We start from the raw sequence: 1,090,893 nt of genomic DNA, 5'->3' as shown, positions 1-1,090,893 counted from the left end.
GCCACATTACTCTACCCCTCTACTGAGTAAACTGCAGTGGTTCCCTTTTACCTCTAGGACCAAATATAAAATCTTCTGGTGACTTCTAAAGCCCTTAACAAACTGCCTTCTACCTACTTATCTAGTCCTCTTACACTTTACTCCTTTTTACATGATTTACAATATAGCGACAGTGGCCTTGTTTTGCCTTGTACTGGACACTCCATCTCCCATCTCCTTGCTTTTTTGTTGGCTGTACTCCAGCCTGGAAAACTTTTCCTCTTCACATCTGACTTTTGACTTCCCTGACTTCCTTCAAGATTCAGCAGTAACAGTGGAGGGGTGTACTACGTTTGGATTCCTTCCTGTACTCTACCATAGTTGAAATGAAAGGCTAGAGGAATGCATACTACTCTCTAGATTATCAAGGAGAATGAAATGTTGCTTAAAGGAATGGAAGAGATACTTCAAAGATGAAACAAAAAAGGAAAAGTCTATGAAGAAGAATGCAGTTCTAACCTACCAGGAGATGGAAGAGTAGAAAAGAATGATTCAGAAAAGCAAGGAAAGGTTCACTGAAAAACTAGAGGAAAGTAATAAGTACTGTGTGTTTTGCTTATACTTACTCTTTTGTCCTTTTTCCTATGATAGGATGATACTCTGGTTTTCATAACCACCACAACTGGTTGGTTGTTGTCCTTCATCTTTGAAGAGGACCAAAATGACATCATCATGATAAAGTGAAATTTCAGTGTGTCCGACTGTGGCTGATCAGACCGATACAAAGCTTGAAATGCTCTACCATAGGTTGGGCACAGACAGCCCGTGTGAATATTTTGGGTGGATATCCCAAATTCGCGCATCCTACATTTACTTTGTGCTGTCTCAATTCTGCTTTGCTGAAAGAGCACAGCACCCCTTTCTGATGCAGGTACACCATGCTGAGCGGTCCTGTGCCATTGTCTCCCATATTGCACAGTCAAATCCAAAGTTCTTGAGAGAGACTTTGTGTCCTTATATTGCTTCTTCTGGCCACCATGTGATCACCTGCCCCACGTGAATTCTCCTTTTTGCATTTTGGCAAGCATACATTTTGCATTTCACACACACACACACACACACACACACTAAGAATTCCTGGCACATAGTAGTGACTTTTTTAAAAAGGTTGTTGAGTGATTTGATTGATTTCTATGGAGGGGCTGCTGTACTATCTCAGAAGAATATAGGTTCTTATGCTGCAAGGAATCCATAGCTCTTATTAAAGTGAGAGTTCATACAGTAATGACCAGATAATGAAGAAAAGATTCGTAGAGATTGACAACTTCTTTCTGAGCAACATGGAGGTGACTTTCTGTCAATCTAATAGTAGCAAGGGCTGCCATCTTTCTAGGGAATATATCTGGGATGTTTTACTGACTCATCAAATAGATTTAGACCTGATAGTTACTTCTGATGTCCTGTCTCATTTTAAGGATGAGAAAACTAAGGTCCAGAAAAATTATGAGCATTAAAAAAGGTCATGCAGGTAATAAGGAGCATTGCTTGGATTTAAACCCAGACCTTTTGACTCTGAATCTAGTACTTTATTATATGAAAGCTTAGATGTCAAGGTTTGAAGCCTAAATGCCACCTAGAGAATTGGAGAGTTGGGGGGTTTAGAAAGAATTTTCCTAACAACTTTTATAAAGTAGGTAGGGAAAGTATTGTTTTATAACTGAGGAAAGTAATATTCATGTCTATAAATAACTTACCCAAGGTCACATAGCTAGTAAGAAGTTATGCTGGGATTTGTACCAAAGTCAGTGAACTGCAAGTTTAATGTCCTTTGCCTTACACCATATAAGTAGTGTAGAGCAAGAAATCCAGAGGATGGAACATCTGGAATGGATATGTCTTTTTGAGGTTATAGAAGTGTCATTTTAAAGACAGAATGTCAAGAGAGTATTCCAACATGAAATTAAAATTCCATTCCTGAATGCCTGGGAGATGGGATTGTCTTTCCCACTGTTGGAGAAATTGTTGAAGAGGGGGTTGAGGAATTGGGTGGATAATTTAAGTGTTCTTTGCCAAGAAATCCAAGTGACAGAATCAGAGAGGAAAAATGACACTAGTTGCAAAGAAATGAGTGACAATGGAAAGGTAGATCTGAGAGTCATTTTTAAAAGTAAATTGAGCATGATGAAAGCTAATTCAGACCTCCAGCAGATGCAAGAAGATTTGTTAGTAAAGTAATAGTTATGAAATGAAAATATGGAAAGTACATTTGATTATTTGTCTTGAATATATGGGAGAAAAAGATGGACTGATCATTTGATTCAGAGGTAAAGTATAAGAATAAAGAGTGGGTATGTGTCAGTAGAGTCTAAAAAAGAAAAAATAGAAGAGACAATATCTCCCTTCAAGTATTTGAGAGTTATCCCATAGAAGGGTGATTAGACATATTTTGCTTGGTCATAGGTGACACAATTAGGAACAATAGGGTGGAAGTTACACACGGACAAAAAGAAACAGTTTTCTTCCAATTAGAGCTATCCAAAAGTGGAATGGGCTACCTTGGGATTTAGTGCCCCCCTCTCCACTGAATGTCTTCAAGCTGAGGACAGATGCACACTTGTGACTGGATCAGGGGACCCCTCAACAACTGAGTACCTCACCATTCATTTGATGAAATTGCAAGATGTAAGGAGCAAATCACAGAGACAATGAAGTATAAGGGTATATACCTCTTTCAGATTTTGAGTGACTGCAATTGTGCAGGGTGTAGGGGGATGTGCTTCTTTGGACTTTGGCCCATTAAACATGACAGGGCCAGCAAATTCAACTGAGAATTGGCAGAAAGGATAATCATCTGGATGAAACTTTTAGGAATTATACTATTGGATCAGCTGATACAATGAGCTCTGAGGAAAGAATTCACTCTTCAGCTTTTCCTTTGTGCTTTTTCCAGAATGTTGGCCAAGCCTGGGGAGCAGGGGGAAGGGGGAAAAAGATTTCTCTTTCTCACACATACAATCACCAGTGATGTCTTGTGGCAGGAGTACATGGTCATAGAAGAGGATGCACCAGTCAGGGAGCAGGTCTGAGAAGGTTAGCTGTAGAGTGGAATAAAGCAAACCTTTGAGAGGAGACAGAAGTCTGAAGCCTAGAGCTAGGGTCCTGCTGAGCCTTGTGAGCCCTAGTTCTTTCTGAAAGTGTATTGCAGTACCCTGGGCCAGAATATGAGCTGAGGTTGGAGGCTATGGTGGACCACAGCCAAGCATTGAAGCAGCTTCTAGAGAAGACTGAAAGACTAATGTTGGTGGGAACAATATAAGGACACCACATTAGCCCTGAAACACTGCAGTATCTAAGGTGTCACTAATTCTTACATGTTTCTTGGCTACATTTCCTACATGTGTGGTTCTCCACTTGCAAGCCTAATGGAAATCCATTCTTCCCATGATAGTTGCGGCTATTTGTGAGAGCATATACCTCAGGTCCTTGTGTAGAGACTTTTTCAGGTATGAGTTGTACTAGATAATATTTAATTTCCCTTCCAACTGATTTTTTTTGATGTTGTGATTCTGTCAAATCTAATAACCTCTACTCACTCCTAGTGAATCCTGTGGACTCAAATGATACCCCTAAAAAGTAGTGCTAAGGTTTTTGAAGCCCTGACAAAAAGAACACTATTCATGTTCTTACCATGATGCTGATTAAAGGCATGAGACTCAGAAGAGAAAGGCAGGTTTGGGAAATGAATAGCTAGCTATAAACATAGGCTGAGGACAGGACTTAGATGAATGCTCAAATCATAGGAATAGTTGCAGTTTGTCCTTCGTTCATGAAGAGGACCATGACAACTGGGAGATGATGCCATGACACGCAGGTGAATTAGATTTAAATGAGGACGGGCTGTTCAAAATACTTTCTCCTCCAGATGCATCTGGGTCCAGTGGCTAGATATGGATCAGGACAACAGGAGATGGCCCAGGATGCAGTGGGGGACCTTGGCCTTTTTAAACTAAGGTCTTTAACAGGTCTCAGTCTGACTGAGGCAGCGTCCATTCAGTCTACCTAAGAAGGGCTTGTAAAAACATAATTGCCTAGAGTCTTGTGAATTGGATTTTTAAGATTTTTAAAAGTTGGGAGGAGGGGAGAGAAGCAACTTGTATATAGTAGGTACTTAATAAAAACTTGTTGAATTAAGGGAGAAAACTGCCCAAAAGATCTTTCAAATTTGGTCCCATAAAGAGTAGCAGGTACAATAGAGCAAGAAAAAAGGTATTTGTATTATAGTAAAATGATGAGAGAGAGAGAGAGAGAGAGAGAGAGAGAGAGAGAGAGAGAGAGAGAGAGAGAGAGAGAGAGAGAGAGAGAACATGCAGAACCAAGGACAGAGCTTTGAAAAACACTTTGAGTTAATGGTGATATATGGATGGAAAATCAGCAAAGACTGAACTGGATGAAACAGAAAAGCAGGAGGAGAACGAGGAAAAAGGAGGGTCGCTGGGAACCAGAGAGGAGAGAATATCCAGAAGAGAAGGTGGTCATCAGTGTCAAATGCAATAAAATCTGAGCTGTCTTCCATTTGGGGGCAACTTCTTTGTCTTTGGGTGTTGCTTCTAGCCAAAATATCAAAATATAATTTTCTTCCAGTACTATGTTGATTCATTGGTAATTGGGCAAAAATTCTACATTTAGAGTACCAACAGCCAAATTATATAGTTTATTGGGTCTAAAAATTGTGATTCTTAAGCACTCTCTGCCCTCTTTTCCACCTCACCGCCACTGTCACTGTAGAAGTGAAAAGGAGCCACCAAGGACTGGGAGACAATTTTCTGTCTGAGGAGTAGCTATGGAAGAAAGGATTCATCATCAGGTACTCAGGCTACTGGTGAAAAACCCCTCCATATCTAGCTGGACTGGTCCTCCAAAACACAAGCTCTGCTTATTGCAGGACCATTCTCAAAGTCTTCCCAGCATGTGGTTGACAGTCTTTTGGCATTGCCTTTGACAACTCAGGATCACTCCAATGCTATTATGACATCAAACTAGGATTCTATAGAGGATGATTAGATATACTCAATCAAAACTAGGAATATAAAACTCTAATAAGAACAGTTCATGTTGAATATGATCAATTTAGAGAAGCAGAAAAAGACTTGCATGCACAGATGCAAAATGAAGTAAACCAAGTCAAGAACACAATATACACAATGCCTACAAAAATGTAGGCAAGAACAACCACAAAATATTTGAAAATGTGAGTTGCAAAATTACAAAGAATATAAGGAATGTCCCCAAAGAAGATATGAGAAGATACCTCCCCCCTCCTCAAGTCCTTTGCAGAGGTAGAGAATTCCCATGAGTGAAACACTGCATATAATGTCAGATTTTTTTTTAATGGATTGATAACTTCTACTGAATTTTTTTCTCTTTTCCCTACTTTTATTTTTTCAAAAAGTTATTCGTATAAGGAATGTCTCTCTGAGAGGGGAGGAATAAGGGAAAAAATTTAGATGATGTAAAAATGAAAGATATCAATTTTTAAAAATTTAGGGCAGCCAAGTGGTACAGTAAATAGAATATTGGACTTGGAGTCAGAAAGATTTGGGTTCAAATCCTGCCTCAAACACTAACTAGCTCTACGATCATAGGCAATTACTAAGCTTCTCTAAGTCCCAGTTCCCTCACCTGTAAAATCAGAATAATAATGGCACCTTATTCATAGAATTGTTATGAGAATCAAATAAATAGCACCGTAAAGTACAATGTAAGTACTAACTATTTTTTAAGAGAAAAAGAAAAATCATTTACATTTTGAGGAAAATATTTTGTAGTCCTTAAAGTACAATAAGCTCATGGTGTAGCTATTCTGGATATTATTGTTCCTGTCTTATAGACCAAGGAATATAGGTTCCAAGAGAGAATTTGTGACGTCTATGATCATACAGGTAAGTCAGGAAAATGAACCAAAGGAAGAGCAAATAGAAATGAATGAAATAGATTTTTCTAAAATTAGGAGGGGAAAAATGCCTTCAGTGTGGTCAGTCTCATCAAGCAAAGTAACATTTCTCACTGTTTTTTTAGTTGATTCCTTCCAGTTACTATTCCACCATTCGGTTATTTTCTTTGATGGAAAATATACATACATATATATGTATGTATGTATATATGCATATGTATGTATATGTGTGTATATCTGTATGTGTGTATGTATATATGTATATAAAATACATATGATAAAATACTGTTTCAGTAGAGCCAGGAAGCTAATAATGGTTTTTACATTTTTAAATACAATAAAACTTATTTTAAAAATACATACATACTATATGTATGTATATATATAAATTCACACATGGTGTATAATATGTATACATGTATTGTATGTATATACATTATATATACACATATATGTGTTTATGTAGAGAGAGATTCTAGTCACTTTTTCACTAGGAGGAATTAGAGGGGGAATTCATCAGCATTTATTAAGCACCTACTACATGCCAGACATTGTACTAACTGGTTTACAAATATCTCATTTGATTCACACAGCAACCTTGCTAGTAAGTGCTATTCTCTCCATTTCACAGTTGAGTGAGTCAGACAGAGTTTAAATGACTTGCCCAGGGGTTGCAAAGCTAGTATCTACAGTGTCAGAGACCTTCTCTAGCCACTGTTCCATCCTTCTGCCTGACTCTATGCCTAACTCTAACTCTGCCTAATTAAATGAAGATTTCCCTCATTCTCAATGGCCATCCTACTGATTCCATCAACAATTTAACAAAAGAGAACTCTCTTCAGAGGGTGCAAACAAAATTAATCATTATCAAAAGATTTTAGTTATTTAAATTTACATTTGTAAATTTCACTTCTTGCTGGACTTTTGGTCATTAGAAAATTATCTCAGTGACAAATATAATGAGTTACATAGAGAAAGAATGCTTTCATATGTTTCTGCACTGGGCTATGTAATCAAACTGTGGATTAGTAAAAATTTTGATTTAAAAAAAAGCCACTAGTACCATATATCTTGGAATTGTGGTCAGCACTGCCTCTGCTAGACTGGTCTCCAGTTGCTGGGCAGTGGCTTCAGTCTGATACAGCAGATACTGGGGATTTTGAATGTTTTCTTTAAGAAAGAAGCAACCATGAAAGTAGATCAAAGAACACCTTAAAATGAGGAGAGTCATTCTGCTTTGAAGTTTCTGTACAGAGTAGTCAAGTTTTGCTCATTCATCCCTTTGTACAGATACTAGTTAGGATGCATACTAAAGGGAGATAAACAACAACTACACAACCAAAAAAAATAAGAGTTTTCTTCTGCTGGAAGAGGTAAGAACATTTTCAAAACATGAAAACCTAGTTATGGCTGAATAGCTTTTCACGGTACCTGGCACATATTTCACCGACTGATTTTCTGACTGAATTGAACTATGAGCAAGGTGCTAGAATGAATGGAGTGACTGCTTGTCAGGACAAGGAGGGACAGGCAGATTCCATAAGGTCCACACCACTGAAATGGGGGCAAGTCCCATTTCATCTAGTCTATGTTGCCTTGCTGGTTCATCCTTCTGGAATTTCCTCTCTCCTTTTCATACAGAATCCTCATTGCATCATAACTCACATCTTTAGTGTTGTGAAAAGGGAACTTTACCACTTACAAAAAACTTTGCTTCTATTATCTCATTTGATCCTCCCCAAAACATATGTCATAGCTAGTACCCCATTTCACAAATGAGGGAAATCAGATCAGAACACTTAAGTCAATTGAATAGAAGGATGTGAACAGTTAAATTAGCTGTGTGATTCCTGGAAAGCCACAACCTGGATCTCACTTTCCTCCTTTGTAAAATGGGGGTAATAATATCTGTAGCACTTACCTTTATAAGGTTAATATTACCCTTATGTGAAAAGCACTTTGCAAATCTTAAATGGACATTTGAAGGCTGTTAATATAATTTGCAGTGTTTTAGAACAGGGGTCAGCAAACTATGGCCCAAGCCTGTTTTAGTATGGCCAGAAAACAGAATGGTTTTTACATTTTTAAATGCAATAAAATTATTTAAATAGAATTTTTAATTATATGCAATTTAATTTACTTATTGCAACATATAGTTGTATACAAATATAATTATATAGGATTGTTAAATTCAATAAGACTTTCTTTTAGAAAGTAAAAACTGTTCTTAGCTTTCTGGTTATAAAGAAATAGGTGGATATGACCTGGAGGCTGATATTTGAAGACTTCTATTCTAGAAGGTACCTATATTGATAACAACTATTGAAGTATTAAAGGTCATAAGATCATTCCCAAAGTCACATAGGTAGCAGACCTAGAATTCAAAACCAGATATTGTGACTCAAAATCCAGGGTTGTTTATGTCAAATAGTGTTTTTATTGGATGGATGATAGATGAATGGATGGATGGATGAATGAATGAATGAATACATGCTCTTTCCATTAATTAGACACTGTCATTACTATGCCATTATTATATAAAAAAAATGATTATTGGTTTTTCTAAACTGATAACCTAATTTGATGTGTCATATGAATAAATGAGATTAATCTTTTTAAGCTTTCATTTTTCAAAAAAATCATTTTAATATCTTTACTTTTTACATCACCTTTATTTCTCAATGTGTCCTTCCTTTCTCCCCAACTGAGAGATAAACCTTATAACAACCTTTAAAAATTTTTTTTTAATGAGAGTAGGGGGAATCAGCTTAGCAAAACTAGCCAATGCATCAACCAAGTCCAGGTCTAACAATATTTGCAGTGTGCCACCCTCATGATCCCTTCCCTTTACCAAGACAGGAGAGAGGTGAATTTTCATATCTCTTTTTAGGGGAGTGTAAAATGTAGTTAAATATATATGTAAAATACTTTTCAAACCTTAAAGTGCTATGCAAATGTTAATTATTATTATCATTTCATATAATTTGGTTTTGATTTTCTATGTGTGTCATTTCCATTGCTATGGTCATACTGAATATTTCTCTGGTTCTGCCTACTTCGCTCTATATTTCATGAATCCTCCAGTGGTTCTGTGTATTTTTCTTCGTCATCATTTCTTACAGCACAGTTAAAGTCCACTGTATTCATATATCACAATTTGTCCCCAACTGATGGACTTATAATTTGTTTCCAGTTCTTTGCTATTACAAAAAGTTTTTCTATGAAGCATTATGTAAGTATATATGGGGACTTTCTGTCTTTGACTTTCTTGGTCTTTATAGCAGGAAAATCTTTCAATCAAAGAATATGGATATTATGCTTATTATCATAGCATAATTTCAAATTACCTTTCAGAATTGTTGTACTAATTCACAGTTGTTGTACTAATTCACAGTTTAGTTTTCAGAGTGGATCAGTGACATCACAGGGTGCGGTCTTGACTTGCATGTGAATTGTATTGAATCGAGGCAGAATTACACTAAGTTGTCAACCTCATTCTCTTTTCCAGAGTCTTCTAAGTCTAGTGGCAAGACAGAGGTCAAGATGATTGGCAATGGCCCAGTATGCAATAGATGACCTTGGCATCTTAGATGTCTGACCAGGCTCTAAACTCTCCGTATCACCTGCTTTGGCCACCCATTCTGCTGGGGGAAGTCATCCCCCTTATTCACTGAAGGCTTTGAAGCCTGTTGGTTACCCTCCATCTGGTTTAGCCTGTCGGCTGAGATGATTTTACGGAGTGTGCCCACTGTGCATGCTACAGTTTCTTGGAGTCACAGGTAAGATCTGGGTGACCTGTTGGACACCAAAGGCAGAAGAACAGCCCTGAAAATGGCTCAGCAAGTCCTCACACCAGAAGTTCTAGTTCTCCTTGAACACCACGCAACAATTCACAATTATCCCAACAGTATATTAGCATGTATATTTTTCTACAACTTCCCCAAGAACTGCTAGAAAAACTTGAAAGCAGGCAAAATATAGGTTTTGAATAATATCTTACATTATGAACCACAACAAACTCAAAGTGGATATGTGATCTGAATATTAAAGGTTACACTACTAAAAGAAATAGAAGTGCTAGATTTGGTATCTTTTATAGCTATGACTGCGGGAAAATTCTTAACCAAACAAGGGATAGAGGCAGTAATAAAATACAAAATATGTGTAACAGAGATCTGAGAACTGACAAACATTCTGTGATCTGTAGTTCAGAAACACAAGCATTTCCCCCTCTCAGCCTTGAGAACAACTTGGGACTATCTCACGTTTTGAGCCAGAAAGTAGATTTAAATTTTTTCCCAGAAGTTCTTAACAGGACACACAGTACAAGAGACATGGACTGAAAGGAAAAGTTGGGAATTTCAAGAGCTCTTAGACATGCCTCAAATTTACCTTCCAGCTCAAAACTCTCAAGAATCCCAAGTCACGGCAGCTAAATGGCACAGTGGATAGAGCACAAACCCTGGAATCAGGAGGGCCCAAGTTCAAATCTGGCACTTGATACTTAACTACTTGTATGACCCTGGACAAGTCACTTAACCCCAATTGCCTCTTGAAAAAAAAAAGAAAAAAATCCTAAATCACTCTCTAGCTGAGAGCAGATATCAATAAGTTATCAAGCCCCTACTGCATAGATAATTTGGATTACACAAACTGAATGTCCTTTATATAAATGAAATCAATACAACAGTGACAATCATAAGATCAAAGATTTAGAACTGTTAGGGACCTCAGAAATCATGAAAAACAATGCTGTCATTTTACAGGGAAGGAAAATGAGGTCTAGACAAGTTAAATACGTCCAAGACAGAATAAGAGTTCACATTTTCCTGATTCCCACTCCAGTGTTTTTCCCACACTACACAGCCTCTCAATAGGAAGAAAGATGAATAGTTGACTGGGTTTAAAAAAATCTTTGCATCAAATATCACTGATAAAAGTCTGCAATCCAAACTATATGGGGAACTAAGGCAAATATACAAGACCATGAATCATTCCTAAATGAATGTGTTTGAAGCAGATGTACAAACAGTTGTCAAAAGAATTATAACCATCAATACACATGTTAAAGATTGCTCCAAATCACCAAGAAGAAGAAAGGAAATAAATATACTTTAAAATATACTTTAAAAAACCATTTTGAGGTTTTACCCCACACGCAGCAATTTGGTAAACAACATATAGAATAATCATTGTTGGAGAGGTTGTGGAAAGAAACCTCTAAATTAAAATGACTAGTGCTAAAATAACTCAGAAAACTGAAATCTCAAAGTGAAGAGATCATAGGAGAGCACCTCGCCGATCTATGTGACTTCAAGTTTAATTCAACTCAACAACTGTTTATTAAGGCACCAGGCCGGATACTAGGGGTATAAAGGCAAAAATGAAAACAGACTTTCCTATAAGATGGCTCAGTGAACGGATGCAGTACCACCAGCCACTCAACCAAGTATTCCATCAAAATAGAGCACAGGACCAAATTGTGATCAAGAAATCCAGAGTAACTGCAGTAAGGGATTTCATCCAGCTCATGTTTGAACAAAAAGATTGCCAGAAGCCTGCATGTGGTTTCGTAGCAGAAGAACCAGCATGAGCCTAGTGCTAGGAAGCCTGCCAGCATGGATCAAAAAATGAGAGCCAGATTTATAGAAGACTTTGAGATTTACAAAGCACTTTACCTTATTATTTCATTTTTATCCCCACCACAACCCAGGGAAATCGTTCATTTTACAAACAAAGAAACTGAGGACTATTCAGGTCTTCTCAACTCAAGGTTGTACACAACTCTATGCTATACCATCTAGGTGCTTTGTGATAATTACAACAAATCTTGCCAATGAGGAACTTGCATCCTACTGAGGAGAAGCAACGTGTACACAGATAAATAAATATAAATCCAAGAACATCGAGAAAAGAAAGGGACATGCTATAATGGAGGAGTCAGGAAAGACTTAATGAAAGAGGTGTCCCCTGAGATGAGTCTTGAAAGATATGGGATTCCCAGGAGAAAGAGGAGAGGAGGGAGAATACTCCAGGAATAAAGGACAGCTCATGCAAAGACATGGAGAGAGCTGATGGGATGTTGTCTACAGGGAACAGTGAGTAGGCCACTTTGGCCAAATTCGGAGCGCTAGAGAGAGGAGTGGGAAACAAGTATGGAAAGATGGGTTGGAAACTGTATTAACCCAGGTCCATCATTTCCTACACAACCCTCCTTTTTGTTCTTTGTATGTTAGAATGTTCCTGTTGATGATTGTTACATCCATAATGATAAAAAAGAACTTTAAAAAAAGGTAGATTGAAATCAGATTGTGAAGGAATTTAAATGCCAGAGAGGATTGTGCTTTATTCTATAGGCAAGGGGGAACCACTGATGCTTCTTGAGAAGATGATGACAGGATCAGACGTGATTTAGAAATATCAATTTAGTAGTTGTGTGGAAGATGAATCAGAGAGGGGAGAGACTTGAGGCGGGAAAACCAATTGTAATAAGTCAGGCAAACGGTGAAGAAGGCCTGAACTAAGGTGATATGGCAACTTAGCAGTTATAAGAGAAAAGTGAAAGGGAAGAGTTGGAGGACTGGAAAGATGAGAGGGGTGTATATATATATGTACATACATACATGCATGCATATATATGTGTTTGTATATTCTATACTCTACATATTCTGCAATATGTATATGTATGCATATTCAGAAGAAATAGTGACATTTGGACTAGGTGCAGGGGTGGGGAACCTGCAGCCTTGAGGTCACATATGGCCCCTTAGGTACTCAAGGTCCTGATTCTGTCAAAGGGTCACATATGTGACCTTGAGGGTACAGGTTCCCTACCTCTGGACTGGGGTAGGTTTGAGGGGGAAGATGATGAATTCTATTGAATATGCTGGACATGTTAAGTTTGACATCCAGGTAATGTCCAGCAGGTGGATTGGTAATATGAGATTAGAGAGCAGGAGAGACATGAGAGCTGGTTATGTAGATTTAGGAGTCATTTACATAGAGATGATTACCTAAATCACATCAAATCTGTGGATTCATGCAATTAAATATTAAGGTACAGAGAGAACTTCCTTGTGTGATTGCTGAACTACTGCAGGTGATTTTTGAGGAATAATGAGAGGTGCAGTGAAAGCCTAGTTTGGTGGATAAGGTTCTGGGTTGGGAGTCAGAAAGTCCTGCATCTAATCCAGCATAGAACCACATCTCAAACTATACTACAAAGCAGTAATCATCAAGACAATTTGGTACTGGTTAAGAAATTGAGAGGTTGATCAGTGGGACAGATTACTGTGCAGCTTCTAGTCTTGGAAAATAGTGAATTTGTTCTGTAAAATTTGAATTCAGTCAAAAGGCCTCACTTAAAGACCTAGAAGGTCACATATGGTCTGAAGACCACAGGTTCTCCTCTCCTGGCTTGGGAGCTTTGAGAGGTTGGGATGATAGTATCATAAAGCTGGAAGGGACCTCAGAGGCCAACTCGTCCGACCCTGTTGTTTAATAGATGAGCAAACTAAGGCCCAAGAGGGAAATGATTTACCCATGGTCACACAGCTAATAGTAATTAAGCCTTGATCTCCTCAGCTTCTATCCACTGCATCAGATAACTTAAATATCCAATCAGCATTTTATTTATCTTTGTTCCCAATGTTTCTTTTAAAACTAATATTGGGTGAATGATTGATGTCTCTGAAGGGAGTTTCTTGGAACTGCTCTAAATGGTTTAGTCCTCTACTATCCAGTAAGTTAAATATTTCAAGATGGCTTGAGCCAGCCAAGCTTAACTGCTGGTATGCAGACTTGCACGAATCTCTTTAAAAAATAATAATTAAAGCTGTTACTTTGGATGTGCAACTTGGAAACCAGGGTATCTGTTAAACATATTACTATGAGTCATAACCACATGAGTTAAATGCACTAAAGAATTAAAGGTTTAACTCCTAATACTTATAGGGTCTACTGTGGACCAGGGTCAGTGTATATCCACCAGGAAGACTGTAGTTTAATTAGTCATGCTAGATTTGATTTGACCTTAAGCCACAAATTTTTGTTAACATAAGTAACACTTTCCAATTCATAAGAGAGGAGTCTGCCTGACTTCATTCTCCTAGGGTTTCTGATAGCAAGAAACAAATGTCAGCAGACACTGGTACAACTTGGAACTCTCAAAAAAGTAATAGGATCATAAGGTTTTCAAACTGGAAGGGACCATGAAGGTCATCTAGTACACCGCCTTAATTTATAGATGGGAAACCCCAGTGTTAAATGACTTCCCTGGATCATGCAGCCCAGCTTTTCCTAAAAGATCACAGAAGCAGCATTGGGGGAGGGGGTACTGACAATGAATGGTTCTGGTGGAGGTGAGAAAGAATCCAAGGAATTTCCCTTCCATTGTCACCAGTGACTCTTCCTCCTTCCCTGTCCAGGCACTGGAGATGAGTTTTGAAGGAACACAGGGATTCTAAGAAGTAGAGGTAAGTAAGGAGTACATTCTAGGCATGGGAAACAACCCAAGCAAAGGGATGGAAACAGGAGAGAGAAATGTCATGTACGAACAACAGTAAATAAGTGTTTGTTGGGACTGTGGAGTTCTTGAAGGAAAGTATTTTGTGCTAAGTCTAGAAAGGTAAGGTAGAACCAGATTTGGAGACTTTAGAAGCCGGAGGAATTTATATTTCATCCTAGAGACAAGAAGGAGCCATAGTACTTTCTTGAGTAGAAGGGTGACATCAGACCTGCACTTTGGGAATTTCACATTGGCAGTTATATGGAGGATTAGAGGAGGGAGAGGTTGGGCATAAGCAGGCAACTTCCACCTAATCCAAGTAATCCCAGACATAATAAGAATAAGACAAACTAGAATGGTGGCCATGAAGATGGAGACTTATATAAGAGAAGTCATGAAGGAAGCAATGATGTGATTTGCCAATGGGTTGGGTATATGAGGTGAGAACAAAAAAAAGCCTTGGATTAAAAAAATGTTGTGGAAGTGGAATAAATAAGATTTAGCAACTGATTATTGTTTGTTGTTGGTCTTCCATGATATCAGGAAGGTAATGCCTTGAGATTTAAGTGAGGGAGGGCTGTGCAAAGTCACCAACCTCACTTTCTCCTTCAGAGTCATCTGGGTCCAGTGGCAAAATACAGATCAGAAAGACTGGAAATGGCCCTGATTGCAGTGGAAGGCCTTGGCCTTTTTGAACTAAGGCCTTTAGCAGGTTACCTTTGACTGAGGCAATACCCATTCAATGACTAGGCTAGATAAGAAATGGGGCAAAGAATGGCCACTTTTACTTAGTCCAAAAAAGAAATCAATCTGGGAAGGGAAGACTCCCCAGGTATCTGGCTAAAACAGAAACAATTACTATTTACATCACTCTGAGCCAATCAGGGCCCAAACCATAATGACCAAGTGGGGCTTGGCCTGGGACCTATTGTTGGCAACTGATTAGGTCTAGGGGTGAAGGAGAGAGAAGAATCAAGGCTAACCCAGAATTTCAAGCCTGAGTAAACTAGAAAAAAGGTGATTGATGCTATCAACAGAACTAGGCAAGGTGGAGGAGTGGTTTGAGAAAGAATAATAAGCTCTATTTTGGACAAAGTTGAGATGCCTATAGTTTGAAATGTGATGCAAGATTAGAGTTTAGGAGGGAGATAAGTCTGGATCCAGAAATCATCTGCATAACAATGAAAATTAAATCTGTGAGTGCTTATGAACTTATTGAAAGGAAAGATACCTAGAGAGAACAATAGAAGAGGGCTAAGAATAGAGCCTTGGGGGAATATCTCTAGAAAAAGAGCAGTCAGACACATGGGAAAATCAAAAGAGAACAGGGTCACAAAAACCCATAGACCATAGACTTGAGAGTGTCCAGAGAAAGGGTGATCAGCAGTGTTAAATGCTGCAGAGAGGCCAAAAACAATAGAGACTGAGAAAATACTATATCTATCAATCAAAATCATGGGTAACTCTGGGGAGAGCAGTTTCAGAAGAGTGATGAAGTCAGAAACCAGATTGCCAGGGACTGAATAGTGAGAGGCAAGTTCGTGAAGGCAGCAAATATAAGATGACCCTTTCTAAAAGTTGGACCGTGAAAGGAAAGAGAAATATAAGACAATTTCCCTATGGAATAGGGGTTTTTTTTGGTTTTTTTTTAGGTCATGGCTGTTAATTATTTCAAAGGCATTTATGTTTCAATAGCAAAGAAAAATGGACTCTTCCTATAGATTTCACATCTAGTGCCCTATTCAAAGAGCTTTAAAAAGTTGAGTAATAAAAGCTAAATATGGCAAGGAACACCACCTACAAAAAAGGCACTGGCTTTCTCAAATATTATTTCTGGCCATGGATTATGACTAAAATGATAGGTCATTGGTTTGTACAACAATTATTAGAATTCCTATCTCACAAACTCCTCCACTAACATTCTAAATTACCATATTCCCAATCTCATCTCTAAATAACCAAAACTCTTTGCTGGTTTGTTGTTTTTTTTTTGGTCTAAGCCTGGTATATAGTTAATTGGGAACTATTTGGTGAGGAAACTCTCTTTACCAATGGGGACTAGCAACTATCCTACAACGTATATAGTCTGGGGCACTGAGAGTTTTATGTGATTTGCTTAGGATGTCAAAGTTAATATGCATTACATACTGGAACACTTGTCTTTCTGACTTCAAAGCCAGATCTCTATTTACTATATAACACAACCTTTCTAAAAAGAAAAACTTTAGGTTCAGGGTGGGGGGAAGGAAATAAAGAGATAGCTTATGGACTGGGTGGCCAGTCAATATTACAACTGATATGAATTTACTCTTTCCAAGTATAGAATTCACTGAACTATTTGTGAGCAGGGATTATTTCTTTTTTATACTTGAAATCCTGGTTGTCTAGGGAAATACCTAGCACATAATAGGTGCTTTAAAAATAGTTGTTGATTGATTGCTTATAAAATTAGAACTGATGGAGCATACACACTCTCTTTCCCCCTTTTCCCTCTCTTCCTCTCTCTTTTATACACACACACACACACATATGTATATATATAATTATATATTTTATATACATAAAATATATGTATATTATATATAATATAACATAGAGCTATCTTCAGTGTACCAATAAGGCTTCTGGGTTAAAATAGCTGTTCTGTGTGGTCATATATAGACCATGTAGAAGTAGAGTATGCAGGGTCATCTAGAGGACAGAGAACTTGCTTCAGTCTGAAAGCTCAAGTCCTGTCTCTGATTTGTAATGGCTGAGTGAGACCCTGGGAAAATCAGTGAAGCCTTTTAGCAACCCAAGTAAGTAGCTAAAAGTTGCAGAACAATTATTGATCTGCATTGGTGTGGGAAGTTTCCTCACCAGGAATGACCTTCATCAGTGAAGACACATAAAATATAGAAATAACATTCAAGTCAGTGAGAAATTGCTTGGTGTGTTGAGGGTATGGATTGTTGATGGGAATTATTATAACCACAAAAGAAATTCTAGCCAGAGGAAATCAATATTTACATGGAACTTTCCATGGAATCAGAGTGATTACAGAGAATATCCACTCAGCTGATAATAAGACATAACATGGAAAGTTGAGTAACGAGAAAAGTTGATAATCAGTTATTTCAAACACTCAAAATTCTAATTGCATCATATTTTATAATGCCATTAGTTCCATCTCTGAAGAAATAGTAGCAATCAAGAATTTTCCCAATTTCTACCTGTTTAAAGCAGAGAACTGTTATATATAAAAGGTCAGTTCTATCCACTTCTTATTGCCTAAAAACTGAATATCCACAAAGTGAGTGAATTTTATATTTAAAGCTAATCTAGAATTATTATACCTAAGATATAAAAAGCCTGAGGTATAGGTGTAGGGGTATCTGAGCACAGGAAGTAGTCCTTCCAGAGTTATGAAAGTGGATAAAATTGTCCTTTGCTTCATTTTCACCTCACTCTTCTAAGTTCACTGAAAACTAGTCATAAATTTCTGGTATCCATGAAAAAAAATGGTGTAAGTTAACTTACCCACTAGGGTGAAATCTAAAGATGAAAACTTACTTTTTAGTTACTGCAGTTCTGATGGTTTGTGAGAGGGAAATACATCAACTAAAGCAGATGAAACAGAAAGGTCTTTTATGTTTTTATGTGAGTGAATATTAAGGTCTTTAATGATGACTGGTTTAGAATTATTCTGGTAGGCACAATTGAGAGTTCAAAACCTCTATTTGTGTGGTTTCTGTGATACTGACAAGAGGGTCCCTCACCATCCTAAAAAACAGAGACAAGTAAAGGTTGTCAAGTGATGGGGACACTGTCATTAAGTATTTTAGAACTCTAATCCAAGGTACACAGAAGGGCCATGAAAATGCCTATTGTGAGCTTGTAACTGGAGAGAATAGCAGGTTCAGTAAACTCATTAAGTCTTTCTTGCCATCATAAGATGAATCTTTACATTATACTAAAATATGTTAAAAATTTAAAAAAAATCACCAACAAATATAAGTAACTATTTTTTTAAAAATTCTTTTGAAAAATTATTATTTTACTTTCATAGCTGAAACCTGAAGTTATATTCTCTATTTCGGAAGAGATCTTGAGGTATAAGAGTGTCCAGCCTAATTGCCGTGGGCTGCCCGGGTCATCTTACCTATCTCCAGGTCTTCGGTGGCCAGCCGGATAAACATAATGATAGAAGAGACCTCCAGAGTCAAACAGAGGTGTAGGCTTTACTCCAGATCTTAGCTACATATCAGCATGCAGGGCTAGAGCTCTCCGTGGAGCCCCCTTCTCCTTCTGGAGGAGAGAGGAACCCTTCCCCTCTCAGTATGCAGGGTTAGTGCTCCCCACGGGAGCCCCCCATGGGAGCTCCCTTCTCCCTCCCGAGGAGCAAGGAAAAAGGATGGACCCTCAGGCTTTCCTGTCCCCGTTTAAGCTCTCCCAGCCACATAGTTTGCTTGTGGACACCGTGCATGCTCTCAGCCCCTTAGCCAATTAACAACAGGTGTGCTCAGACCACGGACCAATCTCAAGGGTGGGATGCTCTCCCCAGCAAGTTTCCACTGAGAAGAGGTGGAAAATTGAGATAGCTCGTGTCTCACTCCTCAGTTCCCAGCTGTTCTCTGGGGGGCCTCGTGAGAGTTTGGTAGTTTCAAGAGCCCTCACCTTTACCTGACCCGAGATCATTCACGTGAGAACTGAGCTTATACCCCAACATAAGAGACCTTATTATTTTTTCATTTTCAAGTGTGTCATTAGGTTCTGGCATCCAATATTATGCTGCATAATGAGTTACATACATAGAGACTGAAGTTCAATTACAAATTGGTTTAGGATAGCATTTCCCCCCTTGAGGATTAGAAACTTTAAAATCAAGGCTCAAGACATAGGAATCTGAATTGTATACAGTAAGCAAACAATGATTTGACTCTATAATGTATATAGGAGAAACCCTTGGCTTGTAGTTACATTTTTCCCTTAAACTGTTAATCGTAGACTCCCAATTTCCTTGGGTCTGGATCAAGATGGTCATTTCCAGTGCTGCTGGACTAGACAGGATTCATCATTGACTAAATTAGGATGCAGGGCAGACAGCAGAATGGAAACCACAATGAGAGTAATACAAGGAAGATAATTCCACACAAACTCATAAAAGCATATGAGACAATCCACCAAATGGGTTCTTTCAAAGGTGAATGAGGGATGCAGCTACTTGCTATGTCATCTGTTGAGAAAGGTTCTGAAATCTCAGATACTGGAACACCATCAACTTCTGCACAGGAATTTAATGCAAATCCTATCCTCTTCTGAGCTCTGTCAAATACAACATAGAAACCTTCCATGACTGTAGCACCAATTACAAGAGCATTAGTAGAAGATAAGATACCAAATCGGTAACAGTCATAATTTGAGCCAATTCCCAAAATAGGAAGAATATAAAGATGAGACAGGATTGTGATGCAGAATGATTTGCTGGAGTCTTCATCTCTCAGGTATATGGAAATATTGGGAAAATACGACCAAGGTGCTTCATAGTTCCAGCATGCAAGCTGAGAACCAGTCCAAAATCCTTCAGAAAATTCTGAAATCAAAGATGTGTGGGAAACTACTTAAACCACAGCATCAAAAACTTTTGGAGGCAGATGCAACAGAGTGGTGCCATTATCCACAATAGCTTTATCTATATTGTACTCACTACAATCCAAACTGAGGTTCTGTCCTCCAATTTCCAATTTCAGAATTTCAATCTGGTAATACCATTCCTTTTTAATTGTTGTATACTATATGTCACCTTTATATAAACTTGGCTCAATTCCTCCCATGACAAGACTACCTCCACTGGTACCAGTTCTATCTCTTGGTAATCCTGCATCACACATCTGGATGGAAAAATATTAGAGATCTTTGCTTGCTTCACAGGGGAATCAAAGAATGTCTCCAGTGAACTCAATGGCTTGGCTAGCATGGCATAAGCAAGTCCAAGGATTCCATTCCATTTAGTCTCTGGTAAAAATAATCTTCTGATTCAAAAATGATAGCAATATTGACAAGAAAAGTACTATTGAATGCCTTGGGAATAGTGACCACATCTTCACCAACTGATCCTCTCCAACTTCCTTGAGTATAATTAACATTGAAATTGTAGTTTTTGGAATGATATGTGCTGGACTTCTCAATGTCAAAGTACGAAGTTGTATGTGAATGAGGGACACCTGCCACAGCAAAGTTACTGCTCCCAGTGTCAACAAGAATCTGCAGCTTCTGTGGCAGGGTCCCAATAAGCATCTCCAGGTAGTAGCCCCTGCCAGAGTCCCCTCACAAATTATCTATCATGGGCAAAAAGTGAACCAATCCCCTCGCTGGGTCCAGCGCTAAAGCCAGCCCCTCTGCAGCCACATCCCGCTGGCATCTCTGGATGCATTCTCAAGTGGTGCAGCTAGCGATGTTGTTAATGGGGATGGGTGAGGCAAAGACCCATTTAGGTTAATTGGGGGGACATTCAGGGGTAAGGTGAAGGGAGTTGGAATCTGAGCCAAAGCCTGAGTAGTCCAGCAAAATAATAAGTACAGAAAAAGGGGTAGTTGTGTCTCCTCTAGAGTGCACATTGGTAGCAGCTAATCTGGCTACTATGCTGGAAAGGGAGGTAGCCACAGGTAGGCTGGCGGGACTGTTGGAAGAGGTTTTCAAAGAAATGAGGGAGTCTTGTGCACTTTTTGTAGAGGTATCAGGAAAGGAGGGAATAGATATGGAAAGATTGAAGGTTTTGGGAGGAGATGATGGTGGGGGCAAGCTACCAGGGAATATGGAAAGAGATGAGATTAAGAAGGGTTGACATAATTTCTCCTACATTTCTAGTGGAAGAGACTAGTATAGGCATTCAATCTCAGGGTACTATCCTGAAGTGTATGGAATGTTAAGGGAGGAATGGCACCTCTAGTGTGAAGGCTTGTCCTTTTCAGGGCTGCTTATCCACCTTTGGTGTCCAAAAGGTCACCCAGCTCTTACCTGTTTCTCTAAGAAGTTGTAGCGTGCACGGTGGCCATACTCCTGTAAAATCATCTCGACAAACAGGCTAAGCCAGGTTGAGGGAAACCGAACCTCAAACCCTTCAGTGGGTTAGGGGGATGCCTACCTCAAGCATGTGAAGATTCCCCCAGCTGAATGGATGGATGAGAACAATTTGTTCCAGTGGCCATGAAGATGGCTGAAGCAGCCCTGTGGATGGCTTAGAGTCTGGTCAGATACATAAGATGCCAAGGTCATCCACTGCATCCTGGGCCATTGCCCATTATCCTGACTTTTGTCCTTCCACTGGACTTAGGCAACTCTGGAAGAAAGAGTGAGGTTGATAACTTTGTGCAATTCTGCCTCACTTAAATCCAATTCACACACAAGTCAAGACATCACCCTGTGATGTCACTGGTCCTCTGAAAATAAAGGACAAACAACAACACTGTCCTAAAAGTCTAAATTCTTCTCAAAAGATAAATGAATTTGAGATTGCTAGACAGACAACCCCATGACTTTCTTGAGAATTCAACCATTATCCCACTCCACCCCCCAGGAACCTTTAAAAGCCTCTGTATTTATGAGACTACTATGTATTTCTTCTGGAAGGGTAAAGAAAGGCAATCCCCTTTTCCATTGGACTTGTACCATCTGATTAACTCATAACTTGCAAAAAGCAAAGCCCAAGATTTTGCTCTTTTGTACCCTGGCTCAGATCCTTACTGTTCCTCCAGCTCTGGGGACACATGCTTGACCCTCAGGCCAAGAACTGATCTGGATACTCTTCCAGAAGGCTAGCGTCAGAAACTCTCAGAACTTGGGTACAACATTCCACTGCTGTCATCACTCAAGTTAAAAAGTTACACCACCACATTTCCAAGTATGGATCCAAAAATTTGGTGTTCCACATTTCCCTGAGACCTGCCATTGTCTCTCATTGCTATCTCTCAGGTATATTGCTGAAACTTATACAACTGCAGTGTGTTTCTGTCCTAAGGCTGCCATTAACAGCTCCCTACAGGGAGGTTCGAAGGATACACAGGTTTTCCCCTGCCTACCCTGGGATCACATCTTAAGTCTTTGGCTAGGGCTATCTCTCTCTCTCTCTCTCTCTCTCTCTCTCTCTCTCTCTCTCTCTCTCTCTCTCTCTCTTTCTCTCTCTCTCTCTCTCCTTCAAGTGCAGACCATATAAGATAGGCTCTCAGGTCTCTTCCAGCTCTGAGATTTTGTGATTCTGCCTAGGCTTGGATGGGTCACAATTTCTAACAATGTAGGCTATGACCACAATGATGAGATCATGAATCCTTTGAAGAGCTAGAGTGTATGATTTCTTCCCTCTTCTTTTTTCAATGTTTGACAGATATAGTTCCCTCTTCTCTCCTTTGTATGACATGATTTCTGAAACCTGAATCATCCTCATCGTCTCCCCCCTCCCTCTTGAATGTCCATCTGTGCTGGAACCTTCTGGCCTTAAAATGTGGTGTTCAGAAATGAACATAATATTCCCAAAGTAGTCTGACCAGCAGTGCAATCCCATGTGACCATTATTTCCTGTGATCTGGACTTTGTATTTACATCATTCTAGCTAGAGGTTTCCTTAGCTTTTTTAGCAGAGACATCATACCAATGATTCACTTTCAGCTTATGGTCAAATAAAATACCAAATAGTTTTCAAATGATCTACTACCCAAACCATTTTTCTAAATACCCCTTCCTCCATCCACAATTGATATTTTGAACCTCCACAGAGGACATTTTTTTACCTTTTCCCTGTTAAATTTCATTCTGGTTGCTATCTGAAAACATGATGTTCATGAAACTTAAGTCTGTATCAGTTTTATTTGTCCTTCTCTTCTCTCCCTCCCCCCCCCCCCCATCCCTTCATGTCATCTGCAACTTTGATAATTGGATCTCCTATCCAGGGTTTCTTAAACTTTTTTCTCTGTGACTCCTTCAGCACTTCTTAAACTGTGAGTTGTGACCCCATATGGGGCAATTAGAGAAGTTAAAGAGTTCAGAAAAATGGGAACTAATGGTCCAGGTTAGAAGGAAAAGGAAACATGGTTGATCTGAAAAAACAAACAAACAAACTCCCTGCCCTCTTGGGACAGAACTGGATTTTAAGTGACATTTTAATCCTGAAGATTATAACACTAGCTATTCATAGATGTCTTTTAAGCTTTAATACTGATTGAGTCAGTACCACTAACTGCTAACTCAGTGACTTTTCTTGACTGATAAATCCAGCTACTTCTTTGCTTCTAAGAGCAAGGTGTCCTTCTTTTCCATTTCTTTCTCCCATCTAGTATCACTTTCCACCCTGTTAACATCTCTATCCAAAAGTGTTCAGCAGCAGTGTAGGATAGCCAAGATGCTGGTCAGTTTTAATACTTGTTAACAGCTTTGGTGTGAGGAAAGTGTCTTTGTGACAACCTAGAAATTTTCATTGTCCACATTTTTCTTTCTTCCCCACCAGTGAGCTGGTTTTTATATCAGTAGAGTTTTCACATAATTCAACAGTGGAAGAAAGAGGAACATGAAACGATGGTACAGTTGCTGCTTGGTGAGTGAAGACGTGGGGAGGAGGGAAACTGAATGCATGTAATAAACCAAATTATATCAAAATGCAATTCCAAAAAAGGCTACTTACTTTGGCTTTCTCTTATCACAAAACAGGCTGCTCTTTGTGCCTTGAAAGAGACACACAGACTGCAATGTACCATCTGAACTGGCCCACAATCTCTTCCATCTTGACCATTTTCAAACACAAATCTCTGTGGTTCACTATTTTCTGAGGAATGTCCTTACAATGCAGAGTCTGTTCAGAGGACACCAATTTAAGAAGCTCTACCCACAGGGCATGGGGAAGGTGTATGTAGGAGGATTATGTGACTTCATGTAATTTAATAAAAAGGAAAAAAATCAGCAGGAAATGGAAGACTACCCACGGTGAAAGTACATAGAATGTTATGATTTTGAATAAAGAGACTTTAAATACTCAGGGGCCATCAAAAAAGTCAGTGGTTACCCTCAAGTCTTCCACAGAATCAGAACTCCCAAGTGTTTAAATATTCATAACTTGAGAAGGAGGTTTGAAAGGTTCACACGTAAAGATGTCTAGCAAATACCTGGCTTGGATTAGTCTTTCACCAATGAATTTTGCCAGAAGATTTTTATGTTTTTCTAATAAAAGCATTTATTTTGTGCTTTAAGTGTTTACATGTATAATAACTCATCTGATCAAAATTTGTTCTGCAAAATGACTTAGAAGGTAATATTTCCAGCAGGCCTGGTCTATAGAAGGCCTTAGATAGTTACACTTTACCAGGAGTGGGTAGATGAGAAAAGTGGTCAAATGCCAAGTGCCAATCACACAGGAGTATGCTGAACTGGCTTGTTTAGGCTCCTAAACCTATTGTTAAATTTTCGGCATCAGCATTGACATCTCAGAAATAGGCAAACACTACAAAGGAGGGCTTGGTTTATTGTTTTGTTGACTATCTAGACTTAAGAAAGTGAGAGAGAAAACTTCGTAATGCACATTAAACTTGTGCCTGTATAGGTACTTTTTTCCTTGAGAATTGATACTTAAACATTTACTAGCTGGTTCCTGCACCACAGAAGAACAGATAGGTGGTGCAGGAATCTGGAAAACAGGTTCAAATCCAGCCTTAGATGCTTCCTAGCTGTATGACCTTGGGTAAATCTTTTAACCACCATTAGCCTGAGTTTCCTTAACTGTAAGATGGAAATAATTATAATAGTGCTTACCCTCTTAGGATTGTTGTGAAGATTAAATGAGATAATATTTATAAAGCACTTAGTACAATGTCTATCACACAGTAGACATTATATAAATTAGCTATGTTATCATAAAAGTGCAGCTTGTAATACTTGGGGGGGGCAAATTAAAATGTCATTAGGAAATATTTAACAAAGTAAATAAAAATACAATAGAACATAGATAATGTTAATATTTGGTTTTCTAAGTCACCATTATGTACGGCTTAATGGCCTCCATCTATATTTGAATCTGACACCACTGGTCTAGAATTTCAGGTCATTTACTGTCTGAGTGTTAGGAACCTAGAATGGACCACCATTTTGGGAAGCCTAAGCTTCCCAAGCTGATAGGGTAAGCAGGTAATTAGAATGGAAGGGAAGAAGAGGGAATGGTAAAAAATGTTTAAAAATGAATTTTGTTGGGTGGAGTCAAGGGAAAAAATCAAAGGACAGATTCAGTCACATAGAGTGATGAAACAAGACTGACTGCTAGAGCGGAATTGTGCCACTTACCGTGAGCCTATGGCATTTGCCTTCCTCTTTAGGAAAAACAAACAATGTATTTATTTTTACTGTGTTGCAAGTGATGTTAGGTGCTGAAAGAGATGTAAAGTTTAAAATGATATCTTTCCCCACATAGAGCTTGGATTCAAGTATGGCCAAAACCCACCAAAACAGATAGTTATGATATACAAAGCATACGGTGAGTGCATTTGCTATGTGGAATCCAAAGGTGAAAGTCATTAGTAGTAGGGAGAGATTCAGGGAGAGCTTTTAAGTGATAAATAGGATTTTTTAAAGTTAATTATGTTCATGAGAGTTAAAACTCTTCCCCACTCATTAAGGGAAGTTTGATTAGGTGAGATTTGTTTTGTTGGATGACCCTCACCTTTTAATGATGCATTGGGTCTCAAGGGTCATGATGCCCTCTGGCTCTGAAAAGTGCATATATATTATATACACACACACACACACACACACACACACACACACACACACACACACACACACATATATATACTCTGAGGTGAGGTTTTACTTTGGGGCTTACTCATTGAAAGTGTTTGTTTGGCCAGATGAGACTCTGGTAGCCACTAAGGATCCCCCTCTTTTGAAAACCCAGATGTTGGTGCTTGTCTCTCTGGTAACTATGTATATATGTAATGATCAGACAGTTGGATCTGTCTGTTGATCTGTGACATATGTATTGCTTATGGTCAGACAGTTGGAAGCCCTGTCTGTTGGTCTTTATTTCTTCATTTGTATTTTCTCTGAAGTTCAGGGTGCTATCTTTTTCCCCTGAACTAAGTTAATGATATACGTGCTTAAATAAAGTAGATTGTTGACCCCTGAAAAGTTGCCTTTCCTTTTAGAAAAGCACATCTAAGAACCTGTACAGCAGGTCCTCCTGTGTATGTAGAGGTCCTTGATGTTACAGATTTCAATGGTCATAGAGGTGGGCATGAATAAAAGTGAGGAAATACAGAGAGACAGGACAACTCAGTGCAGAGAGTTGTCCAATTAGGCAATTTCCTTTACTCTGAGTCATGAGTGTAGCTGGTCCTTGTGAATATGCTTCAGCCTATTTGCATCCTCTGTATGTCTCTTTAGGGCCCTTTAGTCCCTCATGCATAGAATACTCTTCCTCTCCATCTCCTCCAGGCTTCCTCAACTTCCTTCAAATCCCATTTACAATTCTCTCTCCCACAGGAAACCTTTCCTAGTCCCTTTTAATTCTAGAATTTCCTTTTATTGGTTATTTCTTACTTATCCTGTATCTAATTTGCACATAGTTGTTTGCATGTTGTCTTCCCCATTAGACTACGAGCTCCTTGAAAGTAAGGAATGTCTTTTGTCTTTCTTTGTATCCCATGTGCTTAGCACAATGCCTGGTACAAAGTAATCTAATGGAGATTTACAGTCACAACACCTCTCTGGCAGAATTTTCTGGATTAAACTTATGATTTCCTTGGTATAGGAACTCCCAGTGAGGAAACTCCCTCTAGCAATGCAGATCAACAATTAATTTGCATCTAATTTTCTTAGAGCGTTGCCCTGGTGGGCCTTGAGAAGGTAAGTGATTTGGTCTGAATCTCAAAGCCAGCATGGATCAAAGTCTGGTCTTGAACTCAGGTCTTTCTAACTTCAAGGCCTACTCTCTACAATTCACTCTGATTTTGTCCCTAGAAAATGTTGGTATTGAAGATGAAATTTTTTCTCACAGAGAAACTTTTTAAAAGAAAATAAAGAGGAGTATGTTTAAGTATGGATTGAACTTGATGGCCTCTGAAGGCTTTTCCAACACTGAGACTAACTAGAACCTGGGGAGTACTAGGAGAAAAATCTAGAAAGTTAGCATGGTGCCAGCTTGTAGAGGACTAGGAAAGCCAAGCTTGAGGATCATGGGAACAATATGACGTTCAGTTGCAGTCTTACCAGCTGTCTCAGTTTTCCTATTGAAAGAGGACAGGCGGGAAGAGGGTAGAGTAACCCAGACTTCCATTAATTCCGTTCTGTGTCAACTCACATATATTCATCTGAATGTCAAGGACAAATCTCATCAGCTTTAGCATTTTTGCCCAAGCATCACGGATAACAAGATATTATATGTCAAGAGAGAGGCTGAATGGCAAACAAAGTGAGCAGTTTCAGAATACAAGGCTCTGCACCTGTGCCTTCAGCCAATGTACCTGATAAGCCTGGGGAAAGTTAGAACATATTCTAAAACCAGGGACTCACCAAAGCTCCTTCTCATACTATGTGACAATCCATGACCTCTGAATCAAAGACTTCAAGCTGTGAGGGACCACTAAGGGCCTCTAGTTCAACTGCTCTCATTTTACAAATAAAGAAACTGAGGCCCAGAGAAAGGGAAATAACTTGCCTACGCTCATAGGATCATGGATTTAGAACTGGAAGGGGTCTTTGAGGACCTTTAATGTAACTCCCTCATCTTGCAGATTAGGGAACTGAAACCCAGGGAGGTTAAGTGACTTCTTTGAGGTCATGCATGTAGTAAGGAAGAGCCACAATGTAAACCCAGGTCCCTGACTCCAAATCCAGCACATTTTCCACTGCACCAGAGTGCCTTACCAATCAAGTAGCTAGCAACACATGTTCTTTTGTAGACTTTTGGCGACTGAGTTTAGAAAAAAAATTACACTTTCCCCACTGTTGACCATATGGGCTAATGTAAATATTTCTTCCATGAACACTTTCTGCCAAGGTGCTTCAGACCTCTTCTCTCATCTACAATGAACCTCACTGAATCAGGCATATTTACATAGGACACCAGTTACATTAGTGAGCTACAGAACACACTTAAAAGTGCAGCTGTGGGAACAGTTCATTGTCTTCTCTTCCCTCCCTTGCTGCCCCAATCAAACAATGTCACCTTTTTTTTTTTTTTTGCCTTTTATTGTGTTTTGTTTTTATGTTTTGTTTTTCATGCCTTTGCCTTCTACATTATAGTCATTCTGGAAATGTCCTTCCCTCATTCCCCTCTAAATAGAACTTTCCTTTATAACAAAATAATTTATGCAGCAAGCAACACCCTCCAAGACAGTGACTGAACACTGAATCTGATAATATATACAAGATTACACTCCAGGAGTCCCCTATCCCAGCAGAGACGAGGGAGAATATCACTTACCAATTCCACATTTTCTTAAATCAGAACATTCGTAATAGATTAGGATGTATCATTTTGTTTTATAGGATAGTCAAAGTAATAGGACTAACTTACAGAGCTTAGATTCAGAACTGGTAGGACTTGTCAAAGGTAATCTAGGAGGTATGTACAATGTTTTTATGGCAGTAGAGTTGTTCTTGCGTTCAGTCATATCTGACTCTTCATGACCCCATTTAAGGTTTTATTGGCAAAGACACTGGAGTGGTTCACTTTTCCAGCTCATTTTACAGATGAGGAAACTGAGGTAAGTAGGGTTAAGTGATTTGCCCAGAGTCACATAGCGAGTATTTATCTGAGTTCAGATTTGAACTCAGAGAGATGAGTCTTCCTGATTCCAGGCCCAGAGCTCTATGCACTGTATCACCTAGCAGTCCCTAGAGTAGCAGTGCCAAGATTCAAATCCAAGTCTCTGACACCAAATCCGGTGTTTCATTGTCACTCCTGTTTTTCTTCCTAAAATGCTTTGCCAATGCACTACTTAAAAAACATCACTAGTTTCCAGTTGCATACAGGATAAATTTCAGTTCATTAGCCTGGAATTCAAAGTTCCTGCACAATTTGGCTGGGCCATACTGATTGTGCAAATGTAGCACAACCAGAGGGGTGACCAGAAGGGTGATGCTACTGACCTACAAAGGTGATGTTAAAGGGATATTTAACTTGGAGAAAGAGAAGTCAGGGAGAAGTATAACCAGATACCAGTCTTGGAGTATTTTGAAGACCAGTTACATAGAAGGGAGATATTGTTCTATTTGAACCCAGGGGACAGAACTAGAAAGAAAAGGTAGAAGCTGTAGGAGACACATTTTTGCCTTGACATAGAAACAAACTTGCTAACATTTAGAGCTATGTCAAAGTGCTACCTTGGGAGGAAGTGAGATCACCAGAGTTCTTCAAGTTAGAACTCATAGATGTAGAGTTGGAAGAGGTCTCAAATCTCCCTGAATGTAATCTCTTCATTATACAGATGAGAAAATGAGACTTACACAAGGTCAGGTAGGACTTAGTTCATCTGGTGCCAGAAACAGCACTATACACTATACTTCTTTAAATAGAGGCTAGATGCTGGAGCTATTATAGAAGACATGCTTGCTTAGGAATAGGCTGGACTAAATGGCTTCAGAGAATCCTTCCAATAATGAGACAATCTGATTTTGTGGTTCAGTCTTTGCTGTTGACTTTTTTCCCTCATAGGTTCCCAAATTGGGTGATACTATCCCCTGGGGGAGGCAATGGAAAAATCTGGGGGGGGGAACCAAAGTAGCTTTGGGTACAATTGGGGGGTATTGAATAAAAGTAAGGGGGCAATGAGTGGAAGCATAAGGAAAAAAGAGAAGAGAAAGAAAATTTTGAAAAGTTGTTGATACATGTTTCCTCCATTGTGTAACAGAATTAAAGTTGTAATGATTACATTATTTTCCAAATAAACACACAGAATGCAAGTCATAATGGATCAGTGGTCAAGTCCTCCAATAGATCTTAACAAACAAGTGTTGGCAGGCGAGCATGTCACACATTGTCGGAAATCCAGATGCATCAGCAGAAATATGTGAGTGTAATGACTTGTTTATAATACCATACTATGTGGTTACATGACACAAACTGCATCATCAAAATTGCAATTCAGGAAAAAACCCCACAAATTTACAATAAATCATTAAATTTAAGATGTGTCATTTCAAAAAAAGGTTGTATATTTTTGAAATGATGTGCTTTTCAAAAAAAAAACCATTAAAGGGTTAAAGAAAGCAGATTTCTGGGGGAGGGGGCACTGAGTAATTTTTGTAAAAGGGAACAGCTGGCCAAATAAGTTTGGTAACTTCTGTTCTGTAAAACCAAACTGGGCTACTGACTGTCAGATAAAAATCTTAGAACAGAAGACCAGCCAAGATGGTGGAGTAGCAGGAAGCAGTACAGTCAAACTCTCCCCCACAACTACGCCACAAAGATCTAGAAAATATATCAGATTGAGTCCTGACTGGGAAATCCGAGAAAAAATCATGAGTCATTTTTCCATTCCAGACCAGAACAGGGAAAGAGAGATTTTATTTTAAAAATAAAACTAAATGTAAGTCTACTCCCAAAGTCCATTGGTGTTGATGTAGATTAATTTCTGAGCCAGTATCAGAGGAAAGATGGGGTTGGTGAGAGGAGAGAGGAGACCTCTTCAGTTCTTATCAAGTGTTCTTTGAATTAGTTTTAAGTCTCTTTGGGTACTTCTGGTTTCCAGTTTCAAGAAAGAAGATGGAGGACAAGGGCAACTCCACTTCAAGTGCTGAAGGAAAAGGATCTGGGAAGATAGAAGTGCCCGAAAGAAGACAGGTGGCAGTCTCCAACATGTCCCTCTCCCCAGTCTACTACACTAGAGACTGGAGAATTTTCTCTTGGATGGGATCTAGGATTCTCTCTCTTGATACTCTTATTACACACTGAATACATTGTGTGAAGGCATCTTATTGCTCACATTTGGGGAGAACGTAGACAGGAGCCATAACTGAGTTCTGTTTTAGATCAGCCTTGAGTTTTACTCAAGGATGGGTTTGAACCAGCTTTTGAGGTGAAATCAAACACAATTCCCACAAACCCACAGTCCCTTGTCAAGGATGGAGGTTGGACGGGAGGGATCTTGGGCAGGGTAACAAAAGTAATTTGAAAATGTTATAAGTGATGCTAAAAATATGCAGTAATACCAATTTCCAGTGCTGGAATAGTCCCCTGCTGCCTCCTCCTTGATAGCAGAGAAAGCCAAAAAGAGGTCAAGGAAGGTACATCAACTTGGAAGAGTCAGCTAGAAACAACAGGCTTCCTACTTTCTTGTGCACATCTTAAGTGATAAAACATAAGGAGGAAAATATTCTGGCTAGTTGTGTGGCATCTAAAAGGTTTGAGAGACATAATTTCTGGGTAATTTAATCATTTTATTAATAATGCCAATACACTTATTAATAAAAGGATAGTCATTTGGTCATCTTTCTTTTAGACCAAAGACAATCATGGTGGTGGACTCACCATTGATATATGCTTTGGAAGAGGAGTGTTCCTGAGAGTTGCAGTCAATTCTAATCAGTTAATAATTAATGAGAGGTGAACTTTACAAAGAGAAGTGAGCTCACTCCAATGAGGGGCTGAGAGTGACTTCATGTCATTCTGGGCCAAAGAGACTATTCCTATACCTAGATCACCCCCAACCTTGGGCAATCTAGAGAAAGAACCTATATCCCCTATCCAATCCTGAGCTTGTTGAATAGAATAACAATACCCACAATGAGGAGAATGCTAATCCTATCTTCTATCAGCCTCGTCCAGGAGAGACTAGACAAAGAAATCAAACAGGGGGAAAAGCTGGAATCTATTGGAGTTACTAAATGGCTATTATTAATACGAGAGAGAAATAATCATATGTCTCAGTTATCTAATCTAGTGACAGCGGGGCTGCTTCTTCCATGGCAGAGGAGGACTGAACACCAGAACCTTAAGCTGTTCAGCATTAAAACTCATGTGTTTCTTGAAACTGGAATGAAAATTATTCTGATTTGGAACCCTGAGGAGGAAGAGAGGTTCCATAGGATTCAATCTGCTAGTGAGCTGCCTGGGCTTGAGGGAATTTGAGTAACTGCCATTTTTTTTTACTAATCTCACTCTCCCAATACTGTAAAATGGAAGCAAAACTTCCACTCATTTAGAAGTATATAACTTGGATACTTTGAACAATCCTTGATTTCACTGGTGAGAATATTGCCCTCCACTGATAAAAATGGAATCCTCAATACTTATCTCCTTGTCTTATCTTCTTGTCTTATCTTCTACAGTCTCATCTATACTTCAAAGTCCTCAATCAAGGTCCTACAAACAGCCTGAAAACTTTCCTGTAGTTCTTTTTGTATCACCAGGACAATAACATATTGTCCTACTATATCCTACCGTACCTGTCTGGAGCTGTTTGGAGTCAGAAGGGACTTTAGAAACCATGTAGTCTTTCATTTTACAGACAAACGAACTGAAGCACAGATATACTAAATGATTTGCTCAAGGATGTAAAGTTAGTAAGTTGCAGAACTGTGTTCAGCTCCCCATACTCTTACTCCAAACCCAGTATTCTTCCTAAGCCATCAAACTAAGGGCAGCGAATCCAACCTCCACATTTTACAGGTGGCATTTGTGTTTTGCAATGTGTCTGTAATTCAAATAAAGTCAAACCTGTTTCACAAATACTTTCTGAGTGCTCACAAATACTTCTGAGTGCTTCTGAATGCAGGACACTATGCTTATGCTAGGGGGCGATGTTCAAAGAAGTATGGCATAGTCCTTACCCTCAAGAACCTTGCAATCTAGTTGAGAGAAGGAATTAATACATGTAATGTTAATAAAACAATGTGAGAGGTAAGACAAAAATGTCATGGGACAGTGCCGACTTAATTATCCAATGGGATAATAAGATTAAGAACTGGAAGAGATCTTAGATATAAGATGAAAGGATCATAAATTACAAGTTAGATGTATAAGGTCATCAAGCAGAAGGGCTTCACAAGTTATGTAATCAAACCCTCTCATTTTGCTGATGAGAAAAACTGAGACTCAGGGATGTTAAGTGATTTGTTCAAGTTAACACAGGGAAAGTTATGATTTGAACCCAGCCTTCTGATTCCAAATCCTTCTATGCCTTCATCTATTGCCTTTCATTCTCCCTATGCAGTCAGTTCACTTCCTTTTCTAGTCATACATGTCAAGTGCCTTTCATTCCATTTCTTGCACATAAATTCTAGAATAATAATAGCTAGCCTTTACATAGTACCTTAAGGTTGCAAAGTGTTGATCGTCACAACAACCCTAGGAGCTATCATTATCTTAATTTTACTGATAAGGAAACTGATCATCGTTAAATGACTTACGTAGTCCTTCAGGCCAAATTTGAACTCAGATTTTCTGCATTCCAAGTCCAGCACTCTTATCTGCAGCACCACACAGCTGCCACAATATATTGCTGCGAAAGGGGTTTTGAGTGGAAAATGCTTAAGAAGCCCTGAGATGATTCCTTAAGGTTCATTCTTTCCAGTGCTGGTGTTCCATAATTCTGGATAAAGTCAGCTTCAGACTCAAAAACTGGTTCTACAAGTAACTGACATTACTACTCTCCTTGGTGGAGAAACAGATAAATGAGTAGCTCAGCTCAGATTGAGAGGGTATCAATAATAATAGCTAGCATTCATGTAGCACTTTAGACTTTACAAAGCACTTTGCACATACTTTTTCGTTTGATCTTCACAAGAACCCCGGGAGGTAGGTGCTACAATGATCCCCCTTTTACAGACTGAGGCAACTAAGACTGAGAGCAGTTCATTGATCTGCTCAGGGTCACACAACTAATTAACACTTTAACCACTGCTTGTAATAGCCCCATACTAGTTTTACATCATCATCATCATCTATATAGTACTTCAAGATTTGCAAAACGCTTTATATATATTATCTTATTTGAACTCTCACTGTAACTTTACTTCAGGTTCTCATTCTTTCTTACGTAGCTGTGGCTCCTACGATGTGACTGAAGAACACTGTCCACCCCACCTCTTTCTTTCTCTGTCTCCTCCTCCTCCTCTCCCCTCACCCCCCATGGAGGGAGATCGACAGAGTGGGAGATCTAATAGATGGTCCGTTCCGATATTATCTAAGGCTGGAACTATCCCCTACGTCTTCAGCTACTTCTCCTACCTGCGGATATGATCTGTGCAAACTTTTTATTGCGGAGTTTCAGCCTCTGGTGTCTGACTTTGCTGAGGTCCCGCGGAAAGCGCGCTGGCTTTGAAGCCAAAAAACTTGGATTTAAATCTGCTCCCTAACACGTGTACGTTTGGGCAAGTTATTTAACTTTCCAAGGCCTCAACCCCTTATCTGTAAAATGAGGGAGTGAGAATGTATACCCTGTAAAGTCCCTGCCAGCTCGAAGTCTGTGATCTTCGGCTTCCCTCGCTGCGCAGTCCGACCCTCTCCATAAATTTCATCTACGCCCTCTACAATCTTCTCTTGCCCTCCCCGCTTCCCCAGAGGGTCTGTCTGCTTTCTGGCAGCAGGAAGGGGCTCCGCGGCCTGCGCCAAAGGGGCGGAGTCCCCAGCAGTCTCGGCCCGCCCCGAGGCCAGGCTCTGGGGGCCGGGTGGGAGGGGAGCGGGTGAGGGGGCGGCGGGCTCCCAGCCTCTCACAGGATGGAAATTCCTGGTGTCCGCAGGGAGGGCGCGCGTGTGAAAGGCGCATTGATGCAGCCGGAGGCAGCGGCGGCTGCAGAGAGCACCCGGGCCAGACACTGACCAATTCAGCCGCCTCCCACCCCCTCTTCCTAGCGGCCAGAGCTTAGCCGAGCCTTTCAGCCGCTCTTTCGGCGTGACCATGCGCTCCTCCGACCCAGCTGCTGCCTGGGCTTCTGCCCGGCTGCATCTCTGCCTCCTGCAGCTCTTGCTGCTGCTGCTGTGGCCCGCGCCTTTGGGCGGCATGGAGAACCCCAAAGGAAAGCAGAAATCGCAACTCCGTCCCAGGGAGGTTGTGGACCTGGTGAGCCCGTCTCATCCCGTCCCGCCCACTTCACCCCGTCCCGTTCCGTCCAATCTACCCCCACCCCGTCCCGTGGGAGGGCTGCGGGCCCAGGGAGTTGGGAGAAGGTAGTTGGAACTGCAGGAGGCTAGGGAGTAGATGGAGGTGATGGAGACTGGCCCCAGCTGCGTGGGGCAGACGGGGTGGTATTGGCAAAGCTGGAGAGGGAGCTCCAGTTGCTGAGGCTGGAGAGATGATCAAAAGCTACAGATGGTACTGTTGGGTGTGTCTGTCTGCCCCCTTGCCTCATCTGTGTAAGTGTTTGTCTGCTTGCCCATCTCTGTGAGTGTCTGCCTGCCTACTCAACTTGGGGGGGGGGGGAAGGGGCGGGGAAGGGTCGTCTAATGTCTGTCTACGTGGAAGGAAGAACGTGCTATGGGGCTTGGGATTCTGGAGGGAGAAATTAACTTGAAAAGGGAGAAATCTTGGACCAGCGATGGCATTGTCACAATGAAGAGGGAGGAGCTCCGCATAAGGAACTTTCGCTAACCACGCAAGTTAGCACCTTTGCAATTTTTAATCTTAACAGGGTTCAAGCAGCTAGGCTTAGTTCTATGCCTGGACGATGCAGTACAGTACAACTCTGTCGGCGCTACTGTAATATTTAGAAGCTTTGTTAGTTACTAGAAGAGAATCGAGGACTTGGAGTCCAAGAAATTGTGTTCAAATCCTAGCTCTCCCCCATAATACCTATGCACCTCTGAACATGTCTTTTAAAGTTGGGCCTCCATTTCCTCATTTGTAAAATGAAAGGGCTAGACGGTGATCTCTAAGGATATAAATCCTATGAGCATATGAAATTATGTATCAAGGGATCCTCTGATCTTGGATTTATCTTCTTGCCCCTGCTAGTTGTCAGGAAAAAGTTGTGTGGTGAGGCAGTTTTCTTCTCTCTGATCCTAGTTTCCATTAAAATCTTGCTTACTTTTAGAAGGAAAGTAGCTTAAGGAAACAGATTTTTTTTTCTGCTCCCTTGAAGGCCTTCTTTTAACTGGAGTTATTTCTTGAAATCACTCTGTCTTTGTTTTTTACTTATCTGTGTATTCAGTTGTGTTCTCACCAAGGAGAATGTAAACTCCTTTAAGGCAGACATAGTGTCCTTTCTCATCTTTGTATGGTCAGTGAGCAGCTCAATTATCCCCCTCACCCTATTCCCCCACTCCCTCCCCCTGCAATGTAGCAAACAAAAAGGGTTAGGGACTTCAGGCGATAGTACTAATGCTGCTGGAAAGGCTGCATATTTAACTGTTATTCAAATCAGAGAAAAATTTGCCTGTTAATACTTAGAAACCTGATTTCTAACTCTTGAACTCTTCCTGACCATTGCTGTGGTCACCAAAAAGAAGTAAATTGCAGTCCTTACTCCCCACGAAGACAATCCATGGGGACTCTTCCCTCCTAGTCTTCAAATTACAAAGGAAATTAGACAACATGGGTTCTGTGGATTGTTATTCTTTTCTACTGGCAGAGAGGGTCATTTCAGCCAAGCAAGGACACATTGCATGGTCCAGTTCTTTGTTAGGGGACTAGGACAAATCAAGGATTTCAGTGCAAGAAAGTCTCCCTGCTCTTCCACTCCGTTTTCTCTTTCCCTCAGACTTCCAAGCCTCTCTTCTCCCCATCTAAAGCTTGCTTCCCACAGTGATGAAAGAACAAGTCAGGAAAAAAAAAAAAAAAAAAAGGAAAGGCTAGGCCAAAAAACAAAAAAAATCACAGGAAAATTCAAGCAGAGCCCATGCTCTGGAAATCCTACTAACCCACAAAAACTTTGAGTACATGAACTAGCTAAGTGCAAAGACTCACTGCCAGGTTGGTCACTCTTGGGGGAGAGCGGGTGAAGGAAAGCTGAATTTTTTGGAAGTAGTAACTCAAAAAGACCACCTATCCCAGTGAATGGGGTTGTAGTCCCTGTGGGTGCAAGGAGGGCCCACATCATGGAAATCACAAAACCTTCAAGTATTGAAGACACAATGGACATTTCCAATGATGAATAGGTTTGTTTATTTATTAATAATCTTAATCTTCCTGTGCTTACGCTATAGCAAGGGACAGTGGAGACAGCACTGGTCTTGGAGTCAGGAAGACATGAATTCAAACCCTGCCCCAGACACTACCATGTTTAACATGTCACTTCACCTCTCTTGGCCTCAGTTTACTCATCTGTAAAGTGGGGATGATAATAATAGTATCTATTTCACAACTAGGTTGTGCAGGGGATAGAGCACTAGGCCTGTGGTCAGGAAGACCTGAGTTCAAATACAGCCTCAAACATTTAACTAGCTGTATGACCTAAGGGCAAATCATTTAACCATTTCCTCATCTATATTACACATCACTTAACTCAGTTTCCTCATCTGTAAAGTGAGCTGGAGGAGGAAATGGCAAACCTCTGCAGTATCTTTGCCAAGATAACCTCAAATGGGATCATGAAGAGTTGGACATGACTGAAACAACTGAACAACAACTTCACAGAGTTGTGAAAATCAAATAAGATAACATGTAAAAAGTTCTAAAGTGCTATATAATATCATTGTTCTACCTTAGGTACTTACAAACTGTGTGAGATTAGGCAAGTCACTTAAACTCTGTAAGCCTTTGTTTCCTCATCTGTATGATGTGTAAAAATAATAATATTTACTTCACAAAGCTATTGAGAGGATATAATAAGGTACTATACATAAAAGCCAGTAGTACTGTATAAATAGCATATATCAATATATATGTTATAATATTTAAATATATATTTCTACGTGTGTGTGTGTGTGTATGTACCATGTCTACTATGTACAGCATGCTATTATGGATCAAGAGCTGGCTTTGAAGCCAGGAAGACCTCTGTTTCTGACACATACTGGCTGTGTGACGTTGTATAAGTTATTTAAACTCTCAGTTCTTTGAACCAAACCAAGTGTCAAGCTCAAATAGAAACAGGAGTCACTTAACCTTATTTGAGGATTCCTGGAGTCACATTTTGATTTAGAAAACCACAAAATAGCATTATCTATGTTGTATTGTATTTTTATTTATTTTGTTAAATATTCCCCAATGATAGTTTATTTGGTTTAGGCTGTGCTTGGGAATATTGTAAGCTTTGCAGGTGTTTGATATCTCTAACTTGATAAAACTATAAATTGCAGAAAAGATGTCTACTTTCATTAATAGAGTCTCTTCAACCTAAACCAATACAAGCACAGGTCCAGTCCTTATCCATAAATTTCAAGTATTCAGACTGTCAACTCTAGAAGTCTACTAATTTTTCTGGTGTTTGCATGTCATTTAAGTGCTATGGATTTAAAATCTCCTTCTTTGTTGCTTTCCCTTTAAAGCAGATGTGATAGGTAGTACATAGTAGTGGAATGAATATTTTAACTTTGAATTGAGTGACCTAGGTTCAAATCCTGCCTTTGATTATTAGCTATGTGTAGCCATGGCAAATCACTTAAAGTCCAGGAGCTCAGCTTCTTTGTGACATGTAGATCATGACATTTATAATACTTCCTTCATAGGACTGTGATGAGGTTCAAATGAGATGTATGATGAGTGGTACATTGTAAGATATTAAGCTTTTTATAAATGTCAGCTATTATTATTATTATTATTAAAACTTCTGGCATTTACTGTTTTCCCCAGCATGGATATGGGTTGGACTAGATATCCTCTGAGGTTCCTTCTAATTTTAAAATTTGGTTATTCATTAAATTCTCTCCTATGCATGGTCCTTATGCTATCGTCACCCAGGTTGGATCTACCCAGTTTGGAAACACTATTCTAGATACTCCAGCATGCATTCTCTTTTTTAAAAAAGAAAACAAATAAAAAACTAAATTAAATTTAGTTCAATTAACAAATACTTACTTTCTTTCCCTCCCATATCCCCTGTCACTGAAGCGAAAAAGAAAAATTGAATCCTTGTAAGAAATATGCGTTGTCAAGCAAATCAAATTCCTCATTGGCTATGCCCAATAATGTATGTCTCATTCTGGATCTTGAATTCATCACCTCTGTGTGAAATGGAAAATAAAATGGTTCATCTTCAGTCCTCTGGAATCATTGTTGCTCATCGTCTTGATGAGAGTTCTCAACACTTTCAAAGTTGTTTCTTTATAATGTCTAATTCAACTTGGAAGAAAACATGAGAAAAGCTAGTGAAGCTTTGACCAAGTAAGGTCAGGGTGGAGTACCTTTTAAAGTCAAAGAAAATCCTGATGATGAGGAGGCCCAGAGGGCAAGGCAAAAGTTGATGTCTACAACTGTTGGTATGACTATGGGACCAATTGACCCAGGAATAATTAATATCCCACCCACTATCCCAAATGAGATTAAATACTTGTTAAAGGCCAAAAGACTTGGAAACAGTGTGTGGCAAATCTGAATTATAAAATTGACTGGATTCAATTGAAAGAAGCATTCTGTAGAACAGATGTATTTAGAGGAGACATTCTTGAAGATGAAAATGGGAAAAATCTTGGAATCAATACTGTTACTTTTGAACAGTTAATTGAAATTTAATATGCAATGACCAACTTCTGTTTTACAGATCAACACATGTGAAAATGGATGAGAGGGCTGTGCCAAAAGGGGACTTTTTGTTCTGGAATACCTGTAGTAACTCTTTCATGAACTTGGTAGCATTGGCAGCATAGGACTAGAGCCAGAAAAAATTCCCATCGATGCCAATCATTTAAAAAAAGACATAAGGATGTCTAAATATTACCTGTAGGAATGGAAATGGAAAACATGGAATTTGAAATAGATACTTGGAAGGTCCCTTTAGTTGTAGGATCATGGAAAACATGGGTCAGTTTAGATCTGGCATGAACATGGGCCAAACGAGTAAGATGGATTGTGGAATAACTGGAGGATTTGAGAGAAACTTGCTTGAAATGAGATGGGAATGGCTTGCAATTTTTGAGAAACTTTCCTGAGGGGAATAGGTGGTAGCAGTGGCAATGACCAATCAAGTGGATAGGCCCTGGAATTGACTACATCAGTGGTACTAGGAAGAAAAGAATGGGTACTGACCTATGGAATAGACAGAATTAGGGTCTAATATGAAGAAAATGGGCCTTGTCATGAGCTGAATGGTTTCCACTCTAAAGGGAATGGGATCAGGAGTAGAGCAAAAAGATCTTCATGAAGTTGGCTACATAACCACTGGGTAAACTTTAGGATAGATATAAGGGTAGAGGAAATGGGGGCTGTCATGGGTTTTGGTGTTGAGAAAATGGCTATTTCTGTAAGTTGGGTTGATTCAGCTATAGATTGAATGGGATCAAGTGTGGATCACCTGGATCTGAATATGAATAGTTGATTACCTACTGGCATGGAAGCTGGTATAACCTACGTGGTGCAAGTTATGGATTAAATGTCTACCTGTTTGGGCTCTATGAGTACCAATAATATGAACTGTATGGGATTGTACCATATAAGGACCAACAACTCACTATGGGTCCAAGTCTAGGCTCAGGAATCTAGTATATGAGAAATAACTTTGCCAGAGCCATGGAAATGGATTGAGAAAACTTTGGCAGACAGTTTCACAGAGTCTTTTGCAGATGCTGGTGGCCATATGCGTATGGTTATTCAAAATGTCTGCCAGATATTTATAAGAAATCTCCCTTTTGACTTCTATGGCAAATGCCCCCAAAACCAAATTCATTTGATGTTGCCATATATTTTATGTAGTTATCAAATTGGAGAATTGGTAGGGCCAAAGGGCTATGGTGTAGTTAAGTATAAGTCATAAGGGGTGTCAAAGAAAGCCTGTTAGATGTTGAATAGGATAGAGATTAGAGAGAGAGAGGTTGCTGAGATTGATAAAAATACTTAAGGAGCTACCCTTTTTGAACATCAATTCCAGACTTCCAAATTTGCATTTTTTTCTTTAGCCTTATGAATTTGTTTTCTGGATACATAAGGATGTTTCATTTGCTTTCTGTGGGAGGGTGATTTCAATCACTTTTTAAAGGCCTGGAGCTTCAGTTGATTGTTTTCTTTGAGGATGAGATGTGCACAATTGTTTTCATAGTTGTGGTGTCTTGTTGATATTACTGCTTTGGTAATAAATAAATGCTAAAAGCCTCTTGAAATGGAAGAAAATAAGAAAAACTCTTCTGCATATGAGGTCAGTTGCAGCCCAGGAAACAGAATTTACTTTAATTGAATCTATCCTTTAAAATTCCTTGTATATTGCCTTTCAAAATGTTCCTTTCACACTTTCAGCAAGGTCTGCCCCCTGGTGGTGTCTTTGTTTTGGAATTCAGGGAAAAAGACTAACCTTGCTCCATATAGAAAATATAGAAGATAGTCAATGTTAAGACTCAGAGGTGGGAATGGGTAGTGTTGACCTGGGTGGATCTGAAGGTAGATGACTAGCAGAGAGTGAGATGAATTAGGTCACTTGAGGACAGACGTTTTTACTTGATTCCACAGGGACATTAAGAGATTTTGTGTAAGGGATGTGGTATGGTCACGTGGCATTCCTGTTGGATTTTTTTTTTTTTTTTTAGAGGTCAGCGATCAGGAGTGGATTTCTCAGATGAGAAACTTTGTAAGAGGAAATTATTCCTAATTCCTCCAGGGAGAGTCCAGGTGGAAATAAAAAGAATGGGCCTATAATGCAGTGACCACTAGAAGGTGTAGTGGATAGAACAGTAGGCCTGAAGACAGGAAGTCAAGAGTCAGCAGTCAGGAAGGCCTTAGTTCAAATGTGACCTAAGGCACTTACTAGCTATGTGACCCTGGACAAGTCACTAAACCCTATTTGCCTCAGTTTCTTTATCTGTAAAGTGAACTAGAGAGGGAAATGGCAAACTACTCCTATATCTTTGCCAAGAAAATTCCAAAAATGAGTCCTGAAGAGTCAGGCATGGCTGAAATGGCTAAACATACAATGTGTCAGAAATACTGACTTTAAAGGAATGATGGTTGGAGGTAAAATGCTCAAGGAAGCAGATCACATGTAGAAAAGGAAAAGTCTGACTGTTCAGAACTCTAACTGGAGAGCCTCACCACCAGTTAGTCAATAAAGATTTATTAAATACCTACAATGTGCTACACTATGCTAAATACTGGGGATACAAAAAAGGCAAAAGATTGTGCCTGCTGTCAAGGAGCTCACAGTCCAAAGGGGGAGAAAACAGCAAGCAGCTATGTAAAAAAAAAACCTATAAAAGAAAACAAATGGGATATAAAGGATATATAATTATATGTCTATGTATAAGCACATATACACATATATAACTATAAATCATGACAAATAGAATGCATAGAATATATAATTATATGTAGCTACAAAGTTTAACAATAAAGATTAAAAAATTGTAGATAATCAATAGAGGAAAGACACTAGAATTGAGAGGGATTGGGAAAGGATTCCTGTGGAAGATGAGATTTTAACTGACACTTGAAGGTGGCCAGATGAGCCAGGGGACTGAGATGAAGGGGGATAGTATTCCATGCATGAGTGACAGTCAGTGAAAATACCCAAAGTTGAGAGATGAAGTGTGTTGTACAAAAAATAGCAAGGAAACTAGTATCACTGGATTACATATTATATGGAAGAAGAAGGGAGTAAGACACAAGAAGACTGGAAAGGCCAAGAAGAACATCAGAGGCGTTTATATTTGATCCTAGAAGTGACAGAGAACCAGTGAGATTTATTGAATAGGGGGATGACATTTGTCAGAACTGTGCTTTAGAAAGACCACTTTGATAGCTGAGTGAAGGATGGACTGAAGTAAGGAGAGACTTGTGGCAAGCAGACCAGCCAGCAAGCTATTGCAATAGTCCAGGTAAGAATGCCTGCACCAGAGTGGTAGCAGTGTCAAAGGAGAGAAGGGAACACATACAAGAGATATTACAAAGGTTAAAATTGGCAAACTTTGGCAACAGAGTACATATAGGTCATAAGAAAAAGTGAAGATTTGAGAATGACATCTAAGTTGTATGTCTGAGCGACTGGGAAAGATGGTGGTCCCATTACACAAGTTTGGGGGGAAAGATAGAGTTCGGTTTTAAATATGGTGTGTTTAAGATGTCTGTGAGTCATCCAGTTGAGATGTCTAATAAAGAGTTGGAGAGTGGAGATTGGAGATCAGTAGAAAAGACAGGGCTGGGTCAGTACATTTGAGAATCATCAGCATAGAGGTGATCATTGAATCTAGGAGAGCTGGTCAGATCACCAAGTGAAACAGTATAGAGAGAGAAGAGAAGAAGGCCCAGGACAGAGGCCTGGGGGACATCCATGGTTAGAAGGCATGATCTGAATGAAGAATCAGCCGAAGAGATTGAGGAATGAGCATATAGATAGGAGAACCAGGAGAGAATGGTATCTCAGAAACCTAGAGAGAAGGGAATATTAAGGAGAAGAGGGTGATCAACAGTACCAAGGCTGGAGAAAGATCAAAAAGAGTGAAGGTTGAGAAGGGATCATTAGATTAGGCAATTAAGAGATGATTGGTAACTTTGGAGAGAGCAGTTTTGTTTGAATGATGAAGTCAGAAAACACCCAAACTGTAGAGTTCAGAAAAGAGTGAGGAAGTGATGGCATCATTATAGATGTCCTTCTTAAGGAGTTTAGCCATAAAAAGGAGGAAGGATATGAGATGATAGCTAATGGGAATGGATGAATCAAAAAGTATTTTGGAGATAGCAGAGATGTGGACATATTTGTAGACAATAGGGAAGTATCTGGTAGATGGGGAAAGATTGAAGATAAGTGAGAAACTGATAGAAGGGACAATGTGCTGGAGAAGAAAGGAGAGAATAGGGTCATTTGTACTTGTAGAGGAGTTTGCCTTGGCAAAGAAAAGGATTGCCTCTTCATATGAGATGGGGGAAGGGAGGAAAGAGTAAAAGAAGGCAACTAGATGATGTGAGATGGGAGGAGGAGAAAAGAGGAAGCTTTTGTTGAATGAACTCAATTTTTTCTATAACATATGAGATAAGGTTCTCAGCTGTGAGAGAGTTTTTATCATGAAAGACTTCTCCTGGTTTGAGGAGGGATAAAAAGGCTTTGGAAGAACTGCTATGGTGAGTGGGATAATGAATTGATTAGGGAGATTTAAAAGGATTACTGTTTAGCAATGAGAGCCCAATTGAGATACCATAACATAAATTTTTAGTGGACTCAGTAAGTATGGGTTTATAATTTTCTCCAGCTTTGTTTAGCAGTACATGTCAAGGAACAGAGGTGACTAACAGTGGGAGTGATCCAAGGCCAAGGCTTGGTAGGGCTAGATCAGTAAGAGAAAAGGACAGTGCTGAGGTGAACTGGTTCACCAAGGGGTGAGGAGGAAAGTGCAGGTTGTGCTGGCATGATGGTCTGGGAAATAACTACAGGGTTGAGAGATTGGAGGACCTGGTATGGATGAAGAACTGGGTTTGGTATTACAATGGAGAGGTAAGCTTTAGTGATAATAATAATACTAAAGAAAATACCCAAAATAAGCCATAATGGTTTTTCTACCTCTGCCCCATTTGAAATGCAAACCCCAATAGTTTATATATTTGCCAGTGAGCATAAATAATATTTTTAGAATAAAAATTAAATCCAACTCAGTCTTTTAAAATACTTTGTCAGTAGCTAAATTTTCAGCCAAGTCTTCAAAACACCTTTTCATGTATTGACTCATTTTCACACTTCCTGGACAATAAATAAGAATGCATTCATCCATCCATTCATCCATCTATCTACCTATCTACCTATCTTTCTATCTAATCTCTCTGTCTTTTTTGAGAAAATAGTGATGTCCCAAATCATGAGGAAATTCAGTTCTAGAGGAAGAAGATTCAATGAAGCACACTGGAAAGATAAGCATCAAGCTTACTGGCAAACTCCAGCTGCGTAATGATCCTGCCTGAACCATCGTCATCTCAGGCCCAGGCTATGTGACTAACTTCTGTTCCCAAATAGTGAGAATTGAAGTAGATCCAATATAATAAAAATTATTAAGCAACTGTTATTTGCAAGGTTCGTTGATAAATGCTCAGGATGCAGACAAAATAAAAAACAAACTAGTTCCTGCCTGCAGCAGTCTTACATTTGGCTACTGGTGTATCAAACCATTTACATACATAAGCATATTATGAATTTATTTGAGAAAGCAGAGGGGAGGGAGAACCTTCTGGTAGAGAGTGACACAGAAGTTGAGTGTTAAAGGAAGCCTAGGATTCTCTGAAGTAGAGATGAGGAAGGAGTGAATTCCCGGCCCAGGAGACAGTCTGGCAAAGACAAGGAGGTGAAAGATGAGATTCCAAGTACAAGGGATAACCAGTAGGTTAATTAGACTGGAATGTAAACTACACAAAAAAAGTGTATTGTGAAGAGCTCTGGGAAGACATGAAGCAGCAACATCATGAAAAGCTTTAAATGCCAAGCTGAGGAAGTTGCATTTTATGTTTGAGCCAGTAGGGAGCCACTGAAGTTTCTTTAGCCGAAGAGTAATATGATCAAACGTGTGTCTTAGGAAGCTTGGAGAGGGGAAAGATTGGAAGCTGGCAATCTAATTAGAAAGTTGTCTGCCACACTAGTCCAGGGAGGAGGCAGCAATGAGAGGAGTAGAATGCGGGTGATCTTTTGGAGGGAGAATTGGTGAGACTTGGTGTCCAATTGGATCTGCAGGATGAGGGAGAGAAAAATCAAAGATTTTAGATGTTGTAAGCCTCAGGGGCTGAAAGACTGGCAGTAGTTTTCAGAGTTCATTATGACATATAAGGGAACATGTATTTCCTCTTTGATCATGGGTGTACAGTGATATAAAATGGCAGTACCAAATTCTTCACTGTAATGTATAAAATTATGCTTTCAGTAATAATCTGGATTATGGCTGGCTGACGTAAACACTACTTTTGTTAAAGTCATGTATCATATTATTCCAAAAAAATTTTGTCAATGTTTTCTTATGTAGAGCCATATGGACAAAAACATCATTTAAAATTCTCAAATGCTGTTTTCCGGGTATGTCTTTGCATTATAATTAAACTATGTTATGGTGGTTTTTCTCTCCCTTTCTCTTTCTCTCTCCCTAGTACAATGGAATGTGCATGCAAGGGCCTGCTGGGGTGCCTGGCAGAGATGGAAATCCTGGAGCCAATGGCATCCCAGGCACTCCTGGAATCCCAGGTCGGGACGGATTCAAAGGTGAAAAGGGTGAATGTCTGAGAGAAACTTTTGAAGAGACCTGGTCACCTAACTATAAACAGTGTTCATGGAGTGCACTTAACTATGGGATAGATCTTGGGAAAATTGCAGTAAGTAAATTGAGGATTTCTCTGATTTGATATATCAAGATTGCAAAGTTTGAGTGTTAAATTTCTGGTTAGATTGCCTACATCTGGCCCCAAATCATCTTCAGACTTATAATTCAAGAGCAGATACTGTGACAACTTCAATCTAAGTTCAAACAAACTGAGCTCCAGTTTCCAAATATAAAAAACAGGTCATAATTCAGAGCCAATTTCATAAAAGAAGTCATCAGAACAACCCGTCACCCTCCTGTTTTAACTTAGTGTTTAAAAATGACTCTAAAAGTGTTTAATAATAGTGAATATAGAAACTTCATTAAGTGAGGAATGCTTGAGGGCATGTCTGGGGGCTAATTCTTCCGTCATACCAGTGGACTTGGTTTGAAATGGATTGTCATAAAAATTTGGTCAAATTTTAAGGAAGGCAAGAGTAACAGTGTGAACTATTCAGATCAATATTGCTTTATCATATTTATATTTGAAATAGCCTGTTGGACAATGCGTTTTAATCAAAGATCCAGTCAAACTAAGTATTTAAATCTGCTTCAGAAATAGGCTATGTGAGTATGAGATTAGAATAGTGCCAATGCACTCTCTGGGATTTAAGACCCTGGGGCCTACAATTCTGTGGTACAATTTTGATCGATAATTCTCAGGGGAAAACTTTTAATTCTCATTCTCATTCTCTCCCTCTCCCTCTCCCTCTCCGTCTCCGTCTCTCTCTCTGTCTGTCTCTGTCTCTGTCTCTGTCTCTCTCTCTCTCTCTGCCTCTCTCTCTCTCTCTTTCTCTCCCTCTATCCCCTTTTATCCCCCAATACTTAAGTAAGTTTCTGGGGCAGCTAGGTGGTGCAGTGAGTAGAGTACCAGCCCTGGAGCCAGGAGGCCCTGAGTTCAAATGTGGTTTCAGACACTTGACACACCAGCTATGTGACCTTGGATAAGTCACTTTACCCCAGTTGCCTTGCCTTTCTCCCTCCCCAAAAAAAGAAGAGTAAGTTTCCTATAAGGAATACATAGGTATCAACCCTAACTGATATGAATTCAACCCCTGGCAGAATTTTGTTACCAAAGAACTGGGAGAAACTTTTGTATGGGTTCTGAATTTGTATCATTCAGTTCCATATCTTTGCACCATAAGTAATATAGGCCATTGCTTGATATAGAAATATAGCAAAATTTTAGGGCAGGATCAATTAGGTGGTCACCTTATATGAGTAAAATTTTTAAATGACTCTTGTAGCTTTAGCAATGGAGTAATTTATGTTGGCATCTAATTTCCAGGAAAGTGTCTATTAAAATAAATGCCCAGTTATTTAAATACTCAACACTAATGAATGGGTTGATAATTTGTAGCCCGTCTAAAGCTGCTGGGTTTCTTTCAATTCACTTTACATTTATTTATAGTATCTATTATGTAAAATGGCCTGTGTTAGGCTCTAAGGATACAAAGATGCAAAACTTTTCCTCAAAGTCTTTAAAATCTAGTCAAGCAGTGGAGTCAAGAAGGACTGAGACATATACACAAATAACTATGATTCAAGTTAGAAAATATTTTTCTTCATAGGAAAAGCTCAGAGGAGTGTAAGAAATTCAAGAAGAAAAGGATCCTTTCTAGCCCAAAAGATCAAGGAGGGCTTCACAGAGGAAGTGACATTTAAATTGGACCTTGAAAGAGGATTCAATAAGTGGAAATGGAGGAAAGTCCTCATCATGCATGGGAAATGTCATGTGTAAATAAGTAGAAATGGAAGAGGGTAAGACAAGATGAGGGAGAAGTGAGGAGTACAGTTTGGCTACAGTGAAATGAAAAGACATTCTCTAAAACAGCATTAGAGATGTGAGATATAGCCAGGTTGTTTATGGCTTGAATACCCTAAAGAAATTGCCTTTTTTTTGGGGGGGGGGTAGGCAGTAGGAAGTCACTGAAAGTTTTTGAGCAGGGAAGTGACTTGATCAAACATGAACATCAAGAAGATTTCCTTGGCAGTTCTGTCAAGGATGGATTAGAGAGGACAGAGAGGCATGGGACAGGGAACATAATTAGAAGGCTCATATAATGGCCTAAGTGAGAAGTAGCAGTGGAAAGGAAAAGAGGATGTGATGCATCCATTGAATAAAATACAGACCTTGGCAACTGGTTGGATATGAAGGATGAAGGAAAGGGAAGAGGAGAATATGACTCTTTAGACAAGCAAAGGGGCAGGTTTGGAGCAGAGATGTTGATCTGTTTTGGATTTGTTAAATTTGAAATATCCACAGAACACAGAGGGAACCAACAGGCAGTTAGCAATGTGGGACTGGACATAGAGGCAAAAGAATGGATATGGGAATATTAGATAGAGGTGATCATTTGAAGCTAATGTGGATGAGATTGCCAGTGGGTAGAATAGGGAACTAGAAGAGGATTTAGGACAGAGTCTTGGGGATATCCATTCTTAGAGGTCAGGAATAGGAAGAAAATTTAAGTATTATCAAGATGAATGGTAAAAAAGGTTTGAAAGAGAACCAAGAAAACAGTGTAACAAAAACCAGGAGAGGACAGGGACTCAGGAAAGAATGGAGGTGGTGACTGAGAGTGTCAAATGCTGAATGGAGATCAAAGGATGAGGACTGAGAAGAAGGTCTTTGGACCATTTAATAATAGCTAACATTTATGTGGTACTTACTATGTGCCAGGCACTGTGCTAAGCACTTTACAATTACTGCCTTTTTTGATCCTTACAACAGCTCTGGGAGGTAGGAATTATTATTATCCTTATTTTACAGATGAGTAAACTGAGGAAGACAGAGGTTACATGACTAGCCTAGGGTCACACAGCTAGTAAGTATCTGAGGCTGGATTTGAACTCAGGTCTTTCTGACTCCAAGTCCAACAATCTATCTACTATGCCACCTAGTTATCCTAAAAACCATTGCATTAGCTTTTTAATATTAACTATTTGGAGAATATTTTTCTTTGCAATACTTGCATGGTTAATATCCTTTTAAACCTATGTAAATACAAGTTAATAGGACCATATTATTCTCATAAGGGACAGATTTTGGCAAAATTCAAATTTTAATTAACTAAATTAATTAAATTAGCCTTTAATTTTAAAGGATGAAAAAATAGGCCAAAGGAGAGAGCAAAATTAAAAGGCAAACTTTTAATGATGTCATTAAGGTGAAGATTGAATAGAGGTCAGTCCAATGTTAGAAGAGATGCCTGGACAATATAGTCTCTGATCATAGACAATGCATGAGATTGTTTTGTCGCTTAATAGGTGAAACAGCTTTATAATGGAAATACCAACCAACTTTTCTAATTAAAAATGTATATTTTCCTCTCTAAGTGTTTCATTGTACTGTATATAATGTTTTTGCCTTTGATGAATCTTTTTATTTTGCAACTTTGTTATTACTTTGATGTTGAAAATTGCTTCTATTTGTTCCCTGTCTGTGGCAATAGTATGAGTAGGATTTCATAATGTTTCTTCAGTTTTTAATATTAGCAACAGCTCTGGTTAGTGTCTAAGTAGTTTCGTTGGAATGTTTCATGTGTTCTTGTGCTTTGACAGATTTTGAGAAAAACAAAAAAATTGAGTCCTAATGTTCTGACTTGTAGATAATAAGCAACGGCATTGTTTTTCTTTTTAAAAATGCAATAATCTTCCTTCCAATATTGTCACAGTAACTGAGACCAAAAATATGAATGGACTAAAAAATTTATCTTTTAATATGTCTGATTTTTTTCCAGTTTGGTGATGAGGAGAAAACTTCAATTTGATTTTAATAAAATGTAATATTTATTTTGTATACAGAAAGACACACAAACATACACAAAGGTTGAACAGAGTGGAGTTAAGAGTTACCCTTACTTTACCTTAAGAGACAATGTGATACAAAAAGAAAGGACATTGACATTGGAGTCAGAGGATCTGGGCGCAAAACCTGGCTTTGCTATGTATCTATATAGATCTATCTATTGCTCTCTCTATTATATTATATTATAATTAATATTCTATAACTAATTATAACATCATATAATTAATATTAATCATTATTATAATATATTATAATTAATAATATATATTATAGTGTGATAGATCTATATATAGATATATAGATCTAGATATCGTCATGTATACATCCACACATATGCATGCACATACATATGTGCATGTACACATATTGTGCGTGCACACACATGGAATATACATATGTACATATTTGTATACATATATCCATCTATATATCTATATCTATACATGTGGCAAAATGCGGACTCATTTTCCTAAGCTTTAAAAGTCTGATGTTGGACTGAATAACCTCTAAAGTCTTTTCAAGTTCCAGATCTGTGATCCTTTCATTAAGATTAACCTTTCTTTTCTTCATAATCAAGTTAATGTGACAAATATGTATTGACTTAGCTCCATCCAAATGCTAACAGCTCAGTTGTTTTGTCCCATTAATGCCGAAGGCTTGAACCATGAGATCATGACAGAGATTTACTTTCCTATCATACACTGTCGCTCTTAAAGGGATAAAAATATATAATTTGTCTAGTTATGCTTTTAAAATTTGGGCTGGGGAGTTGAAGACAATTCTGATTTTGAAAGTACATTTATATTCTGGAGGAAATGGAATGGAAAATGTGGCCTCAAGTCCATGTCTGTGTTTTTGTGTTAGGAATGCACATTCACAAAGATGCGCTCCAGTAGCGCTCTCCGGGTGCTGTTTAGCGGATCCCTTCGGCTGAAGTGCAGAAGCGCCTGCTGTCAGCGGTGGTATTTCACATTCAACGGGGCCGAATGCTCAGGACCACTTCCCATTGAGGCCATAATTTATCTGGATCAAGGCAGCCCAGAAATGAATTCAACTATTAACATTCATCGAACTTCTTCAGGTATGAGAACTATGTGAGAGAATGTCCCGCGAGGACCTTCCTTCGGTTGTTTTGTTCTATGGATGTGGATGATTAACAAACCATTTTTAAAGTTTTGCTCTCAAGTTAGAGGATTAGATCTCTATAAGCTGTTACATAGTAAAAGCCTCCAGACAATTTATAAACTCATTTCAAATTACTAAACATCTTTTTGTGTCTAGTATGCACAAGGCCTTCTTCTGAGTTGCAGGCTGCAAAGATATTTGATTTACATTTGCCTAGAATATAGTAAGTGCTTAATATATGCTTATGTAGCTGTTGTTGATTGAGATTTTAAACTAACATCAATGATCATTTTTAGCATTCTACAAGATATAATACAATTAGAGTTGGTTGGTGCATTACCAGGGGCCACTCCTTTACAGTAATAAGAATCTGATTGTCTTTTCTGCTCTTGGAATGGGAGAAGCAGGCCAGCATGAAGGGAAAACCCTCGCAATCCATCCTGTTTCTGGATTCTCCTCTTCAATCAAGTTTAGGGTTAGACCCAGTTTGAAGGGAATGATCATTTCCTTAGGGCAGACTTTTTTTTATCATCCTTTAAGATTTTCTGTGTATGAAAGCAACATAGGAAATTGACATAGGGTTGCTGTGAATGTGGCATGTTTGTGACTGAAAGATTCACAAGTTGGAGATACTGCTTTTCCTGTTGATTGTTTCTAACTTGACACCTGTGCTCCTATGTCCTTGTGATCGAATAACAAACAATGAACAGAAAGATCTTGGTAAACCTGAAAACTGAGGTTAGATGTTATTATTGGTGTTTGCAATTGTAATGTATATTTATTAGACAGTATGACTTCTCCACTATATACAAGTTTTATATTCTTTGGAGTAAATGGTCAGAAAGGTGAAGAGTTTTACATCTGACTTCTGCTTTGGACCTTAGATCTAAAAGACACAAATTCTAGAAGCATTAAAAAAACCCTAAATAACAAATGTAACAAGGCAACTTAATAAAAACAAGTGTTTTCTTATTCAGTATGTGAATTTTGATATGGGTGATGAGTGTTGTGTCTCTTTAAAGTGAAAGGGGGCTGAGTAGTATAGATATTAATATATTCCCCGGAGACAGCCTCCTCTTGTGGGTGCTTAAAAGCACTAATCAGTAGCAGCAGCATCACTACAGAGTGGGTAGAGTTATAAGGAGCACTTCAAAAGGACCACGTTTGCATCATTATGGGTACTTACTCCTGCAATTCAGATTATACCCCTTCTCCATATCAGGAGAGAGATTGCACCCCTTCCCCATATCTATGAGATTCTATGGCTAACCCTTTATCATGAACTACCATGAATGTAACTAGATGGGTCTTTCACTACACATGTATAGGTCATACTGGGGCTGATTTTTGAGGCATTTCCAGTGTGGCAGGCCTTCCTAGAGCTTACGTTCTATTGGCTTCAAGAACCCAAGGTCACCTTCATGTCACAACGAGGCACTGAAGTAAGACTTAAGTAGAAGTATAAGTGCCATGTGGGGTACAATCCTCTGCTAGCTAGTTGTATGACTTCATACAAATTGCTTAACTGCTCAAGATCTCTTTCCTCATCTGGAAAACAAAGAAATTGGACTAAATTATGTCTAATGTCTCTTCTGGCCTTAATATTCTATTATCCTATGACAGAGAATTATAACGAGGTAACAAGGTGCCATGGTGAAAAGAGTACTGGACTTGAAGTCAAGAAAACTTGAGTTTGAATTCTGTCTTGGACACATTGTGGATGAGTCACTCAACCACTCAACCTCAGTTTCCATATCTGTTAAAGAGGGAATAATAGCACCTACTTCACAGGGTTGTTGTAAGGAACAAATAACATAATATGTGAAGACTTTACAAATCTTACATAAATGTTAGCTATTATTAGTACATAGTGACTCAAATGACATGAGTCAAAGTTCACACATCTGAAATTTAGGCCTGGAATGTTTGCTATTATCAGTAGTGATGTTGAAGCTTCTGGACTAATTTCCAGGTGATTCAAAGACAGTAGAGATGTGAATATTCTTGGATACTCCCATTAGGGATCCAGTCATTTCACAGTAACCCTTGTACATACTAAGAATCTTGAACTGGACCCATTTGGATAAGTAATCTCTTTTGATCCACTTCATTAGTTTTTATATCTGGGACTGAAACTACAGAAGGGCAATGAGCTGCATCCAAAATCGAATAGGAGATCAGACTGAATCACATTTGGGAAACTGTGTTATGTTTTCACTTGTCAAAACTCCTCACCGTTGCAAAAGTCCATCCTTTTAACAGCAATCAGACCATAGATTTAGAGTTAGAAGTGATCTTAGAAACCATCTTGAGAGATTAAATTTCCCCAAAGTCACATAGGCAGTAAGTGCCAGAGCTGAGATTCAAACTCAGGTATGCTGATAGCAAACCAAGAACCCTTTCCATTGCATCAGACCTTGGAATGCCATAATATCAAGAAAATTACAGGCAAAGGTCATCTAAATATACATGGCAGATATAACCTGGTTGGATTGCCAATAATAACCACTACCCAAGAAGTAGCATTAAAATACACTTGTCCTTTAAGGATGGTGCACCATCATCAGAAAGGATGGTGGGTCATGTCCTGAGAAAGAGAGAAAACAGATGGACAGCCTGAGTGCTGAATTGGCATCCATGGAACATTAAAAATCAGAAAATCAAAAAGAATCTTCAGCATCTTGGTTAGCTTTTCTATGGAAAATTAATGGAAATTCAGTAGGATGAAAAGTCATAGATACCAATTCCTAATGGAGGGAGTAGCTGCACTGATGATTTCAAAGATGCATTAAAACATTGCTTATAAAGGAGATGGGGGCTAGAAATGGATGTTGCAGATCTATAGTCCTTGATGCCAGGGAGGCTGGGGTTGATGGATTGCTTGAGTTCAGGTGTTCTGAACTTTGGTAAGGCAAAGTCGATTGAGTGTCTGAACTAGGTCTAGCACCAGTATGGTGAACCTCTGGGACCACCAGAAGCCACCAAGGTGCCTAAGGAGAGGTGAACTGAAATGGAACTGGTCAAAATTTCCAGGCTGATCAGCAGTGGAATCAGGCCCATTGGCTGCTGCACTTCTAGCCTGCTTAAGGTGGTGGTGGTGGGAGGCACAGCAGGGAAAGTCTTAAAAAAAAAAAAAAAAAGTAGGGCCTGAGCCAAGTCAGAATGTCAGCTTTACCATGGTTCTTCTGTATTTTTAAATTACGTGACTGCCACAGATTCTCTGCAAAAAGCAGTTTTTGTAAACTACAAACAGAAAAGAAAAGCAATGTATAAAATTTGCATTAGTGAGAAAATGATGAGATAAGTAGAGTACTAATAAAGCCATTTTGCTCTAACCTACCCCCATCCCCAACCCATGAAAGCTGTCCTTCTATTTCTGCTGTGCTAGTTGTCAAAAAGTGTTCTAATAAAAATAAAAGGCACATCTGAAATAAAATTCTTCCACATTGAAAAATAGAAAAGATCTCTGTTGGTTGATTGGGGTATTGATTTTTTAGGGGGTGCTTTTCTGTTTCTCCTTGAACTTAAAAATTCTACCATAAAGGTTTTTTTTAATAGGTTATTTCTATAGCAGTGATAAATTCAAAATTTTCCAAAAAATTATTTATAAAATTTAAACTAAGACATGAGCCAATATTTGTGGTAACCCATATTGACCATATAAATTTGTAATCAATCAGTTGTGTTAATTCAGCCTTGGGTTTGGTGTCAAGACTTGTAATTAGCTAAAAGAATAACCACAAAAAGCTGATTGACTGTTGTGTAATCTCAGGGAGGTTCTAACTATGGTCCTTGTTTCCCAGTGGAAGGTCTGTGTGAAGGAATCAGTGCTGGGTTAGTGGACATTGCTGTCTGGGTTGGCACCTGTGCAGATTACCCCAAAGGAGATGCCTCGACTGGATGGAATTCAGTGTCCAGAATCATCATTGAAGAACTCCCCAAATGAATTCTGCAAGGCTTCATTCCCTACCTCCTTTTGAATACATTTTAAACAGTTTATTTTAAGAAACTTTTTGTACTTTGAAAAAATAAGTTAAACTTTTTTTTTTTTACAGATGTAATCTAGTAGTGTGTCTTCAGACTTTCTTTTTTTTTAATGTCATGTTACAAATGTTTAAGACAGTTTGAGGAGTTTGCTGTTGGTACACACACTTCTCCCCCACCCCAGGTCCCATTACTAACAGCCTCATTTTTGTCAGACAGGTTCTCTCTTCTCCTCCTCTACCTTTGCTTTGTCAATGTAGCAGCTAAACAAATTCATAATGAGAGTTGCTATAAAAGTTGGAGTTGTTTAAAATTGTTTTATATCTGTTAAATAAAGCCACAGAAGTAAACAAAACAAATTTAAAGCCTAAAGTCTCTAAATGAAGAGCTATGGAAGATTGTAGACCAGAGATCTGACATTATCAGAACTGTCTAAATGGGTGCTTTTTTCCTTCCTTTCTTTTTTCATTCTTTCTCTGTCCATTGAATTTTTTGTAAAATGGGAAGAGGAGGTGATTAGTTCCTCTTGTTCAGATTACATTCTTCATGTAATAGCAAATTCCTTTTTAAATCAGTGATTTTGTGATATATCTGTGTCCACATTGGGAATAGAAAAGAGACTACACATAAAACTCATGTATCCAAATGAGATATTTTATTTTTTTAATTTAATATTTTATTTTTTCCAAATCATATGCAAAAATAATCTTCAACATTCATTTTCTATAATTTTTGAGTTCTAAATTATCTCCCTTCCTCCTTCCCTATCTCCTTACCAAGAAGGCAAGCAACGTGATATAGGCCACACAGGTACAGTCATACAAAACATATCCCCATGCCAGTAAATGAAAATTTTTTTGAAGTACTTTTTTTTTAGAGGTGACCAAAGTCTTTTCCTGGCAAGCTGGAGTTGGGGACACTTGCAAACCTGCAAGTTGGATCAACTCATGGGGTGGGGTGTGGGTGTTTGTGTGGTAGCCAGCTTGTCTCTTTTTTTATATAGGAAAGGTTCCATCTCTGATGTGTTATTGATGTTTCATCATTTCCCCCCACTTTCCAGGATTCTAGGGCAGTAATGTATGGGAAGCAACTTGTTATCTGCCAGCTCTTTCCAAGTAATTATGTTTTGGGATCTTTGAGCCTCGTGATTAGTTGAGGGATAACCAGTTCCACGATAAACGCATGTAACATTTAGCCAAGAAAACCCAGTTATCCAAATCAGTAGCAAAACAGAAATCAGAGAAAGTATCCCATAGGAGAATAAATACCAGATACTGCAGAGTGAGATATTACTAGATCTCACCCAAGGGAAAACTTCCCGAAGTCTCTAGTGTAGCAATCTGGGGATAAGGACATAATGGAGACTGCTGTGTCCTTTTATGTCTTCCCAGAGATTTTTCCTTCAGCAACCTGAAGAAGAATTGGCCTCTTCCATCTTCCCTCTTGAATTGAGAACCTGGAAGCATTGATTACAGATTCCACAGAGTGAAGCTTGAAGAGTCCTGCTTCTTACACAGGGCAGGGTATTTATCTCCACCAATGAGGAGAGAGTCTCATACTAATGGGTTTGGGGATTGAGGTTCCGCTGTGAAACATTCTTTTGTAAATTTCCCAGAACTCAAGGATTTGTCCCCTTTACAGGTAGCAATTAATTCATAAACAATCTCATGGCAAACAAACAGCAAAGGTGCTATTGTTTGTTCGTGGTTTGAATTTAGAATTTTATTCAACTTTCCTAAGAATTTCCAAAATCTAAAGCCTGTGATAAACAGAGTAACAGGTGAAGTTCATCTAGGGTTCTTTATTATTTCATATACTGAGCTGTCTTGCATCTATAAGGTGAGTCAACAAACTACTAAAATATGAATTTTATTAATAATGTATGAATTATCTACCAAGCAATGTCATCTCATTCTTATCCGCAAAAAGGGTGGTAGTAAAAATCCTAAATGGTAAATATCTTTCTATACATTATGAGAAGGGTCATAGCAGCCATAAACATTATGAAATTAATTAGAGCAGTTACAGTGTAGTTAGTTCTGCCACACACACCTCAGGGAGATTAATCTGACTGCAGTATGTGTAACAGCTTCGGGGCTGGGTAGAGGAAAGAGATTGGAGGCAGGTGGAACAGTTAGGAGGTTATTAAAACAATCCTGTGAGATACGGCAAGGGCCCAAACTAGGATGACAGAAGGGATACAGGAGAGATCTGAGAGATGTTTTAGAAGGAGAGTTGGTTGGACTTGGCAACAGATTAGATGGGCAGTGAAGACAGAAACAGGGAGAGGGAGGAACTAATGATCCTAAAGTTTCAAACTTAAATGACAGATTCAGTTCAAATTAGAGGTCTAGAGTGAAAGGGAAAACTTGAAATCTGAGTTACAATCTGAGAATCATCCATCTATTGGTTGGTTGTTGTCCTTTGTCTTCCAAGAGGACCAAAATGACATCACCATGATAAAGTGAAGTTTCAGTGTGTCTACTGTGGCTAATCAGACCAATCTGAGCTCGGAATGCTCTACCACAGGTTGGGCACAGATAGTCCAGGTGAATATTTGGGGTGGATACTCCAAATTTGCGCATCCTATGTTTACTTTGTGCTGTCTTAATTCTGCTTTGCTCACAGAGCACAGCACCCGTTCTGATGTGGGCACATCATGCTGAGAGGTCTTGTGCCAGTGTCTCCCATGTTGCACAGTCACATCCAAAGTTCTTGAGAGAGACCTTGAGAATGTCCTTGTATAGCTTCTTCTGACCACCATGTGACCGCCTGCCCCATGTGAGTTCTCCACAAAATAGTCTTTTTGGCAAGGGTACATTTTGCATTTGAACAACATGGCCAACCCATCGGAGTTGCACTCTCTGAAGCATTGTTTGAATGCTTGGCACTTCAGCCTGAGCAAGGACTTCAATGTCTGGTACCTTATCCTGCCAGGTGATCCTCAGAATCTTCCTAAGACAGTTCAAATGGAAGCAATTCAGTTTCCTGGTATGGCACTGGTAGACTGTTCATGTTTCACAACATACAACAATGAGGTCAGCACAAAGGCTCTGGAGACCTTCAGCTTGGTAGTCAGTCTAATACCTCTTCTCTCCCAAACTTTTCTTTGGAACTTCCCAAACACTGAGCTACCTCTGGCAATGTGGGCATCAACCTCATTGTCAATGTGTACATCCCTGGAAAGTACACTGCCAAGGTAAGTGAACTTATCCACAGCATTCAAAACTTCTCCATTTGTTGTAACTGATGGTTCTACATATGACTGGTGTGGTGGTGACAGATGGAGCACCTGTATTTTTTTGGTGTTAATTATTAGGCCAAAATTAGCACAGGCAGCAGAGAATTGATGCATACTTTGTTACATCTCAGCTTCAGAGGCTGCATTAAGTGCACAATCATCTGCAAACAGAAAATCATGCACCAACACTCCCCCCACTTTGGTCTTGGCTTGTAGCCTTTTCAAATTGAAGAATTTACCATCAGTTCAGTAGCTGATCTTGATGCCATGTTCATCCTCTTTGAAAGCATTTGACAACAGGGCTGAAAACATCATTCTAAAAAGCATGGGAGCAAGCACACAGCCCTGTGTCACTCCATTGGTGCCTGGGAAGGCATGAGAGCATTGTCCATATCCAGAACTCAGGCAAACATGCCCCCATGAAATTGGCATAGAATGCTGATTTACTTCTCCAGGCAATGAAATTTTGACATAATTTTCCATAAGCCCTCACAAGTAACAGTGTCAAAGGCCTTGGTCGGATCTACAAACATGTACGGACCTCTCTTCTGCTCCTGGCATTTCTCCTGGAGTTGGCAGGCAGTAAACACCATTATCAACTGTCCCTCAGCCCTTTCTGAAGCAATACTGGCTCTCAGGTAGATGACCATCTTCCAGGTGAAGGATCAGCCTATTAATGAGGACTCTAGCAAGGATTTTGCCAGCAATGACTAAGAGACAAACCCCACTGTGATTGTTGCAGGACAATCTATTTCCTTTATCTTGATAGAGGTGGACAATGGAGGCATCCTTGAACTCCTGGGGGATAACCTCCTCTTGCCTGGAAAATTTCAGTCAGCTTTTGTGTGAGCAATGGACCCCTACCTTGTAAATCTCAGCTGGAATAGAATCAGCACCAGGTGCTTTGCCACATGAAAGGAGCCTAATGACCCTCAAAACCTCTTCTTCATTTGGAAGTTCATCTAAGGAGGGATTGACTTCAACCTGAGGTAAACAGTCAATGGCCTCAGCATTGATTGATGATGGTCTGTTGAGAACACTATGGAAGTGTTCAGTCCATCTCTCTAGGATCATGTCCTTATCACTGATTAATGTGGCTCCATCAGCACTGAGTAGCTGTGATGTACCATAGGTTTTTGGTCCATAAATAGCCCCTGAACACACCCTACACCCCCATCCATCTTTAGGTGATGGTTGGAGGTATGGGAAGGAATGAGAGCGAAAGAGGGTTGTGGCTGACCTGATTTCAATTCAGCAAATATTTATTTAACAAGAGTTTATTATAAACCTTATAGGGGAATCATGGGATAGAAGAGGCAGCATAGCATAATAAATTAACGGAGTAAGGATTGACGAGTTCAAACATTCTGGTGCACCAACTGAAAGGAACTAAGACTATTGGAAAGAAAAGTCGAGGCAGCTGAGGACAGAAGCTCTTAGTGCTTTGGTTTCATCATCTATATAATGAAAGGGTGTGAATAAATGGCTGCTAGTCCTAAATCTGGGGGCTGCTAGGTTGCACTATAGTGCATATAGTGCCAGGCCTGGAGTCAGGAAGACAACTCCCTGAGTTCAAATCTTGTCTCAGACACTTACTATCTGGGTGAACCTGGGCAAGTAAGTCACTTCACCCTGTGTGCCTCAGTTTCCTCATCTGTAAAATGGGCTAGGAAAAGGCAAATAACTCCAGTATTTTTGCCAAGAAAATGGGCTCACAAAGAGTCAGACACAACTGAAACAACTCAGCAACAACAAAAGTTTTAAATCTAAGTTATTCTGGTTCTTTGATCCTTCAACAAGTGGCCCTTGGAAATTTGTGGCCTCTCTCAACTCAACCACCCTTGACTTTCTTACCTGAATCTGCCCTTGCTGGCAAGGTTGCTTCTTGGACCTGTGTCCTACATCAGATATTGGCTCTTCTATCAAAAAGCTATACCTCAATTTTTCCACCCTCTTTCTGAACCTAAGCTCCTCAAACTCCCTACATGTTATCTCCTTCTCCCAGACTAGTCTTTCCTTGGCTCTTCAAGTTTGTACCTAGTATAAGATTTCTCCTTCCATTGAGCTGAAATCTGCCTATCCCTGCATTATTTTGGATTTTGCCCTCTGAGAGAAAGCAGAGCAAATCTAATTTAATCAGTCTTCCTTATAGCAGCCCTTCAAATTTTTTAAAAATAATTTTTGACTAATGTTTCCTTTAAATTATTTTCATAACTCCCCTCCCCAGCTAACCACTTATTGGCAGAACTGAGCTGACAGATTTCAGAGCCAATGGCTACTGGATACCTTTCTTTATTCTAGCTAGCAATTTTAACTCCATTCCCTTAGGGTAGCAGTTCTCAAAGTGTGGTCTAGACATACTCTAGACATTTTGAGGGGGTTTATAAGGTCAAACTATTTTGATAACAATACTAAGATTTGCCTTTTTCAATCATTTATTAACTAGTATGGTTTCAAATTTCACATTGCAGCTAACCTTTAAGAAACCACCAATTGTCAACTTTTTACGTAGCATTAAGGAAGAATATCCACAATTACATTAAAAGGCTCTTCGAATACTCTTTCCTTTTTCTACTACATATTTATGTGAGGGTAGGTTTTCTTTATATACTTCAAACAAAATAACATATTGCAATAGATAGAAAGTAGAAACATATATAAAAATACAGTTTCTTCTGTTCAAGAGATTCACAAAAATGTAGGTCATTTTTAAATTAAATTTTAATTTATTTGGAAAATTTGGTTTTTCATAAAATCTGTTATGCTAATATGTAATGGATTCATTATTATTTTTGATTAAATCAATAAATATTTGAACATTTATTCATTTTAACTTCTAACATGGTATATATCAATAGATATATCTATTTAATATTTATATAAAATATATATTGATAAACATGTCGATAATTTTATATATACATATATGTATACGTATATATATATATATACATGTACACACACAAATTTCTTTGGAATGTTCAATAATTTTTAAGAGTGTACAGTGGTCCTGAGACCAAAAATTTAGGCATATAATATGTGCTTATTGACTGATGAGACATGTCACCTTCTTGGCCCCTGCCTCCAGTAGTAGATGCCACAGTATCTTCACACTAACTATACATAAAAATGCATTAGCATCTAGAAATATCAATATACTTTAAGGTGGACAGAGACAAACAGAAGTGTATCTGGAAAAAGAGCCAGGATTGACGAGAGGGTGAAAACCACTGTGTCACATGAGGATCAGTTGAAGGAATTGGAGATGATTAGCCTTAGAGAAGAGAAGGGGAAGTGGGACAGTACATGACCCAGAGATGAGCTGGAGCCACTTCAAACTGGCTATCAAATTTTCAGTATGAACATTTAACACCTCTGAAACCAGGGCTTGATTTACTGTTGTGTTGATTCTTTTAGATTTAATAACGTGACAGACAAAATCTAAATAATACTGATTAAACCTGAAATATTCTTAATTTTGGAGGGGGTGGAGGAAGGAGACTCTATTGTTAAACACTTGGTGATATACCCTTGGATATGATTGCCATTTTAAAGTAGTTGAAGAATAAAGCTACACGCTAAAAGTCTAGGAATGTTTGATCATTCCAGATTGCAACCCTTTTTATTCTCCATGACACAACATGAGCCCTTTATCTTTGATTCTAACACTTTTCTTTCTCCTATATCGTCTCCTGTTCATTTCTACTTGTCACCGACGGAAACACCATTCAGCTTACTCATGACCAAAAATGACGTTCAATGTCCAGTGGAGTCTGGATGGGCCTGTTGTGGCCCATTTAAGTTCCATAAGGTTAGCTATAAATGTCCTATGGTTGCTTCATCAGCTTTCAATTTAAGCAAAGTTTATTTCCAAGCCCTGAATTATGAAGCCCTGGCACACACCAGCAGTACTTTGACCAAACCACAATTCTAGGTTTAAACATAAAATAATTTTTTTTTAGGTTTTAAAAATATTGGGTGGGGCTCAGTAATGGGTGAGTATAACCCAGCTGCAGGTCATCCCCTCCAGAGCAGCATGGAATGCCACTCTGCCCAGGCTCAGGGGCTGGTTCTAGTTTCAGCTACTTCATATTTCAAGTTTTATGTAGAACACTAATTTCCATTTCAAAGAAGTAATGGTTAAGAGGAAAAGCAGGTCCCTTGAATTTTGCATCTCAAAAGGTACACTGAGAGACTTGTCAAACTTGACTTAACCTTCTTATGGTTAGGAGCTTTGAGCTAGTTTGTTGTTTTTTTTTAATCCATTAGAGAACCATTTCTGGGTCATGTGATTGGCCACATGCCAGGACTGTGGGTTTTTTCCACATACTATTTCATCCTAAATAATCTTAAAAAAAGCTATACGCTACAAATCTAGAGTATTTACGGCTGAATCCTCAGGATTCAAGCGAACCTCCCTACAGAAGGGGAAAGTATTGCCATTAAAAGATGTCACTATGGGCAGAAGTGTATATGGAAAGAGACAGACTTTATTATAATGAGCTGTGTCTGGGAGGAATGGGAACAAGAAGAGAGACTACTTTTTCTGAGAAAGGGTTATGAAATAGAATGGAAGCATTTGGTAAGTATTTACTTTTGGTTTTATTTTGTTATTGTTATTAATTATATAAATGTATAAAATTGTTATTAATTTATATTACTTATTTATTTGTAAGTATGTATCAAGAACTTTGCCGGGAATATGAACAGAAAAACAAGACAGTCCCTGCTGTTAAGGAACTTAGATTCTTGTGAGGAGAGACAATACCTATAGGAAGGGTTAGCATCACAGCCAACAGAAAGGCCTGGTGGTCCTTTGGGTACATTAGCAGGTCAGATGGAAGCCCACCTCAGGTCCTCAGGGATGTAGAATCAGAGACAGAATCCGCTCACAGGTCCCTTCTGATGTAAGAATCCATGTTATCTGTATTCATTGGTTCATGGACAGGCCACTCTATAGAAATAGCTATATTTTCTAATGCAAGCACTCTGTGTGTTAACTTCAGACACACCTTTGACAATGAACTAATGAATACAGGTAGTTCAGTATCCTCAAAATCTTACACTAGGAAAGGAACCTTGGAGGTTCCTGTCCAGCTCCTCCCTGAAGTATGAATTCTGTTTACAATGCTCAAAAAAGAAAAAAAAAAGAAAAAGAAAAAGGTCATCTAATCCTTACTTGAAAAGCTCCATTCACAGGGAACTCATTACCTTTTCAAGCAACTCATTCTCTCTACTAGTTAAGTTCTTTTTACCTAGCTAAAAGTTGCCTCCTTCAATAATTTCCAATCCATCAGTCCTATGGGACCAAAAAAGTTAGATTCTTTCTTACTTTTTTTCCATTCATGATACCTCTCAAATACGCCCTTCAAAAACCTTGAGTTTTCCTTCTCCAAGCTAACCATTTCCAGTTTATTCAACATATTCTCCACCAATGGCTACTCTTTGGCTCTACTCTTATTTCATCCTGGGGTGTAGGGTGTGTTGAGGGAGGACCAGTACCTTTGGTGTTCACCTGTTCCACTCAACTCTTATCTGTGGCTCCAAGAAGCTGCAACTTACACAGCAGCCACACCTCAGTAAACTGTTTCGGCAGACAGGCCAAACCAGATTGAGGGTAACCAAGGAGTCTCAAACCCATTGGTGAGTTAGGCGTGTGTCTTACCCTAAGTATGTGAAGATTTCCTGGTGGAAAGGCAGATGAGAACAGTTTGTTCCAACGGCCATGAAGGCAACTGAAGCAGGCGATGTGGAGCACTCAGAGCTTGGTTAGACACCAAAGACGACAAGGTCATCCACTGCATCCTGAGCCCCTGGCAGCTGTCCTGCCACTGGACTGTGATGACTCTGGAGGAGAGAGTGAGGCTGATGACTTTGTGCAACTCTGCCTCATTTAAATCCAATTTACACACGAATCAAAAGACATCACCTATACCATTGTACCATTATATTATTGAAGCATATTATTATATGCCTCAAAGTCCTGTTGCAATAGGCAAGTGATGAAGCAGCAGGCGTGGATACACTGGGAGCTACAGTCACAACCCTGCACACGGGAGGCCCAGGGCATAAGGTCATTTCTCACTGGAAGCAGCAGTGAGACTTGGCAGCCCCCTGGGTGTATGAGCAGGCTTTTAAGGATTGCATTACTCACCTCCTGGTGTGAGGAAGGGGGCTAGAAAAGGTGCCTTAAACATTGTCTGTTTACCCAACCCTGGCCTGATTACGATGGCAGGTAGGGAATCCCACTATGCACTAGAAACACAAAAAAAATGTACAAAATGCACAAAAACATCTGCAAAAATGATTCTATTCACCATGGGCACGTCGAACGTGTGCACACTTATAGACAACACAAAATCCAGTAGAAGAAGAACTGCTCTTATTGCAAAAGAACTCAACAGGTATCTCATCCAAATAGCAGCATTGAGTGAAACAAGGTTAGCAAATGAAGGTCAGTTTACTGAAGTTGGAGCTGGATACTCATTTTTCTGGAGTGGGCGCAGTGAAGGGGAGCATCGTGAAACTGATATGAGTTTTGCAATCAAAACTAATCTAGTCAGCAAGCTGGTATGCCTGCCAAAAGGACTGAATGACAGGCTTATGACAATGTGATTGCCACTCGCAGGAAAATGTCATGCCACCATAATCAGTGCTTATGCTCCCACCATGACGAATCCTGATGAGGTCAAAGAAAAATTGTATGAAGATCTAGAGACCCTTATCATCAATGTGCCAAAAGAGGACAAGCTGATACTTCTGGGTGACTAATGCTAGAGTAGGCTCAGACTATCAGACTTGGCAGGGAGTCCTAGGGAGGAATGGAGTGGGAAACAGCAACAGCAATGATCATTTCCTGCTGAAGACCTGCACACTGCGTGACCTTCTTATCACCAACACTATTTTCCATTTACCTAAACACAATAAAACTTCATGGATGCACTCTCACAGCAAACATCAGCATCTAATAGACTATGTGATTGTAAGGAGAAGATACAGACAAGATGTGAGAGTGACAAAGGCAATGTGTGATGTAGAGTGCTGGACTGATTAGACTTATCCTTTGCAAGCTAAATATTCACATTCATCAAAAGTGCCACCCCCAAGGCAAAATGACTACCAGAAGAATTAATGTCAACAAATTAGAGTTCTTCTCTGAGAATGAACAGTTTGTTGCTAACTTGGAGGGAAAGTTGAGTCAACACATAGTTGGCAACAGTGGAGCAGAAAAAGAGTGGGCAACTCTCAGAGATTTGGTGTACAACACTCCATTTGCTCATCTGGGTCAGAACACTAGCAAATACCAAGACTGGTTTGATGAAAATGATGAAATTCAGAAGCTGCTAAATGAAAAACAAGAATTCCACAGGATATACCAGCAGGATAGTTCATCCACCTTTAAGAAGGCAGCATTTAATTCCATCAAAAGCAAAATACAAGCAAAGCTTAGAGAGATGCAGGATTCCTGGATCAGTAAGAAGACAGATGAAATTCAGTTTTATGCTGGTAGTAACAATCTAAAGCACTTTTATGATTCCCTGAAAGCTATTTATGGACCAAAAATCTATGGTGCATCACAACTACTCAGTACTGATGGAGCCACATTGATTAATGATAAGGACATGATCCTAGAGAGATGGGCTGAACACTTCCATACTGTTTTCAAGAGACCATCATCAATCAATGCTGAGGCCACTGACTGTTTACCTCAGGTTGAAGTCAGTCCCTTCTTAGCTGAACTTCAACTGAGGAAGAGGTTTTGAGGGTCATTAGGCTCCTTTCATCTGGCAAAGCATCTGGTTCTGATTCCATTCCAGCTGAGATTTACAAGGAAGGGGGACCACTGCTCATACAAAAGCTGACTGACATTTTCCAGATTATATGGCAAGAGGAAGTTATTCGCCAGGAGTTCAAGGATGCCTCCACTGGCCATCTCTATAAAGGTAAAGGGATTAGATTGTCCTGTAACTATCACAGGGGGTAGTCTCTCTTGGTAATTGCTGGCAAAATTCTTGCTACAGTCCTCCTTAAAAGGCTGATCCTTCACCTGGAAGATGGTCATATACCTGAGAGCCAGAAAGGGCTGAGGGACAGTTGATATGGTGTTTGGTCCCTGACAACTCTAGGAGGAATGCCAGGAGCAGAGCAGAGGTCTGTACACATTTGTAGATCTGACCAAGGCCTTTGACACTGTTACTTGTGAGGGCTTATGGAAAATTATGTCAAAATTTGGTTGCCTGGAGAACATCAGTATTGTGTGTCAATTTCATGATGACATGTTTGCCTGGGATAATAGTGGACAATGTTCTCAAGTCTTCCCAGTCACCAATGGAGTGAAACGGCTGTGTGCTTGCTCCCATGCTTTTCAGCATGATGTTGACTGACTATCAAATTGAAGATCTACAGAGCCATTGTGCTGACCTCATTGTTGTACGCCTGTGAAACATGGACAGTTTACCAGTGCCATGCCAGGAAACTGAAACGCTTCCATTTGAACTGTCATAGGAAGATTCTGAGGATCACCTGGCGGGATGAGGTACCACACACTGAAGTCCTTGCTCAGGCTGTAGTGCCAAGCATTCAAACTATGCTTCAGAGAGTGCAACTCCAATGGGTTGGCCATGTTGTTCGAATGCAAAATGTACCCTTGCTAAAAAGACTATTTTATGGAGAACTCACATGGTGCAGGTGATCACATGGTGGTCAGAAAAAGTGATATAAGGACACTCTCAAGAACTCTGGATATGACTGTGCAACATGGGAGACACTGGCACACGACTGCTCAGCATGGTGTGCCCACATCAGAAACAATGCTGTGTTCTATGAGCAAGCAGAATTGAGACAACACAAAGTAAACATAGAATGTGCAGATTTGGAATATCCATCCCAAATATTCACATCGACTATCTGTGCCTAACCTGTGGTAGAGCATTCTGAGCTCACATTGGTCTGATCAGCCACAGTAGACACACTGAAACTTCACTTTATCATGGTGATGTCATTTTGGTCCTCTTCAAAAACGAAGGACAACAACCAACTATAATATTTCATATTATGTACTTGCCTTCATGTAATATCCATTTCAATTACACCATCTACCTATTTCTACCTGGTTTTGGTACATAACATTCCATCTTCTACCTCTATGCCTTTGCTCAGATGATCAGGTGCAACCTTCTACATAGGTTTTTCCTGAATCTTCCTGTTAGTACTTTTTCCCCCTTGAAGCTATTTTGTATTTATTTAATGTACCTGCTGTATCCCCTAATAGAATCCTTAAGAGCAGAAATTGTTTTATCTTTGTATTCCCCAATGTACCTAGGTGGTGCATAATAAATTCTGATTGAATTGAAACACATCAACATGGCCTTAAATCCTCTTGTTGTTTTCATCTCTTTTTTCCAGGAGGTATAATTTGTCAATGTCATTCCTGAATGGAACACAATTCTAAAGATATGTTCTAATCAGGGAAGAATAGAGTGGGAGTATTAATTCATTCATTCTAGATAATGTATTTCTATTAATGAAATGTAAGATGACATTTGCTTTTGGTTACTGCGTCACATAGTTGACCCATATTGAGCTCATAGTTCACTAAAACTCATCTATATTTTTTCTGTGTTAATTGCTATCTAGCTATGTCCTGTACTTCTGTAGCTGGCTTTCTGAGCCCAAGTCCAGGACTATTTCATATTTATCCAAAGAAAATTTCATCACATTAGATTTGCTCTATGATTCTAGCCTGTTGAGAACTTTTAGCATCCCAATTGTTTTATCCAACTTATTAGCTTTGTGATATTTGCAAATTTTATAAGTATGTTCATTATGTCTTCATCTAAGTTATTTTTAAAAATGTTCATCAGAAGTCAGAGCAAAATTGACACACATACCAACAGAAACAGAATCATAAAACCACAGAATTTGAGAATTGGGATCTTGGCAGAAATCTAGACCAATTCATACTTTAAAGAAATCCTCACTATAACATAACTGTCCCAAGACCTCTAAGGAAGGGAAACCCAATACATTTCTCAAAGCAACTCATTTTTGTAAATAGCTGTTATAAAGTTTATTTCCTCCTCCTCCCCTGCCCCAACAAATACAGCTTAAATTTACTTCTTTGCAACTTCTACCCATCGCTCATGATTTTACTTTCTGGAGATGAATAAAACAAGTCCAGTTCTTTCTCTACATGACAACCCTATAAATATTTGAAGTTTCCGTGTCTTCCCATGAGTTTTCTTTTCTCCAGGATAAACCACAGTTTCTTCAACTGATCCTCACATGAGAAGAACTTAAAGCCCAGATGTAAATGCTTTAAAAAAATTTAACAACTGGCTTTTCTGATTAGGAGCTGGCTTTAGTATACCCCTGCCTTTACCACTCTGGTTTTCTTCTTCTGGATGCTCTCCAATGATAGTGCTCACAACTAAGCACAATACTTCAGAGGTGGTCTGATGAGGGCAGAGTACTGAGACACAATCATCTAATTCCTGGCAGTGACTCCTTTCTTAATTCAGTTTAATATCACATTCACTTGTTTGATTGCCACAGCATATTGCTAACTCATATTAAGCTTTTAGCTTGCTAAAACCCTAGAGCTAGGGGTTTAGCAACTTTTCTGTTAGTTGACACGTGGATATCTAATTCTTTAATTCTGTGACTGGGGTCAACTTCCTTTAATTTGACCGTAAGTTCTCTGAGGAGAAAGTTCATATCCTGTTCTTTCTTCTTTTTTAAGTTTGTGTTGGAAGCAGGGTAGATTGGTCTCAGTAAGTGATGCACCTGTAGCTATATCTTTGATATTAAAATCTCATGTTTTTTAATGATCATTTTAAACAGTGATAGCTTTTATAACCTTAGTAGAGGCCATTCAGACAAAGCTTGTAAGGATAAGTCAAAGGGATTAAGTAGATGGGGGGGGCAAATAAAGCAAGTGACCCAAATGGGAGACACATCCCTGATGGCAGAACCTAGCACTTCTCAAGCAAGGGCAGAGCTAACGGATGATTGGCAACTGGCACTTCCAAGATCTTGAAGAGGAAAAGACAGGGTCATCAATAGTGCCCTCACATCACTAAAACATCATTTTCCTTTCTTTGGCTCATCTTCTTTCCATATTCTAAATGTGAGCATTGCCTAGAGTTGTGATCTTCCTTTTCTTTTCTCTGTGCTTGCCTTTGGTGGATCACATACATTCCTACACCTTCAACTTTCATCACTGCAATAATCCCAAATCTGTCTAGACTCACATTTTCTACTGCCTATTAGACAGATTCACCTGGATTGCCAAGACTTCCTCTTGAGACTTGTTTCTAATCCTGATTTTTCCAGTTCTTAGTGGCACTGCCAACCATTCCCAGGACAAAAGCATGTCATCTTTGACACTTTCTCTTTCTTTACCACTATGCTCCACTTCACTCCCAACCTTAATGTCTTATCAATTGTCTGTCTCTAGCATAACCCTCATTCTTTTGACTCTTAATGCCACTACCTTTGTTCAGGCTCAATATCTAGTAAAGAGTTCTGGATGTAAATTCTGGCTTTGCTATTTATAACTCTGTACAAGTCACTTCATCTCTGAGCTCATTCATGTCCACAATTGTAGCTATGTGAGTTAACTGTAAAAATGGGTATATTTCCTATCACTTCTCAGGGATTTGGTGAGAATCAACTGAAAAAATGCCTTAAAAATTTATTAAGTATCAATTATTGTTCCTTAAGTTGCAATAGCATACTAACTGGCTATCCTACCTCCAGCCTTTTCCTGTTCCCACCTGTTCCTCAATTTTCCTAAAGTACTGCTTAGATCAGCTCCACTATCTCCAATCTCCTCCTTTATTATTCATCTCATCTCTTGGTCCAATTCCTGACCACCTTTCATAGCTCAAATGCTCCTTCCTACTCTCAAATCCCAGTGATTTTTTTGACATATAATAGGCATTTATGAAATATTCTTCTCTATTAGTTGGCACTTGGATATCCTTCTAATTCTTAAATTTCATGACATGGATCATCTCCCCTACTAGACTTGACTGTGAGTTCTCTGAGGGGGGAGCTCATAGCCTGTTCCTATTTATATTTACTACAGCATCCTGCCCAATTCCTGGTACATAGTAGGCACCTAACAAATGATTACCAAGTGAAAAGAAAATTCATGTTGTCATGTAAGAACACACACATTATGCATATAGGAGTCAACATCTCATTAACTTTTTGGTATAATCTATTAGTTCTTGAGAAGCATGAAAGAAAAGATATATTAGAAACTTACAACACATTTCCAGGCATAGTATCAATGCCTATATAAGAAATACACATAATATTATTTATGATTTCATCTTTATTTGAAAAACAATACCATTCAAATTTACATTCAAAATGTAAAAATAGATCCATTTTCAAAGAACCATTTAAATATGGTTTTGAAAATTGCAATGTTTTATATACAAGAAACAGATGGTAGTGCAATAGCAGTCATAAGAATTTATGATAAATAAGAATATAATTACTCTTTCAACATTTGAGGGAGAAGGAAAAGGGAAATATCTTTTTATTTAAGCCGCTCCTGCAATGCCTCATAAAAATAAAATCAACAATAATAGGCATAGGTACAGTTTGTATCTAAAACACAAATTTGACCAACCAGTGGCATCCAGACAAGTTATAAGTATATGCGGGAAGATTGTTTTCCAGTTTATATATAATCAACCTGCCAAGTAACACAACCCCAACACTTCTGAATCTGTGAAGGGACTCTGTAAGTATCTCTATTAAGTGGTACATGTATATATTAAATAAAGACTGAGACGCTCTTAATCTTGGAGCACAATGAAGTTTGCAAAATCAAAATTATATTCAATACCAGTTTTCAGAAAACTTGGATCTGGAATTAAACTCTAAATCTGAAAACTGCTATTACAATAGATAAAGACTCCATTCACTCCTTAATCCTGAGACCCAGAGGTATGGAATCTCACCAGAGTGCAAAGTGACCTAAAACTAACGTATATTACAAGTGAATGCTTGTTTCACTGTCCCCTGATTCCAATACACTCTGAATTCGGGCACTTTTTTTCAACAAACCTTCCAAAGTTTGAAATCAATCCCTTAAAGTCAACTATATACCACCATGCATCCTTGCAAGAAAGAAAACTTCTTACTACTGCACAAAGGCAGATTTTAAAAACCAAGCCACACAGTTCAGCTTAGCAATAAAGGCTAACTCCTAAATCCATCTAATCCACTAGACAAATGTTGCAAAATCAGCTTCTATTTGAACAACGAAATGGACAAACTCACTGAGCTATATGCTTCATGTCAGTTTTAATATTGTTTTGATGGCAGCTATTCAAGGCAAAGGTGGCCAAGTCACATAGAGAAATGAGAGCAAAAGCAGAAAACTGTGAAAATTCATCAGTTCTTTGAATTCTTTCAATAGTCCGAGGTTGATCTGAATTGTGAACCATGTTGCTGGGCACTATTTCTTCCATGTTTTGTACTTCAAGCACTAAGGATTATTTGCTGCTATAGCAGATATTTTTGTGATATCTTCTTTAAACTTGCTTTTCTTCTCCTTTAAGAGCAAGTAAAAAGTGGGAGACGTTTTCATAAACTAGAAAGGTAATACAACAGGCTGGAGTCACTCTAATCAAATTAGGGACAATTCCTTTGTAAAATCCAATGATGCCTTCTTTCCTATAGAAAGGGGAAAAAATAAGTCAGTATACAAAATAACCAGTGTGAAAATATTGTACAAAGTTAAATCAGAACACTTAACATGGTAGGAAAACCATCTAAAATTTCCACTTAATGGACCAGGATGAACAAGGAAATAAAACTTATTGCTATTGAAAGCCTTTGTAGGGTGGTCTCTATACATTTGGTTATTTTTTTGTATACAACTGTTAAGATACATTTAGTTATGGCTTATAATCCTTTTCTGACCTAATTAAAATAAAGGACAGGCAAGGAGGCCATAAAGACTGAACTCAAAAGCAATCTTTTTCAAGGAACTACAAAGGATTACTTATAAAATGTCATCTTAAAATGCAATTGCTAAAAACCTCCCCTTAAGACTGAAATTGTGTAAGCCTACAGAAATGCTGTATACCAATTATCATACTCATCCACAATTTAATTTTATTGATACATAGTCTATGTGATATTCGTACAAAATTCAGAAACTAGGTACAGAACAGACCCCTCATGAATACTTGTTAAACAGAACTAAAGGGATAGGGTGCAGGAAGGAGAGGTCAAATCCTGGATTATGCCATCACCCTTGATCATGCTTCACTTTCATGACCAAGACTGTTACCTATTATTCCAGCTCTATTATCCTTACTGAATTATAAACTATAATCTCTGTTCTGCCTTCACTTTTCTCCCTTCCCAATCTCAACTCTTGAGACAATCAATTCAACACTAAATTTTCCAGGACTCTCCTATTGCAGAAATCTCAGTCCTGGCATCCCATAAGCCTTCCTAACCCTAACTCTTCATTAATCTCACCACCCACCTCTTCTGCTTTTACTCATATGTTGCTGCAAAGAGTTCAATGAAGTCAGTCGAGGTGCTGCATGTGTTCAGTGCAAGTTTATGTTAGCTGACCTGAACTGGGACCTCACCACAGAGGTCCCAGTTCCTCCCTAATTGTGTATCCCACTCCCTGCAACAGCTATTCCTCCTACTTGATCTCTCCTGCAACTTTGAAGCTGAGGACCTTGCCTCATTACTAAGAAAACAATGGCCATTCTGAGCTCTTCAGACATAGCCTCCCGCCATTATCTTGTACCATTCTTAACTTGCCATACATGTACATGTTGTTTCCCCCTGCTGTACTATGAACTCTTTATGGGCAGGGGTTATTCCGTTCTTAGTTTTGCATTCACAGTGCCTAGCACACAGCAGGTGCTTAAAATTTCTTAAAATTGACTGAAGAATGCAATGTGGGACTTGGGAGTGGAGAAGACCTGGGTTCAAATCCTGTCCAGCACCTAATGCCTGTGTGACCCCGGGCAAGATTAACATATCTGTGCCTGAGGCAACCCTAAGATCAGTGATGACTGCAGACACTGTCTTGGAAAACCACCAATTACCATTATCAGTGTTATACTGTATTTTTATTTTTTAAAATATTTCCCAATTACATTTTGGACTATGTTCAACACCTCTGTCTTATTAGACTATCGACTAAGTTACAAAGAGGTTTTGATCAATCTTTCATGGAAGAAATCTGCCCACAAAGTCATAAATCCTTGAGGTAGTGAACTGAATGGAAGTAAACTTATCACACATAAATACTCAGTTCTGGAAAAGGTCTGAAACAAAAGAGAAATGTTGGGATCTCTACCACTTCCAATTCAACTGTATGTACACAAAATAATAATGTATTTGTTTGTAGGATTGAGTTTCCAGCAGAAAACAAGTATTACATTGAGATAAAGTATCTAAAAAGAGTCAGTCACAGATTTGGGGCTTTCTCAGAATGTTTTAGAGGAAAGATTCTTACTCCACATAAAAAGCTAAAAAGTAAAATTCAAGGTCACCCACAGGCTGGTCAGGCTGCAGCATTATAATCAATTACATTACAGGAGGCATTTAGCTGCTGCTACCTTACCTCCATGTCCTCTTGATTACATCAAGTACACCATCATAAAAATTGTGTTGATCTTGAAGTCGGGCTCTCACTACTTGATATGGGTATGTTGCTGCCACAGCAAATATTTTTGACGTTGCTGCCACTAATATATATTCTACTGTGCTCTACAACAATAACACACGATAGTTACATCATTTCTGGATATTTCTTAAATTGCACAAATTTCCTAATGAGCTTATATGGTCTACTTTTTAAAAAAAATTATTTTAGACTCAAACACCAGAAGAGAAATACAGAATAAAGAAAAAAAATCATAAACTTAAATATTGGAACAAATACAAAGGAAAGGAAAAAAACATGTCATGTGCATAGCAGAACATAATTCTAAGTATGTAACAATAAATTTTCATTTCAAGAAAGCCTGTATGATAAATACTAGACTGTATTGAGAGTTGTCCTTTGCTTCCTTGTAAGTTACCTTTTGTCCTAAGCTGTGCACTTTTTACTTTGTTCTTTTTTCACATCCTCCCTGCCAAGGCTACAATTAAGTGTGGACATATCACTATGTAAATATAGATATATACACAGACATATACTTTCCCTAACAAATTGATCTGTTTTTATGTTTGTGCATATCTCATTTCCTATGCCTCCTGACTCCTCTACTTCTACCTGCTACCTTACCCTTTCATTACTTAGCCTATCCCCCTCTAAGGACCTCTCCCCTTTCTTCCCATTCCCATAAATCTAAACATCCTTCTATACCCCCCTGTATTGATAACGTATTTTTGCTTATTGTTAATATGATTTTGCTTCTTAAAGGGAAGATCATTCCCATTCATTAATATGCCCATGTGACCTACCTGGGTCACATGGAAGTCTATGGTAGGAGGGGCTTGCTGAATGGATGGAACAGGAAGGGTGGAACATGAAAAGGTGAAGCTAGAGCAGAGGTGAGAGGAAATTGGTCTGAGCAGTCAGAACTAAGGGAGGGAGACAAAAGCAGGCAGCTGGCTAGGGTGAGTGAGAGAGCTCGTTTGTGATTTGTTTAAGGGAGCTGGTTTGTGGGAAGCCTAAGAGAGGGAAGGGTTGGGGCTGGTGCTGCCCTCTGCATTGTTATTTATACAGATTTCTTTGTTACTATGATGGATTTGGCTTTCTGGTGTTTGAATAAAAGTTTTGGTTCTGTCTTCCATGTGGAGAACTGTTGTATTTTGCCATTCAGAATTGCACAGGCATATTCATGGCTGTAGGCGCTGTATTGTGGGTATCATGTTGGTGCTACGCCCTCTTAACCTATTCCCTCACCCTCCCTTGTAGATATCTCTCCTTTGTCCTCTCCTCCCTCCCTATCCCCTTACCCTTTTATTTCTTCTTAATTTAGAAGATTTTTATACCTTCTGGATATATATATATATATATATATATATATATATATACACACATATATATATATTGTTTCCTCTTAAACCCATTCTCAATTAAATTACCAGAACTACCAACCCTTCTCTCCCATCTAATTCCTCTGTATCTACTCTTCCTCTTGCACATTTGTATCAAATACACTTTTTAGCTATTCCTAAATGGTTTTACTTTTTAAAGTCATATCATACTCTAACCCAATATTTCTTACGAACTACCCAATTACTAATGACAATCTTAGACATACATACATTTCACATGTATAAAATGTAAATGTCCTGTCCTTATGAATCCCTTGTAATCAGTCTTTAGCATGTACCTTATGTTTCTCATGGCTTTTGTATGTCAAGTCTTCTGTTTAGTTTTGAGGTTATTTTTTTTTTTTTAACAATCTTGAAAGTCTGACAGTTGATAAATGTCTATTTTTTCATTCAGGGTTGTTTAACTTTGCTGGGTATGGTACTTTCGACCAGAGTCCCAGTTCTTCTGCTCTTTGATATAGTGTTCCAAGACCAGTGAACCTTTATTGTCTTCGCATCTAGGTCTTTTGCGATTCTAATTGTGGCCCCATCATATTTAAATTAATTTTTTTCTTCTTGCTTTTAATATTTTATCCTTGAGCTGGGGATTTTGGAATTTAGCTATAATATTCCTATGAGTTTTCCTCATAGGATCACTTTCAAATGGTTTTCAATGGATTTTTTCTATTTCTACTTTTCCTCCTTGTTCTAATGTTTCAGACAATTTTCTTTACTTATTTCTTGTATTACTGTATCAACATTCTTTTTTTGACCAGAACTTCCAGGTAGTCAGATTATTCTTATGTTTTCTCTTCTTTATATGTACTCAGATCAGTTGTTTTTCTTATAAGGTGTTTCACTTTCTCTTCAATTTTTTTATTCTTCATATTTTGTTCAATTATTTCTTGATCTCTTATAACTCTGCTGGCTTCACCTTGCCCAATTTAATTTTCAAGATGTCATTTTCTTCCTTAAGATTCTGTACCTCCTTTTCTAACTGGTTGATTTTCTTTTCATATTCTTGTTTTTCTTGGATTGTTCTTATTTTTGATTATGTTCTTCCATCTCATTTGATTTTTAAAGTCTTTTTTTAAGTTTCTCTATGAATTCTTTTTGGGCAGGAGAACATTTGATGTTACTTTTTGGGGCAGAGGAGGGTTTCTTTGCTTCAACAGCCTCTTCTGAAGATGAACTCCAGACTTCTCTATTCCCATAATAACTTTCTATGGTTGGATTCTTTCTCCTTTGCCTGTGCATTTTTTGGGAGTAATAGTTTAATTTTTGTAATCACCTCTAGCCTTGGGGTATGGGGGATGGTGCCTCTTGCTCCAGATATCAGTTTTCCCCCTAGCTTGGAACCAAAGCCAAACCCCCAACTTCCTGTAAGTGCCCACAGCCAGGGGCATTCTGCCCCACTGCTTCTGCACTCACCCAGCATGTGCTGGTTCTTTCTTGCCCCCTGCTTCTCTCTGCAGCACAGCTTGGTCTGGCGTTCCTTGTCAGTAGAGGTTCTCTTGTGGTTCAGATACCCAACTCCTCTCACTGTCTCTGGGGGTAAAAGTTCTGGTGACTGGTGCCCAGGCAGCCTCTCAACCTAGCTATCCCCCAGAGCTTGCTGCTTGTGAAAGTGGACCCTAGCCTGGAGGTGTTTACTCTTCACAGGAATAAAACTACCTCCCAGGATTTTTCTTTGATCTTCTCCACTTGTCCCAGGAAGACCCCAGTTGTGCCCCTAGTCTCATTTATTTTCACTTGCACTTTGTTTGCCCTAAGGTGCTGTTTTATCTCTTTTGTGGGGGAGAATCTTGAACTTGGAATTTTCTGACCTATTCCACCCATCTTCCCAGAATTCTCTCTATAAGGTCTACTTTTATAGGCCTCTTAAATGACATAATAATGCTAAGCTAAAACAAAGCATCAAGTACTCAAAATGTGCTTAACTGCAAACTTTAAAATTTCTTAAATATATTCATATTCTCATTAACTGCATATGGTATTTTGAAAGATTTTCAAATGCTAACTTTCCAATTATAACACAATTTATGGCATATTGTAAATGACAAACTGGCAAAGGGGAGAAAAAAATCAATTTTTAAGTACTGAAAATTGACACCAAAAGGTTAGTATGACTTAAATTTCTAGCACATATGATGATTATTTTGACAAAGCCAATTTCAATTTACACATTTTCTATAAAAGTAAATTAGACCATCTTTTCAAGAATTTCTTACCAACTGTGCATCTGGTAATCGATTGATATGCGTATTGTACTTCACTTTCAGCAATTCATATGCCATGAACTGAAGTGCTCCATGTGACGTTCCAATCAGTCCAGGCACAAATCCCTAGAAGATAACCATCTTTTAAAAAAAAACAACTAAAATATCTAATTTTAAAAAGCAAATAATTTTCTATCTCTTCTTAACATGAATGTTTTATTTAATATGTACTTAAACACTCCAAAAACTTAAATTCCTACGGTAAAAGGAAAAAATCCATCACAGAATCATCATTCTAGAGCCAGAAAAGATGTTAGAGGCCACATGGTCCAACCCCCTCATTTTACAGATGATGACTCTTAAGCCCAGGGAGGATAAGAGCAAGTCACACTGGCAAGAGCAACGGAGGAGATTTGGACCCAGGTCCTCATTCAAAAAGCAGGGCATATTACACTGTACTGTGTCACCATTTTATGACTAAACTTTAGGTGGTAAATCATTCTAAACTTAGCTGGGTGGGTCCTCAGATGACAGAAAACCAGGTCCAGATCTACACTTAAAAGTCTACTATTTCACCGAACCTGCCTTTTTGCCAAGATGGGACAATACTGTTCCATGGTAGAGAATACAAACTACCCATGTTTTCTAATGCTGTGTGTTCCTGACATTATGTGGACACCAGTGAAGAATGCAGATTGTCTGTTATCTCTTATTCTCAGTGCCTAACTAGCCCACTTTCCTTCTTATACATGTTAACATTTTATTGAATTTTTTTGCACCAAGCATTTGCACCAATCCCAATTCTTTAGAAATTATAGTGTAACAGGATGCAGTCATATAGTATCACCACAAAAACATCATGTTAGAAGTTGAAACTTTGTTCCAAGAAAAACCTTTCAGTCATTAAAAAGTACTAAACAATTTCCAAATGTGATTTGGCCCAAATATGATTCAATTTTGGGCACAATCCAATCTATTTTGTTTGTCCAAGAGATATGTGTGTATATATGTATGGGTGTATATATGTATTTATACAAACATACATGTGTGCGTGTATGTGCATGTATGTGTGAATTTGGGTTTTTTTAGACCAGCTCTAGAGGTGAAATGTCCATCCAAGTATTTATACCTGGAGGTTTTTCTGACGTTAAACCCAGCTCTCTCTATCAACTAAGCCAATAATGTATTGGTTTAAAAAAAAGAAAAAAGATGACTCTTTAAATATGCTTAGGAACATGCTGTTGAAAGGAATAGAGAATCTTAATCTTAGAAAGGGCTTTAGAGGTCATTTAGTCCAACTTATGCTTACTTTTATTTAAAAATTGTCTCCCTGAAACTAAAACACACTTGTTCTAACACCAATATTCTTTTAGTGCATTAACTAATTTTTTGCCAGAGAAGAGGCACAGTGCAGTGCATAGAAAACTGGACTTAAAGAGCGAAAAGACCTAGGTTCTAATTCTGCCTCTGATGTATTATATTGGCTGTGTAAGCCCAGCCAAGTCACTGAACCCCTCAACACTCTAGGCAATTTTCTAAGATTAAGAAGGAGCCAACTTGCACTGGTAGAGGGAATTTTCTTATGGAGATCTCATTATACCAATGAAACCACAGGTCCAGTTCCTATCTATCCTTATTCTTCCAGTGAAGTTATATGGTTACAAATCATGGAATACCATAACCTCTGATAGATCAAAATTGTAGGTCACCTAGGATAGGTACAAATAGGTGGGAGCATATCAACAACAATTAATTGCACGTAAGAAGCAGTGCACAAGATCATCTAATTCTTGACCGGAAAAGAAAGTAGGTCAGTCATTTTGAGAGATATGGATAAAACAATGACTACGTGCATGCTGCTTAATGGCAGTCTTTTTGTTCTGGGCCCTGCTGTATCAGGCCTTGCTGAGGTGGCCCATTAGGGAGTATCTGTCTCTGAACCATCATAAGGTTAACTTGCCCCATTCCCACTTGTGGCTGCTCTCTGTGGTAATATTGATGAACATGTAAATGATATTAAGACATCTACAGGAAAGCTAGAACATGATGGGTAGATTCTCCTCATGAAGGATATATGGGAGGACATGGTTAAGAATCATATAAAATAATAAGGCATGGATGAGTTTTGCTCTTATCTATACTGCTGAAGAATGCAACAGTGAGATGAAATCACAGATCTATGATGAATGTGATACTGTTTTTGTTTTCTGGGGTGAAGTGAATGGTAGAGTAATGCTGACAAACTGCAGAGATGTTTACATTTTAAAACACAATACATTTTATTTAAAGATGTAAACACCATTCTTAGCTGGAGCTGTATAAAAACAGGAAGCAGGCCAAATTTGGCCAGCAGACTGACAATGCCTGGGATACAGAAAGGGAAGACAGGAAAGGAATATAATGAATTAAATAATTAGTTAAAGACTCTAATCAATTTCTTGCACATGGTAAGCAGCCAATACTCTCCTCCTGTGTTGACTAAAGTAGTATAATAGGAAAACTGCAGGACTGGATTGAATTATAGGATCATCATTGACCTAGAGATGATATATATAGGCCTCAGAGGTCTAGTACAAACTCTTCAATTTACAGATGAGAAAACTGAAGCCCTAGGTGTGAAGTGTCCTTTCCAAGGTTTCATAGCAATAATAATAATGACACCAATAATGCAACATTCTGAATGCTGTATCCTCTTTCATCCACAACTATAAAGCAGTCATTGCAATTATTTCTGAGTTTATCTGTAGATATCTGGGAATAAACTTTGCTTATCTTGCCCACAGCCTTGAAGAGGATAAAGATCTAACCAATGACAGGTTAGTTAAAATATGAATTGTAAATAACAGAAAATACGGGTTATAGTGTTTGTACTGAATTTGAAGCTGACATCGGTGGCCATCATTTGCATTACTGATCTGACACTGCTAATCTCTTTTTAAACATTTATTTACAATTGTAAACTACAAAATCTGAAAAATCCTTGCTTCTCTTATAACTTGATCTGTAAAGCAAGTTAAATATTCTTCTAACCACCAGAACTGTTTAAAGCTTAAGCATTAAATGCATGCCAAATTACCTACATATTAAAATGAGATGCTTACAAAATTGTGAACAATTCTATCCCTCTCCCATCATGTCACAGTGATGCATCATATGGCAGTAAATATAAATAGCCTAAAGAGATAAAATACCCATGCTGTGGATTATTATAATTAAAATTTTCATTAAAATTATTACTTCGTCATAGGCTTGTTTCTTTTTTAGAACTGAGTACTGGAACCTTTCAGAATCTGAACCTGAACCTAAAAGGTGAATGAAAATTTATGTGGCAACTATGTAAATAATAAGATATAATTATCTACCTATCACAATTACTTAAAACAACCAAATAAAAAGTACCTTGTACAATCCACGTACACCTTCAAATTTATATATCTTTACAAGTGCATCCATCATTCCTTTGTACTGCCTCTGTGAAGGACTGACAACATCGTACTGTAACATAAGTCGAGTCTTTGTTACCCATAATGGGTTTGTAATACAGAGTGTCATGGCCCCTAAAATAGAGAAGTTTAATTACATATGTACTTCTTGGCTAATGAATGTTGTAAATATTTAAAAGTATTGTTGGAAGACAAGGATGGACTCTCCTTGGAAACCAGGAGGCAAAGAAATGACCTAAATCACTGCGCTCGCATCTTTTAGGAGACCCAGTGGCCTTAGCTGCAGAAGGCTAGGAGAGAAGCGGCATTTTGGGGAGATGGCAGGATTTTATTATGGATAGTGGGGTCTGCTGGTTACAGCACTCCTTGGAGTGGCGATAAAAGGGGGTCATAACTCACTACTTGAGTATATTTTCAAGAGCTTGACTTGGGAGTGGGTATCTGGGTGTTCCAAAGTAGGTAAATAGTGAAGGTACTTAATGTAGCTAGTTTCTTCATTGCTCCCTCCTTCCCACTGGTTCTTAGGATGGGGGTGGAGGGAAGAGGGAAAGGGGAGGGAGAGAAGGGGAAGAGAGAGTTATATTTACTGGGCTTCTACATTGCCTTTTCTGTTGTGAAGACTGGAACACTTCTAACAGGAATATTTTAAATGATTAGGTTGCTATACTACCCATCAAAAAAGTTATATAATTTTAAAAAAATACAATATTAATGCTCACTAGAGGTAAAATAGGCTTTTGTGGTCTAGCACGAGAACTTAATTTCCATATATCACGTTTCCATGGGAAATATATAGGAAAAATATGGGAAATATCTTTTGAGTTCTAAAGAAGTAACTTACAAATTAATTTTGGAACATAGCCTGTTTGTAATTTGGGGATCATCTAAAACATGATTTTATAAATTCATACTCGGAGCACTTTGCTCCTTTAAGGAAGTAATTTCAGCATACTATAAATCATCTCCACTATAAAAAGAACACATGCCTTATTCCAAATAGTAGTGTATCAGGCACTGTACAGAGCAAAGCAGACATAGGTGGATAAAGCCAACTATTTATACCAACATAAACCCATGCTCTGCCCTTATATTTAAATATCTCAATAAAAAAAACCAAGTTCTCAATCACAGTTCATTCCATAAAAATGAGATAAACAGAAAGAAACAAATTACTATAAAATTTTAATGATTTTACAAATATGTAAAACTATAAAAATAATTTTATAACTTCTTTAATAGCTACATATTTTCTGGGTTTTCTAAGTAGTTAATCAATATATACTAAACTGTAGTATGTTAAGCAGTGAACCAGATAAGGGAATAAATCACACTTCATATTTTTGTTCTACAAAATATACACGTGCCAATCTATTAAACAATGTCCTAAATTAAATAACTGAGAAACCAAAACACTAATTTTTTCTTTCTGCAGTCTATATCATTTGTTTCCTATTACCAATGGATCTACAACTTTGCTTAGATATTGAAAATAAATTATTTCAAATCTATCCAGAGTAAAAAGTCATCCCAAGAATTCCCCATAATATCCACTTTTAGCCAATTAATATAGTTGAGTGGAAAACAATCACTATAAAGAAGGTATGATAAAACAATATTGAAGTTTTTATACATTGATGTGACAAGATTTTTATGGATTATGCATTTTCTTACCAGCTTCAGCAGCTGAAATAAGGTACTCTGCTGCCTCTAACCGTTCTGTTCTCCCCTCTGTCTTATATGATTTAATGGCATTGTAGCTAAAAGAATTAAACAAGAGATTTCAAAGAAGATGAGAAAACACAAACTACATATTAGTATTTTGAATTATTTGAAAATATGTTGCTGCCATCAATTGTAATATTTAAAGCTCAATTATAACATAAACAAAAAACATGGGGCTTTCGCAGGAGTTTTCTCCAAAGCACCTGAGAAGCCGTATCATGAAAGCAAAAAGCAGTTCTGAAGTATAATTTCATTCTGTATTTAGCAATATCAATACTTCCTTCAAGGTAGGGGATGGACTACATTTTATTTAAGCACATATTTAATCAATGATCTGATGACAGGGAGAAAAAAGACAAAAACAAGAGGAGTTTTAGAAGGAAAAACATTCATTCAACAAATATTTATTGGGCACCTATTACATGCAAGGTATTGTTGCAGAGGATGTGAGGATAAATACAGAGTTTAAATAAGCTCATGCTCTTGATCCTAGGGGATCAATAACCTAAAATCAGAGATAAATTCCTTAACAATTAAAACCTTCAGAAAATGAAATGAGCTGCCTCAGAAGGTTCTGGGTTCTTTCTTAATAGAGATCGTTGGATGGCTACTTGTCAGGTACGTTGCAGTGGGTAATCCTTTACGTTGCAGGATGGACTGAACAGCTGCAAAGATTGCTTTTAATTCTCAAATTTTGTGATTCTGGGAACAGAAGGGAAAGGATGATAAAACAAGATATGGCCAAAAACAAAACAAAACAAAACCCCCAAAGACCTTGGGAACCAATTGCTTACATAACTCATAACTCCACTATACTATATGGTTTACAAAGCACATTCCTTACAAAACCCCTGTGAAATATAATTTCTCCCGTTTTATAAATAAAGAAATAGACCCTCAGAGAGATGAAGTGTCTTGCTCACAGTTATACCAGCTATCAAATAGGAGATCAGGACATGAACACTGATTTTCTGATTCTAAGTTGACTAAATCAGTGTTTCTTAAGTTTTTTCTATTCTCAAACCCTTCAGGACTTCCTAAACTGCTTAAAGGTTTTCAGTGTGAAAGATTTGGAGAATTGTATTGACATTAACAGAAATCAGGTGAACAAAAGGAGTTGCTTAGAGTATGGGGTCAAGGAAAGCCTGAACTGGGGGATGTGATAAGGAGTCATCAAAAGATTAATAATTTTTTTTTTTAAAAACTGCTGAGTAGCAGTCAAGACCTAGATTGGGTTAGAGAGTGCAATTTTGTAATGGAGTTAGTTGCATACTTTAATGACTTTCTCTGATAACTTTTGGTAATTCTGCAGTGAAAGCAGACAAAGTAGATGCAAATGACTCTGTTTTTACAATTGGCTTAGCTGGAAAATATTAAGGGATTTAAAGTTGCTAATAAAGTACTATAGTGAGTAGGCTGACATGGCTAATCATGCTTCTACAATGGAAGCAATGAAACCAGAGGAAGGCTGAAGGACTTTTAATCATTCACCTCTCAGACCCTTAGTTTCCTCATTTGTAAAAATGAAGAGGCTAAACTAGATTATCTTGAGGTACTTCTAGCTTTAAAATTCTATAACTTCATAATTAGAAGAATAGAAACTAGAGGTTGTGATTAAGACAAAGAACAATTTCAAAAGATATGAAGACATGAGAATAGTCAAGGAGAAGGAATTCAAGAATCCAAGAAGTTGGAGGTAGAACAGTTCTGGAAGTAACCATGTGCAGCTTACTGCTAATAAATCTGAGGTATTATAAGTCCAATATGCCAGATGTGCAAATAGTGAAAATGATGGCGTGAAATTTAAAATGTCAGCCAGTACTAAAGTCATTAAAGAGGTTAAGAATTATCTAAAATCAGTAGTACCACTGAGGATGTGGAGATGGTAGATATTCATGTTCTAGACTCAAAACAGTCAGTCAATAAACATTTATTAAGCACCAGCCATGCATCAGACACTGTGCTAAGTGCTGGGAATACAAAAAGAAGCAAAAGAAACACCTGTGAGGAACTCACAAAGGAGGGGAGAGTGGAGAGGTGAGAAGCAAACAAATATGTACAGATAAGCTACATAAATATAAAATAAAAATTTTTTAAAAATAGGAAATAACAGAGGGGCTAGCACTAAAAAATTAAGAGGAATTGGGAAATGCTTTCTGTAGAAGCTGAGATATTAGTTGGGACTTAAAAGGAAGCCATCAGGCAGAGATGAGGAGGGAGAAATTCCAGGCACAGGGGACAGCCAGAGAAAATGCCTGGAGTCAAGACATAGAGTGTCAAAATGACTAATGTGTAAACGTTTCACAAGATTACACATGTATAACCCATAGGAGATTGCTTAATCCTCAGGGAGAGGGGAAGATACAGAGGAATAAAATCTGAACCTCAAAACTTAAAAAAAACCCAACAAATGTTAAAAATGTTTTGACATGTAATTAGGGGAAAATAAAATATTATTTCAATAAAAAGAGATGGAGTGCCTTACTTGTGGAACAGTAAGGAAGTCAGTGTCACTGGATTGAAGAACATGTGGCAGGGAGGGAGGTGTAAGAAGACTGGAAAGATATGTATGGGGGCAGGAGGAGTCTGGTTATAAAGAGCTTTTAACACCAAACAGGACTTTGATGCTGGGGTTTACTGAGTATGGTTTGACATAGCTGGATGTTCACTTTAGGAAAATCACTTTGGTGACTGAATGAGGGATGGACTGGAGGTGAGGAGAGTTCAGGCAGGCAGACTCACCAGCAGCTATTGCAATAGTCCGGGCATGAGGTGATGAAGGCCTGCACCAGAGTGGTGGTGGTAGTGTCTGAGGAGAGAAGGAGGCATATTGGGGAGATGTTGTAAAGTTGAAATCAACATGCCTAGGCAACAGACTGAATATGGAGGGTGAGAGATAGTGAAAAGTTGAGGGATTTAAAGTTGCTAATAAAGTACCATAGTGAGTAGGCTGACATGTCTAATCATGCTTCTACAATGGAAGTAATGAAACCAGAGGAAGGCTGAAGGACTAGGCTGTAAGCTAGGCTATAAGTCTGAGGGAGGCTGGTGTTGTACTGTATGGTAATAAGAAAAGGAAGGGAGGCAGGGAAAGTGGTTAGTGATGGTGGTGACATAATGGTCTAGAACAGGAGCTCATATCTGGCAGGGTGTAGGAATTTGTTTTTAATAACTAGTTCACTATAATTGATTTCCTTTGTTCCTACGTGTTTTAGTTAGTGCATTTAAAAATATTATTCTGAAGCATCCACATAAGTCTATAACACAAAAAGGTTAAGAACCTCTAGTCTAGAAAGAGCCCTGTGATTCGAGTCAGTAAGACCTAAATTCAAATCCAACCTAAAGCTTTGTGACCTGGGCAAGTCACTTTGTTTTGCCAGTTTCCACAACTAGAAAATGTGGGTAACAGCATTTACCTCCTAGGGCTGTTGCAAGGATCAAAGGAGATCGTATTTGTACAAGGACTTAGTATAATGCCTGGAAAACAGTAGGTTCTATATAAATGCTTATTCCCTTCCCTGAAGAAAATAAGAGACCTTCTATTTGGTAATCTTTGTGAAAAATTAATTCTATTATTGAAATATCTTTCCTAATAGCAAGACACCTTAGAGGTCATCTAGTCTAACCATTTCATTTTGCAGATGAGGAATCTGAAAGCCCAGGCAGGTAAAGTGATTTGCCCAAAATAACACAGATCAAACAGATCAGAGACTAGGACCAAGCTTCCCAACTCAAGTCTAGTATACTGTTATGAAAAAGAAAGAAGAACAAATCTGAGAAATAACCTTTTTTTTAATTTTAATAATACTTATCTAAAAGTCATTTAGCTAACAATGTCAACTACTTGAAACACAGCCAAGAAAGTAAACAAAAAAAAAAGTTATAAATTAGATGAACTTTACTCAATAGAGAGTCCCTCAGGAATCTACCCTTATTTTATTCATAACTTGAAGAAGCCTGATCATCAGTTAGGAAGGGAGAAAGAGGCACTGACACAAAGAAGCAATAGACGACAGTAAGGGAATAGACAAAAAATTTAAAGAGAGAGATGAGTTCTTAAAAAACCAAGCAAAAACAGGAGGGAAAAGCATAGCAATCTGGCATGATGAACAAGTGGACAAAGAGTCCCACTCCACTCACCTCAATAGGCCATGAGGACGTCCTTGTATTACAGCTCAAAAGCCAAAGTCATAATTATGACTCTGAGTCATCAGAAACAGTAATTTCAACCTTAAGAAGTACAGGAAGAATGCTATCCAAAAGAGGAGGGTATCCAGTCTGGGCTCCAGAAAACTATTACCATGTTGTTAGAAGACTTGTAAAGGGGAAAGAATAGCCATCATTTTCATGTGTGAAGGTCTTTGAACCACTGACAATGACCCGGTGTCATTGTGCCAACATTGTGTCAACAATGACACAAAACATTATTGTTTTGTGGATACATGTTTTAATTGAGGGCAAAGTACCAAATAGGAAAATGTTACCATCATTTAACAAATACTCCATGGAGCCTTTTTAAAAAAATAACAAACAGGAAAAGCAATCTTTTAAAAGAATTTCCTGACTATTAAGAGAAATATGGAACCGAAGACAACAAAGGTGTCACTACAAACTTGCTTCACCATCAAAATTAATAGAGCCATCACACATGCACTTTAACATCTCATACAGATGTGCTACATGAGGAAATGGAAATGGCACTGAAGAGAACAGTTGGACCAGACCAAGTATACATAAAGGAGGTCTGACCAGCAAGTGACCCTATTTTTGGGGCATTGAAGAATTCTTAAGAATTGTACCCTCAAGAGGAGAGTACAAAAGGACGTTATTACATAATTTACTACTAAGCCATTTACCTATTTTTCTCCCTCTATAAAATCATTCATTTTTTTATTTTACTGATGCCTTTAAGTTTTTACACCACATCTGTTTCCAAACACATTTTCCTCCTTCCCTCTCTAGCAAGTCTTGTCCTTACAAGAAACATTTCAAAAGAAAAAGTAGTTCAACAAAAACAAGTTATAATGTCAACTCAGTGTGACAGGAGTTCCACATCCATAGTCCCTGACTCTCCATTGAAGAAAGTATATTATCTCAGCTCTTCTCTCTGGCCAAATGGAATCATTATAATTAAACAGCATTCCATTTTGTTTTATTGGGTTTTTCCCCCACTTAAATTGCTGTAGTCATGTGTATTGTTAGGTTACTTCATTCTGCATCAATCCATATAAAGTTGCCCCATGTTTTTCTAAATTCTTCATCTTTGTTTCTATAGAACGTAAGCTCCTTGAGAGCAGGAACTGTATCATTTTTGTCTTTGTTGCTCCAGTACCTGACTCACAGTTTGTATTTAAAAATTCTTGATGGATTCATTAATGTGCAATGATATTCTACTGCTTTTCTGCATTACAATTTAGTCATTACCTAATTGTCTAGCACCTACTTTGTTTCAAGTCATTTGCTGTTATGAATATTTTGATGTATACAGCATCTTTCTTTGTCCTTAACTTCCTTAGGATATAGGCCTAGCAATGGAATATTTGAGTAAAAGAATAATGGACCAATTTACAGTTCCACCAACTGCCTGTGTACATATATTTCCATCACTTTTACCATTTACTACATTTATTATTTCCACCTTTTGTCATCTTTGTCAATTTGCAGGGTGAAAGGCAAAATAACTCAGAATTGCTTTGACTTACATGTTTATTATTGTCTCTCAAAACTTTATAAGAGTGCATTTGTGACAGTTATGAGAAGGAAAAAGCAAGCGTTCTGCAGAAAAATGTTTTATAGCAGATCACATGTTTACAATCATACAAGAGATTGAAAGATATAAAGAAAACAAGCTCTTACTTGTTTGCTGATTATAAAAAAAGCATTTGCTTTAAAAACCTTACTCCAAAAAGTGTTTCCCATGCAGATGTTGAAACCATATAAGATACCCTGAAAAAATGTAACACAAATTTACAAAAAATGTAACGCCGAGAAGATGTATGTTTGTCAATGCTACTGTCAGAATCCACATAGAGAAGGATTTCTGAGGTGTTTTAAAAGCTCCTGTTTGCAAATGTCATTTTGCTGGGTGCATCAAGCCCCAGAACAATGCAATCTTCTAAAAAGATGCATAAGAACTCAATAGTTTAGCCTAACTATTTACCCTGGGGGTGAGGGTGGGGGAATCAAACAAAATACAAATGAAGACTGTCTGTTGTCTAGATTATCACACAAAATTGAAACATAACCATATCCATTTGTTAGTAAATATACTTTGGACAATTACTCCAGATGGACAAATAATGTACTTTTCAGAAATTACTTTACGTATTTTGCATCATTCTTTTAACAAGCCTAAGCTTCTCCTTAAAGAAAAGGCTGATTTTTAAAATATGGAAACGCTACTGATGATGCTGTATGGCTGTGAGTCATAAAATACAGTGCCTTGCACACAGCTGGTGTTCAATAAAAGCTTGTTGACTAATTGGTTGAACACTACAGTTCCTAAAGGACTGAACTTGAGAATCACCCAAAGAGCAATGAAGAAGATACATAGTGGTGATGAGAAGATCAGAACACATTACAAATGAGGAATTATAAGGGTAAAGCAGTATAAAATGTGTCAGAGAAATATCTAACTGGGTAAAAAGATGAACCAGTCATATAGTGAGAATGAGGGATAATTGAAATGTTTCATTAGTATTCATGCAATGTCAAAAGACCTAGAAGAAGGTTTCTAGCACAGTGGGTCCCCTCCCCCCATGGCAGATTTACAGGAAAAAGAGACAAGAATCACACAGCATGGGCATGCATGGATGGTTTGCAAACTGTATCAACTCAGGCTCTCTTCCTATAACACATGGTTATGTGACAAAGTCATGCTACTGTGTTCCTATGTGTTATGGTAGAGAATGCTGAGAAGGTATGTATGGTAAAGAACAGACTTGGAGAACTGGGTTTAATGGCAGAATTCTGCCCCATGTATAAACCCCTGTCAAGTTGCTTAAGTTCTCTGGGTCTCAGTTACATCTACCAAATGAACCAACTGGATTAGATGATTTCTAAGGTCCATTCTGGCGCATAAACAGCATGAGAATATGACAATGTTACAGTCATATGTGTTTTGTTCTGCGTCCAAGCTTGCAGCTATTTCCAAATGGTAGAGACCAAAAAGAAGAACTAAGGAAGTTGATCAAATGTTAGAGAGCAAAGAAGATGCTGTGGTCCTCTTGAGGCATCATCATTTCTGTCTTTTCAGCCACTCAAGCTCTCTCTCTTTCACCTATAGTTCTCATGTAGCATTGTTGTATGTTTTTTTTTAAGGTTATGTGAGAGCCAACATTCACCTCTGACCTCTCCACCCTTCCAGGTTCATGATGTGGAATTTTGTATTCTTGGAGAACTCCAGAACCAACACCTCCTCCCCAATAAAAGGCTGATAATCATGAACTGTACACATGACTACGATGCACAGACAATAAAAACATTTTCATTTTAAGTGTTAGACTCAAGTTCCATACCTTCCGACAACGGTTAACCAAAACTGTTACATAATGGCAAAATCAAGGTAAGTGATATTCACTTCTTTGTCCTGTATATTGTCAGAAGTAATTATGAACGATTAAATAGCAATACGTGGACATTAGAAGAAAAATTGATTTCTATTAGTGTAATGGTAATTTAAAAGGCAAGATCTAGCCATTCATTAACAGGTCCATGGTACCCGCTTAAATCACATGGAAGCCTAAGTTACATGTGGTAAGAGAAGCTTGTTGAATGGTTGGAACAGGAAGGGTGAAGCAGGACTGGGAGAAAGTGTGTGAGAGTGGTTAGGGCAGGCAGAGAGAGGATGCAGGCAAAGCTAGTCTTGTGAGTGTTTGCTTGTGTTTGCTTGCGGGAAGGCCCCAGAAGCAGGGGAAGACTTGGGAATGACTTTGTCCCCTGCAGTGCTAATGTGTATTGATTTCTTGGTTACTATGATGGATTTGGCTTTCTAGTATTTGAATAAATATTTTTCTTCTGCCTTCTATATGGAGATTCTGTTATACTTTGCAATTCAGAACTATGCTGGCATATTCGTAGTCACCCTTGGTGCTGTGAATATTGCCTTGGTAATACAACTGGGGACTGGACAATTAGTTTTTTTATAAGGGAAAACTAGGTAGTAAATCCATATTAAAAGAGCCTTCTCTTAAATGTAAAGCTCTCTCCTACTATACATATATTTAAAACCAGAGACAATGAAGGCTCTTTCATAGCACCTTTCCAAGTTCTTTACACAAATCTCAACAAGTTGGTAAGGCTGGTTATTTAGCTTTATCAACATTATGCCATAAAAGGAAGAGTAAATATTATTTAAAAAAATCCATGCTCTCTCACAGGATATGATAAAATCTCTGTTGACATACTTACAAGAAAAAGTAGAGTCCCCAAGATAAACCCGCACCCCATACATTTGGAGTTACTCCTTGATAAAGGCCTCGTAGTCCATCAATTTTCCAAATAGTGGTCAAACAATGTACTATTCCTTTATATTTTGGTCTCAGTTCCAGTCCATCATTCACTACACAAAAAAGAATATAAAAAATTAGTTAGAATTGAATTCTACCTATTCTATCTCAAATGAGATATTGGTAAAGTGCTTAGTACACTTAGTGCTTGCCGAATAGTAGGTATTTTAGAAAGATTTATTCCTTTCCCTTTCCACCTTCCCCCTACAATCAAGGACCTAGCAAGGATGTCAAAGGTCATCTAAATCAACCACTTCTTTTTACCAATAAAAAAACTGAGGCCTCAAGGTTAAGTTTGTTATTGATGGTAAACAGGACATAGTGTGTCCTGATATTGCATAAATTCTTTGCGTGAGAAAAAATTCTGAAGATGAAATCCTTTATGTAGCAAAAATTTCCTTTAAAATTTCAGGTCCACATGGCACTTTTTCCTGAAGCCCTCAAAATGCTACAGAAATTACTTGTTCATGATCACAGTTATTGTTTTTCTTTAACTGATGACTAGACCCATGCTGCATAATCTATTCAATAAAGTCCAGTGCCTCCCTACTGCCTCCAGAAAAAAAACTCCTGTTTAGCTTTTAAAGCCTTTGCAACCTAGTCCCAAACTAGTTTTCGGAGCTGGAAAAAATATTTTTGAATTCTTTTTATTTGTATTCTGAAGGGTTAGCACACTATCTGACCCAGCTGATACTTAATAAATACTTGATGATGTATTAGATGCTGGATTTGAACCTCAGTCTTGACTCCAAGGCAATTCTATGTACAACTCATGTTATTAAAGTAATCGGTGGATGTTTCAAAGGGGCAAATTTATATTTCACATAAAGAAAATTTCTTTTTTTAACATACATTTTATTTTTCCCCTAACCATTTTTTAAAACAATTTTTTCTAAAGTTCTGAGTTCTAAACTCTATCCTTCCCTCCTTCTCCCCTCCTTGAGATGGTAAGTGATCACATATAGGTTATCACGTGCAATCATGTGAAAACACTACAATGAAAATTTCTTAACAAGAGTTATTCAAAGTGCAACATGCAGTGTAAGGAGGAAGTGGATTTTCCCTCAGTGAAGGGTGTTTATGAGCAAAAGTGGTGATCACTTGTATATGTTGTAAAAAGCATTTTTTTCAGGTATAGTTTGGACTAATTGGTCTCTGAGATCCATTTTAGCTCTAAAATTATGTGAAGATCACCTTCAAATGAAAAACAAAACAAAAAAATCAATTCTCTTAAACAATGAATGACAAAATGCTGAATAATGAATATATATATGCATACAAAGGAAAAATCAGATTTCTTTTTTTGAATTTGACAAATATTTTACATTGTGAAGAATGACAACTGTATATTAATTAGCTAGTTACAAAAAAACCTGAAGGTTTTTTTTTTTAAATCTACAAACTCCAAAGTTCTGACAGTTCTAATCTGTTTTAATAAATAAAGCAGGTTCTTACCCTCAACCCCCAGTGGAGATTAGAGAGGAATCATTAATAGTTGAAAGGGAAACTCAATTCCTTTCATAATTAATCTGCCCAATAATGCAGTTTAGCTACTCCTTTAAATGAATTATTCACTTTTTTTTCTCAGCTCTTTTTGATGGTCTCCTTGGGTTTCAGGCTTCTCTTCCCAGTTGATCCACTAAACTACCTCTCTATTTATCTCTCCTTCATTTCTTTCAACATGAAGCTCATATCACTGTAATCCTTCCCAGGTGGAGCTTAGCACCTGGCTTGTCAAAGATCAACTGACTATGGCTCTAGTCCAAAGATCTCTACATTTACTTTTTTGAAAAGTTATGTGTCAAAATTCTCATCATTACAGGTAATTTCCACCCTCTTTGTAGACAACGTTATTCCCTACTATAATATTTTACTCTATCCTACACTCAGTCAGTGACACGTCCATGAAGTACTATTACATGTTGTTGTTTGGTCATTTCAGCTGTGTCTGACTTTCTGCAAACCCTACTTGGGGTTTTCTTGGCAAGGACACTGGAGTGGTTTGCCATTTCCTTCTCCAGCTCATTTTACAGATGAGGAATTGAGGCATATAAATCCTGTGCCCAGGATCACACAGCTACTAAGTGTCTAAGGCCAAATTTGAACTCAGCTCTTCCTGACTCTATTCACTGGCACCACCTAGCTGCCCTAAATCACTTCACATGTAATTATAATAACTGTCACGTATAGTACTTACTATATACTAGCTGCCCTAGTACTATTATATGCAGAGCTAAAAAAAAAACAAAATATTTTATCAAAGAGTTATATCACTAGAGCATAAAAATTCATATTACCAGAAAGACAATACACAAGTTGAAAACTATTAAATGAAAACGTCTCTTTTTGCATGATCCCCCTCCTGTCCTCCAACCTCCCTGTAGTTTTACATTTGTCTTAAAATCTTTAGTGGCTGAGAAGTTAGCTCGCAATCAGTCAACAAAAACTGAGCACCCGAGAGGCATGGCAATGTTCTAGGACCTAGGTGCTGGGGAGTGGTACAGAAAATCCCTTACGGAATTTAAAATCTTCTTGAGATGAAAAAAGCATAAACATGTAAAAGCTTCCGTAATATAAACAATATCATAAGGCAATATGTGATTAGCAGTCATTTGGGTGGCATATCTAATTGGTACTGTGTTGAGAGGAGGTCCTATGACTTCAAGCGCTTGTGAATACCTTGGCCTCCTTGGATATTTAAGGCATAAAAAAATCAGTCATCTTTTGTGAAGCTAGAGCAAGGTGGGGCAACACAAAGAAGAAACGATGTAAATAAAGTCTGAACATTTTTAAAAGAGTAACAGAAATCTAGTGAGAAGTGCTTTGAAAATTGCAGATAAAATGGTGAATGAATCACAAAAATTCAATTTGAAGCATGTTCATTAACTACCTACCATGTACAAGGGACTAGATACAAAGATAAAAATGAAAAACTGATCTGGCCCTTGAGAAACAGACATGACAATAAGGGATACAACACATACATGGACAAAGAAATATAAGACAATTTGAGGAGGAAAAGGGCACTAATAACTAAGAAGAGTATCAAGGATTCCTAACCCTTTTTCTGTAATGGATCCCTTCTCAAAATGTTTTAAAATGCATAGAATCATGAAGGAAAGCAATTATATTGAAAGTTAGCAAAATGTATTTTTAAAAAAGTCAAAGGACCACAGTTTAAGAACTGTTGCTCTATAATATCTTGCTTGGTGAACAAATCAGCACTCAAGGTTTCCATTTTCAATGCTACGCTGCTCACTCCAAGATCTAAATTTCCTGTCCTAGCTACTATTCATCGATGGCTACCACCATAGCGCAAACTTTACCACATGCCTAGAAAAAAAAAACATACACAAGTATGTATATCTATGTATAGTATATAGTAATAACCTTGCTTCAAATCTCTAAATATGAAATGATCTCTTTGGCATTTAAAGTCATTTCCCACCTGGCCCAGTCTTCTAAGACTATAAAACCCAGCAGCACCTGCCTTCTTGCTGTACCTCACACACTACACTCCATTCCTAGTCCCTTCATTCTGTGCATTTTCATTGGCTATTAACCATCCCAGGAGGGCTCTCCCTCCTCCTGGTCACTAACTTCAGGACTCAGCTCAAGTTGCACCTTCTGCAGAAGGCCTTTTCTGGTCTTCCTCCTCCTATGCCCTCCCTCTGAGATAATCCATCTATTCTGCGTATTTTCTTGTATGTTCATAGTTTGGGGCATGCTGTCTCCCCAAATAGAATGTGAACTTCTTGAGGGCAGGCATGTTTTTTGCCTTTGTGTGAATCCCCAGCACTTAGTACAAGTGACTAGCATGGAGTGTAAGTTTAATAAATGCTTGCTCATTGTTGAGCAATCCTGCTTTTAATCTAGTCATCATTCCTATTTCTTCCTCCTCCTTCTTCCATAATGAAGGAGGCAGTCAATAGGATGCCAGGCTCTGTTAGGTGTATTTTAGACTTATTTTGATAGGAACAAGGCTTTCATGTTACTTCTAGGTAATCACACCACACTCTTATCCCTTTACGTACAATGTTTCCTCATCAGAAAGGAAGTTCTTTGAAAGCAGGAAAGGAGTCTTGCTTGCTTATCTTCCTATTTCCAATCCTTAGTATAACGTCTGGCACATAGTGCTATTAAATACTATTAAATACTTGATATTCTCTCTTCAGATTGTCATTCAGTTCCTATTTGAACATTTCCAGAGGCAGTTACTACTTCAGAAGACAGTTCACTGTATTTTTGAACTCAGCTAAGTCTTAGAAAAATCTTTCTAATATTGAGATGAAATAAAACATTTCGTTTGATCCTGAGGTAGATAGTACGGATACTATGACCTTCATTTGACAAATAAAGAAACCCAACGAGGTTAAATGCTCATCCGGTGAGTGAACATCAAATCAATCGCGGTTTAAATGTCCTATGTGCCAGGCAATGTGCTAACCAGACTGTTGTCTCCCCCAATAGATTCTGACCTCCCAGAAGGCAGGCCAAGTCTTTTGCCCCATTACTTAGTGGGTCCATAATAAGTGCTTACAAATTGGTAGATAGAGATCCACAGGTGGAGACAGCAAGCAAACAACTTCGGTATATACAAAGTATGTACAGGAATAATTGGAGATCAGCACTAGTATTAAGGGGGCCAGGAAAGGCTGATTCATCAGGGAATGGGATTTGAACTCGACTATATAGCTGGGCGTGGGGTGGGAAACCTGCAGCCTCGCGGGCACATGTATGTAGCCCTCTAGGTCCAAGTGCAGCCCTTCGACTTCACAGAACCAATCGCTTTTCTTTAAAGGGCCGAACTTGAGAACCACAGGTGGCCTCCTGGCCGCAGTACTGACACTGACTACGATGGCTCAAGACCCGTTAAACAAAGACGCTCAAACTTTCCAAAAATCCACCCAAGAAAGGGAGACTGGCAGCGAGTGCCTTGACAGTGGGGTGCTTTATACCCCCAGCTTAAAGTACTCGGCACGTGGCAGGCGCTTAATAAAGGCTGGTTGACAGTCATCCTGAACGCGGGTTCAAGTCCTACAGCAGCCGGCAGAAGTCACTAAATCTCTCCGTGCCTCAATTACTCGGGTAATTTTAATTCGGGTATTTCAAGAGGACAGCTCCAAAGGCAAAGGTGCAGGTCACAAGAGGAGAACCACTCACTGACTCCCCATCCCCCCAGCCTCCTGCCCACGTGTCAGGTGCCATCCTCCCCGGCCCCGGAGGCTGCTTTTCGTTGGTGCCCGCTGGGTCGTGGGCTTGTCTCCCCGTAACCGTCCTCGTGGCAGCGCCTCCGGGGTCCCCCACGCGTGCTGCAGGGGGCAGACTGCGCACCAGAGACGGCCCGAAAGCTGCCCCGCGTCCGCACCCCAGGGTCCCCCGGAGGGCAGGCCGCACAGGGCAGGCTCCCCGCCCCCGCCCCTCCCCGGCTGCCCCCCGCTCCCCAGCCCCCAGCAGCGCGAGCCCCCTCCTCCTCCGCGGCCGGAGGTGGGCGGCCTCTCTTACCGGCGAAGCGGATCTTCACCAGGTCGAGCGGATGCAGCGCCAGGTTGGAGAGGACGCCGCCGCTCACGCCCGCCACCAGGTTCTCGTACCGCACGTGACGGAACACGGTGTATACGGGCGATGAGCCGGCCGTCGACTGACCCTGGGCCGTCATGATGTCGGGGGCCGCGGACACCACGGCGCCCAGGGCCGCGGAGCTGGGACCAGACGCTGTCGCCGCCACCGTAGCGGCCGCGCCGCCGGGACAGGCGGCACAGCGCGGGCCACGAGCCGGGGTCGGCGCCACCCGCGCTCGGGTGCCGGGAGACACCTCGGGGAGCCGAAGGCGGGGGGCGTGGTGGGGGGAGGGGGCGCGGCGGAAGCCAGCGAACGAGCGTGCGGGCCAAGGGGGCGGGGGGGGGGGGGGCAGAACGCGCACGTCACGCAGCCGCGATAGGGAGGCTCGCACCAAGCGATCCCGCCTCCGCTTTCCGAAGAGCAGAAACTACAAACCTCCGGGTCGTGGGCGGGGCCTGGTTTGGGCAGATGATTGAAAGACAGCTTCCGCCCCATGCCGCTCACGTGAACGGAAGGGGCGACGACGATCGGTGGGGAAGGCGGAAGTCGCGTGTGCCGGGGGAATTTGGTGGCGTGAGTGCGCCGCGGCCGGCGAGATGAAGGTGAAAATGTTGAGCCGAAACCCGGACCATTACGTCCGGGAAACCAAGCTGGACCTACAGAGAGGTGAGCGGGCCGTCGGGAGTGGGAGAGGTGGGACCGAGCAGACCCCCGCGACCGCCTCTCCTTACGCGGAGCCCGGTCGGCCCCCGAAGGAGGGTGGTCAGGGCCCGAGCATCTGGCTCTCGTTCTTTACTCTCCGTCCCCGCGTTTTTCGCTCGTGCTCGTTGTCCCGAGTGGGAGGACTCTCGAGAGGCGCTCTCCGGAGCGTCAGTGATTCCGCAGCTTCGGCACAGGGAGGGCCCTCACTCTCCTGTGGAGGGAGGACTTTAAAGTTCGCAAGTTACTTTCTTTAAGCTGAAGAGGGCGGTGCGCGTGTCAGATCACGTTGGAGTCGGAGGAGCTCTTGGAGATAATAATGGCATTGTTATCCAGCTCCAAGGTTTAATAGTAAGGGCTTCACAGATATCTCTAGTTACAACCACCCGGGGAGGCGGGCGCTGCTATTTTCCTCATTTCACAAATGAGAAGACTAAGGCAGGAAAAAGTTAAGTGACGCGTCCACGGCCCAGAAAAGCTATTAAGTAACGGAGGCTGGACTTGAGCTCGGCTTTTCCCGACTCTAGGCCCAACACAGAGCACTTTCCCACTTGCCATCCAATCCAGCCTCTTTATTTTTCCAGTGAGAACGAAGGTCCTTTAGTTTAGCCAACATATTAAGATCCCGCTGTGTGCCAGAGACAGTGCCGGGCAATGGAGCCTAAGAAGACAAAATTAAAACTTGCCAGCCTGTAGGGGATCAGAGAAAGGAATAGTTTACCCAAGATCTCAGCACTAGTACTGGCTGAGCTCAGGCATCTACACTGGGGATTTGAGACTTAATGTCCTGTACAGTTTACATTGAGTCATGTGGGGAATCGTCATTTATTTATATAATTGTCCTCAGGTTGAAAACCTAACCGTTCTTATGGTTGAGGAATGGAACGGTACTTAAAGCTAAAGTAGTTTATTCTGGGGATCCATCCGGTTTAAGAAACGTACAGGCTTATTCCTTTTTTCTTTCTCTTCTGCCTCTGCTTCTAAGCCATATTTTGCTGATCGTTTTATTTTGCTGTCAGCTCAAGTGAGAATGGTGGGAAAAGTTTGAAACTCAATTTTAGACTGTGCCCTTCGTTTATCCATACTTTTCTATTCTCTTATGGAGGGGTATATTTGAGAATCGCGCACTTCATGAAAATTGGATTAGTAGGTTACATCAAATAAAAGTGAAAGCCTGAGGATTTACTAAGTACTTTGTAAAACAACACTGTTGCAGAGGATGTTCACTTTCCTGGAATGCTTCTCTTTTTCACTTGTGCCTTGTAAAAGACGTTTTTGTGGTTGTCATGTCTGTTTCTTCTTGACTCTATTTGGGATTCATAATATACACATAGTATATACGTAGTATAAATATATACAGGATACATATTATATATTATGTATAAATATGTGTAGATGTGCATGTATTTGTATGTGTGTATGTATACCTCTATACATAGTTATTCATACAAATATATATGAAGTAGATAAATACTAGTTCCCAAAACTGGTTTGGGAGAGAAGGCAGATAGTTGGGGAAATAAGGAAAGTCTTCATGAATATGGTGCTTGCACTGCATCTTAAAAGGAGGCCTCTTGAGGTGGAGGTCAAAGTGGAGTATAGTTCAGGCATGAGGCCAGCACAAAGACATGGAGATAGTAGGTGTAAGGAATGGAGAGATTGCCTATTTAGATGGTTTGAAGAGAGTGGGAAAGGGGATAATGTTCACTTAGACTGAAAAGATAGTTAAATAGTAAGGCTAAGTTTTTCTAGGACTTTTGAAGCTTCGTAGAAGAGTTTATGTTTTATCCTAGAGGCACTTCCTATATTGCCTTTTCTTATATTTTTACACTCCCTCCACTAAGTTTCTTGGTAGTTAATCCTGTATATGTTTTATATTAATTATATGGGTACATGTTTTCCCTCCAGTAGAATAAAAGCTCTTTGAGACTGGGGATATTTTTTTCTTAATTTTTTGGTTTTTGTAAACTCATGGCCTAGTACTGTGCTTCCCACATTGTAGGTCTCATGTGCTTGTTAATTTAAATTGAGTTAAACCCTTGGAGCCTTAACTCCAAGAAGTTAGCCTTGCATCCTAGGTCTTGTGACTTAGAAACAGTTTAGATAAGGTAGTGTCTGCTCAAGTGGAATTTATAATCTAGTAAAGTATAAGACCTAAAATACAGATGGTTAAACGAGTCATAGAATCTTTAAGGTAGGGTGGGCAAACCAATTTGTTGTTGTTCAGTCTTATCCAATTCTTCTTGACCTCATTGAGGCTTTTTTCAGGATCCTGAAGTGGTTTGCCATTTCCTTCTCCAGCTCATTTTACAGATGAGGAAACTGAGGCAAACAGGGTTAAGTGATTAATTCAGGGTCACACAGCTGGTAAGTGTCTGAGGCAAGATTTGAACTCAGGTCTTCCTGACTCCAGGCCCAGAGCTTGATCCACTTTGACACCTAGTTGCCATAAACCACCTTACATATCATAATAATAGATGACATTTATATAGTGCTTACTATATGCCAAGCACTGGACTAAGTGTTACAATTATCTCATTTTATCCTCACAATCCTGGGAGGTAGGTGCTGTTGTTGTCCCTGTTTTACAGATGAGGAAACTGGCAAACAGGTTAAGTGATTAGCCCAGAGTCAAATAGCTGGTAAATGTCTGAGGCCAGAATTTAACTCAGTTTTTCTAAGTCCAGGCCAAGCATTCTATCCACTGCCCTTTACAGCTCAATGAGGTAGTGTTAGAGTTATTCACTTAACAGGGGCAAAAGAAAACCACTGAAGATTTTTGAATAGAAATGATGAACCAAGATAATTTAAAGGTTATCTTTGTAACATCATAAATTGTAGATGGTAAGGGGAAGTTAGGAAGACCAGATTGAGACTTTTTGTCTTTGTGTCCCTAGAGCCTGGCATGCTGCTTGGCACAAAGAGGAGCCTTAGTAAATTGTGTCTTGAATGGAAAAGAAAGAGGAAAGACCTGTCAGACTATATAGTCCCTGTGGGTGATTATGAGGGCATATAGTTAAGTGGTAGCTGTTGTGATTAATAACTTTTCAGGAAGGAAGCTTCTGGATTGTTCTTATTTCCCTTAATCTATATAGGTCTAGAAATTGTGTGGATAATTGAAATCTAATAATCTCCCAAATTTCATTTTGGGCATGAATTTTCACCTCAATTCTCAGATTTTGTGTGTCTTGTAAAGGAGATGCTGATAAACAGATGGCAGAATAGAAGTGTTGTGGTTCAGGAAGTGACAATGTGAAAAACATTCTGTCACTGTATTTTAATGACATAATGTTTCCGCTAGGAATAAATTTTATGGACCATTTAAGTGCCAAATGGTACTTAGTTAAGACTATAACATAATATCCAAATCACATACTTTTTTGAAGGTCTATTTTAAGACTTACCTCCTTTAAATAAAACCTTCTGTAATTCTCATGACAGTGATCTTTTTCTATTATTTTGACTTCTTTTAGTCTTTTTTGTATTTTGTATAGTAGAAATTATTTACAAATTATTATTATTATTAAGGTCTCACTATATTCCAAATACTGTTATGCCTTATAGGATGGCCAGAATTACTTCTACCTTCCTCCAAGTATTTGTAGTCTAAATTGGGGAGCCATCTCATAAACACACAGAAAATTAAATGGCATTATCAAGAAAAGTCTTAACACACGGGATTAGTTGCTTGGTGAATAGGAGAGACACTGTGATACAGGTGAAAAAACACTGGATTTAGAGAATCTGAGATCAAATTTTTTTCTTTGCTACTTAACCACACCTGTGACATTAAGCAAGTCACTTTACCTTCCTGGGCCTCAGTTTCCTTATTTGTAACTTGAAGGGGTTGGAGTAGATGGCCTTTAAAGTCTCTTATAGCTTTAGATACATGATTCAATGAGAAGGAGAAAGATAGGTGACATGGGCTCAAGGCTGTGAAGAGATTATTTGAGCCTAGAATGCTGTCATGAAATAAGATGCTTAAATTGCTAAGACCTTGAAGGATGGATAGAATTTGAATTTGACACAGGATGTATAGAGGTACCAGAAAAACACTTGTAGATCTCAAATGCTTTCCCTCATTTCTGCTTCTTAGGAACTCTAGCTTGCTTCAAGGCTCAGCTTAAGTGCCATATCCATCAGAGGTGTGTCCTGATTCTTCCCATTGTTAGTATTTATATTTTATATTTCTTCATCTGTGTATATGTTTTTTCACCCAAGACAGGAGCTAGTTTGTTATCCCAAGCTCCTAGCATAATGCTTGGTTATAGGTACTTTAATAAATACTTAATAAATAAAGGAATGAATCTAGCCAGTTTCTCAGTTTTAGAGTTTAAAAAATTGTGATCTAGAGGGTCTTCATTAGTTGTCTAAAGCCACAATAGCAGAGCCAGCATTTGAACTGTTATCAGCTTTTATATATCTGTATATTCAGGTCTTGAGAGGGAAGTCAGTGTGGCACAGTGGCTAGAAAAATGGTCCAAAAACCAGGAAGACCTGATTCAATAAATACTGCTTTTGTGACCCTGGGCAAATCCCTTGACTTAGACCAGGGGTTGGCAAAACGTTGTGTGAGGGCCACATGTAACTTAACCAGTGTTTCTCTAGGACCCATGAACTAAAAATGTTTTTTATATATTTAAATACAACTTTATATAAACATAGAAAAAACATTCTTGGCTCTGTACAAAAACAGGTGGCCAAAACAGGCTGCCAGTGAGATTTAGCCCTAGGCCTGTAGTTCTACAGGACCCTATTCTAGACAACTTTCAGAAATGATTCAGTTGAAGAGAAGGTGCCTGCATTGGGAGAGAAGCTTCCTGACTGGGAGCCCTATACACCAATAAATATCAGGTCTAGTTCCTATCTTTCTGTGAATAGGGAAGTGGGCTAAGTGTCAAGGAAGCAGAGGCCTAAGACAGTACCTGCTGTTAAGGTACTTGGAATTATTGACTCTGAGGGGTACAAGTGACCTCAGAGAAACCATTTTTTAGTTAAGAAAACAGATCACAGAAGTTGGGACTTGCCCTGGTCATACTATTAGTTTATGGCAGAGTGAGGACCAGAAATATCTCGTACTTCTAACTATGTGCCTTTTTTTTAAAATTACACATGGCACACCTGCCTTGAGCTTATGGTAGAATTGTAGACACAGGTTTTATGTAGCACAAGAATTAACAACAATGCAAAGTTGAATTATTTTACATATCTTTATGAAACATTTCAGTTTTACAGTAAATTCCTTGAGGACAAATACCCCTTTGCTCTTACCCACAGCATAGTGTTGGGCATACAGTAGACCTTTAAAAAGAATTTGTTGAAAAGTAAATGAGTGAACATAGCAGGAAATAGTAGATGAAATTGGACTATTAATGATTATTATTCTCGTTTCAGTTCCAAGAAACTATGATCCTGCATTGCATCCTTTTGAAGTTCCACGAGAATATACAAGAGCTCTAAATGCTGTCAAACTGGAACGAGTATTCGCAAAACCATTCCTTGCTTCCCTAGATGGCCATAGAGATGGAGTAAATTGCATGGCAAAACATCCAAAGAGCTTGTCTACTGTGCTTTCTGGAGCCTGTGATGGAGAGGCAAGTGTGACTTTGAAAGTTAATAAAAAATATTATTCTAAAAATAGTTCTTTAAAAGTTCCTATTTGTCACAAGGTGTGCTCTTTTGTGCTTAATATTTTTAATGCTCTATTTTAGTAATTGTCAAGATGCAGTTCAGTTTGTCATAGTGAATCTAGCATCTCTTCTGTTAAACTATAAAAAAGTTGCAAATAAAATTTGTGAGACCTTCAAGGTGCATAATTTAACAGTTGACAATAAAGCGGTAAGACACTTACAATATTGATAGTTAAGTATTATGATAGAAGACGTAATTTATTTGTATGTCATTCCTTTTTCTAGTACGGAAAATGCCTTAAAGTGCTGTAAACAACAAACTGAATATTTTCTACTTAACTTATATCAAACTTTATATTTCATGGAGTCTCTCTGAAGGACTTTATTTCTACAAATTTAACAGTGACACATTCCACTTGCAATTGACTTTACTTTTTCCTGGAATATAGTTCATCTTTGCCTGAGCATTTTATATTTACTGGAAATGTCCTGATGTTGTTTGTCATAGGTTAGAATTTGGAACTTGACTAAACGTGAATGTATTCGTACATTACAAGCACATGAAGGTTTTGTACGAGGAATATGTACTCACTTCTCTGGAACTTCTTTCTTTACGGTAAGGTAGTAATGCTTTTTCATCTGTGTTCTGTGACCTACCAGTGTGGATGAGTGTTCTTAGCCAGTGTTTCTGTTTAGTGGTGCTAATAGTCTTTATTAGAGTTTTTACAAAATGAAAACAATAAATATGCTAAAATTCAGGAGAAAAAGCACATATAAATGGTAGACAATCATTTTGTGGCTGTTGACTCTTAGGGAAGAAAAGAATGCTAGGGAGAAACACTGGAAAAAATATAAAAATTTGTAACATGGCATCCCTTATGCATAATCAGCTGAGAGAATCCATGTCTCTTATAAGGCATCTTTCAATAACACTGACAATAATATATGTCCTATTTGTTTAGGATAGGATAGGGCTGTTAGGATTGAAAACGCTGAAAACTGTGAAGCACAATAGCAGCTGCAGCCTGGTCTAGTACACTGGGCAAGGACAAAAGAGTTTTCCGTTTGAAGATGGAGGCAACCTAAATTCCAACAGCAGGGTGATGGCTAAATAACTTGAGGATTGTTATTGTAGTGGAATACTATAATGCAATTAAAATGACATGTAAACATATGAAAAAAATTGTAAAATATTTAGGAAATTATGCAAATTGAAAACAGAACCAGAAGATCAGAGTTACATAGAAATGAAACAAAGTACATGCTAATTTTAGTCCTATAAGGGGAAAAGTGAATTTCTTTTTGTGAATTTCAAGACACATTCACACGACATGTTTTTAGCTTCTAGAGAGATAGCTGGATAGTTACAAATAAATAAAAGCAAACAGGATATTCCCTACCCTTTAATACCTTATATTCTGATAGAGAAGATAATATAAAGAGGGAAGCTAGAGAATGAGGGGAGAGAGGGAGGAGAGTGAATTGAGTTGGAAATAAAGTGATTCATGGCTGGGGCACTGATGAAATGGTGGTCTGGATTAGGGATTCATCTTCTATATGCCAGGGACTCTGCAAAGAGGTAGGGGGATATAACAACAAAAATGAAATGGTTCTTGCTGTCTAGAAGCTTTCTTTCTGGGAAAAATAATACTTACAAAGGGATTTCCCAGCAAGGGAAAGTGTTTACCTTTTGTGGATTTCAAGATATACTGTGTAAGCTGCTATTCTTTGACCATGATTTAATAGCTAATAATAGCTTATATATAGCACTTCAAGATTTGTAAATCACTTTCACAGCAACCCTTTAGGTAAGTTTTACAAGTATCCTCTTAATTTTAACAGGCTCTAAGAGGTTGTGACTTTACCCAGGGTTACAAAGCTACTAAATATCTGGGATGAGATTTAAACTCCAGTCTCTTAGCTCCATGTCCCTCATTTTATCAGCCATGCCATGCTTTAGACATTCTAAATTTGTGCTTAATTTTTATTATTTTGTCTGTTATTCTGCATTTCTCTAGTGTCGTATACCCTGATGTCCCAGGACAGATCTGGGAGTTATAGAAATCTAGATACTTTGTAATTCCTGCTATGTAGACTATCCTATTAGGTCTGCTTTGCCCTCTCTTTGTCCCAGCCTGCTTGATCTGTATTCTTCTTCATGCAGCGTCCTTAGCAGCTATGGGTTTGAGCTCCTTTTTGCCTACATTTAGCCTTCAAGGTTCTGTTATTGTTGTTCAATCCAAAAAAATTTAGTGTATGTTTCCAAGGATCCCTAATTTACTCCAAGAAGGGAGAAATATGGAGTTAGTGTTGAATGTTAGAAAGTTGCCCCAATATTTTTTTCTCCTTGGTCCAAATCTGTCATTTCATCAGTATAGGGAACTCTTGGTATTAAAACCAACTTTTCCAGTGGGTATCAACAACTTCTTTGTAACTTAGAAAGCTGTCTCAACTTAGAAGTTGAGAGCAGGCCTTAAGTGACTTGTTTATGGCCACAAAGCTAGTATGTGTCTAGTAAGATTTGAACAACAGGTCTACCCAACTCCCAAGTCAGCCAAGTTCACTATGTCAAACTAACCTTTCTGGAGAGTGGCTTGAAAGAGGTTTCAGTTAAAATTGAAGCACATGCTGTATTTTAAAAATTAAAGATAAAAATAATTTGAAATGCATCGTTTTTATAACTTAGAGTCCTCTAAATCATTTGTAGGTTGGTGATGACAAGACTGTGAAGCAGTGGAAAATGGATGGACCAGAATATGGAGAAGAGGAGGAGCCTTTACATACAATATTAGGAAAGGTACCAAAATAAATCAGTTTCATTTATTAAAATTTTTACTGTTTCGTATTTTAGGTTAATCCTAGAAGGACCTGGTGTATTGATTGACACAAAAAATATAGAATTTTGCTTTGAAATAAAAACTTTCATACTAGATCTCTTTGCTTTATGAATAAAGAAAATAAGCACTATGCCAGTTGACATATCTTGATCCTTTCAAGTACTCTTAAATTCTGATTCTTCTAGTGTTAAAAGCCATTGTAACATATACCATTAAAACCAGTGTGTTTTTTTTTCTTTTAATTATAATATTGGAATGGATCTTTAGACTGGCTTTTTATCACATGATATTTTGCTACTATACTTAGCATATGTATGAGTTCTGCCACATTTTGAGAAAAAAGTGAATGAATACTCTTTCTGGAGAGGAAAGAATGTAGGGATATTCACTGGTAGTAAAACATTACTTTCATAAAATACCTTTACTCTGTTTTCAAGTGTGTTTATTAACGTTTAATATTATTATATATTTCTGTACTGATTAAGGTTATTTTTGTAGTAATAAAAATGAGAAAATACTTAATGAGTAGGAACGAATGTGACTTGTTGATTATATACAGATGAGTGGCAAAATAATATTGTGTTTAAAGTTGACTAAATGTTACCTCTGAAGTCTGATTCACAATAGTTAGCTTAAACCATTTCTTCATGTATTGTAAAGGTAAACTTGAGCCTAGCCTTTGTCTGAATTAAGTTTTTTCCACATTAGTATTCTCAAATTTTTAAGTTTACCAATTTTACCAGTTTAAGAAAACAAAATAAAGTAAGTATCCCTTCTTCCTTCTCTATTTTAAGCTTGATGTAGGTTAGGGAAGACCATGTAAATGTACTTCAGCACCAAAAAAAGTCATTATTTTTATGAGATAAATGTAGTATAATGAAAATTCCTTAATACTCTTCTGTTTTATTAGTAGATTTAGAAATCTTAATGCCTTGGTGATGCTTAAAAGATTATTTACGAGATGAAATGAAATTTCTCCCCCTGTTGACTTCAAAACCGTTTATAGTACATGTAATATAAATAACACTAATTTAGATTACTTTTTTCTTTGTCAGTGCTTCATTAAGAATTTCTGTGCTTGTAATGGACTTTTTTTTAAAAAACATAGAAGACTTGGTAAATATACTGAATATATTGCAACATATGTTTGAAGTCATAAAGATTATTTCTGTAATATCCTATTTGCTTTTAAAGACAGTGTATACAGGAATTGATCATCACTGGAAAAAAGCTATTTTTGCTACATGTGGGCAGCAGGTGGACATCTGGGATGAGCAAAGAACGAGTCCTATTTGTTCAATGACTTGGGGCCTTGACAGTATAAGCAGTGTTAAATTTAACCCAATTGAGGTAATATTTTTTTTATGCTTTGAGTAGTCTTTTCAAATGTAGCTTATTATTTTTAGTAAAGTTTTGATGTCACTGTTATCTGAATCTTAATTTCAAATCCAAAATTGTTTTTTCCTCTTTGAATGATATATGCCTTACCTACCTCAAGAATTGTTAGAAGAATAATATATCTACTAACTTTTCAAAATGAACTAATGTAAAAATTTAAGGTGACTTAAATATTACTATAATAAGCAATAATAAACATCTCTTTCCCCATGTCCTAAGGAATAGACATATATTTTTTCTTCTCTGGTAAATTTTCTTTTCTGGTAAATTTGTGTGGCAGATCCATTGGCCAGTTCTAAAGTAACAGTTACTAATAATGAACTTGAGAACCTATTTTTCAAGACATTTGTCAATAAAATTACTTTTTGTTCAGTGGTGGATTTATTAAACTTCAAGAATGGTTTAGCAGCATTGAAAGTAAATGGTGTGCGTTTTTTTTCCATTTCTCATCAATAGATTGTTAACATGAAAGATCCTTAGGTTGTTCAGTTGCCTGCAGTCTGTCCCAGTCTTTTCATCTTGAGTGATTCTTCTTATACATTATTGTCTCTATATCTTACGTTAAGCAAAGTGGGATAATCATGTTCCTGTGTTAAAAAACTCTAGAGTTTATGTTAGGCATTAGACCTTGTGTAAGTTGTTAGTAGTAGCCAGAAGTGAAGACTTATGAGATCCTAGGACTTGTAGACAACAGAAGTAAGAAAGAATAGCATCAGGAAATGTTGGTGTTAAAGGGAGTGTTGGGTCCGTCCTCATTCTCATGGAATAAGCATTCCAAAGAATACACTCAAATGTCTGATGCTTATTATCTGGAAGGATGTATAAAGTGTCCCAAAAGTCTTAGGGCAGTCTTAAGCTTCTATAGCTTAAACTAGCAAAACTTAAAATTGCACTAAAACTTTTGGGACACCCTGTAAGCACCCTTTATGCAAATAACTGACAATAATAAATAATTAATTATAAGTAGATTTAGAATTATCTAATTTTCCGATATTTGCTGCCAAACTAATTTTGAACATGTTGTCACTTATTTTTAGACTAATATCTTAGGAAGTTGTGCTTCTGACAGAAATATAGTGCTATATGATATGAGGCAAGCCACGCCTTTGAAGAAGGTGAGTTTCTATTTTCTCTCCTTTGCATTTGTTAATGTGTTTCTCTATTTAGGTCACAGTGATAAAAAAAAAAAAGAAGCAGTTCAGAATTTCAAGTTTAAATAGTTCTAAAGAAAGAAACTTTGTCAGAACTCTATGTACCTACTTTTTTCACCATATCTAAAGCGTTTGTAATCAGTTGAAAATATATATATGTATTTGAAGGTCATGCCAAACCTGCGTTGTGGCATGTGCTAAAGGAGGAAGGTGGTAGGGTGGAACAGAGTGTTGGCCTGCTTAAGTACTCTTTTGGTTTGGAACACATAATGGTAGTATAGAGTTATACTTAGTGTGCTAACCAATTTCTTTAAGAGTCCTCATATTGCTTATTAACTGCAAGATAAATAGATTTCCAGTGAAGTTGGAGTGTGGTTATTGGGCAGTTAGGTGGCACATTGAACCTGTATTCGGGAAGACTTATCTTTGTGAGTTTAGATCTGACCTCAGACATTTACTGTGTGATCCTGAGCAAGTCACTTCATCATATTTGCCCCAGTGTCCTCATCTGTTACATTAGTTAGAGAAGGAAATGGCAAATCACTTCAAAATCTTTGCCAGGGAAGCCCCAAATGGGGTCACAAAGTGTCAAACGCAGCTGAACAATTATAAGATGGATCAGGCAGTTCTTATTTCTTACTAGATCCTTTAAAAATACTTTTAATTTTTGTTAGTATTTAAAGCACACATCTTAATAATCGAAAACCAGATTTGATACTTGAATTTTATCAGTAACAAAGCAGTAACTAAAAACTCTGAAGCTATAAAGATGCTTTATAGTTTTATTGTTGGTTATTGTCTGATATTTGAGGATCCAATTTAGCCAACCCTTGACTTGGCTTGGGAGGTACCTTGTGTTGTTTTCTGGTTTTGGTGCTGAGATGTTCAGTGTTTAAAATAATTGTAAGTGTGCAGAGATACTGGATACCATAGAGAAATTAGGAGCTGTTTCTTTCATACCCTCAAGCATTGCTTAAACAAACTTTAGAACCACCTTAGAAAATTATAGGGCCTAGGTTGTATGGGGGTGCCTGAGACTTCTGATAAACTCCTGTGTAACTTTGCTCCATTCCAAGTGCCCAAGTCTTACACTGAAGTTTTTGGAGTAAATAGATTTGGGCTGACCTTGCCATCATAGGATTGTTGACCTTGAAATGGAGGGGACCACAGAGGCCATCTAGTTCACTCTCCTCATTTAACAGATGAGGAAATAAGCCCATAGAGGTTAAGTGATTTGTCTAAGGTGAAGTAGGTAGTAAGTGGCAAAACTGGAATTCAGACTTGTGTCTCATGATTTCAATAGAAAATTTCAGAGCTCTTCCTTCTGTACTAAATTCTCTCCATAGTGGTAATATCTTGATCCCATATAGAGAGCACAGGGTTATTTTGGTGCCATGGGTATATGAATTAGCTAGTAATAGTACTTAGGGAACTTTAATGCTTTTATTTTATGGGAACTGCTACGAGTCAGACTCTGATTATGGTTTGCAGTTTACAGAGAGAGACAAGTAATAGTGTGTATGGTGATAACTTTGGACTGAATTTGATGGTTACTCCTATTGTATTCTTGATGGGGTTTATTTATTTGCCCTGCTCAGAGTCTTTCAGGGACTTCCATTGCTTACAGGATCAAATCCAAGCTCTGTAGCTTAAAATTCCAGTGTTTATTTTCCATTTTAGGTTGCCCTTTCTCCAATACTTCCCATCTCCTCCTCCTTGCAACACAAACTCCTTTCAAGTCAAGTCAATAAGCATTTATTAAACATCTGCCGTGTGTGAGATATTATACTAAATGCTAGGGGTACAAAGAAAGGCAAATATAATCCCTACTCTCAAAGGGTTCACAGTCTAATGGGGAAGGCAACATGCAGACAACTCTTTAGAAACAAGATATTTTCAAAATAAATTTGGGATAAACCGCAGAGGGAAGGCATTAACATTAAGGGGAACTGCAAAACCCTTCTCATAGAAGGTGAGTTTTTAGCTGGGCCTTGAAGAAAGCTGGTAAGAGCAGGATGTGGAGATGAAAGAAGCATGGGGGACAGTCACAGAAAATGCCTGGAGTTAATGTGGAGTATCTCATGCAAGGAACAGCAAGGAGGGCAGTGTCACTGGATCAAAGAATATATGAAGGTGAATAAAGTATAAGAAGACTGGAAAAATAGGAGGGGGCCAGGTTATGAAGGGCTTTAAGAGGAAAATAGGGCTTTATATTTTATGTCAGAGGTATTAAGGAGCTGCTGTAGTTTATTGAATAAAGGTGTGGCATGTTCTGACTTCTACTTTTTAGGAGCATCATTTTGATGGCTAAGTGGGGGATGGACTACAGTAGTGAGAGCCTTGAGGCAAAGAGACCAACCAGAAAGTTTTTACAGTAGTCTAGGTGTGAGGTGGTGAAGGCTTGTAAGAGAATTATGGCAGTGTTAAAAGAAAAAAGGGGCAGTGTAATAGAGATGTTAGAAGAATCAACAGGACATGGCAATAGGTTGGATATGGGGGTAAAAAGAGAGGCTTAGAGGAGGATTATATTTAGGTTGTGAGCCTAGATGACTAGAGGATAGGGTGGTGGTACCCTCAATAGAAATAAAAAAGTTAAAGGAGAGCTCTTGAAAGGGAGAAAAATAATGAGATTAGTTTTGGGCATGTAGAGTTTAATGTGTCTACAAGACATCTGATACAGAACATTTAATATGTCTATAGGACATTAAAAGCCACTTGGAGATGGGAGATTGGAAGTCAGTAAGGTAGATCGGAGAATCATCTGCATAGAGTTAATTGAATCCTTGGGAAGGTGAGGAGATTACCAAATGAAGTCATATAGAGGGAGAAAAAAAGAGGGCCCAGGACAAATCCTAGCCAGTGGGACACCCAAAGTTAATGAGTGTCACCTGGATAAAGATTAAACAGATCTTAGAAAGGGCAGTCACATTAGATAGGAGGAAGACTGAGAGAGAGAGCAGTGTTAGAAAAACCTAGAGAGAAGAGAGTATCAAGGAGAAGAGTGTCTGAAGGAGATGAGTGATTTAAAGTGTTATAGGCTGCAGAAAGTTCAAGGAGGAAGATGATTAAGAAAAGGCCACCAAATCAGGCAGTTACAAGATGATTGATGACTAAGTGGAAATATGTTTTGTGTGATTTCACATGTATTGGTATCATATTAGCTTGCCTTCTCAATTGGAGAGGGGAGGGGATGGAGAGAGGAAGAGAATTTGAAACTCAAAATACTTTTTAAAAAAAGTTTAACGTAAATACATTTAAGGAAAAAAAGGTCATTGGTAACTTTGGAGAAAGCAATTTGAGCTGAATAATGAAGTCAGAAGTCAGACTAGAGAGAGCTAAAAACAGAATGAGAGGAAAGAAAGTGAAGGCAGTGATGATAAAATGGCCTTCTCAAGGGATTTAGCCATGAATGGAAGGCAGAATGAAAGCTAGTAGAGATGGATAGATTATGTGAGGGGTTTTTGAAGAGAGGGAAGACATAAGCATTTTTAACTAGTAGGGAAAGAGCTAGTACACAGAGATAGAATATTAGTGTGACAGTGGGAATGGTGGACTGATTGGTGGTCACCTGGAAAATGAAGTTTTGTGATTACAGAGATGGAATGTTTATGATGTAGGTAGGGTAGGTTGTATAAGAACTATTTATTATCTTTTTTTAGTGAGAAAATAGCCCCTTAGAAATTGTGTACTTTGCCTGTGATCACACACAGCTATCAATGTCTCCTGGTCCTAAGTCTGTAGTTCTATTCACTGTTTCAGTCAGTCATCAAGTATTGATTAATTGCTTAAAGTTTGTCTACCATGCTCTTTACTAGGCACTGGAGAATGAAACACTGTCATTCTGCCTGAATCCCTAATGACCCTTTAAGAGAAGCTAGTGGTGTTGAGTTGTGTTCCTAAACCCTCAAAATGAATATTATGGAAGGCAGTTTTATATTTCCTTTTCAGAATCTCTCTCTTTTTCCATCTACTCCTTTAAATCAATAATCTCTTTAAATAAGACACTAGCCCTTTCATTTGATTAAAACAGAATGGTTTCCATCCATATTTAATACCTCATGGAATTATGGGGTCTGAGTTCACCTAGAAGTGACATAGTCACATTTGGTAGTTTCCAGGCAAATGGTGGGCAGAGAGATCTGTGCTTGAGGCTTCCTCTGTGGCAGGGCTAAGAAGAAGGTAGGTATGAGTCAAACTAGAGAGAATTCAGTTAATCTTATTTTGGGAAGTTAAAGGGTTGGAAGAAAGGTAAATAGAAATAGAATTACCTTACTCTTAATAAGCCTTGCCTTGGTCCAGATTCTCTTTGCTAACTCATTGTGCTAGCGTGAATTTATCAGGGCTTGACCAATACCCATTCATCACATCCCAAGCTTTGTAATATGTTCCCAAACCTTGAGTAGCTCCACAGCATGGTCATACACAGAATATTCAAAGGATAAGTAAAATGCACTGATGGATCTGAAGAGAAAGATACCCAACAACAATTTATTTCTGTAGCCATGTTTCACCTTTACAGTAAGGTCCTATATCTATCTCTCTTTTCTTGTTCTCAAGTATTATAAATACAAGCTTGTGAGTCTTTGCTTCTAGACATTAGTATTGGAAACTTTGTTTAAATATGTTGGCTGAGGTATTTCTAGTGTGGCCAGGGATACTTTGTATTCCTTTGGCTTCTTGGCTGTTGCTATTTCACTTCCTACCCCTACATTTATGGGACATCTGGGTTATTTAAAAGCATTTGGAGATGGGAGACTGGAAGTCAGGAGGAAGGTCAAGGCTGTTCCCTTTTCTCTGTTGTTCTTCAGACAGCATAACTCAGCATTTATGGTATTAAAGCACAAGTTCTGAGGCTAAATCAACAACCAGAGATCCTGAATAGGCAATATTTTGATTTTAGAAGTAATTACTTGCTGTTGATGGTAACAAGTTAGTGTGTGTATTTCCTTCTTTTAGGTCATCTTAGATATGAGGACAAATACGCTTTGTTGGAACCCAATGGAAGCTTTTATTTTCACTGCAGCAAATGAAGATTATAAGTGAGTAGCTCTTTAGTCTTAAGTAGTGTTTATATCTGTTAATTGATTACTTATACTTAAATGCTATCACAGTATAATGATTCTACTTAATTTTTTAAAAATATATTTGTTGTTGATTGAAGGTGTTTGTTATTGCTACTTTTGTTTCCTATGTCATCACAGTTTCTCTCAACATCTCTCCCTCTTCCTCCTCCAAGATGATCCATACTCCAAAAAATTTTTTAAGAAAAAAGAGAACAAAAATCAGCAAAAATTGTCAGTACATTTAAAAAACTGAAAATACAGTCAGTGCTTTAGCTGTGGCCTTCTCACTTCTGCAGAGGAATGGGCTGAAGGTGTCTTCATGTCCCTTTGGATCGGTTCTTCATCTTTGTAATTTTTCAACATTCACTTTTGATTGTTTTGCGGTTGTGCTTTCCACTTACATTGCTTTCATTGTCTATGCTGTTTTCTTGGCTCTGCTTCACTCTGCGTTAGATAGTGTAAATCTTTCCATTCTTCTCTGTATTCATCATATTTGTAGTTCTTAGGGCATAACAGTATTCCATTACATTTCATCTACCACAAATTTATTTAGCCTTTCCCCAATTGATGTTTGTTGATTGAAGGTCTCAGGTTCTATAGATCCTTATATGTAAACAAAGTGACTGCCATTTCAATGTTTAAAGAAATGTTTATGGTTATAGCACTGAATTGGCTAAACCCCAATTCAGTTGAAATAATACATATTAAATGCCCACCTTTTATAAGGCATCTTGTTAGGGACTGGTTGTATAAACATGAAAGGATATAATTACTGCCCTCGAAGCACTTACCATAAAGTAGGGAATGGGATAAACACAGATATTTATGATAAAAGGTAAGGATATATGAAGTTTATGGATTTATCCTCTTATTTAACATATAGATTGATATTAGAGCTTGTCAGGGAGGATTCTTCCTAGCTAGGGAGATAAATGAATGGAAAAACATTTATTGAGCACTGTTGTTAAGCAGTTTGTTAAGCGCTAAGGACAGAAACAGTCCTGCCTTGTAAGAGCTTCGATAGTGGTAGTGATAACAACACAGGGGGGCGGAGCCAAGATGGCGGAGTAGAAAGACGCACATACACATAGCTCTGAACCCACAACCCATAGAATGGCTACAGGGAAGTAACTCACGGCGAATTCCGCACCCAGAGGCCACGGAACATAGGAGCGAGGGAGATTTCTGTTCCAGAGAGACCTGCAAACCTCTCGCGGGGGGTCCTTCGCGCCGCGGACTGGGCGCCGGGACTGGGAGCTGAGTGCAGCCCTGCCGCGGCCGCGGCCGCGGCACCGAGAGGAAAAGATCCGAGCAGGCTTCACAGACAGGATCTCCAGCGGCCACGCGGGTCCCTCCACCCACAGAGGGATCTGCAAACCTCTCTCAAAAGGTCCGTCGCGCTGCAGACACAAAGCCCAGCCCAGACCTGCTGCGGCCACGGCTGCGGCACCGAAACAGATCCGAGCAGGCTTCAGGGACGGGATCTCCAGCGGCCGCACAAGTCCCTCCACCCACAGGTGACAGGGGTGGGTGAGAGAGTCTCTTTGGCGGGTCGAGAGGGGAATGGGGTGCCCCCATAATTCAGGCCCCCCCCGGGAGGTAGAAGCTGAGAGGCGGCTGCAGACAGGGGCTCCCCAAGCGGGAGGGAGCCTGGATCCATTGTGGAAGGTCTGTGCATAAACCCCCTGAGGGAACTGAGCCTGAGAGGCGGCCCTGCCCTGACCTGACCACCTGAACACAATCCCATACTGAATAGCAGCCCTGCCCCCGCCAAAAGCCCTGAGGCTGGAAGCAGCATTTGAATCTCAGACCACAAACACGGGCTGGGAGGATCAGGAGGTGAGGTGGGTGTGAGGAAAATATTCAGAGGTCAAGTCACTGGCTGGGAAAATGCCCAGAAAAGGGAAAAGAAATAAGACTATAGAAGGTTACTTTCTTGGCGAACAGGCATTTCCTCCCTTCCTTTCTGATGAGGAAGAAAAATGCTTACCATCAGGCAAAGACACAGAAATCAAGGCTTCTGTGTCCCAGCCCACCCAATGGGCTCAGGCCATGGAAGAGCTCAAAAAGAATTTTGAAAATCAAGTTAGAGAGGTGGAGGAAAAGCTGGGAAGAGAAATGAGAGACATGAAGTCAAAGCATGAACAGCAGATCAGCTCCCTGCTAAGGGAGACCCAAAAAAATGTTGAAGAAATTAACACCTTGAAAACTAGCCTAACTCAATTGGCAAAAGAGGTTCAAAAAGCCAATGAGGAGAAGAATGCTTTCAAAAGCAGAATTAGCCAAATGGAAAAGGAGATTCAAAAGCTCACTGAAGAAAATAGTTCTTTCAAAATTAGAATGGCACAGATGGAGGCTAATGACTTTATGCAAAACCAAGAAATCACAGAACAAAGAGAGAAGAATGGAAAAATGGAAGATAATGTGAAATATCTCATTGGAAAAACAACAGACCTGGAAAATAGATCCAGGAGAGACAATTTAAAAATTATGGGACTACCTGAAAGCCATGATCAAAAGAAGAGCCTAGACATCATCTTTCATGAAATTATCAAGGAAAACTGCCCTGAGATTCTAGAACCAGAGGGCAAAATAAATATTCAAGGAATCCACAGAACACCGCCTGAAAGAGATCCAAAAAGAGAAACTCCTAGGAACATTGTGGCCAAATTCCAGAGTTCCCAGGTCAAGGAGAAAATACTGCAGGCAGCTAGAAAGAAACAATTCAAGTATTGTGGAAATACAATCAGGATAACACAAGATCTAGCAGCCTCTACATTAAGGGATCGAAGGGCATGGAACAGTATATTCCAGAAGTCAAAGGAACTAGGACTAAAACCAAGAATCACCTACCCAGCAAAACTGACTATAATACTTCAGGGGAAAAAATGGTCTTTCAATGAAATAGAGGATTTTCAAGTATTCTTGATGAAAAGACCAGAGCTGAAAAGAAAATTTGACTTTCAAACACAAGAATGAAGAGAACCATGAAAAGGTGAACAGCAAAGTGAGGTCATAAGGGACTTACTAAAGCTGAACTGTTTACATTCCTACATGGAAAGACAATATTTGTAACTCTTGAAACATTTCAGTATCTGGGTACTGGGTGGGATTACACATGCACACACGCTCACATACACAGAGACAGAGTGCACAGAGTGAATTGAATAGGATGGGATCATATCTTTAAAACAAAATGAAATCAAGCAGTGAGAGAGAAATATATTGGGAAGAGAAAGGGAGAAATTGAATGGGGCAAATTATCTCTCATAAAAGAGGCAATCAAAAGACTCATTAGTGGAGGGATAAAGAGGGGAGGTGAGAGAAAAACATGAAGTCTACTCTCATCACATTCCACTAAAGAAAAGAATAAAGTGCACACTCATTTTGGTAGGAAAACCTATCTCACAATACAGGAAAGTGGGGGATAAGGGGACAAGCAGGGTGGGGGGGATGATAGAAGGGAGGGCATGAGGAGGAGAGTGCAATTCGAGGTCGACACTCATGGGGAGGGATAGGATCAAAAGAGAATAGAAGTAATGGGGGACAGGATAGGTTGGAGGGAAATATAGTTAGTCCTATACAGCACAACTATTATGGAAGTCATTTGCAAAACTACACAGATTTGGCCTATATTGAATTGCTTGCCTTCCAAAGGGAAGGGGTGGAGAGGGAGGGAGGTAAAGAAGGTGGAACTCAAAGTGTTAGGATCAACTGTCGAGTAATGTTCTTGCCACTAGGAAATAAGAAAAACAGGTAAAGGGGTATAGAAAGCTATCTGCCCCTACAGGACAAAAGAGAAGATGGAGACAAGGGCAGAGAGGGATGATAGAAGAGAGAGCAGATTGGTCATAGGGGCAATTAGAATGCTTGGTGTTTGGGGGGGGAGGGGATAAAAGGGGAGAAAATTTGTAACCCAAAATTTTGTGAAAATGAATGTTAAAAGTTAAATAAATAAATTTAATAAAAAAAAAAAAAACAGAGAAAAAAAAAAAAACAAAAAAACAACACATACAAGGTTGGTGGCCTGGGAGGGCGCATTTTGGTTCTGAAAAAATAGCAGAACTGCTTTGATCATTTAGAGAAATTGAGAGGGAGAGGAGTGGGGTTTGGAGGAGATGAAGTAAGAGCAGGGCTTCTTAAACTTTTTCCATTCATGGCAGGGTTGGCACTGTGTGACCAGAGGGCATGCACAGTACAAAGTGTACATGCTTTGTGTTCAGAACCAAGACTGCAGTGAAGTTGTTCTATGCAAGCAAAACACCTTGGATTCATATTGCATTTGATTTTGAATTAATTTTTGGTCCTTGCATGTTCAGAAACCTTTTACGGTTGGCGTCAGGACCCCCAGTTTAAGAAGCACTGAATAGCTTTAGGTTTCCAGAGATAGTGGTCTATAACAGGCAGTCACCAATCAGAGAATGGGGCACCAGGAAATTCCTCCAAGGCATGGTCTCTGATGTGGGCAGCAAGGTGAAGAAACTTTGGTTGGAGAGGAGGAAGGCCAGAAGGATCAGAGTAAGGTCTAATGAAGAGGTGACATATAAGTGGATTTTGTCTGAAATAGGTTAGGGAAAGAAGTAGAGAACAGTACATTCCAGATGGTAGAGACTGAGATATCATGGACAGTTGTACAGAGTCAGAATAAGATTAGGGATCAGTTAGCAGCCCAGTTTGGCTGGATCTGGAAAAAAAAATCTATTTCTAAAATTAATTATTGTGAAGTTTTGATGTAGACTAATAATTAGCATAGAGGTAAAAAACTATGGCATTGCAACTGAGACTTCTCAATATAATTAAGTTTGGACGGACTGGTGGAACTTTGGTAAGAAGATAGAAAATTGTAGATTGTACAGTTGTACAAAGAAAATTAGCTTTGCAGATGCAATTTTTATGCAAGCGTATCTTCTTTAAGAGTTTTAAATAATGTGTTTATTGAATTGTAAGTGCCATATGTTGGGTTATAAATAATGGTAATATTACTTATATTTGCTTATTTTCAGTATTTTCCAAGTACCTTAACACATATAATTTCCTTTTCTCTTAAAGAACACCTTAGTAAGTAGATAAAGGAAATATTGTCCTCCCTATTTTATAGATGAGGAAAGAATAAGTGACATGTCTAAGGTCCTACTAGATTACAAGTTCCTTCTTTGTGTGGACTATGTTTTACTTGTAGTTGTATCTTACAATGTCTAACATGTTTTAGTGAATGAGTGAAAACTACATACTAGATTGGATGTCCTTCCAGCACTCTGTTCAGTTCATTTGCAATCCTAAAAATTTTGCATCTTTTAATTTGAAAAACTTTGTAAATATAGACCCTAGTTGTATTAACTAAACGTAGAAAGGTGGAAGTAAAATATGTGTTCTTCTGAAGCGTTTCAGAGACTTAGTCAGGGTTCTGCTAGCTGAATATTACAGGTTTTTCAGAATGTTTTGAATATCTTCTGAGTTCCAGCCAAACTGAACAGTTTCAGAATGAGTAAGGCTTAACTCAGCAGTTCAAAACCAAATTCATTAAGCAGTTGTAGCCTGATTTGATGCTTGAAATTAAGCACCATTGATCCTATCAAAGGCAGTAAAAGAATTAATTGCTGGCCAAGTTTCTTAAACCTTACTATGGAGTGTTACTGATCTGTTCCTTTGGCAAGAATGTTTGTTTTTCAAAGCACCACATTTATTTTCCTTGTCTGGGGGTGGGGAGGTAAATACTTCAATCATTCAGTAAGCATTTATTAAACTATTTCTGTGTTCCTGGCAGTGTACTAATCACTGGGGGTGCAAAGAAGGTAAAAACAAACACTGTCCTTAAGGTGCTTGGAAGAAGCAACATGCAAATAACTATGTACATACAAGAGATATAGGACATAAATGGAAGATATCAGAAGGAGGGTACTACTCCCAGTGGGGACTGGGACTGGGAAAGACCTTTGGAAGGAGTGATTTGTTCTGAATCTTGAAGGAAGCCAAAGGTAGAGGCGAGAAGAGAGAGTATTCAGGCATGGAGGCCAGCCATTGAAAAGGTACATAATTTAAGAGGTGGAGTGTCGTATGTAAAAAAAACAGCAAAAAGAAAACCCAGTGTCTGATTTGTAGAGTATGCAGAAGAGGGTAAAGTATAAAGTATAAGGAGACTTGGAAGGGTAGGAAGGGGCCAGATTGTAAAGGGCTTTAAATGCCAAACAAGATTTTATCCTAGAGATAATTGAGAGTCACTAGAATTTATTTGAGTAGGGGGATGACAGTCCGACCTGTGCTTTAGGAAAATCAGTTTGTGAGATATGAACAGAAAGTTTTCAGATGAAGAAATTAAAACTCTCTCTCTCTCTAATTGTTCTAAATCACTGTTGATTAGAGAAATGCAAGTTAAAACAACTGTGAGGTGTACCTCCTCACACCTATCAGATTGGCTAATATGACAAAACAGGAAAATGATACATGTTGGAGAAGATGTGGGAAAATGGGAACACTCCACCATTGTTGGTGGAGTTGTGAACTGATCCAAATATTCTAGAGAGCAATTTGGAACTTTGCTCAAAAGGTTATAAAAGTGTGTCTTTGATCCAGTGATACCACTACTAGGTCTCTGTCCCAAAGAGATCATAAAAAATGGAAAAGGACCCACATATACAGAAATATTTATAGTAGCTCTTTTTGTGGTGGCAAAGAAATGGAAATTGAGGGGATGCCCCCATTGAGGGGAATGGCTGAACAAGTTGTGGTATGTGAATGTAATGGAATACTATTGTGCTGTAAGAAATGATGAGCAGGCAGATTTCAGAAAAACCTGGAAAGACTTACATAAATTGATGTTGAGTGAAGTGAGTAGAACCAGGAAAACATTATACACAGTAAAAGCAACATTGTGAGGTGATAAACTTTGATAGACCTAGCTCTCATCAGCAATACAGTGATCCAAGAAAATTACAGGACTCATGATGGAAAATACTATCCACATTCAGAGAAAGAAGTATGGGATCTGAATGCAGATTGAAGCATAGTATTTTCTCTTTTTGTTTTTTTCTTTCTCATCTTTCCCTTTTATTCTGATTGTCCTTTCACAACATGACTAATGTGGAAATAGATTTAATATAATTGTATGTGTATAGCCTATATCAGATTACATGCTATCTTGGGGAGGGAGGGAGAAATAAATTTGGAACTCAAAGTCTTATAAAATTGAATGTTGAAAACTATCTTTATATGTAATTGGAAAAAATAAAATGCTATTAAGTGGGGGAAAAAGAAAGAAAATGACTTTGTCCTTCTTGGTATTAAAATAGTTTTCAGGGAAAACAACTGTGTAGATTTTATTTTCCTAGTGGCATTTGAGCATGTGTAGGAAATAATCAACCAAACCTTATTGCTATTTTTTCCCAGGGACAGGGCAGGAGTATTTTCACCCAGATTCCAGTCAGCTCTGAATGATAAAGATTGTTTAAGAGAGTAGGATGGAGGAATTTGATAGGCACAGGCTATGGCCAGTTGATTTTGATTCCTAACCTCTAGAGGTCTTGAGATAATGGATGTAAAGTGCTCTACAAATCTATCTCTATTTATCTCTCCATCTATCCATCCATCTATTTGTCTGTCAACACACACACACAAACATATGTCATGTATAGTGCTTCAATTTTCCCACATTTTCTCCATTTACCATTTTCCCTTTTTGTCATATTAGCCAGTCTGATAGGTGTGAGATGGTACCTCATAGTTGTAATTTGACTTTTTCTAATCATGATGATGAAACTTGGTGTAGGCTTTCAAATACCAAAGAAGAAAGGAGATAATTTTGTGCATCTGAATCAGTTAAAAAAAACTGATGATCTTGTTTTTCTCCAATGTTTTAAGTATGCTCTAATCTCTAATGTCTCTGAGGCTCCAGCAACATAGCCCCTTTCTTTTTCCAGCTTCTGGGATCTCTGGATCTCTAGCTCCCTTGACTCCTAGAATTTGGAGCTCCTTGCAAGTACAGATTAATTGGTACTTAGGTTTTTGGCTCCAAGGGTTTGGTCCAGCTGGTGCTCATGAAGCCTCAGTGATACAGATATTTTGAGTGAAAAAGTTCTGAAGATTTTAGTGAAATGCAAAATCACTATGAGTTAATAGTGTGATATAGCAGCCCAAAGAGTTACTCCTAGCCTAGGTTATATTGAGAGGAGTTAGTCCTACTCCATCCTAGTCTTACAATACCGTATTCATTTCTGGATGATATGTTTTAAAAGATCATCCATAAACTAGAGAGAGGGTCTGAAGGAGGGCCTTGAGTACATGAATATGTTGAGGCAACTGGATGCTGAGCTTAAAGAAGACTTTAGTCATCATGGATGTGATAGCTCTCTTCAAGTATCTGAAAGATGTATAAAGGAAGTACTATAGTTGTTGAGCTTGGCCCCAGAGGACAGAACCAGAAGCAATGGGTAAATGTTCCAAAGAAGGAAATTTAGACTTGTTGGAACTCTCTTAAATTGGAGTGTATTCCTTTTTACTAGAGGTTTTCAAGCAGAAATTGGAGGAAGGACCTTTTATGTTGGTGAGAGAAGGTGTTCTTGGTTAATGTGGGTTGCACTAGATGAGCCCTAAAGTCACTACTAACCCATAGAGATTCTATGAAGATAATATTTTTACCAGTGTTGGTAGGTGAATATTTTCTAATTAGTGATGTAAATTTTGGAAAAACAATACTTCTCCCCTTTTCTCTCCCTATTATCTCCCCCATCTGGTTTTTTTTTTTTAAATCCAACAGATTAATCACATCAATATTCACAATATAATTAACAGTAGTTAAATAATGACACTTAAGAGATAGTATATGTAGACCTTTTTAGAAATTACTTAATACCACGGTTTTATTTCTTTAAATCTTGTATAAAGTTTATTTTAATCTTTTACAGCTTATATACATTTGATATGCGTTCTCTTGATGAACCTGTGAAGGTACATGTGGATCATGTATCTGCAGTACTTGATGTGGATTACTCACCTACTGGGAAAGAATTTGTGTCTGCTAGTTTTGACAAATCCATTCGAATCTTCCCTATAGACAGAATTCATAGCAGGTAAGTGACTGTTGATAAATTGCTTGTTTTCTATCAGGAAGGACCTTTATCATGTCTTTATTTCCAATAGTTGTATGTAGCTCATATTCCAAATATGATCATTATCATGTACTTTGAGCTGTAAAAATTACTGTCCTGTTACTTCATTTTTCTATTGCATGCACCAGTTCGAAAGGGGATCTGAGAAATCTCTGCAGACCAGTCTCTTTCATTAAGTAGAATATATGATTTGGTGGCATGAATATTTAGTTTGCTATCTCAGAGAGTTTTTTTTTAACCCCAAATTGATTTTAAGCCTCATTGCGTAATAAACCTTTTCCTTCTCTTTAATTATGAAGGTTCTGGATAAATAAGTTCTGTCAACCCTGTTGTAGTTTAAAAGCTACTTCTGCCATGTATGGATAGGTATTTTATAATTATTCTCATTATTAACAGAACTCTAAATGGTCCTTTTTTTCTAAAAAAAAATTTTTTTATCAAATATTTTGTTTATTTAGTAGTTAAAGCACAGGAAACAGCTTAGTGACCAAATCTGGAGGAAATGGGAGTCAACAAAAGAGTTGAAATATTGTACCCCTCAGGTCGTTTTCATTTGATTTTTTTGCAAGAGGGACTTTAAAAAAACAGCTTCCTAAATTAGAGAACACATTTTTCAGAGCTCTTTTAGGGCTATAGAGGACTTGGGTTATTTGGCAGGAATTTGTTCCTACCCTCTTACCTAGTTTTAGAGACCTTTTAAATTTAGGTGCTGATTGGTGTCTTCTTTGGTTTACTCACTTCTCCAGCCTTAATTCCTAAATTGGGGCTTTATGCCAGGTTCAGCAGCTGTACTTTTTTGGATAGAGTTGCCAGCCCTTCTGGTTCTTACTCTTGGTTCTATGCTGACTTCCTTTCTCCTCATGCAATTGGATCTTTTTACACTGCGTCTTAAGAGCCTGTAATGGTATTTGAGGACAGGGTGCTATGGACCTCAGAGTCCTGGAATGCCCTTATCCAAGCTGTACTTATATTGGTTGCTATTCCTCTCTGATTTATTGGAGGAGTCCTCCCTTCTTGATGCTTCTAGACAGAAAACTTTGCAGAGTTGACATGACTTTGGTCCTTCTCTAGTTGTGCTGGGAGACTGTGGTTTGCCATGCTAGTGCTGACTTTGCCAGTGATCCCCTTTCCTATTGCTAGGGTCTGTTGGCTGGCTATTTATGCAGTTCTGGGGTGAAGGAAGTCACTCCAATTTCTCATTAATTTCCTTGATGATTATTCAGTCTGGTGGAACCTTCAGGTTTTTCTAGAGTAGGTGTTGGGGAGCTAGGTATTCTTTTATTCAGGCAGCCATCTTACCCATAAGTAATCCTTTGATTATTTATCCATCATGGAATGGCTCTTGGTCTTGAATATTTGTGTTAATTTCTTAAATATCTCGAATATCAGATATCAGAACCATTTGATACAAAGATTTTTCCCCCATTCAGTAACTCTCTTTATGCTGGCTCTGTGTGTGCTCTCAGAAGCTTTTCAGTTTTATATAGTAGAAATTTAAGAATCAAGCTTTCTTTTTTAAATTACTTTTTCCATGTTAGACCTATTTTTTGTTTCTTGTACCCTGATATTTTTGAAGGCCTTGGGAACAATAAGGTTAAGAAGTCTAAATTCCCGTTGGCATCAGTGGTGAAGGATATTCCCTCATTGACTTTGTCCATCTTATATTTATCTGCTTGGACCCAAGTTTTACTATTCCATAGCTTTCTATTGACATGACCTTATTGCTCATGGATAGTGACTTTGGGAGAAATTTCACTTTTCTCGGCCTCAGGTTGTGTGTGTGTACGTACATATATATATGTATGCATGTGTATGTGTGTCCATCTATATGCAAATGTGTTTATATGTATATATGTAGGGGGAAGGTTTGAACTAAGTCAATGGTAAAGAATCAGAAGGCCTTGAACTCTCATAGAGTGAAAATTGCATATACTGCATAATAAAGTGATTACATTTTCCCCATAATGCATATATAAAAGCAAACTAAAAAAGTGTTGCTTCCTTCTATATTTCATTCCTTTAACAATCTTTATTGTTTCTGTTGCTTTGTTGTCAGTCAAATGTTGGTGGTGTTTTTTAAATACCATTTAGAACTGTATAGAGGAAGATTGCTTGAACAACTATTCATGGAAAAACACATTTTTTAAACTTCTTATAAATTTTTTATATAATATCCTAGGGACATCTGAACCACTTTGCTAATCAAAGTCATATGTACTGTGATCAAAAGTATATGTGCTAAAAGGCCATGGATTTCATACCCCTGGATCTCACAAGTCCCTTTCAACCCCCAAAAGTCTATCCTGTGGTATTCGCTTTAAAAAAAAAAAACCAAATATGACCTTCAGAAAACAAAATTTTTCTTAGAGGAACTAGATTTTTGAGATAAACTGTGAGTAAATAAATGCTTTTAAATGCTACATAGAATCAGTACTTTAAAACTATTCTGTTTGAATTTCATTTGGAGTTTTACTAAGCAAACTTAGATTTCTTACCAGGTTTCCACCTGCAAAATTTGGTCTAAGAAAGACAAGCAGGATTTAGGTTGTATCCGTGTTTATTTCTCATAGCCCATGGCATTCATGCATGGGAGCCAGTCAGGAATTGGGCTCATTTTGGGGTTAGGGTGCATAGTTTATATCTTTTCAACCACAGCTAATGTCACCCCATTCCCCTAGACTGAGAAAATATCTCTACGCTGGACCACTTTCAGCCATACCAGACCACTCCCAGGCTTGGGCTATCTTGACAGAAGAATGTATCTCCACCCAAGTTTGAGTAGAATACAATTGGCTTCCCTACTTTAGATTAAATTACTTTAGAATTTGAGTGGGGGCTAACCAGGATGAGGAGAGTCTATGCAATCTCTTTATTGGTAATATCCTTCTGAAGAAAAAAGAAAAAGGGACTGGGGAAAGCACTGAATCTCATTTTTCCACAAAGGCAGTTACTTCCTTTGGCTTTACAAACCAATTAAGTTTATTTCAGTTTTTTAGTCCTCTTCCTAAGGAATGCATTCAGATATTTTTATGAACTTTACAGTACTTTAAGTCTTGTGTGCCTTGCCTGTAGTATGTAGTTTGTTGAATTAGTAGACATTCAAGCATAAGAAACGTGGATTAAGAAATTGAAATTATGTATCGTAAAGGACTGGTTTAAGTTGGTTTACTTACTAATGAGAAAGTTGTGTTTGACAGTCAAGAGCATGTTCAAGTCCTTCCACTTGGCACTTAGGGACTGAGCATGTTGCTTGATCTCTTAGTGCCGCAGGCCCTCTCTAAGTATGTGAATTACAGACCTGCCTTGGAAGAGGGAATTTCCTTTTCTAGAGCTCACTAAATAAGAAAATCTGAACTAGCAATAGTTATATACAATAATTTATATTACTTTTAAAGACTAGCTTAATTTCCTGTCATTTAAACCTTCTTATCATATTGCTGTTGGGGAAAAATGCATTGGTGCCTTTCATGGGTAGGAGTGGCTCTGTGTATCCAGGTAACACTTCTTTTGGGCACTTCTAGGCTCTTTCTTTGTGGTATGGGCATTTCCTTGGATCTTTCGTGTGAGTTTTGTAAACTCAAAAGCCTGGAACTGATTTCATGGGAGCTGACAAATAATTTACTTCTAGGTTACATAGTGCTTTATACATTGAGCTTCAGAAGATAAAGCTATCCCTATTTCACTGAGGGTCAGAAATGAAATTGTTATAGTCTAGGGGTGCTGGGAACTCCAGAATGCAAGGGTACAAGGTGTGGATCTGTCTCAAAAGAATTTGACCACTCAAGTCTTCCAATCCAACTAGTGAGTTTAATTGTGATGCCAATACAAGTAGGCTAGACTCCTAGAGTGAGTCTTTGGTATTTGTGACACCAATACAAGTGGGTCAAATTTTAAGAATCTGCATAATTTAATGGGGGCAAGACTGATATTTTATACAGAAAGACTGTGAGAATAGCTGGATGGGATTAAGGAGTGTGAAGTAACCTGGGTTGGGCCAGGTGCAGACAATGAGGGCCATAGTGAAAGGGCAGTTAAGGATTATTGACTAGGATCGGAGGGATGCCTCAGTCAAACACCAGAGATCTGAGTTCCTGAAACTTGGTAAAGTTCAGGACTTTTTAGGGGTCCATCATTAGCATCCCATCAAAACAACTTGCCCAGTGTCAGTGCCAGACTTGAAGTTTGAACCCAAGTATTTCCTGGGGCCAAGTACTTTTTTCCACTGTTCCCTCCTGCCTCTCTTGGTTTTTTGAGCCTATGAAGTAACAAGTTTATGGGAGAAGTCAGAAAAAAAATTAGTTTTACTTTGGACATGAATCTGCAGTACTCTCATAGTTTTCCTTTCTCATGGATAATTTTGCCCAATTTATTTATTCCCCTTCATTTTGTACTCGTAGTCTTGGATCATTTTCTCTTTGGATTTCTCCTCTCTTGCCTTCCCTTTTATCTCTTCCCCTTTGGACTGGCCTTTTTCTAATTCTTTTGGATTTGTTTTAATTTTCCTCTTAGTGTTGTTTATGACACTTTCCCAATATAGTATTTTCTGCCAACTTTTTAAAGTCATATGTTTCACAACATTTCCAAATCGGTATGATATTTAGCTTAATTTACTGAGTAATTCTTACCTCAATCTACTAGGTGCTTTTGTGACTCTCACCTTTTTTTTCCCACACATGTAAATCAACAGCACACTTCAGCTTTAAGCCAGTTTGATAGTCAGATATTTCATAAAACAAATTAGGAAATGTTACTGAATTCAGGAAGCCAAGACCTCCTGTTGCATCCCCTTAATTTTTTTAATACAACAAAAAAGAACTGACAATATTTTTGTTTTTAATAAGTATAATTCAGTTTTTTTTCTGTTCTAAATTCTCCAACTATGTCCTTTTACTTATTTGACCCTTGACTTATTCTGTGAGCTCATGTATGAGATTTAGTGTACTGGGATCTTGGATAATACCTTGTATTCCTTAAAGGTTTAAAGAAACTATCTGATAAATAGTGCTAAGGGATTAAAGAAAAGATCCATAGATATCTAAAGGTTTTGATGAATTTTTTTTTAATAGAGAAGTATATCACACAAAGAGAATGCAGCATGTTATTTCTGTGAAATGGACATCTGACAACAAATACATTTTGTGTGGATCTGATGAAATGAACATTCGACTCTGGAAAGCCAATGCTTCTGAAAAATTGGGTGTGGTAAGAGATCCCATTCATTTTGCAATTGTCTTATTGCTAATTTAACTTTTGTTTTATTAAATGTTTTTATTATTTTTTGACCAAAGAAACATTCAGATCAATTTAGTCTTTTAGGCTTTATAGGGTATTGCATTTTTAGCATGCTACTTAATTTATTGAGTGATCTATTAGTATTTAATATCTATTTTTAAAAATCTGACGGAAATGTGAAGCATTTTTGTCTGTTTTAAATTATATTGGGCTTCCATTTTTTTTCCTTTGGGAACATTTTTCTAAAATTCATGTAGATTAATGAAGAAATGATTTTGGTTTTAAGATATAGAGTTTATAACAGTGCTCCTTCGGGAGCACAAAGAGAGTTGTACTAGTGATATGGAATGTTAATTTATAAAGGATTTTGTGGGAGGTTTTTTTGTTGTTGTCTAGTAAAAGAGGAGTCTTGGTTATCAGTATCATAAAATAAACCTAACAACTTAACTGCTCTTGTCATTCTGATTTTTTTTTAAGCTTACATCACGAGAGAAGGCAGCCTTAAATTATAACCAGAAGTTGAAGGAGAAGTTTAAATACCATCCTCAGATAAGTCGAATAGCTCGACATCGTCATTTACCTAAGACCATCTATAGCCAAATTAAGGAGCAGCGCATCATGAGAGAAGCTCGTCAGAGAAAGTATGTTTGACATTGTACTACTGGCATCCTTTCCCCTCCCTCACTAAACAAAACAAACCAAGAAGGAAGTGGCACATAAACAATACTGTAATTGTCTTTCAAATGGTCGTTTATGTACTGTTACACATTAGTTTTTCTTTTGGTTTGGAAAGAAAGAAAAAGTCCAGTCATTCTAAACTCAGGTACTCTCCAGTGACTGAGAACACATGGAAATATTGGTGACCTTAGAGTTAGGAAAAAATTGACAGTTCCTAAGAATACACTGAGTTAAGTTGGCAAAGAAATTCAGAGTGAAGTATTTCACAAAGAATCTATTGCTTCTGCTCATGTTATTCAAACTTCTCACTGCTACAAATGGAAAATAATAAATCCTTTCTAATCTAATTGGATTTGAAGCATTTTTCTTAGTAAGAATGTTCAAAAGATTCTTAACATTTAAAAGAGAGGAAATCTTTTACCTAAAGATGCAGCTCTTCTTCCACGTCCTTGTTGTATTTGAGCTAAGCTGAAATGTAGCTGTGTTCATCACAGTTTTGGATCACCTGATCAGAGCAGGCCTTTTTCTTGGAAAAAGTTGTTTGTAATTGTGTTTGTAATACTTTCCCTTGCTAAAAGTACAAGGTTCATATGGCATGCTGTATCTTTTTAGACCAGGATACCTAAAAGAATCACATTAGTAGATTGTGTTGCTAGGTGGACTTGGGACTTGGAAATGGAGATTTTAAAGTATATAACATTTTCAGATTGGGGCATGTCTATTTATAAAAAATGAGTCCTAATGTTCAGTAGAGTAGGATATTAAAATGTTGACGACTTTATTCTATTCTGGTTTGTGATTTTTTCGTCAGGTGACTTTCCAGCGAAAGAATATGTTTTCTAAAATTCTATTTTGGTTAGATTAATTTTCTCATAATCTCATGTACGTTTTGCATGTTTTCTTTTTTCCTAGGGAAATGAATCGTATCAAACATAGCAAACCTGGGTCTATACCATTTGTGCCTCAGAAGAAGAAGCACATCGTAGCTGTTGTGAAATAACATTTGAGAGGTCTGATGAGTTTTGGTATGTAATTATTTGTTGTGTATAGTGTGATAGGTTCTAAAAATAACGTTACAGGCTCTGCTTAAAAGCAGAAAAACCTTAATTACATGTAAGAGGCTTCCCTTAGAGATTTTTTTAAAAAATCACCTTAATTTGGTATATGTTTATTTTGAGTACCCCTTAAAAATTCCCTTATAAACAGCTTGCTGTATAACCAGTATTTCATCTCATAGCCTCTATCTTTGAATAACTCAAGGAGTACAGTGTTTTGCAAGGAAACTTTGGTCTCAGAGATAGAAAATATGAAAAGTTGTTACTTTTCTCATACTGTATTTATATGTTTTACATAGTGTATATGTCTTCTTTTGAGTGTGGTTTAAACCAAATTTCTGTTATTTTTTATTTTGGTTTGACCGATAATTAATGATAATTCTTTTCATGAGACTAGTAAGCTTTAGAATGTTTTTAAATACTAGTTTATAACACTTGATATAGGTACTTGTCTTTTTGCAACCTTCAAGATTATTAACCTAATAGTATTTTTAATTGATAATAAGTCAAAGTTAGCATTAAAGTGCTTGATCAGTTTCAGGTAACTGAAACCCATTGATGTCATTTAGTTTGTTTTTACATCAGTTCTGCTGAAATCTTTTATAATTTCAAGTTGCAGATTTTAGGACCTTGGGGAACATTTAGATAGATGGAAAACAAAAGAGAACATATTCAAGGAAGGAGCCATAACATATTAAAAAAGCACAGAGGAAGAAATGAACATTAGGATATGAGGGAGACCTGAATTCAGGAAGACCTGAGTTCAAATCCAGCCTCAGATACTCTGTGACCCTGGGCAAGTCACTTAATCTCTATCTGCCCCAGTTACAGGAGTAATAGTGACACCTGTCTCCCAGGTTTGTGAGTATAAAATGAAATATTTTAAAAGTGCTGTATAATTGGTATTGTTGTTGTTACAACTAGTTATTATTGGCCAAACTAGAACTGAAAGCAAAAAGTGAGTAATTCTTAAATACATTAGTGAATCTATACTCTCAGTGAATGAGTGTTTTCTTCCACATTGTAGACTACAACTTACCTACTCTTCATCCAGTTGCATTCTTTTCCATTCCTTTTCATTTGCCCTCCGTAGGAAGTCTACCCAATATGCTAGGGACCTTGTTCTAGAGCTTAGACCTCTTAACTGTTAACTTGGAGCCTATTTAATGTATAGACTGACTGTTACACCTCATTTTTGCTGTATGACAGATACTCCCTTTGCTAATTATCCTTTTTTTTTTTTTTTAGATTTTTCATTGCTTTTTTCTTACATGTTGTTTGCCATTAGTAATATGTTTCAGCCTGCAGCTTTTTGCAGGCATAGTATTAATAGAAGGATATTGGTGTTAAGAAAAGGGGTTTTTATTTCAACAACCCAGGGCTTCTTCCTGAAGATACTAGGCATATCCCTCAAAGAATTTGAGTCCTTCCTCTTTTTCTTCCAGTATTCATCCTTTGAATTCTTTTGATGCAAATATGTGGCAGTAAATAAAGCACTGAAGTCAGTTAAGACTTACTTCAAATCTAGCTTCAATACTTATTAGCTTTGTGACCCTGGGCAAATCAGTTAACTGCTTTTTGCTTCAGTTTCCTCAATTATACAGTGGGGATAATAACAGCACCTACCTCATTGAGTTTTTGTGTGAGGATCAGATAATATTTGTAAAGCACTTAGCACAGTGCCTGGCACATAGTAAGCACTCTGTAAATGCTTATTCCCTTCCTCCTCTTTGCCTACAATGTCTCTCCAAAATATGTATACTAATGAATCCATTCAATAGACTGTCCATCCTGCTGTACAAGTCTAGAAAATAGATATTCTTCATATACTTGACTCTTGTGTGTTAGGCCAAACTCTTTTGAGCAATAAATGATCTCATTTAGTAAGCTGAGAAATGTTTTAGATCTTGATGCATTCTGCACGATGTCTGCAAACAGGAATATCTGAAAGACCTCACCTAATATAGGTTCCCAAAGTCAGTGATACTGATCCCTAGGGTGGACTAGGAACGATCCAGTGAGGTGGTATTTTTTTTTTCAGGTAACAGGCATTTATTATTTTTTTTTAATAAATTAATTTATTTGTTTTCGGTTTTCAACAATCACTTCCATGGGTCTTAAATTTTCTCTCCCTCCCCGCTTCCTTCCCAAGACGGCATGAAATCTTATATGAATCCTACATGTCCATTATTATTAAATACATTTTCACATTAGTCATGTTGCATAGAAGAATTAAAAAGAATGGGAAAAGCCATGAGAGAAACCAAACCAAAATATAACACAAGACAAAATAATCTATTTCATTCTACATTTTGATTCCATAGTTCTTTCTCTGTATGTGGATGGCATTTTGCCTCGAGTCTTTTGGAAATGTTTTAGGTGATATTTTTTTTAATGATGCAAAATTCAAAACAAAAACAGTTAAAGGTTAAAGAAAGTAGATTTCCAGAGGGGTGCGGAGTAAATTTTTATTTTTTGAAAAGGCCATATAAGTTCAGCAACCTCTTCCATTTGTGCTGCTCTGAGCATCCTCTGTTTCAATGTCCAAGCTGGCATAGTCTCTTTGTTTTATGTCCTATGTGATATTAGTGATCAGAGTGTAGAACAAAGGTATTTCTGATGTCACATCTGTCATTGAATTTTTTTAACAGTTGTACTTGAGATACCTTATTGGAACAGAGCCTTTGGAATGACATTTTGCTGTCCTCAGATTCTGTAGCTTTATAGTCAGACAGTAAGCTCAGTGGCATATTTTTTTTCTCTGAACCTTGCTTTCAATTTTAAGACCATAAAGATATCTACTGGAGAATATTGGGAAATGTGGAGGAAAATAAGTTTGATAAGGTAGGGTCAAATTATTGAAGACCCTGAAAGCCAGGAATCCAAGTTTTAATAATGGTGGGAAATGGAAGACACTAGTCAGATATGAACAAGGGAATACCAGATGAAAGCTGTGTTTGGCAACAGAATGGATAAGAAGGAAGAAATTAGTTGGGCAGGTCAGTAAGAAGGGCTTTTAGAGTAAGCTGAGTGTGAGTCCATGAAGGCCTGAATTAGATTGGCTACAATAAGAAGGGAGAAAAATGAATAAAGCTGAGAAACTTGTATCTTATCAGAATTGACTCAAAGATTTACATCTTGGTTTATTGGATATGTAGATAGGGCCACTGAGAAAAGGAAGCTAGCTTTGGTGGGAGAATGATGGGTACTATTCTAAATATTTTGAGCCATAGATTGAAAGATATTCCACTACAAACTTCAAGGTATCTGGAGATAAGGGAATGGAGTTTGGGTGAGGATAGGGCTAGCAAGATAGATTTCAGGACATCAGTTTAGCTGAAATGGTTGAAATAATTGTAATCCTGCAGTCTTTCTACCCTATGCTACTTGTCCGTTTATGACTAGTCTAAAGAAGTTTTATAAAATTAACATTGACATTGGGTCTTTTTTCTCCTTTATTTTAGAGAATCACATGGTCTTGGAGCTGAAAGTGACTTTTTAACAATCATCGCACTCAAATGTCCTCGTATTATACATGGGGATATTGAGACTTAGGGAGGTGTGAAGTGACCTGGCCAGGTCAGAAAGGGCTGAACCAAAACCAGAACCCGGTTCTTCAGAATCCAGTCCGCTGCTTTTTCTACTCTTATCAAGCTGTCTCATTCTTACTTAGATTTGGAAAAACACCTCTGTATTTGACCTCTTCTTTTACATATTTTTTTTTGTATATGTTCCCAGAGTTGTCTTAACTTAAAAGTTATTTGATGACAGAACATGTCTTTTTGATAAACCTTTATTCATTCTTTCATAGGTTCATAGGTACATACAATCCTGCAAAACTCAATAAATATTAGTACTGAAAAATGATTAGCAAGTATTCATTTTATGTACCACCTGAAAAATAAAACAACCATAAGAATAGTTCTTGACCAGCATCATGTTAAGGTACTGGTTTATTACTGATTGGCAAGAAAATGTCACCTACTGAGTCACTGGCATCACCACCTGCAACACCCTGTAGTTTCCATAGTGATGTCTCACAGTGACTTGTGCACAACAGAACCTGACTCATTAATTAAGGACGTGAGCAATTTCCTGCAGTTCAAAGCAATTTCCGAATTTAGAATTGAGAGCACAACTTTAATCATTTTAAAATACAAACTTCACTGAGCACAACCTGTTGAAATTCAGTGCAGGAAAAACACCTAAAAATTAAAGTTGTCAGGATAAAAATGGAAATATAATGATCTAAACCAGATGCTTAAGTGGATGGAATATTGCTTAGGGGCATCTAGTATCCCTGAGAGGGAAGAAGAATCCAGAATGCTGTTCAACATCCTCATTTTTTTCTGTTCTGAACAGCACACAGTTCAGACGCTCACCATCCAATCTCTGGTCTATTTTGATCCTTATTCACTTTTACTTCTTGAACAGGATACACTTTGTGTTTTCCCTTATGTATTGCCATCTTTGGGATGGCACTGCTCCATTTTTGAGGTTGAGGTTAGTGATAGGAATTAGACAATTTTTTGTTACAATTAAATTTAACCATTTATATTAAGGTGACAGATAAAGGAGAGAATTGATAACCAGGATCATCATAAATCTTCATAAGGATGTTAATAGTCTATTTTGTCTTCAGCACTGATTGAGAATTATATTTCAGTTCATGAGATGTGTTTAGTACTGTTAAGTGTTTCACATAGAAGTGGTATTTTATAAATGTGATTAATAAGGTTTTTGTTTGTTCTTTTAGAAGACATCAATATGGTAAGAGTCTGCGGTTCTTATCAGTATGAGAATTCTCACTGACACATCACAGCTGGTCTGTAATGGAATAGGATAGTGATTCCTAGTCTTGGAGTTTAGATACCTTACCATTTGCTTAATTTTTAGGAAGCCATTGCTGCTGAAGAAACTGAGGATCATTCATTTTAAAAAATTAATTTAAAAGGTTTTTGAGAATTTCACAATATCACTTGAGATAATTGAGGTCTCGATGTCAAAATCAAGTCATTCTAATAAATGAAAGCTGAAGGAAACATAAAATGATTTCAGATGATTCCTTATGTGTTATATGGATTAATGTGAATCTGTAGCCATACAACATGCCACTTGTAATAAAGAGAATGTTACATAGGCTCATTTTGTTCAAAACTTTGTTAGCAGAGCTAGAAATAATATAAGAGGTAATCTCTTCATGTTTACCTTCTGCATGTGTGGTAGAATATGAGATAAAGGGATTTATTTAAAATAACCTCAGATGTGCTAGAAAATACAAAATATGAAACCTGTTTTTAGGCAGAGAAAGAGGAGGCATATTTACTGGACCCACTTCTATTCAGGGAAAGAAACGAGTATGATGTCAACCTCTGGTGTGGGTTGGAGAGGGTCCCAAAACCTAGAAGAAGCCTATATCATGGGGCAAGAGACCCCATCCCCAGAAGTGACCAGGAATAAGCCTGCATTAGCTACAACTTGACTCAGCCCATCCTTCCCCGGGAACAAGATCCTTTCTGAGGATGGAGAGATTATTTTGATGCCTTCAAGTCTTCCCTAGAGGACTAAATAAGGTTCACTGGGGTTACCTTAGGATAGATCTAGAACAGTATAATTTCAGTGTCTTTAGCCCCCACCTTTTCCTACCCTCAACTTACATGCTTAGTGAAATTTTCTAATTGGATAAGCTCATTTGTACATTTAGAGATAAAAAGGCTTAAAATGTGTATTCTGATTGAGGCAATACATCTATGCTGAGGTAAAATAAATTCATCACTTAATGTGCAAATGAAAGTAGACAGATTTCATCCTTGTTTTGATAGGTACAGTTGGTTGATTGTCCTTCCTTCTCGAGGAGGACCAAAATGACAACACCATGATAAAGCCAATTCTCAGTGTGTCTGACTGACTGATCAGATGAATACAAGCTCAGAATGCTCTACCATAGATTGGGTACAATTAGTCCATGTGAATATTTGGGATGGATACTCCAAATTTGTGCATCCTACATTTCCTTTGTGCTGTCTCAATTCTGCTTTACTCACAGAGCCCAGCACCTTTGCTGATGTGGGTGCACAATGCTGAGTGATCCTGTGTCATTGTCTTCCATGTCACAAATCCAAAGTTATTAAGAGAGTCCTTGAGAGTGTCATTGTATCACTTCTTTTGACCACCATGTGATCGTCTGCCCCATGCAAGTTCTCCATAAAATAGTCTTTTTGACAAGCATACATTTTCATTTGAACAACGTGACCAGCCCATCAGAGTTCTCTCTCTGAAGCATAGTTTGAATGCTTGGCAGTTCATCTTGAGCAAGGACTTCAGTGTCTGGTATGTTATCCTGCTAGGTGATCCTTAGAATCTTCCTAAGACAGTTCAAATGGAAGCAATTCAGTTTCCTGGCATGGCACTGGTAGACTGTCCATGTTTCACAGGCATACAACAATGAGGTCAGCACAATGGCTCTGTAGACCTTCAGTTTGGTGTAGTCAGTTTAATACCTATTCTCTCAAAGTTTTCTTCAGAGTTTCCCAAACACTGAGCTAGCTCTGACAATGAAGGCATCAACCTCGTTGGCAATGTGTACTTCCCTGAAAAGTACACTGTCAGGGTAAGTGAACTTAGCCGCAACATTCAAAACTTTTCCATTTGCTGTAATCAATGGTTCCACATATGGTTGGTGTGGTGGTGACTGATGGAGCACGTGTTTTCTTGGTGTTAATTATTAGGCCAAAACTAACACAGGCAGCAGAGAATTGATGCATACTTTGTTGCATCTCAGCTTCAGAGGCTGCATTGAGTGCACAGTCATCTGCAAACAGAAAATCATGCACCAACACTCCCCCCACTTTGGTCTTGGCTTGTAGCCTTTTCAAATTGAAGAACTTACCATCAGTACAGTAGTTGATCTTGATGCTGTGTTCATCCTCATTGAAAGCATTTGTCAATATGGCTGAAAACATCATGCTAAAAAACATGGGAGCAAGCACACAGCCCTGCTTCACTCCATTCATTGGTGACTGGGAAGGCATGAGGACATTGTCCATATCCAGAACCCAGGCAAACATTCCATCATGAAATTGGCATACAATACTGATGAACTTCTCCAGACAACCAAATTTTGACATAATTTTCCAATCTAGTCCTTGGCCACCACAAAGAAATGCTATAAATATTTTTGTACATGTGGGGACCCTTGCCCATTTTTATGATCTCTTGGGGATACAGTCCTAGAAGCTGTATTGCTGGATCAAAGGGTATGCACATTTTTCTAGCCCTTTGGGCATAGTTCCAAATTGCTCTCCAGAATGATTGGATCAGCTCACAGCTCCTGAATCAGATCAAAACTCCACCAACAATGCTTTAGTGTTCCAATTTTCCCACATGTGGAGAGAGCAGTTTCAATTGAATGATAAGGTCAGAAGTCAGATTACAGAGACTTAAGAGAAAGGAAATATAGTTATTGATTGTAGATGACCTTCTCAAGTAGTTTAGGCCCAAAAAGAGAGAGAAGATACAGTATGATAGCTAGTGGGAAGGAATGGATCAAGTGAGAATTTTTGAAGGATTGAGAGGCATGATCATGTTTGTAGACAGTAAGAAAATATCTAGTAGATAGACATTGAAGATCAGATAATAGAAATTATAGAGGGAGAAATCTGTTATAGAACAGGATAGAATGGCCTAATGTGCGTGTAGAAGGGTTTCCCTTAGCAATAGGGTCACCTCTTCATGTGACACAGGGTGAAGGAGGAGGTAGTGGTGGAAGGTATCTAAGTGATGGAGAGATGGAGATGGAGAGGATGAGAGGAGAAGCAACGTGCGTCCATTGTCCAGGCAGCTCAGCTTAAAGTCTCTGGTGGTGGGAGCAGCTGACCTAAACTTCAGCTCTGAGTGATTGTCTCACCCCCACCCAAAGCCCAGAGGAACCAGCTGAGTCAAATCTCTTGAAAAAGGATTCAGAAATCAAACAACTGGCTGGGAAAATGCCCCAAAAAGGGGAAAAAAATAAGAACATAGAAGGTTACTCTCTTGTTGAACAGGTATCTCCTCCCATCCTTTCAGATGAGGAAGAACAAGGAAGTTAAGACCCCTGCCTCCAGGGCCTCCAAAGTGAACTTAAACTGAGCTCAGGCAATAAAAAAACTTGAAAAATGAGTTAGCAGCTTACTAAAGGAGAACTAAAAAAATGCTGAGAAAAATAACACCCTTAAAAAGAAGCTAACTCCATTGGAAAAAGATGTCTAGAAAACCAATGAGGAGAAGGAGGCTTTAAAAAGCAGAATTAGCCAAATGGAGGAGAAGTTTCAAAAGCTCACTGAGCAAAATAGTTCTTTGAAAGAGGGAATTGAGTTCAGGGAAATGAATGACTATGAGATAAACCAAGCAGTTAAAAAACAAACCCAAAAGTTTGAAAAAATAGAAGAAAATGTGAAACATCTCATTGGAAAAACAACTGACCTGGAAAATAGATCCAGCAGAGACAATTTAAAAATTATGGGACTTCCTGAAAGCCATGATCAAAAAAAGAGCCTAGACATTATCTTCGATGAAATTATCAAGGAAAACTGTCCTGATGTTTTAGAACCAGAGGGTAAAATAAATATTGAAAGAATTCACCAATCACCTCCTGAAAGAGACCCAAAAAGAGAAACTCCTAGGAATATTATGGCCAAATTTCAGAATTCCGAGGTCAAGGAGAAAATACTGCAAGCAGCTAGAAAGAAACAATTTGAGTATTGTGGAAATACAATCAGGATAACAGAATCTGGTAGCTTCAACATTAAGGGATTGAAGGGCTTGTAACAGGATATTCCAGAAGTCAAAGGAACTGGGATTAAAACCAAGAATCACCTACCCAGCAAAACTAAGTCTAATACTTCAAGGGAATAAAGGGTCATTCAATGATATAGAGGACTTTCAAGCTTTCATGATGAAAAGACCAGAACTGAAGAGAAAAGCTGACTTTCAAACACAAGAATCAAGAGAATAATGAAAAGGTAAACAGGAAAGAGAAATCATAAAAGACTTTCTAAAGCTGAACTGTTTACATGCCTACATGGAAAGAAAATATTTCTAACTCTTGAGACTTTCCTCAGTATTTGGGTAGGTGGAGGAATTGTGTGCACACACACACACACATACACATATAGACACAGAGTACAGGCTGTGTTGAATCAGAAGAGGTGATATCCACAAAAAATAAAAATAAAAATTAAGGGGTGAGGGAGGAAAATACCGGGAGGAGAAAGGGAGAAATGGAATGGGGCAGGCTATAACTCATAAAAGAGATAAGAAAAATCTTGTTCAATGGAAGAGAAAAGGGAGAAGGGGAGAGGGGAAAAGTGAAGCTATTCTCTCCACGTACAGCTTAAGGAGGGAATAACATGCTCCCTAAATTTGGTATGAAAATCTATCTTACACTATAGGAAAGTAGGGGAGGAGGTGACAAGTGGGGGTGAGGAGAATGATAGCAGGGAGGGCAAATGGGAGAAGGAAATAACTAGAAATAAACATATTTGGGAAGGGACAAGTTCAAATGAGGGAATAAAAAAATAAGGGGGGTATAGAGTAGGTCAGAGGGCAATATGCTTAGTATTACATAACATGATTATTATGGAAGTCTTGCAAAATGAAACATTTAGTCTGTATTGAATTGCTTGCCTTCTCAGTGGGGATGGGTAAGGAGGGAGGGAGGGAGAGAAGTTGGAATTCAAAGTATTAGAAATGAATGTTGAGAATTATTATTGCATATAACTGGGAAATAAGAAACACAGGTAATGGGGTATAAATTTATCTTGCCCTACAAGACAAGAGAGAAGATGGGGATAAGGGAAAGGTGGGGTGTGATAGAAGGGAGGGCTCATTGAGGGAAGGGGTAATCAGAATGCAAGATCTTAGGGAGTGGGTGGAAGGGAGAGATGGGGAGAAAAATTGGACATGTTACAAAGTGATGTAAAAGCAATTAGTGTTAAAACAATTGACTGAATTAACTACTGAGACTAAATCAGAGACATCTTTAGTTTGGGGAAAAGAATTTTAGTCAAAGTTTCCTAGAGGCAGGTAACTTCGGGTAAAATCTGGCATTGATGGAAAAGTTAAGATTTTAATGGTAAATTTGATTTTATGATTGTTATTTAATCAGAAACTAAAACATGTATAGAAAGGCATGTAAGCCACTTAAGACTTGCCTCAAAAGATGTTCCTTAGCCAATGTGAAATTATAGTCATCTCTGAAACCTGGTTATTGGAACTTGCTATTTTAAGATGCTATGGGACTATTAAGTGACTGTTCTTCTGAGTCTAACTCCAAGAATGGACAGCAAGAAAGGTGATCTGAGCCTCCATTCCATGATGCCAGTAAGCCTGTGAGATGCTGGTATGAACTGAAAAAGGTGATCTCATGGGAAGGGTGGGGGAGTGACTGTTCAGCCTGGGCTGAGGTAGGATTCTCCTGACTCATTTTCCCCACTGACACTTGGCAGACTTTAAGCCTGACTGAATGCAAGTTGACAATCTACTCCTGCCTGTAATTGACATGAAGTTGGGGAGATATTGTTTCCCTGCAGTGTCCCTACTCTTAGTGGCAATTTCCTATAGTCAAAAGGTCTGTAAGCTTAATATCAGATCTATTAAATTATAGATTGTTGGTAGGGGAACATCTTAGGTTAAGTCTAAAATTAAGCTATTAGGCTTTGGACTTTAGACCAACAACAATAAGTTAGGGTCCTTTAATTCTTCGTAATAGTGTGGAGACAATTAGGTCAAGAGCTTATGAAGTTAGCACATATAAATATTATTTGTGTCTCAGTTAGATAATGTTAAAAAAAAGTTCATTTGTGGTCTATATTGTAAATGCTTTAAAGGAAGTATCACCTGACCAAAACTTGGAATTGTGTTATGTGATATGAAGTGTGTTAAAAATGAAAAAAAATTTAAAAAAATGTTTTCACACGGTTTGAAAAGCATCAAGTGATGTAAGTAAGAATAGTCATCAGCAAAAGAATGAGGAATAAAGGGTCTAAAGTGGGCAAGAAAAAGTGAGAGAATAATTGAGTGAATAGTTCTTGAACTCACTAAAGCTCTATTTCTCTGTTAGTAAATCAATATTGGGAAGTGGGTAGGGGAGATACAGGATAGATTGCATCTTCTTAGGTGAGAAGAGGGAAGGGGAAATCAGGAAATCTACTACTGCTTTTCTGGGGCTAATGAGGACAGGAGAAAGAATGAAAAAGAGGAAGATGTGTGTGTGTATTTTCATTATAGCACCTGGTTCTATGAGTTTTGAAAGAAGAGGGAAGAGTCACAGGGGCAAAGGATACAGAGGTGGAAGCAGGAGTTTGATCTCTGCTGGTAGAAGGGAAACTAGAAGTATTGCATACTTTGCTCACAGGTAAACAAGGAAGAAGGACATGGAAAGGATTTGCAGGTAAACAAGAGTTGGGCTAGTTAGGCAAAGGAGCAAAGCTGGAGTGCCAAAAGTCACATTTTGTATGAATGTCATAGAACAAAGAAGGAATGCGTGAGAACCAGATCCATAAATAATCTACTAGATTTTAGAATATCATAGAAGATCAGAAAATGAAAATTAATATTTCTTGAAAATGGGCACTAGAAATGACATTCCATTTAAGAAGGTGTAAAAATTGGGAGTGATGACTTTATTACAATTGTCTATTCTAGACTAGCAAAGAAACGAGCAAAAAAATACAAAAACAAAGATAATAAATGGACATCATCAATAAAAGTAAACTCAACCACAGGGACTATGTGCTAAATTAAAAGAAATTGAGAGATTAAAAATAAAATTTAATGGAAGAAAAAAGAACAAATATAAGAAATATCTCAATATAAATAAATGAACATCCTAAAAATGACACTGTAAGAGTGGACAACAAAACAAAATCCAACAACTTGCTACATGGATAGATAAAACATTTATTATGCACAATATAGACTGGACAGTAAAACAAGCAAGATGGTCTTTGTCCTCAAGAAGCTTATGTTCTGAACAAGAAGATAGCATTTAATATATACAAAGAGACCAGAATGAAAATAAGAAGCTGGAATGAAATCTATTATGTTTTAGGTAACTCCCCCCAAAAATGAGTGGCAATCATGATTTCAGACTATACAATAATCGATACTTATAGTATCAGGAGGGATAAGTAAAACAAATTGTGGTTAAAAATACCATAGGCAAATAATATCATTATTAACTATATGCCCTCCAAAACACCTATCTTCCAAATTCTTTTTTTTTTTTTTTCATTTTTTTGCCTTTACCACTACTGGAATAATATCTTTTTTTTTCTTTCTTTCTTTCTTTTTTTTTTTTTTTATTATTTTTTAATGTTTAACAATCACTGCCATACAATTGAGATTTTATCCCCCCCACACCTACCCCCCACTACCCCCCTCCCTCCCCATGACTGCATACAATTCTGTATAGGTTCTACATATACTTTCCTAGTGAGTATATTTTCACTATAGTCATGCTATGTAGTCAGACTAAAATAAATGAAAGAAATCATATAACAAATCAAAACATGATACACAAACACATACACATACACTAACATGATTATCTTCCAGATTCTTAAAGGGAATGCTAGTCAAATTACAAAGGAAAAAAAAAGCATTGATAGTAACAATGATTGTATGATACTTTAATTTTCTTCTTGTAGAATTAATTAAACTTATTAATAAGAAGAAATTATAGATATGATTGAATGATAGAAAAGTTATAGCTGAAATATCTTTAGCACTTTCTGAATGAGAATATGAAGGAATATATGTATTTCTCAGCATCAATAGTAGCTTTACAAAAGTTGATCATGAAGGTTGGGTAAAACCAAGAATAATACAGGAACTCACTTGAAATCTCCAAAATTCACTTCCAAACAATTATAAAATATTGTCTCAAAACAAATTCTGGAAAAACAGAACCAGCAAAAAGAGGATGACACAATTATCCAGCCCAAGACAACTTAGAAGACTGGCAGTAAGTGTTTGTGTCTTTTGGGTATAAGGGGAATGCAGCCCAGGGCAGATGTTGTGCTGGTAAGCCATTGGGAGGCCCTTATCTCTAGCACAGATCAGCAATCAAGGCCCTGTGGCCCAGGCACAGCAGTCTAGTTGCAGAGCAGGTCAGCTGTTAGCCCCTAAGTTCCTAGAGCAGCAGGCAAGTAACCAGGCCTGGTGGCCCCCAGTAGGCAAGCCCCCAGGTCCCTGGCCCCTGGAACAAAAGTTGGGATGGTGCTCCATCTATTCTAGGAGCAGAGCTAAACTTTAAGATTCACTAAATAGGTTGGGAAAATGAGCAAAAACCAAGAAAAAAACTGACCAGAGAAAGTCACCATAGTGATGGGGAAGATCAAAACACAAACTCAGACATTCAACAATGTCAAAATATCTACATGCAAGTCATCAAAGAAAAATGTCAATTGGTCTCAGGCCCAAAAAGAACTCCTAAAGAGTTTAAAAAGATTTTAAAAATCAAATAAAGAGGCAGAAGACAAATTGGGAAAAGAAAAGAGAGAGATTCAAGACAATCAGGAAAAAAGAGTCAACAACTTGATAAAGGAAGCACAAAAAATGGGAAAAGATGTACAAAATTTCACTAAAAAAACAATTCCTTAAAAGGTAGAATGGAAAAGAAGGAAAAGAAATCTATTGGGAAAAAAACTTTTTAAAAAGTAGAATTGTCAAAATAGAAAAGGAGGTACAAATGCTAACTGAATTCCTTAAAAATTAGAATTGAGCAAGTGGAAGCTGACTCCATGAGATATCAAGAATCAAACAAAATCAAAAGAATGAAAAAATAGAATTTCTCATTGGAAAAAGAACTGGATCTGGAAAATAGATACAGGAGAGATAATTTAAGAATTATTAGACAACCTGAAAGCCATGATAAAAGAAAGTTCCTGGACATTATTTGAAGAAATTATCAAGGAAAACTGCCCTGATGTCCTAGAACCAGAGTGTAAAATAGAAATTGAAAGGATCCATGGATCACCTCCTGAAAGAGATCCCAAAATGAAAATTTCCAGGAATATTATAGCCAAATTCCAGTGCTCCCACATCAAGGAAAAAATACGGCAAGCAGCCAAAAAAAATAATACAAACATTATAGAGCCACAGTCAGGATTACATGGGATTCCGCACCTTCTATATTAAAGTATCAGAGGGCTTGGAATATGATATTCTGGCAGGCAAAGGAGCTAGGATTATAACCAAGAATTATCCACCCAGCAAAACTGAGCATACTCCATTGGGGGAAAAATTAAGTCAATAAATTAGAAGACTTTCAAGTATTCCTCATGAAAAGACCAGAGTTGAACAAAAAAAATGCAATTTTCCAATACAAAACTCAAGAGAAGCATGAAAAGGTAAATAGGAAAGAGAAAACATAAAGGTTTCAATAATATTAAATTGTTTACATCCCTACACAGAAAAATGATTCTTGTACCTTAAGAACTTTATCACTATTAGGGCAGTTAGAAGGAGTATATATAAAGAGAGGGTGAAAGTATAAGTTGACTTTGATGGGATGATATAAAATAAAATTAAGCGGTGAAAAAGAAGATTGCACTGGGAGAAGAGGGAAAATCATCTCACATTAAGAGGTGCAAAAGACCTTATTACAGTGGAGGAAAAGATGGGGAACGGGTTGGGCATCACTTGAACCTAACTCTCCTCCCTCAAAGAAGGAGTAATATATATACTCAATGGGGTATAGAAATCTATCTTGCCCAATAGAAAGATTGTAAGAGAGGGAGACAATAAAAGAAGGTGGGACTGACAGAAGAGGGGGGCAGACTGAGGCAGGCAGTGGTCAGAAGCAGAGAGAGACAGAGACAGAAACAGAAACAGAGACAGAAAGATAAACAGGGGTGGTGGTGAGGAAATAGGATGAAAAGAAAAACATAGTAATCATAACTGCGAATGTGAATAGGATGAACTCACCCATAAAATGGAAGCAGATAACAGTGTGTTAAAAACCAGCATCCTACAATATGTTTTTTACAGGAAATACATCTGAAGTAGAAAAGCACACACAGAGTAAAGGTAAAAAGTTGGATCAGAAAACAATCTATTATGCTTCAGATGAAATAAAAAAAATCAAGGAGAGCAATCATGATCCCAGACAAAGCAAAAGCAAATATAGCATCTAATTTAAAATAAGGAAGAAAGCTAAATCTTTCTAAAAGGCACCATAGACAATGAAGTAATATCAGTATTAAGCATATGTATGACAAATGGTAGAGTATCCAAAATTTTTTAGCATTTTTATTTGAAGTTTTGAGTTCCAAATTCTATTCCTGTCTTCCCTCCTCTTAGAGACAGTAAGTAATCAGATATACATCATATGTGTGTAATTATGTAAAACATTTCCATATTAGTCATTTTGTACAAGAAGACTCAAATAAAAGGAAAAAAATAGTTCTGACATCCTGGAAAGCAGTTTTGGAACCATATCTCAAAAGTTACTAAACTCTGTATTCTTGTTGGCTCAGTTATTTTACTGCTAGACCCAAAGAAATAAAAAAAGGAACAAAAGGACCTATATATAAAAAAAATTTATGAGATCTTTTTATGGCAGCCAAAAAATGGAAACTAAAGTAGTGCCCAATGGCTAAACAAATTGTGGTACATGAATGTCATGGAGTACTATTGTTACATAAGAAGTAATGAAATGAACAATTTAATAATACAATAATAATGATGGTGAAAACAGCTAAATAGTCCTTACTTTGTGCCAGGCAGTGTGCTAAGTGCTTTAATTTTATTTTATTTCATTTGATTTTCACAACAATTCAGGGAGGTAGGTGCTATCATTATCCCCATTTAAGGAAACTGAGGCAAGCAATGATTAAATGACTTGCCTGAGATCACACAATTTACAGTAAGACTCTGAAGATGGATTTGAACTAAAGTCTTCCTGAGTATATTTGCTAGATGCCCCCAGGACATAGAAATACAATGACAATACTCTTCATGAAAATGAGACTCAAATATTAGGGTTATTATCATTGTTTAAGGTTGCAACACAAATATAATATAAATGATCCCATGTAAAATTAATATAGAAATTTAGTGCTATGCCAACTATCAAGGAGCTATTTTTTAGAACTACAGAAAATAATTTTAAATTTTAAATTTTAAAAATAAATTTAAAAATTTTAAAAATAACTTAAAATGAAATTTGAGGGAAAAATAGTAATGAAGAAAGTTTAGCATTCCAAGATTTTAAACTATATTACCAAAGCAGTAGCCATCTAAGCTAGTACTGGTTAAAATTTTTAAAAAATATGTCCTTGGAATAAACTAGATAATCAAGAATCAGAAACAATTGAACTCACTAGCCCACTCAATAAAGCAAAGAACACAAACTATAGAGATTATCCTTAGTTGAAGTCTACATCCTTTTCAGAAACAGCAGTAAAGGAGGAGGAAATGGGAAATCAAAGGGGAGAAGAGAGAACTCATGGAATATAGTCACTTTTTTCAGTAAAGTATGAGGTTAAGAACCTGAGTTCAAATATGGCCTCAAATACTTCTAACTATGTGACCCTGGGCAAGCCATGTAACTGGATTTGCCTCAGTTTCCTCATCTGTAAAATGAGTTGGAAAAGGAAATGGAAAATCTTTGCCAAGTATCTTTGCCAAGAATACACTAAATAGGGTCACAAAGAGTTCGACAGACTAAAGCAACAAAAATGAAGTTTAGTAACAACCACAGTTGAGAAAGTAATACTGAGTCAATTAGGGGAGTGTTTTTTTAGGGCAATGAGGAGCTAGTTGAGACTGCATGACATAAATTTGTAGCGAACTTTACCATAACATGGTTGTATGACTTCCTCTCCTACTGTTTAGCAGCTCTTGTACTACAGTGGAGAAGGCTGACAGTAGGTGTAATCAGGAGTTGGAGTTTTGCAAGGCATAAGCACCAGTGACAGGTGAAGGGGACCAAGCAATTAGAGAGTAGAGTTTAGTATAAAGTTGATCTAGTTAACCACAGTATTAAGACTGGGAAGAGAGAAAGGGATATCAGGACAACAATGATGACCTAAGAGAGCACTGAGCACTGGACAGCATGGTAAGTATGAAAAATAGCACCTTAGCAAATATCTGACTTGCAAAATGGAAGTGCTTTCTAGGTTCTTTTTCTAGGCTTTCCTTGGTGTGGAAATTAATTTATACTCATCACATTTCTGAATGAAATTATATAGTTAAGTGTCAATATCAGTTCGATTGTCCATTTCCAAGCTTTACTTTTGATGTCACTTAGATAATACAGAATTCAATCTTTTTAATTGCACTCCAGATCCTTTTTAAAATGTTTCTTTCTTTTCCTTTTTTTTTCTTTTCTACAAATTCTGATCTTAGCTCTGATGATGGTCTGAATAAACATAGATGCTAACTAAAAGATAATTCCCACATTAATGTCTTTTCCCTTTCCAAAAAAATATTAATTATTTAATAAATGATTTAAGTAATATTTGTTAAATAGGTGGAACCAATTTTCATATAAGTAGGTGCTAATCTGTCTATATCAAAGCTCCTTACAACTTGAACTTAGTTATTGGCTATGAAATTTTAAATAACAGCAAATAATAACAGTAGGATATAAGTACTTATTTACAGTGCTTTTAGCTTGAGATGATTCACATCCAGAGTATCCTCAAACCAATCCATGCAACTGCAGATGACTTTGTGATACTTTTGAAAAGAGTCCCACCATTCAGTTCACTCAGGCTCCAATTGATATCTCTTCAAGAACTCATTTCATCTTTTCCAAAAAGATAAAGGTTAGAATAGTTCCATCATGAAAGAATGTTTCTCTATCCCTTTTTCCCTCTGACTTCTCCAGTTTCTCTTAAGCCCCTATCTTTAACATCCTTAATTTTGCTCTAGATTCATTCCTTTTGGAATAAACTGCCTCAACATTTTAAAGCCTCTTAAAGATACAGTAACCATATCTACAATCTCTGGAGGAGAGGTTATTGAAGTTACAAAATATCTAATTTTGGTCCCAGATAACAGATGGTTAAGCATACTTCCTTCTTCCTGGTTGTTATAGGTACAGAATGATGCATCTGCTGTCCAACTCAGTCTCTCTCAGATGAGTTTTGCCTAATATTTCTGTTACAAAGGAGGAATCATAGGATCATATAATTTTATCTTTTTTTTCTTTTAGCTGAGGAAACTGAGGTCTATAGAGTGTAAGTGAAATGCACAGACTTACACAACTAACAAATATTTGTGGTGGAATTTGAACTCATATCTTCCTGATTGCAAATAGAAGGGCTTAGAAAGTGATTTTTAAAGAGATATCAATAAAATTGAAAAAAAGTATCTGAACCACTTTTTAAAGGTTTGCACATATGTCAGCAATAGGTGTCAGTTGTTGGGATTTCCTTACTGGGAATTCCCTACCTTGTGATGAAATCATAGCTATAGCTCTCCTTCCAATCAATCAATAAACATTTATGAAGAGTCTTGTGCCAGACATTGTGCTAAGCACTAGGGATACAAGGAACTCAGAATCTATTAAGATTACAGTATGAGTTTTCTTCCCTTCAATAAGAAAAATATGGTGACGTGGTATAACTGGAGCTTTTTAGCCATTTGTAATAGATGGAAGGTTAGGACATCTGAGGTAAGATACACAACTAGAATACCTACTGTATATATACATGCAAACATATATACTTTTGTATATGTATACATACATATACACAAAATATGCTGATCTATGTCTTGCATAGGTTATAGAAATTGTGTACTTAAAGTTTTTTAAAAAATTATTTTCCAATAATGCCTCCACAAAAATCATACTCTGACACCTCATTGTGGGTTGCTGGTAATCTGGGGTACTGGAAGGCAGAGTACAAGCAATGGTATGTAAGCTGGAAAGGATTCAAGTATTGTGCTAGCTGTGCGATCTTGGGCAAATTGCTTAACTTCTATGTGGTTCAGTTTCCTCATCTATAAAATGGGGATAATAATAGCATATGCCTTCCAGGGTTGTTGTGAATCTCAAATGAGATAATATTTATAAAGTCCTTAGCCCAATGCTTGGCACACAGTAGTGTGTACATTTTACAGTACTAAATATTAAAATATGTTAAATATTCAATTAATTGTTTTAAATAAATGAAATATTTAACTAATGCAAATAATTAAAATAAAAATAGCTATATAGATGCTAGTTATTATTATTGGACTGTATTTACCCTCAGGACTAAGTGCAGACAGTTGACTATGTGGTCATTAATTTTTTGTCCTCGGTGATAAAAATATAAGAAAACTCACAGTCACTTATGGACTTGTTTTTATTTCTTCATTGAATAATTACATAACAGCAGCTTTTAGCCATTTCTCTGCTCCATGTTTAAATGATCCAAAACCAGATCCTGCAGTGTTATCGTTTACTTGTTGACTGACCCATCGACACTCTGACAGTACTGCATGGCATCATCTCTGTAGCTTCTTTCTTGGCTTCCCTGAATTCTGTTTAAGAATAAAGAGCAAAACTGCCAGGTTCGCAGAGATTCTGCTTAATCCATCTACTTCCTACATAATTCACCAGGTTTTCATGTCATTAACTCTATGGCCCGGGCATTCTCAGTGAGGGCATTAGTAGGGAACAGGCAGGCCTTCTGTCGGCATTATTCAACAGTGGGCCACATTTTAACAATCTTAAAATTAACCAATGGGTGTAGAAAGTATCAGACACCAGAATGCTTCTTATTTGCTAATCACAAATATAAAGATGAGGTGATTGTTTAACTCAATCCTATCTCTCTAAATTAGTCTCTTAGGATGAGAAGTCCTTCAAATTGTAGTGATATTGCTGAAGAACGGTTTGTTCAGACCAAGGAAACTTGGCCACACCCCAGGGGCCATCTATAAATTAAAATATTGAATAAATTAAGTTGATGTTTTAACCTCAAAAGCAACTCTCTAGTTCCCCCCCCCCCCCCCCACCTTTTCTCCCTGGAGTAATTTATTTTTGTTATTTGTGCCTTCCTTGTTTGTTGCATTTGTTTACATTTCTTGTATTGACTGAGGTATCTGCAAAACAAATAATCTGCTTTTCCTGTTTTTATTGGTGTATATGTAGGAATACTTCAAATGCATCTCTTTTATTGAACTTATTTTCATTGATAGGTTAGGGCTGTAGGACTTGTCACAGGCATTACCTCTTGAGCTGTGCACTCTTCGGAATACATTATTCCATTCCTATCTGTGGTTTCTGGTGAGAGCAGAAAAGCTTTATGTTACTCAGATTTCCTTTCCTTTACAATTGAAGGTCTTTCTCCTGATAACTTAAAGAATTTATTATTTGTAAGTAGAATTGTTATGATGTAATAATTCCAATGACTTGGAATCTGCAGCACAGGATTTTTTTTTTCTTTCTGGAGGCAACGTGGAAGATTCTTTTGTTTGGAACTTTGTTTTCTATGTTCAGACTTTCTGGGAAATTTTCCTCTATTGTGTGTTGAATTATGGTGTTCTAATCTTTTGACTTGTATTTTTCTGAGATATCTAAAATCCTTAAGTTGTCTCTATGCATTTTATTTTTGAGAGCAATATATTTTTCTTGTAGAGAGATCATGTTTCTTTTAACATTATTGCTTTTTGCTTCCTTTCATCCAGATTGTCTTTCACTTCTATGTATTTTCATTCATAATCAATTGTTCTTTTCTTTGTTTGATGTGACTTGCCACCATGGATGGCAAATTTTCTTTTCTGTCAACAATTTCTTCTATGTAGGCCATAAATTCTGCTTTTATGATTCTTATTTTTCTCCCAAACCATTCAGGAACATTGTGGTACGATTTCTTGCTCACTTTGTAATGCAGAGTCCAAGTTTTGATTAATTTTCCTTTGTCTTTCAATATTTATTCAAAGAAGTTTGAAATTATTTAGATTCCTGTAGGTCATCTTCACTTCTGTTAGTAACATCTTCCCTGTTGTTTTCTCTGTCTGTGCTCAAAGTTTTTCACTGAGTTTCCTTCCTCCTGAGATCTTTGTAATTTGTCTTTTCCCCCTTATATTATCCTATCACTCACTTTCTGACACATTCCCTTTTGATGTCAGATACCCTGGAAGTATAGAACTGGCCTCATTTGGATACTAGTTCCCATTTCTTCAGGTTTGGTGGAACTCAACATATATAGGTACCCTGCCCTGACTCCTTCTGTTACTTGATGAATATTGCTACAGAGTTAGTCAGTTATTCAGTCAATAAGCTGTGCACTACTATGTGCTAGGTCGTAGTGTGTATATGCTGCTACCCCAGGCAGAGCATTCTTCTCCTTGCTCTGGAAGAACTGGAGACTTTGAAGTCAACGTTGGAAACTAAAAATTAATTAGTTAATTAATTAAAAAATAAAACACTATTGTCACTGTAAAAAAAATAGAATTTGGGACAGAGTCGATTGTTGCCATACAATGGTAGGGGTAAGGACAGGGGTAGGGGGCATACTAGCAGAGACTATAGTAGCAACAAAGGGATTTCTGGATTGACCCCATAGCATATACTCAAGAGTCTTGTTCAGCACTGCCAGAGCACAAGGTGTGGTGAGGTGTGGGAAGCACACTCAACTAATGAATTATGGATATGAGATAAGCTTTCTCTGCTGTTAATTTATCAAATTGTTTTGTCATCAGGGTCTTGGTGCTTTGCTGGGGATGGAAGCTCAATTCCATGTGGACAGTCTCAGGCGGGTAAAGGTGGGAACTTCTAAATCTTAGAGTTCTCACGAGGCCCCCCAGGAAACGACTGGGAATCGAGGTGAACCGAGCTATCTCGTGTATTTCCGCCTCTTCCTGTGAGAAACGTGATGGGAGAGAGCTCTCCCCGCCCTCGAGATTGTCCCGGATCTGGGCACACCTATTGTTATCTAACAGCACGGTATTCAGGTGCAAACTATGCGGCTGGAGAGCTTAATTAGGATCAGGAAAGCCTGAAAGCACTCTTAGCGCGGGAGGGGCACGGACAGGACAGAAGGCTCCGTTTTTCCTCTCTCCGCTCTTCCCTCCCCCTCTCTCCCCACTTACACTTCTACTTCCAATCTCTTATTGTAAGATCTTTGCCTCCTTGGGAGATCTTTCTCTCTCCCTCCTAAGGAAGAATTCCCCCTGCACTTGTAACCAGAACCCTGAATAAAGCTCAACCCTTGTTCGACTCTGATAGGTCTCTTCTCTCATACGAGTATCCGGTTTGGCCAGCCGAAGACCTCCGATAGAGGTAAGGTAAGACTCGGGTAGCCCTCAGGCCTCTAGGCCTGGCAGTGCTTTAGTTGTTGACAGTTGCAATTGCTTTTTCTCTTGTGCATTTTTATTTTGGAGAGATTTGAAAGATTATGGGGATCAGACAAACTTCTAGTCTTCCAACTTGTCAATTACATGACTCAGAAAATCCCCCCAACATTGACTTTCCTTTATCCAATTGCTTTCCAAGACTTGTCAATTCTAATTCCATGATATTCACCCCTTTCTTTCCATTCATATTGCCTTCAGTCTCATACAGATCCTCATCAACTCTCTGAAATATTACAATAGCCTCCCACGGTTGTTTTTTCCTTCTCCAATTTGTTATTCATATAATTGTCAAAATCGTCTTCTTAGGCACAGGTCTGACCATATCACTTCCCTGCTCAAAATCCTTAAGTGACTCCCTATTCTTTATAGGATTAAAACTTAAATTTCTTAGAGTGACATTTAAACACCATCACAGTCTAAACTCATCTTCCTTTTCTAGTCTTAATTCACATTACTCTCCTCCATATAGCTTATAGTCCACCAAAGACTTAACTGCTTCTCAAACTCAACATTCTGTCTTCTTCTTCTGTGCATTCATGCCTCCCCTCTGTTCCTGCAGTGCACAACCTGCTCACCAGGATCTTTCAGAATTTTTCTATTTTTTTCTATTCTCAGCTCAGTGTCCACCTTCACCTAACAGTCTTCCCTGGTACCCTGGTAATTCATCTGCCCAAGGTCACACATCAGTGATGGAAATGTCTTTAGAATCCCAGGTTCATAGCTTTCTTTCACTAGACTCTTCTATCCCCTTTGACATTCTTAGCTCTACATACACAGTGATAAAAATAGTATGCACGTATATAGGGGAAAGAAAGCAATTAATCAAGGATTGGCCTAGGCAAAGGCAGGTTGTGACTGAGTTCCTATTGCCAGGAAAAGAACAGGAAATTATCCTTTCTCTAGGGAACATATATTTCTCTGAAGCTATCACACCTGGAAAATGGATTTATGTAGTAATATTTCAGGGAAAAGCAGTCAGATTTACAATGACATAAAATGCATTCCATTTATAAAATAAATAAATAAATAAAAATCCAGCTGCTTTTTTGTTATCCCCAGGACCTATCTTCCCTAGCCAGGCAATGCAAGCTTAACCTTGACAAATTTCTTCTCCACCGCAAATGCTTGCATCAAATGGCAAGGATTTTTTATTGAGGTTGTGGATACATAATTACTTTCTGAATTTTAGAGAATAGATTAAAAAGTTACATGAGAATTTGAATATTACCTTCTACACATCTCCTTGCTAACTGCCTCTTTTGAGGTATGATTAAATGGGTTGTACCTGTTTCAGAAACACTTCCTGGGCTGGTGTTACACTGCCCTGAATATTAAGTGACAAATGATTCAGGGAGAAAAAATACAAACTTTAATATAAATGAAGGAGTGGTATGATGGAATGAGATTCAAGGAAGTATTGAGTAATGTGTGTGGGATGGTTGAGAGGGGAAGGGAATGGAAAGAGGGCACTTTTTTCTTAAGAATTTTTCAAGGTCAAAATGTAACCCCATTTTAGGGTTTTCTTGGCAGAGATACTAGAGTGGTTTGTCATTTCCTTCTCCAGCTCATTTTATCGATGAGGCAAAGGGGGTGAAGTGAGTTGCCCAGGGTCACCCACCTAGTAAGTGTCTGAGGCCAGAGAAGAACTCAGGAAAAATTAGTCTTCTTGACTCCAGATGCAACACTTTATCCACTATATTACCTAGCTATAGCTCTCTGGCTGTTATTATTTATAAAATTTATTAGTGCTTGTGATGAGTGTTCCACTTCCTTCCTCCTGCTCCATCTTCAGCCATCAGCACCTCTCTGCCTTGCTTATATGTAAGTAGGTTACAGAAATGAAAATTTAAGATATTTCACCTTTCTGAATGATTTATTTTTTTAAAATTCTTAATTACGAAGTTGAATTCTCCACTAAATAATAATAGTTAGCACATTTATAGTAGTGACTCAGTGTTTACAGAGCACTCTAAATATGTTATCTCACTGCATCCTTACAACATTTTTGTGAGAAATGTGTCGTTATTAACCTCATGTTATAGATAAGAAAATGAGTCTTGGAAGATTAAATATCTTACCCAAAGCTACACGTAGCAAGTGAGTGTCTGAGTCAGAATTTGAACTCCAGTCTTTCTGACTCCAAATTCAGCATTCTATCCACTATGTCAAGCAGCTGCTTAAAAGTCCACCTCAATGCCTTACTCACTGTGGCATGGCTATGATCTTGGGTCCTTGGAGGTGGTGCCTCCAAGTAAACATGAAAAGCTTTGAGTGTAGGCAAAGGAAGAGGCTATAAATCTGTCTGAGGAAAGGTTCATCATCAAGTTGGCCACTGGGTGATGAATTTTTTCAGGTACAGCTATTTCAAATATTATCTACTAAATTCTATCTGTGTTGCAATATATTTTAATTAGTAAAGGACATACTCCTCCTCAAAAAGTCATGGATTCTTAAAGTTTTGAGGTATTTGCCTGAATGTTTCTATGTATTGGAGTTAGCTAATATGGAGAAGACAAGACTTAAGAAGAGAGGTGCCTAGGAGAGAACATGAGAGCAGTCTTCAAATATACGGATATCTCTCAGACAGAGAAGAGATCAAGTTTGTTCTGATTGGTTCTAGAAGGCAAGGATAGGACTAATGAATCAAAGAGGCAGATGTTGCCCCTAATTAGCACCAAGTCCTTCCCAGTTTAGGAACTTTGTTGGGTGATCATTAACTTCTTATCACTGGACTTCTTCAAGTAAAGTCTGGGTGGATATAGATCAGATCAGATAGGCAGGCCCTTCAACCTTTAGGATTCTATGTTTCTATGAGGATGGATTTTTTAAAGGGTAACAAAAATAATTCTCCATACACTTTTGTACTCAGAGTCTCTGTTTGAGTAAGACCAATTGTATACCTGCCAATTTACTAACACCATGAGAGTATGAATTTCTTCTAACTCCCTTGAGCATTTTGAGTTTTTATAAACTAGTAAAACAAATTGACCATTTCAAGGGACTTGAGAGAAGTCATTGTTTAGTCTTGTATAAATGCTAGCAAGTTTGTTATACAAAGACCTCCACAACGTGACTCCAATTTATATTTCCATCCCTATCTCATGTGCCCTGAGTGCATGTACCATTTCTTTTAATATCCCCTCCAACTACATCATTCCAAACCAAGCTACTTTCCACATCCTATATTTTCACTTTCATATCTTTGTTCACACGATTCAGTTTAATTCAGTTCAATTCAATAAACATTTCAATGCTGATTACATAAGGCATTTTACTGAGCGCTGAGTCTACAAAAAACAAGTAGGAACCAATTCCTACCCTCAAGTATCTGACATTCTACTGGAACTCACATTATAGCGTTAGTCTGTACTCTCTACTCATATTTCTGCTAATTGAAATCTTCGAAGGCCCAGTTCAAAAGCCACCTTCATGTAATCTTTCCTGATTTCCTGATGTGTGTATCTGTGTGAAAAAAGTATTTATTAAGTACCTACTGTGTTCTAAGAATTTGATAGATATCTCATTTGATCGTTACAATACCCTTGGGAAGTGGGTGATATTATAATCCTCATTTTACAGTTGAGAAAATGGAGGCAAATAGCAATTAAATGGTTAATTACTAAGTGTCAGAGGCAGGATTTGAATTCAGGTCTTCATGACCTCAGGTCCCATACTCTATCCATTGTGTCACCTAGCTGCATCCAGTCATAGTGATAACTCCTTTTATTGAACTTCTGTTGTACTTCAACCTTTTCTTGGGTGTTTTCATGCTTTGTTTTATCTTACATCATAGTGCCTGGCTTACCATCTTCTCCCTTGCATTTGAGGTTTCCCCTCAAAAAAACACTAGAGGCAGGTTTGAGGTACTCTGTGAATATGTATCCACTTAAAAGCTGCAGCTCACTGGTCCTCATCAATGTGTTTACTTTTATTAATCAATAAGTTCAAAGCAAAGATATTTAATGAAATAGAATAGGAATTTCCTCACTACATCTGGAGTGTACTCTTTCATATATGGGCACATCAGCAGCAGGATATGCTGTCCAGTGTGCCTAATACACATACATAGAGAGGTAAGAATGTGGAGAACGTGTGACCAGGATATATGTGTGAATTCCCACATCCCACACTGTAAGGTTACCAATCATTGTCTTCTGGTGACAGCATCATGCCTGCTTCTTCTGGTCTTTTGTGGCATGTTATCACTTCCAGGAGAGTCTCTGCTATGATCATGGTTGTTGCTAGTCATTGAAAGTGTTTCTCTGTCACCAGCTTCTGGCTTAAGTTTGATGTCTCAACTACCTTTTCCCTAGAACAGAACTGGTCTCTACTATTTCTCTTTTAACTTAGAGTCCATAGACTTAAAATTCATTTCACTTAGTGGAGGAGAGAGGTTCTTCACTCAATCAATGGTGAGACTAGCAAGAAACTCTCATTTGTTTTTTTCTCCATAAAGGAAAGGAATGTCTGTCCTTAGATCCTTAATTTCCAGAGTGTGTTTTTCTTTCTAGGAGAGTTTTTGCCTCCAAGGGACAAGCACTTTTGAAATTAAATATAGCCACTCAGCTAAGTAGAGCCAGCAGGTGTTACAGGAGCAAGGTCTTTATCCCAAGCCTCTTCATCCTCTCATTGGCAATGGGAAGTAGAGTTTTTCTTAGTTGGAAGGAGATACTGAAGGATCAGGGAGATGGAATCTGCATGAGATGGGGAGAGGGAAAGAGAATGGAAACTTTTGAGCCCTGCAGAGAGGAGATAGTAGCAGGAAGGGGAGGAGATGCTACCAGGAGGTCAGAACTATTTGCCAGTGGCAGGTCCAGTGACTAGCAGATTGTACCTGAAGGATGCTGCTATATCAAACCGAATGTAATTGTGAACAGTTGGATCCTTGTCTGACTCACTCACCTGCTCAATGAATCATCTGCTTGGACAGAATTTTGCAGTCTTCCTGACTGTTCTTGGGACTTGGTGAATTTATCTCCTCTACTTTCTCCTCTTCTCCTGACTCATTGATGCTTAGTGGACTGATATTGCTTACCTTTGGCTTCTTCCTCCCCTCTTTAAATATTATTTTTATGTATATATTTTGGTAATAAGTTTGTCACCAGATAAATATAACCTGATTTTTATTTCATCCTGAGTGAGCTTCAGCTATAAAGGAGTGGCTCATGCAAAGGGGAAGTTTTGAAGAAATAGCCTTTGACTTAACAGTGAACCTATATTGAAGCTCTCTCTCTCTCTCTCTCTCTCTCTCTCTCTCTCTCTCTCTCTCTCTCTCTCTCTCTCTCTCTCTCTCTCTCTCTCTCTCTCTCTCCATACAAGAGGAAACAAGTAGGAAACCCATTCTGCAAATAAGATACACTTGTTTTGTTTTTTTTTTTTTGCTTGGTACAGTACACATTATTTGCATGAATTTTTTTTGCTAATCCTCTGATTTGGTTTTTCAAATTCTGTCCTTAAGCTTCCACTGCACTGACCCACTCAACTAACTCATCGCTTATGAATATTAGTGTCTATTAATTGTAGCTGAACTAGACAAATTATTTGGTCAGTTAGAGAACTATATTTTTGGTGATTGATTAGGGACCATTTAGGGACCAATATTGTGAATTCTTGAGAGTGATGTTTAGAACTTACTGTCATATTGTAAATGTTAATTTCCATAAAGAATAACCGATACTGAGAATAGATTCTGAGTATGAAAATGAAGATATTGTTAATATTCTCCTCACACCTGGGCTATTGCAGTAGCTTGCTGGTGGATCTTCCTGCCTCAGGTTTCTCTCCCCTCCAGTCTATGCACCATTCAGGCACCAAAGTGATTTTCTGAAACCACAGGTACTACCATGTCACCCACCTCCTCAAAAAACTCCAGTGACTCCTTCTCACTTCCAGCATCAAATACAGAATTATCTGTTTGGCATTCAAAGTCCTTCATAGCCTAACTCCCTCCTTCCTTTCTAATCTCAGACTCTACTGTCTGCCATGTACCCTTCAATCCAGTGTCACTGGCCTCTTGGCTGTTCCAGGAACAAGATACTCCATCTCTTGGCTCTGAGAATTTTCTCTGGCCTTCCCCTGTGCCTGGAATGCTCTTCCTCATCAACTGTACATGCTGACTTCCCTTGCTTCCTTTAAGTCCCAACTTAAATTCCATCTTTTATAGAAAGCCTTTCCAAACGCCTCTTAATTCTAGTGCCTTCTGTCTGTTATTTCTTATTTATCCTCTATGTGGCTTGTTTTTATAGATTTGTTTGCATGTTGTTTCCCCCTTTAGATTATAAGTTCCTTAAGGGCAGGAGCTGTCTTTTGTCTCTTGTATCCCTAGTGCTTAGTATGGTGCCTGACAAGTATTAGGTGTTTAATGAATGTTTGCTGTATGATTGATGGACTTATTTTTTATTAGTTTGTATTGTAGCTACATTTGTTTGTGCAAAACTATACATAGTTTAACCATTTTGCATACCTTCTTATGCTTTATGGATATTCAGGTACTGCTCTAGCATATACATTCCATGCATGTAATTTAGACCTGTAGTCATTGAAGCGGTGTTCCAGGTGGTCTTTTGTGTTATGTCTATTGTCTGTGTTGTTGTTATATATTTACTGAGAAGAGCACTTTTATTCACTTTAAGTGAAGATTTATAGTTTGATATTATGCTGTATATTCTAGCTACCAGGTGTGCCATAGCAGATTTTAAAAAGGACTTCAAAATTCTAAACCCTGGGGAGAAATATAGCCCCTAAATGTTAAGGAAGTGTAGTTTTTATCCTCTAGGAGGTGGGACCAAAGGTCATGGAGGGCAGAAGTTACATGGGAAAGGGTGGGTAGCTAGGAATTTTTGAGCCCTAGAAAAAGGAGAAGGACCCAGAGAGTGGGTATGTGTACCACCACTAATGTCCTCAGTTAACCAATTGCAAGTGAAGGGCACTGTTACCTTGAACTGGATGTAGGCATTAATAGTTGGGGCTTCGTCTAGCTCACTTACCTGCTTACGGAATGATTTACTTGGACAGAGTTTTGTAGTTTCCCTGCCTACTGCTGCTACTCAGACCCGGCAATACATCTATCCCTTTTCCACTTCCTTGCCTTACTCTGCCTCACTGATGCCTAGCAAACTAGTATTGCTTGCTCTTGAAAGTTTCCTGCTCTTTTAAAATTTTACTTATTTTCTGTATGTACTTTTATACTGAGTTTGACCTCCAAATAAAGCTGATTTTTATTGTTTTCTGAGTGAATGTCTGCTATAAAGGGAGTAATCCACAAAATGGGGAAGGATAAAAGGGACCAATAACCCTAGATTTGAGCATTCTCTATCCCCCTCCCATAAGGAGAGATTTAGGATTAGAGAGAACTTAATTTCCATCAATTCCTGATCAACTTACATCCCCTCAAAAGCATTGTTAGTGACTACCTTTTAAAATTTCTTAAAAGATTGTCTTAGGCCTCTCAGTTTTTCTTCTCTCCCTACTTCCCCCCCAAAAAACAACCAACAAACAACTTTGGGTTATATGTACAATTAAAAGGAAAAGGGAAAGGAAAGAATTTAAAAGGCCCAAGTCAATCCGAGGCAAAATGTCATATTCTATCTCAATTATTTGTTCTACATTCTAACCTTAATTATATACATACATGTGTGTAAATAGACATACACATATATGTAAATGTACATATGTGGTCTATACACATATGTCCCTAGCAACAAGTCTTCTTACAATTTAATTTCTACATGTGCCTTATGTCCCCAAGATGAACTGTAGGATCTTTAAGGGAAAGGATCAGATTTTATTTATCCTTATATCTTCCTCAAAAGCAAACACAGAGCTTCACATACATATTTATTCAATGCATATTTATTGAATTGAATTAAAGAATAATTTTTCTGTAAGGCTTTTCAATATATTATCATGATTTGGGAATCTTAATTAATGACATCTGAGTCCATATAGCAGAATTATACATGTGAATCACGTGCATGGCCATCTTCCTTTCAAGAGAAATTCCACCAGGTCTTGTGGTCACTTTAAAACATGTTTTCTCTGTCATCCCATTCCCATTCCTCTCATTTTCTTGGCCTCCAAAATCATGTTACAGTTCATTTCTAGGAGCAGTTGGAACTCAGTAAGAAGACAATAATTAATATGGAGAAGTGCTAAAAAGAGTAAGAAACCAGAAAAGTCAGGACCAATATATTTCTTTCTTTTTTAAAAATAAATAAATTAATTGATTTTTAATTTTCAACATTCACTTCCATAAGTTTTAATTTTTCTCCATCTCCCTCCCCTCTCCCTTCCCCAAGATGGTGTACAATACCAATACAGGCTCCATGTATACATTCTGATTAAACATATTTTCACATTAGTCATGTTGTATTAAAGAACTGGAATGAATACCAGGAACTATGAAAAAGAAAAGCAAAACAAAACAAAAAAGAGAGCAAATAGTATGCTTCAATCTACATTCAGACTCCATGTTTCTTTCTCTGGATGTGGATGGCATTTTCCATCATGAGTCTTTTCGAGTTGTTTAAGAGGACCAATATATTTCTCAAATCCATGATCGTTCTCTTCTTTCTCTTAGTATCAACTGTTCCACGTTCTATATTCAAAATCTATGCTTCTATGAGAATTATTTAGATGCTTCTTTATCCCTCTTACTCCACCATAAACTCAATGATGGGTCAAAGACTGTCATTTTTAGTCTTTGTAGCCCTAGAGCTTCTGACATAATAGAGTTTAATAAATATTTGCTGAGTTGACTTGAATGTTCACTTGTTATTCTGCTTTGTTTTACTTTATTTTCAGTCTGGGCCAGGTTCTTCAATAGGGCAATGTTGTGTAGTCCAAAAAGTGATGGTCTGGGAGCCTGGAATCCAGGGTCCTAGTTTTGACACTGCTACTTAAACTAGATCTATGACATCGAGGAAGTATTTTTTATCTTACCAGTCCTCAGTTTCTTCATCTGTAATAGATATTCAATAAGGTTCCTTTCACCTCTAGAGTTCTCTCTCTCTATAACTCTATGACTAGAAGTGCCTCAGGGACACCTAAGCTATGTGTTCCCTGGTACCACACATTTCAGAACCTCTGAATCTCTGTGCTACCATTATCCTGAGAAGGATGGGAGTGATTTCTTTATTCAAGGTTCAGCTCAGGTGCCACCTTTCCCAGGAAACCCCACTTGATCCTCCAGTTGTTAGTGTTATCTCAAATTACCTTGTATTGTTCACATCTGATAGACGCATCCTGACTTCATTCCCAGGAAATAGAAGCTCCTCAAGGCAGAATCCATTTTGTTTTGTTTTGTTTTTCATTCTTTCATATCATCAGTGTCTAGCATAAGACTTAGTAGGGAGTAGGTAGTTAGCAAATGCTTGGTGAATGGAATTGAAATGAGTCAGTTTAGGCTCAGATGTAAGGAAGCCCTTTCTCATAACAAGAACTATCCAAAAGTGGAGTGAGCCAACTTAGAAGGTCAAGGTTACTTCTCAAAGCAAGGGCTGGAAGATCACATACCAGGTATGGTGAAGAGTAGATTCTTTTTCAGGTATGGGTTAGATTCTAAGGCTTCTGAGGCTCCTTCCAACTCAAAACTTTGTGATTTTGTTAATTTTACCTCACAACAAATCACCTGGGCAACATCACCAAACAAATGCTTTTCTAGTCTCTACTGCAGGTCTGCTCAATCTTTCTTGTTTCACCCTTTGGCAGGCTGGTAAAGCTTGTGGACTCCTCAGAATCACATTTTTAAATACATAAAATAAAATACGTAGTACTGCAAAGAAATTCTATTGAAACAGAGGCATCCAAATTTTAAGCAATTAAATTCATTGACTCCCTGAAATCTACCTATTATGGGTTTATGGGCACCAAGTTAAGATTCGTTCTTCCTCTAAAACTTCTAGTAAGGGCAAATATGCTATCTTCAAAGGCACCCCATTCCACTTTCAGAGTCAAGCCAAGTCAATAAGCATTCATTATACACCTACTATGTGCCAGACTTGATACTAAGTCCTGGGGATAAAAAGGAAGGTAAAAGGCAGTCCTTGCACCAAAGGAACTCACAGTCTAAAGGGAGCAACAACATACAAAGAGCTATGTTCAAACAGGCTATGTGTAGGATAAATTGGGAATAGTCTCAGAGGTAAGGTGCTATGAGAAAGAGTTGGGTCTTGTAGAAGATGGGGCTTTATCTCTGACTTGAGGGAAGCTAGGACAGCTAGGAGGTAGACATAAGAAAGGAAAGAACAGCCAGTGAAAATGCCTGGAGTCAGGTGATGGAGTGCCTTATGTGAGAAACGGTAAGGAAGCCAATGGTATTGCATCAAATAGTCCATGGAAGGGAGCAAGATGAAACAAAATTGGAAAGATGGGAGAGAGAAGGTTATAAAGGCTTTGAATGTCAAATGGAGGATTTTTTTTATTTGATCCTGAAGGTGACAGGAAGGCACTGTCATTTATCAAATAGGAAAATTAGACCTATACTTAAAAAAATCTATTTGACGAGGGGAAAGAGACTTGAAACAAGGAAGACAATCCACAGATTATAGAAACTAATACAGGAGTGAGATGAGGGGGCTTTAAAATTCTATTTTTAATTTATGGATTAAAAAAACATTTCCATAACATAGCAGAATAAAAAGATAATTGCACATTAAACTGCAGATCTACTATGCACAATTTGCTGTTCCTTTTAAATATACAAAATTATCATATGAATTTTTTCTTCCCTTTCCCTCCCTGTCCTAGAGATTGCTACCATTAAACAAAAATAGGTGTGTGTACGTATGTATGTACATATGTGTGTGTATTTTTCTATATGTGAAATTATTCTGTACATTCCTTATTTATCAGTTCTTTCTTGGATACAGATAATGTTTTTTATGTGTCCTTTATAGTTAATTTGGCTATTTATAATAGTCAAAATAACTTATTCATGCAAAGTCATTTTTAAAACGATATTGCTGTTACTGTATACAATGTTCTCTTGGTTTTGCTCATTTTATTCTTCATTATTTCATGCAGATGTTTTCATGTTTTTTCTAAAATCACTGAGCTCATCATTTCTTATAGGACAGTAGTATTCCATCACAACAGTGGGGCTTTTACCAGGGTGGTGGCAGTGTCAGGGGAGACAAGGGGACATATATGAGAGATGTTTCAAAAGTAGAATCAAAGCTTGTCAATAGATTGGACATAGAAAGTAAGAGAATGGGGAGTCAAAGATGACACCTAGCTCATGAGCCTGGATGACTGGGAAATGACAGTACCTTTTCTAATAAAAGAAAAATCAGGAAGAGAGCTACATTTAGCTATAACTGCTAGGAAGCTTTTTTTTGCATTAAGTCTAAATCTGCCTTTCTGAAACTTCCTGCCATTTCTCCCAGTTTTGTCTCCTGGGCTGAGCAAAATGTCTAATCCTTCTCCCACATGAAGAGAAAACAATGTTGGAGAGTGTCTATTTATGTCGACTTTGGACAGATTTGAATGCAAATGCATTCATGGCCCTCCTGATGATTTTCTATATTTAAGCACAGTGCTCAATGAAATCCCAGGGAGGGTCATTGGATTAATTGAAGTGAAGATGAGCTCTTTTTATTTGTGTAATTTGGACATCATTGGCTAAATTTCAAATAAAAAATAGTAGCACTCTTCTTTTTTCAATGTTGAATGCCTCCCATTTCCAGGAACCACTTTGATTGAAGATTTTAGCTTGTGGAGACCATATAATTAGTTGAGGACATATCCTAGGGAAAGATGGAGCTTATTTCCTTCTAAGTTTATTAAGATTTCAAATTGAAACCACCAAGGCCATTTTTCCTTCCCCCCTTTGCTGACAAAAGATACGTTTGTTATAGCTCACAGTTGGTGTCCTTGACTTTCTAATTGGCTTCTTTCTCTATTGGGGCATTCAATTTGCTCTTCCCATGCATGAATTTTGCTGGCATAGCTAGAGATTTTATTAGAAGCTACTTTCAAGAACTCCTCACATAGCTACCCCATTCCTCATCTTCACCATAAGGTAAACAACATCTCCTTAGGGCTATGGCTTATGTCAATAACATTCTTTTTTGAGAATCTGTTGTGAGCAAACCACTGTACTAAGAGTGTTGGGAATATAAAGTCCCTGCTTTCTTCCTTAGGGTGCACAGCCTAGTACTATTTGCCATCAACAAACTGTGTAACCTTGGACAAACCACCTGTCCTCTCTGAGCTTTAGTTCTCTTATCTCTAAAACAAGAGGGCTGGCTTAGATGCACTTTAAAATCTCTTCTAGTTCTCAGGGTCTATGATTTTCTCAAATACACTGCCTGAAACTTTCACATAAGAGAAGGATCTTCCTCCCCCACTTCTCTTCACATTAGGTTGACTAGCACATTTTTCTGCTTTCCAAGCTGTTCCTTGTCCCAGTCTATCACAGATCAGCAGAAGGGAAACTAGAAGAAAACTTAGGGGCCATCTCATTCAAGTCCCTCATTTTACAGATGACAAAACCGAGTCTCAGGAAGTTTAAGTGATTGGTCAAAAGTCACAGATACAGTAATGTTGAGGTTTAACCCCAGGGATACCAAAAACTGTTGAGGTTTCATGATGTGTTGTGGTGGAACCATCTCAAAGAATTCAGAGTCAGATCACCTCTAATCCAAGTACAAGCATTTATTGAGATTGACGCCTCTCATGAAGTCAGCTAACTTCCAAGAGGAACCAGCAACCTCAGAGAGAGCAAGATGGATTTTATAGGGTAAAGTTACAATTATGTATCAGAAATTTACATAGAATGTAGGAATGTGATTAATATTAAAAAGGCAGGAGGAGTTTGTTAAGGGATTAGGTAATGGAGGAGGGGTCCCATGTATGGCTTAGTGGTAAAACATTCTGGTCTTACTGCCCTCCAACTGGCTAGTTATTGTGGGGTCCTGTCTGGTCAACATATATAGTTAAGAACTGTGGTTCTGTCTTGGGCTAGATGAATTATGTTGTTCTAGTGAGCAGTGAGGCCTACATGAAGTTAGGGCATTGCGGGGGAGGATGTAGGTAAGGACAGTGGGCCTGTAATGAAGTTGGCCAATGGGGACCTGGAGGCAACTCTATTAGGACTCTATCAGTAATATTATCTAGGGCTTTAAGGTTTATAAAATGCTTTTCATGTATTATCTCATTTGAGTCTCACACCAGCCCTTTGAGGTAGGAGTTATTATTACCACTATTTTACAAATAAGGAAACCAAGGCTGAAGGAGGTTAAATGACTGCCCAGAGTTATTGTTGTTTGTCCTTCATTCTTGAAGAGGATCATGATATCAGGGAGGTGATGCCTTGATTTGCAAGGGAGTTGGATTTAACTGAGACAGGGCTGTGCAGAGTCACCAACCTCACTTTCTCCTCTGGAGTCATCTGGGTCCAGTGGTCAGATATAGATCAGGATGAATGGAGATGGTCCTGGATGCAAGGGGACCTGCCCAGAGTTACATAGCTAGGAACTATCTGAGATGGGATTTTCACAATAGCAGAAGTATTGAAGAGTAGAAAAAATTTAAACCATTGGGAATGGGTCATTCTTGGGGGAAAGAAATGCTTTTATACAGTTTCCCCCTCTAATCAAATTAAATCAAAGAAACACAATTAAATTGTCTTTTCCCCATCAAATTGGATTTATTCCACCTGTTGTTTTAAGCAACTTCATTCTACCACGTGTTTGGAAAGTACTGACCTTCAAATGGTTTGTTAGTTGCTTAGGAGTTACTAAAACTCCAAACACATTGGCTTCAAACAAATTCCCTCCCCCTCCCCTCAAACAAATTTGTTATTGGTTAAGGGAATATGTTTTGTTTGCTTTCAATCCAACCTAATCATTAGACCTTCTTGAACACCTATTCAACAGAAGATTTCAATTTTAGGAAGAAGAAAAGAGGATTACCAGTCCAGTGACTTGGGCTAGAGATCAAATGTTGGTTAATTTCAAAGCGATCTTGGAGAAAGGACATTACAATGTAGTTTCACTGAAATTGGAAGCCATTGTCAACTGACCTCTGTCCAGCACTTTTCCTATCAGACCTGCTTCCCACTTCAGCAGGAGGGAAAGATATGCCAGAGCCCCCCATTACAGAACTGTCACCCATTCTAGCTTAACAACTGGCAAACGCTCCCAGTTCACTGAGACTGAACTTAAGACAAGAGTTTGGGTTAGTTTTTCTTTTTCTTCTATTTTTTCTGTTTCTTTTGCTTGTTTTGCAGATGCTCAGATCCTTCCTTTGTTACTGGTTTTGCTCATACTTACCTTTGTCCTAGTCTGTTGATTCTGCCTCTGCCCTCATCTCTTTCTATTTATTTATGGCTGACTGCGTCCCTCAGTTACAGGCATGCCCTTTGCTGCTTTTTAGAATCAGTATTGAAAACAGTGTTTGTCTCACCTCTCTTGGCCACTGGCTCATTAGAGATTGAATGTGGCCATTCCTGCTGCCGACCACCTTGGTCAGTCCTGAACCTACAATATGGGGCCCTGAGATACCTCAGCTGGGCTGTTCCATGCCTTACCACCCTCTTCTATTCACCCTCTTTTTACTTATCTCAGATGTTCTTGGTAGCAGAGCCAATGATTTGCAACTCATTCCTCTGTGGAACTAGCAATATTATTAATCAGCCAATAAAAAAAGCACCTATTAATTACTTATTATGTGCCTGACATTGTGCTAAGGGCTGGGGTTACAATGAAAATTAAAAAAAAAACACCAATATGGTCCCTGACTGAAAGGAATTCCCATTCTAATGGAGGGACAATGTGTAAATAACTAATAAAAGATTTATATAGAGTAGACAGGAGGCAATCTACAGCACTGGGGGAGGAGGGGAGGGTGAGAGAAAGTCTAGGAAAGGTTGTCTGCAGAAGGTTTGCTTTGAGTTGAATCTTGAAGAAAGCCAAGGAGACTAAAAGGCAGAGAAGAGAAGAGGTTATTCTGGGCATGGGGTAAACTAGTGCAAAGACAGAGAGGGAGAAGGAATGCTGTGTGAGAAAGAGCAAGAAGGCAGGTCTTGCTGGATCAGAAAGTGTGTAGATGAGGTCAAGAGTATAAAGACCGAACAGGAAAAAATGAGTCAAGTTGTGATTATTTTTCATGGCATGCCAAAAGAGAATTTATAATTGATTCTGGAGGAAATAGGGAGACCTTAGAGTTCCTTGATCAGGGAGTGATGATATAGTCAGACCTGGGCTTTAGAAAAAAAAAAAACATCTTGGGGAATGGATTAGAGTGAGGAGAGACTTGCCCATTTAGAAAGATCATTTAGAAAGCTAATGCAGGAGTCTCTGTGAGAAATGCTACTACTATGTTACCAAAATAGTAGTGGCTAGTCATGGGAGAGAGAAAGAGAAGCTTAAGAGAAAGCTTGTGAAGTTGTGGGCCTGAGTGACTGGGAATTAGGTGGTACAGAGAAGTAGACTTGGAGTCAGGAAGACCTAGGGCTTGAATCTAACCACAGATACTTATGACCTATGTGAACCTGGGCTAGTCATTTAACCTCTGCCTCTGCTTTCTCAACTGTAAAATGGGGATGATATTAATAGCACCTACTTCTCAGGATTGTTGTGAGGATCAAATAAGATGATATTTCTAAAGTTCTTAGAATAGTGCCTTGCACATAGTAGGTGCTAACAAATACTTATTTTCTCTCTCCCTCACTTCCCTGGAAGTAGAGTAGTATCCTTGGCTGTAAGGGGAAGTTTGGAAGAAGAGTGTGGGAAGTAAAGATGGTGAGTTCTCTTTCGGACATGTTTAGATACTTTTACAGCTTAATTTGTACCTAGATTTGAGGGTCCAGGCACATTCCCTCTCCTACTTATGCTCACAATGAATATACTTAGTTTTTGACCTATTCTACTTGAGCTCTTTGCTCTGGGCTCATTTTGAATTCCCATCCCTTTATGGTTTAATGAGTCACTTCATAGTTTATTTAACTTCTTCCCTTTCTTTGAATCTTCCCCTCACTCCTCACCCCAGGAAGATGACTTGCTTGGCTCTTAGAGACTTTGCTTGTCTGCTTTGTTTTTTGGATGTCAATGTGGCAGTTACTTTATACTTTCTTTTAAAATTTAATTTAAATTTAATTTTTATTTTCAGTTCCACATTCTCTCCATTCTTCCGTCTCTCTCCCCCCCATTGAGAAAAGCAAGCAATAGAATACTCAGTATACAAATATAGTCATTTTAAACATATTTCTACATTAGCTATGTCCTGAAAAAAAGGTAAGAAATAAAAAAAGGGAAAAAAATATGCTTCAATCTGCACTCTGCTTCCATCACTTCTCTATCTGGAGGTGGATAGCATTTTATAGCATGAACCCTTTGGAGCTGTGGTGGATTATTGTATTGATCAGAGTTACCAGGTCTTTTGCAGTTGATTTTCCTTACAATTTTGCTGTCACTGTGTAGGTTATTCTCCTGATTCTGCTCATTTCGCTTTGCATCAGTTCATAAAGGTCTTTCTAGGTTTTTCTGAAACCATTCCTTCATTATTTCTTCCTTTCTTCCTGCCTCCCTCCCTCCCTTCCTTCCTCCCTCATTCCTTTCCTTTCCTTCCTTCCTTCCTTCCTTCCTTCCTTCCTTCCTTCCTTCCTTCCTTCCTTCCTTCCTTCCTTCCTTCCTTCCTTCCTTCTTTCCTTCCTTCTGCAATTGGGATGAAGTGACTTACCCAGTATCACACAGCCAGTAAGTGTTAAGTGCCTAAGGTCATATTTGAACTCAGATCCTCCTGATTCCAGGACTGATATTCTATCTACTGTGCCACCTAGCTATCCCAACTTGATCATTTCTTACAGGATAATAGTATTCCATCACATTCATAAACCATAACTTGTTCATCCATTCTCCAATTGATAGGAACATTCTCAGTTTTTAATTCTTCACCACCACAAAAAGAGTTGCTATAAATATTTTTGGACATATGTATCCTATTTCTTTGATCTCCTTGGGATAAATACCTAGTAGCTATATTGTTGGGTCACCCTATACTTCCAGATTTCTGATGGTACCTGCCTGTTCATTGCCCTTTCATCTCTTACACTCCATGGTTTTTCTTTGGTCACTCACAGGCAGAATCATTACACCTATAAACTGCCTCATCAAGTCCAGGGCATCCCATGGACATGGAAGCCCACTCCTTGGACTACTGGCCAGACTCATGGGTGTGTCCAAGAGAGATAGTATAGGGTCATCCATCCATCTACCCATTCATTCCTGCAACACTTACTGTCTTGTATGTATGAGGAATTGGTCTCAAGGACTTTTGAGGTTCCTTCTAGCTCTAAATTTGGGACATTATCCAATTTTAAAAATGTATGTTAAAAAACACTTTAAAAATTATCACAAGTGCTACACAAGTTTAGGGCACTATTATCATTATCATTTAACTATTTAATTTCCCTGAGGTCAGAGGGTTTAGAAAAGAATGAGAAAAGAGGAAATAGAGGTGCCCAACTTAGACAGCTTTTTCAAGGAGTTTAGCTGATAAGGAAAAGAGAGATATAAGAGGTTAGTATCATACTGTTTTGTCTTCTTAGGACAAAGCACAGTGCCTTGCATATAGCGAGTGCTTGATAAATGTGTGTTGATTGATTTGCATTATGCTTTTAGTCTGATAAAAAGCAAGCAGGTCATACTTGCTGCTGAATACAGGATGGGCACATGTTTATTCCACAAGGGTAATGTATCTCTTTTTTATTGACTATAGAAAAGTAGATCTTGAATGCCACTGGACTCTCTATGCAATATTTATTATTATAAAATGGACTGGTTGAAAGAGTGACCTGATGGATGAAATGGTTTTTCTCTTCTGTAATTATCCCCAGAACAAATGCTTACTTATTCTCTCAGGGGCCTCTTTAGCAACCGGATCCTGATACCACTTTGCATTATTCAAAATTCAAAAATATTAATAAGTCATTTGTATTTATTGCTAGGTAGGCTCCATTACATTAAAATAGAGTGACTTCTAATAAAAAAAAAATGTTGTAAATCCTGGGACTAGATACAGAATTCCAATCATCCCAAAGTTTACTCCAGTAGCTTTCTTTTTCAGGTTTCCTGAACCTTGTGAAACTGAACCTCAAGCTGAAGGAAATTTTAAATGTTAATAAGTAGAGTTTCAATTTCTATAGGACTTTGCTGCTTCAAAAGCCTTTTTGCATGTAGCAACTCTCTTGACTGTTGTAATCACAACAGTTCTATGGAGGCAAGTACTAGATTGCATAATCTTGCAAGCTCCTTGCTAGTAGAGGTTGCTTGAGCACAGGGGAGCACAGCCTTTTTTATCTTTGTATTTTTTCCATCGTCAATCACAATGTTCTTACATTGAACAAGTATTTAAAAAGAGGTATAGTTGAACTGAATGACAACAATAATAATAACTATCTTAAATGTTTGCAAAATGATTTCCTATATTGTCACATTTTATCCTCACAACAACTCTAGAAGGTGGTTGCTAGTATCATCTCATTTTACAGGTGAAAATCTGAAACTGAGAGAGGTTAGATTACTTATGCTGTAAACATCTGGGGTGGGCTTCAAACTTGGGTTTTTGTGACTCCAAGTCTGATGATCTTACGCATTATCTCCTGGCAATGACAATGAATTTGATCTTAGAATTATTGAATATGAGGCAATTGTAAAATGGCCTAGAAGAAATATCCAGTAAACAGATGCAAGATGGGAAGTGTAGATTTGGAATTTTTACTCTACTGTTGTGTTCCTCCCTGCAGAAATCAGCCCAAATAGAGTCCTGGTAGAGGCAGAGCTGTGTCCCCTCTTCATCATGAACAGAGGTTTCTCTTGAAAAAGTAACACATTCTTGCCTGGGATTTTCTTCTTTAAGATATTGTCCTTAGCCTCCAAGACAAGCCTCCTATTCTTGATGGGTAAGAAAACTTGAGACACACTTCATGAGTGCAAACCTTTATTCATCCTATGGGGATTTGGAAAGTCTACAGTGGGAAAGAATGAAGTAAGAGATGAACAATTAAGCATTTAACATGGGCCAAACACTGTACTAGGTACTGTGGGTAGAAGTAAATGTGGAAAAATAGTCCTTATCCTCTAATTCTGGAGACTACATATAAATAAATAGGTAACTGCAAGATATGTAAATGGTGGATAGAAGGTTACCCTAGAATAGAAGTCTGGGGAAGGGGCAGAGAACGGAGACCAGGAATGGTCTCATTTAAAAGATGTCATTTAGGTTGAATGTTGAAAGAAGCCAGACATTCTAAGGGGTAGATATGAGGAGGGAGAACTTTCTAGGCATGGAAGACAGCTATGGAGATGAAAATAGCAAGTTGTCTAGTATGTCTGGATTGTGGAATATGTGGAAGGGCATAAAGTATAAAAACACTGAAAAGGTAGAAAGAGACTAGGTCATAAGGGATTTAAATGTCAATTGAATGACTGTATTTTATACTGGGAGTAAGAGGGAGCATTGGTGTGTGACTAAAGGTTATATGGTTAAAACTATGTTTTAAGAAAATCATTTTGGCAGCTGTATGGAGGATGGATTAGTGTGGGGAGAGATTTGAGGTAGGAACAACAATTTGAAGATTATTGCAAGAGTCCAGGTGAGTGGTGATGAGGACCTGAACTAGAGAAGTGGCTGTGTGAGTGAATAGAAGGGAATATATTTGAAAGATGTAGTGAAGGCAGAAATGGCAAAAAGAAGCAAATGACTGGATATGTGGGGGAAAAGCAAGTAGTTGAAACTAAAACTGTGGGTGCAAACCTGGGTAACTAGATGATGGTGTCCTTCACAGTAATAGGGAAGTTTGAAAGAGTAGAGGGTTTGAGGGAGAAATAGTAGGTTCTGTTTTGGACATGTTGAGTTTGGGAAATCCAGATCCCAATATCCAATAGTCAGTCAGTGGTTCAGAATTAGGACTCAAGAGAAAGACCAGAGCTGGATATATAGATATGGGAATTGTCAGCATAGAGATGAGAACTGAACTCATGGAAGCTAATGAGATAAGCAAGTGAGGTAGTATAGAGGGAGAAGAGAAGAGGACCCAGGATAGACCCATTGGGAGATACTCACATTTATGAGGTGTGAGCTAGATGGACAATCAGTGAAGAATAACAAGCAATCAAAACTGGTAGAAGAACCAGGAGAAGCAGTGTCATGTAAACCTAGAGAAGAAGGTCTATTCAGGAAAGATAATGATTGACAACACCAAAGGCTACAAAAAGATCAAGAAGGATGAGAGTTGAGAAGAGACCATTATATTTGCCGATTAAGAGATCATTGGTATCTTTAGAGAAAGCAGTTTCATTTAAATTCAGTTGAATCAGAAGCCAGATTATAGAAAGTTAAGAAGAAAGTGAGAAAAGCGTATATGTAGTATACATGGCTTTTTAGAGTAGTCATTAAATTGAGGTCAGGAGAATTGTAGCACAATAGCTACTGGGGATAGTTGTCTTAAGGGAGAGGTTTTTTAAGGATGGGAAGACACGGGAGTGTATGTAGGCATTAGGAAAGGGGTAAACAGATAGGGAGAGACTGAAGATTAAAGAGAAATTAGAGATAACATGGACAATGCTAGAGAAGATAGGAGGGGTTAAGATAAGGTTACAGGTAGAGAGATTGGTCTTGGCAAAGAGAAGGGCCACTTCTTTATGAGAGACTAGAATTATGGGTTTCAGTATATCAAATATTTCAATGACAAGACAATTGACTAGATACTAATAAGTATCTGTGATCAGATTTAAACCTAGGTCTTCCTAACTCTAGGTCAAATACTCCTGTATCACTTAATTGGAATAGTTGTTTGTTCTTTTTTCTCAAAGAGGACCGATGACATCAGGAGGGTGATGCCATGACTTGCAAGTGAATTGGATTTAAATGAGGCAGGGCTATGCAAAGTCACCAGCCTCACTTTCTCCTTCAGAGCTATCTGGGTCTAGTGGCAAGACAGATCAGGATATCTGAAGATGATCCCAGATACAATGGGAGACCTAGGCTTTTTTTAGCTAAGGTCTTTCCCGGGTCTCAGTTTGTCTGAGTCAAAAGCCATTCAGTGATTAAAGTTAGGTAAGAAATGAGGCAAAAAACGTCCTTTTTTACCTACTCATCCATGAGATGATTTACTCTTGAAGTGTGCATTAACTGATAGGGATATTAAGGTCATTCACCAAAAGCATTCACCAAAAACAAAGAAGCTTGGTTTGAGATAGTGAGTTTGTTCATAGGTAGCCAGAGGTTCAGCATACCTAGGTTGGGTACAGTATTAGGAAGTGGGAATATGCTTACCATTGAGGAAAGAATCTAAGTAGAGTATTGATGAATGGGTAGAGGTTGGTCAAGAGAAACATATGATCACGTAGTTCAAGGTCATTCCCTAAGGCCCAACCTCATGGGAGGTGGTGGTATTGTATCCTGTGAGGTCTCTAGACATCAAACGCATAGCAGAGAGGACATGGAGCAGGTATGGTTTGGGGAGTCTGGGAGCGGAGGCAGGAGGCAAGAAGTGACAATGTAAGGAGCTCTTGGCACTGCTGAAGTGTACTAGGTAAGTTTTAGATTTTTAAAAGGTAAATATGAAGAAAGAAGGCTTTATCTCTGTCTTCTACTTTCCTTCCAGTTTTCTTATTATTCTATTCCTATAAAACTATTCCATATTGCATTTTAAAATTACATAATCATATTTTCTTTGTTTCTTCATTAGATACAAGTTGCTGCCTAACGATGAGGCTCCAAGAAAATGAGAGGAATAATTTAGTGACTCAAAAATGTCCCAGACAATTCTCTGGGTTTTTCCTTGCCATCTATCCTTTTTACTTAATCAGATCGTTTCCTAAAAAGTTGCTCGAAATTTCATGATTCACCTTTCTCCTCTGCTGTTCCTAGTTCAGCTGACACTGATGGAATTCTGCAAGTATCAGCACTGAAAAAGCCCGTCGTTTCATTTTTAGCCCCTTCACATTCCTTTTAATTATTTAGAATGGTGCTCGTCCAAAGCGCTAAAGACTAATGAAAAGAGAGCCCTATGATGATTCATTGACTTTCTCTGCCAGGGTCACGTCATAGTCATAGGAAGAGCAAGGTGGAAGCTGAAATCACAGACCACTCCATTGTTCATCTTGAGGGTACGGATGGACACGTGCACACCGATCCATGAGACTAAAATGGCATTTATCAGTTAAGTATGTCTTTTGATAGGAGGGTAAAGGATTGTCTAGGTGGGATGGTTTGTGTTACAAGAGATGCCCATGATGAACTGACAGATGGGCTTTAAAAAAAATTATAGACAACAGGTAACTGTGACAGCTGAGGTTTAAACTGACCTATGATGTCAAAAGAGAGAGCTCTTGATTTGACACACAAGGGAGAATTTGAGGCTTTGGGGGACAACAAGCTATGTGAGCACACACAACTAGGGAAGGATAAAAAGAATGTTCACCGGACTTCAGGCACAATGGTCTCCAGATCAGACAGGAAGAGGAAGAGGATTCATTGAAGAACTCATGAGAAAGCTACTTTTCAGCCTTGGTCTTCTCAATTTCATCTATTCAGTTCCTTTGCCTAATCAGTGTGAGAGACAGGTGAGGTCTCATCTCCTTCAATAGGGGGAATATTCTGCCCCAGATGAGGTTAGGAATGACATCAAATTGAATTAAATTTGATGTAATAGACTTATATCTGGATAACTTGTGTAGTTCCTCCTGTCTTCACCAATCACATTTCCCAGAAAGCTTTGGAAGTGGGACGTATTTAGTCTCTTGAATTCCTTCAAGTCAGCTCAAATCCTACCTACTGCAGGAGAGTTTTCCTGATTTCTCCAGCTGCTACTGTTTCCCCCGCTCTCAGATCATCTTAACTTCTGTTCTGCATCTATGCTGGTTGTACTTAGCTATTTATGTGTTGTCTTCTCTATTAGAATGTAAACTTCTTTAGGGCACACACTGTTTTTGTATTCCCAGTTCTTAATACATAGTAAGCCTTAATGAATGTTTATTAAAGTATATTTTTTACAGTGCGCTATGTTTTAAGATTCATATATTCTGTAAAAGTCAAGTTCTGTTTATTTTGTAAATACCATTCTTGACATACCCCGACCTCTTTGGGCCCAGCAACTCTACCTTGAAGTTAGACCACCATTACCAAGACCTTTTCTCAGAGCACTGGAAAGGCCAGGAATGGCCCCTCTTGCATTGGAATGAGCAGGACTGAGTTGCATTTTCATTGGCTGAGAAGCCGGTGAGAATGAGCACAAGAAGTGATGTTCTATCCAGTCCTGTAGCTGTTGGAATGAACAAGAATTTCAGTGATGAGTACGGACTCTGTGACTGAATGGTACCTCCATATGCCTCCTGTACCAGTGGGATTTGTGAGATTTCTATTAAGTGCCTAAATCATAATTTCTTTTGCACTGAAATTAGGAGCTGGCACAAGTGAGGTCCCAAGCTGAGGGGTGGTGGCCTGAAATCTTTGCTATTTCTGAGGTACTTTTTCTATCACTTATATTTTATTACCCCTTTGCCTAATCCAGTTTCACTTTTTAAATAAGATAATGACCCAGGTATAAGGATATTCACTGACAACTGTGAAGGGGTGTGGGAAATAGCAAGAAGGTGAGAGATAAGATTTGATTAGTAGATGTTGTATCAAGTAACCATATCAAGGATTATTATTTTTTTAAAATAACTATTTCATTGCAATTAGTTACCTTTGTAATCCTATGTATTTTGTTGTTATAGTTGTTTGTGAGGATTGGAAGCTCAATTCCGTGTGGACGGTCTCGGGCGGGTAAAAGTGGGACTTCTAAATCTTAGAGTCTTACGAGGCCCTCCATGAACAGCGGGGATTCAAGAAGGTCAGACTGAGCTAGCTCGGCTAGCTCGGGTATTTCCGCCTCTCCCCGGGAGATACGTGATGGGTGGAGTCTCCCTGCCCTCGAGATTGTCCCGGATTGGAGCACACCTAGTTACCTAACAGCACGGTATTGAGATGCAAACTGTGTGGCTGAAGGTTAAGTAGGATTGAGGAAGCCTGAAAGCTCTCTTAGCACGTGAGGAGCCAAGAGGACAGTAGGCTCTGCTTCTTCTCTTTCCTCTCTCCCCTCCCCCTCTCTCCCCGCTTGTACTTCTACTTCCAATCCCTTAAGCTTAGCCTCCTTAGGAAATCTCCCCCTCTTCCTCCTAAGGAAGATCCTCCCTGCACTTGTAACTAGACCCTGAAATAAAGCTCAACCCTTGTTCGACTCTGGAACGTCCTTTCTCTCATATGAGCATCCGGTTTTGGCCAACCGAAGACCTTGGAGGTGAGGTAAGAAAGACTCGGGTAGCCCAATACAGGCCTCTAGGCTTGGCAGTTGTTCAGTTGTTTCAGACTCTTCATAACCTTATTTGAGGTTCACTTGGCAAAGATCCTGGAGTGGTTTGCCATTTCCTTTTTCAGTTCATTTTACAGATGAGGAAACTGAGGCAAACAGAGCTAAATGATTTGCCTAAGGTCACACAGCTAGTAAGTGTCTGAGGCTGGATTTGAACTCAGATCTTCCTGATTCCAAACCTAATGCTCTATACACTGCCCCACCTAGTTGCTCTATTTTATTTAAAAACACTTTTTATTTTATTTTGTATATTTAAAGACATTTTTCTGAGAAAGGGTTCTTTGATTGCTTGTCCTTCATTCTTGAAGAGGGCTAAAATGACATTAGAGTCAAGTCACAGTGTATCTGACTGTGGCTGTTTAGACCAATTGAGCTAGGAATGCTCTATGCCAGGTCAGACACAACTAGTCCATGTGAACATTGAGGGTGGATTCTCTAAATCTGTGCATTTTGTATTTTTTTAGCTACTTCAATTCTGCGTTACTCATAGAGCATATCATCTTCGCTGATGATGAGATGCCATGCTGGACAGTCCTGTGCCAGTGTCTCTGATGTCATGTAATCAATTTCAAAGTTCTTAAGAGAGACTTTGAGGGTGTCCTTGTAGAGCTTTTTCTGATCACAATGTGAATGCTTGCCCTGTGTGAGTTTGCCATAAAATAATATTTTAGGCAAGTGTATATTTGACATTTGAACGATATGGCTAGTCTGTCAGAGTTGCTCTATCCCCTAGAGTTTGAATACTTGGCAGTTTAGCTCAACAAAGGACCTCAGTGTCTGGTACCTTATCCTGCCAGGTGAGCTTCAGAATCTTCCTTAGACAATTCGAATGGAAGTACTTTAGTTTCCTGGAATGGTAGACTGTCTAGGTTTCACAGGCATACAACAACTAGATCAGCACAACAGCTCTGCAGACCTTGGTAGTCAGTCTAATACCTCTTCTCTTCCATGTTTTCCTTCAGAGCCTCACAAACATGGAGCTAGCTCTGGCAATGCATGTGTCAACCTCATTATCAATGTCTACATCCCCGGAAAGTATATTGCCAAGGTAAGTGAACTTCTTCACAGTGTTCAAAACTTGTCCATTTACTGTAACTGATGCTTCCACATATGGATGGTGTGGTGGTGACTGATGGAGCACCTGTGTTTTCTTGTCAATTGTTAGGCCAAAATTAGCACAAGCAACAGAGAATAAATCCATACTTTCTTGTAACTCAGCTTCAGAGGCTGCATTGACTACACAATCATCTACAAACAAAAAAAATTATGCACCAGCACTCCCTACCCTTTGATCTTGGCTTGTAGCCTTTTCAAATTGAAGAATTTACCTACCATCAGGGCAGTAGCTGACCTTGATGCTGTGTTCATCCTCATTGAAGGCATTTGACAACATCACTAAAAACATCACGCTAAAAAGCATGGGAGCAAGCCCAGAGTCTTATTTTACTTCATTGGTGACTGGGAAAGCACAAGAGCATTGTCCGTTATCTAGAACCAGGGTGAATGTGGTATCATAAAATTAACTTACAATACTGATGAACTTCTCTGGGCAAACAAATTTTGATATAACTTTCCATAAGCCCTCACAACTGACAGTATCAAAGGCCTTGGTCTCATCTACAAATGTATAGACCTCTGTTATGCTCTTGGCAGTTCTCCTGGAATTGTCAGGCAACAAACACCATACTGACCATCCCTCAGCCCTTTCTGAAGCCACAGTGGCTCTCAGGTAGATGATCATCTTCCAGGTGAAGAATCAGCCTATTAAGGAGGGTTCTGGCTTTACTAGATTACCAGAGGGGTCCATCACACACACATACACACACACACACACACACACACACACAGAGTTTAAGAACTCTTACCATAGACTGACTTAAGAACCCAGCTAAACCTTATAGCAGGTAGCAAAGGCAGTGGTCAAGGGACATCTAGTTGCTCTCAGGGTCTTGACTGAGAGGAATAGACAACTTGCCTAAAATCCATTGTGCTCCAGTGACCATAAAAACAAATATTTATTAAGTTCCTACCTAGTGTACTACAAAGGGAAGAACAGTGCCAACCCTCAAGAAACTTACATTTTGCAGTAATAGGGTTTATAACATTTAATCAGGTAAATACATTCAATACCATCTGAGGAGAGAGTACCATTAACAACCAAGGGGAAGGAAAGACTGTCCCTAAGTCATTTGAGTTTAGCTTTGAAAGAAGGTAAACATTCTAAAAGTAAGGGTAACAAACCAACCATCCTTCCATCCCCCTCCTCATCACACTCTTGAACACACAGACACACACACACACACACACACACAGACACAGACACAGACACAGACACAGACACAGACACACACACACGGACCAGGAGGCAAGACTTCCATCATTAGGCAGACACAACATTCATATAAAGACAGTCCTTACCCTAGGTAAGAGAATAATCATTTGCATAGTAACTACTACATGCCAGGATATATATACATATATATTTACAAATATTCTTTCATTTTATCCTCATAACAACCTGGGAGGCAGGTGCTATTATTATCTCCATTTTGTAGGTGAGGAAATTGAAGAAAATCTTAAATAACAATTTTACGAAATAACATATATACTTAAGAAAGTTGGGGGTAGAGAAGACAAGACTTCCTATAGGAGGGATCCTTTGCATTGGAATTTAAAGAATAAGCCATGAATTCAAAAGGTAGGGGGACAGTGCATTCATAGAATAGAAAACAACTTGAGCAAAGGTGTGAAGATGGGAAATCTGGAGTATCTAATGTGGGCAGTGAGTACTTCAATTTGACTGAATCCTAGTATAGAGAAGAAGCTACGGAAAGAAGGAGGGGAAAGTAGGGAAATGTTAGATTATAGAAGGCACTGAATGCCAGCAAAAGAATTTGAACTTTGGTCTTAGGTAAAAGAGAGTGATGGTAGATAAAAATCTTCTAATTCTTACATAAAAAAAAGTTCAAAGCCTCACATTTCTTTTCTTTCAAGCTGATTAGCATACTACATTTCCCTTATTGACTATTAAGACATTCTAGAGCACAAAATATACAATCAAATCTTTTTCTGTTAGCTATCTGGATTTGTTATCAGAAGCAATTATTGGGAACTCTACTTTAAAAAGTCATCAACCCACATAGGTTTCTGAGTAAGGATGCCCCTGAGCCTTACCTATTCAGAAGAAAGGAGCTGCACCATTTATTTGCACAAAATTCTAGAATTTATTGTCAGTTTTCACCAAATGTGTTTATTTTTCTGAACTTTCATTAATATTCATCTTTATAAGTTTCCATGTTACATTTATGTATCTGACTTTTATAAAAGAAGGCTACCTTTCATTTATCAAAACCTGCTGTATTTTTAGTGTAAACTTGAAGAAAACACTGGTTGGGGACTAATGATCTCAATCTGTAAATGAAAGATTGTAGTACAATTAGGCAGCTGTTTTTACTCCAAAGTTTTCATTTGAAGTGTAATAACTCAAAGATTTTTTCTTTGATTTTAGATCAGTCATATTAGAAGCAAAAAAAAATTGGAATTTTAAAATATTGAGATACCAGTCAACCACACACCTACATGGAATAGTTGCAATATAAAGCACATGTTATGAGAGGTTGATGTTAGGAACCTGTATTTAAAGTCATAACCTTTCAACAAAGTGCAAATTATGTAGTTTTCACTCAAATATTTTTTGTAAAAATGGGCACAATATTTTCATATAAAAAACCAGATTTTATTACTTCCAGTTGAGGATGATGTAGACTGTTAGTAATTAAAAACCCTACTTGAAAGTACATCTTGCTCCTAATAGCAAAGGAAGAAGCCAAGTGGTAAATGGGAAAATTCTAGAGAAAGTTTAAAAAAAGTTTTCCCAGAATCTCAGCATTGGAAAGGGATTTAGAAGCTATCCAGTCCCTGTTGTATCTCCAAGATGTGGTTATTCATCTTTAAGCTGAAGACCTTTAGTGTGGGGGAACTCACTATCTTCCAAAGATATCCCATTCTACTTTTGGATAGCTGATTATTATAAAGTTTTTCTTACATTAAACCTAAGTCTGCCTGTCTGCAATTTCCATCCCATGTTCCTAATTTTGTCCTCTGAAGCCAAACAAAAAAGTCCAATCCCTACCCTTTTAAGTATCTGGAGATAACTATCACGTTTCCATAAAACCCATCTTCCAAGCTGTCTCTGTTTTCTTCAGTTAATCATGGCTAATATCCTCACTCGACTACTATGTAGTGTAGTGGATAGAGTGCCAGTGGAGTCAGGAAGACTTATCTTCCTGAGTTCAAATCTGATCTTAAACACTTACTAGCTGTGAGAATCTGGGCTAGTCACTCACCTCAGTTTGCCTCTGTTTCCTTATTTGTAAAAGGAACTGGAGAAGGAAATGGCAAACCACTCCAGGATCTTTGCCAAGAAAACCCAAATGGGGTCATGAAGAATCGAATATGAGTGAAATGACTGACCAACAGCAACAAAATTCTCTCACTATCCTGGTTGTGCTCATTTGATCAAATTGTAGCTTCTCAATGGCATTCCTGAAAAGTGGTACCTAAAATTGAATATTTCTAAGTCAATATGCAAACTAGGTGGAATCCATTTCTGTTTGAGTTTGACACCACTGCTCTAGCATGTATCTATTCATCTTTTCCACAAGGACAGTAGAAGCATATTTTTAGATGCTTTAATGAAATCTTGGAATATTATGTCTATAATATTCTCTTGATTTACCAACCTAATAGCCCCATGGGAGGGAAAAAAGGATGTAATGTTAGGTTTGGCGTGAACTGCTCTTGCTGAAGCCATTCTGACTCTTTGTGATCATGCATCCTTACCAAGATGTTCTCTAATCAAAGCCTTGGAGCAGTTAAGTGGTGCAGTGGATAGAGCACTGGGCTTTGAAGTAAGAAGACTCATCTTCTTTAGTTCATGTCTGGCCTTAGACACTTACTAGCTGTGTGACCGTGGGTAAGTCACTTAACCTTGTTTGCCTGAGTTGCTCAGTTGTAAAATGAGTTGGAGAGGATATGGAAAACCATTCTAGTATCTTTGCTGAGAAAAATGCAAATAGGGTCACAAAGATTCAGACATAACTGATTGACTCAACAAAATATTTTCATAATGATACACCCTAACTAATGAGTAATAAAAAAGTGGGAAAACCCATAAAATGACATGGGAGTGATGACTACAGAGTTGGAATAGAAGATCTACCATAGGTGATGAATTAACGAATATAAAAATAATGTCAGGAGTGCTAAAATTCAGAACAAACAATGCTGGTGAAGGAAGCTAAGTCAACAAAAAGATTGGTTTTTGTTTTGTTTTGTTTTTATTTGCTATCTTGGGAGGAGGATACAAAAAAGGATAGGAGCTTTGCTTAGAGTGGATGGGATAATGAGAACTGACAACAGAGAAGTCTGAGTTACTTAATTCATATTTTGTTTTTGTTTTCTCAACAAAGGAAACTGATGGCACTAGAAACAGGTTGCTGATATCCAAGATAAATAAAGAGATAGAGAATTTCTAACTGCCTTGGATGAATATGTCAACTGTTCCAGATGGACTATAACCTTGAGGACTGAAAGAATTCTTATACCTTACTCCCTATCACATACTCTATGATCCAGTGACACTGGTCTCTTGACTCTTGACTAAAGCATTCCATCTAGATTTTTTTTTCTGGCTCCCCCCCATACGTGGAATTCTCTTCCTTCTCTGTTCTACCTACTGATCTCCCTGGCTTCCTTTAAGTCCCAACTAAAATCCTACTTTCTACAGGAAGCTTTCACCAATCCATCTGAATTCCAGGGCCCCACCTCAGTTAATTAGCTCCTATTTATCTGGTATATTGCTTACTTTGTATATATTTGTTTGCGTTGGTCTCCCCCGTTGGAGCATGAGCTTCTTGAAGGCGGGGACAGTCTTTTGCCTCTTTTTATATCCCTATTTATATTACCATTGTGAGATTTCCAGTGCATTGACTCAAAGATCTTCCCTTGGTTATGAGCTGTTTAAGAGTTTTGTCAGTGATTTAAAGGTATGGATGGTATGCTGATCAAGTTTTTACATAATACCAAGCTGGGACAGATAGCTAACACACTAGATGACAGGTTCCAAAATTATCTGAAAAGATCCAGAAGGATCTTAAGAAGGTTCAAACATTAGTCTGAATCTAATAAGATGAAATTCAATAGGCAGAAATATAAAGACTGTCAATTGGTTGCCAAAAAAATCAGCTTCACAAGTACAAAATGAAGGAGGAGTGGTCTGATATCAGTAGAAAGATATGGGGATTTTAGTGGAGTGAAAGCTCAAAATGAAAAGTGGTTTATGGTTTCCAAGAAAGCTCATTTTATCTTGGGCCTAATTAAGAGAAGCAACATTTCCAGGAACAGAAAAATGATAATTTCACTGTATGGAGATCTCATTGGATTTCTTCTGGAGTACTGTGTATAGTTCTGGGTATCACAATTGAAAACCATTGATAGATTAGAACGCCCAGAAGAAATTTAGTTTATGCCATAGAAGGATCAGTTGAAGGAAATGGACATATTTGGTGTGGAAAAAAGATGGTTCAAGAGAACATGAAAGCTATACATAAGTATTTAAAGAGATGTCATATATAGGAAGGATTAGATATTTTTCTGTTTAGCTCAAGAGGCTAGAACCACAAGCAATGGATGGAACTTGCAGAGAGGTGAATATAGGTTTATGACAGGGTAAATGACTTGTATAAGACCATGCAGGTAGGAAGATGCAAAGTTGGGATTCTAGCCTCATTTCTCTGATTACAAATCTGTCTTTCTTCCCACTATGTTCTACTGTCTCTCATCCAGTCTCTGTGATGAGGGCATGTTTAACACAAAATTCAGTGTCATTACCTCCCAGGGATAAGGAGGATTTAGTAGGGAATCAAATAAATCTGCTAATTTCTCAATAGGGTCTTTGTCCCAAGCACCTATACCATAGATCTGGGCATACTAATAGACATCATGTTTATCCCATGGCCTCTAAAACTTCAAGGAAAGTGTATATAGTATTTCAAATAGGTCTGTGCCACCCACAGTCAGGAAGGTAGAAACAGAGACTTGCCCATCAAAACTTGCTTGAAAATTGGGCATAAATGGAAGTTCAAAAACCCATAGATACTGACCCTTGTTCAGGTACAGGAGTCATGCCAACTTGGAAGGCTAAAGACTGGGCTTGGGCTAATATATTTAGTGCTTCTGAAAGCTCAGAGCTTGTAGACCCAGTTAAGTCTAAATTACTCTCTCTCTCTCTCTCTTTCTCTCTCTCTCTCTCCCCTCATTCATCTGCATATGATGATCACTGAACTCATTGAAGATCACTGAAAAATGCAAAGAGAGAAGAGGGTGGAATTTGGGGGTATACTCACATTTGGGGTCAGGATATGGAACTGAGAAGGGTTAACTGACAGGTAGGATAACCAGGAGAAGCAGTGTCACAAAACCCCCCCAGCAAAACCAACCAACACAGCAATCAAGACTGATAGTATATGCAGTGTTCTACAGCCATAGTCTCCCACCTCATGACCTCTGCAAAGAAGGGAGGAAACTACATTCTTGTATCTTTCACAGAACCAAGCTTGAGAGATTGGGTAGGTTTGTGAAATGGGGATAATGAAGCTTACAGTATAGTTTTTGGGGAAAATATGGCATAGACTACATAGCAATTGAGGTTCATTCTGACTTAGAGATCTAGTGATGGTGCTTTGAAAACTATGGAGCACTTACTAGTTGTGTGTTTACGTATATTTGTATGTACATGTATACATACATACATGTGCACACAATGAGACACACATATACACACATACATTAAACATATGTTTATATGTATATCATACATATACATACATACATACACACACATACATATTGCTGTTGAGTTGTTTCAGTGGTGAGAACTCTTCATGATCCCATTTGGGGTTTTCTTGGCAAAGATACTAGAGTGATTTGCCGTTTCCTTCTCCAGCTCATTTTACACATGAGGAACCAAGGCAAAAGAGGTGAAGATCACACAGCCACACAATTTCTGAGGTCAGATTTAAACTTGTGGAGAGGAGTTTTCTTGATTCAAGCCTAGTACTCTCCACAAATACATACATACATACATATATATACACATACATATGTGTGTATGTGTATGTATATATAAACACATATCTACACCTATAAATATAGGTATATATGTGTATATTTATGTGTGTATATATGTGTGTGTATACACGCACACACATGCTTCCATGTGTGGTTGTTATACATAAACTATACACACACGGCTCATGATTGACAAGGATAGATATTATGTGAGATCTGATCTGGACCACCCCTTCTCCATGAAATCTACCTTTCTTCCTTTGTAAGGAGTAGTAGAAGGATCATGCCAATATTGTCAACAGCCTAGCTGTTGTTAGTGGAAGAACAAGCAGACTCTAAAATCACCAAGGTTGGACAATTTCTTCTACTTGTTTCAAAGGGCTCAGAAGGAAAGCTACTTCCCTAATCACTGTGAAGGTGACGGAGTAGCCCTCAGTTTACACTCACCAGCTTAGGCCCTTCCCAACTAAATGCTGTTTGTACAAAATGCCAACACAAATGAAAAAGAACAGGTAAACTCATTTATTCAAGCAAAAACCGTAAATAAAGTCAAAGACGTTATACGTATTAGAATTTTTGACCAAAGAAATACAATAGTAAAAGAGCTCTTTAGCTGGGAACAAGACAAAACCTATAAGTTCAAAACAAAGGAGAGAGAGTGATCTCATCACATAGAGGTCCACTCTCAAGTAGCTTCTAGAATTATAAGCACTTAAAGTCAAGGGACATGATAGGGGCATGGCTTCCCCTTACATGTTTGAAGCTATAAGGGCTCTACAATGCTTTTTAAAAGTTTGCAGCCCCATCCCACCTGCCTTGAGATCCTTTCTCAAAATGTCTCTACAATCGACTGATGTCTCTTAAAGATATATGCTGTCACCCTCAAAATTCAGCTAATCAAATCCCCCTCTGCATAGGGCTGTTTGTCCACCACTCTATCTCATTTGGAATGGGTGTCATATACTATAGAAATGTAAGCTTTTATTATTTCAGTTCATAAATTAAGAGGTTATTAAGTCCAATTCACTCATTTTACAAAGAAAGAAAAAGAGGCATATAGATATATAGGTAGTAAATGCCAGAATTAGGATTTGAACAGAGGTCCTTTGTCAAATCATTTTTTCCCTGCACTATACTGCTTTCCCCTGTACCTTTTCAAGGGCAGGTGTGTGTGTGTGTGTGTGTGTGTGTGTGTGTGTGTGTGTGTGTGTTCATCCTTCATTGCCAAAAAAGACCATGCCATCAGAGAAATAATGACATGACTTGCACTTGACTTTGTTTTGAGTGAGAGAGGGCTGTGCAGGTCACCAGCCTCACTTCTCCTCCAGAGTCATCTGAATCCAGTAACCAGATGTTCATCAGGATGACTGGAGATGACCCAGGATGAGGCAATCGGGGTTAAGTGACTTGCCCAAGGTCACATAGCTAGTGAGTGTCAAGTGTCTGAGGTGAGATTTGAACTCAGGTCCTCCTGACTCCTGCACTGGTGCTCTATCCCCTGCACCAACTAGCTGCCCCTCAAGGGCAGGTGGGGGTAGAGGCAAGGAATGTACATTATCTATAAATTACCCAGGTATCTTGCCTAGGGATGCTGCTAGTGATGCATTACTAAGTAATTTAATGAATAGCAGGCAGTAGAATTATGTGTAGTTTATAAAGAAATTGGACATAATAGTGTCTTTCTTCCTCAAGTTCTTGTTCGGTTTTAATGGAATACTAATTTAGAGATGTAGGTTTGATTGTTATTTGGTATCAGGTGGTTCAATGTCTAGTGCTCTGGACCTGGAGTCTGGAAGACCTGTATTTAAATCCAGAATCTGACCCTAACAAAATATGTAACCCTGGACAGGTCACTCAACCTCTGTTTGCCTTGGTTTTCTTAATTGTAAAATGGGGATAATAACAGTATTTACTTCTCAGGGTTGTTGTGAGGATCAAATGAGATATTTGCAAAATTGCTTAAAAAGAGCTTGGCATGTAGTAGGTGCTTGGTAAGTATTTGTTTTCTTACCTTTCTTATTTGTGAACATGAGGAGCATGTGGAGGGAAACCATAATGATGAAAAAGGAGTTGGTGAGGGTGCAGGTACATAGGTAGAATAAACACTGATTTTTGTAGGTAAATAGAATTTGTTAGCTCTAATAATTCTAGAAAGATATATGTAGACTAGGTTTACAGTGATGTGTTTCTATATAGGTATGTGCACAGTAGGAGCTGAGTATGCCAAGTATGCCCTAATCTTAAAAAAAAGAAGTATTGTTTGGCTCATTTTAAAAGTAAGGTTTAGCTGTTATTTTTTGAAGTTTAGTTAATTTTTAATGCCCCTTGGTTTGTCTGAAGAATAAAAATGATGTCCCTTACCATTTTAAATTATTTAAAAATAATGTTTTGAATGATTAAAATAATTACTTTAAATTATTGAAAATAATTATTAAAATAACTATTTTAAAATGATCATTTTAAAATATTTATAAATTCTTATTTAAATTATTTTAAAATAATTATTTTAAATTAATTATCGCACAATTATTATTTTTAAATGAATTATTTCAAAATTATTATTTTAAATTGTTATTTAAATGTTCTCCTTTAAAAAAATAAAATTCCCTGGATATGTAGTTCAATGAAATGAACTGGGCACACCTATGTGTATTCCAGTTTGTTCCATTCCGCCTATTCATGTGTCCAATCAAATTTAAAATTTATATTTTCGCTCTAGTGAATCAGATTCTGCTTTCATTATGTATCTCTTTGTGAGATTCTGAGATGAATTCTAGGAGGTCTTATTTTTGATCTGTTCTTTTCTGAGAATTATTATTGTGCTAAACTTGAAGCCTTGCTTGATTGAACCACTGCTCACAGCAGTTCTGAATGGCTCTTTAATTGAACCTTACTTAAGCATTACTTTGATATGGTTAGTATACCAGTTGCTATTCTTACAGACTAAATTACAATGAGATAATTTCTGCAGGGTTGCTATGATCTCAGGACTACTGGGATTTTCACAAGACTATCTGGGAGTGGCTACTCTCTGGACAAGAGAACTGTAACTTCAAGAGTCTATTCAGAGTTTCCTTCACATATAATATCATAGAATACACCAGATTATTACCCTTTCCCCTTTTTAATTTGCCACATATATTATTTCCATCTTGAAACAATCAGGTACATTGGAGTTCTCTTGGTAGAAAATGAATCCTAAGAAGGGAAGTTCCATTAAAACTGGTATAGTTTATTATTTGAACATAATTTAATGGGAATGATTTGCATTATGCAACTCTCATTTACTTTGTCTATGTTTTTTACCTACTTTATAGGTGTATATGTTGTCTTCAAGATAGAATGCAAACTCTCTGAGAGTAAGGACTCTCATTTTTTGTCTTTGAGTCCCCAGAACCTAGGATTTTTGTTGCAGTTCAGCTGTGTCAGACTCTCCGTGACCCAGAATGGTACAGTTTTCTTGGCAAAGATGCTAGAGTGGATTGACATTTCCATCTCCAGTGATTTAATGCAAACAGAGGTTAAGTGGTTTGCCCATGGTCACACAGCTAGTGAGTTTCTGAGACTGAAATTGAACTTAGGGCTTCGTGACTCCAGGCCCAGAGTTCTACTGAGCTACTTAGCTGCCTCCAGCACCTAGGACAGGGCCTCTCAAATAGAAGATGTTTATGAAATACTTGTTGATTGATTTATCAGTATTTGATGAAGAACAAACCTCTAACCACTCAAAGTATCCTAATTGTTATTCAGAATCACAGAATCTCAAAGTTGGAAGTGAGTTATGGTCATTTAATTTAGCCCATTCCCATGCAGAAATCTCTTCCACAAAACCCCTCAAAAAGTTGTCATCCAGTCTTCACTTGAAGATCTTTGGTCAACCCATTACCTTCCAAGGATGTTTGCCTCATTTTTGGACAGCTCTAATTGTTAGCAAATTTTTCTTTATTTGAATTAAAATCTCCACTCTCTGTAGCTTCCTCTCACTTTTGCCAGTTCTGTCCTCTGGCAGAACATTTTGCCTTACATAAGATGAGCTTCACAATACAATGATATTAAAAGAGAACAAACATCTGGTGACCAGTCTAGCCTCTTATACCCCAAGTGTTTTCTTAAGCACGTGGATTTTGATAGGTCTCTCCTTTATGGTAATTTGACAGTCATTAAATTTGTACTGAAATACCATCTATTTTAATCAAATGAAATAAGACTACTGGAACCTATTATGGAAATGTGCCCCTCCCATATATCAGCACCCAGGGATAAATCCCTTTTTGCCTTATGCTAATTATTGCTTTGAGCATGACCTATTGAAATTTTAAAATGGATGCTTTTTTGCTTTTATATTACTTTTGCTTCTAGATATATAGCTCTTTCTTCCACTCCCTCCCCTGAAGACCTTTCCTTGTAATAAAAAGTAGAGAAAACAAAGCAGTTCAGCAAAATTAACCAGTCTCTCAACTGAGTTTCACAGTATATTCAATTTTCTACACCCTGTCTCTGCAAAGAAGGAAGGAAAGTGCATTTTTTCCTCTCTTCTTTTGGGTCAAGCTTGACCATCATCATTATACAACATTCTTTTTGTTCTGATTGATGTTCTTTCCATTTACACAGTTGTAGTAGAACATTTTAAATGCTGAGCTGTGTCAATGCAAAAGAAACTTCTTTAATTAGATTCAGACTAGATTGCCATGAAATATATTTTCAATATATGTCTTAGGTATTCTACAAAATGCCCAGTCATTCAAGGTAGTAAATTCAAGTTGCTGCTTCTGTTATGATGGCCTGACTTCCTTCTGACTTATAGAGTACAGGTTCTCATAGCCTTGAATTGTTTTGTTTTGTTTTTTGTTCAACCTTTCCTCACCTTTCCCTTGTAGGATGTGAAGAAGCATTTTTTTTTTCTATCTCCCCTTTTCTTCACTGTTATATGAGGCTAATCAAAGAGATAGTGAGGTAATTAGGGCTGTGGTACTATCAGTACACAGTTGATAGTAAGCTTTGCTTCTCTTTTTATCAGATCTGGGATACTGTTTCTTGAATTTCAGAGACTGACAGAGTATAGGACATTGAAGAAAGTAGTTGGATCAGACACCATCCAGATAAGATTGATGTAATGCTTGTAAGCTGGGGGAGGAGTGTGATAGGGGAGGAGTGGCATCTGAAGTATATAACAGCCTTTTCAGTCTATTAAATTGTAGAAAATGAATTCATATTTTGCTTCTGAAAATCACAATTTTATGGGAAATTCTGCATTCTTGATTCTTGGTCAAAGCTTATAGACCCAGTTCTGAAATACATCTCATTTTAAGATAATTTTTTTTATTCATTTGGGAAGGTTTCTTCAATTTACTATATCCATATGATTGTCTTGAATTTTAGCATTTTCTTGAAGATCATGCAAAATAATTATTACTATTGTTTTGGGAAATTCTATAAAATATGACCACCCCTCTCCCAGAAATCCTCACTGAAATCAAGTAAATAGAGGTTTCTGGTAACATATGCTTCAAAGTTCACAAAGCACTTAGTATATTTTACCTCATTTGATTCTCACAGCAACCTTGGAAAGTACTTGAATGAGGCTAAATGACTTGCCCAGTTACATTGCTAGCTTGTGTCTGAGGTAGGATTTGTACACTGATCTTCTTGAGACTGACATTTTATTGAGTGTGTCACCTAATCGCCTTAGGTTCTATTATTTCTCTAGATTTAACTGTTTCTTAATGGTGTCTAGATTCTGATTGGTACTAAGATGTTCTTCTTGGGAAAAACAAAAGCTGCATTAATTCTGTTTGATTTAATATTTTCCATCAATGCATTTAATTTCTTATTTTTATTGACTTCTTGTTATTGTTATAAGCCTAGTTTATATTATCTTAGGTTTTAGAAGTTCATATTTCTGATGTAAAGTGTAGCTTAATGGGAAGATCTAAGAATGTGGAAACAAAACCCAATATTGTACAATGGAAAATGGAGCTGTATGTTGACACAGGAGACCTGGGTCAAAACTGCAGCTCTTTTACTTACCACCTGCAAGTTATTTAACCTATTTGGACCTAAGTTTCTTTATAACACAAAAGGGGTGGAATGCATAACTAGGTCTCTTCCTAGTTCTTTGATCCTTTGACTTGGACTAGAGTATAGGGATGGGCACTTGCTAGCTTTGCGATCTTGGGTAAGCAAACTAACTTTTTCAAGCCTGAGTCCTCATCTATAAAATGGGGATAATCATAATACTTGTATTCACTGCTTCATATGGTTGTGAATAATGCAATTTATGAACCTTACTTCAATATGTAACTATGTCATTGCTACTGCCTATCATCCTCACATTTTGAACAATTCCCCTGCTACTGGAGAGCATTGAGTAAAAGAAAAAAACCATTTGTACAAAATTACTTTTCTAGGTATAATCATTTCACAATATCATTAATGTGGTATAACTAATCCCCACCCTAAAGTTAGTTTCTGCTAATGGATTTCTGGGAATTTAGGAAAACATACTCAGCTTAAACTTTATGCCCAGTTTAAAATGCTTTTTTTCTTTGAAATATCGCAAAGAGATATTGGCAACTTTCTTTAAAAGAAAACTCAATTCACTTATAAGGATAAGTTTATGAGAATCAGCTTAATTCACAGAGGTACCATGCTAAACCTTTTATCTAGCAATTTCTGGAACTAAAAGAAAAAGAGAATCAAAAGAGAAATGTGTGTTTTTATACATGTTTAGCCCAATTTCTGCAAGTTCAAGAGAGCATGTCATTTTTTTTTCTTTTCTTCCAGTCTTTTGAAGAAGAGGTTGGGGAAATTCGGATCCTCATCCCCATATTTTAGCTCTAATTGCCTATTTGCCCTTTCACTCCTGTCTCTCCTTGTACCTTTATTACTCTGGGAAGATAAATTGTGCTTTGTCCAACTAACAAATAAAGTAGATAGAGGACTAGTTTTGAATCCTTGAAGAACCTGGGTTTGAGTTCTGCTTCAAACATACATTGGCTGTGTGGACAAGTACCAACTTCTCGACGTTTCAGGCAGAACTCTAAGACTACAGGTTTCAGAGAAGATGCTGATCTGAAATGGTAGATGGAATTTCCTTATCCAGATATTCCCTATATCAATGATATCACAAGGCTAGTATTAGCTCCTTTCATGCTAATCCCTCCCAGGATGTCTGTAGGCCAGAGGCATCAAACTCCTGTAGACTACAATTAATACTTATTTGCAAAATTAATTGGGAAACGTTTAACAAAATTAATAAAAATACAATACAACATGGATAATGTTAATTTGTGATATTGTAAGTCCATATGCAGCCCATACAAATTCATTTTTATTTGAATTGGACACCTGTTGCTCTAGATTCTAGATGCCTTCTTGATTTGGCTGCCTGCTCCTTCCTTCCTCTTCTGCTGCCACAAGCCTCAAACCTCCAGTGTCACTGAGATAGTTTGGTGTGTTAGTTATTCACACATTTGTTGGGTCTGCTAGTATATCCAAGTAGTCCAGTTTAATAACCTGATTTTGCTAGAGTCTTCTATCTTTGTAAAGACTTTACAGATCATAAGTTTTGTAGTTTGAATTTTGGCTGCTAAAAATATATTTTTCATTTGTACCATTATTGACATGGAGTTAATTAACCCCTCAATATTATTTCACCTAGAAGTTTACTTTTTGTGGAACTAATTAACAGCATCAGACTCTGATTTTGTGCTCATTGAAAAAACACTGGATTGGAAGTTAGATATAAGGATCCAATTTTTGAGAAAATTAACCTCATTTTATTATTTTCAGATGTAAAGGGAGCATATTAAATAAGTCTCCAGAAATTACCTGTAACTTATTTAATGCTTTTTTCCCTAAACTTGGCAGTTAAGGACCTTCAAGCTCTGACTCCAGTTTACCTTTTTGCATATTCTTCTTGACTCCATTGTAACCTTTGACAGGGTTATGGCAGCATCAGAGGTGAGAAGAGGGTGTATTTGAGAGATATATGTGATGAATAAATATTGGTTGAACAGAAGAGGGCAAATGGAAGGGGAAGAGTATTCAGGCAGAAACACTAAGTCATTGATGTCAAAGGCAAATAGAAATGGGGGCCACGAAATTATGTATTTGTGGTTGTTGTTTGGCATCTGGCCCTTTCTGACCCCAGTTTTTTTGGTAAATATATTAGTGTATTGGTTTGCCGTTTCCTTCTCCAGCTTATTTTACAGATGAGGAAATTAAGGCAAATAGGGTTAAGTGACTTGCCCCAGGTCATGCAGCTAGTAAGTATCTGAGGTCTATTAACAGAATTTTAAATGTAGTCCATACAGGATCAGTCTGTAACCTGTGAATACCCAGAGTCCCACAAAAGCAAGCCAGAGATAGGAGTTCCAGGAAACAAGTAGTGGTTTAATGAATTATTTTCAGAATGAGGAGTGTTCTCTATGCAGGAGTAAAGGCACACTGTATGTGTGTGTGTGTGTGTGTGTGTGTGTGTGTGTGTGTGTGTGTGTGTGTGTGTGTGTGTGTATAGTATAATCGCAAGTGGGAAAGGAGGAGGAAGGTGGATTACAAAACAGTCATTTCTAGGGCCTGAGGGGTTTCCTGAGACAAGTCCATGAGTACAACACAATACAGGTGTTCTGAATCCTTTGGGAACAGTATTGTTTAAGTCTTTGGGTATTAGATGGAGTCTGGAGCAGTGATTTTATTGGTACAAGGAATGTCTGATGAATAAGCTCCATTCACTACTGCAAATCAGAAACTGCTCTTTAACTTTCTAGTCTTAGGAAATTTGAGAAAGGTGAAGATGATCACTAAAAGGATAAGTGACTTGTTCAAAGTCAATAGATATAAGAAGCAAGACTTGATCCCAGGTTTTCCTGACTTTGAGGTAGGCTCTTCCTTCACTTCTAAATATTTGTTTCTTCTAGTTTATTGGACTAAATTGATAAAACTAGAATGCTCTATTAGTAATTTTAATAACAGAGCACAAAGTAATATAATGAATGTAAACACAAGAGCATATTCATTTTATATGACTAATAATAGAACAAATGATTTTTTGGCTATAGTATCATATGATTTATGAACCCTATAGTTGGAAGGACTTTGTGACCTCATCTTAGGTAGCTAGGTGGTGTGGTGCAGGAGTGGGGAACCTATGGCCTCCAGGCCACATGTGGCCCTCTAGGTTCTCAAGTGTGACCAGACTTCAGTTTGGATTCAGTCAAAGAGTTGTTACTTGGTTGGGCACAGGACCAGAGTTCTCTGAGGGGAACAGGTTCTACAATCTTTGATTTACTTTACTTAAGGTACATAGACACATGAAAGTAATGATTAATGCTCTTGATCCTTGATCATTTCAAGCTGCATTGTGAATTTCTGACTTTCAAGCCAGAAGAGGCAGCTCTGAGAAAATGAAATTATTAGTATATTCATTACACATGTCATGTCAATTAATATGAACATCAAAATTCCCTTTACAGGTCAAATTTGAACTCATGTCTTCCTGAGACACACAGAGGCCAGACTGCCCAGGATCACACCGCCAGCTAGGAAGGTTGGATTTGAAGACAAGTCCTCCTGTCTCTGGGGTCAACCCTCTATCTACTGCACCACCGAACTGCTCTCTTTTCCTTTGGATTTACTAAAGACACATTCTTTTTGAGTGTCATTTATTTTCTCTATCTCTTTTTTAGTGCCAGCAGCTTTTTCTGGAATTTTTTCTTCCCATTAGGAAGGTGCTATTTTTAGGGAGTCAAGAAGACCTGTATTCAAATCCAGCCTTCAATACTTACTCCCTGTGTGACTTTGGACAAGTCACTTAACTGCTGCCTACCTCAGTTTCCTCAGATGTAAAATGGAGATGATAATAGCTCCTATAACCATGATTAGCACAATGTTTGGCACATAGTAAATAAATGTTTTCCTCCTTCCATTAGATTACATATTTGTACGAAGGATTAGGATAGTGTTGTGCAAAGGTACAGTATTACTGTACAGTGATTCAGTATAAAACATTTATGTGGAGAAAGTAAAAAAGGCTCACACTGAATTTTTGCTTTCATTTTTCAAAAGTTCATTGTTCCTGTGCTAAAATACTATACATCCTGTTCCAGAAGGAAGGGTCACATCTAAGTTTTACTTCAAATACCTAAGCCAAAGTAAAGGTTCATCCCTCATCATCAAGTGAAATTATAGTCATAACATGAAGATTAATGCATAAGTTTCCAGAGAAAACTAGAATATTTTCTTAAATTTTGAATGTTTTGCTATGAAATAATCTTTCTTCAAACTGTACTTTGTAGTAAGATAGTGACTTCAGAAATAAAGAGTAGGTCTGATCTAGTTAACCTTTCTAATCAATAAACTCCAGGGGTCCTGTTTATCCTGGAGATCAAAGTCCTTTATAACTTATCCCCTCCTTGCCTTTTCCAATATTCTTACCTTTTACTCCTCCCTCCCCCCAAAATACTCAAGAATTCAGTGACATTGGCCTCCTTGCTGGACCTTTCACAAAACACTCTATCTCAGGACCTGAACATTTGCTCTGGTTGTTGCCCAAACCTAGAATTCTCTCCCTCTTGGTCTCTGCCTCCTGGCTTTCCTGTCTTTCCTGGCTTCCTCCAAGTTTAGCTAAAATCCTACCTCATACACGAAATCCTTGGAGATCCCCCTTAATTTTAGGGCCTTTTCTATAGCTCATTTGCTCATAGTTGCTTGGATGTCATCTTCCCCATTAGATTGCAAGCTACTTGAGGGCAGAGGCTGTCTTTTGCCTCTTTTGTACCCTCAGCATTTAGCACATGGTAGGCACTTAATAAATGTTCATTGATTAACACGAGAATTTTTTCTTAAAGTCTCTTCATGTCGCATATAGATTCTTCTCATATATAGTTGCATATTATTTTGAGGGAGGAACTTTATTTTTCTTTAATTTTTGCTTGTTTTTCTCTCCCCTGCTTATGTTTTGCTAAATTGTGATTAGAGAAAATAAACTATGTTCCCGGCTTTGGCAGAGAAAAGGGGAGGAGCTGGTCGTTTTTGTGGTATGTGGGTAGCTTGGACGGGGAAAATTCCCCCTTTTTTCTTCCTTAGTTTTTATGGAACAAGATAAAAAAGAATGCAAAAAGAAGTAGGAAGCGATGCTCCAACTTCTTCAGGGGATTCCAGGGCATCCGCACCCGGCTCTGAAGAGAGTCTGTTTAGGTACCTGGGAGACAGCTGCAGGGAGACAGCTTACTACAAACTAAAAACACAAAACCCTACAAGGTTTTACACTACCGATCTGATAGTAATCTGGCCCAGTCTTAAACTACTTGCGCGCAGAGGCAGGGCTAAGCTCACCACTCCCAGTCCAGCTCCCCGCACTCACCTCCAAAGGGTCGGTCTCTTTCCCTCTTTTCTCCGACTTCCGCCCGCACCCCCTTCCTACCCCTCTTCTCTCCTCCCTCTGGCTAGGCTAGTTGTCAGGGCAGCGCCCGGCACCGGCGGGAGTCCAGACGCCGCGTCTCCAGCCTTCCTCCTGGGACTTGTCTCCTCCTACTCTCCTCATTCTCGCCTAGCTCCCTCCCTCTCAAATCCGGCGGGATTTCATGCAAACCATTTCTGAGCTTATCATTATTATTATTATTATTATTATTATTAATAAATCCAATCTCCCCTCCCCCTCTGCCCTTTCTTTCTTCGAGTGTCAGAAGAGAGAAGGAGGGCCGTCTCTGGCTCATACTCCCTCCCACCCGCCTAGCTTCCTGCACACTCCCCCTCCCTACAGGTCTCCCTCCGTGGGCGGCGGCGGCTGGGAGACTGAGCCCCAGCGGGTGACTGACTCCCTCGGGGGCGTCCCGCCATGCCCCGGGCTCGGCGGCAGCAGGGAGCTGAGAACAGGGCACGATTGCCAGGGAGCGAAGCGGCCCTGCGCGAGAGGAGGAGCAGGAGACGGTCGGGAGCGGCAGAAACAGCGTCTGAGGCTGGGAGTCGGACACCCCAAGGCTGCTCTATGGACCCGGGGGCGGTGGCAGCCGCCTCAATATGAGCGAGCAGTCTCCACCTCCCGCGGACACTGTCAGTACGTTAGGACTTGCTTTGACATCCATTCAGTTACTGGAGAAGGCCTTCGCCCCGAGACTGCGCTTCTTCCCCGCCCTCCCCCCTCCCCCCCCGCCCCTTGCCCTTTCTCTCCTTTGCTTCAACCCTTGTAGTCTCAATCCCGCTGTGCCCACCCCCGCAGTCTTTTGACCATCACTTTCTCCTCAAGATGTCCTCACTCGCCGGCGCCAGAATACTACTGTGACGTGATGGGCCGAAAGACTTGAGTCCCCCTCCTTTTTTTCTTCTTTTAAAAAAATCTTCCACCTTCTCTTACTACCAGTTCTTCTTTTTATCACCCTCCCCATTTGCTCTCGGATCCCTTTTCTTCTAGCTTCCCGAGACTCTTTTCAAGTGAGTTCATGGGACTCTTAGAGTCTCCACTTATTTAGTTAAGATTTTCATTTTAAGCCCCGACCACCCTAGCTTTCAGTTCCACACGGTCAACACGCGCTCACTTACACTCATACTTTTCAATCCTCACATTTTCAAGCCAAAGGAGCGTGTCATACATCCAGTTTTCTAACACTCAAGGCACACGCTTGCTCACCTCTTCTAAACATACTCCGCCCATCCTCACCTCTCAACCAGTTTCCCTAACTCCCCCAATCCACACACACTGGCACACTTACTCCATACCGCTGTCTGGCTTTCTCACTCTCACACTCTCAGTTACCCCACCCTTCAACCGTCCCCTCCACCTTCCTCGTTCCACCCTCCCTTGGCACTTGTCACACTCTCTAGACCTCTTTCCTCTTAACCCCCCCCCCCCAAACCACTCACTTTCGAATCTCTCTCTCTCTCTCTCTCTCTCTCTCTCTCTCTCTCTCTCTCTCTCTCTCTCTCTCTCTCTCTCTCTCTCTCTGTCTCTCTCGTCCCTGTCTCTTCCTTCTCTCCACCCCTTCCCCTGCCCCTCGGAAAGAAGAAAAGAAACCCAAACTCCTCACTCCACAACGCCTCCTTTCTCGCTTCTATCCCCTCCCCCAACTCTCGCCCTCCCCTCCCCCCTGCTATTTATTTATCGGGGGAGGGGGGGTGTTGCCGTTGATTGAAAGGGTATTGATTTGTATGTATTTCTCCCAGCGCTGGTGGCCGCCGCCGCCCCTGCCACCACCACTGCTGCTGTTGCCGCCGCCACCGCCGATACCGCTGCTGCTGCCGCCGCCACTTCAGTTGCTACAGTATTTCCCATAGTGTTGTTCAGCTCCACCAAACATGTCGGCTCCTGTCGGGCCCCGGGGCGGCCCTGCTCCTCCTCCTCAGCCGCCTATGCAGCCCGAGATGCCGGACCTCAGCCACCTCACTGAGGAAGAGAGGAAAATTATTCTAGCAGTCATGGACAGGCAGAAGAAAGAAGAGGAAAAGGAGCAATCAGTGCTCAAGTAAGGACCACTGCTCCATGTCCGGTTCTCTTTCTCCCCTCCCCCGGTGCCCTCCCTCCTTCCATCCCTCCATCCCTCCTTCCCTTTCTCCTTCACCCCCCCCCCCCCCCCCGGCGTCTAGACAGAACCTTGTTGTCTTTGGGTCATCCCCCTCCCTCGTTATTATTCTCTCTTAGTTGCGCTGTTGAGTGCGTTTTTGAGCAGGGTTGTTTGGTGTTTTCTCGCTTCGGGTGTTTTCCGTGTGTCCGTGCGCTGGAGGTGGTTGTGGTGGTGGGGGTGTGTGTAACAGTGTTTAGAGGGGGACGGTGCTGTTGTTAAGGGTGCTGCTGGCGGAGGGAAGAGGGGGAGTTTGATTTTGGGGCAGTTTTATTTCCAAATACCTTCCGGTTTTCCCTCGTATTAGGTTTGCTCTGGGGAGGGGGGTGGGGTGTGTGTTCCGGCGGTGCAGGTGCTGAATTGAGGCTCCTCTGCGTCCCTTCACTCTTTCCCCTCCACCCCCCCTCTTGGAGGCAGTGACTGGGGCAAGGAATCCAATATGGCCGTGCACAGGTGCTCTTCTCACTGGTGCTGGTGCAAAAGAGGGCTGAGCCGATGGTTCAGATGTGACGGGTTAGAGGCCTCCTGTTCGGCTTTCTCCTTGAATGCAATTCTGCCCCTGAACGTATTTGGAGGTGCAGAACTGACTCGGACGGGTATGGAAGTGAGCAAAAGGGCGGATATATGTATTCCAGGGGCCTAGGCTCAGCCCTGGCTTTGGGTGGGTGTGCAACCGGCGCCATCTTCCAACCCCTCCCCCTCAGCGTATTTCGACACCCCTGCACTCAGCTGCTCTTCCTGTTTGTAACTACTAAATCTGTTTAATCCAGAAGGACTGATACTTCCCACCACTACTACACTTTTGGGTGTTTTCTGCCATGTGAAGTTCTGTTATTCATATGAATAATCTAGGGGACTGGGATTTCCTTAGGCTGGAGGCAGCAGCAGTAACGAGAGTCACATTTTGGACGCGGTTTAGCAGTTCTGTAACTTCAGCACCAGGGAACTGTCCAGACAGGGTTGTGTATCCATTGCTTTGAAACTGTTTCCGCTTTCTGTGCGTGTTGCTCAGAGATTTGTTTGGTCAGGTTCCCTTTAAATGTTTTATGGCTATGTGATTATTTAGAAGAGCAGTGTGACCGAGACCGTGAAGAAGACCACACTTCTTTTTTGGAGTATTCCTTTTTCCTTGAAGAGCGTTGGAGTATGATATTCATGTATACATTTAAGACAGCTTATATGTCAGCATTGAGGAGATGAATGTCTTTTGCAGTGCTATCAAATGGAACTTGCCTATATTCTAGGCTTACTTCTTACACACCACAGAAGCACCCAAAAAAGGGTGTTTCAGTAGGATGAAACTATCACACTGACCTCTTATAACTTAGAGGATTAAAAAAAATCACTGTGTTCAGTAACCTTTCTTGTTCTATAAACAAACCATTCATTTTCTCTGTATATACACAAACTAATATATATTAGTTTTTATTATATTTCATATTTTTAATGAAAACTACTACTTAGAATAGTTTATTGTGTCAAGAGCACATTTTCATTAGGTACTCATAATTTCAGAAAGGCACTGTTCCTCTGAAAAACCCATTATCCATGTTAGTATGACCCCTGTTCTTATGCTACTTAAAAATAATTGGTCTTGGAGAGCTAATATCCGAATTTTAATGCTTGTTTGGCAATTTATTTATTTCATTAGCAGACTGTGGTATGAAATAATTAACTCATCTAAATAATTTATTTCATTTAATGGACAATAAGACAAAAAAGCCTTTTAAGTATACCTCAAAATAAAGATTTTTGCCAGAAATTCTTAAAAATTTTTGTCTGTAGAAAATTGAAATGATATTTTTCTGTAACTGTTACTTATGGTAAATCCAATAATTAAAGTGGTGCTTGAGCATCGCTAAACTGCTACTTAAGTAAGAGAGACATTGTGTTGCTAGAATTCACATATTTTGAGGTAACTTGTATTTTTATTCCTATGAAACTTATTTTATTGTGTAATTACATATTTAATCAAAATACAATCCAATGATAACATACACCCCTAAAATTCTTTAAAACTTCAATTAAAATGTATTAGAGAGAACTATAACAATTTGTGATGTGCTCATTTACAATAGCATGTAATGACAGATTGAGAAACATAGGTTTACCTTTATTATCATAAAGTTTTTTAATAGTTGCCTATTATATGATTCAAATAGACTTTAGAAATATTGTAATTAATTTTTAAAAGGAATATTGGAGTAAAATGCTGTTGTTAATAGTTTAAGGATTTTAGAGTAAAATCAAATTTGAAAATTGTTTTCCCTTTTACTGTAATAATATAGATATCCAGTCAAACTTATAGTCTCTAGCCTGTGACACTGCTCAAAATTTATTAGCAGAATATACAATTGTAGTAAGCTTTTTCCAGATAGGCCTATGTGTATGTAGTACATCTGTAGCTAAACTCAAGCGATAAGCAAACACACGCAATATTTGTTCAGTAAATATTAGCATTATATTTGCATAGTTTCTGATAAAGACTAGCCTGGCTTATGCTGATGTATATTCATAAAATTTATGAAAGTGAACTGATAAATACTTTCTTCAGTTTCTTAGAATATGTTTGTGTATACACATACACATACATACATACGTGTATATATCTATATCTGCAACCAGTGCCATTTGGACCTCCAATTTATTGTGGACTGAAAATTAGCTATCCAGAGTTTCAGAATTCATAAGGTCATAGATTTAGACTTATAGGATCATAGAGTTTGAAGTGACCTAAAAGTTCAGCTAGTCCACCCCTTCATTTTATAGATGAGGAAACTGAGGTGGAAGGAGGTTAAGTGACTCTTTTAAGGTCACATAGGTAATAAATATCTGAAATGGGATCATTATAGATATCTTAATACAAAGGTTTAATTATTTAAAGAGTAAAGTACTTGATTATTTCAAAGGCTTAACATGTCTTACTTTTGTTTTAAATTGTAGAAAAGGAAAAAGAAAGAAGAAATATAGGCATAGAAATAAAACCTTTTATGTTACTAGGATAGAGAGTTAAAAAATCAAAGATAATAAAGTTGGCATTAGTAGGAGTAACAGGGAGAGTCCACAAGGTACTTGCTAGCATTTTAAAATGTTGATATTCACAAAGCCCTAGTTTTTCTGCAATAGGTACTAGTTATTCAGTGATAGTTTAATAGACTCCTTACTCTTTCTTTTTACTGCTGTAGCTCTTTTATTGTCATCTCTACCAAGTAGGTGTAGAGGGCCAGAAAGAGGAAGTGCAATTCAGATAATCACTTTGCTTTGTTTTTTTGCCAGCTTTGGTTTAAAAAAATAATGTGATAAGAAGTTGATTCCTTTGACTGAGGTTTTTGGATAATCTGTAAACTTCTCTATTAACCAGTTATACTTTTTTTCATTAGTTTGTATAATCAAGAATTTCATATTATGCTTAGCACTTAGTAGTGGCAAATTCAGGACCTATATTTTCCAGAAAACTTTCTGTACCATAATAATGTCATTTGCCTGGGACTTTTACACTTTCCACACAACTTTCCCATCTTCTTTTATCTAGATCTATTATGACTTTTCACTTCTTGGAATTCCTGTAGTTGAAATACTATTAAGATTTTTTTAATGGACAGAATTATTCAGTCTAAAAATGTCTATTTTCATGCTTATTTTAATATTATCAGAAACCATATGTGCTGTAACAGGAAGGAAAATATACAGAAATCATTAGAAAGTGCACTAATTCCTTTGGCAAATATTAATCTACTTGTTTTTGTATGTATATTGAGATCCATGATTTCATTGATGTTAGGAACTCCTGAGGACACTATTTCTGCCAGTTAAGATCACCAACTGTTGTACAATTTATATTCTTACAGGGTTGCTGGGTCCACTGAGAGATTAAGGTACTTGCCCAGGATCACCCAGAATCAATATATGTTAGGCTCCGGATTTCAGGTTTTCTGGACTTTGGAGAAAGCTCTCCTTTTACTCCCCTACATGCCTACCAGATGCATCATAATATCCCATAGAAGGTAAAGGATTAATTATCAAAAGTTGGGAAACTCTCACATATATCCTTACAGGCTTCCCCTGAACCCCCACAATCTTTGTTTAAATATTCTGTTAAAATTGAGGATTTAGTTTGCTATTTCAATAAGGGAATTTAATAATCAATTAAGTAAAAGCCATTCTGACAGAGGGATGAAACCATTTAGATATATAGGCATTTCAATGTATGGATAAATGGCTATAAATAATCTTTTAAGAGTTTAGTTTGGCAAGAAATTTATGCCACTTAATCATGCAGGTATATAACATAAAAGAGTACTGGATTGACACAGAAGTTATTTGAATTTTTTGCTTTCCATGTCTAAACTAAAACTATATTGGTGGTTAAAAAAAAGCTTAATCTGTACCCTCTGAAAGTTATTTTGTTATCCTGTGAAGAAAAACTCAGTTAATAAATTCTGCACAGCTTCTTTTTTTAAATGAAAATAGGAGAACTAATAGCATGTTTTCACAAAAATAAGCATACATTTTTGTAAAGGACAAATTGTTTGGGGCAACAATATCTTTTTGCTTGAATAGAATACTCTGGAAAAACTTTTCATATGTGTCTTATTTATTGTATTCTTTTTACTGAGGCAGTGTCCCTGGAGAGAATTTTATATTATATTGTATAATTAATAAAACTTTAACTTAGCATAATCATCTTAGAAAAAATAAAATCCTGAAAAACTCACAAGACAATATAGCTCCTTGAAGTCAGGGGCTATTTCAGTTTTGGTTTTGTATTTCTCGCATCTACTAGAGTATCTTGTGTATTACAGATAGTTAACATATGGGTGTAGAATTATATCAACTTGACGATAAGAGCATTGCATGTCAGACATGAAAAGGGACATGTGTACTTAGAAAAGAGTAATTTTCAGTCATGTCCAATTACTTGTGACCCCATCTTGGCAAAGATACTGGAGTGGTTTGGCATTTCCTTTTTCAGCTCATTTTACAGATTAGGAAACTGAGGCAAACAGGGTTAAATAACTTGCTCAAGATCACACAGCTAATAAGTGTCTGAAGCTATATTTGAACTTAGGAAGATGGGTCTTCCTGACTCCAGATGTAGTACTCTATTCACAGTTCCATCTAGCATTCCCTCTTCCCCTTCCCCCCAAAGAGGAAGATGAGATTATCAACTGGAGAAAAGTTCAGTGGAGCGTTATCAGGGCAATGAAAGACATAGAGTTCATGACATATGAAGATTGGCTGAAAGAACTAGGGATTGTTTTTTGGAGAAGGGAAGATTTTCAAGTGTTTGTGTGGGTGGGACATGACAGTTCTATTTAAGTTTTTAAAGAATTGTCACAGTGAAATGGGAATAGATTTGCTCTATTTTGCTCCAGAGATCAGAAATAGGAGCAATGAATGGAGGTTTTCCAAAGGCCAATTTGGGCTTGATATCTAAGGAAAATCATACTATCAAAAAGTAAAATGCACTCCCTTGGGAGGCAATGGGTTTCCAATAACTGGAAATCTTCAAATGAAAGCTGTGTGACCACTTGTTTCAATTGTTGGCTATATTGTTGAGGGATAGCTGGTTCTTGTGTGGGTTAAACTGTGTAGCCTTTGAGCTCTCTTCCAACTCTGAGTTTCTGTAATTAGCCAAGTAGCATCTCCTTTGGTGCTGTTTCCTCAATTTGTACTTTCACTTGTGGGTTGGGGTCCTCCAGAGAATGACTGCCTACTTTCGTGATTTGAGGGGTAAACATTTGGGGCTTTACCTCTAATGTTGTAGGTCCTAAAACCCAACCAGTGTGTTATCAGAGAGCAGATTCAGTTTTTATCAAAGAAATTTACTCAAATAACATAGCAAGAACATTCATCTCCAAAACCTAGGGCTCACTCTCCCAGAAATACATACAGCATCAATAGGAAAAGTGGGCTCAAACTTTACAATGGTAGTGAAGCATATGGGTAGAAAACATACGTCAAAGGCATAACAAATGGTACTTTAGGATTGGGAAGTCCTCTTTCTCTTCACAGTCCTTATATAGTTCTTCTTGGGGATGGTATCTTACACCCTTCTCTCCACCATGACATCTCATGTTCCTAAGCTAACTCCTTCTTTGGGTGACTGCCTTTCCTCATCCTTCTGTCCTTGGTGTGTTTCTCTGCTCCTAAATATAGGCATATCTTCTGCCATAAGCCATTGCCACTCTGATGGATGGTGCAGCTGCCACCTTCCAGGCCTCCAAAGGGATTCAGACCTTTTAGAACTCACAAGGACATTGCCAGTCCTGGATATGTCCATTATGGCTTGCCTATCTGTCTGCCTAAGATTACAAATGAATGGGCACAAGAGGCAGAGGCAGCCATGTACTCATAACCCCATTGAGGGTAAGTGGGAGACAAGGCAGCTGCCCCCTCCCAACCAACTCACAGGTCCAGCTCAAAATAGTCCCTACTCTTTTCAATCAGAAAAGCAAGAAAGTCAGCAAAAGGAGAAAATGTTTTGTTTTTTTTTTGTAGTTCATTGATTGAGTCATCAGCTCTTCTGGCTAGGCAGCCAATTAAAGAATTCTTTGTCATCACACAGTCAAGCCCCTCAGTCACACATAGCATGATGCCAGCTCTCAAATTTCTCACATGGTCAGTAGGAAGCAGACTGAGTTCAGGACATAGTTCAAGAAATGGCTGGTCCACCATAACATAACACTTTGAGTTGTTTGTTCCTCTTCCTTATTCTCTACCAGTAACCTATTCTTGAATCAAGTTGTTCCAAGATGTTAAATAAATTTCATGTCTGTCCTCTTTTTCCCTCAAACTGCAAGTAGTTTGGTGAGTAGTTATCTCTCCTCTGTTTATTATAATAGTTTTTCTAGATGATCTTTCTATCTCTGTTCTCTCCCTTTTTCAGTTTATCCTTCACATCATTTCAATTCATTTCAGCAAACATTCATTAAAGGCCTACTATGTGCCAGGCACTTGGTGCTAGACGTCTAAAACAAACAAACACAAACCAAGACAGTACTTTCTCTCAAAGAGATTAAATTCTACTAGGGGATTTAGCATGGTCAGAGATAAGTAAATACAAAGTAATTTGAGGGGTAAGAGTCCACACATAGCTGGAGGGCTGGGAAATGGGTCAGGGAAAATTTCACAGAGGAACTGGCACCCAATCAGGTACCATTACCAAAGTCATCTTTCTAATATAAAAATCTGATCTATGACTAAAAGAATAGTGGCATTATTATAAACAGAAATATGGATTCAACAAGTACAAGATTTTTGTAGATAGATAATGAGTTCTTCTTAAATTGGAGATATCTGTGGGAAAACTAGGTAGAAACATGTATCAAACAGTTGGAAATTTAGAACTGGGGCCCAGGGGAGACATCAGAGATGAAGGCATACATTTGGCCATCAACTGTACAGATGTGATAATTGAATTTATAAGAGTGGCAGATTGTCAAGGTAGAGAATATAGAGAGTAGAGTACTGAGGAGCAAATTTGGAAGTGTACTCTCACTTAGTGGGTGAGATATGGAAGAGGAAAAGGAGATTAAGAAGGAATCACTAAAAACTAGAAAGAGAGCTAGGAGAGAATAGCATGCTGGAAACTAAGGGGAAAGGAAGCATCAAGAAAGAAGACATGGTCATTAGTGACAAATGCAGAGTGGTCAAAGAGGTAAATGACTGAGAGAAGTTCACTGGATTTAGCAGTAAAGAAGGTAAGAAACATTATTAGAAGGCAACAAGTGGTTGCAGTGGAAAGGGAAGAGTGTTGAATCTCTAAAAGGAAGGACGGAAGGAATATTACACAACCTGATGCACTAATTAGAGGTATTCAATTTGTGAAAAACTGAGACCATTTCAGCCCCAAGGCTTTGGTTGTAGAAAGAACCAAAGCCTTCCTAGTTACAAGCGAGGTCCTATAAAATTTCTTTCCTTACATGTGATAAAATTGCCAGTCAAGTCATTTGACTTCCAACCTTTTTGAAAAGCCATCCTTAATGTGACCCAAACTCTTAGATTACACAGGCAAAGTATCACCTTTGCAGCATCTCTGATTGGTGGACATCCAGCCTCCTCTTGGGGAACCAATTGCTTTTCCCTTTTGTACTGTTCTGATTGTTAAGAATTTTCCCTTTATGTTGATCTCAAATCTGATTCTCCCAGATCTTTCCTCTAGGGGCCAAGCAGACAAGACACATATCTTACACATGATAGTTCTTCAAATACTTGAGGCTATCATGTTCTGTATTCTCTCTTCTTCCATCCAGTCATGTGTTTTCTAGGGTGAACATCCTCAATTCCTTCATCTGATCAGCTTGGTCACCATCCTCTGACCTATTGTAAAGACAAAAACTTTCTAACAATTAAAGCTATCCCCAAAGGGAATGAGTTGTCTCAGAAGGTAGTGGATTTCTGTTCCCTTGGGGTCTTCTTCAGAGGATGGATGAGATATTGTAGAGAGAATTGCTGTCCAGGTAGAGGTTGGAGTAACAGCCTCTGAGATCCCTTCCAGCTGGAAAATTCTGTGTTCTGTGACTGACTCCTATGTGTTAATATCCTTCCTAGGTGGACAATACAGCCCAGTGATCCCAAGGACAGGAGTATTGCAGCAATATCCTTACTACTACAGTTCTAAGCAGACAAAATAGACATCTAAACATTCAGTATTGCTCTAAAATGGGAACTGAGAAAACTTGGTAATAAAGCATACATTTAATACATGAAAAAGATTTGAAAGGATGTGTGCTGCTTGAGAAGGCTATGTATTTTTCCTCACTAGAGATCCTCAAGTGATGAATGACTGGATGATTGCTTGTTGGGATATTATAGACATGATTCCTATCCACAAATGGCTTGAACAAGCAGAGGCTATGAGTTACCTTCCAACTCTAAGAGCACTGAAGTTCATGGCCAGCCCCTAATAATTCTTACCTGTGTGACTTTGGTAAGTCACCTAACCCAACAATTCCCTTCAATAATGCAGATAACCCCACCAAGGAAATTCCAGAGACTCTGGATTACTTCAGTGTTATATGACCAATAGTCCAGATCCATTCAAATAACCACAAGATGAGGGAGTTGAATTCTAAGATCTCTAAGATCCTTTATAGCTCTAAATTCTATGAGCCAATTTCCCCTTCCCTAGAGTTCTTGATGCAGGTGAACAGTTTTCAGGGATTTGATGTAGAGGAATTTCTTGTCCAACTAGTTTGGACTAATGGCCTTTGAATTTCCTTCCTTCCTTCCTTCCTTCCTTCCTTCCTTCCTTCCTTCCTTCCTTCCTTCCTTCCTTCCTTCCTTCCTTCCTTCCTTCCTTCCTTCTTTCCTTCCTTCCTACAATTCCTTTTGCAATTGGGGTTAAGTGACTTGCCCAGGGTCACAGCTGGTAAGTATCTGAAGCTACATTTGAACGCAGGTCCTCCTGACTCCAGGACTCATACTCTGTCCACTCCATTACCCAGCTGCCCCTCTCTGAGTTTTCTTCAAGCTATGAATACATGTACTCTATGACACACTCCAGTGTTTCATTGTCCTGTTTAGAAAGGTCTTGAAGTTTTCCTTTGCTTTCATATCATCACAACTAAATCAAACTTGTCAGGTTTTTCTTACATTATCAGCCTTCACTCCTGCCCTCCCCTCTTTGATCCTATGTTGCATTACTTGTCATTGTTCAATAGTGACCAAAATGAGAAGGGCAGATTTTTGGTCAGACTTCCCTGACCAGAGGCCTTTTTGTGCCCCCTCTATGACTTTCTAGTCTTTCCACTTAGAAGGCTGGTTTGGCTGCTTCACTTCTGTGTATGGATTCTTAGTTTTCCCCCGTTAAAAAATGTCTAAATTAGTAAGTACCACTTTGCATGTTACTTTGTATCTTTGCCATGAAAGAAGTCAGTGACAAAGCTCCAGACCACCGGGAGTTTACCTACTGCAACCTGATGGAGAGACCATAATAGAACAGAGAATGGCTAAGGATAATGTCATAAAGGGCAATAAAAGAGACTTTTACCTAAAAACTGTGTTTATAGGTAATGCTTAAAAAAACCAACCCAATCCAACAGCTCCCTTCTGTAATGCAGATGACCCCACCTTGAGACTCTGTATTACTTCAGTATTATGACAGAGAGGCCAGATACATTCAAATAACCCCAAGCATATTTAATGAGCAGGAATTCTATAATTCACTGTGATTTTGTTAATTTGGTTAAGGATAGACTCATAAAATGAGAATGGACCTCATATATCACTTTCCAGATTAAAAACTTCACTTGTCAGATGTGGATCAGAGAAATGATTTATGCAAGGCCATGCAGCTATTTGGAGGCAAAATTAATTGGGACTTGAACACAGACCTTCTGACTTCTAGCCTTGCACTCTTTCTGCTATGCCATGTTTCCTCTCATTGAAAGTATGATTCATTCATTCATTTGAAACCATGTTCCACTCAGGCAGTGACAGCTGCGTTATGCATTACCAAATTATTTAAAAAAAGAACATTTTAGGCATGCTATAGAACTTAAGAATGAACATATTTTTCTTGCTGACGGGTTGATCATTTACCTGGATATTAGATGTAGTTAATGAAATACCATTTTAGAAGAGGGACTGATAAGGTTACTGTAATTCTGAAACATATCTACTAAGAGTTTAAAGTATTTCAGTGCAGTTTTTGTGTTTCTTCTCTCCCTGCTCTCTCCCCTCCAGGAATTACTTTTTGGGATTCACTTTAGGAATTTTAAGGAGTTAATAAAAAACACAAAATAATTTCTGTCATGAATTATTCTGAAATAATAGGTCTTGTCCGTATAGCATTTGTTTTTGTAACATTTTGAGGCATTAACCCATAATATTCCATTGCTCAGAAACAGCTAAATTATTTCATAAAAATCTTAAAGAAAATTTGGGTAAATACACAAAGACTATGGTGACCTAGCTCATCTAATATAGCAGAAGCTACTACCACTGTTGTTTGATTGTACACAAAACCCTCAATTATCAGTCAATTGAGATAGTTTTACTGCTCTTTCCCCTATATTACACAGAAAAATTTTTCTCTTTATATTTTGGAACTGGGATTATAATTGCACTCAAATCCATTGTAACCTTCTGATATTTGAAGTGCTAAGGAATTATGATTCTTCTGCCTGTCCACAGAAGGCAGAACTAGAAATAGTGAGTGGAATTTGGCAAAGAGGTTAATGGAGCCTTGAGTAAGGAAAATCTTCCCAATAATTAGCATTATCCCAATGTGAACCTGGCAGCCTCTGTATATAATAGAATCACCTTTAGTGGAAATGTTCAAATAGAAACTTTGAGGTAGAAGGCATTCCAGTGTGTATATGAACTAGATGGCTTTTGAGGTGTCTTCTGACTTTGGTGTTCTGTGACTCTCAGTGATTGCAGGGTTTCCTAATTTATTACATTTCAAATAATATGCATTCACAATTGTAGAATGAGTAGTAAAAAAAGTGGACTATTTTATGGTGAAAATAGTATGGGAAAGAGAGAAAAGCATTTATTAAGCACTTACTGCATGCCAGGAACTGTGCTAAGTGCCTTACAAGTATTATCTCATTTGATCCTCACACCAATCCTAGGAGGTAGGTGCTATTTTTATCCCTATTTTACAGATGAGAAATCTGTAGCCAATAAAAGTTAAGTGACTTACTCAGGGTCACATAAGCTAGTAAGTGTCTGTGATGGATAGAAAGTTTGAGAGGCATCATTTCTGCAGAAGCATAATCCCTTAGTGCTTTAAATACCAGAAGGTTAGCAATGGATTTGAATGCAATTATAATCCCAGTTCAAAAATATAAAAATGTAATATAGGGGAAAAACAGTAAAGCTACCCCAATTGACCAGTAATTGAGGGTTTTGTGTATAATCAAACAACAGTGGTAGTAGCTTCTGCTACATTAGATGAGCTAGGGAATTAATTGGTAATGTTAGCATTTAGGTCAGAGGCACTCTCGAAAACCAAAGATCCCTCATGGCCTTTTATAATATGCCTTTGGAAGAGTGGGTGTTCCTGAGGGTGGCAATCAATTATATTTGGTTAACAATGAGAAGAATGAAAATTTCAATGAGATGTGGAACCATTCTAATGAAGGGCTGGTGGATATACTTCTAAATTGTCTAACTGTGTGGTCAGGGGCTTGTGGTGTCTTGAAGCCTCAATCTCTCTATCTGGAAAATAGGGATAATGATGACTTCATTGCTTATCTCACCAGGTTGCTGTGACTAAAGCACTTTGAAAATTGTAAAACTCTACCTAAATGTGAATTATTCATCAATTGTGTTGCTTATTGCTCTGTGATTTAATATATTTGTCATGTAAATTACGATTTGAATTAAAATTTCAAAAAACTTACAAACCTCTGGCAGCCTTTTTTTGTTGTTGTTATTCATCAATTTGTATATACTGTCAATTATTGTGGTTATAGGTAACGTTTCCTTTTGTACTTATGAAATTCAGCATGAAATTAGTTTAGATTTTTTGGGGGTACTACTTTTATAATTTGGGGATTTCTAACACTCTCAGAATTTTTGCAAATAAAAATTTAATTATTTCTCAACTGATCATTTGTTTTTTTAGTTTGCATAATCAACCTACTGGAAAAATAATGAAAAAAAGCAAACTATCTCCAAAACAAAGTAGAAAATATATATTTTTAGAGATAAAAAAACACACCAGCAAAAATGGCCATAAAATGCAGGATTTTCTAGAAGTTTGAGAACATTATGCCTTTTTTCTAATAGGATTCAGTAAATCTGTTTTCAGATCTCAGAACTCACTGCTTTATGATGTTAGACAAGTTATTCAGCCTCTCTGGGCAGCAGTATCCTTCCCTGAAAACAAGGAGTTATACTAGATTGTTTAATGGGGTTCCTTAAACTTTTTCCACTCATGACTTCTTCAGGCAACACCTGTGAGAACTTTTTCAAAATGTTCAAGATCTGTTATCCTATAATCTAATCAGTCAGTAAGTCAACAAATATTTATTAAGCAGTATTTTGTGGTAGGTCCTGGGACAGATTCTGAAGACAAATACAATTTTAAAAAATCCCTACTTTCAAAGAACTTAAATTTTAGCAAAAGTGATCATATGAGTTAACATATGAAGTGCTTTGCAAACCTTAAGGCACTGTACAAATGCTAGCTACGATTGATTATTATTGAAAGTTATCAAGAAAAAATGTAAAATTGAGGACATATAAGTGTCATATGGTGTCAATAAATTGCTATAAATGGAAAGTAGAACTTTAGACGACATACTTTTCTTCAAATTGTAATTGCAATTTTTTTTGCCTTGCTTAGTCTTGCATTTTGTTTCATTGTAGCAATTAGAGTTTAAAATAAGTTGGAATGATTCTAGTTACTTTTGAATAGCCAGAAACTCCTTTTGTTTCTCATTTCTTTACAGGGCCGCCTTTAAAGAATTTTTTACTTCTTTTATGTCCTTGATCTTGACTATCAATGCTAACATATAGAAAATGACATCTTTTGCCCTAAAACCTTTTGCCCTCAAACAGTGCAAAACTGTTCAACATCTAGAAAATAAGATATTTTGAGTTTTTTGAAGTAGATTTGTTGACTGTCTGAGAACATTCTTGGATACTTGCTTTATGTGATTTTTTAGACTACGCATTTAGTTTCTGTTCCATTATTTAATTAAAAACCGTTTGTTGAAACCTACTTTCCTTAGGTCCAAATCATCACAAGTTATGATTAATGCTTAAAAGATATTGACTTTCCATGTGATCTATGGATGATAATTATAACTATAGTTATAATAATGATGATAATAGGTAGCATTTATTTAGTGCTTTAGAGTTTTCAAAGTGCTTTACAAATATCTCATTTTTTTCCTCACTACAATCCTGGGAGATGTGTGCTATCATTACCCTCATCTTTTACAGAAGATAAAACTGAGGTAGACAGATGAAGTGACTTGTCCAGGGTCATAAGACTATTAAGTGTCTGAGGCTGTTTTTGAACTCTGGGTCCAGCTCTATCCATTGTGCCACTGTGGATGCAAATCTGATTAATAGCACCTGGAAAGTTTGATTGGTTGGTTGGTTATTGTCCTTTGTTCTCAAAGACAAAAATGACATTACTGGGGTGGTTTCTTTTGACTCTTGCATAAATCGTATTTGAATGAGGTAGAATTGGAGTCTAGTGGCAAGGCAAAAGTCATGACAACTGGAGATGGTTTGGGATGCAGTGGATGACCTTGACATCTTTGATGTCTAATCAGGCTCTCTGTACTTCACAGCACCTGCTTCAGCTGCCTTCATGGTCATTGGAACAAATTGTTCTTACTCATCTGTTCCTCCAGGGGAAGTCTTCACATGTTTGAGATAGATGCCTCCCATCTCACTGATGGGTTTGAGACCTCTTGGTTACCCTCAACCTGGTTTAGCCCTTCTGCCAAGATGGTTTATTAGGTGTGGCTACTGTGCATGCTACAGCTTCTTGGACTCACAGGTGAGAGTTAGACGAATCCGGTGGACACCAAAATTTGATAAGCAGTCCTAAAAAGAGCTAGGCAAGCCTCCACACCAGAGGTGCTAGTCTTCCCTGAATACCCCATAGCACCCCAGCTGGAAAAGTACTATCTATACAACCACCATATATGTGAAGGTCATCCTGTAAGTATTATTCATCCTCATTTTACAGATAAGAAAACCTTGAGACAAAGTTTACTGACTTGCCCATTACTAGTCTTTGGCATGAAAAGTTCTTTTTTTTTTTTCAAACCATATTTTTCTATCATGAAATTAATATAAGTAACAGAGAAGCTAGGCTTAGAGTCTGAAAGACTTGCATTTGAATCACGTTTCACATACGTAAGACAATTGTAAGGTGAGCCAGCCTTATTAACATTTTCTCCATTACTTTCTTAAGTCTAGACAATCAACGAAACAATAAATCAAGCCCAGATTTGAGCATTAGCCAATTTCCAAGGTGTAAATGCTCACACTGAAAATGTAACAATCTGAAGCTGGTTGGATCTGCTTCCAGCACACCTCTGCCCTCTACTGTAAAATGAAAATAATAATAGTATCTTCTTCCCAGGGTTGTTATTTTGCTAAAATGAGCTAATATAAGGAAATCATTTTGCAAGAATCATATTAATATGAATTTGCCGATCTGACAAATGTTAATATATAATCGTTCTCAGTGTTTCTCCCAGATCATTCTTCTTTTCTTCTCTTTCCTTCCATTTCTCTGACCATTTTTTTTGTTCATTTCTGTAGAATGGTATTTCTCAGATTGTATTCTGTAGGTCCTTGCAGATTCATCAAGTAACCTAAGAGGTCCTTGGGGGCTCACTTGGAGTAGATTATAACAGTGGTTAATCACTCCCATATCCTTTGCTGTCTATGTTGGACTCTGCCAACAGCTTGGAGTGGAGAGGTAGCTGGAGGTACTCTGGAATCCTTCACCTTAGAACCCCAATTCATTCCTTATTCAAAACTGAGACTAGGTGAAAGGGGGTGGCAGAAGGAGAAAAAATTTCCTTCAACTCAGCTCAACTCAGCATCTACTATGTGTAAGTCACTAAATGGGGGTGGGGTGGGTAGAGAATGATGTGGTCATTGCTCTCAAGACTTGCATTCTGATGACTCAGGTGGCTTGAGCCACTGGGGCCTGACTGGGGTCTTCTAGAATTGCAGTGCTACATCCCCATGTATTTGGTTAATGTAAACCTTGGCTTTAATGTAATAACAAACAAACAAAGCCCATTCCTAGGGTTCCTTCTCTTGCATCCTCACACTTTGGGAACAAAAGTTGGAAACAGTCCATGGGTTTTGGAGTGGTTTTTTTTCTGAGTTCTATATTCCCTGCTTTCCTTTTCTTCTTCTATCATCTCTGTGCTTTGAAGCTCCTCCCATATTTCTGTTGCCTCAAGAGGGTTCCTTTCCCCTCAGATTCTCTTCTCCTTCTGATAGCTCTGACTTCTCCACTCTTTCCCCAGATCTTCATTTCTCTTCACTGCATTTTTTTCTTATTCATTCTTCTTATCTGATCATTTTTCATTAGGTGTTCTGTGGGAATGGGGACCACATTACTCCGATTACTGTACTCACTGTACCTGTGAGTTGCCCAAAAACAGTTGGGGAGGAAGCCTGGAGGAAAAAAAGTCTTCTTAAACTCACATTTCTTTGTTTTTAGCCTCTATCAAAGTCTTATAGTGGATTGTAGAGGAAATTTCTTTTCCATTATATAGTGCCTTAGGCTGAACTGCCACATCTATTGATACATCCCCATTCTTCTAGTGGAGAAATCGGGGTGAGGAAGAAAGTGACCAGGATTCTTAGAGAGCCCTCTCTCTGTTCCACTTAATGAATTTGAGATGAATAAACCAGGTTTGGGAGAAATGAAAGAGATTCACTCACTTGGTGCTTATTTATTTATTTGAAGTCAGTAAGAGAACTAATAATGTAGTAAAAGTGTGTGTGTGTGTGTGTGTGTGTGTGTGTGTGTTTTAAATCAGCTTTTAAAATTTGGTGCCACTAATGATAGCTGACATTCATGTAGCATGTTAAGGATTGTATTTGCATGCACTTTACATGCATTATTTCATTTGATATTCCCAACAATAAGATGAGACAAGAATCATGGGTATTATCTCCATTTTGCAGATGAGAAGTCTGAGGCATAGAGAGATTAAGTAACTTTTTGGGTCACATACCTGTTTCATATGTAAGGGGTGTTTCCTGATTTCTGGTCTGGGATTCTTTGCACAGTGCCACATTCCTCCTTCAGGAGGTAGCCATTTAGTTTTAAACATTATTAAAACTGTGTTACAACAATGGCCCTGTGGAAATTTTATTTGAAATAAAGGGTTTTAACTATGTAATTGTAATGACCAAGCTTAGCTATGGAGAAGAATTCACTTTCATCCCTTCTTTGCAGAGGCATGGGCCCCCTGCTGCTGAATATTATATATGTGGTCAGACCCATTTAATGTAGTTTTTTGAGCTGCCTCCTCCACCCCACTTCTTTTTTTTTAAAATTATTTATTATAAAGGATATATCTCTGCATAGGAAAAGGAAGAATATATTTGTAAATGAAGTGACATAAAAAAGGAATCAATACAAGTTTTGAAAAATAAAGTGGGCTTTAATGCTGCAAAAAGTTTGAGCATCGCTGCTGTTGCTTATATTTTGACCTTGAATAGCAGTGAGGCATATGTATATATGTACATGTATATGTATCTATACTGTGTTTTCTTTTGCTCTTTCCTGTCTGACTGGGGTAAGCTGTTAAAAACTCCCTTTTGCCTTTCATTGATATAACTAGCAGATTTACCTATTCTATGGCTGAAATCAATCTTTGTCAGCTTGCTTGCCACTGGAATTCTTAACCACAGCTTTCTATTCTGACTGACTCATGGAGTTAACAGCAGAACCTTAGTGAAAGGCACCATCATACACTGGATTTCCCTTGGATGTGAAGGCCATATCCTGCAATGGGAGAGAGATAATGTGAGAAAGAGGGACCCAAAGGACGTGAATAGTATCGGAAGACCCTGGAAGAATAAGGGGGGGAGAGGGTTTTCACTTAGCCTAGCCATCATACTTGTGTACTTGATAATAACATGGAGATGTGGAGGCACAGTAGTCTAATTTATGTGGCTCTAAGGGCAACAATCTGTGCTTCCTGCCCCCCTCAGCCCTAACACATGCCTTGAAGCTTTGAGAGAGACTAGGTTCCTTTGCCATTAACTGACCTAACTCCTGAACTAGGAAACCAAGTCTATCTTCAGTGGCCTGGGGATGAGAGAACTATTTCATGACTAAGACTCAGAACTTTAATTTGTTTTTGTCTCCTAAACTGAGGTAGATATAGGCCTGGGCAGAGGATACAGGGATACAGGAAAATTTAGCTTGGCATTACTTTAAATTTTTTTTCTCTATGTATTACTATTTAAATATTTCCCAATTGTACACTTTAATCTGATTTGCCCTATACTCTGAGTGGTCTGCTCTACTAGCTGAGTATTTGACATTGATTTCTGGTGTAGAGGACTAAGAAATTACATGACTTACCTAGGGTCACCCAGCCAGTGGATGCAGTCTTGTACATAGTAGGTGCTTAATAAATGTTTGTTCAATTCAGATTTGATGGAAAGAGGACTCCTGACAGATGGCAAGGTTTTCTTATTGCTCTGGTTTGTGGATGACATTGGCATGACTGCATTGAACCCAGGGACACTATGGAGGCTTAAGAGAGATCACTGACCAGTCCACTCAGTAAAAACCACATGAATAAGGAATACATGATACCTAAATTATGAACCAATTAATAATAATGAGTTAATAATAATTAATAATGAGTCCATTAATTGGATTAGTCCATCAGAATTTGGCATTTGGGCACACATTATAGATCAGGGCTTCTTAAACTTTTCCCACTCATGACCCCTTTTCATGTTTTAGCAATGTTTAGTGGTGTTGCATGGTCTGAGGGCACACACAGCACAAAATATGCATGCTTTGCCTTCAGAAGACTGTAGTGAAATTGTAAGATGCAACATGAGCAAGCCCTGCCGAAAGCACCTTAGATTCATTACACGTTTGATTTTGAATTAATTTTTGGTGAGTGCATGTTCAGAAATCTTTTACTGTTGCCAAATTTTTTCATGACTCCATATAGGGTCATGACCCACATTTTAAGAAGCACTGCTCGAGTGTAGATAGACAATGAGCTAGGTCCAGAACTGAATGGAGGAAGAAAAGCACACTGAATTGCATTTGTCAAGTTGCACAATACTCTTACTGATCAAAGCCATTAGATACTAACAAGGCAAAGACCAAAATGAGAGGATTGCTGCGCTTGAGGAGTTTACTTCCTATTTGGGGGTAGAAACATGCACACAGTAAAAAAAAAATGCAAAATATTCACAGTAAGTACAAGGCAAATCCTTTCTGGGCGGGGGGCGCATAGAGCAGTAGCAAATAGATTGATTAGAGATAGCTTTTTGTAGGCAATAGCATGAGAGTTCCACTTTGAAAGAAGCTAGGGATTCCAACAGGCAGAAGAAGGTGAGTATATAGAGGAGATTCAAGACAGATATCTCTAGTGAATTACATGGAGCAAAAGGCACAGAACTGGGTGATGGAAAGCCAAGTTTAGGTAACAGTAAATAGGCAAATTTGGTTGGGTAATAGAGTACATGAAAGGGAGTAATGTATAGAACCATGGAAAGGCAAGAGAGAACCAAATTGCAGAGGATTTTAAATACAAAATGAAAGATTTAGATTTTATCCTCTAGTGGGAGCCACTGTAGCTGCTTGAGCAGGGACATAACACATAGTCAGACCTGTGCTTTAGGAATATCAGTTTGGCAATGACAGGGAGGATATGTTGGAGAGGGGAGACACTTGAGGCAGGGAGAACAATTAGGAGGTTATATAATTCTATAAAGTGTTGTTACCGTCCTGAAAGAACTCATAATCTAATTGGGGGCAACAAAACTTTCACAAATGAGACAATCTACTAATGGGTACTTGCTAAACTCTGTTGCCGAAGTGGGGTAATTGAAAAAGGGTTTATGAAGATGGGCCCTTTTGGAGTTCTGAAGGATAGAGTCTACAAGCATTAAGTACCTACTATGTGCCAGGCATTATGTTAAGTGATGGAGCTGAAGCAAAAGAGGGAAGTGTCAAAGTATGTGGGCAGCCAGGGAAGGAGAAGTAAGGCACCGAACATAATAGCAACAAGTTCTAAATGACAAAACAACAGAGTGGATCATAAGATCATAGGTTTCAAGGTGCCAGGGACCTTAAAGGTAACTGAGTACAGTTACTTAATTTTACAAATGAGACCCAGATAGATTGAGAGATTTGCCTAGGGTCACGAAGCTGGTAAGTGTCTGGTACAGAACCTGATGCAGGTCATCCAGACTCCAATGCCAATGCTCATGGAAGGTTGAGTCCTCCCACCTTAGTTAGGTCTCTATTAGTATTTCTCAATGCTATTTCCCCTTAGCATCTTCCCTAGTTTACTTCTATTGGGTTGCTCTTTGATTTCTTAGAAATAAAGTGGAATCCTTTCTCAGGCCCAGACAAATCATCTCTGGGAACCGTCAGGCTACCCCCTTAATGTAAGCTACTCTCCACTTGGCCCTGGTGCCCAGTTGCAGTCTAGTGACAGCTTGCAGCATCACACAACTTGAAATGTAGGTTAACCCACTGGATGTTAGAATTATTTACCCAGAAAAACATACTTCCAGAAAATCCAAGAGATATTTAGAGGGAAGATGTAATTCCAGAGGACATATTGCTGATCTAGAGCCTCTAGTAGAAAATCAAGAAACTTTTTCTTGTACTTCTCCATAGCCTATTTCTGAAGCCAAAGCAAAGAAGCCTATTATAGATTCCATTTATATAGTTCTACATCATAAAATAATGTGTAAAATAAGACCATAATACTTGTTAATAAGGTTTTTATGTTAATTTTTTGATGGTCCAAGGAGGTTGCTTGGGTAAGTTACAAATTGGCCCATATATGAACCATAATTACATGGCTTTAACGCTTTTTTGGTGACTATTTCTCCTGTAAAATCTTGAAATTTGGGAGGGTCATTTCATTGTGAAGGAACATAGATGAAACAAACCTTTAAATACACACTGTATCTTATATTTTTCAACTTTGTGTGGCCACTGACAAGAGCTATCCCCTGTCTGTTAGAAAATGCTGTAATACATAAGATGAAAGCCCCCAAAAGTAACTAGTTCAGTGCTAAAGAATCTTTGGTCAAATTCTTTCAGAAGACACACACACACACACACACACACACACACACACATACACACACAGAGTAACATTAATAACCTCCAATTAGAGTGTAGACTCCTTGAAGGCAAAGACTGTTTTGATTTTTTCTCTGTATTCCTACCACCTAGGACAGTTCCTTGCACATAGTAGGTATTCAATAAATGTTGAATTGAATTCTTGATTTTACTAGCACAAGGCAGTCCTTTTTTTGATTCTTCCCCAAAAGAACATTAAAAGTCATCTATTTTATTCATTTTCTTAAACTTCAACAGAAAATCTCAAGGAATTGTCTTGGAACACATGTTTCCAATCTGGCCACCAGATTTTGCGGCAGGAAATATTATCTGCAGCTTCCCAGGGAATTCACGCATCGTGCCACGGCTCAAACTGTCTCCCGACTTACAATATGTTTCCATATCTTCAGTGTATTGTCAAACAGTCCGCCTCTTTCCCTCTACCTTTCCAAGGACAGATTTCCTAGTGCAATCTTTTGCCTTACCCCAGGCTTCTCTCTCTTTCCCCTGATATATGCCCTGTCTCTGCCCCTCCTCCCTGAAGCTCAGTCCCATCCCTTCCTCTTCTCCAAAATCTCCCCGGCGGAGGCCCTGCTCAATTCCTGGCTCAGATTCCAAAGACTCTTGGCTTAGGCTGTGCCCTTCAATTCAAAGCACATTCTTAGGTCTTGGCGGTGCATGGCTTTCACCTCTGATTGAAACTGTATCAGAGCCAACAGCAGTGTAGCTTCAAGTTCGACAAACTTCTCCTCTTGCAGTGTAACATTCTGCTCATCACCTGTATTCCCCTATGCCTCACTGTCTCCTCATCCAGGCAGCTGCAAAGAGGTACTTCATGTTCTACATCCAATCAATGACCAAGATTAGCCTTGTTACATTTCTAGGTTTAACTATTATATAAACGCCAGGGCTTCAACACCTGGAAACTTTCCCCCCTTAATTTTCCATCCTTTGTCCTCTTCAGTTTCCTTTCTTTTCTCCTAGTCTGGAGGTTCTCCATGCAATTACCAGGATGCCCACTCTAACTTAGAACTGGGCTGAGTTGGGCATCTGAGAGTCACCTGTTGTAGGAACTTGGTATCTTTTTTGGGAGAATAAATTCAGAAGCAGGGTTAGTGAGTACTATTCTGAACATAGATTATTGGATCTAACAGTCTGGTACTTTACTCATTGGGGGTATAGAACTCTTGGTGTAACTCGAATTGACCACATTACAACTTTTCTGTCAGTCCTTAAGATGCCATAAGGCGTCAGTCATAGCTTCCTAATATTCAGAGACCAAGGGGTCTCCATTGCCAGATGTGAATGGTAAATTAGTGGGGGTGGGGGAAGGGGCATAAACCACAAACCTTCCACCCATCTTTGCTCTCTGGCTTATGAATTATAATTTGGAGAGCTGGGCTTCTTGTACCTTCATATATGTATGTGTTTCATCTTTCTGAAAGTAGAGGCAGTGATGAAGGGAGACTGCTAAACTGATTCTGATTAATTAGGAGGAACCAGTTGACAGAGGAGATGTCAGGAACTTCAAGAGACAATGATCATGCCATCTAAAAGTTTGTGACTAATAAGGAGACAACATGTAGGAGTGGATTCCAGGTTCAGAGACAGGGAATATCCCATGGTGTGAGACTTTAAAAGTAAAGCCAGCTCAGGAGGAACGGGAGGCTCTCTAAAAGGAAAATATGTTGATGGTTATAATGGATACTAATGAAGAGGGAAAGAGGGAGTGGCCAAAGAGGATAATGTGAATAAACAGAGAATTTACTTAATATTTGACATTTAAAGGGGGCATGTATAAGAGATAGAGCAGAAGTCATGTAACTGAGGACAGATACAAAAAAGTGACCAGGCCCTTTATTAATAGCCTCAGGAAGCCTAAAGCACAGTATGACCTTATGATGAATACTTAAAAAAACCCAAAACAACAGACCAGTGATCTTCTCAGTGTGGGGACCTCTTGGTAAGGAAAATCCTTTTACAAATGCAGATTGTTGACAGTTCCTCAATTATTAGTCTTAGAGAGTTGACCAAAGGCACCAATCATTTAAGCATCATGCAGATAACATATGTTAGGGACAGGACTTGAACCCAGATTTTTTTTTTACTCCATGGCTGGCTAATATATCCACTATATTAGGCTGCTTCTCATGAAAGGCAGTGTGTCATATGATGATCATAATAAAGGACTTAAAAAACTATGTAGGGGGCAAAAAGGAAGATCAAGCAAGCCTACTCACTCTTGCTCACACATAACACCCCATTTCCCCCCTTGTATTGATTGTTGCCTCATTCATATCGGAAATGCCCACTCCTTGTCTGTACTTTTTCATTTTCCTGGATTCCTTCAAGATTCATCTCAAAGCCTGCTTTCTTTCTTTTTTTTTATTATTTTTTAATGTTTAACAATCACTGCCATACAATTGAGATTTTATCCCCCCCCCCCGCACCTACCCCCCACAACCCCCCTCCCTCCCCACGACTGCATACAATTCTGTATAGATTCTACATATACTTTCCTATTGAGTATATTTTCACTATAGTCATGCTATGTAGTCAGACTAAAATAAATGAAAGAAATCGTATAATAAATCAGAACATGATACACAAACACATACACATATACATACATGATCTGCTACATTTTGTGAGTGACTTCCATATTTCTTTCTCTGAGTGTGGAAGGCATTTTGCCTTGAGAACCACCTTTGGGATTTTTTTTTTTTATAAGAAGTTTTTGCGTTATTACAAAATTCCAAGTCTACCAGAAAAAACTCTCACACACTGTGGTCGTTGCTGTGCACAAAGTTCTCCTGGTTCTGCTCCTTTCACTCAGCATCAGATCATATAAGTCCTTCCAGGCCTCTCTGAAGTCTTCTTGTTCATCATTTCTTATGGCACAATAGTACTCCATTACATTCATATACCATAATTTATTCAGCCATTCCCCAATTGATGGACATCCCCTTGACTTCCAGTTTTTGGCAACTACATAGAGTGCTGCTATAAATATTTTTGTACATGTGGGACCCTTTCCCATTTTTATGATCTCTTGGGGATATAGTCCTAGTAGCGATATTGCTGGGTCAAAGGGTAGGCACATTTTTGTAGCCCTTTGGGCATAGTTCCAAATTGCTCTCCAGAATGGTTGGATGCCCTCGCAGCTCCACCAACAATGAATTAGTGTTCCAACTCTCCCACATCCTCTCCAGCATTTATCATTTTCTTGTTCTGTCATGTTTGCCAATCTTATAGGTGTGATGTGGTACCTCAGAGTTGTTTTGATTTGCATCTCTCTAATCAGTAGTGATTTAGAGCATTTTTTCATATGATTATAGATAGCTTTAATTTCTTCCTCTGAAAATTGCCTGTTCATATCCTTTGACCATTTATCAATTGGGGAATGACTTGTATGATTATACATTTGGGTCAGTTCTCTATATATTCTAGAAATGAGGCCTTTATCCCAGAGCTTAGCTGTAAAAATTCTTTCCCAATTTACTACATCCCTCCGGATTTTGGTTGCATTGGGTTTGGTTGTGCAAAAACTTCTCAGTTTAATGTAATCAAAGTTATACATTTTGCATTTCATAATGCTTTCTATCTCTCCTTTAGTAAAGAATTCTTCCCTTCTCCATAGATCTGATAAATACACTATTCCTTGCTTCTCCAGTTTATTCATGGTATCGATCTTTATACCTAAATCATGTACCCATTTGGACTTTATTCTTGTGTACGGTGTCAGGTATGGGTCTATGCCTAATTTCTGCCACACAAAGCCTGCTTTCTTTAAGGAAGCCTTTCCTTATTCCCTAACTGCCAGTTTCTTCTTACTTTGCATATTTCTTTTAAAAAATTGTTTTGAAGGCAATCAAGGTTAAGTGACCTACCTAGGGTCAAACAGCTAATAAATGTAAAAGGGTCAAATTTGAACTCAAGTCCTCCTGACTCCAGGACTGCCCCTACTTTGCATATATCTTATATGTACCTAGTTATTTAAGCAATCTCCCCCCCCCCATTAGAATTTGAGCTACTTGAGGTTATTAACTGTTTTTACCTTTCTTTGTTTCTCCAACACTAAGCACAGTGACCAGGTACAGGAATCACTGCATAAATGCTTTTTGATTGACTGACTGGATATGGGCTATATTTAATATGAAAAAAAGATGATATTGGATGGTAGGGAAGGTGGAATGAATCAATGGTTTTGGTTCTGGTTTTTTTTCCTACCAAGGACAATGATCTTCATTCAGAGAATGATTATAAAAAATGTTAACAAGGAATTGAAGCCATGAGTAACTAACTAAGGAGGTAATAAGAGAGAACCTTAGGTGTCCATGCTTATTTCAAGTCACCTTATGTGGATGCACTATGTCCCAAGGTTCTGAAAGATGTGATTGAGAAATCATTTACTGTTCTGGAGAAGCAGAGGCCTCATCCCCAGAACAGCCAGTGAGAATGAGGGTGGTCCTCAAAAAAGTCCAAGGGGAGGGAGTGCTGTTGGTACCCACACAAGCCCAACGAGTGTTTGATTAATGGATTGATGTCAGCAGGTATATCTCTACTGTATTGATGAGATGGTTGTGTGAATGAAGACAGATATGACATACTGATCAGATTAGTCAGTGACATTAAGTTCCAAGGTAATACATTGGATCTAACAGAAACTGAATTAGTAAAGGAAAACACGCTGGCCCTTGAGTCACAGGATCTGGGTTCAAATTCAACCTCTGATGTTTACTATCTCTGTGACTTTGGTCAAGTCACTTAATTTCCCTGAGTTTCCTCAACAGTGAAATGAAGGAACCAGACTCTATAACTTCTGATGTTCCTTCCAGCTCTAGATTTTTGATGTTGTGATTCTTAAACATTGACAGTAGACTACAATAGCATTTTTTTTTTTGTAGTGGAAAGGACACTGGTTGTAGAGTTAGGAAAACTGGAACCTGTATTATGATTCTTGCTTTCTAGTTACTTATTACCTGGGGAACTTTGGACAAGCTAATTCACTTCTTGGATCTCAGTTTCCACACTGAGAAAAAGGGGGTTGGACCGTATCATCTCAAAAATCAGATTTTGTTGCTGTTGTGTCCTTTTTAGTTGTTTCCAGTTATTTGTGACCCTACTTTGTATTTTCTTGGCAAAGATACTAGAGTGGTTTGCCATTTTCTTCTCCAACTCATTTTACAGATGAGGAAACTAAGGCAAAGAGGGTTAAGTGACTTGCCCAAGGTCACACAGCTAGTAAGTGACTGAGGCTGGATTTGAACTCAGGCACTCTATGCATTGCACCACCTAGCTGCCCAGATGAGTACTAGCTCAAAATCTATGATCCTATGAATAGTAGGTTAGAGCTAACAAGATTGAATCAAATGGGAACAAATGGGTCTCCATTAAAAGACCCTAAGGTCTTTTACCTTAGGCCAAAGTATTACAGTGAACATATACTAAATGTGGACTGGTGTTACTGGAAAGCAACTCTTGTGAAAACAATTTTGAGTTCTAATAGAAGGCCAGTTTTTTGAGCTGTGGTAAACCAGGCAAGAAAATATGACCTGAGGGCCCATTGATGGCAGTGCAATGCCCAGAGTGAGGCAAGGGATAATTCTACTATGCATGTCAAGGCTGTGGCCACTTTGTGGCGCTGTGTTTGAAAAAAGATATATCTAGATGCATCTTACGTGAGCTTTCGGCTCATATATGCTATTGGGCTCCATGTGGGATCTCTATGTATATATGTGTATGTATATGTGTGTGTATTCCAGTTATCTCCAGTGCCAATCCCAGATCAAATGGGAACTTTAATTGCCATCTAAAATCAGTTTGTACCTTTTAGGGCACAACAGAGAACAAGAATTTAAAAAGTAACATAGTTAATTAGGATTAAAATAATTAACAAAGGAACAGAGAAACAATTTTACAAACATTCCTGAGGGATTACAATCTAATCCTCTCTAATCCTTGAATACACTGACATCGTGTGCAGTGGGGGAGGGGAACCCTCAATCTCTTAGATTAACTCCCTAGTTTAGGAGTAGGGCATGGCAAAGTCACTGCCATATTGGTGGGGGTGGGGGAAGGAAGGAGGTCGATCTGCTTGTACTGTCTGTGGCGACATAAGCTTTCTACTGCCTCAGTCTTCTTAACACTTTACCCCTTCTCACTGTCACATATTCTATGATCCAGAGATTTGGGCTTCCATGCTGTTCCTTGAAGAAGGTGCTCTATTTCCTTACTCTAGACAGTTTTACTGATTCTTCCATACCTGGAATACTCCCCTTCTTCATCTCTGCCTCCTGGTCATGGCTTCCTTCAAGTTCCACCTAAAATGCCATCTTTTATAAGAAGACTTTTACAATCCCCTTAATGCTATTGTCTTCCCTCTGTTTATTATCTCCAACTTATCCTTTATTTAGCTTGTTTGTATGTAGGTATTTGCATATTGTCTGTGAGCTCCTCAAGAGCAAGGACTGTCTTTTGCCTTTTTTTTGTATCCCCAGTGCTTAACACAGTGCCTGCCACATAGTAAGCATTTAATAAATGTTTATTCACTGACTCTGTTTCTTTCTCAACTTCCAGCAAGCAGGTTACATGACTATACGTCTGGAACGCCTTTTCATTTCCAAGTACTGCCACCTTTGTTTCTTCCACATAGCTCCCCCTTCTCTCCTCATAGGTCTCCTTTCACTAACCAGAGTATTTTCTTCTTGATTCACTTAACGTGTGTCACAGGTGCTCAGTCTCATGTGAAATGGAGTCCTGGGAAACTTCTCCCAATGGACAATTACTCTCTGGGACCAGACATCCCTGGAAATTCAGCTATCTTAAGTTGGACCTTCCCATAACACAGAGGAGGATGACCAGGATGGCAAGAGGACAAGAAACTATGCCATATTAGTATCAATTGTACAACTGGGGATGCTTTTTTGCAAGGAGAAGAGAAAAGCGTGTTGGGAGCGAGAGAAGGGAAACATAAAAGCAATCTTCAAATATACAGAGGATTGTCATATCAAAGATGAAATATGCTCATTTTTCTTGGCTATGCAGGGCAGAGTCAGGATCAATGGAGTAGAAATTCCAGAGAGGCAGATTTCAGCTCAGTCTAAAAAATTAGAGCTGTCCAAAAATGGAATGGACCCCTTCAGAGCATAGTGAATTTCTGCTTCACTGGGGCCCTTCAGGCAGTGGTAGAATATGCGCAGGGATTGTACTCGATCCAGTCTTCTAATTCCCAGCCTGTGATGATTGTGAGATGAAAACCTTCTTTTAAAGGCCGAATTATAAACAGCATAGGCTCTGGTGTGTGATTATAACATGATTTAGGACATTAAGAATCGCAGTTTTAAAAAGTAACAAACCAAACTCAACCCTGTTAAGTGTTTGGGTAAAATAGTGATTAATCATAGCTTATGTACTGATTCATTTATTTATGCATTTATTCAACAACTAGTTAATGAGTGCCTAGTGTTTAAAGAATTTTTTCATCACTTTATAACAGCACTACTTGAAGCCAGGGTTGTAGTCTCAGAACAGGCTGGAATGCTCCATGGGGACTTGATAGGTAGAGATCTAGGACCTGTAACAACTCTAGGGGGCAAGGAATTGTTGACTGGGTCTCCTTCACACTTTGTTTTCTTTCTCAGTACTCCTTCCTCTTCAGGGTAAGCAGCAACATTTAATGATCCTTTCCTTCCATAGTCCCATAAGACATGACCTAAAGAGTATGCTGATTGGGTTGTAATTTCCCTTTCTTAAACTTTCTTTTAACGGCTTTCATAGAACCTGCGTCATCAGTGTACAAAGAATCAATGGCCTTGGAAGAGACCCTCCCTTCCTCTATTTCCACATCTGTGCTGTGTGTGGAACTTTCATTTGTACTTCACCTGTGGTAGGGTGGAGTGGTTCTTGGACTTATTCTGATTGGATGTTCTCTCAAATCCCACCTCCAATGGGAGAATACTAACATCCAATTGGTTTCTTATAATGACAAAGTAATGTGAAAGTCACCAATACAACCTCTATGGCAGGTGCTTTTGTGGGATTTCTGAGATGGTTGATAATATACTGCCCTCTTTTGGTCAGGAGGTGTCGAGCAGGTTAAAAAAATACGTAATTGGAGAAAATCCCAAACAAGTAAGGTATGGTTTATGAGGATCTCACTTAGCTAAGGACTTATCTGAATTTAACAAGTCAACTCTTATAATAGTTTATCTTCATAGTGATCCAGTTCCAATTCACATTTAGTTTTCCAAAGAAAATATGATGAAAGATATAATGTGCTCAGAAGTGCTGAGAGTGGGGGGATAGAGCGTCTACCCCCTCCACAAAAACCTGCATTTTAAAAGTCTAAAACCCCTTAGAATTTCACCATATTTCTCCTCAATACACTTTATCTCTGACATCCTTATTTCTGTAAGGGGAACTACTTTTCACCATGTCACCTACACTTTAAGAAGAACGTTATCTTTGCTTTCTTCTCAGCCTCACATCTTCCCCTCCCCCATTCATATCTTTCAGAGATGCCCCTCCTTTCTTTTCCCATCACTATCACTCTGGTGCAGGTCTTCATTGCTGTCTGTTTAGCCTCCTGAAATAGCCTTGGTCCCTGCATCCAATCGCAAGTCCCTTCAACCCAGCCTCCCCACTCTGCTAGATTAGTCTTTATGCAAGATTTGATCACCTACTGACTCAGTTCAACACCTTTCAATGACTCCCTTTTGCCTAAATAAGCAAACTAAAAAAGCTAGAAAAATCCTTCTCCTAGAATTTAAGGCCTAGCATGCCTTTACCTTTACAAGCTTATCTCTCCCTACAGCTTGTCGGCAGGACCTTGGTTTCAATCAGAATAGAGTACTTATTGTTGCTGGTGCATGGCCAGCGCTCTCTGGTCTCTATGCCTTCCACAGTGTAGTACAGTAAAAAGGACACTGGAGTTTGAATCCTGATTTCGCTACTTCCTAATTGTGTAACTTGGACAAATCTTTGATATTCTCTGTACCTGCCTCAGTTTTCTCATCTTTAAAATGAAGAGATGTACTAGATGTCATTTAAGTCCCTCTAGTTCTTAATATGTGAGCTGATAAATCCTGCTGCTATTTTTCCTTGCCATGTGTTGACCTGAAAACTTAATTAGAGAAAAGGCAACAGGCTAAATGCATACATTTTATGATTTAATTAATTGATTAATCAATTCATCAATTCCCTATTAAAGAAAACGGTAACATAATGCATTATGGAGCCAGAAATGTTCTGGCTACCGATACAAAGAATTGGGCAGCCTTAAATATGTTTTAGGACAAAGAAGTGTTCTGTGTCCTTCAGATTTATGATCTCCATAAGTGACTAACTAGACCATTAGTAAAGGAATTTCTTAATTGCATAGGTTGTAAATACAATAAGATAACAGAGTTTGACAAAGTTTCATATAGAAATTACTACCCAAGACGTCTGTGTTTTCTTTACCATTAACATGCCATAACATAGTATATGTCTACAAATATTAAGATATGGAAAATGTCCCATTATTCAAGATAGTGTATTAGGTTAAAGGTCTCTTAAGGAATGTTAAGTCAGCCTTGGCTGGCTTTGTTGACATAGGAAGAGGCACCCTCTGAGTTTGCTTCAGAGAGAACAAAGAAATTATTCCAAAATTTTATATTAAACATTATCACGATAGGGGTGTCTAGTTCCTTTACTGATCTTCAAATGGCATTACCTACATTTGTTTGCTGCTCCTCTTTCTACACTTGATAGTTCAGTCAAGTTGACATTCATGCTCCTCACACATGGCACAATATCTCCTGTCTCTCTACCTTCACAGTGTCTATCACCCATGCACTCTTCATCCACCCTCATCTCATTTTACCATCTTGGAAGATTTTTAAAAAAAATTCTCTTCTAGTTTTATCTTTAATGTGATGATGTCTGGCCTGATTCCCTCATCCATTAATGCTCTCACACATTTTACTTATATTTATGTTGTGTATATAGGTTTCATATGTAAATTATAGCTTATTTGGGCACATGTTTTATACCCTGAATGAATGTAAGATCCCAGAGGGCAGGAACTATTCCATTTTTTTCTTTGTATCCACATTGCAGATGCTTAATAAATGCTTATTGCTTGGTTGATTGATGATCTCAAGGCACTCTATCCTGGTTTCCTTTCTTCTGGATTCCTTCCAGCTTATCAACATCCTCTCTAAAGGCAGTGCTCAGCATAGGACACTCCAATATCTCACCAGGGTTGAATCCAGCAGGACTACTACTTCCATTATCCTGAATAGAATCCAAGATTACTTTAGCATTTTTGACTGCTGTTATTATGCTATTAAATAAGATTGAAGGGGCAGCTAGGTGGTGCAATAGATAGAGCACCAGTGCAGGAGTCAGGAGGACCTGAGTTCAAATCTCACCTCAGACACTTGACACTTACTAGCTGTATGACCTTGGGTAAGTCACTTAACCCCAGTTGCCTCATTCTGGGTCATCTCCAGTATCTTGATGAATATCTGGTCACTGGATTCAATGGCTCTGGAGGAGAAGTGAGGCTGGTGACCTGCACAGTCCTCCCTTACTCAAAACAAAGTCAAGTGCAAGTCATGTCATTATTTCTCTGATGGCATGGTCTTCTTTGGCAACAAAGGGTGAGCACACACAAATAAGACTGAACTTTTAATTTCCTAAAGTTTCCAGATCCTTTTCATAAAAACTGCTGTCTAGCCAAGCTTTTCCCTATTTTGTATTTTTTGAAATGGATTTCTTTTGGAGTCTAAGTGTAACACTGCTTCATATATACGTTGAACCTTCAAGGATGTAATTCAATTCAAACCAATGATGTAGCCTATCATATTTTTGGTTTCTGAGTTTGTTCAAGCCAGTATGTCAGCAATGTCTTCTAATAATATGGTAACTTTTTGATACACTTTACCTCCTTCCTCCATTAATTCCTGCCATGTAATAAAGAAAAAATATATATAAAACTGACAAAACAATGGAATTATGACAGCATATATAACATTTTACAGATTAGATAAAGGAAATTTATTAAGCATTCACTATAGCCAGGTTAAGGACAGCTAGGTGGTGCAGTGAATAGAGTGCTGGGCCTGGAGTCAAGTAGAACTGAGTTCAAATCTAGCTCAGTCACTGTCTGTGACCTGGGCAAGTCACTTAACCCTCTCTGTTTCAGTTTCCTCATTTGTAAAATGAGCTGGAGAAGAAAATGGCAAACCAATCCAGTATTTTGCCAAGAAAATCCCAAGTGGCGTCACAAAGAGTCAGGCTCAACTACTACAACAACAAAATGTGCCTGGCACTTGTGGCAAGTTTTGGGAATAAAAATAAAAGAAAAATAAATACAGTCCTTATCCTCAGTGAATTTACATTCTTTCTAATGGAGAATGATCACACATGACATGACACTAAAAAAACACTGGGATGGTATGGGAAACAAAGTTGAAATGTCAAGAACAAAGCTAGCTGCAGGGGCAGAGGCATCTCCAGGGTGAGAAGAGGGGAAGAGGTGGAAAATCTAGATAGTCAAGACCAAAAGTCTCTATTGAGAGGAGAGCTGCATGTTTTATCCTTAATTCTCTGGAACCAAGATTGATCATTACAATTACTATGAATGTATCTCTTCAGGGTTGTTTCCATGTCATTCATTTCTTTGTAGTCATTGTACACCTGTTCCCTTGGTTCTGATTTTGCTCTGTGTCACTTCATACAAGTCTTTTCTTCTCAGGCTTTTCTGAGTTCCTTATACTCATGTACTTAGGAGACAGTGGAATTGACTCCACTCCATGATCTTTTAACGATCGAGAGTGGGTCAGCAATCACATTCTCCAGTTCTTTCTCGACCCTGGGATGTATTTCATCATGGCCAAGAGCTTGGACTTCTCAAAGGTAGCTAGATTTTTCTCTTTCGTCTCTTACTGTCTCCTCACTTCTCTTGTGTTTCAATTCTATATAACTCATTTTTGGTTTGTTCTTTCTAGCCCAAAGGTCATTGTTATTGACACAGAAAACAGAAGAGATGTGAACATTATTGCTACAATGTTATCTTTAGTGTTGTCACTGTTTCATCCACCCTGAGGGGCCTCCTTATCTCTTCTTTGATTTTCCTCAGGATAGTTGAATTCCCTTTCCTCTTTTAAGCTATTTTATAAAAGCCTTATTTTAACAAAGTAGCAGGGTGATGTGGCAGTCAGATACTGTTGCAATCACAGGCTACATTCACAGTAATGGTAGCTCTATTGTATGTTTATCATCTATATGCAAAGCATAGATACAAAAATAATACCTGTTCTCTAGGATCTTACATTTAACTGGGCAATACAATATGCAAACAGGGAAGGAAATACAAAATAATCTGAGGAGGGAGAGAGCAGTGACAATTTGAAGAATAAGCAGGGCAAATTTTCTGAAGGAGATAGTACCTGAGTTGAACCTTGAAGAAACTCAGATGTCTGAGAGATGGAGAAGTGGAGGGAATTCATTCTGGTATGGGAGATACTTTACTGATGCCAAGGCAAACAGATGGGAGATGTAATATTGACTTTGAGGAAGAACAGGCAGGCCAGTTTGATGGAATGCAGAATGTGTGAAAGAGAGTAAAGTGAAATAAGTCTGGAATGGTTGTTTGAAGCTGTACTAGTTTTAAATGCCAGGCTGAGGCGCTTGTATTTTACAGGGAGCTACTGAATAGTATATCCATTTTTGGGTGCTATATTTTAGAAGAGGCGTTGATAAATTGGATTGTAGCCACAGGAGGACAATCAGGATGCTAAGAGGACCTTTCAGTTTTAGTTGAAAGAAATGGAGAAGAGAAGACTTGGAGAGATAGGGAGCTGTTGTATACTGGTACACTAGGTTGCTTAATGCTATAGCCTTGCAACCCCTTCAGCATGGCATTGATCTAGAAATTCATCCTTGTGGGCCTATCCTCTTCTTTCTAGGTCTTCATGACACTTTCTGAAGACTTTCTCCTCGTTTTCTTTCTCTCTGACCACCCATTCTCAGACTCCTTTGCTTGATCTTCAATTCAGATCATACCTTGTAACTGATACCCTTGGGTAGTCCCCAAGTCCTTCTTTTCTCCTTCAATATTACTTCTTTTGGTGATCGTATCTTCTCCAATGGATTGAATTGCTAATAATTGAGAATTGTGTTAGTTTTCAAATCTTATCTAGCCTGAACCTCTCTGCTGAACCCTAGTCGCACATCTTCAACTGCCTAATATATATCTTGAGCTGGATGTCCTACAGACATTCAAGACCCAACATGTCCAAAACTGAACTCATTGTGTTTTGGCCCCAACTCTTCCATCTTCTGGACTTTTCTGTTCTTTTTGAGGGTACCAACACACTCCTAGTCACCTAGGCTCATAGCCTTCATGACTTATCCTTGACCCCTTACTCTCCCTTATGTTGTATTTGTCGCCAAATCCTGCATATTTTACCTTTGTAACATCTCTAGCACATATGTAGCCCTGCTTCTTCTCTGTCATTGTCACTACTCTAATGCAGACCCTCATCATCTCACCCCTGGACTAATGAAATAAACTGTTAGTCTCCTTGCCACAAAGTTTTTCCCATTCTACTCCATTCTTAGCTTTCAAAGTGATCTTCACTCAATAAACTTCATTGGCTCCCTATCACCTCCAGGATCAAATATAAAATTTTCTTGGCATTCAAAGCCCTTTATAACCTGGTTCTCTTCCACCTCCCTCTTTTTTAGGTTTTCTTATACCTTATACTTCCCACTCCAAGCACTCTGCAGTCTATTGCTACTGCTCTCCCCTCCCCCCCTTCTCTTATCAAAAAACTCCATCTTCCAACTTCAGGCATTTTCACTGACCTCATCTGCACTTCTTGGCTTCCCTCTAAGTCCCATCTAAAATTCCACCTTCTACTACAGGAAGCTTTTTCAACTCCCCCACGCAATTCTAGTGCATTCCTTCTGCTGCTTAGCTCTAATGTATTCTGTATATAGTTTAAATATGTGTAGTTATTTGCACACCTCCTCTGTTAGTCTGTAAGTTCCTTGAATCCAAGGACTGCCTTTTGCCTTTCTTTGTATCCCTAGTAATTAGTACAGTCCCCAGCACATAGTAGGTGCTTAATAAATGTTTATTGCCTGATTAAGTGAAGGACTCCTTCCCCTGAAGCATACTACAAACCTTCTATATTTAATGTACTTTGTTACTTTGAATCTAACCTGGAGATTAGCCTCTCCAAACTCATTGACAGTTGAAGCTTGCAGAATAGACGTGACATTTTCAGCCTCGTAGAACTTGACAAAGGTTGTGCTCCACTCTCTGGTATACTGTTGTACATAGTGGGCTGCTGTATGGTATAGTAGATCAAGTGCTGGGTTTAGCGTCAGGATGACTTTAGCTCAAATACTAATTTAGACACGTTGCTGTGTGACCCTCAATAAGTCACTCAACCTCTTTCAACCTCAGTTTCTTCATCTGTAATTGGACAAAAAATAGCACCTATTTCACTGAGTTTTTGTGAAGATTCTACACACATGCAAAAAAGCTTGTATATAAAGCTATGTACATATTAGCTCATATATATATATATAGTAGTACTTTATAAATGTTAGCTAGTACTGTTGTTAGTAAGCACTTAATAAGGATTTATTTAACTGAGTTTAGTAACCTTTAAAGAATGCTTCGAAATTCTTCTGGTAGCTCATTCTGCTCTTACCACTACCCAGCACTACCCCATTAACTGAACATTCCATTCCATCTCTCACTTCCCATTGCCATGCTTTTTGCACAGGTGTCCCATGCCTAAAATCACCCCTTCTTTCATCGATGTCCTAGAATCTGGACGTCTTCTATGATGCGCCTTGCTGTTAGCTCTCTCCATCATACTCACCTTTTTAGATGTTGAATCCCTTCCCCTTTCCTTCCTGCAGAGCGTAAGGTCCATGAGAAAGCAAGGACTGACTGGGGTTTATATCTTTATATTTATATATCTGTAGATTTAGATATATAGATAAACACACTATATACATATGCATATGCATAAATATATATACGTACACACATACACACATATTTTGAGACTAATACAGTGACCAGCATAGATAGCAGGTGTTTGAAAAATACTTGTATTGAATTACACTAAATTGAGTTGAATTGACTCTAAATTAATTAAGTTACATACCATCTACAGTGTTTGAAAATCAAACTCATTTTTTTCCAGCAGAGGTTGGAGAATGGTGATGCCCTGTGTGGAGAAGACTGTACTGTAAAAACCAAACCAAACAAAAACCTTGTGTTATTTTATGTACAGATCAAATTTGAAGTTGTTTGAAAGAATCTTACCTGCTTTGAAGGCACAAAGCAGAAAGTTCACTCCATGAGTGAGCAAACTGAGTTTAGGTAGAAATTGGCTAAGCTGAAGGGGAGAAGTTGTAGAATACAAATGACTTAATGAATACCCATGTGGGTGGAAATAGCATTTTCAGAGAACCTTAGTGGTAGCTGGTAGCTATGGTAATGAAGGTAGCCTTTGATGCTGATTGGAGGAAATATCTTGGGACTAGAACTAGTTTAGTACCCCATAGACAATTCAGAAAAGAGAATTTGCATTGTTTTTATCCTCTTTCTTTTTCTTTTTCTCTTTCTTTTTCTTTCCTCCTTCCTTCCTTCCTTCCTTCCTTCCTTCCTTCCTTCCTTCCTTCCTTCCTTCCTTCCTTCCTTCCTTTCTTCCTTCCTTCCTTCCTCCCCCCTTTTCTTTCTCTACCTTCTTTCAGCTCTTTCTTTCCTTCTTTCTCTTTCTTTGTCCTTCTTTCCTTGATTCCTTCCTTCTTTCCTCCCTTCCCCCTCCTTTTTTCTTTTTCTCTCCCTTCCTTCCTTCTTTTCTCTCTCTCTCTTTCCTTCTTTCTTTTCTACTGACTGGAAAAAAAGGAAGGGCAAAGAGTACAGTCTGGCAGAGAGATATCAGAATTAACACACATGAGAGTGTCTTATAAGGCAATATATTTCTTATCTCTGTCTTTGCACATTCTGTCTCTCATACCTGGAATGTACTCCTTCTTACTTCCCTTACCCAGAGTTCTTTACTTCCTCAAAGCTAAACTCAAAGGTCACCTCATATAGGGGGCCATTCCTGGCTCCCCAGCCACAAGTGCCTCCCCACAGCTACTTTGTATTTACTTGGAATATATTATTTCTTTATATGTGTACATGTAATCACCCTCTCCCCTCTCCCCCAATATGAGCTATTTGAGAACAGAGATAATCTTGTTTTTGTCTATATATTATCAGCATCTAGTATAGAGCCTGTCACATAAAAGTGAAAATATAATAAATATGTACTTTATAAATGTTTGTTGATTGATTGATAGATAAGGGTAGCTGTTCTAGATGATTTTATCAGCTCCCAGGAGTTCAGTTATCATCTGTATGCAGGTGATTCTCAGATCTATTTAACCAGTTCTACCCTCTCTCCTGACTTCTAGGCTCACATCACTAACTGCCTTTTGGACGTTCCAAATTAGATGTTCCATAGATATCTCAAACTCATCTTTTTCAAAACTTACTATTTTTTTTTCCTCCAAACCCTCCCCTCGTCCCAGATTCCCTGTTACTGTCCAGGGCACTACCATCTTCCCAGCCAGTGAGGTTCAGTACTTTGATGTCATCCTGGATTCCTCACTCTAACTCATCCTACATATCCAATCCGTTGCCAAATCTTGTTTCTACCTTCACAGCATCCCTGGTATATGTCCCCTTCCATCTGCTTACACAGTAGCTGCCCTGGTGAAAGCCCTCATCAAGATGTTATTGCAATAACTTACTTTTTGATCTCTTCACTGCATAGCTCCCCTCAGTCCAGTTCATTCTTTACTTAATTGTCAAAGTGTTCTTTCTTATTCAATCAATTCCAATGGTTCCCTTTTATCTCCAGGATCAAATATAAAATTCTCTCTCACCTTTAAGACCCTTGCTTTTAAGGTCCCTTCCTTACTTTCGAGTCTTCTTGTACTCTAGTCCTTTGAATCTAGTTCTTCCATCTCCTTCCTCTGTGAATTTTCCCTAGTTGTTCCATGTGCTTGGAATTTTCTCCATCCTTACTTCCACTTCTTTTTTTTCTTGCCTTCTCCCATGACTCACCTTTAATCTTATTTTCTATAGGAGACTTTTCTTGGTTCCTTCCATTACCAGTCCCTTCCATTTACATTGTGTATATCTTGTATGTGCTTGGTTGCTTGCTTGTTTTTTCTCTCAGATTGTGAGCTCCTTAAGGGGAGGGAATATGTTTTGCCTCTCTTTGTGTCCCTAGTGATTAGTATGGTGCTTGTCACCTAGCAAGTGTTAATAAATACTTGTTACCTTTGTAGGGCCAGCAGAAAGTAGTGAAAGGGAAAAAGTGCTCTGAATACATACTTAAAGTAGATACTTTAATAAATAAAGTAGATACTTTAATAGGTACTTAAAGATTTAATACTAAGAGGGAACTTTAGAGCATTATATTTCAGTGTTTGGGAAAGACCCAACCAATCAGTTAGTTTGTTTCTCTTTTTTACAGATGTGAAAACTAAGGTTCAGGGAAGTTATAGGATCATAGCTTTGGAGATGGAAAAGACCTTAGATGTTACTAAATTCAGTTCCCTAATTTTATGGATGAGGAAACTGAGGCTCACAGGTGTTAAGTGTCTTGGTCAAGGTGTCAGGGCTGTTAAGTATTCTGGTTCTGTCAGATACCCCTTCTGTGACCTTGGGCAGATCATTTAATCTCTTTGGGTCTCAGCTTCCTAATTTGTAAAATGAGAAGATTGGAAGAGATGGTCTTTAGGGTCTCTTTCAGCTCTAAATCTATGGTCTTACATATAATTTTTAAAAGTACTTATTTATTTTTGACATTCTTTAAAAAATTTTTTTGAGTTTTGAATTTTCTTCCTCCCTCCTGCCCCTGCCCCACTCTTTGGGAAGGCAAACAATTGTTATATCAAATATACATGTGAAATCATATGAAACATATTTCTAGGTATGATTTAAACTCAAGTCTTTCTGACTTCAGGTCCAAGATTATCCACCACACCAGTAGTATTGTACTTTAATTTATATTACCTATTAGTAGCCAACTTTGGGGGCATACCTTGTGGAAGCCTTCCCATTGGTTCTCTTTTCCCTTAGGCACAAAACCAATGGGAATGCTCTTCCAGGTTCTTGTTGGCATACCTGGTTCAGGTTCTTGGCCTGCTCCGATGCCTAGAGCCCACGTCTCCTGATTCTCAATTAAACTCTCTTTCCACTATAGTGTCAGTTCAAGAAGTATGGTACATGGACCTTTACAGGTCCACCAAGAGACTTTCAAGTGATTTTCAAGGTCACAACTACTTTTATAATAAAACTAAGTCATTATTTGCCTATTAAAATACTCCATTTTCAACTCCATGTCTGTAATTTTCTTCATACACTTAAACCAAAACGACATATCACAACAGATTGAATGCAGAAGATATGGGACTCAAGCTGTTTTCTATTAAGCCAGACATTAAAAAGACTTGCAAAAATATGTAAAACAATGCCACTCTTCTCACTGGTTCTTTGAAAAAAAAGTTATTTTTCATAAAAATATGTTGTTTATGCTAGCATATAATGGATTTATTATTATTTTAAATGAGTAAACATATTTTAAATTTTTAAAAATTTTAATGTCTAGTATTGTAAATATTGAAAGCTATAACCCACACAAACAAAAGTTCTTTGGGTGGGGTTGCTCATTTATTTTTAAAAGTGAGCCAATAATATTTGCAAACCTTTTTACCTCAGCATGTTTCAGATGGATCTTGGGTAGAAATAGAACTCTTGTTGCTTCCAGGCCTCTCAGAGACCAAACATCCTGAGGCTGGCATCCCCAAAGCTTCTAGGGACTGTTTAAATCCTAGAATACTAATCTGAGTAGCAGCTGAGACATTCCTGATTCTGAAGGAAAAGAAATGCGTAAGATTATAACATGGGTCAAATTACATCAGAGGTTTAGTTTAAAAAAAGGGAGGAAGGAATTTTAGATCGAGCCAAGTGCCTTCTACCCAGGCTTTAGGGTGTAAAACACTAAGACTGAGAGGTTTTTTAAAATATATGTACTATTGCTCAAGAAAGAAATTTTCTTTTCATGGCATATGTAAAGCTTTTTTTCCAATTAGGAATTTAATTTATTAAAAAAGTGGCATTTATCTCTATGTTTCTTAGCAATCCTTTCAACAGAAAAGAAACCAGGCTGTTCCTGGTTTATTCTACTAAAGAAACAAAAGTGTCGCTTAGTGTTGACACAAGAAAACTGTAGGTTGGTGACCTGTAATTCATAGGAAGGAAAAGAAGAAGGTGATGTATCTTGCTGACATAACTAATGTGTAGTGACAGATCACATCACACGTTAACATTCAATTTTAGGTGATTGATACAGCAAATATAGTCTCTGTATAATAATAAAATAGTAGTCTTTTTCCTCCCACTGCACTACCTCCTTTGGAATCAAATAAAGGCAAGTGAAAAGTCAATTCTTATCATTTTCTGCTCAGATGTCTAGTTATAAGAAGCAGGCAGATTTTTTGCTTAAGATTTTACATGTCTTGTAATATCCAGATGTATCTATGAGCCACATCCCACTGAAAGTTCATGATGGATAGAAGGAAATAAGCATTTATTTAAGGGCCTATTATGTGCCTGGCGCTGTGCTAAATATATTACAAATATTATCTCATTTGGTCTTCATAACTCTGTGACATTTTTTATACAGTTGAGGAAACTGAGGCAGATAGAGGTTAAGAAACTTACTCAGCATCATGCAGCTTAACAAGTATCTGAGGCTGGATCTTCTTGATTCTAGGCCCAGTGCTTTATCCTCTGTGCTATCATGGAACCATGAAACATGACTACTGATACATAAGAATTCTCAGACTTTGTACAGCATATGTCCAAATATTGATATTAATTGTACTATTAGAATTTCAAAATAGAATTTTATGCTTACCTGTAGACAATGTATTTGGAATAAAAACTTTACCCATGGATTTTAAAATGAGATATTTAACTTATTTTTAATAGAAAATTATAGAAAGGTGTGATCCATGATTTGAAAACCTGAACACTTAATGGAATCATGATCTAAATCATATACTTTTAAAACTGGAAGTAACCTTAGATAATCATCTAGTTAAGTCCTCTTATTTTTAAAATAAGAAAGCTGAGGATCAGTTAGGGTAAGCTGTTCAATAGATTATGATGATAATTTTAGAAAATAGGGACTGGACTTGAGATTTTATTGATAACCAATATATGTCAGACCCAAGACTTGAACACAGTCCTTGGCTCTGATGCCAGCTTACTATACAAGGCTTCTATACTTTGTAAATTATAACTATCCAATTTATAATTATTTAATTTTTAGTATTGTAAGTATGGTGAAGTAATATGGCATAGTGGAACAGGCCTAAGTTCAAAGAACATGGGTTCAAGTTATTCCTCTACTAGATCCTGGATTTGTGACCCTGGGCAAGTCACTAGATCTCTCAGTTCCCCAGGAAAGTCAGAACAATTGTATATTGGCATTGGCAGAGCAACATTTCTCATTGGGAATTGTCCACACCAATGAAATCCTAAGTCTAGACCTCCTTTTGCCCACAAATAGAATTGAAATCATAATTACACACACCTACCTAAGTCATGAATCTAGGTCATTCAACTGGACTTTCCCACAACCCTCTCTAATTGTGAGCCCCCCTTCTTCTTTTGACTCCACTTTTATGCTAACTAAAGCATAACATTTAATTTGTGCATTATGATTTTATTCAAAATTTCCCTGTGCTCATGCAACTTGCATGACTAGGTTTTGAAATTAGCCCTGTAGTTTAGAGTTAGCTTTAATAATCTTTTAATGGCTCCAGTGGGCTCACTCTAGTGTTCCCTTCAGTCAAAAAAGTAAAAATAGTTTCCATTGGTTTGCATACAAAGCAGAGAGTTCTCTAAACTATGAAAGCTTCAAAATGCAGTAAGACTTTTGGGACACCTTGTATAAAGTTTGTAACATAAAACTTCATGCTTTGATCCACTTGCTCTAATTCAAAAGCCTTTCCTTACAACCCTGGGTTTTCTTTGAAGGAACAGGAAGATCATAGATTTAGAGCTAAAAGAGTACTTTAAGGCTGCCTCGTTCAACGCTACTCTTCTATTTTATAGACAAAGAAATTAAGGATCAGAGAGGTCATTTGAATTATTCATAGACACACAACTGGTAAGTGTCCGAATCAGGATCTGAACCCAGTTCCTCCTAACTCCAAGGCCAACTCCTAGTTCCATTCTATCTCACTGACTTAAGGAGAAACTTACAGGAGAAACAAAGGTAGCACAGGACCAAGTACCAGCTCAGCTGTGCTGAAGTATAAGAGAGACTTCTGGACAGAGTCAGAGTCAGCTGAGATGGCTTAATGATGGGACTGGGACATCTTAGTGGTCCAAGCCTGTAGCAAATGCCTATTACAGTAATCTAACCTTGTACAGTACATAGGCTTGCTTCCTGGAGTATTAAAGTTTGAAAAATTTTAGGGGAAGGTTTTCTTTTTCCTTTTTACCAGTTTTTGAAACTTCAGAATTTATTTCTATATATGTGAGCTCAGTATCATCACACCTGTCTCTTTGCATCCTGTGCAAAGTGTGAAGCAGCTGAAAACACTTTATACTGTGAACTGTGTGCAAAAATTCTTCCCCTCGCTGTCTAAGATGGGGCCTGATTCTCTAAGGTTTCCGAAAGCTAGAATGTGACAAAGTCATATGAGAGGAGTCAAGATTTAGCTCAGAGACCTGGAGGGATAATGGGGGCAGGTGTTTTGACATTTATTAAGAGACTGCTATATGTAAGACACTGTGGTAAGTACTAGGTGGGCAAAGACAAAGATGAAACTCCTTGCCTTCAAGGAGGTTACATTTTACATTGGAGTTTGTAGCTGCTACCAAGTATAAAGTGTGTTGATTTCTTCCTTCTCTATCTCTCAGTCTATAAAGCCAGTCTTAATCATTTCTTTTTTCCCCACTGATAAGAGCACATGGGGGGGGGGGCACCACTTTGCTTCTACTTATGACTCAGGTGTTAGAAACTGTTGGGTGCCATGAGAAATCATTGATTCAGTAATTGGCAGATCTGACTCCTGTATGAATATTCAGGATTTTATATACAATGTTCAAATCTATTTTTGAAGCAAAGCCAAAAACTGCTCTGAGCACCTGCTGAGCGCTATGAGAATTCAAGGTTTGAATACTGGCTTTTGGCTGGGGACCCAGAGCCAGAGGTGAGCCTTGGCCATCTGGACTGCTCTGGCACCTCTAGGCCCGACCTCTCCTGTTTTCAAACTCCCTGTGACTAAAAATAGCATGGTCAGCTGCCAATTAGTGAAGCAACAACTGGGTAAGTTGTTAGTCATGAAAGACTTTGGAAGGTGGTTGGACTGGACCTACAGGTAGTGGAGACCATTGACTAGGCTCCACTTTCACTAATGATATTAATACTACTAATTTAGGGATGGGTTGAGGAGGAAAATGAGGAGATTAGAAGAATGAGAAATATATATTCCTTTGTGTAGGGGTGATGGAAATGGTAGATATCTGTCTTCACTTTCATTCAATCTGATTCAAACAAATCACATTATATCCTAGGGCACCCAAAGAGCTTTTCTGTGTGAACTTTGTATGCTTACAGAGAGTAAGAGAGATATTACAGGAAGAAAGATGTGTAAACATTTTCTCCATATTTTCAAAAGGGAGAAGATAGATTCTTTAAACTGTGAATTGGTAATATTACTACTACTGGCAGTGATAATAGCATTTATATAGCACTTTAAAGCTAGCAAAATGCTTTACAAATGTCTCATTTTATTCTCACCACGTCCTTGGGAGGATCATTTTACAGGTGAGGAAACACGTAGACAGAGAGAAGTGACTTGCCCATGGTCAGACATCTAGTAAATGTCTGAGGTTGCGCTTTGACTCAGGTCTTCCTGACTCTAGGTCCAACACTCAACTGCCCCACTTAGCTGACACTAGTGGTGATTGATGCTTGAATATTTGGAGAACCTGGGAATGCCCAATATCACGACGGACACATTCCGTGTGATCTCCTTTGTGTTCAGGATACATTCAGAATACTTTAGGAATGTTGGTGTGTTTGAAATGCTTTATTTAGCTACTCCAAATTCTATATTAAAAATAAAACCCTGAATAGCATTTATCTCCTAGTGAAGGTCTGATATCTGACTAGCTGCTAATAAATGTCTTTGCTTTTAACCTCCAGTGTCTTGCATGTAATAGATGCTTAGTAAATGTTTGTTGAATTCAAGTTAAATTTTTGAACTGTCACAGCACCTTATATTTGTGATTTGATTATTTTGCACAAATAGAATATAGGTATTACATAAAAGAGAGGCAGCATGCAGTATAGTGTATGGAGAACTGGTCTTAGAGCCAGGAAGACCTGGGCTCAGGTCCTGCCTCTGACACATACTGGTTGTGTGACCTCAGGCAAGTCACTTAATGTGTCAGTCCTTCAGGCAACTGATACTATTAGTTGTGGAGAAAGTGCTGACCCAAACTGATAGTGAGTTACTTTATCCAGAAGTTCCCTAAGTCATTGAAATTACAGGTACAATCTTCTATCCTTCTATAAACGTGCACTAAGACTTTGATCTCATTATCAACATAGGAAAAAACAAGTGCTTGAAGAATATGTACTGCCAAGAATATGACATGCTACTGGATGGACAGCCTATAGAGATCAACCATCAGGATATGTTTCTTGAAGAGACATTAGAAATGGGTGGTGTTCTGGGCCTATAATTGAACAGGAAGAACAGAACAGATCAAATTGCATTTGAAAAACTAAAAAATTATTTTAATGACCTTCCCCCTTCTCTCAAGAAATTTCATGGAACAAAACCCCATCTTTTTAATATGATATTCTTCTGATGATATTGTATGACTGAATTATGGAATGCTACAGTCACTGGAAAATTGATGTTGCTGATCACTCAGAGGTCAATAGAGAAGTAATGGTGGGAATGAAGGTTGCAACAGATTATAAACAAAGACATGGTTGTAAGTATGGCATCAAAAAAGTTAGATTACTTCAACCAACTTCCCGAGTGGTGTTGGATGTTTAACTGGAGGATAATAGTTATTTTTGAGAATTTGAAGGTATTGCCATATGGTAGAGAGTTTAGACTTGCTCCATTGGCCCCAGAGGAAAGGCCTACAAGCAGTGGGTAGAAGTTACATGAGGCAAATATAGTCTTGATGACCCTTGATGGACCCTTGTGGGCAAACTTATGGGTGCACATGGACATGAGTCACATGAGTAAGAATGGATGAGTTGCTTTCGTCATTGTTAGAGGCATACCAACATGATGAGAGCACAGATTCATTAGCATATTGAAGAAAAATTTCCTTAAAGAGAACAACCCTTTCTATTTTCATGTTTTTTTCAGTGACCAGAACATGGCCTTACCGAGTTAGTGCTTGATTGTGAACTCAATTGAATAAAATAAGAATTCATAGTAATTTAACAAGTTTTAGCATTTAAAAACTCTTTCTGTATCTTTAAATTCTTGAGTACGCTTTGGAATTTGTTTGACAAAGTTGGGGTAGTTTTAAATTTTAGCTCAGTGACTCAATTGCAGCTGTTCTCACATAATTGGTCATGAGCTTTTTATACTCTCTGGCTTGCTCCAAGAGAGTGCAGCTTCCTGTCTTTGCCCCCACCCTGTGATCAACAATCCCAAATACACATTGTTTTAAAGACTCACTTATATCTAAAGAATGACATTCTCATAGAACTTTTTTATTAAATCCAAGCACATTTTTCTTTTACAAACTTTTGTCCTAAGTTTGAATGTATAAAAATGAGCTTACCTTATAACAAAATTTGTTAATGTTTTTATCTTTTTCCTAAATGTATTATTATTAATCTATTTATTATAACTATGGTAGGAGTCAGGTTAGAGAAGGTTTTAGTATAAGTAAAGAAAAAAGAAATATTTTCTTTAAAAATAATCTCCTCCAGTAATAATAACTTTTTTTTTAAAAAAAATGGAATTCCTGGAATATATTATAGCAATATTAACTACCTGGTCAACCATGAAAATTACCAGGCAACTGAAACATGTATGGTTTTTGGATGAGTAGGGCTTCTGTAATTGTGATCCCCATTCAGAACCTAAAGTCTTTCATTTCAGTGCCCCCTGTCAGTCATGGTTCCCATCCGTCACCTTCCCCAGGGGAGAAAAATCACTCCTAGAATCTATAAGCATACGTGCATAAAAATATTCATTTTTCTTGGCATAGTCGCACTGACATTCACAACCATTGCTCTTATCCCCTTCATCTTAAATTTGATTGATTTCTAAACAAACAGCATAATTTGTCTGCATACATGTGAGTGTTGTCCCCATTAAAATTTTTACCTTGGGAGGTTACATATTTAGTGATGCTGCTAGTGCTCAAAATGTCTTTGGGATGTTTCTTTTGGAATTAACTCTCAAGGACTTCATTGCATTCTTCTGAACATCTTCACTGAAAGTTTCATTCTTTGGAAATATCAATATATTTGTTTGTTGGAAAAGACTGAAAGTATTTAACCTAAAGGAAATCTGATTAATAAATTGCTTGATCAAGCTGGGTAGTTAAATATTTTTGGTTTAAAATGATAATTGACTACAAAGAAATGAGTCATGTCTATCTTATTTGGTTTATAAGTTGTCTTTGAAGGCAATTTTTTTTTCTTAATAATTCCTTTTTAAAAAATATATTTTGTTATATGGACCATTGTACCCACTGAAATCCATGTATAAAGGATGGTAAAAGAATATTTTATATGAAGTATGTATAGATTATTTTTTTTCAAGAATATAATTAATTTAGCCTGTTAGTTTGAAAGCTATCCTACTTGTCTGAGTCTTCTTCTGCACTTATCTGTACATTTAAGAAATGTTTCAGTCAATGATGCTCTTTTCCTTTGTTTTTCAATATCACCATTATAAGCTCCTGCCTCTTCCAATTTCATTCCTCTCTACCTTTAATATGAATCAGCATAGTCAAGCAAAGAAATCCACACAGTGGCCATTTCAAAAAATGTGTGTCTCATTCTCCATCTCTTTGTCGGAGGTGGGTAGCATTCTTTATCATCAGCCTTCTGGAATTGTGACTGGTCATTGCATCAATGAGTACTGGAGTCTTTCAAAGCTATTTTTGTTCGTGATGTTGTTACCCATAAGTTGTTCCCTTGTTTCTGCTTACTTTTCTGTGCATCTCTTCATATAAGTCTTCCAGGGTTTCTCAGAATTCATTCCTCATCCTTTTTATGGTGCAATAATATTAAAGTCATTCATGTGCCACAATTTCTTTAGCTCTTCCCAAGTTTATGGATACTCCCTTCGTTTCCAGTTCTCTCAAAAAATCAAAAGCTCTATTAGGAAGACTAGTACACATTGGTATTTTAATCTCTTTGATTTCTTTGCAGTTTATGTGTAGTAGTGGTTTGACTGGGTCAAAGAGTACCATTGTAGCCAGTTTTAAAGAAGAGCTCCAGAAAAGTATCACACAGTCACAATAGTCATGTAACCATCAGTCAACAAGCATATATTGAGTATCAGGTATAAGCCAGGCACTATGCTCAGTGCTGGGTAAACAAAGGAAGGCAGAAAATAGACTATACTCTCAAGGTGCTCACATTCTAATGGAAGAGACAATATGCAAACAATTATGTATAAACTACACAGGATAAAATTGGAAATAATCAACCAGATGAAGGCACTGTGATTAAGGAGGACTGGGAAAGGCTTCTTACAGAAGGTGGAACTTTAGCCAAGTCTTGAAGGAAGTCAATGAAGCTAGGAGGTAGAGATGAGGAAGGAGAGAATCCAGGCATGAAAGACAGTCAGTGAAAATGTCTGGCATTGCAAAGTGAAGTAGGAGGCAGCTAGGTGGCTCAGCAGAGTTCTGGGCCTGAAGTCAAGACGACTTCTCTCCCTGAGTTCAAATCTGGCCTCAAACACTTACTAGCTGTATGACCCTGGGCAAGCCACTTAACTTTGTCTACCTCAGTTTCCTCATCTGTAAAATGAGTTGGAGAAGGAAATGGCAAAACCTTCTGGTATCTTTCCAAGAAAACCCCAATGAGGGTCACAGAGTTGGATATGACTAAAGGACTGAACAGCACAAAGGAGGTGAAATGTTGTGTGGGGACAGAAAGGTCACAGAACTGAAGAGTGTTTGGAGGAGAATAAGGTGTAAGAAGACTGGAAAGGTAGGAGGCAGCCAGACTTTAAAAGTCAAAACAGATTTTATATTTGGTCCTGGAGGTAATAGGGAGTCACTGGAGTTTATTGAAGAGGTGGGTGCCATGTCAGACCTGTGATTAAGGAAGAGCATTTTGACAGCTGAGAGGATGATGGACTGTAGTGGGAAAGACTTGAGAAGGTTACTGCAATGGTCCAGGCATGAGGTGATGAAGACCTATATTAGGGTGGTGACAATAGGAGGGGAAAGCATGGGGCACATACGAGAATAATTATGAAGGTAGAAAGGACAGGATCTGAAAACTGATTGGATATGGGGAGGTGAGAATGAGGAGTTGAGGATGACACCTAGATGGCAAACCTGGATGACTGGGAAGTCATCCTCAATAGTAATAGGAAAGTTAGGAAGAGGGGAAAGTTTTGGGTGAAAGATAATGAATTCAATTTTGGATATGTTGAACTTAAGATATTTCTGGGACATCTAGTCTGAGATGTCCAATAGGTAGTTGGAGATGTGAGACTTGAGTTCAGGAGAGAATTGGGGGATGGAGAAGTAGATCTAAGAATCATCAGGACAAAAATGACAGTCCAATACATGGGAGATGATGAGATCACCAAGGGAAATAGGAATAAGCGTATTATCTCTCAAGGTGACTACTTTGCAGGACAACATTCTGAAGCCTCTTCAGTGTAACCCATAATTATTCTAGAAACTACTTTAACTCTGCCCACATTACCCCATCCTCCCAAATAATCTTTCAGTATTTCTATGGATATATGACCTCATCTGTGAAATTACTTTTCCCTCCAGACTAGTTCACAGTCTGGCAATGATTTTCATATTGTGTAATTCTTGTACTTGTCCTTCCATTAATCCCCCATACTGAATGTGCTCAGCAGTGCACTGGAGGCTTTCCTTGAGGTTCTTGTATACTTTCTGGATACCAATGCAATATTTGGACCGTGGATCATCAGCTATCTAGTTCTTCACCTCTTCTGGTCATAGGAGTATTGTCTGTTTTTTTTTTCTATTTTTGGAGTGTAGGGAATCATCTCTCTGGGAGATCTTAAAAATCAATTCCATAGTGCTTTTAACACTGCAATCCCCCCACCACACAGAATTCTTCCACCTTAATATGGTTAGGTAAAATTATTTTTCCCAACTTCATTTTTTTGTGAGTATATTCTACCATTGTCAGTACTGAGGAGAGGTCACTACTGCAGCTATGGAAAAACAATTAAATGAAAAACACACGTTTCCCAGGTTATGCCATGCAAGTGGGTGGACAACCCATTGAGTTACTTAACCTATTCTGTGCTGGACTTGATTCAAGTCCGTCCTGGCAGTTAATGTTTAATTTTGGAACAAAATGATATACTGGGGTGGGGGGGGCGAGAAAGGTGTATCATTCAACAGAGTACATTCACTTAGCTGACAGATAACAGAATGATATTCAGCAAGGATATATGTGGAGGACACTGATTTCATTTGATTGTAGCTCCTGGTTCACATCATGGTCCACCAGTTAAGTCATAAAGAGTGCCTGGATATCCTTGTAACTTTTTTTTGTACTCTGGCAACCAGGAAGTTGTGTTAATGACTTGAGCCTTTAGTCCTTTGACCTAATAAAATCTGAAGGATGGTTTCAGTATTAACTTGTATGAGAGCATAGATTTACATGTTGTTCAGAAGCAGCTAGGTGACAGTGGAGAGTACTAGATCCAGAGTCAGAAAAACAAGAGTTGAAATGTAGCCTCAGACACTTATTAACTAGCTTCCTGTTCCTAGACTAGTCAATTAACCTCCATCTACCTCAGTTTCTTCATCTGAAGAGTGGGGATTATAATAGCACCTTATCCCTCAGTGTTGTTGTGATGATAAAAATAGATACCATTTGTAAAGAGCTTTGTACACTTTAAAGGGCTGTAAAAATCCTATGTATTTTTGCTGTTTTTCCAGCCATCCATGTGGAGCCAATAGACCATGATAAATCTTGAAATTAAAAAAAATACAGATGATCCAAAGACATAGCAGTTATAAACTAACTAAATATACACACATATATGTATATACATATATATGTATACACACATATAGCCATGTATATTATCAATAATTATTGTCACATAAGATATGTTATAAACTATATAATTAAGGACATGTATGAATTCAAAAGGTGCGATGGTAATAGAATGATAATGAAAGATAATAGGTGGATAGTTTGAGTGCTACATTGATGTTCTTGATATATTAAGAAAAATGCTCCATCATATTAAGTGTATCCTGTTTGGAAAATATATAGAAAGATAGGGACAAAAACATACAGGATGAGAAGGCGTGGAAAAGTTACAAACTGTACTAGTGACAAGAATATTCAGATACTAATATGGCAGATCTATGAAGACATCAAAGTATTAAAACCACCAGCATTTGAAATGGAATTAGATAATGGAATAATTGTAAACTCTTAAAGACATGGTTTTGGATATTTAAAAACATAAAGTGATGCATAGCTAATAGATAGGCTGCATGTTCCATTGATCTCCATGAATTTCAAGAGAGCTTGAGTAAGCCCTCCTCTTCCCTACCAAATTGTACGGACACCTTGTGGGCAGTTTATGAGAGTACAGAGATAAAAGGAGTGTAGTACCAAGGGGGTATGGATGAGTTGGGATCTGTATAGTTTAAGAGAATAGCCATATTTATGAAGTTACACAGATCCATTAAAGCAACGTGAGTCATAAAATAATCATGAATGACTAATAGTATTTCCTTTTTTTTTTTCTGTTTCTTGAATAGAATAACTGTTTGGCCTATACAATTCTTGGAAAGAGAGTATAGTCATAAACATTTAATCTTAGTGATTGAAAACTTTAACATTTCTTTTGCCTTTATCTATATTGATATATAGACATTCTCCTCATTTTAACTGAGATTATCCCACTCACTTGATGCTTCTTTTGCCTCGTCATATTTTTCCCCCTGCAGTTAGCTATTGCCTCAGGTGAGATCTTTTCCTATTAGAGAAATCTGGATTGCAGATAAACCTCATTTCGCCAAAAGGGGAATCATCAACTTGCTTTATGATCTATTTGGATATCTTCCCCAAAAATACAGTAGTTGGATATTAGTCAAAGAATGGATGGAAATCTAACGTGGCTAAGACTTTCCTAAATTAACTAAAAGGGTATTCCCCTAGAAAGTGGGCCGTTGCAGCTAAACACCTTCTCATTCAAGGAATATACATTTGTGTAAGCATAAATATTTGTAGGTGGCTAGCCAACAGGGATCATTGATTTTGGAAGGGAAGTGAGTCTTCATTATATTTGGGAGCACCTTTTTGTTCAACCCAGCGTGTGCCCATGCTGTGCTAGCTCTGTGAATGAGATATAAAAATTAGTGGAAGACATCATTTGCACCATGGAAGAACTTACTGTCTAATTTTCCATCTACCTGACATTTAATATGCATCTGAAAAATTGCCTTGGGAATATTGCAGCTACCAAAAGTTTCAGGTAAGTAGAGGAATCCCAACTGCTGCGATGCCCATATGCTTGAAATTGTATCTGTGGCATTGAAATTATGCTTGTAAACATTATCTTGATCAAATAACACATTGAAGTACATTCTGTCACCAATGGTGCCAAAATGAACAGGTTTCCAGATTGTAGGATTGTAAGTTTTTCCCTGCCCTACCTTACACTGTTTGTTAATGGCTGACTGTTGGTTACAATATATGTGCCAAGCAAACAAATGCTTAAGATCAAGGAATAAAGAAGTTTGAGCTTTTTATAGTATTTTATGAGGTTTTTGGTGTTTCTATGTCTGGACCAGAATTGGTCTCAGGAAAAATAGTTGTTTCATTATTGTTGTTGGGGGAAGAAGGCAAGAGAATATCTCAGAATAGTGAAATAAATAATTCAACAAACAAATTCAATTAAAATTTTAAGCATCTATTCTGTATAAGGCAACAAGAGTATCAAACAAATAACAAACAAATGTCCCTGCAGGCCCTCATAAGCTAAGATGATAGATTCCAGATTGTTTATATCATAGGAGTGTGGGATTTGAAGCAGCTTACTTGAAATGAACACATACTGATGTCAGAATCTTTTGGAAAACAATTTTTGTTTCTAATGAAAGAGGAGCACTTATCTATGCCCATATTTTTTTTTCTTTCTCAGTTGAATGTCAGTTCCTTGAGGGCAGAGTTCTTTCCAGATCAATTTTAGATTCCACCTACTCTGTTAAGGCTTCCCTGATCTCCCTGGCTGGCAGTGCTCTCTCTCTCTCCTCAAATATTTCTTGGATATTATTTTTCTGTGTCTCCCATTTGCGCACATCACTCCCGATTTTGACTTAGAATTATCTATATCCACATTCTCTTTTCTCTCATCCCATATCCAACAGAAAATTAAAGCCTCTGAATGGTAGAGGGGATGAGGGAGTGCCTTCTGTTCATGGAGGTAATGGCTCATCACATTCACAGAAGTTAAAGATAACACACTGAGTTCAAAGAACTGCTGATGTTTCAGTATGGTTGGAATGAAGATGAAAGGAAATAGTGGGAAATAAATTGTGAATCTGGCTGACTGGAAGTATGGTGGTGCCTTTGACGATAATAGACTAAGGAAGTGATATAATCTAAAGTGTTTAGGGGAAGAAACAACACAAGGGGTGGAGGATGGAGATATGGGTTTAGGCTTTTGTTGCTGCTTCCACCACATCCATAATCCAGTTTTTGCTTGCTTTTACATTTGGGTAATGTGGTTGGAATATATCTGACTCAGACCTATGACACTCCAAATTAGGCTCCAAAGAATATATTTAAAAAGATGTGAAAGACAGGAAGAAAGCCTCTGACTTTTCATGCCAGTCTAGTACTCTCCTCTTGATCTTTTGATCACAACCTTTTGAACTGAAAGTTCCTATACTGATCTTCAGGACTACATAATTTCCTTCTCCTTGAGGCATGGAGTTCACCTTGGAAATAAAATGGAGCTATAACCTTCCCACTAGGCATTTTGTATGGGCATCTCTGATCCCTTTAACCTCTTGGGGAATACTGAGACTAGCATCATGGTGCTTAGCTTAGTTTTCAATGATGGTTCCAATTAGTCATTTCTAACTTTTCCTCTTTAATTTTTTTAATTTAAATTTTATTTTTCTTCTCAGTTCTATATTAACTCCCTTCTTCTACCCTCCCCTACCCATTTAAAAGGCAAGAAATAGGAAACCCATTACATACACACACACACACACACACACATACACACACAGCCATGCAAAATATTTTTTTCTGAATTAGCTATGCTCAAGAAAAAAAAATCCAGAAAAAGAAATAAAGAAAAAAATTCCTTCAATCTGCACTCTGAGTCCATTAGTTCTCTCACTGGAAGTTGATAGCATTTTATAACATGACTCCTTTGGAATTGTGGTGGATCATTATAGTGATTAATTCCAGACAATTTTTAAGAAGTGTTATTTTATTAATTGAAAAAAATATATGCAGTGCTCTTTCTTTAATTATGTTTATGACACAGGATGCTTTATAAGCATTAAGTCCCATACGATCTTCCAAATCAATTAAAATAATTATCTACCAACTAGGAGAAAAAAGGAACAAAAGTAAAGAACATATTATTCTTGATATAGTCAGTTTCAGTCACAAAACATGGAAAGCCATCCTTAAGACTGAAGAAAGAATGGACATAATTTTAAACTGTAGAAGATAATCTTGGGATCCCAGTGGAGGACCAACTCTGAGAAAACAGTAATGGAAGTAAAAAATTTGGTTGAAGAAGAAAAGTTTCTATTGGTCCCTGTGAGAAATAGGTAAGACTGTCAGAATGGGGAACAAGGAGTGGAAGATGCAGAGATGAAAATAGAAGGGAAAACTTTCCTAACCATTAGAGCTTACCATAAGTAGAATAAGTTGCCTTGGGAATGTGCAATTTTGCCCTAAAAGGAGTTGTTCCAACGAAGCCTGGGTGACTGCTTTTCAAGGATGTAGGAGAAGAGATTCCCATTTAAGAATATATTGGACTAGATAATATCTGAATTTCTTTCTAAATCTGAGGTTCCAAGAGGAAGGAGTACATTGAGAATATGTGAAAAAAAGATTGCTAGATTTGGCGACTGAGGGATAAAAGTAGGCAATTTTTTGGGGGAGGTTTGTTTGTAGTATTTATGGTGTTGTCACCTACTATAAATAAGCAAAAGTTATAAGGTCACATATTCAGATTTGGAAAGGACCTTTCAGGCTAGCTTGATCTCATTTTCCAGAAGAAATTGAGCTTCAGGCAAATTGAATGAATTGGTCAAGGTCACTTGAGTAGAAAGTGGCAATGCTTGGATTCAGATTGGCATCATCTGACTCTAAATCCAGTGTTCTATTTATTGTACCAGGAAAGGTGGATCGCTATATCTTGTCAATATTTCATTTGAGTAAATGAAGGTTTCTAGTTCAAGATACTTTGTACCAGTAGGACCAGACTAAGGTAAGATTACCAAAGTAGACAGGTGTATTTGAGGATTATCTGCAAATGCCAATTATCCCTTAGTATTAGTTATATCTCGGTGAAGTTCATTTGCAAGCTTGGGTTTTAAAAAATTATAATCTATATTTGAAAAGAGTGGTGGCACGTGCCTCTAATCCCAGCTACTGAGGAGGTTGAGGTTGGTAAATCTCATGAGCTCAGGAGTTCTGAACTGCAGCAGGCTTTGCAGATCAAGCATCTGCACTAATTCTGGCATCAGTATGGCAAGACCCTGGGATTGGGTGCCACTAGGTTGCTTAAGGAAGGGAAACTAGTCCAGGTTGGAATTACACCAGGGCAAATCTTCTATACTCATGAGTAGTGAGATTGGGCTTGTGAGTAGCCCCTGCACTTCTAGCCAGGGCAAGATCTATTCTTAAAAAAGAAAGAAAAAAAATGAGTTAAGAAGTTCAGATATTAGATTTTTTGTAAATCATTAGGGTATTTTTCTAACCCTAGCCTAGTCCTTTTGTATCAGTAGGTGAAAAACTTTAATGATGAAAATTCTTTCATAGAAGACAGACATTATATTTGCTTTTCCCAGGGAGTAAAGTGTTTTTGAGAAATAGATTCCAAAATCATGGATTAATTTTTTTGTATTGCTTTCTAAAATTTTCTACAATTCAACAAATCTGTCATTGAAATTTCAAGCTGTTAAATATTTTTATTCAATATATCAAATATGGCTCAATGTCAAACATAAAACAGCCCTTGTCCATTCTTGGGATATCATTATTAGAAAAGCTCATTGATAGGTAAAATGTTTGGAAAGAAGTGTGAAATGTGAAATTAAAGTTTTTTTCCTTGTAAAGCATAATCTATAGAAGATATGTTTTTACATGAAAACTATAAAAGTAAATTACTTTCTATATTGTAGTTTTTGATGGCTGCTTCTTCATCTCCTGAACAGTAACAGATTACCAAATTGTAAACATAAAAATGAGACCATTTGCTAAATATCTTGTTTTGTCCACATGTGTGATTTCATTGGTGATAAACTTAGATTGCCATCTTCTTTGCAACTTGTCTGAGAGAGTTTTCTAGGGACCCCAGAGGCTGTGACTTATGTAGAGTCACACTTGTCAGAAGGTGATATCTGAACCCAGGGCTTATTGATGCTGGGACCATATGTATTGGCTATGGGATGTTATCTCTCCTTATGCCAAATATACCCATTAATACAAATATAAAACACAAATATAAAAATACAAAACAGCATCTGAGAGGGCATAAAAGTAAGTTTGATTTTTTTGAAGTTTTTTTTAAGGTAATGAGCTTGACATATTCTTAGTAAATCTAAAGCACATTGATAAAGGAATAGTTGGTAAACATCTAGAAAAGGAAGTAATGATCAAAAAGAGCTAGGATAGATTTATCATGAAATCATCATGTCGGACTAATATCTTCCTCCTTTTTTGATTGAGTTATTAGGTTGGTAGCTATGGGAAATAATATTCCAACAAAAAATATGAAGTCTCTTATGTTATGTTTCTGTAAAAATTAGAGACCTGATAGTGGGACAGTGGCATAGTCAGATGGATTTGAAACTCATTGAATGACCAGACATGAAGAATTGTCATTAATGAGTTAAATTAAATGTGGAATGAAATTTATTGTGGAATGTCCCAGAGTTGTCCTTGACCATCAGCTATTTGTCATTTTTATCATTGACTTGAAAAAAGAATGAATGTATGGTCATCAGATTTGCAGATGATATAAATTTGGGAGGGATAGCTACCATTTTGGATGACAGAGCTAGGATTTTAAATATTCCTACCCTAGTTCTCTTCCCTGCTCAGTAAGTGTCAGTGGCTTCCTATTGTATCTAGAACGAAATAAAATTTCTTTGGCATTTAAAATCTTTTGTAATTTTGTTGCAGCCTTCCTTCCTGGGTTAATTTGCACATTACACAATCCTCTTTACACAATCCATGAAACAGACAAAATGTTCTTGCAGGTGACCCTCACACATGACATTCCATCTCCTGTGTCTATACCTTAGCAAACGTTTTTCCTCTCTTGCTAACCCCTTCCTCCCCACCATGTTCAGAAAGCAACCTCCCTTCATCTCTGCCCTGGGATGTTCTGGTGCCAGCTCAAATCAGCCTCCTTACATTGTTAGTGTGAGCATTTATATCTTGGAAATAAGCAAGTGCTACAAATCAGTGCTTGATTTATTGTCTAAACTTAAGAAAGTGATAGAGAAAATGCTCATAATATGGACTAACTTTTAAAGTATGTCTTATGCAGTTTTTCCTTTAATAGTATTTTATTTTTTTTAATTATATGTGAAGATAGTTTTCAACATTCATTTTTATAAAGTTTTGAGTTCCAAATTTTCTCCCTCCCTCTCTCTCTTCCCTTCACCCTCCCCAAGTCAGCAAACAATCTGATATAGTTTATACATGTACAATCATGTTAAACCTATTTCCACATTAGTCATGTTGTATAAGAAGAATCAAAAAACAAAAGGAAAAAACCACAAGAAAGAAAAGAAACCAACAAAAAATAAAAATAGCATGCTTTGACTCCCTTCAGACTCCATAGTTCTTTCTCTGGACATGGTTAGCATTTTCTCTCATGAGTCTTTTGGAATTGTCTTAGATCATTGCATGGCTTAGAAGAGCTAAGTCTATTACAGTTTGCATAATGTTGCTGTTGCTGTGTACAACGTTCTCCTGGTTCAGCTCACTTCACTCAGCATCAGTTCATATAAGTCTTGCCAGGTTTTTCTGAAGTCCGCCTGTTCATCATTTCTTATAGCACAATAGTATTCCATTACAGTCATATACCACAACTTGTTCAGCCATTCCCCAATCGATGGGCATTCCCTCAAATTCCAATTCTTTACCATCACAAAAGAGCTGCTATAAATATTTTGGTATAGGGAGGTCCTTTCCTCTTTTTTATTATCTTTTTGGGATACAGACATCAGTGATATTGCTAGGTCAAAAGAGTATGCAGAGTTTAGTTGCCCTTTGGGCATAGTTCCAAATTTCTCTTCAAAATGTTTGGATCTATGCAATATTTTTGAGTGCTAGTTAAACTCCTGCTAGGGCTTACACATCCTTCAGTCCTCCCAGCCATCAGCACCCAATGAAATTACTTTGTATTAATTGTGTTTGTATGTGTTTTGCATCTACTTATATGTCTACATGTTTCTCCTGATAGAATATAACTCCTCAAGGGCAGGGACTATTTCATTCTTGTCTCTGTATTCCTAGTATTTAGAATAATGCCTGGAAGTTAGTAGGTATTAATAAGTGCTTGTGGATTAATTAAAATACCTCAACAGGATTTCATACAGAGGTAAATGTAAAGTCTTACACTCAGGTTAAAAATCAAGTTCATATGCACATGATGGGAGGGGTATCAAGAATATTGTTTTCTTCAAAGGAAAGTGATTTAATTGGTGAGAAAAAGGTCTAGGGGTCTGAGTGTACTGCAAGCTCCATATCAATCAACAATGTGATAATGGCAGCCAGAAAACCAATGCAATCTTAGGCTATGTTAAGAGAGCCATGGTATCAATAATAATAAAGCTGATATTCTGAACACCTGGTTAGAGCAAATTGGAAATGCCATGTTGAATTCTGGGTGTTGCATTTTAGGAAGGGCATTTGTAAATTGGCTATCATCCAGGGGAGAACAAGTAGAATGGTGAAAAACTTTGTATCCACATCAATGACTGTTGATGGAAGGAACCATGCGACTAAAGTTGAGGCTGGAGAGGATAAAACTCTCGGTGTGTGTTGAGGGTGGTGATGGGGAGGATATGATAGCATCTTGAAGTAGTTACAAGATTAGCACATTAAAGAGATATGATGCTTGGATTTTTTTGTACCCAGAGGGAAGAATTATAATGAATGGGTAAACGTTGCAATAGATAGCATTTATATGTTTATATTTAACATATATTTAATTATATAACTTTATAACAAGTTGGCCATTAATCTTACTAATATTCTACTTGAATATATTACATGTAAATATATTTTGTTTTGAAAAGCACTTTACATACTTTACCTTATTTGGTCCCTACAACAACAGTGGGAGTAGGTGCAATTATTATCTCCATTTTACAGATGAGGAAACTGAGGCTGAGAGCAATTAAGTGACTTGGCTAGGGTCCCACAGGCAAGGTAAGTGTCTGAGGTTAGATTCAAGCTCAGACTCCAGAATCGAAATCCAGAGCTCTAGCCACTATACCAATTAGCTGCCAAGTTGTGAAGAACTATATTTGGGTTAGAAAAAAAACCCAACTTCTTAATAGTTAGAGCTATCTAAAAGTAGAGTCATATGGTTTGGTAGGTAGTAAGTTCCTTTTCACTAGAAGTCTTCAAACAGAGAATACGTGACTATCTATCGAGGACATTATTGAGGTAAGGATAAGAATAGGTACACTGTGATTCTGATGCCCCTTAACCATAATGCCAGCTCTACTTTGGTAATGTAGAGAGAAGCACTTCCTGAAAATTACTCTGAATGTGGAAAACCATATAATAATCTGGAAGAAACTATTTCAGAAAGATTTTGGTTCATTCTAAAAGAATATGAAATATTTGTCTTCATTTTTCATGCATTCTGACTGAAATTTAGCAGGTGCCACTCATGCATTCATAGGTAAGAGGAACTGAATGGCCTTTTTGTCCTCTACTCGAGGTCCAGCAATGCTAGGTTTGCTGGAGGCTAGCCCATAAGAAACAACGGTTAGTAGTCATTCCATTTGAGTCTGGAGTGCAGCACAAGCCCAGGATAGAAAGCCCAAGTATAGCAGAGATACCTTCTGGATGAGCTGTGACACAGTCTGGCTGCTTTTGGATGCCCATGTTGTGAGATGCCAGTGGTATCTGGGTTCTCTTTGGGATGAACACTTTATAGTTAGATCTATGAGCAATAAACTGTTAGAGAAAAATTTACTTTCATTTCTGAAAGTAACATACAAATGTCCCTTACATTCAAGGCCAGTCTTACACAATAGCAGAATAGGCAGGCACATTGAGGCAATTTGAAGCAGGTCTCAGGTAGTATTGTGATAAACCATATTGAGAAAATCCATGAAGGGGAGCTTCCAAGAAGATCTGCAAAATGGAGCAAAGATTAAATTAAATTAAAGATTAAATTAAATAAAATTTAGTTATTTTGAGGGTATGAAACTAAATGTAAGTCCCCAACTAGATCAGTTCATGGGGAGAAGGAACTTAAACTAAGATTTACTAAGGCCATATGTGTAAGGCACTGTTAGGTACTGGGGATACAAAGACAGAAACAAAACAGATACTTCAGTCAAGGAATTTGCAGTCTACTGGAAGGCAAGCTATGACACTGGCAAAACTACAAAACAATGTCCAAGAGCCAGGGTAACTGTACCCAGTGGATCAGGAAGCTGATGGAAGTTTAGGAAGATGAATGGTCAGCATTTGGAATATCTAGTATCAAGGAGTGAAGAAGAGTATTGGTGAAATTAACTAATAAGTTGGAGATTTAGTCCCTAGAAAGAGTGGGAGGACAAGATAAGGACCCCAGTATTAAAGAACTTTAGGGTAGTTAACCCAGTTATGAGGAAACTAATATACTGGCTGAGGTGACTGGTAGCTAGAACAACGTTCTCCTTGTTTCAGATATAGGTAATATGAGAAACATGAGATTAGTAACAGACTTGCATGTAGTCAGTTCTTGTTCTTGGCTTTAGTCATCTGGTAACTTGGCCTGCTTAAGATTCACATTCCCAGGAGTGCTCAGAGATATTCACTTTCCTGGGGATAGAGAAGACACACAAATTCCTTCAGTAGAGCAGAACATAGACTTGAGGAATGAAGGAACAGGTCAGTAAAAGCAGTGGAGCCAAGATCCCTAAGAACTATGATTTTTTGCAAAGTTAATACCCAGAATCAGTACTCTGAGAAATCTACTTAGCAGTGCTGAGAAGGCTGGACAGGACCAGGATAATCAGCAGTGCTTTGAACTCCTTGCTGAGGCTTTCTAAGTACAGCTGTATGGGGTCATTATTAGATGAATGGAGCTGCAGCTCCCATGAATTGACTGCAGCTGTCAAGCTGGGCGGCTGTCTTGTTTACCCACCAATAAAACAGGGGGGGGTGTTCAGAATCTGGATAGTAGTTCCTTTGTCTGGGATTGGTTCAGGACCACAGACAGCACCAGCTTGCCGTTGGCAATACTGACACAGTGTTAAGCTGATGAACTACTGACTTAGGACTCTTTGCATTTCCTTTGCCTAGGGACAACATTAGTACTGACATCTGAGGGAGGCTGGGTTGCACCTACAGTAGGGGGTTGGATGGCTACAGCGGTGAATAATCCTAGAATGCTAAGAGAGTCAGGAAATACCATCAGGTGTTCACTCACTCTCCTTAAATTCCTTAAGCAATTTCTAGAGGACTATGACCGGAGCCACCCAGTGGGGTGGGGATGGGGATTTGATATTGTCTCCTTTTATCTGCTGATATCTTCAGTGTCCTTATAATATTTATGGTTTTCCCTTTAGCTAAAAATTGTTGCATTGCTTTTCAATGGCACTTCTTACTAATTCTAATTTAGTTACAAAATTAGACCAGTTTCAATGGTGTTGTTTTCCTTGGATTGTGGTAGTCTGCTTGGACTCTCCTGGGTGTCCCATTTTGATTCCACTGGGTAGGAGATAGAGACAGACTCCAGGTAGGTTTGCACTGAAATTATATCTTGTTACTGACTCCAAAGCACAAAGGGGAATTTCTTTCATAGATCTATTGGCTAAGAGCAAAACATTCCTAGAGTTTTTATTTGTACTCCCATTGAAAATCATCTCCTTTGGTTTAAATTTAAGTTATGGATTCTCAATAGGTTGCTGTTCAAGAGGGAGTAATGCTAGCAGATACCAAGTCCAGTCTAAGGGCACATTATGGCATATGCCATCTCTAGCTCCTCAGGAAGTATGTGTTTCAATTGATTTGCTTTCCCTGAATCACTGACTACAAACACTATTTCTTGTTTAATGTCCTTGGCCAGGTGAAGTGTATCTTTAGTGTTTACTTCCTATTGAAATAGTGATATTTTTCTGGGCTTATACTTTTCTCTTGAGAAAGAAAAATTCTTTGGTCTCAGTTTCATCTAGTAGGTCAAGGAAAGATACTGTAGTACCTGTAGTCCCTTCTTCCTAGTGAACAAAGTTCCTTTTTATAGCACAACAATTTCTGGGTATAGTTCCTCCCTTCCCTCTCCTTTTCTGTCCCTTCTCCCCCATTCCATTCCAAATGTGCTGTCAAACAATAGTTAAGTAAAACTGACCAACACAGTAACCACATATGACAGTGTATGCAGCCTTATATACCAGGGCCTCCCACTTTTCTATTTAAAAAAGGAAGGTAGTATCTCATTCTTGGGGCCAAGATAGGTTATAAAAATAGTTGTATTTGGCTTAAAGTAGCCTTTTGGCTTATATTTTAGTGGTTATTATCCTCCTGATTCTCCTTACTTCATATTTCTTATTTCACTTCCCTCACATCTGTTCATGTTTCCATGCTTCTCTGAATTCTTCATACTTGTCATTTCTTATGGCGATGATGATAATGATAATAGTAATAACTTCCGTATAGCACTTACCACATGCCAGGCACTCTTCTAAATCCTTTACAATTGTTTTCTCATTTATTCCTCACAACAATCCGGGGAGGGAGATGCTATCATTATTCCCATTTTATTGATGAAGAAAATGGGATGAAAAGAAGTTAAGTGACTTGCCCAGGGTCACATAGACGGTAAGAGTCTGAGGCTAGATTTGAACTCAGGTCTTTCTGACTCCAGGCTTAGAGCTCTATCTACTGTGCAACCTAGCTGCCCCATGTGTGCTAATATTCCATTATACTTATAAACCATAATTTTTTCAACCATTCCCAGCTGGATGGGTTATGTCACACCTTTGAGCATCATGGCTGGGATGAGGCAGAATTTACTTTTATTGATTTCCATTGCTATGAGTAATCAATCCGTCTTGGAAGTGTTGACATAGTATTGACAGGTAGAGGTTTCTTTAATCATATTCCACTAGTAAGTACCAATATGAGGGGATTTATAATATGTTGCTCTTCTCTTTAGGTTTCTGAATTTTCAAAATAATGCTCTTACATGGTGCATGCTGTCAGCAGCATCAACTTCTACATATGTTTCACAGTTAAAAGCTATATTTTAGTGTGATGGCTATGTGTTATGTCAGACTCATCTGATAAAATACTTCTACTTGATCAATAATTCAGTTGTAATATATGTAGGGTTTTAGCAGTATAGGGTTGGGGATAGATTCCCAAGTGCAAAAATCAATTTTGATATTTCTTTATCAGACTTCAGAGGTTTAGGCATCTTTTGGTGAATTCAGGAACTCTGACTACAGATTTTGGTATTAAACATGGAGAACACTGGGATATTCCCAAATATTTGAAGTATTGTGGAAGGCTTTTGACCCTAAAGGGTAATTATACATAGCTTGGTATCCATTATTAGCTTTTCCAAGTGAGCATATACTCTTCAGTAGGCATTGGGCCTCACTCAATAACTTTATCAGGCAAGTCTGCCTTCTCAGGAGCTAAAGGTTTACCCTCGGCGGAGATTCAAAATCAAACAATGAAGGAGGCTAATGACTTAATTGATCCCTCAGAAACCTCATGCCTCTATCCATAAATACCATCTTTAAAGACAATCAGAAGACATTGAACACTGCAAATATCAAACATTACAAAACATGAAACTGGATACATCTTAGCATAAAAGGAATGACTGGATATTGATGTGGGAGTTCAGAAACATATATTTTGTGTGCAACCAAGTTACAGCAAGCTAGTTAGAACAAAGGTCAAAAGTAATAGCAAATCAAAGCACAGGGTGGATACACTGCATGAGATAATGAAAACTACCCCATAATTTGTTTAAACAATCTGACAGTTTTTTTTGAAGGCTAATATTTTTATAATTATTCCAGTATTCTTTAATAAGCAATGTATATCTGATCAGCACAAACTATTTGAAATAATTACTTGACAATCTCTTACTGAATATTCCCCAAGCAAATAATATATATTTTTAAAATTTTATTGACAATTTTTAAAAACATTTCCCTCTATGTCTCTACTCTCCCTTCCAATCTGACAATTTTTAAGAGAGGAAATGGACAGAAGTTGACTCTAATTATGATCAGTTCTTTTTGCATTGGACCTAGGATTTCATGCTTGTGGAGAGCTACATTCCAGTCAGCTCAGAGTACAACAGCAAAGACCAAAAATGAGCAAAGAACTTGATTACAAGATTAAGCTGAAATTATTTTTAGATGAGCCTGGAGGTGGCTAACAAATAGATGTGAAATGGAGCAAGTTTTATAGTATTTCCAGAGGAGGCTATTCTTATCATCAATGATAGTGAAGCCAATGGAGTCAGACTCAACTACCTTAGCATGTGACATACTATGTGAAGTGGCAATGACACCAAAGGAAATGAATCTGGAAGGTGCAGCAGGACCAGATTAAAGACATGTAAGAGAAACCCATTCTGGAGGTGATATGCTTTTAAAAACAATTGATTTTTAATTAAAATATTTTATTGTATTTTCAGATCTGAATTCTTTCCCTCCCCCCACTTTGAGAAGGCAAGAAAAATAGATACCATTATAAATATGTGGTAGAATAAGTAAAATAAATAAAACAAGTTCCTGTCTTGTCCATGTTCCCTTACTCCACGAAGAGAAAGAAAAAATGCTTCAACTATGTTCTCTATAAGTCCATCATATCTCTATCTGGATATGAATAACTTGGTTTATTATGAGTCTTTTGGAACTGTAATGGTTTATTGTGTTGATTAGAGTTCCTAAATCTTTCAGAGTAAATTACCTTTACTATGTTGTTGTGATGATCAAAATTTTTCCCCAATTCTACTCATTTTACTTTGTATCAGCTCATACAAGTCTTCCAAATTTTTTGAAACTATCCCCTACAACACAATCATATTCCATCACATTTATATACCATAACTTGTTTAGACATTCCCCAGTTGATAAGCATCCCTTCACTTTCCAATTCTTTGCTAATACAAAAAGAGCTGCTTCTAAATATTTTCTACATATGGAGCCTTTTTTGATTTCTAGATTTCTTTTGGGGTATAGATCTAGTAGCAGTATCACTGGGTCAAAGGGCATGCATAGTTTAATAGCTTCTTAGTCATGGTTCCAAATTGCTTTCCAGAATGGTTGCATTAGTTCATAGCTCTACCAACATTATATTAAAGTACATGTCTTCCAATAGCCCTTCCAGTAGTTATGATTTTCCCTTTTTGTCATCTCGAATGATCTGATGGGTGTAAGATGAGACCTGAGAGTTGTTTTAATTTGCATTTCTCTGATCATTAATAATTTAGAACATTTTTTTCCCCATGTGGCTATTGATAGCTTGGATTTCTTCCTCCAAAAACTATCCAATCATATACTTTGACCATTTATCAAAGTCACTAATTTTAAAGATGACTCAAAGAGAGGAAAATTTCAAAAGTATTGAAAATATATAGATGGTGCTATTAACACCACTCCCTGGCCCAAAGTGTCTATGAGGACATTACCAATTCATGACCCATATACCTACTTTTCCATCTCTATAAAATCTTTATAAATATATGTCACATTTAAAAATATTCTTGATGAAAATATAAGAGAGAGAACAGTTAGGATGACACAGAATATCAGCTTTGGAAGGGATTTCTAAATTCTTTTAATTCAACTTGAACTTGAATAAGAATCGTCTCTACCACCTAACAGACAAGGGGTCATCCTAACTTTTGTTAACTGCTTTCAGTGGAAGGCAGCCCATTATCTCCCAAAGTGACCCATTTCACTTTTGCATTGTTTATTTTGTATTTAGAAAGTTTTTTTCCCCTGAGGTTAAGCTTAAATTTGCCTTTCTGTTCCTTTCACTAATTGCTTTAGTTTTGTCTTTTGAGGGTAAGAAAAAGAAATTGAATCCCCCTTTAAAAATTTTCTTATTTTGCCACCTAGTAGGTTAGCTACCCCTCCTACCTTTGTGTCACCTGCACATTTGACAAGCATGTCATTCTTGTCTTTCCCCCAAGTCTTTGATGAAAATGGGAAACAACACAGTACTAAGCACATTTTCCTGATGATTTTCCATGGCAGACCACTTGATCACAGTCATAAAATTGACTGAGAGGTATGGAGAATATAAGATCCTACTTTATTCTTTCATTATAAAGAGTTTGATTAAGGCAGTTACTGATTGCTTAAGTCTTGTAAATGCACACTTTAAGACTTTTGTGTCCTTTAACATTTTTTGTGTGGGTATGAAATAAATTCCTGCCCCATACTTGATTCATATTGAACAAAATACCTTTCTAGTTCTCAGTTTTGGGGAGACCATAAATGTGAGTTTAAAGTCTCACGGAACTACTTTACAAAACTATTAATAAATAAATGTAAAGATTAAATGAGAAAAAAGTTCCCTTCGTAGAACAAAATTAAACTGTAAAGGAGTTTTGGACATATTGTTAGATCATATCATTGACAGATATTAAGAGGATGCTGACTAGGATGGTTAGTGGCTTTGAAATCATGTCATAGTAGGATTGGGTGAATGAACTGGGAATGTTAAACTTCAAGAGAGAAGATTTGAGGTGACGCAAAAACTATCTTTAAGCATTTGAAAGACTGTCTTGTGGAAAAGGGATTAAAATAATTCTGCTTGGCCCCAGAGAACTAGGATTAATGAGTGAATATTATAGAGGAAGATTTTGGTTTAATGTAAGAAAAAACTTCCTGTCAGAGTTATCTAGAAGTGGAACGGACTCCCTTGGGAGTTAGTGAGTTCTTTCTTACTACTAGTGTCAAGAAAATGCTTGATAAACACTTACGGATGGCACCTGAGTTGAGGAAGCAGTAACAGCAGCTCACTGTTACTGATCATCCCCCAGCTATAATGGAGTTCTTAGAGTCTTATTCTGATTGTGAGGGAGCATAACACTTTAGTACATGTGATTGAGCTGATATAGAAAATAGTAGAATGAATCCAAGGTCTGTGTGTTGTGAGTAAGTAGGTGTATTAAGGTGTGAATTGCTGACAAATTGTATTTGTCATTGAATGTGGATCCCTAGTGGGTTTGTGATTCTGTGAGGGTTCAAGTTGCCCCTTGGGCATGCAGGGAAAATTAAGTGTTGAAGTAGCATTCCTTTGAGTTTGAGCATGGCCTTGTCCTAATGTCATTTTTTGAGAATGATTCTAGCGTCTCAAAATAGTGATGACAAACCTGACATATTGTGTCTGGACGGCAGAGTTCTGTGAGTTCCTTCAGTGATCTCTTCCTGAGAGAGAGAGAGAGAGAGAGAGAGAGAGAGAGAGAGAGAGAGAGAGAGAGAGAGAGAGAGAGAGAGAGAGAGGAGTATACATGTAACGACCCAGAATGAAAACTTGTCCATGACACTTTTCCTGTTAAACCTCTCAAACATTTCCTATGTTGGATGGCTCCATTTCTTTACCATGCATTCTTGCCTCCCTCCCCACCCCCCCACTTGAAATCAAATTTGTGTCCCTAACCACCATATTGAAAGAGTCCAGATGACCAAATATTGATATATGAACTAGACCTGTGATTTCATTCATATACCCATACCAATGCTAATCAACATCTTCTCTGTAACTTAGAGTCTTGGAAAGTTGTCTAGGGCCCTGAGAAGCTAAAGGATTTGCCCAGAGTCACACAGCCTATATTGGCTCAAATGTGGCACACAAACCTAGGTCTTCCTCACTTTGAGGCTAGCTCATCGTATACAATGATCTGTTTTTAATCTTCATTCTCCTTGATGTGTGTAGCATTTGACACTGTTGATCACCTTTGGAAGAGGAGAGAGGAAAGCTAGATAGGGCATAAAGATAAGGATAATCTCTTTTTCGTGCTGAGGAGACGAGAGTTTGCAGGGAAGGCAGCTAGGTGGTGCAGTGGATAGTGTGCCAGGACTGGAGTCAGGACTATCTTCCTGAGTTCAAATCTGGCCTCAGACACTTACTAGCCATGTAGCCCTGTGCAAATCACTTAACCCTGCCTGCCTCAGTTTCCTCATCTGTAAAATTAGCTGGAGAAGTACATGTCATACTACTCCAGTGTCTTTGCCAAGAAAACTCCAAATGGGGTCACAAAGCATCGGTCAGAACTGAAAACAACTGAACAACAACAACAGAAGGGAAAGAGTCAATGTAGAAAGTTGGAATATTCATAGTAGAAGATAACTATTGGAACCAGACCATGGATGAGGTGGGGAGGAGAGATCAAGGAGGAATAACGACATGCAGGGAATCTATCTTCAATGATCAGAGGGAAGAAAGAAAGAATGTGTAAAAATGAAGTGGAGAAGCTTTGAGAAATGTGAAAGGAGATTGGAGGGAGGTCACATTAAATGATCTCATTCTTCCTGGTGAAATAGTCATGTGTTATAAATCCTGGGAATTGGGGGCCAAAAGATCATGGTATTCATAGTAGGAAGGGATATTAGAGAAATTTAATTCAAGCCTTTCAGCTTTTAGATAAAGGAATTGAGGTGTAAAGAAGCTAAATGACTACAAAAGTCATATCAATAGTAAATAGGAAAAACTGGTATTTGAACCTATATGCTCTGATTCCAAAATCAGTATTTTCTATGGATGATTTTAATTTATATTTTCTTTTAAAAACACTAATTGATATCTTATATTTTTACACCACCTTCAGTCTTGAATATATTCCCTTACTCAGAGAGTCATTGATTGTAACAAAGAATAAAAAAGAAAGGAGGAAAAAAAGCAGATCAATAAAACTATCCATCACAGTTACTGAGTCTGACATTAAATTCAATATTCCATATCCATAGTCCCCAACCTCTACAAAGAAGGAAGGTAAATTTTCTTATTTCTTCTTTGATCCCAAACTTGGTCCTAATTGGTTTATTCTCATTGTTGTGGTCATAGTTATTCTTTCCCTTTTACATTGCTATCATTGTCTATCTTGTTTTCCTGATGGTGCTTACTTCAATTTGAATCAATTCATCTAAGTCTTTTCATGCTTCTTTGCTTCTTTGTATTCCTTTTTCAACTTTTTTATATAATTTATTTATTTTTCAGTTCTTAACACTCACTTCCACAAGAATTTGAATTCAAAATTTTCTCCCCATCTCTCCCCAGCCCCCACCCCAGGACAGCATGCACCCCATCCACCCCTTCCTCCAGTTTGTCCTCCCTTCTATTACCCACCCTTCTTCCATCCCCTTTTCCCTCTGTTTTCCTGTAGGGCAAAATAGATTTGTATACACTATTGCCTGTATAGCTTAATTTCCAGTTGCATGCTAAAACAATTTTTAACATTCATTCTTAAAACTTTGAGTTCCATATTCTCTCCCTCTCTCCCCATCCACCCTCATGGAGAAAAGAAGCAATTCAATATATATCATACATGTGTAACAATGTAAAGCACTTCTGTAATATTTATGTTGTAAAAGATTAGTCGCATTTCCCTCTGTCCTAGCCTGCCCTTCACTTATTCCATTCTCTCCCTTGACCTGTCCTCCCACAATAGTTTGCTTCTGATTATCCCTTTTTCCAATTTGCTGTCCCTTCTATTATCTTCCCTCTCCTATTCCCTTCCTCCTTTGCCTTCCTACAGGGTAAAATAGATTCCATATCCAAATGAGTATGTGTTATACCCTCCTTAAGCCAAATCCCATGAGAGTAAGGCTCAATTGTTTCCTTTCATCTCCCCCCTCTTTTGTTCCATTATAGAAGCTTTTTCTTCCTTCTTGTGTGTGAGATGATTTGCTACATTCTACCTCTCCATTAATCTTACTTCTAGTACATTCCATTCAACAGTAAATTTTATTTGTTTTAGGTATTCTTCATATTCAGCTCAACTGTCTATATATTTTATATATATATATATACATACATATATATACTACATACATACACACCCTACACATGTATAATATATATATATATACATACATACCCATACACACCTATATATACATACATACATATATATATGTATATATATATATATATATACATATATATATATATATATATATATATTCCCTCTAACTACCCTAATACTGAAAAAACCTCATGAGTTACAAATAACTTCTTTCCATGTAGGAATGTAAATGGTCCAACTTTAATGAGTTTCTTAAGGCTTCTCTTTCCTGTTTACCTTTTCAAGTTTCTCTTGATTCTTGTATTTGAAAGTCAAATTTTCTTGGGTCTTTTCAACAAGAATGTTTGGAAGTCCTCTTTTTCATTGAAATTCCACTTTTTCCCCTGAGGTGTGATACTCACTTTTGCTGGTTAGGCGATTCTTGGTTTTAATCCTATCTCCTTTGACCTCTGGAATGTCATATTCTAAGCCTTTCAATCCCTTAGTGTAGAAGCTGCTAAATCCTGTGCTATCCTGATTGCATTTCCACAATACCTGAATTGTTTCTTTCTGGCTGATTGTAATATTTTCTCCTTGACCTGGGACCTTTGAAATTTGGCAACAATTTTCCTAGGAGTTTTCCTTTTGGGTTCTCTTTCAGGAGGTGAATTCTTTCCATTTCTATTTTATCCTCTGGTTCTAGAATATAAGGGCAGTTTTCCTTGATAATTTCTTGGAAGGTGATATCTAGGCTCTTGTTTTGATCATGGTTTTCAGGTAGACTGATAATTTTTAAATGCTCTCTCCTGGATTTATTTTCCAGGCCATTTGTTTTTTCAATGAGATATTTCACATTGTCTTCTATTTTTTCATTCTTTCGGTTTAATTTTATAATTTCTTGGTTCCTCATAAAGTCATTAACTTCCATCTGCTCCTTTCTAATTTTTAAGGAACTATTTTCTTCAGTGAGCTTTGAAGCTTCTTATCCATTTGGCTAATTTTGCTTTTTAAAGTATTCTTCTCCTCATTGGCTTTTTGGACCTCTTTTGCCATTTGGTTTAGTCTGTTTTAAAAGATGTTATTTTCTTTAGCATTTTTTTGGGTTTCCTTTAGCAAGCTCTTGACTTGCTTTTCATGATTTTCTTGCATTACTCTCATTTCTCTTCCCAATTTTCCCTCCACTTCTCTTACTTGATTTTCAAAATCCTTTTTGAGCTCTTCCATGGCCTGAAACTGTTGTATATTTTCTTTGGGGGTTCTGTATGTAGAAGCTGTGACTTTGATGTCTTCCTCTGATGGTATGCTTTGTTTTTCTTCTTCCAAAAGGATGGAAGAAAATACCTTTTCACAAAGAAAGTAACCTTCTATAGTCTTATTTCCACCCTTTTGAGTCCTTTGTCAAGTGAAGGGTATACTCTAGGGACCTGTAAGTTTTCAGTTCCTCCAAGGTGGCACAATCAAGGGAGAGGAGTTTACTCCTCTTCTGGTCTGTGCTGTAGTCTGGGAGCAACCACAAATATTCTTCTGCCCAGCATCTGCAAGTAAGATTCCCTCTCCAGAGACTCCACCAGCTGTACCACGCCAATGTTCCTCCTCACCCCAGGACCACCACTTAGGACTAAGACCCAGATCCACTGAATTCCCTCAGAGTCTTTAGTCTGAGGACTCCAAAAGTGGATGCTGTTGTCGCAGTGCCTACTGCAGCCCTCAGGCCAGGCCAGGGCTGGGGCTGGACTCAGATCCCTTCTCACCCAGGTGAAAGAACTTTCTTACTGACCTTGGAAGCCATCTTTGGTGTTTGTGGATTAAAAAATCTGGGAACCACAGCTGTTACCTGTGATTCTGTGCCCTGAAGCCTGCTCCAGTCCTGTCATGTAGCCAAGGCTGGGCTGGGCTCCATTCTGAGCCTGGTGTGGTAGACCTTTCTTATTGTCTTTTCAGGCTGTCTTGGCCTGGACATCTCTTTCACTCTGTTGTTTTGTGGCTTCTGCTGCTTTAGAATTTGTTTAGAGTCATTTTATACAGGTATTTTATGGGCTATGGGGGTACAGCTAGGGCAGGTCCATTTTTTTTACTCTTCCATCTTGGCTCTGTCTTCCTTTTTATATTCATTTTTAAATGTTCTCTTTCATACTATTTCCTATTACAGTAAGGGGAGAGATAAAAAAGTGCATAGAAAGAAGAAGTATATTATACTGAAGAAAGTGCTGGATGTAGAGACAGAAGACTTAGATTAGGATTTTGTCAGTTGCTTGCTTTGTAATTTTGGACTAATCATTAAACCTCTCTCAGACTTAGTTTCCTATTCATGAAATAAAGGACTAGATTAAATGATCTCTAAGGTTCTTTCTAGTTCTTTATTCAGTGATCTGTAATCATGTGATCAGTCAATAAATATTTATTAATCACTTTCTATAAGTCATTGTGTTAAGCTTAGAAGTGTAAAGAAAGGGGAAAACATGATCTTTGCCCTTTAGAAGCTCACACTGTAATGGAGGATTTAACATGCAAATAACTAAGTAAATACAAGATGTATACAGTGTAAATGGAAGGTGGTGAGGGGGAATGTCACTAGTGGGGGGTGGTGTTAGAGATGGGAAGCCTCTGGCAGAGGGTGGGTTTTGAACTGAATTTTAAAGAAAGCCAGGAGCTAGAGGGGAGGAAGGAGAACATTCCAGATATGGGGGACTCCCCGTAAAAAGGCCATATAGAGATGGAGTACGGTGTGTGGGCCAGAGTAGCTGGACCATAGATTATACGGAGAGGAGCTAAGTATAAGAAGAAATGGGGCCAGAATGTAAAGGGCTTTAAATGCCAAAGAGAGCACTTTCTATTTGATCCAGAGGGTAACAAAGTTTGGGACTGCTGTGGTGAAGAATGGAATAGGGACTTGGTAAATGTATAGTAGATGATTATTGAACAGCAGGAGAAGTCCGCATGGGGAGCCTTGCCATCTGCACTGTCCCTGTACCCTAGGGATCATGACATCTTGCTGTCTTCCCTAGAGCTGAACTCTCCTGTCCATGCTCTCTTCCTTTATTAGAATGTGAGTTCTGTGAGGCTTGTGTTTATATCTCTGAATGCCAAAATAAGGAGAATAATGTAGTATCTTTCGAGATTTTGGAATAGAGAAGAAGAGTGTGATGAGATTTGTACATTAGAAAGATACTTTAACAGTGATATCATGAATGGATCAGAAAAAGGAGAAAGAACAAGAAGGCTAGTTATGGAACTATTATAGTATTCCAGGCAAGAGGTGATAAGGACCTGAACTAGGGTGGTGGCAGTTGGAGTGGAAAGGGGAATTTAAATACAAAACACCAAAATAATCTCAACATAACTTGACAACTGACTAGAAATATAGATGAGGATAGTGCCTGACACTTAATAAACACTTAGAAACTGCTTTTTTTCTTCATTCCTATGTGTCATAAACTCATATTAGATGAAATCTGCTTCAGTATACTTTCTCCCCTGACACTTAGAACTCTCATGGTAAGAGGAGCAAAAATGGCTGGTCAGGGTAACAGGGTTGTGAATTCTCGGGTGAGACATGGCAATGGAAGGTCTAGACAACTAGATAGCATTTACTAAATATTAAGGGGGCAAACCATGGGATCCAGGTTGTATATAGAGACGAGAAAGGCTAGCATGGGTAGAGAGAGGCTTGGAAATCAGTGGGTCAAGGGTTCTGAGGATATGACTTCCTTCAATACTTGCTTTTCCTTTTAACTTCTCTACTTTTGTTGATGATAGCACCATTTTCCTAGACCCTCCAGTTCAAAATCTCAGTCATTGTCATATTTCTCCTTTTCTCTTCCTCATCTATATTTCTAGTCAGTTGTCAAGTCGCGTTGTGATTATTTTGGTGTTTTGTATTTAAACTCCCCACTCCAACTGCCACCACCCTAGTTCTTGCCTAGAATACTGTAATAGTTCCATAACTAGTCTTCTTGTTCTTTCTCCTTTTTCTGATCCATTCATGATATCACTGTTAAAGTATCTTTCTAATGTACAAATCTCACCACACTCTTCTTCTCTATTCCAAAATCTCGAAAGATACTACATTATTCTCCTTATTTTGGCATTCAGAGGCATATCTACCTCACCTGCATTAGCTTATAGCAATCACATCACATTCAAGCATTCTATGGCCCTAGCATATTGGAATCATCACTCTATTCCAGTACCATCCTGCCCTTTTATGCTGTGATACCTTTGGGTATACCATCCACTGTGCCTAGACCATACTTCTTGTCATCTTTTTGATTTTCTTTTCTTTTCTTATTTGAAACCCTGAATCAAAAGTGATCCCTTCTTCCTTGAATCTCAAAGGACATTCTGGCCTCTCTTTTCCTCATAAGCATTTCTTCACTCACCTTCCCCGCTGAGGACATAAAACTGTGCCATTTTTCATCCTTGTATACCCAGAGACCAGGTGTGGGTCTTACTTGTACTAGATACTCAATAAATGTTTGTTGAATGGAATTTTCATTGGGAACAATAGTACTTCCACAGCTGATTTCAGTTTTTATGATAAAAACAGAATACAAAAATAGCCCTTTTTTTGCTGCAGGTTTGCTTACAGATAAACTGAGCTAAATGGCTTTTTTTTTTTTTGAGTAGTAAATGGTGAGTCAGCCCTGTCCAGAAAGATCTCACTAATTCTGGTGAATATGAATTTGGTCCCAGTTTAGTTCAAAATTGTTTGCAATGACTCACATAAGTACTGAGATTTGCTTCTTGCTAGAAGACAAAACCCTGAAAGTCAAGAAATACAGTAATATGGTTTTTCAAGGATCCAGCTTAATCTTCCTGTCAATGGTATAATGCTTAGCACTAACAACACTACTTAATGACTTATATCCTTGTTGAAATAATTAATTTGTTAGTTTAGAATATGAGTGAAATTGGATATAATTTATTTTATAAAAAATGTTTTATTTTTAATTTATGGAATAAAGCTTGCATTTCCATAACATAGTATAAAAAAGAGATAATTACACATGAAACTGCATATCCGTTATGTATAACTTGCTATTTCTTTTAAATATATGATAAAATTATCATGTAAATTTCTATTTTTCTTCCCTCCCTCACCCATGCTAGAGATGAGTACCATTAGACCAAAGTTATCCTCTACATATTTCCATTTATCAGTTCTTTCTCTAGAGCAGATAGCAGTTTCTTTGTTTGTCCTGTATTGCTAATTTAGGTATTTACAATAGTCAAAATGATTTATTCAAGCAAAGTCATTCTTAAAACAATACTACTGCTACTGTATACAGTGTTCTCTTGGTTCTGCTCACAACATAATTTAAAAAATAAGAATATGGCAGATAGGTGGATAGCTTTGGGGTCAGAAAGATGTGGGTTCAAGTCTTGTTTCTGCTATGTTGTAGATAGATGTATGACCATGGGTAAGTTATTTGCCTCCCAGTTGCTTTCCTTTAGGAGTAGAGAAAGTCTATGTTAATGGAGGTAGTTTCCATTCCAGTTCTTTTCACAGGTAATGTCACAGATCCTTTCCCAAAACTCAAAACACACCCCCCGCCTCCACTCCACTTTTTCTTACATCAGTTCAGTTATATTTTTCTCATGCAAAGCAACTTATGCTAAAATCACATTGATGTAATCTATGTAGGAAGTGTTCTGGACCCCAGAAAATATTTGGAGCAGTCATGGATTATAAAATCTGTTGTGACAGACATTAAATTTGATTCTAAATTCTGGCAGTGGCAAAAGGATGAAGTAGATAAACAACATATGTCTATTTACTGTGCTGAACATCCCCAGTAAAAACAGGTCAAAATTATTCAGCAGGAAAAAAAGTGATAATTGGCTGAGTGTGAGTGGAGCCTATGTTTTCCTTAACTTCAGTAGGTTTTTCCTGCCTCCATTTCTGGGCACTGAGGCATTCTGAGAAGGCACACATTTCATAGCACAGCCCTACGCCTTTGTGCTCTCACACATGTGGCAGCCAAATGCCTTCAGCCTCCTTTCCTTGCTGGCATGGCAATTCCCGTTAGGTTGGCTTTGCTCCCTCTCAGCTCCTGGCCCAGACTTCCCTCCTCCTCCTGTCCTGCTTCCCCTTCTGGCAAGACTCCTCTTCACCCTCCGGCTTCAGGCCCTCTTTCTCTTGGGCTTGGCTCTGTGCATCTTTCCTATTCCGGTCTCACCTCCTGTTTCCACCCTGCTTATGCTTATTTCTATTTCTTTTCCTTTCCCCTGCTTATCATTCCTCTTGTAAACCATGTTTTTCTTCTTAGTAGTGCTCTATTCTCTGAAACCAATTCACTTTTATACTTCTAGATTTGCTTTTAATACTAAAAAAATTTCGCATTCCTTGTAGGGCTCAACATCATATGAATTCTTGTGCTTGTAGTAGGTGACTGAGAAGAAGAGCATTTCCTTTAACTATCTGTGAGGATATTTCAGTTTATTCCCCTAAAGCATAAGAATTATCTGAAATTCCTCCAAGAGCTCCTTAGGCATGATGGTTTAAGCTGGGCTCTCTTTCCTCACTTCTACTTAAAATTCGCGATTTCTTTCAAGACTCTGCTCAAATACCACCATTTTCAGAAGCCCTGTTCTAGTTTCCTCTTCCCTCTCACCAGAAGGTACTGCTACCAGTCACCAGGGGTGGAGAACTTGTGGCCTTGAGGCCACATGTAGCCTTCTAGGTCCTTGGGTATGACTTTTTCCTTGAGTCCAAATTTTACAGAATAGATCCTTTTATGAAGAGAAATTTGTTCTGTGATGTGAAGTTTGGATTCTGTCAAAGGGCTGCGCTTGAGGACCTAGAGGGCCGCAGGTGGCCTTGAAGCTGTAGGTTTCCCACCCCTGTGCAAGTGTACTCCCTTCTGAGATTATCTTCCCTCTACTTTGCTTGTATCTTTTATATTTCTGTTTATGTACATGCTATCTACCCCCTTACAATGTAAGTTCCTCAAGAGCAGGAACAGTTTTTGATTTTTTTCTATCCCCAGCCCTTAGCATAGTGCCTAGCACATAGTAAGTACTTAACAAATACTTGTTGATTGACTTAAGTGAAAGGCTATGATTTTGCCACAGGCATTATAGATTTGCTAAAGGAATGGTCTTGGTTCATTGCAATGTTTCCTTGGGATATGGATATCTCCCTGGAATATGGAAAGATTGAGCATACAGAATGAGAGCAGGTACTTCTCAGATTTATGCTTCTGTTATGTTTAGTTCAAAAGTTGCTTCCAATCATCTATTAAAATAATAATTTTATATCTCGATATGCAATAGACATCTGTGCTTCTATCTTGTGAGGGCAAGAAATCCTGTGGGTCCGCCTGGAAGCCATGGTTTCCACCAAGTTGGGAACTGGAAGGACTAGTAGTAGAGCTGAAATGGTGACTGAAGATCAGGCAGAGATGAGAGGAAAGCAAGAACAACATACAGGGTGAGAAAAAGAGTGAAAGAGGGAAATACTTCACACATTTGTCTCACTTATTCATAGATCTTATCACATCACTCCTCTGCTCAAAACCTTTAGCAAACTCCCAAGTAAAGTTCAAACTCTTAAGGCTGCCATTCAAGGCCCTTTACTACCTATAGTCTACCTACCTTTCTAACTATATCTCTCACTGCTCACCTCCATATGTGCTGTGCTCCAGTCACATTAGAATACTCCTTGTCTTTTGCATACATTTCATCCCTCTACTCATTCATGCTGTTCCTTTTGCCTGGACTGTCCATTTGTATTCTTGAAATCTTTCCTAATTATGTTTTATGACGCAGCTAAAATGATCCAGGCATTTTATAAGGCTCTAAAATCCTCCAAGAAGTTTTCTGTATTCCCTAGCTCAAAATGATCTTACCTTCCTCCAGTGTTTCAGAGCACTTTGCAGAAGTCCAATGATCAAATGAAATAATATGGATAAAGTGATCTGCAAACTTTCAAGCATAATGTGAACAGCAGTTTTGATGCTTTTATGTTCTACCTTCTGTATAACATAATCATTATACATTTATAGAATTATATAATGTATACCCATATTTAATATATATATGATATGTTTATATATTTCCCCTGTAAGATTGAAAGTCCCAGGAAGGCAGGTATTATGTCTTCTTTTTTAAAAAATTCAATGTTATTGTGATTTCAGTTCTGAATTCTCTCCCTTCTGCCTTCCTTTCCCTGATCCACTGAGAAATCAAGAAGAAGACAACCCATTACAAATATGTATAGTTAAGCAAAACCAATTCTCATTTTAGCCATGTCCAAAAAAATGTGCTTCAGTTTGCACTCTGAGTCCATTGACTGCTCTGGAGGTAGATAGCATGCTATGTCTTAATTTTCTTTTTGTTTTCCATAATATATTTCCTTGAACATAGCAGGGATTTAATAAATGGTTTTTGAATGAATGAATGATGACATGTAAATGAGCTTTGAGGGAGCCAGTGGGAAGTAGGTTTTAAGCAACAATCAAAAAATAGATATAGTGTAAAATAGTGGGAGGTTGAAGAGACAGCATAGCAAGTGACTTTGGAGGTTTTGGTAGACAGAAGGTAACAGGAACAGGGAGATGAAGATGAGGCAGTTCTGCAAGTGGGATGGAGAAGAAAATGTGAGAATGGAGGAAGAATGAAAAGGAAATGGGAAGAGCCAAGAGAACATTGTGTACATTAAGAGCAAAATCATTTTAAGAGTGACTTTGAGCAAATAAGTTATTTTATCTATTATAAATACCCAAATTGACTATAAAGGACACATGAAGAAAGATGTTACCTGCATCCAGAGAAAGAATTGATAAATAAAAGTAGGTATAGAATAATTTAACATATATATACACACATATATATACATACATATGCACATATATATGTGTATATATACATATACATAACTATTTGTGTCTTTTGTGTGTAATGGTAGCCATCTCTAGGGCAGGGTGGGGGAGGGAGAAAAGAAGAAAATAATTTACACAATAATTTTGTTGCATATTTGAAAGGAATAGTGAATTCTGAATAGTAGATTTATAGTTTCATGTACGATCATCTTTTTATTGTACTATGTCATGGAAATGCTTGTTTAATTGACGAATTACAAATAAAATAAAAAAAGAAAATGTGAAATAAAAAACTGTGAGTAAACAGCAAGTAGACTTGGCATTCCAGTAAACTGGAGTCAACTGGTAAATTGGGTTGGAAACAAGGTATCAGGAGGTAAGACTGACGAGGGATAGAAGCCAATGATACCTATTAAAAGTTGGAAAACAGAGAAATGTGCTGGTAGGGAGTGATGGGGAATGAGGGTGGAAGTTTACGTAAGAAAGAAGGTAAATGAAGGTGTAGAGGCAGAATCAGACAAGAGATGAAGGGTAGGATTGGGCAGAGACATAAATGAGAGGACATGAGAGACAGATAAACACGAAATGCGGGAGTAAAAGATAAACTTATGGAACATTTACTAAATTAATTGAAAATTTTTTATGGATTTTTGGTGATCCACATACCAAGGTTGTAGACTTCACTCTTTTCAGTGTAGGGAGACTGAGGTCTTTGAAAACATGTTGCTCCTTTTAAGCTAACACTGTAAGAGTGGATATTGGCAACTCATGATCCCAAATATATTCCCAGTGAATTCTTGATTGCTTCTGGGGTTTCTGAGGCTGATGGTGGGGAAACAGAATGACCTATGCTGCGATAGTGGAATGCAATCGTTATTTCAAGACCTGTAGCCTGACCTCTTTCTTGCATTACTCTTTCTCTTTGGAACTCAGAGCACTCATTTATTGTGTATGCCAGGCATTTGGCAATTAATTGTGAACTGCTTTGTGAATATCTTGTATTGCTATTTAACTTGTGAATTTATGGCATAAACTCCTTGAGTGGAGAGACTATACCGTATTTCTTTGATAACTCACAGCTTTACAGCGCTGTGCATGTAACAGATGCAAATTACTTAATGGTTGATTTTCTTTTAATTTCATTGTCATCATAATCTTAATTGCCAGCTTCTAATAAAGCAAGTCCTGACCTCTCTCTCCGGTCTTGTAAATTTTAGCTTTTCATCTTGTCCTCTAGTAAGCGTGCTTTCTGTTATTTTTAGTATGACTCTGGGTTAGAACAAGTTTGGGCTTGAAAAGGAACCCAGCATGGCACAGTGAAAAGAATAGTGAGCTAGGTCTCAGCTGATGCAGGTTCTAGTTTTAGGTGCTGGTAATTATGTTGCTTTGAAGTCACTCAAGCCTCTCGACTCAGTTTCTTCATTTGTAAAAATGGATATAGCAATACTTGTTTTTACTTATTTCTTGGTGACATTCCTTATAAAATAAAGAGCATCATACAAAGTAGTATTTCAGTAGAGCTGAAAGGACTTAATTTCTTTTCTAGAACTATAAGAAAGAGGAGCAGAATGTCATATACCTACTTCATATTCTTGCTTACAAATTCTCAGGAGTCAATTGCTGAACATAAGTAAGAGGAAATGTAACTTTTTATTTTAATAGTATTTTATTTATTTTTATTACGTTTTGAGATGCAAATTCTTTTTAAAAAATTGTTCATTTTTTTAGTTTTGAGTTCCAAATATCCCTCCCTCCTCTCCCTCCTCTCTGAGAAGGTAAGCAATCTGATATAGGTTATACATGTGCAATCGTGTAAAACATTCAGGAAATGGAATTTTACATGGTGACCTCTGATCAGAAGGCAGAAATAAGTACTCAAGACAGGGAGTTAAAATTCAGGAACTAGAAATAAGGATATTCATGCAGTGGTGAAGTGAGCAATAAATACAGCTTTCTCCAAATCAGAATTCTTCTTCATCTCCACTATTCTGTTAGGTGCAAAGTCCTATCATTTCTCCTTAGAAAAAAACGTATAATACTGTAATGATGATCAATTGTGAAGGCTTAGCTGCTCTAACCAATACAGTGATCCAAGGCAATTCCAAAGGACCCATAATGGAAAGTGCTGTTCACCCCTAGAGAGAGAACTGATAAACTCTGAGAGCAGATGGAAGCAGACTTTTTTCACTTTGTTTTTCTTGCAATATGGCTAATATGGAAATGTGTTTTGCATGACTTCACGTGTGTAATTGATGTCATATGGCTTGCCTTCTCAATAGGTGGGGGAGGTTTGGGAGAGAGCACAAGAATTTGGAACTCAAAATATAAAAAAAATAGATAAAAAGCTGTAACTAGCAATCTTTTTAAATAGGGCAAGTGGCATGCAAACTTTCTTTACATCAACTTTTACAGGTAATCTTATTTGGGAGAGGGCCTTAAGACAGTTCATAGGCAGAGGCTCCAGCTAGTACAAGGCTGATTGTGAAAAGGAGATGGGGATCCTAGGAAGAAATGGGGGACAAGGAGGCACTCATTTGGTGAACAGTTGCCCAGAGTGAGGGTAGGAGGAAACATACCATATGTTGGTACCTATTTATTATTACTAATTAGGTACTAATTAAGGGCAGCTTGGCATGGTGGATAGAAAAGCAACCTTGGAGTGAGAAAGATCTAGATTCAGGTCTGGACTCTTGTACTTCCTGTGTATGTGGTTGAGCAAATCACTTAGCTAGCTAGGGCCCAAGGCCATTCTCTGTAAGACTATTAGTGCCAGAAAAACTTGATTTGTATTGAAAGAGGGAATTTCTTTGGTGGTGGTTCACCCTAACCCAGTGAAATTATGGGTATGGAGCAAAAAGCCCCACAAAACTTAGCTCAACTTCTTTTATTCTGCTGAGAGCTGTAAGTATCGTCTGAAGTGTGTCACTCTGGGGCGTCTCATACTAAAGTGTTGGTCTGCTTAAAAATCTCTCATTATATTTATACTGTCACCACCCTATCTAGGTCTTCACCAATTTATTTTTTTATACGCTCTTTGATGGTTCTTCTTTGATCTATCCTGCAGATCACTGCCAGATTAATTTTGTTTAACTATCACTTTAAAGAAACTTTGATTAGCTCCATATTAACTATCACATCAAGAATACCTAAACCTAGCTTCTTTGGTTGCAAGCCCTTTCATCGTCTTGCCCCACTTTACATATCCAAGTTCACCGATGCAGAATGAAGGCAGCAGAACCAATAAAACAATACAGAATGATGACACCAAGGAGCTCACAGTCTAATGGGGGAGACAACATGTAAGCAATTATGTACAAGGCAAGATAAGCATAAGGTAAATTGTAAATAAGCAACAGAGGGAAGGAACTAGAATTAAGGGTCATTAGGAAAGGTTTCTTAGAGAAGGGGAGATTTAATCTAGGACTTGAAGGAAGCCAGGGAAGTCAGGAGGGACAGAGAATTCCAGATGTGGGGGACAGCTAGTGAAAATACTTGGCTTTTGGAGGGGGATTATCTGGCATGAGGAACAGAAAGAAGGTTGGTATCACTGGGGTAAGTGTAAATAAAGTAAGTAAAAAGTATCTGGTGGTAAAGAGTAAGAAGACTAGAAAGGTAGGAGGGGGTCAGATTACAAAGGACTTTGAATATCAAACAGAGGATTGTAGATCTAATTCTGAAGGTGATGGGGAATTACTGAAGTTTACTGAGTATGTGGTGGTGGTGGCTGGGGGTGGAAAATGACATTGTCAGACCTGCTCTTTAGGAATATTTATTTTACAGCTGAGTGGAGGATGGACAGGAGTAGGGAGAGACTTGAGGCGGGAAGAATGAGTAAAAGGTTACTGCAATAGTCCAGCGGTCAGGTGATGAGGAACTTTACCAGGGTGACAGCAGTGTTAGAAGAGAGAAGGAAGTGGGTACAAAATTTGTTATGAAAGCAAAATTGACAGGATTTGGCAACAGATTGACATCTAGATTATAAGTCTGGGTGCGTGGGAGGATGATGGCACCCTCAACAGGAATAGGGAAGTTTGGAAATGGGGAGGGTTTGGAGGGTATAATCAACTGGAACAGCTGTAGAATGGGTTAGCCCCCAAAACATCAGTGCAGAAGTCTTGCTTCTGACTGCTTTTATCTGCTGCCTGCAGGCAGGATGGGAGAGAGTGGGAGAGAGGCTGATGCAGTCCTCAGGGGCTATTGTCTATATTTGCCCTTTATATGCTGTACAGCTTAACTGACCCGATTTTAAAAAATCATTATAAATCATATTTATAAATCATTTCAAGGTTTATAAGGCACTTTCCTAAGTATTATTATTCTTCCTATTCTACAGATGAAGAACCAAAGGCTTAGAGACATTAAGAGACTTGTCGAGAGTCATATATTAATTGTGTCAGAGCCAAGTCTTGAACGCATTGGTAATAATAATAAGAGCTGGTATTTATGTAGTGCTTTAAGATTTATTAAAAAAGAAACAACAACCTTTTACATTCATATAATATTTTACAAATTTTGTCTCCTTTTTATCTTCACAATAACTCTGGTAGGTAGGTGCTATTCTTTTCCTTGTCTCGCAGTTGAAGAAATTGATACAAGCAGAGGATGTGATTTGCCCAGACTTACGTAGCTAGAGCCTGAACTCATGTCTTCCTGACTCCAGGTCCAATACTGTATCGACTAAGCTAGGAGTATCTGAGGCTGGATTTGAACTTGGATCTTCCTGACCTCAGGTCCAGTACTTCTGACTCCAAGATTGCTTCTGACTCTCTTATCATTAGATCAGTGGGGTAACAAGATTTGTGTCAAGCATTATACCAGGCTCAATGTCTTGATAGTCTGGTGTTACAGTGTTTTCTAATCTCCCTGGTCCCTGTAGCAGTGATTGTTCCTTTCTGTCTGGAGAAAATAACAATCCCAGCTGCTGGGATGTATAGTATACATCTTGAAGCAGAGCTGGAATCTCTATGAGTTCAGATCAGTACACATTGGGAGTCTTAGGATTATCTCAGTAGCATTGCCTGGTACTGATAATGGTGAGTGGTTTCACTAAATGAAAATTGTATGAATTACCTAAAAGGGCATACATATTTTCCTTTCCTTTGGTAGACAGACAGATTGCATTTAGCCTGCCTGAGGTTGTTTGGACTATTTTTAACCATTTTGAGCCTTTGTTTCTTCATCTGCCAAATGGGGATACTAATACTTAGCTACATCCATTGTGCAGGCATTTCAAGGATTGAGTGAGCTAATATATGTGCAATAACTGCAATGCACATGTAATGAATCCTTGTTGACTAGATAAGTGATAAAGTTAAATGGGAAATATAAATATAAAGGCTGTTGTTGGTAGTCTTAACAACAGTGTCTCACCAAACAGGGGAAAATGCTGAAACAGGTTATGAGGTAGGATCATAGTGCTAGAGCTGGATGAACCTTGGAAGCTATCTCACCTAACCCCTCATTTTAGAGATGAGGAAACTGAGGCTTGAGGAGTTTAAGTAACGTTACACAGGTAACATATCTGAGGCAGGATTTGAACCCTGTTACACATTGGATGCTTTAAATTTTTTTGCTCTACACCTGTGATTTCATTATACTGATGCAGAACTGCAACTTCTCTACAACATATGGCCTTAGAAAGTTGCTTGGGGATACTGAAAGGTTATGTGAGTGGTCCAGGTTCACACGGCCAAGCCTGTGTCAAAGGCAAGACTTAAATCCAGGTCTATATGACTCTGAAGCTGACCCTCTATTCACAATGCTGCACTGTCTCTCTACAGGATGCTTCATTTTTCCTATAAGGTGGTGCTTAGAATGAACAAAAGGCTATCACCACAGGTGATGAGGGTCTTCACCAAGATGATGGTGTCAGAAGAGAGAAGGAGGTAGATACAAGAGATGTGATAAAGGTAAAATTGATAGGACTTGGCCTGAGAGGATGGTGGTGCCATCACAATAATAAAGGTAGGAAGAGAAGAAAGTTTTTTGGGGAAAAGAGTAAGTTCAGTTTTCGACGTCTTGAGTTTAAGATGTCTCAGGACAGCCAGTTCGGGATATCCAATAGATGGTTGGAGATACAAACCTAGAGATTAGCAAGGGTTAGGGTTGGATAAGTAGATTTGAGAATCATTAGCATAGAGATGATAATTGAATCTATGGAAGATGATAAGACCACCAAGTGAAATAATATAGAGAAAGAAGAGAAGAAGGCAGGAATAAACCCCTTTGGGACACATTACAGCTAGTGAATGCGACTTGGATGAAGATTCCACAAAGGAGACTGAGAAGGAGCAGTTAGACAAAGAGAACCCAGAGGAGAGTAGTGTGAACCTAGAGAGCATAGAGTGTCCAGGAAAAGACAGGGATTGATGGAGTCAAAGGCTACAGAGAAGTCAAAAAGGGCAAGGATTGGAAAATTCTGTTAAATTTGGCAAGAGATCCTTAGTTACATGGAAGACAACAGATTTGGCTGAATGAGGTAAAAAATCAAACTATAGAGAGTTAAGAAGAGTTAAGAAGGAAACTAGTAGAGGTACCTTTTTTAGATGGCCTTCTCAAGATATTTAACCATAAAATGGAGGAGATATATGGGATAGTGGCTATTGGGGAATGTATGGACATTTAGCATATTATGACCAATTTTTAAAATTACAGCATTTTATTTTATGGCCCTGATCTACTCTCAATACACGTGCTCTAAAATTTTTACAACATAAATAGGCATGCCGTTGCTTTAATTGTTCAGGGACCAGGACGACCAACTCAACAGATATAAGTGGTTCAAATCCTAACCCAATTACATTTTTGCTGTAATGGTGAGTTAGAAATAATAAGCTGTTGTAGGAGGGTTATCTTCTCTCTCACTTGCATTGTTCTGCTCTGTTTGTATAATATGGTGGCTCTGAGTTTTACCTTATAAGACAGTCTTGGAGTCAGAGAGCTTGGGTTTAAATCTTTGCTCTTCTCCTTTCTCAATGTGACCTTGGGTAAATCCCTAAACCTGTTTGAGAGTCTGTTTCCTCATCTGCAAAAATAAGGTATTGGACTAGATGGCCCCTAAGTGTATGACCTTATAATCTGCTTCTTGGTTTTCTGTACTAATAGGATTTCTTTTGGCCTTCACATTTTCAGATTGAAGAACCCTAATTTAAACCACAGGAACAACAATAAACCCTACCTGTCTTCTTGTCAGTTGGACCCCTAAATCAGGCATTTGCTGTCAGTTACCTTACTAAAGTCCTGATCTCTTAGAACTGGACAGGATAGTGCAGATTATTTAGCTTGACTCATATCTGAAGTGTGAGTCCCCTGTAAGATAGCTCTGACAGGTAGTTATCTATCCAATTTCTATTTAAAGACCTCCAATAACATGAAATATATCACCTCTTAAGTCAGCCCATTTCACTTTTAAATAGCTGTTAATGTTAGAAATCTTTTCTTTACATGAGCCAAATTTTTTCTTCCTGTAACTTTCATTCTTTTGGTGCCCTAGGCTAACAAACATTCTATTGCATCTTTCACATGACAGTTCTATGAACATTCAAAGACAGTAATTATGTTCTTATTAAGGCAATATAGCATAGTTCCCCAATTGATGGGCATATCTTCAATTTCCAATTCTCTATTACCACAGAAAGAGCTGATATAAATATTTTTTGTACATATAAGTCCTTTCCCCCTTTCTTTGCTCTCTTTGGGAGAGTAGTGGCATAGCAGGATCAAGAGGTATGCCCAATATGAACATAGCTCGAAATTGTTCCCCAGAATTGTTGGACCAGTTCATACTCCACAAGTATGCAGTAGTGTACTTGTTTTTTCACATCCCCTTCAACATTTATTATTTTCATTTTCTGTCATATTAGACAATCTGATAGGTGTGAGCTAGCATCTCAGAATTGCTTTAATTTGCATTTCTCTAATCAGTAGTTATTCAGAGCCTTTTTTCATGATACTATTGATAGCTTTGAATTCTTCTTCTGAAAACTGCCTAAATATCATTTGACCCTTTAGCAGTTGGAGAATGAATCTTATGTTTATAATTTTGGCTCCATTCCCTAAATATTTGAGAAATGAAGTACTTATCAAAGAAACTTGCTGTAAAATATGCCCTCCTCCCACTTTCTTGCTTTCCTTTTAATTTTGGCTGCATTGGTTTTGTTTGTGCAAACCCTTTTATGTTTTATGTACTCAGAATTATCCATTTTACTTCCAGTGATCCTGTCTTTTGTTTGGTCATAAATTTTTCCCTTATCCACATATCTGACAAGTAAGTTTTCCATGCTCCCCCAATTTTCTTATGATGTCACTCTTTATGTCTGAATTATTTACCCATTTTGATCTTATTTTGGTATAAAACTGAGGTGTTGGCCAATGCCTAGTTTCTTACAGAATACTTCACAGTTTTCCTAGCAATTTTTGTCAAATGTTGAGTTCTTGCCCCCAAAATTTGGATCTTTGGGTTTATTAAACAAAAGATTACTATGGTTATTTGCTACTGTGTATTGTGTACCTAATCTATCCCACTGATCCACTACTCCATATATTAGTCAATACAAGATTCTTTTGGTGCTTCCTGCTGTATAGTTTGCAGTCTGATACTGCTAGGCTGTCTTGTTTCACATTTTCTTTTCATTGATTCCCTTGATATTCTTGATCTTTTGGTCTTCCAGATGAATTTTCTTATTATTTTTTCTAGTTCCATAAACTAATTCTTCAGTAGTTTGATATGGCACTGAATAAGTAAATTAGCTTAGATACAATTGCCATTTTTATTATGTTAGCTCAGCCTACCTATGAATAATTAATATTTTTCCCATTGTTTAGATCTGTTTTCATAAGAAAAGTGGTAAGCCTTTAATATGTTTGTTGATTTGACTTGATTTATTAGGCATATATGACTCTAGGCTAAATGTCTTCATCTACAACTAACAATAATAATATTTGTATCAGTTAACTCATGGAGTTGGGAAGAAAATATTAGAACTAAAAGATCTTAAATGCAATATGGAAATATTACTAATGCAGTGAAGGAACATAATTTTTTGGTCATATGGTCAAATTGTTCACGCACATAGAACGTGTTGTCAACTAAAACCCTTTGGGCCTTATCAGATGAACCATTGTCTGATCACTTTTTTCTACCCTATATTTATGAATTCAACTTTTTGGAATTCAAGGGCACAACATTACAATAAGTTTCATCTTAGAATTGGAGGATCCTTAACTATAACATAAAAGGGATTTTAGGGGTCATCTAAACCATCCCTATTCCCATTTTACAGATGAGAAAACTGACTCAGCAAGGTGGAATGGCATCATTTTGGTAGTAAGTATTAGAGACATGATTTGAACTAAGGTCAAAGGGCTGCAGGTTCACTTGGACTGACTTCAAGGATAGCACTCTTTCCATTCCTCTTTGTTACTTAGATCTTAAGATTATTGGTTTTAACATTGGGAAAAATAACCTATTAAAAACTATCTGTCTTCTGGATTTTGATTCCATTTTCAACATATTGGCTCTCCCTCCCTAGGTCCTGTCATGTGCAATTTTGATAAGCATCACTTCATCTATCAATGATAAAAATGCTTAACAGAACAGTAATCTATGCCACTCAACTGTAGCCATCCTTCCAAGCATGATTATCTGATAAGTCTTGTAATTGGCTCTGGATCTTTTTTTTTTGGACCTGGGATCTTATTAGTGGAGGCAATTCTAGTGAGACAGTTCCCTCTAACAGTGCAAATCATCAAGTGCAAGTCACTGGTGACTTAAAGTTCTTGAAAGTGACCTGTGACACTGAAAGATAAGTGACTTGGCCACAGTCATAGCCAGTTCCTGTCATAAGCAGTACTTAGATCCTGGTCTTCCTGATTCCAATGCTGGCTCTCTAATTACATAATAATAACAATAGCCATAATAATAACAGGAGACATTTATGCTTAAAGTTTCCAAAGTGCTTTGAATGTAAGATCTCATTTGAGTCTTACAGAACCCTGAAAGCTAGGTAGTATGGTGATTATCTGCATTTTACAGGAAAGGAGACTGATATTCAGATTAACTTGCCCATGGTCATATGGTTATTAAGTATCAAAGACAGTATATGAAGCCACCTTCCAGCTCCTGAGAGACATGCTGCATCATCCACATCTGTTCATCTCATCTACAAGGAAATATATGTGTGTGTGTGTGTGTGTGTGTGTGTATACATACCTACATATATGCATACATACACACACATATATATTTTGGATATCGGGGGAGAGAGTACAGAGAGGTTAAGGAACTTTATCAAATATCTCAATAAAAACCATATTTATATAGTAGGAGTGTATGGGAGCTCATTTCTAACTGACTCACTCCCATTGTTAAATGTGAAATTGGGTTCAAATTCTGCCTCTGTTACATGTTGACTGTGTGACCCTGGGCAAATCATAACCTCTTAGTGCTGTAGGCAGTGCTCTGTCTTGCAAAGAAAATGCTTCCCTGCAGTGGTAGAAGATTTCTTTATTGAGCGTTCCCATGCCAATGTGTGTGTGTGTGTGTGTGTGTGCGCATGTGTGTGTTTGTCCTTCATTGCTGAAGAAGACCATGCGAGCAGAGAAATAATGACATGACTTGCACTTGACTTTCTTTTGAGTGAGGGAGGGCTGTGCAAGTCACAGCCTCACTTCTCCTCCAGAGCCATCTGAATCCAGCGAGCAGATATTCATTAGGATGATTGGAGATGACCCAGGATGAGGCAATTGGAGTTGAGGGACTTGCCCAAGGTCACACAGCTAGTGAGTGTCAAGTGTCTGAGGTGAGATTTGAACTCAGGTCCTCCTGACTCCTGCACTGATGCTCTATCCACTGCACCACCTCGCTGCCCCTTCCCGTGCCAATGAAATAGCAAGCTAGTCCCTTTCCCTGTAAAGTTTTATTGACTCATTTTGATTTCCTAACGAGTAACCTGGAGGACATGAATATGCTTTATATTTATCATATTAAAGAAGAGATTTTCAAAATGATCTATTTTCTCCTTTATTCAGAGTTATTTGAAAGTTATTTGTAGCTTTCTGACTAATGCACAATGCCAACATGATTAGAAATACAAATACTTGTCTCTCTCTTTTTTTTTTTGCCAGCTTGCTGGATCATAGTTCTGGGCTGGGGTGTCTTTTTATATTTCCTGGCTTGTACTAGCATGTTGTCTCTTCATCAGTGGCAATCATATTCATTTTTATGCAGATCAACTATAAACTGGCAGGAGTGAATGGTTATAATTAGTTGGTAACAGAAGAGATTGGCAACTTTACAGTGATTCTTTATTATGAATTGAATGCTTTGAATCTGTGAATTAGGATTTAGTTATAAAACATTCAACAGCTCTCATAATAGAAATGCCTGAAAGAATCATTTTTAGACCAATGACATGAAGATTTAAATAAAAACCGGCTGCCAGTATTTCAGATAATGTAATATCTAAGAATGTTTAAATGTGGGGCAATAGCCCAAAGCCAATAACTGCCTGATTAATTTATACTCCGTTAGTCCATAACTTTGTTGATGTGAATATTTCCTATACAAATGTAGATTGCAATCCCTCCATACTTTTATAGAGGAGATCCATAATTTATGGGAAAACAAAAATGAAAATATCTCCTGCCTTTGGATGCTAAGCCTTTCCAACCTTACCCAGACAGACTTATTAACCCATTGTCAAGGTCTTTCCATTTAGGTAGAAACTATTCCATTGGAATGACTTTTAGGAATTCTGGGTCATGTCTCTTCCATCCTTAGAATAGGACTTCAGTGGAGAGCCCAATCTACATTTTTCATGAATATGTAAATATGACTGTGTCTATCAGGTCATTGACTCACTCCTACTTGTACAAATAGATGGAAAGACCTGCTTTATCCTACCATTCATCCTACCCTTCTTCTGTTCACCTCTGTTAATCCCAACCCTTCTGACCTGAGTGAGGCCCTCATTCATTGACTGCTTCTGGTGTTGAGACACACAGCACAGTCATCAACACATTACTCTTCCTATCTTCTTTCTGTCACTGCAGAGATACTTTGCTGCCCAGTTTTTCCAACAGGTAAAATGAAACAGATGCCTTTCATAATAGGAATGTACTTGGATCATACATCTGATAAGTGAATTTACTGAAAACAAAAATGAGGCCATTGGATGTAACCTCCCTCTTCTACTTTCTTCATCTCAAAATCTTTTGACATTTTTCCCACTCTTTCCTTCATTCTCCCGGTCTGTGGTAAAGAAAAGGCCTTTCTTGACAAGATCAGCTTCTCTACGTGTGCATTTGAACCCATCCCTTCCCATCTTCTCCAGCAGATTGCATACTCAATCATTCTTTATGCCTCTAATCTTCCACTTTTCTATATCAACTGGTTCTCTCTATATCAATGTGTTGGAAGACAACTGGTTGCCTTCCAATATGCCCTTCTCCCTCATCCTTAAAAACCCCTTCACTAAATCTTACCATCCACTCAAACATATCTCTTCTCCCTTTCTTAACTAAACTTCTTGATATAATTGTCTACACTTTGCCTCTAATTCATCTCTTCTTATTCTTTTACCTTTTGCAAACTATCTTCTAACTTCATCCTCAATTGAAACTACTCTCCCCAAAGTTATCAGTGATCTCGTTCACTAAATCTGATTACCTCCTGAATTTAATCCATCTGAACCTATGTACTGTGTTTGACACTGCTGGCCAACTTTTTCTCCTGGATGTTCTCTCACCTCTGGGCTTTTGTGATGCTGTTCTCGCCTGGTTCTCTTTCTTTTCAGTTTCCTTTGCTGGCTCATCTTCAGCATCATGCCCCCAAATGGTAAGCATTTTCCAATGTTCTGTGCTTGGCTCTCTTTTCTTTTCCTTCTATACTCTCTTTCTTGGCAACCCACCTCCCATGATTTTACCTTTTCATTTCTCTGCAGATAACTCCCAGATCTATAGATCCAGGCTTTTTTTTCTTGAGCCTCAGTAGTCCATCACCTATTGGATATTGAATATTTCAAACTGGATGTCTTGGAGACATCTTAAATTCAACATGTCTGAAGGTGAACTCGTTATCTTCTCATCTTTCAAATTTCTTTTTTCCCCCAAGACACTAGTGTCTCATGCTTGTAATGCATCATTCCACAAGTCTGATCTGTTGCCAAATCTTGCTGTTTCTGCTTTCCCAACATCTCTTGCATCTGACCTCTTCTTTCTGCTCAGGTGATTACCACCTTAGTTCCGGCTCTCATAAACCTCTTGCTCAGGTTATTGTGTTATTCTAATTGTTTTCCCTGCCTCAAGTCTCTCTTTTCTCTTCAGTTAATCATATACACTAATACCAAAGTAATTATCCTTATGGGCAAATCTGATCATGTGATTCTCCTACTTAACAAATTCCATCATCTTCCTGATGTGCCTTTAAGATTCCTGTTTAGTTTATGAATTTCTCTGTTTTGTTTTAAAGCTCTGCACAACCTGGTCCTATTCTAGTCTTTTTAGATTCATTGAACACTGGCTACAATTCAACCAATCTGGCCTTCTTTCTTTCCTCATACATAGTACTCACTATCCCATCTCAATGACTTTGCATTGGCCTCATCCACTCTCCTTACCATTTACATTCATTCTGAGCCAGAAGGGCAACCCTGAGGGTCTTCCCCTCCCAGTTTTGATTTTTTTAAATTAAAGAAACCATCTCTTGACTCACTTCTTAAAGAGGCCTATTCTCTGAATGGGTATTACCTCACTCAAAGTGAGAGCTTAAAGACCTTAGCCAGGGTCTCATATTGCATCCTGGGCCATCTCTAGTCATCCTGATGAATATCTGGCCACTGGACCCAGATGGTTCTGGAGGAGAAAGTGAGGCTATTGACCTTGCACAGCCCTCCCTCCCTCAGATCAAAGTCCACTGCACATCATCTCTCTGATGTCATGGTCCTCTTCCAAAATGAAGGATAAACACAACCTCTGTCTTACACAGTAGTATAGTGAATAGAGCGCTGAACTTAGATTCAGGAAAACCTGAGTTCAAGTCCAGCCTCAGATGCTTGCTAGCTGCGTGACCCTGGGCAATTCACTTAACCTCTGTTTGTCTCAGATTCCTCATGGTAAAAAATGGGGATAATAATGATATCAACCTCCTAGGCTCATTCTGAGGATCAAATGAGATAATAATTATAAGGCACTTAGTACAGTGCCTAGCACATTGTAAGTGCTATAGAAATGTTAGCTATTGTTGCTACTGATGTAGCTCAGGCACCATCTTCTCTATGAGACTTTTCCTGGTCCCCCAATTGTTAGAGTACTCCTTTGCAAACTACCTTGTGATGAACTACTTGACATAAACTTATATTTATTCTCTTTATAGTTAATCTATATATACTTCTATATGTCCTTGTTGTCTCCCCACAGAATGTTAGCACATTGTTTCATTCTTTGTATGTGTATCCCCAGCACTCAGTATAGTGCCTGGTACGTAACTCTTGGAGAAATACTTGTCAATTAATTGATTTATGTGTTGTATGGTATGATCTTCCCATCTCGACTCATTGAATTTAGTCACGTCCTTTATCCACTAAAATAGAATGCCTTCAGTTATCATGGGCCTTGTGGGTTCTGTCCTCATCAGGATCTACCTCTATCACTAGTCCCATATATCTCACTCTATCCTGGATAACCTATTTCACTCTGGCCATTTTCTGTCCATTCTGCTAATTTTGATTTACTTTCCAAATTGTGCCTCCAGAGATTATACTTGGAAGGCACGAAGCCCCTCAATTTACTTGCTCCCCCCCTTTATTCCTTCTGCCTCTTGCATTGAGAACTGTAGGAAAAACATGACTTTTGCCTCTGGAAAAGTTATATCAATATCTATACACATTGTTCCATTTACATTCCTCTAACTTCCTAGACCAAATGACCAATATTGGCCACTACTTCTCCCAATGTGTTCTCAGTTTTTATTTGCATGTAAGCTCTTTGAAGGTAGGGGACTTGATCACAATGCTTAGTAGATGGCAAAGGCTTAATAAATGTATGGTTTACCTCCTTCCATTTGCAGAGTTGGGGATTGCTGTCTTTGAGGCTGGTCCTGGCAGTCCAGTGCTCTTGCCCAACTTTACTATTTCTGTCAACGGTGCTATTATTCTCCAAGTCACTCAAGCTCAAAACCTCAGAGTCATTCTTGACCCCTCTTTTTCCTTCATCTCATAATATTTCGTAGATGGCATGGATGGTAGGAACTGTGGTATGTGGAATGAATGAAGGAAAAATCTGAGGTTTTTAGAGATGGTGCCGTATTTTGCATAAGATGGCATGTTTTGATCAAGCAGAGTTCCTTCCAGAGTTTATACAGTAGACAGTAGTATGACCCATTCATAAATTCCTTATGATGGTAGATGTAGAGGTACTTTTTCAGTATTCTGTACAGATGCACTCCATGTCCATCATACTGGGAGTGATGTGCTCTGGTTAAATGAATTTTTACCTGAGGGGGAATGAGTATAGAAATATGAGAAAAACTGGAGAACCCATTTTGAGGTTATATGAGTCTATATATTCAGATAATTTCCTTTCAGGAGGCAGTGTGCTATACTGACCTTTCCTAGTTTTCCTATCTGTTTGTTTACCCTTCCCTAGTCTACTTTGCTGGAAAACCATCCATGTTCTACCTACTATGTATGGGTATATCCCAAGGCTTTGTCCTGTGCCATCTTCCCTTTTCTTTCTATCTTCTATTGGTGACCTATTAGCTTTTCTGGGTTTCATGATGTCTATGCAGATAACTCCCAAATCTACAAATCCTGTCCTCTTGTCTCTCAAGCTTCAGTTCTGAATTACCAACAGACTGTTGGGGATTTCTACCTCAGTGTCCCATAGCCACCTCAAATTCACTACATTCCAAACAGGGATGGGAAGGAATAAGCCTTTATACAGTGTTTACTATGTGCCAGGCACTATGCTAAGCATTTCACAAATATTGTCTAATTTTATCCTCACAATGATCCTATGAGTTATTAGGTGCTGTTATTATCTGAGGCAAACAGAGGTCAAGTGACTTGCCCAAAGTCACTTAGCAAGTCAGTGTCTAAGGTAGTATTTGAACTCAGGTCATACTGATTTTAGGTCCAGTACTCTATCCACTGTGCCTGCAGAACTCATATTGCCCACCACAGCCCATACTAACTTCTCTATTTCTGTAGACATTACTGTTATCTTTCCAGCCACTCAGTTTCCCAAACTCAGTCATACTCAAGTTTCCATCAAAATTCAGCTCAAGTTCCATTTCCTACATGAAATCTTTCAAGATCCTCCATAGGCAAAACACATCCTCTCTGGTCCTCAGATATATAAATAGATTAACTGGATTATACCAAACACTGGTCGTAGAAGATGATGCTTAGAAACTGATCTATATACCTCCTACTGAGAAGGAGGAGTTCATCAGGAAAACAGAGGTCTTAATAAACAAAGGGGCTCTGTCAATAAGGAGAGTGAAAGGAATGGTTAAGTCTGAAAGATACCAACTTGCTTACATGAAATAGAGTGGAGTAGTTAGTGCAGAGGAGAGGTACAAAGTGCTATGAGAATTCAAAGGAGGAAGAGAGTTCACGACAATATGAGAGTTCATGGAGGAGACTAAATTTCAGATGGTCCTTGAAATATAGGTTAGAGTTATTTTCAGTGGGTAGAGATTGGGAAGTATTCTCTGTCTTGACCTCAAACTACTTGGTGGCTTCAGTTTTGCAAGTACGTTTATAAATTTAACTTCAAAAGCAAACAAATAAAGAACCCCTGTTCTACTTTCCATTTTTAAAGCCCAGTTCAATGCCACTTCCCATGAAGACTTCCCTTGATGCCCCCAGTTGCTAATGACCTTCTTCCCTGGATATCATATATCACTTGATTTTGCAGCTTTCTAATATACTTGTTATATAATACAGTGGTGCCAAATTCAAACAGAAATGGGGCCACTAAACTGTGGGCCACATACTGACTTAGAAACCATACATATATACACACATACATACATATACACAAACACACAAAAACACGTTCATGCACAATATGCACGTACACACATACACACATGGCTAATATGTGGTAAGTTTTGGTAGAGCACTTCTTTCTCATTTTTAAACTTTGTCATGAAAGATAGCTCACTGGGCAGAAATTATATATATATGTATATATGTATGTATGTATATATATATTCATAAATGAGGGAACAACAAAACATACCAATGAAAATGGTATAGTTGAAAGGATTCTGGCTCTACAGTCAGAGCACCTGGGTTCCAGTTGTACCCCTGATATTTACAATCTCTGTGGCTATAAATAAGTTACTTAATTTCCTTTGGCCTCAGTTTCTTCATCTGTAAAATGAATAAACTAGACTGTCTAGATAGCCTCTGATTTTCCTTCTAGTTCTAAACAAATAATCCCAAATAAGATCAAAAGCATAAAAAATTGCCCTCAAAATGTAAGTTCAAAGTAAAAATGTACTTAGTTTGGAAAAATTAATCAGATTTGATATTTGTTTTCATTAATTTTCTCTGCCCATTATTATAGAAACTAACAAAGGATATTACATAAGATTTTAAAAAGTGATATCACTATTACATACATTTGTAGCTAAATGGAAAGGTGGCTTACACGTGTTCCTTGGAGAGATACATAAAGGAATAGAAAGAGTCAGTTTCACTGTGTGCCCAGGAGCAATAAGACATGTCATTTCTTGAAATACTTGAGTATATGTCACCTTGCATGGTTGATCAGTGTATTAAATAGTCTTCCATGAAGAGAGGGAGAGGTGTGGTTGAATGTGCACTGGGGTTGGACTCCTGAGACCTGGATTTAAATCCTGGTTTTGTTACTTCTCTTAGGGTGACTTTTAGCATGTTATTTAAAGCCTCAGAAGACATAGGTTAAAATCCCATCTTTGCCATCTATTATGTTTTGTGACCATGAGCAGTCTTTATTGTCCATCTGGGCTGCAGTTTCCTCATCTGTAAAATTAGGGGGATGGATTAGGTGATCTCAAAGGTCCCTTCTAACTCTGGTTCTGTAACTTCCTTTGGATTTTGACAATCTAAATGGAAGCAATTCAGTTTCCTGGCATGGTGCTGGTAGGCTGTCCAGGTTTCATGAGCACACAACAATGAGGTCAGCACAATAGCTCTGTAGACCTTCAGTTTGGTAGTCAATCTAATACCTCTTCTCTCCCACACTTTTCTTTGGAGCCTGCCAAACACTGAGCTAGTTCTTGTAATGTGTACGTCAACCTCATTGTCAATGTGTACATCCCTAGAAAGTATACTGCCAAGGTAAGTAAGCTTACCCACAGCATTCAAAACTTCTCATAGATATTATAGAGCCTTCATGCCTGTAGAAAGAGAACTAGACAAAATGACATCCTGAAGTCCTGTTTTTTAGGCCACTCAAGATAATTTTTACTTAATCCTTATGTCTGAAATCAGTATAAAAACATATCATGACATTGGAGGACCATCATGAACTTTTATTAACCTCTGAAATAACAAATTGCAATCCATTTTTGAGAATGTATTGTGCCTGGAATGGAGACACGAGTTCTTTTTATTCCTCTTTGAGTTATGGCAGGAGACCTCAATTATTCTTGTGATTGACAAGTTTCTTAATCATCTATCCAGTTCTGAATCATTCTACTAGGTTATGTCAATGTGATTTATTGTCGATGTGTTTTTCTTTGTGTATTGAGTAATTTAATGTCCAAAGGACACAAAATCTTTAAGATGTAGGCAAATTCATAGATGAATTGAACACACATTTAAGTCCCTGGTGCTGAGTGAACTTCCTGTGGACATGAATTCATTTGAGAAGCAAGATGGGAAGACTGGGAAAACATGATCTTAAACTGAGCTTTTCAGTCTCATTTCAGTTTTCAAAATGAATTTTTACTTGCATTCGGTTAGAGACAGTTTTCAGAGAGATCATGGAGCATTAATATCATTCCTTCCTCTGTTTGGTTCCCTAGCACTGCTTTGGCATAGTAAGGAGGGAAGTTGGGAATTCTTTGTGGAAAAGAATAAAGCAGGGTAAGGAGAGGACTAGAATGCTAAAAGGAGACTTTGCATGTATTCTACTCTATTCAGCTCCCTTTCCCCAGCCTTTAGGTACTCACAGAAATCACGCAACTTAAGGTCATCAATCTCTAGTCTTCAATCAATTGGTTTGACAATTGACCTGCCTATTCCTGTCCATCAATTTTGAGCTCCCTAGCCTCTGCTAAGTTTGTGTTCAAGTGTTCATATATGCAAATAGTTAGAGGAATTTCCTAGACCTGTGGAATCATAGAATCATTGATGGAGAATTGGAAGAGACCTTAGAAGTCACTTATATATTGTGAATGAACCTATGTATTATAAATTCAAATCCAGTGCTCTTTATACAGCACCATGCTACCTTTTAAACTATTACATTACATGGTCAAAGCAAGAATCTCTTCAACCCTGGATATCATCAATGGTGCTTCCACTTATGTTCAAGGTTCTTAACATATAAATACGTGGAAGATAATTTTTTGGTGTATCTATAGGGATAATTTTTTTCTCTATTGAATCAAATCCTTTTAAATGAGTTGACAAACAGTAATACCAGTGGGATCTTGTATACTGTGCACCATTTAGTGTGATTATAAAGGTAGTTTGCTATGCAATATAATATCTGGAAGTTTGCCTTAACACATGTATGGAATATTCTTATAAAGATTTTGTAGAGGTGAGATAGTAGACGTAAGACTTACTGGTTACTGATGATTTCTTAAACTGCTTCAGTTCATTTATTTGTTCACCTCTGCACATGTATTCTCTCCCCTCTGTAGGCGGTAAAGTTTTTGAGGGATCATAGGATCACAGAGTCAGAGCTAGAAGTGACTTTAAAGGTGATGGAGGCCAACTTTCTCATTTTACAGATGAGAAAACTGAAATACAAAAGTTTAATTGAGTTACCCTGGGTCACAGGGCTAGTATATAAGGGTAGGATTTGAACTCAGACCTCAGACCTTTGAGTACCCTATTCATCATTCCATGTTGCTCATATCCTTAGTGCCTAGTACAGTGGGTGCTTAGTAAATGTATTAAATTGAATGGGATTCTACCTTTCTTTGGGGATTACTTTGCATCCATCATACATGTTGTCTTCCTTCTTTTCCCCCTTCCTTAATAAGTTCTCTTATTTATCTCTGAGTTATGTGCAACATCTTCAGATTCTTTCAGCAATTCTGCTTGACCTTATGGAACCTTATCATTTGAAAGGAGATACTTACTATAAAAATGCACTTATGATTGCAGCTACCACCTGAAGGGAGTTCCACATCTCATAGTGGTACATGTTGACTGTAGAAATATGGAACAGCCCCAAACTACCCAGAATCTAAACCAGCAACCAATGGGAGTGCTTTGCCAGCTAGTTTGAATTTTCCATGATTTTCACCCTGGGGCACCTCAACTGGAGAGCTTTTGTAGTATTGTAGAAATCAGAGCATGGGCACCCAATCCTACCACTCACTCATCTACCTTGGAAAGTATGATGATAATTATCTGAAATTTAAATGGTGCCTTAAGATTTGCAAAGTACTTTATTGTCCAGATCTCAATGTATCCTCGTTACAACACTATAAATGTTCACCATCATAGAATACCAGGGTCTAAAAGTGGGAAGAGACCTAAAAACCCATCCAGTTCAAAGCATACCTGAAAAAGAATCTGTACTTTAAGATAATTAGCCTATACTTGAAGATATACAAGGAGGGGAACCCACAGCTCTTAGCTGTGAGATAGCCTTTTTGTGACATTAGGCCTAAATTGGCTGCTTTGCCACTTCTATGTATTACTTCTATTTCTGCCCTCTGGGCATAAATAAACTACATCTACTCCACCCTTCACATGGTGGCCCTTTGGATATTTGAAGATAGCTGTCATTCCCCACCTTATCTTCTCCAAGCTAAATATGCTCATTTCATTGACCTGATCCTCATATGACATGAACTTAAGACCCTTTAGTTTGCAGGCTGTCTTTAAACTGTGGTGCCCAGAACTGTACACAGTATTCCAAAACAGGTCTGTCAAGGGTAGAGCACAGTGGGATTGTCACCTCATTTCTATAAGCTATGCTTCTCATGAGACAGCCCACAATCATATTGGCTTCTTGTTTTCCCCTTTATTTTGGTTGTCACAGTTCAGTGCTGACTGACATTGAGCTTATAGTCTCCTAAAACTCCCAGGTTTTTATCAGAACAATTGCTGTTGATCCTTACCTCCACCATTTCATACTTCTGAAACTGATTTTTTCCTTTGGACTCAAATGCAAGACTTTGCATTTATCCCTATGCGTTTTAATCTTATTAGATCTAGCCCAATGTTCTAGCTTACCTAGATTCTCTTGGATCCTGACTCACTCCTCTACTGTCTTAGCTATCCTTTTAGCAATTCCCAGCAATATAAATTCAGCCAGAACTTCTAGACTGTTTGGTCATTTTTCTGTCATGTCTGACTCTTTGTGATCCTACTTGAGATTTTCTTGGTAAAGATACTTGAGTGGTTTTCCATCTCCTTCTCCAGTTCATTTTACAGATGAGGAAACTGAGGCAAACAGAGTTAAGTGACTTGTGTAGGGTCACACATCTAGTTAGTGTCTGAGGTCAGATCTGAACTCAGGAAGACTGATCTTTCTGTCTTCAAAGCCAACACTCGATCCACTGTACCAAGTAACTTCCCAGACCTTCCGGAACAAATTGATTAGCAAGACTTAGAGTCACTAGATCTAGCCTCCACTGGACCCACCTTAAACAGATGAGGGGTTCTAGAATTGAAAAAGCATAGGTGTTTGGAAGGCTCTTCCATGTGTGCACAAAACTGTATGTACCATCTGGGGAAAATCCCTGAGTGGGGTTGTACGTGTGTCCTAATAGATTTATGTCCAGTCATAGTGGACTGTACAAGTGCTGTAATTATGTTCATTTTACTGATGAGGAAACTGAGGCTGAGAGGGGTGAAAGGAATTTCTCAGGGTCACATAACTAGTAAGTGACATAGGGAGGACTCAAACTCAGGTTTTTCTTCAAGTCCAACACTGCAAATAGGTCACCTTCCTAGAGCTAGTTTACTATCATGATAAATCAAAGTCCTAGGACTTGGGGGAGACATCCTGGGAAAAGGAATAATGATTGCTGTCACTTGCAAGAGTAGAATTTGTAGATTGTGAAGTGGAGAACCAGAGGCGTCTGAATTCAATAATCTCTGCCCTCCAAGCTTGTGCTGTATTTATCTTCTTGATGTGACAAGACACATAGAGCTTGACTTCATCTGGGCTCTTCTTGTATATTTGTCTCTTGCTCTTATTGTTTGTTCTGACTCACATGTGGAAAATCTCCTCATATATCTGAGGGCATTGCTAGATTTCTGGCTATTTGTCTTATGGTTGTGTATATCAAAAGAGTGTTTGGCCTCTCCTTTTCAGGTACTACAGATTGGCCATTATCCAAGGATGTGCTGGAGACTGCTCAAATTGACTATTGTGAGAGCTGATTGTTAAATTTGCAGTGTGAGCATTTATACCTCAGAAACTGGCAAATGCTACAAATCAGGGCTCAGTTTTTGTTTTATTGTTGATTGTCTAGACTTAGAAAAGTAATGGAAAAATGTTAACAATGCAGATTAAACTTTGAAAGTGTTATGGGTTTATTTGATAAAAGCTATTGGGAAAACTGGAAAACAGCATGGTGCAGATGATTCTTAGATCTATTTATCTAGGCTTAGCCTCTCTTCTGAGCTCCAATGTCACATCACCAACTGCACAATGGACATGTCAAACTGTATGTCCCAAACTCAGCATGTTCAAACATAACTCATGCGATCTTTCCTTCTAAAACCTCTTCCCAACTTTTCTATTTCTGTCTATGACATGCTCTCAGTCATCCAGGATCACAACCTCATTGTCATCCTCACCTTCTCAAACTCACCCCATATACCTAATTTGTTGCCAACTATATATTGTATGTGTGTGTGTACATATATATGTACACATATATGTATGTATGTGTATATATATGAACTGTATGCCAACTTTTATACCTTCATATTTCTTGTATACATTCCCTTCTTCACTCACACTCTTATGCAACCTAGATTATTGCTACAACCTTCTAGTTGGTCTCCCTGCCTCAAGTCTCCATACTCTATTCCATTGTTCACTCAACTCCCAGAGATATTCCTTTAGTGTAAGTCTAACCACTTTACTGCTCATCTTACATATACTCTAGGAGCTGAATATAGATAATAGAATATAGTTAATTTACCATTATTGATATAATACTTAACATAACATGACTACATTGGGTTGGGCACAGTCAAAGAATAGACATTATCTGGATTTTCAAATACTTATTATATGATGCTTCCAGTAAGTGCTATCCAAAGCAGAAAGGTAAGAAGAAATGATTTAAGAATTCACTGAAACTGAACATCAAGTCACCTAGCTGGATGTGGATGGTTAGGAAACCAGAACAATTGGTTGAGAAACCTCATAAGCAACTGTCAAGAAAGGGCTTGTCTCTGAGCAAAGAGTGTGATGATTCTGATTCTAAGACAGGGAATCTCAAATGACAGGCTCTTGGAACAGTGGCCACAGCCACATAGCAAATACAGATGTCAAATGAGATCAGCGTCGTAGAAACTTTAATTGGAAAGTATTCATTCAGATTAGAAAGCAGATTCCTGATTTTCAATTATGTGAGAAATACTACCTCTTTCCTCCCCTCATACCAAGAATTTTTGTAGAAATGCTTCTGCATTTTCATCTCGTGTTGTGTAGATGATACCTTATTGTAAATTAAAATTCAAAGAAGAAATTTGTAATAGCTATGGTTTTTTTGTTTTGTGTTTAATAATCACATTCTAACACAACTCTGCTATGACTGGACTCCATTTGGATTAGAGCCATGCAAAAGTGCAATGGGCTGCCTCTCATATCTTCTCTTGTTGGTTGACTTTTCATTTGTTGGGGATGTCAGTGAAGGGTTAGAGGTCCTCTGAGGTCCCTTTCAGTTCTAGGATTCTGTGAAACTGTTGGTGTCACATTTGTTTTATCACTCTCATCCTCTTCATTCCCCTGACCTTTCCATTATCACTCATTTTCAATCAGTCATCTCTGAGAACATAACACAACAAAGTAGTAATTTAATACTTATAATAATTGCTTGCAAGCCAGTGTGGTATAATAAAGAACATGTGGTACAACAGAAGAAAACCTGGGTTCAAGCCCTCTCACAAATAATAGTTGTGTGACCCTAGGCAAGTCATTAACCTTTTAATGTCTCTGGCAACTCTCTAAGAACATAAATTGCAGAATAGTTGCTGGTCTGCCTTCAAAGACTGCGTTTTCTCGTTGAGGATTCCTTTGAATGAAATCACAGATCCCAACCTTCTTCTCCCACCAAAACCCCAAAACAAACAAGCAAAAACACCCCCAAATGGAAGAAAGCAAAATAAAGCAAAAAAAAAAAAAAAAGCAGCCTTGTCTTGAAGACAAAGTTGATCAGTTGTCACTGCTTTTCCCAAGAACAATTTCTTTAATTCAGTTGACTTTACCAAATATAGTGTGTCCCAAAAGTCTTAGTGAAGTTTTAAACTTTAATAACCATTAAATATTATTGTTAGGTGCGTATTTGTTAAGGACAAAGCATTATGCTAGATGCTGGAAGTAGAGACAAAAATAGCCTCTGGCCTCAAACAGCTACATTCTAGCACTAGGAGGATACACCATGTGCACCAAGGGATTACAAAGATGATACAATATAATTTCAGGTAGTAGGGAGTACTGACTGTGAGGATCAGACAGGCTGTGCAGGAGATGGCACTTAAGGATCCTTTTAAGTAAGCTTGGGAATACATTAGGGTGAAAGTGTGGAGGGACTATGTGGTGTATGATCTACGATTAAATGTTGGAAATACCTTCCATAAGATGTGATATCTCTTTTCCTAGAAACAATGAAAAATAGGCTGACAATGATTTGGCCTGGATTGTTAACTATTATTCTGCCTAAAAGCATAGGGCTAGACCACATGACCTCTTGGCATTCTTTTTAGGAATTATGAGTGTACTTCTGGTCAAGTATGTCTTTAATCAGTTGCTTTTTAATACAGCTTACTGATTTTACTAGTTTTGCCTTTACTTATATATTAATCATCAATCAATTCGTATGGTCTTTTATTTTGAAAAAATGTAATTTCTTTTTATTTTCAGTTATCCCCAAACTTTTTCTATACTTTCAATAGTGTTGAAATCCTACTCCTTGTAACCAGTAATTATAATTCACAATAATTTCTTTTCTTGTAGATGCTCAGGAAATTAAGGAACGTTCATAATTTGACAGCATTAATACAGCATTTACAAATAATAAGTTCCTAAAAATGGCCTTTCATGTATTCATATTATTGCCATCTTAAGTTCTGTCTAAGAGGAGGTGAGTCATTCATAGACTGAAGAATGATATGCCAATTTACAATGTTCCTGATGGGGGGAAACTTGAATTTTACTGTCTTTTATTGATAATGGACTTTGGAGAAGTTCTTTACATTTCCATTCAGGCTATTTGGAAGATTCACAAAGATCGTCCTTTAATGGAGACTTATGTGGCACAGTGGATAAAGTGCTGGAGTCAGGGAGACCTGAGTTCAAATCCAGCCTCAGACATTTGCTGCATGTGTGACCCTAGGCAAATCACTTAACCCTGTTTGCCTCAGTTTCCTCATCCGTAAAATGAGCTGGAGAAGAAATGACAAACTACCCTAGTATCTCTGCCAGAAAAAAAAAAACCAAATGGAATCACCAAGAGTCAGATACCACTAGACACAACTAAACAGAGATAGATTATTAGGTTTGGAATAAAAAAAAACCTTTAGTTCAAATTCTAGTTCTTATTACTACCTGAGTGACCTTGGGAAAATTGCTTCACTTTTGTGCAGTTGTACTAGAACAGGCGCTCCTACTTTTCACGTGTTCTGGGCCTTTGACAGCTGGCTGAAACCTATGAACCCCTTCTCAGAATAATGTTTCTAAATATGTAAAATATACAGAGTTACAAAGGAACCCAATAATATTTAAATATAGTTATCAAAATATTTAAAAAATAAGTTCACAGACAATAGGTTAAGAAACCTGTGGTTTCTAAGGCTTCTTCCAAAATTATAGATCACATTATCTTATACATCATTCTAGTCATTTTCTTTGCAACATGCTCCAGATTGTTTTGTCTTTTTAAAAAAAATTTTTTTTATTTTTATATTACATTTACTATTAATTATTCCCACTTTGTGAGAGATCTTTTGTAACAAAATAGCTAAGTAAAACTAATAATTCAATGACCTCATCTGAAAGTGCTTGCAATATTTCATATCTGTACCACTTCTCCCATTTCCCCATTGGAAAAAAAAATAAGCCAAAAGCTATTTTTTCCCTTTTCTACACCTACTCCATTGAAAAAAACAAGAAAAGAAAAATAATTTTCTTGGAGCAAATATGCATAGTTAAATAAAACAAATTCCCTCAGTGGTTGTATACAAAAATGTATATGTCTCATGCAGAACCTGAAATCTGTTATTTCTCTGTAATGGATAATGTGCCCCTCAGGACTGAACACCATCACTCCAGATGCCAACTAGATGTCCAGATCCCAATTAGTGTGAATAGTGAATCACGTGAAGTGTTTGAATGTATTAGAATCACACTATTTGAAGTTATAATTATGTGAAATACAGTAATAGGTACCAGCCCAATAGAAACATGCAGTGCAAATTCAAATAATGTACCCTCTTATGGGATTCATTATTCACATTAATTGGATAGAAGGAAAATTGGAAGTAAAGGAATATCATAAAGATGTAAGAATAAAAATGCAGTCACTTTTTATAGTATAGTAAATATTTGGCAATTCATGCTAATGGCTAAAAGATTCAAAACAATAGATGATCAAAAGATTATTTACATGTGGCTTTGCAATGCCTTGTGGACTTGGGAGAATATCAGGGGCATTTTCCTAATTATCCTTTGTTTATGTTAGTATTTTAAGGATGCATTATCTTAGTATATACACCTTCTGGCAGTGAAAAGGAACATCCTGAATGGTAGAGAGAGATACATTTGAGATTCAGCCTTTGCCAAATATAATCTCCAAAAATGAATAATCAAAAGTTGGCTGTATTTGCTAATCTGGAAAGGGCAGCCTCAAAACAACAACAACAAAAAATAACCACAAACCAAAACCACTAGAAGTGTGCTAGCCTGCCACTTGTTAGATGGTGACATGGCTGTCATTGGCACTTTAGAGAGGAAAATCCTTAGCCCCAGAGAGCGAAGGCTAATGACAGGCAGTACATTTCATCCAGAACTGCTAAAATGTTTGTATACTGGGGAAATCCAAAGCAGGTAGGAAAAGAGGCAGTTACTTAGATGTCTTCAGACATCCAATTGTTTTGTGTTCAGTAAGAAAACATCTAGCTGTTTGGCACTGGGAGTATATATTTAGTCAGGGTGACTTCTCAATTTATGGCTATCACTATTACTGTAGAGCAAATTTTCTATCTGTAGTACTATCATAGAATTGTAGTTTTAGGAGGTCACTTATCCTTCATTTTATAAATGAGGAAACTGAGGTCCAGACAAGTTAAGTAACTTGCCCCAGGTCATAATATTACAAGGTCATAATAATAACCACCAAAATTTATAGAGTAGTTTATATATACATATATATAAATGACAGCAAATGAGATTATATATATGATTATATATGAGGTTATATATATATATATAATCTTATATAACATATATGAGATTATAATATATATGAGATTATGTATAGAATCTTTATCTATTTGTCTATAAAATTATTTCAGCTTCACAACAATCCTCTTAGACAAATGCTATTCTTCTTCTCATTTTACTCATCTTATTATTATATTCTCATTTTACAGATGAGGAAATTGAGGCCAAAAATGTTTGTGTGAATTGACTACAGTCACACAATTAGTAAATGTTTTAAGTGGTATTCAAGCTCAGGTGTTTCTTCTTCTTTTTTTTTACACCAATCAGGTGTTTCTTCTATACTGCCTATATACCTAGAAGAGTATCAGAGTTGGAATGTAAACCCAAATCCTCTGACTTCAATTTAATTTCTCTTTCTATTGTTCAAAAATGCCTCCAATGACAGAATAAATATGTTTTTTCTTTTAATCCACTGAAAATCATTACTAGATTGTAGTATGAACTTTTACATATTATGCCCCTAAAGGAGAATTATATTCTAGTTTAGATATAAGGATTAAAAATCATTTCCCCCTGAAACAAATGTGAATCTATTTGCATGTTCATGTGTTTATACACTTGCATTAAGGCAAATATACATTGTGTGTATATATATAGATAGATAGATCGATGGAATGTACACACACAAATATTACATGTACATCAAAATAATTGACTTCCTCCCCTTTTGAATTCAGCCAATATATAGATGTTTTAGCAGTTCTGAATTAGTTGTCCTATCTGTCAGTAGCTTTTAATCCATCTGGAGCTAAGGCTCCAGAACAATCATACCGTTATTAATTTAGTTTTTGCAAAACACTCTTAATTTTCTCAGTAGCAGTTTGGTTAAAATAGCAGTCAGATTGTTTAGTCTTAGTACTGTGCCTGGCAAACTGCAGACAGCTGTCACATCATTACATTTATCAACCTAAAAATAATATATCTAAATAAAATACAGTTTTATTACCAATTTAGCATATTCATCACATAACACTTTAAGCTTTTATAACACATTTATTGGAAGCTTTTCTATTAAGTTATTAATATTAACTAATAATATTAATTAAAGTTAATAATATTAAAGAATATCAAGATATCAAATTTAAGATACCACTATGTTACCATAATGATATGATTAAAATGAATATGCTTCTAATAAATAATAGAAATACTGGTAATGGATCTGTAATAACACAAACATTTTACTTGTATAATTTGACCTTAAAATATTACTCATACAAGAAAGTTTTTGTTACCCAAACAGAAGACGTAGCCCAGGCGTTGCAACGTGTCTCCTTCCTTTGATATAGTAAGATTCAAAGAAACTGGATTCAAAGTCTTATTTTCCTTCTAAGAGTGATCCAGAACAAGATGATGCTAACTAGCTCACATATAATTTTCTTTTTACTTTTTGTGTGGTTACTTATAATTTTCATGAGCTGACTAGAATCAATTTCTCCTAGAACTGAAATAAAACAAATATCTGCAATGTTATCATCCAGACAATGAAAGGAAAGGAGAGGTAGATGTCTTAATTTATAAATTGTCTCCAAAATTTTCAAGAAATTTTGTTTGTGGAGACATATGTCATTCTCCTCTTTTCCAAGCTGGAAAACACACAAGATATTTTTCATTTCTGGGCTTTCTCATAGATAGTATACCAAGAGGTAAATCTTTAGTGCAGGGTTGATTTTCTTATCAGTTTAATCTTGTAAGGGTATAGATGTGGGTTAAGAGACACTTGACCATTTGTTATCTGCATTTAGCAAATAATTAGTTAGTTTGGTTCCTTGATCATTGAAAGAAAGAGGAGAATAGAGCTATCTTTAAAAGTGTCGATTTCAAGCTTGTCTATCTTCATGTGCCAGGTTATCTCTTAGACTCCATGGAAAGAAAAAGTCCTACAGTCTTGAAGAGACCTCTGAGGTCATGCAAACCAATATCTCTTCATATCTTCAGTCCTGCATACAACATCCTCCATTTGAAGACCTCCAGTGATGGGGAGCTCACTAATTCCCGAGGAAACATATTTTCCATTAGAAATGGTCTTTTGGGGAGTTTCTCCCCCTTTTATTGAGCCCAAGACTTTATCTTGACATTTCTTTCCATTCCTTCTGCCATTGGGGACTATGCAGAACAAATATAATTGCTCTTATATGTGAAAATCTTTTATATTCTTGAGGAGTGAGATTATGTGCCCCATTAGAATTTCTAGTTTAATTTTGCCTGTTCTTAAAAACTAGTATTCATATACCTGGTCTTGGAGTCCTCTCATGATCTTGGTCACTGTTTTCTGGAGGCACTCTGAACTCAACAACATATCTTAGAAGTAGTCTAATTGCTTGGGACAGATGTCCTATTAAAGATTTCCTTTGGCAAATTGGACATATATTGATTTGCATTAATTTGTTTGATTTTCTTGATGTCTTACTGTTGAGTTAGTCTGATAAATAAGACATTTTCATAAAGAAAATGTTGACAGCAGGTTGAATAATTGTACATGCTTGTCAAATTGAATTGAATTGAATTGTCATGATGCTCCAAAATTTTTGATTACCATGTAAGTATGGCTCTTGAAGTAGCAAGTCTATTCCTTCATCTGGTTGCAAAGACTAATGCATCTATAAATGTATGAATGTGACTTTATTTATTTGTATCCCACAAAGAATTAAATAGGAATCTCAGTGGAGTAGAATAGATACAACTTTAGCTTTAGAGTCAGAAAACCTAGGTTTGAATCCTGGCTCAACCACTAATCTGTTTGCATCACATGGGACAAGTCACTTCATTGCTTTGAGTGTTAATTTCGTTATCCACAAAATAATGGACAAGATGAAATTCTATACCCTTACCAGCTTGAAATATATGATCCATATGATTATAGTCCCTTTCTAGTGTAATTCTTACAAAGACAAAAGCTGTGCTTTATTTCCATTGAGGATTATTGAAATCAGAGAGGGGGTGGAGGATACTTTAGGTAATTTTTAAAAATCTGCTTATGTATCATCACTTAAGAAAACCAGTGTCAACGAATTGAAGAGAAAGTCTATGAAAATATCTACTAAAGTTTGTAATAATCATGATGTTGGTTTTGCTAATAAAAATAGGTAATATTTACATAGCGCTTACAATGTTTCAGACACTGTACTAAGCACTTTATAAATTATCTCAGTTGATTTTCACAACCATGGGAGGCAGATGCTATTCTTATCCCCATTTAACAGATGAGGAAACATACAAATGTAGATAAAGTGAATTGCCCACTGCTGTTGAGACCGTAAGGCAGGATTTGAATTCAGGTTTTCCTGACTCCAGACCTGGCTCTCTAGCTACTTTATCATCTTGCTGCCAAAAGTGTAATGAAAACAGAATTCCAAATAAAAATGTTTTTTTTTTTTAATAATTCACTCATTGATTTGTTCGTTTTGTTATTCTTTTACCTTTCATTCAGAAGTGCTTATCAAATGCCCATTCTGTGCAGGAGTATGCTGGAGCCAACTTGAATGGGCTTCTGAGAATCAGTTGTTAAATTGTCTGTGCCAGTATTTATTTACACCTTGGAAACTGACAAAAGCTTTAAGTCAGGGCTTGATTTATTGCTTTGTTGATTATCTCGACTTAAGGAAGTGATGGAGAAAAAGTTGATATATATATTAAGCTTAAAAGTATATTATAAATACTTTCCTCCCCACCCCTTGTCCCTAGTCAGTTGTGAAACATTTTTCCAGCACTACACTGTAGTGTATGACACTGTGAAAAGCGTGTAGAGTGGTAAGTGTTATGTAATTGTGAAGCTCTTATGACTTTTGAGAATTAAAATTAAATGAAGAAATCGAAGGTGAAAGATCTACTGCCAGTGTGGATACTGATTTTCCCCCCTGTCTAGACATTTAATCTAGTCAATTCAGGCATCGCTGATTTCTCATCTTGACATATTTTTGTTCCACTCTTTAATTTGTACAGTAAATTTGCATGTTTTGAACACAGTTGGCTAAGATTTCAAGTAACTGTTAACTGCTTTTGTTAAAGGAGACACACTAGGGCATACAAATCAGAGTTGCTTATTATGCTATTGAATTATATAATAGCTAATTCTTTCCACTAATTTAATAAACAATGGTGGTACCAATCAGATAATATATAGAAATGCTGCAATGAAAACTTAATCAGGAGTCAAGCTCAGCTAGCCCCCAAACAATAAACATCAATTAAAATGAATGTCATAATCTTATTTTGTTTATAGATTTAGGATAATTAATTGAGTTCTTGAGCTGAATCAGGAGGGAAAATTAGAGTCACAAAAAAGTCAGAGACTCCTTAAGTCTGATTTTAGGAACTATATTTCATAGTTGAGTACTTTTAGATTACTTTTGATTGTACTTTTTGATGATGCCACCATGTTCCTTAGACATTACCAAATAACTCTACTTTCTACCAGGGTAAGAAATTTTAAAATTTAGGGGCTGGCTTTTTTATGGTTTAATTTCAATTTAAATAGACAAATATTAATTAAATTTATGTGGAATATAAATTCCATATAATTTATGTTATAATAAATTCCATATAAATAATTCCATATAAAATCCATATAATTTCCATATTAAATCCATATAATTCCAAATAAATTCCATAAAATTATATGGAAACTGCTGTGCTGGGGATACAAAGGCAAAAATAAAGTAATTCTTGTACTCAAGGAACATACATTTCAGGGGAGGAAATCAACTTGTACACAAATAAGGAAGTGCAAATAATTTAAAGTAATTTAAAAAGTGAAAATAGGGATTAAGAAATGCCTATGACTATGATGGTAAATAGATTTCTATAGTAAATTCAGATCTGGAATAGAAAGAAATGAGTCTAGGTAATCACATAGCATTATTTTGGAGAGAATTTTGTGTCATGACAATTAAACTTTTTAGGCATTGTCAATTTTTAAATCATTTAAGTATTTTTTCAGGATGTGAAATGAGATAAGAAATTTAGTATATTTAGTAGAAATTTAGTAATAACTTTTCTTTGAATGCTTCTTCCAAAAAAGGGAATTTTATTTTATTCTTATATCTATAACAATTGATAGAACAAATTAGAATCCCAGAACTTTTAAAGAATATTTTTATATATCCAATGGATAATCCAACTTTGACACCATCTAGGAAGGCAAGATAACCTAATGAATCAAAGGAAGAGGATATGTGATATTTTTCTTCTATTGGCACTGTTGTTGTTTTTCTCCTTTTCTGCCTCATTTTTTGTCTTCTAAAAAATCAGACTATAGGTAGAATTCCATTTTAATATGTCCCTTTGTAACATTCAGTCCAATATAGTAGAACAATTTCTATGTCTCATAGCCTTAGTTAACATTGTTGGTCTGAATGTAGCACATTTTACTCATCTGAAAAATCCTGCGTAACAGATGTCTTCAAAAATCCTTATCCAGAAAATTTGAGATGTCCTTTGGGTATGAAATTTATGTACAGTAATTGAGTTGAATACTTAAATACTGTTAAATATTCTCACTACAATTTGATGTGTTTTTCCCATAATAATGCTTTTGGTGATTGGAGAGAATAAATGGCTTTTGTGGGGGGGAGGGGGAAGGGGAAAGGAGTTATAAAGAATTAATGTTAATAATAAATATAGCAAAGTGATAACCCGACCTGGTGTCAAGTTTTTGGCTGTATTTTTTAAGAATCTTTTCTTAAAGATGGAAGAGAGCTAAAATATAAAATCATAAAATTGTAGAACTAGATGGGTATTTATAGGTCATCTAATCTTACCCTCTTATTTTAGAATGAGGAAACTGAGATCCTTAGGTCAGTTGACTTTCTCAAAGTCCTGCAGGTAATTAGTGACTGAGCAGGAAGCAAAAATCCAGCCACCTGACTCCCATTGAATATTCAGTAAAAATAATTTAAATACAATATCCACATTTTAGGTAGCCATTGACTTCGTCTTATTTCTTCTTTTCTTGTTATATATGCTGCAGCCAGTTTACATAGCTTGCCTGTCTTGAAGTTAGACCAGGTGCTGCGAATCCAACAGACAGCATCAATCTGGTATAACTGCAGGTGGGGTGAGATCAGCATGATATCTTGAGGGAGAGGCTCTGCATTATGAGATGGCTGATGTGATACAAAGTCGATGGAGTACGTGGGCCTCCTTCATTCTTTCCCCCAGAAATTGGTCTGGCAGGTGGAATTGGAGGGGCAGTAAACTGTGAAGGCAGTTGCTGGTGAATAGATTTATCGGTTGTGGAAACACTCTGATATCACCCTGCAGTGTACAGAAAACAGTTACCAGGAGTCCTGGCAATCATGGTTGGCAGCACACCACCTCTTCCTTTGTTGTTTTCCTCTAGACACTATTAATTAGGAAAGTGACAATGGTGGTAGCTATCCAGACCCTATAGGGGGTCTTTTGTTGTATTGGGAAAGGGATACCTTGGATGATTTCTGCTTGTCTTCCTGTATATGGAAATTAGCTCTTCCTCACAGGGCTTTGTGGAAACAAAGGAAATGTTGCCATATTATTAGTGTATGGTAACACATACTATACGTGTAGTCTAGTGTATATAGGCTGGTAGAGAGCTCTCCGGTTAGAAAGGACATTGTTACCTATCAAGAGGAGGTTGTGAAATGTTGGATTACACCTTGACCTGTTCTATTGTCCTGGCTTAGATTCTCCTTACAAAACTGGGAGCACAGACGGTAACTTAACTTTTGATCATGTTCACATGTATGGGTACAACCTATGTATTGAATTTGTGAAAAAGCTATGATGTGATACCACTGGGAAACATCAGATCCAAAGTGAGTTTTAGGTGAGGTCAGAGATTAAGTTTGGAGTTGAAAGTTGGACCCTAATTCCTTAAAAATGTATTGTAATGACTCAGAAATAACATAGGGAGAAGATAGGCTTACCTTTTAGAGCCTGGGTTTTCTGTACTGTAAAATTAGATCATTTAATCTTGTGTATTCTTTGGTGTATTCTAATTTGTAGAACTTCTACAATTTCTGTTTGTTATTTGGCTTGAATAAGTGGGTTTGTTTGCTGTTTGTGATGGTCTCTGTATAAGATCTGCTGCTAACTTACCTTCTAGCTCATTTGCTAGTCTGATACATTCATTGTTTGTTCCTTTATTGTTTGTCCTTCATTCTTGAGGAGAACCATGACATCAGGAAGGTGGTCATTACTTTCAAGTGAATTGAATTTAAGTGGAGGGATGTGTCAAGTTACCTGCCTCACTCTTTCCTCTGGAGCCATCTCAATGAGCAGTGGAAGGGTAATTATGATTAAACAGTCAATAATGATGCCCCTTGGTTAGGGATCTAGGTGTAAATTCCCTTAGATTTATCCCTTGGCTGCTGCTATTTAACGTTGTAAGAGTGTGATTATAAAAGAGTTTAGCCCCAGGTATTTTCCTCTCTAATTTAGGCAGCCTCTCTTTCTTTGGAGAAATGGTCCATAAGGAAATAGTCTTCCTAATCTGAATTTTCTAAAGATGGGATGAGTGAACATGCTGCATATGAATAGGTATAAGAGATACATTAAGGACTATTATATTAATCATATCAAGAAGTTAGTTCAGGTTTGGAGGGAATGATCAAGGATAATGGGATTATAGCTCTCAAGCTGGATAGATCTAAAGGGACCTTAAAGTCTGTCTAATGCAACCCTCTTATAATATAGATGAAAAAAATGAGGGCTAACAAGTTTAAATAGCTTGCCAGTAGGGGTAGGATTTGAACCTAGATCATCTGACTCCAGAACTAGTGTTCTTTCTGCACTGAACTCTTTGTTCTATATACTAGTCAGTTTGGACACTGACCGATTGTATCATGATAACTGAAATTAATATGTCTGTCTTTGTCTCTTCCAAAATTTCTTTATCTAGAGCCTGTATGAGAAAAATGTCCTGAATTTATTTTCTAAAAGATATATGTCCTATAGGTAGATGATGTGAGAGCCTGTGAAGGTTAAGATATAATCATTTTTGTTTCCATTCTTCCATATTCCAGGAGAGGATGTCTAGTCATCATGAAAAATGTTTAAAAATACCCCACCAGCAATAGAGAACATACATTACAATTCTGGGAGTCCATGCTACTGAAATTAATGAGTTACTAAAATCATGGGGATTGGATGAACTGAGCTCATTTTGACAGTCTTTGTAGTAGGGGAATTTATAGGCTTCTCATCCAGTCACTTTGAGGAGTGAGGCAGATTCAGAGATTGTTTATGGTCTATGGAGAAGAGAAGTGGAATTAGGTGAGGGTGAAGTAAAGGTGAGGGACTACTGAGGGAAGATTTGCAGGAAAATGACTTAAAGGTTTAATAAGCTGGCCAATGTTGTTGGATCAATGTCATCTAATGATTTTCAAGAAAAGATTCTCAAGCATGTAGACATTGGGGAGGAATTGGATAAAGGAACAATGATGTGAGTGGTTGACGGAATCATAAAATTCTGAGTTAGAAGTGACCAGATAGAAATTGTCTAGTCCATCACTTATTAAACTGTGGGTTGTGACCCCACATGAGTCAAGGGGTCTCCAGTGGAAAAAATTTAAGAAACCCTGCTCTAGTCTAGTGGTGTCTGACTCAAATAGAAATGGCATCCCCGGAGGCTACATATTGACTTGGAAAACCACAAATTAACATTATCTATGTTGTATTGTCTTTTTACTTATTTTGTTAAATATTTCCCAGTTACGTTTTAATTTGGTTCCAGCAGCATTTGGAAGTTTTTCAAGTTCTCTGATCTAGTCCAACTTCATATTCAGTAAGTTAAATTGTTTTGGTTATCTCTCTTGGAAGGATCAAAGCCCATTAAGTGGCTGACCTGTTGGTTTGTTCTGTATATTTCACTCTCATTTTGGGCTTTATTGAAGAAATATTTCATTGTTTTCTCTTTTGTGCTTTTTACTTGTCATGCAACTCTGTTCATTGAGAGGGGATATAATTATGAGGAGGTGGCCCTAGTGACAGTACCTCCTAGTATCTCTCCACACAGTGGTCCATGGCTTTGGTTTTGGAAACTACTGGGTGACAGATGAAAATAAAACTAGTTAGCATTTTATAGTGCTTTAAGTTTTGCAGAGCATTTTACATATATCATTTCATTTAATTATCCCAATAACTCTATGAAGTAGGTATTACCATTATTCACATTTTACAAATGAGGAAACAGGCATGGGGAGATTAGTTGACTTGCCCAGGGTCATAGAGTAAGTGTCTGAGTTTGGATTTGAACTTATTTCTTCCTGACTCAAAGTACAACACTGATCCATTATGTTACCTGGCTGTTTCATGCGCGTGCACACACATGCACACACACACACACACATTTAAGATACTTGCCTATGTGAGGGTTGCTTATTTGGTTGGCAAAGACATTATCAGATAAGATGCTATATAGTAATAACTAACATTTGTAAAGCATTGTAAAGATTTTTTAAGATTTACAAATGCCTCGTTTGATTCTCATGAAAACCTTGGAAGGCAGGTGCCATTATTTTCCTCAGTTCACAGATGGAAAAACTGAGGCAGACAGAGGTTAAGTGGTTTGCCTTGGTTTACACAGCTAATAAGTATCTGAGGCTGGATATCTTCATGAATTCTAGATTCAGTGCTCTAGCCACTGAACCACCTAGCTGCCCAAGTGAGTTAGAATTAGTATCAAGGTCTAGGCTGCTCTTGTTGATCAATTTATTTGGATATACTTCAGGCCCACGTATGATACTTTCTGATTGTACTCAGAGAGCAACACAAATACAGGATTTAAAAGTGGTAAGGGCCTTAAAAATCATCTTGCCCAATCCTCTTATTTTAACAATGAGGAAGCTAAAGTCCTCAACTGGTTGCTGTTATGTAAGAAATTCTTGTGGAGATGGTAGAGTGGTCAATGTAGGTTCCAGGTTCCCTGTTTTGCAGGATGGGGCTCTAAAGTATTTGACGATGCTTGGTTATTAAAAATGATTATAGGCTGTGCCACTGTGAAATTGACATAACTGATAGTCACTAGTCACCTCTGTCCTAAGGACCTTTTGGATGGTGATTTCAACCCTTGACAATTTCTCCGTTGGTTTTCATGATGAAGGAAGGGAATTGGAACAAATTGAGCAAAAAGGGAATTGTTTTAAAACCCTTGTTCTCAAGGGTTATGTGTGAAAGTCAACTTTTCTAACCCCCCACTCAGTGCCCGTCATGGAAATAAATGGAAAGAAATAAATGTTTTTAAAATCAAAAAAAAAAACAAAAACCCTTGTTCTGATGGGACCCCAGGTATCTTCCCACTCTACTTCATCCACTCAGCTGTCAAATTCTTCCTAATGGGTAGGTTTGACCAGGTCACACTCCTTATCATTCAGTAATTTTCAGTACCTTCTTATTACCTTTAGGGTCAAATACAAAATCTTCTGGCTTTTAAAGGCCTTCATAATCTGGCCTTTTTCTTCTTTTTCATTCTTCTACTTCCTTACATACTTTGTGATCCAGTGGCCTTGGACCCTTGCTGACCTTCTTTCTGTTTTGTGACCATGATGCTCTGTTTCCTGACTTGGAACATTATGACTTGTCTGTCCCTGTTGCCTAGAACTTTCTCCCTCCTTATCTCCTCATAGACTTTCCTTAAAGTCTCACTTAAAGGCTCAGCTTCTGCAAGAAATCTTTCTCAGTCTTTCTTGATCTTAGTGCCTCCTCCCTGAGATTATATCCAGTTTACCCTGCATGTTCATCTTTTTTTACATAGCTGAATGTTTTCTCCACTCTTAGACTATGAGTTCCTTGAGAGTAGGAACTTTTTTCCCGCTTCCTTTGTATTCTTAGTGCTTAGCACAGTGCCCAGTACTTAAAAATTGTAGTTGACTAACTGGCAGGCAAATTATTTATTTGGTTTTATCCAATAGGTGGAGTGGGATAAGAGGTTCATATGACTTTATTAAGGACTCAATATTTTGTCTGCTTCCAAAAAACCTTGTAGAAAGATTCAAGTTCACTTGATATTTCTAAAGTTAAACCTGTGAAGTAGAGGGATTAACATGGAGATTACATTCTTCATGTGAATGATTTGAGACACTTAAAAAGAGCCTCTTAAACCTAACTTTGGCTGGGGGAATATAACATTGGGGAATATTCCCCCAGCCAAAGTTAGTCCTAAGAGGGTGCCTGTTTTTCAGCTACAGGCAGACAGCAGGATAGCCTTTTTGCTTGGCTGCTTCATATTTTCTATTTAACACAAAAAACAGACAAATTAAATAGAATAGTGTTTGAAAGTAAAATTTTCTTAAAATGGTAAAAATTCCAATGCCTTCTCAAGACATAAAAGTCATCCTGGGTTCCTGAAGGCAATGAGAGTGGAGTTCAAGCCCAGACAGATCTTGCCAAGCTAGAATGGATGAATTCAAAGGGATGGATGTGTGTGTGTGTGTGTGTGTGTGTGTGTGTGTGTGTGTGTGTGTGTTGGGTATGTTGGGGAGGGTGTGGAGATCTTGATAGATGGTTACATTCAAATATTTGGAAGACTGTCATCTGAAAGAGAAGAGATATATCCTGCTTGGAGCTACAGAACAACCAACTGTATAACTTTTGCTCAAGTAGTTTCCTTCATCACCAGGTCAGTCAGTCAATAAGCATTTATTTATTAAGCACTTTATTAAGCCAGGTACTGTGGTGAGCACTGGGGACAGAAAGAAATGCAAAAACAGTCACTAACTTCAAAGAATTTACAATCTATTGGGGGAGATAATGTGCAAACTATGTACATTACATACAAGATATATTTAAGAGGGAAGGCATTAATGGGGTGGGGATGAGAAAGACTTCTTGCAGAGGGTAGGATTTTAGCTGAAGGAACTTAAAGGAAGCCAGAGAAGCCAGGAGAAATAGTTGAAGAGGGCATCCATTGCAGGCATAGGGGGCAATCAGTCCAGAAGCATGATGTGGGGGAGATGGAGTGCCTTATGGGAGGAACAGCAAAGAGGACAGTATCCCAGGATTGCAAAGTATGTGATGGAGAGTAAGGTATAAGAAGACAAGCTGAGGGTTTTTTTTTTGGCCACAACAGCTCTTAAATTTCCTTTATAAAGTCATTTAAGTGATTGAGCATTGCATTAGTCAAGTAAACAGCCACATAGGGCACTTCACAGAACTCAAGGAAGTAAAATTTCTGATGAGACTGAAAGACTTGCTAAGAGTTAAGTAAAGTTCTTGGCATCAACTAGCAAAGGCTATGAGCTGCAAAAGGTGAAGTGGCCAGAGGGCCCTTGAGGTAGTTAGAATTCTTTGTGGAGAAGGGCTTTGTAAGTGGCTGGATAGAAAGAGAGACTGTTCAGATGGAGAGTAGTTTTCCTACAGTTTTTGTATCTGAAATCAGAAGTTTATGTATTACGTATACAAGAGGGTAAAGAATAAGGTCTGGACCTGTAATTTATTTGGTATTCATTCATTAAACATTTATTAAGCACTACAGTGCCAGGCACTGTGCTAAGTGTTGGGGATACAAAAGAGGCAAAAGATGGTACTGCTTTAAAGGAGTTTGCAGTCTAGTGGGGGAGACTGCATGCAAACCAGTATGTATGAAGCAATCTATATACAGTACAGTATAAACAGGAAATAATTAACAGAGGGAAGGCATCAGAATTAAGGGGTCTTGGGGAAGGCTTCCTATAGAAAGTGTGACTTTGGTTGGATCTTAAAGGAAGCAAGTAAGGTCAGTAGTTGCAGTGGAAAAGGGAGCATGTTGCAGGCATGGGGGAATAGCTATAGATAATGGGAGACTACCTCTACCAATGAATATTGGCACACTTGGCAATTTGTACTCATAGAGAGTTGGCGGTGGGTGGTTAAGTGACTTGCGTAGGTTCACAGTCATGTACAGATCTTCAACCATTTTCACTCCTCTTCTAAAATAAAGACTTAAGTTTACCTTTAACACATATTATAAGATAACTTGTCCCTGCTCACACAGCTAATATGCATCAGAAATAGGACTTTAACCCAAGTCTTCACGACTGCAAACTTGGTTCTCTAATCTAATAAGTTATGCTGCCTCTTGGGTGGGGGAACGTAAAGATAAACTGAGGGCGAGGTCTAGCTGCTTCATACCAGGCTTCATGTAGACTCAGAGCCCATGATCAAACAAAAGCTACTTACCTTTCCTGGAGCACAAATTGTATCCAGTGAAATTGGGAGTAAAAAACTAAGCTGATTAGAGTTTAATTTTATTTGTTAGGGTTTACATAATAAGGTCATAATTCCATTTTGTCTAAAATGACTCTATGATTTAATACCTGTGACTCTTCTATGAAGTTATTTGTGAAAGGAAACTGATATTGGTGAGAGGGAGCATGGTGTGTTGGATAGACAGCTGACTTTGAAGTCAGGATGACCTCAGTTCTAGTTCTATTTCTGACGCATACTAGCTGTGTGACATAACCTATCGATGTTCCAGGAAACTTCCTAGGCTTGTACCTTACAGGCAAGTTGGAGGTCTGTAATAGTGGAAGGAATCCTGATGAAATCATAAGTTTGAACCAAAAATAAGCTACATTCATCACAGACCCCCAATTCATTTCTTTTTTACTTTATTATTAAAGCAAGAGACAAATTCATCTTTAGGGTCTCTATGAGAAGAGAACACTTAGTTTTAGATATAATACTTATGTTTTTATCTCATTTATATAGAAGGGTGAGAAATAAATGGTGAATCAAAAAACAATGGATGAAGAGTATGTCAATAATAAAGCATTAACTGAGAAAACATTTCATATTTAACCTAGGGGATAAGTTTTAGGGAATTTCCCGAGGATCAGATAGGTGAAGCGATTGTCTAAAGTCACACAGTCAGGTCTGACTTGAGCCCAGGTCTTCCTGACTCAGGCACTCTATCCACTTAGTTATCCCTTCCACATCACAACTTTCCCTATGATAGTTTCCATAATCCCAAATCATATAAAAGTTAAATAGAAATTTTGGGGGAGTTTTTCTGAAGCCAGAGACGAAACACAAAGGTTAGCAGATGATACAGAGCCTATGACCAAATACTTAACCTAGATTTTACAATAAGGTTCTGTAAACACCTCATTAAAAAAGAAAAATACTTCCTATTTCTTCTTTGGTTTGAAGAGAGAGACAAACATTTTACAGGGATTTTCTAGATTACTGGGGCACCAGACCCCTAACCCTCAGGATGTTGAAGGGATAACTGTACATCACACCCATCTTTCAGGATTGGAAGCTTTTCTAAAGAACCATTTCCCTTCCCCTTTCAAAATAAAAACTATCTTTACCTTCAATACATATTATTTGTAAATTTTCCTTTTTTAGTAGCTTAGTACTTTCCATGTGACAGTATTGATGAAAAAATAACATACAGAGAGCTTGAAAGATATGGACCCTGCTGTTTTATCATTTCAGCAGCACATCCACCTTCCTGCTTGTAAAATCTCAGATCACAGATCACACAGCTTCAATTTTAGATGTGAAATGAAAAAGAAGGAATCTCATGCCCAGTATCTCTCTAAGCTCCTAGGGGGTGAATCTGCCCTCAGGGAAAGCCAGATCTTATTTTATCTCTCCAATATTGCATAGATAGACCGTAGATAGGCAGGGAGACGATGGTTTTTAGTTCCACTGCACTCAGTTGTGCAAACTTATCTTTTTAGGGCCAAAGAAGAACCCAAACCCCAGGCGACGCAGTAAGTAAACCGAGAGTGCAGTAGACTGATTTCTCGCCCTGTGTCCCATTCTGCTTCCTGCCCCTCAGACGGTATTAGCTTTACACTAATACTTGGTAGACTTCAACTAGTGTGTCATCTGCTGCTTTCTCGACTGGCTTGTAAGACAGCTAGCTGCCTGTAGCTTCTTACTTCATCCACGATAGTGGCTGGATGTCGTTTCTTGCTGCCTGCTTGTGGATTGGTCAAGTGTCAAACCTCTATTTCTCTCTACTCTAGTTGGCTGACAGATGATCGCAGCTCACACTCCCATTGGCTGTAGCTTTCTCCCCGCCTGTCTCTCTTTCTCTCTTTTTGTTATGATTGGATAAGAAAACATTTGACCAAAGAGTGTTATGGATTTGGTAATTTAGTCACATTATTTGCTTATTTAAACAGGTGGTTTCCCTTTAGTGGGATCACTGAGCTGGTAAATAACGTTCTTCAACCACAGCACAAACAACAAAATGAGAAGGAGCCCCAGACGTAAGTAAGCTGCTCTGTGTAGACTAAGTATTGTCTCTTAGTATGATACACTGTAGAGTATCGTTTTTTTTTAATTACTTGCCCATTGAAAAGAATAACCTCAGAAAGGTTTTCTCCTTAGACTGTGACTACCTTTTACTGACATCTGGCCTCTAGAAATTTAGGGGGAAAAAAGGAACATAGGATAATGGGATTTCCAAGGTGGAAAGGATCTTAGAGAGAATACATACTTTAGTCCTCTCCTATACCACATGAGGAAACAGAATGGGGAAATAACTTGGGCAGGGTCATATAGTCAATGTCAGAGGAGGATGTGAGTCTACGTTTTCGGACTCCAAATCTAGTTTTCTTTTCTTTGCACCTTGCAACATTTAAGAAAAAGGAAACTGTGGAGGAGAAAAAAAGATTTAGTTTTCTCTGAAATTCCTGTATAAATAGTATAAACAGTATGTACTGTTTAAAATATCTGTTTCTGGTAACATGTCCAATTACTTGTCTCATCTGAAAATTACAAAAATTGACCATCCCTTTGATGCTTTAATGATTTCCCAACTTCATAGTCAAAAAATTTATAATAGCATTGTGTGAATGATCCCTCTATCAATGCATGTTGTGATCTTTCCATACCTTAGTATATGTTTCTCAAGATTTGCTGTGGTTAAAAACAAGTCATCACCTGTTGACCAACATACTCATGAGGAGTCTTTCTAAATTTATGTAGGCTCCTCCTGGGACAAAGCCTATCCCTGAGCCTATAAATGAAGCTTTTACAGTAAAACCTTTAAGAATCCACAGCCACTTCCAAACCACACAGAGCACTGGTGTAGAATTTTGGTTCAGTTTAAAAATTCTTAGTAGAACTAAAAAAGTATGAAAAATGAATCACCTAACAAATCTTATATAAGAAGACAAGAACTTATGTGAAAGACAAGAACTGCTTTTCTTCAGGTATCAACAGAAGAAACTTCTTTCCTCCGCTCATGATTCTGCTTTGGAAGGAGAGTATTAATTTGTCCCTCCCTTCCTTCCTTCCTTCCTTCCTTCCTTCCTTCCTTCCTTCCTTCCTTCCTTCCTTCCTTCCTTCTTTCCTTCTTTCCTTCTTTCCTTTCTTTCTTCCATTCTTTCTTTTATCTTCCTGTTTCTTTTCTCCCATTTTCTCTCTCCTTGCTTTCTTTCTCCCTCTTTTTCTTCCTCCTTCCGTCCCCCATATTCCTTCCTTCCCTCCTTTCTTCCTTCATCTTTCTTTCCTTTTTTCTTCCCTCCCTCCTTATTTCCCTTTCTCCCTCCCTTTCTCCCTCTTCTTTCCTTCCTTCCCTCCCATCATTCCTTTCTTCCCTCCTTCTTTCACCTTTCTTTCCTTCTTTATTCCCTCCCTTCTACTTTTCCTTTCTTCCTCTCTTCCTTTCTCCTTTGTAAAGAATTCAAAGCAAATATGAAGTCTACATAAGACCATGGACTGACTGACCTGCTCAAGCTTATGGCTAAATTTTCACCCTACCTTGCAAATCAGCAGATGCTACAGATCAGGGCCCAATTTATTGTTTTGTTGATTGTTTAGACTTAAGAAAATGATGGAGAAAAATGTTAATACGAATAAAATTGAAAAGTGTGTCATGTGTACATTTTTTTTGGAAGATCTAGTTGCTAACCCCTTACCAGCACACCCTAGATAAACTACTATGACCGTGATCTCCTGGAACATAAGGTGTAGTACTGAGAAGGTAGGAAAACTGCATACTGATGGAGATAATACTTCACTTCAGAGGTCATATATATTATGGATCTAGGAAGGATAGTGTTAGAAGTTTAAATTCTATAATTTAAAGACAACTTCACAGAATCCCCCTCTTTGTCCTTATTCTTAGTTGACCTCATCACATACCATAATACTCTGAATTATTTGCCTTTCTTTTCATCCCCAACACTTAGCACACTGCCTGGCATATAGTAGGCATTTAATAAATATTTATTGGCTGAATGAATGACTTCTCATAGGCTCCCCAGCAGCATAGAGAATAATGAGGCAGTAACCATGAGGAAGGAGACCTGGTTGCAAGGAGTGAGGGAAAAATTATAGTGAACCAGAGTAGAGATTAAACTATTTGAGGGACTTGTTGTTCAGTCATTTCCAACTCTTCCTGATCCCATTTGGGGTTTGCTTGGCAAAGCTACTGGAGTTTTTTGCCATTTATTTCCCTAGCTCATTTTACAGATGAGAAAACTGAGGCAAACAGGATGAAGTGACCTGGACTAGGGTCATACAGAGAGCAAGTGTCTGAGGTGGAATTTGAACTTGGAAGAGGTGTTCCTGATTACAAGCCTAGTGATCTACTCACTATGCCTCCTAGCTGTACTTGAGGGAAGGGATTGTTTTATTTTTGTCTCATCATCCCCATCCCATAGGACATTGCCTTGTGTATAATGATTAAACTTACACATAGTTTATTAAATTGAAATAAACTGTAGAAGTTTTCATGCACAGTTGTTAATGACCCTTCAAATCTCACCTTGAAAGATACTAAAAAAAAAGCCATGAGATTTTATTGCTGTTGGAAACCAGAGATTTTCCTCAACTTTAGAGCTGAGGAAAATAAACTGCAAGATTTTAAAATGACAAGAAATATGCCATTTCATGTTACTTGGCATTTATTTTATTTTTAATTATTTTATTTCTTCTAATCAAGATTCTAATTCTAGATTCTAATCAAGTTATATTGGGAACTACTTTGAACCTAGACTGGGACTATAGGGAACTTGCTTTTTTGTCTTATATCTTCATTATAAATTCAAACTCATTTTTAGATAATGATGCTGGAAAGGTGAAGGGCTTCTCTCCAATATGGAGGAAAAGGACTTTATTCTTTTCTGTTAGAAGAACAAAAGAGACTTCATTCAGTCTCTCCTCTATGAAGGGTAGGTTAGATTTTTACAGGGACTTTTGGCTAAAAGAAAAAACTAGGTAATTATATAAAGAACCAAGGTCCTGAGAGGAGGTCATAGCAATATATTTTGGTATCGTGGAATTCTGTATTCTGTATTTTCTGCATAGTTGGAGAGACCATTATTTCAGTCTTTGAAATCCTAGCTCAGACAAGATATTAATTAACAAGTCTCATTACTTTTGTAGAGGATTACCAGTGGTAGCTTGTCCACAAGAAATGGTGTAAAAGACGTCATCAAGGGAGTGCATGACTGGAAAAAGGAAGTAGGCTGTTCATGCTGTTGAGGGTGAGAGATGATAAATGGGCAGTCTAAGGATGGTACTTATATTTGAGATATAGGAAACAGTTTAAAGACAGGATTCTAGCATGTTGGATGAATCCTTTATGACTGAATGAATGAATGATGAGTGAATGAAAAAATATTTGTCAAGAATTTCCTATGTGCCAACCATTGTGCTAATTATGGATGATACAAGTATAACTGAAGACAGGCCCTGCTGTCAAAAAAATTACACTCTATTTGGGGAGACAGTGCACACAAAAGAGTTGAGCTGCAGTGTGAATGGGAAGGTCCGGAAGTCCTAAGAGTTCAGCAACACAGTATACTGTAGCGCCCAGGTGTCCCTGGGATGCATCAGAGTGTCTGTTCCACAAAGTGAGGTGCCTAGAGGAGAGATCAATCTACCATCACTGGAAAGGGGGAGGTAGGCTTAAGAGTCAGTACAGCAAGCATTCTGGGTTCTCTCTGAGAAGGAATTTGGGGTTCTCTGTGGCAAGGGGGGAAATAGAGTTTAGTATCCAGCCAAGAAAGGAAAAGGGAAAGGGTGTATTGGTACATATTTTGGGGGAGAGGGAAGGGAAATTGGCTACTTAATATGAACTATATCAAAGATTTATCAAAGAATATGTATAAGAATCCCACAGAGTGAGCAAATATGAATGGGTTATGGTCAGAATTACATTAATGAGGTATTAAATCATCAAAAAGGTGACCCGGCAAATATTTCTCAGTTCAGATTTTATGCTTTTGAAAATAGTGTACTCAATTTTCCTCTCTGACTAAATACATTTTCCCTGGTCTTATGATTTTTGCTCTAATTTTCTAACCCTCCAATGATGTATTCCCTTTACTACCTTTTAATTCTTTTCAGTAATAGTAAGAAATCTCAGTGCTCAACTTTCAGTTTTTCTTCTGAGTTTTGTGAGAGCTTACCAGTTCTGTCCCTTACTGATAACTGAAAGCAGACTACTCGCAATGGTATTTCACCTTCTGAAGTGTATGCACATTTAACACCATTTATTCCCCTTAATTACAGCATTAAAAACTCAGTATGTCCCTAGGTTCTTAAAAGCTTTCTAAAACATAGAGTTTATATCTATGTATTCTCTACAGAGCTAATTGAGTTCCATCAATTCACTTCATATTCAATCCAAAAGTCAATATGAACTGTTATATCCATCGTTTTTCTGTAGTGTAATCACAATTTAATAAATGAATTTTCCCTTCCAGATCATGGACTGTGTAAGCTATAATTATTAGAATATAAATTTCTTTAGGTCTGTGTCATTTGTGTTTTGTTTCATGTTTTCACACTACATTTTACCATATGAAGAAGACTTACTCATTGAGATGTGAGTAATTTATTTGAAATTATTACCATAAGGAGAGCAGTGCATCTGGCCTTGATCATCTTTGAGGTGAAGCAGAGATAATATTTTGGCCCACTTATTTCAATTTTTGCCCCATGCAGCTCTTACAGAAAATTATTAGTATATCAGTTGAATAATATAAATTATGCTTTTTTGTCTTTCCTTACCATACATTCTATTGATCCTAATGAAGCATGAAAGTATGAGGAAGCAGGTTGTAGAAAAGACAAAATAAGATCCAAGTTAATCTTCAAATGGGAAAATATTGAATACTCTTATTTTACCTTAAATAAATCTTGGCATATACTGGTACTAGTACAAAATGATGAAGGCTTTGTAATGCTTATACCGTGGTTAATTAATTTGTGTTTAAGACTTAAGGTGAAGTGACAGCCTGACTCCTGGTGTGACATGATAAATAATAAATGTACTCTTTTTAGGGAGTATGGAAATCTTTTATACTTTCAATTGTTTCTTATAATTTTCTCATGGGTCCTTAGAGTAATCTATTTCCAAAATGCTTTCCTTCATAAAAATTGTTTTGATTTCTTTTTCTAATACTTTTTCTCTATTTCTATTTCTGATATATTTTCTTGATCATTATGAGAATCTGTGATTACATGTACCTATAATACATGGGAGCTATTGAGGTATTACACATCTCCACATTTTAGTGCATTTATGTTCTTCTGTTTGCTTTTTATAGTTCTTCTGTCTCTTTTAAGCTATAATGAGAATATGTACCCCCTGCAACTTTTACCTAGGACTTATTCAGTATTGGAAAAAAACAGACAGCATTTAAAACCAGTAACCTTATTTTATATTGTCGATATGTCATTGAAAATGTGTTACAATGGATAGATAGCTGGCCTCAGAACCAGGAAGACCTGAGTTCAACCCTTGATTATTACACATACTGTCTATTTGACCGTAGGCAAGTTACTCACCTCTCAGTGCCTCCAGCCTGCCTGAAGCAGATTAAAGTGTAATTGGGAAATATTTATCAAAATAAATAAAGATAACAGAAAATACAGATAATATTAATACATACCTTTCTAAAGTAATATGCAGAGTATAGTCTAATCATCTCTGTTCCTGTATGAGTTGACACCATTGCCCTTGCAGCACTCTAAATTATAGGAAAGGTGACACCCTGCATTGGTAGAAGGAGGCTGTGCATCTGAGAGTTCACTATGCCAATGAAATTCAAATCTGGTCCTTGTCCCCTCGTAAGTCAGTAGGTTCCAAAGAAAAGCCGGAGACTTTTTCCAGACTTTATTGCAGAGTAAGATGCATGATTTCTTGATGGATATTTTTCTTGCTGAATAGAAGGGCCTTTTCTTTCACAAACGTAATTGTATCTACATTCTGGATAGTTGAGATTGCTGGAAGTGGAACTGAAATATAAGTGGTACTTAAATGGTGAAATCTATGAAAAAAAATCACTCTCATAGATCTAGCTGCAGTCTTTTAAATTCTAATATTTTATAATACAAAAAGAAGTAAAGCTATTTTGCTGAAGATAACAAAAAAATCAAATTATGGTTTACTACCCCTCCTATAGGCTTTAAGGAATAATACTATAGTAGTTGGGAAACATGAAAATTTAAATAGAAGAAGGGATTCATTTATTTGAGTCCCTTGCCCATCAGAATATGCTCCTTCCCAACAAACGTTGTAAAATGACGTTTGAGGCTTCTTGACATGAGCCATTTTGGATATTACTATGATTAATTCCTCCTTCTTCTTCTGTATGAATAAATAATCATATGCTCAGCTTCTGGGTTTCATAGAAAATGTCATTCAGTATTCCTTCATTTAACAGGAAAATTTAAGATATGATTAACATTTAAGGTAGCTGATTTGCTCAGGGTCGCAGAGGTAGTATGTAGTATGGCTAGGATTTGAAAGCAGGTCTTTTGAGTCCAAATCTAGGACTCCATCTTACAGGATGTAAGATGTCTTCTCTTAATGATGTTGAAGAGTTGACACATGGAAGAGGGGATAGTCTTGTTTTACTTGGTCCCAAGGCAGAACTAGAATTAATACATGGGAACTGAAAAGAGACAAATATATGTTTGAAGTAAGGAAAACATTTCCTAACAATTTGATCTTTCCAAATATGGAATGGGCTACCTGGGATGGTAATAAGTTCCTCTTTTCTGGAAGTCATGAAGTGAAGACTGAATTCACCCTTTTTTATTAGTTTGAAGAAAGGATTCCTGTTCTGGGATGGATTGAATGAAATACCCTTTGAATGAACCCTTTCTTATCCCACATTCTGTCATTCTGCAAATGTGAAATTCCTTTTCAATTCATTCATTTGTTATTATTGTGGTCCTGACTTCAGCTGAAGCACTGCTTCCAGTGTGGTCATTTATTCATGTTTCTCCTGATCAAACCTCTTCCCACTAGATTTCTTAATGATATATTATGACATAACTATGAAGGTATTCTTCAGTTGGAAGACAACCTTTGGAGCTCCAACTCCTCATAGAGTTTGGTGCCCTCAAAAGTGTAAAGGACCTAGATTCATGTAGTAGTAGCCCAGTCCTTACACTTTGGTTTTCTGCAAAAGTTTTAAAACTTATTGTAAACATTTTTCAAAATTAGGTATTAATGTCCTTTACTATATGTGTAATTTGTTTTTAAAGAGACATTTTACAAATTTAGGCAATTGGATGAATGGATTTTGTAAAACTATTTTGTCAAATGATATGTCTTAATTTCCATCCTTGTTGCCTATAAGCAGAGCAGAAGAAAAGTATGTTAAAAGTTAGAAAATTTTGGTGTATTCGTTTCATATATTTGCATAATGCCAATAGTTTGAAGGTTATCATCAGGTAACTAAAATTTAGATGATGCTCCAAGAACTCCTTTTCGGGAATTAATAGCTAAGATTAGGTAAAATTAATAGTTGCTTGTACTGGCTGGTCCTTATAAAACATGCAGCACCTTTCCCCCTGCTCTATGACCAAATTGGACAGTCTTCTGAATGCACTATCTAATTTGGGCTTCACAAATTAGCAGTGATTGATTTAGAAAACTTGGAAGTGGTCCAGAGAAGAACAGGAGGCATGATTAAATGGTTACAATTGAAGGTCTATGAAGGTTAAGAAACTGTGCTTGTTTGGCAGTAAAAGGTCATTTGTAAGTGAGGCAGAAATCTAGGTGAGAAGAGATAGGGGTCAGGGTCAAATTAGTGATTATGTTGTATCATGAGATTAGAGACTTAGACCTGGAATGATCCTTAGAAGCCATCTAGTCCAACCTTTAGTCACTTTTCTCATATTTCAGTACGTACAGTAGACCAAAAAGCAACACCTATTTCAAAGTGAATACAATTTTATTATTAAAGGGTTTTTTGTTTATTTCTTTTTGGCAAATATGAATACTGAGGCCCAGAGAAGTTAAGTGAGTTACCCAAGGTTACATGGGTAGGAACTGACATGCCTGTATTTGAACCTATGTCCTTCTAGTCAAAGATATTTCAGAAGAAGAAACAACAGAACTTGAGGTTCTTGAATCTTTGATATGTGTTATTGAAGTATATACTTTGATATTTTGATATTAGGGTACTATATGAATATTAGGATCAACTACTCTGAACTGAGACCAAGAAGAATTGTTCCACTTGGAACAATATAGATCTAGGTAAGGAAAAATCCTTCCCAGCAATAAAGTTAAGTTCACCTAGACTGGATTACTGAGAGAGAAGTCTTGGGTTCTCTGGAGAGCTTTAAGCACATAGAGGCATATATCTACTCAGATTTTAGATGGCCTGTGTCTAAAGGTGAGACCCTTGCAGGATCTTCTCATATTAGCAGATAACCTGCCATCACTTCAAACTCAACATGCAAAAACATTGAACTCAATATCTTCTATCCAAGAAGGAATTCCCTATCTGCCTCCTTCATTTTTTCATAGTACTTTTATCTCGTTCTCCCTAAAGATTTTAGAGACACTTTGAGGTTGTATCTAGGGGTGTTCTGGATCCAACTTGCATTGGCTGGAGAAGGCTGATTGTTCAATTTTCAGTGTGAGCATTTGTACCTTGGAAATCAGCAAATGCTACAAATAAGGGCTTGGTTTATTGTTTTGTTGATTGTCTAAACTTGGGAAAGTGATGGAGAAAATGTTAATAATACAGATTAAACTTAAAAAGTATTTGTGTACATCAATTCCCCCTCCCTCCAAGATCTCGTTATTAAACATTTACCAACACATACCAGCATGTATTTACTTTCATTGCTTGTTAGTAAATTTGGTTGTTTCTTATTTTCAAATGTTTTTTTTTTTTGATTTTCCTTTTATTCTACATTTGTACTTATCCTTATAGGAACTCTGACCTTTATTACTTCATGCCTGAATTTATACAACAGTATAATATCTTAGCTGGTGTCCTTTCCTTCTGTCTCCCTTCATCTATTTTGTTGCCAGACTAATAGTCTAAAAACACTATTTTATCATCTCATGAATCCATATCCCATTGAATCGTATCATAGCTCTTGTGTTGGATTTTCTAGACCCTCCATACTTTGCTGTCATGTCTATCTAATATATTTCTTCCTATTCTCCTGCATGGATTTTTGCCTTCTCACTTGTCTCTTGCTCATCAGAAGTTCATTTCTGTTTCCACACTTTGCTCATGTTTTTCTCCTTTCCTAGAAAACCCTTCTTTTTCCTGACTATTCTTTAAGTCCCAAAGCAAGTGCCATCATCCCCATGAAGCCTCTAAGCATGAGGGCTTCAGTCCTTATAGTCATCAGCAAACATTAAGCACCCACTACTGCCAGACACTGTGTTAGATGCTGGGGATGCAAAGTCAAAAGTGAAATAGTCCCTGACCTCAAGAAACTTGGGAGAGGTGTAATGTCAGCTCTCCTGGTCTGCACTCTGGGCTTTATCCAGAAGGTATGGAAAACTTAATTCTAAGTATTTTTCATCACCCCTCAGTAATCATTCTGGCTCTCACTCTGGCTCTAGTCATACTTGTTTCCCTTCCCAATATAGACCCCTTGGTGAACTAGTTCATTTCAGACTATCTTCTCAAATCTCATCCTCCTCTGTCCTATCACTGCACACACATTGTTAAAATGCAACACTGTATCATTCTCACCATTGGTTTCTTCCTCTCCTACTCATGTTCTGCTAAAAGGAGTTGGAGGTCATAATACCAAGATGAATGAGTATACTACAAATTTATATTCTCTGATTTCAACTAGGCCCTCACTGGAGCAAGGCAATCCTTTTATTATTCATCCCTAATTAATTTTACAACCCAGTCTCCACAATAGCTATCTGAACTCTTTTCTTCTCTCTTCAAGACTCCCATAGCACTCCCTCCCCTCTGTTCATTGAAATCCCATACTTTCTGGGTCTCAGTTTTCTCATCTGTAAAATTAAGGGATTGTACTAAATGGTTTCTGAGGTCTCTTCCAGCTCTAAATTTATGATCCCATGAGGAAGTTGGAGTAGGTAACCTTCAAGATTACATCTTTATAATTTTTAAAGTATGATAGAGGATTTGGGTTACTTTTCTCTATATTGTAAGTGTTCAAAAAACAGCTTAAAATAGATCATGTTCCTCTTTATTGAGAGACAGTGTGGCATAATGAGATTCATACTGGATGGAGCATCAGGACACCTCAGTTATAGTTTTACCTCTGCCACTAACTGGCTGTGTACCTTTGAGCAAATTACATAGCTCTTTCAGTTATCAGTTTCATCATCCATAAAATGGAGGATCCCCTATATTTTCTGCCAGTACTCAGATTCTACGATTACCCAAATGTGTGTATAGCAGAAGGTAGAAGAATTCTTGGCAGGATATCATGGAGCCATATTTCCCTGTGCTTCTCCCAGTACCTTTCTGGATTAATTTCCCTTCATTTGAGGCACACAATGTTAAAGCATCTGTCTTTTGATTTGTGTGTTTATTGCTATGAAGATCAGCTCTTGGTGGTGTTAAGCAATTCGTGTTCTTTGAGTGCAGAAAGGAGAGAAGCTAGCAAACTTTTGTCTTCAATATGATTGCTGAACTTAGGGCAGCTATGAAATTGCCCACCCACAGGAGCAACTTGCACCAGGAACAGCTATGAGTCAACTAGCATTTTTTAAGCACTTTATTATAAGTCAGGTAGTTTCCTGGGGATACAAAGAAGAGAAAAGAAAAGCCAAACAGTCTTGGTTCTAAAGGAGCTCTGACATCTTAAAGTCACTTAAAAGCTGACTGACAATGAATATTTATTATTTTTACTATTACTGTTGCTACCAATGATAATAATAAGACTTTATATTTGTAGAGAACTTTATTGTTTTAACATAAGGCTTGACACATTGATTGAATAATTATTGAAAAAGCACTTTTGCTTATACTATTCTACTTGAGGCCCACCACAATGGGAGGAATAGTATGATGGAAAGAGCACTGGCTCTGGATAAATATTTGGATTCAAATACTACGTTTGATGCTTGTTACTTATGCAACCTTTCTGGACCTCAGTTTCTTCACCTGTAAAATGAAGGAATTGGACAAGAGAGCCTTTAAGGTCTCTCCCAACTCTAAATATATGACTCTGTAAATTCTTGGAGTTAGGTAAGATGGTTTATTTATTTATTACCTTTGCCATTTTCAGGGGTGGAGTCAAGATGATGGAGTAGGAGCAGTAACTCAGCTGAACCCTCCCAATATGCCCCTCCAAACAACTTTAACTATCACCTCAAATCAAATTCTGCAGTGGCAGAACTAAAAAAGGTCAGGATGAGACTTCTAGTCCAGGACAAGTTAGGAGATCAGAAAGGAAGGTTTGTGACAGGGTGGTGGAGGCTTACCCAGAGCCCAGGTGGAAACAATACCAGTGGTAGGACTAGTGGTAGTGACAGAAGCAGCAATAGCTTTGGACATTTTCAAGCCAGAGACAGTAAGGGGACCTTGCAGCTGGTCAGAAAGAGATTATAGGCATCCCTGTGCTGTCATGGATGCAAGACTGGATGTAATTTGGCAGCTCTATTGTCTATACCCACTTCTGGGTCACAGTTCAAGGGCAGAGAGGAACACTTTCAGTAAAGAGGAAGCAGGGACCTCGAGGAGTCATATCACTTCTAGTCGTAAGGTAACAAGGACGCCAAGGAAAAGGGAAAAAGGACCCTTCCTGGGTAAAGACCAGAGTGCAGACCACAAGAGCAGTATCATACCTCTCTCCAGATCCCTCCATCATGGAAGCATCAAACACTTCCAAACCCCCAGAACTCTTTCTGAAAATAGTAGAATGAAAAAGCCTGAAGCTTGCAACAGTATCCTTACTTCCCATACTGGGAATAAGCTGAAGTTTAACATAAAGTTCAAAATCAAGAAATAGGATGAAAAAATGAGCAAATAGCCAGAAAAGAACCTGACCATAAAAAGTTGGTAATAGGGAAGACCAAGATATAAACTCAGAAGATGAAGTCAAAACAGATATAAGCAAAACCTCAAAAAATGTGAATGGAACAAAAGCAGAACAAGAATTCCTGGAAGAACTAATTTATTTTCAAAGTCAAATAATAATAGTAGAAGAAAAATTAGGTAAAGAAATGAGAGTGAAGGAAAAATTTATGAAAAGGCAACAGTTTGATATGAGGCACAAAAAATGCTGAAGAAAACAACACCTTAAAAAAGCAAAGTTGGTCAAGTGGAAAATGAGGTACAAAAGTTCACTGAAGAAAATTATTACTTAAAAATTAAATTGGTCAAGTGGAAGCTAATATTCAATGAGACATCAAAAGAAAAGAAAACAAAGTAAAAACAATAGAAAAAATATGAAATATCTCATCAGAAAAATAAATGACCTGGAAAATAGATTGAGGAGAGATAATTTAAGAATTATTGGATTACCTGAAAACCATGGTCAAAGAAAGAGCCCAAACATTTATTTGAAGAAATTATCAAGGAAAACTTCCCCAATATTCCAGAAGTAAAATAGAAATGGAAAGAATCCACCAATCACCACCTGAAAGAGATTCCCAGATGAAAGCTCCTAAGAGTAGTATAGCCAAAATCCAGAGCTTGTAGGTAAAAAATACAAATACAAGAAATTGCAGGTAAAAAAAAATACTTCAAGCAGAAACTATTCAAATATCATGGAACCAGAGTCAGGATCACACAAGATTTAGAAGGTGCTCTGTTACAGGAATGACACTCTTGGAATGTGATATTCTGGAAGGCAAAAGAACTACAACCAAGAATAACCTACCAAGAAAAACTGAGTGTAATCCTCCGAGGGAAAATGGATATGTAATGAAATAGAGGATTTTCAAGCATGCTTGGTGAAAAGACCAGAACTGACTAGAAAATCTGACTTTCAAATACAAGACTTCAGAGAAACATGAAAAGGTAAACAAAAAAGAGAAATCAGAAGAGACTCATTTCTATATGGGAAGATGACACGTGTAACTTCTACAAATGTTATTTGGGAAGTTAGAAGGATTCTGTAGAGAAAGAAGACATGGCAGTGAATCAATTATGTTGGGATGATGTAAAAGAATTGATGGATGAGAAAGAAGGATGCCCTGAGAGAAGGAGGAAGGGCAAAGAAGTTTGAGGAAAATTATCTCACATAAAAGAGATGCATAAAGAAGAACTTTTATGGTAGAGGAGAAAATGGTAGAGGAGCAAGCAATGCTTGAAACTTGTTCTCATCTAACTTGATTCAAAGGGGGAATATACATACATATACATATATGTATACACAAACACACACATGCACTCACACACATACTCAGTTGGGAATAGAAATCTATCTCATCGAGTAGGAAAGGAGAAGAGGAAGTAGATAAGAGAAAAAGGGGAGTGATAGAAGAGAGGGGATATAAAAGAAGACAGTGGTCAGAAGCAAAGTCGACTTTAGAGGAGGGTTATAACAATAAGAAAGAGAAAAAGTTAAACAAACAAATAGGATGGAGGGAAATGCATAGTTAGTAATCATGATTGTGAATGTGAGTGGGATGAATTTGTTTATAAAATGGAAGTCAATAGCAGAATGGATTAGAAACCAGAATCCAACAATACGTTGTTTACAAGAAACACACTTGAAACAGAGAGACATACACAGAGTAAAAATAAGGGACTGGAGCAGAAGCATAATAATGCTTCAGTTGAAGTAAAATTATCAGGGGTAGCAATCATGCTCTCAAACAAAGCAAAAGCAAAAATAGACTCAATTAAAAGAGATAAGCAGGGAAACTACATCCTGCTTAAAGGCAACATAGACACTGAAGTGATATCAGTACTAAATACATATGCATCAAATGGCATAGCATCCACATTCTTAAAGGAAAAGCCAAATGAATTACAGAAGGAAATAGTAAAACTCTGCTAGTGGGGGAACTGCAGGAGACGGCCAGTGTCTCGCTATGGCTCAGCGGAGCAGTTGAGAAGAAAGACACGGGTCAGGCAGAGAGTGTGAAGAACAGCTCTCATTTATTATACTGAGAGTAAGGATTTATATAGTCTTTTACAGGTAAGCAAGCAGCATTATTCCCATGAGAACATTCAAGCAAGCAAGGTTATTCCCATAAGAACATTTTTAGTTTACTTCTTATACTTCCTAATCTGGTTCTTCTGGTGGGACCACCTTGGGGCACACGGTCAGGGTCAGGACTTTCTTATCTTTGCATATCAGGAGTGGAAAGGTGAGCCAATTATCCTGAAAATGTCAGCCCTCATGCTAGTAACAAGTCTCAAGTAAAACCTGGAGAGTACCTCACATTTCGGACTCCATCAGTACTCGCCCTCTACAGGGAACCTCACCTTTCCCTTATCAGATCTAGACATATCTAACCATAAAATAAATAAGAAAGAAATTAAGGAGAAGAAAAGAATGTCAGAAAAGTTAAGTATGCTAGAACTCAGGAGAAAATTGAATGGGAATTGAAGGGAGCAACAGGGTTCCAGAAAAACTTGGAAAGACTTATAGGAACCGATATCAACTGAAGTGAGAGAACCAGAAAAATATTGCACATAATAACAGCAATATTGAAAGAATGACCAACTATAAAAACTTAGCTACTCTGAACGAGACACTAATCCAAGACAATTCCAAAATTGCCATTCATGAAAAATACTGAATGCTGATTGAAAAATATTTTTTAAACTTTATTTTTCTTGAGTTTTTTGTGTGTTTTTTCTTTTACAACATAGCTAATATGGAAATACGCTTTGCATGACTTCATTTGTGTAATCATTATTATATTGCTTGCCTTCTCAGTGAATGGGGGAGGTGCAAGAGGGTGGGAGAGAATTTGGAATACAAAATTTTAAAAAATAAATGTTAATTTTTTATATGAAATTGGGAAATATTTAATGAAATAAATGTACATTTAAAAATTATTATTGCCTTCACAAAGTATTGAGGCTGAGGTTAGGTGGCTTGGCCAATGTCACATAGTTCATGGGGGCTCTCTCTAGTGGTATGCTAGGTATCATGAGGAATGCCAAAGAAATTTGGGACACATTGCCCTTGCCCTCTGAAAGGCACTTAGTAGATATTTATGGAATTGGATAAGAACTGATATTTCATTTGCATACACCTAAAACATTTCTAATGAGTGCCTTCTATGGGCTTGATGCATTTTGTGGGATACAAAAGTGGAAGATGAGACTTCATCCTTGAGGATTTAGAATTTCACTCACTAACCAAGACACACACACACACACACACACACACACACACACATTAAGTGCAAAATTGAACTATCAGCATAGTCTAAAAGAGAAAAAAGAGTCCTTAATTACGGAAATTCAATCAGTGAGCTTATAAGTGAGGTATTTGTGGGGAAGAGTCTGGTCTGGCGGAAAATGACGAGAGTACAATGGGAGTATTGTGTCTCTGTTCTGATTGGACCAAATCTACAACATTGTGTGTAGTTTTAGGTAGTGAAAAATAAGGTGAAGGTCATTTAGCTAGATGATAGAAACCAGATGGATGAAGGTACTAAAAACTGTTTCATATGAGGACTTGGTGAAGGACAGGGGTTATTTAGCCTTTATTAGAGGAGACTCAGAGGAGGGAGATGGACATGAAGTTGTCCTTTGAATAGGATTTATGTCTCTTCTGCTTGACCCTGGCAGACAGAATTAAAACCAATGGTTAGAAGTAAAAGGAGGTTATCAGCTCAACATAAAGAACAACTTCTCTAACAATTAGAGTGGTCCAAGAGTGAAATGAACTGTTTACTTGCATAATGAGTCATGGAATGTCTTCAGGAAGAGACTTACTGACAACTTGTCAGAAGTGGAAATTAAGGACAGGGGTAAGATTTTGATTTTGAGGTCCTTTTCAACTTGAAGTCTTTGATTCTATGATATGTGACTTGATGTGAGCCTTGAACAAATTATAAGATTTAGATAAGTGAACAGTAAGGTCCATGCTATTTCCCTTATCTAAATGAGATAAAGTCCATTCCAGGTATGAGGAAATATGTGACCTAGTTGGGTACATCAGATTACAGCACCATAGCTTTGGAGCTCCAAGGAACTTGTGAGATCATTTACTGAGTGGTACTACTGACTATATCTTTTATTTGAGAGATCTGTATGCTGAATTCCGAGAAGTGACTTGCCCAAGGTCATACTTTTTAGCAATTGACAAATGAGAAATTGGATCCTTTGGTTTTGGAAATGGATGATAAACTTGGCTAGGTGGCCTGAAGCCATATTATGGAAGGCCTTGAACAGGCACAGAGGTGGGACAGATTTGGGAACAGAGTATTCCCATTTGGGTGAAATACAGAGCATGTGGAGGGAAATAGTGTGAGATATCACTCGGTTGATATTTATTTAATGTCTCAGAACAGCTTATGGGAGCTGAAGAGGGCTAGGAATTTTGAAGGGAGAGGTGGAGTCCTGTTTAGGTGGCTGTGATTGGGTTTCTCACTTCAAAGGGGAAAATGTCAATTGGCAGTGAAGCTTGATGCTTCTGGCCTGCAAGACTCTGATGCAGAATGTTCCAGATGGAAAGGAGCTCTGGAAAATGGACAGGCAGAAGCAAGCTAGTATCAGATAAGAAAAAGGGTTATGACTAAGGTCTGGTAGAAACTTTGTCTGGTAGAGAAAGAGCCTGAAAAATATTTATTAGAACTTATTGTGTGTGTTCGTCCTTCATTGCTGAAGAAGACCATGCCATCAAAGAAATGGTGACATGACTTGCACTTGACTTAGTTTTGAGTGAGGGAGGACTGTGCAAGGTCACCAGATTCACTTTTCCTCCAGAGCCATCTGAATCCAGTGACCAGATATTCATCAGGATGACTGGAGATGACCCAGGATGAGGCAGTTGGGGTTAAGTGACTTGCCCAAGGTCACACAGCTAGTGAGTGTCAAGTGTCAGAGGTGAAATTTGAACTCAGGTCCTCCTGACTCCTGCACTGATGCTCTATCCACTGCACCCCTTAGCTGCCCCAATTAGAACTTATTAGATTTATTATGACAGTAGAACATTGTCCCCAGAGCCTGATACTCTGCCTTTTATATAGAAAGCATTTAATAAATGTATGTTGAACTGGATTGAATTTAGCTTTGATGGATAGAGGCAGTGTTTGCTAGCAGAGAAAGCAGTAGCATCTTCAGTATCATCTTGCCTACTTTTGTTTTAAATATTCTTTCCATTAATGAAGATATTCCCAATTTAATTGTACTTATATACTTGCTCATCTCACTCAAAGTGGTTGCTGTTAATCTGTTTCCTGTGCATTTTCCCAGTGAATCCATGATTTAAACATGTTAGTATACTTTGTCATTGAGTGTTTTCTGTGCGTTGAAGTGAAATTTTGGGAGTGCTTACCATAACTTGGGAGTTTCAGTATTGAAGAAGATGGCTCATGAAATATTACATCTGTGGTTAAACCTGAATTGTCAATTTCCTTATAGACTCCAGTATAAGAAATGACTAGCATTGTTTCTGAAGTAGATGTAATTGAATCGCTTGGATTCAGAAATATGGGGCCCACTTGGATAGGCACAGAGCCAATATAAATTTGCCTGTCTTTTGCCAATATTGGTAATCAGCATCTTTAGTCATTTACTGAGTTCACTTTAAAAGTTTCTCATTTTAGCCAAGCGATTCCTAATTATAATGCGTGATCATTAATCAGCTTTATCATCCTAATGTTCCAATCTAAACAGGAAGGAAGCCAGTTCTGCTAAAGTAGTGATTATCTGTTAGTGATAATATATTTTTTAGGAGTCTTTTCATCTATCCCATATAAACTAATTAGAGAAATAAAATGATGCCTTTGAGAGCATTATTTTTATGAATGTTAAAATATTCAAGTATTAAACAAATGATTTAAGTTTTATTTTAGCATAGAGTATTCATGCTTATCTTATTAATTAAAAAGGAAAACTATTAGGTTAAGACAACTCTATCACATCAGAAAAAGGATATGAGTTCCTTAATAATTTAAACTCTCATTAATGTTGTAAATGATGCAGAATGAACTCATTCTAATCTTGATATTCTGATGTTGAGTGTTCAGTTTCTGAGCTAAGGTAAGTTGACGTATTATTTTATTGTACACTTGTTTGCATCCTGTCCTCACAGTAAATTACTAAAGTTACAGTTTTTTAGCATTTTGAACTAGATTGACAATCAACAACAACAATTAAAATGATATAACCTAATAACTGGGCAACATTTAGTATCCTTTTCAGAAGATGGACACAATGGTATGTTGGTAGTAAATAGTGTTTCAGATTTCAATGCAAATTAAAATGTCATATGCTCAAAACATTGGTTCCAATGTGTTTAACAAGAGCATGACACTCTCTGTCTTAAGTGCACATTTGCATCTTAGAAGTAGCTGTTAGCTTAACAGAAGCGTAGAGGAATAAAAACTGAATTTTTGAAGGATGTGCAAAGTGAATTCTAGCAGATACCCTGTATTTTTTAGGGGAAGAAAGGTTGAACTTAAGAGTGACCATAGAAAGTGATATGTTTGAATTTATAGGAGAAGGTTTAACTGTTACTTAAAGTCCATTGCTTTGTGGTGCTAATTCAACCTTTAGTTTAGAGGAAAATGTGAGAGCAAATGCCTCATATCCATGTAAGACTTTAAGAAGTATTTAAAAATTTGTCACCCATTTTTTGTAAGACTGTGCTCCTATGGACGAAAGTACTAAAGCAAGAGGACCATAGTCCTGAGAGGTTATAATAAATGCTTTGCAGCACAGAAATCTATAATCACAAAATATTATTCTGTATAGCATGTAATTCTCTAATCGCAGATATAAATCGTAAGTATTCTAAAAATTGTGTCTCTTTTCATTGAAGAAAAGGTTATTTGTGTGTACGTGTGCACACACAGACACACTGTTTTAATTTGACTGTGGGCAGCCAGGCTTTTCAGGTGTTCATGAACCCTTGAAGGCCCCTCCTACTGGGCTTTTAGACAGATGTTCCACTTAGTATGTTTAGCTGTATGTCCCCATTATTCTTTATTTAATAAAATCCAATGAATCCCTGTTACCTTCAAAGTCAAATATAAAATCATCCGTCATTTTAAGTCTGTTACTATTCAGGACTTTCCTGCCTTTCTAGTTTGTTTTTTTTTTTTTTAACACTTGACTACCTTTTACCCATGATATGATTGACCTACGCTGGCGTACTTACTGGTCCTCTCACAGGTTACTCTGTCTCTTCACTGTGCATTTGCACTGACTGATCTCCATGCCTAGAATGTTCTCCCCAACTCTACCTCTTAACTTTCCTGGCTTCTTTCAAGTGTCACCTCAATCCCTCCTAATGGAGGAAGCTTTTCTCAGTCTTCCTAATAACCAATGTCTTCCCTCTAAGATTACTTTCCATTTGCCCTGTATCTCTGTCTCTGTCTGTCTCCCTTCCAGCTCCCTTCCTCCATATGTATGTGTATATTCATATGTTGTGGTTGTTCAGTCGTTTTAGTCATATCCAGCTCTTTGTGACCCTTTTTGTGGTTTTCTTGGCAAAGATACTGGAGTGTTCTGCATTTCCTTTCCCGGCTCATTTTACAGATGAGGAAATAGAGTCAAACAGGGTTAAGTGACTTGTCCAGATTCACACAGATAATAAGCATCTGAGGCCAGGTTTGAACTCAGGAAGATGAGTCCCCCTTGTTCCAGACCTGGTCACTAGTGCAATGGGAGTTAAAAATCTTCCCTGCGCATTAATTGGTCTCATTTGGAGCTATTGAGGGAGGCTTGATCTGGGGAGTCTTGTTTTGTTTGAAGACTTACACCTTTTGCTGATTGCTAATGAGGTACTGGGTCAGAGGGTCATGCCCTCAGGCTCTAGAAAGATTATCTATACTCTGAGGTGAGGTTTAGCTTTGGGGCTTAGTTTTTGGAAGAAGGTTCCTGTGCCAGATGAGACTCTGGACAGTCATTTTAAGAATCTCCCCAGCTTTGAACACCCAGATGTTGGTGCTTCTCTCTCTGGTAATGATACATGTATTGTCTATGGTCAGAAAATGGGAAGCCCAGTCTGTTGGTGTGGCTTGTATTTTCTCTGTTGGCATATGTGTTTGATTAAGGTGATTGTTGACCCCTCAAAAGTTGCTTTCCTTTTAGCAAATCTGATCTAAGAACCTGTGCCACAGGTCCTTCTGTGTATGCCAAGGTGCCTACTGCTACAGCTAGCTGCTGATATAAATACACACACACATGTATGTATATATACACACATACACACATATATACTATATATGTATATAAGGTATATGTGTGTATATACATATACATTATATATGCATACTGGTTATTATGTACCTTGTATGTATACATTTATTTGCATGTTGTTCAGAATGTGAGCTCCTTGAGGGCAGGTGTTGTTTTTGCCTTTTTTTTTTTGTATCTCCAGGACTTAGTACAGTACTTGGTGCATAGTAAATGCATAATCAATACTTATTGATTGCTTGACATTTCAACACAGGTTCTGTATAGTCAGTGAGCCCTCTCTTTAAGGATGCTTACCTTCCCTGATGGCACAGAGACATGGAGCTCTCTGACCAGAGGAGAATCTTCCTTTTTTTGAAACTAATTGACTGTTAGTTGAGATTTCCTTTCTTAATCTGATTTGCTACAACTCTCTCAAGTTCCCTCCTGTTACCCACAGAAAGATACAAGTAGGTGACCTATCTCATAAGGGAAAAAATAGAACTGAGCCATTCTTCTGATCCAAGGAAATGGAGAATGGAAGTTTTGAGTGGTACCAGGGTGCACTTCAGAAGTACAAAGGATCATAGATTTAGAACTGGAAGTGACCTTTGATGCCATCTAATCCAATGCCAAAGAGTCCCAGAATTTCAGAGTTGGAAGGGATGTTCATGGCTGTCTATTCCAGCCCATAACTGGGAAAAAGAAAAAAAAAACCTCCCTCTGCACTCTACCAGTCAAATACTTGTCTAGACTTTGTTTAAAGACTTTGGGTGGTTCAGGGGGAAGAGTGCAGGATGTAGTGCCCCAGCACCTGAATTCTAATCAGGTGTGCTCCCACTTCTTGTCTGCATGACCGAGTGACTTTATTTCTTTGTTGAAATGTCAAGCAATCAACAAGTATTTATTATGCATTTACTGTGTACCAAGCACTGTACTAAGTCCTGGAGATACAAAAAAAAAAGGCAAAAACAACACTTCTGCCCTCAAGGAGCTCACATTCTGAACAGCATGCAAATAAATGTATACATACAAGGTATATAATAACTAGCATGCATATATAATGTATATGCGTGTATGTACATGTACATTATATATACATGTATACACACATACACGTTTGTGACTGTATTTCTCTGTGCCTTAGTTTCCTCATCCATAAAAGGAGGGAATTGGTCTAAACTCTATCTCTTCTTGCCGTAAATCAGGGGCCTCATAATTCCATAGAATTATTACTTTTCAAGGTAGCAGATTCCACTTTTGGAGAGCAGTAATTGTTAGGAAGTTTCTTCTTCGTATGCTGAGCCATGAATTGATATGCTTTCAGTTTCAGCATGCCTGACAGCCTTCTTGTGCCTTTGTGTAGAGGGATATTGCTGCCTAAACCTCGGGGTTACCTATCTATGTATCTGTCTCTACCTACTTACTTATCTACTATACCTATCAGCTGATTAAAACTATTATCTGTCATCTCTATCTGTCTCTATCTCTCTATCTGAAGAGAGAGAGGGAGAGAGAAAAAGAGGGAGAGGAAGAGAGGGAGGGAGGGAGGGAGAGAGAGTTGTCTCTAGCTTTATATAGACCATAGTGATATCCCTATATTGATGTAGTTAGAGATACCTAGATAGGGGGAGAGAAAGAAGGGGAGGGGAGGGAATAAACATTTATATAGTACCTACTGTGTGCTAGGTATTGTGCTAAGTGCTTTACAAATATTATTTAATTCTCACAACAACCATGCATCATGGCTGCTGTTATCTCCATTTTATAGCTGAGGAAACTGAAGCAAACCAAGGTCAAGTGACTTGGGCAGGGTCACACAACTACTAAGTGTCTCAGAAGTCCAGATCTCTGCTTACTCTACCACTTAGCCTTTCTATATAGCTATCAGTGGATAGAAGATAGTTGGATAGATGGAGAGATGGTTGGATAGCTAGATGAATAAACAGACACTTAATTGCGTGACCCTGGGCAAGTCACTAAACTATTGTCTGTCTAAATTTTCTTGTCTATTAAATGGAAATAATATTGCTTCTCAAAGCTGTTGTGAGGATAAAATGAAATAACATGTATAAAACCCTTTGCAAATCATAAAGCACTTATAGGTATTAGCTATTATTATCATGGTGTCTAGGTGTTGTAGTGGTTCAAGGGCTATGCTTAGAGTTAGGGAAATGAATTAAAATCCTGCTTCACATACTTATATGTGTGGCTGTGCACAAGTCACCTCTGTCAATCTCGGTTTCCTCATCTGTAAAATGAGGATAAAAATAACACCTACTTCACAGGGTAGTTGCGAGGATCAAATGAGATTTGCTATGTAAAACCCTTGGCAATCCCTAATATATATTTGGCCATATAAAGTGGCGACACTTGGTGATGGTACCGATGGGCAAGAGTGGGCAGCACTCCCAAATATCAATAACTGTTTGCTGCTGTGTTTGAAAACCCCAGGGTTGGTTAATCATTTGGGCTGAAGCCTGGCTCCTTGTAAATTGTTTTCTGGGATGAGAGATCCCCAAAGCTATCACATCCCTTCAAACTTTAGCACACATTATGTTGCTAGATCAGCTTCCTAGTTGTCTCATAAGATCTTAGAGGAATAGAACACCAGAGAGGTAAGTTTAAATAAAAGGAAGGGAAGAGGCAAAATCCTGGAGTATGGATCTTGCCTGGGATTGCCTTGAGGTGTTACAGTTTGGAATTTGGGGTAGACAGGCTTCTTCTCATGAGTTTTCTCTAGAAACTGACTTCCCCAGGGAGCCGTCTCTGATCTTTTTTTTTTTGATAATATTCTTCTCCCTCTGTCCTCGTATAGTAGACTGTTTTGTACCTCTCTAACTCATTTACATGTCATATTATAGTGGATATTCTATCTATCTAGGCAACATATAATGTAAACTTTTTATCTCCTCCACTATCTAGCACCGTGCCTTGAATAAAGTCGGTATTCAATAAGTATTTCTTCAATTATATTTGTTGATTTTTAGTGAAAATCTGATAGGAAGGTTAAAATAATAATCATTCACATTTATACAAAGGATATTTAGGCTATTAAAGGTTAAAGCTACAGTAATACTTTTGGGACACCCTGCATTACTTTTTAATTTTAAAAAATATTATTCTCACATCAAGCCTACGAAGAAGGTAACACAAACGTCGCATATTGATTTTTTGAATGGATTTTTAATTTCATCTGTAAAGAGGACTCCCTTTGAGGGTCTTCTTTTATTTTCGCAGCCCATACCTTCTCTGCAACTTAAGAGATTTCTAGAGATGCCTAAGGACACTGAAAGGTTAAGGGTCCTGATTCACAAAGCTAGCTCTTCATCTGCCTTGCCGTAGGCCTGTCTTCATCTACCCATGCCATAGGCATGAGTTACCCTCATTGTATAAATGAAGAAACCACAGCTAAGACGGTTTAAGTAGTTTGATCAAAGACCTATGTCTACCAAAAAGCTAGCCAGAAACTGAACTAAGCTTTTCTGATTCTAATGTTGGTGCTCTTGCCATTACAAGTGGGGTTTGCTGGTGGGATGGTCCAAGTAAACTTCCATTTTGTAATTTTACTGGAGTCCAGCCTTGCTATTTATGTCTTTGATGTGAGTAATGCTGTAAGACATATAATGCATGGGATTTTTATATTGGGGCTTAGAACCGGGTTGGAGTTAGTTGCCAGGACTAATTTAGTCATGAAAGATCAGGGGCTAACTTGATCCCTTGTCCCTTTTCTAGGATTCTCTCTGTATTTACTTAGGGAATTTTGTCCAGATATGTATTAGACTCTGCCCTTGTCTTTATCTAAGTGCCTGAATAACCATAAAGACAAGAGCTGGGAACTGGTTGCCAACTGTTGCCTTGAAGATAATGTAGGTTCATGCACTAAGTTGTTCCATACAACATTCAATGTATAATAGTAATAGTTGAATATATTATATATTACAAATATTATCTTACAGCATATGTGATATATACTATAATACATAGCTTATTATATATACTATATTACATATTACTATACACAAAAAATAGTATGACTGTAGTACTTGAAGGTTCACAAAGTGCTTTTCATTCATTCTCTTCAGATTCTCACAACAATCCTATGAGGTTGGCCCTGCAACTATTATCATTTTATAGATGAGGAAACTTATGCCAGTCAATCAGTCAAGTGACATTTATTAAGCACCTACTATGTGGCAGGTATTGTGCTGAGGATGCAAAGAAAGGTAAAGCAAAACAAACAATAGAGAACAACAACCAAACTAAAGCCGAGAGAAATTAAGTTATTGGTTCAGGGAGATAGATGAAGTTACTAAGGGAATGAGGAATCCTTTGAATATTGGATTCCAAGTCAAGCACTGTTTATTTTGATGCTTTCTTGCTATGAGAGGTACTAGGTGAGTCAGTTTGCAACTGACATCAATCAGAGAATAATCCGAATTAGCGTATATAAAGTTTTAAGAGTTTTCTGCTTAGCTACGTGTGTTGGCCTTTAATTGCCAAAGATGATTTGTAATCATGTTATTGTAATATTGTTTCCTGTTACCTATAACACACTTATTCATTTGATCAAAGATTGTGGAGTTGGAGGGCTTCTTCTAGCCTGAGTTCAGATTAGTTGCAATCTGGAGAATAAGCAGTTGTGTATCTTAGAATGCCTGCTCTGATAAAGTTGTTTAATTTTTTTTAAAGATGTTATCTAGTTCCAGAAAAAGAACTGATATATGGAAGTGCGTATTGTGTGGTTCTGCGTATGCTCTCTGTATTAAATGTCAGCCTTTCCTAATGCGGGGTTGAGAGGGAGAAAACTTAAAGCTCAAAATGTAACAAAAAATCAAGAAGATTACTCTTTATTGGAGAGTCTTCTAATATCTTCTATCACTTTGAAGAAAAGTTGGATTTTTGAGAAATAAGAGTTTTTAGCTACTCAATTTTCTTTTCTTCTTTTTTAATTAAAAAAATTTTGCTTTTTCAATTTTCTTTTAACTTAAGTTTCTACTTTTGACTTTATGGGACAGCTCAGTGGCACATGAATAGAGTGCTGGGCTTAAAGTTGGGAAGACCTGAGTTCAAATTTGAAGAGCTCAGATATTTACTAGTTGTATGACCCTGGATAAGTCTCTTAATCCTATTTGCCTCAGTTTCTTCATCTGTAAAATGAGCTGGAGAAGGAAATGGCAAAACACTCCAATATTTTTGCCAAGAAATCCCCAAATGGGGTCATGAAGAGTCAGACACAACTGAAGCAGCTGAATAGTAATTTTAGTATATACCTTCCAGTGGTAGGTTATTTCCTGTTAATAAGCAGGGTACAAAGGAGTAACCATAGATTATATTGCATGTTCCTTGAACTGCTGTACTGTTAAGACTTGCTCTATGTAGCTGGGTCCAAGTTGAAGACAGTTAACTTTGGGATCATCTAGTTAATTCAGTTGAAAGTGAATGCCAAGTTACCTGGGAAGTTGTGCAGTTCTCTCCTTGGTTTTAGCTATACAGATCAATCCTGGTTATAATAGAAATTTTAGTCTACAGGACAATTAATGAACCACGATAACCTCTAGCACCTAAGTTATTCTCAGCAAATTAGTGCCCAGAGAAACACAGTAGCTCTTTCAGAACACTAAGTGACCATTTATTGTATTACTATAGTAGGAAATCAGGTATCTCATGGTAAACTAAGTATGTAAGTAGTCATTTATTCAAAGAGTATTTATTGAGTACTCACTGTATGCAAAGCAGTACATGTATTAGGTACTGGTAGAGAATTTGGACCTCATCTTTCCAAATTTCTTTGGGTAGATAAGGACAAAGCATACTGGATAGAAAACGTTTATTCCCTGAAAGAGTTCCTGTCCCATCCTGAGTTCCTAGCTAACCACAAACAGAGATTCATGAGTATGTGTGTATGTATGTGTGTTTTATCTAGTGATGAATATGTATTACTAAATATTTTAGTAACTATAATTCATTTTGTAATTAGGCCCATTCTACACAGATAAAATAGAGCATAGCACAATCTTGCCAAATTTGAACCTTGAAGGACTGTACAAAAATGGGTTGTTTATACTATCGTCATCGTCATCGTTGTCATCGTCATCATCATCATCACCATCATCATCATCATCATCATCACTACCAGTACCACCAGGATATTTATAAAGAACATCTACTTTTCATTAAACTTGGTTATTTGTTTGGATGGTCCCAGGCTACCTAATTTTATCTCTGTCGTTCTGACCTTTATGTACTACTATATCCAGGAATCATGTCTAATTGTTTTTCATTGAACAAGTATTTATTATATATCTGCTACTTATAAACTGTCTACTTTGTTATGTACAAAGTGAAATAACTATTGAGGAAAAAGTAATTGCCCTACTTCATTATAATATTGTTAGTATTTGTAGTAGAAATATTATTCTTATTTTATAAATTTAAATTATAAATGAGAAACAATTTAAAAAGTGAGCAAAAGCTCAATAAATTTACTTGCAATTATTTTCAAACAAGCATGAATTATTTAAAATAATTAGTAAAAATATGTTATGTGGCCATTGAGTTATGATATATATTTTTAAAAATTATATTCACTCATTTATTAAAAACAAGTGCATCGTTTATCTGTGTTTCTATAATTGTTACTTCTAGGTTCTAATAAAGATATTTTGTACTAATAGTATAATTCATATAGATTCCTTTTCAGAAATTTCTCTAATCAGGTTTTTAAGAATCTGTATTATTCTTAAAAAAATGAAAATCAGAATATAGTCTTTTTAAAGCTGTAGTTCTTTAATGAAAAATCATCTAATTAAAAAATTTTTTTTGCTTATCAAAAATGAATGCTTAACAGTGGAGTCACAATTGTATGGTATTATATTCTTAATGAGAAAGCCTTACCATTTCTGGTCAAGTAATAAAGTGTATATGTGAAAATGTATCTAATTGAGTTTATCTGTCTTGCCTGATCCAATTAAAGAAGTAACAAATAAGAACAATAATCAGAATTTTGAATTCGATTTTGTTTTTCATTTCGAATAGAAATACTATATCTGTGTTTCTTGGTATGTAAAAAATAATTAATGCCCAAATTCAAAACCAGAAGTTACAGATGCTTTGTCACTTTGTGAAGATATTTACTACAGGTTTCTCTGAAATGATGAGGTCCCCAGTACACTTAAAATGGGATACATTTATGAAATTGAAATTTGCATGCAACTTTTCCAGTAACACAATACTCTGTGAAGTGAGGCATACTTGTATTAATTACCGTAATGTGATCTTAGTTGGCAACTTATAATAGAAGATGGCCTGCTGCATTCCACTTTAGCTCCAGTCCCTTTGTGACTGTGCCAGTCTGAGATTAAATGCCTTTCAGTTGTCCATCCATCTTGTGACAAATACAGTTGTTAAAGTGGTCACATCTTTTATTTTATTTTTTAATTTGGTCAATAGAATATAATATTCACCCTATGCAGTTGTAGGAAAAAATGCTTCATCCTCTTATATTATTTCTTTTTTTCAAAGGAGTATTTTTTAAAAATAGATTTGTGTCTAACATAAGGTTGTTTTATATCTTGAATTTTTCATAATTTCTCAAAATATGTCGCTCTTTTATCTGTAATTCATTGTTTTCAGGATGGTATTTGTTCAACAAGCTTTACTTGAAAGCAAATTTTGCAGAAATGATGTGACTTTTCCTATGGAATCAGAAGAAAGCCCTAAGTCATCTAGGCCTTGATGGAATGAATTTTTAGGGTGTCCAATGATCTTCCCTAATATAGTTATCAGTCAGTGTTACGATCAGGAGATACTTCGACTTTATGAGTGATCTGGAAGTATTTGCTTTTTATTATTTTGTATTAATTTTCATTGCTACCTTTCCCTTTTTCTTTTGAGTTCTATTCTGTTCATATGCAGGGTTAGAGAAGTTTAGGAAAGTGGCAGAGATGATAGTGAAGGACATCAGATTAACCCTAGGTGCTTAGATGGTGCAGTGGAAAGTGTCATTTTTTGTGTACATGGGTTCAAATCCTTATTGGTTTATTTACTATTTGTAAATGACCTTGGGAAAATTCTGTGACCATTATAAACTTCAGATGCCTCATCTGTAAAATGATATGATCGGACAAGAAGACTATTCAGGTCCCTTCCATGCAGGGCTTTGCTACACCCAGTTTAGGATTAGGGTTTGACTGTTAAATTTTCAGTGTGTGTATTTATACTTCAGAAATCTGAAAACACTATATACCAGAGCTTGATTTATGTGTTTTATTTTCTAGACTTAAGAAAGTGATGGAGAAAATATTAATAATGAATATTAAATTTGTGTGTAGTGGGGGAGCTGGTTGTTAAACATCCATCAGCATGCCACTGCTTCCAACTCTATATTTATGATCCCGAGGGTTAGAAAACCAATTCAACTTAACAAATTATTAATTGGGAGCTTTTTACAAGGCATTATTTTAGGTGAAGTGTGCCTAGGATGGAGCTGTATATCTCAACCTTTCATTTCATTTTGCTTGCCTAGATGTAATTCAGCTAGGGGTGGTGAGGTGGCACAGTAGATAGAGCACTGGGCCTGGTGTCAGAAAGACTCAGCTTCCTGCATTTAAATCTGGCCTCAGACTCTTACTAGCTATGTGACCCTGGGCAAATCACTTAACCCTGTTTGCCTCAGTTCCCACATATGTAAAATGAGCAGGAGAAGAAAATGACAAACCACTCCAGTGTCCCTGCCAAGAAAACCTCAAATGGGATCACAAAGAGTTGGACATGACTGAATAACAACAAAAGACATATTCTAAGTAGCTTTTAAAAAGTTTTATTTTTGCTTTTTTTATACCAGAATCCTTTTGTCATAAATCTACCCACCACCACTGAATTCTCTTTTGAAACAAACAAAACCAGGTAACCACAACTAACCAACTAGGGAGTCATGCCTTATAGCTTATGTGGGATTTCACACCTGTATTTACCAATCAACTTCTTTTCCAAGTTGCACCTGGAACTGAGACTAGCCTTTGAAAGGAATCTGAGTTTGCTTGCCTTAAGTGTGGTTGTTTTTTTTTTTTTTTTATTACAAGTGTAAAGAGGCTGTGGGGTGGAGACAAAGAGCTAGCTTTGAAACTGGAAGGATGTGTTTCAGTTCCACTTCTGATGTATACTGGCTGTGTGACCCTGGGCAGTTATTTAATTTCTCAGAACTCTGGACAATTCTCTAGAACTATAAATTGCAGAGAAAATGAAACCTTCTATTAGTAGAGGAGCTTTGCTCACTCAGGATTTCCCATACCAATGAAATCACAGCTAGCTCCTATCCCTCTCTTCTGCCCTGTTGTGGTATGGTGCATATGTTTTCCTCAGTCTGTTTACCATGATCTGTGACAGTTCATAAAAGTCTACCAATATTTTAAAAAATAACTCATATTCATCTTTTCTGATATGTAATAATGTTGCATTATGCTATGAAAAAATCAAAATTAATTTTACCTCTGATTTCTTCTAAATTGATTTCTACTATATTGATATAGTAGAATATATATAATATATGATATATATTATATCTATGATATAACTGACTTTATGCTGTATTAATTTTATAATTGGGACTGCATCCACTTGGTTTGAGTTAAGCTCAGGCATCCAGCTGGGTCTGCATCTATCTGGCTTAAGTGGAGATCAAGAATCTGGCAGAGCTAGTTTAAAGTTAGTTTAGCTTAAAAGAAAGGTCATTATTTCTCATGCCATTATTTCCTAGAATACTTCATGGATATCCGTGGTTTAACCCCACAAAATTACACAAAATTCCCAAAAGATATATCATCTGTTCTTGTCTGCTTTTGTCTCTTTCAAGGAGACAGCAAGTCTGCTGTTTATGAATCGTTAGCAAAAGACTTCAAGATACAGATGGATCGCACAAAATAATTAACTTTCCTTAATTGTTAGAGGGTCATGATTAACCTTACCTGAGTGCCAATCCACCTTGCTCAGTATAGCTAATAATAATGTTCCTGCCTCAACTTTTCAATCTCTCACCTTTTCTCCATGTCTACCAAGACCCTTTCTTTGTTATGTATTAATAAAGAGGGTCCCCTTCTTTTTCTGGGGGTTACTAACTTTGCCAGAATAACCTACTTTGTTAAGTTATGTGCTTCGCTGTTAATAAACTAAACTAGCTTGGAGTCTATACTATTTTTATTGAGTCAGTCTACCTTTATTGCATTTACTCACAATGTTCCTTTGTTGCAACATGTTCAATCATTCCCTGATTATAGGCACTTGCTTTGTTTCCAGTTTTTCTCTACCACAAAAAATAGATCTATCAATATTTTGGTAGAAGGCACTGGCCTGGAGTCAGGAAAACCTAAGCATTAAACCGGCCTCAGGCTTCAGATTGTTACTGTCTTGACCCTCCGCAAGAGATTTCTCTCAGCTTTGGTTTACTAATCTGCAAAATGAGGAAAATAGTAGCCCCTACTTTACAGGGCTGTTGTGAGGATGAAATGAGACAATGTGTAAAGTTCTTTACAAACCTTAAATTCCCATTTGTTTTTGGACTCCTTGGGGAATATGGACTATCATGGCCTTACTGATTCATTGTTTAGTGACTTCTTGTGTAATTCCAAGTGGTTTCCCTATCCAAGTGACTTTTTCAACAAGATAAAAATATTTTGATCACTGAAAAGATATTCCTGTTTCAAAAAGTCTCCATAATAATGCCTTTTCCATTTTTCCACAGCTCAAAATCTTTGTTCCTAAAGTTTTTAAAAAATATTCTCAGCATTTAGAATGAGTTATTGAGCTCAGTTTTATTATTTCTAACCATGAGAGTGATTATCAAGATTATTTCATTTTGTCAGTGGGATTAGGACATTTTCAGTTCCAAAGTTTTCTGCATCTTGTGAGTACATACAGGTTTTGTGGAGGAAATTGACCTCTGAGTTTAATTTCCTAGAGGAAATTAGTTTTACTGGCTTAATATAAAAAAGGAACAAAATCTTTGAAGTATCACCCTGAAAAACAGCTGTTAAAGATAAAAGAATCTTAACTAAATATGAAACTTCATATGAATGTTTTGACTGGGAGATCTTTGAATATGCTTCTGTGAGTTTCTTTTTAAGCAGTATAAAACTTTTTTTCTAATCCATAAGAGAAATAAGATGTGAACTGATGATTACAATGTTTATTTTTAAATGTTATCATGATGTTACTCAGCATTGTTTTTATCTGTTATTCCTATATTCCTTTTGAAAGTGTCTGAGTTCTCCTGTGCTCGCTACAAGAATAGTGCTAGTCTCAAACTCTTCTAGGGAAGGTGTGGAAATTACCATACCTATACCATTTTTTCCCCTTGGCATTCTCTTCCCTTTCATCTAAGACTGGATAAAAGAAAAGGACAGCTGATGTTATGGTCTATACTTTTACTTTTTTTTTAGGCTGTTTAATCCAGTTTATTTCTGTTCAGTCCAGTCTATTTCACAAGCATATTAAAGTATTGTACTGTATATGGGTGGATGAAATACATTTAGATGAAATCAAATCCTGTCCTCTTGAAAGTCCTGTGGTCTTTTTCAACCAACTTATAGAAAAAGTACCTCTCTTCTTCTGTGAAAGCTGGTTGGCATATCACTAATTTTTTCTATCACAGTATCTTTCCAGTAATATCCTGTGCCAGGTGAGGGCATAGATTGGCACAATGTTGGGGTTATCAAGCTTTCCAGGTTTTAAACTTTGTTTTTTTTGATAAGTGTTTGGAATGATGAAGGGGAAAGCTGTTGACTCTGAGGAGCAAGGTGTAGGAAAAGGAAGAGGATTCCTCAGCCAATGTTCCAAAGGTGGAATGGTAGAGTGCACTGGCTTTCACGAGTGAAAGATGGACTCTTATTTTTCACAAATTGCATGAAGGAGAAGAAGGTGGAGGTAGCTAACCTTTATATATTAGAAAGAGTGAATTAATGGATGACAAAAGCATTTATTCAGTGCTTCCTATGTGCTAAGTACTGTGTAAAGTACATGGGGGGAGGAGGATAAGAGTCACAAATACAAAAGGAAAAGCAGTGACTACTCTTATAGTGGGGGAATACAACATATATATAGTGAAGTGGTGGTCAAGTAGGAGCTCTTCGAATTGGGAATATTATAGGGATGGTAAATGAAGCCATTAGGACAATGATTCACATATCCCTATCAGGAACAATGGTAGAGTTGATTTGATAGTGAGCCAGGTGAGGCAGCCACCAACAGAACAGCCAGTACCCTGGACAGAGATGCCAGAGATGAAAGGATTTAAACCCACAGGGCAGTATCTGTGGTCTAAGAACCTGGGCAGCTGGCAAGGTTATTGGGAAAATGGCCCAAGATTAGACATACAAATGTTTGTTGTTATATAATATAAAAAAAAATCACAAGTAAGATTCAGAAGTTTGAAATTTTACTCTCTTGCCTCCTTTATGTCTACATCTACTCCCTTACAAGCTAAATCCACTATTCTCCTTTATCATGACTCCTTCTGTTCTTCTAGTCTATTTCTTCCACTCTGGTTTTGGTTGCCTCTGTACCCATTTTTAAACCCTGAAAGTTGGATAGCATGCCTTCTTTGTGTACAGAGGCCATAGGTTGTCAACCCCTGCCTTGACACCATCTGTGTACCTCTCAAAGCTATACCCAAGCACAGTGGGAGTACAGGCAGGGAAAAACAATGAGCTATTTGGGATTAGAGTCAAGGTCAAGAAAACTACCTGGCTTCCCTATATTTTAAATATGATGGGGAAAAATGAATCTCAAAATCGCAGAATTTCAGAGTTAGAAGGGACTTCAGTGTCCAGGTAGATCAAGCTTGTATCTGATAAAGAATCTACTGCAACGTACCTGACACCTCATCATCTAGGCTTTGCCTCAAGATCTCTAATGATGGGGGGGCCCATTATTTCTCTAGGGAGCTCATCTTACTTTTGGATGCCTTGAATTGTTAGAAAGTTTTTTTCTTGATTTCAGGCCTAAATTTGACCATTGCAACTTACATCTCTAACTCCTGATTCTCTCACCTGAGGGCAAGCAGAGCAAGTCTTACCTATCCATTGTGGGTCCTCAAGATGTTTTAGAGAGAAGAGAGGTAGCAGGAGACAGGGAGACCTATTAGGAGGCTATTGTAATAGACCAGCTCACAGGCAATGAAAGGCTGAATAAGCATGGTAACCGTGTGAGAAGAGAGAAGAGGGTAGATGTCAGAGATGTGGAGGTAGAAATGATGAGATTTTGCAACTGTCTGAGTGCAGTGGATAAAGGCTAAAGGAGAATACAGAGTCAAGGATCACTCTGAGGTTGTGAACTTGGGGCATTAGGCACCTGGCCCACCAGAAATAGGAAATTTTAGAGATGTGATTTTGGGGCAAAAATAGTTTCTGTTTTGAACATGCTAAGTTTGAGACATCTATTAAACACCAGATCAAAATATTCAATAGGTGGCTGCCGATGTGGGGCTGGGACTCAGGAGAGAGAAGAGGGCTGAATATATAGATCTGTGAGTTTATCTGTATAGAGATAAAAATTGAATCCCTAGGAGCTGATGAAATCAGCAAGAGAGAATGTAGAGAAAGAAGAGGGCCCAGGACAGAGTCTTGCAACATATCTACCAAGTGGGGCAAAGACATAGATACCAATAGGCCAGTGGAGACTAAGAGTAGCCACATACATAGAAGAAGAAGCAGAAGAAAGAAGTGTTCAAAAAACCAAGAGAACAGAAGAACATCCAGGAAGGGAGATGGTGATTACTGACATCATTACATGCTGCAGAGAGATATAGAAGGATGAGAAATGAAAATGGGCCATTAGATTTGGCATTCAAGATTTCATTGGTAACTTTGGAGAAAGCAGTTTCAGTTGAGTGAAAAGGTTGAAAGTCAGTCAGATTGGAAAGGATTGAAAAGTAAGTTAGAGAATAGGTAGAGCACCAAGAGCAGACAGCTATTAGCAGTGGGAGAAACTAGGGAATAGGTGTCAGGGTCTCTGCAGCCTCCCTTTTTTTCTCTAACAGTCACTGACTTTAGAAAAATGTTTTAAAATTAAAAAAACCGTTTTGAATATTTCAGAAGAAATATACTATAAATTTAAAATTTTGTTTAGAACTAGATTAACTGAAACTTCAAACCACTTCTTTATGGGTGAAGGTGAGGTATGAACATGAATCATCCTCTATGTCTTTAAAACTTGGATTTCCTTTTCTTTTGGTGCAGCTTCTCTGGTTCCAATTCTAATATTTCGCACTATTTTGTCTGCCAACTGGTGTCCAGACTATTGAACAGATTTAACCAATTAGTGAAAGCAATCATCCGGTGTCCCTCACGATGTCTGAGTTTTTCAGGCACCCCAACTGAGACTAGGTCTCAGCTATTTGAGGTGGTCAGTCCCCTTCTTAACCTCTTAGTAAAAAAAATGCAAAGCCATTTTTACTTGGAAATAACTTTAAAAAAAATCACTCAAAAGTGTCATGGAGGGGGTCCCCTATACTCTGACTTACTACTGAGATTTTAGAATTACATTCAAGAAAGTCTTAGTCTTATATTTCTTTTGCTAAATGAACTTCATTTTTAATTGCTTCAAAATGATGCTAGCAGTATCATCTTGTAGAAAGGGTTCTAGACCTGTAGTCAGGAGAAAACTGGGGTCAAAACCCATTTCTGGCATTTCCTAGTATCTTCCTTGTGTGAAGGGTAAGGTATGGTGGTGCAGTGGAAAATCCACTATTTCTGGAGTCAGAGGATCTGTGTTCCAATCCCTCCTCTGAAGACTGATATTTAGGTGACCTTGGACAAGTCACTTAACTTCCTTGAACTTCAGTTTCCTCATCTATAAAATGAAATGTCTGGATTAGAGGTCCCTTTTAGCGCTGGATTTATGATTCTATGACTTCTCCAAGCCTCATGTTCCTCATTTTAAAAATGAGGTCAATAATACTTGTAGTAGATACTTTATGGAATGGTCATGAAGATTAAATGAGAAAATGTATGGAAACTACATTGCCAGCTATAAAGTGACGCAAAAATATAGATTATTATTATCATCATCATCATCTTCAAAAAGAGCTTTAAGGTTTGTGAAGCCCTTCCCATGTATTATCATATCTGATTGTTATGACAGCCTTTTGAAACAAGTACTGCAGGTATTATTATTTCCATTTTACAGATGGGTGAACAGAGACTTTGAGAGGTTAAGTAACTTGGCCGTGATCACGCAACTAGCAAATTCCCAAGGCAGGATTTGGATGTAGGCCTTTAACTCCAAGCCCAAGGCTCTTAGTACTCTGACATGCTTCCTCTCATAAGCTAGTCATACTTAGATCATTTTAAGATAGCACTTGAAAGACATAATGATATCTGGGTATTTTGCTGATAATAAGAGATAATTTTAAAATTGGACCCAAGTAAATCTAGTTCAATGAATCTTATACCAACTAGATGTCAGGTTGACTTTCTCCTTGTGTTTATATCTATATGATAAACTAGGTTTGAGCTAATATCCATAAAGAGGGTCAAACTTTCTGCCAAATTGGTATGAGGGAATTTCCCAAAGAGACATTCCTCTTGAAATAATCAAATTGTGTTATTTTGTTTTCTACATCCTGTTAAATATTATGTCTGTGTTGTTTTGATCATTTTCAAAGATTTCTTATAATAAAAGCTACACACTCTTAGGATAATATTTTTTTTGAGAATTGAATTATTTATTTTTTCCATTGGAAACCTAATTTCTTTTTTCAATCTTTTTTCCTAACAGGAAGTTGCACCAGCAGTTTGAAATGTACAAAGAGCAAGTCAAGAAAATGGGGGAAGAATCCCAGCAGCAGCAGGAACAGAAGGGGGATGCTCCCACTTGTGGCATCTGCCACAAAACCAAGTTTGCCGATGGATGTGGCCATAACTGTTCATATTGCCAAACGAAATTCTGTGCACGCTGTGGAGGGCGAGTGTCTTTGCGCTCAAACAAGGTATGTGGATGACTTGGGTTAAGCAGCATTGCCAAGTCATGTAAATGATTTGTGTTTAGCATATTTAATCATGGCCAGGTTTACAGAAGCAAAAGGAAACAGATAATTGAGGTCATTATTCAAATCATTCAAGCAAAAACCTCCACTTACATCTTGTTATTTCAAGGAAAAGAAGTTTTCTTCAGGCTGATCTAGGACTTTGTTTCCCACTTTACTTTCGTATGTTGCAGATTTTGGTTTAATTTCAGTCTAGCCCACTAGATTATAGGATCAAGTTCATAAGCTCATAGATTTGGAGCCAATGGGGACATTAAATGTCATTAGGTTCAACATCCTCCTTTTACAGATAAGCATATTGAAAGAGAAGTAGCTAGGTATTGTAGCTAATTGAGTTCTGGGCGTGGAGCAGGAAAACCTGAGTTCAACTCAGATCTCACTTACTATTTATGTGACCAAGACATGTCTTCTTCAGTCTTCTTAACTATAAAATGGGGTATCAAGAACACCTACCTCACAGGGTTGTTGTGAGGATCATATGAGATAATATTTGTAAAGCACATTGCCTGGCATGCAGTAACAGTAAGTACTTAAGAAATGCTTGTTCACCTCAATCTTCCCTTATCCAAGGTCACACAGATAATAAGTGACAAAGCTGGGATTCAAACTTTGTTTATGTCACACTCTAAACTGAGGGATAAATAATGGTTAATACTATTTCTCTTTTTTTCCTTGGCCTCTTATATATTTGAAATGTTACCTTATTGACAAGTTGTTCAGTTCAAAGGATTATGATTTTAGGGACTTGTAGGAATTGTAGAGATCACCTAATCCAAATTCTATTTTAAAGAGAAAGAAACTGAAGCTTTGTCTTGATTCTAGTCTAATCCATTAGATTATCAAATCAGGCAGCTATGTGGCACTGTGGATAGAGTGACAGATCTGGAGTCAGGAAGACTCAGCTTCCTGAGTTCAAATTTGGCTTTAGACACTTACTAGCCGAGTAACCTTTCACAAGTCATTTAGCCTGCCTGCCTCCATTTCCTTATCCGTAAAAGGATCTAGAGAAGGAAATGGCAGACCAGTATCTTTGCCCAAATAGGATCATGAAGAGTTGGACACTATTGAAATGACTTAACAGCAACGCAAAAACTCATAGATTTAGAGCTGAAAGAGACATTAAGGATCATTAGGTCCAATACCTTCCTTTTTTATAGATGAAGAAAGTGAAAGAGAGTCAATTGGCATAGGTTATGACTTAAGTAACATGTATGAGGTGTCAAAGATGATATTTGAATCCAGGTTCACTTCCTGTGTCCTTTCCATTATGGAATATTTGTCTAAGAAAATTCCCATAGTTTCAGATGATCTTCAAATGTGTTTTAGAAACATGTTTATAAATAGACCTGCAGTGGAAAATTTGCTAGGAAATGAGTTTTAATTTGTCAACTTTTAGTATTAGCATGAATAATTTCCTCCATAGTTTTTCCTTAAAAACCAAAAAAAAAAAATTACTTTTATTCTATTTCTATTTTTGTTATAGGTAGGTCAAATTCATGTTGTGGTGATAAGTTAAATTTTTGTAATGTGTTGATTATTAGTTATTATTAATTCCAATATCCTCCAAAGAGGATTTCTCAGTGCTCTAGAGGGTTTTCTTTTAAAATATTCTACAAATATCAAAGTAGCTAGCACTCAGGATGTCCATCTGTTGTCCTCTGTCTTACTACATTAGTACATCACCTCCTTTTCTTGACATTCATAGGTTATTCATATATAGCCACTAATTTTCTACTCATAAGGTCAGAAAGCTGGAGCTGGGAGAGACCTCAGAGGTTATCTAGACCAACACTCTCATTTTGCATATGAAGAAACTGAGGCCCAGTTAGATTAAGCAGTTTTTCCAGGATTACCTAGGTAGCAAATGATGGAACTGGGATTTGAACTTGGGTCCTAGGACCAGAGTTTCAACTCTTTTCTCTCCATTCCATGAGACCACCTATCCTTGATGATGACTTTCATCTTGCTTGATGTATAAAATCATTTTTGGTAACATATTACAAATGACTTTAACCCATCACCTGTATGTTCACTGACGTTTTGGGTGTCTCGTGATTTTAATTCTTTTGAGATGGTGGCATTCCATGAATTGTGACTGTAGAATATCACTGTTACAATATTGTCATTAGAGAGATGAGCTTTTGTAGCACAGAACAACTGACCTCACTTTAGGAGACTTTATATTTGCTTAAATATGTAAGCTTGTGCTTACACAAATATGCTTAGGTAAATTGATCTACATTGAAGCCAACTGTGCTTTAAGGTCCTTTAAGACTTTATGGCAGCTATTATCCTTAATTACCTCCTAACTGTATCTTGTCAATCAATTTTATACTTACCTAGATGGTTTGTGGAAAAGCAAGTCTTTTAACATGTTACTCTGACATAATAAGGACCATTTGCCATATCTTCTCATTATCCATTTTATTTTTCATTCAGTATGCAGCTAGTAATTTTTCTTCAATTCCTCTTAATTTTTCTCTTTGGATTCCTACAAATGCCTACTTTGCAATTTTCCTACGTGTCCCTCTGCAGTCACTTTATATTCTCATTTTCCTCTTCCTCCTTTTAAACTTTAGACAGGAATATGCTGATAAATGTTTAATAGCAGACTCCCTGAAAAAAAGTGTTTTTGAGACATACTTTTAAGCTTAACTGAATTAATTTTTGGAAGATCAAAGTTTATTTTTACTATCTACTTACAAAAACATATTGCACATCGAACAACCAAAACCAAAATGAAAATATTAAGGACTAACATATGTAGTGTATGCATAATAAATCTTCTGGAAATTGATCTTTTCAGTAGTTATATTAACATTTTTAATGAATGAATGAGTCCAAACTTCACAGAACAAATCCTCTTACTAAAAGGGAAAAAAATATCTAGTGTAATTCTTTCATTTTATCAACAAGAAAACATAATCAGAGAAGTTAATGAATCATCCAAGGTCAGGCAAGAGAATGTCAGAGCTGGTAATTGAATACAAGTTCTCTATTTCCACTGGACCATGCGGATCAAGCAATAGCATTTAATAGGTGCCTAAGACAAAATGGTTCCTGTTCACAAGGAGCTTATATTCTGCTGAGAGAATCTAAACAGCAGCAATAACCACAGAGTGGTGTGTTCGTTGTATCCCTTCAACTATTCTCAACTCCCTTATATAGTGACAATAGCTTCTTACTTTTAGTAGATATTTAACACTTCACTTTGTTTTGGTCATATGTCATTATTATCAAAATCCAGTGAAATTTGGGTAGAATATTGCTACAAAGATTTTTTAAAAAGCAGATTGCTCTTTGTAGTATAAAATTTAATTATACAGTTGTTTTTTTCAAGTTAGTTTAGCAATCTGCTGATAAAATAAGATAAAATAAGCTTTCATTTTAATTTTGTGGTTCTTTCATGTGAAGCCATCCCTAAAAAATTAATCAATTCTCTCTTGAGGACAAATTTAGAATACTGCAAAAAAATAGAATAAACGAATTGCAGGGCCAGATGGAGGTAATATGGCACTTAGATTTTTTTGAAATACTAATTCATTTTTTTGCCCAAGATGATGCATTCCAAAATTAAGCTTAAATATTTAAGCAAATATAAACAGTTATTTAAAGGATCACAGGTCTATATGCCGTGATTTAGAATCACAGAATTATGTATTTATATATAAATATATGTAAAGCATAAGTTTAATATATCATATATATATATTTAGAGATGTAAAGGACATCAATAAACATTTGTTAAATGCCTATATGTGCTAGTCACTGGAGTTACAAAAAGAAACAAAAGATGGTCCCTGCCCTCAAGGAGCTAATGATCTATTGGGAAGACAATTTGCTATATGCAGGATAAATAGTAAGTCATTAACAGAAGGAAGACACTGAGATTAAGAGGCAAAAGACTTCCTGTAAAAGGTGGGATTTTGGTTAGGTCTTAAAAGATGCCAAGGAGGTCAGCAGTTGGAGTGAGCATGAGTGTTCTGGGTATGGGTGAGAGGGAAAATACCTGAAGCTAAGAGATGAATTGTTTTGTTGAGAACAGCCAAGACTCTAGTGTCATTGAATCAAAAAGTAAGTGTCAAGGAGTGAGGTATAAGAAGACTGGAAAGGATTAGGAGGGAGCTAGGTTGTGAAAAGCTTTGGATGCCAAACGAAACACTGTATTTGATCCTTGAAGTGATAGGAAGTCACTGGAGTTTATTAAGTGGAGGGGAGGATGTCACATGATTGGACTGATGCATTAGGAAAATAATTTTAGTGGCTGAATGGAGGATGGATTGGAGTGGGGAGAAACTTGAAGCAGGCATACCTACCAGTAGACTATTGCAATAATCCAGGCATGAGGTGATGAGGACCTATACTACAGTGGTAGCAGTGTCAGAGGAGAGAAGGGACATGATAGAGAGATATTACAAAGGTGAAATTGGCAGGCCTTGACAATAGATTGGATAGGTATAATGAGAACTAGTGAGGAATCCAGGATGATTCCTAGGTTGTGGACCTGAGGAAAGAGGAGGATAGCATTACCCTCTACAGTAATAGGGAAGGTAGCAAGGGGGAACATTTTAGGGGAAAAGATAATGAGTTCCATTCTTGAGATATTACATGTAAGATGTTGACTGGACCTCCACTTTGAGATGTCTGAAAGGTACTTAGAGGTGCAAGATTGGAGGTCAGTAGATAGATTGGTGTAGGATAGTTAGAGTTAAGAATCATCAGCAGAGAAGTAGTAATTAAGTCTATTGCAGCTATGAGATCATTAAGTTAAAAGTAGTATAGAGGGAGAAGAGGACCCTGGAGGATATCTAAGATTAGAGGATGTGATCTGGTTGAAGATCCTGCAAAGGAGACAGAAAAGGAATGATCAGATAAGTAGTAAGAGAACCTAGAGAGGAGGGGATCATGGAGGAGAGTAGTCCACAACATCAAAGATTACAGAGACCAAGGAGAGTAAAGGTTGACAAAAGGCTGTTGGATTTGGCAACTAAGAGATCATTAGTCACTTTGGAGAATCACTTAGTTTTAGTGGAATGAGAAGGTCAGAAGCCAGATTGTAAAGGGTTAAGGAGAGAGTGAGAAAAGAGAAAGTGGAAATACCTATTTTGATTAGGAATCACCTATGGTCTTTTCAAAGAGTTTAGTTATGAAAGTCAGGAGAGATTTAGAACTATAGTTAGTGGGGACAGAGGATCAAGTGAAGGGCTTTTTTCCCATATAAAGGAAACATTACCATGTTTGTAGGCAGTAGTAAATGAGCTAGTAGACAGGAAGAAATTGAAAATAAGTGAAAGAATGAGGTTGACAGAAGGGGCAATCTGTTGGAGGGGAGGATGTGGAATGGAATCATTTGAACAAATAGAGGGGCTTAGCCTTGGTAAAGAGTAAGCCCACTTCATCATGAGATAGGGAGGAGAAAGTGGCAGGAGGCATCTGAGTAATAGATGAGGAAGAGGGGAGAGAAGAGAGTTCTTGGAGAATGACCTCAATTTTTCTGTAAAACAGAAGTCAAGTTTCTCAGCTGAGATAGTGAGGGAAGGGAGGATGCCAGGAGGTTTGAAGAGGTGTGAAAAGATTTGGAAGAGCCATTGTGGAGAGTGGGGTAGTGAGATGATAATGGAGGTATAGTAGGATTGCCTAGCAGCAGTGAGGGCCTAGTTGAGTTGATGTAACATAAATATGTAATGAATCTGTCAGGATGACTGTGTGGTTTTCTCTACCTTGGTTTAGCAGCATTTGTTTAGGAGTGAAGGTGACAAAGGGTGGGAGTGATCTAAGGCTGAGTTTTGGCTTGGCATAATTGGTATTGTTGGGGGTTAGGGATTCAAGAGAAGAGGGCAGTGTAGAGTTGAATTGATTCACCAAGGGGTCAAGATGAGGAGAAGAGCAGAGATTGGCTAGTGCAGGGAAGATGTCCAGGGAGAGAATTGAGGGGTCAAGGACCTGGAGGTGATGACATGGAAAGAGTATGGTTTTGCAAGGGAAGGCAGAAGGACAGATGAAAAGCCAATAAGATTGTGGTCAGAGAAGGGATTTTCAGAGTTCTTGAACATAGAAGTGTTAAATTTGTGGATAATAGCAAGATAAAGGGCATGGTCATCTTTGTGTGTATCTGTGGGGTACGAGTAACTTATGGGAGGTGAATACCTTGAGGAACACACTGGTTAGGGTATTTGAGGAAGAGTTAATATGTTTGTTAAATTCCACAAGTATGAAGGCAGGAGTTGAAGAGGAGAGAAAAATTGTGATCCAGGTATTAAACTCATTGAGGAAGGAAGGGGAGTCACCTGGAAGTCCGTAGACAACAGCTATGAGGATTGTTAATTTTAATTAACTGAGTGATGGAGGAAAGGTAAAAGCTTGGAAGTGACAATGAGGATAATGGAGAATTCCAACTTTCCCACCTCGATAAGTGACTCAAGGAGAAGGAGTGAGGGTGTGGCCAGTACTGGAAAGGGTGACCAGAGAGGCTAAGTCATCAAAGGGAAGATAAGTCATCAAGGTTTCAGAAGCTAATAGATGGAAAGAATGGGAGAGATACAAATTTAAGAAGACGGGAAGTTTCTTGCCTATGGAACAAGTATTCTAGTAGAATTATCTTATTTTGCAGAGGATGTTTCCATGCCATCTCCTTATCTTTTTACTTTTAATCTTTTCCAATATCAGGATCTTTCCCAATGAGTCTGGTCTTGTAGAATTTGTGTAATCTGAATTTATAGAGAGAGTTTACTTATTATGAGTTCTCTACATCAGTGGTTAAAAGCAAAATCCGGAAACTGAATATCATGTGTGAGGAGGCTAGTGTCACTGAATCAAATAATTCGTGGAAGGGAGTAAGGTATAAGAAGATTAATTAAGACAGGACTGGTCCAGGTTTTGAAGGACTTAGAAGCCAAACAGAGGATTTTATATTTAACTCTGGGGGTAATAGGGAGCCACTGCAGTTTATTGAATAGTGCTGAATTTGGTATAAGAAGACCTGGGTTAAGATTCCTGCTCTGGCATTTGCTAGATGGACTACCTGAGGCAAATTTTTTAAACTTTGTCTTACTTTTCTCATTTGTAGAATGATGGTCTTAGACTAGATGGCATTAGGCTAAACTAAGATTCCTTCTTTAAATATATATTCTCTGAGTACCAGGATTCAAATATGAGCCCAGGTAGATGGTGGTAATATAGGCAGAAATTATATGACCATAATTCATGGATTTCAAAATATAACAGACCATAGATCTCATCTAGTTCAACCCTCAAACCCCCCAATTTTATAGATGAGGAAGCTGAGGTCTAGAGAGGTTAAGTGAGTTGTCAGAAAAAACACACAGATGGTAAGTGGAATAACTAGGGTCACACAAGGAGGAAAATGATTTGGGGAAATTGTCTCAACCATTCTGAGTTTTAAGTGCTTCGCATACACCCAGATTGAGATATCCCCATGAAGTCAGAGATAGGAACTCAGAAGAGGAGACACAGATTTGGGAGCCATGGCAGTTGAAGCCATAGGAGTTCAATAGATCATTTTTAACAGTCATTGTATTCATTTAAAGACCTGAGTTCAAATCCTATCCAGACACTTTCTAGCTGTGTGGCCCTTCACAAGTCACTTAACCTCTCAGCCTCAGTTTCATGGTATGTAAAATGGGAATGATAATAGTATCTATCTTTTTGGTTGTTGTAAGGATCAAATAAGATAATGTATATAAGGATCTTTGCAAACCTTGAAGTCCTATATAAATGCTAGCTATTATTATTTTAAAGAAGGGTGTCCTCAGTGCTTGCTCTGTGCACAGCCTTGTGTTAGGTTTTGGGTGAGATAGTTCAGATGCTATATGGACCCTCTCCCGATGAGAGAGCAAGCTACTACTGTTACTACTACTATTATAGGTTGTAGTAACTGCAACAAACTAAGGAACATTCCATTCACCTGTCAATGATTGGCAATAGAAGTACAAGTACAGGAATGCTCTAAATGATAAATTTGCTAATGCTGATGTGCACAAATGCAGCCCTGTGCAGTTTACCAAGGTTTCCCTTCATGATGGTGCTTTGAAATTGGTATTGCATTTTATGAAGGAGGCAATTGAGGTTCAGAAAAGTTAAATGACTTGCCCATAGTTGGGTAGCCAGTAAGAAGCAGTGCCTGGGTTCCCTCCTCAGCTTTCTGATTTTATGTCCTATGCTTTTCCCATTACATCATGATAGTTAACAGCATCATAGGTCTTAGAATTAGCAATTATTCAGTCTAACTCCCACTGAAATGAGTCCTTGCATTTAGCACATTCTCACATTCTGCTTCTGGCTGACAATCCTTCAGGCTGCATAAAAAGGAGCATGGTGTCCAAAATGAGAGGCGACAGTCCCAGAGAGGACAAGGGAGCCATCTATGTGCTGCTGCTGCTGCTGCTACTATAACCACTGACACCACCACCACCCATCCCACTACTAGTACTGTGCTACTACTACTACCATCATCATCACCACCACCACCACCACCAGTCCTGGTCATAGTCATAGCAATGCCCTAAGAAGCATTCTTGTATTATGTCTGTATGTCTATCTTCTCATTTTCTCCATCCTCCTTTTCTTCCAGTATTTTGTTTTCCATTTGTGGAAATTTCTGGTTCTCAGAATTGTGCCAGTCATACTGATCACATCTTCCAAGGCTCTGTCGTCACTGCCTCAGAATCGTTGAGGTTTGATATCCCACAGTTCTCTGACTAGCTCCATAGACATGTCTACCTCTGATTCACCCTATAACCCAATGTCCTAACGTACCCATAGCTTAGTATTCACTTACACACTCTGAAAATAGAATTGACTCGGAGAGTCTATCCAGAGTCTCAAAACGTCATCTTAGTTTGCTGGGCATTCACCCCTCACCACTCCCTGAAAATCAACCTTGCCAACCAACACAGCTAATCACTGGCTCAGCACTTAATGCTCTCCCCAATTCTATACAGCTGCTTCATTTTCCACTTTCAGAAGTCACTCAAACTGAACACTAATTCTGTGTTTTCCTTGCACTCAAAGTTTGCTAAACCTTTTGTCACATACACCCAAGGGACGACTTCTTAACAAGCCTATTCCAACAATTACCAGCATCAAGAGAACATTCTGTCATTTTCTTTCAGTTTGGTGAATACTTCACACCTGCAGACTACTGGGAATCTTCTTCCCTTTAATGAACTAGGTTGCCATCTCATCAAAATTCACAAAAGTCTCCCTGCGGGTAGAGATTATTTCATTTATCTTGTCAAATCACCTAGTATAGTATCTGGCACATAGGAGATGGTTAATAAATGCTGGTTGAAGGAATAAACGAAAACTGTTATCTGACTTTAGGAGGCCTATTATGGCTTACTTCAGAAAATCAGCCTAAAGTGGTATGTAGCTGTAACATTACAAAATGAAACGAATAGGATTTAATGAATAGGCAGTGTGGCATAGTAGATAGACAGCTGGCCTTGGAGCCAGAAAGACCTGAGTTCATGTCCTTCCTCTGATGTGTACTAACTGAATGAATCTTACTTTCCTCTTTACTTTCCTTCTTACTGCTCTAGGCCAGTGGTGTCAAAATCAAATAGAAATGGATCCTTGCAGGCTGCATTAGAAAGCCACCAATTAATATTACCTATATCTCACTGTATTTTAATCTATTTTGTTAAACATTTCTCAATTACATTTTTGTCTGGTTCTGGGGACACTTGGAAGCATTGGGGAGCCATGTGCAGCTGGGGACAGTAAGTTGGACACCTCTGCTCTACGCAGTTCTCTAAGACTATAAATACGTTGCAGAGGAAGTACTGACCTGCATTAGTAGAGGGAATTTCCTCATCTAGGAATTTCCTATGCCAATGAAATAATAGATTCAGTCCCTTTTCCTATCCTATAAAGTCCATGATAACTAAGAAATAACAGAAATAACATATTTCAAAGAATGACAATTGATTTCTAAAAGTATACTAGAGATTTCTTTTTTAAAATAAGTTTTCCCCAGCATCCCTCTTTACCCTACCAAGAGAACCACCTCATATATCAAACAGTATTTTTTAAAGAAAAAAAAACAAAGAGAAGTCAGCACAACTGATCCATGTATTGAAAAAGTCACAAAACATGTATAATGCGGAAAACTTGTGGACCTCCCATCTCCATGAAGGGGTGGATTGGGAGTATCTTCTCATATCTCTTAATTACTCATGTTTGATCTTTATATTCTTGTAACATCCATTGCTGATTTTTTGGTGTGTTTATCTTTTTTCATTGTTGTCGCTATTGTATATGTTTTCTTGCTTCTGCTTACTTAACTGTGCATCAGTTCATGTGGATCTTTCCATGCTTCTCTAGACTCATCACACTGATAATTTCTTATAAAACAGTAATGTTTTATTATATTCTGTTCATATACCACAGTTTATTTAGCCATTCCATAACTGGTGGATATTTGTTTTCGTTTCTTTGCTATCACAAAAAGTACTACTCTAAATATTTTGGTATTTATGAGGACCTTCTTATCAATGGTTTCCTTAGATTCAGTAAGGGAGCCTTTGGTTCAAAGGTTATGAACATTTTAATCATTTTATTTATATCATTCCCAATTGCTTTCTAAAATTATCATACCATTTCATGGCTCTATTAGAAATATATTAGTGTGCCATAACCCCTCCAACATTGTCTGACCATTTTTTGTGCCAAGGGAAGTATTTTTTGTCATTTACATACATGTTCTCTGTTTCTTTTTCTGTAAGCATGCATGTGTGTATATAGGCATGCATATATTATATGCTTCTATTTATTATCTATAAATCTATTGAAAGAGAAAAAGAAATGTTGTAGTGTGGTCGTGAAAATGGAAGAGAAATGTTTGGAATGTGGTCATCACTTCATCTACCTAACATTGGAAGGACTCTAAAACCAAGATGTGAAATAAGCATTCATATATTTTATATCATAAAAGCATGAAATGAGCCTTAATGATGGCCAAAAAAAGGGGTATTATTGGGGCAGCAAGGTGGTGCAGTGGATAGAGCACTATCCCTGGATTCAGGAGGACCTGCATTCAAATCCATTCTCAGACACTTGACACTTGCTAGCTTCGTGGCCCTGGGGAAGTCACTTAACCCTAATGCCTTGCAAAAACAAGTGATAATTGACTTTTTCTTACATGGATCTATATTTCAAGATTGTATCTTAAAGAAGAGATGTAGTATAATGACTTGAATAGGAAGCTGTTCTCAACGCCAGGAAGACCTGGGTTCCCATCCTGCATCTAACACATACTGACCATAGAATCCTGTGTAAATGATTTATTAAACATTTATTAAATGTTTTAGACCAGGGTTATCCAACTCAAATAACAATGGGAACACTAATTTATACCTAAGTATCCATTCAAGCCATATATTGACTTTAAAGATGTAATGTTCTCTATGTTTTATTATATTATTTTGTTAAATATTTCCAAGTTACATTTTAATCTGGTTCTGAGTGGCATTTAGGACTGTTGTAAATGCTGCTACATAGGCAGCAGGTTTGATAAATAATGGTGTTCCTCACATTCATCAGAGTTGCAACCCTGTCGGGGTTCTGACTTATAGCCAGAGAGTTGCAATTCTAAAACTGTAAGTTTCAGAGAATAGGCTGACCTGAATTAGTATAGGGAGTCTCCTCATCCAGGAATTACCTGTACCACTGAAATCACAGGTGTAATCCTTATCCTTAGTTAAAGATACTGTCACATGCTATGTAGAAAAATGTTAGCTTCATTATTAGAATTTTATTGTCAGTGATTTTCTTAATGTTATAAACTTCTTTTAGTTACTAAGACACAGCCCATCCTGGCTTAATGAAGGTAAAATGAGCTTTAGAAGCAATATGATGACCTCAAATGAGAACAGAATTTTACTGGTAGGATGAGGTTCGATAATGTTCAGGTGAAAAACTAAGAATGGTGTGTGTTTAATGACTGTATACAAAATCTTTCTCATGATTTTGTCATTTTTTTTCTGTTAGAGATTGATTATTCAGAAATCCATTTGTTCATGTGGAAATCTTTTTCTGATTGCATTGGATAATTAAATTAGCTCTTGTGGAAATAGTTCTATTTGCATGAATCTTACTACTTGCTACAAAACACAACATGCTCTCTACACCTTAAATAAAACAGTTATATTATTCTTCTCCTATCACAGTTTTCACAGTTGAATTAAATGATGCTATTTTAGACTTTTCTAAAATTTTTTTTATTAACACTCTTATTTGCTTTCAGAATGGTAGTAATTCTTTCTTTTTCTTTTTCTTTCTCTGCCGTTTCTTTCTTGCTTTCATGGACCTTCTCACCAGGAGGACAAAGTGGTTAGAACCTTTTTCTGTCTTATACTATTTATTGATAATAGTGCTGTTGATAACTTCACAATTAGAATTTATAATTACTTTGTTATTTTGAAGAGATGATGCATGACAATTTCTTTTTATTAAGAACCAGTTTGATGTACAATTATATCTCTGAAAGAAAAACATTTTAAGATCTTTTTATACATAATTAAAGTGGAAAATGTTTGATTATAATTTATTTGACTTCTTAAGGGAGCATACCTCTTTAGAATTCTGTTTACGAAGATTTTATTGAATCTTTCATGAAGCAAAATTTGAATGTCGCTTTACTTTTTCATAATATGACTTTCTAAACTCAACATTTTCTACAGTTAAAATTTGGAAGTTGTAGCTACTCTGAGATCTAGCAGAATAGCTAACAAGTCCTTTGCACTGACATCCATCAGGGATTATTTGAACAATAAATTGTGAAGTTCATTATGAGTAGGAGCTTGTTAAAATTTCCTTAATGATAAATTTGAAATGTTAATATTATATTCCTCTCATTTCATAAAGTATGAACATAGTCATAATTTAATGATAGTCAGGGCTGTGGGTTTGGCACAAGGGATTGGTCACTGGTAACCCATGCCAGCCTGTTCTGAGGAGTCTAATTCCTCCTTAAGTTAGCTGTGAAGTGCCTCAGAACAAATCTTCAATGCTTATAATATCAAATGTAATTTTTCAATGTTATAAGACTTTTGGGTTGAGGAATCTCTAAAATTTGAAGAGAGCCCATGGATAAGGAGCAGATCTTTCTGAGTGACTCAGGCTGATGTGTGTGATGTAGGGGATGGTTACTCAACCTGCCTGGGACTCAGTTTCCTCACCTATAAAAAGGAATCCCCTCTAGCCCCAGAGTTATGATCCTGTAATCTAAATTAGGGCCTTCCAAGCTGTTTGCTAGGAAGAATGACATTTTATTTCTCTAAGGCCTTATACTCACCATGGATGAGCAGGGATTTGAGGTAAAGAGTGTGTCCTAACAATGAAATGACTAGATGAGAAAAGTGAATGTGGTTGAGGCTTCTGGCTTAATGATAGACCATTTTGGTCTTCAGAATCTATTAGTTGATTATGTTTTCTATTTGGGGAAATTTGAACTAGACTGTACACTCATCATCTAGCCCCAGATCAGGGTCATCAACAGTTTTTGGAACCTGCTTTGACTATCCTATGGGAGTCTAGGCATTGGAAAGATCCTATGATTTCTGGAGCCACCTTGGAGTTTGGTGTTACAGAATGTGGGTATCCTCCCGTGAATGGTTGCGTAATAATTGAATGTTTTTCCATTGTCAGGATGATATATTTTGAGACCTTTACCAAAAATGAAGTGCTTATGAATATATTTGTCAGTGAAGTGATTTGACAGAATGACTTTATTTCATAACAAAGACTGCATTTCAAGCCAAGAATTAACAGAGATAACTATATTAACTTACCATGATTTTGAAATGCTTATGGAACATTTCAATTAATGTTAATATGGCTCTTATTACTCATTAGAGTACTCTGTGCACAGTAGGTGGTTAATAAATGCTGCTGCTGATTAAGATGAGACATCTAGGCAGCGATTATACCATACAAGGGTATAGTTGACAGTGCTTGATTATAAAATATAAAGTTATATCAAGTTGGAGGCTTTAAAAGTTATCAAAGCATAAATAAGTGCATTTTGATAGTTTACACAGTATTTGGTGATTTTTCAATCATTCTAAGTTTCTCAAGTATGTTCCTCCTAAAACCATCCCTTATTTTCATTCCTTATTCTTCAATCTGTGCATCATTTCTATGTTATCTTAATAGATAACTAACTCTGGCATAGATTGATTAGAGGAAATTAACTAGATGAACCTATTAAAGTCCTAGATTTATCTCTGTTCAGATCCTAATATACACAATGGTAGATGTTTTGAGGACAATGTTTGGAAGAGACTGTTTCCAAAATAAGTTTTGCTATATTCATAATATCAGAATTATTCCAAGTATGCAAGATGATTATGGAGAATAATGAAAACACAGCATGGCCTTTTGTACCTTAAATAAAATTGATCCATTATTCTTCCTATATTAAATTTTTCATTCTTTGGTTTCATAGCCAAATGAATGCTGTTGCTATTAAAAGTTGCATGTTTCCACATGTCATGAATTGATGGTGATCAACTTTGAATCAAAGTTGATAGCAAAGGGAATTAACATGTTGTTGACTTAATAAATTCAGTTTAATTTAGCAAATATTTATTAACCACCTGTGGGATCTCATCTTAGGATGAGGATACAAAGATGAAGCAAAATGCAGTCAATGTCCTTAGCGACCTGACTGGTTAATAGAGTAGATGTGCTATATATACAAGTATAAATAATGCAAGGAAAAATGTGGCAAGTGCAAAAACCTAGGAGATGTTTGAAGAGGAAGAGGCCATTTTCAGTGTGAGAGGTTAGGGTGAGATTCATGGGAGGGGTGACAAGTAAGTTGAGCCTTAAAGAAAAGAAAGAATTAAAAAAAGAGAAATGGTATGGGAGGCTGGTTTGAGCAAAGGAGAGGGCAGAACTAGAATGAGTGATGATGAGAGTACAATTTGGATGAAATTCAGATTATGTGAAAGGAAGTGAGAGAGCCTGGAAAGGTAATACTGAATGACAGTATTGGGAGTTTTTACTGTGTATATTGGGAAATAGGGTGTTAGGGTAGCCACTGAAACATTCTGATTAAAAGTGATATGAATATACCACCACATTAGTAGGATAACATAGGCATTGGCATCTCTGGGGAAAATAATAACAGTAATAGCTCTCATTAATATAGCGTTTTAAGTTTACCAAAACTCTTTATATATATCATTATATTTGATTCTTTTTATAGCCTTGTGAAGTATATGCTAGTCTTTCTCAAATGATCTGTGATCTCGTTGCTTTAAAAGTTGCATTTAACACGCAAATTGTAACCTACATGCCTGCTCATTCTGTTCAACTCTTGTGCACATCTTTTCACAAATTTGCCATAGGAGATCCACCCAACATATTCACATTGTCCCCATTTGCACAGAAACTGAAGCTCGGTTGAACAAATGGTCTGAGTGGAGCTAAGTGATTTAACAAGGGTCATGCAGATATTAAGAATCAGACGTGGTATTGGAATCCAAATTCTCTTAATTCTTAATACCATCCTGTAGCCACTCCATTGCTCTTCCATTGGAAAGATATGTAAGAGAGTGTAAAGTTCAGAGACAGGGATAGTAGGATCATGGAATTCCAAAGTTAGTTGGGAACATAGAAGTCTAGTTCAGACATTACTGGAAGGATGAGTCTTGTCTAAAATATCTCTAATATCATACAAATTCAACTTGAAGAAGTCCAATTATTGGGAAATGATCACCTTCCAAAGTAGCCTGTCTTGCTGTGAGGCAACTCTAATTGTTATGAGTTGAAGTAAATATGTCATATATAACTTCCATGGGTTTTAATTCTGCTCCTTTGGCCTAATTGTATATCCTGCCACTACAGACTTCAGACTTCCTGGAATTTCCATCTTACATTAGGATGCATCCAAGGACTCCTGAGGTCATTCTATCCAACCTTTGATATATATAGTCTTCTTGAGAGCTTCTGGAAAGTATGGATTGTCTCACTCTTATATTGTCTCACTACTATAAATATATAATTTGCACAATTTACACAGCAATTTACACAGTGTTTGCCATATAGTAAGCATTTAATAAGGGCTTTTCCATTCTTCTGGTCATTTATTCATTTACCTAATTCCTCTTCCACATGATAGCACTAAAAATATTTGATGACATTTGTCATGCCCTCACATTGTTTTCTCTTTTTTGGGGATGTACTTCCAGGCTTAGACATTGCTATGGCATGATTTTGAGTTCACTCCCCATTCTGATTACTTTTCTCTGGATATACTTCAGCCAGCATTCTTCATAAAATGTGGTACTCAGGGCATCCTAAAATGTGACACCTTTCTTATTTGTAGGCATATGTGGTCATTTCTTTCCAATTGTTGAAAAACATCTTTCCTTGACCTTTTTATGCCTCATAACCAGCATTCCGTTCTATCTCTTTTCTCCATTTTTTTGGCTAAACTTTTTGAGAATGCCAAAGCTGGCTATCCCCATGTGATGTTGACATCACACCCCAATGACTTCATTTCACTACTCATTCTCTACTTGTAACTGATTATGTGTTAACATTATTCTGATAAAACTGTTCTCTCATTGGTCACTAATGACTATCCAGTTCCCAAATCCAAGTGGTTTTTGTACTCATCATCATCCCTGACTTTTCTTCCACTTTTAACCCTATTTGCCACTTGCTACTGAAGGCTATTATTGTTTTCCTTCCCTTCAAAAATGCTATACTCTTCTCTCCTGGTTCTTTTACATCTTTGTTGACTTCTATTCCTCATTCTCCACCCAAACCCTTGACATAGATGTTTCTTGTGGATCTCTTATTGGCTTCTTCTCTTTGTATTCTGTCTTACCCCTTCTCTTGTTTGGTTTTAACCATCACTTCTATTCATGTGACTCACAAATCTAAATTTGCAGTGCTGACCTCTCTTCTGAACTCCAGACCCTCAGATGCTTAAAGAGCCTCTCTATTTGTATGAGTCACCTTATGTCCCATGTTCACAACATTGAATTTGTCTTTGATCAAGGAGAGAGCCTTGAAGCATACTTGTATTCAAGTGATGGATAAGGATAAAAGGCTAAAGAGTCAGTGGAGACAGAGGAAAAAGAGGTCAAAGAGGCCAAATTAGAACCAGGACATTATAGTGTCATGTAAGTCAAAGGAGCAAAAATATTAAGAAAGAGTGGCTGGCCAATGAGGTCAAATGCTGCAGAAACATTAAGGCAAAGAGCTAAGACGATCATTGGTCATTATTAAACCTGGAAAAAGTTTCATTAGATTACATGAAAAGGAAACTAGATTGCAAGGAGCTAAAGAATATGTGAGTGGAGTAGAAGTATGGAATATAGTCTCCATCTAGAAATGTGTCAGTGAAGGGGAGGAAAAAATAAAATGATACTTTAGGGCAACAGTATCAAGGGAAAGAGTTTTTTTAAATAGTAAAACCCAATTATTTGATAAAACAGAATGAGAACTTGAATGAGAAACAAAAGACCTGAGTCCAAACTGAATTTTACCATTGTCTTAATGGCATGACTGGTAAATCACATCACTCTTGGACTTTGGTTTTGCCATCTGTAAATATAAAGCTTAAATTGGATGATTTCTAAAGTTCCTTCCAGTTCTGACATGCTAACAGTACGTTGGGAAGTGGAGGGGAAGAAGCCAGTAAGGAGATTAATGAAAGAGATAAAAGGATTGATGGAGCAAGGTTAAAGAGGAGACAGGATGTTTCTCAGTCATGCAGCGTGTCTAGACCATATAAGTCACCATAAATTCCATTGTACAGTTTGTACCCATTATGAGCGTAGAGGTTATAGTTGTGTAATCCTTTCTAGAATAAAACATAATCTGACTACTCTCCAGTGCTTAGCTACTCACATAAAGGAAGAGAAGACATAATGACAGCATGGTTTCCGTGACAAAATGGTTTTCATTTCACTGCACAGGGGAGATATTCACTGTGTTTACAGAGAGTTAGTTTTAGTAGGGCACCTTAAATGACTCCTGCATTGTTTGGTGCTAATGTTTGGGAGTTTTCTTCATCTTAACACAGTTAATAAGTCCCGGAGGACACTAGGCTGCCCTGAGCCAATGGTATTTAGGTATTCATCAGTAAAACCATCCCTTATTACTGACATCTAATTTACCACCACGTTCAAAAATTATTCTGATGATGATTGCTATGTATATGTGTTTGTGCGTGTATGGGGGTCTGTGGTTGAAAATATTCATGGATGACTAGCAATATTTCTCCCATTTGAGAAATATAAACACTGTTAGCTCACAGCTGCAGCTGTGATATTTAGAGCCTCGCTATGCTTGTGACTTCCTTTTTTACTTCAGGCTACCTGATTTCTTTTTCTAAAAAAGAGTCACCCCATTTCTAATTAAAGCACCAAAGTTTTTTTTTTTTCTACAGCTGCCTGTAGTTATCTCATATCTTCTGAAGTTATGATTTAGCCTATCTTTAGTGTCTAGAGGAGAACATACAAGATGGTTAGAGGAGAGTGTGGAGAATGATGAGGGACATTAAGATTGGTTGAAGGAACTGGAGAAGATTAAGGGAGCATATATATTCAAGTATTTGAAGGGCTTTTATAAGGAAGATGAATTCAACTTGTCTGCTTGGCCAAAAGACACAAAATTAGGCACAATATGTGGAAGATACAAGATGCAGAGAATATACAATGTCATTCTGCTTCCTGTTTTTTAATTATTTTTTTTAAAAAAGTATTTGGCTAGATAGAACAAAATGACAGTGTAAGGCTCTCTATTAATCAGATGTATTCCCCCACTCCACATGAAACATTAAATTTGTTGATATTTCCTTGAAATAAGATTAAAAAACATAAAAGAAACTCATCTAAAGATTCTCTGATCCTTAATATCAAATGAGGCATATTATAGGGAGCTATATGCCTACGATTATCAGAGGAGATCTAAGAGAGTTTAAGTAAAAAAAAGGAATTTTTTGATGATGAAGTTCTTGAGATGCATTTTTTTTAGAGACATTGTGCTAATTGCATCAAGCCCAAGAGTATTGAAGGGCATCCTAGAAGAAAACCATAACACCTCCAAAGATTTTTGGCTTACTTATCCATTCAAGAACAAATAAGTGGATAAAGAATTTATAATGCCTTACTCTATGATATTTAGTTGGATGAGTCAATATTAGAGCCTATCTATCAGTATATACACATATACACTGTAGTTATATATATTTCAAATAACTATATATTATATATAATTATAATGCACATAACTACATATATACATACATACATATATACATGCATATAATGATATATACACACATGTGTATCTAGCTCCTTAGAAAAATACACTAATAGATGGATTCTATAAGTTGATGCTTTAATACAAGTATCTATTTATCTGTATCTATCAATATCTACACACGTATATACACATATATTTGCCTGTATCTATCTTGGACATAAACTGCAAATGGACAATAAGTTGGTCCATGAATTGAACAAAAGGAGGAGCATATTCTGCAATGTCTTTGGGAAATCACAAAGTTCTTTTAATGGCTCTAAACTTTTTGAAACAAAGACCTACATTTAAAAATCAACATTTTGCAGCTTTTTATTGTGTTATGGCTTTAATGGAACAGTAGTTTCAAAAGAAAATGAGTATCATAGAGGTCAAAGGAGAGTCATGTGGTAATACGATCAGGCTACCTTACAAAAGGGGAATTATGAAGATCTGAAATAAACATATTAATAAAGAAACATATGCCCTCCCCTCCAAAAAAATGAGCTTTTTTTGGGAATGAGGTGGGAATGAGGGATACAAATGGATCATCCATGTACTCCATTTTTATCCACACAGTGCCAAGAGAATGTAAGGAACTCCTTCACCATGTTGAGTGGAGCCTTTGTGGTGACCTTATAAGAGGTCAAGAATGGATGGGCAATGCACCAATATTTGGGAGCAATATTCATATAGGTGAGATCACAGATGTGTTTGTGTACATTTGAATATAGGAAATAGAACTTACTAGTAACTAGTACTATCCAAAAGTAAAAGAGAAGATGGTAGGGTCATTCTCTCCCCAATTAGATAACTTTATAATAATATAAATTAAGCTTAATACGTACTTGCTGAGGGCATTATAGAAGAGATATTAAATGAGATATAGATCAGACTAGATGACTTTCAAGGTCTCTTTCAGCTCTGAAATGATGTGATTCTGTTTTTTTATTTTAAAGGAAATAAAAAAACTACTGAAGTTTCTTGAGCAAAAGAGTGACAAGGCCAGTCTCATATTTTAGGAATATCAATATAGCCACTATGTGGAAGATAACTTAGAGAAGGATTAAAGATAGAAAATCCAATTAGGAAAGTATGTTATAGTCCAGAGGAGAGGAAGTGAAGGCCTGAACTATGATAATAACTGAGCAAATCTAGAGAAGGGAACAGATTTAAAAGATGTTGAGAAGGTAGGTAGAATTGATGGGATTTGGCAACTGATGGGATCTATGGGGTTAAAGAGAGCAAAGTGAGACTAGAGGAGGGTTAATGTACTATAAAGCTTAGAGGGATGGAGCAACTGAAAATTGTTATGAGAATGAACACCACATTTATGAAGGGTGAGGTACAGAGAAAGATGAAAGGACAAGAGATTATGGTCATATAGAGTTCAAGAGTTTTGGACTATGGAGTAGAACACTTATGTAGATCATTTAACGTTTCTGAGTCTTGATTTCCTCTTCTGTTAAATGAAAACAATGGATGAGATGATCTCTGAAGTCCCTTATTCCTATAAATTTATGAATCTGTGAGATCAAAGTTATGACCAGCCTTTTGTATATGAGTGAGGTGGAGTGAAGGTAGAGATCATGGGAGTTGAAAAGGTTTATAAAATGGGAGGCCACCATGTTTGGGAATATCTTAATCCATATTGAAGTCCCCCATTATAAAGACAGGGGTTGGGCTAGAAAATAATGCTATGAACCATCCACTGAAGTCTTTGGAAAGGAGGCAGCATGACATGGAGACCAGTAGATAGTTGATGTGAAAGGAGAAGGATTAGGAGGAAGAGGTACTGAGAGATGGCCTAAGGGGGAAGAGTCTGGAAGTGGCAAATAGAGGCCAGTGCTAGAGCACCTGGTATTGGAAAGAGTGTCTAGAGATAGACTTTTCTAGGAGAATTAAGATTTTTGTGATAGGGATAAGGTAGATGGCAAATGGAGAGTGGTATCAGGGAAAGGGAATTTCCTATACAGCTATAGACTCCAAATCACAAGATTTAGAGAGGAGGAATCTGCTCATCTTAGAACAGAAGCTTACTGCACTCTTCAGAGTAGTGAGCAGCCTAGGACTATCCCATCATCTACATAAATATGATAATTGAGTCCATGGGAGTTGATGAGATCTCTGAAAGAGAGCATATAGAAAGAGAAGAAGTGAAGGGAAGGTGGGGGAGTAAATGTATTTTGCCCACTGTGTGCCCAGCACTGTGCTAAGAGCTTTTTTACATATATTATCTCAGTTGATCCTCACAAGAACCCTGCAAAGTAGGTGTTGTTATTATCCCTATGTTTCAAAAGAGAATACTGAGGTGAACAGAGATTAATTGACTTGCCCCAGGATCACACAGTTAGTAAATATTTGGGTCCAGATTTGAATTCAGGTCTTCTTGATTCCAAGTCCAGCCCTCCAACTACCACCCCTAGCTGCCTCTTAGGCCAGACAAAAGCTCAAGATAGAGTCCTAGGATATGCTTATGCCTGTGGGTGGGTGGGTCATAGATGGTGCTCTAGCAAAGGAGCTCAGCAAATCGGAAGAGAATCATGAGAGAATACTGTCAGTAGAACCCAGTTTAATTTTGTGAATTAATAGCCCTTGGACCCTCTGATCATTCTCATCTATTATAAAGTTTTCTGTAGAGTGCTTCAAAGATTCTTTTAATGTTTTGTTTTGTTTTTTTGGGGGGAGGGGTGAAGGCAAGGCAATTAGGGTTAAGGGACTTGCCCAAGGTCACACAACTAGTTATTTTTTCAAATTGTGAACTTAATAAACAACATGTAAAACAAGAATTTCCATATAAAAGCTAGAATAGGAAAACACTACATAAAACCTAGAATCTCTATTACATGTAGCTTACTTTCTCTTTTAAGTATATAATAAATTCATCATGTCATTTTCAAAGCTGTCTAGCTTGTCTTTGTTTCCTTCTGGCCTTCCATATGTTTTCTTCTGTGCATTGAAAAAATGCTTTAGTAACCTATTTTATTTCTTCTTTTTTGGCAACCTTTTGGCTCACTTTCCTCTGACTTCCAGTCTTCCCGTGCCCTTCCTCCTGCCCTATGGGAAAAAGAAGAAAAAGAAAAAAAACTTGATAACAATCATGCCCAGTCAAGCATGACAGATTCCCAGATTGGCCATGTCTGAAAATTGGTGTCTCATTTTTGTTCCTTGCTTTCATTATCTATCTGTCCAGGAATGAGTGGCATACTCCCTCCGTGGTCCTCTAGAGTTGTGGTTGGTCAATGCACTGAAGACATTTCTTAAGTCTTTCCAAGCTGTTATTTTTATGTTGCAATGTTGTTGTTACCGTATAAATTATTCTTTTGACTTTGCTTACCTCATTCCTCAAAGTCCCTTTAGAAGTTTTAATGACTTGTGTTCCTCACTTATGTTCTCCAAAGGTTATAAGTAAGAATGCAGAGGGGTTGGAGAAAGACCTGCTTCTTTAGGTTTCTTTCTTTCTGTTTTTGCTGCCATTATTACTTTAGAGCTAGAATTCTTAACATTTGCTGTAGCTGTTATGGACCCCTTTGGCAGTCTGAGGAAGTCCATGGGTTCCTCAGGAAAATATTTTTAAGCACATAATATAAAATGGGTGAGATTAAAAAGGAAATACATCATATTAAAATAATCATTAAACATTTGTTAAAAGCCTACTATGTGCCAGGCAGTGTGCTAAGCACAATGAATACAAAGAGGTAAAAGATAGTCCCAGTCCTCAAGGAGTTTACAATCTGATGGGGGAGACAACATGCAGGTATACACAAAACAAGCTATTGAGTAAATAGGAGTTAATTAAGAGAGGGAAGTTACTGGAATTAAGAAGCTTTGGGGAAGACTTCCTGTAGAAGGTAGAAATTTAGTAGGGACTTAAAGGAAGCCAAAGTTTTCAGTCATTGAAGTGAAGGGAGAGTGTTCCAGGCAAAGGAGATAACCAGAGAAAATACCTGGAGCTGGGAGATGGAGAATCTTGCTTGTGCAATAACCAGGAGGCTAGTGTAACTGGATTAAAGATTGTGTGTTGGGAACTAAGGTAGAAGACTGACAAGGTAGGAGGAGACTAGATTATGAAGAACTTTGAATGCCAACAGAGCAGTTTATTGAATGGTGGGTAGGGTATGTGTGACATGATTAGATTTGTGCTTTAAGAAAATCTCTTGAGTAGTTGAACTGAAGATGGTTTGGAATGGAGAGAGACTTGACTCAGACAGACTCACCAATAAGCTATTGTAATAATCCATGCATAAGGTGACAGGAGCCTACACTAGAATTGCAGCAATATCAGAGAAAAGAAAAGGGGCATACTGGAGAGAGTAGCAGAGATGAAACCAACAGGCCTTGGCAATAGGTTGAAATGGGGGATGAGAGAAAGAGAGGAATATAAAATGACTCCTGGGTTGTGAACCTGAAGGACCAAGGATGGTGTTGTCCTCTGCAGTAACAGGGAAATAGGATTGGGGGATGTTTAAGGTGTAAGATAATGAGTTCTTTTTTTTTTAACATACTGAGTTTAAGATGTTTACTGGACATTCAGTTGGAGATGTCTCAAAGGCAGTTGGAAATGTGAGATTGGAGGTCAGCAGACAGGTTGCTGCAGGATAGATAGTTTTAAGAATCATTAGCATTTGGATGGTAATTAAGTCTGTAGAAGCTGATAAGATTGTTAAGTGAAATACTGTGGAATAAGAAGAGTACCTAGAATAGGATCCTAAGGGACACCTAATGTTAGAGGGTGTGATCTGGATAAGGATCCAGCAAAGGAGGCAGAGAAGGAATGGTCAGAGAGGTAGAACAAGAACTGGGAGGAAATGGTATCTCAAAAGTCTAGAGAGAAGAGGGTTTCAAGGAAGAGAGAGTTATCAACAGTGCCAAAGGTGGCAGAGAGTTCAAGGAGACTGGGGATTGAGAAGAGACCGCTGGATATGGCAGCTGAGAGATAATTAGTAAATTTTGGAGAGAAAAGTTTTAGGGAATGATAAGTTTAGAAGCCATATTGTAAAGAGCTAAGAAAAGAGTAAGAAGAAAGTCAAGACTCCTATTGACCTTTTTGAGCAGTTTAGCTACAAAAGGCAGAAGGATGATGGTTAGGATAGAAGGATAGATAGGATGATAGTTAAAAGGGATGGAAGGATCAGGTATAAGGGGGTTTTCAGAATGGCGGAGACATGGGCAGGTTGGTAGATAGTAGAGAATGAACTAAGAAAGAGGGAGAGTGAAAGAGTGGGGATAACAGAAGGTGCAATCTGTTGGAGAAAATGAGATGAAATAGGATCTCTTGAGCTTGTAGAGGATTTAAAGGATTTAGCCTTGGTAAGGAGCAAGGTCACGTCATTATGTGATATATAGGTGAAGGAGGAGATAGTGGCAGAAAGCATCTGAATGACAGGAGATGAGGAAGAGGGAAGAAGGAACTCACAGCAAATGGCCTCAATTTTTTTTTTCTGTAAAAAACTCACATTCTTAGTTGACAGAGTAGAGATGGGAAGAGAGATGAAACGGTTTGGAAGAGTCACCATGGAGAGTTTGAGAGTGAGTTGATAGGAAGGGGCAGTAACACTGCCTAGCAGCAGTGAGGGTCCAGTTGAGGTTTTATAACATAAATTTTGAGAATTTTCTCCATCTTTGTTTAGCAAGATGTGTGTAGGAGTGAAGGCAGTTAATGATGGGAGTGATCCAAGACCAAGGCTTAACTGGACATAGTCAATATTATGATAGGGGGGTTAGGGATTCAAGAGAGGAGGATAGTGTAGAGTTGATTCAGCAACTGGTAAAGCTGAGGAAAAGCAGAGAGAGTAGTTAGTGCAGGGGAGAGAGAATTGAGGGATCAAGAGATTGGAGGTCATGATGTGGACAGAGTAGAGTTTTATAAGGGAAAGCAGAAGGAGAGGTGAAAAGCTACTCGATAATGATTGGTAAGGGAATTTCAGAATTCTTGAACATAAAGATGGTACATTTGTGGGTGATGGCATGACCGTTTTTGTGTATGGCTGCTCTAGGTGGAGGAGTAATTCATAATAAGTGAATAGTTTGAATAACTGAGTGTTAAGAATGTTTAAGGAACAGTCAGTAGGTATGTTGAAGTTCCCTAATAGGAGGGCAGGAGTTGGAGAGCAGAGAAAAATGGTGAACCAGGTATTGAACTCATTGAGGAAGGAATGAGAGTGAACTGGGGGTCCGCAGACATCAGCCACCAGGATTTTGTTTGGGTGGTGTATATCAGTAGCATATGGCTCAAAGGAAGAGAGGTTGCTGAGTGATTCAGGTGGGTGGAGAATCATTCCCTATATGGCCTAGGGCTAGTTACTCTTTCACTTGGGGCCTCAGTTTTCTTATCTTTAAAGTAAGAAGGTTGGACTTGATGGCATTTAGACCTCTTACCTTATCTTCTGGTTTTAGTTTGATGGTCCAGTGATGCTTCCTCTCTATTCCCAAAGGCACTATAATGATATTGGCCCTCATTAACCCCTGTCTAGACTATTGCAACAGCCTCCTAACAAGCCTTCCCATCAATCAGCCAGCAAGCATTTATTAAGTCCCAATTATATACTAGATGCTCTTCTAGGCGATGAGTATACAAAAACAAAAATGAAAGAGCCTCTGCCCTTGAGCTGCTTGCTGTCTTGCCAGGGGAAACAACATATGTTGTTGTTGTTGTTGTGGAGTTGTTTCAGTCGTGACCGACTCCTCATGACCTCATTTGAAGTTTTCTTGGCAAAGATAGTAGAGGGAGTAGTTCGCCATTTCCTTCTTCAGCTTATTTTACAGATGAGGAAACTGAGGCAAACAGGGAGAAGTGACTTGCCCAGGGTCACACAACTAGTAAGTGTCTGAGGTCAGATTTAAACTCAGGTCTTCCTGACTCCAGGCCCAGCACTCTGTCCATTGCACCACCTGGATCCTGGACAGCATATATGCATGTATTCAGAAGAGATGAAAGGTAATTTTGGGATGGAAGCACTAGCATCTGGGAGGAAACCAGGAAAACCTTCTTGTAGAATGTGATACTTGAGATTGTAGGAAATTTGGGATGCTCTAAAAGTGACAATGAGGATCCAGGGCATATATGAGAAATAGTAGGAAGCCCAGTTTGACTGGGCCATAGTGGATATTAAGGAGACCTGATTGTAACAAGGACTAGAAAGCTGGAAAGGGCCACTTCATGAAGGCCCAACAATGAAATCTCTATCTGTGCCTGCAGGTAATAGGAAACCACTGGAATTTACTGAGTAGGGGAGTGTCATGGTCACACTGGCCTTGTAGGAAAATCAGTTTGACAGCTGTTTGGAGGATTGATTGAATTGAGGAGAGACTTATTAGAAAGCTATTGAACTAGTCTAGAGGTCGGGCAGAGTTGAGGGATTAAATTAGGGTGTTAGTAGTATAAAAGGGGGACATATATGATCGCTTCACTATGCATCAATTCGTCTGTCTTTCCATGACTTTTTCAGATCAATGATTTTTCTCATTTCTTACAGAACAGAAGTATTTGTTCATCACATTCATATACCAAAATTATTGAGCCATTCCTCCATTGTTGAACTCCTCAAGTTCCAGTTTTTTGCTACCACAAAAAGAGCTGCTATAAATATGTTTCTACAGAAAATAACTTTTTTTCCTTCTCTGGTCTCTTTTGAGAACAGGTCTCACAGTGGTATAGCTAGGTCACAGGGCACACACTATTTCGTAACATTTTGTGTATAATTCTAGATTGCTCTACAGAATGTGTTGTGTGCATTTACATGTTGGAAGGACTATGGAAAAACAAGCTCATTATCTATTCTTTTTAATCTCCTCCAGCAGCTAACAGCATGCTCTCTGCACAATTCATGCTTAATAAATGGTTGTTGAATTGAACTTCAGGGTGGTCTATAATTCATGTTAATTTTAGTGTATGCCAATATATGTATTTATTTTCCTTTCAAAGCAGCATGCTGCAGTGGGATGTAGTAGCAAACTTGTGATCAGGAAGATTTAAGCACAAGTCTTTCTTCCATATTTACTAGCTACGTAACTTGGCAAGTCATTCATTCTTCATGAGAATCAGTTTCCTGGTCTGTCAATGGGATAACAATACCTGTGGTACCTCCTGCACAGAACGGCCGTGATGCTTAAATAACATAAACAATCCTCAATCAATCAACAAGCATTTTTAAAGACCTACTATGTGCCAGGCACTGTGCTAAGCTCTGGGAATATAAAGGCAAAAACGTTTCAATGGTTTGACATTTAATGAGTTTACCTTCTAGTAGGGGGAGACCGTGTGAAAATAATTAGATACTTATAAAGACTAGATGGATGGTAACCTAGGAGTGGAAGACTTGAGAATGTAGGAGAAGTAAAGCACTTTGTAATTATTAATCTGTCATGGTGGAGGGAGAGGAGGGATATCTTATAGTAATTCAGGATAGTATAACATGCTCTCACTCCACTGTTTAGCTCTTAATTATTTTCTGATTCCTGTGAGTTTTATCTCCCTGACAAGTTTGAAGTTCCCTAAAGGTAGGCAGACATTATAATTCTTAGAGGTCTTATGTTGTGTCTGGGGAATAGTACAGTGCATTTGCTGATTGATTGGGAAAGATCATCTGCCAATGTCATAAATTTCCAAGGATCTTTTTCTTGCTTTCACAGAGACTGAGATAAATAGATGCTACTAATGGTTCCTGTATTTGAACTATTGGAAGCTATGTGTTGTGTATCCAAGAGATCTCTGGGACTTTGGAATTCATATTTCCGCTTAGTTTGATAAAAACATAGGCCATTCATTACCTTGACATCTTTTAATATAAGACTTTTCAGAAAGACTGGCTAATGTGATGACACAGTATTTTTGGAGGATGAGCTTTTTTATTTTTTTCTAACTCCTGTAAATTTTATTACTTTAAAAAATAGTCACTTGAGTAATAAGTATAATTATGTGAATATTTGTGAAAATATAGTAAATGGCTTTTCATTTATACCATTCAAATAAACAAGCAGGTCTTAAAAATGTACAAGAGTGAGATAGACTTTATTATCAGTTTTTATCTGCTTTTGATTTTCCTGTAATCTTTCCAATATAACATTTGAGAGGAGGTGATGGTAGTTATGGGAATATATCTCTTGGCAAAGTGAAAGCATTCCTAAAAGATCTGGTAAAAAGGGAATCTTCAAATCAAGTTTCATTGTCCTGTGGATTTTCCTTAATCAGTTGGATATGAAGCCCATGGGGGAACTATTTGGTCCTAAGATATGATTTGGAAAATCACACTTGATACAGTGAGTTTTTTGAAGTCATGTTTCCAGGGACAGAGATAATTCTTTTGATAAGACATCATCGAATAATCCCAGCACAAATAATGCCTTGAAACTTTAACTATTGTATTACAGCCTGAGTTCTCTCCGGGTTAGTTGTTGGAATTAGAAAAATGCTCTACCTTCAATTTTTTCTACTGCTTTATCACTATTCTATAAGATTTTACTTCTAAAAGGGATTTAGCTTGCATGATTATTAACTATTATTTATCAGTTATTTAAAAATACTATTTAGGACTGTTCAATGGATTCTTGATTTTTAATGGGGAAGGCTAGTTTATCTCTCACTCGCCAGGGGGCTCACTCAGGTGCCGGAGAAAAGTGTGGTTACTATAATTGCTAATTTCTAGAAGGATAATTCTCTGCACAGTAGGTTTTCCTTTCAAAGTGTTTATCAGTGTATTTAGAAGTTCCTGAGGCAAGTTATACTGTGAGAATTTCACTTGTGGAAAGGGAAATCTGAAAATGAAACCTGTTTCTTCTCTCATAGGCATCCCTTCCATGTATTGGGGGGAATGAGGAGGTGAATTTAGATTACTGAACTGTAACATAAGAGGACTCAGAGGGACTAGACTAGCATTCGAACTAGAGTAGTGGGGAATGAAGATTGGCAAGTGAATATATTCATTTGCAGCACACAAAAGCACTTTATCAGACTATTTTCTCTAAGAAGATAAACAGGTAATAAGCTTAAAATCAATGCAATTTCCTACCTTTTCCATGCATGTAAACTATTTGATTTCTGGAGACCTCAAGGGCTGCAGCTGGGCCAGGTTCAACTTCTACCTGGAGGGAGGCAGGGAGGACCTTACTCACCCTCCTTCAAGCTTCTGGATTGGATGCTTCAGCTAGAATTCCCATCCATCTCCAAGTCTTCTGGATACCATAGTCTGCCTCTTCCCCAGGCTTTGGAACTGAATCCTCTTTTCCCCACCTCCTTTCTAAGCATCTGGTCTGGACATATCTCCTCCTATATGCTTGCTGGTCTTCTCAACTACTCTCTACCCCAATTCTGAGACTTCTGCATATCCCAAAAGCCCCAATGGGGTCATAACACTGCTCTGGCTATACTAAGGGGCAGAGGAGGGCCAGATATACTATATACTGATTTTTCCTTAGGCCTCTCAATGACTAGAGGATTAGCCCAGAACACATCTGGAATATACCACCTCTGGCTTTGTTTGCCACATGGCGGATACCCAGGAATATAATTATGGGGAAGGGGGATAGTTGATGTCTCCCAAACTAGAGGGTTGAACCTTTTAATCATCTGCTTTTATCATTAGAACTCATGTCTACTATCCTTCCCTAATGGTTAACATTCCCAGTCCCTTGTGTTTTTTCCATTCCTATGAGTTGAACTCCCAAGTGACAAAGAACAACCTCTCCTGTGGCTGATTCCACTTGCCTCACTCCTGGAATCAGGAAGATCTGAGTTCTAATCCAGTCTTAGACACTTACAAGCTATGCCATGCTGGGCAAATCATTTAACCTCTCTGGTCCTCAGTTTCTTTACCTATGAAATGCTTACAGTAATAACACCTCCCTTCCTGGGGTTGTTATGTAGATAAAATGAGATATTTGTAAAGTGCTTTATATACCTCAAAACATTACATAAACGTTTTCTCTTGCTCCTTCCATTTTTCAATCCTCACTAAAATCCAACTTTGTTCATATGACATTGCACCACTGGTTATCTTTTCAGGTATTAGCTGCACTCTTTTATATATACCTCCAACTTCTCCCCTCCTTCTCAGTTGAGGGTTTCTGTACTTCACTGAAAGAAAAATGAGTTCTTTCAGGGAGAGTTCCTTCTCCCCTTTTCTCTCACATCCTTCAGCATCACCTTCCCATTGTGTTCTCCTTCCATCTAATCCCTAACGATTATGAGGTCCTTGAGCCCCATATGTTCCCTTGATCCCATCTTTTTCAGCAGATTGCCTATGCTATCATTCTCACTCTTTTACTTCATATTCTCTCCATATCTACTGGTTCATTGCCTGCTATCTATAAACATACCCAAATCTCCCCCATTCTGGGAGATCCTACCATATCTATTTGCTGTTGTTCTATACTGTCTTCCCCTTCTCAGATAAACTTGGAAAAACATCTGTACCTGGTGCCATATAGACGTACTTTCCTCTCACTCTCTTCTAAACTCTCTGTAATAATGAGCTCCTTCTTCTCCCCAATTATGGATTTCGAAATTTTTTGTCAAGGAAATTTATTAAAAAGTCTTTGGCAATTATCCTTGAAATTAATAGCTATTCAAATACAAAATATATTCCTGTACCTATTAGATGATTCTGATTTCTAGTAAAAAGCATGCCCCTTGAGGGCAGGAACTGGTTCACCTTTTTCTTAGTACAATGCCTGGCACATAATAGAAGCTTAATAAATGATTCTTGTCTTGACTTTGCTTTGGGAAATGTAGTTTTCTTACACTTAGATGACTGAGGGATTTTCCTCCCCTTCCAATACTTTTGCAACCTGAGCCTTTGCATAATTCTACTTTTCCTCTTCCAGAAGTCAGGGAGATTGCAATTTTTTTTTGTTTTTCACATTAGGATCTAGTCTAGATTCTAGCTTTGCTCTTTGGAACAGTAACTATCATAACCTGGGCCAGAGTGACGTTATCTTATGGAATTCAAAGTCTGACATTGTATTTGCTGGAAGCTATGTGGTACTGTGGATAGAATCTTGGATGTGGGGTCAGAAAGACCTGAGTTTGAGTTTTGCCTCGGATACTTAATAATTGTATTATGGGTGTTATCCATAGCAAGTGATTTAACCTTTCTGCACCTCAGTTTTCTCATCTGCAAAACGGGGATGATAATAATAGCACCCACCTCATAGGATTATTGTGACAATCAAGTAAAATAACAAGCAAAGTGCTTTGAAACCTTAGAATACTCAAAAGACTAATTGTCATCATCATCACCATCATCACCATCAATATTTTTCTGAACCAGTGTCTCAGCCAAGAGGCCAATTAGTAATGGTGAGATAGAGGAACCCAGCTAAGTAAGGAAGAAAGGAAATAAGCATCTATTAAGCACCTACTGTGTGCCAGCACACACAGAGTAGGCATTTGATAAATGCTTACTGGCTGACTTAGATGTTTTACGATTATCTCATTTGATTCTCACAAAAACCTTGGGAAGTAGGTGCTATTATCCCCATTTTGCAGTTGAAGAAATTGATGCAAGCAGAGGTTAGCATAATGATAGAGCATTGGACCCAGAGTCAAAAAGAGAGAGTTCAAATCCTGCCTCATAGTTGTGAGGCCCTGAAGAAGGCAGATTCTGAACTCTCCCTTTTTGACTCAGGGCCCAGTACTCTATCCATTATGCTACCTAGTTGCTTCTGTATAAGTAAGAGAAAAATAATACTAGCATACAAGGAGTGTTGGCTAAGTTCAAGCTGTGATCTGTCCAGGACCTAAAGCAGGGATATTAATCAATATGTTGAGTGAACATCTCAGAAAGTTCAGAATTCATTGAGGCTAGCATGGTTTCAGCAGAAATGGTGGCTAGGAATGAGGAATTAGGATTAGATCACTTCTAAGGTCTCTCATAGTCTAGACACATTTTCCTTATGTCAATTATCACCTAAAGCATTCCAATTCCAATTGGCCTCCCCAGATTATACTAGTTGGAAACCATTCCTTACTTCTAAAAGTAGAACTCGGGTCCCAGCCCAATGAAGGGGAACATCTGAGACCCAGAGAATTATATCTTACCCAAGGCAGCTAGATGATATAGTGAATAAAACACTTCAGCTAGAGTTATGAAGACGAGTTCAAATCCAGCCTTGGACACTTCCTAATTTTGTGCTAAGGGAAAGTCACTTAACCTCTGTCTGCCTCAGTTTCCTACTGTAAAATGGAGATAATAACAGCTCCTACCTCCCAGGGTAGTTGTGACGATCAAATGAAATCATATTTGTAAAATACTTAGCATAGTGCATGGCACATAGTAAATATTTAATAAATTCTTGTTTCCTTCCCATGTTCTCAAGGTCATACCATTAAGAATCCTGAACTAGGATTCGAACTCTGGGGCAGTGATCAAACAGCTCAGGTTCAGTGCTCCAACTCGAGTATTCTTTCTATTGCCCCATGATAATTGGCTACATTCCATTGTTAGAATTGCCACAAGTTTTCCAACTGTGCCTAGCTATACTAATTATTTTTTTAAAAAGATTCAGCTCTGATGTTCTATAATTCTATAAATGCCAATAATGGAAGCTTTTGAATGTTACCTATGACAATCCAAAATGTATTTTCATGGCTGAAAAACTATGAAAAATGACCTGTTATGTTTCTGCACATCCTTCGTGTGGAACATGAATTGAATTTCTTATTTAAGTCACTTGCTAATCCTAGGATTTATTTTACAGCTCAGATGGCTACGTTGTATGGCATTTAAACTCGAATTCTCCAGAGCTGTGAGTCATGTCCAGTCTATTATTTGTCCTCAAGGCTTGCATTTTCCACAAACATCACATCAGGCTACTGGTTTAGTTTTACCAATGTCACTAAGAGTCATGCTTAGCATCCAATCGAAGAACGAGCTCACCAACAGGGAAGTCCTCGAAAACAGCCAATTTCCGAGCATTGAAGCTGTGTTCGCTCTTAGATTAGTCATGTGCGGAAGATGGATGACGACAGAAGAATCTGGCAGCTGCTGTTTAACAAGCTGATCTAGCAGGAAATTGAGTTCTGGCAGGGAAGAGGATGTAACCAGGAATTCTTTTACCCCTGAACCCTTGTTTCTTCACTGGTAGTTGCTTTCGGCTCTAGCCTCAGTTTCAGTGATGGATCAAAGTGAACCTGAGAAATCCTTAAGTGGCCCTTGAGGTTCGGTTTAACCTCAGACCCTGAGAGTATTGCCTGTAGGCTCATATTGTGCATTTTTTAAGATGGAAGGGAATTCAGAGGTCATCTAGTCCAACTCATTGTTTTACAGATGAAGAAACCAAGGCCTAGGGAGGTTACGAGACAACCCAGCTTTTCTGACTCCAGGTCTGGAACTTCGAATTCTATTTTAATGAACGAAATGCTGTGTTTGGTCTGCATCTGGCCTAAAGCTTGGGTTATTTTCTGGGGAGGGCCATAGAAGCACTGAAGATATTAAGCTCTATGTAGAGGGTACCAACTTCTGATTTCCCAGTTTTGACTCATTCTTCTGGGATGAGCAGACTTCTCTAGATCACTGTGAATTGAATGAACTCCCTGGCCTGTCTTTCTTCAGACTAATTCTATTTCCAGTCCTCCTCCTTCCCCTCCAGGCTGGATGGAACTGAATTGGTCTCTGAGGATGGGAGAAGAGAGAGTGGAATCACCTGACAGGCTCTTCCACAAACAGAGTGTGCAAAAACAAAAACCAGACAAGGTTTTAAAGTCAAGCAGTGAGGCAGATGCTAACTCTGGGGAATGACGGCAGCAGGAAGACTAAATTGGAATGGAACAGTTGAGTGTTCCACAGGGACTGGTTGGAAGGCCAGTTTTATTTTAATTGAGTGTCCAGAAATCCCATAAAGGACCCTGAAGTGTTCTGACAGGCTGTGATGGAGACATAATATGACACAGAGGTGAAAGTCTAGACTTGAAGGCAGAAAGACCTAGTTTCAGACGCTGCTTCTGACACTTACCAGCCAGGTAACCCTGGGCAAGTTACTTAACATCTTGGATCCTCAGTTTCCTCATCTGTAAAACAGAGATAATAATACTCAGATTTTATAATCTCAAATGCTTGTTGTGTGGGTCAAATGAGATAATGTATATAAAGCACTCCACAAATTTTAAAATACTATGTGAATATCATGGCATCATTTAGAGCTGTAATTTTAGTTACAGAACTGGAAGGGACTTTGGAGGTTTTTGGGTCTAATCCCCTTATTTTACAGATGAGAATACTGAGGCTCAAATGGTGTAAGTGACACATTGTACATCATAGGTCCTAAGAATTTGGGACCAGATTTGTACTTAAGATTTCCTGACATCAAGTACAACATTCTGTCCACTAATTCACTCCATCACCTTGCCGTTGTTCAGTCATTTCAGCTGTATCTGGCTCTTTGTGACCCCATTTGGGGTTTTCTTGGCAAAGATACTGGAATGGTTTACCATTTCTTTCTCCAACTCTACCTTCTAGATTTCTGCCATATCAGTTATTGTAAGCAAGCACGGGGTTTTTAGATGTTCTCATTCTCTGTTTTTCATTTTGAGTTAGCTCCAGAGTGGCCAGCATCCTTCTGAGATTGTACCTAAAATACCTCCATGGGGATAAACCAGAAATCTAGTGTGGGCAGAAGCATGCTCTAATGCAGTGAGCACCAGGCTAGACATGAAAAGAGTTCCAGGTGTCCAGACTCATAGCTGGGTGGCTATAGCTAAATTAGAGGAGTAGCCATTATCAATAGGACCCTATTGGAGTTCCTCCACCACTCATTTGGGATGATTCCTTACATAAAAAAACTCCAGGATCTGAAATTTTGTGCTTCTTTTGTCCTTGTTGTTTCTCCTAACCTGTGCAGGTCTCTTTGTCTAGTTGGGCCCTTTTGTTCAAGGATTCACTTTACAACCTCAGACTTGGTCTTCTCCATCAGTTGCCTTTGTGCTTTCTGGATTTTGATTTTGGTATGGCTTTTTGATTTACTTGGTGGTTTCTTGGTTCCTGGCAGGTTCAGTTCTGATTCCACCTTCCACAGGGGCCCCTTCCTGATTCCTTCAGCACTTTCTCTGCCTCAGTTACTTTGCATTTTGCTCATACGTGGAAATGTTTAATACCTCCTGCAGAAGGAGAATGTAAGTTCATTGAGGACAGGGATTTTGGTTAATTTTGTTAATAGCATGTTGGCTCTTTTTTGGTGCCAAGTTTACCACTTAGTAGTAACATTATTGGCATTTTTTATGCATTGCTATAAAGTTTGAATGTTCTCTCACTCCAGGTCTGACATTGTAATTAATCTTTAGGATGTTTTGGCTCTTCCATCTCCATGAGGTTACTGATCTGACCTTAATCCCAGCTCTGTCATTTTTTTTAGCTTTATAGACTTTGAGTGAGTCATCTAACCTCTCTGACTCTCTATTTGCTCATCTGTAAAATATGGGAAACGATACCTTTTCTTCTAACTTCACAATATTCTTTTGATGTCAAATGAGGTAATATCTGTGAATGTGCTTATAAAAGGCACTGATAGATCATAAGGATAGAGACTGGGCCTGTTATTTCACTGGATAAGGCACTACTTACTGATGAGGAACATCCTTTACCGATGCAGGTCAACACTTTTTCTGCATTTTACAGTCTTTTAGTAAGTTGCTCAGGACGCTGAGTTGCTGTGGCCATTGGTGGCACAATGCAATGCTTATCTAGAGTTAGGAAAATCTGAGTTCAGATCTATCTTTGATATTTACTAGTGGTGACAAAAGGGATAAAAGTCCTTTTTTCTCAATGAACTTATATTCTACTAGGAGAGTGGTGCTAAACACATACACATACCAGCAAATACAAAGTAATCAAGGCAGGGAGAGTGCTAACACCTGAGGGAATCAGGAATGGGCCTCTGTGGAAGGTGGCATCAAAACTGCCCGGAAGAAGGAAAGGACATGGGTCCACAGCAAGAAACAGGCAGGTAAACCAAAAGCCATACCAAAATTAAAATCCAGAATCCACAAAGACAACTGATCAAGAATTCTAAGCTCAGGGTTATAAAGTGAATTCTTGATCAAGATGTCCCAAATGAATGAAGATGTCTGTGCAGGTTAGGAACAACATTAAGGAGGGGAAGAACCTGCTAACTGTGTGATCCTGAGAAAGTCATTTAACCTGCCTTCCTTTGCCTGCCTCAATTTCCTCAATTGTAAAATGGGGATAGTAGTAGCACCTACCTCCCATGATGGTTGGGAATAAGAACATTTTTGAAAGTGTCTGGCTTCTTTGTTTCCTTTCCTTCCCAAGAATATGAGTGACTTGCCCAGAGGTCATATAGCTGCTATGTGTCATAGATGGGACATGAAACTAAATCAAACTGTCTCTGAAGTCAGCTTTCTATCCGCTATGCCATGGTCCCTCATATATTTGTAAAGTGTTGTTGTTATGGAATACAACCATCTGGTAGAACTAGGTACAAGATCTCTCCATAAAGCAGGTTCAAGTTCAGAGAATCTATTGGTCATCTGATAATTGTTATATCTAAGCCTCCCAAAGTGGTCTCAAGACACATGTGGTGATGTGAAAACTCACCAGCTTTCAGCCAATAGGGAGAATGACAATTGCATTTCAGGGAGTGGCTGTAGGTTGGACTACACCATCCTTTGGGTCTTTTCAGTCTGGCTCTGGCCTGTTGTGAGGGTGTGGGCCACCCTTGGAACTGAGAGGGACCCTAGTTGGATGAGTAGATTTAGGGTGTGATTGACAAACCGTTCACTAGTATTTGGCATACCTTTGAATCCAGTGATTTTATGCAGATATTTCCACAACAAAATTTATCAGTTGCTAGTGTACTTCTTGCTTTAGGGAATTGAGGACATGCTTATTAAGTCTGAAAATGACACCCAGTTGGGTTAGGTTGCTAACACCTAGGAGTACACAAATAGAATTCAGAGTGATTTTGACAAATAAAGATACTGCCTGTTAAAAACAGGATGATATTTAGAGGGATGAGTGAAAAGTAACACACTCAATGTGTAAACTAAAATGACATGAGCCTAGGCAGGCTCAAAACGTCTTAAAGAGGAAAAACCAGGGCACAAGGAAAACTATTTACTGTTCCTGGAATTTCGTTATTGTGGACAAGTTGCTTTAAAAACAACGAACCAAACCTCTCTTGAGTTAGGGCAAAACTAGTTGTATGGGGTAGCTTTTATTATGCATACTATGAGTGGCTATTTATGTTCCTATATGGACTGGAGCCATTGTAATTTTTCCAATACAGCATTGTGTTGTTTTAGAATCAATGGGAGTTACACAGTTGTGGGCACTTTCTCTCCATGCCTGTGGACAACCTTTTTGAGGATACCCTCTTTAATTCTACTTTTTCTATGGATTTTTTATCTCAGATAAAGCTTTGAAGAGCTGACCTGGAGAGAATTCTGGTGTGCTTATCCCATTTCTAACTCAAGAGCTAAAAAGAGCTAATAAAGGAACAAGGACATTTTTAGTTGTCTCTTCTTGCCAAACACACATCTACGAGAAAAAAGTGGGAGTAGACAAAGAAAGCAAAAAGTTGGAGACAGAGAGAGTTGGAGTGAGAGAGGGGGTGGAGGGGTGGAGAGAGAGACAGAGACAGGCAATGACACGCAGAGACACAGACACAGAGTGAAAAAGAGATACAAATCTGCTAAGTTGATATCCTTTCTGAAGTATGGGAGATATTAAAGGTGAGAGGGATAAGAAGGAGGAAGGAAAACTCTCAAGTGTCTCTGTCTCATTTTCATTCTCTTATGTTCTCTTTTTTAAAATTCAAGTATCAAAAATTACCACAGAGGGAAATAAAAATTATTTTAAGATTGATCACCAAATATATTTCTATTTTAGTAAAGATCATTTAAGGAAAATGATGATAGAACCATATCATAACCAGAAGGCATCTCCAAGTTGAATTTGTTCATTTTACACATTAGGAAACTCACAGATCCAAAAAGGGATTTATCACAGGTAATATGTGACAAAACCTTGCTGGGAACTTAGGTCTTGTGACCCCAATTCCAGTGTGATTTCCTCTCTGACACTCTTAAAAAAATGCATGACCATTCCAGATTTTCCTTCACCTTTTCAGAAAATATTACTAAATGTGAAAGTATATCTGCTAACACAAATCTTCCCCCTCCCTCAGACCCATCTTCTCACTTGCATTTTACCTTTATCATTGGATATATGGAAAAAAATATTCTTTAGATTGCTAAGCAAAATTTTAAATGCTGAACCACATTTTCATGCATGCACATCTGTGTGATTTAACTGAATGATAAATTTTCAGAGTTTACAGGGATCTTTTTGACATCAACTACAGACTGACCAGTAACAGCATTTTCTTTACACCATCCCCTTTGCCTCTTCAACTTCTGGCCAGCTTTCATTGTCAGGAAGTTGTTTTTTGACATCAAGCCAAAATTTGTCACTTTCTACCCATTGCTCCCAGTTTTGTCCTCTTGTGCCAAATAGAACAAGTCTAATCCATGTTTCCTGTGACAGCTCTTCAGATACTTGGACAATTATCATCTCCCTCCTACCCCCAACTCTTCTCCTTATAAACATCCTCAGTTATTTTGGCTGATCACGCAGACTCCAATCATCATTTTGTTGCCTTTCTTTTGGATGCTCTCCAGTTTGTCAGTGTTCTTGAAATGTGGCACCCAAGACAACACAATATTCCCAGTGTGGGCTGATCAAGACAAACTTCAGTGGGCTTATTACCCCTCTAATCCTAGAAACTATGACTCTCTTCATGTAAACCAAAATTCACTATATTTTTGTATATGCTGTTATGGTGTTGACCCATATTGAGTATATTAAGCCCCCCTCCCCAATTGTTTCAGATCAATTGATATCCAACTTTTCCCTTATACTATAATAGAGTTTAAAAATGTAAATGTAGAACTTTACATTCATCCCAGTTATATTTCATCTTATTAAATTTGGCCTGCTGTTCTGCACTGTCAAGACCTTCTTAGATCATCCTGCTGTTACCCAACACTTACGTTCTCCCTCTCAGCTTTGTGATATTTTCAGATTTGATGCTCCATTATTAGCTTAGCTGAAGCTGGTGGCACAGTGGGCTTGGAGTCAGGAAGATCTGAATTTAAATGCAGATTCAGGCACTTACTTGCTGGGTGCCTCTGGGCAAGTCATTTAACCTCTGTTTGTCTCAGTTTTCTCAACTATATAATAGATGTAATGACAGTACTTACCCAGTAGGGTGGAGAGGATCAAATAAGATATTCGTAATAACAAAAACCAAAACCTAAAGCACTTAGTACACTTCCGGAAACAAAGTAGGTGCTATATAAATGTGTATTCTTTTCTTCTTCCCATATGTATTATAAAAGACCACTTATTTAGAGCAAACGACTCGTATTTTATTGACAGAACACTGAACACACAGACACACATGTGGCCATGGGTAGACTCTACAGCTAAGAATCTCTCTCTCTCTCTCCCTCCCTCCCTTTCTCCCTCTCTCCCTCTGTCTTTGTCTCTCTCACTTCCCCTTCTTTCACTTTTCTTTTTCTTTGTCTAAAAAAACAGGCTTTGATAAAGCTCGTTGGGATTCAAGTGGAGTTACTTAATCATGCTCTAAACCCAAATCACTCTTGTTCTCACTGATTGGTCAACAATAGGTCCCAGCCCATTTCACTTGGTCATCCTTTGGGTTTTGATAGCTCAGAGTGAGTGCAAATAACAATTGTTTCTGTTCTGGACAGAAACTCTGTGGGTCTTCCCTTCCCAGGTAGATTTTGTTTTGAGTATGTAAAAGAGGCCATTTTTTTGCCTCATTTCTTACTTAGCCTTCCTTAATCACTGATTGTGTGTTGTCTCAGACAAACTGAGACCTGGGAAATACCTTAGCTTAAAAAAGACCAAGGTGTCCCATTGCTTCAGGGGCCATCTCCAGTCATCCTGATCTATATCTTGCCACTGGACCAAGATGTCTCCTGAGGAAAGAGTGAGGCTGGTAACTTTGCACAGCCCTGCTTCACTTAAATCCAGTTCAGTTGCAAGACAAGTCATTACCTTCCTGATGTCATAGGTCCTTTTTCAAGAATCAAGGTCAAACAACAATAACAACAACCCCCAGATCACTTGCTATAAACTCCCTAAGGGAACTTTTTTTTTTAAATCTGTTTTTTGTCTTTCTGTCTCCAGCAAGAGAGAGAGGTTAGGGTAGTGGATAGCTACCTGGTCTTGCCATCAGAAAGAACCCAGTTTGCCTTTGACACATATAGACAAATCACTTAAACCCCTGGCAACTCTCAAAGACAGATCTTTGGAAGTCTGAATAAACCTATGGATCCTTTCTCAGAATGTTTTCAAATACGTAAAATAAAATATGGATTTGCAAAGAAAACTGAAAGATAATGCTAATAAAGATGTAATTTCTTTCCTGTTCAACTTTATAGAATCTCTGAACTCAATCTATAGAGTCCAGGCTGAGAACACCTCTTCAAAGCCTGAAAGTTTCAGTTTAAGAGCTAATATGCATGGACAGGAGGGAGTTTCTTCATCAGGACTTCCTTAGGTAACACAGGTTTGGTTAAAAACAAATTCTTAGGGCTGACCATAGTGCCTTGTACATAGTAAGCATTTCACAAATGCTTGTTTAGTTGAATTAAAAATAGACATTTCATACATTAATGTGCATATATATGTATATGTATATATATATTATATATATTTTAACTTGGAAGGACATACATGCATATAAAAAACAAAAACTATGGCATATCTTCTGGATTCCAAAATACTTTATATGGGTGGAAAATTAAATAAAAGCATTTTCTGAAATACAGACATTGGCTTGCACATATGTACTAGGATCCAGAGCCCTTGTCTTATATGTTGGCCAAGAGAGGCAACTACCCTTCGTTCCCCAGTGCAGAAAATCTGGAGAAATTTGAACATAAAATTCTCACTCCAAGATACCTCCTCTTTGGTTTATTCCTTCTTTGTAGTTTTTTTCCTTGGAATTCCCCCATTTCTTTTCTCCTCCTACTTTCAGGAATATCTTTACTCTGAAATTTATCTCCACTTGGGGATCCTATGTCCTGGGGGAACTTGGCTTTCTTCTTTCCCATCCTCCTGCTTCTCACCCAGTCCTCTATGGATTTTTAGCAAATTATGCCTTGTTATCTAATAACAAACCATGAATATACTCTTAAATGGGTGATCAAGTTTCATTAAGAAATGATATATCTTTTACAGAGGACATTTTCAGTTACAAAGATGAAAAGCTGAGTGCCTGTTAACTCTCCCATTATATTTGCCACCTGTTGTTGAATCTAGAAACAATATTAAGTTCCATGAGCAGACCTTTATCAAAGTTTGCTTAGCAAATCCCTTGTTTTAGTCACAGGTGTGCAACTACAGCACATATAGGATTCTTTTAACATAGTAAAGGACTTGGTGAATATTTAATAGACAAGTCTTGGCTTTGGCTGCTACTTAAATGTATAAATAATGAAGGCACTAGTAGTAATAGACTAGAGCAAGAAGCCTTACTACCTTTTCTTTCTTTCTGAGCTATTTGCTGAGGACTTTATTTGGCCAGTAGCTGTAAAGACTATATTGCAGATACACTGAGGAATTTAGTGGAATAAACCATGCTTAAATATGAAATAAACCTCCAAATCGCATTTGAGAGGATTTATTCACCTGCTGCTTCTAACTTCTGTGTGCAAATGGGAATTTATATGCAAGCATCTGTTTTCAACTTTCAATCTGCCTCTCTATAATTGGGGGGCAGGGAGTCCAACATGACAGTCGTCATAAAGTGGAACAAGTTACTTTATATAGATCTCTTTAAGTGACTTTGGAATAGAGAGCTGACAAACATGGTGTAACTAGAAGCCAAATGATGGAAAAGCCTCTTTGGCTAAGGTCTTTCAATTCTGTACACACAGTGGTAATGTCTTATTCTTTTAGTTTTAGAAAGACTATGCCTTCATTCATGATAAAGAACAGAAAGCAAGATTGAATTTCAGGCTGCTAATTAATCTTAGAGAATGCTTTTCTTCATAATATTCACTTTTTTGATAATTTTGTGATAGTTGTGGCTTCTCCAGAGTGAATAAAATCTAAGCTGGATTTATATACAATATAAAAACAGGTTTTTTCAAGAATGTCTGTGTATAGGTCTGAGGTTATGAGGATATGGAAATTTTTTTACTAAGATTTTCATATTCCTCATGGAAATTATTATCATTATTAAGACGTCTGCAAATGGGATGCCTGAAAAGCAATCAATACATTTATTGATATGAGCAGATAAATTCCTCAGTTGCTTAAAATGAGTTAAATAATTCTTATATGGGCAAGTAAGTAGCACAGTGTATAGAGAACTGGGTCTGAAGGCAGGAAGATTCATCTCTCTGAGTCCAAATCTGACCACTGAGACTTACTATCTATGTGACTCTGGGCTTAACCATGTTTGCCTCAGTTTCCTCATCTTTAAAATGAGCTGGAGAAGGAAATGGCAAAGCACTCCAGTATCTTTGCCAAGAAAGCCCCAAATGGGGTCACAGAGTGAGACATAATTGAAACGACTGAACAACAATGAGAAGTCTTATATACCATTTAAAAATCAAGATAATTTACAAGTAATTCTTATTTAAATCAAGGGGATTTTTTCAGTCTTTTCTTTTTTTTAATTATAAAACCACATACTTATTTGTTTTCATTTGTTTTCCAAATTAAGAGCCTTCCTGGGAGTTCTTGGTGTTTTAATGTAGATTGATACTCTTAATTAATTTAGTGAAATGCAATCTGGAAATGAAGTCAACTTGATTTGGAAAGATTGTTAGCACAAAAATATGAAAAGGGTCAACTTTAGATTATCTCTGCATGGAATTATCCACACTGTAGACTCCGTTGTATGTAGCTTGTTTCTGTCAGAAACATAGATACTTTTCTTGTTATCTTCATTGTTGTGCCGCCTCCCCGCCTTTTATACCCAACTAATATTAATTTACTTTGTTGCCTTTGTAAAGCTCTCGGATTCTTCTATTTTCTTCAGCTTTTCCTACTGTTTATAAAGTAAGAAGGGAGCCCTTTGTCATCCTGAGGAAGGTCTGAGAGAGGCCAGCTTTGCTCAGACTGATGCTTTTCATTATACTGATAGTATCTGTTTAATTCCAATAAAGGACAGGCTCCCAGGAGTTGCATTGAAATCAGCAGAGGGAAACTGGGCAGCTCCGTTTTCCTTTGCTCTTTACCATATACTTTTCTTATTTTGTTTTAAATTAACAGAACATCAGATATATTAAAATGTAGCTATCAAGACAAATTTCAGAGCCAAATATAAATTTGTTTTGATATTTCAATTGAGCTTATTTCTCTAATGTAGGTACGCCACCTAGTGGTGCAAGATGTATCCAATTCATGTTTTCTCATGCTGTAGGACCTTTATGGATGTTCTATAAATCCTTCGCAAGGAGTCTTCCCACTGTCTTGGGGGAATTTCTTCTAGATTTTTTTTTTACATTATCTGGATATCAGTGAAGTACAGACTATCCATGAGATAATGTAAGCTCTTACAACCTATCTCCTTTTCTGTCTATAAGCCTCTCCTTCATGTCCTTCTGCTATATAATTCCTCATCAGTAATATGCTGTAGCTAATTCATACCCTTTGTGTACCTTTTCATTGTCCTTTGGGTGCCTTGCAATTTATATTCCTTGGAGACTGGTATTTCATGACTTGCAGTCATATGGAAACACTAGGTAATATATATGTGTATGTATGTGTATATATATACATATATATATATGAATATGTATGTATGTGTGTATTCTAAAGAAGGGCCTTTATTTCAAAGCAAAGCTTGCAGTCATTAAATACGTTGTATAATTTTCCATTTAGCCCACTCTCCTGTTATTAAAATTTGTACTTGGTTCATTATTCATCCATTGTTTGTCCAATATAGATATACTATTAAACAAGTTCTATGCATTGTCCAACCAACTACATGTCATAGTTTGGACAATAAGAATTCTTCATCAACTTGGTTAGGTCAAACTCTGAGTGATTATACAATTTTAAAATCTAGAACTCAAAGAACCCCAGAGGGCGTCTATTCTAACTCCCTCATTTCACAGATAATGATAAAATTGAGTCCCAGGGAAGATAAATTACTTACCCAAGCTAGTACTGCCAGAAGAAGGAAGGAAGAAAACAAGTATTTACTAAGCACTTCCTATGTGCCAGGCACTGTGCCACATTTGATGCTTACAACAACCCTGGGTAGTAAGATTCAAAATCAAGTCCTGTGACTTTCTATTGTACCACATTCTACTATTCTAATTATCTCCTCTTTGCTCACTTCTACTAAAATATATAACAAATATGGTAGTGCTGGGTTTTCATTTTATCTGTTTCACATTAAGATAAACACCACAGTTGGCCATAAACTTTGTCAAATATGTAGTATAGAACTTGAAATGCATCATAATTTATAGGGACATCAGCTTGTTTTCTTTTATAGCATGTATTATCATAGAAAAACTAGGGAAAGTGGAAAAACCCAAGTCATATTAAGTGTCTTTGCCAGGGTTGTTCAAGGGTTGTTGGTAAGAGTATCGTATACAACCTTTTTATGAGCATCAGAACTGGTATAATTTTAAGCCCTGCTATGCTTTTGCAAAATGTAATGCTCTGCAAACTTAAACGTTTGCCTTCTAAGAAATAGAAGCAGGCTGCTTTCACCTAATATCCTGAGATTTATTGCCTAAATGGAAATGATAGTTGTTATTATCCCGATTTCCAATATCTGCAAAGTGTGATACAGTAAACTCTTGGGAACACATCATGAAAAATGAAAGATTCTAAAGCACTGAAGATAGTTTATATTAATTGTGCTTAAGTTAAATATACAGCTTATGTATAGATTTCCCATGTGTTCTGAAATATGCCTCTACTCTGCCTATGAAGTCAAAATTGTGTTATTCTGATGGAAGCAACATGATTATACAGAGAATCAATGATTTTCTCTTCAGAGAACTTAAACATTTGAATGTCCTCACAATTCTGACCATAAACTCTCCTTGTGTTAAGAAAAATGTAGAATTTAATAACTTGATTTATTTTTTCTTATCTTTCAGTCCTGCTTTCTATATAATATTTTATAGTGTCTTGAATCTTAGGTGATAGAATCGATAGCAGCTTCATTAAATGTGTGCATGACATAAGGCAGATATATTTGCTAGCATGCTAGAAGACAGAAATAAAATTTTAAGTGACCTTGACACAGTAGAAAAATAGCCTGTCAAAATAAGTGATGTCTAGTAAAGCCAAATGCAGGCTAATAAACTTGCAAGAGGAAAAAAGCAGAGTCTAAAGATATAGCATAGGAAATGACTGCTCAGATAATAAATTTAGCAGAAAAAAATTTTGGTTAAACCAGGATTTGATTATGAGTCAGCAATTTAGACCCAAAAGATATGATGCTATTATCAGAAATATTAAATGCAAGAGCCGGGAAATGATCTTTCTGCTCTCTAAGGACCTTTTAATAGAGTCACAAATCTGTTATTGGAATATCATGTTCAATCTCCAATTCCCTTGTCTAAGAGGCATTTGGATCAACTGAAGAAAGTTAACAGAAGAGTAGTAAAAAAATAATTACAAAGGATTGAAAATAGGACCAAAGAAGGATAAAAGGATTTTCCTTGTTTTATTTAGATTAGAGAATGGTAGTCTAGGTTAATAACACTTTTGAGATTTCCAAGGACCCTCATCTTTTTTTTATAGTTTCATTCCAGTTGTTAATATGTGTGTACATAGTTAAAACCACCTGAATCTCACATACAACCAAATGTTCTGAGGAAGTGTCCTGTTTAAAAGACAATTTGCATGTCAAAAACAGGGATAACCAAAAATATCTAGGACACATCTTTTTATGTAGCCTGCAATAATGTAATTTTCTACTTAAATTGACCATAGAAAATGCATTTCTGGCTTCAATGAACTTATAGTCTGCTCAAAGAGCTATATGCTCATATACATAACATCCAAATCCTTTATCGCTTTACCTGAGAAACATTCAGGGGCATTTCCTATGCTAAAAGATATATTACCTGGTTTGGGATGGCCTTGAGGTCCATTTCATAGCAGCTCATTTGACAGGATATTTGGTATAGTGGAAAGAATACTAGAATTGAAATCATAGGTTCAAATCACAGTTCTTCCCTGTGCTGTCCCTATGACCTTGGACAAATCACTTAATCTCTATGAGCCTCAGTTCTTATGTAGAAAACGAGAGGGTTTGACTAGATCATACTCAAGATTCCTATTAGCTCATAATCTATGATCCTTTGTATGTTCAACTCAAAATGAATTCTCTTCCTGAAGCAGAAAAGTATAAGAAACTTTACTTCATTTTAAAACAGAGCACAATCACATAAACCTCATGATTTAAATAGCAAATTAAAACTGTGGGAACACATTTGATGCTGTTGACTTCAATTCTAGGGATGTTTCATAGGTTCAGATTTAGATTCTTTTGGGGAATCCTTCCGACTTAGTCATTTTCCCCTCAGTTTCTTGCTCAAGGTTTAAAGAAATTCACAGAAAATTTTATTTGGGAATCTTTTAGGTCTGAAACCAGCTGAATCACTTTGATTAGAATTGGGGCTCATTTCAAGGATGAGTTTTTCTAAAGTAATTTAAAAGTGCAATTTTAAACTGAGGCGTTTAGAACTTGGTGTTATAAAAATTTGATAAAATTGCTAAGTTTGGTTCTTGTTAGGTAAGTACCTTGCACAGCATCACTCTTCTGTGCTAACATGAATCTCCTTTAGACCATGTTCTTGGCCAGCTGACAGTTTAATGCTTCACTCCAGGGCACGGCTACATTTAGGTAAAGAAAGGGGAAGGAGGAAACTGCAGCAAAGAAGCTCCATTTGTTTAAGACACTAGTATTGAGGAAATCTGCAGTGTAGAACTATATTTTAAAGTGGATAAAGACCTTTTAGAATCTGTTCTCTGAATTAGATATTTCTTTAACAATTACATTTGGCTTATCAGTGACTAAAAGGCAAGGCTTCTTTGTCTCATTATCCACTTGCAACTTCTCATTCCAAAGTTGTCTGGTTTAATGACCTTTCTTCAGTTCTTAGCCTTCTTGATTGCTCTTCAGCCAATGACATTGTGGATTCTCTTCTGGATTCATTCATAGGTTTTCATGACACTACTTTCTGTTCACTCTCATCTTTTGCACCTTCCCAGGGTCCCTTGCTGGACCTTCATCCAGATCATGCTCATTAGCCATGGGTGTTCCCCAAGTCTTTGTCCTCTACTCTTCTCCCTTTATACTATCTTGCTCAGTGATCTCAACAACTCTCATGCATTCAAATATCATTTTAATGAGAAAAATCTCAGGTTTGTATCCAGCTCTAACCTCTCTCGTGAGCTCAGGCTTACCTCTCTAAATGCCTTTTGGATATGTTGTTATATTTCCTGTAAACATCTCAGACTCAACATGTTCAAAACAAAACTTATCCTTCCTCCAAGCCTTGCTGTCTTCCCACATGGGAGCATGCGAGCAAACGGAATCACTTCCATTTGAATTGTCTTAGGAAGATTCTGAAGATTGCCTGACAGGATAATGTACCAGACACCGGGGTCCTCACTGGAACTAAGCTGCCTAACATTCAAACTCTGCTTCAGAGAGCGCAACTCAGATTGGCTGGCCATATTGTTCAAAAGCAAAATATATACTTACCAAAAAGACTATTTTATGGATAACTCACTCAGGGCAAGCATTCATGTGGTGGTCAGAAGTAGTGATATGAGGACACCCTCAAGGCCTCTCTTAAGAAATTTGGAATTCATTATGTAACATGGGAGACACTGGCACAGGACCACTCAGAGAAGGTGCTGTGCTCTGCGAGCAAAGAAGAATTGAAACAACTCAAAGGAAATGCAGGATGTGCAAATGTAGAGTATCTACCCCAAATGTTCACATGGACTATTTATGCCCAACCTGTGATAGCACATTCCAAGCTCATATTTGTCTGATCAGCTACAGTCAGACACTTTGAAGTTTGACTCTAGCATAATGATGTCATTTTAGTCCTCTTTGAGAAGAAAGGACAGCAACCAACCATTTCCTATTACTTTGGATGATACCACCATCCTTTCAGTCATCCAGTCCTATGTCATTAATTCTATCTTTAGTTCCTTTCTTGCACATCCAAGTTGTTGGATCATCACTTTTAGGATGAATTTTGAAATTCTTTTTTGTCTCATCCTTTAAAGTCTTTCCACAACCTAGTCCCTTCTTACTTTTCCAGTCTTTTTATACTTCATTCCTCCACAAGTACTTAGCAATACTTATATTTCTCACACATAATACTCTAACTCTGCACTCCTTGCCTTTGTACTAACTGCCCTCCATGCCTTGAATGCTCTGTCTCTTCATGTATGCCTCTTGGCTTTCCATCAAGACTCAGCTCAAATCCTATATTCCACAGGAGAGGTCAGCTTGACTGTCTGAGTGGTACCTGCCCCCAATTTGCTTAGAACCTCATTATGGAAGCAAAATAGACATACAAAGGTATATCTTAGGTGAAGTTATCAGGGATTCCTCTCAGAATAACTAATTTAAAGGGATATTCTTTTAACAGCATAGAAATAATGTAAATTAACACTTGGCTAGTTTAATTAATTGAAATAGTAAGCTTCTAGATGATAGGCTGGGGTGATCTCTTTCTCTCCTCATACTAAGTCCTCTATCTTTTAACTAAAAGGGAATTTTTCATTGCTTGTCCCAACCATAGTTGGTGTTAGATGCCAAAAATGCCAAAAATTCTGGTTATAGATCTGTGCACATCAAATATTGACACTATGTAAATGGTAAAAGTACAAACAACAAACCTATATTAAGCACCTAGGACACGCAGAGTAATGTGCTAGACCCACATATGTGTATGTGTTGCTCTAGCCATCTGTCTGTCTATCTATCTATCTATCTATCTATCTATCTATCTATCTATCTATCTATCTATCTATCTAGTTTAGTTAAGCCAGTATCCCTACCCTCAAGGAATCTTTCAAAACTCTAAGCCATTGAGGGATGTAGCCATAATACAAAATATTAAAAGACAAGTAAATACCAAATGAGTGTTAAGGTTAATGTATGATGTAGACATACAGAAGAGGGCAAGATTAACGTGGACTAGGGTATTAGTGAAAAGTTATGCAACCTTTCTCCATAGGAAGAGGCAGGGCTTTAGCTAAGTTTGAAAGAATGGATAGGATTTGGATATATGAGAAAAGGAGTGAGCAGAGTTAGCTGGCGAGGAGTCATAAGTAGTGGTGAGATAAGACCATTCAGTGGAGAAATGGATGTAGACCATTTTTGTAAAGAGTTTCATGGTGAAAGGATGTGGCAAGATAGGCTAACAATGTGAGGCAGCAATAGGGACAAGTGAAAACTTCACTCAGGGTCTGTGTATTTAAAGGCAAAGGGACTAGAGGGGCTTTTTTGGTTCCCATCTTTTCTTTCTCTAGTCTTTCTCCCTTGGTAATACCATTCCTATCCCTAGCTTCAGCTACTATGTCTCATGGACGACTCCCAGATCTGAAGGTGCAGCTTTGTTGGGTTCTGTCCTCCAGACTCACATGTTCAGCTATATAAAGAAGCCTTCACCTAGATGTCCCACTGACACCTAACATTCAGCATATCACAAAATGAGCTTTTTCTTTCCTCCCCTAAACTTCTTCCTGTTGAATTTACTATTTCTCTTTGTGGTGTCACCTTATCCCCTAGGTTCAAAATCTTGGAGTCATTTTTCATTATTCCTTCTCACTCACCTTTTATTAGTTACCAATTTTTGCCACTTCCTTTGCAATATCGCTCACTACTTTATTACTGTGTTTTATATTTTACTTTAGGTTCTCATTACTACTTTCCTGGAATACTGTGATGATTTCCTAATTGATCTCCCTACCGCTACTGAAATTTCAGCCCACCTATAGATTAATCTTCATTATTAACAATGTGATCATATTCCTAAAAGATCCTACCCATTAAAGCTTCTTTGCCAACCTGATTTTCTCTTTTTCTTTGCTCAGAAAAGTGCCTATGAAGTTCAAATGACTTTTATTGGCACCCAAGGCCCTCTATAGTCTAGCACAGAGGTGGAGAACCTGCAGGCTTGAGGCCAGATGTGGCCTTCGAGATCCTTGAGTGTGGTCTTTTGACCGAGTCCAAGTTTTACAGAACAAATCCTTTTTATTAATGGGATTTGTTCTGTGAAGGTTGAATTCAGTCAAAGGGCTGCACTTGAGGACCTAGAGGGCCACATGTAGCCTTGAACCTGGAGGTTCCCCACCCTTGTATCTAGCATTTCTTTTATATTATATCAAACACTTCCAGGTACCTGTCTCTTGAAAATGCACTTTTTCCCCCCATGTTCACCCCATTGTTCCTTAGGTCTAGAATGCCTTTCCCCTATCTGTTCTCCTTCCACTGCTAATTTCTGAACCCATCCTTAAAAGTCCAGCTCCTTCTTGAATCTTTCTTTGGTACCTCTATTTTTAAATCTTCTTTCTCTAGACATACACAGGATTCTGCTTTGCATTTCTGCAATGTGCTTTCAATGTATTATCATGTATCATGATTATCTCCTTCTAAGACTACAAACTATAGAAAACCACTTGCTCATGTAAACTTTGTATCTCTACTGCTTCTGATGCCCAACACATAATACCACACATATATACACTATAAAAATAAGAATAAGTTTGGTAGTTCACTCTTAACAAATCTTTTGAATTTAACTGGATTAATTCATCCAGCAAACAATTTAAAGCACTCACTGTGTACAGAGCCCTATTCTGGGCATTATTGGAAGATACGAAGTTTAGATAAGATATGTTCCTTACACTCTTAGAGATTATATTCTAGTGCAGAGGTGGGGAACCTGTGGCCTCAAGGCCACATGTGGTCCTCTAGGTCCTCAAGTGTAGTCTTTTGATTGAAGCCAGACTTCACAGAAAAAATATTTGGATTCAAACCACATGTGGCCTCAAGATTTCAGATTCTCCATCCCCCTGGTCTAGTGATACACACACACACACACACACACACACACACACACACACACACACACATATATGTAAGCATAATATAGAACACTGAAAGACAAGTACATTAGAGAGTTTGACTGGTAGGAGCTGGGAAAGCTTTGTGGAGAAGGGGTAATTTGATTGGGCTTCTACCTAATACTCTCATCCCCTCACCATTCTGGCCATACTGCCCAAAGTATGCTTTAGTTTGCCAATATCCTTTCCAAAACATGGGGCACAGAATTTAACACACTATCCTAATCTGATTCTAGTGTTGCCTTCTGGGGTAAACTAAAACAAACTTCTCATCTTACACATGCTGTTCTTCATGGAACTATAATGCCTTGATTAAATCTTCTCTCCAATTGGCATTCCTTTTATTATTAATGATTCAGACCATTTTATATGATTGTTGATTTCAATTCACATTTTGAAAACTGCTAATATTGTTTGACCATTTATCCATTGAGAAATGACTCCAGTCTTAAATACTTTTGTCAGTTCTTTTTCTATATTGGAATTTTATCAGACATTCTTGAGGCAAAGGTTTTTTCCTCATTCAATAGTCTATCATCTTATTCTAGCTGCATTAGTTTTGTTCATATACCTTTAAATTTTATACAAATTGTTTTATTTTTGTAATATTCTCTATTTCTTGTTTGTCTAAGAATTTTCCCTCAGTCATAGTTGTGAAAGGTATGTCCTTGCAATCTATTCTATTTTTTTAATGATGTAAATGTTTAGATCATATATTCATTTGGAATTTATTAGATTATGCAGTGTAAGATGATTGCCTGCACCTGTTTTCTCCAAAGTCTTCTCCAGATTTTTAAGAAGACCCTGTAGCATCAAGAATCTTTTTCAAGTAGTTTGTGTTGATATGTTTCCTGAATATTGGACTGCTATACCATACCAAGAAACACTGCTATACAGCAGAATGAACACTGGATTTGGGATCAGATGATCTGGGTCCAAATTGTATCTCTGTTACTATCTGTGACTTTAGGCAAGCCGTTTAATCTCTCTGGGCCGCACTTTCTTCATCTGGGAAATGAGCTTTGGACGAAGTGCCTCCTAAAGACCATTTCAGCTCTAAATGTATGATTTTATGTATTTAAGTGCTCCAGAGTCTTACTTATCTAATCCTTTCCACTCATTTACTTTTCTGTTTTAACCAGTACAAAATAGATTTAATGACTAGTAATAAAGTATTTTGAAATAATATAGTTTGAAATGTGGTAAAAGTATATCCCTTTCATTCCTTTCTCCTCTCTCTGCCATAGTTTCCTCTTAGTGTTTTAGCTTTTTCAGACCAGTCTCCTTAAATAGCTTTTATTCCTAATTGGAATTACACCATTAAAATTTCATTCTTGAGAGCATTCCATCCATCCTGGGCTAACTTTCCCCATAAAATTTTAGGGAATAGACACTAACTATGTCACTTTAAAATGTTGTAATTTAATTTCAGAAATAAAGAACACTTTTTATCCTTAAGTGTAAAAGACTTCAAATATCATTTCATTACTTTGCAGACCAAAATTTTTATTAAAGTAATACTTTTCTGATAGTATAGTGAAAGTTAAGGAGAAAAGAAATTATGAAATACAGAAATTACTTTAAATGCATCTTTCTAGGAATGTGAGTTATAACTTGTCAAGGATCATATAAAGGAGATATATGGATTGACAAGATAAGGTCCTTTCTATCACATTCTATATTCCTTTGACTTTTAGCTAATTTAATAGTTACATAAAATAAATGCATCAGGGATCTGCTGTAACAGGGTCCACAGAGTAGAGGTGTCAGTTCTGACCCATAGGCTGCAAGCACCCAAATCCCACATGGCACTCAGAACAAGATTAAAATATAATTGGGAAATGTTTAATGAAATAAATGAAAATACCATACAACATAGGTAATGTGGATATACATAGATTGCATTTTTTTATTGTTGGTGACATTCTAGTGAAGCTGTATTGTAAAAATATTAGTGCCTGACTTACAGAATTGAAAATATTATTTTGTAGAGCAGGCATAAATTAAAATTGCAAATGTCACCTTGGCATCTCCTGGCTTCTGGAAATGCACTGAATAAACATTCTGGGGAGCTCTTCCAAACAGTGCTTGGGCAGCTTAGGTTACATCTGTGCCTCTGACCCTTAGCAAACTACTTATAGAGACACTTGTCAATATAGGGATACCAAAGAAGGCTATGCGTTTTTATTTCAACTTTTTAATCTCTGGATTCTGTTCCTTCCTATTGAAGATTTAAAATCCCCTCCCTCCACTCCAATTAATGTGATCAAAAAAGGCCCAGGAATCTAGATTTAATCAATCAATCAAATGTCTAAACTAGCTGAGAATGAGCCATTAATCAATTTGAGAGCTATGAAATGTTTGATCATTGAAAAAAGACACATTTCCAGATGATGCCACATGGGAATTATCTTGTGATTGACTGAAAGAATCAGGCACACCCATATATAAATCAGTAAGGTAGTCCCAAATTTAAAAAAAGTCCAGTGGCAGACTAGTCTAGTGGTAGATAAGCACCATTCAAGTATGGAGTATTTTGGTAAGGAGAGAATTTCTTCCTCCCTCCAGCTCCATGATTTTATGAGTTTAGTAGATCATGAAGATTAGATCAGAACTGGTAACTGGAGTTGCTGGAAGAGGCTACCGGAGCTGGTAGTGGCTAATGACAGAGGAAGCATCTGTAGAGAGATGTAGAGACAGTTACCAAAGGATGGTGACAGCTTCTGAGTGTGACATCCTTTGTGAATGAGAGAAGGGTTGGCTGTGGACTCAAACAAGGGACTAACCCTAAGTTCAGCAAAGAACTAAACCTAAGGGGAACATCATGAGAAGTTTTATGAAGGGAAATCAAGGACTTCCAGCAACCTGAAGGTGTGAAAGAATCCTTTGTCAAATGCAGTATCTGCACATGTGCCCCACTACCACTACCTTATTTTCCCCAGGAAATTTATTTGTATAAGAGGACAGCATTTTTGGGCAGGAAGAGGTTTTGTATCAATTGCTGTTGCTATATCGTCTTAGTATATATCTTTGCTCAAAGCTGATTGAGATTACTTTCTGATAATCAATGGGGATCCCATTGGTAGGGGACTGGTTTTTTGCCTACTTTTTTTTTTGTCTCTAGCACTTAGAATAATTCCTAACACATAGTAGGGTCCTAGTAAATGTTTGTTTGATTGACTGAAGGCCTTTTCTTTAATAAAATAACTTCTTTTAATAAACTATTCTTTTCCTAGAATTGTATACATTAATCTGAAAAGATGTCCCTTTGGGGACCGTATAGATGAATTTGAATAACACTGTAATTGAAATAATAGCAGACTGCATTTACTTTCCCCCTGTAGTTTGCTCTTGCAGTTAAAAATATATCCTTTAAAAGAATTTCTTAATTTATACTCCACAGCCTCACAGCTTGCAGTGGTTTCTAAGTGACACAAAAGATATGACATAAAATGATATTAAAGTTTGGATAGCATGTGACAATATCTAAACTCAGTTTTGAGAATCTACATTTCTTTTAAGCTTTGAGTTAGTAGATTTTGGGGGGGGGGTTATTCTAATTAATAAACATAATCTTGATTATGTTGAACATATATATATATAATTTAAGGTTATGACATGACAAACTGCTGTTTGTCCTCCTTTGTTAATCATATTCAGTTTTTCTTACACTAAATTTGCACTTTATTTTTTAGGAGAAGTCAGAATTTGCATTCAAATTTAGGTCCACTGTGAAATGAATCCATTTGTTCATGAACCAAAACTCGTTTCTTTTATAAGACAGTCACATAGCACCAACTAGTGGAATAATGTGGTAACTACAAAAAGGTTCCCTTTGAGGAGTTTATCATAGAATAGCTACGATTTTAAAATTTGGCTTTTACTCTATTGGCATATTCCATATAAGCCTTTAATTTTTAAGTGGTTGTATACACCAAATGACAATAAAAAGATATACTTCTTATCATCAAATAGATAAAATGTTCAGGTTTATTTATGACTCCTCTGCTTAGCTTAGCTCACTGATTTTTGGATAAAAATTCATTGTAGAACAAAAACTTCTAAAACAGAGGATATAAAAGATCTGTTTTGTGCTTATTTAGATGCCATGTTCTGATTTCTGGAGAAAAAAATCAAAGATACCATTTTATTACATGGCATGTGAAGAAGAAAAAGGTTTTCTGTAAAATTCAAGAACTAATTCATTTTCATCATTTCATCTCTTAACGTTTAGCATGATTCCAGGGGCAAATATAATGTTTGGATAAAGATAAAAACAGTGAGTAGTATATAAAAACTGAAATTCTCTAACATCTCTGGTGAATTATCAATTCCTAACTTGATGTTCTTATAGCTCTATCGTTAATAGGATTAGCTCCATAAAGTTTGAACTGGTTTTTACCATGTGAACTAGTTACTGGAAACTCACGTTTGGAAGGATATGCTATTGTCTAAATTAATTTTACATGCCTAGAATTCTATAAACAAATATATTTCCAATAAGTAATGGGAATTTTGGAGGAAATCATAATTCTGACAGCTTACACTTGGATAGCACTTGGAAAAAGTTTACAAAATAATTTCCTTATAGCAGTCCTGTAATGTAAATAATATGTTATTATTTCATTTTACAGAAAAGGGAAACCCAAAAAAGGTTAAATTTAAGTGACTTGACCATGGTCATACAGTTAATTAGTGTCAGACCCAGAAGAGTGATGATTATCAGTACTAAATAACGTCAAATCTCCTTGTATCCTAGTAACGTAATTTCAATGTCTATTTAAGCATTTCATCTTGAGTCCCACATGTCCCATGGAGTCATCTGGTCCTTGTAAATACCTTCTCTTGAACATTCTGGAATACCACTCATTCCCAGAGTAGTTCTAAAGGGGGCTTTCCAAATCACTTGTGGAGATTTCTAGGTAATTATGCTAAAACCTGCTGGTAACAAGATATTGCAATTCAGTACATCCTTTCAAACCTGGGTTTCTAGTAACTAGCTCATATGGTGAAAAACAGTTCAGATGTTATGGAGTTAATCCTGTTAACCACAGAAGTGTAAGGGACATCAGATTAGGAACCCATAATTCACCTGAGACTTTAGAGAATTTCAATTTTTATATGCCGCTTGCTGTTATCATTTTTACCTAAAACCTGTACCTCATATAACAATCTTTAAAAATAAATTTGTGAAGGTTTAACTTGTAAAATAAACCCATTTGTCTTTTCAAATTATAAATGGGATAATAATTTTACTTTCTTTACAATTATCATTGCATTTTTATATGTAAAATCCTTAGTCTAATTTTGAGAACTTGTTACTAAAACATGCTCAAAGCCTGAATTTCCCATTGGAACATTTGGAAGCCAATCATATATGTACATATATATCCTAGAAATTTGACTACAAATACAAATTAAAATGATAAAATTTATTTTACTTGTATCCTATTAGAATAATTTAGAGATATTCCAGTATCAGTCTGCTAATAGATTTAGTATTGTACTTATAAAACTTCTACGTCTCACCTATCCTGATTATAGAAATTTTGTATGAGAAGAAAAGTAGGGACATAGTCGTAATGATGTCAAGATTCATCCCTTCAATACCACAAACTGACCTGACATACCATAACAGGGGAAAACTCCCTTAGCTCTGTTTGATTTTAGGCATGAGTCATATCTGACGAGCCAGTCATGTTGTAAAGCTTCACATTATGCAAAGGGTATTGAAAATCAGGCTCAGGATTAAGCAGGTGGGGAAAGTTCCTCTTCAGAAAGGGAACAGCACAGTAAATAGCTGAGTAAATAGGATCCCCTCAACTTGTCCAGGAACAAACATCTACCTGTAGCTTACCTCTGACTGCAGCACATATCATTTTATCCTTGACTAGTGGAATATTGGCTTAATAACACCTCAAACAACTATACCTGAAAACAAATTCAAAATAAAAACAAAATCAGATAATAGTCCCATGAGAATTTTTCTCAATTAGCAAAATTTCAGTTACCTTATCTTAGGGTTTGAACATTATTAATTTTCTCAGAGTTCCCTAACAGTTAAATGTCATTTATCCTTTACTTATAAATTAATCTAATACTAATCATATTCTGGGGTTTCAGACATACAGCGAATACTTACAGCTTTACACCACCTTATATATTTTCATAATTTTAATGTGACAGCCAAAATGTTTCAAATAAAATCTCACTCTTTATTATAGTAAATTTATCCCTTTGTCCCCCCTTTGGCAAGGAGTAGAGCTTTATTTTCATGATTTCAGTATTTTAGATTTTCTGACAAGTGGTCAGTAGAGCAAATAAGATCTTATGACCTTGCATGAATACAAAGTCTCAAGGGGCCTCATAAATAAAGATATCTTAAAAGATCTATACAGCTTTTCTTCCAAACGGTAAATTGTTGTGTGTTTCAAAACAGCATATACCCCATTAAATATTTAACAATTTTCAAATGTCTATTTTTACCACATTCTTTTAATAGCTCCGTTCGTAATCTAACAGCAGCCAGATTAAAAGAGAAGTTATTTATCTAACAGTACTTCTGATATAATGAGTTCTCACAGCATTTCTGACACATCATGTATTTAAAACATGAAATGAAATTTGTTACCAGTCAGACAACATCAATTCAGGCTAATTCATTTCCAAATGATCTTATATGAAACCCAATATAGAACAATTCAGCATGAGGCAACCACCTTTAATTAAAAGAAATATCATTGCTCCATACTGGACCACTCTGTCCAGTAGAGGTCATCCTATTATACTATCAAAGAAGCCATAACAACAGTTAACATTTATATACAATGGCAAACACTGTGTTAAGCACTTCACAATCACTCTATCATTTTGATCCTTACAACAACCCTGGGAGATGGATATCATTATTATTTTCCTCTTTACAGAGGTAAACAGAGATAAAATAACTTGCTTAATATCACACAGCTAATAAATTTTTGAGACCAAGTGTAATTCAAATTTTCCTGATCCATGAATTTTTCTAGCATTTTTTGCATTAAATGTCACAATTAATAGAACACATTTCACCATATCATAATTTAGTTATAGGGCAAACTTAAACCAAATCAAATCTAGATTTGTAACTGCATAATCAAAATCTCAATTTTCCAGGGTATTAGGCACCTGTTCTTTAAAATTTCGAGCCCAAAGTTCACAATTAGCTCATTTTCAAAGGCTTGCAACAGCACTTTCACCTTTCCATAAACTTTTTGTTTATTTTCTTTTAATAACCCAAAAAGCCAAATCAATTTCTTTCCTGTTCATAACCTAGTCCCATCCTCTCTTTCCTTGAGATTTTTAAATTTTAGCACCAGACGAAAGATAGGGACAGATTCCAAGGGACAACTATGTATTCCCGTCCTCTTGCTTAGAGCTCATAAGATTCTAAAGATTGGAGAATATGCCTCCAAAATAGTCTTTAAGGTGCAGAGTACTGCAGATGTCCTCTGTGAAGAATTGCCATGGAATGGGGTAGTTTTTCTGAAAGACTGTCATCTGGGGGTTTATGCAAACATCTGTGCACAAATAAAATATGTGCAGAGTAAATGGGGAATAATCAAAAGAGGGGAAGCACCAGAATTAAAAGGGATTGTGACAGGTGGAATTTTATCTGGAACTTGAAAGCAGTCAAGAAAGCCAAAAGGTCGATATGAGGAGGGAGAATATTCCAGGCCTGGAGGACAGCCAATGACAATCTGTGAAGTTGGAAGATGGAGTGTCATGTTCAATGACCAGCAAAGGGACCAGTGCCATTGGATCATAGAGTAGGTGGAGAAGGGGAGGTGAAAAAGTGTAAGAAAACTGGAAAAATGGAGGAAGCAGGTTATGAAGAACTTTGAATACCACATAAGAGATTGAAAAAAATTTATCTTGGAGGTAGAGATCCACTGGAGTTTTTTAAATATGAGATAATGTGGTCAGACCTATACTTTAGAAATATTGCTTTGACACCTGAGTGGAGGATGAGTTGGAGTAGGGAGAAATAAAGAAGGGAGACACATCAGCAAGCCCATGGCAATAGTCCAGGCATTAGGAGATGTGAGCTTGCACTGGTAGCAGAGCTAGAAGAGAGAAAGCGCCATATATGAGAGATATGAAGGTAAAATCAACAGGCATTGGCAACATACTGGATAAAAGGGTTGAGGAGTATGAGGAATTGATGAGGATACCTAGGTTGTAAGTCTGGGTGACTGAAAAGGGTGACGATACCTTCAACAGGCAAAGTGAAGTTAGAAAGCGGGTAGGGTTGTAGGGAAAAGATTAGTTCAGTTGGAGTCAACCCTCAGAGCTCACTCTGACACTCCAGTAACACGTAAGAGTTTCTAACAGATGCAACTGCTCTATATCTAGGACTGGAGAGATAAAGCTAATGCCAATAGAGAGAGTCTTTTGAATTGGAATGAATTGAATTGAATTGGAAATTATACTCAGGTTCAGAAAGAATTAGCAGATGTGACTGCTGAACCTCTGTTAAGTGCCCTTTAAAAAATCACAGTGAATAGTACAATGCAACTTTGGACAGTGCAAATGATGGAAGAGAATGAACATTTTGTGGCCATTAAATTTAATTGATTTAAGGCAAACTTTTGGAATGTATTTTTTAAAGTGATAATCACAGATCATCTAGAAAAGGAGGCATTGATCACAGAGTCAGCCTAGTTCCATCATACCAGACTAACGTCAATTCTGTTTTTGCCAGAACTGTTTAAGTAGGAGTTCAATGGAATGGGTGTGGTTTGCTTACATTTTTGTAAAATATTTTAAAAATTCTCAGTTGGCAGATTATGTTTAACAGAATATGAGGATAGAATCAATTGGGAATAAATGTAAAATCTTACACTTAAGTTAACTTTCCCAAATCCAAGATGAGAGAGACTTGACAAGACAACAATTTGTCTGAAAAAAGATCTATAAGGATTAGTGGTTTATAATAGCAGTCAAAAAAGTTAAAGGGTTTTTGGACTTCATTAAGAGAAGCGTAAGTTCCCTGAGTCAGTAGGTCCTAGGACAACTGGATTCTGCCTTCCTCAGGGCCAATATGGAGTTTTGTCTGGGTAACATTTTAGAGAGGGTATTGGCAAGAGAGTGTCTCCTAAGAGGTAATGGTGAAAGTGTCTTCAGTCTATGCAGTGTGAGACTCAGTTGAAGGAACTGGGAGTATTTAATCTAAAGAATATAAGACTTTAGGGTGTGTGTGACGTGATAGGTATTTGTAATTATTTGGCAAGAGTGACAAGTCTAGAGAGAGGGACTAGGAGGAACAGGGTGAAAGTTGGTGGCAGGAAGATTTAGGCTTGACGCAAAGAAAAATTTCTTAACAATGAGTTATCCAAATGTGAGATAGGTTCCCTCAGGAGGTAATTGGCAGTCCCTCACTAGAGGTCTACCAGTAGAGGCAAGATGACCACTTCTTGGAACTTAAAGATCCTTAGCAATCATTTAGTTCAAAGCCTTTCTTTTATAGATTAGGGAATTGAGGCGCAGAGAAGTTAAATGATTTGCCCAAGATTATGTAAGTAGTCAAGTCAACAAACATTTGTTAAGAGCTTTGTGTCAGTTACCCAGTTGTGTACTGGAAATACAATGATAGACAAACACAGTTCCTGCCTTCAGGGAGCTCACATTCTAATGGGGAAGACGACACACAAACAACTAGGTACATGCAGGATCTATGTCTATATAGGTAGCTTATAGGTAGTAAGCAGCAGGAGTCAGGATTTTAGCTTGGGTCCTTTGATTCTCTTTCCATTATACCAACTGAAGAGGAAATTTTTGTTTGAGTATAGATTAGACTAAATACCTTCTGAGTTCCTTTTCAACTCTAAGGTATACCAGTGTTTATTTATGTTCCTCTAAAACCCTTTAAGGTATTCTAAACTTTGGGGAGACAATCAACTCAATCAGGTGTAATTATTCAAATACAAGAATCCTTTGAGAAACAGCTTGGCATAGTAGAGGGAGAAAAGGTCTTGTGGTCAGGAAGCCATGGGTTAAAATCCTGCCTTTAACTTACACTGTTAGTTGACTTCTCAGTGCTCCAGGTAACTCTGTGAGATTTAGAGTTATAGAAGGATTGACAACTGCATTTATGAGGGAGTTTCTACCTTGAGAGTTTTGCTGGGAAACACAATCACATCTCTCTCTCTCTCTCTCTCTCTCTCTCTCTCTCTCTCTCTCTCTCTCTCTCTCTCTCTCTCTCTCTCTCTCCCCACACACACACACACACACACACACACACGAAGGGACAAAAGGATAGGAAAGCAGGGAGATGGAGGGAAGGGTGGTAGAGAGAAAGAGGAGGGAGAGAGAAACCGAGGGGTGGAAGGAAGAAGAGAGAGAAGGAATAGAGAAGAGAGGTTCAGGGAGGAAGAAAGGAGGAAATCGAGGGAAGGAAGAAAGTAAAGGTAGAAGGATGGGGGGGGGGAGAGGAGGACATGGAGGGAAGAGGGAATAAGAAGGGGAAGAGAGCCAGAGGGGCGAAAGGAAGAAGAGAGAGAATGAGAGAAAAGAGAACAGAAAAGAGGAGGCTATGGCATATATAGTACATCCTTTTGTCTTAATATCTTAATCATGCTATGTTTCATATACAAATGATGTTACTGACTCACAATTAATAGAATGTGCCTCTTGATTTGTTCCCCATCAGGCATGATGAATTTGTCTTACTTTATAATTTCATTCATGGCTAATATTTGTCTTCATAAAATAGCTAGCAGAGAGTGAGCGTTCTAGCCCAAAAGATCTTTTCTCTGTATAGAACTGATTGGGCATTCTAATGCTGGAACTGCAGACTCCTGAACCCCTTTCTTTAAATCACTAAGTCTCACTGTCCTCCCTTCTGTGAACTCCAGTAGCACTCACTGTCTAGTATTTGGTATTCATTATATGCAACATTTATTATTATTATTAATGTTTAATGCATATTTTTTTTCTCTGGAACTAAATAATGAGCTCTTTGAGAACAGGGATAGAGTCTTCTATTTTTCATGTTTCCAGTGTCTGGCATTGTTTTGCATGCGATAATATATGATAAATGTTTTCTGTGGTTGTTGATAACCAAAGCTATTTGTCCCTGAATGTGGAATTCCCTAAGCAAACTCATTCTTCAGGCATTTAAAATCATGATCCTTATAGTTTATAGGATAGGAGGTTAGCTCTCTGGTTCTAATGAAGTCATCTTGTGAGACTTTATTACATTGTGAGAAAAATTAGAGGCAGCATGGCCCAAAGGATAGAGAACCAACCTCAGAATTAGGAAGACACAGAATTAGGCTTCAAGTTCCACCTCTGACTTATAATTGTGACCAAGGGAGGCAAGTTACTTAACTTCTAAGTATGCCAGACATGTTTCTAAAGACTTGATTCACAGTGGGGATTTCCCTATCAGGAATTTGCTACATTAATGAAATCATAAATGTGGTCTAAAAGATCCAGGAGAAATAACTTTGCCCTGTTTTATGGTCATAGTTGGCCCCTCTAGCCATGCAAATCCATTATCATCAGTGGAAGAGTAATTCAAAATGTGTTCATTACGAATAGTACCATCTTTATATGGGAAGCTATAAGTATACACAGAAGACTGTTTACTCTTTTACTCTCTTCAGAGCTAATGATTTTAAGTTCACTTATAAGATAATAAATTATTAGTTACTAAAGTCATTTCTTAGAGGAAAGAATGGAGATCAAAAAAGGTAAAGGAAGAAATGAAGGTAGATTTTATAGGACCTGACCTTCACCAATATGTATGGTTAGTAATTAGTGAATATCGTCAGGAGGAGAAAGAGGAAAAAAAAAGGAAGTGAAGGTTGTCTCTGAGTATCAGTGATTGATTAGCTATCTGTCTTTCATTTTACCAAATTCAGTTAGGTGTGGTGGGAAGACTGTTATTCCACAATAGATATGTGGTTCTCTGTATCATTAAACACCCCAGCATACAAAGGGGCGCCTGTTATCAGAGTCTTAGACCTGCATTCTTAAAAGGAAAGCAACTTTCAAGGAGTTAACCATCGCTTTAATCAAGCACGTGTATCATTCCTTTAACCAAGTATATACATAGTTCAGTTAGTTCAGGAGAATCAGTACCCTGAATTTCAAAAAATTACAGAGAAATTAAAAGATCCACAGACATGGCTTCCTCTGCCTGAATTCAACAGCCAACTGGACCCCAACTGCCAGACCATAGTTACCAGAGAGGGAAGCACTGACACCTGGATTTTCAAAGCCTGGAGCTCCTTAAAGCGGCTTCCTAGAGTCCTCCTTTGGCACTCAAATCTTCTTACAAAAACTGAGTCCCCAAAATAAAACCTCACCCACAGAGTATTCATACACTTTCTAGAGCCAGAGAGCATAACCTTCTGACCCAGTGACTCAATAGAACAAACAAAAGATACTTGGGACCCTCCTACAAAACAGTTCCCCTAATCAAGCTTCCCACAATGGGCAGGCCCAGGAAAGATCATCTTTAATCACATTATTCAATGAGAGGCACTTTTAGTAAAACAAAAACAGCAAAAGATCCTAATTTGATTGCCATCACATTCTCTAAGATAGATACGTTGTGGTTTCATGCAAATTCATGTCAATTTCATGGGACTCAATTTTTCCCATGTGACCAAGGAATACTTACATACATTAAATACTGTTGATTTCATCAGAGTGAGTACTCCTTCCACCAATGCAAATTACTTCTTCCCCCCAGTGGATTCTTTGTGGAATCTGGCATCAACTGGTGGCCACCATTTTGGCAAGATTGGTTTTCAGTTGACAGACATATAGTCTTATGATGATAGACATGTGAACATTACAAGCCCACTACCAAAAACCTTTTGAACTTGATAAGACCTGCCCAGAACTTGGATTTCTGCAGAACTCATTGTCACTTTGAGTTGGAATCAGCATGAAAACTCAAAGAAAGAACCAGAGTAATTTGTATAAGAGTGAAGATGGAAACCAAAATGACATTCTTCACTAACTTTAAAGGAAACACAATGTAGCTGAATTTAAAGGAACATAGCGTAGAAAAGAGCTCTAGGCTAGTCTTGCTTAGAAGAAGAGTTCTAGTCACAATTCTTTCTTTAAGTACATTTGTGACCTCAGGCAAGTCATTGAAGATGGGCCTTATTTTTTTCACTTAAAAAAAGCAGTAGTTGCAGTGATTAAACTTTATGTATTCCTTTCTGATTCAAGAAAGACTGTTCTAAGTTATGTTCTTTCTCTAATGTATTTTCACTTTGAGACACCTGCAGTACCAACTTTTGTCACAAGATGGTGGACAAAGGCTGAAGTCTGAGTATGAAATAGGATGTTTCAGCACATTGGTGTATTACATGGATTTCATTTAGTCCTGATTTGAACTAACCCTAGCAAAAGAAAATTAAGCCATATGACAACAATTCATTTTCTTTTCTTTAGGGAAGATGGTATTTGCATGCTAGAAATAATTCTTCTAAGAGCTAAATCCACTTATGTACTGGTATAATTGCTGTCCCAAATCCTTTTGGAAGAAGGCAGGCTATAAATTATAAATAAATAGATCCTGGCATAATTGTACCACATGCTTTACTGTCTCTTATTTTGGTTCATGATGGATTCAGATAAATTTAACAAGTTTTTATTAAGTCTTTACTGTAATAGACGCTATGTAGAGTACAATAGGAATAAAGGATCTGATTAATACCCTTGAATATTTTAAGTATTTTAGAATAAACACAATAGAAAACAATATACAAATAAATGCCTAGCTATGTGGGATGAAATGAAAAATGAATTAGGATTTTACAGTGTGGTAAAGCCTATTTGAGGATGGAATTATTAGTTAGGGGAGGCTTCAAGAAGGAGACTAGTTTGATCTGAGCCTTGAAGAAGGAAAGGATTAAGACAGGTGGAGAGAAGATATGAAGTTTAACATTGGTTTAAAAACATTGCTTTGGCTCTAAAATTGTATTTGTAAAATTATGTTTTAGAGCTTTGATTTTTACAAAATCACAGATTTCAGAATTACAAGGGACTTCAGTAGTCATTGGGTCCAACCAATACCCCCAAAAGATTCCCTACCCCAACATGCCGGATGAGTAGCCACCTAGCTTTTGCTCAAAGACTTCTAATGGGGAGAACATATTTCTAGTCATTCCATTCGCTCCATTTTTGATAACTCTAATTGCTAAGAAGTTTTGTTGACATGGAGACTAAATTTGTCTCCCCCGTTAGACTATAAACTCCTTGAGATCAAGGAACTTTTTTTCCCTTTCTCTCCCCACTGCTAAGCACAGAGGAAGGTGCTTACTGACTAATGTCATTGTGTTCTGCCAGTCCTCTGGTGTTCTCCAGATTATTGATGTTCTTCCTAAACTGTGATCTCCATAACTGTATACTGTTCTCCAGATGTGGTCTGACCAGGGCATAATACATTAATACCATCACTCCTGATCCCTGGGAGCTTTGCTTCTCTTATTGCAGACCAATGTCATATCTGCTTTTTTCCCCCTTTTTTGACAGTGTTACCTCATCTTGAGCTTATGGCCCCTAGAACACTCAGGTCTTTATAAGGAAAATTTTTTTCCAACCATACCTCTCCCATCTTTTTAAAAAAATTTCTTTCTTTATTTTAAGTTTCCAACATTCATTTCCTCAAGATTTTGAGTTCCAAATTTTCTCCCCATCTCTACCCTCCACCCACCCAAGAGACTGTGCATTCTGATTATCCCTTCCCACAATTTTCCCTCCCTTCTATCACACTCCTCCTTTCCCTTATCCCCATCTCCTCTGTTTTCTTATAGGGCAAGATAGATTTCTGTACCCCATTATCTGTATTTCTTATTTTCCAGTTGCATGTAAAAGCAATTTGTAACATTTGTTTTTAAAACTTTTGAGTTCCAACTTCTCTCCCTTCCTCCCTCTTCACCCACCCCCCCCTGAGAAGGCAAGCCATTCAATATAGGTTATACATGTGTAGTTATGCAAAGCACTCCCATAAAAGTTATGTTGTGAAAAGCTTAACTATATTTCCCTCCATCCTATCCTGCCCCCTATTTATTATATTCTCTCTTTTGACTTGTCCTTCCTCAAAAGTGTTTACTTCTAATTACCCCCTCCTCTCATTTGCCCTCCCTTCTATCATCCCCTCCACACCAAACTTCTCCCCTTCTCCCCTGCTTTCCTGTAGTGTAAGATAGATTTTTGTACCAAATTGAGTGTGCATGTTATTCCCTCCTTAAGCCAAATGTGATAAGAGTAAGCTCACTTTTTCCCTTTCACCTCCTCACTTTTCCCATCCTTTGAAAAAGCTTTTTCTCACCTCTATTATGAGAGAATATGGCCAATTGCATTTCACCCTTTCTCCTCCCAATATATTCCTCTCTCAACCTTTAATTTAATTTAATTTTTTAGATATTATCCCTTCCTATTCAACTCACCTTGTGCCCTCTGTCTATATGTATATAATCTCTCCAACTACCCAAATACTGAGAAAAATCCCAAGAGTTACAAATATGATCTTTCCATGTACGAATATAAACAGTTCAACTTTAGTATCTCTTATGATTTCTCTTTCCTGTTTACCTTTTCATGCTTCTCTTGATTCTTGTGTTTGAAAGTCAGATTTTCTATTCAGCTCTGGTCTTTTCATCAAGAAAGCTTGAAAGTCCTCTATTTCTTTGAATAAACATTTTTTCCTCTGAAGCATTATACTCAGTTTTGTTGGGTAGGTGTTTCTTGGTTTGAATCCTAGTTCCTCTGACTTCTGGAATATCCTGTTCCAAGCCCTCCAATCCCTTAATGTAGAAACTGCCAGATCTTGTGTGATCCTGATTGTATGTCCACAATACTCAAATTGTTTCTTTCTGGCTGCTTGTAATAGTTTCTCCTTGACCTGGAAACTCTGGAGTTTGGCTCCAATATTCCTAGGAGTTTTTTTCAGATCTCTTTCAGGAGGTGATCAATGGCTCTTTCAATATTTGTTTTACCCTTTGTTTCTAGAATATCAGGGCAGTTTTCCTTGATAATTTTATTAAAGATGATGTCTAGGCTCTTTTTTTTTTATCATGGCTTTCAGGTAGTCCCATAATTTTAAAATTGTCTCTCCTGGATCTATTTTCCAGGTCAGTTGTTTTTTCAGTGAGATATTTCACATTGTCTGCTATTATTTCATTCCTTTGGTTATGTTTTATAATTTCCTGATTTTTCATAAATTCATTATCTTCCATCTGCTCCAGTCTAATCTTTAAGGAATTATTGTCTTCAGTGAGCTTTTGGATCTCCTTTTCCATCTAGCCAATTCTGTTTTTAGGGCATTCTTCTCCTCCTTGGCTTTTTGGATCTCTTTTTCCATTTGGGTTAGTCTATTTTTTAAAGCATTGTTTTTTACTTTAGGAAGCAGGTGACTTACTTTTTCATGATTTTCTTACTCTCATTTCTCTTCCCAATTTTTGCCCTACTTTTCTTACTTGATTTCCAAAATCCTTTCTGAGCTCTTCCATGGCCTGAGACCAATTCATATTTTTGTTGGAAGCTTTGTGTGGAGGAGCTTTGACTTTGTTGTCTTCTGCTTGCATGCTTTGGTCTTTCTTGGTGCCAAAGTAAGATTTTATAGTCGGATTCTTTTTCTGATTTTTGCTCATTTCCCCAGCTATTTACTTGACTTTTGAGCTCTTTATCAAGGTAGTTCTCTGCTTCCAGTGGGGGTGAGGGGGTGTACTGTCAGCCTCTTGATACCCCCCACAATCTGTGGGCCTAGAGCTCCAGAAACAGTGGCTGTTGCTTCTGTGGCTGCTGCTGCTATGGCTGCTGTGGGTTCCTCATCCCCCCTCAGTAGCCCTGGGGCTTGGGCCTGACCACTTCATTCTCCTTTACTGGTCCCACAGGCTTTTCCCACTGATCTTCCAATTTATCCTGAGCATTTTGGGGTTATGAAGTCTGGTGTGAGAGATTCAGTCTCCCCAAGGCCTGCTCAGTTCCCCTTTGTGCACTCATGACCCACACTGAACTATACTTTGCTCCCAGTGTGGTGCGATAGACACTTCCCTCGACCTTCCAGCCTTTCTTGGTCTGGGGATTTGCTTCACTACATCATTCTGTGGGTTCTGCAACTCCAGAATATGTTTAGAGACATTTTTTTTACAGGTATTTGGCTAGGCTTGGTGGGAGCACTCTAGAGAGTTTATGCTGTTACTCTGTCATCTTGGCTTTGGCTCCCCCTCTCACCCCCCCCCCCCCACTGATTCTCAAGGTAAATCTCATACTCCATCAGTCCCATCTTATACTTATGGAGTTAATTTTTTGAGATCAAGAATAAGACTTTACGTATCTCCCTATTAAATTTCATAATATTAGTTTCATTACACTGCTTTAATCTCTCAAGATCTTTGAAAAGTCTACCTCCTTGTCATCCAGGATGCTAGCTGTCTTTGTCAGCTTTTCAAGATCTTAGCTATAGAGCTAGAAGGGATCTTTAAGACTGTCTAGTCCAATTCCTCTCCTTTTACAGATGAAGAAACTGAGAACCAGAAAGGTTAAGTGACTTGGACCAGGTTCTGTAGGTAATAAGTGTCAGGCCAAAGATTGAAGCTAAGGTTGTCTGACTCCAAATCTTATACCTTTTCCCTTATACCATAGAGCAATCAAGAAATATTCATTAAGCATTACTATACATGTAATACTATATTAGGGACTGTGGAACATTAAAAAAAGTACAAATCTACATTCTCTGACCTCAAAAAAACATATTTCAGTTGAGGGAATAAAGCTAATAGCCAACCCCCCCCCCCAAAAAAAAACCCCAATAAAAATGGTAGATCAAATCAAATGTTTCATTATGTAATGCTTGAAAAATTTCCTTGAAATGCACAAGTTTTGCTTGTTTTTGTTGTTAATAAAAAAGAAAGCTGAAGGAGAATATCCTTATATTTGTATTCTACCTTTGTGGTAGCCTCATACTGTCATCTTCGAAGTCCTAACAGTTACTTAAGCTAATCCTAACTTGAACTCTAACGCATGCCCAGTTGTCTTTAGAACTGGAAAAGACCTCAAAGGTGATCTAGTCCTACTCCTCATTTTACAGAAATAAAATGTAAATGTAGTATAATGTAAGCTTTTAAAGCTTAGAGACTGTTTTGATTTTGTCTTTGTGTCTTTGAGGTATGTAGTAGGTGCTTAATAAATGCTTGTTGAATTTAAATTAATTAAAGCAGCTATATATATTTTTTGCCTCTCCTTTTTTTGTGCAGGTTATGTGGGTATGTAACTTGTGCCGAAAACAACAAGAAATCCTCACTAAATCAGGAGCTTGGTTCTATAACAGTGGCTCTAACATGTCCCAGCACCCTGACCAACAGGCTCTCCGAGGGATACGGAATGAAGAGGCTCCTCAGGAGAAGAAAGCAAAGCTACATGAACAGGCTCCATACCAAGGGACCCCAGGGGACCTGCCTGTCCCCTCTATAGATAAAAGCCGACCTCATGGGCTTACGAGGCAGGACTCAATTAAAAACGGGTCAGGAATGAAGCATCCCATAAGTGACACCACTTCGGACAGGTAATTCTATTTGCCTTATTTTTTTTTTTGTATTAAAGAACTTATATTTTTATTATCAAGAGGAAGTCCTTTCTTTATAGGATCTCATAATTTAAACACTATGGTGGAGAGAAGGGCAAACATAGCTCTGCCGCTTACTGCTTATGTTACTGGGGACCAATCATTTAACCATCCTAGGATTTTCTTGTCTTGTGTGATTTTGATATGACCTATGTGGGAATTTGCTTTGCTTGGTTATGCATATTTAATATAAAATTTTAATTTTTTCTCTTTATCCAATGAGGAGAAAGAAGTAGGTGGAGCATAAAAATAAATATTGTAAAATGAAAAATATTAAAAGTTAAAAGAAAAAAGAAATAAAATGAAGAAAGTAGATTAGTTGACCTCCAAGATCCTTTTCAGTTCTAAATCTTTGGTCCTATAATCCCATGACAGGTAAGGAAGGTAGTTTTCCAGAAAGTTACAAGAAGCATTTTCTCTTTATTTCTCTATGTCTGATATGGTTGTATCTAAATACACCATTTTTGCTTAGTCTCCAGCATTCAATTCAGTTAGATATAGTCATACTTTATATTAAAGGATGATGAGATTGACTGAAATCATTAAAAGGCATAACTCAGAGAGGGAGGAAACTCAGGCTGAATATTTTAGTGGAGTTGTTGGTCACTGGAATTCAATAGGAAGAGATGACTTAAGGAAATTTTCCTTCCACTAGCCAGTAGCTATATTTATAGTTCAGAATGAGTATTTTCAAGAGGCAATATGCTGACTAAATCATGATCACTTCATTCTTCCCCATTACATTTTTCAAAAAATTTGACATTTATACACTTAATAAATTATATTTGGTGATGCTGACTTATTCCTAATATGCTGGAATAGAGAAAGTATGATGTGATAAAAAAAAGGGCTGAACATAGAGTCAGAGAATGGGTTCAGAATCCCAGCATTCATTACTTCTTGCTATCTGTGGAATTTGGGGCAAGTTCCTAATCAATGAACTGAGAATTAAAAAAAAAAAACATATAAAAGAAGAAAGCAAGAGCATGTAACCAGATGAATTTAAGTCAATAGAATGGTTCTTTAAAAGTAGTCTCAGAAAAGCTGAGGATAAGGGAAGTTGGTGACAAAATGGTGGGACTTTGTTGTTATTTGTGTTTAGTTGTGTTCTTGTAGAAAACAGTAGATTTGATGAAGAGACAGGACTGCTGCTTACATGAGATGGTGATAACTGGGAACAGAGGGAAGGCAGAATTGCTTGTTTCTTATTATATTTCTATTTTCTCTGTGAGAAAAATAGACTGGCATAGTGAATAGAGTGCCAGGAAGACCCAGGTTCAATACCACCTAATGCATCCTGGGATGTATGTCATGGGATTGGGCAAGTCACTCTCAGTGCTCTAGGCAACTCTCTAGGACTACACTTTACAAAGCAGGTGCTGATCTGCATTGGACAAGGTTTTTTTTCAACCTGAAATTTCCCTATAACACTCAAATGACAAGTCTAATTCCAACCTCTGTCCCTTTCTTTGCTAAGGAGAATGATGACCTTTTCCTGGAACTGATCAAGCACACTATCTAAGAGAATTGATCCTGAAGTTGAGTAAGGAAGGAATGAAAGATTCCCTAGTAGCTCTTGATGAGTTCAAGTCATCTAGGCAAGATGAACTAGATCCTTAGGTCCTAAAAGAACTGATAGATATAATTGCTAGTCCACTGTCAGTGATTTTTGAAAAATTATGAAAAATGAAAGAGATAATATAGAGTTGAAGAAAGATAAATATCCCAGTTTTCAGAAAAGGAAAGAGCCTGCAAAGAATAGTTCAATAAATTTGATTTCAATTCCTAGGAAAATTCAAGAAAAGATCTCTAAAGAAATGGCTTGCTAACTTTCTAGAAAAGGAAGTGGTGATTATGAAGTACAAGTATAGCTTCTTTGAAGATAGATCATTCCAAACATTTTTCAACAGGTACTGAGTTAGCAGATCAGGGGAATGCTCTAGATATAGTTAACCTATATTTAAGGAATAACTCAAGAGACTTGAAGTAGATAATAATATCACTAGATGAATTCAGAACTGGTTGAATGATTGGACTCAAAGAGTAGTTATTGATGATTTGAGGTTGGCAAGAGATGTCCAGTGAAGTGCCTCAGGGATCTGTATGGAGCCCTGTGTTTTTTAACATTTTTGTCGATGACTTCTATAAAGCCATAGTTAATAGGTTTATCAAATTTACAGATAATACAAAGTTGGCAGTCATAAACAACAATGGATTTTTACCAGCTAGCCCACTGATGAGATTCCAATAAGCAATTTCAGTAGGAATAAATGTAAAGTCTTACACTTTTGTTTTAAAAGCCAGCATTACAAGGAGGGGATAGAAGTTAGCAATTTGTCTGAAAAAAGATCTGGAGGTTTTAGTGGACAACAAGCTTAATATGAATTAACATTGTGATGTGGCAGCTGATAAAACTAATGCACTAAGAGAGATATAACTTCTAGTTGTTAGGAGAAGGAAGACATTAACTGAATAGGGGCAATAGGGATTGCTTCATTTTTGTCTTTATAGCCCCGGTACCTAAAACAGTGCCTAGCACATAGTAAGTGCTTAATAAGTACTAGAGAAATGGAAACAAATGTTAATTTATTATGTGAAATCCCTACTATGTGAAATACACAGTGCTAAGTACTGCAGAACTAGGAATTCTAAGAGATACTTACTATTTGAGTTAGGAGGGGCCAATCACTTAACTACTCTGCTCCTTAGTTTCTTTATATATAAAACTAGGGTGATAATGATCAATCAATAAATCAATCAATAAATGTTTATTGAGTACTTACTATGTTCCAGGTACTGTGCTAAGCATTGGGGATAGGAAAAGGGGCAAAAAATACTCCATGTCCTCAAGGAGTTTATAATCTAATGGGGGAGACGACATGCAAAATTATATACACAAGGCAAGTTATATACAGGATAAACAGAAAATAATAGAGGGAAAGCACTAGAATTAAGAAAGATTGGGAAAGATTTTCTCTAAAAGGTAGGATTTTTGTTGGCACTTAAAGAAAGTTGGGGAAGTCATTTGGCAGAGTTGAAGAGAAAAACATAACTGTCTGGAGCCAAGAGATAGGATGTCTTGTCCATGAATCATCAGAAAGCCAATGTCACTGGATGGAAGAGTATGTAATTGAGGAGTAAGGTTAAGAAGACTGAAAGACAGGAGATTAGATTATGAAGGGCTGTGGATGTCAAATAGAGTATTTTGTATTTGGACTTTGAGGTGATAGGAATTTGATACTCAAAACTGGAGTTTTTGAATAGGGGATGGCTTAGTCATACTTGTGGTTTAGGAAACTCACTCTGGTAGCTGAATGGAGAGTAGATTGGAGAGGGGAGATAGTCGAGGCAGACAGGCTCCTCAAGGGTTATTTCAGTGGTATGAGTGTGAGATGAAGAGGGCTTGCACTAGAGTAGTAAATAAAGGAGGAGTATTTGATAGTTGTTGCAGAGATAAAGTTAATAGGTCTTGGCAACAGCTTGGATTTGGAGGGTTGAGAGATAGTGAGGAACTGAGGGTAACTTTTAGGTTGCCAGCCTGAGGGACTAGGAGGATGGTTTTGCTCTCTAGAGTAATAGGCTAGGCAGAAGGCAGATTTTTTTAGGTGTGTGGGGATAATGATTTCTGTTTTGAATATGTTTAGCTTAAGATGTCTACTGGATATTTAGTTTGAAATGTCTGAGTCTGTAGAAGAAAGTAAGATTGTAGGTCAGCAGAGAAATTGGGCAGGATAGGTAGGTTTGAGAATCATTGGGAGAGAAATGGCATTTTAACCCATGGGAGTTGATGAGATAGCCAAGTGAAGTAGAAGACAAAAAGAAGAGAAGAAGGCCCAGGACAGAACCCTGAGGGATGCATGTATGTAGAGGATGTGATTTGGACAAGCAGTTGGATAGAGAGGAGAATCAGAGACACTGGAATCCTGGAAATCTAAAGAGAAGAGTGTTGGGGAGATTTTCAGTGGTGTCAGAGGCTTCAGTGAGGTCTAGGAGAATGGGAATTGAGAAAAGACCTTTGGATTTGTTAACTAAAAATCATTGGTAACTTCGGAGAGAGCAGTTTTGGTAGAATAATAATGTTGGGAACTGGACTATAGGGGGTTAATAAGAGAATGAGAAGAAAGAAAATGATGGGACTTATTGTAGATGTCCTTTTTGAGTTCACCTCCAAAGGGTAGAAGAGATATATGATGATAGTTAGCAAGGATGGAAGGCTCCAGTAAGTGTTTTTAAGGATGTGGGAGATATGGACATGTTTATAGGCATCAGACAATAAGTCAGTAAACAGAGAGAGACTAAAAAGAACTCATGAAATGGAGATAATAGAAGGATTTGGAAAAGACAGGAGGTAATGGGATCACTTGAACAGGTTGAGGACTTAGCCTTGGTAAGGATAAAGCCATTTAGTCATGTAAAACATGGGTGAATGAGGAAATAGTGGCAGAAGGCGCCTGAGTAACAGGAAATGTGGAAGAGTGGAAAAGAAGAAACTCATGGCAAATGGCCTCATGACCTTTCTTTTGTCCTGCAAAATTTGAGGTGAAAATCTCATCTAAGACAGTAAGGAAGGAGGAGCCATGGGAAGTCAAAGGATACATGAAAAGGTTTGAAAAAGCCTCTGTGGAGAGAGGGATAGTGAGTTAATAAAAGAGATACAGTAGGATTGTCTAGCAGCAATAAGGGCTCAACTGAGGTTGTGAAAAAAATTTGTAATGGACCCAGTCAGAATGGTTTCAGGATTTTCTCCACCTTCATTCAGCAGCACATGTATTGGAGCAAAGGTGGAAAATGATGAAAGTGATCCAAGGCTGGGCCTTGGCAGGGTATAATCAGTGATATGATAAAGGGGAGTAAGTAGGGATTCAAGACCAGAAGAAGAGTGTCTAGTTGACTCGCTTCACCAAAGGGTCAAGATGGGGAAAAAGAGGAAAGAGTAGATACTGCAAGCTTGAGAGAGAATTGAAGGGTTAAGGGTTTGGAGGTCATGGTATGAATGAGGAGTAGGCTTATATAAAGGAAGCCAGAGAGAAAGGTGAAAAACCAGTAGATCATGGTCAGATAAGGGGATTTCAGAATTCTTAAACATAAAAGTGGTGCCTTTGCTGGTCAAGGTCAAGGTTATGACCATCTTTGTGCATGTCTGACATGGAGTGAAGAAGTAGATTATGGGAAGTCAGCAGGTTGAAGAGCAAAATGAGATGAGAGCTCCTGCTTCACTGCTCTGCTCCTCTTCCCTCTAAAGGGTGGAGATTAAATAGGAAAAGAGCACAGCAGGAAATCAAAGTTAAACATGCACAGCAGGAGGATAAATAAAGTTCCCCACCACTTTCTGTCTTCCGATCCCCTCAAAGGACAGGAGCAACAGGAGATGGGAGGCCTAAAGTTAAAAGGTAGTGTCAGGTCCAGAATTACCCTGGGTAGGGAGCCCTGTACCTCTTCCATAATGATGGAGTGCTCTTTTGATACCAAAGGAAGAGACCAAGGATCTCAAAATTGATTATAGGTAGTAGCTTAATCAATTATCATGAATACTTACAAACAGGGGCAATCTTAGGTCTGGAGTGGCAGCCAGGCAGGTCAGTGGATGCCCACCAAGAACCTCCAAAATTCACGTGGTAATTGTAGAAAACAGACAAAAGCAGGAGGAGCTAGAGAGTGCCTCACTACTGAGGGGTGGATATTTTTGGTTTTCTGCTTAATAATGAGCTTGGGAGAAAAGCCAATGTTATGCCCAAGCATAAGTTTGTGTATGGGTCATGTACCCAGTCACATATAGGTGACAATAGTCTTGTTATGACTTTCATAGATTATAGTATCTCAAGTTATGACTCAGAGTCTAAAATATACTTCAGTATCTATGATTGTAAACAGGTCACCATGTTGAGACTTCTACCTTCCACAGAGTTTGTTTTACAGCTTTTTATTTATTACTGTATTTTGTACCTTTTCCCCCATTAGGATCCCACAGGTAGGTTGCTTCTCTTTGCACTGATTCTCTCCATCCCATTTGGGAGATTGGCTGGCACCAGGAGGTAGATGTTACATTGTGCTGACACAGATGAAAGTCATTGATTTGGGGCAAAGGCGAGTACTTTGGGGTAGAAGGAATACTCCCAGCCTGACCCCATGAAGAAGACACAAAGCATGGCCATGGGCACATGATGCATTCTTTATCCACCTCATAGGGTTGTTTTAATGCTCTAAAGAGATAATATATGTAAAGTATTTTATAAATATCAGAGAAATCACAAGTTAAAAGAGATTAAAGGCAGTTTAGCAAAATTTATGAATGAAAAACTTCTAATTGAATACAAAGGAAAATGAGGATTGTGAGCAAGGCAGTTTTGGCGTATGTATCCCTAACCCTTGAGGATAACGTTAAGGAGAATGCGCCTTTAGAATTATCTTTAGTACTTCTGCCAGAGACAGACCACTGGGTTGGGTAGAATATAAGTTTGACCTAGTATGGCACTTCTTATATCCTTGGGGAGGTGATATATGTTAATTAATTTTCTCTTCCCCTATTTTGCCCAGGAGCTCTGGTTGCTATTTCTAACAGACTTAGCCTTTGGTGACTCAAAGTATTCCTTAATTATATTTCCCATTCTGAGCTGCACTGAGCTAAGACCAACAGCTGATCTGATTGCTAAGAACTCCTGGGCACACATCTGAACAAGGAAGACGGTGGATTTTTATTCTGCATTTTTGTTAATTGCATCTAGAAAATGGGATGGGACATCGATTGTTGCACAATAGTGATATTAGGAAAAGTATTTCTTTTCTCTGCAGAAGCAATTAAATTATCTCATCAGAGGCAAAATGGGGCACTTGTTTTATTATCCTTTAATACACATGGCTGAGAAAACCCATTAAGCAGGTATCTGTGACTAGTAATGAACCCTTCCATTTTCCTTCCTTAGATGGTAGCTGGTTCTCTTGGTGCTGTGGAAATTTCCCTTTATGTTGTCTATTTACTTCTAGCATCCATAACTATTTTTAGACCAACTTAAAATTTTTTTTCTCTTGGAGGAGTTGACTGTAACTCTAAGATACAGCGTGCAATAACTAAAAGAGTCTGGATGGGGAGGATGAGGATCAGGTTGTCTTTGCCACTTGGAAGCAAATTATTTCTGTTCTCTGGGATTCATTTTCTTCATCTATAAAATGAAGGGATTGGGTTGGCTCATCTAGCCCAAGCTCCCTTCTAGGTCTCAGTTTATGATCCTGAAAACCCAAGGAAAGCTTGGTTGGTCGTTGGGACTACTGGAGACCAAAGTGACAAGTTTACATATAATTAGTCTGCTCTTTTGGCATCAAAACCTTTCCCAGTTGGATTGCCTGTGGGTGAGGTATGAAATTTTAAACCATTTTATTTCATTTCATTTATGTCCCTAACAATATACTGGGCATTGTGGAAAATACAGAAGAAATATATGACATAGTTCCTTCCTTCAAGGGTCTTGTTGCTTGGTTAAAAGGGTCAAGCCACTGGGACAACTAGGTGGTGCAGTGAGTATAGTACTGGCTCTGGAGACAGAAGGACCTGTCTGAGTTCAAATCTGGCCTCAGACACTTGACACACTTACTAGGTGTGTGATCTTGGGCGAGTCACTTAACCCCACTTGCCTTGCCTTTCTCCTTCCAAAAAAAGGGGGTCAAGACACTAAGATAATAGATTTAAAGATGGAAGGGAGATGGGCAGAAAATTTGGAACTCAAAATCTTATGGAAGTGAATGTTGAAAACTAAAAATTAATAAATTTAATAAAAAGTTAAAAAATAAATGCTAGTTATTATTAATAATAAAATAAAATCTAGAAGGGACTATCAAGCCAATTCCCTCATTTTACAGATAAGGAAATTGAGTCACAGAGAGGTTAAATGATTTGCCCAGTGTCACTTATGTAGTAAGTTTCTGAATTGGATTTGTACCTATATTTTCCTGATTCCAAGACCAGTAGTACACTGTCTATTACATTTGTCTCTGTCTCTAAGTCTCTCTGTCTCTATGTTTCCCTGTGAGAGAAGGTTCTAGTCTTCTACTCTTTAGATTGCACCAGGGATATATCAGAAGACAAAAAAAGCTTCGGGTAAGGACCATGCATTCAGTTGGGGCTGAACTCATTAAGGGACACCAGAGTCCTTACAGCCTGAAACTTAGAGATGGTAAAAAGGAAGGGCCAAGAATCCCTCCTGATCATCTTAGAAAAAGAGCCTAGGGATCCCTGAACAAAATCAAGAACCAAAGAATGTGAGACAAAAGGGACTGCAAGAATAAATACCTGAACAACTACATCCCCTTTACTGCCTTTGAAGTGTCATTGAAATCTCTCTTTAAAGAGCAACCATGAAGTCTCATTACTTTCGTTCATTTATTCATCCATTCCACAATAATTCATTAAGTACCTACTAAGCACAATTTGGTCTAGAAAGACAAAAAGTGACATAGAAATTGATCTCAGGAATCTAATTTTTTGGGGGTATTATTTTTATTAGCTTATTTATTTTTAGCTTTCAACATTCACTTCCATAAGTTTTAAATTTTCTTTCCCTCCCTCACCTTCCCCTCCCCAAAACAACATGCAGTCTGATATAGGCTCTACATATACGTTTCTATTAGACCTATTTTCACATTAGTCATGTTGTACAGAAGAATTAGAGCAAATGGGAGGAATTAGGACTCTTACTTTTTACTGACTGTGTGTGTTTCTGTAGTATGTGTGTGCAGGATATAATATGTCCCAAGAAAAATAAACAAATATATCCAAAATAGGAGCAGAATAATTTCAGGGAGGGGGCAGAACCCTGACAACTTGGGCATCAGGAAAGTTGTCATGTGGGAGGTGGCATTTGATCTGACCCTTGAAGACTTTTAATTATTCCAAGTTGTAGAGGTGAGAAGAGAGCATTCCAGGTCTAACTCAAGACACTGAAGCGGCAGATAGAGTGCCATGTCTGGGGACCAACCAGCAGACAGATTTACCTGGAATATGCTGTGTAAAGGAGACCTTTTCTTTTCTGTGATATCCAAAGGCCAAATGCCTTCATCCTAACCTTTTATGTTAACTTAATAAGCACACGTGTTTTGTTGCTGTCAGTCACTTAGTTGTGTCTAACTCTTTGAGAGCCCCTGTGGACCATAGCACACCCATGATTTCCACAGGGTTTTCTTGGCAAAGATACTGGAGTGGTTTGCCATTTTCTTCTCCAGTGGATTAAGGCAAACAGAAACTAAGTGACTTGTCCAGGGTCACAGAGCTAGTAAGTTTCTGAGGCTGAATTTTAACTCAGGAAGATAAATCTTCCTGACTCCAGGCTCTGTGCTCTATTTGCAACTACCTAGCTGCCTCCGATTCATGTTTTGCCCTATCTAAATTTAATTTCTCGATCCCATTTCTATGGACTTATCACCTGAATTCACCTTTTCCTCTTTAAACTGAATAATGCTAACATAAAAGTATAATCCAGAAAGCTTTAACTCCTTTCAGTCCTTTGCACAAGTTACATTCAATGTGACTTTGGTGTCTTTGCTAATAACAACAAGAACTAACTTTCATTTTTGCAAAGCACTTTAAATATGTTATTTCATTTCATCCTCAAAACAGTAATGATTGTCTGATCACTCCCTTCTGTTCCTATCTAAACACTAACCAGACTTCAAGCCCAGCATGCTCCATTTGGCTGAACATTTGCAATGGTTATCCTAGCTAAGGAGATGCAGTGGTTCATTTGTACCAGAAATATTCATTTTCTTCTACTTCTTTCTCCCTGGGTATGGGTTCAATTAGCTTATCCATTTGGGGTATTGGTGGTGGTTTTAATCAGCCCATTAAGTGTATGGGTGTTGAATGAGGTCCCATTCCTATTCTAGTGTGGGTGTTAATTTGGGGAGGAAGGGTTGGGTGCTCAGTAGGTTAGATGTGTGTGTGGGGGGGTTGGGGGTGGGAGGCTGCTGCCTCAGCTAGAGATTCTAGGGCATGATGTTCTTTAAAGCTAAATTGCCCTGCCTTGTCTTTCCCTGACTTCCCTTCTTCCCTGCCAGCTTCTCTTCTTTCCCCCACCCCACCCTTACTCAAAGTTGGTGCTTGTCTTGCTCTTTTACTCTGGCTTACCTTGCTGTAAAGTCTGGAGAGCTACCCTGTTTTAAGTCTGGCCTTTCTCTGGGCCAATAGGCTGTCATCAGAGTAGGCTTCACTTGCTTTCTCAGCCTTCCCTGGCATGCCTTGAGACCAATACAATTCCTCTCTTCTAATAATACCCTGGACAATTGCAATAGCATCCCTGGTTTCACAGAGTCACAGAATTTCAGAATTGGAAGGAATCTCAAAGGTCATTTAGTCTAACTTGGACCTTGGTAGAAAGTCCCTTAGCAACATCCCTGATAAATGTTCATGTAGCCTTTCGCCGAGGTCCAGAGAGAAGGGGACTCCACTTCTCCCAGAAGTAGGTCATTCTACTTGGGGCTTTCCTTCATAATGAGCCCAAATTTCTTCCTTAGCTTCTACCAGTTTCTTCTAGTATTGCCCTTCAAATATCTGAGAGCAGTTAAAACATTTCCAATAGAATTCATTTCACGAGCCATTCATTAAACATTATTATTTACTAGGTCCTGGTTTGACTAGTGCTATAGAGGCAGCAAACAAGTCAGTCCTTGCCTTGAGGGAGGGTACATTGTACTGGAGTGGATATAACATGTACACAGATAAGTACAACAAGTCTTCTTTTCTAGGCTAGAGTACCCCCGTTCCTTTAGATGACAGCACTGTGTCTGCTCTGCTTAGGATCCTAGGGAGACAGCATAGTGCACCAGAGAGAATGTGCGGGAGGAGCAAACCCAGGAGGCAGGGGGTTTGCTTTATGGTTCTGACAATATTTGGATGACCCCAGAAAAATCACTTTACTTCTTTGTGCCTCAATTTTTTGTCTACAAAATGGGAATAATAATATTTATTTACCTTACAGTATTTTTATGAGGAAGATAAACTTTAAAGCATTGTACAAATATGTACAAATATTGTTATTATTCTGGTTGCCTTCTGACCATATCTAGAATGTTTATGTACTTCATAAAATATGGTGCAAAGAATTGTAAGAAAATCCTCTGGATGTGGTCTGACTAGGTCAAAGCACAGGGGAACGATTGTCTCTTTCTCTACAGTCATAAGGATTGTCTTTATGTGGCAGAGGAAAATATTTGGGTTTTGGCTATCATGTCATTGAACTCATATTGAGCTTGTAACCCACTAAAACTCCCCAGATCTTTTCCTTTTTCATAAACATTTCTGTTTAACTTTTCTTCCTGAGAGCCTGAAGAGGTGCCAAGTTGTATGCTTGCCCTTTCCCTTTCACTGTAGAGGAAGACTGACCTTTACTTTATGCATATAAACTTGTTACCTTGGTTCTTTCAGAAGAACTTCCTGGTAGTGACAATCTCAATCTAATGTGTCTCTTGTGGCTAATTTTTATATTGAATTGATGAGACTAATTTCCTTTTTGCCACACCATAGTCATTAATAATAACAATAATAATATTTATATGACATTCATAGTGTTTCAGACACTGTGCTACGTGCTTTACGACTATTATCTCATTTGATCCTCACAACAACCAACTGAAGAAAAGAAGGTGAACAAGGTGAAGCTCAGGGCTGCAAAGCTAGGAGGTATCTGAGGCCAGCTGTGAACATAGGTTTCCTGACTCCAGTCCCAGCACGGCTTCTGCTACATCAGCCAGTTGCCCTAGATGAATGAGGCAAAGCTTCAGAAAATCTCTAGTTGAACAAATAAAGAACCTGTGATGTTTTATATTTTTATCAGTATCTTAGATAAAGCCACAGATAGAGTGTTTCTCAAAATATACAAAAGATACAAACATGGGCAGATTAGCTAAAACATTGGATGACAGAATCAAGATCCATTTGCACCAACTCTAACAATAGGATAAATATAAAGATCCATAAGGACCTCAAAAAATCCATTTCAGATGAAAAGGTTGGGAGGGGTGTGTTTAGACAGTAGTGCCCATGAACAAAGACCTAATAATGGACTACAAACTACAAACACAATAGATTAAGTGAGGTAGAAGGATCAAGGGGAGGGAGTAGTTTTGCCATTTTAGGAAGAATTTAAATAACCCAGACTATATCTGGAAGAGGGTGACCAAGATGGTGAGAGGGTTGGAAATAATACTACACAGAGATCACTTGCAGGAATGGAGGCTTTTGAGTCTCAGGAGAAGACAAGGGAAATATCATAGCAGTATTTAAGTATTAGCAGAGCTAGGTGGCACAGTGGATGGAGGTCTGGGCCTAGAATCGCAAAGATGCATCTTCATGAGTTCAAATCTAGCCTCAGAAACTTGCTAGCAGTGTGGTCCTGGGCAAATCACTTAACCCTGTTTGCCTCAGTTCCTCATCTTTTAAATGAGCTGGAGAACGAAATGGCAAACCACTTCAGTATCTCTGCCAAGAAAATCCCAAAATGGGGTCATGAAGAGTCAGGCATGACTGAAAAATGACTGAACTTCTGACTCCAGAACCAGTATTTTTTTCTACTATGCTATACTGCCTCCCAAAGGATAAAGATTTTTTTTTTTTAAGGATTGTAGAGATGTGAGCAAGTCTGTAAATAAAAGTCAGTATACTAAAAGGGCGGTGGTGAGATAATTACTGGTGCAAGATTCTGGAGGAAGTGAGGAGAAATGGATTCAGAGGTTCATTTTCAGAGGAATTAGCCTTTAATGACAGGAAGGAGAGTGATCATAGTAGAATGGAGCTGAGGAACTTCATGTCAGAGGGCCTTAGTATTTTCAGCGAGGTAGGAGGTTAACTCATTTACTGTAAGAATGATGTGCAGGACCTTTCTTTGTCATCAAAGGGGAAGCAGAAAACCTTTGGAATAGTTGCTGTGGACAATGAGATGTGGATTTTCAGTAAGGGTAGAGTAGAAGGATTGTCAAGGAGCAGTGAGGGTCTTCATGAGGTTAGGTATCTAACATTGTGTACTTACAAATATTCCCTACATCCTTACCTGTGATTTCATTGTTTTGGAAGATTGAAGTAAAACGGAACTTATTAGGGAGTAGGATTTGAAATATTGAAATTACAGTTCATTTCCAAAATAATATAGGTTCAGAAAATTGAGGGGTACTTATATTTATCATGTGTCCATAGGGCATGACATGTTTACTAACTTTTTGGACCATACTTTATCTTAGGAGACCTGAGATGAGCTGGGTATTGGTTGAAGACAATGTCAATTTTTAACAGTCTTATTCAAAGAGTCCACACAAGGGAAGAATAAGAAAAATCATGTGAAGATGAGAGGAAGAAAAATGATACAGCAATAAAGTTGGCAAAATAAATAAGAAAATGAGTAATAAGTAAAGAGTGGCTAGGTGTGCTAATCATAAAAAAGGAAAGAGAAAAAATAAAATTTTTATGGCACCATGTAGGAAAAACACACACAAATGATCTTAGCTTTAAGATCAAATAACTTGGTAATCTTTCTCCTGAATCTTTCTCCCTTTGTTCTTCAGAACTTAAGATCTCAATGGACAAGAATTCTGTCTTCTGTTTATTCTGTATAGCTTCCAGTGCATTATGCACACTCAGTAAATATTTGATGCTGATGATGGATGAGCTAGAGCTGGAAGTACTTGTCTTGTAACATGACTGATTGTCCTTAATGCTGACCAGCTGAATGAATGATCAATCACTAGACTCTTAGACTTATAATGACACATGAGGCATAGCAAACTCTTAAGAGGCCTCTTTATTTATAAGAATGTTTTGATATGCACTCTGGAAGACAAAGTACTTCTCCTAACAAGGATGTTCAACATGATGTGACAATTGGTTTGTCTGGATAAGGGCCAGATGGCCTCTGCTCTTAGAATATAAAATTTGAATCAGTTTTCAGCATATAAAAACATCTTTTAAGTAGAGGAAGTAAGTTCAGTTCAGCAAAATTTAAGAAAGTATTAGTCCAAGTCTTAGCTTTGTTCAAAGGTCATGTAGGTTACCTGTAGCTCATGCCCTCTTCTGTTCTGAAATTATCAAAGTTTGAGGAGAGAGAGAGAGAGAGAGAGAGAGAGAGAGAGAGAGAGAGAGAGAGAGAGAGAGAGAACAAAATTCTAAAGGAAGTGGGGAGAAATAAGATGAGAAGTTCAATTTCAGAGGATTAGCCTTCTGGGAGAGGCAGGAAGGAGAAAGTGATGAGAGTAGAAGAATGGAGCTGAGGAACTTCATGTCAGATGGCCTTAATATTAAGTCACAGTAAGTTGCATGATCAAGATGCATTTAGTAGGGAAATGGAAATTTTGTAGTGGACCATTTAGTCTCATTAAATCTTAAACTTTGGGGTTTCTCCATGTGCTCAGATGCATATGAGGTATGTTGGAATGTTTATGACTTGGGGAGTTTCAAAGAAATGATGTATTTTTATCCTAAAATAGACCATTAGACATCCCTGAAAACTAACACTAAGGAGCCTTATTAGCTTTATTAACATAAAGTAATGTTTTGGAGTAAAGTAGTACTAAACCATATTGGAGATATTAAATATACTTTAATTGGTCAAAGAAATTATCATTATTCTTTCTTGATCTAGTTCTCCTTGGACTCTTCTGAAGTAGCAAACATTCTACCTCTCCCCAAGCAGCTGAGCTGAAAATATGTGATTGATCATAAGGGACCCAAGGGAAAAAAGTGTGCATATATATGTAATATATGTTAGTTGTTTGTGTGGTAACTCTGCCATACAGGGAGATAACTGAGGTTAGTATACTAGTCAAGAAAGGAAAGATCTGTCTGAACAACTCACAATTTGGGGACCCTTTGAAACAATAACATTTATTTGAACTGGTTTCTTTTTATATTGTTCTATATTTCGGTTTGCTTTTGTTCATTCTTCAATGGGATCTCTTGGTTTCAATAAGCTTTATCCTCAGATATCTATGAACTCTCAAGTTCTTCTTTACTTTGCTGTCTTGATTTTTTGCATTGATATTACAGTAGATATGCAAATGCGATCACATCCTGGTACTAGTGATGGTTCTTACATAGAGGAGAGTGGTATACTCAGAAAAGATGGACTTTTGATGTTATGCAAGTGCCTTTGGCAAAGTACAACTAACTTTTGAGCAGGCATAGGGCCATTATAACAGAAGGACATGAATGTAGGAGGCTCAGAGACCATGTGTGACAAGTGTGATGTTTAGGCCTGAATTCCCACATGGGATATTCAAATGGCAGTTTATTCAGAGAATATTTTGCTCAATTTAAGTGCATATGCCAAAGTTAATTTATCTTCACTTTAAAAAAAGGATTAAGAAGCTATCAAATGCAATAATATAACATTTAAAATTACAGTAATGAAAATTTGCATCTATCATCTGAAAAATAAAGAACTATCATGTGGAAAAGGAAATAAAATCATTTGTTTTTTAATGTTAACAACAATTAATGATTATTTTTTCTTTCTTACCATTATGTGGTCAACAGCAATCGAAAGCTTCCCATATTCTCTAATGGGAAAATTAATATCAATAATAATACTTGAAATATACGTTTTTGTGTGAAGAGCATTTTTCTATCTTATTTGTTCTTCCCAACAACCCAGTATGGTAGATCCAACTCTTTTATCCATTTTGCTTATGAGGAAACTGAGGCTTAGATTAAGTGACTTATCTATCATCGCTCAGTCAGCAACTGACTCCAAGGCCAGGATTATCTGCCACATCATTCTGCCTCCAAAATTTTTTCTGTCATGGTTTATTGTGTTTACATGTAGAGGCCACATGATATAGTCTTACAATGCTGCGTGTAGAGTCAGGAAGGCATGGGCTCAATTCTTGTCTCTGCAGCCTCTACCCTGCAGATAGATCCTTATGATCTATCTACTGAAGTGCAACTAGACCATTCTCTGTGCTGGGCATTGGTAGAGGGAATTCCCACACTAGGAGCTCTCCTGTGGTGAAGGTACCACATATGACTCATGCGTTTGTTAATATTTAAATGTATATTTTGTGTCATGGGCGTACATAAAAAGTTTATTCTGAAACCCTACCACCCCAGCAATTTAGAGAGATGCAGTTTTCTAGAAAGAGATTCTTATGTGAAAGAATTACACAACCCAAGATAAGTCATAGAGTTGAATAACAGTCTATTTGACTTTCGTTTGAGGAAAGTAGAACACATAATTGGGGCACCTCAATGTGTGCCAGCCCTGGAGTCTGGAGGACCTGAGTTCAAATCCAGCCTTATATGCTTACTAGCTGTGTGACCCTGGGCAAGTCACTTAACCCTATTTGGCTTAGTTTTCTCATCTGTAAAAAAAAATATAGAGAAAGAAATGGTAAATCACTCTAGTATCATTGCTAAGAAAACCCTCAATTGGGTCACAAAGATTCAGATATGATTCATTGACCAAAAAAAAGGGAAGAAAAGACCATGTAATCAGCCATTTGGAAGCCATGAGGAACAACTAATAGTTCACTAGTGTAACTGTGTATATTCCCAAGTATTTGAGGACAGACTGTTTAGAATTTGAACCTGTGACTCAATGTGAAAATTTCTACCTAAAGTGCTACTCTGTCAGTCACAAGGATAGGATACATGGATTACATTTATCCCTAAAGCCGTTGCAGTGAATTATCAGAAAGCAAAGGTGGCATTTTCATCATCCAACTTCCTTAGGGAATATGGACAAATGGGTACTCCAGGCAACGGCAGAGATAGGAGGGAAGCTGGTGGGGAAAGGAGGGAAGGAGAGATGAGAAAAAGTGGTCTTGGGAAAGGAATGATGGAACAGAAGAATCAGGGAGCAAGTTGTTACTATATTTCTTGATGGTCCATTTGGTGCAACACAGTGTTCCTGGAAACTGGCCTCAGAAGCAGCAGGGCTAAAAATTGCCAGGGAAATGTTCTCTGCTTCCTGATTCTTTTGTTCCATCACTTCTCCAAGATCACTACTCCTTCCCTCCTTCCTCCACCAACTTCCTTACTCTATCTACTGTTGCCTAAGTTGCACATTTATCCATGCTCCCTAAGGAAATTTGATGATGAAAATGGCACCTTTGCATTCCCAGTTGAACACATTCCCTCTACCAATACAGTTAGGTACCTTCTCTGCAATTTATAGTTATAGTTTTAGTTTTAGAGAGATGCCTGGAGCACTTAGAGTGTCTTGCCCAGGGTCACCCAGTCAGGTCTTCCATGTTTTGAGTCACTTTTCTAGCCATCATGTAATGGCTGCCATTTCCAGACCACACCAATAAGAATACTGATGGGCTATCTTCAAAAATATAATTTCAACTGTTATGAGAGATAATGGAATGGAAAAACAACTATAATATGGTCATATACAAGAGGAGCAAGGACAGCCTTATGTTTCTATCTTTGATGTCCCAGAATATTAGGGCTTCAGGGGAATTCAGTGGTCATTTAGTCCAACCCCACCTTAACAAGAATCCTCTCTATACCATTCGTAGCAAGTGAGGATCCTATCTTTGCTCTGGTGAGGGAGATCTCCCATCTCCTCACTCTCTCTGATGGCAATCCACTTCACTTTGGGATAGGTTTAATTGATGGAATGCTTTTCTTTACATTGACCTGAGAACAGATTTTCTTTAAGTGATATATGAACATTGCTCTTAGTTCTTCCCTCTTCATTCAGCATCAATAGCAACAGCATCCTCCACAACAACAGTCACAACTAGGCAGCTAGGTGGTGCAGAGGATAGCATACTCTAGCATTTATGTGTTTAGGAAGACCTCAGACACTTAACTGTGTCACCGTGGGGAGGTCACTTAACCTGTGTCACCTTGCATTTCTTTATCTGTAAAATAGGGATAATAACAGCTCTTAACTCACTGGGATTCTGTGAGGATCAACTGAGACTGAATTTAAAGTCCTTTGCAAACATCAAAATGCCATATAAATGCTAGCTATTATTACTAAGGTACTTTTTAAAAGTGAAGCATGTTCAGTCTTTCTTCTACGGGATAGCTCTTCAAGTGCTTAAAGAGAGCTGATAGATGTCGCCATCCCCATCCCCACTCAACCTTGCTTTCTCTTTCTCAGTCTAATATCTCTGGCTTCCTCAACCAGTTCTCATGTGGCATCCTCTCTAGTCCTCATCCTGAGAGTTGCCCTTCTTTGCCTGGGCTATCACTTGTCTATGAACTTCCTAATACATGACACTCAGAACTGAAAACCTATATCAGATGTTGGGCCCTGACCTGGAGCACTTGTGGTTCTTCAGTCATTTGTGTCTTCCTCTTCATGACTTCATTTAGGGTTTTCTTGGCAAACATACTAGAGTAGTTTGCTATTTCCTTCTCCAGCTTATTTTACAGATTAGAAAACTGAGGCAAACAGGGTTAAGTGACTTGCCCAGGGTCATGCAGCTAGTGTCTGAGTCTAGATTTGAATTCAGGAAGTTTTTCTGATTCCAGACCTGACATTCTTATCCACTGAGCCACTTAGAGGCCACTACAGTGCACCCTAGATTGTAATTAACTTTTTAAAATACTAATTTACATTGTTTAGTCATATTGAGAACCTCCATCCTCTTCATAGAAACTAATAGAACATTAGGAACTAGCTTTGCCTCCCCAGTCCTATTCTTGGAAAAAAAAAATTAAATTCAAGAATGGTCTTCAAATTTATCCTTTTTAAATGAAAATATTTCATCCACGATTTAGCCTATTGAGATCTTTTGGGATCATGAACATGATCCAGTGTGTCAGCTATTCTTCCCAGCTTTGTGCCATCTGCAAATCTGATAAACAGGTCATCTTACTTTCATCCAAGTTACTGACAAAAATATTAAAGAGCACAAAGCCTGGGACAGAGCCCTGGGGACATTATGCTGTTCAAAGATGGCATTATCAAAGGGTTTTGCTAAAAAGAGAAATGACTGAACATAACTTGCATATGTTAAGACTATCCTGTGGTTTAAAACCACCCCAATTTGCAGAACCTGGCACTGTTTGCTGATTTTCCTTTCAAAGCCAACTTTTTTTTGAAAAATCCACATAAACATTTTAATGCTGCCCAAAAAATCCATTTTTGATTGGTGCAATTGAGGTTGGTCTTTCTGTTGCTCATTTCCCACAAAGTTATGCCACATCGTTTGTGGTGCTTTGAAATGTATTAAAGGTACTCCTTATTCTCAATTTTCTTGCCATTGTCCTATTTCAGATCACTGTAGAGAACTGGCACCGTTTTCCTGCTGTGGCCCATCTTTTGCACATTTGACCAAAAGAAGTTCTATTATAGCAAGTGTTACATCATTCCTTCTCCGTATTTATTGAATATCTTCTCCATTTAATTCAAGGCAACAAACATTCATCAAGTACCTACTGGGTACAAGTTACTGTGCCAGGTACTAGGATATGAAGATGAAAATTAGCCATCTAATTGGTGGTAAGAAATTGTAAGCTCTCAGGGAGCTTACAATTAAATAAGGGATGTTTATGGTAACGATAACCTTTTTCTTCCCTTTTCTTTGCTCTGTCACACCCAATAAGTTTCCACAGCATATTGAATCTAGTTTGTCACCATCTCTAACATCCATCCTCCACCCCATCTACTCTCACAATAATTATCCTAATCATCTTAATTATTGGTCACCTAGTCTATTGTAATTGCCACCTGAGTGGTCTTCCTATACCTTCAGTCTTTCCCCTCCCTAATGCATTCTTCACTTTTCCTAAATTTCCTAAGAACCTTTTTGATCATATTCTTTCTCATCTTAAAACTAGAATAGAAGGGTAAAAGTTGAAAAGAGACAGGTTTCCACTCAATGCGAGGGGAAAAGACCTTTCTAACATTTGGACTTTTAAACAATTAAAGGTTAGTTGCTACATTGCAGACCATAGGGCAACAATCCCAAGAGCAGCCCAAACCAGATTAAAGTATAATTGGGAAATATTGAATAAAATAAATAAAAATAAAATAGAATATTAATAATGTTAATATGTAGTTTTCTAAGTCAATATGTGGCCCACAGAGATCCTTAATATGGTTTAGTGGCCCCATTTCTACTTAAGCTTGACACCACTATTGTAGTGGATAAAGCAGATAAGATTAAGATACTAAAAGACCTGAGCAGACTTAGATACTTACTAGTTGTATGATTCGGGGCAAGTTTCTCAGTGTTTCTGTGCCTGAGCTTCTTTATCTATAAAATTAGGAAGTTGGATTTAGGTTGGAGGTCCCTTTTAGCTCTAATAATGTGCTACTTCTGGAGACAGTGAATGTTCCTGTGTTACTTCACAATATTAAGGAAATATATGTATATATCTATATATGTATACACACACATATATGAAAGAGAGACAGAGAGAGACTCAGATATAGACAGATACTCAGAGGAGGGAAAGAAAAGGAATGAATTGTAAATGATTCAACTCTTTTGTAAGATTATAAATAAGCACATTTTCTATTTCTCACCACCAGTTCCTCACTCTTTTGGTGTCTTGAGAGGAATGAAAGTCATTGTGAGTTTCTGTAGCCTTATTTTAGTGATTTCTAAGCCCATTAACAAAGATTAAGCAAAAAATAGAGGCAATTGGCAGGAGACCACACTAATCAATAGCCCAAATACATACATTAAAAAGATTAATGCCCATGCAGAGGAAGAACAATTTGTATATTCATGATTTATGGATTGGTTCCCATACAATATTACATTTATTCGTAGATCTATGAAAAACAAGGTTTTTTGGGGGGAGAGGGTGTGGGAATCTGACTTCATCCCTTTGGGGATCTCCATATGAGGAATTTCCTTCCACTTATGCAGATCAGCAACTGCTCTGAAACTTATAGGCTTACAAAGATATTGGAGAGTACTGAGAGGTTAAGTAACTTGTCTGGTATCATGTAACTAGTAAGTGGAGAGATGTGATTCATAGCCATGTCTTCCTGACTCTGAGGTCAGGTCTCTATCTACTTTGCCAAGACATAGCAAAATTTATTTGGAGAAATTAAAAACATTTTTATTTATTGGTATTCCTAGTCATGGGGTAACTTCTTATTCATTCAGTAATTAATTTTAAAATAGAAGTTGGTGGAATGCTGGTGGAAAATACTATGGTTCTAATGGCTGGGGAGGTGGTCCACACAATCATAGGCTCTTAGGGTCAGAAGGGTTCTGAAAGATCACTTACTCTTCTCTGCAACATACTCTTTCCAACTGTAGTTTGAAGACCACCCAGTGAGACCATTCTCTATGAGTTCTTTCAAATTTCCTTAGCTATTCCCAAAAACTTATTAGCAGCATCATTCACTCTCTCCTGCTTCTCTCTGGTCATCTATAAAGAGGCATCCCTTCTGATTCTAGTTCTAACTCCTCTATGTTCTTGCAGTCATTTCCTTCTACTTTTTTAGGGCCCTTCTCCGTCTCCTCCCTGGTCCTCCTCACCCATCTCTCATGATCTTCATCTTTTCTCTCTGTAGTGGTCTTTATTCTGCCTATAAAAATGCTCAGATCTCTCCAGTTGCAAGAAACAAAAAAAAAAGAGAAAAATATTTTTAATCCATCTAGCTACTGATTCTGTCTCTCTCCTTCATCCCACATTCATCCAGAAAGGTTTTTTATACCCAATCCTTTCATTTCCTCACCACCTACTTCACTGCCTAATCTCTCCTTTGTACTTTGTAATCTCCTTTCTTGCCTGATTCTTCTACTGAAACTTATCTTTCAAAGGTCACAAAAATACCTCTTTATTGGAAAAAGGGAAACATTGCTGCTGGCAATTTTTATGCTACTTTACCCCCTCTGCAGTATTGGACATGGTTGAACACCTTCTCCATTGGATGCTGTTTCTTTCCCTTCCTTTCCTTCAAAGGTACCATATTCTCTTGGCTCTCCTCCTCCCTTTTTAACTTCTCTTCTTCAATGTTCTCTGGTTCATCATACTTTACTATTAAAAGAGGGTGTTTACCAAGGTTTACTTCCTAACCCTCTTCTCTGTATAGAGAATCTCTGCCATAACAATCTCACATGCTAGCTTCAACTACCAACCTGGTGCAGATGTCTCCCAGATCTGTGTCTCTAGTTCTGACCTCTCTTCTGAATTGTAGCTGCTTACAAGATAGATTCATCTGGGTTTCCTACAAGCACATCAAACTCAACATGTCTAAAACAAAGTTTATCATTGTTCCCCCTAAACCCATTTCTTCTTATTTCATCCTTTCTATTATTGACTTATCCACTTAGCATCCTATCTATAAGACTTTGGTATTATTTTTGATTATCAGGTTTCCATGTCTCCATACAGACAGTTACTAAGTCCTCTACATTTTTTACATCCTTCTATCTTCTTGCGCCACCCTAATGCAATTTTTTGTTATGAATCTCCTTGACAATTTCAGTTCACTAAAAAGTCAATGTGAGTCAATGGTGGAATATAGCAGCCATAGAAATTAAGAGGATATGTGGGTTAAGGGAAGCATAGTGTCCAGGAATAAGAAAGTGATAATCCCCTTATTCTTTGCCTTGATCAGACTATATCTGGAGCACAATATTTAGTCCTTGGTATTGAAATGTAGGAAGAACACTGATAATCTAGAGCAACATTTCTTTTTTATTTTTTAAAATGTATTAATTTGTTTTCAGTTTTCAACATTCACTTCCATAAGTTTTAAATTTTCTCCTCCTCCCTCTCCCCTTCCTCCCCAAGACAGCACACAATCTTATATGGGCTCTACACATACATTTCCATTAAACACATTTTTACATTAGTTATGTTGCATAAAAAAATTATAGTGAATGGAAGAAACCATGAGAAAAGCAAAATAAAACATAACAAAAGAGAAAATAGTCTGCTTCATTTTGCATTTTGACTCCATAGTTCTTCCTCTGAATGTGGGTGGCATTTTGTATCATGAGTCCTTTGGAAATGTTTTACGTCCTTGCATTGCTGAGAAGGGCTAAGTCCATCAAAATCAGTCCTTGCACACTGTGACTGTTACTGTGTATAATGTTCTCCTGGTTCTGCTCTCTTCACTCGGCATCAGTTCATATATGTCTTTCCAGATTTTTTTTTCTGAATTCCACCTCTTCATAATTTCTTATAGCATAATAGTATTCCATTACATTCATATATCACAACTTGTTCAGTCATAACCCAATTGATGGGCATCCCCCAGTTTCCAGTTCTTGACCACCACAAAAAGAGCTACTATAAACATTTTTGTACATGTAAGTCCTTTCCCCATTTTTATGATCTCTTTGAGATACAGTCCTAGAAGCAGTATTGCTGGGCCAAAGGGTATGTACATTTTTATAGCTCTTTGGGCATAGTTCCAAACTGTCGAGCAGCACTTCTTAAACTGTGGGTTGCACTGTCATATAGGGTCATGCCCCACAGTTTAAGAAGTGTTAAAGAGATCACAAGTGGAAAAAGTTTAAGAAGCCCTAGAGGACCTATAGAAAAGGGTAGCCAGACTGGTGAATGGACTTGATTCCATTGCATATGACAATAATTTGAAATAAATTACATATTTAGCTTGGAGATGAGAATTCCCAGTGGGACATGATATATTTCTTTAAGTATTTGAAGGGCTATCATGTTGATCAGGAGTTAAATTTCTTTAGTTGGACCCCATAGGAGCAATGGTTGGAAATTGCAAAGCCTGACCTAACAGATTCATAATTGGGATAGGCTACCTTGGAAGATAATGGTTTCCCATCATTGGAGAGTCATTAAGCAAAGGCTGAAAGTCTATGAATTTGGTAGTTTGTGGAGGGGATTTCAGATACACATAAGGTAAGATGGTCACTAAAGTTACTTCCAACTCTGAAATTCTGTAATAGTTTTCCTCACGTATCCTGTGCTTTCTGGCCTCTGTACCATTGTTCATGTTACATGTTTACTCCCAGATACTTCATTAGCTCCTGTGTGTTCAGTTATCATCTATGCTGATGACTCCAACATCTATATAGCTATCCCTAGACTTTCTCATGAGCACCAGTCCAAAATCACCAATTGGCGATTGGTCAATTCAGCATGAATGTTGCGTAGGCATTTCAAACTCAACATTTCAAACTCAAAACAACTCATTATTCTTACCCCAACCCACTCTCCTTCCAAATATTCCTATTATTTTCATGGCCATTGCCATCTTTCCAGTCATTCAGATTCACGTTCTCAATGTTGTCATCACCTCCTCGAGCTTACTCACCTCATCATTTCAGTCAATTGCCAAATATCATTCTTGCCTCCACATTTCTCACATTCTTCCTTTTCTCTTCACCTATGTAAGAACAACCCTGTTTTTAGATCCTCATTGTCTGTCAATACAATACAATAGCTTTCTAATTAGTCTCCTGTTTCAAGTATCTCCCTACAACAAATAATGTTCCATATAACTGCCAAAAATGATATTTATATGGTACATATATTATCACATCAATTTCCTACACAGCAAACTCCAGGGTCTGTTACTCCTAAAATAAAATACAAATTCATTTGTTTATCATTTAAAGACCTTTCCAACTTAGCTTCAAGGTACTTTTTCCAGATCTATTACACATTTCTCCCCTTCTTACTTCTTACTGAATAAAGCTGTTCTTTTTGCTATTCATTATACAAGGCATTCATTTAATTTCATACCTCTCTGCCTTTGCACAAATTGTCTCCCACATGTGGAAGGTACCCCTTCTTCACTTCTGTTCCTTAGGATCTCCATATTCCTTCAAAGCTAAACTTAAGTAGTGATTCTTAAATGGGGCCTTTCTTATTTGCCTCTGTCTATGAAAACCTCCATGCTGAAATTTACTTTATATGAAATAGAATGTGAAAATATTTATTCCCCTGATGGAATACAAAGTTCTTGAGGGTAAGGACTGTTTCATTTTTGTATTTGTATTCTCAGAACCTAGAATAGTATTTGTTACATAGCAGGCATTTAAAACATGTGCAATGTTCAGTTAATTATTCTGTGTATGATAGGTGACAATTTTGAAAGGAGAGCAGTGGTCATTAAAAGTCAACATTGATGTATCAAATTAATGTGCTAGATTTTTCTTTTTTGATAGGACAACTGGAATGGTAGATCAGAGAAATTCTGAGTATATATATTTAAATTATAACAAAATATTTGAAAAAAATCACCCATTTTCCCATATGGACAATAATATAGAGAGATGTGATTCAAATAATGGTACAGTTACATGGATTCATAACTCAGTGAATGTACAGATCCAGTAGTCATTAATAAATTGATTTTCAGTTGGATAGAGTTCTGCAGGAACTTGTCTTTGATATTATAGTATTCAACATTTTCATCAGTGACTCCAATAAAACCATATAATGCATGTTTGTAAAATTTGCTAATGAAACAAAGTTAGGATAGTTAATCCATTAAGAGAAAGAATCAGCACAAACCTCAACAGACCAGAGTAATGAAATGAACCAAATAAAGTAAAATTCAGTGACTGAGTTTAGAAATCAACTTTGCAGATCTGAGGTTGGTGAGGTATGACTGAATAATAATTTGTGTTGAGAAATAGATTTGGTCATTTTGGTATATTACAAACTCAGTTTGAGTTAGCAATATGATGTGGCAGCCAAAAAGCTAGTGAGCGTTGAGAAAGGCAACTTTGAAAAAGGTACAGTATTCAAAACAAAGGGATGCTAGTTCTACTGTATTCTGCTCTAAATTAATCTTTCCTTCTAAAGCTTCCCCTTTTCCCAACTCTACTTTTATTGTCTTTGTTGTCATCCTAACAAAGATCGAATATAACATCCTCCATTTGGCATTCAAAGCCCTTCACATACCTCCCTCCTGCACCTTTCCAGCCTTCTTTTACCTTACTTCCTATCATGTACCCTTTAAACCAGTGATACTGGTCTTCCTGGCTATTCCACAAAAAAGACCCTCAGTGCTTTGGTTCTGTGAATTTTCCCTAGAAGTCCCTCATGCCTGGAATGATTTGCCTCCTGAGCTCTATCTACATACTTTCCTTGCTTCCTTTAAGTCCCAACTAAAATCTAATCTCTTTTCTTGGGAGGGGGGATTAAATATTCACTTAATTCTTTTTTTAACTTTTTAATGTACAATTTGCTATTCCTTTTTTTCTCTTTATAAAAATTAATTTATTTTAGTTTTCAACACTCACTTTAACAAGATTTTGAGTTCCAGATTTTTTCCCCATCTTGCCCCTTCACCCACCCAAAGACAACCAATATTCTGATTACCATTTCCCCCAATCTGCCCTCCCTTCTATCATACCCCTCCTTTCTCTTATCCCCTTCCTTTCTGCTTTCTTGTAGGGCAAGATGCATTTCTATACCCCATTGCCTATGTGTTCTGTTTTCCAGTTGCATATAAAGACAATTTTTAACATTTGTTTTTAAAACTTTGAGTTCCAACATCCTTCCTCCCTCCAAGCTCATTCCCACTAAGAAGACAAGCAATTCAATATAGGTTATACATGGGTAATTATGCAAAATACTTCCATAAAAGTCATGTTGTGAAAGAGTAACTCTATTTCCCTCCATCCTATCCTGCCCCATTTGTTCTATTCTCTTCTTTGACCCTATCCCTCCTCAAAAGTGTTTGCTTCTAATTACTCCCTCCTCCCATTTACCCTCTCTTCTATTATCCCCCTTCCTCCAACTTTCCCCTTCTCCCTACTTTCCTGTAGTGTAAGAATGATTTTCATACCAAATTGAGTGTGCATGTTATCCCTTCCTTAAGCCAAATGCAATGAGAGTAAGGTTCACTCTTTCCATCTCACCTCCCCACTCTTCCCTTCCCTTGAAAAAGTTTTTTCTTGCCTCTTTTGTGTGAGATAGTTTGCCTCATTCTATTTCTCCCTGTTTCCTCCCAATATATTCCTCTCACACTCCTTAATTTTATTTTTCTAGATATCACCCCTACCTATTCAACTCATCCTGTGCCCTCTGTCTATATGTGTATATAGATCCTCCAACTACCCTAATACTGAGAAGAATCTCAAGAGTTACAAATATGATCTTTCTATGTAGGAATGTAAACAGTTCAACTTTAATAAGTCCCTTATGATTTCTCTTTCCTGTTTACCATTAATGCTTCTCTTGATTCCTGTGTTTGAAAGTCAGATTTTCTATTCAGCTCTGGTCTTTTTATCAAGAATGCTTGAAAGTCCTCTATTTCATTGAATGGTCATTTTTTCCTCTGAAGTATTATACTCAATTTTGCTAGTAGGTGATTCTTGGTTTGAATCCTGGCTCCTTTGACTTCTGAAATATCATGTTCCAAGCCCTTCAATCCCTTAATGTAGAAGCTGTTAGATCTTGTGTTATCCTGATTGTATGTCCACAATACTCAAATTGTTTCTTTCTGGCTGCTTGCAATATTTTGTCCTTGACCTGGGAACTCTGGAATTTGGCTACAATATTCTTGGGAATTTTCCTTTTGAGATTTCTTTCAGTAGGTGATTGTTGTATTCTTTCAATATCTATTCTACCTGCTGGCTCTACAATATCAGGGCAGTTTTCCTTGACAATTTCTTGAAAGATGATGTCTAGGCTCTTTTTTTTTATCCTAGCTTTCAGGTAGTCCAATAATTTTTAAATTGTCTCCCCTGGATCTATTTTTCTAGGTCAGTTGTTTTTCCAATGAAATCTTTCTCATTGACTACTATTTTTTCATTCCTTTGACTTTGTTTTATAATTTCTTGATTTTTCATAACGTCATTAGCTTCCATATAATCCATTTCTTTCTTTAAGGAATTATTTTCTTCAGTGAACTTTTGGACCTCCTTTTCCATCTGGCCAATTCTGCTTTTTAGGACATTCTTCTCCTCATTGACTTTTTGGATCTCTCTTGCCATTTGGGTTAATCTATTTTTTAAAGTGTTATTTTCTTCAGCATTTTTTTGGTCTTCTTTAGCAAGCAGTTGACTAATTTTTCATGACTTGCATTACTCTCATTTCTCTTCCCATTTGTTCCTCTACTTCTTTTACTTGATTTAAAAATTTTTTTTTGAGCTCTTCCATGGCCTGAGATCAATTCATATTTTTCTTGGACGCTTTAGATGGAGAAGCTTTGACTTTGTGGTCTTCTGTTTGCATACTTTGGTCTTCTTTGTCACCAAAGTAAGATTCTGTAGTCTGATTTTTTCCTGGTTTTTGCTCATTTTCCCAGCTATTTATTTGATTTTTAAAAAATAATTGTTTATTCGTTTTCAGTGTTCTATAATCACTTCCATATATCTTAGATTTTTCCCTTCCCTCCCTATCCTTCCCCCCTCCATCCCCACTCCCTCTCCCTGAGAGGGCTTGCAATCTTATATAGGTTCTACACTTACATTCCTATTAAATACAATTTTGCCATAGTCATGTTGAATAGAAGAATTAAAATGAATGGGAGAAACCATAAAACAAAACAAAACATAACACAAAAGAAAATGGTCTGCTTCATTCCATGATCCAATTCCACAATTCTTTCTCTGGATGTGAAAGGCATTTTGCCTCAAAAATCCATTGAGAATTTTTTAGGTCCTTGCCTTGCTATGAAGGACTAAGTCTACCAGAAAAATTTCTCTCACACTGTGGTTGTTGCTGTGTACAAAGTTCTCCTGGTTCTGCTCCTTTCACCCAGCATCAGTTCGTATAAGTCTTTCCAGGCCTCTCTGAAGTCCTCCCCTTCATCATTTCTTATAGTACAATAGTATTCCATTACATTCTTGTACCACAACTTGTTCAGCCATTCCCCAATTGATGGGAATCCCCTTGATTTCCAGTTTTGGGCCACCTCAAAGAGAGCTGCTATAAATATTTTTGTACACATGAGACTCCTTCCTATTTTTATGATCTTTTTGGGATACAGTCCTAGAAGTGATATTGCTGGATCAAAGGGTATGAACATTTTTGTGGCCCTTTGGCCATAGTTCCAAATTTCTCTCCAGAATGGTTGGATCCCCTCATAACTCCACCAACAATGAATTAGTGTTGCAACTCTCCCATATCTTCTCCAACATTTATCATCTTCCTGTTTTGTCATGTTAGTTAATCTGATAGATGTGATGTGGTATCTCAGAGTTGTTTTGTGCCAGGACTAGAGGCCTGTATGGGCTACCCGAGTCTTCTTACCTCACCTCCGAGGTCTTCGGTTGGCCAAAACCGGATGCTCATATGAGAGAAAGGACGTTCCAGAGTCGAACAAGGGTTGAGCTTTATTTCAGGGTCTAGGTTACAAGTGCAGGGGGTCTTCCTTAGGAGGAAGAGGGGGAGATTTCCTAAGGAGGCTAAGATCTTAAGGGATTGGAAGTAGAAGTACAAGCGGGGAGAGAGGGGGAGGGGAGAGAGAAGAGAAGAGAAGCGGAGCCTACTGTCCTCTTGGCTCCTCACGTGCTAAGAGAGCTTTCAGGCTTCCTCAATCCTACTTAACTCTTCAGCAGCATAGTTTGCATCTAAATACCGTGCTGTTAGGTAACTAGGTGTGCTCCAATCCGGGACGACCTCGAGGGCAGGGAGACTCCACCCATCACGTATCTCCCGGGGAGAGGCGGAAATACCCGAGCTAGCCGAGCTAGCTCAGTCTGACCTTCTCGAATCCCCGCTGTTCATGGAGGGCCTCGTAAGACTCTAAGATTTAGAAGTCCCACTTTTACCCGCCCGAGACCGTCCACACGGAATTGAGCTTCCAATCCCAACATCTCCCCTTCTTTGTTATGCGCGGAGCGCACCTGGCTCTAGAGCAAACAGTGGCTGGAGGCTGAGTGGATTAGGAAGGCCTTTAGCATATGAGTACCCTACAACAAGACTTCATTCACCCAGAAATCTGCAGCTAGCACAACTGACAAAGGGAGGCATCAAATAAAACAAAGATGAAACTAAATGGCTGAGTTACAACAGGGGAAGTGCAATCAACTAATCCCAAAGCATTTTTTAAGAGGAGCAGCTGGTGTAGGCACCTTACACGTCACCACTCCCCTTAATCTTGCAAATGTATCTATACAGGTGGAAAATTGGTCACCTCCTCCCCCCCCAATGTCCTGGGTTTGTGATATCAAAGTCCTCCTTCAGCCGGTGGAAAGAAATGCCTAGATGGGAAGCTGTCAGCAGCAGTGTCTGCGGTTGTGATGAGTGCTGCCTCCTCTCTGAGCAGCAAGGTTAAAGCTGTCAGCAGCAGACTCAGGTGGTGCATGATCCTTCTCCAGGGTCTCCGGGCTCTCCGCTGTCTCCGACATCGGTTTCCACCTAGGGATCCTTCTAATGGGAATCCACGCATTCCCTTTTCCTGTGGAGACACAAACATACCCTCGACCCCATATTAGTATCTTAAAATGTGTCATAGCTGGAGTAGTATGTGCGCTCCTTGAGACAGCTGTATCAAGCTCTGATTGTATTAGGCGACCTTTTCCCCTTCTTTGTTTAGCGAGGATCGCCTTTAAGGTAAAATTGATAAGAATGCATAGTGGCTGTTTATTTTGGTATAGCTACTGCCAGGTGCTCACAAATGCTTGATTAACATCTGTAAGGAACCTGAATTTCCCGGATGTTTTCTTTATAACAAACACAGGAGCATTCCAGGGTGCTAATTGCTCCTTAACCAGTAGTTGTAATGCCTGGAGTTTTTCTGAAGTCAGGGGCCATTGCTCCACCCAAATTGGGGTGTCTGACTTCCAATTCAAGGGTGGGGACTCCAGTACAACAGCAATGGCCCTTACTAAAAATTTAATAGCTTCATCCCCAGGCGGCTCATAATGTCTCTGCCCCAGATGTTAAAACTAAGTCCTGGAATCACCAACGACCATACGGTCCCTTGGCGATCCTCTGCCTCCCACTTTACTGGGTGCATTGTCTCTAAGGTATTTTGGCACCCTCCTATTCCCCACACTGGTCTCTGGCTTTCTTTGAGCTTCCAGTGCCGGGGTACTGAGCGACCGCTAAGGCAGGTCCTATCCGCTCCAGTATCAAGGAGGCCAGTCATGGGAATTCCATTGAGCCAGATTGTACACTCGGGTCTATTCTGTCCTATTTCCTTTAGTAACTGGATTTGAACTGAGTGCTTTAAAGGAAGGGCAATAGCTATGGGAAGCTGACTGTCTATATGAGCTGGCTCGGCTACCACATTGGAGCATGGAAGTGCTGTGGTGCCGGTGGGATAAACTCCTGTATATATAACTACGGGTGCATGAGAGGGGTTCTGTAATATCAGGGATTCCTCCTGTATGGGGTCTCTCAGGGGGATCATGGCAAACTGATGAGCTGCAAGCTGGCACTTCTCTAAACTGTAAAGGTGTTGCATTCCTTCCTCTGGCCCCATAATCTCCTGTATTCTCCCTCCAAGGGGCCATCCCGATTCTCTGCCAAAGGGTACACTTTCGGGGCCCTCGAGGGGCCCCTCACCCCGTTTCCCGACTTCCTACATTGTTTAGCTAAGTGACCTGGCTTTCCACATGAAAAACAAGGGTCCTGGCCCCTCCCTGTACTTATTTCTTTCCTACACTCTTTCTTAAGGTGTCCCGGTTTTCCGCAGTTAAAACATTTTTTCTCCAAAGAGATATTACTTAAGGCGGTGGCCAGGTACTTCCCTTGCACCTGTGCCAAGTAGACCTGACTTCCTACCCTTTCACATCTCTGTATCATTTCTTCAACAGATGCATTCTTTGGCAGTCCCAGCATTGCCTTTTTGCAGTCATGATTACAATTCTGCCGCAGCAATGTCCTCAACACTATCTCTGTCCCTTGGTTTTCCTCTCCCATATCTCGACCTACTGCCTCCTGCAGCCTGGCCACAAAATTAGTAAATGGCTCATTGTTTCCTTGCGTAATCCTAGTCATGGGAAACTCTCTCTCTTTCTTAGAGGCTATAACCTTCCAGGCGGCAATAGCCATTCCGGCAATCAAAACATAATCGGAGGCTGAGTACTGTAATTGATTTCCTGTAGCCTCAAACTGCCCTGTTCCTGTAAATTGCTGATAAGCCTGGGGGGCCTGAGCCCCTAGCCCACTGGCAGTGCTCTTTACCCTCTGAGAAAATTCTGATACCCAAATCACATTCTGCCCAGGGGTAAGGCAGGCTCTAGCTAAGCTCTTCCAGTCATTAGGAGTCAGAACGAACTAACCACTGAGAGTCTCAAGCATGGCTATGACAAAGGGTGAATTAGGGCCATGCTTGGTACAAGCCTCTTTAAGAGTCGCCACTCTCTTCCACTCTATGGGTATGTGGCTCCTTCGAACGCCACCGGGGACACTGGGGTCCGCTATTTCTAGCACAGGAAATGTCCCTACATCTTCTCCATTCTCTATAGCCTTTCTTATTCCTTTTTCCAAACTGGACTGTGGCCCTGAACTGTCTGACCAATGGAGCAGGTTATAAGGAGGCGCGGAGGGAAGGCATGGCGTATTCTCCCCTGCCTCGCCTTTTCCATCCGCTAGATGGAGCTCCGAGTCTATTTTTTCTTTACGCTCCTTAACTTTCTGCTTGCCTGGACTCTCGGTCCCTCCCGTGTTCTCCCCTCCCCTCTCTTCACTTCCACTCTCATTCCAATCCCGCCCTGGCCTCTCCGGCTCTTCCAGCAGGCTCTTAATTACACCGAATATCAGGAAATCTAAATCCTCCAGCTCCCCAGGGTATTGTTGCTCATGAGCAGTCATTTGCTCTCCGACCGCTCCCCATTTTTCTCTTGATATTCCTGCCTGCTTGAGCCAAGGAGAAGCTTTCCAAATCCTTTTACAAAATTCTCGGAGGTCATCTAATTCTATTGTGACCCCCGCCTTCCTGCATTCCCTGTGAAGTTTCTCAGCCCAGACCTCCTGTTCCTCTGGCTTTATTACTGGCAATAGATTCCCCATCTCTGCCCTTTTCCCATGGGTGTGGGAAGCTTCTCTCATTCTTTTTCTCCTTCCGAATCTAGGATTCGGGACTCGCTTCTTTCACAGCCCCTTCCGGGTGTTCCCAAAGCACCCAGGATTATCTGCGCTCCCAGTCCTCTGTTGGGGCGCCAACTGCCAGGCCTAGAGGCCTGTGTGGGCTACCCGAGTCTTCTTACCTCACCTCCGAGGTCTTCGGTTGGCCAAAACCGGATGCTCATATGAGAGAAAGGACGTTCCAGAGTCGAACAAGGGTTGAGCTTTATTTCAGGGTCTAGGTTACAAGTGCAGGGGGGTCTTCCTTAGGAGGAAGAGGGGGAGATTTCCGAAGGAGGTAAGATCTTAAGGGATTGGAAGTAGAAGTAGAAGCGGGGAGAGAGGGAGAGGGGAGAGAGGAAAGAAGAAAGCGGAGCCTACTGTCCTCTTGGCTCCTCACGTGCTAAGAGAGCTTTCAGGCTTCCTCAATCCTACTTAACCTTCAGCCGCATAGTTTTGCATCTGAATACCGTGCTGTTAGGTAACTAGGTGTGCCCAGATCCTGGACAATCTCGAGGGCAGGGAGATCTCTTCCCCATCACGTTTCTCACGGGAAGAGGCGGAATTACTCGAGATAGCTCGGTTCACCTCGATCCCCTGCTGTTTCCTGGGGGGGTCTCGTGAGAGCTCTAAGATTTAGAAGCTCCCACCTTTACCCGCCCGAGACTGTCCACACGAAACTGAGCTTCCCATCCCAACAGTTTTGATTAATCTCTCTAATCAAGAGTGATTTAGTGCATTTTTTCATATGACTATAGATAGCTTTAATTTCTTCCTCTGCAAACTTCCTGTTCATATCCTTTGACCTTTTATCAATTGGGGAATGACTTGTATTCTTGTAAATTTGACTCAGTTCTCTATATATTTTAGAAATGACATCTTTATCACAGACACTAGTTGCAAAAATTCTTTCCCAGTTTTCTGCTTCCCTCCTATTCTGGTTGCATTGAGTTTGTTTGTGCAAAACCTTTTCAATTTAATGTAATCAAAATTATCCATGTTGTATATCATAATGTTTTCTATCTCTTGTTTAGTCAAAAATTTATCTATTCTCCACAACTCTGATAAATACACTATTCCTTGCTCCCCTAATTTGTTTATAGTATCAATCTTTATACCCAGATCATGTATCCATTTGGACTTTATTCTTGTATGTGATATCAGGCATTTGTCTATTGATTTTTGAGTTCTTTGTCACAGTAGTTCTCTGCTTCCAGTGGGGATTGGGTGTGTACTGTCAGCCAATTCATCCTCCCACAATCTTTGAGCCCGGAGCTCCAGTTACAATGGCTCCTGCTACTGCTGAGGGCTCTCTTCAGCATACTCCTCCACCCCTTCTGCAGCCTTGGGACTGGAGTCCAACCACTCTACTCCTACAGGTTTTTTCCACTGACCTTCCAATATGTCCTCAGTGTTTTGGGGTCGTGAAGTTTGGAAACCCCCATAAGTGCCTGAGATTCAGTATCCCCAAGGCCTGCTCAGGTCCTGTCTGTGCCAGCCTGGCTTAGACTGCACTGTGCTCTGCTCTCTGTACTGTGCTGTAGACACTTCCCAGTGTCCTTCTAGGATATGTTGGGATGGAGATTCACTCTGTCATTCTGTGGGTTCTGCAACTTCAGAATTTGTTTAGTGTCATTTTTTACACTTATTTGGCAGGGTTTGTGAGGAGAGCACTAGCAAGTCCTGGCTGTTACTCCGCCATCTTGGCTCTGCCCCAATATCCTAAAATCTAATCTCTTACAGGAAGACTTTACTAAGCCCTCTTAATTCTGGTGTCTTCCCTATCCAATGGGTTCTCTTTGATGCAGTGATACTGGAATACTTACTGTTCCTCTAACAAGACACTGCATTTCCCAACTCCAGGCATTTTCATGTGCTGTCCTTCTATGCCTGCATTGCTTATCTCTGTCTCTCAGCTTTCTTCAAATCCCAGCCAAAATCCCATCTCTTTAGGGAGCTTTTCTTGATTCACTTTTGTTCTAGTGCCTTCACTCTGTTGATTATTTTTAATTTATCCTGTATATATCTTATTTGTATATAATTGTTTACCTGTTGCCTTCCCCATAATACTATGAGAAAAGGGACTATCTTTTGCCTTTCTTTGTATCCCTAAAGCTTAGCACAGTGGCTGGAACATACTAAACATTTAATAAATGCTTATTTACTGATGGCTTTAGTTGAAATATATCTGAACTGGATTGAGCTCTGGGTGCCATGGTTTAGTAAGGATGTAGATAAGACAATCTGTGGCTTGACCAGACAAGAACAATTGTTTGGAAAGGGTATTGGAAAACATGCCACTTGAGACTCAAATTTTAGGACATGAGGATGTTTATCCTGGAGAAGAGATGACTTATTAGTTGAGAGGCATGATAGTCTCAAAGTAGTGGAGGAAGAAGGATTTAACTGGTTATCTTTGGTACCAAAGGGTAGAACTTGAAGCAATGTGTGGAAACTGCAGAATTCAATTTAGACTTATTGTAATGAAAAACTTCCTGACAATCTGTTTTGCACATAAGTGGGATAGTCTAATTTGGGACATAATGTGTTTTGCCTCCCTGGAAGTCTTCAAGCAAAGGTTCTGTGATTATTTCTTCTTCATGTAGAGGAAATTCTCATTCAGGTGTGGCTTAAATTAAATGATTGATAAGTTAATTTCTAACACTGAGATTCTGTGATTCTGTGTGAATTCCTTCTCTCCTCCCCATCTCTTGAATGCTTACCTATCCCTTAGAACTCACTTCAATTGACACTTTCTTTGTGAAGGTTTTCCTGAACTCCTGTACTAATTTTGACCTCCTTCCTCTGACCTTTGAAGAGATGGTATGGTACAATGGAAAATATGCTGCATTTGGAGTCAAGGGACCTAGACGTGCACCAAATTTATGACCTTAAGCAAATGGCTTTACCCTTATAGCCCTCAGATTTCTCATTTGGAGAATTTAAGAGTTGGATGAGATGGCTCTTCCAACTCCAAATTATGATTCTCTGACCTTGAATAGCACTTTGTCATAGAGCTCTATAATTCAATCTTGTTTTCTCTTGTTATCAGTATATATTCCTTTTTTTCTTTACCAGCCTGCAAACTCCATAAAAACAGAGATCAGGACCCACCCTAGAGAGTTCTTTATTTAATACTAATAAGTGTTTGCTGAATTCCATTGAATTGAATTCAAATTCAACTGAGCTGACCCACTTTACTTTTGGAGTCCTCTGAATTGTTGGGGAGTTTTTCGTTTATATTGAGTAGCTTCTGCTCATTTTCCCTTGTTCTACCTTCTGAGGCTAAGTAGGACAGATATAAACCTTCTACTTGAAGATGGCTTTCATGTCACTGGGAAGTGGAGACAACATTGGGCGTGGCATCAGGAAGTCTTAGATCCAACTTGGCACTTGGCACTCAGACGCATAGCTGCATGACCCTCGGGAAGTCAATTAACCTCTTTTAGTATCTGTTTTCTTATCCATAAAAATGGGGATAATAATAGCCCAACTCTGCATGTCTGTTGTGATGATGAAATGAGATAATACATGCAAAATACTTTGTCAACCTTAAAGTGCTATATAAATCCTACCTACCATACAGACTAAGCATCTTTAGCTCCTTCAGCTGACCTGTGTATGCTGTGTTCTCCTCAGGATCCTGATCACTTGGCTTCAGAACTCTGATTTTTCAATACCCTTCCTACAATATGAGTAAATATGGTCAATTTAGATACATTGAAGATAAAATGCATTTTAGCAGTTCTAGTATCAGTGAATTATTTTGAAAAATCAATTACCATACTGAAAAAAGACTTATTCATTGCTATTGAAAATTAAACAATAATGGTTTATATGTTAAATTATATGTAGACATCATATAGATTCAGGCATGTATTTAATTAATTAGTGCTCAAAGAGTAAATTAATTTTTTGTGGTTCCTTATTTAGCATATGGTAGAAAAGCATATCTTTTGCAGAAATTTTCAACTTTGTATATGTTGCCATATGTGTTTATAAATTAACCATTCTTGGATCAATTATGTAATGACTGAGCTTTAAAAAGACAGTCTTGATATTTTCATTGGGTATCATCACAATTTTTAAATTGATGAGATTCATTTTTGTATTCAAAAGGCCTCAATAATACTTGGTTATGAATAGCTAAATGCTTACATGAATAAATATGATTTTTTGCAAGTTCTTGATTTTTTTCTCTGGGATGTTTATGCATGGAAATGCAGAGAAATAAATTGTGAATTTGATTGCATTATATTTTCATCATTCCAAAAATGTATCTGAGCACTCCAGGTAAGACACATGTTATGCTAATTAACCCAGGGCAATTAATAGATTGAGTTTGTTTATTTTCCAGGATAACTTTCAAGGATTTTCCAGGGACTTGTTTGGCATGTGGGCCCTATAACCTATGGGATAGGTGTAGATAAATGGAAAGAAATTGAGCATTTTTTCTAAGTCCTTTAAATTACTGAATTTGGGCACTGTCAAGAGGCTTTACATACACTAACATTTCAGCTCTAAATCTTTTGTTGTTAGATTCTATGAAATACCCTGTGAATTCACATTGAGCTAAAGAAGTACATAGGCTTATGCACTATCTTTGTGCAAGCAAAAGCAGGGGGGAGTGTTGGCTAAGCATAAATTTGCTTTCCTAGTATAAATGTAGAGGTCTTTGAGCACATTGCATAAGGAGTCACTGCTCCCTTAAAGGAACTACACAAACAGCTAGTTGTCACTAGAGGGCTCAGCATCGAGGGAAGCTGCTCTTGAGAGATGCTGACAGAGTATCATTGAGCTGTCCAGCTGCTGAAGGGCGTAGGCACTATTTTCAGATCTGGGGATTTCTCATGGGATAACTGATGGTTAAGGGACTTTGGAAAATCGCTTTCAGAGTTAAGTTCAAGGGGCATTCACCATCTCCTCTAGGAGAATCCTATAGGTCAGACATTAGGAGTCTATTTGGGAGGAGCGCAACATTAGGGATGTTCAGGTGTCAGGAACATCTTAAAGAACTGCCGTTTTAAGGTATCAGACTAAAGATGGCCTTATTCTTTGGTGGAACCTGCCCTCTCCTACTAGAACATGATCTCTTCTTCAAGGTAAAGCATACATCATCCTTTATGAAGCTGTGAGGTGAAGGGTAGAAATTGGGCCTGTCAAAAGATAACAAAAAACCTTCTCCAGCTCACCTGGGGGGTGTAGAGTTCCATTAGACAGTCTGGATGGTGACTCAAGTTAGTTATACGAAATGTGAAATATAATTTGATCCTTAGATTCCTAGGGGAGGGTGTAGCCCAGAAGTGAGGGTTACACTAAATTTCTATTTCCTGCTAATTTTGTCTAAAATACATAGAATATATTTGTAGTTAGATGTTAACTCTTAGATTTTTGTTAGTTAATAAGTATCTCTTAGCCATTTTTGTATCCCTTCTCTTTTAAGTCAGATTTGCTATTACAACCTTCTATATCATAGTTGAAATGATTTGGGATAAAATGCAGAGTGCAGCCCACCTGAATACAAAGTAGCTCATATGTGATCATTGAAATGATAAATGAATCTGATTTGCACTGTCATTATGCTTTGTATTTTCTGCGGTTTTGATATTAACTTTTAGATACTATGTATCTGACAATAATTGGGTTGTTAGCTCCCTAGTTCCAGGATTTTGGAGTTCAAAAGGGCTTCATGTTTCCTAGTTCAACCTGGATCTGAACAAAAACACCCTCTATGACATCTGATGAACGGCCATCCTGTCTTTCTTTGGAAACATGTAATGAGGAGAAACTCATTACTTCTTAAGGCATTCCATGTCAATTCTTGGAGAGCTCTAATTATTAGGAATTTTTTTCTCTTGACATGAAGCCTAAATTTACCTCTCTATATAACCCACCCATTCATTGCTTAATAGTATATAGGTTTTGAATTCCTTTGCACTTTCCCTCAGAGTCAAGAAAAACAAGCTCAATAATCTCTCTTCCACATGGAGCCCTGTGCATACAGATCCAGCCAAATAGCCATAGTTCATCTAGTCAGCTCTTGTATGACATGATCCTAAGACAATACACCACCCTTTTTTGATGCCTGGATACTCTGTAGCTTAATGTCTTTCCAAAAATGCCATGCCCAGAACTCACCATGGTACTGCAGATGAGGTATGACCAGGGCAGAGTATAGTGGGACTATCATTATGCAGGGCCGTATGCTTCTCTCAAAGCAGTCAAAGTCTCTTAGATTTTTTTGGTTCCCACTTCACATTATTATACATATTGAGCTTGAAGTTCAGTAGTTTTCTACCACTGCCATCTTTATCTAACAGACTGCTCTAAAGCCATGTCTCCCGTTGTCTACAAAACTACCCCAGTAACTTGTGAAGTGATGTTTCAGAGCCTAGAACTCTTCTGGCCTACTTCAGGGACAGGAAGGAATTCAGTTCTGTAACAGGAGTGCTCACTTAGAGTCCATGTTTCCATACCAAAGTGATATAGGGGATTGTTGGCTTGAATTTTTACTTTAGCAAGTTCAGTAATTCTCCACTTTGCTTTAGTCATGGCTAGTATTTGCTTGCTTTTGACTAGAAGTACAACATACATAACAGGTTTTTATGTTCTTTATAAAGGATGAAGCCCCCAAAACAGCAAATAAATACTTAACAGGGATGATTAAGATGTGACTGAATAAGTTTGGGAGGTAGGCTTTCACCCAAATAATGCATCAGACATGTATGGAAAGAAAATTGATAAACACTAATCCTAAACTATACTGAATGATCAATTTTTTATTGATTTAATTTACTTTGTTCCCAAGTCTACAGAGTTCTTGCAACCTTTTTTGAGAGACTATAAAGTCATGAAGAGATTCTGGAGAACTGAAGAATTTTTATGTTGTTGTGTGTTTAGAAATTAGTTTTGTTGTCTGTAGGAGAGGCATTAGACTACTGTTCTTTAAAGAGTAGAAATGTATGTCTGTGCAAAATATGTACACCCATGCATTTATATGTACATTTACAATTAATTTACATCTTAGAGTGGTTTTGTGTGTGTGGGGGTGTTGGTTTGACTACTTTACAGTTTCTGGGAACCCTGAAGAACAGATCTGCATGTATACCTTTTGTTTTTCAGTCATGTCCAATTTTCTGTGACTCCATTTGGGGGTTTCTTGGCAAAGATACTACAGTGGTTTGCTATTTCTTTCTCCAGCTCATCTTACAGATGGGGAAACTGAGGCAAACAGATTTAAGTGACTTGTCCAGGGTCACACAGCTAGCAAATGTTGGATGCCAGATTTGAACTCAGAAAGATGAGTTTTCCTGACTTCAGGCTTGGCACTCTATCCATTGTGCCCTGCATGTATACCTAATAATGCCTAATTGGATGCTTCAGATATGTCATTTGTGATAGCAATGGCACTTTTATTTTATGTTCAAAACACTGCAGACAATCATATTGATGCTTTCTGTGGCCATCTGTGGCTACTATAGTTTTGTCACAGATTGAGACAATAGTGGGAAGTCAAGAGAGTAACAACATAAAATCAAATGAGATTTGTATATAACCCGCATTTGGAACCCGTATGTAGAAGAGAGGCTATGCACCAGTTGGAAGCTTCTGTTTATGCGGTCTGGGATGCAACCCTTTGTCTGGAAGGAAAGACGGTCCTTCAAGGTTGGGTTTGAGGTTATTGGTGGAGTAGCTCACACTGCGCTTACCTAATTACACAGTGCTTGAGCTGGAAAATTAAATGTTCTGGTAAGCTTCCCCTCCCCCAGAGATGCAGTTCACTTATTTTCTGCCTTGGTGTTCATCTTTCTTTTCACATTTTTTCCATCTGTGCATTTTTCTTTTTTATTTAAGGCTATGTCTCTGTCTCTTTCTGTCTCTCTGTCTCTCTCTCTCTTTTTCTCTCCCCCCCCCTCTCTTTCTCTCTTCCCCCTTCCCATTTTATCTTCCAATTCTTATGGAGCTTTTCTGTTTAGACTATCTATTTCTCTCTCCTTCCTTTCACTATCTCCTCCTTCATTTTTCTGTAGATGTAGTCCTAGGTCATCTTTCTAGACATACTTTTCAAAGTATTAAATTCTTAAGCACACTAATGCATATATATGTATGTGTGTTTGTGTGTGGTGTGTGTACATCTGCATAGAATTCAAGGAACCTGCCTGTCCAGGCCACCTTTATATACTGGAAACTAGTGTCATGATGAATAGGAAGAACAGAGGGATAGGAAAGGATGATAAGGGAAGCAAAAATATTTCTCATGCCCTGAATCATTTGTCAGGTGGGCTGAGATCTGAATCCACAACCGATCCTGACTCCATTCTTTCTAGATTTCTAATTGGTATCTTTCTTAGCTCTTCCCAGTCCTTTTTTTCCATCTTCTGGATATACTCTAAAAAACTGCCACTACTATTTTCTGCTTTTTGCTCTCCCTATATTTTCTAAGGCATGGAAATCTTTTCTTTCATTAAGTTGAGACAAGTTTTGAGTTTTTTTAAAATAATGTTTTATTGCTTATGTCTTTACATGCACTCACATGTGTATGTATGTATGTATGTAAGGCAGCATGGTACACTGTGAAAGTATGCTAGATGGAGAGTAATTAGACCTAGTTTCAAATCTTGATTCTGCTACTTACTAGCTATGTGACAGTGGCCAAGTGACTTTACCTCTGTGGGCTGCAGTTTCCTCATCTGTAAAATAAAAGGTTTGGACTAGAAGACTCCTAAGACATCTTCCATTTAAAATATATATTATTCTGACATATTCCTATGAATAAACATATGTATAATATCTATAGGCATTTTCATAATTATGTATGTATATAGATTGCATTTATATAGCATTTTAAGATATAATAATAATTAGCCAAGCAATCAAAAAGTATTTACTAAGCACTTACTATAAGCCAGGCACTGAACTAATACCAAATGAAGCCTAAAATAGTTCCTTTCCTCAAGTAGCTTAGAAACTAATGGAGTGATACCATGCAAATAAATAGGAATATACTAGATAAATACAGAATAAAAGAAGGGTCATCTTTGAGTGGGAGATGCAAGTGAGTAGGAAGTCCAGCATAGGCTATTGGTAAAAAAGTGATATTAGAACTCATATTTATGTAGGACTGTAAGATTTGTAAAGTATTTTACATATATTATCTAATTTGCAAAAACACTATGTTAGTTCCCATTATTATTCCCATTTTAGAGATTCAAGAACTGAGGCTCACAGAAGTTGTGACTTGCCTGTGGTTATACACCAATTCAAGTGTCTGAGGTAGTCCTCTACACCTTCTATGACATACAGTTGAGTACATGATTTAAACACATCTCCTTGGTTTGAAAAAAATGTATATGGTGTTCAGATAGCTATTCTATTCAATGAAATGTTTTATTTTGTTTTTAACTAATGCTATAGGTGATACCATAAATCAGGTATTTTTTAATGAAAGATGGATTTCTTCTGAAGTTGTAAATCAAAGATTTAGAGTTGGAAAAAGCCTGCAAGGTCACAAGATCGCAGAGGACCATTAAGACCAGCTCCTTCTTTTTACTGATTATAAAACTGAAGCCAAGAGGGCTTTAGTAACTTGCCTAAGTTTATGTAGCTATTGAGTCTCAGAACTGGGATTTGAACCCATGTACCTGTTTTATCTATATTATGTTATTTGTTCTACACAAGAACTCTCTGTGGTGGGTTCTTTTATATTCTTCCTTTATAAAATGAGGAAAATGGAGAATAAAAATGGTCAAATGACTGCCCCTTGGTCACCAAGCTAGTAGGTGTCTGAAGTGGGATTTGAGGTCAATTCTTTTCTGACTACCATCCCAGCATTCTTTCCACTCCACCACACTGCTTCTGAGTGAGAGATCAGGTAGAGACAATGAATATGGGCAGCTTTTTCAAGAAGTGTGGCTGAGAAATAAAGGAGAGACAGGATAATAGCTCAAGCAAATGTCTATTTGGTGCCTAAGGGATTTTTAAGGATGGAGAGGTGGTTATATTTGTAGGCCACAGGAAATGAGACAGTGCAAAGGAAAAATCTAAAGGCTGGAGTGAGGGGGAATATGTAATTCCCAACAAGAATGAAGAACATTCCATTTCCTGGCCATACATCTCTAATTTCCTCTTCTAGTTGTGTATCTGAGGAGGGAGAGAGGGGAAGAGAGACAAAAAAGAGGAGAAACTTTGAGTAGGAATTTTTCCTTTTTTCCTGCTCCCTGCCCGTGGTCCCAAATGTCTCCTTGTCCCACTTTTCTTGGGCAGTGTCAGGGTGAGTTTCTTCTCATTTCTAAAGAGGGGTTCATTGTAACCCTAGTACAGGGTTATAGAGATACCAAGAACAGAGTGTATCCTTATTAATTATAATTCAGTAGTGTTTATGGTCGGATATTCTGCTTGGTATTCTGAGAGCCAGACATTTTTGTCTCCTAGTAGAATAGGTCTACAATTTTGGCTTTTGTCCATTATGGACATCAGAACATCAGATTTTGGTCAATCTGCATTCTCTACTATCTTTAGAGATTTGACACAAAAGATCATAGACATTTACTTAGCACTGGAAGGGACCTCACAGGTCTACTCCTTCATTTAGCAGATGAGGAAACTTTTCCAGAAAGCTAAGTTACTTGCTCAAGCTAACACTGCTAGTCTGCAGCAAAGCCAGGATTTGAATCCAGATCTTTTGACCCCAAATTCAGTGATTATTCCACTAAACCATGCTTTTTACCTTTAATGGCTATTAACACATTTTCAAATAGCATTAATTAAGTATTAAGTAGTATTAAGTATTAATTAGTATTGTGCATTATTAATAAGTATTAATTAAGTGTCTGCTGTGTGCCAGACATTGCACTAGATGCTAGGGATACAGAGACAAAAAATGATACGGTTCTGACTTTTGTAGGACTTGCCACAAATAAGGAGGGGGAAATGGACTTCCACTTCTCAAAACCTGTTAATCTGGAAGACCTCATTAAGTTCAAATCCCGGAGAATGTTTTTAAATTTAAAAAAATTATCATTAAACAATATTTCCTTTAAGTGTATAAGGACAATAAAAACAATGTAACTACAGCTTGCATCTGAAATCAATATGACCCTAGAAAGTATCAAAAAGGCAGAGATTGTTTAGTTTAGTGGAAAAAGTATTGGATGAGATATAAGAGGAACTGAGGGTGTTAGTTCTAACTCTGATCATAATTGTGACCAAGTCACCTACCTTTTCTGGGCTCCCATTTTCATCTCTGAAAAATGAGGTAGTTGAACTGAGTGGTCTTTAAAGTTGCTTCCAACTCTAAAAAAACAGTGATTTAAATTGTTCTGGAGTTATGTTTAAGGAAGAGGGTCAGAATGCCTATTCAAAAAGACAGCTGAATTATTATTGTCCCAGAACACAGGGCTGCAGGATTTTTAGACTAGCATTTATAGGCCAGGATAGAAAAAAATGTAGATCATTCTGGGCTTTTCCCCAGGCTCCATTATCACTCCAGGGAGGTGTCCTTTCTGCCACCAAAGCAGACACCCACCCCTGCCCAATCTTAGGATGCCATCTTTTGGATCCAGGGCCCAGCTTAACTTTTACCCAGGGCCTGACTTCCCACCAGTAAAGTTGCCTTTCACTTACTTTCTGTCCTTTAGACTCATTCCACTTTGGATATCCAGAATAAAGAAGAGACACCATTAGTGCAGGTGATATAGTGATTGGTGCCCCATAGCCATATCCTTCCTCAACAGTAAGTTCATCCTAGTTCCTCCTAGCCTTACTCACTATATTTTTTCACTGTGCATACTGGAACAATCCTCTATTGTTAATAAACTCACCTTCATCCTAAGTGTCTTTGTCTCACTTTTCTTCTTCCCAATTTTCTGGTGCTTATTAGCTTGGTTCTGAAGACATCATATCTCCTGGCACCCTCTCCTTAGTCGCTGCTCCTTGTCTCACATTCCCTGCTATACAGGGTTGGGGGAAGAGTTGGCATGCTCCTTTCTGTCATTTATAGATCTTCCCCTCTGCCACTGTCATTCAGCAACCACCTCTCCTTTTTTCCAGTTTTTTTCCATCTTGGCAGATCCTTATTGCTGTCATCTATGGACCTAGCACACCCTCCCCCTTCATAAGAGGTCTGGATCCTCAATCTCCCTAATTCCTGTGATTTCTGTCTTAAGATTATTTCAATAATAAACAGGTCATATTCTTTTAGACCAGTAATTTTAAACTCAAATAGAAACAGAAGCCTTTAATCTATACATAAGGATCTCCAAAGTTATCATGATGATTTAGTTTGAAAATCTAATATTATCTATACTTAATTATATTTTTAGTTATTTTGTTAACTATTTACCAATTATATTTTAATCAGTTTTGGTGGGGCACTCAGGAGTGTTGTAGGCTACTTAAGACCTCTGCTTTAGATAATCTCCCTACTATTTCACTCAACTAAATAAGCCTAGGGCAGCTAGGTAGCACAGTGGATAGAGTGCCTGACCCGGAGTCAGAAAGACTTTTATCTTCCTGAGTTCAAATCTGGTCTCAAATAATTGCTATCTATGTGACCTTGGGCAAGTCACTTGATCCTATTTGCCTCAGTTTTCTCATCTGTAAAATGAGTTGGAGAAGGAAATGACAGACCACTCTGATATCTGCTAAGAAAACCCCAAATGGGGTCACAGAAAGATAGATACAACTGAATTACTCAACGACAACAAAATATATCTAAATGCTATGCCTCTATTTGGGGCATGGATTTCTGGGTAAAGAGCTTATTTGAATATGTGTGCTCCTGAATAGTGACTTTAATGACAGCTAGCAACACAGGATTTCTGTCAAAGAAATTTAGGCTTCTTTGTAAACAATCAAACTAATCCCTAAATGCCCCTTAAGGCATTTCTAAGTATGAAACTTTCATGTAACCTCTGACAGACTTAATTCATATGTGAAAAACTGAAAAAATGGTTTTTTTCTACCTCCATTACATTTCAAAGCAGAAACAACCAAGAATGTCAATTACCAAAGCTCAGGAAGGCAGAATAAACTTGATCCCGTGACTCACCCCATTATGCCTGGCAATTGTTCCTAATATGATTTTGTACCACAGTGAATGGTCTTAAATATTACATGATCTGTTGTTCTTGGATATAATCAGATTTAATGACATTAGTTTTATCCAACCACAGTTTTCTTTTAATATGATTTGGGAATTTAAAAAGAATAAATGATGCCTCAGTTATTTTTATGACACGTTTTTGAAGGTGATCAGTTTTCCTTTTAGGTTAGTTTCATTTTTTTTTTAATTTTTGGTAACATAGCTTTAATCTCCATGACAAAGGAAAAATGTGATTTAACCTAATTTTTAAAAGATAAGCTTGCTTTACCAAAGGCAAAAAATCTTGAATTTTCTGGTAGATCATATTAGTGCCACTTTGCTGTCCCGTGAAGTCAACTGACTTAGGTTAAGATCAAGTGGCAAATTAAGTTGCAGTGAGTAACATTTAGAAGATTATATGGTTGGAATTAACTACTTAAAAATCTGGTATTCTTAGATTCATCACATTAGAGGTGATGCAGTTAATGATAATTTATGAAAGCTTTTTTTTTTGGTTAATGCAATGCCTTGCATTAATGAATTAATTAGCTGGTTACTTTTCACATTTAAAATGATGGATCTGGAGGTTGTCATGATGTTAAGGAACCTAACTAAAAGCCAATCACTGAGTTTGTTTCTGTGTTTGAATCATCTACCAGTGGCAGCATTCTGAATGAGCCAGAATTAATTTTTATTCCTTTAAAAATAAATTAGTTGGGGTAGCTAGGTGTCATGGTGGACAGAACAATGGCCTTGGAATCAAGAGGACCTGAGTTCAGATCTAGCCTCATTAGCTGTGTGACTCTGAGAATGTCACTTAACCCTGAATGCCTAAAAATAAATAAATGAATGGATGAATAAATCTTAACTATAACCTAAGGTTCATAGATTTGAAGCTAGAAGGGACCTTAAAAACCATCTAGTCAAATTTCTTCAATTTTATAGGTGAAGAAATGGAAATGTGGAAAGGTTAGGTGACTTGCTCAAGAGCATACAGATAGAAATATTAGAGCTAGCATCTAAGCCAGGTTCTCCATTTCCAAAGCCAGAGCTCTTTCTACTGTACAGGAACTTCCCCCCACTCCCACCCCCTTGCCCAGGTTATTCTCACTGAATAGTTCCTTCCTCTGTGGAGGGTATATGAATTGGGGTTTTTGGCTTGCCTCTGGACATCTGAAGTTTCCTGATGGCCTTCCCAGAGTCATTATGAGTTAGAAAGGGTGAAGGATGTTTTCCCTGATTTTTTTTTATTCTAAAGTAGATCATGGGGATGCCACTTTCAACTCTTAGCAAAGGAGTTATTTTGAGAATCTAGCCTTGTTTTGCTAAAGAACTGCAACACCGGAAGATATTCATCAATCAGTGGCAGAGGTAATTGTAATCTCCTAACACTTCTGGCTTCCTTCAGAAATCCTTCACATCCTTAAATTGGCTGCTTCAAGTGAAAGCCATAAGTGAGTACAGCAGAAAATTGATGTGTGAAGGTGTCAATGCTGGCATGCCAGAGTCTTTTAGGAGAGTGATATGGCAAAGCAAAGGACAAAATAAGAAGAGTAAAGTAAGTTGCAAAGTGATTAAAAAGGTGATGTTTACATTTAGGATTTAATTTCCTTTAAGTATGAAGCTTAAGCAGCTTTAATTTTAGAATTATAAAATCTCACAGTCTGAATTAAGTTAGAGTGGACTTGAAAGCCAACCCCAATGAACAAGCGAACCTCCCACCTTTCTTTGGAAAGTTGGGGTGATATAGATGTGTAATCTGGCATACACCGTCAGATGAGGTCACTGTGTCTGTTAGATTTTGTTAGCTGCATTTTTGTGTGTTACAAGGAAAGGCTCATGAGGAGGCTTGTGGAAGATGAGGAGAGGTAGGAGGAAAAGGATTGGTATTCAGAAATAACTATGATGTAAAAACAATAGGCATCATAAGTATTTTTTTTTAAGTCGCCCTTCCAGCCAATGCAGAAATCTTCACTTGCCAGAGTTGTTTAGTTTCTATTTGAATGTCAGGAAGTTGGAGTAGTTGCAGCTGCTTAATCCTTTTCCCCTTGGATAGACCCCAAACTCCACTAGTTAACTGCTTTAATTTCTCCCACAAAACCTTATATGTATGCAGAAATTTTAAAAAAATCCCATAATAATGGAAGTCACCACTCAACTTATTCCCTGGCTTAGTCTACTCAGAAAATTGTTGGTCATGTTTTTTGCCCTTCTTTGTATCCCCAGTGCTTAGCACAGTGCGTGGCACATATGGCAGGTGACTGACTGACTACTGACTTCAGACAGTCTAAGGGAGGAGCTAGAGAAACAGTGATAAATGAGATAGGGAGAATGGCAACTGAAAAGAGGATGCTGGCTTGCCTTTACTTCCCACACAACTAGATACAAGTATCTGGGTGCACCATGCTGCCTCTTTAATTGAATACTTTGTCCTGCAAAGGACTAAGCACATTACACTTTATGTCAAGTGTTCCCTAATGTAAGGACCAAGTTATAGCAAAAGGAAAGCACTTTGAGCTTTATTGCTATACCTTTATTTAGGTCACTCTTTCTGCAGCTGTGAACCTGATTGATGTTCTTCAAGCCTCTGAGGAGATTCTTATGGCAGCCATGGCTAAGGTTTCAAAAAAGAAAACAAATGTAATAGGGAATGCAGGGGATTGTATTGGGGAAAATACTTCCTCTTACTTTTTCCTCAAAATGGAATGAGTTGAGATGATGGATTGCATTAGGTGAGGGGAAATAGAATGCTCTTTTACTCCCTGATCAACTAATATCATTACACTGAGTTATGCTTGCTCTGCACTTTAGTGAATCTCATAGGCTTCCGTGGGATACATTCTGATATTGACTCATATTGGGTTTGGTTATTGACTTGTATTTTGTAGTGGGAAGTCTTCAGACCATCAATAATTGTTGAATAGAGTAACAAATGCCATCGTAAAATTGTCAAAAATAGTACCATCGAATTGGAAAGGTCCTAAGAGCTGATGATCAAAATTCATTCTCAGTCTAGATGCACGAAGCCCCTACAACATTCAGGAAAAGCTATCAGTCAACCTTTTGCTTGAATACCTCTCATGAAAGGCAATTCTATGTTCTATGAGGTAGCCTATTACATTTTCAGATTGCTTAGAAGGTTGTTTCTTATATATCGAATTGAAATTGGCCTCCTTATAACTTCTACCATCAGATCCTCATTTTGACCTCTTTGAGTTATGCAAGATAAGTCATATCCCTCTTCTCCATTAGCAATCCTTCAAAAATTTAAAGATGACTTACATACTATCACTAAATTACACAACACAGCTCATAGTATCATAGATTTAGAGTAGGAAAGAAGCTCAAAGCTTTTCCAGTTCAAGTCCCTCCTTTTTATAGATGAATTTAAAGCTCAGAAATGTTAATTTGCCCAAAGTAAATTGGGCACAGATAGTAAGTGACAGGGCCAGATCTTGAAGCCCCTGTCTTATAACTAAATCCTGATTTTATAACTTTAAATCTAGGGCTCTTTCCATCACCCTACTGTTCTCTTCCCTTGCCAGGCTTCATATAATATGATTTCAATTCTGCTCACCATGTTGGTTACTTTCTTTCTGATGAACTTCAACATGGCAATGTCCCTCTCTCAAAGCTGTTTATAGTGTGACTTTTTTTGACAAAGATACCTCCGCAGTCATCAGGAAGCTGACAAGTATATTAGAAATTAATTTAATGCTAAAGGACGTTAGACTATCAAGCACCAGTGCAAGAGTCACTGAGACTACATAGATTGCCTTTGTTAAGGGTCCCAGTCACATCAGTTATTGGGAATAGGTTTCTAATCTATATTCTTGAAATGGGACTACTGTTTTAACTCATTTTATTGTTAGTTATCCATGAATATAGGTAGGGAATCAGTAGATAGAAGCAGGGAGGTCACAGAATTGATTGTTCAGAGATGTCTTTCCATTTCCATTCTATTCAGTAAGAAAGATTGGGAGAGGTTCTGAAAGAGGGTCATGATTTTCCAGCTAACTTTGGTGCTGGTACATAGAATTGATACATCTCTCCTCCTATACCCAACACTTCTTATTCTACAGGAATTATAATGTTGTTTGTCTTTTTATGGATATTCTGGAATACCTTCCATACCAAAGAACTTGTACTTAAGAAAATCAGTCATGATGTTTCTGAATGTCCTCGGACTCTGAGCTATAAACATGTGAAGCAGCTGGCATTTTTAACTCCTGGAGTTGTAAAGGACTTCAAAGTCCTTAACATTTAGGATTTAATTTCCTTTCAAGGAAGTCTGGAGCTTAAGCACCTTTAGTTTTAGAATTATAAAATCTCAGGGTAAGTTGACTTAGAATTGGTTGAAAAGCCAATTCCAATACGAAAGTGAACTGCCTACCTTTCCTTGGAAAGGTGGGATGCTACGGGGGTGCTGAGGAGGTTATAATGTGTCCTAGGATGTCAGATGAGGTCACTGTATCTATTGGTTTTACTAATCTGCTCCTTTGTTACAAGGAAAGGTTCACTATGGAGGATGTGGAAGGGTAGGAAGAGAGGAAATTATATCCAGAAGAATGGTAATCTTTAACTCCTACCTAGAAAATGAAGCTCTCCTATCATATTCCTAATATTATCTCTAGTGATAATCTAACCTACTTCCTCAGGACTTCAAGTGATAGGGAAATCATTATCTTGCAGTAACAGACGATTCCATTTTTGGACATCTCTGATGCATAGAAAATTTTTTAAATTGACCCAAAACCTTCTGATGCCAACCAGAGCAAGTCTGATATTTCTATGTGAGCCTTCTTTTTTCCAACTTAAATATCTCCAGTATAATAGGAAATGTGGGAAGTGGAGTTGGATACTTGTGGAGAATAAAGGGGAAATTTAGAGATCCCTAGAACTGTTTTGTTGTTTCTTCCCTTTACCTATGAAGCAGATACTATTGGCTACCAATTTTTATGAGTGAACTTCAAGGAATATTCTAGAGCTGGACATAAGCAGGGGAGTGAAAAATGATAAGCACTTATCTGACATCCCTAAATTTCAAAGAAATGGGTGGACATAAATGTAGTCCTCAGATGCTTTTACTTGTAATTCTATTTGTCTTAAACATTCTTTTAGATCATAAGGTCTTTTTGAGGATAAGGCTTTCAGTCTTCAGCACCATGTATGGTTTACTTAATGGATGTTCAGTTGAACATCATTTCAATATTCTGGTTGATAAAGCCCAGGTTGAGAGAGAAAGTTGAGAGGGAAAGTGAGAAAAAGCACTGAATTTAAATTTCAGCACTTATTTAGTCACTGTGAATTTAGACATGTCACTTCTTAGCCTTTTTGACCTTCAGTTTCATCATCTGGGTTGAACAAAATATCTCTAAGGTCCTTTCTGGCACCAAATCTTATGGTGGTGAAGATCCCTTCTAACTTTAAATCTATGATATTATGATATTACATATTAATTTTCTTTTTGGTGCACCATTGAAGTTTTTTTTTTGACATATTTCTACTAATGGGAAATTTTTCACTAAACTCTTGAGAGCCTAAAGCAACCAATTTCCCCAAAATGAATCCAGATTTACAATTCTTTTCCATTTGGGATGAAATAGAACTTGATATTGTATATCTATAATGATTTTTTGCACTGCAATAAAAATTGTTTTTAGGAACATTTGCTTGAGAATTGGTTATGTTGCTTGGACTAAATAAGAGATTGTTTAGATATTAACAAACTCTGAAAGGTGGGGCTGTAATTGGTATAGCAAGCTTAACAAATAAACTTCATCATGGTTAAGCTATCAAAAACGTCACTGAATCACAGAGTTTGGAAGGGACCAAACCAAATGTTGATAAGAATCCCCTCTACAACATACCTGCAAACTGTTCCTCTGACCTTTACTTAAAAATGTCCAGAAAAGAAAACTAGCCACCTCCTATGGCATCCTGTGCTATTTTTGGATAATTTTGAAGGAAGTTTGCCTTCGTTATTGTTCAGTCATTTCTTCATGACCCCATTTGGCAAAGATACTGGAGTGGTTTGCCATTTCCTTCTCCAATTCATTTTACAGATGAGGAACAGAGGTAAGTGACTTGCCCTGGGTCACGTAACTAGTAAGTGCTTGAGGCTGGATTTGAACTCAAGAGGATAAATCTGCCTGGCACCTTATCCACCATCTACCTGCTCTTACATTAAACCCCAATTGACTTTTGCAACTTTCAGTCATTGTTCTTCATTCTGCCTTATGGGGCAGAGTACGTCTGATTCCTTTTCTGAATGAGATTCCCCCAAACACCTTGCGACAGCTCTTGTTATCTCCTTTGTCTTCTTTTCTCCATGCTTGGCATGTTGGCTTCAGCCCCTTCAGCATCATGGCTGTCTGTAGATATTTTCTATCTTTTCCATGGTCTTTGTGAAATGTAGTACCTAGAATTAAGTCAAATACTCCAGGGCAAAGTGCAATCAGATTTTCATTTGCTTCATCCAGAATACTATGTGTCTCTTAATGAAGCCTAAAGTCACTTTTACACTTTTGGCTGCATATCACATACATGACTGATTCAGATTGCACTTATTCACTAAAAATCCCAGATTGTTTTTTCAGTCAAACCTCTCCTGTCTTGTACTTGTAAACTTTAATATTTGAACCCCTGTGTTAAACTTTACATTTATTCTTATTAAATTCCATCCTATTAGATTCAGTCCTGTGTGCTGTCTGTGGCCCTAATTCTATCATCTAATATGTTAGCTGTTCCTACCAGCTTCATGTCACCTAGCAATTTAATAAGCCTTACATCTGAATGATTGATATCATGAAAGAATGAAATTGAACTGAGAATGAACATTATAGCTCTATTTTTTATGTCTGCAGAGGTCTCTTTATTAACAAAGCATGTAGGCTGGAGCTCTCTGAGTTTTCAGCATATAAGCAACTAGAGACATTTTCTGACAGTTTATCTTAGCACTTCAACTGTCTTTCCACCTCTGCTAAACTTATGAGAAAATCGATGTATCTTGTCATCTTTAGACATTTGATTTGCTTTTTTAGGGTACTGAAAGAGTATTGGCCATTTCTCCTCTCCTTCATCACTGAGTAGCATTTGGAATGAGAAGACATTCCCTGACTAATGAAAAGACAAATACATCCTTTATTGTTTAGTGCTCCACTTTTAAAATAATTTGAAAATAGGCCAAAAGACCTCTTCACTTACATTAATTCCTTTGATGATTTTGCATACTTAGGATGAAAGTTTCTATGAACCATGTCTTGGTAAAATATTTCCAACATGGTGATGAAGAAAACTTGATTTGCAATAATATTAAGCTCCATGAGAGGCAGTATGGCATAATGCAGTGGTATCAAACTCAAATGAGATCACTGGACCATACATAAGAATCCCTGCAGGCTGTATATTGGCTTAGAAAATCACATATTAACACAACAGTGCTTTATTGTATTTTCCATTTAAAAAAATGTTTCCCAATTTACATTTTAATCTGGTTTGGGATGAGTATGACCCTGAGTTTGGTACTTCTGGATTTGTGGCTATAGAGCTGATCTCAAAGCCAAGAAGAGGTGGGCTCAAGTTCTGTCTCTGTAACAAATTGTCTGTGAGATCCTGGTCAAATCATTTAACCTCTCAGAGCTCTAGGCAACCATAAGACTTTAAGTTGAAGAGGAAGTGCTGATCTTCATTAATAGAAAAGGTTTCCTCATCCAGGGAGTATGGTATACCAATAAAATCACAGGTGTTCAGTCTCTAGATCTATGATAAGATATGTGCTTTTTGGTAACATAGACTTATACAATTACGATGACCCTGCTCCAAAATGGAAGAGTTGGTTTCTTACTTTTGTTTGCTGTGTATACAGCAGAACAGGGTTGTTTTTCAAGAAAATAGGAAATTCCTTTAATATTTCTAGATTTATTTTCTATAGATTATAATGTCTATAATATATGGTTTTAGAAGTAGATTCATTTAGCTATTTCAAAAGTGTTGACAAAGGTTTTTTTTTTAACATTTACATGTATAAGATCACATTTATTTTTAAAAAATATTTTATTTTATCTCAATGACATGTAAAATAATTTAACACTATTTTAAAAAATTTTGAGTACTAAATTCTCTTGCTCTCTTCCTTCCCCATCCTTGAAAAGATAGTTTATTATAGATGAGACTTGTAAATCTTGCAAAACATATTTATATGTTAGCCATATTACAAAAGAAAACACAGGCCAAAAGTCCCCGCCCCAAGAGAAATGAAGTCAAAAGAAGATTAGTGTGCTTCTTTTGGCATTCAGACTCTATCAGTTCTTTCTCTGGGAGATGGATAGCAGTTTGCATCAGGAGGACTTTGGAATTGTTTTGGATCATTGTATCACCAAGAATAGCCAAGTCATTCACAGTTAATCATCATACAGTATTGCTAGTACCGTGTACAATGTTTTCCAGGTTCTGCTCACTTAATTTTGTATCAGTTCATGTAAGCCTTTCCAGGTTTTTCTGAAATCATTCTGATTATCATTTTGTATAGCATAATAGTATTCCATGACAATCATATACCACAGGTTGTTTATCTATTCCCCAAATGGTGGGCATGTCCTCAGTTTCCAATTCTTTGCCACCATAAAAGAGTTGCTATAAATATTTTTTGTACAGATAGGACCTTTTCCCTTTCCTTTGATCTCTTTGGGATACAGACCTAGTAGTGATGTTTCTGAGTCAAAGGGTATGCCCAGTTTTAGAGCCTTTTGGTCATAGTTTCAAATTTATTTGCCTAATTGTTGGATCAGTTCACAACTGCACCAAAGTTGGTTGGCCATTGCATTAGTGTGCCAATTTTCCCACCTTCCCACCAGCATTTCACATTTCTTCAAATTAAAACAATAAAAGTAGATGTTTTTAAATAGTATACTCTTTGAATATTTAGTGGGTACTGCTCTCTTTCAGATTAATTTATCATTAATTCATAGAAAATAGGACTTGCCAGTTTTGACTTTTGGTTCAGGATGGATTTTTAAGGGATTTAATTTAACTACTATGTAGGAGCATTTTTTAATTCAGAACTTTCAGTTTTAATGACAAAGTTTCTATTTCAAATATTTATAAGGAAGATATAAAAAGGTTAGGCTGGTCTCAACATTAAATTGATTGCCTCCTTATTCATCTTGATGTATTTTCTATCTTTCATATCCTCATTCAATAGACTAAAGTTATATGCTCAATGATTCAATTTTAGCAGTTTATGATTAGCACAGGAAAAGGGAAAGGATGACATAATTAACTTACACTAATTTGGCAAAAAAAATGAAAATGAAAAAATCTGCTTTGCCAACCTGGCATATTGATTTATTTGAACATTGCTAAGCAATGAATGAATAAATAAATCTGAGCCAGTGTCACACTTTTTGGAAGCTAGGTGGTGCAGTGGATAGAGCACCTGACTTGGAGTCAAAAAGACCTAGTTCAAATTTGGCCTCAGGCGCTTACTAGCCTTGTGACCCTAGGCAAGTCACTTAATCCTGTTTACCTCAGTTTCCTCATCTATAAAATGAGATGGAGAAAGAAATGGGAAACCATTCTAGTATCTTTGCCAAGAAAATCCAAATGTTGTCATAAAGAGTCAGAAAGAGCTGCAAAGGGAGCAATCAACAGCATCATTCTTGGTTTTGGGTAGTCAGGAGTCTCCAATTCTTTCCGAAATGTAGTTAGTTGCTTGACTGAGACAAAATGGAATATCTGGTCTTCTTTTGGTGAGGGATGTTTCAAAAGGAAAGAAAGCGCTAGATTTCCTAATAGAAACTAATTAAGCAGCCCTTAGAAAACCAGCTGCTAAGACCTTCTCTGCTCTCCCTTTTGTCTCACCAATTGTAAGAGAGCTACTGTGCTGGGCTCAATGCAGCTGTGAGTTGTCAGGATACTGTGGTTGGAGGATAGCTGTAAATTCACTCATTCTTCTCCTGAAATAGTAGAGACAGAAAGAGCAGTCATGTGATCACTTACGTAGCCAATGGAGACCTAAACATAATGGGAAATGTCAACAACTATGGACCCAGCAGTTTGTGTATTTCACTATTTCACAGTAGGGCTGCTCACTGTGTAGGTATCTAGTGAACCTATACCATATGGAGATTTAAAATGAAAGACCAAATGCTGCTTTTGTTACTCAGTCGTTTTGCTATCAATAGTAAGTGCCATTACAAGCACGGTAGTTGTATATGAGTGCCTTGCCCAAGTTTTAAGTAGTGAACATTACTATCACTTGAAGCATTCCTGAACCTTTATACTGCCGCATTTGGTAAAATGATGTCAGAGATTAAAGCTGAACCATCTGGTATTTACATATATTAAACTGTGTTGCTTGTTCTCTCTCTACTAAGTACAGGGATTTCTGTGTTTAAAAAATAAATATAGCAGAACTTTTACATTAAAATTAAGGTTATGCTTCAAAGTAGTCTCCATGAAAAACCTACACTGTTATTCAACTGATGCAGCCATTTCTCAGAACAGTCTTGTAACTCCTTTTATGGAATTTCCCTCAGAATCCCCTTATAAACTACATAGTAAAATCAGTTTCATTACTTGATGGTAATTTTTTTGGACCAGGAATGGTATCACCCAGTTTAATTTTTGGTAAATCACACACACACACACACACACACACACACACACTTAGCCTCCACCTACAAATAAACATACAAATACACCAGTATAAAGGTGAATTTTAAAAGGGATCTGTACAGCTTTTCTCACTTTAAGACATTCATACATTAAAAATTAAACTTACAAATTATATCAATATCTTATTCACATTAAAAAAGAATCATTCATTTTATAAAATGATTTTACATGGGTTTATTGAAGTAACTAGGTATCCAGTGAATTTAAGAATTTATAGATTATTAATTGCTTCATTTGGTAAAATTGCTTCAGTGGTAAAAGGGAGGCAGGGAATGTTGCTGTAGGAGTCATAAAGAACAACAAGAAATGAAGACTGAAGAATTTCTGAAATTGCAATGTACATCATTGACTGGAAAATTCAACTGTCATAAACTTTTTGAGAACTAAATCTATAGTGTAAGTTCATACTTAATTTTAGTATTTTATCTGTGATAATTAAGCACTGAGAATAGAGGAAGAGCTGTTTTTCTGCATTTATAATATAACCCTGAATAAACATTCTTCTCCCCTTCTATGTTTGCTAGAAAATGCTATGTGCTGTGGCCATACTTTTTTGTAGTCAAATGATAATAGTTTTGAGAGCTTCCCTTCTGGCCTTATCTATGTGATTTTTTAATTAGCAGAAACTTTGCATGAATATTTTGAGGCTAGTGGGTAAAGTATAAAAAGCAGGGTAGAAATTCATACATTTTCAGAAGAAATTACCATAAATTAATATTTGTTGAGGACCCACTGGATTTATAGAGTTATACTAATGTTGTTCTTTCAATTTGGTGATGTTAAAATTTTTTAAAGTCCCTATATTCTGTTTTGATTAAGGATTTAATATATTCTTTTAAAAATTCATACTCAATAATTAATTTATTTACTTTCTTAATGCTGTACATTGCATGTCACATACAAAATTGCTAGTTCAGTTTCTTACCTTTGCTCTGTGTGTGTTCTTATTAGAACAGACTCCAAGCCTCTGATTTTGCTAGTGATTTAACATGAACAACATTTTAGCTAAAATAAGATGTTTAAAAGGTATCTTGCATCCCTCTTCTAACATATACTGTTTTTTAGAATAGAAATTGATTTTAAACCTTTTTTCCTCTTTTAAGATTATGTAAATATTCATATAGTTGCAATGCCCATTAGAATTAGAAAAAAAAACTGTACTAGGGATTGGAATATAGAAATACTTATCTTTTAAAGAGAAAGAAAATAGGAATAATTTCTTTAAAAAGATTTCAGGAAGAATTTTAATTTAATGGATGAGCATTTTCCAAATATGTTGTTACAGGTACAGCTTTGTAAATTCAGCAGAGGAAAGGTCTGCTGTTAAAGCCTTATTGCTGTATGTTATCATAAGAGGAATGTAATAGTTATTTTTAGAGTGGTCTTCTGGTCCTATGTAGCCTCCTGCACATTAAAGAGACCTATGTGTGCTGTCATTGGTGTTATTCATTTTTACAGAAGAAGAGAGAGGGGAGGGAAAGATGCAGAATTCCTCCTCTTCCTCTTCCTCTTACAGAGTAGTAACAGCCCGAGGATGCCTTGCCCCCATTTTTATTACTTCTGAGATTTTACTGCTAGAAGCCAGATGTGCTGAAAGTCCTGACGACAGCATCTATTCACTGCGTGTTTTTAATAGGCTTAGAGAAATATGAGTAGAGTACATGAAAGGAGCTCAGCTTCACACTTCAGCTGGGAATGCCCCAAAAGCTCACTGCTGTTTGGAATTCTTGCTACAGTCAGGAGAAAGCCACACAGGCACTAAATCTTCTACGACGGAATTAGAAGAATAATGACTGTACAATTAGCTATCAAGCCCTGCTCATTTAAGCACAGCTTTTACAGAAATCAGGAGAAATATGGAACTTGATTGGCATGTTTTCATTCGATGGTTCCTGCAACATAAATGACTTTAAAGACAGGTGGTAAGGAAAAATAAGAGGAAAGCAAAAAAGAAAGAAAATGCAATTTGAGACGTTGCGCCAGGTCTGCAATTCTGTCTTATCTCATTTCCATGGGGTTTTCTCATCCCCACCAAATATTTTGCAAAACGAGCTTTTTGGACAAACACTGAACAATGCAAGGTGAGTGGAGGCATCTCTCATTTTGTGATTGATCTCATTTTTGGGGCTTCTGTTTTGTTTACTTCATTTTAGAATCTGTTCTCGGAAAGCTTGGTTTATATGGCTGCTTGAGAGAAGCTGCTGTATTTAAGTAAGAACTGTTAGTATTTATGTACCATGGAAGGAGTGTCTCTTAGATCATAACTGCAAGCTGTAAAGCACTTTTCTTAAGAAATTTTATTTTTAGAGGAAATATAAGGATATGCTGAAATGTAAAGGTTACCTGAACTGTTATGAACCCTACTCCTGAAACAGGCTTCAGTTACCCAGTAGCTTGATCCCGTTGAATTGTTTTAGGAGATTCGTGGCAAAAGCTAGTGTTAGGGCATGGATTAAATACAGAAAGAAGGATGTGATTCTATAACCATAAGCAATTTGTGAGGAGATGTGAATTAGCCACTAGGCATGCTCTTTGTAAAACATGCAGAAGATATTTCTGGTTATAAAACATTTTTCTGTGTAGTGCAGGATAAATAATCTTTTCTAACAAGCTTGGTTACTGAACAGCTTATGTTGCTTTGCAGTAGGTCAAGCAGTTTTGAAGAATTCTTTGTTAAAAATGTATATTGCTTTTTCCTATGTGTGTGTGTGAGTATGCACGCACGTGTGTATGTGTGGTATCAGGGTTGAAGTATGAGCAGATGTTTCAGATTTTTTTTTCCTGACTGGTACTAAAGGAAAAATTCCATTCAAGTCCTACTATGAAATTATATTATCAAAAACCTTGTATCTTTAAGTAAAAAGGAAAGTTTTCAGATCCACTCACCCCACTCTTAATGTTAAATAACCAGAGTCCAAATGTTTCTGTTTTCATTAAATAGAAAGCTTTCTATCCAATACAGAAAAATACTGTAGGATTTGGTAAGGAGAATGCACCGAAACATTCTGGAAATGATCAGGAAGAACTAGTGCAGAGAATATTGGATTATTTAGCCTGCCTAACGTTAAGAATGAGAAATGTGCACAATGTCTGCTGTGGGTCATAGCTTCACTTAACAAATGAAAAGGAAGCTTTAAAAAGTTATTGTTGCTTTCATGAGGTGCATTCATGTTGATGATATTTATGACCTTTTCTCTAACATATGGAATGCCTGGGTTATTCCTGACTTTGCACACATTTAACTTTCCCCTTCCAAAGAGTGATGTTAAATTAACTAGCTGAGTGTTGTCACATTTTATTTCAGGAACACTATAAAAGATATAGCAACATATGGAAATTAGCATGTGCTTATAAAACACAATGGGATTTCTGTATTTCAGAGCCATTGTTGGCTTCTCACTTGGAATTACATCTCTTAAGCATCTGTAATATTGGTTGAAAATCTGTGTATCATAAATCACATTTATTAATAAAACAGAACCATGATGTTTTCCAAACATTTCTGGGGCCTGCAGCTACCAGAGCTTACAGATTTGTCCTCCACCTCTACAAATCTTTTCCTGATTCTGCCCCCTCCCCCCATCGGAATGCCTAAAGCTTATGTTGTAAAATGAAATCAATGTTGAATTTAAAATATGTATTGTGAGATAAAAACAGAGATGTTTAAGAGAGCCAGAGGAAGAAAGAATTCAATTTTAATGTCATGAGGCATGAAGTGAAAGAGCCGATTTATTTTGGAAAGAGTGTTGCCCTTATGGATACCAAAGGACTTACTGAGGATTCAATTTCAGTGTTAGCATCATTAATTTTGAACTAAGAGAATTTCAGCGTTGAAAGGAATTGTACACTGTTAAGAGGAGATCATAAGCTTTTGACTTCCATACATTTTTTATTGTGACTATAATTTCAAAACTGCTTTTTATTAATATATATTGACAGCAAGATTTTGTTTGCTATTATAACCAAACTTTCAATTTTTAGATTAATCATAAAGTTGTTTAATTTTGTCAGGTCTCTTCAGAGTTTTTTAAATTTTGTTTTCTTTTTCTACCAGTTTTGATTCTTTTCACTAGAATATATGGCATTTGGAAAAACATGTCTTCTACTTTAATTAAAGCAATTTTATAATTCCATATTTCTTAGTTTTTATTTATTTAAAAACCTAATTTAAATTATTATTCTTTTGATGACTATTCTAATGTCACTTAGGAATATAATCAACCAGCTAAATTTTGCCTAAAACTTTGATCAGTTTTGCTGAAGAAATGGCATAGGCAGCTGTGTAAATTTGTAGTCAGTATTTTAGCATTGTGTAATGTGAAAAATAAATTTCCATGAACAAATGTAAAAATGGACATGTTATACATTTAACATTTTAATTATTTTAGTGCTTGATTATTATGAGAAGGATCTCTTTTTGGTTGACAATTTTCTTTACTAAAGCTCTTAAAGATGACTATACACATACCTACACAACATTAGTTCATATTTGTTGAGTCAAAGAGTGAGATATTACTGCAAAATATTCTATCATGCCATCAGGTAGAAACAATGAATATATAATATATTAGAGAAAAACCATAAGTATGTGTTTGTCATTAGAAGGATATTATCCTGCAACTTTTCCCCCTATGATATGCCAAATTCAAGGTATTCATAATAATCTGAAACATGATAAAATCCTTACATTTTTGAGCACTGGTTTTTGACATTTATTGTTTCCCTTCACCTTAGTTTCCTCATTTGCAACATGAAGGAATTGGTGTATATGATCTTTACCATTTCTTCCTGATCTAAAATTTCATAGTTATTTTTGTTAATCTTTTATACATTTAATTGGTTAGATTAATCAAAATGTATCCTTATTAGGATTGTGAAAATCATTGCAATTTCCCTTTAAATCAGTGGGTAAAGTATAATCTTAAATTTGGGGCAAGTTCATTAGTTTTCTTTTTGAAATTTCTTGTTATTATGGTGTGGTTACTAGGAGAGTCACCAGCTGTGCATGTCAGTACTATATGTAAGCCAGAAGTCTATAACCTGGCTCACAGTGTGAATCACACAGTTGAGAGCTATTTCTTGAGTGAATTGATTTGTCAACTATGTGAAGACAGAAGCTTCCCTCCCGCCCTGGTAACTTGATTTTCATTGTTCTCCTATAACTCACTTTCACAAATTCTGTAGTTAATGGAATAGGATAAGAACCTTGACCTAAAACTAATCAGTTAAGAGTAACGTATGAGAAGTCTGAACCATTCCTCCAATGGATGTCATTCTAAGCCATTTCAAAAAGGAGCAAAGCTTGTAAATTTCCTAATAATATTAATTTATCCCTTGTATTAAATCACAATAGGTGATGCTTAATGTAGATTGCCATGTTAGCCACTCGAATATATATAGGAGAGATAACCATTAAGTTTCTGTTCCAAAGTCACTGGACATTCTATAGAAAGATCCTTATGTTACCAACTAGATGCTGTCTACTTATTTCCTAAACACCTATCACTATAATTTCTGGTTCCCATTTTAACTATGGAGGAGGAAAAAGGAATAATTTTAGTATTTTTCATCGTATATGTTTTATAACCAAAAATACTGCAAGAAAAATCAATATTGTACATAGCTTATCTAAGCCTTACCCAGGACTATGTTTGCTTGATACAGTATATTAAAACACCACTATAATTTAAATTCCCGTTACAAGGGAGTATTTTATTTTGTTTCTCTAAATTCAGTTTTCCAATTAAGTTATTTAATCAGGACATGAGATAATTGCTTTTGTTTCCTAGAAAAAAAGGCCCTAAAGTACTGAATGCATTATGAAATCTTTTGCTTGCAATTTTTCTGTCTTTAGAAGCAAATGTACAAATATTGTTCTGTCAGAAGCTATATTTTTAGCAGCATTCTCTACACTGCACTGGAGTTCATAATTGCTTTAGGCAATATTCAGATGAACACATCACTGCATAATGATGACTATCTTTTGATAGTCATTGATGCAAAATGTACCCCACATGTCTCTTTCCCCCCATTTTTTAGCTCTCCTTGAATAACTTAGAATGAAAAAGTATTTCCCTCTACTCTTGTCTTCTTATAAAATGTGTGAAGGTGAATTCACCATTCAGAATGGCCACACAGGAGCATAATGCAACTGATGTGCCTTTATTCAGGCTAGATGTTAAAGAAGAGTCCATTACTCCCCCGGTCCTCAGATAAGCAAGAGAAGAGAGAGAGGCCTGTGCTTGGTTTTTAAAGTAGAATGAATTTTGGATTTAAAGTTGAGAAATTATTTTTTTCTCTAAAAACATACTTGTGGTTTATATTCAGGTTCATGGATCATGGTTATGAAATATTTGAGTGAAAATGAAATGGGAAGCTCACCTTTGCCTGACATCAGTGTCAGCATTCTCCACAGTAGAACTACTCAAATTCTGAAGCATTGCTTTACTTTTAAATGAATTTTCAGATAGTCTACTGATCTAGTAGTATTTTGGTCAAACCAGGCACTTAGTTCTCTAGAGATCATTGACTGTAACAGTGGCTTATAATGAAGACATCATGGGGTGCCCAGGATCAGTGGCAGAAATATGATTTATTCATTATGGCACATTAATGATTACTTTGACTTTGAAAGAGCAGCATGCTTTCTTTTCATAGCTCTGTGAGTGCAATGTACACAGGATATAATATTTGGACTTGGTATGTTCACAACACAGTGAACTTTGCATGTGCTAATAACTCTTAAGAACAAATTATTCTTAGAGATTAAGGAGTAGGCATGTTGATAGTATTAATGTTGGGAAAAGTATTCTTATTCTGGCACAATTATCAGGTTAAATACCCAAGTAAAGTCTCATAAAGCTTTTGTTTTTGATGTGCCCATTTTAAATTTTCTGTTTTTGGAGTTTTTACTGGAGTTTGTAACAATCTTGAGATAAGCTTACTATGACATAAGAACTGCAGTATTAAGGTAAACATTTTTGCATTATTGCCACTTAGAAAAACAACTGAATATGTTAGGTAAATTTTAAATACCTGTCAGTTCTCTATAGCTATTGGGAATTTTCAATAAGATAAATAAGATGATTTGTGGTGTTTTGTCCTATTGGTGAAAAATAAATTAAGCTCAGTTAAAATCCTCGGAAATAGGATATTTTTCATGTTGATTTATTAGCTACTCACAAATGTATGTGGTATTAGTAAGGGTCATAAAATATGGATTTAGAACCTGGATTTTTCTACAGAATTTGAGAAGTATTGAAGGTCTCAAAATTAAAACTTGCTTCTTAAAGGAATTATATTCTACATATGAGCTTCCACTAGGGGGCAAAATTGAAGAGCCTACTACAACTTTGAAACAAATTTTAGAACTAGAAAACGTATTAGAGATTATTTAGTTCAAATCCCTTATTTAACCTTTAAGACACTGAGGGTTAACTGCGAGTTAAGTAAGATGTAATGAGTAGACAGTGATGGGGGTCAAAACCCAACCCCATGCTTTCTGGCTCCTAGTACACTGCTTTTTCTGTGATTCCACATTGTCCCTTGCTTTTTAAAGGATCAGTGGTAGAGAAAAAAGAGGTAAGAGGGCTGACAAGTTGTGGGCAAGCATCTTCTTTTATAATGAAGTCTTTAATTATTACTCAAGGTTTAGATCTATGTCTATCTTCAAATCTATGTCCTCAATACCCAGTATATTATGAATGTGTACTATAAATATTCAGCAACATTAATTGACTGGGCTTTCTCTACAGATGGTTAATATTTCTACATGTTGTCATCCATTTTCCATTCACTTCAATCGATATAAAAACCACTAGCTCTCATATGTAGATATTCAATAACATTTTTGTATATATTTCTCTATGTCAGCTAAGTGGTACAACAGATAGAGTGTTGAACCTGAAGTCAGGAAGACCTGAATTCAGATCTGACCTCAAAGGCTTTTTGGCTTTGTGACTCTGGGCAAATCATTTAGCTTCATTTTCTGAACAGTAAAATGGGGATAATAATAGCACCTACTTTTCATGGTGTGAAGGTCAAGTAAAATAATTGTAAAGTTCATAGCACAGTGCGTGGCATGTAGTAAGTGCTATATAAATGTTAATTGTTATTATTATTATTATTATTTACTTTATGTGATCTTACAGAGTGTCCCATAAAGCTTAAAATTGCACTGACTTTTTTGGAAGACCCTATATTTTAATTTATACTTTTCTAATATCTACTATTTGATTTAAGGAAGGAAGGAAAGGGCTTTGATATGATACTTCCTTTTTCACCGCCAACTATACTATGCTCGGTAAGTGCTTTTGATTTCTGTCGTCTAGGAAGTTCCAAATGTAATTGTTGGACACTGAGCTGAGTAAACAGGAACTGTCCATGGTTCTGAACTGGCTACACCAGAGAGACTGCTACCGAACCTGAGAGACTATCTCCCAGTGGTTTAATCATAGTCAGCCCTGAATGGTACCTGAGGTCATGTTAGTGTAGTTATAGCCTTCCGTGTCTCTATTGACCATACTTACCCACATTTACTAAGCTCAACAAGAGGTTCTAGTTCATTCTAGTTATGTTGATGTAGCTCTGCCACAATTTAGCTGTAGTTTTTTCCTTAGAATCTTGACAATAGGCATTGGTAATATTAGAGCATTACTGAGGGAGCTACTTTCTCAAGGAAATATCCCAAAGACTTCAGAGGAGATATAGATAGGATTTAATGAAATAAAATACTCTGGTGAAGCCAATCCTCAAAAAAGATGGGAGATGCTGAAGAAGGAAATTTTAAGACACGAAGGGAAATTATTTCAGTTTAAAAGGATAAATGAAAATTGTCTGTAAGACTGATATAATCACAGAGGAAAGTCATAAACCAACTTACGTATAAAAAATGGAAGCAAGGCCAGATGATAGATAATGAATATAGGTGAGGCTTGGGCCTGCAAAAAGAGTGTCAGGAATGCTAAAGCTTAAAAAGAGCTGAAGTTATCAAGGGAAACTAAGGACAACAAAAAGATGTTTTTCAAGACTATACTCTTATAAAAGGACAGATCAAGGAAAGTATAGGAACTCTGCTTGGAGTAGATAGGACTATGATAACTGACAAATATGGGGAAGGAAGAGCTGTTTCCTTTTATTTTGATTCAGTTTTTTTTCTACCAAGAAGAATGATCTTTGCATTCTAGATGACAGAATGAAAATGACTAAAAGGGAGTTCATGCCAAAGATAAACAAGGAGATACTGAGAGCATTTACATACTCTTATTAAATTCATGTCACCTAGCTGAGATGAATTACACTCTCAATTATCAAAGAGCTCATACATTTGATTGCTGAACCATTATCACTGGGATATTTTGAAACTTATGGAAAATGGGGTAGCTATCACAAGATTTGAGAAGAGTAAAAGTCATGAGTCTCCCCCTGCCAAAAAAAAGGAAGAGAGAGGAGTCTGCAAACTATTAACCAGTGAGCTTGATTTTAATTCCTGGGAAAATCCTAGGACAACTTATTAAAGGTTATTACTGAATATCAAGAAAAAAAGTGTGATTTCATATGACTTCATTAAGATCAAGACATGCCAGACCAACCTCATTTCCTTTTTTTTGCAGCCTTATTAACTAGTGGTTGAAGGGAATATAACTGATATAGGTTACCTAGATTTTATCAAAGCTTTTAAAAAAAAAACAACCTTATTATTCTTATGGAGAAAATGGAGAGATCTGCATTAAATGATAATAAAGTTAGATAGGTTGAGCAATTATTTGGAAGGCTTGAGTCAAAGAGTAGTTGCAAGTGGTTTAATGTCAACATACCAGGAGGCTTCCTGTGGAATATCTCAGGAATTTGACCTTGGCTCTGTACCGCTTAACATTTTTTAAAAAATGGCTTGGATAAAGGTATAAACAATACACTCATCAAATTAGCTAATGATACAAAGCTGGAAGGAATAGCTAATGTATTGGATGACAAAGAGAGGATTCAGAAAGATCTTGATAAGATAGAATGGGAATTATTATAATTGTGTGTGTGTGTGTGTGTGTGTGTGTGTGTGTGTGTAAAGGACTTCTTTGCCAGTCCTGTGAAGACTAATGTTAATGTAGTTTGTTGCCTACATTCACAATGGATGGATATGTCAAATTTCAGCTAGAGATTAGTAAAGTTAAATATGTAATTTTCCTGCTTAAGTTCATGGATCCCCTAAAACCTGTCAAAGAACCTCTTGAGGACCATGGACCCTGGGTTAAGAATCCCTGGGCTAGAACATTAGGCAGAATGTAATTCAATGAAATACACCAGGAATAAATGTTAAGTTTTTCACATAGGTACAAACAAATCAATTACATGAGTACAAAATGGCAGAGGACTGGTTATCCAGAGGCTGTTATGAAAAAGATCTGGAGTTTTTAGTGGATTAAAACTCAATATGACTCATCAGTGTGATGAAGCAGCCCCAAAGCCAATGTTATTTTGGGCTACATTCATAGAGGTATGATTTCCAGGAATAGACAGATCACAGTTCTTTTCTATTCTACCCTGGTTCAACCTCATCTGGAATATAGTGTTCTGTGTGCCCCAGCATAAGAAGGACATTGATAAGGCAGAAAGTGTCAACCAGGATGGCAAAGACCTTGAATATGTATTAAATAAGGATTAACAGGAGGAATTGGGGATATTTAGCCTGTAGAATGGAAGACTCAATGGTGACATGATAGTTCTTTTCAAATGGCTGATGGGCTGTCACATGTAGGAACGAATAAATGGTAAAGCATTTACTAAGTGCTTACTACCTCTCAAGCACTGGACTAAACCCTGAGGACAAAAAGACCATCTCTGACCTCAGTGGGTTTACATTCTAATAGGAAAAGACAATCTATCTAGGGAAGGATGACGATGTGTGTTGTCCTCAATTCTAAAGGCATAAGAAAAGCATCAGCTTTGTACAGCTTTGGAGGTGGCAATCCTATTTCATTTTCTGTTTTTAATTGGATGCATTTTTTAAAGACATCATGATGAAGTGAGAACATTTCAGAATCGTAGTGAAGATGAAGACTTAACTAGATGTTGAAGTCACTGAGGAAGGAAGGGGAGTGACTTGAAGATGCCATGGTGGCACAAGAGAATAAGGAGCTTGCAAATTTGGTGGCATTAAGTGGTCTGGACTATAAGGGAGGGGTGGTTGTTGAGTGATAGTAGCAGATGAAAGGGCCTGCTATCTGCAATGGGGAATTAGGAGTATGTTGGATGCTGCTGGCCCTGTGAACTGGGGAACATGAAAGAAGGAGTGTCTGGCATTGGAGAGAGTGACAAGGGATGTGGTCTCATCAGCAGGAAACTAGATTTCGTTAAGTATCAAAGGATAGAAGGAAGAAGAATTTGAAGGTGAAAGAGACTTTACTGATAGTAGAAGTGATTACTAAAGGTACAGAGCAAATGGTGGATGAAGGAAAACAGAGATTGGAGAGCTGCATGTCTGAGATATATAGGGATGAGAATTTGGGAAGAGGTAGCAAGGAGTAAGGATTTTTGCCAGCCTAGGTGGTGAGTCTAAATCATGGATATTTGAAGAGTAGGAGATTGTAATTTGCCTGACAATTTGCTTGACAAGTAGACAGAAGCTTGTAGACTGAGTTCGTTGAAAGCAGGGACTGTTTTGTTTTTATCATTGTACCTCCCACTGTCAAGCACAGTGTAGGGCCCTCCAGTAGTGCCCAACACATACTTGTTGAAGTGAAATGAAGTTGCCCCCAAGGTTTTAATCAGAATGTTGGTAGGATGGAGCCTCTTCCCTGAACCTCTCCCAGGGTGATAGAGTGATGGCTTCTGCTAAGGGTAGAAGGGAGCTAGGGAGGTAAATAAAGGTAGGAGGTAGGTAAATTATTCTGGCATCCTTTGCAGATGTATTGGAATCTTTCTATAAAATCTAATTGGGGAAGAGAATTAATACTCACTTTATAGTTTACCCATGTTATATCAAACTTTTACTCTAAAGTTATGATCTGGAGAGTAATAATTCTTCAATGAAATGATAACTATCTATGTGTAGTACTCTCTGCAACAGGGCAGATCTTTGTTGAAACCCATCTATACTTTCTCACTCTGGACAAATCTTGTTAATGTCCTTTCATGCAGTAAATCCTGCACAGGGTCTATCCAATATGCAGGGATCTTCCTCCAGGCCTTTGGGGATTATCTAAGTGCCAGTCCAGCAAGAAGAATTTCATCTGTTATCCCTTTTTTTTGCTTTTTTTTTTTTTTTTTACCTTTTTACTGTTTTACCACCTTTGGATGGTATCTTTTGGTCTTTTTTGTATGTATTTCCTTATAGATAACATCTTTCTATTGGTTTTTGGATGGTACTCAATAATGATTCCTTGATAACTATATACTTTATTGCATGATTTAAAGAATAAAATTATAGTGGTAATTATAATTTATATTTGCATTTTGCTTTAAAATTTGCAAAGTGTTTTAATGAATATTATTATCATTATTTTTAGATACTAATACTGAGGCTGTAAGAGTTGGTGACTTGCCCATTGCCATCCAGCTAGTAAATATTTGAAGTGAGACCCAGACCCATGTCTCCTGATTCCAAGTGAAGATAGCCAAATCACAGTAATCATGAAAAAAATTAATTAATATTTTTTCTTAGACTATTTGAAATATAAATATGAATTGGAGTATAAAGCAAAGGCTTTGGAGTTAAAGGAATTGATATGAATCTTAGTTTCTCTCCTAACTATGAATTTTACTTTGGGCAAGTTATTTCACCTCTCTCTACCTTATTTTTCCAAACTATTAAATGAAGCAATTACATTAGACCAGGAGTTCTTAACTTGGGATCCATAGATTTCATGGGGTGCATGAACTTCTATGGGAAAAATGGATCTTTATTTTCATTAACCTCTATCTAAAGTTTAGTTTTTCTTTCAATTATAAATATAAGAAATAAGCATTATTCTGAGAAGTGGCTTATAGGCTTCATTAGATTCCTAACAGATTTACACAAAAAGGTTAAGAATCCTGCATTATACCTTTTCCAGCTCTAAAAATTATGCTCCCAATCCAAAGTCAGGGGCTAACTTATTTAACTTTGTATCCCACTTCCCCAGTGCCTGTAAAAATATTTTGTTGTATGAGTAAGTGAAATGTTTACTTTATCAGAATAAACTATTTTGTAAAAAGCTTACTAAGTGGCAGCTGGGTGGCCCAGTGAATAGAGCACCTGCCTTGGAGTTAGGAGAACCTGAGTTCAAAACTGGCCTTAGACACTTGACTAGCCAGGTGACCTTGGACAAGTCATTTAACCTCTATTGCCATGCCTCTCTTCTCCAAAAAAACAAAACAAAAACAAAAGCTTACTCACCTGGTAAGTAAAATTCAAAGTTTAAAAATATAGAAAATGGACCTCTGAAAAAAGAGAGATTTTTTTTTTACAAGTGAAATAACTACTGCTCTTTTTTAGCCATATAAAAACTATAATTTACAACTGGCAAGTTGAAGTGATTGAAGATGAGTGGGGAAATTATACAAGACAAATGCTGGCACCAAGAAACCAATTCTTCTTAGTATCAGGAACATTTATTAGATGGACAAGATCTCCTTGGCTTGCAGTTCATTCAGTTCAATTCAACAAGCCCTTGTTCAACACACAGGTAATAGGCACTATGTTCTACACTGGGGGTCTGCAAAGATAAGCATCTTAATCCTTGTCCTCAAAGAATTTTCTGATTGGTAGGAATGCCCTAAAGCAGTGTCTGTTCTCATAGGATTTACATTTTTATTAGCAGATGCCTTGAAAAACCTTTATCTTCACCTTCTTCTTATGTTTTCTAAGACCACTAATATTTGGTTTTCAGGAAACAAAATTGCGGTTTACTTTAAAAATGAAATGTTATAATTTATTATTTTCATGGATTATCAAATCTAATTTATTCTTTTAATATATACTCATGTGCCAAAAATATACTTAGGAAAGATATGCATATCCTTATAAACTCAGTTGGAAAAACTTAATGAGAACTGAAATCAAATTGTTGACATCTAGGTTCTAATGTATCTTTCACAAATAGCACCATACTCAAAAGTTTAGACTAATAGGATAATAATAGCTAGCACTGATATTAGCACCTAGTTCCAAGCACTTTACACAAATCTCATTTGAATCTTACCTTAGGCTTAAGTGAATTGCCCAAGGTGACATAGCTGGTAGGTGTATGAGGTAGGATTTGAACTCTTCCTGACTCCAGGTCTGGTGCTCTAAACACTGTGCATGCAACCTGGCTGCCTCTGATTTAAAGCTAGGACAGTTAAATTTAGTGCAGTTCCTTCATTTTATAGATGAAAATACTGAGGCCCTGAGAAGTTAATTTGTCTATGGACTCAGGGCACTGGAATTCTTTTGTCCTTGAGAGTTCTGTGATTAATATGCATTTCAACTTTCAACTTTTAAAATTAAAAAGGAAAGGCTACTTATTAAATATTAAGGAAAGTTGTAATAATATAAAAGTCTAGGTGTATAGTTTTTTAAGCCAATTTGATAAAATGGAATGGAATATCTTTGATACACACACACACACACACACACAAGCACACGTGCACACACGTGTCTTTATTTCTTAGTTGTTTTAGCTTCTCTTTTTCACTTTTCTAAAACATCTTTTCCTTGTACTATCTCAAATTACTTGACCTCAAAAATTTTCACATTTTCAGCGCTTTTGTTAGTCTGGCTTGTTAGTCACACCAGCTGACACACAAAATGAGTCATTTAGGAAGCTTTTGAGATTCTGCCTACTTACCGACTTCCCACCCACCTCTCAAGAAAGGTCACAGATCCTTACCTTTATGTGAATTAAGGTGAATAAGCTCCTTTCATCTCTTTCAAGACTCCAGGAATCTTTCTAAAGCTGTGGATAAATATGTGCTTCATTTTTTATTTGCCTTTTCAGTCACCAGTATGCCTCTGGCAGCTAGTTTCTAAACCCATGATTATAGTATGCTTTTGGCAGCTAGTATCTGGGGGTCAAGAGGAGTGCATCCAGGTATAAAAGGAAGAGATGGCTGGCCTGGACCCCTTCTTTAAATGGAGGCTCTGGGAGAGGCTCCCCATCTTCATCTTCCAATCAGATGGAGGGACCTCAGGGGCAGGCAATACTGATGAAATATGAGTTCCAGTAGCTGAAGTGATCTTGGAGGATGAAAGATGAAGAAATTTCTGAGGGATGATGGAGAAGTGCAGAGGAGTCTAGCCAGATGGGAAATGAAGAGATGACTGACCTGGGTCTTATACTCAAATAGAGATTCCTAAAAATTTATACTTTGTTTCATATTAATTATTTGACTTTATCGCATTAACTCCATGAGGTATAGTATAATAGGTTCCATTTTGCAAATGGGGAAGGTGAGGCTCTTGTTAAGGCTCTTGCCATGATCATACCACAAGTGAGTGTTGTAGCTGGAATTTAAATCCAGGTCTCCCTGACTCCAAGGCCAATACTCTAACTTAGTAACACAGGAGTAGGAGGGACTGAGCTGGCAAATTTTATCCTATATTCCTGTCCTCTTAGATATAGTCTTATTCGATAATTATAGTGCTGGTTTCCTTCTTTTTTACTTTCTAGAAGACTGGAATGAGGTTCAAAGAAGGCAGGGAGTATGGAAAAGTTCCCAAGGCAGCTCTGGGTTATTTTAACTTAATCTGCCTATGATAGATAACTGATCTACAGATTTGCCTGACAGGTTCCCCTAGCAACTGCTGCAGGATAAAAAGAGAAGGATTTTTAGAAGCTATAGAATCCAAACAGAACAGGCAATTGAACAGAATTTTAAAATGTATTATTATGTTTCTCTGTGCTGTTCTGTGGGTGCCTTTTAGATTCTTTTATGGATAGATCCACTTAAAGCACTTTGGTGGCCAAGACTGCTGTTTGGCTCAGTTCAATTTGACTTCCTAGGCATGAATAACATATATGGAACATGTAGTATGCATTTCTAAAACAACTCAATTCAACTCAATTTAATAGATGTTTATGAAGTGCAAAAATGATCAAAATGAATTGTTCCCTGACCTCCAGGAGCTTTTATAATCTACTGGGGAGTGGGCAAGAGGATACTCCCAGTAAAACCAGCTAAAGGTAATATTAGAAAAGTAAATATTACAAAGGAGGACAGGGAAAGGTTAAATTTTTTTTTATTATCCTCCATCAAGACTCTGCTCAGTTTTTACTCTTCCCTGAGCCTACCAAGATATATCTAGTTAGTATTCTCTCCATCCTAAAATTTTCCAGAGCACTTAGGCTTATCTCTCCCTTGCCCTCTTCACTCCTTACCTTGTACTTCCAGAGAATCACCGTTTATGAGATATTAAAGAGATGTCAGAAGCCATCTCATCTACCCTGTACTTAAATAAGAATCTCCTCTACAGGATACCTGAGCATTCAGCCTTTCTCCTGAAGATTTTGAGTCAGAAGAAACCCACTATTTTACAGGGCAGGGGTTCACCTTTTGGGTAGCTTTAATACTTAGAAAATTTTTTCCTTTAAGCCAAGTCTTAATCTACTCTTTTGTTAAATCTAGCCAGATTTAGTTACTTCTGAGGCAGTTACGTAGTATGGTGGATAGAGTGCAAGACCTGGAGTCAGGAAGACTTGAGTTCAAATACAGCCATAGACATTAACTAGCTGTGTGAACTTGGACAGGATACTTAACCTCTGTCCACCTCAGTTTCCTCAACTGGACAATGGGGATAATAACAGCATCTGCCTTGTAGGGTTATTTCAAGAATCTAGTGAAGTAATATCTGTATTTCAGTTCTCATTAAGTGTTTCCAATTGAGCTTATAAGGATATATCTGTAATATCTGAAGCACTGTAATGCAGTGCCTGGTACGGTTTGGGCTCTACATAAATGCTTCTCCCCTTTTCTTTTCTAACCACTGCTCCCAGTTCTGCCCTCTGGAACCCAGCAGAACAAATCTAATTCTTCTTCTACATGGCAGCTCTTCAAATACTTGAAGACAGATATTATATCCCTCCCCAAGTCTTTCTTTCACCAGATTAAACATTCCCAGTGCCTTCAGGCAATCCTCCTGTAGAATTACCTCAAGGATTTTCACCATCCTGGTTGTCCACCCTCCTTACCTTCTAGGTTATCAATGTACTTATAAAAAACAAGGTGCCCAGACCTGAACACATGATTCCATATTTGGTCTACCAAGGGCAGCGTATATTAGAAGTCTAACCTTCCTTTTCCTGTATACTAGACCTCTTTTAATCTATCCTAAAACTGAAATAGTCTTTTTAAAGCACCAAATGTGATGAGAAAGAAGAGAAAACAAAAGTTCCAAGTTCATTTCTTTTGCTCAGCATTTGTGTGAAATTTAAGGTTGAGTTTCAAAAACCAGTCTATAGGAGGCCAAAAATTAATAGGTGGATATCTGAAGTGTCTATAGAGCAGAGAATAACTCATGATATGCAGGGAGTGTCATGGAAAAATCACTGTGCTAGTATTCAGGGCACCTGGGTTGTAAGTCTGGTTCTGTCACTTTCTGAGTGATAATGAATAAATCACCTAAACCATCTTGGTCTCAGTTTACTCATCTTTAAAATGGGGGAGGTTGAACTAAGTGATTATTTTAGTCTCTTCCAACTTTAATATTTAGTAATTCTTATAGTTAGTCAAAATTGAGTAATGGAAAAAATATATGTTGGTATTCAGTAAACAGATATTCTTGTCCATTCTCCCAGTAACCATCTATATGACTGTTGGCAAGACACTTAATCTTTCTAGGTCTCATCTTTATATCTATAAAATGAGGTAGTTGGTTCAGACTATTCTTTAAGGTCATCTGGATTTCAAGAACTTCTGCAATCTACTGCCAACCTTATCTGGCATTCTTTCTTTCCAGACTCATTTTAGATTGTTCTCAGAAACCATCACAAGGAATTCTTTCGCCTGGGGAAAAAATTATGATGCTTGAAATAAAAAATCACAAAATGATTTTTCATAGTGTGATGGCATAGTGGGTAGGAGAAAAGGAAGCATTCCTTTTTCAAGTGTCAGCACTCAGGGAGAAAAATTTGGTTGTTCTATACTGCCTAAAAGGGTTCTACTACTCCTTTTACACCCCCCCCCCCCATACCCTAACCAAACTGGACTGCTCACTATTATATAAGCCTTGTTTTTTTCCTACCATTTTTTCTTTGCCCAATCTTTCCCCTGTACCTAAAATACTCTCTATCTGTTGAATTCTGACTCAAATTATAAGCACCTACTTAATTACCACATTTTCTATGAAGCCTTTTCCCATTCACACCTATCCCCTTGCCAGGTCAACAATATCTTCCTGCTTTTGACCTTATCATATTTAAAATTATAGACATATTCGAGAAATTCTGTATTGGAAAAGGGCCATGGAGATCATTTGATAGACTCCCTCCATTTATAAATGAGGATGTTGCAATCCCTAATGGTGAAGCAACTTGACCAAAGTTACTCAGCTAATAAGGGATAAGCCAGGACTCAAACATAGATGAGAGGGTTAGACTACATGAGCCCTAATTTGCTTCCAACTCTTTTTGATCTGGAATCCAGTGACCAGATCTTCTCTAAGTCTAGCATTCTTTACATTATGCTAAATTGTCTTCCACAGGTTTTTTATGCATTTATCATGTATTTCTTATTATAGTTTTTTGTGTCCTATCACCCTCTTACCATGTAAACTTCATGAAGCCAGAGACTGTATTGTAATTAAACTTTATATTTCACTAAGCATTTACTAAAGTGGATGGCATTTAATGTTTTTACTTGAATTTAATTGAAGACTTGAAATTCTATGGTTCTACAAATCCTTAAAACTGCAATAATAATAAAATTATAGTAACAATCATAGCTTATATTTCTATTGCTTTAAGGTTTGTAAAGTACTTTATTACACCTATACTATCTCATTTGATCTGAACAACATCGATAAAAGTTACAAACATTTTCACAAAATCATGAGTCAAATAATGCACGAATTCAAGTTTCGCTCTTTTCCTTTCTTTCTGAGATTTCAGCCAATTGCTCATTATAAGCACTAACAGCAGTTTGCTTAGAATATTTCCAGCATGCAAGAGTCACCCCCAAATTTCCCCATTTGTCATTAGGGTATTGTGCAAATTCCTCCTAACTGTTTTCCTATAAATTTCTAATCAACTGATTCTCACTCAAAATCTCATCTGCCTGTATAAGCTTTTGAAAGACCTGTGAACTTGTCAAGTGATTGAATGATAGGCAGGGCACATCTATGGAAATGTCTTCCTTCCATACCCTCAATTACTTTGCAGATCTCTGAAAAGCTTTGTTGGCTGAGAGCCCAGGTGATGACAAATGATTCTTTTCAAACTTTCAGGTGATCATGGAAAAGGACATAACTGGTTTCTGTGCTCAGAGGTTTCAGTCTATTCACTCCAGCAGTGACCAGCTTCTCTAATAACCCCTACAGTAACCAGCTCTTCTATCATTTTCTGCGGTGTGTGCCCCAGAGGTTGCTGTTTTTGTTTCTTGAGAAAATGATGATCAGATGCTATCCATAAGGACTTTGGGGGGAAAAGATTGTGAATGAAAGAAGAAATATACTGGAACTTTCTTGTTCCCTTCCCTCAGCCAATACTTTCCATCCCAATTCCAACCAATGTTCAACCTCCAGATGGTTTATGATGTTTAGAATTACTTTAACAGAATGCACTGACTAAATGGAGTGCTGAGTTTGAGGAACAGCAATTATGCGAGTTTGGCTGGAGCATAGAAGATATAATCTGCAGTAGGCTTGGAAAGATAGACTGAAGCCAGATTGTGAAGGATAGCAAATGCCAATCTGAGAAGTTAGCATTTTATCCTAGAAGAAACAGGAAATCACTAATGTCTACTGAGCAGAGGAGTTACAATGATCAGACTTGTGCTTCAGGAAGGTTATTTTGGCAGGTGTGTGACTAATGAATTGAAGAAGGGGAGAGATCAGAATGATAGCATTTAGAGCTAGTAGGTACTCCTGAGGCCATCTAGTCCAGTCACCAACATTTTATAGATGAGGTAAACTGACTGCCAGAGAAGTAAAGTCACTTGCCAAAAATCGCACATGCTCAAGTGGCAGAGATGGGATTTAAATCCAGGTCCTCTGACTCTGGGCAGATTCTGGGCCTGGAGTCAGGGAGACTCATCTTCTGGAGTTCAAATCTGCTCTCAGATTTTTACTTAGTTAAGTGACTCAGGGGAAGTCACTTAAACTTGTTTGCCTCAGTTTCTTCATCTGTAAAATGACATGGAGAAGGAAATGACAAACCAATGCACTATTTTTGCCAAGAAAATCCAAAATGGGGTCATGAAGAGTTGGATGTGACTGAAACAACTGAATACACACACACACACACACACACACACACACACACACACACACACCCCTTTCTGACTCTAGAATCAGTATTCTTTACACCATATCATATTATCTACTCTTTGTTGTACCTATGTAAAACTTTTAAAAAAAGTAAAATCAAACTTATTTAAAATAAAAATCTAAAATACTCTTGAGATTGTATCAAAATCATTAAATTTGGTATTTTAAAAAGATTTCCTTCATTAAATTTTGTTTTGTGGTCATTTTTCCCTTTGAGAATACATCTAATATAAATCCATAGGAATGTATAATTTAATGCCAAGAATTAATTTATACCCAGAATTCAGGAATAGATTTACTCTAACATTTAGCTGTTCAAAGAGCATGGAAGCTTTGTCCTTTGTGGATGGAGACATTAGCTTTGGAGAAGACTAATGCCTGTGATCTGGAGTCAAAAGGCAAATCTGTGATCTGGAGGCTCTGCCATTATATTGGACACTTGCCTTTTTTCATGACTTTTGCCATGACTACAAAGTCCATAATCTTTATTAGACCTGTTAATGTTTATTGCTTGCTCCTTTGGCTTCTTGATTAGCGTGGCAGGTTCAAATTAACTATCTTGTGTCATAGAAGATATAAATAGGTATTATTACCTAGAGAGTTCTAGACTTAGAATCCAGAAGCCTGGGTACAAATCTTATGAAGGACATTGTGTATGATTGTAAGGTCAAGTCAGTTAGACATCTCTATGACTTAATTTCCTCATACAAAAAAAGGGAGGGAGGGAGCTTAGACTACATGATGTCTGAGGAGTTTCCTTATCTGCAAAATGAGAAGCTTGGCCTTTAAGGTCCTTTCCACCTCTGGATTTAAATCTGTGTTCTAAATCTGTGATTTTCTGTTCTCTTTTCCAGTTATAGTCCAATTATCCATAGCATTGTCTTCTCAGTAGTAGGATCTTTGTGGTTTATATTCCTCTATTTTCAGTCATGTCTGACTCTTTATGACCTCATTTGGGGTTTTCCTGGCAAAAATACTGGAGCAGTTTGTCATTTCCTTCTCCAGCTCATTTTACAGATGAGGAAACTGAGGCAAAAAAAGTTAAGTGACTTGCCCAGAATGACACAGCTAGTAAGCATCTGAGGTCAGATTTGAAATCAGGAAGATTGTTTTCCTGACTCCAAGGCTGGCTGCTTTCGAGTAGTTGGACCAGATAACCATAAATCTAAAGCTGGAAGGGACCTCAGGACCCATATTGTCCCAAACTCCTAATTTAAAGATGGAGAAACTGAGACTCTAGGCTACCAGGTGATTTGCCCAAGCTCATACAGATAGTAAATCCCAGTGGTGGAATCCAACTCTTCTGATTCCAAAGCCTATACTCTTTTAAAATTTATCATGTTGGGAGTAAATATTCTATGGTCATTGAAAATTGAATGAGATAGATGGCTGATATTTAATTTAAAGCCTTGAAATGGCCACTTTGCTTAATGTGTTTTAAAGTCAAGAAATCTTTTAAGGCTTGGATAATTAAACATTTTTATGAAGTGTTAAAATGACAGTACTTAGATATCGCAGTTTCTGCATTTGAATGAGCCTCACCAAAAAGCCTACTCTATTGCCTTATTGTGGTCTGAAGATGTTCTTGGTTCTTCTTATTTTGATATATTCTTTAAAATTGAGTGATTTCTATGGGTCTGCCCTTTGATGCTTAGCCTAGGTAAGTGAAGAGAGGTTTAGCTACTAGATGATAAGTGTTTTGGCCATAGTGAGCTATGAAAAGGATTCTGTAGTTCTGTATTGTTTCTTTCTGCATTCATACGGATAGTTAATGGGTATTGTGATTGTTTTAGATTGAGATTTGGGATCGAGGTTGGAATTCTACTTCTGCTATTACTACTTTTGAGATTTGGGGAAAAGACATGTTGACTGGGCTTTAGTTTTCCGATCTATAAAATTAGATAGTTGGACTAGAATAGGGGTTCCTTACCCTTTTTTGTATCTTGAACTCCTCTGGTAGAATGGCATCTCTGTGTTCTTATCACAATGTTTTTAAATGCATAAAATAAAATGCATAGGATTAAAAGGAGATTGATTATAATGAAGTGCAGCTATCAAAATACAAGGTGCCCCTGAAGTCTTAGGGTAGTTTTAAGTACTAATAGCTTTAAATTGTCTTAAGACTTTTGGGGTACAGTGTATATTAAAATATCATAGATCTTGGGTTAAGAATCCTTGGATTCATGATATGTAAGGTCCTTCCAGCTCTAAATCTAATGATGATGAAAATGGAAAATGGAGGCAAAGAGTGCTAAAAAAAAATCACACATTTCTTAGACTGTAGACTGTAATTTCATTATTAGCTCTCTCACTATATAGAAAGGAAGTGCAGATGAGATAGGAGTGCAAGGAGGAGTGGGTATGCATTGATGGAGAGGATACTTACACTGAAAAAATTACAGGTCTATCAGTACATCAAAGTAAAACATTAAATAATATCTTTTAAGTACATTATAGTAGTTCAAATATTCAACTTTCCACGACAAATTTACCCTTTTGGCCCTCCTAAATCATAGACTCACATCTAGCACTAGCTACGTAGTACAATGGACAGAACACAGGACTTGGAGTCAAGATGACCTCAGTTCTTAGCTTGACATATTTCTTAGCTAGATGACCATGGACAAGTTGCTTAGCCTCTCTGTGCCTCAGTTTGATCATCTGTAAAATGAGTATAACAATAATCCTTACCTCACTACGTTATTGTGAGGGCGATCAAAAGGGTTAATCTGTATAAAGTGCTTTGCAAACTTGAAAGCAATATGTAAGTACTAGTGATGATGATCATGATGATCTATTCTAGACCAACCCATAAATGAAAGGGAATCCCTTGTAAATGGTCATGGATCCTCAGATCGAAGACTTGTTTCCTGAAACTGTTTCAAGTTAAATATATATGAAGGAAATGCTAAAAAAAGAAGAAATTAAAGGAAAGTTTCAAAAGAGTATACAATGGTTTATTATTTGACATTTTGTGTATATTTAAGAATTAGTTGTTGATATGCAAAATAAATTAGAGATAAAGGGAATAAGAATATATAACAAGTGTCACAGAATAGAAGAAGGAGGATGGGATAAAAGGGCAAAAATAGTTCAGCAAGTTTTGTATCTATTTCTGGTTTGTGGGAGGAATTTCAATGGAGTTATAGAGTCAAAAACCAGGTTGCAAGACTGAAAAGAAGTGCAGGTAATAAGGAAGTGATGATATATGTTGTAGATAAATATTTTTCTTTTCTTTTAAAAATATTTTTTCATTTTACAAATAAAAATCCATTTTCTCTTCCTCCCACCTCTCCTGCACCTATTGAAAAAAACAAAAAAAACCTAAAATGTTTATAACAAATATTCATAGTCAAGCAAAATAAATTGCAGCATTGACCACATTCAAAATATGTGCCCCTCTCTTCATCCTGAATTCATCACCTCTCTTTCAGAAAGTAGATGATGGGTTTCATCACAAGTCCTCTGGGATTGTGTTTCTTTGTGGAGTTATTCACCCTTCTTAAGTCTTTCAGGCATAGACAGCTTTTTCAAGAAGTTTGGCACCAAAGGGGAAGTAAGTAATATGATGATAGAGAGACTAGGGAAGTCGAGAGTAAGCTTTTATAATTATGGAAATGACTGGAACATACTTGTAGACAAATAAGAAAAAAGCCAGTGAAGGAGATATGGAAAATGGTATGTGAGAAAGAGGGGATGATTGACAGAGCACAGTCCTAGAGGAAGTGGGAAATATTAGAGCAAGGTTCTAGGCAGAGGGATTAACCTTAGCAAAGAAAAGAGAACCTCATGAGGATAAAAGCAGAAAGTAGAGTAGGGAGTAATGCTGAGTTTTTAAGGACAGTTCATTGTAATTATACTTGATTTGCAGGTAGGTTTTTGACTTTATCAATTAGAATTTAGAAACATTTTTCTTGTTTTTTAATTATTTTGAAGTGCAGAAATTAAGCAAAGCTGCTATAACACTTTAAGTTCCTGTCCTTCCACCATTGACACACTTTTTCTCTCTGTTTGTCTCTCTGAGGGAGTCAGGCAAATGAGTAGCAGAAGAAGAAGATAGTTTTATTTCTCTTTTTAAATAATTTTATTCATATCATTCCCATTTTGTTATAGCAAAATACCTATGATTTACAACCAAATAAATGTAATATCAGATCATGCTGAGTGTTTTATTTGTATGGGTCAAGATTTAATCTTATGAACTCAATTTATGTAATTAATTAATTTATGTAAATTAATATTGTGTAATATAATTATGTAATTATATTTTTGAATTTGAAATTGACAATGCATATTGAGATCACTACTATTTTTCTGTTGAGATAGTTAGAAAAACCCATGTAGCATTTATATATAAACTATCCATTAGCTTGTTTCAGTCATTGCTATTTGTAGACCCTACTCCTCTTTCAGTTCTGTTTCTGAGATTCATGTACTTTTGGCACCTTGCTCCACCTTTGATTTCTGTATACTGGGTTACACTTTGATTTTATTCCTTTTCCAACCAGACCTAACAAAAAAATAAGTGAAATAAGTAAATTCTACTAGTCTCCTATCTTACCTTTCAGCATCATCCTTTTTTATTTGTGGATAGCTAGACCTCTTTTGAGGGTACTAAGGAACTTGTTTAGAAGTGTTTCAAGACAAATTGAATGTAGTACAATGCTATCCACAGATAGGAGCATCTGGGACACTATCATATAAGAAGAATCCCTTTCATTGGAACTTTGAATTGAACATCCCAATATCCAATAAGAGCAGCAAATATCTTTGACAAGTATATATCAACCTGGTTCGTGGCTTATGTCATATTAGTAATCAGAAGTTCATCAAATTTATTTCTGTGATTAGATCATCCAGTGAATATTATGTTATTTAAATATAGGCAAGGAAGAAATCTTGTTTGAAGAGTCTTTGAAACAGCATTATTTTTACTAAATGCTTCTTTAAAACTGCTTTTTATAATAATCAGATAATAAGCTTAGTGGTATTCTGACTTCTGCCATTATCATTAAATTATGTGACTACAAAGGTATGGCTTCCAATAGAATACAACTTGTAGTTTATTCTCAAAGAATTCATAGAGATGGTAAAGTAGGGATAGACCTTATACCTAAGGCTGAGGTTATTGATATTCTCTAGGTAGATTGTTAGGAGTAAAAATAAGGTCTCTGATTTTCCCCACATATTTGAAATCCTTATCTATTTCCCATATTTTCAGAATTGGTCTTTCATTTCCCTCTAATTTAATGACCGACACTAGATAGATTCTGTATATACTTGGTTTAACAGAGGTGTTTTTTGTATCTTCAGTTTCTTCATCATGATTTCTGCTTCTTTATGTAGTAAGCTATCTCTTAAAGTTTGAAGGTAATTGATGGAGGAAAAGAGTTTCTTATGGAAATCTTTACAGATCTGTTCCATTTTTCATCTGTTCATTTTCCTCCTTCCACTTTCATATTTAAATGCCCTTGAGATGCTCTGATTTAGTTTGGGTCTCTTGCCAAGCTTTCTGTAGACTTCTTTATTTTCCACTGCTTTTCACTGTTTTATGAGGTGATACTGCTTATAATCTTCCTCTGTCCTCCTCTGAAAGATTTTACAAATGAGTCTGTGTTCTAAATGGTTTTTGCCCTTGGCTGCTGTATTTCTTTACTTGGAGAGAAAATCAAGCATTTTCTGGCTAGAGTGGTTTCCAGGATCTTTCACTCTCCTTGTAATAGCAATTGTTTTACATAGATTAAACTTTTTTTTAAGGCAAACAGTAATTGTTCATACTGATGTCTATCTTTTAATGCTGCTCTAATTTTCACAATCATAAGCTTGTGTAAATCAGTCAGGTTGGAGCTATTTTAATTGCATATTATGCTTTCTAATTTTAATTCTTCTAATTTGGTATTGATTTCAATCTTTGCTCTAAGAACTCTATGTCCTCCACCCAGATAACTGCTTTGGAAATGATTTCCATATTGGTAACTAGTCATTTTCTGGCGAGTTAAAATATATATTAATTACATTTTTTGTGCTTGCCATATCTAGTGCCTCTCAATTCTAATCTTAAAGGATAGGTTCATGATGTAACAGAGTTTGGAGATCTGAGGCTTCTGTAGTCTATAAACTTTTGGCTTCTTTCTTTTTTTAATCTTGAGTCATATTTTTTAAACATGTACTCATAATGAACAATATAAGAAAATGTTTCATAAAATGATGTTTCTTGTTTTTCTCTGGGTGCCCAATAAAACCAATTGCATCAATTCTTTTATTTATTTTTCCAAGGAGAACCTATGAGCCATCTTTCCATTTAACTATACCTTTTCTTTTTGGCTTCTGGTTTCATTTATAACTGAGATTATGATCTTGATATGATTCCTTCAAGAGTATGTCAATTTGGTGGTCATTGAACAAGGAGGGATCTCACATTGAGAGTACCAACAGTTAAGATGGTATTTAAAGAGGCATTGGGGATACAGAGACAAAAAATTAAATAGTCTGTATTTCTGAAGGCTTATATTCTATTGAGGAGATACATTATGTGTACAGATAAGCAAGTACAGTACTTTGAAGAGGAAGAAAGTACTAACAACTGGAAGGGTGTGTTAGTGGAGATCATATCATATAACCTCTGAGCTAGAATGGACTTTATAGATAGTTCAATCACTTTACTTTAGAGATAAGGCAATTCAGAACTGAGGTGAACTAGCTTGTGCAGGTTAACAAAGTGAGTTCTTGGCAGAGCAAGGGATAATGTCCATTGTTTTCTGATCCATACTACAGTATGGTTTCCTTCCAGCTTTTATTCTTCTTCATCCACATAGTGGAGATAGTAGAAATCCTAGCCAATAGTCACTAAATGCTTATTAAGCACCTACTGTGTTCCAAGCATTGTGTTAAGCATTGGGGATAAAAATCCCTTGTCCTCAAGCAGCTTAAGATAACATACAAAAGTAAGCTGAAAAGGGTGGGAAGGGGGAAGATACAGAACATAGGGGCATGGTGGAGAATCTGAAGAAGTACAAAGTGAGGAACATGTCTGAGGAGATGTCAGTCCTGTTCTCTCTTCTTAAATGGAGAGGTTTATCACTCCACTATAATCAGAGGATACTGATAAAATCTGAGTAATAACGCTGATTGGATCTTTCAAGATGATAAGATTTCCCAGTGATGAGTTTGCTGGAGGTCTGATGGAGAAGACAAAGAAATACAAAATGAATGTATCTAGTTGGAAAATGAGATATTTGAATGCAGCTCTCTGGGGTAGCTAGCTGGCACAGTGAATAGAGTGCCAGCCCTGGAGTCAGAAATTTCTGAGTTCAAATTAAGCCTCAGAGGCTTAGTAGCTGTATTACTTTAGGCAAAATAAAGCCTCCATTGATGGCAGCCCCTTTTCAAGTCAGACTTGAAGCTTTGAAAGAGGCAATAGAACCAGATCTCAAAAGATGATTCTTCTATCCATCAATAGCTAGGAATAGGACTTTGCAACTTTCTTCCTTTGACCATGTTGTTCCTGTGTTAGTGAAGGGAATACTGTATTAGCATGTATGCAAGGCATTCTGGGGTTCTAAATTTGCACAGTTAAGGCCAAGCAAAGTCCTTCAGCATCTCCCCATAGCTCTCTACTTTGTCTTCAAAGCTACAGAAAAGGCAGGTAACCCACATCACTTAGCCATTTTTTTCCCCTAAAATCTTACAGTTAGTTGGTCCCAATGTTTTGGGATGTCTAACGTCTAAAGATCTCAAGGTACTTTACTCAAATCTGCATGGAATCTAGGTATTTATAGTTGATGATAGTAGCACTTAAGAGATTTTTTCATTATTGTCTATATTTAATAGCTATGTGTTCTGAAATTATCCCTGGTGTTTTCATTAACAATGTAAATCTAATGGGGCTGTAATTGAAGCAAACAAGAAAAAAGAGAAATAGAAGGGAAAGGGGGAGAGAGAGAGTGAGAAAGAAAAAAATTTAGAGTATTCAAAGGGGTATGACAGAGACTTTTGAAAAGTTTTGTGTAAATTATACCTTCAAGCATTTTCTCAAATTGACTTACATTATAATATCAGAGATACAATCCTACAGAGGGAAAGAATAAATTCTAATATCCCCCTCATTGAAACTCCTAACATTTAACTCAAGGAGCATTTTTCCTCTGCCATTCTACAGTTTATGTGGATTTAATTCTTCCACATAAATTTTTAAAGAAAAATTAAATAGATGATTTATCTTCCTGATCTTTGCACACTCATTAAAAATGCACGTGTATTAAAAGATATGACACAGTTTGTTCACACTTCCTTGAATATTTGCCCTGGTTTCATGGGACTGAAATGATTAAGCACCCACACTAGAGAAATTCTTCCAGGGAGTATCATTGCTTACTAAATACAAGAACCACATGGAGATGCTATTTTGGACAGAATTTGGACTACAGAATCACACTTGTACAGGATTATACTTATTTATAAAGGATCTGGTACATAATATAAAGATATTTTGGGGGGAAGGAGGAAGTCAGACTGGAGATAGTGTGTACATTGGAAAGAGAATTGGCTCATCTCTCAGAGGTCCTGAGTGCAAGTCCTACCTCTGACACTTGGGAGTTGTGTGACCATGGAGAAGCATTTAATGTTTTTGAGCCACAATATTCTCATCTGTAAAATGAAAAGGCTGGATTAGATGACCTCTGGGATCCCTTCTACCCATAAAGCTATGATCATGAGATTGTTTATTTGGTATAACCTAATCATGAATTCCTACAACCTGTGAGTTATGGTAGTTGAGTCTTTTCAGTTGTGTCCAATGCTTCGTGATTCCATTTGGGGTTTTCTTAGCAAAGACGTGAGTGATTTGCCATTTCTTTCTTCAGCTCATTTTCCAGATAGGGAAACTGAGGCACACAAGGTTAAATGACTTGTCCAGGGTCACGTAGCTAGTAAGTGTCTGAGGCCAGATTTGAACCCAGGAAGGTGAGTCTTCTTGACTCTAGGCTCAGCATATCCACTGTGCCACCTAGCTGTCCTGGGTTATGATAAAACAGTCTTTAAAAACAAGAAACAAAACTACATATATATATATGTATATAGATGTGTTATATATCTTCATAGATATACATATATGTATATATATATATACACACATACATACACACCTTGAATTTAAAAAAAAAAATCTGTGTGTAGTGACATTAAGTAAGCTACAGCTATCTCCTGGGAACAGAATGGCATTAAGTTTCTTGATAGGTCTGATGGTATTTCAATGTTTAAATTTTTAATATTTAATCGAGGTTCACAAGAATATTATCAAACAGAAGGATAAGACTATTTTCCAGTTGCTGTTTTTAAAAAATTCTTCTCTATCCTAATTTACCTCTACTAAAAGTAAACTTCAGAATGTTTCTCAAAATATAAGTAGTTCACTTAAAACAAAGCAATAGCCTAAAAACCACAATTCTGTAAGTTTGAGGGAAGTTTGGTCATTCAGACATAAATTCAATTTGGAACGAAAACATTTTCTTTCTACTAATAGCATAGTCAGTGGTATGCAATAGTGGCAAGTTTTTGAACCCTGGAATTGAAGGCTCTGAATTCCAGTCCTGTTTTGGGCATTTACTATCTATATGATTTTTAGCAAGTCATTTAACTTTTCTGTACCTTAGTTTCCTTATTTATGAAGTAAGAGAGTTAAGCTCAATGGATTCTAAGGTTCTAACTCTATGATCCAATCCATATGACTTAAGAGTTTGCTACTTTTCTGCTGAGGCTTGAAGTATATTTTTGAATTTATTTCTATTCAGTGCAATATTTGTGATTCATTGCTTAGTAGTTCATTAAAAATAACTAACACGCTTGCAATTGGGCAAGTTATACAATGTCTTTGTACATATACAAACATAAAAAGCAAATTCAGAATCATGTGCCATAATGTTAGCATGTGGAGGGTTTTAAAAACTTAACAAAAAGCAAAAGCAACTTTATATTTTACCCTAGAAACACCATGGAGTCATTGTAGTTAATTGAATAGGGAATGACATGGTCAAATCTGTGCTTAAGGAAAGTTGCTTTTCTGAAGTTTGGATGGACTTGGTATGAACTTGGTATAACAAAGAATGTGAGACACACAGGCCAATTAGGAGGTTGTTTAGATAATAAGAGGTGAAGAGGATCTAAATTAATGAAGCATCTGAGTTAATAGAGAGAAGGGATAATTATACAAGAGCTGTGGAAAAAGAAATTTTAAGATTTGGCAACTGAGTAGATAGGCATAGTGTGGGAAAATGAGGAATTCAGGAAAATGTGGAGGTTATAAACTTGTGAATCTAGAAAGATAGGTATATCCTTGGACAGGAAATCAGGAAGTTTGGAAGAGAGAAGGCATTTGGGCAAAAGATAATGAATTTAGTTTTAGACCTGTTGAGTTTAAGGCCACCAGAACATTGAGGTTGAAATCTTCAATGAGCATTTAGCAATGCTAAATTGAAGCTCAGGGGAGATGTCAGAGGTGAATACACGCCAAGACAGAGGTGGGGGGGGAGGGAGAGAGGAGAGGAGAGGAGAGGAGAGGAGAGGAGAGGAGAGGAGAGAAGAGGAGAGGAGCGAAAGCCTAGGATAGAACCTTGAGGGAACACCCATAGATAGTAGACATTATATGAGATGATAAGCCAGCAAAGAGACTTGAGAAAGATTTGCCAAGTAGGAAAAAACATGAGTAGTAGAGGAGAGAGTCTTCAGAAGAAGGAGATACTGTCAATAGTGTCAACTGGAATAGATCGTCAATTCTATATAGCATGGAGTACACAATATAGAACACACAAAGTATACATATACAGATATGTATACATATTGTGTGTAGAATGCATATATACATACCTGAATGTATATATACACGTTCACACATGTATACTGTATATGTAGTATATGTATAGTGTGCTATATATAATATGCATTATATAGAACATGTATGTGTATATATGTGTATTGTGTGTGTGTATACATATACATAGCAGTATATATTTATATGTACACACAAACATACACACAGGATAGATGGACAGATGAAATGATGAAGCACAGTCTAGAATAGTAGGCATTGGAATCTTAGGAGACCAGTAAAGAAAGCCTCCTTCAGAAGGTGGTATTTGAGTTGAGTCTTGAAGTAAGTCATAAAAACCAAGAGGTAGAATTGAGGGTTTAGTTCACTCCAGGCATACAAGAAAGCCCATCCAAGGTGCTGAAACAGTAGAAGGATTGTTGTGTTTGGGGAAGAACAAGTTAGGCAGTGTAGAGAGACATAAGAGTATGTGGAGGGGAGTGAAAGATGAGAATAATGTCAATGTAGGAAGAGGCCAGGCTTTGAAGAGCTTTACATCCTGGACCACTGAGCAGTCAAATGGCTTGACCAGGATTACACAGACAGTATATGTCAGAAATGTGTCAGTTCTTTGTACCTCTGAAACAAAGTCTGTATCCACCATGTACATACAGTATGCTGTCCCTCCACATAGATGATTATACTCCTAAAATATGACTTACATACATTTCCTCTATTTCTTTCTCTTATAAATTTTAAATTTTTTCAATAAATAGACATGGTAGGGAAGGCTGTTTATTACATATAGAAAATACACATGATTAAAGGCAATTAACAAAGGAAAGCCACAGTTTTCTTCTTACCTTCTGGTTCTTTATTCTCCCTGCAAAATAGGATACCAGAATATTCATCATTTCCTCCTTTAATTTTCCTAGGCAGTTCTATCCCTTCTAGTTTTATAGTTTTCTAACCTTCATATTAACCTTTTTTAATGTGATTTTTTTTATTTTAAAAAACTTGCTCACCCGCCTCTTATTTTGCTCTACTACTCTATCACTCTAATCTAATCATCTAAACGATGATGTGACTCAGCGTGCTTAGCAAAAAAGATCTCTCTGGTCCGTGCTGTGTAATTCACTAAATTTCGATGTTTGTTTCTCATAAGTGAGATTATTGGCTATATAACTGAAGATAAAAAGATAGAAACTACTAGGTCAATCCTGTCTAACTCTTCTTGTAATTTTATTTTCTATTCAATAATTTAAGACATGATGGTATTTTTTTGATAGTGTCTTCTGATATCTAATTACGTTGCCTAACATTCTAATTTCATGTAATCTTGAACAAACATTCATGATAGATTCTATCAGATCTTTCTCATGTTATGCAATTACCAAGTAGCTTTCTTTCTCGACGGGTATATTCTGGGATTTCAAATTCAGTTCTACTCACAAAGTATTTATAAGGTACCTTCTATGTGCCAGATGATTAATATATTTTATATTTTTTTATGTGTAAACCATTTTCTTGTAATAGAATGTAAGCTTCTTGAAGGCAGGCACTGGTTCATTTTTGTCTTCTATATCCCCAGCGCATAGCATTGTGCCTGGAATTTAGCAGACACTTAATAAGTGGTAATTTGCATGAATTCTAAGCACCAAATTTTATGCCCAAGGCAACCCATGAAATATACAAATATAAAAGTAGCATCAGTCTTATGTGGTCCCTTCCTGATTCTGTAGTGATAGGTGCAGAATCAGTAGGCCAGACAATTAACAAGCATTTATTAAATGCCTATTACATTCCGGGTACTATTAAGCCCTGGGGATATAAAAAAAGAAAGACTTGCCCTCAGAGCTTACATTTTAATAAGGGATGTGACGTGTACATTTAAATATATACGAAAGAAATACAAATAGATTTTTGGGAAGAAAGAAGACACAAGCTGGGGGATGAGGAAAGGTGAGCATTGGAGGAAACTAAGCATTCTAAAGAAATGGCATTGAAGAGGGAGTGTATTCTAGGCTGAAGAGACAGCCTATTCAAAGGGAAGGAGGTGGTAGATGGAATAGCGGAAAGAGATAAGAAGGTGCTAAGAATCACACAAATTCTAGGGCATGTATAATATTAATTTAGTTGTTGGGTCTTTAAATATGAGATCCTTTTTTTATGACCAATGAATGACTATATTATTCAAAGGATTGACATACAAATCTTGACCTTTTCAATACAAACCAATGTGCCTTCATACCAGGTAGAACTGCGATTTATAGTAAGAAGAGTGGTGCTGCAAGCTCAAATAAAAGTTTTTATTACTTTGCAACTTTACTTTGTGCATTTATATGTGTGTGTAATAAACACATTTCATATGAAACACACACATATGCACTTATATCCTTCTTTTTTGAAGATGGTGCTTCTGATGTCAGTTTCCTCTATATGAAACAATGGCTGAATACATAAGATAACCATATATATATTGCTCACAGAATGTGATCCTTTAATTAACATTTACAGGTCTTATTGTAAAGTTTATGAAAAACAATGAGAAACATTCTCTTCTGTTTTGGGTCAGATGTACCTTTCTTGATAAGGGCATGTACAGTTTTAAATTGAATATCTGACTGCTATTAATACAATGTTATCAGACCCCTTTTCCCCCCAAAAATAATATTCACTCGACATTTTCAAGGTACCTCATTACCAATTGCAGGTCAGTAACTTTCCCTTGGTAGCCATGCCCTTTGGAGTCCTGTTACAGAGACTTCCTTATCTCAAAGGGAGGATCACCTTCCACATATTGCTCCCAGGTACTTGTTTAGTATCCCTAATGAATGCCAAAGTCTCTTTGCATAAGATTTTGGTTGAGAATGAAGGAAATGGAGTTCTCCCAGTAGAATCCTAGGTATGCCTTCCCCTGACAGCTCACCTTCATGCATATCCATGAAGGCACATGCCTTCTACTTCTAACTCATGAGGCCTGAGATGTAGGTTTGGGAGTGATTAGGTAAGTCTCTTCTTTGGTCTGCATGTACAGAATGTATCGGGACTATGTTGTTGCACAGATCCTACTCCTTTCCTATAATGTAGTCAGTATTTACTGGGTGACATAACTAATCATTGGGTTTGGAGTATCTTGCATTTTTTTTACATGTTAAATATATTATCTTATGATATTTTTCTGGAGGGGGATAAGCAAAGATAAACTTTTCTGATACCTTTTCATTATGGAAAACAACAACATAATTATTGATTTTCTTGGTTGCTATTATGGAAAATTAATATTAAAATCCATTTTACTGGTAATGACTTCATAATAAAGCATATTCCTAGCACCTGAATACAGATTTTTAATATACCTGGACAAATTATTTCAAGACAAAAAATAGGAATAGGATGATTTTTTTTCATTTATACTTTAAAGGGACTTTGTAAGAGAGAATAAAAGCACACACAAATAAATTGTTATCTTATATTAGCATAGTTCTTTTGGACATTCTTGGACCAGCAAGAGCACTGATCTGCTTAAATGATTGTGAAGTATTCCATTTCATAAAAAAGACCTTTTTCTAATTACAGAGCACCATCTGTGTTTGAATACTTTATTAGTTATTTATAAGTTGCTACAGGATAAATTTAGCTCTGGCAATTTAAAATATGCATACATACATGCCTAGATATGTTTATACATGTAATAGTCTATATGTACATTCTATATGAATGTACACTACTTATTTAGTAAATAACATAGGCAAGATTTGGAAATGCTAGTATATTATCTCAGTATAGATATGCATTTGAAGGTGTAGGCTTGAAATGTATACATGTATGTGTATATAAATACATACATATACATATGTATTTTATGCAAACAAAATAGGAAGGTCAATAGGAAATGGACCTGTGATTCTACTGGCATAGGAAACTCCTAAGAGAGAAACTGTCCTCTACCAATGCTGGTCTGCAAGTTTATCTGAAACTTATATTTCTAAGAGAATTGTCTAGTACAAGGAAAGGTTAAATGACTTGCCCTGTGTCACACATTCAGTATGAGGTAAGACTTGAACCCATGTCCTGTTGGCTTTCAGGTGGGCTCTCTAGCCATATATCATGGTGTCTCTCCACAAAATGGCTACTAATGTTTTTCAGAATGGAAAAACTGCCTTCAAACTAACTGTGGAGAATGTAATCTCAGTAAAATAACCTAATAGGCAGGCAGACAGGCAATAACAGTTGTTATTTTCTTACTTATTAGACACTGCATTAAGTTCGTGGTATAGAAAAAATCAACAAAAGAAAAAGAAAGTCAGCCTAGGCAGTTAACTGAGGGGGTGTGTGTGTGTGTGTGTGTGTGTGTGTGTGTGTGTGTGTGTGTGTGTGTGTGTGAGAGAGAGAGAGAGAGAGAGAGAGAGAGAGAGAGAGAGAGAGCCAGATAGACAGACATACAGACAGAGAGTTAGACCCATGCCTTAGGAAGATTGCTTTGGTGACTGAATGGAGGATGGCTTGAAGCAAGGAGAGACCTGAGGCAGGCAAATCCACTAGCAGACTATTGTAATAGTTCAGGCAGAAGGTGATAAAGACTTACACTAGAGTGGTGACAGTGTCAGAGGAGACAAGGTGGCATGTTCAAGAGATATTGCAAAAATGAAATTAACAAGCCCTGTCAATAGATTGGATATGGGGGGGTGAGAGATAGTGAGGATTTGAGGATGACCCCTAGGCTGTGACCTGGAGGGACTGGAAGGATGATGATGTTGCTTTCTACAGAAATAGGGATGGTAAGAGAGGAGAGTGTTTTGGGGAGAGATAATTAGGTCAGTTTTGGATATGTGACGTCTATTTGCCATCCAGTTTGAGACGTCCAAAGGCAGTTGGAGCTGTGAGATTAGAGGTCAGCAGAAAGGATGGGGCAGGATAGATTTGAGAAATGTCATCATAAAGATTCAATCAGTGGGAGTTGATGAGGTCACCAAGTCAAGTAACATATGGATAGAATAGAACCTAGGATAGAAAAGTACATTTTACAGGGAATGAAAACTTGCAAAAATGACTTGATCCCATTGTTTGAATATAATATAGCTATTAATTGGTTATAGCAGTATCAGGAAGAAATGAGAAATATGATATTGTACTTTAGGAAAAACATGAATTATCTCAGCATTCAGAACCACACTGGATCAATAGGTCATTAAAGTAGTCAATGGGATAGGGCCATGGTGCCACTTTCTGAAAACTGGGAAATTTGCCAAGGAAAAGGAGCCATCACTCTTGGCTGGATGTCAGCATAATATCTTACACTGCCCCTTGTGGCCGGCCATCTTCCACCATTGTTCTGGAGAACAGGCTTGGCGAGAATTCTTCCCCTAGGAGTTCCCTTGTGGACAGCTTCCAGTTTTTATAGGCCCCTCAAATGAGTTTATGCAGGATCACCCTTTCCTTCCAAACCTTTCCAGCAACTGTCAGCAGATATCTCCAATCTCCAGTGGTTGAAGTATTCAGGCAGATTGGGATTAGAGTCCTTAATCCCCATATAATGTCACAGAGTTTTCAGAAGTAGATTCACAATCCTGTCTATCTGGCAAATACAGCAACTCTAAAGCAGAGAGCAGCATGTACTTAATTTTTACGTAGATAATTACATGGTAAACCAGGAGTTAATCTTAATGATTTAATCAGTCTTCTTATATGTAAATAAAATACTTCTCTTTATTAGATCTTTGAAAGTAAAATTATATAAAGTTCTTAGACCTTTGATCCTCTCAAGTCCCCCCATTCTAAACCGATGGCAGTCTTCAAATATAATAATAATTAAAAGCCAACCAATATGAGCTCCCTCAACTTTCTTCTTTTCCTTCTTTCTTTAACCTTTTCTTCTTTCTTCTGTCTTTACATCGTTGCCTACCTTTTCCTCATTCTCTACTGTCTCAGAAAATAGGATATTTCTCCTCTTCACCAGGACTGACCTCACGTGTTCACTTGATTCCAGCCCTTCCTATGTCTTATATAACTTTGCTCCATCCATCATCATCTCTCCTACCCATGGCTTTTTGTATTCTATACTGGTATACTCTGGAATGCCAGTAATTGATGCTGCTCCAGAAAGGTCTTTGAGGCTCACTTGTATCCTCTTACATGTCAGGAATTCTAGGGATCATTTAGCTTTTGGACAATTTCATCAGCTGAATCTCACTCAATAAAGTAGAAGCAACTCCCCCCCATGCCTGCCAAAAAAGACTAGCATTTCATCAGGGATTTCAGGCACATAGACTCTTGTGGAAATTTATAGCTTAATTAAAACATATAAATCTACCAAACTGACATCTATAAATTGAGAATATAATTTTTAACAGTTACCACAAAGACAAATACAAGCATTCTTACAGATAGGATAAAATAAGATTAACTGTCCTTATACCATGTTGGATTTGATTTGTTTAAATAGGGTTACTTTCCCTACTAACTTCAAGAAAGAGAGAATGAAAGGGCAAAGTAGTGACCTAATAGTGTGGGACTTAAGCACAGCCTTGCTTTCCAGATAAAAAAAAAGTGCTAGAGAGAGTTCTAGTACAGAATCAGAGAAACAGGGACAATGAGACTTCTGAAATGTTTATAAGAAAAGCCTGGGAGAGAAATCAACCTTCTGAAAGACAAAATGCCCCCTAAGGAAAGCTGAATTTCTCTGTTTTGCTTCTGATCCAAATCCTTCCTCCTACTCCCAATATATTCTGCTAGTGACAAAAATCCATATCCTCTGTCCACGTATATGACCCATTCTTGCTGTCCGCTTTCAAAATTCTAATTCTGTTTGGATCTGAGTATATAAGGGGAAATGATGGTGAAGGTGGAGAAACTTTCATTATTATATCCCTTTCTTCCAAATAGCTAAAAAATACTGGAGTGTTAATGCTTTTTAAGCACTAGGCCATATCTGTTAGCAGGAGGAAGCCACCTCTTCAGTCAGTCACATGACTCATCATTTCTCCCTATTTCAAGACCTATTGTTCTGAATGGAAATGGAGAGAGGAAGTAGGAAGGAGGAATGCATTATACTGCCAGTTTTCAAAGCAGCTGGGAGGTAATAAGATGTCAATCAAAATTTATGACATTAGCAATCTGTTAACACCTCTCTCTTAGGCATCTTCAATCTCTTCCTATCTACTGACTCCTTTCTTTCTACCTATAAACATGCCAAGGTCTCTTCTTTCCTTTCCTTTCCTTAACACTATCATTGCTGTCTTTTTCTCTGTCTCTCTCCTCTCCTCTCCTCCCCTCCCCTCCACTCTTCTTCCCTCTCCTGTCCTTTCCTCTCACCTCCTTCCCTCTCTGAAACTATTCTCTCCAATAAATGTCTTATTGCCAAACCCTGTGTGTTTTCATTCAGTTCTCTTTGTTCTTGATCTCTCAATATTATTTGATCCTGTTCATCACTTAGTTGTTCTTACTATTTCTTCTTCCTTGATTTCTATGCCACTGTATTCTTTTGATCATCATAATTTTTTACTTGCTCCTTTTCTTCCTTCAATTCCTCCCAAAATAATGCATCCTAAAGACTGTCACTGATCATCTTTTTTCTCTTTTTCTTCTATCTTCATTGGTGATTTTTTAACTTACATGACTTCATTTATTAGTTTTATGAAAGCAATAGCTACAATAACCATAACATTAATACTTTTATTTAACTGTTTGAGTTCTTACCAACACTTTTCTCAAAACAGCTCTCTGAGTTCGATAGTATGAGCATTGTTACCTTGGTTTTATGGATAAACAAACTGAGGCTCAAAGAGGCTAAGTAACTTGCCTATAGCCACATGGATAACAGTTGTCAAAATTGGAATTCAAGCCCAAGATTGGATAGTGTTATTTTAACTACACTATTCTGTCTCTATCCCTGTTCTTACTCCTTAGCTACAGTTTGCATTTCCAGATTCTTATAAATAGCACAAAATCTCAATATCCTGCCAACATCTCAAATTCTATATTCAGTTTAATAAACATTTATTCATAAGTACCTATGTGCCAGGCATTGTACTAAGTGTTTGCTGGGGACACAAATAAAAATAAGGTAGTCCCTGACTTCAAGGAGCTTACAATCTAATGATGGGAAATGACATACAAAATGAAGCTGAAAAGTGAAGTGGAGGGACCAGCAGGTATTGGGACATTATATTTCTGCACTGGAAACCTGTTAATGGAAGTTCTGAGCTGTCAATAAAGATTTTGAGAAGAATTTATTGCTTGACCCTCCAGCCTTTTAATCAGAGGGAAAAAGCAAGTAAGGGAGTCAGGAAGGTGATGAGTATCAAAAAATTGAATCAGTATGGTGATGAGATTTCAGGTGCTCAGCTTATTCTGGAGGGGGCATGATGTTTTAGGAAATAATGACTATATATTGCCAACTGACTACTCCTTCAAACCTGATCTTCCTCCTAACTTGTGCTGATATCTCTACCATTCTTCCAGTCACCTAGATCTGAAATTTTGGCATGTTCTCCTACTATTCCCTCTTCCCGCCCTCATGCCAAATCCTGTTGATTCTATCTCTGAAAGCTCACTCATTTATTTCTATTCCTACTTTTGTTACCAACTTTCAGACCTCTGTTGTTTGGACTATAATCATAATAGACATTCATATAATACTTAAAGTATGCAAAAAATTTTATGTACATCTCATATGCTTGACAAGTAGATAGCACAACTATTATTCTTCTTATTTTACAGAAGAATCATAGTCTTTGAGAGTTGTTAAATCTTAGAAGTAGAATTAGAACTCAGTTCTTCCTAACTCTAAGTTTAGCATTTTCTCTACTTAGTGTACCATGCTATTCTCTCTATTCAAATTACTTCCTAAATAAAATCCCTGCCAATCCCTCTTCTCTCTAATTCATCCTTAACATTGCTGTCAAAGTACATAAGTCAGATCATATTACAAGCCCATAAAAACCTACCTTCTGTGGCTCCCTTTTGTCACTAAATAATAAAATACAATATAATTATTACAATATTAAAAGTTCCCCATAATTTTATTCCATCCTACTTTTCTTAATTTATTTCACATTATGACAAACTTGCTGTTTTATTTTATCTTCCTGCTTCCATTCTTTTTGACTTGCCAGTCTCTGTGCTTAGAATGTTTCTCTCCCTTCTATTCCTAACAATTAGAGCTGACCAAAAGTGGAAAGAGCTGCCTCTGGAAGTGAGGGTCCTATAATGGTAATTTAAACAGGAAGATCTTTCCCATTCATTAATAGGCCCATGTGACATGCCTGGGTCCCATGGAAGCCTAAGTCATATGGAACCTGTGGTGGGAGGAGTTTGCTGAATGGGTGGAGCAGGAAGGGTAGAACAGGAGGAAGCAGAGCTAGAGCAGAGCTGAGAGAAAATTTGGTTAATGAATAGTCAGAGCTAGGAAGGCTGCAAGCAAGCAGGCAGCTGGCTAGCGTGAGTGAAAGAGCTTGTTTGTGATTTTGTTCAAGGGAAACTGCTTGTGATTTGTTTAATGGAGCTGGTTTGTGGGAAGCCTAACAGGGGGATAGCTTGGGGATGGTGTTGTCTTCAGCATTGCTATTGTGTGTAGATTGTTGTTACTATGATGGATTTGGCTTTCAGGTGTTGGGATTTGACTTTCTGGTGTCTGAATACATGTTTTGGTTCTGTCTTCCACGTGGAGCATCTGTTGTATTTCATGATTTAGAATTGTGCCAGGATATTCATGGCAGCTGTAGGTGCTTTGAATATTGTGTTGGCCCTACAGATCCCCACCTTGGTAAATCTTCCAATAGAAGCTGAATGCCTGTATGTGGCTGCATGAGAATGGAGATTCTTTTTGTATACAAGGTGGACTAGGAAGCCACTGAAGTGTCTTTCAGCTCTCAGACTCTCTAATTCTTACAATTGAAGTCTAAGTGTTTCTTCTTTAAGCTCAGATGCCATCTTCCCCTTTGGAGGCTTTCTTGATTTTCCAACAAAATGTGATTCCTCTTATTCCCATATCTCTCAGGCCCCTTAGTTTGACTTTTTTGCATTCCATCAAGAAAGCATACTATTATTTGTAAGCATGTGAAAAGGAACATCCTGACAGTAATAGTTTCTAACCAAGAAAAAGAGCTTTTTTGCTCAGTGAATAGAGCACTGTGACTAGAATCAGGAAAATATGAGTTCAAATCTGGCCTCATATACTTACTAGCTGTGTGGCCCTATGCAAGCCACTTAACCTCTGTTTGCATCAGTTTTCCAAACTGTAAAATGGGATTAATAATAGCACCCATCTTCCACAGTTATTATGAGGATCAAATGAGATAATATTTGTAAATTGTATGTGTACAGCACCTGGCACATAATATGTGTAAAAATGTATGTATAAGAATATGTGCACACTTCTTGACACATAATAAACACTATATAAATATGAATTGTAGTTGTTAACAAAGAAGGGCCACTGAGAAATGTCTCTAAAATAACCTGGTTTCTCATCTGCTTGGAATGGATTGGCAGTAGTCTTGCTTGAATGAAAGAAAATTTATTATGTGACCAGTCAAAGTTCTACCTTATTAATGCTTTTGTGATTCTACTCCAACTCTAGATGGCCCCAATTCACCAGCAGATAATAAATCCTTTCAGATGAGGAGAGATCAATCACCCTAATTCTGACCTCTGGTTTCTCTTCTGACTAATTAAACTATTAGCCAGTTGATTTTTGTCTCTATTCTTAACTTTGCACTTCTTTTACATAATTTACAAAATGAGTTGTTTACTTACTGGATTACTTCTCTTTCTGATGCTTGAACACCACAGATTTTAAAAAAAACTTAATTGCAAAAAGACTGTGGTTCTAACTACTGTTTCTGTGGAGTAAAGGGGGTTATTTTCCTATCCTGAATCGGCAGATTTGTGTTTAAAAGTTATTGTTAATGGAAATTACATGAGTAAATTCCCATGTATTAAATAAGAATATCCCCTTAAGAAATAAGTATGATTGAATTATTTGTGTTTTGAAACAATATTATTAAGTAATCAAAACAATTTAGAAAACTCTCCTAAATAGCTGACAGTAAATTTTAGCTCTTTCAAGGAAGCTGCAATACATCTGCAGTGTTCAGTTTGCACAGTGCTTATAATTAAGATAAATACGATGTAAACAAATGAGGAGGTAGTTTCTGCTACAAATGCAGAAAGGATCTGTAATTTTATTAGTGCCTAAGACACATGGGGGTTAAGTGACTTGCCTATGATTATACAACTAGTAAACATCAGAGGAAGTACAGGCGAGACACAATCACCACCCCACGTTGCTTCTTCCAATTCCAGCCTAATCCTTGATATTTCCAATTTTCGTATAGCACCTTAATGTTTGCAGATTGCTTTACCTACAGTTTCATATGACTGTCTCAATGGTCATATGAAATAGATACTTACTAATCAAGTATAGAGGTCATTGTCATAAATATAAACTGTTTGAATGAAATTTGCTCCTCCTTTCATGTAAAATTTTTCAAAATTATTTTCTTGTGAGAAATTTTCATTGTTAAAGCTATTTTTTGTATAGTAAGTTGAGAATGAAGCTTTGCAAATGTTTATTTGAACGTATGGTGAATTATGAATGTTGAATTGCCATAACTGACTTACAAAAAGAGACAATTGAGATCCAGATATGTAATAAGCTAACCTGCCCAAGACTGTATTCATAATAAGTGGAAGAGCTGAATTCAGAGCAAGATTTCTTTACTTGAAGACAGAACTGAACATTCAGGAGGCTGAACATTCTTTCTAAGTTTTGTAAATTGTGAAAAGATGGTCTTATTAAGTAATCATTCCAGTTGCTTTACTCTGAATGGTCTCAAGCTCATTAATGCCTTTCACTAAGCATGGTGCTAGAACTAAACATAATATTACAGACGTGATCTGACCAGGGCAGAGAATAGAATGACTACCATCTATTTATTCTAAAATTCATGCCACTCATCCTGTTGCTGAAGGTCTCATTTACTTTGTTTTTTGTCTGCCATATTAAGCAGGAGACTCAAATTGAGGTAGCAGATGACTAAAACTCTCAGATCTTTTCCAGGACAACTTGTTGGCTATATATGCCTTCCCCATTTTATATTCGTGAAGCTGATTTTTTTTTTTTGTACCTAAGTGCAAGTCTTTACAAGCCATACTGGAATCACTGGTTTCTTCCCTTTCCAGATTTTGACTGAACATCTATTAAGCAATCTGTTCTAGGTTACCATCTTACTTGGTTCAGATGGAGGTCCCATTTCACAGTGGCAACATGGGATAGAATCAGTCAGTCAGTAAACATTTTTAAGGAGACCATGTGCTAGGCATTTTGCTAAGTGCTGGGAGAAAAAGAAAGGCAAAAAACAGCCTCTACCCTCAAGGAGCTTACAGTCTAATGAGTTAGATAGCACATGAAAAGAGGCTTAAAAGTGGAAGTGGGAGGGGAGTCAAAGGATACGGGTAAGGGCATGATGAAATAATGCACCCAGGTGGAAAATGTTGAGATAGTTTCTCTGGGTGACCTCTTTATTAGAGGATCTGAGAGGAGCTCTCCTTTGATGTGCACTCTCCAACCTTTCCAATTAATGGGAAGATGTGGTCCCAGTGGCAGGAGATAGATGCTGAGGAGGTATAAGTTTATGAACCGATATGATTTTGGAGGATGATGAGTTTCTGGAGGCCAGGATGAAGTTCAGGGGAGCATATGGGTGAGAAATGGCTTAGTGGAAAGAGCAGTGGATTTGTAATCAAAATCCCTCCTCTGTAACCTGCTGCCTATGTGATCTTGGGCAGGTCAATTAACCTCTTTGGGTCTTAATATTCTTATCTGTAAATTGAGGTAGTTGGGTTATATGATCTCTACTGTCTCTTCCAGGTATCTATCCTATGACTACTGGATGTAATTATATCCCTTGATTGGCATAGGTCCTGTTCTACAAGTAGCTGCTTATCAGGTTAAAGAAACCATCTTTAAACCTGTTGTAATTAATGAATAGTAAAGAGCTGGCTCTTTCTAAGTTTCATGTAGTCAGTATATAGAGAAGGGGGGGAGAATAAGTACATTCCTCTTTATAGGTTCAGAAACATAATTACTTTTGTTTACCTAGGAATATTTAGGCTGATAAAAGCAAATTCAGGGGATGATTAAACAAGAATACCAGTGTATTAATTTACATTGAGAAATATGATTGCTAATTAGACTGGAATATTCATATGGCCTGGTTAGCAAATAGTCTTCCCAAGAGAAGAATGTATTTGGGTAAACAAATTAATGTCAGATTACTTGGTGACTGGAGTTCCAGTAAAGAGAGGCAGATGAGAGGAAAATGTTCTCTAGCAAGGATCTTGTGATGTACGATTTTCACTCTAAGGATGCATATGGGAAAAGAACTAAAGTATTTACATTGGCTCTTCAGGTCTATCCTTTCTTTCCTGGACAGTGTTGGTTAAACTGGAGAGACTTAGTAGGAGAGCCACTAGAAATAAAGGAAACTGGGACTTAGTCTCACACAGCTGACACTTAAGTATGTTCATATAACTTGATTTCTTTGGGCTCCCATTTCCTCATGCATAAACTAAAAATGTTGGACAAGATGACTTCTAAGATGCCTTCTTGCTCAAAAATTCTATGATTTTATAAATTGCTCACACTCTGTAATGCCAATGTGATATTCACAGTGCCTACTGTGACTACGAATATTCTGGCACAGTTTTGAATTGCAAAATACAACACACTCTCTACATGGAAGACAGAACCAGAGCATTTATTCAGACACCAGAAAACCAAATCTATCATAGTAGCAAAGAAATCTATACACAATAACAATGTAGAGGGCAATACAATCCCCAAGCCTTCCCCCTGCTGGGTTTCCCATAAGCCAGCTCCCTTAAACAATCATAAACAGGCTCCCTTAAACTAAATCACACACCAGCTCTACCTTTCCCAGCTCTGCTCCATCTCTGCCTGTTCCTATTCCATGTGACTTAGACTCATGTGACACAGACTCATATGACTCAGGCTTCTATATGACCTATCACTTAGGCCTATTAATGAAGGAGAAAGATCTTCGCATTTAAATTACCATTACACACTCTAGCTCCCTTCACTTTTCATCACCTGCCAATATACTCTTTGGTCATGGTGTCATGTTCCATGTCTTATAATGGGTTAAAATTTCCCAAATAACAGCTTATTTTGCATTAATTCACACTGAGATTGCTGATTACTTGATGGAATTTGTAAGATAGAGTATATCTTGGTAGGATTTAAAGATTTAATTTTAAAAAATCAATTCCTTATACAAAAATGCCATCAAATAGTTTATTTAAAGATTATAAGTCATGTTTTATCCCACATGTCTGCTATATACATCTGATTACTTGGGCATTCAATCTAATTTAATGTCTTGTAGAAATTACTTTGATGGTAGCAGGATTCTCCACAAACCCCTTTCTTCCAGAGTGTGACTCAGCAATTCAAAAGATCATCAATTTAAACCTAAAAGGAACATCTGAAGTAATCTAATTCAAACACTTAATTCTGGTTGGGAGCAAACTGAGACTCAGAAAGGTTGCTTGGATTGCCTCAGGCCATCCAGGTATTAAGTATCAGAGATGGGCTTTGAACTTGAGACTTCTGACTTGAAATCCCCTTTCTATTTTGTTATACTTCCAGAAGGAAGCTTGGTACAATGGACAGAATGCCAGACCTCGAGTCTGGAAGACCTGAATTCAAATTCAGCCTCAGACATTTACTAGCTATGTGACCCTGGGCAAGTCATTTAACTTAATTTAATTTAAAAAAGATATTTGCCTCAGTTTTCTCACTTATAAAATGAGCTGGAGAAGGAAATGGCAGACCATACCAGTATCTTTGCCAAAAAGCAAACAAAAACCAAGTAATGTCATGAAGATTCACACATGACTGAACAACAAGAACACAACCTCATCGTACTGCCAACTCCATAGTCTATGAGCCTCTGAATGCACATAAAAGTTATAAGGACAGACCAAGGTAATATTCGTGAATTACACACAGTAGAGCACCAAGAGCAAGAGTATTCATATGGATTGGTTAACATATTGCCACCAAATTGAAACTTCCTATATAGGTCTGAGACTAGCATTTAATCCCACTAAATAGCCCACCCTCACTCTATGGTCTTCCCCTACTGCACAAGAATCTTATAGAAGTAATATCAGAATATGGGTAAATTCTGGAATGTGCTGTTATTTACCTCTGAAGAATACTTGCCTGTCTCCTTAAAAAAATTACCAAGATTGTACAGTTGAGTGCCTTATGCTGTGACCATATGCATAATTGATGTGCAGATAAAGAACAAAAACAGACAGGTTACACAGGCTTACATACACCTGAGAAGGAATGTTCTTTTGACTGAGAGGTTAAAAAACATATTTAATGGATTTGAATAGATGAGATGATATCTGTGGCTGATGTCAGCTGGCATTGTGATAGGGATTTTTATCATTCTCTTCAGCCATAGAACAATACATAAAGCACTCTATTCTGTGTATAGGATTGTTCATTCATACACAAATGCTACAGGTAATATCCTATTATGACAAATCTTGTCACAAAGAAAGATCTATAGAAGAAAGCTGCTGCCTTGTCCTGCTGGGCGGCCTTGGTGACAATATTTTGTTGCTCTGGTTAAGATAAATTCTCTTCAAAGAATAATCTTACACAGTCAGTATTTTTTTCCTTGTCGGTGCCCGTGTGTCAATCCCTCACAAAAATGAAAATATCCCATTCTTTTTTCCTTTAGTGCGAAAGGACACAGAAGAAGCAAAAAAAGGATAAAATGTAGCACTCTTGGAGTAAGAAAAGGTTAGAGGAGCATGTATACAATGATTCCTTTTCTCCCCTACCAAATAAACAATACTGTTTCCTTTGTCAAGTTTCAGTAGGAAGGCTGAGCATCAGCTGTTTCGTTGTTCTATCTCAAAGGCCACACACACACACACACACACACACACACACACAATAAGAATATTCTTTGTAACAAAATCCTACCACAAAAAATAATTTGAAGGTCATATGATATAGATTTGTAGTAGGAAAGGAGCTATGAAGCCAATTTAGTCTAACCCCTTCGTTTTACAACTGAGGAACCTAAGTCCTAGAAAGGATAGATATGTGGTTTGTCAGTAGTCATATATGTGACACATGGCAGACACAAGATTAGCTTCACACCAAGTACTCCTCCCATTTATACACTTACAGAGTAGAGGATGACTGATCAAAACAGTGACTTACGATGAAACAGATTTAGAGCAAGGCGGTACCTTAAAAGCTATATGCTTCATTTTACAGATGAGGGAAGTAAGACAAAGATAGGTTAAATGACTCGTTGGGAGTCACATGGGAAGGATTAGAAACAGTTGTTCCTGATTTCAAGTTCAGTGTCTTCACCAGTATGTAACAAGGACTCTCAGAGCCCATGAATCTGGTGCTGTACATGAGAGAGATTAGGCTGAGAAATGAAGAATAACCAGGGGGGCTATTATAGCAGTTCAAGTAAGAGGTAATTGAACCAGAACTAGATTTGTGGTGGCAGGAAAGTCAGGGAGGCAAAAGATTGGAAGCACTGAAGCAAAAATTGACTAGATTTTGTAACTAATTGGATATGAGGAAGAGAGAGCGATCAAAGATTTAGTTTAGTTCGATTCAACAAACAATGATTAAGCAAATACTGTTTTAGGAACCATATTATGCTCTGGGGATTCAAAGAAGGAAAATGACAGTCCTTGGCCTCAGGGGTTTACAATGATGTTATAAATACAAATGAGCATTACAGATGTAAAGGAAATTTTTAGGCAAAAAAGTTTTAGTTAAGGTAATTAGGAAAGAATCTATGCAGCAGTTGTCAAATGGGTTATGCCTTAAAGAAATTCAATTAAACAAACAATCATTAAGCCCTTCCAATATACTAGGCAACGTGATAGGCAGCCAGGGAGAGAAAAATGAAGAAAAAATAGTGATGGTCTCCCAGAGATTACATTTTCCTGGAGGGTAGGGATGAAACATGAATGCTCGTAAGGACATATTTAAGGAAGGAGAGAGCACTAATAGCTGAGAGCAGGAATAGGGAAGTGAGAGAATCATGAAAGGCTTTACATAGGAGCCAGTACCTAAGAGGATCCCTGAAGGAAAATAAGGTTTCTAAGAGGAAGAAGTGAGGATGGAGAGCATCCCAGTTATGAGGACAACCTATGAAAAAGCACATAGAGGAGACAAAATGTCAAACCCAGGGAACAGCTAATAGGTCACTTTGACTAAACTCCAGAGTGTGTGAAAGGGAATAAATAAGATGATCAGTTTCAGGAGTTTTCAATAGGACGCCAATGAGGCTTCTGAGAAAGCCTATTGTAAGGTATTTTGGCAGTTATACAAAGGATAAATTGGAGAGAAAAAAGAATAAAAAACAGACTGGTTAGGAGGATATTGAAATAGTCAGTGCGACAAGTCATGAGGACCTAAATTAAGATAGTGAATGGAAGGAAAGGGATGGATGTATGACATGACAGAACTCAGTGAGTGAATAAATATATGAGATAAAAGAGAGAAAAGACTCGATCATGACTGAGATTGTGAGTCTGGGTAACTAGAAAGATAATGGTACTCTCAAGAGATCTGAAGAGCTTTGGAAGAGGGACAAATGGGAGGGGAGGGAATAAATTCCATTTTGTGTATGTTGATTTTTGAGAGGGTTAAGGGACTTCTAGGGAGAGATGTCCCACAAAACTTCATTGGTGATTCATAAGATTAAAGTTGGAATATGAGATTTGGGAGTCTTCCTCATAGGGATGATAATTCAGTCCATAGAAAGAGGGAAATTAGAGAGAAAGAAGAGACAAGAAACCACTACAGAGCTTTGGGGTCATTTGCACTTAGGAGATGGGGCATGCATGTTGATCCTAGAAAGGAAACTGAGGAAAAATAAAAAAGGATGGAGGGGAGCTGGGGAGAACATTATAAAAACCCAAGAAGGAGATATAGAAGAGGAAGGAAAAGTAATCTTTGTCAGATGTTGCAGAGAGGTCGATAGAGATGAAGACTGAGAAAAGACCATTGAATGGAATGATCGGTGAAGAGATCATTGGAGGTATAAAACTATAAGTAACTGGGAAGAGTCACTTGTATGTGGGACTGGGAAGAGAAGGGAAGGAGGTTCTCTTGATAGATGGGCTGCCCTCAAATGTCCCAGTATAATTACAGTCCTTTATCTTCTTATCAGATGACTTCTTGGATGACTTCCTCTTGAATTCCTGCTATTAACTAAACTCTCATTTGTTACTCTGATATGAAAGTCCTACATCCATAGAGAGACTGTAAACTCCATGAGGACAAGTATTGTTTTACATTACGTCCCCTCTGAATCCATTTTTCTTGTATACTGCATATAGGACTTTGATTTATAAACTCCTTGAGGGAAGGGACTGTTTTATTTTTGTGTTTTCATTCCCTGGCCTTGAACAGTGCCTAGTATGTAGTAGGTGCTTATAAATACTGCTAATGAATTATTTGTAACGTTGGAGGAAGTTTTAGTTAAGTTAGCAGGGTTTGGACGTTATATTGCAAAGTACTGAAAAGTGGAAGATGAAGAAGTATAGGAAACATGTATAGATAGATAGATAGATAGATAGATAGATAGATAGATAGATAGATAGATAGATAGAGTCCTCCCTGTCTCCCACTTTCCCAAACCTCCCTCCCTCCCTCCCTCTCTCCCTTCCTTCCTTCCTTCCTTCCTTCCTTCCTTCCTTCCTTCCTTCCTTCCTTCCTTCCTTCCTTCCTTCCTTCCATCCTTTCTTCCTCCCACCTAATTGAGAGTATATGACTAATACTGCATGAAGAAATTGGAACTAGAAAAGGTGGTGTATAATTGAATGTTAAATATAGCCTGATACAAACTCTTAGTTCTTCAGTAGTTCCAAGGAGAGGGAGATCAATGAGGGCTTTAGTAAGGTAAGGGTGCCTTTGGAAATCATCAATCTGCTGTTTCTTTTGAAATCACTACATGGGAAATATCAAATTTCAGTAGAACACTGCTGCATCCTATCTTACAGCACTTTTGAAAATATGACCTATTTTAGATCAAGATGAAGAACCTTATTCTTCAATAACTGAGAGAAGATTTACGTGACTTACATAAAAATGACTTTCATACAAATATATATTTAGAACATTTCATTATTTTTAGTGGCAAAAGATTGACCAGGATGCTTCTCAGTAATGGATGCTATTATCACAAATGTGATAATATCTTAGAAATATCCCAGTTCTAAGGCCTAGTGTATAAATACTGAAATTTGTTTCAAGCATAGGGGTAAGAATGCCTTGGCTGCATTCCGTGATTAGTATTCAGTGCTAGTGAGGAACTAATCAGCTAAGTACCATAATCCTCCTTATAGGGAACATTCTTAATTGACCTCTAACTATATACAGCACATAGTAACAGCATTACAGAGTAACTCTGATCCAACAGTTTGACCACTGGGCTATCCCTGGGGGATGTTATGCCTAGATCCTGGAATTAGTGCTGATTTTATACAAAACTTATTTTTAAAAAAATAGTCTGTTGGGGAAAATAAAAAGATTGTAAGCAAGTAGGGACTTTTCCATCACCTGATTAAGCCCTGTTCATATGATTTTACTGGAGCTAGAAGGATTAAATGAAAGCACCGCTGGGCACAGGCATTGATGTATTCTCATGGATATGATGCTTCATGCTCGACAGATGTGCACGGGTTTATCAAAAGGTAAAATAGTAAAGAAATGAACTAAATTTGTCTTGTGATAAAAGTAATGTGAGATTTCTACTTTTGGTTTTATTTGAGGATTAAAGATACCGCCAGTTTGCTTAATTAAAACTTTTGTTAGCAATTAAAAGAAACTTGTCTATTTTATATTTTGCAGGAGCTTATATTTCTTTCAGATGCTTACAGCAGCATGCTTTAATAGGTTCACATTTTAGAATTTATTTTCAATGTAGTGTTTTAAAAATGCATACATTGAAGAAATATAATAATGGAATGTGATCTTAATTCTTATAATGTCAATGATTCATAACTCATGCAGTTTTATTCATATTGATGTATTTTCTCAGATTGTTAACTGCTTTTAGCTTTTTGCTTTTATTCTAATTTTTTAATCCATTATGAAGTTCTAAATGAGGTCCTATTAATTGAGATTATAAGGAATAAATTTAGCATATGGAATACAATTTTGAAAGTGGGTCTTGGATTATAAACATTTCAGAAAAGCCAGTTTTATGCAAAACGTGCACAATTTTATGCAAAATTATCACTGATTCTGAAGGTAACCATTTTTCAAAAATCTTCATAATAACTAAAAAAAGATCACCCCTTAAGGTATGTTGTTTCAATTGTATCATTATAAAAATATCAATTCAATTCATTAGAGAAATAATATATTCACTTATGGTTCTTTCTGCTGAAAAATCCCAAGTATTTTAACTACATTTTGAATGTTTATAAATTACTGGCAAAATTTTTTAAAAGACTTCAAAAATATTTTATACTGAATTTAAAAATCAAGAGTTTATTTGGAATTGGATAAAATGCATAAAGTGGCATAGGCTGTAATGCCTAAGATGGAAATGAAAGGAAATAACTTAAAAATTAAATAAATTACACAGTATATAAATCGTTGAGGTGACAAAATATTAGAGTTGTAACTGCTTTTAATTTTTAACTGGAAAAAAATTTTATTGGGATGAGTCCTTTAAGAGACCTTACAAAGTTTTTGGTATGAAATTTCAAAGAGATTATTAATTGTTACATACACATTAGTAATATGAGTATAATATGCACAGCATAGTGGCTACTAGAGAATATAGAAATGAAACTGACCAAAGTGAATGGTTCATTTTTAGGGGATGGTTAAGAATACTATGAATCATTTGGCTGGGTGGTACAAGTAAAAGATGTGAGCAGAGACCAAATTATAAAATAAGACAGATTTCTGAGGATGATTTTATGTGTGGGTGGAGGGGGAAGGGACAGATCCTGCCATTTACTATATCATGGACGCAATGAAGTGATTGCCAGGTAAGATTTTTTGTTGTTGTCTAAGAAGAAAACTGACAGGAAAAAAATGATCATTTTGGAAATGAAAGTTTTAGTAGTTAGATGTGAGACAAAAAAGATATTGAGGGAGAATAGAAAGCAAATGGGAAAGATTTATACGTGTGAGAATAAAGAAAAACAGTCTGATATGTGCTTTGTGATGGAAAAATTGAGATAAAGTGTGATCTAATAAAAAGAAAGATGCTACAATCAGTTTGAAAGTTGTTTTTTAATAATGGGAGGAAAGAGAGAGTATTGTTTGGATGTGAAAATGATAAAAATTTGTCCCATTATTCATAATTGTTGATGATTATAATATCAAGAAGTAGAGAACACTATGATGTGGAACTGAATATACACGATGTGAACAAATCCTATTGTGCAACATATCTATGATGTTTTAGATACAATTTTTAAACCTAAAGAAAATCTTCAATTTGGGATTGCAAAATTAAATTTAGAAAGTTTTTCCTGAAAAAAATGAAATATTCTGTTGTAACTGCAAAATTTTTTCATGTTTCAATTTAGTGGATAGGAATGATACTCTAAACTGGAAACAAACTCTTCTTATAGTTTATTTGGACCTTTCCTTTTATACCCATTACATTCTACTTTGTATTATTAATTACATGTGAAAATGTGTTTCTCTTGCTAGCCTGCAGACTCCTTGAGAGAACAGGAGCTATACTATATTTCAGTTTGGCATCCTTGGTGTTAGCAAACTAAGATTTCTTGATCACAGGTCTCATCCTATTCCTCCCCTGCTTAAGAAGCTTCCATTTCTCCTTATTGCCTTGAGAACAAAATACAAATGTCTCTGACATTTGAAAGTCCTTTGCAACCTGACTTCATCCTTTCTTTACAGGATTATGGCACATTACTTCCCTTCATGCATCTTACATTCCAGTCACTTTTGTGTTTTAATATGAACTATTCCTCATGCCTGGAGTGTACTCTCTCCTCTGCTTTATAGAGACCCTAACTTCCCGAAAGACTGTAAAAAATGCCCCATCTTATATGAGACCTACTATGATCCCCCTGAGTTTTTAGTGTCCTTCCCACTGAAATCAACTTATTTATATTTATTTGTGTGTGTACATTATTTTCCCCAAGTATGTAAGCTCCTCAGAGAAGCAAATAAGGGAGTTGGTTTTATTAATACAAAGGGAACAAAAAAATCATCGTTTTGTGGGACATCTGGTGATTTGTAATTATGATACTCATGATCAGTGTAGAACCACAGCATAGTTATGTCCCTCAGGACTTTAGAAGTAGCTAGATCTAAGGGGCTGTAATGTTTTTCTTTTAATGACATAGCTCATAAGTCTCCATCAATGTGCTTTCTCCTCACCGTGATTATTAGTTGATATAATAAGTATGTCAAAATTAATTAGCTTTTAGAATATTTACTAAGATGATGATTTTACTAAGATGAGCATTTGGTATAGAACATCCCCCAATAAGTCTATGACGCATTGTCCCACTGCCAAGTACACATACCAAGTTCATGGGAAAGTGGGCTCAGCCAGAGAAATTGATGGGACAAAGGGATAATGATACAGCTCCTGCCTACTGGAAGTCCTTTTTTCCCCTTTTGTGGAGTAGATACTCATGAAGTTCCCTTTAGCCATGCTGTAGTTTTCTGCTGGGCCTATTTTACAGCCTTGATTCTCTTTTTCCTCATCACATCGAGTGTGGTTTTGGCTCCTGATGAAGACACTGCTGCCAGCCATTCCTGTCCCAGGAATAATTCTAGAATGCTTCTCAGATGACAGACTCTTTAACATAGACCATTTAAGAATCACAAAGTCTTTCCACACAGTGGATAGAGCACTGGTCCTGAAGTCAGGATGATCTGAGTTCAAATTCAACCTCAGACACTTACCAGTTGTACAAAACCTTAGGCAAATCACTTTACCTTTGCTGAACTGTAAAATGTGGATAGTAATAACACCTCTCTCCCAGGGTCGTTGTGAGGATCAATTGAAACAGTATTCATAAAGTGCTCAGCACAGGGACTGGCACATAGTAGGTGCTGAATAAATGCTTGTTCTCTTCCATAGTTATAAATGAGTTTGTAAGCTGGATCTGTGTGGGTGGAGGGTTTTCTTATACCAGGAGTTCACTAAGCTGACAAAATCATAGATCTTTCCTTTGGTGTGTGTACAATTCATTGTTCTAGGGACTGGATACATAAAGACAAAATGAAAATTACATGCTTCCACCATTTTCTTTCACAATTGAGTAAATTGACACCAACCGGGTTAAATTACTGGCTTAAGGTAGCAGAGCTAATGAGTGGAAGCTCCAGACCTTGAAACTCAGTTTTCTGACCAGTAAACTGACTTGAAAAGTCCAGCATTTTGCATTCATCTCCAGAAGATTGTTCTACTTAATCTTTCTATTCTCCTCTTTCCTCTCCTTCCCTGCTCCCACATCATCATCTTCAACCTCACTCTAATTGCTCATTTCCTGCTGCCTACAAATATGCTCAAGTCTCCTTCATCCTTAGAAAAAATTGCACTACACTCTACCATCGCCTCAAGCTCTCAGTCTATATCTCTTATCTCTTTCTTAGACAAACTCTGGGTGAAAATAATCTGTCCACAAGTGCCTCCACTTCTAATATTTGAACTCACTTCTCAGCCTTTTTCACTCAGATTTCTGTCCTCATCATTCAATTGGAACAGCTCTCTCCAAAGATATCTAAATTGTTAAAACTCTGTCCTTACCTTTTAATCCTCTCTGCTACATCTAACACTGTTGACCACCCTTTTCAAACCACCTCCTTGATTCTCTTTCTCTTTTGGCTTCACTTTCTCAGTCTCCTTTGATGGCTAATTGTACATATCATACCCCTGTACTCTTAATGTATCCCAAGGCTCTCAACCTGCTTCCCTTTTCTCTCTACACTTTCTTTTGGCCCCCTCAGCTACTATTTGTTTAACAATCATTTCCAGGCAACTGATTCCCTGATTTATATTCCCAGTAAGTCCCAATATAGTCACAATCACTCTTATGCCTCCCATATCACTAATTGCCTATTAGATATTTCACACTGGATGCTCTGAAGAATCTTAAACTCAACATATCCAAAACAGAACTCATTACTTTATTTCTGTCAAGAGCATCACTATTCTTCTTGTGTCAGAACCTCATAACTCCAATGTTATCTTCAAGTCATTCTTCCTAGGCTCACAATTTCTACCAACACACCATCTGTGACATCTGACCATTGTTCTCTGTTCACATCACTATTCTTGTGTCAGAGCCTCATAATCCTAATGTTATCTTGAACTCTGCATCTGTCACATCTGTCTACTCTTCACACACCCTACTTCAGTACAAAGGCACCAAGAAGGAAGAGGAATGCCTAATGTGAAAAGACAAGAGAAAGCCAGTTTGGGTACATTGTAGAGTGTAGGAAGGCAAGGACAGGAAAATGAAGCTGAAAAGGAAGGTTGTTGCCAGGTTGTGAAGGGCTTTCTAGGTCATAAAAGCTTATATTTTGTCCTAGAGGAAACGGGGAGAGACTAAATTTTATTGAATAGGGGAATGACATGACCAGATTTGTACTTAAAGAAAAAATAGATTTTTTTTTTGTATCCGTGTGAAATTAGAATAGGGAAAAGCTTAAAGCAAGGACATTAATTAGGAAAGAACTTCATAGTCCAGGTGAAGGATGATGAGATTCTGAACTAAGTAGGTACTGTTTCAGCCAATGGAGTATAAACTTTTTGAAAACAAGAATAATAGGATTTTTTTGTCTTCTTATTCTCAGTGCATAACTGCCTGGCATGTGGTAAGTGACTAATCAATGCTTATAATCTGGTGCCAGAGAGAAAGAAAATATACATTGTTTCCTCTTAAGATGGAATTTAGAAAATTCTATAGTAAGGTCATACAATTTTAAATATTCTGAGTGGAAAAATACTTACAAATTTCATACTATTCTTCATTTTCTGCAACCATAGTATCTAATACAAATAGCAAATCTTTCAAAAATTTTATTTTTTCATCCTGATGAAAAAATTTATGTTTGTGACTTAGAATGTTAACAGTAATTGAGGGTCACTAAACAGTAGATTCTTGTCTAGGTAATTCATTTTTAGTTTAAATAAATTTAATTCAATTCAATTTAACAAACCATTACTGAGTCTACAATGAGTTACAAGCACCAGATAAATCTTTGTTGAATAAATGGATAAATTCAAAGCACCAGAGACAGAGACTCCAAGGGACAGTTAAAGTTTAGGTAAACCAGAGCCCTTGCCCTCATTAAGCTTACATAATAATAGGCAGAAAAGACACATAAATAATAATATATAATATTATGCAATGATAATAATATGCAATGATACACTTGGTAGGCATGCCATTGATATCTTCATCAATGTAATTAGTAAACATTGAAAAGAAAAGAACACTACCAAGACTGGACTCCTGATGAGCTCCATTTAGGGATAAGTACATTAAAGAAGTACAGAACAGTGTTTCAAGACATGCTACGGGAGGATTATTCTCAACAATAGATAATGTAAAAAGACTTCATGGAGAAGGGGACATTTGAGTTGAAAAAAATAGTGGCTAAGAATTTAATTGAGAGTAGAGGAAGGGCACAGACTCCTTGAAATCTGGAACCATTTTGTTTTTGTCTTTGCATCACCTAGTACAGTATCTTACAAGTAGGGATTTCATAGGGGGTTAGTGAATTGAACAATGTGAGCAAAAGCATAGAGAGAGTAAGACATGGGGGATGTTCACAGAGGCACAGAGTAGTCCTGTTTAGCTAGAACATGAAGTATATGGAAGAGAAGTTGGGGAAATGTCAGGTTTTAAATAGCCTTGAGTTCTAGGCAAAGGAGTTTGAATTCTACTTACTGGCCAATAGGGAACCACTGGATATTTTGGGCAGAAGAGTGACAGGATCAGATCTACAGACATGGAAATTAAGCCTGGCAGCAATATGAAAGATAACTAGGATGAAGGAAAGCTTGGGAGGCAGGTGACAATGAGAGTTTATATTAGGGTGGTGGCAGTGGGGCTAGAGAAGAGAGAACAGATGGGAGACATGCTGCCAAAATAGAATTGACAGAGCTTGGTAACTTACTTCAATCTGAGATGTGAAAGGAAATGGGAGCATTAATGATAAGGCTGAGGCTTCTGACACTGGCAGTGAGTGATGGTACCACAGTTAGAAATACAGAAGTTGTAAAGAAGAATGGGTCTATAAAGGAAAGATAATCAGTTTTATACATGAAGGAAATCAATGATACCCAGAAATACAATATGAAGTCAATTAATGTTATTTTTAAAAATCCATGTTCTCATTTATCACCTAGAATAGGTTCAAAAGTAGCATTTTTTGAATGTATACCACATATGATTTTGCTATATCACATGGGTACAAAGAGGTCAAAGGTAAAGTCTTTGCTTGTCAGGACTTGATAATCCACTTCGGTTTGTAAGATTTTGTATTTTTGCCTAGAACTGTAATTTAAATGATATAGGGACTCCTAGTAAGGAAACTTACTACAGTTCAGCCACTGCTAAGCAACCTATAAACTTACAGGGTTCACAGGAGGCATGGAGAGGCTAAGCAGTGTGCCCAGGGTCCCATAGCTCCAACAAAAGGCAACAATGAAAGAATTATACAAGCTAGGGCACAATCAAGCATTTCCAAATTAATAGGTATTTATAAAAAGAAGCTCATAAATTAATGAAAAGACATTTATTAATTGCTTACTGTGTGTAAAATACTGTGCTAAATGCAAGGAATATGGTTGGAAAAGCAAGATAGTATTTGCTGTTGCAGAGCTTATGTTATAATAGGGAGAAACAACCATTAAAGAAGGTTCAGGTACAACGTAGATGGAAAGGTGGAAGCAGTTGACCAATTGAGTTGATGAACATGATATACTTAATGGCATAACTATAATCACTAGATAGTGGAAACACAGTTCAATAATTATGTTATAAAAATATTTTCAACTGAATGAAATTCATATTGAACAATATTTCTCTTATAATGTGACTATTTTTAAATAATATCTTATTTTTCCCCAATTACATGTGAAAACAATTTTTGGCATTCATTTTTTAAAAATTTTGAGTTCCAGTTTCTCTTTCTTCCTCTTTCCTATTCCCCCTCCATGAGATGGCAAGCAATCTGATATGTATGTGCAATCATGCAAGACATATTTTCATATTAATGACTATTTTAATCAAAAAAACAGAGCATAACTCCTTGTGAATTGACATGAGACTGATTTTTAATATTGCATCTGCTCTGTGAATCATCATGACATAAAGAAATGTAATCTTTACTCTTCTTACCTTCTGTTTTATTTGACTCTCTAGGAAAAGGAGCCCATCAATATCCAGAGAACAAAATAGAAGATACGATCCACAGGAAGAGAGAGACGAATATCCCCAGTATGCTACATCAGACAGTGCCATGCCTAGATCTCCTTCAGATTATGCTGAAAGGAGATCTCATCATGGACCTCAATTGTTTGAAGAACCTGAACATGTAGATTATAGGGACTCCAACAGGAGAAGTCGTAGACGTTCCAAAGAGTATCTAGATGATGAGGACGTGGAGAATAGGGATGAATATGAAAGGCAAAGGAGGGAGGAGGAATACCAGGCACGCTACCGAAGTGACCCTAATTTGGCTCGTTACCCAGTAAAGCCACAGCCTTATGAAGAACAAATGCGTATCCATGCTGAAGTGTCCCGAGCACGACATGAGCGAAGGCATAGTGATGTTTCACTGGCTAATACGGAACTTGAAGATTCTAGGATTCCTATGCTAAGAATGGAACGTCAGTCAAGGCAAAGATCCACATCAGAGCGCAGGGCCGCCATGGAAAACCAGCGCTCATATTCAATGGAAAGAACTCGAGAGACTCAGGGACCCAGTCCTAATCGTCAGAGGACCACAAATCATAGCCCTCCTACCCCTCGGAGGAGTCCAATCCCTATTGATAGACCTGATATGAGGCGTACTGACTCATTAAGGAAACCACACCACTTAGATCCCAGTTCTGCTGTCCGGAAAACAAAACGTGAAAAAATGGAAACCATGTTAAGGAATGATTCCCTCAGTTCAGATCAGTCTGAGTCAGTAAGACCTCCACCACCAAAGCCTCATAAAACAAAGAAAGGAGGTAAAATGCGGCAGGTTTCCTTGAGTAGCTCGGAAGAGGAATTGGCTTCCACACCAGAATACACAAGCTGTGATGATGTGGAGATTGAGAGTGAGAGTGTAAGTGAAAAAGGTAAGTTCCATATTTTAATCCTCTGTGTTCCTATGGTTATTCACTTATTACATATTAATTTCCCTACTTTGATTTTGTGGATTGGTTAGATATTTCTAGTCAGAATTCTCTTAATTTCAAAAAAAATACAATGTAAATACAGCATATTTTAAAATCTTATGTCTCAGATTGGTCTGATGAAAAACATTTCAAGTCATATAAAAGTGATTATTGCTAAAACGTGTGTGGTAATGCTCAAAGTCAAGGGAAGCCCCTTTGACTTCAATTAGTCTCTGTAGTGAGTGATTGACCATTTACTTCTTTAACATGATTGTGTACTTCTGTAAACTTATTTCAGTTGAATTCTAATGATTTTTTCAATTTTAATATGTTTTATAAAGAAGGATATTAAGATAGTGATCAGCTCACCCTAGAGCACAGAATAATTTTATTTACCTAAACAGTAGCAATGCCTCCAAAACCCTAAACTTTTCCATTTGTCTGAAACAAAGAACAGAAAAAATAGATGTTTTTTTATCTGGGGGAGTTTAAATGTGAGATTATATGGAAGATAAGGAAGAATGGGAGGATGCTTCCTCAAGGTCTCACCCGTCCCTGAGATTCCTTCTTGAACTAATACCTTCATTACTTACCACATAAAACTTAGGAAAAAGTAGAAGCATTAATTTTGGCTAAATTTATTGCAGGCTTGATCATTTGTTGCACAGGATAGAAAAAGATCTATACATGTAAATTACAGAAAAAATAAAGGTTATAATACAGTAATGACAATAATATATTTCTAAATTATACTTGCTATTTCCATGCTGTTTTTGACTTTCAAAACTCTTTCATATTCATTTTCTCACTTGATCCTTACAACAATCTTTCCAGACAGCCTGAGCAGGTAAATTTTATTTTCTGTGTGCAACTAAACCATCTACAAATTGTCACTACATTAAGTATATACAAAAATAATCCAAATGTCTTTCATGGTGCAATTTTTACTTTGACAGTTCCTGGATTCCTTGGCTTTCTTTTTCAGAGATGCCTTTGGATGGCAGTGAGTGACAAAGAGGATGGCTTTAGAGGCAGTGTAGTATAGTGGAAAGAACCCTGACCTTGGAGTCAGAAGACCCGGGGCTTCACATATCACCTCTGACTTTTATTCACAGGTGACTTTGGACAAGTCATTCAACATGTCTTGAACTCAGGCTCCTGACCTGTAAAATGGGTACCTAGACTAGATGGGCTCTGGAGTTCCTTTCAGATCATGATGATCCCATGATCTCTGTCTTCTTTTACTGAATCTTCCTGTTATTTCTTTCACAGCATTCGCATGCTGTCCTACACATGCAACCAATTATACTATAAATTCACTTTGGAAAGAAAACCAAGTAAATCAATCCTTCCCTATAGGTTAGAGTTATATGGACAGGAGTGTCCATGTTACAGTACTAAAATTGTTACACATCCCCACTGTTCATTAACATGGTAAATATGACATGGATTTCTCAGGTGATCAGTCAAGAATCAGTCAACAAACACTTATTAAGAACTAGACACATTGTGAAGTTCTAGGGTACAGAGAAAGTTAAAAAAAAGTCAAACAAAAATGTTCTCTTCCCTCTAGAAGCTCAAATTCCAAAAAAGGAAATAACATACAAATGAATATATACATTCAAGGTATAGACTGTAAATGAAGGACAATCTCAGAGTGCCAGGGTGTAGACAGTGGCTATGCAAATCTAGAAAACGGGTTATGAAGGTCAAAATATGATTTAAACACAGATTGGATATGTGAGGTGAGAGTGAGGATTCAAGAATGACATTGATGCTGCTAGCCTGAGTAACTGGAAAGATGGTAGTGCCCTTAAATATAATAGGAAAAAGAGAAAGAGGAGATAGTTTGGGGAAAAGATAATGAGTTCTCTTTTAGACATATTGAGTTTGAGATGCTGATGAAAATCCAATTGAAATGTACAAAAGACAGGTGATGATACAAGACGAGAACTCAGGAGAGAGATCAGGACTGGATATATAGATCTGGAGAATCATTTACATAGAGAGAATATTTAACATATGGGAGTGAGGGATAAGAGAAGAGAGCCCAGGACAGAGTCTTGGGAGACACCTACTCTTAGTGACATGATCTGAATTAAGATCCAGCAGAGGATGCTGAGGAGACATTACACTAATAACAAGAGAACCAGAGAGAACGCTGTCACAGAAACTTAGAGAGGAGAGAACATCTAGGAGATGATTAACAGTCTCAAATGTTCCAAGTAGGGCAAGAAGATTAGGAAAGAATTGAGAAGAGGCTATTGGAGTTTTCATTCAATAAATAGTTGATAATTTTGGAAAGAATAGTTTTAATTGAATGATTAAATAGTCAGTTTGAGTTCTTGTGCCCTTGGGGGAAAAGCTATTTATCTATCCTACTTTTATAAAGTTCCAAGGATTGTGATTTTATAACCAAACTTGTTGGTATGTTTTGTTGTTTTATCATACCCCCACAGCACTGGGAAATTCTTCAGTCTTTGTTCTTCCTAATTTTTTCCTATATTTGACTTTGTTGTCCAACCCAGCATCCTGGATACTCTCTCTTCTCTCCTGGTTCTCTGCCTACTTGTTTTACCAACCCTCAGACTCCTTTGCTGGCTCATCATCCATATCACTCTCCCTACTTGTGAGCAATCCCCAAGGTTCTGTCCTAGGCCTTTTCTTCTCCTTTTATACACTCAGTAACTTTATTAGCTCCCATGTGTTTAACTGTCATTTTTATGCAGATAACTCCTAGGACTGTGTCTCAGTATAAGCTTTTTTTTTCCTGAGCTTCAGTCCCATATCACCACTTGTCTCTTGGGCCAGACTTGATGTCCTGGGGACATCTTAAACCTAACTTGTTAAAAAATACTTTTCATTTATTCACTTTATATTTATGTGACATAAATTCATATGTGGACTTGTGGTTCTCCCCCATTAGAATGCATGCTTCTTGTGAGTAGGGAATTATTTCATTCCTTGTAGTAAATGCCCTGTGCTCAGTATAATATTAGGCATATAGTTTAAAGTTTAATAAGTAATTATTGACTGTGTTTAGCCAAATTCTCTTTTAGTTCCCCTTTAGCCCATTTCAGACTTTGGCTATTTATTGAGCTAGAGAACAAGGCATGGATGTTCTGGTTTTGATAATCACTATGCATTTACAGACAGTCATCCTGGTAGCTTCTTTTTTAGGATAAATAACTTCAAGTTTTTAAAACTTCTCTTGCAGGAACATCATTTATATTCCTCTTTTATGTCCTCTCTTTTTGTTCTCAAAATCCTTTAAAAATATGCAAAGCAGAGCTGGACACTGCATTTTAGTACTGAAGATAGCATCAGCCAAGGCCAAATATAGAAGGATTATTTCCAGACTCCTGCATGGCATAATCCAGTTTATATATCCCCATCTCATGTCCATTTCTTTTTTTATATAACAGCGCTCTACTGCTGACTCACATTCAGCTTAATTTTCAAATATTTTTTTCTTGCTGTCTTTATATCTAGCCATACTTTCTTCTTCTAGTTGATTTAATTGATTTTTTCTGTCATCATTTTATTGATAGTCAGTTGGACTTTATGCACCAAGTTGCTGGTCACTTTGAATTCCTTTTGGTTTTCTTCTTTTAAAATTTTTTTAATATTAATTTTATTTATTTTTAGTGTTCTTCAATCGCTATGATAAAACTTAGATTTTTTCCCCCCTACCTACCTCCACCATCCCCCTCCCTCCCCGAGACGGCATACAATTCTATATAGGATCTACACATACATTCCTATTGAATACATTTTCAGTATTGTTATGCTGTGTAGAAGAACTAAAATAAATGGGAGAAATCCTATAACAAACCAAAACATTTAACACACACACAGAAAAAAATGATCTGCTACATTCTGTGATTGAATTCCATAGTTCTTTCTCTGGATGTGGAAGGCATTTTGCCTTAGAAGATCATTGAGAATTTTTTTTAGTTCCTTGCATTGCTATCAAGTTCCAAAAGAACTCTCGCACACTGTGGTCATTGCTGTGCACAAAGTTCTCCTGGTTCTGCTCCTTTCACTCAGCATCAGATCATATAAGTCCTTCCAGGCCTCTCTAAAGTTTTCCTGTTCATCATTTCTCATAGCACAGTAGTATTCCATTACATTCATATACCATAATTTATTCAGCCATTCCCCAATTGATGGGCATCCCCTTGATTTCCAGTTCTTGGCCACTACAAAGAGTGCTGCTATAAATATTTTTGTACATGTGGGACCCTTTCCCATTTTCCTTTTGGTTTTCTTAGGTGTGATGAGCACCATCCTATTCTGTCTTCTTTAGGATGAAGAATACATTTCTACTTTCTTTGATCAAGATTAATGATAAAAAAATAAATGAAATGCTCTTAGTCCTCTCACTGCATCTGTTCTTCAAATTGATGCATTTACCTATAAGAATAATTTAGATATGATTACCAATCAGTTGTGTACCACTAATTAGGTACTTTTAAAAGCTAAACCTTGATTTGATTGGCAGGGGAACTTCCAGGTAAGAACACTACCTTCCCCAAGGCAGGTTGGCACCTTCCCTGAAACTTACAGGCTTACAGAGTTACCTGGGGGTCCTGAGAGATTAAATACTTTGCTCAATGTCACACTTCCAGTGTATGCTAAAAGTAGAACTTGGATTCTGGCCTTCCTATTTCCAAGACTGGCTTTCTGTTCAGTATACTGCACAGTATCTGAACTATGTATTTGTTCTAGAAATAGTTTTCATACAATGTTTTATGAAAGCCAGTGGCTCCATGATGCATCTTAAGGAATTTTTTGAGAAAAAGAACATCTGTGAGTATCAGAATAATTTGGACATAGGTCATCACTCTGAGAACTGACCTTATCACTGACTATGCTTTTCTAGGTTGTTAATGAAATTTTCATTTGTTTTATAGTATATCCATTCATTCAAAATTCATTTAATAAATATTTATTGACTAATATGTCAAAGGGACAATATTAGACACCATAGAGGACACAAAGATGAGAACTTGGACAAATCATGTATCATTTTCAAGTCCTCCATTTCTTCATTTTTAAAAAGAGAAGATCGGACTACATGACTTCTAAGATCCTTTCCAGTGTAAGGGTATGTTTCAGTGACTAAAATATAGTCCCTCCCCCAAATTAGCTTATAGCCATAGGAAAGAAATTAGATCATATGTTCAAACTATTGATAGTATAATGCAAAATTGCTAAGGGAATCAGAGAAAAGGGACAGCAATTGTATTCATTTCCCCCTCTATTATTGATGTAACTTGGCATTTCAGCATTGAAAGTACTTATTTTGTTCAGTTATATTTTAGTTTTTCCAAAGCCTTATTGGTTACTTCTCAGTAACTCATATTTTTCTGGATGACTGCCCATTGATTCTTGTGTTTTCCAGTTATTCTACTTAAATCAAGAAAAATTTAGCATCTGCTATCTGTATATTGCAAAGATGAAAGGATATTTATTTGCTTTTACTTTAAAACTTTGTGCATTTCTCTCATTTTCCTAAATTCTATTTTATTCTCATTTCCTTTTTGAGTTGCCTGAATGGCCAGTCCTTTGCAATCCTTGTTATTAATGCCTTCAGAACCCTAAGATATTCATCATTTTGTTTTCTTGATTTGCATATATCTTGTGTTTTTAAAAAATTAAACTATTTTCCTCCTAGTCAATATTTTATCATGTCAAAAATGACATTTTTCACAAAAACAATAATTTTTTCTAAAAATAGAAGTTTGATGACATTGTATCCATGAGTTGAATAGGAATAAGGTTACATTTGTTTTTGGTTCTTTGGTTCTTTCTTTGCCATGTTAAAAAAAATTCTTTAATTATATAAACTATTTCCTTTCTTCAACTTGTGTTTCATGTTCTGTCCTTATAGTCTAATTACCACTTTTTCCATAATTGTCCAAAGTGAAATATTAAGCAGTTTCTTTCTCTGACACCATTATTTTTAGTATATAAGGAATTATTTTTCATATTGATATATGAATTCTATAGCATTACCCAAATTTTGGAATCCCAGAATATCCATAAAAATTGTCTCTATGTGTTGTATGCATCTTGACTTGCCTTTGGAAACTTGTAGAAGCCACAAATAACATGGTCCCAGTGTCCATGTGATTTAACACAGGATTACCTAAGTGAAGTGAAAATCTGGGTGACATTTAATCATGCTTTTATTCAATTCATTTCAAACTTTCAAGAAAAGAAATGCAGGCGGGCTGAAATCAACATTGAAAATAACATGCAACTGCCAAAAGATTTCAAAATTAATAACAGATGTTGCTCCTTGTATAATGGAAAAATCTTTTATTTTTGTCTCTAAGTGCTACCATAATGAGAGTGAATAATTCCTTATCTGAGTGGCAGTAGGAGGCAAAAATTGGAAGCAATTTGTCTCTATGAAGCAGTGCACTTCACAATGCTTAATTTGATTGTCAAAGTTTCAAAAGTAATATGAGGTTTCTTTGAGCTTTTTTCTTTTTGTTCTAATGGGGGTTGGTAGAAATGGAAAGAGAAATGAGGGATCTCTAAAATTGCCATAGATTAAAAAATACAGGAATATAAAAATGCCTTTATAAAGTAGCAAATTCCCCATTGACGAAGGTCTTCAAAAAAGGCCACATAACCATTTGCCAGGCGTTCATGCTTCAGGTAAAGGACTAAAATTATTAGATAGGACTTTTGTGCTTTGTGTAGGAGTCAGCCATGGAATGTTGTAGCAAAGTTAAGTAGGGATTATTATACTCAGCTACAGCTAAAGTCCTTCCAGATTTAGAAGGCTATGGTTTTCTGAGGTTCTACAGCACAAGATAGAATACCTACTAAGAAGAAACATACTAGATGTTATAACTTTAAATTCTGGGAAAATATTTCAAGAGGTGGTGTCTCAAACTTTGCTGATTGCAAACAAACAATTTAATATGGAACAGTGATCTTTTCCTTTTGGGTTATCCCTAACTACATGCCTCTCCCCTGCTTCTTTTCTCTCTCCCCTGCTGAAACTGCTTGCCTGGATTTATTTGGTCATAATCCTTGGAGTTGGAAGGGAAGCAAAAGAGATCAAGCATTTATTCCTGAGTCTAGTTAATGCCCGAGGGTCAGTGTCAACAACTGACTATCTCCTTGCTTTTATCTAAAATTTCTTTTTATCGTGAATAAATGAAGTTACTAGAAATAGTCTTGAAATATGAACTTCATGTATTATAACATTCTATGAACACTAGCAAATGGGGAAATTAATGAAAGAATGAATTTCCATCTTTTGGTGGTATTTAAAGAAATTATGGGAAAAGACTAAGTGACAAGAAAATGGATTGAATATTGGAGGAACACTAGTTAACTTTGATTTAAATACCTTGATGCTTTGAAAAATCCATGAAAAATTTCATCTATGTGGCAATTCTTCAATTGATATAGACTTTAAATTATTCACAGCTTTTCCATTGCAATGATTATTCATTGTCTCCCAAACATCTTCCACAGGGGCTCTAACCATGTCCATGTGTTTCTTGTTCTCATTCTCAATACCTCCTTTTTGTGCTCTACCTCCTTTTATTGCCCTAAATATCTTCAATTATGTCTTTTGCCCCACTTCTTTGAAAATATAAGCAAAATTTGGCAATATTCTTAAAGTGTATATATCCACTATATTTTTTATATTATTGGGTAAATTCTTTTGAGTATGTGGTATTCTGTGACTCTCCACCATAGCATTAGAGATTTAGTGATGGAAAGGACCTTGGAAATCATTTCTTTCAATGCTCTTATTTTACAGATGAAGTTACTGAGTCCCAGAGGAATGGAGTAACCTTGTTAAAGTTGCACAAAAACTAAGAAACCAGGATTTGAACTTAGGTCTCCATACTTCAGGGAGAGCTAGATGATTCAGTGGATAGAGTTCTGGGTCTGGAGTTAGGAAGACTTGCATTCAAATTCAGCCTCAAACACTTAGTAGCTGTGTGACACTGGGCAAGTCACTTAAACTCTGTTTGCCTAGGAGGCAGCTAGATAACTCAGTAGACAGAGCACTGGGTCTGGAGTAAGGAAGACCTGAGTTCAAATGCTGCCTCTGACACTTACTAACATGTGACTCTAGGCAAGTCACCTAACCTCTGTTTACTTTAATTCACTGGAGAAGGAAATGGCAAACCATTCCAGTATCTTTCCGAAGAAAATTCCATGGGCAGTAAAGTCCATGCAAAGGTGGGGAACTTGTAGCCTCTAGGTCCTCAAGTGCAGCCCTTTGACTGAATTCAAACTTCACAGAACAAATCCCCTTAATAAAAGGATTTATTCTGTAAAACTTGGATTCAGTCAAAAGGCCACACCCAAGGATCTAAAAAGCCACACATAGACTCAAGGTCATAGGTTCCCCACCCCTAGTTCATAGGGTCACAAAGAATCAGACATGACTGAACTACAACTTCTTACTCTACATCCATGGCTTTTCCTACTATACATAGAGATGATATATCTCTAAATAGTTTCACAAGGATCATACTGGAATTAGATGTGAATATTTTGAGCAACATGGGGTCTGAAATCATAAAAAGTGAAGTTTCCCTTATGAAGTGAAACTCTTCTTCCTAGTCATATTCAACATGAGGCCAGCCAGCAGGGTCCTACTAGGTAATCTGATTCAACATCTATTCTCACTTTAAAAATGATAAAACTGAGACCAAGAATAGTTAAATGACTTGTCCAGAGTAATAGGTACTCAGTGAGAGAATATTCAGGTCCTCTTACTCCAAATCTAATACCCATTCTGTTGTACTATGCTGTTTCCCTGGTGGGAATATCCATTTATACCATTATGTTATATAAATATAATGGAGTATTACTGTATCAAAAGAAACAATGAATATAAAGAACTCATAGGAACATGAGAAGGTCTATATGAACTGATAGGGAGTAAAGTTAAAAGAGTCAGGAAAATGATATACGTAAGGACCATAATATGTCAGAGAAAACTAAAATAAATTTCAGCACTATATAATTATAATTATGTAATGATCAATTTTCCAACCAGAAGAGAAATTTATTTTCCTAATTTCCTTGGAGGTATGAAGGACTGTGTTTGCTAAATGTTATAAACAATGTCAGATGGGGTTGCTGCATCAGGTGGTTTTGCTTCCCTGTTTCTTTCCCAGAACTGCCTTTTACCAAAGTCCTTGGAATTGTCAAATGATTTAACATCATGAACTACCAGGGTTTTATTGGCGGAAATGACATTAAAGAAACTACATTACCATCTTCTTCCTACCATCTAGGACCATGGGACCTCTCCATCTGATTTGTAGCTGACCTCTTCTACACATTATCTACCACATTCAGAATGTAAATTCTTTGAGAGTAGGCAACTACCTTGCTTTGTAATTTGTGTCCCTAGAACTTAAGCAGTGCTTTGAATATAGTTACTGCATTTTAATTAATCTATTCCAAGATACCCAACTTGGGTAATATGCATTTTTCATCCACTTTTTCTTTTGTTACAAATTTACTTCTTCAGAGACTGTGGAGTTCCAATATTCAAAACCACACAGAGAACATTTGTATTTTTTTTAAAAGTATGTGTTTTTATGCCAAGGAGCAATTTTTGAGGATTAAAAACACATTGAATTTCCCAAATACAATCCAGCCTGCCCTATTCCTCTTTTCCAATTTTGAACCCAACTCATCATCTATCTGCAGTGCCTATTCCAAATTTACGTATTAATGTACTAAATCAATGGATTTTCCACCTGCTTGTCACAGATGGGGCATGAGGCATTTTTTAAATTAGATTTTTTCCTGTTTTTCTGCTCCTGATCCTCTCAGCTTGGAAGCACACTGTGCCCCAGTGGCCCCTTCCTCTGATTGGTCTGTTTTTCCCAGAACCTCCATATTAAGGGAATTGCCCAAGTCAGCCATGTTTTCATTCCTTTCCATGCTCTGCTCTTAACTCTCGTTGAACTTTTTCCACCTTGCCACTGCATAGGCACCTTTTCCCTCAACTCCCAAAGTTGCTAGTGCATAGCAGCTAAGCAGATATTAAAATAGCTTCTTTAATGATATTTCCATTAATCAAAACTTTTTTTGTTCTTTCTTTTCATTGTTTTCCCCATTAGAATGTAAGCTTCTTGAGGGTATGACTGTTGTCCTTGTTGCTTGTAGTTGTTTTAGCAGTGTTTAGCACAGTGCCTGGCCCATGGTAAGAACTTAATAAATTCTTGTTGATGTCTTCTGTATAGTTCCTTATAGATTTCATTGCAAAGGCTCTGTAATATTCTGAGGCTTGATACCCAAGATATAATATCATCCACAAATAGGAGCATCTGAGAGACCCTCAAAGTATAGATAACACCAAAGGGCAGTGGAGAAATGAATCGTGGGTGTAACTGAACTGTACCATATTTCCAAAGATGACCGGGATGCAAGAAATAGCATAAGGTATATCATTCGGAAATGTATTATTGTTATAGGACAAGGGCCAGTCGTATGTAATGGATTATAGACAGCCAAAGTGTTAGAGTAGAATGTAAATTATGTAAAAAGACCTAAAAGAAGACCTTTTGTGGTTTGATTAAACGATATGTAAGAAATCTACTTGAGAACTCAGACAAGAATTGCACAGGATGAGTTGTGAATAAGTAGTGACCTGTATCATTGAAAGTAATATCCAAATTAATGAAGTAATAGACCTATTGAAATATCAGCAACTCAATGAAAAGGTACTTATTAAGCTTCATTTTGCATCAGACACTGTTCTAGATACAGATCATCAGGTAAAAAAGAATGAAACAATTCCTCCTTGCAATGAGTTTACATTCTCATGAGAGACAACATGCATATATGAAAATATGTATAGTATAAATTTTATACATGAGTAAGTTAATATGCAATATATGTAAAGTTAATAGCCATTTACATACAATATAGCAATATGTCATAATACAAATACATGTATTTAATTTTATATGCAATGTGTATGAACTTACTAAATACTAATATATACAAAGTAGTTAAATACAGGGTACCTTGGGAGGGAGAGCATTACAGTTGGGAGAATATTGAAGTACCAGGTGTTTCTTTTTCATTGTGGCTGTACATTTCACTGAAATGGTGGTATGATGATCGAGAGTTGGATACAATCATAATTAGCTCAATGTCACCTGTGAATAAGAGGATCTGAACAAAGTTCTTATCCATCAGAAATTGTTTGGACCTTAAGGAAGTTATCTATTCATTCATTCATTCAACACATTTATTAACCAAATTATTTATTAAGTAGTATTTGTTACATTAGGCACTATGGAAGGCTCTGAGGCTACAAAGATATATATCTTCTCATGTATCTCTGAATTCTTTTCATTCTTTATAGTATAATGATATTTAATTACATTCATAGATCAAAAAATTAGCAAGTCATCAGTGTGACTTCTTTCCACAAGTAGGCCAACTCAGAGCCAACAGAGAGTCCAGCTGTATGCTGAAGCCCCTTCCCCTCAGCAGAGGCCCTACTCCCCCTCAGCCCTCAGATCCATTATTTTCTTCCCATCGCTGGTAGGTCAGGCCCCTCCAGGGTCCCCCTTCCACCCTTATTTTACTAGGTGGTCATAGCTGATCAGACCACTTAGATGAACAAAAAGTCATTAACGATAATCCTTCTGTTAAGATGGAGAACTGCCAGGCTTTGCCATCTGCCCTGACATGGTTTCCTAAGCTTCACTGGACCTTACCATCTGTACTGCCACTATGCCCTCAAGGCCTCCAGGCATTGCTATCTGTCCTACCAGTGCACCTCAAGGAATCCTCAGTCTTGCCATCCACCTTGCATCTAAAAGCTTACACCCACTGGACCCTTCCCTCCATTCTAAAGCTGAACCTTACTATGTGTGTTCCATATAATATAATAATATTATACTATATTATGTTAAATAATATAATATTAAATAATAATATCTCTAACTAAGACATAAGCGTCTTGATAGATGGAACTGTCTCTCTTTTAAAAATGCATTTCCAGGGCTGAGTATAAGTTTTGGCACATAGTAAATGCTAAATTTGTTGTCTTAATTTTCATTTCTTGGATGATGATGGATTTTGAACACATTTTTTCCTAAAGGTTGTTAATAGTTCATGTATTTTCTTGTGAATCTTTTTTTTCATACTCTTCTACCTCTTGTTTGTCAAGAAATCCCTCTTTAGCCAATGGATTTCTGTAATTCTTAATAGATTTTGGATTCTAGACTTTTAGTAGTTTTATGATGTAAAGATTTACTTCCTATTCCATATTCTAGTTGTATCCATTTTTATGCAAAACCTTTTCATTTTATACAATTTAAACTATTTTGTTTTTTGTTCTGTCTTGTAATGAATTCTTCACAGTTGTAAAATATATAAACTTACATTGTTTTTAATCATTTTATGATATACCTTTTTCCCTTAATTTAGCTATTTATAATTTATTGCATTCAGAATATGCTGTAAGAATCTGGACTATGCATATGTTCTACCTCACAGATTTCTACTTTTCCTAGAAGCTCTTTTTGGTTAGAGTTCCTTTCCCAGTGGTTCATGCTCTTAGGCCTATGCAGCTTTAATTTTTGTTTTGTAGTATCTAATTGATTTAACTAGTCTGCTTCTCTCCAGTTTCAGACAGATTTGATAACTACTAGTTTGTAATGTAGTTTGTGCTTTGGTAAGGCCAAATGCCCTTTATTTTTACTATTTTGATTATTTCTATTAACATTTTAGTCTTTTATTTCTTATGAATTTTATTATTTTGTCTAATTCTATAAATAGTAGAATTTGATTCGTTTATATATAGTAATCTGATTTGTTTAATACTATCTATGGCTTAATTTGGGTTCTTATATAAATATAACTATATAATAATTTCTCTCTTCCTTTATTTCTGTAAAAACTGTTTTATTATTATATTTAAGTAAGTCTTATTTATGACTTAGGAAGCTAATTCTCACTTATTTAATGCATTTTATTACCTTAAATGGGACTTCTTTTTCAAAACCCGGAAGGCTGGATGAAAGAGTTAAAATCTAAAACGATCTCTACAACCAGCCTTGAGTTGAATCTACTAAAATGAAATGTAATGATAACAGATGTCAAATCTTACATTTTGGATACAGATTCTTTTGAACCTAAGTCCAAGATGGCAGAGGTGTAGATACACATTAATTCATCTGAAAAAGATCTAGTGCAATATGAGTAATTAATCTGATGTCACAATCTAAAAACAGCAAAAATCTATTCCATTAACAGAATCTCAGAGCTATTGTCATTTAACTATTCTCTGCCATGATTATATCACATTTGTAGTTTTGCATCCAAATTTTGTATTCAAATAGAAAAGCTAGGTGGTACAGTGGATAGAAAGCCAGGCCTGGAGTAAGCAAGAGTCATCTTCCTGAGTTCCAGTCTGGCCTCAGACACTTATTAGCTGTGTGACACTGGGTAAGTCACTTAACCCTGTTTGCTTCTGTTTCCTCATCTGTAAAATGATCTGGAGAAGCAAATTGCAAACCACTCTAGTATCTTTGCCAAGAAAACCCCAAAGAGGATCGCAAAGAGTTGTCGATGATGGGAAATAACCAAAGAACAACAAATTCAAATCTGGATGCTATATGCAGAAAGGTGACCAGTATAAGGAGAGCAGAGTGATGAGGATGATGATGGAAGGTGAGTTTTGCTGAATGCTGTCCTAGTCACATCCCATCCATTTAATTCTGGACACTACATTTCAGGAAAGATATTAATAACCAGTAGAATGTCTAAGGGAGAGTAGTAGTCCCTACAACAGGAGCAGAGCAGCAGTAGCAATAAATAACATGGAACACTTATGATTTGCAAAAGATTTTACATATATTACCTCATTTCGAATTCAGGCAAACCCAGTGAGGTAGGTGATTGAAATCATGCCATATGAGTATCAGTTGGTGCAATTGGTGATATTTATTTCCAAGAAGACTTAGGGGAGGACAGCATAACTGTTGTAAAACTATTTAAAGGGCTTATGTGGAATATGGATTCGATTTTGATTTATTGTATTTATCTCCACACACACAAACACGCACGTATACATACGCATACATACCAATTTTACAGATGGGGAAACTGAGGCAGACTGGTTAAGTGATTTGCCTAGGGTTATATAACTGGTCAATGTTTGAGGCCACATTGGAATTCAGGCCTTCTTCACTCCACTACAGTTATTCATTGTACCACAAATGTCTCTAGAATGAAGAGCTGTGCATGGAATTTGCAAAGATGGAAATCTGGACTTGATAAAGAAAAAATTCTTAACAATAGCACATATACAGAAATGGAATGGGCTGCCTTTGGAGGTAGTGGGTTTTACTTCACTGGATGTTCTGAAGCCAAGTAGTTAGTTGACTGCTCATTGAGTATGTTGTAGGGGGATTCTTATTCAGTATGTACTAGCGTATTTGGCCTCTGATACGCCTGCTAGCTCTGAGATTCTGTCAGTGGTTTTTATCTCTTCATAGTTTGAGTAATATATGATAATGATTTTTATTTTTGTTGGCTTTTTTTGTATCCTGCTTTGTTGTAACTATTATTTGTCTTGTTTGATTTTTTTTATTCCCTAGGTTTTTCCAAGTGGAGAATCATATAATTAGCCAATAGAGATAAGTTTGGCTTCTGTCAACTATTCCCTTAATTTTTTTTATCTTTTTGGTATAGCTATCCTTTTTATTAGTACATAAAATAAAAGTAGAAATAGTTGTACCCTCTGTTTTCCTGTGATCTTATTGGAAAAATTTCCAAAGTTTCTTTGTTACAAATAATGCTAGCTCTTGGTTTTATATAACTGCTTTTGTCCATATTAGGAAAAGTTCTCTCCATTCCTATGCTTTTTAGTCTTTTGTAATAACAACATAAAGGAATTATTTTATGTCTTTTATTTCGGTATTACAAAATTATGATTATCTTTGTTAATATGATTAGTTATACTAATTATTTTTAATGTTGAACTATCATGGGATTTTTCATGTAAATCCAACTTGAAATAATAATTTTTAAAATAGTCCTAATATTTAAAATAACTATATCAAGATAATGAGTGAAATTTGTCTATACTTATCTTTCTCTATTGTATTTTTCCCTGACTTTATTATTGCAATTGTATTTGTCTTTTAGAAGGAGTTTAATAGAGTGTTTAATATCTCTCCTTTTAAAAATAGTGCTACTGAAGATTTGTGCATGCAGGAGTGTATGTATGTACGTGCATACGTGTATGTAAAGAATATGCTAAGGTTTTCAGGTTATGTGATTTGTTGCATTTGCTAAGAGAGTTTATTTTATTTCAGCGTATAATATTCCAGCTCTTTTTTTCATTTCTCATTGTTGTCAAATGGTCCTAGGTAATTCTTCTAACTAGCACCCCCTAATATGTACAAAACCATTTATGTAATTTTGTTCTTTGATACTGAAGCTCTTTAAACCTGGTTCTCTATTAATGTGCATTCTCCTCTATGTTTCCAATACTCCCATGTAGTTTTCTTCCAGGATTTCTCAGAATGTGGTATTCAGTATATGTGTTTCATTTTGTTTTTTTTTCTGGTAAGCCAGTTTTTCTCACATGGTTTCACTAAGCTCTGTCTTCATTGTCTGTTGCTTTGATTTGCAGAGCTCTTAGACATGGTGTTCTTACTATTTTGCTTTATTTTTATTTTGCTTTGATACTTGTTAGATCCATATCTATCTTTTGCTGTCTCATCTCGATCATTTTATTTATTTTTTTATTATTATTAAGAATAAATTTCTTATTAAGAAATTTTTTTATTATTAAGAATAAATTTCTTTAATAATCCTGGCTCCTCTTCATTGGTTTGTGGATTTCCAAAACACTGCTCCTTTTTCCTTGCTCCTGTTTATTAAATGATTGGGTGAGTGACCATGGCTCACACTCTGGACATGCTCAAGTTGTACTGAAAGACCCAATGGATGAGCACCGTTTTCATCCTACACCAATCATTCTTACCATGTCACTTCCCATTATGGAACCACTGAGGGCTGCTGGTGGAACTCCATGGCTGGCCTCTTGGCCTATGCCACCACCACCTAAAGGTGGAAATTTCTGTCTTTCTGAGCCATAGGAATTTCCCATGTTCATTGTTCCTGCACCCATTCTTATCTCTCTCTCATGTGGATCCACGTATCCCATCCGACTATAACTTTCTTCTCTCGCGTCTCATTTGCTCTTCCATCTCACGTTGGTGAGTTATCATTTCTTATTCTCTTGTATGTGTTCTTTCTCTTGCCTTAACTGTACTTCTTTGGGTTTCTGCATTTCTTGATTGTGAAGTTCCTCCATCCATCTCAGCTCTTCTTGATGCCATAAAAGATTTGCCTGATGCTCATGATAGCATGTTCCATTTTCACTTTCCAGTTTGCCTTTTGCATCTTTTATGTTTTTCTCAACCTGCTCCCTTTGCTGCTTTTCCATTTCATCTAAAGACTTCCATCTCTGGGAATATTCAAACTCAAAGATCTCATGCTGAGCAAAACGTGGAGGGTTCTCTCTCCTTTTGATACATTGTATTCTTCTGTGCAAGCTTTTCAGGAAGACCACCTTCATCATCTAGTTACTCAAATGGTTCCACGATGACTGGAGGAGGAGTTGTCAACAAAAACACTCCTTCACTGCATCGTTCACATGCTTTTCTTGCAGCTGGCTCAGAAGCAAATTCAGCAATGCCTTTTCCTGTAGATCTTCCTCGATCATCCACAATTACGACAGCTCTTTCAATAGGTCCAAATTGCCTGAATGCTTCTTCCAATAATTCATTGGAAACATAGGGTGAAAGATTTCCTACAGAGAGGGCAGCTGCATGTGTGGCAAAACGAACACAAAGTTGTTGTCCTCTCATGGGTGTATCATCAAGTTCTGCTTTTACAATTTCTGCCAGGGCTCTAGATTCCAATTTGATGCAAACCAATCTTTTGCCTTAGTTAATAAAGACTTCACCAGGTTCTCCATATTTAGCAAATAATCTTTTAAAGTCTTCCTCTGTAATATCAGCTGGCAGATTTCCAACAAATAACCTAGGACAGGGGTGGGGTTGCCGGCCCCCTCGGGGCTCCCCGCTGCCTCGGTGCAGAGTTTTGAGTGTCCTCCGGGAGAGAAGAGGCCGGCGGCCCGTTGGGCTTTAGCCCTCTGGGCATCTTGCCTTTAGGCTCGCCAGGACTCGGACCAGCTTGGGCCTCGTGGCGCTTGGGGGGCAGAGAGGGTGGGTCCCCACTAGAGCCGGAGGACACTGAGGTCTGGGTCGAAGAAGTCGGCTCACGGTCCGGAGGAGGCCTGGGAGATCGCCGAGCCCGGCCCGGAGGTCCTCCCCTCGCCCTCAGCCCGGGCGCAGCAGTGCCCAACGTGAGTCTGGGGCTGCTGCCTGGAGGAAGGCCTGGCTTCAGCGGGTCTGCCCAGGACGCCAGGTGCTGCTGCGCCTCCACGGCTACCGCCGCAGCCGCTGCTGCACCTGAGCCCGAGGCGGCGGGATGGAGGGTTTAGGCCTGAGCTGGATGGGCCCGCCTCAGCAGCCCTGGATTCTGGCTCAGGCCCACTCCTGGCGGCGGCGGTGAACAGAAGTTATGACTTAGGGCCCGCCTCGCCTGCCGCCACCACCACGCAGGTGGAAGCCGCTGCCGCCGCCACCACGGAACCGTCCCGGGACCTGTCCCTGGTCAGGGAGCCGGCGAGGCCAAAGTGGAGGGGTCGCTCGGGGAACATGGAGGCCACCTTGCTGATCAGAAAATGATGGGGGACACAAGCAACCATCTTCTTTTTGTAAAGCAAACTTTACTAAGATTTTCTCCATCTATTCTAAACAATTGATTCTCTTGTGTTTTTCTCTTTCAAATTCTATTGAAATGAGAGGCAGTTTCAGCGTCAGTAAAGACCTTATCATGTTCTGCCCCAGGACAACTCTATGGCTCAGTTGCAGAATAGTTGCTAACCTGTGTTGGTGGAGGGAAATTTCTCATTGGGAGGTCCGTACAAAATCACAGTACCAGGGAAATCATTTGTTATTATTATTTTTTAATTTCACCTTCCTTTTAATTTTTTTTTTTAAATTAATTTTCTAAGTAGCTGTGGAGTTACTTGCAATTATCTGGTTCTCATTCCCAAGTGGAAGAGGAGGGCCGAGTTGAAGTACTGTCCAAGCATTATATCTTCTGGAGAGTTCTCGTCTCTTTTTAAATCCCAAAGTATTTATTTAATTCGGGTGTCTTTCTTGGTTACTCATGGCTTCAGTTCCTTTACTATTTTTTTCCCCTGTAATCTTTTCCATATGAGAACTTCTTCCCTCTTTTGTCTCCTTCTTCCTTTATTTTATTTTGGTACATTTCCTCTTTTTAGATGGTGAGGGGAATGGGCTTAGTTAGATATGTCCACACACTCATTCAGCTTCCTACTTGATGAAATGTCCTTCCTAATAATTTTACATAGGCAAGAAAGGAGGCACACAGACAGATCAGTAATCTTTAATATCACCTTTGCCCTTTTTGGGTTTGGCAAAACATAGAGTCAGGATGTTTACCATCCTGTTAGAATCTTTCCCTTTGTAATATGCTGAGAACTAATTCCTTTGTACTTTTATAATTTCTTTGTCTTTACCACGGATTTCTTAGGTACTTTTAGGATCTGGGGAATGGTAGCTAGGTGGTGCAATGGATAGAGTGTCAGGCATGGAGTCAGGAAGACATCTTCCTGAGTTCAGATCTGGCCTTACACACTAGCTGTGTTACCCTGAGCAAGTCACTTAAACCTTGTTTGCCTCAGTTTTCTCATGTATGAAATGAACTGGAGAAAGAAATGGCAAACCACTCTAATACCTTTACCAAGAAAACCCCAAGTGGGGTCATGAAGAGTTGTACATGACTGAAAATTGACTGAACAGCCATAAAGGATCAGGGAGCATAAATTTAAGGCTAAATGGTATCTTGGGGCACTTTCAGTCCAATTCTCCTCATTTTAGAGGTCATCAAATTGAGTATCCCAGAGACTGTGACCTGACCAAGAACTTAATATATACAAATAACAAGGCTTAAACTCAGGTTCTGGACTCCTTGTATAATGATTCTTTTCTCCTTCATGTGTCTTCTATTGATAAGATCCTACTTCTGTGACTAAATGATTCATTAAGAATTACTTATTAAACTATTCAATATAAATTGAACAAGGAGGAAATATAGGTTATTTTTAGGCTAACATTTTGCTAAATAATGCTAAGTAAGATACTTACTATGCCAAACATTAAATAATTTGTTTCATGTTTACCTCAAGAAAATACCTAAATATTTTCATATTAAATAGTTAGTACAATGAGTACATTAGTCTGTGAGTTTATAGCTGAATAGAAAAAGAATGATGCAATCATTAGAACCTTAGGAATGGAAATCTATTAATATGCTGTTTGTTTTTCACCATTATTGAATCAGTCTATTCATATCTTGCTGGGGGGGTGGGGAGCTTTACCCTTACAGATACTATTAAGTTGATACTTCATGGTGTGAATCTGGTTTGTAGTTGAAAATCCATTAGTAGAATGTAAAATAATTGAGGTTAAAATATCTGCATGTTAATTTATAAAATATAATAGTCATAAAGAAGATTTATAAATGTTATCAAAGAAAATGCTTTTGATGGTTTTACTGCATTTAACTTTTTAAAAGAATTGATAATTGTTGCCCTCCACAAAATATCATTCTGTTCATTTTGGACAAAATATCATACTAATTATCTGCTTGTGGGTGGAATTTTAGCATATTAGCTCAGATATGAATTGATCCTTCAATGAAATCTGCCCAAGTGGTTTATAACAATTAGAGCAGAGCAAAAATGCAAATAGGCTCTCTGTAGAAGTAGTAAATTCCCTGTGTTTAGAGGTCTTCAAACAGAGGCTAGATAACCATTTTTTAAGAATGTCATAGAAGGGATATGAGATTTTCATAGAGGTTAGTCTCTAAGATTTCTTCCAACTCTGCAGTCTTGTGATTACATTTCAAAGTATGTCAGGTTTTAATTAGGGAATTACTTAGGGAAATTTAATTTAGTTAAAATACTATTGAGAATCTTTGTAGCTAATCTCCTCCCCTAACCACCCCCTTACCCCCAAAAGGGAAGAAGATAATAATGCCACATTTATGTAGTTACAGCTCCTAGAGTCTCCCTCACTCATGGGCTTCCAGAACTCTATCCTAGATTTGAGGTACTCTATAAGTACTTTTTGCATTTACTTTTATCATCCTGTCAGAGGACAAATTAATTCAAAGCAAAAAATATTTGATCAACTAGCATAACATATAAAGTGACAAGAAAAATTTTCACCATGTACACGTGGATTTTATACTCCCATGTAACCAATAAGAATTATCTATCTTAATATTTATCTATGCATCTAGCTATCTATCATATATATATCTAATCTATCATTTATGTATCTAGCTTATCTATCATTTGTCTATCTGTCAGTCTAAGTATACAGAGACAAAAATTGAGGAAAAAGAGAAAGAGAATAAATCTGACATAAATTTACCAGAATAGTTCACATTCTACTCCCTACATCATTTAAAGCATTTCAACAAAATTTGAAGCATAGATTTAAACAGGGAAAAAATGAGGTTTTGGTGATTCTAATCCCAACATTATTTTTAACCAAATTATCTAACTTTTGATGTTTTGCTTATTTTCTCCAAATTTCAGTTTTGTCATCTGTAAAATCAGGCTGGATTTGATAATTTTTATAGTCCCTTTCCACTCAAGATCAATGATCCTATGCTAGGAACTAATTAGATACAAAGATAAAAATGATAGGGTCCCTGTCCTTATAAAATTTACAGTCTAGTAAGAGAAGGAAGACGTATAAACAAATAGAAAACTGCGTAACTATGATTATCATGAAAATTCTTTATTTGGGCAGTCATAGGAAATGTCAATCCATGGTAGCCATGCTATGCCTCTAGTTTCCTTTTTGAAAGTGCTATAGACTTCAGATACATATTCCTTGAGGTAGTAATTCTGTATAACCTATATAACTGCAAGTTAATTTTTGTAAAACTAATAACTTAAAGAAGAAGAGAGGGGAAAAGGGAGGAAGGAGGAAGGGAGAAAAAGAAACAGAGATATGGAGGGAGAGAGGAAAAGATAGACAGATACACACACAAAGAGAGAGAGAGAGAGAGAGAGAGAGAGACAGACAGACAGACAGACAGACAGACAGACAGACATTTAAAGTCTTTAAGGGGAAGTTCAACAGGATTTAAATATCAACATCCTTTTACTTAGGGCAGCTAAGTGGCTCACTGGATAGAGCACCAGGCCTGGAGTAAGGAAAACCTGAGTTCAAATTTAGCCTCAGACATTTGCTATCTGTGTGACCCTGGGCAAGCCACTTAATCCTGTTTACCTCAGTTTCCTCATCTAAAAAATTGAACTGGAGAAGGAAATGTCAAACTACTCCAGTATCTTTACCAAGAAAATCCTTAATGGGGTCATAAAAAATTGGACATGACTGGAATGACAGAACAACAATAGCCACAATTCTTTTACTTGCTCATATATTGATGGAATCAGAAACTACTTTTGCATCTACATATATACGTGTGTGTGTGTGTGTGTATGTAATTTTGAATTCTTTTTCATGCTACTTTTCCTTCCTCCCACTTCCAATTTGGAGCATTCTAGTTAGGGCAACTCAAGTGGTTCTGAAATTGCAACACTTTAAGCCATCAGTGTTTCTCTAGAATTCTGAGACTGGTTTTTCTTTCAAGATGAGTTTCATATGTAATCATATTGTCTAGAACACATATCCAAAATAAATATATTATTTTCACTTTCACTTACCAGTTTAATATCAAGTAGTTTAGATTCTCAGATGAATTTTCAGATTTATAGTTTGGTGTAGAACAAATTGTGACAGATTCTGGATCATATTTTTAATCTGATATTGTCTGAAAATTCAATTAAACAATTCCAATAAATGTAGAAGTATATGTGTGGGAAGGTGGACTTATTTGTCAGGCTAAATGACATTGGTGACCCTGGAAAGGAAAAGAGCCTATTCAGACTGGAGACGAGAGTGGTAGGTAGCTATTTATACTGATCATTGTAGTCAATTCAGTTTTTAGATAATGTTACATTTTCAAAGCTTTGGCACAACAGTTGAAGCTTTAAAGAAAGTTTGTTCTGTGACTCATTTCATCATTTGTGTAACTGTTGTTCTTTCAGCTCTAAAATTTAAATTGTATGTACTTTCAGAAAAACTGGTACTGTGTAAGATGTCAGTTACATATCATAATTTAGTATCAAATTACATGTGATCTCTCTCTTTTTCATGATCTTTCTTTTTTCATTCAGTTAAATTCTTCTCACCTTCCTTACCTGTTTTTTTTCTTCTTTCTAGTCTCAGATAATGGTTCTTCTCATTGCCATGGTCAACTCTTCCATCAGAACTCTGAATCCCATCCCTCTCTGTCTCCAGTGACAGTGTTCCACCAATCACCTCTGCACCCTCATAGATCTATAACCTTTGCTTTTATATTAGCATGTTCCAATGAATTTATAAATACTAAGGTATACCCTATTCAAAAAGAATTCAACTAAATAAAGAAAATTACCATTCTACTCTCTCAAGCTTTCAATCCTTCTCTCTCTTCTCATTTGAACTTTCTTCCTTTCCATCCACTCACATCTCACCTTGTTCCAGACTATTTTCCTTTCTTCCCCATTCTTCTATTATTTCAGTAGCTTCATCCAAAGTTTTATATCTTAGAAAAAATGTGACTTCTTATTAGCATTTGATATTATAAGCCACAGCTTCCTTTTCAATTATCATTTCTCCCTTCCTTCCTATAACAATGGCAGTCATGCTTCTTCTCCTGTATGGCCACTCTCTGTATTTCCTTTTCTGGCTTTTTATTGTCCTGATATGTATTAATGCTAGTGTATCTTATACTATCTTCTCTACCTTAAAGATTCATCCACTCCCATACCTTTTTTTAAAAATTTTATTTATTTTTTTTAATGTTCTACAATCACTACCATAAAACTTAGATTTTTACCCCCCCCACCTACTCCCCACCATGCCCCTCCCTCCCCAAGTCGGCATACAATTCTATATAGGATCTACATATACTTTCCTATTGAATACGTTTTTTACTCTAGTCATGCTATGTAGACGAACTAAAATACATGGAAGAAATCATATAACAAATCAAAACATAATACATACACACATGCATGCACACACACACACACAAACATGATCTGCTATATTCTGTGAATGAATTCCATAGTTTTTTCTCTGAGTGTGGAAGGCATTTTGCCTTAGAAAACTGTTAGGAATTTTTTTTTAAGTTCTTGCATTATTACGAAGTTCCAAGTCTACTAGAAAAAACTCTCACATGCTGTAGTCGTTGCTGTGCACAAAGTTCTCCTGGTTCTGCTCCTTTTGCTCAACATCAGATCATATAAGTCCTTCCAGGCCTCCCTGAAGTCTTCTTGATCATCATTTCTTATGGCACAATGGTACTCCATTACGTTCATATACCATAATTTATTCAGCCATTCCCCAATTGATGGGCATCTCCTTGATTTCCAGTTTTTGGCAACTACAAAGAGTGCTGCTATAAATATTTTTGTACATGTGGGACCCTTTCCCATTTTTATGATCTCTTGGGGGTACAGTTCTAGTAGTGATATTGCTGGGTCTAAGGGTATGCACATTTTTGTAGCCCTTTGGGCATAGTTCCAAACCGCTTTCCAGAATGGTTGGATGAACTCACAACTCTGCCAACAATGAATTAGTGTTCCAACTCTCCCACATCCTCTCCAACATTTATCATTTTCCTGTTCTGTCATGTTTGCCAATCTTATAGGTGTGATGTGGTACCTCAGAGTTGTTTTGATTTGCATCTCTCTAATCAAAAGTGATTTAGAGCATTTTTTCATATGATTATAGATATCTTTAATTTCTTCCTCTGAAAATTGCCTGTTCATATCCTTTGACCATTTATCAATTGGGGAATGACTTGTATAGTTGTACATTAGAGTCATTTCTCTATATTCTAGAAATGAGGCCTTTATCCCCAAGATTAGCTGTAAAAATTCTTTCCCAATTTACTACATCCCTCTGAATTTTGGTTGCATTGGGTTTGGTTGTGCAAAAACTTTTCAGTTTAATGTAATCAGAATTATCCATCTTGCATTTCATAATGCTTTCTATCTCTTCTTTAGTAAAAAATTCTTCTCTTCTCCATAAATCTGATAAATACACTATTCCTTGCTCTTCCAGTTTGTCCATGGTATCAATCTTTATACCTAGATCATGTATCCATTTGGACTTCATTCTTGGGTACGGTGTCAGGCATAGGTCTATGCCTAGTTTCCACCACACACATTTTCCCAGCAATTTTTGTCGAACAGTGAGTTCTTATCCCAGAAGCTGGGGTCCTTGGGTTTATCAAACAGGAGGCTGCTATATTCCTTGCCTACTGTGTTTTGAGTGCCAAGTCTATTCCACTTTTCTATCCATCTGTTTCTTAGCCAATACCAAGTGGTTTTGTTAATTGCTGTTTTATAGTACAATTTGAGATCTGGTAGTGCTAGGCCACCTTCCCTAGCATTTCTTTTCATTAGTCCCTTTGATATTTTGGACCTTTTGTTCTTCCAGATGAATTTTGATATTATTTTATCCAGCTCTAGAAAATAATTATCTGATAGTTTAATTGGTGTGGCACTAAATAAGTAAATTAATTTAGGTAGAATTGTCGTTTTTATTATATTATCTCGGCCTACCCATGAGCAACTGATGTTTTTCCACTTAAATCTGACTTTATTTGTGCAAAAAGTGCCTTGTAATTGTGTTCATATAGTCCCTGGGTTTGTCTTGGCAGGTAAACTCCCAAGTATTTTATAGTGTCTACCCTAGCTTTAAATGGGATTTCTCTTTCTATCTCTTGCTGTTGGACTTTGTTGCTAATATATAGGAATGCAGAAGATTTGTGTGGGTTTACTTTGTAACCTGCAACTTTGCCAGAGTTGTTTATTATTTCAAATAGCTTTTTACTTGAGTCTCTGGGATTCTCTAAGTATATCATCTGCAAAGAGTGATAACTTAGTTTCTTCTTTGCCTATTCTTATTCCTTCAATTTCTTTATCTTGTCTAATTGCTACAGCTAACATTTCCAGTACTGATGGTACTGGAATAACAGTGAATACTATGGTACTGAGTAATAGTGGTGATAATGGACATCCTTGTTTCACCTCTGATCTTATTGGAAGTACATCTAGCTTATTTCCATTGCATATAATGCTTGCTGAAGGTTTTAGGTAGATACTGCTTATTATTTTATGGAAAGTTCCCTTTATTCCTAAGTTCTCCAGTGTTTTTAGTAGGAATGGGTGTTGTATTTTGTCAAAAGCTTTTTCTGCATCTGTTGAGATAATCATGTGGTTTTTCCCATGCCTTTTAAAAAAATATCACTTATTCATATAACTCCAAAATCTCTCTCTCTCTCTCTCTCTCTCTCTCTCTCTCTCTCTCTCTCTCTCTCTCTCTCTCTCTCTCTCTCTCTCTCCTCTCTCTGTCTGTCTCTCTTCTCTCTCTCTCTCTCTCTCCTCTCTCTGTCTGTCTCTCTTCTCTCTCTCTCTCTCTCTCTCTCTCTCTCTCTCTCTCTCTCTCTCTCTCTCTCATATCAATCTTTCCTAAAACCTTCTCTTATACTTCTGATCACCACATTGATATCTCCATCTTGATGGTCTACTGGCATATCAAATGTAACATGTTAAAATCTGAAATCATCATCCTCCCTCCTCCCAGTTTTTTCCTACCTCTAATATTTTAATTTTCCAGGCATTCAATAACCTTAGCATCATCTTTCATTCATTATTCTCATGAATCTAATCATAAGTCATGTCTTATCAGTTCTAATTTTGCATTGTCTCTTGGATGTGTACCTTCTTTGTAGCTTCCACAGCAACCCATTTTTCAGGTCTCTACTACTTTTCTCCTGGATTACTTCATTTGTCTCCTAACTGGTACTTGTGACTTCTTATCCCCTCTTTAATTCATCTTTCACCACTTCCTAAGGAATATTCCTAATGTACCACACTGATCAGGTCAGTCTTTACTTAAAAGACTTCAGTGACTTCCCATAGCTATCAAATAAAGTATAAACTATTGATCCCGATATTCAAGGTTTTCCATAAAATGCTTTAATCTATAAAATTTTCACCTATAAAATTTTTCTCAAATTGGCTATCAGACATATTGAACCCAACATGTTCAAAACTGAATTCACTATCTTTTCCTCCAACCACTCCCCCATTCCAAACTTCCCTGTTATTGCCAAGGGCACTACTATAATCCCAGTCCCACAGATTCAAAACACAGATGTCCATCTCACTTTCTCTCATATACTATATCTGAGCTTTTGCCAAAGCCTGTCAATTCTATCTTTGTAAAAATCTTTTGAATACATTCCCTTCTCTCCTCTGCCACTGCCACCCTCTTTGTGCAGGCTCTCATCACCTCATACCTAGATAACTGCTATGGCATGCTAGTTAGTCTGCCTTTCAAAAGTTCCTGCCATTCCAGACTATCCTCAACTCAGCTGTCCAATTGATCATCCTTAAGTGTAGGTCTGATCATATTACTTTGCCTACCGCCACCCCCAAATCAGTAAACTTCAGTGACTATTACCTACAGGATCAATTATAAAATCCTTTGGCATTTAAAGCTCTTGACCCTGCCCCCCCCGCCCCCATCATCTTTCTGGTTTTCCTACACCTTAGTCCAATTTGTCCTGCCTGTAACTAATTTGTGCATAGTTATTTGCCTGTTTGAGGGAACCTGCAAATCCTCTAATGAGGATTAGATTGTGAACTCTTCAAGAGCAGGCTCTGTTTTTTTTTTCTTAACCTTTCATTGTATCCCTAGTGCTTTTCACAGTGCTTGGCACATAGTAGATATGTAATAAATGTTTATTAACTATCTAAAAAGGTTGCACAAATACATACTTACATATTATAGAATTAATATGTATTATTTATATTAAAACTCAAACTTTGAGTCTAACAGTTTATATTACAACTATATGTAAAAATTGAGATGGGATAACAAACTAATTTACATTAAATTTTCATTTTGAAAATCATTCATTTTTATGTAATCTAAAAATATGGATGCTGATATCCTTAACTCTATAGATATTCTGTGAGCTAGAGTAGTCCAGAAGGCTTCAGAGATTATTATTATAACATTTTACAGTAAAGTATTATGTTTCCCTACCTATCCTTTGTTTATCACTTTCCCTCTTCTTGGTATCTTCCTTACCTTCAGTATTTTCCCTCCTCTTACTCAGGGTCCCTTTCTTGGGCAACAGTAGATACTCTGGACATCTTTTTCCACGTTTCCCAATAAAAACGTGCTTTGAGATGCCATTCAGCAGGGGACATTTTCTGATAAAATGCTCATCAACAGGAGTTTTGCATTTTTCAAGGAAAGATGTGCCAATTCAACAACTGGAATCTTTAATGTCCTAACATCAGAGATCAATGACAGGCTATCAAGAGGCCTATTTAGGAAGGAGGGGAACTTCCTTGCACTTCACAAAGCTTATAATGCAGCTTCCCGGAATTTTTATTTTAAATCCATCCACCTTCATTATCTTTCTCAGTAACCTTTTCTATGTACTAAGGTGCTTGTCACTGTACTAGGAGCTAGAGTCTCTGAAGAGATAGTAAAAGAAAATAAATTGGTCACATCATCACTTATGTTGCTTTCATTTGAAGTTTACTGACTGTCTGATATCAAATTCTTTCCTTTGGTTTGCCAAATAGCATTTGTTTGACTGATAAAAATAATTCTCAAACTATGGCAAGAAACATACATTTTTATCAGTGAAGAGCTTGTTTTATATTTCCCTGCTTCTCTATTATTTATCTTACATGGGTTAGCTTCAGCTTCCTCTTACTGCCAGATGGTAAAGCAGATAAATAAAGCTTTTCTTTGACACTGCTTTCCATCCTCATGCTCCCTCACCCCATCTCATTATATCCAATTTTTCTGTCCATATTTTGATGAACTTGTATTGTAAAAAACTTTTGTGTGGTCCTGATATTTAAAAAAGCACTTGGTATAGCACCAATGATAAACCAACGCTTATACCTTTCTGTTCCCTTTTCATTTATTCTGTGTTTTCTCCTTGACTATCTTCACCTTTTGTTCTTCCCCTAGCTGCTTCATTTCCCAATTAAATTTCTATCTCTGACTTCTTCCTCTGATATTCCCTCTCTTCTGTCCTCTTCCTGAAACCTTCATTTTTTCCTAGATGGAAGGTGAAGTTTGGGACAGTGAGGAGAGGGGAGAGTGGCTAAGAGAAAAAGGGAAATAAAATATTAGGGAAAGGGGAGAGTTTCTTTTCTTTATTCCCTGAAAATTTTCATGATTACAGAGTATTTTAATCTTTAATTTTTTTTTTAAAAAAATGAGATCTTGGAATTTATTTCTTTAAGGCTAAGGCAACATCCCATCTGTGTTGTTTTAATATTTTAAAAATTTGAGGTTTTTTTGTCTATTAGTACAAGAAAGTCTTTCAGAGTAATTATATATGATGTCAACATATGTCCTCCCTTTTCTAGGGCAGTGCAATTTTGAAAAAAAAGAAATTTATGAAGCTTTGCAAAAATAATATTCTTTGTCAGATCTTGTGTCCTGATTTTTGATTCTGAAAATATGGACACTTTAACTATATATGACTTTCTTCTCTTTTTGTGAATTTGAAGAGAAAAAGGATTAAAGGCTGCTCCCTTGAACTTCTGAGAAATCTTATATTCCCTGGAGTGCAGTCTTGCCATTCCTGATCACCAAGGAGTGACAACCATCAGCAGTAGTTTTCTCTTTTTGATCATAGTACATTGGAGATATAGCTAAGGAGTGGTGAGCATAGCAAGAGACTTGGGGGAAATAGCTTCCATTTGGAAACAGGGAATTTGGAATAGAGATACACAGGAATATGAATGGTAAGTTGGGATGAAGTATTAGGTGATCAAACTGCAAGAGGAAATGGAGAATAGTCTCCCAGTACTGAAGGTCTTTAAGTGGAGGCTGGACGATCACCTGAAAGAGGTATTGTTGAAGGTAGGATATCCTTCAGGAATAGGCTATCAGTATTGATAGAATAATATATGTGAAAGCAATTTGTAAAATAACAACGAAGATCTATATTATTCTGAACAGGTAGCAATTCTTCTAAGCAACAAATGGATTTGAACAATAGCTATTTGGAAATGGCATCCTACTTTTCATGTCTAACATAGAAAAATAATTCTTAATATGAGACTTTGGGGTCAAGGAGGAAGGTAAGATGGCTTTATGGTATTTGGTGGTGAGAGTGGTGAAGCTACTTTTGTTCCCTTTGTATTCATTCATACCTTGGGCTAGTAGTAGCCTTAAAAGAAATTTCATAGATTAGTGAGTTGGATAATTAGTCCGATGAATTTACAGTAACTTGGAATTGAGTTATCTCACAATTTACTATCTTTGGGAAGCATCTTTGTAAGATATACCCTTACTTTTTGCTGCAATATTTACAATGCTTTTTGTCATTTCTTATTTTGGATGATTTTTACATTTTCTTTATTTCTTTAGTCAGTCCTATCATTAAGAAACTGTTTACTCTTCCATTTCACTAGCTTCCTCCTCTAGCTGAGGGCCCTTTATCTTTGACGTTTCTTCTATCTCTTGTTTTGGCCTACATTTCTTCTACTTCATAATTAATTGTTTGACTTGTTATAGCTATATCTTCTAAGATCATTTAACTGTAGCATTAGAGTATTTCATTTTAATTAAATTTTGCCTAATTAAATAAACCCATTGTTAATTCTGAGCATCTTCAAGGGATGATCTTGATATGGTTTTTATATCTACATAGAGTAAAAATAATTATGATAATCTTTTTTCATTCAAGAATCATCAGTGCACCTTAGTGTATTTTGTTATCTAATATAGTTGAGGAATGCTATACTTCGGTAATCCATTCTTTGTGTTTTGTACACCATACATAAGATCATAGATTTTGAGCTGAAGGGGATCTTAGAGGTTATCTGGCTCAACTGTCTCATTTTTTATCTGAGAAAACTGGAGATACCGAGGTCAAGTGACTTGACCAAGCTCATAGTGACACTCAGGACTCAAGCCCAGGTACTCTGACTCCAAACCTATTTTTTCCACTTTGCTACTCTAGTTACGGCTTAGCATTTTTTAAAAAAGCAGGATATAATGAAATGCACAATCTCTAGGCAATGCAAATCTTTGATGACTCAGAACTCCTTTCAAGATATTAAAAAGTCTAGAGATTTTCATTATGATCATTAGTTATTTTGTTTTATTGTGTGTGTGCAAAAGTGCCCATAAACATTAGTTCCAGGTAAGAGAATCTGATGCCTCTGTGTTCTTCCCTGGGTTTGTTAAATAGCAAATAAGATGCTAAGCACCTTACATAAATAGGTCATTGATAAGCAGCCTCATTTACATCAATGACTCAAATTAAATACCAGGACTGAGCTGGGCTGGGTTCCAGGAGTTCTCTGAAGGATATAATATCAGGTTACCCTGACTTTAGGGTGTGGAATAGTTATATTCTATTAATGACATGATAGGAAAATACCATCCATCAGGGCAAATTTATGTAGAACATGTTGGTATCAAGAAAGATTGTCAAGGAATCATGGCTCTAGAACTGGAAGGGAGGTCATAGACCAAGTAATCCAATCTATTAATTTTATAGATGAGAAAACTGAGGCCCATAGAGATTAAATGACTAGTTCAGAGTAATATGGGTAAGAAATGTTAGAGGCAAGATTTGAACCCAGATCTTCTGACTACAAGGTAACTGCTCTTTCTAGCATATGATGAAATGTCATATAGTGGGAGTAGCAAGTAGGTCAGGATAGCACCTTCCTACCCATCACTCAGGCTTGCAACTTTAAAATCATGTTCTTGTCTCTTCACTCATGTTCACTCCATATATTCAATATGTTGTCAAATTCTATTGTGTCTTTCTCAGGACATCTCTCATATGTGTTCTCTTCCTTTACACAGCAGCCAGTCTGGTGCAGGTCCTTGTCACCTCTCACCTGGATAATTGTAATATAGCCTTCTAGTTCGTATTCCAGCCTCAACTCAGTCTCTGCTCTAAATCATCTATTCAGTTACCTAAGTGATTTTTCTGAAGCATAAATCTGCCAAGTCCTTTTCCCTCCCCAGCTGCCTGCCACTGAGTAAAACTCAAGGGAGTCCCTTTTATTTTGAGGATCAATTATAAAATCTGCTGTTTGATTTTTAAAGCATTCACAAGCTTACTCATTTCGTTCCCTCTACCTTCTCAGTCTTTTTATCCAGGCAGTTCTCCTCCCCCCTCTCTCTACTACTTTCTGCCACATGTACTGTGACCCATTGACACTGGCCCCCTTGATTTTCCTTGAAGAAGACACTCTGTTTCCAGACTATCAATATTTTCTCTGCCTGTCCCCAATACCTGGAATGCTCTCACCTAACATCTCCATATCTTAGCTTCTCTGGTTTCCTTCAAGTACCAGCTAAAAATTCTGCCTTCTTCAGGAAACCTTTCCTTATGCCCCTTATTTCAAATGCTTTTCCGTTTGTTGATCATCTCCAGTGTATCCTGTATATACCTTCTTTGTAGTTTGTATGTTATCTCTCCCATTGGACTTTGAATTGCTTGAGAGTTTTCTTTGTATCCCCAGTACTTAGCACAGTGCTTGGCACATAGTAGATGCTTAATAAATATTTATTGGCAGAATGAGTGATGTCACTACCCCAGTCTCTTCCTACCCTTCTAGGCTTCTTCCATTTTCCACCCTTTCACTCAATCAGGGGTCCAGCTCTATTGGCCTGTTTGCTGTTCTTTGCCTCATTGTTGCTGTTTAGTTGGTTTTCAGTCATGTCCAATTCTTCAATATTCCATCTGGGGTTTTCTTGGCAAAGATATTGGAGTGGTTTGCCATTTCCTTCTCCAACTCATTTTACAGATGAGGAAACTGAGGTAAACAGGATTAAGTGACTTGCAAGGGTCATATACAAAGTAAATACCTGAGGCCAGATTTGAACTCAGGTCTTACTGATTCCAGGCCCAATGCTCTATCCTCTGCAGTACCTAGTACTCCATATCCTGCCTCTGGATCTTTGTATAGCCTATCTTTCAGGGTTGGGATGTTCTTCCGCTTTACTCCTGCCTCTTGATTTTTCTGGTTTCCTTCAAGATTCAGCTCAAATTCTATCCTTTCCTTTGAGATCTGCCTTCCTTTTACACTGTATATACCTTGTTTCTACAATTTTTTCATGTCATCTCCCCCCATTAGAATTTGATCTCCCCAAGGGCAATGTTTTTGCTTTTCTTTGTATCCTTAGTCCTTAATACAGTTCTTGGCATATAGTAAATGCTTAAGAAATAATTCTCAACTGACTGACTTGAATAGATGACATGGAAAGTAATGTGTATTCAGCCTGTAAAGGGAAGTTGGAATCCTAATACAAAAGATTTTAAAAGCCAAATAGTGGTGATCATGTTTTATCCTAGAGAGCCACTGGAGTTTCTTCACCCAGGCACATGGTTGAACCTTTGTTTTGAGAATACCAATTTGGAAGCTATTGAGAGGATGGATTGGAAAGGGAAAAGACTAGGGGTATAAAGGTCAATTAATAGTACACATGATGACATCCTGAACTCTGGTGATGGTTAAATGAGTTGAGATAAGTCTTGGTAGAGGTGAAATCAACAAGATTTAAAAATTGGCTGAAGAAGTTGGATAGGTGGGAGTGATAGGTCACAAACTTTGCAACTGAGGTTGCAAAAATGGGAACGAGGGAGAAATATTTTAAAGGGAATGATCATCCATTTAAACTATAGGGGAAATTATTAGATTAGTAATGAACATTCTATCAAACACATGGGCTATTAGGGAAAATTATTAGCTCAGTAATAAACATACAGATTTGTCTGATATGTATATTGTTAAATAAAAATAAAATCCTTACCAACAATTTTGAAAATATAGAACATATATTAATTCCTAGAAGGAATTAGCATAGATTAATATATATCCTAGGACAATGCCTTGTAATGAGGTTACAGGGATTTTTGCAAGGACAGAGAAAAAAATGGGGGGAAAGGCTTTTCTGACCTTCGGGAGAAAGCCAGACTAGAGATCAAGGTTGTGTTGTTCTTTTTTTATAATAGAAAAGGGAGAGAGAAAGATCAAGATTGGGGAAAAACTTTCCAAATACCTTTCTGAATATTCTCCTATTTGGCCAAATCTGCTCCTAGTGATGAGTTGTCTTCCTAGGTCACAAGGCAGTTCTTTAACTCCTTCTTCAAGGATGAACCAATTTCCTTGTCTGCCATTAAGGGAGCTTATTATGAACTGAAGTCTGAATTTAGTCCTAAACAGAAGATTTTTTCCTCAGTCCAACCTTTGTGACTCACTGGAGACAACAGTTACAAATAAAAACGACTTACTCTATCCATAATAGAAAGTCATCTTCTTGATCCCATAACCTATTGAGAGTATTTTTTTTTACTGGCTGGAATTAAATGAGGAAGAAGCATTCAAATAACTAGAAGGTGTCAATTGGTACCTATGGTACTGCCAAGGATGGAGATTTGAGGTAGGTCTCATAAACTTTAATGCCTCTCCATAGCCTTTTGGGTAATCCTTTCCTGTGATACAACTTGTATTACATAATACTATCAATTTTAATGTTTACTTGGCAGAAATAATTTTATTTTTGTTTAAAAAAATATTAAACATTTACAAGCAAAATAATGAGAATACAGAACTATAATTCAATTCTTGCTGTATTAAAATTATTGTATGCATTGGACCCATCATATTAAGAGAATTGGGACAACCTGAGTACTCTGCTGGTACCTCTAAAACAGACTGGAAAAAGAACCCAAGAAAGGTCAGAGTATATTGAATAAATCCCTATATGGAGGAGTTTTGTAAAGATTTAGATAGAAATTGCAGAGTCTGAAGAATCAAGAGATTTTAATTTTAACCAATTAGATTATAGATCTTTCAAAATTATTTATTTTAAAAATGATTAAGCAGCAAGGTGGTTATGGATATAACACAATTGCTCTCATTTGGGTACATAATAATAGGGAAGATAGGATATACAGAAATAAGTATAATAAGAGCTAGAATGTGATAGAGGAAGAAGAGAGATAAAGACAAAAATCTTTAGGAAAACTTGAAGAAGAGATCAATTTGAACTGGGGAGATCAGGGAAGGCATTTTGGAGAAAGTGATACATAAGCTGACCCCTGAAGGAAGAGAACAGTTTTAATAGGTGAAAGTAAAGAATGTGGATGTTCTTATGGCTTATGTAATTACAGACAGAAATGTAGGAAAAGACTGAGGAATTGTTAGTTAGTCCTCTTTGGATGTAATGCTAAATGTGTGAAAGAAAAGAGGACATGGTGAAATTGAACTCGAAAAGGGAGGTTAGAATTAAACCAAGGAGATCCTTAAATGATTACCTATTCATATTTTATGTTGTTCATATTTTATGCTGAGTCAAAAGGAAATTATGGAAGATTTTCATGCAGGGCAGGGACGTAGTCAGATTTGTATTCTAGGGAAATTATTTTGGCAAATGTGTGAAGGGTAGATAAGCGAAAGGAAAAGCAGGAGATGGAGATCAGATCACAGGTTTCCTGATTTAGGAAAGAAGTTTAGGGAAGAAATGATGTAGCCTTGAATTAATACAAATGAATAGAAAAGGATGTACTGGAAATGCTAGCTAAAGTGTGAGTGTACTGAGAAGTGGGGGCGAGGGACATGGGAGAATCCATATTTCCATGGTTTGAGCCTCGTTAACTGGGAGGATATTGGTGAAATAAGGAAATTGGTACAAATGGGGAATTAATGGATGAGACATGAAATCGAATAGAACTAGAAGAGAAGGCATGAATTTTGTGATTTAGTCATTTCAGTCATGTCTAGCTCTTTGTTGGCCCATTTGGGGTTTTCTTGGCAAAGGTATTGGGGGTATAGCTACATAAGTGGTGCCATTATAAAAGATAAGGTTCTAAATTATGACCACCATAGGTGAATGAATGAATTGATTAAAAAGCATTTATTAAGTACTTACTATGTGCCAACCACTTTGCTAGCACTGGAAATAGAAATTAAAAGAGGAGATAGTTCCTACTCTCAAGGAACTTATAGTCACATTGAAAGAGATAGAACTTACAGGAGGATTTAGCTACAGTGGTCCTTAAGGTACAGTGGCAAGGCAGGTGGTAATCTATCTTCTTAAGTGTCATTTTCATGAATAAAACCATACCCTTTTGTCACCTCATTTGTTTTGATGGTGAAAACTTTCTTTTCTGAGTATTCATAGCTGTGGCTGATGATGTGGCAGGACTTGTAGTACTTGCAGGGATAACTGTCCAATCAGGTCTTTACAGGGTTTGCTACCCTGGACAATTATGGGATCACAACAGTGGCCAGTAGGGCCCTATTATTTCTAAGATTCTTTGTCGTGGCGTACTGAGCTGGTTTCACTGGATTAGAGGGGAGTTGGTGTTTGAGATGCAGATGGGAGTTTATTCCAACTGACTTATATGGCCTCCTCTTTACCCTGGCTAGGTAATGTAGTGTGTAGATGGAAATCGTAAAAATTGAGGAGATTGAAGAACTGTGAGACTACAGTATTTGAGGAGTCCTCCACCTGATTTTGAACTTTTGTGTGTATTCATCCTTCGTTGTTGAAGAAGACTGTGCCATCAGATAAATAATGACATGACTTGCACTTGACTTTATTTTGAGTGAGGGAGGGCTGTGCAGGTCACCAGCCTCACTTCTCCTCCAGAGCCATCTGAATCCAGTGACCAGATATTCATCAGGATGACTGGAGATGACCCAGGATGAGGCAATTGGGGTTAAGTGACTTGCCAGTGGTCACACAGCTAGTGAGTGTCAAATGTCTGAGGTGAGATTTGAACTCAGGTCGTCCTGACTCTTGCACTCATGCTCTATGTACTGCACCACCTAAAGGAATATAGGGACAGCTTAAAGATGGCAATTCAGTTTGCAAAATTGAGAAGCACTATGAGAGTGTCCAGGAATTATGAAGATTGGGAGATACTGATACAACAAACTTTTGCTAAATGGAACATTTTAAAACCTTATTTTATTTTGTGGCTAGTTAAAAGAAGCAATAGATATATTTTATTTAGATTTCTATAACAAAAACCAAGTGAAAGGGAAATACTATATATGTATATATATATATATATATATATATATATATATACATATGCACATATAATTTCAGCTGAAGTAAAAAAACAACAAAATAGTTTCATAAACTCTTAGTGATGAAAGGGACCATCTTATTCAAACTTATTCAAACTCTTCATTTTATCATTTAAGGAAACTGAGGTACAGAAAGGACTTGTCCATGGAAACAAGGTTTGTTGCAGAGCTGGACTAGAATTCAAGTGCTACTTCTAAAAAGTTATGAATTTTACATTGAGAGACCATATCTTTCTTTTTGGGAGACGAGTATAAAACCAAAGATTTGATCAACATTTACTATTTTATTAAATTCCCACAATAATACAGAACTATAATTGTTGCTTAGTAATGGCTTTTATTGTTTGGATATGTTTATGACAGTAATAATGGGAGGAAACTGCTAGATGTTAGCCTTTCCAAATAGTTTTTCCTATAGAAAATTTTCTGGTCATGGATTCTCAGACTGGTTCAGTTTTTGCCCCCAATCAGGCTGTTTAGCTGACTCATTGTCAGAGAGGGAAACATGCTCAGACATTGACCCTAGAACAATTCCATATCAGTGGATGGCAAAATGCTCTTTCTCTTTGATCTTGTTTTCCCCTTCCTCCCACTTTGGGTAAGGAGGCTATTGCATCCAGGGAGGAGTAGAAGCAGAAATTTTGTGTTAAAATTCCTTAACCAACCTCAGCTTCCCCCTTCTCCTAATATCAATGAGGATTTAGAGTCAGAACAGTTCTGCATTGCCTTAAAAGAGAAAAGAAATATAGTTATGTGGTATGTTAATCTCCAAGAAAGCAAGCATTTGTGATTTTACAAAGATAATAAGCATAATAGATTTTTAAGCCATCTTTACCTTGACTGAAGACATTAAAATGAAAACTATTTAAATTACAAAGCATCAGCTATGCAGTATATTTTACAATTCTGATAAAACTCTTTTTAATTGTTTGGCTCCTCTGATTTGAGATAATGAATAATGAAATCAGGAAAATAGTGCTTCCTGTTGCTCTATTTTATAATTGAATAAGTCAGTAATTAATTATGAATGTTTTTATGCTTGTACTAATAATCATTTTTTTCTATTTTTTAATAGAGTATATACAATTGGGATGGTAGTCCTCTATTATGATGTAAATTCAGCAAGATTAAATCTGGCAAGCAATGAATTAATTATATATTTAGATGTATAGGTACAAAATAATATTTTAGTAGTTATTTTCTGATAATTTTAATCAGGAAGGGCACATTTATGAAGGTAACTTTTCACATCCCTTCCAAATCAGAACCAAAATAGTCTCCTGCATATATAGATAATAAATATGTAACCCATTATTTGAATGTTCACCTGAAATCATCATATTTTCCATTTGTACAAATATATGGACATTTGTGAGTTGATATTTGATAGCTACTCATATACTTCAATGTGTGTACAAGCAAAATATGATTATCTCTGATGTATCAATTATATTCTAGCTTAAGAAACTCTAGCTGTATTTGAAATTCCTCTATTGTTCCATTCTAAAGCACATAAAATAAATATGTTCTTCTTTGTCCCTAGTTGGGTGAGTCTTCTGTTCAGTGGAACTTGTAAAAGCAATGAGTGAGACCATGAAATCAGTGACAATCCTGTAGTGAATGGGAAGAGACTTGCAATCTCCAAATCACAGAATCTGAGAGTTGGGAGGACCATCAGCAGCAGCCATATGGGCCTTGCCACAACTTGAACTGAAACTCTGCTTTAATAACTGAAAAGTTGCTCTCCAACGTCTGCTTAGAGGCCTTCTAGAAGAGGGAACCTCCCATTTTGCTGGGAAGATCATTCTATTTTTGGAAAGCTGTATTGGTTAGGAGTTCAGTTTTTCTTTCCTCATAGGGGTGTGAGAGAAGGTGCTAATTCATTACTCTTTTGCTGATTGGAGTAAATTAAAGGGGGAAGGTAATAGCTATATTTGGGTTTAAAAGTGTTATTGTGTTTGTTAGTAATTGGGGGGATGTTTGTATAAAGTATTTTGTATTTCTTAGGATAAAAATGATTAAAGGGCAAGATCTTTTTATAAGAGCATAGAAATCAAATTCCATTTTTCTCAACTAAAATTTTTCTTTGTGGATTCCTAGCAATTTTTATTTATCTTCTTTGATTTAGTGTTTGTAGTCAGTCATTTTGTCTTCATGTTATTTCCCTCCTCTCCTGTTCCTTTCTTATATGTAATGTGTATTTTTGCCCATATTACATATGGGGTCAGGAACATCTGAGTTCAAGCTTCACTTCTAACATTCTGAGGGAGTTTCTTCATTGATATTTCCCTATACCAATGAAATTATAATTTTTCGAGTTGTACCTTTAGAGTTCTTAACCAGAAGTGAGGCAGGAAGTAGTGCATAAAAAGCCTGCCTCAGAAGACCTAGGCTTAAATACTGTCAGTCATATGCTTACAGTATGGCCCTAGTCAACTGTAGAGCTTAGTCACTGCAAGTATTAGTGCCCTAGGCAACTATTTCTAAAACCATAGATTATGGACAGTTTTAATCTGAATTGGTAAATGTACTTTTCTTACTAGAAATTTTTCCTACCAGTGATATCACTGGGACAGTCCTCCAGATAGGTTTTTAAATCACCTTTTGTGGTGTCAGTGTCATCTGCTCTTAAGTCTCCATATTTTAAAAATGGTCAAGTTCCTATCTTGTTCTGTTATGCTCAATAGACTCATGGTCTAAAGGAAGGTGGGAGAAGTAGAACTGTCCTTCGAAGCAGGGACTTTTAATTGTTTACCCCTTTGGCAGTTTAATATTTGATCCCTATTTTCTTCACTTAAGGAAATGCTAAATTTCAGTTAGAAGTTGGTGAGAATAAAGGAGCACTTATTCTCCCATATGCCTATGGAATTCTTGAAATCTAGAGTTCCATGAATCCTAGGTTAAGAATCCCTACACTATAAAGTCTCTTATAATAAGGATATTTAAATACCAGGGAATTAGAGGTGAATCACATAATCTTCACTTTTTCCAATCCTGGAATTTTTAATTATTTTTTTTCAATTTTGTGAATAGTCTGAGAGTTGTGGAGTCTTTTTTGGGGGTATTATTTGCAGGTTTTGGGGGAGTGCTGTGATAGAGGGTAGAGAATGAATGTGGTACTGAGGTTTTTCAGCTGGTTTGGGGTGATAAATGTGACTGGAATTTATCTCAGGGCTTTCTTCTCCTTACAGTAGAAACAGCACAGAATCAATTACTTTCTAGAAAGTGACTATTATAGCAACAAGATTTGAAGAAAATATTTCTTGTACAATAGTATTCACTATGGATGATACACAGTAACTGTATGAACAAAGTGTCCTTCACTGGGACCAGAAAATAGATTCGTTTTATGAAAGTTTTCTTTGTATTCAAATTAATGGGAACTTGCTACATAAGTTCAAGAAGTGATGATACTTGTTTTAAACTTACTGTGGCTGTTGGGAGAACGTTAGTTAAAAGGCACCTTGTATTTTTTTAAATTGTTCTGGTTACTGGTTCTGTTTTTCTTTTCAGTAACAAAAACTCCAGTGAAGTTTCAGTAAAATAGTAATTGTGAATGTTGTTCATCTTTTAAAAATATTCTTTGATGTTTTATTTCTAGCTAGAGGAGCAGATGGCCTCTCTTCCTGTTGGAATCTGAACAGAATTGATCTAATTTGAGTTATTCTGAGCTGAACTGTAACACAAAAGTTTACATTTATTTTACTCGAATTAATAACAGCCCCTTCAAATATTGCTCTATAAAGCACCTTAACAATAGAGACCATTTGTATAGGCTTTAAGGTCTGCAAAGTATTTTAAACACATTGACTCATTTGATTTTTTTTATCAAGTATGAGGTGTGTGTGTGTGTGTGTGTGTGTGTGTGTGTGTGTGTGTGTGTATGCAAATGAGCAAACTGAGGTTCTCCAGTGGTTAGGTGACTTTTTGGACATCACCTCGGTAATAAGCATCTGAACCTAGTCTTAAACCGAGAAGAACTCAGTTTCTCTGATGCCAAGTCAGGTTTCTTATCTACCGACCAGGCTTCACCTCTGAAGTAGTATATAAAGCTCTAAGCTCTGCTTCTCTAGCTGTAAATAAAACATCAAAGAGCACCATCATCATACCCAGGGCCAGCACAAAACTTTGCACATAGTAGGCACAAAATAAACATGTGATGAGTTGAATGGACATGTGCATGTATTTGAATGCATATGTCTGCCCATAGAAGTTGGAACAAAATTTATTGACAAAAAATTTTTAAAAGGGTTAGTGGACCTAAATTATTCCAAGTGGTTCAGAGTGATTCTTCCTCCTACTCTCTTCCCTCTCCACACACAAAAACACAAATTTTAGTCTTCATGAGAAAATAAAAAGTAACTGTCCAAGCCCTTCCTATTTCATTTATTATACACAGGATGGCTTTTAAGCTACTGATTGAATAGCCTTGCTTGGAAGTGTTCTTTAGCAATCATTTTAGAATATAGGTTTAAAGATGCAAGCTACACACTTAGAACAATGGGAATAGTGAACACAACTTAAATTAGTTTTGTCATAGTCCCAAAGACACCTGGGAGGGCAGTGATAAGCAGTTTTTTTGGTGCTGGAAACATGATCATAATTTTGATTTCATCAAATGTGAGCTAGGCATAAAAAAACTGGGCTACAAGTTTTGTATATTTTCCCAGAAGTAGCATCTTCTGGAAAAACTCTACAAATGTAAGGCTATTGAGAATACATACAAGATTTATTCTATTTCTATCATAATGAATTTTAGATAACTTGAATACTACATAATACTCTGAGAACCTACAGAGAAATGATTACATTATAGTGACATAACCCAAACAATATTGGAGAAAAAAATCATTTTCAGGTAGACATTTCCATAAAATCCATGTTTTCAGGTAGATTTGGCTTATTAAGGTTAGAAAACAAATATTGCACTCCTGAAGGTTTTTTTAAATTACAAGCCAGCTTATAACTTTGCATTTTCAGGTAATATAAAACACTCTGATGTGAACATAATATACTTTTTTTCAAACTATATCAACAAATTCTTTAATTTCTTCCCTGCTGCTGATAAATGTGGTGTATTAGTTTAGTCTCATTTTTTTCTTCATGAAGCATCTACTCTTTTTGTGCTCTCACACTGGTTATTTTTAAAAAATTCATGACACTGTGTTTGGGAAATAATTTTGAGTACATCTTTTGGTTCCTGGGAGTGGGAATGATGATTTTTTCTTTGACTTATCTACTATTGTTTTGGTGTTTTCCAAAACCAAGCTTTGGAATTAGGAAGAATAGTTGCTTTCTTAAAAATAGAATTGGATTGGACAAATAAAAAGTTTTACTCTTTTTATTTGAAAGCTTTTTGATTCTAAAATTCTTATTTATACAGCATATTCCACTTTCTAATTCTCAACTGGTTTTGACAGAGGGTACAATTCCTGATCCATAGAAGCCTCCATGATCGACTGTGTTACCCCAAGAGGTCAATGCTTCCTTAATATCTTGTTAATAATATTACACCAATGGCAGCTGCCAAATTCATATTTGCAATGACTTTCCAAAATTTATTGTACCATATAGTTTATGGTTTTAATCTTGTCTATGAGTGAATCATCATTCCTAGAAGTTTACATTGATGAATGTAATGATAATGTTGAGTAAAATTTATATAGAAGAGTAGTTAAGGGGAACTCCATTTTGGAAATATAACAATTAAACATTTAATGTAATGTTTAATAATGTAAATATTTTATCTTGCATTCCCCATAAAGTTACTTATAGAATTTCTCATGAATATTAATAGAAAGTGCTATTTGATAAAATTTAGATATTCATATTACACATCATCAGACACTGGTTGTTTCTTGAACTCTTCACCATGTAAAAGGACTTGCTTTAAAATATAAACAAACAAACATACCCCTATCTTTTTATTAATTGTTCTGATCATTTTGTTTCAATGGTATGAGGAGTTCTGGGTAAAGAAACTCCTCTCAAAGTACTCAGGCAACTTCTCTGCAATTTATAGTCACCAACAGCTGCCTGGAGCACTTCTATTAACCCGCAATCCCACAGCCTTCTTGTGCCAGAGACAGGATTTGACCTCAAGTCTTCGTGATGCTGAAGCTGATTCTTTACTCTACCATGTTACTTCTCTTTTGTTAAGTTTATATGTTGAAGAGTGACAGCAAAATAAGCTCATATTTCACTATATATATTAACATGATCATACCTGTGTTCCCACAGCATGCCTTTTAAATCTATTACATTTATCATATTGTTTAATATTCTGAGTTCCTGTATTTAGTTTAGTTCATTTTTTTTAAAGCCACATTATATGGAATGAAACTAACTCCAAAGAAGAGTCAGAATGAGTAAATGGTGTCCTCTTTCATGCTTTAGATTGCCTTGAAAGGAATCTAGGAGGGAAGGGTTACTATCATGAGGTACCAATGAATAGCTATACTTAACATCTTTAAAGATGTCCACACTAATGTACAGGGAACTATAATATTCTGATCTTTAAGGAGGATTCTGATTATGACTTATCCTTGAGGACTATTAAATTCATTGGCTGTGATCTGTTTGCCACAGATCTGTGACAACCTTTTAAATTATTGTTGTTGGTGTTCAAGTATAACAAGTAGTATCTCAGTTCATTATTAATTTCCCTTAGTTTTCACTCTTCTCTTAGTTCAAATAATTATAGAATGTCAACAGAGGGTAATAATTAGTGCTACTTGGACTAAGAAAGATTTGTTCAAATCTTGACTTTCACAGTTACTGTCTGTGATCCTGGGTAATTTAGTTAACATTACAGTAATTCAGACAGATTCTTAGAATTTATTTGCATCAATGATGGGTATGAATTTGTATTGCTAGTGGGAGTTCTCATACAGGGTGTTGTTTACTAAAAAAAATTAGAATACTATAAAGGCAAGATACAATCTAGTTCAGCTTCTTTGGTTCATAGACAAAGAAACTAAGGCCTATTACAAAAGTTATTTATTCATGATCACAAAGTAATTTGGTAGCAGATTTTGCTCCACTTTTCTCTAGTCTACTAGGAAAGTATAAAGGAGCTTTGTTTGAGTATTTAAATTTCACAGCCTAATGTTATAGGTCCTCAGAAAGAGAACTACATATAGAAGAATTTTTTTTTTTTGAAAAACTGCAACTAAAATTTTTTTTTAGCAATATGGCTTAAATGATATTTTGTTTTTTAACTAGTATATAAAATCCGTTCTAAATTTCAGGCAGCTTTATTAGATTTTTTATGCTGATTTTCTTTATGGTGACCAAAAAATGTTAACTTTAATGTATCTGTCAATTTAGAGGTAAGTTAGCCAAATTGCTTTTGACAGAAGTAATTTGAATTGTCAGTTTGGAAGGAGTAAAAAAGAGATGACTTATACATAGAATAAAGGTTATAAATTAATTTTACAAAAATCCAAGCAGAAATTGCCTGTTCTGAGATTCTTGCTATCAACTTCTTTTGTAGAATCACACTTCAGATTAATTCTTTTAAAAATAAATGTATTATTTATTTTAACTTTTCTTTTAAAATTTTGAGTTCCAAATTTTTTCCCTCCCTCTCACTCCTCTTCCACCAAGAAGCAAGTAAAATGTTAACAATGATGCGAGTGAAATAATGCAACACATATTTCCATAGTAGCCATATTGCAAGAAAAAAGCAACAAAAGAATAAAGAAAGCTGGCAAGTTATACTCCAATTTGCACTCAGACTTCATCAGTTCTCTCCCTGGAGGTGGGCAGTAGTTTTTATCACAAGTCCTTTGGAATTGTCTTGGATCATTGCATTGATCAAAGTAGCCTAGTTGATCATCATTACAATGTTGCTGTTACTGTAAGCAATTATCTCCCAGTTCTTTGCACTTCACTTGGAATCAATTCATATATGTCCTCCCATGTTTTCTTTTTTCTGAACCATCTCCTCATCATTTCTTATAGCACAATAGTATTTCCTCATATGTCACAAATTGTTCAGTCGTTCCTCAACTGATAAGCATTCCCTCAATTTCCAATTCTTTATCACCACAAAAATAACTGTTACAAATATTTTTGTACATGTAGGTCTTTTTTTCCTTTTTCTTTGATCTCTTTGGGGTACAGACCTAGTAGTGGTATTGCTGTGTCAAAAGGTAGGCAGTTTTATAGCCCTTTAGGTGCAGTTCCAAATTGTTCTCCAGAATAATTGAACCAATTCACAACTCCATGAATAATTTATTAATGTACTTATTTTCCTTCAACCCTTCTGGCATTTGTCATTTCTGGTAGGTATGAGGTGGTACCCCTGAGTTATTTTAATTCGCATTAATTATACTCTAATCAATAATGATTTAGAGCATTTCTATGTGACTATAGATAATTTTGATTTCTTCTTCTGAAAGCTGCCTGTTCATATCATTTGACCACTTATCAACTGGGGAGTGGCTCTTATTTTTATAAATTTGATTCAGTTTCATATGTATTTGAGAAATGAGGCTTATCAGAGAAATGCTACAAAATTTTTTGATATTCATTGTTAGTGGTACATTTTATCAAAATGTAGTTTCTCTGATTTTCTCTCCTAATTCAGTCTATTTTTGCTTTTGCTTTGTCTGAAGGTCATGATTGCTACTTCTGCTTGTTTAACTTCAGCTGAAGCATAGTAGATTCTGCTTAAGACTTATTTTTCAACACTGTGTGTCTTTCTGTTTAAAATGTCTCTTATAAATAACATATTGTTGGATTCTGGTTTTTGGTCCATTTAGCTGTCTACTTCTATTTTATGGATCAGCTCATCCCATTCACATTCACAGTTATGATTATTAACTGTGTATTTCCACCCATCCTATTCTTTTATGTTTCTTTCTCTTTTTATCTTGTCCTCCTCAAAAGTGTATTTTGCTTTTGAATGCTGCCTTTCCTAATCCACCCTCCCTTTTGTCAACCCCACCCTTATTCCCATATCTTATATGTATACATATGCACACACATGCACTTTCCTTTTCTATTTTTTCTCTTTTTATTTTTTTTGGTTTTTTTAAATTAATTTATTTAACTTTTAACATTCATTTTCACAAAATTTTGAGTTCCAAATTTTCTCCCCATTTGTCCCCTCTCCCCACTCCAAAACACCGAGCATTCTAATTGCCCCTATCACCCATCTGCCCTCTCTTCTATCATCCCTCTCTTCCCTTGTCCCCATCTTCTCTTTTGTCCTGTAGGGTCAGATAACATTCTATACCCCTTTCCCTGTATTTCTTATTTCCTAGTAGCAAGAACAGTACTCGACAGTTGTTCCTAAAACTTTGAGTTCGAACTTCTCTTCATCCCTCCCTCCCCACCCATTCCCTTTGGAAGGCAAGCAATTCAATATAGGCCATATCTGTATAGTTTTGCAAATGACTTCCATAATAGTCATGTTGTGTAAGACTGACTATATATCCCTCCATTCTATCCTGGCCCCCATTGCTTCTGTTCTCTCTTTTGATCCTATCCCTCCCCAAGAGTGTTGACTTCAAATTGCTCGCTCCTCCCACTGCCCTCCCTTCCATCCTCCCCACCCACCCTGCTTATCCCCTTCTCCCCCACTTTCCTGTATTGTAAGATAGGTTTTCATACCAAAATTAGTGTGCATTTTATTCCTTCATTTAGTGGAATGTGATGAGAGTAAACTTCATGTTTTTCTCTCTCCTCCCTTTTTTTTCCCTCCACTAAAAAGTCTTTTGCTTGCCTCTTTTATGAGAGATAATTTGCCCCATTCCATTTCTCCCTTTCTCCTCCTAATATATTTCTCTCTCACCCCTTAATTTCATTTTTTTTAAGATATGATCCCATCCTCTTCAATTCACTCTGTGCTCTGTGTGTGTGTGTGTGTGTGTGTGTGTGTGTGTGTAATCCCACCCACTACCTAGATACTGAAAAGTTTCAAGAGTTACAAATATTTTCTTTCCATGTAGGAATGTAAACAGTTCAACTTTAGTAAGTCCCTTATGACTTCTCTTTGCTGTTTACCTTTCCATGCTTCTCTTCATTCTTGTGTTTGAAAGTCAAATTTTCTTTTCAGCTCTGGTCTTTTCAACAAGAATGCTTGAAAGTCCCCAATTTCATTGAAAGATCAATTTTTCCCCTGAAGTATTATCCTCAGTTTTGCTGGGTAGGTGATTCTTGGTTTTAGTCCTAGTTCCTTTGACTTCTGGAATATGATATTCCACGCCCTTTGATCCCTTAATGTAGAAGCTGCTAGATCTTGTGTTATCCTGATTGTATTTCCACAATACTTGAATTGTTTCTTTCTAACTGCTTGCAATATTTTCTCCTTGACCAGGGAACTCTGGCATTTGGCCACAATGTTCCTAGGAGTTTCTCTTTTTGGATCTCTTTCAGGTGGTGTTCTGTGGATTCCTTGAATACTTATTTTGCCCTCTGGTTCTAGAATCTCAGGGCAGTTTTCCTTGATAATTTCATGAAAGATGATGTCTAGGCTCTTTTTTTGATCATGGCTTTCAGGTAGGCCCATAATTTTTAAATTGTCTCTCCTGGATCTATTTTCCAGATCAGTTGTTTTTCCAATGAGATATTTCACATTATCTTCCATTTTTTCATTCTTTTAGTTTTGTTTTGTGATTTCTTGGTTTTTCATAAAGTCATTAGCCTCCATCTATTCCATTCTAATTTTGAAAGAACTGTTTTCTTCAGTGAGCTTTTGAATCTCCTTTTCCATTTGGTTAATTCTGCTTTTTAAAGCATACTTCTCCTCATTGGCTTTTTGAACCTCTTTTGCCAATTGAGTTAGCCTGTTTTTCAAGGTGTTATTTTCTTCAGCATTTTTTTGGGGGGGGGGTCTCCTTTAGCAAGGTGTTGACCTGCTTTTCATGCTTTTCTTTCATCTCTCTCATTTCTCTTCCCAGTTTTCCCTCCACCTCTCTTACTTGATTTTCAAAATCCTTTTTGAGCTCTTCCATGGCCTGAGCCCATGGAATATTTCTTTTGGATGTTTGGGATACAGAAGCCTTGACTTCTGTGTCTTTCCCAGATGGTAAGCATTGTTCTTCCTCATCAGAAAGGAAGGGAGGAATTATCTGTTCACCAAGAAAGTAACCTTCTATAGTCTTATTTTTTTTCCCTTTTCTGGGCATTTTCCCAGCCAGTGACTTGACTTCTGAGTTTTCTTTCCACACCCACCATGCCTCCAGATCCACACAGCCAGTGCTTGGGGTCTGAGATTCAAATGCTGCTTCCCAGCCTCAGGGCTTTGGGTGGGGGCAGGGCTGCTATTCAGTGTGAGATTAAGTTCAGGTGCTCAGGTGGGTGCAGGGCCACCTCACAGGGCTCAGTTCTCTGAGGGGGTTTATGCAGAGACCTTCAACAATGAATCCAGTATCCTGCCTGCTTGAGGAGGCCCTGTCCGGTGCCCCCACTGCTGCCTCCCAAGGGGGCCTGAGTTATGGGGACACCGCACTCCCCTCTCAACCAGCCAAAGAGACCCTCTCACCGACCCTTGTCACCTGTGAGTGGAGGGACCTGTGTGGCTGCTGGAGATTCTGTCCCTGAAGCCTGCTCAGATCTGCTCCTCTGGGTGCTGTGTGGCCAAGGCAGGGCTGGGCTCTGCTCTGGGTCTGGTGCACAACCGACCTTTTACGTCAGGTTTTCAGGGCTCTCTGGAACAGAAATCTCATCCACTCTGTTGTTCTGTGGCTTCTGCTGCTCCAGAATTTGTTGGGAGTTCTTCTTTACAGATATTTTATGGGCTGTGGGTTCAGAGCTAGCATATGTGTGTCTTTCTACTCCACCATCTTGAATCCTCCCCTCACATACTTTCCTTTTTGAATCAATCTTGAGAATGAGTTCAAGTATTGCGTGCCACCTCTCTATGTCCCCTCCAGTATAAAAGCTCTTTCTCACATGCCTTTTATGTGGGAATATTTTCCCCATTCTCCCTCTCCTTTCTCTGTCTCCAATTGCATCTCTCTTTCTCATTCTTTATTGTTATCATTATTATTTGGAGATTATCCCAACATAACTGACTCACACTCATGTCCTTTGTCTATGTAGATCCCTAGTAATAATAAAGTTCTTAGGAGTTCTGAATGTCATCTTCCCAAATAGAATTATACAGAGTTTAACCTAATTAAATGACTTTGGATTTTTCTTTTGCTTTCTTTATTTAAACCTTTCCTTGAGTCTTTTGTTTGAATGTCAAATTTCCTATTCAGCTCAAGTCTTTTCATCAGGAATGCTGGAAGTTCCTATCTATTTCATTAAATGTTCGTTTTCCCCTGGAAGGATTATACTCAATTCTTGGTTGTAATACTAGCTCCTTTGCTTTCCAGAATATCATGTTAATGTCCTTTACTCCTTTAACATGAAAGCTGCTAAATCTTATGTGATCCTGACTGTAGCTGCATATTTGAATTATTTCTTTCTTTTATTTTAATTTCTTTCTTTTGTCATTTATTTTATTATTTTTCTTTTAATTATTTTCTTTTTTAGTTTTTTGTTATTTATTATATTTATTTATGTTATATATTTATGTATATATTATATTTACTATTTTATTATTTCCTTCCTTCCTTCCTTCTTTCCTTCCTTCCTTCTTCCTTCCTTCCTTCCTTCCTTCCTTCCTTCCTTTCTTTTTCTTTCTTTCTTTCTCTCTCTCTCTCTCTTCCTTCCTTCCTTCCTTCCTTCCTTCCTTCCTTCCTTCCTTCCTTCCTTCCTTCCTTCCTTCCTTCCTTCCTTTCTTTCTTTCTTTCTTTCTTTCTTTCTTTCTTTCCTTTCTTTCATTTTCTCCTTGACTTGGGAGTTTTGGAACTTAGCTATAATATTCTTGGGAATTTTCATTTTGAGATTTCTTTCAGGAAGTGATTGGTGGATTCTTTTAATTTCTGTTTTATCCTCTAGATGTGAGATATCCAAGGCAATTTTCCTTGATATTATTAAAATGATGTCTGACCCCCCCTTTTTTGATCAAGACTTTCAAGTAGTCCTGTAATTCTTAAATTATATCTCTTTGATCTATTTTGCAAGTCAGTTGTTTTTCTAATAAGATGTTTTACATTTTTAAAATTTTAAATTCTTTTGACATTCTGTTTTTATTGTTTCTTGATTTCTCATGGAGTCATTAACTTCTACTTGCCAGTTCTAGTTTTTAAGGTACTGTCTTCTTCAGTGAGCTTCTGTACTTCTTTTTTCATTTGACCAATTCTGATTTTTAAAGAGTTCTTTTCTTTTGTGAATTTTTGTCTCTTTTACCATTAGGCCAATTCTGTTTGTTTTAAGGTGTTATATTCATTGGTGGGTTGTTGTTGTTTTTTTGCCTCTTTTACCAAGCTGTTAATTCTCTTTTCACAGTTTTTTTGCTTCCCTCTCATTTCTTTCCCCCATGTTTCCTCTACCACATATTTCTTTCTTTAACTATTTTAGGAATTCTTTTTGGGCTTGTTTTCAATTAGCATTATTTCTTTGAGGTTTTGGATGTAGCTATTTTCATGTTGTCAGTTTTTTTTTTTTTGATTTTGTGTACTGGTCTTCCTTGTCATAATAGTAGCTTTTTATAGCTAAGTTGTTTTTTTTTCTGTTTTTTTACTTTTTCCTGACCATTTTTAAAATTTTTTGTTAAAGTTGGGCTCTGCTCACTTTAGTATGGGCTTCAGACTTTTTTTGTGTTGCTGTTTTCAGAGCTAATTCTGAGGATCTACAAGTGTTCAGTGTTTCTAAGGTGGTGTGATCTGGGGAAAGGTATGGTCACTTCTTTTCTGTTGTGGGCTCTAGTTTTCATTCAGGAAGAGCCCCTGCTCCCTTGCAGCCACAAATACTAACACTGTTCTTCTTAGCCTTGGAAATATGACCAGATCCCCTGCTTTCCTGTAGCTACAAGAGCTAGTGCTCCTCTCTGCCCTGACTGTGATCCAGAACTATTTATTTTCAATAGACTTACCAATTAGTACCACATGTATCCAGTGCCAGCAAATGGTCTCCTGTAATCTATTTCTGAGTAGTTATTTGATCACCTTAACATTTCTGGACTGAGACAACTCCAGCTAGGTCTCTACCCCAGTACCACAGACTTCTCCTACTGAACTCCTATATTTTGTCTTAGACTTGAAAAAACTGTCTCACTCTGACCTTTTCTTGGCTCTACCTCTTCAAAATTTGATTTGAGGTATTGTTTTAAAGTGGTTTAGAGGGAAATGTTGTTAGAGTTCATCTGGGTTGCTGCCTGTATTCCACCATCTTAGCTCTGCCCCTTGCCATTAATTTTGTAAACAAAAAATAAAATTTAAACATGGACTCATTTCCCTTCATAGCACCCAGAATTTTGCATGTATTATTAATATGTATTAATAATTAGTGATGCAAATTATTGATTTGCAAGGTTTTAATCAAGGAGTTAAAATGATTTTTTTTAAAAAAAACTTCTGGCATTGACTTTTCCTACTTCCATCAGTACTCTCCTTTTTGTCTGCCCCACTAATATACTAAATTAGCAAAGAGATCATTAAACTACATATTTCTGTGTGTGTGTCTTTGTGCATCTGTGTGTGTGTGCGTGTGTGTGTGTGTATGAATGTATGTTAGTTTGCATAGGGTGCTTGCTGATGAATGGCCAAGAGTTATGATACTGGAGTGGTGTTTCTTTTGCATTAAATCCAGTATCTTTTGGATAAGAAATCATTTGTACTTCTGCATAAAGCCACAGTTTAAGAAGATAGTGTTAATAAAACATTTCCAGTGTTAGACAATTAGAAAGACTAGTTTAAGTACACCCTGTATAATATTAGAGGGTTTTAGAGAAATGGGGATAAAGAGGTGATATATTTTGTTGTAGAGCCCAGTGATCTTTTGTCTAAAATTATTTCCTTTATGTTGACAACATATGCAATTAAAGTTTTCTTTGTTGAAATTTCAATTTGATTGTGGTTTTCCACAAGATGTTAGTTGAAAGCCATGGAAATCAATAATAAATAAATTTGATTCCTTCACATAAATTTGGAATCATGCTATTCTAAACAACTAATTGAAAATGTATCACAGTCAATTTAATGATTATGATTTCTAAATTATTAAATATACACAGAAGGGGCAGCATGACATAGTGAGAGATAGTGGTTTGGGTGCTGGACTTCTCATGAGAACTGGATTCATATTCTACCTCTGCTACTTATTCCCTGTGTAACCTAAGGCAAGTCACCTCTTGAGTTTTGTTTCTTCATGTGTAGGATGAAAAGGCTGGACCTCTTGGCCTCTACGTTCCTTTCTAGCTCTAAATATGTGATCATATTAATAATATACTATTACCTGGAAACCAAATTCAAAGCTGATTGTATTCCTATGATGCTAATGATGGAACAAACTTGGAACAAACTTCAGAGATCATCTAGTCAAAGAACTTATTAGCTACTGACCACCTTTTAATATACTTAGAAGTCAAAACTCAAGTCAGAAGTTTTTTATGTTCCATCAGTAATTCTACTTAAGAAAGCTGTCAGAGCTGGTTAAAATGTATTATTTTCTGTCAACATAATGAGAATATAAAGATCTTGATGACTATCTTCAAAGTTTTCCCAAATATTTTATTCATAAAAAGAAGTAACTTAAAAGTTATTTAAAATGCTTCCTTGTGATTATAGGAATCAATTTGGGGGCAGGGGCAGTAGAATATTTTGGAGATCTATTTTGAGCTGAAAGGGAATTTTCAAACCATAAAATCTAATCCCTTCATTTTACAGATGAAAATACTGAAGCCCAGAGAGGAAAAGTAGCTTTTTCCAAGTATTAAAAAGTAAATAGCAAAGATGGGATTTAAATTGAAATATCCTAATATGAGGTTCAGTAATTTTTCCCTCTATACTATATGTCCTCTTTAATCTCAGGTTAGAAACTAAGACAAGTGAACAATATTAAGATTAGAAAACTCAAGAAAACACTGAATATTAAGCTAGGAAAGGAAAATAATGCAGAATTAATCAATAATGCTGGAATTCATTAGGCATATATGCCTATTAATTTTCAGATATACATTAAATCTAGCTAATGATACAGATATACTATAAAGGAAAAAAATTAATTGGAGTTCATAGTTGCCTGAAATATTCTGTACCCACAGAACATATTTCTTATCACAATGTCACATTTTGCTTTTCATTATATTTATTGCTGTGGCCTTATTAGCTATCCTACTAGCTAATGTAACTAAATATAACTTAGCTATCCTACTAGCTAATATAATTTAAAAAACTATAAGTTTTTTGAGGGGTAAGCCATTAAAAAACATTTGTATCTCCTATGGCAATGTATTCACCCAGTATGAATTTAAGACATATTTGTTAAATTAAAATGAATTTAATTCAAAATTTATTAAACATGTTATGTAGCAGATACTATGCTAGATACTTGGGGAAAAAATGAAACAGGCTCTACTTTTCCGCAATTTGTTCTACAGGGAGATATAACTTGTACACAAATGGTAAACTGAGGTAAACTCTCCCTACCTTCTGGGGGAGAAGTTCAGGAAAACTTCATGAAAGAAATGGACCCTGAACTGGGCCTTAAAGGAAGACAAGGATTATGAAAGCAGAGATGAGGATGGATTATATTTCAGTTGTAGGGTGATCTTTTGGAGAAATGTGGAAGCATAAAATGGGGACTAAATGTTAGAGAATAGATAATCATCCAGGATAGAATTAGTAAAGGGGAATTATATGAAATAATGCTGAAAAGGCAGAAAGGAGCCAGATTGAAGAAAGTATTACATGAGAAGCTCAGGAGTAAAGGATGGATAAAGATATAGAATGGCTTTGATGTATGGAATAGGAGAAATTTGAGAAATCTAACAGATGGCTTCTGTATTTAAATAAATAAAATAGATGACTTCCCAGTAAAATAAAAGGCATATAATTCTACTGAGAAGGGAAGGGAATGTGTTTATATAGCACCTACTATGTGCCAGACATTGTGCTAATCACTCTACAAATGTTATTTCATTTGATCCTTACAACAGAGCTGTGAGGGAGGTGCTATTATCACCCCCATTTCAGAGTTGAGGAAACTGAGGCATAAAGAGGTTGTGATTTTCCCGGGGTCATAACTAGTAATGTCTGAGGCTGGATCTGAATTCAGGTCTTAACTCTAGGCTAACTGTTCTATCCAGTGGGCCACTGAGCTACCTCTGAGAAAAGAGTGGAGGAGGTAACACTGGGATGTTAAGGTGAGGAGAAGAGGTTTATAACAGTTACCAAGGACTACCCAGAAAATCAGTCCTGAAAAAAAAAAGGATTATTGTCGAGATCCAATCAATATTAGATGACATTAATTTGTAATAAGCCTAGTTTGTGTGGTGGTCTGGAAATCTCTGTAGTATTAACTTTATATTATATATTTATGTTAAATATATATTAAATTATGTAAATATTTAATATTTAAACCAAATTATATATTATTTAAATATGTTTATATTTTAAATTTCTATACTTTTATAGTTTAAGAGTAAGAGCTGGAAAAGTAAATAGTGAGGGTGATTCAGAGTTAGATTAAGAAAGCTGACCTAGATGCTCTAGAAAGGCAGCATTGCATAGTAGATAGACTGCTAACCCTTGAATCAAGATAACTTAGGGGGAAATCCCAACTCATGTATGAACTAGCTGTATTATCTGAGACAAGTCATATAACCTCATTTTAAAGATAAGGGCTTGGACCAGATGGTCTTTAAAGTCTCTTCCTACTTGTACCCTCCTATAAGAATGTGATCTCAATGATTTCTGATAGTTTTTTTTTAGCACTTAGTATTAGTATCTTCCTTTACAAGAAAGGTTTTATGTTTTACAAAACTCTTAGAGTATAGGATACTATGTAATTAAAAAAATTTTTTTTAAATTATTGAAAATTTTTTTCACATTCCCAATGGGGGTGGGGGGAAAGATAGTGCTAATATAATATTCACAATGCCTTTGTTGGCCATGAATATGCCAGTGCAATTCTGAATCATGAAACACAACAGACTCTCCACATGGAAGACAAAAACAAAACATTTATTCAGACACCAGAAAGCCAAATCCATCATAGTAGCAAAAAATCTATACACAATAACAATGCAGAAGACAACACCAGCCCCAAGCCTTCCGCCTGCTAGGCTTTCCACAAACCAGCTCCATTAAACAAATCACAAGCAGGCTCCCTTAAACAAAGTCACAAACAAGCTCTTTCACTCACACTAGCCAGCTGCCTGCTTTTTCAGCTCTGACTGCTTTCTGACCAACTTCCTCTCAGCTCTGCTCTACCCTTCATGTTCCACCTCTTCTTGTTCCACCTGTTCAGCAAACTTCTCCCACCACAGACTCCTGTGTCTCAGGCTTCCATGTGACTCAGACAGGTCACATGGGCCTATTAATGAATGGAAAGTATCTTCCCATGTAAATTACCATTATGGGGGAGGAGTCACAAAAAACAAAATCTTTTGTAACAAAGATACTTGGATTATTATCTAATACTACCAATCCATTTCCCTCCCCTACTTCTTGACAAATGACAATATGGGTTTAAGAGATTCAAATAAAGGAGAGGAAATTCTGTGTCCCCATAATTAGCATAATTTTTGATTGGGCTATATTATTTTTGTGCTAGGAAAAACTTAGGATGTATATGTCTTAAGAATAAATAAATCATTTAGTTCTCCAATAAAGTTTTCACAATAGTTTTAATAATATAATTTCTTTCTTGAAAGATAGCTTACCAACTTATTCTCAAAGAAGAGATGAGAAAATGTACCTCCATTCTTTTACTAGGTAGAAGATGATGGCTGTGAAAAACTGTATATGCTATTAGATTCAGTTGATGTATTGATTAGGTTTGCTGAGCTGATTTTTCTTCTTTGCTGTTGTTTCAGTTGTTATAACATAGACCTTGATGGATAGAGGACAGAGAGAAGGATACAATTGGAATTGAAATTGCTGTTAAAAAAATTCAGTAGAATTAAAAAGAAAATGTAAAAGGCAGTCAAAGATGGAACTTTAGTTATTTATCCAGGAGAGAAGACTTAGCAGAGGAGATAGTGTTTGCCTTCAAGTATGTGAATGATTATCATGTTAAAGGAGAATAAGATTTATTCTGCTTCTATTCAGATAATAAAATTACTATAAGAACAATGAGTGAAAGTTGTAGGCATGCAGACTTGGGCTTGAAGTAGTCAGGATATTCTTCTTAACAATTAACACTATCCAAAAGAGAAATGGACTCTTTTGAGGGGAAGCATGTCCATCCTCATTAGAGGTCTTCAAATTAAAATTGCATAACAACCTTTTAGGGATTTTTAGAGGAGTTTCTTGTTCAGATATCATTTTGACCTTATAAACTTTGTGGTTTCTTCCAATTCAGATTCTTCATGAGTTTACAATCAAATCCAAGTTCTCAAAACCCATGGCCACTAGAAATTGGGCTATTTGTTTATCTTTAGAAAGTGTATGACTGTGATAAAATTTGGCAACTATTATAAGTAGGGGTATTAACAACTCACAACAAGGTTGCATGTCAAATAATCCTCTGAATAATCAGAATCACAGGAAGTCATTATTAATTATATAAATTCAATAAGTAAATACCCTAAATTTTCATAGATGAGGTGACTGAGCTATTGATCATACAAAATTACTTGTCCAGGCTGTAGATTTTATTTTCCTTCCTATAGAAAGGATGAAAAGGATCCTTCAAGCAGCAAAAGCATAAAGGAATACTCACTCTGTCCTCACTTTGTGGGATGGGACTACATCTGGGAGAGGTGAGAAGAGTAATTAACGCATCGTATAGCACAATCAGGATCCAGTAGTGCATTGGGATGAATCTAATAAGCTAAAATTCAGATGGAATAAATGTAAAATCAGATTCACAAATATAAGATATGGGGAGAAAAGTTAGACAGCACTATTTTTTGAAAAAGAACTGAGAGTTTGAGTGACTAAGTTCAATATGAATAATGTGATATAGAAGCTAGGTGACACAGGAGATAAATCATTGGGCATGGAGTCAGGAATATGTGAGTTCAAATCCAGCCCCAGACTAGCTGTGTGACTTTGGACAAGTTGCTTAACCCTGGCTTCAGTTTCCTTGACTATGAAATGGGGATAGTAAATAGCACTTGCCTCCCAGGGTTGTTGTGAGGATAAAAATGAGATAGTAAAGATCTTAGCACAGTGCCTGGAACACAATAGGCAATATGTAAATGCTAACTATTACTGTTATCATTATTGTTATTAAGTTTGAGCTGCATTAGGAGGAGCACAGCTTCTAGAAATAGGGACATAATAATCTCACTGTACTACTCCCTAATCTGACTTTATCTCGATTATTATGTTTAGTTTTTGGCACCAAAATTTGAGAAAAATATTGATAATCTAGACTGATGAACAAATGACAGTAACCAGTCAATCTTCCGTCAGCATTTATTAAATACCGTTAAGTGCCAGGAACTTTGCTAAGTACTGGGGATATAAAGAAAGAAAAAAACATGGTCTCTGTCCTCAAGGAACTCATATTCTACTGGGGACACAATATGCACAAAAACTACATATGTATATACATATTATATATATATACAGACATATATACATACATACATACATATATATATAGTAAAATAGCAAGCAATTTCACAACAAAGTCACTAAGGTGGAGGTAAGAGGGCCTCTTGTCCAAGGTGGTACTTGAGCTGGGTCTTGCCTTGAGTCCTGTGTAAAGGGAGGACTGGTTGAAGAAACTAGGCAGGATTAAACTGCACAAGAGAATATTCAGGGTGAAAATGTTAGCTATCTTTAAACTGTTGCATGAAAAAGGAATTTGACATGTTTGTCTCTGATGACAGAACCAAGGGACAATGGCAAATATAGGTTTGATGTCAAAAGAAGCTTTCTAACAATTTGATCTGTCCAAAAGTGAAATGGGCTGCCTCTTGAGATAGAGGGTCCCTTCCTTCTTACAGATTTTTAAAGCAAAGGCCCTGAGACCATTTGACCAGACTGTTCACATGGAGAGTCTTTCTGTGTATGGATTGAACTAGATGTCTGATGAGATCCCTTACAATTTGAAATTCTGTGATTCTATTGTTATTCTATTATCTATATCCACTATTATATAGTGGATTCCCAATGAGGAAACTCCCTCTACCAGTGCAAATTGGCAATTTCTTTGCAATGTATAGACTTGGGTAATTGTCTTGTGATACTGAAAAGTTAAATGAGTTGTCTGGGACCACACAGCCAACTCTCTGTCTTTTGTCTCTATCCACACTCTATCCTATATCATGATTTTTGTAACCTCTTTAAGAACACAGGGAATAATGTGATATAGAAGGGAGAGAGGCATTTTGCCTCAAGACTCCTGTGGGAATGTTCTCAGTCCTTGCATTGCTGTGAAGGGCTAAATCTATCAGGAGCAGTCCTCGCACACTGTGGCTGTTACTATGTACAATGTTCTCTTGGTTCTGCCCATTTCGCTTAGCAGCAGTTTATAAAAGTCCTTCCAGGCCTCTCTGAAATCCTTCTGTTCATCATTTCTTATAGCATAATTATATTCAATTACATTTATATACCACAACTTGTTCAGCCATTCCCTGGTTGATTGGCATCTCCTCAATTTCCAGTTCTTGGCCACCATAAAGAGAGCTGCTATAAATATTTTTGTATATGTGGGGCATTTTCTCATTTTTATGATCTCATTGGATTACAGTCTTAGAAGCGATATTGCTGGGTGAAAGGGTATGCACATTTTTGTAGCCTTTTGGGCATAGTTCCAAATTGCTCTCCAGAATGATTGGATCAGTTCGTAGTCACATCCAGAGAAAGAATTATGGAATCGGAATGCAGAATGAAAGACTGTTTTCTCTTGTGTTCTATTTTGGTTTCTTTCATGGTTTCTCCCATTCTTTTTAATTCTTCTATGCAATATGACTAAAGTGAAAATGTGTTTAATAAGAATGTATGTGTAGAACACACGTAAGATTGTATGTCATCTTGGGGAGGGAGCGGGGAGAAGGGGGAGAAAATTTAAGACTTATAGAAGTGATTGTTGAAAACCAAAAACAAATAAATTAATTTGAAAAAAAAGGAAGGGAGAGAGGTAGAAGAGGTAGAAAGGGACAAGTAGAGAAGGAGAGGCAGAGGGGGAAGAAGGGAGGGAGGGAAGGAGAGAGAGAGAGAAAGAGATAGAGAGAATCTATTCAAAATGTATGATTTTCAATTAATTCAAACCATGTTAGAAACTAGTTGAACAACACCACTTCTAGGTGATTGTTAGGAGGGAAAATTATCATGAACTGTTTTGGAAGGACTAGACTTCTTAGCTTTCAAAAAGCTGATCCGCAGGAGTGGCCATGAGATGATGCCTTTTTTGGGTCACAACAACTCCTGAAATCACTTACTAAAGGCATAGAATAGAGATAAAGGGGATACCCACAGGAATGAGATTTCAAGTCTGTTTTGAAATTGATGTACTGTTTGTGGAAATCCAGTCAGGTAGAGATTTAATGTTCCTTTTCTTCCTCCTAAACAGCAGGTACAGTAAATAATAGTCCTCTAGATAATAGAAATAAACATTTCCAGGATCTGTTATATAAATTGTCAAAATCCTGCTTTGAACTTACAGACTGCTTTTTTTTTATCAGACTCAAGACTATGCTTGTTAACAAGGTAGCTTGCTGGGAATTGTGGCATATGTGTGGGAAGATAAATATCATGTAAAGAGGGGAAATACACACATACACACACACACACACAAACACACACACACACACACACACACACACACACACACACACACCCTGTGTTTCCTCTTCCAAATTGAAACACAAGAGGATGAAATATAAAAGGAGAATTATATTATTAAATGTGATACTTATAGGCTGCTGATAATGGTTTAAAGAATTCATTATGTCTTGAACTATTGGTGATGAACCTGTCCATAATTAGCTAGGCTAAGCTAGTTAACTGGTGATTTTGGACAGAAAGCAGTTTGCAGGCTTAAGTTGGAAGGCCTTTTCAGCTTGATAGAACCTTGCCAGAACTTATACCCTGCTGACAAATATTAGAGAAACCAGAGTAAACTTCATGCCTTGACAAAGGATCAGAGTAAGATCATTGTATAGCTATAATGACAATTTTCAATTTTTCTAAATATTTTAATATATGAATGGGACCTTTCTTTCTTTAACAAAAATCTGATTCCTTTTATGACCAGAAGTGGTATCTCTAGTTCAAAGGGTATGAATAGTTAAGTGACTTTTCTTGTATAATTCTAAGTTGCTTTCCAGAAAGACTAATTTACAGCTTTACTAACAGAATGTTAGTAAGTCTACTGTCCCACTGGACAGAAGGTTTATTCTTCAAAATAGTTTTGACTAATATATTTGACCAAAGTGGATAGAAACAACTATATTTTAACTTTTAAAAAGTGTTACTAATAAAAGAAATGAATGTAGAATACAGTAGCATTTACTTAGGTATAATTTTTAAAAATTTCGTTCTTTATTTTTAACAATCTTCTTAAATTTGGAGTTTCAGATTGTCTCCCTCCATCCCATCCCACCCCCACCACCTGAAAAAGTAAGGAATATACCAGTTATACACATGAAATCATGCAAAACATTTCCGTATTAGTCATATTATAAAACAAAGCAAAAAGTAAAGTGAGAAAATTATGCTTCTATATGCACTCAGAGTTCATCAGTTCTCCTTTTGGAGGTGAATAGCATTTTTCATCATGAGTCCTTTGGAATTTTCTTGGATTATGTATTTATTGTAAGAACAGAAAAGTCTTTGATAGTTAATCATCATTCCAACATTGTTGTTACTGTGCATCATTATTTCTCAGTTCTCATTTCACTTTGCATCAGTTCATATAGGTCTTATCATGTTTTTCTGAAATTACCCCCTCTTTATTTCTTATAGGACAATAGTACTTTTGATCACAATCACATGCCACGACTTATTCAGCTATTTCCCAAGTGATGAGCAATCCCTCAATTTCCAGTTATTTGCCACTACAAAAAGAGCTGCTGCAAATATTTTTGCACATGCATGTCCTTTTCCTTTCATTTCTTTGGATACAAACTCAGTAGTGGTGTTGGTGGGTAAAAGAAGATGAACAGTTTTATAGCCCTTAGGGCATAGTTCCAAATTGTTCTCCAGAATGGTTGGACCACTTTACTACTCCACTGATGGATCATTAGTGTACTTATTTTTTCCTCATTCCCTCCAGCCTATGTCATGTTCCTTTTTTGTTGTGTTAGTCAATCTGATAGGTATGAGGTGGTATCTCAGAGTTGTTTTAATTTTTACTTCTCTAATCAGTAGTATTTTAGAGCATTTTTTATGTGATCATAGTTGATAGCTTTGATTTCTTCTGCAAACTGCCTGTTCATATCCTTTGATCATTTATCAATTAGAGGCTGGCTCCTTTTTTTGTATATTTGGCTCAATTCCGTATATATATATATTTGGGAAATGAGATCTTTATCAGAGAAACTATCTATAAAATTCTCTTCACCCCCAGTTTCCTACTTTCCTTCTAACTTTGGCTACATTAGTTTTGTTTGTGCAAACGCTTTCTAATTACATGTAATCAAAATCATTTATCTTATTTCTTATAACAACCTTTCTTTTGTTTGGTCCTAAACTCTTTCCTTATCCATAGATTGGAAAGGTACCTTTTTTCCATGTTTCCCCTAATTTTTTTTAAAAATTATTTTCAGTTTTCAACATTCATGTCCACAATATTTTGAATTTCAAATTTTCTCCCCATCTCCCTCCTACCCTCACTCCAGGACAGCATGTATTCTGATTGCCCTTTCCTTCGATCTGCCCTCCCTTCTATCACCCCCTCCTTATGCCCTTCCTTTCTATTTTCCTGTAAGATAGATTTCTATATCCCATTACTTACATATATTATTTCCCAATTACATGTAGAAACAGCATCTAACATTCATTTTTAAAGTTTTGAGTTTTATGTTCTCTCCCTTACCCCCTCCTCACCCAGCCTCATTAAGACAGCAAGCAATTTGATATAGGTCATACATGTGTAGTCATGCAAAACACTTCCATAACAGTCATGTTGTGGAAGACTAACTATATTTCCCTCTATCCTGTCCCACTCTACATTTATTCTATTCTCTCCTTTGACCTGTTCCTCTACAAAGTGTTTGTTTCTGGTTACTCTTTTCCTCAATCTTCTATCTCTTCTGTTATCCCTCCTTTCTTATCCCCTTCCCTTCTGCTTTCCTGTAGGGTAAGATAAACTTCCATACTCAATTGAGTGTGTGTGTTATTCTCTCCTGAAGCCAAATCCGAATGAAAGGAAAACTCACTTATTCCCTCTCAACTTACCCTTCTTCCCATCCATTGTAAAAGCTCTTTCTTGCCTCTTTTTTGTGAGATGATTTACTACATTCTACCTCTCCCTTTATCTTTCTCCTAGTACATTCCTCTCAACACAATTTTTTTAGATATCATCCCATCATATTCAGCTCACTCTGTGCCCTCTGTCTGTCTCTTCATACATACACATATATACATGTATGTATAAAAATGTATACACAACACACATGCACGCACACATATCCCCTCCAATTATCCTACTACTGAGAAAGGTCTCATGAGTTATAGATATTTTTCCATGTAGAAATGTAAACAGTTCAACTTTAATAAGTCCCTTATGGTTTTTCTTTCCTGTTTACCTTTTCATGCTTTTCTTGATTGTTGTATTTGAAAGTCAAATTTTCTATTCAGCTCTGTTCTTCTCAACAAGAATGTTTTGAATTCCTTTATTTCATTGACATTCCAGTTTTTCCCCTGAAGCATGATACTCAGTTTTGCTGGGTAGGTGATTCTTAGTTTTAATCCTATTTCCTTTGACCTCTAGAATATATACCAAGCCCTCTGATCCCTTAATGCAGAAGATGCTAAATCTTGTGTTATCTTGATTATGTTTCAACAATATTTGAATTGCTTCTTTCTGGCTGTTTGTAATATTTTCTCCTTGACCTAGGAACTCTGGAATATTCCTAGGAGTTTTCCTTTTGGAATCTCTTTCAGGAGATGATTGGTGGATTCTTTCCATTACTGTTTTACCCTCTGGTTCTAGAATATCTGGGCAGTTTTTCTTGATAATTTCTTGTAAGATGATATGTAGGTTCTTTTTTTGATCATGATTTTCAGGCAGTCCAATAATTTTTAAATTATCTTTCCTGGATCTATTTTCCAGGTCAGTTTTTTCCTCACTGAGATACTTCCCATTGCCTTCTACTTTTTCATTCTTTTGGTTTTATTTTATAATTTCTTTGTTTCTAAAATCATTAGCTTCCATTTGCTCCATTCTAATTTTTAAGAAATCATTTTCTTCAGTAAGTTTTATGACCTCTTTTTCCATTTGGCCCATTCTGGTTTTTAAGGTATTCTTTTCCTCATGGGTTTCTTGGACATCTTTTGCCATATGGGTTAGTCTAATTTAATTTTCTTTAGCATTTCTTTGGGTTTCCTTTAGTAAACTGTTGACTCATTTTTCATGATTTTATTGTCCCACACGCATTTCTCTTCCCAATTTTTCCTGTACTTTTCTTGATTTTTAAAATTCTTTTTGAGCTCTTCTGTGTCCTGAGTTCATATTTTTTGGAGGCTTTGGATATAGGAGCTTTGGCCTTGTTGTCTTCCTTTGGTTGTATGTTTTGATCTTCCTTGTCACCAATGATGTAAGGAAATGCCTTTTCACTGAGAAAGAATCTATAGTCTATTTCTCCCCCCATTCCCTGCTTATTTTCCCAGGCAATTACTTGACATTTGAGCTCTTTGTTAAGCGTAGGGCTGCAGAATCAGCCTCTGCTTTAGCAGTGGCTGCAGTTACCCTGGGGCTTGGGCTGAGGTCAGACCATGCTCCTTCTTTCAGTCAGGTGAGAGACCCTTCCCACAGATCTTCAAAGCTGTTCTTGATATTTGTGGGTTGAGAAGTCTAGAAACTGTGGCAGCCACCAGCAATTCAGTGTCCCAAGGCCTGTTCCAGCTCTGTGCATGCCTGGCTTACTCCATACCCAGCCTAGTGTGATAGACCCTTCCTGTAGATATTCCAGATTGTCTTGGGTTGGAAATTTGCTTTAGTGTATCCTTTCTATCCTTCTGCTGCTCTAGAATTTGCTTAGAGTCATTTTTTTTTACAAGTTTTTTCAAGGGTTTTTGGGGAGAGCTCTAGTAAGTCCCTGCTTCTATGCTGCCATCTTGGCTCCACCGTCCAATTTTCTTATATTACCTTTTATGTCCATTATCAGTCATCCATTTTGACCTTATCTTGGTATACTGTATATGGTATTGATCTATGCCTAGTTTCTGCCAAACTATTTTCCAGCTTTCCCAGCAATTTTTGTCAATGGTTGAGTTCTTAACTCCAAAGCTTAGATCTTTGGGGTTTATCAAATAGTTGATTACTATGATCTTTTACTACCATGTCTTGTGTACCTAACCTATTACACTGATCCATCATTCTACTTTTTAAAGCCAATACTAGATTGTTTTGATGATTACCACATTGTAAAATAATTTGAAATCCTAAACTGCTAGGTTACTTTCCTCTATTTTTTCTTTGATTCCCTTGATGTTCTTGACATTTTGTTCTTCCACATGAATTTTGTCACTTTTTTTAGGATTATAAAATAATTCTTTAGCTGACACTGAATGAGGAAATTAACTTTGCTAGAATTGTAATTTTTGTCATATTTCCACAGCCTACCCATGAGCAATTAATATCTCTCCAGTTATTTAAATCTGTTAAATATGAAGTGTTTTGTAATTTTTAAAATATAATCCCTGTGTTTGTCTTGGCAGGTAGAATTATAAGCATTTTACATTGGCTGCAGTTATTGTAAATACATTTTCTCTTTCTGCCTCTTCCTGCTGTTTTTTTTTGTTAGTAATATCAAAATCCTTATGATTTCTGTAGATTTATTTTTCCTGAAATTTTGATGAAGTTGTTAATTGTTTCAACTAGTTTTTTGTTGTTGATTTTCTAGGGTTATCTAAGTGTACCATCATATCATCTGCAAAGAGAGATGATTTTGTTTCCTCATTACCGATTTTTATCCCTTTGATTACTTTTTCTTGTCCTATTGCTATAGCTATTAATAGTGGTAATAAATGGACATACTTCCTCATTCCTGATCTTATTGGGAAGGCTTCATATTTATCCCCATTATAGATAATGCTTGCTCTTGGTTTTTGATAGATACTATTAATCATTTGAAGAAAGACAATTGATTCCAATGCTTTCTAGTGTTTCTAATAGGAATATGAGTTGTGTTTTGTCAAAGGTTTTTCTGCATTTATTGATTCATTCATATGATTTTTGTTATTGATATGGTTAATCATACTAATAGTTTTCATAATACTGAATCAGTGTTGCATTTCTGGTATGAATCCCATGTGATGATAGTGTGTGATCTTTGTGATAGATTGCTGTATTCTCCTTGGTAGTGTTTTATTTAAAACTTTACATTGCTGTCAATTAAAGAAATGGGTATATAGTTTTTTACTCTGTTTTTGGTCTCCTTGGTTTAGGTATCAAAATCAGGCTTGTGCCATAAAATGATTTTGGTAGGACTTCTTCTTTACATATTTTAAAAAATAGTTTATATAATTTGGGATTAATTGTTCCTTAAATGTTTGGTAGAATTCACATGTGAATCCATCCATTCCAGGGGATTTTTTATTTGGTAAGTAATTTATAGTTTGTTAATTTTTTTTTCTAAGACAGGATAATTTAAGTATTCTGTTTCCTCTTCTGTTAATCTGGGCAGCTTATATATTTTGTAAAATATTCATCCTTTTCATTTGGATTGTTAGTTTTAATATCTTATAATTGGTCAAAATAATTTCTTTTTTTATTTATTTAACTTTTAACATTCATTTTAACAAAATTTTGGGTTCCAAATTTTCTCCCCTTTTGTCCCTTCCCCCCACCCCAAAACACCGAGCATTCTAATTGGCCCTATCACCACTCTGCTCTCTCTTCTATCATCCCTCTCTGCCCTTGTCCCCATCTTCTCTTTTGTCCTATAGGACCAGATAACTTTCTATACCCCTTTGCCTGTATTTCTTATTTCCTAGTGGCAAGAACAGTACTCGACAGTTGTTCCTAAAACTTTGAGTTCCAACTTCTTTACCTCCCTCCCTCCCCACCCCTTCCCTTTCAAAGGCAAGCAATTCAATATAGGCCAAATCTGTGTAGTTTTGCAAATGACTTCCATGATAGTCGTGTTGTATAAGACTAACCATATTTCCCTCCATCCTATCCTGTCCCCCATTACTTCTATTCTCTCTTTTGATCCTGTCCCTCCCCATGAGTGTTGACCTCAAATTGCTCCGTCCTCCCCATGCCCTCCCTTCCATCATCCCCCCCCATGCTTATCCCCTTCTCCCCCACTTTCCTGTATTGTAAGATAGGTTTTCATACCAAAATTAGTATGCATTTTATTCCTTCCTTTAGTGGAATGTGATGAGAGTAAACTTCATGTTTTTCTCTCACCTCTCCTCTTTTTCCCTCCACTAAAAAGTCTTTTTGCCTGCCTCTTTTATGAGAGATAATTTGCCCCATTCCATTTCTCCCTTTCTCCTCCCAATATATTCCCCTCTCACTGCTTAAATTCATTTTTTTAAGATGTGATCCCATTCCATTCCATTCACTCTGCGCTCTGTGTGTGTGTGTGTGTGTGTGTGTGTGTGTGTGTGTGTGTATGTAATCCCACCAACTACCCAGATACTGAAAAGTTTCAAGAGTTACAAATATTGTCTTTCCATGTAGGAATGTAAACAGTTCAACTTTAGTAAGTCCCTTATGACTTCTCTTTGCTGTTTACCTTTTCATGCTTCTCTTCACTCTTATGTTTGAAAGTCAAATTTTCTTTTCAGCTCTGGTCTTTTCAACAAGAATGCTTGAAAGTCCTCTATTTCATTGAAAGACCATTTTTTCCCCTGAAGTATTATCCTCAGTTTTGCTGGGTAGGTGATTCTTGGTTTTAGTCCTAGTTCCTTTGACTTCTGGAATATGATATTCCACGCCCTTTGATCCCTTAATGTAGAAGCTGCTAGATCTTGTGTTATCCTGATTGTATTTCCACAATACTTGAATTGTTTCTTTCTAGCTGCTTGCAATATTTTCTCCTTGACCAGGGAACTCTGGCATTTGGCCACAATGTTCCTAGGAGTTTCTCTTTTTGGATCTCTTTCAGGTGGTGTTCTGTGGATTCCTTGAATACTTATTTTGCCCTCTGGTTCTAGAATCTCAGGGCAGTTTTCCTTGATAATTTCATGAAAGATGATGTCTAGGCTCTTTTTTTGATCATGGCTTTCAGGTAGGCCCATAATTTTTAAATTGTCTCTCCTGGATCTATTTTACAGTTTCAGTTGTTTTTTCCAATGAGATATTTCACATTATCTTCCATTTTTTCATTCTTTTAGTTTTGTTTTGTGATTTCTTGGTTTTTCATAAAGTCATTAGCCTCCATCTGTTCCATTCTAATTTTGAAAGAACTATTTTATTCAGTGAGCTTTTGAACCTGCTTTTCCATTTGGTTAATTCTGCTTTTTAAAGCATTCTTCTCCTCATTGGCTTTTTGAACCTCTTTTTCCAATTGAGTTAGCCTATTTTTCAAGGTGTTATTTTCTTCAGCATTTTTTTGGGGGGGGTCTCCTTTAGCAAGGTGTTGACCTGCTTCTCATGCTTTTCTTGCATCTCTCTCATTTCTCTTCCCAGTTTTTCTTCCACCTCTCTAACTTGATTTTCAAAATCCTTTTTGAGCTCTTCCATGGCCTGAGCCCATGGAATATTTCTTTTGGATGTTTGGGATACAGAAGCCTTGATTTCTATGTCTTTCCCTGATGGTAAGCATTGTTCTTCCTCATCAGAAAGGAAGGGAGGAGATATCTGTTCACCAAGAAAGTAACCTTCTGTGGTCTTATTTTTTTCCCCCTTTTCTGGGCATTTTCCCAGCCAGTTACTTCACTTCTGAGTGTCCTTTCCACACCCATCTCACCTCCAGATCCACCTAGTCAGCACTTGGGGTCTGAGATTCAAATGCTGCTTCCCAGCCTTAGGGCTTCGGTGGGGGAGGGGCTGCTATTAGGTGTGAGATTAAGTTCAGGTGCTCAGGTGGGGGCAGGGCCACCACACAGGGCTCAGTTCTCTGAGGGAGTTTATGCAGAGACCTTCAACAATGAATCCAGGATCCTGCCTGCTTTGGGAGTCCCAGTCTGCTGCCACCTCCACCTCAGGCCCCCGAGGGGGCCTGAGTTATGGAGACACCCTGCTCCCCTCTTGCCCAGTCAAAGAGACTCTCTCAGTGCCCTCTTGCACCTGTGGGTGGAGGGACCCATGCTGCTGCTGGAGATTCCGTCCCTGAAGCCTGCTCAGACCTGCTCCTCTGGGTTCTGTGTGGCCAAGGCAGGGCTGGACTCTGCTCTAGGTCTGGTGTGCAACAGACCTTTTGCGTTGGTTTTTCAGGTCTCTTTGGAACAGAACTCTCCTCTGCTCCATTGTTCTATGGCTTCTGCTACTCCACAATTTGTTGAGAGTTCTTCTTTACAGGTATTTTATGGGCTGTGGATTTGGAGCTAGCACATGTGTATCTTTCTACTCCATCATCTTGGCTCCTCCCCCCACCTCAATTTCTTTCAGCAAAATTGATCCTGGGGGGCAGAGCCAAGAGTAACAGCACCGACTTGCTAACATTCTCCTTCCAAACCCAGGGAAATACATGTAAAAATGACTCTAAACAATTGTGGAACTGCAGAACCCATAGAATGATGGAGTGAAGCAAATCTCTAGCCCAAGATAGCCTGGAAGGTTGCCAGGAAGTGTCTATCATGTCATGCTGGGAGCTGAGCATAGTCTAGTGTGGATCATGCTGGCACAGACAGGACCTGACCAGGCCCTGGGAGGACTAAATCTTGGGACCTGTGGTGCTTTCCAGGCTCCAGGACCCCAAAATACCAAGGACAAATTGGAAACTCGGTGGAAAAAATCTATGGGATCTGTGTGAGAGAGTGGAATCGTAAGGTCCCAGACATAGAGCAGTGGAGGGAATGGAGGAGCCTGTGGAGGAGAAGCCCACCACAGCAGTGGCAGGGGCAGCAACTGTTTCTGGAGCTCTAGCCCCACAGATTTTGGGAGGGATCAAGCAGCTGACAGTACACCCTCACACCCTCCAGAAACAGAGAACTATCTTGACAAAGAGCTCAAAAGTCTAGTAAATAGCTGGGAAAATGAGCAAAAAACAGAAAAAGACTCAGATTATAGAATCATCCTTTGGTGACAAGGAAGTCCAAAGTATACAAACAGAAGACAAGAAAGTCAAAGCTCCTACATCCAAAGCTTCCAACAAAAATATGAATTGGTCTGAAGCCATGGAAGAGCTCAAAAGAGATTTTGAAAATCAAGAGAAGTAGAGCAAAAATTGGGAAGAGATAAAAGAGTGATGCAACAAAATCATGAAAAAACTAGTCAAGTGCTTGCTAGAGGAGACCCATAAATGCTAAAGAAAATATCACTTTAAAAAATAGACTAATCCAAATGACAAAAGAGATCCAAAAAGTCAATGAGGAGAAGAATGCCCTAAAAAGCAGAATTGACCAGATGGAAAAGGTGGTCCAAAAGCTCCTTGAATAAAATAATTTCTTAAAGATTACAATGGAAAACATGAAAGCTAATGACTTTATGAAAAATCAAGAAATTATAAAACAAAGCCAAAGGAATGATAAAATAGCTAACAATGTGAAATATCTCATTGGGAAAACAACTGAGTTGGAAAATAGACCCAGGAGAGACAATTTAAGAATTACTGGACTACCTGAAAGGCATGATCAAAAAAAGAGTCTAGACATCCTCTTTCAAGAAATTATCAAGGAAAACTGCCCTGATATTGTAGAACTACAGGGTAAAATAAATATTGAATGTATCCACCAATTGCCTCCTACAAGAGATCTCAAAAGGAAAACTCCTTGAAATATTATAGCCAAATTCCAGAACTCCCAGGTCAAGGAAAAAGTATTGTAAGCAGCCAGAAAGAAAAAAATTTGAATATTGTGGAAATACAATCAGGATAACACAAGATCTAACAATTTTTACATTAAGGGATTGCAGGGCTTGGAATATGATATTACAGAAGTCAAAGGAGCTAGGATTAAAACCAAGAATCACCTACCAAAACTGAGTATAATGCTCCAGAGGGAAAAATGGTCATTCAAAGAAATAGAGGACTTTCAAGCATTCTTGATGAAAAGATCAGAGTTGAATAGAAAATCTGACTTTCAAACACAAGAATCAAAAGAAGTATGAAAAGGTAAACAGGAAAGAGAAATCATAAGGGACTTACTAAAGTTGAACTGTTTGCATTCCTACATGGAAAGATCATAATTGTAACCCTTGAGACTTTTCTCAATGTTAGAGTAGTTGGAGGGATTATATACATATAGACAGAGGGCACAAGGTGAGTTGAGTAGGTAGGGATGATATCTAAAAAAATAAAATTAATGAGTAAGAGAGGAATATATTGGGAGCAGAAAGGGAGAAATCGAATGGAGCAAATTATCTCACATAAAAGAGGCAAGAAAAAGCTTTTTCAGTGGAGGGGAAAAGGGGAGAGGAGAGAGTGACCTTTACTCTATTACATTTGATTTCAGGAGGCAATAACATGCACACTCAGTTTGGTATGAAAATCTGTCTTACGCTACAGGAAAGTAGGAGGGTAAGGGGATAAGTTGAGGTTGAAGGAGATGATAGAAGGGAGGGCAGATGGGAGGAGAAGGTATTTAGAAGTGAACACTTTTGAGGAGGGATAGGGTCAAAAGAAAGGATAGAATAAATAGGGGGCAGGATAGGATGGAGGAAAACAGAGTTAGTCTTTCACAATATAACTGTTATGGAAGTGTTTTGCATAACTACACATGTAGAATCTATATTGAATTGCTTGCCTTCTCAGTGGGAATGGGTGGGGAGGGAGGGAAAGTAGTTGGAATTCAAAATTTTAAAAATGAATGTTAAAAATTGTTTTTACATGCAACTGGGCAATAAGATACAAAGGCAATGGGTATAGGAATCTGTCTTCCCCTACAAGAAAATAGAGGGGATGACGATAAGAGAAGCAAGGAGTATGACGGGGGGAGTGGTAATTAGAATGCACGTTGTCTTGGAGTGGGTGGAGGTGAGAGATTGGGAGAAAATTTGGGACTCAAAATCTTGTAGAAGTGTCTGTTGAAAACTAAAAAGAAATAAATTAATTTAAAAATTTATCCTGTATTTCCCCAGTGTCTTTTAATTAAAGCAAATATCCTTCTAGAAGAAACTTTGCTAGAGTAAACATGAATGATAATGATATCTCCCCAACTATGTATTATTTCATGATTAGGTATTCAGTATGTGGCATTTTCTGTCTTGATTATCTTAAAATTGTTCTTTAGTTGAGGCAACTAGTTTGTGCAGTGCATAATATGCTGGACTGAATGTTAGGAAAATCTGAGTTCAAATCCAGCCTCAGACACTTAGTATGTGAACCTGGGTAATTCACTTTCCCATTTGTAAATAGGGATATTAATGGCAGCTAGCTCCCAGGGTTTTGGGGAAGATCAAATGAGATATTTGTAATGTACTATGCAAATCAAAAGTGGTATATAACCGAACTTTATTATTGATTGTGACAAATGAGAGACATTAGCACAAGCCCACCCAACATGATTGTTGTTTGAATTTTGTTCTTGAAGAGGGACCATGACTTCATGAAGATGATGCCGTGACTTGCAAGAGAATTGGATTTAAGAGAGGGCATGCTGTGCAAGGCCAGCAGTTTCACTTTCTCTTCTGGAGCCATGTGGGTCCAGTGGCACGATTTAGATCAGAATGACTGAAAATGGCCCCTGATGATGCCCACATCAAAGAAGGGATGATACTCTTTGAGCAAAGCAGAATAATAGTAGCATAAAGCAAACATGAAATGCACAAACCTAGAGACATCTTCATCCCAAATGTTCAGATAGACTATTTGTGCCCAAACTGTGGTAGAGTCTTTCAAGTTCTTACTGTACTGATCAGCCACAGTTAAACATACTTTACCATGACTCCAATTTTGTGGTGTCATTTGTCCTTTTCAAGTATTAAGGACAAAAACAACACTATGTAAAAGCTAGTTATTGTTTTGTATATATCTTTTCTCACAAACTAGGATTAAAATTCTTTAATTTTTTATACTTCTTTTATATTTCTTACTGTGCTGGAAAGACACTAAAACATTTGGTGAAGTCTTACTGGATGATTATGTATTTATGAATGAATAAATAATTTTTGAATTAAGTGAAATGAGTAGATGAAAATATAAGGAAATAAAAGTGTTACAGATGAGTAGGTAAGGAGTGAGAGATTCATGCTGGAAGGCACCATGGCATAGTGAAAAGAACATTGACTCTGCAGTCAAACGAGTTTGATTTAAATGCTACCTCTGACATTTACTCTCTGTGTGACTTTCTGTCAATAATTATACTCCTTGATTCTCAGGTTCCTCATATGTATAATCAGGGGGAGCTGGACAAGATGACCTCTAAAGTCCTTTGAACCTAATTGGAACCAAAGTAGATTCCCATCAAGTGGAGAATGACAAAACAGATTACAATATTTAAATGTCATGCAATATTACTGTGCTTTAAAACATTTTACAAAAAGGCTGAAGTCTTTAGAGAAACATGAAAACAATTATATGAAGTGATAAAATGTGAAGTAAGCAGAACTAGGAAAAGTAAATATTGTAAATTTTGTAAAATATATTATAATATACATATAAATGATTGTAACAATGTACATATAATAAACCACGCAAAAAATGTATGTGCTTATTCTCAAAGAAGAGATGAACAATTATACCTCCTTTTCTTTTTTGCAGAAGAACCTTTGCATTTCCACACTGCATATTTTATCAGATGTGCTTGATGTGTTGGATAGTTTTCTGAACTTTAAGAAAAATTATTCTTATATTTTATTCTTATGAAGGATTGCTTTCTGGGTAGCAAAGGGGTAGAGATATATTTGTAATTGAAGGTGGTACAAAAATAAAAGATGTCAACTGAAAAAGAGTAGGAAATAATCTTTTCTTGACTATTTCAGAGTAATTTGTTTGTCTGTCTTAGGTATACATTCCATTTCATTTTTTATTATGAATAAAATTTGTTCACATTTATTAACTCCTTTCTTAGATTATAAGCTCCCCAAGGGCCAGGGCAGTATTTAAGTTATATTTATATTCTCCTTAGAACTCAGCACAGTTCTTTGTAAATGGTTGTCACTGACCAATTCCCACAGAACCTTAGCAATTTTTTTTGCTTCGTAGTGACAAAATTGCCATGGGCTTCGAAGTTTCCTTCAGTCTAGGAATAACCCCAGAGGTGTTTGTTCTGTGAGAAAGACAAGTTTCTCTCTAGAATTGAAGGCTACTTGGACCTTCAATAAGTAATAGACTTGATTATACCACTGAACTCCCCATACTCCAAGTCCTGTAGAAACATAGTTCATACTTCACACCTCAGATTCTGTCACATTTTCTTCAAACCGATGGTGTAAAACTGGAAGTTATCCTGACTGACAATGTTACTGATTCAACTCTTCACAGAATATGAAAGTGGCAAAGGAATTACATATAACATGTATAACAGATATGCTATAAGGGGACAGTAATATACTGCCCTACTTTATCAATAAAAATCCTCCATTCATTTGCTTAGGTATGCCTGTCCAAGGGATCAAAAGTCTATATATACTATATATGTGTGTGTGTGTATACGCATATATAAATATAAGTCTCTCTCCCTCTGTGTATGTTTAAACACATATATACCTACACATACAAACTGCAATATAAATATATTTTAAATCACAGAATTCTGCTTTTCAGAGTAGTAGAAATATATTATCTTCTTTTAAAACAAATTCTCTTTCTTGACCATCTGCTTGGTCAGAGAAGCAACTGGATAGCTTTTTTAATTAAAAGGCTCCTAAGTAGGCTGTTAGATATGTTTTTGTTTCTACTTTGTTTCTGTGCTGCTATACAACAGTATTCTCTCTGCATAAAATAGGTCTCTGCTAAGCATAAGTATTGTTGATATTTGTTGAGATGTGAGGAGGATTGAAATATGGCAATGAAATATGCCTAATTCAATAGAAAAAAGGTCAGGTTTCAATTCAATAGGGAAAAAGGAGATTTGTTCATAGTAAATGCTTAATAAGTGCTTCATTCATTCATGACATAAGAAAAACAACTATGAGGAAGAGCTCAACTCCTAAGAACAAAATTCCTTGTTTTGTTGTAGGTTGGTTTTTTTTCTAGGGAAAATGGTTCTTGCACTGGGAAATATGGAACAAAAATTATTATCAGGGAATGGAAACCTATGCTGGCACCCAACTTTACTCAATGAACTAAACTTACCAGTACTGAAAGAACTACTTACCAGGGTACTGAAAGAATTTATGGATATTATTATTATTGCTGTACATCTTTTTCAATAATCTTAAAAAAGTCATTCTTAATTAAAAAGATTTCACAGAACTAGAGATAGGCAAATGTTTCCCTTTTTTAAAGAAAAGGCAAGAAAATGGTCTTGACTTGGTTTCCTAGTGAATTCTAACAAGCAGCATTAGTTAATGGTTTGATAGCACTTAGATTTATATAATACTTAAGTCTGATTTATATAATACTTATGGGTACCCTCATTTGCACGAGAATATTCCCAAATAGACCAATCAAGGTTCAAGATTCACTGTAGGTCTCTAAACACTCAAAAACTATTGGTCACAAGCATCTATTGAAGTATTTATTGTTTTTATTTCTAGTCATTAGAATTGGTTCAAGTTGTAAACACTTAATGAAATAGCAAATGTTTCTATAAAAGCTGAGGTTTGTCAGAAATTAGTTTTATACCAATATCTTACATCACATATAATAATAAACTCAAAATAGATCAGTGACCTGAATATTAAATGTCATGCCATTAAAAGACAATTTGAAAAGGACCATTCCTTCCACAGCTATGGTTATGAGATCATTTTTAAAAATAGTATTTTGTGTTTTTAATAACATCTATATTACCTAATATGCCCTTCCCTCCTCCAGAAAACTATTCCTTAAAACAAAGACTAAAAAGAGTTTACAAAACCAGTTTAACAAAATTAACTAACATATTATCTAAGTTCTTACATTACATGCAGTGTTTTACACCCCATCACTGCAAAGAAAGGAGATACACTTTTAGATATCTTATTTGGGTCAAAGCTTGGTCACTCCAATTTTTAAAATTACATATCTGTATTGTGAGCTTAACAGTCCTCAGCAAGCACAAGTATTTTAATATGCAAAGAACAAGAAAGTTTTTATTAAAATTGTTAGTAGAGATTTTAAAAGTAAATATATATATATATGCACACATATATACATATTCATACACAAATAGATATTAATATCAATATATGAGAGACAGGGTGAGGGTGAGGGCAAAGGAAAGAGGGAGGAAGAAGGCAGTGTGATTTAGTGGATTGAGAGCAAGCCTCAAAGATAAGAAGTCCTTGTTTAGTCCTACCTCTGTCACAGAGACCCTCAGCCTCTTAGGGATCCAGGCAATTCTTAAGCTTCTAAGTTGCAGAAAAGTTGCTGACCTGTATTATTAGAGGAATTTTCCCTATCTAAGAGTTATCTATGCCAATGAAATCACAAGTCCATTATTGTTTTTTTATGTAAGCAGTTATCATTTTTATGTTTCTTGGTTCTGCTTGCTTACTTTCCACCAGTTCATACGAGTATTCTTTTCATATAAAATGTTTCCATATTCGTCACATTGTAAAAGGAAAGAGACAAAAAGAAGAGAAGAAAACTAAAGAGAGTTTTTTAAAAAGTATGCTTCCATATGTACTCAAAAGTTCATCAGTTCTTTCTGTTGAGGTGGAATAGCATTTTTCAGCCTGGGTCCCCTGAACTGTCTTGGATTATTGTCTTGATCAGAACAGCTGTCTTTCACAGCTGATCATCATTATAATATTGTTATTACTGTGTAGAATGTTCTCTTGATTCTGATCATTTCATTCTTCCTAGTTTTTTTTCTTTTTCTGGAACCATCCTCTTTGTCATTTCTCATAGCACAATAGTATTCCATCATAATCATATAGTACATCTTGTTCAGACATTTTTCAGATGGGAATCTCACCAATTCTTTGCCACCACAAAAAGAGCTGTTATATTTTTGCACAAACTTTTCCTTTTTCTCATAGAAGTCTTCTAAATGTTTCTCTGTGATTTATCACATTCATTATGTCTTAAAGCTTAGTAATATTCTATTCCATTCATATACCACAATTTTTAAGCCATTTCTAAATGATAAGAATAAAATTTGTCTCCCGTTCTTTTCTATTATACAAAGTGCTTCTGTAAATATAATATGAAAAATTAACAGAATCATGTAAGTATGTTACGAACTGATAGAGAGTGAACTAAGAAGCATGGAAACCATGCATGTATGTAAGTATATTTATATGTTTGTATATATGACTACAATAATATAAAACTAAATAACAAAAAATTAAAATGAAGGCTTTACAATTATAATAAGTAAACTCATATCTGAATAAGAATTGAGAAAATGCAGCTCCTCCTTTCTTTGCAGAAGTGAGAGATTATGAGTGAGGAACAGTGCACATATTGTTAGTACCCACTGACATGTTTAGCTTTCTAAACTACTTTCCCCTCCTTTTTTAGTCTTTGAAATGAAGGAAGTCTTGCTTGGTATTGAAGGGGTTAAAGGAGGGGTGGGGAACTTGTGGCCTCAAGACCATAGGTTCCCTACCCCTGGATTACAGACACATTCAAAAATGATGTTGATATACGAAACAAAATATATTGTAGAACATTTCCCCCCTAATATATATGTATGTGTGCATGTATATATCTATACACCTGTCTATACGTTTACATCTATGTACACACATACATACATGTGTATATATATGTAGATACCCAAACACACATATATACACACACCTACCACCTATCTCTCTCTATTCCCTTATACTGTTACAGTATAGGAGTTCTCTGGACGTATCTGGAGAATACACATGGAGAGGAACACATGTAAAGACTGTGGATAGCCAGGATACTTGCATAGAGGTGCAACTCATAAATTCCCAAACTACAGGGCTGTCACTGTTTTCTCTTCCTGGCATTGTGTATCTCCTGCTGGTCTTGTCTCTACTGAGGTTTGCTTCTATCTGTTGATCCTATGGTGACTGCTAGGCTGCTTCTACTGGATCCTTGGTTGATGAACTTCTTTCTGTTTCTAGTTTCTGATTTGAACTAATCATCAGCTGAGGAGCTGTCTCTCTCTCCCTCTCTAAGAGAAAGAATGGGTTTAACCTTTAGCTTAGATTCCAGAGATTTTGAAGTTCTGTTCTTTTAGACAGGCAAACATGTTTTACATATGTAGTATCAGATATATAAGTATCAGGAAAATCCCTCTTCTCCTTTCCTGTTTCTCTAGACAAGGAGTTCTGTCAGGTCCTAGTTTTAGCTGAGTGCATCTTTTCTTTTAAGAAGGAAAATTTTCCTTTTTTGAATACTCTTTTGGAACACAGAACAGTCAGCCAGTTCAGCCAGTTACAGAAATTTATTGTATCCTTGGACCAGTTGTGTCTGGAGTTTCACACTCAGTCCTCTTTTTCAAATTCTTGCCTCTTCTTCGTGGTCAACAAATCAACCAGGTTTTTATCTGCTTTATACTTGCTCTTCTCTCTAACAATCAGGTAGTTTGTCCTAGAATTGCTAACTCATATTGTATTTCCATACCTATACAATCTGGCTTCCTAAATGTAGCCCACATGTTTAAATGAAAGTCATAGTGGAAATAATGCTCATAAAGGCACAAAATCAGAATTATTTTTTCTTTTACTATAGATGGCTGTCTGTTAAAAGTTACATTAGAAATTTCAAATTGGGGTAAAAAAGTTCTGCATTGGGATCCTTAGGCTTTGGGGGCAGTTGCTGGCTCTGTCACTTTATTAGCTTGGCAACATTGTGTACGCCCCTTCAGCTCATAATCTGTTTCTGCACTGGTAAAATAGTTATAACATACTATATACATAAGATTGTTGTGGAGATCAAATGAAATAATAAATGCAGATGTTTTATATGTTTTAAATTGATAGATGAATGCCATGTTTTATTTCACTTCTCTTCCTATTTATTTTCCAAATAATCTAAAAAAATTTTTTTTATAATTCCTCAAAATCGGTGCCTGTAACTTCAATACTTAGACATAATGTGATATTATGAGCTTTTTTATAAACTTAATAACACCACAGATTCAAATAAGCAACTACACTAAATATGTAATTTTCAAAGAAAACTTTAACATTTTAATTATCTACAACTTACAAAATAGACCATTTTTTTAAGATCTAGGATTCTTTGAGGCTACTTATGTGATCTTAAAACAACTGAATTCCATCAGTGAAAGAGCTTTTGTTATAGTCAAATAAGATGGCTTATACAACTTGAACAGGAATATTAAAAGAGAAGAGAAATGTTCAGGCTAAAATTAGATTTTATGTTACGGAGTCAGTTACTGTTTTTATCTTTATCTTTTTTTTGTATACTCTTTTGTATACTCTTTCTATTGTCTGTCACAAGAAATATAAAGAACAAGGGTACTGATGCTGGTAAATGAAGACAAAATTTAATTTCTTTCCTTGTAAAAAAAAAACAAACCAGCGTTCCATTTTAGTAAACTCAATAAGCTCAGGCCCCTAAAACTCTAGAGGACATAAATCTCTTTTTCTTCTGCTCATAATAAGGTAACAGGGTTGAGGGGTGGGGAAGAAGAAGACTGTCCTGATGAATTTATTCATGTCTCCCATATTCTAGACAAGGAGTTTTCCTAAACAGGCTTATGGTATTCTGTTCTTTAATTCATAAATTTAAAAATTGGGATATGTGTGCACATGTTGTAATGTTTTCACGAAAAAAGGCATTTAAATATTGAAGAAGTAAGAAAAAAACAGTAAGAATGGGTGGTAAAAATGGAGACTGTCACTAAAAATTGTTTCTATTTAGAGTAAAAGTAAATTAAGTTAGAAATGAGTATATAACATAAGTATTTCTTTAAACTTATAATTACATAAATTCTCTGGAGCATATAATTTCAATATAACATAAAGTTAAAATTCTTTTCATGATGTATGAATAAAAAGTCTGTCTTCTAGGGAAAATATTGAAAAGTATACCATAGCAACTGCCCAATAGGTCCAAATTCTAAGTTCACTTAACTTTACCAACAAGAATTGATTAATCTTAGATACATGATTGAATTTCACAGAGAATTCATCTTCTATGTGATCAGTTCTTTCTTTTTTTAACCATCTAGGATCTCTTGACATGCTTTTCAACAATATGTTAAAATAAAATTATAGATTGGGTCAAAACATTTGATTACTTAAATATTTTGTCATTGGTAAGACATTTAATTCTGAAAATGGTTTATAATAACCTCTGGAACCTAAAATTACTTACATAGACTAGTATTAAAAATCATAAAGTAAACTGCTTTTCTTTCTTTATCAAAGTTTCTAGGCATTACAGTTTTAGTCTATTTATGGTTATTATTTTCAAATTCATTAGTGGTATATGTTACATATACAAGACAATTTCTCTCTCAAAAAATTTTAGTTGTGTAGTGCAGTTTTCTGACTAGATTAGAGACATACATCACAGTCTACATTTCATGTATTTCATCCCTCTGTAGTCTTAGCTTTCTCTTGGTAGCTATAATGAGTGCTACAGAGAAAGGGCCTAAAATCAGATAGTATTACATGAACTTTAAAATGTTTATTATGTCTTTGTCTGTCCTTTCACCTTTTCCTTTACTGCACTCTCTTGTCTGTCTGACTCTCACAGGAGACATGGATTACAACTGGTTGGATCATACGTCTTGGCATACCAGTGAGGCATCCCCAATGTCTTTGGTGAGACATGTGGAGCCTTACCATTTGTTCCTTTATCATTTCACTTTTCCTTTGTTTTATTTACACCTTTGCATGTTTTCTTTTTTGTTTCCTTTTTTTTATCCCACACCTTTTAGGGGACAGTCAAAAGGGAAAAAGAAAAACTAGTGAGCAGGCAGTTTTGTCGGACTCTAACACCAGGTCTGAGAGACAAAAGAAAATGGTGTCTTTTGGTGGCCACTCTTTGGAAGAGGACTTGGAATGGTCTGAGCCTCAGATTAAGGACTCTGGGGTAGATACGTGTAGTAGCACGACTCTAAACGAGGAGCATAGCCATAGCGATAAGGTACTGACTGAGATTGTGGAGCCTGCCTTTTAACTTGCTCATTTTGGTCTTCGTTTGCTCTCTGTCACTCATTCAAACAGTACACAGTATAAAAGATGGGGTATTTTCAGAGACAATGTAGTATTTCTTAAGGTGCAGAAAAGAAAAACAAAACCAAAAACTCCTGCTTGCTTGGCTGTTTTTTTCCCCCACTATTTGGCAGCACAAGAAACAAAACAAAACAAAACAGGAACAAAAGGATGGTCTTATGGTCCGATTGAATAAAAGGAATTTGTATGGTTACGATAACCTACAAAGTAAATAAAAATGAACAATTTTTGATTGGCTTATTTGATTGTTCATGTGTTCCTTGGGATGAATTTAAATGATTAATAGTTTGAATCCCAGGTAAAAGGGAGAAATTTGCATAAAACATTGTTTTTCTTTTTTCCCTTTCACTGTCATTTTGTTCTTTTATTTAATTGCCATAGCATTTTTTTTTTTTGTGCAGCCTTATTTAGTGCTAGAACCATTGCCACCTGCTATGGTATTTGTTACTTTTGCTTTTAGTTTGGTAGGAATTGGGGTCTATCATTTTTAACACATGGATGTAATTTTTGGGGTCTTGCCTTTTGCCTGCTAATTTTGCATGAAGATAAGCATGAATCTTTTGGATAATTGTGGAACTAATATGACTGCACAAAACACCTGATTTGCTATTCATCATGTAATCCATAATGGTATAGGGACCTCATTTATAAAGCTCTAGCTGTGCTACTGAGAAAGGAAATAAATTAATTACTAAAGTTTTGAAGGTCAGTTAACACTTTCAGGACATTCTTGGGTGTCACTGAGAGAATGGGAATAGGCAATTTACAAAATGGATCCAGAGATCTGAAAGAATCAGTGCACTTCCAAAAAGTCAGTGCTTAACCCCAGTCTTACTGTTAAATTTGGTTCAGTTATTTAATGTGTCAATGAGAATAAAAAGTAACTGGTACAGGATATTGTTTTCATATACATGCATAGTATTTGAACCTAGAAAGATATATTTGCCTTTAGCATTGGTTCAAACTATAGTATTCTCTTAACAATGATTTGCCCTTTTTATTCATAGAGTAATAAGGCCATTTATAATTTTTAAAAATTTTGCTCCAATAGATACAATTTACATATTTATAGAAATTTTAATTTCTTTGGACCATCATCATTTTTGTGAATTTTAACCTTTTCCATAATATCTAACTGAATCATATTATATATGTGTGCATATATATTTAATGTCTTAAATGTAGCATCCTATATAATCCATACTTAGAGTCAGGACACTGGGAGGTTTTATTCCAATGCAATCTTTAAGTAAATTGAAGGTTGTGGAAAATTTTTTTATTATTATTTTCAAGACTAAAAAGGTATTTGTGCACTCATAAGGTTTTTATGACATTGTGAAATTTAATAAACATTAAATGTGAGAGTGATTTTATCTTAAAATAATTTTAACATTTTAATGCATTATTTTAGCATCCTGTAACTTGGCAGCCATCCAAAGATGGAGACCGTTTGATTGGTTGTATTTTATTAAACAAGCGCTTGAAAGATGGAAGTGTCCCCAGAGATTCAGGAGCAATGCTTGGGTTGAAGGTTAGTAATAAAAAATATAATACTTTGATGAGATACCCCTTTTCCATAAGATGCCCCTTTTCTTTCAGTGTGTTAATGGAAAAATAAAAGATGTCAGATTGTGTTGTTTTATTTTTCTTGTTTTAAGTAGTTCATGAGTATTTGTCTTTATTGTTCAAAATCTCTTTTTTACCAGAGATAGCATTTAAAAGATTACATGCATTTTAATGTACATAGCTCACTAAAATACTATTAATGCATGTCAATTTTTAAAAATGTGCTTTACATCAAAAGTGAACAAGTTATTTTCTTTTGACATGAGTTATTTACCTAAGTCTGAATATTTTATTGATGCATGCTTTTATGTATCAATACATTAATATTTTATGAATCCTTTACACTTTATAGTTTCTTTAATTCATATGCTTTTCGCTTTATTCAAGAGCTCAAATTTTAGTTTCAGAACAATAGATCAATGTCATAAAAATTTTTTCTACATAACTCCATTTTAAGCATTTTATGTTTATATTACTAAAAAAGGTCTAATAAAGTAGAAAATAAAAAATTTACATAACATTAAGTTTTATGTTAAATTTAAAAATATTACATGATCATTGTCATCTCTAATTTCTTTGCAAGGATCCATGATCATTTAGAGACATATTTTTCTTTTTCCAAGGTACATGAAACAATAACAAATGTTTGTAAGGAGTAATTCTTTCTGAAAAGTATACTGCTGTTCATTTAAGTAGATATTTCATTCATTTGAATTAAGACTTTTCTAATAGGTTTTATTGATTGAGAAAACTTAAAAATATATAAAGCTTTTGGAAAGTAATAAATTGACTTGCAAGGTATTTGATATCAGCAGTGTGAATGACACATGAGCATTTGACAGAGGGAAGACACAAGCATGAGAGCAAAGTGAAAGTCATTCTTATTATTCCCTTATTCTGGAGCTCTCTGGACAGATATTGAAGAGATCATGTTAGCAATTTTTATTTAATTTTAGTAGTTTCAAACTGTAGAGTGTGAATGGTGATTATGAATTAGGCTAATAAAGAAAATGTCAGAATCTCATTGATGTTGATGATTGCTCAACTAGCCCCCTTGGATTGCTTCATCAGAATGCACTTGAATATCACGAGGGTGTTATGATTCAGGAGTAAGGCGGAACCAGTTTAAGGAGTTAGTGAAGATTCTGCACTAACCTAAAATATACTGTATTAATATTTGCTCTCATAATTTTTATTAGTAATCATCATCATCATAGGTTATTATTCTGTGTATCATACAAGAATAGGGCCCTTTTCTTATCATTCTGAATCACTTAGGATCTTTATTGGATCTGCCTGCCTGGGATGACATTGACTCAAGATCTTAGGAATTTCCATCCTTTGGGAAGGAAGTTGAAGCACAAAGAACAGAACCAGCTTTATGAAAATGACATAGTAATGAAAATACTGGATTTAAAAAATAATACTGTATCTTTTAGATAAAATCCCACTATAAAGTTTTTGTTGTTGATGTTCAGTTTTTCAGTCATTTCTAACTCTGTGACCCCATTAGGGGATTTCATGGCAAGGATAACTGGCATGCGTGGTTTGCCATTTCTTCCTCCAGTTCAATTTACAGATGAAGAACTCTACGAGTAGGGTTAAATGATGTGCCCAGGGTCACACAGCATGCTAATAGGAATCTGATGCCAGGTCTGAACTCATGAAAATGAGTCTTCATGATTCCGAGCCTAGGGCTCTATCCATTGGCCACCTAGGTACCCTGTTTGATTTAATGTAAATTTAATTTAATTTAAAGACTATATTTGAAGAAATAGAATAATAAAAATAATTGACATTCACTTGAATTTTCAACATTATTCATCTTACCATTAATCTTATAAAATTTTCCTATTTCAAACAGGTTGTAGGAGGAAAGATGACTGAATCAGGTCGACTTTGCGCATTTATCACCAAAGTTAAAAAAGGAAGTTTAGCTGATACTGTGGGGCACCTTAGACCAGGTATGTTTCTATCTTAGATTATTTATTTCAGATCTTGAACATGAAAGTATAAAAATTACAGTACTTTGTAAAGTGATCTGCGTAGTACTGAAATGCTCACTCATGTTCCATATAAGCCTTTATTCTGTAATGAGATTATTACCGGCATTTACTAAATCACACTTGGCAAGAGTACTTTTAATTTTTTCATCTTATACTTGTTCCTCTTTAGTTTATAATAGTATTTTATTATAACCTCTGATTTGTGAGAGGAAATAAATACCTTGTAAGGTAGGAAACAAATTTATGATTTAAAAAAGAATAAAAATTTGTGAGCAATCCCCAAATTCAGTTTGTGAGTAGGAGGATCAGCTAATACAACATACACACATACACAGATGCATATGTATACATACACTATATATGTACCATTTATACATAAACATATATATGTATGTATATATACACATATACATTCAGATGTAGGGAACAGAAATTTCTATATAAGAAATCAATTTTTATTTTATGAAGTCTAGAACTATAATTACTAGAAAGATATTATAGATGAATTTATCATGATCATCTTTGCTGTTTATTTCATATTAAAATTGTCTCTTTTGCTCATGAATATGCTAATTCTCCTGATCAGTCATGTTTTAAGCCACTGGAGCTGCTCTATAGTATTTTTCTCTCCATAGTTTTAATTTTGTCCTGTGTAGTTCAGGGACACCTGAGAATTATTTATGCTTTAAGTTCAATTCTTAAGGTTAGTTTTTACTTCTATGATTATTTCTGCCATAAACTACAGGTGATGAAGTATTAGAATGGAATGGAAGGTTACTACAGGGAGCTACATTTGAGGAAGTTTACAACATCATTCTAGAATCTAAACCAGAGCCCCAAGTGGAACTTGTGGTTTCAAGGCCTATTGGGTAAGTTGGTTTTCCATGTCTTTAAATTTCTAATTGTGGTACAGTTTGATATTCTCTGTATTCTGTAATAAAACATATTCTGCTACCTCCCACACAAAGAATCCATAACACTTTCCCAGTCATGTCCAAAAAATACTGAATTTTATACACTCAGAGAGTACATTTGTATATCACATGCACACATAGGCACACACACACATTCCTTACCTTTTACCTGCCTTCATCCAGGGAGCTCTTTCTATTAGCTGATTCTCTATCTGGATTCATTCCGTAGTGGTGAACAATCTCCCCCCACCATCCTTTTTTCTCCTTATCTCTATGATACTAAATCCCAGTCTACCAAACATCAGTTTCACCCTGTCCCCTGCTAACCCAAGCTGCTCCTCTCCTCCCCATCTCCCTCAATCCTATCCCTACAGTGCATACTCCTGGGGGTGGGGCTGTATTCTTCCTTGTTCCCCATGGTCTCTCTCAGGTTTTTCTTCTTCAATAGTTATGAGATGAGTGGGTCCTCTGGAAACAGTATAGCTCAAACTCATGTCCAGGGCTCACTCTCAGTGAGTCCTGGTAATGGGATTATAAAAATTACATGTCTATGCTTATTAGTGTTGATTTGTTCATCTACTGATCCCTTGGCATGATCACTATTATGTTCTTTTATTATAACTTCTTTATCCTATTGATAAATTTATGAATAGATGGAGGATAAATAAAGAAAAATACAAGGAAACTGCTATTAATACTATTTTGGTTTTAATAATGCATTTGATATCAAAATGAAGAGTTAAACATAAAATAATTTTTAATAAAGCAAGTTTTACACTTGGATTCAAAGAATCAGCTCACAAATATAAGATGAAGGATAAATGGATAGACTTCAGATAGATCTTCAGATCACATGAAAAAGGTCTGAGGGGGTTTAGTGGAATACAAACTTAGTATGAGTCTGCAATGTGACCTGGCAGTTAAAAAAATAAAGTGATCTTAGGCTACATTAAGAAAAACAGTATCAAGAGAATGAATGATGGTTAATGATCCTATCCTGTCAAACAGCATAGAGTACTGTGTTCAGTTTTGGGTACCACATAGTTAGAAAGGATATTGACAAGCTAGAGTATCCAGAGGAGGGCAATCAGATAGTGGAGGATATAAGACCTTGCTTTATGAGGATAACTTGAAGAAAATGGGGCAGAGAAGCTGTAGGAACTCTGTGGAAAAGGGATTACACTTGTTCTGCTTGGATGTGGCAGACAGAGTTATGAGCAATGGATGAAAGTTTCAGGGAGCCAGACATAGGCTTCTTTAAAGATCAGAGCTAAATGAAAGTGTAGTGGGACTGTTTCAGATGGTAATGGGTTCCCCCAGTTTTAAGTCTTCAAATTAAACAGTAGATGACCCCATGTTGGGGTTTTTATGGACGGATCTATACATGTGTTGGACTAAAATACTTCTTAAATCTCTTCCAGCTTTTAAATTTTGTGAAAGTAAATTCCTCAATGATTAGGTTTTTATTATAGTTCATTCTCTAGCTTTTGACTCAAAAATGTATTATCTATATAAAATATTGAGAATTATGTGAGGGTGGCAAAAGACATTTGTGACATCTTCCACATTATTACCAAAAAGTATGCTCTTGCACATGAAACTATGTTAGGACTCCTTTAGGAGAACTGTCCTTATTAGAAGTTTATAAGCTAAAACAGATAAAGAGAACATAAACAATGACTAAATGTCATGCAACTTACATAAAAAGTAGTAAACTATAATTATTTTCCCATTCAATAGGCACTCATTCGCTATTGTGTGGGGAGAAATAATATATAATTAATCAATATTACTAAATGCAGTAACACTAGATTCTAAATTACTACAAGGGGAATGCAAGATTAAGGGTAAATTTTTTAAAACCCTGTTCCTATGCATTTTTTAAATATTAGAATTCTAGCCGATCTGAACCTTGACTGCAAATAATCACAATTCTATTTAATTATGTCTTATAATACACCTCATTCCGGAAGCTTCATCCATTTTGTCTTACTTTGCTAACTTCTGCCATTCTTTAGTCAAATGATAATTTAAGGTTTGAACTTTTAATCTTTAAAGGGCATTTTTGCATAATTCTGTAATTTTTATATTTTGTTTAATATTTTTTTTCACATTGTTGTAGATAGCTATAACTGACGAGATTTATTACATGATTCACTAAATTACTTAACCTAATATATCTATCCAGGCTCAAGCAAAAATGTCCTTAATTATTTTTTGCACAGCTGGAGATGGGGAACTTTTCAAATGGAACACATATTACTGGCAATACATACATGCATATGAACATACATACACACATATATGTACTGTTGCCAATCCAAAGCGTGCATCATGTTTAAAAAATCTATCACTATGGCTTAATTCAGTAAAATAATTCAGTATATTCTTAATGAATAATACTAAATTGGCTCTAGGTATTGTTGGATTAACTAAACTAGTGGTGTAGTACATCTCTAAAAGACAAAAATAGGACTACTTATTTGATATTTATTGAACCTTTTGAGAAAGATGATAAACCCTTCACCATGAATATATACATTTATAAATTTACACTTTATAAGTCCTCAAACTACTTAACAATTTAATTGTTGGGTAAGTATTCTATTAATGAGCAAAATACTACTTCTACCAATATTTGAAAAAGTTATGAAAAGTTTTCCTATTTTCTCTTTTTCATTCTTTCAGAGACATCCCCAGAATCCCTGATAGTACACATGCACAACTGGAGTCTAGTAAGTTTTTTTATGAGAATATAATTGATTTCATAATAAATGAATCCAAAATTTTTCTCTATTTGTATAATTGTACATTTTGATAACCTAGTACAAATCAATATACTCATAAAAATATAAATATTGTGCCATGGTGGAGAACAAAAAAAGTTTTTTAAATGATTAGTTTTACCTTTAAAATATGTTGTTCACTTGTTTCAGTCTTGTCTCACTCTTTGTGACCCCATTTGTGATTTTCCTGGCAAAGATACTGGAGCAATTTGACATTTCCTTCTCTGGTCCATTTTACAGATAAGGAAACTGAGGCAAACAGTTAAATGATTTGCCCAGGGTCACACAGCTAAGTAAGTTTCTGAGGTTCCATTTAAACTAAGGTTTTCCTCACTCCAGGACCAGTGCGTTATCCACTGTGCCACCGAACTACTCTTCAAAATATTAGGTTTCTACTTTTCAAATTTAAGTACTTAAGCAATAAAACTTGCAGTGCAAATATTTTGCAAATAGTCAGTGCCTGATTAGATTGCAGTTTGGTGATGGTGTTTGAAGAAGAAAGAATACTCAATACTTATGAAAATTTCTTAAAGCAAACTAATAGATAATTCACTCAGTATTTATATTAGCCAGACCTGTGATATTCATCAATGTGAAGAAATCATAGTGTTCAAACTTGATCTACAAATGTAAATTGGTTACTTGAAAAAAGTATATCTACTGAGTGAGAATATTTGGGTTCAAATCTTGCCTCTGATGCTTATTACCTATGTAACCTTTGGCAAGTCACTTAAACTCCCTGACTTCTGTTTACTCATCTGAAAAATGGGGAGTCTGGATTATATGGCCTCTGAGGATCCTTCTAGTTTTAGATGTATGATCCTATGTCTCTTTACTTGTTTGAATATTAGACAGTAGCTTAGGGCACTGTGTGGTTAAGTGAATTGCCAGGTGAATTGAATTAACACTGATTTGTTATGGTAGAAGTGTTCTCATGTGTTCATGTTCCATTTGACATAGCATGATAGCATCTTAGCAAATGTTTTCTAACTGAATGCTCCCAGGACAGTGGCAGGGAATCTCTAAACCTGTAAGGCAGTAGGGTTACAGAGCAGTCTAAGTGGAATTGTCAGTTCTGAGATTCCCATTATAACAGTGAACTTTGAAAATGTCACCACCTTTAAAACACTGTAACTTAGGTATTTTGTATGAAATTTATAATTTCAAAGTTGCATTGTTAGATATAAATGAAAAATTTCTGTTTCTACCCTAAATGCAAAATTATCATTTCAGGTTCTAGCTCATTTGAATCTCAAAAAATGGATCGTCCTTCCATTTCTGTTACTTCTCCCATGAGTCCTGGAATGCTGAGGGATGTTCCACAATTCTTGTCTGGACAACTTTCAGTATGTAGTCATTGAAATAATTTTTTCTTGCTTTTTGAAATACTAATACTCTGAAATATGATACTAGTTTATAGCAGAACAGGTTCTGGCTGAAGTATGATTTTTCATGAATACAACCTTAGATTTTCATTTAAAGGGCATTACACTTCCCCCTATCCCATTTCTTGGTTCAAACGAAAAGGTTTCTTTATTTAACCTAGATTCTCTGGAATTTAGAGTGCTAACTTATCTTTTTCTGTGTTTAAGCCTTTTATCTCCTACTGTCATAACATTCAGGGTCATGGTCTTTTGTTCTCTCTTCTATCGGAGCCAAATCTCATCCTCAGACATAGAAAGGAGGTAAAATGTTGTATTACATAAAGGCCCTGTTTAAGCTAAAGGAATCTGCTATGTGCATTCTTCCGTTTTCATTTCTTAAAAAAGTATGAAGTTTTAGGATATCATTAGGTTATATTTGTATCTAGAACTATATTTTTTAAAGGAATTTTGGACTATTTCCTCAACTAATGAAACATAATAATGAGTGGGGCAAAAGTTTTAGTAGATGACTGATTTCATGATATGTGCTCATGATATTACACATTTTTAATATATCATGTTACATATATTTAAATTCTAAAAAATGGAAAAATCAGATATGCACTTCTATTTTCAAATCAGAAAACCTTTGAAAGTATAATCCCATATAGTTCAGTTCCTTATATCAATAATGTTTATATAGCTTTTAAGAGCATTATTTTTAAAAATGTAGAGTTTAAAGATACCTGTATTGACTTTTGACTGCTATGAACTATCAGAGACTAAAATTCAACTTAAATTCTCAAAATTCAGACATTAAATGGTATAATATTTTGAGTAAAGAATCCATATAATATTTTAAGAGAAACAGTGCTCTTTTGTTTTTTAATATTTATGAAAGGGCTAATGAAGTAAAAGTTAGTCCAAAAAGCTTTTTAAAATAGTACTCATGAATTATATAAAATGAAAAAAATTAATAAATTTTTGTTTGAGGTCCCTGGCATTTTCTCTAGAATTTTAATGTGTGAGGAAGTATAAAAAATTAAGTATACAGCACAGGAACAATACTATAAAATCAAATAATTTAATGAAAAGTAATTTTGATAGGTTGACTTATGGTCTAATATGTTGGCATCAACTAAGATGATTACAATAAATTGTTTTAAAGAGGAAATGGATTCTTTCTGATAGTGATATGTTCCCTCCATTCCCTATATTATTTTCTTCTATAAGTAACATGTCCTTTTTCTTTTTCATAGTAATAGTGCACAGCCTATTTTCCTTTATAAGATATATCTACTCTCAAATGTAATCTGATAAAATAGAAGCACTGATAGTCACAAAAGTTGATTGGAGGTAGGTGAGAAAAGGAAAGAGAATAAGTAGGTATTATGGGCAAGGCACCATCCTAAGTACTGTTTTACAAATAAGATCTCTTTTGATCCTCACAAAAATGCTGCAAAAGAGGTATTAGTTACTATTATCCCAATTTTATAGTTGAGGAAGCTAGGGCAAACAGTGGTTAAGAGACTTGCCCAGATCACACAGCTATTAAGTATTTGAGACTGGATTTGTACCTAGGTCTTCCTGATTCTCAGCCTACTGCATAAGTACATGTGATTCTCCTGTCTTGTAACCATATCAGATCCCCATATTTAATAATGCAGCACTTTAAAATTCCTGATCTTTAAAAGAGACTGAATCAAGCCAATGAATAAACCATTCCCTATCCTTGGTAGAATATGAAGTAAATGATATTTTAATAATTCACTGGAATGTTCCAGTGGTGTAATTCAGGGAAATATTTCACAAATAATTCAAACTTCCTTCGAACATGACTATAAATCAAGAAAGATAAGATTGGAAAACTTATAAAGCTATATTTAACCTCCCTTAAATGAACTGATTTCAGACTCATTTCCTCAGAGTTATCATAAAAGTTGGCTTAAAAGCTATGGGATCTTAATCTGATAATGGATATCAGTATCATGTCCTTATGACCTGAAAGCAGTATGCTCAGGTCTCTACTAGGTGCTACTCTGCTTCCTTCTACTTACAAATGTTTCTAAAATTAGTCTCCCTTTTTCATCCAAAAGAGCAATATGTCTACCTGGATGAAGACAGATAAGAACCTCTCTCATCCTAATTCCAACATTTTTTTTTTTGAGGAAGCTTAGGCCAATAACACTATCCTAATTAAGCTCTAGCAATGCATAGGCAAGAGAAGAGGAATTTCTTAGATGCATGTGAAATCTATATCTATATCTATATCTATTTCTATAGAATGTGACCATTACAAAAGAAACTTCCTTTACTTCTAATTCTCCTCAGGCTACACCTTATCAGTGACGTTTAACTAAAGACCATCCTAAACCTATAAAGTTATAACTATATTCTGCATTTAGACAGAGGCAATCTTTCATCTTGCACTTTTATTATCCTAACACTAGTTTATATTCAGTTCACTGGTTGCTATTTATCTCCTCAAGGGAAAAAAAAAGAATGTTTTTGTCTTCAGTTAGTAGTGAAGTCCCTTAAGTACCAGTGTATACCAACTAAATTAAATGTTAATCCATCCGTTTACAGAAATAGTTTTTTTGCCAGTTTTTCTTTGTGTTTCCTTTGTGTTTCTTTTTTTTTTCTGAACATTAGCTCTTTTCTCTGTAAGAAACTTTAGACTATATAATTAGATGAGGTAAGGTTCAGTCAGTTTTTAGATTATGTTAAAGTGAAATATAATCTTTTTTATATTTTTCAATTGAGAAAATAGATAGAAATTGATTTTATCATAGATTAGGCAGACCAAAACTCATATTTATTAAAGATAATACTTCATTTTATTTATACATGTCTGTGGTTGATTTATTATTATGATTTTTTTGCCCTTGTATTTTGTTTTAGAAAATTTTCTGTCATTTCTTATTCTTTCTTTATAATTGTCTAATTGTATGCATCCTTTCAAAGAACATACCTGATTGGAAAATATATGTCCTCACTCTTACAATTCTCTCTTCTTTTCTTTTTTTTTTAAACCAAAGTTGTCATTGAACTTTGAATCTATTTGTTTCATTCTCAGATTTTTCAATAGTAGAGCATGAAAAGGATGTCTTGGATATAATACTGCAGTGAGTAGTAGGAAATGACTTTTAAAAGTGGGAAAATAACAGAAGCATATAAACTCAAATTCCACATTTGTAGCAATCAGAAGATCATGCTCATTGTGCCTAAAATGGATCAGCTAATGTAACTGACAACAGGTCACCTAGTACCTCACTTTTCTTGTGTTTTCTGTTATTAAAATACTACATCATATACATATTTAACACTGGATAACTAATTAGTTTCAAATAAATGTAGGTTTCAGAAGATATTAGTGGGTAAACTTTAGAAAGTTATATGAGCTAATAAAGATACTATTTTTACCTTTTTTGAAGCTACTTTTGAAGTAGTTGGTGTATTTAATTAGAAAGTAGTTTCTTTTTAGAGTATTAAGAGATTTACTTGCATAGTCTCCCCACCTCTTATATTCTTTGTTATTTTTGTTGTAATCTGAGAGAGTTAGAGAAGAGGGGAAGGGAACAGGTCCTCCCCTGCTATTTAATTATTACCTACATCTTGTGCAAATAGTTTAGCCTCCCTGGTACTCCTCAGTTTCTTATTCTGTAAAGTAAGGGTTTGGGTTAGATGACCTCTGAAGTCTCTTAATTCTGGATTTGTATAAAAAGGGAACATTATTTCAGTTTATCTCCTACTCAGTCACTTTTTCAACAAACTTTATTAAATTGTAAGGTTCATCTCCACTTATTAAATAACTGTGATCTACTGAAAGGAACACAGAGATTATTAACACAGTTAATTGTATTCTAAAGCTCTTAACATTTCTCAATTCTTTTACTGCTTCATACTTAAAATGGAATACTGCGTACTTGGAGGGAGACTACAGGTGTGAGAGAGAAAGAGAGAGATTGTGATTTTTTTCAGGTGGTCAAAACTATTTACATTTAAGACTTCCTTTCTTTTCACATTTCCAGTTTTATTTTTCATGGTTAGGGCTTAAGTATCTTTGATTTAAGTGGGAAGGAACCACTCAATTACTTCTTCCCAGTACACTGCTCCTCTTAACTTTGTATATGGGAAAATGGGAAACATGAAATGTGTGGAAAGCTGTATCAGGAGCTGCTAAGAAAACGTAATAGACTGAGCGCTCATTAACTCTCCTTCATCCCTACTCAGTACAAATGAGTGGTTTATTTCTTTATTTTGACCAGGAAAGAGCGCATATATTCTGGTTAGATGATCTCTACTATTACTTGTTTCAAAGTAGATAAATAAAAAAAGACATGGTAATTATATGGATAAAACATTTTTTTAATTCATCCTCAGATGGTGTAGTTGAATGAATATAACGGTAGAATTAGGACACCTGAATTTCTATTCCTGGCTATGCCACCAGTTTGATGTATGATTATTGGCAAGTTATATAATTTCTCTGGGCCTTGGATTTTTCATGTGTAAAATGGGGATATTGTTTAATATCCACATCTTTTTGGAGATGTCATAATACTCAAATGAAATAATAGATTTAAAAAAATTTTATCCTCATATGATAAGCACTCAAAGGATGGATACATAAAATGCTTATCTAGTCTGAATGTTAGCAATTATTTCCTTTTAGACGATTATTGGTAAAATAAAAATGTTTAAGATGATTTTTCAGACTGTGAGCTGGTGGGGATAAGAATAATTTAATAAAACTCACTGATAAAATTGAATTATAAACATACTTTTATTTTAGAACCTTTGATAATTCTATTAATACTTAATTTTTAGGTATGATTCATTCTAAAAACAATGGCTATCATGGATTGCTTTTACTAATATATGTATTACCCACTTTTCATCCAGTTTTCCTTCAGTTTTGCCTATGATTCTCCAGTTTTGTCAATGATTTCTTCTATTTAGTTCATCTAAAGGTTAAATTTTTAATTTCTTTATATTTGATTTCTAAGACTTGGCTATTACTATGCATTTGAAACTATATTCAGAAAGTTCACACCTGAATGTTATTTCTTATTCTCTCTTATTTCATGTTACTTTACTGAATGGTATTTTTAAATCTATTTCAAGTAAATTATGTTTTTATATACTAGCATTTTTGGCAAATTTAATTTATATATTCCATTAGAATATTTAAGTATAAATATATATATATATATATATTGTAAGGGTGAAAATTATTTTGAAGGTTCTAGTTGTGTGTGTTGGTTTTTACTTTTGGTCTTTTAGTTCCAGCGTGTTGTCCTTTTTGGTTTTGTTTTATGGCTTTTTTCTTTAATTTTGCTTACCAGAGCCAAAGCCTTAGTAGAAGAACAACGCCTTTTGTTCCTAGGGTTCAGGTAAAGGCCTTGTCTGCCTGACAGAAACTAAAGTTGTGCTTAAAAATTTATTTACTTGTTAATTTTTGGAAAATGCATTGTAGGAAAATGTCATTGTTTTGGTATGTTGCGTTAACCCATATCATCTACTCGGCAGCTTGTAAAGTTCTGCATGGGGGTTGAAATATTGAAATTAATTTAAAGAGACAACTGGCTTTAAGTTTTATTACTGTGTTTATGATGTATTCTGTATTTAAACTCGGGTTCTAGAGGGTTATGAACTAAAGATTGCACACACATATGTAGACACATTAATACAGTAAAAGAAAAGCTAATTTTGTGCTGTTGATCTTTGACCTTATTACACTAAGGTTGCTGTCTCTTTAAATCATTCATTAGTATTTACATTAGTACTATATCCTTTTTTGCATTTTCCAACTAATAGCTCCTTGAGTAGAAGACTGGCAAATAAATTTGTACCTTGAACAAAAAAAAGAATTTTACTTATTATATATGCATTAAATGTTCAAATAATAAAAATATAATACAATTTTAAAGTATATTTTTGTTATCTGTCATTGACAATTAACATTTTTGTTAATATTGGGTACACGTTGTTTGCCTCTTTTCATTAGGAAACAATTAAGTAGTAGATTAACTCAAATGTAGGTTTTACTAATATGTCAGTGCTTATCTTGCTTTGCTGCATGTTTTCTTTTTGTTTTGAATACTACTTTTATTAAAATATTTTTAGTTTTATATAATTCCTCATTTGTATTAAACTACTTGAATTTACTCCCATTGTGTAGGCCCGACCTAAAATATTTTAAAATGTTATTGTGATTAAGCTATGATTCTATATAAAATTTTAAGACTTCATATTAAAATATCAAGATTCTTGGTTGAAAAACCAAGAACCAATAAATTTGTTGAGCATATAAATTTATTAAGATGACATGGTTGTTTATTTTTTAAATGAACAAATTATTTTAATACAAAATATTTTAGAAGCACAGACTCAAATTTTAAGTATAAGCTAAAATAATCTAAACAAAATTAAATTTTCTTGCTAATGCAAGCTGGATAGCTATTAAAACTTCAATGCAAGTATTTATGCAATTAAAATGAAACTCAGTCATACAATTTTGAAAAATTCTGACATTAAGATAATTGCATTATTTGTGAAATAAAAATATAGTTTCATATTTAAGGTGATTTTTGGAAATAATTCATTTGACTAAATGAATTCATTAAATGTCAACATACCATTAAACAGATTTAAAGATCGAACACACAATTTCTGCTTTAATAAAATTCTCCTGGTATCAACAATTGTCATTTCACATGTGAAAATGTGGAGGAAAGTGATACATATTTTAATATGATACCTATGATATTATTCACATAAAATATATTTTATAATGTTGAAGCATTTTTAAATAATTGAAAATAGCTGAAATATATTTTAAAATCCCTAAATGTTAAAGATTTTAAAGGAGGCAAAAGTAATATGTTTCCAGTAATTCAAGAACTAGAGTTTCAGCTCACAAAAAGTCTTAAAGCAGTTAAACTGTCTATTGATAATGGGACTTTATTCAGTTTAAGATTTTATTTCTTCAGCTGAGAGGTTCAGGTTAATTTTCAATATCTATACCTAGTTTTTGCAGTATTAAATTATAAATATGCTTAGCATAGTAGTCAGAGAAACCAAAAGGAATGGCTTTAATAATATCATCTGAAAATCATTGAAGATGGGGAAAGCTTTGTTATTGTATCACATCATTAAAATGGATTTATCAACATAAGACAGGAATAATAATTTTAGCCTATCTTTACTCTCATGAAGAAACAGAAGCATCTTCATGGGTCTTTTTTCCTATACATTTGCTTCTAAATATTCATTTATACATATACCTGTACATATGTCTATATATTTCTGATCTATTGTCATAAGGCACGAAATTACTTTTAAATTTAACATTCTATCATAGATTTTTTAAGACTCAGGTCAGCATTTGTTTTACTACAGTCCAACACTTGTTACTACTACCATATGAGGACCTATTACATGATAACATTTAGAGTCCAGTAACTTTTTAAACATTTAAGGCTGGTTCTTTTCATAGTTTCAGAAGCAAAATTAATTCCTTAAGGAGTGGAAGTAAAAGATAAGTATGCGAAGAAAGTCCCCTATTTACATTGGGCAAGCACTATTCCCTATTAATAATTACAATAGTCTGCCCTAATTTTCTAGTTGTTTTCAAGCCATATACAGAGCCATACTTAGGCTAGAGAGAATAGATGTCAATGAATGACATATGGAATTTTCTTGCTCCCTAGATCACTGCCTTCCTCCCCCAATTCTGGTTCACTCTGAGTTTCTGGGTTAGGGACAGAAGTAGAGTATAGTTTTGAGTTAAAACCTGAATTTGATTCTTGATACCATAACTCATGGAATAGGGACTTAAACTTTTTCCACTTGCAACTCCAACCGCTGTTTCAGATTCCAGTAGATGAAGGCTAATTTATAACTGTCAATACAAATGGATTTAGCATTAGGTAATAAGTTGCCAGTTCCTGACCTTTGTACTTAATGAGATTAAGTCAAGGTTCCTCATATGAAATGAAAGAAATATTCCTGTAGCATTCTAAATCAGTGATAAATGTATTTTCCAAATAACTAGACTTTTCAACTAAAATGTAATTGCTGTCCTGAAGAACTTTATTATAATTTTAGGGTCTGATAGATTAAGAGCATTCATTACATGAGACTGCTCCTTAGCCTCTCTTTAAATCTTATTATTATCTTCTATGTAATAATCCTAAACACTTCTAAAAATTCCTTATATGAACAGGTTACCCATGTAAAGTGCAGAAACATCTTTTTTGCTACTTCTGGGCTATGAAATGTGGCAGAATTTAGATAAATTTTACCCTTGTTTATGGTAAAATAATTTTTTAAAAGTTACACAAAAAGTGTTTAAACAGAATTCTAAGTATATTCTAAATGTATTCTACAAAAAAATTCTAAGTAATTTGCATAGACTTCAAAATAAATTATTGTTTGATATATCCAAATTGACAATTTTAGTACATTGAAGTTATTGTAGCATATCCTTTGGTTTTTTTCGAACATAATTTGCTAAACAGAATAGTACAATTTGAATTCTGTGCTAATCCAAAAATAAGTTGGTGAAAGGGGAAAGATAAACAGTGGGGTGGGGTTATTAATATTATGCCATCCTGTTAGAAATAAGGATGAATTAATGTGTTTTTTTCCTTTTCAGATAAAACTCTGGTATGACAAAGTTGGTCATCAACTGATAGTTACAATTTTGGGAGCAAAGGATCTCCTGTCCAGGGAAGATGGGAGACCACGGAATCCTTATGTTAAAATTTACTTTCTTCCAGACAGAAGGTAGGAACAAGAGAGAAAAGTTAAATATTTCTGAAATCAAGCGCAAAATTATTAAAACACAAATGGGTTTTAAAAAAAAGAATTATTTCTAAATATCACTTATGTCCAAATTTCCACATTGAAGTGACTCAGTCACAATTATTATATGAAAATATGATTTTAAATGATAATTGTTTAGAAAATACTGTTATTAAATATTTATTAGATATAGTCAATACTTCAGTAGACCTGTGGCTACACTGATATGTGTATTTCCTCTGCCAGTGTTAACTGCACACATCAATGAATTCTCAAACTGTATGATTCTTACCCAGGTAATCACATAGGGTATAAAGGAGCTACCCATAATACAGAAGGGTTTCCTGTATTTCTTTAATATTTATTGGTAGTCCATTGGATACATTTAAATTTTTGGTAAAGTTTGTCTTTTTACAGTCTGTTTCAGTGTAGAACATTTAAATTATTCTGGGCAGCCAAAAGTTGTACATAATTTATATTATGTATATACATATGTGTATATATATACATAACTTATGTAATAATACATATATAAATAATTTACATTATATATTATTTCTGTTGAGTTATACATAATTTAATCATCATTATGAACTGTGATTTTATTATAATTTTGAACTCTCTCCAGGAAAAGTCTGTAACCCCTCTATAACTTTGTGGACTAGATAAAGACTGAGATTCTGATGGGTTAAATAACGCCCAGTGTCACAAAGTTGGTACATGTTAGAAATGGATATAATGGTTAGACTTCAAAGTTTAGTACTTTATCCACTTTATCTACTAAGGTATACTTTATATATAAATAAATTAATCAATAAATAACAATTAAGTGACTCCTCTGTTCAAAGCAATTAGGCTAGGCACTGAGGATACAAAAGACAAAAATTAAACAGTTCCTGCCCTTAAGAAACTTGAGTGTATTAGGTGAGACAATATACAAGTATGCACATACACACACAAACACATACTACATATATGAGCACAATTCTCTATGTTACAGAAGAGGCACTGGCAGCCATGGGGACCATAAATGGTCTCATGTAGCAAAGCAAACATAGAATCATAACTCCGTAGGGAAATGCAAAAGATGTTAGTGAACACTCTCTACTTTTTTCCCATGAGTTCATTTGATTTTCAACTTGCTCTTATGTGAATGAATGAATAAAAACCATTTATTATATTATTCCTGTGGTCCAATTAATAAGCCTTACCCCATACAGGTGATCTTAACTACAGTTCCATGAGCTTTTTTTTTTTTTTAGATATTTTAATAATTGTATTTCAGTACAATTGGTTTGCCTTATAATTCTACATATTTTATTTTATACTTTCAAAAATGTCAATCTGAATTGAGGTCCATAGGTTTCATCAGGCTGCCAACAAGATTCATCAACAAGATACTGTCAGATTCCTAAAGAAAATGTTAACACTTGTCCTAGGACCAACATCTTCAGAATGCTACTAATTCTGTATTCTCCAGAGTTAATATTTATTGCACGTAAAAATGTGAAGTTTTGTTTTCACAATAAAATTATGAAAATTTTGCAGGTAGTTTTTTTTTTATCAATGTCACATGGGAAAGATTTTAAACCTTAATTTAAAAGGCAAAATCTTTCCTCTGAATAATAATATGTATTATGTGATCCAGGAGAAATCACAAATCTGGGCTAATAAACAACCTTTTTTCCCATTGATTACATATATTTTATACTTAAACTTTAAAATTTTATATAGCCCATGGAATATATTAATATTTTCCTGTTGAAAAAGCCTATGATCCCTAAGGCTTTTAGCCATATGATACTGAACTGGCTGTTTCCATGGATTCAATAAAATATATCCTTCCTTTTTGTCTAGTGTCCCAGGCCAGGTACACATTGGTCAGGGGCAGAATTTGATGAGATTGAAATCAACAGGGCAAATAGCCAAAAAAAACCCCTGAAAAACCCCACAAAAAACAAAAACAAAATTCAACCCTCTTCTCTTAGAAAACAAGTACAAATGTAATCACTTAATAATACATGCATTAATCAGTGGAGGTTTATAGTGTCTCCCTTCCCATTCGTCATAAAGACAGAGCTAGCTCATTAGCAATCCCTGTGTTAGTGAGGAATGTAGCAAGTGAGAAAAACTATATCTTTTGTCAACACTTGCCTATTTGGATTTATCCTATCACCGAAAAGCCAGTAGTAACAGTCATTCAAAGTGGATAGGTTTCTAGTGCCTAATTTACACCTTGAACATGTTACAGGTCTTTGAAAGCTAATACCTTAGTATGTATGGTACTACTTATTTCCTCATTCCAGGTTTCTGTTATATGACCAAGGGCTGCACATTCACTTTGTATTTTGAACAGTGCCATGTGGTTAAGTTATCCACTTAGGACTCAAGGCCTGGGGAGAATGTGGCCATCTCACCTAACTTATAAATTTCACACAGTGTCCACTAAATGTGACACATGGATAACTTGTAAAATGACTTTTGGTATAATGGAAGGAGTAATGGACTCAGATTAAGAAGATCTAGGTTTAAGTATGTCAAGTTCCATGCCTCTTAGTAACCATGTAACCATGAAAAGTCCCTGAACCTCACTGTGCTTCAGTTTCTTCCTCTGTAAAATAGTCATGACGATACTTGCATGCCCTGTCAGGACTGTTATGAAACAAATGTTTGTAAAGTATTATATAATATTAAGCTATTGTGATTTTATTGATGTCCAAATGACAAAAATAATCTAATTATTAGTTAATCTGAAGGAAGTGTTTAGTAAAATAATTTTTCAATCTTATTTTGCTAGTTTGTACTAAATACTAATTAGATTACAGCAGGAAATATTATGCTTTATTAGCTATTGGGTAATATGCAATAAGAGAAGAAGCTGAAATAATAATAGCTTAAAATACTTAATTTTTCAATGATTTATGACCTCATCGATCTGAATACTCTCTTCATCGGTCCAAGTGGAGCTTGTCCATGGCCTTTTTTCTATGTGATTCTTGTGACAGCTAGATCCCTCAGTGAATACTGTGTTAGACTTGAAGTAAGGAAGACTGGAGTTCAAATAGAATTTCAGCCATTTACTAATAACTAGGTAGTTTTACACAAATTATTTAATCCGTCTCAGGTTGCTCATCTTTAAAATGGGGAAAATAAAAGCAACCTTCTCCTAGTAGAGTGGTTATGAGGATCAAATGATATAGTACCTGTAAAGTGCCTTGCAAATCTTAAAGCACTATAAAAATGCTAGCTATATTATTGGATGTCATTATTTTTGTGTATGCTCTACCTGATGGGCTAGAGATTGTTTTTCTAGGTCTTTTTACATTTTATGAGTACCATTGTAGCATTTTGTCTGTCCAGCTATTATTTTTTGATCTCCCACAAGTATATACATATTCCAGGAAAGGGGATAACTCTCAGCTCCTGGGGGCTAGAAGTTCTTTCTCTCATTTGTGGGGTGCTCAGGGAGTTTTTCTTAAACATAGTGACTATATGTATAGTTTGCCCTTGGCTCTTGAATCAGATTTTGCTGCTAGCTGGTCTAAAGATGCCATTTAGGATACAGATGGAGAATCCAACTTCTTCTAGACCCTTTGAACCTGGAAGGTCCTTCTCCAGTCAAAAGAGGTTTGGGGGGAAAGAGACCTGTCCAAAGCAGGAAGACAAAACCAAGGCTGAGGCCTGTCTTTCAGGCAGTTCCTTCTATAGGATATGGTGGAAAGCTACATCTTCTAATTTGTAGAAAAGCCTCCCATTCTAGTAAACTTGATGCTTTTATACAGGACTCAGAAGGCACAAGAAAAGCCCACAGCCTACTTGCAAGAAAGATTTTATCATTGTTTCTGTATTTTCTTTTTTAAATACTAGGATCATAGTTCTATAGTTGAAAGAGACTTTAAGGATTGTGGAGTCCACTACACCCTCCCCTTTCTTATTTTATATCAGAGGGAACAGAGGCCCAAAGCAGTGAAGTCACTTGCCTGAAGTCATGCAGGCAACAAAGACCAGGTAGTAGAGCTCTGATTCAAACCAGAGCTGAGTTTTGAACCCAGATTCTCAGACTATTTCTATCAACCTTTTTCCTGCACTATACTACCGCTATAAACAAACAGATATATACCCCCATATGCCACACTTTTCCCCTCTCATCTTGATTACTGTAATTTCTGTTTGGATTTGACTAAGAGAGCCTCACACGTTTCTTAAACTGATTTTTCTAATCAATTAAACATTATTAAGTACCTACTTTGTAAAAGAATTAAAAATGAATGGGAGAAATAATGAAAAACAAAACACAAAAGTAAATGATCTGCTTCATTCTGCGATCCAATTCCATAGTTCTTTCTCTGGATGTGGAAGGCATTTCATCTCAAGTCCTTTGGGAATTTTTTAGGTCCTTCAATTGCTGTGAAGGGCTAAGTCTACCAGAAAAATTCCTTGCACACTGCTTGTTGCTATGTACAAAGTTCTCCTGGTGTTACTCCTTTCACTCAGCATCAGTTCATATAAGTCCTTCCAGGCCTCTCTAAAGTCTTCCTGTTCATCATTTCTTATAGCACAATAGTATTTTATTACATTCATATACCACAACTTATTCAGCCATTCCCCAATTGATGGGCATCCCCTCAATTTCCAGTTCTTGGCCACCACAAAGAGAGATGCTGTAAATATTTTTGTACATGTGTGACTCATTCCCATTTTTATGATCTCTTTGGGATAGAGTCCCAGAAGTGATATTGCTGGGTCAAAGGGTATGCACATTTTTGTAGCCCTTTGGGCATAATTCCAAATTGCTCTCCAGAATGGTTGGATCAGCTCACAGCTTCACCAACAATGAATTAGTTTTGCAACTCTCCTATATCTTCTCCAACATTTATCATCTTCCTGTTTTGTCATGTTAGCCAATCTGATAGGTGGGATGTGGTACCTCAGAGTTGTTTTGATTTGCATATCTTTAATCAATAATGATTTAGAACATATTTTATATAACTATGGATAGCTTTAATTTCTTCCTCTGAAACTGCCTGTTCATATTCTTTGATCATTTATCAATTGGGGAATGACTTGCATTCTTGTACATTTGATTCAGTTCTCTATATATTTTAGAAATGAGGCCTTTATCACAGACACTAGTTGCAAAAATTCTTTTGCAATATTCTGCTTCCCTCTTAATCTTGGTTTCATCGGGTATGTTTGTGCAAAAACTTTTCAATTTAATGTAATCAAAATTATCCATTTTGCACTTCATAATGTTCTCTATCTCTTGTTTGGTCATAAATTTTTCCATTCTCCATAACTCTGACAAATACAATATTCCTTGCTCCCCTAATTTGTTTCTAGTATCAATCTAATTTATATCTACATCATGTATCCATTTGGATTTTATTCTTGTGTACAGTATCAGGCATTGGTCTATGCCTAGTTTCTGCCACACTGTTATCCACTTTTCCCAGCAATTTTTGTCAGACAGTGAGTTCTTATCCCAGAGGGTTCCTTGGGTTTATCAAACAGTAGATTGCTATATTCACTGACCACTGTGTCTTAAGTATCTAACCTATTCCACTGGTCTACCCCTCTATTTCTGAGCCAGTACTCCCATTCATTTTACTTCTTCTATGCAACATGATTAAAGTGAAAATGCATCTAATAAGAATGTACATGTAGAACCTATATAAGATTGAGCACTGTCTCAGGGAGGGAGGAGGAGAAAATCTAAGATATATGGAAGTGATTGTAGAAAACTGAAAGCAAGTAAATTTAAAAAAAAAGACAAGAGTGATCAACAGTATCTATCAAAGACTGCAGAGAGGACAAGAAGAGTGAGGAATGAGAAAATGTCATTTGGCAATTAAGAGATCATTAGTAACTTAGAAGAGTTATTTAGGTGGAATGATGAGGTTGGAAGCCAGATTGTAAGGGGTTAAGAAGAAAGTTAGAGGATAAAACGTGGAGACATTTATTGTGTATAACTTTCCTAAGTTTAGACAAAAAGGACCAAAAATACCACACTTACCTGATTCTCCCTACCTGTTTGATTACTCCATCTCAGTCTTCTTTGCTGGATCCTCATCTAGATCATGCTCCCTAATCATAGGTACTCCATAGGACTCTGTCCTGGGGCCTCTTCTTTTCTTCCTCTATACTACTTCACTTGGGGCAGCTAGGTGGTGCAGTGGATAGAGCACCAGTGCAGGAGTCAAGAGGACCTGAGTTCAAATCTCACCTCAGACACTTGACATTCACTAGCTGTGTGACCTTGGGCAAGTCACTTAACCCCAACTGCCTCATCCTGGGTCATCTCCAGTCATCCTGATGAATATCTGCTCACTGGATTCAGATGGCTCTGGAGGAGAAGTGAGGCTGGTGACCTGCACAGCCCTCCCTCACTCAAAGCAAAATCAAGTGCAAGTCATGTCATTATTTCTCTGATGGCATGATCTTCTTTGGCAACGAAAGATGAACACACTTTGTAAAAGGCCCTATGCTAGATACTATGGATGGAAAGATGAAAAATAAAACTCCTTGTCTTAAGAAAAGGGACAGTATAATAGAATGAATAATAATTTTCCTTTTAGAAACTCAGAAAACACATTCTTTTGTGCTAAGGCACAGTACCTAGAACATGTTAGCACTTAAACACTATTAAACACTTTTTTATTTACTTATTGAAGGTCCCAGTTTACATTTAAATTTGTTATGGGGCTGGGGAAAGATAGTATATCACTACTCATTAATATTAAAACAAATTAAGGAGGTTTAATGGTATAATCTAAAGAGTGCTGGATAAAGATTTCATAGTCCTGTCTATGCCCCTCACTAGCTATGTGACCTTATATAAATCACTTAACCTCTGCAGCCTTATTTATCTACAAAATGAGGGGGTTAGACTAAATGATATTAATGGTCACTTCCTTCCACTTTTAAATTCTCTTAAGTGGTTATGTAATAAAGATTTGGGTTATGTTTTGAGCTCTGCCCCTACCTGTATAGCCTGTAGCAAATCAAAACTGCTTTAGGCCTTAGTTTCTTCTCTGTAAAATGATGGGGTTTATCTATATGGTTTCCATCTACTTTAAAAAGTCTTTGATTCTGTGATCTAGTCATAAGACATAGACATAGAACTAGAAGGGCCCTCAGAGGAGGTCATCTAGTTCAAACTGGGTTGTATAGTTTTTCAGTTGATCAAGTTATCTAGTCAGGACCCTGAGTGAGTTTTTAAGTTTTAATAACCTTTAAAATTTTAATAACATTACTGGGAAATCAGGATTGGGGGAGTCAGAGTAGGGAACTCTGGGTATTCAGGGACAACATGAAAGGGAATGCCAGACAAGAGAATAATAGTAAAAGATAGTGTCATGGAGGAAAAAGGTTATTGGATTCTGAGACAGTATGAGTTTTATGCCATCTGAGCCACTAGCTAGGTTGTAATGTTTGAAAATCATTTATCTTGTATAGTCTTTCCTCTTCCATAAAATAAGGGACTTGTACTAGAAGATGTTGAGTCTTTTTCAACTCTATGGTCCTATGCTTGGAAGGACACTAAAACAATTTTGCCTACTTCACAGCTTTGCTGGGGGCCCACTACTGTCACAGAACTAGGCTGTATGAGTCATTTATTTGACATAGTATGTATGATACTTCTTTCATTCTAATACAACACAATATGAACTCTATCATAACAATGGTTAAGTATTATGTCTTGACTTTGTATCTCACCCAGTGTCAAGCAGAGAGGCCACTGAAGATTCATAAGCTGTGAATGGCATGGTTAGACCTTTAGGAAGCTAGTATAATAGTTGATGTGAAAAGAAATGAATACTGAACTAAAATGATTGCCAGGGAAACAAGGGGAAAGATTCAAGAGGTAGAAACCGAATAACCAAGAACAAGCAAGTACTAATGTGCTAGGCACTGAACTAAATACTTTTACAAATATCTCACTTGATCTTTACAGCAGCTTTGAGAGGTGGATGCTATTATTAACCTCATTTTATATACAGTTGAGAAAACTGAGTCACTAAGAGGTTAAATGGTTTTGCCAGGTCACACAACTAGTCAATGTCTGAGGTGAGAGTTTTAACTGAGATCTTCTTGACTGCAGGCCCAGTATTCTATTTACCATGACACCAACTATTTCCAATGCTAAAATTTAGAAATACTAAATTTCACTTCATAGTTAGGAAAAACAAGGATGTAATTTTTCCCCCATCCAAGTTCACAGATTCCTCTCATCCAGATATCTACCCATAGATCCCTTGAAGGTACAAGAAGCCCTGGGTTCCCCAGGGCTTATCACTGACATCCTATTCTGTGTCTCATCTAATCAGGAATCTGTGCTTCCATTTCCTCAGCTGTTTAATCTGATAACCGATTTCCAAGTATCACCCAGAGATCAATTATTCTTGCCTTCTTCCTTTCTTTTCCAATAATGCTGTTGTCTCTCCTGGCCCTTTAATAATACAGATTTTACAAATACCAATAATACCAATGTTAAAGCCAGCTGAGAGGGGAGGTAGTTGGCAGGGGGCAGGGTAGCTGCCTGGTTCCAAGCCTGCTGCGCACTCCGCTGGGATGCTACGCCCTGGGCCAGCTCCCCGATGGGACTCCGCAGTCCACTTTCCCTCTCCAGGCCTCCAGCGCAGTCACTCTGAAATGGATTGATAGGCTTAGGCACTGGCCTATCAGGAACAGTCCCGCCCCCTCAAGTTACCTAGTGAGTTTTTTCAAAATTGATCTTTTTTTTTTTTTTTTGCCAAGAGGCTTACCTTATTCAACTCCAAATTTTGGGGGAAAGGTGGGGAAGAGGGGAGTGGATAGGATGCGAACCACAGAGCACCGCCCCGCCCCACCCCCCACCCCACATTGGCAAGCTTAAGTTCTTTCTGCTCATGTGCAGAGTCCCAAGGGGCAGATCACGTGAACTCTCAGAATTTGGCCTGCAGGGCCTTGACTCCTGGTTGTCCGGGACGCCTATGGCCTCTCCGCTTTTTAACCCGCCCAAGTGGGCTTCGGGGTTACAGCCTTCGTGCTCGGTCCCTCAGTTTCGGTCGCTCTCCTCGGCCCAGCAGGCCCGCTGGCCTTCCTCTCCCCGCTCCCCACGTTATCCTCAGGTTGCTCCCTTTCCCTTCAGCCCTGACCCTCGAGCCCCCACTCGTGCCTCCGTCCCAGCCCCCCAGCCCGCCCTCACCCTCACCCGCCATCCTCTCCGCTCAGAACGAGGGTTTTCATCTCGGATGAACCCTTCCCCTCAGACCCTAGCCGCAGTCCTTACCGCCTTACGCCAGGCTCTTGGTCTGCAGGCCTATACTTGGTGCTCCGAGCCTTTGCAGCCGAGGGCTTTCCCCACGCGCAGGCCCTCGGTCATGCCCCTCAGGCCAGGCTCCCGGGCAGCTCGCGCGGTCCTCACCTTCCCACCCTGGCCCTAGCTCTCAGGCTCGTGCTTAGTAACCCGACTCTTCAGGCTGGAGAGAACGTGCGCTTAGCCCGTCCAGAGGCTCTTGGGGCTCCCAGGCCTTCCCCATAAGACCAGGCCCTCGGTCCTCACGTGGACTGCATCTGTGCTCTTTGAAACTTTGACTGGGAGGGCCCTTCTCCTCTGTCCTCCCTGGGGTGAGGGTCTCTCTTTCCCCCTAGCCTAGTTAGACTTTGCCAGGGCACTCCATTCCCATCCCGACCAGGGCTTCAGCTCCCCATCCTTGCACCCCAGACAGGCCTTACCATGTCAGCAGAAGCGGAGGTAGCAGACTGGCAGTCAGGGCACAGAGGCAACGTTGGAGAAAGTGGCATGAATGGAGTGATAGGGCCTGAAGCCAGACTGATTGGAAGGAATTAATAATTCTAACCACAGCTAGCATTTATGGTAGTATAGCTAATAGCTTTACAGTTATTGTCTGATTTGATCCTCACAGCAAGCGCCACAGGTAAGTGCTGTTATCACCCCCATTTTACAGATAAGGAAACTGAGGCAAACAAAGGTTACGTGATATAGTGTCTAGGCTGCATTTGAGCTCCAGTCTTTGACTCCAGGCACAGCACTGTGTCTGCTGCACCAGCTAGCTGTCCCATATCTATAGAGACATCCTCCTACTCAAACTCATTGGTCACGAAGGGTGAGGAGAGGGAAGAGGCAAGGACACATGCCTTTTAGGTTTGTGGGGATCTAGAGTCAGTTGTAAAGAAGAGACTGAAGATGAGAGAGAGAAGGGGGCTGGAGAGAAAGTTAAAGGTGGGTGATGCTGCTGAGAATTTTTTAGTAAGGGACATGAAGAAACTGTTATTGGATGCCTTGCTTTCAGTGAAGCAGAAAGATCATTTGCTGTAAAGTAAAAGAGCAGTAGACTTGGGAAGGTTAAGGAGAAAGGAGAAAGTATGGAACAGTAAGAAAGGGAATTGGAGATTAATATAGAAAAGCAGTAAAATCATGGAAAAAAATTCTAGTTCTAAGATCAGAGGACCTGTTGAATCATGACTCTGTTACTAACTGCAACTTTGGGAAGTAATTTTATTTGTTTGTAACTTAGTATCCTTAAAAGTAAAACGATGGAGTTGTATCATCTCCAAAGTCTCTCCAGCTCTAACATACTGTAGGCTTATAATGATTGAAGAGCAGGGCACACCTACCTGAGGATTTACACCATACATTTTGAGTTGGTGAGACATTGACCTTTTCTTATTCTTACAGCAGGTCTACCCTCCTACTCTGGCTGCATTTAGCCAGTTTTGTTGCCATGGTCTGCCTTTCCAGTGTTGGTCAACATCCTCAAATATCTCATCCCTAATTCCACCAGCATGTTCTACCATTCCCAAGCTACTAATAATCTATAACTCTGAATAACCTTCTCTGTTGGACTTGTCTTTGCTCCCATTCTATGTTTATTTTATACGTACATTGTTTGCATGTTGTCTCCCCTATTACAATGGGAACTCCTTAAGGGATTGTTCTTACCTTTCTTTGTATCCTTTAGCTCTTGGCTGACACAAAGTAATTGCTTAATAGATGCTTGCTGACCGATTAGTGTGATGACCCCTTCACTGGAGAGTTTAGAGAATTAATCCTACTGGTAGTTCAAAATGTAGTTTGTAATATAGCTTTGTGCTACACAAAGCTTCTTTCTCAGGTGTACTATTTTCCTTCATTGAGACTTCGAGGTTTCCATAGTACTCGTTATTTTAGATGAAACATCCTAGCAAAATTCAAATTAAGTGGCGTTTCAAATAATTTAAAAATTACATTCTTTTTTTATTCAGATTTTCAGAGAGGATAAAATATATTTGATTAAAGTAGTCTAAGACATTAATACAATTTTTACTGACAAATCAAAAGCATAAAATTAAATTCAGAATTTCAGATTCTACTTAAGGTTTATTAAAAAAGGTTTAGAATTCTGTTTTTTTGTCTGTGACTTCTACTTTGGTTTATTTTTTTTTCAGTCTATGATTTCATTTTTATTTATTCTTTTAGGTTCTTTTTTTAAAATTAAATTATTTTATTTATTTTCAGTGTTTGACAACCACTTCCATATATCTTAGATTTTTTTTCCCGTCCCTCCCCCTCATTCCCCTGTCCCTTTCCACTCCCTCCCTGAGATGGTATACAGTCTCATATAGGTTCTGTATGTACATTCCTATTAAATACATGTTGCATAGAAGAATTAAAATGAATGGGAGAAACCATAAAATAAAACAAAATATAATACAAAAGAAAATGGTCTGCTTCTGTCTGTGATCCAGTTCCATAGTTCTTTCTCTGGATGTGGAAGGCGTTTTGCCTCAAGAGTCCACTGGAAATTTTTTAAGTCCTTGCATTGCAATGAAGTACTAAGTCTACCAGAAAAATTCCTCACACACTGTGGTTGTTGCTGTGGACAAAGTTGTCCTGGTTCTGCTCCTTTCACTCAGCATCAGTTCATATAAGTTCTTCCAGGCCTCTCTGAAGACTTCCTGTTCATCATTTCTTATAGCACAATAGTATTCCATTACATTCATATACCACAGCTTATTCAGCCATTCCCCAATTGATGGGCATCCTCTTGATTTCCAGTTTTTGGCCACCACAAAGAGAGATGGCATAAATATTTTTGGACATGTGGGACTCTTTCCCATTTTTATGATCTCTTTGGGATAGAGTCCCAGAAGTGATATTGCTGGGTCAAAGGGTATGCACATTTTTATAGCCCTTTGGACATAGTTCCAAATTGCTCTCCAGAATGGTTGGATCAGCTCACAGCTTCACCAGCAATGAATTAGTGTTCCAACTCTCTCACATCTTCTCCAACATTTATCATCTTCCTGTTTTGTCATGTTAGCCAATCTGATAGGTTAGCCAATCTGATGTGGTACCTCAGAGTTATTTTGATTTGCATCTTTCCAGTCAGTAGTGATTGAGAGCATTTTTTCATATGATTATAGATAGCTTAATTTTCTTCCTCTGAAAACTACCTGTTCATATCCTTTGACCATTTATCAGTTGGGGAATGACTTGTATTCTTGTAAATTTGACTCAGTTCTCTATATATTTTAGAAATGAAGCCTTTATCACAGACACTAGCTGCAAAAATTCTTTACCATTTTTATTTTTCCCTCCCTAATTTTGGTTGCATTGAGTTTGTACAAAAACTTTTCAATTTAATGTAATCAGAATTATCCATTTTGCAGTTCATAATGTTCTCTATCTCTCGTTTGGTCATAAATTTCTCCATTCTCCATAAATCTGACAAATACACTGTTTCTTGCTCCCCTAATTTGTTTATAGTATCAGTATTTATACCTAGATCATGTATACATTTGGACTTTATTCTTGTGTACAGTGTCAAGCATTGGCCTATGCCCAGTTTCCACCACACTGTTATCCAGTTTTTTAAGCAATTTTTGTCAAACAGTGAGTTCTTATCCCAGAACCTATTCCACTGGTCTACCTCTCTGTTTCTTAGCCAATATCAAGTGGTTTTGATGATTGAGGCTTTATAATACAATTTGAGATCGGGTAGGGTAAGCTACCTTTCCTAGCATTTCTTTTCATTAGTTCCGTTGATATTCTGGACCTTTTATTCTTCCAAATGAATTTTGAAATTATTTTTTCTAGGTCTAGAAAATAATTATCTGGTAGTTTGATTGGTTTGGTACTGAATAAGTAAATTAATTTAGGTAGAGTTGTCATTGTATTGACTTGGCCTATCCACGAGCAACTGACTTTTAACATTTACTTAGATCTGACTTTATTTGTGCAAAAAGTGTTTTGTAATTGTGTTCATATAGTCTCTGGGTTTGTTTTGGCAGGTAGACTCCCAGATATTTTATAGTGTCTACTGTAACTTTAAATGGTATTTCTTTTCCTACTTCTTGCTGTTGGGCTTTGTTAGTAATATATAGACATGCGGATGATTTATCTGGGTTTATTTTGTAACCTGCAACTTTACCAAAGTTGTTTATTATTTCAAGTAGTTTTTTACTTGATTCTGTGGCGTTCTCTAAGTATATCATCATATCATCTGCAAAGAGTGGTAACTTAGTTTCCTCTTTGCCTATTCTAATTCCTTCAATTTCCTTTTTTTCCTTTTCTTGCTTCAGCTAGCATTTCTAATACCATATTGAATAATAGTGGTAATAATGGCCATCTTTGTTTCACCCCTGATCTTATTGGAAATGCATCTAGCTTATCTTCATTACATATAATGCTTGCTGATGGTTTTAAGTAGATACTACTCATTTAGAATTCTTTAAATATTGGTTAATTCAGTTATGCTAAAAGTTTAGATGACAGTTGCCTCAACTTACAGGCAATCATAAACTTTACATTAGATATGTAGTTCAATTTAAGCATTTGTAAAAGCTAACGCCTTTTTGATTATCCTTTGTAGTGATAAAAATAAAAGAAGAACCAAAACAGTAAAGAAAACATTGGAACCTAAATGGAATCAAACATTCATTTACTCTCCAGTTCATCGGAGAGAATTTCGAGAACGGATGTTGGAGATTACTCTTTGGGATCAAGCTCGAGTTAGAGAGGAAGAAAGTGAATTTTTAGGAGAGGTATGTGGGATTATTTAAAAGCTTAAATTGTTAATAATTTGTTGAATAGTATTAATTATAAAAGGTCAATAAAAGAATTCAAAAACTTTTAAAAGTAACTGAACAAAAGTAAATTTGTTTTATGATGAAAAAATGTCTATTAGGATTTCCCCCCTACCTTTTGTACTTTGTCATCAAAGCCATTAAAATATTAGGGTTAAATACTATATTTTTGATTTTCTTCGTAAATTGGTATAAAAATTAAAGTGTTGATGTTGGTTTGGATTTAAATCCCATTTTATGTCATGTTATTTCATTTTTAAAAATTTTATTTTATTTTTTACTGTGTTAGCATCACTTTTGCTTCATGGGGTGTTTTGCATGCTCTGATTTTGCAAAGTCATTTAAAAGGATTCTTGAAATAAAACCAAACAAAAACTCTATAATGATATAGAATCACTAAGCTGTATGAAACAACAGAGATTTCAGAATATACTAATGGTAAAGTGATTACTTGTTGAAATAGCATGGGAAATCAGTTATCACCTTAAGGTGATTAGTTGAGCAAGATTTAGGGAGAAGTAAAAATGTTTGGAATGTAAAAATGGGAGTATTGTGTGCTTTCTTTATTGCTTTATATATCTTGGCCAATTCAATTAAATAAAAACTTATTAAGCACTTGATACAAAAAGATGCTGTGCCAAGAACTAAGGTTACAAAGACAAAGTCAAAACAGACCCCACTGTTGAGTTGCTTAAATGAGAGAATACCTGTGAGCCAACAAATATATGCAAAGTAACACAAAACATTTCTGGAGAGAAGGAATAACTAGGAGAATCAGGATATGTCTCCAGTAGGTGACTCCTGAACTGTGTTCTGAGAAAAGCTATGGATTCTTTGGAGCATAGGTCAGCAGGGATGCATGGAGTGGGGTAAGGGAGACCCAGGTAAAAAGGGCAAAGATGAGAGATCCATTTCACATTCTTCAATATTCTAAGGGCAACAGTAATGACATTTGTTTCTGTTATAGTGTTAGATGAGTCTGAAAGCAATAATATGCACACCTAAAGAATATCTTGATGTTTTCACATCAATTAATTTAATTAAATAGAATTATATTAACTAGAATTAATTTTAGTAGCTTCTATGGTACTTTTGTCATAGTTCTATTACCTAGTCAAGACCTATTTTGGTGCTTCAGATATTATGTAGAAACTCTTAATTCTTTTCAGTATTCCAAGCCACATCTGAGAGGAATCCACTGATGTAACCATAAAGTAGAGTCATACTTCGTGGTAGGAAAATTTCTAATGACCTATCCATGAAAATCTCTATAGTATTTTTCTATTTTAAGAATTTAGCCAGCTTATTATGCAAGAGTTAAGTGTTTCTTAAAAGTTTACATGTATAGGTTTTTTTGTCACCTATTATATTGCAAACTTTGTAGAATAGAGATCAGGTCTTATTTATTTTTGTATTTTTCTCAGCTCCTTGTATGTATAAAACCCTCAATAAATGTTCACTAAATGTATGAATGAATGAATAATTGATTTTTTCTGGCTCTAAAAAGAAGCATTTTGTTTATTCCCAATATTTCTCTAAGTGAAGATGCTACTTTCTCGATAGATATTACAGAATTGAGAGTGTACTTTCAATGACTCCCTCCACTCTAGGAGTCATTTCATAACACCTTTCAGACCTTTCTAGGTGCCTCCAAAGGGAAAGGAAATTCCAATGAATAATTAAAAACAAAGTAATGAACAGTAATCATCAGTGTGAAGCAAATTGGTTCATCCCCCCTGGCTTTCTCTGGAAAGCAAAGAAATTTATTTCCCTTTTTTTCTGTTTCTGTTTTTTTTTAATTTATCATTTTCTTATATAAACTTTCGTTCATTGTAATTGTTAATTGATTACAATTGGCCAAAAAATTCTCACACCGCTACTTAACAGCTAAGGTCCTGTAAACTTTTTCAGTAAGCTAGATAAAAACTCAAGGTCTTAGTTACTTAGAGCTGATAAAGCTCTTTAGATTTTTCCCCAACTTAATTGTCCCTCTCTTTATATATGAAATTCTCTTTAAAAATTTTTATCCTTCAATTACTATAGTAAATTAAAAATTATTTTTAAAGATGTGTGACCATGTAAGAGAATTTGTTTACTATTTCTGCTTTCTTTTGTAACAACCATTGTGCCTATTATTTCCGTAGATCCTAATTGAATTAGAGACAGCATTATTAGATGATGAGCCTCATTGGTATAAACTTCAGACACATGATGTCTCCTCATTGCCGCTTCCCCACCCATCTCCATATTTGCCACGACGACAGCCTCATGGGGAGAGTCCAACAAGAAGGTTGCAAAGTAGGTTTCAGTACTTCTTATCTGGCATATGTTACTTCATATTTCTGACTGTTCACTTTTAAAAAGTTGTAAGATGCCAAATATTTTCTGGTTATTTTATTGATTTCTAAGATTGTCTTCATGGCTACTAAAGACTGTTTTGAATTGTATAAAATTACATTTGTGTATATAAAATTCACAGAATGCTTTTTATGGTTGTTGGATTATTTTTAATCTATAGTTCCAAATGAAACACATTTGATATATTTTTAACTTTAGTATTTAAAGTCTTATGTACAATAATTAAACTATACAGTGATATTTTGTTTGCAAAAACTAATTATCCAGTTAGGTATGTGCTAATTTCCTTAATTTTGGGTTTCTTTTATAGAAATATTTATTATTTTTACTTTGTTACCTGGTTATAACCCTTGAACAGTGACTGTAGCTATACTGGTATTTTTCAAAGATTATTTCCAGTTCAGAGAAAGTTGTTTTATCCATAATAAACAATTCAACCACTTATTTAAGACAAAAACTTCTTCTGAAGTCATTTAGAAACAGGAATTCCTCTTAACTCTGACATTAACAAGACTTAATGAGACTGTTGTTACCATGTAATAGGTTGATTATTTCAGACAGGGCTTAATTGGGGTCTACCACATCCTAGTGGAGTTGTTACAATATGTTCTCAGCTAACTACATGGGTTCAGAGACTTGATTTTGAAATTTCTGGAAAATTTGACTCAAACTCATAATAGACTGATTTATTTATAAACCATAATGCCCATTTATTATTTTTACAGTGGGAGATATAGTTGGCAAGATAACCATTATTTTTAATTTCCAGGAGATACTTCCCTGTAAGTGGATAAGATAAAATGAGGAGGATAAATTATGACTTAAAACAATGCTTGATGAAAATGGAATGAGAGTAGATGAAACTTATAGTTCTGAGAAGAGTTTCATAAGATTCTTCCATAGTGGAGCCTACAAAATTAATCCTTTTCCATGAATAGAATACTCCTTTCAGAATATTCTCATCCATCAAACTCAGTATCTCTGTCTTTTTTTTTCTTTCACGGTGCTGAATGAACACTGACAATTTCCTACTCCCCAGATTGTCTCTTTCTAGAGTCACCAAAGACAATTCTGCCTCCTGTTTACATTTCCCATTACAACATGCCCTTATGATGTTTTTCAATATTTGAAATTACCATTTATTTTATTTTGATTATTTTTAGGTGGTAGCTTCCTGGCACTTTAATTTCATCAGCAAAATATCTCCAAATCATATTGTTCAATAAGTCTTCATTTTGGGTCTTCAAATTAGCATAATGACACTTCTGAACCTGTATTTTGGAGCTATAGTTTGACCCTTGAATCCTGTATTCACTTACTATAGTTCTCTTCAGGACAGAAATTTAAATCTTATGAGTAATTGTTAAAAGTTCTCTTGTGGCATCTCTGAAATTTATAAACTAGTAGGCTGTTGTGGGTATAGTTAAGGGCTTAGAAATGGGTAGTAGGGCTAATAAGTTAGAAAGATCAATTATGGTTATTTATACAATACTCATGAATGTCAGGAAGACCATTTCTTAAGGGCTACACTCTGTATTGGAGGCAATCACATATGCATGTATCCTATAGATTATGAAATAACATCCTCAAAAATTTATCTATGTGAAATAAGAAATTGGTTGATTGTATATAAGGAAAAAAGTCATCAGTGAGTACCCAATAAGTACTTCTTACAGAAAATTAAGCATTATTATATGTAGTAATTAATTAATCATGTTAATTAATTAATATATAGTTCTGTTAATCCAAGATTAAATCATCTAAAGATATAAACTCTGTTTTCCTACATGAAAGCTAAAACTCTGGCTTTAGAGATTATACAAACATGGGTATTAAGATGAGTAAATGACATTAATGATAACTACCTTTTTTGCATTATTTCTGTATTTAATTTTTTAAAAAAGAATTCAAATTGATTTTTACACATATAATTTATAAGCATTTTTGAAATTCATTTTAAAAAGGTTCATTGGTCTTCTGATTAACTTCATTATAAAAGCTTCTTCTTTGTGAGATAGGAAGCCATCTTGCTAACATTTATAATCTTTGAATGCGTTGTCCAAAAGCCATTATTAAAAGTAAGAATGTGTAATAGGGAGTTGCCTTTTCCAAGTGACAAAGAAAGGAATGCTTCATATAACAGAATTATGTTAATAAACATGTACTCAGGGCATAAACAGTTAGATTGTGGACAAGTTAAAGTTGTAACGAACGTGGAGGTTTTCTGTGTCCTACTTTTGCATTTTTTCAAGATATGAATGTCCACTGATGACAGAAGATATCATAATTGTAATGCTGATGACAAATGTGAGAAAGATCACTGAAAATTTTCTGGGAGAGCTTGCTAATAACATTTTTAAAAAATATGTCATCAAGATCAGAATTTTGCTTTGAAATTATTAAAATATCTCATTCTTGAAGTGGTGTTAGTTTTTCAAATGTTGAAGTTTCTTTAGTGTATTATTCAGTTTTCTGATTCATTAATTAGGATCATTTATGAAATTTAATTCACTGAACATTTGTTAAGTATGTTATATGTTCAAGATATTGTTAAACATACCATCTCCTTGAAAATATGGCGCTTGTGTTGAGAATTTCTTGTACTTTTTAACTTTTAAAATGTAAATATTTATAATAGTTTAACATATTTTAACAAAACATTTGCTTTTTATAATGCAAGTTAATTGTTTTGAACATTTTTAATTTTTCATTTACTTTTTACTATTAAAATAATATTTAAGTCATTGCTATCCTCATTTAATCCCTTTCTTAGCATCAAACTAACTGGGCTAATCTCTGATTTATTACATATTTATATATTACTCAGTATTAGTTGGAAGTATTAGCCATCTTTAGGACCTCTTCACTTCTTTCAGTATATATGGAACCTTCCATATATTCCACAACCTTCTAACTTCACAACCATAAAGTCTTCAAAGGAAAGTAAGCAGGAACATTATCACCTTGGAAACAGAGAAATGATCCTGTTGGTTCAGTTCCATGTGTAGACACATGGAAACATAAGATGGTTTAGACATTCTTAAATGGAAGAACTTTTCTTACCTTTCATTTTTAATGGTGTTAGTCTAAGACAGAGTCACACACACAGTGGTGATACTCCCACGTCGGTCTGAACTAAATTAAAATGCAGTTGGGAAATATTTAAAAAATAAAAATGCAATATAATGTAGAAAATGATAAACATAGTTTTCTGAGTGAATATGTGGTCCCCAGACCACATTATATATGGTTTAGTAGTTAAACATCAGTGGTCTAAGAGATTTCTTTTGGTGGCATCTATATTGTTATTTAGTCCTCTCCAGTTCTCATAGTTGCTCTTTCAGAAGCTATAGATCATGAAGAATGCAAAACATTGTCTCTCTTAACCTTTACCCCTATGTTAATTCTGAGGATTTTTTTTTGGTAATAAGCAAATTGTAAACTTATATAAGTTTATAAACTCTACACTGTGATAAAGAGCCCTTAGAAAATACAGAAAACTATTAATTTAACTTAGCACCAAACAGGCTGTTGATTGGAGTAATATTAAAGAGCATCTCTATGTACATTTATCATTTCTCAGCAAATGTTTAGTACTATTGAATTTGCCTAATAGTGCTAGTATTCAATGATACTGAATGAATGTCAATAGCATTAATTGTTTCTATCCATTTTAAGCAATCATTTTTTTCTTAGAAAATTGCTGTTCAGCTACTTTTTCTGCTAGAAAATAACTTTTTTGTGATTTTCAAAATATAATTTCTGAATTTTAAATTCTAAATATAATAAAAATAATTCACTGGTTATTTATTAAACATCTATTATATGCAGAGCATTGGCAAGGCACTAGAAGTGATAAAATGATCAAATAAGGCATGGTCCTCAACCACATGAATGTTATAATCTAAAAGGATGTATAGCATAAAAGCAAATATTTATAAAATCTGCCCTATTTAAAATTCATTCTTCTGCTCTTCTTTTCTTAAAGTTTATTTTTTCTAGAACATTTCAGATAAGTAGTTATGAGTTCAATTTCATTTATTTTGCCACTTAGGGTTAGGAGTTGGTAGTTCAGTATAGCAGTAGAAAAAACAGTGAATGGATGAGAAATTTTGCTTTTAGTTTTAAAGGATGCCTTATGGCATTTTTTGTCTTAAATCCTTCCTCAAAAATAAATCCACTTTTAGAGAGGCAGTATATAAATCCTAAACTTATATTTTTTCAGAGAGTAGTCCTATGTGGTTGGAATTTGGAGTGTGTGATGAAGCTGGAAAGATATATTAGAACCAGATTGTGAAGAACCTTGAGTGATCTTGATCAGGAATTTAAAATTTATTTGGTAAGCAGTGGGGAACCCCTGAAGGTTTTTTTGGTTCATTTTAAGGTGCTTACAGGTTAAGAACCTTATGTAAGGAAGATAAGGCAGTAGTGATTAGGATGAATCTGTAAAGGAAAGACTGGAGGCAGAAGCTCAGTTAGTCTAGGGGAAGAAAGATCAGGACTTAAGTCCAAAATGGTTACTGTGGAAGTTGGGAGTTGATTAGACTTGTGGGGCATGAGAGATGTAAGAGTCAAAGATGATCCCAAAGTTATGAAACTTTGTTAACTTGAAGAATGGTGCAAACATCAAGAGAAATAAAGGGAAAGATGAAGAATTAAATTTTGGACATGTTGAGTGTGAGGTACCAACGTACCATTTGGGTACTGGATTTTTAGGGAGCATATCTTTCATATTCATTTGGATAGAGTTGATAATTGAAGTTTTGAGAGTGGACGGGTCCTCAAGGAAGCGTGTATATTGAGAGAAAAGAGAGCTCAAGGAAACAACTTGGATGGACACCTTTAGTAGGGGATGAGAAGAATATGAAGAACTAGCCACAGAGACAGAATGAATAGTAAGAAAAGGAAAGGAGGAAAGCCATGAAAAGTTAGTATCAAAAAATAAGTGAGGAAATGGTTTCTAGAATGAGGATATACTTTATAGTTATCACATGCCACAGACAGTTCAAGGACAATGAGACTGGAAAAGTTGATCTGTGGAAGGAGTGGTAAGGAAGACATTAGTGGCCATGGAGAGAAAGATCTATTTCAGTACACTAGTTGGAAAGGAAGCTAGATTATGAGGGGTGGAGCAGTGAAGGATTGATGAAAAAGAGGAGTTAGGACCCTAGATGTGAAGCTCAAGAGACCTTATAGGTCATGTATTGTCACCTCTTCATGAGGAAAAGCTACTTACCCAATGTCAAACTGGTAATAAATGAGAGAGAGGGGATTCACACTTAAGTTCTGTCCAGGTTCACTGATTTGTCTGTGGCATTATGTGTAGATTACTCTTTCTCCAGCCTTGGTAGCAAGTAAAGAAGGAAGAAAAGGATAGGATAATAGTTTGAAGGAGTGTCTAAAGCAGTAAGAAATATTTTATTTGTCGTTAAGATAGGGGAGACCTGAGCATACCTTTAAACTGAGGGGAGGAAAAATGGAAGATGCATAATAAGGAAAGGCTGTAATAAAACTGAAAAAGAGCCAGGCTTCACAGAAATGGAAATGCTAGACAAAGGAGTTAATGTTTTTATTTTAGAAGTAACAGAGAGCCACTAGAGGGTTGTGTGTGTGTGTGTGTGTGTGTGTGTGTGTGTGTGTGTGTGTGTGTGTGTGTGTTGGGAGGTGGTTAGACTTACACTTTGAGTAAAATAGTTTTGGCAGCAGAGTGGAGGATGGCTTAGAGTGGGGAGAGATTTGAGGCAGTAGACCAAATAGAGGGCTTTCACAATATTTCTGAGAAGAGGTGATGAGGGCCTGAACTAAGGCAATGATTAGATGAGTAGAGAGAAAACATATATGTGAGATTTTGTCAAAATAAAAGTGACAAGATTTGGTGACTGGATTTGTGGAATAAGAGAGGATGAAACTAAAATGACACCCAGGTTGCAAAGCTGCATGACTGGAAGGATGATGGTGCCCTTGACAATAATCAGAAAGTTATGAAGATGGGTAGGTTTTAGACATAGATAATGAGTTGTTTTGAACATGCTTCATTTGAGATACCTCTAAGAATTTTTGTGAGGATCAAATAGGATATTTGTAAAGCATTTAACAAAGTGCCTGACACATGGTAGACCCTCAGTTAATGAATAATAATGTACAGCATTCTTCTGGGGAAGATGGGATCAAGAGTGCATATAGAGAGATTGACTTGTATAGAGGAAAGTGGAATAAAGGAGGACAGACTAGGTGAATTTGTACTCTCAGTAATTTAATTTGACACTGTGATTGTGTGAAAATGGAAAATGAGGAAGTAGTAAAGTTAAAGATCTTGAACTTTGTGATACAGGGTCCCTTGTAGGAGGTGGGAGGGTAGGGGAGACCATGGGAAGCTTCTACTTTAACGTGGGATGAAGATCATGGGACACACTAGGAATTCTCAGGGTCATCCACTCAGGGACATGCAAGGCTGATGTTAAGGAGGATGCTTAGGAACTTGACTAGGGTAAAGCTAGTAGAATATGAAGAAGGAAATGGTGGAAACACATCATCTCATGTCTTGCTATTTTGTCTAATTATTATTGTTTATATAGTTAGTTGCTCAGTTCAGTTATTTTATTCCCACTGAAGGACTATAGGCTCTAGCAACACTTTCTGAATTTCAGTGTCCATTTGCAAAAATCCAGTTACCTCATCCTAGTTATTCTGGCTTTGAGCTAGCAGAAGATAGATGCTCTATAAATATTGTTGGGTAAATAAACAGTTTATTTCGAATTATTTCCCTGTGGACAACATTATTCAGTGGAAATAGTTTTGATAGAGTAGTCTCAATGATATTTCAAAAATGGGTAATGTAGAAGAACCTTTGGGACTATGTATACATGGAATTTATTTAATAAGAAAGGTAGCTTTCAAAAGCTATTTATGGGCCTATGTAACAGAGTTTATATTTGGCCAGTTTTTTCAGGTAGCACCTTTGAGTAGAAATAGGCACAGTAGCTATGTAGAAATACGTTCAGCCCATTTAACCCAGTTTCTTCAAGATGTGAAACAGGTACAAAAGAACATTTTTTTATGCTGTACTTTGAACATTTGTAAATGTCTCTAAAGTGTTCTTTGAAAAATATTTTATAAACATTGTAGTTTTATTATTAGGTAGCATTATGTGGTCTGTTACATGTAGATATTCTATGATGCATGAGAACAATATTATGAAAGTGGTGGCTTGTTATTAATATTTATTTTTGAAGAAATGCAGTCAACAGGTAAGTCATTTTCATTTTATACCATTCTTTGATCTGAATTTTGGGCATGTTACATTGGCATACTTTTTTATGTTGCTTATCAAGCTACAAATATAAACAATATATTTATTATACATGGAGCAGTTATTAAATCCTTTAACAGAAAGGCATTTAACATGATACAGGGATGTTTAAAGGCAATTTTACTCTGTTGAAATATTGAGAAGTACTTTTATTAAAAGCCACTAAATATTCATTATTTTGATATATAAAATGCCATATTGTTTAATAAAGTTAACCTATATTTGTAATAGGCATTATGTTTTGCTCATGGAAGATATCCTACTATGTGCAAGTTATTTTGTGTAAAAAAATTTAAATTCATAAAATCTACCATGAAACAGTCATTTCAAATCATAACTTGGAATCCCCTCTGATATATAAATGGTATTGTGAGCCCTGAACAAGTCACTTAACTTCTTGATGTCCTGTGCAATTCTCTAGCAGTTTAAGTTTCAGAGAAGGTGAGAACCTGTATTGGTAAAGAGAGTTTCCTCACCTGGGAGTTTCATATACTAAATGAAATCCCAGGTTCAGTCTCATCCCTGTCCTCAATTTGGGACCAAATCAAGTTGGGTTAATACTTGATTCTGACTCTCAAAGTTGATCAGATACTTGTACTGAAAATCATAATTGACCAAATACAATGACATTTTTATATTAGATGCAATAATAAGCTATTTATAAATGATGATAAATCCTAGATAAAATTTCAAAGTAATTTAAAAATTGTTTATCTGTGCTAATTATCCTAATGTGTGCTATTTTTCCTTAGAAATATGATTTCCCACTAATTACCTTTGATAGAAAAAAGTAGAAACAACTTCTTTTTGCTACTACTTACAGTTACAACCCTAATTGATTTATAATTGATTTGTATATATGAGAAAATGCTGAGGAAGTTATTTCTGAATCATCCAAATAAAAATTAAAATATCACTCATACTTACAAATAAAATTTACAGATTCTTTTCAAAATTTGAATTTGTTAATTTAAGGTTTAGTTAAATAATGAATTCTTAAAAGAGGAAGTACTATGTGAATTCCTTTATCATTTGGGTTTGTGATTATACTGTCTTATGAAAGCTGTTGGCTAAGCTGGATACTTCTAGAATTGTGTTTAATTCTCTGAAGCCACACTGTATAATATGCTATTTTAATATCCTTGTGGCATGAAACGTAATTCACTACTCTATGTGCCTAATTTACAATTAGGCAGTCTATAAATACCAGTGGTATTCAGTTAGGTAACTAATATTTTACTTTATTTAAACTACTTCATTGCTATTTTTATGTAGTAAAACCTCATTAAATTGTGCCCCATTGATTTATAATTCATAATAAATTTTATATGATGTACGTGCTTCTTATTGAATAACTGTGTAAGTGATATGTTATATTGGAAAATATCAAAGCTTAAAGCTACACAAAATAGAGCAAAGTTTGAAGTCAATTACTTTCTCAAAGGATTTGGGGAACAAAGAATTTCTTCCATTTCTCGATTCATGTCAGAGCTTATATTATATAACATCTTAATGTATGTTAATACTGATATTATTATTAACTTAAAATATTTAATCTACTTTAATTATCTGAAAGCAATGCAATTTCCTTACATATATCTTGAACTCTTTAATGTAGGTGGCACATCTTACTGTAGTTTTTTTTTTTAATTAGTGAGGTTTTGCTGTGTTTAAAAATGAATATAATAAACTACATTCTCAATTACTAAACTGAAACTAGTTTCTCAACATCCCTGTTGCATGTGGAGATTTCATGTATTTTTCCTGACATCACTTCATTTTAATATTTGTTTTCCAGATAAAGGCTTTTATACATATAATTCAGGTAAATTTGTAGCATGCCCCATATGTTGACTGCATGTATACATTTGCAAAGTTTTATTTGACATTGCTGTTATTGTGCTTGTTTGGGCTATTAAATGTGTGTTAAAATCCTAAACATTTCCATAGTTAGCTTCCTTTGTCTGCCTCTAGAACTTTTCTAGTAGCTTTACGTTTGTATCATCCTTATCCAGATCTTGAAAGCCATTTTATGAATTCAGTGGCATATTTCATTGGGTTTGATAGTATCTCTTATCTTCTGACAGAAATGAGTTGTAATATAAGATATTCAGATTCCTCAGATATATCAAATTTATGTAGTCAGGACATCTTTGTTGTGGCAGTGTGCAAATTTAGTATTTTATGAACTTCTCTGTAAGGCTGACAACATAGCAGTATGAATTCAATGTAGTTGTAGTGTGTGAATTAAAATTTTGTAAATAACATAATTTTAAGTTAGTATGCTATATTTTTTGAAGAAAAAATGGATTGTTATGCGGATTTTAAATATACCAAGCTCCCAAAGCACATACTTTACACTTATTTAAAGCTAATCTAAATAACATCTAAGTTATTCAGTAACCCACTGGGGACTTTACAGCTTTGATTTTGACAACTTCTTTAAGATATGTCCAGCTTAATTATCTTTTAGTTATGCTTAATGAATGTAACATTCTATATCAGAGAAGCACAGTTAGGAAAGTAATTAAGTAAAAAGGCCGCGGGGGCAGATACTTGCCAAATCAAACTAATTACTTATTTCAGTGACTCTTGGCATTATCTTCTTTTTGTGCCAGTCCTGTTCAGTACAACTTTTATTGCTACATTTTCATGTATTCGTGTTTACATTGATTTATAACTCTCAGACAGCAGGAAACAAATAATAGTATTCTGTAGCCAACACAAGAATGCTTGAAGTTAGGAACAAAGCAGCATACTTTATTTTTAGTGATTTCATCAGTTCTTGTGAATTTAATTATCACTTTAGGGACTTGATTCTTAGATCTATATATCCAGCTGTACTCTGTCTCCTGCATTTGTTTCCTGCTTCACTGTTTGCCTGTTGTAAGCTGGTTATTCCATAGACATCTCAATTCGAAATGTCCAAAAATTGAACTCACTGTATTTTTCCCCAAACCCAGCCCACTTATTGAATGTTCCTATTTCTGTTAATGATATCACTCTTCTCCTAATTACCCATATTTGCAACCTTGGAGTCAAATTTAATTTCTTTCTCTTCTTGCCAGGTCTTGATTCTATCTCTGTAGCACCTTTCACATCTTACCCTTTCTTGATACTTAAAATGCTACCACCCTATTTCTGGCCCTCATCACTTTGTGTTTTTATTTTGTATGTCCATGTATGTGTACATGCTGTTTATTATAGAAGTCTTCTTTGAGGGCAGTGGGGAATTTCTTAGTTTTGGTTCTTGGAAAACTCATAGAGTATCACTCACCAACTGGATGTGCTGACAGAAGCCTGGATAATTTGAATGGCATAAATGAATTTTTTTTTTAACATCTAAGGAAGATTACTCACTAATCATAAATTCAACTTCCTAGAGTACAGCTTTTAAAAAGCCTTTTCAGGCATGCTTAGATTGCCAATTAGCAGCATTCCTTGCAATTTAAGATAGACAAGTAACAAGTGAGAAAGAGAGAATCAGAAAAGGGAAAACAAGGGCCTTCTGGGGGAATATTTGACATTCAGCTGGCAGAATTTGTTATCTGGATGAGAACATTCCCTGCTAAATTGTAGGAAAGAAGGGGAAGTCACAAAATACTTTCACAAATGTTAATGAAGTCTGTTTGATTTAAAACAGGTTAAGGTAACCATCCATACCACCCCCTGGGGGTGCTGGAATGATGGGGGGGAGGGGAGGGGGAAGCTAGTATCCTCAAGTGCACTTGGGGGGCATTGAATAAAAATAAGGAGGTGGTGGACGCATAAGGAAAAGAGACAAGAAAATTTTGAAAAACTATTCCTACATGTTTCATCTATTGTGTAACAGCGTTAAAGTCTTAGTCATTACATTAATTTCCAAATAAATACACAAAATGCAAGTTATAACCAATCAGTGGTCAACACTACCAATGGGTCTTCATAAGCAAGTGTTAGCAGGTATGCATGTCACACATTGTTGGGAAGTCCAGCTTGCATCAGCAGGAATATGTGTGTGTAATGAGTTGTTTACATACAATACTATACAGTTGCATGATTCAGTATTGAATCATCAAAATTTGAATGCAGGAAAAACCCCAACAAATTTACAATAAATTATTAAATTTAAGATGTCATTTAAAACATATTTTATATCTTTTTGAAATGACATGAATTTTTTAAGACAATGTTAAAGGGTTAAAGAAAGTAGATTTCCAGGAGGGCACTGAGTAATTTTTTTTAAAAGGGGACAGTAGGCCAAATAAATTTGCGAACCTCTGATTAGACAAAGCTGAAGGACAAATCCAAAGACAATAGTTTTTATAACAGTGGTTGAGAACCTCTGCTTTCCTGTGTCCTTAATATAGTTTGCCATATTTTATTTTGCCGTCAAAAGTAGAGATAATTATTTTTATCCTTGTATTTCTAGCACCTAGCACAGTGTCCAAAACATAGCAGGTACCTAATAAATACTTGATGATTGATTGCTTGAATCATTGTGTTAGTTCAATTTTTTCCCATATTTTTCTGTTTTTTTTTTATCATCCTCATTTCTTATGGTAAAATAAAATCTCATCTTTCATGGGATTCATATGTTCTGTGACATTTTGTAAGATTAAACTTTGGTACTCAGAAATGCAGATGTGTTTTATTAGTAAGACAGGTCAGAGAGTTTGTACAGAATTTCAGTTTTTCAGAGCTTTCCATGACAGTTGTAGGAGAAGAATCAATAAAATTGAAGGCAATCAAAGATAAAACCTTAAGCCTTTTATCTGTGAGGCCACTGGTGTGAACTCTTTCATAATTCTCACTTCTATTTTTTTCTGGTGAAGAAGTTGCTTTATCTTATGACCTATCAAATAAAATTCTTTGGTTGGCATAAAGGTCTAAGGGAAAGTTGACATAACATTTTCTATGATTTCAGTTTTTTATATTTTCTTTCTATTTTTCCTTAGTAGAAAAAAGTTTTAATTATGGATGTTTTAACTTGTTGACATTTTTTTCTGTCATCAAATAAAGAACAATCCTTTCTTGGTAGCACTATATGAGTGTGTTAGAGTTTATTTATCCTACCTTTCTAGATAACATACAGTTTAAACTAGAGAGCTTCACTCGAATAACAGTATATGCTTATGTAGAAGAATTGCGTTACTGATATTTAGTTGATAATCAAACAATTGATTTATCACACTAATTTCTTGAGTGACATTTTAATTTTGAGAGTGTTTCATGAAACATCTCAAAGATGTTTTAAAACTGGAAGGAACAAGGTTGCTTAGATAGGAGAGTTGACTTGTTAATCAGGAAGATCTAATTTCTATTCCCACCTCTGATGTATGTTGCCTGCATGACCCTGAGCAAGTCACTTACCCTGTCATTGACCTAGGCAACTTTCTAAGACTATATATTATAGAACAGTTACTTATCTGCATTAATAGAAGGAATATTCTGTACTGGGAGTTTACTGCATGACAAAAGCACAGAAATAGATTAACCCCCCCCCCCCCAAAAAAAAACAAAACCAAACTAACAACAAAAACAAAAGAGGCGAGAAAGGTGAAATTGATTAGAGTTGATCAAGTACGCTAAAAGTTTCTATTAAAATGTATAATTCATGGGTGTTAAAATAACCAAATTGTTATAATTATCTTTTAATCTAGTTGTACTCTCTCTTTTACCTTCTATCTAAGTCTACTCTGTGATCCAGTTGTCCTTGCTCTACTGGCTATCCTAGTGGTACCACCTCATACTATCTGTCCCCTTATCGTTTTCATTGCTTCTTCCTCCACTCAACCACTTATCCCTCAGGGGCCATGCTGTACTTCCAGTTATAAATCAAGGAATTCCTCCTCTCCCAAATTTGTAGTCTAGGGACTTGCTACTTTAATTTGTCATTAAATTCTAGTATTGGATATTGGCAACGCAGAAAAATTTGTTCATTTAAAAAATATTTCTGAACCATACCAACCCCATAGCAGTGTTATTAATAATTTATTCCAGAATTATTTCCTTTAATGATATGTTTTTATCACAATAATCAAAGTTTTCAAAGTTTAAACAATCATTTTTAAACTTTTTGATACATTAGGGGCTTTTGAAAGTATACCCCCATGACCCTGGTGAATGCATAATTTCCCTATGAAACACAAATCATTATCAAATTCAGAATCTGTACTTAGTGGTGAGGCTGAAACCAGAGAGCCCTCTCTTGAGAGAAGTGTAGTCTCAAAAGGAATATACAAAGGCAAATATAGTGTTTTTTTTAAAGTCTCAGTAATTAAATTGTAGGAAAAGAGAACATTTATATTGCCAGAATTCTGAATTTTGTTTAGAGAGTATGTGACTAGCAGTAAAACCTTTAAAAGATGCTAAGCATAGTTAGGATGGGGATTACAAAATGCTAGAAAGAAATGTTCTGTCTTGTGCCATATAACACACCTCACTATTGATATATAAGATTAGAAAATATAATATCAGGGAAACAACTTTGTATTTTTTTATCAAAGGGTTAGGGTATTATTATTGTTTGTAGCCTTAAACCAGAGCAATGCATACATACATATGTACACACACATGCACATATATATATATTTAAACTGTCTTATGCAGGTTTCCTCCAAGACGATTTTTGTTTTAGCTCATGGGTGTGAGGTTGTGAGTGCTAGTACCTTTGTGGGGTGTCTTTGGGCCTGCTTGATAGGTAGAGGTGATCAAGGGGGAAGAAATACAGACTCAGAGGAAGAAAAAGTAGTCCAGGTAAGATAATTAGCAAAGCTAGCTCAACCAAAGTCTAAGAAGCAAGTGTGAATTTTTAAAGAGTAAACTCTTGAGTGGCAATATCAAAACCTAGACACCATGAATAAATAATAGTGATAGCTAATCTACATACACTCACACATCTTTAAGATTTGTAAAGCAATTTACATATGCTTTATAATCTAATGTAAACCTTGTAACAGTCCTGTGAGGTAGGTAGTATCATCATTCCCATTTTACAGATAAAAAAATAAGGCTGAGAGAGTTAAAGTCATTTGTTTAATGTAATATAGCCAGTAAATATTGGAATTAGTATTTGAACCTAGATATTTCTGATTATATGTCCAGTATTCTGTGGCCTCTTGCCTCATGAAACAGGCAAGAGATCATACTCAATTAAAAGTTAGTGGAAGTGCTGTAATTGATATACCAGAGCCAAACTACAGGACCAAATTGGAGGTCACAGGAAACTCTACAAAAATAAAATAAGGAAATATAAGGGTAGAGCTATCAGTACTTGGATTGATGGGTAAGAATCTTTTGGAGAAAACTTATTCTGGAGGAGAGACAGTGCCTCTCCTCCATTATATCTTGACAGGAGGCAACAGATACTAATAATATTCAACCAAAATTTTCTTGTTGCCATAAGTTAACTACAAATTCCAGACATAACCTCAAATAGTGGCTTTCTCAAATGGATTCTTCTAGGGGAAAGGTCTCTATACTCTTGATTTTATATTCATTCTGAATATATATCCATGATTGAGAGGTTGTTGATCTTATTTATGTGGATAGAATGTTTTTTCCTTATTTTATGCAATGCTTAACTATTCCATAAGTCCTACATGTGTTGTGCTATCCAATGTTGTTTGGCTTTCATCTAGAGCTATTGCTGTATATGGAGCAAACAATTTGTCTATTACTTCATTACTTCATGTGACTAAGACACCACCTTTTTTAATCATCTCTTTTTAATGAACACTTTTTGCTTTTTATTGTATTTTATTCACCTGAGGAAAGTGGTGCAGTCTATGTCTGTGCATCTTTCCATTGCCCTTTTGAGTGATCTACAACTTCGGTTCTTTTGAGATTATACCTTCTTATGATTTGCAGCCATTTAGTATCACTGAAAGAATATTGCTGTTCAAAAGATGATACTATTTAGAGAGAATCTTGGAGTTATTAAAAACATATACAGTTTCTTAAAGGCAATACTACCGTCTTGCTCTTACTCAGTTCTGGGCCTATGTATGTCCAATAAATACGTACTGATTGTTGGGTTGGTTCTATGAGTTATCTTTCTAGCCACGTAACTTACTTTAAACAGTAGACATTCTTCATTCCCCCTTCCCCTTAGTTTTTTTTTCTTTTCTGTATGATAAGGCTGAACATTTTTGCTTTATTATGTACCTCATTTAGGAGGTTCTGTTGTGTTTTAGGGCTTGATGCAATAAACATATTTCTATCCACAATCAGTAACATTTGGAATATCCTACCCTTTAGAAGAAATCCTTTCCCATTTGAATTCCTTGCTGAATGTTACACACAAAAGCCAAAAAACATGTGGTGAACTTTTGTCTTCCTGTTTTAGGATTTACTTGATAATCATGATAAGGATGTTAATTTAATTTCTGTTACTCAGTCATTCAAGAAATTGCATATGATTTGCAGATAGAAGTTAAGGGGGCATTTTGCTGGCCTGAATGAATTAAGTGCTTTTTTATAGAAATTAAATGAGTACAATGAAATCTTATGTTCTCTATACTTTTTGATCAGTTCATGTAATCAAAATTATTCATTTTATGAAAATGGTTTGCTAATAATTATCTTTTTGTTTTTCATTTAACAAGCATCTTTAAAGTTACTATTATTTGAAGAGTCCTATATGAGACACTGGGGATAGAAATTAAACTTAGATTTAAAAAAAAGCATCCTCTCTTCTAAGTTTCAGCTTATACACTATTAGGAGGATGAGAGAAGCATTGGTTACTGTAATATACAGGATTGAATGGTAAATATATTGCAAAGCAAAGAGCTATTGAAGTTTGAGTTGGGTTGCTATTGGTAGAGATTATCAAGATGCTTCTTGAGAGGGTAACATTTAAATTCAGGCCTAAAAGATTTAAACAATCTATAAAACATTTATCCAATACCCACTCAGTGAAAGGCAACAAACTAGGGGCTAAGGATTCAAAGAAAAAAGATGAAAATGATCCACCCCTCCTTGGGGCATATAACTTCAATAAAAGCTTTTGGTATGAGGCAGAACATCAGAATTGAGTGCTAAAGAGAACTAAGGCTTCTAAGAGGTGAAGGTGATATGGAACTGAATTCCAAACAGGGCATAGCTTGTGTGAGAGCAAGGAAAATGGGATGGGAAGTGGAATGTGCAAAGTATAGGAAGAGCTATGTTTGACTGAAGTTTAGAGTATAACATCAGTAATACAAAATAATACAGGGAGTCAGGTTGTGAAAGGTCAGGCTGAGGACTTTGTCCTAGTGGTTGTAGAAAGCTGTTGAAGATTTTGAACATGAGAAAGACATGGGATATGTAGGATTTCAGCAGACATTGAAAGGGAGAAAGAATATTTGAGGTATAAGAAATAGCATGAACACAGCAATGGAGGCAAGAGAATACTATTCATATTTGGCAAAGAGAATCCAATTTATCTAGAAGAGTATGTGGAAATGAATATTGTGAGATAAGATTAGAAAAGTAGTCTAGTACCAGACTATGGAAATCCTTGAATTTTCCAAGAAGAGTTGTTTTTACTTTAAAGAGGCTCTGAAGAGTTTTGGATGGAAGTGACATAGTCATATTTGTTCTTAAGAAAATGATTCATAGCGATATGGAAGGCAGATTAAGGGAAGAAGGGAGGCAGAACAGAAAGATGTATCAAAAGCCCATTAGAATTGTCCTGGTAAGTAGTAATGCAGGGCTATAGTAGGTGGTAGAAGTGGGTAATAGAAAGGAAGGGCCAAATGCAAAAGTTATTACAGAGGTGGACTTCACAGGACTTACAAATTGATTGAATATGAGAGGTGAAAGAAAATCAAAGAGTGTACTGGTATGAACATGAGAGCAATGTGAGTTTCAGTGCCCTAGGCTGAAATTGTAAGGTTAAAAGGAGGAATATTTAGGGAAAATGACAGTAAGCTCATGTGTAGACCTATTGAATTTGAACTGTAGAAAACCAAGAAGAGCTGTCTTGAAGTCAGGGACCTAGAGATGTGGTTCTGTAATTTAAAAAAAAAAGCAGTTAGGGCTATAAATTAAAATCTGAGAGTCAATTAAGTAGAGAAATACTGAATGAAGTCATGAAATTAGATTAGTTTATTAATGAAAAGAGTTTAGAGAACAAAGAAAAAAGAACCAATAACTAAATGCTTTGAGGAATAATCACATTAAGGGATTGGTTAGAGAGTGATGAGCCCTCAAAGGAGAAAGAAATGAAGAACCAGAAGAGTATAATGCTGGTGAAATCAGGAGAGGAGAGTCATAGGGAATAGTCAACATTGAAAAATTACAGGGAGATCAAGCAGTATTGAAAAAGGACCATGGCATTTGTTGATTGGGCAGTCATTAAGACCTTTGAGAGAACAGTTTTAGTAGATATGTAGACACAGAATGTGATGATGGTTTTGAATGTAGAACATTTATTAAGAAGTCTAGCAGTGCGGGGGAAATAGAAGGATGAGGTGGTAGATAGATGGGGTACAGGGGGCAGATAAAAACTTTTTATGATTGGGGGATCTGACCTTTTTTTTTTTAGAAAAAGAGAGGGGAAAATGTCAGTAAAAAGGGAAACATTACATACACACACACACACGCACAGACACACATATATGTATGGAGATTACTGTTGAAACTGTAAAAGGAACTGGGAAAATGGGATCCCAGATATAGATAGGTAGATTAACTGTAATGAGGAGTAATTATATTTCTGTGACTAGAGGAAAGAAAGGGAAGTATGTGATGGTGCTGAGCATTGTAAAAAATTGAGAAATGGATGTGTGAGACTTACAGAACTCATTTCAAGTGTCCTCAGTTTTCTCTAAAACAAAGGGATAAATTGTTTGTAATATGTGGGACTTACATCCTGTTGAGGAGAGAAAAGTAAAGGAAATATTCAGAGGAGATCTTGTGGTGAATGAGATAGAAAGTCAGCAAGCAGTGGTTAAGTTGACTGTTAATCAGAAGCAAGAACCCACGTGTGGTGGTGTAACAGAAATTTGCAGTTGGCCAAGACAGCTCAGTTTTGTGACTTTTGCCAATAACATTTAGTAGCCTGGAAAGAAAGTGGTAAGTAAACTATCTGGGGATGAAGATTTGAAGGTTAAGAATGGAAAAATAAAGAGGGGCAAGGATTTTCTTGTTAGTAGCTAGTAAAACATTCACATGGCAGACCACAGAGTTATGGATGAGCATGGGGCACATGAAACCATCATTGGGGAGATAGAATAGAAAAATGATAGGTTATGAGCCAGAGGTCACAGTAAGGGTGAAAGGTAGGTGTACTGTGAGAGAATGGAACAGATGGAAAGATCATATGATCTTAGACATAGAGAGTAACTTGGAAGTCATCTTGTCCAATTCCTTTGTTTCATATATGAGGGAACAGTATATGTTAAATGATTTGACTAAGATTACATAGCTAATAAGTGATAGCTATCGCTCCAAATCTAGCACTCTTTCCTTTGGGTTAATCGATTAGTTCTAAGTTCTGAATTCTAGAAGCAGTACAGTTCCTTGAGATGGTAAAGTCTAAGGGTTGGTAATGCCACGTGTGACTAAAGGAGAAAGAAGGAAGTTTTTAGATGTGCAATGGAGGAGTTGAGAAATCTAGATTGTAGAGCAGACTTCAAGATGAATGTGAAAGTCCTGGGCTGTGGCAGAGGATGGAGTGAAGAAGGAGAGTGTGAATCAGGTCCTGAAATCACTGAGACTATTGAAAGAAAGACCTAGATGTTGATAGATAACAATAATTTAGGGTTGGACAAGGGTACTGTCTAGGAGTAGGTTCAAAGGACATTGTTAAACAATGTTGGCAGAGGAATGATCTTGAAGAAAGAATGACTAGTAAAGGGTATGCCAATCCATCCTCCTGATCCCTTGAATTGGAGGGAGTAAGAAGAGTAGTTGCCAGGGGAGGGTTTTGCAGAGGAAAAGGGTATTCAAAGTATAATGCAGTTTCATTAAAGCAAGAAGGTAGAAGGATGTTGATAGAGGAATTCATTTTTTTATTAGAATGTTATCAGTATATTTAGTGGATTCCCTGGTGTCATTTTAACTCTTTAAATATTGTTTAAAGTGGCAACATCATGTCAACTCATTGCTAAGTGCTATGGTATAATATTAAAGTTCTGTACATAACACAGTAGTATAGAGGGTGGATTGGTATTTGAAATCAAGAGGTATGACTGAATCATGTCTTTGTAGTTTACTACCTGGGTAACTTTGGGCAAGTCATTTCACCTCAGCTTCCTCATCTGGAAAATGAGGTATGTGGATTAAATGTCCTCTAAAATCCACTCCAACTCTAAATATATAATCCTTTGATCTATGAATTCTACATTTTGGTATCAGATACTGAATGACAAAAGCAAAAATAGTATTTATATAATTAGGCAAATCTGTTTTTTGCAATGTTACTTATTTTTCAGACACTAATGATAAATGGAAGTAAGAATACAAAAGCAGTTTATTCTTGTGTCTACTGATATATCTGTTTAATTTACATTTTAGAATCAGGTTTGTAGTTAAAGTCTTTTTATTCACCTAAGCTCTAGTTGTTTCATTTAGATGTTATGCTTGTTAGAAAAGTATTAATACACTTTAAAAACTGTTTTCCAAAATTTCATGATACATTTCATCCTTCTGAACATTAATAATGGCTATTTCTGTCTTTGTACAAACTTAGAAAATTGTATCTATAGCACAACTCATATTTTAAATTTGGACACACTTTGTGTGTGTGTGCGTGTGTGTGTGTGTGTGTTGTTTATGTATTTATATTTTTGGAAATAGGTTTAGTTTGTAAGTTAGTCATGTTTTCTGCTTCTCTTTTTTATTTCTCTTGTTACTTACAAACTTTGAACTTTATAATGCCCCATTATTGTTTCTTTCAGTGGGGAAAATAGGTAAATGGAGAAGTAATAGTCAAAATAATAAATAAAAGTCAAATGTTACCTTTTAACATTTCTTATACATCTTAAGGAGAAAAACAGAAACTGTCTAGTAAAAGGGAGGTTTTTTATATTTAAGTGTTAGAAGCCATTTGCCTACATGATAGTGTTCCTTGATTAAAATGTGTAATAAAGAGTTGGGTATATTGACCTGATGATTTGTGTGTGTCATGCATGTTTATCATGAATATACAGATTAAAACATTCAAAAATATACCACTGTTTTCTTGGTGTTTACTTTGACTGTGAGAGGCAGTGTGGTAGAGATGGCCAGGAACACATTCATTCAAGTCTTAACCTGTGACAGATGTCAGCTGATTATGGACAAATCACTTGTTCTCTCAGTACCCCCCACATTTATCAAATTAAAAGTGACAAATATTTTACTGATCTTCATTGGTGGAAGGAGTTTCCATCTAGGCAGTTCCTTATACAGGTCTCAACAGGTGAGAAGGGAAAGGAGTGAAAAGCTGATTACATGGAGAAGCTTTTATTTCAAAGTAGCTAAATTTAACCTTTGCCTAATCTAATGGATTTTCAAATGTAAACCACAGGTTACTTATTTTCTATATATATAGTTGTACTACATAGCATCATGAGCGTCACAACATTTTGAATGATGCTCTTTTTGAAATGACCAATTGTTAGGTGATTTGTGATCTTTCCCCAGATTTGTGAGATCAATATTTGCAACTTTTTTCTTGTATATTTTTTCATCCACAAATACACAATTCAAATTATTTTCATTTTGTATTTGAAATGTTGTGAAGTAGAAATTTTCTTAATATAAATGAACAATTTGTATTTATTTTCTTCCTCACAGGATCTAAGCGAATAAGTGACAGCGAAGTCTCTGACTATGACTGTGATGATGGAATCGGTGTAGTGTCAGGTAAAAATTTTAATAGATTTTATTATAAGCTGAAAATTTGTATAAATCACTATTGATTTCTAAATCCCTGTGAGGAAATTTTAAAATGTTATGTACTGAGTACTTCATAAGCAGTTTACTGCAAAATATACAGAAATATAAAATTATTGTATTTCTCTAGAAAACTATGCTTCCGTAATAGGGTACTAAGTAATTTCAAAGGTGAAGTCAATTAAAACAAAAATCTTGTCATCACTCCAAGTGACTTTATTCTTCCCCATAAAAATATCAATACTTTTGCGTATGTTTTACAACCCAGATTCAGAAAGCATATTTAGATATGTGGACACTTATGTGCAACTGTCCAGATTCTTTGTACTGAAATTTAGAGTATCATTTAGAACTGTTTATATCCATTAGCTTTGACTGACTTGAGTTCAGCAAAATGAGGAAATTTCTCTTCAGGCAGGTACAAGTTATGATGCCATATTATTATTAAGTTTTGCTTGTTAAGGCACCAGAATTTAACTGTGTTCTCTTTAACATTGTTTATCAATAAATTGGATGAAATGTAGATGTCATCTTACCAGATTCATAGACACCATAAAGGTGGAAAGGATAGCTTAGACATTAGATGATAGAGACATGATATTAAAAAAAAACACAAAACTTCCACAGACTAGGCTGATAGATCAAATTTGATAAGTTTAAGTTTAGGAGAAAGAAGTATAGTGTCTTATATTTGATTTTTAAAAATTAACTTCATAAGTACAAGAGACTGTAGATATGTCTAGACATTGCCTTTTGTGACAGTTACATTGGAGAAATAGTATGCAGTAGCAGACAGAATATTAAATTTAGAGACTGGAGAAACTGGATGCAAATTTTGCCTATATTGGTTATTCACAAGAACAGGGGTAAGACACTTAACATGTCTGAATCTTCTATTTCCTTATCTGTAAAATGGAGATACCAATACTGTAGTACCTATGTTTAAAGCTGAAAATGAGGCTCAAATGAGGTAACGTATGCAAAAAAAAAGAATTCTGTCAAAGTATTCAGTAGTGCTGTATGCCAGTTTTGTGAAAAATATTTGGATGTATTCATGGATTACGAGTTTAGTATGAGTCCCCAATGTGAAATAAAGGCTTACAAAACTATTGTGACATTTGGCTACATTAAGGACACCTATCATCCAGAGCGTTTATGATTATAGTCATGCTGAATCTATATAATGGACTACATTCAGAAAATGATATATAGATGTGTATGAACATATGTACACACACACATACATATATATATATATATACAAATCCATAAATAAACACATTTAAGGTAAAATATATTTTAATAATTCAAGGATCTGCAAATCTGTCAGTGTGATCACGACCCTTTCCTTGCTTTTATTTATTCTCCTTGAGTTGTGGTACTTGAAAAATTTATCTTATGGTAAGTAGCCTTTCTAAATTTAGCTGGAGAAGTCCTAAAATGACAGATACAACATTATGTTGTCAAATTTACTTAAAACTTTCCTAGCATTCTAGGAGCTAACAGACTTGTGCTCTACTGCTATAGCTTTCAAGAACTCAGGGTGACGAACTTTTAGCAAGATGGATGTCTGTGGTTTCCACTGCCACCTCCCCTTCTGTCACCTCAGAACAGCAAGAAATGCCTCAAATAAAATAAAACAACAATAAAAATAGTGTAAAGGAAAGTAAAACTCATGGGAAATGTTGTAGAAAAATCTAGCAAATAGAAAGGAAGTTGTAATATTCTTGGTCAGACCACATCTAGAATGTTGTTTTCAGTTCTGGGTAGAGGTGAGGATTATTGAATACTCTCCAGGGGAGACAGTAGCCAGATCTACTGGGCTTAGCGACCCTACTGTTATGGAAGGAAATTGAGATTTTTCAACTCAAGAATATAATATTCAGGGGGGAGTATTATTAACTGTCTTCAAGTGTTTGAATGATTTTCATTTACAATCGTGATTGGACTTTCCTTGCTCTGAGTACAGAAGTAGCAGTAATGAAGAGATGTTGCACAGAGCTAGATTTAAGTTTGATATTACATAGAAGTTCCTCACAGTTAGAGATGCCCAACCAACTTAGGGTTCCACTCTTTGGAGAGCTGCAAGCAAAAGCTGGATAGATTCTTTGGCCATTTAGAGACTTGTGCTCAGGTGTGATTTACTGAAATGGTTTTCTGTGATTCTTTAATCCTGTGATCTTTTTCCTATCCAAACTGGATGACCTTTCTGAGACTCACAGTACCTTAATGGAGCTTTTCCTTTTGTTCATCAGATGAAGAGGACTTTGATTCTCAGTTTAACTCTTTCTATATGACCCTTGATTCCATCTTCTCTTAACTCTTCTTCTCTCATTCCTTTTCTAGAAGGAATTCCTTTTCTTCTTTTTTAGAAGTAGAGAGTCTATAAGACTATTTATACAGTCCCAGTAGTGAAAACATTGACTATTTTCCTTCTGCCTTTCCCCTCACATCTTATTCTGCTTTTCTATATCTATTTTTTATTCTTTTCATAAGACAGGGTTATACCCCATCATGACCTTATGCTTAAATTCTACCCATTTTACAAATATATCTATTTACTCCAGAAGATCTGTTAAAAGTATTGTCCATTTTCTCTGCCAAATTTCTTAGATGCTAGTGTTCTCTTTACCTTGGGATCTTTCTGTCAATAAGTAAAAGAACACTTGGTGAATTGTATCTTGCTGAATAAATAGACAATTTTACTTGAAAGAAGTAATTAATGCAAAGCAGAAATAACATAAACCTTTGGGGATATTTCTAGCTTAGTAACAAACATACATATTCATCAAAATTTACTTGTATAGGCTAAGAATAGAGTTTGCAAATCACTTGAAATATATGAGACAAAGTATTCCTGGAAAAGAAGTGGATTGCTAATTGTTACCTATCCTGGGCCTAGCAGGACTTTCCAGTCAGCTACCAGAAAAAAAGTTAAGAGCTGTCCAGAAACGATACTAGAAGAGAGATATGAGAATAGAGAGCCCTGTGAGAAGAGCTCTGAGAAGACCATATTTAAGACCTGCCCAATTTTTCCAGCCTAATCAGTTTATATACTAGACTCTCCCTCCCTGCTGTTCCGTCCTTTTAAGGATTAAAGAATACATTGTACTTTTTCCATTAAGCACTATGTTAGACATGAAGGCCCGTGTAAGTGGCCTTCCTCTTTTAAAAGAGAAATAAATTCTGAATGAGAGGGGCTCTACCATGCTAAGAAAAATAAGCTCATTTCTTACATATATCATGTGATTTATGGCTTCATTTTCTGAGATACATAATTTTGTCTATTTTGGATCTATTTTGTTCCCCCTTTTCTGGATATTTTCTTAGCTTCTTTCCAACTGTTGTCTTTATTTTCTTTTTGTATTTCTGACCATTCATCATCCTCTCCTCCCTCTTAGGAGGTGTTGGTAACCACTAAAGTAAGATTTTTTTTCCCACAAAAGTTCTGTCCTGAGGCCTCTTATCTTTATTAATATTGTTATTATTAGGAATAATAACAAGAGATAGCATTTATATAATATTTTAAGATTTATGAAGAGCTTTAAATATATTAACTCTTGAACTTTATGCTTGGTAATCTTATCAATTTCCAAAAGTTTATTTGTTCTTTATATACATATGATTTTCAGATCTCTTTTTACTGAATTCCATTACTTCATTACCATCTGCTTGCTAGATATCTCCACCAGGATATCTTATAGGAATGTCAAATTCAATATTTTCAAAATAGAATTCATTATGTCTTCCTCCAAACTAATCAGTCCTCCAAATTTCCCCATTTCTGTTGTTACCACAGTCATTCTGTTCACCTAAGTATGCAATTTCTCAGTCATTTTTTGCCTCTTTCCACTATTTCAACACTGCATAAAATTGCCTACTATCCTTCTCCCACCACATCTCTTTTATCTTTCTTCTTATTCCATTTGCGTAATCTCTGTCCTAATTTATTATCTTCTTATTATCTCTTCTTACCTGAAATATTGTCTTACTTGGTCTTGCCTTTCTCTTCTCTAGTTTATCTTTCACAAAATTGCCAACTGATAATCTTAAAACACAGTTTGTTTGTATTGTGTCCACTAAGGAATCTTTGCTGAGTCCCTGTTATTTGTAGGATAAAATATAAAATTATCAGCCCCCAAGTTAAAGCTCTCTACAGTCTCTGGATTCAGAGATTCAGAAATGATTATTTCTCTTTCCTCTTTGTGCACACCATTCCAGTAAAACTGTTCTGTTACTTACCTATACTAAAAGTTCTATTTCCTGCTCTGTGCCTTTGCACATAGTTCTCCCATGTCTGGAATATTTACCCTTCTCAACTCTCTTTCATGGAATTCCTAGCTTGACTCAGTGTACTGCTCAGGTGCCTGGGCTTTCACTAATTCCTTTTCTTCCCCCCAGTTGTTGGCATTCTCTCCCTCTTTAAATCATTTTGTATTTCTTCATAAATAATTTGTACTTAATTATTTGAATGCATGTTCATATGCCCAATAGAATGTAAGGCTCTTATAGGAAGGGACAGTTTTGTTCTTTCCTTTGAATTCCCTGAAGTTAGTTCAGTGCCTTGTATGTTGTACTAGATAAACATTTGTTGAATGAAATTCAGTTCAAATGCAAGACTGTCAGGTTGCAAAGGGAAGAGATTAAGTTTTATTATTTGTAAGCCTCCATTGAATTTAACACAGTGGTTAATATGTTATAAGTATTCAGTGAATTTTTAGATAAATTTGCAGAGCCAGGTAATATAAAACTGTCACACTTTATGTTAATCATTAAGGTTTTTCACATTTCATAATTGTTTGCCTATTTTTCATGTTCCATCTAAAAATGCAATTTTAGCATATATTGCTTAAAGTGGGACAATTTTTAAAAGTCTGTAAATGACTTGAATTTTAGTATTTATTTAATATTTATAGATTTTTATTTATTTATTTAGATTATCGACACAATGGAAGAGACCTTCAGAGTTCAACATTGTCAGTGCCAGAACAAGTGATGTCATCAAATCATTGTTCACAGTCTGGGTCCCCTCACCGAGTAGATAGTATAGGAAGAACTAGGTCATGGTCACCCAGTGTCCCTCCTCCACAAAGGTAAGTAATATTGCATATTTTATGAAATGAAACTAGGATATAAATCCTGTGGTAGCTAATTTCATGTAATGTTGTAAAAGTGTAGCAAAATAATATAGTTATTTGAGAAAAAAAACTTTAAATAGAATGAGGTACTATTTAATACTCTTTTTTGAAGAAATCTATATTGCTTTGTTTAACTCATGTTTTAGTCTATTAGACTAATATAGGGCTTTGCCACTTAAGAAGCCAGATTTAATCATACATCCTAAGAATGAAGTCCAGAGTCAGTAAATTAGAAATGTTGCTGGTGAATACAATGACATATCTGCAACCCATTTTAAAAGTGTTTTGAATCTGCTAAAACAAATTGAAAGCCAAATGATGGAAGTTGGGAAAGATGGAATAAACCAAAAATAGCTTATCAGCATTTAATAATTTGCAGTAAAGACTTCATGGGGATAGTGCTATCTTATAGAAGAGCGATTAGAGGGACTTTTCAGGGTGGAGCCAAGATGGTAGAGTAGAAAAGCTGAGTTTTTCTAACTGAACTTTCTTAATATTCCCCTCCAAACAACTTTAATAATGCCTCAAACTGAATTCTGGAGTGGCGGAACTACCAAATTATTTTAGTGAGATGTCTTCAAGCCCAAGACAATGTAGGAGGTTGGAAAGAGGGATTTGTGACACAGGAGAGGGGCTGGCCTGGAATCCAAATGGATGAAACACCAGTTGTGAGTCTAGGTGATGATGACAGAAGTAGCAATAGGTTCAGGAGCTCAGGAGACAGACAGTAAGGGGACTTGGCAATTTGTCAGAAAGAGATTACAAGATACTGTGTGCTCATACTGAAGACAAGACCAGACTCTTGTAGCTCCATTGCCTATACTCACTTCTGGGTCATAGTTCAAGGATAGAGAGGGACACTTTTGGTCAAGAGGGAAGGAAACCTGGAAGGGAGATGTCACCTTCAGCCCCAAAGATTCCGGGACCCGAAGGAACAGTATAGTTTCTGGTCCCAAGGGAGAAGGAGCCCTGAGGACCACTATTAAGTGCATTCTCAAGGGATCTGGGGTCCTTCTTGTGTAAGGACTAGAGTATAGACCAAGAGATCAGTGACCAGGCTTGTCCCAAGATAGCACCACTTTGGAAGCACCAAAACTCAGGAACTATCTCTGAAAACAGCAGTGTGAAAAAAACCGAAGCTTGAGACAGAGCCCCTCCCCTCTTGATGCTAGGAAGAGAGTCCAACATTAACATAAAGTAGAGCTTTTACAGGATAGGGGAAATGCATATACCTCACACACATTTAAATTGGTTCAAAAAGTGAAAATATATATACATACTCAATTTTGAAATAGAATGATAATTTTTAAAAGGGCGATTAGACTTGTTTTACTTGATCTCCGGGTAAGATAAGGAGCATTTAATAAAAATTGCAACAAGGCAAATTAGGTGTTATGCATAGAAAAATGTCTGAACATTTAGAAATATCCAGAAGTGTAATACTAGACTGTACTGGGTAGATAGTTGTCCTTTACTTGAAAGAGTTGCCATGCCAATAAGATAGATAATCTGTCATTTATTGTGAAATGTCATTGTCAGTGATTATCAAGGGTAGGAAGATGAGTTTATTTTAAAAGGAGCTTGGATTTATTTATTTTTTTACTTTTGAGATTGAATTTAAAAATGAATACAACATGGCTGCTTACAGTTTAAGAATGATCTTATAGGAATTTCACATCAGTCCCTTAGATTCCATTGGTTCTGTTATATGTTTTAACCTGTAGGTGAAATGTGGTAAGATACAGATTGAAGGTGGTATATGAAGCTTCAAGAACTTGGATCACATCCTATTAGTAGGATTGTTGTCATTTTAATGGCTTTTAGGTGCACAAGAGGTATTGCATTCATAAGAACTAGAGCTGTCCTTTGATGTATTGTTATTGGAAGTTTCCCCCACACCTGCCTGTCTTCTTAAGGTTTTGGGAGAGGACAGGTTAGGACAGGACAGGACAGGGGAGGGGAGGGGAGGGGAAGGGAAGAGCTGCTACTCACTCTCAAGTTGTGTTTGTCCTTCATTCTCAAAGAGGACTATGACCCTAAGTGAGTACCTGTAAAGACCTTGGCCTAAAGGGCCCATGGTCTCCCAGTGCATCCTGGGCCATTTCTAGTCATCCTGAGGAATGTCAGATTTCTGGATTCAGATGGCTCTGGAGGAGAAGTGAGGCTGGTGACCTGCACAGACCTCCCTCACTCAAAAGAAAGTCAAGTGCAAGTCATGTCATCATTTCTCTGATGGCATGGTCTTCTTTGGCAACGAAGGATGAACGCAATCCTGCCTGTCTTCTGATTTGAGTTCTTGTGGCAGCCAGTTACTTTTAGTTGTGCAAGTTTTCATCTCTAATAGGAACACAATTGGACCATTTTCCTATGTCACAAAAATCCCAGGTTATTTCTAATTGAAAGGGAAAATGATTGGATAGGCCTTTTTCCTTCCATGTAAGAACCTGAGATTAAAAGGTGATGGTGGCAGAGCAAAAGAAAGTTTTTTTGATAGGAACTCTGAAAAGCAGACTGGTGATCTTTCCTTTGACGAAGACAATGCTTATTCCAGTTTTCATCTTTGACAACAAACAAGCATGTAAGGGGAATCCGCCACTAGCTGTAAGAATCTCTGGTTCCTTCACACTGGTGTTTCTAGGATTGTTGCTTAGGTTACTGTTAGGAAATTCTTTTAACCAAGAGGAATGGAACCTCTTGGCAAAGTTGGGGTTCAGTGACTGTGGTTCAAAGAGAGGAGACCAAACTGAAAGTAAAGAAATATATTAACATGCTAAGGAAATGGTTGAGAGCATCTTCAACCTCCAAGGGTACAGATACAGTTTTTATAACTTTAGGCTTGCTTAGAGTACACAATCAACAGCATTGTGTGGAAGTGTAGTATAGCTAAGTAGTAACACCTTGCAAGTGAGAGGGAGGGATAGAGAAAGGGAGAATCATAAAAGGGAAAAAGGGAGACTTCTGAGTAAATATCTGTCATGTAGCTGGCAGGATTTGTGATCAGAATAAGACAATGTCTATTCAGGGACAGGAGATAAGGGAAAATTACTAAATGCTATTACAATTGTGAAAGAAGTCTTTTTAGATAACTTCAGGGTTGAGGTAATAATTGAGAAAAGATTACATGTGTCTCTAATCCAAGGACAACAAATAGTTGGTGTGTGTGTGTGTATGCACACACACACATATATACATACATACATACACATGTGTGTATGTGTATCAGTTGTGTACATATGTATGTGAATGTATATGTGTGTATATATGTATATATTTATATACATGCAGAGATAGAGATTGTGAGATCGTTATATATTATTTCTCCTTATTTTCTATTATTAGGCTACCTGGTCACTGAAGGATTTCAGGTCCTTCAAGATGTTGAGGAATTATAGTGCTTATAGTGATTCCTATTTTCTCCCACAATTTACAGTTGAGTTGTAAGAAGTTTCTGTAGGGACAGCCTCCAAAATTAGTTTTCCGAAAAACAGAACAGAATGTAAAACATGACCCTGGCACTATTAATCAGCCCTTTTCAATAGATATGACATGTTGAAGCAACCTTCTAAGAACAAAGAGTAGAAAGACAACTTAAACTTCTTTAGAGTGAGGCAGGTTGCAAATGAGAACTTTTACTCTCACAGAATTGAGGAGGCAGCTATTACCATTTCCCAGTTATCACTCTCTGGTAGGGCTTTCCATACATGTTGGACTTAGCCTAGCCCTAGCACGTTACTGTGCTGGAAAGGATCCCATTCTCTTTATGCCATCTTCTTACTGGAGGCAATTAAAATATACATCTGCTCAAAATTATGACATATTTGCCTAGTAGTTTGATTAAAATTATAGTCTGATTTTTTTAATTTAAAAAATAAGTTAAAATGCAGATTGTTAAATAACAATTGATTATTAGGTCATATTGACAGGGCCACAAACTGTGAAAATGACCTGGGAAAGGCCACTGATATACAAGTAAATATTTTGAAATGTGGAATCAATCAATGAATATTTATTAAGCACCTATCATATGCCAGACACTGGGTTAAGTGCTAGGGATACAAAGAAATACAAAAAAAAAAAAAGTCCTTGTTCTCAAGGAGCTCACTTTCTAATAGAGGAGACTATAGTATGCAAATGTCTATCTATCAACAAAATGTTTATGTATGTGTGTGTGTATGTGTGTGTGTGCGTACAGGCATGCCTTGTTTTATTATGCTTTGTATAGGTGTTTTTGTTTTTTTACAAATTGAAAGTTTGTGACAACCCTTCACTGAGAAAGTTTTCTTAGCACCATTTTTATTAAAGCATGTGCTCACATCATGTACCTGTCACATTTTGGTAATTCTCTCAGTATTTCAAAGCTTTTCATCATTATCATATCAGTTATGATGATATGTGATTAGTGATGTTACTATTATAATTGTTTTGGGGTGCCCATAACTGTGCCCATATAAGACGGCAAGCTTAATTGATAAATATAGTGTGTGTTCTGACTTCTCCACAAACTAGCTGTTCCCCTGCTTCTCTCCTTTTCCTTGGGCTTCTTTGTCTCTTGAGATACAATATTGAAATTGGGCCAGTTAATAACCCTAAAATGGCCTTAGAGTGTTCAAGTGAAAGGAAGAGTCGACTGAAGAAGGTAAACTTCATTGTTGCCTTATTTTAAGAAATTACTACAGCAATCCTACTCTTAGTACTACTAGCTGATCAATAAGCAGCCACTAGACTCACCACCAGCAAAAAAGATGATGACTTACTGAAGGCTCAGATGATGATTAGCATTTATTTTTTAGCAATAAAGTACTTTTTATCTAAGGTATGTACGTTTTTTTCAGACATCATACTTGCACACTTAAGACTATAGTGTAGTGTTCATATAACCTTTATATGCACTGGGAAACCAGACAATTCACGTGACTTCCTTTATTGTAGTGTTTACTTTATTGCTTGGAGGTGTAGATGAAGAAGAAGATTCCAAATATGGAGGGCAACTAGTGAAAATGCCTGGAGCCTGGAGACAGAATGTGATTAGTGAGGCACAGAAAAGAGACTAGTGTCATTGGTTCATGGACTATGTGAGAAGGAGTAAGGTATACGAAGATTGGTAAGATAAGAAGGGACCAGGTTAGGAAGCCAAATACAGTATTTCCTACTTGGAGGTAATAGGGAGCCATTTGAGCTTTTGGAATAGGGGGGTACTATGTAGAGATGAAAAGTTTAATTATTAACAGACCAATCATTTTAGGATTTCCCCCCTTTTTCATTTTTGATATCAGTTTATAAAATATATAATTTAAAAACATTGTTTCTTGTTGTTTGGTCATTTTTCAGTCATATCCTACACTTTGTGACCCCTTTTGGGGTTTTCTTGGTAAAGATATTGGAGTGGTTTGCCATTTCCTTTTCTAGCTCATTTTATAGATGAGGAAACTGAGGCAAATAGGGTTAAATGACTTGCCCAGGGTCACATAGCTAGTTTTTTGTGTCCGAGGTTGGATTTGAACTTAGGAAGGTAAGTCTTCCTGACTCTAGGCCTGACATTCTGTCCACTGTGCTGCCTAGCTGCCACATGATAAAGTATTATTCTGTTTTCTAGACTTTGTTCCTTTCAAAAGCTTGGTTAAATGTATAACCTAGTAGACTTCCATTTTCCTTGGTTATCCACAGTTAAATTAAGTCTAACTGTTTTTCTGATGTTCTCCTAGTAGATATTATCAGTCAATTCAGAGTAACTGCTTAATTGCAGTTTTTTAAATTAGTAGTTTTTTATTTTTCCAATTACATGTAAAGTCAATTTTCAGCATTAAATTTTGAAAGATTTTGAGTTTGAAATTTTTCCCTCTGTCCCCTCTCCCCTTCTCAATATATGACAAATAATTTGATATAGGGTATACATGTGCAATAATCTAAAACATTTCCACATTAGTTAAATCGTGAAAGAAGAAACAGAACAAAAGAAAAAAAACTACAACCTTCCCCTCTCCCCTCTTAGAAGTATACTTCTCTCTGCATTCAGACTCCATTTTTCTCTGTGTGTGGATAGCATTTTCCATCCTGAGTCTTTTGGAAGTGTCTTGAATTACTGTATTGTTGAGAAGAACTAAGTTAGTCAGTTGATTATTGCACAGTTTTATTGTTACTGTATATAATGCTCTCCTGGTTCTGCTCACTTTGCTCAGCATCAGTTCATGTAAGTCTTTCCAGGTTTTTCTGAAATCCATCTGCTTATCATTTCTCAAAGCCCAATAGTAATCTATTACTACATAATATACTGCATATTCATATATTACATATTCTACAGCTTGTTCAGCCATTCCCCAATTAATGGGCATCCCTTCAGTTTTCAATTCTTTGCCATCACAAAAAGAGCTGCTCTCAATATTTTTGTACGTGTGGGTCCTTTTCCATTTTTGTATAATGTCTCTGGGATACAGACCTAGTAGTGATATTTCTGGATCAAAGGGTATGCACAGTTTGATGGCTCTTTGTGCACAGTTCCAAATTGCTCTCTAGAATATATTTGTGCCATTGTTTAACTGAATATCTTTCATAGTACTTGACCTAATTTTGAGTGTGTGTGTGTGCGTGTGCGTGTGCGTGTGAGTAGCACCAACGCAACATTCACAGCACCTACAGCAGCCATGAATATGCTGGCACAGTTCTGAATTGCAAAATGCAATAGACTCTCCATATAGAAGACAACCAAAACATTTATTCAGATAACAGAAAACCGAATCCCAACACCAGAAAACCAAATCCTTCATAGCAACAAAGAAATCTTTGCACAATGACAATGCAAGGGGTACTACCAGCTTTCCCTCTTCCAACAGACCAGCTCCCTCAAACAAATCACAAACAAGCTCCCCCAGCTGCCTGCTTCCTCTGTTCTTCCCAGCTCTGACTATTCTGACTAACCTCCTCTCAGTTCTCCTCCAGCTCTGCCTCTTTCCGTTCCATCCTTTCTGCTCCACCTTTTCCTTTTCCATGTGACTTAGACTCTTGTGACTGAGGCTTCTATATGACTTAAGCAGGTCACATGGGCCTATTAATGAACGGGAAAGATCTTCCCATTAAGAAGCAAAATTACATTAACAATATGTAAAAATGCATTATCAATACAGTGCTTAAGAACTGTTATACCTTGGAAAGAATAATCTATTTAATTTAGTATATCCAAGCCCATATCTGCTAAAATTTATTCTCAACTTATTGTTAATTTTCACTATCTGTCCAGTATAGATTTTCAGCCACATGGAACCTGCGTCTAACCTGTGGGTGGCCAGAGCCAAACAGAGCAGGATAGAGCCTGGAGAGTTAGGAATAAAACAGAAGTTTAATTTCAGAGTGAGGAAAACGGCTTACAAGCAAGGACACGTGCTGTGGCCCTGCCCCTAGTGAAGGGGACCTACTTTAGTGTGGGGATATTTCAGTATTTACACCAGTAACAGTGCAGTGAGCTGTAGCCCTGATAATGAGGGATATGGTAGCAATGTGACAAGTTTGGCTTCATGACCTAAACATGAGTACTTGTCTGGTGTTTGTCTATGCTCAGAGAACACATGGTGCTAGTCAAAGCAATGTAATAATGATATGATTTTGTCAGAGACTGAAATCATCCAGAGGGTGAGCACAAAAGATTGTTATTATGTTAAGTTCAGGAGCCAGCTTCCTTGCTGGGCCTTAGTTCTGGAAAACAGTGTATTTCCTTTTTTTAATTATTATTATTTTATTTGTTTTCAGTGTTCTACACTTACTTCCATATAACGCAGATTTTCCCCTGCCTCCTCCCTACTCCCCCTTGCTCCCTACTCCCTCCCTAAGGTAGCATACAATTTTATATAGGTTCTATACATAGATTCCTATTAAATACATTTTCACCTCAGACATGTTGCATAAAGAATTAATGTGAATGGGAGAAATCATAAAACATACCAAAACATAATACAAAAGAAAATGATCTACTTCATTCTGGGATCGAATTCCATAGTTCTTTCTGTGGATGTGGAAAGCATTGTGCCTTAAGAGACCACTGGGAATTATTTAATTCCTTGCATTGCAATGAAGTACTAAGAAAAATTCCTTGCACACTGTGGTTGTTGCTGTGTACAAAGTTGTCCTGGTTCTGCTCCTTTTACTCAGTGTCAGTTCATATAAGTCTTTACAGGCCTCTCTGAAGTCTTCCTGTTCATCATTTTTATAGTGCAATAGTATTCCATCACATTTATATACCACAACTTACTCAGTCATTCCCCAATTGATGGGCATCCCCTTGATTTCCAGTTTTTGACCACCACACAGAGAGATGCTATAAATATTTTTGGACATGTGGGACTCTTTCCCATTTTTATGATCTCTTGGGGATATAGTACTAGAAGCAGTATTGCTGGGTCAAAGGGTATGCACATTTTTGTAGCCCTTTGGGCATAGTTCCAAATTGCTCTCCAGAATGGTTGGATCAGCTCACAGCTCCACCAACAATGAATTAGTATTCCAACTCTCCCATATCTTCTCCAACATTTATCATCTTCCTCTTTAGTCATGTTAGTCAATCTGATAGTTATGATGTAGTATCTCAGAGTTGTGTTGATTTGCATCTCTAATCAATAGTGATTTAGAGCATTTTTTCATATGACGACGTATAGCTTTAATTTCTTCCTCTGAAAAGAGCCTGTTCATATCCTTTGATCATTTTCAATTGGGGAATGACTTGTATTCTTGTACATTTGAATCAGTTCTCTATATATTTTAGAAATGAGGCCTTTATCACAGACACTAGTTGCAAAAATTCTTTCCCAGTTTTCTGTTTCTATCCTAATCTTGGTTGCATTGGGTTTGGTTGTACAAAACCTTTTCAATTTAATGTAATCAAAGTTATCCATTTTGCACTTCATAATGCTTTCTGTCTCTTATTTAGTCAAAAACTCTTCCCTTCTCCATAAATCTGATAAATACAATATTCCTTGCCCCCTAATTTGTTTATAGTATCAATCTTTATACCTAGATCATGTATATATTTGGACTTTATTCTTGTGTACAGTGTCAGGCATTGGTCTATGCCTAGTTTCTGCCACACTACTTTCTGCCACAGTTTTCCCAGCAATTTTTGTCAAGCAGTGAGTTCCTAGCCCAGAAGCTGGGGTCCTTGGGTTTATGATACAGTAGATTGCTATATTCATTGACTACTGTGTCTTGAGTACCTAACATATTCCACTGGTCTACCCTTCTGTTTCTTAGCCAGTACCAAGTGGTTTTGATAATTGCTGCTTTATAATAAATTTGAGATCTGGTAGGGTAGGTCACCTTCCCTAGCATTACTTTTCATTAGTTCCCTTGATATTCTGGACTGTTTGTTTTTCCAGATGAATTTTGATATTATTTTTTATAATTGTAGAAAATAATTATCTGATAGTGTGATTGGTATGGCACTGAATAAGTAAATTTAGGTAGAATTGTCATTTTTATTATATTGGCTCATCCTACCCACGAGCAACTGGCGTTTTTCCACTTACTTAGATCTGACTTTATTTGTGCAAAAAGCATTTTCTAATTGTGTCCATATAGTCCCTGAATTTGTTTTGGCAGGTAGACTTCCCAATATTTTATAGTGTATACTGTGGCTTTAAATGGGATTTCCCTTTCTATCTCTTGCTGTTAGATTTTGTTAGAAATATATAGAAATGCAGAAGATTTTTGTGGGTTTATTTTGTAACCTGCAGCTTTGCCAAAGTTGTTTATTATTTCAAGTAATTTTTTTACTTGAATCTCTGGGATTCTCTAAGTATATCATCATATCATCTGCAAAGAGTGATAACTTAATTTCTTCTTTGCCTGTTCTAATTTCTTCAATTTCTTTTTCTTCTCTTATTGCTACAGCTAACATTACCTGTACCATATTGAATAATAGTGGTGATAATGGGCATCCTTGTTTCACCCCTGATCTTATTGGAAATGTATCTAGCTTATCTCTATTGCATATTGCTAAAGGTTTTAGATAGATGCTGCTTATTATTTTATGGAAAGTTCCTTTTATTCCTATGCTCTCCAGTGTTTTCAATAGGAATGGGTGTTGTATTTTTCAAAAGTTTTTTCTGCATCTATTGAGATAATCACGTGGTTTCTGTTAGTTTTGTTATTTATATGATAAATAAGGCTAATAGTTTTCCCAACATTGAACCAGCCCTGTATTTTTGGTATAAATCTTCCTTGATCATAATGTATTATTCTCATGATAAGTTGTATTCTTTTTGCTAAATGTTATTTAAAATTTTTACATGTGTATTCATTAGAGAAATTGATCTATAATTTTATTTATCTGTTTTGGCTCTTCCTGGTGTAGGTATCAAAACTATATTTGTGTCATAAAAAGAATTTGGGAGGACTCCTTCTTCCCCAATTTTCCCAAATGCTGTACAGCATTGGAATTAACTGTTCTTTAAATGTTTGATAGAATTCACTTGTAAATCCATCTGGCTCTGGAGATTTTTCCTAGGGAGTTCCTTGATGGCTTGTTCAATTTCTTTTTCTGAGATGGGGATATTTAAGTATTCAACTTCCTCTTCTGTTGGGCTGGGCAATTTTTATTTTTAAAAATAATCATCTATCTCATTTAGATTGTTGAATTTATGGACATACAGTTGGGCAAATCAATTTCTAATTATTGTTTTAACTTCCTCTCCATTGGAGGCAAGTTCACCCTTTTCATTTTTGATATTGGTAATTTGGTTTTCTTCTTTCTTTTCTTTAATCAAATTGATCAAAGGTTTATCAATTTTATTGTTTTTTTCATAAAACCAACTCTTAGTTTGATTTCTTAGTTCAATAGTTTCCTTTATTTCAGTTTTATTAATCTCTCATTTGGTTTTCAGTATTTCTAATTTGGTATTTCCTTTTGGGTTTTCAGTTTGTTCTTTTTCTAGTTTTTTTAGCTGCATGCCCAATTCATTGATCTCCTCTTTCTCTATATTGTTTATGTAGGCATTCAGAGATATAAAACTTCCTTTAAGAATTGGTTTTGCAGTATCCCATAAGATTTGATAGGTTGTCTCATTTTTGTCATTCTATTGAATGAAGTTCTTTTTTTTCCATGATTTATTGTTTAACCCACTCAGTCTTTAGGATTAGATTATTTAGTTTACAATTAATTTTTGTTCTGTTTTTCCATGGCCTTTTATTACATATAGTTTTCATTGCATTACGATCTGAGAAGAATGCATTGACTATCTCTTCCTTTCTACACTGTATTGTGAGATTTTTATGCTCTAGTATATGGTCAGTTTTTGTATATGTGCCATGTACCACTGAGAAAAAGGTATATTCCTTTCTATCTCCATTCAGTTTTCTCCAGAGAGCTATCATATCTAACTTATCCAGAGTTTTATTCACCTCCTTAACTTCTTTCTTATTTATTTTGACATTAGATTTATCAAGTTCAGAGAGGTGGAGGTTGAGGTTCCCCACTAGTATTGTTTTGTTGTGTATTTCTTCCTATCATTCCCTCAACTTTTCCTCTAAGAATTTGGATGCTATACCTCTTGGAGCATAAATGTTTAGTAATGATACTGCTTTGTTGTCTATGGTGCCTTTTAGCAGGATATAGTTTCCTTCCTTATCTCTTTTGATTAGATCTATTTCTCCTTTTGCTTTGTTTGAGATTAGGATTGCTACTCCTGCTTTTTTTATATCAGATGAAGCACAATATATTCAGCTCCAACGTTTTACCTTTACCCTGTGTGCATCCCCCCATTTCAGATGTGTTTCTTGTAAACAACATATTGTTGGATTATGGTTTTTAATCCATTCTACTATCTGTCTCCGTTTTATGGGAGAGTTTATCCCATTCACATTCACAGTTATGATTACTATCTGTGTCTTTCCCTCCATCCTCTTTTCCACCATTTGTGCTTTTAATTCTCTCTTTTCCCTTCCCCTCCACAATAGAGTTTTAATTTTTGACCACCACCTCCCTCAGTCTTCCTTTCCTTCTTTCAACCCCACTCCCTTTTACTCCCCTCCACCCTTACTACTTCTTTCCTCCCTTTTATCCTCCCCTCCCCTTTCTTTTACGTTTACCCTCCTACTGCCTATAGAGCTAGTTAGATTTATATACTTAATTTTGTCGTTACTTCCTTGAACCAAATCAGATGAGAGTAAATATCAAACAATGCTCATCTCCCTCTCCTCTTTCCCTCTACTGTAATGTAATTTTGTATCTCTTCTTGTGATGGAATTTACCATTTTCTTCCTTTTTCTTTTCAATCTCCTGTTAGAATCCCTTTCCACCCTTAAATCACATTTTTATCATCACATCATTTACTTTATATGCACTCCCTCTATCTATGTATATCCCTTTTATATTTCATAATAACTATGCAATTCTCAAGGTTAACAAGTATCATCTTCCCTTCTAGTGATGTAAACAGTTTGCCTATATTGAGTAACAAGTTGTTTTCCCCCTGTTTACCTTTTTATGCCTTTCTTGAGACCTGAATTTGAAGGTCAAATTTTCTACTGAGTTCTGGCCTTTTTATCAGGAAGGCCAGGAAGTCCCTTATTTCACTGAATATCCATCTCTGTGCCTGAATTATTATACTGAACTTTGCTGGGCAATTGATCCTTGGTTGTAGTCCCAGCTCCGTTGACTTACTGAATAACATATTCCAGTTCTTTGGTCTTTTAATGTAGAAGCTGCAAGGTCCTGTGTGATCCTGACTGTAGCTCCTTGATATTTGAATAGTTTTTTTTCTGCATGCCTGTAGCATTTTCTCCTTCACTTGATACTTCTGGCATTTGGCAGTGATATTCCTTGGTGTTTTTAGTTTATAATCCCTTTCAGGAGGTGTATAGTGGATTCTTTTGATGACTATTTCACCCTCTGGATCTAGGACTTCTGGGCAGTTTTCCTTGATGATTTCTTGGAAAAATATTGTCTAAGCTTTTTTTTCATCATGGCTTCCTGGTGGGCCAATAATTCTTAGATTTTCTCTCTTGGATCTATTTTCCAGGTCAGTTGTTTTTCCAATTAGATATTTTATATTTTCTTCTATCTTTTTATCCTTTGGATTTTGCTTAACTCCTTCTTGATGTCTCATAGAGTCATTAGCTTCTACTTGCCCAATTCTAATTTTTATCAAATTGTTTTCTTCAGTTAACTTTTGCATCTCCTTTTCCATATGTTCAATTATTCCTTTTAAGGAATTATTTTCTCCAGTTAGTTTTTGTACTTCCTTTCCCATTTGTCCAAATTTCCTTTTTAAGGAGCTGTTCTCTTCAGTGAATTCTTTTTTCATACTTTTAAAATCATTGGCCACTTTTTTCTGTTTCTTTAATTTGGCTTTTAAAATCCTTCTTCAGCTCTTCCAAGAGTGCTCTTTGTGCTTGCGACCAGTTCATAGTCCCTTCTGAAGTTTCAGATGGAAATATAGTCTCAATGCTGACCTCTTTGGTATTTGTGTTTTGATCCTTGTCTCCATAGAGAGATTCTGTGGTCTTTTCTTTCCTGTTATGCTTCTTACTCATGGTGATGAGGCTTTGTGTGTTGTGACCTCTATTTCTTTCAGCTAGAAGCTAAAATGCTTTAGCTTACCTAATGCTGAGCTTGCTGGTGTGAGAAAACAGAGGCTAGGTAAAGTCTTTTTGTGTTTCCCCGAATTTGCCCTGGAGCTAGGTTGTGAAGTTTCTTGGATGGGTGGTCTGGCCACAGGAGGTCTCTTCTGCTGAGCTAAGCATAGGCAAGCTCCACAGTTGGTGATCCTAGCTGCCCTAGTGTCTTCCTATTTCCCCTGGGTGCTGAGGCATGCCTGGGGTGCTGGTGCTGGTGGTTATGGGGTTCCACCCCCCTGGGGCTCTGAATCTCCTCCTGGTTTACTGAGGGGGGGCTGTCTGGGACAACTCTGGTCCTGCACTGGTCCCCTTCCACCACAGCAAGAGGGAATCCTCCTTAGTGATTTTCCTAGCCTCATGTGCTATGAGACTGTATGCTCCTTGTGCCGATCCTGCTGATCCAGCCTTTTTCTGGGGACATATTTTATGATTCTTTCAAGGTCAACAAGGGGAGGGGGAGAGCACATTACCAATCACTCCACCATTTTGGCTTCAGGAAGTAGGTGACTTATAGACATTTAATCTTAGAGCTGATAGTCTCAGGAGCAGCTGCGTGAAACTCTGTGGCTCTCATTCCCTCGGTTCCATTGGACTCCCGTCCTGGGTTGGTATGTCCGAGATTCTGTGGTAGAGACATTTCCTCAGACCACCTGGGGCTACCTGCTTAGCCCTACCATGTTGGGGACCTGCTGCACTGTGCGCTCCTCCACTCCCGTGGAACAGAACCTTCCCATCGACCTTCCAGTTTGTCCTGGGCTGTGAATCTGCCACAGTTTGTCTTCTATTGGATTCTGCCCCAATTTTGTCTGTCCAAAATTTAGTCTGATTCTCTTTTTAGAGGTATTTGAACAATTTTTCTAAGATCTTAGGTGAGTAGTTGCTCATACTCTGCCATCTTGGTTCTGCCCCAGCTATCTCCTAATACCTTGACATTTCCCTCTTTTGGCGGAAGGGAAAGAGTGTGAAAGAACCTGTAGCCTTCAGGACAGTAAAGGAGAGGAAGATATAAGCATTTATATGTACATAAATGCAATGAGAAGCCAACTGGGCCAGAACAAGTTGGTCAGCTGAATAGGTCTTGTCTAGCCATTGTTTGATTGCAAGCAGAAAAGGGATGGGGAGGGGCATTGAAGTATAGAGGAGCAAGGATATAGAGGGAGAAAATATCAACACACAATTGAATCAGTGGTGGTTGGCACATAACAATAGGGAAGAGTATAGTATACTCAGCCCTGGTCTGGAATCTTGGGACATATTTCTTATCTGGATGTCAGCTCTTCTGGGTCTGTACTAGACAAAACTTGAGGTCTCCAGAGGCTTCTGTAATTCACTCAAAGAGCAGGGACTTTCTTTGGATGATCCAGGAGTTCACACCCACAAATTTGATATATGGGTTGACAATTGTGAGAAACTCCTTATATCAGTCTTTGAATATGAGTTTCTGGTCAGTATAACATGAGTCTGTAGTTAAGAGACTCTACACAACACATAGAGTTGATCTAGTTTCCCAACCACACAGGGCTAACTTCAAACAATGCAATAAATTTTGATCCCTGAAAAAACAAGTTAAGATATTAGGAGATACACTATTTTCCAGAGCTAAGATCCAACAAACAAGCTGTACCCTGAGCCTGGCATAACAATATTCTGAGCTCATCCTCTGGATGATCTCATCCTTTGACAAAATCATAATTATTGTTTTGCTTTGACCAGCACTAGGTGTTCTCAGCAGTTCACTGGATAGCCATTGGCTTAAGTATTGAGATCTCCCCACACTAAAGCAGATATTTCCCCCCACCCCAATGTGGTGGGGCCTGGCACATGTTTCTTATAAACTGTTTCCCTCACTTTGAAATTAAACTTGTTTAATTCCTAACTCTCTTGTCTCTAGCCTGCTCTGTTCAGCTCTGGCCACCCACAGGTTAGAGGCTGATTCCATCCAGTTGACAATATAGATAGTTAAGTCAAATAAACAAGCATTAAGTCCATACTGTGTGTCAGGCGAGGCAACTTGGTGGCACAGCAGATGGAATGCTGGACTTGTAGTAAGGAAGACTCATTTCCCTGAATTCAAATTTGGCCTTGGACACTTACTAGCCATGTGACCCTGGGCAAGTCACTTAACCATGTTTGCCTCAGTTCCTTATCTGTCAAATGAGCTGGAGAAGGAAATGGTCAATCATTCCAGAATCCCTGCCAGGAAAACTCCAAATGAGACCATGAAGAAGCCATAACAGAAATGACTAAACAACAGCAAATGTGTCAGGAGATGGCGTGATGGCATGCTTGTGCAACAAACAGATCTATCTCTTTGGATTGAAGACATGAATGGGTATATGGTGTAGGAAGACTGGGAAGGTAGGAATGAGCCAGTCTGTGAAGGGCTTTAAAAGCCAAACGAAGGATTTTATTTTTTTTATAATAGAGATAATAGGGAAAAATTGGAGTTTCTTGAGTAGAAGGGTATCAAGGTCATAATTACACTTTAATTAAATTAATTTGGCAGTTGAGTAGAAAATAGAGTGGAGGAGGTGTGGAGAACAAACAGCTGACTGTTGTAATAGTCCACTTAGGAGATGATGAGGTCTACTCCTCAGTGTTGGCAATATCAGAGGAGATAGTAGGCATATTAGAGAGATATTACAAAGGTGAAATTGGTTGGTAGGTGTAACAGAAAGCACCCTGACGTACAGAGGGAACATTTAGTAAAGGAAAGACAACTTTTGAGGGGTCCACAGTCACTTTAATCAAGGACGTGTGTCATTCACTTCATTCATAGGGAAAAGTCAGAACCCTGAACTTCAGAGAAAATACAGAGAAATCCAAATCAACAGACATGCTTCCAAGTGTCTGCCATAAGCAATACATATATCATAGATCAACAGACAGATCCAACTGTCTGACTATTACATACATACATAGTTAACAAAGAGACCTTCCTACAAATCTTCCCAGGCCCATTGGGGAAGATCCTCTTTAATTACATAAAATAATTAACAATACAAATACATATACTGTTTCTAGTTAAAGAAAATTCTTTCTGTACTTTACTCCTAGTAAGGACTCTTGGTTGATAAAGGCAAGATTCAGTCAGAGGCATTTGATTATACTAAAATAAAAACAGAAAAAGATCCTACTTTGCTTACCATTACAGTAGGCTCTGGCAAGTGGTTGAATATGGAAGGTGAGAGATAGTGAAAAGTTGAAGTTGACTTCCTAGGTTGGGTGGATAGTGGTAACAGGGAATAGGGATAGTAATAGGGAAGTTAGGAAAAAAAGGATGATATTGAGGAAAAGGTTATGAGTTCAGTTTTAGACACATGGGGTTTTAGATGTCTACAGAATTTCCAGATTGACACATCTAATAGGCAATTAAAGATGTGAGACTGAAGATCTGAAAAGTCATTAGAGCTGGACAAAGAGATTTGAGAATCATCTCCATAGTTGTTTTTGTTAATTTTCCTCTGATCTGGAAGAGGACCAAAATGACATCACCACGATAAAGTTAAGTTTCACTGTGTCCCACTGTGGCTGATCAGACCAATACAAGCTCAGAATGCTCTACCATAGATTGGGCACAGATTGTCTATGCAGTCATTTGAGATGGATACTCCAAATTTGTGCATTCTACGTATCCTTTGTTCTGTTTCAATTCTGCTTTGCTCATAGAGCACAGCACCTTTTCTGATGTGGGTATGCCATGCTGAGCGGCCATGTGGTAGTGTCTCCCATGTTGCACAATCAAATCTGCATAGAAAGGGTAATTAAAAGCATATAGATGATCACATCAAACATTAGATTACGGAGTGTAGACATCATTCTTTAGATCATGAAGATTCAGTAATGGAGTCTGAACAAATAGGTCATATCTCCTAAACTCCAACTACTATAATACTTTAAGTTTACAATGTGTTTTCTTCACAATAGTCCTGTTAGGGTAGTCAGTACAAATATTATTATACTCATTTTATAGGTGAGAAAAAAGGCTCAGAAACAAACGTTACTTTCCAAAAGTCATGTTTATGACATAATCCCATCTAGGAATTCCTCATTTCCTTCAAACCTGAGGTCCATTTGTGTCCAATAGAATTGTGATCCCCTCATTCGATAGTACCCTTTCCCTGGAAATTACTTTGTGTATATTTTATATCTAATTTCCTTTCCATATACATGTTGTTTCCCCCAAATAGAATATAAACTTTTTTTGAGGACAGGAACGGTTTCATTTTTATCTCTATCCCTAGTGCCCAAAACAATGCCTGCTATGTAATAGGCATTTAATGATTGCTTGTTGAATTGTTCTTTTGTACTCTGCCTCAACCATCCTCTCAATCCTGGCATGCACAGTAGTGGGTCAGAGCTAGTATGCAATCTTAGGCTTGCTAACTCCATGTCCCAGTTTCTTTGCACTGTGCTACACGGATGAGCCAAATTCTTTTAGGGTTACTACTTTGTCAACATATGCAGAATGGATGGTAGGGGAACAAAGTGGATGCAGGGACCTGTAGTAGGCTATGTATTAGTATAGTACTGTACTGTAGAGTACTGTAAGGAGGCATCAGTGACAGTAACTGGAAAATTAATACACCCTCTCTTCCTGAGACCAGAGTTGAGTAACACAAAGTCTATCAACAAATTCTTGAAGTCTATTATCAATCAAGCTTTAATTAAACTCCTACTATGTGTGAATCATTTAGCAGTCAGTCCACAAGAATTACAAATTAATTGTATGCTAGGCATTTTTCTAAGCATTGAGGATACAAAGGCAAAAATCAGTCCCTGCTCTCAAAGATCTCAGAGTTTAATAGAACTGCATTCTGTTATTTACAAACCGTTAGCCTAAGCACTGTGGAAGAGAAAAAGTAATAGCAGACACTTGAGGCATGAGCTACCTGAATCAATCAGGAAAATATTCTGTAAACTTTAAGTGGTATAAAAATGTGAGCTATTATTATTATTCAAGTAAGGTTGGTTCACCCTCCCCAAGTGGGGATCCACTTAGATGAATGTGTCCACAGTCACAACTGTTCTAAATTTAAACAGTTCTCTAATATTCCCAAATCCAAAAATTATACATCTTTTTTTTAAAAAAAAAATTTGTTTTTAACTTTCACTTCCATAAATTTTGAGTTTCAAATTTTCTTCCCCTCCCTCATCTCCCCCCACGCAAAGACAGCATGCAATCTGATATAGGCTCTACATATATATTCATATTAAACATTTTCAAATTAGTCCTGTTGTAAAGAAGAATTAGAACCAATGGGAGGAACAATGAGAAAGAAGAAAAAAAAGAGAGAGAGAGTATGCAAATAGTATGCTTCTATTTGCATTCAGACTCTGTAGTTCTTTTTCTGGATGTGGATAGCATTTTCCATCAGGAGTCTTTGGAAATTGCATCACTAAGAAGAGGTAAGTCTATCAAAGTTAGTCATTGCATAATGTTGCTGTTATTATGTACAATGTTCTCCTGGTTCTACTCACTTCACTCAGCATCAGTTCATATAAGTCTTTCCGGGTTTTTCTGAAGGCTGCTGCTCATTATTTCTTATGGAACAATAATATTCCATTACATTCATATACCACAGCTTGTTCAGCTATTCCCCAGTTGATGGACATCTCTCTCCAATTTCCAAATCTTGGCCACCACAAAATGAGCTGCTGCAAATGTTTTTCTACATGTGGGTCCTTTTCCCATTTTTATGATCCTTTGGAATACAGACCTAGAAGTGGTATTACTGGGTCAGAGTATGCACAGTTTTGTAGTACTTTGAAAATAGTTCCAAATTGCTCTCCAGAATGGTTGGATCAGTTCACAACACCATCAACAATGGAGTAGTGTTCCAATTTTCCAATTTCCAACATTTATTATGAGAAACTATGCATTGTGAGAAACCGTGTATCTTAGTGGATAAATGACAGTCAAAAGACTTGAGTTTTAGTTTATGTTAGCCACAGTCATTTTACCTCTCTGAGCCTTTTTTTCTTTGCTATTAAAATTTAAAAGCGGCTGATAAACAGATAAATGGATATGTTCTATAGGTTCTCCATCTATCTGAACATCATCATCACAATAACAATATTGATATGGTGTTTCTCTTGTGTTATCTCTTATCCCTATAAATCCTACAGGTAGGTACTGTTATCACTGTTTTGTGGGTGAGGAAACTGAGTCTGGGAGCAGTTAAGTGACTTGCCCAGAGTTATATATCTAGAAAAGAGTCTGAGACAGGTTTTGAGCTCAGTACCTTCTAACTTTTAAGCCTAGTGCTTTTTCCACTATGTCACTTCGTTGCCCAGCCTAGACAGAAAGTGTTCTTCATCCATTTAGCCTACACGCACGTGTGCGTGTGTGTGTGTGAGTGTAGGTCAAAGTCTTTTGAGTGGATTTTATCCAAGGAGCTCTGTAGTACTATAAGGTTTATGTAGCCACTATGTCATAATTTCCAAAAAAACCCAAAACAAAAACAACTTTTGGAAGACTTACCATCTATAGAGAATTCTTTTGCAACTTGAAATTTATACTGTTCTCCTTCAAAATAGTGAACATCTTTGGTGAACGTATGTTTCCCTAATTTATGCTGCATCCAATGTTTATAATCAGAAAACTATCAAATAAGGCTGTCACTGTATATCTACCATGAATTTCAAATAATTTTGATGTATACATGGGCAACATCTTGTTGGAGGAAAGCCTTTGAAGCACAATCTTGTTCTACTGAATCAAATGCTTTTTTATTTGTAATTAACAAACAATAAGCAAAATAGAGATGTATATTATCTGCATCTTTTAGTCATATGTGTGAATGTAGAGATAAGGTCTATTGTGAGCTTTTAATTGTGAAAGCCTGATTGTTCCTTTCTACTAACTTCTTCAAGGATGCACACAATGAACATATAGATTATTCTATTGTTGATGAAGTAGGTAGCAAAGTTTGTACTTGTTGATGTTTTCACTAATAATGTTTGAGCTTTTTTCCCCATGACTTTGGTATCAGCTCCTTCAAAAACTTTGGGAGTTGATCCCCCAACTTCTCCATAATTGTATTTTCTCTAGCACTTATCCACTTGTTAGGTACACTTGGTCTATTAGGCATTTTTGATGTCTGTTCTTTCTACTTTCTACTGTTTCTACTATAGAAATAAACATATTTTGGATTTTCATGTAGAAAAAGTTGGGTAGCTCCATTTTTCTTGATGTTGAAGAGCTTGATGTTGATCTGCAGATCTTCTCTATCAGCCCCACAGTTTATTGCTAGTAAATTCATCTTTCTCATTTGTTCCCATGTATTCTTTTTTCCTCCCCCATTTCTTTCCACTTATTAAACAAATAATAATAACGATGATTTGAGGTCATGAGGCCAAAAAGTTGGAGGACTATATATTTTCTTCAGTTCTTACAAACTGTAAAAAAATACCCAAGATAACAGTTCTGCACAAGAGGTAAAGTACTTTCAGCTGTTTGCATAAGCCAAGGCACCAAGAAGTCAAATGAGGTAACAACCTGATGAATCAGTAGTGGAGAAGGATAATTTGTAATCTATAACTTGCTCACTTAAAAACTTTTTTCCCCACCAGCCACTATACTCTGGCAGAGCAAGACAATTGGACTGATGGGCTTCTAGGATCCACTGAGCAATTTTCTTGCTGCTGCTTTAGTTTCTGCCAGCATACTTTGTTCTTATTATTCTTATTATTTTGAACAGAGTGATTTGAAGAAGGATGCCATAGTGTATGAGGAGACCTGTATTATGCCTTTGAAAAAGGACAATGGCATCCAAATAGGGGCAGTTCTTTTCTCTTTAAAGTTAATTGGTATAAGGACTAATGCTTTTTGAAAAGTGAATTCCCTGAAGTGGGAGAGGCTGAGATAGCTTTGAAGTCCTTGGAGAATCTATCATCAAAAGCGAAGAAGTAAGAAAAGATGGAAATTACCAAAGATTTCAGGGGAAGGAAATTCTGTTAAAAAATCTTGTGCAGAAGTAGATGCATGAATAGGAAAGGTATTCATACGTAATGGAAGGTAGCCATAAGGACATCATCACTTGTCCCAATACACACACGCATATATATATATATATATATATATATATATATATATATATATATATATATATATATATATATATATATATATATATATATATATATATATATACACACACGTATACATATATGCATATATATACATACATACATACATATACACACACACACACACACACACACGCACATTGCAAAACACAGGAAATTGAATCATCACCCGATAAAGCAGATGACCCTGTGGGTTCTTAAAAGAGCAGTTATCCACAGAAACATATTCCCAAATTGTTCAAGAGAATTGAGTATCATGAAAGCAGGATTTATGGTGTACACAGCAGAGATAATTAGCAGAATAGAACAATTTGAATCCACAGTAGTAAGTCTCTTCCCCCTTCAAAACATAAATTTAAAAAGCAAAAGGGAATATAACTGATTGGAAATATAAATATATAGAAGTGAAGGACAGTAAGGAAACAGAGAAATCAAAAACAATAATGCTAAAATAGACCATGACCTCTATAAAAGAAAAATATACTAATCTTGAAGATAGGCTTCATAGAAAACAAAAACTTAAGGATTGTTGGTCTCCCAGATGAATGTGTAACAGTTCAAAAAATCTAAATGTAATAATAATGACTGTTTATATAGCACTTATGTGCTAAGTGCTTTACAATGGTTATTTAATGCAAGAAGTAATACAAGAAAACCACTGTGAGAACTTGTTAATACAGAAAACAAAGGATCAATTGAAGAAATCCACACTGTCTACTGGAAAAAAAAAACCATGCTGCAAATTCCAAGACAAATAGTGGCTAAATTTAACAATTCCAATGACAGAGGACAAATTTAGCAAGCAACCAGGAGAAAGGCTTCCAAGTATAAAGAAAATAAAATCTCAGTAATGCAAATAAATATTATTTGAATGATAATTTGTGTATTCTATACCCACTAGAATTAATAGAAGGGAATGGAATGTTTTTCCAAAAAGCAAAGAAGCTCAAGAAACAAAGGTGACATACCCTGTAACTCTGAGCCTAAATCAACAATGAAAAAGATGGATTTTCAACAGAAGAGATATATTTGCAACACTCCTAAAACTTAAAAACCTTGACAAGATTATTAGATTTTCAAACATGCCAAGCAACTGGAACAAACAATACAAATATGATTACCAAATAATTCACAAATAACGAAATAAGAGAACCTCCTGGTCTTAATGGATTCATTGGAATGAATGAATTTTTTGTTTAAAAAATAGATCAGTATTGTGATAGCGCAAATCTAAGATTTGATTTAAAGAACAGTTAATATCAAATATTTGAAGAACTATTAATGTCAATTCTACACAAATTATTCTCAAAATTTTAGAAAGAAAATAATCTAGCCTTTTATGAGAGAAATACAGTCGTAATGACTACTCCAGGAAAATACAGAACAAAGCAGATCTATAGATGAATATCATTAATATTGATAAAAACTAGCAACTTTCCCCGTAAATATAAGAGTAAATGCCCTGCTCTCTACTTTCTCTCCTATTATTTAATATTGTTCTAGAAATGCCTGCAATAACAATAAGACAAGAGAAAGAAATTCAAGGCACAAAGACAGGTAAAGAGGAAATAACCTATCTCTCTGTTGCTGATTATATGATTATTTGTATGGAAAATTGTAGGAAATCTATAAAGATACAAATAGAGACAAATAACTTCAGCAAAGCGGTAAGCTACAAAATAAACTCAGAAAAATCAGTAACACTACTATAGTAACAAAATTCACGAGGTAATAATTGAAAGGGAAAGTGTTCAAAATAACTACAAAATGCATAAAATATTTGGGGACCAAAGCACACAAGTTTCATTTATCAATTTAATTGCAAAGTACCTCTTAATGAAGTGAAGAGGAATACCAGTACTTGAAGGAATACTTGGTGCTCATGGCTGGCCTGATGCAATATAATAAAAATTTACAGGTTCAATTCTATCCCAATCAGACTATCAAAAGGATACTGTACAACAGTTGTATTTAACTCAAATAGAAATAGTGGGGGTTGGGAGAACTCAGCCATACACAAATAACCTTGTGATCTGCATATTCACTTATAAAACCATATATTAATCTTATATGTGTTTCATTGTATTTTAATCTACTTTCTTAGATATTTCCCAGTTACATTTTAATCTGGTTCTTACCACACTTGTGAGTTTTGCTTTATGTTTTACACATGTGCTCTACAGAACTAAATAAAATAATAATAAAATCCATTTGGAGAAACAAAAAATTTGAGTATCAAGGAAAATAATGAGAGAAGGTTGGAATTGTAGTAGAACAACATTTCCATATCTCAAAATCATCTTGTAAAGCAGAAACCATAAAAATCTTTTGGTACAAGTCTAAAAATAAAGAAGTATATTAAAGTGACTAGACGCAATGCAGCTCAGTAATTCAGTGTTCTGCAAACCTCAAAACATAAATTAATTTAGAAAAAAATCCTTATTTCATAAAAGCTTATGGGGTCATTCAGAGAAAGAACTGTGGAAGCTGAATGCAGCTCAAAGCATATTATTTTTTTTGTTTTTTTTTCTTTCTCATGATTTTTCCCTTTTTTATGGTTTTTCTCCTACAACATGACTAATGTAGAAATGTGTTTAATATGATTGTACGTATATACCCCATATCATATTGCTTGCTGTCTTGGGGAGGGTTAGGGGAAAGAGGGAAAGAGAAGAAAATTTGGAACTCAAAATCTTATGAAAGTGAATGTTGAAAACTATCTTTACATGTAATTGGAAACAATAAAATACCATTAAGTGGGGGAAAATGCTTGTGGGGAAAACTGCAGAGCAGTCTGGAAGAACTTAGACTTCAACCATTATCTTATGCCATATTACAAAATAAATTCAAAATGGTTACATAAACTTAATATGCTATCATGCTATAAGAAAATCATACCAGAAAACCCTTGTAAAAATTAGAACAAGCAAATCCTATACCTTTTCCAGCCATGTGTATGAAATATATTATTATTCATCAATGGGTAGAGACAATTGCAGAAGATAAAGTTGATAATTGTCATTACATGAAAAGCATCTCCTTTCAAACAAACAAAATAAATGCATCTGTAATAAGAAGTTAAGCTATGAAGTGAATACAAATCTTTGTATCAGATTTCTCAGATAAGAATTTTAGCATTTTAATATCTAAGGGCTATAGGCAAATAGCATACATATTCTTATATATGTCAAGATAAAGAACTCTAGGATATAATCAAATTACTATTCCTTATGAAGAAGGAACCACCTTCCTCTTTATCAGATAAGTCAAACTATCAGTTCATTAGGTAATAAACATTTATTAAGCACCTTCTGTGTGCTAGGAACTACCACCACTACTTTGATGAAGATAGCCCAGGATGATGAACCCAAGAACCTTGAAAAATAGCAATGTCCCTCAGAACAGAAAAGGAAAGGGGAAAAAAAACCCTTACTTATTAACTACTATTTTGCCAGGCACTGTATAAAGTGCTTTACAGATAAATCATTTAATTGTCACAGCTCTGGGAGGCTCTTACTCCCTCATTTTACAAATGTGGAAACTGCAGTTTTTATGTTTTGCACAGTCACACAGCCAAGTAAATGTCTTAGGCCAAACTTGAACACAGATCTTCCTGACCCTAGAATCCACAGTGCCACCTAACTATATAATAATAATACTAGCCAGCATTATCTAGCACTTTAAGGTTTGCAGAATGCTTTACAAATATTGTCTCAACTTATCTTCACAACAACCTGAGAGGTAAGTGTTATTACCCCCTATTTTACAGATAAAAAAATTGAGATTGATAATGGTTAAGTAAGTTACCCAGGATCACACAGCTATTATGTATCTGAGGCTGTATTTGAATTTATATCTTCCTGATTCTAGGTCCAGTACTCTATCCACTGTGCCACCTAGCTTCCAGGGCTTGGTTGCTGAAATTCCTCCAGACAGCAGACTGAAGGTGGTGATCTTAAGCATTTTACAATGATTATCTCATTTGGTCCTCAAAATAAACTAGGGAGGTAGGTGTTATTACCCCCATTTTAAAGATGAGGAAACTGAGGCAAATGGAGGTTCAGTGACTTGCCCAGTGTCACACAGCTTGTAAGTGACAGGCTGGATTTGAACTCAGGTCTTCCTGAATTTGGACCCATCCCTCTATTCACTGTGCTGCCCAACTGCCTATAAAGCAAATCTTGTGAGGCAGGAGCCATCCCCACCAACTGCCAAATAACTGGCACTCACAGGGCAGGCAAGCCATGCTAACATAAGTAGCAAGGCATTCTGAAGGAAAGACAGGAGGCAGCATGTGGCCAAACAAGTCAAGCCGCAACTACTACCATGGCTATCATCTCCCCTCAGACCCTGATGGAAACAGCCTAGGACCCAGAACCCAGCAGCCTTGGGAGTAGCAATGCTTCCAGCACAGTGCCCTCAGCCTTCATCCTAGGCAGTAACCCTTGTAGAGGTGCAGTTTGGCAATTGTTCCTATGCATGATATAGCCACATCTGTTGAAGACCTAGAAAAGAAAGTTCACCAAAATTCTTGGAACTTTCAAATGTTTTAACATCAGAAAATGAAATTATTGTTATCAGTGTAAATGACATTAAAAGGAAATAAAACCGTTTAGTTTGTCCCCATGTCTTAAGGCCTGGGGCTTTGTCTGACTTGGAGCTGAAGCGTTGTGTATGCTTTGTCTCCTTTTACAATGTGAGCTCCTTAGGAGGTGGGATAGTATTACTTTTCTATTTGTATTCCAGTGCTTAGTACATAGCAAGTGCTTAATAAATAAATAATCCATTTATCCATTTTCCAGTATATAAGTCAAAGGATATATTAGCAGTTCTCAAGAGAAGAATTGCAAACTTATCAGCCATATGAAATAATGATCCAAATCACTAATAATAAGAAAAAATACAAATTAAAACTATCCTCAGATTCCATACCATGTCCAGCAAATTGGCAAATATGACAAAATATGGTAATAGTTTATGTTGGAGGGCTTATGGTAAGAGAGGGACATTATTGTTTGTGCAGTTATGAATCAGTACAACCATTTTGAAAAGCAGTTTGGAAATGTATATTATACAAATTACCATGTGCGTATCCGTTGACTCAGAGATGCTGCTATTTCTAGGCATATTTCTCAAGGATGTCCTTTATAAGTAGTCCCTGCATTCAGCAACAAACATTTTGAATAACACACGCACACACGTGTGTATATAATCACTTTTCTTTGTAGTTACAGGAAACAAAAGAGATGCTTTTTGATTGAGGAATAGCTAAATAGATCTTGGTGCATGATGTAATGGAATATTAGTATAATGTAAGAAGCAATGAATATGATGAATACAACGTATCAAAGTATCACGGAAAGATTTATATGAACTGATACAGAGTTTATAGTAAACTGAGTCAATAAAACAGTGTACATAATGATTCCAACAATGTAAATGGAAAAATACCTTCAAAACAATAAAAATTAATATTGCAAATTACAAAGAACAAGAATGACTACCAAGAAGTTCATGAAAGACATATCTCTTGACTCCTTTGCAAGGTGGATAGTCCACTAGTATGAATACTGAATATGTTTTTAGACTTTTTTGAGCTATGGATCAGATTAATTTATTTTGTTTTTCTCTTTGTCTTTTTATTTATTTATTTTGAGAGCTTAGGGGGGAAGGAAAGGATACTGGGAGAAAATTTTGCAGTGGAAAAGTAAAAGATATAAATGATTATATACATATATGTATGTATGTATATATGTCTACATATACATATACATAAATATAATGCATATAGCAGAGTGCTTATACTTAATAATGATTGTCACTCCCCCATACCTATTTGTATTTCAAAGATTATATTCAGTTCTGCTGTCTGTGTTAAGAATGTTTGAAAGACCTTTTCTCTTTCAAGGTACATTTTTTCCTCTAATGAGACTATACTCAGTTTTGCAAGACTAATTATTCTTGATTTTAAGTGTTTTTTTCAATATTTTCTCTTTTATGGGATTTCTTTTATGACCCATTTATAATCATTTGCAAAGTTCTGTCATTTCTACCTTCCTAACAGTTTTTGTATATGCTCCCGTTTCTCCTCTTGTACTGTTACCATCTTGGCTCATTACCTCATGCTTGGACTTGGAATAACCTACCTGGTAGGTCTCCCTACTTCAAGTCTCTTCCCATTTAGGTGTGAAACTGATCTTCTGAAAGTACAGGTCTGACCATGCTTACTCCTATTCGATAAATTCCAGAGGTTCTTTATTACTTCCAGCTCTCTCTCTCTGTCTTTTTAAGTCCTTCATAACCTGGACCCTTCCTACCTTTCCAGTCTTCTTAATATGTATACCCCCTTTCCATATTCTACAATCCAGTGACACTGGCCTCCTTGCTCTTCCTAGCACAAGACACATCTACCAACTTTGGATATTTTCACTGGCTGTCTCCCATTCCTGGAGTTCTCTTCCTTCTCATCTCTGCTTCCTGGTTTCCCTTGCTTCTGTCAGTCTCAACTAAATCCTGCCTTCTGTAAGAAGCCTTTCTGGTGTTTCTAATCTTACTGCTTTCCCTCTCAGATTTTTTCCAGTGTATCCTCTGCATATCTTGTTTGTACATAATTGTTTGCTTGTTGTCTTCTTTTAGACTGTGAGCTCCTTGAGAATAGGAGCTGATTTTTGCCTGCATATCCCCAGTGCTTAGTGCCATGCACAACACATAGTAGGCACTAAATAGATACTTGTTCACTTCTTCACTATTTTCAGTATAGACTTCTGTCATTCTGTCTGTGATTCTTTGTACTTTAACTCTGCCTGAGTATATTATTTTTTCCTTTACCTGGAAACTTTGGATTTTGGCTCTGACATTTTTGGATATGTTTAGTTGCTGATACTTAGATAACACACATTTTACCAAACTTTAAAGGAGACAATAACACCAAACTCTATCCAAAGTTCTTTCTTTGGCAGAGTCCTAACTATCCATCATTAGCTCCACGCCATAAAGAGCTGAGTGGGATTTTAGAGTGTATTCAGATACACACAGGTAGTAATGGCTTATACTCAGGATTAAAAAATACTTTCATCATAACTCTATGAGCTAAATGTTTGCATAGCTATATGACATGTTTACATATTGCCTATGTATTCTATGTGAATAATAGCTAGTATGTATTTATTTCTTTAATGTAGATATTTTACATAATTTATCTGGAATGTTATATATATGTGTATGTATATGTTTACATGTATTCTATACATAATAGATAAAAATGGGAACTGGACATATGATTTCTTTGATGTAACTATAAATAAAAGTCTATAAATAAACTCTATAAATCAAAGTCAACACTTCCTCTTCAATTTATAGTTTTAGAGAATTTCTGAGGGTAGTGAGAGTTTAACTGATTTACTTGATGTTTCAGAGCCAGTGTGTGGGTCAAATATAGAATTCAAATCCAAGTCTTCTTATCTCTTGGGCCAGCTCTCTATCTACTGTACCTTGCTGCCTCTCATCTGCATAAAATCCAGTATGATATTTCAGATACATTATAAACACACATATATCACATATGCACACACATAAAAAAACTCATTGATTTATGGAAGTGATGCTTATCTATTTGGTTCCACATGTTAGGGTTGGTGTATTGTCTTTTGTTTGTCTTTGGCATTTTTTTACTTTAATGTTTTAATCTATAATTTAAACAGATCCTTTTAGTTATCAAAGCAATATGATTGTCAAACCAAAAAATAATTTTTTTTGCTTTCCTCCCTTTTGGCAATTTTCTTTTCTCTTTTATTTTCCTAATTAATACATACTACATTTCCCCATTTTGAAAGGTATTAGTCTTTTACAGATGATGTCTTTTTGCTCTCATCACATTTTTAATAGCAGTGTATTTTATGTTGACACCACTTATTTTCCATTAGATTTTAGCTTGAAAAGGCCAAGGTCCTCCACTGCATCCTGGGCCATTTCCAGCTGTTCTGATCCACATCTGGTCACTCGACCCAGATGGCTCCAGAAGAGAAAGTGAGGCTGGTGACTTTGCACAGATCTGCCTCACTTAAATCCAATTCACTTGCAAGTCATAGTATCACCTCCCTCACATTGTGGTCCTCTTCAAGAACGAAGGACAAGCAACAGCAAAATTATACTTGCTGTTGTTGTTTTTCCCCAATTTCTGTACGATCAGAAAATTTTGCAATGTAGTTTATGAACATGATTCACAAATATGGAAGATAATTGATGGACTCTTTATCTCTTTCAGTCGAACTGTGGAACAGGGACTTCGAGGGACACGACCTTCTAGTGGACATTATAACACTATCAGCAGAATGGACAGACATCGTATCCTGGATGACCATTATTCTCCAGAGAGAGATAGGTAAATATAATAAAATAACATTATGCACAATTTAAAAATACTTTGTTTACTTAGTTATTTCATAGTGAAAATTGTTTTAAACCTAAACTAATAATTTTTCATATTCAAAACAAAATTTCTTATATACAAGGTGACTCAGAAGTTTTAATATAGTTTTAAACTTTCATAACTTTAAAATTATAAGTACCACAAACTTACGAGATAGCATTTTGAAGTTTAAGTTTCTTTTATAAATTTTAAAAGATATTTTAAAATTTTCATTTTAACAAGACAGGGCACCCTTCCCTTATGCACTACTTATGCAAGTTTCTGGTTGATACTCTAAGACTGGTGGATCAGTGGAGGAGGTTCTTTTGCTTGATTACTTTGATCACCTGATCTATCTCCATTAGAATTTTTCTTGTGGAGTAATGTCAAAACTCTCAATTATGCATTAAAATCTTATTCTTTGGATGATTTTAGAGCTTCAGTCACTGAGCAACAGCTGATAAAGGATATAGAAAGTCTGAAAATTTACTAGATTGATGTATAGCACAAGATGGTGGTTATATTGAATTTTAGTAAGAAATATATCAATATATTTTATTTAAAAATTTAAATGGTCTTTCAAATATTAATGGCTGTAAGTTTTTAGCATTTGTATTTCTAAAGTCATTAAAACTTAAAACTGTACTATGACTTTTGAGATGCCCTATGTACATACTTATATCTGTATGTATCTATCATATATGTATATACACAGTCACACACATATCTTCCATCCTCACCATGCTTAACTAAATAAATTCAGTAAAATTTTATTAGGAAAGCATAAAAATCATCATTTACTCACAATATTGGTCTTTAATTAAATAAGATAGTAAATTTGCAGTCTTGTTCATTTAAAGAAAAATGAGATATACTTCAGTATTCTTAATTTACAGGGCACTTTTTATGTGGGTGTAATTTTAATAGAATTATGTGAAAAAATAACTGGGGATTTTTTCTGGTCAAGGTTTTATAAATATTCTAGTAAGATGGTATGAAAAGTTTTACTTAATGGCTTATTATATAAAAATAGAAATATTGTATCAATTTGTTAACATTTAGCTACAGTGAACATTTTAATTACTGGCAGGATTTGTATTAAATCTCCTTACTGACTTTATTATCTCAGGCAGAATTAGCAGTAATTTGGGGTGTTGTAGTGACAAGAATCATAGGAATATGAAAACCACTCTAATTCTTACCTTCTTGGAGATATCTTATATTTGAGCAAATCTGTTAGTATCTCATAAGACTAATTTTTCCACATAGAGCAAGGATATAATATTTAATCTCAAGTGCTTCAGGCCAAATATTTTTGCTGATCTGTGAAAGCATCCCATTCTTTCTCTGCCCCTTTGCTCACACAATTCTTTACACATACAGTCCCTCACCCCATCTCTAATTGTTGAAATCCTGCCCATTCTTTAAGATCCAGTGCAAATTCCATGTCGTCCACAAAACTTTTTCTTGATTCTTCTCGTCATTCACTTTTGAATTCTCAAAGCTGTCTGTACTTCTCATATACATTTATTATTTTCTTTTTGATGTTATTTTTATGTCTTATTCTTTTACCGTACTGAAAGCTCCTGAAAAAGTGATAGTTTTATATCTATATTGTATTTTTATTTGTCTCAGTACTTAGAAGAGTGTTTTGCAATCAGTCAGCATATAATAAATATTTGTCAAGTAAATGAGTTAATGAATGAACATATGCTTATTGTATGAGAGAGGCAAGAGCAATGTAATGGATGGAGCATTGCTTTCAAAGTCAGAAAGTCAATTTCAAGTCCTATATCAGACACTTGATGGCTGTGTGACTTTTGATCTCTTTGTATGCTCTTCAAATCTGTCTGAGACTGTAAGTTGTAGAACAGTTATTGAATTGCTTTGATGGGACTTTCCTTACTAGGAATTCCCTAAATCAAGGAAAGGGGCAGCTAGGTAATGCAGATAGAGCACTGATCCTGGAGTCAGGAGGACCTGATTCAAATCTGACCCCAGATACTTACTGTGGTACCCTGGGCAAGTTCCTTAACCCTGTTTGCCTCACTTCTGATCTGTAAAATAAAATAGAGAAGGAAATTGAAAACCACTTCAGTATCTTTGCCAAGAAAACCCCAAACGGGGATATGCAGAGTTGGACATGACTGAAATGATTCAACAACATTACAATGAAATCAGAATCCATGCCTAGCACTCTTCCTTTTCACCTCCTACTCTCCCATCCCCTCATGTTGTTTAGTGAATGAAGGAAAGTATGGGTGAAGTATTAAGAGAGAGGTATAAATGTTATATAAATGACCGTGTTTCCCTACTGGCAAATAACCAACATTAAAACCACATAGACATTGTTTAAGTAAACTCCCGGAATTCAGTAACACTTTAAGTTGTTTATAATACCTTAATCCAGCCTATTGTTGTTTGCAAGATACTTTTTTCACAGTTATTTTATAAGGTAGATATTACAGGTATTAATATCTCCATTTGATAATTGAGGAAATCAAGGCTTGTATAGGAAGTGAAGTAAAACAGATAGGGTGTTGGATATAGTTAGGAATACCTAGGTTCAAATCTTTGTGCCTTAGTTTCCTAATTGGCAAAATGAGAAGACTGCAGATAATGGCCTCAGCGATCCGTTCCAGAAATAAATTTCTAATTCAGTGAGATCTCTCTTCACTAAAGTCACAGGGGTAACATAATAATAGTTAGAATTTACATAGATCTCTGAAGCTTAGAAAATTATATGTGTGTGTGTGTGTGTATATATATGTATATATATATATATATATATATATATGTGTGTGTGTGTATATATATATATACAGTCACACACACACACACACAAACATATGTACACTCATTTTATTCTCACAACTCCATAAGATGTGGTCTATTATTGTTGCTGTCTTATAGATAAGGAGACCAAGTCTGGGCATTTGCAACTTGTTAAGAGTCATATATATTGTGTTGAATGCAGGAGTTGAACTTTGATCTTACTGAATCCAAGCTCAGTAGCCAGTGTGGCACTTTCATAACTACAGGCAGTTTGATATTATATAAAGAACACAGGACTTTGAGTCAGATTACCTCAGTTTTAATTCTGGCATTATACATATATATCCATGGACATTTCACTTAACCTCTTTGAGCCTCAGTTTTTACATTCATAAGATGAAGTAGTACCTACACTACAGGGATCCTGTGAGTATCAAATGGGCCAAAATATATAAAGTGCTTTTCAAATCTTCAAAGTCCTTTATCAGTAAAGTTGTTACTATTGCAAACTTTTATCTAAGGATCACTGTCATAGGCATAATAGGCACTGTGAAAGAAGCTTAAATAGTATGTTGCACTTGACCTTACAGTACAGAAATAAAAGTAGATACTATTAGAGCAAAAACATTATTCTAGATGTTTTTTGGTAAATCACAATCAAGATGTTCTGCTTTTATTTTCTTAGTGATATAATTATATCATAATTGATATTTATATAATGTAATATTCAAAGTATTACAGTTATAGTGTAAGGTAGGTATAACTACTATTATGGCATCCATTTTATAGATGATAAACCAAAACTCAGATAGTTTAGTAACATGCCTATGATCACATAGTATCAGAAGTTGTTTGGAACTAGGGCTTTTCTAATGCTAAATCCAGTATTCTGTTTATCATACTACATTGCTTCATCATCTGATCAGATGATTAAGCCTCATGTTGTGGCAGTTTAATATCACTTTACAGTTTTTACTTCTTTAGGATGTGCAACCCAACAGAGGAGTCTCCCTTCATTACCTCTCATGGACTAGGAATGAACTGATTTCTAAACCACACAGATTCATTTAAAATTATACTCTTTTTATCATTGTGAGCAGAAATATCTCTTTTATGGTCTAGGGAACAAGTTAATTTTAAAGATGCTGGTCAGATTTGAAGCAGTATCAAGAAATATGATAAATACTAACATCTACATATCAAGGAAAATATATGTTCAAAAAATATGTGATTTTTGGATTTTGTTTGTCATAGCTCTGTTATATCTCTTTGATTAACATGGAGCTAGGCAGTTAGGTGGTGCAGCAGATAGAGCACTGGAGTTGGAGTCGATATAACCTGAGATTGAATCCTAACGTCATAGGCAGTTAATAACTGCCTAACCTCATAGGCAGTTATGACTCTGAACGTGTCACTTAACTTGACTAAGTCTCCATTTCCACTTTTGTAAAATGAGGATAATAATTATGCTACCTCGTAGAGTTGTTTGTGGAGTTCAAATAAGAAACTTATTCAAAGCACTTTGCATACTTGAAAACATGCATAATTATGAATTATCATTATTAATTATAGACAGCCAAGGATTGGTTATGCAGTCTACTCTAGCAGGTAAAGAAAAGTGATTAGCAGTATGGTTTCATATTTTCTTACAATCAATAGGTTTTCTCATTTGAAGATGCTTTAGAGTTCAACTGATTTAATTCTTATTGGGAGTGTGAATCTCCAAAAAATTGGTCATCTGAGTTCCGCTCAAGATTTACAGTGGTAGGAAATTCATTACCTGTTAAGGAGCTCTTTTGGGAATCAAAATTGGAAACACTTTTGGAAAGATTGTACATTGTATCATGATATAGTATTATCTCAATAATAATAATCAGTTCTCTCAGATAAGGAAACTAAAGTTCATAGAGGTTAAGTGACTTCTCCAAATTCATACAACTAGTTAATGACACAGACCTTTTAAGTTCAAATCTAGAGATTTTCCATTACAACACTATACTGCCACTCAAATATAAATATAAAAGAAATTATAGATGTCTCCCTCCTGTAAACAATAAAATATGGGAAATTTTTTTTAAATCACTTATAGTTTATTTGAGTTTTGTCTGTCTTATTAACCCCACTGTCATATTTATTTTAAATTTTTTGATTTCTTTTAAGTATTGTTACAATCCTAATTTTCAAGTCTAATCTCTGACTATATTTTGTCCTGGGGCAAAAATTGTTTCTTTTCAGAGTATGGTATGAATCCTTGGTTAATATTAATAGGAATTTAATTGATCATAATTTTCAATCTATTCAATTTAGAGAATTTTAAAGTTGTTAATTACATGTATATGTATCTCCATTTATTTATAACTTTAATCACTCAGCAAATATTTATTAAACTCTCAGTATGTGCTAAGCACTATGCTATGTGCCAGGGATACAAAGATTAAAGTGAGATATCCCCTGTACTTAAGGAGCTTATGTTCTAATGAAATTCCAATTGATTATCCATTTTTCTTTGTACCAGATATGATTTCAACTGTTTGATGGCATATTGTAGTAAGTATTAGAGTTGGATTCAGAAGTTTAAATGTTGATTCTGCTATATGACTTTGGGAAAGTTGTTTAAAGTTTCTTGGTCTCAGTTTCCTTTTTTATCTTCTATAAAGTGAGAGGGTTGGGAGAGATACTACCAAGATCCCTTCTACTTGTAAATTATATTGTCCTATGACAGATAGACAAACCTACTACCTGTCCAAGAACAGATACGTATGCACTGACTGCATAAGGATGAATGCTTAATTGAAGAGTGACAACACCAACCTTTTCATTTACCTAGTCTATATATTCCGTCACTATTTTCTTCATTTTCTGATGACCTTTCCATTTATCAGTCATGACCCCCAGGATTTCTATAATGGTACCCCCCAAATAAAATCTCTGAATGATAAAACATATTTGACTAAATGAGGCATTGTATAAATCTCCTCTGTAGGTCTTCAGGAACACTTTTTAAAAAGTGAGTTAAGCCTTTCTGGATATTTTTAGGAAATAAAAAATAGTTTAAATCTTCAGCAATTCTAGATAAAAGAAGGTAGTGTAGTATTAAAATCCTTAATGATTATGTCAGTTCTTTGAGCAAAAGAGTTGAAAGTTTCTCTGCATTAAACTTATAGGTTTACTCAGGCTGATATAGTTATTCTCTGTGTCTTATTTTGCTTAGAAGAGGTAGAAAAAGGTTTGAGTCTGAATTCATATACTGGAGATTCAGTTAATTATAAGCATAATTATGTACTGTCTTTAGAGGGAGTATGTGATTTAGAAAGGCTAATGGTATGTATAGAAAACTGGATTGCCTATTAGAAGATACATTTATTTCCTATTTCTTGTGCCTTACCATATGACAGCAAACAAGGCAGTTACTCCTGGGAATAACAGTGTTCATATAATTTTAAAAGTCTAGCATTTCTTCTATCACAACTGACAACAGTGTTATAGACATTAGGCAGATAATAAGAAAGTGTATTTGAGTCACTCTTAAAAAATGAATTTAGAGAAAGAACAGCTCTTTATTTATTTTGAATCCCAACTCCTTTTCTATGGAACTATTCTTCTCACTTATTTTAGTATGCATATATATGTGTGTGTGTGTGTGTGTGTGTATGTATATGTGTGTATGTATGTGTATATATACATAATTTTTAGTTAGTATTTAAGTACTACATTATAAGTCTATTTTATGAGCAAGTTTTTGGTATGTTCTTCATAACAGTAAATTTATGTAGTGGTAGCTAGGGTTTTATGTAGATTTTTAAAGTATTTTACTGTGGAAAAAAATTTTTAACTTCAAAACCAACATTTTGGAGAATACATTTCACATGTAATTTCTTTGACAAAATTGCCCTTCATTTACAATTTTCAGGAATGTATTTTGTTTCATGAGTTCAATCTAACTTGGTTACTTATTTAGGTAATTATGTCTAATGAGGGAAATTTCATCTGTCCAAATTAGAACCATGATTCACTAGAAGAAATGATAGATTTCAAGTCAGAGGACCTGTTTTTGAATCCTGGATTTATTGTTTAATTTCTTGCTATTTTGTACTTGTTTGACCTTTGAAAAGTCATTTAACCTCTTTGCACCTCACTTTCCTCAGCTGTAAAACAAAAACTTTCAAGATTATCTTTAAGGTTCCTTCCTGCACTAAATCTTTGATACCATGAAAGTTTTGGAAGTTTAATTTATAGTGTATAGTTCCATTATTTCTTGTATGAACTGAAATTTACTAGTGCACAATGCTTCATTCTGTTTGAAAACTGTCATTAGTTCCCTGTTGTATACAAAATATATTCCAAACCATCTTGACCCTCTCACTATTTTTTTTTTCCACAGAACCTAGTCTAAAGACAAATTAGACCTCTCATGTTACCCAGGCATACTATGCAAAGTCTTACCCTTATCCAAGGTTTGACCATTATGAAGTCTTCCCTGGTACAATATCTACTTTGGAGAAGTACTATTGGAGAATATAGACTTTGTTAGCTATTGTTATTTCTGTTATTATTATCCTTATAGCCAAATTGAATCCTTCCCTATTATCCAGTCTCATAACACTGTAATTATGCTTTTCTCTTGTATTTATCAATTCTATTGGATATTACTTATTTCTGTACATGCTCTATCTTCCTTTTACAGTGTCTCAACTATATAATTGAAGTAGAAACCACATAGTATAAACTAAATAAATATTTGTTAAATGGAAATAGAATCCAACTCTTTTAAAATTAATTCCCTTTTAGTCTCCTTTGGAACTTTTCCTCTATTTTCCACTCTTCTCCTCTAAAACTTTTATTGAAAGGAAGCTTCTCAAGGGTAGAAACTGTGAAGTTTTCTATAGCATATCAAACCCTATCTTCCCTTTGGCATGAATGTAATAGACAAAATTTCCAAACAAAAAAAAATATCGGAAGACTCTTTAGTCCAATTTAGTTAAACAGGAATTTCCGCTATGTTATCTCTGATTATAGGATCATCCAGCTTCCAACTGAAACAATCAACAAGCATTTATTAGATGCCAGCTATGTGCCAGGTCCTATGCTAAGATTTGAGGATTCAGAGAAAAAAGTGAAAAGGGTTTGTCTTGTAGAAACTTTCTTTCTCTTGGAAAAGACAAAATATAGGTATCTACAAGGCATACATAACAAATTCAGTGTAATGTGTTGGGAGTGGTATAGGGTAAGCTAGCACCTGGGAAAAGAAGAAAAGCTTCATGTCAAAGGTGTTGCTTCAGCTGATTTTTAAGGAAACAAGGGATTCCAGGAGACCATACACATGTGGCATGAAAACATCACAGAAATGGGTCACAGCCAGTACAAAGATATGGATACTGGAAATGCAGGTTTGTGTGTGATGAATAGTGAGGAGGTTATTATGGCTTAACCAGAAACATGGAGGAAAGTATTATGTAAATATCTAGGAAACATAGTTAAGGGCCAGCTTGTGAAGAGTTTTAATTGCCAAACAATTAGGTTTATATTTTCTACTATAGGTAATAGGAAATTGCCAGAATTTTATTGAGTAGTGGAGTGACATTGTTAGAACCAAACTTTAGGAAAATTACTTTGGTAGCTTTATGGAGGATAGATTGAAGTGAAGAGAGATATGAAAAAGGAAAATCAAAGAGTACGCTGTTGTAATAGTTCAAATGAGAGTAATGAGGGCCTGAACTAGAGAGGGTTCTTCTGTGTTAATAGAGAGAAGGCGATGCATATAAAAGGTGTTAGGAATATTGAAAACAGTTAAACCTCAGCAGGCAGAAGGATAGTGGTGTCTATGGTGGAAATAAGGATGTTCTGAAGAGTGCTTCTTAGAGGAAATAATTATTTTGAATATATTGAGTTTGGGATGCCTTCAGTTTGAAATAACTAATAGGCAGTTCATGGTGTAGAAATATATGTAGCTCAAGAGGGAGATTGGGCTTTATACCTACACCTTAGAGATATCTGCATAGAAATGATAATTGAACCCATGAGATCACCTATTAAGAAAGTATATAAAGGATCTAGGACAGAGTCTTAGAAGATAATCACAGTTAGGGGGCATGAGATGGAAAAGGGGCCAGCAAAGAAAACTGACAAAGAGCAGGTAGGATAATGAACAAGACAGAGCAGGATCATCAACACTCCGAGGAAGTTATATTGAGGGGAAGGTGGTCAACAGTTATCATGTGCTTCAGAGAAGTAAAGAAGAATCAGAATTGAGAAAAATCCATTAAAATGGCAGTTAAGATTATTGTTAAATTTGGAGATAGCAGTTTCAGTTGAATGATGATCTCTGCAGCCAGATTTCAGAGTGATTAGAAGAGTAAGAGGAGAGGAAGTAGAGAAACTGAATATAGATGATTTTTCAAAGAGTAGATAAGAGTAGGAGATAGAAGATAACAGCTATCAGACATGGTAGGATCTAGTGAAAGGTTTTTAAGGATGGCAGAGACTTGCTTGTGTTTGAAGGCCTACAGTGATGGGAAATCTACTTCCCAAACTAACACTTCCTATTTCTGAACAATTTTGATTGTAAATAAGTTTTCCCCTTGCCTCATGTTGAACTTATATGCCTTTCTGTAACTTACAGCCACTTTTTCCTCTTTATAACCTCTGGATCCAAATAGTACAAATCTCTTCTATGTACAAATCTCTGTCCCTTCATATATTTGGAAATAATTAAGCTCTCCACCCCGAGTCCCTTATGTCCCTGTAATGATATAGTATCCTATCAAGTTATTATATGTGTTTGTGCCTTATAAAGAAAACGTTCTGCTTTGATAGTTTTGCTTTAAAATTTAATATCTCACTTTTACAATGCCTTAGTTATTCGTAATGAGTAGTTTTCATGAATGAGAATTATTTAAAGACTGAACCTGAAACAATTTCACCTTTAACATTTCTAAATGTATTGAGCACAAAAAATTGTCAGTCATTATTTTTAACTTTTTATATACTTCCCTCTATCCTTCTAAACTTCATTTTAATTTGATCAAACTATTTTCTATCCATTTCCTTTCTGAGTCTCATGTTTATATTCTTGTTTCTGCCACGCTTGAAGTCATTATCTCACTCTACCTCGCTCCAGATACATTGATCATCATCACAGGGATGTCAGGTATATAATCTCTATGTTTGAGTCTGTGTGTAGAGTTGAGTGTACCTGTGTTTGTATATGAAATAATAAACTTGCAAATCTTTTTACAACATAGAAATATAGAAGTACCATTTTTATTTTTTAAAATATCAAGCCTATACATATATATGTATATATCTGACATGCAATTGATAGAACTTAAGTTCAGAATTATGAGGGAGCTGAAATTTCCTCCAAAAACATTCATTAGTAATTAGTTATAATAAAAAAATTGAAGACCAGTAACAAAATTCCTAAATATCATATTGAAGTATATCAACATAAAAAGAAATATATGGTCATTGACAGTTGTTGGTGTCTTTGACAGTAAATGATGTCTTAAGTTTCCTGATCTTTTTCAGTGAAAATAATAGCAAAGTAATGCATTTTAATATTTATGTATTTGATATTTGTTACTGCTATATTTCTGCTTTGAATTTCATAATTATTTTACTTCTGTTCCTTGCTTCTACTTCTGAACTGTTCTTTGTGGTGGCAATTCTTGTTGCTTTACCCTTTAACCTCAGTGTTAGTTTGCACTATTAACTCTGTCTGAGTTTGTTGTGAGAGCACTAATTTTACTTTATCATTTGTTAAGATACTACATATCCTGCATATGATGGGCCATAGTTAGCTCTTATATGATTGCTTGCTATGCATTTATTAAGTATAACTGATAGATGTATTTTATATATACTTGTGTGAGGTGACTGTATTTCATTATAGGTTAAGGACTATATCCCACAGGACTACTTTCTAAATAAAGACTATGACAGTATAGTCAGCAGTAAGTTAGAAGTAATTGTTATTATTTACTTCATATCTAATGCTCTCATCCAACATGAAGTCTAGGAATTCCTCAGTTATCTATATTGACTACCCATTCTGTATATTCAAAGAACATTTTTAAGCTTAGTCTCACTTTAGTGGTCAGCAAGGTAGTGCAGTGGATAGAGTTTCATGTTTGGAATCAGGAAGACTCATCTTCCTGAGTTCAAATCTGGCCTTAGGTACTTAGTAGCTGGTGATCCTGGGCAAGTCCTTTAACCCTGTTTGTCTCAGTTTCCTCACCTATAAGATGAGCTGGAGAAAGAAATGGCAAAATACTCCACTATCTTTGCCAAGAAAACCCCAAATGAGGTCATGAAGAGTCAGACACAGTTGAAAAAAAACACTGAGCAACAATTCACTTTAATCTTTCACTGAGCATACACCTGGTATCTTTCCATTGTGAGCAATTGGTATTTGCTCAGGGAATGCAAATTCCTATTAGCCTAAGCAAAACACAATTTTGTTTTACTAATCTTTGTATCATTCCTCATTGTTTTTCAAATTTAAGTCAAGAAAGCACATACAGATTTATATTATCTGCTCTTAACTGGGTCCTCACCAATGCACATTAATCCTTTTGTTTATCTTTAATTGATTGTCCTTTGTATTTGCAGCAGAGACTGCTTCTAAATCTTCTCCAGTTTCATCCACTCTTGTCTGGCTCTCTAACAGAAGACCTCAGACCATGAGTCACTCTTATTTTCATCCTCTGTCACCTGACCTTGATTCCATCTTCCTTTACATTTGTAATCAAAGGTGTTGATGGGTTCCTTGTGTATCCATACCAGTTATTAGCATCTGCTTTTGTCTAAAAGAAATCCAGCTGATGTCTCTATCATCCATATTACTATTATTCTGTGCCTCTGCTTCAGGCTTGTGATGTGTTTCCAAAACTGCACATCTATTTTCTCTTTTTATCCATCTAGTATATTAGTAATATACTCTAATGAGAAAATCACTTCTATTTTCTCTTCTTTGATCTTCATCCAAATTTTCTCTAACATCCCCTCCTTAGAATCTAGGAGTTCCTCACATGAGTATATGTTTTTAGTATATGATGCAACTTCACCCCAACTCATTTTTGCCTATCCTCTTTCATTTTAATGAAGTATATTTTTTCTAGAGCTGTGGTCTAGTCACATATTTCATTCCATGAAGTAGACAATGAGCCTCGATTCAATACAATGATACAGTGAGGTTTAATTTTCTTTTTTTGCATTAGAACCTTCATTTCTTCTTGTTTGCTGTATTAGCTTTGGGTATTTATACAGAGATCGAAGACCATGGATTTTATTGCTAACTTTTTTCTTGCATTCTGCCTCTTAAACATTCTGGGTGTCTCAGGTGATAATCTTCCTTCTCTTTTGGCCTCTCACCTTAGTTAACTTGGGGGATATGCACAGGCAGTCTTCTCTCCCAGTTTTTTAATAGAAAGTCCTTTTATTGGTTGTTACTACATTGACAAATACCTGTCTCACTACCTCAGAGCAAAGAATTCCCAACTCTTACTACTCTTCTTACTGTATGATCTCTTGCCTAATAGCTTCTGTAGCTTCACTATGTTATTCTGCTGAGAACCAGCTTTATGAAACCAGCTGTCTCCTCTTCAGGATGTTTTAAAGGTCTTAGTTACACATTTTTCCTTTTGTTTCCCTTTTTCTTTTGTGTTCCACTCAACCATTTGCCACCATTGGGATAAAAGTCAAGTTTCCTCTCCTCCTCATCCAGCCTCCCTTCTGTTTCCTTTAAGGTCAGTTCATTTTCCTTTATGATCTGGAAGACTGAAAAACATTCTTGGATTTCCTTTCCCATCTCTTCCAGGAGTGACACTACTTGGTGGTAAAAATATAAGCATTGTACACTGTTATTCACTGAATAATTTACCCTAACCATAGTGATTAAGATTTTTAGCCTTGTTTCTTTGAGCTGCTTATGCGTATTTAAAGCTGAGCCCTAATTACTTGATTAAAATTTTTACAGCCAGTTATCACTTCTTAAACTTGACAACCCTACTCAAATTCTTTTGCTTTGTCTCAGCAACTCCACAGCTGTGGCCACACTTACCTCCTCTTCACTTTGTACCAACCTCTTGTCTTTCACAAATTTGCCCCACCTGCCAGTCCCTCTCTACCAATTCTAATTCTGTTCTCATTCTGATCAATTCTAACCATCTAATTCAAAGGCAATGAGGTGGCACCATAGATGGAGCACTTGGCCTGAAATCAGGAAGACTTGAGTGTAAATCTAGCCTCACATGCTTACTAGCTATGTGACCTCTGTTTCCTTAACTATAAAATGGGAATAATAACAGCATCTACCTTTTAGAGGTATTATGAGGATCAAATGAGAATGTATTTGTAAAGCATAGTGCAAGGAACATAATAGGCACTATGCTTACTTATTCCTTTACCCTCTCTTAACTTGGTGTTTGTAAAATGGTTCTCTTTTTGGGAAAGAAAAACAGTGAACTATTTAAATGTATTAGTTTTCCTTTGTAATCCTGTGTATTTTATGTTATGCATTTAATAACATTATTCTGAAGAGTCCATAGTTACCTGTAATGTCCCAGGCTTTCTGCACTAATTTAAATCTCCCGGGCTCCCTACACTAACTTTCCCTCCCTGGGCTTCGCTTGGAATCTTACCTCAAGATCTAAGTCTTTGTTGGTCCTCAGACTTCTCTGGCCCCTCCTGTGGGGGAGGGGAATAACTAGACAGAACACCCGAGTTGGCAGCAGTTCACTCTTTAATTGTTCATTCACCTCTCCCGGGATCCCCCCAATGCTCCAGTATATCTTTAGGCACCCGAGCTCCTCCCATGTTCCTCCCCGTAGGCGGTACCCTGTTACTGAGGCGGTCCCAGTACCTCGTAGCTTGCTAGACCAGCTAGCATGCCACGTAGGCAGGTTAACACCTCCAGGTGTCTCTACTTTCCATACAGGAGGCCACGGTCCAGAGCTCGGCCCTAACAGTTACCTGAGTGCCAAAGGGAGTCCATCACCAAAAAAAAAATTAAGAACTCATCCTATTTAACCCTGCTTTTTATACCTTGTCTTTTCTTGCCAGACACCTTCTCCTTATTCTTCTCGAGTTTTCCTCTAGTTTCTATTTCCTAATACTTTTGTCCCTTTATAGCTTCTTTATCATTCATCCTAAAATGATGATGATGATAGCTAGCATTTATACAGCACCTACTATGTGCCAAACACTGTGCTATAAAATATTATTTTATATGATCTTCACAACAACCATAGGAAGAAGGAATATTATTATCCCTATTTTATGTATACAGAAACTGAATAAACAGAAGTTAAGTGATTTGTCCAAGGTCACACAGCTCGAAAATGTCTTCTTGACTCAGTGCTGTCTCTAACCACTTTGCCACCTGTCTGCCTGAATTCATTATAATTCTCTTTTAGCTGGGAAGTAGACTGTAGACCAAATAATGGGCAAAAAATAGCTTTGCTTTAAAATTTCCTCAATTTCTCTCATTTTTTACTGAAGTTCTCTCTCACAAAATTATTTTCTGACTTAATTATTTTAAATACTGCCCTTAGCTTCTGGGGTCTTCTTCTCATGGAACATCTGTCAGCCCTATTTCCTCCTCGCCTTGAAGCATTTTTTTTACCATAGCAGTTTTTCTCATTGTTGCAAAACAAAAGACAAAGAAAAAACTTATAATAGATATATAAAGTGAAGTAAAATAAATTCCTACATTAGCCATGAGCAAAAATGTGTCTCATTCTGCCTTTTTGGTCCATCACCTTTCTGTCAGAAGATGGTAGCCAAATCTCACGTTTTTGCTGGTCCTTAATCCCTCTTGACCTTTTGCTATATTTTATTTTGTTGACCATCCACTCTGTTTCATTATTCTCTCATTTTTTTGACGCTACTCTCTCCTGATTCATCTTCTACCTACCTGGCCACTCCTTCTCACCCTCCTTTGCTGGTTATCACCTTCTTAACTTCAGGTGTTCCCCACAGTTCTGTGCTAGGCCCTCTTGTCTTCTTCCTCTATACTCTGTCTACTCTCTCTCTGCCTTTCCTGCCCTTTCTCCTATTTGTCATCTCTCTCTGTCATGTTCAAAACTCAGACTTAGGAAACATTGTTTAATGAGAGAGACTATTTGCAATCTGAAACAACTTTCAAAAGTTTGTAAAAAAAGCATTATTTTCAAATAAATCCTTACTTATGTGTTTGGTTATAGATCATTATTTTTGTTGTTTAACAGTAAGAGTTTCAGGCAGAAAAATTGAAAGTTTAAAAAAATATGTGATACAGCTAATTAAAAAATGAATCAGTAATGAAGAAAGAATGTCTGATCTGTCAGCAAATGGAAGGTAAGATTTGACTTACAAAGTGACTTTATATACAGCTTTTTAAAAGGATTTTTGTTAAGGGAGTCATATTCAAAAAGTAATATCATATGTTCTTTTTCTCCAATAAAGTTTGATCTTGGTGTCTCATTGTGGTGTGAAAGTGAATTTGAGTTCCCAAATTCCCATCAGTTTGAGATGCAAGAAATGCAAGTCATAGCAAGTTTTATCAACTCTGAAATATTTTAAATGTGGATTGTCTGAAGACTAGATTCTTAATATTCAGAGAGGATCAACAACAGAATTTTGTATTCTTCCTGTGATGATTTTTTTTTGCAAAAATAATTCAGCAACTCCTCTTCCAGTGTAAAGGTTCTTAATTTTTTTTTTTGTTATGGGCCTCTTTGGTAGTCTGCAACCCCTATAATAACATATAATGAGGTTGTAGGCTTTGTCAGTGGAGAGACTACTCTTACCAAAAAAATTATAATTATTCCAAATTTTGTCTGTATTTTGGAATATGTTTGGCAGTATATTTTGGAAGCAGAAATTATACCAAAAAGAAAGATTTCACATACATTTGTCTAACATTAGGCTATCTTTTGATATGATCACTTCTTGAGCACTGTTTTCAGTCTCTGCTGTTATATTTTAAGAAGAACATTAAAAAACTGAAGAATCCCCAGAGGATGGTAACCAAAAAGATGAAGAAGAGTGTTGAATTAGTGCCATTGGGTTGAAGCAAGTCTGAGGGTATTTAGCTTGGAGAAAAGTTAGAGGGAATAGTCAACTAAAAGAAGGAAAAGGCAATGAATTCCTTGAAAACATTCCAAGGATATTCTGTTTGTCTAACGAAAGAGGATAAATTTCAAAAACAGCCGTACTAACTATCTTATTCAATTGGTACTTCTGTCCCATACATTGATATTAAACTTCAACTTGACGTCCTTTTAGGAATTTTATCCTGTAAGGTTTTTCTGTTATTTGTTTAAGTAGATCAGATTTGTTGCTTTAATTATACCCATTATCTCTTTGTTCATCATTATACTTTCTTTGTTTCCTTTTTTAAAATAAAAACTGTTCTGATGTTAGCTTTCATGTGTTCTCAAACCTTCCCTGGCTCCCACATCCATACCACCATCTGAGAACTTTGCCTTATATTGCACTGAAAAAAATGAAGTTTTTTCCCAGAAGTTCCCTCATCTCCTCTTCCTCATCTGAAATGCTTCAGATACTTTCCACAACTATTTCCTCCTTTGCCCTTGATTCACATAAAGAAAGAATCCTTCTCCTTATCAAGGCAAATCCCTCTACATGAAAAAGTGATCTTACTCCATCATGTCTTCTCTAGTACATTGCCCATTTTATTATCTCCACTCTCTAACTACTCTTCAGTCACTTCTTATCTATTGGTTGCTTCCCTACTGCCTGTGCTAGCCTGTGTATTCTCTATCCACAAAAAAACCCCGATTTGATCCATTCTCCTATCTGTCATCTATATCTTTCCTTCCTTTTGTGGCTAAACTCCTTGAAAAGGCCAATTACAATCAGTGCCTCCACTTGTTTTCTCTTATTCGCTACTTTCTTCAGTCTGGCTTCTGACTTCATTAATTCACAATTCAAATGAAACAGCATACCACAAAGTTACCAGTGATCTCTTAGTTACCTAATCTAATGTCTAGTTTTTCATGAACTTTTAAAAGGGATTTTAATATATATACATACATATGAATATAATATACACATGTAAAAATATATGTATATTACTTGTAGTTGCAGAAATATACATATACACACACTTGAGGAAAATCCCTCTACCAAACCAAACTGGTGTATCTGATTGTCAAATTAGGGTCTTAGTGATTTTCTCAGGGCAACTGAAGGGTTAAATGACTTGAACCCATGTCTTTCTGATATTAAGATTAACACTCTAACCACTGTGCTATACTGTTTTAGCAATATTGTTCCATATAAATATTAACTGTTAGGCAGAAGCCTAAAGTTAAGATGACAATGTGAAAAGACCTGGAAGAAGCCAACTCTCTCACTAACACTCTAGCAAAGTTCTAAAAATGTACTAGAAGGAATAATTATAAAGAAAATCATAGAGAAACAGCAATACTCTCCCTTTTGTCCAGGTCATCCAAAGAACACTATCAGAAGAATGCGCATGTTCTAAGCATAGAAGAGCTAGGGAAAGAGGAAGATAGCCCTATAACTTGTGTCCTGAAACCAGCAAGATTTCAGCCCTGGTTTGGCAGAGCAACTGGGGACAAAGCCCCCAAAGTCCCATTGGTCAGTGAACAGGAAGAGAGAGCCAGACAACGCAGAGACACCTGAGACTTTTTAAAAATTTGTTTCACTTTTCCACAATCACTTCCATAAGTCTTAGATTTTCTCCCTCCTCCCCGAGAAGACATGCAATCTTACATGGGTAATAAACATACATTCTTATTAAATGCATTTTCACATAAGTCGTGTTGCATGGAAGAATTCAAATGAATGGGAGAAACCATGAGGAAATCCCAAACAAAAGAAAACATAACACAAGAGAAAATATTCTGCTTCATTCTGCATTCCAGTTCCATAGTTTTTCCCTGGATGTAGATGGCATTTTGCCTCAAGAGTCCTTTGGGAATGTTTTATGTCCTTGAGTTGCTGGGAAGGGCTAAGTCTACCAGAAAAATTCCTTGCACACTGTGGTTATTACTGTGTACAATGATCTTCTGGTTCTGTTCCTTTCACTCAGTATCAGTTCATATAAGTTCTTCCAGGCCTCTCTGAAGTCTTCCTGTTCATCATTTTTATAGCGCAATAGTATTCCATCACATTCATATACCACAACTTAATCATTCCCCAATTGATGGGCACCCCCTTGATTTCCAGTTCTTGACCACCATAAAGAGAGCTGCTATAAATATTTTTGTACATGTGGGACTCTTCCCATTTTTATGATCTCTTTGGGATACAGTCCTAGAGGTGATATTGCTGGGTCAAAGGGTATGCACATTTTTGTAGCCCTTTGGGGTTCCAAATTGCTCTCCAGAATGGTTGGAGCTCACAGCTCCACCAGTAATGAATTAGTGTTTCAACTCTCCCACATCTTCTCCAACATTTATTATCTTCCTGTTTTGTCATGTTAGCCAATCTGATAGGTGCGACGTGGTACCTCAGAGTTGTTTTGATTTGCATCTCTCTAAACAATAGTTACTTAGAGCATTTTTTCATATGATTATAGATATCTTTAGTTTCTTCCTCTGAAAACTCCCTGTTCATATCTTTTGACCATTTATCAATTGGGGAATGATTTGTATTCTTGTAAATTTAACTCAGTTCTCTATATATTTTAGAAATGAGATCTTTATCACAGACACTAGTTGGAAAAATTCTTTCCCAGTTTTCTGTTTCCTTCCTAATCTTGCTTACATTGGGTTTGGTTGTGCAAAATCTTTTCAATTTAATGTAATCAAAATCATCTGTTTTGCACTTCATAATGTTCTCTGTCTTTTGTTTGGTCATATATTTCTTCATTCTCCATAAAGCTGACAAATACACTATTCCTTGCTCCCCTAATTTGTTTATAGTATCAGTCTTTTTGCCTCAATCGTGTACCCATTTGGACTTTATTCTGATATACAGTGTCAAGCTTTGTGTGTGACCAGTTTCTGCCATGCTGGTGTCTAGTTTTCCCAGCATTTTTTTTATCAAACACTGAGTTCTTATCCCAGAAGATGGGGTTCTTGGGTTTATCAAACAGTAGATTGCTATATTCATTGACTTGAGTAACCTGTTCCACTGGTCTACCTTTCTGTTTCTTAGCCAGTCCCAAGTGGTTTTGATGATTGCTGCTTTGTAATACAATTTGAGATCTGGTAGGAATAGGCCACCTTCCCTAGCATTTCTTTTCATTAATTCCCTTGATATTTTGGATATCTTGTTGTTCCAGATGAATTTTGATATTATTTTTTCTAACTCTAGAAAATATTTTTTTTGGTAGTTTGATTGGTTTGGCACTGAATAAATAAATTAATTCAGGTAGAATTATCATTTTTATTATATTAGCATGGCCTACCCACTGCTGTTTTTCCACTTACTTGGATCTGACTTTATTTGTGCAAAAAGTGTTTTGTAGTTATGTTCATACAGTCCCTAGGTTTGTTTTGGCAGGTAGACTCCCAGATATTTTATACTGTCTACTGTAGCTCTAAAGGGGATTTCTCTTTCTATCTCTTGCTGTTGGGCATTGTTAGTAATATATAGAAATGCAGATGATTTATCTGGGTTTATTTTGTAACCTGCAAGCTTCCCAAAGTTATTTATTATTTCAAGTAGGTTTTTTTTTACTTGATTTCCTAGGATTCTCTAAGTATATCATCATATCACCTGCAAGGAGTGACAACTTAGTTTCTTCTTTGCCTATTCTAATTCCTTCAATTTCTTTTTCTTCTCTTATTGCTAAAGCTAACATTTCTAGTACTATATTGAACAATAATGGTGATAATGGCTATCCTTGTTTCACCCTTGATCTTATTGGAAATGCATCTAGCTTATCCCAATTGCATATAATGCTTGCTGATGGTTTTAGGTAGATAATACTTATTATTTTATGGAAAGTTCCATTTATTCCTGTACTTTTCATTGTTTTCAATAGGAATGGGTGTTGCATTTTGTCTAAAGCTTTTTCTGTATCTGTTGAGATAGTCATATGGTTTCTGTTAGTTTTGTTGTTGATATGATCAATAATGCTGATACTTTTCCTAGTATTGAACCAACCCTGCATTCCTGATATAAAATCCACCTGATCATAATGTATTATTCTTGTGATAAATTTCTGTATTCTTTTTGCAAATATCTTATTTAAAATTTTTGCATTCATTAGAGATATTGATCTATAATTTTCTTTCTCTGTTTTGGTATTTCCTGATTTAGGCATCAGAACCATATTTGTATCGTAAAAAGAATTTTATAGGACTCCACCAATTTTCCCAAGTAGTCTATATAGTATTGGAATTAACCGTATTTTAAATGTTTGATAGAATTCACTTATGAATCCATTGGACCGTGGAGATTTTCTCCTAGAGAGTTCATTGATGGCTTGTTCAATATCTTTTTCTGAGATGAGATTATTTAAGTATTCAACTTCCTCTTCTGTTATTCTGAGCAATTTATATTTGTTTAAAATATTAATTGATCCCACTTAGGTTGTCAAATTTATGGGCATACAGTTCAATAAAGTAATTTCTAATTATTATTTTGATTTCTTCCTCATTGGAGGTGAGTTTACCCTTTTTATTTTTATATTGATAGTTTGGTTTTCTTCTTTTTTTAAATCAAATTGACCAAAGGTTTATCTGTTTTACTGGTTTTTTCATAAAACCAACTCTTAGATTTATTTATTAGTTATTTCAATTTTATTAATCTCTCCTTTGGTTTTTAATGTTTCTAATTTGGTATTTACTTGTGAATTTTCAATTTGTTTTTTTTTCTAGCTTTTTCATCTGTATGCCCAATTCATCTCCTCTTTCTCCATTTTATTCATGTAGGCATTTAATGATATAAAATTTCCCCTAAGAACTGCTTTTGCAACATTCCATGAGATTTGGTAGGTTGTCTAATTATTGTCATTCTCTTGAATGAAGTTATTGTTTCTGTGATTTTTTTGTTGAACTCAGTCTTTAGGATTAGATCATTTAGTTTCCAATTAATTTTCAGTCTGCTTTCCATGGCCTTTTATTACATATTGTTTTCATGGCATTATAATATGAAAAGGATACATTGACTATGTCTGCCTTTCTGCACTAGATTGTGAGGCTTTTATGCCCTAGTACCTGGTCAGTGTCTGTATGTGTCATGTACTGCTGAGAAAAAGGTATATTCCTTTCTATCCCCATTCAATTTTCTCCAGAGATCTATCATATCCACCTTATCCAGAGTTCTGTTCACTTCCTTCCCTTCTTTCTTGTTCATTTTGAGTTTAGATTTATCAGGTTCAGAGAGGAGGAAGTTGAGGTCCTCCAGTAGGTATAGTTTTGCTGCCTATTACTCTCTTAACTTCTCCTCTAAGAATTTGGATGCCGTACCACTTGGTGCATACATGTTTAGTAATGATATTGCCTCAGTGTCTGTGGTGCCTTTTAGCAAGGCATAGTTTCCTTCCTTATCTCTTTTGATTAGATCTAGTTCTGCTTTTGCTTTGTCTGAAATTAGGATTGTTACCTCTGATTTTTTTGTATCAGCTAAATCATGATATATTCTGCTCCAACCTTTTACCTTTACCCTGTGTGCATCCTCCTGTTTCAAATGTGTTTCTTTTAAACAATATATTGTTGGATTATGATTATTAATCCATTCTGTTATCTGCCTTAATTTTATGGAAGAGTTCATCCCATTCACATTCACAGTTATGATTACTATCTGTGTCTTTCCCTACATCCTATTTCCCCCATTTATGCTTTTAGTTCTCCCTTTTCCCTACCACTGTAGAGTTTTAATTTTTGACCACCCCCTCCCTCTGTCTTCACTCCCTTCTATCAGTCCCTTGCCTTTTATTTTTCCTTTTCCCTTACTAATTCTTCCCTCCCTTTTTGCCTCCCCTCCCTTTTCTTTACCCTTTCTCCTCCAACTGTCTATAGGGCAAGTTAGATTTCTATGCTTAACTGTTTTTGTTGTTCCCTCCTTGAACCAAATCAGATGAGAATAAATGTCAAACGGTGCTCGTTTCCCTCTCCTCTTTCCCTCTACTGTAATATGTTTCTGTTCCTCTTCCTCTGTTGTAATTTTCACATCTCTCATTACAATCCATTAGTACCCTTAAATCACATTTTTTATCATTACATCATTTAATTTGTACCCACTCCCTCTATCTGTTTATATCCTGTTGGGATTGGAAGCTCAATTCCGTGTGGACAGTCTCGGGCAGGTAAAGGTGGGAGCTTCTAAATCTTAGAGCTCTCACGAGACCCCCCCCCAGGAAACGGCAGGGGATCGAGGTGAACCAAGGTATCTCGAGTAATTCCGCCTCTTCCCGTGAGAAACGTGATGGGAGAGAGATCTCCCCGCCCTCGAGATTGTCCCGGATCTGGTCACACCTAGTTACCTAACAGCACGGTATTCAGATGCAAACTGTGCGGCTGAAGGTTAAGTAGGATTGAGGAAGCCTGAAAGCTCTCTTAGCACGTGAGGAGCCAAGAGGACAGTAGGCTCCGCTTTTCTTCTTTCCTCTCTCCCCTCCCCCTCTCTCCCCGCTTGTACTTCTACTTCCAATCCCTTAAGATCCTAGCCTCCTTAGGAAATCTCCCCCTCTTCCTCCTAAGGAAGACCCCCCCGCACTTGTAACCGAGACCCTGAAATAAAGCTCAACCCTTGTTCGACTCTGGAACGTCCTTTCTCTCATATGAGCATCCGGTTTTGGCCAACCGAAGACCTCGGAGGTGAGGTAAGAAGACTCGGGTAGCCCATACAGGCCTCTAGGCCTGGCAATATCCCTTTAACATATCATAATAATTTACAGTTCCCAAAAGGGATATAAACAGTTTGCCCATATTGAATAACATGTTGTTTTTTCCCTGTTTACCTTTTTATACTTCTCTTGAAACTTGTATTTGAAGATCACATTTTCTGTTGAACTATTTCCTTTTCTTCAGGAAGGTGTGAAATCCCTTGTTTCATTGAATTTCCATCTCCTTGCCTGAAATATTATGCTCAGTTTTTCTGGATAATTGATCCTTGGTTGTAGGCCAAGCTTTGTCTTACAAAATTACAACTCCTTTGTCTTATGAAATATCATATTCCAGTCCCTTTGATCTTTTAATGTAGAAGCTTCAAGGTCCTATGTGATCCTGATTATAGCTCCTTGATATTTGAATTGTTTCTTTCTGGCTGACTACAGTATTTTCTCCTTCACTTGATAGTTTTGGAATTTGGCAACAATATTCCTTGGTGTTTTCAGTTTGGGATCTCTTTGAGGAGGTGATTAGACTGTTTTGCCCTCTTGATCTAGGACCTCAGGACAGTTTTCTTTGATGATTTCTTGGAAGATATTGTCCAGGTTTTTTTTTAATCATAGCTTTTCAGTTGACCAATAATTCTTAGATTTTTCTCTCCTGGATCTATTTTCCAGGTCAATTGTTTTTCCAATGAGGTATTTTACATTTTCTTCTGTTTTTTCATTCTTTAGATTCTGTTTGACTGTTCCAGGTCACTTGTTTTTCCAATGAGGTATTTTATATTTTCTTCATTCTTTAGATTCTGTTTGACTCTTCCAGGTCAATTGTTTTTCCAATGAGGCATTTTACATTTTCTTCTGTTTTTTCATTCTTTAGATGCTGTTTGACTGATTCTTGATGTCTCATAGAGTCATTAACTTGTACTTGCCCAATTCTGATTTTTAATAGATTGTTTTTTTCAGTTAACGTTTGCATCTCCTTTTCCATTTGTCCAATTGTTCCAGTTAGGTTTTGTATCTTTCTCCCTTTGTCCAATTTTCTTTTTAAATTCTTCCCTGAATTCTTTTTTCATATTTTTAAATTCATTAGCCAATTTTTCTTTGAGTTCTGTAATTTGGTTTTTAAAATCCTTCTTGAGCTCTTCCAAGAATGTTCTTTGGGCTTCAGACCAGTGCATGTTCCCTTCTGAAGTTTCAGATGGGAGTACAGTCTCAATGCTGATCTCTTTGGTATTTGTATTTTGGTCCTTGTCCACATAGTAAGCTTCTATGGTCTTTTCTAGTTTGCTTCTTTCTCACCATGATTGCTCTTTCCCCAGCTTTTACAGTGAATGTCTGCTTCTAGGGCACAGAGGACTCTGTCCCAGCGTTCTTGTGCTTAGACTTTGAGGTTTTGTGTATTGTGGCCTCTGGTTCTTTCAGGCAGAAGCTAGAGTGGTGCAGTTTACCTGGTGCTGAGCTGGCTAGTGTGCCAAAGTAGAGGCCAGGTGAAGTCTTTCTGAGTTTCCCAGAGTTACCCTGGAGTTTGCTGCAATATGTGTGGGAGAGGTGTAGTCTGGGTGCAAGAGATCTTTTCTTCTGAGCTAGAACACAGGCAGGCTCAGCAGTTGATGAACCCCATCTAAGATAGTGTCTTCCTGATTCCCCTGGCTGTACTAAGGCACTCCTGGGTTCCTGGTGTTGGCATTTATGGGCTCTGGCCCCTGGGGTTCAGAATCTCTACCTGGTTCACTGAGGTGGGGCTTTCTGGGTCCTGCACTGGGCCCCTTCAGTCACAGCAAGAAGGACCCCTGCCCTTTGTGATTTTCCTAGCCTCTCTAGCTAAGAGACTGTTTACCCCTTTGGCTGATCCCAGTGTTTCAGAATTTTTCCTGGGAAATGTTCTCTTTGTTTTTCAAGGTCCACAAGGGGAGGGGGAGAGAATTTATAGATCACTCCACTGTCTTGGCTCCTGGAACTTCAAGTAGGTGACTTACAGACATTTAATCTGTGGGCTGATAGTCTCAGGAGGGACTGCTACTGTTATCTGGAGTTCTCTGCTTTTTCACTCACTTCCACTGGACTCCCATCCTGGGCTGGGATTTGAGAATCTGCAGTCCTGCTGCTGCTTCAGATTGTCCAGGGCTCCATGTTCAGCTTTGCTATGGTGGGGTCTGGGTTGGTACAACCTGTGTGCTGTGTGCTCTGTGCTCTTCTAGCCCCGTGCAACAGATCCTACCCATTGGCCTTCCAGGCTATACCTGAGAGTTTTGAAGAAACTTGAAGACATTGCCTTGGCAACCTTTGATACCTCCAAAATTAGTAGGGCAAACATAATACCTTGAAATCCAACACATCCACAACCCCATGGACCAGCATAGTTTATATCTGGCACTTAATTTATACCTAGGAGGGACCCTGAAGTGGACAGAGTCAATTGTTGGTTTGGGGTTTGGGGAAGGAGAGAAGGACAGAGAAGAACTAGCCCAAAACCCATTTTGGCCCTTTAGAATGTAGAATTGGAGATTCAGTAGAAGGATGTTCCTAGTCTTGGCAGCCTAATCCAGAACCACAGTGGCAACAGTATCAAAACTGCAGAAGAGCAAATACCAAGCAGGCTCGCCCACCTCATATAAGGTGTTTAATCCAGAAATGAGTAAATAGAAATGTCATGAGGGACTGATCAAAGAAAGCCCAATTCTTATGAGCACATTGATTTCAGAAGATGAACCCATACTCTGTGATGTTTCTACTTCATGCCTTTTTATTGGCTATTGAAATGTAATGCATGTGTATTCAAAAAAATCCTACTAGATGAAATCAATCTCTTCCTTTCCTGGCTCTTTCCAAAGGAGGTAGCAATCATTGCTATAAAATCTCTCTTGGGTGGGGAGAGTACCATCAATCTACTATTCCCATTCAGACCAACATGAACATACACATGGCCTCGCTATTGCTTTCATCCTTTTATTTTTACTTTTCCTGTCAGATTAGGCTGAAAACATGAGTTTCAAGAAGTCCATATAACAGCAGGGGTCCAGGAACTCCAGGATATTTCAGAATTTGTAGATAATTGAGCTTCGTAAAGGGCAGAGTCTCCACAGATTGGCTTTACCGAGCACAGAAGCAAATTGACAGTGAGACTGATTTCTACAAGTATCATTGGATATGCCACATTTGGAACTTTACTTGATGGGGAGAGTTATTTGTATCAACCACTTAAAGTCTGAGTCACTTTCCCCAGAAACCAAAGTGGTATAAGATAATTCCCTAGAGGAAACAAAATGGACCTTGAATAGAACATCAGAATTTCTCATGGTAAGATTAGAGCAGAGTAGAAACTTTGAAATGCAAATGTAGCAGTCAAGAGCATAAAAAGGTAAACATATTTGAGCAATTAGAGCCTACTAAACAGTGATGATGTGTTTACATTCTTACTGGAGAAGTAACACAAACTATTTCAGAATATTACTATCTTTGAGGGTCACAAAGAGAGTTCAGTAAGTTAACTGCAGTGGTTAGGTGTGATTTGGTCCTATTTTGCTGGTCTTAAGATTGGAAAGAAAAGGGAGAGAAAATAGAATATACAAGGGGGAAAATGAAGAAAAGGGGAAAAGAAATCATTATTTTGCATAATTTGTTCAAGAAAACAGAGGAACAAACAAACAGAGGAAGGATGATGGAAAGGCATATCATGCACTTTACTCTTAAATATACTGGAGTGGGAAGATTAAAAACTGAAATAAGGTAAATTGATTAGTCTAAAAATATATTTAGTTCAAAAGGGCAACATTTTGGGACAGAGAGAGGTGATAGAAAACCTGAGTTTCAGAGCAAGAGTGAACGAAACAAACATTCAGAAAGAGGGTAATAAAAGGGAGAATAAAAAGAGAGAAAGAAAATTGAATTATTGGAAACTGGGGTAGAGAGAAGGGAAAGAAGAGTAGGAATAAGACAATTATATAGAATATTCATGTTGATTATGTGCTGTCTCTATCTTCTTATTTGTAGAGAGGGGTAGAATAAAAGGGAATAAAAATTACAAAATGATACTTTATAAATGAAACTATTTTATATAGTTACATAACATTTTATTAATTAATATTTCACTTAATGTTTAATATATAAGACTATATAATTTTATAAACTAAATAAATTAGAAATATATAAAATTAAGAATCAAACTGTGAATGTGAATAGAATGAATTCACCCATTAAATGGAGGAGCATACCAGGATGGATTAGAAAGCAGAATTCAATAATACATAATTTTATAAAAAATAAAATTGAAACAAACATCCATATAGTATTAAAATTAGGAAATTGAGTAGATTTATAGAGTAAAAGCATAATTTAAAATTTAAAAAAACAGGGTTAGCAGTCGTGATCTTGGACAACACAGCAATAAAACTTGTGTGGCTAAAAGTGATATACAGAGAAACTACATAAATCACAAGGCATTATAAATAATGAAATAAATATTATATGTTGAATGTTGTAACTTCTGTGTACTTAAAGGAAAAGATGTTTGAATTATAGGGAGAAATAGCAAAGATAAAATTGTTGGGCAATCCAAATTAATATAACAAAATGTAAGCAAGAAAGAAGTTAGAAATCTGGTATAATTTTTGGAAATTTATATGTGATGTAACTTTGGCAATCATTAAAAAGGAATAGAAATATGCATAAACACATGTATATGCGTATATATCCCTTGAGGATAGCAAGGTGCATAGTAGATAGTGTTCTGAGCCTGGAGTCAGGAAAACTTATCTTCCTGAGTTCAAATCTGACCTCAGACACTTACTAGATATGTGACCATGGCCAAATTACTTAATCCTGTTTTCCTCTGTTTTTATCATCTGTAAAATGATGTGGAGATGGAAGTGGCAAACCATTGTAATATATTTGCCAAGAAAACCCAAAATGGGATCACAGAGTCAGATAGGACTGAAAATGACTGAACAACAAATGTATCCCTTAGTAATGCAACACAAATTAGCCATGTTCTAGGGCACAAAATCTTCATAAAGATACATAAAAATAGGAATATTAAATGTGCCCCCCCCTTTTTTTTACTGTAACAAAGTAAACATAATAATGATTAAGGGAATTTGAATAAGTAAACTTATTCAAACTTAAATAAAGACTAAATAGTTTAGTCCTAAAGATTTAGTGGATGAAAGCAGACCTTAGGGGAAAACGTATACTTCTAAACCCCCAAAAGAGACAGAGCATGTTCACTATATTGGGCATACTAATAAAAGAACCAGAAATGCAGCAAATCAAAAAATTTCAATTAACACAAAAAACAAAATTTCTGAGAAAAATCTCCAAAGAGGTGATAAAAATGTGATAAAAGCAGAAAAAAATAAGTTAAATTGATAAATAATACTTGAAACCTTTTTCAAAATAAAAATAATAATAAACCTGATAAGAAGAGAAAAACAAAATTGCCAGTATTAAAAAAAATTCTCAACAATTGATGTATAAGTAAAGGAGATCTTTAGAAATTATTTTGCCCTGTTATATGTCAACAAATGGACAAATGAAATTTATGAATATTTTAAAAATGATAAAATGCCTAAATTAACACAGAAACTGAAATTTTAAATAAACCCATCACAGAAAAACAAAGTGAATGAGTCATAAAAGAACTCCTAATAAAAAAGAGAAAAAAAACCCCCGACATGAAATGGGTCCAGATGCTTTTACAAGTGAATCCTATCAAATATTCAAAGAGCAGTTAATTTCCCTCCCTCTTTCCCTGCCCCCTGAATAAGAGAAAGGACCCAAATAAACTCTTTTGTTGTGGAACAAATACGATGTTTTACCAAGTTCATCATAATGAATATGAAAAATTTTAAATACTACATTGCATATGTATTTGCAATACTTACTATGAGTAAATGTTCTTTTTTGATATGAAAGTATACCAAAAGAGCCAGTGTGACATGGCCCCACCTTGTCTTTCATATCTATCCTCCTTTCTCCACTCATACATATTCTATCCTATATTAGTCTCTCATTACCTCTTACCTGCCTTTTGTAGTATCTTCCTAATTGTTCTCTCACCTTTCTGTATTTCCCCAATTCCATGCTACATATTTTGTTCCAGATGTTCCCCTTTTCCCCAGAGTATCTATCATCATTTATATTGGGCAAGTCACTTAACCTCTGTTTGCCTCAGTGTCCTTGAATGTAAAATGGGATAATAAAGGTACCTACATCACAGAATTATTGTGAAGCTCTAATGTGATAATATTTAGTACAGGGCTTGGCACAACGTAGTCACTTTAATAAATACTTGTTCCCTTCTCTTATAGGTTCCATCATGCCTAAAGCTAGAAAATGTTCCTTGCCCAGATTAGTTTAGAAAAAGTTGATGTAATCTATGACTTATACATACTTGATAATATGATATTCTGGAGGATTAAATATCCTAATTATTTATTCATTAAAAAATACTTACCCCTTTCTATGTACAAGGTAGTAGTATGCCTGGCAAAGGGGAAAATATGGAGATAAAAGGAACATCGTCCCTTTGTGTGGAGCCATAGTCAAGTAGGAGAGGTAAGATATATATTCACATCAATATGATATAATATTAATGGTAACAGGAGAGGTAATAATAATGATGATAATATTGTTAGCAGGCATTTATAATGTACATACCATGTGCTAGACACTATGCTTAGCACTTTACAAATAGTGTTTCATTTCATCCTCACAACCATTCTAGTGGGTAGGTGCTGTTATCACCCCCATTTTACAGTTGAGGAAATTGAGGCAAATAAAGGTTAAATGACTTGCCTAAGGCTACATAGTAAGCATCTGAGGCTTCATTTGAACTCAGATATTCCTGGCCCCCAAACCAGCACTTTATCCACTGATATGAAGTAATATTATTTCAGAAGAAGAAGGAGTTACAACTGTTAATTGGAGACACCAGGGAAGGACACTTTTGTTGAACTAGGTGGGCTTGAAAGATGCATTGATATCTGAGGCAAAATTAGAATGTAAGGGTATTCTAGATGTAGGAAATAATATAAACAAAGGGAAGAAACCAATTGGAAGTATTTACTGTGTTTATTTTAATGCAGAACATGTTACAATAGGCTTTGCATTTTTCCTTTTGTATCTAAACACAATTTTTTGTAAGGAAAGTGTGCTAGAGTAGAGTCAGGAGATCCAAGTCTAAATACTGGTTTTGACTTTTACTAATTTTGTGACTACCCAAGTCTCTCAGTTTCTTTCAGCCTGTTCCCTCGTTTCTGTAAAAGGAGGGAGGATGGAATGATACTTGTACTATCTAGCTCATAGGAATGTTGTAAGGAAATTCTTAATACATTATAAAGTGCTATATAAATAAGTTACCTTATGTCTTATGAGTTAACTTATATTCACAAAATAGGTAAAATTATCCATTAAGATAAATTTCTTTTCTTTCTAAGTTAACCAAGCCTTTTCCCTTTGCCCAGTGACAGAATTGCTTTGCCATGCTGGGTGTTTGTCTTCAGTGGTGATGGATGGACAGTTACTGTAATTATGAGCAAATATATAGCAACCCTTTGTCATAGGGTTTTTGGTGGATGGTAGGAATGGCGAGAGGGTAGAATTTTTCAGGTTGTATTACTCATTCTTGTTGTAATTATGAGGTTGCTAGTAGCATTCCCTTAATTTGGGAGCCTTAAGGATCCCCCCCAAAACCAGCATGGTATATAATGTGTGATGCTTGGGAGTTGGGGTGAGAAAAGATCAAATGATACATAGAAATAGGTAGATAGATTAATAAATAGATGATTAGAATATTTATTAATCCCCTAAGTGCTGGGCACTATTCTAAGCCCTGGAGAGATAAAAGACAGGAAAACAAGATGATGTTCATTGTGAAGAGCTTACATTGCAGTGGGGGCAGGGGAGACAGTACTTAAAGGGGAAGTGAAAAGTTGGGAGAGGGTCAAACAGACTAGAGATTGAGCCAATAAAGAAATGAAGAGTGTGAATGAGAGTTGTGATGACATGACAATTCTGGGAAAGGATTCCCCAGTCGTTATTCCATCTTCAGGGAAAAGTTATCCTCAGGGGGACACAGACGATATAACATGGCAGCATCCATATAGTGATGTTAATAGTTCCATTTCATCATGCTCTGTGTTCACCAGTGAACTTGACATCAAATCCAGTGGCCATTTTTCATTCTTCCCTATTAGAGGTGCCACATTTTACTGACATTCTTCCTGTCTTTCTAATTACATCTCATTTACTTGCTCTGTATCTCTCCCTCATCCTATCACAGGGGTTTCTTAACCATTTTGTATGTCAGAGATACATCTGGCAATCTGGTAAAGCCTATGGATTCCTTCTCATAATAATGCATTTAAATGTATGGAATTAAATGCATAAAAATAATTGTATTGAAATGTTATCAAAATATTTGTTTAAATGTTCATGAACCCTCAGGATCTAACCCTATTGTCTTCTCTGTATATGCGCTCTTCTGTGGTAATATTATTTACTCTGGAGGCAACAAATATAACGTCTATGAATATGACTTCCAAATCTATATTTCTAGTTGCAGCATATATGAGCTCTAGGTTTACTTCTGAACATCTCACTGGGATTTCAGACTCAGCTTGTCCATTATCCCTCACCCCCCAAAAAAATCACTTCCTTTTGATTTTACTTTCTAACTTTCAGCACTAGCATTCCCATAGTGCCCAAATGTTCATGACCTGAGAATTCTTTTGTATTTTTTCTTGCTTTTATCTCTGAGATTTAATTGGTGAAAGTACAATTTTGGGTTCATCTTTTGGATCCATCCCCTTTTCTCTAGTCCTCTTTCCTTCACTTTAGTTCCGGCTTTCATTACCACTCCTTAGACTATTGCAAGAGCCTTCTTAAATGTCACCCAGACTTTACTTTCCCCTTTAGTATACCTTTTGATTAGCATAATAAGGGCTGCCATGATAATCTTTGTTATATAAAGACCTGATTATGCCATTTCTTTGCTCACACCTCTTCAGTGGCACCATTGCCTTTCAAATACAATTCAAACTCATTTCCCCTCATTTAAAGCCAACCTAAACTGGCACTACCTATCTTTTTAGCCTTATCTCATTATTGCTCTTCTTAGTCTGTATGATTGGATCGGTCTTTCCCCTTTTGCACTGTACTCTCTATCTCTAGCCTCTGTGTCTTTGCTTGCGTTACATTCTTTATGTATGTGTGGAGTTCTTGTTGAACTTCTATCCATTCCTTTAAACCCAATTCAGATATTACCTCCACTCATAATTCTTCTAAGACCATTTCTAATAATTATCTACCTCTTTAGTCTTCATATAACATTTAGCTCCATAACTCCAATATAATTATCATATGTTGTTTCATTATAGCTATCCATACTGATCTAAAAGACTGTAATAGTAAACTATTTTCTGTGAGGCTAACTGTTGAATGACCATATTATTTAACTGTAAGCTCTTTGAGATTACTTTAACTTTGTAATTTTCCTAGTGCCTAACAAAAATGTTATAAACATAGGAGGTACTTAATATATTTTTCTTAATTGACAGATCATTGATACTGCCTTAACCAGTGTTTAAATAAACTATCACTTCTGTGATAGTTGATATAGAATCCCTCTGGGATTCATGTGATTGGCATCTTGAGTGTATGAGAATATCTCACTACAGTTTTTTACTAATTTGTTTCATTTTTGTTTGTATTTAAAAATATATCTTATAAATGATAATCTTAGGGACTAGACCTATCCCTTAATTGACACAGGGAACTCCAGAAGAGAATATTCCCTCGATGCCTGCTCAGTAACAGCCTTACAGAGTTTCTCAGAAAACTAAGAAATAAAATGTTTTGTCCAGGGTTATACAGCAGTTATGTGTCAGCCAGGTCTCCTGACTGAGCAGAGGGCTTACAACCCATTGTGGTATACCTTTGCATATTGAAACAATAACCTTGTAGCAGAGAATTTATATGTATATATGTGTGTGTGTGCGTGTATGTTTTATATATATATACATATATATATATATTTTGTTAACATAAGCTTATTGTTTAACCTAAGGAAAAAATATTTACTTTCATAAACCTTTAGATTGCAGTTTTTAATCAAATTGTGTTCAAGTAGCTTTGTCAAAATAATGAATGCATGAATTCTAGTTACAGGAAATGTTTATAAAGGAATATAAGCTCTGCCATATTTTTATATGTGGCGAAATACCTTATATTTCATATGACTATACAGATAATGATCCAACATAATTACTTTCTGGGATACTTTGGAATTATAGTATAATTAGAGCAGAATTCATTCCTTAAATTTCTACTATTTATTTCATATTTAGGAGGAATAGGCAGGAGAGAAGAGAGACTAACACATATTTTGATGACACTCCCCACAGTCCTGAAAGGTATTTCATTTAAATAGTAGAAATATATAAAACTAAGTGGTATCATTTTAAAAATGATATTTTATATCAAAATGTATAGGCATAAGTTCTTTCGTTGTTTGCTTTATTATTGAATTACAATGAAAATAGTTAAATTATAACATTGTAAAATACACTAAAATCTTATATTTTAAAGTTACAGAAAGAATGAAATAATCAAAGCATATTATATGTATTACAAAAATATCTTACCATATCCCAAGTACTATATTTCCATTAAAGTTAATGTCACTATATTACCTCTAAATTTTGATTTTCTCTCCTAAATGTGGTCTAAGATGGATAGAAAAAATAGTTCTTTTTCTTTTCCCTTAAAATTTATTTGACTGACCAATGGAAGTAAAAGTTAACTTTGTGCTTGTAACAGAAGGGAAAATGAAATATTTTTCAAAAGGCAACTATGTTAAATTTGGTACTAGACAGTTACTAATTATGTTAAAGTTGGTTTAAAAAGTTACATTATAAGACTACCTTAATGTAGCCATTAAATAATTTGTGTTATGTGACAGTACATGTGTTCATTTAAGGTAAGGTCATCTTATAGCCTATGCACAGGAATTTAATTAATTAAATACTGAAAGTATATAATTGTTATAGCTGTGCCATTTGTAAAATTTGAAATCACTGAATTAATACACAAATTCTTATTTGATTTAAATTACCAGAGACTATTATTAAGATGAAGAATTGAATTAACTTAAGTCTAAGCAATAGAAAGAATTAATTTATTTTGAATTTCCAGTGAATTATTACTCTTTGTAGCATTCATATTTCCATGTAAATTTTAGTTTGGAAGTTTTGGTGTTAGTATTTGTTATGAGGCCATTTAGTGTAGGTAATCATTACTTGTTTCCCCTGTAGTATGAAAAATATTATTGAAAATTGTAAGTCATGAAGCTGAAATGCCATCTAAATTTGTTAATAGTTTAAATTTCCTGAGACTATATGAATAATAACCTAAGGGTACAGTTAATTACTTTGTTAGTATCTTTTAGAAAAATGGTGACTTAAGAAACATTAACCTTTTTCAAGGGTAACATTGTATTGTAAATATTTATTAAATATACTTTGTATATGTTTAGTACTAATGATTGTAAAATTTAAGTTTACCAATGAATATTGAATGATAATTAAGTTGTATATTTCCTCTTAACTTAGGTTATTATGATATTTGTATGTGCTTGAAACTGGACACTGCTCTAGAGCTGAAATGGCATGTAGGAACGCAGTGAGAATAACAGAATTGGGAATAAAATTTTTGAATTAAGATGTATTTGATGAGTCAAAGAGATTAAGGTATATGAGGATAATCCAAAACTGGAACTAAAAATTTAAAAGTATTCATGATATTATAAGAAGTTAATGTACAGATCAGAAAAAGAGTGTCATAGTTCATACTGACAAAAAAAATGTGAAAATGTTGAAGCAGTTTTTCAGCGATGAGATAATAATCACAAAATGTACAGGATTTCAGCAGGGAGGAGACAAAGAAAATTTAACTGTAATTTGGGAAAGATATAATAATTTTTTCTCACAAATAATGCCAGTAACCTTGGACACTGTGAGACATCTAATTTTAATGAAGATGATTCATTTAAAATGCTGTATTGTAGTCTACTAATTAAATTTTATGTGCACTGGTACAACTCTTATTTCAGTTAATCTTCCTCATTGTACAATTTTAAAATTCATTTTAATGAAAATGGGTTATTTTTCTTATTTTAAAATGAGAGATTTTTAATTTCTAAAAAATTATGTTAAAATAAGTATATTTTTATTTGTTGTAGGGGTGAAAATGTCTTGATTATTTTTTAGAGGGAAAATTTTCTTTAATACATACAGCAGTGATTTTGACATTGAATCCTGGTAGAATTCTAAAACAGATTATTAAAGATATGGTTAGTGACCATCTGGAAAAGAAAGCGTTTTTCACAATTAGCATAGTTTTATTCAGAACTGGTCATTTAAAACTAACTTTATTCCACACTTTATTTGCACAGTCACTGAATTATTAGTTTAGGGAATTGCTATACATATAGTTTACCTAGGTTTTAGAAAAACAACTGACAAATTATCTGATTGTTTATATGGGAAAAATGGAGAAATATTGGCTAGGCCAGTGGTTCTCAAATTATTTATTTGGTCCCAGGACCCCTTTGCACTCTTAAAAATTATTGAGGACCCCAGAGAGGTTTTTTATGTGGGTTTATCTATTGATATTTATCATATTAGAAATTAAAACATCTGAATTTTATTATGAAAACAGTTGTTGTTTTTTTTAACCTTGCAACACCCTAACCAAGTGTCTTATGACCTTCCAGGATCCCTAGATCACTCTTTGAGAACCGACAGACTAGACAATATTTCAGTTTAATTGGTTTATAGGTGTTTGAATGGTCAGATTTGAAGGGCATTTCATAATGCTTTTATTGTCAACTTGAAAAGTTTCAAGTGGAATTCTCCAACTCCAAGAATCTGTACTTGTTTCTGTGTAGTTTAACACTTTTATATCATTGACTTCAATAAAGGAACAGATGACATTCTTATAAAATTTGCTAGTGATAAAAAGCTGGGAGAGATAGCTGATACTAGATATATGTGAAAATGTATTGAAAGAATAAAACTGGGATAAATCAAGATTAAATTTTGACCATGTGATTTCATTGGTGTAGAGAACTTAGAGTGATAAAATTCCCTTTATCAATACATATTGACACATGCTCTGCCACTTCTAATCTTGACAGGAGCACTGAGAAGATTTGGTAACTTGCCCAAGATCCCATAATCAGTGTGTACTTGAATCAAGTGTAGGACTTGAACTCCTCAAGTCTTGGGGTCTCTTGAAACTATCCATTATATTGCCTCTCAAGTTTAAATTTAATTCAACTAAATTGGGAAGCTTTACACTTGGTTTCAAATCACTAACTTTACAAACTAGGAAATGCATGATTAGATAACAGTTTGTTAGAAAAATATCTGAGGTATTTCAATGGACTGCAAGTTCAGTATTCTATGTCCTTCATTTTGATATGATAGCCAAAAAAGCTAATGTGACCTTGGTCTATATTACGAGAGGTATAGATTTCAGAGATAAAAAGAAATAATCTCTCTGTACTGTGTCCTAACCATAACACATCTAGAGTACCATGTGCAGTTTTGGTTGCAGCAGTTTAGGAAAGATATTGATAAACTCAGTAATATATGGAGGAGGATGTTGAAAGATGATGAACTTTGAATCCATGCTGTAAGAGAATGTGTAACACTGAGAAGAGACTAGTGCGGTGCATGATTGATAGCTTCAAGAGGGAACAGATTTGTTCTGTTTATCACCATAAAAATCAGTGGAAGCTGTAAAGAGGCAGATTTAGGCTTAATGTTAGATTGCACTTTCTAACATTTAGATCTATTCCAAAGGGGAATGAACTATTTTAAGAGTTAGTAGAGTAGCCTTCATTAATGTCCTTCAAATGTATGCATAATAATCACTTAATGGGTATGCTGTAGTAGTGATTCTTTTCAGGTATGGCTTGAACTAGATTGCCATCAAGGTCCTTTTTAAATCTGAAATAGTGTGACGGTTTTAGTTCCATTTCCCATTTCAGGCTGTGAGCCTCCATTTTTAATTTCATAGAGTTAAGCTTTTCTAATCTCTAGGCATCATTGAAGTTTGTTTATCCTTGGTAAGGGCAGCTAGGTAAGCACAGTAGATAGAGTTCTGAGACTGGATTGAAGAAGACTCATCTTCCTGAATTCAAATCTTGCCTGAGATGCTTTCTAGCTCTGTGACCTAGAGCAAATCACTTAACCCCCATTTGTCTCCATTTCCTTAACTGTAAAATAATCTGTAGAAGAAAATGGCAAACAACTCCAATATCCTTGTCAAGAAAATCCCAAATGGAATCATGAGGAATCAGATACAACTGAAATGACTTAACATCAGCAAAAATCCATGATAAATGAATAAAGTTATTACAGATATAGTATAGAAATTATACCCAAATCTCATTGCAACTGTATTTTAAGCTTTTCCTATAATTTCCTTTTTATCAAATTATATGACCAAAGCTTCTAACAAGTAAAAGTAAGTTTAAGGTTATTTGGATGAGGTTATAAGTAATAAACATCTGCATTTCTGAAGGTCATGTAATAAAAATAGATGAACTAACACTACATTTAAACGTAATCCTACTTTTCCGCTATTTTTATACTTTAATTCCTTCTCCATATTCTGTGATATAGGGACATCATCCTTCTTGTTTTTCCTAGCACATGTTGACCTGAAAACTTGGTTAAAGAAAAGGCAACAGACTAAATGCATACATTTTATGATTTAATTAATTAATTAATCAATTCCCTATTAAAGACAATGGTACATAATGCATTATGGAGCCAGAAATGTTCTGGCTACCGATACAAAGAATTGGGCAGCCTTAAATATGTTTTAGGACAAAGAAGTGTTCTGTGTCCTTCAGATTTATGATCTCCATAAGTGACTAACTAGACCATTAGTAAAGGAATTTCTTAATTGCATAGGTTGTAAATACAATAAGATAACAGAGTTTGACAAAGTTTCACATAGAAATTACGACCCAGGATGTCTGTGTTTTCTTTACCATTAACATGCCATAACATAGTATATGTCTACAAATATTAAGATATGGAAAATGTCCCATTATTCAAGATAGTGTCTTAGGTTAAAGGTCTCTTAAGGAATGTTAAGGCAGCCCTGGCAGGCTTTTGTTGACATAGGAAGAGGCATTCTCCAAGTTTGCTTCAGAGAAATCAAAGAGATTATTCCAAAATTTTATATTAAACATTATCACACAACATAGTTCTTCCTCAGATTATGAGCATTTTTATCAGTGTTTCTGATGGTTGGAATTCTCTAGCTCCTCACCTCTGCCTCCCAGTTTCCCTAGCTTCTTTCAAGTTTTAGCTAAAATCCTACTTTCTGAATGAAATTTTCCCTAATCATCCTTAAAGCTAATGCTTTCCTCTAAGGCTATCTCCAATTTATCCTGTATTTATCTTGTTTTTATTTTATTTTATAGCTATTTGCACACTGTCTTCAATTCAATGAACATTTATTAAGTACTTAACTGTGTGTCAAACACTGTGCTAAGCACTGGGCATACAGATAAGAAAAAGAAAAACATCTTCTGCCCTCAAGGAAATTATAATCTAATGAGGAAAAACAGCATAGGAAAGGAAGCAGAAAAGTGGGGTAAGAATGTTTGTAGCCACCAGATGATGTCTTGACTGGAGCTGAAATCAAACAGAGCTGCAAATGGAAAATGGAGTTACATAGAAGGTTGTAAGGTTTAGGGAGAAGTTTAATCCTCTGCACTTCAGCTTTGCAATCAGAAGGATGAGGCAACTGAGAGTAAGATAAGAAGATGTTGAGTATCAAAATCTGAATTAATTTGCATAGTGATGAAATTTCAAGTGATTAGTTTATCCTGAAGCTTGGCATATTGTTCAGTGGAGTCAAGACAAGGCATAGCTACAGATGTTTTCTCCTGACTTAGACTACAAGCTCTTTGAGAGTAGAGACTATTGTTTTTGTTTTGCATTTCTTTGTATCCCCAGAATTTACAAGTGCTTGGCACTTATTAGCTACTTAATAAAAATGCTTGTTGACTTGACTCCAGCTAGGTCCCATTTTGTGAAAATAATCCCCTGATGTGGCTGAATATATTGAAATTTGCACTTTGAAGTTGTGATTATTTTAAATATGGTAATTGGTTCTTGCCCAAAGGAAAATTAAAACATCTGATATTGTCATGAAAATAGTTTTGATTATTGCAGGCCCCCTGAAAGTCTTGAGGACGCCTAGGAGTTCCTGAACCAAATTTTGAGAACCATTGTGCTAAATGGATCTACACTGCTCTCTTCTTTCTATACAATTTTGAGTCAGTCCATAAACCAAGAAGCCTCTCTTCTCCATGCCTCATCTCATATCATAAAGATGTCTTCCCTCATCTTCTTCTTCAACCCTATGTCATAAAGAGGTTGCCTTTCTCCTTGTCAAGGTAAGCCTCTCTGCAGAAACCTATGTTAAACAGATTTCCTCATCTATTATCATAACTCTCACTGATCTTCAGCCTTTCTATAGGTAATACTTCTGTTTCCCCTTCATTCAGTCTGACCATCCTCACTACTATTATCCTATATCTCGCTTCCATTCATGATTAAACTCCTTGAGAAAACTGCCTGTAATTAGTTCTTCCACTTCCACTCACTTTTTTATAACCCCATTATAATTTGGCTTCCAGTCTCAAAATTCAATTGAAACTACTCTTTCCAAAATTATAATTGTCAAATCTAATAGCTTTTTCCCCAGTTCTTACCCTTCTTTATCCCTGCAACTTTCTACATCTTTTATTACCCTCTTATCTAAGATGCTCCTTCTTCTCTGAGCTTTCATGGTACTCTTCTCTCTTGGTTCTCCTATCTGTCTGACCAATCATTTTGGTTCTTTCCTTTTACTTAATTTTTATCCTGGTCATACATACTAGCGATGAATGTTCACAAGGTTCTGTCTTATTCCCTCTTCTGTTCTCTCTCTTTACTGTTTCCCTTAGTGATCTCATCAGCTCTCAAGGGTAAAAATGTCATCTCTATGCAGATGACTATCAGATCTATCAGTTGCAGTTTTAAACTCTCACCTGTTTTACAGTGTCACCTATTCTATTCCCTACTGGACATCTCAAACTAGATGTCCTTTAGACATCTCAAAACCAAAATATGCAAAATTGAACTCATTATATTTTCCCCAAAATTCTCCCCTTGCTCATGTTTCCATATAACTTTGAAGGGCACAACCATCCTCCAAGTTGCTTAGGCTGATGAGCTAGGTGTCATCCTTGATTTCTTCACTTTCACTCCTACCACATATCTAATAAATTGTCACATTTTATTTTTACCTCCACATCTCACACTTATCTTCCTCCTAGTCACATAGCTGCCTCTTTTGTCATCCTCATTTCATGCTTAGACTGTCAGGATGACCTCTACTCCAGTCCATCATTGGTTCAGTTTTCCAATTGTTCTTTCTAAAGTTACCCTGTCACTCCACAATTTGGTAAATATTACTGAATTACTGTTCCCCATTTCCCACGAGATTAAGTGTACCCATTAGATTCAATTATCTTTTCAAGCATTTTACACTTTACTTCCTTACAGACAGTCCACAATCCAGAGATACTGCCCTTCCTGCTGTTCTTCACACAAGGAAGTTCATAGGTCACCTCTGTTCCTTTTTACTGGCTGTCCATAGCTGGGCTGCTCTCCCTCCTCAAGGAAGCCTCCTGAATTCTCTGGCTTCCTTTTTGTCAATAAGCATTTATTAAATACCCGCCATGTGCCATGTTCTGTGCTGAGGGATGGGGATACAAAGAAAGACGAAAGAGAGCCTGTCTCAGACCCCCTTAATGATTGTGTCTTCCCTCTGAGATTACCAAAATCACACATATGAATTTGACCTAACTATTCACAGAGGGAAAACATCAAGTAGATAACAAATATTTATCATTTAGGTTAGGATATACAGTTGAATGGGTAACCTACAGATCTTATCTATATATGTGTGTGCTCATGTGTGTATGTGGTATATATGTGTGTGTGTGAGAGAGAGAGAGACAAACAGAGGCAGAGACAGAGTGACAGAGACATAGACACACAGAGAGACAGAGACACAGAGAGAGACAGAGACAGACAGAGAATATGAATGAGAATGAGAGAATAGTGGGTTGGATTGCCTTTGAGAAATTGCAAACCATTTTTAATGATACCAATATTCTCCCTGAAAGCATCCATTTTTAAAAATAAAAATTTTGCACCTCTTAGAGATGCAAAATTGTTATGTCATGTACCACTATAGTCTTCAAAAAGTTGAGGATCAATCAAAGGGTAATTAAAAGCTGTGTAGTGTATGTAAGCAGAAAGTAACACACCATAAGTATTGTAAAGAATATCTTCAAAGAATTTCATGATAAAAAATAAGAAGGTTTGGAAACATGACAAAATTGAAGGATAATTGATGGATGGCTCAGAAGCTTCATTAATATACTCATAATGAGAACTCAGAGAAGATTCCCCCACCATTTTGGATATACCCCTCTTGGTAAATTAATAGTAGTTCAGGAATAAGGGTTATAAAGATTGGCCAGCTTAGATGGTTTGCAAACCATATTGCATGAAGGAGAAGTCACATTAATAAGATTGTAGATGAATTTGAGGGATAGTGTCCTAACAACTGTTTGCAAAAATGTATTTGAGTTCCTTGGGGATAATTTCCTCATCAGTAGAAATCTGTATATTAAAGACTAGATAACATCTTTTTAAGTATATTATAAACAGAATTCATACTTTGGGTAGTAGCTAGACCTCCAAATTCACTTCTAGTTCTACAGGTCTAAGAGTGAAAGATTCTGTCATTAAAAACAGTACTGCTTGTTGGCAACTATCTGCGGTTGCAGTTTGCCATTTCATTTGAACCATATAAACAATGATATCCAGGTGTCCATCTAAGGTAATACGCATAGAAGTACTGTTTATAGCAAATAGCACAACTAATTATTTATAATTGACTTGATAATTTGGTTCTGGAAAATGTACTAGCTTTAGCAGGCTGTATCAGGAGTAATAGAGTGTATTTCTGGAGATGGACCATTTAAATATCTAATGGCTAGCATTTATATGGTGCTGTAAGTTTTCCAAAGTGTGTGTGTATACACACACACATATAAGTACATACATATGTGTGTGCATTCTCATTTTATCCCTACAACAGCCCTGGAAGGTAGGTGCTATTCCTATTATTATCCCCATTTTACATATGGGGAAACTGAGATAGGTAGTTTAAGTCTTTGCCTATGGTCACACAGCTAGTGAGTATGGATTTGAATTCAGATCTTCCTAATCCCACATCCAACGCTTTATCACCTGCACTTTATGTAGCTATCCTAGAAGACCAAGTTAGGCAACTTGGAAACCTCTTATAATTTAGCAGTGGGGATGGGGAGAGGGTAGGAATCTTTTGAAGTACCAGTAAAGATTTTTTCCACATCCATGAACTGATGAAGAGTTTAGGACAAGGGAAGATTATAGGATCAGATATAGTGTTGGAAGTAACCTTAGAGATAATTTATTCTAAACATTTCATTTTATTTCACAAATAAAAAAATGGAGAGTTAAGTGAAGGTCACATAGGTAGCATGTAGGATGCAAGCATGCAAATGCAAATCTTCTCACTCTAAATCTAATGTTATCTTGCCATTTTTCAAGTTCTGATATAAGAGAAGAATTTATTGGAGATCGGGAGTCAGGAAAAAAGGTGCTGTGCTATAGATTGGGGTCACGCATATCCAAGAGTTCCATAAGTAGCTTCTAAATTAGTTGAGAAAACCTTTCCAAGCATCAGTTAAAATGTATATCTTTACTAATATATATTTCAGGAAGGAGTAAGAAGATTGATTTTAAAGATAAAACCTTAAAAGGGAATCAGTAAGGAAAGAATAGGAAATAAAGAAAAAGGCCTAGTTCTTATTTTCTATCAATAGATGAGGAACTTATCCATTCAATTCAGTAGATATTTGCAGGCTCATTAGTTGATGAATTCTTTAAACCTGTTTTTACTTTTTCCCCGTTATTTTCAAAGAATATAACATCTCATTAGAAGAGAGCCTTTTGAGTGACATATTTCCTTATTGGATAAAACATTTTTTCATAGTTAACAAAAGTAGAATGGGACTTTGAGTACACTTCACTTTTCAGTCAATTGCATGACTATTAGAGATATGATGATCTACAGTAAAATATCTTTTGCAAAACCCTGTTGATTCTTGCTTATTACCTTCAGTAAGTATGCCCTAAATATGTGTATAATTTATTTATTCTCATAAAGATGTTATAAAGATAGAAAATCAAGCATATAGATCAGTAGTTAATTGTTAGTTTATCAATCTTTATGTGATTTCTTCCCAAGTATTCAATATCCTCCCCTCTTTCCTATATGTTGAGAATCAATTCCCCAATGACTTCAAAATTGTTGTCATGAATAAAGTACAACATTTAACTAATATAGAACTGCATGATAAAATCAGAACAAAGGACATCATATGAGAAATATATGACTGGAAAAGGAGAGGGAGAGGGAACACTAGCATCTATATAACACAAAGAGATAGAAAAGATAGCTTCCATCATATTAGGCGCAATATTTGTAGAAAATATATTAGAAGACATGGACAAGGTTCTATTGAAGACATGCACAACTTGACAGTAAGTAGGGACCAAAATTAAAATGAGCTAAACTTTTTTAGAGCACAGTTAGATAAGACTGGAGACAGACCAACGATGGTTGCTTGCCACAGGTCATGAGAAAAGCAGGAGACTGCACAGTGGCAGCCCTGTGTTTTTTTGCAGGACAGCCAAAATCCTTTGTTAAGCCACTTGTGGCTTGCGAGCTCTGTGTTGTGCAGTCCTGGTCTTTAGAATAAAGAGTAGTCACGTTATGATCTGTACCATAAAGAAACATGCCCACATGGATGTGGATAGAATCACACAATTACTGGTGTAACAGAATAATAATAATAATAACTACCACTGTCTCTCCTTCTTCCCTGCCCCAGATGTTTTCATGTAGTGCTTAGAGTAAATAACTTTAATAACTTGAAAGAAGAATTGTACACTGTTCATAAAGAAAGAAATAACATGTTTTCTCCCACAAGCTAAGCTAGGTAGCAAGAATACAAGTTCAGAGAGGAGAGATAGTAGAAGCAAGAAACTAGTGAGCAAGTGCTGTTTGGTAGTATTAGATTATAAACTCTACAAAGTTAGAGAGTACATTTAATATAAACTTTAGATCTTTCTCATTAACAAACACAGTATTCTCTTCAAGAAGCCTGTAATAAATCTGTTGAGTTTAATTGAAGGAAAGAGTTGGGTTGTGGGGTCCAGTGGATTTGTAGTACCACAAAGGCTTTGACTGATAGATTTTAAATTAATCTGTAGGAAAATATTTTAAGTCACATTTCAATGAAAACTATTCGTACAAATTTGAAATGATGGAAAAGAATGGAACAATATATTCCTCAGATGCATAAAAGCTCAGTGTGCAGCCCAAAATCTGCAAACCTAAGCATAGTCGGAAATGAAAAAAAGGGTGTTCAATAATAGGCATTTTTAGCATTCCTAAATCATCTATCAAAATCAGCATTCAAAAAAATATTTTTCCAGATATACACAAAGCACATTAAAATTTTAAATTATTGAAATATGTAATAGTCTCTCATCTTGACTTCTGTGCCACTGAGTTCATCACTACTCTGACTTTGCTAGTTAAGATCACTCATTTTTAGGGACTATTTTCTATCAATGTTTGGGGGATTTATTTAACTATTTCTTTCATGTATTTGTAGAATAGATTGGAAGTGTTATTTTCTTAATGCAATACATTACTCTGTCATACTGATAGTTCTAGTTCACTGCTAGCAACCCTAAAGAGTACTTTTTCAGGGTTAATAAAAATGTATCAAGAGAAATAAAATGAAAGTTGACCTGTACAAAGCTTCAAGATAATTCTTAGTAATGAAAACAAAGTGCCTTGGAAATAATAGGTGCTCCATAAACAGTTTTTGAAAGGATATATACATGCAAATTATTATGTTTATGTAGAATCTAGAGTCTCTATAAACATAGACATCATTTTTATTTTATACTTACTTTCTCACAATGAAATGAATAAAAAAAATTTATCCCTCCCAAAAATGAACTTTAAAAAAACCTAAAGCTATATTGGACAAACACATTTTTCTTTACAATCCTAAAACTTATTTGGGAAAACCTTTCCTATAATTATGTGTGAGCTATTATTTACATTACCTAAGTTTTGAGGAGAAAAAACAGGCTCATGTTATGCTACCAATAAATAATAAAGTGCTGAAGAACAAAAATTATGTTCTTTCATCTAAGTAAATCCAGTACTTCAAATGGTTTTACTAGGACTAGGTATATATTGTCTATTGAAAAAAAAGTACAAATAATGACACAGTAACAAAAGTCAAATTTGGTGGATAGGGAGCTGACCTTAGAGTCAATAGGGCCCAGATTCAAGTCCTGCCTCTGTCATATATTGACAGTATGACCCTTGGCAAATCATTAGAGCTCTTAGTAAAACAGAAGGGAAGACAGCCACCAAGACATGAAAGTGAGACCAAATATCTCTGAAAAAATATTTCACAATGAAGGAAATTGAATCAACACCTAATAAGGAAGTGGAACATTCCCTAATAGTTCAAGAGAGAAAGAGGAAGAATTAAAACAGAAGTTAAAATGGAAAAAAAAGGAAGAATTTATGCCCTGAATAGAACAAATAATTAGCAGAATTGAAAAAAGTTGAATTCACTGTGCAAGGTCACTCCAACAGAATGATAGAACTACTGATGAGGAATTCAACTACATAGAAATGAATGACAATCTGGGAAAGAGAAGGAAAGTAATGATATTTTTAAAATGCATATTTTCTACAAAAGCAAAACAAATTGATCTCAAAGACAAGATGAATGCAGACAATTTTACAATTCTAGGTCTTCCAGGTGACTCACAAGTTTAAAAAACTGTATACCATAGTACAAGAAATAGTGCAGGAAAATTGCACAGAACTTCTGAAAACAAATGAGCTAATCTAAAGCATCCACAAATCTCTCCCTCCACCCTCCCCAGAATGCTGTAAATTCCAAGATGCTCAGTTGTTAAATTTAAAATTTCCACTTAGAAACAGCAAATTTGGCATGTGACTAAGTGAAGAAAATTCAAATGGAAATGAACTTTGAATCATCCAAGACTATTCTCTATCAACTTGAAATGATAGAAAGGAATGGAACAGTATATTCCCCAGATGCATAAAAAAGCTCAGTGTGCAGCCCAAAATGACTTAATTTGCAAACCTGAGCATAGTCAGAAATGAAAAAAAAAAGATGTTCAATAATAGGCATTTTTATCATTCCTAAAATAAATATCAGATTTGAGCATATTATCTTCCTTGCAAGTACACCAGGTAACATAAACATATGAAAGATAAATAAATACAGCCACCATGAAAAGGACAGATTACAAAATATTACCCCTTTGATAGAGAATATAAACAGAAAAAAAAACCTAGAAAAAGAAAACTGCCTGAGGAGTTTAAAGAACAATAAAACATAATAACAGCAGAGGAACTATTTGGAGATTTATTTCTAAAAATACATGGAGGGAATAAAGATAAGGTTGTAACTTAAGAGAAATGATGATGGAATAACAGGCTTGAAACATCAGGGGATAAATATCACAACTCATCTGTATTCAGGCGAATTGATTTTTCTCTAAGACTGAATTGCCAAATAAGCAGATTCCTAAAATAGGAGATGGAAGTGTGAGGATTGAGAGAGATGTGTGATATACCTAAGTCAAGTCAATGGTAAATACAAATGGAAAAAGAACTCCTATAATTTCTTTGAAAGAAAAACTATGGGCGAATGGGTGAAAGTGACAAAGGAAGAGATTGAATCAAGAGACAAACAAGGGGAAATCCCAGTTCAGTGGTGGGAGGGGATTCACTATAAAGCACTCTCCTGGAGTGAGATATATTTTGTAATGGGAAATTGATACCTTATACTGTGTATAATCTTCAGAGAGTAACTGTCCTTGGAGATTGTTGTGTCCCTAAGGACTGCCTTAGGAGAAGGGGAATAAGAGCGGGGGCAGGGGGGGCCCCACAAGCATCCAGAAGGTGGGAGGCTGTAGACTCAGAGAGGATAATTCATTGCAAGTTGGAAGGAAAACCATGATGGGGAAGGATGAAGGCTATAAAGGAACCTTATGATCAGGGACAATAAGAAATTTCTACCATGGGACAGTACTGCTATCCATTCTAGTTTCTGCAGGAATTGATACCTCTAAGAGTAAAGAATGATAGAATAAAAGCTAAAAAATGGCAAGATCTACAAGGAAATAACAGATTATTTTTAAAAAGAGGGAACTAAAAATAATTACTTAAGGGAAAAAGAAAAAAAAAACAAATAACTAGGTAAAGGAAAGGAAGGAAAAAAGGAATTGGTGGCAATTGAAACTCTAAAACTAGGGAAAAGCATGACAGATGGGAGGGGATAAATCAAGATTGTGGGAAAATGACTGTTAGAATAAATTAAGTAGAGAAAGTAGACTAAGCAAAAATAATGGATGAAACAAATAAGGAAAAAGAGAAACAAAAAATACAGAAAAAAAGTATTACAAACAAATTGGGAGGGGGAAGTGTAGACCTACCTCATACCTTCAAATGTGAATAAATTCAGTAATCTAGCAAAATGAGTGTCAAATTGGATAAAAAAAAAATCGTACAATTTGTTCCTTATGAGAAACACGCTTAGAAACAAAGGCATATCAAAAATCGAAATGAGACACTAGAACAAAATTTACTGTGCTATGAATATTAATATACTATGAGTAAATAACCACATGAGTAAAAATCATACTATCATACAATGCAAAACCAAAAATTCGTAGCAGAGATAAATAAAATTATTACCTTAAGCCAAAAGGAACCACAGAAAACAAACCAATACAAATATTAAAGTTATATTCCAAATTCATCTATATTCATGCAGGGAAAAAATGAACTGAATTACAAGAAAATAAAGATAGCACCAAAATAATAGTAGATGATTTCAGTGTTTATCTCGGATTTGGACACATCTAATACTTAGATAAAATATAAAATAGAGAATCAAACAAATATCTGTAGAAACTAGAACTAAAAGGTATGTGACATCTTCTAAGTGGGGCTGATGAATAATATATTTATTCTTTGGTACCCTGTGGAACAAAAATTGATCATGGATTAGGACAAAGATATATTGCAGATAAATGTAAAAAGACAGAAATAATAAACATTTTTATATACTGTAATGCAATTAAAATAATAAGAAATCCAGAGTGGAAAAACAAAATTCACAGAATCAATTGGAGACTGAAAAATAAAATCCTAAATAATAAATTAATTAGTTGGATACAAAATTGAATTCTCTGCAGCTGCTTAAATCTTTTGTTCACAGTTCTGCCTTTGCAGATTGATCAGACCAAAATTAATCTCTTCTAAATGACAACCCTTTAAATATTTAAAGACATTTATTGATGTCATCCCCTTCCTCTGATTCTTTCCTTTTCTAATACAATATATCCAGTTGCATTTGTATTTGACATATTGTGTAGGGCCACTACTATCCTCCTTATTCTGCATTTTGGTTAATGATTATTCTTTCTAAAATGCAGCCACTAGATACCCGCTCTTAATGACTGCTCCAGTCTGTGGAGATCTCTTTAAATACTTTTAGATACTCTCACAGTCTTATGTTTATATACTGCTTTGATATGTATGTCAGTGAGCTGTACACATTCCCTCACACAAGAAATAACCTACAATTTTTTTATTCAGATGGTGTTTAGAAAAATCAGAACTATAATCCAGTAGGTAAAGGGAATTGTAAACTCTTTGAAAAATAAAACTGTAAAGAGCTAACAAATCTCTATGTAAATAACTTAGATAAAATACTTGTACAGCAAGATATAAATTAACAAAAACCTACATATGTTAAAGTTGTCCTAGCTCTGGCCATCATCAGTTTTTCTTTTTTCTTACTCCTCAGTTTTTATTACTCAAACTCTAGTGTTTGTAAGCTGGGGCTCACTCAGGAGTTTCATGGAGGCTTGCTCATCCTCTAGCTCACCTAAGTTCTATGACTGTTGCCCTGCTTGACTCTTGCTTTCCTGTTGAAAAGAAAACTAGATGTGAACCCAAGTAACTTTGGCATGTAGTCATCAGTATTTGTAAGGGGCCTATGCCCCTAATTTTCTAGGGGCTATTCTAATCCCTTTGTGTGGGAACAGTATCAATTTTTATTTATTTTTTTCTTCTTGGATTTTTCAATTAAAAAGAAAAAAAAAAAACCTTTCAAGAACATGCTAGCTATCCAAAACCTATTTTTGGTGTGGTGAAATGTGTATACATATGCAACAAATGTGTAATTAATTTTATTATCTGTATAATTTTTTTTTCTTTTGGGTCTCAATTGTGTTATCCCTTTTGATCTCCCCTTAACCATGAACACTATCACAGGAAGCCATGTGACTGTAGTGTCTGCTATATTAATGGGAGGAGGTACTTAAGGTTTCTGTTATTTTTTCATTATATTGATCATTTACATCATACTTCAAGATGTACAGAATGCTTTAAATATGTTAAACAATTTGATCCTCTTTTATTTTAAATATCATGATGATATTTAAAAACTTGCAGATTTTAGTGAAACTAATAAAACATATGCAAGTTTCCTAACCATTATGATCACATAATATGATCATCATTATGATCACATAATATGATCATAGCACATCTGTGTTTCTTTGGTTATAGAATGATTATAGGTACATTGCCAATTTTCTGTTTAATAACACTATGACATGAAAATATGGCATGTTTATTACAAACACAAAATTAAACTATTAAATTTGCATATTCTGAAGAAGTATATGAGAACTTAATTTTCTTAAATGTATTATCAGTTGAAGGAAAGGCATGTAAAGAGATTTATGTAAAAATTATAAATTGAGTGAAATTAGCATTTTTAAAGAAATGTTTATCCTAAAGTATTATTTTATAAATATAACTCCCTTAATATCTTAATATTCTGCATAAAGAAGCTGCCTGCATTTGTTTTTCTTTTGTAAAAAACATTATTTTAAATATAAACTCATATAATTTTTTTTTAATTTGTTGATATGTTCTCAATAATATTGCCACAACTGTATCACCTCTCACCCACAACTGATACAAATGATTGTTACTCAGTCCCACCGCTCTGCTCTATCTGATTTGGTTAAGTCATGCTGCAGTGCCTACTACCCTGTCCTACTTCAGTGATCCTTTGCCAATTCATTTCCCTCTCCTTACCAAACCCAGCTTATGATACTGTTTCTATGACACCAACCCTCTGAAATGTTTTGACAGAACTAATGATATTGATGGAAGTTGCCATTTAATCATTATATATTAACACTTTTTATTCCATCTCTTCCTTTTAAATCACGATGTTGATTTTAGGAGAAATACTCCTGATTTAGAAAAACAACAAAGATTAAAAAATTAAATCTTTTTGACAGATTTTTACTTAAAATATAATAAAAGTATACTGAAATGTCAACATAATGACCTTTAAGTGTTAAAGTTAGCTAATACAAATGCAACGCAGAAAAAAATACATTCACATCAATCATCTAATTTTTCATGGTAAAAAATATGTTTTATAGATATCATTACTTTTAGGAAGACTTATCTTTATTTCACTTTTACAGTATTTATTACTGTACATATGACTGAAAGAATTTATAGTTAACAGTACAACACTTTTACCGTACTACTTTTGCATTTCATGTGCAGGATTTTGATGGGAACATGATTTAATTTCAAATCTATATGAATTTGTGCCTTTGTAAAATAATAAGACATGTTATAATGGGATTCTACTGTATGTTTTTCTAATCCCATATCTGCTATTATTGGTAGTGTAAACAGGTTGAACTTGTGTAACGTTGGCACTAAAAAACTTATAGCTCATGACTTTTGACAAAAATTAGAATCTGAATTTGGCTTTATATATAACCAAACAGACCTCAGCCTATGAAAAGCAGCACACCAGTAACATTTATTAATCTTATCAGATTACCCTATATTTGATGTGATTGTAGTGTTTGATAAGAGTTGTGGCTGACAAAACTGACTAGTTCCAATTAATTATTTATTTTCGTGTGAATCTCGTAGACATGACTTCATGCATAAACATGACTTTCAGACTTAGATCCTCTGAAAGGCCATGTTGCTTTTTCATAACCATAATTAGATTCCTTAAGTAGAACTTTCAGATTTCATCATTATATTTCGATTGTGCCAAATGATTTTTGGTAACATTGTTGCTATATTGATTACATTACTTTAGCGACTTGGAAAATAATGCGTATGTTGTTCTTTTCCTCCCCAGCCCACCTTTGGAATTTATTAGGGAAAGGACCGTGCTGTCACTGAACTCTTTGAAATATTCTAGGTAATGATCCATAAAGTTGAGTTCAGAATTAAATACTAGTTGTTACCTTTTATTATTCTAAGCAACTTCTAGTACCTTCAGTCAAGGTTGCTGATACTTAGTTGAAGGCAAAGCTTGGATCATTGTGTGCTCTTCAGAAACTAAAGGTGGCTCAAAGATGTTGAAAAAAATAGTAGCTCCTTCTTGATGTGCTCCATGACTTGTAACAGTGACTTTTCTCAAAATCAGTTTGATGCATCATAACTTAACAAAAAGAAGAAGAGCTGAAGGTCAACTGAGCTGCTTTTTGACTAACATTACAGGAATTGTGAAGCAGCAGATAGACAGCCCTATCACAGATCCAGATCAACAGAACAACGGCCTGTCCTAGAGCGGACCACCTCCCGCTCCAGATCCACTGAACGTCCTGATACAAACCTCATGAGGTCGATGCCTTCATTAATGACTGGAAGATCTGCCCCTCCTTCACCTGCCTTATCGAGGTGAAAGACAAATCAATCAGACTAACCTCCCTTTTGCCCCTCCAACACACCATTTTATTTTCCCAGTGGCTAATTGGTATCTCTTATCATCTTTGGCTGATCACCAGTAGTAATAGATACTAACCCTCTCAGTGTAAACACACTATTTATATTCAGTGGATATAATAGTGTGTAGCTGCCATTGTAATTTGTTTATTAACTGTTTGACTACATTTGTTTTGTGATTTCTCATTTATCAGGCGTCCTGGGGAATTCCCCACATAAAGCATATCATAACCATCATGTTCTTCTACAGAATGAGAAATTGTTTGTGTCCATTAGACATCGCTTATGGAATAGTCATCATAATAACATCAAATGAATCTTTTTTTTTAACTTTTCTTATGCTAACAGTAATTTTATGTATTAACTTATCTTTTCTGTCTACATTTCAAATTGTTTACTGGTTTATTCTAAGTTCCTGAATTATTTTACAAATGAAATCTATTTCATATGAGCCTGCATATCTGGAACAAAACAAAGGAAAGTTAGAGTAGATTTGGAGTCATATAGGAAGAAAAATAAAACATCACCACATTTCTTAGCTACAGAATTTTCCTGCTTTCATCTAGTTTGGATGTTAATTTTGTAAAAGTAATTCCATTAACTTTGCTGTACTAGTTTGTGTGCATGTGAGTGTGTATGTATGTATACATATCAACACACAACTGTATTAACATCTTTTGGTATTTGGATATTGGTCATTATTTTATTTTTTTTCTTTTAGATAGTGTTTTCTCCTTTTAATGAACAGCTAAAGCTCTTTAAATTTTCATTAATAAAGGTATCATATGTACCAAATTCATTTAATAATCTCACATTTATTTCATATTGAGTATTCATGCTAGGTGTTTTTTTTTCGTCAATATATGTTGTAGGTCTCATCCTCGTACTGGGTCTGTCCAAACAAGCCCATCAAGTACTCCAGTGGCAGGACGCAGGGGACGACAGCTCCCACAGCTCCCACCCAAGGGGACCTTGGAGAGAAGTAAGTTTTATTTCAAATTATCTCATTTAGGAAATTCCGTTGGATTCTAAGGTGAATAAAGATTTTATTTACCCTTTTGCATTAATTTTTAAATGTTATTTATTATTGTTTATGTTTGTCTAAGTATACAATTCATTATTTTTAGCAAAATATTTTCATTTATTATAGGCTACATAAATTTTCTTATTTAGATCATTTTGAAGTTTTTTTATGCATCAAAAATAGGAAAACAACAAACATGAATAATATTCTTAAAGATGAGTTGAATGATAGTTTTGTTGCTATGAATAAATTTTAATACTTGTTGTTAGTTGCAAGAAGTAACTAGTCAAATCAGTTTTCATACAACTGCAAAGGACGGTTAGCTGATGCACAACTATGATGATCCTTCTCAAAACTGGAATATCAGAAAAAGGTAATGATGAACATAACAATAAAAATGCATGTTGTACTGATATTTTAATGCTATCATAGTTTGGCATAAGGACCACTATTTATACACACATATACATGATACCCTCACACTATTAACTCTTGACTAAAAGACATTTTTTGAGATAGAATATAATAAGACATCTTTACTCATTTATTTGTTAAATAATTTGGGAATCTTCATTTGGTTAGTGGATGTGACTTGCAAAATATGTTAAATTGCCCATGTACTTATTTTCCTTTTGAGAAGATGCATACTGTGCCTCTATATATTTCTGTTGTTTTTAACCCCTGTGCTTTGGTTCCCTTTTTTGTTTTGTTTTTGTTTTATTTTCCCTAGACAATGGAGACAAGGAGATAGAACCTTATGAAGGTCTGTACATAAAGGAGGGTTTGTTTTGTGCTGAAAGCCTTTTTGGGGGGCTGTGTAAGCAAAAATAAACCCAACTGCAATTGATGTTCCTTCGTTGTATAGACTTTTATCAGTTTAGTAAAATTATTTTATGGCATATAGTTGAGCATTTTAAATTTGCATTAATGCCAACAGGTTTTTCTCTAATAAATTTTACTTTTCATCATAATTCCATGCTTAGAATAAGACTTTAAGCAAAGATATCAATTGCAGTCTGTGTTTATGTCATTGAGGGTCTATATTTACTTCTCATGTATTTGTCATGAAAATTTCATCTAGTATTTATTATATTATTTCAGTTATCAAATTTGGATTTAAAAATAAAATTAAAAAACCTTTTTACCTTAACATGTTTTCTGCATCATTTTTTCTGATGCAGATAGAATTTTATCAATGTCAGAAGCTAAATTTTATGTGAATATTTTATCACAACTTTAATGTAACATGAGAAAAGTTGAACTTGTTCAAAATGAGTGAAATTTATTTACATAAATAGTATCATCTTGATATTATGCAATCCTTGGAACATAGGAAACTATCTCTAGTTATAGAGGGACAGAAGGTACTCTTTTAGGTAAGAGCTCTTATTGAGAGGAGAAAACCTGTATTACAGGCGATTAGAAAATGCTATTAAAAGGAATAATTTTACTTAGGGAATATTTTTAGGGTTTTCAACTTTTTGTTTATAATTCATAAAGAACAAGTATAATAAAAATATGAGTATGTTGTATTTAAATAACCATTTTGTGGACTAGTTTGTGATTTTGTTGTGGTTAATTGACTTTTTGTGGTTACTTCTAATTATATACTATGGATATGAATGCCAGTGCTTTTATGACTGGTGGTCTGGTATGTTGCCATACGGATATTACTATTGAGCAAGAATAAGTTGTTCAGAAATGAAAGGCAGTGTGGTATGGTGTGATTGATAAGAACTATATTTGAAATAAATGGACTTGGATTCAAATCCTGACATTGCTACCTACATGACCTTGGATAATTCAATTGAACTTTCTGTACCTGTTGGCTTATCTTTAAAATGAGGGTGATGCACTAAATTCCCTCTTGGTCTCTTCTTGCTCTAAATGGAAGATATTATGAGTCACCTTTTTTACTGTGAACCTGAAAGTGCCAACCTAAAAGGCCTTTCTATTAGAAAGACTTGCTGTTATAAATATATGTATGTGTATGCATACATGTGTGTATGCATGTATTGAGTACACATACACTCACATACATATATATATATCTATGCATATATATGTATGTATGGAGGGAAAGACAGAGATAGAGACAGAGACTGGTAGAAAGAAAGGGAGAGGGTGGGGAATCAATGTGTCTTAGTAAAGCTAGCCTTGGAGTTAGAAAAGTCTGTATTAAGGTCTACCTTCTGATACATGCTAGATATATGGCTGTGAGCAAGTCATTTAACTTCTTAGTTCCCCAAGAAGTTCTCTAAAAATTACAGAACAGTTACTAATTTGCATTTGCAGAGGGTTTTCTCACCAAGAGTTCCCTGCACTGATGAAATCCACAGTCTAGACATATATGTATGTTCATTTACATACACACACATGCATTCGTGTGTGTATACATACATACATGTGTATATATATATGTATTTGTATATATGCACATTGTAGTAGTGTCTCTTTTTCTCTCTGAAGAGTATTCTGTTGAAAGAAATTCCCAAATAAGCTTTTCAAATCATCTCTAAAAGACCTTGAAAATTTACCTTTCTAATATTGATTCCCACTATATGTAGTCACTATTGAAATATAAGGAGTAATAGTACTTTGAAAATTGATCATATGTATACATATATGTTAAAAACAAATCACTAAAATATTTAGGATGTGGGATTATATTGAAAGGTAGTGGTGGGTCAAGTTTTCTAATGGGATTTTGAGGACCTTCTTTTTGCAATTAGTTGTTTTTATAAAATAAACTTTTAGCATGTAGTGTCAAAAATTATGACTAGTCAAATAATGTTTTTAGGAGAGGGAGCTAGATGGTGAAGTAGGTTGAGTACCAGGCCTGGAATCAGAAAGACTCATCTTCCTGAGTTCAAATCTGGCCTTAGACACTTGCTACCTATTTGACTCTGGGCAAGTCACTTAACCCTGTTTGCCTCAGTTTCCTCATTTGTAAAGTGGGGTTAATAATAGTATCTGCCTCCTAGGGTTGTTGTGGCTATTAAATGAGATAATTGAAAAACACAGTAGAATACCTGGCACACAGTAAATTCTATAAAAATCTGAGTAATTATTTATCATCATCATTATTATTGTATAGAAAACCATCTTTTGCCTTTTTTTCACTTTATCTGATATACACGTTTGTGTGTGTGTATATATATATACATATAGAAACATATACACAGATTTACTTTGAATTCTCATAATTAGTTGTCTTCAATGGGGATTTCCTTACATTGTTATTTTATACAGCTATCAAATGAAATTTAAACTATAATGAAACCTTCTTGAAGATCACTTGCATTCAAAAATATTCTGCCTAAAAGAACGAATTTTATTGTCTATGTACTGGTGATATTTCTTATAGAAATAATTAATTTTGAATCTAATGGGACTCTATTCTAATGTGACCATACAATTGCCAATGAAACAATTTGTATTTCATAGAGGTGTTCCTAATATATTTCATAGCTGTAACACTTCAAGTTATGAATAAAAATATTTTATAATAGGAAAAATCTTTAATGGAAAAGTTCACTTTGAGGTAAATTTTATTTATATAGAAACTTGTATCCCCTGGATGAAGTGTTCTCAGTCATTTATTGTGGCATGCCCATCTGAGAAGCACCATTTTTCTGAGTTCCTTTAACTACTTAGATTTTTAGTGTATTGCTCTAATATTAGAAAGAGCTGATGCTTGCATAGACAAGTAGAAACAGACATCATTTTATGAAGGACTAAAGGGAGAAAAAGAATTCTTTTTCATCAATGCACTTTTCTGTCTCCATTCATGGCAACAGATTAATGAGGTAGAAGAAAGCCCTGAATACAAATGATTTTTACTGCACTTTCTACTCTCAGTGGAAGAAAAGAGGACTTCTTTTCTGGCCATGGAAAAAGTATGTTTCCTTATGAGATAATTGCTACAATCTCATCCCTGATTTACCTATACGTGTCACATTCTTGCCTTTTAGTTAGATAGTAGACAATGAAATAATTTGTGTGAGTTTAGAATAAGCATTGTTAATATAGATCTGAATTGCAGGGAATAGGAAGTTAAAAAGGTAATTGTGAACCTCTATTCAGTGTTATCTAATATTTATGTATCACCTCAGGATATTCAGAGTTTTATGAATATCATCTCACATAGTCCTATACAATTCTGTAAAATAAATAAAACAGATTTTATTTCTTCTCTTTTTACATATGAGGAAAGCATGGCCCAGAGAAGGTAAATAATTTGCCCATAGTCAAACAGCTGTAAGTGTTCAAGGTGGGATAAGAACTCAGGTCTTTGAGAAGTCATTTTTACTACACCATGCTCCTTGCTAATGAAGATTCTTTTATTGGTCACTAAAAACTTCTTAAAGTTCAGTTTACATATTGTACTTTATATTTTGAAATTTTGAAAGACCTGTGCACAGTATGTTGTGATATGGTAGAATCTATTAACTTCCTTGGAGGAACTTTTTCATTTTGTATTTTGTACCTCCAAAACCTTACACTGTACGGTGCTTTGCATAACAACATAATAAATGTTTGTTGAATAGATTTTCAGGTTCTTCAGCATCAGTACTCCTTCCATTGACATATACTGTCTCCATTTTCATTCCATATCTGTCCACAACTCTTTCTCAGAGGATCTACCCAAACCATTTAGGCCACCTTCTGTTTTTTAGTATCTTCGGCAGCCAATCTGTCATTTTTCAATCCACATATATGATTCAATTCAACTGAAATTGAGCAACATTTTAAAACATTGCGTGTAATACTGAGACAAAATTAAATAATCCCTGCCTTCAAGGACCTTGCAACCCATGGTGGAGATGTAGAGTGCATAGAAAAGTAAATATAGTATGAAGTAATTTCAGGAAGGAAAACATAATAACAACCAAGATCATAAATGGCCTTGTACAAGAGTTGACAACTCTCAAAACACATTTTCAATTACAATTTATGTTAGTGTTTGCTGTTAACATCCTCATAGTAATAAAAAGGTGCTCCTGCGTTGCAATTTAGTGGGAAATTAATTTGTTAATTTATGGTAATTTGCCTCTAAAATTAACTTTGCTCTTAATGTGTAGTTTACCATTAGAAAGTAACACTTTATAATTTGAGGTCAAATAAATTGAAGTTCAATAAATTGTATAGAGGGGAGGTCTCCAACTAGAAATAAATTAAATATTTATGAAATGTCTGTTATATACCAGGCTCTGCACCATGCTAAGGGGATACAAAAAAAGGTAGTTGACAGTCCCTACTCTCAAAGAACTCATAGTTTGAGAGGGAAAAACAGCATTCAAACAACTGTGTCCAAAGAAGATATGTATAGAATAAATTGGAAATGACTGACAAAGAAGGCACTATTATTAAGGAGGTTTGAGAAAGGCTTCTTATAGGAGGAAGAATTTTAGTTGGTACTTGGAGGAAGCCATGGAAGCCAGGAGGCAGAGATAGAAGGGAAGAGCATTCCAGGCACAGGGGACAGCCAGAGAAGATCACCATATTTGGGAGATGAAATGTCTTGTTTGAAGAACAGCAAGGAGGCTACTCCACTGGATCTCAGAGTATGGGAACTGGGCATGTGGAAGGTGTAAGACTGTACTGGGAACAGTAGGATATGAAGAGCTCTGATGACAAATAGAGGATTGTGTATTTGATCCTGGAGGTGACAGAGAACCACTGGAGTTGTCTTGAAGAGTTTGGGGAGGGGAAGAGTCATGTGGTCAAATGTACTCTAGGAAGATCATGTTGACCGATGAATGATCCATTGAATTGGGGAAAATACTTGTGACTGTCAGACCAACCAACAGGGTCTTGCAATAGTCCACGTGTGAGGTGACAACACCCTGTACCAGGGCAGTGGCATTGTCAGACGAGAAGAAATGTTAGGAAGCTAAAACTGACAGATTGCATTATTAAGTGGTTTGGGTGGTGTGAGAGTGAGGAATCAAGAATAAAGATCATGCTGCGTCAGCTCAATGGCTCTTTCCCTCAGGATTTAAGCTCTCATATCAATAGTAAAGGATTTATGTATTTGAGGGTGGTGGTGTGGAGGGTTAACCCATCAAACTAAGGTCAAGTTACTATTGCTTATGCATGATTAGCTACTTCTTCTGTTAAACATCATTTGTGTGAAAAAGGATATTAATTCACTTGTTCTGTCATATAATGATAAAATTTTCTCCCTCTTTTATGTTTTTTAGAGTTATTTCAACAACTGAATATAGAGACTTCCCTCTTCTCCACAATTATTTCAGTAATTGTGTTTTTTGCAACATTCTTGAAATGTGATTATTTAATCCCTGTTAGAATCAAACTGAGGTGTTTTAAAGTTGTAGAAAGCATGATTGCCTCTGTGTAGGATTATGGTCAAATCAACAAAAATTTATTAAGTGCCTACTGTGTGCCAAGCATGTTGTTAAATTCTGGGGATACAGAGAAAGCTTAAAAAATGCACAAAAATATTGCCTTTACTCATTTCCCATTTTTGATTTTCAATTACTTGTTTACATGCACCACAGAAGCCTTGGTCTTCCAGAGCATAAACATTTTCTTTGGCTAAAAAAAAAAGAATTGGTAGGCCCTGAAAATGGTGCAAGTAGCAAATAACACCATAAAGAATAAAATGGGATTATACATGGCGTCCCAAAAGTTTCAGTGCGCTTCTAAGTTCTTAAAGTTTAACTACACTAAGACTTTTGGATATCCTGTATTTTAACAGGCAAATCAATTAATCAGTCAATAAAGATTTATTAAGTATGTGCTGTGTTCTAAGTCAAATCACTGAGTACTTATTAAGTATCTACTCTGTGTCAGATATCATGCTAATTACTGGGAATACAAAGAAAAGCAAACAAACAAACAAAAATGTCCCAACAAACTCCTATTCTTAAAGAATTCACAAGGTAACGGGGGAGGAAACAGGCAAAAAATATTCAAAAAGAAGATTTGTAGGAAATATTATATGCAACTATGTACAAAAATATTAATTAGAGATTATAAACAGAAGGAAGACATTAACTTTAGGGGGATAAGGAAAAACTTCCCAAAGACAGTAGAATTTTATGTGGATCTGAAGGAAGTAAGGAAACCAGAAACTGGGGATTAGGAAGGTCAAATTTCCAGGTATGGGGGACAGCCAGGAATACCACACAGAATTCAGTGTTGGAGTATTTTGTGTGAGAAACATTAAGAGGGCCAGTTTAACTGGTTCACAAAGTACTTGGAAAGAGTAGGATGCTAGCAAACTGTAAGGAGGAAGGTTATGAAGAGTTTTAGAAGCCAAACAGAGGATTTTATAGTTAATCTTGGAGGTAATAGGGAGCCATTAGAGTATATTGAATAGTCAGGTAACATGATCTGACCTATATTTTCAGATGACGACAGCTGAGAGTGAGAAGGACTTAAGACAAGTAGACTAATCAGTGAACTATTCCAATAATTTCAATATTCCAACTATTCCAGTAATTCAGTTGTAAGGTGATAAGGCCCTGTATCAGAATGGTCTCAGTGTCAGAGTACAGAAATGGATTATACAAGAGATTATGAAGGTAGAATTGACAAGGCCTTGGCAGCTGATTGGTTATGGAAAATGAGGGAGAATAAGGAGTTGAGGATGATGCACAGAGTGTGAGTTTGAATGACTGTAAGGTTAGTGGTACCCTTGCAGTAATAGGGAAGTTAAGAGGAAGAAAAAGTTGTGGGGTAAAGAAAATGAGTTTATTTTTGGATCTAGTGAATCTAAGATGTTTATAGCACACTTAATTTGAGAGGTCCAGTCAATAATACTAATAATAATAATAGCTAATATTTATATAGCAATTAGTACATGACAAGCATTGTGTCAAACACTTTATAATTATCTCATTTGTTTCTTGCAACAACCCTTCAAGGTAGGTTCTATTATCATTTCATTTTATAGAGGAGGAAAAGGAGGCAAATAGAGAAGACATGGAATTTGCCCAGGTTCACACAGCTAGCAATTGTCTGAGGCAGGATTTGAACTCTCATCCTGCTGACTTCAGGCCCACTGCTCTGTTTGCTGTACTATCTAGTTGTCCAGTATATAGTTGGAGATATGATTCTGGAGGTCCGGGAAGAGGACAGGGCTAGATATTAATAGGACAGATATATACAATCTGATGCAGGTTCTACATATATATATTTCTATTAAACCTATTTTCACATTAGTCATATTGTGTAGAAGAATTAGAGTGAATGGGAGGAACCATGAGAAACAAAACAAAACAAAAGAAAAAAATAAAATCATCTGCTTCACTCTACATTCAGACTCCATAGATCTTTCTCTGGATATGGATGGCATTTTCCATCATGAATCCTTTGGAATTGGTTTAGATACTTGCATTGCTGAGAAAGGTTGTCTGTCAAAGTCACTCATCAAACACTGTGACTATTACTATGGACAGTGTTCTGGTCCTGCTCTCTTCACTCAGCATCAGTTCATATAAATCTTTCCAGGTTTGTTTGAGTTCACCTGCTGATCATTTCTTATAGCACAATAGTATTCCTTTACATTCACATACCACAACTTGTTCAGCCATTCCCCAGTTGATGGGCATCCCCTCAGTTTCCAGTTCTTGGCCACCACAAAAAAGAGTTACTATAAATATTTTTGTACATGTGGGTCCTTTTCCAATTTTTATGATCTTTTTGGCATACAGCCCTAGAAGTGGTATTGCTGGGTCAAAATTCTCATTTTTTAAAGTTTGAAGTTAATTGGATTCTAATTAATAAAGGACTTTTTTCTTTGGATTTGTAGTTTTACAACTTTGAGGGATATCTTGAATATGGAGTATTTGAAAACAATTCCTGTGTTTGTTGGCGTTTTAAATAATTTAGGAAAAAATAATAAAAACAAATCTAGACTTAACAGAACTTAAATTAGAGCATTTGGAAAAGAACTGATGTTATTAGGTAAAGAACATTCATGTTTATTGTTAACATCTTCAGTGGTGAGAAGCATATATATTCATAAGCAAAGCAATCAAAATGAATGCCTCAGTTTTCTGAACTAAAATATGACTAATAACACTGACTTGGAAAAATTCTAATTAAATATTTTTGATAAATGCAGAGGAACAAAACAGTTCAGTTTTAGTCATATTATTTATAAGATGTCACCTTGTCAAGAAAGTGAGAATCAGCATGATCATAGATTATTACATACCTTCACTAACTTGTGTATATAGTAGTATTACACTTTTCTAAATTTCACGGATACAATCTTTATTCAAAAGAAGCAAGATAAATGTACATGAAGATTCTTACCTTCGTGTAAAGGTAATAGTATCTGATAACAAAAATGTTATTAGGTACATTAGATTTCTGTTTCTGTTTTGCTTTAACTCTGTTTTCTTCAAGTTGATCTTATTTCAAATTTACTATGTTACTGTACACCAAAGTACATGGGAAAGCTGCATTAATATTTTCATTTGCTTTTGCCTAGTATTTTATTTTTGTTTCATATTTTAAGTTGCAGTTATTTTGAAACTCAATTGTTAAAAAAATTGTCAATTCAAAACGATTTCATATGTTTTTGGAATGATGGTATGTCTGGGAGTAAGTAGAGTTACAAGTGAAAAGCCTAGAATGATACATTGATCTTTTCCCTTGTTTTGGTCACCAACCAACCATCTGCCTGTCGATGAAGATAATTATTACATTTTCAAGGTTGTGGTTTCATTATGTAAGAACGGAACAATAATACCCTCTTGTATCTGCTACACATCAGAAATTTGAGACAATAAAGGAAAATTTCTAAAGTCTTGTATTCACTTGGAAAAAAAGGAAGGAAAGGCTTCTTACTAGGGTTTCTAACATCCCTGTGTTGTGTGTGTGTGTGTGTGTGTGTGTGTGTGTGTGTGTGTGTGTATGCGTTCAAGTAACAACATATATGTTTTCTCTCATTTTAATTAATGCAAAATGCAGAACTTAACGAAGAAAGCAAGGATGTGGAAGAGCAGGGTGAAAAAAAGCAAGGGGAAGAGGTCAAGGCAGGTCTGTTTTGACCATTGTTTAAATAAGTACTTTAGCTCTATTTCAACTCAGTTTCACATGATTTTCACTCCAAATTTGAAAACAATAAAAATTCAACAACAGAACAGGTTACTTTTCAAGATAAAATGAGAAAAGTTTTGTACAACATGGCATATTTAGTAACTGGTTCTATAATTAATTATCTATTTGTGTACCTGTCCAAATGGGGATAATATTAGCTACTCTAAGTAAATTATCATGTTTAATTAGCTTGAATGATAGAGCAATTTCTTTAATTTTTATCCCAAATTAACATTAATTTATATGCTTCAATACTTTCTTGTACCTCCTTAATCAGTGTAGGTATTGCGTTGACTTTAAGAGGTCTTTGAACACTTAACGGGTATCATACTTGTTTTGCTTTGCATCTGCTATCCTTCATTGCCTGTATGCATTACAGACCCATCTTCATTGCTTATCGTTGTTAGTGATGATTAGTGACAAATCAAAAGGATGGAAAATATTGATTCTTCCCTTTGCCACTGATTTTCATCACTTTAAATATTTGGAGACTATAAAGCTCCCCAGAAGCTTTCTTTTTTTTTTTTTTTAATAGCTGACCTTTATGTTTAAAAGATAGGAAAGACAACTAGTATTAATCTCTTACCCCAACTTAACATCAGAAGAGAGGCACATAGAGCAGAGAGAAAGGCAATGAATTTGGAATCAAAGCCCTAGCTTTCAAATCCTGGCTCTGCCATTTAATAAATCTGTATTATCTTGGGCAAATCATTAAACCTATCAGCCTCAGTGTTCTTATGTGAAAATGAGAGAATTGGACCAAGTGACCTGTAAAGTCTCACTCAGTTCTTAAGTCTATAATCTAGTGATCCTTCTATTATTTGTGATCCAGTATCATGTCTCTTGACTGATCTCTTCCTCTGGTTTAAAATCTGGTTATAGGATTTTTAATTTCATAGTATTATCTAAATAATTAGAAAATAGAAAATGATTAATGAATGAGAACTTAGTAGATTTTGTCCTCATTCAATGATTTAATCCATAATAAGGTAATAGGCACCTAGGAAATGCATAAAAATTCTGGCCATTAAATTTTTCTAAATGTATTAAGATAACAATATACTAAGTGGTTTGAAATAAATTAATTTGATTTTTCTATTCTTAGTCATCTCTAGCATAGTTTTGCCAATGTTCTATCAGGTACATAAAATGAGACATTTAATGAAATGTAGAGTATTGCATAATTAAAGAATAATGTTAGACACTTCTGAAATTTATTTTATTAATTGCTATTTTAGAGTTAAAACCTTTTTAAAATCAAATTCTAATTTTGTTTCAATTGCTACTTTTCACATTGACTTTTCTAGATAATGCAAGTATAATCATAAAAACAATTTCATTAAGCCAATAATTTTATGTAACTTCCTCATTATGAATAGAGATGCATATTGGTCTGTATAATGTGCAATCTTCTCTATAACTGTGTGAGAACCATGCTGTTTTCTACCTGTAGTTTTATAGGTAAAGTATTAATTTCATAGGTAAAGTCTTTTAAATAGTGTGTATAGTTTGATGTTTCGATCTTAAATCCAGTATTAATTATTATTGCTTGTTTTTAATGTCACAAAGGTGAGGAAAATTACCAGTCATCTGTTAATGGGGAAAAAGGCAAGTTTTGTTATTTTATGACTAAAGTAGAGTTGTGTTTATTATTTTTCTGTACTATTTACCTAAAAGTACTGTCAGGATAACTGTGCTCTTATCTTCTGGAATGTTACAGCCGTTAACTGAGTTTCACCAAGATATACAGTCAATCTCTTCCTGTTTTCTTTTGCCTTTTTTTGTGTCTTTATTTTTTGACATTTTTGCACAGTAATACCACAGTTCATACACAATGCAAAGAATTTTTATAAGCTCTGTAAAGTCATCATTTGTGTTGTTAGTTTGATGATGAAGCCAAAAATAGTAAAAAAATTAATCATCTTCATTGTTTATTTTTAATTTCATAAAGATGAGGAAAAAGAGCAAAGTTCATCAGTGAATGAAAGAAAAGGCAAGTTTGTGTAACAATCAATTATGATTACCTTGAAAATTAAGCCTTTTTAATAATAACTGGTAACATAAAAGAATTGCACTTTTTCAAAGTAAATGAATAAAAGAACTTCATTTAGCTTTGAATTTTTTTTCTTTATCACTTGCAGAATAAGTGGCAAGTGTGTCTGGTTTTGTATGTGAATGGCCAAACTCAGTGCATGGATTGTTTTCATACTGTGTGGAATCATCTTTTGTGGTGGTATTTTTAGTTTATGACCTTAAGTATTAATAACTTGTATGTTTTTAATGTTATAAAGATAATGAGGAAAAACAGTCAAGTCTACCAACTAATGGGAAAAAAGGCAAGTTTTTTATCATCTTTAGTGACTACATATGTGTGTATCCTCTGCATCTTAATATTTATAATGCTAGTGACATCTTTTTAAGCAATAGAAAAGTTTGATGTTCAAAAGTTATTGTGCTGTTTGTCCAAAATTTGAGTCATTTTCCTGATAGAAATGTATAGATTATGTTTCTTTCTTCCTTTTGTCATGTTTCTGAGCAGAGCATTCTTTAAAAAAAAAATCTCATTTGAAACTGTCAAATTTCAAATTAATGAAACCTATTCCAGAAGATTTAAAAACTATTCAAACAAACATCTTAAAAGATATTTAAAATACAGGAAAAGTTGCTTTAGTGATCATAGCAGGAAATCATATTTTGGAGAAAAGTTGCTAAATGATCAGTACAGTTTTCAAGGATTTAGAAAAATGCTACAATGACATTCTTCTCCATTCCTGATTATAGAATGAAGTATTTTCAAAAAATTTAAAATAGCTATTTTATAATCGAAAATTTGTTAGAGTTTAGTTACAAATATGTTAAGTTTTCATTTGCTTTGCTGTACATTATTTCCATTTCTTTACTACTAACTTTGGGGAAAACTTAGCTAAATAAATTTAGTAATTAATGTGAATATTTAGATTAACTTTTGTCAAAATTATAAACAATATAACCCTGCAATACATTTTTTCCTTTGGTGGAGTTGAGCCAAATCTGGATCTGATAATAGAGGAAACTTCTAGTGTGGTAAGACAAGTCACAGGACAGATCAGCAACTCAACTGTAGTTTATTGTCTTAGAGAATTTTCCTAGGACACTAAGAATTTGAGTTAACATGTACATAGTCATGCAAAGGCAGGATTTAAATCAAAACTTTCTTATTCTAAGTCCATCACTCTTATTGGTCGGTTACGATGCTCTTTGTAATCTGTATACAGATTAAATTTGATCCTGCTTATGCAGGACTTTCGCTTCACATAATTGTTAACCTAAATATATTATTTTCTCCTGAGTTATCAATGCCCTCTTGATTACTACATCTCATTATCTTTCCTTAGCCTTCATCATCCTTGATTTTTACCTTTACTCCTAGAAATTCACTCCTTTTAACTTGCATCACATTGCTTTTCTCATGTTCCTCCTTCTTTTTCCTGATCAATTCTTGGTATAGTTTGATTAATCACCATCTCTTTAGTATGAATGCCACCAGGGTTCTGTTATCAGCCCCCTTTACTTTCTATACTTTCTCTGTTGATTAGCTCATCTATTCCTATGACTTCAGTTATTATTTCTCTATATATTATTTCACCAATTATATATTCTTCCCTTTGGTCTTCTGAACTCCACTTTGGTACTGTTACCAGTCTTCTGCACATCTCTTCTTAGATGTTCTGTGGGGATCTCTGCTCTACTTATCCAAAATAGAACTCATCCTGTTTTAACCTTAAACTTGCTCCTCTAACCATCCCTGATTCTGTAGAGGGTGTCACTGTTCTTATTATCCAGTTTCGTAATCCTGGGTTACTTCACTCTCTTCTGTTCTTGCTTCCTCTTCTATTCTATTCTTTTATGACTATTCAGTAGCAGTCTTTTCTATTCTTCCTTGACAATTTTATTCATATCAATCTGTAAGCATTTATTAGGTCCCCTTGTGCTAGTCACCGTACTACGTATAGGAGATGCAAAGACAAAAGTATAACAGTCCTTGTCCTAAAGAAATTTTACATTTTGTAAGGACAAACATGTACAAATACATCACCATAGCTGTTATTATGCAGTCAGAAGTCCTAGGTATGAATTTCAGCTGAAAATTTGTACCCTTGTGACCTTGCATATCCAGTTGACTAGAAAAGAAGAAATTCTGTGTCTGTTGTTATTTTTTTTTTTTTGGTGTAGTGGAGAGAGTATTGAATTTGGAGCCATAAATCTGTCTCTAACACTTACTGTGAGAACACGAGCAGTCCCATAACTTCTCAGAAGCATGTATGGTTTCCCCATCCATAAAGTGAGGATTATACCTTACAAGTGTGCCTACCTCGCAAGGTTGTGAAGCTCAAATGAAATAATACAGTATTGTACATACTTGTTATTATCTTTAAGAACCAGTTACCCTGGGCATGTCTTTCTGTGCTTCAAGTAACTAAGACTATAAGGTCCAAAGAAGATGGCAACGTATTGGTATAAGGAGTTCTTTATACCAAAGAAATTCCAGGTCCAGTTCCTAATTGTAATTTCATAGTTCATAAATTGTACTCTATATGTGTTGGGAGCCAATTTCTTAATATTCTTGAGATCTTCTAGGCGTTGGCTGTTACAGAGTTTGGAAACTAAACATTACAAAATTTAATGCAATTTTGCTTGAAACATATTTGATGGTAATTTTCAATTGAAATGAAAAGCATTATGAGCCATTCCTACCAATCAAATAAGCTATTTCAAAAGGTTAAATTGCCTAAAGCCAATGTGTCACTTATATAATGTGCAAGTTATATAACTCGATAATAGTTTCTTTTCACAATATGTGAGCTTTTTCTGAATTAAGAAGGCTGCCAAAGAAGCATCACTTATTATCAGAGCAGGTTAGATTTTAAGCATCACTAGAGAAGGAACATATCATTTCTATGCTTTGTAAGTCCTCTGGCATGGGAACTTTCACTAATTTTATTTTTTGGAACTAATTTCTCATTTCGTATAATGCTTCTTTGTGCTTTTATTTCACTTTTATTTCCCTTAATTCTTCTTAGCTTCTTCCCTTTTACTTTTACCAAAATTCCCCAAGTTTCAAGTAGCAAATCAAACTTTGAGAAATGCCATTACTATTCCTTCCCTCCTGTCCTTCTTTGCAAAGTAGAAAGGCCAGGGTTCAAAGCCTACCTTGGATACAAACTATCTGTAAGACTTTAGTAAAGTAACTTACTTTCCTGGGTCTTGGTTACTTTAGCTGTACAGTGAGATTGCTAAGTCATATGACCTTGGGGGTCCCTTCTACCTCTTGTTCTGTGAATCTGTGATTTATCTTGGCCCCTGCCTGAGGTAGCTTCACTTCAGCCTTTGTGGCATGCAGTCATCAAATGTTCTTCAGACTTGTCTTAGTTCTGGATCTAAATAACTTAAGACTGTGAACCAACTGTATAACATCTCTTTGGTTCACATTTCTTATATGTAAAATGTGGTTTATCTGCCTCATCGGAATTGAAAGACATAAGTTGCGTTTTGAAAAGCATAAATTATTATGAAGCTCAAGGTATTATTGTTATTATTAGAGTTTATCTATTCTTAATATAATAGTGATATGTTATCATTATGATAGCTCTTTGTCCTTCGAAGAAAAGCAATTATTTTAAAGTTATTTAAGAAAAAAGTTTATCTGCTTATCTAAAAAGCAAATTTAACTCCGTAAATATGAACCATGGTTAGGAATCAGAACTTGGTTCTAATTATAGAAAGTATCAGATAAATTTTTGTTGACTAGATAGTTTTTTCATAGTTTTGAGTATCTCTTGTTTTTGTTATCTCATGTCAGCTTGAGTTAGCTTGAAGGATAGTAGAATAATTTGAGACTACATATGAAAATCAGAAAATGAGGTGCAAAGAGGAAGTGAATCATAAAAGGAATAAACTTACTGGGCTGAGAATATTCTGAATCTTAATGAAAGCAGAACATGTAGGCAGAAGGGGCTGAACAACTTTTACTATATTCACTATATATACATATACCTATATGTATATGTGTATACACACACACTTGTGGGCATCATAATCTTTCATCACCATGTATTGCATATTAATTATTATATTCACATAGTAATTCTAACTGTGAGATAAAGGTACCTTCAATTACTTTCTTTGTATTCATATAATTTGTCTAACTTTTGTATATACTTTTTGTCATCTTCCGATAGTGTATAAATTCCTTGAAGGCAGGGACTGTTTCATTTTTGTCTTTGGATCACCAGCACTCAACATGATGCCTGGCACATACTTATTACCTAGCACATATACTTAATTATCATACTTAATTAATTTATATTCTTACTTCACAGTACTTATGTTTATGTTTCTTCTCCATTCTCACTGCTTTTGCTCTACTTCAGGTCTCTGTCACCTGCTGCTTGAACTCCTGCAGTAACTACTAACAGATCTTTTTTGAAAATTAAAAAAAAATTCTTTGTTATTATGAACTTATTGATAATCAGCAAACATGAACATGTCAGTATATGAATAAGATTGTATATGTCACCATGAATTTCTATTACATAGTTTATTTAAAGTGGATGTGAAATTTAGCGTTTTTAATGCCCCTTCCCTGAATACCGCAGCTTGAAGGACTAGGTTTCTTCTGAAAGAATCATAGGATAATCACTTGTAAAATTGGAAAGTATCTTACTGATGACCTAATCCTAACTCCAAATTTTACAGATGTAGAAATTGAGGTTACTTTAAAAAATTTACTTGTCTTCAAACACTATATATTGGTTCAGGGAAAATTCATTTAAAGAATTTATTTTTTATTTTAAGCTCTGGAATTAAAAAGATCCAATTTTCCTATTAGCAGGAAGGCATAACTCTTTGTAAATTAACCCATTTATTCATATATATATATATATATATATATATATATATATATATATATATATATATATATATATATATATATATATATATATATATATAAATTGATCAATCCATAATCACCACTTGCCTACTCTACTCAAGTATAAACTTCTTTGTTTGATATTTAAACAGCTTAATAATCTTAACCCTTCTAAACCTTCTAGTGTCCTTACATATTATTTCTCTTCACACACTCTTGAGATTTAGTTCTACCTTGGCCTACATGGTATTCCTCCATCACAATACTCTATCTCTAGCCTGCATGCCTCCATACCTCCATGCTGCCATGCCTCCATACAGTGGGTGCCTCCTGGGAAAAGATTGGAATTCTCTTGTTTCTACCTCTTAGCTTCCCTCACTTACTTCAAGACTCAGCTTGACTCTTGCATTCTACAAGAGGCCTTTTATGGTTCCCCCAGCTTCTAAGGCTGTCAGGATTACTTTGCTTCTTCTTTGTATTTTTGTCTTTTTAGTTATTTAAATGTCTTTACAATTAGAATGTAAACTCTTTGAAGGTAAGGTTCTTTTAACCTTTATAATTGTATCTCCAGTGCTTAGTTTATTGCCTGGCATTTAGCAAGGGCTTAATATATGCTGCTTAGCTGACTGTGTACTGGATATTGTAAACAGTGGGGATACAAAGACAAAAAGTGAAACATATCTCAAGGAACTTGCATTCTATCAGGGGAGAAAAGATGTATAATATATCATGACATATAGAAAAAATATCTACAAATGATTAAAGACTCAATGCAAGGTAGTTAAGTTGGAAAGCTGGGAACTAAAAGTTGGATCAAGACAGGTTTGATTTAGAAGTACTTTAACTGTCTCTTAAAGGAAGTATAGGGATTCTGTGAGGCCTAGGTGAGCAGAAAGTTTAATTATTCTTTACATAGGGAATGGCCAGTGAAAAGACATGAAGACAGAAAAGGATTCCTTTGTGAGGGGTAGAGAAGGTTAGCCTGGATGGATGAGGAGTAATGTATAATGTGGCTAGGCAGATACTTTGGGACTAGGTTCTGAATAGCTTTAAAATCCAAAACAGTGGATTTATATTTATCTAGAGGCAATACAGAGCCATTGGAGCTTATAGGAGAGTGACATGGTCAATTCTGCACTTAGGGATAATCACTTTGATAAATTGTGCAGAAGATATTTTGGACTACAGAGAAACTGGAGGCAGGGAGGAAAGTTGGGAGGTAATTGCATTAGTCTAGGTAAGAGGTAATCAGAAACCCTGAATTAAAGTGGTAGTTGTGTAGAGTAGAGAGAAAGGGCAAGTTTTTAAAAAGAAAATGGTATAGAGGTAGAAATAGAGTTTGCAACTGATTGGATATGAATGAATGCTTGAATGAATGATTATACATTTACTTAGCATTTGACACATGCCAGACTCTATAAAGTATACTGATATAAAACCAAAGATAGGTTGTTGGCAATAAGAAGAAAAATGAGTTAATAATAACACCAAAATTATGAACCTGAGAGACTAGAAGAATATTAATGCCTTTGACAAAAGTAGAGAAATTTTTGGAAGTAAGAAAGACCGAGTTTTGTTGGGATGTTGAGTTTGGAATGTGTGCTGAACATCTAGTTTGAAATGTCTAATAATCAGTTCATAATATGAGGCTAAAGCTCAAGAGAGGGACTGATTCTAGATTATGGATCTATTAGTCATCTGAATAACAGTGATAATTCATGGGAGCTAATGAGTCCGTTAAGGGAGGATGTAGAGAGAGAAGAGAAGGTTTTTGATAAAGCTTTGATGTATACCCAGTGTGAGGCATGATATGGATAGTGAGCCAGTGAAGAAGACAGAAAGAGTGGTCACCAAATAGGAAGAATCAGACAAGCATTTATTAAGTACCTTTTATGTGCAGAATATCATCTAAATGCTGGGGATCCAAAGAAAGGCAACATAAATAGTCACAGCCCTCAGTGAGTCACAGTGGGTTTGACAACATACAAACAACTATGTACAATCGAGATATATGCAAGATAAGTTGGAGATAATCACTGATGGAAGGCACTAGCATAATGGGGGACCAAGAAAAACTTGAAGGAAGTCAGGAAAGCCAAGAGGAAGAGAATAGGAGGGAGATAATTCCATGCATGGAGGACAGCCAGTGAAAATACATGGAATATGGAGATGGAGTTTCATTTTCAAGGAGCCAGAAGAGAAAGAGCAATGAGGAATCAGAGACATGAGAAAATATCTTAGAAGGGAATGTGGATGGTCAAAACATGTTTAATGCAACAGTGAAGTGAAGAAGGATGATTGTCAGAAGACCACTAGACTGGCAAAGGAGATATCATTAGTGACCGTGGAGGCAGTTACATTATAATGTCAGAAGCAAGATTGCAGCATGTTGAAAAATAAAGGAGAGGCATACAAGTGGAAATGAGATAGCTTTTTCTACTTTGACAGATAAAGAGAGGTGATATCCAGAAGGATAGTTTAAGAGGATAGTCCCATGAAGATTTTTAAAAGATAAAGATGACTTGGAAATTTTTAAGGCAGTAAGGAAGGAACTAATATCTTAACATGAAAAAGAATCTTAATTCTTAAAAATTTTTCCTACTTTGAGAATTGTGTAATTCTTGACTTGGTTTGCCATCTTGGGAATAATGACATTTCCATTTAAAACAGTTAAACATATTGTAGCATCTTGGTAAACATATTATAGACATCTTGGTGCAAATTATATTCTAGAAATCTTAACTTTAGAAAAAGCTTAGTGGATCTTTTCTGGAATCTTTTACATTATTTTTTGTCAAATTGTAACAGAGAGCACAAATAGTTTCAAATTTTGGTAAACCTTTAGTACAGAATTTTATATTTTACTTAGCATGTCTCTTGGCCTTCTACTTTAAATGACACGTTATATAGTTTCACATATATTTGGGATCAAACATTTTAGATCCTGTGGCCACAGAAAAATTATCAGTGTTCTTGGAGTTTGGCAGCATACTTTTTAAATCATCAGAAATAAAACCTAATACCTCAGTTTTCCCAGTTCTCCTAGCAGCTGCCTTCATCATGACTTCTTTATGTAGATGAGTGTTTCCGATCATTCATTGATTTCATGTGCGATGGCGGCAATTTAAGTAAACTACTCACATAAGTGAAGCGTTAATAATGCTATTCCTCCAGAGCAGCCTTCCTTCCTCACAAATATAAGCAGTTTAGTTTCATATTGGCTCCAGAGGAAACACCTGTTCTTATTTATACCGTGTGTTTTTATCCTTAGAATAGACACTGGAAAAGATTTAGAATAAATATAGCAAGTTCCTATGAGTAGATAGGGAGTCATGGTACAATATCTGAAACAGGTGATAATCATGTATACTTGAGTTTGGAAAGTGCTATGTCATTATTGGCAATGGGACAGGAAAAGAGAAAGCAGATTTATCGTGGCATTTCTGTTTGATTGTAAAATACTTAGTTTAAATTCTTTAAATCGCTATTTACTGTAGCAGGAGAGTAGACAAGACTGTGTGGTATAGTGGAGACAAACTAGATAGGAATTAGAAATTTGAACTTGTAAGAGGAAAAAGTGAAGTTTAGTGCTATAACATTTCACATTGCCAAGTAGTGAATATTTTCTAATAACCCCATGATGTAAAATATGTTAACATTAATATACTTTTTAAGCAAGTGGTTTGTTGTTCAATTGTATTCTCTTTCTGACCAATTTGGAACTTTCTTGGAAAATATACTATAGGGGTATGCCGTCTCCATCTTCAGCTCATTTTACAGATAAAGAAACTGAGGCAAACAGGGTTAAGTGACTTGCTCAGGGTCACACAGCTAGTAAGTGTCTGAGGTAGGATTTGAACTCAGGAAGATGAGTCTTCCTTACTCCAGGCCTGATACTCTATCCACTGTACCGCCTAGCTGCCACAAACAATTCTCAGAAGTCTTGAGGCCTGTTCTTTCATGAGATCTTTTAATAAGGCAGTTATAGAATTGATTAACATATAGATTGGCACATTTTTCTCATTAATGAAGGTAATGAGGACATTAACAAATTTAATATTGAAAAATTTTGCACCATGTGGTCTTTTGAAACATGGATGTTTCCATTTCTGGATCTTTATTCTTTTGCCTTATTTTTAAAAAATCTTTTTATCTTTTACATTTTTTCTTTATTAAGCTTTGTATCTAAATACTATTTAACTTTGCAGCAATATTATTTTTCTAATAAATGGACTAGTAAAATGCTGTTGATGGATTGACTTTTCATCATCATGTAAAGCAGTCTAACAAACTTTTTTAAAGAAGTTCAGTTATTTTCATCTATTTTGTAGATTTTGAAATAGGTTTTCAAATTTATAAGTTTTAAATCACTGGATTTTGAAAGGCCATATAAATTATTTCCTAATAATAATAATTTGTTTCTCTTAAAAATGTATACTATAAAGGGTATGTAAAATAGTATATATGAAAATTTATAAAGGTTTTTTATTCCCTTATGTTATGTAATATCAAATCGTTTTGTCCCAAGAATGCTATATGTATAGATTTAAGTTCCCTGAAATGTTTTTAGGTATCTTCTTATGCATGCTAATTAATGTTTCTGACAAGTTCTGATTTCTCTTGGTTTATGCCAGAAGTTACATGGGAAGACCAGCAGAAAAAGGTGAATGGTACAATAACTGATGACAAACCATTGCCGAAAAAGAAACACCAAACTGAGCCAGGTTTGTCAGGGTTTGGAAAACCACATAAAAGCATGAGACTATAAAAACATTACATTTCATGCTTTTGTAATGAGTGTGTGCTTGTTTTATCTTATTTTTCTCAATGTGACAGTTTTTAGTATGTAGAGCCCATTTAGATTAGTTATGTGCACACTTTATTTCTATCCTTGATTAGAAAAATTAGTTACACATGTTGTGTGGGAAATACTGTTGGCTGAATGTTAATGTTGGCACACTTAACTGTATACTTGGGTACTACTCTATTCCGATTCTCTGATTTGTATATGTGACTTTCAGACACACTAGGGGATAACTTATATAGTAAGGTAATTGCCACCCTGAAATCATAACTTAGAAATGTTAACTAAAAAGTTTATTCATTTCTATCTAGTCAAAATACGTATATTTCAGTTATAAAATATTTATTTTAAAGTCAGAATTATTTAGCACATACATAATGTATACAATTTTATATTGTGATCAAAACATTGCCTATTTTTGTTTATCCACAATGCAGAAGAAAGTTAGCATTGTTAATAAAACAAATGGTTGATAACCGTCCCATTTAGCCCTACTAACAAGTGTTGAAACATCCTACTTGAAACTTGATCTTTCTTTTAGCTTTCAGTGGGAGATGTATGAGCAAGTATTAGAATGGCCAAAAAAGTAAACCTCAGAATGGAGAAGAAAGAAAAGTTGTAGTGTATAGTAAATAGGACTGTGTATTGCTCATTTTTAAAAGTTCGTGGAGGTTTTTAGAATATGGATTAGATAGATAAGCATTTGATATAAAAATCCCTTAAATGATTCCAGAAACATTATTCCTATTAACTTGCATATGTATTTTTTTGTAGAACACTACTTAATTATAGTAACTAGTTGATCTAAAAACTTACCTTTAGTGACACACTTAATATGCATTTTGCCAGATCTATTAATTCTTTTTTTTCCAGAAAAAAAAATGTTTCAAAATTTCTGCTGAATCAGTCTAAGTCATGGGGCTATATACGAACCTCATTTTAGCAATCATACAGATGTATCTGATAAATAAAATAGACTGGCCCAGTAAAGTTTATGAAATTTATTTTAAGTGAATTCCAAAATTTACGTAGAGTAAAATGTGCACACATATATCTCTACATACATAAATGTGTGTGTGTATGTGTGTATGTGTAAATGTCATGTTCTAAAACTTCATGTGATATTTACCTTTGGAATTTGCTTAAAATAAATTTCATAAACCTTTATAAGCCAATTTCATTTATCACATATATCTGTGTGAAGTTTGTATATAGCTTCGTAAGTTACACTGGTTTAATACACATTTTGAGACTATACCCATATATGTAACCATGTCTCTACATCTGAACAAGTATATAAAGTCACTGTGTAATAAGTGATGCCAAACTTCAGTGCATTTAAAAGTTTTTCCCCTGAGTTCATATTTTGATGTAGGTTTTCTTTTTAAAGTTAATTACTCTTGAATTGCTTCAGTTGTCGCTGTAGGTGTTTATACATGCAAAACATTTGTTATTACATATGTACATAAATTGTGTGCTCATATATTGTGGATATATGAATATCTGTATATCAAAACTGTGTGCCAGATATATTCATTTGATTTTGACAATTATTCATAAATAGAAAATCATAAAATTCTACTGAGAATAATACTTTATATAGGTTATATGTTGTTTTGCTGATTAAATTTCATTTAATGTGAAATTTGCAATGGAGATTAAATTAATTTTTGTATTTATAAAGTTATTAGTTATTTTTATGGTGTTGGGTATGTCTATGAATGATCATGTATGGTAGGGAAATAGTTCCAGGTATATTAGGAAATATATTCCTAATCCCTAAAATTAAAGCTTAAAAGTCAAGAGTAAGTATGGGATATCACAATTAGGAAAGTTTTATTACTTAATTGTTTTTATTTTTTGAAGGAAGCTAGAACACAAAGTTATATTTATTAGAGTATTTAAACTCTGACAAAGATAAAGCACGATTAATATGAGAATTATATATGTACCAGACAAAGAAGGATTAATTAGGTTTCATCAATATGCTCTTAAGCATAGCTTTTTGAGTTTCTGATTAATAAATAAGCCACTTTATTTGTTTCAAGTAGAATTTGCTGGATTCTAAAGATATGGATTAGAAAATAACATCAAATCTTGGAATGGAAGGCTTCTGTAACTGAATTCATTTCATGTATCTTAGTAGAAAATCTCCTTAGCAGATTAGTATTAGGACACACATAATATGGTTTTTAATTTTCAACAGAAATGTCTTTTTTGAAGTCAGACTTTTGTTATTTTATATGTAAGTTCAACGCTAAAATAAAATGAATACTTCATGAATTTTAGTCACTGTGGTAGAACATATGATTTTGAACAAGTCACTTAATGTCTCAGTACCCCAGACAATTCTCCAATACAAGTTGCAGAGCAATTGCTGACCTCACCTGAAATTCTTACACCAAGGAAATTATAGGTCTGAACCAAAACAAAACAAAATTCATTCTGTACTTACTTATCTATATTAAAAATCTTCATCATAGTCCTTGAACTCTGAATCTAGTCAAATTATTTACATGAAGTCTGCAGTAACAATATTATAGCATCTTCAGATGTTTTTAAGTATTTGCATTGTGCTTATAATTGCTAATTAAAAACAAACGAGAGCTTGGAAATTTCTTATTATTATTTTGGCATATAGATATGGTTTTGTGGAAACATATAGAAGGAAAATTGAAATAAAATTCAATATTATGTTTTTCTTTTTTAGTTGAACAGGAAAAAATTGTTTGAGTCAAAATATATAAGCATTGTATAAACATTCATTCTTTATAGATCCCTCTAACCAAGTGTCTGCATTCATATATAGGATCAAAAGACTGAACTCTAAGAGACCGTAGAGACCTGGTCACTTCCTTTTTTAAGAGGAGGAATCTTGAGTCTTACGAGATGAATTTACTCAAATTTTCATAGCACTTTAAATTTTGTAAATCACTTTCTTTGGAAATTTTTCTTAATGTATTTTGTTTTTACATCACATTCATTTCCACACATAACTTTTTTTTCTTCTCTTGCAAGCTTTAACAAAGATAAAAAAAACAATGTCACAAAATTGACCAAGTATCAACCAAGCCTGACATTATATGCTATGTCCTATATCCATTATCATTTACTTTGAGAAAGAAGGAAGAGAGGAACATTTTCTCTCTTGTGCAGGCTAAAAATGATAATTATAATTGCTTATTTTCCTTCTGTAAAATGGACATCTAATAGCATCTACCTCACAAGGTTATGTTGCTAGAACCTAGTGAGATAATATGTGTAAAGCACTTTGCAAATCTGACACAAGCATATTAGTTATTATTACTATTATTTACTAGTTATTATTCCTGTTTAGGTGCTAAACTCACAGTTACCAGATATTTATTTGCTGCTGAGTTTCATATGTTTAAATTTTTATATGCTAGAAATATTGAAGCCTTGATTCATTAAATTGAGATTTTAGGAGCAAATAGAGTTGAAAAAGACATATCCAAACAACTGTAATAACAAAAGAGAGCTATGTAAGTACAAAGAGGTCCTGGTGAAAAATGTTATGAGAAATTTCAGGAGATAAATATCACTTTAACCTTTAAGGGGTTAAAGAAAACTTTGTATAAGAGGTGGCCCTTGAGTTTACACTTAAAGGGAGTGAGTATAGCAGTCATTCATGATGGAAATATGAGATAAGATTGAAAAGGCAGATGGCACCCTGGTTGTAGAATTCTTTGAATGCAGAATCAGATGGTTATGTTTTATTTGGAAGGTGAAAACTGGGATCTCTTGTTGAAAGGATTGATGTGATCAGAGTATTACATTAGGATGATTACTTGGCGTTGATGTGATAGGTGATTTGGAGAGCAGTCAGATGGAAAGAAGAATAGAATATTTCAGTAACATAGACAAAAATAAATTACTAAGATAATGGAACTTCTGTACTTAACTATATTATGATCCTTCATATTGAATGTAATCCTCAATTTTTTTGTGAGTGGTATTTAGAGTCAATTTTCCTATTTTTTCTAAAATTATAATTTGCCTTAGACATAATCCAAGCCCAAAAGACATAAAAATGAATTTTCCTTTGGTAGCTCAAGGAGAACTAGGAATGAACATGGAAGGTCTGTTGAATAGTGTTTATTTCAGAGATCTGAACCCAGGTAAGAATAATTATATCTAAGATACTTTTATAAAAGATTCCTACTTGCCAAGCAGCTTTGCTTTTTATGTTTCAGATTTTTATTTGCTTCTACTGTGATAATAATAATTTCTGAAATTTATAAAAACATGGGGAATGAGAATAAATATATTCATCCCATTTTGATATATAAAATTTATATGTAGTTAACAAAAATGAATTCTGATGAGAACTTATTAAAATCTAGCCTTTTGGAACTGAAAAAATCAGTACATATGACATGAAGAGACATGTGGAACAAATAAGGGTTCTGTAGACATACATATTTAATACATAGATGCACTGCTCATATGCTTAGGTTTCTATTGTCCATGTGCCATAATTTTCCATTTTATATTTTTTTTATCAGTAGTGTCACCAAAAAAGATACAATGTAGTATGATGAATAGTGAGCTAACCTTGAAGCCAGGACAGTGTAGGTTTCAAGTCTGATGTCTTATGTATACTGTCTGTGTGATCCTGGGTCACTTAACCTCTGAGTCCTCAAAGCAACTCACTTGGAAAATTCATTACCGAAAAGGTATCAGCTTAAGTTGATATAGAAAATTTCCTCACCAGAGTTCCTAATGCCAAGGAGATCAGTCCAAAAATTATATGTCAGAATAGTCACTGTACGACTGAAATAATTGTGTCACAAGCCTTTTATCTTTGTGGGTTCTTGTCTTGAAATGTGTATAATAATGAATCCCTTCACAAGGTGATTTTCTGATTTGTAATTATCTTAACATTTTAAAATGTAAATATTAATAAATTAGCTTTAAGAGACACTGCCTGACTTATGGAAAAGAACACTGAACTTAAAATCTCAAGCTCTAGTTTCAAATTGTGCCTCAGACACTTAACTAGCTTGTGATCATGAAAAGGTTGTGTAAAATCTTAGAACCATTTTCTCATTTATAAATATGGATGATGATAATGTACTACTTCCTTCCTCCAGTGCTGTTGAGAAAAAAATATTTTGTAATCCCTAAAGCAATTATATAAATGTGGCTTATTATCATCACCAATATATTATATGATTTGAGCACTTTTCTAGTTTCAATGCCCCCCTTTCCCAGTACTTAACATAACTATAAATTAAATGCAGTGGTTATACTATTGCTTCTAAATATAAATTTCAAAAGGATGAAGCTCTTCATTTTTCAACTAAGGGTTTTTACCTCTTTGAGTAATTCTTAATCTGACAGGAAAAATGATTTAAAAATCTTTATGAATTTTATTCCATTGAATTGGTTCTATAAATGTCTATCACTTTAGAAACATAAATTGTTAGACATTTAAAGACTCGGTTCACTTTTTTAAAGAAAGATGCTAATTATAAATTTATTCATTATTTAAAAATTTAATGTAAAATTCTACTGTAGAGCTTTGTCTTGATTTATCCAGTCTTGAGAAAGATATAATGCATTTTAAGAAAGTGTTAATGTTTTATTGTGTATTTTTTAAAAAAAAGTTCTACCCTACCCTATTTTTAGAACAAAGTAACTTTATTCGTAAAAGAAACAGAAAATAGTAGAAGCAACTAAGTAAATGTCTTAAACAGGGTGAATCACCCTATTGAATTTTAAATTATTGCCAAATATCATGCCAAAACTGAAATTCTGTGTCAAGCCAAGTATTGCCTTATCTACAAGGAAAGTATATTATGCTCTAATGTTTCTATAGATAAGTTAATAAAAATTGCAAGTTTTAAAGTGTTATTTATTTGTAGATGTTCTCATCAGAAAATAATTATAGCTTTGTCATTCATAAGAATGTTTCCAAAATATGATCCAAGATATATAATCATTGATATTAAAGTTATTTTTCACAGAAAGTTTATTTTTTAAACTTAGTAAAGCTTGACTTAAAGAAAAAGAATTAATTAATGGATTTTAAACTGAAGCCATTGCGTGTTTTGTGTACCTCAAAATTGCTTGATTTATTGGACTTAAAAAATAGAGTAACCAAAAAAAATTGGCGGAGCAAACTGTAAGAAAAGCAATATCTAATAAATATACATAATTATTTTTAAATAAGAGAATTTCTCCTCTGGAGACCTCAGCAGAAAGAAGTGATAATAAAATTCCAACTCTTTTTATAATATGGATACAGGTTCTATTCATTGTTAATAAAATTGTTTTAAATGGTTACAGATATTAACTATGAATGAATTAGGGATTTTTGAAGACATTTATGGTCATGGGAAAAAAATGAGTTTCATAACTAAAATAGATAAACATGTCATTTATACTTTTTAGGGCTTTCTTCGTTTTATACTATCCGTTTTATGCTATGGATGTCTGTTTTGCTATTCTTTTGGAATGTCCTTTCCTAAACAAAATACTCAGACTTTAAGGTCCTGAAATGGACCATTTTGGTTATTTTTAGAAACTGATGTTAAATGTTAACCCATATTTCATGATATAAAAGAATACTGTGAGATGTAGAGACATATATTAAATCATACACATTTAGTCATACAACAGAATGTGAGTTGGTGCTTGTTAAAAATGACAGCAACTGAAGACGTGATATATTGTTTCAGAGAGACATTGCATTGCTTCAGTAGAAATTTTATAAATGTATGGGTATGTGTGGGTCCGGGGCACCTGATTTTTAAAAAATAATTGTAGTTACCATCTATGTGTCGTATTTATGCATGCATATGCAGGTATATTTGAATTTAGATGTAAATAATAATGTAACTTGTCATCTTGAGGAGAGGGAATTATTTTTTGTTTTGGACACAATATTATATGTAAATTAATAATGTTCTTGTCCTGACAATTATCTTTCTCTTTCATTGAAGATATTTAGCAAAATCAAATGATTTCTCCAGTATTTTCTATAATAATTTAAAAATATTTGAAATGTTTTATTAAGGAAATAAATATCTGAGTTTGTGCAAAAATGTTCAGTTTTAATTTACATCTATATTATATTTTAAACATTTCATTTACTTAGTAAATATTTCTATCTTCAATTGCCTCTTTAGGGTTGAATTTCATATATCTTTTGGTTGTTGTAAGGACACATATACAGGTTATTTCTTTCTTAATCTCAAATTAATTTAAAATGAGGACTCGGAATTAGTGGTTTAAATTAAGTCATTTTAAAATTTTCTTTCCACTACAAACTTTCTGTATTTAAGGAAAGAATAAAAATGTCCCTAACATTACATGGATGATACAGAAAAAGTATTTTTACTAGGTTTAAACGACCAGTGTATTTGAATTAGTATTTCATGTTGGCATATTTTATTTAAAAATATTTTATTTCATGTAATTTGAATAAGTATATGATAATGATGCTGTCTTTAACATTTGGTCAAACACTTACTGGACTGTTGATAGGTGAACATATTTGTTTATGACTTCTTAATTTGAAACATTTCTATTCAGTGTAATTTAAGATATAACCAATTTTTGTTTACTTCATTCAAAATAGTGGGTCAACAGATAATGTAAATTGTATTTATCATTTCCTTATAAAGACTTAGGTGGAAAATAATGTATAATTACACAAATTTGGGACCATTTCTATAGATAGCAAAGCTTCACTGATGTTTCACTAGAAAGGTAATGGATTAGGAAGATTTGAGGGATATAAGTTAGTATCTTCCTTCAGTTTCTGTTCTCGTATTCCTACTCATAGCATTGAAATAGAGATTTTTGGATGATGGCCAGTCATCAAAGGGATAGAATTTTGAATATGAGGTCAAATGTGTAGGTAAGGCTCATTTTAGGTTTACCAGGCCCTGTAAAACACTAATTTCTTACAATAATTTTTGCAAATAACGTTTAAACCTTCTTAGAGTTTTACAAACATACAAAGCCTGATAAGAAGTGACTTATGGACATGAGGATCTCATGATAATTCAAGAAATTTGTTGTTGTTTTATGTTACTTTCCAGTGAAAATAAAGCTGTAATACTGTTTAATTTAAAGGCATGAAAAAATTTTTTGTCATTGTCAGATATAAAATAGCTACTTATTGAGTATTTTGATTTTCATTAGTCTATTTAACAACTTTTGGAGTTTTGTAATAGTAATATGAAAAAGATGTTGGTTTGAAAGCCTACTGTTTAAGTAGCGTTGCTTGTAGTTTGACACTATGATCTTTGTCAGGGTCTTTCATTGTTCTCAGTAGGTTATCTAGGTTTTGCCTTGTCTTAAACCTAAAGAAGCATCAAAAAGTAGTGTACCTAATATGCCCATGTACTAGGAAAAAAATTTCCATATTTTCTTATAGGAATGGTATTAGTAATCTATATGTTTATTATTTGAATGTATCTCTTTTGAACATTCTAAATTAAATCAATGAAACCATAAAAACATAATAATGTATCAGAAACAATTTTTTCTTTGTTTTGACTTTTGTGTTTCAAATGTTTTTATTGGGTCAAGTAGAGTTTAGTTGAGAGAGCAATGAATGGGTAATCAGGAGACACGAGCTCTATTTCTGGGTTTGCCACTGACTAATGTTGGGAGCTTGGGTAAGTTATTTAATCTCTACCTTGGCTATTTAGCTATTATCACCTAATGAATGGGATGTGAAGATACGTGAATGCTTTTTGTTTGCTTTTATCTTCGGTGAAAATCATTTTGTATCGGTACTAGGATAAAATTACAAAATAATTCTGAGTTTTGGGGGAGCAGCCGTCTTGTTTAATCTAAGTATTTTCGAGATTTCTCATACATAGTGAAGTTTCTTTCCTTGAGTTACAACTTATTTAAATATATATATTGTTTAAAAGAGACAATATATTTTATCACTTGTGAAAAAACTGCTTTGTTGGCATGATACATAAACAAATTTTCACATATTTAAAATAAAATACTTTATGAATTCAAATTTATTACAGTTATTAACATTGTGAGTTTTTATTTTTTTATCCTTTTGGATTTGGGTAAGAAAAGGTAATCTACTTTGATTTTAAATGTGCAGTGTCTATACATAGTTCTAGGAGGATATCTACTCTTCTTGAAGTTCTACTCTCTGTGGGAATAGCAGAATGGGGGGGGGACTTTTTCAAATGAGCCTTCAAGCTATCTATATATTAATACGTATTAGATTTTTATAATTAATAATAGGATTTATCTTTTGTAATTTTGTATTTGAATAGTTTATTTTCTCCTAATGGAATTTTTATACTTCTCATTATTCAATGTCTAGGGGTAGATTGGTAATTGGAATTGTTCAGTGCCGTCAGTTGGTGTGATTTTAGTGTATTGAATTCTACAGATACATTTTATATAATACGAAAATTATGTAGTACAGAACTGAATTGTGTATTATTTAATGAAATGATGTAGCCCCTACCTGCCCCACTGATAGAGCAATTATTGTGAGAGGATTTTAGTTTTGATTTTTTGTCTTTTGTGCCAAATATTCTAGTGCCAAGTTTTTAGTTCTGATGAAAGAGAAGTTTCTCTAGGTGTTCAGTTTGAGAGGATTTTTCATGTTCTCAGACTCTTTAATTAAATATTTTGATGCCTTTTTAACTATCAAAAATGAGATATTCTCCAGAAAGCATACCTTATTTACATGTTTTTATTGTAAATTTTATGATGAAACTGTTACTTTCTGCATATTTTGTAAAAATTTTAAAAAAATAATTCAATATCTGTTTCTTTAATTTGAAAGTTATCTATAAATTTTAATGTAATTTAAATTAAATATATTTGAGTTGGTATATATTCATTGCTCTACATATTGTCATGATAAGAATTGTCTGTATTGAATTGATAGATTGATCCACTGATCTGAATTTTCATTTCTGTCCAAATTAATTCAGTGAAACTAAAAAAAGATGGAGAAAATGCTAAGCCTTAGTGATGTTGGTAGTGGTAATATAAATTCTTTACTTTCAGCAGTCATCAATCAATGAACAAATGACTCATAAATATAAGAGTTTATTCCATTTGAAATAGCAACATCTTGAACAGACTAGTAATTGCTAGTAACAGTCTTTTGTACTAATTGTGTCTCTCTTCAGCCTCAATGTCAGGATTGGTTATTCAGAGCTGTAAACTATGGATACTCCATTTCCTACACTAACACTGTCTCTCTAATTCTTCTAACATATAATAGTTTAACCAATTCTGTATTAGTTCTTTCCTGTTCTTCTTTGTGTCTACTTGATTATCTCTTCCTCACAACTGTGCACAGGCTGCTCTGGCAAAACGATTTTTGGCCATTTCCCTCAGTGTCAGTTTTTACCTTCTGAGTACATCCACTCACGCCCATCTCCTTTATCTATGTCTGTCCATTATACGATGTGATCACAGAAGAAGTGGACTCAGCAAGGAGAAGAAACTCAGGTCTGTCTCTTCTACTGCTTTATTCTTACTTTTTCATTTTTTTAAGATTTTATCATAATTCATTTCACAGTTTTCTGTTTGTTTGAAATATGATCAAATGCAGTCATTTAGATTTTAATTTTAGATGTTTACTAAAAAAAATTGCCTAACTTCAAATTAAATCAGTCATTTATGTTATTTTAAAAATAGATTCAGAATTATATCAATAAACAGCCTTTTAAGTGTCTGAAGGCACTGAATTAAAAAAGATAAAATGTAAAATACCCTCTGCCCTTAAAGAACTTATTTAGTGAGAAGATACTACATATGGACATATAGGTATATTCAAAATAGATACAAACTAGATAATTTGGAGTAAAATATAGTTGTTGCCTTTAATTAACAAATGATCATTAATAATATTTTTTCTCATTGAACTCACAACCAGCTTTCTACTATGTAAAATCACTGTTTCAATTCCCAAAGTGTTTATTGAGCACCTATTATATACTAAACAGTGTCCTTGACTATGACACAAGAAAAAAAAAAGAATAAAACCTAGCCTCTTATTCTCAGAGAACTCAAGCTCACTGGGGAGACAAAACATGCCATATGAAACACAAAACAATATTGCATATTAAATGATTGAATTAAGTGCAGATAGAAATACTGTGTGAGAATTTGAGAGGAATGTATTCCATGTCAACTAGAATATAATCAGGTAAGGACTGATAGAAGAGATATATCGCTTGAACTGGGCTTTCAGGACTGGTATGCTTCAAACAAAGAATAAAGACATTCCAGATGCAAAGAAAAACAGGAACAAACAGGAAAAGCAGAGATGAACAAGTGAATTTGGGACAGTAAAGTCATGGAGATCTCTGATAATAGTGTTCAAACTGGCAAATTATAAAAAAATGCCTTTGTACTCTTAAAGTGAATCCAGATTGTGGTTGACTGAATTTGAGAATGATTTTGAATTTAATTCTGTAGCAATGGGAAGATTTTGAAGATTGAAGATTTGGTAAGAAAAGAGTGACATAATAGAAATAATCTTTTTAGGCTTGTGAATATGACTGTAACATATAAAAGGTAGGAAAAGGATTTTACTGAAGTTAGAGGGATCCATTAAGAAGCCTAAAACTGGAGTATTTAAAAAAAATAAGTGTGCTTCGCAGTGACAAATACTGGGGAAAATTAAGAACAAAAGGAGGAAAGAACACATAAGAGGGTATAGGAAGATAGGGAAGGATGTTATAAAAGCATATTTTTACTATGGTAAACTAGAAATAAGGGAAGGAAGGACACAATGGAAGATAAAAGGGTGGGTACAAGGTAAAATTGTGAAGTTATTGGAGTTTGTCTGTCCTCCTAAAACTTTACTTTTCTTTAGTTTTTCTTGTAATGAATGGAAGTATAATATATAGTATTGATTTTGGGAAGTAGCTTCGTAATCTAAGTAGACCAGATATAGAGTTCATAAAGAGAAGTAATAGGGAGTAAGGCTGCAATGTTTGAGTAAGACAGATTGTCAGTAGCTTTAAATATGAAGGCAAGAAGTATGGAATCATGAAGACAATAGGAAAATACTGAAAATTTTTGAGCCTGGAGTAGGACATGGTAAAACTTAGGCCTAAGGTAGTTTATTTTGATGCATATATGCCATATAGATAGTAAGTGGAAGATGTGAAATTAGACTGATTAGGAGATTATCAAAATAGTTCAACCAAGTAGTTACTAATATAACTAGGGTATTATCCATTTGAGTAAAGAGAAGGGGACAGATGCCAGAAATTTGGGGCATATAGAATTGGCAGAACATGACATCTGATTTAGATACAATGGATGAGAGAGAAGAATCAAATATGACTGAGATTGTAAACTTAAATAACTAAGGAGATTTTAGTGCTCTCAAAGAAACTGGGAAGTTTGAAAAAGTTAATTTAGAGTGAAGCTAAAGATATTATGGTTCTACAAATATTCATTGTGCTATTTTTGTCATCTTTGACTTAACAAAGTGAACAAGTTATTTTTAAAGGTCATTTGTCAAGTTATTTTGACTTGCATTGTGTCTGGTAGTGCAGTAAAGATCCGATTGTAATGAATATGGACCTTTAAAATTGGGAACCTGAAATGTTACTCTGTAAGATTTCCACCCATTAGGAGGAAATTATCTATTCTGCCGCCTTTTCAATAACACTCTTATCTGGGTCACTGTGGATGAGGAGAAAACAAAGATCTAGCATGCTATGTCCTTTCTAATATCCCTCATGCTGTTTCACCCTCTAGGTAACCTATAAACCAGTGGTTCTTAAAGTATGGTCCAGAGACCAACAAGGAGTCTCCATCACTGTCAGGGGAATCTATGAAGTCAAAAGTATTTTCATAATAATACTTAAGGCATTTTAAATTTTAATACAGTAAATACTGGTCAAGATAACCCATACACAAACGCTCCCTATTAAAACTGTAAAGGATCCTGAGAAAAAAAGGTTGGGGATTATTGCTGTAAACCACCCATTCTTTATGTCTTTTATAAACATTCCTCAATGCCAATTCTGAATATAAAGCTATTCACATAATTTAAAAAGTCAAATATGTTTTATATTATAACATTCCTTTGTGGAGCACCCATTAAGGCTTTTAATTTTCACCTAATTTGTTCAATTTGTTAAGGCTATTTCTTAGTAAGCAGTATTCCCTTATTTTTGTGGTCATGCATATGAAGTATATTATTTAGGCAATAAATGATGCACCAAATTTAGTTAACTTCATTGTTTGACTGCAGTTAAAAAGTTAATGAAGAAGTGAGAACCAAATATAAATGTATGCCTCAAAATCATTTTTATCAAAATAGTCATGCATACCATAAAAATAGAACCTACAGTTACTTTGTTTTCTAAAAATTTTAATTGGATATGTATTTCTCCCCAATAATCATCATAAAAAGCAGACTAGGTACTTAATATTTAAATGATATACATTTTTTTCTTTCTGCTTAAAAGTGGAATGAGATCCATAACAGAAACTATTAATGTTTACGTACAGGGGAATCCTGTTATAGTATGGCTGCCAGAACTGTAGTCAGGAAGATTCATCTTCCGGAGTTCAAATCTGGCCTGAAACACTTACTAGCTCTTTGACCCTGGACAAGTCACTTAACCCAGATTCCTCATCTGTAAAAATGAGTTGGAGAAGGAAATGGCAAACCACTTTAGTATCTTTGCCAGTAAAGCTCCAAAGTTGTCACAAAGAGTTGGAAATGACTGAAATGAAACAACAACGATTTATTACACCCATTTATTTATAACCCTTGGTCAAACTCTGTCCCTGTAACATAGGAACATATAGTAAAAGCCTGATATAACACAATCCATAAGGGAGGAATTGAACCTGATAGTATTACATTTGTGTTATGAAATTATTTATTTCTCTATAATAATTAAGAAGGACGAGGAGGAGTATTAATTCATCTAGCCACTGATATGATGTTTTGTTTCATGCCTTTTATATTATTAGGCTTTATTGTTAGCAAATACATACAAGCACATATCAGATTATACTTGACATATTTATATAAATCATAATATTATTAATTTGATTTATCTTTACTTTGCATGTATTTAACTAAAATATCCATAGTCAAGTGAAAATGTTGCAATAAATGCTTATCAAGAGGCATTATTTTTCTAGTTGTTTTTTGAAACAACTACATAATATTTGAAATAGAGAAATTGAGATGTGAGATCAGCAGGAATTAATTTTAAGTTTTTTATTCCTTATTAAATATATGATAATATTTGAAGTAGATTATTTTTAGCTTGGTTAATTTGTTTATAGAAAGCTATTAGAAAGTCTTCTTTAAGACCAGAGGTAATAAAAAAGAGAAGTAACTATAACATGAGATTAGAAGGTAAGACATATTTAGTATTGTGGATTTATGGAGAAAGTCTTAGGTTCAAAACATAATAAGGAGCTGAGTGATATGGGAAATATAAAAATATTAACAAGATAAGAAACAAGGAGAAAATATGGGAAAGGTTTTCAAAAATCACTTGTAAATGAAGGAGAAACTAAAATTAGAAAATAAAAGGAAGTGTTAATTTCAGAAACAAAAGAAATATAGGATTAAACTAGGGGCAATAAAAATTGAAAAGAGGAGAATTAGAATTTCCTGCTGTGATTTTTTTCTTCCAAGAAATGAAGTTTTATTTGATCAGTAGGATGTTCCATGATAGTAATTAAAGAGAATAAACAGAGATTAAAATGGGATTGTGAAAGGTACTTTAGATGAATTAATGGTCTAATTTAATAAGATTACTTGAATTGGAAGGCAATGACTTTAAGACTTCAAACTATAAGTCATCAAATGTTTTGTAACTATCAAAAGATGCATGCAATGAATAGTGAACAGTGGTTACATGAATGTGAATAATCTTAGTTTTTAAAACCTTATAGTCATACAGTGGCAGACAAAATAGAAATTCTTTCTTTGATTATTCAAGAATTCATTGTTTCATTAGTGCGGTTATTTACTCTAGTAATACAGATTGTAACCCATACACACAATATATGTCCTCAGGAGTTACTGTAATGGAGTGGGAGACAGAAAAGCCATCTTTCTGGTGATGAACTTTTGCACAGTTTGGTTGTACCTCAGGTAACAGGCATATAGTTTTATCATCTGAATTCTTTTCAGATTAATGAGACTTTCCAGAACGTATAATGTTCTGGTTATGTCCTTTGAGAAGCCTCTTTACTAGTTAATTGCGAGTCTTTACAACAAATCTCTTTTTTATCTTATTTTTGAATAAACATATATGAAACATCTATATGTCGGGTAATGAAATGAAGGAGAGGAAAAGCAGGGACAAACAGGGTAAGTGCCAGCTGTAGGAGATAGAATTAAGCTACAAAAGAGAAGACTTTGGGTGATATAATAGCTATTTTCAAGTAGTTGAAAAAAGGATTACATTTTCTTTGGTCATTAAAGGAAGAACAAGGCTCAATGAATGGATATTGTAAGGAAGCCAAATCCAGCTTGATAAACAAGGGGGAAATAACATTTCCTAACAGTACTGTATCAAAATGCAATAGACTACCACAGTTCTCTGTTATGATAGGTCTTCAGGTGTAGGTATTGGTAGGTGAATTTTTAGGTTGGATTAGATGATCTCTGAACTACCTTATATCTCTAAGATCCAGTTTATTCTGTGATATTACATATGTAGCTATTCTCAACTCCCTGACATCTTCAAATTTAATATCTTCACTAAGTAATTCTTAAAAGTGTCAAATATGACAGGACTAAGGACAATATCCTTTAGTATACTGGTAGAAACTGGGCCCCAAGTTTACATGATCAATACTCTTTGAATACATAATGCATCTATATGTAATCATTTCAGTTATTCATACAATAAAGGTCACAGGATGCCCTTTCAACCTGTACAACTCTTGCTCTTCCATTCATTTTCCACAGAGGGCCCATTGAACTTCTTTTTTGACCTACCAGATCTCTTGACCTTGAGTATATAACAGTAAACTTCATGAACTTTGGACTGCTTCACTTATCACTCTCTTTCCCATGTAACCAGCTCACCTTGTTTTCTAGTTATACATCTCTATCATGATGTTCTATATATGTTGCTTCTCTTGTGCAATTTTTCGTCGAAAATATATTTCAATCTACTCACATGTTTTCATTGCCCTTTGGGTTAATGTCAACTTTAATTTTTTGGTGACCATGGTATTCTATCATTCACAGTAATAACAACATTACCAGAGTAATATTAATAAAAAACATGAGCCTTTGCTTTTGGAAAGAAATTGGGTGCTTATTAAACTCTTCTCATTTTACATAGACACTGTTTCTTCTTTCATTCCTGTCTTATGTGATGGAATTGCCTTCCTCCTTGCCAAGATAAGCCACTCTACATAAAACCCCCATTTTACCCCCTTTTCTTTTCTCCATGAGATTTCCATTACTACCATCCCTACACTCACTAATTTTCAATCTGTCATATCTAAAGGCTTTTCCCCTTCAACTTACAAACATTCCCATGTCTCACCTATCTTCAGAAAAAAATAACTTAATATTACCATCCCCTGTAGCTATTATCCTATATTTCTCCTCCCCTTTTCAGCTAAACTCCTTTAAAAAATTCCGTTAGGTGCCTTAACTTCTTTCCTCTTATCCAGTTTTAAACATACTCTACAGTAAAACTTCTGAACTATCTAAAGTCACCAGTGATCTCAGATCTAAGCAGTGAAGACCAATACAATTAATATTACACAATAATTTCCAGATCTAGTGGTATTTTTTCTCATTTTTTCATCCTTTTGATCTGTCTACAGCCTTTCACATTCTCTCCTAAGTGTTTTTTACTTTCTAGGTTTTTATGACACTTTTCTCGTGATTTCTCCTCTTTGTCTGACGGCTCTTTCTCAGTCTCTTTTGCTGGATTTTCCACCAGGTCACATCCACTAACCCAAGGCTCTGTTCTGGGCGTTTTCTTTTCTTTTTCCTCTGTACTAACCTACTTGATGATCTCATCAATTCCCTTGGGGTCAAATATCATCTCTTATGCAGATGATTCTCAGATCTATATACCTCTCTTTTGAGTAATAGTCCCATATCAGTAGCTGCCTTTTGGATATTTTGAAATGGGTGGTGTTTAGGAATCTCAAACTCCATATATTCAGAATAGAACTCCTCTTTCCCTTTTAAACAATTCTCTCATCAACCAAGCTGGCAACCAAAATGTAAGCTTGACTCTTCACTCTCAACCCACATAGCCCCTCTGTTGTAAATCACATCTTATAGAAAAATTCCTCTTTCATTAGAAACCCTTCCTGATATTGACAAATACCTGGTAAGCCTATCTCTTCCTCTTCTAAGCCTCTGCTGATATTAACAATCTCAGGGACTTTGCACAAAAGTTAGATGTATTTTTCAAAAAATCTTGTATGATTTTAATATATACATATTGAGACACCTTGTTGGAGCACTCTTAAAATAGCATTTTGTCCTACTAAACCAGTTTTTTGATAGTCAAAAAAAGCAGATTTAATGGAATCTTGTTTTCTGTGCACCTCTCACTCCATTGTATGACTGTAATTACGTGACCCTTCAGAGAATGTAATTTGTGAAAGACTTGCCAGATCCTTTCTCACACTTTCATCAAAGAGGCTCTCCATATATGTGTAAATTATTCTCATCGTAACTTTATGGAGATAAGAAAGTAGTCATATGAGTCAATAACTACTGATGATATATTTATTATCTTTTTAATGTAATCATATTCATGATTTTCCCCAAGCATTTTGCATCCAGTTTATTTTCAGATATCTTTAGAATCGATACATTCGCGGATTGCCTCTAGTTCAGATGTCTTCTGTGGTTTTGGTCTAGTTTTACTTGCTCTTCTTACCTTTGTTCTCTTTTGTGAATTTCTACTTCCTTAGCTAGCACACTGAAAAGAAGCAGTGTGTCACTGATAAAGACTGTGTTGATGAAGTATTTACTTCTTGTCTTCCAGTTTTATTATTGAAAGTTTTCAGGATGATTTGGTGTAATCTGAATTCTCAGCAAGCTGTCTATAAACTCCCCTCACCCCTTCACTGCTTCTCCTGATTTTGTGATGTTACTTTATAATCTTCCTGTCTTTCATGTGATTAAATAAACAAGTTCCTGTTCTCAATTTCTGTAGGCCTTGGCTGCCATATTTCTGATTGGGAAGGAAGTCTATTATGTATTGACTGATGCAGTTTTGAGGCTCTTTTGGCCTAATTGTGGTTATTTTCACATTGGTTACATTTTTTTTTTGGTAAATAGTGATAATCTGTGTTGATGTTTGTTCCTTTATCCATTTTCCATTTTGGAGTTTCAGCATCTTGTATAAATGTCAAGTTGAAGTTGCTTTCTTTGCAATGTATCTTATTCTCATTTCTATTCTTACAGTGTGATATTGATTTTGACTCTTGATCAAGCCCTTGCATAAATAACTGATTTAGAAATGACACCCATGTTGTTAACTAGTTATTTGCTTTCAGTTAAATGTATTCATTTTTATTTTTGTATTGGTATTCCATGCGTATCATGTCTAGCAATAAAGGGAGAGAGAGAATGTTTGTGTGTGGTGTGGGTATGGGGGCAAATTTAGGGATGAGAATGGAGTGGAATGGTTAGTGGCTGCTGTAGGAAAGGAGCTCAAGAAGGCAAATGCTCTAAAATATCTACTCCTCACACACATTCTGCCATTTAGCAATTCCTTTGTGATAGCATAATACTCCTTTAAAAATACAAATTTCCTCAGGAACATTAAGCTTCAGCTTCACCTTAGCAGTAATTTAATAAACTAATTTGAGCTGGCTTCAGAGTTAAGAAAAAAGGCATTTTTGAATAATGGGGCTGGCCTTGATGATCTTAGAGGAAAGGCATGAAAAATTTTAAGAGGAGTTTAAAAAGTCAGCAAAAATGAACTTGGCCTACTTTATAATTTTTCCCAGGATACTGGCATCATCTTTCAAGATGCTGATGCCTGAATTAAAATATACTGTTTTGAAGAATACAAAAAAATAGACAGCCCACTCACCCCCCCCCAAAAAAAAACTAGAGTCTGACCTCTAGTTCATATAATCAATCTGTCAATGATAAAGCATTTAATTAGTGTCTTCTGTATGCCAGCCAGTCCAGTGTCTCTCCATCCAAATCCTTTCACTGTGAATTAGAAGGGGCAGAGTGAGAGAGGAAGGAAGAGTAGTAAGAAGTAACAAATAAAATATATAAACTTTGAGGATTTTCTTATAATAACACTATAAGGTAAGTACTAAAAAATATTATGCCATCTTAGAGATGAGAAATCTGAGATTCAGAGAGATTAAGTGACTTGCTCACAATTGAATAGTGTAGTATAATACATATTTCAGAAGTGTAATTCTAACCCAAGACTTGACTTCCAGCCTCATGTTCTAACCATAATACTTTTCCTTGTAAAGATGAACACACACATATTTAAATGCCCCACATCTCTGTCTTTATTATCCTTATCCTACCATTCAATATTAATATTTCTACAGATTTTTAGGATGTATTTCCCCTATGAATTACAAGGACCTGTTAGACAGAATGGCATGAATTGGTTTTTATTCAAGCAGATTTCTAAGTTTAGCAAATAATATTCAATACTAGAAATTAGGAATGTAGGGAACAGCAGTAGGAGCTATATACCAAAGCACCATTGCTACTTAGAATTCACATGAAATAATATCACTTACTGGGAAATTTCTCATGCTCAATTTAAAAATACAATTATTTTTATTAATAAAACATTTTATTAACTAAATAAAATTACCTCTTTTATTATAAACATTCTCCTTAATGATCTAAGTTTTAATTTTAATATCTTTACTTAAAATCTTTATGTAGCAAAGATGTGTAATACTTCTCATTGTAAATTGTATTTTCTTTTAAAAATTTATCTTTATTTTTTTATTTAGTTTCCAATACCTTGTCATTTTCCATAATAATTTATACTGTATTTTATGAAAAGAATAATTTAATATAACATTTAATATAGGCTCCTTCTCCTGTCCACTGGAAAGCTGTATTGCTTGTACTTAATATCTAAATACCTATTTTTCCTCTACGGTTTTCCTAGATTTGTTTATTCATGCTTAGTTTTATTCTGTTATACATTTCACCCAGTGTTTTAAGCTTAATGTCATTCTCAGAGACAAATGAGATAATTTTATCACTTTTTTTCCACATCATCAATGAAATTGTTAAGTAAAATGTCATGTCAAAAAATTGATTCCTGCATCATTCACTTGCTTTTGAGGAACCCCTGTGGAATGCTGGTTTTGGGGGACAAAAACAAATCTAATCTTTCGAGCTAATGTCATAATATTAATCTTTCATTTTTTGTGATTGTTAATGATGTGAAGAAATAGCTAATAAAAGAAATAAGCCACATTATGGATTTCTGCAATATTTCTCATGCCTCATTTTCCTAGACTGCTTGGGTTACATGGCAAAATGTATCTTAAAGATCCTCAAAAAAAAAAAAAGTTGTATTTTGTCGTAATCCAAGGTTGTATTTTGTCATAATCACATCATTTAAATAACTTGTAAACAAAGCCTTCTAAGGTTCTGAATAAAATGTGGCATAGAAATTAAGGAGGAAAGTAATAGACGTACCTCTTTAGTTACTTGATTATATCTCTAAGCATTAGCTTCATTTGACTCATGTTGTTTTGATTGTCATTTCTAGCAGCCATTATTTCTGTATTGGCATTTTGACATACATTTTTGTTATCTTTTCATTATCCTGTGTAAAGTAGTATGTAGGAGAACTTTAGAATTCTTCAGGCAAAAAAGTTACCCATGTGCAAACCTCCTCATCTATAGCCTCTAGGAAAGGCTATTTTCAACTAATTGATAGTTTTCAATGGTGTGTTTTATATTGTCAAACTATAACAAGCAAAAGTTGATGTTCTGTTTTAAAATACAAATAAAATTGGTCATATGAGTTAAACTTATTTTTACTAAATATAGTAACAAATATTAGTAGCTACTTATTATTTTTGGTTCATGGAATTGTACCTCATCATGATTATATTAATATGTATGATTATGACTGTGGCACCTTACTTATAAAAAGATAAGTAGTTGCTTTAATTTCATAATAGGTAGTAACTTTGGATCCAATTTAATTCTCACTTCTGGTGTCTTAAAGTCATTCACATAGTTCTAAAAGATATCATGATATAGATTTAACTCTTTAAACATTATCAAAATGATAGGAGTTTCTTTCCTAGAGCATTACCTGTATTTTTTGTTCAGTAGAATGTAGTTCAGATTTATATCATTATAATTGCAATAAAGCTGTTGATCTTAAATGTATTTAAATTTCTGCTTGCATAAAGTATTATTCAATTATTTTATACATTGATGGGATATACTCCTTCCATCATATCTTTGTTTTTTGTAATTATTTTGTTAAATATAATTTGTTGTAGACCTCTTGACAATGACATCAGACTACTTTTCCAGCTATAGATAATAAACATCACACATACAGAGAAACATTTGAATATTTTAACTAATTGATTTCAAAATGATAAAGAGGATGGGACAGTTAGGTGGTGCAACAGATAGAGCACCAGGCCTAAAGTCAGGAAGATCTGAGTTCAAATGTGCCCTCAGATGCTTAACTAGCTGTGTGACCCTGGGCAAGTCACTTAACCCCTATCCTCATCTGTAAAATGAGAATACACTTGAGAAGGAAATGACAAACCACTCTGGCATCTTTGCCAAAAAAACCCTATAGACAGTTTTCATGGGGTCACATAGAATGTGACACAATTGAACAACAATAAAGAGGATATTTTAAAGGAAATTCAGTAATATACTCCTAAATATTCTACACCATGATTTAGTGGAAAGAACATTTGATCTTAAATCAGAGGACCAAGGTTTGAATCTTGGCAGTCCTACTTGGTAATCTTGGGCAAATAATTTTAGTGTGTATTTTGATGGATAAACTAGATGTTAACTAAGATATCTTGTAGGTCTCATTCACAGAATTTCATAAACAAGAGGAATTTCAGTCTCTGTCTAGTATAACCTGTAACCAGAGTAGAACCCTCTCTATAACATATACAACAGGTAGTCATCCAGCCTTATATGGAAATCTCTAATACAGGATAACTACTCAACTCTTCAGTTCTAACCAGTTTGCTTTTGGATAGATCTGATTGTTATGTCAAGCCTAAATTTTCCTTTTTCAACATCCATCCATTGGTCTTAGTTCTACCTGTTAAGGCCAAATTGAACAAGATGAATGCTCCTTCCAATAAATCAACAAATAGTTATTTAACACTTAATATGTACCTGACATTGTGTTAGACATTATGGGGCATAGGAGAGGAGGCAAAGACAAGAATGAAACAGGATCTTACTCTATCACAGGAAACTACATGTACTCAAATAAGTACATAAAAATATAAACAAAACAGTGTAATACAAGGGAAAGAGTGCTAGTTGTGGAGTCATGCAACCTAAGTTTAAATCTCAGCTCTACCAATTGTTCTTTGTAAACTTGGCCAAGTCATTTTACCCTGAGACTTGTCTTCCTTATTTATAAAATGAAGAGGTTGGACTAGATGTCCTCTTCCCTATGGTTCATGGTCCATGATTCATTCTTATCAGATACAAGCTAATTTGAGAGAAGTGAAACTCTCTAAGGAGTTTGTTAGGAAAGTCTGAGTAGAAAGTGGAATTTTAGCTGAGTGTTGAAAGAAACAAGGTACTCTAAGAGGCAGAAGTGAAGAGGGAAAGCTTTCAAGGTTTGAGCTACAGCGTGTCATAATAAGGTCATGTAATCCTTCAAATGTTTGAATACTGTAATTATGACCCCTCACCATCCTATTTGCCTTTTTAAGGATTTTCTCCACCTTACGAATGACCTTCTTAAACTATGCCACCCAGAACAAAATACTCCAAGTGCAGAGTTCTTCTGCATTCTCATTCTGACTAGGGAAGCACACAAATGGATTACACTCATTTATCCCTGGAAGCTATGCCTTTCTTAAGTCACAGATTCTATTAACTTTCTTGAAGGCCATATCATATTATTGACTCATTGACCTTAGAGTCTGTCAAAAATAGCTCCTTTTTCACACATACTCAACTAATAATAATGATTCTTTAAATTTATGTATGACTTTTTAATTATTCTTATTAAATTTCATTTTACTAGATTCTACTGTTTTAACTTGTCAGTCTTTTATAAGTCCTGATTGTATCATTTTACGTTTGCCATCCCTCTAAGCTTTGTCTCATCTGCAGATGTTATAAGAATGCCATGTATGTCTTTATTCATACAAAATATTAAAATGTTAAACAATACCAAGTCAAACCTAGCTCTCTAGGATACCCCAAAGGAGTTATTCTTCCAAGTTGACATCAAAGTATTAATAACTATACTTTTGGTTCAGTAATTCATCTTTTTCTAAATCCTCTAATTGTGCTACTTTCTAATTCACATCTTTTGATCTTTTCAGAAGAATAGCATGAGAGATTTTATTAATTACTTGGCTAAAATGGAGGTAAATCATAGTAGAAACATCTACCTGACTTACTGGTTTACTTACACTTTGAGAAAATGAAGTAGTTAGTTTGATATGACCTGTTCTTGATGAAGACATTAGGACTTTTTATGATCACTTCTGTTTCTAGCTTACCCATTCCTTGCCTAATATATTCTAGAATTTAACCAGGGATCAGTATTAAGCTTAATGGCCCGAAGTTTGCAGACTTCATTTTCTTCCAGTGTTTTAAAATGGGAACATTTTCCCTTTTCCTATCCCATGGTCTTACCTTTTCAGTGCTGCTCAGGAATTATATCCACTAAGTTTCTTTTTCAGTAGCAAAATGTAGTTCAGTTGAGTCTACTGATTTGAACCCATTAAGACCAGGGAGGTACTTTTTACTGTCACTTTAATTACCTTGTGCTTCCTTCCTTTTGTTCTGCCCTTTTTATGTTAAAGATTATTGATCTTGTCAGAGAAACAGTAACAGAATAAGAATTGAGCAGTTCCACCTGCTTTCTGTTATGAGTTGCCTTCATTTCATCAAGCCTAAGCCCTGTTTCTTATTTTCCTTTTTCCCTCAAGACAGAAGACAACCATTTTTGCCTTTGGCCTGTTTTGACAAACCTCTCACTCTGCTTGCAGTAATTTTCATCAAGTGTAGTGTATCCTTTTTCAGTAATATTTTTACCCATCGTTGTTTCTGTCTTCAATCTTAACATCTGAATTTGTGGATGAGTTCTTAGTGTGGTCCCATGCTAGTCATCTTCATCATAGTTGTTACTTTTTGTGTTTTTAGATTTTAATTCTTAATAGCTTTCCATTTTTTCTAGACTGATTTCCTTTATGGAATTTAATCCATGGAATTCTGACTATCCTTCCTCTGAATACTTGACATCTGTAGTTCTGAAAATCATATCAGACTATATATAAATTCTCAGGAGTATTTGTTTCCCTCTAAGCTTCCCATGAGTTCCTTACTATTAATGAGAATCAGATTCATAATTCCACCCCTTCCAGCATTTAAAAAATAAAATTATCCCTAAGCAAGTCTAGAATCTTTTAATTCTTTTGCTTTAGAGAGATCTAGACTTCTGCAGAGATGGCAAGGCTTTAGGTTAAAGATAAGTCCAGTTCCCCTAAGAAATATTCTAGCAAAGCTGAAAGAGTGTTATGGGAAGCAAAGATTCAGTAAAATCAAATATAAACCCTTTTAAGTGCTGGTATCTTATCTAGAACTTCACAGGAAAATAACTAGTTGGGGGTCCTAGGGTCACATCAAGTCAATATTTATTAGGTATTTACTGTGTGAAAGGCACTGTCCTGAGCTCTAGGGATATGAAAAAAGACAAAAATAATAGTATCCTAAAAGACCTCACATTCTAATGGATGGGGGGAGGCAACATTCAAACCACTATATACATGCAAGATACATGCAGGGTAAATTGGAGATAATCTCAGAGGGAATCATGAAGCTAGTAGCATCTCAGGTCTAGCTAATCAAAGCTATAACAGTAAACAAAGCCAACTGCCAAAAGGTGAACTACGCAAGGAGAGGGAGAGATTGGAAGTCAAGAGAACCTGTCAGAATTACACTAAGAAATAAAGACAATTTCTAGTAAGTGGCTGCGCAAGGATACAGAAATGAAGCAGAGAATAGTGACCTTTTGTACCATCAGGAGACAAAACCAGAAGCCAAGGATTGGGGAGGGAGAGGCTTGGTACAAACTCAGAATCCAGCTCCTTATCTCAGGTCTGTGTTGAGGAAGAAAGTGGAAAAGTGTGGACCAAGTCCCAGACACCTCATCCAGAATTGTGGCACCAGCATCTATACAATAGTGAGAATAGGACCTGGGACTAGCCACCCTATCCAAGAGTGTAGCAGGAGACCAAGTATGGCCCTGGCACAAAGGTCCAATTTAAGATTAGAAAAAGAATCCTAGCAGATAGCTGGAAAATGGAAATATTCCATTATTACAAATTATGACACCATACCAGGCTTGTAATTAATTGGCTTTCTGAACTCATCTGTCTTCTTTTTGTCTAGGTCTTCTGTAGTATAATCCAATGACAAAAAAATCTCTTGTTTCTACCTTCCTTAATCTAAAAGTAGCTTGGTGTAGTAGATAGAGTGCTGAATTTGGAGCTGGCTATCTATATTCAAATCCCACCTTTGACTTGATGGTCTCTGAGTTCCGTTTAAGCTCTAGTTCTAAGATCCTGTGATCTTCACCTAAATGTTCTCCACAACATTTGTACAATCTTGGTACCTTAGATTTTCTTAGATACTTTTTACTCATCCCGCTTCTTTTGATAGCATGTCTATCACCACCTTCCATTGATGAATCTCATCTTATATTACCTGTAAGGTCAACTTTACCTTCTATTATTAGGACCTCTAGTTCCCCTTACTTGTCACCTGAGCCTGTGAATTTGTGTATAAATATTTGAAATCTTAGGTTTTACTACTAACTTCTTTCTTGATTTTTTTTCCTGTGGACTTCTGTGTGTCTCAGCTACTATTCTGTGTAATACCTAGTCTCTTGAATATGCATCAACAGTTTTCCCTCTCTTCCTGATTTGACTTGCAAGATTCTAGGAAAATACACCTTTACTAGCCTTTGTTAGGCATAATCCATAACACATAAGGACTCTATCATGTGTAAATATTAATTCGTATTTCAGAAATCCACATTCCACAATCAGATCAACCTCATCATCTTGTGTTACCAGAGGGCTTCAAATAATGTCTTTTTAAAAAAAAGAATGTTTTGATTATCAGAATTGTATGAAAGGTCATATATTAGAGGTTCTTACCTTTAGACTGAGGCTCACAAAAGGAACTCTGCAGATCTGAGGCATCCAATGCCAAAAAAAAAAAATGCAGACCTTCCTAATAAAAAAGTAAGACAATTAGCATTTTAAAAGTACCTATTATGCATCACAGACACCATGCTGAGTGCTGCGGATATAAAGAAAAGCAAAAACATTTACTGCTCTCATTATAAAGAGGGGGACAATATGCAAACAACCACGTGTTAACGAGGTTTACGTAAAATAAATTGGAAATAATCACATAGGAAAAGCAGTGCCATTAATGGAGATCAGAAAATTTATCTTGGAGAAGGTAAGACTTTAGATGAGACTTGACTGAAAGTGGCAAAGTTAGGAGGCAGAAGTGAGAAGGGAGAGAATTTCAGACATTAGGAGCAGCCAGTAGAAATGTTTAGTCATGTTTAAGAAACAAGGAGGCGGGTATAGCTGGATCATTGACTATTTGGAGGGGAGTAGAATGTAAGAATAGAAAGGGGTCCAGATTATGAAGGATTTTAAAAACCAAAAGAGAATTTCATATTTGATCCTGGAAGTAATAAGAAGTCACAATGGTTTATTGAATAATGGTTGATATGGTTAGACTTGCATTTTAGGAAGATCATACTGAGAGGGAAATGAAGGTTTGAAATGGGGAGTGAGTTTGGAGTGAAGCAGGGAGACTAACCAGCAAGTTATTGGGGTGTGTGTGTGTGTGTGTGTGTGTGTGTGTGTGTGTGGTAGTGAGGGAGTGGATCAGTTTAGTGGGGAGAGAAGGGGTACACACTGGAGATACTGCAAAGGACTTGGCATTGAATATGGGCCAATGGGGTTGAGAGAAAATGAAGAGTTGAACATGACACTGAGGTTGCAAGCCTGAGTTATTGGGAGCATGGTGGTACCCTGGACAGTAATAAGAAAGTAAGGAAGAAGTGATTTGGGGGAAACATAAGTTCAGTTTTAGATTTGTTGTTTTAACTGTCTGCAGGACATTTAATTTGAAATGTCAAGTACACAGTTTCACATGCAAGACTAGAAGTCAGGAGTCAGATTGGGCCTGGACTGAGTCATCTGTGTAGAGATGATTGTTGAAACCTTGCGAGTTTATGAGATCACCAAGTAAAATAGTACAGAAGAGGGAGAGAACAGAGACATGAAAGTCCCTCATGCTTAGCAGAATTTAGCAACTTTCACCACAAAGGACATTTTCCTTATTTCTAAAATCTGTATTCTAAAATTTAGACTATAGTACTTAATTCTTTTTTTCCAAAAATGATGAAAATAATTAATTGTTACATCATTCATACATATGAAAGTAATGTATCAAAGTGACCTTCTTTAAAGTTCTTGGATACATTGCACCTCATTGCTTGGATACAATTTAATGAATTAATTCTATATTAAATTGGCTGTTATGTAGCATACTAGACTGTGCACTTTACAGTCAAGAAATAGTGTACTAATTAACTTAATCTAGCTTTTGTCTGTACAACAGAATTTATATATGATTATTATAATTTTTATTAGAAATGTTAATAGTCTCTTGTATAAAATACTATAGTTTCTTGTTTGTTATATCTAAATTATAGGAAGATAGTTTTTCTCAAAGGGGCATTGCATTTTAAGTGGTGATGTGACTAATAGTACTTTTTCACTGAAATAAGATCTAAGTGGGTTGGAGATACAGATTTTGCCTTTGACAAATAATGAAGTTGAAATGCCATATGCACCTTTATTAAGATTTTTAAAAAGGCCCTAGTGATGGGGAATCCCTTGCTGTCATATTTCTTTGAAAAGAAACACCACAATGATAATATTGCTGAATCAGCTTTTCCATTAGGTAGAATGAGATGAAAAGTATATTAAATTAAGTACTTTCCTTGGGAAGGAGTAAGAGAAGAAATGGAAGTTTATTTGACTTACTTGTCACTCCAAATTGTTGTTGATCTAATTATGGGCATTTGCATGTAAAAATGTTTTTTACTGGAAATTTTACTCCTCACAAAGTTGATGTTTACCTAAGCTATCAATTTTTCAGCTTACAAGTCCACAACAAATATTATTAAGCCACATACATAGCATTAAAATGATTACTTAGCAGTTTACTTGTGAAGGAGTGCTTCTGACATATTTTAATAAGGACCATGGAGGGCTTCTCTCTAGAAGGCTTGATGGAAGGATCATTAAAAATGACTGGAATTTTACAAGATTCTTTTATCCAATCTTCAGCTATGAGATTCAAGTGCAAAATGCAGTATAGAATGTAGCATAATGTTGTTTTTTTTTCCTATGATTGCCATAGGTCTCCACTATAACCCAGTTAAGAAAATGCCATTAGTGATTTCAACTAGTACGTTATGCAAAACTCTTTTAATGCTTTTTATTCCAAGCAAAAATGTTTTTTGATATATTTGTAATGAGATTTGCATGTAAAGGAGCTTGGGTATGCTTTGAATGTTTATTATGGTGAATTGAATCTCTGCAAAGCATGTAAGTCATTTTCTAAGTTGTTATTAAGGAAGAAATATAATATGCCTTTCCAAGAAACAAAGGATATTATTTTCAGTATTTTAATGGTAATCATTTAATGCCTTATAATAGTAATATGAAATTAGATAGCAGCGTTTGAAAATTTTCTGTGCAATCTGTATATCAGTTTAACATTATGATTTACAATTTTCAGTTAGTTTACAGTTAAGGCTGATTTAATAAGAAGGCTAAATGATACATGAAACATTTATTAAACACCTTTTCTGTGCTAGGAAGACAAAAATGTATTAGTCTCTCCCCTTAAAGAATTTACATGCTATTGAGAAAAACAACATATACCTGTACAAATAAGTACAAAATGCATACAAAGTGCTGGGGGAAAGGAGGCTCTTACTACTAAGTGGTAACAGGGAAAAGACCTTGGATTTAGGAGTCTTTAAGACTTATTCAATAAAAGAAAAGTAGAAAAAGAAAACCTTGAGGTGCAGAGGTGAAGAGGAGAGAGAATTACAAGTGTAAGTGACAACCGTTGCAAGACAGGCAGGACTTGGATGTTATATGTGAGGAATAGCAAGAAGAAAAGTTTATGTGGACAGTAGAGTGAAGTATAATAAAGCTTAAAAGGCTGGTTGGAGAAAGGTGAAAATGACTTTAAATGTTAAACAGAGGCATTCTTAAAACAATAGTTCGTAAGTCATGAATATATTTGATCTCGGAATTCAAAGAAAGAAATATATTCTGAGATTCAAATTCACTCTGTTTGCTTGAAATTTTCAATTGATACAGAGCCACTAAATGCCATTGATAAATCCATTTATTTACAGATGAAACCTACTTCTTGATAATTAAGGTGACTATTTTAGAATGGCATTTCAATTTTAATCATATAAATAACTTTTCAAAAGATATAAAGTAAAATTAATTTGTGTCTTTAATATTTTAAAATATTGTTAAGACCTATGTTTTATTTACTGTGTAGGGCATGGAAAAACTGAAAGCACTTCTGACAATGTGAAAAACCATAGTTCTAGGTCTGTGTAGCTCTGTAAATCCTTTGGTTGATGGATTGCACTCTATTATTTCTGCAAAAGTAAATACCCTTGTGTTTCCTATAGGCAAAGAACAGTCTATATTAAATCATTCAACCTAAAATGTCATTATACTGAGAGCCAATCAATCATTAAGCATTTATTAAATTTCTGTTGTGGTTTTGAGCTAGAAACTGAGGATAGAATGACAAAAAATAAAACAATCCTCTCAAAGAGTTTTCCATTTTATATATGAACAGGGTCTCATCAAACAAAAAACTTAATTTAGACAGATTATATAAATCATTATTTCTTTAGACACTTGCTCACTCCTAATAGTGAATTTTCATGTCTCATGTTACTGAAAGTAATCACTTTGGAAGAAAAAGAATCTCAAATTTATGTCACACAATTTAAAATGCTTTCTTTTTTTAACTTGACTTTAAAACGCTATGTCATTCTGGCTCCATTCAGAAAAGAAAATGGAGCAATATAGGAATAAATGCAGTTTATCAGTAAAACTACAGAAAATTATCATGTGGTAAAGAAAATGTAAGGAAAACAATTTTTGCTAGATATTGTTACAACTTGTTCCAACAAATAATTAAATAATTAAAAGTTATTTCAAATTATATCTAATTTGTATTGCTTATCTATTACTTTTGAACAATACTTTCTTTTTTAATAAATACAGTATCCTCATTCTAAACTAATAACAATGTATTGAAAATAGAAGACAATAAAATTTGATTTCATTCATTGAATTCATCATTGTTTTCTGATCTTGCTCTCCAGTCATAATGAAATTTAACAAGAATATAAAATAGGGATTTTGATATTTATTTTTCCTATAATTAGAGGAAAAAACATATGCATCTTAGTTTAAACAACTCTTTTTGTTCTGATCAATAGTAAAGAATTTTGAAAAAATTGTCTTATTTTGATCAAATATCCAGTCAGTTTCCAAAGTGTCAGACAGTTGAATTAGAAAATGAATGTTTATATAACTTATGGTTATATTAAATTATGTTATTTTAAAATAATACACAATGTTATTGTATGTTTCTTTGACTTGCAAGTTGCATTTTTTTATGCTTCACTATATTTTAGAAACAAAGTATGATTTGTCATAACTGACCTTGTAATAGTGAAAAAACAGCTATTTTGTTGAAAAAAATCCATTCTTTTTAATCCTTTCCAACTAATGAACTTCTGGCACCAGTGCATGATCAGTACTCAACTTTTATTACTTTTCTATTTTGTGACCATAAGTTACATATTTTAATTTGTAGTATCTGATTTTTCACTTTATTACATGAAAGGAAATAAGTGTTACTATGAAAAAATGTATCCATATGTATTTTAGAAAAAAATTATAAAGAATCTAATTTTTGATTTATAGTTTGTAAAGTCCTATTTAAATCTGCCCACCATTCAAGATCAAAAACAAAAGTACGTATAATTTCATATATGCAGATTCATAAAACTTCAGTCTGCATGTCATTTCCTTTTATCATTACTTATTCCTTGTTGTAAAATAAGGATGTTAATGCTTTCATTAACTAACATAACCTAAACTTAGTGCTACCAAATCAAAATTATAGCTAATGAGAGCAATATATTATTGTTCCTCATTTATTTATTCTTTAATTCAAAATTTTTTCAGCACAAACAAAACAAAACACATGGTTTGTCAAATCAGTGCAGGATTTCTTCCTTTACAACCACCAAAATTTTGTATTTGAGAAGTTTCTTTTAAATGTTCTATATTGCTTTTTAAAAAATAAATACAGCTCATTTGAGAGATGGTTATATAAATACAAACAAGCAAAACCCATAATTAGAAAATCAGTAGGTTTTTTACATAACTAGGTGTAAGTTATGCCAACATGTCTGGAAGTTTAAATATAAACTTTGTCAGATTTTTCAAGAGTTCATACTTATTAAATGTAGCTGGATTAATATTTAAGATTTCTACTCATTATTATTACCTTGGTGTAAAATTTTCTTATCTTCATTATGATTTTATTATTTTTTCTTCACATTTTTGTTGATTTTTATATTTTATTCATTTTTACTTAATAAGTTTAAAAATGAAGAATAAGAGAATTGGGATTGATGTAGGGTAATTTGCCAAAAAATATTTTGTCATTTTGCTTCCCTAAAGTATATATGATAAGATGAATTTCTTTAAAATAATTTTATATGTTCCTTGTGACTTTTGATGTCATATGAAATATTTAGATTCCAACATTTCACTTAATCAAATGTCTTGTCTCTCTAGATATTGTTTTCCAATTTATTTATCTCATTTATATATTTAAGCATGACCTTACTGCATGAATTCTTATAGGCTTAATGACACCAAATTTGTGGTTAGTTTAAAGTGATCATCATTAAGTAAAAACTGTAGAGTTTTTAAATAACAGTCTTTCAGGTTTTCACAATTAATAAATATATTGCTGCAAGCCATTTTCTTTTTAACAATAAAATGGGAAAAAAAGCTTTTAATGATTAAATTAACTGTTAAATTTTCCATGTAAAAATATCTTTTAAAAATTATTAATTTATTCAACTCCTGCCTTGCAGTTAAACATCTCTAAGGCTGTTATTTTCAGATTATCATCATTCTGATGAAATAAATAGTTGTTTAATTAAATTTAGACATTACTCAATGAAAAGTTATATCTGTATAATAAGAATACTGGTATAGAATAAGGAATTCTTTTGATTTTTATAGTTTAAGGACCACAACAGATTACCCACAGAAGTTCAGTATCTTGTCCAATCAATTCCAGTCAACTGACTCAAATTAAAATTTTACTTAGGCCTATGATTTATAGCTCATTTAAAGAATCAACCTGATTGAACCATCCAAGATATCTTTCATGTATGTGATTGAAGGCACACAGCTTCAAATCCTCTTGGGTCCACAACTACAAATTCTTGTTCTTGAATCTAGCTTAGATCCATTGTAGTCTTTCTTTTAGTTTCTGTGAGCATGTATTTGGGGCTTAAGGATTTTCTCCTTAAGATTCCCAGATTGGGGCATTTCAATTACGATCACGAGAAGGATTACTGAATCAACTGTCCTGCCTTGACAATCAACATGTTGTGTTCACTGAAGTCTTCCTGATGACACATCACGGCCAAACCCGTGCCCCTACTGCCAGGAAGTGTGTGGTATGAAGCTGCTCTGGTACCTTAAGAGCATTGTGTGTGTGTTTGTGTGTGCTTTTGAAAAACCCACCTATTTCTTTCACTTTTTCAAGTATACTGCAGAAATCATTAGGCCTACATACTTATGATATCTGCAGCGAGCACATAAATAGGGCTAACTAGGCAATGGCTGCTTTATTACAATTAATCTGGCCATTCTCAACTATATAGGTGAATATTAATTTGCACTTGCTGTTTAAATTTATTATTAATTTTCCATTGATGGCAACATATAAATATTGCCATTTTCTAGTTTTGCATTTTTATTCTAAATTGTTGGCAGCCAAATGTAGTTCTCTTTGTTAGAGTGAAATTCCTACATTACATTAAATATTACATAATTATTGAAGTATTTTGTTGATGTTTTTTAAATTGAGTAAATTTTCAAATTGTAGATGTTTAATTCTAATATACCAGTACCCAAATTATATGTATCTAGTTAAGGAAAAATAAATATTTTTGTTATTCTTGCAAAATTTCAGAAAATATTAAAAATCAGATCAACAAAATACTGGAATTCTTATGTGAAGGAAATGAAACCTGAATTAGTTGAGATTGTTTTAGGTTTTTACTATTTTGTGAAAATATTTCAAATAATTTAAATAGTTTCCGAACCCCAAACCACATTAATATTTTTAGTTATTTTTCTCTACTTAATGTTATTAAAATTCTAAGATGATATCAAAGAAACGAATCTTGTAGAATTAAAAACTATTGGAAAAGTTAATGGAGTAGGTATGGAGAAAGATTTTTCACAAATCAAATACAAATTCTAAATTTTTTGGAATACATATGATGGAATTAATACATATATACACATACATTTCCAGCACAATTTAAATCAACTCTAAGGTATCAGTGAAACAAATTTGAACATTATTGAAATGATATTTGATTATTACTTGGAAAAATAGGTCTAGATATCTGCACATTTAGACATTGATTTCTTGAAAACATTTTAGAGCATAAATTGTTTTGAGATAAATATTCATCATTTTAAAAATGATAAATTTATTTGATTATACTAATGAGTTTGGCAAATTTCTATGGTTTTAAATTTATAATAATATAAAACTTAACTATATGACATTTCCATAGTCACTATCTCAGACATTTTGCATTTAGTGAACATTTAATAAATAGTTGTGAAATGATGAGTGTTCACTTTTTAATTACAGAATCTTAATTTTGAATAACAACTTAACTGTTATCTTATTCAACCATTCTAAGGATCAAAACACTAATAGACTTTCCCTCCAATGAAAGTTAAAGTTGTTCCTCCTTAAGAGTCTGTAAAAATTGTGGGCAATAGGTATAGATATCAAATTATTTGAACCAAAAGTCAGGCTTAGATTTTTATAGAACATCTGACTTCATAGGGACTGAGTTCACAATTGTGGACCCAGTACCTCTTCCCCTAGATCTTAAAATTAAAGTGTTGAGGAATATCTAAATGTCATGGTTGCCATGAAATTAATGGAATAAAAGAGACATTCATCCAGGCATCAATTTTTATTTGTAGAAGCAGTTATGGAGGCAATATTGTTATTCAATAAGACTAAATAATAAGATATTTAATTGGACTAGATCCCTTTCCCTGAATTGAGAGGCACCATGGTATAGTGAGCAGAGGTTCAGCCTGGGAATCAGGATGATTGGTCCCAAGTCTCATCTGTGACAAAACATGAGCTTTGTGACTTAGGGTGAGTATCAACCCTTCAGTGCCCCAGATAGCTGTGACTGTAGAATACAAGTAAATGCCGATCTACCTTACTTAGAGACGGTTTCTATTCTAGGAGTTTTTATACACAACCAAAAAAAATCGTTTGGATCAAAAATTATTTTAAAAATACTTTCCCTGAATGCACTTCAACTTTTGCTTTAAAAAAATGTGGCTAATTAATCGTTTCCCTTTCATAGCTTCCAGAAATATCAAAAGAACGAATGATGCACTAAGTCAAATTCCCCCAGTTTCCTACTCTGATTCCTTGAAGTATGTATGCACTTTTGGAAGCCATTTTCAGCTTATTCAGTTTTCTAGATTGCAGGCTTGTTGTTGTTGTTCAGTGAGTTGTCATGTTTGATTCTTTGTGACACCATATGGAGATTTCGTGGCAAAAGTACTGGAGCAGTTTGCCATTTCCTTCTCTATCTCACTTTACAGATGAGGAATTGAGGCAGATAGGAGAAAGTGACTTGTTCAGAGTCACACAGCTAGTAAGTGTCTGAATCCAGATTTGAACTCAGCTCTTCCTGGCTTGGCACTCTATCCACTGCACCACCTAACTACCCTTACAATTGTTAGCACCCTGAATAATTAAATGAGACCTCTGAAGTGGCTTGCTGGCATGTGTAAAGGGCTTAAATTCACTTTTGTAAAGTGCTATTGTATATAAAATATTGGCTCATTACTACATCATAAGAGTATGTAATTTCACTTTATAAATTTCAATTTGATGTTAAGACATTTTATATTTTACACTGGATTAGGCTTGTTTCTATAGGATCACAGATTTAAAGCTAGAAAGGACCTTAAAGGTCATCAAATCCAAACCCCTCATTTCAAAGCTGAAGAAATTGAGGCCCAGAGAAGTTAAGAGACTTGCCCAGGGTCACTCACCTAGTAAGTGTGCGAGGTAGTATTTGAGCCCCAGTGTTCCTTATTCCTAATCCTATACTGTTTCTACTACAAAAGCATTGCATTTTGTGACACAGCTTCTTCCCCCTACCTTATCCATTCCCTCTTTTTTCCCAGGACTTCAATTGAGACAAGTAATTGAATAAAACATTTTTATAATATACATTTATGTTAACGTTCATGAAAATTTAAAAATAGCATTTATTAGACAAGACTACTGGAAAGATTTAATCTTTTAACTGAAACTGAAGATATTTTTCCTTTTTATACCATTCAGTGTAAAAAAAAAAATACCCATCGTATTATTTGTGTTTGGAGTTGATTTAAATTTGCTAACTACATTTTAATGTAAGCATTTTAAATAATTATTCAAGATTTTCTTAATCCTTGTATAAATTTCTCCCTCTTTTGGCATTAAAATATTTTTTCTAACTTACTATTTACAATTACTCTCTACTTTGTAATAAAACTAGTCGTCAGAGAGTAAAAGTTTATAATACATTTGTAAATAACTGTCTTTGTGAATAGAGACTGCAGCTTTTTTTGTTATATAGGTATGTTTTCTTTTTTCCCTTTTGCTTTAAAACTTTAAAACCACAGAATGGCAAAATATCTATCTACTTCTAAGATATTGATACCTTAACTTTAGTTTCAAAATTATCCCAATTGAGGTATGTGGGAGTGTGTATGAGTGTGTATGAGTGTGTGTGAGTGTGTGTGTACATGTACTTATGTCTATAGATTGAGTTAGCGTGTGTATATTCATAGGAGCAAGTGTTTTCTCTTTTCTTTTCTCATGCTAAAACGTGTATGCTGACCCTGTGAATGAAAGATATGTTTTCTGGTTTAGAAAAACTAACAAACAAGATGCCTTTTCATATTTGAAAATCCTGTTCTTCAGGAGAAAAGTTATAAAAAGAGTAGCTTTTTGTTACAATCAGAAGCTGTATGCTCACTTTGAATATCTCTAGTTTATATATGTAGCAGTAGTGCCAGTTCCTGTTGGAATTAACTTACATGTCATAATAGGACTACAACTATATGTTTTTACCTCTTCCCATTCCTTTTCTTTTTCTGTGTTTATTTGCTGAAGATTACTTAATTATTTATTTTCTGCTTTGACTGGCACAGTATATTCCCAGGAGTACTGAGCCAAGCACTCTTTTCTCCTTTGTTAAGCATGGTTCACCTGGAAAGTGTTATTCTGAAGTGCCCCCATAGAAGTATATTGTTTTGATTCCCAGGGGCAAAATGATAAATCCTATGATCAGTTTAAAAAGTTGTTTCCATATATAATTTTTAAACTTTGTAATTTGGACCTATGCCACTCAAATTTATTACTTTATTTGCCAATACTATTTGGATACTGACAGAGCCTCCAACTCTTCACAGTAAAATGTTACAGAAAATTTTTAATCCTTATAAAATAATGTTTTGGTATACACAACATTCTCCTATATATATATATATATATATATATATATGCCACAAAATAATTCTTTCTTGGTGATATATTCTTTGGCTCTCCCTTGCACTGAAATTTATTTTAATTTGAATGTTGTAGAAATTAAGCTATTAAATATATTTTTCACATATATATTATTTATATGATTATAAAATAAGGAGGTATGTTTTTGTAGAAATAGAACCTGACTAAAATTTAGAATTGGAAAGTATATCTTCAGTGAAAACATTAGACTAATTTTTATCCTTTTAGAAAAATGTGTTACTTTAGATATAAACAATACTGAACGGTAATTGAATGGGTTTTCTTTTACTCTTTAGGTTCTATGGATATAGAGGAGAGAAATCGCCAAATGAAAATTAATAAATACAAACAGGTAGCAGGATCAGACTCCAGACTGGAACAAGATTACCATTCTAAGGCAAGGCATTTTTCTTTTTAATAGCGAAAAATAATCAATTAGTGTGGAATTAATTTTTTTGCATAGTTAAAGACAGATTATTCAGAACATATATTGAGTTCAGTGAACTTGATGAGGTTTGTGAGTTCTGTCACATGTTACATATTGTTTTTTAGCATTTAGGCATTTAGAAGAATTAATTGCATCTTACCTTATGTAGTGAATTATTTCAATGTATATTGAATCATCAGGATGGTTTGAAATCCTTAATTTTTATGCACTTATATATTCAAAATTATTCTACCCTCATCCATTTTGAGAAAGTTCTATTATCTTTCTGTAATTTTCGTATATGCAGAATTTAAAATATATCTCCTATCTCTCTCTCTCTCTCTCTCTCTCTCTCTAATAACTTCATGTTGATTCTCACTCAATTTTGAGTTAAATATACAAGAAAAAAACTTCCCCATATAAGAATAGGTCATTCACTGAAAGTAATTGAGAGGATTTACTACAATGGTAGATTGTAGTGCAAGATGATACATATTAATAAAAGTAGTGAAATTTTGTTGTGCCTTTATTTTGAATGTACTTTTCCATTTATTTTATTATTTTATCTTCATAATTTGATGGGGTGGACTATACCTTTGATTTTATTGGTATAAGATGAGAAATCCAATGAGAAAATTCCAACGAGAAAAAATTCCTCCATCTATTCAAACCAACACCTGTCTATGATTTCTAGTCTTAGAGAGCTGCCTGGGATACTTAGGTTAAATGTCTTGCTCAGGGGTTGTCACAGCCAATACGTTTCAGAGAATGACTTGAACTCATTCTCCCTACCTCCATGGCAATTAGTCTATCTATTATATTATGGTTTGGCAGGTGACCACCTTGAGGTCAAATATGGCCAGTCATCTAATTTTCTATGCTCTGTGAACTAAGAATGGATTTTTAAATATTTAAATACAATAAAACTTTTTATTTACAAATGTTATCTCCCAGGCCATACAAAATCAATCTGCATTACATCTTGCTGCCTCTCATCTGCATGATACTTTAGATTAATAAGGATATTCATAGACTGAAGATGTAGTTGCATTACTGAGTATGTCAGTCAAAATAATAGGAAGGATTTTGCTAATCTTTTCCATTTAGAATTTCATGGAAAAACAATCTCTCCAAATCATATTCAAGAGTACTGGACTTGGAGAAAGACTTGACTTTAAATTTTCTCAGATTTCTCAGTGACCCACACTTAATGCCTTTCAGCCATAGTGTCCTCATCTGTAAAATGGGAATAATGGCAGGGCTAATGAGACTATATATTTTAAGTGCTTTTTACCTATTATTATTTTAAATATTAATAACAATTATCATCAATATTGTATCTGCTATGCTTTATGGTTACATCTGCTTAACACAAATTATAAATGTGAGACATTTAGGCACATAAATTTATATAATTTTGTTCTACATTAAAATCTAACTTTTATGTTTTAATCATGGATTAGAGGTAATCTTACATTATTTCAAGGTTCTAAGAGTTGAGTAGAAGTTTTGAGCAGTCATACAAAGCCAGAAAACCTATAAGTAGGGAAGCAGCATGGTGCTGTGAAAAGAATATTAGCTCTGAAGTCAGAGGACCTGGGTTCAAATGTAACTGCTTATGTTATCTAGGGCAAATCACTTAACCCCTGTGGGTCCCAATTTCCTCATCTGTATAATTAGAAAATTGGAAGAGATATCTTCTTAAGTCTTTTCAGAGCCTACAGTCCTAAGAAATATGGCCCTGGCAACATTCCATGTTTGTCCTTTGAAGACTAGGCTTATCAAATTTAGAGAGGCTTATCATCAGGAAATTGAATACTTGGTAATATATTTTTTGAGTCTTATTGTCACTTCTTTCCATTGAGAAGAATAAAATCATTAGTCTTTTAAAGTATTATAAAAATAAGAATATATGTGTATGTTTACGTATAATATATAACTTGATATCTATAATATACAAATGTGCACAGTGTATATATATATATATATATATATATATATATATATATAATATATATATATGTATGTATGTATGTATGTATCCATGCACGTATTATCACCTATCCCTATGTATTTATATGCATATGTTGAGATCCCAACTGTGACCCTTCCTACGATGTAACCCTGGGGTAACTTAAATGCTTAAGGCTCCCTGTAGCATAAATGAGTTGTGCTTTACGTTGTTGAAGACAGTTGCAAGAATATTAGTGTCCTGTGCTTATGATATCACAGATCTTTCACATGTTCATAGACACACACGTAAGGATCATTGAATTTAAAGCTATAAGGGACCTTAGGAAGTACTTGATGTAACCCTTCTATTTTTTTTAAATGACAAAACTGAGGTACAGAGAACTGAAGTAACCTAAAAGCCACTAACGGCAGAGCTAGAATTCCAACTTGATTCCTTTAGCTCCAAAATAAATGATCCTTTTGTTACAACATACTTCCTCATTCTCTTTCATTTTTAATTATTATTGAAGTTCTTTCTGCTCAAACCCTTAGACTGACATATTTTTGAAGTGAGGAATGATCTTAGGAAGGCAAAAATCTACTGAACATGACCTTGTCTTTTCATTAGTTTTTCCCCTAAATGCAGATATGCCGCCTTGCAGGCACTGCACAGCATGAGCATTGACACACACATCACCTCAAGTAAAGAGCCTACGATTCTCCTGACAGCATTCATAAGCAGAGTAGAGTAAAGAGACCAAATAAACCTGCATTCCAATGTGTACCTAACTAAAGGCAGGATTCTTTAAGACTGTAAAACTGGAGTATAAGCCCTAACAGACTCTACAAATCTAAAAAACAAATCACGTATTTGTCTTGAAATCAACTGTTAGACTAGCTTTGCTATAACCCCCAGTATCCTCCTCCTCTTTATCTGAACACAGAATAGACTGTAAACTAAAGAAAATTAGAGTTAGAGCCTAAAGAATGGATTAGCACCATCCATACTCTGACTACAAGCTGCCATCTGAAAAAGTACAGTCAATTACTGAAGAGATTTTTCAGTAACAAGGCACCTGGAGGTCTTTGAGATATTTTTCTGTTCATGTGTCCCACTTACACTGTCTTTTCTGCTTTTACATTCCTTTCTATTGCTTTCTCTCCCTTATATCAATTGATAGTCTCTATTAATTATTCTTATTTTAATTGAAACAAGTTCTCAAGAGAAACTTTTAAGAAGAATTGTGTCATATTATTTTGAGTAAATCAGATATTTTATGATTAAGGATGCATCACATGCATTTTTCAAGATGTCAGTTTTTAAGGAACAGGAATATCCACACGTACAACCTATAAAGAAACATAGAGGTCCATGACTGACGACTCTGAGGATGTTTGCTAAGTCTGAATCTATTATCAAGAGCTCCAGTCTTTTTTCCTGCATCTTATAAATGGGACAGTGTGAACAAAAAAACCTTTACCAAATCTTATGACAGAAGCATTTTTGAAATTCAGAAAAGCTATATGTAAGAGAAACAAAAGTACCACTTTCAAGTTCAATTCCACAAACGTTTTTAAGTACACGTTCAAGGTATTGAGTAAAGTCTTGGAGACATAAGAATGGAATAAGATATCATCTCTGCCTCAAGGAACTTAAAATGTAATAGAATATCTTATACTCTAAGAGCATAGTAAACTACTGCTGTTACTCTGCACGAGGTAGCATAGCGGATAGAATGCTAGGCCTAGAGTCAGGAAGTTCTGAATTCAAATACAATTTGAGGCACTTACTAGCTGTGTGACCCTGGCCAATTCATTTAACCTCTATTTGCCTCAGTTTCCCCATATTTCCCCATTTGTAAAATAGAGATAATAAGAATACGTACCTCAAAGGGTTGTTGTGAGAATCAAACCACATAATGATAAAGAGCTTAGCACAATGCCTGTAGCATAGTAAGTACTATCTAAATATGAGTTATTATTATTATTATTAATCTAGTTTCATAAGTTTATTCAAAGTGTAAATTGTGATATCATTTGTTCAGCCCAAGATTTGGTACTGACTGAAAATATAATGTTGTATAAAGAAAAGATTTTGATAAATTTATAGAGAATAAATGTGTCCTAACCTATTTAAGTTAATGCCAGTGGGAATATTTATGTTGTCTTACAAAGAATATTTTAGTACTTCTCCCATAGACAAGGACCAGATGGACTAGACTATCTGATGTAGTATGGCAGCTTATGCTCTATTTATATTAAAGCCTTAAATAGGAATTTTCAGGGTGAAGTACATCATTTACACAGCAACTAGCAATGTTTCATGTAGAAGCATAACTTTCTAACATATCCTGGAAGGAGGAAAAGAAACAGGAGCTTAATTAAGAGAATATTTAATGGAATTTGGAAAATTCTTATGCATAGAAAAAAAAAATTCCTATCACTTTGAGTTGAAAGAAGCCAAACAACAGTAGGTCACTTTTGTAAAATGTTATGTTGTGTAACTTTGGTACAATGACTATTGTAGTTATCAGAGTTGGTGGGGCTATGAAAAAAGAAACCCAGGGCTTTAGAGAGGCTTCCAGCATCTGTTTTCTAGAGTTGTATTGTTTGCTACCTACAGAGATAAACAAATGTCTCAGGTCCAATGAGTCTAAAACCAGCCCTTCTGTCCTGGTTATGGTAACTTGCTCTTTCAGAATTAATAGAAAATACAATTAAAATATTAAGTTTAAATCATTAGCTGATAGAGTTTTAATTTGTTCTTTAATTTGCCCTGTTATAAAAAAAATCATATTTGCATATTACTTAGATATAGATAGATTAGATAGAGAATACACTAAGCACTTCCTATATATTCTCTGAGGAAATAAATAATTATTAACTTATAATTGCCTCAGGAGCTTATTTTCTAATGGAGGAAAACAACATATAATAGAGAACTGAAAAGGGGATAATACTGCAGGAAGTAGGGTAAAGAAATGGGAAAGTAGCATGAAGATCTGATTCCCACCCATAAATGACAAAGCATGTCCACATGCATTGGTGTGTTCTTGTCTTTTAATATGTGACTTTTTTCTGACTTCAGTTTCATTTTGAAAGTTCTATTTGACACTCTTTTAAACCTTCTTTACTCTCCTTAACTTGATTTCCTTTCAAGCTTAAAAGGGATGCTCGTATTAGCAGTGGTGCATCATGAAAGCTCAACACTCAGTTCTTTTCACAAAATAATTTTCTCTAATATATCAGTTGAGAGTGATTTAGATTACTTAAATGCCTTCTACTATAAAAGTATAATAATTATAAAAAATTCACCATCAGTAGACAAATATAAACTGGAGAATAGGACTTTCATCAATAGAATAATTGAAATGCTGCTTTGAGTATTCAACTCAAAAGAATACTAGAGTAACCAGCCAATGATGAAATTGTGTATCTGGAGGACAATCCTTAGAATGTTCTACTAGTTCTCTAGAAAGTAATAAGGTTCAAAATCTGGGTGGTCAAAACTGCTATAAACTGCAATGAAAGTTACACTAAAAATTTTGGGTAATACCTAAAGCTTTGAGGGATTCATAAAAAGCTTCTTGGTTGGAGATGAAAATAAAACAAGTAATAAATTCATACTAATTATTTAGGAACTTACTATCCATAGTTTTCTCTTTGATAAAAGGTTATTCAGTTATGGACTCTTTATAGAAGAGGACTATAAAAGAAAGTTTTAGAATGTTGGTGGAAAAGAAATAAATGTTTATATAGTGCCTGCTATGTGTCAGGCACTATGCTAAATGCTTTAAGTGGGGAACTCCTGAAATCTCAGAAAACTTGTTGGCTGTTAAGTAATACTACCTTATCCCTAATATAACTGATGCTTAGTGTTTTCTAGATTCCTAAATTAATAGAATTTGAAAGACATCATGTGGAGTAGTTTGACTTGGATTATTTCCATCTGTGTATTGCATTTAAAATGGGGTGTGTGGTAGTGGGGAAAGGAGCAGTGTCTAGTCATGTCTGTTCTGTCAGAAGAGGTGACCTTAGGTGAACCTTCTCCCAGTGAACTTTGCCTCATAGCAGTAGTAGAACTATTCAAAGCAGAACTTTTGTTTCTGTATGATTTTGCAGGGGGAAGAGAACTAGACCTATTATTTCAAGGGTATAGGGAAGGAACACTTGGAGGAAAGCAGATCAGCAACTATTATGTACTTTATGGCCTTGTTCAGGTCACAAAGCCAGTGTTTGTTAGAGATGGTAATTGGCTCCAAGTTTTCTTGACCTTGAGGCTACCTCTCTAGCCACACTCCATGCTTTCTCTCTCAAGGCAAAGTCTTTGAAGCCTTGATAAAAGCAGTAGAGAATTTTATACACATTTCATTTAATCCTCACAACAACCCTGTGAAATAAGTGCTGTTATTATCCCTATGTTAGAAATGAGGATACTAAGGCTAGGAGAGGGCATTCATTTATTGAGGTGACATAGCTAGTCATTGTCTGAGATGGGATTAGAATTCAAGTGTGATTTCTAATTTCTAATGAACTTTGTTCATTAATCCAACCTATAAGCTATAATCCAAGCTATATCATCAAATATTTCTTTTACTTCCAGTACATCCTTCATAGGTTTAGTTTTTGCTCATTCTCTTCCTTAGTTTAACTTTCTACTTCTTTTAAAATCTTGTTTTAATTTTTTAAATTCAGTAGTCTACTTTCCCCATTTTACCATAAAGCATTCTAAGAATGACTTTTGCCCATTTTATTTCATTACACTATATTACATATTTTTATACACACATTTATGTTATGTATACTTATAGTTTTATATGTATACATATTATGCATATATATGTAATCAAGGCATTTTACTTTCTGTATTTTAATTAAACTGTTCATACCCCATAATACAATTAGAACATAAGACTAGAATAAAGGCTATAATTTTGAAGACCTGAAAAGTACCTCAGAGGCCCTGTAATCTGTTCCCCTCATTTTATAGATGAGGAAGCTTTATAACAGGGAGGTCAAATACCCAAGGGCACACAGGTAGTAAAAATTAGAGTTAACTCTTTCTAATGTGCCACTCTACTTCCCTTGGTGTTGTGGGCCAGAATTTTGGTAGAACTGAGGAGATGTGTTAACTACTTTCTTCCCTTCCACTCCCATAGCACTAGTCTAGACTTTGCAAGCAAGGATGTTATGATGGTGACCAGGGGCACTTGGGATTAATTTTTCCCTCAGGTGAATGGATCTGGATTTCAGTTATGGACACTTTATGGAAGAGGACTATAAAAGAAGTTTTTAAGATGTTAGTGGAAAGGGAATAAATGTTTATACAGTGCCTGCTACGTGTCAGGCACTATGCTGAATGCTTTAAGTGGGGAGCTCCTGAAATCTCTGAAAACTTGTTGGCTACTTTTTATCTTTGGCAACTGCTTTTTAATCTTCTTACTAATGGTGGCATTTATTTGTTTTTATCTTCCGGACTGCTTTTAAATCACCTTGAGAACTGCTTCTACCTGAACATACTAGTCATGATTTGTTTGAACCTTAGCTCTCAGCGATAGATTGCATCAGATAAGGAATAGCAACCTGAATATTTGTGTATATGCACTCAGGAAAAACAAAATTGGACAGGGTAATATTTTGCATTAAAAAGGAATTCCAGGAAATGGACATAACATTGCCATTAGCATGTACTAAAAAAATACTTAAACAGAAAAAAAATCATCATAAACCTATATAGAGGCATGACATGCCCATGATGTAGGATTTCAATTATCTTGACATTACTGAAGCTCTCTGCCAAAAAGCAGGGCATCTAATATTTTATTTGTCTAGAAAACTTGCTACTTAAAAAGGTAAAGAAACCAAGGAAGGGAATATCTACTCCAAGTCTGATCTTCTTTAAGTAGTAACTGATCATCATAGTAGAAAACATAGGAAACTTGTACAAGTAAGCAAGTGACCACTCTGTCTTGTAATTTATGAGTAAAGGAGAGGAAAACTCTGCTATAATATTGCATGACCCTTAAATTTTTGGACAGTTGATTTCAGAGATCCTGTAGAACAGATGAGATTCTGTAGAGAAAGTCTTGCACGAGAGATAGGTTACTCTCAAGAAAGAAATTCCAAAGACACCAGGGCAACTGCTGGGCATATGCTTCTAAGAAGTCAAAGGCAGAAATATCCCATGTATACTTACATATTCATGCCAACATTTTTATGCAAAAAATGGAAATAGATCTAGTATTCATCTGTTACAGAATGGCTAAAAACATTATCATCCATAATACAAATGGGATTATTATACCATAAGAAAAAATGACTATGAGGAATCAAAAACATTATAAGATATGAGATACAGAGTAAACAGAATCAAAAAATACTATATATAATAACTGCAAGAATATAAATAGAAAAGGCAATAAAATGAAAATGAATGGGGTGAGTTGATAGTGACCAAGTTTGACTCTAGAAAGAGGAAAAAATTTACCTTTCTTCTTTTGTTGAAGATGTAGGGGGCTATGGATGTGTAATATTATATTTGCCTCTATGCTTCAAAAGAAGGCTCAACATAGGCATGGGAGATATATTAAAAATGCATGCATTGGAGAAGCAAAGGCATTAATAAAATGAACAAACAAAAACATCCAAGAAGAAATAATTCACATCAGGAGGAAAGGAGAGATTTATATAAAGAGGCCAGTGTAGATGCACAGAAAAATTCTTAATTAATATTTTAAAAGAGCATGTAAAAAATATGGAAGCAAGAACATGTAATTTTAAAAAAATGTGCCATAGTACTGTATATTAAGGTATTTCATAGTGTAGTGGATATAGTACTGTACTTGGAGTCAAGAGAACTTGAGCTCAAATCAAGCCTCACATGCTTCCTAATCTGTGACAGTGAGGGATTTTCTTAACCTCTGCTCAATTCTTTCATCTGATAGGGATAACAATAGCATCTACCTCCTGGGGTTGTTTTGGGTAAAATGAGAGAATATTTGAGAAGGACTTTGCAAACCTTAAGTCATGATTTAAATATTAGCCAATATTATCATCATTATTAATATTATTATTAAGAGCATTAAAACTCAGAATGAGTAAAAGCTGACAAGGAAACTTAAGGACAGCAAAAGCAAAAGTCTTTTGAGAAGCTATATGTAGAAACAACTTTGTATGTCCTGGATTACTTCCCCTCCTCCAGTTTGGGTGTGTTTTTATCCCTAGTCACTATTTTAATCCCAGCCCTGTGGGTGTGTTTTGTCTTTCAAATGAGGTCTGCAAAAAATAAAATAAAATGGTGGATGTGAACCTGGCCAATCATTGCCCTGCCAGTGTTCTTGATTCATTTGTCTGGAAAAACTGTAGTAAAAGATTTTTTTCTGCTCTGGGAAGTTGTAAAAGTTTGTCAGCCAGAGTGCACTCTGGGAATCTATTTAAATTTCCCCCTCTCTCCCTTTGTTCCCAATCATCCTTCTTAATGCTGCAATGAAATAATAGTGAAACAAGTTTAGCAATTCAGGTTTTTAAAAAATTTATCACAGTTGCCATCTTGAAAAAGTAAAAGTTTACATACAAAAGCCTAAAGGAACTTTTATGAAACAAAGCCTCTCAGACTCCTGGGAGAATGTAACAGACTCCAGTCCTCTCTGAAAACAGAGAAGAGAAATGAGGGATGAATGAATGGATGGAACATTTATTGAGCACTTATCCTGTATTATAAAGCATTGTGCTATGTACTAGAGATACAAATAGGGGTGAAAGTACTTGCTTTTAAGGAGCTCACATTCTAATGAAGGAAACAGCATATGTGCAGAATTTCATCTGCAAGTCAGATGAAAAGGTCCCAGGGTCCTTAGAGTGCAGTGATGAAACACATGGTAATATGTCTTTAATATCATTCCTACTGATAAAATACCAATTTCTGATATTGGACCATTTTGTAATGCCAAGGACTTTGTACCATAGTACTGTATATTAAGTCCTTCCTTCCTTCTTCTCCTCTTGCTCCTCTTTCTTCTCCTACTCCTACTCCTACTCCTTTTTCTTCTTCCTCTCTCTCTCTCTCTCTCTCTCTCTCTCTCTCTCTCTCTCTCTCTCTCTCTCTCTCTCTCTCTCTCTCTCTCTCTCTCTCTCTCTCTCTCTCCCTCTCAAGCAGCATTTGTTTGTCAAGCAATCCATAGGAATTACTTCACAGGATATTGACTGAGGGCACTGGGCTGGAAGCATTGCTGGTCCCAAGGTTCTTGGGTTTAGATACCTGAGCTGTGTCCACCAGGGTCTGACAGGAAATGGTAATCAAAGTTGAGGTGTTCCTTTGCCTTTCCTAGCATACACTACCTCCTGTTTAAGTCTTCTGTCTAGAGAAATTATTTGTTTATATTGCCTTTGATCTGGAGTCTGGTGCTTCAGAGATAATGGCAATGACCTTTTTCTTGCTTCTTGGGTGGCTCCTTGGGCTCCATTGTTTCCTCTCTGCTGCTGCTTCTTGGCTTTTGTAGCATCTGCAGCCTGAGTCTCCTCTAGCAAGTTCAGAGGTGGGAAAGGAGAGGTGTTATGAATCACATCAGCCCCCTTCTCTAGTCCCAAGGTTAGGGCAAAACTGCCCTGGGAGAAGGTTAAGCAGGTTATTAAATATCTAGGTCTAGTGTCCTTATCTCCTTGGTTAATTAGTCACTTAACTGGCATTTTAAAGTGCCTACTATGTGCCAGGCATGGTGCTAAATGCTGGGGCACAAAGGTAAAAAAACCCAGTCCTGCTTTGCAAACAACTATGTACAAACAATATATACACAAGTACAGTTGGAGATAATCACAGAGAGAATGCACTAAAATTAAGAACTGGAAAAAGCTTTTTGTAGAAGCTGGGAGTTCAGTTAAGACTTGCAGAAAACCAGGGAAACTTCAAGAATGGAGAATAACCGGTGAATATTCTAGACAAGAAATAGTTTCTTATTTGAGAAACAAAAAAGAGGTCGGTTTCACTGGATTGCAGAGTAAGTGGAAAGGTAGGATGGGGTCAGATTATCAAGGTCTTTAACAAGTCAAACAGATTTTATATTTGCTCCTAGAGGCTATAAGGAGACACTAGAGTTTATTGAATAAGGGGATAACATGGGCAGACCTGTGCTTTGGGAAGGTCAGTTTGATAGCTATGGGGAAATTGGATTAGAATGGGAAGAGCCTGAAGGCAGAGAGGCCCACCAGCAAGCTACTGCAATAGTCCAGTTGTGTGGTCTTGGAAGACTGCACCATAGTGGTAGCAGTGTCAGGGGAGAGAAAAGAAACTGAGATAACACATGGTACAGTGATAGAAAGGATAGCTAGGTGGTACAGTGGATAGAGTACCTGGCTTGAAATCAGGAAGATTTGAATACAAATCAAGTCTCAGGTACTTACTAGCTGTGTGATTCTGGGCAAGTCAAGTGACCCTTATTTGCCTCAGTTTCCTCATCTGTAAAATGGATGTCCACTGGAGAAGGAAATGGCAAACTATTTGAGCATATTTGCCAAGAAAACTCCATGGACAGAAATTTATGAAGTCCTGTAGAGTTGGATACCACTAAATGACTAAACAACAACGATGATAGAAATAAGACTTGGCAACTGATTGGATATAGGTGATGAGAGAGAGTGAGGTGATAGCTGGAAGATGCTTTGTCAAAACAATACTACACAAAGATAAACTAAGGAGAGAATCAGATGGAGCAGGTCTCATAGAATTATAGATTTATATCTGGAAGAAATCTTAGAAATCATCAATTCTATACCCCCTAATTTTATATCCAATGAAATTGAGGTCCAAAGAGGTTGTCAGTGAATCTGTCAGTAAGCATTATATACCTGCTATGTGCTAGGCACTGTCTTACACATTAGGAATACAGAGAAAGGCAGAAGATGGTCCCTACCCTCAAGGATTTTGTAACTTAATGGGAGACAACATACTAAAAATTATATACAGACAAACTATATACGAAACAAATAGGAAATAATCAGTAGAAGAAAAGGAACTAGAATTAAGAATTTGTAACTTACCCAAAATCCTATAGCCTGTAAAAATCTGAGGCAGGATGTGAATATAGGTTGCCCTACCTTCAAATCTAGCTCTCTGTCCACTATAGCAGGGTCAAACTTGCAGCCCATGGGCTCTAGGTATTGTGGTTTCCTAAGTCAATATGGGGCCTACAGGGACCCATTTCTATTTCAGTTTTACACCTTTGTATACTGTGCTGCTTCTAAGGTGCTATTGATGAATTCAAGTTATCAGGACCAGATCAACAACATCCCATGCTACTGAAAGAAATGGCAGATGGGAGGAGACAAGGTGAAAAGGGAATGACGGAGTATAGATGAGCATGGCTGAGTAAGAAATGAAAAGGTGGCTCACTTGGGCTACCTCCTTACATGAGCATTCTGGGAATGGAGTTCTCCACTTTCTGATCCTTGGGCAGAGGATGCTGATGATGTGTGAGTAGTAGGACTGAAGTGATCTTGCAAAATGAAAACATTTCTGAGGTTTGAAGGAAAAGTCCATGACATTAGCTGAGTAAGAAATTATTTACTGATTATGAATCGTACCTTTCAAAGACTGCTTTGAGATGAGAAAAATTACCCAAAGGAAATAATCCTTATTTCTTAGAATTGGGGGGGAGGAAGAGTTGGAAATGAGTCTCCACAGGAGTATTTAAAATTACATTGCAGACATGAGTGAGATTTCGTTTTTACTAATCCACATATTCTTGATCATTATTTATATTCCCTATGAAGCCAAAACCATTACAGTTTCAATTTTATGTATAATTATAATGTATATATATATACAATCTATTCCTATACACATATGCATACACATACATATATATATTTCTACATTATATATATATATATACACACATAAATTTTTGTTCTATTTAATTCATATGTATTTCTTTTCTTTAGTCAAATTACAATTGAGAGCCATGCCTTCTTATCCTGTGGGATTATCCTCTTGAGGGATCTACACAAAATCTCAGAGAATTTTTTCTAGATCTTTAAAAGTTGTGGATATCATTGTTGCATTTGGCCATCTATTTCTTACTTGTATTAAATTAGTCTGGGCACTTTATTTTTTTGATCACATATTTGCTTAATGATATTCACCTGTACTATTCCCTGCCTGTAAGTCACCATTAGAAATAAGCTATATTGCCTACTTGTGTGTATAGGACATCTCTCCATTGATCTTTGGCTAGCCAACAGTTTTGATTTGTAACAATATAAATATTTTTAATAAGAGAGACAGAGACAGACAGAGATTTAACTATACTTTTGTGACGTAATGAATAAAAAAGCACCCTGAAGACAGGAGACTCCAGTTCCAGTCTTTCCTCTGATACATACTGAATATGTGATCCTGAAAAAGTCACGTATAATCTCTCAATGCCTGTCAGTCAACTATCTAAAACTATAGGTTCCAGAAAAGGTTCCAGCCTCAATAAGTAGAGAGAATTTCCTTACCCAGGGAGTTACCCATGAAATTACAGGTCTACTCCCTCTTCTTATTATACTTTATTAAGGCCCTGTTTAATAAAACTAATGATTATAAATCAACTTATGTGATTCCAGAAAATCATGTTAGTAACATCAGAAATTTTGGCAGGAAGATATATTAGGAAGTTATCCCAATAAAGAATTAAGGGGAGAGTTCAACGCTCTCTCTTCCCTTCTGCTGTGGCTGCCATTGGGGCTACGCACCACAGCCATAGCCATCTGATATCCTATGGCCGTGGGCCTCAACAAGGGATACAAAGCCACCAAAAACGTTTCCAAGCCTTGACACTGCCACTGCCGTGGGCGCTTGACCAAACACACCAAGTTTGTGAGAGATATGATCTGGGAGGTGTATGGATTTGCCCCTTATGAAAGATGGGCCATGCAATTGTTAAAAGTCTCCAAGGATAAGCGAGCCCTCAAGTTCATCAAAAAAAGGGTGGGAACTTACATCTGGGCCAAGAGAAAGAGAGAGGAGCTCAGCAATGTCCTAGCTGATATGAGGAAGGCTGCTGCCAAGAAGGACTAAACTGGACCCTGCCAACCTTCCCCACTTACCCAATATAGATTTGACAAATAAAAAAAAAAGAATTAAGGGAGGAGTTTATTGTTAGGAGTCATTAAGTAACAAGAGGTAAATGGGAAGACATGACCCCCATCAGTCCTTTTTTTGAGTAGTTCTCCATATTGGACATGGCCCACTCCAATAACAAGAAGACACGTTGGAAAGAGGAAGTAAAGCCAGTAATAACAGGAAGGAATCTGACCCTCCATATACCCTTCTGCTTGGTATGGAGGTCAGTGCAGGGGATAATGAAGAGACCTCTCAGCATCTGCATTTGCATTGTAGTCATGATAATAGTAGATCTGGGAATGAGAGCCAGAGTTGATAGCAGGATGAAGAAGCTACGTAGGTGGATGGATGTTTTGGATGCTCTTAATATGATAATCTCTAATTTTTTGTTGGTCTGTTGAGTCAAATATTTTTTTGAAAGAGATATAAAAGGAACACAGCATGTTCGTTTACACTCAAACCCTTGGATTAATTGTATGACTCCAGAGATGTGGTATTTGTAGAACATAGTTCATGAAGACTTTGCTGTTCTTTTCTCCCAATTTTCATTAGGTACATCCTTAGTATGTATATAGGTCAATCTCAAAAAGAAAGAAAAGTTTGTAAATATTATAAAGTAAATCTGAGTTGGTGGATGTGAATTTTTTCTTCATAACAATTTTTAGGGTACTAATCTAGTCTGTTTTTGTTTTCTCCATTCTCATCTTTGCCTCTCTCATATATTTTATAAAACAATCTCTTCATGTTTTTAAGATATCAGTGTCTTGAATACATATTCCCTCAGTATATACAAATACATGATTTTGTACAAGTGCTTTTCCTCATTTCATTTACTTATGTGCCATTTCTCTTTCCCAAAAGAGCATTTTGGCAACTTAAGACTTAAGATCAAATATGGCGGCTCTAATAAAAATAGAACGTTATACAAATGCCAAAAAATCTGAACTCTTTTCTCTCATTTTGTTGCACTCCTGCTAGCTTCATTTCATGAAAGCTTTTAGAATGATGTGGCTATTCATGCCACCATTTCTGTAGATATTTTTGCATCTCATGCATTTTCACTCTTTTATGAGAAAATATACCTCATGGTCTTCTATCATCCTTCTCCATAGTGTTCTGCAAATGAATTTGTTTTCTAATCTGGTATTTTTCTGGGCAAGGCATTTTCTGAGATCATTAGACCAGTTCATTCATTGTGATGCCTGATTTTTATCAGTTAAACTTTTGTAGAAAATAGTGATAAGCCCAGTTAATGTCTTTTTAAAAAAATTCTCAATTTTGGTGTCAATAACTTGTTTAAGTAAATCATGTTGTACCATGGTATGCATTTTTATCTTTTTATAATTATTCATTCTATTTTGATGTTGATTTTTAACCTTTGCACTAACTAGCTAATGATCTAACTGTATATAAATAATAGATTATGATGAATTTCACCCAGTCATCAGTCAAAGAGTCATATAATTTCAAAGTTAGATGGAACTGCAGCAGCCATGTAATCCAACCTATACTTCAAAAAGAATTCCTTCTACAACAAACCTAAAAGATGATCATTTAGTCTGTGGTTGAAGATCTCCACTCAGGAGAAACTGACTACCTTTAACCCATTCCATTGGATAACTCTAATTGTTAAGCAGTTTTTCCTGACATCATCTAAATTTCCATTACATCCACTTCCCACTTCGTCTCTTCTTCATATATATATATATATATATATATATATATATATATATATATATATATATATATATATATATATGATGTTATATATTCATATCTATATATATAAATGAGACTTCAGAATACTCTATAGGCTTTTAGCATCTCTCCTTTCTTCTACCTGAAACATCTTTTCCAACGCATTTTTCATCATCCTTTCATTTGCCCACCTTCACAATGAGGAAATTAAGCATCAAAGCATATATTGACTTGATTTTGTGAAGTATTTCATAGGGTTTCCATACCCCTTCTTTCTCTGTTGAAGATATTGATTTATTAGCTGAAGCTATTTTCATGGTGTTTTATTTTGCTTATGTTTAGTGTGACCTTTCAATAGGAGATGGAAAAATGTCCTATGAAATAATGTTTCTTGTTGTCTTTTGGTATGTGGTAAAACCAGTTACCTTTCCAAAGAAAATATTTCTATTTTGCTGCAACTTCCTTTTGTCTTCTAGTTTTCATTTATAAAATGTATGATAATATTGATGTATTTTCTTTCTTCTAATATTATGCCAATGTGTTGCTCCATCCATAAAGACTTCATATTTAGGGAGTCAGTAATTGTTGATAGTAATATGTCAAAAAATACAAAATTCTTTCTACCCTCACTGCCCCTTTCCATTCACTATTCCACCACCAATACTAAAGAAATAAAAGTTCAGTGCACATAATTGAGAATCCTTTTTTGTCTTATAGTTTGCCACAGCTAAAGAAAAAATCTACTACTGGTGAGCCTGTTAATGCTTAACATATTTGGGACAGCAAACTTAATCAATGAGACCATACGTTATAATCCAAGACAGAGGTGGCAAACATGTCGCCCATAGGTCACAACCCATGGGCCCACAACACTCTCAAGTGCTGCCAAATCAGATTAAAAGTTTCCACATGATTTTAATATACTGATATATTAATAAAAATAAAATGCATAAACTCTTGGTGTTCTAAGTCAATACACAGCCTGCTGGGATCCTTATCTGTGAATGAGTAGTCCCAAAGTCTGCTACTATAAGAAATGCTTTCCTTCTTCCCAGACTAAGCCAATAAATTTTATAGTTGTTCTTCCTACTTCAGATCTTTCCTGATTCCACTCCACTTTTTATCTAACTGTCAAAATGATTTTCCTAAAAGCACAAATCTGACCATGTCACAACATACCTCCCCTCAATAAAGTCCAGCGACTCTCAGTCACCTGGAGAATGTGATAGAAAATCTTTTGGCTCTTAAGGAGCTTCATCAGAAAAAAAAGTGGTGAAGAACTGAAACAGGGTAGTGACCATGGAAGTGAAGACAAGGTGACACATCAAATGTAGAATTAGAATCAACAAATCATGGCATTTGTTTAGATGTGAATGGTGAGGGAGAGGGAAGGATGGAAACAATCAAGTTGTAAACCTGTGTACCTGAAAGATAATAATACCTTTTACAGAACTAGAAAAGTTAAAAATAGGGATGGGTTTAAGAAAAAAGATGAGTTCTAAGTTTAGTTAAGTTTGAGATCCATAGGACTCCCCATGAAGATGATCTTATGGGCATTTGGTAATGCAAGAATGGAGCTCAGAAGAAAGATGAGGAATGGCTATTTAGATTCAGGGATCATCTGTATAAGGATGATAGTTGAAACCATTGAACCTGATGAAATCTTAAGAGAGAGAGAAAAGAGAAGAGAGTTTTCCTTATACAGAGCACTGAAATAGACCTATATATGTGACTCATAACATATAACCTAGTAAAGCATGGTGGGGAGGAGTGGAATGATTGAAGGTGGTACTGAAAAATAGGTTTGGCAGGTGCCCCTAGCAGAAAAGAGATAGGGAGAGATAGAAGGATAAGAGGTTGTTGTCAGAAGAATTTCAGATCATAGAACTGAACCCTTGTTGGAGATGATGGTCTCTGATCATTTGAAAAATATGACTATCCCTGAGTGTGGTTGAATTGGAGTGAAAGAGAAATTAAAGTCATGGGAATTCAGAGGTTGATGACATAGGAAGCATGTGTGTGTGTATGTGTGAACGCACGCGCGCGTGTGTTTGTGTGTGTGTGTGTGTGTGTGTGTGTGTGTATGGCTCAACCTAGGACCTGAGATGGCAGTAGAGAGGAGCACTGTGGTTTGTTATAAAATTATTGAGGAATTGTTTCTCAGTCGCCAGGGGATGGAGCACCTAGTGCTCTCTACCCTGTCTGCAGGCATGTGGTTTGGAATGGTTTCCATCCTAGGAGATCTTGGCCTTAGTAAAGGGGATTATGTTCCCTATCCTCATGTTCTTTGGCTTAACTCTCCTCTCTCTGTACACCCTGGAGATGATTGTATTTGTGGCACACATCTGATGTCTCTCCCCCAAAAGGAAGGAGTAAGAAGGTATTAAGTATATAATATGAGTCTTTCATAAGATAGGTACTTTATTCCTTCATATAAAAGAACAGTAAACACGTGATGCCTGCAAGTGTACATGAACAGAGCAAATCCAGTGACTAGTTAGAACTCTTACAGCCTGCTGAGCAGGTGACCCTAGACCTCATCAGAGCCTGAAGTAATTTGTGGGATTGATGACTAGGCATTCAGCATTTCACCTTGGATCTGAACTACCATTGCACTTCAGACCTGAGCCTCATTTGAATTGTAGTCAGAGGCTTCCACATCAACTGTTTCTGGTTCTGCTGTAAACAATCACCCCTAAATGTACCTCAGCCAATCACTTCTTTTTTAAAACACCATTCAGGTAGAAGCTACTGATAACACACTCACAAACTTTTCAAATGTACAAGCCTACCTCCCAGCCTGGACATGCCCACCTTAAGATTGTTGCTTGGTGACCTGCTCAGGAAAAGGAGCATAAAAGATACAGCCTAAACTCTGATGTGAGCTTGCCTGTAGAAGACATGTGCTTTGGGAGTCATTGTTCAAAGCTGGAGATCAGGGTGGAGGAATAATCCTGAAAAAATTCACAGCCAGAAAGGAAGAGAGCGATGAAGGAGGAGGCCTCTCTCTTTTGTACATCCACTGAGTCATAAGTTATCCCAGTTCTACAACCAATAAGGGGACTTCTTGTCATCTCAAAGTATAAACCCTTCAGCAGTGAGTCACACATGGCTGGAAGCAGTCCCTCAGTGTATATACAAGGTCACTCAGAATCAGCAGTGGCACCCCTGAGCCATCAACCCTGAGTTGATGACCCCTGCTATAAGCACATTGGAGATATCCAAAACATCACTATATAAAATGTAATGGGGCAGACTATCACTTACCATGGGTATCAGGTAAGGTTTTCTGTCAAATGTAGTATTTGAGGTGGGATTTGAAGTACAGGAGGGATGTCTATTTCATTGTTGTCTTTTTATCCTTAGTCCCTGGCATCTAGTAGGTGTTTTTAAAATGCTTGTTTGCTAAATTCTTTCTAAATTTCTTAATTTCAGCAAGAGTAGTGTAAAGAATGGCAGACAGAGATACAGAGTTTGGAGAGCATGTGGCATGTTTAGAGGGGCAGGGAGGGGTTCATTTTTGCTGTAGCTGTGATTTCCCTAGACTGTGCAAAATAAAAGAGTATGAAATCCAAGAGAGCTAGCCTTTTCAGCCAGTTTCCTCATCTTTCTTAGGGAAGATAAATAATTCCTGCTTTGCTACCTCACTGATTGCTATGAGGATCAAATGTGGTTATTATGTAGACGTTGACAAGTGGTCAAGTATAAGATGAAATACGTCTGTGTGTGTGTGTGTGTGTGTGTATGTATATATATATATATATATATATATATATATTTATAAAATTATACATATCATCTTGTTAAATTCTCCCAACTGTCACCATTTTAACTTCAAGAAAATTTCAAGAAAAGTGTAACAATATAGTGATTTGTTTATAATACCTAGTGATTTTTGCTCATTGTCCAAGAATCTCATAAAAGGAACCCAAAGCTAAAATCAGTCAAGAGTAGCCGATCATACAGAAGGTAATAAGTAGCAGAAGTGGCAGCAGTCAGTGTTCCTCTTGTTTCACTGAAGCCGCTTTTTCACTTAGGTCTGAGGGAGGAAGGGTAGAAGTGTGAGTCACATACTTGTATACCTCCATGCCTGGCAGCTTCCTTTGGGGATCCGCTCAAATGCACGTTTGGTGTATTTTTGTAGCTAGTCTGATTCGTTTTCCTCTTGTTTCTTTTCCATTACTTCCTGGCATTTGTACTTCTGGAAGATTTTTCTTCTCTCGCTAACTTTTCATTCTAGTCTTTATTTCTTATACATTCACCAAATTATTGGAATGATTTCTGATCATGGGGCACCTCTGGATACCAAGTTAATTATATAAACTTATGCTTCCTCCCAGTCCAACTCTTTCTTTAATAGGAGGGAGGCAACCTTTCTAACTGGGAAGGCTTCTTTTGTTAGGTCCTTTATTGTTAGGTCCTTTTAGAATGCATATGATTTCAATCGAAAAAGTTTTGGGGGAAGGCATGCTGGAAATAGGGAGCAGTGGAAAACAGTAAAGCAAAGTATATGTTTGGAGGATGGTGAATAGACCAATTGGATAGGCTTGGCACATTAAGGGTAGGATCATTAGAAAAGGTAGAAAAGATAGGTTGAGGTTATATTCTGAAAAGCCATAAATTCTTAGTATCATGAGCTCTTTGGACAGGCCTTCATTGTCACTGCCTGAGCACCTACTATGTGCTCAGCCCTTTGTAGGCATGGATGACAAGAGACATGAAGCATGAGGAATCCCAGAATCCAGAACCCTCTATAGGAAAGACCTATAGAGACCTGTCTGGTCCACTCTGCACCTGAATAGGAATCTTTTGACAATCATCACCCCTAACAAGCAAGTACCCAATCTCTGCCCCCAGTATTAGGAAACTTATCACCTCCCCAGGCAACCCCTGCCACTTGGGGATGAGAAGCTTTTCCTGACCTTACGTTTAAGCTTGCCTTTGATTTCAGAGGCAGATTTGACAGGGAAGTAAATTGTGGAGGTAAATGAGGAGTCAAAAAAATCTTAAATCAGTTCTGATATATGTTATAATAAATTGTTAAAGTAAGGTGAGGAAAATTAATTTAAATGCTGTGTCATTTGATTATTAATATCAATTTGTAATATTTCCTTCTTGTTGAAAATCCCCACTTTTTAGTTTTAGTTCACTTAGAAAAGCTGTTAACTGAAACTGACTGAGAAATGTGGTCACATACTACTCCGTCTCATGCAGTGGTTTGGGAGTCTATGCCATAAATAAAAGCTAAATTGAGCTGGTTCTCACTACCAAGTTACCAAGAAGCATTTGTATGATCTTGGTTCCCCCTTAGAGTTTGGGAAGTCTGGCTCATAAAGGAGACATGAAACCAGAGAGAACCTGATCTAGGTACCCAGATTATTAGAGTGAGCTCAAAACTCATGACCAAATCTCATTTTTCAGCTGGTCTCCCCCACTCCCAAAAGTGAGTAATCTAGAGTTGGGAAATTTTTAGCCCACCTTCTCATTTAATACCCACCAATCATGGGTTGCTTTTCTCTTGGCTGGGGGTTTCCTATTAACTTTCTCTTTGGGAGACAGAGCTGGATTTATACTGTTGCAGGACTCTCCCTTGCAGTCTTTGGCCCCAAGAGAGACCCCTGACTATCAATTTATTGATGATTGGCTGGCCCAATTAATAAATTGATTTTTAATACCCAGAAATTTTTCTCTCAGAATTTCATATACCATGAAGTTATCTGGTAAGATTTTAGGTTTGTTGTTGGTGATGTTTGGTCTAATTTTTATAATCCCTCCCCAGTCTCGGGTAAGTAGCACACTTTTTAGATGTTTAATTGTGGAAAAGACAACATCATTAACTTTATGTTTAGTATAGGAGACTTCAGATAGAGGACCTTTAATAAAAATTTTGTTTAAATGGTATGAGAGATTTGTCTCTATTACCTTTTGTTTTTAATGATAATTTTGCCTTTAACTATAATTCTACATTTTATCATATCATGTCTTAGTTCTCTGTTGTTAAGACATTTTGGGAAACATAACAATTCTTTCAAATCACTTGGGAACTACTAATGAACTGCAGAGTCATGAATGCATCACTTCTAGTAAATTATTTCAAATTTATGACCTGCTTAATAGTAATCAAAAATGTTATGATGAAGAGCATTTAAAATTGTTTCCAAGATTTTAGTGTCCAAAGGTCATCTCATTTTCCAGTCATTTGCTTTCACGATGAATGTAAATAACCATACAAAACTGAGGTTATTTGTCCTGTTTTATTTGTTTGTTTCTATTACATTAATGATATTTATGTATATACATGAATATAGCAGACCTCAATGTTTACTATGATCTGTAAACTAATATGTACTAATTATTTTAATCAATTATGATTGAAAATTGTTTTGATATTTTTCCATGTAAATAGCCTCATTTATTTACCATATACATATTACTAAATATTTGGCATTTTTTCTGTTGATCATTACTGAAAATATGAATAGTGCTTAAAATATAAAATTAAATAAATAAATAAAAGTATACTTGTTAGTGATAATTAGGATAAAATTAAGAAATGTTGTGGCATAAAGTTTAACTTAATCTTTTCCTTACACATTTTTTCATTTGAAGTATTAGCTCAAATAAGTTAAGAGGCAAAAAAATAATATTCTAAAAGTGAATTTTCTTCTTTAGCATTAAAATGATTGAACTAAAAAGCATTGAGGTACAGTAGAAAGATCACTTTTTTGAGTATTTTGCATTTTGAGTCAAAATACAGAGTTCAAAGACTAATTCTGTCACTTCAGCTGGGTAATTGATAAGTTATATAAAATTTCTAAATTTCAGTTTCCTCATCTATGAAATAGGAATAATAATACCTGCTTCCAAGATTATTATGAAGATACAATTTTGAGTATTACATAACTAGAAGTTATAATTATTACTGTAAATGGATGAACTTAATTTTCTTTCCTTTCCCAAGGTAGAATTGCCTAAATACTCTTCTGGGTGATGAAGGGAGAAGGACCATTTCCCTATCCTTTCCCATTTTCCAATCTTTATCATATCTTCTCTCTGGATGTTGGGGACAGCACTTCATAACACTAATAGCCATGGTAGTATGGCTGGCAATTCAGTAAGCATTTATAAAGTACCTATGGTATGCAAGGTACTGGGGAAACAGAGACAAAAAGTGACAAGGTCCCTGCCCTCAAGGAACTTTCATTCTACTCTGTGGGTGGACAAGAGTTATTCACAGATAAGTTACATAGTAATTTCTTATAAGAAAAAAAAATTTGAGAAACAACTCTTTAGGAAATGTGAGGACAAAGAATATTTGAGTGGGGATTAGAAAAACTTTCCCAAAGTTGGTGGCACCTGAGCAAAAACTTGAAGAGATTCTAAAAGACATAGATGAGAAAGAAATGTATTTCAGGTTTATGAAAATACAGAAACTAGCAATGAAGTAGAGGGTTCAAGAAATATCCTCCAGCAGCCCAGTTTGGCTCTAGAATACACAAAGCGTGGATGAGTCATATGACATGAGACTGGAAAGGTAAGTTGAAGCTAGATTGTTGATCCTTAAAGGCCAGGTGAAGAAAGAATCAATAAGGAGCCACAGGAGGTTTTTGAGCAAATGATACATATGATTTGATCTATGTTTTAGAAAAGATGATTTTATCCGAATTGTGTGAAGGATGGATTGAAGAGAGGAGAAAATAAAACAGAAACCAATCATAAGGTTATTACAGTAGTTCAAATGAGAGGTGGTAAGAGCCAAACCAGAGTGGCAGCAGTCTGAATGAAGAGATGGAGGAGGATGTGAGAGATGCAAGATCAATATAACTTGGCAGTGTATTGTGTATGAGGTGTGAGAGAGAAGGGAAAGTCACTGATGACTGAATTTTCAAGCCTGCAGTAGTAAGAAGATAGTAGTACCATCAACAGAAAAAGTAAAGTTGTTAGGAAAGACAGGTTTAAGTGGAAAAGATGGTGGTGGTTAGGTTCAATTTTAGAAATACTGATAGTAGTAACAGTAACATAGATGATGATTAGGAAATACATTAGACCCAGATATATAGTTTGAGGAGTAATATAGAGAGATATGTTAACTAAATTCATGGAAACATAAGAGATCTACAATGGAAAGAATATAAAGAGACCAGAGAAAGGGGCTAACATTTATAGGATGGGAAGACAGTAATGAATCAGTGAAAGAGAAATAGTCAGATAAGAGGAGAAATTAGTAGAGTGATATCACAGAATACAAGAGAGGACAGAGTATATTTGTGTTAAGTCCTGAAGTAAATCAAAGCCATAAGTTAAGGAATGAGTGATCTTTAGTTGTGTTAACAGAATATCAAACCTGCCACCCTGGGGGATGTCCCACCAGTAGACTCACAGTAAAAAGTTCTTATACTTTTATGAAAAGAGAAAGAGAGAGGAGATAACAAGGTAGCAAGGACTGGCCATGAGAAATCAGTCACACTTGACAATCCAGGCAAGAAAACCACTTTATTCTGGCTGTTTTGCCTTTCATGCCATGAATCTCAATGGAAAGGGGCAAGGGCATTAGGGACTTAGATACAGCTTAAACTAGGTTTCTTTGCAAAGTAAAATCCCAGGGTGCCATATAGAGTAAATATCTTAATAGTGTTCTGAAGTTCTGACTTTACTAGTATCATTAAGAGATGGCTAGTAATATTACATTTGGTATTAACAATTTTCTGTCATTATGAAAAGGAGATAATCTCATGTATCAAACACTTCAACAATATGCAGGATGATGGAGGAAATGTCAATAGTTTAGCATATAAAAAGGTCAATGATAAAGGTCAAGTAATATCCTCCAACAGTCCACTTTGGCTCTAGAATACACAAAGGGGATTCATGTGACATGAGACTGGAAAAGTAAGTTGAAGCTAACTTGTTGAGCCTTAAATGCCCGGTGAAGAAATTTGTATTTTATTTTAGAGGCAATAAGCAGCCAGAGGAGATTTTCTATCTAATGATAACCTTTGAGAGAACAGTTTCAGTAGCATGGTGGATCTGGAGGCCAGAATGTAAGAGGTTGATGAGTGAATTCAGTTCAACTTACACTGCCTCCATTCTCCCCACTACTGTCCATCTTTCACTCAACTGTCAAAAAATAATCCTAAAGCACAAGTATGACCAGATCACTCTCTAATTTATAAAATTCAATGACTCCCTCTTATATTTGGGAATAAATATAAAATCCTTTTTTGGGCTTTTAAAGCCCTTTATGCCCCAGCCTCTTCCTTCCCAGCACTTGCTCTGCCATCCAGTGACATGACCTTGCTGTTCCTAGAGCAAGACATTCCATCTCTAAAATCTCTGTTTTTTCATTGGCCCTCCCCCAGACCTGGAATGCTCGTCTTCCTCATCTGCATTCCCTTGCTTCCTTCAAGTCCCTACTAAAATCCCATTTTCTATAAGAAACCTCTCCTAATTCTAGTACCTTCTCTCTGTTGATTATCTCCAGTTAATCCTGAATATGTCTTGTCTGTATGTAATCATTTGTATGTTGTTTTTCTTATTAAACTGTGAGTTCCTTGGTGTCAGGGGCTGTCTTTTACCTTTCTTTGTATCCCTAGCGCTTAGCAGAGTGCCTGAAGCATAGTAGACCCTTAATAAATGTCTATTGACTGACTGACTGATGATGTGACAGGAGGAAAAAGAAGCCCAAAACAACAGTGAAAGAATGGGAGAATTAGGAGGAATGATTGAATAACCTGAGCAAGAACATAGTCTGGCAATCTTACACTAAAGTTGCTTTGGGATATTACTGAGTATAACTAGTTCTCTTAGATCAAAAGGCATTGCCTTTCCACATTCCACATTAGAGAGGTAGAACAAATACTTGGATAAAGGTATTGGTCATAATGCCATTTTAGGATTATAGAAAGGGAAGAAAATACTTGCAACTCTCTAATATTAATTTGCTTTTGCAAATTTATATAAAAATAATATTATTTTGCTTATGGAGATAATGTTTCCTTAAAAACATATTTCCAAGGCATATAAATGGAATTCAATAGTAAAATAGGATTCAGTACTTATTAGTTTGCTTTAAACACAAATTTAGGTAACATACTTAATTCCACAGTGAAGAATATGTGTACTTTGTAGTATTTTGTAGTGTTTTTTTTTTTAATAATAGATAATTAGAATTCGTGTTCAACATGTCACTTCAACAATTCTAGAAAGTAAGGGTCAAGATGTTGCTTATAACTAGTCCTAGTTTTATAGGTTATTTTTAATTCAACTTTCACTATTATCTTGAATAACATAGAGTTCTGTATTTAAGGCAGCATTCTGTATTAATCTGGAAAGTATACAGATTTATGGTGTTTTATTTTAATTTTAATTGTGTAAAGGTCTTATGAGCAAAATGAACAAGAAATAGTAATACAGTGTTCTTTTTCACTAATAATCAACACTGACAAACACATACAGGAAATATGAAAATGTAACTTTCCAACTCCTCTGCATGTATCTCATATGTACCTATTTATTTAAATATTGTCCTCCCCCCATTTAGATATAAAGTCCTTGTGGACAAAAACTTTTTAGGCATTTCTGTAACATCTCTGGTGCTTATCACAATGTCTAACACATAGAAAATGCTTAATAAATGTTTGTTGATTGATTTATAATACCTCTGATTTTTCTTCTAGTCATTAAGACCACTTCCCAGAAACACTGGTAGCTTGAATGTTTCACAATGTAAGCATTTGATGTACCTCTTATTTGCCACTGTGTCTGGCTAAGTGAGAAAATAGCTTAATATGTATTCTGAAACTAGTTCTATTATTCCTTGTAGTGGACTTCATAATATTAAAGCAACCACAAACTTAACACAGAGACCTCATCCTTTTCTCTAACCACAATTTGCTTTACTCCATTTATATAATTATTTCCCAGCTATGTCTCAACGAATTAATTTTTACTATTTATTGTATTGATACTATAAGTAATTTAATCTATTGTATTTTGATATGCTTTCTCCTGACACTCCCACATACCTTGTGCCTATCTCAACTTATGGCCTCATACTTCATTTGACTTTACTTTTTTCATATTGCATACAAAATATGATCTAAAATTTAATTTAAATTCACAAACTTTACTAAGTGATTCTTCATGATTTCCCTTAAACACAGATTTTACCATATGATTTCCCTACTTGATAAATTCCAGTTCTTCCTTTTGGTCTCTAGAATTAAATATGAACTCCTCTGTTTGACTTTTAAAGCTCTTTCCACCTTCATTATAAATCATCCTCCTTCCCACACTCTGTTTTCTAACCAATTGACTTCCTCTCTCTCTCTCTCTCTCTCTCTCTCTCTCTCTCTCTCTCTCTCTCTCTCTCTCTCTCTCTCTCTCTCTCTCTCTCTCTCTCATACACACACACACACACACACACACACACACACACATTTCATTCATGTCTCCAGACCTTTGCTTGCTCATGCCTATAATTTATTTCTTTCCCACCTCCACTTCAGAGTTCCCTCTCTTCTTTCAAGACTCAGTTCAAACTCCACCTTCTGGACAAAATATTTATTTCTTGATCCTCCAAATGCTAGTGCCCCCTATAACTACCTTGTATTTAATTACTTGGACCTACTTTGCATCTATTCTAAATATACTTATCTGTGAACATGCCACCTTCCATTTTTATGTAATTAGCTTGAAAAGAGCATTTACTTAGTTTTTGGTTTTGTGTCTATGTCTGCAGCACCTAGCATAGTTTCTGACACCAAGTAGACACAATAAATGCTGTGCAACTTTGGTAAATTAAATATTTTAAATTTTAATGTGTGTAATTTAATGTACACATTACATTTTAATGCATTACCTTTTTATGAGAAGAAATGAAGTAAACTTTCACATACTTTGGATACATTTATTGAAGTAGTATTCTGGACAAAGCTTGAAAGTTCTGTTTTAAAACAAATTTTGGATCCAATCCTTCAAGTTTTCTTGAACTCACTTGCTACCATGCCTCCCTGTCATAAACTGAATTTTTCGGTGTGATGAGAGAAATGCAAAGTTTTATTGGGAATCTTCCATTAAAACTCAAACCTACATGCTATATTTATAGTATAAATGTCTTCTGGAGGATTCAGGAAATTTTCTGAAAAATTAATTGCATTCTTTATGATATATAGAGTTTTTCTCCGTAAGTGAAAATAGGCTGCTGAAATCTAAGTCCCCATTTCACTCATATGGCCATTAATGAATTCAGTCATAATATTCATTTTGCAGATGAATAAATTCAGGCAGACACTGAGAAGTGAAATGACTTTCCCCACATCAAATAGAAAATTAGTGATAGTCCTAGGGCTAGACCTATGATTTCTTGACACTTGCTCCATTGTTTTTTTTACCTCCACTATACCAGATTATAATGACTATATACATACATACATACATATATATATTGCACACACACACATACACATATATGTGTATATGATACATATGTACATGTGTATGTATATGACACCATTTGTATATACATATATGAATATGTGTATATATACACACATATGCTTGAGTATATATGTGTATCTATGTATAGATACGCATATGTATAGCTATGTCTATGTGTGTGTGTGTAGTATTGTCTTTGTGTTTTGTTTTGGTGTGGGGAACTTCCTCTACCAGTGGATACCTGTACCTTCTCTACCTGGAAGAACTAAGAAGTTAGGGGACTTGTTAAGTATCACACAACCAGTATACATCAAGACTTGAACCCAGGTATACTTGGTGCCAGAATCAGCTCTTCACTAATCCTTGCTGCTGCTCATTGATATTTGAAGTGAAAAGATATGAATATTTATGCAGCATGATTGCTTCAAATCGAAGTAACTTTATATTACTATCATTTTATCTCTTCATAAAATTGATCAATATGGCAGTTTTCAAGAGACAAAAAATTTATCATTTCTTATCATCCTGTCAATCTAAATCTTATTCTCTGTAGATATCTTATAATGATAAATACTATTAAATATAAGACTCTTGAATTATTACTGTCCCTCTCAACAATCAAAGCAAAATTGAATTATATTCAGTACAATTTGTTTTACACATGTTTTATGTTTCATTTGTTTGGAAAAGAGTAAACTATCAGTGTATGCTGGGCGTAGAAACAGGAAAACTGGAATCCATATCTCATCTCAGAAACTTACTGGATGTGTGACCCTGGGCAAGTCAATTAACCTCTGTTGGCCTCAATTTCCTCTATGTTAAATGGGGGTCACCTACCTCGATGAGTTGTTGTGAAGATCAAATGAGATAATATTTGTAAAAGTAATTAGCGTAGTGGCTGGTGCTTAGTAGGTGCTATATAAATGCTTGTTCTCCCTATCCACTAGAATATTAATCAGAAAACACTACTATCTGCTGACTACCATAGCAAACAGCAGCTATACTACCATAAACAAATATCAATTTGATCATTGTAATTTCATTATAAATTATAATGAACACTTTTAGTAAGCCTAAAATTATCTTAAAATTTTTGATATAGTTTAGAGCTGTCTCTAAGGGTTTTAGGATAGATGATGATGTGATAATTTGGTTTCTGGGCTTCATACTGTTTCCACTAAAACATAATGATGGACAGCAAATTGTCAGAGAAATCAGTTGTCAGTATGTTGACTTTTGTAAGTGCAATTGAACGTCTTATAATATCATTATTTTAATTTTTGTATGAAAATCAAAATCTCCATTTTTTTATTAAGAAACATACTTATATTCCTCCCACTCATTCCTCTTTCTCTTCACTCCCTCCCACCTTCCCTTCTTTCTTTCTTCTCCATTCCTACCACATCTCATGGTTTTACATACGTATATATCTATCTATCTATCTATCTATCTATATATATGTGTGTGTGTCTGTGTGTGTGTATGTATACATAATACATGTTTATGTATAAACTTAGTGGCTGGCATTGAGATATTCTGGAAATGTTCTAATGCCACCTGTAGAAATAAGTAATTGTGTATGAATTGAATTGTTCTTTTAGAATAATTGTTTTTTACTTTTGTTTTAGAAATAGTAGGGTGAGTTTTTCTAAGCAGTGGTGCTCCGGTGGAAAATTTAAGTCCTAAAAGGAGAAGACAAGGGATTGCTTTGTGTTTGTACTTATAACTTCTATATGTTTGTTGATCTGTGTCAACAGTATCGTTCAGGGCGGGATCTTCATCGAGGTGCAGACAATGTTTCTACTAAATCTTCAGACAGTGATGTAAGTGATGTATCAGCTGTATCAAGGACGAGCAGTGCATCTCGTTTCAGCAGCACAAGTTATATGTCTGTCCAGTCAGAACGACCAAGAGGAAATAAAAAAATCAGGTGAGTAAATAGAACTTACATGGGCAAACTCTTCTCAGTGCATTATAGGCAATTTTCATTTTTTCTTTTAAGAAAGCTAAGGTATACTTTCCTAAAAGATACATATGTCAAGTGATAAGGTAAAAGAACATTGGAGAAATTTTTTATATTATTAATAGGATCTTATTTCAAATTTCTCGGACAGGGAAAATTTTCTTGAAGCCAGTATTTCCCCTACATATAATGTGAAATGGTGCCAATGTCCATATTTTTTGTTCATGTTAACTATTTTAAATAATTGTATTTGTGTGTGTATGTGTATATATGCATGATTATGCATATATACACATACACATTGTATTAGCATGTATTTGCTATATGGGAACTTCAGTTATCAAAAATAGAAATAAATATAGAAAGTAATTTTCTAGAATGCTTGCTGAATATATATATATGTGTATATATATATATATATATACACATATATATATATATATCAGTGACTGAGAAGAAGTTAGGATAGTTCTTAGTGCTTTTATCAATAGATTTCTGTCATACTCCTCCTAGGTTTTTACACATGCATGAAAAAATTCTCTTTTATTAGGGAATTTAAAATGTATTTTATTAATTCCTTTAAAATAGAAATAAAAAGGTTCGACTTTACATCTAATTTATGAAAATTCCAGGTTCTGTACCAACATCATGTGAAAAAAATTATATTCAGGATAGGTACTTCTCATGGATAAAAAAAATACCCATAACACAGATTGCATATGCTTTTGCCTTGTTTGCATACAGCCTCATGAGAGGGGAAAATGTGATTTACAAACCATTCTGAGTAAGTGTTGGCCCCTTAGTGCTTCTCTGGTAAATACAAAAGTTTTCAATTTTAAAAATCGTACAGAATTTTTATTTATACTTTCCTATTTTACTTTTTCATTCTCCTTTCTGTTTAATTCATTTTTGTGTACTATATGCATGTTTTTTTCCTGACTTTATTTTTTGTTTGTTTGTTTGCATGCCTTCTTCAATTCTGGTTTTCTACAAAAGATCAAAAGAAATAGAGGAGGGTGGGCAAGAAGGGGATATGCATGAGGAGATAGTTCGTGAGGAAAAGAAACAGGAAGAAGAACTGAAAGAAGAAGGAATTAATGAAAAACCACAAGGGAAAGAGCTAACAAAAAATTCTGATAATGAAAAAAACAAAGAATCAGGAGATGAGGAAAAAATACAAGATAAAACTCAGGAAAGGAAAGAAACAGAACAGTGGAATTCAAAAGATTTGCAAAGGCGATTCTCACAAGAAGATGACAGGTAATACACACTTATTTCTGTAGAGATTTCCCATAAGTAACTTAGTTCCCCCCCTCCGTCCTTGAAACTGTTTTGTTTGTTTTATTTTCCTTTTATATTGCCTACTTCATGCTTATTACAATTTTTGAACGGCTTAAATTTTTCTTCTATAATTTATTAAAATCATGCCAATTAATTATAATCACTTGCCTTCAATTTGTTTATTGAATTATAATTCTGTGCTTTAAGTTTTGAGACTGGCCATGTACGATAAGTTAGATTAAAGACTTCTTTTTAGATTTAATGATCAATTATATAAAATTTAAATCAATTATGTTCTGTGAGATTGATAATAAAGGTGGTATATATTCCAGTATCTGCTTTGAATAGAAGACCAAGTCTTTACAATAATAAAGTTTGGAAGCTGTTGAAAATTTTAACCAACTTACTAAAAAATTAGGTAATGATGTAAAATAAATTTCACACAAACAATAAAATCCATAAATGAATAACAGAGTAGTCAGTCATTGTTGGTATGGTAGCACATGAAAACTTTATTTAGTCTTTATTTCTCTTTGCCTTGAGCCCTAAGTCTAGGCCTCTAGTTTTTTGTGGGCTTTTCAGCATTCCTTCCTTGGCAACCTCCCATCCCACAACAGCAACAACAAAGAAGATTGATAAGTAACTCTCTGGGAAAGTTGGTCCTATTAAATTTATTCTGAGGTAAATGTAACAAATGATTCCTCTCTTTGAAAAAGCAGGCAATCAAAGAATGCCCTGCGAAGGAAAAGTTTTGTTTCATATTTGTTAGCTTCAAGACTAGACAGTTTGACTGGGGCAACCAGTTAGTTTCAGGGAGATGAGGGTCAGATGATGGAGGGTAACCATGCTGAGAAAGCAAAATATAAAAACATACGGTTTTAGTATCTGACAGAACACAATGTTAATGATTATGGTATTTATACAGTACTTTAAGGTTTGTGAATTATTTTATATATCTTATTTCATTATATTCTTATAATAACCCTGTGAAGTAGGTACTGCTACTATCCCCAGTGTACAGATTAAGAGACTGAGGCCAAGAGATATTGTTATTTGACCAAAGTCACATAGCTAATAAATATCGGAGGCACCATTTGAACTCACACATTTTCCTGACGGCAAGTCTAGTTGTTCTATCTACTGTACCAAGTAGCCTAACAGAACATAAAAATATAACAAGGGCATAATAACACACTGTCACTTTGTAGTTCAAATGTATGAAATTTCTTACCTCAAATCCATTTATCTTAATGATTTAAAGTAAACTCACACACTTAAAAATAAAAGAGACCTTGGAGATCACCTAATACAAAACCTTCATTTTCTAGACATGGAATCTCAGTCCCAGAGAGGGTAAATTACTTGCCAAAATCCATACATCTAGCAAGGAGTACAGATGGAACTTAAACAAAAACTTCTTTGTTTCTAAGACTAATGGTCTTTCTTAAGTTATTTATAGCAACTGATTTCTTAAAACTTCACTTGAAATAGTAAAAAAAAATTTTAAATTTTTGTCAGTTAAAACCTTAATCTTACTTATGATTAGTCACCAAGATATATCTTATTCCAAAATTTGCACCATTATAAGGTGACCAAATTGCTAGTTGGGCTTTATGCTTTTTAAAGCATATGGGAGATACTTTTTCCTACTGGGCATATTATCTAATCAGATAATTCTTTACTTTCATGAAGTGTCACATGTTAGCTAGTGTCATACACCTAATCAATTATCATATTTCAAATGTTAATATGTTATATAATTTTAATCTAAACCAGTTATCTCTATGACTTTTTGTTTTATTTAACTATTAATTACACTAGGAAAAGATATTTTTCTTTGATTTATTTCTGAATAAAATTGTTTAATTTGTGAATCACAGAACTGGTATCTCATCAGTTCAGATAAACACTTTTTATGCATTTATAGGAAATGGCTACACAGTATTTTTTCCTGTCTCTACAGAAGTTGAATAAGTCAATTGCGCCCCACACTAAGTTAATTTCCACTCAGTAGACTCTAGTGATAGCGTCATGTTCTCCAGAGGTAGAGTAGTGACACTATAACACTCATATGTTTGGATATCAAGGCCATAGTAAGAACCAAAGCAGTCAGCTATATTTAGGATATTGAAATTCGGAAGGGTGAGATAGATCCCAACTGCCTCTCCTGTTATAAGTGGGTATATTAGATATTCCCTAGTCTAAGTTATAAGAAAAATACCTTTTTCATAAATGCATGTGCTGCAATAAAATATATATGTGGACTTTTTCAATTGTTTGCCATATAATTGGAAACTTCTGTCTTCTTCTTGGCTAGGAGACATAAGCATTTTTCAAGTGACTGCTAAATGCCAGACACTACAGTAAATGCTTTTAAATATAATCTCATTTGATCCTCACAGCAACCCTATGAGGTAGATGTTGTTATCATCTCTATTTTATAGTTGAGGAAACTGAGGCATATTGAGGTTAGGTGAAGACCCCAGGGTTACACAGCTAGGAAATATCTGAGACTGGATTTGAACTCAGGCTTTCCTGACTTCAGTCCCAGCACTCTGCTGTCGCACTTAGCTGGCTCTGCTCAAGCCCTTTGATACCAAGAGGTATCCTCATTTTAAATGTTCTCAAGGGATAATTTTTTTCTCTCCTACCAAGCAATCCACCCTGGAAGTAATGAAGAAGTATACTATTTAAAGAATGTTGATAATTGTTCACTTCAATTCTGTTACCTCTTACTTATCCCTTCCTGTGAAAATACATGTGATCAGGAGAGCTTTTAAGTTTTCACAGTATCCATAGTAACATTCAAATAGTGGTTGATGCAAATTCAAAAGCATAATTATTCATATTTGTCTTTAATGAGATTTATGAGTCAGTGATGACATTTTCCCAAATCCCTATACACTTTTAAAATTTTTCTAACATAAGAATTATGTGCAAGAGGTAAAGTAATTACAGCTATCTTGCCAAAACAAGATACCAAAAAGTCTAATGAGGGAACAACTTGATGAATTAACAGCAGAGAAGTTATTCCTAATATGCTTACTATTTTATGGAAAAGGAAACTGATACTCAGAGAGATTTAAAAGAAGGAAGGAAGGGAGGGAGGGAAAAAGAGGAAGGAAGGAAGGAAGGAAGGAAGACAAAGACTAGAAAGAAGGAAAGAGAAAAAAGAAAGAAAGAAAGAAAAGTTAACAGCATGTTATATTGGAAAGAGCTCAGAACTTGAAGTCATAAAACCTGACTTATTGGTCTTTATAGTACTTATTGGTCTTTGAGGAAATCACTTAAGATCTCTAATTCCCTCACTTGTATAATGGAGATCAATATTTGAATGATCTGTTTCATAGAATTAGGAGTATTTACAAAATATAAAACACTGTATAAATGAATTCTTATTTTTGAGTGACCTTTCAGAGGCCATACAGATAGCCACAGAGCCTACAAAGAGCCCAAGTGACCTATTCTGAATACTTTCCTTTCTTTATTTCAAAAGAGCCTGATAAAAAACAATGTTATGATTTCTATAAATTTTCTGAGTATTACAAAGATTCCAGTAAATCACAGTTAATCCTGTTCCACAAGCCGGATGATAACTGTAGTACACAGTAAAAACCTGAATGACCCTGAGTGTGTCCTCTGTCTTCCATGCAGTGATGTTATGAAATGTTTACACTACTGTAGTTTGTCTTCATAATGGCTCTGAACAAAAAGGTACAGAAAATAACTTGCTTCCATGGACAAAGGAAGCCGGTAACAGAGTGAGGACCTAAGAACAGGTGATGCATGTGCCAAAAATATAGACCAATTTTAAAAGATAAAGCTAGCTTTCTAAAGAACTTCTTTAACTTTATAGATCTTTTAGAATTTCCATTTTTAAACACACTTAAGGAAATAGTGTGGAACAGGAGCGAATCGCCTCACCCCTGTAGGCGTCAGATTTTTTTGTTTTGTTTTAAATCTTTGTAATACTCATTTCTAATTTGCCTTTGCCACAGGAAGAATAGCCATTTATACTGTCATTTGAAAATGTCTTGTTGGGAGGTATTTTGTTTTCCTATGGCGTAAGGAAAAGTATGGGAGTTCATTTTTTTTCTATATTGTTTAATGAGAAGATTTCTGTGAAGAAGACCAAAAGAAAATGGAGAGGTCTTTTCTGTTGAAGCTCTTTTCCCTCTGTCTTGTAAAGATAATTTTCAGGAGACTATTAAAAAGGATAGCTTGAGAAAATCTTGACTTAAGATGTTTCCTGTGAAAGTTAAAGAAAGTACAAAGAGTAAGGACTGATATCACATACATCCTGAGAGACAGAGAAATATTACAGTAACTCTTGAAGGACTTAAAATCAGTATCTGAAGTGAACCCGAATTGTAATGTTTTTATTTGGAAATGGTGAGAAGTCATTTTCAATTTTAAAGGGTGTGAGATGACATTGCCTTTGAACTTTCAAGTTATAAGTAGTTATTGATGCCTTTATTATTTTCCAAGGAAAATATTAACATACTAATTTGCATTTTAATCATAATCCTATGAGAAACAACTTTTATTATTTTATCATTATTCTAACCCACAGAATATTCTCTGGAGAGAGAAATATTCAAACTGACATAGTCCCTTCAAACCCTCAGATATTTCTCACACAGGATATTTTGAAGTAACTATTACAGCCAGGGTTCTTACAGAAAAACAAAACAAAACTTTTATAACAGTAGTTCTTGATCTTTTAAAATAGATTATTGTATTTTAAATAATTGATTCTCTTCATAATCTTATATAATTTATTTTATTCACTTAAAACTGTTATTCTAGGGTGTCTGCAGATTTCACCAAACTATGACACAAAACAATATTAATGACCTTTGATTTTTAAGAACCTTGATCAAGGAAAATGACAGTTCAGTAAAAACATTAAACTTTAGTCTCCAAAACCTCTCAGTCTCTATTTGACTGCTTCTCTCAAAGACTTTTCCTCAACTGACCATAGGTGACCTGAGCTCCTCAAAAGAGCATCCGCCTTCTGATCAGTACCCTTATCCCTTTATGAAATGGGAAGGAGGATACTTCCCTTAGATAAATCATAACTCTAATCCCTTCATGCATTCTAGTCAGTCATTCAACACTTATTAAGCACTAACAATGTGCCAGGCACTGTGCTAAGCCCTGGAGATGCAAAAAAGGGGCAAAATACAGTCCTTCCCCTGAAAGAATTTACAATCTAATAGGAGAGACAATAAGTCATGTACAAACATGCTATATACAGAATAGATGGGAGCAAATAAGAGAGGGAGGGAATTAGAATTAAGAGAGCTTGAGAAAGGCAGCAGGACAGGTGGGTTGTACAATGAATAGAGCACTGGACCTGGAGTCAGGAAGATTCCTCTTCCTAAATTCAAGTCTGACCTCAAATATTTACTATCTATATGACCCTGGGTAAGTCACATAATCCTGTTTGCCTCCATTTCCTTATTAGTAAAATGGAGAAGGAAATGGCAAACCATTCCAGCATCTTTCCTAAGAAAACTAAATGGAACATGACAGAAAAATGACTGAACTGAACTGAGAAAGGTTTCCTGTAGAAAGTGGGATTTTAGTTGAACCTGGGATGCCAATAGGCATAGAGGAAGAAGGAGGGGATTCCAGGCATGGGGGACAACCAGAGAAAATTCTGGGAGCCAAGAAATGAAATTTCTTGCTTGGAGGACATCAAGAAGGCCACTGTCACTGGTTCAGAAAATTACATGGATAAGAATAAAATATAAGAAGACTGGAGGGGTAGGAGGGGATTTTGACTGCAAAACGATTTTGTGTTTGATCCTCCAGGCAATAGGAAGCCACTGGAGTTTATTGAATAAGGTGTGACATGGTAGGACCTTTACTTTAAGAAAATTACTTGGAAGCTGAAATAACAGATGGATTAGAATAAGGAGAGACTTGATGCAGGCAAACCCACCAGCAGGCTATTGGAGTAGTCTGAGTGTCAGGTGATAAAGGTGGATTGCTAGGTGGATCAATAAGAGGGTCTTTTGTCTTTATTCTTGTTTGATCATTGCCCAAATTGTTTCAAGAGAGAAGTCATTATAGTTGATTTGGAGGGAAGCAGGATATTGTTTTACATTTGATAGTTCAAAGCTCATAATTGGTGGGTAGGGTGGTACATATTTCTAATGCCTGCTTCTAAAGGAGAATGAAATAAGTGTGCATATTGAGCTCAGGAGTTCAGACCTGTAGTAGAGGTATGACCATTTGTTGTCCATACTAAGGCTAGAGGTGATATCATAAGACTACCAGGTTTGTGAATGGATGCTTTATTTCAGGCCTGGGAGAGATAAGAAGACCAGGTTTCCCAAAGAAAAAAGAAATGAAAAGAAAAGGAAAAGATTGATGAGGGTTTTTCTTTCAGATTTAGCCCAAAAGCTTCAAATTTTTAAATGCTTTCTTAGGGGGTAAGAGGACAAGGGCCTTTGTTTGCTTCCACATTATGGATTTCATGTTAATAAATTTTATATGAATAATAACTATTGAGAAAGGGTTTTTTTTCAGGCCATTCAGGAAGTAATATTGAATAAACTGATGTGGGGACTTGTAATGAGAAAAAAATTACAAATTCATTAATTAATAAGGAACTTTTTAAACATATACTTGGATTATTCTAGAACTTGGGATGACAAAACTAATATAGTATTGAGTCAATTTGCAGACTGAGGAGTAACCTACAAGATTGGTTGACTCCAGATTCCTATCTAAAACCTCACTATACATGCAAAATGTATCTCTAAGGGTCCTTCCAACTATTATATTCATTTATTCTATAATTCTTGATCTTTTGTATCAAGTGAGATTATATTTGTAAAGCTTCTTTGTAATTGTAAACTAAATTCTTTAAACAATGCATGTGAATCATAATAATAATTTTTATGATTAGTTTCCTGGTGGTAGAACATTGTTCAGTAAAGGATTCGTATATCTGGTAGAAAAATACTAATTTTAGTAGGAATATTATTCACTAGCTGTTTGTCTTTTTAACAACTTAGTTCTATATAAAAACATCTCATTCAAAATATTTCCTGTTTTCAATCAAATAAGAACTATAAATTTGATTCAGAAGCAGTTCCTAATACAAGTGGACAACTTAAATATGAAATATATATTTATCAAATAAGTTATTCAACTTTATTATTGGCTAGTCATTATAAATCAATAGTATCAAAGACACCAAAAAAGCTAATGTGACCTTAAGCGATATTAAAAAGAGTAATATCACAGTAATAGCCACATTGTGTGATGACTAACTTTGATAGATTTATCTCTTCTTAGCAGTGCAAGGATCTAAGACAGCTCCAAAAAAACTCATGATGGAAAATGCTGTCCACATCCAGAAAAAGAACTATGGAATATGAATGCAGATAGAAACATACTATTTGCTCTGTCTTTCTTCTTTTGTTTCTACTTGCTTGTGGTTTCTCCCATTGGTTCTAATTCTTCTTTATAATATGATTAAAGTGAAAATAGGATTGATATGAGTGTATATGTGGAGCCTTTATCAGGTTGCATGATAATGAGGTGGAGGGAGGGGCGAAATGACAAGAAAACTTGGAACTCAAAATCTTACGGAAGTGAATCTTAAAAACTAAAAGTAAGTACATTTTTAAAAAGAATAGTAATGAATGTAATAAGCTCAAATGAGAGAGTATGTACATAGTATTTTATAGACCTTATAACCTTATATGAATGTCTGATACAGTCTTCGTGTTCACAATTTAAAAGTAAATATGATAAACTAGAAAATATCCACAAAATAACAAAAATGTAAATGAATGTTACAGAATTCTATGCATTTTTCCATTAAAGATGACAAAAATATAATAATTCTATAAAATCATATCAGTGTTCCAAATTTCTTTTAACATTTTTTAAAAGTTTTGAGTTCAAAATTCTGTCGCTCCCTTTCTCTCTCTCCTCCCTACTCCCTGAGATGGTAGGTGATCAGATATAGATTATGCATATACAATAATGTAAAGCATTTCCATATTAGTCATTTTGTGTAAAAACACTTGAATAAAAGGAAAAAATGAAAAAAAGAAAGGAAAAATGTCCAGAACTAGGAATTTAATAATGCTTTACTCAGTTGCCATCTTACCACATATGAAGAAGCCTTTAGTTTGGAATGCTTTATTTATTGTTTTATTATTTTTATTATATGTTGTTATTACATTAAATATTTCCCAATTATACTTTTTTATTTTTAACATTCATTTAAAAAATTTTAAGTTTCAAATTCTATCCCTCTTGTCCCTTCTCTACCCATTGAAAAGACAAGCAATATGACATCAACTATACTTATAAGGTCATGTGAAACATAATTTAATAATAGTCCTGTTACCCCCCCCAAAAAAGCCAACAACACAAAACAGCCAGAAATATAAAGAAAATGAAAAACATGTGCTTCATTCTGCACTGAGTTCACCAGTTCTTTCTGGAGATTAATAGCATTTTTCCTCATGAATATTTTGGAATTGCCTTGGATCATTGTTTTAATAAAAGTAGCATTATCAACATTATCATTGTTGTTACTGTTCAAAAATCATAGAAACAATGAAGAATTTAATTAAAGATAATTACAACAATAAAATAACACAGATAAGGCTGAAATTATTTTAATTATGTACCACAATCTTTTTCTCATTATATTCTTTCAGTTTTGTATTGATTTTTATGTTTGTTCTAACTAGTCAATGACTTGACTGCACACAATTAACTGATTAAGAAATAATTCAGTAACAACTCACTTTCTGGTGATAAAATATAAGCATTTTCATTTTTTTCCTCTTTTGTTACTTATGTTTGTCATATCCAAAAAGATGAAGCATAGTGTAGTGGAAAATAACCTCGTAATCAACAGCTGAATTTGTGTGCTGCCTCTGGCACATACTTTGTGACCCTGAGCAAGTCATTTAACTTCTCAGTTTCATGCATCTCTGTAAGAAGATAATTTGCAGAGCAGATGTCAATTTGCATTTGTAGAAGGAACTTCCTCACAGGTATATCCCTATATCAATAAAATCACAGTGCCTAGCATATGGTAAGCTCTGAATAAGTGCTTTATCTATTATACTTTTAGCTCACTGTCACAAGACCAGAATCAATCTTCCCTTCAGTGTTCTATGGGTAGCCTTGGAGGGTCACAACATCTCTTTTATAATGCCAGTGACTCAAGTCAGTTTCCCCTTCCTACTGTTAGCTACCAGTGACTAACTCCATTTCTATTTTATCCATTAACAGTTTGCAAAAAGATATTTATTTTGAAGCTATTGCAAGAATAAAAGTATAAAAAAACTTCCCCAACACCTTGGGAGCATACCCTTTTTCCTATGCTACCTTAGTTTCTGAGGAGAGGGCTAACCCTTATCACAATTTCAGTATGGCATTGGTTGTGGTAAGATCGTTTCCAAATCTAGTATTGCTGCCGGTGGATGAGTTCACTTTTCAGCTACATCTGGGATGACCAGGAAGATCACTTCTTACTCTTTGGGGTGTCAGTGCTTGGCTGGCAGCAAAACTTGATGAGGAGTAAACTCTTGAATTCCCAGACTTTCCAGTGACTTTCTTTCCTTATCTTCATAACCTCTAGCTGAACCTAAAATAAAATAATAAATGATGAGATGGAGAGCTGAGACTCACATTCACAGGATCACATATCAGCTTTGGGGGAGAGAGAACAGGAGACTTCTTTCTTTATAGCAGTGTTTCAAAAACCGCAGTCCATGGGTCAGATTTGACTGGAAGATAAGATCTTTTTTATCTCAAAAACCTTTCTTAGCTGTGGGTCATGAAAAACAGGCCTAGGTATACTTTGCTGACCCCTCCCTTAGGAAATTATCTCTCATCAGATATCTTCAGTCTAATCAAACCAAGAGAAAAGATCCAACCAAGAAAGTAAGCTAAGGCAGAGGCCAACTGAAACTTTTTGAAGGCAACTCCATTTGTATTTCTACAACTGTAGCAAACAAAAGAGTATGGCATTTAGCACATAGTTAACAGAATGTAACTAGTCATATACTGTATACATATGCTCCAAAATCTCTCCAAGATACTACCATTCCATGTCATCACAACATTGAGTCCGACTCCCTCATTTTATAGCTAAGGAACCTGAGGCCCAAAGGGGTTAAGTAGTTTGCTTAGATTAATACAGTTAGGAAGTTTCTGAGGAATGATTTGAACTCGGGTTTTCCTGGTTCCAAATCAGTGCCTCTTTCCACTACATTTGCATTTAGATTCAGTCTCCTCATTAGTATGTCTATTTTTTTTTTTAAATCATTGGACAGAATTCCAAATCTAAGCAAAGTGGTGTCAGATTCACCACCCTGCTCATGAAACTCCAGGAATCCAAACCATGTTGAAATATAATTGAGACCAGTGTCACTGGATCAAAGTATACTAGCAAATCCTAGCAATATACTGTATGCTAGTAATGTTATTGTTACTATTAATTTTCAACTTTGAACTTTGGAGTCTTAATGGCAGGACTGAATCTAAGTAATATTGTAAATTGGATAGTTTCTTTTGAGCACTTATCTACCACCTCTTTCTGTGTGCCTTTCCTTTAATATAGACTATTCTTAAGATTCTCAAGTTCTTTTTGCTTCCTGCTTGCCTGCCCAATTCCTCTATACTGTATGGATTGCTTTTCTTGAGATAATGTTATACTGTGGACCTCTCCTCATAATTTATCTCATTTTCTCGGGACCCTAGTTTTCAAGCAAACAGTTAAATTTTTTTGACAAGCTAATTCCAATTAAGATATGCTACTACATTATATGAAAGAAGTATTTTTATTTTTAAAAATATCAAACCATTAGTACTAAAATATTAATCATCTCATGAGCAGAATATTGTGTTAGGCTCCAGGAGAGTTGCAAAGTTTAGAAAAAATAAATTCCTTTGCCTTCAAGACACTTAAAATCTAACAGAGGATAAAATACCAACACAGATGGCTATAATATACAGTATAGTGATAAATGTATCCTAAAAGGATGAGAAGAAAGGATAATACCAATTTTGACAACTCAAGAAGGCTTTCTGGGAAAGGTATTTAAGCAAGGGAAGGAATTCAACAAATGCAGAAGGCAAATTAAGGCATTATAAGTATAGAGGGCATTGTGAGCAAGGAAAAGAGATAGGAGAATGCAAAACACCAAAAGGAAGGAAATAATTCAAGTTTGCTAGAGTACAGAGTCTTTGGAATTCCTGTTATTGCTTAATTTCTTTTACATTTTCACAGTTGCAGTGATTCTCGATGATGGTAGATTTGCAGTAATAAATACTGTGTTATAAAGTGTTTGTTTCTTTCCCTTCAGTTGTTATCCAGCACATTTTCTGGTGACAAGGATGAGATCCTGTTTAAGTTAGACAATTAAACACAACATAATCACACATGAACAGGATCTCCACCTTAGACTTTAAAAAGAGCCTTCACCCTAGCTGCTTAAAGATGGGCACATCTATACAGTGAGTGTAAAGGGCATATGAAACCAAATCCACACTATTGTTTGAATTTATTCATTTGAACAGAACCCATCTGAAGCTTTGTATTCAAGTAAACCTGAAGAAAACCGTGCCAAGTTTATTGGTTCATTTAGTTCATCCTCTACCTAAAACAGATGTTCTTAACCTTTTTGTGTTACAGACGTGTTGGCAGATTGGTAAAGACTACAAATATATCAGGATATTATTTTAAAATAATTATTATCATGGAATCCTTTAGAAATCTGGGGAAACCTATGATCCCTCCTAAATCAGAATGTTTTTAAATGATCAAAGGAAAAGTTAAATTTTAGTTAGTGAAAATAAAAATGTATTTTTTTTCCTATTTAAATACACAGACCCCTCGAGAGCTATCCATGGAGCTTGGGTAGACCTGTGTATCCCAGGTTAAGACCCTGATCTAGATCTTCAACCAGATGGATATGTTGACCTTATAATTCTACCCTACTGCCAGTTTGCATACATAAGGAATATAGTTTATATGTTCCTGTCCCCTGGTCCCCCCAAAAAAGGCAGATAAAAGAAACCATCTGATGTGAAAGATACCCCTCGTGGACTCTTCAGAAGAAATGAGGTTAACAGAAGATTTTGAATAAATAATGAAATTTTTTATATACACAGACAAAATATATGCTTCTGAATTGTTTTCCAGTAGTTGTGATAGCTTATGCTTGGTCATCCATTCTTTCTCACTTGGTTCTACCCTTTCCATCTTTGTAATAATAAGATTAATAGCTAATATTTATAGTGCTTACTATGTGTTAAAGACTGTGCTAAATACTTTACAGTTATCTCATTTGAACCTTCAGCAACCTGGGGAGAGAAGTGCTATTACTATCCCTTTCCCCAACCCCTCTTACTTGTAGTGCTTCCCTCTATTAATTATTTCCTATTTATCCTGTACATATAGCTTATTTTGTGCCTGTTTGTATGTTATCTCCCCCATTACACTGTAAACTTCTTAAGGACAGGGAGCATGTTTTGGCTCTTTTTTGTATCCCTAAAATTTAGCACAGTGCCTGGCACATAGGAGACAATTAATATATGTTTTTTATTAATTAATCCCCATTTTTACTGATGAGAAAACTAAGTAAACAGAGGGTAAGTGACTTGCGTGGGGTCACACAGCTAGGAAGTATCTGAGGTCAGGTTTGGACAGATGGTTTTCCTGATTCCATATCTAGCACTCTATTTTATCACTTAACTGCCCCTAATTGCAATGATATGTCAGATAATATCAGGCAAAAAGCCTAGATTCTATGAAAATGGAACACATTTATCTTTGTTGTAACTAGGCCATATAAAGATAAAATATATCATATTGACTTCACTACTCTGTTCCTAATTAGTAAAAACAATTATCCTTTTTCTCAGGTCTCATCCTGTTTAATTTCTCATCTGTTGACATTATTGATCACTTTGCGACTCTCTTCTCTCTTTCCCTCTATAAAATTATACTGTCCTGGTTGTCTTCCTTTCCTATCTGATCACCTCTTCCCAACCTTATTTTCTGGTTGAATTCCCTTTTTTAGGTTCATATCTCAGTTTTTCTCCCCAGTCTTTTCCTTAGAGCCTATCTTTACTCTCAGTTTCACTAATCACTTCCATATAGCCAAGTCTGTACCCTAGCCATCCATTCCCATGAATGTTTATTGTCTCACATTTTATTGTACCCTCAAATTCAACATGTCTAAAGTGAAATTCACAAACTTTTTTTCTAAGGATTAATTCCATTTGTTTTATTTCCCTAATTCTGTTATTAGCATGCTTACCCGGTCACCAGGCTGAAAATCTTATTTGATATCATAAAGTTCTTTTTTCTCTTTATCTCTACATTTGATTAATCAAAGTTAATTATTCCTTGGTGATATATTCGTACATCCACCCTTTCTTTTCCATTCCTATTACAACTAGTCAAGTTAAACTCTTCATAATATAATCACAGAATTTCTGAATGGAAGTGATCTCAGAGCATTGCAATAGTCTCTTTACTAATTTCCCTATATCTAGCCTTTCCTATCTTCTACTTATACCATTACTAGGTAGTCTAAAAACATCTCATTTGTCATGTGTATTTCCTTGTTTAAAAGATCAGTAGAAGGGACAGGGGATTTTGGAATCAGGAAACCTGGGGTTAGTTCTCAGCTCTACCAGTGACTACCTTAAGTCACTTAACTTTAAACCCCTTATCAGTAAAATGAGGTGGGTAGATTTTATGTTCACTAAGACAGTGTTGTCAAACTCAGAAACTGTGGCCATTAATCCATAAATAAAAATGTAATGTTATCAATGTTTTATTGTATTTTCATTTATTTTGTTAAATATTTCCTAATTACATTGAAATCTGGTTCTGGCAGCACTCAGGAGTGTTACAGGCTGCATGTTGCTATGTGTTTGGCACTTCTTCTCTAAGGTACCCTCCAACTCTAAATCTATAAGCCTGAGCCCACTGATTAACTTTCATGGTCTTATGGGTTCCTGCTTACAGGCTCCCTGTTGCCTACATGTAAAAGTACTTTGCAAATCATAAGTTATTATATGTTTATATGAGATCTATTATTATAAAATCTAAATTATTCAACTTGCACTCAAGACCCTTCATAATTTGGTTTCTGCCCACACTATCCCACTACATGATTCCTTGACTACAAATAAAATTAGTTTACTCACCCATTTTCAATTGTGCTTTGTACATTCAGGACTCATCTTTTTCTTCTTATCTAATTACTATAGGTCTTTCAAGACTCAGATCATATCCTGTCTCCACTATGAAATACTCACTGATGGCTCTCTTTTATTCCTTCTCTGAATTTATGTGCCAATCATTTTTTTCTGTTCACATCATTTGACATTTATGATCTATCACTTCATATTATTAGTTATATTTAGTTATATAATTTGCATCTTGTCTCTTCACCTAAGTACACTTGCAGAGGATAGGAATCCTATCTTATACTGCTTTTTAAATTTTTTTTTATTAATTATATTTATTTTCAGTGTTCTACAATCACTACCATATAACTTAGATTTTTTTCCCTTCCCTTCCCCGTATGTCCCCCCTCCCTCTCTGAGAAGGTATACAATTTTATATAGGTTCTACACATACATTCCTATTAAATATATTTTCACTATAGTCATGCTGTGTAGAAGAATTAAAATGAATGGGAAAAATCATATAACAAACCAAAACATAATACAAAAGAAAATGATCTGCTGTATTCTGCGATTGAATTCCATAGTTCTTTTTCTGGATGTGGAAGGCATTTTGCCTTGAAAGACCATGGGAATTTTTTTTTTTTAAGTTCTTGCATTGCAATGAAGTTTCAGGTCTACCAGAAAAAACTCTCGCACACTGTGGTCATTGCTGTCCACAAAGTTCTCCTGGCTCTGCTCCTTTCACTCAGCATCAGATCATATAAGTCCTTCTAGGCCTCTCTGAAGTCTGCCTGTTCATCATTTCTCATAGCGCAATATAGTATTCCATTACATTCATATACCATAATTTATTCAGCCATTTCCCAATTGATGGGCATCCCCTTGATTTCCAGTTTTTGGCCACCACAAAGAGCGCTGCTATAAATATTTTTGTACATGTGAGATCCTTTCCCATTTTTGTGATCTCTTGGGGATATTGCTGGGTCAAAGAGTATGCATATTTTTGTAGCCCTTTGGGCATAGTTCCAAATTGCTCTCCAGAATGATTGGAGCAGCTCACAGTTCTACCAACAATGAATTAGTGTTCCAGTTCTCCCACATCCTCTCCAACATTTATCATCTTCCTATTCTGTCATGTTAGCCAATCTGATAGGTGTGATGTGGTACCTCAGAGTTGTTTTGATATGCATCTCTAATCCATAGTGATTTATAGCATTTTTCATATGACTATAGATATCTTTAATTTCTTCCTCTGAAAACTGCCTGTTCATATCTTTTGACCATTTATCAATTGGGGAATGACTTGTATGATTGTACATTTGACTCAGTTCTCTGTATATTTTAGAAATGAAGCCTTTATCACAGACACAAGCTACAAAAATTCTTTCCCAGTTTTCTGCATCCCTCTGAATCTTAATTGCTTTGGGTTTGGTTGTGCAAAAACTTTTCAGTTTAATGTAATCAAAATTATCCATCTTACACTTCATAATGCTTTCTATTTCTTCTTTAGTCAAAAATTCTTCTCGTCTTCATAAATCTGATAAACACACTATTCCTTGCTCTATCAATTTATCCATAGTATCAGTCTTTATACCTATATCGTGTACCTATTTGGACTTTATTCTTGTGTACAGTGTCAGGCACTGGCCTATGCCTTGTTTCCGCCATACTGTTATCCAGTTTTCCCAGCAATTTTTGTTGAACAGTGAGTTCTTATTCCAGAAGCTGAGGTCCTTGGGTTTATCAAACAGTAGATTGCTATATTCATCACCTACTGTGTAGCTAGCCTATTTCACTTGTCTACCCTTCTGTTGCTTAGCCAGTACCAAATGATTTTGATAATTGCTGCTTTATAATACAATTTGAGATCTGGTAGGGCTTGGCCACCTTCCCTAGCATTTTTTTTTCATTAGTCCCCTTGATATTCTGGACCTTTTGTTTCTTCCAGATGAATTTTGATATTATTTTTCCAGCTCTAGAAAATAATTATCTGATAGTTTGATTGGTATGGCACTAAATAAGTAAATTAATTTAGGTCGAATTGTCATTTTTATTATATTTACTTGGCCTACCCACAGGCAGCTGATATTTTTCCACTTACTTAGATCTAACTTTGTGAGAAAAGTGTTTTGTAATTGTGTTCATATAGTCCCTGGGTTTGTTTTGGTAGGTAAACTCCCAAATGTTTTGTAGTGTCTACCCTAGCTTTAAATGGGATTTCTCTTGCTATGTCTTGCTGTTGGACTTCATTACTAATATATAGAAATGCAGAAGATTTGTGTGGGTTTATTTGGTAACCTGCAACTTTACCAAAATTGTTTATTATTTCAGGTAGTTTTTTACTTGATCTCCAAGATTCTCTAAGTATATCATCATATCATCTGCAAAGAGTGATAACGTAGTTTCTTCTTTGCCTATTCTAATTCCTTCAATTTCTTGATCTTCTCTAATTGCTACAGGTAACATTTCTAGTACCATATTGAATAATCTGTCTTACACTTCTTATCTTTCTGTATAGCATCCAGCATAGTAACTTGATTGTAATAAAGGTCCAGTATAGGTAATCCCATTTCTCGGCTCATTCAAAACTGCTTACTAATATAAGGTGACATACATTTATGGAATATTGGGAGGTAGTCACTGTATAGTTCATTCATATGTGTGTGTGTATATATATATATGTTGTGCATGTATGTGTGTGTGTTTGTGTATGTATGTGTGTATATGTGTGTGTGTCACTGAACCAAGAAGAAATATGTATAGTTTTATTTTATTGAAGATGTCAAAGTTTTGATTCAGTGATGGCAACATCAAGTGTTTTAACTCAGCCTTTGAGCTTTTTCAAAAAAAAGAAAAGCTTGGAAAACAGAGCAAGGTGAGATGAGGAAGCTATCTGCTGTTGAAGATCCCCTTTTCCTCCACTGTCCTCTAAACTGCCCATAGTGTAGCTGACATTGTCCTTGGCAAGAAGGTTATGGGTGGAAGAAGGCAGAAGTCAGAATGAGAAATACAAGTAAGGAAGGAAGGTGAGTGGAATGAAGGGGTAACAGGTACCTAGAACATGATAGAGAACAGCTGATGAAAGATAAGCCAGGAGGACCTATCTAAGTATGCCTGGATAGCTCACTAGTTTTTCCTTATTGTGGGCTGGCCTTTCTTTATGCATAAAGAAATTATGATCAACATTGCATTCTTATTGCAAGGAAGAGTGTGTGTGTGTGTGTGTGTGTGTGTGTGTGTGTGTGTGTGTTGGCGTGGGGGACTTTTCAGTGTTGATATTCTTGATTATATTTTCCCTTGCCTTTATCCTAGGGGCTGGGGTGGGGGGACAGGAAGAAAGGAAAATGTCAATGATCTGCTCATTCTTGGCCTATTAGTAGTTAATATTGTTCTTAGCTGGGAGAGGGTGTGGATATGAGTTTTCTGATTCTTTGCCATGATTATCTTATTTCAAGCCTTTTGACTTTCTTTTTTGTCATGGACCCTTTTACCTATCTGGTGAAGACCATCAACCCCTTCTCAGAATAATATTGTTATTATGACATTAAAGAAATAATAACATATAAGATTAAAAAGGAAACTAAATTATATTGAATATATATATTATGTAATATTGAATATATATATATTATGTATTATATTCATGTAATCAAGAACACCTAAAGTAGCCTATACTCTTTATATTGGTTGACCTCATGACTTTGCCTTCAGGTCTAACCGCTCACGTGTCTAGACCAAAGATTTCATTTTCTAGATCAGGAAAGCCTTTCTTTCCCTTTCCTTCAACTAAATATGTGTGTACTAAGTGAAATATTACACACAGCTTAGAAATTCTAAGTCTTATGGTTGTCAAAATCTAAATTGAAAATAACATAAAGAATAAGCAAACTTGCACACTCACCCATTTAACTAATAACTAACAAAGAGACACGTACCTTTGCCATGAAGTTAAAAGGATCACAGCATCAGTTCTAGGTACTACCATCTCAGAGTTTTATATTCTGGTATATTTCTTTTTACCAATGCCCAGTCATAGCACCAGGTCATTTCTGACCCTGCTAGGCCCTGATGGCTAATCTTTCAACAAATGCCCTGGATATGTCTCCTAAACATCTACTTTATTAGCTGCGATTTCTTCCTCCATTAGATTGTAAGCAACTTGAGAGCAGGGACTGTTTTTTGCTTGTCTTTGAGCAATATGCATTTATTAAACTCCTACTACGTGTCAAGTACTGTGGTAAGTGCTTTACAAATATTATCTTATTTGAGCCTCATAACAACCCTGGAAGGTCGGTGCTGTTATCACTCCCTTTTTATAGCTAAGAAAACAGAGGCAAAAAGAGTTTAAAGTGACTTGCCCAAATCATACAGTGTCTAAAGTTGGATTTGAACTCAGGTCTACTTAACTTCAAGCCCAGGGCTCTATCCATTGCCCTACCTAGTTTCTAACTTAGCATAGTACTCAGGACATTGTTTTTGTTCAGTCATTTCAGCCTCAGGAACTGTGTGACCCTGGTTAAGGGAGGAAAACTATTGACTAGAAGTCTATTTCTAGTCCTCACTCATTTTGTGGCCAAAACTTTTGGCACAAAATGTTTGGTGAAATTAATTTACTGCTTTAATATTTACATATACATTTCAATTACATATAAAGACCTTTTATCTCCCTCTAAATATAGGAGCAACTCTTATTTTAAAAAAAAAAAAAGGTTAAAAATGATCATAGTACTTTCTCCTGTATCAGAAAGACTGTCCCTTTCTGTATCCTCTGTAACTTTTCTCTAGTGGAAATGTGTGTGAATAACTATTGAACTTGATCTGATTTTGTACTCCACTTTTGACATTAGCTGTGTGGCCATGGGAAAGTCAGAACCTCTGTCAACAATTTTCTTATCTACAAAAGGGAAGTAAGATTTTAATACTGGCCCTGAGAAACAGTGTGTCATAGTGGATAGAGAGTTGGCTTTGTAAAGAGATAGGAACACATTTCTAACATACTCTGTGGCTCTAGGCAAATCATGCATCTTCTCAATGCTCAAATCAATTCACTAAGAATATAAATTATAGAGAAGTATTGATGTGTTGGTGAAGGGAATTTACTATAACAATGAAATCAGAGATCCAGTACCTATAATAGTAATTATAATATTATTAACATGTTCTCATCTTCTTCCATGGGGTTGAGATAGAAATGAATATGGGGCAAGTTCTTCGTATCAGTGAAATCATAGGTCCATTTCCTATGCCTGTAGTACTTTTCTGTTTATTTGTTTGAGAGAGGTAGACCAGAGAAATTTATTACTTTTGGGCATTGTCAGTTAATCAGAAAACATTTACTAATATTTGGGGAGACATTCTAATATGACATATAAATAACCGTATATATTCAAAACAGATTTAGAATTAATGGAAGGAAATCTGAGAGGGAACATGGACAATTTCAGTCTTGGGAGATAACTTGTACAAAAGAATGAAGATGGGAAAGGGAATATTGTATTCAAGATAGTACAAATAATCAAATACAGTTAGACTATAAATGGAGGGGGGATGAAGTATATTAAGAGGAGTAAGATATAAAGGAATGAAGAATCAAATAGAAAACTGGATATGGAGCCAAAAGAGACTTGGTTTGAAATCCCACCTTTGATACTTAATGGCATGACTTTGAGCAAGTCACAACCTCTCTCAATATTTTTGCCTCATCTGTAAAATAAGGCAGGGGCAGTTAATAGTGCCATTTCATAGGGTTGTGGTAAGAATCAAATGAAAATAATAATGTGTAAGGTACTTTGTAAACCTTTAAAAGACAATCTAAATGTCAGCTCTTGCTGTTATTGTCATTGTTACCAAAAATTATGTACACTCTCAACTGGTTTCCAAAATGTCATCTTCCCTCATAAAGATAAATTGTGACAGACTGTGGAGTCAAGAGTCTTGACTGTTCTAAAGTCCCCAATTTCATTCCTCTCATCACCTGTATTCAAGTCTGAGAATCATCCTTGACTCTTCCCTTTTCTCCTTCCTCACTTCCCATATCTTATCAGTTGCCAAATGTTGTCTATTCTCTCTCTATAACCCCTCTTGAAACTATCTCACTCTTTCAATTCTCATGATCACTCTAGCTTGGATATTCATCTCTCTTTTTGGATTTTTTTGACAATAGTTTCCTAATTGATTACCCTGTTTTCTGTCTCCTCTCTCCAATTGATTTTCCAAAGTAGGCATGATTAAGAGATAGAAAGAGCTGTTATTGGTGTTCAGTGATTTACTTAAGCTGGCAAATATGAATGTTTTCATGCAGTCTGTATTACTCACCTGTTGAAAGTAAATGCCTCTGGGAAGTGGGAAGAGTCTCTGAGGCAGATAGTTTAATTTGGTGAATACAAGGCAGCCATATAATATAAAGTTGAAAAGGTACATTTGGGAAAGAATACAGAAGGCTTTCATGCTATGTCAAGGATTATATAGGATTATAGGATTTAGAACTGGAAGGAATCATTGTGCACTTTCTCCTAGATAAAACACTAAATGGCATAGCAACTATGTGTTACAATGGATAAGGCACTGGTCATGAAGTCACAAGACCTGAGTTCAAATGTGGCCTCAGACACCTGTTAGCTGTGTCTCACATAACCCCTGTTTGCCTCAGTTCCTTATATGTAAAATGATTATAATAATAGCACTTACCTCCTAGGGCTGTTATAAGAATCAAATGAGATAATTGTAGGCATTTAGTACAGTATCTGACACAAAGTAAATACTACATGAATGTTAGCTATAGCTCGATAGCAAATATTAGAACCTTGCCCTTCTCAAATCCAGTATACTCACTATATCATGTAGCTTTCCAAGGCCATGAGAAGCTATTGCTTTTCTGAGACAATCAGTTGTTTTATCCTTCCAATGAAAAACCTGCACAGTGATGTGTTGAAAGGTTAACCTGATCAGGTCAGAATGCATTGAGAAGGAGAGAGAATAGACTCTGAAAGACACGTTAGGAGATTGTTGTGCTAGTCAGACATACCCTTATGTGATGTATAGGGACTTCTATGATGGTGGTAAAGTGATTGGAAGAAACTTCCTGACTACTTACAGGTAGAAAGAAAAAAAACTTATTTCTTCATAACCAAGTAAACATGCTTTAAAAAGCAAATTTATTGTGTTATGAGGGTATATGTTGAGATGAGCATGACATGCAGTTTACAGAACAAAACTCACTACTTGCCATCAGATTCATGTCAGTGATTCAAATTGTATACATTTTTTTTCCACTTAAAATAAAGGTGGAGAAATGGAGGCTAAATTAAAAGTTTAGAAGTCATTAAAGGAAGAGGGAAAGAAAGGAAAGATGAGGTACCATTGTGAAGGAATGCAAATAAAACAAAAGGAACAGAAACAGATAAATGAGGGAGAAAATAGATGCAAAGAAAGAGAAAACTGTCCACCTTTGCAACCCTTACCTTTTTCCATATCTTACAATCTCTTTGATAGGTGGAAAGCAGGAACTATTTTTTCACATGATATACAAAGCTGTAAAGCCTGTCTACTTGTTAAATTTGATAGTATGCCTACAAATTTGTGACCTGCTTTTTAATATATCCATAATCTTCCTTCCAGAAAACCCTTTGCTAGGGAGAGAGGTTTGCTTTTTCTTCCCTTGCTTTTAGCTCTCTCTTAAAATAGTTGAAGATTCTATCGATAACACCCTTTTCAGTAACTGGATATATCAGAATTTCAATCCAGTAAGTACATCCTGAATAGTTCTAGAATTTAATTGCCATTTGAATTTAAAAAAATTAAGGTTTTTAGAAAAATATTTTATTTTCAAAACTACTTTTATTACTTTTAAGGGAAACCAGATTGGGGACAGGGGGAAATGTCATTTTAAAACTGTAATTTTAAAGTTGACATATAGATTGTCAACTTTTGAATTATAAGGACTCTGGACATCAGCATCTTCTTATATAAAAAGGCATTAAACTCTTTGTTCTCTGGGACAACCTGTTGTGTTTGTTTGCACTCTATTTTCTGTTAGCTTTTCCCCAAAATTCTTCATATAATTCATCTTAATACCACAATTCTGTTTGTCATGAACAAATTATAAAGGTTTATTAGGATGTACTTGGTGTTTTACCACTACCACTAATAGCTTTAATGTGTACTTAGAAATTAGAGGGAATTCCTATGGTTTTGTTGAAATTGTTGGTGCAGTTGGCAACACTTCACTGTTTTTCTATAGGGACATTATGTTATCTCACTTCAGTATGATCCTCGACAAAACATTCTTTTCTCAAGAATCTTGTAACAGATTTCTAAACGTACTATTGTTCCTCTCTTACAGAAAAAAAGTATTATTATCTTTATTTTACAGATGAGGAAACAGAGTCAGAGAGGTGCAATGAGTCGTCCAGTTCACAAAGCTACAAAGTAGAAGACAAAGGACTTAAAGCCAGGCCCTTTGACTCAAAGTCCTTTGCTCTTTTAACTAAATCATGATGCTGTTCAGTATTCTGTTTTGTCATCTTATGTGAACTTTATACAAAATAAGTTAGTTTAGATGATGCAATGATATTTTTATACATTTATTTTCACTAATGAAAATGTTTCATTGCAAGCAAAAAATAAAAGTTTCAGAAATATACATAGAAACTGAGGGTGACCTGTCAGTTTAACTTTGTACAAGCTATTTATATGTATGTACCAGCCTACTTCATTGGTGCCTGAAGATTGTGAAATTTTGTTCTTCTAGAATTTCTAGTATTTAATAGTCTACATGAAAGTGATAAGTTCCTATAAACCTCATGTTACCTACTGTAATTGATGAACTGTGTGCCACATATTTCGTCACATCAAGAACAATTTCTAAACATGTTCCCATATGGTTTTCTTGAGGAATGAAAAGAATATATGCCAATAAGGCAAACACTGATTTAGGAATATGCATATGTCATAATAGAAAGTTGAATACCAGTTAAAGTAACTCATTGTATTAACTTCTGTGATGTTTCATTTGTAGAAAAATTAGAATAATTCATCAAGGTTTATTGTTTATGAGTGAATACAGTCTCCTTAACTCTTTGTGATATCACAAATAATTTTTATTATAAATAATGTTAATACATAGGAATTTGAAATTAGAGAATTAACAAAGTAAGGAGCAAATTTGAATTTTAAAGAATTTTCACATTTGAGTATGTGACTGTAGGGTAGTATCAACTGGTGAATTGTATTCTTGAATTGCAGTTTTATCAGCATATTTTGAATACCCATGGTGGATAATCAACTTAAAGAATCTTGATATATTGAACCAGATGATCTACATTAATAGAAATTTTTTTCTAAAATGTAAGAGTGACTAGTAAGATATCAGGTATCTCAAAATGTTGTGCTGAAAAGTCCTAGAAAGAAAATGTGAAACTCAATGTGGTCACCATAACTCTTTTTAAAATGTATTTATTTATTTATTTTGAGTTTTTAACCTTCACTTCTATAAGATTTTTAGTTCTAAATTTTCTTCCCTTCCCTCAGTTTATTCTTACCCAAGATGGCATGCAATCAGATATAGGCTACACATGTACAATCATATTAAACACATTTCCACATTAGTCATATTGTAAAGAAGAATTAGAACCAAAGGAAACCATAAGAAAGAAGAGACAACAAAAAAAGAGAAAATAGGCATGCTTTGATCTGAATTCAAAATCCATAGTTTTTTCTCTGGATGGGATTAGTATTTTCAATCATGAGTCTTTTGGAATTGTCTTCGATCCTTGTATCACTCAGAAGAGTTAAGTCTGTCAAAGTTGGTTATTGCGCAGTGTGGTTGTTACTGTATACAATGTTGTCCTGGTTCTGTTCACTTCATTCAGCATCAGTTCATTTAAGTTCAGGATTTTCTGAAGTCTTCCTCTTTATCATTTCTTATGGAACAGTAGAATTCCATTACATTCAATATCACAACTTGTTCAGCCATTCCTCAGCTATTGAGTTCCTCAATTTCCAATTCTTGGCCACCACATACAGAGCTGCTGTAACTATTTTTCTACATATGGGTCATTTTCCTTTTTTTAAAAAATCTCTTTGGGACACAGACCTAGAAGTGGCATTGCTGAGTCAAAGAGTGTGCACAATTTTATAGCCCTTTAGGCATAGTTCCTCCAAATTGCTCTCCAGAATGGTTGGATCAGTTCACAACTGCACCAGCAATGTATGCGTTCCAGTTTTCCCACATCTTCTCCAACATTTATCATTTCCCTGTTTTGTCGCAACATAAGTCTTAATGTATTTGGTATATTCATTGTCTTAAGACCTTTGCTGCAAAAATATTTCAGGCTAATAAAACAGAATTTTTCACTTTGGAATATCTCATTTATCATGTAAATCAATGGAGAGATTGTATTTGCTTTTTTCTTTTTTCATGTGTTCATAATTTCATCATATATTCATTGTGGTAAAATGTAATACACCATCTCTTCTTCCAAGACTTGTCAATTCTACCTTCATGACATTTCTCATGTCCATTCCTTTCTCTCCCTTCACTCTGATGGTATCCTAGTATGGGTCCTAATCATCTTTCTCCTGGAGCTTTCCATGGCTTTAGAGGTCCCTCCTTACTCTTGGATTCCATTTAAGCATTCTACAATTTGCCAAAATCCAGTTAGACTATTTTGTTCCTCCTTTCACTTTTAAGCTTAGTTCATTATCTATCTGCAGTGCTGTTCTAAGGTATTCTTAATGAATTTATTGTCTTCTTATCCAATTTCTAGTCATAATTTGGATATTTCTGAAACAGAGGTCTGTCTCAGTCATTACCTTATTCAAGAACCTTTAGTTTCTCCTATTTCAGAACCTTCAACTTTTGTTTTATTGACTTTAGGATATAGTACATTCTATTTTTTCTGTCACTTAAAATCCTCCTCACTGGTCTCTCTATATCCAATCTCTCCTCTTCCCACACATCCACCATATATCTTGCTCGTGATTGTCAAATTTATATCTGTAAAGTTACAAGTTAGACCATATCACTGTCATGTTCAAGAAACTCCTGCAGCATGCTCTTAGCTCTAGAATAAAATGCAAACTCTTCTGTTGGGATGTTAAAGCCCTTCACGCTGATTTCAGTCTTTGAATTGAGACTGCTCTCCTTCGCGTATTCTGGCTAGATTGGATGTTTGCTGTTACCTATATACAGCATCTCATCTTTCCCCATTCCTTTGTACAAGCCTTTTTTTTTTTTCATTTATTAGTGCTATCTTTCCCCACTCCAGAAAAGTACTTACTGTTTTTTCTTAACTTAGTAAGTATTTACTTACGCATGAGTGTGTTTTATTTCCTCTGACATAAATTCTTTGAGAACATTAGCTTTTTCATTTTTTATCATATTCCTAGCACTTAGCACAGTGCTTTGCATATATTTGGTGCTTAATAAATACTTATTGAATAAGAAAATTCTTTAACTGTTTCTTTTTTTTCAGTGTAACTGTTAGGCCAATCTCTTTTTAATAAATTCCATTGAAGATATACTGTAGTTTCCTAGGGCTCATTCAAACAGTATAATGTTATCCAGTAACAGGATCATCTGGATTATCTTATGAAATTTTATGCCTCACTTGATATTGATAATCAGAGGATCTGAGTGATTGGAATCTTATATGATCTTAACATTTTCTTAGAAAACATCTTGTTGGAAGAGAGTCTTTAAAGTTCCATTTTGATTTAATGAATCAAAACAGATCATTTTAGAATCAATAGAAAATGAACATAGCATGATCCTGTGTTCTCTACACCTTCCATTCAATTGTGTAGCTGTGAAGATATAGTCTGTTGTAAATCAGTTTGGAAATCTTTCTTTTCCCTTCCCATATTTTCGTCAAATACACCCTTGATATCTGTGTTTCATTATTATTGGAATAGTTTTCAGTACAAGGTTGGTTCATTTTGGATTATGTATAAGGGAGCTTAATAACTGAGATATCAAAATTGTATGGATTTTAGTATTTTAGCAAAACTAAATTACAATATAGTTATGCTTTGTTTTTTTAAAAAAAATTGACTAAACTACTTGCATTCTTTTAATTGCTTCAATTCATAATTTCACAATTTGCTAATATTGCAAAAGAGAAGCCTTAGATTTGCTTACTGTATTATGAATTATATTTAGAGGTGAATTAAAACTAAGGCACTGAGAAACTGCAGTTCCATTTATAAAGTTATAAAACAATGAAGTAATAGAGCTAGAAACAAAGTGATTGACTTTTGATATCCCTGTCTGAATCTTGTTTTATATATATACATACATGTATATGCACATGTATATGTATGTATGCATATATACATATATACTGCACATAAAAGTATGTGGGTGTTTGTGTATACATACATATATACGCATATATGTATGTATACATACCCAAATCTATATATACATGCATACTTATAGTCTATAATACTTCAAGGGTTTATCATTCAATTGATATGGGTGCTCAGAGGTAATAAAAATGTATTAATTGACTACTGTTCTAAGCTCAGAGGATACAAAGAAAGGCATAAAACAGTCCCTTCCTTCAGGTAGCTCATAATGTAATGGTGGGAGACAACACAAAAAGAAAATCTGGAAAGTGTAGGAGTGGGTAGCATGTGACAGTTACAGGGTTGTGATGAAGTCATGATTCAAGAAAAGATGAGGTTAATTCTCTGTGTACTCTGCTTAAACGGTGAAGGACTTAAGAGGAACTCCCCAGTGTCTACCATTTACTCTCTCCAGTTAGAGGGAAGGAGGGGTTCCGGGGCAGGGTGTGCTGAGAAGGTGTAGCAGAGGGGATTTCATCTTGAAGAATGAAGAACTTCTGGAGATCATGAATTCTAGGAAAACAGCCAGGTAGGTAAGTCTCCCTTCATTAATGGAAATGACAGCTTCTTTATAACATCATGAACAATCATAGTGTGTGTGTCCTACAAATCTGACAATCTGTGAACAACCTGATGTGATGCTAAGCCTCTCTGAACTTAGCTGTGACATCTCATCACAGATATACAGTCTATCAGTGGTCTTATCCACCAAATATCTTCATCTTGTTACAACCTATGGGAACTTACGTTCCACTGAAAATCTTCTATACCTATTACAGCCAAACATGATGGGAACGGGGTGAAAAATAAATGCAGAATAAATGGAAGGTAATCTCAGAAGGAACACATTCTCAGGAAAAAGCATACCTGGAAATTCCTCCACCAAAAAGTGAGATTTGAGATGAAGCTTGAAGGAAACTGGAGAAATAAGGAGGTGGAAATGAAGAGATAGAATATTGTGTGTGTGTTCGTCCTGCGTTGCTGAAGAAGACCATGCCATCAGAGAAATGATGACATGACTTGCACTTGACTTTGTTTTGAGTGAGGGAAGGCTGTGCAGGTCACCAGCCTCACTTCTTCTCCTGAGCCATCTGAATCCAGTGACCAGATATTCATCAGGATGACTGGAGATGACCCAGGATGAGGCAGTTGGAGTTAAGTGACTTGCACAGTTAAGTCACACAGCTGGTGAGTGTCAAGTGTCTGTGCTGAGATTTGAACTCAGGTCCTCCTGACTCCTGCACTGGTGCTCTATCCATTGCACCACTTAGCTGCCCCTGATAGAATATTGAGGCATATAAGGAACCGCCAGTACAAAGGAAAAGAGATGGGAGATGGATTGTTGTATGGTAAGAAAAGGCCAATGTGGGTTGGATTGTAGAGAGCATATGAGGGAGTAAAAAAAATAGGAAAGAACCATATTGTGAAGGGCTTCAAATGCCAAACAGAGGATATTAGATTTTATGGGAAAAATAAAATGGAGTCATTGGAGTTTATTGGCTGGAGGTGAGAGAGATGGTGACATGTTTATACTTATGCATTAAGAAAATCATGTTGGCAGCTGAGTGAAAAATAGATTGAAGGGAAGAGAGAGGAGGCAGGAAGGCTAATAAATGTAAGACTTCTGTGGTCATCATGGCAATATGTGATGAGGCCCTGCCAAAGGTACACCGAAGCTCATATAGGTTCTCAGGAACTGATAATTATATTTTCATTGTGAACATTTACACTTTGGAAATTGTCAAACATTAAAATTCACAGCTTACTTTATTGATTATCTAGATTTAGAAAGTGATTCATTAATCTTTAGAGAGCATTACCAGCACATCCCTGCACAGTACCACCCAGGCCTGTGATTGTATGAGTAGAGAGGAGATAGTGTGAAATTAGAAATGACAAAATTTCCAAATTGTATGTATGAGATGTATGTGAATAAAGAGATGAGCATGACACCAAATTTGAGTAACCGAGAGACTGCTGGTACCCTGGGTAGTAATGCGAAAGTTAAGAAGAATCAATGGTTGGGTTGAAGGGGATGTGGAGATAATATATTCTTGTTTTAAATGTGTTAAGTTGTAGATGCTTGCAGAACAGATGGTTTGAGATGTCTAAAAGGCAGCTGGTGATATGAGATTGGCATTCAGGGGAGAATTAAGACTAGAAATAGACCTCTGGTAATTATCTATCGAAACATGATATTTGAGCTCATGGGAGCTGATGAGATCACCAAACAGCATACTACAGAAGGAGTAAAAAAAGAGGGTTCAAGACAGTAGGATACTATCTTGGAGAACACTCATAGTTAGTGAGCATGCATCACGTAGATTAAGATCCATTAAAAGAGGATGAGAAGGTATTTTCAGATTGGTACAGTGAGGAAAGAAGAGAGTTCACAGAAAACCTGCAAAGGAGAGTGTATCCAGGATGAGCTGGTGATTGGTAGTGTTGAAGGTTGCAAAGAGTTAAAGAAGAATGAGAACTGAGAAAAGGTCATTTGGCAACTAAGATCATTTATAACTGGAGATGGCAGTTTTGATTAAATGATGAGATCAGAAGCCAAAACATATTAGCAGAAAAGAGGAGGAGACATAATGGATGATATCTAGTGGGCAACCTGTCTGTTTGAGGAATCATTTTTCTTAAGTTTTTCCTGGTTCTTCCTTAAGGGCCTTTTCTTGACATGCCACCTTTGGTGTGGATCAGAGTTCATATACATTTCAAAAATAATTCTTAGCTGTGATCATTCAAGAACAGGATGAGAAATGAGGTACTTTAAACCTTTTATTTTCCATTCTGAATCATACTGTACTTGCTTTATGAAGATACTTGATAATTCTTTTAGTGAATTCACCTTGACTCATCGTCATTAAGAAACTCTTTCACTGTTGTTCTCTGTTGCTTCGCAGTAGTGCCTAAGGCTCTGACAGGCCTTACCAAGATAAATACTTGGCTTACCATCCATATTCTATCACTACTGCTTAGAGTTCAATTACTATAGGAACAGTTACTGTAAGAAGTGCCCTTCTTCCTAAAATAACAAACAGTATTGTTAAGTTAATAGTTAATAGGGATAGATCTAGGGGAAAAAAAGAACTGTGACATTGTAGACAGTAGCATATCCAACTAAATGAAAAATGTGAATGTATAAGGACCAGGTGAAGTGACTACATATGGTGCTTATAGACCTAAAATTATAAATATTCCAATAGTACTTGCTTTGCAAATTTGCAAAACTTGCTTTCATACAATTTGAATATGGGCCTGTTTTCCTGGGAGTATGTGTCAAACAAAAGAATTGCCATATTGAGAAAACTGATGAAAGAGAAGTTGGATAATAGTCCATTTCCCCGTTTCTACTTTTCTACTTAATTCTTTGTATCTTGCTGCATGTTGGAAATTGGAAACTTCCTTTTTACTTATCTCTTTGATATCTGTTTGTAAAAAAAGTGTGTTAGCCTTTGTGTGTTCATCTGTTGCTGAAGAAGACTGTGCCATCAGAGAAATGATGACATGACTTGCACTGGACTTTGTTTTGAGTGAGGAAAGGCTGTGCAGGTCACCAGCCTCACTTCTTCTCCAGAGCCATCTGAATCCAGTGACCAGATACACATCAGGATGACTGGAGATGACCCAGGATGCACTGGGAGACCTTGGGCCCTTTAGGCAAAGCTTATCACAGGTACTCATTTAGGGTGAGGCAACGCCATTTACTCTAGAGGAAAGACAGTGTTGGATCCTGTCTCTGATAGGTTACTATGGGCAAATTACTTTAAGTACTTCAACCCTCACTTTCCTTTTTTTATAAAATGGAGATGATACTAGAAGTGCCTACATCAGTGCTGTGTGAGGATCTAAAGAAGTAATGTATGTTACTTCATTTTAAAACTCATAGCTGTATTTTCTCTCAAAGTCTCTTTAAATCTGGAAAACCTTTTAAAAGTTGTTTTCTAGGGACTTTTCTACTTGTCTGCTTGCAAAAAACAGAAAGTTTAAATGTTAAAAATGTAAATAATTCATGAATCAGATGTGATTCATAGTACCTGGCACTTAATAAATTGATTGATTGATGAATGAAATGCTTTGTGAATCATTACTGATGAGAGTGACAGGATAAAATTTCAAAAGTACATAAGTAATATTTTCACCCCTAAATGAAGTGGAATCTAAAAATGACTTCATCAAAAAATGACAACAACTTCTTTCCCAAAATAATATATTCCATAATAGATAAAGTCTGTGCTTGAACACTTTAATTTATGGCATACTTTTTTTCAATAGGGCAATCCATTGAATTCCTTAGGTTTAACTATTGCACCTGATAATTATAACTTTCATTTGTAATGGAATGCTTGTTTTTAGTAAGACTCTAACAACATTTACATAATTACAGAATATCAGAAAGAATTTCAATGGTTATTGAATCAAACTTGTCATTGAACAGTAATGATTGTTAATTTTTACTTACATTAGGCCTAAATTTACCTCCATATCTTCTACTTGTTTTCCTTGATTTGGCTTTCTCAGTTTATTCAAAACAAGGCTAATTCATATTCCACATAATAGCTTTTAATATACTTAAATGCAACTTTTATGGTCTCTGATAGATAAATTTTCACTTTCTCTTGCCCATAACTATGGCTTCACATAATTTCCTGGCCTCTATTTCAAAACCATACTGCCACACACTTATCAGTTTCCCTTTCTAGCTCCCTTTTTTCTCTTCTTTCATTAAAATGTAAACTCGGGGGCAGAGACTTTTTACTACCTTTTGTTTGTATCCCCAGCACTTAGCAATGTCTCTAACATACTTACACAAAAATAGCATTTTAAGTGTTTAATGAATGTATTGTCTTTGTATCTATCATCTGTATTTCATCTGTCTATTTATCATACCTCCTTTAAGTTTTCTCTTCTCTAGGCTAAATGTCCCTAGTTCCTTCAGAAAATCCCAATATGATATGACCTTGAGACTTCACAATCCTACTTATCTACCATTTACTTTCTAAAATATGGGGCTTAGGAATGAACAGGTGTTGGCTAACAGGAGTACAATAAGATAGATCACTAGACATATGTACTAATTTACCTTAATATAACCTAAAATTACATTAGCTTTCTGCTATATAATACTCATAATAAGTTTTCCTAAAAACCTCAGATCTTTTTCAGATGTCTTACTATCTGTACCTCCACTGTCTTGTACTACTAAAGTTGATTTTTGGATGCTGAGGTTAATACTCTATATTTATACCTATTAAATTTTATCTTTAGATTTAATTATGTATTTTAGCCTATCAAGAACTTTTTGAAATCTGATTTTTTGTCTAATGTGTTAGCTACATATCACCTACAAATTTGATTCTTTATTCAAATCACTGATAAAATTTTAAATAGCATAGATTAAGCCTAGATCTATTGAGGACTCCACTGGAAACCTTTTTGCCTGTTAGTATCAAACCATAAACAGCTATTTTGGCAATTCAGTCAAATTCAAGAGTTACCTAATTATATGATTGTCTAGATCACATTGTTTCCTTAAGAATATCATTTAAAAAATCATCAAATTATTTTCTGAAACCAAGGTAAACTTTATATTTTTGGACTCAGAGATCTGTAGCCCAAACATGATATTCACAGCGCCTACAGTGGCTATAAATATCCCAGCACAATTCTGAATTGCAAAATACTACAGACTCTCCACATGGACGGCAGAACCAAAACATTTATTCAGACACCAGAAAACCAAATCCATCATGTTAACAAAGACATCTACACACAATAACAATTCAGAGGGCAACACCAGCCCCAAGCTTTCCTTCTGTTAGGCTTCCCACAATCCAGCTTCCTTAAATCGCAAATAGGTTCCCTTACATAAAATGCCCTTCTCTCACTCACAGCCAGCTATAGGGTTTTCTGCCTCCTTCAGTTCTGACTGCTCTCTCACTAACTTCCCCTCAACTCTGCTCTAGCTTTCCTTCTTCTTGTTTCACCCTTCCTGTTCTACCTATTCAGCAGACTCCTCCCACCACAGGCTCTGTGTGATTCAGACTTTCATGTGACTCAGGCAGGTCATATGGGCCTATTAATGAATGGAAAAGATCTTCTCATTTAAATTACCATTACAAGATCCCACTGCTAGAAATTTCACTGCTATACCCTCGAGAGTCTAAGATAGAAATAAGATCCCATTTATATCAAAATAAGTGATGTCTATTAGTTCAGGAAGAGTTAAACAAAGTGTATGTGAATATAAATATATATCATTGAAATGTGAGAAATAGAAAAATATGACAAATTCAGAGAAAAATGGGAAAACCTGTGTGAACTAATGCAAAATGGTGTAAGCAGAACAAGAAAAATATTAGATTTGATAAATGATGCAAAGGAAAAATAAAAAAAATAAACTGAACATTGTATAGTTTAAATGACCAGTCTTAACACTTGAAAAGAGATGAAGACATATCAGATGAACATTAGATGAACATTTATTAAGCACCTACTATGTGTCAGACGTAATGCCAACGAATGGGGATAGAAAGAAAGATGGAAGATAGTCCCTGCTTATAATGTAAAGGAGGAGTCAATGAAACCAACGTGTGAGCAACAATGTGCAAGCCAGCCATATGTAGAATAAATTGGAAATTATCAACAAAGGATAGTTACTAGCATTAGGAGGATCAGGAAAGGTGTCCTTAGAAGGTAGGATTTAGCTGGTATTTGAAGGAATTCAGGAGACAGAAATGATGAGGGAAAGCATTCTGTATGTATATGTATATATGGGTATATGCAAGAACAGCAAGAAAGCTAGCATCATTGGATCACAAAGTGCATGGTGGGGTAATAAGATCTAAAAAGAGTGGAAAGATGATGGTAGGGAAGGTTATGAATGGCTTTGGAGACAAAATGGAGGGTTTTATATTTTATCCTGATGGGGATAGGGAACCACTGGAGTTTACTGAGTAGAAGTGTGATATGATCAAACCTGTACTTTAGGTAGATCATCTTAAAAATTGAGTGGGAGAGACTTGTGGCATGCAACCTCACCAGCAGGCTATCAGAATAGTTCAGTTTTGAGGTGATAAGGACCTATACTAAGGTGTGACAATGTCAGAAGAGAGAAAAGGATATATATGCAAGAGATAAAAAAAAGTACTTTCCTCCTTTTGTTGGAGAGGTAAGGGACAATAGTAATAGTGTGTTGCATGTACTATCAGACATGGATAATATATCAGTTGGTTTTGCTTAACTGTTTTTTTTTCTTTGTTGTAAGATGAAGTTTATTGTAAGGAGAGAGATATGATATCCAGAAATAACTGTGAAGTCAAAGCAAAAAGTATCAAGAAAATTTTTTTTAAAAATCGAGGTAAATCAAATCTGTAGTATTTTCCTGATCCATCAACTTAATTAAAGTAATAAAAGAAATTAAAAAGAGAAAGAAAAAAGGTTAATTTGTTATAATCTACTGTTGACTGAACCATACTATCTCTTTGTGATTACTTCTTCCTTTTCTATATATTCACTAACTATGCCTTCAATAATATAGACTGTCTCAATCTCAGTGCAGTTTTAAGCTTAAGTAGCTAAAAGAGATTTACCCCTTTTGTTCTAAGATATACTTTTTAAATTTTGATGTCCTTAAAAATCTTGTAATCTTTGCTAAAAGGAGGCATTGTCACAGTGCATGATGATATTTATAATTGAAACTTGATAATTGATAACTGTGATTAATGGAGTATTGCCAATGTGGATTTTTGACTAGGTATGGAAAGTCACATAATATGGGAGAAGAGATAATAAATAAGTTATTTTTAAGCACTTATATTTACCACCACTGGACTAAGGAATATAAAAGGAAAACTACTGTCTCTGACATCAAGGAGCTTCCATTCCAGTGGGGGAGACAAATATGAAAATAAGCACATACATGATATAGACAAAGTAAATAGAAGGTAATCTCAGATAGAAAGGCATTAAGAGTAAATTTCACTTCCTGTAGAAGTTGGGATTTTAGCTGAGACTTGAAGAAAGCCAGGAAAGGTAAGAGGTGGAAGTGAAGAGGGAAACTATTCCAAGCATGGAGATAACCAACACAAAAGTTCCAGGATAGAAAATTTATAGTGTTATGTGCAAACAACAGCAAGTAAACGAATGTAGTTGGATCATAGAGTGTGAGGAGGCTAAAAAAGTATAAGAAGATAGTATGAGTAAAAAGGGACAGAGTTATAAAGGACATTGAATGACACATAAAAGATGTTATATTTGATCCTGGAAGTTTTAGGGAGTCACTGGCGTTTATTAAGGAGGAAAGTGACAGGGCCAGACCTGTTCTTTAAGAAAATCACTTTTTTTGAGTTTGATGGCAGATGGATTGCAATTCACAGAAATATGAGGAATGAAGACCAATTAGAAGGCTATTGCATTCGTCCTAGGCAGAGATGGTGGTGGTTGGGTAAGTGGAGAGAAGAGGACATGTTCAGGAAATGTTGTGAAGATAATAATCACTTTTAATAACAGATTTGTCTTTTTAACAATTGATTGAATATGTGTGTTGAGTGAGATTGAGTCAAAGATGAAGCTAAAGTTGTTAGCTTGGGACACTGGGAGGATAGTGATGCCCTCAACAGTAATAGGAAATTAGAGAACACAGAAGGGTAAAGATAATGAGTTCTGTTTTGGGATATGTTTACTTTGACATCTTTTAGGACATTCAATTTCAAATGTACTGAGGGAATCTGATGATGCAGGACTGAAGCTCTGGAGAAAGGTTAGGAGTAGATTTATTTAAGATGTCATATCAATAGAGATTATAACTGACCCCCATGGGAACTAATGAGATTACCAAGTGGTAGCTTCTAGAGGGGAAAGAGAATAGAGCCCAGTATGGAACCTTAGAGCATACTTATGTTAATGGGAATGACATGGATAAAGATCCAGCAAAGTCAATTGAAAGGGAGCCATTGGTCAGGAGAACCATGTATCACAAAAACTTAGAAAGAAGATATCCAGAATAGGATGATCATCAGTGTCAGAGGTTAAGGAAAGGTCATTAGACTTGGCAATTAAGAGATCCCTTTGGGGAAGTCAGTTTGAATTAAATTTTAAGTTCATGGGTTCATGAGGTTGTGGTAAACAAGGGGCCTCAAACACCTCCTTAAGTTAGAGGGATGTCTATCCCAAGCATGTGAAGACTTCCCCTAGCAAAATGGGTAGATGATAATAATTTGTTATAATGGCCATGAAGGCTGCTGAAGCAGCTTAATTAGACATCAGAGATGCCAAAGTCATCCACTACATCCTGAGCCCAATCCATAGGGTCATCTTCTCATTGGACTGAAGCAGCAGTGGGATTTGGCAGTCCCCTGGGTGTCTGAGCAGCCTTTTTTTAAGGACCACATTGCTCACCTCCTGGTGTGAGGAAGGGGTTAGAGCAGGTGCCCTAAAAATTATCTGCTTCACCTAATCTAACCCTAGCCTGCTTACCACCACAGATGGGCATCCTACCCAGGAACTGAAAACACAAGTACAAAAACTTTTGTGAAGATGATTTCATTCAGCATTGGTACATGGAATATGTGCATGTTTATGGACAAGAAATCCAGTAGACCTGAAAGACAAACAGCTCTTGTTGTTCGAAAACATCCAGATAGTGGCCCTGAATGAAACAAAGCTGGCAGATGAAGGCAAGGTTACCAAAGTTGGAGCTGGATATGCTCAAGTGGTTGGAGTGATGGGAAGTGCCAGGAAGCTGGTGTAGCATTTGCAGTAAAAACTAATCTGGTCAAAAAGCTTGTACACCTCCTGAAAGGAGTGAATTGACAGGCATATGACATTGGGATTTCCACTTGCAGGAAAGCACCACACTACCATCAGTGTATATGCTCCCACCATTATAAACCCTTATGTGGTCAAAGAAAAAATTTTATGAAGACCTGGAGACCCTCATCATCGATGTGCTGAAATAAGGCAAGCTTGTATTTATGGGTGACTTTGATGTCAGAGTAGGCACAGACAATCAGACATGGAAGGGAGTCCTTGGGAGGAATGGAGTCAGAAACAGCAACGGTAATAGTTACTTATTACAGAAGACTTGCATGTCTCATGACCTTCTCATCACCAACACTTCTTCCATTCATCTAAGTGCAGTAAAATTTTGTGGATGCACCCTTGCAGCAAACAATTGCATTTAATAGACTATGTCTTCGTAAAGAGAAGAGACAGACAAGGACGTAAGACAAAGACAGTGTGTGATGCAGAGTGCTAGAGCAATCACAGACTTACCCTCTCCAAGCTAAACATTCACATTCAACAAAAGTGGAGGCCCCAAGGCAAGACAACTACCAGAAGAGTTAATTTCAACCGATTAAAGTACTTGGAGGAAAAACAGCCAAAATATGGTTGGCAACAGTGGAACAGAAAAGAAGTGAGCAGTTTTCAGAGATTTGGTAGGAATACTCACAAACATCACTACTGACTTGATGAAAATGAAGGGAGAATTCAGAAGCTGCTAAATGAAAAATGAGAACTCCCCAGGTTTTCCATTAAAAGTAAAGTGCAAGCAAAGCTTAGAGAGATGCATCATCCTTGGATCAGTAAGAAGATAGATGAAATTCAGTTTTGTGCTAATAGTAGCAATCCAGAGTGTTTTTATGATGCCCTGAAGACCATGGACCAAACACTTATGGTGCATCTCAACTATTTAGCATGAATTGAGCAACATTCATTAGTAATAAGAACATGGTCATGGGGAGATGAGCTGAACACTTCCATAATGTTCTCATCAGATCATCACCCACCAATTCTGAAGCCATCGACAATACACCTCAGGTTGAAGTCAATCCCTCTTTAATCAGACTTCCAACTCAGGAGAGCTTTTGAATGCCATTCGGCTCCTCACATGTGGCAAAGCACCTGATGTTGACTATTCCCGCTGAAATTTACAAGATACTTTCAGTTGTGAGGCCTTGTGGAAGATGATGGCAGAATTTGGTTGCCTGGAGAAGTTCATCAGTACTACATGCCAGTTCCATGACAGCATACTTGCATGGGTTCTGGATAATGGACAGTGCTCTCTCACATTTCTAGTCAGTAGTAGGGTGAATCAGGGCTGTGTGCTTGCCCTCATGCTTTTTAGCATGTTTTAGCAATGTTGTTGGATGCTTTTGGCAAGAATGAAAATGTCTTTATGGTCAGATACCACTCTGAGAGTAAATTGCTTAACTTGAAAAGGCTACAAGCCAAGACTAAAGTGGAGGGAGAGTTTGTGCTCAACTTTTTGGTTACAGATAATTGTGCCCTCAGTGATGCTTCTGAGGTTGAGATGCAGCAGAATATGGATCAGTTCTCTGTCACTTGTGCTAATTTTGTCCTGACAGTTAATACCAAGAAAACAGAGTTTCTTCACGAGCCAGCATTGTGCCAGCCATATGTAGAACCAACAGTTATAACAAATGGAGAAATTTTGAATACTGTGGATAAGTGCACTTATCCTGGCAGTATACTTTCCACAGACATAAACATAGATGATGAGGTTAACGCAAGCATTGCCAGAACTAGTTCAATATTGGGGAGGCTCTGAAAAAAGAAGTGTTAGAAAGAAGAAGTATTAGGCTGCGTACCAAACTGGAGATCAAAGAACTATTGCACAGACTTCATTGCTGTGTACCTGTGAAACCTGAACAGTATACCAGCACTATACCATTTAAATTACTTCCATTTGAATTATCTTATGAAGATTCTGAAGATCACCTGACAAAACAAAGTACTGGACACTGTGGTGCTTTCTTGAGCTGAAATGCTAAGCATTCAGACTCTGTTTCAGAGAGTACAACTCTGATGGGCTGGTCACATTATTCGAATGCTAAGTGTACATTTGCTTAAAAGACTATTTTACAGAGAACTCACAAGGCAAGCACTCACATGGTCAGAAGATGTAATAGAAGAATATTTTCAAGGTCTCTCTGAAGAGCTTTGGAATCAATTTTGAGACATAGGAGACACTGGCACATGACCACCCAGCATGCTAACCACATCAAAGAAGGTGCTGTGCTCTATGAGCAAAGGGGGATTACAGTAGCTCAAAAGAAACACTAGATATACAAATTTAGAGACATCTCCACTCCAAATGTTGATATGGACTACTTGTGCCCAGTCTGTGGTGGAGCCTTTTGAGCTCATGTTGGTCTGGTCAGTCACAGTTGAACACGCTGTATCTTGACCCCAACATAGAATGATGTCATTTCGGTACTCTTTGATCATGAAGGACAATAGCAACAATAAATTCAGAAGCCAGACTATAGATCAGTAAGAAAATAATGAGAAAATAGACAATAGATACACATAGCTTTCATGCCTCTCTCAAGGAGTTTAGCTGAGAATAGAAAAGATGTAAGATTGTGATCTGCAGAGTGGATCAAGGGAGAGTTTTCTTTAAAGGATGGAGATGATGAGGGCCTGTTTTTAGATAAGAGGGGAACACCCAATGCATTGGCCTGGAGAGACTGTAGATGAGAGAGTGGAGAAGATTTTATGGGTGGTAACAGACTTCAAGATTAATAAGATAGATCTCCAAGATGGATGCATATCTGATTTGTTATCAACCTATTGGTTGAATCATTATACTGGGGATTTTCATCCGTAGTTTTATCTGGATATTCTCCTTATTGTGTAACACTGCAACATTGATACGAAATGGAATCATATAAATGTACTGCTGATCTTGTAAAATAATGCCTTTTCATTCTACATTTTTAAAGAAGCCTCATTGATTACTGGACATCTAAAATGTTCTCTGACATAAAATAATCTAGTTTTACCTACTACTAAGGAATGTGAAATCATCCATATAAAAGAAAATAATTTTTCTAATCTTCAGATTTTTAAAAATTTATTCTAAGAATCAATTTAAGGCAGAATTTTATACTGGAATTTTTGAGATGTCTGTGAAAATTCTCAAATAGCTATGTGGACTGATATATTTAATTGTTTCTAGTGATATATAATGGCTTTAAATTAAATAAATTTTTGAAGATTATTTGCATACATATGCTTTACCCTCAGTAGACACATCTGGCTTAGATGCGTACACATCTTTAACATATTCAAGTATTTTGGTCAGTAACTAGTTTATTAGATTGAGGTGAGAGACTGCTTTTTGCTTCTTTATGTATCATTAGCTCTTAGCATAGTGCCCATCACATAACAGGCACTTAATAAATGTATATTGATTAATAGTCCTTTACATCTCATATCATATTATTTCTTTGCTGAAATTTCACATAGTTCAGGATTCTATACTAGAAAAACAAAGTTCTGGAGTTACAAATTCCACAGTCATAGAGACTAGGATAGGAAAGGATTAATTTTTGTCCACAGAGAGAAATGAGAACTTTCAGAAATTGAAAAATCTCGAATTGAAAAACTTGGTCAGTAAATAGATTCAATAAGCATTTTTTCAAGTACCTACTGCTCTGGAGATACAAAGGAAAAAATACAAGTGTAAGACATTCTGTCCTCAAAGAACTCACAATCTAATGGGAGAAGTACATAAAAAGAAACTGAAAGGATAGTAGGTGAGTACCTAGTGGAGACCTGATGAAATCCTGCAGACATGATAGCAAATGATCTGAGGAAGTATGACTTAAACAGAGTTGATTACATCTTGCAGAAGGATGAGTTAGTAGAGATGATGAAATCTAAGAAATCATCCAGGTGGGAAATGAAGGTGGGAGTACTGATAGAAAATTTAACAAGGTGCACTGGCATGTGTATTTTAAAGCTGAAAATATAAATTATTAAAAGAAACTTTTTAGTTTTTGCCTTCTGTTTTAATAATTTGTCAAAAATCTTTTCTTGTGGAATTTATATTCATATTTCACTTACTAAGCACTTGTTATATTGCTATATAAAAGCATATATTTTCACAATTCTTGAATCTGAGATTAGGCAAAGGCTATAATGTGACCATTGGGACAGTCTGTTAAAAATGGTAAAAAAATTTCAACTTGCACTAATTTGAATTACATTAAAATTATAGGAGGAAAAGGAAACCAGTGCGTTTCAATTTGAGAATTTTTTAAAGTATCTTACTAAAATAGTATCACTGAATCATGGAGTTGGACAGGATATTAGAAGTTTTCTAGTGAACCTGGAGCAGTAATCTCTATACTATATAACAGTGAAAAGAGCCTAGGATTTAAAGTAAAGAAGATGCCAGTTCAAACTCTGCCTCAAGACAACTGACTATCTCTGTTACCCTGAGCAAATCACTTAACCTTCCTGTGTCTTGGTTTCCTCATCTATAAAATGGGGGCAATAACAGTTACCTCACAGGGTTGATGTGAGAAACAAGTGAGTTAAGACGTGTAAAGACCTTTGTGATCTTTAAAGCACAATGTAAATAACGCTAGGTGCTGCTGCTATTTCTAAACAAGTGTCTAATTTCCTCTTGAATATACATAGAGAAAAGATTAATGCATTTCTTTTTCAATTATTTTTGTTTATTTTAAAAATATTTTTCAATTACATATAAAAATTTTTAAGAATCATTTGTTAAAATTTTGAATTCCAGACACTTTCCCTCCACAGAGCCTCCTCCTCATCTCTGAGAAAGTAAACACTTTAATTTTTAATTATATATGTGAGATCATGCCAAATGTATTTTCATTTCAGCTATGTTGCAAATGAAAACGTAAACAAAATAAGATAATAAAAATAAAGTTTAAGATGTAGGCTTTAACTTGCATTCAGAGTTCACTTGTCCCCTGGAGATGAACAACATCTTATCATCATGAGTTCTTCAGAATTGCTTTGACTCTTTGTGTTCGTCAGAGAAGCTAAGTCTTTCACGATTTGCTGTTCCTGTGTACAGTGTTCTGATTCTGCTCACTTTGCCTGCATCAGTTCATGTAAGTTTGCTCAGGTTTTACTGAAACACTCTTCCTCCTCATTTCTTATAGAACAGTAGTCTTCCATTACATTCACATACCACAGCTTGTTCAGCCATTCCCAAATTGATGAGCATCCCCTCAATTTCCAGTTCTTTGCCACTATAGAAAGAGCTGCTATGAATATTTTTGTACATGTAGGTCCTTTTCCCTTTTTATGATTTCTTTGGGGTACAGACCTACCAGTGATACTGCTGGGTCAAAGGGTATACATAGTTTTATAGCCCTTTGGACATAAGTTACAAATTGCTCTCCAGAATGGTTGGATCAATTCACAATTCCACCAACAGTGCATTAGTGCTGCAATTTTCCCACATCTTCTCCAACATTTATCATTTTCCTTTTCTATCATATTAGTCAATCTGATAGGTGTGAGATGGTACCTCAGAATTGTTTTAATTTGCGTTTCTCTAGTCAACAGTGATCTAGGGCAGTTTTTCATATGACTATAGGTAGCTTTCTTTCTTCATTTGAAAACTGCCTGTTCATATCCTTTGATCATTAATCAATTGAGGAATAACTCAGATTCTTATAAATTTGTCCCAATTCTGTATATATTTTAGAAATGAGGCCTTTATCAGAGACAGTGGCTGTAAAAATTGTTTCCAGACTTTCTGCTTTCCTTCTAATCTTAGTAGCATTGGTTTTGTTTGTGCAAAACCTTTTTAAACTTAATGTTATCAAAATTATCCATTTTGCATTTCATGATGTTCTCTATCTTTTGTTTGGTCATAAATTCTTCCCTTCTCCATAGATCTGACTATTCTTTGCTCTGCTAATTTGCTTACGGTATCATCCTTTGTGCCTAAATCATGTACCCATTTCGACCTTATCTTGGTATAAGGTATGGGATGTTGGTCTTTGCCTAGTTTTTATTTCCAGTTTTCCCAGGAGTTTTTGTCAAATAGTGAGTTTTTGCCTCAGAAGCTGGAGTTTTGGGTTGATCAAACAGTAGATTACTATAGGGGGGGGGTCCACCTCCAGTTGTTAGGATCTATTTCTTGCAGCTGGATCTAGATGGCTCCAGAGGAGAAAGTGAAGCTGATGACTTTGCACAGCCCTCCCTCACTTAAATCTAAATGACTTTCTTGTTATGGCATCACTTCCCTGATATCATGGTTCTTTTCAAGAACAAAGGACAAACAACACCAAGATTCCTGTAGTCATTTACACATTACATAAAGTGTCTTGTGTACCTAATCTACTCCACTGATCCATCACTCTGTTTCTTAGCCAGTGCCCAGCAATTTGGATGACTGCCACTTTATGATACAGGTCTTGTTCTGCTACAGCTGTATCACTTTCCTTGATTCACTTCTGATCTTATTGGGAAACTTCTAGCTTATCCCCTTTACAGATGGTGTTGCTATTGGTTTTCTTGTTCTTATACTCTTTAGTGTTTTTAACGGGAATGATTGTTATACTTTGCCACTTTCTTTTTCTGCATCTTTTGAGATAACCATGTAATATTTCTGCTATTGTTATTGATATGGTTAATTATGCTGATAATTTTCCTAATATTGAACCAGTGCAGCATGCCTTGTATAAATCCCACCTGGTCACAGTGTATGAACTTTTTAATATATTACTGTAATCTCTTTGCTAGCGTTTTATTTAATTTTTGTACTGATATTCATTAGTGAAATTGGTTTATAATTTTCTTTCTGTTTTTGCTTTCCCTCTAGTTTAGGTGTCAGTTTTTGTGTCATAAAAAGAATTTGGTAGGCCTCCTTCTTTACTGATTTTTAAAATAGTTTATATAGTTTAGAGATTATTTGTTCCTTAAATGTTTGATAGAATTCACTTGTAAATCCATCTGGTCCTGGAAATTTTTTCTTAGGAAGCTCAGCAATGGCTTGTTTATTTTTTTTCTAAGATAATATTGTTTATGTATCTTTTTTTCCTCTTCTGTTAATCTGGCCAATTGATTTTTAAAAACTGTCCATTTCACTTAGATTGTCAGTTTTGTGGAATATAGTTGAGCAAAATACCTTCCAGTAATTGATTTAATTTCAACTTCGTTAGTAGTGAGTTGAGCTTTTTTCATTTTTAATACAAGTAGTTTGGTTTTCTTTTTTTTCAAATCATCAGTGGTTCATCAGTTTTGCTGTTTTTCCCCTAAAAACTAGGGTTCTCGTTTTATTTTTTATTTCAAAGATTTTTTTTAACTTTCATTTTTATTAATCTTTCCATTTTTGGTGTTTAATTGGGGATTTTTAATGTGTTCTTTTTCTAGTATTTTAGTTGCATGTCCAATTTATTGATTTGCTCTCTTTTTTATTGATGTCCACATTTAGAGACAGAATTTCCCCCTGAACTACTGTGTTTGGAAAGTTTTCGAAAAACTTCCACAAATTTTGGAAAGTTATCTCATTGTTGTCATTCTCTTTGATGAAATTATCTATTATTTCGATGATTTCTTCTTTGCCCCACTCATGATAAACTCATTTCTTAATGTCCCTTTTACTTTTAGACATCTGTAATTGTTAGGGGAATAAAATTTTCATTTAAATCTATTCACCTGTTTATTATATTAAATTGAATAAGTAATATAAATATAAACTGTCCTATGAATTTGTGTATTAATACTAATATGGTATTATTGTGGTAACTGCTCACCTAGTAAATATATTGGGGACTACGTCATTATTCAATACCAAATTATATTTTGAGATTTCTAACCTTTTTCTTTTATTGGAATTTTTAATTTAAACTGTATATTATTTGTCAGTGTAAATGCTGTGGAAAATTACTTTCCATCACCTGATTGTCCCTATGGTTGCTTTTATTGTTTTTTCACTATCTCTTTTGTTATTGACTGGTATTCAAGAAGACCTGAATTAATTTCCCGCCTCTCATACATATAAGCTATAGGACCTTGTGAAAATCACTTTACCTCTGAATTCCCCAAGCATTCCTCTAGGTTGCAGAATGATTACTGATCTGCATGGATAGAGGGAATTATTACACTGAGAGGAAGTCCATTGCTCTTTTAGACAGCTCTAATCTAATCTAAATTGAGAACAGCTGCTTGTTTAGCCAATTCATCAAAAAAGGCTAGATTAATGATATCAGAGATTATTTTACCAAGTTCAGCTAGGAGTGTTGGTTTTTCTAATTACAGGTCTGGATCAAAACAAAGAAATCATAAATTTATAATTATAAACTTTTGCAAGATGATCTTCAAAGTTATAATTATATTCAGTATTTTTGTACCCAACATAATAGTATAGAAGCTTAATAAATGGAAAGGTGAAACAAACAAGAACTTACATTTATATCTATATCTATCTATCAATATATCTATGCCTATCTATCTATATATATGTATATATATATATGTATATATATACATATATATATAAAGAGAGAGAGAGAGAGAGAGAGAGAGAGAGAGAGAGAGAGAGAGAGAAAGAGAGAGAGAGAGCGCGCACAAGTGCAGGAGTCAGGGGGACCTGAGTTCAAATCTCACCTCAGACACTTGACACTCACTAACTGTGTGACTTTGGGCAAGTCACTTAGCCCCACTTGCCTCATCCTGATGAATATCTGGTCACTGGATTCAGATGGCTGTGGAGGAGAAGTGAGGCTGGTGACCTGAACAGCCCTCCCTCACTCAAAACAAAGTCAAGTGCAAGTCATGTCATTATTTCTCTGATGGCATACCCTTCTTCGGTCAATGAAAGACGAACATACATGTATTTCAGTGTATGAATTAAGAAAAACCTATATTTTGTTTTGCTTGATTCAGTTAGACTAGTTAATATGCCAGTCTTGTTTCTGACTTAATATTCATATTATAGATTGTTCTAAGGGGGGCACATATTTCACTGGAATTTACACTATATAAATCTTGTAAGTGCATTATTGTTTGTATGTTGTCTCCTCCATTAAATTGTGAGCCCTTTGAGGAAATAGACCATGTCTGCACTTTTCTCTATTACTTAGCATAGTACCTGGCACATAATAACACTGACCAGGAGACTGGCATCTCATAATGACATAGAGAATTGAAGTTTTTACAGTGACGTATTGTCAAAGGAATTATATAATTCGTGCTTCTTATCAAATTTAACTTTGAATGGAAGCTTCAAAATTCAGCCTCTACAACACTATTAGATAGTATTAGAACTGAATTCTGTTCATTAGTATGTAATAGTGGTATAATTGAGATCATTTTGATTTATCTTAGCCACTGAAGGATGCAACAGAATAGTCTCTATGATTGTGATTAAATATGCATATGAATTCAAAATAGTTATTAACTGTTATAAAATATGTGTACATATCATATCCTTTCATCATATACTAAGTGTGCTATGTGTAATATTTTCTTTCTAGTCTATTATTCAGACATTCATGTTATTCAGTCAATTCCTATGTTGTAGGGAGCTTTCTTCTTACATTTTCTGTATCTGCTTATTGAGACCATATACAAAGTCTTATCAGATGGATTTCCTAGCTATTGGTTAATATAACTCTTGGTTATCAAGAATGATTATCTTTATATGTTTATATGTGGGATAAGAATATTTCCAAACTATAAGATTAGTATTTGCTGAGTCTAATAATGAATCTGTTTGAGGAGATGCTGGGCACGCATTTTACAATACCCTAAATAGGCAGATTACTAGGACAATTACCTGGCATGTGGGTGGTTATCACATGGATTGAATAAGAAATATACTTATCATCACATTAGTCCAGAATTTCTAGAAAGGTAAATATTCTTTGGAAATTATTTCGGACTACTCAGAAATGTCCTGGAAAGTTGCCAAAGGTCTTTTTGTTTTGTCTTTCCTTTTTCTTCCTGCTATGACTAATTAATAGAAGGGGGGAAAATATCCTGACAGAATTTCTTCAGCCAAAAAAAAAATCATGCTGCTCTAAAAGTGCTTTATTAAACTTAAATGGTTGTCAGTGTGTATAGAGAATGATCAGAGAAATAGTACAATGATGCCTATTTCTTTATGTTGTGATAGTACTTTTTTCTCATTAATATATTCATTTTTTCTAGTGTTATGGATCAAAACCCATCCATGCCCTCTCATTCTTTACATCTCTTTGCTTGTTATCATCTCCTAAAATAATACCAGACCACACATCATTCTGGGTCCCTTTCTTTAGGTCCTTTGCTATTACATTGATACTAGTGAAATACTAGTGAAAAACTGTCCATCAGTTATTCTCTCTATATATGTCTCACCCCTGACCAACTTTTTCAAGTCATATTCATTTAATTACATGCATTAAGTTAGTTTTTCTGCTCCATTTCACATCCATTTGTTGTGGCTAGTTCACTCACAATGTAGCTCTCTATTGCTCTTTGACTACCCCTCAAACTTAATTTTTCAGAGGGAAATATTTCATATCATATCTTTCATTGCTGTGAGAATACTGGTGTTAAAAAGAGAGAATTTTGTTTCAGAAATAAATGTACCTTAAACAATGTATTACTTAAAAATTGATAGGCAGAACCCAGAATAATTTCATGATTTAGCTCTTTGGAAATGTTGTAAATCCAGGTTTCAAACCTATTTAAAAATTTTATTTAGGTTGCAAACTTGTTTTTAATAATATTTAGTTCAATCCAATAAGCACTTAGTAATAACCTACAATTTTAAATAATAACATAAATACTGAAGTTATGTTTTAAAATAAATGTTTAAAGAAAAGCACCTGGCCCTAACTCCAGTAATCAAACTGTCAGGTAAATACATACAAATAATAACTGACATAGGTATTACATTTTAAATTATATGTGTGTGCGTTTAGGTCCCTTGCTATTATATGGCTATCAGTGAAGTACATAGGCTGTACATCAATTATTTTCTCTATTTTTCACTATATGTCTAGCTTTTTTTTCTAGTCAAACATTTATTTGATGATTTGCATTGAATTTTTTTTTACTCAGTTTCATATCCATATATTTTAGCTAGTTTACCCACAACATGGCTTTCTATTGCTCTTTGAGTAATCCTCAAAATTAATTTTTACTTGTATGAATTTATATTCATATACATACATGTATGTATTCATATACATATTCACATACACATACATATATATACACACACATGTGTATGTTTAATTTCATTTGAGCCTCACAACAGTCCTGTGAGGTTAGATAAAAACTGAGATTCAATTTCGTGCACAGTCCTATAGCTAGTAAGTATTGAAGATAGAGTTTACATCTATCTCTTCTTGACTCAAAAACCAGCATCCTATCCACAATAATAATTAGTGTTAATTTATATAGTATAAAATAATATTACTAGTATTTTTTCTATTTTTTAAAAAAATAAAGTATTTGTCATATAATACATTTGCTTTTATTTATTTTTTTGAAATTAGATTTCTGTATGCTGGAACTGGAATTTGGCATAAAAATAAAGCTTATGTCAGCCTTTAGATAATTGCTTTTATAAAACAACTAATTGACTTATGGTCCTAGGCTTTTATTTGTCCTAACCTCCCTTACAGTAATTCATGCCCGGGAAAGTAAACATTCAATGCTTGTTCTCTTTCAGTCTGCAATAGAAAGCTCATAGTTTATGTGAGACACTTATTTGAATTAAATTGACTTATATGTTAATCAATAGCAATTTATTTACAATTTACTAATAATTTCTGTTTCATTCCTATACTTTTTATTGATGGGTTTCCTACTTTTTGTAGACATAAAATTTGTTTCCATAACCTTTACCAACATTATAAATAGGACTGGCTGCCCATATACTAACTGAATAACCTATTTACTAACAATTTAATGTTCCTCTGAACTTCTACTGTTTCCCTGATTGTTGTCTTATTTCTGTTAACTGTAACTGTATCATAATTCTTATGTCTCACATTTATAAAGAAAATTAGTTTTTATTCATAAAGTACTTAATAAATATTATACTCTTTGATCCTCAGTGGCAGATAGAAGAGAATCTATAAGTTGATGCATTGTATTATTAAAACACTATGAGGAAAAGAATAAGGGGATATTTTAAAGCCAACTTTGACCAGGGTCTGTTTAACACTTGTAAAAGACTTAGATGAAGATATAAATATCCTTCTCATTAAATTTATGGATGACACTGAAATGGGAGAATTAGCTAATAATGCTTTACTTACAAATTTTGATCCCTTTGGTGATCTTTCAGCTCTGCACTCTTCTCAGGTGCCTATCTAATGAGTCACCTTTGTTCTATCACTGATCTTGACCTACTAAGCATCAACCTTTGATTACTCCTACCACCTGTTGGCTTCACTGTTAACTCACAAACTGCTGAAAGCTAAGGGAAAAGAATCACAAAACCATTATGATTGGATTTACAACAAATTTATGTTGCATAATCTCATCTGGATCCTCAATGTGTCAAGACAATCTACTTATAATTTTCTAATTAATTCACTGTCATTTACCACATCATCTTTCCTAAGACTTTTCATCCCTCCCCAACCTCCTATGGTTCTCCTTTTTCTTACTCTCTCAGTTTGAGGATTTTACATATTTTACTGAAAAATTTAGGCCAATTGCCAAGAGCACCCTCTTCTCTCCTAATCCAACAACTCTTAGATGCTTTCTGTTCCTTCACTTACTCTTCACATGAAGAAATGTCTGGGGACCCAAGAGAAGAGGACATTGTAGAGTTGAACTGATTCAACAAGAAATCAAGATGGGGAAAGGAGAACGGCTAGTGGAAGGGTGGCTAGTGTCTAGGTCTGGGAAACAACCGAAGGGTAGAGCAATTGTAGGTCATGATATGGATAAAGAATAGGGTTTGGTATCAGAAGGAGGCAAAGGAAAAGGTGGAACCCCAATAGAGTGTGATTAGATAAGAGCATCTCCTTTCACTCATATCCCTTCTGACATCATCTCTTTCTTAACCCCTGTCTCATTTTATGAAGTAGCCTTCCTCCTTATCAAGGCTAACATTACTTGCTCAAGTGATTCAATCCCATCCTGTCTCTCCAACAGATATCCCCCTCTTCATCACTACTTTATCACTTAATTTCAGTCTCTCCCTCTCTACTGGTTCATTCACTACCACCCACAAACATGTCCATGTCTCCTCCATCCTGAAAAAGCCCTCAATTGATCCTTCCATCCCTGTCATCCTAAGTCTCTTCTGCTCTTTGTGACTAAACTCCTTGAAAAGGCCACCTAATCTTCTAACTTCACCATTTAACCCAAATTGCTCTCTCCAGTTACCAGTGTTTTCCCAATGGCCAAATCAAATGGTGTTTTTTCTAAATCCTCACTCTTCTTGACCTTTCTGCAGCCTTATTGATCATTCTCTTCATCTTAATACTTTCTTCTGTCTAGGTTTTTGGGACCTCACTCTCTCCTAGTTTTCCTTCTGCTTATCTGACCACTCCTCAGTCTTCTTTGCTCAATACTCACCCAGTTCACACTCCTAACTTTGAGTGTCCCGCAGATATCTTCACTTGGTGATCTTATCAGCTTCTATGAACTTAGTTATTATTTTTATATTAATAATTCTCAAACTACTTATAAAGCCCTAGTGTTTATGTTGACCCCCAGTCTTGGATCTCCAAATGCATTTCAGACATCTCAAACTGGATATCTAATAATCTCATGTCCAAAATTGAACTCATTTTTATCTTTTGTCCTAAACTCTCCCTTTTCCAAACTTCACTATTACTGTCAAGGGCACCACCAACCTCCCATTCCTCATGCTCTCAATCTAGGTGTCATACTAAATTCCTCATTATAGTTTACTCTGCTCCCCATTTCCAATCTGTTGCCAAGGCTTGTTGATTTAATCTTTGCAATATATCTCAAATATATCATTTTTTCTCTTCTGATACTGCCATTATCCTGGTGCAGGCCCTCATCACTTCATGCATGAACTATGGATATAACCTGTTTGTTGGTCTGCCTATCACAAGTGTTTTTTCACTGCATCCTCCATTCAGCCACCAAATGATTTCTTGAAGAATGGTCTGACCATGTCAGCAGCATGCTCAATGAACTAAGTGTCTCCCTATCACTTTTAGGATCAAATATAAAATCCTCTATTTGACATTCAAAGCTCTTCATAACTTAACCTCTTCCCTCACATTTCCAGTTTAAAAAGACCACCTCACAGTCTTTGATCTAGTGATATTGACCTCCTTTCTGTTCCATGAACAAAATATTTCCTCTCTACTTCAGGTGTTTTCTCTAGATATCCCCCAGACCTGGAATGCTCTTCCTTCTTTTCTCCACCTTCTAGCTCTTCTGGCTTCTATTTCTCAATTAAAATCCTACCTTCTGCAGAAAGCATTTCCCAACACCTTTTAATTTTAGTGTCTTCCCTCTGATAATTATTTCCTATTTGTCTTGTGTATACTTTGTTGGAATTGTTACTATTTTATTTTAATAGTAAGCACTTAATAAATGCTTATTGACTGACTGACTCAGACCACCACCATTCATTATTCAGTCAAGTGCTGAGTCCTATGAGTTCTACCTTCATAACATCTTTTATATAGTGTCTTCTCTCTTCTGACTCTGCGACCACTCTGCTGTATGCCTTCATCATTTCATGCCTAGACTGTGTTGATATATGCTTGGTGACTTGAGTAATATGATGGATTGCAAAGTTGATATCTAAAAAAATGTTCCAGAATAATGGAGATCTCTCTCTGTCTCTGTCTCTGTCTCTGTCTCTCTGTCTCTCTGTCTCTCTGTGTCTCTCTCTGTCTCTCTGTCTCTCTCTCTCTCTCTCTCTCTCTGTCTCTCTCTTTCTCTCTCTCTCTCTGTCTCTTTCTTCCCCCATACACGCACACACACACATTCTCCCATTCTGTTCTTCAGTTCAGATGTTTACCTATCAATATACAGAGTGGGTTAATCAATAAATTGAACTAATGATTATATAGACAAAAAGATAAACATTACCTCATGAATTTCACTGAAATGCAAAAAGAGGCAATATGATGTTGCATATGATGTTGAAATTCTATACTTTCTACAGGTGTAAAAAGGATAACAAAAAAAATTCCTATGTGGTCATTTTTTGTGGAAACTGGAGAGAGCTATGGTAGAGAGCACATAAGTGCTCAGAAATAAGATCATATAAGTAAAACGATAGGCTGAAGAAATGTATTTGGTAGGAATATAAAACAAACTACCTTATCAAGTCCTTGATAAGTGTCATACTAGTATAGTAGTGATGGGACAAATATGGATACAGAGGATTCTCTTTGCATAAAGTATTTACCTTACCAGATACCTAGATATCTAGATAAATTAATTTTCTAAAGGAACTATTATTCTGGATCTGATTTTTATTGATAATAAATAGTTATGGAATCAACATTAAATTCTTGATAGAACATGATCTTTCTAACTTACAGTTTGTCTAGTAAAGTCTGATGTACACTCTATCAGTTTATCTACCAATCATCTGTTAAATATCCCTTAAGAACTTAATGTGTGCCAAGGAGTTTGCAAGTACTAATGATACAGAAAAAAAAAAAAAAGCAAAAATCCCTGCCCTCAAGGAATTTGTAGTCTAATAGGAAGAAACATAAGATAGCCAAGGACGTACAAGATACATACAGCATAATTGGGAGCTAATCTCGCTATGGAAGACCCTCACAGCTAAGGGGTGTGAGAAGGTAGGACTGTAGAAAATGGAATTTGAGCTGAGATTTAAAGGAAGTCAGGAAAGCTAAAAGGTGGAGTTGATGAGAGTATTCCAGGAATGGGGCCAGTCAGTAAAAAGCTGCAAGATGGAACATAGTGTGTGGTGTATGAGGAGCAGCAAGTAGGTCATTATAGTTGCATCATAAAGCCCCTGGATATGAGAAAGAGGTCAGATTTTAAAGATCTTTAAATCTCAGACACAGCACTTTACATTTCATCTTGGAACTAACAGGGAGCCGCTTTTAAGATTTACACTTTAGGAAGAATCACTTTTGTAGTTAAGTGAAGGAGAATGAGGAGAGATTTTTAGTAGAGATCAATTAAAAAATTATTTCTGTAGCCCAGATAAGAGTTTTTGAGGGTCTGAACCAGAATTATGGAAATTTCAAGAAATTTAGAGAAAAGATAGGTGGGATTTTGTGGCTCAAAACTCTGAAAAGGAAATTTGCTCAAGAGCTAATGATAGTATTGTGCAATAATCATAAAAGATTGAGAAATAATTTGAAATAACTCACATTTACATAGTGATTTAAAGCTTTTGAAACATTTTACATATATTTTATCATTTAATTGTCACAACCACCTTTTGAAATAGGTACTATTATCACCATTTTATAGCCGAAGAAACTGACTTAGTGAGGTTTACCCAAATTCACGTGGCCAGCAAGTGTTTGAGGGATTCAAAGTGAGATCTTTCTGACTTTAAGTCCAGTGATTTTTTTTTTTACTATTCCATACTAATTCTCTATTAAAAGCTAAAGGTTACATGAAAAGTATAAAAATAATTACACAAGAGATATATTGCTGGAAGCAGAGAAAAGCCATTCATGTAGCTGTAATGGGGAGGGGTCTAGTACAATGTATGGACCCCATCAGTTTGCTAAGATAGGTTGGATGACACCAGATCTCCGTTATTTAGCAAGAGGTAGAAAAGGGGGAGATATATATCTAAACAGACCAAGGTGGAACATCGTGTTTTTAAAAGACACAAAAAAATATGGGATAAAAAATGAACATGGAAAACAGAGAAAGAAAAGCTATTCAATTTCAATTGTACTTTGGTTTTCAAAACAAAGAATAATGATCTGAAGATTGGAAATAAAATGATTTACAAGGAATGGAAACCTAAAATAAGCAAAGAAATGGTAAGATATACCGAGCTACCTTCAGAGATTTCCATTCACATGGTCCTAATGAGTTACGTTACGAAGATAGAGAAAGAATATGTGACTGTGATTATTGAATTTCTGTGGGTGATCTTTGATGAATCATAGAGAATGGAAACAACGCTTTGGAATGGGAAATGAGTAAATGTGTCAATCTTCAGACAGAAGTTGTAAATAAATTGGAAATTTAGAATGGTGTGATTGATGCTAATTCCTGGGAAAATGTTATGAATTGTTGATAAAGGAATTTTTTAGCACTGAAAAGGAAAGTGGTCTTTATGAACTAGCATGAGTATATTAAGAACAGTATAAAGCTATCCTCATTCCTTCTAATAGAATTATACAAGTAGGAAATCAAGAAAATTCCAGAAAATTAGTATACTTGAATTTCAGCAAGGCATTTAACAAGTCTTTCATGGTATCTTAATGAACAAGATGGAGAGATGGAAGCTAAATTATATTACAGGTAGTTATAATTGAAGCTCATTTAATGACCCAGAGAGTGTTGATTATTTAATCAGTGTCAACCTAGCTGAATATCTCTAGAAGAGTCTTCCAAGTAAGGGAAATACGTTGATAAAAAAAGGAGGTGAAAGACAAGATTATACATAATAATCAGAAAATAATTTTGACTCACAGTGAATAAGGATTAGTCTGTGTTGGGAAATGAATATTTTTATATAGCTTAAACTTAGTAATGGAATTCTTAAAATTGACAGGCAAGAAGTACTGCATCAACAGAACCACTAAAAATCATAAAATTAGGGAATTATTGGGATCAGTTTGGCATATTTTGTGAAAGACTTGTGTGTGTGTATATGTGTGTATGTGCTGATAGTTCTCTTTTGAACATCTCCAGTTTTTTAATGTCCTTCCTAGAAAGCACTATCCTAAACTAAACAGATGTGGTCTGACCAAGACAAAGTATGATAGACCTGTCACTTATCAATTATGTATTTCTTAGCAGAGGTCTAAAATGATAATAGCATTCTTGGCTTCCTTAGCATACTTTCAACATCTGTTGAACTTACAGATGCTAAAACCCTGAGATATGTTTTCAAACAAGCTGCTTTCTAGCCATGCCTTCCCAGTTTGGAACACATCAATTTCACAAGTGTGTTTATGAGAGAGAGAGAGAGAGAGAGAGAGAGAGAGAGAGAGAGCAGCTAAGAAGGACAGTTTTAGTTTTTAGTCATTTTTTCCCAACTTTTTGTGAACTCTTTTGGGGTTTTCTTGGCAAAAATACTAGATTGGTTTGTCATTTTCTTCTCCATCTCATTTTACAGATGAGGAAACTGAGGCAAATGGAATTAAGTGACTTTCCCAGGGTCACACAATGAGTACCTGTCTAAGGACAGATTTGAACTCATGAAAATGAGTCTTCCTGTCTTCAGACCTGGCACTCTGTCCACTACACCACCTAGCTGCCCTTTTAGCATCCACTAAAAATCTCAGGTCTTTTTCAGATGAACTGCTTTTTTAATCCCCATTTTGTACTTGTTGAATATATTTTAATGCAGGTGTTAGAATATTAATAATTTCTTTTATTGAGCTTCAGTTTCCTCATTTATTTATATCTATATAACAATACATATTTAAATTAATGTGCACCATGGCAGAGGGAAGAGCAGGATTAGATAGTAGTATGCCTGAAACAGAACTAGAGGTTTTACTGGTTGCAGGCTCAATATGAGTCAATGGTGCTGTGGCAGCCAAGAAAGCTACTGCTATCTTAGACTTCTGTTAAAAAAGGAATAATAAGTGAATAGTCTTTCTATATTTTGTCCTGGTCAGACAATATCCTGATTACTTTGTTTATTTCATGATATTTTTAAGAATGACACTGATAAACTAGAAGGTATACAGAAAAAAAAAAACAAAAACAAAAGTATTCAGAGTGATACAGGGATTCAGTTGTATTCTTAATGAAAATTGGTTCAAGGAATTGCATATATTTAGCCTAGAGAGAAGACATGGGGATAACAAAATGCCTGTCTTCAAGTGTTTGGAGAGTTGTGTAGGAGAGGAAAGAGACAGGTTTTTCTTGGCCCCAAACAGTACAACTAAGAATAGTGGAAGGAAGCTGTGGCAAAGTACATTTAGGCTTGATATAGGAAAACTATTCCTAACAACTCAAGCCATAAAAAAATAAAATGGAATATTTCATAAAATAGCATTTTCCCCTTCAGTGGAGGTCTTCAAATAAAAGCTGAATCACCACCTATTGTGTTTTATCACCTGTGTTTTCTCAAGAATGGATTGAATTAAATGGTCTCTAAAGTCTCTTCCAGCTCTGAATTTTTGTGATTCTTTTGAGTGGAGTAGAACTGGCAAGGTGGAATTGACCCAACTAACGAAATAATATGTACCAGACAGGATGTGGAAATATAAATAGAAGGAAATAAGACAGTCCATGCCCTCAAGGAGCTTATATTCTAATAGGGGAATATTACATATAAAGATAAACAGGAAAGGCTTCTCCCAAGGAAGTGAAGTCCATAGAACGAATTGAGCTTGGAGTGAAGTGGTTGGGATCCACCAATATAGATAGCAGGCCTTAGAGTAGAAATCTCCAGAGTGCTACAGGAAGAAAAGCCAAGAGAATGAATTGAGGGAATGATACAGTAAATTGGAATGAACTTCATCCTTTGGAAAGTCATGAGGAGTTTAGCTCCAGAATACAGCTATGAATAAGATTGAGTAGCAGTGCCTGGGCAGATTTGAACAAACTTAGTTGGGATAGCACTTGGCTGTTGGTTGAAAGTTGAGCAGAGTTACAGTGAAGTTTCATGATGTTAAGGTAGAGGTTGATGATAATTTCATAATGATGCTATTACAAATTAATATTGGTTTTGGCAATATTGAGCATCTCTCTATTATTTTAAGATCACTAACTTTTTTTTCAAAGACTCAACTTTCCGAAATATGTATATTGTTTGACTTGAGTATCATTTTCACTTGCAGCATAGTCATAGAATTTCAAAATTGAAAGAGGCTTTAGTAACTTTGTATTCTATAAATGAGAAAACCAATGCCCTATGTAAGAACCTTTTTGAATCATTTAGGTTCCAACTTGGCTTCCCTATTTTCAATGTCTCATGTAATCCATACTACCTTTTCTTGCGCTCAGAAGCATAAAATGAGTCCTTGTTGTCAACTGCATGAAGTATAAACTGCTGTGCATGACTTTCAAGGCTTTTAATTTATGTTACCTGCATGTATCTATTATTTCACTAATTATGAAAAAAAACTGTCTCTTTTTAGGCCAGCATCCTTGTTCTTCCAAACTTAGCCTACATCCATTCCTGCCTCAAGAATTTTGTTTATTTTCCCCTTACTGGAATATCTTCTCCTCCCCTCTTATTCATTTTTATAATTAAAAATACATAGATTTACATAGTTTTTATTCAAATGTATAACCCACCTTATTTGTATCATTTCCTTTCATTCTGTGAGATAGGTAGCATAAATATCATTATCCCTGTTTTATAGAGGACACAGATTCAGAGAGATTTAGTGACTTGGCCAAGGATAGCCAGCCAGCAAGTAGTTAAACCAGGATAAATATTCAAATTTTCTGACTCCAGGGATGATGCTCTTTCCACTGTTATGCTGTCTTGTTCAAGACCTAACCCAATTGCCTTCTCAATTTAATTCAGTATATATTTATTATGTATCTATTAAATATAAGAAACTAGACTCTGGAGATACAAAAGCATAATAGCCATATCCTACAAGAGCTTACTTTCTATTTTGGTGTGGATATATGACCTCAGATTAGTAATTTTTCTCTTTCTTCTCTTTTTCAGCTAAACTTCTTGAAAAGTCTATCTATACTCAGTGCCTACACTTCATCTCCACACGTTCTTTTCTCACCCTTTTAATATTTGGCTTCTGACTTCATCATTCAACTGAATTTCCTCTCTATAGTTGCCAATAATCTCTTAATTATCAAATCTGTTGGTCTTTTCTCAATCACCATCCTTCTCTACCTATTTGCCTTTCTACCCTCTCTTCTTTGGGTTTTTGTGCCACTACTTACTCCTTTTTTCCCTCCTACCTGTCTACCTTCTCTTTTTTAGTCGGGTTTTACTGGCTTATCATGCATGTAACAGTTTCTATCATATTCTTTTTCCTAGGGTTTTGTCATGGTCCCTTTTCTGTTCTTTCTTAACATGACCTCATCAGCTTCCATAGATTTTATTATCATATTTATACATAGGAGCTTTAAATGTCTCTATCCAATTCCACTCTGTCTCCTGAGCTTCAGTCCTGCATTACCACTTGCCCTATTTTTTGTTGTTGTTCAGTTGTTTTTAGTCATATCTGACTGTGACCCCATTTGAGGCTTTCTTGGCAAAGATGCTGGAATACTTTGCCATTTCCTTCTCCAACTCATTTGACAGATGAAGAAATGGAGGCAAAGAGTCTTAAATGACTTGGACAGGGTTACATAGCTAGTAGGTGTCTGATGCCAGATTTGAGCTCATGAATTTGAGTCTTTCTGATTCCAAACCCAGTGCTCCATCCATTGTGCCACCTAGCTGCCTCACTTGTTGAATACACACTTAAACTAGATGACCCAGGGACATCTCAAACTTGACTTCCAAAAAATATCTCCATTATATTTATCCCAAACCCATTCTTTCTGTCAAAGGCATCATAATTTTTCAGGTCTTGGATTCATATTTAGTATTATCCTTTATTTTTCATTCTCTCTCAGCCCTTTCCACTGTTGACAAATTTTGCTATCTTTACCTCCAGAGCATCATTTACATCTAATCCTGTTTTCTTTACTTACAGTTATCACCTCATTTTAGGACCTCACTGCACTCACTTAGGGAATTGTAGCAGCCTTCCAATTGCTCTTCCTTTCTCAATAACCTCAACCCATCCTCTACATAGGGGCCACAATGATTTTCCTTATGTGCATACCTTACCATTGAATAGCGATTTGATAAACTGCAGGGGCTCCCTATTGCCTCTAGGTTAAAATATAATCTCACTTACTTTGCTTTTGAAAACCCTTCACAGTCTGATCCAAATCCATCTTTCTAGCTTCCATGGATATTATTGTCCCTCTTATTCTCTGTGATCTAGCCTAACCAGCCTTCTCTGTGTTCTTCAAATATGATACTATGTATCCCATCATCATATCTTTACAGTCACCCACCTTCCTGCCTAGAATGCCATACCCTCTCATTTCCAATTAGTGGAATCCCTCTCTGCCTTCAAGATTTGATTAATGTACCATCTTCTACATGAAGGTTTCCTGAGCTCCCCAAATGATAGTACATTCCATCCCATATTGCTTTGATTTGAACAAAATACAAAAATATTTCTATTAATTCCCTTTTTGTTTATTGTTTATTTGCGTATTGTTTATTTATGTATGTATTTCTTGTCTCTACTGTTAGAATGTAAGCTCCTTGAGAGTAAGCATTGTTTAATTCTTTGCATTTATATTCACAGAGCATGGCACATAGTAAGTACTTAGCAAGTTATCATTGGTTCATTGATTTAATATATCTGACTCCTATATTCCAAAGATAAACTTATTAGGGAACTAGTAATTTAATCATAACAGATATGCTAAGATTTATTGAAAAAGTGTTCCTCCAATTTCTATACTGCTTTTCACTTTTTTCAACTGTCTTTTGGGTTTTTTTATTCAATCAAGTCTTGACAGGCTTTCAGAAGTGACTAAATCTTTATATTTTAACCCATTCGCTAGTGAGTACAAGGAGTCAATGCAGTTGCTTTCCTGAAAAGTAGAAGGAAAACAAATAGTAGGAAGAAAATCTCTGAAAACCAATATAAATATTCTTTATATATACTGTATGATGAGTTGAACTTTATGAATTTTTCTCACTTTTGATTTCTTATTTCTTTACATGATGTACATTTAAATTCATTGATTTCTGGTGCTTAGGTTTTATCTCATTTTTAATTTGGGAGTGAAAGCTGTTGACAAGCTATTTATTTTAGAAGAAGAAATTATGTCTTTTAATTAGCTTGTGGCAATCAAATCATCCAACTGAGAAGATATCATTTTCATAACATTTATAGCTGCTCCTCTTTTATTGTAAACATATTTTGTATGACGCCTGACTCTTGCCTATTGTTATAACTATAGTTTCAAGAAGCATTTTCATTTTGTTAATACCAGTTAGCAGTAGGCTCTATGACAAAACTTATAACAAACTTATACACACATGCGCACATATTTGACTGCATATAGCAAAAGATGGGACTAAGAAAGATATATATATACTGTATACTTTCAGTTAGAGCCAAGTTTAACCAATTCTTTTGTAAACTTGTGAAGTTAGCTTTCCTTTGATCATGATTTTTTAACTCCTTACATTTTGCTAATGAACTTAAAAATAAAACTCTTCAATTCTTTTTCTTAAATAGATGCAAAATATCTTACAATTTTTATTTTACTTGTATTTCAAAGAAATGTATAACAAGTCTTTTGGGTAGATGTTTTGGTAGCATTGATTAATTTAATGCTGGGGGTTTTCAGCTTTTTATACAATTGTTCAAGGATAGATTCTTTTTCACATGGATTTATAAAAGCAATTTTTAAAATAATTGGTTTTTAATTATTTTATTAGATCACTTTTAAACTCTTCCAGGTTAGAACATTCAAGCATTTAACTACAACAATAATAGCATTTATATGTAATTTTAAGATTTACAGAGTATTTTTCATATATTATCTTATTTTACCTCAAAACAATCCTGTAAGGTGGGTACCATTATTATCTGTATTTTATAGATGAGAAGAAGTTAAGTGACTTGCGTAGGGTCAAACAGCTAAGTATCTTACTACTAGAGGAAGATTTCAAGTTCAGGTAATTTGGTTATATAGATATTTCTAGATATCTAAAGTTAAATCTAAATATACCTATATCTATCAACCTAGACAAAGGATGTATTATTGTTTCTCCAGGCCTAGAAATGGAAAAGAATTCTAAGGTTATTTGAAAATTATTTTAAAATATCGTATCTTGATAAAAATGTTAGTCATAGTAATAACAGATATTTATATGCTTAATTTTAAAATGCTTTACATACATTAAATCATTTGTTTCTAGCTACAACATCATTTCATAGTCACTATAAGTATTATCACCTCCCCAGTTTATGTAAGAGAAAGCTAAATATCAGAAAGATTATATTATTGACTTGCCTATGGAAGTCTAGATCAAGGTAATAAGTAGGTAAGGAGGTATTCAAACCCAAGTTTCTCTTGACTGTGTCCTGTCTCCTTTCCAGTATACCATACTCTATATAAAGAGGTGTATACTTTTAATTGGAACATGAGCCTGGCCATCACCTAATTAACATTGCCATATTATTTCTTGTACAATGAGTTTTATGATATCATTTTGTCACCACCATCACCACTCCCATTCCAGTAAAACCTTAAGGAGATTTTGGGGATTATGAGAGAGTGGAGGATTTTCCTAGTGCCCTCTCTTACATGAAGGAGAGTTTGAATGAAATGAGAATGCCATCAAAATGAATAATTTTCTCTTTGAAAATTGCCAAGTATTATCCTAACTGAAATCCTTTTCTTCTCTTTGAAGAAAATGAGTACCACTTATAAAATTATTCCACTGACCTATTCCATGCAATATTCATGATTTTGATGTTTTGATGGAAACATATCTTTAATTCTTAGCTCAACCTCATTCAGTATTATATGTTGTTTCTGTATAAGTCCTCTGAGTAAAAATTCACAGCAACTTTTAATCCCTCAGCCCTTTGTAAATTTCCCTTTTGTTTTGGGAAATTCATGTATTTTAGCATTGGAAAAATATGGCAAGGCTTCTTCTTAGTATATTGCATGGTTTCATAAATACAATGTATTATTTTATACCTTTGAGATATAAAATAATAATTCTTAAAATTCTGAAAAACCATGCAGTATACTAAAAAATGGTTTGCCTAACTCCCCTAGGTCAGCTCCAAACTCCAGTGGACTTCTAAACTTTGATAAACCAGTTTCGTGAATGCTGAGGCATCACACCAAAGCAGGAATCCACAATCATCACAGGGCTGAACACGTTGGAATCTAAGAAGATAAAAGTAAGTTATGCTTACAACATGCTGCAATCTATCTTAAAGAGGCCCCTGAAGGGATTCAGTGTATATGACTAACAAAATCATTCTCATTTAAGGCATTTAATACATCTATAGCATTGACTTTTTAAGTGGCCTATGAAATAAGTATTTTTAGAAGCCTAAAATATGAAACTGATTAGTAAAATACAGCATTGAAATGAGTGTAAATTGAATGAATGTATGAGTTAAACATAATTCATATTGTGTTAATGAGAGTATAATTTTAATGGATAAATTAAGGAAGAGGGAATGAAGAAAATTTAAAGTTGAGGCAGGGAAGTATCAACAGGATATTGCTTTCATTCTTCCAATTAGGGAAAGTTTAATTCACTTTTAAACAAAAATTTTACCAACATGGAGTCAAAAATTAAAATTCAAGTGTAAAATATTATCAGCTTGATAAGTCAGTCTAAACATTATCAGAGTTAAAAAATAATTTGTACACTAAAATTCTACTGGCCATCTTACTGTTTTCTAATTTCTTACTTTATTTTTCAAACTTATGAACCATATTTTTAAGTACTGCCACAATTAGTATTATCAAATACCTTTTATATTGTCATTGAAATTGAATTGAGGATTTGAAAATCTTACCCCAAATGGGAGTTACATTGTTTAGAAAAAAAGAAATAGTTGTTATTGTTGAAGATTGGTCTATAAATATACACTGATCTATGGAAGGTCAACTCAAAGCAGTATGAATAATAGAATTTTAAAACTGGAAGAGATAAAGGTTCATTTATTTGAATGCCGTCACATTTGACATATAATAAGAGTCACCAGAAGGTTGCCCCAAATAACATATCCAAGTAAGGACAATCAGAACTAGAATTTTTATTTGATAATCATTTCACCCCTTCTTTCAGTGTTTCTTTAACTGCTTTTGGTGCCTCCCTCCTCAAGTGTCATATCCCTCCATACTGCCTTACTTCAGATGGTATTTCATGTTCCCTTCTCTCTCATTACAACTGCCCCATCCTTTATATTATTGCCTTCAGAGCCCTATTCTCTGCATTGCAAAATAGGTGACAGTGGGTTAATCATGCAAAATCATCCTTTCTAATGTGTTGTGGAGTTCTTTTATTACTTTTTTCTATATAGCATAAAACAATTAAATGGTACTACATTTAAGGAGTAGTCTTATTGAAGTATTTCAAATGCTCTGTCTTTAAATGTATTTTTGAAGCTAATTGAACTTAACTCAATAAAATTCACTCAGTGATGTCCAGTAGGCTTCAATTTCAATAGAATTCATTGCCAGGCAATTTTTGAAATGTTTACTTTTAGATAATATCTGTTTGAACACATATTCTGTTGGCATAACCTTCAGGAATCTATCAGTTATTGAAGTGTCTGTTATGGGAAAAAAATGTGTTAGGCACTGAAGATACGAAAAAGTGGCATGGTGGCTCCTAAGATGCTATTTTCTACTTGTGGTAGAAGAGAATGTAGCATATTTGCTTTAAAATTAATTCAGGATATATACAAAATACATATATAGCGATGGGCTGAGGAGGGGTGGCACTAACAACAGGAATCAGAGAATTCCTCTTGAATGAAGTGGCCCTTGGGTTGGGAGTCAGAAGCAGAGGTGAGAAGAGCATTCTGGGCACGGGGGCACTGTACAAAGGAACAGTGGTGGAAAATTTAATGTTATGTGTGGAGAAGAGAGTAGGCCAGTTTGATGCAGCATAAAGAGTACTGTAGAGAGATAATCTGGAAATATAGCCTGGGGCCAAAACTTGAAGGGCCTGAAATGCCAAACAGGAGGAGGAGAAAGAGGAGGAGAAGTTGTTGTTTTTGTTGTAATTGCATTTCTATGGTGCTTTAAAGTTTGCAAAATGCTTTGCAAATGATATCTCATTTTATCATCAAAAGAATGGTGCTACCTTTGAGTAATTAAATAAGTAAGTAAATAAGGAATTAAGAGGAAGGAAGTGGAGGATTATAAAGGAAAGATAACTTCAGTCACAACATGTTGAGCTTGTGGTACAGATATCTGGCAGGCAACTGGACTTGTGAGGATAGAGATGGGAGTTACCTATATAAAGTTCAGAGTTGAGCCTGTGGAAGCTGATAAGACCACTAAGATCACTATTTAAAAAAAAAAAAAAAAAGAAAAGAAGGCTAAAGAAAGAGGTCTGAATAAGAGGGGGAAGAAGGATGATGCGTTTTGCAGAGAATTGAGAAGAATGGGTCCAGAAGAGCAAGAAGCAAACCACAACAGAACAGCGTCACAAAGACTGAAGGAGAGAATGCTTAGGAAAGGGTGTTGACGGTCATTGGATATAGCAATAAATAGATGATACATGACCTTAGAGAACAGCTCCCATCCAGTGCTGGGAGCCAAGCCAGACTTCAAGGGCTCCTCCTAAACACTTCTCTCTCATTTCCTTATTTCTTCTGAGAATCCCATGTCATTCTTCCAGTCGCCTAGGTTCTAGTCAGCATTTAAAGACCTTCACAGTTTTTCTCAGAGCTATCTTTCCAAACTTTACTCCTCTCAGATACCTTATGATACCTTATGTTCCTCAAACACAGCATTCCATTTCCCACCTTTGTGTCTTATCCTAGGCACTTCTCCATGCCTGAAATGTTCTCCTTCACTTCTGAATCCTGAGACCTTAGCACAGTGCCTGGCATCTAGTAAGGGCTTAGTAAATGCTTGTTGCCTTGACTGAGAATAGAGTAGAGGCAAAAAGCATAGACAGATTTTTCTAGGAGTTTGACTGTGAGAGGGAGAAGAAATATCAGACAACAGTTGAGGGGATGGGTGGGATAAGTGAGACTTTTTTTAAAGGATGGTGAAGAATGGATTCTATGTGAAGGCAGTTGGAAAGGAGACTGAATATTAGCAAGAAAGAGAAGAAATGATTGAATTTGCAAAATACTTGTAAGAGATGGGAGAAAATGGAAATAAAAATATAAACAGAGGGCTTGGTGTTTTCAAAAAAGACCTCCCCACGTTTTGAGACTGGAACAAAGAAATGGATGGGGAATGATGCCCAGATAATTTAAATTTCGTACTAGACAGTAACAGGAACTTGAGTAAGATTATCTTGGGTTTCCTGAGTGAGTAGGAAGTAAAGTCCTCTGCTAAAAAGGAACAGGGGGAATTTGGTGGTAGAAGTGACTTGAGAAGAAAATGTTTGAAACCACTATTGACAAACTACCATAGAGAATCAGTCAGGAAATTAAAAAAAAAAAAGTGCACCTTGTGAAGTCAAGCCAATATAAGACATTTAAATAGCACTTGAGTGCAACTTAGGATGAACTTATTGTTGGAATTAAGAAAATTTGAAGAATAACAAAAGGTGGAGTGTTTGTTTTATATGTTGAAGGGTAAATCTTTTGGTAAAATATCCTTCCTAAAAATAGTAACAGTCCTATCTTTATATCCTTCATATCCTCTTAAGTCAGGAGAGAATGTGAAAGAGACTAGAAGAAATTAGTTTTTCTTTAGGTTTTTCTCTGGGTGATATAAATGATGAATAACTTCCAGAAAAGCCTTTCTCTATATTTGCAATGAGTCTAGTATAAAATAGATGAGGTTGCCTTGCAAGAAACCCCCCCAAAATTAGTTTGGATGGAGACTAAAAGTCCTATGTACACTGAAAAGTGTTAATAGGTGAAATCAAAATTTTGGTGGATTGGAAGAATCAAATCTAATACCAATCTTCAAATATGAGCGAGTTGCAATGGAAAATTTGTATGATAAGATGGAGCATTTTATTCTGAACATGAAACTCTAAACCCTGCTTTGCGGCTTGTAAAAGGTGTGGCATGTCTAGGCCAAATACAGAGATATAGTATTTAGATTTGGTTAGCATTCAGGTTTAAAGAGAAAAAATATATATATTATTTTTCCACAAAATAATATATTTTACAATGTATACTTGATTAGAATATAAGATACTTGAGGTAAACAGTGTTTTGTTTTGTTTTATCCTTGTATCACAGAACTTAGCACAGTGCCTTCCTCACTTATAAACACTTGATGGAATGATTGTTTTTAGAAATCTAAAATTTTGCATGATATTTATTTATTTGGGAATATTGTCTCTTGGTTTTATATGGATGAAAAGTACTGTCCCAGGAGTTTAAAATATTTTTTATAGCTTAGCTTTATTTTAGGGAATATGTTATGATATTTTATTATGCTGTAATCTTATAATAATTTCATTAGCATATAATCATCATTTGAAAAATGCAATGGAACTTGATATTTTCCATTTTAAAACTTGATATTAAGAAAATGAAAATGAAAGTCATTTTTTTAGCAAAGACATGATAACTGTCTTTAAATATTTTAAGGGTTGTCATGTAAAAAGGGTTTTATATTTGTTCCACTTGGCCCTCAAGGGAAGAACTAGAGTGAACAAATGAAAGCTTCATTGAAGCAGATTTTGTCTAAGTATTTGAATAAATTTCCTAATTAAAGCCATTCAGAAATATGATAGACTGATTAATGAGATTTTAGGTTCCCAGTCACAGTATTTCAAGCAGTCAGTGGATGACTGTTGGGATGTAATAGAGGGGATTCATGAATTAATTGGTAATAAGTTGAATTAGATACCTGTGAGATATCTTCCAATGCTGAGATTCTGTCTTTTGTTGTATACATAAAACTTATGAAACAAAGAAAGTATGTGAGTTAAGGAAAAGTCAAGAAAGAATCAAGACAATTAATAGCACAGAAGAAATTTTTCATGATCTCACTACCTGAAGAAAGTAAAAGTAGGTTTCTCTAGCCAGCTTAGTTCATCTTTTGTACCATGGTCTGTTGGTGATTAGAAATGCTGACTAACCTGACACAGAGGCCCTCCTTGAAGGAGTACCCATATGTGAGCATTTAAAGACTTTAAGGATTCTGGAGACTTCCCAGTGCAGAAAAACCTTTCAACATAGATTAGAACCTATGACTTAGTAGCTAAGTTTTAGAGAGGTGCCTGTGGCACGTAACGGTGCTTTCTTTCAGGTCAAAGAGATCAGGTAGGCAACATTTAATGTATGTGTTAGTGGATATTCCAAGTTACTGATTCTAAAACTATTAGACTGAGTTTGTTGAGAGCCGGGATTATCTTTTGCCTTTCTTTGTATCCCTAGTACTAGTCAAAGTGCCCGGAACATAGTAAGTGCTTAATAAGTGGTTGGTGACTGAGTACCAATACACTTTCCATCATATCATATTGCTTCTATTACAAAACTCCAGTATGGTGCTGTTTTCTTCCAAAAATTACAAGTATAAAAGAATACACATTTTGAGTTGAAAGGAACCTTAGGAGCTACCTGATTTTACACACACCATCACACTCATTTTACGGACTAGGAAACAGATCCAGACAGGTTAACCCCAAAGTCACGTAGCTGGTTAGTAGTAGAGTAGGAATTCAAACCCAGATCTTCTGCCTCCAAATCTGGTACTCTGTCCATGATACATTATTACTCACTTCTTAAAAGGACATCTCAGAGTTTCTTTAAAAAAATGGCAAGTATCCTAGCACATTACCAAAAAAATAAATCTTTGACACTTTCTGGGAATATAATATACCTATTACCAATGTGAATAATACTTTTTGCATGAGGAAAAAAAAACATTTAGCAGGTATGAGATTTAACAAATATGTTGGAAACAGTTTCTTAGTTGAAAAAGTAAATGAATCAGTTAAAACAAAGGCCCCTTTTTATTGATTGATGATAAACAATGAAAGTGAAAAACCCTGATGGTTTTTATCAACAGGTCATAATTATAAGGTGATTATTACACTTAGGAATCTAAAAACAAAGAGAAAAAATTTAGCAAAAAAATAAATTAACTTCAGAAAAGCAAGTTTTTATTTTGATAAGACAGTAGGAAGAAAAACTTTATTTGAAGAAAGTCTAAGAGAGAAAGTCTCCTTTTTTTCAAACAATTCTCTGATCCTATGAACAAACTCTACCAGTAAATTGGAGAGACTTCCTCCTTTCCAAGGTAACCCCTGTACCCCTCTTTTTGCTCCCATCCTGTTGCACCTCCTCCAGGACCATGCTTCATTAATCATTCTCTTAATTTCTAGACATCTGCAATCCCTTACTCTCCACAAACTCTTTTTCTTTAACCTATCAGCCAGCTTAGATTTTCTTTAAATGCACAAAAGCTGGAATAAAACTAAACAAAGCAAAACAGGTAACAGACAATGAATAGAAAAGATTGGTACAGTCTCATAAGAATAGTGTTAGGGATGCTAATGCTCAGAATGAGCTAAAGATGGCAAGAAAATCTAAAGATAAAAAGATTGTTTTTTAACATATCGTTGGAATAAGATCGAAGAAGGGATACAACTGCTGTTCTTGGTAGGTGGAATGAAGGGAACTGATGATAGAGAGAAGGCTGAAATACTCAATTCCTATTTTGTTTCTGATTTCGCTAAAAATTAATATATTCCTTAGATCTGAAAATATAGGACAAAATAGTTAACACTCAGGATAATTAGAGATAGTAAGAGATTATTTAGATGCTGTTGATCACTTCAAGTTACGTGACCCAAATCAGTTGAATCCTAGAACAATGAAAGGACTGATAGATGTTGTTGCTTGGTTATTATCACTAAATAAGACTCTACTGTGAAAGAGTACTAGAAAGGTAACAAGATTGAAAAGGGGCAAATGTTGTCCTGGTGTTAAAAAGGGGAAGCAAATGGAATCTAAAACTTATAGGTCAGTGAGCTTGACTTCAATTCCTGACAAAATTCTAGAATGTACACTTTAAAATTTGGCTAGTGTACCCTTAAAAAAAGGAAGTAGTGATTAAAAAGAACGAGTAAGGATTTATCAAGAGTAAATCATGCCAGACTAATCTAATATCCTTTAAAATAGATTTACCAAATTGAAAAAATGAGAGAAATGCTATAAACATGACTGACCAAGTTTGGCAGAAACTTTCATATTATACTTATGGGAAAATTGAATGACTGTCAGGATTCAAAAAGATAGATTAGAACACTGGGCCAAATCTACTAAAATGAAATATAGTGGGGATAAATGAAATATCATACTGAGATTCAAAAATTCATCTTCACAATCAGTCCATCAACTGGTATTTATGTATCTACTACATGCCATACACTTAGTGAGATACTGGGAAGTAAAAGACAAAAATGAAATTCCCTCTCTCAAGAATCTTACAGTTTATCAGGGAAATGCGCATACCCACACTCACACACATACACTCACGCACACAAACATACACACACATGTATGTATGTATATTTAGAATAAATACAAAATTTTTTTAAAAGATAGCTTGATAAAGGAGGGCACCAAAAGTTGGAGGGATCTGGAATGTTGTCATGTAGAAGGTGGTCCTTATGGTAAAACAGGCTCATGATGGGTGAGAAATATCTAGATAGCAGCAATTCTAAAAATAGAAGATTAATTGACCATTCTTAATAAGAGTCAAGAATTTGGTCTGTCAGTCAAGAGATGGAATGCAAATTTAGGCTACTATAAGAGAAGCCTAGTATTGAGAACTGAGGAGTCCTGTTCTTTACTGCCCTAGTAAGACAACTTATAGAACATTCCACTCTGGGTACCATTTTTAGGAAGGGAATTGGTAAGCGGAGAGCAACCAAAATGATAAAGGCCCTGGGATTAAAGCCATATGAGTATCGTTTGACAGAACTGAGGATAATTGTGTTCATCCTTCACTGCCCGAAGAAGACCATGCCATCAGAGCAATAATGACATGACTTGCATTTGACTTTGTTTTGAGTGAGGGAGGACTGCACAGGTCACCAGCCTCACTTCTTCTCCAGAGCCATCTGAATCCAGTGACCAGATATTCATCGGGATGACTGCAGATGACCCAGGATGAGGCAGTTGGGGTTAAGTGACTTGCCCAAGGTCACACAGCTAAGTGAGTGTCAAGTGTCTGAGGTGAGATTTGAACTCAGGTCCTCCTGACTCCTGTACTGGTGCTCTATCCATTGCACCACCTAGCTGCCCACTGAGGATAATTACCATATTAGTGAAGGATATGATAGCTGACTTCAAGCATTTTAAGGACTGCTGTGTAGAAGTTGGAATGGGCTTGTTCTGCTTGTCTCCAAAGGACAGAACAGAATGGTAACAATGGATGAAATTTGCAGAAGCAAACTTATGATTGCTATAAGGACAAATTTCCTAAGAATTAGATCTAACCAAAAGTAGAGTGGGCCACCTTGGATGATACTGAGGTTCCCTTCACTGGAGGGATTCATGGAAAAAACAAACTTGATGACTATTATTGGGCCATGCCATAGGAAGGATTTATTGTGATGTGTGTTGAACTAGATGGCTCCTTAGGTCCCATCCCTCTCTGAAATATAATGATTCTGATACCTTTTCCCAACAGACTTGTTCAGTTTTCTCTTAGCTTTAAAAAAAGATAACATCAAAAAAACCTTTTTCAATCTCATCTTAAGTTAATCTACTATTTTTCCCCTTCCCTTCACTACCAAATATCTTAAATGAATCATCTACGTTCAGTGACTCCACATACCCACTGTCTATTTACAGTATAAGAATTTGTAAGTTGACTTCTACATTACAGAGCTTTTTTGATTAAATTACATTGTAAAGCTTAATGTAAACATGTAAACCTGAGCTTGAACATTGTCATTGTGACAATGATGTCACAATAATGTGACAGTACTGTCACAGAAATAATCTTTAATTGTATGTCTTAACTTCATTTGAGGTCAGAGAACCAAAATAAGTAATATTGTTGAAAACTTTAAAAAAAGATATATTATCAAAAGTCAGAGAAAAGAAACTGATATAATGCAGGAACAAAAAGATAGCTTTTTCAAAATAGCTGTACTCTACCTTCTAAAATTAGGGTATTCTGATGTTTGGAAATTTGAAGTGTAAGTAGAGATATGATCAAAGTTTGTGAAGTTATAAAGATTATTTGGGTGAGTATAGGTCTCTACCTAATTATAGTTTACTGAAGTTAAGGGGTAGTCCTCAAATCTCAAAGGAGAGATACGTAGCTCAATCAGTAGCATTTATATAGGACTTGAAGGCATGCAAAGCCCTTTACTAATATTATCTCCTTTTATCCTCACAATAACCCTGAGAGGTAAGTACTATTATTATCCCCATTTTACAGATTAGGAAACTGAGGCAGGCAGACATGAGGTAACTTACTCAGAGTCCCAGAGTTTGTAAATGTCTCAGACTGGATTTGCACCCAGTTGTGCCAGAGTCTAAGTCCAATGCTCTATCCAGTGCATCACCTAAGTGCCTAGTACATTTAAAAATCAATTTAAAGAATGATACCTAAGTTCTACAAGATTACTATCTAATGCATGATTAGTATTTTTGTTATCCTGAAAGTTTTTTTTCAGACTTCTAGAATTCTTTCCAAGTGAGGAATTCTTAAACTTTTTTTGTGTTGTGGACCCTTTGGCAGTATAATGTAGCCAACGGATCTCTTTCTTAAAATATTGTTTCTCTCTCTCTCCATATAGATAGAAATAGATATAAACATCTATATCTATACATGTGTATATGTGTGTTATACATACACATATATGTACATGTACATATATAATATTACAAAGGAAATAAATTTTATTAAACTCCACTATTAAAATATAAATTTCTGAAATTAATGGATCCCACTTTTGTGCCTTAATATGGATGCTTTTTCATATTTTGATTGCATTCTATCCTCATATTCATTTTGTAGAATACCTAGCTTCCTTCAGAGCTCATCAGATCCTAGTTCTATTTGAGAATTATCAGTACTCTCTCCTTTTGAAATTAGTGTCTATAACTTTGTATTTACTTATTTAAGTATTCCTCAAATAGAAGAATTTCTGATATGAATTGAAGATGTTGGGCAGATAAGAGAGCTTGATTTGAAGCAGTCAGGTGACTCAGTGGACAAAGTGCTAGACCTGGAAAAATGGAAGACCTGAGTTCAAATTCAGTCTCAGACATTTAGTAGCTGTGTAACCCTAGGCAAGTCACTTAATCTCTGTTTGCTTGAGTCCACTGGAGAAGGAAATGGGAAACCACTCCAATTATCTTTGCCCCATGAACAGCATGGTCCATGAAGAGTTGGACACAGATGACTAAACAATAGCAGCAAATTGATAAGATTTTTGGGTAATAACCTTTTAGGGAAAGTATAGGTATAGTATAAAAATAAAGTAGACATGAAAGGCATCCCTTTCTCTTCCTTTATACCACGTCTATGCTAGATGAGGCCTTCATCACATTTCACTTTGATTAATATTACAGTTTTATGATTAATCTTCTTGATTCCGGTCCTTCCCCTCTCTGCTCTGTGCTCCACACAGAAGCAAAATTCATATTCCTAAAACACAGATCTCATCACATTACCTCTACTAAAAATATTCTTCAGTCATTCCCTGTTGCCTCTGGAATGAAGGGCTTCTTTGCCTGTCATCTAAAGCCCTCCTTCATCTGACCCCCACATGCCTTTCTAGTCTTATTTCATGTCATTCCCTTTTACATAGTGTTTGTCCTATTCAAACTGCCCTGTTAGCTGTTTAATTCCATATTTTACTTTGGTGCCTTAGTATGGATAGTTTTCTATGTTTTGATTGCATTCTCTCCTCATGTTCATTTTGTAGCATGCCTAGCTTCCTTCAAACTCATCAGGTCCTAGTTCTATTTGAGAATTATCAGTACTCTTTTTCCTTCTGAAATTGCTGTGCATAACTTTGTATTTACTTATTTAAGTTTTCCTCAAATAGATGGTAAGCTCCTTGTGGGTTGTTTCAATTTTTCCTTTGTATCCCAACAATTGCTGCGTAGTACAGTTTGAAATATCTAATAGGCAGCTGGATGGAACTCAGGAGATAGATTAGGGCTGGATATATATATCAGTGAGCCATCTGTAGAGCAAATATGATCCAATCCGTAGGAACTGATGAGACCACTAAATGAGAGTGCTGTAGGAACTAGGAAATTATTAAATTGAATTTGCAAAATAGAAATATTTTGACATTTATATGACATTGTCATCTAAGTATCAGAAATATTTTCATTGGCTAAGAGAAGATTAATATTTTACTGTGAGGATTAACATATCTACCTGCTAAGCCAATATTTCATTAAAATTAGGATTTCATTTTACATGTGATTATTGCTTCTGTATTTTAGTGAATGGTTTCAAAAATTCTTATACTCCAAAATGTTCTGGTAGTCAGATATATAGAGATAGTTCTTTATAAATTTATCTAGGGTGATCTTCATTTCATTTTTATATCAGTATATAAACTTTTTCTAGGATTGGTTAGAACTGGCATAATCTCTAAGAAGTTATGGTCACTTCTACGACGAGATTTCAGAGTAGAATGTTATCTGGGGATATTGACTAATACAAAAAAAATTCTTATTTGAAGTGTTAACATTCTTTCTAAATGAATTATGGGTCCTTGTTTTATATTCATGAATTTTAAATTCTGAACATTATATTTTTAAAGATAAAATTTCTAAAAAAATCTTAAGTTATTGATGTCATAATTTAAAACATAAATCAAACATTGTACACAACTTGAGGGAAGACTCTTTAAGACTTTTTGAAATATTAGTAGAAGCAGCAGCAGTCACAATATCAGTAGTTGGAGTAGTGATTGTAGTCGCAGCAGTGGTAATAGTAGTAGTCGTGGTGGTGGTGACTGACTTCATATAAAATTCTGTGACATTTACTTCACATTTCATTTAAAAAAAAAAAAAAAAAGAGACCATTCCCAGAGAGCTCCCTCTTCCTTCCACATCTCACATCACTGCAGTGGTTTCTTTCACTATTTCCACTGTACCCTTCACACAAAGAGAGTGAAGTTTTCCTTTATAAAGCAAATCCTTTTATGATGCATGTGACCTTACTCCTATTCATCTTCTCCAGCATTTTGTCTCTTGTATCATCCTTTTTGTTGTTCACTCACATCAGTCCTCTCTGACTCTTTGTGACCTCATCTGGGGTTTTCTTGGCAAAGAAACTGAAGTGGTTTGCCATTTCCTTCTCCAGATCATTTTTACTAATGGGGAACTGAGACAAACAAGTGACTTGTCCAGTGTCACACAGCTAGTAAGTGAAGGAGGCTAGATTTGAACTCATGAAGATGAATCTTCCTGACCTCAGGCCTGGCAGTCTATTCACTGCACAACCTAGCTTCCCATATATTACCCCTACTCTTTCATTAAATCTTCAATTGCTCCATATCTACTGACTGCTTCCCAACCCCCCCAAACATCTCCATGTCTCTTCCATCCTCAAAAACAGCTTCATTTGAACTATCCATCCCCACTCACTGTTGTCCTATGTCTTCTCTCTTTTTTGGCTAAACTTCTTGAAAAAGCCATCAACAATAGATGCCTCCATTTTGTCTTGTCTTACTCTCTCCTTGACATTTTTCAGTCCAGTTTCTTACCTCAGCATTCAACTGAAATTACTTTCTTCAAAGCTACTAATGATCTCTTGGGATTACCTTAATGGGATTATCTTAATCCTTCTTTATCTCTCTTTAGCCTTTAACTCTGGATCATCTTCGTCTCCTTGATACTATCTTCTTTTTTTTTTCAGTCTTTGTGGTGCTGCTCTCTCCTGGTTTTCCTCCCACCTGACTAATTCTTTCTATGTCTCCTTTTCTAGATCTTCATCCAAGTCACACCCACTAACCAAAAGGGTCCTCTGAGATTCTGTCCTGGGCCATCTTCTCTCTCCATACTCTTTCACTTGGTGGTCTTATCCATTCCTGTTGTTTAAATTGCTGTCTCTGTGCAGATAACTTTCAGATTTACTTGCTCAGTCCTAACCTCTCTACCTCCAATCTTTCATCTCCAACAATTTAATAGACATTTGAACTGGATGCCCTGTAACATCTTAAGCATAACATCCCTAATGGAATTTATTGTCTTTTCCCCTAAAACCTCCCTCCTTCCTAAACTTTCCATTACTATCAAAGATACCACCATCTTCCACTTAGCCAGTCATAAAACCTGGGTCATCACCTCCTTTATTCTGTCATTTCTCATCTTTCTTAGCCATCCTCTTCTTCCCTCTGACACTACTATCATCGTAGTACAGACCCCCCCCATCACCTCACGCCTGTTATTGAAATAGCCTGCTGGTTGATTTGAAGTTTGTACTCATTTCAATCTATCCTCCACTCCCCTGTCAATCTGATGTTCCTAAAATGTTGGTCTGACCATGTCATGCTTGAATTCATTAAACTCCAGTAGCTACCTATTACCTCCAGGACCAAATATGAAATTTTTGCTTCACTTTTAAAATCCTCCATGACCTAACCACTTCCTGTGTTCCCAGTCTTCTTACATATTACTCATCTCCTCATTCTCTTCAGTGCAGAAATACTGGTCTCCTTGTTGTTCCTCACATAGGACATTCTCTCTCCTGACTCCACACATTTTTACTGGCTTTACCTCAGACCTGGAAAAGTTTCTCTGCCTCATCTCTACTATTTTTCCTGCTTTCTTTCAATTCTCACTAAAGTCAGACCTTCTTCAAGAAACCTTTCCCAGTCTTCCTTAGTCTTAATGCCTTCCCTCTGAGACTAGCCCCAATTAATTCTGTGTAAATCTTTTTGTACATACTTACTTGCATGTTGTCTTCATTATACTATGAACTCTTTGAGAGTAGGGAGTATATTTTGATTTTCTTTGTGTCCCCAGTGTTTAGCATATTGCCTGGCACATAGGAAGCTTTTAATAAATGCCAGTTGACTAATTCTAGCTTTGGCAAAATGTTTTTCATGGATTGTCTCTTTTGATCCTCACAAAAACCTCGTGGGTCAGGTTCTGTTGTCCCTATTTTACAAATGAGTAAGATGGCAGTTGACAGAGATTAAATGATTTACTCTGGGTCACACAATTTATAAGTGTCTGGGTTGGGATTCAAAGCTAAGTCTTCCTGACTCAGAGCCAACACTCTTATCTTCTATCCCACACTATGTCTTTGCACAGTCCTCACGTGTGTGTTTTATTTTTATTTTCAGTTGCAAATTATCTCCTTCCACCCCCTTCGCTGACCATTTAGAAGACAAGGAATTTAGTGCCCATTATGCATATGAGGTGGTACAAAACATGTTTCCACATTAACCATGTTACTTTTTTTAAAAAGAAAGAAAAATTCAGAGGAAAAAAAAATGCTTTAATCTGCACTCAGAGTCTGTGGAATCTCTGTCTGGTATTAGACAACATTTTTCATCATGAGTCTTTAGAATTGTTGTGGATAATTGTATGTATTATAATTACTAAATCTTTCAAAGTTGATTATCATTACAGTTTTGCTATTACTGTGTACATTGTTCTCCTGGTTCTACTGTTTTCACTTTTCATCAGTTCATACAAGTTTCTCAGTTTTTTCTGAAATCATCTCCTTCACTCTTTCTTATAATAATAATATTCCTTCTTAATCATATGGCATAACTTCTTCAGCCATTCCCCAGTTGATGGGCATCCCCTCAGTTTCCAGTACTTTGCTACTACAAAAAAGAACTGCTGTGAATATTTTTGTTCATTTAGGTCCTTTTCCTTTTTCTTTAATATCTTCAGGGTATAAAGCTAGTAGTGGTATTGGTGGGTCAATTTTACAGCCCTTTGACTATTACTCCAAATTGTTCTTCTGAACAATTTGACTAGTTCACAGGTTCATCAATAGCACATTAATGTACCTGTTGTCCCACACCCCCTGCAAGCTCCTCATAGTCTTTAGCAAGTGGTATATCAAGCAGTAAAAGTACATTTTCTGATTTGCCTATCACAGCTAAGCAGTAATTTTTTTTTAACTCACATATAATAAGCTTGTCAAAATCTATTTGATTTTTTAACAATATATCACGGTCCAAATACCCACTGTAGTCATCAAAAATCACTTTAATATTTGTAAATATAATATTACAGTTCTGCCAAGGAAATCTTTTGTAGGTCTATCTTTTGGCCTACAAGGAAAATCATCATGTCAATTAGACCTTTGTTTATTTTTATTAGACTTTTGGTTGTGCCTATTTATATTAGAATTATATCATAAAAATATTAGGCTAACTTGATTCTAGTATCCATCTTAGGCAAAACTGAGAAAGCAGGAGAATTGTTGTCTCCACGGTCTTCACATTTGGCATCAACCCCGTCCTTACCCTGTCTACATACCCAGGATCTTCATGCTCTTTTTCTAATCTATATCAAAAATTATCTTTGGATGATTAGACTTAGCATAGCACAGTGCTCTGCACACAATAAGCACTTTAATGTGTTATTTTTAATGTTTCTGAATGCTATTTGTATTTTCATAAAACATAAAACTTTCAGCTAAAGGAATTAGATTAACAGAAATTCACACTGAATCAGTTCTTATGTAGGGGAGATATGAGGACTATAAGAAGTAGACTGTTATTTCAGGAACCCTTGAAATTAAACTAGGTAAGCAGGCTTACTTCAATCTTTTCTGGTAAATGAAGACTTTTGAAGTTAAAACTTATCTTCCTTTATACAGAACTTTAACCATGGTAGAAATCCTTTTAAACTAAATCAGCTTTTCCAATAGCAGAGTAAATACAGTTCATTTATTTGCTAGTAACTGTGGGCTTCAGTAAATGTATGCATACACATATTCTAAAGTACTTATTATATAATTTTTTGTCATCTTATATACTGAATAAATATGTGAGAAATTTAGTTTTGTATATCTATTGGAAAGAGAAGTTAAATTTTAAGCTAAATTATGTCATCTTTTTTAAAAAAGTAGTGAATTGTGTTCACTTGCAACAAAGTGTTAATGCTGTGTGCTTCATTGTCCAATCTTGTTTATGTTTGATAAGCAATTTACTATGTATTTCATACTACTTCCATATCTTATGAACAATTTTTTATCAAACATCTACTCTACATAAGGCACCATACACAATTACATTGCTCTAAGGGCAAAAAGTCAAATCCAGTTACAAACTCTTTCCCAGGCTTAAATATAAGTATAATGTTTAGTATAGTACATGGTGTCATGGTAAATAAGCATTCTATCTCAGTGACTGAATCCAGAGGTTTTTTGTTGAAAATTTTATGAAATATAGTGCTTTTAGCATAGGAAGATAGAAACTACTCATTTGAATTTTCATTAATCTCTGGGGGAAAATAATATTGATATTGTTTAATAATTTTAGCAGGAATAGAAAAATTTAAAAAGCCAAAGCAAAAAAATATATTTTGCACTCTGCATTATAGGAAGTTTAAATAAAATGATACAAGGCCATGTAATATAATGGCAAATATACTGGCCTTAGAGTCAGAAGTCTTAACTTATCTAGGAATATCTAGCTTCTGGCACCTTCTTTCATTATTATTTCAGTTATTCTTTCTGTATCTCAGTTTTCTCATCTGTAAAGCAAGGATATTTGTACAATCTATCTCATAGTTTTAATGGAGAAAGCATTATGTAAACATCAAAGCACAATAGAAATATGAATTATTTTTTCACAGTTCCCTTGTGGCTAACCTGTTGCTAGCCTACAATATACTTTAAGCCATCTAAAAAGTAGTTACAAAATATAGTTAAACTTTTTTGGATTTTTCCTGTTAACTTCTGTTCTGTAGTTTCATCATAGCTCCATAAAAATGGTTTAAATGTACTCTATGTAATATATCCTAGAGTAATGATAAACCAAATGCTCTTAGCACTGAAGCAAGTCCTAGATTTTAAATTAAGCCCTTGTGGAAAAATCTATATATTATTCCAATGAGATTTAATGTTACTGCAAGAGTATAGTAAAGTATTATTATAATACTTTAGATATCTGGAATGTTAAATGATAAATTTTTGTAATATAAAATAAACTTTGTTCAATATTAAATTGAACTGATAATCATTGCTACTCTTTATTTTAGAAAGAGATCAGTATTTCTCTTAAGAAGTGTGGAAGTATATAAAGGCTTCCCTTTATCAAATGTGAGATATTTTTATGTACCAGTTTTTAGATTAGTAATCTTCCTAGTGACCCACTAGTAGAAAGACAAAGATATAGCAATAATGCCAGTCTGCCTCTCGTTTCTACACTTGTGTTGGTTCTCCCCATCCCACCCCCAGGATCAAGCAGGTGTTCCATTCATCATTACTAAGAATGGAGTGGGAGAGAATCAACAGAAAGTCTATTTCATTGCCGAGGTATCTAGGACCTAAGATATTCCACTTGCTGCCATCTCTGATCCAGCCACTGACTCCTGCTTATTTTGCATACAACACTCTGGGGTGTAGAGTATGAGAACTCTTCCTTACCTCACAGAATTCTGATTAGAAGTAAAAGATATAAAATGCAGTCTCCCAGGAATTGTCCCTATTCCCACTGTACACTTTCCCTTATCACTCCCTGACAAAAGAAACTGTTGCCCCTCTGCGTTAGCTCCTCTGCCCCGCCTTTCCTCTTAAGTCTGGACCACCACTCTGATTCCCAACATTTCCACCCCTCTCCAGGTAGTTTTCTCTCACTTTGAAAAAAAAAAAAAAGGTTTGTTTTTGGCTACTGAAGCACATGCATATTCAGAGTCTTTTGGAGAAAAAAAAATGCCCACTTTCACATATTCATATCCTTTATTCAGTATGATCAATCACAGATTGAATAGGTAGAGACAAGGAGTACTGCTAATGGTAAGATTTGATGTCTTATCTCCTAAAAAAAGTAGTAAAGTGTATGTAATTCATTTGATTTACATATGTTAGGATAATGACTGGCTAGTGTTCAGTGTTAGCTAATTCAGTTCAAAATACTAAATATGACACTGAGGTTGGCAGGTTAAAAAATGAAAAACAAATCCTTCCCTCAAATTAAATCTAAGTCTAGGATTTTTCATTTAAGACCTTTGTATATAGTCAACTTTGCTTGTGGGTTTTCAAACTCTAGACCTCATTCTGCATAATTGTATATCTCCATAACTTCTTCCTATATGACCCATTTCATTTACTTTGAAATATGTGTGTATATTATATATACATATATGTGTGTATATGTATATATGCATGTATATATATTGTATGTATATATATACACATATATATATATGTAATACACACACAAGCAATGCCCATTGAAAATTGTCTTCTATTTGTTTAAAAATGGCAGATGACTACAATACAAACCATGGCAGGTGTTGATGTTATAGAATAGTATATGAAATTCCATTAACTTTTTGAAAGAGTATACTTATTTTATAGAAGAAGAATAAGTCAAACACAAAATATCAAGCAGTAGGCCTCACTTCTTTTAGAAAAAAATACAGATAATAAATTTTCACCAAAAATATGCAAGTATTTGGAATGATATACTTTGAAAATTTTCCTTTTTTGAAAACTTTAAATAGTTCTCCCTTCTCCTTCACTATCTGTCTTCCTCCCTCTCTCTCCACTCATTCTTGGTGATCTTATCCTATAAATTCAACTATGACATTAAGAGGAATTAATTCATTCCGTAAGAAATTATTGAGCACCTATTATATGTCAGGCACTAGCGAAACAAAGTAAAAAGTCCTCAAATGACTCCCCAGTCTATATCCTTGCCTGACCTTCCAAGTTCCAGACTCCCATCTCTGCTAGACATCACCAAGATTTCTTTCTGATGTTTCCAATTTTAACTGTCACAAACCAACTTCAGTATGTTTTCAGCAAAACCTGCTTCTTCTCTAGACTTTTCTATGCATTTAGAAATTTATCAAGATTTTACTAGTTATTACAACTTGAAAACTTAAAACCATTCTTTCCCCTTCTTCTTCCATACTCCCCAACTTCCTGACTCCTTTATGAATTTCAGAGTCATATCAGAGTCTCAGAGTAAAGAGGGACTTCAGAGGTTATCTAGTCCAATTCATATCTATGCAGAAATCTCCATAAAATCTCTGACTGCCTCCCACACAAACTCCTCTCTTGAAAAGGAATTAATTGACAGAAAATTTGTTTTTCCTGTTATAAGTAGAAATATATATATCTCTGAATTCTCTGATATCTGTATCAGAATGTCTTAACCTGGGGTCCATAAACTTCTTATTTTTTTAATTTGATAACTACATTTCAATATAATTAGTTTCTTTTGTAAGTCTACGTATTTTTATGCATTTTTAAAACATTATGAGAAAGAGTTGTTTCTATGTACTCCACTAGACTTTCAAAAGGGTGCATGACACAGAAAGGTACACCCCCCCCAAATATAATAAAACCCTAGTTATATGTGACCAGTAAAGCTAAACAAAGCTCTAAATTGGTCATGTCCAAAAATATATGTCTCATTCTGCATATTTAATCCATCACCTGTATGTTAGGAAGCTAATAAGCTTCTTTTTCATTAGTATGAAGTCATGGTTGGTCATTGCATTTATCAGAATTCTTAAGTCTTTCACAGTTCATTTTTAGTATTTTTGTTAATTATAAAAATTATTCTCCAGGTTCTCTTTCCCTTGTATAAGTTCTTATATCTCTTCCGAGCTTTTTCTGAAACTATCCTTTTGTCATTTCATATCCCACAAAAGTATTTCATTATATTGCTATACCATAATTTATCAATCTCTTATCTCAATCTATGGATACCCACTTTTAGTTTCTAATTTTTCAGCACTACAAAAATGTTTGCTATAAATATGTTTGTATGTATGGGTTCTTTTTCTTTCTTTGATCTCTTTGTGATATAGGCATAGTAATGGCATCGTCACGTCAGAAGGTATGCACAATTGAGTGACTTTTGTGGCAGACTTGCAAATTTCTTTCAGAAATGCCTGAAACTTCACAACTCCACCAGCAGTGCACCAGCAGTGTCTGTTTTCCAGTAGCAACTCTAATATTTGTCATTTTCTTTTTATATAAACCTTGCCAATCTGATAGGTTTAAAACATTGCTTCAGAGTTACTTTAATTTGCATTTCTCAAATAATTATGGATTTGAAGCATTTTTTCATATGGCTATTAATAACTTGGATTCTTCCCATAAGAAATTCCTTTTCATATTCTTTGTTTGTCAAATAAGGATGTAGTCTGTTTCTTGAAAAATCTAATCTGATTTTATGATCACCTTTCTAAATATTCACACTTTATCCCTTTTTTCTTTTTTATTAATTAATTTATTTTTAGTTTTCAACATTCACTTCCATAAGATTTTGAGTTGCAAGTTGTCTCCCCATTTCTCCCCTTCCCCCACCCCAAGACAGCATGTATTCTGATTACTCCCTTCCCCCAATTTGCCCTCCCTTCTATCTCCCCGCCCTCACCTAGTCTTATCCCCTTTCCCTTCTATTTTCTTATAGAGAAAGACAGATTTCTGTACTGCCCACTTCATCTCTTTTAATAATGCCTTTCCTTCATGTAGCCTTTTAAAGGACTATTTAATAGATAGTAACATTCATTAAGCCTCACCTGTATGAGTCATGGCACTTGTCTTATATGTCGTAGTAGAAAGAGTATGAGACAGAACTAATGTATTCAGAGTACAGATTGAAAAGCATTTTCTTCCATTTCTTTTTTTTCCCCCTCTTGGAATATGGCTAATGCAAAAGTTTGTTTTGCATGTCAATACATGTTTATAAAGGCTTTTATTTCTCTTACCTTCTCAATAGGTGGGGCAGGTATAGGGAAATGGGAGAAAATTTGGAACTAAAAATGAAATACAATTGAATTAAAACTAAAAGGATAACTAAAATTAAAAATGGAAGTGCAGGACTTAAATTCCAGGAATACTGATGTAAAATCTTATCTCAGATGCTTACTGCCTCTATGACCATGGGCAAGTCACCTAAGCTCTTTGAGCCTCATTTTCCTCATTTAAAAGATGGTAATAATAATACCTAGAGTAATTACTATAACAGGTTCTTGAAAGAATCAAATAAGATAATATATCAAAAGTGATATGTAAATGTTAAAGCTTTCATCATCATCGTTATTACATAACTGTGCCAGTCTTTTGCCATTCTTTCTTCTCTGCCTTTGTTTATGTCTTTTCTTAATGTGTGTTAAAAACCTAAGTTGGCCAGTGAATTTATATCCCCATTGTTCTTCTTAGACAGCACTATTCCTCTTGAGCATATTTCACATGTAGAAATTTAGTTAAGATCTTATCTGTCCTTCTTGTGAAAGAAGTAAAAGACTCCTATTCTTTGAACTTTTGTTGTACCATCTTTATGTCATTTGGATACAAAGAAAATTCAACATTGGAAGAACTAAATTATTTTATTACTCAAGATTACCAAGAAATATTATATTATATTAATAATATTATTATGTTGTATTATATTACATAACAATATATTGTATTATATTAGTTATGTTATATATAATATTATATAATATTGTAATTTCCAGATAAGTATTTATTTAAACTGCTCTTAATGTCTAAAAGTAGTAGTACCAAGAGAATCTTAGGTAAGAGTAATATGAATTTACTTTCAATTAAAATGTTATAAAGTGTTTCTCTTATTCTGGGTTTTGGTTCTTTATGTAGTGTGATAGGCTAGGCAGGAGGTACGGTGTCAATAAATCACAATTATTTATGTTATGTACCAGGCACTATAAAAAGCTCTTGAGGTATAGATGCAAAGAATGAAACAATCCCAAATTCTCAAGATGGTTGCAGTCTAAAAGTATGAAATGGAAATCTCAGCAAAATTGGGATTATTTCAGAAAATGAAATTATGTGAGAACATTTCAAACAGGGTTAAAAATAGAATTACTAGATTCATTTCACCTTTTTTCTTTCTGGGTCCAACTTCATTTTAACCCTGTTTGGATGGACAGATGAAATATTTCCTTTACGTTTTGGGAGATGTAATGTGATTTAATTACTGTTATCACCATGGCCAATTTATATTTAGAATACCTGAATATAGTGTATGGCATGTTTTTTATTAGCTTGAAGAAATATTCATATATCAATAAAAAGAGTATCTGAATTTTGATTTCCAGTACTATCTGTTCTAAGACATTTAGTTTGATTCAGAAACTAGAAACTAGATGATAGAAACTAGAAAATAGATGATAAAGGGATAAGAATTCCTATAAGGCAACTTCCTAGTATAGGAACAGAGAAGAATGAAAATATGTGGGGTGCTTTTCCAGTTTTTATTCTTGACTTTAAATATTTGAATGATATTCATTCAAAGTGTGGTCGTATTATGCTCCATTAGGGTACACAGAGAGCACCTTAAACCCTTCATTTAGGACCCGAGCTAAACTAAATCTTCTTTCTATCCCCATAGAAAATTCTATTCCAGGGAAACTCTCTGCTTCTTGAAATACTTCTAAATCTCTCTAGTTTTAGGATTAGTGACTAGAAGTTTTATAGAGAGATCAGTAATATTCTACCAGGAACCAAAACCCCAATTTCCACTAAGTTATTATTAAGATGCAAGTAAAATATGATTAATAATGGTGTTTATTTGTGTTGGTATAGTAGAACATGTCTTAAGGTAAAAAAATATTAAACTATAAAAAATTTACTTTGCCTTCATTTCAGCAACATAATTTTAAAAATATATTACTAGATGTGAGTGTCATTTGCTAATATACTTTTTTCCTGGCTAAAAGGAGTTAGATTGTATTTCTTGGGTCAGATCTGTTTCAAAGAGTTCCTTTATCTTAACCCCTATAAAATGAAAGAGTGGAATTAATGGAAATGATACTGATGCTCACCTGGTACCATTACACTGACACCATCACTGGCCTCAACAAGATGTCCTAGATAAACACAGTCATTAGGCTTGTAAACAGCACAGCTTATGCATTGCTCTAAATTACTTCACTACTCTAATGTGTTTTCCCTTTCTGTGGGTAGAACACAGCACCAATTTGAAATCTTTTAAAATTACTGTGTTACAACTGTAATGAAAACCATATTTAAAAGGAATCACTCCAAGGCAGCTAGGTGGTGCAGTGGATAGAATGCCAGACCTGGAGTCAGGAAAATTCATATACCTGAATTCAAATCTGTCCTCAGACACTACCTGTGTGACCCTGGGCAAGTCACTTAACCCTATTTGCCTCAGTTTCCTTATCTGTAAAATGAGCTGGAGAAGGAAATAGCAAACCACTCCAGTACCCATCTCTGGCAAGAATATGCCAAATGGGGTCACAAAGAGTCAGGCATGACTAAAAATGGCTGATACACACACACACACACACACACATGCATACACACAAGTTAATAAAGTGATTTTCATAACATGACTTAACACTTCTAATTATATATACATGCGCATGTATGTGTATGTGTGTATGTATGTATATATAAATTAGTACTATTGATTCATGTCATGGAAATCACTTTTTTAAACATTTTGTGAAGCCACTGCAAAGATTCAAGCACATTCATATATGTCCTCTCCTGTGCGTGGGAATCTTTGTGTGTGTGTGTGTGTGTGTGTGTGTGTGTGTGTGTGCGCATATCCTTGTAGTGGTGTTTTCCTTGTAGTTTCTCCTTGTTTTTTGCAAAGATTAACAAAGTGATATTCATGACATGATTCAACAGTCCTTTTACTTATATATATGTATATACATATAATGCACATTATATGTATGTATAATATACACATACATATATAAGCATAAGTAGGGCTCTTGTATACGTGTATCCATACAGATGTAAATACACACACATATAGAAGTTAGGATTCTTGACTCATCATGAAAATCACTTTGTTAATCTTAATCATATATTGCTAAACTTACAGTTGCTGAAATAAAAAATCCTTGTCATAAGAGTGCTGAAATCTCTGGAATGACTCAGTGATGTTATGATTCTATACAGAGGGGCTACATCAAAAATTAACTTTGTATACAGAAACCTATTGAATTTTAGAAACCTTCTTTTATCCTGTATATAAGAGACTCTAACGTCATCCTCATCTTTCCAGGGGCCAGCTTCTTAATGTTCTCTTAGTACCGTAGTGATAGCCTCTGAAATCATTGGTAAGCCTTCCCAATTCATTGTTTGGGTGAAATTCACCCTTTCCCCTGTAATTATAGTTGTGAAATATTGTGGAAACCCAGTACTATTTGTGGACTTCAGAACTGGCCATTTCTGTTTAGTTAGTTATTCGCATCTGGAACTAATTCCTAAAGGAATGGGCTTTGATACTAAGTAGTGGCTACCCTGTTAACAACTCTCCAATAATTTGCTTCACCAACAGGCATCATGGTCACCTTCCAAAGTTCTCATCAGGCAACACCTTACAACATGTATTGGAGAAATTAGTGCTGTTTTTAAAATAGGTGGAAATTTTTCCATTGTCAAAATGAATCTGTGTGTACTGAAAATAAAGATTTTTAGAAATGTGAAATCTAATCATCTGAAATTGATTGTGCTTATAATTCAGTTGAAAACCAAAGTAAATTTCAAATCTTGTTAAAATTTGAAAACTTTTCATAGTTAATTATAAGTGTTAGTTTATGGCATCTACTACAGCAAATTCTTAGTGTCCTGAGAAAATGTTCTCTTAAAATGAATGCTCTGGTCATTGCAATAACAAACAAAAATGCCCACCATTCCAAATGTGTTACAAAAGTAATCAAGGACAGGTTTAAAAAGATTACAATTGGAGAGTGACTTCCCTACGTTGTATATCTGCTATAGAGTGTGCCTGTTGCTGTAGAAAAGTATATTCAGGTGAATATTCTTATGGTTTCCCCTGAAAATATTTTTCTTGTAAATTAATATTTCCTTTAGCAGCAAAAATGAACCTACAGGCAAAAAACACTGCAAAAATATAGTCTTATTTTTGCTTAGTTGTACTTGTTGACTGAATTGTAAAGCACATTCAATACCATAAGTGTTAAAGATTGTCATTACATCTAAGAAAAAGTTCTTTGTAAATTGTACCACTGCATTAGACTCCAATTTTTTCATCTGAAACCTGTCCTTTTCTGTCTTTCCCTTTTTGCTCTGTCTGCACTATTTATCCATCCATCGACTGACAGTGTCTTTACATCCAAAATGCAAAGCAGACAGATGGGCATCTCAGGAAAGAATATGACTAAAAGCACCAGCATCAGTGGGGACATGTGCACAATAGAGAAGAATGATGGCAGCCAATCTGATACCGCCGTGGGCACCATGGGCACCGGTGGCAAAAAGCGGCGCTCCAGCATTGGGGCAAAAATGGTAGCTATTGTGGGTCTCTCACGAAAAAGCCGCAGTACATCCCAGCTCAGCCAAACTGGTAGGAATTTTTTTCCACATTCATACTTGAGTTATTCACAAATGTAAATTGTTGTTCTGAATCATTTTATTAGACTTATGATGTTGTCTGGAAAACAATGTGTTTGAGTGAGGGTAAAGATGCAATTACTTTATTTTTCAGCAAAGACAGAGCCTGTTTCACCATGAAGTATGGCTGCTATTGATTCTGGTTAACGTGTGTTACAAACTTGATGTAATCATTCCTTCTCTTCTCAGGCAGGATCCAACCTGAACTGTTGAGTCTGTAAATGCATAAATACAAATGTTGTTATTTTGTATTGTAAGAGTACATGATTACTTTTCTTTGGGTTACCCTTTTCATAAATTTCTGTGATTTTTTTTCTCATACAGAAACATAACAAAGTAATTTTGTTCTCAGTGAATTTCTGCCTTGAAGATGATGTCTCATACTCCATAGGAATAATGTAGCTACGTTAGTGATAATTTGACTTCCTTTTCAGTTTATAAACAACATTTTCCAATAGTATAAATTTTCTTCACTACAGTTTACATTATCCTGTTCATACTGAAATATTGTCCAAGAACAAGATTTAATGATTTTTTTTTTTTGCTAGCAGCCAAAATATTTAAATCTTGGGGAACTTCAACATCCAGCTTCCAAATCACATCTGCTACAATAAATTACAAGCAATACTCCTACTCAGAAAAGCTGTTGTTAGCAATGAAAGCATTTGTGAGTCAAAGCAGTGTCTTTTTCAGTGAGGTGTTGGTTTATAATTAAGCTGTAAACTCTTAGTAAATGAAATAAATATCATATTTTATACTTAGCAAACAAGCAAAAGCAAGTAATACAGATTTTGGTTTAGAGCAAATAAATCACAGGCAGCTAGATTAACACTAATTTGTGTTTGAAAACTAGAACTCATATACAGAAGTGAGAAATCTAATTCCCTACTACAAAATAATGTTGACTCAGAGAATTGAACAGCTTAAGGTGCAAAGGATCCTGCCAATCAGATGTTTGCACACTTTGGAATTTGAATGACGTGAAATGGATTCAATAATGTTCTGGAAGTTTTATTATTTTTCAAAATTTTGTCTGTAATTCACTAAACTGTAATATACATATAATATACACATATATTTACTTATATCTTCCTTTACATATTAGAAATGTTACTTGAAGTATTTTAAATGCATTGTATTCCTTCTTATGCTTCTTACACAAATATAATTTTGATTCATAAAAATTAAAGTTGTGTTTAAATCATATTATCATAGAAAGTGGTACTATAAGTTATATCAGTCAGAATACCATACTTCAAAAAAAGTATAGGCTTCAACCTTTAAAATTTGATTACATAATTGTTCACATGTCAAGAAAAAATTATTTACTTAATTAGCATTTTTCTATTTAAGAGAGTAAGCTTTTTTTAAAAAAAAAAAGGCATACCTAAAAGTAGTTATTAATAGCTTCAGAGCAGTGATAGCGTAGTATGCCAGTGTTGCTGTATTAGCAGGAATCTGGTACTGTAAATGAACCCACTGACTGTGAGCTGCCTTTGACTGGCAGATAGGAGCCAGTATTAACAAATACAGGGCATGATACTGTGAGATGGATTTTTTACCTTCTATGGTTAAAAGAGAGGCACCTACTATTTCTGTAGAAAAGGGGTAAGGATATATGCATAGTAAAATAGTCATTTTGTGATGGATGTCTGATGGGTCAAGAAAGGGGACCTGTAGAATCCTTCTTGCCATGGGACTAGAAATTTCATACCTGCCTATTGGGAGATAACTGTGTTTCATTACAGATAGAAACTTATCTTTGTTTCATTTTTCTACCTACTGAGAACATTCCTGGGAGCAGTCCCTCTTTGTTGTTTCCTTCCCAGATCACCAGGCTAGAAGTGTGCTGCCATGGGAAAAGCACTGAGTTTGTAGCCTAGGGAACTTTATTCTGATCCTGGCTTTTCTCTTTAGTACCTCTGTGATGCTGAGCAAGTAATTTCTCCTTTCTAAATCTCACTTTCCTCATCTGTAAAAGTGAAGTAGTTGGATTAAATTATGCCTAGGGTCTTTTTCAGTTCTAAGTTCGTTGTACTATGATCAATGCTGTGTGAACTACAGAGTACTGAAAAAATTGGCCAATGTGAGTGCCAACAGTTAGATTTGAAAGATCAAAAGTAGAATAGAGGTAACAACTAGAAATGTGATCAAAAAAGAAAACAGAATGGATTATTCAACTCTATAAAATAAAGTTGACTTTGATTCCTGGCAAAATTCTGAATATGTTATTAAGTGGATGCTTAATAAAAATCTAGAAAGGGAAGCAGTGATCCCAAAGAGCAAATGTGGCTTCATCAAGGATAATGCCAGACTGGTTTCATTGCCTTTTTTGATAATTTTGTAAAATAGCCATGTTGTTCTCATGGAAAGGATAAAGTGATATAGACTATACAATAGTATAGTTAGATGTATTCATTCATAAATTGATGGTTAAATAAATTGAGGAAGCCTACACACGTGAAAGTTTATGGAGTACATAGGGCTATATCCAGGTGTTTTAAAGACTGTCCTGTGGAAGAGATTAGATTTCTTTTGATCAGCCCCAGATGGCAAAAACAAGAGAGATGCATAAAATTTACAAAGACTTAAATGTGATAAAAAAAAAAAAGTTAGAACTGGAATCAACACTGGAAGTCATCTAGTCCAATTTCCTCATTTTACTGCTGGGACAATAAGGTGCTTCAAGTGACTTGTCCAAGGTTGACAGTAAGAGTGCAGGGATTTGAAGCAAGTTCCTCTGACTTCAGATGTAGCATACTTTCTTGATGGATTTAGACTCAATATAAGGAAAAACTCAGAAACATTTGAACCACACAAAGAGGAATATGCTGCTTCAGAAAGTAGTGGATTCCTGCTTACTAAATGTCTTTTAAAAAATCTGGATGACTCAGGTATGTTATAGATAGGATTCTTGTATAGGTATGAATTAGACTCTATGGTCTTTGAGGTACCTTCCAACCGATTCTGTGATTTGGCATAGTATATTGTGTTTTGTAATAGATACCTACTTCAAAATATTTTCATTACAAAAATTTTAGATGCGCTGTTATTTTATGGGTGATACTGAATTTATTTTTAATTCAATTCAGCAGACTTTCACTAAATGTCTACTACGTGCAAGACTGCATTAAGTAATGGAAGGCAACGAAAAGACAAAAACGAAACAGAGCTTGTTTTTAAGGAGCTTACCTTCTAGTTGATGGGGCAAAGGTGTGTGGGGGAATGGGAGATGGAGAGAGGGAAGCAAGGTGGAAGCAGTGTATAGATAGGTGATGGACCTCTGACATTTAATAGCTGTGTAATCCTGGGCAAGTTGTCACTTAACCCCTCTAAATCTCAGTATTCTCATCTGTAAAATGAGGATTATAGCACCTACCTCAAAAGGCAGTTGTGGCTATAAATTTTATTTGTATCTACACATGTGTGTAGATAAAGTTATAATATAGATGTAGCTGTTTCAAAGTTAATGACTATATAAATGCCAACAGCTATTTATCCAGTAGAATACAAGCTCCTTAAGGGAAAAGACGTTCATTTTTGTCTTTGTCTCAGTATCCACAGTCCCTAACACATAATGAACACGTGATAAATGCTTGTTGAATTAAATTAAATGCAATACTTACACAAGAAATAAATACAAAGTGCTTTCAAGAGTGTAGGAGAGGCTGGGATGGGGTGGGGTGAGTCAGGAAGATGGAGGTGGAGTCTCTGGAGTAGGGTTTTGAAGGAACTAAGGATTCTGTGAGGTCAGAGTGCTTTCTAAGCATGTAAGACAACATGTACCAAGACAAGAAATGGAATTTCGTGTTCACAAATTAGCTATGAGTCTAGTTTAACTAGAACAGTATAGGAAGAGTATGTAAAATAAGGACTGTAATAATAGGGTGCCAGATTATGGAGGCCTAGAGAAATTTTTAAAAAAATTTTTTATCCTAGAGAAAATAAGAAGCCATTAAAGAGTTTTAGAAGTAAAGTGATATGATACTACTAAAACATTAATTTTATAGACTAATAAAAATATCAAACATACTGATTTTTTTTATCATTTCTCTTTATATGTCTGTCGTTTCAACTCATACCCCCTTCAGAATAAACACTGTCTTGTAACAAAAATAAATAAATAAAAGATTAGAATACCATGACTGCAGCTGACAATGTGTACAATATTTTTATACTTTATCTTAGTAGTCTGTTATCTCTCTGCAATGAAGAGAAGATATATTTTGTTATTTTTTACAGGACCTCTATTGGTTTTTCAATTATTCATAGTTCAACTTTTTTTTAGTGTTTTTTTCATTTATAATATTGTACTCATTCTACATATTGTTTCCTTGTTTATTTTACTCAGCAGCAGTTTATACAAAACAATCTGTCTCCAAATTTCTTATATTCATGTCTTATTATGATGTAATAAATATTTCGTTATATTCATATGCTACTATTTTTTCAGATATCCTCTAATAATAACCCGCTTTTCCCAGTTATTTGCCACCACAGAAGAAAGTGGTATTTCAAATATTTGAGTATTTATTGAATTTCTTTTTATGTCATTGACTTCCTTAGGATAAATGCCTAGTGATGGAATCAAGAATATAATGGGTATGAACAGTTTAGCTACCTTTTTAACACAATCCCAAATTGATACTCAGAATAGTTAGACGACTTGACCTATAGTTCATCAATGAACCTGTCTTCTCACAGCCTAGCATTAACTTTTCCCATTTTTTCTCATCTTTCCCAGACTTTCATTGTATATAATGAAACATCAGAATTATTTTCATTTTAATTAATAATTCTCCCCCTAGAAATAGCTAGGACAGAGCTGTGACAGATATTTTATCTTGTTGACTCTTCAAGAATTATTATAGAATGACTGTTTATATTAAGGTCACATAAACTTTTTGAGTTTTGGATTAAAGAGTAATGTTATTCTAAATGTAATTTCTGCCAAAATGTTTTTCTGATTTTCCCAGTAGTCTTGTCAAAAAGGGAACTTTCCCCCCAGTAATTTTTATTCTAAAGTTTATTAGATATCACTCTATTTAAAACATAATGTTGTTTTATATTGCTCCTAATCTTGCTCATCTTGTCTGTCTCTCTTATATACACATATACACTTTTCTGTTTTTAATTAATGAAATATAGTTTTGTTGACTATTACTTTATAGTATATTTTGAAGTCAGATAATGTTTTGCCTTCTTCAATCATACTTTTTCTTACTGGTTTTATTGAGATTCTAGAACTCGTTCTTCTAAATGAATTTTGTTATTATTTCGTCTGATTCTGTGAAGAAATATTGCAACATAATATTCATATGGAACTATATATGTAAATTAAAGTACAATTGCTATTTTCATCATATTGGTATAGCCCATCTGTGAATAGTGAACATTCGGTCACTTATTTAAAATCTTTGTTAGTAGGGTTTTGTAAAGAGTTTATTGTGTTTCTGTAGTTGTAAGGAATACTAACTGGTCAGTATATTGAGGAAGTACTGAAGAGGTGAGAGCCAAGAAGCAGGGAAAACAATTAGGAGGCTATTGGAATACTCCAGGTGAGAGGTAAATACTTGGACTAGGAAAGAGGCTTTGTGAGTGAAGAACAGAAAACAGATGCAAAAGATATTGTGGAGTAGAAGCAATAAGATTTGGTCATTGATAACTTGACAGAGAAAATATTCAAAGATGATCCTTTAAAATTGAATGACTATAAGGGTAGAAGTACATTCAATAAAAATGGGAGGAAGTATGAAGGAATGACAGGCTTGGGACATGCTGAATTGGAAGGAGGAAGTATGATGCAGTGGAAAGAAAATTGGCTGTGGAGTCAGAGGACCTGGACTTACATCCCACTTCTGACACTTACTACTTGTGTGACCTTGGACATGAGATCTGTGAAATGAGAGGATTGAACCAAATGGCTTCTGAGGTGACATTTAACTTAGTATCTGTGATTCTAGCATTCTAATTAACATCGAATGGTTCATTAAGTTGCAGAGTTTTTCTCTTTAAATGAATTGTGATATTGGGGAATTCAAGGAGTATGTGTATAAATACTTTTAAAGAAACTTCTCCCTCTCCTTGCCACATAAAATGGAGCTACCATCTTAATGACTTCAGTCATGAATATTTAGGTATGATCAATGACTAAAATGTTAAATCATTTTCAAAGATGCTGATGTCTATTTACTTAGATCTTATGGGATCCCGATGTTGTAAATGTTGGAAGATGTTGGAAATAACATATTGAAAATTGGAAGATGTTGGAAATAACATACTGAAAATAATTTTTTACCTGGGATAGAAAAAGTATTGATCGTCTGCAGTTAACGTAGCATTGATCTGCATGATTTTGTGGACTCATGAGCTCATATTCAGTGTCCCAAGCATGAAATTTCTTTATTAATATGCTTTGTTCTTAAGAAAAATCAGTCATGGAACACTGATCACATTTTCCATGGAAATTTCTGCTTTTGTAAAAATAATAATAATGATGATGATGATGAGTAGCTGACACCTATACAGTGTTCCCAACCGTTAGTGCAGTTTTAAAATGTTAAAAGACTTTTTTAAGGTTTACGGTATGTTTTACAGAGTAAAGTGAATGCTCACATTACGAAATTATTCTTTTGAATAATTGCCAAGTGACAAATGAGTTTCAGGGTCACATTACTTCATGGTTTCTTTGTTAAGAAACTGCTCTTCCTAAGAAAAAAAGGACCAGGACCAGACTGATTTACAAGTGAATAATATCAAACATTTAAAGACCAACTAATTCCAGTGTTAAATTATTTGGAATAGGGTCCTACTAAACTCCTTTTATAAACAAATATGATATTGATACCTAAAGCAACCAGCAAGAGTAAAAACAGAGAAAGAAAATCATAGACCAAATTTCATTAATGAATATGAATACAAAATTCTAAATAAAATTCAAACTAGGATATTATAATATATCACAAAGACTGTACATTGTGACCAAGTAGGATTTATACCAGGAATGGAGAGAAAGTTTAACATAAGGAAAACTGTGGACAAAATTAATTATATCAATAACAAAAGTAACAAAAACCATATGATTCAATCAATAGATGCAGAAAAAGCTTTTGATAAAGTATAGCACTCATTTCTATTAAAAACACTACAGATACTAGGTGTAAATGGATTTTTCATTAAATTAATGAGAGGTGTTTGCCTAAAAAATCATCAACAAGCATTATTTGTAATGGGGATAAGCTAGAAACCACCCCCATCATATCAGATGTGAAACAAGGATGCTCGTTGTCACCAATATTATTCAGTATTGTATTGGAAATTCTAGCAGTAGAAATAAGAGAAGAAAAATAGAACAAATAAGATTAGAGAATGAGGTAATAAAACTATCTCTTTGGGCAGATGATATATGTTGAAAATCCAAAAGACTCAACCAGAAAGTGAGTTGAAATCATAATTTTAGCAAAGTAGCAGGACATAAAATAAACCCACATAAATCATCAGCATTCTTACATGTCATCAGCAAAACCCTGCAAGGAGAGATAGAAAAAGATAACTCATTTAAAATAACTCTAGACAGTATCAAATAACTGGGTATCCACCTGCCAAAACAAACCCAGGGACTATATGAAGGTTGTAAAAAAAAAAACTTTCATAGAAATAACATGAGATTTAAATCATTGGAGAAATATTGAGGGTTCATGGGTAGGTGGGGCCAATATAATAAAAATGATAATTTTGTCTAAATTAATCTATATAGTCAATGTCATCTCAAATAAAAAGTCATTTGCTGAGTTAGGAAAAATAATAACAAAATTCATTTAGAATAACAAAAGCTCTAGAATAACAAAAAGCACTAATGAAAAAATTAAAGGATGGAGGTTTAGCAATAAGAGAGCTTAAATTATAAGGCAGTATTTCAAAATTATCTGGTACTGGCTAAGAATATAAAGGTAGATCAGTGGAACAGAATAAACATATAATTTACAGCAGCAAATGATTATAGTAACCATGTGTTTGAAAAGTGTAAAGACTTAAGTTTGAGGGATAAGAATTTATTATTTCGTAAAAATTGTTGATAAAGCTGGAAAGCAGTCTGGCAGAATTTGGGCATAAACCAATATCTTACACCATTTCCCAAAATAAGATCAAAATGGAGGCATGACCTAGATATAAAGGGAGATATTACAAGAAAATTTAAATACAGAAACAATTACTTATCAGACTTATGGATAGACAGTTTATGAAGAAAATTGGGGGGGGATTTTATAGATAGTTTCTTAGATAAACGTCTCATATTAAAAATATATAAAGAACTTTATCAAATCTATAAGAATATGTGTCATTTCCCAATTAATCATCAAATGATATGAGCAGGCAGTTTTTGATGAAGAAATCAAAACAGTTTTAATCAAGTGAAAAAAGGCTATAAATTATTTTTGACTAGAGAAATGCAAATTAAAGCAAACTTGAAATATTTTATAGCTATCAGATTTGGCTAAAATGATAAGGAGGGAAAGTGATAGATGGGGGGTATATGGAAAAAATTGGGACACTCATTCACTGTTGGTGGAACTGTGAACTAATCTAACCATTTTGGAGAGCAATCTGGAATTATGTTCACAAAGTTGCTAAACTGCCTGTGCCCTCTGATCCAACAATAACACTACTAGGTCTGTTTCCAAAGATGATTGGGGAAAAAGGAAAAGAACCTATGTTCTAAAATATATATAGCAGCTTTCTTTGTGATGGCAAAGAATGAGAAATTGTGGTGATGCCACTCAGTTGGGGAATGGCTAAACAAGTTGTGGTATATGATTGGGATGGAATACTACTCTGCTATAAGAAATGATGAGCTCAGAGGTTTTAGAAAAACATCAAAAGATTTGCATGAATTAATGGAGTGAAATGAACAGAACCAAGAGATGTTATATACTGTAATAGAATTATTATTTTAAGAACACCTTGGAATGCTTAAATCATTTTGACTATTTAATACCCAAATTAACTACAAAAGACAAATGAAGGAAGGTACTATCTGCATCCAGAGAAGGAACTGATAAAGTATGTATAATCTGATTTTACATGTATATGTGTATGTACATATATATGCATGGATATATATATACACACACACATATACATGTCTAATGGTAGCCATCTCTGCAGGGTGAGAGAGAAAAGACAGTTTCATGATAACTCTTTATTATATATTTAAAAGAAAAAGCAAGTTGTACGTAATAGATTTGCAGTTTCATGTGCAATCTTTTTTTCTATTCCACTTTGTTATGGAAATGCTTGTTTTATATCTTAAATTCAGAATTATTTTAGAAGATCATAAAGATGATTCTTGTGACAAGCAATGGACCTAAAACCAAGAAATATCCTATTAATTTTGAACTAATAATTACAAATAAATTAAAAATCATATATATATATATTCCATCCATTTCCTTGTATTCTTTAAAAAGATTGTTCATGTATTGAATAGCACACTCTTAAAACATACAGAGTAGTTCATAGTCTGTGGTCTCTTTAATTTGGTAGGAAGGTCATATGTCATTGTAAATGGCAGTATCTTTTCTCTGTTATGGACTTTGAGATAATGCAAGATTATACATCTAGGCTTTTCCCTCTCACTTTCACTGTATGGTGTTTATATTTCTGTAAAACCAAAAGTAAAAAAATGAAGCCTGGAGATGAATAGAACGTCCACATTTTATGTATATGTCTTTATTGTATAAGTCTTTATTGACATTTTCTATTTTTTTTTACAACACCATTTATTCCAAATCCCTTCCACTCCACTGCCCATAGAGCCATCCCATATAACAAAGAGTATTTTTAAAAGAAAAAAAATTCAACCCAACTAATCATCACACTGAAAAAGTACAAAAAATTATGCAGCATGTAATATCTTTGGATCTCCCATCTCCATGAAAGGGTAGGTTGGAGATGTTTTCTCATTCTTCTTCATTAAAATCCTGCTGGATTTTTTATTACATTGGTTGGTTGGGTTTTTTTTATTGTGATTCAAAAAAAAGTTGGTGTCCTTTTCATTTACATTGTACAAGTTACTGAGAATATTGTTTTGATGGTTCTGCTTGCTTCATTCTGCACGAGTTCATATAGATCTTTCCATGCTTTCCACACTCTGTGTTTATCATGCATATCATTTCTTATGGCACAGTAATATTCCATTACAGTCATATGCCACATGAATGTTTAGCCATTCTCCAACTGACGGGTATCCACTTTGTTTCCAGTTTTTATCTATAACAAAAAGTGATACTCTAAATGTTTACGGGGATTGTCTTCTATCAATGGCTTTGTTGGGGTGCCAGCCTTGTAATGAAGTCTGTGGTTCAAATGTATGAACATTCTAGTCATTTTATTTGCATAATTTCAAATTGCTTTCCAAAATGATCATACCGTTTCACATCTCCACCAACAATAAATTAGTGTGTTTATCCTTCCACAACCCCTCCAACTTTGACTTTTACCTTTTTTTTGTCATTTATGCTAATTAGCAGGATGTGAGGTGGAATTTCTAGGTTGTTTTGTTTTTTACTTGTCTTATTATTAGTGATTTGGAGCATTCTTTCATGTGACTGTGAATATATTGAAGTTCTTTTGAAAACGTTTCATGTATGTGTGTGTGTGAATACATATATATGTATAGCCTAGAAGCCATATGTGAATGTGTGTATATATATATATGTATATATTTATATACCTTAGATGATAACACTTATATAAAAAGAAATTTTGATAGAAAGAATTTTCCCATTCAGTCATTTCCCTTCTTATCCTGTTTGGATTAATTTCGTCTATGGAAAAGCTTTTTGGCATCAAGTTATCAAAGTTATCTCTTTTATCTTTTATAATTTGCCTCCATTTCTTAAAACAGATTTCTTTCTCAAAGCTGTGAGAGGCACATGAAATGTATGTCCTCTGTTTTTGTAGTATACTCTTTAATATTTAGGTTATGTAGCCATTTAAAATGTGTTATGGAATATGGTGTAAGGTGTTGGTGTAAGTCTAATTTCCAGCAAATTATTTTCTGATTTTTCCTGCAGGTTTTCTTTTTTTTATGAAATAAGGAATTTTTTTCCTAGGTATTTTGGTTTTTTTTTCACTTTGTTGAAAAATAAATTCTATTGTTTCTGATTCCTCCTTGTTCCATTGATTTGTCTGATTTTTAAACAAAATAAAATAGTTTTAAAGATTGCTGCTTTATAATATATTTTGAGGTCTGGAAGTGCTAGTTCTTCCTCACTACTTTTCATTCTAGAGCTTTCTTTTGTTTTCCAAATTAGCTTTGTTATTTTATCAAGTTCTGTAAAGTATCTCCTTATTAGTATGATTGGTATGGAATTAAAGCTATAAATTAATTTTGGTAATATTGCCATTTTTATTATATTTACATGGCCTAGCCATTGGCACTGAACATTCCTCCCACTTTTCAAGTTGTTATTTAGTTCTTTAAGGAGCACTTTGTAACTGAATCTATACAAGTCTTTTGTGTGCTTTGAAAAAATGATTGCTAGACATTTTAGACATTTTGTAATTGCTTGGAATGGGCTTTCCTTTTCTATCATTGCTTCTTGCGTTTTGTAATTTTTGTGTAGAAATCCTCTTTTTGTTGTTTCATTTTGTTTGAGGGTGTATTTTATAGCCTGTAACTTTGCTGAAACTATTAATGCCTAATTAGTATCTTTGCAAATTTCCTAGGATTTTCTAAGCAAACCAGCATATCATCAGCAAACAAAGATAGTTTTATCTCCTCTTTCCCTATCCTTATTGCTTTAATTTCTTTCTTGTTTTATTACCATTGCTAACATTTCCAGAATTTTGTTAAATAGTAGTGGAGAAATTAGCCATCGTTGCTTCACTCCTGTGTTTATTAGAAAAGGTTCTTATGTATCTCCATTGCATAATATGTTTAGTATTGGTTTTAAATAGATATTTTTATGATGTTAAAAAGTTCCTTCTTTGTATGTACTATGTAGAGTTTTCCACATAACAGAGTTTTGTTCTCCTTTGTCAAAGATTTTGTATTTCTGGTTTCTAGTATAATGAGTTGTGTTGATTTTTTTCATAATGTTGAACCATCTTTGCATGTCTGGTACAAATCCCACTTGGTCATAATGAGTGGTATCTTAAATCACTATAATCTCTTTGATAGGATTTTGCTTAAAGTTTTTGAGTCAATGTTCTTTGCTTATTTTCTCAATTTTGAAGAATAATTTGTGAAGTATGGATACTGAGTTTTCCTTAAAATAATGATAGAATTCTCCTGTAACTCAATCAGGCTAGGAATTTTTCCCCCTTTGGTAGTTTCTTTATAGCTAGATCTATTTCTTTTTTTTTTTTTTGAGATTGGGTTATATAAAATCTCTGGCAGGTCCTCTGTTAGTTTGGATATTTTTTTTTTTATTTTTGAAGATCTTCCTCTATTTCTTTTGTGTTCTCAGTTTTGTTAGCCTATAAATGTGTATAGTATATTCAGATTGCTATTTTTATTTCTTATGGTTTTGCTGGAATTTCACTGTTCTCATCTGCTGTTTTCTTAATTTGATTTTCTGCTTTGTTTTTTTATCAGAAAAGTTGTTTGTTAATTTTATTACTCTTTTTGAAGAACTGGTTCCAATATTTCTATTTCCCTTATAATTTTTAACATCTCCTATTCTGTGCTTGCTTTAGGATTTTTTCAGTTTCTAATTTGTTTTTAATTCATGTTCACTTCATCAATTCTCCCATTTTCTAGTTTGTTAATGTATGTTAGTAAGAATATGATTTCCCCCAAAGGACTGCTTGAGCTGAATCCCAGAAATTTTGATATGTTGTTTCATCATTATCACTTTCATTAATATAGCTATCAATTATTTCTATCATTTGTTCTTTCTTTGACCCACTCATTATTTAAGTTATTATTCTTAAGTCTCTATTTGGGTCTGTATCTTTTATTTGTGTTCCCTAAGTCAATTACTGTTTTATTCCATTATAGTCTGTAAAGAAGGTATTAACTATTTCTGCCTTTTTAATATTTCTTTGTAATATCTCTGTTCCTTGGCACATGGTCAGTTTTTGTAACAGTCCATGTAGTACCAAAAAATATGTATATTCTTTTGCTGTCCCATTTAGAAGATTCCATAAGTCTATTAACTCTAGTTTCTCTAGAAGTTTTTCAGTTCCATATTTTCCTTTTTGTTTATCTTTCTATTAGACTTATCCAAAATTGTGAGAAGGATATTGAAACCTCCTGTCATTATTATCTTTCTCTCTATGTCTTCTTATACCTTAGATAATGTTTACTTGATGAATTTTAATGGTAAGACTCTTTTCAAAGCTCAGTGCAAAGGTATCCTCTCATATGAAATCTTCCTCCATCCTTCCAGCTGCTAATCCCTCTCCCTCAAATTTGCCTTGTATGTTTTTCTACATACTTGAGTAAATGGAAAAGCAATTTAAATACTTACTATTTGCCAGACATTATGCTAAGTACTAAAATACAAAATAAGTAAGCAAGATTATTTGCTGAAAAAATTTATATTCAAATGGAGAGAGGCAAGACATATTGGGAAGTGGTTATCAAAGTATGTTTTGGTCAGGAAAGGGAAAGAAGGATGGAATAAGCATTTATTATTAAGCACCACTATTTCTTAGACAATATGCTAAGTAATTTTACAAAATTATTTCCTCTGCTCTTCCTAACAACCCTGTAAGATGGCAGTTATTATTCTCCCTCATTTTATAGTTGAGGAAGTCAAAGCAAACAGAAGTTAAATGACTTATCCAGAGTCCCAAAGCTTGTAGTTTTCTGAGGTTATATTTGAACTCAGATCTTCCTGACACCAGGTCCAGCACACTATTCATTGTGCCACCTAGCTGCCTTCAGAAGACACAGGAATCATAAATGTAGTCATAGGGCGACTGATTGACCCATCCTTTATAAATAAGGAGTAGTAATGTTGATTTGATTATTGTTGCTGAACTAGAATGAAGGGGAGGTTATAGTTAGGTGAGAATGAAGCATGGGGTTAAGATTGCTAGAGATTTGCAAGAACATGGTGTACTTAGTTCAGGCTAGTTATATTATTCCTCTCACTGATCAGAAGCCAGGGTTCTAGAGCAGATCTGACCTTGGAATGCCACCTTGGCGGTGGAGATGCTATTCCCTCATCCCCCGCAGAATAAAAGCTTCTTGAGGGTAGGGATTGTTTCATAATTGTCTTTACATCCTCAGCACCTGCCATGATGCCTTGTACATAATAGGCACTTAATAAATATTGATTGTTCGATTGATTGAATAGTACCAGTGATTTAAAAAAAAAACAATTCGCTACTTTCACATTTTTCTTTGAGTTCATCTGTTATGTTATTTTCTTATTATTTGTGTCATGTTACTCCATTACATTGTAACCTCCAGGAAAATGGGATCATATCTAAACATTTTTGTATCCATTAGCACAGTATTCCATGTACAACAAATACTTGTTGTATTAAATTTTATTTAGAGACAGTATGATAGAAAGAGCAGAGCAATGATTACTCGCCAGAACACCTGCATTCTAGTTAAGCCTCTGCTACTTGTCTGTGACCTTCCCTTTTCTGCGCTTCATTGTTCTCACGTAAAATGAAAGGGTCAGCCTAGGTGATCACTTTCAAACTCTAAATACTGTGATCCTGTGAATAGAATCTCTGATAATAATCAGCCATTTCCATACTTGTGATATTGTTGGCACATCAGTCTACCTTTCTCCTAGCCTGGAACCGCCTCTTAGTACTGTTACTACTTTCATATCATTCATAGGCTTCAGGAGAACCTGAGGACCTCAGTACTACGAGACTTACACGTAATCTCTGTGCACGAATACAATTATACATATGTGTGCATGTAGTCTTTCTTATTTGAATGTTACCTCTCAAGGACAGTGACTGTTTTTGCTTTTTCTTTGTATCTCTAACATTTAGCACAGTATCTGGTACATGTTAAGCACTTAATAAATTCCTGTGTGATTGATCTTTATCAAAACATTGTTTTATCTTGTGGAGGGGTTCATAACCTAGGGGTTATGGACCCACAAGAATTATGAATAGATTTCAGAGGGCCTATGAACTTTGATAGGAATATACATAGAAAACATATATGTGTATGTAATGTCATATATACATATATATTTATATAACTTGCATATAACTAAAATTTGGCTATTACTTCAATTAAAAAACATTATTCTAAGTTTCTGAGGAGGGGTCCATGAGTTTTATTAGACTGCCAAATGTTTCCATGATATGAAAAGAAAAAGTTAGAAATCCTCGTCTTAGTTGAAATACAAATGATTAATCATGAGATTTTTCCTTTAAATTATTTGTAGTCATATAGAGGTTTTTCTAAAACAAATTAATACTTTGGTCAAAATCTATGATTTCATTAGTATGGGAAACTCCCTAATAGAAGCTCTCTCACCAGTACAAATTTGAAACTATCCTAAAGTTTGTAGTGTTCAAAAATTGCCTAGACACTGAGTGGTTAAGTGATTTGCCTGGGCTTATGTTTTTCAGGGGCAGGGCTTGAACTTGAACCTTCAGATGCCAGGGCTAGAGTCTAACAAGTGTACCAAGCTGGCTCTTATGTCTGAATCTTAATGTCATAAGAATTATCCTGGGGTTTTTTTGGAGAAAAAAGAAAATCAGAATCACCATTATTCTGTTGGTCATTTCGTGAGGTAGCTTTGATCTATATACTAATATAATCTGTACTCTTAATACATAGAGGAGCTGTTAGTCTATACTTAAATTAGTTAAGTAAAACCTATATAGACTGCTTTAAGGTCTTTGAGAAAAAGTCGTTCTATCTAGCTGTAAATACAAGTAGCCTATTTCCTTTTTCTTCTACTTAGTGGTACCCTAGTATCTTAGAAGAGTTAATGTAGCAGTAGAATGGTGAAAAATAAAAAGGAGTTCTTTTTTTAAACTAGTAACAGTGAATTCAAATAATGCTAACGAGACCAAGATTTTTAATTCAGTTCCCTCATGAGTCAGTTAACTTTATACAGAAGGAAACCAAAAATATTTTACAGGATTTAACCCTCACCAAAAACAACCAAGCTTTAGGTTCATTAGTATTGGTTACAAGAAGTACTAGGCAAGATAGTGCATGTAAACCAATTACCAATAATAGTTGGGATGGAAGAGATTAAAAATATACGTACTTTTGTTGGTAGGTAAGCAACAGCATCTTTTTTAGAAATCATGGACTTTTTAAAGATCAGGTACTGTTTAAAGAATGCATTTACTAGACCTTAGTAATTGCCTTATAAGCTTTAAAAATTTTTGTTGATATCTTTTCTTTTCATATTACATTCAATCCCCCATGTTACCCTTTCCCTACTGAGTAAACCTTCTCTTGCAACACAGAATAAAAAACAAAGAGGGAAAAAAATTCAGTAAAATTAATCAACATAACTAAATTTTATAATATTTACAATGTTCTGTGCCCCCTATTCTCTGATTCTGCAAAATAGTAAGGGATATACGTTTTCTTATCTTTCCTCCAGTGTCAGACTTGGTCATTATAATTATACAGTTTTCAATTTCATTTTGTTGTTATTATCGCTGTGTGTATTGTTTACCTTGTTTTACTCAGTTTCAGTTTATAAGTCTTCCCAAGATTCTCTGAATTCTTTTTTATTGTTACTTAAGGTTCAATAATATTCTACTTTGCTTAGTCATTTCTGAATTGATAGACAAATATTTCACTGCCTCAGAAGTGTTCCCTATGAAAATTTTTATATAAGTAGAACATTCCTTCCTTCCTTCCTTCCTTCTGTCCTTCCTTCCTTCCTTCCTTCCTTCCTTCCTTCCTTCCTTCCTTCCTTCCTTCTTTCCTTCCTCCCTTCCTTCCTTCCTTTCTCTCTTTCACCTTAGGACTCATTCACTTCTAATTATAAATCTCTTCAAACCTTATATCCATTAAACCATAATTCAGATCTTGTCTTTTCACATATTAACATTTTTCAAGAGAAATCGTTGCCTGTGTAGTCTGGTTCTCCTTTCTTTTCACCCTCTTCAGATCTCGTTTTTTAAAGGCCTTTTCTTTCCTGTCAATCACCCAAATAAATTTTCTTCTCAAATGTGAAAATGAATAAAAATGGTAAGTTAGTTCAACAGTTAAGATTGGTATAACTTTTATTCTAAAACTGAGGAACAATACATTTTCTTTACTATACTGTTAATCAAAAACTAAATCATTCCTGAAAACATGGATACAATGTAGAGGACTAGGAAAATATAGGATTAGTAGAAAGATCTGCATTCTATTCCTAGTTCTGACATCTACATTGAATTTGAAGCCAGAATTTGAATTTTTTTTCCTACCTAACCTTCTCTATAATGTTCCACAAGTCACTGTAACCCTTTGGACTTAATTTCCTTTAAACAGTAAGAATTGGGACAAGTTGCGATAAGAATATTTTCAATCCTAAAATACAATGAACCTAGAAATAGTGGGAAATAATGTTACCTGGATGAGGTAACATGAATTATGACATTTTTAGAAAGCAGTGTGGAAAGGTTTAGATTTGGCAAAGGAAATAGAGAGCTATCAAAGGATTTCACATAAGACAGTAATATAATAAAAGTAATATTAAGGACAGATTCATCTGGTAGCAGTGTAAAAGAAGGATTAGAGGTAAAGAAGACAGGATTTATAGAGACTATCTAGGAAGCTATTAGAGTCCAGACATGAAGTGATGAGAGCTTGAGCTAGGGTAGTAGAGGAGAAACGAAGAAGAGAAAGATATAAGAACTATTTTCACAGGAAAGTTGTGAATAGCTAGTGATTGATACAGTATAGAAGATGAAGATAAGAAAGAAAAGAAGAAAGAAAAAAGAGTGGGAGAAAGAGAGGGAAAAGAAATGGAGAAAGAAGAAAGGAAGGGAAGGAGGGAAGAAGGGAGTGAAGAAAGGAAAAGGAAGGATGAATGAAGGAATTCTGTAGGAAAAAAGTCAGATTGTAAAGGATTAAGGCAGGAATGGATTCAGTGGGAATTCAAACACTAAGGGAATTACTTTGTTTGGGCAGCATTAAGACTGACCAGGCCAGCAGGAGGCAAAAACAGGATCTGGACTTGGTCATCAAGTAGTAATGGCTGATAGTAATTGAGGATGCCAGTTTGTGTACATTAAGGGCTTACAATGGACAGGTTAGTTTAAAAAAAAGAAGAAAGGCCTGAGATTCCCCACATTGAAGCAAATAGCATCATATAGAATCTGCAGAGGGGTTGGACTAGAAGGAAGAAAGCAAACATAAACTAGTTCTAAGGAAATAAATAGGGGTCAATTTCTGGAAATGCACAGTGGTCCAAAGGACACAAATAGTTCCCTTTCACAGTACAAATAAACAGATATCAGAGTTTAGGGTTCAAATTGAAAAACAGAAAAAAAAATGAGTATAACTTGATCATATGGGCTGATGAGGGTTTGACAAATGTGTATGGGTCTCTCAGAGTGAAGCAGGTCTCTGTAGGTGTTTACGGAAAAGCTATTGTCACAAAAGCAAGAGGGACATATGGGTCTCTTTTTCAGTCATGTCCAGCTCTTCATGACTGCATATGGGGCTTTCTTGGTAAAGATAGTGGAGTGGTTTGCTATTTCCTTCTCCACTGGATTAAGGCAAACAGTGATTAAATTACTTGCTCAGAGTCAGTCAGTGAATGTCTGTCAAATCTGAACTCATGTCTTCCTGACTCAGGACCAAAGCTTTATCCAGTGAGCCACCCAACTGTGGTAAGTAGCTAAAGGGGTCAGTGGGTTCAAGTGAAATTTCGAGACGAGGGAACCCTTTGTATATTGAAGCAAAAGGATCAGAAAGCAATGAACAGAGAGACATAAAAGACATGGAGAAGGAGGGGATGAGTTTGGGATCAGGGTTCTGTGGGAGTTGGGAAGGAATGCTTTAAAGACTCAGATAGTATTATGCGTCATCCTTATCCACATCATCATCATTATCATAAAACTTATATGGATGCCTTCTTTTATCACTTTCATTTTAAGTGCTATCCTCGTAAAAACGCTATGAGGTAATTTACGTTTAAAATAATCAAGTCACAGAGAGGTCGATTCACTTACCTACAAGTAACACAATTTGTAATTGGGAGTTAAATCCAAATATTACATTTAAAGTAGTACATTTGTTCTACTTCGCCACATATCAAAGGTAGCACATAGACTATCGGATGTGACTTAATAACTCTGCTGATGCCATAGTTGTAAGATGCATATTTTTGAATTTTGAAATCAGTGATATTGAAGCCTTTATAATATGTTCTGGTGTTCATTGTATATACTAATACTTAAAGTCATAATTCTTAAAAGATTATCTGACTCTTTCAAATATTTAATCTCAGTAAACTCAGTAGGCAGGCTTAATGGACCAAAAAGGGTTATTTAACTGTGAGTTAAAATAATTTTGTTGTCAAATAGAATCCAACATATACATGATGACTTAATATTTATTTAAGCAAGAGAAAATAGATTTTGGTCTTCATGAATGAAATTTAATAGAATTTTAAATTATTTGTCTTAAGAAAATGTTTGTTATAATAGAAAAATAGCACATTTTTCATATACATATTTTTAAATGTAGCTTCTGTCTAGTGCCTTCTTTGGTTTCATTTATCTCTTATGGACATAGGATAATTGGGAAGGGGGAAAGTAATAAGAGTATAGTATGATCCAAGCAAGCTTTGATTAATTGAAGTTTTAAAACAAGTCATCATGTAAATGAGCAAACAAAATATTTGATTATGTATTCATAATAACCTCCTGATTCATTTGCTTCTGCTATGTTATTATTGTTTCAGGATTCTTGAAAGCTGTTGTTAAGCATCTATCAATTTGACACTATTAAAAAAAATTTTGGAGATTTTCCTTTCTTAAACATAACTACTTAATTAAAGGTTTATACTCACAATCTGATTTTAAAAGACCAACTTACAGTTTTGCTCAAGCATTGATATGATATTTGTCATAAGTCTATACGAGGCACAAATATAATCTAGTTTTTATACAGTAGTTACACTTTTAACATTTATTAAATGCTCATAATTATATGGTCTTGTAATAAATGTAGTTAGCAATTAGGCAGTTATAATTATGTGTTTTTGTTACAATCAGAAAAGTGAATTTTCCCCACAAGTAAAAACTGCTTTCCTGCAAAAGTGCCTTTATTTGAATCTGGTTGTGAATTTAAAATATAAACTGCCAAGAGTTGGTGAATATAATAAAAGAATGGTAAAGAATGTTAATGAAGCGTACTACATAGTTATATCTTGGCAAGTTTAATTACGAGCCACAGAAAGCATATGACTTGGGAGAAATGTTTCATATTCATTAAAGTAAGTTGCTTTGAGGTGATTAAGTTTCATAAGTACTTTCTTTCATAAGTACTTGTTTTAAGACAAAGGCCAGTATGTGTTCTAAGGATAAGAAAAATGTGAAATGATGTCTGATTTATATGAACACTTAGAAGACTACTGGAGAAGATAGCAATAATTATCCTTTGGAAATTTAATGAAAGACTAGCTAAATAATGTAAAATTCTCCAAGGAATTATGATAGCACATCACTTCAGTGCTTGAAAGAAGATTAGTAGAGTTACATACATAAACTCTTGGTTCTTCAAAGGCCATTTGACAATATAGAACACTCTAGCATTTAGCATGTAAACAAGCAGAACTCATCTTTTCTCTCTGATATGTCTCTTCCCATTACTCTAGGCTGCTTCAAATTCTTCCAGTAAAATTGCTTATATCAGAAGTTACACCTTCATCACTTTCACTCTTCTATTGGTGATCTGTAACCTATGCCTCGCTTTATAGAGGGCTCCAGCTCTTCAAGCTAAATTCATTTCCCATCTGCTGCACTGCTTGCTTTCAATTCCACAAACATCATGCCCTCAAACTAGATACCCTCTGGTAGTCCCCTTTTCCCCTCTCCACTTCTCAACCTCCTTTTGTATATTGTCTTCCACAATGAGATTGTAAGCTCCTTGACAGCAAGGAATTTGTTTCTTTTTTTTTTAATTTGTATCCACAGTGCTTAGCATAGTGCCTGACACAAATCCAGCTCTTAATAAATGTTTATTAACTATTGCTTCATAACATTTATTTATTTGCATTTCCTTTCTTTCTATGAATTAGGACCTTTAGGGAAATGACTACTTCTACTGATATGTTCCATAAAACCTATTTAACTTGATCATATTACTTTTTTTAAAACATACTAATAATTTTGAGTATAGTCTTATCAATACTGAATGTACCTAAGAGGGAATACTTGCCTTCATTAAGGATTAGACAACTTCCAGTGTACTTTCCGATCCAGATTCTACATGACTTAACTCTTATAGAATTTTATTTTGAATGTTTTCAGTAAGGGGTAATAGATTATGCATCACAATATCACAATAGGGATATATGCTTATAGTTGTCACAAATCACCTTTTTTAGGCCATCAAAGCTCACACAGATGAGATTATATAGCTTTGACTTTGAGGGTGCTTAGCTTTTTTTGTACTACAGAACTACATTTGATCCCAGGTCTTGTCAACAGCCTTTTTCTGGCTGATGTACTCAGAATTTTTTGTTTGTCTTGAACCACTTCTCTGAACAATGCTTTTTTAATCATATAATTAAAAGAAATAAAAATTTTCACTTAGATTTTGATAAAAATAAAGATTTATTTTTCCCATCCAAGTTCACATGGGCAGAAATTTAAGTTAGTAAAAATACCCTAAAATTACTATCAATCAACCATATAGTTAAATGCAGCAAACGTATAATAAATTCTTGTTATAGACAAGTGCTATGAAAGGCATTAAGGCATACAAAGACAAACCTGAAATAATATCTCACCTCAAAAAGCTTACATTCAGTGACTGCCACAGTAAAATGAACTTTCTTTTGAGATAATGTAGTTCTAATCAGAAAGATGTGACTTTCATTTAAGGACTTGAGGAAGGAGGTAAAACTTGAGTTGGGTTTTGAAAGATAGAAGGGATTTCAACTTTTAATAGCTATAAGGGTGAAGAGGAGCATATCTAATGGATAATATAAACATTATGAATTTGGAAATGCACAAGCTATGTTCTTTCTTGCCACAATAAGTCATTCAGTTTACCTAAAGAAAAGAAGATGAAATAGGAAAGGTAGGTTGGAGTCATATTTTAAAAGGCTTTGAATGACAATAAAATCTAATTTGGCCATTATTTGGCATGCAGTATCAGTAAGCTGTATCAAAGTTGTGTTCCAGAGAAATTCTGTCATTCACAGAATGCAAGATGAACTCTGATGAGAGCGAAAGTAAGAGGAGAGAGAGAAGCAGAGAGAACAGTCATCAGCAGGAGAAACATGAAGAAAAATCAATCGTTACGTGAAGACTTGTTAGAGTAAGATGTAAGAGAGTGAAAATTTGAAGGTGATTTCAAGATTTCACCTCCAAATAGCTAAGAGTATGGTGGTTCTGCTAACTGATAAAGGATTTTATTCTTGGTAGAGATGACTTTTAGAACCCTTCTCAACTCTAAATCTATGATCAAGCTAGAGATATAAATTTAGAATTAATAATGAAGCTATGATAGTACCTTATAGATTGCCAAAAGAGATAGGACAATATGAGAAAATAGTCAAAAATAAAATCTTTAAGAGTATCTGTATTTTGGAGAAGGAAGAAAATGGAGGCATTGAAGGACATAGCAAAGGAAAGGAAGATAACCAGGATGCTGCATTCAGTATTGCAAAAGCCAAGGGATAAAGGTATTTCAAGGAGTAGATGGTCCACAGTTCCAGACTTTATAGAGAGATCAAGAAGAATGGGAACTGAGAAAAACCTATTGTACTTGGTAGTTAAGAGATCAGTGGTAATCTCTGAGATAGCAAGTTCAGTAAACTAGTAAAATAAATAAAAATTATGACAAAGTTTTTAAAGAATAGTCTACCAAACCACCTCACACCTATCAGATTGGCTAGTATGACAGAAAAGGAAAATGGTAAATGTTGGAGAAGATGTGGGGAAATTGGAAAACTAATGCATTGTTGGTGGAATTGTGAACTGATCCAGCCATTCTGGAGAGCAATTTGTAACTATGCCCAAATGGCTATGAAATTGTGCATACCCTTTGGTCCTAAAATATCACTACTAGGTCTGTATCCTAAAGAGAAAATAAAAATGGAAAAGGACCCACATGTGCAAAAACATTTATAGCAGCTCTTTTTGTTGTGGCCAAGAATTGGAAATTGAGGGGATGCCTAGGAGTTGGGGAATGACTAGACAAATTGTGGTATATAAATGTAATGGAATACTGTTGTGCTATAAGAAATGATGAGCAGGTGAATTTCAGAAAAACCTGGAAAGATTTAACATGAACTAATGCTGAAGTGAGCAGAACCAGGAGAACATTGTACACAGTAACAGTAACAACTATGATAGACTTAGCTCTTCTGATCAATGCAAGGTTCTAAGACAGTTCCAAAAGACTCATGATGGAAAATGCTATCCACATCCAGAGAAAGAACTTTGGAGTCTGAATGCATATCAGAGCATGCTGTTTTCTCTTTTTTGTTACATTTTTCTTTCTCATGGTTTTTCCCTTTTGTTCTGATTCTTCTTTCACAACATGACTGATGTGGAAATATGTTTAATACACTTCTACATGTATAATCTATATCGGATTGCATGTCATCTTGGGGAGTGGGAAGGGGAGTCAGGGAGGGACAAAAAAATTGAAACTCAAAATAAAAAAAAGTGAATGTTGAAAGCTACCTTTACATGTAATTGGAAAAAATAAAATATTATTAAGTGGGGGAAAAGGAATAAGGTACTGAGATATGTGAAGGTGAGAGTGAACTTTGTGGTAAAGAACATTATGGAAAGCTCTTATGGAAAGCTCTTATGCATGAGATGTTAACAGATAACAGATATATGACAAAGCTGCTTAATTTTTGTTTCTGTTTTCCCTGACAAGGAAAGTTTATCTTTGCTCCAAAATAGTTAATACCCAAGATAAGGAGATGGTAGGAGGGTACCTCTCTGCCCTCAATGAATTCAAGCCCCATGACCCAGATGAACCATATCCTCCAGTTCTGAAAGAAATGACCTATTCTTTCTCATACATGGCAATCTGTTTCCTGTTGTTCCTTTGCACAGACTGTCCCCCATCCTTGCCTAGAACGTACTCCTTCATCTCTACCACCTGAAATTTCTAGCTCGTTTCAAGGATTAACTCAAGCATCACCTCTTATATGAGTCCTTTCTGATCCCTCTAGTTTTAAGTGCTCTCTTCAAAAATTCCTTTGAATAGATTTTCTATATGTTTTGTATTTATTTACCTGGTTCTTGTTGTCTTAATGTTAATAGTAACTTTTTTCAGATCAAATATTTAATATTATTAATCTTATGAATACAATATTATGAATCTTTTTTGATGTCTGTCCAAGATTTAGACACCATTTCCCTTGAAAGTGGTTTAATCATGCCTTATGTCTTTTCTCTTTCATATATTGTTGTTGTTCAGTCATTTCAGTTGTATCTGACTCTTCATGACCCAATTTGGGGTTTCATTGGCAAAGATACTAGAGTGGTTTGCCATTTCCTTCTCTGGCTCACTTTACAGATGAGGAAACTGAGACAATTAGGAACAAGTGACTTGCCCAGGGTCACACAGCTAATATGTATCTGAGGCTAGATTTGAACTTAGACCTTCCTGATTCCAGGTTCAGTGTTCTATCCACTACACCACCTAAATGTCTATTCTTTTTCATATGTCCCATTATACCAAGATAATGTAACATAACATACTAATATTGAGAAATATTCAAATGAAATGGTATTCTAGATGTGGGAAATTATACTTTATATGTTGCATTAGTCAGAACTTTCTTTAAGTACCACTTAGTCACTATATTTTAAATAGCATGTGGAAAAACTGGAGTGCAGCCAAGAAAGAGCAAAGATGATCATCAAAGAGCTAAAAATATGAGGAATTAAAAGAATTGGAATTTTTAAATTTATAGATGGAAAGATTAAGGTAAAACTTCCTACAAAAGTTTTGATGAATTACATGCTATCAATTTTGCAAGGGTCACTAGGTGGCACTGTGGATAAAGCATAGGGCTTGGTGCCAGGAATATCTTATTTCAAATTAGACCTTTGACACTTAACTGTGTGACTCCATAAAATGGGGACACGCTGGAAAATGAAGTGGGAAACCATTCCAGTATCTTTGCCAAGAAAACTGATAGACAAAAATATATAGGGTCACATAGAATTGAACACAACTGAACAAGTAAATAACAACAGAAAAAACAATTTTATTGTTAAAAAAAAGAACAAAAAAGACAACCATTTTAGATTAAGCTAGGAAAAATAAGAAGAAAAATGTTGTAGTCTTCAGACTCTTAGGGGCAAAAAGATTAGAAAAAAAGACCGAAGAAAGTTATAAATTCTCTGTGAAAGGAGAAAATATACCTGACCATGAGAAGAATAGAGGGACAAACACATAATCGCTAAGTGAACAGTTAAGAAGTATTTTAGAAAATATGATACAGACAGGAGAAAACCTAGCAAATAGTATTTACAAATAAGAAGCTTATTATGAATTGTTAAGGAGAATGAATAAAATGGAAATTTGTTAAATTATATACATTGCAAGTCACCAGATGAACTAGTAAAAAGACCTAACTAATCTGTAGAATATAGGAGGAAGAAGTAAATGAAGGTTTTCAAAAATTCAGTATCTTCCAAGAGATAATATAGACTGTATGTCTTAATTGTCTCTTGGGATGGTTTAGCCATTTAATAGCTCATAAGAAAAAAACCTAAATAAAATAGTCTCTCAATAGCCTTTCTAATTCTGTAATTATAAGTGTCTAAGTCATTCCCTTATGGCATTTCACTCCTCTTCCTAGATTGTCTCTGGATTTGCCTTATGGTGAACCTAAATTACTTAACCAGACATGGAATTAATCTGTTTTTACCAAGATCCTTCAGACTAGCAATGACCTAATATATGTTAAATATACTACAGACAACCAATAAACTTTAGATGAAAAATTTTTTATTTGTTTTATGGAGAGGATAAACTGTTGTTTTGTATACTCTTTTCCTCTTGCTCTCTTGATTTCTTGGTGGTGGTAGTGGTAAAATTGTTTATTAAATATTATATGCCCATGACCTGAATAGTGGCTTATATTAAAGGAAAACATTCAGCCGTTGATGAAGAATATGGACAGGGAAAGCAAAGGAAGACATTAATGTCTCTTTCAGCTCTAAATCTATAATATATAACACATTAAAAAAATCTTCAAGCTAGACATATGAACTAGTTTGGAATAAATCTTTTAAAAATTTTTATGAGGAAAGAGAATAAAACCAACAGTGACACCAACAGTGTCAAAAGGTGCCTACACATCACAGAAAATGAGGATTGAGACAAAGCTATTAGATTTGGCAACTAAGACATCATTAGCAACTTTGTAGAAAGCAGTTTTAATGGAATGATAAGTTCAGAAGCTGGATTTTAAGGGCTAAAGAAAAGGAGAGGAGAGGAGAGGTCCCTATTGCAAATGATCTTTTTAAGGAGTTTAGCTACAAAGGGCAGAAAAGATGTAGAATAAGAGTTAGTGGGGATAGGAGGATCAAATGAGGGTTGGGTTTGTTTTTCTCTTTTTCAGGATGGGGAGATAGTGAGAAATGAACTGGCAGACAGGGAGAATTTGTAAATTAGTGAAAGAGTATGGATGACAGAGGGAGCAGTCTATTGAAGGAGGTAGGATGGCATGGGGTTGCTTGAACAATAGAGGAGTCAGTCTTGTTAAAGAGTAAGGCCACTCCATCATTTGAGATAGGTCAAGGAGAAGATAATGAGAGAGACAGAGAGACAATTGGAATAGGAGAGATAGATGGTAGTTAGGAAGAGGAGAAATGAGGGCCAATTTATTTCTATAAAATATGAGGCAATAATCTTAGCTAAGAGAGTGTAAGGAAGGAGAGTCATGGTAGATTTGAGAAGGGATGAAAAGGTTTGGAATAGTTGCTATGGAGAGAGAGATATAGTAAGGTAAGAGAGGTACAGTAGGATTGCCTAGCAACAGTGAGGGCCCAGTTGAGGGTGTATAACATAAATTTGTAATGGACCCAGTCAGAATAATTGGTGACTTTCTCCATCTTTGTTCAGCAGCATATATGTGAGAGTGGAGGTGGCAAATGATCAGAGTGACCCAAAGCTTCAAGAATTTTTATTAAACATATTTTCTTTTTTGATATGTCTGAGGAAAACAGTAGTAGCTAATAGTATATCATACCCCATTGTATATAACTCAAATAGCATGTGTCATTATATTAGCCAAAACTCATATAATAGTAACAGACTGACAAGAAGTGTTTATTTTATTCTAGAGTATTTTAATATCATGTGGGTAGGGGATTTCCCTAAGGAAATGCCCTCTACAAAGTTGGGTTGGTTGTTAAGGGGGTGTGATACCTCTTCTCCTCCCCATCCCTCTCTCTTTTCTCCCATAACTACAACCATAAATAGATGTGATATATTTCTTTTCTGTTCTCTAGGGATATTGAATAGCTCCTAGTTCACAGCTAGTAGGATTTAAGGATACTTAAAGACATGGTTGAAAAATAAGGAAATATGATATAATAATTCTTAGACATTTTTCTAAACCAGTTTGATTAGTTGTTTAAAGCACAGTCCACTAACAGGGCAAAAGTCAAAAAGGCAGGTATATTGTAAACCCCTACCACTAATCACAAGTGGGACTAAGTACAGGAGTTTAGATGATTCAGTGTAATCTCTTACCATGACTGGAGAAACTAACGCGCTGACCTACTGATGGAAAGTCAGCTGATTCATTGTCTTTGAATATGAAAGACAGCAGAGGCCTACTTTAATGTTTTAATGCTGCATGGTTGTTGATTGTTTATAAAAGACAATGCAATGAATCCATTATATTTCTATAAATCTCTGATGATTTGGGTTTCTTATATTGATATTAGTTATTTAATAGGAACAGACGAAAAGAGTAATATATTTTTCATTCGTGGCAAAGAATATAAATTTTCTGATAACTTGGCCAACCTTAATTTAAAACTTATATAAGGACTTTGCTGTTGTAAGATAAAATAATTGATTTTGTTTAGTATTTAATATGGCATTTTACATTTCCAGAGTACTACTTAAACACTGTTTAGTAAGCTGAGACACAGAAACTAAAGTACCTTTTATAGGACAATATAAGTTAGAAGTAACTAAAATTTTAATGCTTTGGTGAATATGAGCTTTTCACTTTTTATAATCCTAGCTTTACCTTCTAAACAAAGAGCTTCATGTTATTTACACAGACACTGTCAAAGCATATGGACAGATGTTACACAGATGTTGCATTACATGCCTGGAAGAAAAATTATATTCTTGTTTACATTCATGCAATCAACAATACCTTAAATTTTTCCTAAACTTATTTGGTCCCAGCGTATTTTAATATCATGTGAGGAAATAACAAAGATATATACAGGATAGCATTTCTCTGGTTTCCCCTCTCCCCGTGAAATATGATAAGTGTGATAAGGGATGAGGACACCTGTTTTGAAAAATAGTATATTGGTCTTCTAAGTTCACTATGTCTTCAACTGAAAAAGCAGAGGGGAAATATTGACATTTTGTGGTAATGGGCAATAAGTTTGTAATGTGTTCTTTCATAGTTCCTTCAGGAGCAAATTTTGACCTCCTTATTGCTTTTTTTAAGGTCATTTCTGTAGTTGGCATATTATCAGGCAAACCATACTTTCATATATCAAATATTTTCAGAGATGCCATAAAACCAGATCAAAAGTATAAAAAGTTTATAACAAACACAAGAAAAAAATTGTCTTCTACAATAATTAATGTAACATTTATGCAGATGGTATTTTAAAACTCATACTATTTAAAAATTCATAAAAAGCAGATCACGTGAAATATGTGGAAAAATTTATCACCTATATATGTTTATATTTTTTCCCTAATTTTAAGGAGAAATGGAATTAGAGACAGGGAACATAAGTTCGCTCTGATCCAGAATGTAGAAATGTTTAGAGATTTTTAAAAAATTATTATTATCAATAAAATATTATTAGACCACCCAGGATTTAGCATGCAGTAATCAAGGCAATTAATGAAGGCAGAGTAAAGAAGAGGAATCCTCTCCTTCTTGAAGTAACCCATTCTACTTTTGGATAGCTTTAATGTTAGGAAGTTTTCCCTTATACCAAGTGGAAATCTGTCTGCTTAACTACCATCCCTTGTTTAGCTTTTTGAGACCAAGAACAACAAATCTAATCTCTTCCCTGTGACAGCTCACTTCAAACACTTGAAATCATATATCAGGTCTTTTCCTAAACTAAAGTAGCAGGTCTCTCAACTGATCCTTGTATGACATGGTCTTAATTTATGCTCCTCTGACAGTAACCCCCAGAGTCATTACTCCAGGTAAATGTTCATTTTTTTTCTTGTGCTTAACAGCATTCCTATAGTTGGAGTGAGTACCTCCTCCTTTGTCTGTTCTACCCTTTTTTAGAACTCTTCCTCTGTAGTGATAGCCTAATCATATGACCTTGTCCTACAGTCTCTTACTACTTCCCTTCTAGTGCCAGAATCTATAAAGGATAGGAGGCTTCCATAACTCTCACTAGGTTTTAACAGTATAGTTTAATGCTGTTGTTCTGGTCTTGAATTGATCTTTCCTTCCTACAAAAATAATCCCTGAAAGGTTTCGTTGGATGTGTTTGAAAGCATTTGTTTTTGGTAATATATGATTCTGTTAAAAAAAAAAAAAGAAAAGATTTATTTTAAAGAAAATTTTGGTTATATTTAATTTGCTAGTCATCCATTATTAACAATAACAATGGCCAACTTTTAGTGCTTTAAGGTTTACAAAGAACTTTACATACATTGTCTCTTTTGACTCTCACAACACTCTTATGAATTAGATAATCTAGGTGTTATCCAGATTTTACAGATGAGGAAAATAAGACTTACAGTGGTTCAGTGACTTGCCTCTTCACAGCAAGTGTATATCAGAGACTGGATAAAAATCCAGGTCTGACCTTACTCCAAATCTAATACTCTTTGCACCACACCTCAAGATCTTTTGCATTCCATCCTAAATTTGAATTTGCATTCACTAAGGTGATTTTGCCAAAAGTCTTTTTGGGTATTGGTGCTGATGTTACTAGCAGTAGAAATGAGAAATGTAGATGCAGTCATACAAGTGAACCTCATTTAGAAATTGACTTTATGCACATTTGTCTTAATATGTTAAATTGCATCTCTTATACCAGTGAATTGATATGTGTTGTTGTAATTTCTTGTCTTTTGTGTTACCAAAGTCCCCTATCTTGCTTCTTTGAACTAGTATTATTTTTTAAAAAATAATTCTTTTGATGCTTAATTGTTTTCTACCATCTTGCCTTGTTTTAATAATATTAACCTTTCATCTTTCTCAGTATAAAGTTAACCTTGCGGCAAAAATACCAACAGAACAGCTTCAAAGGACAGTGGTGAGAGAGTGGTCTGGAAAGGAGTCAAATTCTAAAAGAGAAAATATACTTTAAGTGTTGTGGAAATGTAATGCTCATTGCATCTGCACCAAAAGTACTAAAAAAAAAATGTCAGGAAAGAGGCCAATAATAAAACTATATAGGGACAATTATTTTAAATAGCTACATTTGAATGCATTTGTGTTTATATGTAGCCTTATATAATGTATGTATAGACACAAAAGTATCCTGAATGTGTCTCCAAAGGCAAAAGGAATTTCAATTGATTTCTCATTAGTAGTACTATACAAGACTGATACTACAGAATTAGTTAACTTAATATTTTATTAAAAAAGTATTGTTTTTCTGTTAAATAGATTTTAAGAGATTTGTTTACATTCAGAAATGGTATTTCATCTCTACATCCATACCATGCTCTAAAATCATAATAATAAATAAAAAGATGTTGTTTTCATACAATTGTAAAAAAATAAAGATTTTGTGCAAAACAAGACACATTCATACGTGACTAGAAAGACCTGATATATGATTTAAAGTGTCTGAGGTGAGCTGTCACAGGGAAAAGATAGATTTGTTGTTCTTCTTGGTCTCAAAAAGTTAAACAAGGGATGGAAGTTAAAAAGACAGATTTCCACTTGGTATAAGGGAAAACTTCCTAACATTAGGAACTATAAACAATAGTTTATAAACTATTTACGAATAGTTTATGATGTGTTTATCTGGGGGAAAAAAAGACATGACACTCCAAATGGTTCCCAGGCCACATGGTTCACTGCATAGATAGGTTGAAGGAGAGCAGAGTAGAAGTCCATGCATCTATGTATATTCCTTAGTTAAGTTTCTTCAGGCTTTCTCAGTCATCATTATGAAAGACTGATTGGAGTCTTACAGTTATGGAGAAAGGGGATTCTGGTAATGAGGAGTAATCCAGTCAGGTGTGAATCATGCTTAACCTTTATTAATGCGTGAAGGACTAGAGGGAAGCTCAGATTTGCAAGATGTCATGAGTATAAAAGTAACAAAATCTGACAAGAATGTATATGTAGAGTGAAACTTTGAAAATTACTCTTTTTTTTTTAGAGAAAGTTCAGTAGTGAACACAAATTTTCATATTCATTTATAGATAAATGTCATTGCTGATAAGAAGTAGACAAGGGCAACAGTGAAGTGAAAGAATATTGGTAACCATTAATATTTCATACTTTTGGTGTTGCTTCTTTTTGTTCAGTGGTTTCAGTCATGTCCTGATTGGGGTCATTTGGAGTTTTCTTGGCAAAGATGCAGGAGTGGTTTGCCATTCCCTTCTCCAGCTCATTTTACAGATGAGAAAACAGACAAACAGAGATAAGTGACTTGGCCAGGGTCACATAGCTAAGTGTCTAAGGTTGGATTTGAGTTCAGGTTTTTCTAACTCCAGGCCTAGCATTCTATCTGCTGCACAACCTAGCTGCCCTGTTATTTATTTACTAATTGGTTTATACTATCTTTTCCTTTTTAAAAAGGATTTCAATTTATTTACTTATTTTTAGTTTTCAACCTTCATTTCCATAACATTTTGGGTTCCAAATTTTCTCCCCATCTTTCCCCTCTCCCCATCCCGATATGGCATGCATTCTGATTATCCCTTTCCCCAGGCTGCCTTCCTTTTTATCATCCCCCTTTCTCATCCCCTTCCCCTTTACTTTCTTGAAGGGCAAGATAGATTCCTACACCCTATTGCCTGTGTATCTTGTTTCCCAGTTACATGTAAAAACAATTTTTTAACATTTGTTTTTAAAACTTGCCAAATTCTCTCCCTTTTTCCTTCCCCACCCACCCCCATTGAGAAGACAAACAGTTCAAGATAGGTTATACATGTATAGTTATGCAAAACATCTTCATAATAGTCCTGTTGTGAAAAAGTAACTATATTTCCCTCCATTCTATTCTGCCACCCAATTATGCTGTTTTCTTTTTTGACTCTGCCCCTTTTCTAAAATGTTTGCTTCTGACTACCCACTCCCTCAGTCTGCCTTCCCTTCTCTTAACTCCCCTCTTCTTATTCCATTTCCCCCTATTTTCCTGTTCTATCAGTAAGCACCCCAACATACACAGGATGGCCTGCTATCTCAAGTTTTTAGATCTGCATTCATAAAAGGAAAGCAGCTTTCAAGGGGTTAACAATCACTTTAATCAAGCACGTGTATCATTCCTTTAACCAAGTAAATATATCATTCAGTTAGTTCAGGGGAGTCAGCATCCTGAACTTCAAAGAAAATACAGAGAAATCAAAAGATCAATAGACATGACTTCCTCTGCCTGAATTCAACAGACAGATGGACCCCAACTGCTTGACCATAGTTACCAGAGAGGGAAGCACTGACATATGGATTCTCAAAGCTGGGGGCTCCTTAAAGTGGCTTCCCAGAGTCATCCTTTGGCACTCAAACCTTCTTACAAACACTAAACCCCAAAGTAAAACCTCACCCCCCAGAGTATTTATACACTTTTTAGATCTGGAAGGTGTAACCCTCTGACCCAGTGCCTCAATAGAAAAAAACAAAAAGGTACTTGGAGCCCTCCTACAAAACAGCTCCCCTAATCAAGCTTCCCACAATGGGCAGGTCCATCAATGAGTGGGAAAGATCTTCTTTAATCACATCATTCAGTCAGAGGCACTTTTAGTAAAACAAAAACAGTAAAAGATCCTAATTTGATTGCTATCACACCTGTAGGGTCAGATTCACAATTGAGTGTGTATGCTATTCCCATCCGTAACCCAAATCCAATGAAAGGAAAGTTTACTCATTCCTTCTCACCTCCTTCTTTCCCCTTCATTATAGAACATTTTTCTTGCCTCTTTTATGTGAGATAATTTACCCCATTCTGTCTCTCCCTTTTCCTTCTCCCAATATATTCCTCTCTCAACCCTCAACTTTATTTTTAGATATCGTCTCTTCATATTCAACTCACCATGTACCCTCTGTCTGTCTGTCTGTCTGTCTGTCTGTCTATCTATCTATCTATCTATCTATCTATCTATCTATCTATCTATCTAATTATCTATTTCCTCCAACTACCTTAATACTGAGAAAGATCTTATGAGTTACAAATATCATCTTTCCATCTAGGAATATAAACATTTCCACTTTAATAAGTGTTTTATGGTTTCTCTTTCCTGTTTACCTTTTCATGTTTCTCTTGATCCTTGTATTTGAAATTCAAAATTTTTATTCAGGTCTGGTTATTTCAGAAAGAATGCTTGAAAGTCCTCTATTTCATTGAATATCCATTTTTTTCCACCTCAAGGATTATACTCAGTTTTTCTGGGTAGGTGATTCTTCATTTTAATCCTCCAGAATAGCATATTCTGATCCCTTAATGTAGAAGATGCTAGATCTTCTGTTATCCTGATTGTATTTCCATAATTCTTGAATTGTTTCTTTCTGACTGCTTGCAATATTTTTTTTCTTGACCTAAGAACTCTGGAATTTGGCTATAATATACCTAGGAGTTTTCCTTTTAGAATCTCTTTCCAGAGGTGATTGCTGGATTCTTTCCATTTCTCTTTTACCCTCTGGTTGTAGAATATTAGGGCAGTTTTCCTTGATAATTTCTTGAAAGATGGGCTCTTTTTTTGATCATGGCTTTCAGGTAGTCCAATAATTTTTAAATTGTCTCTCCTGGATCTATTTTCCAGTTCGGTGGTTTAAGGAATTATTTTCTTCAGTGAGCTTTTGGACCTCCTTTTCTATGTAGCCGATTCTGCTTTTTAAAGCATTTTTTTCATTGGCTTTTTGAATTTCTTTTGCTATTTGAGTTAGTCTAATTTAGAAGTGCTATTTTCTTCAGTATTTTGGGGGGGGTCACCTTTAGCAAGCTTGTTGTCTTGATTTTCATGACTTTCTTGCATCACTCTCATTCCTTTTCCCCTTTTCTCACTCTATTTCTCTTACTTGATTTTCAAAATCTTTTTTTTTATCTCTTCCATGGCTTGGGATCAATTCATATTCCTCTTAGAGGCTTTTGATGTAGGAACTTTGACTCTGCTGCCTTCCTCTAGTTGTATGCTCTGATCTTCTTTGCCACTAACGTAAGATTTTATAGCCTGAGTTCTTTTACAGAGTTTACTCATCTCCCTAGCCAAACACTTGACCTTCTCTTTGTCAGGGTAGGACACTGCTTCCCATGATGGGGGTGGGGGTACTATCCCAGATTTCAGGGATTTTGTATCAGCCACTTGATTCCCTGCCATATGTGGGCCCAGAGCTCTGGAAGCAACCTCTGCTGCTGTTGCCTCTACTACCACCTCTACTGCCTCCAACCACCACCATCACCACCTCTCTGGAGGTGGGGCTGGAGTTGGCCTCTTTCACCTAGGTCCCACAGAGTTTTCCCACTGACCTTTTTGGTGTTTGTGAGTTAAGTTTGGAAACTGGCACAGCTGCCAATGATTCAATCTGCTGAGGCCTGTTCCAGGCTGTCTATGCTGGTGCAGCCCACACAAGACTGTGCTTTTGCTCTCTGTCAGGTGCAAAAGACCATTCCTATCAATTGTGTAGGTTGTCTTGGGTTGGTGATTTGTTTCACTCTGGCATTTTGTGGGTTCTGTAGTTCTGGAATTTGTTTAGAGTCATTTTTACAAGTATTTGGTGGGCTTTGGGGGAGACCTCAGGGAAGTCCCTGCTTTTCCTCAGACATCTTGGCTCCTTCCCTGTATACTGTCTTTTCTGGTCAATGGTGATGCCTGAGCTGGATTGAGATATTGTTATATCATAAGCTTCACATTTAAGGGGACTCAACATTTTTTCACACACACACACACACACACACAAAATGCACAAAATTTTAATTTTTATGTACAAAGTCATAATACGTTGTAGAAAGTGGGGAGAAGAGAGAGGACATAAGAAGTATGGAAACAGGGAGGGAAAGAAGCCTTACCACCACCATGGCTAAAATCTTAGTGTTATTTGACTCTGACTAATTCCTCTACCTAGGATTCAGCATTCTGTTAAGTTCCATCCTTATTCTATAGCAGCTGTTAGCTTAAGTTCCTTCCTAAGGCCACTATTGAAAGTCTCCTTCTTGTTTTTAGGTCTGTCTTTAAGGTTTAGAAGAATCAAAAGGTATGCAGGAGAATTAAGTAGGAATAAAAATACTAAAACAAAAACATTTTTCCATTTCATGGTTCCCCACCCCCCCTTTATTTAAGTTAGACTCCTTAAAAACTAAAATGATGCAAATACATGGCTTTTGAATTTTAATGGAACTTGTTACCTCCTGAGATACTTTAATGGGTCAATGATTTTATCAACCAGGGATATGTCCAACCATGCAAATCCAGATTCTCTCTTTTCATTCTATACCTCAGTGATACTTGTATAAATTAAACACATTTATTGATTCTAAATAAATTCCTAAAACCATAAAGTCTTTGTATCATATTATGCTATAAAACTCATAGAATTCTACTGAAAAATAAACTTCTACTTAAAAAAATGACCTTTTACTTTTTTGAAGCTAGGTTGTTGATGAGAAAATGCTGAGATGGTAAAAAAAAAAAAAAAAAGAATTCCAGATATTTTAAAATAAACTTCTGGATATCCCATTAGAATTTTGAAGAAGATTTTTTTCTAGCACCAATATAAGCTCAGAACCATAAAAAAATGTTTCAAGAATTGTAAAGTAAGATTAATACAAGATTACAGCAAAAGGATTTCAAAAAAATTATCTCAGGTTGCTTCATTTTTTAGAATCACCTCATATTTCAGGACTTGTAGCTATGACTTACTTATTTTGTACATATCATTTCTGTTAGTATTGCTTTTAGCCGTACAAGTAGAGCAAACTCTTTTATAACATCATTTAAAGACTTCAGCCTTTAGAAAAGAAAGCAGCAAACTTACTCCAGTCCGTCTGCTATACCGTTTATTCTGTGTGCCTGCTGCCGGCCCACACCAAAATCCCAAATGTAAGCTAATATAATAAAATCTGTAATTTCATAACTGGTAGAAATTATTGAATACTTTTAAAATTACATAGAATCTGTTTCTTTTTAAAATCACCACCTAATAGTATATAAAGCAAAAATGAAATTATCTTTGTATTTGAAATTTCTCTTTTAATATGACCTTGCCAAAATTCTCTTTGGATTCTTTTGAAATAGAAATGCATTTTTTTTGTCATCTGTCTTAATATTGCTAACATATTTTACAGAATCAGTCACCATAAATTCTAGTTTTATTGTTCTGGTTTTTTACTACATGCTGTTATCTTAGTTGTATATAAAACTAATATAATAATGAATAGCTTATGGTATATTTAATTAAAATAGTTGTATTTACAAGCAGTTATTTCTTTGCTACTAAAATTATCATAGAGTTTTTCTGCTCTGTGTGTGTGTGTGGAGGGAGATTCAACAAATGAAAAAGTGTTAGCCCATTTCATTTATATTATGAATCCTTTTAAAATGTCCTCAACATCCCCAAAAAGTTGCTGTAAACCAATTTACAACTGCTTATTAGGTATCTCCAATGATCAATCGCATTTTATATGGATAGCTATACCCCCCCCCCCACATACACACACATGCATGGATGCACACATACATCATCATCATCATCATCAACTTTCTGGTCAAGAGCCTAATGGAACTTACCTATACTGACCTTCAGATAGTCCATGACCAAGCCCGTGATAGACATTTTATCAGCTTGGAAGTGCCTACCAGATCTGGTGCTCCATAGGTAGAGCCTTTGAGACCCAAGAGTCATCCTTATGCTGCTGTGTTATGTAATATTACATATTTGTGTTTGTACCATTCCCCTTGATATACTATAAGACAGGGGCAATCAATAAATTACATATGTATTTCTTCCTAGCACATAATAGCTAGGCTTTTTAAATAGTGTGATAGAATCCTCTACACTAAGCACTTTTCAAGTGTCTAGGAAGTGTGGTCCCTTCCTGGTTTATGTGAAGATGTTAGACTTGTTGATCTCTAAGCTAAATGTAACCTGCTATTGGCTTGCAGAATAAATGAGTGACTATGCACTATTTTGTTTTAGTACTAAATCTTTGCAGATTTCTTAACATTATCCTATTACAATAAGATACTGCCTGAGGTTATCTTCATTTCTGACCACCTAAATTCCGAAGGAATTGACTTCTTTGCACCTGCCCAGAAAGGCTTCCAGGAATTCTGGGCAGCCATTTGATCATGCCACAGATACTCTTTCTATGACTACATAGAGCACTGTAGCAGTTACCATGCCCTTGTCTAAGTACTCCCTTACATGCTAAATTGTGCTGCTTTTTTCTGGCTAACTAGTTCTGCCTGATTCACTAGTACTATTCTACCCCCATTCTGAATGTACTTGCCACTCTTAAAGGATGAGTTGGGATTGCTGAGGTGAAATGCCCCTCTGCACTTATTTTGAAGGTCTGATTTCATTCTGGTGCTTACTGGGACTGTACTTTTAATGTTTCTCTCCTTTCTTTTTTCTTTCTTTTCTCCTTTTATTTTTTTGGTCCTGTCATTTCCAGATTGTTTCCAGGGGAGATGGATAATAGTAAGATTCGTAGTGATGATCAGATTCAATATCAGGTGATAATGTATGCTTATGGAGGAGAGGAGAAGGAAAAAGGAGTCATAGATAATAGGATTGAGGACCTTAGAAATCATTTAAGGAGTTTCTTGTCTCATTTATTCTTTCTTATCTTTTCTTCATTTAAGATGCCAACTATACCAAAACTTACTAATTTTTTATTCTCACAAATAAAAAAAAAAGACTTTAATTGATCACTGAGTTTAATTTAAGGATTTTCCCCACCATCCACCTTTTGAAGTATATTCTCCAACACAGAGAGAAACAAGGCAGTTATTTTATGGATGATATTTTTGAGAATATTTCTTTCATTGTTCCTACCTTTGAAATGGCCAACAATCAAAAGAAACTTTTTTTTTTGTAAATTTCTGATCTAGAGTGCTTAATTTTAATTAATCCTTGGTCACAATAGCTACCACCTAACATATATTTAATAAATGTATGTATTTGAAATAAGATTTTTAAATAACAAGCTTTCTTAAAGTAGAAGATATTTATATGTTCAGATATCTGAAAAAGAGTACTAGGTTTATTCTTTTTGGGGAAAAATAAGGTAGAAAAAAAGTCCCATTGCAGTATAATAGAATTGTAAGTACTAGTTTTTTTTTCTTTAGAAAAAATAGAAGCCATTTCCTTCAACACAGATGTTACACAGTTGTGATACTTTAGACCAGAAGTGTTAAATTGTTGGTCTAGGGTTAAAAATAGCCTCAAAACCTCCTGAGTACAGCCCAAAGCATATTAAAATGAAATTGGGAAATATTTAGCAAAAAAAGAAAAATGCAATACAAAATAGATAATGTCAATTTCTGGGTTCTAAAGTCAATATTAAGCCCACATAGATCTGTTTCTATTTCAGTTTTGATACCACTGGTATAGACAAGCAATTCCATAGTACTAGTTATCTCACACTACTCATTCTTTGAGTTCCAATTCTATTCTCATGTTTCTATTGAAATAGAATAAAAGTACTGAATGGTATAAGGAATGTGCTTTTTACAAATTATAAAATTATCGGCCTGGGCTTATGACACAGTTGCTTCATTTTTATGGATAAAATCCATTATTTTTGGACAATAAGTATAGCTTAAGTAGTCTGTGTCCTGAAATACGTAATTCATCTCTCAGGGAGAACAGTTTGTTCCAGGTAAGTTGTTTGCTTTTTGTAGAATCAGTACTAATTTTGCTGTTTCAAACATCATACTAAAATAGATAGTGTATGAGCCAGCAAAATGTGCTATTACAGTGAAAGAGAAGCTTGAACTGATGTAGTTAAAAAGATACTTGTTTTGATGAATTAATTCATCCATGAGAGTTCACTCACTTGTTTACTTCCAGGCACTGTTGAATAGGCATTTATGAACACTGTATACTGGCAAAGCAAAATCATGTGAAAAGTAGGTACATTTATTGTCAACAGTATCTGTGGCTTATGAGAATATTTGTTCAGCACAAAATGATGTTCTTCTGACAGAACATGACTGAGGGCTAAGTAATGCTTTTGAAAATGCATACATTGTAAAAAAAAATTGAGTAGGATATTTGTCCTTTATTTTTCACAATATTCTGTATCATTTTACCTAATTTTAGCTATTTGTCTAAATCAGTCTTTTATCTCAAGATTTTTTCACTTTTGATTCTCCAGGATTGTTGTATGACTTGTTTTTCACACATTGATAACACATATAATGCAGTTTGTTTTAATGTCACAAAGCCATGATTAAATATTTTTCAGTAGTATCAGAACCAAGAACTTTAAGAGAAAATACTCTGCACAGAGGAGACAATGAGAGAATGTGTGGACGAATTCATGACTGAATGAATCTCTGATACATAATGAGGTTCAGAAGGAAATTTTCATTCTCTCTCTTCTGCAGAGGAATAAACTAAGCAGTATATAAATAAACAGTAGGTTGTTTTTTAACGTCACATACAGATGGTCACCGAAAGAATAAGCAAGAATTATAACTTGCAATTTCTAATCCAATGTACTTAATCCAGTAACATTTTTTACCTTAAATTTGTTTGTTGTGATAGAACATAAAATCTGTGCCTAAAGGATATTAATAAATTTTTAGTTGAAAGGAATTTTAAAGGTCATCTAGTACAAGCCACTTATTTTCCACGTAAAGAAAATGGACATCATAGAAGTGAAGTGACTTGTCATGGTCACCCACGTGGCAGACCTTCCCTTGGAACCTAAGTACTCTAACTGCAAGAGTCATTGCAAGCTCTTAAACTAGACTCTTCTTTGCTTCCCTCTTAGAGCTATTATTCTGTCTCTCATTTCTTGCTCAAGATCACAAATGTATTGAGTATGAGTTCTGTAAGGTCTTTTCAGCCCCAAATCCTATGATCCTACCCATTTTTCTCATCTAATATTATCTTCTATAGTTTTGTTCCATTGGGCATCTAGACATTAAGAATTTTCCTCATTTTTCTCATGTGAATGACTAGGATATTTAAGGATTGGAAAAAATCTTACGGCTTTGGTGACAAAACCAAACTGATACAAATATTTCAGCACTATTCTCTATAAATTTGGTATCACTGAAGCATAGAATCTCAGAGTTGGAATGGTTTACTATTTCCTTTTCCAGCTCATTTTAAAGATGAAGAAACTGAAGCAAACAGGGTTAAGTAAGTTGCCCAGGGTCATACAGCTAGTAAGTATTTGAGACCAGATTTTACTTCAGGTCTTCTAGACTCCAGGCCCAGCATTCTCTCCATTCTTCCACCTGTCTGGAATATGACAAGTACTTAATACATGCTTATAACCTTAGCTTTCCTTTTAACTTCAACTTCCTTTTGTCTTCTGGCTTCATTTATATTAAGAATGTCAGAATAAATAGAATATACTTCCTCGAGTTATAATGTCCAATCACTTGTCGTAAGTGCAATCAAAGATCTCATATTGAACATCTCTGGTTAATATTTCTAGATTTTTTGATAACTAAGTAATTCTTAAAAACTTCTCTCAATTTTCAAAACATTCTATAGTAGTATAAAGGGAAGATATGGGTGAGTGCACATTACTGAGGGCCGTTTTACATTTTTGTATATTACATGAGTTGCCTTGTGCCAAGAATTAATCACCAAGTGGCCAGAATACTAGTGATAAGCCTTTTCTCAGATGTATGCCACGATCACTATTAAAGCATTTTTGGTGTGCTAGAGCTTGACAGAGCTTTGGTTCTGCTGCCATAGCAGTACCTAGGATAACCTCTAGATTATAGTATAGCACCCTTGACCAGGCAAATTTAGGCAGTTGCCTGAAGTGCAGGCCTGTGATACTATGTATTTGTAGGCAGATGTGATTCCTAATTGACTGAAGCTTCTAAGAGAGAATCAAAATGAGAAAAACAGAGTGAGAGAAAGTGAATTTGCAGACTTGAAATGGAAAGTGGCAGTCCCTATGTAGCCATAGGCTTGTGAGAAAGAGCCAGCACTTCAGCACATCCTTTCATTTCCACCACCTGTGCTCCAAAGAATACCAGAAATGGGCCTCCCTGGTTAGACTGTTATCTCCTTGGACCTGTCTTCATCCCACTTATGTCAAAGAGCTCCATTTCACTCATACATGTTCTGCCACCTAAACTAATCTGTATGTTCTCCAATTGTTGTTTTACTGACTTCTTTGATAAATATGTTTGCTAGCTATCCATAACTGTCTTCTTTGTAATAAGCTTTTGGTAGGAGAGAAGCCAAGCCAGGGAAAATTAAACTGTTACCTTCCAAGTCTGGGAAGGAATTATTCATTACTACCCTCAACCCCAAGCAACTAGGGAAGATGGCTTTTATGTTGAACCACCCAGGAAAAGAGAATCCTATCCCTAGACTGCAAATATACATTAACAATAATAATGATTCTAACCCAATAACACTAAAGAAAAGAGAGTGGAGAGATCATCTAGTCATGACTGTCTTCCTCTCCAAAAAAACAGAATTCCAGTCTCCCTAGGACAAGGACAGAATGTATGTAAAAACTAGGACTGCCCTGCCCAGTTCCTTTGTTGGAATGGGTTCATTTATCACTCTTATCAGAACAAATTTTATAAATCTATAACATACTTGCTCTGGCCTTACTCTTTTCTAGCCAAGCTGTTACACCTGCCCCTCATAGTATGAGGGTATGTTGACGAGTTTATAAGATGATCTCTTTTCTCTGTTCCCATTATCTGGATCTCCAACCAGCTATATTTACTCCATTGTTAGAGGCCAGTCACTAATCCATCAGTTTCATTTGACCGTTTAACATTGAGTAGCTTCTGCAAATGGATATTTACTTCAAAAATGTGACAAGAACAAATATACAACCATTTTTTTCTCTCAATGCAACCTTACTCTCCCTCCCCTATACCTCATTAGTCTCTGGGGGACTAGACTAGAAACTTAGGTCAAATGCTGTATAGTACTGGTTGCATCAAGTTCATGTCTAGATGTAACATTACTATTGGATTAGTCCTTCAGCTAGGCTAGCATCTCAAAGGTCACTCATTGCCAGGAAATCAATGCTACACTGGTGCTGAAACCCCAACTCTGGGAAAATAGGATACCAAAGTTCTGTTTTGATGACCTTTCAAGCTCATTAGTTGTAAGGGTCCATTCCTTTCAACTCGAAGTGAAAAGGACAAGCAAAAGATCAGTGATCCTTATGTCATGGTCTCTTACCAGACTGCATGAGCGAAAGAGTCACCATTACTGTCCACAAGCAAGTGAGTCAAAGAGGACTTGGCTAATGCTGGCAGGTTGTTTTTTTAATACCTCAAAGGCTAAAGAATTTTCCTGTCACCAAGTGGGCAACCAACCTGAGCCAGTTACAGAATGTCTATGAATGCTCCATAGTTTCTCCAAGATACTCCTCTTTAATGATATCATTATTCCAAAAGCAAGTTCCCTTAATGGAGAATTTGCATCAGTCAAGCAAGCTGACATTCTGCAAATGCAAAGAAAAAACCATTATAAATGTCCACATTTATGCAAAATATGTGCTTTTCCACATTAATTAATAATGACTAGCCATAATATTTGAAGACTCTCACTAGGGAAAATGAATAAGATTACACCTTCCCCAAAGGCAAAATACTTACAGCCTGAAAGTCCCTCTCAAATGTATATTAATTCTTCCTTGATCTGTGTGGTACCCATGTGTATCTGGCATATGATCAAGAATGATATCTGTGATCCTGAAGGGTAGACTGAAGGACAAGAAAGGTATCTTTGGATCCCAACTCCTGCTGCAAAGGAAAGAAAAGGGTCCTGGGAGATCAAAAGGAACTTCCAGCTGAGCAGACTAGACATGGTAAGGTCTGAAAGAGAGGAAATCCCATTTCCTGTTCCCATTGGTTCCCAATAATTATCATATAGATGCTTGCATATTGTGCTCTTCCCACAACCAAATGTCATCTCCTTGAAGAGTATGAACTGTTTTTCATTTTGTCTGTGTATCCCCAGTACCTAGCACCATGTCTTATACAGTATGGGTACTTAATAAAGCCTCTTCAATTATTTTTAGGGGAGGAAACTAAGAAAATAATTAGTAGATAATTAACAGTAACATGAACCAAGTCTGGAAAAAATATGTTGGAGACGGAGTGTGGCAGGCTTTAAATGCCATCCTGAGGAGTTTGTATTTATACTAGAGGCAATAGAGAGTAATTGAACACTTTTGAACAAGAGTGTATCATGATCATATCTGTATCTTGGCTTTTGACATTATTTTGGCAACGATTTAAAAGATGGAATAGAATTGAGAAAGATAAGAGACAAATTAGAAGGCTATTGCATGAGTGCACATGAGAAATGGTAAGGGCCTGAAATTGAAGGATGACTATGTGAGTGGAGAGAAGGGAAACAATAGGAGATATGTGTAGACAAAATGTACAGACTTGGCAACTGAATATGGGGTTGGAGAGTGAGAGGGGACCGGTTTAGAGAGAAGAAAGAATAAAAAAATTATTTTCCCAGATTGTAAAACTTGGGTGAGCAGAAGGATTTCAATGCCCTTGATAGAAACAGAACTGTTTGGGGGAAGGAGCAGATTTAAGTAAGAAGATAATGAATTCTGTTTTAAACATGTTAAAGTTGATATCCTAATGAAGCATTCACATGGTGGGAGTAGGGAATGTGAAGAGGGGAGTGTAGGAGGAAGCTGGAAGTGTGGAACTGGAATTCTGGAGAGGGATTGGGATGAATGTGTACCTTTGGTATCATAGAGATGATAACTGAATGACTACATGGAAATGAATGATTTTCAAGGGAGAGGACACACCATGCTAAGAGGATGGAGATATATAATTAAATCATAGATGTAGATTTGTGAGACTGAAAAAGAGTGTCCAGTCAAATAAGCAGGAGAACAGGGAACAGTTTCACAGAAACCCAAAAAAGAAAGGATGCTCAGTATGATGAGTAGTAAACAATGTCGAAAGCTGTAGAAAAGTTGTTAGATAAACAATGGGGGGAAGAGGTTACCAGATTTAACAGTTGAGAGAAAGAGGAGGAGGATTAATAAAAGAAAGAGGATGAGGACGGGGAGGAAGAAGGAGGAGGAAGAGAAGAAGAGGAAGAAGCGTAGAGCACCATGACAGTTTGTGTTAAGCTTAATATATACTTCTAATGACACAGACTTCCTTACTGTTCTTTTACACACACACACACACACACACACACACACACACACACACACACACACACACACACAGAAATATGCTGAGTCCTGACATTTTCATTAGCTTTCCTCCATTCCTAGAATTGTCTGCCTCCTGGTTTCCTTGGCTTTCTTCAAGTTTCAGATAAAATACCATCTTCTCCAAGAAATCTTTTCCATTCCCCCTTAATGGTAGCACCTACCCTTTGATGTTATCTTAAATGTATCCTATAGCTGTGATAACTAGAAACACAGAGAAGGAGCTGATAGGGAGGGAGGGAGGGAGGGAGGGAGAGAGAGAGAGAGAGAGAGAGAGAGAGAGAGAGAGAGAGAGAGAGAGAGAGAGAGAGAGAGAGATTCTGTTTGTACATGCCTATTTACATATTGACTCACATTAAATTGTAAGCTCCTTGTGGGCAGAAAATGTTTTTGCCTTTCTTTGTATCCTCCTTGATTAGCACAGTAATACAGTCATAGTAGATGCTTAATAAATGCTTTTTAACTTGATACTTTTAAAGATCTATACATAACAGAAATGCAGAACTTCTAATACAGTCCTCTTCAATCTTTGTATATTTGTGTTCATGTTTGTTAATACTTGTTAAATTCACAATTACAAAGAATCTTTTAAAAATGCAAAGAGGTAATCTTTAGAGAGTACTTTAAGTAGAGTGGTTGGTTTGGAATATAGTAGTTAAAAAGTGAGTAGGAAGTGAAGTGGAAACAAAAAACATAGTTTACTTGTTCTAGGTTTTTGGCTGTAAAAGGGAGAGGAAATATAGAACTGAAACTTCAGAGGATCACAAGATCACCAGACTACATGTTTGTAAACAGCAAAGTACAGTAGATAAAGAAGGAATGAAGGTAAGAGAAAGGAATCTAGATGCCTCTAGAAGAGGCATCAGAAATGGCATTTGAATCCAGGTTCTATTTTACTATATGACCAGCACTTTATTTTTCCATTTTAATAAGCTCCCTCTAATGGAGGTAATGTAATTATAGCTGTAACCCTAGAAGTTTTCATGAATAGAAACCTAGACTTGCTGGAGGGTGAGAAAGAATGAGATTGAGAGCTATACCCTGTGGCACGACGTGCTGTGAAAATTGCTTCCTAGTTTGTGGTGTGATTATAATAATGTCATTCCAAATTAAAGTAAGCTTCTTGTGATGTTATTTAAGGTACTATATTTTTAATTGTGATAAGATTTCTACATTTTTATCCATTGGTTTTACTTTAAACCTCTCAAATCAATTAGCCTAAACTGAATTTCATGACATAAGACTGCATTAACAAGGTATCTTCTCCCTATCTCATTGTGGTCATGTACCAGTTAGAAAGAAATGAACTTATAATGATGTCTTAATGGGTTGGGTTTTATTTATGAGATGAGTCTTATCCAGGAGCAGTGCATTTGGAACAGCATTTCTCCATATGGAGAACTTGGGAAACCTGCTTCCAGAAGACTTGATGACTTGTGAGAGAAATACCTTGGAGAGACAGAGTATGAAGCTTGCATAGACATTCCATAACTGTTTTTGGTCAACTAATTATGTGTTGGAGAGGAAGCCTTTCAGTTGGTTCCAAAGATGTTGAAAAAGGTCTCTTAGCTTTAACTATAGTTTCTTTGCCTTGTTTGCTTCTTGAGTGTCTAAGTGACACCTTTACTCATGGCATCTAGTGAAGGGAGTAGTCTCTGACCTTGAGCATGTCAAAAGATCAGAGAAAAACACAGGGATTTAGGAATTTTTATCCAGGTTTAGTGTTGCAGATGGCCCAGCATTAATGCCTCCAAAGAGGAAGGGGTGATATTATGGACCTTCAGAGACAAGGACTTATTTGGCAGACTGATTTTTTTTTTTATCTGAACTTTGTGGGACTCAGGCTATGTAGGGATTTAGCTAAATTGAGCCCATTCCTCCAACTACTTGCCTAGAGACCTAGTTGTGTTGTAAGAGAGAGTATGCCAGGGAGAAAAGTTGTAATTGTTAGAAGAAAAATTGTAAATATCCCATTGTAAAAGTTAATTTATGTTAAGTAGTTAAATGGAACTGGAGTACTAGTCACTACTCCCCTAAATAAGTGAGGAATACACCCCCTTGAGCCAATGGCAATTAAAAAAACTGCCCCAAACCCCATAGGGTATCCTGGAATCCTAAGAGGATGTGTAACCTGACTAGCCTAATATAGAAGCTATATTTTTGTTTGTTGTTGATTTCAAATTGGAATCCCTGGCTCCTGGTATTGTATCTGAGAATATCAAAGATGCCAATCACTGGTGTGAAGGAAGAGTATCACTGCCTTTGTGAAGATCCTCAGCACAATCAAACAGTTATTCAGCTTTTCTGGGAGATTTATTTAAAAAGGTTATCAGAACCATAATATGAAACTGAGAAACTTACCGATTTTTTATGTTACAAAATCTATCAATTAAAAAAAAATGTTATGAAATCCCTACTATGTTCTAGGCACTGTGCTAAGCTTTAGGGATATAAAAAGAGGCAAAAGACAGTCCCTGACCTCAAGGAGCTTACAATGTAATGATGGAGAGAACGTGCAAACAAATATATACAAAGCAAGCTATATGGAAGATAAATAGGAAATAATTAACAGAGGTTAGAATTAAGAAGAGTAGGTTGGTTTAGATTCATACTCATGTGTGATCCCATCATGAATTTATTGGAATTCGGATTGCATATATCTTTACTGTTGTAAATCTTCCTTTTTATGTATCTATGGTGTGTATTTATGTGTGTATGTGTATTGAAAAGTATGAATAAACATGAAGTTGTTTTTTTTTTTTAAAAGAGGAGTTGGAAAAGGGTTCCTATAAAAGGTGGTATTTCATTTGGGACTTCTAAGCATGGGGGAAGGCCAGAGAAAATCTTTGGAGCTGAGTGATGGAGTTTCATGTTCATGGTCTCTGTAGTTCCGCTTTTGTAGCAGATTCATTCTTTGCATGTATATGTACTTTAATTCCTATATCTGTGAAAACTTTTATTCTTGGCAAGTAGATAATAAGTAGCAATATACTGCAAAAGATGAACCAATGAAGAATTTCCTAAGATTTGTGAACATCTGTTAGCGTTGCTAGAAGCAAGCATATGTAACACCAAGTTATTTCTTTGGATATGGATATAATTTAAAGTCATAACTATTTTTCCTCTAACATACTGATAAAAAAAGATTTGTACAAATTTTTCAGTCTATTCAGATATTAACATTATTACTTCTGTATGCCAGCGGTGAGTATTATGCTCAATTACAAAACGATTAAACTACCAAGAATTTCACGTAACTTTTGTCATCCTTAAAAGGAGACAACATTGTGAATGGGAACAAATAATGTCTTTAAAAGACATGACTTCAGTTACAAACTCTTTTTTCTGTGTCATAAACTCAAAGGTATCAGATCCCTTCAGTTTAGTACATATTATTCTAAAAGGATGGTTAGAAGTAGAAAAACATATCACAGAGTGCTTTGTAAATTCCTGCTATGACTTTTCACCTTTTGCTTAATGGCACTGTGAGTCCCAACATAACTGCCAAGAAGGATGAAAAACCCTGCAATAGCATGAGGATAAAGCTGAAACTTAATGAGAGCACATTATTTTGCAAACCTTAAAATTCTGAATCCCTGTGATAGTTTATGTTGTCCAAAGTCTCTTTTCATTTGTTGCTTTTTCTGGTAATCAAAGTACATTTTATTTCTAGGTTTTCCTTTTCAGTTTCCCTTTTATGTTCAGCAGAATGCTTAGAAAATTATGTGACAGTTCTCCAATTTGTAAAATTAATCTCTCATAATACGAGACGTATGACATTATTTTGGTCAAAACAAGAGTACTTTTGCTGTTTTATTCCCACTTTGGTACTGATGTATTAACTGCTGTTGAGATATATACAGGGTGTTCCAGTGTATGATAGCCCAGTGTCAGCTGTTTTTAATAATAAAGTGTGACTTCCTCTATTTTTATAGCTTTATTCTACTTATCAGTAAGTATACTTTATTTAAATAATAATCACAGGTTTGAAATTCCGAAATCTTTAGTTAATGGAATAGAATATATTTATTTGTAGTTTCTTCAAATGCCTATGACAGTAATTTGCACATAATAAATACTTAATAAATGTTTGTTTAATTAAATTGAGTTGAATTGCTAGGCTAAAAAAATTACCCTAATTTGAAGCATTGAAAGGTTTATTTTTAAAAATTTGTAATGGGGATAGTTTCATTGATTTGTCTTTTATCAATGGTTGTTTTTATCCTTTGTGTTCAAAGAAGACCAAAATGACATCATTGTGTTGAGGGCAAGGTACAGTGTGTCCACCTGATCAGCCTAATATGAACTCAGAAGCCTCTACCATAGGTCAGGCACAGATATTCCATATGAACATTACATGAGAATTCATTGTAAAGTTTCATAACCTAAGATAAGAGTCTGAAGTCTTCTTCCTTGACCGTGTGATTGCTATATAGTTTTATGATTCCTTTATATATCAGCATACACGAAATAAGTAATGGAATTAGGGTTAGGGTTAAAAATGGATTCAAGTTTAAGATCTGAAATGGACATGAAAGTAGGACTATGTGCTGAGCTAGAGATATATGAGATGGACAACAAGTTCATTGTTTCATAGGATTTAGAACTGACAGGGACTGTAGTGACTTATCATGATACTGTTTGATTCTCCTACAATGGCATTTTCATTTACTTGTGTGTTTGTGCTGATTTGTGCTTGTTAGAAAGAAGGAAACAAACATTTATTTAAGTGCTTACTCTGTGCCTACTTTGGGCAGCTAGATGACACAATGGAGAGAGTGCTGGGTCTGATATCAAGCCTCAGATGCTATGTGGCCCTGGGCATGTCAGTTAACTCAATTTCCTCTTCTGTAAAATGAGCTAGAGAAGGAAATGGCAAACCACTCCAGTATCTTTGCCAAGAAAACCCTAAAAGGGATCACAAAGAGTCAGACATGATTGAAACGACTGAACAACAAAGATGTTCCAGCCACTGTGCTAAGTGCTGGGAATACAGATAAAAATTTAAAAAAAGACTGTTCTATCCCTCAAGAAGCTTACAGTTTAATCAAGATATACAGCAAAGGAAAAGGAGCAGGAGGGGCATTGGGAGCAGCTGGGAGGAGGAGGAATGGGGGTAGGGCTTTGAAAGCAAGCCCTAGGGCAAGGTTCTGACTGCCTAATGAGCCTTCTCTCTACCCCACTTTTATTTTTGTTGCCTTATCAGTGAGTAGGGGAGAGGGAAGGGAAGGAATTTTACACTGAAAGAAACCACACCAAAATTGAATAAAAACGAAACATATACTAAGTTCAACATATAATCTTCCAAGCTGCCCTACTTGTCCTTGTTTCCCTCTGACATTCATTTAAAATACTCTGATGCTCTTTTCTTTCTATTCTCTTTCTTTTTTTTATTTTTTGCAATCCTACTTCTAGCATCTCTTCCTCCCACCTCCCTCAGGATCTCTTCTGCTGGGAAAAAAAACAAAACAAAACTCTAGTACCAAATATACAATGAAGAAAAAATCCACACCAGCTATGTATGAAAACATGTCTTGTTCTGCCTCCTGAAACCATCACCTCTTGGTCAGGACAGAGATAGCACACTTCATGATTGGTTCTCTGAAGTCGTTACCGACCATTTTGTTAATCAGATTTCTTAAGTCAAATTTCTTTTTCTCTACAGTTTTGCTATAATGCAAATCTTCTGATTCTGCTTATTTCACTCTGAATTCATAGAAATCATCCCTTATTTCTCTGAATCTGTCCCCATTTTGCCATTTCTTGCAGTGTAATAGTCTCTGTATACCATCATTACTTTCATATTCTATAATCTTTTCACTCTTTCTTCAAATTACCGGCATCCTTATAGTTTCTGCTTCTTTGCTATACCAAAAAGAGCTGCTATAAATAGTTGTGCACAAAGGTCTTTGTCCTCTTTCTTTGATGACTTTCATTTATAAACCTAGTAATGGAATTGCTGGGTCAAAAGGTGCACACAATTTAGCAAGTTTGAGGGAATAATTCCATATTGATTTCCAGAATGGCTGGATCAATTCATAGCTATACCAGCTGTGGATTATCCAGTGCCTCTTCCTCCCCCTTTTAAACTGGGTCTCCCTATTCACCTAGATTGGAAGTTCAATTTCAGTGACCATTCATGGGCCTGATTCCATGGGTGATTAGTAAAGAAGTTTTAACCTGCTCTGTTTCTATAACCCTATTATAGCACATGTCTCCCAACCTCAAAGGATACATGAGATTCAACCTCACAAGTAGCAGGGACTATAGGCAAGGCATTACCATGCCTCTCTAATGTACCTATTTTTCTGCAGTCCTTCCTACAGTTGTTCTTTTTTTCTTTTTTTCAAATCTTACTTGTCAATCTGATGATTGTGAATTGAAATATTATAATGATTTTTAATTTGCATTTCTCAAATTATTAGTGACCTGGAGCCTTTTTTGTATGGTTGTTGATAGCTTGGATTTCTTTTTTTTGAGAACTTCATGTTCATGTCTTTTGACCATTTTTTTTGCAAAACGTATTATAAACAATTATTAATGACTAAATGGATCTAATATGATATACAATAAGTTTCAGTAACTTTAATAAATAGTTTTGCTATTGTCTTCAGAGAAGTGTGTGACTAGAAAAAAAAATTGGGCCTATCATTTGGAGAGAGAGAGAGAGAGGGAGAGAGAAAGAGAGGGAGAAAGAGAAGGCACGTGCAGATGGTTAGTCCACATGTTCCAATCATATCCATACAAAATAAAGTAAAAATGTGAAAAACCTCTAGCATAGTAATTGCAATCTTTTTTTTGCAGTTGGGGTGGAGGGAGGTCATAGATGGGAGTTAGATATAGATAAGTAAGCATGGACAGTTTTTGATCTGCTTCGCTGGAGAAAGTACCCGCATTAATAAGTAATGGAGTTTTCTTATACATTTGATGCAAGTAAAAGTTATGATAAGTGTCAAGAACTGGGTCAGTTTGTAGAAGGCAGTGATTATCAGAGAAAGTGGGGATGAACCAAGTGAATAAATATAAAAGCAGATAGGAAGAGGAGTGGTTAAAGAGCCTCTAAGCTTTAATAGAATGGCACCCAAATCTTGAAAGACCTCAGGAATTTATACCAATCTACTCAGGGCTCTCAGGATCAAGGGTTTTTTAGAGTTCATTTGATCTCCCTAAAATAATCCCAAGAGAAGATACCTAGGCTCTACCTTGATCTACGTAGATATGAAATAAGAATCACACAATATTAAATATGGAAAGGGATCTTAAAATTATCTAGTCCTATTTCTACTACCAGGAGTGTCCTTTAAAATATTCTAAACAGGTAGTTATATACGTCTTACCCCACAAGGTTTGTCCAGGTTATGTTGGAAATGAAATGATTGTTGAACTTGTACTTATCTTTTTGTCCATTTGTAAATGCATAAATCATGGTTTCCCTTCCCATGTCTCTAGAGTTTGAGAGGTAAGCATGAAATAAGAAAGTATGATCTAGAGCGAAGGTTGAACTACAATAAATACCACTAGCAGGGAATTGTACCTGTAGAACACTGCGCCAGGAAAGACACCAGGGAATTAATCAGCAGAGGTTATCTCTGCAATTTCAGTTTTCAGTTAAATTCCAACTTTAAATGGAGTACATTCCAAAATTGATTTACTTTCATTTTTAATTACATGGAGTGACTAAGAGAATTTCTGAGAAACACTGGAAACTTCTTTTTTAATTGAACTAATTTTCTCTGGGAAGTAATGTGTATCTTCTCTGTTTTGAGCCAGGCTTAGCATTCTCATATTATGATATGAAATAAAAGGGAGCTTCTCAAAGCGAAAGATTAGATGAATCTATTTTGAGTTAAGTCTTAGGAAGAAAAATGTAGAATTTTATCATTTATTTCATATTAGGAAATTTTGTTTTATACACACACATCCATACATATGTACATATACATTATACGTAACAGCCAGAAAGAACTTTCATATTTAATATGTGGTGTTGAATCAGTCAACTGATGATTAATTACTTAGTTTTGCTCCCTAGTTAGCTCAATTGTAGAGATTCCAAAGTATTTAGGTTAGTATATAGACTGAGCAAAACATGGAGCTACTTTCAGGAACCAAGGTACATAGTCTGTGTGATATTTGACCTGGCCCTGTAGAACCTTCATATGTACATACTGTTACTTCCTTGAAGAACTTGTTACAAAAGAATTTTTTATTGCAATTGGAGGCTGCATTCTTTTGTTCTACTAGGAAATAGATGCTTACATAGTGTTCTTGCATTTTAATAGATCCAGTTTTCTTCATTAGAAATCCTCTGTTTCTGTGAAGATAAAAAAAAATATCTCTATAAGAAACTGTTATTTAAATTAAAATATCCATTAAATCAGTTAGCAAGATTTTTCTTTTGACTTTGATTATTGTAGCATCATGATAGGCAGTCTTAGCTCTCTCTGCCACCTTTTCTACCATTTTGCCATTGTAACTATTATGCAGAAAGAGCCCCCTGAGAAGATTTAGGTCTACATTCCCTCTGTAGCATTTGTGCCCATTGGGTGTTACGATAACAGTAGGTCCAAGAAAAAGATCTTTTCCTCTTCTCCTTCCCTACGTCTTGCTTTGAGGGTTCCACCTACCAAGTCAGCAGAAAGGCTGTTTTCTTCCCATTATATGTTATTGGGGTTTTTAAAATCACAATTCAAAAGCAACTTAGGAAAATTTGGACAAAACATTTTGGTCTTTATTTTGTCTTTTAATGTAGTGGAAAGCATGATAAATAGTCAAAGGACCCAGTGATCTGAATCCTGTGCCATAAACTTGTTAAGATTTTTTTTTGAAAATTACATTTCAATATATTTGGTTTTCTTTGTAATCCAATGTATTTTATTTTATGTATTTAAAATCATTCATCTTAAATATATATACATATATATTTAATGAAGGGTATATCCTGAAAAAGGTTCTTTTGACTTCATGACACATACACAAAAGGTTAAGAACCTTTGTTTTACATGAAACATTTCCTGATCCCTCTAATGTTTAATTTCTTTTCTACCAAAATTGATTTTTATTATATATATATATATGTATTCTGTTTATATTTATATTCATACGTGTATGCTCTTTAAGGACAGAAACTGTTTCACTTAAATCTTTATATCTCCAGCACTTAGCGCAGTCCATGAAACGTAAAAAGTATTTGATAAGTGCTGATTGATTGAGCTGTGGTTTTAAGCTTACTATTAGAGATTACTTTCTTTGTGGAAAGTTTTGCATTTTTTTCCTCTAATATTAAGATTTTCCCTGGTAGCTTATCTTTTTAGTGTATGTATTCATTAGATCCCTACGTACTATGGTTTAGTTCTAGATGCCACAATTCAGGAAGGGCATTTATAAACTAGATAACATTTAGAGCAGGTCAATGAAAATGGTGAAAGGTGTTGAGTCCACATCATGTGAAATCAGCTGCAGAAACAATGTGGCAAAAAAAAAAGAATGTTGGACTCAGGGCAAGATGATTCATTCCTAGCTTATGACACTTATTGATTGTATGATGATTGGTAAGCCTCTGTTTCTTCATCTGTAAATTGAGAAAGTTGGACCAAATCACTACTGAGGTACCTGTTAGCTCTTCATCTATGATCCTTTGATTCTATTAATTAGCGATGCTTAGCCTGAAGATGAGAAGACTCGTGTGATATATTATCTGTGTTAGGAGAAACAGTTAGAGCTAAAAGAGCTCCAAAAGTTGAATGGGCTGCCCCAGGAGATTGTGGATTACCTCTCATTAGAGATCTTCTAGAAAAAGTTGAATAACCACTTGCTCGGTATGTTATCTCAAATGGGGATTTCTTTCAGGTGAAACTGAACATGATCACTTCTGAGGTCCCTTCTAACTCTAAAATTATTTGATTCTACGGTGACAGAATGAGAACATGAATTTGGCATAGTCCTCGATTAGAGAGTTTTGTTGTTGTTGTTGTTTTAAATATCAATACAGTTGGGGTCCAAGGGAGATTGAAAAAAAGGTAAAATCACTGCTGCCATTTTTAACATCCTTCCCATAGACCAAAACACATACTAGTACTCAGTGTGCCAAAGAGGAAGTACGTAATGGCCACAAATGCTTGGACAGTAGTAAGAGCATGTAGTTGGAGAAGAACTATCTGAAAAATTATGAAAATGCAAGTGCAAGTAAGCACTAAGAAGTTTTTACTCCTTTAGGAATGTATTTAAGAAGCTAAGAATTAATCAACAAGCATTAATTAAGTTCTTTGCCAGGTAGTGTGCTAAGCACTGGGAATAAAAAGAAAAAGCCCTTGCTCTCTGAAGGAGCTTTTATTCTCATAGGGAAACAGCATGTATATTAGTAGGTTATGCAAAATACAAACAGGGTAAATGAAAGGTAAACATAGAAAGGAAGGTGAAAGAAGCTGGGGTAGGTGGGTAGGTAGGGGAATCAGAAAGAGTTCCTCCAGAAGATGATGCTTGAGCAAACTCTTAAAGGAAATGACAGAGAACACTGAGCAGAGGGAAGGAGGGAGAGAATAAGCATTTATATAGTACTTCTCAGGTAAAACTGTCTCAGCAGACAGACTAAACTAGGTTGTTAAGTTAGGGGGTTGTCTGTCCCAAGCATATGAAGGCTTCTCTTGGCTGAATAGGCAGATGAGAATAATTTGTTCCAGTGATCATGAAGACAACTGAAGCAGGTCCTGTGGGGCTCTTACAGCTTGGTCAGACATGTAAGATGCCAGGGTCATGCACTGTGTCCTGGGCCATCACCAGTTGTCTTGACTTTTTCCTGCCCCTGGACTTCAGTGTCTGGAAGAGATTTTGTGCATCTCCGCATTCGTTAAGTCCAGTTCATGCACAAGTCAAGACATGACTCCACGATTTCTCTCCAGAAGTTAAGGACAAACAACAACTATGCGACAGACACTATACTGTGTCATTTTAAAGATGGGGAGACAGGAGTTGGAATGCCACATGTGAATGGCAGCAGGCACAGTGTGGCTGAACCTTAGAACTTAGGGGAGGAGAGTAGCATGGAACAAGACTGGGAAAGAAGGGAGGGGCCAAGTTGAGAAAAGCTTTAAATGACAAAGGAGTTTATTTTTTTTAATCTTAGAGATATTAAGGAACAACTAAAATTTATTCAGTAAGATGTCAGATGTGCACTTTCAGGAAAACATTTACACCTTGCTATTTATTCATCAGTACCCTCATTACCCTCCACCCCTTTGCTTAGAGTTCTCAGGTGGGAGAGGGGTGGAGCAAAGAATTCTTCCCAAAGCCCCCATTTGGAGAAACCAGCCATCTCTTCATTTTCTAGTTTGAAATCCTTGGACTGAACTCCGTACCAGATATATTCTTCCTCACTGCCCCCCTTCCCTTTCAACTTCCTTCCTTAGACTGTCAATTCCTTGAGGACAGGAGCTGTCTTTATATACATACATACATACATACATACATACATACATACATACATACATACATATATATATATATATATATATATATATATATATATATATATATATATATATATATATATATATATATATATATATATATATATATATATCCCCAGAGCTTATCCCAGTGTCTGGCACATAGTAGGCACCTAATAAATGCATTGCTTCTTTCCTTCCTGATTAGAATGGGGAGATACTTGAGGCAGGGAATCCAATTATTGGGTTTTTGCACTTACCTAGAAATGAAGAGATAAAAGCCTGAATTAGGAAGGTAACTATATTAGTAGAGAGGAAGGCTATTTATGAAAATATTGTGGAAGCAGAAATGACAAGATTTGGTGACCGGATGAATGGGGTGAGTAAACATAAGAAGTTGAGCTTGATGCTGAGGTTGTGACCTGGACGACTGGCATTTTGGTAGGAATTGGGATTTTCGATTTTTACCCTCCACCATAAAAGGGGTGGGGAGAGGTTATGGATGAGATAATGAGTCCTGTTTGGATATGCTGAATTTGAGAAACCAATAGGACATCCAGTTTGAAATATCCAGTAGTGATATGGGCCTGGAGCTAAAGAGAGAAACCAAGGCTAGACCTATAGATCTGGGAATGATCATCATAAAAATGATCATTGAACTCATGGGAGCTGATGGGATCACCATATAAGTGAATGTAGAGAGAAAAGAGAAGGGGAGCTAGGACTGAGCTTTTGGGACACCCACAGTTACTAGGCATGAGATAGAGGAAAGATCCAGCAAAGGAGACTGAGGTACAGGTAGAAAGGTGGAAAGACTGAGAGAGAGCCATAAACTCAGAAGTAAGAGTAATAGCGATGAAAAAGAAGGGCCTCACCCTGATCAAAAACTAGGTATTATCCTTATTTTATAGATAAGGAAACTCAGGCAAACAGAGATTAAATGACTTTTCCAAGGTCCCTGAACTAGTAAGTTTCTAAGGTCATAGTGGAGCTCAGGTCTTCTGACTCCAGGCCCAGTGCTTTATACACAGCACTAATAGACAAAAGTTAGAGGGACCTGTTGTCCATAGTTTTTTCAAGGACTTTAGCTGAGAAGAAGACAGATATAGAATAATATATATAGAATGTACATAAGTATTAGAGATGGTAGGCTATAATAATGCAAAGACAAAGGCATGTTTATAGGTCACAAGGTAGGAAACAATAAATTTTACTTTTTTCAAAATTTGAAGTATATCTATCCAAAATTGTAATGCTAATGATAGATACCACCATTGCAATTTTGGATGCATAAATAGGGTGTCCCAAAAGTCTTAGTGCCGTTCTCAGTTTTAAGAACTTCAGAAGTAAGAAATGCTTAAAACTCACAAAAATAGCTTTAAAATGATTTTTAAATAAAACTTTTAATTACTTCAAAAGTTATTAAAAATTAAAATTATTAAGATTTTGGTACACTATTGTATTCTTGGGATCAGAAGTGATAAAAAGATAACAGAATTTAGAAATCTTATCTCTCAAAAATAAATACTTATTGGTTTTTTTTTTCTCTAGAGGCTGAGTTGTTTATCTGTTTTTGTTCAGAGGCAAACCCAAAAGATTATTTTCTAAAATTTATGTGTGTGTGTGTGTGTGTGTGTGTGTGTGTGTGTATGTAAGGCCAAGCAAAGTAGGATCTTTTGCTGTTTTTGTTTTACTAAAAGTGCCTCTGATTGAATAATGTGATTGAGGAGGATCTTTCCCATGAATTGTTGGACCTGGGAAGATCTGTAGGAAGACTTCACCTTTTGCTAATGAGGCACTGGTTCTCAAGGGTTGGGATGCCCTCTGGCTCTAAAAAAGTGTATAAAGACTGTAAGAATAGGTTTTACTTTGGGAGCTTACTGACTGGAAGTGTCTGTTTTCCAGACAAGGACTCTGGGAAGCTGCTACAGAGCTCCCTGGCTTTGAAAACCCAGATGTTGGTGCTTCCCTTTCTGGTAACTGGTCAGGCAGTTGGACCTGTCTGTTGAATTGTGATGTATGTATTAATTATGGTCAGGCATAGGAATTCATGTCTGTTGATCTTTGATTTCTCTGGATTTTCTCTGAAGTTCAGGGTGCTGACTTTTTTCCCTTGAACTAACTGAATGATACCTGTGCTTGATTAAAGTGATTGCTAACCCCTCAAAAGTTGCCTTTCCTTTTATAGAAGCAGATCAAAGAAACTGTGGTAGCAAGTCCCCTTGTGTATGTCAAGGTGCTGACTGATAAAATATGTATATGTATGTATGCACAGATACATATATACATACATGCATGTATACCTACATGCATATATGCATATATGTGTTTGTATGTGTGTATACATATATATACACACACACACATATATACAACATACATTTGGACCTAAAGTGATCATATTTAGGAAATGAGTCTCCTTGACTGACATAAATTTGCCACATTGTACAAACAGAAGAAGTGGTAGCCAGAGAGTTAAAAAAGGAAATTTAGACTTGATTCCTACCATATATCACAAATGGTAGTTTCAAAAGATTCTCTATTGGTTATGAAGGACAAAATTTAGATTGGTCATTAGATTTTTTTTCCCTTTTATGTTTCTTAACCTTTTCTTCTTTCTTTAGACCTATTGTTTTGATCTTTTGTATTATTCATCAGTCCTGTTCAAACCCTATATTCTTAACCTATTATTAATTTCATTTGCTCATATCTGTGGACATTGCACTCCTAGACATTTTCTTTTCTAAGAGAAAGGCCAATTTTGTCACTGATTTTCTTTTAAAAAAATGAAAACTTGAGTCATTTAACCTTTTATTTTATATCATACCTTCATAATGTTTTATCTGACTTCAACTTTCATAAAGGTTTTTAAAAGGATCAGAAGGAAAAGGGAATGAGAAAGGAATCTGATTTTATCCTGAGAGGTAGCTACAATTATTATTTTCATTTTACTGATGAGGAAGCCAAAGTGAATAGAGGTTAAAAGACTTGCCTAGTGTCACACACCTAGTAGTCATCTGAGACTGGATTTGAACACAGATCTTCCTGACTCTAGGTCCAGTGCTCTATCAACTATGCCAGCTAGATCAGAAGTGAAAGTATAATATTTTTACATTTATTTTTTAAATCTAAAGAACAAAACCCAAAAAGATGTTTCAAATGCATAAAACAGTTTAAATGACAAGTACTTCAAATTTTGGGGGTTTTTTTAACTGCTTTGTCAAAAAACAGAATTTGGAGAAAAAGGTATACATATTGGCAGTCTGTTTTCAAGTCAGATTTAATTATTGTTATATAATTTTGTAAATTGAAATTTCAAAATTTAGCTCAAATCAAAATATTCAAGTTTAAATATGTTTTGTTCTGGCAACAAAAAAGAGGTAGTTTAAGTGTCAGAGTTTAAGTTTAGGATGAAATGCAATAAAAATATCCTCAAGAATATATATTTAGCACAGAATTATTTGTAGTTTGATTGTGAGGCAGAAGAGTAACCTGGAAAAACTAATGAAGAATAATTTAAAAGACTTTCATACCAAAATAGTATTCTTTTGCCTCATGACATAAAGGTTCTTCACCTTTTAATGAACTCCTTTTGTAACCTGGCAAAGCCTATGAGACCCCTCTCAGAATGATGTTTTTTTCTTCTTAAAATCTCTCAAATAAATCCCATTCTCTCCTCTGATACTGCCATCACTATGGTGAAGGCCCTGATCACCCTATGGCGAGACTAGTCCATTCTCCATTCAACTTTCAAAGTTCTTAAAGAACAGGTCTGACCATGTCATCTCCTACCCCCTAAGCAGCTCAGTAGTACAGGGAATAGAATGCTAGGCTTGGAGTCTCAAGAACCTGAATTCAAGTACTGCTTCAGACACTCACTAGCTGTGTGAGCTTGGGTAAGTCACAGAAACTCTTTCTGCATCAGTTTCTTCATCTGTAAAATGAAGATAATAATAGCACCTTTCTCCCAGTATTATTGTGAGGGTAAAAAAGCACTTTGTAAACCTTGAAGTTTTGTGTCATAACTAAAGTTTGTATCATACCTTATTTCCTTTTCTTTCCCTTTCCCTTCTGATCCTTTTTAAAGTTTTCATGAAAGTTGAAGTCAGATAGAACACCATGAAGATATGATAATAATTTATGATATAAACTTTTTATACTTGTTATTATTATTATTGATCAATAAGTTCCCATGGCTTCCTGTCACCTCCAGGATCAAATATAAAATCCTCTATTTGGTGTCTAACATCCTTCATGATTTGCCCACACATACCTTTCCAGTCTTATACTTTTTACATATGGCAGGAGGTATATCTCCCCATGTACCTTGCCATCTAGTAACGCTGACCTCTTTGCTGTTCCTCTCACAACAAACTCCATTTCCTGACTGTAGATATTTTCCGTGGAAATTACCTGATCCCCCTTAATTCCAGTGCCTTCTCTCTGTTAATTATCTACAGTTTCTCCTGTGTATAGCTTGTTTGAACAATGTTGTTTGTGTGTTTCCTCCATTACACTATGAACTCTAAGAAGGTAGGGACTGCTCAGGCTAGTGCCTGACATAGTAGGTACTTAATAAATATGTTTGTTGACTGAATGATACAGCATTCTGTTCTTGAAGGAACTAACCTTAATTTAACAGGTTTTTTGTTTTTTTTTATGTTTTGGAATGGATTGTCTTTGAGGAATTACAAAAATTATGATCTCTGGTTCTTCCTAAAACTATATTTTTTATTATCACTATTTTTCTGGTAGTATTGTGTAGCTTCAGATCTTGAAATAATATTGGCCACAATGAGGAATTTTTTAGCCGTAGCAGCTCTCAAAGATTACAGAGAGGGTTGTTCTCTGAGTCAGTGAAGAGAGTATACCTGTTGTTCATGGATCCAGACATATCCATATGTCTCTGCATGTAATGAACTTTAAGTTATTTTTATTAAAAGAATTATGTCATATGACATACTTACAGTTCAATAAGTATATTCATAAACATATTGCCAGAAAAATAAATATATTTTAATAAAATCCTTAAGTATTGTTGTAGTGTGTGCAGATCCATCTCTGAATGACCTGTCTTTCCTCCAAGAAAGTATAACATTGATACTTTATTTATCTTGGATTTTTGACCCTGAAACCTTTTCTCTTGGCTAATTTTTTCCAGTTTATGAGGTAATTTTTTCTTTTGTTTTGTGACTCACCTTTTGAAATTAAGTTTAGTTAACAAGGAAGTTACACTTAACTACAAATAATAGGTCATAATGATTCTAAAATAGCACTGATATTCACATTATAAGGTTATATAGTAGCATATCCTATATTCAGGAACATGTGGTTTTCATGGGACTTAGGCAATGACAGTTTCTCATCTTTCTAATAATTTTTGTTTTTATTTTGATTTTGGCAGATCAGATGCTATAGTGGTATGAGGGATAATAAAGGAAAAAAGTTTATTTTGAAAGTGTATAAATGTGATAGTGTTATATAGAGAAACTTACTCTGTATTATTCCTTGGAATTCTGAATTCTGTTTTATCTAAATAAGTAAAGGCAAGCAGTGGAATTTTTACTGTTTTTGTTTTAGTATAATCAAGTGCCTCTGATTGAATCTTGCCTTTATCAACCATGAGTATATATTAGGAGTAAAGTACAGAAACAGGAATTTCTTTAACTAGAAACAGTATATGTATTTGTATTATTAATGTGATTAAAGATCTTCCCCACCCATTAATGAACCTGGGAAGATTTGTAGGAAGGCCCACACCTTTTGTTAAGGAGGCACTGGTTCTCAAAGGCTGTGATGCCCTCTGACTTTGAAAATGTTTAAATACTTTGATGTGAGGCTTTATTTGGGGATTTACGGACTGAAAGTTTTTGGCCAGAGAGACTCTGGGAAGCTACTAAGGAATGCCCCCCCCCCTCCCCCCCCCCCCCCCCCCCCCCCGCACTTCTCACCTCCCTCCCCCTTCCCCTCCCTGCCCCGGGGTTTGAAAACCCAGATGTTGGTGTTTCTCTCTCTGGTAACTATGGTCAGACAGTTGGACCTGTCTGTTGATTTGTGATATATGTATTGATCATGGTCAGACAGTTGGAAGTCATGTCTGTTGATCTTTGATTTCTCTGTATTTTCTCTGAAGTTCAGAGTGCTGACTTTTCCGCCTGAACTAGGTGAATGATATATGTACTTGATTAAAGGAGATTGTTAACCCCTCCAAAGTTGCCTTTCCTTTTAGAAAAGCAGATCAAAGAACCTGTGATAGCATGGCCCCCTCTGTATGTTGGGTGCTTTCTGTTACAATGTTTAAAGAAGATAAATAACTAAGGGAGAAAATTGATTAACCTAAAATTATTAGGGGAAAAATTGTAAAAATATTTTCATTGGAGAGTACTTATTTTTGTGTTCCTGTTGTTTACCCTCATGGAATGCAATCTTTTTGAGGATAAGGACTTTTGGGGCAAGGGGAGGAGTGTCTTTATATCTTTTGTGCCTAACACAGTGCTTGGCACAAAGTTGGAGCATGATAAATGCTTATTGGATTATTGATTTATTGAAAAGAAATGGCTAAAATTTTAAATTTGAATAATTAGGAACTAATCTCATTCTATAAATAATATTTAGTTAATATAGTTAATGAAAGTAGTCTTACATATTTAATGGATATAATTTTGGTTATTAGTATATTTTGTGAGTTTTAAGAGAAGCACATTGAGCTATTTTTAAGAATCAGTAAACCTGTAGATATCATATAAGAATTAAAGGTAGTTCTCCAGGTTTTTGTATTTAATATACAGTTTCATCAGTGATGATGAAGAAACTAAGTATTTTATTACTCAGTTTGTTTGCTGTCACTAGAGCTTCCAAATATATGGAAAGGTATAGTTATTTGTTATTAGGATAGCCAGTTTCACATTTTCTTTAGAGAGAACAGTGACACTGAATTTAAAATGGTTTAATCTAGAGGGAGAAAAAAAGATTATGGATATGACTTAATAATTTATTCAAGAAAGGAGTTATTGTAATGAAGATGCTGATGACCTTTTATCTCCAGAAAGAGAAGTTAAATTAATTCAGACCTTCTTACCTCTCTCCTGAGATTCACTAACAGCATCCTAATTAGTCTTCCAATTTTACCCTATCTGTCTGTCTGTCACCTTTCTGTTTCTGTCTCTCTGTCTCTCTACCTTTCTGTCTCTCATTGAATCTGGCCTCCATGTGGCTTACAAAATCATCTCCCTAAGGCCTGGAAAAGTCTAATCTGGGCATTCTCCTGCTGACAAACATTCATAGATTTCTCCATTGCTTCTAGGAGAAAATAAAAATTCTTCCACTTGGCTCTCCATAATCTGTTACTTTCTGCATTTCTAGCCTGAATTTATACTATTCCCCATGAAAAACTCTGTTCCAGGCAAACTGAACTACTAACCATTACACCAGATCCACATTCTTTTTTCTCACAGAGGGGCAGTCTCCATGCCTGAAAGGCCCTCCCTCCTCATTTCCATCTCTTGGAACCCTACAGAGCCTAGCTTAGGTGCAAATTCAACCATTGTTGTTAGTGGTATACCATCCTCAAATTACCTTAATATTTTACTTTATGTACATTTTGTATTCCCATAATAAGAGTGTTAGCTCCTAAAGGTCAGGGACTATTTCATTTTTATATTCTTAAATCCATAGCTCTAGTAGTCATTTAGTAAATGTTCCTTGAATTGAATATCAGAAAGGACTTTTGGTGCTATTAAGGATAAAACTCTCTAACACCATTTTTCTAAGAAAATACTTCATTTTTCAAGGCAGTGTGTAGAATAAACATCTTTGGAAATCTGAAATAAAAAAGATAATATTTTTGAATGGTTCCGCAAATTCCTTTCTGAATGTAGGGAAGTGAACTAGATTTTTCTGTCTATTTGATGTATATGTATATATATATATATATATATATATATATATATATATATATATATATATATATATATATATATATGTGTGTGTGTGTGTGTGTGTATAAAATTTGCACCGATGTCATATTTTGTGACATTCAGATCAGCGCTATCTGCCTCTAATGACAAATATGAGATTTTTTAAAAATTGATTTTAAAAACTCTTTTATTGATGCTGTCACTTCCTAAGGACCTCCCTCCTTCTCCCCAACAAATGCATTGATATTTTTTTTTATAGCATTGGTTATAAAAGTGCCTGATTTTCATGTATATGTATTTGGAGAAACTTTAGTAAGCAGATAGAATACACCATTATTCATACAATGGGAAATTGGTTATCAGGGCGGGAAAGCAAGGCATTAAAACTATGATGAAAAAGAAAAAAAAGTAAAAGGTAGATTGGTGCTTGCTGCCACTTTTCAAGGATGCTTCTATCTCTATTTTTATTTTCTTTTTCCAGGTTAGCTTAATTTTTTGTAAGAAAAGTAGGAAGGAGATAAAGGCATAATTTTGCACTTTGTAGAAGCTGTTAGAAATGTAAGGTTCTTTTGTGGCTTAATATGGAAAACTTCCACATCTACTTAAATAGCAACTGTGAGAGTAAAGTGAATTGTTTGGAATAGTGCCGCGCAGTATTAAGGAACTAACAACAGTTTTCTAGCAGGTCACTCATTTCTGAGAGTCAGAAGCGGTGCCTCTCATTATCCGTGAGCTCCAAGCAAAGGGAGGGAAGAAGAGGAGAGAAGGGGAGGCACTGAGGGGAAGGCAGCGCGGATCCTGGGAGCTGTTCTGGGTCCTGACCGCGGCCGCTCCCGCACAGCCTCCTCTCTGATTGGCAGGGACGCGAGCATCAGCATCCTCCCCGCACTGGAGAGTGGCGAGACGAGCTTCAGCCTCAGGAAAGACCTCTGGCTGTTTACTACCAGCCCCAGCGGGAGCCAGGAACCGCGGAGGAGAGCAGAGCAGCCCGGAGGCTTTGGGTCTGGTCCCAGAGAGGCGGGCTGAGAACTCCCGCGCCCGTGACGGCTCTCCCGCCCGGGGCCAGCCTCAGCTTCCCGGCCCCCAGCTGCAGCTGCCGCCGCACCAGCCGCCAAGACGCCTCGCATCTTGTACCGCGGGAAAAGCGGGGCCTCTTCCAAGATGGGCCGGCAGGGTTTGGGGAGCGCTGGGACCGCGGGCCGCTCCATGCAGCGCTCCCAGAGCCGGAGCAGCCTTTCCGCCTCGTTCGAGGCGCTGGCCGGCTATTTCCCCTGCATGAACTCACTGGAGGAAGAGGAAGGAGGTGGGTGAGACCCCATTGAGGGGAGGGGGAGAGCGGAGGGCACTGAGAGAGGAAGCAGAGTGTGAGAGTAGTGACCCCATTCCTCTAGCTTCGCCCCCTGCTCTCCCAACGGCGGCAGTCCTGTGCCGAGCACGAGGAGCCTGGAGGTGCCCGCTGCACCTCCAGACCCGGGGTCGTGCGGGCCAGCTGGGCCAGGCATCTGTGAATCCTCAGGAGGCTCGGTGGGCTAGAGCCGGCGGGCTGCTCGTTCCTGCCAGTCCCACGTAAATACGGAGGGTGGGGACGGGAGAAGTCAGGCAGGCCAGGCTTGGCTGCTTCATTCAGTGATGTGCATGCATGTTATCAGACACAGCGATCCGTTGATCGCCCTCTGCCTTTGAACCATGCGTGTCATACTGGTGAAGCTAGTGACCCAAAGCCCTACTTGTTGTTTTGTCTTCTTTCGTGATAGAATGTTCAATTCTTTATGAAGTTTATAGAACTGAAAAGTTTTTTTTTTTATTGTTATGAGCAAATATTCCCCTTTTTTTCTTAGCAAGTAGCACTGAAGATAGACTGAGCTAAGAATTCAGTCAGTATCATGGTTTACATGTACTTTGAACTCTGTATACATAGACAGCTTAAAGTAGTTGGTAATGTATGTATATATCCACATATTGAGATTTATATATTATAAGATAGCTCTTCACATTACCATGTATATCTTATATGAACATCTCAAAATCAGTGCTTACACAACTAGTTAATAACTTTCTGCTCAGGCAATAAAAAGGGAGCCGTGATTGAGATTTAGAACCTCTGAAAAAAAGAAAACACAAAAACATTGTTGAAATGAAATGGTTTTTAGGAAAGTGGTCTCCTTTTTCTGACTAGTAGTAATGCCTGCAAAACTGTCTTCTTAAGAATTGCTTTTGCTTGTTTTACTGAATCAAGTTAATTCCATCTAACCTCTTGACATATGAATTCTAATGCAATTTCAATTGGTTTTAAATAAGTATCTGTCAGACACAAGGATAACCCATTCTCTCAGAATGAATAGGCTTCCAGTTTTAATGTTCATATAAATAAGTTCTTCCAGTTTATATTTGTATATTTTAATTTCATTATAAATAGTATTAGGAATGCCCTGTAACAGAAAGAATTAAGAAAATCAAATGCAGACTCCTGTTTTGCTGATTTAACCTATTGTTAAATTGTCATTTGCGCACATAGCATATATGCCTAAACATGTTATGTCATGTTTGGAAGCATTTCCATGAAAATAATTTTTTTTCTGAAATTGCAGGGTGAGAAGACCAGATCGTAAAATATATCACAATTACATCTTATTTGGACAAGCAAGAATTTTACACTGAAGTGATGTTTTCAAAATGAAAAGAAACTATCCTCTCCCAACCTTGATTCATATATCTCAGAGGAGATATATGTAACAGCCACACTTAGAAAATTGTCATCCACTGAACATTTCCTGGGATGTTTTGGTGATATACTACAAAAACAGGACAATCCTTTATAAAGGGATTGGTAAGATTCCTATTGTGGTATCTAGGTAAAGATTAGGCCTAGGCTGCCAAATATATTATTTAGTTTAAGGCAGTGGCTCAAACCTTGAAACTTAGCAAAGTGAGCCTAATCTTCTTGGAGTTTGAACACCCTATTACTCTTTGTTTGATATGGCAACACCTCCACACTTTCTGAAAGTGCTGAATGAAATATGTATTTTTAAATTAAAATTGTGTAAAATCTATTTAGTTTTTGAGACTTACATGCCATCCCTTGGGATAACATGGAGGCCAGTAATGATGTGTTTGTTATGAGGTAAAGGTGAAAATTTTTTGGCCCTAAAAAAGAAGACAATTTATAAACACACTGTTTTACCATTTTGATTATTTTTTGTTTGGTATAACAACCTATTTAATTTTAAAACAAAAGAATATACTTTTGTATCTTCTCCAAATGTAGAAGTATATGTCCAAAGGTGTTCTCATCTCCTAGCTCAGTAATTTCATTTCATTTTTTGGAAGAGTGTAGACAGTAGTTGCCAAATATAAGAAGCTCCAAGAAATTTGTAAATAGTTTCAGACCTCAGCTCTCAAGAACCTTCAGAGACTGACTCATTCCAGAGACACATATTTTCCATATTGTAGTAATTATCATGATGATATTTTACATAGCACTTTATTATTTTCAAATTGCATTACATATATTATTTTGTTTGATCCTCATAATAACCCTTTGAGAGAAGTCGCCTACTTATCATTTTCCCCATCTAACAAATGAGCAAATTAAAATTCAGAATTTTGTGGCTTATCTTGGGTTCATGCAACTGATATGTCGGCTCTAGAATTTTCACCTAAGTCTTGCGTAAATAATTCACCATACATCCTTTTAGCTTAAAGATCATCCCCTTTAAGTGCTAAAGCATTTTTTAAAAAAATTAGATTACATACTCATATTATTATAATATAGATTATATATGCTAATATATATTATGTACTTATATACTTTCCTTATTACAGCATAGTTAATCTAATTTAACCTTTACTCTGTGATTTGGAATCAGTATGAACATTAGGTATTGTACCAGTCTAGACCTATTAAAATAATCTGTTTGCTTCCATGCTAAATGAGATCATATTAGAGTGCTTCTAGTCCTTATCTAGTCTGATTTTCATTGTATGGTGGATTTCTTTTTTTTCTTTTTTCTTTTCTTTTTTTTTTTTATGTCCTCTCTCAATGCCAGACTGTGGTCATTTTTCACTGCTGTCAAGATATTTGCTTGTAGCAGGCTTTTCCAGTTTGAACTTTTAACTTTTGTGGGAAAAAACTAGGCAACTAAGGTTGTTGAATTGTGTGAAAAGTTAGGTAGACTCTACCTTCTTCTCTGTGTAAATTTTGTGAGGTATAGTTAATGGACTTTGTGATATTTATTTTCTTTTCCTCAAATGCCCTTTTAAATTACTACTGCATTTCCAGGTTGTATTCCAGATAGGTAATGCTGACACCTGAATTCTGGGTAAAGGTATGACTGTTTTATACTTCCTTTAATCATTTAACACTTAGTGAATCATGTCATGGGTGGCAATATGGTATAATGGAAAAGAGAATTGAATTTGGAGTCACAAGACTTCTCCCAGCCCTTCTAGTCACTAATGAGTTCCTTCACTTTTTGAGACCACAGACTCCTCTTCTATAATAATGAAATAGTTTGATTACATGATGTCTAAGACCCTATCTAACTCTATAATTCTTTGAAGCTATAATTAAAAGAAGTCTGAAAAGTTAAAAAATCTGTATTTTAGTCAGCAGCTGTAAACCTTAAAAAAAACAACCTAGAACACAGATATGAATTAAAGAAGTAATATAAAATGAAGATAAAATGATACTGTTTATTAGTGTCCACCTTCTCAAACAATTGTATATTTAACAACTTTGTATTGATTTGTATTGATTCTTTTTACATTTACTCTGGGTGTAAACATATGTTTAGATGTAGATACATATTTATACACATACATGAATAAATTTATAAAAATACAGACATACATATGTACATAACTTTATTGTCTCCCTCGTTGGAGTGTAAACTCCTTGAGAGTAGGGGTTGTTTCCTTCATTGTATTTGTATCCCTAAAACAGTTAGAGCAGTTCTGGCACATAGTAGATGTTTAATAAGTAGTTTTTTCTGGTTAATTAATTCAGCCCTGGTACATAGGTGGGCTAGTCTATATCTCATATGCCTTTTAGAGAACCCACTGAAAATTTATAAAGACAATGTGGCTTATCTGCTTAAGATTCTTTTTTGTTATAAAAGTACTCTTCATCGCATTTTTATTGGTCAGGAAGGATGATTTTCTAGATTTGCTCTAGATTTTTAATATATACATTGTACTAAAGTAAGAGATGTTTATCTTTCCTACTATGAATGTATGTATACATATAATATACGTACATATGTGAATATGTGTGCCATTCCAATGAAATAAAAATATGAAAAGATAGTTCATCTTTAGATGTAAAAGATTCTGTCTGAAGATTTAGGTTATATCTCTGAAGCACAAAAAGAAGAGCCCATGTGCATACCCCTTTTAACTTTGACCATCACTGGATCTGATGATTAATGTAGTTGGGAACATTAATTCTGATCCCAGAGAGAGTTTAAAAGATAAGAAAAGAGATGCTTCTTAATGGTTGAGTTGTGAGCAAGTTTGGCCTTACAGCTTCCTCATCCCCCATTTCCAATCCAACGTGAGTTTTTGCCTTTTCCTCACCTATTCTCTCTCAAATTATTTATAAGACAAACTTTTGCCCTTTATCAGGAGACTTTAAACTTATGCTTATTCCCTCCCTCATCATTCAGTCTTTTTCTTCATTGACTCTTTCCCCTCTTCCTACAAATATCTTTTAAAAGTAAAAAGATGACATTTGGGGATGTTCTTTGTAGTACCTTCTAAAATCCAATGATTCTGTGGGTACATCAAAAAACCCAGAACTTTCAGGTCACTCTGCTGTCCTTTATAGTTATTATCCTCCCTTCTTTCCATGGGGAAATTTCTCAAACTGGAAGTCTATATTCAATTCCTCATCACTTATTCTTTAATTCTTTATAACTTGGCTTCTCCCACCATTTTACTAAAATAAGTTCCTGAAGTTCATCAATGATAAAAATCACCAAATTTAGTTTGTTTTGTTTTTTTTTCTGAAGGATTTAAGTAGACAGAAATGAAGATCATTAGCAAATTTACAGAAGTAGGAAAGCATGAAATGAGATTAAACAAGAAAATTAGTTTGGCCAAAATATTGATTGCACAAGGGGGAACAACATATTATAAAGCTAACACAAGTTGCTGGAGTTAGATTCTAGGGGTCTTGCATGTTGGACTAAGGAATTTCCATCATATCCTATAGCAGAAAAAACATCAACAACCAGACAATGATAAATAAGACATTGTGTGAGGTATGAGATTGTGTGGTTTGTCCTTTGTTCTCGAAGAGAACCATGACATTAGGAAGATTATGATATGACTTACAATTGAGTTGGATTTGAGGGAGGGAGGGTTGTGCAAAGTCACAAGCCTCACTTTCTCCTCCAGAGCCCTACGTATGGGAATACAAAAGATAGATATTCAATAATTCAACTCAAACATTTATTAAATAGCTACTTCATGCAGGGTATCACACTAGGTACTGTGAGGTAAAAAGAAAATAACTACCTACAGGTAGGATCAATAAAGGTTTTATGAAGGAGTTTTAAAGAATGAGTAGGGACTCATCAGACAAAGAAAGTACGGGAGGAAATTCTAGCTGTAAGGAATAGTGTGATCAAACACATAGAGGTATAAAAATCCAGGGTAGTATTCATCAAATAAAGAATAAATCACTTTGGCTAGAGTGGAGAAGTATGGTGGGGAGAAGTGTGGAAAGGTAGAGCAGTGCCAAATTATATAGTGTCCTGAAGTCTAGGCAAAGTAATTATAAATTGGCTTCCCAGGCAAAATGTGCTTTTTTTTAAGCAGAGGAATTATGTCATCAGATCTACACTTAAGGAATATTAATCTGACAACAATATAAAGGACAGATTAAGTGTGGAGAGAATGAAAACAGAACCTTGACTATTTTGAGTCTAGAAAAGTGGTAAAGAGGGGCTAGTTTTTGGTAGTGCCAGTGGGCCTAGAAAGGAATACAAAGGATTCATCAGATATGGAATTGACAGAATTTTGTTAATTATTGGAGATGAGAGATCAGAGAGAGGAAGATTCAGAGACTGCACCAAGATTACCAGTGTGGATGAAAGACTTGGTCTGTGGTCCACAGAGAGGAATCATAAAGTCAAAAGGAGGAACAAATCTAGGAAGAAAGAGAAGCTACATTTTTGACATGTAATTTTGAATTGCTGTTGGGATAGTAAGGTGGAGAGGTTCTATAGATTCTTGAAGATCTCTTACTGGAATACAGAAGAAAAAAATAAGACTGAAGTGTCAGTTTTGGTGGTCAGTTTAATAAAATTATAGTTATAAGACACAGATAATAAGTAAAAGTGTTGGAATTCAAATACAGATTTTTTCAACTAAATTCCATGTTCTTTTCACTATTTATTTAATGGTAGCTTCTCTCTCTTAAATATTATTTTTATTCTGAACTTAAACACTAAATAAAATGAGCATTTCCTCATTTAAAGTACAACAGAAATAGGACTGTACATGAACCCATAAATCTGTTTCCTGTAGCTTGATTTTCCTTATAAGCATGGAAATTGAGCATGTAACTGTCAAAATAGTCCTGCTTGTCTGTTTTCTTCTAGCCTTCTTTCTCTTCTGTACAATTAAAAAACTGAACCACTGTACTTTTTCTTTGACTTTGGTAATTCTATCACTAGATTCCCTCTTCCTCCTAATTCCAATGTTCTCCTCCAGCAATCAACAAGCATTTATTATGGCCTCCTATGTTTCAGTCACTATGCTAAGTGCTGGAGATACAAAGTCAAAAACACTCCCAACATGTAAGGAGCTCAGATTCTAATGGGAGAAACAATAGGTAAACAGTGAAGTACATAAAAGATATATTCAGGGTAAATGGGAGGAAATCTCAGAAGTAAAGAAGGCACTAGGTAATGTGAAAGGTCTCTTGCAGAAGATGGGATTTGAGTTGAATGAAGAAAAAGAAAAAAGAAAGGACATGAACTCTTATGTGCAAGTCAAGTAAAACAAGTACTAATATTGTCTGTGTCTAAAAATGCCTCATTCTGCACCTCTAACCTATTTTCTGTCAAGTGGTAGGTAGCATGCTTTATCTTTGGTATTTTAGCATTGTGACTGGTCATTGCACTGATCGGAGTCCTTAAGTCTTACAACATTGTTTGCCTTGAGAGTATTGTTATATAAATTATTCTCTTGGTCTTTTCCTTCATTCCACATCAGTTTATACAAGTCTTCCCAGGTTTCTCTGAAAATGTCAGTGAAGTAGTGGGGATACAAAGAAAAGCAGAAATACAGCCCCTCATCTGAAATAACTGGCATTCCAATGGGGAATATTACTTGTAATTGTGTGTGTCCATAGTAGATATATGCAGTGGAGATGGAAGGTAATCTCAAAGGAAAGGGACTCAGGGGGGGGAAGGGAGAGGAAGAAGAGCAAGAAAAGCCTCTTTCACAAATTGGGACTCGAGCAGAGTCTTGAAAGAAGCTAGGAAATTGCTACTTTCATTATTTCTTGTTGTGCAATATTCTGTTAAATTCAAGCACCATAATTTGTAGAGCCAATCCCCAATTGATTCCTTAGTTTCCAATTAATTTCTGTAACACAAGTTGACATTTATGTGTGTGTGTGTATTATGTATATACATATACATACATACGTGTGTGTATACATCTATGAGTTGTTATTCTCTTTCAGTTCTTGGGAGTATAGTATATATATATATATGTGTGTGTGTGTGTGTGTGTGTGTGTGTGTTTGTGTGTGTGTGTGTGTGTGTGTGTGTGTGTGTATGCTTAGAAATGATGTCTTATTATTGGTCAAAGGATAAGCACAATTTAGTGTCTTTGGGGGCACTGTTCCATAATGTTTTCCATAATAGCTAGCCTAACTCACATATTACCAACCATCTTATTTTCCTACAGCTCTTCTAGTGATTGTCTTCTTTTTTGTCACCTTTGCTAATTGGATGCATTTGAGGTAGAACTTCAGAGTTTTGTGTATTTCTCTAATTAGCTGTGATTTGGAACATTTTTTACATGGCTGTTGATAGGGTCTTCCTTTGAAAACTATTTATTCAAATCATTTAACCATTTATATATCAGGAAATACCTCTTGCATGAATCTTTTCAAGTGATGATTACCTAAGTATCATTTCTCACTAAAGTCATAATGTATAATATCGCTCAGCCTCTTAGTGACTTAAAATAACATTTTTAGAGTTAGAGGGACTGAGATCATGTGGTACAACCCTTTATATTTCACAGATAAAGAATCAGTGTCTGTACATTCTCTCTCCTCTCTAACATTCTTCAGTTTGTTATTAGTGAAACCAAGTCTTAGTAAGATTAAATAATTTATTTAAAGTTACATACCAAATAGTGACAGAGTCAGGACTAGTGACAAGCTGTTCATTATTGTTTGAAGGTACTTCACCAAGTCAATTAATGAACTATCTTAGTTTTTTTTTTTAATATGGAATAGATCTAATGAACCATGCTCAGATATTAAAGAAATATGCAAATGAATCTCTAGACTTAATTAATATATATGTTACCGATGGTTAGCATTGAGAAATTGAATATTGGTCAGGATAAATTATTTTATATTCAGGTTTTGGCGTTATTAGTTTCTGTTGAAATTTTGTTTGTTTTCAGAAATCTTCATAAGATGCTATTCTTTTGTGTCATTGTGGTTTGAAAGTGGATTGTGCCAGTAGAATACAAGCAGTGGCACTTCCTATTATGCTAGAATGACTTTGAGTCCTCTCCTAGAAACAGACTGCCTGTTTTCTGAGGATCATCTTAGCTACCTAAGGAGTTTATTACCAATATACTGACAGATTGATGATTCTTTCTTTGGCCATACAAGACCACGAAACAAAGTGCAAAATGGTACTAAACAACAAAAGAAGAATTATGGAAAGGAAATCAGAGGGGCCTAAGAATTATACAAGTTTTTAAACAATCTGTAAGCTGTAATTCAGCTGTTGATACACTGAGATACATGTTCATTGACCCTTTAACTCTGCTAGACCAATAGAATTGTATTAATCAACATTCTCTCTATCAATGAAACCGTAAACTAAAAGGGAATTACTGCTAAATGGAAAGACAGCTCATAGGTTCTCCTGAAAGAAGCAACTAATGGAGTTGGTTGTATTGTGTATACAAATGCAATTAAGAGACATTTAGTAATCTTGTTGATAAATTTTTTTAAAGGTTCCTATGAAAATGTTCAGTTTATATATCAACAGTTGCTGTGTAAGAAGGTAAAGAAATTCCATGAAGAATTTGATAAGACCTTCAAAATTAATATACTTTGATACTTGATGACTTAAATGCAAAAATGGTCATGGGAGGATAGGAATAAGAAATTATTTCAAAGACTTGTATACAACAAAAAGCAGATAGATATCATCATAATCACACAATTGACTGAAAGGTCCTGAGAATACAAGATCCTGTTATATTTATTATTTGTTGAATATAAAAAAAGCATTTGATTTTGTAGAGGAACACCCTTATAGGCTTTCCACTAACAAAATTCTCCCATAGACATATTGGAATACAGGACTCCCTGAAAAATATTTTAAGTGGTCCTCTGATTATAAATGTCAAATGAAGCACAAAATGTGTGCTTGCCAAAGATATTTGCCATTTTCACAGTGGATATCAATTCTCATTAAGTAATTAACAGATATTTCAAATCTAACCTTTCTAAAATTCTCTGCAGGTTGTTAACTTTTCTTGTTTAACTTCTTAAATTTATTGAGTCCTGAAAGGGACACATTGAGTTAATATACTATTATAATTTTCCTGCCTATTTGTAGACACTGCATTTTTTTCTTGGATTCTGCTTTCTAATCCATTCTGCTCTCTTCTCCCTGTTTTATAGATAAGTTCATTCCATTAATATTCACAGTTGTGATTCTTTAATTCTGTCTTTCCCTTCATTATATACTCAGTTTTTTTCATTTCCTTATACCCCTTATTATAAAGAAGAACGTGGAGAAAGAAAAAGAATGACATCAACACTAGTAATGTCTTATTAAAGCAGTGTGATTTCACCTTTTTTCCGCTTCTGTGTTCAGCTTTTGGCAAAAACATGCCTGTTTCTCACTCAACCTGATGTCTTTCTTCTTCTTGACCTCATTAAAGGGGCCATACCCTGGCTGCTTCTTAAACAGGCCTATTCAATGAATTGGCCTTGCCTCACCCTAAGTGAGTACCTGCAAAGACCTTGGCCTAAAGGGCCCAAGGTCTCCCAGTGCATCCTGGGTCATCTCCAGTCATCCTGAGGAATATCAGGTCACTGGATTCAGATGGCCCTGGAGGAGAAGTGAGGCTGGTGACCTGCACAGCCCTCTTTCGCTCAAAACAAAGTCAAATGCAAGTCATGTCCTCATTTCTCTGATGGCATGATCGTCTTTGGCAGTGAAGGATGAATACAGAATATCCCTAGACTATTCTTTAAGAAGTAGTTTTTTTTAATTGATATCTTTTGTTTTTATGTCACCTATATCTCTTCCTGTATTCCCCTCCAGAGGCATCCCTTATAACAAAATTATTTTAAAGAGAAAGAATAAAAAGTCAGTGAAGACAATCAACACATTGGAAAGAAATCTGAGGTTATATGCAATATTCCACACCCATGGATCCAGTCTCTGAAAATGGAATTTTTTGTGAACTTAAGTATCATATTTTCTGTCTTCTATCAAAAGTTCTTTATTCTAATACGTTTCTCATAAAGAGCTCTAATTTCAGTTTTTCTCTTGCTTCATAGCTTTGGTCTACACTTGAAGTACTCGTGGCCAAATCATTCCTTTTGCTAAGATTCTGCTTGTACTGGGATTTATCTTTTCAGCTTCTCTTAACCTGTAGTGTTTCTTTATTGTGTATTTGTTTGTATCTCCAGCCTCAGTTCCTAACTCAGAAACTTTGTGCCAAGATCAAGTTTTTCTCCCTCCTATACTCTTATATATAGGTTGTCACTCTCTGCTAGGTTGCATCCTAGATGTCAGTGCCCTGTCACACTTCCTACCTTTCCTTGTCGGTCTTAGCACTATCTCAGTCCCCTTTTCTTTGTACAATGATAAACTGCTATCTGATTCCATCCCCTGCTTTAACCCTGACAATCCCTAATCAGATGTTAACTACTGCGTTGTTCTCAGGCCCCCTGAAGGGTCTTTGGCATGGACTACCCGAGTGTCACACAATTGCCCTGTAATGTCAGTCATTTCCACAAGCTGATCTTGGCTCCTAAAAGCAATGGTAGCTTCAGATCCTGAGTCATATATATCCTGCTTTGCCCCAAATCCTTGCTGTGACTGTCAGGCTGAGACTATATAGCACACTGCTACTCAGAGCACCCACAGGCTTCTGTCTTCTTGTACAATCCTATAATGAATAATTGTTGTTTTTTCCTTCACCCTCATAGAGGACCAATGATATCACAAAAGTGATGTCTCGACTTACAAGTGAATTGGATTTAAGTGAGGCAGGGCTGTGCAAAGTCATCAGCTTCACTCCCTCCTCTAGAGACATTGGAGCCTAGTGGCAAGACGTAGGTCAGGGTGACTGGAGATGGCCCTGGATGCAGTGGCAGATCTTGGCCTTGAAAAGGTCTTTCCTTGGTCTCAGTTTGCCTAAGGCAATGACCCCTTAGTAATTAAGGGCTAGATAAGAATGGAGGCAAAGATGACCTGTTTTGCCTTGAGAAAAGAATCAGTCTGGGAAGGGAATATCCTCAGAATATCTGACCAGAACAAAAACAATTGCTATCTGCCTGATTTACATGCAATTTACCTGTCATCTTATTTGATCACTGTTTCATCTGGTATCCTTTTAAACCTTTATTTCTGTGTTTGTTAGGAGAGCTAGACTCAGCTAATTCTTTTTTACATTGTCATCTTAACCAAAATTCCATCTCTGCAATGACCAGAGGGACTTTTGACTTTTTATACTGACTGTCCCTATGCCTGGAACATGTTACTCCCTCACCTTCTTACCCTGTCTTAGAATTTCTTGCTTCTTTCAAAGCTTCTTAGTTATAAACTCCTCTAGGAGGTCTTTCCTCATCCTTCTATTGATTAGTGCTATTTCTCATACCACCCCCAGATTATGTTTGGATTTCCTTTTATGTTTTAACTTATTTCATGAGATTTCTTCCCAACAGAATGTAAACTCCTCAAGGGCAGAGACTGCTTACTTTTTGTCTTTGTATCCCAATACCTAGCATAGTCAGCTCCAATCACATAGTATGGCTTCAACAAATTCATTTCCAATGAAACTGAATAGCTTTGGGAAATCACCAAGTTCCTTTAATGACCCCCAAACTTCTCCTTAGGATTAACAGCCATTTTTTTAAAATAACAGCATCATTCAGGTAATGTTGTATGACAGTAATCTACAGACTAATATTGTTTCCAAAGAGTTGAAGATGAAGATCATCCAAACAGCAACAGAGAGGTTCCTAGTAGGCATGAGCAGGCTATGACATAAATGAAAATTGGCACAAAAATTAGAGTGAAGATTATCATTAAAGAAATGTTGAATCAGGGGGAAAGCATAAACAGATGAACCAGTCATGTAACTAGAGTGAGAGTTAAATGATGACTGTCTTTGTGCTCCACTAATATCCATAATGTGTCAAGGAAACAGAGGAAAGTCCAAAGCATGTGTAGACCTTCAGGTGGATTTGTGAGAGGACATGGAAGAAAGTCATTCAGGCTTGTCAAGGATGGACTGTGATCTCTATGGAAGGGAAAGAATACCAGCATCCATGAGACCATGGACCCAAAGGAGGAATAAAACTTCAGCTGAATATTGCTTAATTGCAGAATTATTGTTTTTATGAACCCTGGAGAAATAATTTCTAATGGATTTTGTTCTTTATAACATTTTATTCAAGAATGTGTTTAATCTTGGTGCTAAAGAGCGATTCCATGTTTTCATTGTTTTCAGGTATGTCATGGAAAATGTCTGACAATTCTAGGGCATTTATTTGTGAGGTTTCCAGTTTATTTAGTAAAAGTAAAATGGTCATATTTGCTAGTAAAATTATCATATGGAATTGCTCCATTAAGAATTCTATTATATTACTTATACTATAGTATTATACCATATTGTATTATTATACCTTATTATGCTATATGTGATACTATGTTATTTATACTACATATTTATACCATATTATTTATACTATATTTTTCATATATGAAGGAAAATTTTAATTTCCTTGTAATTGTAAGTAATAAAAGATAACAATGGTACCCTTTAAATCTATTTTCACTTCTTCAAACTATGTAAGTTAAGACAAATCAATTATTAAAATACTTATAAGAAAAGACCTTAATGGTAATTTAGAATGTAATAACAATATCTTGTATTTGTATGGTGATTTCTAGTTTACAAAACATTTTTGTGGATATTGGCTTATGATCTTTACAATAATATTTTGAAGCATGTCACAGGTAGGGTGGGAGTTATTTGTCTCTGTTTAAGGGAAAAGGAAATTGTGGTTCAATGAAGACAAAGAGGGTCAATGACTTCATCTCAGTCCCACAGCTGAGGAGTGACAGAGCTGAGACTAGAAGCAAGATATTTTGTCTATTAATCCAATGTGGTTTTTTTTACTGCACTGCACTATCTCCATAAATATTATGCTTCTTTTTAAATTTTGTAATTTATAATTATATTATTATATATAATATAAACATTATCTATTTATGTTTATATATTACATATATAAATTATGTAATTATATTTATTTAATTTATAATTTCCTATATCTCATTCCATCCTCAGAAAAGCCCTTTGAACTAGAGAGGGCAAGTGCCATGGTATGATGAATGAGCACCACTTTCTTTGGAGTCAAAAGACCTGAGGTTAATTCTAGCTCTGACCATTACCTGTTGGTTTTGAATAAGGCATTTGCCCTCCTTAGGCCTCATCGTCTTCATTCATTCATCCTTAGTTTCATCATCTGTAAAATGAAAGTTGTGGGGCTCAATGGAATACATACCCTTTTAGCTTGAGGTCTATGATGCTATGACCTCTGTTTTACATGTGAGGAAACAGTCTCAGGTACAGGAAATGATTGGCCAAAAGTCACATGACTACTGAGTGGTGGGACCAGGACTGGAATACTGATCTTCACCTCACTCCTGATTTGCCATTCTTTCATACTGAGAATATTTAATGCGTACATTTTTAAGGGATCAGAATGTTTAAAACATTCCATGATAAAAATGGAAGAAGAGATAGAAAACGGAGGGAGGGAGAGGCAAGGCAGAGGCACAACTTTATCAGGAAGAGAATAGAACTGGTATTTTTGTGAATCTAATATGTGGCATTGATTTGTAGTTTTCTGTTTCTCTAGTAGTGGCGTAAGCGACTATCGCAGTGATTTGATTTCAGTTAAACTCAGAAGAACTATTGGAAATCAGTTGCCAGCTTCCATTAATTTAAATTATAAACATAAATGAACACTATAAATGAGATTGCCAAATTTTTTTGTTTTTTTTTTCAGATTAGGTGTTAAATATTCATTGACTCTACTTAAGTTATTGTAAAAAAAAAAAAAAAACCAAAAAACATTGATAGGCGCAACCATATGCCCACTACTATAAGTAGTGTAAGCCACTACTTATATTTTAGCAAACCAGGGCCATTAAGGGCAATGGATTCATGTTACATACCTGAAAGTATATATTCCTACATGTGATAAATTTGCAGGGATAAATGGATGACTAATCTTTCTTTTTACTATTTTTGAGCAGTTATATTTTCATCCTTTTATTTCTGAAAATTTAGGAGATTCGAGGGTTTGGGTTTTTAATTGCAAGATGCAGGAAAGTTAATCACATTAGGAATCAGTCCTTCAATTTTTCTATAGGAACTCTTGTGTTATGAAATTGAGAGACAGTCTGGTTAGTGAATGAGACATTGTACTTGAAACAGAAGAAGCCTGAGCTCAGTTCCTCTTCCTTTCTTTATGAGCTGTATAAACATGGTGGGCAAGTTACTTCACCTCTCTGGACCTCAGTTTCCCCATGTGTAAAATTAAAATGATAAGACCCATAGTAACTACCTTTCAGGGTTATTGTAAAGATCAGATTATATAGTGTGTGTAAAGCATTTTATGATATTTAAACCATTATATAAAATCTGCTATTTTTATCATAAGCTCTGTAAAGGCAAGGACCGTTTTATTCATCTTTATTGTGTGTGTTCATTCTTCGTTGCTGAAGAAGACCATGCCATCAGAGAAATAATGACATGACTTACACTTGACTTTGTTTTGAGTGAGGGAGGGCTGTGCAGGTCACCAGCCTCACTTCTCCTCCAGAGCCATCTGAATCCAGTGACCAGATATTCATCAGGATGATTGGAGATGACCCAGGATGAGGCAGTTGGGGTTAAGTGACTTGCCCAAGGTCACACAGCTAGTAAGTGTCAAGTGTCTGAGGTGAGATTTGAACTCAGGTCCTCATGACTCCTGCACTGGTGCTCTATCCACTGCATCACCTAGCTGCCAATTCATCTTTGTGTCCTAATATCAACCAACACAATAAGTGGCTAAGAGAATGAATAAATCAGAACCCTGTTTCCGTTCTTCAAAGCACAAATTCTATATGAAAATCTCTTAGGTATTTGAAATTTCTCTCCAGTTTCTTCACCTGCTTTCTTCATCAGTAACTGTGACAGTTTTACACCACTGATGCATTTTAATTAAATTGTCCCCAAAAAGAATGATGTTAGTAATCTGTAAGAACTGCTTAAGATGGTAAGTTGTAAAAGTTATAGATCTAGATTGTTTAAAGGCGGTTGCCTCTGCAGGGGTTCTATGCTGAAACCAGGAATCCAGATAAAATCCTGATTCTAAATTGCAGTGACGAAAGTTTTACATCTGGAAAATGTGCTATTTGTGGTTATAATACTACTAAAATTTTCAGTGTAAATTTAAATTGAATGTTTTGGTCAGGATTTTTTTCATGCTTTTATTATTATCATAAAGCTCCCAAATATACAGGTAGTCCAGATATGAACTAATTAAATTTAGAGCTGGAAAGGATCTTAGAAATCATCTATTCTAACCCTCTCATTTTAGAGATTAAGAAACTGAGTTCCAGAAAGTGCTACTTAGATTAGCAAGTCGCAGAGCCAGGATTTTATTATAGATCATCTGGCTTTATAACCAGTCGTCTTTCTGCTATACTCTACTTGCAGAGCTCATACAAAGCACAAAGAACCTAAAATAGCTTGGTTAGTAACTTGTTATTTATGCTTGAAGTTACTATTCTACTTTTTGGCTTTCAAATATTGTTTGGGGACATTGGGCTTCACAAAATCCTACTCTGCTGCTTCATCTCAGCATGGAAGTTAACCCTGGGTTCTTAAAGATTGTGCCAGTGGAACATAAGCTCTGGGAAATTCTACAATGCTGGAAAGGTTTCAGATATGGTCCTAGCAACAGACCAAGTCTGCTTTCTGAGGAACAGCCAAGGTAATTAGGTACAGAGCAGCTCATCAACAGTGGCCTGGCTGCTTGAGGATGATTTCTTTGGTCATGACAATACGTGGGCCAAAAATAAAATGCATAAAGGCATTCCATCCTGGGAGGGTCTCCTCTATAAAAGGGCAGATGGTACTGAGAGTCATGGTTTTCGTAGAGTCTACAAACATTAATTTAGCTATTGATTCTCCAAGTAGGACTATTGTCAAATAACTATGGGAAGATCTTAAGTCAGTCTTTACAGTCTCACTGTAAATAAAACCAGGAAACAAGCAATCTGCAGCCAAACTAAGTGTGGGTCATAACTTTTCTTTAGAAAAGCACATAAAGATAAAGAAGTTTGTTTTGTCATGCATCCAAAGACAACAAGAAACATCATTTCATGGGATATTTCTTAATCTCTTATTGCTGTGCTCATGATGAGCATTGCAAAAGAACTACCACAAAAATAATTATAGCAGATACACCAATATTTGTTAGATAAGATTAATTGACCAGTGAACAAAGCCAATGTTGTTCAGTCATTTTTCGGTAGCGTCTGGCTCTTCATGACCTCTTTGATGTTTTCTTGGCAAAGATACTGGAGTGATTTGCCACTTCCTTCCTCAGCTCATTTTACAGGGGAAAAAGATTAAGTGACTTGCACAGGGTTACACAGCTAGTAAGTGTCTGAGGCTGGATTTGAACTCAGGAAGAAGTCTTTCTGACTCTAGGCCCAGCACTCTATCCACTGGGCCATCTAGCTGCAGACAGCTTCTCAAAGCTGAAACCTTTTAGAATGACTGTTGTCTAATTGATTATCATATTAGGCACCTACTATATGCTGCTATTTTGTCCCAGGAGATATAAAAGCAAAAAAAAAAAATGAAATATCATGGAAATTCAAATCTACCAAATTAAACAATGTCTACAGATATAAAGAGCATGGAAGCAAAAAAAATGGACAAAGTAATTTTGGGAGAGGTTTATATTAGCAATTATGATCAGAAAAGACTTCATGTACAAGGTAATATTTAAGCTAATCTGAAAGAAAATGAGGAATTCTTTCCCTGCTTCCTTTTCCTTTCCTTTTTTCTTTCTCTTTCTTCTTTGATCTCTTTCAGGTATATACCTAATAGTGATATCACTATATCAAATAGTGTACACATCAGTATACTAATTAGTGATTTGGGGGGGCATAGTTCCACATTGCTTTCCATTTCGCAACTATACAAATCATGTGTTAATGCATCGGTTTTCCTGCAGTCCCTTCAAGAACTGCCATTTTTTAAAATATTTTTTTGCCAATCTGATGATTGCGAAGTAGAGCCTCAGAGTTGTTTTAATTTGTGTTTCTCTAATTTTTAGTGATTTAGAGCATTTTTCATATGGCTATTGTTAGTTTGTATTTCTTTTGAAAACTACCTGTTCATATATTGTGACAATTTGTCAGTTGGGGAATGGCTCTGCTTCTGATCAATTTGGATGTAAGACAAGACCTTTAGTCAAGAAATATTACACAAAAATTTTTCCCAATTACCTGTTTCTCTTCAGATTTTAGTTGCATTTTTTCATTTATGCAAGAACTTTTTAAATTTATGTAATGAAAATTATCTATTTTATTTTGTTATCCTCTAATTTCTTATTTGTTCATTAACTCCTTCCCTGTCCATAGAGATGAAAGTTAATTTCATCCTTGATCATCCAATTTGTAAATAATGTTATCTTTTGTCAAAATTATATATCCACCAAGAGCTTCTCTTGATATATTATATGAGATTTTAGTCTCTCATCCAATTTTTACCAGACTTTATTATTGTCTTCCCAGCATTAGGAATAATTAATTTTTGTTGAATAGTCTTTACCCTAGTTAGCTAAGGTCTTGGATTCATTGAACACTATGCTACTCTTGATATGCTTCTGTAAAATTTATAGTTAATCTGTTCCATTTTTAACTTCTGTATTTCTCAACTACTACCAAATAATTTTTCAGGTCAGGCTGGAGATCTGGTACTGATAGGCCCCCTTCTTTCATATTTTTTTTCATTATTTCCCTTGAGATTATTTACCTTTCATTATTCCAAAAGAATTTCTTTTTTAGTTTTATAAAATAATCTTTTGACAGTTTAATTGTTATGGCTCTGAATAAGTAAATCTATTTAGGTTATTATTTATTTATTTTATCTTTTGGGGACAGCCTATCCTGAATATGTTGTATTTCCCCAGTGATTTAGGTGTGCTTTTACTTTTGAAAAGAGTGTTTTATAATTGTGTTACTATGGTTCCTCTGTGTGTTTTAGAAGCTAGACCACCACATACCTTAATTTCCCTATCACTTCCTGCTAGGTTTTGTGAACAGAGTGTAGAAGTACTGATATTCTCCCTTACCTACCTCCTTTTAAATCACTCAAGCTTAACTGGATTTGTTTTATTTCCTATAACTATGTTAACTCAGTTAATTTGAGTTTACTATATTGAATTCTCCAGGTGGGCCATCGTATCATCAGCAAAAATGGATAGTTTTAGTTTCCTTTCTTTTTCTTGTCTGTTGTAACTAGCAGTAGTACTGACGAACACCCTTGCCTTAGCTTTGACCCTATTAGAAAGGCTTCTAGACTTAGTTCTTACTTTAAGATAGATACTACTTAGTATGTTAAGGAAAAGACCATTAATTAGTAAACTTTCTAGTATGCCTTAAAAAAAATATGCTAGCTTTTATTAACCATTATTGATATAATCATGTGTTTTTAAAAAAAATCATTTTTATTACCAATGTGTACTATTAATTAGGTTTTTTCCTTGTATTTCCATATATGTAGTTAGTTAGTTAATTTACATTTATTCATTTATTTATTTTTAGTTTTCAACATTCACTTCCATAAGATTTTGAGTTTTCAGTTTTCTCCCCCACCTTCTCCTCCACTCTCCCCAAGATATCATGCAATCAGATATAGGCTCTACTTATACATTCATGTTAAGCATATTTTCGCATTAGTCATGCTGTAAAAAAGAATTAGAACTAATGGGAGGAGCCTTGAGAAGGAAAGAAACAAAACAAGAGAAAAGGAGAGCAAATAGTATGCTTCCATCTGCATTCAGATTCCCAGGTTCTTTCTCTGGATGTGGATAGTATTTTCCAGTTGTCTTAAATCCTTACATTGCAGAAAAGAGCTAAGTCTTTCACAGTCAGTCATCCCACAGTGTGGCTATTTCTGTATACAATAGTCTCCTGGTTCTGTTCATTTCACTCAGCATCAGTTCATGTAAGTCCGGGTTTTTCTGAAGTCCACCTGCTCATCATTACTTATAGCACAATGATATTCCATTGCATTCATGTACCACAACTTGTTTAGCCATTCCCCAATTGATAGACATCTCCTCAATTTCCAATTCTTTGCCACCACAAGACCTGCTATACATATTTTTGTACATATGGGTTCTTTTCCTGTTTTTATGATCTCTTTGGGGTACAGACCTAGAAGTAGTATTGCTGGATCAAAGGATATGCACAGTTTTATAGCCCTTTGGGCATAGTTCCAAATTGCTCTCCAGAATGGTTGTATAAGTTCACAACTGCACCAACAATGCATTAGTGTTCCAATTTTCCCAGACTCCAACATTTATCATTTTCCTGTTTTGTCATGTTAGCCAATCTGATAGGTGTGATGTGGTTCCTCAGTCATTTTGATTTGCATTTCTCTAATCAATATTGATTTAGAGCATTTTTTCATATGTCTATAGATACCTTTAATTTCTTGATCTGAAAACTGCCATTTCATATCCTTTGACTATTCAATTGGGGAATGACTTAGACTATTATAAATTTGACTCAGTTGTCTATATATTTTAGAAATGAGACCTTTATCAGAGATACTGGTTGTAAAAAAAAAAAAATGCTTCCCAGCTTTCTGCTTCCCTTTTAATCTTGGTTGCATTGGCTTTGTGCAAAAACTTTTCAATTTAATGTAATCAAAATCATTAAGTTACTTACTCTGTGCCTTACCAATAAAACTTTCAAAACAATTATTATATAGAGCTAGAAAAAATAAAGAAAATTCATCTGGGAGAACAAAAGCTCCAGAATATGAAGGAAATTAATGAAAAGACACGCAAGGGAAGATGATCCAGCCAGGCCATCTTGATGTTTGCCTAATTCCTGGCTTTTAGAGTTGCGCTCTCCTGCTGGAGCATAGGAGGCATACATTCAAGCTTCTTGTGTTAGGAGTCTGGAACCTGGTCAGTGGCTTTGTGTGCTGGGGCATTAGGTCCTGACAGCTTACCTGGTGCTCTTGGAGTGGGGGGGTGGGGAGTCTAGTCCCTAGAGGATGTCTGCTCACCCAGGCCAGGCACTCAATATTTGGCTGCTGGAGAAGGTCTTCCAGTATGGAGCTGCGTCTCCTGGAGTTGTGCTTCCTGGAGTTATGCTGAAGCACCAGGAGATTTGGCTGCTGGAGAACACTGGCACATGTGGTGGTTTTTCTAAGCTGGTGTCTACCGGTTGCCTTGCCTAAGCTGAGGCATTTGGGAGTCCTAGTGTTGGCGCTTGCCTTTTCCACCTCCTTGGGGCTCAGGATCTTCCCCCTGATTTGCTGAAGTGGGGTTTGCTGGGATGCCTCCCATCCTGTGCTTCTCCCCCCGCCCCAAGAATGAGAGGGGCCTTTCCTGTTAATCCCAAAAGCTTCCTGGACTATAAGACTGCTTTAAGGAAAAAACACATGTATTACATATGCTTCACTCAGGTATCAGTTGCAGTGCTTTTGGTCATGAGTTCAAGGTTAATGAACTGGTGAGGGAATGTCATGACACTGAACAAAAATTTAAACAAAATATTGTCTTTTTTTACTTATTTCAAGGATTTTTGACATAGTCTTGTAAGATACCTTGTTGGAAGATATCCTTTAGGGCACCAATACTCTGCTAAACAGATATTTTCTTTTTTTATAGTTAACAGATGGTAAGCAGACTGGGATCTTGTGTTCAATAGATTCTTGATTCAATTGTATGAATTAGTGATTTGATCTGTTATTGTCTGTGAAAGCCTACCAGCTTTTCAGATTTTTATCTGGGCACCTTCAATATATGAATCAGTTAATCTCATAAAAATATTGTAGAAATGAGAAATTGGACATAAAGGTAAGTAGTTTTTGTCTGTAACAAAATGTTTTTAAACAGAATACTGTGACAGATCCTTTTATCTATTAGGTAAAAATTATAATGAATTGCATTTGGATTTAATATTTATTATGCATGTAACCAAAAGGCTTTGGTGTTAAAAAATAGGATTATCATATCTTATTAGTTTATACATTTACTGGGCAAGTTTTGTGTCCTCTAAAAAATTTCAATGAAGCCTTGTGAAGCGATTCTCTTCTGTATATGGAATAGAACCTAGAAGTGTCTTTTTATCTAAAGATGTGTTTTGGGGGAGGGGGGGGTGGACTGAAATGGTCATGGACAACAAGTAAGGCCATAGCATACTATCAACGTAGTATTGTGTAAAAATGCTCTGTAATATCCTGAAAGTATTCCTTTGAAGATGGGACTTTTCCTATAGGAAAAAAAAATGAATAACAAATGGAAAGACTGAGTGCTACAGTGGTACTCATGGTAAAAGACCCAGGTAAAGACCTCAGGCATTTTAAGGAGAACCTTTATGGAGGATTTATGGAAGAACATGGACAAAAAACACACAGGATGAAATGACATGAATGCATTGTAGTTTACCATTAGAGGGAGAACGTACATCAATGAGATCATGGATCCATTTGTATATCATTTTAATGTATTTTGTTACTTATCATCTGTGTAACACTAACTCTATTAATGTAAGTGAGAAGTGGAGTTTGGTTCATTCACTATGAAGCTGCCAGAACATTAAACTCAATAAATCTGTAGTCTACTAAGGTAATGGCATATAGTCTAAAGAGTTGGTTGATTTTTTTAAATAGTTAATTTTCACAGTGTCACAGTAATTACCTTGTTTCATGTCACTTCTGCTACTACTGAATGAAATATTCATTTTGAATGTATAAATTTATATATGGGACACAGTCCTTATGCCAATATCAGTACAACATGTTTATTGTTAAGTATTTTGAGTATTTTAAAAATAATCATTGTGAAGAACAGCTTGTGCTTCTGTAGTACTTTAGGATTCATCAAGCATTTTATTCACATCTATTCTATGAGGTAAGTAACAAAAATAATATTATTCTCATCTTACAGATGAGGAAGGTGAGCCTCAAAGAAGTAGATGATTTTTACAAGTAAGGGAGCCCAAGTGCTAACTCAGGACTTCTGTTTCCCTAAAGCAGTGTATTGGCCATCCTACTTTTTCTTGCTACTCCACTTCCAAGCTCCATTCCTCAATCTGGCATTAAAGATCCTTCATAATCCAATCCCAGTTATCCTCCTACTATCAATCTACTATTTAAATTAGGTTTATCTCCAGCTAGCCCTTTTTGTCAGCCATGCTCATTCCCACTTCTGTGCCTTTGTTTATGCTTCTTTCCCTCCTAAAATGCCCTCTGAGGATCAAAGTACTGTCAGATATCAGCTCAGGTCTTATTTAGTATCAACCCATATTTCTATTTTTCATCTTTTTTTATAAAATCTATTTTAAAAATGCATTGGTTCCTAGGGAGTAATTGAGGCAGGGATTAAGAGATTTGGAACATTTTCCCAGGAGATTTAGGCAGATTGTTTTCTTAGCTCTTCTTAAATGACACCTGTACGGCATAACTTCATTTTTGATTTGAGGTCAATTCCTCAATTTACTCAATAGAGTAAAAGATGTGTTTTTTATTCAAATACTTTTACCAACAACAAATGTCAGTAATTGAGAAACAGTGTGGTGTTTCTTAGCTTTTCTGTGCTTTTTTAAATAGAGACCCTGGCACATGTTAAGTGCTCAATAAATGCTGTTTAACTAAATGGCTAATTTACCTGCGTGATGTTGGACAAGTCACTTAGATTCCTTGAGCCTCAGTTTTCCTATCTGGAAAATGATGCGATTGACCTGATAGCCTCTAAGTTCTCTTCTAGCTGTAGAATTTTCACTTCCTTTTTGCTTCATTAGTGCAGATAGTTAGAAAGTATACTTAAAGATCTTAATTGTAATATATACATGGAAATAGACACAAATTTGGAGATCAGTAGATAGTGTGAGGTGAGTATAGAAGTTGTTCCTAAGAGTGTGTATATAACTTAAATATTTGGAATTAGCTTACCCTGACAGATTTCTTAGTTTAGCTATTTTTAAAAGAAAGTAAGGGACAAAGTTGGGCCCAGTGGAGCAGAGAAGTTATTTCAGACATAAATACAGAGCCTGTGAAAATCCTCAAGAAAGTCTGAGACTGAGGAGGTGAGGTTTGTTAAAGTACAGGTTACAAGCAAATGAAAATGAGGCTCCTTTGAATTTCATTATTTAACATAATTATCTGCTATCTATTCCTAATATGACTATTAAAAAGATCAATTTAAAATATTCTAAGAGCCTAAAATGATCATTTTTACAAATACTTTTATGTTCACAAAACTCACCTTTCCTTTATTTTCTTTCTTCCTGACTTTTCTTTGTTCCTGTTCCCCTAGCATGTTGTGGTTATTTCTGTTTTGAGGAACAAAAGACAGATTTTTCAGTTCGTTTTTATCCCTTCCCTAGTATTTTAAAAAATGAGGTTTCATCTTCCAGAATGGAAGACTTTGCCATTATTTTTAAATTATCATCATTTTCTCCTATAATAAATGATTGGGCTGTTACTAAATAGAGAAGATTTCCTGTTTTTCATTTAGCTATAAAAATTAAAGACAAGTATTTAGGTATTATTCAATATCTGACTTTCCTTAATAATTCAGCTTTGTCCCTTCTCTATGACAAAAAGAAAAAAGGTTCGATACTGTAAGTTATGAGAGAAAGCATTTTAAAATCTCACTGGAAACAAAGTATGCTTTTATTTCACTTAAACTGAACCTTCTCTGTTTGTGATGCTAAAAATTGGTGTGCTGTCATAAATAACATCGAATAAAATAATAGTCCTTTGTGCACCTTGCTTCCATTTTAAAGATTTCATAGTTTTTTTCTTCCTACACTGCAAACATTATTTTAACACCTTTTCTTTTTATCCTAGTAATAATGATGCATTGTATTTATGTAGTTCTTTTCATGAAGAAATCTCAAGCACCTTTACTGCTTCTATTTTTACAGATTAGTTATGCCATTGCTTTTTTAAAAATTTTGTGTTGATACAGAAGCTGGAGGCAAAAAATTAAGGAGTACCGTCCAGAGGAGTACAGAAACTGGCCTGGCAGTAGAAATGAGAAACTGGATGACTCGACAGGCAAGCCGCGAGTCTACAGATGGAAGCATGAACAGCTATAGTTCTGAAGGAAAGTGAGTGAACTGTATGAACAAGGATAGGATCATCTTGTCTGCTTCAAAATTGCAGGAACCATTTTCTGTCTTAGCCTTTATGCTTGTTACAGGAAGTTTTGTTAAAATAGTACTAGGCCACTGAAAGTTTACAACTTATGAGAAAAATTTGAGTTGACCAGATGAATGGACTTAGCACAAACAAACATAGATCTCAGAACACATGCCAAACGATATGCAAAAATACAGGATTAGCTGGATAAAGTCTTGCAGGGTAGGATTTGATTAGAAAGGTTAAAAAAAATGAATGCTTAGATGAGCCCTAAAGCATGGGAAAGAAAAGACATAGCTAAAAAAAAAAAAAAGGCAATCTGCAGTAGGTACCAGTTATGGTCTAAATAAAATGTTGCTAGAGAATCAGAGATGTAAGGGAAACCAAATAGAAATTGTCATGTACTAGGTAAAATAAGTTATTAAGTCTCATATCTGAGTTTTTAAAAATCAGCTTCTGAGAGTTATGACTAGATAATAATAGTTCATCCAAAAAAAATTGGCAGTTGTAGTGGACTGCATGCTCAGAATGATTTATCATTGTGTTATAGTAGCCAAGAAAGTGAATACACTCTTGGGCTCCATAAAGAAAAATTTAGTGTCCCAGACTAAGGAGATGATAGTCCCACTGTATTCTGCTCTGGTCAGATTACATGTGGAATACTGTGTTCAGTTCTGGATCCTACATTTTAAGAGATGTTAGTAAGCTGGAGAGGATCAGACAAGGAAAACAATAATGGTGAAGGATATCAACTTCATTCCATATGAGAATCTATTGAATAAACTGGTGATGTTAATCTTGGAGAATAAAAGATTTATGGGAGACATAATAGTTATATTCATATATTTGAAGAGCTCTCACATGATAAAAGTTTTGACTTATTCTGTTCGATCTCAGTGAGCAGAAGAATAGATGGAAGTTGCTCAGAGTCGGGTTTAGATTTGATGCAAGAAAAGGCTTCCTGAACAATTGAACTTGTCCAGAAATGGAATGGACTACCTTGTGAAAGCAATAGAGTTTTCTTCTCATGAGACATCTTCAAGCAAAGGCTAAAAAAAACCGTGTTTGATGGATATTTTGTCATGAGGATTCATTTTCAGTTATGGGTTGCATTAGGAAGCTCTATGGGTTCCTTCCAATTTCAATATTATGTGATTCATTAGTGCTTTCTCTATTTATAGCGTTATAATACACATTGTGAGGCATGCAAGCAAGTACAAAATAAATTCCCTGCCATCAAGGAGCTTATAATCTACCTCAGGAGATAAAACAGCTAGCTGCATTAAAAAAAAAATAACTGATGGCACTAATATACCTATTGAGTCATAAGACAGTGATTGTTTTAGGAGTTTCAAGGAGAAATGTGTTTTTAAAGTTTGTTCTGATTTTGAGTGAAGGAACAGGGATTTAACCTTGTTTATATATTTTTTTTCTCTTAGTTTGATTTTCCCTGGTGTTCGATTGGCCTCAGATAGTCAGTTCAGTGATTTTCTGGATGGCCTTGGTCCAGCTCAGTTAGTTGGGCGTCAGACATTGGCCACCCCAGCTATGGGTGAGTATTCTTGTTATGTGGTTATGTAGGTAAATGATAACTGTTTTTCTAAGTCACAATTTCTCCATTTCAAAAAATCTTTAGGAACTTTTTTCAATTTCATATTTACTTGAAATATTTTAGAGTTGAAGAAAAATTAGGTTACATTTTAAAGTATTTATGCTTGTTCATTGTATTGTTTTTGGACAAAGAATCCCTGACGTAAAAATATGAAGTGATGTCCAGAATTACATTGACAAACGGCAAATTGAACAGTGTTCACTTCAGAGATCTGAATTCGAAGCTCCCTGATTGTCTTTGGATGCTAATGCCCTTTTTATATTCCCTCTAGGTGACATTCAAGTTGGGATGATGGATAAAAAGGGACAATTGGAGGTAGAAATAATTCGGGCCCGTGGCCTTGTTGTAAAACCAGGTTCAAAGACACTGCCAGGTAGGAACTGAACAGTACTTCCTAACCCTTTTGGAGATTTCTCTATCTTATTAGAGTACTATCCACATGCCCCATCTATTCTTTCCTCTTTAAGAAAGTTCATTTTAATTGAATAAATGAAACATATTTATTATTTTTGAGATCACAGTTCAGTTCTTGAATCTGTAAATTTAAACTAAATAGAGGTAATAATGAAGGCTGCTGAAATTCTATGATGCATTTGGAAATTCAGTTCAGCAAAGAATAGGTTATCTCCTATGTGAAAGGATAGTGGAAACAAAGAAGTGTGAGACAAAGACCTTACCCAATTTACAATCTAATAGGAAAATTACACATATTCGAATAACAAAGAGTAGAATGAGATAATGAAAAGGGCCAACTCTAGAGAAGTATTCTGGCCCAGACAAAGCACTCTGAGTTACTTTAAGCTGGGGGAATCAAAGAACACTTCTGAAGAAGGTAATACAGTTAGATGGTAAGAGAAAGGAAGGCTTTCAGCATAGATGAGGAAGTCAGTTCCAGGCATGAGAGAATGATGAAGACAAAAGCACTGAGCACAAAGAGGGGGACTAAAAAGGGACATTGTTAGCAGTGAAATGTAGCTATGGAAAGGACATTTGGAAATGGATCGTGCCAGGGTTTAATAGGCAGTGGAGATTTACTGAAGGTTTTTGAATATAGGAATGAAGTAAAATTTAGAAGAGTTAAATGTAAGTTTCTAAATCTAGGTTAAAAATAAAACTGAACTGCACAAGTATGGGATTCATGGGAGTCATGACAAGATAAGAGGGAATATTAAAAAAACCAACAAAACCCAGCAGAATATTGAAGTATACTGCCAGCTCAGTATGCGTTACTGTGATATGGCAACAAAACAGCTGCTGGGATCATAGATCCATTAAAGAAGCACATCATCTACTGATGGACTGAATTGGGAACCATTGCCATGTAAGGTACAAGTAAACAGATTAGGGACGGTGAACCTGGAGAAGGTCAACCGAGAACGTGGTGATGGAAGGAGGGCAGAGAACAACCATTTATGAAATGTCTGTATTATCTGATATGAGCCTTACAAAAACTCTGAGGCAGCGTTTGAATTCACGACTTCCTGATTCCAGGCCCAGACGGTGCCTAATGGTCTTCTAACCTTAGAATGGTTGTCACTTGAAAGCCAGATAAGTGTTTGTTGCTCAGTCGTTTTTCAGTTGTGTCTGATTCTTTGTGACCCCATTTGGGTTTTCTTGGCAAAGATACTAGAATTTTGCCATTTCCTTCACCCCATTTTACTGAAGAAACTGAAGCAAACAGAATTAAGTGATTTACCCAGGGTCACATAGTTAGTAAGTGTCCAAGGCCAGATTTGAACTCTGGAAGATGAAGCTTCCTGACTCCAGGCCCTGAACTCTACTGAACCTTTTCAGGAGGTAGTTTTAAGAGACTATCAGTTGAACCCTTGTGGAGGATATTCCTGTTAGGTATGGGTTGACTCTTGGGTTCCTTACAACTTTGAAACTATGATTAGAGAGAATATGAGAGCATTTTTATGAAGGATAGAGGAAAGGAAAAAGACTAAAACAACCAATTAGGAGGCTATTATAGAAGTTTGAGTGAGTTAATAAGAACCTGAATTAAGGTGTTTGCAGTGTAACATAAAAGAGGGCACAAATGTGAAAATGATAACAGTAGAACCATAGAATTTGTAAAAAGGGGGACGCAAGGGGCGGGTTTGGAGCCTGTGATCCTGGGAGGACAGGAGGACAGAAATGAGACACCATATGCACGTAGAGTACTTTGTCCTGGCAAGGAGAACATGACCTCTTCATGGTGAGATGAGTGAAGCAGCAGAAGGCATCTGAGTGATCCAAGATAAAAAGGGGAGAAAAAGAATTTCTCAGCAAGTACCCTTAATTTTTTCAGCAGAATATGAGGCAAGATCTTCGGTCCTGTCTATGCCCTACCAACTTGTTGAAATGTGCAATTGGGCTTGTGGAGGATATATTTAGGCTGAAGATATAGATTATTTAATTTATACATTGTCACACTCTGTGAAAAGGCCAGTTTCTCATTAATTAGTGCTCTGAAGAAATTCCCCTATTAAGTTCAGTAAGAGCTTGATTTTGTAATGAAGGAAACACATGAGTCACAGAAAAACATTAAGAATATGTCTGATATGAAAGCTGTTCTACAAGTCTCCCTTTTTGTAGTTTGGAAGAAACAAACACAAAAAGATGTTTTTGTGAAAGTATTTACTCATAGCATGTTTAGTGCTTCCATATCGCTGTAGTCTGAAGGTGTTTATTATCGTTCATAAACTACACAATCCAACTGAAGAGGTAATGATGTCTCTAGTGAAAGACAAGGAGATTATTCGTGGTAATAGTTCACAGTCAAGATCTTCCACTGACTGACGTATTGATCTTGAACTTTTTAACTTACCATTCTATTTAAATATTTTTATTCTGTTTTATTCTATTTATTAAACAACCTTCATAAAAGTATTTGACTTGTGCTATACTTTGGTTATTTTTCCCAATGGTTGAAAAAAATTTTTAATTTCATAGAGGAAAAATCAATTTACAGCATTCACAATTTTTGCCTTTTCCCTTCCAACTTAATTTAAACTTATCACATACATCCTTTGCTTAAAGGATGCACAGAAAAATTAAATCCAGTTAATTTGTAGATAGGTGGGAAATGTAATTAGTTCTAAACTTATTTTATTACTTGGGTATACTTTTTTTTTTTAAATATAGGTTGTGTAAGGTCATGGGACCAAACTCAAATAGAAACAATTCCTGTAGACTGCAGAGTGACTTAGAAAACCACAAATTAGCATTATCTGAGTTGTGTTGTATTTTTATTTATTTGTTAAGTATTTTCATCTGGTTCTGTCCATTTACCCACTTCTCATACTTCTGGTGTAAGGTATCATTCTTGAAATAAAATATATTTCTATAGATATTTTGTAATACTCAATTAAAAAAACTTATTTAATTAGGTTTTCAAATTTCGGTAGTAAGGTAATATCAAATCAGTACCCAACTCAGAGGTTGTTTATCCATGACACCAAAATATAATCATTTGATGTCATTTTTCACTTTTTATCCAGATGTTTTAGGATTCTTCCTTTAGAACTCTAGCCGGTGATTATAACCTCATGGTCTTGAGGTCTTTCAACATCTGATATGCATCCTATTTGTGACACACACACACATACACACACACACACACACACACACACACACACAGAGTAGCTCTTTACTTCTTTCTCTTCATTTTTCCCTTCTCAGCACCATACGTAAAAGTGTATCTCTTAGATAACGGAGTCTGCATAGCCAAAAAGAAAACTAAAGTGGCAAGAAAAACCCTGGAACCTCTTTATCAACAGCTGTTGTCATTTGATGAAAGCCCCCAGGGAAAAGTTCTACAGGTATTTACTGAATTTCTTCCTTTTCTGTAGAAAAGTCCTTTTTCAGAGTAGACCTTCATATACTATGTCTCGTGTCACATTCCTTTCTTTTCCCTATTTCTGGAAATAATTGAAACACTCGATTGTGTCCCAAAGCTATGTTCAGTGCTTTCAAACTTGAAAATGATCTCCTTTGAGGAGACTGCATGGGTGAACTTAACTTCACACACAAATTAACTTCCCTAGAATGCTTTTGATCTAAATTTTATCTTCACAATTACAAAAGTAGCTTTCCTAATTTGCCATTGTACTCTAGCAATAGAATGATTAAATATGTCAATAATTAAATGCAGCTGTTTACATTATTTGTCTACGTAACATGAATGAAGTACATTTTAGCATATAAATAATATCACTTATTTGTTCATGCTGAAGTTTTTCTCCTTTCTGTTTTACCAACAGATCATTGTTTGGGGAGATTATGGACGAATGGATCATAAATCCTTCATGGGAGTGGCCCAGATACTTTTAGATGAACTAGAATTGTCTAACATGGTGATTGGATGGTTCAAACTGTTCCCCCCTTCTTCCCTAGTAGATCCAACTTTGGCCCCTCTGACTAGAAGAGCTTCCCAATCATCTTTGGAAAGTTCAACGGGACCTTCTTATGCTCGTTCATAGCATCTGTAAAACTGTCGTAGCAACCAGCGTTACAAAAAAAAAAATTACAGGTCGCAAACCCTGGTAACACTGCATGCTTACTGTTGTGTCTTCTGAGCCTGTTTCTAGGGATACAAAGCGATCCTGTGTTCTCAGAGGAAGCTGCACACATTGTGCCCTGAAGAAGGCCCTCAGGTGAAGGAGTGGAGCTAGGAAGAACTGATGGGTTTGGAGTTCATTGACACTCATTGTTTGGTCCAATCTGAAGCCATGGATTAATATAAATCTGTCTCATGCAACAAACGTCCTTTTCAATGACATCTTTATTTTCTTGCTCCTTTTAAAAAAAAAATTTGTTCTCCCTAACATATTCCTTCCCTCCCAACCCCACCCCCCACCAAAAAAAAAAAAAAAAGCCTTGTTATGCCACAAAAATGGAGTTATGTTACCATGAAGCCATTAAAAGTCAGTGGGGTAGTAGGAAACATGGAGTGACAAGCAGGAGACCAAAGAAATGGTCAGAAACAAAAAATCAGACCTCCCATGAAACTGAGGATGGAAATGAAGAAGCCACTGGCAGCCTCCAAGATAAGCAGTGGCAGACCTCTAGCTCCACCTGTCATTTCAATAAAAGCCAAGATGTGATAGACTCTGAAAAACAAGTTCTGTGGCTATACTGTACTGTATGAAATTAAAGAAACTTTTTTGCATGGACACAGTTTAGCTGAACACTTAAATTATTTTCTCGGGGCTGCAACTTGCAAAAAAAAAAAGAATAAAATCAGCCATTTTCAACAATTTATATTATTTTTTAAAGAAAAATTTCACTAGTGCATGGTTTTAAAAGGCAGAGAATGCAACAGGGTGATACAAAGACACACCACGTTTATCATTCTTTAATCATGGTCTGTGTTTTGCAGACATCAAAAATGACAATACTTTCTAGAAAAATACAGAAAATTCTTTATGTGACAAGTGTAATATATTCAATTTATTTAAATGTAAAAGGTAAAAAGCCTTGTAAAGTTCAACATTATGTGCAAATTGTACACATCTTTCTTCCTCTTCTCTATCTCACCTTCTGCCTCTTATGATTTCTTCTACCCACCCACCCCCTACTTACCAGGATGATCACTATACTCTAAAACTGCTATTTTTTTGACTTAATATTCTCATATGCCCCATCTTTGGTTTAGGATTGCAGATCATTCTGCATTTCTGAATTCTTTGGAAAAAAAGAGTACTTTTAAGAGCTTTCATTATTTCCAGCATGTTGAAAAGGATTTTGCAACATGGCTTGGGAGTACATTAAAGTAAGTCAGCATGTATTTGATAAAGAAGATATTTGAACTTTTTGCAGTTTATTGTACAGTGCATGGTAATTTATTTTTATTTTTTCTCACCTTCAAATTGAATTCTACAACAAAATCCTGGAGTCATGTGGCCATTGTGTGATGTCTTTAATAAATCTGTTTTCAGCACCAGTGTCTTTCATTCAGGGATTGAAGTATTATTTCTAGAAGGTCTTAATATTTTTTAAATGAAAAATCAATTTATTTTAATGGTTTCCATTTATTCTGAATAGTCATGCAATGCTAAACAATCTTAACAAACTAAAAAAAGATTACTTATTTTTGTTCTATAAAATTCAATTCTTTATAAAGTATACTTCTGAGGGATACTTCATGGTACATAAAAACCTGCTGGGAAAATGTCAGAAAAAAACTTCATGTGTATTTTCTCATTGTTCTGAAGAAAGTTGAATGTGTTTACTTGTTTGTTGATGCCATCACCAAATGTCTCAAAGTAAAATCTTAGTTAATTAAAACCCTTGAATTCAGTTTAAGCAGCAATTATTAACATGGTAGGGAAGGAGAGAGTCATGCTGCTGCAAATTCAAACTTGTGATCAATTTTCCTGTTTAAAGGAAGTAGGGTTTAGCTAACATCTAAAACCTCATCTGTTCTGGGTCCATAACATACCTATAGATAAATCAAAATATCTTGCAACGTTCTTGGAAGTCTGCACAGCATTCATTTATTTACCTTAAAATTGAGGCCATGCACACAGAGTTGTTGGATTTTTTGTTTGTTTGAAAATCCAATGCTGCCCATTAGAAAAAAAATCATGCCTGATAGAGTACAGAAGTTACAAGGAGTATCACTAAAAATGCCTTCTTTATGTGGTGCAATATGAAATTCACCAAGACTATGTCTTGACATTCTGAGATGTACAATGGATTGATATTAAGTTGTTGAAGAAACCAGTTAAACTATGTATATTGAAATAATTTAGATGCCTATGTACCAGCAACAGTTGATTAAAGAGACATGCACTCCATAATATCCATTAGAATTAAAAAAAACCTGTTATCATTTTCCTGATACTGAGATGCAGTCAAGTAAACTTTTGTGCATATTCCTATATAAATTATTTCTAATTTTAATAAGAAGGACATGACTGTATGGAATATTTGTACATATTTGTCATTATGCAGTATTTATTTAAAAGTTGTTGTATTTTTTTTAATTTTCATGTCTGCAATTCTACCTATGATTTAGTCATGTAAATAGGACTATTCCAGTGACCATTGCTGTCTTGTATATAATGTTTTAAACATAAAGGGAATCCCAGTTGGAACAAAAGGGCAGATCAGGCCTGTACTGAACGCCAACTAATGTAAATCAAATTCATTCTGGTAATGGTAATTAACACTTTAAATAAAACATTTTCTTTACAAAAGTGTATAAGATGTTTTCTCCCATCTTTCCTTTCTCTCTTCTCCATCCTGATGAATCTGCTGGTTCTTTCTCTAGCATTGAATGCTCAAAGTTAAAATATTCCCCCAAAACCTTTATTTTTTCACACTTTTCAGCAACAGAAATGGATTTCTAGTCTAATAATGAAGTAGTCATGTTTGAATGTTAGATGATGTCCTCTTCTGTTATTTCAGCCTTGTAGCTTTTATATTACAGAGTTGTTACTATTCAGATCTTTGATGAGTCTTTGCCTTCAGTTAGATTTCAGACACTACCACAATCCTCATACTATTTTAGACATGAAAAGAGTAGATATGATTGTTAATATCTCTCAGGTTCACGTTTCAATTCATCTAAAGGAATCTATGTGTGTTGTAATGCTGCTACTCAGAGTTTGACCAGATTCATTCTGTAATCCTACATGGACAGACCTGCCAGCCTGGTATTTTTATTTTATGATTGTGAAGCTAGAGGTGACTTTCTTTTACTTTTACCCATGTTTCTCAAACTTGAGAATGACACTGTCAAGAAATTGTGGTGATGGGAAGGGAAATCTCACAGAGACCAAAATTAGTATAACAGTAGAGACAGTGGCTCTAGAGACAACTTTGGGTCTAAATAAACAGAGCAAGTTGACTTCTACTCCCTGATTCTTTTCCCTTCATTCTTTCCACTTTTTAGAGTCTTTTAATTTCAAGAAGGAAACAAACCTTACATTTATTTTTTTGTTGTTTTCTCCTAAATTCCCCAGTGGAAAAGGATGCAAATTTTTTGCCTATCTCTGAAACAGCCTCCCCACTCCTTTCTTATTTTTTTAAAAGATTATTCTCTCCATGTTGTCTTTTTGGTGCTGCAGTTGTATGTATTACTCTTTTGTATATGTTCATTTCACTCTGCATCCCTTCACATGAGTCTTCTCATGTTTCTCTGAATTATATTGGTCTTTCCATGTATGCTAATTATATTCCATTACATTCCTGTACCATAATTTATTACGCCATTCTTCAGCCACTGGGAACATATTTTATTTCCAGATTTTAGTGTCACAAATAATGTTGCTATAAATAGTCTTATACATATGAGGCTTGTCTTTTTATCAATAACCTCCTTGAGGGCACAGCTATCCTTTATCTCTAATATCAGAATTATGGAGCTATCTTTAATTTATCTCTCTGTTCCTTCCCGTATCCTTTCTCTGACCAAGTCTGAATATTTGTCCATTCTTAGAATCAAAACTTCTTCCCATTTCAAAGGCTAGTGTCACATTCCACACCATAACTCTCCCCCACCATATATACCTATAAGCTTATTTTTCACTTTTCCTCAACACATATCCTCTTGTACGACAAGGCTGATTTATTCATTGGCTCATATGCTGTTGCACTCATATAACCTTTAATTATTATGTGGCCCACCCTCAGAAACTCTTTATACTTCCTCTTAAATGCTACATTAACTTTTTTATAAAATCCAGATCATGACACACCTCTCTTTTTATAATTCAGCCTCATCCCATTCTTATCTTCCTTACTTCACATTTCTTTGATTCTACATTATTAATTACTTTTGTTATCTACTTTGTGATACGCACACATATATATGTACATATGTGTGTGTATCTATGTATATATAAATAGGGATTAACAAACTCTTACACACAAGGATTGACTTGTGCCTTGTCATTGGTAAAAATGCAGAACAGCCCAGGACCTAAGAAGAGATCCCCTTGGAGACTTCCTTCCAAGTTAATATTGAAGTATGAACAGCTGCTCTTTGAATATGATCATTCAATTTAAATATAAAGAATAAATATAAAGAATGTGACCAGGAAAAAACACAGATAGCTTAATGAGGCTAAAATAGAAGACATCTGGAATTTTGATTGCTGAAAATCCCCAAAGGGGTCACAGATAGTCAGACATGACTGAAAACACCTAAACAATGACAAATGGGCTTAGCCATTAACACTTCATTGGGATTACTAGGAACATCTTCTGGGAGATTTCAGGTTCCTGAGTGCCAGTTGACCATGTTGACCAGTAACCCTAAACTTGAGTACTGATCAACTTATTCATGCCTTATTGAGAATGAGAAATTAAATCTCAGCATTCAGGATGATTGAACGAACGCAGTCATATCTGAACTGAATCCTAGGACTAGGACTATGAAAAGAGGAAGGCAGATGTTAGTCCTCAATCAGTGCAGAGACGGAGAACCAGGAAAGGTCTAAGAGCCAGCCAAGAAGGCAAACAAAAGAGCCTCTTAACTATATGACTAACCCCAAGAGTAGAGAAGGACAAGGCATATTAAGCACTGCTATTAAGTACTATCATGAACCAGACATGGTGTTAAGTGCTAGGGATACAAAAAGAGACAAAAGACAGTCCTTGCTCTAGCAGTTCCAATTTCATTTCCCTTCAAGAGAGAACCCAAATACTTAGAATAATGCTAGTCAGATAAGGCTCATTAAAGGCTTGTATAGTTCTCTTGGATTTAAGTTAGGCTCACAGCTGGAAGGGACCTCAGAGGCCATCTAGTACAACCACCATATTTTACAGATGAGGAAACTGGGCATGTAAATGGGTAATTGTCTCTTTTGACCAGAAACTCCAAGGGTCTTCCCCTCACAGTTTGATTTTTTTTTTTAACCAAAACAGCCATCACTTGGTTCTCTTCTTAAACAGCCCTACTCTCTGAAATGGGTGATGCCTCAAAGTGAGAACTTGGAAACTCAAAGGTCAAGGTCTCCTACTGCATCTTGGGCCATCTCCAGTCATCCTGATCTATATCTGGCCACTGGACCCAGATGACTGTGGAGGAGAAAGTGAGGCTGGTGACTTTGCACAACCCTCCCTCTCTTAAAGCCAATTCACTTGCAAGTCATGACATCACCTTCCTGACATCATGGTCCTCTGCCAGAATGAAGGACAAAGCACAACTACAACCCATGAGGGCTGTGCTATAGAAATGCTGAAGAAATTGTGCAAAATCATGCCATGTAAGAATTGATTGAAAGAAATTAGGATGTTTAACCTGGAGAAGAAAATGTTTAGGAGGGGATTTAATAGGTTGTTCTAGGGTACGAAGGTTCTCTCACATGGATTTGAATGGTGCTTGGCACCAAAAGGGCAGAAATTAGGAATTAGGGTGAGAGTGGCAAAGAAGCAAGGTAAGGCTTGATGAAAAAAAAGAAAGAAAAAAGACAACGTCCTAACAATTATAGGTACCTAATAGCCTTTTCTCAGTCCTCACCCTTCTTGAGCTCTCTTTACTGCCTTTTACATTGTCAGTGACCCTCTCCTTTTTGATGGTCTCTTCTTTCTAGGTTTCAATGGAACTACTCTCCCTTTGTTCTCCTCCTACATATACACATACATGCACATCTTTCCAGTCTTCTTAAATCTAATCTCCTAGCAAGTACTCTGTGGTCATTGTGTACACTGGCCTCCTTGCTGGTTCCTTGTTCCTTGAACAAGACACTCCATTCTCCGGACCCTAGAAATTTTCACTTACTCTTCCTCACACCTAGAATGCTTTTGCTCCTTATCTTTGCCTCCTGGCTTTCTCCATTGTGGTACCAAAGGTATTCATTTCATATAGACAAGGCTGGTTTCTAGTTGAGGCTAGTTTAGGAAAATAAGGAAGCTCTTTTTCAGATTTTATTTGTCTGGGGGCACCTGAACTTCAATTTTTGGCAAGGTTTTGCGGTCATTTATATTATGAAAGGACTAGCCTATGGCGAGTCAGAGTTCTGCAGGCTTGATGGAATTCCCATTTTTGTGGTAGTCGTACACTGTTGTCATGCCAAATGTACAGGGGGACGGAAGCAGTATCCACCTGCATCAGTGATTAGTTGCATTTTATATCTTCGTTGTTGGTGGTTACATATATTTTTCATTGAATTCCATGAGTATTTTTCAATGTATTCTAATTTCAAACCACATATGGGCCTTGAGTTTGTCATCTCTTCTATAGATAGTTAGGTGGCACAGTAGATAAAATACAGGTCCTAGGATAGTCATTTAACCTCTGTCTGCCTCATTTTTCCCAGTGTAAAATGGTGATAATAATACTTACCTTAGAGAGTTGTGGAGAGGGTCAAATGAAATCATACTTGTTAACAATTTAACACCATAACTGGTTCATAGTAGGTGTTTAATAAACATTTGTTCTCATCCTGGCAGGAACCTAGGTATCTGTCTTTAGACTGTACTACTCAATATTTTTTATCAATTACTTGGAAGAAGTATAGAGGCATTGTGACATAGTATATACTGAGAGCTGGGCTTGGAGTCAAGAACAAATAACTTTAAATATCATACCTTACATTTACTAACTTTTTGACCCTGGGCAAGTCACATAACTTCTATGTTCCTCAAGTGATTCCTTAGAACTTATCTACCATATAAGGTTTATATGAGTCTCTATCTTTGATTTGATGAATATAAGGCAATTCCCACATCAGATCTCCTTACTGACAAAATCATAGATTCTTCACTTATTTGCGTGCTTGGATGACATCATAGACAGCATGTTTGTCACTTTATCTGGTTAATCAAAGCTAGATTAGATAGATAGAGAGGTAACATGGCAGACTTGGCTTCCAAAAAGAAATCTCTACAGGTTGACCAAATCCAATAAAAAGAAATACAAAAGAGATAAATGTGAAGTTCTACATTTTGCTCTTATTCATCTATGTAGAGCCATTACTGCATTATTTTCATGGGAAAACATCTAAGAATTCAAGTAAACAAGTTCAGTGTGAATCCACAGTGACAGCCTAGAAGCCAAAAAATTTTAATGTTATGTTAGATTTCACTAAGAGAGACATAGTGTACAGAATGAGGGAGATTTTTCTCCAGTTCAGACCACATTTTAAATATTGTGTTCAAGGAAAGATGTTAGCCAATTGAAGAAGTGTGTCCATAGAAAGATAACCAGGACCATGATAGACTAGAGCCCTATTGTGGATCAATTGAAATTGCTAAACAAGTTTACCTTGCAGAAGAGAAGACTTATGGGATTCCCACCTACTTTTCCAATTTTATTTCATCTCTTTATTTATTTCACATCACTTCCTCTTACTCATTCTGCTTTTCAGTCACATTTATGAAGAATTATGAGAAAGAAAATAAGAAACAATCAAAGGTCTGTTCCAGACAAAAGACTCTGAGAAATTTGACAAGTAATGGGGGGGAGGGGACAGTAATCAGGAAAGGCTTCATGAGGACAAAAGCACTTTTCTTAAACATTGAAAAAATGAAGGGACTTAAACAGATAAGAGGAGAGCCAAGAGAGTGCAAACTATCTTCTGCCTCTATTAATTTTGCATAGCCTTCCCCATTGGAATATATTTCCTTTTTCTCTCTGTCTCTCAAATTTTTGTCTTCCTTTAAGGCTCAGTTTAGATGCCATATCCTACACATAATATTTCCTGTACTGTTTCCAGCTGAGAATGAAATCTCTCTTCTCAGGTAGTGCTAGGACACCTTGCCTGAATTTCTTCTTTGCTCCCCCAATCACTCTTTACTCTTTGTCCATGTGCATATTGTATTCCTTACAGTATAATTGAGTTCCTTGAGGACTGCTGCCATTCAACCTTTCTTCCATTAATATCCATCCCTAGAACCCAGCACAAAGAACACATTCAATACCAATATATATACATAAATACACATTCATTGAATTGATATGAATAATTATCTTGGCTATCACAAGGGTTACTATGGAAGTAGGGTTAGAATCATTCCTCATGGCCCCACAGGGCAAAACTGAATGTAATGAGTGAAAGTTGCTGAGAGACAGATTTAGGGTTGATGAGAAGGAAAACTTCAAATTGATTAAAGTGGTCCGAAAATTGAAATAGGCAGTTGGGAGACAGTGAACCATCCACCTTGATAGAAGTATTCAAGCAAAGCTGAATGACCACTTGTCAGAGATTGCTATGCAAGTGCAGGTTGGACCACATGATTTTGGAGGCTTTTTCCAAATTTGATTTCAACCAAGAATACAGTCCTTATTCCATTTTCTAATCCTACATCTCTCTGCCTCTGTGTTTTTACTTATACCCTACCATTCCTGAGGTGGGCTCCTTATCCTAGTTCAGCCTCTTAAAGCTCCCCCCATTAAGAGTCAAATCAAGCATACTCTTTACCATGAAGCTTGTCCTGAACCTTTCCCCTTGACCCACTGAAAATAATTGCTCATATTTGTCACAGCTTTTTGCCTGGACCTTATTTTTTACCTATTTCTTATTCTATTTCTATCAGGGTTGTTTGTATCTATATTTTAATCATTAGACTGTAAATTACTAAGGGTTGGTACTATCTTATTTCAACTTTGTGTCCTCGTTGTATAACAGTCTCACAACATGGTAAATTCTAATTGAGTTTTTTTCCCTTAAAGAGTAGCTTATGTGTATTGGTGAAGTAATCATTACTACATTATAAATAAGCATCTCATGCCAGATACCTTGCTAAATATTTTCAAATATAAGAGCTATTAACAAAATCAATTTTATTTAGAACATTTCTAAGCTGCAATGTATTTATATACAATGTAGTCTAGTTAAAAAGATAGTTTACAAGTGCTGGATCATTCCTCATTACAGGTAGAATATATATTTCTTGAGGTCAGGCATCCTACCTTACCTCTTTTGTGTCCCCTATAGCACACACTGCAATATTGGACACAACATTAAAAACCTTAAAAAATACTTGGTTGATGGAAGGAAAATATAAGCAATGTCCCAAAAGGAAAGATGGGAAAAATTAAAGGCATCTACTTTGGGAATAAGCTTAGATCCACATATAAGAAATTCATTAATTGCCTTGAAAATGTTGCCATAATGAAGAGTCTCTGATTTGATGTCAAAATTGGGAAGAATGTAAATATTCCCTGTTCTTGGTGACAGCAAATTGAGTTTTCCATATGGGGTTGATCTTTTTTTTTAAAAAAAAAGTTTTACATTAGCTATTTTCATCTAATTTTGTATGCAGAAACAATAAATCTTTTTTTCAATTAAAAAAAATACTTGATTGATTGCTCAAACCTCCATTTTTTATTCCCGCTCTCCACCTGGAAATTCATGTTTGCAGTTGTCATGACGAAAGCATGTGTAAGGTGTAAAGTACTAGCTAAATATGGGCCATTGGGGAGGTAGCGTGTTATGATGAAAAGAGCATTCGCTCTGAAGTTAGATGGAATGGCTCACAACCCACCTCTGACACTGACCTGCGTGACTGACAACCTCCCAAGACTCCATTTTCTTCATCTGGAAAGGGAGACAATTGGACTAAATGGCTTTGGAGGTCCCTTCCAGCACTAGTTCTATGATCTTATGGAATATTTTTATACAAAATAAGTCTAATCCCTCTTTCCTCCCTATTTTTTATCTTCTATAGGCTATACATCACTAATTCTTTCTTTTTTTATTACTAAAACTTAAATGCACAATAAGAAAAGAAAAACATAAATATTGAAACAAAGAAAAAAGAAAAAAGCATGTCATGTACACAGCAGAATGTAAGAGGCAAATTCAAAATATACAGCAATATATTTCCATTTCAAGAAAGCCTATATAATCAATACCGTGCACTGTGTTGAGAACTGTCCATTTTTTCTTTGCTTCATTGTAGGTTTTTTTGGTTCTCTGTTGTGCAATTTTTACTTTGTTCTTTGTGCTCCCTCCTCCTCCCCCCGCCCAAAGGCTACAATTAAGCAAGGATATATTTAGATATAGATATGTACATACACATATATATATATACATACATAGATGTATAGACATATACTTTCCCTAAAAATTCTATTTCTGGTCATTTTTATATTTGTGTGTGTCTTATTTCCTATCCCTCTTAACTCCTCTACTTTACTTCTATCAGCTACCTTGTCCTCCTACCACTTAACCTCCCTTATCTTTCTCTTGCCATTAATCTAAATACTCTTCTATACTACCTCCCCCCCCCACCTTTAACCTATTCCCTCACCCTCTTCTCTAGAGATCCCTGCCCTATCCTCTCCCTTTCCTTATCCCCTTGGCATTTTATTTCTTTCTGAATTTAGAAGATTTTTATATTCTTCTAGATGTGTATGTATTATTTTCTCTTGAACCCATTCCCTCCTCCCCCATCTAATTTCCTCTGTGTTGGTTCTTCCTCTTGTACTCCATATGTGTAAGATAATTACTCTTTTTAGATGTTCCTGAATGGTTTTCCTTTATGAAGTCATGTCATGCTCACATCTACCCCAATCTCTCTTATGAACTACCCAATTGCTAATAACAACTTTAGATATGTTTTATATTTTACATACATAAAAGGTAAACATACATAAAAAGGTAAACTGTTCTTATTGAGTTCCTTGTAATTAGTCTTTGGTATGTACCTTATATTTCTCTTGGCTCTTGTATGTCAAATTTTCTATTAAGTTCAGGTTGTTGTTTTTTTAACAAAGTCCTAAAAATCTGACAGTTCATTATATGTGCATTTTTGTTTATGCAGGATTATGCTCAGCTTTGGTGAGTATTATATTTTCATCTGGAACCCCAGTTCTAAGACCTAGGGTCTTTTAGAGTTGTTGCTGCTAGTTCTTTTATGAGTCTAAATGTGGCACCACCATATTTAAATTGTGTTTAATTAATAATAATAAATTATCTGACCTACTCCATCATCTTCCCAGAATCCTCTTTATCACTAGTTTTTTCAACCAATATAAGACTATCTTTAGCCCCCTTAATATCCTTGTCACTATCCTCAAAAGACAGACTTTATTTTTTTTATATGGTTAAAAAAAGTGGGCTTTTTAAAAAACTTTTCTTTTTACATAAGTACCTCCTACCTTTCCTATTAATGTAGAGAGCAGCATCATCTTCCTAGTCCCTCATCCTTCTGTGACATTCTTAAATCCTCCCTTTTTCTCTCCCCATATATCTGACCTATTGCTAAGGTGTATTTTACATTTGCATCATCTCTTGAATTTACCTCCTTTTCTCCTCTGAGTCTGGTATAGATCCTCATCACCTCACACAAGGATTATTGCAGTAACCTACTGGTGGGTCTGCCTTCCTCAAGTCTCTCCCCTTTCCAACCATATTCAAACCCCAAAGTGATTTTCCTAAAGTACAGGTCCTGCATCACAAAACCACTCCATTTGCTCCATATCATCTCTAAGATCAAATATGAAATGCTTTGTACAGCACTCAAAGCCCTTTGTAATTTAACCATCTCCTCCTTTTCCAGTCTTCTTGTACCTTATCTCACTGCTACACTGATCTTCTTGCTTCTCCATGAATAAGACACTCCATCTCCTGACTCAAGGCATTTTTCCTGGTTTTCCTCCATATCTGGAATTCTCTCCTCATCTCTACCTATTGGCTTCCCTGGTTTCCTTGAAGTCCCAACTAAATTCCCTTCTACAAGAAGTCTTTCTCAATTCCTTTTAATTATAGTGCCTTCTCTCTCTTATCTACTTCTCACTTATCCTGAAATATAGCTTATTTGCACATATTTGTTTAAGGGCAGGAAGACCCATCTTCCTGAGTTCAAATCTAGCTTCAGACACTTACTAGCTATGTGACCCTGGGCAAGTCACTTAATCCTGTTTGCTTCCATTTCCTCATTACAAAATAAGCCAGAGAAGGAAATGGCAAACCACTCCAGTATTTTTGCCAAGAAAAGCCAAATAGGGCCATGAAGGGTCAGACATGACTGAAAATAACTGACCAAATAATATTTGTTTGTTTGTTGCCTGTTCCTTTACGTTATGAGTTTCTTAAGGTTAAGAACTATCTTTTTGCTTCTTTCACCCTATTTCTTTGCACCATGCCATGCACACAGTAGCACTAAATTAATGTTTATTGACTGACATCACAGTCATTTCAGAATAAAATTCACATTTTTCTGTCCCTATAATGAACTTACCTTTGTAATAAATAATCAACTATCAGAAGATTCTGGGAAGATAGTGCAGTAGGTCAGAAAATTCCAAGCTCTCAAGATATTCCCCCACAAAAGTGTTAAAATAGCATAAATAGTGAACAAAGTGTGGATGAGGGTAAATAAGAATAGGGGCACAAGCAGGGTCTTCCAGGGACAATTTGAGAAGATCAGAAGAAAAATCCTAGGACTAGATTTGGTCCCTGTGAAGAGTAAACACCTCCAGGCTAGGTTCCATTTTAACAACAAATTATAAGCCACTTAAAGATGTGACAAGCCCTGGGGTTAGTTGGTTGGAGAGACTGTCTCAGCCCCAGCCACAGGAATTTTGCCCAAGTGATGGAGAGTGGAGATGAGTGTTTGAGCCCCGGAAGACTGAGGGAACCTCTGGTGATAAGGAACACTAGACCCAGTTGTACTGCAAAGAGTAGTGGTGAGGAGAAAAATCCAGCATATGCCTGGTGTGTGCAGAAACAGTGGAAGCTGGAGTTTTGACTTTGGTTCCAGGCTAGAGGAGACAACTAAAGATCTGGGTCACAAGTCACCATTTCCCGTACCCCAAAGCTGGAGGTGATTACAAAAACTGAGTTATTACCACAAAAAAAATGCACAGACAAAGGAGAAAGAATCCAAGCCTAGAAATCTGTTATGGGAAGAGAGATGACTGGGGTTCATATTCAGAGGAAGATATTGAAGTAAAGAAACCCCCAAAGAGTAACATCAAATGGTCACTTGCCCAAAAAAGAATTGACTTTAAAAAGACTTTAAAAATCAAATGACAGAGATGGAGGAAAAACTTAAAAAATAAGAATGATCCAAGAAAAACAAGAAGGTGACCAAAGGAAAGTCAGCCAATTAGAATAGGAAATCCAGAATCTTAAGGAAGAAAATGACATGTTGAAAATTAAAATTGGGCAAAGTGAAGTCAGTGAAATTATAAGAGATCAAGAAATAATTAACCAACATATTAATAATGAAAAAATTGAAGAAAAAATTAAAAAGTTTTCTTATAAAAATAGATTTGGAGAATAGATCAAGAAGAGAAAATACAAAAATAATTGGACTAACTGAAAGTTATGATCAAAAACAATTTTGATATAATACTACAAGAAATAATTAAAGAAAATTGTCCTGAAATATTAGAAAAAGGGGGGAAAGTAGAAATAGAAAAAAATCCATTGATCACCATTTACAAGAGACCCTATAAAGAAAACTCATAGGAATGTCATAGTCAAATTCCAAAACCCCCAACTCAAGGATAAAATATTAAAAATATCAAGATTAAAATAATTTAAATATGGTGGTACCACAATTAGATTCACACAAGACCTAGCAGCAGAGACATTAAAGAACTGCGGGTCTTGGAACACAATATATTGAAGAACAAAAGAACTGGGACTCCGGCCAAAAATATCATACCCTGTAAAGTTAAGTATTTTCCTGAATGAAAAAAAAGGACATTTGATAAACTCTCAGACTGTCAAGACTTTGTTTAAAAAAATCCCGAAGTTAATAGAAGATTCAACATACAAGAACCAAGAGAAATATAAAGTACATATAAAAGACTGATTATAAGGTATTCATAAGGAGATACTTTATCTTATATACATATAATACATGAAATGTATGTCTAAGATTCTTATTAATTATTGGATTGGGGTAAACCTGAGTATGATGCAAATTTAAAAAGTAAAACAGTTTAGGAACTGCTAAAAAGAGTAATTATTTTATACAAATTAGGTGCAAGATATAGAGGAATTAGGTGGGGGAAGAGGACTGGTAGTTCTGGTAATCTTTCATTGGGAATGGGTTTAATATATATTAATTAATATATTAATATATACATATATATTTAGAATAGTATGAAAGTCTTCTAAGTTCAGAAGGGGTTTAGGGAGGGGGAAAGAGCAAGTGAGGTATCTTTAGAGGGTAGAATGAGGGAATAGGTAAAAGGGGTATAGAAGGGTGTTGAGATTTATGGGAATGGAAGGACAGGACAGGGATTCTTGTAGGGGGTATGCAAGTAATAGGAGGGCAAGTTAGTGGGTAGAAGTAAAGTATAGGAAGCAGGAGGGATAGGAAACAAGAGATATGCACAAATATAGAAACCAAGATCAGGAATAGAATATGTTTGGGAAAGTATATGCCTATATTGTATGTATATATGTATATGTGTATGTATATATATATATATATAGCTATAGAGAAATATATCTAAACTTTATTGTAGCCTTCTGGAGGGTGGGAGGAGGGGGGAAAAGAACTAAGTAAAAAATGCACAACAGAGAACAAAAGAAAACTCCCAAAGAAGCAAAGAAAAGATGGACAATTCTCAATACAACAAGTATTATTTATCATACAGGCATTCTTGAAATGAAAATTTATTGTTACATACTTTGAATCCTCTTGTGTTCTGCTATGCACACAACATGCTTTTTTTCTTTATATTTAAGTTCCAGTATTTAAGTTTATGATTTTTTTTTTCTTTTTTCTATTAGGTATTTGTGTTCTGGCGTTGGAGTCTAAAATAAAATGCCAATAAATAAATAAATAATCAGCTATGCAAAAACAACTGACAAAGTGACCATATTAATAACACATGCAATATTTTACGCTCATGGCATGCCTATTCCTTTTTTGTCTTTGTGTGCCTAGCACAAAATAAGTTTTTAATAAATAGTTGTTGATTAATTGTTGAAGAGAAAAGAGGTGTTTTATCATGTTTCAACTCAATCTTACCCCCATCTAAAGTCTTACTCCAACTTTACCAATCCCTTTTTCCATGTTCTTTGAAATTCCTGTTGCATAATTAGCAAACTTCCCTCTTTCTTAGACATATTCATTTCATTATCCCTTAGACTTCTGCCATTCATAGAGACTGGACTCCTCCTAGACACCATTACATCCCCAGCCATCCTTCCTGGTTTTATCTTCCCCTGTATCTCCTAACACTTTGGTCCTTATTGGGAGAGTCAAAATTCTTCATCCCCAGTCATACATCTAAACTCTCCCTCTGCCACCAGCATTCAGAAACCTTTCCTCTTCTGAAGTTTAAACAATCCAAATTCATTTGTCAAATCCAGGTTCTAATGATTACCAGCCTAGAGGTCATCTTTCATCCTTTTTCAGTCTTTTAGGGTTTTTGTTTTTTTTAAATTTTGAACTTAACTAGCACCAAAAAACAAAGACTATATCCATATAAAAAGTTGAACAGAAAGGGGGGAAACCCCAGATTTCTATCAAATATGAATTGATTTCTTTAAAGTATATCATAAATTCAACATGTTACTTTCAGAGTTATCCTGCCTTTCTGTTTCCTTCTGAAACATTAATTAAAATTAAATCTCTACTGAGCATTTCAAAGTTTTTCAATAATACTCTTTTTGGGTATCTCTACTTTTGGGGGGACAATATTGCTCCCCTCTTTCCCTTTCAAATAAATTTAGAAAGAAACACAGTCTTGTAGCAAATAATCATAATCAGGCAAAACAAGTCCATAAATTTGCCATGTCTAAAACATGTGTCTCATTCTATGCCTTGGGTCCCTTTCTTGTCTATCAGAAAGTTGGTAGCATTCTTAATCACAGTTCCTCTGGAGTTGGTGGTTGGTCATGACATTGATCAGAGTTCATAAATCTTTTGAATTTGTTTTTTTTTAGAATGTTGTTGTTCTTATAAAATCTGTTCTGTTTCAGCTCAATAACCTGTCTCAATTTATGTTGTCTTCCTAGATTTTACTAAAAACTGTCCTTTTTTGGTAATTTCTTATGTAATTTTAATATTGATATTGAATTTTTGTCTATGTTCCTTTCAACATAATGTGGTTTCTTTGTTTATCCCTTTTAGGTTTTGCATGTTTGTTTTTGCTTTGTATGATCACACACCTACTTTTTTTGATTTACTTGATACATAGTAAATTTTTTCCAGTCCATCATTTTTAGCCTGTATTTTTTTTGCTTTTTAAATGTGTTTCTTGTAAGTAACAAATTGTGGGGTTTTGTTTTCTTATGTAATCTGTTACTCTTTTTCATTTTTTTGATTTCTTAATTCACTTACATTTCAAATTATGAGAGTTAGGTTTATATTTTCTTCCCTTTGTCTCAAATTTTTTTTCAAATTAGAATTTCTACCTTTTCCTCTGTCAACATGGTGCTATTTTCTTCAATTATTTTAGCTTAGTCTGTTTGAGGCAATCCTATCCCCACCATCTCTCTTTGCTTTTATTTAGTTTTTAATTCTCTCTCACCCTCTCTCAGTTAAGAGACAAATAAAATCCCCTTTTCTCTTTCTCTTCAACTTGTTTTGTTTACTTTGTAAAATTCCATTTTCTGTGCCTTTCTCTAAGGAAGATTTCTTTCCGTCATTCCCTTCATTATCCATCAGCTTTTTGGGGGTCTATTTTGGACTTCTATTCCTTGTTTCATCACCTGTATACTTATTTAATACTACTTTATTCTCTGAATTCCTCACAGAATTTGAACTACCGATTTTGAGTTCCCTCTTCTAAAGAGTTTCTGATTTCACTTTACAAGAAGATCTTGCCTCCAACCCTTCTTTCGTTGTTGTTGTTCTACTTCACTCTTAGAAATATCAGTTCCTGTGTCCTCGATTTTGCAGTTCATGATTGGAATCTGGCTTCTGTTTCATCATTTTTTTCCTATTTGCCACAAAATCTCCACCCAGGGTCTCCATCTCTCCCTTTCTTCAGGTGTCAGTTACCCCCAGGAGTTCTGATTTCCCTTTCCCTGAGGAAGATCTGCAGATAGTATGTGCTATAAATTTCCCATCTCCCTTTATAGAATATCTTTCTTCTCCCATAGTTGCTCAGACTTGCAAGATATCTTGCTTTGGTCTGTATCTTGATCTCCTTTGCACTTTGAAATGTTTTATTCCATTCCCTCTTGTTTTTTCTGGTGGGTAAAGAATGTTCAAATTTCCTTTCATTTATATTTGAAAGTCTTTCTCGTGATCACATGTTGAATTTATTGTTTGTCCATGGAATTGTTACTTTTGACCATTAGGTTTCTTGGAGTTTGCAGCACAGGCTTTTTGTTGATTTTGTTTGTTTTTCTCTTGAGGTGATCTGATTCTTTCATTTGGTACTTTGTTTTCTGCATTCAGAAGTGTTGGCAATTTTTTGTCTTTTCTTTATGGTGTTCAGGTCTTTTTGACTTATCATGTTCTTCAAGGTTTATGTTTTTCTTGTATGGAGATCATGCTTTTAAAAATATTCTTTTTTGCTTTCCTTCTTCCAGACCATCTGTCACTTCTGTATATTTCTATTCCTAGTCAGCTATTCATCCTTTTCTTTCTTTGGCGAGATTTGCAACTATCAATTCACTTTTTTTTCTATTCTTCCAATTACTTCCTCCATGCAGGTCTTTTAATTCTACTTCACAATTCCTACTTCACTTTTAAACCGTTTCTAAATGTCCTAGTAGTTGTCATTACATGCTTTTTGGGGAATCCTCAGGATTTTCTGCCTTATCAGGTGTTGATTCATTTTTCCTTTGCCTGTTTATTTACAGATACCTAGAGTCTTTTAGCTGATATGGAGACCATCTTTCTTTCTGTTATTAATATCTTCCCTGTTGGTCCATCTATTTAACATCAAGATCTGGTAAAGACTTTTACTCCTCTTGAGATCAATGAGAGATTTTGCCATTTTCTTCCTATTATTTTCTCCTATTGCTCACTTTCTGACTCCTTCCCCTTTTTTTGGTGGTTTCTTTGGGGGGCTAGATGTCAAAGCCTCCTCTCTCTCAGTCTTATTCTCTATCCTACATGACTTCTGTGGGGAGGGAAACAGAACTAGCCCTAGATGAATGCTGGGCAATTTTTCTCAGTTTTAGTGGAGTGCCAACATGTGTTCTTCCTTCATTCCTCTGTTCCTCAGTTCATTGGCCCTATTGAAGTCTGAGCAAATTTCTATCAATTTAGAGTTTAGATCTCTGTGTGGCACTGGGAGAATGAAAGTTTGGAATGTAGGGTTGAGCTCTGTTATATGCATTTAGCTTGGGTAACACTGCTTATGAGAATATGACTAGCAGTAAGGGAGGAGGTACTGAGTGAGCAGGAATTTTCTGTTAATTCATAATTTTTTTAACCTTGTTTGGGTTCTTGTCATCCTATATTGTGGAAAGAGTTGAAAGCATTTTGTCTCGGATGCAGGGTTCCTATTTTAGAGACATTTTAGAGGTCATGAGGACCAGAAAAGACATTTTCTTCTCCTTCCTTTCTCAATGAGTTCAGTGGGTGACTCATAGCCTTCTCTAACCCAATTCCTACCATAATATTACAGGAATTGAAAAGACACTCTGATATTCCCTCAAAAAGTATAACCTCTCCACTCTTCAACCTATCATGAGCTAATCTTTAACTCCACTTAGTTACCCACAGGAATGCTCACACCCTTAATCTTGCTATCATAATAAGTGATCTACCCCTAGCATCAAGAACTCTGAAACTCCTTTATCTAATCACACCCTCTCAATATTCTATATCTTTCTATTCCTCACTCATTACCTTATTCTTTATGCTCACCATTACCTCCAATCCTTCCACCCTTAGTACTTTCCTAGGTCATCCTTCTGTGACCATATTTTTCTCCTTTTCAAATCTTGACCGTTAGGGTAACCAGTTCACTTTTGTGCTATTTTTACTCTCAAATTCACTGTAGTCTGGTCTGTCACTGTCTATACCTTGGATTGATATCATCATCCTCAAGGATCCTCTATTCCTTTTCACATACATATGAGTACTGCCAGAGAAAGTTATCCAACTATCTTGATTATATACACTGAATGTATATGTTATTTTAATCCCAATTGGTTCAATTGTTCTGGTCCTCTCTCATTATTTTTTCCATAATCCACAGAAATTGTTCCAAGCTTCTTTTTCCCCCCTCAAGCTTTCTTTTCTCCCCATATTCTCAGATGAAGGCTTTATACATTACTGAGAAAATTGACACTTTTTACGTTGTGCTTTCTCTTCTCTTCTCTCAATTTCATATCCTCTTGACATAATCCCACACTCCTCCTTTACACTAATTCCCAGTGAAGAGATAACTCTTCCCCTTTGAAAGGCCAACTCCTCTACATATATCCTTGATTCTATACTTTTACATCTTTTCTAGCAGATTTTCTCCGTAATTTCCATGGTCTCTCTGATCTGCAATCTGGATCTGTCTACTGATTTCTTAGCTGTTGCCTACAAACCTGCCCAAATCTATGACTCTCTTTAAAGACCCTACCATCCCCTCAAGCTTCCATCCTCTGTCTCATCTCCCTTTCTCAGTTAAACTCCTAGAAAAAGGTTTGGACACTCATCTTCTTACTAGCTCACCAACCCTTTGCAGTCTAGTTTTTTATCTCATCACTCAAATGAAACCATTTATTTCAAAGTATTTTTGTTGGTGTTGTTCAGTCATTTCAGTCATATCTGACTCTTCATGACCCCATTTTGAATTTTCTTGGCAAAGATATTAGAGCTGTTTGACACTTCCTTCTGCAGCTCATTTTACAGACTTGAAGTGAGACAAATAGGGTAAAGTAACTTGCCCAAGGTTACATAGCTAGTAAGTGTTTGAGGCCAGATTTAAACTCTTGAACTCAAGAAGATAAATCATCCTGAGTCCAGGCTCAGCAACCTATTACTGCACCACCTAGCTGTTACATAGGAATTATGTACTATATAAATATTAGCTATCATCATCATTATGGGCAATGGATAGTGTACCTGAATAATGTCTCTTTTGTGGTCTTTCATTACACTTCTCTCGCCTAATTCTCCTTTTGCCTATCTCATTGCTCCTTTATAGTTGCTATTGCTTGGATCATTCATATTACAGCCCCTAACTATAAGCTATGGGCTGAAGGCATATCTAAGATTCTTTTCTTTTCACATGTTCTCTCATTAATTAACCTCATTAGCTTCCATGAGTACAATTATTATCTCTATGCAGATGACCAAAATTTGTATGTTCAGCCCTAGTCTGTCTCCTGAGCTCCCATCCTTCATTACCAACTGCCTTTTGGATATTACAGACTAAATGTCCCACAAACATCTCAACCTCAGCATGCCCAAAATATAAATATCTTTCCACTGAAACCTACCATGTCTCAGATCTTCCATATTGCTGTTAAGAGAACTACCATGCTGTAGTCACCTTGGTTCAAAACTTTAATGTCATCCTTTACTACTTACTCTCATTTTGCCACTTCTGTCTCAGTGACCCTCCATCTCCTATCTCCATTCTTTTTTACTAGCTATCCCTCAAGCCTGGAATGCACCATCTCCTCATCTTTGAGTTTTAGAATCCCTATTTATTCAACTCAAGCACCAGTTTCTATATGAAACATTTTTCTAGTCCCCCACCTACTATCAGTCAATCAAAAAGTGTGTATTAAGCATTGACATGATAAAACATCTACAATAAAGAGAAATTGAGTTCCAAGCATTATCAATTTATTGGCAAGGCTAGCAATTGCCAGTAAAAGAGATTCAAGGCTCCTCAGTAGCCAAGGATGCATCTGACAGTCAGAGCAACTCTTGTATGCTGTTAAAAGGGTAATCCAGTGATGCAACCTAAATTGAAGCTGTCAGAGATTAAGGATGGGCTGACATTTGGCTTAATTAAGAGAGGGGATTTCCATGACTCATGACACTAAGAAAAAACAAAGATTTGACTAAAATTCTCTGGCAAATCTCATTGTGGGTAAAGAACTTATAAACAGATTGACTCATACCCCCTGGAACATATCATGGTGGGTAAACATCCTATGACAGGATTAACACATCTCCCCTTATGATCAGCAAAAGCTCATAGATTTGTGGTTGGATTTTAACCCATATCAATAGGAAAGCTAACTTCTTACTTTTACCTGTGCAGCCTATACAATTATGTCTGAATTTGATTCACAAACATTGATTCTGACTACAAAAAATTTTCAGTAAATAATTAACAAATAATACAAAATAAAATGGAGCATTAATTTTCAATTTCATAGTACTTTGTGGTAGGCACTGTGCTACTTGCTGAAGATGTAAGTACAAAGAATGAAATGATCTTCAATCATAATGAGCTAACATTTAACAAGAGAAACAAATACATATAAATACAACAAGACTGCCAAGGTAGCTTAGGGCCAGGTTGTATTGGCTTTAACAGCTAAACAGAGAATTTTTTTAGCTTATTCTAATAGAGTTATTCTTAACTGTTTTTGTATTGTGGATTCCTCTGGCAGTCTGGTGAAGCCAACTGACCCCTTCTCAGAATAATGTTTTTAAACACATAAAATTACACGCAGAATTACAAAAGAAAGTAATTATTTTCAGATGCAGATATTAATTTTTTTTATAAAATCATGAACTCTAAATTAAGAGACTGTTCTGAAAGCAAATGGAAGTCACTGTAATTGGTTGAGAGGGGAGTCACATGGTAAGATTTGTTTTAAGGAAAATTGCTTTAGCAAAAATGTGTAAGATAGTCTGGAGGGTGAGAAATTGAATGAGACAGGCAATAATTATGAAGATGTTGCAAGAAGCAAGAATTCATAAGGGCCTAAATTAAAGTGGTAGTTGTGTGTGTGGAGAGGAGTCCAATGTGAGAGAAGTCATGGAGGTATAAATGTCAAGAAGTGGCAACTAATTGGTTGTGTGGAATGAGAGAGTAGTGAAGGATAAAGGCAAGATTATAAAATTGAGATACTGAGAGCATAGTGATGCCTTCAACAAAAAATAGTGATGTTTGAAAGAAAGGTTTCAATACACTTTTGAATAATATTGGTGACTATGAGCATCCTTGTTTCACACTTGTTTTTACTAGGTATAACAGCACTCTGACATACATAAGACTGCCTATTATACACGTTCTTAGATCTGCTTTTCTAAAAGTAAGTAACTTTGGAGGGGTCAATCTACTTTAATAATATTCACCAACAGAGAAAATAGAAGCAGAGAAATAAAGACCAACAGACAGGGATTCTAGCTGTCTGACCATAAGCAATACATACATCACAGATCAACAGATAGATCCAACTGTCTGATAGTTACATACATACATACCGGAGAAAGAAGCACCAACATCTGGATTTTCAAAGCAGTTGGTGGTGGGGCTCTTTAATGGCTACCCAGACTCTCATTTGGCACATGAACCTTCTTCCAAGCCCCCAAAGCAAAATCTTGTCTCAGATTATATATACACTTTTCAGAATCAGAGGGCATCATTACCCACCTAACCCAGTGCCTCATTGAGATTAACAAAAGTTTCCCTTAATGGGCTTCAGGTGAGGCCTATTAATGGGCTGAGAAGATCTTTAACTCTAATTAACATTAAACAATGAAGACTTTTAGCTTATTCCACATCACAAATAATGCTTATGTAAGGTTTTAGATAAGTACTTTTAATGAATTTAAGGAAAAATCCATTTATACTTATACTTCCAAGTTTTTAATAGGAGTGAATGTTGTGTCTTACCAAAAGCTTTTTTTTGCATCTATTGATATAATCATATGATTTTGGTTGCTTTTATTACTGATATAATCAATTATGTTAATAGGTTTTTTTTTCTCAAGTTAAAATATCCCTACATTATGGAAACAAATCCACTGGGTCATAATACATAATCTATATAATATATTGTTGTAATCTTTTTAGCTAGTATCACCTCAGAAAAACATAGATAGACTGGTATGAAATAATGAAGAGTGAAATGAGTAGAACCAAGAGAACATTGTATACAGTACCACCAATATTGTTTTAGGAACAACTTTGAGCAAATTAGTCATTTTGACTATTATAAATTCCCAAATTGAAATTTACATGATAACTTTATTATATATCTAAAAGGAATAGCAAGGAGTATAATAGATTTACAGTTTCATATGCAATCATCATGTTAATTATACTGTGTTATGGAGTTGCTTATTTTATTCTATAAATTAAAAAAAAATTTAAAGAAGGAAAATTTGGGGAAGTAAGATGATGAGTTTAGTTTTAAATGTGCTGAATTTAAGATGCATCTTAAACATCCAGTTTGAATATGCAATAGGTGACTAGTGAGAGGGATTGAAGCTCAGGGGAGAAACTGATGCTGATATAGTTACCAAGTAAGAATAAAAGGGGAGAAGAGAAGGCCAGAACAGAACCTTGGGGAACATGAACCCCACCAGCAAGAGGACCTGATATGGATGATGGGCAAAGGAGACTGAGAAGTGGTGATACAGTTAGAAAGTGAACCAGAAGGGAGTAGAGGCACAAAAATCTGGAGAGGAAAAAGTAAGCAGGAGGAAGAGATTTTATGCTATGTCAAATGCATCAGATAGGTTGAAAAGGATAAGAAATGAAAAAGGAATATCAGATTTGGCAATGAAGAGATGACAAGTACCTTTGGAAAGAGTAGTTTCAAAGGAATGGTTAAATGTAAAGTCATATTGTAAAACATTAAAGAGTAAGTGAGAGGAAAGGAAGTGGAGGCAATAAATGCAGATAACCTTTTTTGTGTTTGACTAAGAAACAGAGAAGAGATAGACTTGAGGAGATGAAAGTGTCTAGTGAAGTTTTTTAAAGAATGGAAGATACGCATTTATGCACACACACACACACACACAGACACACACAGACACACAGAGGCAGTAGTGAAAGAACCAATTTATAAAGATTCAAGAGAGAAGAAACAATTGAGGATGTGACTTGTTGGAGAGGATTGAAAAGGACAGGAGAAAATGTAAAGGAACTGACCTTGGCAACAAAAAGCAGCTAGGTGGTGCAACATATAGAGCTGGGAGGCAACACAGGCTGCACCAGCACAGACTGCACCATAGTGGAACATGGGGTGGTCTGAAGGAGGAGGAGCAGGGTGGATTCTCAAACATATCAGCCCAGGACAGGAGTCCAGTGAAACTGAGTGAGAGAGAAGCGCAGAACACCAGGTAACAGCAGAAACTGCTCCTGAGACTATCAGCCAACAGATTAAATGTCTGTAAGTCATCTACTTGAGTTTCCGGCAGCCAAGATAGCAGAGTAATCTGTAAGTGCTCTCCCTCTCCCCTCAATGACCTTGAAAAACCAAGAGAATATTTCCCCAGGAAAAATCTTGGAATAGTGGGATCACCCAAAGGGGTAAACAGTCTCTTAGCTTGAGAGGCTAGAAAAATCACAAAGGGTGGTCCCTTGTGCTGTGTCTAAAGGGGACCAATGCAGGACTGGAGCTGTCCTAGACAGCCTTAACCTCCCTGAAGCTGGAGGAAATCCTGAGCCCCAGGGGGGTGGAGTCCCTAAGCACCAACACCAGGACCCCAGGCATGCCTTAGCACAGCCAAGGGAATCTGGTAGACACTAGCACAGACATGAGGGTTCACCAACTGCTGAGCTTGCCTGTGCTCTAGCTCAGAGGAGGAGAGATCCTGCAGCCAGACCACCCCTTCCCCACACATCATGCTGCAAGCTCCAAGGTAACTCTGGGGAAACTCAGAAAGACTTCACCTGGCCTCTGCTTTGGCACATCAGCCAGCTCAGCACCAAGTAAGCTGCAGCACTCTAGCTTCTACTTGAAAGAACCAGAGGCCACAATACACAAAGCCTCAAGTTCTAAGCACAAGAACCATGGGACAGAGCCCCGTGTGCCCCAGAAGCAGAGATCCGCTTTAAAAGTCAGGAAAAAGGATATCATCATGATCAGGAAGCAAACCAGAAATGGTCATAGAATCTTTCTCTGGGGACAAGGACCAAAACACAAATACTGAAGAGGTCAGCATTGAGACTGTACTCCCATCTGAAACCTCAGAAAGGAATATGAACTGGTCCCGAGGTGAAAGAGCATTCTTGGAAGAGATAAAGAAGGATTTTAAAAGTCAAATTAGAGAGACAGAAGGAAAAAATGGCTAATGATTTTAAAAATATGAAAAAAAAATTCACAGAACAATTTAAAAGGAAAATTTGGCATATGGAAAAGGAAGCACAAAACCTAACTGGAGAAAATAACTCCTTAAAAGGAACAATTGGACAAATGGAAAAGGAGATACAAAAGTTCACTGAAGAAAACAATCTATTAAAAATTAAAATTGGGCAAGTAGAAGCTAATGAATCTATGAGACTTCAAAAATCAGTCAAACCAAATCTAAAGAATGAAAAAATAGAAGAAAATTTAAAATATCTCATTGTAAAAACAACTGATCTGGAAAACATAACCAGGAGAGAAAAATCTAAGAATTATTGGTCTACCAGAAAGCCATGATGAAAAAAAAGAACCTGAACAATGTCTTCCAAGAAATCATAGATGCAGAGAGCAAAATAGTCATCATAAGAAATTATTGATCACCTCCTTAAAGAAATCGCAAACTGAAAACACCAAGGAATATTGTTGCCAAATTCCAGAACCATCAAGTTAAGGAGAGAATACTACAAGCAGCCAGAAAGAAACAATTCAAATATAGAGGAACTATAATCAAGATCACATAGGACCTTGCAGCTTCTACATTAAAAGATCAGAGGGATTGGAATATCATATTTCATAAGGAAAAGGAGCTTGGAATACAACCAAGGATCAATTACTCAGCAAAATAAAGCATACTATTTCAGGCAAGAGGATGGACATTTAATGAAATAAGGGATTTCCAGACCTTCCTGATGAAAAGACCAGAGCACAGTAGAAAATTTGATCTTCAAATACAAGTCTCAAGAGAGACATAAAAAGGTAAACAGGAAAAAAAATTGTTATTGAATATGGGCAAAATGTTTACATCCCTTTAAGGAAAAATGATACTTGTTAATCTTGAGAATTGTATGTTTATTAGGATATTTAAAAGGCATATACATAGATAGAGGGAGTGGGTATAAATTAAATGATGTGAAGATAAAAAATATGATTTAAGAATGCAAAAGGATTGTAATGGGAGATGTGAAAAGGAGGAGGCAGAAAAGGTAAACTACATCACAGAAAGAGGCACAAAAGCATATTACAGTAGAGGAAAAGAGGGGAGGGAGATGAGCACTGTTTGAGATTTATTCTCATCTAATTTGGTTCAAGGAGGGAACAACAAACTCAGTTAAGTACAGAAATATAACTTGCCCTATAGGCAGTAGGAAGGGAAAAGGGGAAAGAAAAGGAGGGGAGGTTAAAAGGGAAGGAAGAAGTGGTGAGAGAAAAGGGGAATAAAAGGGAGGGGGGGCTGATAGAAAGGAGAGAAAACTGAGGGAGATGGTGGTCAGAAATTAAAACTCTATTGTGGAAGGGAAAGGAGAAGGGAGAACTAAAAGCTTAAATGGCAGGAAATAGGATGGAGGGAAAGACACAGATAGTAATGTGAATGGGATAACTGTCCCATAAAATGAAGGTGGATAGCAGATGGCTTAAAAACCATAATCCAACAATATGTTGTTTACAAGAAGCACATTTGAAGCAGGAGGATACACACAGGGTAAAGACAAAAAGTTGGAGCAGAATATTTTATGCTTCAGCTGATGTAAAAAAAAGCAGGGGTAGCAATATTAATTTCAGACAAAGCAAAAGTAGAAATAGATCTAATCAAAAGAGATAAAGAAGGAAAATATATCCTGCTAAAAGGCACCACAGACATGAAGCAATATCATTACTAAACATACATGCACCAGTGGTATAGCATCTAAATTCTTAGAGGAGAAGTTAAGGGAGTTACAGGAAGAAACAGAGAGCAAAACTATACCAGTGAGGGACATCAATGCCCCCATCTCTGAGCATGATAAATCTAACCTCAAAATAAACAAGAAAGAAGTGAAGTAGGTGAATAGATCTCTGGATAAGGTAGATATGATAGATCTCTGGAGGAAAGTGAATGAGAAAGAAATATATAATAAAAAGGAATATACTTTTTTCTCAGAGGCACATGGCACATATACAAAAATTGACCATGTACTAGGGCACAAAACCTCACAATCCAGGGCAGAAAGACAGAGATAGTCAATACATTCTTCTCAGATCAAAATGCAATAAAAATTATATGTAATAAAAAGGTGATGGAAAGATAGACCAAAAATTAATTGGAAACTAAATAATCTAATCCTAAAGATTGAGTGGGTTAAACAGCAAATCATAGAACAATCAATAACTTCATTCAAGAGAATGACAATGAGACACTCTACCAAATCTTATGGGATGCTGCATAAGAGTTCTCAGGGGAAGTTTTATATCATTGAATGCCTACATGAATGAAACAGAGAAAGAGGGGATCAGTGGATAGGGCATGCAACTGAAAAAGCCAGAAAAAGAACAAATTGAAAACCTCCAAGTAAATACCAAATTAGAAATACTGAAAACCAAAGGAGAGATTAATAAAATTGAAATTAAGAAAACTATTGAACTCACAAATAAATCTAAGTGTTGGTCTTATTAAAAAAAACAATAAATTTGATAAACCTTTGGTGAATTTGATTTAAAAAAAGAAAGAAGAAAATGAAATTACCAATATCAAAATGAAAAGGGTAAACTCATCTCCAATGAGGAGGAAATTAAAACAATAATTAGAAATTACTTTGCCCAACTATGTGCCCATAAATTTTACAGTCTAAGTGAGATAGATGGATATTTTTAAAAAATATAAATTGCCCGATTAACAGAAGATGAAGTTGAATATTTAAGTAACCCCATCTCAGACAAAGAAATTGAGCAAGCCATCAAGGAACTTCCTAGGAAAAAAACTTGATGGTCAAATGGATTTACAAGTGCATTCTATCAAACATTTAAAGAGCAATTAATTCCAATACTATATAGAATATTTGGGAAAATTGGGGAAGAAGGAGTCCTCTCAAATTCTTTTTATGATACAAATGTGGTGCTGATACCTAAACTGGGAAGAGCCAAAACAGAGAAAGAAAATTATAGACCAATTCCTCTTATGAATATAGATGCAAAAATTTTAAATAAGATATTAGCAAAAGAATATAGCAATTTATCATGAGAATAATACATTATGATCAGGTAGGATTTATACCAAGAATGCAGGGCTGGTTCAATAATAGAAAAAACTATCAGTATAATTGATCATATCAACAACAAAACTAACAGAAACCATATGATTATCTCAATAGGTGCAGAAAAAGCTTTTGACAAAATGTAACACCCATTCCTATTGAAAACACTGGAGAGTATAGGAATAAATGGAGCCTTCCATAAAATAATAAGTAGTACATACCTGAAACCTTCAGCAAGCATTATATGCAATGGGGATAAGCTAGATGCATTTCCAATAAGATCAGGGGTAAAACGAGGATGTCCATTATCACTACTGTTACTCAATATGATACTAGAAATGTAAGCTTTAGCAATAAGAGAAGCAGAAGAAATTGAAGGAATTAGAATAGGCAAAGAAGAAACTAAGTTATCACTCTTTGCAGATCATATGATGATATACTTAGAGAATCCTAGAGAATCAAGTAAAAAAACTACTTGAAATAATAAAAAATGTTGACAAGGTTGCAGGTTACAAAATAAACCCATATAAATTATCTGCATTCTCTATATTACTAACAAAGTCCAACAGCAAGAGATAGAAAGAGAAATCCCATTTAAACCCATGTTAGACACTATAAAATATATGGGAGTCTACCTGCCAAAACAAACCCAGGGACAATATGAACACAATTACAAAACACTTTTTGCACAAATAAAATCAGATCTAAGTAAGTGGGGAAAACATCAGTTGCTCATGGGTAGGCAGAGCTAACATAATAAAAATGACAATTCTGCCTTAATTAATTTACTTGTTAAAAGCCATACCAATCAAACTACTAGCAAATCATTTTCTTGAGCTAGAAAAAATAATATCAAAATTCATCGGGAAGAACAAAAGGTCCAGAATATCAAGGGAATTAATGAAAAGAATTTCTAGGGAAGGTGGCCAACCCTACCAGATCTCAAACTGTAGCAGCAATCATCAAAACTACTTGATACTGACGAAGAAACAGAGGGGTTGACCAGTGGAATAGGCTAGGAATTCAAGACCCAGTAGTCAATGAATATAGCAATCAACTGTTGGATAAACCCAAGAAGCCCAGCTTCTGGGATAAGAACTCACTGACAAAAACTGCTGGGAAAACTAGGTAGCAGTATGGCAGAACCTGGGCATAGACCAATGTCTGACACTGTATACAAGAATAAAGTCCAGATGCATACATGATCTAGATTGATACTATAAACAAACTATAGGAGCAAAGAATAGTGTATTTGTCAGATTTATGGAAAATGGAGAAATCTATTGCCAAAAGAGACAGAAAACAATATGAACTCCAAAATGGATAATTTTGATTACATTACATTAAAAAGTTTTGCACAAATAAACCCAATGCAACCAAGATTAGAAGGGAAGCAGAAAACTAGAAAAGAGTTTTTGCAACTAGTGTCTGTGATAAAGGCCTCAATTCTAAAATATATAGAAAATTGAGTTAAATTTACAAAAAATACAAGTCATTCCCCAATTGATAAATGGTCAAAAGATAGGAACAGCATTTTTCAGAGGAAGAGTAAAAGCTATCTATAGTCATGTGAAAAAATGCTCCAGTTCACTATTGATTAGAGAGATGCAAATCAAAACAACTCTGAGATACCACATCACACCTATCAGACTAGCTAACATGACAAAACAGGAAGATGACAAATGTTGGAGAAGATGTGGGAGAGTTGAGACACTAATTCATTGTTGGTGGAGCTGTGAGCTAATCTAACCATTCTGCAGAGTAATTTGGAAATATGCCCAAAGGGCTACAAAAATGCATTCTCTTTGACCCAGCAATACTGCTTCTAGGACTGTATCCCAACAAGATCATAAAAATGGGAAAGGGTTCCACATGTACAAAAATATTTATAGTAACTGTTGGTAGTGTCCAAGAACCGGAAATCAAGAGGATGCACATCAATTGGGGAATGACTGAACAAGTTGTGGTACATGAATATTATGGAGTACTGTTGTGCTATAAGAAATGATGAACAGGAAGACTTCAGAGAGGCCTGGGAAGACTTCCATGAACTGATGCTGAATGAAAGCAGCAGAACCAGAAGAACATTCATAGAGCACTTTGTGGTCTGCAAGGCATGTTGCATATATTATTCTATTCACTATGACCCTTTAAAGGAGGTGCTGTATCATCATCCCCATTTTACAGATGAGGAAACTGAGTTTCAGAGAATTTGAGTGACTAAAGATCAGACAGTAACATAGTGTCACAGGAAGAATTGAACCTAAATGTTCCTGACTCCAAATGCAGTATCATTTCCTCTATTCCATATTGCTTCTCCAGAAATATGGTGGAACATAATGTATTTTAAAATTAAATTAAGCCTTGTTACTTTGAAAGTTTCACAATATCTTTTAAGGTAATTAGAGATGTGGATTTATAGGAAACATATGGTAATATTCTAGTCTGTAGCGACTTTAAATTTATTTTAATAAGGAAAGTACTTCAGAAAATTTTTGGCATCAAAAGACCATTATGATGTAGTAAATAGAACCCTGGCTTTGAAATCATCTCACATTCTCTTCTCCTTCTAATGAAGATGTTGTAACTCTCCTTTTCTGAGATTCAGTTTCCTAATCTGTAAGAAGGGGAGCTGGACTAGATCAGGATTTCTTATTCTTTTTTGTGTGTGTGTCATGGATTCTGTTGACAATCTAACGAAGCCTCTGAGCCCCTTATCAGAATAATTTTTTTTAAATGCATACAATAAAATCTGTAGGATTACAAAAGAAACTAAAGGTTAATGAAAATGAAGATTTTTTTTCTAATATTGTTTTCAATAAATTTTTTTCAAATTTAAAAACCCCCTTTAATTTTTCTTTGAGGGCGGAGCCAAGATGGCGGAGTGAAAGCAACGACTCACCTAAGCTGCTGGACAAACTCCTCTGGATATCTCTGAAAGGAGAATCTGACCAGACTTTAGAGGTGTAGAATCCAGTGGGTGACAGACTTTGACAGATTCGGAGCCCAGGTTGCACTGGAAGGTCCACGGGAAGGATCTGTTCCACGGGGGTAAGCCTCCAGCGCACAGCGCAGCGCGGTCAGCGCAGCAGGGCAGAAGGGACCTGAGAAGCCCTAGAGTGGCGGGCAAAACCAGCGGAGCAGGAGACAAGCCAAACCGAGCGGGTGAGAGCCGCTGAGCACCAGATATCAGCGCAGCAGCCCTTGAAACCTTCAGCCTGAAGACTAAACATCGGTAAGTCACCTACGGGAACTTCCGGGAGCTAGGATGGCGGAGTGATCAGTAAATGCTCTCTCCTCCCCCCTGATGACCGTGAAAGAACCATAAAATTCTTCCCCAGATAAATCCTGGATCAGCGGGAACAGCAGAAGGGGGCAAATAGTCTCATAACACCAGAGGGTAGAAAAATAGCAAAGGGGGATTCTTCCCACTGTGGCAGAGGAGATCTGGAAGGACAGACGACCCAGGGCAGAGAAAATTCGCACTGAGACCCAGGCAAGCCTCAGAGCTGGGAGACAAGCCCCAGGAGGGGCGGGAAAACGCATTAGCTTCTAGGCGTGCCCCAGCCCTCCAGGGGAAAAGGGAAGACAATAGGGAAGCTGGGATCACCATCCCCTGACCTTGCCTTTGCCTCAAGTCAGCTGAGGAGATCTCCTGAGACCAGACCACCCCTCCCACACACCTAACAAGCTAACCCCAGGGATGATCTGGGAAACAAAAAAAGAAGCCTGCTTTTAGCCTAGACACACATCAGCTCAACTTAAAGATCTGTACCTTCTGACTGAAAGAAGCAGAAGCTACAACACTCAGCCAACATCATGAATCGGAAAAAGCAGACGAAAAGTGAAAAAACCATAGAATCTTTCTATGGGGATAAGGACCAAAACACAAACACCAAAGAGGTCAGAGCTGAGACTGTACTTCCATCTGAAACCTCAGATGGGACTATGAATTTCTCGCAAGCACAACTAGATTACCTGGAACATCTGAAGAAGGATATAAAAGAAAAACTGGCCAATGATTTTAAAATTATAAAAAAAGAATTCACTGATGAGAACATCACTCTGAAAAGGAAAATTGAACAAATGGAAAAGGAAGTTCAAAAATTAACTGGAGAGAATAATTCCCTAAAAGGAAGAGTTAATCAAACGGAAAAGGAAACCCAAAACCTAATTGGGAAAATTGATCAGATGGAAAAGGAAACCCAAAACCTAACTGGGAAAATTGGTCAAATGGAAAAAGAAGTACAAATATTAAATGGAGAAAATAGCTCCTTAAAGGGAAAAATTGGTCAGATGGAAAAGGAGATGCAAAAGCTAACTGAAGAAAACGATACGATGAAGATTAGAATTGGGCAAGTAGAAACTAATGACTCAATGAGGCAACAAGAATCAGTCAAACAAAATCTAAAGAATGAAAAGATAGAAGAAAATGTAAAATATTTAATTGAAAAAACAACTGACCTGGAAAATAGATCCAGGAGAGAAAATTTAAGAATTATTGGCCTGCCAGAAACCCATGATGAAGAAAAGAGTCTGGACAATATCTTCCAGGAAATCATCAAGGAAAACTGCCCAGAAGTACTAGACTCAGAGGGCAAAATAGTCATCGAAAGAATCCACCGTTCCCCTCCCGAAAGGGATCCCAAACTCAAAACCCCAAGAAATATAGTTGCCAAATTCCAGAGCTATCAAGTGAAGGAGAAAATACTACAAGCAGCCAGAAAGAAACAATTCAAATATCAAGGACACACAGTCAGGATCACACAGGACCTTGCAGCTTCTACATTAAAAGATCGAAAGAATTGGAACCCAATATTCCATAAGGCAAAGGAGTTGGGACTTCAACCAAGGATCAACTACCCAGCAAAGTTCAGCATAACATTTCAGGCAAGGAGAAAGTCATTCAACGAAATAAGGGATTTCCAGAGCTTCCTGACCAAAACACCAGAACTCAATAGACAATTTGATCTTCAAATGCAGGTCTCCAGAGAATCATAAAAAGGTAAACAGAGGGGAAAAAACAAAAACAAAAACTTGCTACTCAATTAGGGCAAACTGTTTACCTCTCTATAAGGGAAGATGATACCTGTTAATCTTGAGAACTGTGCAGCTAGTATGATAAAAGGGATATATGTAGAGGGAACGGGCATAAAGTAAATGATGTCATGTCAAAAATATGATTTAAGTATGAGAAGGGATTGTAATAGGAGGTGTGAAAAGGGGGAAGCAGAAAATGGCAAATTATATCACAGGAAGAAGTACAAAACTATAGTAGAGGGAAGGAGGGGAGGGAGATGAGCATTGTTTGAGAGGTACTCTCATCTGATTTGTTCAAAGGAGGGAACAATAATCTTAAGTAGATAATCCTAACTAGCTCTATAGGTAGTAGGAGGGGAAGGGGGAAGAAAGGGGAGGGTGGCCAAAAGGGAGGAAAGAAGCAATAAGAGTAAAGGGGAGTAAAAGGGAGGGGGGCTAAAAGAAGGAAGGGAAGGCTGCAGGAGGAGGGGGAGAAAAGTGAATACTATTGAGGAGGGGAAGGGAGATGGGAGAGCTAAAAGCACAAATGGTGGGAAAGAGGTTGGAAGGAAATACACAGATTTTAATCATAACTGTGAATGTGAATGGAATGAACTCTCCCATAAAACGGAGACGGATAGCAGAATGGATTAAAAGCCATAATCCAACAATATGCTGCTTACAAGAAACACATTTGAAACGGGGGGGATACACATAGGATAAAGGTCAAAGGATGGAGCAGAATATATTGTGCTTCAGCTCATGTAAGAAAGGCAGGAGTAGCAATCCTAATCTCAGACAAAGCAAAAGCAGAAATAGATCTAATCAGAAGGGATAAGGATGGAAACTATATCCTGCTAAAAGGCACCATAGACAATGAAGCAATATCATTACTAAACATGTATGCTCCAAGTGGTATAGCATCCAGATTCTTAGAGGAGAGGTTGGGGGAGTTGAAGGAAAAAATTGATAGCAAAACTATACTAGTGGGGGACCTCAACCTCCCCCTCTCTGAACTTGATAAATCCAACCTCAAAATAAACAAGAAAGAGGTTAAAGAGGTAAATAAAACTCTGGATAAGGTAGATATGATAGATCTTTGGAGAAAATTAAATGGGAATAGAAAGGAATATACTTTTTTCTCAGCGGTACATGGAACATTTACAAAAATGGACCATGTACTAGGACATAAAAATCTCACAATCCAGTGCAGAAAGGTAGAGATAATCAATGCATCCTTTTCAGATCATAATGCATTAAAAATTACATGTAATAAAAGGCCATGGAAAGAGAAACCAAAAATCAATTGGAAACTAAATAATCTAATTCTAAAGAAGGGTTGGGTTAAAGAAGAAATCATAGAAACAATCAACAATTTCCTTCAAGAGAATGACAATAGTGAGACAACATACCAAAATTTATGGGATACTGCAAAAGCAGTTATTAGGGGAAGTTTTATATCTTTGAATGCTTACATAAATAAAATAGAGAAAGAGGAGATCAATGACTTAGGCTTGCAGTTGAAAAAGCTAGAAAAAGAACAAATTGAAAATCCCCAAGTAAATACCAAATTAGAAATACTGAAAACCAAAGGAGAGATTAATAAAATTGAAATTAAGAAAACTATTGAATTAATAAATAAAACCAATAGTTGGTTTTATGAAAAAACTAATAAAATTGATAAACCTTTGGTCAATCTGATTAAAAAAAAGAAAGAAGAAAACCAAATTACTAATATTAAAAATGAAAGGGGTGAACTCACCTCCAATGAGGAGGAAATTAAAACAATAATTAGAAACTACTTTGCCCAACTTTATGCCCACAAATTCGATAATCTAAATGAGATGGATGAATATTTTAAAAAATACAAATTGCCCAGATTAACAGAAGAGGAAGTTGAATACTTAAACAACCCCATCTCAGAAAAAGAAATTGAACAAGCCATCAATGAACTCCCTAGGAAAAAATCTCCAGGGCCAGATGGATTCACAAGTGAATTCTATCAAACATTTAAAGAACAGTTAATTCCAATACTACATACACTATTTTTGAAAATTGGGGAAGAAGGAGTCCTCCCAAATTCTTTCTATGATACAAATATGGTTTTGATACCCAAACCAGGAAGAGACAAAACAGAGAAAGAAAATTATAGACCAATTTCCCTAATGAATATAGATGCAAAAATTTTAAATAAGATTTTAGCAAAACGAATACAGCATCTTATCACGAGATTAATACATTATGATCAGGTAGGATTCATACCAGGATTACAGGGCTGGTTCAATATTAGGAAAACTATTAGCATTATCGATCACATCAACAACAAAGCTAACAAAAACCACATGATTATCTCAATAGATACAGAAAAAGCTTTTGACAAAATACAACACCCATTCCTACTAAAAACACTGGAGAACGTAGGAATAAAGGGAACTTTCCATAAAATAATAAGCAGTATCTATCTAAAACCTTCAGCAAGCATTATATGCAATAAAATATATTATATGTATTATATAATATATATTATATTATATGCAATATAATATCTATAGGCTAGATGCATTCCCAATAAGATCAGAGGTGAAACAGGGCTGTCCATTATCACCACTATTATTCAATATGGTACTACAAATGTTAGCTGTAGCAATTAGACAAGATAAAGATATTCAAGGAATAAGAATAGCCAAAGAAGAAACTAAGTTATCACTCTTTGCAGATGATATGATGATTTACCTAGAGAATCCCAGAGATTCAAGCAAAAAATTACTTGAATTAATAAACAACTTTGGCAAAGTTGCAGGTTACAAAATAAACCCACACAAATCTTCTGCGTTCCTATATATTAGCAACAACATAGCAAGAGATAGAAAGAGAAATCCCATTTAAAGCTAGGGTAGACAGTATAAAATACTTAGGAGTCTACCTGCCAAAACAAACCCAGGGATTATATGAACACAATTACAAGACATTTTTTGCACAAATAAAGTCAGATTTAAGTAAGTGGAAAAACATTAGTTGCTCATGGGTAGGCCGTGCTAATATAATAAAAATGACAATTCTACCTAAATTAATATACTTATTTAGTGCCATACCAATTAAACTATCAGACAATTACTTTCTAGAGCTGGATAAAATAATATCAAAATTCATTTGGAAAAACAAAAGGTCCAGAATATCAAAGGGACTAATGAAAAGAAATGCTTGGGAAGGTGGCCTAGCGCTACCAGACCTCAAACTGTACTATAAAGCAGCAATTATCAAAACCACTTGGTATTGGCTAAGAAACAGAGAGGTAGACAAGTGGAATAGACTTGGCACTCAAGATGCAGTAGGCAAGGAATATAGCAACCTTCTGTTTGATAAACCCAAGGACCCCAGCTTCTGGGATAATAACTTACTGTTTGACAAAAATTGCTGGGAAAACTGGATAACAGTGTGGCAGAAATTAGGCATAGACCCATACCTGACACCGTACACAAGAATAAAGTCCAAATGGGTACATGATTTAGGTATAAAGATTGATACCATGAATAAACTGGAGAAGCAAGGAATAGTGTATTTATCAGATCTATGGAGAAGGGAAGAATTCTTTACTAAAGGAGAGATAGAAAGCATTATGAAATGCAAAATGGATAACTTTGATTACATTAAACTGAGAAGTTTTTGCACAACCAAACCCAATGCAACCAAAATCCGGAGGGATGTAGTAAATTGGGAAAGAATTTTTACAGCTAAGCTCGGGGATAATGGCCTCATTTCTAGAATATATAGAGAACTGACCCAAATGTGTAATCATACAAGTCATTCCCCAATTGATAAATGGTCAAAGGATATGAACAGGCAATTTTCAGAGGAAGAAATTAATGCTATCTATAATCATATGAAAAAATGCTCTAAATCACTATTGATTAGAGAGATGCAAATCAAAACAACTCTGAGGTACCACATCACACCTATAAGATTGGCAAACATGACAGAACAAGAAAATGATAAATGCTGGAGAGGATGTGGGAGAGTTGGAACACTAATTCATTGTTGGTGGAGCTGCGAGCGCATCCAACCATTCTGGAGAGCAATTTGGAACTATGCCCAAAGGGCTACAAAAATGTGCCTACCCTTTGACCCAGCAATATCGCTACTAGGACTATATCCCCAAGAGATCATAAAAATGGGAAAAGGTCCCACATGTACAAAAATATTTATAGCAGCACTCTATGTAGTTGCCAAAAACTGGAAGTCAAGGGGATGTCCATCAATTGGTGAATGGCTGAATAAATTATGGTATATGAATGTAATGGAGTACTATTGTGCCATAAGAAATGATGAACAAGAAGACTTCAGAGAGGCCTGGAAGGACTTATATGACCTGATGCTGAGTGAAAGGAGCAGAACCAGGAGAACTTTGTGCACAGCAACGACCACAGTGTGTGAGAGTTTTTTCTGGTAGACTTGGAATTTTGTAATAACGCAAAAACTTCTTATAAAAAAAAAAAAATCCCAAAGGTGGTTCTCAAGGCAAAATGCCTTCCACACTCAGAGAAAGAAATATGGAAGTCACTCACAAAATGTAGCAGATCATGTTTGTGTATGTGTATGTGTTTGTGTATCATGTTCTGATTTGTTATATGATTTCTTTCATTTATTTTAGTCTGACTACATAGCATGACTATAGTGAAAATATACTCAATAGGAAAGTGTATGTAGAATCTATACAGAATTGTATGCAGTCATGGGGAGGGAGGGGGGTAGTGGGGGGTAGGTGGGGGGGATAAAATCTCAATTGTATGGCAGTGATTGTTAAACATTAAAAAAAAATAAAAAAAAAAACAACAACAACAAAAAAATTCTTCTTTGAGGATCTATGGACTTCAGTTAAGGATCCCTGAACTATCTTGAAAGTCTCTTCTAATTCTAAGGTTCTATTATGCTAAATTTCCCTCCAAATTTTATTGTCTTGGAAAGATCTTCCTTCTTAGAGACTAGGATACAGCACAAGTGGTACTGGTGTATTTCCTATTTCATTCAAATTTCTGGGAATATTTCCCCCAGGGGAAAAAAAGGAATGAAGGCACAATTTGGGAGTGAACAACTAATTTCCCAAACCTTAAGATGTAGTAAGGGGTGCTAGCACAATCAGAAGATAATAATACCTCAGGCATACTGGCATAGAGAGAATAGGATTTGCCCTACATCTGCAGGGATTTGAAGATTTGCTTGAGTAATAAAAAAGAGAGGCAGGCCCATATTATTCCTTTACCTCCCACCTCCCCAAAAAAATCCCACTTCTTTCCAATAAGCCTTCCATATGAAAATTGAGGGAAAAGGGATTAAAAATAAAAGAAGTGGGTTTTTTTTTGTAGGAATAAAAAACACTTAGAAACTTGTTTCATATGGGCCTATTTTCAGAAGTACAATGGACCCAACTCCTAACTGACTTGTAACTTTGACTGTAAAATTTCCATTGTAAACATTTACACTTCAGAAATCAGCAGTTGCTAAAAATCAGGACTTGATTTATCATTCTAGACTTAATGGAATATTAGTAATGCAAATTAAATTTAAAAGTCTGTGCTCAGTTTTTTTACATTCACTTCCCCCCCCACCCCCAGAGAGTCCCATTGTTAAACAATTAGCTGCACACCCCCTGCTTTGCTCTATAAACATTGCTTGAGCTCAGCAGGAGTCAGGAAATGAAGACATCAGCAGACTGAAAGCCTGGTGAATATAGGCTAAGAATGAGTAGCAATAGTAATAGTAATAATAGTACATAGCATTCATATACCCTTTTAAAATTTACAAAGTGTTTTGCATTTTCTCAGCTGATCCTCACAACCCTGGCAGAGTTAGAAACAAATCTCCTGGGAAAGAGGATGAATACTATCTGTTGGAGGAGGGTTGAAATGTGATGAGATCACAGTGATGGGGAGATAGGTTCTATGGAGAACAATGACAGCAGCCACACCTCCACTTGCTGGGAGCAGAATAGAAATTCAGTAGAGTGGAGTACGACAGTGCATGGCATCACTACCAGGGATGGGTAACCTGTGGCACCAGCTGAAAGCAGTAAATAAGGAGAGCAGTGAGAGAACAGCCCTGACCAGGGCCCTATCCAAATTGTAGCTACATTGTGGGTCCTTGGGGCAAAGTTGCTCAAGTGGGAGGGTGGGGCAGGGTTATTGTTGCTTTCTGGAGGTTCGGATATAAGTTTTGTTTATATTTATAAATTAGCTTATTTTTGTATGGAGCCTTGTGAACCTGTATGCCTGGAAGGGCAAATGGTAACTACCCTTGGGGAGTGATAGGAGCTGAAGTCCTCAGATCATTGGGGCAATGAACCAGATGTTGTTGTGTTTGTCCTTTGTTCTTGAAGAGGACCATGACATCAGCGAGATGATGAAATGTCTTGAAGTTGATTTTGATTTGAGTGAAGGAGGGCTGTGCAAGGTCACCAGTCTCCCTTTCTCCTCCAGAGCCATTTGGGTCCAATGGCCAGATATCCATCAGGATGATTAGCGATGCCCCAGGTTGCAACGGGAGACTTTGACCTTTTTAGGCTATGATCTTTTCAGGTTCTCACTTTGAGTGAGGTTAACACCCATTCAGTGGATAGGCCTCTTTAAGAAGTTAGTCAAAAGATGCTCCTTTAATTTAAAAAATATCAAATTGGGAGGGGAAGACCCTCAGGATTCCAAAAATGGGCCTTCCTGTCTGGATGGAGCCTCTGATATGAGGCAAATATAGCCATATGCAAATCAAATAAATAAATCTTCCTGGGGACATTTCAATTAGTCAGGCAGATGTTCTTAGAGAAAAAGGGGGTTCATGGGTGGCTGGGGGAGATAGCAGAATAGAAAAATAAAGGAGAACAACCACTAGGAAGGGAAGTCCTAGAAACTACAGTGAACTAAACCCTACCTGTGTTTTAGGTGTTCTTTTCAAAATAATTCTGCTGAATTATGGGAAAGATCACTTCTTCACGCAGATGTACTTGTTGATTTGCTTTGGGAAGATTTTTCAGGGGCTTTATAGAAGTAAGAACAAAGAATAGACTTTGGTGAAAGCGAAGTACAAAAAAAATGCTTGTTGGATGCTGAATGAATAAATACATAAATAGAAAATACCAATGTGACTAGGTCAGGCAACCCCACCTCTTGGGTGAAGGCTGGACTGACCAAAAGTTTTTATAATGAGTAAAGTTGAGTTACATCTACAGCACAACAAGCTAAGCTTCAGGCAGAGGAAAAAGAACTCTTGGGGCAGCTTTTTTTCCCCCTTCTCTTCATTGTTTCCTCTCCTTATAATTTGTAAATGTTTGTTCATGCCTGGTCAACTCATCTTTACAGTCTTTTTTATTTTCCCCAATGTCAGAATGAGAACCTGGAAAGAACTTTGGAACCAAAGACCATAAGTTCCATGTCTTATCTAAATCAAATCTTTCCTCTCACCTGGCACGATACATTGTACACAGTAGGTTCTTAATAAATGTTGACTGAACTAGATTCATTTCAAGTCAATAAAACAGAATGGTATTGATTTCAGACATTTTACCCTATGCCCATCTAGTCTTGAGTGCTGAAAAGCTGATTCTCTGCTGGGGATGGAAATGCCCTTTGACTTGATTCAAAATTTACATTGTTTCCATGCCCAGGATAAAACTACTCAGGCTTGAGATATGTTTTTGAGTACTTAGTCTAACTCTAGCCTTTTGATTCTTGGGATACACAAATAGATAGTTATCCAGTCAAGGTCAGCATAAACTTGAATACCACTTACGGTGTGGGTTACTGTGTTTGTCCTTCGTTCTCGAAGAGGACCATGACATCAAGATGATGACATGACTTGCAGTTGACTGATTTGAGTGAGGGAGGGCTCTGTGAGGTGGATTAGAGAGGGGTGGAATAGATCATAACATCATAGAATTTTGAGCTGGAATAGGCCTTGGATCTAATTCTAACCTTGATTTTGCAAATGAAGGAACTGAGGCTGAGAGGGGTGATTTGCACAATATAGGTTGTAAATAAAAGATCCAGAATTCAGACTCAAGGTCTACAACTCCAAATACCTGTCCAGGATTCCAGATAAGCTAATGTACAATGACCAATTCAGTCTACAGCATTGAGGAAGGAGGGGTTGGGTCACATGCTGAAATCAGAGCCATTTCACAGTCCCTTCCCTGACAGTACAGAAGAAGGTTGCTGAGCCTAAGGCACAGTGAAAAAAACACCTTCCACAGATAGTGCTGTTCTCAGCTCAAAGCAGGAGGGGGTATTGCAAAGACGGGGCACAGGCTTCATCACTGACCTACTTCCTGGTTCTCAGTCTAAAGACAGCTGCTGAAGACTCATATAGGAATGACAGAAGCATCAACTCCAGCTCAGGGATATTTAGAACTGAGAAACCCTTATTAGACAAGGCCCCAAAGAAGATTTATATACCCTCCAGCATTTCCTCCAGAGAGAAATTTTCATATTGCCCAGAGGTCAGTCCTAACAGCACCACCTTTTGGCAAGTTTTCAAGAAGATGCTGTATTAGGTCTATAGAATGGCACAGCCCACTAAAAAGGAATAAATGTCAGAGTTGTTGTAGTCAGTCCTTTCAGTCATGGCTGACTCTTTGTGACCATGTTTGGCGTTTTCTTGTCAAAGATATTGGAATGGTTTGCCATTTCCTTCTCCAGCTCATTTTACAGATGAGGAAACTGAGGTAAAAAGGGTCAAGTGACTTGCTGCACGTCACACAGCTAGTAAGTGTCTGAGGTTGCATTTAAACTCAGGTCTTCCTGCAGATGTAGGTAGGTGGTGCAGTGGATGGAGTGCAGGGCCTGGAGTCAAGAAGACTAATCTGTAAAATGAGCTAGAGAGGAAATGGCAAACCACTCCAGTATCTTTGCCAAGAAAACCCTAAGTGGAGTCACAGAGGAGCTGGACCTGACTGGACAGCAACAACAAATATCAGAGATGGAACATCATTTTCAGAGGATATGACCAATCAATGAGATAATCATTTCATTCTTCCAGCATAAACATTTTTTTAAAGTCTGGGTTTCTTGGCTGGAGGTGGTACAAGGACTACTCATAGGCCTGATCCCAGAATTGACTAGCATTGGAATTTTGTCCTGCTCTATTTACAAAGTGGACTGGTTGACCTTTTCTGAGAGAATCTAGAGGTTCAAGATTTTGATGTCAAACTTAGTGTAGGCAGCTAATTGATATAATCTACTATAGTCTAGAACTTCCGAGCTTAAGAGATCCATGTGTACCATCTTAATGAGCCACCATGAACTCTTAAAAACAATTTTTTATTGACATCATTTTAAAAATATTATCAACATTTCCAAAAATACCTTCCTTTTCTCAGGAAGCAATTGTTTATAACAAAGATTTTTTTAAAGTTCATTAAAACTCAAGGCCTCTGATTCCAAATACCTTTCTAGCTCTGAGATTCTATGACTCTAGGTGACCCTAGAGCAAAGACACATTGAAAAACTCTGGCATTATATAATAATGGTGATGATGATGATGATGATGATGATGATGATGATGATGATAGCTAGCATTTATATGGCACCTACCATGTGCCACACTTTGTGATAAGTACATTACAAATATTATCTCATTTGATCCTCACAACAATCCTGGAAAATAAAGTCTATTTTATCTCCATTTTACCATTGAGGAAACTGAGGCATATAGAGATTAAGTAATTTGCTCAGGGTCATACAGTCAGGAAGTTCAGAGGCTGAATTTGAACTCAGGTCTTCCTGAATTCAGGCCCAATTCTACTGTGCTACTTAGCTGCCATTAAATACCATATAGTATATGCCTTTGTCCCTTGCTTCTTTGCAAAGATGCCTTCTTATATATCTTCTTTGGGGCAAAGTTTGATCATTATCATTTTAAAGCATTCATTCCAATTAAGTCTCTTCTTCTTCTTTTTTGCATTTTCATTGTTCTAATTATTGTATTTATTTTTCCTGCTTCTGCTCACCTCAGAGCAGTTCATATACATTTTCCCATGCTTATCTGTACTTGAGTCATTGTTTCTTACATCACATGTGTATTGCATTTCGTTCATAGACCACAATTGGTTTAGTCATTCTCCAGTTGATTGGCATCTAAGTTTCTAGTTCTTTGCTACTTCAAAAAATAGTGCTACTATAAGTATTTTGTGTATATGACACTCTTCTTTCTACTTTTGATCTTAATGTATATTTCTATCAGTGAGATCTCTGGATCAAAGAAGGCAGATATTTTAGTCACTTTTTAAAGCATAATTCCAAATTGTTTTCCATGATTGAACTAATACATAGCCCCACCAAGAATGCATTAGCTTTCTTATGTTTTTACAAGCCCTTAAAACAGCTTCTTCAAGCTAAGTGTGTCTCCATGGAGATTTGGAAATGGTGGACTTTGCAGTTTCTGCCCATAGAGAATCACCAGTTCTGTTATGGGCAAGGAGAGGAGTCCCATAGTAACTCATTAGTTTACAGAACTCTCTCATCTGTCTTTCCCAGGACAGTCAGAGTTAGAGGTTGATACTCAACACCAGGGAGAAGGTCTTAAAGGAGCTATTCCAATAGTAATGATGTTTGTTACTGGGAGAAATCACATGGGGAGATTTGCAGGCTTCTAGCTGCATCTCCAGTATTTATGGTGCTCTGGTTAGCCAGCCTTAAGTATGCACTTGGGCTCTGGCAGTATCTGTTTAATAACCTTTTCTGAGAAAAGCTAATGATGGTAAACTGCAGATGTTTCATATATTCTGTTGGATGTTATTATCAGCTGTGTGTCTCTAATTCACATGAAGGTATAGTTACATAACTCAGAATTAGCCCAAACAACAATACAAATGATTACCTAGAATTCATATAGCTCCTTTTTTGCCACTTGGCCCAGAAAAACCTTGATTCTTCAAGAATATGTAGTTTTGGTGGTGTGGACATTCAGCCCACTGACTCAGATTACAACCTATTTAAACAATGGTCTCTGTGAGTTGTGGATGAAAATTTGCCACCCAAAAGCCAATCTGAATGTGATAAACCTATCTGAATTTAGCAGATGCCACATTTATATATATATTCCTTCATTTCTCTGAACCAAAAAACACTACTTTTGTGAAGCTCTAATGAGATAACATTTGTTAAGTCATTTGCACACCTTAAAGCCCTGCTTTATTGGGAAGGAAAAAAACACATTAATTCCCAGTCATTATGTTATAGGCTTTACAAATATTATCTCATTTGATCCTTACCACAACCTTGGAGATGGGTAGTGTCATTATCTCTATTTTACAGTTGAGGAAACTGAGGTAGACAGTGGTGAAGTGACTTGACTGAGGTCACATAGCTAATAAGTATCTGAGCCTGGATTAGAACTCAGGCAGGTCTTCCTGTTTCCAGGCTCAGACCTTTATCTACTGTGTCACTTAGCTGCATCTTATTACATTTATTAATAGCTGGAACATATAACATGAATATTTGCAAAGCACTTTGCATATTTTTCTTTCAAGACCAGCTGGTGTGCCTCCCCCCAGTAGGTCCCTCCTTCTCTATTTTGTATTTAACAACTCTGTATTTATTTGTATTCCTCTTTTGGATCACTGCCTCATCATGGTGGAGAGACTTGCATGGTGCAATGAAATTATGAGCTATGCTGTGCCGGGTTACCCAGCAGATAGGTCATAGTAGAGAGGTCTGACAAAAGATGATCCACTGGAGAAGAAAATGACAGAAAACATTTTTTAGAGCCAGAGGGTATCATAACCCTTGAAAGCCAGTGCCTCACTAGAAACTTAACAAAAGATGTGGACCTTCCTACAAATCTTTCCAGGCCCATAAATGGGTGGGGAAGAACTTCTTTAACCATATGACTCAGAGGCACTTGATTATACTAAAACAAAAACAGCCAAAGGTCCTATTGCTTGTCATTACAGTGTGGCACTCACAGTGAGAAAAATGTTAGCTATGGAACCAGAGCCCCTTAATCCTCAGTAGCCTTGGGCAGGAGGCTTCATCTTTTTGATTCTCATTTAAAAAAAGGGGGGTAGTGGTGGATGAAATTCCCATTGAGCTCCTTAACAGCTCTACGTCTATGAATATTGAACTACACAGACATTAAGTTCCTTTCCAATTGTGAGATTCTGTAATCATATGATAAATCTATCTTGACGCAATGCTGGGTTCTTATTCCACCCCTAGAAGTTCTCATTTTTCATAATGTTCATCCCTTTAATATCACAGTGCTTTATACACTTAGGTTTATATAATTTTAGTCAATTGACAAGCATTTATTAAGTATTTACTATGGGCCAGAAAACACTGAAACAAGGAAACAAAGAAAAAGCAAAAAGCCCCATTCACAAGGAACTCACATTCTAATTGAGGAGACAGGATATACAGAAATAAGAATGTGTTCCTCAAGAAAGCAGGGCCCCTTTTTGTTTTTCTTCACATCTCTTTGCTAGTAATACAAATATCTGGACCATAGTAAGTGCTTAATAAATGTTTGGTAATGATTGATTGACTATAAGTATAAAAACTCAAGTTCTTAGAAGGTGTGAGGTGTCTTCGTTTTTGGTTTTGTATCCCCAGAAGTTCGCACAGTGCTTAGCATGTAATAAGAGCTTCAGAAATGCTTTTTCATTTAAAAACATGTATGTACTTAACTTACCAGGTTGTTGTGAGGATCAAATGAGATAATATTAATAAAATGCTTAGTACAATGCCAGACATACAATGGGGACTTAATAAATGCATATTTCCTTTTTCCTCCCATATATCTGTGTGCATTACGTGTATACATATACAAATACATACACATATACACATATAATGTATACATTGCATTTATACACACATATACATATACTGTATACACGTACATATACATATAATGTATACACTGCATGCATACACATACTAACATACATATAACATGCACAATGTATGCACACATAGATACACATACACATACATGTGTGTGCATACATGTGTATACACATAAAATGCACATACAATGTGTACATACAGACATACATACAGACATTTTAAGGGCAGCTAGGTGACATAGTGGATAGAGCACTGGCCCTGGAGTCAGGAGGAGCTAACTTCAAATCCTGCCTCAGACACTTACTCAGTGTGTGACCTCGGAAAAGTCACTTAACCCTGTTTACCTCAGTTCCTCATCTGTAAAATGGGCTGGAGAAGGAAATGACAAACCACTCCAGTATTTTTGCCATGAAAATCCCAAATGGGTCATGAAGAGTTGGACAAGACTGAAAAATGACTGAACAACATATACATTTACACATACACACACATAGATACATACACACACACGTGCACACACACATATATGTATACATGATGTGCATAGCAGATCAATATAGATATGCTAAATATAATGTAGATAGAAAGTAACCATAGAGAAGTCCCTCTCAGTTGGGAGGGAGTCAGTGATGACTGAATCTTGAAGGAAACCAAGGATTCTAAAGGTGAAGGAGGGAAACCATTCTAGGAATGATGAACAATGAGTTCAAAGGCTAGATCAGTATGAATGGATAATAGCAAGTGTGGTGAAGGATAATGGGTAAAAACTTAGAAAGATGGAAGGGGTCACATTATGAAGAGCTTTAAATGCCAAAGAGAGGGTTCATATTTGATTCTAGAGGTAAAAGGGAACCACTGATGTTGATTAAGCAAGGAACTGATGGAGATAGACTCTTTAGACCTAGAAAAACCTATCAAGTGACTAAGTCAAGGATCAGGCTTCACTCTTTATCCTAGGACTTTGCTCCTACCTGCTCACTGGATTGAACCCTGGATCTGGGGTCAAGGAGATCTGAGATCAAATTTAGTTTTAGACATTTACCAGCAGTGTGACTCTGGGCAAGAAAGTTAATTGATTTCTGCCTCAGTTTCCTCAACTGTAAAATGGGGATTGCTTATCTCATAAGGTTGTTGTAAAGAACTATGTGCCTGGTAGGTGTTTAATAAATGCTTATTTCCCACTCTACTTCTAAACCTAATAGCTAAGTACCCTGGAGTTATTGTTAGAATTTTAGGACCTGAGAATAAGAACAAAGAGATGAAACCATAAGAATCCCTTAGCAAAAGAATGGAGGGAAAGACAATCCCAAAGAAAGCAGAGATTTCATATACTCTCCTCCTTGACTTCTAAAACTGTAAAGTCTGTTGAATGTTGTCTGCATCTGCATCTCCAGTTCTTTCTTATTGAATCAAGGGGTGTGAATGAATGTAATGAGTGTGTCTACTGTGACGGCTGAGGAGAAACAGTCTATTCTAGCATACCCCATCTTCCCAAACTTGCACAACCGAAAGGCCTGAAAAAGCTATGAATCACAATCTGAAAACATATGACTACGAATGGGATGTTATCCTCAGGAAATCAGGCTTGGATAAATGCATATCACTGTTCCTTTCCTCATTGGGCCAATTCCCAAACACAGAGTGCCCCAGTTTCCTTGGACAAAACCTACCTCCTGGGCTTTGTGCTGCTGACACAGCTGGAGACCAAGCAATTCAAGTGAAGTTTTTGTTCTAAATTAGTGTTTCTTTGGATGGGGAGCTCAGGACCACAAAGAGAACTCCAAGGATTGCTAGGTTTGGGGAAGCGAGAGGTTGTGAAGGGGAGAAATTGAAGGGGAATTTCTAAGAGGAAGTCAGTCGTGAGAGAGGTAGGCTGAGAGTGAGAGGACAATTAAGGCTACATCCCATTGATTTTGGCTCAAAGAGGTGAGAGTGGTATGGAAGATTGAGGTGATAAAATTTTTGGTAAGCCTCTCAAAAAAATTGATCTTCCCTGCTTTTTGGTAGCCACCTATGATGGCTAAAAATGCCTGAGGAAAACAGTTGCACAAGGTAGCTATAAAACGTGCTCCTCACCCTCTCACCCCCTTCCTGAATATCTGTTAGCCAAATCTATGACATCTGGAATTATGAGAACCCATAACTCCTGATCAAAATAGGGAGACTCTCACAGGGTGGTCACAAACATAATATATAAATAGATTTCATTAAAGCATTTGACAAAGCCTCTTATGATCTTGTTTGGAATAAAATGGATTGAGTGATCATCCTATTGGTGGATATTGAAAAGGTTAGGAGACCAGACCTAATGTTGATTAATATCAGTCCAAAGAGAAATGCCTAGTGGGATACCATAGGGATCTATATTCAGATCTGTTCTGCTCAATGTAGCATCACAGAATTTCACAACTGGAAGGCACTCCCAAAGATCACTGAGTCCAGCTCATACCTGAAAAGGTATCCCCTCTACAACATACCTAACAGGCTGTTCATCCAGCCTTTGTACTTCAGCAAACCATTACTACCTCCTGAGGCAAGCCCATTTCACTTGTGGATACTTCTAGTCACTAGGAAGGTTTTCCCTCCAACTTAAATCAATGATTCAACAAATGTTTATCAAGTAACTTATATCTATCTATCTATCTATCTATCTATCTATCTATCTATCTATCTATCTATCTATCTATCTATGTATATATACACACACATATACATATACACACATATATACTTACATACATACATATGTGTGTGCATGTGTATATGTATATGCATATGTGTATATGTATCTGAATATATACATGTACATAAGGGTAAGTGACTTTTTAAGGTCATAGCAATAATAAACAACTATAGTAAGAATAATTAACTTAGGATGGGCAATTTCATTTTTTTAAACCTCTTTTATGGCTAAGTAGTTGTTAGTAAGAATATAAGAATTTGCGTGTAGCTTGGCAATGACATATGTTCCCCAAATTAGGTAAACAACTACTGACGAAGCGTGGGTCCTAAATCTGTTCAATAATAAACACTCATGATGTTAGTTTTAATGATAGTTTCCTTTCACCATAATTTGTAAACACCCTTAGCCAGAATTGTAAAAACCTACAGATGGCCTCAGCCATCAGACTACTCCTGAAGCTGAGATCAAGTCAGACTCCTGTATTTCTTGTACTTAGATCCGAGTACTTTTTGTTCCTTCAAAAGCAACACTAATTTAGGAAGACTTGTCAGAATGCCACCTTACAGGGACACCTTGTCTCTGACATGGGCACTGGTAGGAGACAGGCTTATTGGGACTGCTAGGAATCAGATTGGTGGTTTATTCCTGATACTTATATTTGATGTTTATGTTTTTGTATTAGTACCCCATCAGCCTTAATAAGCATAGGTGCTAGCAAATAGTTTTTACACATACGCTGTATCATAACAATCGAGTTACTCAGGGAAGGACCATTCTCATGCTCCGCATTTACAATAGGTGATATTGATAGACTATCTATAGATTACTGGATAGATTACTATATCTATGGATATTACTATATCTCTATATTATACCTATATGTAGACATAGATTACTACATCTATATCTATATCTAGATATGGATATTACTATATCTATAGATTACTAGATAAATCTATAGATAGATTATCTATAGATCACTAGAAAAGTGAGATCATTCCATGTTTACCCCTTGAATTCTTTTCCTCAATTTCTCAAAGCTTTAGCCATAGAAAGGCTATCCTTATTCCTTGCTAAAGCTAATTCTTCTATTTTTGGCCACAATCTCAGTCTTCATAAGGAGGAAGATATAGTCCCAAAATCCCAGGCTCCACCTCTTCCCTTGAAAAGGACAGGATCCCAGAATTTGGGAATCTAGACCATGTGATGAAGGAGGGCAAATTCATGTCATTCACAGGGGACTCCTGATTTAAAGTGATGAAGATAATGAGGAGCACAAGGAATATATGGGGCTGCAAAATGTACCTTCTAGCAGTCAGTTATCCTTATCTAGGATCAAGATGCTAAAGACTTTAGTAGAAGTTACTTTTATCTTACAAACCCTTCAAAAACATTATTCCTCTATATGCATTATTTCCCTCAACAGAAAGTAGGCTCCTATTTCTATCTTCACAGTGATACACAGTTTTTCATTCATTTCTTTATTTTATCATTCATTATTTAACTCAATTCACTGAACATTAAGTCCAAATACTGGTGCCCTTGACTAATGTACCTGACACTGTGTTAAGTGCTAGAGGTACAAAAAACAAAAATGCAAACAGCCTTTACCCTCAGGGTACCTATATTCTTTAGGAGTAATTTTTATGAATATATTTGGTTTTTGCATCATTTTCAATGTATCCTTCTCCCTACCCACATCCCATCCATATCGTATTTATATTTAGATCATTTATATGATAAAAAAATTTAAAGCCCAAGAAAACTAACTCAAATTTCCAAAAAATATGAGGATATATCCTCACAACTATATCTACCTCTGTGAAGAAATTTGTGAAAGCAATTTTTCATTATCTTTGCTTTGATCATTATTAATTCACAATATTCAGATTTGATTGGTTTTTTGTTTTTTAAATTACTTTGTTACAGTAATTTCATGTATTTTTTCCTGTTTCTGCTAATTTCATTCATATAAATCTTCAGTTGCTTCTCAGTATTCATCATAGTCATTGTTTCTTTCAGTGCGGATATATTCCAGGACCAAAATTTGCTTAGTCATATCCCAATCATTGCGAATTCCTGTGCTACAAAAAGTGACAGTATAAATATTTTCATGAATCTGGGGTTTTTCTTTTTGTCATTTACCTCCTTGGATTATTTGTTAAGCAGAAGAATCTCTAGGTTAAAGAGTGTGGACATTTGATTCATTCCTTTTGAATAATTCCAAATTGAGGAGCTCACATTCTTATGTTAGGGACAATACATATACATATCACCCATGATCCAGCCTCAGCTTTCCTAAGAGTATGGTTTTGTGAGATTTTGTCCAATCTTGGATATCACTCTTTTTTTAAAAAAAAATTATATTTTCTCTATTACGTGTAAAAACAGTTTTTAAAATTTTGAGTTCCAAATTCTGTCCCTCCCTTCTTTGCTCCTTGAGAAGCCAAGCTATTTGATATACATTATATATATGTATATAGTCAGTTATGCAAAATATATTTCCACATTAGTTATACTGCAAAACAGAGCAAA

The 1,090,893-nt window shown here is 36.1% G+C and overlaps 4 protein-coding genes, 1 long non-coding RNA gene and 3 pseudogenes across 20 annotated transcripts; 4 read left to right on the top strand and 4 right to left on the bottom strand.

Moving 5' to 3' along the window:
- Window positions 1–19,454: 19,454 nt before the first annotated feature.
- Window positions 19,455–21,034, bottom strand: LOC140498270 (beta-secretase 2 pseudogene; annotated as a pseudogene).
- A 14,009-nt stretch (window positions 21,035–35,043) lies between these two features.
- On the top strand, window positions 35,044–56,007 carry CTHRC1 (collagen triple helix repeat containing 1). The gene is made up of 4 exons (XM_072603327.1): window positions 35,044–35,449; window positions 46,520–46,741; window positions 51,404–51,620; window positions 55,468–56,007. Exons 1-4 carry the CDS (start codon window positions 35,288–35,290, stop codon window positions 55,608–55,610), a joined length of 744 nt encoding a protein of 247 aa, XP_072459428.1. The 5' UTR covers window positions 35,044–35,287; the 3' UTR covers window positions 55,611–56,007.
- A 15,207-nt stretch (window positions 56,008–71,214) lies between these two features.
- SLC25A32 (solute carrier family 25 member 32) lies at window positions 71,215–97,705 on the bottom strand. The gene is made up of 7 exons (XM_072603326.1): window positions 97,332–97,705; window positions 91,729–91,879; window positions 83,269–83,354; window positions 81,554–81,711; window positions 78,167–78,280; window positions 74,512–74,657; window positions 71,215–72,587 (listed from the first exon to the last, which is right to left on the bottom strand). The coding sequence occupies exons 1-7, from the start codon at window positions 97,483–97,485 to the stop codon at window positions 72,446–72,448; spliced, it is 951 nt and encodes a 316-aa protein (XP_072459427.1). The 5' UTR covers window positions 97,486–97,705; the 3' UTR covers window positions 71,215–72,445.
- A 79-nt stretch (window positions 97,706–97,784) lies between these two features.
- DCAF13 (DDB1 and CUL4 associated factor 13) lies at window positions 97,785–135,281 on the top strand. Of its 2 annotated transcripts, none has more exons than XM_072603324.1 (12): window positions 97,785–98,054; window positions 103,482–103,681; window positions 104,226–104,333; window positions 106,425–106,514; window positions 107,749–107,904; window positions 108,990–109,067; window positions 114,060–114,142; window positions 123,064–123,228; window positions 128,334–128,469; window positions 128,977–129,140; window positions 130,090–130,202; window positions 133,697–135,281. In XM_072603324.1, exons 1-11 carry the CDS (start codon window positions 97,985–97,987, stop codon window positions 130,175–130,177), a joined length of 1,338 nt encoding a protein of 445 aa, XP_072459425.1. In that variant the 5' UTR covers window positions 97,785–97,984; the 3' UTR covers window positions 130,178–130,202; window positions 133,697–135,281. The 2 variants fall into 2 exon arrangements, with proteins under 2 accessions (XP_072459425.1, XP_072459426.1); XM_072603325.1 differs by lacking the exon at window positions 97,785–98,054 and adding an exon at window positions 98,261–98,438 and having other exon boundaries at window positions 133,697–134,096.
- A 25,122-nt stretch (window positions 135,282–160,403) lies between these two features.
- LOC140498269 (uncharacterized) lies at window positions 160,404–196,531 on the bottom strand. The gene is made up of 3 exons (XR_011965045.1): window positions 196,421–196,531; window positions 175,676–175,836; window positions 160,404–160,720 (listed from the first exon to the last, which is right to left on the bottom strand). It is a non-coding gene; the product is annotated as an uncharacterized lncRNA (long non-coding RNA).
- A 307-nt stretch (window positions 196,532–196,838) lies between these two features.
- RIMS2 (regulating synaptic membrane exocytosis 2) lies at window positions 196,839–1,039,530 on the top strand. 15 transcript variants are annotated; one of them, XM_072603307.1, is made up of 34 exons: window positions 196,839–197,113; window positions 198,217–198,515; window positions 319,487–319,519; window positions 319,937–320,023; window positions 356,054–356,264; window positions 425,989–426,296; window positions 541,678–542,600; window positions 622,191–622,399; window positions 623,900–624,019; window positions 625,919–626,018; window positions 626,806–626,929; window positions 629,663–629,709; window positions 630,994–631,106; window positions 636,473–636,520; window positions 639,787–639,917; window positions 653,792–653,963; window positions 656,150–656,303; window positions 677,420–677,488; window positions 682,455–682,611; window positions 712,607–712,723; window positions 745,625–745,690; window positions 763,804–763,866; window positions 764,169–764,348; window positions 765,266–765,375; window positions 775,369–775,437; window positions 824,739–824,839; window positions 854,816–854,988; window positions 856,018–856,281; window positions 942,687–942,928; window positions 1,032,963–1,033,104; window positions 1,034,575–1,034,687; window positions 1,035,019–1,035,120; window positions 1,038,411–1,038,550; window positions 1,038,992–1,039,530. In XM_072603307.1, exons 2-34 carry the CDS (start codon window positions 198,349–198,351, stop codon window positions 1,039,208–1,039,210), a joined length of 5,274 nt encoding a protein of 1,757 aa, XP_072459408.1. In that variant the 5' UTR covers window positions 196,839–197,113; window positions 198,217–198,348; the 3' UTR covers window positions 1,039,211–1,039,530. The 15 variants fall into 15 exon arrangements, with proteins under 15 accessions (XP_072459408.1, XP_072459410.1, XP_072459412.1 ...); XM_072603309.1 differs by lacking the exons at window positions 196,839–197,113; window positions 319,487–319,519; window positions 319,937–320,023 and having other exon boundaries at window positions 198,007–198,515; XM_072603311.1 differs by lacking the exons at window positions 196,839–197,113; window positions 319,487–319,519; window positions 319,937–320,023; window positions 622,191–622,399 and adding an exon at window positions 622,007–622,074 and having other exon boundaries at window positions 198,007–198,515.
- LOC140498717 (splicing factor, proline- and glutamine-rich pseudogene) lies at window positions 558,539–560,494 on the bottom strand (annotated as a pseudogene).
- LOC140498716 (large ribosomal subunit protein eL36 pseudogene) lies at window positions 835,934–838,939 on the top strand (annotated as a pseudogene).
- Window positions 1,039,531–1,090,893: the final 51,363 nt, after the last annotated feature.

This window comes from Notamacropus eugenii, chromosome 4 (assembly GCF_028372415.1).
Source record: "Notamacropus eugenii isolate mMacEug1 chromosome 4, mMacEug1.pri_v2, whole genome shotgun sequence".
NCBI lineage: Eukaryota > Metazoa > Chordata > Mammalia > Diprotodontia > Macropodidae > Notamacropus > Notamacropus eugenii.
This window is presented reverse-complemented; position numbering and strand designations above follow the sequence as displayed.

What these genes read in the sequence shown, in the direction of transcription:
- CTHRC1 (XM_072603327.1), top strand. Translation starts at nt 35,288, where the DNA reads ATGCGCTCCTCCGACCCAGCTGCTGCCTGGGCTTCTGCCCGGCTGCAT. An exon ending in CCAGGGAGGTTGTGGACCTG is followed by an intron (nt 35,450 to 46,519) that starts GTGAGCCCGTCT and finishes CTCTCTCCCTAG; the next exon opens with TACAATGGAATGTGCATGCA. An exon ending in CATTCATCGAACTTCTTCAG is followed by an intron (nt 51,621 to 55,467) that starts GTATGAGAACTA and finishes CTTGTTTCCCAG; the next exon opens with TGGAAGGTCTGTGTGAAGGA.
- SLC25A32 (XM_072603326.1), bottom strand. Translation starts at nt 97,485, where the DNA reads ATGACGGCCCAGGGTCAGTCGACGGCCGGCTCATCGCCCGTATACACC. An exon ending in TGGGGACTCTACTTTTTCTT is followed by an intron (nt 83,355 to 91,728) that starts GTAAGTATGTCA and finishes TAATTCTTTTAG; the next exon opens with CTACAATGCCATTAAATCAT. An exon ending in TATTTCAGCTGCTGAAGCTG is followed by an intron (nt 81,712 to 83,268) that starts GTAAGAAAATGC and finishes TCTCTATTTTAG; the next exon opens with GGGCCATGACACTCTGTATT.
- DCAF13 (XM_072603324.1), top strand. Translation starts at nt 97,985, where the DNA reads ATGAAGGTGAAAATGTTGAGCCGAAACCCGGACCATTACGTCCGGGAA. An exon ending in CTGGAACTTCTTTCTTTACG is followed by an intron (nt 104,334 to 106,424) that starts GTAAGGTAGTAA and finishes AATCATTTGTAG; the next exon opens with GTTGGTGATGACAAGACTGT. An exon ending in ATAGACAGAATTCATAGCAG is followed by an intron (nt 123,229 to 128,333) that starts GTAAGTGACTGT and finishes TTTTTTTAATAG; the next exon opens with AGAAGTATATCACACAAAGA.
- RIMS2 (XM_072603307.1), top strand. Translation starts at nt 198,349, where the DNA reads ATGTCGGCTCCTGTCGGGCCCCGGGGCGGCCCTGCTCCTCCTCCTCAG. An exon ending in CCCAAACCCCAGGCGACGCA is followed by an intron (nt 319,520 to 319,936) that starts GTAAGTAAACCG and finishes TTATTTAAACAG; the next exon opens with GTGGTTTCCCTTTAGTGGGA. An exon ending in CCCAGGGAAAAGTTCTACAG is followed by an intron (nt 1,038,551 to 1,038,991) that starts GTATTTACTGAA and finishes TTTTACCAACAG; the next exon opens with ATCATTGTTTGGGGAGATTA.